Source organism: Nipponia nippon, unplaced genomic scaffold, assembly GCF_047370975.1.
Source record: "Nipponia nippon isolate SJK-2023a ecotype South Korea unplaced genomic scaffold, ASM4737097v1 scaffold_1, whole genome shotgun sequence".
Lineage (NCBI taxonomy): Eukaryota > Metazoa > Chordata > Aves > Pelecaniformes > Threskiornithidae > Nipponia > Nipponia nippon.
In genome coordinates, this window is record NW_028262290.1 from 79,475,137 (window position 1) to 80,628,569 (window position 1,153,433).

At 38.5% G+C, this 1,153,433-nt stretch overlaps 1 protein-coding gene and 1 long non-coding RNA gene across 8 annotated transcripts; one reads left to right on the forward strand and one right to left on the reverse strand.

Moving 5' to 3' along the window:
- Positions 1 to 11,462: 11,462 nt before the first annotated feature.
- Positions 11,463 to 701,692, reverse strand: CTNND2 (catenin delta 2). 7 transcript variants are annotated; one of them, XM_087760877.1, is made up of 23 exons: positions 701,363 to 701,692; positions 575,800 to 575,933; positions 438,756 to 438,868; positions 343,952 to 343,986; positions 343,368 to 343,484; positions 320,857 to 321,029; positions 311,410 to 311,977; positions 289,535 to 289,729; positions 269,720 to 269,972; positions 196,908 to 197,040; positions 173,190 to 173,403; positions 156,812 to 156,995; positions 121,287 to 121,404; positions 116,452 to 116,637; positions 105,171 to 105,344; positions 93,644 to 93,794; positions 54,176 to 54,386; positions 50,714 to 50,798; positions 44,165 to 44,290; positions 29,671 to 29,797; positions 25,325 to 25,456; positions 17,958 to 18,031; positions 11,463 to 15,030 (listed from the first exon to the last, which is right to left on the reverse strand). In XM_087760877.1, the coding sequence occupies exons 1-23, from the start codon at positions 701,379 to 701,381 to the stop codon at positions 14,770 to 14,772; spliced, it is 3,783 nt and encodes a 1,260-aa protein (XP_087617003.1). In that variant the 5' UTR covers positions 701,382 to 701,692; the 3' UTR covers positions 11,463 to 14,769. The 7 variants fall into 7 exon arrangements, with proteins under 7 accessions (XP_087617003.1, XP_087616995.1, XP_087617010.1 ...); XM_087760869.1 differs by lacking the exon at positions 701,363 to 701,692 and adding an exon at positions 700,366 to 700,467; XM_087760913.1 differs by lacking the exon at positions 701,363 to 701,692 and adding an exon at positions 700,366 to 700,467 and having other exon boundaries at positions 11,464 to 15,030; positions 311,410 to 311,542.
- LOC148057437 (uncharacterized) lies at positions 311,378 to 312,565 on the forward strand. Its single transcript, XR_015705485.1, has 3 exons — positions 311,378 to 311,501; positions 312,120 to 312,305; positions 312,432 to 312,565. It is a non-coding gene; the product is annotated as an uncharacterized LOC148057437 (long non-coding RNA).
- Positions 701,693 to 1,153,433: the final 451,741 nt, after the last annotated feature.

Genomic DNA, 1,153,433 nt, shown 5'->3' on the forward strand with positions numbered 1-1,153,433 from the left:
TAATGATGGCAACATTTTCTTACATAGGCATGAGTTCATCACAGAGTGATTGTTGGTAAGACTGAAGCCTTGATAGGTGGTGAAAGGCATCCTCCACAAACGAGAGCAAAGGACAAGACCTTAGCAGAAGCAGTTCTAATGTCTCTTTCTGATCACTTTTTCATTGCACCTTAGCTCTGTGGTATAAGTGCAGCTGAGATTGACTCTATTCTTTAAAGATAGTCTCAGTGAGGGAAATCAGTATGCTTCAATTTCTGGAAATGATGCTATTTAGTTGATCAAATGGTTGGCTGCTCTGTGAAAGGAAAAAAAGGAAGGTACAGGGGATTTTAGTTCAAGTTGTTCCAGTCAAAGACAAGCAGGGTGATAAAAAAAAAAAAGGCTGAACTTTGTTTGGGTGGCATATATGCACCTCAGGACTGTATTAGTAGGATAGTCTTAAAACGACAGAGAAAGAGACAATTGTAGGAGAGGCCATAGACCTCACATTCAGACAGGATTTAGCAGCAAGTAAATTTGTAGGAGATAGTTGTCTACAGACATGGGAAAGAAACCTGCAAATGTTGCTAGCTCCAACCAAGGAAAACTGTATGACAGAAGAACTTTCATGATTTTTGCCTCTCCTCTAAAATGTCTGTCATTATCAAAAAGTACTGTACCCTTTGGGAATACAAAACACAGGGGAAATGTATTTGGCTCCTCAAACACAGGCAAATAACCTGTATTATAGACATGTTCAGTTGCCTCATCTTTTCATAGGAAAAACACAGCCTGTACATATGCAAAGAATATGTACAGACAGAGTAGAGTGTCTCTTTGGTTCTCCCACCTACCTTTTGAAGTAGTCAAAGAGCTTTGTTTCAACACCTTCAATGCTCAAGTTTACGACCACATCAATCTGATTATGGCCGTCATTCAGGCTGCATGTTAAATCCTTCATAAGACAGGTGTCATATTGTCCACTTTAGCACTTTTAGTGCTAGGCAAAAGGGGCTGAAAGCTAGGTGTAAAAGCTGGACTTTTCAAATGAAGAGTCCACAGCATTTACCGAATCCTTGACTTGTTCTGCATACTGCCACCAAATATTGGCTTTGGAATGTTTGTTTTTTTGTGATGTGGTTTTGTGTCTGGGTAATCCATGCCCTCCCAGCTCAGCTCTACAGATACAGCGTGGTATTTAAGTATTATGTATTCTCGTGACAATTTTCTTTTACAGACATCTGTTGGAAGATAAAAGCCTTTGAAACAGAACTCTCTTCAAGCTGTTAACCTGTGACTAGCTACTGCCTTGTTAGTTCTCTAGTAAGTTATATATTATTTTGGTGTCTGTAATTATTTTCTCTAACATTAGCCTAGCTTACAGTTGGCATCAAAAGCCATGGATTTTGCTCACACTGTTTTTCTGCAAGAAGAAACAATTCTTTAATATGCAAATCAGAGCAGCAAAGTTGGATGAATTTAGTCAGCATGCCCTTGAAGGAAGGAAAGGCTTTTATGAAAAACTCAAGGTTACAGTTATGTTTCTAAGCATGATGAAAAACCTACTTAACCCTTTAGAACAAATAAGGGGGAAGATCAGTTCCTCATGAAAAAGAAATTATTCCTGTGTAGGATATTAACAAAAAATGGGAGCTAAATTAGTGGGAGGGATGATATGCAGAAACTGAACTGTAATTTTGACAAATGCTGCAGCCTTATCTTTCTTTTTTTTTTTTTCCTTTTTTTTTTTTTCTTTTTTTTTTAACAAAATGCACATGCAAACTCTAGTCAACATGGTAAAACAACCTGGTAAAACAGCAGGAATCCATCTGGAAAATACCTTGACAAAAGAAGTCTTTCTATGCTAACAGGTGTTCGAATTGGCAAATACAATTGACTTCACTTACCTTGCTATAAAAGGATAGTGGACCATAAGCTTTAAAGCCTGACATGAGGTACTGCCATACAGATGCTTCACCGTTTGCAATGCAGACCCAGCCAAGGAAGATTTGGCTAATAAGTGTAGTTTCCCTTCAGGACTGAAAAGCAATCTTGACTTACTGAAATTTATAAAAACTGTCTTTAACAAATCCCCATGCATGTGCTTTTCAAACAAGACGTATCTAGCCAAAAAGCTCAATTAAAATGGATGTTTGTCCTAATTCAGAACTTATTCCTCCAGCCTCCATCACATCTGGGGAGTGCAAACCAAGAGATGCTCTCTGCAACACAAAATGTTTATTGGATTTGATCGATTGGATGAGCAAGTGAATTCTGGAACCAAGTTTTACCCAGGATGAAGAGCTCTAGGCACCCTATGATGTAAATCCAGTGTTAGGATCTCATTTTTACTTTTATGAAGACAATTAAGACAGTTTTATAAAGAACAGAGCTCCAATGTCTATTGAGCTTTATGAATTGATCACACTTCATCCTTGATGCTTCCTGAAAGCAACAGAAAGCCAGTTATGCATTATTTGATTATCACTGTAAGGCATAAATGTCTTCAGTGAATTAATAGAAATTGCAGACAAATATTTTGTTTCCAGAAAAACCAATATAATCCATATTGTACTACTTAGCTGTATCAACATTAAGGGACTTAAATAAGTAAATAATACAAATCAATTACCAAACACATAAAAATTACATTCATTGCCCTTTCAGGGGACAATAACAGCATAAAGAGCACAAAGAAGAAAACCAGTATTTGATCTCATCTATCTACACTGAATTCTGTCTATATTTTAAAGCATCTGTCCTAATCAGATTCAGCTTCAGCAGGCAACAGGCAAAGGGTCCTCTCATTCCGCTTTTAGAAAACTGAGATCAAGAAGAAAGGCTGAATATAGCAAAATCTCTGCCTGATCAAGTACAATACTTTCATTGTCTCGTGGAGATCCCCTCAGCTGGACCTAGCCTTCAACAGGACTTTTGCTCCACAGGCTGCTGAGTCCTTTCCTATCATACTCCAGCATGAAGGAACGCAATGCAGCATTTTTCTCTCCTGAAAGCTTTTGATTTAATTGAACTTTGACCCTGCATTGACAGATTTGCCCAAGGAATTTTTCATTTCCAGCAAAGTAAGCCAAAACCAAAGTTGAGCAGCTCTGTGACTTCAACAGCTGAGAACTGACTGAAGCAATATCTTATTAAAACAATCTTTGAGGTCCTTACCTATAAACTCACAGCCATAGGTGTGCTAGGGAGAAGCAAGTCCCCTTCTGGTGAGTTTTCATTCTGGGACGGGCACAGATGCTATGCTGTTTTACAGGTCTTGGGTACTGTCTGTGCTGCACAACCACTTGACAATCCTTCCTGATTCTTGATGTAATTTTAGCAAGATCTTACACGTGAAGAACAGACACACGTTCAGAGCTAAACTAATTTTCCTTCCTTGAGCAGATATCCACCTGCAGCCCGTGGAGGACCCCACGATGGAGCAGGTGGATGCCCGAAGGAAGCTGTGACCCCATGGGAAGCCTGCGCTGGAGCAGGCTCTTGCCAGGAGCTGTGGACCTCTGGGGAGAGGAGCCCACGCTGGAGCAGGTTTGCAGGCAGGGATTGTGACCCCATGGGGGACTCATTCTGGAGCAGTCTGTTCCTGAAGGACTGCACCCCGTGGAAGGGCCCCATGTTGGAGCAGTTTGTGAATAACTGCAGCCCGTGGGAAAGACCCACACTGGAGAAGTTCATGGAGGACTGTCTCCCATGGGAGGTACCCCACATTGGAGCAGGGGAAGAGTGTGAGGAGTCCTCCCCCTGAGGAGGAAGGAGCAGCAGAGACAACGTGTGATGAACTGACCGTAACCCCCATTCCCCGTCCCCCTGTGCCGCTGCAGGGGGAGGAGGTAGAGAAATCGGGAGTGAAGTTGAGCCCGGGAAGAAGGGAGGGGTGGGGAGAAGGTGTTTTAAGATTTAGCTTTTATTTTCTCATTACCTTACTCTGATTGCATTCGTAATAAATTAAGCTAATTTCCCCAAGTTGAGTCAGTTTTGCCTGTGACAGTAATTGGTGACTGATCTCTCCCTGTTTTTATCTTGACCCACGAGCCTTTCATTATATTTTCTCTCCCCTGTCCAGCTGAGGAGGGGAAGTGATAGAGTGGCTTTGGTGGGCACCTGGTGTCCAGCCAGGGTCAACCCACCACAAATGTGTATCAGCTTGGCCTTGGATGCAGCTCATGGGCTACTTTCCTCATATAGCACATGCTGTTCATGCCTTAATCTACAACTGTTTAATTGGTTATCCTTTATCCCTCCTGTACTTGGATGAGTATTTTTGCTTGTGCTGACTGCTGACACCACACAATTCCACAAGGCTAAGTTAAACCTCAGCTAAGACATATAAATACTAAGACGGCAAAGAAAGATGGATAACAGCATTGCTGTTATGAAAGTTTCTAGGATGATTTTTGCAAATACTGCTAAAATGGGTTCAAGACCAGACAAATCCAGACAAGGCCTGAGCCTTAATACATTCTGTTATTGTTATAAAGCTTAAAACTTACTATTAATACAAATGCATCATTTCCATTAACATTATTATTCTTGCTTGACAGCCTTGCTGACCTTGGCTTATCTCTGTCCCCGTGTCTGAGCTCAGTGAAGTCTTGGTTCCTCTGCAGCCCTCCTTAGCTCTTGCGCCTCTGCCAGTTACACCCGTGCATGGGATGAGCCGTGTTTCTGTCCTGCCACCACCGAGACGTGGCCACTTGCTGAGACTGCGCCAGAGGACAAACTGCTGCAAAGCCTTTGTCTCCTCTGGGGCAGTAAGAGTGGCCGGTGCCTCCTGCCCTGAGCAAAGGCACTGAAAACACACGGCAAACTGCATGTCCAGCTTAGCAGGCAGCTGTACAGTGTTGTGCAAAGACCTGACAGACTCAGTACACCTCTGCCTCTTCTGTAGGCACACTGCCTTCCATCCCTTTCTGTGATTAGGGATTTCTGGGATTTCTGTGCCCTCTTTCCAGAGGGCACTTTAAACGGTCTCAGGATCTTTGCCTTGCAAGTCTCTTCCATTACATCAAACTGGCTTGACTTCGTTAAGCCTCAGTGAACTTCAGTTCGCAGTGGCAGTATTTCTTATCTTGCTTATTGACCCAGGTACAGTAACTATTCAAGTCTGCAAGGACTTGACCAGCAGTAACAGGAGCAGCGGGTACATTTAAAGAGGTTGCTAATAAAGCACTGGCTTTGGCACCCTTCAGAGGCATGGGAAAAAAATCAAACTGAAAACTTCTTTGCGTTCAATAAGCTAAATTTCTCTCTTTGCCATCGTGCACCCATTGCCTTAAAATATTCTATTGACAGGGAAAAACATGAGAACTTAACAAGGAGCTGAACGCAGCAACTCATTGTGCCCCACGCTGTGCCTTGCTCTGCCAGCTACTCCAGCCAGCTCTGCTAGCTGTTGCTGTTATTTCACCTTGCCACAAAGCTGATATATTGCTTAGGACCTATGAAGTCCTTTTGCATAGAGGACACTCCTAGAACAGCTTCTTCACTTTACAGTTGGCTCCAAAAGTCATAAGGAAAAAAAGGTGTTTGATGTTTTGCTTTTTTTTTTTAGAGTGTAACTTTTGCATCCCAGGGCTGGCTGCTCTTGCTCTATCTTAAGAGAAATTACTCACCCCAGGCACCTAATTGGCCTGGCCATCCACACCCCTACAGCTACAAACCCTTCTCTGCTTTACATCATGCTGACTTTTTCAGCAGAAATGCCTCCCAAGCACAGTGAAATGACAAGTGCCAGCTATCCCTGTTACCGGCCAGCCCACTGGTCGCTCCACTTATCTTTCCTTCTCTCCACCGCATCTTCATAGAGTACTTCTCCCTTTTTTAGCTCCTTTTGCCCTCTGGAATAATTTTGCAGGTAGGGCTGCTTGCTTTTAGGCATCAGCCACTAGATCTATCCAGATGGCACAGAAGAGCGAGGAGCACCTGGTACATATTGTAGTTAATAGTGTCTGAATTACCCCATGTTTCCAGTGGCTTTGTCTAAGCTGAAATTGCCCTAAAGTGTTCCTGCTGTAAAAAAATTCCTCTTCTATTGCCTTTGAGCCAAAATCACATAAGGAAACTATATTGGAGCCCACACACCAGAAAAACTAGAGATAAGATGTCATTAAACAGTTTTAGATGCTCCTAGTTTCAGGTGGTGATTTATTTCAAATAGCAGGTTGGGGCGGTCACATCCCCCTTCTGCTCTTGCAGCCCTCCAGCCCTACATATGATGAAGGTGGATGAAGGTCTTGGAGGAAGGATCAGGAGTTCGGTTGTGGCAAGACACAGACCTGCTGCTTTGCTTCCCAAACACGTACTTCTTTGCTGAGGTTTCATGAAAATATTGTTGGCCATACTGTGGGGCTCCATCGGTGCTGTGACAGATGGCTTTGTGAGAGGCAGTAAGAGCCATCAGCAAGGCACAGAGTAAATCCCTGGAAGTAAGAGAGTCCCAGTCTTTCTGGGATAATTAATGACTTCTGGACATGGTATTGGAAACACAATAAAAGATTATATAGTTAATTTTCCACTTTTTACATCCTGTAGTTCAGCAGGTCAGGCTTAGCTGTGACTGAAGTTGTTTTGGTTTATAAAATTGCTTTTATTTTTTTAAATCAATGTTAATGCAGCAGGCAAACCTGTCACACTTAAACTGTGGCATGGCAGAGACAAGACAAATGACAGGCATCATTTGTCACTTTAGGAAGCAGCTTCAAAATCCTCCTGTCTCTTAACACCTGTTTAACCTTAATTTTGCTGATTTGCACAGTCATTAATTAACTACGTATGGTATAAACAGCTATGCTGATAGATCTGGAATTTCACAGTCTATTAGAGTACATAATTTGCATTTACATCACAGTGTCGTTAAACCAAATCTTTATCTTAACCTACACATATACATCAAATTTTAGGAAGTCAAAACAACTTGTCTCCTACTGTATTTTTCGATTATATGGATTAACATCACTCTTCTTTTTACTTAGTCAAAACACATTGCACAGATAGTTACATAAAAAATGTTATTGCCCTAAACCTTAATTATCAAAAGAAAAAAAATAAGCCAAAAAAGCCCAAACCACAGACCTGAGTTGTGGGAAGGGCAGCTCACACTTTCCCCTGTGTTAACAATTGCGTCTTTAATTCCCCTGGTCTCTGGCTTCCAACTTTACATTCCCATCTTACTAACTTAAAAGACATTACTGATGCTCGTATGATGGCAGGGAGCCCTCCTCCTTGGTGGAGGCCTTGCAGTAACCTGTGGGCCATACCTCCCCACTCGGGCACTCTGTAGCCCAAACGCCTTCTTGCCGTTTGCCCAGACCTGAGCCCAGCTCAGGGGCATGAGCTGCTGCCCATGCTTTAATGCGCCAGCAAACCAGGCGTATTTAAAGTTTCCATTTTTTTTATTTTAAAATTTGAGCAAACTGCAAATTTTAGTTAGGACACATAACTACCAGTTTCTACTAACAGATTTTTTTTCTCCATCACTGATAAGCTGTGACTGCAAGAGCAGAATGAGTTGCTGACATGCAAGCATTAGCTCTGCACCTGGGTTTTGGTAATCAAGTGGATCGTAACGACTGTTGTATTATTAAAAAGGAACCAGAGGGAAAAAAAAAGCCAGCAGGTGCGCTCTTAAACTATTCTAACTGAAGGTAGAGCAAAAAATTGAACTGGAAGGCCGCTGGCTGAGCTGCAGCAGAAACGTAAGGCAGTGGTGCCCAGCCGGTGCTGAGCTCCCCGAAGCTGCAGCACCTGCAGCGCTCCTCCGCTTGCACTCGCTCCTCAGCTCCAGCACTTGTGCTCTGCCAAGGACTAAGATGCCCCTGCCCGCTTTTGCCCACTGTTGCCATCCCTCGGCCCCCAGCCCACGGGGGCCCGTGGCCAGCGGCTGCCCCACACGCTGCCACCGCTTGTCCTGCTCGGCCCCACGGCCGAGGGCACCCCAAAGTCAGTGGGGCTTTTCTGAGCAGCTTTTGCACTGGTCGCTCTTTTAACTCTTGGCTGAGCGCTGGTGTGGCTGTGTAACAGGAGGCTGTGATTTCAAAAGAACCAGCCACTTTTTTTTTTTCTTTCCTGTGATGGTGAGCCTGCAGTGGTAGCCAGGGTATTAGAAGTGGTGTTTGTCATATTTTGTAATGTGGCTGGTATTTTTGCATATTTTGATTTGCTTAATGTTGCTACAGCACTACAGTGGGTGGCCTTCTTCACATCATAGAATCATAGAATCATAGAATCATAGAATCATTTAGGTTGGAAAAGACCCTTAAGATCATCGAGTCCAACCGTTAACCTACCACTGCCAAGTCCACCACTAAACCATGTCCTCAAGCACCACGTCTACCCATCTTTTAAATACCTCCAGGGACGGAGACTCAACCATTTCCCTGGGCAGCCTGTTCCAGTGCCTGACTCCTCTTTTGGTGAAGAAGTTTTTCCTAATATCCAACCTAAACTTCCCCTGGCGCAGCTTGAGGCTGTTCACAGACCTCAGACAGAAACAAAAGCAACACAAAACATTGTTCAACTATTGCATTTAATGCAGATTCTCCTCCCCTCCTGCCACATCCCCAATAAACAGTCAAACCCAGGGTAGCTTAGAGGAAAAGGCTGTGGGGTTTTTTTTTGAGGGAAAGGGTGTAAGTCAGTCTTTTGTTAAAGGGACTTATATTTGCTATGGAAGATGTTAGACTTCATAGAGTAGATGCTTTTTTTTTCCCTCTCTATCAGCTGATGTCAAACAGAGGTCATAATTGATTGCATCTGTACACAGAAGCCTGAATTCTCTGCCATACATTTTCTCTTCAGCCTCAATATGTTAGTTATTGTCTTGATGTGTTTAGGTATCAACATTTTCTGCCTATATAACATTCATGTAAAATAAGTAAATTATGTAAAAAGCAACCCCCACAGCCACTGGGCTGTGTAAAAATGACAAGACTGATGTGAATTAATATTTTAATTGAATTTGTGAAAAATAGCGAATCAGCAAACCATTGCTATTTTACTTTCGTAGATTTAGTGGCAAGCTTCAGATTTTGCCTGTCTGGAAAAGAAAGATATTTCAGTGTCCGTTGTCTGAAACTACTCATCTGGCTACTGAAATTAACTGCAACAATCAGTCACTGCAAGTACTTTTTATCTGTGTCACTCTCTTAAAGCAGTGAAAATAAAATCACAGAGAGCCAAAGGCTCTATAGTAAATTTTGACAGACAGGTACTAGCAAATAACTTGCTTTTTTTGTCTCCTTTTAGCTATTAGAAGGTTGCAGCCTTTGGTGTGGGGCAAGAGCAGCCTCAATGTGCTCATCCTTTGAGAAGGTTGCACCAGTCCTTCGCCTCTGTTCACTTTGGCCTGATCCATGGCTTGGTGAAGCTGATCAAGTCTTTCCAGGGACTTCTGTGGGCTTTAAAATTAGGTGTAAGCTAAAGGTTTACACTTTGCAAGAGTTTAGCATGTGCTTTCTTCTGGCAAAGCCATACCAATGCCCACAGAGGACGGAAACTGTTTTTAAAATTGCGTTAAAAATACTAAAGTGAGTTTGACTGGGAAGTAGGTTTAAGACTAATGCATTGGCATGGTGTCTTGCTAGACTACTGTGCCTGGCTAGCACCAGTCCTCATGCATATGCCTTGCTGGACTTTCAGAGAATTGTGGCATGCCGATCTTTTGAACGATGTGGCCCAGTTGAGATGGTTCAAAACCCAGGTGGGGCACTGGGAAGAAAGAATTTGAAGTGCTTGTGTTAGATGGGGTTGTTTGGCTTGGTCCTCGGAAGAGTGGAGGAAGAGTAAGGCGCAAGCGCTCCTAACTCAGACTATCAAAAGACATGATGGTCACTGTTTTTCTCACTTGTTTTTTAGAGCAGCCTGGAAGGCAGGGATGCCCCCTCCCTATAGGTACCAGCTGCAGGTTTCAATCCCCTTGCCTTGGGAATGAAACTCAAATTTCCCACTTTCAGCCTAAATGTCTGAAAATGGCTTTAGTCCACTATTTAAAAACTGGCTAGTCCCCTGGAAAAGAGCCAGCACCACACAGTTCTTCAGCAGAAGCTGGTGTGCATCTGGCCTCCAGGGAAAATGCTGGGCTTCAAATTGCAAGTGGCTGGAGCCGCTCCTGAGCAAGCCCAGCCCCAGCACCGGCAGCGTTTGGCACGGGTGGCCGCTCAGACACACACCTGTACCAGGTATTGCCCAGCTGACAGTAAAGGGCCTTTGCAAGCTGGGTCCTTGATGGGATTGTCCCCACGTGTGCACCGTGTCTGTGAACCTGCTGGGGGGACTGCACTCTGCCGTTGAGGATGGTGGGGCAAGGGGGGAGGTTTGCAAAAAGTTGCCTCTGTTTTAGCAGCCTAATGTCTTTTTGACCTAGTCTTAAAGTCTTTGATCAAGAGTCTCACCCCTCTCCTCTCTCTTTCACAGCAGTAAGCAGTCGCTGCCCTCATGCCCTACATCTTCTGCTGGCTGAAGCTGGACGTGCCTAACGGTGACCTGTGATTTCCCTCTGCTGCTCCCTCCCACTTTTCTAGCATAAAGCTTAGCGTGCATCATGTTGCTGCTATTAAATGTTCAGTACATTAGCTTGTTAGTAATATTTGATGATCTCGGTGCATAAAATCTCTTGTTGGGTCTATTCCACTGTTGGTAATTATGGGTGTGTATCTGCCTTCACGCACAAGCTCCAAGCTGCTGTATTTTTAGGCCCCTTATTTGTTCCCCCTCTGCCCTTGGATTGCTGTCTCCATCCCTCCCTCTCCTCTCACCACTCCCCGTGATACAGGCAGTAACACTAAGCTCAGAGCTTTCTCTGCCTGCTGGCAGGCGAGGATGAGCAACAGTGGTGGAGGAGTTGAGCAAGCCTCCCTTGCAGCGCGCTGGCTTGCACAGCCTGTGCTGTGCCAAGGTACAAAAAAATAAATCAGCATTTCTGATTTCAGTTGCAAGTCTCCCCAGCGAGATGCTTCTGCAGGCTAATGCAACCCAGTCCTGGGAAACAATTATTCCCGAGCCCTTACATGTGCTGCACACCAGGACTCCCAGCAACGCACAATTAAATTAATGGCTTGCTCTTCATTTCTTGGCTGTGGTCTACGTAACACTGGGGCCAAGATCATATTTTTTACAGCATGCTCCTATCCAGTGATACCAGCCTTGAGCTTTTTAGTTTTTTCTACAGGTGTAGATAAACTCTCTTGCTGTAAGTGGTGGCAGCTGAGCTCTTGCAGCCATAATCGGGGTGAACTGGGTGTTCTCAAAAATACCTTTCCCCTTTGCTTGCTGTTGTAGAGTAGGTTGTGCTCATAAACCTGGTGGAGAGGGAGGGGGCAGCGAATGACTTGAGAGCTGAGTTAGCTATCCAATTAATAATTAAAAGAAATAAATTGCAGGGGTTTGTTGGCTGTGTGAAGCTAGGCACCAACCTATGGAGTCAACTTCTGAGTTTAAACACATTGCACTATGACCAGCGATTCTCCACAATACAGTAGGATTTATTAATAGAAAATATGTCAATATGAGTTTGTCTTTGTACATGTTAGCAACATGTACAGTGAAACACATTTTTTTTTCTCAATCTATATTGTTATAGTTCCTTTGTGTTATCTGACATAACCATTTATATTTTGGGCTTAAATATGTTATTTGTCAAAATGTACTTTCAGTGTTAATATACCTTTAAAATCATAGTTTATCTTTTAAATATTGAATTCATATTATTTTTTTTCAAATCAATATTGCTCATGTTAGTGCAAATTTGTTAATCTTGAGATAGGTTAACCATTCCTTCCAGACCATAAACAGCATTTAATAAAACAGTGAGATTTATATAGCTCTACACAGCTGAACAAGATTCTAATACGAAGCTTGTTAAAAAAAAAAATCCGACATTTTACAGTACATCAATTGCATTTTATACAATTTTTTTGGAACAGTTTTGTTTCTTCTCTATTTCTGTGTGTGATCTAGTACAAGAATGAAGGGAACAGCAATAGGTAATGATACTTTCCTCAGTATTAAAAAGAATGCATCGTATATATCTTGCTCAGTATGGCAGCAGTGTTGGATTTCCAAGCCTGGAAAAGAAGCCAGGTAATTCAACACCTTCTCAAAACTCAGTACAGCAAGAGTGAACGTTATCAGCCGGAGCACTTGCCACTACAGAAGAATGGAAACAAAACAACACAAACTATAGACAAAAGGTATTTTATGCCACTTCATCAATCCAGAATCTCTCACTTGAGCAATGGTCAACGTGTGACTCCAAGTAATTCCTAAGAGGAGCTGAAAGGGGGCTACGTGGGCATTTCAGTAGTCTGAAGAATGGAAATAAATCCAACTTACAATAACCTCCTGTCCTAAGAACTTCCAACAGAATGACGGATCCCCTCGGCCTGTTGGCAATCCTGCGCCTGGAGAACTGCGCCAGCCTGGTGGTCATCAGGCAGTCAAGAAGAACTTCGAGTTGCGAGTGACATTCTTTATTAAAAAAAAGTTTTTATACTGAAAATGTGCTTTGTTCAAAAGAGCACTGCAAATGTCACTTATCTTATTAAAATCAATGTAATAAATAAAATATAAACAACCTGTGTCCAAAACTATGAATAATATTTTTATCTACCTCACTATACATCTGGCCCACTGTGCCCCTCCCACCCCCCCTTTCTTAAATTTTTTAAAAATTTTTTTGCATGCGATTTTTTTTCCCCATTTACTACAAAGAGCAGATAAGGTTACATATCGTACACTGGGAAAAGCTGCCAAAAAGATTAAACTATAGTCCTAGCTTACCGATAAACCAATTCTACGTCACAATACCCGCCTGCGTGAACTACTCGGGCTGCGTCCTATATAGCAGGCGATGACTTGCGAGAGACTTCTCCCCCTGTGCACAGCCAGAAGTGTGCCAGGTGATGTTAAGACTATTACAATGACTAACCACAGAAATGTTTGCAACCTAAAACAAATTCCTTAATTGCAATCTAAGCAATTTACAACTACTCCATTTGTGGTGGGTCTTATGCTGTGAAAACTGTATGCTGAACTGTTGTCTGAATCAAAGAAATGAAGAAACGCTAGATTCATTTTTTTAATTCCAGAATCCCAAGAGCTAAGATGAATATGCCAGCTCTTCTGGCCTTCTAGCCTAGTTTCCTTTTCTATTTTTTAATAATAATAATAAAAAAATCTCTGTCCCTTACATTTTTTCATTTTTCAGGGTTTTACTTTAAATGCACAGAAATGGTCAGTATCTTTCATATTTGAGGAATGTGTTTCGGGTATCAGGTTTTCTTTTTGGTATGGGTTAAAATAAATGATTGTCCTAATGGTTCACAAGTTGGACTCTTCTATAGCCCGAAGAGTTTGGAGACTCCAGACTTAAGTCTGTTACGTCTTTGTTTTCCATTCCCTCAGGGAGATGGCAAAATCAAACTCTGCCTTCCTTGAGCATTTGCTGGTTGGTGGCCGGAGAGTAATGAAATTTCCTCAAGAGAAGATCGAGAGATGCTATTTTAAAGGAAATGGCACCTACGGGTGAAGGAATCAGTGAAAAAAATCCGATAACCCCTTCCTTTGTGAGTATGTGGCCTAACAATTTTGAACTGCTATCAATGGTTAAGAAAGTGAGTAAGAGAAAGCACATACTGGAGTTTCCACTGTTTAAAAAAACTGAAAATCAAACAAAAATTGAAGCTTGAACAAGGAAAACATTGGATGAAAAGAAGTCTTACGCCACACTAACGCACACACTCAAACACGCACGCACACAGAATACTATGCATACGTGGACACACACAAGTAAGAATGTGTATTTGTATGGTAGGTTCTTGGAAATAGACATTCTTAGCAAATATGGATGACAGATCAATTGTAATTTATTTTCTTTTAACACTGTATCATCATAAAGAAAACTGGTATAAATGAAAAAAATCTATTTCAAATATCTACATCTAAAATTTTAGGCAGTGAAAAAGCACTTTGTTGACAAGGAGTGTGGAATGATGAATGTTAATTGTCAGAAACTGCTGAATGCCTTTTTTTTTAGTTGCCACAAACAAATTCACATATCAGAACGAACAATACTGCTAAATATTCCTTTTTGTTTTTTTGATTTTTTTTGAATTTTTTTTTGTTAAAATGCACCGGGGAAAAGAAAACAAAAAACTGGAAATTCATACATCTTTCAAAATTTGAAATTGAAGCAATATTTAGAACCATAGATGAAGAAACACTGTGGCATTGGTGTAATATACACAATGCACTTTTTTTTTTTTATCTGTAATGTACATCAAATACTTTACAACAATGCATTAACAAAAGGCAAGAAACATCTTGCTGTACAGAGGAAACCCCAAATGCAACTTGAAGCCTAGATTCACAATGAATGAGGATATTAAACAAAGTGTGAGAAGCTGTTCCCCATAAAGTATGTACGCTGCTCAGTTACTTGTGCTTAACTCTTGACCCACATCCACTGTCATGTTCTCCCTCCTTCCTTCAGCCACATTCAATATACAGCATCGAACTTTAGACTCCACAGGCCAACAGTAAAGTTGCCCCACACTGTAAAATATATATATGTATATATATATTTCTTTCTAATGACTCCCAGGTTTAGCTTTCGTATCTTTTAGCCTTCTAAAAAAATCTCTTAATTTTTTCCATACTGGTTATCTGGGCCTTCCTATGGAACAGGCTTTAATAAACTAAATTTGCAGGAAAAAAAAAGTCTTGTGGTATGCATGCACATGCACAGTTCCTGGAGCTTTTGTATCTGCCCAAGTCTCAAACCCAGGAGTCGGGAGAGGCTGGATAGTGGCTTGTTTCATAGTTAAGTTCACTATAGGGACGAGCAGCTGAATAGAAGTCGACGTAGTTGCCAGTTGACTTTAGTCCCAGGTGCATGTTGTATTCGCTTGCAGGTGGACGATGATGCACTTGGTCCTCAAAGAAGGACTCATCATAGTTTCTTGTTGAATTCTGAAACGGCTGATATGGTTCATAATCTTTTCTGCTGGGCTCCTGTGGAACTGGCTGTGTTGAAACCTGGAAGATAGTAATACCCACAGCTTGTTAGGTACAGCTTATTGTGGGCAACAGGATGGAAGAAGGAGTAAATCTCATCGTGCTGGAAATCCAAGTTGTGCATTATCTTAACATCTGCTCAAGGTATTGCATGGTAGTGAATTAATTCTACAGCTTTGCCTTGTCATTACATTTCTTTACATTTATTTATTTAATATTATTATTATTAAATAAATTTATTATTTAATACTATTGCTGCTGAAGATGATGGTTTACTTCAGAAGCAGTTCAAGCAGCATAGCTTACAGTTACTTTCATAACTATAATCTGTGTATAACTTTCTGACTATTTTGCAGCTATATAATGCAAATATCAGTCACCAAAACTCAGCCTTGAAGAATTTGAATGGAAGTGATATACACTCCAAAGATGCTAAAGATTTTGCAGCTGCCTTTGCCACAAGTGAGACTGAGAGTGACACCATATCCTTAAGAACCATTTATAGTCTTCAGGGCACTGACGTGAGAAAATTTCACGCTAAGTGCCCTGAAATGTGGTCTTCTGCTACTGTTAAGCAGAACCATCTTCCTACCACCTCCTTAACATGTCATGTTGGCAATCTGGTGTTGTTGCTACATTCCAGCAAGTTGCCTTGAAGCTGAAATATTTATGATATGCAGAAAAAAAATCTCAGGCGATCCCATAACCTAGGTTTGCCATAAAGTTTCTTTCAGACAGCCCTAGCGAGTCTCTGTTTTTATAGTTGGAACACTACCTTTCACTCTACACCACCTCTGTTAAGTTTGGGCAGACTTTCTGACTGCAAAATGATATAGCCTTTCAGTCCTCACATGGTCGTCACTGGGAATATTGATGCTCAGACGTTGGTCTCAGAAGACTTTGCAGATCCTGCTGGCTCTGCAAGAGTTAGTAATGCTCCTTCAAGAAGAGAGGAACAGTTGGACTGCTGTGTCCCAAACTCTGTGATACTCCTTCAAAGCACGTCTGTATTGTACTGTGTGAGTAGAGTGCAAAAGTCTGCCCGTGTCCTTTAACGATCCTACGAGTGATCTTACAACGCTGGGCGCAATATTAGAACAGCACAAGGGAGCACAACTACTCTAGTTTCTATTTCTAGTACTGCTATCAAGGTGTATAGGACCTTGAGCCCTTCGTTTCCTTTCACATATTCAAACACAGGTGTTGAATTTTGGACACAGGAGAAAAATTCTATACTAAGCAACCTATTTACATGCCAAAAAGTTAGAGACGGTCAATTTTTGAGTAGAAAATAGGGGACTGAAGTAGTATTTCTGGGTTCTTTTTAGCTAAAAACATTATTTCTGATATGTCAATCAATCTCATTGAGAAAGCAAGTGGGAAAAGGTGGAAAATTGCTTTTGGTTTTTGGTGATTTTTTTCTTTTGTTTGTTTTGTTTTTGCTCAAACTCTCACCCCAAAAATCAAATTAGTTGATTCATGACTGCAGTTAGAATGCACCTACTGTTACAATACCTCAGACCCTTATTTTCTCTAAATATTGTGTTAATTGAAGGGCTTCATCTCTTTAAATGCAATAAAAGCAGGAACACCTTCATGCCCTGAATTGGCTCACACGAAGAAGGAATATGGTGCACCACAGGAAATAATGGCTAATTAAAAAGCAAAACCAATAAAGAGAAATGGGGGGACAGAGTATCAGCAGCTCTCTTCACCTTAAGTTTGTGGATTAAAACCGAAATATCAGTCTTTTAAAGTGAAATTTCAGGTAATCTAGTAAAAATTTTCAGAGAAAAATATTTTTTCTCAGTTTTACTAAATATGCATTTACCTGTCTGATACTACTAGTCATTTTAAGTGCTTTCCTTAAATGTTTTTTCATCTCATTTCTCTAGTTGAAAAATGCTGCAACTTTTGCATATTACATAGAGAAGCTGTGAAAATATTAAGGAGTTGTGATAATTAAGTATGAAGTAACATTACACCTAATGATGAATCAAAAGCCTGTGAGTGCAGAAAAATATCTATTTCCCAGGGCCTGAGGAAATACCATACTGGAAATACCAGCTATATGAAAGCCATACATGTCCATACTGCAACTTTTGCTGTGAGTGCATTAGCTTGGCACCCACGCTGCCAATTACTTTTTTGTAATGCCCACCTTATCCAGACGTACTTACTGCTTTCTGGTTTTCAGGGACAGGACGTTTTTAAGAGTTCCAAAGCTCTAGACCGAATGGCTTGGATGTATATACATGAGAAAGTGTCCTTGCCAATGAATTGCTACATTTTCTCTTGCCCATGCCCCAGTGCATACATTAAAAAACAACCAAGCAAAAAGCCTCGTTACAATCATGCTTCTGGAGTGACTATATGGCAAATCTGAGGGCTTTTGCTACACCTAAGTGTAGCGTACACACCCCTGCAAAAGATACAGGGGGATCTTTCTCCAGGACTGTTTAATACTTGAGTTTCTGCTAGCGTGCCTTAGCACGTGGCGTTGAATTTTATGATGGCTATACTCAAGATGTGACTGGACTTAACCAAATTCATTGGCACAGGGCATCATGAGATACCAGAGCCAGTAGAAGTGCCTATTAACACTAGCTTGGCTTTTGTAGTCTGTGTCACACATATCCAGAACTTTAAAGGCATTCAGGTCTCAAGCCCCTCTTGATTTCGTTATGAGTTACAGGCTTAAACACCTTAGATAATTTTTGTGCATATGCTGTCACAACCTGTTGGGCATTTTTTGAAACTTGGGCTGAAATTATCCATTAGCATAACGAACATAGCTTGCTTGAAGCCAGTGGCATTGCACAAGCAGATGACTCAGCTCCTCTAATCTCAATTTATCAATCTTTGTGATATTTTTCTTAGTTTCCATACAAGATGTTACACTGGTCTTTCGCCATCTGGAACAGTAACATTTTTGTCTCCATACTTACCTGGTTGTGTTTGATATCTTCAGCAGGTGCACCATATGAATTCCTGTACAAAGTTGAGATTCCAGTGTTCTGAGCTGGAGAGAGAAAAAAGGAAGGAAAAAGCAGGTTTACCAAACATACCTCTTTGGCCTCAAAATGAATTCTTAAGGCTTCATTAAATACATTATACAGCACCTGTTTCCCATACACAAAAATCTTTAAAAGCATCTGCAGACTTCTGTTTTCTCTTCCTCCCACTAAACAGTCATAATCTTTGCTTTGGCGTACATGCATGTACATGGTATACACTTACTAATGGAAACAGGTGCTACGTCATGTTCATACCAATCTTGCGCACTTCACATATAAATCAACAAAATTATTTCATATACAGCTAGCTTTCAGTAATATATTTCAGGTTATATATGGGATTTTATATCACACATACATTAAGCAGATAACAGTTATAAATACTGAGATTAAGAAACATTTCATTCCTTTCACTTCAGTTGGAAGATGTTATACCAAATCCTGGATTATTTATCCTACAGTGTTTTTGCTATATGGTGAAATTATTCACGGGAAAAGTGATTAAATGCAACCGAAAAATGAGTTATGCAAAAAAGTAATATGTAGTTATACAGAAGAGGTCTGGCCAAGATAGTCTCAAATCCATGAACTGCTGTCACTTTCTTCTCAGATGTCCTACTACCGAAACGCACGGACAAAACTGAGCTATGAATATGGCAGCAGAAGTAATTCTAAAGACAATGATAACATCATACAGTTTTGCAAAAATTTATTTCCCACCCTGTCCCCAAAAAACACATAAAAAGCTAAGATTTTCCCAGCAAAACTGACTTCACCAATCACTTTGATTTGGCTATCTAGCTGAAGCTTAGTTTGCTGGTAGAACTAGAAAGATTGTAGCTATTTCTCATATTTGAAAGAATATGAGGGTAGTATTTTGTGCGGCTGCTGCACACTGTTCTTACTGGGCATGCATTATTAACTTTCCAGACATTATAACCAATGATTTGATGCTGTCATGAGGACTCTCATTATAAAAGCACGTGCCTGAAAGCAAAAATTGAGTAGTTGCGAATCACAGTCACCAGTGGAATTGAAACATGTTGCTCATGCAACTTCTCTCAGGTCTCTGTGCAATGGTATAAAACCTGGAGGCACCAAGAGTTGCTTTTAATACCTTCACAACTCAAAACCTTTGAGGGTGAGGACTGAGCACCAGAGCTGAAAGCTGGGTATGGGATCCATGCTAGTCACATCACTAAGAAGAACCACAGTTACTCAAGAAGTAACCACTCTTTCTTCCGTTGGCAACCTGCTAGCATGGACCCCAGCCTGTACAACTGCCTCTCTCCTTCCCCCAGCCACCGCACCCTCCATGGAAAAAGGAACAACATGGTCTTGAGTCAAAGTTGACGGTAATATGCCAATTCTGATCTTCACATCTGCTACAGGTTCCATGCTGAGGGTATCATTTTTGTCAGAGTATGGTGCACTGTTCCATGTTGCTGCTTTACAGATTTCAGATGGTGTTCTAAAAGATCTCCAGCGTGTTCTTGAAACAGGATAAAGACAGGGCTTATATAGTGGGGTAATGAGCCCTAAGAGATGGAAAAAGAGATTTTTCACCTGATAACCATTAACTAATAGGGATGAAACCCCCTTGTTTCTTGAAGAGCTGGATGCAGTTACTGAGACAGTGCATAGTTCTGTGTAGGAAATGGAGAAGAGCTTTGCAGGTCTCCAAGGAGTGCAGCAGGAACCTTTTTTTGAAGGTGGGAGGAATACGAACTCTAGTAACAGATGATGGTTGGTCTTTTCCAGTGGTAGGTACTCTTAATTCTGCCTGTGTGCCAGTAGGTGGTAACAAATGGAAACGATGACTGTTTGAGTAGTTTGTCTTTGGCCATAGATGTCAGTACCAAAAAGCCGATCTGCAGAGGTTCTCTCTGCTCAGGCTGCATTTTGTCATCAAGCTTGAGTGATGTGTGAGACTTGACTGTTATTTCAGAGATTTTTATATTCCAGCTGCATCCTCTGCTTTAGTGTTTCAAAATCTCCCTCCCGATGCCAGTCTTCGGTATTAGAGGAGTCCGCATCAGCATTGCTACTTATGGTGCATCTCATGAAGGCATGACTCTCAGTAGTACAACTGCCAGATCTTTCCTTGATACTACCTTTTTATGCTGTTCTTCTGAGTTTTTTGCTTGCCCTACAAAGTGCTAGAACAAGCTGGGTTATACAAATTCCTCTTTTCCAGATCTAAAGATACTGTTAGTGTTTCAACTACCTGCTTGTGAAGTGCTACTTCTTGAAAAAAATTACAGTGGTATTCAATGTGTTGGACTCTCATGAACAGGGGAAGAAATTCTTGTAACCATTTTGTTTTCATGTATATATATTGCAAGATAAGCAAGGTTGAAGTTTCATGCATGCAAATTTTTAGTCGGGCACGACTGAACATATTCAGTCCAGACAGGACAATACTGTTCATGGTTGGCTGATGTCAAGAATAAAAGATTGGTATAAGGTGCATCTGAGAGTTTTATGAAGAATCTGATGAAAAATAGCAAACTGGACACATGCTAATTTATACGTTGTTCCTACAGGCAATCAGAGAGACTTTAAGGAGGGTCATGACCTTTCCATCTTTTTACAGGTATATGAAAAGGCACATGGTACATACGTGCCACTAATAGCCATGACTATTATGAAAACAGAAATAGTCCAGAGCTGGTGCATAGCCGACCAATGCACTACAGTGACATTTGCACTGATGTGCTCAGAATTGTCACATGCCAGATTGAAGACTTACAGTCTCCCGGATCACATAGTCTGCAATGGAAAAATGGATAGTTTCAGCTTATGAAAATAGCTGCAAGGTCTGCATTGCTGATTTCACTGCAGTGATGTGGATACAAATTCACAACTTTAAAATGCAAAACAAAAGTAGTACTCTTTTCTTAATGTAATAAAAAGGAATACAATGACATATCAAATGCTTGGAAATGAATGCCAAGAGTTCAAGAACAAGAAATCTTGGCTTAGTCTAGCTGGGAGGCTGAGATAATTCTGTCTCTGGAGGAAATGTAAGTCAAGCAATGTAGCTGCTAGCAATGCATGCAGCCCCACTCCAGTACCTGCTTCTAAACACACAGGCAGCATCCCTGGGAACTCCATTCCCGCTCTGCCATGCTTCAGCGAGCAGTTGACTCTTGCTGTCCAAAAGCAGAGGGCAAATATAAAAGAAAGAAGGGAGAGAATGAGCTAGATGAACGGACAGATATTGTGTGGTTAGTATCTGACTTTTAACATTGTATACGTACCATCATAGTAAAATTATCAAACAGAGAGAGAGGTTAATGAAATAATTTTCTTTTTTAAAACATGTCAAGAGAAGGGAAAAGGTACAAGGAGCAAGAGATGGAGATGTTCCAGCAGCCACACTTCCTTACAGAGATGTGAGAATTGTAGCTGCAGATGAAATGATTTGAGGAGTGATTGAGTGTGTGTGTATGTGTGTATTTTATGCAGTATGTAAACATCAGTACATGATAGTACTCAAAAGGTACTTTTTACTAGGCAAAATTGTAAAGGTTCTAAAATGAGTACTATGATCAGCCTGCAGTACTTTGCGGTTGCATTGCATAAAGAACATTATAGAAAAATACCTTCCTTTTTCCCCCCTGTTCAGTTTTCAAGGTGATATTGGTTTAAAAAAAAATCATACAGTTCCCCAGAGCAGTCTTCTGCAAAGCTGACAACAGCTTTGAAAATCATGTCACTCAGTGGTTTATGTGATAAAGATATCACTGACCGAAGCTGTCCCCATATATCCCAGTCACTTGATTCATGGTTTAACATTCAGCTTTCAGTTCTTATAAGTACTTACTCTGAACACATTTACAGACACTTTGAAATAACAAGGTGCTAGCCTGTTGCCCTCACAAAGAGAGACTGATATTAAGAAAGGAAAGCTCAGCTGGACAGACAGTCATCCTCATCTGGTATTGCATAACCTGCTTTTTCTGCTATAAGCAGCAGGACTCTATTTTCTAAAATTTAGTTCAAGACAGTAAAGGAAAATGCTTATGTGCCTCACAAATCTCGGCTAACAGAGATCATTAACTGTCACTGCCACTGCCACCTTCCTGCATGGTGAAAGATGAGCTAAGGGCATGAGAAAAGATTACAGTGTATTATGGTTTCTTAAAGTAATAATAAGTTCAAGTAGCCCGAGCATCTGTAGCTTCTGTAACGGATGATGGTGGTTCTTTGTGTTCTGAATGTGCACGGACTTTCAAGTAAGTTTAAATGACAAAAGTATAGATGATTGATTCTTGACAATCAAAAGAAAATAAATTAATCGGAAGGTGTTTCTGCTGGTGGAAGTGAAGATACAGGGCGCAGACCGTGATGTAGGTATTAGTTCAGTGAGGGAACTAACAAAGTAAAGAAACTTTAGAGTAGGACTCCCATGATAGTATACAGTAACCTTATCTTCCCTCTTCTGAAGGAAAACACCATGGCATAAATAATGTTACCACATGCACTTATAGTTCCTGCTTTTTTAAAAGGAATATAATAGTTTTTGTCTTAAAATAAACTTTAGGTGATAAAATTTTATTACTGGTTATTTTTTTCTACAGAGTAGAGAAGATGGATAGTAAATATACACGGCATCATAAACCTGGGAAGGGAAGAGGGCAATGAGAACTTTGATAGTGTTCCTCTATTTTTTAGCTGTCCTTGTGAAATCAATATAAGTTATCATCTTCAGCCAAACTGTTTACTTCATAGGTTCTCCATTTTTCCCAGAGGTTTCCTGACAACTCCCCACAATGGCAAGAAGCCAACATTTCTGCTTCGAAAATCCATCAGAAAACCTTCATTTCAGTCCCAGCCAAGCGGTCATAAAATTTCTGAACTATAAACTGGGAAGAGCTTTGGAGAAGAACATGGAGACAGTTGTGGATAAATTGGGGCTACAGCTGTGGCTCCACATTCTGTGTAAATCCGTAAGTCAAACAAAGCTTTGTGTAATACATCAGCTTGGCACAGAATACAAGAGCAGCTCAAAGTATGTATATGCCAGGTGAAACCTGAAAAAACATTTATCTAAGTCCCGTAGGCTCTGTGGATGTATTAGCTGCAATGCATTGTCTGATGCACAAAATGAAATACAGGCAATGCAATGAATTTGCTACATGAACTTATATTAGACCGTCCAAGTCAAGTCAAAATGTCTCACAATTAAAATCACAAATGCTGATTTTATATTGTTCTTTAATGAAATATTTATTTTATGAGCTACAAATATGTTACACAAATTTTACGTTGACTGTTGACGAGTGAGACTCCTTCTAACTGTCATTTTCTTTTGTTCTTAACATGGTGCTTAATTTGAGCTCAGACCAAATAAGCAGAGATTTGGTGACCTGAAAGAGAGAGAAAGTGATTTGTTAATTTCATATTCATTTGTACAATGGTCACGTAAGATTGCAAAATATTATTAAACTTTTCAATTTGATTTTGGTTTTGATTTTTCTCACTGAGCTCAGTAGCTGCAAAAATAGTCGATAGCTGAGCATGATGCTGTGTTTCTAGTTTCCTTACTAAAAGCCCACCCAAAAGACCAATAAGAACAGACAAAATACAAGCAGATATTAAAGGAAAACATGATGCAAAAATCAAAGTGGAGCAAAGGTTTCTGGGGAAGTACAAACCTCGCGATCTGAAAATTGTATTGAAAGAGAAAGGAAACAAGGGAAACAGGAACGGGAGAAGAAAAACACTATACAGTAAAAGGCAACATGAAAAGGGATAGGGGAAAAAAAAAAACAATTTTTTTAAAGTGTGGAGAGAGACAAGACTATCTGCAAGGAAACACAGATTCTCCACACGGAAACCCTTTTTTTGTGAACATTCTGATATAATCTGGTAGTCTACATTTGCAGATACAGCTAGAACAAAATACTAATGTTTCTGCCTTTTCGGCCTGCTGCTCTTACTCCTGAGATTCCCTCTTCATGGATCCTTGACAAAGTGGTGAAAAAAACGCAGCCCTATCCTTCACAATCACACAAGTAAGAACCACTGAAGTGTTTCAGAGAACCACCTTGTGCAGTGACTATGAAACACTCAAAATATTGCAGATAGATAAAATGCAGTACCTTGACTGAATCCGCTGCAACCTCATGTAGTGCGCTGCAGATGCCGTTCAGGACACTCCTCATTTCTGTGGTTTCCAAATGCTCTTGACTGTCATTCCTCTTCTTCAGCTTTTCACTTTCATGCTAATTAATGTTCCGTATTGCATTTTCACACAAATTCAAAGGCTGGCCTTTAGGTTTTGATTACACAATAGCGTATAACACAGTAGATGTAGTATGAGTATCATCATATCCTAAATACGGTCTTGAAAGCTAGTATGGATGGCTTGATGCTGAGTCAGCATGCTACTGGTGTCCCCAGTGAGCTGAGGAACACAAAGACAGCTCGTTCTGGCATCCGCCAAGCAAGGCCTCTACAGAGGGCATGGGAAAAGGTAGCAGGCATTCAGAAAGTGCAGAGTGACTCCTCACTGTGATTTTTTTGTTTGCCCCGAGATAGCATTTGGAGGAGAGGACACCATGACGCTCGGCACTGTATAAACGTACGAAAATGTTCAACAGAGGTTATATAAGCCTGTGCAATGGTGATGGAGACCAACATGCACTTTGCAAGAGAATTAACAGAGGTGCAGTGCTAGGCAAAGTGCTCAAAATTTTATAGTCACTGAAATGCTAACACGTTAATGAGCTCACTAGGGGAGAGAAGCCTTCAGTGAAACCTGCAATAGATGCCATAACATACAAAGAAAAAATGGTTCCATTTACATCAGCCCAGCTGAGAAAGTAACAGGAACAGACTTTACAAACTGCTACCAAATTTCCTAGGAATGACTGACATGGAAAATAAGCTAACTGGTCCCGGAAAGCCATTCCCTGCAAAAGACAGATGTTAGGGATCACCGCACATGCTCAACCATTGTCATGCTTCAGAAACAACGCTAGTTAATACAAGGTGATTTACTCACTTTCTTCTGAAACAAAACCAAACTGAAAATCAAAAAGAAATGTAGAGTTGCTTTTAGAGCCTTTCCTTTGCGAAGAAACACGGTCTTCACAAATCATTTTCACACAGCATTGTATTCATTAAGATAAAATATTTCTTCAGTTGTATTTCTCAAGGTGGCTAAAACTTTGGAATCAACCAAAGCAGGCTGACTCTTTCCTGTAGTAAGTAAACCCAACCAAGCCTATAAAATCAGTGGTCTATCACAGCTGATTTTTATATATGCTATGAAAGCACAATCTCACCTGTCATGGTGTCTTTCCTAGAAGTGTGTTCTCCCTTATTTCCATGGTAAGTGGCGTTTGTTCCAGTTGATTCATAGTCTGTTTTTCTTTCTTTTAGGCTGATCATTTCCCGAGGTGAGGCTGGGGCACTTGCTAGATCATAAAAATGGATTTATTTTTTCTTGCCACATATGACTGAATGTAGTATTTAACTCTAAAGTAAACATTTTAGTAACGTTTATATTTGTTAGCGTACTAACATTAAGCTGTTTGAAGGAACACTACCCCATTATGGAAAAAAAGAAAAGGTGCTGTTATTTCAAACACAGGACAAATGTATTCATGGGACAATCAACTCCAAACATCATTTTCTCTCTGGACGTTTTACTTTTTTCACTTACACCCAACATCTAAGATGATCATTAAGAAAAAAGTACAATAATAATGATTTTTTTTCTTCCCCTTAAGCTTTTTAATTTCTTTATCTTGTCAAAACTTTCTGGTATAGGCACTTCCATTTTTTTTCTCAAAATGGTTAATTTAGTTCTATTGAAAAGACCATTAACTTTCAACTCTGTGGAAAAACCCTTATAAAATATTTTCCTCCCTTCTCTGTTGAAAATAAACAAACCCATTAAATGATTCTAATGGAGACCGGAAGAAATGAAAGGTGTTTTTCATAGAAAACATATAGCAAAGAATGCCTCACACTTAAAGGTATAATAAATAATAATATATCTGCCTTTAAATAATTTATCTGCCTTTAAATATCTATATACGAACAACTGCCATTAAAACAACAACTGCTACTTTAAAGTATCGTTAAAACTAACCCCTTCATCACCGACACTTGTGGTATGGCTAAAAGGAGAAAAGTATGAGGTGACTAGGAGGAGAACTGGGTTTGTACTTGATTCTCACGTGCTGGAAAATGTGAAGGTGATCACTGGCACCGATCACGGAAGATTTAGAGCTTGCAATGCTTAGGAAGAGGAGAGAAGCAGAGAAAAAAATAATGGCTTTCAAGTAAACTGACTTCAATATATTTAGGTGTTGGTAGATACAATGCACCTTCCCTGTTGTGGAGGGCAGGGGAAGGTGAGTGGCAGAGCACCCCAGAGCCTTGTGAAGGCACAGTGGTGCAAAAATAACTAAAGTGCTGATGCTTACTTCCACTCCCTCCCGTCTCCACCCAGATATTTGATATGTCAAAAGAACCTCAAAAGCAGTAACAATGTCCTTGCTTGAGGAAAAAAAAAAATTAAAAAAATGTAAGACAGGCTCATTCGTGAAGCTTGATCATGAGTTATGTCTTTCAGCATCTCTAACTATGTTACATTTTTTAGTTAAGGACTAGGGAAGCACTTGTACTTAATTAAGGAGTAGCGAAGCACAAGTGATGTTGAATTCTGCTTAGATTGGTTCTGCTGGCCCTGGCCTCTGAATTTACAGAGCAAATGTGGGACAGATGTTTTTTCTTATGAAGCCATTAGAACTGGGGATTGCTTCTAAATTGCTTGTCAATAGTGATGTAATTCTAAAACTGATAATCCAGCAGATATAAAGAAACATGACATTAAATTACCAAATCAGCTAATGTCAACTTGAGTCTAATAGGGAACAAAACAGAAGGCAAACCCTGAAAAAGTTGCTAACACGGGGATGCATTTTGTTTCACATACTCTGGTAATGCTTTTAAGCATCCTGGTGCTTTGAACAAAATTGACCGATAAAGACAAAGCCATCTCTCTCTGTCCCTGTGGGAATTCTCTCTCTCCTCCCATGGGAGAACAACTGCTTTCTGGCAAGTGTTAAAATGCAGAAGTGACCTGTTTCAGAGTTTTTACTGGAAGCAGATGTAAAATTATTGGCTGACATTACACTGAAAAGTGATATTAAGGCTTTCTGCTCTTACTCTTAAAAGACAGAGAAAAGAAGACAGAGCTCTCTATGCTAGTTAAAGCATCTTATCACCAAGTCCTAGGGATGGATGGGGCATTGTGAGTTCATTTACTTCAACTCTTTACCCCAAGGTAGGATCCAGTATACCAAAATAATTCTTGACAGATTTTCATCTAAAACTAAAGATATCTAATGACAGAGACCACATAACTGCTCCAAGCAGTCTGTTCCAGTGCTTTGTTTCCCTACTGTTCCCTGATGTCTAGCCTGACTCCTTGCTGCTCATTATTTCCATTTGTCTGCTATGAAAGCAGAGAAAAGTTCATGCCTTTCCTCTTCACAGCTGGCTGTTATGTGCTTGAATACTTGACGCGTACCTGTGCCCACTGCCCCCATCTTGTGTCTCTCTTATTCGAGTTAAACAGTTACAGTCCATTCAGTGGGTCCTCATATCCTGATTTTTCCAACTCCCGATTCATGTTTGCAACTGACAAAAATCCCTAAATAATTTCTAAAGAACTTTTGTCTAGCCAGATATTCTCCTTATCTTTTTTTTTGTAAAGGACTGGATCTTTTTTCCATTTGGACAGTATCTCCAATTTCTCAGGATCATGCTCAATTCCAACGGTGCCCTTCAAGGTACCTTAATTTCTCCCACCTGCAAAGGTAATAGGCATTCTTTGTATATTATCTGGGTCATTCACGAAACCACTGAAGACCCAAGGCAAACCTCCAAGCAAAGCATTCTTCCATTTTGGCAATAAGCAATACCTATTCTTTGCGAATGGTTTTCAGTCAGTTTTGTATTTACCACACGTGACATTTTCTGGGCTGTTTGTTTGTTAGCTTGCCCTAGCTTGCCTATAAAAATCTTATGTGATAGGAGTCTTACTGATTACAGTAGATTTCATTTATTGAATACTCTTTCCACAAAGCGTTTTAAGTATGTTGTAGCCGGAATTCAGGCGGATTTTGTAAGAACAAATAGTATCGAACCAATGTTTGGATTCGATATGGATAGTACCAGACAGACAGTAACTTATACTACTATGTAGAAACAGATACTCCTAGACTTAAGCAGTATCTTATGTTCCTACTATCTTTGAGGTGCTCAGATTGTGATTATCTGTTCCAGCAATTTTCTAGAATGAAGTTGAGCTGACTGGTCTGTAAGTACATGCGCTCCTTTTCCTTCAGAAACAGCCACTATATTTGTCCTTTTCCAGTCTTATGATAATTGATGATGGCAGTAAGATTTAATCCAAAATTTCTTTAAGTATGTTCTTTGAGCGATAGAGTAACAGAAGTGAGGAGACAGTTCTGGCAAGAGACAGAACTAAGATCTCAGGGCCAGACATTTCAAGTGCCTTGCATTTACAGTCAAAATGAGATTTTGGAGAAGAAAAAAAGGAACAGGAGCCCTTTATGGACTTGTGTAATGACAGATTTTGAAAACTGAATAGCAGCTCTCACTGTACTTCTGGCTACATTTTCAAATCTCCTCAGTGGTTTTTCTGCAGGACTAAGATAATTAACTAAATTAGACTTCTAGATAATTAACAAAACAATTTTCTTAAAAACAAAACTATGGCCCGATGCTGATGGCAATAATCAGTTTGGTCAATTTTAACCCTAAACTCTTGGTATACCTATGAATGACGGCATTTGATTGAACAACTAGTAAAAAGCACATTGAAAGGCTGACTGTTTTACTCTGGTTATCTTAGATGATTTCCACTGGGAATGGTTTTATCTAACCAAGGTATGTTCTACTTTAGAATAAGCTGAGGGGAAAATGCCCAGATTTCTGAATAGAACAATTAATTAACACTGTGGCATAAGTTGAGATACTTAGATTAATTCATTGTATACAGAATTAATGATAGCTGGTGTAAATATGCCATCAACATTACATGAAGACCTGTAGTCAATCTTTTGCGAAACTTACATATGCATGTGTATGCACACTTATATACACATACACATATAAATAAATAAAATACACATATACATATGTGTAGAATGAATAAAATACACATATAAAAGAATAAAAGCTGACAAAAAAATAATGTGGATCCTTCCAACTTCTGCTAAGTGTGCAGAGTGGTCATAAACAACATAGCGTTTTTCATGACTAGCAAAGGGAGTAACAGAATTTCCTCATGCTACAAATAGACACCATTGCCCTGAGATCTAGTCAGGTAATCCCAATCAGGAAAACACTGCATTAGAAATCATAACAAAAAGTTATGGAATATTCTTTCTGCAGTAAAACTTTACAAGGTGTTAATAAAAAAAAAATTCCTGTTTTGAACAGATAATTCAGGTAAGAGTAAATAATGTATTTTGTGCCCTTTCACAACTGTTCACAACAAATCCGGATGCCAGTGACATTGCTTAAAGAAGGAAAACGACAGTGATGGATTACCTCTGTCTTTACTTCAGTCCCGAAAGCCTGCTCTTACCTGAGCGGTTGTTAGGAGACATGCGCACGGGAGAGATGGAGGGCGTGCGTGATGAAGAGTACGGTCTTTGCCGATCCCGTTCTATTGTTGAAGATGAGGCTACAAAGTGATACTGCGACCATCCATCCTGCAACATCAAATGTTGCGACAGCAGTCAGTGAAAACGCCATACAGTTCCCCATTTTAAGTAGAGAGTATTTTCCTCCAGTGTTTTCACTATGTATACATAAGGGGCCTACTATCTTTTTCCTGCCACTGGGTGGCAAATATTCTTAGCGGTGCAGGCTATGATGTGCTGACTGTACTGACACACCAGGAAAAAAACTAAAATGCAGAAATAACACATTTCAGAAGAACTCAAATTATGAAAACACTGAACGACTTTTTAGGCTGTTTAATAGTTCTGTCTTTTTCCACACCTCCATTTTCACATTGCAAATGGCATTCTGGATATGAAAATATTCCAAATCGTAAGACTGCTTGTCTTTCACAGTGAAAATCAGTTTTTGCTTTAAATCATTTCTATCTTACAAGGAATTTTTGGAATAAGTAGATGGGGAAGCTCCAGGATTATCAAAATTATTGTAACTATTTGGATATCTATAGTCTAGTTATATTAACTGCCCATTTGTTCACACGTGAGGGAAAAAGAATCAATGCATTTTCCTTGTTGTATTTTTCTCCAAGATGTACAGAAAGAAATTCTATTCCTTCTATTTAAAACTGTGGTAATGGTGACCTATTTAAAAAAAAAGAAACAAAGTAATACAAACACCAGAAACAGCTAGTTCAGAAACAGAAAAGGAGAGTTTTAATAATTCATGTTTTGTTCCTGTACCGTAATATAATGCAATAATCCAAAATAATTTACATTTTTAAAAGGCTATTAAAAATAGCTTGAAAGTATCATGAGAGAATAAACTGACTTTTGCTAGTGTTCCTATTCAACCACAGTATTTCAAATGTCCTAAAGTATTGATAGTTTTTAACTGTCTTTATCACTGCTTAATGTTAAATCTAAATCAGTAACACAGAGTTTTCCCAGTCTCGCACCGAAGGCATAAACCTTTTAAAAACGCCTACTTTCTGTTGGGTTCAGTGGAAATCGAGTCAAGCACCTGGCATGGCGCTAAACAGAATTTTTGCAATGAAATGCTGAATAAAACTAAACACAATATAATATTTCCAAAAACCAGCTGGAATTTTCCTCTTGCTTACAGAAGAATAAAGACTATTCCCACCCCTACCTCAGGGTACTCCAGGCATCCAACCCTAAATCCCACCCCCTCCCACTCTCTGCCTTTGCCCAAGGCATCTCTCTGACTTTGTTCCCTTCACAGAAACCACGGGCAACTGGCTCTCAAAATTGCAAGAGAAAGTGGCCTGAAAAATCCCCCTTCCACTCAACTTCTAAGAAAGAGAACTCAGAAAGAGTGTGACACTTTCTCTTTTAAAAACAGCAGGAAGAAAGAAGATAGTTCAACTTGATGTAGAAGGAAATGTTATAGGTAAATTAGGATAGACAGATGTGACACCTAACTACAGGTTCTGAATGTCTGTATTCCTTACATAACGCATTTGTATAAACAGGCACGTATCTCAAGTTGTAATTTCAGAGGAAAACAAAAGGCAGAGTGCAGTCTGGGCCATAGCTTTCACAGTAGAGTCATGACCTTCCCTAGAGTCGATAGGGAAGCATTTGTCCAGAGAGGTCGCTCATGTTTAGGACACTTCACTGAACTTCACCTTATATTTCGTGACAGTCATATAAGAAAATATAGGGAAGAGAAACAGTTAATGAATAAAAAATAGAGTAACTTGAAAAAAGAAATAGTTAATCTTTAATACCACTTGCTTAAACCAAAATTTTCTATATATCTATATTCTTTCATTTCTGACAAGCAGCTTCTACACAAGCTGCGTCCTCCAACCTAGAGGGAGGATCAGTCAGAATGCAAACAAAACCATCTGTAAAGGTCTAACTTCTTAATGTTAAATCAAATTCCAAATTATTAGAAACTTTTCAATATATATGTATGTAATATGTATATATATAAAATACATATATATTTTTCAAAGATAACTAATAGTTTATAGTTATAATTATAATGAATAGCTTAAATCCAATAATCTTATCCAAGCATTAAGACTGTAAATAACATACTTAGCATTATTTTTACATCTCATTTTAATAATAACTTGCACGGTGATTTCTCTACTATAAAAATGAAGTAGCAAACACGAGAGAAGCTCATGCCTTTATCCTGCTGAAGAAAAACGGTTCCCTTCTTCCTCCTTCTCTGGGGTCAGAAGTTCTTACCGGGAAGGTGATTCTATAATTCACTCTGTTATAGTTTTCTGATAATTTATTTTCTTTTAAACGGACCGCTGAAGAGGAAGATATCAAAAGGACAGACTCTAGATCTGATAAAAGGAGAAGGAATAGACTATTTATTACTGTCTGCCTGCAAAAGGAGGAGACATCAGCCATGCTTACATAGGGCAAGTCAGAAATGCTTCCAGCTTTGTGGATCTGGATGCATGCATGGCCAGGTACGCTCTCCTTTTGCACTCTTGCTTCCCTTAAATAAATCCCTGGCATGTGGGTCAGGAAAAAGTGACCTGAATCTTCCCCCTAAACCTTTCTTCCTGTTGTCTATTCCATCTGTGTTGCTTACATTAATACTTGGACCCTGGCTCTGATGGGAATTGGATGAAATAAATCCCCGTTATCTGCACGGTCCCACAGACTCTACAGGAATAGTGCATGGCACCAGTTTTGTTGTGCAGAATATCAACAGGTACTTTGTTAACATTGCTTCCTCAGAAACAGCACTGCAAGGTGCTCAACAGTGAGGGAGCAAAATCCAGCTGTAGTTGGGATGCTGGCAATAGCATTCTTCCGTGTGGCAGATGTTTTTCCTTCTTCTCCTCCCTGCAAATTTTCATTTTTCTCTCTGCTGAGAGTAGTGCCTATAACGAGGTCCTCAAATAAAATCTGCTACAAGCTTTCAAGTTTGCAAGCCTGATCAGCTCAATAAAACAAGTCACGCAAACAATAAACTCTAACACAAGTATTGTGGTGATGTGGCATCGCTTTTGACTAAACAAGGCATATTGCTGTCACTGTACGACAACCTTCACGGTGTTTTTCCACAGCATTACGGGCAGCTCCCAGACCTCATGGTATTTCAAAACCCTAATACTTTTAAGTCATCTATCTTTAGCTCTCCTCTGATGCAAGGAACAAGCTTCTTCCCTTGGAAAGGTAAACAGTTTGTAACAAATTCATTAAAACCATCCCCATCAACAATTCTAAAAGCTATTAGCGTTAAATATTGAAACTAATTTTTAAGAGCCTAAAGGGAGTATTTTCAATTTAATGCTGAGATAAATACCACCTGACGTGATGGCTGCTTTCATTAGTTTGTTTCAGCTCTAGTGCCCGTAATGAAATTTAATTAAATTGATTTGGGTACTTAAAGGTACAGTATATAGCAGTGTCCTGCAGAGAAGAAAGCTAACCCAAAAGCAAAGTGTGTGAGACTGCATTTCAGAAACCAATTTACCAGCCACAAACGTGATCTAGGAAAGGAAGAGTAAGACAAGGAGATCTGACAAATTGGAAAGAAATTCAATGCAATTCTGTTACAGAATGAATGCATTTGTTAACTGGCAGCAATTAATTAATAGGTGGCAACTGCACACTACAGGAGGGCACAGAACAACCAGAGTACAGAAATACCATTACATGTCCTTATCATCTCTTCCAAGATATCTTCTACTGGGCATTTCTCTATATTTTGACTATAATGAATATATGTATTCTCCCTCAATCATACTCCATAAAGTCCAAACGTTAAAGCTTGACTGGCAGTGACATGGTTCTGATGACGCATTCTTGGGAAAGCTGCAGGGATTGGATTTGGGGTGGGGGTTGGATAACCCCTGTAGAAAACAACAGTCATATTGTAGTCTCACTGATCACCTTTTACTGGGCTTAAGGAGTGAACAGGTCCTTTGTCCCCCTGCTCAATTTTAAGTTATTTTGAAAATAAATAATTTTCTTCAGGCCTATGGGAAATAATTATTTTGTCAGGGTGACTAAGCTTACTGTGCCAAACACTTATTGCATCTTATGAAAATATAATTTGGGTTTTCCACATTATTCTTTTTGTGTTCAAAATGCAGCGGAAAAAATAAAGCAGTTTTCTATTGTGTTTGCAAGAATTTAAAATTATCAGAACTCTCTGGTAGCGGAGTCCTTGACTTGAGGACATGATATGCGGAGGTAGGCGATATCAGACACACCATTTTCTCACTTGTAGTACAGTAACACTATGAGGCCTGAATGAAATTAAGCCCTGATGGGAACTGACACCATGCTGACACAACGGAAAACCAGAGCTCCTGCCTGAAGAATTCACAGATGAGAGAGGAAAGAGAGGGGACCAGATACAATGAGGTGGCCAAGGAATGTGTGGTGGAGTTGGGAAGAAGCACCGACATCACCAGCCTTGCTGCGGTGCCCAGCCTGGATGACCTCATGGCATCCAGTCAGAAAGAAACCCCCCATTAGCTCATGTGCTAATAGTCACACAGCAAAAATAACAAGCAGCCCTACCCTCTGACTTATTATGCTGATCATCTGCTAGGAAGACACTGACTTAAAAAGCACTGAGTGGTTTAGAAAAACTGGTGGCTGCATGCACATCAGTATCTTTCAATGCTGAAGAGCGCAGTCTGCCCTGACTCCTGGCCACTGATGTGCTAACATTGTCAGGAAGAAAAAGAGCAACTCCGTGGAAGCAGAGAAATCCCACTAGGGAAGAGAAACAAAAATGATGCAGCAAATCCAATAATGAAACAGCTAAAACCTGAGAAACTACACAGAACGTTGCATCCTGCCTCCCCCAAGTTTACAAACTCTCCAGCGTGCTACTTCTTGCTTCAGGCCTCATCCACTTGTGACTTGATTTAACAGACATTTTTCCAAATGACTTGAAGCATACAGGACCAGACTTGTTTTGTCATCCTACTCCCTTATCTGTAAGTCAGCATTTTAGTGGTTCCAGGAATTAATTGTAATAATAACTGCTCCTGTAATGGCAATAAGCTGTAGAAATGTGAAGTTTTGATAGGCAACCACTTGCAGGAATCAGTAACTAGATCCACCACAGTGTTAGAAGCAGGTGATACAGCAACAAGGCAAAGTGCCTGTAAGTAGACAAGGTAGGATCTACTCGCTTTGAAACTCAGCCAGACATTGCTCTGAGTTGCTGGTGTTGCTTCTTTCGCAAGCTGAAGCACTGCTGTCAGGTTAAATGAAACATCCTGACTGGTGTGCACCAGTGTGACACTGTCTAGAGTAAAAGATAAATCTGATGTGAATTAAGTCAAGGCTCATCAGACTTACACAGGTCTGGGCAATTCCTCACTGGGAATTTGTTGTCACGATGCTAATAAGACATAACAGAAATTAGAACTGGATCAAATTATCTACATACATTGACATATGAAAGTTATGTGCGTGACTTGACTGCGGTGAGAAATCTAAAATGGTAACAAGGCTGGGGTGATGCACATATGTATCTCATGGAGCTCTTTAATGGGATTTTTGAAATAATGTGATTTAAATGTTCACCAACCACTACACTTATCATTAGGCTTTATAACCTTTATTTTCTTTTAGTACAAGAGGAAGAATAAATAAATTTCCCAGTGCTTCTCAACAGAGATACAGAGCCTGACTTCTCTCCCTCTGCCAGCCCCATGGCAGCAGAGGCTAACCACCCCCCACCAGCACACCTGAATATTCAGTTTCCCAGCAGGACTGCTCCCTCCGTGCCACCAAAGTAGCTGACAAGGAAATGTCAGCTGCTGAAGGACAGACAGAGAGACGGCTGTTCTCTAAAAAAGCCCCTGCCTTTGTAATCAAGTGTGTTTCCTTTGGAAGAGGGATTTCACCTAAATTCTTACAACTTCAGCAACTCTAGAAACACTCTTGAAAAACAGAACAATCAGCTTTAGATGAACTATATTAAAAACAGAGGTGTTCTTTCATTTTTTCCTTTGAACTTACAGTGCCAAATCCTATTATCAGTAAATGATTCCTGAAAGGATTGTCCTTTCTGGATTTGCTTGTGTTGTTTCCAGGAAAACTCAAAACCAGCAGAGAAATCCTGGGCACTGATCTGCTTTATGATGTATTCTGAATAAATCCACTTCACTGATGGTTTTTTACTGCCATCAGCTAAGCTACAAACAATTATAAGCAGTATATTGACATTTTTACTCCCAAGATTTTGTCTTTTGCTTCCAAAGCGGGAACTCAAGATACGTTGTTGAACAGAGGGGCAGGGATTGAGCCTGGAAGATCTTAGCATTCTCCCAGCTTATACACTAGCGGTTGTTGCTTGGGTTAAAACCTTCAAACTGATTCTGCTTTAAGCCTGCAAGTGGAAATCTGGAGTAATTTCACTGGCTTCAAAAGACAAAGGGCTGCTGACTCCAGTTCTCCTGTCTCCCCTCCTCTCCCAAAGAGTTTACAGCCAGACCCTCAAAATCAACAGATACAAAGTGAAGACATGGATCATTGAAGCTCATCTTAATTTGAGGATTTTAGTATTTATGTTTGTAGTCTTATTTCCACAGCTTATGAAAGCCAGAAAATTACTTAAAACAGAACAATTATTCAAGTTTGGGGGATTTAAAATATAATAATTTGGATAAAAGTGCAGTACGACCACTTAGCTGAAGTGGTTAAAGGAAAATACAGTTTGCTTCCCATGCCTTGTGATGACGATGATGATGCCAGGTACTTACTGGTTACAGGTTGTATTGGGAGTACGATACCTTCTGCTGTGCCAGCCCAGGAGGAAGGCCACTCACTCATCCCTTGCGCAGACCTAACCGTGAGGAGAGGATGGAGACCCGGCTGAGAGCACCAGGGGAGCAGCGCCATCCCTTGAGCCAAGGCACGGAGCAGCGGTGGCTGGGCCGGACTGGGAAGGACCAGACCAAGCCAGCTGGGCGGCATAGCTGCTGCTGGAGCAGCCGCTTCTCCCAGGGGCTCTCAGCCCCTGCCTCAGTGCCTGATGGCTGGGGGGCTGCCCCGCCGCTCCCAGGCTGGTATGGCTACATACCACATGCACACATGCACTCCTTCAGTCTCCTTTCTTACAATGCGCAGTGGGCTTGACCTCAGCACTTCTCTACTTTTTACTCTGAATTTCAATGCACAAATGGCTTTTACTTATAAGTGACTGTTTCTGCATCCCAGACACAGCAGAAGTTCAATTGCTTAAGAAGCTGAAAGAGAAATACATATTTAGGGCAGCATGCCGCTTAAAAAAGGGCTCCTAGTCAGTCATTAACCACCACAAAACTGTCTGGCACTGGATGAGGATTATTAAGTTTTCTGTAGGCTCTTTAAAGTGACATTTTCAGAATCAGTGGTTAAACTCATTCTTTTCGAAACGAGACGCATACCTCCCAGCCTCCATCTCAGCTTCACTGAAAGCAAAGCCATTATTCTCCTATTGTCAGCGTTCCACCCCAAAATCATTGGGAATATTTTCTCTCCCTGTTTTTCTCTTGTCATCACAGAGCCTGAGGTACTATATTCTTCTGAGAGTATCACCCCAATTTTTTTCTTTCAAAATACCACAGATGGCCTTGGCCAGTTTTCTCTTTTTCAAATGCTTTTTTTGTGTGCAGTATTATCATCTTCTAGTCACCTATCTTCTACTGTAATTTTACATCTCATCCCTTGATTTTAGCTATGAAGAGACACACAATAAGGGAGAGATATGTTAATTACTTGCCAAATCTATCCAAGTGAGGAACAGCTAGGTAACTATCCCTGGTTGTTTTATATAGTGCAACTCTGGGACGTTTCAGGAAATCACTGAGGCATTGCTTTACCTATCCATAATTAATTATTGATTTCCTGTTGTGTGAGCTGTGAAGATGACAAGACCTAATCTGATGAATAAAATAGCTGTAAGAAAAGGGAATCGTATGTGAGGCAAAGCATGAAGGACAAGACTTCAGATACGACAGAGTTCATTATTCATTTTGCTGAGGTTATATGCAGCTAAATAATAAACCTTTCAAAACACTGCAATAAAATGAAATAAATTCATTTTTCAAAGCATCACTTTGCCTCTTAAACAGAAATAAAAAAGTTTTAATATATTTTAGAGGAAATGAAGGCAGTATTTGGCCCTTCAGCTAGAATTTCTGTTCTTCTCCTATTTTCCACTGCATAAGGTATATAAGCTATAATTTAGATTGTTAGAATCACAAAGAACTATTTTTGCTTGTGTCTTGCATGCAAAAAAAACCTTGCATCCAAGAAAGTGTTTACAATAATTTTTGACATGCATTGTCATTTGTATTCCAGTAATGCAATTTCACCTATCTTAACATGTTTATGCCCTAGAAATGCAAACTCTGGGTCTTGGCCACAAAATCTCAGGGGTCGGACAAAGATTACTCTATGGTCAGGGTCAGTTTCTTAAGCCTACTGTCCTTACAAAGACTAGAAACTAATCAACACCTCTTACTCTTACTTTGCGTGCATTAAACCATAAAATCAACCAAATACAACTCTTCTACTATACCTGTGAACATAAAACATGAAAAAAATCATTGTCAGCATAAAATTTGCACCCTTGTCTCTTATGGCGAAGAACACGGTAGGACTGATGATACTGACTGTGATCAAGAGCCATTAGGACTTTGTGCTTCCTGAAAAGCGGCACTGTAGCTGAAAACTGGGGATCATTTTATTCAAATGTGTAGCTGCCTGACAAACGAGGAATCGGCGTCCGTTTGGAAAAATCACTAGATAAACTCGTGCCATCCTTGGTTTTAGGTCAAAAGTTCTTGCATAAAGACACTTAAACTAGAAAGTTAGAGATCCCAGTGGTTAATGCTAAGCTGCATGAGTTCTAAGGATATGCTGCTTTGAACATGTAGTTTACCCACACATTTAGACATTAATAATGAGAAATGTGTATTCTTTTTTACTGAAATACCTTTAAGAGTTTTTGATTCAGTAAATAAGAGTTTTAGTACTGTTAACTCTACAACTCTCATTTTAGAGGAACCACAACTTTCTTTAAAAGCACTTTGTAAATTTAAAAGTAATAAAACTGATTTAGAAATGGCCAGTGAAACTTTTCATTTCTACTTTCTGCAGCAAGAAGAAGCTATAGCTCTTTTATCAAGATGAACTGTATCAGCTAGTAAACAAAGTAAAACAATTCAGAACAAAGCACACGTACTACAAAAGAGACTCCTTTCAAAATACAACATTTCTTTCTTTGAGTCTGACACAGCAGACATATTTAGGCCATTTTTGAATTCTTGTAGCAGTTTTAGGAGGAGAAGAGGGAAGAAATGAGAAGGACTTCCCAGCAATTTTCCCCCCACTCGTTATTAGAGCATGTAGAACATCAAAGAACTGAAAGTAGGATATTGATGCACCAGCTCAATATTTCATCACACTTTGATTGAATTTACATGTACTGGCCATGTTACACAAACACTTTTAATCTCCTTATAGGACCCAGAAGAACGAGGATGATGATAGCATAAGTACAGCAACACACAGGAGCATCAGCCAAAGATGCCCTGTGTTACGCATCAGACCATCACAGCTAGACTATTCACCTCTGAAAACATGCTTTGATTAGCCTAATAATAAATTTAATTTCATTTCCATCCCCTCTGTGCTTCTTGTGTATGCTATTGCTACTAGTAAAAGTTCGACTGATCTGATTAATTTGCAAAACTATAAGCAGCCATCCAACATACCAGTTCAAGTTTGCTGGGAGAAACCGAGTTTCCCATACTTTTTACTACACATGTGCTTTTATCTGTGTCTGAACCTAGATATGCAAACATCAAGCATACAAATTAATTAAAAGTGATATTTAGTTCTGAATGATAGAGATCATGTTCCTTGAATGAATTTTGGAGAAAACGACTGACATGAATTAAAAATGGTTTCTCTTACCATGTATCTTTAAAAGACTTTTGAAAGTCTTTAGAAAGACTTCTGGATTCTTTTCAGTATTGTACATCTGAATCCAGCTAAACTTTGTTTGCCATTAATTAATGTTATTTATATTTGTTTTAAAAATTTTAATACATTCTTTAAGTGGACTGAAAACGTTCCTAGTCCCAAAAGACATGCAAATAATTTTCGTAGGTATCTATTTTGTATTCAAGTACTAAAATCCAATCTTACTCTGAGGAACCGTACTTTTGAGAAGAAAAATTCTGTGGATGTGACCTTCCACTTATGCATAACCCTCCAGATTCTGGATGCCTACTCGTATCTCTACCCTAAGGATATTTCAGAAACTTCAGTTATACAATTCCCTTCAGAAGGAAGGCTCTAAGTCAAAGATACTGACTCCTGGGCTGCATTTTAAATTTTCTTTTCTTCAGAGAAGTTCAAAAGGTGGAGTACTTTAGAGACAGACTTTACAGAACTATGAGATTAAATTTCTCTCTTTTAAATCTGTACTTAGCAACCTTAAAATGGACTTGGGTTTTCAAGTGAAAAATACCTAGTGGTTCCCACATAAGTCAGCTAGAGCTTACCACGAGACTCACTATCAATGCTAAGGATGCTTTAGCATCATATATATGTATGGCTTATCCTAGAGAACTGTTTGCACAAACTTTGATTCTTTTCTTATTTGTTTAGCACCTCTTGATAGAATGAGAGGGAACGGCCTCAAGTTGCACCAGGGGAAGTTTAGGTTGGATATTAGGAAGAACTTCTTCACCAAAAGGGGGTAGTCAGGCACTGGAACAGGCTGCCCAGGGAAGCGGTTGAGTCTCCATCCCTGGAGGTATTTAAAAGAAGGGTAGACGTGGTGCTCGAGGACATGGTTTAGTGGTGGACTTGGCAGTGCTAGGTTAACGGTTGGACTCGATGATCTTAAGGGTCTTTTCCAACCTTAATGATTCTATCATTCTATGATTCTTGAGTCTAGTAGGTTTTGGATGAGAAGGGCGTCAGCTTCCACACACCTCTTACCGATGATTTACAAGAATTACTGCTAAGTCCGTTTGTTGAATTACCGCTTGCTACAATACTGAAAGTTAAAGGAAAGCACTATCATGCCTTTAAGGCCCTCATGGGAAAAGAAACAGTCAAGCATAGCTGCAGATACTTTCTAAGCTCATAGCTCGAAGCATTAAGGTTTATTCCTTTAGGTATTCCCAAGCTCTCCTTGTTCAGACATCATGCTTAAAGGCAGCGTATTCTAGGTTCATGCTGTGTCATGAGTACATTTTACATACATGCACTTCCTTTCATGTATACATATACATATATGCACATATAGATATTTACCAGCAAAAAACGCAATACGTCATCACACAGACATGTAAGTATTTGCAAGGAGTGGGGTGATTAGTTTGGCTTTAATTGAGCTTAGTCATCACATCTGATTTTTTTTTGGACACTATTCAGTAAAAAAGCCTGCACCAAAACAGTGTAAGGATGGGCAAGGCCTCGCTTCAGCTACACAGGACTGTTCTCAGACAATACTATCATCAGTATTGACTCTGCAATTCAGCACAGACTGTATCTTAGATTACTGCTAATATTTTAAATACAATAGTAAAAATGGAAAGTATTTTAGAAAGAAACATATAAATACTGAAATAACTGAAAGGTGACTAAAGGAATAGTAGGTGATACTGCACAGTAAATAAACCTTTGTTGAGAGTGTCATGAAGAATTTAACTATGTAAAATGCAAAATGATTAAAATAAATGAAGTCTATTATACAGTAAACATGATGGAATTCAGAAGCATAAAACATTTGAAAACATCTCCCTCTAACAGTTGATGCAGAAACACAAATTTTGATACTCCATCATGTGTTGTCATTGTCATACAGGTAAGAACATTAATATCTTGGATTCCAAAGATTTTTTACCCTCTTCAGGCCATGTAAAATATAAAAAAAATTGTAACAACATAATGGCAATCCCTTCTCTTTCTAGTATTGTCTGGTACTGTTAATAAACTCAAAGGGGGTTAGAAGGAACTAGGAGAAATGTTACTTGATATGATGGATATGCTATGAAAATCAGAACATGATCTACTTGACTGCACAAGTGAAATGATAATTAGTTTCATTAAAATAAAATCGGAATAACATTCAGTTTGACTTAACATTTTGTAATATTTTAGGTATAAATAGTGTCTTTTTTTCTAAATTGTTCTTCTTAAAACTAGCCAAATGAATTAGAATAATACAGCTAGTTGAAGACACTTAATAATATTTGTGTTACGCCAAATGCTGAGAATCTCTCTCTCTGCCTCTCTCTTTTTTTTTGTTTAATTCAAGCACAGTTTATACACCATTTTTTCCATGTGTGAATACTTCTGAGTACTTCTGCATATGCCAAAGTTTTTACCTGTATAGCTCAGCTCTTATTGATTTGCACAATTTCCTCTTTAGGCATCATGATTTTGCTCATGATATGTAAATTCCTATTGTATAGACAAACAGGATATTATTTAAGCAGGCAACTGACAATGAAAAAAGCCACAAATGCTAAAATTTACTTGACAAAGTTTTGAATGATTCTTAAAAAAAAAATCCCTGGGAAGGCATATGCAATCAAAACAGGAGGTAAGTTAAATGATAAGTTTATACTATACAGTGATGCAGCCTAGTGCTAACTGTGTTGAAAAAAGTAGCATCAAGATAAAAAGAAAAACAAAATTCCAGACTAACTTATCATTCCTCACTGAAGAAGCTTTGTGTCTCCAAGAAAGAATGTGAAAAGATTAACAGATTATTCTTTGGTCTGCCGCTTCTACCTGTTATTTCCTGCAGAATAGAAAATATGCCTTTGCTTTAATGAAGAAATACTTCATATTTGCATGTCCATTGGGAAGGGCAAACCTATGTTACGTGAACACTGGAAACTAATATATAGCATAAAATGTAGAATTAATAGTAATTCAACACACACACACAAAAATCAGTAATACCATTTTTTTCTGTGGTACTGAAACCAATGATAATTTCATTATTAAGTATTGAATGAGATTGCCATTTGAAAAAAAGCCACATTTAAAATTCTCACTTAAATGTGAACAACATGTTTTTAGGCAAGAAAGACTGAAAGAGAAAGAAAGAAAGAAAGAGAGAGAAAGTATATATTTGAAGACTATAATTTTTTTGCTATATTGGTTATAGAATCTCTATCTTCCAAAATTACTCAGATGATGCTTTAAAAAGGCTTGAATATGTTAATTCCGCAGAAAATTTCCACATTTCCTTTATTTAAAATCAATTTAGGAATTTGCTTAATTCCCGATTAACAACAAAAAGTAATGTCATACATCAGATGATGAAACGCTGGGCATTTTAAATATCATATTCCTGTTAGCTCAAGATTAAAAGGATTTACCCTAACCTTGAAAGATATTTATGTTTAAACTATTTAAATGAGATCTTTTCTGATGCTTTCTCTCTTCCAGGCAAATTTAGTAGAAAAAAAATAAACTGAAAGAAATAGCATAACTACTATGTCCTGTGTGATCAGCAAAAACATGTAAATTCCTATTTTCTCGACGTATTTTATCAGAAATAATACACAGACATATATATATGTATATATATAAAGCTTTCTACATGGATTTACTTGAATGCTGTGCGTATGTGGAAGGTATTTTTTTTTTTGCAATGATGCCAGAAAGTCACATTTTATTATGAAAAAAATTTTAGGAGGAAAAAAAAGGGCTACACTTGGTTAAGGAAATGGAATTTTAGTACCTAAAATTAAATAGTGCCTCTAATAAAAAAATGCCCAGTTGTGCTAATTCTCATCAACTGTACTTACATCTGAAGGAAATCTCCATTGTTCTTACTAATAGAGATTTTGAAAATTAGCATTTCAAGAATTTAATTGACTCCTGGACCCACTGATTTTTCTATAGATATCTAGTTTACCTGAGATCCTCTTACTGAATTACACAGCTATTGCTTTTTTCTTAGAGATGCCATTGGGCCAGAAAAGAAAGCAAAATGCTTGACAAATTTAATCTGCTATTGCAACATAGTGCTTATCAACAACTGTCTTTCTGTTTGAAAGGTTCAGACAATCAAAAAAGAGATTACAGAAATGCTAGAAAGCTTGTCAGGGAACTGAATGTAATGCACTTGCCCTTCTCTCTGGTATACGCTGTCCTTAAAGAGAGCAAAACTCCGCACGCCTTCCTCACATGGCTGAAATGAATGGGACTGCTCTCCTAAGTGAAGCGAGATGCTTTTCATCTAGAACCTACGGGGTTCAGTAAATTAAATTGTACAATTTTAAAATATATACTCTAGTAAGGTTTTGTTACTTTTGATTCAAATGTCTCCTGTAGAACTCTTCTGGGTACAAATCTCAGTATGCATGAAACAACAATTCAACACTGGTCAGCTGACAGCCAGAATACCTGGGTTGGGGAATAGATTCTGGTTTCTTGGCTCTGGGAGAGAGTATGCTGAGCGTGCCATGACCCAGACTGGTGGGTTGGTGAAAATCCTCTGTCATCAGTCACACTGAAGCTTGGGGCCGCCCACTGCCATAAATCAATCAATCAGTCAATCATTTATTAATCAGGTACTTGCATTTCCACAGTTAATATAAAAATGGGCTCTAGACAATGCCTTCTCTATCATGACAAGCTAGTTTTATATTACAGTGGGGGGTTTACATTAAATTAATCCATCCTTTTTCTAAAAGGGTGACGTATTATCTGAAAAAGGCCTTGCCAATTGTATATAACTAAGTTAAGCCCCGCTGAAAGATCAGCTCTGCAAAATACATATGCTCATGAACAATCTGAGTACATGAATAGTTCCTTCAAGTCAAGCCACTTTTTTGAGGAACTATTATGTTCTGGATTTGGAATTTAGGTTCTTAATGTAGGGTTTAAGTTCTGCACAGACCTTTTCACTAGATAAATTTAACCTAACAACAGCATCTTTTTGTGGGACGTCTGACTGACAATAACCTTACCAGAGGAAAATCCAAAGGATGTGTTCCAAGTCTCCATGATAGCACGATGTAATTAACATTTTTAAAGGATGAGTAGGTATATTTTACTTAAGAAAGGACTTTAGATTCTGAAACTCCTTGATGAGAGTTTTGAAGTTTATTGCTGGCAATTTTCATGGAACATTTAGCAATAAAGGACCTTCTCATAGAGTCATCATTTTATTATTCTGAAAGTCACACGAAAAGAGAGTCCTCGTCTACATCTGGACTGGCTTAACTGCTTCTAAGGCTTCGGGCAATTCGAAATATCTTTTCCAGCCAATGACAGACAAGGCCATCTTCAGAGTGACTACTCTGACTTCATTAAATGCCTATCACAATAGTATCCATGTTGTAAATGGCACACTACACGCTGAAGGATGACCGCCTTTAACAGCCTCCCTGGTTTCAAATAATTGGTTGCATTTTTATTCATATGGCAGGTGAATAGGACAAACATTTCTATTATTCCATGCAGAACAGAAACCTACAATAATAAAGGGAAAAGAAAAATAATTTCTACAAATTCATCGTGATCTCTTATATACTGGAAGACAGAATAAGTGTATATACTGTATATATTTATATACTGGAAGACAGAATAAGTGTAAACATAATGACAGAACGTAAACACATTTTGTTGGAGCCTAAGTGGTTAGGCAAAGCAATCAATTAATAGAAAACATATTCTTCCTGACAGTTCCTCCAGCTCTTTCATATTACATACATTTAATGCTAATTGACACTTGTTTTTAGCTAATTTTTTTTTTCATTTTTAGCTCATTTAGCACAACCCTTTTGCTCAAATTTCCTCATGTAATTTAACAAGCTATCTGTGTTTAAGAGTAGTTGGTTATTTTCTTGAATACTGAGATAGATAAGAGTTTACCAGCTAATGGAAATCTGCTCTCTTACAGTCACATTTGTGTTTTCCAAGGTGTCCTCAAATCTTCAACCAGCTAAGAGCCTAGAGACTGAAGTGGGGTCCAGTGTTCCTCACTTGGAAATAGGTGTCTTTAAAGAATCGCCATAGTAGCTCCTTTCACCTTGCTGAGGTGGCTAAACATACATGGGACCAGACCTCTCTCTGGAGACTGCAAGCAGCACTTAATTAACTGCTGACTGTACAGGTTACCAAGATACTTGAAGAAGAGGGGTGTACCATGAGTCTGAAGCATGGGGACAAGCGGGATAGCTCCCCTACCTGGTTTTTCGTAAGTCATGAGCTACTGACCCACCCACGGGGCTATGGACCATGTGTTCATTAAGCACTTTTGAAAATCAGATTTTAAGTATTTTGGACTGTACTCACAAAAACAGAGGCAGATAAATGATCATTTATGAAAATGTAATTCTTATTTGTAGAGAACAAAGAACTTCTTTGAAAATGACATGACATTAAAGTCACTCTTTGGGAGACAATATTTCATCTACTGATGAAAAATTGTGACGATCACTTCTTTCTTACTTGCTAAGCTTCAGCAGTATTTAGAAATTAATCACACTAAATCATCCAAACACTGTTTATACGGGGCTGAATCTGCACCTTGCTTTCCTCTTGGTGGGAAGTTTTCAGTTTACGTTTCTGTTTCAGCCTTTGCTCAGCAAACTAAACACTATTTTCCATGATTAAGTACTTGCAAGTTAAACTTCTGGGATGACTGGCAATTCCTTCACTTCAAGACTAAATTCATTGCTTCCTCTTGGTCTGTCAAGCTTCCCCCCCCCCCCATAATTTCAGGACTGGAAACATTTATGCTTTTAATAACTTTGCCTTGTTGACTGTGTTAGGATAGTGCCAAATTAACCATACCAGGGAATTAAATCCTCTTTTTTCACCAAAGCACAAGCCTACAAAAGACGGTAAACCCTGTGACCTCACTCACAGATCTGAACACTTCTGTGCCTTTCCCATGCCAGCCCAGCCTAACAAGACTGTGTGTCCCATTAAAGCCCCAGCACAGCTATGAGCTGGAAATCCTAGTACACTGGATAGATCCTGTCAGTGGAAGGTACAGGGCGTGACATAGCTCTGCAAACACAGTGCATAAGGTGTTGTGGACTTACAGAGCTCTCCAAGTGGAAACGGAGACAACAAAGCCAATGACTCCTCCTCTTCCTTAAGTTTGCAGCTCAGGCTGTAGGAAGTTAGAAATCTATCCATCATTCTCCTGAGCCAGAAAAGCTACAGTTTCTACCTTAGCATGCTTTCTACAGAATAAAAAGCTATTTGAAAAGAGAGACCAACAGTTCAAAGACTGCAACTCCTGTTGTATTAGCTATTAATAAATGGGCACAATGTTCCTGCTCCAGCAAACTGAATGAAAGGGACACACAAACCTTCAGTCCGTACTTGTTATAGGATCTTGGGAATCCCAGGACACATCGGATGCTGCAGACTACTTAGCCTGTCTCCCCAGTAAAGTTCAATTGGCTGCAAAAGTTCCAGCTCTTGCTTTTGAGGCCTTACAGAAAGGATCTATGAAATCAATAGGGCCTTCTCATTGCTTTCATCAGGAGCCGGATGAGCACACTGCAGTGAAGTGCCTGGGTACCAGAACTCTGAGCCCTGGACTGTCAGAGCTACGTTGCTTGCAGGGTTTGTTCTGGCCATCTGCTCTGCCTTTCTTTTTAAACACAGCACATGGGGCTAGCATGAAACTCTTTTTCCAGAAACACTTGTATCTCTAGCTTAACTTGGCTTACAAGATTTGATTTTCTACGCTTTCTACCTCACGGACTTGTGGAATAATTTTGCATTTTTCAGGATAAAAAAGATGGATAGGACCTTAAATTTTTGTGTTGTCAAAACATACTGTTTGTATTCTTAGCCAGATATGCTACGACCTTGAGACAGGGTATATATTGCTTGATTTGGTCAATGAAGTTAACTGAGTCGTTGCAGTTGCTGCTGCAGTTTTTGCCTTTGAATAGACCAGAGAAACAGGCAGCATCTGTCAGACACTGAGTGGCACAATAAAATTCGTGCACACTACTATTCTTCTTAAGCAACATAGCTGAAGCTGGCACCCTGAAATCTGTTAAATTTGGGCTATTTTTTATGCAACAGCAGATTCTGACAGTGTCCTTAAAGGCTGCTTCATTTAGGTTTCACTACATAGGCATATTAATGTTATAACCTCGGTTAAAGCTGAAGAGCTTGCTCACCTATGATGGGATGGAGCTTGCAGGAAGCATTGTATACCCTGTTTCGGGCAGCCCAGCTACTGGCAGCAGGTGGGGGACTAGTTTCTGACTCCTGTGCTACACTTCACAGCCAGGAGTTTATCGGGGAGCGCTGCAAATGGGAAATTGGTGCCTATGCACTTCTTGGCTTCTGGTCCTTCACACCTGTGGCAAGTCATGAGGTGACCACACCAATCCCCAACTCTGGATGGACTTTCTGTTAGTGCAGTTTATATGCTGCCAGCTATGGGATGATTCCTGTAATGTTGAGCAAAATTAGAAAAGTGAATGAGGTTTTAATGTTTTTGCTGATGCAGTTGTATTTGGACTAAATATACTGACTACTACTGTATCAGCAATAAACATATATTGCCTTCTTTTCCCATTAATACAAAGGATGCTACTTTTATTCTTTTTCTCTCTCCTTACTTACTCTTCTGTAAACATGTAGCTCTAAAACATACCACAATTCAAACTATTTGGTTACACTGTTTCTCAAACAGTAAGGTAAGTGCTGCTACTTTTTCTTGAACGTGGTGTGATGCTTGAAATTTCCTTGTATTACAAGACAAAACTGTGCCTCTCTGTAGGCCACCAATTCTTTGAAAGTAATTGTGTAGCTACTTCAGTACATAGGAAGAAATTGCTGATGGTTATGCAATGGGATTTAACTGCACTTCAGAAAAGGCTGTGCAAGTGCAAGACACTGCAAAGGACTGAGCGTGTTATACTGTCAACTGTATGCTCACTCGTTTTTGCTAGCAGATTGCATTGACTCAGTAGCTTTACATTACCTAACTAGCCCATTATTCGTATAATGCAAACTTTTCTACTTTTCCTATCATAAAAACATTATTTTCCCAACAGTGGTGAAACTCAGACGGTCAGCATAAGTCAGCCTACTATTGGCAAGTTTAATAAATACTATGGACTTTATAAAGATTACTGTACGTCTTTTAACAAACAGGAGTATCTTAAATTAACTATCTGGACATGTTTATACAATGCTTAGCAGCATATGTAATGGCATATAATGAATATATAAATATGCAGTAGAGACTGACCTTCATTTTAAGATTTTGTGAAGCCTGTAGGAATCAGCCAATATAGAGGTTAATAAAATGCTTCCTGAGAATACAGACAATCTGTCTGCTATGGGTGTCCTGTAAGCTACCTCAAAGGCTAGCCTGCACTATTTTCCATACCACAAGTATGTATTTGTGGCCGCAGAAAATGTTCTTTTAAGCATGCAAGGTACTTAGTACCCAAACATGCTTAGTATGTAAGTACATTACCAGGCATTCACATTGGCAGCCAAAAGAACGTCCTTTAGGTAGCAGTATACTCAGAAGCCATACAGCATATAGATTATTTCATGCACGGAGCAACCCCAGAAACTGCTTTTCCATCACAGCATATATATACAGACAGAAGGTTGGAAATGAGCCACACATTGTAAGAACTTCTAAGAGATTATGGTGCAATAAAGTTCAGCCTCTACAGTGCAGCCACCCACATGCACAGAAATCAGGCTATGCACACTTCCAGTGTGTTACTGCCTTGCATCAAGAAAAGCCTCCTCTAGCTCATGTTTGTTCCCACCTCTTAATGGGACAGTTGAGTGTCAGCTCATTACTTGGAACATCTTCACATACGGTATCCCTAGGGCTGCCAAGGGTGACTGAAAATACTGGAAGTGAACAATGGGAGAGACTCAATAATCATCTTCCTTACTCCTCAGACTTGACACAAGCAGGGCTGAGGCATGCAAAAGAACAGCATTTCAAACAAAAGGTCACCTTCTGCCAGAAGATTTGGTCCATACATTTAATGTAACTAAATTCTTTTCGTGTGCAAAATACATACAGCACAGACTACGCTGCTGCGAACCTTCCCTACTTCACCATTCTTACGCCTCAGCCTTAAGGAGGACCTGAACTTTTGTGCCACATGAAGTCTTAGCTCTCTTTGCTGAGATTACAAATACAAATATCAATTAGATCAGCTGTGAAATTCCATGTAGAAAGAAGACCTTTGAGAAGTAAATCTGCAGGCTGATACCCACACAGAGTGTAATTCAGTTTGGAAATATTAATCAAGAATTACTTTAAATGTTGTCATTTACTAAGTAGACACATGCTTTAAAAGCTATATAGGACGTTATTTCACAGGATTGTATTACTGTATTGCGATTCATTTTTAAGAGGTTAGCAGGTCTGTGGGAATGGTATGGCACTACAGACTCCATAGACTATCTGAAAACCAAGTATATGATGCTATTTCTGCCAGCCGATTGGAAGTGAAGCTATCAAGTTTCAGCTCAGCTCCACATGTAACTGGTCCCTAAGCACCACTCCTTCAGATACTCTTGTTTACAATCTCATGAGGAAATTTGGGAGCTGAAGGGCTGGAAATCTGGTAATCTCCTCAGGACAGGGTGGGGAGGTGTAAGATGGAAAGGTACAGTAGGAGAGCTTGCATAGGTTTGTTCTACGAACAGAGGACTTCACTCTCCAGGGCTGTCAGATCCAGCACTTTCTGTATGAATTATCTTGAAAATTAAATTCACATCCCCTTTTCACCACCACATGTATTTTCAAAAGGTATTTCAATGTTAAAAGTAGAAATGAGGGAAAACCCCATAGCTCCAAGTATCTGAAATTTTAAACTCTAGGTGAATTTCCAGTTCACATCAATGTTTTGGTTTAAAGTCTCTCAGCCCGCAAATTTGGGTAACCGTATGAAAGATGACAAATCTAGAAAAAAACCCAAGCCTTACCTTCTTGTAGAGACTTCTCAGGTCTCTGTACTGCCACATACTATTGAGGACCTGAGATGCTGCTTTCACCACTTTTGGCGAATGCCTGTTACACACATATATTAAAAAGGGAGAGAGAGAGAAAGAAAGAGTGAGAAAGAGACTGTTAAGTACAAGACTCATTCATCCCAATTTTCAAATGCATTGCAATGGATTTAAACCCACAATTAAAATTGTGTTTTATATGTACCATAAGATCTTTGGTTGGCATCTTGAAGAACAATGTGTTTTTAAGCAAGGGCAATACATGTTATTTCTACAGTACTAATTATTCAGTGAGGAGCAAAATGTGTGTTCCTCAGCACAGTGCGAACAAGGATTCATCCCGAGAGCGTAGTAAGAGGAATGGGAGAGGCAGCAATTGGCAAAATTGTTGAGGACCCAACTGGTATTATGTACATCTAAGAATGTCCTGGCTACAACTTTTGGTATAAAGGACAAGAAGTTAAGAGTTTCTTTCTCTGTAAGCTGCCAAGCTTCAACTCATGACAGTGTGCTCAACGCATTAAGCGCCTCTTAGCAGTGGCCAAAAGAAACACTCTAGATGGGTGATGAGCACTGTTCTTGAAGTGCAGAGCCAAGATGCAGAAATACAACTGACTATAAAAAGTCGTGACAAATGTCATTAGGAATCCAAATTAGGACTTGCATCTTGCTCACACCATTACCCCTAAATGACGGCAATGTAATGTCATGTTGAAAACCATATATAACTTCATGTGGACTTTCTCTTCAGAAACGTTTTGAAAGAAGCTCTAAACTATTGTTATAATCAGTTGGAGTCATATATTCCTCTTGGGATAGGTAACTTTAAAAAAAATCTAAAAAAAAAAATAAAATTGAGAGTATTCAGCTCAGTGAAGAAGGGTCAAATAGAAAAGGACCAGGAAGATAACCTAGCACATTGAGGAAGCATACACTGCGTGGTTAAGCCCTTGTGCTGTACCAATAATACACATAAAGCAGTAGAGCACTAGAAAACCTTGCAAAGGCCATAGTCTGGAGTGAGGATTGATGGAGTTCAGGGTAGTCATTGAGGTGATTCATGTTTTACTGAAAAGGCAAATGGATTGCAAAACCAAAGAGAAACCAGAAAACCAGCAGCATATGTTACTGGTTTGGGCAGGAAGCCTCCTCAGGGGTCAGGCTCTGGTGCATCCTGCGACCTCTGAGAAGGACCACTGGTGGGCTGACACTCAAGCTAGTAAAGCAACGTTCATGACACAACTGATTTAATTAACATATACAGTATTTTCCTAGTAATTTATTTGGTGCCTTTTTTCCCCTTTTCTTCCATTTCTCATCCAGAGTACCGCAGTAGGTGGGTAATTGGTGAATAAACAGGAATTTGATAAACCCTTTCAAGCATAATTGTTTTTATTATACTCCCAGCTGTACTGGCTAGTGGGGTGCTGGTAGCATGGAGTAACCAGGAAAACAACTGTGCCAACCATACTGTGAGTACTGAGGGGAAACAGCAACTAGGTGAAGCCAATACGGGCTTGGCCAATATGACCTTATGAACACCAGTTCTCTTGTGCTGTCATACAGGGAAAGCGCTCAAGCCCTGGGCATGTTCCAAAGGCTAGGAGGGCCAGCCCCACACTCCTGGCACTGATACATACCAGGATGCATGGCTCTGCACTTGTAGAAGCAGACGCTTCATACTGGACAAGATAAATCCACACTGAAGTGTTTTACTGTATTAAACTGAGCATGCCAGAATTTCCTAACAGTCCAACAACCAGTAATTCTGATTTTTAAAAAATGGATTACCCATAAGAAACGAAACCAAAGCAGTGGTGCACAATACTAACATTTCTGAAAGCTGAAAAATGAAACTTTCATTTAAGATAAGCATTTGTAGCACTGTGAGTTGACACGTTTTCTTGTTCTAAGGACTCTGTATAAGCAGTAACACAGGACTGCAACTCAAAGTACTTGAGAGAAGGGATACGTATCATGATACGGGAGGACATTTGGGAATTACTCAACACTGCGTGGGCTAAATACTTTCATTCAACATAGATGTGTCTTTCACACTTAGGAGGGATACTTAGACAGGGAATTATACCCTTCGGTCCTCCTAAAACTGCCCATGATACTTTGACAATTTCAGACTCAACAGGTATTTATAATCTCTACCAGATAATGAGCAGGTAGACAACTGCATTATTCTGAGGAAAGACACGTTCAACTTAAGAGAAATGGATATGAACCTCCTTGTAATATCAGTACATTTGATTTAGAAAATATAAATAAGAAATTCAAACAGATTTAATAATAATAAAAATGCAAATGTAAATAAATCAGCAGAGCATGGGGAGCTCCCACAACTGGAATCACAGACTTTGTTATGCTACTACTTTTTACCCCTTACAATTAAAATGTGAGAATGTTTCAATAATGAATTTGGTATGAAAAGAAAAGGGTGACAATAGAGGAAAAGAAATGTGATTAAATTATATTGGCAATGCTCTGATCACATAGGCGAGCATAAGTTCTCATACCAAATGTAGGGTGCATAAATCTTTCCTTCAGGTTGTGGCCTGGCTTTGTGGGGCTCTTTTAGAGCTCTGATGCTGCAGTAGGCTGTGTGATGACAGCTTCGAGTAGGTGGACTGATGGGTTTTGTACACTACAGTGAAGGCTTTTTGTTTTCAAACTGCCATAGTCCCATTGCACTATACTTCTGCAGGTTGACAAATATGAGAACCAGGCTATCTGTTTTAGGCAAAAGAAGGATAAAGAGTGAACTCTTCATGAAGAGTGCGTACATAGGAAAACAGACAAGATGAAACCATAGCTGCTCTGAAAACGTCACAGTCGTGTGTAAGAGTTTTGCATGTTTTGGTGCCTCACAAAGTAGCCTGCAGGTATCCTAATGCTCTCTCAGAAGAAAGGTGTTGGGGAGATCCATGGACCCATGTTTCTACTATGCCCCACCTTACCAGCAGGCCGGTGCCAGAGAAAAGGGTGCTGTGAAGAGGGACAGTGACTTTACATTCTTCATTCCCAGAGCAAGAGGAGCAGTAACAGAACTGCGGTGAGGTCCCTTCCTTTCACAGGATCCCTCCACCTGCACATCACCCCTTCCGTAGGGTGCAATCCAACAGCTCTGGTCCCTAACGTTTTTCAGGATCTTCTGGAAGTGCTTAGAGGTAGCGGTTACTGTAGATAATTACTCTTCCTTAAACTGCACATGCAGCGCACTCCGTGCACTGCTGATGGTACGTCAAAAATAAACCACAGCAGAGACTTTTGCTATTGGTATTGTCTGTTTCTTGTCACCTTTCACACTGGGCATATGATTTCTGATGGAACTATTCAACTCACGATTGCACAGAGGAGGCAAACACATTCAGGACTAGCAATAACTACTGGAGATGTTAAAAAGGGTGCAAGGTGATTTGCAAAACATACTTGTCTCCTTTACTCTTAGATATGCCAACCAGTTTCTCAATGCCTCCTGCGTCTCGTAAGGCCTTGGCATTCTCCATGTTTTTAGTGATGACTTCATGCAGAGTGCAGCAAATGGCAGTAACGGTGTCATCAGACATGGCCTTGCTTGCTGAGCTGTTGCTGTTGTTAGCGCCTGGCAGTCGGTGGACCAGATCCCTCATGGCATACTTGCCTTTGTTGAAAGAAAATGAAGGGAGAATTCAGAAGATACAGCAATAAAGGGTGACGGAGAAGAAGTACAGGGAAAACACGCAAGACTATTAGCACCATTTCCATCATTGCATGTAATCTAATTGGCTACTGATACTAATTTGGAGCAAGCCACATTTATACGATTGCATGTTCAAGCATTTCACACATTAGGGACTCTGTTAATATTTCCATATTACATCAGTTGAAGACTTCGGATATGGGCTACACCATGCCCTTAGGAGAATGAAATGATGATAGTAAAGGTCAAGTATATGTATAAAGATAACCTGAATACCACAACTTACAGAACTTAGCAAGTCCTCATCTCCCACCACACAACTCATAACTCAAGTTACTATAAATAAAATGTGTGTCAGTTGTTAAAAACACTGCAGTGAATGCAAAGCCAATGACGTTGTTATTTGTGAAAAAAGTCTTCTCTGAAGGACCAGTTCCATTGTACAAGGTTAACTCTATACTACATGCAGTAATTTAACCAGGTTTATTAGTGTTTCTATGACACTGCACTCTTCCACACATCCTTAGTTGTATGCATGATACTGACCAGAAAGGAAGCCTTTCTGATATCTATTCCTGTATGATGTTTAGAGATTATTTTATATAACACTAACTTCCAGAACTTAAAATCTCCTAAAATGAAAGGCGCAATGAATTTTTAAAATGGTCACATTGAACTGAAGACATGAAAAAGAAATTCTGTTGATTACTATAGCTTTTTTTTTTTTTAGCGATTTTTAGCAAAACTTTTTTTTGCAAAATTGTGCCTGAAAGTCATGTAGTGCTTGTGAAAATGACACAGGAGCAGCCTCTGAGAACTTGTGTATATATATAGTATAAATGTAAATATATCTAAATGTAGGGCAGGGTTAGCACCAACACAGACAGATGAGACAAGAAGCCTCACATCACACAGTTCTAGAGGGTCAGTATTATTGTAAAATGGCAGCTCAGTCCTTCAAGGTGATGAAGACAAGATCACAGAGGGCGAGGGCTTGATGAAGTTGTTGCTGAGGTCAGTGAAACAACTCTGAATCACCTTCAGTGCAGCTGTGCTAGGAGTTTGCATACAGCAATCACCATGAGAGTGTATCATGCAGGATGAAAAGGACAGGAAAACTGGGAAAAATAAATATAATTAGTAATCTAATCTACATCACATTTTATGAATGAAATAATCAGGTATGATTATTGTATATAATATGATAATTTAATCAGACTTTTTATGATAACTTTTTAAAGTTCTGATCAATTAGTATTTATGAGTACTTATTAAAAATCTTATTTCTGAATTCATAAATTCAGTTGTGTGTGTCCATATTTGAAAGAAGAGGTAAGAGGAAAATCGTATCTTTTAACTATCAGGTGTTAAATTATTTTTATTTCTCACAATTTTGCCTGCTGTGGTAGAAATACAGCCAGTCATTTGGAACAGAATATTCATAATAGAGATAAAAACTAAAATCTCTGTACTGAAATGTTAAAGGTTATCAAGCAGATTTTGTGGTAATGTGAGATCTTAGAAACTACTCGCTCTGTATCATGTAAAAACATTCCTGATTATAAAAAGCATAACATTACTAACAAAATGTGTGCAGTAGGATTGGAATCTTACCGGTGTGCTGCAATACAAATACAAATCTTGTCCTCAAACATTTTTATTACTTTGCACTTAACATTTAATTGGTCATTTGCATTATTAGCTTTTCAGAACTATTATTAATATCAGATGTAGTACAGATGTTAACACCACTTTCTCTTTCAGAAATGGTTTGTTTGAGCAAACTGAAAATCTTTTTTTCCCCTACACGTATATGAAACACTGTTCAAGAACAGCCTGAAATGCTATTTACATCTGCATCTGTTTGTTCTTTGTAACATGAACGCATTAATAGTTGCTTGTCACTTACGGTGATTACTTCCCTCTGTAGCATACAGTAAATAAAGCTTCTGTATCAAAAAAAGAAAATAAACCATGATTTGCTGTAGCTTTTACTCTTCTAATGCAGAGACCGCCTTGGGTCAGGAGTAAGTACAAGTGGATAAGCCAGATCAGTGAGACACTGCTTTACTGTGTACACACATCCAGAACGGACCAGTCCTTTTTCCTTCTGTGCCTCACTTGAAGTGCAATGGAGCATCTCCCTGTCTCAGTCTTCTGGTGGAACCAGATGACAGTGATCATTCCATTAGCAGCCAAAGACTGTGCCCCTTAGCACTGGGTATAAGGAAATCTGGATGGCTGCCCCAAGCAGATTTCTTTCCTGGAACTGGCCTAGTATTCCAGGCAATAGTATTCATGCCAGTACACACGCCTAGACACACAAGATGCTTCTTACAATAATTAAAGGCTCTGGAGCTATCAGGAAAAGCTCAGGAGGAAAACCAAAATAAACACAATCAAGCATGGTATAAGCATTCTGGACATGTTATTGCTCAACTGTTCTAATGTTTCTGCTGTGCACACGCTTAAATTAGGCATGAGAAGATCAAATCAGTATTAGATACTTCAAAAAAGTAAACCAGGCTTTTTCTAGCTAATGTGTAACAGTGGGACAGTACAGCATCCCTTATTCTGAGCAGCTGTAGCAATTCCAGCTCAACAATGCTATTCATTTCTTAATCAGTTGTGTATTTAAACTAAAATATACTCAAATTTAGCCTTTGAAGAGAAAGTGCCAGAAGACTCACAGCGCACATTTTGTAGCCCTAAAATCTAGTCAGCGTATTGCAGCTGTGGCAGCTGTGCAAGCTGGTGTCCAGTTTGGAGACCCCCTCTATCAGAGCCTGTAAGGACAACACCAGGCCCCTAGCCCTGCCAGGGGCCGCCCGGGAGGGAGTCAGGCTTCCTCCTCCCTGCCCTGTCCCCGAGGTGCAGCGAAAGCCAGAACTGCCACCTCCAGCAGAGCTGCTCACGCAGGCAGGTGGAGCAGCTGGCTGCACAGACAGGCATCGCCGGTCCAACTGTCCTTCCAGAGGTTCCTCAGAAAAAGGTGCCACACGAGCTGGAAGAATAGGGGAGTGGCTGGGCTATAGAGTTCATCTAAGCCACTGTTTACATGGTCTTAACATCTATTACCAAGTGTAACTGTTAACATATTTTTCTGTGGTTTTAGTACTTTGAACACTTTGTTAGCTATTTGAAAATGTACTTGGGATGAGAAAAAACCCTGCCTTAGCCTTAAAAAGTGTGTCATTAATTTAATTTAATTTAATTCAAAACATATTAACTTATATTGAAAAAGCAGTACATTTGCTTCAATATGGAGTTGAGTCATGAAAGTTAAAAGTTCAGGACTATCCTTTATACTGTAGAAAACATTCCACAGTAACTTGCTTGTATTCCAAATTCATTTTCTAAAACTATATATAGTTAAGAAATCACTGCATTGTATTCACAGAAAAAAAAATTCAGGTATCATTTAACTTCTCTTAATTCAGCTATTTTCTTTCTGCTTTGCAATAGGCATGAACAGTCATGCTTTTTAGCATTAACTACAGAAGAAATCCTACTCTAGTTTAAAGTGGTGTAAATGTTGAGTAATGCCAATGCAAGTACAGCTACCGCTACATCAGCCCAACACAGCTGACAACACATGTGATGCTTGACTTTTGCATTAGTGTTTCTTACAATCTGCAGAGCGTTTGCATTTAGAATTGTTTTTTCGATGTTAAGAACCTCTTCTGAAAGCAGACTGAAATGTATAGTGGAAACTAGCCTTGTAATGTCAGCAAAGTTTTATCTAGCACTATCAGTAGGAAGGCTGGGGAATTCAACTTGCAGCTCAAGAAGTCTCCCTGAGCTGAGGAAGTGAGAATTGATGAGGGTCCTGGGAAGAGAGGAGGATGTGGGTGAGAATGATATTAAAAATAAATAGCATTGTTAATTTTCGTTAGGGTTCATACAGAACTGCTTTGATCTACAAATAAAAGGATTTTTTTATTTGAGCAACATTACACATTATAAGACCCAAAACTGATTTGATGCTTTTAAAGAGGATTTACATAATATGATTAAACATAACCACCAGCTTGACAACGAAAAAAGAAATCATATTTATTTGTTCCATTTCACTCATAAAGGAAGGAAGAGAGACATTAAATAGCCATAATTTGGGGGCAGTGCCACAGGAAAGGGGTTGTCCTGTAGGTGTTTGGGACAGCATTTTTCTGACACTATACATTTTGAAGTTATTTTTCTAAGACGAGACTTCTATCACTGTTTTATACTGAGAGCAGGATTCATCTATCACTGTACACTAAGTCTTTGACTGTAAGATGATAAGGTTTGCTTACTAACCATTTCAACAATGCAGATCTAACATCTTTTCCTTTGCATGATAAAGTCTCATTAGCACCTTAGTACGTGCCTCTGTTACTTAATTCAGGAAACTTCTTCCTTCATAGGACCAAACTGACAGCTGTCCTAAGAAAGATTTTGCCTTCAGAGCAAAACAACAGAGCAAACTATTCTTCTGGTAGATTTAACAGGAGCAAAATCATCACAGATAAGGTTCCTCTTCTGGAAATATTTCCCTACTATTGCCTTGAGACAAATTCACTGCTGGTGTAACCCCATTGACTTCATTTCCATTTTCACTCATGTCTGAAAAATGACTTTGACACATTGGCACATTTATTAAACAGTTGTGGCATGGTTCCTAGTTTGAGAGAACAAGACTAGGAAAATTAACCTATGGAAAACACAAGAAACCTCAAACAGATATTGACTCAAACTAAGAACCCTGTCCTAGGGGTAGAGCTTGCTCTAATAAAAGTAATATATCACCATTTTCCCCCCTCAAAGATACCCATTAATTCACATTGTGTAGCTAGATAATATAAAAATAGCAAAATGCCACCATGTTTTGTTGTAATGATACAGATATCCTATTCCACAACTACTGGTGTCTGCATGTGACAATATATGTGAATTTTGGTCTCTTGGTTCTAACACGTGCGCTCCACTTAAATTTGCAGACATACATGTTTTTGTGCATTTTTATCATCCTTGTGTGTTTTTAAGACCATTCAACTTCAGTATTTCACAGCCTTTTTGGAAAGAATATTACTGGGAGAGCTTTTATTATTACTTTCAATCATTATTTAAGAAATGTGCCAAAATTGTCTAATTCGGGTGGAACAGATTTTGATCATGAGACAGTGTATTCAACTGATAGTTTAATGAATTACAGTGTATTCATCACATGATAGCAGTGGCAGAAATACCACTTCTGTATTTGATAAAGAGTTAATTCGTGCACCATGCTTTCTCTTGTCAGACATTGTTTTTTTAAGGTGTAATTGATAATCACTATTGGCATCTGAAAGTGTCCCTTAGGGTCCAGATGTCATTGTACCAGAGGAATCCCGTCCCTTCTCTGAACATTGGAAATGTTCATAAAAGCAAAATGTTCATAAAAATACATATCGAGTTGCAAGAGTGGGGTGTGAGAGCACACAAAAAAAATGATTACGCTTAGTACAATATGTATCAAGCTCTGGACTCGGACTGCCGAGGCAGTAAAAGGTATTTTGTAGGCATCAGAGTAGCAGTGAATCCCGTGTGATTTAAGAGGGTAAAAGTCTGTTAGTTTTCACAGGGAGATTTTATTCTGCTACTGAAACACTTGAGGGGGAAAAACTACCCCGAATTTTAAAGGCAAAATAGATTAAGAAGTAAGAAATGCTGTCAGACTGGGTCTTAGAGCCAAACACGTGTAGAGGAGGAAGCAAACCAAAGAAGATGAAGCAGGGTAATGCCAGAGCTGTTGGGCCAGCAGCAAAGTCAGCAGATGGAAGGAGACAAAGTTATATTTTTGAAAGCAAGAAAGGCTGCAGTAGTGAGGTTGAGAGACACTTGTCCATGTGAGTAGATGGTTACTCCTCAGACTCTAGGGAGCACCAGGAAAGGTGAAGGTGAGTCAAGTACATGAAGTAGTACTGGATGAGGAAAGTGGAAAAAAACCTGAGCAGTAGGATTGAAAAGCATGCACCCAAAAAGCATGGGCCCCGCCACTTTGAGCAAGTGTCAGAGAACAGAGGATTTTGGATCAGTTTGGGATTACATGTAAAAGGAACGCTAAACCCATTTTTTAGGCATGTAGGAGGCAATTCATGTGTCCAAACATAGGGGGCTAATGCAGTTTCAAATACCCGAGACGTCTGCACAGAGTTAGCAGACCTATGGAAGATACACAGCCTTCTAGAAAAGCCGCTGAAGACACAGTAAGATGCCCTATGGTCTTTAACGTTTAGGCACCTGAGTCTCACTCCCAATGTTTGGCCAAAAATGTTTTTTAGGTACCAAAGTCCTTTTACTTCTTATGTTAGGGATGTGCACAAACATTTGTAATCTCTGGCACTTCAGAGTAAATGCATATGAAGCCATTTCACTACATAATGTTAGTTGACCATAGTACTGCAATTATCCCTATCCAAAAAGCTATCATCTCAGTTCAATCATTTGTAAGGGAATGAGCAATGAGTTCACTTAGACTGGTTTGAGTAAGCACCTCAAAACTCGTGGGCTGGAGCCACTGCTTTAGCTGCTTCACATTAAGCCTAGCCTGCCAATTAAGTTGGGATAATGAGTGCTTTGAGCTAGAGAACAATGCCGGATTTCACCTCCTTGCAGGTTTATTTGAACTTAAATTTTCAGACTCTGTGGAGATAAATTATTTTTGGAGAAGACAGAAAGAATAAAAAATGTTACACACACACGCCCTCCTGTGCCCCAAGCACCCAGGTGCACTTTGCTGGCAGCTGCTGAGACAGAACAAAAGATCAGGTGGAGGTTTCAGACTCCCTCTTCCCCTCAGAAAAATTATACATATTTTTCACTTTTCCACCACCTCTGATGACAGGCAGCAAGATTTCAAAATATAAGATTGGTATTCGGTATGGACCACGACAAAGAGGAACAATATCTTCCTTGATGCATTGTATGTGACATGCCATTCACTGGTTTTCTTTTTTAAAAATCTTTTTTACCAAGAATAAATTCAGCCATAGGTAGTGTAGCATATAAAGCCCTACAGGGAGCAGGGACAGTCATCTTTTACAGTTTCAGGGAAGAAACCCTCAAACTTTCATAGAGAGATGAAAGTACGTGAGCCACCAATATCTGTGTTGCCAATGTCAATTGAGATTTGCTTGTAAAAGAATCAAATATCTAAAAGAGTAACCAATATAGAAGCTTTTATCTTTTTAAAAAGATTAAAGATGCTGGTTCTCTATTTTGGAAGAGAAAGGTATGGCATGAGAACTAGGAATGACAAAGGGCACAGCCATAACAGGGGTGGAAGAGCAGTATGTATAGAAGCTAGTAGCACTGGACAAAGACAAAAGAGAAGTATTTTCATATTTTTGCCCTGAACATGCCATGGGAAATGACAACTGTGTGCAACGCAATCACTGCTTTTCAGCAAACTGCTTTCTCAGATCCATGATCCTTCACAGATTTCTTTCTTGTAGCAGCATTTTAATCCAGCCACCTTCCTCCTCAAGTTTCTCCGCTTCCATTTCATGTATTTCCTTTCTCCCTCTGGCTGATCATTTTTCTTGCTTTCAACTCAACTTCTCAGGGCTGCCTCCTGTCCCCTCTATTATACAACAGATATTTTTTTCTTCCTTGAGCTGTACCCCCTCAGCCCCTTGGGTCTTAACCGCTAAGCTTTCATGTTCCTTCGCCATCTCCTGCCTATCTGATGTCTAAGCCTGTATCTCTGCATCTGCCCTGTCTGCCAAGCTTTTCCATTCTCTCCTCATACTGGTTTAAACACCTTCAGTTTGATACTCAGCTAGATCCTGGTTTTGTCGCACCCCTGAACGCTCATGACCTCCCCCAGGCTCCGGCTCTTTCATGTTCTGAACTAAAGGAAATTTTAGCTAGCTTACAAGCATAGATTTTAGTCTTGAAAATACTGGTGTGTTAAAAAGCTATTGCTCTTGTACTACTCTTGTTGTCTCTCTTGTATACGTCAATTCCACAGACAGCTATCTGTTTAATCTACTGTTACTCCTAATACTGATTTTACTCCTCTCTCAATGGAATACCTTCATATTCTGCATTTCTCTCACATAGCAAGACTGCAGATATTCAGGCTTTACGTTAGCAGTTGTCTTAAGACCTAGAGATTAAAGAACTTCCAGGGCTCTTTAGCTGGCCATAAACTGCTAATTCATACAGCGTATCTGTCCCAACATGTGCTTTAAAGGCTAGATCTATGTCTACACTTTGCATGCAAAGGCACTTCAGCTGGCTCCATCGGAGCTGATGCCAAAACCAGAGCAGTGTATTGAGACCCTGCCATACCCCTCTGCCTATTTCATCTGACTTAGTCACCAAAATTGCTGTCTTTTTGGCAATTGTCATGCGATGCATGCTGCCACAGAAGAGGGGATTTCTGGAGAAACGAGCTCTCCTTTGGGGGAGCAGATGTTTGCAGCAGAACAGCCAGAAAAGTAGTACAGAAATGCCTTTAAGGGTACCATGGCCAAACGGAGTTTCTGTTTCTTAACAGCACCTCTCACCCAGCACAGTGGATGGCTTCTATTTTGAATGTTAATTCATGTATGGGTTGAGCAATCTCTATCCCCTCTCTCTCATGCTAGAGAGGCAAACCAACCATCAAACACAGGCACCCAACTCAGGATGCGTTCTCTGACTTGCAACCTGGTTTTGGAAGATGAATTTGGGAAGAGGTGTAAGCATAATTTGTTGACTGTCTCACCCACACCAGGACTATAAAAATAAGTCAGTTCAAGTCCAGCTTGACCTGCCTAATTACCTGTTGACCTGATATGCCAAACAACTACTGGGTCCACAGGAGGAGAAAAATCTCCACCAATGAGCTTCTATTTGTCACCCTCAGCAGCAAAGGAAGCAGCATTTTTTAAGGCAAACCGTCACAAACCCACAGATATTACTGCTCTTATGTTGTTCCCCCAACCCTGGCCAGAAAAAAGGATTTTGGTGGTGGCTTTGGCTGTCTCTCTTGCAGTCTTAGCTTTGGTAGGTTGGCTGGGAACAAAAATGACAGGCCCAGGCTTTATTGTTCTTGGATCCAAGGAATTTGAACTTGCATGCTTGGGTTTTATATCCAGAATGGATGGAGTCCATGTGGGCAATCACTCAAATAATTTCCTTTTTAATTAATTTTGTTTACATTTCCTGCCAAGTATACAAACTGGAAAAAGCATGGAAAGGAGTTGTTAGCCTACCTATTGACCCAGGTAGTGCAAATATATCTAATTAATCAGCTCCTTTACACACCAACAGATTTATTTCTCGTTTAGACTGCACTGTCATCTGTCTTTTCATCTTTCCACTAGCCCAAGGTAAAAAAGATTCTGCAAAGGGAAGTGATTCCTCAGTTTAATTGCTGCAGGCTAAGTTTTCTGATTACTGGAGCTGGTTTTAGTCCCTTGCTATCCTCTTCCCTGTTCCCTGCAGAGAATAGAGCTTTTGGAAGGCTGAATTTTAAAAAATATAGTCGTTTAATTAATGTTATGATTAATCAGTGTTTCTAAAGTGCTTTGAAGAGGAAAAGTGCTATGTGAGTGCTGAGTGGAATTTTATTTTATCTGTGTTATTTTCTGAGATAGGATAATATTTTGTTAATAGTCTGATTCAAGGGAGTTTAAATTAGGCCATAATGAAGAAATAAGAATGTAATCTATTTTTGGAAAAATAAGTTTAGGCTTCAAGATTTATGCCCTGATCAAACACCCACCGTAATTAATGAGCCTGTCTACCAATGTCAGAAGGTATTAAATTGGATTCATAAAGAAGTAGCTTTTCTTTTCTACTTTGGTTTTTCCTTTCTGTCCAAAACAGAACAAGATTCTGACAGGAGACTGATGCAGCCAGAGTGAATTGCAACTAGACATTATCCTGCTTTAACTGGTCATGAAGCAATTGCTATTTATTTGCTACTATTTTTCTTCTTCTTCACTTGTGCTATAATATTGCCTGAAACTAATGAACGAATTTGTCCCCATTGTATGGTCTGGAAGACTGATTATTTTTGCATGCTTTTATACGCAGTTACAGCAACATCATGGCGAAATGAACAAAATTTCTCATGTTCAGAGATGTACATTAAAATATTAAGAGAAATAAACCCCAAATGGATCCTCGTGATATATTCTGTTATTAAAGATTAAAAAAGACGCACAGATGTAAATGTGTTAGCTCAGTAACTATAGATCTTGGTAAAGTGATAGTGTCTTTTGAAAACAACTCTTCCGACAAATATCAAAACCATTCCAGGTCATACTGCAGTGTTCATATATTCCTTAATTACTGCAATGTACAAACATTTCTTAAGTCATCACCATGAAAACTCTACATGGAGCAGTTAAGATGATCAATCTGTGCATGACAGCAAAACAACAATACTGAGGATACATATCAGTATTTCATATTGCTTTATTGTGCACCATGCAATAACATCATTTATATTTAATAACAAAATCCTGATTAGTATCTAAGGCTCAGTGAAACCATCCACTAACTTCACAGATGTCAATGTTTGGGAGAAGGACAGAAGGGAAAAGAAGAAGAACAAGTAAAAGAATAGCGACAGAAAAAGTGGTAACTGTTTAAAAAATATTTTTAAAAACTTCAAAGACAATTTATCCCTGAAAGGTTAAGAGTATAATACAGTATTTGCCTTTTTTCCTGCAATTTGGAATTGTTAGCAAAGACCTCGTGAGGACAGAGCGTCCATCTGTGGAACTGCTAATGCATCAGTGTAACTAAAACAGACCGTACAAAGGTCTGCCGTAGTAATGAAGTTTTAGTACCTTTATTAGAAATGGGGTCTCTCACACCGGTCATGCAGAAAGTGGACAGGTAGTCAGTTTTACTAGGTATTTTTTAGAGGTCAGTTCATTTTGCAGATAATACTAATGTTCTGACTCAGTTTAATTCCTGTTCTTGACAGAGTGCTTTGTGTTCTTAGCAACAGTCAAAGAGCAAATAATATTGTAGTTTTATATTTTAATTCACCTGAAGCTTCTACAATTTAAGGCCTGAATACAGTAGGTATGTAAGCAAGGATACGGTGCAGAGTTAAAGTAAGCTTTTTGTTCTCATGGGAAGGGCACAAATGCATCTGATACCCTTCCTTAACTCATGTATATTATTTTTTGTTTTGACTACAACATGACTAGTTTTTACACTTCTATTAAAAACCTTCCTCTGCTCTTCTTAGTTGTACAGCTCATTATTAGCCATGTTTAACGAAACTGTGACAAATGAATCCTAGTCCTGACTCCCCCATCAGAGTACAGATCTACTGTTTGTGCTTCCTCAGGAGGTGGGAGTCAAAGGGTTCACAATGTGACTTGTGGGTTGTGCTACTGCTGTTCCTTTCAAGGTAACAGCTCCAGGTGGCAACTTCAGTCTAGTAGCTGATCAAGTATTTTCTCTAGTGGTCCCCAAAGACACCTTGCCTCCAGACATCCATTTGAGTCTGCTCAGTGTCACTAAAAATCACTCTTTTAACCTGAGTCACAGCTGTTCACCTACATCTGAGTAACACATGGAGGGAGGACTCCCAGGACTGTGCACTCACTTAATTTCCTTCTCTTACCTCCATAGGGATGTAATTGCCCACATGGCAAGAGTTAGAGAGTCCACACATTAGACTTGATATGCCAGACTTGATCTCTTTCTTGGAGATCAAGTTGGACAGAGGAGATCTGCCTAAGGCAAAGCCCATAACCTCTCAGATCCTTCAAGTTCATCTCTCTCAGACCTCTGCAACGTTGGCTATCTCTGCTACTCCCAAAGAGAGGGGGAAAATTGGGCAGTCGTCCAAAAGTCTTCTCCTCTCTCTGGACTTGGGGAAAAGGAGAATCTGCCAGAGACCAGCCGGCTTCCTGTGCCTTATTCTAAATTATCAGAGTACTCGGCAAGACTAGGGTGGAGTCAGAGTGAAAATTTTGTACGTACTCAGCAGCCTTGCTACTTCCCTGAGATGTGGCAGAATATGAACTACACTCTGCCTTGTAGGAGAAGGATGGGAGATCAGATTTGAAGTGCTAGAAAAGACTTAGCAACAACAACAAAAAACCAAAGCAGAAAAATAAATGCTCTCAGTCAAACAGAACAGGTGAGAGGTCAGACACCATGCTGACCTCCTAACCACAGGAGATTCAGAGGGCAATGTTCCCAAAGGCAAACTATCTCTTGACAGACTGCTCCACTGCAAATGATAAATTAAGTTTGCAGAATATCATGTTCCCTTTGTGAGAGCAACCGTTGTTGTCAGTGTCACCTTGAAAAATTTTGTAAATATATGACTTTGCATATACTCATGCTAATAGTATGCATTTTCCTCTAATTAAAATTAGCACTCTGATTATTTGCTAGAATAATCCTGAGTTATGAAATCCAAATAATGTATAAAACATATCACTTTAAGAGCACCCTGAGTAGCACACAATCTAAGAGATCCTGTAACTCTTCCCCTGAGAGGAGTAAGTAATGAGGCAATTTATTTTCCTCATGTTGCACATTAGATCTACCAAACAGCAAGTGAACTCTGAACACCACCACTGCACATTTTTTTGGTACCTGCAGCTGAATTACTGCCTTATGCTGCAAAACCTCTAAACTTGGACTGGGAGCTTGTTTTCTTTTTCTCAGGATTGTAGAGGTCTTCTCAGGTTTTTGAGAAGAAAAGGAAATTCAGAGCCTGTATCTTGAATAAAATGCAAGGACAGCCATAAACTAACAGGGTCATTCACTGATTAATTAAAAGACTAAATTCCCTATGTTAGAAAGACTAGCCCACCTCTGTTGCTGTTCCCCAAAGGGCTAAGTGTATAAAACTGAGGGGCAACCATGTATAAATGAGGTGCCTAGTTTAGTCATGCTTGACCGTGGAACTTGATACTTCTGGTAGCAAAAATGAAACAAATACTGATGCCAATAATTTCCTTATAAATCATAGAACACTTGAGGTTGTCAGGATCCTCTAGAGATCACCTAGTCCAACCCCTCTGCTCAAAGCAGGGTCAGCTTGGTGTTTTCTTATATTCAGATGGACATTCCAGTAATTCAGTTTGTGCCCATGACCCCTTGTCCTGACCTTGGGCATCACCAAGGAGATACTGGCTCTGTCCTCTTTACACCCTCCCATCAGGCATTTAGACACATGGATAAGATGCCCCTGAGCCTTCTCTTCCCTAGGCTGAACAGTCCCAACTCTCGCAGCCTCTCCTCACAGGAGAGATGCTCCAGCCCCATAATCATCCTTGAGGCCCTTCACTGGACTTTCTTCTGTATGGCCATGTCTCTCTTGTACTGGGGAGCCCAGAACTGGACCCAGTAATCTGGTGTGCCCTCACCAGTGCTGAGTAGAGGGGAACGATCACCTCCACTGACCTGCTGGTAACACTCCTAACAGCCTAGGAGGCTGTTTTGCTGCTGGGGCACACTGCTAACTCATGGGTTTTTTTAGATTTTTCTTTGCAATTAAAGTGCTGGCAATGTAGTCAGTAGAGTGAATGTCAGACCACATTTTTTAGGCCCTTACCCTAACTCTGGCCACTAACCCTAAGCCCTCATAACCCAACCCCTAACCCTTACCCCAGCATCCTCTAATCCCTAACACCAAGCCCTATCACAAAGCCAAAGACCAAACCCTAACCCTTTATCTTATCCCCACCCTAAACCCTTGTCCTGGCTGCTAGCCTATAATTGCTGTCCCTAACCCTAACCCCAGCCCTCACTGCTACTGCCGACTCAACACCCAGCCTACACCCTAACTGCTTACCACAAACCCTTCACAGAACCCCCAACCCTCGCTCAAAGCCTTTCTCTAACTCCAAAGCCTAATCCCTCGCCCTAACCCGGTGCAGACGCTCAAAACCTAAGCCCAATCCCTCCTTCTTGGTGATGCACGTTCACTCCCTCCCCTGACCCCAAGTCTCAGGCATCTGTGCCTGGACAGGGGGAGAGCCGGGCCATTGAGGCAGAGATGCGGGTGGCAGGCCAGAGCTGCGGTGTCAGCTGTGATGACAGCTGTGCTGGCAGAAGCTGATTGGCCAGGGCAGCAGGAAGGTGCCTGTGAGGTGGAAGCTGATTGGCCAGGGCAGCAGGCGGCACTGTGAGGCGCTAGAGTGCCTCTGCAGGCAGCCAGGGAGAGGGCAGAAGAGAGGCAGGGCAGGGGGAGATGGTAGGGGCTTGGGATCTGGGGGGTCCTTGTGCTTCAGCACTTGAGTAGGCAGGAGCTGGAGGCTGGCACGTGAGGACATGAAGGGTGTGAGAGAGCTGGGCCAACAAGGAAGGGTGCCTGTGTGGCTGTAAGGGGGATGCAGGTTACAGGACACCGATTGAGACCATGTTTGTTAAGCCTTTACCCTAACTCTGACCACTAACCCTAAGCCTGACTCCTAACTCCTACGTCTATCCCAATCCCAAACTTGAATCCCTGACCCCAATATCACAAACAAATTCTGAGCCCGTAACAAAAAAAAAAAAAAAAAGAATAATCTGGTAGAAGAAGGAGATCAATTGCCACAAGAAATATTTATAATTGTCAAAAAAGAAATCACAATTTTTTGGCATGATCTTGCCCTCATAAAGCTGAGCAGGAGCAGTGAGGTAAGGCTTCATTTATCACTGTCTCAAGCAAACATTAGTCTTCACTATGTGAGAAAATTAAAGATTTTGTTCCCGTTAGCCATGGTGTTTCTGCAGCACAAGCTGGTTCCCAGCTTATCTGACTTAGCAGAAACACCCAATTAAAATTCCTGCCTGTGAATCAAATCCAGTGTAAAGCAGCTGGAGTATAGTGATGGATCTAATGCAATGCACTAGCAAATGGCACTGGTTTTCCCTTTGACAATTATGCTAAATACTCTATTTAACTCAATGGATCTTAAATATCATAGCCCTACTCTTCAAAAAAATTCCACTCACATAAATGAAACTTTTGTGAAAAAAATGAGGGAAGGAGAAAGAATATTAGTATTGGCATATCAGCTTTTGAGTGAGACGCAGTAAACACCAATATTGTGCAGCCACACATCCCTTTAAACATGAGCTCCTTATCTAATATAACCAGCAATACAAAAATATTTGCAGTCATGTTGTATGAAATTTATAGCAGACAAACCATACTGAAAAGGTTCTTTAAAAATCATTAACATAAAGCACACTCTTACCAATTATGTGATGTTATATTGGATATTTCTTAGCTTCCAGATTTATTGACATGCATATTCTTATCTTTGAAAATGTCTGAAATATATCCTCAGTACATATTTATTTCAAATATTAAAAGTAAACCTCCCGGAGAATATCTTGGAACCTGGCCCACTTCTGAGCTATGAAATCCTCTTCTGAAAACAAATTAAAGTAGATAAATCTGTCATTTATGTTCAAGTTCGCTTTGTCCTGGAATTATTTTTCCTTTCAGAGACTGAGTCAGATAGTGCTCTCCTTATAATTCATAAAAGTATTTGGTTTTACATACACATGAAAAAATTGTTTATATTAATAACAAGTAAATTTCATAATTACATCTAGAATCAGGATGACTGAGGTTGGAAAGGACAGCTGGAGCTTGTCTAGTCCAACCTCCCTGCCCAAAGCAAATGCAAAACCAATGCAATGCAAAAAGATCACAAGAGACAACTGCATATCAATAGGAGAAGACTGTTTAAAAAATACGCGTATTGTATCTGATATAGTTGACATAATACACTGGATGGCACATATAGTCCCTTTGCTGCTCTCCTGCTAAAAAGGCTACTATTCATAATGAAATAAATATTTAAATATGATGTATGTGTCTCTTCACGTGTGCACACACATGTTTAGTCTCTTCTCCCAGTATAATTTTTGAACAGAGTTTTGTCTACATAAGGACCACAATGGACTGCATTCTTTCTGATATGAATATATTCTGGGAGATGAAGGCAGCAAGGGTACGTAAAGTGGAAAGAGTAGCTAATACAGAGCAGAAAATAGGTATGTATTGATAGAACAGGAATGGAAATTAACATAGTTTCTATGTATTGGTACACACACATATTACTATGCAGCTGCAGATGCCTTTAAAACCCCAATCTTTCTTCAACAGAAACCACTAGTACATTAAGATTTTAAATTGATCCATGTTTTAGCTATCTCAAAAACCTATGCTTCTTTTCTTTTATCATGGCAGTTGAAACTTGATGCTACTTTTCAAACATTTTGTAATTTGGGAGACAAGTGGGCATAAGAGTATGTCCCTGGAAGGAATGCACTGCTAGAGCAGCTGCAGCTTACCCCCATGATGTTAACCTTTATCCTTGCAGACATGCAGCTTGCAGGAATGAAGAACAATACAGAAGGAACTCAGAAATTAAGAGCAGACTATTCAAAATCATGATAGCAGTAACATGAGGTCCCTTATAAGGTTTCAAGAGTTGGTTTTTTTTTCCGAACCTATTGGTACTTTGCACCTTGTAAAATGCAAATGCAGCAATATGGTATATTTGTGCATTTTGTGGTTAAAAGAAAATATCCTGTAGCAGAAGGTCTCATGGAGGAAAGCTTGTGGATCTCACTTGTTTTGACATCAGTAAAGCCTACAAGAGTAGTCTCACATAACAGTCATGAGAAAGCTAACACGAACTGCTGCAAATAGGATGAAAAACGTTTGGATGGTGCTACTCAGAACAGTTACCAATGGTTCCTCATTGAAATAGAAGCATGTATCAAATGAATTCTACAGAAAATGTATGAAGTCAGTTCTGTAGACAATCTTCTATCCTGGATCTATATCCATCCAGTGTCACAGTCAGTGGTATGGATGGTGAAAGAGAGAATGACAGGGGCTGAAAAATGTTTGAGGACAGGTTTAGAATTCAGTTATCTTGATTTAGGAAGACGGGATTCATTAAAGGCAAATGGATAATATTATACACAAGCAGGAGATGATTATCTGCAGAAATACAGAATGAAGAACAACCTACTGAGTAATAATTCTGCAGAAAAGGATCAGGGAGCCCGAGAGGATCATGAGATAGGCATGTGTTACAAGATGGGTTGCTGTGAGAAAGACAGCTATACATGAGTGTATTAACAATTATTCCTGGCAGAACATATAGGTAATATGTTCCTCTGTGCAAAGCCTATGGAGGAATACCACAACTAGTCTGAATGCTGAACTTGAGGCAAGATATGGACCAGCTAGAATGAGTCCAAATGAAAGTAACAAGAATAGCTAGGAAGACAGACCAAACAGACTGCTGCTATCTCAGCTTCAGTAATATATTCAACTACTCTAACTATACCTCTTCAATCTGCAAACAAGGTATAATGCTGTCTCCTTTGTGGTACTGTACTGCAGTAGCATCATTCTTACTGATTGTCTTCATGAATGACTTAGATATATGGCAGAGAAGGCTTCTATTGGAGGCTGCAGATCATCAAGACAAGACAGAAAAAGCAGGGTCCCTGAACACATGGCCCCACTGCATGCTTAGGATGAGGTCTTCATATGGCCTACTTAAAGAACTGGAACAAAGACAATTGCGAGTCAAGTGTCCAAAATCAGAAGATTTTAAAGAAATGGTTCGGCTGGTATTTTTTGTGGTTTCTGAATTTACACTTGCAAGTTTCTCTTTCTGGCCCTGAAATAGAGTGGTTCAGTTTATATGTAAGGTCCACCTCAGTTTCACATTATGTAGTCAGCTAACTTAATATTTATAAGTAGTCAGTTAGGACTGAAACACAGTTTGCTCCAACAAGATAGTTTGGATCCCCAGGAAAAGACTTGTTCCATCAGGTTTTGGGGTCAACATGTGGCAGGCACAGCTCCACTGGCTTCAGGAATTTTAGTCCATGAGGCTCACACATTACCAAGGGACTAAGAAGCCTTTCACCTTTCTCTTTGTCCGAAGGTGGAAGTATACAGTTGTCTGTGCAGATTCTGAAATAGATTTCTTGCTCTATTCACTCTGGAATGGCTCCTTGTGGTATAATAATACTAACTCTAGGCTCTACGGAGCTCAATATACCACCATTGCTGTTAAATACACCTCTTGCTGTGGCTACAACTGTGTGTCTGTTGTCTTGCTCCTCATCCTCGAGTGCTGAAGGGCTTACAGGTATGGCTTTAGGCACAGCATTAACATTATTTGGTCGATAGGCTTGTCGACAGTGAAGGTATCCATTCCACTGTCAAGCTCAGGAGGCTGCGATGAGCTGTGTGCTTTCAAAACTGGTTGAGGGGAATTTGGAGATTTTGATGGTGACTCTGGTTTATGTTGAGCTTCATTTGCCAAGAGATTATGGTTGATTTTAGGACTTTCCAACTTGCGCTCAAAGGGCCTTGCAGCACTAGTGTGAGGTTTTGTTGTAAAGCGGTTGTAAGAAGGAGTGACTGTTTTCTGAATCTGTTCAGTTCCTTTAACAGGGCCTTTGTCAGGGAAGCTTTTCTGAGGATAAAAAGTGGACTGCACAGTGTCCTCTCTAGAGGATCTGAAAATTGCTGGGTTTTTTTGAGGTGAAGGCAGGTCACACACAGAGTTAACTTCAGAAAGTGCAGGATTGTGATGTGCTGGAAGAGATAGGACAGGACTATTAATTGACTGAGGTTGTGTATACTGTACTGAAGGAGCAGGAGGAGGAGCTGTAACTTGAAGGACTGGCTCATAGTGCTTTTCACTGACGGGCCTATCCATTGATTCAGCATTAGTTGGTTTCCCCTTAGAATAACTGGTGAAATTTAGCTGATTCGGCAAATGTGTTGGTTTAGTGGGCTCAGAATGATGGCTGGCAGGAACCTGCACAGACAGCTTACTTTCAGAACTCCTGCAATCAAAGTATGAGAGCTGCTTTCGATAATACTCTTAATTTTCTTCAGGATCATAATGATTTGAGACCGTCACTTGAGGCCTCTGAGGTTCAGAGGCCCTGTAAATATACTTCTTAGATGAAGTACCCTCTTAGCTTGTGAATGAGGGCGATACACTGGTTGGAAGATAAGGTAACATGATCTTGCAAAAGGAATGAACCACTTAACTTCCTGGTAAAAAAGAGGTCCAAGAAAAGAAGCGAGACAAGAGGAATGGCAGATTCAGCAACCTGAGTCACCAGATCCAGGTCTCTGAATCTGTTTTCCTTACATTTTCAAACTGCACAATTCTCCAAGTTCATTTGACCACCACCCGCCTTTTCTTGCTCTCCCTGTTGTCTGCTCCCTTTCTTTCAGACTCAGGAGAAGCAGAAAGCAGAGACATCTTATCTCCTTCCACTCTTCATAACCCAAGGATAATCCTTCTCTTTTTTCATAGCCTTCAGGTGATTTGGCAATCCTGGCTTCTGGGTCAGCTGCTGCCATTGCCAGATGGTGTAAGTGCCTTCTCTGACTCACCCATCCTGCCAGAGTTATGCACACACTGAAGGGCCAATATGCAAGAGCACTGCTCTTTCCAGCAAGATTAGTGTGCGAACAGCTCACCTTGGACGCTTTCTCCTGGGCTCCCTCTGCAATCTAATCTAGGCCATGCCGCAGGACTGGTAATAAAGCAAGCTCCTGTCATCCTAACTTTCAAATTAGTACCACTGCTTCTGAAAGTACTTCCATCAATTTTGTAATAATGACGTGCTTTTTATAATGCCTTTTAGCTGATGATGTCTAGGCATTTTCTGCACATTAATTGTCCCTGGCAATGACAAAGACACATGTGATTATTCATTCACAGTTAAGGAAACCAAGGCAAGACAGGTCAATGACCAACTCAAGAAGCCATCTAAGACTTGATGGTTTTCCTCCTCAAGAATGACTGAAGAAACCTAGAGAACAAATTAACTCTTCCAACTTCTAGATGTGATTTTGTTGTGTTTTCTTTCTAAACCATTTAATTATCTTACTTTGTTTACTTCAGTGGCAACTCTACAACAAATCTCTAGCCACAGGGCTCCTAATTGCAGTGTCTTATTAATACTGCCAGGCTAATAGTTACTCATCTCTTAAGTTTTAAGTAGATTTTAGAATAAAAAGGGTAACGAAAGAGACAACATTTGATTTCCATAATAATGTGGAAATGGTTACAGCCAAGCTAATCTCTGATTCTTAATCAATTTTTGTCTTGTTTGAAGCCTCAACTAAAGGTGCGGATCTTTTTTCTTTTTAATAACTTAGCCTCAGCTTTGAAGTTTCTGTAAGCTGAGGACAGCTTATCAGAAAAGTCCCAGTGAATGAAAGATGCTTAAATAGGGCTACAAGTGAATGAGATGAATTAGAGTCTCCCTAAGAAGAGGCTGTGCTCTTCAGTATAAGGCATATACATATTCAATCCCAAGGCAGAAGAAAGGATTTAACTATAGTTGATAATGCACAAAAATCCATGCTCAGAATGCCCGTCTCAAAGGCTTTGCTCGTGAGGTACTCGGTATCTTGGATTGTTAGTGGCTCACATGAGAGAAGGAGACATGCCCTTTTCTTTGAGGCTTGATTTAGACATCGCAGTACAGTATTGTACAACAGAGGATAACACCTTTAACTGCTGAAGATTTAATACCTATAAAGGGAAATTATACATGCTGGCTTGCCAGCCTATCTGATATCATCATATTCCAAAGGAGCCTGCTTTTGTTTGGCTGAGGAATGCAGCTTATCTGTTTTGTTATTCTAATTTTCTAGTAAAGACGTGAAGGAATTACCAAAACTGTTTGTTTGTTTGTTTGGGTTTTTTTAGGGGGGGGAGGAAGGGGAAAGAGGGCTTGTAGTAACATAACAGTTTACAATGGTGCAATAATACTATGGTAGGACTCATGGTGGCTGGATTCTAACAAAATAAAACAACTTTCAGGGTGTGGGCAGACATCCAGTATGCAAGTGTGAAAATTGGTCAGATAATGACCACATTTTGAGCCTCACAAGCACTACTGGGCCAAGTCAGAGCTTTCTACCCCTCGGGTCGGCTGCTCACATGACTTGTTTGAGTTCGTCCTGTCTAACAAAAGTTTGTCTGTAAAAGGAAAGAGTACTTTTTTGCTCCCCTGGCTCATTTTGATCGATAAGACAGGCAGTGCTGACTCACACAAGTGGTTTGACCGTAGATGTGTTGTGTTAATGAGAGGCTGAAGGGAGCCTGGGAGCAGGAATATCTTCTGCCACTGACCGCCTCAGGGTGAGTTACTGTATCTTAGGTGAGGGTACAGTTATTTCCTAAACATGCTAACTCAACCAACTGAGAACCTATAATTTTAGAGTGAAAATAGAAAGTCCACTATTAAAAAAGGAAACTTTTTTATATAACATGATTAACATGAATTTATTTCTATTAAATACACTTAGTGAGGAAAGTGCAACATTTTCAAAGGACCAAAATGACTTAACTGGCATCCAAGTCCATTTTTCAGAATAAACTATTAGTGCCTTTGAAAGAGTTTGCTTAGAGTCCATGTCATGACTGAAAACAGAAATTCAGTTCTTAATTCACCATCAAGCACCTAAAAATTTTACCCAGATGTTATTAACACGGTAAAAACCAGTTGTACTTTCACTTTCCCTGCTCTCAGACTTAACTAATTGATTTGAAGTAGACCTCACCATTGTTTGACATTGTTATGATGATTAGCACCTACGCAGCCTACTCACTCTACCTTAATAAAGTTGCTTTGTTACTCTGAGTTGAATCCCGCTTCTCAGGAATTTGATGGAAAAATTCCTTTTAGCTTCCATGAGAATAAGATTAAGCTGACAGCTTCAAGACTTTATTCTGGTTGTTGCAATTGTGTGCGATAATGTGTTTTTTAAATGAATGGAGTACCTTTCTATATGCATGTGTACTCCCCAACACAGCTTCCCTTCCTCTTTGGTGCAGGTAAAAGGTTGGATTAAAACCTACCTTCATACATACAAACACACACATATATATCTTGTGTGTGTATATCCATATATATAAAGATTAAGTTAAAGACACTATGTCAATTTAATATGGGGATAATTTTGGAGGTGATATACAGAGGTGAAGTCAAAGAAAGTTACAATAAAGGAGAGAATGAAAATGCCTTTGGGCATAAGAGTGTCTGTGATCACATTTCTTATAAAGACCAATTTTTTCCATGTATCTGCAATAATTTAAAATTCATGTTATTGCTATATAATTGAATTATATATCAGATCAGATCAGAATCTATTAGTCTACATGTGATTACTAAGATTAGTTTAATAATAGGCATCACTACTGAACACTGGGGAAACTACATTTTCCACTGACTGCAAAGTAACCCATTCCAAAGACAAAGTTAAAGACATTCCACAGTATTCCCCTTTTAAAATCTGCAAGTACAGTGCCTTACTAAAAACGCAACATTTTGAGCTATTATTATAATTTCCTCTCTGGTCAATAAAGCAAACTCCCGTGTCTAAGTGAATTTAGTGGCAATTATCCTATTATGACCTTGATTCCACAATAAGATGATTTGATCCTGGTCCTTACACACTGTCACACTGAAATTGTGGTTTAAAATTTGGTGAAACTTGTCCTGAAGTAACTTAAGTATACACAATGATGTTACTGAGGTTAAACATACTTAAATCATGTTTATCCACTTGTAATTCAGGCATTACAGAGTTTAGTCTGCATGGCTTGAAATAACAAACATGTCAGCTTACCCACTTCTTACTCACTATAGCATCCTTACTGAGACTTTGACCAGATAAGTGGATGATATGGTGGGTGGAAAACTGGCTGGACTGCTGGGCTCAAGAGGTGGTGACTGCCAGTACAAAATCCAACTGGCAGATGGTTACCAGTGGTGTCCCACAGGTGGTGATACCGGGGGCAATATTGTTTAACATCTTCATTAACAACCTGAATGATAGGATAGAAAGCATTCTCAGAAAGACTGTGGACAATATGATGTTGGGAGGAGTAGTCCATATGCTTCAGGGCAGGACTGCTGTTCAGATGGACAGCTGGACAGGAACCTCAAAGTTCAACAAAGATAAATGTAAAGTCCTGCACGCAAGATGAAATAACCCTCTGCACTGACACAGGGTGGGGGTCAACTAGTTGGAAAGCAGGTTTCAAAGAAACTCCAAAAGCTAGGGGTGCTGGTGGACAGGTTGAGCATTAGTCCACAATGTGCCCCTGCAGCAAAGGTGGTCAACCACATCCCAGGCTGCATTAGATAAGAGTCTAGCCAACCAATCACAGAAATCATTCTTTCCCCAGACTCAAATGATTCTGCCTCTAGACTGCATCTAGAGTATTGCATCCAGTTTTGGTCTCCCCAGTACAAGAGAGACATTACAATACTGGAACAAGTCCAGTGAAGCACCAGAAAGACAGCTGGGGGGCTGGAACACATGGCATACAAGAACTGCGTTTTCTGGGCCGTAAGAGAAGGTTAAGGAGAGATCTTACTGTTGTCTACAACTACTTAATGGGATGGTGTAGAGAAGATGGAGTCAGGCTCATCTAGAGTTCTACAGTCTAAGAAAAAGAAGCAAAAGACACAAGTTGGAACACAGGGAATTCCAACTGATAAAAGGAAGAGAATCTTTACCATGAGGGTGGTCAAACAATGCAACAGGTTGCCCAGGGGGGTTGAGGAATCTCTATCCCTTCATCAACTGGACAAGGCCCTGAGCAACCTGGTCTTACTGGACCACCCTTGAGCAGGAGGTTGGACTAGCTGACCTCTAGAGGTCCCTTCTAAGCCCAACGGATTTAGAAAGACCAAATTCTGGGTTTTGTTGCACTGGCAGACTGAAGCCTTCCCTACAAACTGAGAAAGTAAGTTTATTTTTTAAATGCTTTTTCTTAAGTTACCCAGTTAACTTAGTTTTCTAGGCTTACATGGACTGAAAGGAGGTAAACTGGCACAAGATCATCTAGTACCCACATGAATTTCATAGTATATGTATCCCAGACTTTGCAATTACTTAACAGTTATGACTGCTCACAAAGACAAGTAACTTTTGAATTTTATTGGTGATTTCTTCCCTGCACATTCATTGGGGTTTATAAAGCACCAGCAGCAGGTAGATTTTATTTCGATTTTTTTCTGTAGGGCAGGGCTCCACAATCTACTGAAAATTCTCAGAACGATCTCTTTGGAGGTGGTTTTCTGATTAAGTTTCTTCAAAATCATTCTGGAGTATAGGAGGGATCATATCTAAAACACTCCATTATCTAGTTTCTTTTAAAAAAAGAAATGCCTTCAATTGTAAGTTTTAACAAAGTGCTGTATTCTTTTGTCATAACCTGATCTTTCAATTTGCACTACGCATATAACATTTCTACACAAAAAGCATGGTTTTAAGCAGTAATGCATATAGGCGCTTTCTTAAATCAATTCCTGAAGTCTGATCTATCATTATAAAGTATTATAAAATTGCTAACTCTAGGGGGTAGTCATCGTATCTTTTTCATGTTCACACAATCTCTTGCATAATGCAGCCACAAGAGGAAGCAAAAGGAAAATGAAAAACATAATAATACTAAAGATTGTATCAGTAATACCAGATTTCAAATAATTTCATAGAGATGCCATGGAGAGATCAATGGGGCTTTGAAGCTGATTCTAAGGGTTCTCTGGGCTTTCCTTGGGAGGAAAATGTAATTTATTTATTTTTGTTTAATTAGAGCCCATCGAGATATTAAGTACCAGAATCACAGTCTTACCTTACGGAATTATGATAAGGCCTCTCAGCAAATTGATTATTTCCTCACTTATGTCAGATGATGAGAATTTGTTACCCTTTTAATATTTTGTAACTGCGTGTTATAAAACTGCTGCTATTCAATACCAGCAGTTATAAGCATGAAACAGCAGATTTGGATTTTTTGAAAAACTGCTTGTTAAGTAGAGGTGCAAGCTGATTTAGTCTGAGACCTGTTCAACCAGTATCCAGAAGAAGAACCCCAGAAATGAGCAGAAAGCTAATGCATAGTGACAGGGCGTTCAGCCAGTCCCGGACAGTGCCTTCTTACAGACACTACACGCACCTAAAGGTACAATATTCATGAGGAAACGCAAGAATTCATTTGTAAAGGCTGCAGCAAAAGACCATTATTCTGCTTTCTGTAATCAAAAGGATATTTGAAGTTTTAATAATGTTATCTGAAACAAGAGCCTTTAACACTAAAACCCGCAATAAATGATGGAAACAACTAATGTATGACTTAGTTCTTACAAGCAAGCAAATCCTACATCAAAGTACTTCATGAAGAACAATTATTCTGTAAGAAAACAGTGGCATCTGAAGATGCCATGCAGAAACCAACAAGTATGAGACTGAGTTCCCTTTTTATAATTGTCAAAGACTAAGCTGACACTAGGATCACCCGTATTTTGGCACAGAATGCACATAACCCAACAAAGAAACGCAATCACCTTCTGCGTATACTGGGGCAACTGCCAACAACCAGCAATGTTGTGTAAGCACCTAATGGTCAGGAATGGAAAGAAAACCTAAATTCAATTTAATTTGAGATTTAATTAGAATGCCAGTTGTAAGAATCCAGACATCCATACTGTTTCCTGATCTTGCATTCTTTGAAAACCGACTCTCTGATATGTTTTACCTTTGTCATATTTTTATCCTGGGAAAATGTGACATTTTAAGGTGCAAATATTTATCTTATGGATGATGACAAGCATCTGTGTTGCATATCCACAGGTATTTCACTTCCGTGTTAGCCTACATCATGTCAGCATAGTAGCCCTGTGCAGGGGCATAGAAATCTTTTAGGTCCCTGCAATCTGAGTTTTCTACCAGTGTCACCTTTGTTAAGGGTGTTTGGGTTTTGTCCTTAACATTCTTCCTTTTTAAGTAACTGCCGCTCTTAAACATGCAGAACACAAGTTTGGAGACACTGAAATAGAAGTCTGAATATGTCTCAAAAGCCATATGTGAGGAGAGGGACATTGTATAGGGCCACTTCACCTGTCAACATCTAACTCGGGATGTTAGGATTGTGTGAGATTTTGCAAGAACAACTGCACTAATTTAGAGAGTGCAAGGATGTAGATGCATAGAGAACATTACTATTAATATGACTCGAAGCAATCTATAGATAGCTTAAATTTAATTGACACACATTCATCCTTTTTTTTTTTTTTAATATTTTTACATTTCTCAGCTCTACCTCCAACATCTTTTGCAACTACAGTGCCCCAGCCCCATTCCCAGGGTCTTCACATGCAAGAGCAAAAGAATGTTACTTTCCTCTATCAAATGCTAATTCACTTGCCATGTTCTACTTGCTTTCACCGACATGTGCCACAAATAAGATAGGAGTTCTGGTTTCTTCAAACAAAAATGCTTTTAGTAAAAAATGCCATATATGTAATTTCTATCATTTGAAAATCGCTTAAATTGGTAAGGATTTCAGGAGAAAAGGTTATTTTGCATCTTACATAGAACAAAACTAGCTTAGTGTTCCATGAATTGAAGCTGATACAGAACAGGCTGGAAACATCTGTTTTGATACACTTATTTGTTAATGTAAGGCTGTCAGGAAACTTGGATTTTCAAAACCACTTTGCAGATACAGGATAATTCCTCATGGATTTAAAAGTACTTTTAAAATTAGTTTGGCAGTTTGTGACATTTGCGTTCCTACCTTTGTATGTTTTATGGAATATGCAACTGAATTATATGCACTTTTTAGATCAGAACTCCACATTTTCAGAAGATAAGCAGCACTTCTCAGCAGGAACATACTGAGAAACAGAGATGAAAATTAATACTGAATTGTTTGAAATGTCAATCTTCTGAGTGAGAAAAGTGGATACCGTTACAGTTTAACTGCATTCTACCTTGTGCAGGAGAACAGAACCAAACAGAAATTATCTCCAGCAAAATGTAAGGTACGGGTTGGGGCACTTTCTTATGTGTGAAATGCACATCAATGAAGTGAAAAGGCACGTCTGTTGGGTGCTTGTTTTTTGGTGGTGGTGTTTTTGGCAGTCACGTTGAATCTAGGCTTTCCTGGGCCACCTCCACAAGATTTTGCAACTTTTATGACTTGTAGTCAGAATTTAATCTTAAGTAATAGCAAATGTAAATACAAACTTATAAAACCTATTATAAAGGCTTTACGGTTTATAAACCTTAAAACATTATATGGCATCATTTAAAATTACCGCTATCATCTAGACAAGCTGTCATGGTGCAATACTGAAGATGATTCTCTTGAGACTCTGGCATTTGAAATAGAAACACAGGCATTTTCCAGACATTTCCCCACAGGTTATTCTACTATGAGCAATAGCTGACCTGGGGCTGGGTTGTGGTTAGTATTGTGAGGCATCTTGATCTTATTTTAGGGAGATGAAACGTTGTGTGATTCTTTGACTTGGCATTACAATGAAAAACACATCTGTAAAAGTGGTATTCTTTGTTATCCTAGATCTGAGCCTGTATACAGTTATTTCTGTTGTTTTGAGTGACAATGAAAAATTGTAGTGCTTTTCAACTAATTGTCCTTGCAAAGTCTACTGAGCTAATTAAAGGGGAGCAGGACAGTACTTATTCTGCATTATCAGAACAACTTCTGATGGGATAGTACTTGCTTATCTTCAGTCACCCAAAAGTTGGCCATCGAGTCTCTGGCTACTTCTCTAGGTTCTCACAGAGGACCCATTCCACTGTAAGATGCAAGACTTTAGTTGATAGAAGTAAGTGGGATGAACACCTAGAAATGCCATTTTCTCTTTACTGTCCACAGCAGAAGCCTACCCGACTAGCTGAAACACCATTTTTTTTAGATGGTTCATGGTAGAGAAACATCCCTCCAAATACAGCCAGCCATACTTAGGCTGGAACTTAGGAAAGTTCAGATGTAAAAGACTTAATCTAGTCTTGAAAATGCTTGATCCTGATTTTGATACTACCAATGAGAATTCAGTTTTACCAACCCTGTTTTTCTCCCTAAGCCCCTTCACTTGAGAATGTTATTTAATAAGAAGGAAACCTTTCCTAACCTCTGTAATTACCAGGCCTGCTTGTCAGAAATATATTCGAGATAAACTGGAGCAAAAGGCAATGCACAAGTGGCTGAAGACACATGAAAAGTTAAAATCTCCTTGACACAAGGCTTTTACACTGTAACGGAAAAAATATCTAAGATTTAAACTTTTACCGGTTTATATTCTCAGCTAACTTATGGATACAACACTAGAAACCAGGGAGTCTGGACTTTGCCATACAGGTGTTATAAAACATTAAAGCTTAATTATTCATTTACCACCTTAACTAACATCTTTCTTTTCACTGATATAGACTAAGGAGCACCAGCTATTAATGCATGACCATAGCTTCCATTTCCTAAATCCACTTCTTGATGACAGCCTCTTCTTATTCAGGTATCTGTTTATTGTAATATAGGTTTTGCACAGCTCAACTATTAAACACAACAAATAAAGTGCAATAAAAACTGCCACAAACTAAACAAATTGCAGCATATATTCTGTCTTCACCTTCTTTTCAACAAATGTCTACAATTCCTGATTAATGCTTTCTGGCATCTTGTGCACTGCGAATTTATGTCAATTTAGCATTTCAGTGACTAAGATACGTTATAAGTCAATTAAAAATTAAATTAAAAAATCAGCGTCTCTCAGATCCTTGCAGATGTATGTGTGAGAAATTCAGAAGTGCTCACATTTAAAAAGGAGAGAAAACTGCATGTAGACACTCTTAAGTGGGATGAAAGCTGCATATTTGATTTAATCATCTCCCAACCCATCCCCATATTCTCTATCAACGTACATTACTAGGGCTTAGAATTTCTTAGAGCTGCTGTTCTTGTAACTACAAAAGTGAACACTATTTTCCCTTGGATTTATTACTAATACTGAAACAAAGTTACAGTCTTAAAATGTGGCCATGTTCTAAGATAGGAGAACCCCATGTAGTTATTTATGCTCCAGAAGAGTCACGTTCTGCTGTGAGAATGCAAATACTTGTTCCTGACATGTTTTCAGCCTAACAGCTGAAAGCAAATCTTTCCAAATGTGAATCAATATCACACTTTGAAATAACATACCTGACCCTGCTTTGAGTGCAAGGCTGGGCAAGATGACCACCTCAGGTTCCTTCCAACCTGAATTATTCTGCGAGTCTAACAATTCATTAGAGTTGTGAACTACTGATACATATTTCAGTCAAACCTTCTCAAGTTCAGCAATAAAACTTTGAAACAAACCCTAGTTATTTCAGGCACTCAAATAGATCCACACTGCTCATGAGATGGCAAGGCATACACTCCGTGGCAATTTACACAGTCAACTATAAGGGAGTCTAATATAGGTATCTTGGGCAATGAACTTTTAGACACCTAGTAAGATTAAGCAGGTTCCAACACACATTAAGTAACAATTTAATTGATACGCTATCCTTGAATTTTGTGTATATCTTATAACTGCATTACCAACAGATGAGTAATGAATTAAGAATAATTCAGTACTGACACCTTGTAGCCCCCAACTCAGGAACAATTACTAAAAAATGACCCCTGTTACAGGCCCTGATTCAGGACTTTATTCAAAACCTTGTGAAGGCGGCAGAAATTGTACCACTAACTTCACTTATCTGAATCATGCTTTTACAGCGATAGCCGCAAAAAGGATGTCTTAAGTATTGCAACACTTCAATTTATCTCATCGAACTCCTGAGAATCTAGAGCCCTGAATAGACACATGGATTCTCTACACATTTTAAGGGAAGACATACATAAGGCATGTTGCAGAGGCAATGAGCTCCGGTGCAGGCGTGTTCCACAGCGGAGCGGGGGATCACGGTGCACAGGGCGGTTTCCCGAGCCAGGGAAAGCCCAGGGGAGTGCAGAGACTCACCAGGAGCTGGCAGCTCCCATGAGAGTGGCTGATGAGGGATGGGCAGGGACAGGAGTAACGGCAGCCACCCCCTGCTCCCACAAAAGGCAGCCCCATGCAGCGCTGGCGACCAGAAGCGCTGCCAACAGGGCAGGCAAACAGGGCGCAGCACAGCAGCCAGGGAGGGCGCCTCTCGGAAGGAGGGGGATTCCACTGGCTGACTGGGAGACTTGGCATGCACATAACCCAGCAACTGGGCACTGTTCTGTGACCATTGGCACAGGTCGAGGGCACTCATCCTACCAGACCCTCAAGGCAGAATGGTAGACACTCATCTCAGAGCAAAGGCTGCAGCTGGGGGGGTCTGCACCATTGACCCCGGCAGTGGCCAATGCCTCCACCCAGACGGAGCTGCTGAAGGGAGAGGCCACAGTGCAGACCTCAGACTGCAGGACGTGCCTAGACCTTTCTCGTGGGGCAGGGACAGGCAGCAGACCTGCCTGCCAAAGGTGTGCCCAGGTGGACGACCTCCTGCAGCAGGTGGCTGAGCTGCTGGAGGCAGTGAGAAGGCTGCAGAACATCAGGAAGGCTGAGAAGGAGTTAAGACAGCTGGTTCCAAGTGCAGTGGACCCACAGCCACACAGCCAAAAACTCCCTCACCAGCACTCACAGAAGGGAGGGGGGCCAATAATGCAGAAGAATGGATGGTTGCAACAGCAAGGACCAGCAGGAGGAAGACTTCCCCCGACGCCTGAGGTGCCCTTGCAGAACCGCTTTACCACTCTGCAGACTGAAGAGGAAAGACCCAACACATCAGGAGAGAAGCTGGAGCTGAGTAAGGCAGCCCGATCTGCTTCCCATATAACAACCAGCGCAACTAAGAAAAGGTGATGGGGTGATAGTAGTAGGCGACTCTCTTCTGAGGGGTACGGAGGCACCCATTTGCTGACCTGACATACTCTCTAGAGAGGTGCGCTGCTTACCGGGGGCTCGTATCAGGGATGTCACCGAGAGACTACCAAGCCTCGTACAGTCCACTGACTGTTATCTACAGCCAGGAGAGTCTGAGGAGTATCAAGAAGGATTACAGAGCCCTGGGACTGGTGGTAAGGGACTTTGGAGTGCCAGTAGTTTATCCATCAATCCTCCCGGTCAAAGGGAAGGGGTTTGAAAGGGCCAGTTGAATCTGACGAATCAACAAATGGTTACAGGACTGGTGCCACAGCCAGGCTACTTAGGCCATGGGACTCATTTCGAGAAATCTGGTCTACTGGGGCTAATGGGGTCCCTCTGTCAGAGAAGGGGAAGAGCATCTTCAGTCATAGGCTTGCCAAGCTGGTGAAGAGGGTTTTAAACTGAAGTTACCTGGGGAGGGAAACCTCAATGCATCCCACTCTTACTAGTTTGATGCCAGTGCCAGCAATAGATGCCCAGAGCCTGGAGAAGGACCACAGGTCAGCAAGAGTGCACCTGAAGAGCAGCACAAAGGAATTCCAGCCACTCTAGCCAGTAAATCAGCTTCACTGGGGGCCTGACTTAAATGCCTCTCTGTAAATGCATGCAGCATGGGTAATAAACAAGAGGAGTTAAGAGACGTGCGCACGCCTGCAGGGCTATGATCTTATCGGCATCACAGAGATGTGGTGGGCTGGCTCCTATGACTGGAGTGTTGGAATGGAAGGATACAGCTTCTTTAGGAATGAGAGGCAGGGGAAACGAGGAGGGCATGTCGCCCGCTATGGTAATGACCACCTGGAGTGCATGCAGCTCCACCTGGGGATGGATGAGGAGCCAACAGAGAGCTTATGGGTCAGGATTAAGGGGAAGGCAGGGACAGGTGACATTATAGTGGGACTACAGGCCACCGGACCAGGAAGAACGACCAAATGAGGCCCTCTATAGACAGATAGGAGCAGCCTCACATTCACAAGCCCTGGTCATCATGGGGGACTTCAACCACCCCGACATCTGCTGGAGGGACAACACAGCAGGGCATAAACAGTCCGGGATGTTCCTGGAGTGTGTTGATGATGACTTCCTCCTCCAAGTGATAGAGGAGCCAACAAGGAGAGGTGTTATGCTGGACCTTGTTCTCACCAACAAGGAGGGGCTGGTGGGGAATGTGAAGCTCAAGGGCAGCCTTGGCTGCAGTACCCATGAAATGGTGGAGTTCAAGATCCTTAGGGCACTGAGGAGGGCACACAGCAAGGTCACTGCCCCGGACTTCAGGAGAGCAGACTTTGGCCTCTTCAGGGATCTGCTTGGTAGAGTACCATAGGATAAAGGCCTGGAGGGAAGAGGGGCCCAAGAAAGCTGGTTAATATTCAAGGATCACCTCCTCCAAGCTCAGGAGCAATGCATCCCAACAAAGAGGAAGTCAGGCAAAAACGCCAGGAGATCTGCACAGACGAACAAGGAGCTCCTGGACAAACTCAAACACAAAAAGAAAGCCTACAGAGGGTGGAAGCAAGGTCAGGTAGCCTGGGAGGAATACAGAGAAATTGTCCGTGCAGCCAGGGATCAGGTTAGTAAAGCTAAAGCTCTGATAGAATTAAATCTGGCCAGGGATGTCAAGGGCAACAAGAAAAGCTTCTATAAGTATGTCAGTGATAAAAGGAAGACTAGGGAAAATGTGGGCCCTCTCCAGAAAGAAATGGGAGACCTGGTTACCAGGGATATGGAGACGGCTGAGGTACTCAACGACTTTTCTGCCACAGTCTTCACCAGCAAGTGCTCAAGCCACACTACCCAAGTCACAGAATGTAAAGGCAGGGACTGGGAGAATGAAGAACTGCCCACCATAGGAGAAGATCAGGTTCAAGACCAACTAAGGAACCTGAAGTCCACGGGACCTGAAGTGATGCATCCACGGGTCCTAAGGGAACTGGTGGATGAAGTTGCTAAGCCACTGTCCATCATATATGAGAAGTCGTGGCAGTCTGGTGAAGTTCCTGCTGACTGGAAAAGGGGAAACATAACCCCCATTTTTAAAAAGGGAAAAAAAGGAAGATCCAGGGAAGTAGAGGCCAGTCAGAGGCCAGTGCCCGGCAAGATCATGGAGCAGATCCTCCTGGAAACTATGCTAAGGAACATGGAAAATAAGGAGGTGATTGGTGACAGCCAACATGGCTTCACTAAGGGCAAATTGTGCCTGACAAATTTGGTGGCCTTCTACAACAGGGTTACAGCATTGGTGGATAAGGGAAGAGCAACAGATGCCATCTACCTGGACTTGTGCAAAGCATTTGACGCTGTCCTGCACAACATCCTTGTCTCTAAATTGGAGAGATGTGGATTTGACGGAGGGACCACTTGGTGGATAAGGAATTGGCTGGATGGTTGCACTCAAAGAGTTGTGGTCAATGGCTCGATGTCCAAGTGCAGACCAGTGACAAGCGGCGTTCTTCAGGTGTCAGTATTGGGACCGGCACTGTTTAATATCTTTGTCGGTGACATGGACAGTGGGATTGACCGCACCCTCAGCAAGTTTGCCAAGAACACCAAGCTGTGTGGTGCAGTCGACACGCTGGAGGGAAGGGATGCCATCCAAAGGGACCTTGACAGGCTGGATAGGTGGGCCCCTGCAAACCTCATGAAGTTCAACAAGGCCAAGTGCAAGGTCCTGCACATGGGTCGGGGCAATCCCAAGCACAAATAGAGACTGGGCGGAGAATGGATTGAGAGCAGCCCTGAGGAGAAGGACTTGGGAGTGTTGGCTGATGAGAAGCTCAACATGACCCAGCACTGTGCTCTCACAGCCCAGAAAGCCAACCGTATCCTGGGCTGCATCAAAAGAAGCGTGACCAGCAGGTTGAGGGAGGTGATTCTGCCCCTCTACTCCTCTCTTGTAAGACCCCACCTGGAGTACTGCGTTCAGCTCTGGGGCCCCCAACATAAGAAGGACATGGACCTGTTGGAGCAAGTCCAGAGGAGGACCACAAAGATGGTCAGAGGGCTGGAGCACCTCTTCTATGAGGACAGGCTGAGAGAGTTGGGGTTGTTCAGCCTGGAGAAGAGAAGGGTCCAGGAAGGCCTTCCAGTACTTCAAGGGGGCCTACAAGAAAGCTGGAGAGGGACTTTTTACAAGGGGTAATGGCTTTAAACTGAAAGAGGGCAGATTTAGATTAGATACAAGGAAGAAATTTTTCACTGTGAGGGTGGTGAGGTACTGGAACAGGTTGCCCAGAGAAGCTGTGGATGCCCCATCCCTGGAAGTGTTCAAGGCCAGGATGGATGGGGCTTTGAGCAACCTGGTCTAGTGGAAGGTGTCCCTGACCATGGCAGGGGGGTCAGACAAGGTAATCTTTAAGGTCCCTTCCAACCCAAACCATTCTATGATTCTATGATTCTATGACATCTTATACACAGAACAAGAAGTCAACAAAATTCTTTAGCTAGAATTGTCCTCCTTTTTTTTCAAGGGTGAGTGATCAAAATACTTCCAGTCTCTAAAAACACCTTTTATTTAACCACAAAAATACAGGCCAAGAGGCCAAGAGAAAGAATGGTGCTCTTGAATTACTAGTGCAATAACAAAAACATTGTTATCAATCAATATATCTCAATCAACATTGACCCAGAATAGCATTAGAAACCACTGTCAGGATAAGAGAAAATTGACAGAAAGACATGAAGCACAAAACTGCGCATTAAAATTTTATAAATTTTACCTCCAGCTCTGCATTCACTCCAAAGCCTGTACCCTGCAGACTTATCACTAAACAGTATGAAATGCAATGCTAATACAAGTTCCAAATTGCACTTCAAGAGGGCAAATCCTATATTGTATATATTCTGCTGTACATGAATAGTGACAATTTTCTTATCTGGGGCAGCTTGAAAAATCAGCTTAACTCTTCTGAAAGACCACCTACTGCACTTTAAAATGCCACAGTGATTGTCATTTAAAATCAAAGGTAAATGCCGTGCATATACAAGAACAATGCAAATGCAAATTTTGGGGACAGAGATTCATCCTTTAAAATTTCACTGACAGGGACAGTCTGTACCTGCCTGTGTAGGTAGAATAACAAGTCACATAGTTTTCAATTAACTGTACGTTTCATATTCTCTTTTGTTAAAGAGGTCGTGGATGGCAGCAGAGAGGAAAACTGATGGCTGTGTTTCAGATAAAATAAAGATGAAGCAGGCTTGTTCCCCAAGATCGAATGGGCAATCTTGTTTCGGAAAGCCTTCTCGCATGGAGAGTGGGGAGAGGGACTAGCAAGAAGGGAGGCTGCTGCACCAGCGCTCGCTGGGAGACTATAGAGAGGGAAAGAGAGTTTGTCTAAAGGAGGACACAGGTCTACAGTGCAGGCTCAGATAATCCACAGAAAGTTTCCTAGAAGCCCAGAGGACTGCATGGAAGGTGTTTGAATCAGAAAGCCACTGAAGGTTGTTCGAGCAGACTGCAAGGAAACAATACATCCTGCAAAAATGCTGTTTACAGGAGACGGATTTATTTTTAAACCTTTCTGCCCCACCCAGCTGATCGAAGTTTCCTCTATTGAAAGAAAAAACCCTTATTCCAAGTTAGCAATTTTTGACATCATTTCAACATAGTGTGGCTTTAGAGAATAGAAGTCTGTAGATGCACTCGCTGTAGGGAAGATGGTGGGACGGCTCTGGCGTGAGGCGCTGGCCTGACTGACGTCCTGCTGTGGCACTGCCAGAAGCAGCAGGTCTGCAGGTAATCCTCAAGTTAAAAGTGACATTCCTGGGGGAGGGAGAATAATGCCATATCCTCAAATTAAGGCACCTATATATCGCTGAGGGACACAGAAGGGTGGGTTTGTTATTCTACTTCCCCCTCCTCCCCCTTTTTTTGAGGGAGAGAGGGAAAGGGAGAAGGAAGGAACCAGGGGATGACATAACTGCACAGAGGTCATCAACAAAACTCTTGGAGGACCTGTGGGACAAAAGTGATTTTCTTCTACCTAAGTGAACGATCAAAAGCAAAAAAAATGTGACTTTTGGCCAACTCAGAGGCATCTAGTGGATATGGGGGGAGAAGCTAATGGTCCTATGAAGAAGCTTAGCAGAGACAGAACCTGCTTCGAGGAAGGAAAGCAAGCCTTCTGAAATGCTTACAGAGCATGTGAAAAGAAGCGGAAAGATGCTGGGGTACCAGAGGGACACAGGAGCTCTGTGCAGCCTAGACTGCTGAAACCGAAGAAGAACAAAATAGACAGTATCAGCAGTGGGTCTTTTCAGACCCACAGCACCACTTCCCTCAGCTGTGGCACTGCTGGGAGAGAGAAAAGTCTGATAAACCTTCCCATGGCATGCACTCTTGGGAAGCAGCATAGAATGGGTACTATTTCATGCAGACGAGGGTCCTGAAAGGCAAGTGGAAAACGAATGTGATCTGACCGTGACCAGGAATGCACCTGGGCAGTAAGCCCAAGGAGAGGAAACCGTGTGCTGGATTACCTAGTGCCAGTACTATGTAGGCCAGGTTTACCATGTCTTTGTCTGAGTGCAGTTTAATTTTGGGAAGGAGAAAGATGAATATGCCTTCTGTCTCAGCCTAGAGACACATGGTACAATGCAAAAGCAATGGAGAAGGAGAAAAAAGAGGGTCCTATTAAGGACTTGGAACATGCCTGAAATGAAACCCAGGAAGAAGACCTCAATATAAATTAAGAAAATACTGTTATGGGGATGGCTCAGCTAAATTATAAGAGAAGCCTGGCACCAACCTTTAACAATATAAAAACACACTTGACAGATCTGTGCGAAAAACAAAACAGACTGGTCAATTCAATGAAGTCTAGAAAGAAACTTCTGGTCATTTTAAAAAAAGGGTCTTTTTGTTTGTTTTGTAGTTTGGTACAGGTGAGTCTGGATTTTAGCAAGCTTTCTGATGCATTTTCCAGATGCCTCAACACTGATTTATGGGCTGCTTGGCAGCAGCAGGAAAAGATATTTCTTTCTCTGGCACATTTCAGTAAAAATTTGTCAGCTGGGAATGGAACCACACCATCACTGAAGAGAAAGCTTTATAGATGCATTAAAAAAACCCAACTCAATTCTATTTACATAATTTTACTATATATACGGTTGGAAAATTCACCTTTACAAAAGGTTATCTTAAGGGGTAATTCCAGTTCATGGAGTAGAGTTTGTCACTGCAAGAATATGATGCACCAACAAAAACTGCAAAGAGGAAAGATAACCAGTATGTTGATTCTGCTTAGGCAGAAAGATGCTTGAGCCACTAACCTCAAGAAGCTCCGTTTGAGTCCTCCTTTCCATAACAACAGCTAAGACATCTTAGAACACATGGAACTGCAATATTCACAAAAATGGACTGCCTACAACATGAGCTGAAATCCTTGACAACTCCAAGTGTTTAGCATTTCTGAAAATCAGCTCTGTGATATGCCCTATTTGCTAAAAAATATTCAGGAACAAGAGAAATAATGACCGCTATTACTGTTTCTTTGAAGTTCAGTGATGAAAGCCAAAGAAAGAACATATAAAGATCACAGCTGAAATGGATCAGGAATTATAGTCATAAATTCCCTGTATCATTGGCATGTTTGGACTTTTTTTGAACTGCAGCAAATTTGTATTGCAGTTATAAAGTACAATTCCCCAGAATCACCCCATGAATAACTTAAATCTGAGCAGCACTGCATAGCCATTACAGGTTGGCTACATAAATAAATTTATTAGGTAATTATTTTCAACAGACTTTTTCCACCTTTTTTAAATTCATCTTTGTTTATATCACATGTTCTCCAAGAATTCCATAAAATATTAAAATGTGGAGGTTGCGTAAGCTTATCCATAATTTACTGAATATTTTGAATGGCACATCATATTAACACAGCTCCATTTTCACTTGTTTAGCCTTACTTTCCTAAATGAAATTTGCATATTTGGGAAGGCAATAAAACTTTCAATTAAAAAATAATCATCAAGCACAGAAAGGTAACCATATATGGTCTAATTCATGGCATTACAAACCATGTTTATGCTCAGTAAATTCAACTGTAAAGAGTTTTTTGTGATGTCAATAAGTAGGGATAAGAGAATGCAGAAGAAAACTCATCATGAATGTGGTTTGTGAACCCTGTAGAGGAAGTCCCACAAATAAAGGAATAAGATGTTAAATAATAGAGACTATGACAGTGTAGACTGAAAGTGGAGGTGGATCATGAGAGAAAAAAAAAAGAAAACAACAAAACCCCACTAAGAACACATATGAGGCATCCTGCTTCCTGAAAGCTGAACACAATACATCAAACAAATCCAATTTCATGCCAATTTTATCAACTATAACGTGAGCAAAAGCTGAACAAGCAGGCTGGTCTTGCAGGTAAAGCATCAGTCTTGAGTTCAACCCCTGGGCAATCACAGCAGGTTCACACTATTCACCAACCTCTACTTCTATTTGCTTTACAACATTTTGTCAGTGAAGTCTCTCTAGTTCGTACAATACATGAGGGGAGCGATTGCCTTGTTTTAACAACTTGCAGAGCACTGCTGTAATGAAGCACTAACCCTGAGATAGCACTGGATAGAAATAATAAAACATTATGATCAAAGCATCTATTTGTGGAATTCTGTAATTAAAAGCAGAGGAGGAGAAGTATGCTGTAATGATAACAAATCAACAAGTTTGCAAAAATGAATAAAAAATATGCTCTTAATGTACAGAAGAAGCAGAAATAATTTTGTCATGACTGTTAAAATTAGTTCAAAAACAAGGAAGTGATTATTTTTCAAAGACAGAACATGAAAATAAATGTTCAACGATCCACAGTGTTTGGATTAATTTCAGCTAAAAAACCGCCCAAAACCCTAAACAGAATTAAAAAAAAAACCCAAACCCCAAGATGTTTGCTTACCATACCATCAGAATTCAGGGGCAACAATATTTACGTAAATTATTGTCCTCTTCCTTAACTGCATATGTGTTTGTGAATCAAGCATCTCCCAGTTCTCTTGCTGGAGCCACTAATCTGCCCAGTAAATTCCTGGAACCATCTTAAAATCTTTGAGATTTGTCACTTCATGACCCCATAATTACTTGCAATAGATAATCTGAGGATCAGGAGTGGCTGCTCTGCTTGGATCCTCGATCTGGAAGATGCAAGTGCTACTGCCAGCCTAGGAATGAAGTGCTAAAGCAGAAAAAAGCCATTGCTTTTCTTCTGGAGATTACAGTATGACAGATCATGAAACATTGCATGATGTTTAATTAATTTAACAATTCCTTGCAATATAGCACTAAGCTGTCACATAAAATGTGAATATGACACATTAGAGAAAGAATTAAAGAAATTGTGCTAGAAATGTGAGGATAATTGTTTTCATTGTGCTCATTCTGCTGCAAGCTGGAAAAAAACCCCAACACACCCACCGAATATATAGACTGTTTGGAAAGAACATACCTATTAACTCCTTATTTCTGACATCTAAGGCCATGTTTCGTAAAGCTGTAGCAACTGCACATACCACCCGGTCATTGTCTATTCGAAGGAGTTCCACCAGGATTGGCAGTCCTTTTTCTTTGCGGACAGCAGCACGGATATACACTGACCACTGTAAAGATACATGGGAGAGCGTGAAGAAGAAAGTGAGAAATCCACTACAGAAAGCAAGGCATCTCAGCTTATAACAGATACAGGGTAAGGGCTAACAGAAGCATGTTGATGCAAACTCAAAAGAGAGGAAATAATGGCATTTATGATGCTGGGCAATGACCTGATTTGGAAATCTGCGCTAATTTTTTATGGTGGCAGAGAAATTAAATGATGAATTGACTTTACTCCTAGAACACCTGGTTACATTTTCACAGCCCAAGTCTGCAGACCACTTGCTTTGCATTAGCATTTTCTATGCAATATCTAATGATGCTTGTTCACTGCTAAACCAACAAAATTTATATTACAAAATATATATTACAAAACATGTTCAAGAGGTCTGAGTATTTCTTGGTCATTACCATAAGAACTATTCAGTCTAAAACCATGAAAATGCTGTTATAATTTCTCTTGTGATTGACAACTTGTTCAGAAGGAAAGATGAGGACCAACTATATGTCTGGCTTTGGCACCTATAGCGGTCCTAACTGGAAGACTATTGTACATTGAGGAGTTAGAGATTCGCATAAGAGTAGACCTGAGGCAGGCGTGGGCCTGTGCTGTGCCGTGCTGCGTGTACCACATGGCTGCAGGATACGCCCAGCGGCTGATCGTATCGGAGAAGCTTGTAGGCATTGCCTACTACTTGGCAGCTAGTCATGACACCACTGGTATGCCCTTGTCTTTATCTCAAAATGAAGAAGCATATTCTTATGTGAACATCCTTTTTGTTTGACAGTAGAAATGATGAATAGAATTGTTTACTTCTAAGAAAATCCTCTAAGAGCTGTAAAGACTATCGTGCCAGTGAACTTCTCCATGGATGGGATCTGTGCAGCGTACCGTGACGAGGAGGTCCATCCAATGCTGCACACCTTGGGGTTCCCAGCATCTGAAGGGATGAAAGATAACTATACTATCCTCTTTCTCATTCTACTGTTAGCTCCAGAAGTTGGAAAAAATGTAAACACGACCAAAAGTGTGACCTTGTGGTTTCAAAATCTATGGGTATTGCCAAATTTGAGCTGTTTTAACACCTGCAAGATCTGCAGGTCTTCTTAGCATAGCCCGCTTCAAAACAAGCCATCTACTAGGCGTATATTCTGTGCCACATCCCAAACTCTTCTCTGGAATTTTCATAAAGTTCACGTTCATGCTTCTCGTACTGATAGCTGAAAGGAATTTAATTGAAGCAGATCCTTCTATGCTATGGCATGGGTGCTTATCCTGCCACCATACCTGGAAGGTGAAGCCAGAGTTCTGGAAGCCCTTAGCGTTTGAAATATTTCAAATATTTCAGAAACTAGGATGATAAACCTTAGGATTTTCAGCTCATTGTGACCCTTCTCTTTTGACAAACCTTCCTTAAAGAACAGTTAGATCACACCTTAAAGAACAGTTACATCGCAATAGCGTTCCTCCATAAACAGAAAGAATAAAACCAAATTCCATGAAATAAAGCATTTGAAAATGGTAAGCACACTCACTGTCAACAGACCATGCTTAACCTCTGCATATGGCCTCTACTTACATCAGTTGAAGTTCTCATTTTAAAAACTAGCATCTGTTTATGCTATAGACAGTTGTCTCGAACAGCAAAAGCCAGAATATATTTTATAACAACCGTAGATACAGAGACAGACAAGGGCTGCAATGTTTCACTATCATCTGGAGTGCAAATTCATTCCAAGTGAAGTCATTGAGGGGAAATTGGGAAAAAGGAAAAAAAGCGGCATTTAAAGAATATTATTTTATTATTGCTCCTCTGTAGTAACCATGCATAACAAAAGGTAGCTGGCTGGACTTTGCTGTAGATGAAAGTGATAACGGTTACGACAAGCTTTCAAGTCAGGTAAATGGGACATGGGGTTCTCAGCATCACTGAGCACAGTAATGTAATCTGTCTAAAACGTAAATGTGCCATCATTTTCTGCAGCAAAGCAAATAGCTCTTAGATGAGAGATGAAGCGGTAGCAGGATTCTTGACTGATATCATTCTATGCTCTCTCCTCCAGTCTCTTCTCTAGAACCAGCGTACAGGATTATCAAATAAAAAACTAAACCACATCTTAAGGATCAGTGAGTTTAACTGAAAGTATCTGCTGAAAAATAATTTCTTTCCTATATCCTGATTTTAATGGGATACTAAATATAAAGGCTGCTATGAAAACACCAAATTAATCTTTCTAAGCTTCCTGTTTTAATAAACATGTATTTACCTGCCAGTTAAACACACTCTCACCTGCAGCTGGGAGTACCCAAAGCAATAGCTCTTTGCACTTAAAAACTCCCACCACCGGATTTTCTACACCTCTCCCAGGGGAGGCCGCTGCTGTGTCTGCTGTGATTACAAGGTGACGGCCGGAGCGAGAGTTCATGGTAGCAGTGAGACTATTTTGAGAAAGTAGTGAGCCTGTCTGGTTGGGGTGAGAGTTCAAGCTAGCAGACAGTATATTGAAACATGTTGTCTTCATTGCAAATGTACTTGTGTCTATTCAATACCACAGAGAATCTAAAATGATCTTATAGATTACTCACTATATTATAAAAACTTCCATATTAAAACCTCAGTAAACAGTTTTCCTTTGAATTTTTTTGGTCAGCTACCAAGGGAAAACACAAGCACTTGTTTTATGAAACCCAGGTTTAGAACAGACTTCTTGCATTGTAGTATTTTCATCATCCATTCCAAAACAAAAATCTAAAAGAAACAAATTAAGAAATGGATTTTTTTAACCCTAGGAAGAGCAGAAGACATTGTAGGAGAAACACTGAAATAACTCAGCATGAAAAAAAGAGAAAATATAAACCTCCTTACTGAATGACACGCAAGCCTTCAGCATCTGCGATGAACCAATTAATTTGATCACAATAGTAAAAAATACCACTCCAAAGTCTTCACAGGGGAAAAATCCAGATATGATGTTTTGCAGACGCACACATACGCAAAACAATGGGAGAAAGAGGGAAAAGTATGCACGAAACCTCTCCTCTCCCCTGCGCATTCCTCCCCCCCAGCTCTCTCTTTCCAGAGAACGCCATCCGCTTTGGGAAAAGTTCACAGGCTCCTCAATGTGTGATTTGCTATCACTTCATCTGCGCTTTCAAGTCATGCACCTTAGGCAGAAAGACAGAAATGTCTATTAATTGTTTCAACAGTCTCCGGAGAACTTTCCATGTGGAAAGTGGTAAGAACTGTCTGTGTCTTTTTCCTTAAGCTGCCAATTAGGACAAATCTCTGCAAGCAATTACGCTGCGCTGTGCGGATTTCAGGAACGCTCAAATTGAGATGCCTCAAAATGGCTATTTTATTCTCACAGAGAATGGAAAAATTGATTCGCTCTTGCATATACTAATGATCCTTTTGTTTGCCTAAAGCCATTGTGAAACGCGCCTGCATTTCCACATTGCAGGTCAATTGCTAATATGAGCTCAGTGAATTATAAAAGAGAAGAGATGAAAAATCATAAAAAAGAAAAGAGACAAAGGGTTTGTTGCCTACCAGTAGGTAAATGAGGCACTCTGCCAATATACTTAATCATCCTGTTACTCCACAAATCAGTGGCAGTGTCAACGATCAAATAACTGTTCAGTTTGTAAAGAGAAAGGGCTCCTATGGGAACAGCAAACACTTTAGAGGGAACAAGGAGCCAAAAAGTAAAAATCACTATTGTTGCATCAGATTGCAGCTAAATTATCAGAGACAAGCACAGGAGCCACAATCTGTGCATGAATACTCTTTACAGCTAATTGAATTCAGGGGCATAACCACCATACATCACTTTGAAGGTATCTAGTGCACCTCTATGTCCACTTTCATTAGTAGTTCCCTTTTTATTTTTGTCATAGTAATTAAGTAGAAAAATACAGTAAACTGGAAAATTATTTTTTAGTTTGTCACAGTTATTATTATAAAGGACCCTTTCCAGAGCTGAATGCCTCTAGGGATTAAGATTACATTAGGCTGAAACTCAACAAGAGAGTAATTAATCTAGATAAAACTTTTTTTTTTCCCCCAAAAAAATTGAAAAGCATTTAGGCAGTTAACTCCTTTCAGCATTTCATATGGTTTTCTTTATTTTCCTATGAAGCACCACCACAGGAGACCAAACTAAAAAATGAAGACATTTCCAGAAAAAGAAAAAAACCCACCAAAATAAGCGCAGAAAAAAACCCCAAGGAACACTAACAATTGTATACACTTGATATTTTGAATGGATTCACTTTCCTGTCATTGACACTAGTGTTATTGGAGTACCTCCAGAATATTTCACCATCTACTTCAGGTTTTGACTAGAATTTGCATTGTATTGGTACAATTCAACACTGCGACTCAAAGACTATTGAGATATCGAATGTTAAAGGGAATTGCTGAGACATAAACTACAAAATGAAAACCAAATCAGGGCAGCAAGCACGACAAAGCAAACTGAATTACCAACAGAACCAGGAAGATTAGAGACTCAGAATTTGCTAGGAGAGGCTTAGAAAGGGGCTGTCTGCCAACAGTAGTGGACCAATAGACCATGGAAGAGAACTGCATGTTGAATAATGAAAAATCAATGAGTAATCAAAGATCAATATTCCTCTTTGTCCGATCATACTCAACGTAATACATGCATCAGGAAAAAAAGAGAATATTTTTACATTTTTACATTCCTCTTAGAAAATTACAGATCTACTTTACTCAGCTCTACTGGGATCCATGAGAAGTCACACCAGCTGACAGAGAGCAAGGTTCTGAAATCTTGGTTATCTTTTTGCAATTTCTGAAGACAGCGAGCACTTCCCAATGACTTTCTGCTCCCTGACTGCAGTGTTTTGTTCTCAGAAATGATCCCATCTGCTGGGCCACCAGTAAGTTCTCTACATCTTTGTGTTAGGACAAGAGAAAAGTATTAACTGGTTACTGTCTTCTTGCACCATGACCTTAGTCAAGCTTAAAGAGAAAGGAAAAAAATCTGGTGGATAAAGATATATAGTTAAATAAAGAAATTAGAGAAAGCTAAAATGGTGTTAACAGAAGATACCTTAAACGTTTGAGGGAGGTATAGTTCAGAAGGAACTGCCCTCGCATGTCATCATTCTTGGTTCTGCAGTACAGGTATGTACTGTGTATTCAAAATGATCTGAGAGCCATTACAACGACTCCTCCAAACATTGTACCTAATACCATTAAAAAAGAAAGGCTTTGAGACAAAAGCGATGCATCTCATGGGAAGCAATCTGACTGAGTATAGTAAGGGATTACTTTGAGCATGAATTCACCGTAAGCTACTGTGCTCCCATTCCACAAACTGATGCCCATGCTGATCTCATGATGTCTGTGATAAGGGTGTCTGCAGCAGCAGGTCTTACTTCTTGAATATTGTCCTGTGCCTTGAATCTTGTCTTCCTTCCTACAGAGCCAGTACGTTTCCCTGTATTAATTGATGCTGCCTCATCTACGGGGGAGATTCCACCCAGGTAAGAATTCCTGACAGAATAAAGCATTGGTTATTTAAAAAGTTTGCGTTTGTTGATTATGTGATGTGTTACAAGTGATCTCTTCCATCCTATCACATAAGGATTCATAATATTAATATTTTGGAGAAAATGAATGTAAGGCTTTTCACTGTAATCCAAAAAACTTTTTCCTGGAACAGCCTGATGAAACTCCAAAGGGTTAGTATATAAATAACTAGAGTCATCAGAAAAGTCTGGCCAGGAACCCACAATATGTCCTTGCCTGATAAGAGGAAGATTGATAACCTAGATGTCTGCTGCTTTAGACAATAATTACTCATTATCTGTAAGTGTCTGGATGGTAAAGAGCTTGAAACTCTTTCCATACTACTCTTTGAAGTAGCTGCACTGACCTCGTGACTGAATCAGTCCCTTTTATGTTTTCAGTTTCCTTATCTAATATTTTACTTAATGGAGCTCCTGCTCCCATGAGCAGCAGATTTCTCTGGGATGGAATTAAGAAAATAAATGTAGCTGCTTGCCTAAGGAACAAAGACCAAGATCACATCTAGCTATCTCAAGAGATCAGGCCAATGACCCATAAACCCCATCCACGTGGGTACTGTACCTGTTGGGGATCAAAGGCAGGAACATTCAGTTATGCAACCGAAGAGGCTTATCATTCCCTGCCGAGTATGATCAAACATGGAAGTGAAAGGAAGGGAGGTAGAAAGAACTAGCCAAGGAATGGCTATGGCTATGGCCTCATGCGATTGTAAGACTTAAACAGAGCAGCACTTTTTCCTGATGTTAAGGAGCTCAAGGAACTAACAGACACTCAGGAAAATGAAGCTGGCCATCCTGTCATTAAAGCAGATGAGGGAAGTTTGTAAAGCCTGAAAAGTAACTGGGACAGAAGACTGGGCACAGAGAAGGGACTAACCAAGGCCCAGAGCAGGTGTGCTGCCTGTTCTAATGTAAGCCATTACATTGCTGACAGAAACATAGTAGATCTTGTCTCCCGGTTTTAAAAGTTATGTATTACCTATATAAGTTATGATAGTATTTAAAAAAAAAAAAAACAGGATGATATGAAAGAAGAAATTATTTTTAAGGGTTTGACAAAACTAAGGGAATCCTACTTGTGGTGACAACACTGTGTTTTTAACTGCATGTTATAGAAAAGATAATATTGTAGGACCAGAGGCAATGGGAACAAACTGAAACACAGGAGGTTTGTAGAACATCAGGAAATGCTTTTTCATTGTGAGGGTGACCGAGCACTGGCACAGGTTGCCCAGAGAGGTTGTGGAGTCTCCATCCTTGGAGACATTCAAAAAACTGTCTAGACATGGTCCTGGGCAACTGGCTCTAGGTGACCCTGCTTGAGCAGGTCGTTGGACCAGGTGACCTCCAGAGGTCCCTTCTGACCTCAGCCCTTCTATGATTCTACGAGTTCACAGCAACGGGTATTGCAGAAAATCTCTCTGGCAGATAAACTGACATTAGCCTAAATTTAGCTGCCAGATACATATAGACAGACATAGTAACATACAGATATCCCAGTATCTCCTTTCTTCCTGAGAGGGAAATCTTGTTCAGAAGGGACATAACCTTGGATTCCTGACATCGTTAACTCTAGGACATTTTGCACATAACTTTTTACATGCTTAGTAGATTTAATGTATTAATAGCCTATTGACCAAGGTGAAAACTAGAAAGAATTTGCCACTTTTATTCCCACCATCTAAGGAAAAATACTGATGCCAGACTACATATAAAAAGATCTATGGAGATTTCCTTTTACAGGATGAGTCTTGTAATTTTATACCTCGTAATTTTTTTAATCCAAGATATTAAAATAAATAATGATACGAGGTTGCAGAAAGGACTGCATGTTTGAAGTGTTATAGCGAGAGAAATTCCTTAATAAGCAGGCAAGTGTCTTCAGAATACAGCTGAGTGAGTCAGCAAACCTCCTATTTTTATTTGTGCGTTTTTGCAAAAACTTGGTAAAACCCAGATTAAGTGGCAAAGAAAACTAACAGAGCTCCCAATGAAAGCAGATATCTAATGGGAAGTAAAGAGTCTCCACTGCTTCCAAAGGCATGTCTCAAGCCTTATTCGCTCAGTGAAAACTCCAGCTAAGCGTGACGGGGAATGTATTTGCCTGGATTTTTATTTCTTTTTACTAAGCAGCTTTAAAATACAAGTTCATATTAAGTAGAATTAGAAAAAGTCTACTTTTGGAAAAAAATATATCTCAGAGTGGCAATGAAAGAAAGCAAAACCAAAACAATGGCCATCCTTTTTACGCGTTGCTCCTTCTGCCTGTAGGAAGTTCAGATACAGTGTAATTACCCTGGTTATGATTTGATGGAAGAAAATATTTTGGGAAGCGATGAGTCCCCTCAAACAGAAACCCACCCAGCCGCAGGTAGCAGCTGATCTCTGCAGAAGGGGGTAGGCGCGTGCACGTACAGCGCTGACAACCTGACCTGTAGGCTGTCAGGTTGCATGGGTACTTGGAGTGCCTACTGCTAGTGGCCATCAACCCCATCGGGGGAGGACGTGCAGTGATCAACTGCTAGTATCATAGGCCACTGTGCAAAGCAGCAGTCACCCCTTAAACATATACTGGCAGTAATGTGGAAAACTTTGTCAAATCCTGAGAAAAGCATATGTTTTTGGACGTCTCCATACAATATTATTCCGGTAGGGCCATTCATATTACGCATAGATGCATCAAATAAGTATATGAACAAAAAAGAGAGATCTGTGAGGATACGCATGCATTTTTCCATGAAAGGAATGCGTTTGCTTCCTTCAGATTCCAATATCAGTGTCCTCTCTATGTAACAACGTCTCGTGCGGAAGAGCGAGATGAACCAACTTCCATATTCACCTGAAACAGCCTCCTCCAAAATGAGTTCTGCTTTGTATATAAGCTGTCAATCTCCTTCAGTACCAGAATACACATCAAGGTCAAGATACGCAGACGTGATCTATCCCAGGTTAAATTTTTGCATTGAAAACATCCTTCCTCATACCTCAGATCAGTATCCTGTTCTATTGATAAGCTTTCATTTGGACCTGTTAATGTATTTGTCACCAATATGCTCCTTTTTTGATTTGTTATAGAGTGTCTTTGTTCTAACAATAATTGCGCAGACCAAATATTGTATTAGTCATTGTAAAAAAAAACAAGTTTACTTTGCAGATGGGTAATATACAGCAAGGCTTTGGTCCAAAGTGTTTTATCTTGACATAGAAAAATTATATACAAATATAATGTCATACTTTTTTTTTTTGTTAGAATTTGGCTTTAGGAGGAATTCCTGCAACTGAAATAGTGCTAAAAATGTCCTACAGATTAAGATTTATTATGTGCATGTGTTGATTTTATGTGTATGTATCAATAAGAAACTATATTCCCTGAAATAATGAAAACTTTCAGCTTCTCTCAGCTATTAATCCTTAAAGTTACATACTGATGCCTTCTTTTTGTGTTCGAAATTTTTGAAAGCAGTCTAGGGCATTCAGACACATATAATCTATTAATTCTAGTGGCAGACATTTATGTAAATCCCCTACACAATTTTTTAAAAATTATTCAGACTTCCTTTTATCTGCTCACTTTCCCTTCATAATGGCATTGGTTAAGCACTGCCTGTGTTAAAAGTGTTACCTCTCAGTCACCGAAGAGGATTAGACAGCTTTATACTAGAGGAACCAAAAGGGTGAGACAGCTAGGAAAGAATTATGCAAGTGTATCAACTGCACTGTATTTTTTTCTAGAAGAGACGGTATCTTCAGAAGTGTGTGAGCTTGCCTGGCTGCCTCATATATTCTGGGATTCTTCTGGCATTAAAATAATGCTAATGGGAAAAAAAACCACCCCACTATTGCTAGTAATATTAATAGCAACATTATTTTAATGCAGTTTGCTCTTTTTCCCTCTTTCAGTCCATCATAAAGTTCTTCTTGAAAGATTTCAAGTTAAACAAAAAAAAAAAAAATCTTTTCCCATTCTTTATACAATTACAATTTCTTGGAGAAACAAAAAAAATTAAAATCTCCCTTAGGAATAACCTCTTCTTTTAAGAGTTCTCTATCTTGTATTTCAGTCATTTTATATCCAGAAGCTGCAACAGTGGAAAGGAGAGGTCAAAAGGTGGAAACATCAATGCTTATGTAATCCCCAAAGAGGATTATTCCACTCACAAAATGGCTAGTATGACACGTGAAATTAAGGATATTCATTCTGTGTCTGCATATCACTTGTAATGGAACTGGTGAATCTTTAGAAAAATAGAGCAACAGAACAACTGAGCTTTTCCCATGGTATCAGTGTGGATAATATTAAAGTTCAAATCAGTTTTTCTAACCCAGGACTTGCCAAAGAGCTCAGTGGATCCTTTCTTCCTCTCGCCACCATACACTTCTGCCAACTAAAGGATGACAGATACAGATTTATTAGAAATGGAAGAAGGGGCACCACTTGGATTTTAGCACTCCTGTTAGTCCTGGCAAATATGCATGCATGGTTTTCTCATTTGGACCAGGGCTACACCCATTCCCAGATGAATAAAACACATTTATCATGTTTCTGTAGCAGGATTACACAATCTGATGTGGTCTACAATATAAGAATAATAGAAGTATAATGATTTTCAGGCACAGTGTATATGTAGCACTTTGTAGGACAGAAATCACTGGACAGATACTGTTGATAGTAATTTCATATGTCAATGAATGCAATAGTCAAAGGCATTTTATAAGTTTGGTGGGCTCAAAAATAAATCACATGCCTCTGAAGATCTACTGGATGTGCCAGCTCAACTTCCAATAAAACTTTAGGGAAAAAAAGTAACTTCTTAGCCTCAAGGCTAACATTTTGAAATGAATGCCTCATTAAATTTGTATTTACGTATCACATACAAATGCCCAAATGCTTAAAAACCAAACAGGATACCTTCTGAGACCTAACGTTGATAATTGCATTTCCCCATACATGCATGTCTTCATAGTGAATGTGAAAAATTCCCACTGAGACTTAACATCAAGGCATTGTCTTTATACAATAGGACAAGACGGTATAGTACTTTCACCCAATCAAACCAGTTACCATCAGGAAAACAATGAAAGAATTGCCCTAAAAAGTAAACCAGGCTCAACTGTTATCTTGAATTTTATTGATTTGTTCTAAGTTTAGAAATATTTTCAAAATCTAATAAATGAGTTCTCAAATATTTTCTCAATTCACTCCAAATAATATGAGAGAAAAAAACGGATCTTTGGATTATAACTGAAAAGTAGGATGAGCTGGAATAGAATGCCTTCATTGAGCATCTCCTTGCTCATTGTACATACTTAATCATATTGTCGATGCATTTTAATAATTTCTTATTTATTAAAAAAGTAGATGGTAAGATTACTTGTGTTGGTGTCACATCATTTATATCTTGCTCTGCTCTTGCCTGGTTTCCCCTCAGAGACAGAATTTCAACCAGTTTCTGCAGTGACAAAACAATATGGTTTCATTTGATTGTCACTGGTGATATTTTTGGCTCATTTTTCATGGCTTTGTCACCCCGGATTCATAAAGATGCTCCTTCTCCTCGTCTGGCTATTGGTTTTCAGCAGCAATTTTTCAGACTTGACTTGACCAATGTGATTTTCACTGCCGTATGCTGACTTGTCCTATGATATGACTACCTGTATCAATTCAGAGGACTTAAAATACTATCTCAAATTTGACTGCAGATAGTTCTGTGAAAACAGAGGGTTATTCCACTACCAGAAGCATTCAGATACATTTATATCACCAACTTGCTGCCATCTGTAGGGGTTTTTGAGAAAGAAATACATATCAGGTTAATATTCCTACCTTCCAACTCCCAGCAGCCAAGTTCTGCAGTGCTCCTGCTGCCCCCTCCAGCGTGTCTGGATTTGAGCACTCAGAAAGAAGTGTGAGGTAGGGTTTGACTATTGAAGGGTGCCACAGCATCTGGATTCCTTTGGGTGGTTCTGCACAGTCTGGGAGAGGTCCTACGCCATCCCACTGTTGGAAAGCACAAATTAGATTGTCAGCAAGGAACAGTGAAATACTTGACAGTTGCCTCAGTTGAAGCCATAACATCTACATCTGCGTGTGTGAAGGCATCTGCCCGCAAGCAGCCGTTCTCAATTTTAGCATATCATGTGATTCTTCATAGAGAAACCAAATTTCCTACTCAATCCTCCTTACAGAGGAGCATTGGCAGAAATCACAGTGTTTTAGCTAGCTGACATAACAAAAACATTTTTTGCTGCATTTATTTTTTTGGGCGCGAACAGAAGCCCAGTGAACGTCAATGTATCTTAAGAAGTAAACCTAGAACTTGTGTATGAAGAGAATTTCATTTTTCACATCCTGCTCAGTTCTCTGCATTCTCTCTCTTCTCATGAGAGGGGAAAAAAACCCATGAAACACTCATGTAGAAAACTAAATCATGCAAAGCCATGAGCCCTCCATCCCCTGAAAGGCCCATGTGTGACAAGTCTTCTCCAACTGCTCAAGTTCTTCTGGCTTCTCACTGTGCGAGTTCTGGAGGCGTTCAGCCATACAGCCAGCCAGCTGTACAGTCTGAGACTCTGATGTAGTAGGTAGAACCACCTCTCACAAAACAGACTCTTCCTCTCATCACATACCGTGTTTTGCCATGAAAATAACCCCAGTCGATATCCAAAATGGGCAATATTAACAGCTGGACAAGCAGCAGGTTATTGCACAAAAGCCACTCCTACCAGAAAGATAAACTTTATTCCAGGAGAACAGTGATTCACCTCTCCTGTGGAGTGCACAATACTTGCACTTAAGTATGAAGTATCTTAAAAAGAAGGTAGTTCAAGGACATTTTTGCTTTTTTTAAACAAAAGTAAGATGTGGAATGCACTTTTAATGGTATTTTAAATGTGATTTTTATCTGTATATGCGATATATATTTTTATTTGCTTTGAACAGATAAAGGGATTTAGAAAATTCATAGCCTTAATACCAGTGTTAAAAGCAAGCCTCGACTTTTTAATACAATCTCTTTTCTAACACCTCTGACATGTACAGATTGCACAATACGATACAAAGTAAACCTTTTAATGCCATGGGTTAGAGTTTACTGTGATTATGTAGATAAAAAATGTGCATCATGACATTAAACATCTACTAGCCATACAAAGATAGCACAGGCCAAATTAACTCCCTGTTTAGATCTGCAACAGTTAACTTTCCTAGCTGAGTTAATTAGTTCTGAGTCAAACAACACAACGATACTTGCACTGGGCAAAGACCTAGATTCTCTTGTTTTCAGGAAGTATCAATCGTAATTTTATTTAAGCTAACTTCAAAAATCTACATGTAATTTAAGGGCCAATCAACCAAGCCTTATCTAATAACAACTAACATAGCTTAATTTTAACAAGGTTTTGCTAGATTACTACCACTGAGAATCCAGAACACTATTTTTTTCTAAATTAAAGCAGAAAAACCACCAAAATGGAAAGCTAGTGGGACCATTTAATACACCTGAGCAGTTACTCAAAACCAGAAAGCTGCTCAGATATGAAACTCACTGCACTGGACAAAAGTTACCATTGTTTAAAAGAACTGGCACAGCAATACTCAGTGGTGGCTGAGAAACATCAGGAAAATTGCTTTCTGGAGAAACAATCCCTTCCAATGACACTATTATAGGTCTGTGCCTTTGCATTTTTTAAATACATTCCTGCCTTTAAACCAATAGGCTGACTTCACTGTATGTGACTCAGTTCTCCTTTTTTCTCCGTATAAATCACCATGCTTGCCAGAAATGACTGCTCATCAGCTCATAAAAAATACATAAAAACCTGCTTCTTATTTTAACTCTCGGAATTCAATCATTTGCGCTGCCAGAATTTTTTTGAAAGCAAATGAGAAACACGTCTTACAGGTCAAATCTGACCTCACATCAGATTTGGGCTTTGTACCTTTGCAAGTCCACTAATGAACGACTTGTGATGTCCAAGGGCACAAATTCAGGTCTCCATCCATCTAATTCCAATTTGCACGAATTATGGACACATTATGCAACTGAACACTGTTTGCACAGGGTACTTATTATATTATTTCAGGGACAAAGTACCTACAACATATCAAATGTATCAGATCGACCCAATACATTTTTTGCGCACATGTGGGGATATAACTTTTTTTTTAAACTCAGATATTTACAATCCCAAAGACTGCTGAAAATCAGCTGATATAAATACAGCTGTATATATGTTCATGCTGTGCTGGTACTTACAAAGCACTAGAAATGATACTTGCAGATAAATTAATACTTAATGTGGTTTTGCCATTCTGCCCAGTAAAGAGAAAACGTTTGAAACAAAAATGTGAGACAAATTACAGCATTTCCCTGCCCTTCTTGCTACTCACTTTTAGCACATGATTGTATTAATTTATCACCAACTGTGGGGGAAGAGGTTTTTCTCAAGACACTCTGATGCCTCAGGGTCCTTTTAAGGGTGATGGAAGTCTTTGGCACCACCCCTGCATGTGCAGTGAAGGTGCAGTAAATCCAGTGACATTGGCTAACGTCCCGCACTATTCTTCAAACGTGGTGTGTGTGCCCAGAGCGGCTGAGCAGCACGCACAGGGAGGGTGTCACTGCCAACCACGCATAACATACGTGCCGTGCCTACGGTAGCCTCTTCAAGGTCGCATGATAAAGAGCGACAGAAAAGATGCTCCTGTAGCCACTTTCTGGGAGACAGAGGGCACAAGCAACCATGACCTGTCATACGCTCCCTGTCTCCGTGTTTCAGCTCCAATCTGCTCCTGCATGTGTGATCTCAGCTAACCCTTTGCTGAAGGGCTTCATGGCTTCTGGAGCCTTCTGCGTAGCCGAGACCAGCGCCTGCAGCTGTACAGCCCAGCTGCTGCAGGGCGTGCAGGACTGATACAGGTCAGAAAAGAAGCTATTGCAAAGGAGATTTTCCTGATTTTCACCCATCTTATTTTGTATTTCATAAATATAAACATCAATTGCCTGAGTGAAAAAAATATCTTCCCCAAAACAACATTACAGCCCATTTTCTCAAATGGTGGCTCAGGCACGGCAGAAGTTGCTTTGCAGTTCGCATTGCTCAATATTAATGAACCGAGGCAGCGTGCTAAACAACTCTACCCAGTGAATTACTGGAACAGTTACTGTATTGTTGCAGACCATCAGGAATGATCAGCAAGGTCTTTTCAAGATAGGCTGTGGATGTATTAGGAGCCTCTGAAAAAGAGGACAACTGCATGCAATTACTCTTCCTAGCTTATGCTAAGGAGGAAAAAAAAAAAAGTCATAAACAAATATTCCTTCCAGGCTTCCCTCCTTCAGCTGAAATTACCCACATATATTGTGGCTGAAGCTGACAAACTGTTTGTTACGTGGGTGAGATACAAATCTCTCATTTCCTGAAACTGGTGCAAAGAAAGGATGAAAGTCACAAAGAGTAAAAAGCCGAATACAAAGATCTTTACGAACAGACTTTTGAGAGTAAGAGTACTCTAATAAAGTTTCCAAAGTTTTCACATTACTAAGGAACTTTGAGAGGAGAAAAAGATCACTCATCAAGATGCTCCCCCGTGCCACACAACAGATTATCTACCACCTTCTTTCTCATTTTAATGAAAGCCAATCCATGTTTATAGTGTAATTGTACTGAATACAAGGGAAGGCTTCAACTCAGTAAGAGAAGTGCACTCTCCATATTTTGGTGCTTTCACTAACAACCTCAGGTTGGTGGGGTTTCTTCTTAAGGAGTATCGCATGATAGGTTTTCTTGTGATAACAAAACAACAGTGTTTTATTTTCATTTATTAAGTATGAGAATTTTCCTTTGCCTCAATCTGTGAAAAATACCACTACTAAAAAAAGAAAACCTAGGGAAAAACTCAGACAAAACCCAGCAATGACTAAAACCATCCTGATCTCTCTCCAATGATCCTAGACATTTGAGATAGTCTGATAAGGCTGTAGCTATGCTCTTTGTAGCAGCAGTGACAAAATTTATATCAACAATTAAACAGTGCTCACCAAAAGCATTTTTGAAATGCCAAAGACTTCTAAACTAACAGGCCCCCTAAGGGGACAATGATTTCTCACCCTGCATATCTTAGTGGCTGTGGCAGTCTATGCCAGCTATCCCTAGGCATGTCAGTCCAATAACCTCTTCTGGAAACTTTTGTCCAAGAGATGCACTGGCCAATGCTGTCAAGAGCAGAAATCTGAAGTTAAGCAACAAAATTTCATCAAAATCATGGAGTTTGCTTTCAGGGGTGATGGGAATCCATGCAGCTGGTACAAAGGAGACAGGAATGCCACTATTTAAATCAAGTCAAATTTCAGTTTAGACATCCAGGCCTAAAGAAAGGTGGTGAATATAAATGAAGGTATCTACCGACACAGAGACAACAGGAGTAGGGTGGGAGAGGGCAGAGCTGCTGTGGCCCAGCGATGTGTAGTCCCAACAGAACTGGGCAATTTTTGGATACAGTTTATTGTGTAAATAACGGTAACCTCCCCAATTTGATGCAACACTGTTTACAATTTTGGGAAAGGTGTTCAGAATGCTTTCAAAACTTTCCAATGTTTTGAATCTTTATTATTAATCAGAGACATGAATAAATCTAAATTATACTTCAGATTATATATTACATTCTTAAAATAATTGTCAATGCCTTTATTCAACTTATTTATATGATTACACTTAGCTAAGAAAAATAATTTCATTCCATTTGTGCATTTTGTCTTTGCTTAAAACCAGACCCTTCCCAAATAAGAGAGGATGGATTTCAATCCAGGGACAACCATCCTTGGCATCTCACTACATCTCCTTCTTCTCACCCCTCTCCTTTCCATAGGAAGCTGAAGCTAACAGGCTTTGCACTATATTCCAAAAATTGACAAACACAAATTATATTTAATAACCCTGTAGTTTTGACTTTGAAAACAACTTGGTCATGCGTGATATTGAGAGATTCCCAGGGTATATGAGATGTTTCTGCATAGGCAAGCAAGAATTTAGAAATGGTTGCTAAGAAGCTCTGTAAGGAGCTGATCAAGATAGTTGATTTCTTGCTAATCAACACTTGGCATAACTACCTTGTGCAAGACAAGCAAAGCATCAAGTGGAAATAACATCCTTCCTGAGCAGAACATACTGGCAACACAGCCTTTCATCTCTAATCTCAGTTTAGATTATTAGCTAAACCCAGGAGCCACCACCATTTCTGTTTCTGTGCTTATTAATTTGGTATGGCTCGGTAGAATATTGAAATATACTTGGTAAAACAGTAGTCTCACCACATGAAAAGGCATTATCTGACAGCTTTATTTTTTTATTCTTTTTGAAATATTATGGCCTTAAACCTGCTGTTTCACCTGGATAGAAGAATTTACAGCCCATTTAGCAAGCATGCTAAAGAGGTGTGCCAGTCAATTCATAATGATATATAACTTGAAATGTTGCTGTTATACCTTAAGGCTCCTGACAGAAGGTGAAAGAGAAGGTCAGGCTCATTTCAAAAGTGTCACTTCCAATCAAAAATCAGATTTTGGGCTAGATTCTGGGTTGACAAGAATGATCACAGATGGGGAACTTGAAAAGAGCATGAAGCCAAGAAGTCAGCCTGTTTCTTCTTAATGAAGAAAGGAAAAGAAATGAAATAGTGCCACATGTGTATATAATGGGCTGCATAACAAGAAATAAAATAAGGATTAATGACAACTCCCTGGCTCTTTTACTGAAATTGGACATACATCTTATTTCCCCTAACTGCTTTTTGTCATAACCCTCATTTCTCATACAGCTCAAAGAATAAACCTGTTGGCAGCAGGGAGCATACCAACAGCAGCGACAAAATTTTCAGCAGTGCAAAAATTAGTTTCCATCTGAAGAGTGACATGATACAAGGCAGGGAGGTTGATGTCTACAATGTCCTAGCTGGAGATGAAGGCCTCTACAGCTGGAGAGCTTTGTGGGGTAAGGACTCAGTAAGAGCTGATCACAGGTAAGCAGCAGAGAGAATGTAACGAACAACGGTGATGACAGGGAATTACAGTCCTCAAAGTCTGAGACAGAAATAAAGTCAGGTGAGTCTCACTTATTTTTCCTGAAGCCTTTATAGAAGTTTTGCTTTTGTTTTTTCCATAGATAATACCAATACTATATCTGGCTTTTATCACAAATCTTTAGAAGGTTTGCGTCTCTTCCAGCATTAAACTTGCATGACAAAGCATACACCTTAGAACCTGTCGGAGCTCTGGTAAACCACCGAAGAGAGGAAGGATTGCGGGCTCTTTCATCATCACCCACCTTTACTCTGAAACAAAGAGAACATTTGTTTCCTGTGAACCTGAGGGAACTCCTTAGGTCAAGTCATTTGAAAGGTGATATCAGACATAACTATGAACTGAACAAAGAAACATCTCTTATTTGATTTCAAGATGTAGAGAAGTTGCCATTGGTATAGACAACTGATGTCATTAATGAAAAATATATTCCCATGGGTTCTTGGAAGGCCTTTCAAAGAAAACTACTTTTTCTATTACCACTCAGTTCTGTTCTTCTCCTCAAGTAACTTATGTGTGACTACAACTGAAATATAACCTAGAGAAACAGGGATAATTGTTTCCTAAATCATAGAACAAAGAAATTAACTTCTGATTTCTTTACAGAGAAAACCAATGAGAAAGTGACTTTAATGTTACATAAGGTTTCTCCTGTTCAGCGTTTAAGAAACAAACTCCTTAGCTGTGTATGGGATTTTTTTTTTTTAAGTATAGAAAACTGCGACTTCATCCACATCTGCTGTCTAAAAGGGTACATCTGGTATTATTACCCAATTACAGTAGTTTTGCTAATAGCAGCTTTTAGATAAGTTGAATACTTTTATTCAAAAATTAAAGACCACCCCATAAATGCCTGTATCGATCACTTCAGAAGGAGTTCAAGAAAATACACACTTGAGAAACCAAGTGAAGGACTGAACCAGCATACCGTAAAAGGAAAATTTCACGATTGCATTCACTAAAATCTGAACATTTTTCCCCCGCACTGTTTTGTAAACCTTATCTTCTGAGGAACACTGAGACAGCCAATTTTATTCTACAAGAACCCCACGCACTGCCAAAAAAAGAATGAAACCTATACTCTCAACACATATTTTCTGGGGACATAAAATGTTATCAGGCCGCAGAACTGGAAAGTACTCCCCTGTACTGAGGTGTCACAACTCTGAGAGATGTGTCTGTGCCCTGTGCTTCGCCTGAGAGGAAAGGCAAAACTCTCAAGTGGTAAAGGAATCACACAGGTAAATGACTGGAGTTTTAATACTAGGCTGAACTCCACTTTGTGTATCTGTAAGTGACAATAATAAGGAGCCAAAGAAAGATTTGTTTTTACATTTGTAAAGAACTTTTCCAACAGGTAACTAGGTTTGTATTGCCTAGCATGAATGATCTATTAAAAGTAGCCTGAAGCTCAATGCCATCTCTTCACAGGGCATCTGGGTAACTGACTACTCTTGTATCTTTGTCGTCATTCGTTTCTTCGAGGTTTCCCTCGACAGGTTCCAAATCCGTGGTGGCGTTGTAAATCATTGCATCCTATGAAGATTCCACAGGTACGCCTTGGTTATTTACATGTAAAACACTCTCCGTCACAAGCGTGATCTTCAGAACTATATTATAAGATATTTTAGAGCATAAAAGCTTCCCTGCTGAGGCACTTAAAGGAATGAGCACTCTAAAAATAGCATCCCAAGGAGAGCAGGACATCTGTTCTGAGGGACAGAACAAGCAGCAGGTAACAGCTTAAGCACTGCAACTGAAAAGAGATTATGAAAGGCATTACCTGGAAAAACTGAAGTGTCTTGCAGAAAAACAATGAGATTACTATAAAAGAATATGTACACATGAAATACACAGGCAGCAGCCAGCACACAGGGTGACAATGTATGGTGAAAGGAAATGTGAAAACTTTCTCCTGCAACCTGGAGAAAATGTTGATGAGCTCAGTTTAGATGGGGTGAATTCTGACTAACCTAAGGAACACAAGATGATTCTGTTGCTTCAGACTCTTGCCTGGAAAAAGACAAACCCAACAAAACACCCAAGAATACCGATTTTTCTTGACACACACAGCAACAGTAAACAGAGTATTCCTGACTGTGACACAGTCCACAAGGACATACCAGTTAGTCCTACTTTTCAGTAGTAATGAACGTACCAGGGTCCTGAAAAACCGCAAGACAATGACAGAGCCAAAGAAGCAGAAAGAACATTTTTTTTTTTTTTTTTTTTTTTACATAATTGGACTGGGTGGTTTCCAGAAAGAAAGCCAACTGAATACAGCTGTGTGCTCACTTTTGCAAAATAAATGGAAAAAAAATTACTTTTACCCTTACCTCAGTATGAGTTGGGGGTCAAGGTCTATGCTATTAATATAAAGGAACAGTTACATGAAAAACATTCTTCTGTTTTTCTTCTCCATTTATGAGAGTAACTCGGGAGAGCTGTTTCTGGCATGGTGATCTTGCTGATAGACCTCAGTCACATTTGTTTTTAGTAGCATTCGAGTTCACTTGATAACATATTTCAAAATGTTTGGTATGGTCAGCAACAGTCAAGGATCACGGGGCAGGAATAACGCACTTTGCAGAAGGCCCACAAGGCTCCCTTGAACTCCTGAACTGAATAATAGCCACAGGTGAGAACTGGTATATGGCAAGATGGGGTAGGCTGTCCAGATTTAAAGGAAATCAAATGAAAGAAGAAAAATAATTAGAAAAATATTTCTAATGTTTGTAAAGCAAAGTGGTCTTGTGCACCACAAAATTACTTCTGGAAAGAGTAAATTTATTTCCCTGACGCAGAAAAGCCTATTAAACATAGACCTGAATATATGTGCATAGTTTTACTTTTCTTTGGATTTTAAAGATTATATTAAACCCTTCCATTACACAAACACAAGCAGATCTGAAGAGACCTTTACCATGCTGCATGTTGAAAATGAACGCTCATAGAAACAGACAAAAGATATCTAAGAGCAAGCAGAAGCACGTATATTGTAAAGGAAATCAGCCAAAAGAGAATAGTTCATTGGCCTGGAGGAGGAGGAGGAAGATCTTTTATAGGGACCCTTTAAAGTACAGAGAAGTCTGACAGGAACAATGAAACAGTCAGTGGTGCAGAGTTAAAAGTATGAACCTGAGATCCAGAAATCACAGAAGGAATATAAAAGGAAGAGTCAGAGAAGACTTTATACATAGCGTGTGTGCACATGTGTGTGTTGGTAAACAGAGCACCAACAGAGCAAGGCGAGTTGCAGTACGACCCAGTCATATCCAGACATGCTATTTTTGTTGCTGCACTTTGAATAACTGCAAGCGTAGCGTGTGGGAACTGTTAATTCAGAAAGAGGGATGATGGCTGCTTTATGGGGTAAAATCAGCTTGCTTTGGCACTTTTTATCTCACTGTAGCTTAATACAGAAATCCCAACAAAAGGCCATAATAAATTCAAGTTATCTGATGACTGCGGTGCTTAACTAGAAGAGTAGGTGAAATTAAAGTCTTACTAGTCATGAGTGCTGCATTTTTCAGTGCCCGAATCTTAGCTTGTTAATGTTCCTATAACTTTTCCACGTTAGCACAATTTTCCTTTATGAACTCAGGAATATTTTCAACACTCATTTACATAATTTATGCAAATACCCTGTGTGCCTAAGTGCTTACTCATTGAATTATTTTCTTTGAGCAATCTGAAACAGAAATAAACACCAATGGAAAAGACTAAGTCTAGGAAGAGACTGAGAACTGCCTGCTGCCAGCACAGGTGCCTTGGTTTCAGCTGGGATAGAGTTAATTTTCTTCCTAGTAGCTGGTATAGTGCTGTGTTTTGGATTTAGGATGAGAATAATGTTGATGTTTTAGTTGTTGTTAAGTAGTGCATACACTAAGTCAAGGACTTTTCAGCTTCCCATGCTCTGCCAGGTGCACAAGAAGCTGGGAGGGGGCACAGCCAGAAGACAGCTGACCCAGACTGGCCGTATGGCGTCATGCTCAGCATATAAACCGGGGGAAGAAGGAGGAAGGGGGGGACATTCAGAGCGATGACGTTTGTCTTCCCAAGCAACTGTTACACGTGATGGAGCCCTGCTTTCCTAGAGATGGCTGAATGCCTGCCTGCCCATGGGAAGTAGCGAATGAAATCCTTGCTTTGCTTGTGCTCACAGCTTTTGTTTTACCTATTAAACTGTTCTTATCTCAACCCCAGAGTTTTCTCACTTTTACTCTTCCGATTCTCTCCCCCATCCCACCGGGGGGGAGTGAGCGAGTGGCTGGGTGGTGCTTAGTTGCTAGCTGGGGTTAAACCACGACAACAGGTCATTTGAAATCATTGTCATCATTTCCCAAATTTTAGGTTGTTAATGAGGAAAAAAAAAAAGGAGAAAAATACACTTTGAAAGTCAACTCACCTAAAATAAAAACCAGCAGCACCTCAAATAACTTGAGGAAACTACCAAGACTGTACTTTGCAATCTTTGTTTGGTAATGACATTAAATATATCAAAGTATGCATGCTTTTTTAACATTCAATCATATTGCTTGATTCAGTCCTGTACAGTTTTCTCTCAACATGTAGAGACAGAGTACAAGACTAACTTTGAAGCAGATAGGTATACAAATGTAAGCCTGATGTTTGCTTGCATCAAGGCCTCTCTACACACAGGTGGCTGCGTGGAAGTACAGTGCGAAGTAGATTCAGATTACATCTGAATGTTAAGATTTAAACTTTTCATTAGAAATGACTTCCTTTAATAGACCGAGCAGTTGACAGTATTTATGGTGTTCACAGTGCACACATGACTACAGTTTCCAGGTGTCACCACATAATGCGCAGCTTTCTCAAGCAAACTTATTTCCTTTCATTACCTGAGCCATACTCTGCTTTAAGCTCTCAGCTAATTCACAAAGGCAACAGTTTTGTATATTACGAATCACAGATTTTATTTCTAATACAGTGCATTAATCATTTGTATTTTAAACGATGGGCACTTCAACCACTCACAACGCAGCTGCAAGTAGCTTTCATTACCTGATCTTGTGATTTCTTTTTCTTCTTCTTCTTCCCCCAGCACCCTGAACTCTCTGTGTCTTTTCCATTGGCATCACCACAGAGCAATCCATCAAGTTCATCTGTTCCCATCTGCTGTCCCTGAGATGTTTCTGCAGCTAGCCTGTATGAGAGGTTCCTCAAAATGCACACACAGTTTTCAACGGTCTGAAAAGTGTGACAAAAAAAAAAACACAACCAAAACAACCAGAAAAAAGTTAAAATCCTTCCCTTGCTCACTCTATATACAAAGCAGAAGAAATATCGATCTTTGCACATACATTTTCCCAGCACGCTTCTTATCTGCTCATTTCTGAGTGCTCCCCAGGTAACTACAGCTTAAGAGATTTAGAAATTTTTATGGAAAGAAATCGGTAGTCTGGACAGTATTTTTTGCGTGAGTTTTTCTTTTAATTGTCATTCTGAACTTCATGCTGGAGCCCCATGTGAAACAGAAGCCAAGATAAAAAGTGATCAAGAGAACCTGAACACGCACAGAATGTCGGCAAACTCCCACCTCAGTGAACAAAAAAATGCTACAAACAGAAAATGGCAATAGGTCATGGGTTTTGCTTTGTGTGTGGCTGTTTTTTTTTTTTTTCCCTCTTTTTTAAAAACAGAAATAAAGGTTATTTCTGGCATCAATTCTACGTAAGCTACCAGAAAAAATGGGAGCTGAGTTCTGTTTCACAAATACTTGTAGTATGAACAGATGATGTTTCTCGAGTCCTAAAAGTAACACTAGAAATCGCAGGAGTCTTGCTGCTTTTACTGCTTCTAGCCAGGCTGCAAATAACTTGTAGGCAGCCTTTCTCTTTCATCCATTTACCCCCCTAGTAGGTTGTGCCTTCTGTAAAAGATGGTGGAGTGAATCCAGAAATCCCAGCAGAGGAAAAAGATGGCACTGATAATTCAAGATAATTTCTGCAAGTCTAAAAGAAGCTTGGTTTAGACTTGCTTGAAACCTACTCATTTAGTTGGTTCAATTTGGTGTGACTACCCTTAACAGGAAGGGTATGTGCTTAATTTTCCAGAGGCAGGGAAAGCATGGTTAAAAAAGCCAATCTGTATCTCTATCTATTTCAAATGTTCCTAATGCTTCATGGAGATAAAAAGTGATAGTGACTACATTCCACCTCTGTTGCTCCATTAACCCAGAAAGGAACGACTGTGAGGCTTTCGGCTCGATCGTACTCTGCCATCACCAAACAGATGGGGCTTCATTTACTTTCACATACTGTATGAGCTTATGCCAGGTGTGCATTTGGCACATGGTTTTTGAGATGACACTGAGTTCCAGAGATCATATTGAACACTGAAATCAGACTCATCTAGACAGGAATTCTTTTTTTTTTTTTAAAATGTAAATGAAATTTCACATTGCACTAGTACTAACTCGAAATCTCCAGCCAAATACATAAACAGATGTAGAAATATATATGTAGAAAATGTGAAACTTCTTAGTGCACCTTTCATACCTCAAAGCTTTGCAGAGCTCATGGTGACCATAAAAAGCTTGCTACCTCTTTTACTTTTCTTTAACATTTCCATATCTGAATTTTATTCACTCTTGCTAATATTTACTTCTGCATATCCATAACATGCTGAAGTTGAAGCTTTGCATTTCTTGGTTAGAGTTCTGAATTTTAATTCCCTTTTTTATGAATAATAGCTTTCACACTTAAAATTCTCAGATGTCAAAAACAAATTAGCTAAGTCCACTGTGAGGACAATGCTACCTCAAACTAAAAACTGATAAGCCAACTTCCAAGCCTTGAATGCAACCTACACCTTCCTCACTAAGTTGATCTCATACAAGCCAAGAAAGCTGGTTTTAGTCATGCAGTTTGACAGACCTCACTCCTCCTTGACTTGTAGCTTTGAACTTTCAAGGTCCTTGTATTCCTCATTCCTACAGATATTTTTCAGTTTCATTGTAAGGGGACTAAATAGGAGTTCAGTAGTCTTAATAGATCACATCAAAATTATGAACAGTAACTTTGTCAGGTAACCATGTCCAAGTCACCCATATTTAACATTTTAACTTGAAGTATCATAGTTTTTTCTTTTTAGACATTTATAAGAAACACTGCTGCTAAGATGCTTGTAATGTTGCTAAGATTTATGCACTCTTGACTTCACCAACATGAGGAATGACTCTAACAGCAACTCTGCTGTTAGTCCCCCATCTTCTTTCAGAGCCTGCAAGAGCAGGGATTTGTTTTTCATTATTTCAGTTTTTAGTCACTAACGGTATTAAAAAATTATCTAATAGGGCAACTGTTGTGGCATTTGGAAAACAACATTTATAACTTTATTTTAAAGTTCAATTTTTTGTTATAATAGCACCATTTTTGAAACTAGATTAAAAACTGATTTAAAACCAGTTATTTAAATAATTAATTTATTTAAAATTACATTCTACTTTGGGATAAAGATGCAAGGTAAGGGGTTACACTATGATGCTTTGTATTTAGCTGCACAACTGCTTTATGTCATACAGTTAAAAACCTGTTAGACAGGAGGTTAAAACTACTAAGGCAGGGAGAATGATTTTTCTCTCATTTCTTCATTTTTTTTCCTCCATTTAAAACTCAGCCTGCGATTTTTCCAAGTCATATCAGCTACAAATGAGTATAAACAGAACAGTGTATATTAACAATAAGAGGCAAAACAGGGAGCTTGCTGTGCTCCTTATTTAGCCTTTTTAACAGTAAAACAATCTTTAAATCAGTTGGGTTCCCTACAAAGAAACTGCTGAAAAAGCAGCAGCTGAGCTGTGAGATAGGGCATAAACTGACTTCCTCCCTCCTTCTTCCTCCATCCACCTCCCACCCTCCTCCAATGAAGCCCCTCTAACTTCTCCTTTCTGTTAGGCAAGCCAAATCAGGACGCTTTGAAACAGTTCCTGGTTCAGCTCTTCCAAAGCTAATGAAGCTGAAAACGCCCCCGTGTTTGGGGGCTGCGCTGCAGGAGGTGGCAGGGAGGGATGGGAGGCGGCTGGCTGCAGATGGCAGCCATGTTTGCTCTGAACCCCGCTGCAAGTGCGGTGCCTATCTTGTGGGTGGGCCTCCTCTGATCATCACTCTGATAAACTTTTATTAATGGAAAGCTGATCAGAGACTAATGGGTTGTGGGTTTTTTGCCTTTAAACCACAAAACCATGCTGCTATTCCCAAACCACATGCTACAAATCTCTCATTGTTCCTCCCTCCCTCCCCTGAATGCGTGGGCAAATTTCACCTATTTGATTCAGGCTAAGTACCAGAAAGTTCTGGATGTTATCCTGGAGGTTATGTCACTGAAAAGCTCAACATGACCTAGCAACGTGCACTCGCAGCCCAGAAAGCCAACCGTATCCTGGGCTGCATCAAAAGAAGTGTGGCCAGCAGGTCGAGGGAGGTGAGTCTGCCTCTCTACTCTGCTCTCCTGAGACCCCACCTGGAGTACTGCGTCCAGCTCTGGGGCCCCCAACATAAGAAGGACATGGACCTGTTGGAGCAGCTCCAGAGGCAGGCCACGAAGATGATCAGAGGGATGGAACACCTCTCCTATGAGGACAGGCTGAGGCAGTTGGTTTGGGGTTGTTCAGCCTGGAGAAGGCTCCAGGGAGACCTTGTAGCAGCCTTCCAGTACCTGAAGGGGGCCTACAAGAAAGCTGGAGAGGGACTTTTTACAAGGGCATGTAGCGATAGGACAAGGGGAAATGGCTTTAAACTGAAAGAGGGTAGATTTAGATTAGATATAAAGAAGAAATTTTTCACTATGAGGGTGGTGAGGTACTGGAACAGGTTGCCCAGATTAGTTGTGGATACCCCCTCCCTGGAAGCATTCAAGGTCAGGTTGGATGGGGCTTTGAGAAACCTGGTCTAGTGGAAGGCGTCCCTGACCATGGCAGGGGGGTTGGAACCAGATAATCTTTAAGGTCCCTTCCAACCTAAACCATTCTGTGATTTATCCCTCTCCAACCTATAAACCCACAGAGGTCCATGGACAACTATCTGTGAAAGATCATTTGGAAATACAAAGCCAGTGGGCTTTAAAATTTCACTATGTAAAAGGCTGCTCTCCTGTGATTCTTAGCAGTTTGCAAATGGACCAATGGTGTCCTAGAGCAGCAGCTGTAATTAATTTAGCACCATATACTGAAAGCAAAAGGTATTTGAAACTAGCCTTTTTCTTCTTCTCTGGAATACTTTAATGTATTACAAATCTTCAATTTGTAAATGCTTGAAGTCTTTTTAATTAGGCAGTGCCCTTCACCTTTGGAGAAGCATGTTCATATCCTAGTACTTCAGAAAAGTAAAGCTGACATAAAAACACATCTTAAAACAGTTGTTATTGAAAGCATTCATTGATCCTCTTCAGGATACTTGGTATTACTGCAAAACTGCCTATTAATTGTGCAATTTTTTTTGTGTGTGTTTGCCTTGTAAGCCTACCTCACTGTTATTAGCTCTGTCTCATACTGGGTACTGAAAATCAATTTTAAGGTAAACCTGGCAGAGCAGTGTAAGGAAGTTTACATGGAACATGACATATTTGCTCTTCTTAAATCAGTATCGTGTTTTCTCCCTTAATAATTCAAGTGAGTGAACGACACGCTTACCTGTGCACACTACACAGGTAGACACAAATCCAACACTTAGCACACAAAAATACACAGCTCAACAGAAGGGAAAGAAAAAACTGGGCTAAATTATGCTTTGCTAAGGCATCCTTCACAATGCATTTTTTTAAAAAAACTGTCACTTCATAGTCCTGCTATACCCTGAATATCTGGATTTCTTGCTCCTCAAAAGACAAAGATGACAAACCTTACTATCAATTTCACTGCTCCCCAGAGCAGACTGGATCACGTACAGCAATGCGTCCGTCAGGCCATCACACTCCCTCATTCTTCTGCGGGCCTCCTCTCCAGCAGAGCTGACATTCCTGCAAGGCAACAGCAAGGGTCACCACCTCCACAGCTCCCCTGCCCACCTCCCCTCCTCTACACAATTAACATACGGATAAAAACACTTGGGTTTTTTTTTCTCCTTTCATCAGTTCAGAGCTGTGAATAATGAAGACAGCTGTGAATGAGCTTAGGAAATGTAACACAGAGGGGAACAAATGGAAGTCATCAGGTCCTCCACAAGAAAGGGCTGAGAGGCCAAGCAGCATGCGCCCACCTGAGCTGGGAGACTCACTGCCTACTAAAATTTGGAGAAGGGCTGATCATTTTTCTTTCTTTCTTTTTTAAACGTAGGTTTTGTATTTGTGAGAAAGCATTTTAAAAATGTGCATGTGTACATATAAATCAGGCTTTGAAAAGTCTAGAGGTTTTGCCAAAGAAATCTCCTAGGATTTGAAGAGCCCAGTAGGCAGGGTTCTTAACCTGAGAGAAAAATATTATCAAAGCATAACATAAAACACCTGGTATTGCTTGCTTCTCATTTTACATGAGTGTTTCCTTTTCTCTCTCATTTTCAGAGAACATTAATGCCTCAATCTTCTCTTTACGTAGTTACTCATAAGGTATTTTACATTGCAAAATTTAAAACCTCAGCTTATTATAATAATTGTGCTCCTCAGACAGGGCCAGAGGGCCTTCTGAACACATTTACAAAAACACAATTAAAACAAAATTTACTGCATAACATAATGTGTCATAAAGTTCAAAATATTGATATATAAGGAAACAAATATGTATGAATGAGCACATATAAGTAGAATCTATACTTGCTAACATCAAGCCGCCCTCAGAAAAATTGCTTTCAAATTTGCACAGCAGTTTTGATTTGGAAATGGGTGAATCGGCAATCTCAAGAATGGGGTAAAACTTTTCACATAATCTCCTTCGGCAAGGAAAGACAACCCTCTGCTGAGGTGACCCATCTGTAGCTCCTCTCTCCCCACTACTAAAGTTTCCACAAAGGAGGAACAGAGAAGAGCACACCAGCCCTACGTACTTAATGCCAATGTATGGAAATGGAAGGGAGGCCATTGGCCCTTTGATTTGGAAAGAAGGCAAGACACTTTCTTCCTCTTACGCCGTTTTCAATTGTCTTTGCATTAAAGATGGAAAAAGGACGAGAATCCTGAGAGGGGGAATGAATTTTAGATAGAGGAAGGTGAGAGGACTTAAGGATAGGTTTCCTTTCAATTCTTTCTTTGCTCTACTTACTTAATCCTGTTCTGCCTCCCTATCGTCTGAAAAAAAGCATTTCTGTTCCCCCAAAGCACCAAAGAGTTTTCCTAATCAAATAATCTTATAACTGGACAATCCCCCAGCCCCTCCCATGCAGGTTCGTAATTGATTCTGCTCCCTAAACACACATGACTTTCCATCTAAACTTGCATCCCCACACAGTCCTAATTAGTTCTGCTCTCCCACACACAGGCTGCCCCAATTAATTCAATACTGTTCCCTTCACCTCTGCAGACAGCCCAACAAAAACCACACAGCCCAGGAGCACTAGAATGAATTCCTTTATCTCCCTAGCACACAAATTCATACTTTCCTTTCTCCTTGAGACTCGCCAGTTCACCCCACATTACACATCAGAAGCGTCCCTTCATAATGGCTTGCAAGTTTTGTGTTGTTTTGTTCTTCTTCTGGTCCCTGAACTCCATACCTCTTCCCCTCTCTCTCTGCTGCTATAAGAGCAGCAGATGAGGAGTCTTCCTCCAGTTCATGGGGAAACCCTCTTCTGTCACCCAGCAACTGGGGTCTGGAGAGCATCAAGTGGAAAAAGTCTTCCATCGGCTCTTCCTTTGAAGTGATGGAAACCTTCTGACTTCCTTTTGGGTGACAGGAATCAGAAGGTAAAATTATAGAGCATGGTTTTCCCAAAACAGTGCCCGTGCCCTATATTTGCAGGGCTGGGGACTCTGCCTAAAGTGTATTTTGAGTAGACTGTCCCCTTATTAAAGGCAACAGCTCCACCTGAAACTCCTGAAAGGCAGCACATGTAGGAAAAGCAGAATCATGGATCTGAAAAGTGCATTGGACGTGGGCAGTGAGGACAAGGGGGATTAGTGGACTTCTTTTATCTGAAATTCTACTCTCCCACCCTCCAGGAAGATAGAGATTAAAAAAAGAGAAAGAGAGTTGTATCCAGCCCTAAAAGAATAACTGCACAAATTACAATAGGAGGATGCTGAGGAAGTGTTCTCAGCACACCACCTTTCCTTGCACCACTATAAAAATAAAAAAAAAAAAGCTGAAACATTGCTGAATCCTTTTAAACAGAACTAGATGTAACAGTCTGTACTAACATTATGTGTCCAGGCTTCTTCATTTTCTGCAGTTACATATACTGAGTGCAAGCTTCCGAAATACATAGGTTTAGACATTGTTAGAAACAGAGATACATTCTCCCTGATCTTTTCACCAAGGTGATTTCTCCTTCTCTCTAGCATGGCCAAATGCATGTCACCTTGACTCTCCAGAGCCTGCAGAGACTGGCAGCCTCTCAGCTCCTCTCCAGGTTCACCAGAAACAACTCTTCACCAAGACAGCAATGCAGACAATCTCAACAGTCCCTGAGCTGCGAGCTGCCTGCCTCGTTCATTTCCAGCCAAACAAAGAATATGAGGCCTTTATACAAAATGATACAGACACACTAGGGGCACATCTTGCACAGAAAATGCATTTCTTTGTCCTATGTGGAGGAGCTGTCGAGTTCAGTTCTTCTGTTTATCATGCTTCCCCATTACGCTGCAGTTGCTTCTGTAATCAAAAGGTGGATATACTGAATTCCCATGACTGCTTTGCCTTTTCTTTTAGAAGTCTCTGTCTCGTTTCTGCACTGACTCATAGCTACTATAGCCCTCCCCAGATTTAGCGTATTTGTTTACATGGGACATAGCTTAAAACCCAAGACAAATCCAAACTTTGCATTAACATTTTGGCAGAAATAATAATTTGATTATTTAAAAAGAAATACATCCCATTATCTAACTATTCCTACATCACTTCTATTGAAGGAATCATTGTTAACCGAGATCTTTCACAGAAAGTTTCTAATATAACCATGTTCAGGCTATGTAGTTCTGTGAAAGAGAAGCAAGTTCCAGATTACTTGAGCTGTCAAAGAAAACACGCTGCCATCTTAATTTTCTTATTTCTTGTTGTTAACTCAAACACGCTGTAGCTGTCAGTGTGACAGGGAGTAAGACACGATTTATCATTTGTGAATTTAGAGGTCACTGTGCAAACCTTAAACTGAAGCATTAGTAGTATCTACTGGTGGTAGAATGTCCCACTAAGTAAGCATGTATTTCTCCAGTGTCAGTCTCTAAACAGATGAAACCACCTTTTCTGGATTTTTAAACAGATGTGAAGATACAATGCATAGGTTTTCAGAAAAAAAAAACACTTTTCCATCCTACAGGCAGCCCAGCAAAAGCCTGATTGCCTGGTAAATTTTGATATTTTGTGGCAACTCTACTCACAGGGTATATGTGAGGTGTAGGCTGACATTTTGAGTCTAACAGGACAAGGCATCCTTTAGACCTCCATAAACCAGTAAAATTAATATCAAATGGAATCCAGTCACACAGGAATACCAAGAATACAGAGTGCTGAAGAACAACTCTCAGTTTAATCAGAAGGTCCCACTCAGACCTCTAACGTAAACAGCTGCCTCTCAGGAGAGGAACACCAAGAACAGATAGTCAGAACGAGAGCTCAGACCCATGGCTCACCAAACTGCTGTTTTCTGAACAAACGGCAGACCCATTTTGCTGATGATCTAGGAATGGAAAGAGAACTACAGTAATCTAGCTTTAGTTTTATGGGAGGATGTGTCACAGCTATCATGTCATCACCTGGTAACTAACAGCAGGCATGATCCTCCAAACGTACATAAGGGGTGTCAATCCAATGCTCTATGGATACGAGGTGTGTGGTACAAAGGAATGCACTGTGCAACACATACCCGATTCCTGTCAACCCTGGCACTTACCTTAGTTATTCAATATACTCAGTGGGATTTCAGCTAGGGGAAGATGGGTGGTGCCAAGTAATTTCTTTCTCTTTTAGGGTCATTTCCCATACACTCGTACAAACTGTGGGAGGTTTCAAGCAATATCCTTATCACTCTAGGATAACTAAGTTCACCTGCCTTATCCGGGGGAAGGACCTTGAATTCTATGGAAAGATCATCCAGAAAGCCAGTGTGCTGAGAGACATGCCCTCTGGATACGGGAATATTTAGCAAGCTGTTGACATCACTCCCAGTGGCAGTTTTACAAATCTCAAAGATAGAATTAAAGTATCTACAGGAGCAACTGCCCTTCTTGAGCATGCTCAGGTCACATCAAGTAGTATGACCTTTCCTGTACCAGCTACAAGTCTGCAGACTGCAGATCTCACTGCAGTCCTGTAGGATAATTGTTGAGAACAAATAATCTGTACCTAGCAAAGATGAAATTGAGATGGGTCTTCCTCAAGGCCCCATGATAAAAAGAGAAAGCATGTTTAATATCCAGTATATGGAACATTCTTGCTACGGACTGATGTGATGTAAGAAAGGACAGACACAGGAAGGACAACATCCTAAATCAGGTGGAATGCAAAAGTTATCTTTGGTACGAAACTTCAGATACGTCCAAAGTATACCTATATTCCAAAAAAATTCGTGTAAGAGGGACTAATCATAACAGCCTCAATCTTTTTCATTCTTCTACTTGTTAGAATAGCCACCAAAAAGAGATTTTTCACAGAAAGGGGGCAAAGTTTATATAGATCAAGAATTCAAAATACTCCATTAATGCTGTAGGAGCCATGTTTATGTTTCCCTAAGGATACCTAGCAAGGGAAAAGCCCTCAGGAAAATACTGAATAACCGAGTTGCAACTGATGCACTAAATAATACTAATCTTTAAAACACAGACATAAAAAAAAAATAATCCCTGATACTGGCCTCCTCCACGTGTTCTCTTATATGCTGCTTATTTTTATTTCTGTCTGATTGGCTAAGCATTCTCCTTCAGGGACAGAGCCTTGTCTCGGTGGCAAGCTGGCACCCCCAGTCCCATCACGGGCTGCAGTGAGTGGTGATGATTCTCTCAGCTGGTCTGCAATGTAGCAGATGAGCACGTAAGAGCCATTACTTTTTCTGTGTACTTCCAGCTGTTTCTAGAAGCATTCAGGCTCTTTGCTGTAAGGGTCTAATATAGTAACACAGACAGCAAAAAGAAGCAACCAGCACCATGCCCATATCCAGCAAGTGTGCTCACAGTCATCAGCAGTCCCTTGACAACTATACAATTTTAAGGGCTTTTTATAACGGAGTAGACCGTGAGTCACACTGGCTTATCTGTAAGTATTCAGTGCAGCCTTTGGACATACAGTAAATAGATTAGCTGTAGTAGTTACGGTTACTACTGTAACTTTTAGACAAGTTTTATACCATTATTTGTACACTAAGACTTTTTTTAATCATCCCTTACCGCTGAAAACTAAACGAGCTGATAAGAGTAGCTATTCCTCAGATAACATACAAATTTAAACAAGGCAGTGAGACAAAAAATAAGAAAACACAAGACAGTTCATCTTCATTATTAAGAGTTTCTAAGTGTTAGGCTTTTAGTGACTACAAAATCAGCTTATTGTTTGGAAGTAATAATAAATTAAGATAGATTTTTCAGTCACTGCCACAGATCCTCCTTGCAATTTTGCCTGATTTGAATGACAATTCAATGCAGTATTAGCAAGATTTCTTCTTGCTAAATGCTCTTAGTACCAGTTATAGCCTTCTTTATCTATAAGTTGGTCTTCAGAGGAGTAATAATTTATCAGTCCTGCATGCAGACTAAGAATAACACAGGTTTTGGGTCAAATTCTCTCTTATTAATTAGAATAGCTCAACTGTAATTAAAGAAGCAAGACCATTTTATATCAACAAGGAATTTGGCCCCAGATCTTTATCTCTTAGCTATTCATTTCACTTTAAAAGCATACTTTGCAATTAGACAAACATCTGACAGTCTAATGTGGATACAGTTTTGGTTATTAACCTTTCTATCAAATGCTATGACAATGTGATTTAGCTTTGATTATTCAGCTATATCTTTCATTTTCAAAACATCAGAGCAATTAGCCTACCAAGTCAAGCACTCAACAGGTAGCTTTTACTGCTGTGCTTCTGCATGTCCAATCCTTAGGCTAAATGCACTGTTTTTAATCACTGCTCTGTGTGATCTGTGAAGCAATTGACTTCTAACATAATTTTTGGCTATTTTGATGTGTTTTGAAGAGATATGTGGTAGAAAAAGAAAATAAACCGCCATAAACATCTTAAAAGAAATTGTTTCCCTGAAACAAAACAAACAAAATTTTACAGCATAAAATATTCTTGATAAGGGTTCATGGTATAATGAACCATAGCCTTATCTGAAAGAAACAAAAAATATTTCTAACTCTGCTCCCCCCTCCCCCTTTTGCTATGTGTTTTCATTTGAAGTGCAATTTCTATTTAAATACCGTGGAAAGAATTACATATAGTGTATTCTGTAAAGAATTTAAATTATGGCATAAAAAAATACCATCTGCAGCAAATTTCTGATTTGATATTTCATTTCTCTGACATGTAGTATCTGGCTGCAGAAAAATCACTGCGCTCATTAATGCGCAGCTGCTTATCCCTATACCGCTTTGAATGCACTACCTGCAGGAGGTGAAAGTCAGTTTGACCAGAGCGTTCATTCAGCTGGCAGGAGCTGAAATATTGTGTCACTTACTGCCCTTGGGAAGAAGCTGCTGTGGTGCAGACTCTGAAGGTCATAATGAGAAGAGTTTAAAGATGTCAATGTGAAGACATTTTTCTCCATGTGGAATTGTAACATTTCCAACTCGATTCTTTCCCAGAATTTAATCAGATCCTTTGAACACCAATGGAGCTCTAAATGGGTTAAAAACCTATTGCACACAAGCGTGGTGTGGTGTGGCATGGCACGGTGTGGTGGCCCCGGCCAGTAGCCAAGCATCACGCAGCTGCTCACTCATGCCCAGAGACTGCAGCAAATCTAGAGATGAAGAAAAGCAGACTTCTGTTTTCAGTAGAGTCTTTCCGTTTTCCTCCTTACCTGAGGGAGGACAATAAACTGGCCAACCCTAAGACTTTCAAACGGTTGCCTTTTCCACTGAAAAGCACAAGGTTGTATGAATTTAAATGAGAAGGTATCAGGTATAATTCAACCATTCCTTTTGATTCAACATACTCTATACTCGGCCAGTAGCACTTTGCAGATGTTAGGAGGCCATCACTTCAATCCCTAATAGTAGCGTCTGAACTGTACACTGTTACCTGACTGTGCCATGACCACGGTGTACAGCCTCTCACTTTAAACCACCTTGGTATCTCAGGACTGGAAGAATGTAAATACAACAACATGTTGAAGAATGCTATAACCTATAGCAAACCATAATAAATTACAGAAGTAGCGGGCATAGGAATAAATAAGATATGCTAGGGGAAGTCATTCACAATCCTACCTTTGCACTTTGAAGATGAAATACATAAGCAATAAGCATGTTAGATAAGGGACAGATTGATTGATAGTATTTATTTCACTTTTCAAAAGGCTTTTGACAAGATCTCTAACAAATGCACTTTAATGTGAATAAGCAACCATGGCAAGACGGACAGATAATTATTAACATATAGGAAATAAATGATCAATTCTCACAATGGAGGGTGGTCAACAGTGGAGTTATTTATTCGTAACCTATTGGAGATGAACAATGAAATGAAAGATGGGTGATGAACAATGAAATGAAAGTTTGCTGAAGATATTAAGTTATTCAGAGTAATAAGCTAAGTGCTAACAGGGAACTACTGCAGGACTTTAAAATTAATGCACATAAATGTGAAGTGATGTACATGAGAAAAAAAGCCCATATATTCCTGATTTTACGTACAATATGTTGGGCTCAGAACTGACCACTGAGACCTTGGAATTATAACAGACATCCATGAAGAGATAGCTCAATACTCAGCAGCCACATGAACAAAATGGACTGTAAGGCATATAAGGCAAGCAACATAAAGAGAGTATACCACTGTATGCACCATCCTTATCACGGTGTGCAATTCTGATCCCCTCATCTCAAAAATGACACAGCAGAACTGGAAAAGATTTGGAGGAGGGGTACACACTTCCACACTAGTAACAATTTAGCAAGCCAGAACCCAACAGGTTGAAAAAGTGACAGATAACGGGAGTGGGAGAATATAACAAAAATTTATGAAGTCATTATGGTCACAGAGAAGATGCACAGAAATCAACTTTTCATTTCAGTTGAAAACTGGGTGACACCAGATGGAACCAGACAAGGAAGGCTTAAAACAAAAAAGGAATGGTAGTTGAGTGAAGTTAAGGTGTAGATGTCCTGCCCAGAAGCAGCTGTGGCTGACAGAAGTGTATATGGGTTCAAAGGGAGGCAAGTTCACAGAAGAGAAATCTATTAAGAGTTATTAAAACTAAAGAAATCACATCTGTTTCAGGAAGAGTGGGAGCCAGGAAGAGGTTGGCAGGGCAAAGAGGATAAGCGACCCTGAAAAGGCACCGGCCTCACAAATCCAGAATCCTGGATTTAACCCTGAACACTGCTTTGGGTCTCTTCTTTTGATCTTTATGTACAAATGAAACACCGAGGTGTCATTCAGTCTCCCAGAGAGAACAGGCAATCTGAATAGCCATCCAACAGCTGGAGAAGAAAGAGGAGATGTACAGCATTTCAGCAATGGCTTCTGAATCAGTACTCAGAGCTGATGGCCTGAGAGAGACACACTTCCTAACTTCTGTTAAATGATATTATTATGTAGAGTAATAAACACAGCTGAGTATGAAAGAAGAAAGGATGTGGAGAGTCCAGAGGCGTTTCTGGTCCCCCATTGGTAGTACTGGAAGAAATGGAGGTGCACCTGCAAGGCACAGTAGAGCAGCCAGCGAAGACACAGAAGCTAGCTCTGAAAGAGCTACAAGACTACCACTGCTGGCTCTCTCACCAGCTTCTCTTTGATTGCTTCTCCACACGGCTGACCGACTTAGCACAAACGCTGGTACAGCCGTGTTGTTCCCTGCACCTGAACTAACTGTTCCAGCAGTAGCTGAGGCACTTCTGTCCCACAGGATTTCTTGCCAGAGGACACTGCAGCTTTTAACGTTTGCAGGGACCCAAAAGCAACAGGACAAATTTGTGGAGAAGGATGCCACTGAGGCTGTTAAATGTAGGCATCACCCCCCGTGCCAGCTCCCAGAGAAACACTTATGTGGCCGGAGGGAGCATACCCTGAGGAAGTATTACTGGTCTGATTGCTTCTTCTTCCCTGGCCATCCACTCTAGTCACTGTGAAAACTCAAAAATATTGTGTGAGATGCTTCAGTATTGTAAAGTAGTCTCCTCTGTTTTTTTCATTTTCCTGCTCAGCTTATTATCTTATTCAGAAGAAAACCATTGATCAGACATAAACGGTTTTCAATTAACCTCATTCTACCTATTATTTAGCAGATTATTTTCTTCAAATGCTTACAAACTGGTCTGTTTTGATGTTCTTAATTGCCTTCCTCTACATTAACTGTTCAAGCAGTTTCTAAAGTATTAAAATTCAGGTTATTTGTTCATCATTTCTATGTCTACTTTTCTCCTCCACTAAAAGATGAAGTCTGTATTTGTCTTGCTTAGTTCTGTGGGAAAGTCTCTGTCTTGCATGAGCTGCACTAGCAAAAATACTTCCGCAAGAAGAAAAATATTCCTCTTTTTTATTTTTCGTAGGCTATATCCTCAGGAAAAACTTGGCATTACAATTGCATGCATAAGAACAATTGAAAAGAAGCTGGCAAGATGCTTTAGAGTTCAGAATAAGCATCAAAGAAATATACTATCTGTAAAAGACAGTAATTTACTAAAAGTGTTTAAAAATATTATTCTCACTTTATTTATCAGCATGTTTTACACTGCTTGTATCAAATCCTTTGAATGTTATTTCTCGAATATAATTTTATAATTTTTCAGTATTTGTAAAGAAAAAAATCACTCTCCTTCAGCCAAAATTTTAACATATACAACAGCTGGGGAAAAGGATTTTCTTTCATACCTGAAACTTGTGAAAAGGAATTTAGCCAGCTTCACACAGTGTGTGAAATTTCTTGCCATCCTCTGATGTATTTCACCTTCTTTTAGCTTAAGAACAACTAGTACTAACAAGTGAAAACAAAAACTCTTGGTTTTGACAGTTTTTTCCCCTTGACTTCTTCCCAGTGTAGCTCATATGCTTTTCAGGGACACACGTGAGCCTCTCTTCTACACACTCAGAAATATTTTGAACGCCTGAGTTGATTATGATAGAAGTGCAACTTCAGAATCCAACATGGGACCAAAATGCATTCCTGACCTGCTTCCAGGTTTTACCCTAAATTGGTTAGTGCTGGCAGGCATGTCCTAGCTACAGAAGATATATTTGTCTCCAGAGTAATAGGAAAGGACCAGACCATCACATAAACTTAACAGTTAAAAATAAGCATGACACTTTTCCAAATGGAGCAGTTTGCTTATTTAATAAAACTCTCAAAACAAAAAATCCGTGAAAAAGTTTCACAAGTATAGTTTTTGGAATCAGAAAAAAAAACCCACCAAAACCCACAGAAAACAGACTTTTTTGAAGTTTATTTGTTAAATATCTTGCTTTCTTAAAGGACTAGTTTGTGCATCTGTCCTGGTTTCAGCTGGGATAGAGTTAGTTTTCTTCTTAGTAGCTGGTAGAGCGCTGTGTTTTGGATTTAGGATGAGAATAATGTTGATAATGCACTGATGTTTTGGTTTTTGCTGAGCAGAGTTTACACCAGTCAAGGACTTTTCAGCTTCCTGTGCTCTGCCAGGTGCATAAGAAGCTGGGAGGGAGCACAGCCATGACAGCTGACCCAGACTGGCCAAAGGGCTATGCCATACCATATGACGTCACGCTCAGTATATAAGCTGGGGAAAGAAGAAGGAAGGGGGGGACATTGGGCGTGATGGCGTTTGTCTTCCCAAGTAACCGTTACGCATGATGGAGCCCTGCTTCCCTGAGGATGGCTGAACACCTGCCTGCCCATGGGAAGTAGCGAATGCATTCCTTGCTTTGCTTTCCTTGCGTGCGCGGCTTTTGATTTACCCATTAAACTGTCTTTATCTCAACCCATGAGTTTTCTCACTTTTACTCTTCCGATTCTCTCCCCCATCCCACCGGGGGGGAGTGAGCGAGCGGCTGTGCGGTGCTTAGTTGCTGGCTGGGGTTAAACCACGACAGCATCCTTTCTTCCCTCTGTCAAGAAATCATGAATCCAAGAAGTCCTGAGAGTTTGTACTCTTTGGAGACATCCTCTGCTCCATTTTAATAAGGCATTTAGCATCTGGTCTCCAGCATGCTCAGAAGCCTTCACTGAAAGAATATGGCTGTGCTATTCCACAGAAGCAAAAAATGAAAGCGATTTGAAGTCGAATATCTGCATTTAAACTTTCTTAGTCATTTGGCTGTCTTGGATTCCAGTGAGTCTCAACTGCTGTCCATACATTGTCTTAATCGTTGATTATAAAAGCAAAAAGGTTTTAATTAGTAAATTATAGTTCCCTATCTTGCTCATGTTATTACTTGGGTCTCCTTTTTTGTTCATACATACAATTAAAACACCTAGGAGTCAGTCAGTCTCCCAGACAAAACAGGCAGTTTAAATATCCAGTGTATAGCCTGTTATGTAGAAGAAAGTCCATGTGCTAAGTAGACTCATTGGCCATATATTTGAAGCACGTCCTGAAGTTTTAGTCACACAAATTCAGTTGAGGGCAACCAAGCTTGTGCAGTAAAAAGCTCTGTGCCACAACTGTCAAACTCCTTCCACAAGACGACGCAAGAAGACAAATCTGTGATTCAGGTATAAAACCAGTAATTTTACAGTCAACTGGGCAGACAATTACACTCCCAAACAAGTAGACACTTTGAAATGAAGGCAAGCTAAAACGAGATCTCTTAGTTCAATGATATACAGACGTGAGTGTGTGTCTATGCAAACACGAAAGCTGTATCTTAAAAAAAAGAAAAATAGAGCTCATTTCATACATATTAACTCAGAATAGCATCTGTATGAGGGCAAACTAGTTTAAATCTTGGGACAGCATCTCATGACACTGTCACTTTGGTTTCTCACTCTGTGTTAGACAAGCATTCTGCTTGGGCCAGATGACAATTCAGATGTGACTTTCTAGTTGTACAAATACGAAAATAAATAATGCCATTACAGATGCATTCTGGGTTCCATTTTGACATAAGATTCTATTTTTTATGTTCTAATACTCACTTTTCCATTTGTTATGCTGATTTTTAAATTGACGCTGTTGTCACTAAACCAAAACAAAGAGTTTCGGATCAGGTATTACAACATATTGCATATTCCTCTCATATACTTCAGTAGGCACCTAACCTTAGTAAGTCTGTGTGTGTGTGCCCTTGAGTTTGAAACATTTAAAAGCATTATTAGTATTGCACTTCTTCTCACATCTTATAAATCAAAATATTGGAAAGTTCTTTTGCTTTGGTTTTAGAATCAAGTGAAAAAGATAATCACCAAAATCAGACCATAAACAATGTAAATAGTTATATTTATCAGAGTTACCAGTCTGAAAATCCTATGAATAAAGACTAGGTTCCAGAAAAAAAAAATATGACTTGCAATAAGCAATCCTATCAACCTGGAGGAACAAACAAATAGGATCGTGATTGCTTAGGTAAGATGATTCCCCTAACCTACAAAGCAATCTGCCTGTCACATCTGAGTTTCAAGTGCCTTTCTGCATCTATTTTACAGTCTTAAAAAAACATTATCAGTGCAGACCCTTGAGAAGAAAGGATGGTAAATCAGCTTTGGTTGTTGACTAATCAGATGAGCACAATTAATTACAACACCAATCAGTTCATTAGATTATTAGGTTCATCTCTTTCTGATCAGCTACTTAGAAATTTTAATACAGAGGATAAGAAGTCACAAAGCAGAAAACTCTTTAGAATATTAGAAACTACAAAACACTACTCTGAGTGAAACAAATTACGTTACAGCATAGCACAGAAAAGCAGAAGTCAAATGCTTTTCAACTGCATGTATACTGGTACTCTCAGTGAACTGACTGCTATGGGTATTTCTCTGGCTGGAGTCTCTCTCCAAACCTGAGAGGCATCCTTCTCCTCTACCAAACTAAAAATCCTTAGAAATGATGTCTTATATCTCATTTCTCCCTGTTCCTAGTCTAGACTAGTTACCAGTCATTAGTTCTACCTTTTTTTTTTTTTTTTTTTTACTGTCATTATCCACACGCTCTGTATTACCAGCACTTCCCTCACGATTTTCAGTTAGGCATCTCAAAATTCATTTATTATTTGCTCATGCTATTTCTTTCCAGTCACATAATTCATTATTATGATACTGTTCCTGTGAAATTGCATTTTACTATTTCTAGAACAATCTCTCCCCTCAATTTTCTTATTTTTATGCTTTAACTCCATTAAAAACATCAAGGTCTCTATGCTGCTTCCCCCTAATAACATCTCACAGTGTTATGATTTTTTAAGCTAAATACCTGTAAAAAAATCTCATTATCATAAATTGCCTAATTGTAAAAAGAAAAATTATAATGTGATGCATAATAAATTATAATTCTCTGCTTTGGCTAAATGTGCCTTCACCATAAGAAATAAATATGTATGTTCAAGTCCTGTTTTCATGACAGTTAACCTGGAATTGCCAGAGTGTGTATCCTACCTCAGATTATGTCACTTCATCATATCTCCAAACGGCTTTATGTGCATACTGAGAGATGATGAAAGAACTGACCCTCTAGCGTGCCCTTCAGCCTAACGAGTCATTGTGCATCACTGCTGCTCGAAATAACCTGTAAAAAAAGAAGGGAATCACTCTACCACAACCCTACTTATCCCCACCTAGTCCATGCCATATAAAACGATGAACAAACACTCTCTGCTACTAGCACTATTGTCAAGGCTCTCTACCCCTTTGGCTTATACCCCAGGGATGGTGCCTGACAACTCAGCCCTTCTGCCGAAACTAACCTCTTACAAAACCCTACGCTGCCCCGTCTCAGTGCCCGACTCTGTTGTATGTCACAGTAATTGCTTAGGGGGAAGAGATTACTTATTGTCAGAGATTTCATTTTTCCCTTTCCATTTTAACACATGCCCTTTGAGTCAGTTAACTTGTTCCTGTTAAACTAAACACCAAATTCAAACTTCCCTTTGGTGCCTCAAGATGCTCATGAAACTCTCATATGAATAGCAGGCTCTCTTCTTCCACTTTGTCATCTGCTTTGCCATTAAATATACTATTATGCTTGCCTTCAGATATTTTACCCTCCCATCTGCAAATGTATACATTTAGCATGTTACTGTATTTGTTTCATCCTGATTCTTCTTATAAATTGAACCAAAACACCTGTATGCAGGGAAAGAAGAGGACCCCCCCTCCAATCCTTCCCCCCCCAAATGGACTTTGCAGGAGCTGTGTGTATCTGACCGAGTAAGGCTTCTGCAGAATCACTGTGTTCTTTATCTCATGATTACTTTTGTGCATCCTATTTCCATCAAGTCTCACCTTACTTGGGCTCTCTGGGCCAAGGGGCAGAGTGTATCTGTGTTCTAAAAACCCACGACTGACCAACAACAAAAAAAGAGCAGGGGGAGAGTTATGCAAACTAAACAATCAGACAAAGTTGAGAGCCATTTTCAAGTACAAAGTTACTGATGCTGTGGCAACCTTCAGCCCCAATCTCTTGATAATTATTCCTACGCTAAGGGATTTCTGCAGTTGTGATTATTCTTTAGGTGACAGATAAGCATTCCCTGAGTGACAGATATTCAGCACCGTCAGACTTGCTCCCGTGTGACCTGCTTTTCCAACACACCCAGTGTACAAACCTCACCTCTAACACAGTGCTTTGACTGCAGTGGCGTTATGCCTGGGAAGAGTTTCATCCTTTGTACGCTTTGTGTGCCAGTCAGAGACTAAATTAGCAAAAAGATAATTACAGCTTCTAAAGGTGTCTGTTCTTTTATGAATAAACACTCATTCTAATTTTGTAATTATTATTTTACCATTCTCAGTTAATTGTCAGTTACTCAACAACCTAGCTTCCGCTAGTACAGTGCAAACACAATTCCCAGAATTACAGTAAAATTTCCTATATTAGGTATAAAAGAGTGCAAATTATTTAATACAACTTTAGGAAGCTCAGCGCTTATTCCCCAGCTCAGAGCTGATTTCTATTGCCAAATCTTGCTGAAATAAATACGCTAATACCGAAGACTACTGGATTTTTTTCTTCCTTCCTGAACAGGTGGCTCTGGTAAAATGACACTCCATCAAGATGGTAACTGCATGAATCAAGTATCGCAATGTTCCAGTTCCTTGTGCTTGAGCTATCTTTCTGCCCAGAGCAGGAGGGATACAGAGGGCTCACGTGATCGTAACTGATAAACTACCTGTCTGTTTTGCGCGAGGTGATTCATTTACGGACACTGCAGTGAGAAAGGCAGAATTACCCTGCAATTTATTAATTATGATTAAAGTCATTCCTACCGCTTCTGGATTATTTGGTTTACCTCATTTTTTACATACCTACCTACTCACCTGCCAGCTTTACATACCAGTGCCCACAGCCCCGGACCCCACTGCAGCTGAGCCCGGAGCCCTGTCCCTGCCCCAGAGACGCTGCAGCAGTGCTGGTCCCCAGCCCTGTTTCTGGCTCGTTGTTTGGATTTCGTGCCTTGGCCTTGGACCTGGCTTCATCCCCTGCTGTCTCCTGATGCTCCCTGGAGCGCCAACAGGACCCACAGCTGTCCCCCAACTCTGCTCCCTGGCTAAGGCCACTGGTGAGGGCATCGCCTGTCCATGTCGCAGCCACCCTCAGCTTGCCAACCCTGGGGAGCAGCCCTGCTCCTGCTGCTCCCTGACACAACTCATTAGGTAGCTGACTCTCTGAAATCTGCTTATACTGGTGTTGATACACCTTCTCTTCCCACTCCTTAAGGCCACTCAAGACTGAGCAGCACTTTTGGTTAAAGGTCTGTTATTCTGAATGTTAAGACCTGCATACTTAACTGGGCTAGGTTGAAATTCATTGGCCTCCGCAAGTGCAAAGTATATGACCTCCATCTGAGATCCCCTGCATCTCAGTTCCTCAATAAACCAAAACCCATAGCTATGCCATGTTTAAAATCAGCTCTTGTTATAGTTTTATGTATGCATACACAGGAGGGCCACATTAGTCCTGTATTGTCCTCTCCATCCTGTGGATTTTGTTCTGTGGGATGTTATGCCGCTGAGGGCCCTACACCACCCTCCCCTGCCATGTGGGATACAGGTATTGGAGGGGCCTCAACTGAGGATCAACCTCTCCTCCTCCCCACACCGTAATCTGGATCAGATGATGGCTCAGGCTTTGCTGGATAGAAGCGCCTCTCCCTGCGTCCTTGGACGCCGGCAGCAGGTCAGCGTCCCTCTGAGTGCAGCTCTGCAACAGACTTTTTGGCTGTATGAGACCACACCAGCGTGTAAATGAAGAGAAAGAGCTGTACACCTGCACTCCAGAAACACAGGCTGGCACTGACGGATGCCACTGAAAACCACCAGGAACACGCAGGCAATGTACAGACTCTTCTGCTGGAGGAACCTTACGGAAAAGTTACTTGAATTTCATATGCAGTATTTATCCTGCACTAACTTGCTCTGGGGACACGTGGTCTACCCTGACAGTATTCACAGGGAGAGTTACTGAGAAACAGCTATTCTGCACTTCTTTGCTTTCTGCTCTTCCACTGCGTAGGCAAGTCGCTAAGACAAAACTCTTGGTTACAACACCCAAGTTGTAACACATACTCAGCCTCAATTTAATCTTTAAGCCTACTTTTCACCAACCATATCTGCACTCTTGCCTGATCATTTTACCTAAAACGTTGCCCTCAGCGCCATGCTATTAAGTCACGCAACACCACTGTCACGAATGTCAGCCGCTCTCTCAGAGTCTCCACGGAAAGCAGCACCCTGGCAGATGGAAAACACAAACCCCAGTGTTTACCCACACCTTTTTTGTGGCTGCGCTGGGCTGCTCCAACTGCTGCCTCCACCAGCCAGCAGTACTGCTGCGACGACTGCAGCCAAAGCCACTCGAATGCGTGTAGGTGAGGGCCGGAATTTCAATCTGCGCAGTGAAATCTTTTCTCAGAACATGCCTAATTACACTGAGCTGTTTAACATTTGAAATTCAGAAGGCAAAATCTGATATAGTTGCATTTCCTATTTGCTATAGCCTCTTACAGTAAATGTCACAACATTCAGTATGCCTCCTTCCCCCTTTCCCCAATAAGCTGCCTTAGACCACTTAGGTCTTCAATTTACACATTTATAACTCAAACCCCATTCGAAGAGTGGCACTACAACCTGCCCCAGAAGATTCAGGCAGCCTGTCATACTGTAAAGTTGCGTTAGAAATCTACCCCGTTAACTGAACGAAGCATGACAGCCAAAAAAAACTGTGGTGCCAGAGAAGTTGATTGCTACTATTAATACTCAGAAAGAACAGCAGTAACAAGCATTAACTCTGAAACTACTTCAAAGATCAAGTGCAACCAACTTTCTTTATTTAGCCCAATGAAGTCACTCAGAAAAAAACAACAAAGAGTTCTGCAAATATTTCAGTATACAAGTCCAGAGAACTCTAGAAAAATATGGAGGTATCAGTGACATCGAAAACCAACACCTAAATCTTCCAAAATCATATTAGTTCGGAAAATGAATTAAGGAAAAATCCACTGAGTTTCCTACCTCTATTCCTTCAAAAATGCAATATTAATATTTTGCATAGAATTTTGAAATTTTATCTCAATTTTGAGGGGATTTAATTGATTTTAGAGACTTGCAAATGGCACTTTAGACACTGCACGTGTAATGGTCAATACTTTTCTCCGACGGCAATTTCATCGTGATGTAAAAAATTATGAACAGCAGCTTGTAACTGCAGTTCTGAGATTGTCTGTGCTCTTCTCATCATAAACGTGTGTTTGAAAAAGTGGTAGTTATTAACTGACAACCCCCCCAGCCTTTTTCTTCCAGAAAAATTGCTTCATCCATGTCTTTCTGATCTATTTTTTTTAATCCCACTTCTCTCTTTTCCATTGTCACGCTGTATTTTTGACTTCCACTGTTTGACAGCCACCAAAGAATGAAATTTAATTAAAAGAAAGATACACATTGCTTATGGGATGAATAGAAGTTCATTCAACCAAGGCAATGCGTTGCCACACAAACAAGCTGAAAGTGTCCTTCCCCAAAGAGGGCATCATGCTGTCCACCCTCCCAAAGAGCAGAGCAGCCCACTCCACGGGCAGCCTGGCCCCGCTCCTCTGCCGTCAGCCAGGGGGGTCTCCCTTGGGGGCTTGGCAGCAGGACCTCCTCTCTAGCTGGGCACTTAATGCCACGGAGTAGGCAGTTTTGCCATTGGATTCAAGCAGCAGATACTTCTGGTGTGTTTCGTAATGCCACTATAATACACAAAGAGTACACTTCAGAATTCATTTCTAGAGGGTTTTCAGTAACTCTACAGTCAGTTTCATTAAAATTAAGCTTTCTAGAGTGATCCCACTGCATTTATGCAATGATATTTATGCAAAGAGCAACAAGCAGATCTCCCTTTACTGTATGTCTGAAAGGAATTCTTACTTTGAGAATTAAATGCCACTTAAATACCTTGTGTTCAAACTGTCTGCTTAGTGTTTCAAGTTGTGGTGATTACTTAATTCTGCAGTGTGTGGAACAGAGTCTATTTAAATAAACATCTTATTACATATGTCCAATGTCATAACTACGCATTTCAATTTAAAATCCCATCAAAATATCACTTACTAATTCACAGAACTTTATTTACTTCATAAACTATTCTATGATTTAAAATTAGTCCTAACAAAAATTAAGAGAAACCAAATGAACACTCATGAGCCTACACTACTGTAATTAGAAAAAGATGTTTCAAATACAAATCTTTCTCTAGCTGTTTGTCTGATGTTTGAAAGTAATTATACTTGCAATTGCTAATCAGTTCATCATTATGAATTATAAAATACTTTACAGAACAGTACGGTTAGAAAGTCAAGCACTGAAAACTTAAGTAATACCCAAACTAAGGTGGCCTCTGCAATGTCCTTCAACCGCCTTTTACAGAATGACCGTGATACGTTGTCTGCAATGTCACTTTTCACCTCCATAGGACTCATGCCGCATCCACTGCACTGGACGGACCTATTTGATGTGAATCAGAGTTACGCTGTAGAAGGGGTTGTCTTCTGTTAACCTGCTCATCTCTGTCAGCAAGTACTCCATGACCAATCCAAGGGAAGAGAAATAATGGCCCTGAGAAGGGAAAGGAGCTAAGGGAATTTCGTTCTCTTCCAGATTTTGTTTCAGAGCTTGCAGTTTCTGTATTCCTCATTTTCTGGGGGACTTGACTTGAAACTCTGGAGTCACTCACAGAATCTCAGAAATGCTGGTTGGAAGGAATGTGTGGGAAGTCACCCAAGGCCAGCCTGCTGCCTGAGGAAGGACTATCATAAATGCAAGACAAGGTCAGTGGTTTTGTTAGAGAGCCTTGAAGACATCAAAGGATGGACATCCCACCACTTGTCTGTTCCAGTGTTGCACTACCTTCCAGGTGAAGCATAATGACCAATTTGAACCTTCCAGGCTGAAACTTGTGACGTCTTCCCTGCACCCTCTCCAGTTTCTGAACATCTCTGTTGAACTGGGTGGGCCCAAAGCTGGACACAGTATTGCAGATGGGGCCACACCAGTACTGAGTAAAGGGGGGAAATCTTCTATGGACCTGCTGGCCAGAGATGCACCCCAGTCTGCCTTATTCATGGTGAGAACACATTGTTGGCTCATATTAGTTTTGGTGTCCCCTATAAACCCCAGTTCGTTTTCAAGAGGGGTGTTGCTCAGCCAGAGGGCTTCCCGCTTGTGCTGATAAAACACTTAATAAAGTGATGGTATATTGCATCAGTGTTCCCCATTCACCTACGTGGCCAGACACTTTATCATAGAAGGCAATCACACTCATTAAGCATGATTTGCCACCGGTAAACCCCTGCTGACTGCTCCTCCTTCAGATGTCTGGAAACAGATTCCAAAAACTCATGCTCCATGGTTTTTCCAGGGTTTGAGGTAACGGTGGTCCCCAGACTGTCCTTTTTGTTCTCCTCAAAGACAGATACATTTTTAGCCTTTCTCTAGTCCTCCCCCAGACACCACCATGGTAAGTGCCTCACAACCGTATTGACCAGCTTCTCTTGCAGTACCCTTGGGTAAATCCCATCCAGTTTCATGGATCTGAATATATCTATTTTCTCCAAATAGTCCTTAACCTGTTGCTTGCCCATTGCTGGCTTCTCCTTCTCCTTCCTAAAACATGCTGAAATGTACAGGAGTCTAGGAGCAGGATTTGCCTGATAAGACTGAGGCACAAAAGGTGTTGAGTTCTTCAGTCTTTTCCCTTTTGTCCATCACCAATTTGTCCTCCCCATGCATCAATGGACTTACATTCCCCTCAAATTCTTTCTGCTTTCAGGATACATATGCCTGTAAAATCCCCTGCTGTAACCCTTTATGTCCCTAGTTAGCTCCAGCTGGGCTTTGATCTTCCTCCTTTCATCTCCAAGTGCAGAACCAAGGCTTCTCACACTCCTTTGTTGTTCTGGTTTCCACTCCTTGGTCTCTTTTTGTGCTTCAGGAAGCTTTCTATTTACCCAAGTGAGCCTTCTGCCAGAATTTCCAGTTTTCCTGTACAACAGGGTGGTTTGTTCCCAAGTTCCCACCGAGTTGTTTTTTTTTTTTTTTCCCTAAATTCAGTGAGCACTCTTCTCCTATGAAGCAGCTACACAGAGGCTTCAAAATCCATTGAATTTGTGACTGCTATGGATACCCTGGTGCTGCTGGCAGGAAGAATGATCAAAGCATAGGCAGGTATGGTTAACAACCAAAGTTAAAATGGAAAGTATGCCACTACAGTTGAGAATAACAATCTGTCCAGGCCCACGGGAGGTTTATACCAAATGCAATAGTCTGTACTGCTGGCTGAACGTGCTGATGTGAAGCTGCCGCAGGTACACCTACCCAGTGCTGCAAGTTAGCCTTCCAGTCCTACTGCCAACATCATTCCTGTTTCCTGCCTGGGTATCAAGGACTGACAACAGTAGCATTGCTTTGAGCGAGACAGTACCAGGAATTGTGCTGAGGCCTCTAAATTCATTTCAGACAAACCATGAAAACAGCAGAGCAAACTCCAAACTGGCATCTGCTGGAAACCGTTCTGTTTCTCACTGCAGAGTTTGAGCATGAACAAACATTTATTATCGATAAGATAGGGGAATCATTTATATTTTAATGAACACATGAACTTCACAAAATAAGCAGCACAAGGACAGACCTCCAACTGAGAGGAATAAGTGTGAAATGAATGATTAAGCAGGAAAGGAATGAATAAGCTTAGATGCCTGCCAAGAGTCACATTCCCAAAACTGCTGCATGTCTGCACCAAGGAAAACTCCAGTTATTCAAATGTCATTGTAAACGCAATCAATCTCCTCCTTTCTTTCTTTTTTCCTTTTCTTTCTTTCTTTCTTTCTTTCTTTTCTTTTTCCCTTCTTTCTCCTGCTTAAAGAAAGAAGGAAAGAAAGAGAAAGAAAGAAAGAAAGAGGTACTATCGGTATTATTGGTAACCAAGAAGAAAACTGGTGGATTGTTTCATTATTACCCTCATAATACATTTCTGCACTTGATTTAAGAATGGGAGCCATTAGGTTAGCTTGGCTTATAAGGAGCAATGGAAGTCAATTACTTTTACTGTGTGGCAGCTACCTCTAACGTTTTTGATAGATGAAGGACAGTACGTGACAGTTATTAAAGTATTAAAAATATTCCAGTTCTCACATATTTGTTTTTACCTATTATGTCTGATAGTACAAGATGTGGTTTGCATTAACATCCCCCAAACTCTCTGTGTACTAACTACTAAATAATTTGAGTACCCTTGTACAAAGTAAGATATATTTACTTTGCTAAAGCGTGATCAATTAAAGTTCTTACATACTCGGAGGAGAGGAAACAATAATCGTATCTAGGGACTACACCGCTTTCACTTTGTAAATTCTAAATCTTTAGAGTTTACAATATAAAGATAATGTACAATAATGATCTGCCCAAGCCCTTGAAGAATGGCTGACTATATAACACATACACTAGCAATAAAACATAATGATAGGGCTCATGCTATGAAAAACTAACATTTGTTTACATAAATTAGCCCCTATTTAGTAATTAAACTGTATGTCTGCGATAAGGTCAAGCAAAATGTAACCCTGGCAGCAGCAATACTGCATCTATTACAGTCTAGACAGAGATATGTCAGAGAATTATGGAGGATAATTAATCAGTTAATGCTTTCCATGTGTTTCATGATATGTGGAGCCACGTTTCTAGAATAAAATGTTTGTGCTAATGAAGTCACTTTCTACTTTCTGAAAAGAAATACTACCAACTGCTGTTATTCAGTCCAGAGACAGTACCAAAAAAAGAAAGCATATAGTGATATAAACACATACAGACCCCCACACAGAAGCACACACATCTTTCTTCCTGGGTTATTAACAAGTAATGATATATTTTCATTCTAGATAATAATCATATCAAAGTGTTTAAAGTACTTATAGGTTTGGAGGAGCAAATGGTAAAACAAACTGACCATTTACAGAAGGCCATCTATGTACACACAAACGTGACATAGAGAAGTAGCATGCATCTACACAACCAGCACTTAATTCGGGTGCTTAGTTAAGCAAGCCACCTAAAACAAGTCACAAATTGCTTTTATAATCAAAGGAGGGTGATTGATTTCCCTGAACTCCTCCCACGTGGAGATGCTGCCCACGTAACTTTGGATACCTCAGTTTTCTTGATTAAAACCCAAACAGAAAAACTCTCAATGAAAGAAAAATACATACTGAGAAATCTGGGATTATTTCAGTGCCCAAAGACTTTTTTAGTCCACTTTTCTACCATCTAACTGAAGGCAAAACCAAAATTACCAGTCCTCTCAAAAGTAAAGCCAAAACAAAACCAAAAAAGCAAACACATTATTCCTGTAAAAACAATTAAAAATTCCCACATCGCTCCTGTAAATCGTGCAAAATTTCAGTTCAGAAAAATGCATCACTCGTGAATCTCCCTTTCCCCTGTTCCAGCACTGGTGATCCCAGCGGCAGCCACACTCCAGCTGATTTTGCTGATGGATCCTCTGCCTGTGTGTGGATTAGTTACTGAGCTCTTGTCCTCAGTAACCTCTGCAACCCAGTGACGGGGAAGGGTGACACGATTGTGCCAAGGAGTGGGCTAAGGAGGGCTACGCTCTTTTCAAGACAGATGATGTCTAGCATAGAAGACATCACCATAGTTACATCACCATCCTGAGCGTGAAGTCAATAAAGCTACATCTTCCTTTGTAAATTTGTCCCAGCGGTTGATCATTCCTTTGTGCACAGCAAATAATTAATACAAACTCGTAAATGTTTGTTTCTGCCACTTGGTCATGCTGCAGGTGAATGTAAACAGAGTAATTTGTCTCTGCTCTGCCCCCTTTATCACATGGGCTATAAGAAGGATGACTTCCCACCCCCACCCAGTTTGTTAAGTAAATATGAGATCTCCCTTGTTTCTGTGGGGCTACAAAATTTAAATACTTCTGAGGTCACAAGCTGTGCCCAAGCCCAGGCAGCCTTAGGTCTACCCATGGACTGCGAGTGCTCACTAGAGCAGCCTGGAGTGCAACCAGGCTGCAAACACCAGCAGCTGACTGTAACACGTGAGTAACTACCGAAACTACAGATGACAGTGCATATTTTCTCATGTTTGCATAGATTAGAAGACACTCCTTCTTAGCATGAAGTCTGGCAACCAAAGACAGCAGGTGTCAATCAAAACCAATCAATTTGACCAGTCTCCTGAAAAAGGTCCTCAACACAAATTTATTATATAAGAAGAACCCAGGGAACTAAATGAATATTTTGATGCAAATAAAGTATTCTTATTTTGTCATTTATTATGTATTTTTACTTCGTTAGTGGATTAAAAAAAATCGCCCACATTTGTATATGCACAATACCTACATTGTGCCCCTTTATGACTATCTCTTTTGAAACACTTCCCCAGTATTGTACTTTCGTGCATAGTAAATCAGATATAAAGATGGATGAATGACAGCAGGGGAAGAGGAGGAGGCGGCATATCACAATTCTACTGTCCTTCAAGAGAAAACGCTGAAGCTGTAACCAACTAACTATAATAAATGAGTACCTGACAAAAAGAAATGAGCTGTGAAAGTAAAAAAGCTACACTAGGATGAATACTTCAGAAGTACTTTGTCACAGAAATCCCCTGTATGTAGTGTGCGATCATAGCTAAAAATACTATCAGGCAGATGTTAAATGTTTTTATACAGTACATGCAGATGCAGTTAAAGTACAGGATTATTATTATTTTTTTTAAAAAATAGAATGTGTTCATTCTTTCCAAAGGAAACTTTCTCAACAGTAATACAGAACTTGAAATAAAATATGAAGCTAATTTAGGGAAAGCAATAGGAAAAAACCCTAAAGCCCACAAACCTCTAATACCTTTGTTTAACTCTTTTAAAAAGGGAAGTCTTCCACCCTGCCTGCCATATTAGACAGCAACTTAGCACAGACTTTGCTGGCAGAAGACAGGAAAATCCTCTCGGCCTGTCCTCTTCTGTTGTTGCCTTTCCGAGGCAGTGCCCACAAGGCTGTGTGCCTATCAGGGAGCTATAGCTGGAAATCAGCACCGCCTTGCACCCTGCCCTAGCTTGGAACCCTCTCACTCCACGTGTGTGTGTTAGCTTTCATCATGTCCAGAGAAATATTCAAATGGGATTAAACTCATGAAACTGAATTAGTGATGGGCATCACATGCTTTTTACTTCATTCTTTATAAAAGCCTCAATTTACCCCCAAATTAACTGTCCACTTTGCTAATCCTCTTAGAAAGGGGGAAATCCATTTGATTGCAAGTAATGGACTTCATCTTCCTTTCTCAAAGTGTTCTTACTAGATTGTCCTCTCAAGGAAAAGTCTTACAAAGTGCCAGAACTCCTCTATGGAGATGTGCAGTGACAGTAACTAACAACACAAGCTCAACACTCACTGGGCAAAGTTTCACAAAAGATGACATCCAGAAATGATCTGCTGCTTTTCAGTCTTCAGCTCAGACATCGTGAGTGGACTGTAAGCTAAGCAGGCTCGGCAGCCTGCAGCCTATTTCATCACACCCCCCAAGAGCTGCATTTTTATTTATTTACTTACTTCATCAGGCGGCTTCCCGGGAAAATATTTCCGAAACAGATAAAAGCAACGAAGTTTGTAAGCGTGGTTAGTGGGGACTGCAAGGTCCTAGGGCTTCAGTGCTAAGGATATTAGGGGAGAGCATTTCTCATGAGCTCTCGGTAGCTCACCAACTTGCAGAAATGTGGAATACCATCAAAGCCTTCTTGCAGCAGAAGACTTGAGCACTGGCTCAACTTGAGCTGCTGGCATTAATTACTCTCGTGCTTGAAGCGAGACAGTTCACATGCCCAAAACATTCTGAAAAGGGGTGATAAAATGTTTACTCTGTGATGTTGGCTGGCTTATCCAGAAGGATGAAGCAAGCTCAGCGTACTTCAAACAGATATCTCTACTGAAAATCCTCAGACTGAGCGAAGAGACCAAATGATCTTCTCACTCCTAGGGTAAGTTTCTTCAGATTTGAAGCAGTGTATCACAAGATAATGAGGGAAAGCTGCACAAGTACCCCCTGCCTTTTCTTCACTATGCAGGGCCGTGTGTTTTCACGTGTTCCTTTTTCATATTGCCTAGTAATGCAAAGTTTTAAGTGGAGAAAATCTAGTTAATATACAAATCAAGCGATTAGCACCAAAGAACCTCAACCTTACCAAATATTATTTTAGTATCTGTGGTGGAATTGAGTGGGCATACAAACCCTGGATGATTGTGTTTCTCATTTTCCTCAGGTAAATCAACATCGTCCTCTATCATCAGTCACCATGACCATGAGTGGTGCTACAAAATTGTCACAATCAGTTCTTTTCTCATGCTGAGACAAATAATATTTTCTGTGGAGCCAGACTATACCAGATTTTCAGAGTACCCATTTGAAAAGGATCATCCAGGATTTTGGATAGTCAGCAAAGCAGAGGTACACCCTGGTTCCCACTGACACCTGTGGCCCTCCTGATTCTTTCCAATGGGCCCAGACAGTTGAGACAGAATTGGCTCCATCTCTCCAGCTTCCCATGCAGTGACCACATGGACACGCTGGCACGTTCTAAAATACATGTGGTGCCACACAAGCTCTGGGACTCTTCCCAAAAAGAAAATAGCTGTGCCACTGTGATATTCAGCTTTGCAGCTGGCCAGCGAGAAGGAGGCCTGTTGTAGTCAGCTGGGCTTGGAGTCAGCCCAAATCAAGTCAGCAGGTCACCAAGATTCAGATCATACTTTATTACAGTGTCTGCCAAGCTAACACTCACTACTGCATAAACGAAAACTGTTCTGAAATGAAAAAAACCCAGAGAATCTAAGCCCTTTCACAAAACAAACAATTTCACTTTCTTCAGAGCATTCGCATCCACATGGCTTAAATCTCTGACAGAAGGAAATGTAAATTAACACTATCTAACCATGCAAATATGAGTGGACATTTAATTTTCACATTAGGCACTAGTTAACAGCAGGCGTTCAACCTGAAAGGAATTAAAACCACCAAAAGCTGGGAAAATAGTCAGTCATTCCAAACATACTTGAGATATTCAACACATCCCTAATCCAAGGCTAAGGTACACCTTAGCCATAAGCCATTCAGCCTAAGAGGCAACAGTTGATAGTCGATATACTAAGAATATAGTAAGATGAAAGCAAAGGTACTGAGGCACATTCATTCCTTTCATATGTGTGTGTATAATTTCCAGCAACAGTAAATTAGTAAATTACAGGAAGAACACACTCCTGCCATAGCAACAAGTAAATATTTATAACTGTATGACACCCAGTTAAGTTGTCGGTTTTTTTCCCCAAAAAACCCACATATATTCATGTTAAAGAGACTAAAAGATCCTAGTTGAAGAATAGGAACTAAATTGGGGTTGTTTAGCCTGGAGAAGAGGAGGCTGAGGGGAGACCTTATTGCTCTCTACAACTACCTGAAAGGAGGTTGTAGCCAGGTGGGGGTCGGTCTCTTCTCCCTAGTAACAAGTGATAGGACGAGAGGAAATGGCCTCAAGTTGCACCAGGGGAAGTTTAGGTTGGATATTAGGAAGAACAACTTCACCGAAAGGGCAGTCAGGCATTGGAACAGGCTGCCCAGGGAAGTGGCTCAGCCTCCAACCCTGGAGGTATTTAAAAGAAGGGTAGATGTGGTGCTTGAGGACATGGTTTAGTGGTAGACTTGGCAGTGCTAGGTTAACGGTTGGACTCGATGATCTTAAGGGTCTTTTCCAACCTTAACAATTCTATGATTCTATGAAATTTCAGCTAGGTCCTAAATTAGCAGACTTTGACATATAGGTCCAATATTTCTAATTTGTATCCAAACATGAAGCCCCGTTGAAATATGAATGAGTTTCCTTGTTTGCCCAGGGATCACTTAAATAATATTTTGAAGCTGGAGGTTGACAGATCACTTTTTGGCTATCTCAGTGCAAAATCAATACATTGGGAGTTCCTTCTGCATTTGAAGGCAGATTTAGGCAGAGCAGCCCAGCATCTCTTATGAGATAAAATGATGGAGGAAGGAGGTACGCCACCAAAGCCTGTTACATGTTTTGAAGCACAGGAGAGCAGAAAGTGTCTGGAATTATATTGTACTATTTTTCAGACCAAAGGAGAATACGAAAGGCATTCTATAGCATCAGTTTAAAAGCAAAATTTCTGGTTGAGATTTTGCTCAGCTTGAGCCCAGAATGAACCTCCAGAGCTATGTGGAATTTGTAGCATCAATTTGATAGGCTGAAGTAATGCTTTTACCAGACATGCTGAAAAAGCATTAAACTTCAGAGTGCTATTTGAATACCACTGCTATAATTAATACAGTATGACCTTGTATAAACCTTATAAATTTGTTCATGAATATGCAAAGTGGAAGTAACTGCACTGTGAAGAAAAGTGGGGTGCTTAAGTATCTGACACAGCTACACATTTAATTCTGTTGGTACTTTTCCCTTGAGTATCTTCTGAATAAATATATTACAGCAGCAATCAGAGGACACCGATGTATTCATATTAAAATCTCCCCCTCGAATCTTAACATTAGATTTTTATTTCATCTACATTTCTGAACGACTGCAGCATTCAGTAATGAACAATCTTTCTCGTATCTTGCAGAAATTTGCCTCCAAAACTTTATGCTTAACTGGGATGCAATCATTGTGGCCTCTCACGATTAGTTTGTGACTTTTTTCTAGACTGGACCTTTCAGTTTCTTGAAAAGGTAAAATACATTCTCCACAGCAGACTGACTCTTATTCATTTCATGTGATTTTTCCCATTTTGGTTTGTTATTGGAAGACCAGGAATATGGCCGTGAACATTTACACATGAGCTAGTGAAAGTTTTAGGCCTTTTTAAAAATACATTTTGCATAGTTCATGCCCATGAAAGCAGCCTGTCTGAAAGTTTTGAATTGGGGTGCCTGAAATTTGACACTTTAATTCATCTACAACATCAAAACTACAAACGATTTTCAGAGCTGGTAAGTCAGTGATAGTCTAGAAATACACAAAGCCTCTAAAACCCAGGCTCTTATATAGACACCTACTCACAGATTAAAATGCCTGCCATTAGGTAAATGGAAGTTAGAGTTTACTCCTTTCTATCTTGTTTTAAAAGACAAGAAACAGCAGTTCAGCTCATTTTCCCTCCTGTGAACTATGTTCCAGTATTATACTCTGGGAGGCATTAGCAAGCTTATTAAAGACAGTTTTTCAAAATTCATCGTGTACAAGTAATACAGAACTTCTGAGCTAATATATTTAAAAGTAAGCAATATGCCACTCAGCTTTAACTTGGAAAGACAAGATGTAGAAGTTGTGATCAGGATACCTTCATTTATATTAAAATGGAAATTATCTGGTAGTCATTTATACAGTACATGTCAGGAATCCTTCTCGATTTCTTCAAAACAATGGAGAATTGACATCAGCCCCTCAGTTCCTCTGCAGCTTGTTGTTGCTAGGACCCAGGAGCATAAATGATATAATTTTAATAAGAATTCAAGTTTGAAGGGATTGAACTTCACAGAACCAGACATTAAAACTAAGCTTTTCCTTAGCTTCTTGACAAGGCTTTCCTCTGCACTTACTTCCAACTCCAGGTCCTAGAGAAATTCCCAAGCTGAGGAGAGCTGTCAGGAGAGCGTGTGTTTGTTTAACAATGGACTCACCAGTATAGCCAGTATAACCCTGGAGTTTAGGAACTCTCTAACTTGATTCAACATCCTAGTTGTGGCCAAATGAGGTTTAACACATGATGTGCAACTCTGTAGACTAATGTAGAATACACCATGTGTTTCACCACAATACATTCATATAATGTAGCCAGATAATTGGCATCAAATCTGCTGATCTGATGGTCCTTGGATGTTAATTACACCAGCTTTGTAATTTTAATAGCTCAAAAGGTATTAAAAAGACAGGAATAGTGGTGATTAGCCCTTTCGCAAGCGTAAGACTGGATGTGAAGAGGCTAAGAGGAGGAAAAATGGTGGGTTTGGATTTGCACAGCTTCCTCCCTACAAGTGGATAACCCTGCCTCAGTATCCCCCTAGGTAGTTGTCTCTCTCCCCCATGCCTCTTGCTTGCTGGAACCGTCTGTAGTAAAAGTTCCTCCCTTGAGTAGGCTGCCCGTGGAAATACACAATTAATATGAGTTTTGTCCTAACTTTGGATTCTGCCAGGCTTCTTAATGGAGCGTGGGCTTTCCTGTTATCTGATGCACAGGATTGCAAGGTCAGCCTGAGAAGAGCTCCTGCGCTCTAGAAAAAGCAAGGAGATACTGAGATGAGCTGGCAAGTCCAACGTCTCTGTATCCACTACAGCATACACAGTGACGGACAAAATGCGACTGTTCTCCTGATAGGAGGAGAATCATAAAATCAGCAGCAAGGTCCTGGTCCTACTGTAAGAAGCCAGCTCCATTTATATGTAACTTAAGATATTCAGAGCTTGCACCAGTCAGTAAAGACAGAAACATATTTTAGCTTCAATAATCAGCTCTTTTATATCTATATGTATATACATATATACACACATATACACATGCACATATGTACATGTATGTTTAGTTTCTTAAGAAACATGTTTCATATATATATGTAAAAGAATGTTTCTTCATATATACCTGTATTTTTTAAGAAATTAAACAGACGATGGATATACAGTCTGTGTTATTTATTTTATGCTGCTCCCACCTTTTCTTTTGTCAGTATGCAGCAGAACCTTATATTCAAAACAGATTATAGAAGTTCCTAATAGGAATCAATAGACTTTAGATGCTTAGAAGAGAACTGGAGCAGAAATAAGACCGTGGGATAAATGCAATAGCTGTAAATGTCTGTGAAACAGATCATTCATCCACAAAACAGTTAAAAACGTGATATTCAGGCTTCACAGTTAACACAAATTGTTTTAACAAGGTAATTTGTTCCTTCCAAAAGTTGATCTGTCCACAAAATACTGCTGGGTCAGTTACGTTCAATTCATGTTTTAAAATCACTTTTCCCCTTTGCTCTTCTACTCTGAGAGATTGCTACATATTTTTTCAGTTGAAAAATAATTCATGGTATTTTGTGAAAGGTTTGACAAGTATGAAAGTATGAAGTATGAAAATCTGAAAGGTATGGGGCTTTATAAACAAAACATTCTTGAGTTACTCTCCCATACAATTTCTAATCAACTAATGGGGTGGGAAGATACATATTTTAATAGATCTTCGATTTTCACAATTGCCCCTGTACCTTCACTGTATGATGAAAAATTAAATAGAACATGGAAGAAAGAAAACCACAACATTTTATGATTTTGAACCTAAAACCAGATTGGAATCTTAAAGCAGTAAATTCTTAAAATTCCTTAAAGTCCTCAGATGAGATTCTATTAACTTAAATTAACAGAAAAAAACAAGGCTCCAGACTGTATATCAGGACAAAAACTCTTGAAAAGATTTTGTCTGGGATTTTTTCAGATATTTTTTGGACGGAGATCTAGTTTGGTAATAATTAAGCTTGACACTTCAGGCTAAGACAACGTTGTACAATGTGTCTCCTCTTGATTTCTAAATTTCAGATTAGGGATTGTAAACCCCCTTATAAATAACTGGGATTCAAAATTCAGTTTTCACTTGACTTCCCCTAATAAGTCTAAATGAATCAGAAACTATAAACCAAAGATACAGTATTTCCCTAACACAAATAAAACAGTCACAGCTGAAATCCAAAAGGAAAAAAGTCAAACTTTCACAGAGCTTAATGAGGTAAGGTACTAGTATCTCAGTGGGGAGGCAAGTAAATTGGGTGATTACTCCAACATGTCACACTGAGGTCTGGCAATTTATGAAAGATGAATATTAAGAATAAATGTATAACTCATAACGCAATATTTAGAGCTTTGAATTATCTAAAGCATTTCAAAGTATGCAAGTTATGTGAAAATAATTAGTACAATATTGTATTAAAGCTTCCCCCCCAAATCACAAAAGTATGCAAAGTGCAGTTTGTAAATAGCCTTTCAGGAAAGAAGAAAATAACAGGAAAAGAAGGTTCAATTTTGCTGCTGTTTTTCATATGATTTCATACTGATTTCAGATTACTGTGTGACTGGAATTGCAGTACTGGTCCCACATAGCATGATTTTAAATGCATTAAGAACTTGCTTAAGAATGATAATGAATAAACAGAAAAGAGTACTAAAAATTGTAGTTAATAAGCGACTTCTAAATTGAAAAAGCATGAGAAACTCTCATCAAGAAATTGAGAAAAAGGAAGATAAGCAGAAAGAATAATAATTCATATACTGTAGTGAAAAACACAAAAAAAAGATCTGACTATTCCTACATAATGGCCCGTGTAAACTATTTGTTAGCATTCTATATGGGATGGATTGTATTACAGAACCTATCAGACATTATTTAAAGCTTTCAACAGTGAATGCATTAAAAAGTCAAAGGCACAGAAGACTGAAAAAAAAAAGAAGACTCCTGGCATATTTGTTAGCATTAAACCTTAGGTAAGACAACCTGATGTCTCTAAAACCTGTCAACATTAGAGATTTAGAAACATTTGTCAGGTATTCTGAAGACCACTACTTTTCCTATGATACTGAGTACCGTCACTGATAATCCTGAGGCAACTGATACTGACCCGTGTCCCTTCAAAACAACTTCAAAATAACTCAAACAAAAAGAGAAAAAGAAAACGGCGGAGGACAACCAAACCAGAGTCTTAGAAGAAATTCTCCCATGGAAGATGGCAATGGACTTTCCATTTACCAGGTAAGCACAGCAATGTCTCATCCAGCAATGCCATTACACCTTCTTGCTTTTCATTACCTTCCTGTCCAGTAAGATCTTGAAATGGAAATACAAGGCTTGTAACTAGTCACAACTGGAGAGTGTGAGAGCTGATCAGTTCCTTGGGGGTGGTGGGTATTTGAGGAACGCTAGCTAAGGTTCTACCTGCAGAGAGCATGTGCTACTCCAGTCACCTCCAGTAAAACACAGAGCTTTCTAATCTTTTCTTTCTGACATTCACTGTTTCCTCCATCCTACAGCCCCATTATCTTAGCTGAATACAACACAAGAATCCAGTCACCGTTTCAGAGGTCAACTTACACTTTTCTTTCTTGCATAAACTCAAACTTTACATTTTGATGGGAGAGAGAGATTTTCAACAGCGACTGAGGAAAGGTAAACAAGAAAGCTCCCGCTGGTGTGAAGCAAAAGTTAAGTTCAACCCTCTCCAAATGTTCTGGCTCTGCCAAAGAGCATCCACGCAGACTAAGTGGGGTGAAATTATCTAAAGAAGATGGATGAAGGCCAAATAAATACCTGAAGCAGTTAGAGAGGAGAGAAAGATGCATCTGGGAAATAAGGAGGGTTTGAGATCAGAAAGATATTAAAAAGCCATACTATGGTTGAAGGGCCTGGATTTAGAAGGAAGACCAACCTGCTCAGGACAGCCATTCGAATTATTACAGCTACCTGGGAAGGATTCAAGAGTTATAGTATGCACAGTCTTTTGCAGGCAGATATGAGCTTATTTTGCACGAGCTGACCAGAAGCCATTCTGCTATGACAGCGTACCATCAAGCACTTGGTAGTAAGCCTTGCTGCAAAGCAGTGTGTATTAGATCAGGCAACGTACCATTCTCATGTGGCCACATGTCCTCAGGCTGCCCCAGAGTGCAGGCTACAGTAAGCTCACATCAGTTTGCAAATGGGCGTGCACATACACTCATGAAAAAAAAAAAAAAGAAGAAAGATTTCAAGACCAATGTGCAACGAATCCATCAACTATGAGGTAGGATGAACTGAGGTTTGCAGGATCAGGGATGGACATCAGTCCCTGAGAAGCAGCTGGGAAACATTAACAGGATGATAGAGCTTATGGTGTGGGGAGACCAACACTGAACATGCCCTTTCAGGTAAGGGGCACCGTGAAGCCCCAAATTAATAACGGACACTTCTTTCAGTGGCAGCTTTTTAACAGAGACAGATTAAACATCGGAAGTGTGAAAAGAGTAACACGGTACATGTCTTCATGCAATGACTTCTGTCACAATGATTTGAGCAACTTTTTTTCTAGTGATTTGAACGTAACGCAACACAATTATACTACCAAACTCTTTTCAAAGTCAATACAACTAGGATAGAAATACCTAGCTTCAGTCACATATCCCAACATAGCTGGTATTCACATATACATACTTGCATTTAAGTCCAATATAAGTATATTTGCAATATGGAAGTTATTACCTTCTATATTTCATTCTCTTCTGATTACATATAAACTGTCAATAATTATCACTTTTTCCGTTAAACTTTTCAGATATTACTTCTGAAAGGGAGACATTTCATTTGATGAAACAGCACAAAGAGAAAATGGTGCTTGCTACAGATATGTAAAAGATACTGCTATTTTACTTTGCCTCCTAATCAATATTTTTTTTATTTCGCTCTTTGATGGATATCTGCTTTGAACGCAGCATACAACATAGATTGTATTACTGATACATGCTGTTCACTTAACAATTTTTCTGTGATGTATGCAAAAATATTAACTAATTGATTTTCATGTCTCTCAGATAGATTACAGAATCTCCAATATACAAGGAGAAAAAAAAAACAACGCTTAAAAGAACTTGCCTAATATGTTAAAACATTTCAACAAAATGATATGGATTAGAATTCAAAAATTGCTATGACTCAACCCTTTTGTAAGGCTTTGTCAGAACTGAAAGTCTTCTTACTCATCCTATTTTCATTCTCACATCTACAGTGATTTTTAGGAACGGACAGATCATGTTGCACATATTCATATACATGCACCTTGGTGTTGCATGTACAAGTTTGGCATACAAATATAAATATAAATAAATACCATACTTGTTAAGGATCTGTTTAAGTATTCCAGTTGCACAATGTTAAATTGCTTAGTCTCTTATTGAAATCCATTTCTCATCTTCGCAGAGCAGAAAAAATTTACGTATTTATCATAACTCCAGCAATGGCATCTGGAACCCGTAAGGCATGTTACTTTTTTGAGCATCTCCATTACTTTTTGTGCTGATTAAATTGGGTGTAATGGTGAGAACATATTGACTTCACTTAAGCACCTGGGGAAATGGGACAAATCTACAAGGAGAAAAACATCTGTAATATACAAGCTTGGATGAGAAAATTGGTCAGAGCTGCTAAGAAAAGAAAAATGGAAAACCCACAGCAGCACTTCTAGAGATTGTTTTTTGAATGGCCTGAAGCTTGTTTTCTAATTAATTTCCAGCTTTAAGTTTACAGCACTGAAAGTCACTGTCTTTGCTGACACACAAACCAATTATTTACTTTACAGATGCCTAAGAATGAGAAATAACAATTCAAGCCAAAGCAAGAGGATTAAGGCAAAGCAAATGTTTTGCAGTACTCACCTTAGGCACCCAGTGGCATTGCGCAGCACCTGTGATGAATGGAGTTGTATTTTATGATCATCCTGGAGCGGAGAGTTTTCCCATCCAGAGTGAGGGATGATCACTGCATTGGTCAACACTGCGAGGGCATCCTGGATGATTGGCATTTTCAGTGCATCACAGGAGGACAGATTCCAGAGAACTCCTATAAAAAAGGCAAATGACTAATAATTAACACTTCTGCAAAAAAAATTGAATAGCTTTCCTTTTTAAAAAAAAACATCAAAACATTTCACAGCATTGGTGTGCTTCATAAAGCTGTTTCTGTCAAGAAAAAAAAATAAGACTACATTGTAAACGGGGCTGAATGAAACCTGCAGACTTTTAAAGTGGGAGTACAGCTTTGAATACACAAGTAGTCACAGCAACACTGAAAATTCCTCAAAGCTAAGCCTAAAAACTGAGCAGCTGGTTATGATCTAGGCCCATTTAGGCTGTGAACCACATGTGGAATGACAGAGTATTACATGTATTTTTTTAGGGCCTGGACTTCAGATTTCTGCCTTCTAAATAAAATTAATAAAAACCAAGAGCAGAAAATAGGTTCTGATTTACACTAAGACTATCACCGTTGATAGATACGCACTGAGAGAACAAACACCCAACTCTTTCTGTCATCTTCAGTGTAATGAAAGAGAATGTACAGTCTAGGCTCGCTGGCACTACAAGCACAAAGACTTCCTTCACAACCTGATACAGTAGCATGGTACTAACCTGGCCTTCAACAAGCCATTTTTTTATTTTGTAAATATTTTACTATACGAAGTTACAGAATACTAGTGTTTTTTCACAGAAACAACAAGCTTAATGCGGCAACTCACAAGGAGATTTACTGGAATTAAAAAAAAAACACCCTTCTGTTAAAATTCATAATGTGCCAAAGAAAAGGAAGAGCAATCAAGAGCCAAAGCTTTCTGAGCACAGCCGCAAGGATCAGGGCCACTGCAGATGTGCCACACAGAAAGCAGGCAAGAAATTGTTGGGGGCAAAAGAGACCCTGCTTTTCATTCCCTTGTATATATTTGCTGGAAAAGCACATTCGATTTTTGTGCTGTGCCAAGAGCCTGCTGCTGCTGGGCAGCTACTGCTGTGGGGGGACGCTGTAGGGCAATACGTTGCTCTGCAGAAGTAGTGGTTTTTATTTTTGCCCTATGTCCTGCCTCTTCCTCCCTCTCCTCCTCCCAACATACGTCCTATTCTCTGGAGTCCAACCTTACTCCTTCTTACTCTCTTTCCTGTAGTGACAGCAGCCTGGCCCCACATCTAACCTTGGGGGGGGAAATTCAGTTTTGCCTTTATGGCTATCAAGTCTTGAACCAACACAGAGAAAGGTTATCATCATCGTAGACATGAAGTTACAAATATGAACATTACACTATCAAAAGCCAAAGGTGGTGGGAGGAAACTGCTAAAGACCTTATGAATGTAGACTCAGACATTTATAAATATAAGCAGCAAGAACACCGCTTGCTCAAGGCTTTCTTTAGCATTCTGTGTTTTGAAGAAGAGGTGTAATTAACAGGAATCAACCTACATTTTTTGGTTTCTCTTTAAAATTTATTACCTCTATGGGGAGACTGTTTCAGTTACACAATTTCATGTTTTAATTATTTTATATGGAACTGCATGCAAAGACAGTTACGCAGTTTAATATAAAAATTTTGCTTAGCATACCAATAGAAAAACCCCACCTTAAAATAATCTGTATGTGGTAAACAGGCAGAAACTGACAGACTTTAGCTACAGACCAAAAAAAAACCCAAACCAGCAGAAATAAGAATACTGTTCATTTTTTAAGAATTGCTGCTTTAAGGGGAAAAGACTCTTTGTTTGAATTCTGTTCTGAATGCCTTTATGAAAAGTAATACTGTATTTAAAGGAATAAAGACCTTCATAAAGATATTTATACTCACTTCTCTATGACCTGTTCTCGTTAAGCTTTATTGGCACATCTACTATTGCTGAAATATCTAGTATTTTGCTGGTTTTAGTCAGTACAAAAACCAACATGGTTCCCTTTTTTTTACATTTATCTAGACAGGTGTAAATGATGTGCATGTTATAGAAGCAGAGAATCAGGATGCAAATCTTTCCTTCTTCAAGGTCCGATTTAGTTCTTACACAAGACAATGTGTGGCTTTTTTGAGAACAACTCTTATTTTGGAAATGAAGCAGAAAAGAGTGCTTTGATGGCAACAAAACAGTACTTTGGGCTTCAAGAACCAGTCATAAACTGGAAAAGCAGAAAAAAAAAACAAAAGAAGCAAACGTAAAAGCCCTGTCTAGCAAAATGCTTACCAATGTGTATGTATACTCTATTTTCTATTCACTCTAGGTTCTTGCTAGTTAAAAGTAAATTCACATAAACATCATGGTAAGTTGGTATTCAGCAACAGTTAAGATGCCCAGAAATATTCTTTAAGCCCTTTTTCTCTGTTTAAAATCCACTTGACACTGCATACGAGCTTTTGTTCAATAAACTGCCATAGTAACAGGCGAGCTCCAAATCCAAATAAAAACCTACATATTCACCCAGGAGCCAAAAAGTGGGGTCTGGTTTCACTAACTGGAAATGAAACCTTCACAATCAGAGAATGAATGCATCACCAGACTAAAGTACCTGTTCTGCCTTCTCCTAAAATGTTTGTAAGTCAAGGCAGAATCAAGCAGAACGGCATTGCCCAGTAAGCCTGACACCGTCTTCAAAGTTTTTGCACCTCGCACACATTTTTAAGGAGTACGATAATCTTCTTCTACCCTAGAACAATGACTTTTATCTAACTTTAAGTCTTTGAATACTACCAACCACATTAATGAAAGAAACAATTTTATTCTGACAAGTTATAATTTATTCTCACAAGCAGTGGAGTCTGCTACTTGCTGAGGCTGGCATTTTAAGTGCCTCCCTGTACCCTTTCTTAATTAAGGATTTGTAATTATGAAAGGGCACTGTCAATTCACTTCCCATTACTTTTGCTGAGGACAACCTGGAGCTAGATTTACATGGGGTCTAAGAAGATAATCCATTCCCTTGACTTTGGAAAGGGAAGTGATAAAAAATAAATCTTTTACCTGAGGCACCTTCCATTATGGAGCTACCTCATCTCCATATGACTGTGAATGTATTTTTCTGGCATATATACATTACATGCACTTTAAGACTACAGCATGGAGCTGGTCACTGAGATCATTTGCCACCTTACTCCGAAAGCCCCGACTGAACTGGGTTTCTGAGCACAATAAGCAACTCTGGAATCACCTCAAGAGGTGCCTCGACCGCCCCCTAAATCATTTGTGTGTCATCAGCCGCCCACAGGGACGGAGGGACCGGGCTCGGCATACCAGTGATTCATCACGAATAGTGGGACTCATCCCGCTGTATATGGATTGGAAGAGAGCTGTTAATCCAACAGCTCAATAGTCCAACTCAACAGTTTAGCATCCGTAGACTGACTCTTGGGAGAGAAGGGGAAATAAGGAACTGATCACATCAGTGTTGAACATTCTCCTACTCAATCACTTGCATTCACAGTATCTTATTTCCTCCTGGCTTTTAAGGTTGTGGTGCCTTCAGAGTAGGTGTTTTGTCTCCCCATTTCCAGATCAATTTAGGTTGTGTTAGATGCTACGTAGAAAGAGAAAAATAGCTACACAAGACTGATCACGTCTATTTGCAGTTGAAGTATTTCACCCTTACATATAACGAACTGAAGCGCATGGAAGAAGTATCTTGCAATCTCATTTTCAGTTTAAAACTAAGGAGAAACTGGTACTGAAAGCATTCAGCTGGTTCCAGTTGGAAGATGGATTTTGAGCCTGAGTACCAAGTACTAGTCTTGCACACATCAGATGAAGGACTCTTAGAGGAGTCTACGGGAATGCTTGCTATGGAGATCTTGCTGTACCAAGTTACATCTTCTGAGGTAGCTTATCGAAGGACATGCATCTACTATGTTCAACAGGTTATTTAATGCACAAAATGTAAATCATCTTTTCTAAGAAGGCCTTTCACAAATAACAACAAATAAATTTTAAAAGCTGGTTATATATTTTGAAAAAGGTTATAATCAACCTTTTCAAAGACATAACTCTACAGATATAGTTTATAATGAAAACTACACATAGATCTTACTTAAGGCCATTTAAGTTTGTTGCCACTAGAAGAGGGAACTGAGAGAACAGAGAACCAGGAAAACTTTGATTTATCTTTCTCTTATCCGAAGTCCCGAAGACTGAAGACAAGACCAACCCTTTTAAAAGCACAGTCCAGGCTGATGAGATTTTACTGCTGCTTAGCAGACAGAACTTATCCACCATACTTTCAGCTTAGAAACAGCACTCTTTTTTACATAAATTAATTTCAGCTATTGCAATAGATACCACATCACTTACCCTAAAGAAGCAAAGCAAAATATCTTAAAAATTTAAAACACTTAATTTAATGGAGCAGTCTGAGCCAAAAAACCATCAACTCTGAATCAGGCTGGAGCTCAGACTCATCCTGATTAAACTCTTCAATGCATTCTTTAGCTAGTGTTTTACTTAGAACTGGTACTCACATATGTATACCTATAGTCAGATATAGCTAAACACTTGATGAGCCACATGCTATCCTTATTCCATTCAAAGTAAAGAAAATATAGATCATACACTTCCATGCAAAAAAATATTGCCCTAGCAAGAGAGCATGTGCAAAATCAGGAAAGTCTAAACAATTATTTGGTGCATGATTTAATGCTACCTCAAATTATGACTTTTATACATATAAACAAGCCCCTTAGAACAACTTAGACCACAAATATAAATGGAAACCAAGAAACAGGAAAAGTCAGCTTTTCCAAAAAGCATTGCCCCTGTCACACTGCCGCTATGTATTTTATTTTTTTATTGTGCTGCAAAAAATGTACTTTGCCAAATAAATTACAGGGTAAAAGACTGTAAGTAAACAAATACTATTGGGAGAAACAAGACTTTGATTCTTCTCAATTTGGTATGTTTAAGTCAGCCTTAAATTTATACTAAGATTTTGCTTGTTTAATATTCTTTGTTAAAAATAAAAATCTAAAAGTCTTCCAACTCATCTAGGTTTTTCTTTTCCATCTTAATTTGACAGTTTGGTCATGGACTGATGCAGAGTGCCATTTGGTAGAGCTGGAAGACCCTGCATCCCAGTAAGAGCGAACACGGCTTTGGCAGGCTTTTTTGTTTATATGCTGAAGGCACACGGGTACTACAGGGAGCTTCCCTCATAAACATGACAATTAAGATTGAAATCCGAGCGCTAAACACCCTGCACAGAAGCCAAGCACAAGGGATCTTTTGCTGGACTCCTTAGGAAAAACATCTTCTACCCCAAGCTCTCAAGCGCTAGAAGTCATTTGCTGGCTTTTAATATAGCTTTGACACTGGGAGCCCCCTGTAATCCCAACGCTGCTCCGCAGAGCTGGATCCGCTCCGTGGCAGCAGGGTGTGGGCTCCTGACGTACTGCATCAGTTCTGCTGAGTTCAGGGCAGGGGCAGAGATGAAATCATTTATCTGGCTGAAAAATGTACATCCACTTAAATGCAACTGGTGTTTAAGAAGCCCAGAGGCCACCCCACAACTTCAGGAAAGCTTAACTGACATGCTTAGAAGATGCTGAATACCAACCGCAACAGCATTTCTTAACGCTAAGTGCAAGAAGGGTTCACAGCTAGCTCAACAGTCGAGGTGAGGAATTGGACTCAGTAACAGACTTTCTGCAGGAAACAAAAAGTGGCTGATTTGAATTCTGGCACCTGAACAATTCACAGCTCATAAGACAGCTCCTTAAAAGCACACTTTAAAAATTAGTTTAAAATTGGCATAACAGAGGAGGAAGTTTCACCCATTTTCTTGAAATAATTTTTTATCTGGTTACTGCATGAATACCTATGCGCACCTTCCTGCAATTCACTTATTTACATGCACAGAGGTGGTTTTCTATCTATGTATAAGACGACGCAGGAAAAGTGCAAATTGAGAAAGACTGGGTTTCAGTGAAAGTCATAAGCAGGCAGGAGTCTAAGGAACAGCAAGCAAAGCTGCAGCCAGATGACTTTTTTACCCTTTGCAGCCACTCATAGCCTTACAAAGCAAAAAGAGAGTAAAGATAATTGTGGTGTTTTTTTTAATTACAAACACAGCTCGGTCTTGACTACATATAAGTACATGACTACATATAATAGAAGTAATGTAAGCATTTCCTCTGAAAAGCTAACTCTTTCTTTCTCAATTACTGCTCTTTTCATTCCAAGATTACATCTAGGATTTTATTAAAACAAAAAGGAGGGACGGATTTTAATATTGCTTGCAAACAAATCCTGTCCAAATGCTATTGCATTAACTGAAAAAGTCTGTATTCTTCTCACAGGACTGAATTTTGACCTAACGTTGCTGCTCTCTCTCTGCTGTACACTTTAAACTAACGTATAACTGTGGAAGGGAAAAACTGTCAGATAAGAATGTTAGACAGGCATTAGCTTTAATGTTAGGCAGTAGAGGAATTACTAGAAGAGCTGAATTAAGTTGCCGTGGAAATACCAGCGGTTCCTGCTTAACTTGTCTTCCTAACTGATGAAATTAAACTGGTCCCATAAAACACAGAAGCCAAACAAAAAGCAATTAATTCTAAGTGAGAGAAACACAGGAAAAAATAAGTCAACTGTTTTCAAACAAAATTTCATCCTAACACATGACTAACAGCAATACCATTCCCAATGAAATACCTCATTAGAAAACAAGGAAATCAAACAAGGAGGCATATAAGAAAGGAAAGATTTTTTTTGTTCAATACTTACACATTTTACTGAAGAATTCTTTATAGCACCAAAATCAAAATATATGTTTGGTAACAGACACTAGCACAGAGAACAAAAATGTTATACTTAAAACTGAATATCAAGTTACAGCTCTAAGTACCAAACTCCTTTCTCATAAGAACCAATTAGGAAGTTAGACCTATCTATAAAGTCACATCTACATGCAAAGTAAAAGGCTCAGTGTATGCTTACTAAAAGGAAAAGAAAAAAAAAAAGAAAAGAAACATTTGTTTACTAGCCAAATCTTAAAATTTTTATATAAGATAAAGACAGCACTGAAAACAGGACTATTGGGGGGAGGAAGGGGTGTGTGGCTGGCCTCTGAACATAAAAATAAAATTAGCAGTCACCATGAAGAAAATTAATTTCATCACAAAAAGAAAATGTTTCAGCATATCCTCAAACTTTCATTTTGTAAAAAAAAAAAAAAGTGAAATATTCAGATCTGTGTCAAAACAAAAACTATTTTCAAAAGAAAATTTAAATATTCTGTGTTGCAAATGGCAAACATTTCAAACTACAGAGTGGTTTTAAACTGCAAGTGTTTTAATACTCCCATCATTCAGGCAGGGGCATCAAAATTACATGCTGAGTTGAATTTTTCCAAAGGATTACTACTTGCTGAGAAAGTTCAATGCAGCTGTTATGTCAGGCCATATGCTGCTACAGATGTCCTCTATTTCTCACTCCAGATTGGCTTGTTTGATATTTCCTCTTAAGCTTAGATTTGACCAAAGTAAAAAAAATAAAAACTAAAATCATGTATGTAGTATATTAACAAGCAAATTATGAAATGGGTTTCATTGCCATATGAATCAAAGCAATTTGAATGAATTTTCCATAGTAGATGCATCTCGCTGATTGTACACGGGAAAAATAGTTATTTCCCATTTAGACTTGGAAGCTGATGTGGTTCAGACATGGGAGTGATCCCAGCTCCAGAGAGAAAAGGCGAGCAAAAAGGGACCACCTTGGTTTTTGCACTGAGACTGAGCGTGGTAAATTCCGGACAAGTGAATGGCAATTTGCCTGGGAAGCAAGGAGGAGGCGGCAGGCTGTGATGGGAAAATTGATGAAACCAGCCCCAAGCAGACCCCGAAGAGAGAGGGACTCCCCTGCCAGAGGCATCGCACGGCTCCCAGCCGAGACCTTGGCACCCCGCTGACTTGTTCTGGCTCTTCCCCCGTCACCTCCAGGGGAACAGGTGCTGCCGGCCTGAGGAAGGTTTTGTATTGCTGTTTTATCAGTACGCTCCCTTTTAGCTGTAACAATACTTTGAATGCAACAACTTGCAGAATAAATCAGTGCCCCAGCCCGTTGCTAAGAAAGCAGGGCAGAAGATTTTAGAAGGCATCTATTTTAAAACCTCTCCTTATCTGACTGGGAGCAGCAGGAGGTGAAGTAGTTAATCCGATAATTCATAAAAAAGTTGAGAATGACTCTACATGAATACAACAAATCCTATCAGTGGGTTTTCCCATTTTCAGAGCACATTGAGAAAGGGGGAAAAGACGGTTTTATAATTAGACAGTAAATTGTAATACATTTTGTATAAAATGATACCATTGAACTGTCAACATTGTTTGCATAAGTGTTATGTGATAAGACAGCATCATTTCTGAAGCAAAATTACACAATCTATTAAATTACTTTTAGATTTGCTGTTACATATGAGCTATAAATACGATGTGTTTTGAATGGCCCTGGAATATTTTGAAGATGTCGTAGCCTATAGGTTGGAAATCAGCTTCCCAACAACTTACGGGTGTAAGCTCTACAGCCTTTCACCTTCTCTGTTTGCAGGGAATACGGCTACAAAGATTTGGCGTCGCAGTAAGTGACTGCACAATGCGTTCACAGAAAGACTTCATAAAATGCCAATTAATTCCTGCTCTGAATTTGTTTGGAAATCACTTCCGCATTTCTAGAAATGATGACAATGTTTTCTGTAGGTGATGCTAAAATATAAAATTTAAACTTTGTCATACTGTAGAATCATACCATAAAGTACAATGGTGTTCCTCCTTACACGGCTGTGCCACAAACACTGGCTGTGAAATGCCAGCTCATTAGTCTGGAGAATTACAAATAGATATTTTAAGTATTTTCTTAAAATCATGATGATGCAATAGCGATTTTTGAAGACTCTGTAAAACCTGAAAGTAACTGATCACCGGGGTGGAAAAGCGGAGTAGCTCTGCAGCCTGCTAGCCATGCTATTGCCATTGCTAGTAACAGGCCAGAGGATTTGTGCTACCTTGGTGAGACCTCCGAAGTTGAGTTGCTTGAAGTTGTGTTGGGGCACTTGGACCTTTCGATGGATCAACTCTAACAACCAGTTCAGCAGACCGAGTGCCTTCATTTGTTTTGCTTTTGCTTAGCTTTGCCTAATCGTGTGGCATAAGCAGAATTTTGTCAAGGTAGCAGTAATGAGTAGGCTTTATGCATGCAACAAATCCTTGGCTTCCCTTTTCCCCATAATAAGATTTTAAATGTAACAGCAAGGAACCATAAACTATTCTATGCAAAGTTTGAGCTGTGAGATGAAATATATGTTTTTACTGCAACCTGAGACTTGCAGGAGATTTGACAGAGTTTGGCAACTTATACAGAATTCTCACTGGCTCACAAAACCCAGGGCAGAGGCTGAAGAATACCTTGATTAAAAGTATCTCAAGCAATGGGAGGGAGTCAAACTATTCTGTAACTTTTGGGAACTTACAAGGCTTTTGTACTTTAAGAAAGAAATACTGAAGAAACTATAATATGTAATTCTTCATTCAGCCATTGGCTTCGATCCAGAGTAAACAGATATGAATTTTCAGCACATAAATAATTTTATTAATGTTGAAAACAACTCTTATTTAAAACACCTAATTAGAACTAAATTAGTAAAAAAGATTTAATAAACTTTTAAAATTGATTGTGGTAGGATATTGTACTTACAATTACATCCATTTAAAGAAAGAGTAGGAAAGATTTATTAGAGATAGTACCCTTCAGATCTCCTTTTTGAATGAAAAACATTTACAACATGCAAGCAAATTTTAGTGCCTAAGGAAGTAATTTGAAAATTGCGAATTTTATCCTAAATCTGTTATTTAAAAAATAATTAAGCTTAAAATCTGTATGTCACCTGCCTCTGTGCTTGGTAAGCTCCTCGAGCACTTCATTTAAAAGTTATTACAGGGAATTTGCTTATCTGCAGAGGAGAAACTAAGGAAGAAATGAATGAACATCTTTTCTTACCAAAATCAAAACAAGCACTTCTGAAAGCTATGTTTTGTGCTAGCAGTTATCTATCTCCAGACTCAACCTTTCAATTTCCTTGACTTGACAGGACATAGTGATTGAATGTTGCAGGCGGAGGAGAAGCTAATTCACAGAGCTGCATCTGAAGAGGCATTTGTATACTGTCTGCATTTATCCCATAACTCCATTTCCTTTAACTACACAGAGTTATGAGCCCCAAATGATATTTGGCAGTCTTATTCTCTTAGCTAAGCACATATTGAACCAAATTCACGTCAACCTTGTAGCAGCAGTATTACCGTGGTTATGCCATCACGACAATTTAAGCACATAGATGGCTTTTCACATTGTCTGTTTGAAAAGTTTGTGATATCCAGGAGACGTATCTGAACCTAAAACATATTGTGTCTTTATTATCTAATTTTCAGTTAATGTAATGCCGAAATCCTCTCTTTGGTTCCAAAAGCAACCCACTTTACACATTATCTTCCTATCTTTTTATACTAAATATCAAAAGCTGCTAATTAATTAGGCCTTTCACTGGCCAGGCTTCCTTATACTTGCACTGGTCCATTAAAAAACTTGAATATGATTTAAGAAATGGGACATTTAATATGATCAACACTGGCACGACATCTAATATAAACCTGCAAAAAAAGGGATATAATAGAGATTTTAAGAATTACATCAAGGTGAAATGCTATAAGAATGAAGAAACTCATGGAAGAGTTTGATTCTTCTTTACTTAAGTCTGTGGGAAAGTCACCTCAGAGTGGGATAAAACAGCCTTTACTCATTTTCAAATCAAATTTCCAAAGAGCAACAGGGCTACAAATACTTGCCACCTCTAGATGAAAAGTTTATATCACAATAAAATTTCACATCTGTGTTTACACACTCCAGTAACTAAGCTAATGTCAAGGGCACTTTTGCAGAAAATTATTAAACTGATAAACTGCTTCAAGATCCTAAGTACTAAATAGTCAGCCCTTTGCCATAATATTGTTAAATATGGTTTACTATACAAAAAATCACAAGTGTAATACCTTACAAAGTCCAATTAGAAAATAACATCACAAATAGGAAACAACTACAGGCGTGTGATTTTGACTTTGGGAGCCCCCAACAGAAGAATTGCCACTGTACTAGGAAGTTAAAAATTCTAAAGAACTGGCCAGAGTTACATAAAAAAAATAAAATCATAATAAACCTTCCAGTGAAGTAAGCCAAACGGTCTATTTAAAGAGAATACTCCCTTAAACCTGCTTTACACATCACTGCAGGCTCACTAACTTGCAATTACACTGATTAGCAAAGACACATGCAGGGCTCAAAGGGACCTTCTGGAGTGTATTGACCAACCTGCCAACAATTTATGCACATACTAATAAGCAGTATGCAATCAAAAGGAGGTTAAACTGCAGCGGTTACCTCAAACCAGATAGATATAAGGAGGACAACATATAATTGCTTTCAGTAACACTGACAGACTATCAATAAGGTTATAAATACCTCATTATAAACATGTGTCATCTACTAAAAATGGCACAGAAATGTAAAACAACTACATAATAATGTTGCATAACATGGGGTGACAACAGAGGATCAACCAAGCCAAAACACAAACTGGCCACAGCTGAAATTAAAGGCAACACTAATGAATATTGCAATCCAAAATCGGGGAAGTAAATGAAAAATGTTTCCTGTCCAACCCAACCATGGGCCAAATCCACTTGGACAACTAGTGCTTCTTTGAAAGGAACATTATGTACAAAACGTCTTATAATTTTTTGCAGGAATGGAATATATGCTTTTTGATTCATTGAATAAAAATGTCAATGAAATATAGAGAGTCTATGTCTATCTACATATATATGTATAGTGTTAGTTTATGCTTTTTTACTTTTTTTTGGGGGGGGGGTAAAATGTGGTAATTTTCATAATTTATATATTTTCAGTAGACAATAGTTAAATCTCTGACACCTTAATGTCAGCCAGAATAAGCAGCGGGCTGGTTGCCAGCACAGGAAAAAACAATTTCTCCTGTCATTATTTATAGCTATATTTCTTTATCATTGTGTGCTTTCTAAAAGTGGATCATCCACTTTTACCTTTCAAGCAAATATGGTATATACAGTTTGAAAATGGGCGATACAGTCATAGCAAGGGCCTCTTTAAACAGAGTTGTTTGTAATTCAGCTAGCTTATTGTTCATAGGCAGGAACTGTGTTTCTAGTTGTGATGGATTTGGTTTGTCAAAATGAGAAGAACAGTTTAATTCATTTTGTCTGAGACAGGTACCCAGTTATCAGATGGAGCTGATGGAACAGGGAGCCAGCGTAGACTGAATCTAGCAACAGCTGCTTGACCTCACCTTCTCCACAAGGCATCAACGAGATTTCTGTGTTATCCTTGCTAACACTTCACATTTTTCATGTAACTTCTTTTTCCTGATAGTAAAACAAATAGAAGGAATGCTAAAATTGAATTTTGTGGAAGGGTTCGTAATTAACTTCAACTCAGGAAAGGGAGTGACAAATCCACCACTCGTTGTCATTATTAACAAGTGAAAACATTTTTTTCTACCATCCGCAGAATCTGTGCTAATTTTGTACTGTGTTCTTGTCTATTTATATTTATTAGGAAAGTGTTAAAATTTAATTATTTTAAAATAGAAGGCTTTTATTTTTTCCCATTAACAGAAGCTACTGTCAAAACTAGTAGCACAGCGCTGGGGTGAAAAGATGGCTAAATTAAGTGCAGTGCATCCAACTTCTACCGATTTCTTTTCATTTAGAGACCTACATGAAACAAGATACTGTAATTCAGGTTCTCCTTGACTCTCTGGAAATTACGAGAGGCTGTAGGCCATGCTGAAACCTCTATTTCTATCTAAGAGTACTGCTCTTCTGTGTAAATGTACATATTCATTGGTATGCCTCAATTTATCCAGGATCTTCTTGTAAAAAACAGTGATTGTGGAAGTGTTTCTGGAAGAGTAATCTTTCAACGTTTCAGGAAGTATTTCCTGGGCATTAACACCATTTGATTTCATAACAGCCAGGCAGCAAACTTCCCTCACGGCTTCTACATGGGAGCCTGCACCGAAACCATTTGCTCCATGTAAGAAAGCCTTGACGCTGTATCACTTTGCAATAAGGTTCAGTTTGCCCAATCCAAAAATTTGAGCATGGTAAGATTTTCCAATATTAGCCTGGGTCCTCTGCTACCACGGAGGAGAAAGACAAGATAACGGAAGAAGTGAATAACTCTGTTTTGGAGAGATTATGGCAGAAAGAAATCTCTGGAAAAGAGGAAAAGCCACAGCCACAAACAGTGCCGAAGGCAATCCTGACAAGCAAGGAGCTGCTGGCATAGAAAGCTGGTCTGCAGGTTTAAATACCCTTCCAAAACCAGTCTTGAGATAGCTGGAAATTGAAATTATAATCTCCTTAGAGAGAAGCAACAAGAAGGAAAAAAATGTGCATGTTTGAGGAAGGAACTAATATCATAACTTTCGCTCTGGCAGGCATGTGCTTCGTGGTACTTGGGGCAGGCAATGAATGCTTCACTACTCTTCAGGCAAATTGAGCTGCTAAAAACCTCTCCTGCCCATATTTCTTCCCTCGCAGCTACGTGCCTACTCAGAGTGATTCACACCTTCATCTTGCCAGATTTCTGGACAGGTCATTTAGACTTGATAGCCTCAGCTCCCCATCTGTACAACCGAGATAATGACACTTCCCCACCTAAGAGAAGCGCTCTGAGGACAAATGCTGGAGGAGTATTTAGGGGTGGCGATGACAGAGCCCGTATGAATTCCGAAGGCAGGAACTTTGTGCCCTCTCTGAAACTAAAAAACAAGATCAGCTTTTAGGCAGACAGGATGCACAACGAACATGAGATGGAAAGGCTCAAGGTATTATGTCTACTCCTAAAACACCCATTTGCCATTATTTCTCTGTACTTCCTTCAGGCTATGGTGGCACTACTGAAATAATTATCTTCCTGCCACCTCAACTCAGGAAGGCTGATGGGAAGCAGGAGGAACTTCTTTTGTCTTCCCTTGTGTCCACTGCCAAGCCACATTTTTTTCATTACTGAGGCAGCTGCTGCAGGAGCTTTTCCTCCCCAGAAAGGACATAGGGAAGGAATTTAACTGGGGCAGCCGTCACACTACAACACTTTACAAAAAAGCAAATGAGAACTGATTCAGATGCACAATTCCAGCCTGTTTCCTAAGAGATGCAAGATGAGAGGTGTAACTACGAGAATTTCTTTGGAAAGGAGCTTTGCAGAACACTACCGCTACCAGGTTTGCATTTTCAAAGCAAGGGCCAGTGATTTGCATTGTGAAAGGCACAAAACCTGGCCAAGGCAAGCAGTGGCCTTCTGGGATGTATTGGCTACTAAAAACAAACAAACAAACAAAACAATACAAAAACAGGCCCAGGAATAAAATTCGTGAAATACCACTGACTTTGATTCCATTCCTCAGGGTCACCATCTTGCTCTGCTCCCCTTTCACAGATGTCCAGCACTCCTGATGCTCACCATCCCTGGGAGCTACGTCTACCCGTACAAAGGCTGGTTACTGCCTACCATCGATGGTCAGTACCTACTCTTCTACGTAGTAACAGTTTGAGGGCGTGCTAGCACACAGATCCTTTCTTTCTGTGGGAATTCAGAAAAATTTAACAACATACTGTGCAATGTAAGGAATGTAAACTGTAGCCTAGTAGCTTTTCTTTAAATGACCTAATGACATTACGTGTTCCGTCGACGGACAGCATGGAAGTGCCACTGCGACTGCTAAGGTGTACTGCTGATGTTCATTAGCAGTTTGCCACTGACTACTCAGGATAAACAGGCAGAATGTTCCCTGAAGCCAGGACACAGACAACATTACCAAGAGAGAAACAAGTATGTTGAATCTGAAGCCGTGGTTACACTTTATTAGATCTGTCAGTAATTCTGTCGAGCTGCAGGAGGCACCATCCGAGCTCACGTAACCCAGTATCTCTGCCCCATTAATCCCACCTAACTAGTGTGAGGTGATAGGTGTTGTAACTAAGAAACAAAATTAAATAAAAAATCTACATTTAATAAACACCATGCAGTTTATTCAGACACCCTCAAGGAAGGAACCTGGAGTCAACCAAAAGATGATAATCTTATCAATTGTATCCTAAATGAGGCCTGACCCACAAGGGTAAGTAATTTCTACAGAAGTACAGATTATAGTGTGTACTCTGATGGTTCTGTGGCAGAAATGAGAACTTTTCTTACATGTTTTAGTAGGAAAATCATAATGGAAATACAGGCATTGTAAAATAATGAAAAGATCTTAAGATTTTTTATTTGTAGCATTAAATTAATCACCACATTGATGTTAGCAATCAAATAGAATGATATCACAAAGTGAAAAATCGAAAAAAAACATCTAGCTCCTGTTTTGCATTTTAAATAGGATAGCCTAAGGGCAAGGGGAAAAAAGTCGCCAAACATTTCAGACCAGTGCTGTTGGACAGCATTTCTGCATTTCTGAAAAAAAACCCAAAACCCAAAAAAACCAACAACCCACCCTACTTGAATTTCATAAGGGAAACAGTCCAAACAATGTTAAAAAGATCACATTCTACTGTATCAAGAAAAGAAATAGACTCTAACACTACCTGCGTGCCCTGAGTCTAACATACATCACATAACATGCTATCAAATTTCAGAAAAAAGGCTTCAGAAGATGACGTTGCCATCTCTCCAACATGTTCTTCCATTTTTCTATCAGAACCACAAGAAACGTAAAAAAAACCCCAAACAAATCCTCCTTCTCACTATATAGGATATAAAAGAAATGAATAACAGCTTCTAAGAAAACTCAGTAAAATCCGATTTCAGCATGTGCAGCCCTACACCGGACAGGAGGGAGAGCAGAGGGAGAGCAGAGGATTCCCATCACAACGGATCTGCGTTCAGAGCACATCTCCCACAAGAGCATTCACGGCTAACCAAGAACAAAGTGACCAGCAACCAGAAGCATAAACCATGCCTGCATCTGTAAACTGCCTGCATAACACTGAATAAAGCTATCCATACATCACATATATCCAAAGGGCTTGAAAGTGTTTTGTTACGGCAAAGAAGATGGCAATAAAATAGTTACTGATGGAGAAAGTGGCGTGCAGCACAGAACTGTGCTTGCAGGGCCTATATAGATTTTGAACAAAAAATATTGAAAGAATCAAACCTGTGACCAGTTCTCTGATTTCCAAATCTGTAGTCTTGCGGAGTAACCGTACTAATGCTGGGATACCACCACAGTTTTTCAGAGCAATTTTGTTGTCATCATTTGCCTTCCCATATACCAAGTTTCTCAAAGCTCCACAGGCACTACGGTGGACTTCTGTCATCCGATGGTCCAATAGGTCCACCAATAATTGTATTCCGCCTTGTCTTCTTATCTGAAACAGGCCAAAGTGATAATCATAAAATTAGGGAATGAACACCAGCATTATGTATGCTACCCAATGTAATTAAGCTGTGGTTTATGCAGGCTATGCTCCAGCAAAGGTATGCTGGTAGCCCCGCAAAGCTGCTACGTTACACTGCTTTGATTCCTCGTACTATTTTTTCAGTGGCAACGTAACTGTACAATGACAAACCTGAACTTCTGTAAAAGCAGCCAAAAGTTAGTCAAGAGTGTTGCCTCAGCAAGATTTCTCAAGGTTCAGCAAGGCTTGCCTTGGCAAGGGTTTCTCCTGTGCTGGAGAAACATTATCTGCTTTGGAGTGTAGCACATCACAAGCTAGAAGAAAAACCACAAGACTACAGCAAGCAAAAAAAAGGACTTAATGCAATGAAGTTTTTAGGCATCCCTCCTTTTACATTTAATTACTTGGAATGTGAGCAGCTACCGTAGTCTCTCTATCAACAGAACTGGGAAAAGTAAAGATGAAAGGCAAAGGAGAAAGTATGCACAGACACAGAGACAAGGATGGTGGATAAAACATGGAATGCTTGTTCTATTATGATTGAGGGCGACCCTTCAGTGATGCAGGAACAGAAGTCTTATTCATTTCTAAAGTGGCCTACAAAATAAATTTCTAATGGAATATCTTACATAAAATGTCATTCTAGAAAAAGCACAAAAATGTTTGAGGCAAATGATCAAGAAGGTAAAGAATACCATGGAATATTTATTATAAAATCCGTTTGCACACAAATCCATCCTTACTGTTCTCTGGCACTATTTGCTCCTCCAACAGTAACTAGTCTTGGATCTAATTTTAAGAAACTAGACTGATTCATAACTAGCATCCAAGGAGTACAATGCTTTAACTTCAAGTAAGTTATACAGACATCTCTCTCAAACAGTTTCTCCATGTGTGTTGTTGGCTAAGGCTCAAAGCAAGCCAGGCACTTCAGCTGGCCATTTTATCACCTCTAGTAATATTTTCCCTAAAACATTAGAAGAGAGACAGCTATAGAGTGTTTTCAAAACTGCAGGGAAAGGTGAGACATTAATTTTAGAATCAAAGTTTATGATGAAAAGCTTCTAAATCTTTGTGAAGTTGTTCTTGCACAGGCATATGTTCTTGGGGCTCTTTGCAGAGGGGAAGCTGAGGAGTAGGAAATGGTTAAACAAAGCGCACTAAAATTTATTAGAATTTCATGCTCCGTCTACTAACTTCAAAATATTTAAGTACCACCAATGTATGGCATTTCATGAATCCAATACAAGCTTCACTGCAAATAAAGACTGAAAAATGATTCAGCCTTTGAGGTTCCAAAATCGAGCTATACAAAATTACTCATTGGTAAAACAGAAGTTCTCTCTTTCTTCTACTGGCTTATCTGGCATATTCCTATTTTTGTAATAACAGCAAGACCCAGTAATAGAGCAGTTTTGTAGTTAAAAAGTGTATATACTGAGATGTTACAGTATTAAATTAAAACGTTATAATGTGTATACATTTACAACACACCTTTGGGCTAAATGGCAAAGTGATAGTGTTTAAAGATAAACGAAGATGTTCTCCCTTAAACAGGTGTTATATCAGTGTATCATGTCCAACTTTCTGAGCAATATACAGCAGCTGGCACTACATGGAGAGTGCAGAGATGTGAACGGGCATTGGTAAAATACATCAACTTCAGGGAGAAGTTCATTAATCTTTTTGAGAGCCCATGCTTCTACTGCTCAGAGAAACCATGACATCTTTCAGTTTAGAAACCGGAAAAACAGATCAAAGAGAAAAGGTGTTGCAATACATCTCACTGATCAAACTTTACCCATGTGGACAGGACGACTCGCAATGAAATTATTTGCTCCTTTCGAAGCCAGGAAAAAATTACCAAGTTTATCTGGCAGGCGTGGGGGGTAGGGTTGTTTGTTTGCTTGTTTTTACAGTCCATCACCATGTAATCTTCAGATTAAAATATGTTCACTTCCTCTACTAACCAGATTCTCAAAACCAAGCATACTACTTGAAGAGCCACCTACATAACAAAACAGATGACGTTTATTGAAACAGAGTAGGAGCAAAAATTTATGCATCATTTCTACAAAAGGTGAACCCACCACTGAGCTTCACACTTCAACCTCCGAAAAGAAACAAGATCTGACGGAAAAAAGAACGCAGTTAAAAAATACACGAGTTGTTCTGGTATGATGAGTAATATCAGGAACGACAGAATGAAAACATGCCTGCTGATCTTTGTGGTTTATATTTTTAAAGCACAATGTGCTGAATGATTATTTTAATTGCTTCACTGGTAAAAAAAGATTATGAATGAGAAAAAGTATTAACTCTGTCGCAAAAATCATTCCGTGCACTGTAATTCATCTGAAGACTCAAAGGGCTCTGCCTCTGTTCAGAGGCACGCTCTGCCTGCGCTGTCTTCCCCACTCTCCCTCTCGGGCACAGCCAAGTGGCATCTCAGGCTTCTTCGTAGTTTCTCTTGTGGACACTCTCAGGTGACAGGTTTTGCTATCTTCTGCTCCTTTCTGCGGGAAAATGTGTGGTTCTGCCACGTTCAGCTGGCATTCCTGAGCTGTACCTTCCCTTTTCACCCATGGTATCTGACAGCACACTAGTATTCAGCTCATGCAGCTCCTCCTCTCCCAGGAACCTGAAGTCAGCGGCAGACTGAAGTGATTCAAAGATACTTTCTTAAAAGCAAAGGCATTCAATATTCATCTAAAACACATTTCTGTCAGAAAAAAAATATGGGCAATACAACAGAAATGAAATGGATGTTACATAACACTTTACCTAACTTGACAAAATTTCTTAAATTCTACTGAAGAAAGAACCTATTCTTACCTGGGAAAGACAAGACTTATTTTGCAAACTTTCTTTGAATGTCCAGGCTCAGATACTTGGCAAAGTAGCTGTGTCATGCAGGCAGAGATGAAGCTGATTCTTCACAACTGGGAGCTCAGTTTCTGATGCTTCTCTTCCTCTGGATTACTGTGTTGCTTTGTTCTTCTTTCTCCAACAGCTTGTTATTCACCAGAAGTCTCACCCCATCTTCGTGTTTCCCATCACATATCTATATAGCTGCTTAATACTATATTCTCCAGCAGGTTTAAATATGCCTGACAAATTATGAGATTATGATCAATGTTATCAGCATCTATTTACATTTAGGGAAACTGAGGCAAAGGAAATGAAATTATTTGTTCAAGCTCTTTATGGAGTTAGAGCCGCAGCCTGGAGGACAGTTCTGACCTAGTGAGTCTCCTGGGGCAGATCTCAGCCGAGCTAAGTTGTCACGGCTCCAGTGAGTTCAACAGCAGTGCTACTGCCAAACGTCTTTGCCAAGAATACTTGGATGGGTGGATAAGCAGCAATTTTCACCAATGGTGCATCAAATCCCGCTCCCCCAAAGGACTTTCGATAGATACTTCTGCCTCTCTGCTGACTTTATATGAAGAGAACATTTCTTAATGTAATATTTATTAACACATCAGTGGCTGCTGCCTTGCTACATCTGGAGAAAAAGAAAATAGAATACGCCGGAGTCTGCTTGCCTGCTACAACCAAATAATCAGCATAGTACCGAGTTATCAGGAGATACAGGAGACCAACTCCGTTCTCACACAGACCAATCCCAGAGTAGCCACTTCTGAAGTCAAAAGAATTACCCTCAGCTCTGCAGCACAACTGAGTTCGCCCAGTCATATCATAAAGTTTATTCTTCCTGTCTTGAATATATTGTCCCTTTTCTACACTGTCTCTTCTCAAAATTAAAAAAAAAAAAAAAAAAAAAGGATCAGACTAGAAGTATTAAAAATGCTGGGTGAATCTGTGTTGCAGTGTTTCTCAAGTGACCCTCTTAATCCATGGACACCATTAATTTCTGCATGTTCTTTCCTTTTTTTTTTCTCAGTAGAAATACTTAGTGTATGTCTTCGAAAGATGCCGTTAGAGAGTTGCTAAATAAATACCTCAGGCTGCATTCTTGCACATGTAGAATTATGGCGTGTATGGCAAATCCTATCAGGGCCGGGAATCCCAGAATACCTAAGCCTGAATTCATTATGTTGAGCTTTCTCAATAACAACTCAGTGTAAACCTGTGCTGATCAAAGTAAAAACTGAAAGAATCGAGATGACACAAATTTTGTCATGAAAAATATTCCAAGGAGGAATGCACAAAGCTGTTTTCCTTTGATGAATCACGTGTTTTCTTTTTCCAGAAAATTTTTAAAATTTCCTTTTAATGTTGGCCCTCCATCATTAGTGTTACTGTCTACTTGCTGATCAGAAGAACTTGCTCTGGTCAAGTCCCATGATGCCACAACACAGACAGACAGGACAGGAAAAGGTGCCAGACTTTCTGATCCACAGATGAATAAGGGTGCCTTTACGTCAGCATGATTCCAGAGTCTTCTCCTCTGGCATCGTATGAAGTTTGGTTTTGCATTGCATCTGAGAACGTATTTGTATCCACAGTATGCAGATACAACGTGAATTTGGGCTCGAGAAGGGGTTCAGACCAGTGCTGGAGGCAGTGAAGATGTGATCCATGTCCTAATAAGGAGAGCCTGGATGTCTCATGCCAAGAGCCTTTGAGAAATGTAATTCATCAGTTTCAAGGCTGACTTTTGATTCAATGAACTTGGCTTCAGTGGTCAAGAAGCCAAGATCAGCTCAGCGTGTGTTTACCACAACAAATTTTCCATGACAGTGGACTGTTAGATATTTTATCTACCAGGAGTTACACATGACCAGCCTGAAGCACATGCATTGGTAAAACAGGTCAATAATACCTTGATGATATGTCTGAAATAATATAGGTATACTTGATTACTGGATGACTTTAGCATATGAATTATTTGACAGCTTGCTATTCTAATTTGATACAAGAGATTGGACAGATGTGTGGAAAGAAAAGTGGGATCCGAAGGGTAGCTAGATACCTGGAATGTAAGGACACCTGTTTTGTGAGGACATCTTGTCAATGGCTGTCCAGCTATAAACAGAGGTGAGACAGGAATAGAAAGAAACCACACTCATATATATGGTCCCTATAGAAGAGGCAACACCAAAGGCGGTCTGTGAAGTCACTGGTTGACGGGCTGCTGAAGGAACTGCTCAAAGGCTTGGAGAGGTTCACCCTGAGCTTTGTTAAGTGGTAAAGGGCTGGGGGGGGGGGGGGGGATATGCAGGGAGGAATGAATGACAAGGCTGTCACAGGTCTTCTGGGAAAGAGTATGCTTATGGGATACTTTCAGGGGATTGTAGCAATGTGCAAAACTTATGGGATGTTTAGCAGGAGGGCAAAGGTAGAAAAAGGGGGACATCCAAATGCATGGGGGAGGAGCAACATGAGAAAAGAGAGAGAAGGGCGTGATGAAAGGGGCTGGTCATGTATAAATAAGTTGGGCTTCACTATGCTTGTCCAGCCAAACCCTGTGCCTGATCACTGCAGCCTGTTCTGTTTCCTTATTAAACCTAATTCCTAACAATCTTCCTGCATGAGGACGGTTTACATTCAGGATCGGTGTAATGCTAGTGAACCTCAAGCTGCAGTAGCTGATGAGCAGGATAGAAGATCTGGGAAAGAGCTATCAGAGACACAGTAAATCTAGGGGATAGATACTGGTGAGACCAAAGTCTGAGGATGTGCTACTAGGCAGACCAAAGGTCTGAGCCAGCTACCAGAGCAACCTCTTTGTGTCTGCGTGTGTGTGAGATGAGACCTGCCAGCAAGCGTTGAGACTGATTAGCCAGAGATTAAGGACCACGTATTATTGTTCGTGTTTGCATGAGTGCTGCTTTGTGGGCATGGGATGCCTGTGCAGGCACTGCTCTCTTGTTTGTGTTGGTTTGTTGTGTGATCTAAGCTTCTAACATACATACCTAGCAAAATTAATTAATAGGGATACTTTTATTTCTAGAATGATCTGTATCTTATTAATTTCTCATTCATTTATTGTATTGGTTTTGTAGATATGTAATTTACATTAGTATATACTACAATATACTTGAAATTTTAACTGGGTTACATGTTAATGGGTTACATGTTCAGCCTTATATCATATTTACGGAAGGATACAGAACAAGAGAAATCACCATCTGGCTTGTTAAGCTAGTCTAATGGAGAAGTGCCCACCTTCTGATGCAATGCTGTAACACGTCCCGCTCCATTTCCACGCAGCAGTTAAGAGTTTGGTCCCGATCACTCTGAAGACTGCTAACACTAATTCCACAGATGGGAGCAGGTGGCTCATGCAGCATTCAAGCACTACTCTTATACAAAGGATACGCTGGAGTCAGTGGATCAAATACAGAGCTCCATCAAAAAAAAATCCAGAGACCTCTCCTGAGGTATATTTAGCTCCCTTTGGGAAAGATGTCTGGATCTACAGCTCTCAGTATCTTCTCCCTGCTTTGTATTACATTGGTTAAATATAACCTTTACTCCTTTTGAGACTACTCTGGTCAAAGGATACTTTCTGTGCTCTAAACAGAACTGACGGAAGGACAATTTATGAACATGGGATCTCTCAGGGGAAAAAAAAAAATAAAGTGTAAGTATTGTAGGAAATATTGCAGCCTTCTTAATCTACCTTTTACTTTTCATGACAAACGCATGCCAAAGCTTGCACAAATTGTAACACAGCTTGAAACCGAATTATTGTCAGATGTAAGCAGTAACAGCATTACAGTCCATGACCTTAATTGACAAAACATGCTACCTGTCACTGATTCAGCACAGAAGCCATGCTGTTCCTCTGGGCTCTCTGTTTAAAGTCTAACAACTGGATGTGAAAACTCGACTGGCTTGCTTCCCTGGGGACGGGGAAGGTTTGCCCGAAAAGTGAGGCTAACCAAGACTGTCAGACTGAGCAGAACTCATGCTTTGACCTACAATCAAAAGTATTTTTTTCTCACATTTAGAAGGACAGATAACTTCTCAACTGTGAACAAACTGTAGATGAGCGCTCTTTCTTCGTATCAAGGTATCGTAAAACTGGCCCTGGAATCTGGCTGTTGCTTATGGCTTTGCAACAGCAGAAGCAAGGTCAAAGCAAATAGATGTTAGCTGTTTTGACTATTACTATGGTTTTGAACTCTATTTTGAAATAAAAATTAATTCTATTCCTCCCAGCAGTGAAGAAGAGAAGCAAAACCCTCTCTTTCAATCACTGCATAATGGAAACTGCCTCTCCCATCCCTTGGAAGGCTGTAAAAATCAGAGCTCGAGATACCAAAAAGGAAGAAAAGTGAAGCTTCAAGTTTTAAACAGTTCAGCCAAAGACTGTTAGATAATGAAGTATTCCAACACAGCCTAAAAATATTGCTGTGATAGAAACCAAAACACCCTTCCCTCTTCTATTTATACTCAGCAAGTGGGTATCTGAGATATTGTTCAAATTTTGCCAGTAAGTGGAACATCCTCTTCTGCATTTAATTCTGACTACCCTGCCTTACAACGTAAAATATAATGGAAACAGAAGAGGATTAAGAATAGGTGACAAAAATTGTTAGAGACTGACAGAGTGATAAAGTGTGTTTCTAAAATAACGCAATCTCCTCTTCCCAGAAAGACATTAAGTGTTCCACTATTAACAGCTCCATAGTCCTAATTTGAAAATTAGTTCACGGTTAAATGCTTACTTTCCACATTTTTCTTAATAATCACTTTTGAATAACTCTTCTTCCAAAGGAGGAGAAGGAAATCTAACAACAATCAAGCCTTTTTAGACATCATAGATATTAATTGCCAGCTTAATTGACGTAACACACTGCATCATCCACCACTTATTCTCCGACATTTCCATTATTAAGAAAGCATGTTTCAATATATCAAAATACAAGTGTTTAAACACATGGAATTATTTTTAATGCCACTGTGTTACATATGGAACAGGAGTAAAAAATAACTGACTGCTAGCACAGGTGAGATGGCATATATCCAATAAACCCCAAACTAAAAGGACAATTCAATTTAAGTCTGCTTCTGGAAATTTTTAGTAATAATTGGTTTTAATGTTCTCAGATGCTGGTTTTCTAACTAGCAGAGTAAGTGCTTATTATTTCGCACGTGAATGGATTCTGAGCAATTCTGTTCCACAGGTGCGGGAAGGAGAAGCTACAAGTGAGCAAAACCAAATGGCAAAAGCATTCTTAAACAGTGGCAGGCAGCGTAGTGTTTCTGAGGTGCTCTTTGACTATGGCCACCCTGCTCCTCTCAGGCTCATGATTTGTGCCCACACAGACCAGGGCACTCCAGGAAAGTCCAAGAGGCCACTGCCCACACAAGTTGGCCACGCTGACCAGTTATACACAGTATCCATGAAACTATTACATTTCTAGATTTTCTTACTGCAATTCCAAACCCTCTCCATGAGACCTCTCCGTTACCTACCTTTGCGTTTTTTACATCACTAAAATGACTTTGATCTAAGAGGAAAAAAAGGGCTATTTTTTGGAGAAGGGTTTGGAAGATGGGCAGCCTCACTGCTAGCTAGTTTCAGAGGGCTGATTCCTAAAACTTGAAATGGATGTGAAGGGAAGAAAACAAATCTCCATCACAACAGCATAGGAGAATACTATTTAGTACAATTGTCTCTTAAGATAAATGTACTGGTTCAAATTTTAATTCCTCTTTGCTATTTCTTCTGATGTGCCTATGGAACAGCAGGTACACAACACAAAATCTGTACATCGCAAATGCACATGAGATTTATTACAGACAAATCTACCTGTAACTTCATAGGGTAATTTAGTCTCATTAGCAAAGTAATTTGCTACAAGTTTAAAAAAGTGCTGAGCAATTTTAGCTTAAAATAGAGTGGAATGTTATGCAAATTGCTGCATTAGCTCCCAAGTCTAATTTGTTTAAGGAATCTAAATCAGGGTTTGGATCTAGGTCCCATTTAAGAATGGTTTTGTCATTAGGACTTGTTAGATCAGACACAAAGGCAACGTAAAGCTGTCAACTGGCATAATTTAAAGAAATTCAACCACTGGTACATATGCAATGTTCTGCTTTAAGTTAAGTAAGAATTGTTCCCTGTGTGCTAAACTGCAGCACGTGGAGAAGGAAGGGGATCTTTCTTCTGTGTCCGTAGAAATCAGGTAGGTGTTTGGAGGAATGGCTGTGTGACACATGAAGACACACAGCACAGGGTCAATACTCTGAAGTTTTTCTTCTGGGAGTGGATATTCTATTTCTGTTACCAAGTATACATTTGTTTTTCCCTGTGTCTCTTAAGTGACCTCTTTAGATCCTGGGATCTGTGTGTGGGGTTCACAGAGACTCAAAAAACATGTTCTGAACAGGAGGAGACTCAAAATCATGTTCTAAAATTGCCCTGAAAAGGTATGAATAAACGTGCTGCTTTCTCAGTCAGTAAGCTTTAATGTATTCTGCAGTGCGATACATTTTGTTTTTCATGCTTGGTAGGAAGGCTATGCCTATTATAAATCAAGGTTTCAGCATGATTTTTTTTTTAACTAAAAAATCTCTGGCTAGGTATAAGTTACCTACAACAGTAAAGCAGTTTACTTTAATACTCTTAAAAAACATTAAGTTTGTAGTGCACCAGAAGCATCCTATTCTAAATCTAAACATCAAGTGTTAATGGGATCATCCAAATAACACTCCTAACTGCAAGCGTAGAGCTGACCTAAAGTGCTTGTCTGACTGTGAAGGTATCAGAAAAGCGATTTTCAATTCCACTGTTAAAAGCAGTATCTCCTAAAATGAATGGATCGGCGTTGACCTGCATTAACCAAGCTTCTCAGCTTCTGAATCACCGCAGGTATAAACTAACACTGAAGAACACACAAAAATTAGGAAAAATACACACAAGCCAAAGCCCTTAGAAGGTATTGTAATTACTTGATTTTAGTTTGGGGTCTTTGCTTTTCAAACAGTCAAAAAAGATACAATAGTAAAGAAGGTTCAGCAGTGTGCACTTTATAGGTAATGCAATGGTAATATTAATTTAGGATGCAAAAGACATTGGCATTACTCAAACACTAATCTAGTACTGTCTGAAGTTAAACGAAAAATGATGATTAACGCCAAGGGTTTGGACCATTTACTTTCTGGTATTTAAAAAGAATTAAGCATCTATTTGAGAATGAAGGATTACATTTATTATTGGGGGAAAAAAATCCACATATATACTTCACCTAAGAACATCCTGGTATTCCCATAACCAGATTCCTAATGAAGTTAGACAAGCTACAGAAAATTCAACATTTTTTTTAAGTAAAGAAAAAGTCTGGGTTTTAGACAAATGCAGTAGGTCAGTACTTCAAATATTCTAACAGTAACAGAGGACATCAACTTAGTATTAGATGAAAATTTCTGCAGCTGTAGTTAACTATATTCAGTTAAGCGTATTATTAGTGGGATTTAGCCAATGTGAACACAAATATCATCTTGGAACAAGGCAGTCACCAATAAGACCACAGAAAATTCCTTTGTTTCAGTCATTTAAGCCCAAACAACTCTATCTGTCATTTCAACTCTAATTGGAAATTCAAAAAGATCCTTTTTTGATGCTTGCTGTAGCCACCTCAGATAGTTTGCCTCACAGAATAAAAAACACGCCACTTCTTAGATTAAAAATACATTTACAATTTATTAGATCAGGCATCACACTGCCCCCTGATGACCTCTGCTCCCATGATATTCTCTACTGTGATTTAAACAAGAGGTATTCTCTCCTTATAACTGATGTATGATGCTCCAAAGAATCTCTCAGTCACATGAGAATTTTCTGTCTTAAAGCTGAAGTATTTGGGGAGCCGGTTACTGCCTCAAAAGCTAATGAATGCATTCTCATAACGTGCCTCTTTGGTAGGAAGTTTTGCCAGTAGAAACTCAGGCACATAAAATTGAATTATTTGCCTAAGGTCAGAAAGGCAGGCTGTGGCACACCTATGACTACCACCTGTAACTTAAAGAGTTCCAGGGCAAAGCTGCACTGCAGAATCTTTCTTCCATCTCCCCATTTACGTGACTATTATAAATGGAGTAAAAGTCAGCACAAGGAAACCTGCCTCATATCTAATGTACTTTATAATACCCACAGTTCAATATGCAAAACTAGATCCATATAAAAGTATGTATTATAATAAGTGTGTGTGTATGCATATATACATATATATATACTTGTACTGGTTTGAATATTTTTTTTTTCCCTTTGTCTAGCTCAGGTTCTCTTTGCCTTGTAAAATTCGCAACTTTCTTCTGATTTTTTTCTACATCTCCTATACTCTTTGAAATAGGGGAGGACCAGAAACAGTTTTCTGTTTTGTTCTCTATTGCTTTCCTGACACATAACCTTCCATTTGCTTGCTGGACTGCCAATAAGCTTCAGATGACACTGTCCAAAAGCTGTCCAGCATAACTCAAGACCTCACTTTTTCAATCAGCAGAATACAGAAAAAGCATACAGAAATGAGGAACAAGCAAAATAACCATCAAAAATAGTGCCGCCTCACTGCCAATGAACTAACTCTGCTTACTACTCTATAAAGCTTGTGAGTTGCAGCAATTTTTCAGTTATTCCTGGACATAAGAACAGCAAAATAGCAGTTTCGGAAAAAACCTTCACCTGAAACCATGGAATATTTTTGTGTGTGGCGTAAGGAGCGTGTCGCTTTCTTTAGGGCCTTGCTGGGTTAACCATGTGCCTGCAATATGTCTAGTGAAGCAAACAGCCAGATCCAGCAGTGCTCCTGACACCAGCGGGCAGCATTCCCACCAACTCCTAAGCAACGGCTCAAATACAAGGGGCTGATTCGGACCTGTTGTGTCATTTATCATTTTGCATTAACTACTTCTTTATATATGTTAAATGATCCTTCTAGTGGGCATTACAATCCCTACTCTTTATACAGATCAGTATGCAGGAACAAATCCAATCAAAACTCAAAAACATTATTATATTCCAAATAACTTTTCAAGCCATATCTCACAGATGTAATGCATTTCTGTATCTGCCTGAACCAAGGTCCCTACAAGATACCAACCTTAGAAATGTCAGCCATTAACCAGTAAGTAGTGCTCTTCTGGGATGAGGAGAAGGAGAATCTGGCCCATGACCAGTAAAAAATGTACAAAACTTCAGAATTTCAAAATGGATAATTTTTTATATCTTGTTCTTAATTGTCTTGTTTTTTCTTTTATTCCTTATGTGGTATGAGTCACACTCTGAGTTATACCAGTGTAAACCCTCGAAGAGCAGGAATGACTTCAGCAGCATTGCTATAAATTGACTCTGAGATTACATTAAGGACTCTATGGTTCAAGCGACGTCAAATAGTTTTCTGCAGTGGCTGGATAGACAGGTAGGCATTTTAATTTTAGAGCCTTAGGTGTCCTTATGCCTCTACAAATCTGTTCTGCTGCAACCACTCTCGGTAGCTTAGTAACAGCCGTCTCTTTGTATTTTTAAACACATTTTGGAGATCAGCTGATGGTCTTTACCTTAGATGTTTCATTGGCATGCCCTTTTTATCAGGACTACAATTCACCTTATTGAAATCATTTTGCTGCCAACCTTTTTAGTACAAAGCATCAAACTACAAATATTGATATCAATCTAGGTTATTTTATTTCTATACAGTACGCAAAGTCTTACCGTGGCTTGCTGGATGATGAGTACAGTAATAAAAAAAATATGCTCTACAATAGGAAAGTAATCCTCTGCATTCACACATCAGCCTAATAAATCAGAAAAGCAATTGGCAGAAGAGTTATGAATAGAAAGAAATCCGTGGCATATATACTAGAACATTATACTGCTTGAAAAAGTTGCAAGTATATTTATTGCTCATTCAAAATGTGGGAACATCACATTACTTATGTCAAATGACACTGTCTTTCAGTGTGTAGTACCTTTCCTTCCCTGCCGCCTCATATTTTCAAATACAGAAGATACAGCTTTTACCAATGTTTTAATACAACCGGGACATTTTTTTCCCCAGACCAGTGGAGAGAGATTCATGACACAGCGCAATGTTCTCACTGCATCTGCTGCATGCCACAAAAAGTAGCATGAAGGCATTCATCTTGTGCACGCAACACTGATTTTGTTTTCTCTCCTCCTAACTGTGTGAAAAGCATTATCACTAGACATTCACACCTGAATTTTCTGGCTAATTGAATTTATTGCCTAAAATTCTCTTCTGTGTGGTTACTCATTCAGAGGCAAACTCTGGCTGCCCAGAGCTAAAAAGGTAGAAACCTTTAGCCAGTATTCTCATCCCCTGCGAGGCAGACACTGTAGGAGTGAGTGCCAAACCCAGATAAGGAGGAGATTTAGACAGGTTTTGTTCAAGACCTCACTCACTCCCTTCAGCGCACAAGACCACCAGTGCCAGGCCCCTAAATGGCAGCAAAACAGAGGTCAAACTCGGTATCCCAAAGACATTTGCAGATACTGCTAACAGTTTGCAGTGTGGCGCATAAACAGGGCCGTCCAGACAACAACAGTGAAGCTGCCGTTATCCATATGAAGCATTGACAGTCGTTAATAATTCAAAAAATTGTTTTGGCTTGCTTTGGCTCTAAATAATCGTTGCTGACTATTTATCAGTATCATAGAAAAACGTACCTTAAAGAGGAACTTCAGGGAAGAGTGGGCAAAACTTTGTCCATTTGGCTATTCCCTGGAGAGGGAATAACTGGGCAGTGGCAGGGGGGTGGAACACGGAAGCAGTGTAAAGCCATGTGTGGGGTAAAAATACCGATACCTATTCTCAATATTAAGCCCACTGTTTTGCAAAATAATAATGTTTTCAGTCATTTTGTAAACTCATTCAATTCAGTCTCTTTGTGAGATGAGAGAGAACGATGTAATGTTACAAAATGACTGAAAACAAGAAAAATGCAGCAAGTGAAAAGTCTATTTTTTGCTTATCTAGCATTAACTCATTACTTTCCTGTGCAGTCTTCAGTTAACGTCCGAACTCTTCAATTTCCTCTTTTAACCAAATGTTACTCTGGTGGGGCTTGTCATTAATTCATTTATTTAACAACTGTAATATTTTCCTAATTTAACATCAAGTGAAATATAGGCCAGGTGCATAGTAAATCATTATTATAATTCAGGCAAAGTATCCTGGCAATGAAATCAAGAATAACCATGGTTAAATGACCCCAGAGGGATCCCAGAGCGTGTAATGCCACTCCTTCTGTGCTACAGAAAAGCACAGGCTGTGGGGACACAGCATGGCACTCAGTGATATTCATTAATACTCAGTCTTAATAAATGTAAAGACTGCACAAAACAAAGACAGGCACTCTCTCGTCAGAAGAGATAAATGTCATAAAATGATAGTGCATAAATTAGATGGTGAAATGCACTCAGAAATGCTTTTGAAAGCAAGTTCATCAGTTTAAGATTTAATTCCCTGATAGAAGATGGGCTTTTATGCTTTAAAAAAAAAAAAAGAAAGTGAAAAGCCCTGAAACAAAGTGAAAAGGCCCACCATTTTACAGTTAGCCATGTTTCTGGAATTTATTAGCAAAGTTAAGACAATTTATTAGCAAGAAAAAACAGATGGATATATTCTGACAAACATTATTTAGTAACTCAGCATTAGACTATAGATTGGGAGAGATTAGTCAATGGAAGTGTGTTTTTTATTATATCATTATTCTAAATGTTTTGAGACCATTAAGAGTGTAAGTGGTCTTAACAACAGTGTTAACGTAGATTACTGTGTTAAGACCAATGTAGCCATTTCTGCCTCATCTGTTTTAGTTAATATAAAAGAGGGAAAATATTCAGTTACAGGGTTGTATTATAGGCCATGGGTTGGTGCTTCTTCGCTTCACACAACTCAAACTAAAAGAGGAGAGAGGGTATCATGGAGCTAGCATAAAGGGACCCCCAAAGCAGACATATTAGACACTTCAAACAAGTGCTGTAGTTACTGAAATGCTATCAAATACGCTCTCTTGCACACCTATCAATAGAGAAGGGCTTGAAGTGCAGAAATCATTGTTTTACTCAGGAGAAATAGACCATTTACATCTGCCTTCCTTAACACAGAAATACATGTCAAGCCACTGACTGCTGGAATAAATAAAATGGAAGGGAGCAGAGAGATTACGAGAGGTTACATAGGTCTGAAGATGGGACCAAATTAAGAAAAAAAAAAAAAAAGAAAAAAGCAGCAGCAATAGCAGAAAGCAAAGGTTGCTTTCAAAAAATCTTCTCCTATGGAAAGAAGGTGAGACAAGCCATAGTTAGTATATCAGAATGATGAGATTGTGATCATGGGAAAAGAGGGGTTTGTTTCTATAAATCTAACAAAATAGAGGATTCATCCTTCATCTACTCCAGGTTTGTGTTTCACGAATCTTCTAATAGGGTACGGGAAAAGATGTCTTCGGCCCCTATGTCACACTCCAAATTAATGTGACTGCAAGAATGCCACAAGATGCACGGTACCAGGCAAACTGGAGACAGAAAGACCACTGGGACGCAGCCTTGCACCCTCCCCTCTCGACCCGAGGGATGGGAGAAAGCAGTGATTGAGGACATCATACAAGAGCCTGTTGCCAGCGAGGATCCAGTATCGCATGTCCAGTCCCATGGAGCACGAACCACCGCCGGCTCCTTTGGGCAACTTCCCACCTCCTGAAGCAGCTGCTGATGGAACAAGAAGTACCTGAGAGCCCTACAACAGAGGACCAGGACAATCCTCTCCAACGCTCGCTGCTCATCCAGGGCACACCTCTGCTCTCATGGACGTCTGTGTCAAAGAGCAGGATTTGACATTTTTAGCACCATTTGAGTACATCATAAAAGCACCCAGAACCAAAGCAAAGCAGGACAGCCCTCACAAATGTTTTCAACCTGAAACTGGAGAGATGTTCATATTGATGTGTTGTTGCCAACTTATCACCCTTCAGAAGAATAAAAGGAAATAATCAAAGTAGAATAAAATTATCACTCCTGTTTTACGGGAGAGCCCATGGTCATATAGGGCTAACAATGGACTTAGGGCTTGAAACTTAGTCAGGTGCTTTCAGTATAAACCTATTTTATTTCAGGTATATTCAGGTATACAGCTTTTACTTAATTTGTTCATCATTTATGACATCTGCACATATTTATCCCATCTTTCTCTTCTCTCTCTGGTTACAATGAAACATTGATATGTAACTTTTTGTGTCGCAGCATGATAAGAGTGGATTTGAGCCATATGTATGCTAGAGAAAGCTAAAATAACAGATACTCCAATTGATCAAATTAACTGTTTTTGTCACAGTTTGGTTTTGTAATTATTATCATTCTCCCAGTTGACCAAGTCTCATTTAATAATTACAGGTCAGCTATTTAACACTTTGCAGTTACATCTCATGTAAGATATATGCAGTACCTCACAAATACTGTAACAGTATAGCCTCTGTTGGTTGAAATACATTCTTCAAGCACCACCAGTTCAAAAGCTCTTTGCAAAAATGAAGTTAAAAAGATAAATAAGCCTTGGGGAGGAATAAAAAACGGCATTCCTCGTGCTAAAGAATAAAAATCTTTAATATAATGGGATAAGCAGTACTCATAAAGCTATTTGTATACATTGTCTTACTGCGAAGGGTAAAACTCTGTGGTGCTGTTGATGGCTGTGCACGAAGTTACACTTAACTTCCTTTCAGTGTAAAATCATATCCTTGAATGACAAGGTGCAAGGAGTGGACCGTCTTGTTGGAAAAACTGTTCCAGAAATGCAAACTAAGACAATTTACAAAAGACAAATCAAAGGGTCATTTCCAAAAATACCTTGAGAGTAAAATATTAAAAAGACAAAAAAGCATTTTGTATATGGATAATTGACAGTAAAAAAAAAAACACCCTATATTGCAAAGCAACACAGTATCTGTTGATTGACTTCTTAGAAAACAGACTAGAGGTCAGTAAGAACCTGAAAGTTAAGTCCTATAAAATCATCATTAATGAGGTTCTATAAAATAAAAAAATGAAATTCTTACATAAAGACTGGTTCTGGGTACCTCACTGGGTGCTGCTTTACTTCATTAGAGTAATTTCTACCAATAAAAACTACACAGAAAGTGTATTTGAAAGGGACTGTTTGACATTTACTTGCACAGGTGAAAACGCCTACCCAGGGTGATGGGGAGATAGACCCAAACCATCCTGCATGCAGTAATCTAAACATAGGTAAGCAAAAGCATGAACATATCAGTGCTCATTTTGGGAATCAGGTGCAGACAAGCACCCCTTCATATAACCAACCATCATTACAACAGTAAATTCCTTGTGAAGCCATTTAGGGAAATATTTCTCAAACTGTGAAATTTTGCCCATACAGATGTTTAACATATGAAAATTATGGTTATCAAAGTACTAATAACATGTTTATAACTGAACAGGGAAGCATACTTGCTCCAAAAGTATGCAATTATTGTCTGCACTAAAATGTACTCTCAACAAATGTTTTAGAGCCTCTCTGCAATTTTTACATTACTTTTCAGTATCTCAGTATGAGATACTTATTTCATTTAAATTAAATACCATGTCTGTATCATCTTGCAAGCAGAGATTAAAGGAGTTTACATAATGTGTTTAATGGAAAACTGACCGTCAAATTCCAGCCTTTAACTGAGGAGATTTTAGAGGGAAAAGAAAGAGATAAGAGGAAGGCTATGGGAAGGTGAATGCGAAGCTATGATTCTTCTTCAAACACACAGGAAAAAAAAAAGATATTCTGGTTTCTTTGGGACCTCGTATGGCAAAAGAGGGGAATCTTGCAGAGCATGGTAGAAACAAAATCAAAATATGCTTCAAGGATGACGAGAGAACCTCCAACCCCCTTTCTGGATCCTTCAAATGTTATGGAGTGAAGAATTCTGTCAGCATTAGCCAGCAGGTCTAAAAGCAACATCATGGACTGTTTGTTCATCGCCCCTTGGGATAAAGCCATGCTAGAAGCAGGCGCGTATGTAACCTTGACCGTCGTGGATCTAGCAGTACTATGATGACACCAAAGTCACTACAATGCTGCCGTTATGTGGATTATAGATGTAAAAGAAATACAGGTGAGGAAAAAATATATCCTGGAAGATGACAACAATAACTTACATTATATAAAGAGATACTTTTTCTTATATGGTTCATGTTCGTATTCCATTACAATCAGATGCACAGATCACACTTAACAGAGTAGAGGATGGGAAAGAAAGATGTATATTCAACAAGCCCTCACTATCAATGATAAAGAGCATCATAAATATAAAAATAATGAAGATAAACAAGAGGTTAGTATAGTCTATGCATGCTGCTTGACATATAAAAGAGCGGTGGTATCATGTTGAAAGGGTTCTGGGCACATTTTGAAGAACTCACAGAAGAAGATGCAGAAAAAACTTTTAAGATTAATGACAAAATGAATATGAATGATGGTTTTAAGCAAGTTTGGAAAATAATTACTTTCAGCGTGCAATCACTCATTTTTTTTAGAACACCATACAATAATGTCTGACTGATACTTTTCTTCTAAGACTGTGTGAAGTGAGTATACGGGAATGCTCTCCAAGACAAGGAGGAAACTGTCCGATCCAGCGAGGTTTATTAAGGATGCAAGGGAAGGCTTCAGGCAGGACAGTTCATTAGTTACTGTTCTTTTATTTGGCATCTTTGCACGATTTTCCTGAGATAAGAACCTCAAGTGCTGTGGCTTTGATAGCAAAAATTAATTTCCTAGCTTGCAGAAAGGAGTCATTGGTGCCAAAAACCCCGAGTGACCTGTTACACCTTTGCAGCTGATGGCAGCCTGCAACTTTCCATGAGAGCAAAATGGTGTTGGCGTGTGAAACTGCACAATTCAATCCTTTTATATGGTGACCTCATACAAAGGAGTAAGCTGTCATTATAGGAAGGAAAATTGCTGTGGAAGAATGAATCCTGTGTTTAATAGAATGTGCTCTTTTAAAGAAATGTTCTCTGCTGACTGCTTTAAAACACGTCTCTTTTCCTATATCCCCTGCCTGTTCCTTCTTTGCATCCAGGACCGGCTACTCTGGCTCTGCTCACAATCTCACCATTGTTGGTGGAAGAGCCCTCTCCTAAGGAGAAAATGCCATCTGAAAGGGCCTTCTTGTGCTCTTCTGCCTGATCAACTTTTCATTTGCCTTCAAATATCTGATCAAAACTTCTTCCCTCCTTTCCTTTTGCCTTTTACTTGCATTCTTCACTGTCATCAATGAAAGAATAATTTATCTAATGAATCACTGAAGTATTCTGAGATTCTGAATTTCGGAACTATTATGCCTAACTGTAATGGGCTGCCCAGTAATTTTTACAGCCTGTAGACTTCTGCCTCCCTATGTCCCCTTTCACATACGTGAGATCTTCAGTGAGGACTGGTCACTGCTCAACAGGAGATGAAAATCCAACTATTAGACATTAGCAGAAATAATCCAATTTCTTCAACTCCATTCTAACGCCTGCTGCACCACCTAAGCACCAAGCACAGGGAATAAAGGCAGAGAATGAGAAGCACTGCTGACAGCCGATGTAGTGCCTGCCTTGCAGTCAGCAATACTTAAAGAGACTCAGACGTAACACTTGTGGAGAACTTTCAGGTAAGAGCAGCAATTACAATCATACTTTTAAATAAAGACTAGTGCTGAGCTGTTTCGAGCAGCATAGAAGTGGCAGCATCTGCAAGAAGTAACACCACCTTTATCAATGGTCAGTGTTTATTGCATTTACCTGTCGCTGTACTGGTTTGTTTGGGGCTGGAAGGGGAAAAATAAAAATTCTACCAGAAATATAAGACAGAATTCAGAAGGTTTTTTTGTGAAAAAGTAAATGACTTCTGACACCTTAGTAGCCAGCCTGGAGCATCTTCGCTAAACAGTTACCAACTTTGTTTCAAAGTCCTTTAAGTTAGAGAAGGGCATTTGCAGACCTCATCGGTCTGAGAAAATTGCTACATAAAAGACTGAACAGGGCATTTACGCTTATGTAGCAATAAAGGTACACTTGATGTCATCAAATTCAGAAGCATGGCTGTGATCTACACGTGTTTTAGAAATAACACCTACCATAAAGAACACGGTCACGAAGGGAAAAATATCTCTAATTTTCCTAGTCATACATCAAAAGTTTTTGATTGAATTTCTTTTTCATAGTTGTCTTCTACACGGGGGGGGGGAGGGAAGGAAGCAAGGGGTAGTGTTCCACACTTCAGCCACAGAAATTAAAATATTTTAGAAGATAAAAACGTCATGGTAAAACCATAAAGGGTGTTAGGAATCTCAGAAATGCAGGTAGTCATAGCTGCTGTTTTCTATTTCTGTCTAAATTTTAGTTGACACTGTTCTACTCAAAAGGAATATAAAGGCCTTTGTCCTATGAAGTACATGAGGAGAAATTTCGTACAAATCCCACTAAACCCTTATGAGAGTAGGACAAGCTTACCACTATACAAAAACAAAACTGGAAGATTGAAAGAATGGTCAGGTTCAGAGGACAGACCATTAATCACTTTTTTAGTAGGCAACACAGTATAAATTACAGTTAAAAGAATAAAAACAAAGTATTTCAGGACAGTTATTTCCAGAAACTCTAGATAAAATAGCCATTAATTGCAGTGTGGCAATTTGATGCTCATTAGTGATAAAGGTAAATGAACGTTTTTTTTTTTTCTGTCAGATAACTCCAGACTTGAAACTTTAACAACCGCATTACATTTCAAATTCAATGCAACCAGTAAATAAACTAAATTGTTGCGTAATATTATTCATTCTGTGTGTGTGTGTATGTTCAAGTGCGTGTTACACATTAACACTTAACAAATTATTTAGCGAATTTAATTTGCTTTTTCCTCAGTGCCTGCCAGGCGTACGAAATACCAGCAGTTTTCCTAACTTACACATTCCTATGTTTGTCCTTTCTCCAGGGTTTGAAAGACCATCAAGACAGTTTTCTTTCTTTAGTCCAAGTCATTTGCTATGTTGAAGCTAGGCATTTGGTAAAAGAGCAGAGTCCTCTGTGCTTCAAAAGAATTGGGATTTTTCAGCTTTGTAATCTCAAACTTAGACCCTGGACTTCCAAAATTCGTAATTACTAATTTGACAAGAGGTTGCAAGGAAAATAAAAATTAGGATGTGTCCTGGTGCTTCTTTTCCCTGCATCTTGTGTCACGCTGGTGCGTTTCCCTGCGACCACGTGCAGCAGAACTAGCACCCTGCTTTCCACGAAGAAGGAATCAGACATTAAATGTGGTTGTTCTCAGACAGAGGAGAACTGGCCAAAACACAACCACCACAACACAAAACTTTGCAGAAGAATGAATTTTGATATAATTTCCTGTTATTTAGCTCTTGGTTCAAGTCATAATTCAGACACATCCTTAACGGTTAGCACATGAGTTGTCCCAGGCAGGTTCAACAGCACCACTCAAGTTCCTCTGGCTGGGCACAAGCCTAGCAAGAATCTGGGGTAACCGCTGTGTTATCCCCTTATTGACAGGATTTTGAACTCCTCACACAAAAGGATCATCAAGAAATTCTTATTCAGTGGAGAGCTCAAGCAGACCCTAAGCACAATCCCGGTCCCTTTGGGTAGATCCTGATTCCAATAAACAAACACAGAAACTGTTTAAGTGCTCTGCTGAATCATGGTCTAAACACAACAGGACTTACCATTAAATACGACAGGTTGGTAGACAGATAGATACAGACAGATATAAAATAGTTTGCTAACGTTGGATGCTTTAGCCTAAAAAGCTTTACAAACCATTAGAAAAGTAGACAATACATCTAATTATTTGTCTTAGAAAAATCCAAAGTACCAGAAGTCTGAAAGCATAATCTCAGGTGGGCTGTTTAAAAAAAAAAACGTACTTTGGCTTGTTTCCAAAGACAGTTTATGTATATTATGGCGTGAGGAATATATCAAAGCCCTGAATAATAACAAATGAAGGGGGGAAATCCTCATTTTATCTGTTATCCTTTTTCAGAGAAGCAGCTCAGAGAGCTGCCTAGTGTTCTACTGTTCTGTATACTCACCTTCACCCTTCCAGCTCATGAGCCTGAAGCTTACAAAGGCTGGTGTCCTAGTGGGATGGGTTAGATCAACAACAATCAGTCTTCTTCCCCAAATGGTTAGCAACGAAAATCAAACCATCTTCTTCTCTCAAATGTGATAGCTACCTAAGGGCTCTCAATCTATGGCTAACAGGAGGAAGCACAGATTGTACAATGAATAAATTGCTCTAATCATTTAACTGCCTTTCTCAGAGATTAATCAATTCTTTTATTGAAAAACTAATTTGTGAATAAGGATGAGAAGAGTATGGGGAGAGCGTGCAGTTAAAATTTTCAGCAATACCTGTAACAGAGTTTTCTTTTCCAGTGCACAAACATTGTTCACTTTAACGTTCATGTAAATATTTTTTTAATTACTGTTTCTAAGATGTCTGAGGTGATGTACGCAACCAGTGCAGTTCTGCCAGTGCCAGCAGATCATATACTTACTTACTCGGGAATTTCCTCAGTGTGAAAAAGCCTGGAAGGGAAAGCTGCTATAGCTGGATAGACCCACAGACCAGGATGTGCTGAGGGTGAGGATAATGAAGCACTAGCAAGCCAGCATCACCGCACAGTTCTGACAAATAAGCAATAGCAGATCCTGATCTCAGTTTACCTTTACATGCCAGGCTAAATGATGCCAGTAGAGGCACAGATTTATGTGCACACCACATGGCCCTGATTAGCAGTATCTCTGAGAGGGCCAGGGGAGGCAGCTGGGGCTGGTAACAGCTTCACTCATTCAATTTTAATTGACTCCTGTGTGTTTGTCAGATCCCTCAGAGCTGCCTTCCTTCTGTTTTAACTTGTGCCAAAAGCTGAACCGGTCCCATTAACCTCAGGGAACAAGCAAGCAAGAAGTACCGATCAGCTACAGAACAAAGTCTATATTGGTGTTTGAATCACATTTTAGATACAATCTGCACTGAATTTCAAGATCATAGACCAACAATCACAGTTCAAGCTGCAAACCCAGTGAAATTAAACTCTATTCACACAGTTATACATTAAAGCAGGCTTTGATTCGGAATCCTTTTGCTTAATTTTCATCTTCTGTGTTTGTATTTAGTGTCCAAACATCTCTCTCTGAAAATCCTAAGGAAACGCCCATATGCTTCAGTGGGATCAAGACTATACCACTAGCTGCTTACTGAACAACTACTGATACAGTGTTTAAATGGTATGCAATCAATCAAAATATTCAAAACCAAACACAAAAAAAGAGCGACGATAATATTTTATGCATTTTTTACTTTGTCTAATGATAACAAATGACTTAAGTGAAAGCTTGAGTAAAATGGGTCCAGACATATATACATGATTTCTTTTGTAACTCTTTTAAAGTACATATAAATAATTGGCGATGCTAAATGGCAGACAGCATCACTGTTGAAAAAAGGGTTTATAAATCTTACCTCTGCTTTTATTTTATTGTCTCCGAAACAGAGGTGTTGTAAGTAGGCTGCAGCATTGGACTGTACTGAGGGAAATTGATGCTGTAACATCTGTATAACTTCTGGAAGCTCTGGATCTCGCCATCCGAACTCTCTGTGTGAAAACAAACCAGAAAGATTCATCAAAAATTCTGCTATTAGTGGATAAATGTGGCAACAGTTGGGCCAACAAAGAAGAAAGACATGTCTAAGTAAAATCTTGGTCTTTTTTCCCATTATTTTCAAAGCAAACATTAAATCAAATATGAAGCTATTTTTCATTTTCAACTGTACCTCTCCGCCAAAAAAGAAGGTTAGATAAAGTATAAATAGAGTAAATAACTTTATGGAATTAGCTCTCTAACTGCTGAAGTTTCCTAAATAAAAATGGCTCTTTGAAATCTTAATATAAGAAGATACATGCTCATACCATTATAGTTTCTCTACTAAAATACGAAGGCTAGAATCAGAACAACAAATGGTTTGCTATGAAATCCTCATTCGTCAAAAAGTCCTTTTTACTTACTGCAATCTTATCTTCATTTGATATAAATTGCTATCTTACAGAGAAAGCAATGACCTATTCTGTCTTTTGGTTTATTTTTTCCAGATATGGTCCATGCTCAATGTAAAACTATTATACACTTCTGGCCCTGCTTGAGCAGAGGGCTGGCCCTCTAAAGCAGCTAGGCAAATACAAAGAATTGGTCTTTGCATTTTTCTTTAATCCAACAAAGCATGAAACACCATTAGCATCCAATGAAACAACTGAATCCAAGTGTGTTGAACAAATCTCAGCAGGTATTCTGCAGCATCCAGAACTGAACTTAAAATCAATCTGTCACTTCAGGCGAGTTTTTCCCCTCTGTGTTTAAGGGTAAAATCATTCATGAAAATGGCTTTGGACTTTGTGTCCCAAGAGCCAGACACGCACACAGCCACTCTGCATGAGATACTTAATTCTCACATGCCTTTTCCCGAAGAGCTAGGTTTTTTGTGCCATATAAATATTTTCACCATCTTCCATCTAATGCTACACATACAAGGTAATAGAGGGAAATTATGGGAAAAAGGTGACTTGTGAAAAAGGTTGTAGGTTCTCTGTTGCAGCTACCATGATCACCTGGGAATTCACTGCCAAAAAACCCCACAAGAGCTGTTGCAGAGTCCATCTATAATATTTGAAAAAATATTCCTGATCATTAGTTTCCTTCCCAAATTATGGGGATTCTGCTGCACTGAGGCCAAGTGTACGTACATCACTGGGAGAATCCACCTGCGTTTCAGTAACACTTACAGTAGCTCTGCAGTCTGTCTCAAGTAAAATCAGGCATCACACTTTAAGTACAAGTTCTGCAAGACATTTCATTGACACAAGACTCATTTTACCATAATAATGAATTACTACAGAAAAGGGGTGTTGTCTGTTCTCTTCTCATACGGGATGTTTGCCAGATTGAGAGTTGTCATTACAGTTGTATCTTTATGAAGATCCAGAATATAAATAGGAGCTGTAAAAAAATACACTCAGTATTTCATCAGCTATTTCTCTTCTGACAAAACAGATGTTAACTCATGAATATTAAATTTCACATTAAGTGTTTAATACAAAGAAACCATGAAGATGTAATAATAAATCACATATGGACTACTCCAATGAATCTTGAGATGATACAGACTGTTGGGAAGCTTCTACAAGAGACATTTTGCATACGTTCAGAAAGATCTTAACATTGAATTGGTATTTTGAAAAGTCAGACAACATTGTAAAAGGTATCAAGGAAGGCTAGAAACTTTGGCAGCCGAAGATGGCAAACACGACATTTTCTGTGTATACTCTGTTAACAGATAAAAAGGAAGGGATTCTTTGCTTAAGCACTTATTTCTGTTTAAGAATGGGTAGTACAAGCCCATAAACAAATAATGAATTGACAGAGGTGATATAAACAATGTTATTTGATGTGTTAGCTTCCTCTTGTACTTGCTTTCTTACAGTTAACCATGTTAACACATGTTAACACGTTCTTCAAACACATTAGACCTTCCTCCTATACACATGGCTCTCAGCCAACCAAAGACATCTTCCAGAAAATATTTTTAAATAAAAATAAAAAAAAATAAAAAAAACCCCAATCCACTGACCTTACTGAGGACAAATTAATTATCCTAGCTCCACTTCTAATTTATTCTCATCTTCAATCCTAGATGCCAAGCGCAGGTGTTGGTATTTTGGAGGATACAAAATACCACAAGAGAACAGCTTGTATGACAACAAGGAGGAACACTTGGAATGAGTTGTTTTACACCAAATAACTATACTTCAAAGTGTTGGAACTTCTATCACCAAATTATCTCCCAAAGGAAATTTCCTCCTTCATAATATGTGTATTACTTGAACAGAAAACAAACAAACAAGAGGCCCGTTATGTACAGTAGTCCACCTTGGAGCCTGACAACCAGCTCAGGTTCTTCCTGGAATCCAGGCCAGAAGAGGCAATGAGGGGGCGAAAGGAAAAGGTCCCCTCATCAAATGTACAGGTTCTGATGAACCTGCAGTCTTGACATGGTATTTACACATGAAAACAAGGCTGGGCCTACTTTCCCCCTCTGATCACCCAGAAGAAAAGTTATCAAATAACTGATGTATGAATACTTGTTGGAAATGGTTGTGTGCACATTGGACGCAAGTAGAAAATTAATTCAGAAAAGAAACCCTTAGCGCTGAACACTGAGTTTGTCATGTAACCAGTTTTAGGAGAGATAATGAAAAAAGCAGGGAAAAAAGTTTAAAAATTTAGCCCCAGTATGCACTGTCATTTCAAGCAGATGGTCTCTAAGATGATTATATTTTTAGTAGTTTCTAAATGAAATACGGTAGCTATATAAAACAAACAAAAACTTCTGTCAACAGTTAAGGCTGCTTGAATAATTGTGATAATTTTAGCTGCCTTCAGGGCAAGAAGGACTCGTTTCCAGGGGTTTAAATTTTTCATTTCTTTTATACAAGTCTCTTATAGGTGGGAAAAAAAGTGAGCTAGAGAAAGAGAGGATTTTTTTTTAAGAACAGCAAACTTGCCACTCTATTAAAATGGATTTGAAAAATTTAAATATTCTTTTTTTAAATTTGGCTTAATTATGAAAAGTTAGGAAGGCTACTTAATGAAGACAACTGGCAGAGGTCTTGAGAAGGGAGGAGGACTGGAATTTCTTGAAGACAAAGGTACAAAACTATCTGGAACATTTTGCATAGATGTGGGGGAACTTTCAGGCCATGGCTCTAAGCACATGTATATGACAAAAAACACATATTATAATAGAGAGCCAAACAAAAAGTAAGAGAAAAAAACTGGTAGGGAAGGAAGGTATGTTGAAGTCAAGAGCTGGAATAAACTGGGTAGCACCCTGGAAAGGTAACTCAAATTAGATAGCAAAATATCTTTTACTGCCTACGAACAAAAAGCAGTAGTAGGGTCAGTACTTGATGAAGATAAGGGTCAGATGAAAGGAAGGGAGAAGGATAATGAAAATCAAATCTACCTCCATTTCTGTGAAACATCTGATAATGTGCCACATGCAAACTATTTAAACTGGCAACATACGAGGATCCAATCCCTAGTAAAATTATAAAGTAGAACTAAACAAAATTTGAAACTGTAGTGAATATCCTAAACAAACACTAACTAAGCCTGTGTCCTTTATTAACATCCCCATGCTTACAAAATCTGAGCGAGGCGATCCACAGAGATGGTGAAACAAGCCAGAAGGCTGGAGTAAATCTGAGGAGGTGCATGGCATGCGATTTTTGAGAATGCTATCAAACAGTATCTGTGGAGCTGATCCAAAAATGAAGAGTAAGCTAGCATCTGTACTTCCAAGATCTTCCGCTATCGCCTCCGTTTCCCTTGGAATACCAACAGTAAGCTGTTCAGGTCAGCTAAAGGCTTCCGGTGGTGATGGTGTGGGTTTTTCCACAAGAGAATCACAGCTGTGCAAGAACTTCACGGCTCTGGCTGGAAAGCAGCATTTGCCATGCACTCCAAATATTTCGGCAGGTTGTAAAAGTGCATTATTTCTAGGAAGCGTCCTCGTCTGAGGAGACTGACCAAAGCATGCCAAGGTGTTCCACCTTCTTTCTTTCATGGAAACTGTGCTCTAGGAACATAGGATTGATCTCATTTTGATTCCTGCAGAAGGTTTTAGCTTGAAGTGGTGACTAAGGCAGATGTTCCACGGATTACAGCAGGCTACTGTTCCAGGGGTGGAAAAGGACCCAAAGGGGAATGCCGAGTTTTCTGTAAGCTGGCAATATGTATGCCTACACTACCACAATAGGCTACATTTTATCTGTGAACAACTGAAGGGAGTCAACAAGGAGCTGGACATGAGACACAACTCTGAGATAGAGCAGCAGAAGCAGTAGCACCAAGAAATCCAGGCTGACTTAGGTACAGCAAGTATTGCATCGAAACCAATTCCTGCTCCTGCAGGAATATCACATATCACATACACATGTCAGAAAGTAAAGGAGATGCAGACTTAAGAGAGATTGTTAGTGACACGCTAGAGTGCGCTGCCTATGTGGGATCACTTAAAGGTGCTGCTGAATACAGAGTATGTACTGCATCTGAATATTTGCTTGAATTATGCCAGAATTTCCTTTTTGCGCCACTGCAAATGCTGATGACACATAGAAAAGCAAAACCAAAATTCCCGTTACATCCATATCTGCACTGATTTTAAAAAGGCTACAAAATAAGTTTTAAAAGCATAGGTCTCCAGCTGGTAACTAAGGATACCAGTCGCTTCTGCACGGCATTGGAGAAGCAGGTGTGATGGCTCTGTCTACGCTCCATCCATTGGTCACAGTGAATCTCACGAGAGCTTGGGTTCTTATTTCTGATCTACATTATTAGAGCAGATCACATCTGATCAAGCAGTTGGCACAGGCAAGCACTGACACCCAGAGCTATTTCTGTCTCAGCAGCATTCCCCAAAGGCAGTGCTGTGAAGACGCCTGCTATAAAGAACCATATGCTTGACAAAGACCAAACTACCACCAAGCATTTATCAAAGAAAGAGAATGCACAATTTTTAGATATATTTATTACAAAAGCATATGTTTAAACCAGACTGGTCTGTATGCGCTCGCCTGTCTTAATAGGCATGCGTATATGTGAGACAGTCTTAGACTGGTGAAGGAGAGGTTTTCATACATGAAGTGGTGCTCAAAGGCAAAGACAATACAATCTGAGCTAAGGATAATCTTCCCTGGATTTCTAATTTATATACATTGTGGCATTGCTAATGCCAGTCTGCAAGACTTTTTGCTGAACTTATGCCTATAGAGATATACCCTTCTGTTTCCTTTTTTGCCCCCACCTCCCAAAAATTCAATAAATAAAGCCTGAAAATCTCTTTTGCCTCATTTCTGAAAGAAGAGCTGTGAGAATGGTTTTCTGGTAGTACTAGGAAAAAACAACCTACATGCAGCTCAGGATCAAACACATGGAGAACTAATCAAGAGCCAAGACAAGATCAAAGAAAGAACTACTTCCCATGTTTAAAGGGAGAAATTTACTTCTATTAAAAATATTTGGAAGGGAATATACCAATACTACAGGAATCTCTCTCTAAGGACTTTATCTTCGTACGCTTAAGAAGAGCAAAGGCAAGATGTTAAACTTAACTGGTAAAATAAATCAAAAATACCTGAACATAATCCACAGACAAGGATTGTGGTATGAGGAGGAAGAAGCCCCATTTTCTTTCTGTGATTCTATGACAGCTGGTCAAGCAAAATAGAACACGTACTTATTACACTTAATGTATTGGGAGTTAAATTTGAAGTATTTCCTTAAAAGTATTTTCCCTTTTTCAACCATACTTCACCATATGCAAGCACATACATATACACAGATTGTCAGCCTGGTCTGAATGATCTGCTACAGTTTAAAGGAGGCAGAACTACTGTATTTGCTTTGAAAATGTAACACATGAATATTGATTGGGTACCTTTAGCACACGATTTTAGGAAATAAAAGACAGAGATGTCAATCTCTGTTCCACTCACTTTGGAAACCCCTCAAAACCCTTCACCATATTGTCTTCTCCAGTCAAACTTGGCCAAAGAAGCGTACAACAACAAGCAAGATCACCTTCATCTTCAGCCCCACGCCGATATGAACAACATATATCCACAAGATGTACTAACAGCAGGTTTGGGCCTAATACAAACCCGTTAGGGCAGCGATGAACCCTTATCAGCAACGAGCTCCCTGTACTTCTGTTTTGTCCTTTCAAGAAAAATAAACCAAACACAGACTACTGGAAAAGTCAGGAACAAAATAATCTGACATAGTTTAGGCTAAATTTGGAAGCACCAGAAATAAGGACAGAGAAAAGGCACCGTAGATGTATCTTCTATGAATAAAAATATGAGTTCTAATGAAACAAAGAAATCCATCTACGTTATTGTTTATTCCAACCTGAAAACTGCAGCCCGCGTGGGGTGCCGCCTGTGACTGATGCTAACGCATCCAGTGTCACACCATCAGAGTAAGCGTACACATCTCACCAAACCTGCAACTCTTGCCTCTCCCAAGTCTTCACCATTTGCTTCTTCCTCTAATGGAGTTCTTAAAACTTTCCAAAGAGCTGCTGTTGTTAGAGCAGCGTGCTTGCCAAATGGCTTTGTAACATTAGAAAATGAGCGCAATAACCCCTTCATTGCTGGGTTGCTTAATTTTTTTTTTTTTTTAATATATGCACAACTGGAAATTTGATTTGCAGGCAAAAAACTGTACAAATGGTACACATGGAATCAGAAAGAGGAGAAAGCATTTCACTACGAAGTCTAATGACACTTGATATATGGGAAAAGTTGATGTCAGAGATTGTCAGCACTTGAGAAGGTAAACATTAGAAAGATAGCCCAACAGTTACTGATTTTCATTTGAGTAACACTCTGGATCTACTCACCCAGGTATACTGCGTCCTGTTAGTATACACAGTGTTAGGATACTATCTGCCATACCTGTACCCACGCCACCGGACCAATAATTTCACTGATGCAAACAGGCAATACTTTGCATTCTGGCAATGTACCATTTAAATATTTAAGTGTATAATACATGAGCAGTCAGCAACATTCGACTGCACTTCAATATATACTTTATTTTTAGTTAAGCATGTAGCTTACGTCTTCCCTAGATTTCAAATTTAGCACAGCTGAATGTAAAACAGCTGTACAAACACTTTGCAATTCTGCCAAAAACCTGGATGCTGCTCTCGGGTTATGACATTTTCCTTGGTTTACGCTTCCATGTGGCCTAAACTAGAGCCACAGTGCCGTAGTGCTTACACAGATTCATCACAGCTGTGGTTTTTACAATGTATGTGTGCCTGCTAATGAGATGCAGAGAAGGATGTGCTGTGGCAGGTGCACGGGATTCCTGCCCAGCCCTGCCAAGCAGCGATGGAGATGCTCAGCGTGTCCCAGGTCTTTAACAGAACCATAAACCTGAGGTCTCAGGGCTAATCCCGCACTTTGAAAAATCACTTCTGTGATCCAGGAAAGGGCTAAAACTGACTTGAACAATGGCAAAAGACCCTCCTGCAGTTCTGCCTTTGTATCCTCTATATGTTCTCCAAAAAGGCATCACTTTTCTGTTTTTACATTACTACCTGTGATTTAGATTTTAAAATAAGAAAACCATAAAAAGCGAGCTTGTGAAGAGGCAAGAACTACTTCAACATTAAAAAAATGGTCTGGAGCTCAACCGTCTGCAGACTTCTTGAACATTTTCATCGTAAGAGGAAAAGATTTTAAAGATGATAGAGTTGAGTAAAGATTATCTAATGACAATGGCCCCTGTGGTACTATTTACAGCTCTAGGTTACTGCCTCCAATACAACAGGATTACATTCAAAGGTACAAGACCTATCTGCTCAAGGTTCCCCTGATTTAATTTACAAATGTCTTTTTAATTGAAATATATTTATGAACCTCTATGAAATAATCTTTCATGCTATTGATACTGATCTATGCGTATTTAATTCCCTCACTGGGAGCTTTTCAGAAAAAAGTGGCCTGTGTCCTGAGGTAGCCATAGCCTGCCATGGATGGTATAAAGTTCTCTCTCCTCTAGACTGTGAGGTGAGGAGTGGAGAAAAATTAGGGACTTCAGTGCTTTAGGATATCTTTAATTTTGCCATTTGTACTGTTTGGTTTGTTCAGGGGTTTTTTTTGTTGTGCTTTGTTAGAAAGTGGCATTTGTTTTTTGGGGCTGTTGAGGTGAAACAGTCTTAAAAACCTTGTTTTATCTCTTCCTCTGCAGGCATTTGCATATACAGGCACTGCTTCTGCAAAGGTGAGTAAGAGGCAAATTAGGTAAGCTATCAAGATGTCTTTAAGCTCCCTAATTTATCTTCTTTCTCCCTGCAATGCATAACATTTTTCTGACCCCCTACTACAGAAGGGCCTTAATACATAGGGTGTAATACATTAATACAAGGGCTTAATAATTAATACGAGGGCTTAATACATCGCAGCTGTGAAAATATGCCAAGTTAACCCTTCCCTGAGAGACCAGCTTATGCTTCCTTCTCTCTGTCTACAGGAGTTCATGCTTCACAGGGAAGATTTCAGAAGATTGTGAAATGTTGCTCAGCAGCAGAACAGCTGTTACAGATGTGGATATGCTTTCCTCATAGATCAGAAAGGTGGAAACATAGACAGGAGATTAAAACAGTAGACAGACCTAAGGGATTCCAGCCTTGACTCTGTCATTGACTTTGTCAGACACAGTCATTTACTTTAACGCCTTTCTCCGAGGTTTGATAGATTCTCTGTCTCTAGACACCTGTACATCAAAATTGTCTCCTTTTCTAGAACTACTATTCCCATTCAGAGGCTCTTAAAACTTTCTGTATTTCAACAACAGAAGAAAAAAGCTTTTGAGGTCCTGCTCCCATCTGGCTACATAGAAACCTATGCTTTCCAAAGAACAAATGTTACTCCACAAGACCCTGATTTTCCTATGAAAATGGGAGGAGCACTTGAGAGAGGAAGATATTTATTTTATTTCCCCACATGCATCAAGACACCTAACCATTGCAGGAACAATTTAGCATTAGCCTAACAGCATCAACGTTAACAATTCCAACCATGCTTATCTGCAGGAGAGGAAGTTGGCACACACAAATACTCCCTGAAAGTCTCAGAGCATCCGCGTTGTCTTCTTAAATCACCACCACCACAAGAGTTCCCCAAAGGCTGGGACTTTTCTCTCTCCTGTTGAAGCTTCTAATGTCATGTTATTAAGCATAATGAGTTTCACTATAACTGATGTGACAACACAAGCATCGTCTCTTTCCGTTGCTCTCTTTGTTTGATCAAGCTTCTGGCCCCGGCAGCTCTCCCGAGTGACAGGGAGGTGAGAGGAGAACTGCTTCTACCCTTCTCCAGCAGGGATGATGGAAACTCAAGCTTTTTCAGGTTTGGGGAAATGAAAAAGCAATCAAACTGGATGTTTCCCTCCTATCCACAATAAAAAGCATGGGCAGATCGCCATCTGGGTAACCTGCAGACTGCCATGGGAAAGCAGGTAGCACCACAAACAGAAACCGGCTATTTTCTATGTGTGCGAACAGCAGACAACAGGAAATGCCAACAGCGCACGCAGTGTAGCACAAGCTGCAGAAATATTTTTTACAGCTGAGGTAGGGGCAAGGAAAGTGTGTCCATCTGAAGTATTAGAAAGTATTAATCCTAAATATGTTGTGCTATCTCATTCCTTAGTGATTACTCCATCGAGTGCATTATTGGCTTACTTTGTCACTGCGCAGCAGCAACTCTCACCTTATCTCCACACATACATGCCCAGGCATCGTCTTATCTTTCTAACACTTTGCGGCACTCCCTGTCCTTCTGAGCACAGCTTCAAAATGGACAATCTTTTCATGCTTAAATAATGACTATTAAACAGTAAAACTTAAAGGTGACTCAAAATATCATACAAATTGGTAAGCCCCAGAATTTGCCCTGACACACTGAAACACCAAGTCTTGAAAGCCAAGAGAAAAACCCACATAAATTTCTAATACTGAATTAAAAAAAAAAAAAAATCAAACAACAAACTGTTCTCATTTTCTTTTCTTACAACTAGACTCCTATTCAATCTTTTAGAGAAGCAGAGGAACTAAGGCTGTTCATTAAACTTGCAAGCTGTACAATTCTATAGATGCACTTGAATTTGATCTTTTTGTCAAAGGGAAATACAGACTAATGGCTTTTCTTTGCTGCCTTTATTTCAGTTTTCATTAAGCATGAAAAAACTGGTCTCCTGCATGCTAGCTTGATGTATCTCAATGTATAACTGCCAAAACAATGTAATAATGCAAGATATACTTGACACTCGGGAGACAGAAAGTTCACGGGATCAATAACAAAAGAGTCAAATTGTTAAAAAATTGCTCAAATGGAAAGGTGTCGGATGGAAGGAAAAATATCCACCAGTAATGAGCAGTGATACTCAAACAGTACTGCTACTTCCCATCACATGCCTTTCATCTACTTCAAAGCACGGCAGAAATTCTAGGGAACTCTCCTACTGCAGTACACAGATATCACCATCTTCATGTCAGGCACGGGTAAAGAGAGACAGCGCTTACATGCCTCTCTCACAGGGGAAAAATCAAGAAATTGGCAAAAGTTAGAAGAGCCACTATTAAATCCTCAGCCCTAGTTTTCAGCTCTCTGAACCGAATACACTGATTTACTGTTAGCTGACTGCAAAAGGTTTTCAAGAATTTAAAAATGCCGAGGATCTGGACAGCATTTCAGGGGAGTGCAGGACAAGAAGAGACCTTCTGGGCCATCAAAGCCAATTTCTGACTGCAAGGCTCCTGCTATTTGGCTCGTATGCTGCAGCATACGTTGCTCAAGCTAAAGATGGCCTCCTGCAGGGAAATTTTAATCAATCTCAGATTTTGTTGACCCTAACAACAGTTTCAGATTATAAATGGGAAAAAAAAAATATTTGTCACATATATCCATTCAGAAGGGGTGCTGCCTTGTTGTTGCTGTTTCTAACAGGGTGTTTCAATCATGTCTGCTTCTATTCAAAGCACCAACAAACCTAATACGTATCCCCCTTTTCAGAGTACTAAATCAGAAAACAAGGCTGTGTTTCTGCACTTGCAGGGAGGAGTAAAAGGAGAAAGGATGGTTTCTAGCTGGGTATCTCGCATGATAACATTTCTGTTCTCTGTCTGGGCCGCAGGATAACCCAGAGCCTCCGCAACGACACAAAAGCCAGCAGAAGAATGATAATCTCGTCAATGGACAGGTAAGACTAACAGAAAGTACCACCAGTGCTACCAGTACAACATCAGGGAAATTCACAACCCTCAACTGCTGCGTCAGCAACAAAACCGGACCAAGAACAGCATCTTACCTAAAAAAATAATGCAAAAGCCAAATCAGAGAAAAAATATTTTACATGGACGATACTCGGAGTTTATGGCAGAAGTAGGCTGTAGATTTTAAATAAATGTAAAATAGACACATGTATATTTGATAGTTTTACCTCAGTAAAATGCAACTCACAGAAAAACATCCTTTGAACGGGGAAAACCGGCTCCTCTCTTAGTTGCCATCCTATCGGGTTACAACTGGGACACGACTTTTCTCTCCTTTACAAAAAGAATGAGGCTGCAGACTGTTCTGCACAGCACTTCTGCAGAAATGTTTCCAGCTAAGCTGTGAAACACAGTATATATCTAATAAATCCACTGCAGAAAATAATCACGCTATTGATTCGGGGCAATAGCCCTTATTAACGAATGAGAGAAATACTGCCAAGGATCTGTCATTTAGAAATCAGAATCAATATCTTAAAGAGGTCTTTGAAACTAGAATATATTAAGGGAAAATATGTGCCTCAACCTATCAAAAATCTTTCCTCAGCCTGTGGAAATACAGTTACCTACAGAAAAAGGATGAGTTAGTTGTATGGTACTTATTTCCATGCAACGTGTTCTGGGTGGGATTTTTCATGGGATATACTGAATTCCAGCGCCCATTACCTTCACCGACCCCAGAATTTAGCTGGTGTGTGATACCCTGCATACCCTGCCAAACTGCGATAAGTAGAGACCGTGAATTGCACTTTTCCCTTTTTCACTTCAGAGCTAATTCCTTTTCAGACTTTGGGTAACCTTTTCCCCCCAGAATTTCCTTATTTAAGCTGAAAGAACAACGCCACTCCCTCCAATGTTGAAACTGTCCCCTATGTGTTCAGCTGACAGCACTGACTCCAGCTATAAAAACAGCCAGTATTTACAACCCGTAGCTCTGAAATGAATGATTGCTTCAGACTTCAGCGACCAAGCTCAGATCATGGCTACGTGCAACTAAGCAACTGATATCAGAGTTGTTTATAAGATAATTTCTGATATATTTATAATTCAAAGTAGTTTAAACTGTGCTTAAAGACTTAAGCATTGATTCTGCAGTATGTGCAATTCATGTAGCATGTGTAACCTAAATGAATCTATTCGCTTTTGACTAGATTATCACTTAAGAAATTGGATTTTGCTCTAAAATGCTCCCAAAAATGAATAGTGGGTTCATTTGCTAGACTGGTGAAAACTGTAATGACAGGTGGTTCCAGTCATCTCTATCAACCCTCATTCACAGAGACTGAACCCATTTTGATAACGGTTTATTTCCTTCCCTCTTCTCCCCCGAGATACGCTTGGATCAAGGCTGGACAGCATAACCTGCTTTACGGAAGACACGAGCATGCCTGCATGGAACAGACACAACTGCTCTCTGTCTAGGCTGGCAATCAACCGCCTGTCACACATGATACAGAAGAAATTTTCATTTTTTTTCCCCCCCTTTTCCTTTTTTAATAGTCACTGATGTCTGCAAACAGAATAAATATGTTTCTTACATATCCATAATTTTACATTTTTGGTCATCTGTATGATTTTGAAATTAATATTTCAAATTGCTGCTACAAATTTCAAAGTCAAGGTCAAACACAATGAAGTTCACAGATTTTTCAGCTGTGTTGTTTGCACAAGGGGAGGCTGGGAGTGGGAAAAGTCTGAGATTTTTTTAGGTCCGTGTCAATACTTGCCGTTCATAAGTTTTCTTCTAATAGTGAATATGAATTCACATGGGAGCTTGTGTTCTTGATATAACCTGATAAAATGAAACTGATATCCAGTTTCATTAAAACTCAGTGTGGAAAAGCCGTGGAACTGTTTTGCAACACAGGATATGATACCTGGCGTTATTTATTTATTAGTGGAAAAGTCACTACATAGGCTATTGAAATGATTTTTCTCCATTTCATAAAAACATCTCCCTCTTCTATGTTTTTTTATTTGAGCATAAAGAAATGTGATCATACAGCAAAGCTCTGTAGGCAACATTGCAGATGGAGTTCAGAGCACACCACACTTCAGTTTGAGACTGCACTTTTTAACCACTACTTTAATTTATACTGGAGTCTCTTTCACTCCGAAGTCCATGGAAGAAATATTACGCTCACAGGTGGCTAATAAAGCATTTCTATATATGAATTTACATGCACAAATCAAATGGCTATATTAGATTTTCCCAGAAGCTGATACTAATTTACATTAAGGAGAATGTTCTACAGCCTTCTTTTCACAGTCGTGGATGTCTGAGAAGTACAGCAAACATGAATATTTCTGGAACATAAAAAATTACGTGTTTGTTGGCAAACTCCTGAACACTTTCAGTCTTTCAGACGGGGGCCCAGCTAGAACTTGGAAAATAAAGTAATTCAGCTTTCTTTGGTCTTCAGTACTTTACCATTACTATGCACCTGCAATATTATAAGTGTTATTTAGTGTATATGTGTCCAGTGTGTAAGTGCTTAGGTCTTTCCTCCCTTAAAACATACTGAACACAAATTTCAGCTTGCTGACAAACATGAACAATAAAGTTAGATATGCACAGCAAATAAAGTCTCTACCTTCATTGCCTACATAATGAGATCTAAAATATTTTACCTTTTGTGGAGAGCACAAGACATAACGATGTCGTAAACACTTCAGTATCAATTACAGATATGTAACTGTCGAACTGGCAACCATACATTTTACTTGTACAATGCATATTTTAAGTAGAAATAAAGTTAAATATGTTAATTAGCTACTTGTGCCCATTGTCATTTCAGAATAGGAAAACTAAGAAAAATTCCAGCAAAACAATAATTGAAGAGAGATTCAGAGGATGCTTCCCATTGGCTTTGCAATATTTTCATTTCTCAAGCTTTTGTATAACTGATTACGTCCTTTTTTTTCAACTTCTACGAGTAAATAGCAAAACTAATTAGCTGCACACTATTAAGTTAATGCACATTTATCTACAACAATTCAATTCTGACTGTGAAATAATCTTTCTAGCCCATAATTACACTCCAGCTTAATTAGCATAATTTCCGCAGCACATTCTTTAATAAGGAAGCTGACATAAGGGTTGGTCTTAAATACCAAGGATATTCTAGACAAGTAGAAAAAGGGAGACAGGCAGAGCTGCATTAAACACCTATTATATTACCAAGATAATACATATAAAACAGAATACGAATTCAATACTATCTAACTATCACAAGCATCTGAAGATGCAGAAGACAGGCAAAACACTCAAAGGGCTTGAGATGTCCCTCAGCCACCTCACAAGAAGTGGTCCCATGTTCTTCACGGCTCCTTCACCCCCTGTCACCGCATCTCATCGCCCTCACCAAGGGCAGCCAGCAGATTACTCATTGTCCCATTCAGTGTATTAGTTTCCTTCAAAAAGAAAATTAATCTCTTACACTAATTGAAGCGCAGGCAGTCAATTCCCACTGAAGAGAGGCACTGTAGGTGAAAAGACACATCGGCCTCCAGGCGTGCGTAGTGTTTGGTTTGATGGTGAGGATCTAGCAACGAGAATCCCAGTAAGTAGCAACTGGGCCTGCTATGGACACTTTATTCCCTGGTACTCGGGCTGACAACGCCAAACTAGTTTTCTACGGGCCAATGCGGACAACATGTATGTGGAGGTATGTGGACAACTGCACCCGAGTACTGCTGTACTTGATGTGAACGAGGAGTTTTGGAGGAAAGGCTCTGCCTGCCCTCAGCAACCCTCTGACTCATCTTGTTCTGCTCCTGCCTAAGCCCGTGATGCGCTGGGTGTCAGCGTATATCGGATTTATACACCTGGGCTATGAACAGATGCCACAACACAAACAGCCACGAGTCTCTCCTGACAGCGAAGAACTAAAATGAAAAAAATAGTTGCTTGTCTCTTCATCGAACTGTTTCTACATAATGGTAGTTTAAAATGAACTGTTATCTGAAGTGCTCTTGGGTTCTGTGAAGGACTTTGACTAAATATATGCTGTTGGTGATGATGTCCTTGCACTCTTCCATAGCTACAAATGGTATAAAGATAATTTCACCTGTGAAGGATTACCATTTATTGTGTGAGACGATGAAAGACACTGAGTAAGATTTTCAAAATCACCAAGGTGATTTAAAGCCAAAGTCCTATTTTCATGCAACCTCATAAAGGATTTTAATTTAATCAGGTTTCCAAAACGCCTAAGACTCTCCTGAAAATGTAGACCTCAGCTTTTAAATCACACAGGCACTTTTAATAACTTTACTCGCTCTAATTAACTTTTTATTTTGAGGTTAGTACTATTAAGCAAGACCAGGACCAAAATGATCTCTGCATACTAATCAGTCACTGACTCCTGCTGCTGCAACGTAACGTGTGAGGAGCTATCCTAAAAATTCAACAGAAATTCAGAGCAAAGGCAACTGATAGATCAGTTCCTGGAGAAAAACAAATCGTCGATACCTATTTCAACTTATTGCTTTCTTAGGAATACATACAACTAGGCAAACTCTGCTTGATTAGAATTTAAGATAAGGAAATACATCATAAATGAGGTTATAAAATAACTTTTATTTTTATTCAGACATATAAATGATGCATCAACTACTGTCTCCAGACTATACAAACACAGCCAGTTCAAGAGGATTCAAAAGCACAAGGCAAACTGAACAAGATGCCCGAGGAAGCCGCTCTGCTGATGATGCTGCCTTCCCCCTGGGAGTGATGCAATCCGATTTTGAGGCAGCCCCCGCTTTGGCAGAAGCACGCACAGAGGCAGCGAGGCCATGGCTAACTAGTTCTGCACCTGCAAAACCTGCCTGGCCTTTCAGCCCAGGGCTGCTTAGGAGGATGCTCCCGGGACAGGCATCTTGTTGCCTGTTCTGAACCAGCACCAGCCAGGTCTGACCGCGGCCTCAGCTTTGCAGCTCCCATCAGTTTGCAACACAAAGCCAACAGCAGTTGAGCCTTTTGTTTAAAGCCATCCCTTGAACTGGAGTTAAACACATCAGAAATTAAAAGGTAGCTTGCCAGAAGCCAAATAATAACCTTTCCTGGAAGGTTAACTTTTCTTGTTATAGTTAAGACCAGAATACACAAGCAATAAAATTAGTCATCATTTCCAAGAGACATTAATTATCTTTTCTAACACAATTTCATTCTAGCTATCTGTTTAAAATCAGGTTATCTAAAAAAATACTAAGGTAGCCAAGATTATCAAAAGATGCTAATGATTTTGCCTGTCAAACTACAGAGGCCTGGCTGTAAACGAGTCTCCTTTGTCAAACTGTGCACCCAAAATTAGTGCATCTAAAATTACTAGCCAATTTTGAAAATCTTGGTCTGCTATGTTTGTCTTGTTCTTTCTCCTTGACAGCTATTTAGCTCTGCCAATTTTTCTTTCCAGAGCATCAGAGCACTGAGAAGAGAAGAAAGAAATTCAGCTTCGGCCTTCAGTCCTGCAGCTTTGAGTCAGGAGATAAAGAGTTATGGCTTGAAGACATGAGATAAAAGCAAAGCAATATACTCACAGCCACAAACTCAATGAATTAAACCAAGAAAAAAACCCTGTAGGTCAGCCAGAGATCATGCAGAGTAAGCACAGCAAGAGACAAGGAAATGGGAGGCTTAAATGTATTGTTATCTTTTCCATGTCATTTCATCTCTCTATACATCTGTTTTGCTGCCTATAAAAAAAGGCCCTTCTGAAAGGCTCTTCCGAAAGATTTTTGAGAGCTTGCTGTAAAAATCACTAACTCCAGGGCAAAATATTATTACCCGTGCTGCCATAGAGGTGCAGAGTAGTCACCGAGACGCAGATGGTTTTAAATAAGGTGAAGATCTGAGACAAAAAGAACCATCAGGAGGCAGATTATTGACTACAATTTGTTAAGCAAGCACTGTGGAAAAAGAAAATGAGAAGCTTAGTAAAAGACAATTTGTTTCACATGCCTAAAGAGGTTCTGTTTTTCATTTATGTTGTCAGGTGTTTTCCTCTTCCCCTAAAAACTGAATTTCCTTGGAATAGGTTCCTTGTATCCCAGTACTGAGAACTGACGCTGATTGGAGAATATATATATGATACATACATAAAGAGAGAAAGAGAGGCTTAAAAAAATCCCTCAGTTTATTAAAAATAATCCCAGTGTATGCAGCTGCAAGCACGGTCAATCACAAATACTCACTGAGGACAGCACTTAAAAAAATGACACCTCAAGCCAGCATTTTACCTGTTCTTTGACCAAGTTGTCAATAAAATACGTGAATGCCTCTCACAGCTGAACACCTGGGGAGGTTTCATGACTGTTTTAGCAAGTTAGACTTGCTCTTGGCTTTTAATGTGATAATGGAATGACTCATCGATACCAAGATGTCAAAAGGAAAACTCATCTGCCTGAAAAGTGACGTTTTACTTTACATACTCTCAACAGCAATTTTATGTCAAATCTTGAATGGGTCTGGGACATGCAAACAGTATAGTCCCGTATTTATCTGATACCACTCACCACACTCACCAATACCTATCAGCCTTTATCATCATCTATTCAGCTGTCTCAATTCTTTACCAGCTGGTGAACATCTAAATACTACTCCCGCCATCTTCCATAAAAACACTTTCACCACCCACTATAACCAGGTAAGAAGCTTACATTTCTGGAGAATCCTGCTCGTCTTGGCACTGATTTCTTTCTGGGTCAAAAAGGGATAACCTTTTGAACTGTCAAAATTTTAGTTACCAACATGATTGCTCAGCACTGGATTTACTTTTCAGACATTTTAACTTTTATATTGAAGCCACATACTTACATGGCACGTTTTATTCTATCCTAAGTGATGACAAAATTGAATTATCGAAGAGTTTCTTTTTGATTGAAATTCATTGCTGCAAATTTTATTAATTGCAATTTATGGGTTAGTTTGACACTGCATTTTGTCCAATGCATTTTTTTTTTCATAAATGCTATCTACAGCCATACAAGGCACAGCATCAGACTCTCAGGGGGCTGCTTCACGAGGAAAGTATAATGTAAATGAGGGAGAACAAGGAACACAATATGGGCTTTTCTGTTATCCCGGAGAAGGCTTTTGAGAGTTGGAGATCAAATACGCTGTGTGCCTATTTCATGAGTAATTAACTGATCGTGGAAGGAGGACGCAAGTTTGGTATAAGTGCTCTGGGGTATCGATCAAGTAACACTAAACCAGGAAATAGGTAACTGAACTAATCAAGCCATTTTTGATCTTCTTTTATTCACAGTCCTGGTAAGTAATCATTAAGAATGCATTTATTCCCACTTTAAACCTTCTCCCATGTCTTTCCAAGACTATCTTCAGCTGATTGTAAAACTCATGAGCCAAACAACATTTCCTTAACTTTAAGAGTTTATTGACATACTGCAGACATACCTTCTTCTTGCCTTCTACACATTTCAGAGTAAGGGTTTTAAGGAAAAACTGCTTGAGAAGGCAGAAGCATGCTGTGAGATACAGTTACGAGCCCTGCACATTTAAAACATACCCACTGTCTGTTTCTTTGGTGGCTGGCCAAATTCCCATGATCTCTACGTATGACTGGACTAATTGATGGGCGGTTCCCTCTACACATCAAAGTGTTAAACCAAAGAACTATACTACAGTTTATTGTGAAGATTCAGCATAACCTGAACAGTCCAAAGCCCCATTTGAACTCAGGAGGAGGGAACACATGATTTACCCTCTGTGACTACTTCGTGCTATGCAAACCCCAAGGAAGAGGAGAAGTCAGCCAGGAGCCTGCCCAAGCTGCTGAATGTTCCTCTGGAAGGAAAACCGCATCTGCATACCCAGACCGTGACTGGACCAGGTGTGTCCAGCCCTTAGAGAGGCACTGACTGAAGTAGCTGCTGAAATGATGAAAGGAGTTTGAGCAAATCCCACTTTGTAGAGATAAGAGCTCATGAAATTTTAAAGAGCAATTTATTTGCCCTTTAAAAAAAAAAAAAGAGAAAAAAAGGCATGGGACCCACCACTACGTTACACCAAAGCTGCAGAACGTCACATCTCTCCCCCTATTCTAAAACCTTCAGAGGTTTTCTAGTCATGCAAAAATCTTGAGGCATTTTTAATGTTTGTAACAAAATCCCAGAAATTAAAAATCCATGAGAATTCAAACACTTCCTAGAGCTGTCATGGAGGCGGAGAACTAAGCAATAATTATGAATATTTTCATGTGATCTGTTTTGAACCATACTGCATAATGGTGTTTTAATGCTCACTATCACTAAAACTCAGATGGGATGTCAGACCATCCAGCACACAACTGAGTGACAATGAGACTGATAAGGCTTAAAAACCCTTATGGTTCTCCGTGAGATTCATGTGGCAGTGCTGGAAGCTAAAGACTAGTCAAAGGACTACAAAGAAAAAATAAATAATGATTTCTGTGAAGACTTAGTTTAAGCTATATTCAGAGTAAGCTGGCCTTCAAGTATCTGTTGGTACCAGAATTCCCATTTCAAAGAGGGGCATATACATGGTAAGCAGACAAAAAACCCCCAGATATTTCCCCTTCGTGAAACTAAACCAAAAATACCTATATAACTATCTGCTTTAAGACTGTTGTCCTACCATTGGTAGGACACTGCCCTCCGACTCTCGCAGAGCAGGGAATTACCAGATTATAACTCTGTAGGATCCACTGAGAGAAGCAGCAATGAGCTGCAGAACACTGCAGTTCTGGGACAGCTTTCTGCCAGTATAGGCAAAGGGTGCCAAGGCAGTACCAGCAGCTCCTAAGACACAAGAAAGTGGTGCCATAAAACATCCCCAAGGAGCACTAAAATGTGCAGTCAGCCTGGAAAATGTGTGCTGCAGGAAGTTTTCTTCAGTTAATCACTAAGATTTCTGCATTTCCCTATAACTTTCTATTCTAGCTTTTTGTCTTTACAGAGAATATTCACTTTCCGTATAGACGATCTGCTACTGTTTTTATTTCAGTAAAGGATGTGTAAGCAGCAGAGATGAGTTTTCTTCTCCTTTAAATAGCCATCGATCTTAGGTACAGATCCAGAAAACCTTACAAGTTACAGACACTTTACTCTTTCCTTTCTAAAATCTTTCCACGCACATTGAAACTGACAACTAATAGTGCTAAATTTTGTGGAAATATCAGTATACTGGAAGATAATGAGGTCCAACTGTCCAGTCAGGCACAGAGACAGGGAAAAAAAAAATACAGCATCACCTGCTTTACCATCAATTAGCTTTAAAAAAGCACAAACCTGTACACTGGAGGTTAAGTAAAAGAAGAACAAAAACAAAAAAAAAGAAGAACAAAACCAAAAGATGTCTTTCTGCACCATTCAACTGGACCCTGAAGACCCTAAAGTTTTTCTAACATATGTTTAACATGCCTTTTCTATTACATGGAAAAAAATAGTTGTAAAAACATTTATTTTAGTTTTTATATGACACTCATGTTCGAACACTTTTTCAGCTAATTCAAGAACAGAGAGTTCTCTGAAGTGGATGGAAAGCTAACATATATACAACAATCTTGTTTTCAAACACAGCAGTTAAAAAAAAAAATCTTTGCAACAGGAGGGAGGTCAAGCTGCTACTACCAGCACACAGAAGAGCTGTGTCCGTACAAGGCGTTCTAACACGCGCTGTTGACACTCGGGATCAAGACAGCCGTGTCCTGCTTCACAAAACAACTCAGCTGAGGACAGTAATTTCTGGAAGAATACCATGGCTTTGCATCTGCAATATTTCTTATAGAGTATTCTGAATTTGGAGTTATGTTGACTGTCTTGTCATTAATACAGTGCACACTTAAATGAGGTTTCTTTTTTCACTAATAAAACAAGAGGGACAGTATATACCATTAACATCTCTGTATTCAAATTTTTCTTTCAGACTGTACATATGTGGCTGTGACCATGAATTCAAATCAGGTTTAAGACTCTTGCACAGTGAGCTATTTAGCTCTTCTTAGCCCTGGCTATATATGAGGCAAAAATGCAAACATTTTCATTTCTTGGTAATAAAATGAGAAGTCTGCCCATTACATTTTTGGTTTCTTTCCTACTGTAATAGAAATAACACACAAAATTGATGCAATTAATGCCTTAGGTCTTAAGAAAAAAAACAGTAATATTATTGTAAAACATTTTCATTATGTATGGCACAGATTATATCAATACTTTTTTATTTGAATCTGTGCAATTCTGTGCATCACAGTATGGTAACCACTGATCTAGGCAGATTTCAAGTTTTTGGAAGGCTACCAGGCAGTTTTCCTAATGGAACTGAAGTTCAGTTCAATTGTTTGGCCATACAGCTCTTTCACCATCCAGTGCCGAGGAAAATTTGGGATTAGCATATCACACTAAAACCCACAGTGGGGTAGCTGCTGGCATTTCAGCTCAGTGGGGAAACGTATGTATTTTAACTGCCAGAGCTACCCAGCTCTGAACACACACCATTTGTGTGCAATGACATTCTGTTAGCAAACTGCACTACTGAGCAATCCCAACTTTATTAGATTCTTAAATCCTAATTTGTTTCAGGTTGACATGACATAGTATGTTTCGGCTCCTGCTGTTAGTGATATTGTTGCAATGAAGAAAAAAAACCCATCTGTATCTTCCCACACAGTCAATGACTGTGAGAATCTGTGTGCTAATGGATTTTTTTGCTGCTCTGGAGTGTGAAGACATTAAAATTTATCTCTACCACAAACAGCATGAATGAGTATTTAGATTTTCTAGTAGGGCTTTTTTTTTTTCGGTAGCGTTTTCATTGTATAAACGTACATTTCATCTAGACAATTATGTTTTGCTAAAATCTTCAGTCTTACCCTACATGTCTAACTGTCAAACACTGCTGTGGTCCAGGTAGCTGGGTCATTCTACTTGTTTATAAATCAAATGTGTTAAGTTAGGCTGTCACTGTTGGGGCAGTGTGGAAAATGGCAGCTGATGGTGGAGAATCATAGATCTAATCTGAACGGCTATTTGGAGCACACTTGTTAACATCGTTTTGGACTCACAAAGCAAAAGCTCAGATGACAAATAGTTAAGGACTAACACACTTCCACAGAAGAAAGGACAGGATGTGGCTAATTTCGATAATTCGATCTAATAAAAAAGGCCCAACTTTATGAGTGGGAAGATCCTCTAGTAAGAAAACACGGCTTACTACTGGAATAGATTTTAAGACAACTTTGTGAAGTATTGCATATTGACTAAAACCTTTTCCTGCACCACAAATTAGGGCCCACAGTTTTGAAAACAGCAGTAGCGGAAGAAGAGGCACTTTCTGATTCTCCTGACACATGGCATAAAAACATGTTTTATCTTCTGTGTCTAAAAAGAATATGAAATATATAAATTAATCCACTGCTTATTTTACTCACAAACGGTAATTTTAACCCACATTATGTTCAGAGTGATGAAACGGTTGTCATCAAGGACTTTGGCCTCAAGATCCTTGTTACTTCAATAAAACTAAGATCTCTGACTGCATATTCTTTGGAAATTTGCGGTATGACATTGCAAGGTCTGATGAAGAGAAACAGACCTGGATCACGCAGGAGATGATACTGACAAATTTGGGAGACAATTCAGGACTTACCATCTGAAATCCTAAGGAACTTGTTAAGCTAAATCAAAGTTGTCAAAAATGCCATGCTAAGTTATATGTTAGAAAGCAGGAAAAGCCATTCTGGGTTGGGCTAGTGGTTGGCTCATCTCAGCCACTCCTTCCGAGTACCTCCTTCTTTTCATTGTTGTTGTTGACCACCTAACAGCCATTTTAATGGAACAACCTGTTATCACTAAAGACCCTTGTTCTTGCCTCATACCAGCTTAAAATGCATCACTGTATATGTGAAGACAGGATTTTTTCCACATGCATCAATTCGTATTCACCCCAAATGAATTTCACCTGGTTTTGGGGTGGCATCACAATTTTTTTCATCGCCTTTTCTATTCGTTCGATGCAAACACGATACATATGTAAGCTGCCTAGATCTACTTTGAAGCCCTTTTAGAAAACAAGCATCACGTTAAGACAGTTTCTAGGGGCTAAAAGAGAAAAAGATCATTGCACTATAGCCTACAGTTTGGCTATTTTGTTTCTGAGTGCTCTTACTACTCTTGGATGAACATTATCTAGTCCTGGCAATTTGGTATTCCTAATTTAGTATTTGTTCCCCAAGTTTTGCCATTGATACCACGTTTTGAGATGGATCCTATGATAAGTTCATTTCCCTCTCCCTCAAAAAGGAGAAGGAGAGAAAGTGAAAACTTTTCACTTGCTCTTCAGATGTTTTGAGGGAAATTGCTGCGGTGGCAGGGAAATTCAGGAAGAAATAAATGTTCTTCTAGTGTAACAAACACTGTGATTCACAGGTTGAATTGACTGTTGGCAAAGTCTGCATAAGCAATTCTGTACCAAGGGCATTCTCACTGAACGGCTTTATTACGTTCTTTTCCATCCCATGTAAGCTCTTGCCATTTCTAAGCTTTGCCTACCTTGATTTCAGGGTGTCAGACTCCAGAAACTTGTACCATTTTAACTGATCACAAGTGATACCTTCCCAGTTAAAGAGCTGGCTATGGATTGAGTACTGGCATATACGTTCACGACATTAAGAACTGGGGGAATCGGATTCCAGGCAGCGTGGGCTAAGGGAGCACCTAAGCCTACAGTGCTTACTGTTTCTCACAGCTACATGACCAAATGGCAGATCACCACTTAAGCAGCAAAGGAAACCTTGAAATTTCCTTTGTAATTCCAAGCGTATGAAAGAATAGGAAACCTGGAAGCCTTACCGATCAAGATTACCCTCTCAGGCTTTGTCACGAGAAAAGGAGTAAACCAAAAGTTTGAGCCAGGTGTTATGGAAGTATTTACCCTGAATTATGGATGATATGATGTAAAATCCCATATTAAACACACTGAACCTAGCAGGTGTAGTGCATTACACGGTGGACAATCCCTAAAACCTGCTTGTTTTTAAAAGATAAAAAGTATTTTAGTAAAGGTTAGGACTTGCTATTATGTCAGAATTTCAAGTTAGCTTTCATAAAATACATTTATTATGAATTTTAAAATTTTACAAATAAAAATTCTTATTTCTTATTATGTTCTATCTCCTCCACAAATGACAAACCACTTTGACATATGAATCAGTCTCACATCTATTCACTGGGCAGATTCACTTTGTGATTAATGATGTTTAAATGTTGCATTCACATTCTTCCTTCTTTGAAAACTGCCTAATTATCGAAGTTGTAGAAAATCTTTTAAGAAAAATCAAAATCTGAGAAGACATCTCTGGTTTGGAATTTCATTGATAATTTGAGAAATATTTTATATCCACTGGACAACGGGCTGGGATTAGGAAACTGATTTCCAGATTTAAGAGCTCTGGTTTCATTTATGGCTCAGTGCATATCAAGGAAAAAAAGATCAAATTTAACGTGGTGTCTCAAAAATAAAATTTATCAAAAATTTTAAATGCAAAATTTGAAATAAAATTCAAGGTTAACGGTTGGACAGTGAAGAACTTTTTCATTCTAAATACTGTGAATCAGAACTACTTACTAGTCCTTTCTTGTGCTTCTTCGCGTAAAATTTGTAAATATTACAGGGGAGAGGAAAAACGCGTAAGTCAGATTGAGGCACTCTCAGCATTCCAAGTTCTTCTGTCTCCTCAAAGAATTACGCAGACCACGTTCAGCATATAAGTCTTGGCAAACCTTCTTTTCTTAATAAGAAGCAGATTCTCTTCTGACAGCAGGTATAATTTGGATTAACAACATGATGAAAAAAGAGCTAGCTAAAAGAACACAAGCACAAGACTAAATATACAGTAGTTTCTGGAACAATGTATTAAAAGAAAGAAGAAAAGTGTCTGATTTTTAGAGGAGCTACACTCTTGGTATTGAGCTGTGCAAGCATGTGGCGCTTCTGGAATGTAATTGCCATCTAATGTATTGCTCACCTCTGTTCACTAATAGTTCACATCTAATACACTGAACTTTTCCTGCCTGGGTCTTTTCACTGAAAAAATATCATAAACTGGATTGTGAGAAGTCAAATTATAAAAGTAATTCCGATTATATATTTTAATATTCATTTTAAGTTAATGAGAAATTTCATAAATTTCTTTTTAACAGCAACAAAGGTTTATGTGATCTGCTTCTCCATTATTTTCAGATTTTGCAATTTGCTTCTTCAATGAAGAGTAAAAATTTGATGTAGATAAACACAAATATTTACATTCTTTTAGCAAATGTTTCTCAGATGAACTGGAAAACAATTACACTCCTAATACACAAAGGAATAGCAAAATTCTTGCAAACAGCAATCCATACAGAAAATTTTAATTAGCTTTTGCTTTCCTGTGTTAAATTTAACACACAGAGCATGCCTGTCCATCTTCTGACTAATTCTGGAGAATATTTTCTTGCATGTTATCCTGTTTAGCTTTCAAGTATTGCATTTTTTTGCACTTGACCACAGAAAAAAAGTCTTGCAAACTACTGTAGGTCCAATGGCATACCTTTCAAATATCCTATTTGCCATCTACTATCCTTACTTCTTCACATTCTTTTTCATACACATTATCAATTTGCATGTGAATATGAGAATTGCACTTACTGCCTCTTGTAGTTCTCTTATATTTCTCTAACCTTCTCCTGAGGTACTGCAAGGGAGCCTTCTGAACCAGAATTGTGTATTGTTTTCATTGCTATGCTTCCTTACTCCCTCTTCCACTTTGTTAATATTCTTTTTTAAAAAAAGTATTTTTCCACAACCTAAAACACAAGCTTTAATAATCATGCCTAGTTTAAAGCCTTTCAACAAACTCTTGGAATAGATGACAACACTCAAACTGAAAAAATGTGAATTAATTTGAGTCACATTTGATGAGGCACAGTATGAAATGCAAAACTAAATCCTAACAGATTTCATGTAAATATATAAAACACCCAACATACTACTAAAATATTAAAATTGCCAGACAGAGGATTCAGAATCTACGAAACACCAAAATTATAGATCTGCATTCAGTTTTCTGTAGTACAAACAACATCAACACAATCATAATGAAACAATGGTCATGGAAGATTTATGATTGCTGGAAATTTATAATTAAATTCTGAAACAGTCCTTTAGGAAGACATCCAGGCTAAAAATGAATAAATATAGCAAGATAAAATAGGGATAAGTAAATGAATCAATGTTTTAAGTCTTGTATATTGGAAAAACTCATGTCATTTACACATCTATATGTCAAAGTCTGTTCTGTTGGAACACTGCTGAATCATTCAGCGTTCAGCAGCTACGTATCCTTCCTTACGCAAAACTGATTCTGACACAAAATATCGTTGAAAACACAAGTCATCTATTCTGAGCAAAAGAAAACAGAATAATGTACTATTATACTGCAACCAAACACAGATATGAAGCCACAGTAATAGAAAACAAAATATGGGGGTGAAAGCTCAGGAAGAGTTTCTGTGAAATACCTGAAGGACCACAATAGCTATTCACAGCTTAGGATGCTTCAAGCTAATTGGGGAATTAACCCACAGAACTGCCTTTAGTTAAACTAGGAGTGTCTTAGTATAACAGGGTAAGAGTGAGCATGCACTTTGCTTATTTGTGTTTAAGATGATGGGGCTTTTGCTCCAGTGGTCTTAAGTGGTTAAAGCTGTTCAGTCCAGCGAGGCTGAGGTCACAGTTTCTAGGAACAATAAACTCCACACAAAGAGCTAACATGGGACAGCTACATGTTGGCATGGTTCAGTCAACAACCCGGGGCTCTTGGTAACAACTTACTTAAGAAACCTGGGCTCAGAGTTCAGGGGAGATCATGGGAAATGCCTAAGGAGCAAATTCAGAGATGCCCCAAAGAAGGCAGACCCACCCAAGCCTTGCCAACTCCAAGAATACCCTCAAAAATGGGGTGACTGTAGATCAACACCCATGTTATGGATAAGGGCAGCAAGACAACCTCAAATTGTGACCTGACTCACCCTGAAGTGTGACTGATTCCTGATTAGAGGACGTAGCTGGTTTTGGTCTGATTTCCTTACACTAGGGAAGTTGTAATCTATTTGGTGGGGGGTTTTTTATTTATTTATTTATTTTAATTTTGTGTGTTTTATAATTGATGCTTAAAGACAAGAAAGCCCCTAATACAATTCCCCCAGTAAACTGCTTGTTTAAATTGAAATCAAAACTGTCAGGAATTCTGTTTTGTCCATGACATGTTGTTTAATGCTCTTCCTATTTTGAAAAAACAGAATGGTTTTTTTTTCCCCAGTAATTTAAAATACATTATGTGAATATATTACTTTGTGCAACATAAAATATTTACATGTTTTTCTTTTGTCCCTCTTGCATCAACAAAAATTCAGGCATCTCTGAAATTTATGAGTAAGATCAAGGACAGAAACTCACTGAGGAAAGCACTGGGGGTGGCAGGAAGGAGGGAAGGAAGGAAGATGCAGCTGAAAATCCAAAATTAGAAGCAGGGCAAGAAGCCCTTGCTGGAGAAAAGCAAGGCCTAGCATAGAGTGAGCAGGGCTGTTGGTAACATAAATGGAAGTGAGCTGAGAAGATAAATGGAAGTTTGGATCTAGGGGGAATTTGGCAACATCTGGAAATTTGCCAGTCAGGTGAATCACTGTGATACAGAAACCACCTTAAAAAACCACTGTTACACATCCAGATAGAAAAATAAAGGTAGAGCTCCAGCCAGAAGGTGCCTGTTGCATATCTCATGTACAAACACCTGATCCCTAGGAAAGCAGCCCACATGCACACAGTGTCTTTGGGAGCTTTTTTGAGAGGGCTGGACTGAAGGAACTCAAGAGAAACACAGCCTGTGGGTCACAGGCAGCACTTTCAGAGACACTGGTGAGCAGTCTGGTCTCCAAACACAGAAACCAAGTCCTCTGAGAAAGAGGATGATCAGACTGGTAGAAGAGACTTTCTGGAACATCATAAAACAAGATCAAGTCCAGACTAACACCCATGACATCATGTGGCAGGAGGTCATGACATTAGACTACTGATGGGGAAATGACTGCAGTGCCGAGGCCTTTTTATCCAAAGATGGTCATGCACCCTTCTGTTCTGGAACCAGGGACCTGTGATGAAGGGAAGAGGTGGGTTGTTACAGTGGGACTGGCACCTAGGAACTAGGGGTCAGGTGAGTTTGCGAGACCAGAGGGCACCATGCAGTATCTTGCTCGCTGGATGCAAAGGTCATATGAAGGGCACAAAGGCTCTGGATCACCAGGTAAGCAGCACTGGGTTCAAGAAGCCTGCACTTCTGCTCTCCATGGGTACCAGTAGCACAGGGAAAAGGCAAGAGAAAGGTTTTAGAGAGAAAATCCAGGACCCTGCAAGGGAAGCTGAAGACAAGGTCTTCCATGTAGTAATGTACTTGCATACCACACAGGACTGTAAACAGACAGAAATGCAAAGACGCTTGGCTAGAAAGTGAAGTTTCCTATTGATTATGGAGTGGAGACACTTCTCTATGAGACATTAGATGCTGGAAACAAGAAGCCTGTACTGGAGGGATGGAGCTCATTTGAACCTTAAGGGAATCAACCTGTTAGCACTTGAAGTACAGAAGGTCATGAGTGAGCTTCTCACTGGTAAGTGGGGGCGGAGGGAGGGTAGAAGATGGTGGCTGCAGAATAGCACATGGTGTAGGATGAGGCTTCTCCTATCAATGAAGACAAAGAAATAGTAAAACTCCTGCTTAAGGGGTCCATAACAGAAAGTGCAACTGTTGGTTCTGTTGGCATGCAAGCTCTTGTTTGAACTCTTGCAACTGAAGAGCCATTCTGTAACTGACCAGAATGTACCTTGGTTCAACATTCCTATGTAAAAAATGAAGGTCAGAGTATCCTCCATGGTCTCACTCAACCTCAGAGAAGGGAACTACAGAAGAACAAAACAATTGCAAACAATTGGTAGTGCAAATCACCTATCAAAAGGAGCTTGAGGAAAAGTAAAAATGAGCTAAAAAGATGAGAAAATTTCATTTTCAAGAAGTGCTTCTGAGGTCTTTGGAATCCGTTCATCTAAAAAGCACACAAGCTAGTGAAGTTGAAGAAGGAAGGAGAATTCAAGAGTGGGCTTAGATCATCAGCTCAAGATAGGCGCAGTGAAATGATGGGATTCTGCCTACAGACAGATAAAAGAGTAAAATCTGTCCCAAGTGTGGTGTAGTGAAGGGGAGTTCACAAGGCATCTAAAGCACTGATTGCATCACATCCATGAGATGACTCAATAATGGAAGAACCATTTGCATAGAGGTGAAGGATAACAGCAATGTAGTATCTCCATGAATGGAGAGCTTCAGGAATTTTTGTGCATTTCTCATTTTATTCCAAGAGCTGAAAATACTTTATAACATCAGTTTACTGAGACTGATAAATTGCTAGTGACTAAAAGAGTCAGGGCTTTGGATTTTCTCTCTCTGTGCTGGCACTCCCCTACCATCACTCTGGGCTCTGAATCAGAAGCTGACTCAAAAGGCAAAGCTACCCTCACCTGTTGCATTCCCAGCACCATTCTTAGAAAGGCTGTATCTGAACATGCATCTGGCACATCCCTGCAAAAATGATAAAATCTGAAGAGATGGAAGCACAAGCTGGTAGGAGGAGAAACAATACTACCAGTTGAAGTGATAGTCACATTAAGAACGCTTTTGCTGAACTAATCACCATTTTCTAATCATTGTTGTGTACATATTCAGAGAACAATGACAAACTCCAGACAGTGATTAATGAGTACTTGCTGATTTCCTACCCAAGCAGCAATTGTCAAATCTTTACAAACAAAGGATTTGCAAAAGCTAAAGATTATGAGACTTTCTGAAAAAAGTACTGCTGCAAAAAAACAAGGGGAAAGGGACACATGGGACAGAAGAAAAGAATAGCAAGAAACTCTAAACTAGTAAGTCAGCAAAGGAGTTCGGCCTCTTGGTGCTTTCCCTTTACAGATTTTGTATGACTTGCATGATCAGTTCAATAGTCAAAATGTCACGTTACTCAAGAGTCTTATGGCCAAAAATCAGTATCTAAGTCCATCTGAAACCGTTTAAAAAAAGAGCTTGAGACACTTCTTAAAAACTTTAACTGAGCTTATTCTAACTAGTGACTGCATGTGGTAAAACGAGATCACTATCATACATTAATTGGTGAATATAATTCAGAAAAAGGCAGGCTGAAATAAATGTCTACCGACCATCATGAATGACTATTAACAATCACCGTATTTTAGCTACTTTTTCAACCCTCTAGTAACTACTTTTTCTTGAAATCCTAACCACATACATTGTGAAACTCAAACATATAATTCCAAAATACACTTAGATTATACATTAATCCCAGCTGAATGCCTTTTCCATGCCTTGTATGGAAAAGGCCCCAAATCCTCTTGATTACTGAACAAGTCATTAAACTTTTACGATCACAACTGGGCAAACAGTTGAAACACCAGACAAATTACTGAGCCATTTTGTGGATTTCCGGCACCGACGCTAACTCTTATCAAGTTGGTGTTCACCAACCTCAATCAGTTCAGAGCGAGAGAAAAGAGATCAAGATCATTAAGTACCATCTTGAAACATGAAATCTCATGTACTGCAGCCGAGTTAACTTGGATTATATCTGGAACTCTCAGTACTGAGCTGGCACACATTTCTGAAGTACATAAGCCTCTCTGATTTAAATGATTTTGACCTGTTTGATAAGGTTGCACTTCATCTTCTGTATTTAGTCTATTTTACTGAAGTATGTGGAAATAAACTACACATATGTAAACAACTAAATCTAAGCTCTACTATATTTTCAAGACCTCCTATATATATTGTATGTTAATATATTTTTACCCCAAGTAAATCACAACATGTAGAAATCTGAGAAGCAATTCTAACTTGGATGGTCATTGCTTGAACTCTCATTATTTCTTTCCCATTCAATCAGGCCAGTGTGATCTGATGTCCAGCCACTGCAAATGTGGAGAGGAGACTCTTGGTTACTCCAGGGAAAATATCGAGACACAAAAATTCACCTGTATCAATACTAGAGAGAACACTCGGCTCCTGATATTCTTTGGGCTGTCTGGGATTTTTCATCCTAAAAGGCAAAAAACTTACTGACACTTTAACTTTTTCATACTGACTGAGCAGTTTTGGCTTGAGGAATCACTGCATTTTGAGAGACAATCAAAGAGATTATAGAAAAAGTCAAAATACGAAACTGAAAACTAGCATGTATCAGGTAAGTTTCTTAATCTGACTGGAGAAAAGGAATTTTTTAAAGCTAACCTCAAAAACTGTAAAACTAACTAAGAGAAATCCCAAGATTATCTGGATTATATTTTAAAATAAAGAGGATTACCCTCATTGAAAAATGCACATGAAGCTTGTCTTTTCGATAATTATTTGCCTATTGCTATACCAGCTGATTGATTTCTTTCACTTAATTACTAAGGTGCCAGATTTTTAAAGTACATTTTCCAGTTTGTTCACGCGTTACCCCCACTTAGATATAATCACAGCAAGATGTTCTAAGACACCAAGCAACAGTTCCTCAAACAGCAGCTCCACGATTTCAAGCAATACAAAGGTCATGTGAAGTGGAAATGAAATCGCATCAGGAATTTATTATTAAATCTGTAATCTGAAAGTGTTTTCCTAGATATACACTCCTGAATCTGTAGTTGTATACATTGTGAATTAAAATAATTTCGTAAGTGCATGACTATTGTTCTAGAACAATCCCTATAGGAAGTAACTCATAGAAATGCTGTGTTACATATGTTATGTAAAAAGCTGTCCAGCTTACTGTGCAACGACTTCCTTTAAAAAAAAAAAAAAAATCGTCAGAAGAAATTGTAACAGGAACACAGCATGCAACAGCTGTTGAACTTTCCTGTAGGATTCATTTAAAACAGAAAAACAATTTGGTATCAACAATCTCATTATATCTTCATTTTCTGAATTTGTATTTTTATTAATTATTAATTTAACATTTAATGAATTCATACTTATTAAATATTAAGCTAACATTAGTTGCTAAATGCTAAGAACGCTTGTTCTGTATATATTATAGAAACAAAGTTTTAAGAAGCTGTAGGGAATAGAAACAGCAAGATATACTAGCAAATATCAAGCAAATGTCAAGTATAACCGCCAAATGCAGCAGAGAGGTCATTATTTAATTATTCTCTATCTTTTATATCTATTGACTGTTTAAACAAAAGTTTTAAAAGAAACAGATGAAAACACAGGTGAGGAAAGTAGATCACAGAGTTTAAGCTCTGAAATTAATTCTTTTGGGTCACTGATTTATTTTTCTTTTTGTTTATTTTTTTGGAAAGATAAAACCCAACCCACTATTCCACACAGAATGGAAGTAACACGGAAGACAGACATATTATTAGACACAAAGATACCTGCTGCTGAAATACAGCATTTCCCAGACAGCAGACATAAGAGAAATTCTGGTCTTTGTCTGTCCCCCAGATTCATTCAGCACAGTGTTGGCAGGCAAGTACTTGATGCCTGAAAGAGTATCAGTGCAAGAAACACACGTGGCATTCTGGGCTGCTGTAAAACAGCTCCAGTTACACTGCTACACACTGCTTTGTGCTGATGAACTGCTGCCGGACTTATCTTTCTGTTTTGCTGTTAACTGCTGTTCACGTTTTTAAACACGTTCAGATGCCGTTTTCACATTGCAAAATGGCCAAATTCAGTGGCTGCCTGCAGTCTCTGTTCTGCTTAAGACTCCAGAATACTTGATTAACCATGCTCATAACTGCCTAGAACATCCTTACAGCAGTGACAGATTCTGCCGTAGAGTTTATCTTTTTTTTTTCTTATTTCCCCCCCCTGCAGAATTTGAACAGAGTCCTTGAACTTTGATTTGTTTAAGTGCAGCGTAACTGATTACTAACATTACAAATCACCTAAAGCAAAAAGTCTACGTTCCCTCAAAACCATCACAGAGTTTAGCAGTCATTCTCAAATCCCAGTTTGACCTGATTCCCCTCTTCTGCAAACTAGCATCATATCTTTGCAGGAAAGGGCAGTTCCCTCTGCCCTCATCCATCAGCGGATGGCTCTGGAAAGCAGCTCTCTGCGCTCCCATCCTGCAGCCCCCGAGAAGGAATCCCAAGGGTCTCTTCTAGTACCACTGTTTCCTACTTGAATATCTCTGTCTTTAAATGAATAAATTTGGCTCATTTCCTTCTAATTACTTTAGTGTGTAATTTCTATGTCAAATACTATTTTGCCTTTTTTTTTTTTAACATAAAAAAAAATAATTGTGCCAAATCACGTTATTCTCTGTCCTGACTGGTAACTACAAGATTCTTCAATTTGTAAGATTCCAACTATGCAAAACAAAACATAAAATTAAAGTTAGCATATGTTTGCGCTCTTTCCAGATTAATAATGAAGACAGAGAGTGGGACTGCTCCCAGCGCCAAGCTCCTGGCACCATATGCTTTGCTGTCTATCCCTATATCACTGTCTTATCTTTTATTCTTTAAACAGTGTTTAGATTTTTTTTTTTTTTGCCCTATGAGATCAAGTTTTTATTTCAGCTACTGTGAATTCATGACAGACAGCATCAAATGCTACACAGACACACAAAGGCTACACCTCCTCTATCTAATTTCTTCCAGACAGGACGTATTTTTCTCATTTTTCTCAGGTTTGTAGAGTATCATTGAAAGAGTCTTCAAATTTTCAGTATATGAATGTGCAGGCATAAATTTTACACAAAGAAACAAAGCACAGATGAGATTCAGTTATCACTGGAAACCTGGCTCAAGCTCCTCAGAAAATTCCAGACGGATGTCCTTATTAATACTCATTTACTTGTAAAACTAATTTAAACAAGGTAAATGAAGGCTAATCAACTGATTTATTGTTGGCGTTTTATCCTCAGCTTTGTCACAGGACAATGGTGCAACAACCAGAAACAAACCTCAAGTTTTAATACTGAACAGACCACAAGCCCAGATTATTTATGTTAGTGTAACAAGTAAAAAGCTTGAGAAACTCACCACTGAGCTCCAGTGTAACAGGGATGGGTACATGGGATGGAAGTGAGGACAGGCTACAAAGGAGGAATGCAAGAAATACCACTTGGACATGCACGGGTGCTGTTAGGAAAGCTAAATATAAGCTTGAGTTGAGATGTGCAAGCCATGTCAAAGGCAATGAGAACAGCTCTTATTGCTACATTAACAGTAACAGAGTGAACAAGGAAAATGCAAGCTCACTGCTATATCAGAAATCACAGGCACAGATAAGGTCCAGGTACCCGAATCCTTCTTGGGCTTAGTATTCACCAACAAGGTCTCCCAGGGTTCTATGTCTGGAGCGAGGGTTCAAGGAGGAGAGAAACTATCAGCAGCAGAGGAGGATCAATTCAGGGATTACCTGACAAATTTAAACCCATATAAACCCATGGGACTAGAGAGGATGCATGCGATGGTGCTGAGAGAGCTTGCTGATGACACTGAAAGGCTGCTCTTTGACATGGCATGGAGATTGGCTGAGGTCCTCAATAACTGGAGAGAAGAAAATATTACACTGGTATTTAAAAAATGGCAAGACGACAAACCAGGTACTACAGGACAGTAAGCCTTTCTTTGGCACTTGGAAAAATCATGGAGTAAGTTGTCTTGAAAGCCACTTCTAGCCACATGAATTAGAAGTAGTTTATGGGGAATAATGAGCCAAGGGTAATCATATTCGACAACATCATTACCTTCTGTAATGAAATAACTAGATCTGTGGATGAAGAGAGCCATGAATATTATCCATCTTGATTTTAGCAAGGATTTGACATGGTGTCCAATAGCATCCAAGCTAGGATGTTAACCAGGTAAGCAGACTTAATTTCTACTCAACCTGAAAGCTTGTTACAAGTGGAGCTTCTCAGAGATCTATTCTGGGACCTTTCCTCTTTAATATCTTTATTAAAGACATAGAGGAGAAAACAAAACGCACCCACACCAAGTCTGTGGACAATATCAAACTGGGGAAGAACAGTCACAGACACAAAGAAAGCTTTAAGTTGGAGGCAACCTCATTAAGTTATTTAGTCCCAGCTCCACTCAAAGCAGCTCTAGTTAGACCAGGCTCCACAGGACCTTATCCAGCTGAGTTTTGGGTATCTCCAAGGATGAAGATTTCACAAATTCTGAGGAGGTGTTCCAATATTTGAACTGCATGATATAAATCTTCGTATTTAATCCAAAATTCCTGTGTTCCAGCTAGCGCCTGCCATCTCGTATCCTGTCTGGGTGCAACTTTGAGAGGTGCATGGACACACCTGAGGGCAGATGTGCTATCCAGAGGGACCTAGACAGACTGGAGGAATGGGCCAGCAGGAACCTTATGACGTACAAAATGGACAAATGCAAAGTCCTGCTTCTAGGAAAAAACACCTGCAATGGTACAGGCTGGGAAAGAACTGCCTGGGGAGCAGCTCTGGGGAGAGGGACCTGAGGTTCCTGGTGGACAGCAAACTGAGCGTTGAGCCAGCAGTGTGCCCTGGCAGCAGTTAAGCCTAACAGCATCCTGGGCTCTGTTAACAGCAGTGTAGCCAGTACATCAAAAGAAGGGATTATACTCATTGGACTGCATTTGGAATGCTTTGGTCCACAGCAATATAAGATGCTGGTAAACCAGGATGAGCTCAGTAGAGGGCCACCATCACAGGGCAAAGAGCTGGCACAGTGTATGAGGAGAGGCTGAGGGAACTGGGCTTCTTTAACTTGAAGAAGAGATGGCTTAGGGTGGGCACTGGACCTAACAGCAACCTTCCTTTATCAAAGAGAGGGTTACACAGAAGACTGAGCCAGGCTCTTTACTGAGGTCCATGGCTGGAAGATGAAAGACAGCAGTCAAAAATTAAAATGAAGAAGCTCTGACTTAACGTAAAGGCAAAAAATGTTCAATATGAGAAGCATTAAGCACTGTAAGAGGTTGCCTAGGGAGGCTGCAGAATCTCTGTCCTTGACAAAGACCTGAGCAACCTGGCCTAAATTCAGTGTTGACCTTGCACTGAGAAGACAGTTGGATTAGGGCCTCCTGAGGTCCCTGCTGAGTGGAGAAAGTCTATGATTCTAACTAGCTCTTTTCAAGAAAGCACTAACCTGGCAATTAAACCCAAAGAACAGCAACAAAAATACACAACAAAAAAACACTAGTGGGATAACCATCTTCTGTTTGGACTATATAAAGTTTTTCTAGTTAGTTAGAATTGACACTGCATTATCAGCCTTAGTGCTTGTACACTGCAGAGTTATTAGAACACTATGAAGTTGTTTCCACTTTAATGATTGAAGAATTTAATAATGTTTACTCCATGAGATATAGAACATTGATTTCTTTCCTCTTTCTATGATGGCACATAGAAATTTCTACAGCAACATGGAAGTAATAAATTCAGCTCCTCATCCTTTAGAGGTTAAAAGGTTGGGAATAATGCCCTTTTTCTGCTTAATAAAACAGATAAAAAAGGACTTAAAATTTTGTTATTTTTCTTTTTTTTTTTTCTTTTTTGAGAGAGAGAGAAGGCAAGATTTTCTTAATGTAGATGGCCTATCTAACCATATCACACATATTATTCTAGTTTCTTGGCCAGCACTGGTACAGAAATAAAAGTCATCAATTGTGTTTCATTTACCTTTAATTTCAAAGAAATATATGTGCCAATTCCCAAATCCTCATTAACGTTAATGAGTCTTTGCAGAAGAAAACCTCTTGAACAGATAATGACTAGTTGTGTAAGAAAGAACTATTCACATCAGAAAGGAACACCAAATAATTCCCATTTCAAATGCTTCACCTTAAGAAGTATTTTTATTGTGTCATCTGATGATGATTGAACAGGCGAAGATTTAATTTGGATTTCTTTTTATACATAAGCAACAGCCAAAGCAATACAAACTGTTTTTTCCTACTAAAAACTTTTTAACAACCCAATTATATTACATAACTTAAACCATAAAAGCTACACAGAAGCTCTGTATAATTGCAACCACTCATAGCACTAAGGTGACTTGCTCAATGGAATCAGAGGGGCAAACGAAAACATGAAGTAGATTAAAACACCTTTTTGACAGAACAAACACTTTGCTCTTAAGGATTCTCTGGCCTATTGAAAAAAAAAAATTTCAGCAGTGATTACTATTTGCCTTTTCTCATACAAATATGAAGAAAAAGAAGATGTAAAAGACATTTAAGTCTCTCATTAAGAATATTTAACTCCTGAAATATTTATAAAACAACCTATGTTTACGATGTTTAAAAAAAAAAATAAAAGGAAAAAATACCAAAGTGAAAATTTTATTCCAAATTATGGCAAAAATTTCTACTAAATTTTTTCTTTGATCAGTACCAGCACGAACGTACAGGATACAAAAAAAAATTATAAATCAATTATCTTTCCATAATGAATTACTGCAAGTAGTTGATTTTAGAAACTCATAATGCACATTAAATATTAAATCAAATAAACTATGTAAACAGATTATTATTTGTCATTCTTTTTTTTTTTTTTTTAATGTAACCAGAAGGTTATTCAGAGATTTCACATGACAGACCTACAGGTTTTCAGCCCCTGAGGTTAAAACACAGGCTGTAGGGATAGAGATATATCCAATACTCCAATTTAAAATTTATATTTAGTATTGTTCATCCTTAAATTGCCTTTTAAAATGGAAGACCGTTAATTTTTTTATCATATTTACCATTTAACTACTGATTCCCTTATAAAATAATGAGATGTTTTATACATTATACACTTATACAGTAATGGAAGTCACCAAAGTGATTTGAACACGTGAAGTATGATGAAATATTACAATAGTACACTTTCACTTAATCTTGACCATTTTTCTCTCTAGCGTCTGTTCCATGTTGTGCCAGTAAGAAAGAATCCAACATGGTTTTCCTAAACCATAGACAATTTTTTCTGTGGCAACTGCGTGACCCACCTCACCATAATCTACTGTGGTAGTAGAATAGGATGTGCATTATGAAGTGGCACTACCTGACAAATAGGTCTGAAGCTGCCAGCTAGCTACAATAACAAGTACCTTTTAACATCTGCCTTATATGTGTTCCCTGGTTCGCTCCTTAGAGATTAAAAAAAAATATTGAGGATTTGCAGTCCTGTACAGTTAGTTGCCAAAAGTCTGCTTTACAGAAAATTTGACTGTCTGTTCATTTAATGCCTTAACACTATTAGTATTTCAGAACCAACAACTAGAAATGGTAAAGCAGAACATCAATGAAAGAATAGCAATACCACGAGTTCCTTGCCAAGTGTGAATACTAACTTCACAACATCATTCTCTCTGGGAAAAAACACATATACTATATATAATTATATACACAGTATATATAATATCTATAGAACTACAGATACTGCATGTATATTAAAAGATATGTATACAACTATACACATATATGCATATGTATATACACATACATAACTCTAATACAAGTTCCTGCAGTAGTATGTATTTAGGGGAGCGGAGTCATCAACTCTATGGTATTTCTGCATCTGTTTACTCTGCTAATACGTGAAAACTTATCCTGGGTGTTGGATTTGATCCATTCCTTTAACATGCCATTAGGATTCATACACTAAATTCATTCTGCAGTGTTCTTATCAATACAAGATATTTAACAGGTGATTAGTATCTACCAAAATCCACAAATAGGGGGGAAAAAGCACAAGCCCTCTATGAGGAAGGAAGTGCATTTTGATACTGAGTCCATAGCATACACCAGCTTTTGAAACTTGCTGTGATTTGGCCCCACAATCAGACTAAGCTTGCATCGTATTCCATCAATTATAAATACAATTAAAAACCCCGTTACTAAGGAAAACCACCTACTGTGATCCTAGAGGAAGGTAATACATCTCTAACTGAAACTGCAGAAAGGTTTATTGTATCTTTGTTTGAAGTGCTGATCACAGCTACTGGGACTTGTCTTGCACCAAACACGTAAGAGTCATTTAGGTTGGACAACAAAAACCCTATTGGGTTGGCTTCTACAAGATTAAACACTACAGCAAGTAGTTTAAGTTGGCAGAAATGTTTTGCTTGATATTTTGTTCAGAGGGGACCACGGAACCTCAGATTCAGCATTATTTGTTCCATAGTCATGTTCTTCATATTCAAGGAAAACCGTGAGCAACATACGCAGACTGAACACATTCTTTCATAGATGTTAAATTAAACTCCTAATATTTTGTAAAAATGAAATTAGAAGATGTAATTACTCTTAAGTGAATACTACGTTGTGAAATAACTATCGTAAACTATTAGGTACACACTCAGAATGGGCCCTCAAATAGATTGGTCATGGGTACATATGAGACTGACAAACCCTAATAAAAACTGCAGTGAATAAAGACATCCATAACAGTGCATTAAATCTCAGAAAACCTTAATTCTGTGGGTCTCAGATTTTGCTTTTTCAACTGATGTTAATGACTGCACAGAATGACATTTACCTTTCATTCTCAAAAATGACAGCTGATTCTCCACCCTTTTTGGGCATCCTGTGGTCCCTGTGACAGGTGTCAGAGGGGTGGGCCTGCATGGTGAAGTTCTCTCTAAGATACAGGGGAAAAAGCTGTCTCTGGTCTCCCATACATGATCTGGAGGAACCAAGCCTATGGATCAGAGGGCAGTTCAGAAACCAGATCCCGTCACACCTTGCATGTTTTCCTGTCCATTACCCTGAAGCACACTGCAGTATCGTGTCTGGAAGTGAACACCTATTCTAGGCTTCTAATAATACTTGACCACCTAGAAAGCAGCTGTGATTTTTGACATTAAACAGCAGTCTCCATACCCTAACCAGCAAGTGAGCATAGACCGTAACACCGTTACTGTCAATTACCCATCAGCTCAAGTGCTAGAACACAGAGCTGTATATCCAAGAAGTCCACGCACTGGTGGCAATTTCTGTCAAGGGACATTATGACTCCCTGTGACAGAAGTACAGAAGTCCTCCCCTCCCTCTGCCAACATTAAAGATAAGCCTTTTAAAAAGAGAACACCAAAAATTATTTCACTGAAAAGCATGCCGTAGCCCATATGCAAACAACCAGATGGGGAACGGAGGCAACTTACATTTGGCTAATGACTTTAACTGGAAACGCTTTGCAAACACAGCATTAACGGCATGTAATAGATCATTGTTACTACAGTGGCATCCCCAAATAGCACCGATGGGATCTAGGCCTCGTTGTAAGATGTACTCTATAAATGTATATGCAGATACATAAACTATACTTTAAAAAGCCTTTCACCTATTACAGAATATCTACCCCAACTGACTATAACACAATGAAAGAGAACAGATGGTTCAGATGGCAACTGTAAACAAATTTTACAGCAAGCTAAACTGCTCCTAATTATATCAGTTTTGAGATCTCCTGTCACACCTTCACAATTTATAGTATGTAGCCCCCTTAACCTCCCTGTAAAAATATCTATAGATTCCCTTGCTTCTTGTCCGACATCTTCTCTATCAACTGGAGCTTTTTCTTGCTACCTCTATTTTTCCAGAAGGTATGGGAAAGGGTTTCTCTTCGCTACTGCACAAATTAGGAGAAGACTGGACAAAACAGCTGCTCAGCTAAAACTCACAGTAGCAGTAAGGTCAAGTTTCTCTGAGGTCTTGCCTTAATATCATCTCCTTGCACAATAGTACCTGATTAAGTCTTGATTAGTCTCTCAAAGAGCCAAGGAACTGGGGCCTCAGGTCACTGATGCAAGTCTCCTGATATGGGTAAAGGTGGCAAGAGAGCCCCTGAGCATTGCTGTCTCCTCATTTTGGTGTCTCCTCATTTGGTTGTTCCCTACAGCACCCCTCACCCCCATTTCAATGGGCAATTAGTGGTCAGTTGTGATAAACGATTTAAGCTCTTAGTATTTTCATTGCTTCTCTTTACAAAAGAAAATCTAAAGCTAGTTACTATCTTGTAGAGAAAAATGGGTCTTTTGTTACCTACAAGGTACATTTATAGGTAGTGACCATGAGTAAAGTGTTAGAAAGCACCATCCTAATTTAAGTCTTTTCTTAGCTTTCAGAAAACTGCGTATTTAAGAATTATATTAAGAAGAAATATTGAAGATAATTATTATAATTGAAGTTTTTATGCTTCCCTTCCCAAATAAAAGGAACAGGCATGTTAACAGAAAGCATGCACATGGATCCATGTTGGAAACACACTCCTTTCTGTTCGCAAAGCGAGCAAGTACATACACCTCTTCCTTGCACCATGACACAAAGCATCAGTTACATGCAAGAAGAGAAAGAGTGCATACACCTTAGGTCCAAATGCTCTCCTGAAACAAGATTACGCTGAGCTCATTCACTGTCACTTTTAAGTGAAGCTTGCAGCTCGGTTTGGTTACTAATCTTCAGTCTAGATTAACAACAGAAGTTTTTCTTTCACCTGTTATTGTGAAAGTGTACATAGTTTAAATCATACTTTTCATTCTGAAATGTTTCACAAAGTAAGAGTTTGTTTGCATTAAATCCAAGTTATTATCACACCATCCTCCAGAACATTTCAGATGCGAGTGAAGTATTGCACTCAAATAATTCAGTATAACATAAGAGAATATATTACAATGGAATTTAGAACCATAAATACCTTTCATTTCATTTTCAGTGCTGTGTTCTGGCGATATTTTTAAACTGAGATGTTACACTGATGGATGTATTCAACACTGATTACTTGTGAGACACAGAAACACAAGAAACCCAGCCCAAATGAAACAGACACATTGGGGAAAAAGTGCTCAACAACCTTCAAGCATGTGGAACAAAACAAATGCTGTTCTTATACACCAACGTTTGTGTTAGGCTCACTTCTTTTCTTAGTGGCTGTATTAGAAATTCGATATATCTGAATTGAGTTTAAAACCTAGTAAATCTTATTGAATTCCATCAAAGCCTTAGTAACTGAGGAAAACATTCTTCTTCTATGGGAAGCATTGAAAATACCGAATCTGACTCTCCTTCATGGACTATTGGTCTTCCCATGCCAGTCTTCCTTTCCAAGGACAATGAGAAACAATGAGGTGACTTCAGACTGTAGCAAGGAGAATACAAAGTCATCTGAAATTTAAACTGATTTAAGCTGCAGCTAATTAGAAAACAATGGTTATAAATAGGGAACACAGAAAGTATTTAAAGAGTACTAGAAGATGATGGATGATGATCCAGAGAAGAACAGAATGCTTTCATGAAGAATAAAGACAGAACAAACAACTGTGCAGGGACAGAAGGACAGCTATCAACGTTCACAGCCTGAGCTCTTGGCACATTTGACCACTGGTTGATACTGTTTAAGTCCCTAGCTTCCCACCTTGATCTCCTTTTTAAGACCATCTACCCTGCCTTTGAGTACTCCACGTAAGAATATAAAATATAGTGAAGAGGCCTTTGGTCATGAAACAGTAAATTAGTAACGATTTTCTAGCAATGAACTATAATACCCGCAACAAACTGCTCTGTATTTCCTGTCATTAAGAACACTTTCCCTCCTAGACTCTCTAAAAACCCTCGATTAATATATCTCAAATTCTTCATATATATATGTGTGTGTGTGTGTATATATATATACACCTTCCCCCCATACACACACGCGCGCTTGTAATCTTTTCGGAAATATATTCATCCAGTCCAACAGCTGACAAGGATGACTGCAGTGTAAGCAAACTCATTGGAAAATTCAGGTTGGAAGTGACATCAGAAGACCATCTAGTCCCACCTCCTGTTCAAAGCAGGGTGAACTTCAGACCAGGTTGCCCAGGGCTTCAACTTGACAGGTCTTGAAAATCTCCAAGGACGGAAACTGCAGCACCTCTCTAGGCAACCTGTTCCACTGCTTGAGTTTCCTTGTGGTAAAAAAGTTTTTCCTGTATCAGGTCTGCACCTCTCCTGTTTCAGCCTTTGCCTCCCTCTTGTCCTTCTACCACGTGCCACTGTGAAAACTTCTTCTCAATAACATCCTTTTAGGCACTGGAAAGCCATCATAAGGTCCCCCCAAAGGCTCCGCAACAAGCCCCGTTCTCTCAGGCTCTCTTTGCAGGACGCATGCTTTAGCCCCCTGCCCATCTTTAGTGCCCCCTCCACTGAACTTGCTCCAGTTTGTTGACATCTCTCTTGTATTGGGTGGGGTGTGCATGCAAAACTGGGCACAGTAATTTACATGAGGTCAAACAAGTCCTGGGTAGAGGGGGATAATCACTTCCCCTGATGTCCTGTGCCCCTGCTAACACAGCCCAGGGCGCTGTTGGCCGTCCCTGCAGCCAGGGCACACTGCTGGCTCATGCCCAGCTCGTGTCTGCCAAGGCCCCCAGGTCCCCTCCTGCAGAGCTGCTCCCAGCCAGGCAGGGACCAGCCTGCATCATTGCATGCGCTTATTCCTTGCCAGATGCAGGACTTGGCATCTGTCCTTCTTGAATTTCTTAAGGTTCCTCTGCTGGCCCATTCCTACAGCTTCTCTCAGTCTCTCCAGATGGCAGCCCTGCCCTCAAGGGCATCAACTGGTCACCTTAATTGGGTGTCACCTGCAAATATGAGTAGAGCGTTCTCTGTTACTTCCACCAGGTTATTGATAAAGATATTAAGCAGGACAGGTCCCAGAATATTCCACTTGCTACTGGCCTTCAGGTATAGTATGGCCTTCATTCACGACCCTCTGAGCCTGATCATAAAAGCAGCTTTCTACCCATTGATCTCTCTTTCCATCCAGACCATAGTGTCCTAATGTGGATAAATGAATACTGTGGGAGACAGTGTTGAAAGCCTTGCTAAAGTCAAAGCAAATGGCACGCACTGCTATTCTCCCATCCTCAAATCTAGTCAGTTTATCAAAGAAGCCAACCAAGCTGGTCAGGAGTGATTTACCCTAGGTAAACCCATGGTGACTGCTTCCAATCATCTTTTCCTTCACATGCCCATAACTTATACCAGAAAGACCCACTATACCAGACAGGTCACTTTACAGTCCCATTTCATTAACTCCATGGGCACATCATTTTTAAAACTAATTTAAAAAAAAAAAAATTAATAATGCTGATGTCAGTGCATGTTCTATGTGGGGAACACTCACCCCAAACCAATCCACTGTCACTAATCAACTTCTCAAGTTTCTAAAGCCTTTTAAGGAACAGAAAATTGTTCTACAAAAAGGCAGGCAATATGAGAATGTATGCTACAAACACAGAAAATATCCCTAAAAGTTTTATAAATTTATTAAAAAGCCAAGTAAATATAACACATGAAAAGAAAGTACTTATCCTCTATTTATTTACAGAAGGTAAACACAATATTATACTCCCCACATCTCATATAGGCAATCCAAAAGAGTGATATAGATTGGAATTCTCAGCCTCTGATTTTTGCTAAATGTTTTGTAAATAAATATGTATTTATGTGTATTACATTTACATCTAAAAACCCTACAAGATCATCAAGTAGATCTCAGTAATGGGAATGCTAAGACATACCCCTTCTTTGCTTCTTCCATGTGACTCAGTGCTAACATTAAGTAATACCGATCTTTGAAATTCAGTACATAATTGAAGATAACAGAAGGATTTAAATAAGGCTCAGATTAACTCTCTTCCTTATCATGCCCAGATAAACAGCATGGCTTTATTTATCTGCTGAAGACAGGTTAGACTCATACCAAATAAACAAACTATGTCAGGCAGTGATGGAAAACCACAGGAACTGAAACTCCAAGCTCAGACAGGATAGGTGCAGTATTAGGACTACACTACCAGTCACCAGCCAAACAGGGGACAGCAACTGTGACAAGCACAGGGAAAACAGAAATCCTGAGGTGGCAAAACCCACACTCCTAACAAGATGTACATCTACACCAATGAAAGGGGGAGGGTGATGCTTACATTAATTTTAAGACATCGGCAAAGTTAGTGCATGGAAGGGCTAGTCCTTGCCAATCCATGTAGGGAGTGTAACTTCTGTGTTAGTCCTCACTTGTGCAAAGGCCTAGTCGATAAAATCACGGTCAAACAATCTACCAAAAAGTCATAACATATACACAGATCAAACATCTCTGAGGGAGCAAAACCTCAAAGAAATCACTACACTTGTGTTTGATTTTAAGGAAAGGAATCACATCAGAATAAAGAGGCTTGCTAAAAAGAGGCTGAGAAGAGCATCTAACGGTCTCTCTACCATCTGTCAAGATTTCACACTATTTAGGATATTATACTGAAGTTTGAGACAAATTAATATAAACTAAAAAGAAAGCATCGTGGCTAAACAGCAGGGAAAAGGACATAATTAGAAGTTAGGAAAGCAGTCTTCAGAAAACTTGTACCTGTGTTTAAACAAGGAAAAGAAAATATCATGAACTACCAGGTTAAACGTAGAAAACCATGCAGGTCAAAACAGCAGCCAGAACAGTAGCTCAAGCACAACTTTCAGAAGGTATAAAAAGCCAATGACAGATCCTTATTCAAGCACATATCGAGAGTTGAAAACATTCCTGAGGAGTATGTGTCCAAAACACAAGGTATAAAAAGAATGTTCACGAAGATGAAAGTGAGAGCAGAGGAACTGCACACATTCATTATTTCTGTGCTCAATGTGGAAAAGTTCAACAAGCTTTTCCTAAGGAACTCTCTGAGAAAACGGTCTCAAATTCAATGCCACAGAAAAGGGAATGGACCAACTGGATGAAACACAGAGCAATGAAAGTGCCAGGTCAAGATGGCATTTGCTCCAACACAGCGAAATAATGCAAGAATGATGAGAACCCCTAGCTGGAGCGTGCAACCTCCCGCTTAAAAATGTATGTGTATTAAGTAACTGGGAGGCAGATAAAGTAATGCTAATTAAAAAAGAACAATGTTGCAGAGCATATGTGGGGAACCACAGGCCTGTAAAACTCCGGCCAAATTTTTAGAAAGTATTCTAAAAGACTGAATTAATGAGCACATGCAACCATACGAGCCACAGGAATCTTGTGGAAAAGACAAGGAGCGCATTGCTTTTCTAAAAAAGCAAAAATCTTGGATTAGAACAGAGTTCTGAGAAAGCATCAGCTCAATACTGTGAAACATTGTGAAATCAATATGACTGTGAATTATTAGGAAAACCATACAAGACAAAGGAGTCATCATCATTATCTTAATATGTACATCTATGGTACCCCTGTACCTTGAGTGCTGTGCATGGTTCTAATCTCCCTCTCACAAGAATAAGTAAAGCTTAATAAAAATAGAGAAGGCTGCCAGGCAGCACTAAAAGTTAAGGAACAGCTTCCATAGTATATACTACTAAATACATGGGGAATGCCTCAATCTGGAAAAGCAATGAGTTACACGACACGTGGTAGAGATCTGCATAATTATGTGTGGAATGGAGAAGGGGAATATGGATCTATTTTCTATAACTGCATCCAGTACCAGAAGTAAGGCATCAAGTGAAACTATCAAGTGGAAGTTTCCAAAGAAATCTTCACACAAGGTGCATAAAAGCTGAAAACCTCCTTGCCACATGACGGATGCTAAAGCTTACATGTGTTCAAAGAGAGATTAGGCACGTTCAAGAATGACAAGTCCATAAAGGAGTACTAAGTGTAAAGCTACCAGGTTCCTGGCTTACAATACTTGGTGGGGACTGAAAGAGCATTCTGCATAATAACAGCAGACTTGCTCTGTCCGCTTCCCCAGGTGTCTTAGTGTTGGCCTCTGTCAGAAGGGATACAGGGCTCAACACACCTAGAATTGTAATTCTGATGTTACGTTGCTTTCTTTTTCAGAATGCTACAAGTGTATAGAACCCATTTAAAATCTCAGGTAGAAGTCAACAGCAATTTGGGGGCGGGGGGGGGGGAATCTCTCTTGCATGTTTAATAGTGGTATAAAAAACAGAATATAAGCAGCCACTGTATAACAGATAGACATATATCCACTTTAACAATACTGCTTTGGGTACTGTTATTTCGCACCAGTTCTTCTTATAATCTCAGCTGCCCTTGTACCCTATAATAAAGGCAAATCATGCAGTATATGCACATTTAAAACCTAATGAAGACAATCTTTATTAAAGAAAAAAGGATGCATAAAAGACCTACAATGGAAAACAATTAGGGAAGTTAGCACAAAATTTAATTGTGTACTTTTCACATATAGTTTGACTAGCAGCATCTTGTCTTAAAAAGGGTCTCTACGTTGTCTTCTCTCTCAGTCTTAAGTGGCAACTGATTTTAACATCAGTGTTAGTAAATTCAAAGCCTCAGAGAGCATGATGATACTCTTCCATGGCTATAGTTATAGCTTTTGCCAGTCAAAACAAACACCGGCAAGAAGACATTCCCAGTGAAAGGTGAAGAAAGTATAACAAAACATCATGCACCATTTTTTTAAGCACAAGTTATTAATGCAAATGTTTATGTGGTTCAAAAATTATTATTCAAAAGAAATTGCCTGCATCAAACCAAATGCCATTTTTTAAAAGTGTCCATGGTACCTCCGCTCTGGACAGTGACGACAGTAATCGTCCAAGATCCTCACTTTCAGTCCACCTCCACAATCCCTGCAAACACCTCAGGCAAGTCAGTCTTATTCTTAGACCACAGAGCTGGGTCACACCCTCTCTATCTTCTCCCTCCAAGAGGACGCCCTAAACCAGTTTCCCTTCTCCTCCTTTCACTGAGGGTCTGGTCTACAGTGCACATACCCCAAGCAAACTTCACAACCAGACACAGCATACACACATCAAGCATGCTGATGCATGGCAGCATACCCTTCTGAAGAGAAAGCAGCTTAATACCTCAAGACTAGCCCACTCCATACATGCTTATGCTGTTTTTTAGGATCGCTTCTTCCTTATTTATATGAATAGCGTCATGCTTGTAAGTGTAAATAAGTTGCAAATGCTGCTTTTGCATCTATCTGGGTAGATGTCATCAGTGTACAGACACCTGTCTGTCTCCAGTCTTTAAAGACTGTTCTATGGTCAAGACCTTTCTTAGAAAGATTCTACATCTCTGTCTCTTTCTCATAAAAGGGCACTGTAGAAGTCTCATTTCAATTTATTATAAGCATCAATATGTAAAAAAGAGTTAAAATGATTTCTCGCAAGACTACTGAGGATGTTGCTTTAGGAAATTATGAATCTTTAAACTGTATCTGACTGCAAACAAAGGTCCAGCTTATGCATATTGATATTCAGTTTCAACAACAATCTTTACAGGAAAAAGCAAAGAAATTGCTAATGGTGCAGTCTGATGTGAATATGCAAATAATATTCTATCAGACCCCTGGCATCGGCCAATCTTTTTAGGAGACTGTGCCAGCAAGAGATGCTAAAGCTTCTTCATCAGCTCAATCAATCTCTTCTGTAAGCCTTTTTCTTACATATGTGCTTGTGTACACGCACACGTGTAAATGAGGGAAGGAAAAGAACTAGAGCCCTGAGTATTCTCCTAGTAGCTGATCCATAACATCTCTATCAGCTATGGGGAGATGTCCATAAAGGTAAACTGGTATTTCTTGCCACCTCTCTAGAGACGAAAAAAAAGAATGGCAACTTCAGTGCAGAAAATAGGCTGAAATACCTCCTTTGCAGAAGAGATACCCCCTAAGTTCAGAAGCTGGGCATTTAGCCACCTAAAGCAGCTGATGATGTGACCTTGTTTCAGACAGACTATTAGCCTGCAAGGACAGGTTCATCTCCTACGCATTGCTAAATAATTTTCTCTTTAATCAGTAATACCCTTCCTTCACTAAGCTATAAAAGCACAGGAGCACCCGCCTTTGTATAAAAACCTTATGTATAGATCAACTATCACTGTTTCCCTGAACCGAAAGAAACAACAGATACTATGGCTGTGGAAAAACAGACTCGAAGAAAATGCACTACCTTTGAAGCACTCATTTCTTTCATCTTTCTTCATTCTTAACAGTCTTTTTGACAAACCTAGGGTTCAACAAGCTGCAAAGCCCAGCATTTCTTGAGTAGGCTTTTCCCTTGAGTGACAGCAGCATTTCTGACAGCAGGTGGACTCTCAGGGACAAGGACTGTTTTGGACTTTGAACAAAAGATCTTATCGTGCCATTATTCTACTCTCCTATTTTATCTGGCTAAACCTTCTGGATATCTTTAGGATAGTTGCAATTTTAGAGATAAAACCATCCCCAGAATGCTTGGCATAAGGAATTATGTTTTAAAATCTAAGTGGTCACTTTTGTCAAGGAAATAAGGTATATATGTGCAAAAGGAAATAACATTTTAGGGTAAATGCTTTAGCACGCTTTTCATGCCTCCTCCCTCTTCCAAACCTTACAGATTCAGAAAATCACACTCTTTTTTAATAATCCACTTTATTTTCTAAGGGTTTGTCAGCATCCTCAAACTGATTGCTTTTCATCATCTGATAGAGAATCAGAGAATAAATAGAGTAAAATATTCCATCCTGAAGGTTCTTCAGAGAAGGATTTCCCAGGAAGATGTCACGTTCTTTGCCACTCTATCACTGCCTACATATGAATTTTGGCTAGAAGTACTTTTTTTTTTTTTTTTTTCTGAAAAGTGAGATGTATTTGAAAAGATGTTTTGACTTTGGCCTGAGAAAAATGTCTGGTCAGTGATGACTCTGCTTCACTAAGCTCCAAGCTGAAAGACATTGACTCACTCTACAGCAGCCATCTCAGGCAATTTATACAGCAGTGAAGTAATGATGAACCCGCAACATCAGCTTCCCTGAGCAGAATGAGGGTATACAAGCCGAGGAGTGATCATAGCAAAGCTTTTCTACTTCAGATTCTGAATCCTCACAGAGCAGGTCTTTTGATTGAACCACTAACTTTCTTCACAGCCACTGGTGAAGCAGGAAAGAGGGGCTGCCCTAGAACAGGAGATCTCAGAGTGTCAGAGTAACTCAGGTTGAGGCAACCACGCAGCCACACTTGTTCTTTCCCAGTGAAGAACGACCTTTGTAAGAAGTCAAAGCGATATTATGCTACCTAATTTCCACATTATGCACCCAAATTCCAGTCTGGGCATCAAATAGTTATGACAGTCGAAGCAGCGTGACAGGCAGAGTGGCAGGCATATATTTCAATTGTGACTAAGGGGGTGCAACCCTACCAGTGTAGCTGACGAGCCCTCCGGTCATTTGGACCTGACTTGGTCACCACGTAAACAAACCAAGTGGTGCTGACTTAGGGGCAGTTTCACTTGCGTCAGGGCTGAACTCCCTCCGCCGATTTTGTTGGAGTAACGCTTCAGTCCATAGCGCGGTATCTGTTTCCTCTCCTTACAACAAAACAGTTTCTGTGGCCAGGATCTTTTAGATCTGTTACTAAATGACGCAATCAAGATAGGCAGTCTAGACACAAAACTCTGTGAAGAATAATGTATTAGGAAACCTGAAGTAATCTTAACAAGCATTCCCTAGTAACGTATTGTCATACACAGACAGGAGGCCACATCGCTAACAAGCTTCTTACGCATTATCAGTCTAAAAGCCTTGAAGCTTTATCTCTTTCCATGTTGTATACTATAACAAAAATAATTAACATTTTGGAAGCTTATAAACTACTTTAATGTATATAAGGTAAGAAACACTCAGAATTGACACAAGCCATTTTCCCTTTTGCATTTTATATAAGCAAAGTCTGTAAGCAGGGGATGAAAAATACTGTGGTGGGAGGGTGTAAGAGAGACAGACGATGGAGAAGCCCCCCAGGGAAGTTGATTTTAATACAGATCTTGCACTGTACTCCAGAATATCACAGTGTTAGAAAAAATGAGTACATTGTTTTATCATCTAAAAACCCAGATGGCCACCAAGGAACAGTTGTTCAAGATAAACTCTAGTATCCCACAGGATTTTCAGCTAAATAATATGAAGCCAATTATAAATCTGAAAAAGTAAGCCAACACTTTTTTTTTTTTATCTGAAGTGTACTTCATCTTTTTCAATGTATGGAGAGAAATACAGGTATCGGAAGAAAGTACAACTCTCATGGATAATTTTCAATGTGCTGTACGACAAACATGTAAGTGTTGCGGTAGCTACTTTTCAAATGAGATGATATTCCCATCCTGTATAGCAAACGTTCTTAAAGATCAGACCTTGTAACAGGAAAGTAATTAAAAATGCTGAGTTTTTTTTAATTCAAATGACAGTGTTCAGCCTTTTCACCCTTGAAATCTTTTTTTAATAGCAATAGACTACCTGCATGTCTGCATTTAACCTGTGGCCAAAATGAAGGTACAGAGCATGAACCCAATAGTTTTTAATGGAAGCCAGGCAACAAGATTTCATATGCAGTATAGTTGTTTTTTCTTTGCCAGCTGATCTTAGAATCATGCACGGCAGAACACTGCAACTACAATTTGGAAGGCTACTCACAACTCATTTGTACAAAAGACAATATTGCTATTCCCAGACCTCTATGGAGACATAAACCAGGTATTTAACCACCATAAAGCCAAGCAGACACAGTTTACAATCAAACTCTGTCAAGCAATCTAAAAAAAAAAAAAATAACAAACCCAACCAACCAAAAAAACCAAGCAAAAACCTTTAAGAACGCACTTTCAACCAATGAAAATAAATCCCAAACAAAATACTCAAGGTCAACCCCTTATCCCACTTCTCAAAACACTATCAACAATTACAGGACAAGTTCATCCTGAGGCATCTCTCTAGTAAAAGTTCTGCACATGAACTGGAAGTATGAAGTAATATGACTTCCTACCTGTTATAATGAGTTAAGATAATACTACCTGAAGAAATTTCCAAGGAATTTTCCAATTAGCAGATAAGGGGATTAAGGGGAATAGGTAAGTATCACTGGGCCTGAAGCAATCGGTGACAATAAAAACAATGTGGACCACGGCTCTGCAAGCACTGCTGTAGAATAACTAACTAGCAAGAACACATGAAAGGGATCAATATACGCTGGGGCTGCACAGCAGCACGATGGCCATCCTGTGATGTGACACAGGCTGAGCTCTGTACCAGACAGTACAAACGAAAGATGAGGGGTGCCACGTGCCTTTTTTATTCCCTCCCCCCCCGCCCCCCTTCTTTCTCTGTAATTCCCTCCCATCACATCCTTTCTTGGACTTCTAGGTTAAGCCTGTTTCTATGATACACACACACGCAGACACAGACCCACACGCATCAGCGTATCACTTCCCTTGGTACAATCAGTCTTCTGCTGAAGACGACAGTGGAAAGTAAGGTTGGTAAAATTTGCAGAATCAGAACCAACCCACGCTAGAAATAATATACTCTGTAAACACAGTCATGCGTTCAAACACCGTCCTCTGGAAGTCCCAGAGACAGGTATCTTTGTTTCACATACAGTAAACAGATTTTCTTGACAATCTATGACAACTTCCGCTGGAGAATTCAGTAATTTCAGCGTATGCACAAGCTAGAGTTTACGCTGACAATTCAAACTAGCTTTCAGCTATAGCTGCCTCATCTACCCACTGAGACAGCAATTGATAGCCTCATTTTTCAGACTGCTTTGCAGAACAACCTTAGTTCTGCACATTGTTATCAAAACCCAGGCTGCCTGGCTCAGGTTCGTATTATATTATTTATGCGGCCTGCGCAACAGTAACAGTACTGTACGCTTACCTTTAGTGAAAGGTGGCATCATTTTCAACACCAGGAACTTAAAGAGGGGTTGAAAACAATTTCCATTCTGTTTTATGTCTGTGGACCAGTAAATTTTAGAACATTTCTTGTGAATCAGATACTATACCTTCTGTTACAGATGAGTTATCATCAAGTGTTCAAACATAAAAGGTAAATTTTGTAAATAAAATGGAGATCTCCTCTCACAAGACCTGTGAGATACTCAGGAATTTATATAATCTAATCTCCTTTAAAAAAGCTGGGTAAATTAACTTCATTTAAATACATTGGTATGAACCTGTTCAAATAAGTAAATGATTACACCACAGAAGTCATTCATTTTCAACCGATACAGGTTGCTCTCATAGGGACTTCCTAGCAAAAGCATCTACAGCTCAGCAATATGTAAGTCAAAAAGAAACTGTGATTTTGATTATGTAGCTTGTTCTTAACTCTGCTATCCTGAGTACTCATGACATTCACAAAACCTTTACATCCGTATGATCAACTTGATATCAAAAGAACTACTCATGTAAGTGACTGCCAGCAGGGATTAACTTTTCCTTCAAAGACATCTCAGACGTGGTTTGTTACTGCATCACTCTTCCCTCCCACCCCAACCAGGTTCCATGGAAATGAACATCTGATTGCCGGAGACTGTAATGATTTGGGGGTTTTCCCCGATTTTGCCTATTATGTTTTATTCACTACACTAGAAACAAAACTTTGGCAAACAGTCAGTGGATGAAATTTCTTGTCAAGTTAGTAGCTACTACTTCACAGAAAAGTGTAAACTGTCATCAAAACAAACAGCAAAGTTGAAATTACACAGTAAATCAGCTTGTGAAGAAGAAAACTGTCCTATGTGAAAGCCTTGAGAAACCTCCTCTCAGCATTTTATACCCCAGATACTCCTCAGATACTCTCTACACTCAAATTCTATTAAACAAAAACTTTATTCATGTATTTGAAAGCACAGCCTAATATTTTAGAATGCAAAGACTGAAATGCAATTGTACGCTCCTCCTTTAGTCATGAAAAGCTGTAGAAGGGCACATTCCTTACTGAATGCATCTATGTGCTTCTTCGACCATATAAAAAGACAAAATACAAAACAAATTGATATTTGCTTGAAATCATTTAGATTATTTAAATTGTTTCATAATTTTTAAAAAATTTTGTTTTTTAAATTGTTTTGTAAATTTTTTGTAATTTTTTTTTAAATTGTTTTGCAAAGACAATTCATCTCAGAACACATTAAAATAATTTTAAAACAGTAAACACTCGGAAATGCCATAATTTAATAATTCATGGTTTTGTATTATTTTCAACTTTACTACTCTGTTGCAATGAGAACCCTGAGACCCCTCGGCGAGTGCCCTTCTATGAGGAAGGGCAGACTTCATCACTTGGTCTTGGTTTTTTTTGAAGAGTAGAATTCTTCTGCAGCACTTCTGAAGTTACTGAGACCATCAGCTTGATATAACCTAAAGCAAGTAACTGCAACGTCAAGCCATTTCTTTCAGGTCAGCCTTAATTCTGAAAATATTCATTAGCTTTCCATGACAGAAGATTCCTGATCCCGGCTTCCCCCCTGCCCCCCCTGGCATTCCATATGGCATACCATACATTGCACGTCTCCTCAATTCTGCTCCAGTCTTATTACAATTTGTGGAGTAGACAGAGGGAGAGAGGAAGGCAAGCAAAAAAAGGCATCCTCTCCTAAAGAGCCCCAGCTAGCTCAAAAAGTGAGCAACCCTATGTGAAAAAATTATTTCCTACCTATAAAACAAACACTAACTGTGTTATAATCAGGTTTTGTGCGCCTTTTAGTCATCAATATAATATACCTACACTCACTAAACTCTAAGGTGGAGTGAGGATAAGTTTTTTTAATTATATAACATACACCCAGTAACTTTGATAAATGAAATCCAGGCATCGTTTCCAGTGTTGTTTCCCAGAAGTCTGATACACACAAAGGGCTTCCACCATTGACTAATTCATAAATAATTTCTCAACAGCAGCTTACTGTCAACACTCACAGTTTCTTCTACCAGCTCCAACATAGTTGTCCCTGTTAGACCTGCTCCTGATAACTTCAGGCTCTGCCAGCTAGAAAACTGCCAGTAAGGAAAACTCAAATAATAAACACGCCGGGGACGCAAGTTTGATATAGCACAGGGATACTGTGCGTAATATGGCAAGGAATATGCCCCTCAGCGAGTATGCGCCTTTCTTCCACTACCAAATTTAAGTTGTAATTTGCCTCATGAGTTATTCTGAATGATGAGGCATTAAAGCCTTACACTTCACAGCCCAAGTATCGTCACGCTGCCTCTTCCAGCCTTGCATGTAAGCAGTAAGAGTTCAGCTTCGCTGTCCTAGCTACTCATGCCACTTTGCATAGCCATAATGAAATTCTGCTCCGAATTCCTCCGCTTTCATCAGAGAAGTTAGTAGTTACCCTAAGAAAAATAATTTTGCATCCTGCTTTGGGAGGGGGGAAAAAAAAGTTACGCCTGTGAAGCAAGGGGACAGAATTCCCGCTGGAAGCAGAGAATGCTTTAGAGTTGAAAACCATGGCTGAAGAGATGGCTGTGCACCCTGGCACACAGCACATTGCTAAAGGCTCTAGAAATGAGAAGAAAGGGGAAATCAAGGCAGACACCAATTGTCATTCCAAGGAAGCATTACTTGTCAGGACACATGCATGTAGAAACTTCCATGTCCTGCAGGTCGTACTTCAAATTTGAAGGCTTCAGAAGCCTTGGAGCCAGAAATTCCTCTTCAGATGAAAACAGCAGGAAGCCAACCTACAGCTAGGAATATTGCTCTTGGAGTTCACATGCAAGTCTACTTTACTGTAGGTCTTAAGCATTTTTCCGCTTTTCCCTTTGACAAATTTAGAAGAAACATTTCCATGTCAATCTTCTGACCATTTTAATTCATACTAGTTTTATATCTGTCACTCTCCTATATTTTTAGTTACTTGTTAAAGATCACTCAACTACGTCTAGTTAAAGTGTCAAACAGGAGAACGTGACAGGAAGAAAATATCTACTCTAAGGGCTTCAGAGACTAAAGTCTTTGGCTTGCAGGTGAGGTACACACGAGAAGGATTCTTCACTTGACTCTTATTATGTTTGTATTATTGCAGGGTTTTGAGATTCCTTCGCATTACCCAGTAAAAATGGAAAATTGGCTTTTATTACTTCCCCTAATTTCTCAAGCTTCCATGGAGAGTAGTCTTCTCTAACAGGCTATAAAACATAATTCTCCATTAAGCATGTTGGGAGTCTGCTTCCGACCCAAAAGAAGGAAGCATCTTCTTATGTGATGTAACATGCAATCATTTTAAATTATTCCACAACTCCTCAGCCAAAGGGATTTTAACCCTAAAAAATAAAATTAAAACCCTAACCAGGGATAGTTGTCCTTAAAAAAAATAAAAATAGCTCTGCTCAATTGAAACATAAAAACAAAGCCAAAAGGAAACAATATCATATCAGCCAACAATTAAATCTCATTTGAAAAATAGTAACTTTGCTGTCCTATATGGCAAACTGATGTTTTCATAAGGAAAGATTTGACCACATGTATGTGAAATATGTAATAAGTACATATGTAATAAATGCATATATGTATTTAATACAAAGAGTATTATTACTCTTTAAAGAGTAATACTCTGTAAAGTATTAATACTCTTTAAAGTTTAGGTAAGTTGAGGTCTCATTCACAGGTCTTTCAAGAAGACCAACATCTCCTAGCAAGCAAATTAGCTAGGACTAAACCAAAACTTATTACTCCCTTACCACTTTTGAACTGAAAAGCTACTTTCTCTTTTATCATAAACTTAGTCATGAAACAAAGATAGAGAACTTAAATCTTACACATTGGTTTTACTGGGGTAGAGCTTCCAAGTATCACAGTGCTAGTAAGATGCCAGGCTTTCTTAAGACATAACAGCTGACAAACCAGGTCAGAAGAGTCTTTGTCACTTCAGAATTACATTTCCTGATCACATATTTTGGTTTTTCATATAATATGTGTGCATAAGTAATTTGGTGCAGCATGCGTCAGTCTGGTTGATCACTGAATTAGATCTGTATTAGTGTGTGCAGTGTCTGAGGGTAAAGTATGAAGCTACAAGAACTCAATAATGTGGAACCGGGGCAATAAAACTATTTTTTAAAAATACTCAAACTACTTTTATTTGTTTTAAACAAAGCATCCATACTTTCTCTGTATTCCAAACCATGAAAAAACCCAAGAAATTCTCTGTAACTTGCCTGTTACTAAAATACTGAAAATGAACACGTCCATTGCTTGAGATGCCTGTCAGTGAAAGACATCACAAATATAACTGAATTAAAATGATACTGCAGTTCCACTTCATAAGCAAGCAAATCTCAATGGCATCAATAAAACTAACTGCTGCAATTGAATTTGGGTATGTACAATTTGCAGCTCCTGAGCTTACCATTTTAAAGCACACAAAGATACTTTGGACTGACCAGTACAGAGACCATACAAGGATACGGGCAATGGCTCTACCTAAAGTAGAGAACATGAATCACAGCCATAACCTTCCTGAAGACGACACTGGAAAGACCATGCCCTTTGAACATGAGCCTTCTGTGCCAGAAGTACTGGAGAAGCTGGGGTCTATAGCAGGCCAAGTGCTTATCACCATCTACAGAACAAATTTCAGCAGCAGCCAGCTGCACTGGCAAGGAGACTCCCCTCACACTGTACCTATCGTACCGTTTCTTATAAAACGAAGAAATCCGATATGCCTCTGAACAAAAAAAAAAAAAAAAAAAAAAATCACACCCTGCTGCTGTGCCCTGTATCCCCACCTACACACACACGCTGACAGCATACAGGTCCATGCCATTTATACATGGATTATGAACTCTATATACGTATAACATATACATGCTATATACACACACACTTTTTGTGTACAGATGTATATTTATACTTCATATGTATACTATATATACAAAGACTGAGGTTCCTAAAGGCTGTGTAAAGGTTATAGGCTGGGTAGAGGCAGGAGCTCTTCCAGCGTCCTGTCACTGCAGAAAATCCCACGCTCTGTGCTTCTGCTTTCTGAGACATCCAAGGGCCAACATGTGCTCAACCTAAGAGCCCTACTTAATACTATATACATATATACACACACCCATATATTTACATGTGTATATAGAGTAAGCTAAACTTAGCAAATGCTAAGTAAGCGTGGAGTGGTAAAGAAAACAGATTCCCCCTGCCCCGAGTTAGTTAACTAGACTTCATACGTGAGCATTTAGATTGTTAGCCTATTTGCAAGGCATGCGTTTTGTTATTCCAGCAACCAAGCTTTCACAGCAGTTTTTATTTTTACAAGATGACAGCATGAGATTGTCGATTATAGTTGGCTACATTTTCCACACAGTTTTCATAAATGTCCAAGGTCCTTCAGAGTTCTGCCCTTTGCTGCACTCTTTGAAATGCTCTTTTAACACCAACTTTGAGCACATATTTGTCCACGTCTGTCCAAAGAGATTTTTGCAATTTTTCACACAATTTTTTCCTTCCTACAGGCTTTCACAGCTGACCTATCCAGAAAGAAACTACCCCCTTTCTTAATCCTCGGGTTTTCTACTGAGACACGCTTACCAGAATAACAGTGAAACATGACTACATTAAAAGCAGTCTGGGGATACCAATAATTATTTGTTATGAAGCATAAAAGCTTTTAACTGATTCAGAAAAGTAAATCTATTGACATAATTAAACAATTTAACTGCTTTTGTTTTTAACCCTGCCTTTCTTTCTGCTTTCTCTCATTCTTCATCAGTCCACCTTTCAGCATTTCATTTCAAATTGAACACGAGGTTTTTGGAACAAAGATGTGCAATTTTATGTAATCGTAGCATGTACAGCGAAATGAAACCACTAGACCATTTAAATACTAGCGACATGTGCAGAAACAGCAGCACAAATGCATGTTTTTACCTTTGTTTTACATATTAAAAAGTAATGCAGGCCAGCAATTCACCAAGCACTTTTCACAGCCTCCATTCCAAGTTGCACCTTCTCCTGGGAGTTAGATCGTTATCGCTATCACATGCATATCTTGAGAGAAATACATAAATCTTCACACCAGTCTCCTTTTCAAGGGGATCCTAAGAGAATTCAGTATTACAAAGCCTAATTTTACATGGGTTTGGGGAGAACGAGGAAGCAAATGTTCTTTCCCAAAACGTTCTTTCCCTGAGGTAAAAGAAACAAAGTCAGAGATCATATTTTTTACAATACTACCACACTCGGCTGAAAGCAGCCATCTCTCTTCCCTCCCAGCTTTCTAAGCACTCAATCGCTCCTTGAATTCCCAGAAAACCCAAAAGCTACATTTACTCTGTTTAGTTTCCGTTCTTTTTTCTGGCTTTTATTTCAAAAGAGCATTATTATCTTTTTGAAGTTACTTAACCAAAACCACATGCCAGCATACAAAAACTACTACTTGCTCTACTAAAAGTTTATTTACTTTTTTTTTTTACCACTGAGAAATGAGTTCTCAGTTCAGTCTTAGCAGAAAAATTTAAAACATGTTTCTCTATAGGTTTAATTAAAATTTTAAAGCTAGATCCATGACATCCAGATTGAAACAAAATCTATACTCCACAGAGATGCTGGCAGTAGAAAATACTTCTCTTGTTACATTGACATCTTAACATTTGAATGATAAGTTATTTTAATAGACAGTTATTATCCAAGAAATGTTATTTTCTTGTTTGAATCTAGCAGTTTTATCTGTCTGAAAGCAGGAAAAAAACAAAACGCTGAACTGCTGCTAGCTGTTGTGAACAGGCTGAGAGACTCAGCTGTTGCATTTAACAGAGGTATAGGGAAACTACAAGCGTATTTTCGAGAAAACAGGCTGAGAAAGTTTTCTCACTGGACATATTTTGTGAACTTGGCAACAGTGCCTTTTAAACACTTCCCTCCCTACGTAGGCAGTTTCACAAAGTGAAGAAAAATACATTGGTAAAACCCCAGTCTCTGCCTGTACTGAGAACAAATACTGAACCTCAAACTACTGTCACTGAATTTCTGAAATTCACTAGTTTTCCTCTTAATCTAATAAAATGTTGTATGAAAGTTTTATCTTCTTAATTTTCTTATGAAAACTAGCAGGGCTCAAAAAAAAAAAAATGCCTCTTAACCATTGTTGATCAAGACTCACTGGCAATTCCCATTTAGAAGTTTCTTTGCATTATTGCATTTATTCCATTCAAAGTTACGTGACAAAGTAAATGGAATTTCCGCTTTGAAAAGGCTGCAAGATTTAGCTTATATTGCCTATATTCAGCACAACTGGGAGCGCCACGAGCTTAGCTTTCCCAAGAAGCCTGCGATACCAAGGAACTAAATCAATACCACGTGCAGAGAATTCCATTTTCCAAAGAAGTTTAAAATGTTAGAGAAGAAAGCTCATAAATAGTTTATTTTAGAATGTTTCTGAAAGCTATTTTGTGCATTTCGTTACCCTTCAGGCTACGCTGAAATTGTCAACACAAGCGACACGCTACCTTCGCTATTCTGCATGTCTCAGCTGTCACCTACCAGCTCTATCATTCCTCCACCATTCATTCTATTCTTAATTGTTTAGAGGCAATATAAATAAGGCTCTGAAATAAATTTTAAAGGGATTGATGCATAGATTGTTTTCCAGATTTTTTTTCTCCCCATAAACACTGTTCTGAAGGAAAACAGCTCCATCAGTTCTTCCCTTCAACCTTCTAAAACACTATATTTTTTTTAACTTCTAGCAATGAAGTGCAGACTTTTCCTCATCACAGATTCTTGAAAAACAGTTGATAAGCTGACTCCTATCCCATTCTTACTGCTAATTAAAAAAGAAAAAAAACAAAACCACAAAAAAATAACCCCCAAAACCATAAAACAAACACTTCACTGAAACGGAGTGAAACTAAGTCATGTTTAGCATGACTAAAAAGCAAAATCTAAGCCAAATTCTGATTTTATTTTAAAATAACAAAGGAAAAGAAAATGTAAGTTCAGTATCAGAGAGCTTTATGTCAATGAATATGTAACAAAACAAGAATAAGGCTTCTGCATTCACATTTCAAGTAATTCTCAGAAGCTGTTCGCTTTATTATTATGAGACAAATCTGGCCTAGTAACAAACCTGCTGGGGATTAGGAACTATTAGGCTCAGTTTCACTGTACCCCTGCGTACAACCGATATGATTACAGGCATATAGGGGGTGATAAACAGGCTTCTCAATGAAAGTATTTCCACCTAGCTGAATTGAAAACTGCATCAGCGAGAACCCGTAACTGGAAAGGAAAAGGTGGAGCGGTGATCAGCGTGCATTTTGAGACATCAGTTCTTGAATTTCTCTGCGAAAGTTGCACGCGCACATTTGTCACTGAGGAAATTTCTTTAGGAGGTTCCCCCTGTGAGAAGGCAGCCCCCTTCCTCCTGTACAGCATAACCAAACTGCTCTGAAGTCTTCTCTTATCGGACCCAAGAACTGGATCCCTCTTTTTACTGAAATACTGTATAAAATCTTACATACTTCAGAAGGAAGCTTTTGTGCAGCATTTCTCTGCCTTTTTTTTTTTTTTTTTTTTTTTTTTTTTAAGGAGGGGAGATTCTGGTGTGTAAATCGTGCAGAAGCAGAAAGGTAGCAGATGGTTGCTGGAGCCATGCCACAGAAAATGCAGCGGCTGACAGGATCTGTTATCCCTTAGCGGCTGCAGATAAAGCCTTTACAGTTTAGGATAAAATTTCATTAAAAAAATGTAGCTGCTGACAAATTAAAAAAAACCCCTAACATCCACGAGACAAGACTACGCAAAGAAGATTTCATCCCACTAAGATTTTATGTATTTAAAATAATTTCTACATACATGAGAGGAAAAGCTTTGCCTGAACAGAGGTTCTGCGATTTGGCTACCCATGGCAAACTCTGTTCCCAGCTAGGGTGGTAAAGCCACAGGAGAAGTCAAACTCCCTTCTCCCACTTTTTCCTGAAAAAGCTATCTAACATAAAAACATCTAAAAGGAGCCTCTGTGTGCCAATTTGTGTGCAGCCAGAGCTTTACAAGACATTTGGCAACTACTCCGATGCAGGAAAATGTCAAGCCTTCCCTATTAAAAGCTATTGGAAGGAATCACAGATCTATACAGAAAACTCAAAAGGCATAAAAAGGGCCATTCGAGACCATAAATGTACAAAAACCTGTAGGTTGCTCCAGGCTTACCCTCTGCCCGGAGTCCTAGCAGGCACCTCCTGGGCTCCACCGACGTGGTTCCCTCGGGCCCTCCTTGCAACACAGCAGCGGCTCCAGCCTCTGCTGCTGGCGCGTGAGGCCGTCCCACCCTGTCACCACCCATGTCCAGTGACCCCGGGCTGCACACGCGGCATCGCTCTGCCCTTAATACAAGGGGCACAGGATCAGCAGGTCTCCCGTCAGCACCATTTCCCCACAGTCAGTCCCACGGGCAGGTCACCTCCAAGGAGCATGCCAACGGGCACTGTGGTCGCAGGCCGTCCCTATGTCGCCTTGTGGCTGAGGAAAAGTAGCGTGGTCATTTCTTACCCACATCAGTTCATTGCCAGTAGGAAAATCCCAGGTCATGAACATTATACCTAACATCTTGCACACCATCTCGGGCCTTAGGCCAGAGGAATCCACCTCTGGAACACCTTCCTGCTTCTTTTTTCAGATATGTTAAGAAATAAAACAGAAAATCTCTCCTCCCCCCGCATCTTCTGACCCAGGTGATTTACGGTCAGTTCTTTACTCTGCCAGAGATTGTTTGATACGTGAAGGTCACACAATATTCTGCACTTCAACCATCTAACAGCCAAGAACAGAAAACCCCATACTGCAAAACTGTTGTGGAAATAACCTTGCGGATTTTCGGAGGCATAGAGAAGTCCCAGGTAGAAATCATACTGCTGTTCCCGTAAGGAGATAGCCAGGACTATGGAACTGCAAACACTGCATTAGTTTGCAGCGGTTTGAGAGAAGCTATCGAGCCTGAATATTTTAAGGACAACGAAATCACATAAAAAGCAACAATAGGAAATTTAGTTTCTGAATCTTTCCAGGACTCATAGGGAGTCAAGAAGAGGGATCACTTTTCATACTAGTAACAGCAGCTGGAAGAAGTGAGGCTGACTGATCAGCAGAGCTTCCCAGAGAGGGTAACACAGAAACGTGACACACTCCTGACTAAGAGGAAGGTAAGGGAGTTGCATTTACTAAGAAACTGTGTTACACCTGTGTTGTCAGTATTCATTCCTCCCACTTCCACCAACATGCATGATCACTTTTCTTTAGTCTCATCAGCTATCAGGGCCAAACTTTCAAACTAAGTTTCTATATTCAAGATGCTCAAATTCAGGTAGGTGAAGGAAAAACATAGCATCAAACAGCATAAAAACAAAAATCAGCCCTCCTCTTTGAAATGTAGTGTATGAACCAAATACATCATGTCCTGGTAGGGAACAAAAGGATTATCAAGCTAACTTCAAATGATTTTTAAAGAGTAAAGAAAAGCAAAATTCAAATACTTTGTTCTTTAATGTTATGTAGCTTTTGCTCATTTCCTGAAGTAAATTACTTGTTTTACCTTGGGACAGAGTTTGCACAGCTCCTCCTTTCCCCACATGAGCCTTCCTCCTCCATATTCTTACCATATTTTACCTTATTCAGGAAACCTAGAGATCTCACTCTGTCCTCCTTTGGGCTAAGAAAACCTTTCCATTTCTTTCCAGGTCTTCAGCTATGCAGATCCCTCCACTTTATTGCATGGTAAAGATAAACATGACCCCCAAATTATGAGAGGTGGGTGGCAAGCTAAACAGCAAGTGATCCCACTGTTGCTGCTCTGGCTTAAAACAAACACACACACACACAAAACCCAGAACAAATATTTTACAGTAAGACTAGAGACTAGGGGTTTCCCTGGCAACAATGGCTGTAGGATATCTATGGGATCAGTGGTGGCTTTTGCTTCCTAGGAAACCACTTGCTTAATGCTAAGAACTGTGATGCATCTCTAGACCTCACGTGTTCATCGAGCTCCTGGAGTGGGGCAGTGGAGCAGGGTGCGGAAGAAAGATCTGAGTGAAGGTGGTGGAGATCACCAGAGGAACAGTGATGCACCGGAGAAAGAAAGGCTAGGGGCTGGACCTCACATCAGGCTCTGATCTTGAGCTGGCAGAGATCGGTCTAATCCCATCTATCATATTTAATCTACACAGAGCTGGGGTTCTTAAAGTCAGGCTCTTACTTTTCGAGAGGTATAAAGTTCTGCTAGAAACTAATAAAAATTATTGATCATTCTTTCCCTTCATCATTTTTAGCTCAACTCTACACTAGAAACATTATTTCAGCAAACGCTTGGTGTTACTTGCTTACAGAAATCTCCTGTACTCTCAGTGACGCACTTCATGCAACGGCTACAAAATTAGCTGGCTTTTGTTTCCAGCTTATCAAATAGTTGTGCAACATCACGCTGACGTCCAGCTTCAGGAACTAACAACCTCTGCATAGCAATTTATGTCTCTGTGCTGAGGATGATTTTCAGTTGCTTTTTTTAATAAGAAAATTTGAGACTATGTGTCCTGATTTTAGCAAGCTTCTTCAAAATTTTCCCCATTCATCTTCTCCACCCAACATATTTCCTTCCCCTCCCTCCCATCACGTTTCCCATGGAAGTAAGGGCAAGATTATCCTTTGAACTACAAAGCACCTTACAAATTTAACTTACTCTCGACATCCCTGTAAACACTAAGATCATTATTATCCATTTGGCTGATGAGATGTCCAAGAGCTACTACTGAGAAGCTTCTTACGGTTTATCTTGCCAGGAGATCGTAACAGCTTACATGAGCCCAGTAAAGCCTGAAAGTATGGTTCTTCCCCATGTTTTTAATGTCTGGTTGGAAAATATACTTACAACATTTTCTGGCTCTTACAGCCTGTCATCACAGAAAGGCACCACGCAGATTTTGCATCTGTCAAAGTTTGCAAATGAGCCACAGGATACTGAGCAAAATGTGTGGCAAACAAAGGCGGAAACTGCATTGAGATGTATATTCACCAATAGAAGCTCAGTTATGCCGTTTAAGAACCAGAAACGAGCTATGGGCAGTAGGAAGATGAGGTACACTGTCCACCTGCTTCTTCCTGGATGAATGAAGCCATTAAAATATGCAACAGATTAAGAAAGAAACAGTTGAAAGGGCTTTGTTGTTGTTCTTCAAGTGGCAGAGCAGCATTACTGGAGGCAGGGAAAAATAAATAATAAAATTATCCAAAAAGGAGACATCAGTCTCATCACCCCTCCAATTATTAGATGCCCGCTTATCAACACTACATGGAGCTCCTGCCACTGTCCTTCTGAATGCCCTGTGTCATTGACAAGTACGTAAGTGGCCTTTCACTTCTCTCCCTCCAGCATAAAGGAAAGGAATTACCTCCTGGTGGAGGGAGAGGATTATAAGAGCTAAGCTGTCAGATCAAAACAAGAGACGAGGCATCATCTCTCTCAAAATGATACCCTATGTACTGCATAAATAACCTACCAAATGAAATGGCTACATATAACCTGTTCTACTCTGCTGCTGGTTTAGGAACTGTAAGCACTTCTGGACAGGCTCATTATTCAAAGTACCTGAACCAGCACCATCCGTGTTACTGTGATATACTGAAATTGTAGTGTTCAGTGATTACAGTAGGGCAGGTTTGTTAATGATAGGATCAGATTTATTTAAAAGATAAGATGGCAACAAAATGGAGTGGCCTCCTGCACTGTCAATAAAAATGGTACTAGTCACAGAGGAGAGAAAGTGGGTACTAGTGCTTCATGCACTAAAAGCATAGGCACTTTATTGCTGTAGAGTACACTTCAGTTTTGTTTGCTTGTCTGTTTTTCCCAAGCATTTCTCCTCCCAGAGAAAGGAGGTTGCTGAACAATATGGGGCAAATTCTAGAGAGAGAAAAAAAAAAAAAAAAAAAAAGAGGCAAATACAGGTAGATGCTTTTGTGCATACTCAGTCGGATTTGCTGCACTGTGAAATGACTCCACCTACGTCCAGTGCCTCCCCAGCCATTTATAAACCACCTTGATGTAAACAGTGGAAAGACAGAAACTGTTGGCATATAGAGCAATGTGCTCAAATACACACAAAAATAAGTTTTCCAAGTTCTGGGTAGCATTCGTCTACTTCACCACAAGTTGACACTTGCATGGACCAGTTAGCTCCTCGTTTAGTTTGCCACGCTCAAGCTGGAAGTAAACATTCCCTACGAAAATCTTTTCCAGCCAAGGCTCCCAGCTAAGTCAGTGACCTGAAAGCCCAAATTAAGAGATTGTAGGATAGTCTATGGATTCCCACCTCACCCATTTTAAGCAAGCAGGCTTCATCCTTAGTTACCTACGGCAGGAAGGGGAAACAGATTGCTGTTTATTTTGTCATACTTGCTATGTTTTCTCAAAAGTATTTTCTGCACTAAGTAAAAATTCATGCCTTCTAAGTAGAAAGGATCTGTATGAGGAATTGCAATTTGCTCCAGACTTGCTATTCTTGAATCGGGTGTATTTTTGTGCTGTTTAGACTCTTTTATTTTATTTTCTTTTAGGGTCAGTTTTTCGTACTCGGAGAAGTATACATTAAAGTCTGAAAGACTGTACAATTTTTATGTAGGAAAATAAATCAGGTATTTCCTTGCTGAATGAAAGACACACTTCAACACAGAGCTACAAAATGAGCACTCTCAAACACCATCTGCTTGGTTCTACCAATACAAGGGGCCTGGCCCATGTAAATTTGATGCAAAAAAATTCTTAGCAGGGTGCTGGTAGGACCAAGGAAGTTGAACCGTTTACTTCTGGAGGTAAGCCTACGTTGCCAAACATTTACATGCTCCGATCCACTAGAAGTATGTTTCCCATGGCTTCCCCACCACCACCACCTTTGCAGAATCACCTCCCCCTTTACTTTACCCTTAATGTCAGATCAGGGTAAGAGGGACCTTTGAAAACTACTGAGTGAAAAGGAGAGCTGCCTACCACACATTGTGTCATGTGAAACTGGGGAGGTGCATCTCATCTGCAGGCCCTGTTCTGTCTCATTCAGACCAGGAATACAAACTTCAATCTTCTACCTCTTGGGTTAGAGAGTTATGCCAGAGACCCACCACCACCAGCCCTCTAGATTCTGAAAAGCCAAGCCCACATCTCAGGACTGACCACAGCTGTACTGTAGTCACAGCAAGGCCTTCTACCCTGCCAGAAGTTTCTTCCTGAAGGTGACCACCACTCCCAAAGAAGCCACCAGACACGTTCCCATCAAGATGTCCAACCTCCCACACAGGCAGGTTTACACTGTTATTTTCTTACCTCGTTACACTGTCCGAGTGCCTGGCTGCCATTCAGATTTACAGTAGACTAACACTATTAACACTGAGACAATCCATGGAACAAACCGAGATTAAATATATGGTGAAGACTCCTGCAGAAACATTTATCTTTTAACAGGCCGTGTTCCAAACTCTGTGTGCCAATCTCATAAGCAGTTTTACTGGAGCACAGAAATTTAACTAGACTTTATTTTACTTCTATGGCTTTTCCTACAGCAAAAGAAAGCTATCTAGCTTGTATTTTGCAAATGGAGCATATTGGGGGCGGGGGGGGGAGAAACAGGGGAGGGAGGGAAGAGGGGAGAAAAAAAGAAAAAAGAAAAAAAAAGATGAGTTTTGAAACTTACACTTCACACTAAGTGTTCTGACTGAATTTATTTCCTTTCTTAAGTGGGACAAAAGCCAATTTAAAAGTTTAGAAGATAGGCAGACAGCACCGTCATCTTCTGTTTAGGAGGAAATTAAGGCCAGCAGAGGTAATGAAATGGGAAGTTGACTCTGAAAGCGCAGAACAGAGCAGAAGCATTTCAGGGTACTACAGTTAAATCACGCAGTACCTGGAAAACTCTCTCTATGCTGACCTATACCCAGACAGTTCTAAAGGCGAGAACCACTACGAGACAGCTGGTTTTAAAAACTTTTTTCTCTTGTAAAGTTGCAACATGATTCTACTGCTAGTGGGTTTTGGTGGGTTTTTTTTGTGTGTGTTTGGTTTGTTTGTTTGGTTTTTGTGTGTGTGTGTGTGTGTGTGTGTTTTGGTTTAGTTGGGGTTTTTTTGTGTGGTTTTGTTTTGTTTTGTTTTTTTAAAAAGAGCTCAATCATTATTGCGGTCTGCTCTATACTGAAGCATGGACCCTTTACAGCTTCATTCACCAAATTACCCCAGTTCTTATGAATAAATAGTTTTAAAGGTTCTGAAACACGTAGCTTGGGAAAGGGGATACCATAAAGGAAAACTGTAAGTGTAGATCAATATAATTCAGTGCAATATGAAAATGGACATTTAAACTCTGAAATTCATTTTGGTAGGCTGAATGGAGTGTATTCCGCCTAATTCTTGCTGTTAACTCAGCTTCTTGTCAGCTTCTTTGCAGGAGATGTGTGTATACTGGTGTGTAAATAAAAACAGGTAAAAAGAGAAGAAAAGTCACAAACAATGAAGCAAACATGTTGACTCAACCCATCAAACCAGACACAGTGAGTCCATAAACAAGCAAAACCACTGTTACCTTAAAATTTCGTTGGTATGTATTTAATTGAAGGATGTAAAAATTATCTATTTTTCATCTGTTATGCAGCAAGTGTGATTTATCAGCAGCGGTACATGTACATGGTTTCTTAGTAGGTTAAAAACTGAAAAATTAAGTAATTTACACACATTTGTCAGCTTCGTATTTTGGAGTAAAAATTGGAAGGCACCTGGACTGGCAACTGGATACTGGCATTTTTTTTTTCTAGATCTCCCCAGTTCCCTTGAAGTCTAGGTATAGACAAACCTTCGATAATTTGCTGGTGCCAAGAGACAGATTAATCTTTCTTAAATGAAAGGAGGCTGGAAAACATCACATGAATATATATTTCTGATACTTTAAAATACTCACTACTTCTCTCATTCACAGTTCCGTAGGAACCAAAAGCAAGACAATAATTAGAAAATAAATATTGTATTATTTCCTTCCCTCCCTATGCCACTTTTTCATATCATAGAATCATAGAACCGTTTAGGTTGGAAAAGATCTTTAAGATAATATAAGGGATTATGGCATGAAACAGTTTATATCACAGCCCTACTGCATATTTCTTGTCCTTTTTTGACATGAAGTAAACATAAAAGAATGCTCTGAAGAATCAATCTGTAAATTATCTTTCATATTCAACTTTTCCATTTTCTATATGCAGAAATTAAGTTTTATTTCTGACAGGTGATAAGGGGCTTATTTTATTTATAACAACAAAGCCTCAGACTCTCCACCAGTATAGATCTATATAGTTTTTACTACTTGTTATATAAACTCCTACCAGCTAACAGTCTACCTACACAAATTAAAAATTATCCCCTACCACAAAGTTGATAATAAATATCTTGATTATTTTTAAAAATAGTTTTTGCCCTAAACTTTAAGTTAATGAACATTAAACTGCATTTTATGACAGTTGGATGATGCAGAACAGACGCCGAGCTAAAATTTCATTTGCCAAATGTCCTATGTAAAACAGAACACGTATGTAAAACTGGAGTATTAGTAATCCAAACTACACGGTGAAAACAATAGAAAAAATTGTCAACTATATCAGTGCCTGCCAACCATTTTTCTGGGACTTCAAATGGAAACTTTGCCTGAACTGAAGATTCCAGAAAATAATGTTCCATTTTAGGAACTCTAATTGCTTATTAGGATGAGTACGTTCTCTTCTGGGTATCTATTTCTCATTTTGAGCTGACTGACATATAGCAAACGCTAATCAAAAGTCTGCAATTAGTATGCTTTTGTCTTGCAGATTTTCCTCTGCCAGTGAGCCTTTGTTTGGACCTCTGGTTGGACAGGTAGGCTCAGCGCCTGAAAATGATGCCTGCCATTCCCCTCCACGATTCCTGTCAGTCACAAAACACCCCAACCAACCAGCCATCCAAAGCAGCAAGAGGTCTGTAAGCAAACTCAAAACTTACCAACTGACAATGTCCATCTGCTGACCAACATGTTTATTTTTTTCTTGCTGTGTAAGGTATAAATGATAACCCTCTGAGGAATACAATGCAACTTAGCACAGCCATTGAAAGTCTTTCTTGTATTTGTGCCATGCTTTCCTTTTCCTAATTAAAGCCAGTACTTCTAATTATACCTCCCATGTGCTACCCTAAATGATTTCTGTCCTTCCATAATATTTTTTCAAGCATCTGGAAAGTGTTCTGTCTCCTCCTTTCCACACTCGTCATTTATTCACATTTTTGTAATTTATCCATAGAAATCAACACGTTAAAAGTCTCCTGATTACTTTTGTTGCTTTTCTCCAAACTCCTTCCAATTTTTCAATGTCTTTCCAACAGCAGAATGATCAGCAACTGCTGTAGGCCACAGATAGTTTCCCAAGCCAGTCTGCCTAGGTGGACTATAGCTTCTGGGGACTAAGGCATAACATACTCAGGTGGGCTTCTGACATTTCTTTATAAGAATTATTTGAGCCAACAAGCAGGGGCAGCAATACCAAGTAAGAGACACCACACACAGTCCACGGATCCAATGAATGAGATCAAGAGTAATGCAAACCTCTTTTATGAAACTTATTTTGTGCAAAATCCCAATCCATGTAATAGTAATTAGTAATAATATTTAATGATCACCTCTAAAGAGTTTATGAAGTTCAATTGATACCTGGACGCCTGCTTGCTCCTACTTTACCTACAGAAATCAGTACTCATGAATGCACAAATGGTATCACAAGGCGAGAAAGAACCAAATAGCAGGCAACTGAAAAATTTGCAAGAGGAGATCTTTTACAAGCACATATCCTATACATTAACTGACTAACAGTTAACTTCCGTTAACACAGAAGTGATAGCAGAACATCTAAACAGAGACAACCTTTTCTTAAAAAGATACTATGTCTAGGACCTGTAGAGATACTGTAAATATGTCTTTCCTGGCTATAGGGAATAGTGCCTTCAACATCATCATGCTTCTCCTAAGAATATTTCATATAGATTACAGTCATTTCTTGTCTGGTGTAGTGCACTCCTAATGTAATTTTCTTTAAGTTTGAACATGAGACAATTACAAAGAAAAGCTCTTTTTCCTCCATGGGCTTTTATATTCTGCAATAAAAACATATCAAAACACCAAGGTTTCAGAAAAAGACTGTTTCCCTCTGGTTACCAATGTCTGCTCTCGGGCAAGGGGAAGAAGGGGAAGAATTCAGTTTATATTTTTTCGAATTTCTGGAGGAAAAGCTAAGGGGGGGGGGGGGGGGCTGAAGACAGAAGTTTTCTCAACAAGTAAAACTCTGCAACGGCAGAAGTAGCTGCAAGCAGTGATGTTTCTGATGTGCCATAAAATTCAGCTGCTGTTGTGTTCCCAGCTGGAGAGACAGAGAGAACTGCTATAATGCTAAACAAGTAGAGACATCAGGTTGTGAATATTTGGTTTTTAATGCAGGGAAAGAAGTCTTTTCAAATTGTTGCTTAAACACCTCCAGCATTTTTGTTGGGGGCAAATTTTTGGGCTCTCCTATCATTAAATTACACACAGCAAAAATAAATAAATACATCACACCATCTGCCATAGAAAAACCTTGTATAAATTAACACTTTCAACAAGTTTAAACTTAAGTTACCAAAGAGACTTGCTTCTTTTCCATCAGAAAACTGAACAAACACACCCAGTGCATTGAGGATTACAGTTAGCATTTCCATTGCTGTTATCATGGAAGTCAAATCATTTGCCAGAAAGCTCTCTCTCTCTCTCTCTAATCCATCTGCCTGCTTGGGGTACGTATGGCTATAAAGTTTCCTCCTTGCACCTTCCCTAGGTATATGAGGATGGTCGTGCCTCACAGCAACATTAAAAAGTTGTGCTATATATTTAAAAAGTATGCACAGTAACAACCAGTTCTGTAAAGCTGTAATGCATACATTCTGTTACCACGTACTGGCACTGGAAGCCGGCATAACACACAGGGTGAAGCATAAGCCTGATTATGTGTTGCTTCCACATTGCTGTCGCATTGCCCGATACCAGAATATCCTTTCCTGCAGCTTTTATGAATATTAACTGCAGACAAACCAAGAACTGTAACAACTTCTGTCCAAGGATCAACTTAAAAATTCAATCCACAATGGTTACAGAGTCAAAACAGTCATACCACTCCTCCCATTTTCAGAGAAAATTACTTTTCATAAGCTTTTGAGGGGTGGCGCTACTGCAAGCGGGCTGAACACACACATTCAAGATCACACCTACCATTTCGTTTCACAGAAGAGCTCATGAGAGCCTTCCAAGGTAAAGCATTAGGACAAAGCTGTTATGCAGACAAAATCTTTCATGTACAGTCATGTTTGTTTTTTGTTTTTGTTTTTTTTTTGATATGCAACAGAAGAAACATACAAAGCAAACCACAATTACAAACCTCTGCACAAGCAATAAATAGTAGACAATTAAGGTTTCACCCACCTGGGATCTTTCTGAATGCTATCAATGGAAGGTGACCTAGCCAAGGTCCCTTCAGGTGGGATGGCTGGCCCAGATTTGCTGTATGGTGATTCAACAGAAGGACAATACTGCAGCTGTCGGTAGGGGTCTGCGTAATTGGAGGCTGGGCCGGCCGCATAGCTGGCCCTCTGGAAGGTCGCTGTTGCGTTCTGTGTGCCGTGTTGACTGCCTGTGCGCTGTAAGGGTACGGAGTCGACACCAGGGGAAGATGGGGCTACGACAGGAAAGTAGGGACAAAGTAAAAAATTGAGGACCTGTTCACAGAAATGGTTAACCAGGTCTAGGCAGAGGAAAAAAAAAAAACAAACCAAAAACACACACATATAAAACAGGGGTTCAAAAAGAATGAGGAAAAAAAAAAAAAAAAACAAAACCAAACAACATTGTCATTTTCAAAACCATCGAAGTAAATAACCATCAAACGAATTGCTAAATGACATGCCACTTCTGGACTAGAAGACCTTTACACCAGTTAGACTGTAGCAGTACTTGGGGTTTTAACTGCACTAACCTGAAATGAAAAAAGTGCAGAAGCAGCATGGGAATAGTCAAGCTAAGATTCACAGCCACCACTGAGAGAAGCTTTTGCAGTCCTTACAGGGGTAGCAGTCAGCCAGATCCACCAGCAGAAGGAGGGTCAAACCAGGCTCAAGAGTCCAAATTGAGATGGATGGCTTTATGGCAGAAGAAATAGACAGCCGTAGCCATCCCAAATTTGTAGTCCTGGTATCCATAAAGCAGGTAAAACCAGACACCTGCTACTGAGTCGCTGTGCACGCTTCGTTAATGCATCTTCTGCGTATTTCAGCTTAAGTAATACTTAGGGGACTGCTACTGCTAACTCAGTCTGAAAAAGAGCTAAGCACAAGGTAGTCACATAGATGTCTTAATGCACACCAGGAACGGCTGTGCTCACACACCACAGCTCAAGATTAATGCATTACCAGTTTTGAGCAGCTTAACCAATAGGTTTAAAATGACTTAACGGTTTTGCGACTCAAAAATCTTATTAATCTCTCTTGTAGCCCACTATCTTTCTGTTACAGCACTGCGTACTGGAGATCCAGTCTGCTTTACGATTCTTATAAAACATGCAGTATTTTTGAACCAAAGTCCAGTTAATGGCAAATGGATTATCACTGTAAGGGACAGAGGACCAATATCCACATGATCTTTGGCCTGGAAACAAATACAAATTAAATGCTGGCTCTGCTGAGAAGGAAATTCAGACTGTCTGAAGTGGCATGTGAGCTCATGGTGGCTCCCATTTCCCCCTGTCCCAAGACAACAAGAATACTTCCACCAGCAGGAGCAGGCCCGGGTCCAGGACTATTTTTTGCTGGGTGAAATTCATATGCTAAACTGTAGGCAAAACCACATATTCAAGAGACAGATTTTCATAATAGATTTCCCAATCATTTCTCATTAACATGCACATTTACATTTTAAGGAAATAAATATTTAACATATTATAGGTCCATGAAAGGGACTTCAAGCATATTATCTCAAAGTGTCAGCAAATGAAATACAGTGAACTTTAAATACAATTACAGCAGTTTTGTCTGACCTACTACTTGTCAAAGTTACAACACCTGAAAAATTTTAAATTTGTATCAAATCTTTGCCTTATTTTTCATTTTTTCTTATGGTTCTGAAGTATAGAATTTTAGAATAACAAGTATTATAACTTTGTTACAAACATAGATAAGCGGGATCACCCACTTATCTACTGCCCCATCATTGGGAGTGTTCAAGGTCAGGCTGGACAGGGCTTTGAGCAACCTGATCTAGTGAAAGATGTCCCTGCCCATGGCAGGGGGGTTGGACTAGATGATCTTTAAAGGTCCTTTCCAACCCAAACCAGTCTATGATTCTACGATTACGTTAACTTACATACACAGCAACATTTTACAAGTATTGCTTTTGTTTAATTGCTAGTATTTACTTCCTTAAGAAATGAGTAATAAGACACATACAGACCTTTTCATAAAACTGCATCAGTTAAAATGCAATAACAGTATTAGCATCCTGAAACATCCCATGCACAAATCATGCTAAATTCAGTGTTAGGAAGACACAAGGAAAACATCACATTTTAACAGAAAATACACACAGTTCAAAACCAAGATTTGGTGCCTTGTGAGAAAAAGAATAATAAAAAAAAAAGTTAGAGAAAATACTGGAAATATTTTCAAGTGAAAAAGCAAAAATGTAATTGTATACTGACATAGCATACTCTTAAGTATTGTCACTCCGCAGAACATGCTGCTAGCTTTTGACACATTATATGGGGAATTGCAAAAAACCCTACAACACTAATACTGCTGAAAACAAGAACTTCATTGTAACGTGGATTGCTTTGCAAAATATTCCCCTGTATTTTCCTTCCTCTCCTTTGCAAGACAGCTCAATGGAAATCGTGTTTGTTTTTAAATTTTTTGAAAACTTTTCTTTCTATTTTCTCCTTTGTCTTGTTATCAAAATAGGTATTTATATGAACTGAAACTAGCTGTCACCCTAACACCTACATGCTTTTTGAGTCACTCTGATTCATTTCTCAAATTATCTTCCTAGCAGACTGTTACTTCCTTTTGAATTGTATCACAATGAACACAGAAGTGCCATAGTCAGAATATGAGAATGAGACAAATCTATGACTTAGTTAAACATTCACAAAGAAGCTTGTTTGGCCAGCGTTACCCAGATCAATTAAAAGAAAAACCAAAAAAACCCCAAACAACTAAACAACTAACACTTTAGAATAACTTCTACATCTAATTTGACTACAGCCACCTTCAAGGACTGTAAAAGGGTTAAGCTTTAGCAGACATTTTTACACAAATAATTTCATGTAAAACTGAAGCAAAGCCTTCTCCTACCAGTACATTACTCTTTAGGCAGCCAGACTTACTGACTGAAGCGTGGCTCTTTAGATTATGGCAAACTTTCCGTCTATTAGGATTTTTCTTCTATCTAGCTATTAAAACAGCAAAGCTGTAGTGATTAGGTCTATTAAAATAAGTAAATTCAGAAGTCCATTTGTGTCACCCAGCAACAGTAAATGTTCAGTGAGTACAGGGGCATCCAGAAAGCACACACTTGGAATAGACCAGAAAGCGTTCATGTACCAGCTATGTTTGCAGATGGTCATGCAACCTTTTTATATATTTTTAAATTGAAGACACTTACCCCTTGCTCTAACTTTCGCATTTGACTCTCCTCTCAAATCCAAGCCAGCTACACCTTGACCAGAATCAGCTCAGTGTGGGTAAGATGCAATACTGCTTTGACAAGGATCAGGGGTTTGCCCCAGCAAGGGAAGAGAGGGGCGGGAAGGAGTCATAACAGAAGTGCTATTTCTGGAGAAATGGGCTGCTTTCCCCTCTCCCAGCACCAGCCACCAGCCCAGCCTTCCTGGGATCTGGCCTGGTTAAAGCAGGACCATGGCCAAGTCACACTGTTGCCCTGGGTCTATGGCAGACCCTATTCTGCCTCTGCATAAAGATACAACCAAAAGTCATAACCAGATTGTGAAGAAGCAGGTCCAGTTTTGTGGACACCTCGCTGGTTTAACAAGAAGCTTGGCGGTAAAGGTGTCCACAGAACTAGATCTGCCTACAGTCTTCAAAAGTCCCCAAACTGAGAAGACCAAGATTAAAATCAAAGAAACAAAGGGCCTCAAAACCTTACTTATCCTGTATCTTGCTTTACCTAAGTGACCACCCATGAAAGCGCTGTTTCTAATAGTGACTGCTGCCCCCACTTTTTAAAAACTTACACGGAAATTCAGTGGTTTATGTCAGATAAATAAGTCTCTCAAGTTCTGCTCTGCTCCTTTTGCACTGGTCAGCCTACCTGCGGCTCCTTCCCGGGACCGCTCGGCACAGTGGCCTTGCAGAGGCACTGGCATCTGGCTGCCCCTTCCAAGCGTCCCACTCCACGCACACGAGAGGGGCTTGTACGGACCGCAACCGGCAACGCTGAGGCTGGATCACACCAACGGTAGGGTCACAGCACCCGCTCTGCTCCAGCTAGCGGACACTGAGTACAGCAAATAACATGCTCCGTAGTACGCCAATAAATCTCTACACATTCGTGAAATTTTAAACTTCAGTGCGAGAACCATGCTTGAAGAGGAGAATTTTAATTTTGCGTTGAGAAAAGGGTTTCATTGAGAATTTCCAAAGAGAGCATTTCGCACTGTGCAAATCAAGAACTATCGTCTCAGTGAAGAGATTTCAGTTTGTCACCTAAAGATCTAAGACCTTGTTTTAATTGGGCATGTCATTAATACCTTAAAAATACCGTATCATCTCAGCCCTTCACTACTGCAGCACCAAAATCACATCCCCAGAAAACAGAGCATCTGGGGTACTACACAGGCATTGAATATGTTCTTACAAATCTTTGCCAAAGAGAAAGAAAAGCCCCTATTAACTATAATGAAAACCCTCCAAAGACCTGATGTATGCCCTGACTATGGCTCTCTTGATTGCAGAAATAGCATATAGAAAAGCCAGTCTTCATAATTTCCCTGTGGCTTTTTCATAGTATTAACAAAGACACAGCAACTTTATACATTAATGTCAAAAATTTAGGTGTGTCACTAAATACACTCACAGGCTCATAACGAGATATTCAACTTAGAAATTCACTTTCAGATTTCATATCTTCTTTTCAAATCTATGACATCTCCAGAAACAGCTAACAAAACCAAAAAGCAAGAACACGTTGATTTAGGCAGGGATACTATTGCACCATACCTAAGTATGTTAGGGAGACCAAATTCACATAAGAACTGCTAAAAAGTTCAGACCTTCTAGAAGTCAGAGGGCATTTTGCCCAGTTAACATATGTAGGATCAGACCTTCAGAAAGGATAAACTCATTTATGAGACTTATCTTGCTACACCTTCTTGCTGAAAATTACTTGGCTGATGCTGCTGTTTGGTTTGTGGATATTAATCTTGTAAAATTTTCCTCTTGTTATTCTATACTAGACATTCAGTTCCTGTATTAACCTTCTCCTTGTGCCTTTCATACCGATTTCACAATTCTTTACTTTTTCGTTTTTCCTTTCTCTTTTTCTTCACTGATTTGCACCTGCAGTTGATTCTTACTCTCATGTGAAAGTTGAAAATTGGATCTCAGTAAGGTGTCCTTTCAGTGCAAGGTATGGCCACCATCCCTCCACGAGTTCATAAACAATACAAATGCAGTGGATTCTGTTGGTAGCAAATATATAGGAAGATTTATAAAACAGATAGTTTTCCCATCTAAGATGCCATAAAAATAACACAGTGCATTTTCTGTCAATTAGGAAACAGAATCCATCAAGTTTGGGGGATACAAACACTTTTTATCTCTAGATGTTAAGTGAGTGTTGCAGAGCATGCACCAGATTTTTTTGCAATAGAAGTTTAACAAAATAGATTATAACCAACCTAGGAGCAAATCAGCAATCCAAAGCAACAAGCACAAGCAGTCAAGTTTAACACTGTTCAAGACGTATGATGATATGTATATAATAATAAATTTGCTTAGCAGTTACTTTTAGCAGCACTTTTCCACATTGGAAATGTAATATTTTAGAGAAATATATGGTTGGTGGAACCTGAAAATATTTACTGAAAGAGGAAGAAAAACATCCTATAATTGATATTAACAACTACCTCTAAGGTAGTTAAGATTTTATGAAGGCACTTGTCATATCCTCTGTTCAAACTACACACATACAAAGAATTTCGTACTTTAAACACGCAAACTGAGAGCAGAACAAAAAAAACCAACCTACTAAAGGATTTCAAGATACAAGACTCCAATTTAGATTTAAAATGCTCAGGACCATCCGCAAATTATCAACACCGCAGACGTCTTATGTAGCTTGGCAACTTTGCTACATAACGTCTTGCAGTCAAAACAGGAAAAACACCGTCAAAACTACTGTAACTTTCTATTCCTCATTTTCCATTTTCTCCTCCCTTACTTCTCCGCACTCTTTATTTTGTCCTATTTAGTTGCTGATCTTGCAGTCAAAACTCCAGTCTCCAAATTCTCAGCCAGAGAGAAATAAAAAGAACTTGGAAATCTTCCCTTGCATCCTCACAAGCCGGGCTCTTTTCCATCCAGCCAGCCTTTGCTCTCAATGCATCAGCCTTTTAGGGCTTCCAGGATTGCATCGAACTCCACACAGTCAATTGGAAAAGCCTCTTTCCCTCTATCACCTCCATGTCCTTTCCCATTCTCAGGGATTTCTAGTTATGCTTCAAAGACTCAGCTAGCCTCGTTTGCCCCAATTCTTTCTGCTGGCTCCATCTTTCTCCAGATGCTCATTTTTTGTGTATAACAGGGGAAGTACAACCTCCTTCCCTCCAGTCAGCTCCACCATGCTCAGCTCAGGGCCTTCAACAGCCGGGCATGGCAAATAGCCAGTCTCCCTGCTGTACCAGGTATGTATGCCTTTTTAAGGGATCATAACGTGCCGTACAGGGGAAATGCAAGCAAACAAAAGAACTAGATACTGAACAGCATGGTACTTAGCAAAAAAGGTCTCTCTTCCACCCACAAACACGTTAGTCACAATTTCCTCAGGTACTGGTTATACCTGGCTGTCGCACCTACTTGTAATTAGTGTCTCTAGATGCTGTTGCAAGCATGTATTCAGTAACATTTTTATCATCGGATGTGCCCATGACACAGTAAGGACGAAGCCTTTTTATCAAGGAAACATCCATGTCTCTTCCAGATGGCATCACAGGAGATTTACGTTGTTCGTACTTTCCCATCCCATCTTCAAAACCAGGAGGTAGCTGTTTAGCCGCTATGCTATTACTTTTATGGTAAATACTCAGTGCATCCCCGAATTAGTTAACAGGTTCATTTTGACCGCTGGCAGCTGCAGAGTACTAAGCCTAATGAAGATCACAAACATACTCAAAGTGATTGTACGCCCCAGTACTGAATTATTACCCATTTGCCATTTGATTCTTTCAAAAAAATCTTTAAATTATCTCCTGACCATCGCTGTATTTACATGCCACTGTTTTGCAGGAGAGCAACTCCTTGCTTCACAGAAACCAAGGAAACATCACTTGTACTCTGCATATTGTCATGTTCAAAAAATCCTCTTCCAGTGCAAAAACTGACAATCTTTGAAGACTGAAGAACTGAAGTTGTTACTGCACTGATATATCCTTTCGTTTTGATTTTCTAAGAGCGTTCTTTAGATCTGACACTAATTGTTACAGTAAGGCTGAATGTTCCTTTGCTTAGAAACTGATGTTTTTCCATAATGCAGAAAGAATTGCTGAAAGAAAATACCGCTTCCTCCGTTTCTGAGCTAGTCCTCCGTTTACAGAACAGCTGGTATCTGGTCACTTTGAAGGCTCCTTTTGTCTATATTGTTCCACTTCAGTTTGTACATTCTCCCACTGCCTGTGTCTTAGTTTACTTTTCATACTTATTTTTTGTTTGAAATATGTACCTTTTTTCTTTTTATTCAACAGTTCCATTGAGGAAAGACGTATAACTACCGTTGCCTAACCCTTAGCACATGGAAGAATTTTCTTCCTCACCAATTTAGACTTGGCATTTCTTTACTAGTAATTATTTTATTTATGGGCTCAAGTATGTGATTAGCTGGTATCAATCTGAAATCGCCTAATTCCATTAGGGATAGCAATGGAAGCAAGTACATACCTTATGAATAAAGTAATCTATAAGGATTTTTGTACCTCTAAAGCAAATTTTAATGAAGAAATAGGTAGACAAGTAATTCAGTAAGCAGCAATAGTGACAGAGTTTGTATCTTAGAAATTTGTATGTCAGTTCAATAGATACGGTGCCCAAGCTGAATGAGTTCCAATCAAAGTTTATTTGCAGCTGTGCTGGATGCGACTTCAGTGACATCTGAAGTCAAAACTGGAACGCAGCCTCTTCCACAGCCAGGTCTGTTACACGGCTTCACTGCTGTGCCCAACCTTACATCCTCACACCCACAACCTTCTCAAATTCTACACCCTTCCCTCCAGTCATCCTTGCCCACCAGGTTCCAGAGTTAAAAGGTGTCCACCATGGTAATACAGCCTGTATCTCAAAAGCATATATAGCTAAAGCATCATTTTGAAATCTGTGTAGTCTGAGGGGACACCAAGGTTTTATGCAGATATTAGGATTCCCCAAGCAACTCCATATTTTCAATTATTTCAGATTCCCAACTCTCTGACTCAAGGCAGGAGTGACTTCCTTCCCTCTTCACAACCTAACAGAGCAGAAGCCATGTTTTTCCAAGTTTTCAGTATTAAAAAATATAATACTCCTTTCCACCTCCAGGAACTGACTGAATTTTAAGTTTGACAGATTTTAATCTCCACTAATATATGCAACTTTCAGACTCAGCTTCTAGCATGTTTCAGTGATGCTGCTCTGTACACAGAAAAAAAAAAAATAGTGCGTCCACATAATGTGATAATTGGATGCCAACTTTGGCTGCTAAAGGTGTTATGCCAAGATCTTTTCTCAGATTGTCTCTTGTCTCTCTGAGTTGCATCCCTCAATTTGGGGAGAAAATGCAGTTTAATTCATTTCTTACATGAGCATTTAAACAGAGAAAGTAACAACTGCCAAGGCCCTTAAAAGCATCTGCCCTTTCAGAATTCATGATACTAAAATTCGTCATGCCAGTTTCCTCACTTGAGATAAAATTCAACTCCAAGCAATGGCACTATACAAGACATACACATCACTTTCCTGCTCTTTGTGGTACTGCGTGGTTTCACATTGTGAGCATGGGACATAATGACCATAACGATTACAAAACCCGATCACAACATAATCGCACAGACCGTACTACTGCGCATAGACTAGCCTACTGCAATTAAATTTCTGTTTTCACTCCAAATTCTCCTTCTCTTGAAATCCTTCTGTTCAAAGTTTCCTGTCCAGCTGGCCAACATAAAACAGAACACATGGACAAAAGTCACAATTATTATAAAAAAAGCGTATAAATATTGTAAGACAATAACAGATTAACAGCCTGCACTGCACGATGCTGCAGCCATCAAGCACGTTGATGCCTTCTCCTTCAGATTTTGACTTCTCCCTATTTAGTACACTACAATCCTAAGTAATAAAATGGCTACTAACTGGTATTTTTTAGAACACCTTACTGAGCTTCAGCTATTTTAATTAATTGTTTCCACTTTGGAGTAGAGAGTTATTTTACTATTAAGTTAACCACATTTGTATTCAAGTGCCAGACCATGTGATATGTACACCTTAAACATTAATCTAACTTCTGCAAATGATAGTTTGAAAGTTGCCGGACCCATTATAGTAAAAACTAACATCTTTGAGTACTTGCTGTACTCGTAAAAACTCCAACCCTACATGTAAACTGCTGAAATTATGATAGAGGAAGAGACTACCTCTAAAAATAGACAGTCATATTAAAAAAAAAAAAAAAAAAATTACAGCTTGAGTTAAAAAAAAAAGGCTGGTGATTTTTAAAAGAGTGCATTTAAATATAATGCTGCAGAAAGAACGATCCTCTAACAAAAGCATTAGTCGTCTTGAAGACATTACTAGGTAGTTACCTCAGGCACGGCATTGTGTTTTTGTTCAGCAAAGATTTACAAGAAGGAGAATTATGAAAGGCGTTTGAATTGCTTCTTATTTCATGAATGACAACCTTGTATTTCTACACAATACTGAAGTAAATAAAACAGAATGTACATAGTCCTGCATCACTAAAGTCTAATGTGACCAGGCTTTAACCTGAGACTACACCTGCACAGTAAACAGATGATAAATACACAGACAGTGTCTGGCACACAGTAGACACTATTTTCTCAATAGTGGCAGATGAGATTTACAGGGTATGCACTTCCCTGACCAAGATTTTATAATCACACTTCTCCCTCAAGAGGTAGCAAAAGTCAAGGGAGATCATAGAATCATCCAATCATAGAATCGTCAAGGTTGGAAAAGACCCTTAAGATCATCGAATCCAACCGTCAACCTAGCACTGCCAAGTCCATCTATAGCATGTCTTCAAGCACCCTATCTATCCGTTCTTTAAATACCTCCAGGGATGGAGACTCAACCACTTCCCTGGGCAGCCTGTTTCAATGCTTGACCACCCTCTCGGTGAAGAAGTTTTTCCTAATATCCAACCTAAACCTCCCCTGGCGCAGCTTGAGGCTGTTTCCTCTCGCCCTATCACTCGTTACTAGGGAGAAGATCTGAGAGATCTGAGAACCATTCAGACATGCTCTAAGTCATCCTTCTATTAAAAAAGGAGAGTAGAAGAATTAGGAAATACGTAGGACAAACCACAAGCCTCTGGAGGTATCCTGTTCATGGGACAGAGGAGGAAGGCTGTGGATGCTGACCATTTTAAAAGGTTTCTATTCTGAGCAAGGATGAAATCTGGGCCATCTTCATATGGGTACAATTCCTCTATGGAACCCAACCATGGGCTCAATACTTCGAAGCTACAACTATTTTACTTGGAGAAATGCTTCTCCACTATGAGAGGGATATTGCTCACAGATTACAAAGGTGGTTCTGCATGGTTTTCACCTCCTGTCACTTCCCGCCCTCTCTCATTGCTCTTGTCCACAGCTTTACAGCGACCACTGGATACCACTGAACTTGAAAACAATGTCTTTTATTATACTCCTGCCAAAATTTTAACAGGAAGGAAATAAAAAAACCCCAAACAACCACACCCAAACTTCTCTCTCAGAGAAGATGCCACTGCACCTGGAAAAAGAATCACCTAAAAACATATATGCAACGATATAACACAGATAAGGCTACACCAGACACCCCGGATCCGTCAAATGAAATGGGATTATGACTTTGCATTGCTTTGAGGCGATTTGTTACTCACTATGCAGATCACTAAGGTATTTTGTGCTCAATTTACTTTGTACTGAAGATTTGTTCCCTGCTTGTTTCATATAATTCTCTCTCCCAAAGCAATGTTATCAAGTGGATGTCAGTTAGGAATACAGGTCTATTATCACAACATTACCAAACTAATAGAGATGCAGTGGTAGGAATAATTTTTCTTTTTAATTTCCCTGAAAACATTATATCCTATAGCCAGAACTCCATGCTGTGTGATTTACCAGCATGATCCTCAATTAATCTGCAGCTGTGGCATCACAGTGTGCCCCTGCACAGCACAGCAGCTTGTGACAAAACAAAAAAACCAAACAAACCTGTCCCCCAACCAGAAAAAAAACACAACCTAAGGAGAAAGAAGCAATGTTTGGTATTTATAACCTATTGAACTTTAGGACTGAACAAAAACTAAACAAAGACTTGAGAAGCAGTATAACAGACAAAGGTTTTAATCCAAATGGGGCAAGTCAAAGCTCATTTTTCTGTTGCTCCTCCTTTCTGCCTGAAGTGACAACTTTAAAGCCAAATAAAAATATATTTGAAACGAAGGTTCCCTTTTTACTTTCAAATGGAACATTTGTAATACAGGAACTAGCATGTAACAGGTAGCTTTTCATTAATAGCTAGATGCTGCTCTGAAACTGAAGTAAAACTATACCAATGTTGTCATTGATGCTCACTGTAAGAATCTGAAAACACCTAATTGCATGTATATAGGAAAAATATTTCTAGAATTCCTTTAACTCATTAATCTGAAGGCTATGGAATTACAAGTGATACTTCTGGTTAACTAAATTCCAGTTCTGTGCCAAGAAGCAATACTAACACAACCTGAAAAAGGATGAGAGAGCTGTGGCTCAACCGGGATATAAACTGCCCTGTGGAACCTGCCACTGGTGATGTGCAAGGCTCAAACTCAGAGTCTGATTCCCAGAGCTGAAGTTAGGTTTGCATGCCTTGCAGGTGTAGAAAGCTGTGAACCAAGCCCTCTATATGGGATTCATCATGACATTGAAATTGGAGTCCCACAATGTCATTTTTACATAGTCTCATTTCAACATAAGAACGCCGTGTTAATTTTCTAAATCTTTTTCAGCATGTTTAAGTCATAGACAACTTCAGTGATTTGAAATGGCTAAAGAGAACAACTTACCAAGGGACTGCTTGCTATAAGGTATTGTAAATGACTATCAAAAAGATCTCTCTCAAAGCGAAGGTTAAAAAAAAAAAAAAAACATTCTCATATTTGTTTCAGATATCATCTGAATACAAAGTGCAAGCTCCTGCACCTGGGTTGGGGCAACCCCCAGTATCAACACAGGCTGGGGGATGAAGGGATTGAGAGCAGCCCTGCTGACAAGGACTTGGGGGTACTGGTGGATGAAAAGCTGGACATGAGCTGGAAATGCGTGCTGGCGGCCCAGAAAGCCAACTGTATCCTGGGCTGCATCAAAGAAGCGTGGCCGGCAGGTCGAGGGAAGTGACTCTACCCCTCTACACCGTTCTCATGAGACCCCCCCCGCAGTACTGCATCCAGCTCTGGGGTCCTCAGCACAGGAAGGACATGGACCTGTTGGAGTGGGTCCAGAGGAGGCCACAAAAATGATCAGAGGGGTGGAACACCTCTGCTATGAGGAAAGGCTGAAAGAGCTGGGGTGGTTCAGCCTGGAGAAGAGAAGGCTGCGGAGTGACCTTATAGCAGCCTTCCAGTACCTGAACGGGGCTTATAAGAAAGATGGGGACAGACTTTTTAGCAGGGCCAACAGCGATAGGACAAGGGGTAATGGTTTTAAACTAAAAGAGGGTAGGTTCAGACTAGATATAAGGAAGAAATTTTTTCACGATGAGGGTGGTGAAACACTGGAATGGGTTGCCCAGAGAGGTGGTAGGTGCCCCATCCCTGGAAACGTTCAAGGCCAGGCTGGATGGGGCTCTGAGCAACCTGCTCTAGTTGTAGACGTCCCTGCTCATTGCAGGGGGTTGGACTAGATGATCTTTGGAGGTCCCTTCCAACCCAAACTATTCTATGATACTGTTACAAACTACTTCATAACCACTAAAAAAGAAACACCTTAAAAGGTTAAAAGTTTAAAGTTAAAAACCTTAAAAATGGTTAATGAACAGTTTAGTTGTAAAAGCAGACACAGAAAAACACTATCCGTTTGTGATGCCACACAACTGCAATAAAATAGACTTAATTATTCTTGAAAGAACAGTAAATCACTGTATAGGATACGGACGTCTAACTTTTTTCATATGGCCAATTTTTCAAATATTGGAAAATTGCTTCTTCACAGTATGAAAAAAACTTCACCTTGAAATAATAACTTCTAAATATAACAAACATATCCAATACTTTATTACATATGAAGACAAGTATTTACAGTCCTGTGAAGATGATGTACTTTGGCTCAATTCATGCATCCTTTGTAGCCTCATGTTCTTTTTGTAAGGGATGACAAAGGAGGTAAGAGACATGACAAAATGTTGAGAATCAAAGAAAGCCTAAGCTGGACCAGCATAAAAAACATGCAGCAAATAAAGTACTTGGGTATTTGGTAGCAGCATTAAGCAGTCCATGCAACACCCTTCTCCATCCTTGCTGTAAACATCTCAACTGAAAAAAAAAAAAACCAAAAACCAAACAAACAAAAAAAAACCCCAAAAAACAAACCAAAAATTGACTTGCACCTGCTCAGCAGGTACTGTTCCCACAGACCACTGGCTCCCTTGCTGGCAAGGCAGAGCTGCTTGGCAGCAGAGCAGCACTCCCTCCCGGAGCAAGGCAAGGTCTCTGCCCCACCGTGCCAGCAGCAGAGGGAGGGCAGGGCAGAGGCAAGGAGCTGGTGACTGGTGCAGCTTCCCAGCAGCAACTCCACAATGTCAGACTTCTGCCTACCAGGTCAATGGGGCGGAAGTTCAAACAGGTTGGGCATGTGGCAGCCTTTCCTACAGGGAGGAAGCCTCCAGGGAATGGGGGCGAACGGCACGTGAACCTGGCACTGAGAACGGGAGGCAATCGGACACTGAAGAGCTGGGACTACCCTGCTTCACTTGTGCAATGCAAACAAGGAGAGGAGGAGAAGGTCAGAGCCATTTGAGCACCCACAAGCAACAAAACTAGCAACCTCCCCTCCCTACAAAAACACAAATGCAAACGCAAACAAACCAACAGTGCAATCAATTTTGTACTGGCTGTTCCTGTCTGGGGTGGCAGAAAAAGGGGGTTTGCTCTCCTGCCTCTCCTTTAGATCCTGACTAGAGACCTGACCCTCACCACAGGCACCTCATAAGACAGAACAAGGAGGCAGAAGAGAGAAACAGCCCAGCCATGTTGTGAGAAAGCCACCAGCTCAGTGAGAAGGGAAGAAATGCCAATTTTTCCCTGTAAATCTTCCCCTCAGACACTGCTTAACCTCCAGGGCAGCAAAGGCCCGGGCCAAGTGCAGCAGGGGCGAAGCAGCAAACACCGGCACGGCTGCCTGGGTCCTCTTCCCACCCCTCCAGCAGCACATCTAACCTGTGAAAAAAGACTGGACTCCGGGAGCAAACGCTGCCCCTACCCCACCAACTCAAGACACACTTTTACAGGAGAAAGACAACATTACAAATAACCAGGAGCAGTGCTTGACATAAGGCATCCCTCGGTACAGACTCCTTTCATTCAGCAAATAAAGAACCAGGCAGGAGTGGGAAGGAAGGCGGAAAGAGGAGGACAGCATCTGTCCAGGAACACAACAGTAATTCTCACCTTCAGCAGTTTTTCCTGAGCCGCATCACAGGACAATGAAACACAGAGTTTTTCCCTGCTGCTGGCAAAGCGCTTGAACAGAAACCACAGCCAGGAGTAACAGAGAACTTCCCTCTGAAAAGGAGCCCCCTTGAGTCTCCACAGCTCTCCTGACAGCGCTCTCCCTCTGCACAGAAACCCAGTTCGCGAAGAGCCGTGTTTCTAGTTTGCACCTGCCATCACAAATTTCCCAGGCCTCTTCTCTTTGATCAGCACTCTCTACCATGGCAGCCAGGAGGCGGTGCAGCCTGCGGCAGCACAGCTTTCAGTAACAGATGGCTTCAGAGGCAGTGGTGCGCTGGGGGAACCACCCAAATGTCCGTGGGAGGAACCTCGGGGAGACCTGGCCTGAAGGAGAGGAGGCCATCAGAGAAGCTGGAGGGCAGCCTGGCAACAGCCTGCACAGGCAGGGACATCGGGCAGCTTTGGAGGTAGCACGAGAAGTGCTTCAGGAGTTTCCCCGCCCCACACACGCTCCCCAATGGATAACCCATTGCAAAAGCATGCTTGGTAAACCCTTCAAGTCCCACGCTAAGCCACTCTTCAGAGGCAACGCAAACTTTGACTGCTTACCCTTTCACTATTCAACCTCCTTTCAATAAACCTTTCATTCTAGGGTCCTCTCTTTAATTTCAGCTATATCAACCACAGACCCTTCTCTTCCTTTTCCTAACCCTTTCCCCCCCTCCCTGGGAAGGACAGGAGAGTCCTCACAGTTTTGCGCGCCCTGTCTTCATCCAGGAGGCGCTTCAGCTCCATGCACCCAGCACTCAAAACTAACGCCAGCTGGCTGCGTAACCAATACAAAGCTGCTGGCCTTCCCACGACTGAGCTGCATCATGAGGCCTTCCCCACGGTGACCTTCAGGGGCCAGAGGCAGAGACGGTCCTTAGGCTGTGCATCCCGAGGCAATCCTTAAGCTTTCTTCAAAGCCGTCAAGGTTTCCCTGGTGCCAGTAAGACGAGTACGTCCTTCACAGAGCTGAGGTCGACAGGTTCACTCCTCCGGTGTATTTGCTGGTTCATCCTTGCCGCTTGTGTGACGCTGGGGACAAAGATACTTCCCCGCAGCCCCTGAAACCAGGGAGTGCTCTTAAAGCGTGAGCACTTTGGAGGTTTTGAGGTCTAAATGTCCACAGCTCATCAGCGCCACCAGTGCTTTTAAGCAGCAGCACTTATTTAATCTGATAAAGCCTCAGCAGTTTGTAGAGAGTTCAGAATAAGCTGAGACCTCCCGTTTACCACTCCTCCCTCCCAGGCTGCTGGGGACAGCACTCTTTCAATAACTTTATCTGGAAATCAGATCTTTTTTACAGAAGAGGGCTCATCTCTTTCACTGAGGGACCACAACGAAAGCAAGTGTCGTTACAAGCTGCCAGACAGGGCTGCCAGCCTCCAGAGGGTGATGGCAACCGGTCCCACAGACCCACTGCTGCCGAAGCTGTGCTCCCCTGCTGCAGGTTGGCACCGACAGCCCAGAGCCTGAGCAGCGAGGCTGCTTTCTCCTCAAGGCAACTATGGAAATCCCAGGCTTGCAAAACAGAGATTTTGACTGCTTGGACTCGTTTCATGTTTAACGTGAATTAAATGCCAATAACTAAGTCCCTAGTCAAAATTTCTAATTCTGCAAATAAGCAAGCGATTCCTGATTCTGTGTCCCACTCTGGCTGAAAGACAATCCTTCCCCCCTCTGAAGTAATAGCCCTCTTCAGATTCCAGTGGTGTTCATGTAAACATCCCATCAAATAAGCATATCTCTACTATTATTAACTTAGGATTTAAATTAGTAATTCAAGGCTTTTAGGTTTATAAGGAAAATAAATAAAACACCTGCCTGGACAAAATTTATTAGTGTTATTTAGTTAGGTTACAAATACAAGTTATAAGTTGCTATTCAGTAAGTAAATTGATTCGTTATTTATATTACATCCGAGTACTCCCTGCAAGCACATCTTTTGTGGATTCTCATTTCAAAAAGTAGAATTTCATGTTTATTGCTACTTTCAGTGCAAAAGTTTGGGCTGGTACTTTTTACATAAGAGAAGGCATTACCCTTTGAAGACCAAAAGGGATTGTTAAGTAAAAGCTACCAACCAAAAAAGCCTATGCAGCTACTGCTGTCAAGTTTGAAAGATTATTTTTAGCTTAGACAGCATGACAGTAACACACCCAGTCATAATTTAAACCACAAAGTGATGAAGAATTCATCTTGCCCCTATCTGAAGTTATGCTAGTAAGGGAGACGTTCAGTAAGCTCCTACTATTTTGTATCTTCTGCAATATGTAGCGCCTAGTGCAGAACCACCGTCATGCATTTCATTCACAAGTGAAATATAAGGAAAATACAAAAGTTTAAAAAAAAAAAATCACCCCAAACCAGTGAGTAAATAGAACAAGCAATTTAGTTTACCTCACAGAGAAATTTTAGCTTATTGAGTTCTGCTCACTGAATGCTGATTCACCTAGAGGATGAAAAACTCTGAGTGGGCTTTATCCTCAGTTGTGTAAACATTCCTGAATGTATTAAGTATTTAAGAGCTCACAAAAGAGAAAGGGGTGATGTCTACATTACAAAAAAAAAAAAAAAGTTTGCACTCTGTGAGTCACTTAATGAAGTGAAATTTTCAAATTCAGGAAGAATGTTCTCTTTAAAAAAAAAAAAAAAAACAAACCACAAAAGTAAATGGTTTGAAAGTATAACTAGCATAATTTTGGTTTCTAACGGGCAATGTTAGCTGCAAAGGAAAAAAAAAAAATCCAGGCTTTGGACAGAGTCCTTAGACTAAGTCTGCCTTCCCTTTTTTTTCCATCAGATGCGAAAAAGCACGCACCATCTTCGTGATTAAAGGTACTGCTGTAACAGACAAAAGAATATGAACTATGGTCTATAAAGGAGCACACTGAAGTCTTAAAGCTCCCCACCCCCTCACCACCGCCGCCACCACCCCAGTGTGATTCATTCACACAGAAGATACAGGCCATGAACCCTTGGCACATATCTTCAAGGCATACACAGCAATCTACATCCCTCATATCTTATACCAAATAGTCAAGACAAACAGCTATTCAGTCCTACAATAAAAAACACTTAAGACAACCCAATGAAGAAATAAAAAGTTATACTTCAGTTGAACTCCCTCCCCTCCTTTCTGCTAATTTGACAAAAATTGTATGGTCTCCATCAGAAGGGATATGTTCCTAAGGGCATTTGTGGTAGAGGCAGGAAGAGTCCAAGAGCTGATCCGATCCAGCCCAAAATTCCCTCTGAGCGCTGACAGCTCTTCAGCCTGGTTGTGTGGAAGGCTGGCAGCATCTGCAGCTAACAGCTATTGACGGAGCAACAGATTAATTGGCCTAGCACGCCTCCACCTGCTTTTATTTCCCCTGACCCTGATGATATGGACAGAGGGGGGAAAGCAAGGATCAACCCAACACAAAGCTGGACTGATGGCGTCGTTCTTCAGAATGAGCCTGGAGCAATGTTCAAATCCATATCCCAAATAGTAAAACAAAATTCACCTTCACAGGGCCCACTTTTGCTACCGAAATTAGCATTTTTTTTTTAGCTTTCCCTCTTCCCTTCTGAAAACCCATCTTCAGGTATTACCCACTAACATCCTGCATCCCAGTTTCATTCACTGTAATTGTGATCAATGTTGACAGGGTTTCCTTCCTTACGGAAGTGTTGTGAAGATTACAGCCACAAGACAGCCTGCTACTTCAGCATAGAGAACCAAGGGATATTTTGCAAATAAAACAAGAAACCCTCTTCAGGGCGTGACTGGGAAAGAGAGCATCGTATAGGAAATATGTGGCAGCCACATGTGGAACATGAGGCTTAAGGTTCAATATAAATAGTTGCTTCAATTACTCACGGCCTCCACTGCTCAGTGACTTAGGCAGAGGTGTTGTCCCCTTCATGCAAAGAATAGTAATCTTTTCTCACATACATGTATGACTCTACGCAAAACATATACTATGGTAGATTCTTTAAACAGGAAGGAAATGTTATAATGGTGTTCTTCAAAAAGTATAAAGCTGTTACAGGTACTTAACTAGAAAATTCTGTGGAAAAACTTTTTAAGGATTTTCTCCTGTACTCTGAACACCCAAAACTTGCATAAAGCAATAGAAATTTTTGGATATGCAGGAACTGCCAGCTTTGCCTTTGGAGAAATGGTTTTAAAACTTTTAAAAAAAAAAAAAAGTTTTAAAAGAAAGCAAAAAGTATCTTGCTCCAAAAAGTACACTTAACTTTTTCTGAGAATGGACATAATCTTCCCTCTCTGATCAACACAGCAAAGATAAAACACCAGTAATACTTACAATTCCTAAGGCAAGTTCTTTGTACATCTGCTTTAGGCTATTTTGGCTGTAGCATTTATGTACTCTAATTATTTTATGCATTAAATACCATAAATATCCCTGTTGATTTGTGATCTATTTGTGGGTTCCAACATACAGCTGTACTTCGTTTGGTTGAGAGGACATTCTGCAAGTAGGACTTGTACTCCAATGCATTTCATGGACAATCATTATTATTTATGGATAAACCAGTGATGCTAACAGCTTTTCTCTATGCCATAGTTCTATTTTATGTCTGTGTACCTATACCTAAGTGTACCTCTGTAGGAGAGAGGAAGAACATTTACGTATGATTCACTTCAAAAGCAAGTGAACAATCCTTTACCTTCATATGGAAGGAACTTTGCAGTCCCTTTGCAACACACAAAATACCTTTTGCAAGCAAAAAAACCTAGGAATTTCTTCAAAGACAACAGATTTTTCTCAAAGACAATACATAAGATTAATAAAAATATTCTCTCTCTCCTGAGTAAGCTCCCTTCCCAAATTAGCTTAACCTGCTGTACGTGTAGCACAACACAAAGTATTTCTCTGTTTTGTGCGTGCCTTTGGGGTTCCATTGATAGCTGCCATCTGCACAAGGTATTTTGTTTGACTGGCATGCACATAATACATTTTTTTTTTTTAGCACATCAGAAAGAGAAGAAGAATTAGTACTGAAGAATAAGGTATGTCTCATAAAAAGACAATCATGCAAGTTACATCCACCTACCTGTACTAGTGCGATATGTGCCTGTGTGTGCTGGTTGCAGAGGGTCCCCCTGACTCTGGCTGAGACTCCTCATAGGGGGCTTCTGATAAACTCTGTCTTCGTAAATAGGATCTATATGGTGTTCTGGAGACTGCAGTGCCCTTAACTCGGAGCCAAGGTGGCTGTGCTGGCTGCTGTAAGATGCCCGAGACCCAGCTGCAAATAGATTTATAAGAGACATTTAAGAGAGAGAAAAAAGTGACAAATACAGGATCTAACTTGATTAAAAGTTTACTTGAAAGTAGCATTTAAACACACACAAAAAACCCCAAATAAAACAAAGAAATAAATGTTTTCAACATACAAATACAAACAGCATGCAAGTGCAGCAACAGCTTCAGTTAATTACTTTAGTTGCATCATCCAGCTGCCTGCATCTACTCCAAGACCTCATTTCTTCCAAGGAAACTACGTATTTTGGAGACACAGATATCATGATATCATCTCTTCTTAAACAGAGACCAAAAAACCCAACCCCTCAAAAAAAAAAAAAAAAAAAAAGGCAGCTGTGCGATCCAGGAATTTCCTAGACCAAAGGGGTCCACAGGAGAACCAGGAATGGGGGAGAAGAGAAGAGCAGCAGTCAGAACTAGTTTCACATGTTACGCCCATATCTTAAGATCTACAAATGAAATAAGCTAAAGCTGATGAATAGATGTAGTTATACGAAGGCCGATCCTTTTGCTGCTTCACTAAAGTACAATAGAACGGTCATGCCTTATCAACATTTTGCCCTCAACAGTTTAAAAAAAAATCACATTGCTACGACTTCCTACAACTTAAATATCCACTGGGGATAACTAAATTAAACATGCCTCCTAGAAAAACTATTTTAAGGATACAGCTCTTTTTGTTTTGTTTTTGTAAATAACAAGATCAACTGGGATTATATTAAAACATGTACTATTAAAAATAATATTTTTCTATCATGATGTTTAAAACAGAGACTTGTATATTTCCAGCTGGGATTACGTTTGTCACTTGAATCCCTTTGTCACTTAGGTACTTCAGTTCTGTGGCCCATTAGCAAGATTCCCAAGGAGAGTCATGGGGAAGCCATACAAACATTACACATTTTGAAGGCACGAATCAAGCAAGTATGCAAGCAACACTTGACAAAGGTTAGGTCTATACCACAAAGTGGTAACATGCTATTTGTTTAGAAAATGTTTAGAAATTTGTTTAGAAAAGCAATCAAAGATACGACTATTACACCTCTTGCTGATACTCCTGTGAGGTTAAAATCCTGGATGTGGGCGATGTGCTACTAGCTTAGCTTGTACTGCTCAGACCATCAGTGTAGGCGTTCCTGCCGAAAAGCTCTACCACATTCATTGTGTCGGCAGCGGTTTTGTTGCTTAAACAAACACTAAACATTTTTAAAATGCAAAGCACAGATACAAGTAATGTGTGATAGCAACATGGGATAGAAATGAGAAAGATACAGAGACATTACTTAAAGTTTAATACAAATTGTCTGGAGGAAAAGAACAATTTATTCCATTTTTTCTAATCAGCTTGTGCCATATACATGTTTTCTTCTGAATTTTTCAGCGTACGTGCATGTTTTCAGTGGAATACCCTATTTGCATATTTTTCCTTTCAAACATTTTTCAGACTGACTTGCCATTAGCACACCACTGAAAGTATTTCTGTTGTTCCCCTTACTATAAAGTCTGCCAAGAATCCCAAAGACATACTTTATCTGCAACTACTGCAATTATCCAGGAAGTTGATATTACTGTTACAGAATTAAATTCTTCATGGTCTGCATTTTCAAAATGCTCTTTAACCCTGCATCTTTGAGACTGATTCTGAGAACAGCTGAATGGCTCCACCAAAGTCTAGTATCCTCCAGTGGCCTAAAATACAGTCTGTTATGATTATCTCCAAATTTCACTGTTTACTTGGTCCTGTATTCAGAGGAAAAAAAAAAAAATATAGAAAAATTGAGGGCAACATTTCAGAGCTTTAACAGTGCATCAACAAATCAGACTTGCTACAGAATAAACACTTACACCCCATTCTAGAAGTACTACAATTCTTTTGTCTATTTACAAATTAACAATGCTCTTTGGAACAATAGATTTTCTTCTTAATCCTGCTTCCAGTGAACCAAAAGATATTTCCCATTGAATTTAGTGGCAGCATAACCCAAATCTGAACATGTTCTCAAACAGTTATGCTAGTCTTCTGGTGAGGTGGGCTTAATTCAGCCTCCTTCATACTCTACTGATAGTTCTGAATCTGCAAGTGCTAATACTAGTCTAACACTAAACGGAAGTTAGTGTTTAGTGTTAGTTTATTATGCTAATATTAAACAGAGGTTTACTTGCATACTGCACATGTAATTAAGACTGTAACACTACTGTACTAAACAGTAAACATAAATATAACCAGAGAAATTTCTTGACCAAAACTCATTACAGTTCAAGCAAGCAAGACAATGCAGATGTGACAAACAATAAAAGAAAACCAACATAACTTGCCTGAAAACAGCTAAGTGGCAATCTAGAAATAACTTGAAGCCACCTGAATAACAAGATTATGGGTAAACACCCCCAAAAAAGGTTTGAGAGTTAAAACTCCACCAATGAGTAACTGCCACTATTCCTCTAACATTTAAAGGAAACAAAGATTTCAACAGGTAATTAAAATATTTTCATTTTAAAAACATAAACACTCTCAAATCTTAGAAATTAAGGCCATGAGAACATGAATGTACTTTTTAAAGCACATTTCTTAAACACCTTTAGTTTCAAGCAAAACTGATACTTTTCTACAGACCTCAATATGCAATTTTACTACACTATTTCCAAATTATCATATATCAATATTTAAACACAAAATAATAGCACCCTTTAAAGTTCTTGACTCTAGTTAAAAAAAAAAAAACCACAAACCAGAAAATTTATAAAAAGATGGAACACCACCACCATTTTTAGCGTTTCTATTAAGTTGGTATTTTGAAAACTGGAACAGCAAGTTCTGTTTTCGATAAAAATCTCTTTTCCATCACTCTTAAAATTCTTACATGTATGAATTTACTCAAGTCTCAACTTAGGAGCAACAGGTTTTTATTGCATGTTTATTTAAATATTAAAATCAACTAACCAATAGCTGTTATACCAACAGTTATCGTTGTTGTCAGTGCTGTATCATATCCAGTAAGGCTCACACAGACAACTTTCAGAAAAAAACTAACACACAATTACAGCTGAAGTCAACAAAAAAGACCTGTAGATTTTTATATAATTAAAAAGAAAAAAAGGAAAAAAAAAAAAAGAAAAAGGGGGAAGTGTGATGGATTTCAGACAACTGCATCCTACCTTACCTAAACACTCACCCCGTGCACATATTCTGCTGCTACTTTTGAAGACACTGGAAAGACGGTTAAGATAATCGATCAAAACAAAGACCATGAACTCAAAGAATTGATGCCACTGAGAAAGAGAGAGGTATAACACGCCTCCTGCCTGCATCCTGGATTAGCAGCAAACAGCTACATCCTTTGCTATCTGAAGCTGCAAGCTGATCTGTATCATCTATCTAAAAAAAAAAAAAAAAAACAAACAACAAACTTGCATTAATGCAGTCTAAAGCTCACAGAGGTTGGAAAAGCAACAAGGTCAGAATGGAAAAGCAGCAATCAATATACTACCAGGAAGCAATAAAACATCAGATTACCGAGGCCCATTAGCATTCTCGCATTCAAGGAGGCTCATCGCCCTCAGAAGTGGCTTCCCTAAACCTGGAGGCATCACGAACGCATGGCTCACCCCAAACTCCAGTTGTCCAAACTCTGTTCTCAACCAGCCGCCATCCCTTCACCCCACTAATAACACTGCACTGCTCTGGGTTGCTTGAAACCAAAGCAGGGATGTGCATCAAGGCTACACACAACTCTCCTACATGTTCTGAAAATGGACTCATCCCCCCTCCCTGGCCAACCCGTCCCTAACAGCAATGCTATTTTTCCCTTTGGGGAAGTATAAGGCAATCAAGCCCATTCAAAGACAGGTCTACGTACAAGTTCAAAGACAACTCGTTATTAGATTTACAGTTCTGCAAGCTGTTAATTACAGATGATGTATTTCTCATCAGAACTCTCATGATCATGGTTGTGAAGGAGTGGGGTTTTTTCCTCCTTTCTAGATTAAAAAAAAAAACCAACCAACACCCCCCCCCCCCCAAAAAACAACAAAAACACCCCCCCCCCCCCCCCAAAACCCCCAAAACTTTAACAACTAAACCATTATTCAGGGGCTAAAGAAACCACTTGATAATTGGACTCAAATAGTCCAATCTTTAGCTGGACAAGAGACTGGGAAATTATTTGATTGCAATGCCGGAGATGCATCAAAGCAGAACGTATGGAGAAGACTAAAGGGCTCTAAAATAGCTGCAAGAGGCATTAAAAGTGAAGCAGAAAAGTTAAAAAAAAAAGGGGGGGTGTGTCAAAATAGGGTACATTTATTTTTTTAAACAGAAACTGATTAACTATAAGAACAAAGCATACAGAAAAGAGAGACTTCTCTGTCTTCTGAAGTCTCCAAGACTGAAACCTGATAGAAAGTGGAATGCCCCTTCTGCATCTCTACGGAGCTTGCAAAAGTAGACTGTGGTCAGGCTCCAGCAGGGTATCTTCTGAGCCCCTAACCAGGTTTAACCAGATTAGGTCAATGATAATAACCTAGAACTAGCCAAAAGTTTTACCAGATGAAGATAGCACATTCCTACAACCTTTACTCCCCTCACACATTCAAGAGGGGCAATAGAAAGAACCCAGGAAAAGTCCAGTCCTACCTAATTGGACCAAAAAGACCACCTCCACCCTTTACACTTAAAAAAACCCCTTACTAGGTGAAGGTTTCCAAATTATTCATATGTATTCCTCAGTAGTATAGGGAAATGGTTGTTTCCTAGGAAAATGTTCTTTTTTGACAAAGTCTCACTTTCCACAGGAAGAAAACTACTGTAATCAGACAAGTACAATGTGAGAGAAATACACAAAATCCCTAATTGCTTTTCAGAGCTTGTGCAGGATGCCATGGAAATAAATACAACAGACACATTTGAATGACACTGCTAATCTGACAGTTTAGGTCAATAAAGTAAACCACCATATTGGCAGCATTTTTCATTTCAAGAAACTAAAGACATTAAAACTACCCAAATGAATGGATACGCAGGCATTTGCATATGCTTTAATAAAGCCTGAACAGTTTCTGTTTATGCCCCTTATGAAAGCCTCTACAACCCGTCATCCTGGCTTGCTGCAGCCCTAAGAAGGAGCCCTACAGATTCACGATTCTCTCTAAACATCTCTAATAGCAAGAGCATACGGTATTGCCCTCCTCTCTGGGATTTAAGAGCTCATTGCAAACATGAAATATGCAAGTGATCATCCCCACATGAAGAAAAGCATCCAGATTTGACCAGATAACAGCCCTGATTTAGAAATTCTCCATCACAAAACATATTCTTCAAGAGTCCTGTTAAGCAGTTTCCTTACGTCTATGATACAGGAACATCGTTAACGAGATATGAGCTGAGAATGAAGCTCAATGACCATTATATTACCACTTACCAGTAATGTGTTTACACCATTTAACTTAACTTGGTTGCAGCCCCACACATTTCAACACAGTGTGCCTCTGGCTACTTGACGCTCTAAGCATCAAACTCGGACTCTGAACACACTATGACACATTGCACTCAGGAGACCTGATTTTCTAATGAAGAGGATTGACCATCCACAACTGGCTGTACAGATTTTTACTTTCAAATATAATGACAACATTATGTAATTTGCACTGAGCTTTTCTTAGATTACAAGTTTAAAAAAACCAATCAAACAAACAAAAAAACAAAACAAAAAAACCAACAAAAACCAAACCCACATGATGGTAAAATTGTAATAAGCCCATAAGTGAGATAAGAGACAGTAGGCATGGAAACTACAAGAGAATCACAGTAATTTTGTAGCTTAGGTGCACTGTATGCTTTTCAGAGGACTGCAAGAACTTTTTGATTTAGATGGCACATCAGGGCTGAAAACTCTTTTTGACATGAGTTTCTCTTAGGTGCTTCTCCTAAAATGCTACTGTCCTTATTAAAAAAAAAAAATATACAGTACATGAGGTCATAACTTCACTGTAATTCTGAAAAAACAACATGTGAGAAAAGATATGAATAGTAGGATTTTTACTCCTAACTCATACGTAATGAAACCTTTTTTACAGACAATAACCTGGTTTACGTTATGTAGTAAAGAAGTTGATGTGAACCCAACTGCAGAATTAGAAGTGAACCGGGGGGAGAAGGAGAACAAAGCCAAACATTCATAGCTAGTTTTGATATTGACCTTGTTTTGCCAGAAATTTATGCAGAAACATCTCCAAAATGCTTGTCTGAATACATGCATCTTCTACTCACAACATTGGAAAAGAACAGTACGATCTACAACAAATGTTACTATAAATAAAACTAATAAAACTCAGATAATGGGAATATACCAGCACTGTGTGATGAAGAGTACGGTACCAAAGAGAAGAAAACATATCTAACCCAAGTACTAAAAGTGAATACAAATTGTTAAGGCATGACAGATGGTTAAATTAACCAGTAAGAGATGACAGGCCATATGGCAGTACCAGCTAATGCACACCTTCAGTATGTCAGCTTGTGCCCCTAGCACACCAGAGATCCGCATTCACCAGAACCAAAACACAATCTGGAGTGAATTCCTTTTAATTGGGTTTAGATTTTTCTTAAACACAGGTTTCTCACCTGTTTAAATTTTACAAACCAACACAAGATGTACGAATTTGTTTTTCTTTCCGTTAGTTAATCTTTAATCTTAATATTTGGGGAAGTTCAGAATTAAACTCATTTTTGTCTTTATATTCTTTTTTCCATTCTCACTACACAATTCTGCCTGTGACTCGGGACTATTTGTACAAATAAAGAAGAAAATAATGCCATCACTGAATTGACTGATTACACACGATGCCTTTCAGTCAAACTCTGGACATCCAGAAAAAACATGGATGTGCTGATTTGGCATCCCCAGTCCACACTGTAGGAGATCGCCAAAAAACAAGTATGTGCTACAACATACAAGCCCCAGAACTGAAAGAACAGACTGGCCTCATCTGTCAGTATCTTAGACTGCTTTTCCTCAGGTTTTTTACTTAAAAGATTAAAGCGTAATATGATGCACAGCCTGGAGTGTTTCTCGTAAACTATCATTGCACTGTCAAACCTATGAGCAGTTTCGCTGTCAGGATACTGTCACGTTCAGCAGTACGGCTCACACTGTGCAACGTCCCAGGCGTAGTTTGTCCATTAACCAGATTAAGTATCTTAGGAAAGTCTCCTCAGAACAGATTGGCTTTGGCTGCTTAAGGGACACCGCAAAACCAGCCTCTGACCTAGGGTTAGCACTTTTCACATCAGTGCTAAAAATAAAGAAAGGTAGGGGGGAAAAAAAGGTTACACTTTAAGTGTAATAAACAGGCCCAAAATAAACTTTAAAAATAATTTGATAAAACTTACTATGTCTTATAAGAAGTATCTGGATAAGTTTTATCCTATTTGAACTAGTTTTTAACCAAATATTGAAATTGATTACACTCCTAAGTATCTTTAAAAGAGAAATAAAGCTAGAAATATTTTCTTCAGTTGTCTGTTTACTTTTTACTCATGCAATGTGACTTTACTGCAATGTATTGTATCAGTTATTTTAATTCTACAAATCTAAGAAAAACAGAAAAAAAACCCACACCATAAGTCTGTCTTTCCTCACAAGCATTTTCTTTTTCCTGCTACTGTCCTCATTCTGTTGAAAAGCATTCACCTGCTTAAAACATTTTATCAAAAATAAATTGTTAGTGGAAGAAGAGAAGTGTGACTGGGAGCAAAGAGATAAGAGGCAAAGATAGCGAGGAAGAAACAGCAGATTAAATGTGACAGACAAGTTCAGGGAGATAATTCCCATTTCATTTCTGATCTAGGGAACTGTCACTGAAGAACGAACGAAAAAACAGAAACTCCCCCAAACCAACCGTTACCACACAGCAACAACAACTTGCCTTCAGCAAGGCAGAAAATGATAGATAATAGTTAACAAAAAAAAAAAAAAAAAAAAAAAAACAAACAAAAAACTGAATGATCACATTGGGTGCTTCCCCTCCCTTCTCTTAAGCTCTGCCTCCTTCCCTTCCCCTTAACCCTGCCAATTTTACAAAAAAGGGGAAAGAAGTTCTATGCGCAAATGGGCACAGATAGTGCTGTCCGGCGATACAAATCACCGTTTCTAACTTTCCTGCTCACTCCCCACTTTGACTGAGGTTTGAGTGCCTCAGCCATAGGATGATGTTACTAAGCAACACTGCCAAGCAGCCGTGCATACGCTGTTTGGATAGTTCACCACAGCTTCACGACAATTGAAAATAATATCGAGCCTTTGTAGCAGAAGAGATCTCCTTTGAAGTTTTGCTAAACCTCTTTCTTTATCTTAGAAAAGATAAAAGTTTATTATTTCAAATTCTGAACTGTAAAAGCTTGCGTTGCACCATGGGCTCTACGCTAAAGCAGCTGCTGCGACAATACATTCAACTCGGCAAGTAAGGGAACAGAAATACTAGTGTATTTGGTGAGACATGCCCCAAAAGTAAATACCCAGAAAAAAAACCTCTACGGGATATTTTGCAAAACCCTACAGTTAACACTTCTCTGGCAAGAATTGCAAATCCAAAGGAAGAACAGTGCGTCTCTAATTCCCCAAAGCTAGGTCTTCCTGCCTCCCCAAGGTGCAAGGCCGTACCAAGGAGGCCTTGGGGACCCAATTTCTGCCTGCTAAGCAGCGCTGTAGACTAAACATCCAAAACCCCACAGATCTTTGTAGGGCTAGAGACCACTTCCAGCAGCACGAGTGATTTGCTAAAAAGGCATCGCTGCCTCCAGCAAAACAAATCAGGCACTATTCCACTGATGCCCGCCAGTGAAAAGTTAACTTTCTGATCGCGTTCAACATCATGGAAAAGCACAGCATCTAACAAACTCAGCAACTCGCAACCCTTCCCCCAAAACGAGCATCAGCTCAGTCAGCCTTAAACGGAGCAAGTTCTCATAGCAGCTCTGGCGCAGGGGCAAGGGGAAAGCCTTTCCGCATCTGCTCCTCCCTGCGCATGGAAAAGAAAGAATATCTAGAGCTTAAATCCAACTAGAAGTGAAAGTCTCAAGATTGGCACAGAAAATTCATTAAGGAACGTGCTTTGCGGAACAGTCATTCGCAAAGGGAAAACAGTTGCTGTGTAACACTGTGGGGAAGGGTAATACCAGAAAACAAAACTCGCTTGGGTAATGAAGTGTCAAGTCTGTCCAACTACAGTATTCCTCAACTGGCTCTTGCTGGGCAACCTGAATTTTTGATCTAATCGTACTGTCATTCCTGGGAGTTCACAGTTCCAACAGGTGGTTTTCCTGCTAACAGCGAAAATGCAAAAAGAGAGTTCCAATGAATACTGACCATGCGTGCATTTTTCCAAAAGTATTAATTTACAATGAATATTGTGAATACTTCTTTTGCAAACCTATGTTCCAGTCTCTGATACGTGCAGTCGAAATCCAAGAAAGCACATCTGGGATTTGCTCACAGAAGAGTGTTTGCAACTTATCTTTCGTAATTCCTTTTCCAATGAGACTGCATATTATTAGATGTGTGAACAGTATTAACTTTTGGAGATTTTATCTGTAACACTTTGTACTCAAACTTTCGTTTCACTGAGACAATGGAGAAAAGCATCAGTTCTTTTTGTTCTTTTATGTAAAGCCATCTTTGATAGAATATTAAACACTTTCTCCTCCCAGTGGCTTTCTCTTCCTCAATGAGCATTTCCTTGCAATCCCCAGTTTCTAGAATTCACCAAGACCTGAGGTATAAGTCTGTGACATTCCAGGGGAAAAAAAAAAAACAAAACAAAACAGGGTTTATTGCCTTTGTTTTTCTTTCAATGCCACATTCAAGAAAGGGAAGATCGCTTTGGATATTCTGTAGCACACTATATTACTCATCAAGTTTTCATTATCCATTTGAGACTCGCTGCATTTAAAATACGACAGTGAAAACATGGAGCTTTTATTAAATGTATACATAATCAATTTGAATACAATCTAACTAAAGAATTTAGTTATGCCTGTAAAAAAAGTTTAGACCAGCAATTATCCACTTCTACAATTATGTTCAATAGATTATCATAGCATTATTCAAGCTGGCTTTAGGTTGTTCCCGTTACGTATATATCAAGACCTCTGCTAAAACACTTAAAATAATCTCCTATTATTAAAATCATTATAATCTAAAGCAATTCTAACAGGCTTGCTCTAAATAAAAGAAATAAAAGGAATGCTGAATGTAGAGACAAAGAAAAGGAATACTGTTAATACCGTGATCACGAGGAGCTTAAGGACTTAAGCAAAGTTTATGCTGGAGTATCATCGTATCCCATAAAATAGAGTTTTCTTTTTTAATTCATTATGCTTACTAATATAGCAATCACACAATAGTAAGCATTTAGTATCCAGCTTCCAAAAACTCAGAAAAATATCTTATGTAAATACTTCCCCAATAAGCAGCAAACAAAAAAGGGAACGGATGGCTACAGATTTTTTCCCAGGAACTTATTTTAGGAAAAAAAAAAAAAAAAAAGAGAGAGAGAGAGAGACAAGAAAAGAAAAGAGCCAAAACCAGCACAACAGACTTTGCGATGTGCCATTAATCTCACAAATTCAGATTGTCCCTGAAAAGCATGGCAAGGAAAGGACCATAAGCTGAAAGAGTCCTGTCACTCGAGCAGAGAGCCCATGCTAAAAAGAAACGGCCATGACAAATGCTGCAAGAAACAAATGGTGACAGAAGGTCACCAGCAAAAGGAAAGCAGACCTAAGATAAGAAACATAAGAAATGTGTTCACAGCAGTTTGCAACAAACCACTGGAAGGGTTCAGCTTCAAGAAGGGCTTTAACAGTACTTTCCATTAGAAGGACGAGTATGCATGTTAGTCCAAAGGTGACAAACGCTTGAGGGATTCTGAACCGTCCCACAATGAGTTCCTGGTTATTCATAAATGCAAATTGACATCATTTGCATGTCAAACAGATGTCTCACCTGTGAAGCCAACACTTCCATGATCATATGGCTGGCTGAAGACATTTGCATCAAGTTTTCCCTGATTTTACAAAAGCAGTCTGAAACCTACTGCAGACTGAGAAAAGCAGTAACATGCAATCCATCACAATTTTAATAAACTTCAGAGAAAAAGAGATTCTTGGCTAAGACAGTTAGCTCTTGAATTCCCAGACTCGCAAGATAGGATCTTAAGCAGGGCCGGACACAAATTAGATCACTTTGGAGAAGACTGCTCACTTATGTACAGCATTAGCTCCAGATTCTTGCCAAAAGCAGCTCAAGGTGCAACACAGAAAAGGATGACATGAGTTAGACAGGAACTCCAACTTCAGACTGAAAGAAGTGGAAAATTTTGATGAATAAGCCTTGAAAACTTTGAAGCTTGGTCAGAGACCAGACAAAGCGCAATCATGGCTCAAGAGTCACTCTATCTTCAACAAGGCTACCAGTTTTAATTCTTCAAGGGAAAACCGAGGAGCATTAGTTCACAAAGATCCTCCAGCCAAAAGCATCATGGGTAGTTAGTCAAAGCCCTAAAAGCAAAGCCTGCTGGTGAGAACAAGCCACTTGGATGATACCTTTTGCCCTCACTCCCTCCTTGGTCAGATGCTACTATCCTAAAAGCTGCCAGGGACTCGACTGATCTTTCCTTTGAAAAAAAGGCTGGCAAATCCTTCATCAAATTACTTATTCTTACCAGGATTCAGCAGTCTTGATGTATAATCTCCATTTACTAATAGCAGCTACGTAAGCTAGCAGCCTTTCCTCTGTTAAGAAAAGAAGGAAACACACTAAGTCACACCTGTGTACACAGGCTTCTTAATTTCTTGATCATCCAGGCAGATCAGTTCAGAGGGCTGGAAAGAGTCTCTCTTGCCCACAGAGGGTCACGGTTGTATACAGTTCCCCAGATGAAGTCCTAATTGTACAGAACACTCCCAATTTTGCTTGTTATGTGATTAGGCCATGAAATATTCTATTATGTTCCTAATATAAGTGGCTGAGACATACTGTAGTCAAGCAGGTCACCCAGGTCTTTTCCTACTCTTGTTTTCAGCCAAAGAGCCCTGATTTGTAAGTAGGTATTAGGTGCGTTATTAGCTCGGCTCCAATTCTATTCTTTCCCTCTGATCTGCAATACTATTCCTACACAGGATTTATCTTCCTCTCTTCAGAAAATGCCTCCTAATATTCCACTATCAAAAAGTTTCCTTGGCATATTTCAGGTTTTTTTGCCGAGCAAATAAAATGAAAAAGTATTTTTCAAGTGGCCAAAAGAGCTCTCCTTGTGAGACTTTATTAGTAGCATCCTTCTTTTCCATTAATTTGATTTTTAAAATGACAAACTGACAATGCTCCTTCACCCAGGTCCTTGCCCAACTACGCTCTTGCAAGAACATCTATCTTCTCTAGCTTAACTAAACATTTCCCAAGTGGCACTACAGAAAATGTGTGCTCAGAGTCCTGACAGAAAACAGAAAGACATCAGATATAATCTAAGAAAAGGTCAGTAAGCAGGTTATTCCAGTACCATCTGGTTTTGGTGAACTCGTGTTGCAAATTATCCCATTAACCATTTACCACCTTCATGTCTTGTATTGTCCTTTCTATCAGCTTGTGTCCTAACGTCCAACAAAGCACTGTGATTAGCTGGCCTGCAATTTTTCTTTTACTCAGTTCTCCCTTTCTTCAGGGCATATTAGCCCCAAACACGCAAAGGGCCGTCGTCTCATCTCCCTCCACCTTCTCTCCTCCCCCCCGCAAATATCTGAAAGGGTCCAACTCACCCTCCTTCATGGATCACGCTCCCCAGACTTTGATACAGAGCCTTTGAAGAGCTTATGGCACCTTTTGGTGAGCAAACGTAAACACGACTGCACCCCTGCTGAACTGGGATGCTCAGGGAAGGCGCGGGTGGGGGAAGAACCCCATGGAGAGGAGTCCTTTTGCTCTCCAGGCGCAGGAAATCTTCACCAGTATCAGAGGGCCACCGCTCCTTCTCCACCCTTGCTTTCCTCCCAGGCAACACTCTTTAAACCCAGGGAGAGCTTTAGTCCTATGATCAAAAGGTTTTACTGCCCGAGAGCAGCACAGCTGGCTATCTGATAAAAGGGATGGTTCGCACCTGGGTTGGAGGGGGAGGGTAAGGGGCCGTAAGGCAAGATACAGACATATACTATGGAAGAGATAAATATAGAAAAGCATATGCAAGAATTTCCTCAGAAAAGTGAGGGTTGTCTGAGATTTAAGACCACTTGTACTCAAACGAATATGGCACTTTTCTATTCTTCGCTTACACACTACAAGTTGCAACTTGATGTACTTATTAAAAATCTATGTCATCCAACTGGCAGCTTCATATGCCATGCCTTATAATTGTAAGATTAGTCATCACTTGGTCCTTCTCATTTCAGCATATTAAATCCTGACTTTTGCTTCTACCCACTTACGATAATATACAGTTCCATTAATTCATTATCATTAGACAATATCTCTCTGCCCTCCATAATACCACTTTTATAAAAACAAAAAGTATTCTGTCCGTACTGCGTCCCTACTGAGATGATCTTCAGGTCTGACTCTACGATTATGGAAAAAATTGCCTCATTTGTCTCCCATGATTGCTCAGAGAGCGAATTTGGTCCAGTGTAGTTTCTGGCAGCCACCACTGATGGCTAATGTATTTCACCTGTGAACACTTCACATCTCAGCATGGGCAGCCATGGGCACCTCCCCACCCACGTTTTGGCCTTAAATAAAGGGAGCCTTCGTCAACTCCCCAGTTTTGCAATCTTCTTCCTGCCATACTTAATCACCTCACTCTGGATCAGAAGCACCTCCACTGTTTTAAAGCTGGTGTGTGCACACAACAACCAAAAAGCAATTAGATATCCCAACAAGTGAGTGCTTATATTACTGATGACCTGTGTACTGGCTTTCTAGACCGCAGCTACTCTATCTATCTATCTACTGCAAACACTTTGTGTGCCACAGCGACCAGGAAGGAGGAAACTTTCCACCACAGTAAAAATGAAGGACACGTTCTCACTTCTCTTAAATACCTGAAGACCACGAGGGACTAAAGATTTCTGTCACTATTTGTTGAGGCTTTTGTGACAAGCATTTCCAGGCTATTGGATAAGGCCTTGCAATGGGATTTCAGACCCTGAGGAAGCTACAGCTTCTACATGTACCTTCTTTGCCCAGTGCAGAAGTGAGACAGTCATCCCAATTTAGATTTGCACGAGCAAATATTTTCACTGATGCCACAAAAGCCTGAGTATCAGAAGTCTGAGTTGAAGGAGACCTACCCCTTGCCTAAAACTCCCTATCCCATACAACAGCACTCCCTTCTGCTCTGAACAAGTGAGTTCAAGGCCAAAGACAGCTGGGGGGACCCAGAACCACACTCCTGGCAACTGAAGAGGACAACAGATATGCGAAGACACCATTCAGACCTGAGGGCAAAAGGGGTGGTAACAGGCACAGACAAGACTCAGCCTCACTAGCATGCCCTCAAGACCCAAAAGTTTGAACATATCAGAGGCCACGTTCATGAGGCCCCAGCCTCTTCCTGTAATCTCACATACTGAAAATAATACAAATCAACATAAGCAAGACACGGCTACATGAATTGGAGTGCCAACACTGGCTAATGGATTTCCATTGCTCTAAACAAAAGTTCCAAAAAGTTAGGTTCCCAAAACACTGCTCTTCGACTTCATATATTTCATTGGATTTCCGTAGCCAAGAAAAATTGACAGAAATCCAGCTCCTCGGATTAACCATCTTTCTGCTACGGACACTGACTCTTCTCTGCTAGCTTTTTGCCAACTCCTTCTTGTGCTTCTTTTCAGCAGGTATATAAGCACAGACTTTTTAAACTCTGCTCTGATGCTTCAGAAATTCCTTCCAGTGGCTTGCATGCTTCCATTTGAATCCTGGCCTTCTTAGGGACACTGCCAAAGCCCAGGACCAGAGGTGAGAAATTGCATGCCAGGTTGTGAGGTTACAAGCAACAGCACAGGCTTCAGTACTGACCAAAGCATATTTGATGTTACATTCACCTAAAAGCCCATGAACAGCCACTGCCACCCACTTTCCCACAGTCATTCAGTTAAAATACTTGCAGCTTCGTGCCAGTTGAATCTATTTTCAGCAATGCTGCAGACCGGTTTTCTTTGCCTAAGAGCTTGTTATTTTGCAATATTATTTGATTTCACACCCCCCTGAAAGACCATCGGGAGGATCAGTCAAACGATTTCCCGTATCAAGACCAGGAAGGAAAGGGAAAGGTTATGGTCAGTACGAGAACAGGACCCAAGTTTAGACGTACTTGTAGTGTTCGCTCACGCAGGAAGTCAAAGCTCAAGTTCATTAGCCCAAAGATATAGCCACGTAGATGGGGCTGCTGTATTTGGCTCTTGTCAATTATCCCTCTCCTACGAGCAAATTAATTTCAGGTAAGCTAGATTTGAAAGACGCAGGAACAAAAATCATGGCAATAATAAGATATTTCAAAGACATCCATCTTATTCCTTCTGTTTTATTGCTGTAGACTGTCCATTTTGGATACCTTGTCCAAACTGGAATTGAGCACTATTGTAAGTGTTTCAGTTGTAACAATTAATAACATAATTACTGCTGAAGGAATAGGTTGAAGGAGAACTAGTGGCCAAGAAAAGCGAAGTGAACATCAAGTTGTGTATTTGTATCAGCTCCAAGACCAACATCAGCACTTCTAACCTCCAGGTTACAATGGGGAAACAAACAACAGTATCAGAAAGATACCAAATTACAAGTCTCTGATTAACATCTGAAATATTACTGGATGCCTCAAAATCTTTTGTTTTGCTTTCTTGTCTGAAAGAAAGAGTCTCAAAACAAACAAGAGTAGAAGGAGAAAAGAAATCCTAGGACTGCACTGTCTGTCTCGGAGCAAAAGGGCATTAACAATGTTCTCATGTGTAAAGGCCCTGACAGCAGATAAAGGAATTTTCTAGCTAATAAAAACAACAAAAAAAACTTAGGAAAAAATTTATAGAAAACTATTTTGGTTAAAATTAATGAAGCAATTTTGCTCTCCCTATAAAAGAAATACTCACAGGATTCTGTAAAAATACAAGAAAAATAGGTAAAGGAAACAGCTGAGTGTCCTTTTTGTTATGATCAATCATATCGATAGTCCAAGTCCCACAGCTTATCTTAAAGGCAAAAAAAATCCCAGGATTTTTATTCCTTACCTGTCCACAGAAGTACAACTGCACATCACACCTAGACTGTTTTATTAGCTCAGCCCTGTGTCTCAGGTGGGGATTTTAAGGCACAGAGAACTTTTCATGCTGGTGTGATTTAGATCCACTTTGACTGTGGGTTAACACTTTGCTTGTACCTTCCTTATCTATAATGCTCTGCCCAAAAGCTAAATGACGATGCACGTGGTGAAGTCTTGTCTGCATTTGCGAATGTTGGTGGGAATTTTTGTTTGGTGCAGTCTAAAAAGAGTATTTTACTTCCATACAGTTTAAATCCCTCAAAGAGGCTAATTTTAACTCGTTAGCACTAACATTAATTTTAATACTAACTCTGCTAAGAGTTATTTCTCCCCCATGTAGAGGTATGAAAGAAGGGGGTGGATGCATGTATGCTCACAAGCAGTAATGCAGCCATTCTAGCACAAATACATACTACAGCGTGATTTACTGGAGAACTGTAACACTTAACCAGCTAATTTTTTGTAAAGATGACAATGAACCAGTGATATATAGATGATCCAATATTTTCAAGCAATTGAAAGGAAATCTAAATCCACGCTAGTGCTAATGTATATCAGTCATCCCATACACAATCGCATAAGCTGATCTGTTCTGTGCCCATATGATTGCACACTGAAATGCTAAGACATGTCAACACTCACCATCAAAGAGCAGTCCTGCCATAAATCTCAACAGGAAACCAGGGTTCAACACGTCATATGCAACGGAAAGCATACAGAAGGAGAATGGGCAAAGGAAGGTCCCCAGCAAAGAGGGAGAAGAGCGAGACAAGACAGACGAAGGAGCAGAAGGAAGCAGTTAAGACCCTGATAAACTTAGAACTCTGCTCAATAAAGACTGGAAAGCATATTTTATGTATTAACCCATGCCACGCTTTTATAAACCAGTGCTGTTTTAGTATTAATACTACACATGCATACAAACAGCCCTACCTCAGAAAGCACAAATTCCTTTTCTTTTTGATGTTACAGGGACCTGAAAGAAGATTCTGTTTGCAAACACGAGGCTGGGCACTGAAGTTTTCAGCAGTGGCACCAGGGCTGTCTGAGGGATGCTGCAGCTCTTGTTTCAGTGGAACATGTCACCACTACCAGAAGAATAGCTACATAATAATCTTTCCACCTAACATTATACAAAGGGATTCACATGAACCCTCATTTCTTAACCCTAACCTTTCAGTACAGCTGATGGAGCGTGATGCTGTCTTCAAACATATTTATTTTCTTTTCAGTTTTTTTGTAATAAACCAATGCATAAAATGACCTGCCATTGTCTTACATGTCCCTAGTCTTCCCTAAGCCTGGATGAAGAGGCAGGAGTGGCTCTGCAACACCAGGGCTGCTCCCCTGTCACATAACCTGAGGCACAAACTACCTCAACAACACCCCTTTCACTGCCTCCTCTCCCTTTGCTCCAAAGCAAACCCACTACTCCTTTAGCATCGTCTATTTGACTCTGGCCAGCAGGAGATGCTTCAGAGGACTGTGAAGAGTGGGCACCTCTGTGATGACCTGCCTCCTGAAAGGGTTTTCCCATGTTTCTGCTGCTTGATGTCCTACACAAGCTCCTCCTTCCAGGCAGAACAGGCTGCTCTGGCGAGTTTGGCTCCCAGCAGCACTCCGCAGCTCGGGCCGAGCGTGGAAGCTGCAAGAAGGTATTTACAAACTGTGCTTTCTGGATTCAGATTGCTGCTTGAACAGACAGTCGAGCATGCTTTGGAGCGGCACAGATCAGAAAACTGCTTCCAAAACTGTAACTGCAGATCGCAGCAATGAAGCAGCTAGACTAAGAATAAACATGGCAAGTGTACACTCACAAGAACCACTATATACACACGGACACGCTTGGCAATGGTAACAGTTCAAGCGTAACCAGACTAAAACCCATTTCTGAAGACGTTTCTAAGGTTACTCGGTTAAGACTGAGTCATTGCATGCTGTTGCACGTCTTATTTTAAATTCAGGATGCAGTCTGAGAAGTGTCATTTTTATAATTTCAAATTGTTTCATAATCAAGTTTGTAGGAAATTAATATAAATAATGCCATCTCTTCAATTAAGTCTTACACAGATTCAGTTTTGGGCAATCTATGTTTGTATTGTGCATTTTCAATTACAATTTTTTTTTTTAAAAAAAAGATCATATCTGAAGGACTTCTCTTTTAAACATCTAACCCTGGGACTGATGTCGTTCGGTTCGTTTAGCACACTGAGACCCAGTAGTATTCACGAACTAGATAGCTCCAGTACAAATTCCTAATATCATGCAAAAAAATTAAAACAAATGCATTATTTGTATCCCCGGTAATTATTACGAATAATTATTTTTTCTTCCCAGAGATAAAAAAAGATTACTTTAAGTAACATCATCCCTGTGATGACACATACATACCAATGCAACTTCACATTAATCACAGCAGGCAAACCATCAATCAGTGCAATGTGACAACTATCCTCCACTCCTCCTCCTCCTCTCTCTCAAAAAAAAAAAAAAAAAAAAAAAAACACCAACAAAAAACCAACCCATCTTTGGATGTTGTGAACAAGAAGCAAAAATCTCATTTATTGAACATTGGCTTTTCAACATAAAATTGCTTGCTCTCCTTCTCAATGGGTTTGATTTCTAACACAATGACTGGAAAACTCCTGCAATAATATAATATACTTACACCTCAAATACCAAACCTGTTCTGACCAAAAATGCCTACAGAAAAAAAATGAAGATTGTCTTAGTAGCATCCGTAACATCTGATCCTGGCTAACTCTAAAGCATACGTTAATTTTAAGCCTCTGTGTAGTCCCTTGACTTCAGTGAATCCAGTGAAAGTCTAGAAGACTAGTCAGGCACTTCACACTGCTGGAGGCCACGAGGAACCTGCCACAGAATGGTAACGGAAAATAGGGGGTGGGAGCACACAACAGGAAACTTTTGCAAAAGAATGGGTCATGCGACAGAGCTCCTTTCACGGATTACTTGAAAAGGATGTCACCACTGTGGGAAAAAAAATGGTATTTACTAACATACTGTTGCTTCCACTTTGATTTTTTTTTTCCTTAAGTAGCAATACTATCTCTGTGTGTCCATCACCTAATACTTACTCAAGGCACAGGATCTTCCATTTGTTATAAAATAAGACACTGAGATTTTTCTGCATATCTTAAAAGCAAATCCCTATGAGATACAGTAACTCAGAAGCCTGTTACGTTTGTTCTGATCAGCACAACACTTGGAAAAGCTAAGTGTTGCTTTACCATTTTTTACAAACTAAAAGCAAGTTCAAATGATCAATCACTATTCCCTTCCCGTACTAAAATCCACACAAAAATACACCAGCCATTTCATAAATGCATGGATCTATAAGCTTTTCTTTCACCCGAGCCATAAATCAGTGACAAGCAACTCCTCGCAGTGTGTCCTAAAAAGAGGTGGGAAGTACCTCCATTATGCAAGATGCAGAAGTCATCTTATCAAAAGCTTTTATTTAAAAGCAATCCAAGAAAATGAATGTCAATTTCTTAACTTTTATTCAAATCAAAGTAGAAAACCCCATTAGGAATGCCTGTACAACCACTATTGGCCAAAAAGTCCAAACCCATGCTGCAACTTGGGTCTAGCGTAGGACGACCAGCTTCTCTAACACTGTAGCCCTTCAGAGTCATGAGGGCCGTAAGCCTTACAGAACAAGTTTTGACCAAGCTATCATCACAGGTTTAATGCTGCAATACTATAAAAGATGCCTTCTTCAAAAAACAAAACCAAAGCCCCAGTACAATACAAATTCCAATGCTAAAAGTACATAAATATAGACTGTGCCTGTTTGAAACTTCCCGAAGCAAAGACTTCTATCCGAGAACAAAGGTAAAGAAAAATCAGGGAAATACTGGTAGTTCATACCCACAGGTATGTAAGTTTTAAACTGAATTATTCTCTGTTCCTTTGACGCTGACAGTTCCCTCCATGCCTATTCAGACTCAAACAATTCTTGCTATAGGCTGAAGTTGCAAAACTCTGTCAAATACAAAGTCTGTGGCAATTCTACATTTCCACTTTACTCCACAAAGGCAATATTTAATACCTGTGGCCAACAGTGTGTTGGACTACAATGGGGAGAAGTTATACAGTTGCTAAATAAACCACTTTTTGTAATTTGAGACTGAATATTTGACAACAGGAAGCTGTCAAAGTGTCCCGAGATCGTGATTTTGGCATCCTTTAGTGATGCTATCTCTTTACACATTCTGAACTTCAAAAATAGTGTTACGTAAACAAAAAAAAAGTTTTCAAATCCCCACACCTTAAATAGGAAAAAACCGCATCAAATAGTTCTTACAAGGAGATACATTAATACTGCATTTTATTATCAGGTAACTTAACCTGTATGTTTAGACACATTGGCATTACACAGGATGCCAACAACTGCTGGAGCAGGGGAGGGGAGATGGGTGAGAGGAGAAAGGGGGACGAGAAGAGGTTTTCACTCCAGCGAGAAACTTGTGTACCTGCCTGATGAACACGGCCAAACCTCGTTATGTATCCTATTTATCTTCAAATCTATTTATGTCACACAAGAGAACATATGAGCATAGCAGCTGTTACTATAGCAATGAAACTGGAAATTTTGAGAACACAAAAAACCCACCCCTGAAGGATGCTCAGTTTAGCAGAGAGACGGTTTAGAGAACAGCGCACCAGCATCTCACCTCTAGGATCTGCTCAAAGTCTGCGGTTACAGAGACATTAAATCAGCTGTAACAGCCTGTTCCCTGAAGAGCGCTCGGAGCCAGATAACCGCTACCTGTTACTTGGCACAACTTGGTACACCCGGAGTTCCTGCTAAGTAACCCCGCACCTGTCAAAGACCCCAGAATGGCCTGTAAACGCGGGGAAGAGCGATTCCCTGCAACAGGCGCTCAGGTTTTGACCGCGGCAGAGAAGGGACTCACCACAGTAACACCTCCCCACCCGAACCCGGGGCGAGAGCACGGAGCTGGGCGCCCGGCGCTGCGAGCCCCGCACCCGCCCGACCCCCGGCGCAGCCGCCCGGCAGCGGGACGGCGGGACGGGCCGGGGGAAGCGAGGCGCTCTCCCGAAGCAGCAGGCGGGCAGCCTGCCTGCCCCCACTTACCGCTGCCGGAATGGAAACCGCAGTTCCCCCCAACGCGGCGTTCTGCCAAACCCACCCCACTCCTCCCTCGCCGCGGCCGCCAGCCGTGTCACCCCGCCCCGGGAGACGCGCCGGGGCCGCCTTCTCCCCCCGTCCCTCGCCCCCCACCACCGCCGCCGCCCCTGCGCGGGCGCGGCGGCACCGCGCATCCCCCCCTCCCCCCCCGCCCCCGCGGACCCGAGGCGCTGCCGGCCGCGATTTACCTGCGAGGGAGCCGGGTCTCTGCAGGGTGGCGGTGGCGTACAGCTCCTGGGAGTGCTTGCTGTACTGATCGGCAGCGTGAACCAGCCGCTTGGTAGGCGACAGGGTGGCGTAAGTGCCGATGGTGGAGCTTAACTGGTGGATAGGAGAGGAGGAAATGTTAGACTGGACGGTGGGCGGGGAGGTCACTCGGATGGGGGACGGCGACAGTCCCGCCGAGGAGACGACGATGTTGATGGGCGAGCTGGTGCTGTAGGACTTGGCCAGGCGGCTGGGGGACTGCTTCGGGGAGGAGAGGCGCTGCGCGGTGGCGTAGGCGGCGCCCTCGGCGGCGGAGCCGGCCCGCGGCAGCTTGGTGGGGGAGCCGCCGGGCTGGGCGGGCAGCGGGGAGCTCACCCGCTGCGCCGGCAGCGTGGAGCTGGCGTAGTAGAGCGCGGCGGCGTGCTGGGGCTCGGGCAGGTGGAAGGCGCTGCCGTGGCTGGGCGCGAAGGGCTCCCGCGGCTGCGGGGCGGCGGGCGGCGGCGGCGGCTCCGGGCCGCCCGGGTGGGCGCCGCGGCCCCCCGGGCCCTGCTGCGGGAAGGAAAGGCAGAGGCGTCAGCGGGGGCGGCGGCGGCGGGGGCGCCCGGCTCCCCCGGCCCTGCTCGGGGCGGGACGAGGGGGCTCGCTCGGCCGAGGAACCCCCCGGCCGCACGCAGCCCCCTCTTTCACCCAGCGCCCTCGGGGTTAAGGGGCTCCTGAATCTGCCGGAGCGCGTCCAGCCGCTGAGGGAGGGCCGGCCGCCGGCCCGGGCTGAGCGGCGCAGAAACTCCTCATCGTCGGCACCCGGCTGCCGGGCAGACGGCTCCGGGGTCTCCTGCTCTGCACTGCGCGCACACGCCTGCCCTTGGACCGGGCAGAGGTTAGCCCGAGTTTGTTTAAATAAATAAACACATACCCCCCCCCCCCCCAACTTTTATTCTCCATACATTAGAAAAGAGCAGTTGAAGCCACGGAAAGGGCTTTGATCGGGTCACTTCCCTTACAGAAAAGCAATCGGTGTGAGGCACCGCGCCGGGCGGACACCGCCCCCGGGTTTCGCTGCTGCTGCTGCTGCTGCTGCCACAGCGGCGGCGCGACAGGGCGCGACCGGACCCGCCGGCGGCAGAACCGCGACCCCCGCCCCGCCCCGTCCCGGCCTGAAGAAGCGGCGGGGACGCAGCCCCCGCGCCGCGGGGGGAGCCCGCCTCCGTTCAGGCCGAGCCCCGCCGCCGCCGCCGCCGCCGCGCGTTCCTGTACGCGGCAGGAGGGGGCCGGAGGGCGCGGGGGGAGCGGCCGGCGCCGGGCCCTGCCGCGGGCCGCCTCCAGCGGGGCATCTGCAGCGGGGTGGCGGGAGCTCCGCACCGCCCGGCCCGGCCCGGCCCGGCCCAGCCCCGCCGGCCGCGGGCAGGGCGGCGCGAAGTTGCCCTTAAGCCCGGTAACGGCGGGGGGGAGAGGAGGGAGCCAGAGAAAATCCTCGGCAGATGCTGCCCATGAGAAATGATGTCAGTGGCCTGCCGGGGCCGCTTCTGGAGCAGCAAAGGACGGAGCTCGCCCTTACGCGCGGGCGGCTTCCCCTTTTTTATCGGGGATCGGAGGCTCAAGAGATCATCTGTGAATCTGGTAACGCTAAAATCCCCTAGTAACTGCACCCCGCGGTGAGCGAGAGCTCAGCGCTCTGTAGGAAGACACGCTCTTGTTTCAAATACTTTTTTTTTTTTTTTTTTTTTTTCCCCCCTGGTTATGCAGGGGATTTACTTGAAACCTCAGGAAGCGCTCCAGATGCCGGGAGCTGACGGTGCAGTTTGAATCAGTCCGACCAGCGCTGCGCCCAAACACACGCACCTCTCGGCTACCCGTTTCCTTAGCGAGAAAAGCCGTTAAAATGTCAGTAATGAATTTTGTGACTCAGTTCCAAGAGGTGTGGTGAATGTCGACGGCAGCGTTGTTTCACATTTAAATAGCAATGTGGTTTTTTAGTAGCATCCTACGGGGAAAAAAAAAACCAAGTAAACAAAAGCACCACGTTCCTGCTATGAAAGTTGATTTATTTTCACTACCCAATAAAGGATATGGTCAGGAACTGAGGACAAGATAAAACAACTATTCGGAGCAAAGAATAAATGAGGTTCAAAATGCCAGAAATGTGTACCTCTTCCTATGTATGCCCACTGGAAATTTTTCTCTCCTTTTCTTTTTTTTTTACTTTTGGAGCCCCGCCCCTCATCTTAAATGCTTGGCATCTGGGGGAAGAATATGTATTTTTCTAGGCATGGACAAGAAGCAAGGCTTCGGAGGAGCTGCTCCCGGTGCTTTGCTCCCGGTTGTTAGTAGCATGGCAGCTACCAGCACTCGCCGGCGTTCAGGCCTCTCAAGGGAGCACTGCCAGACCCAAACCTCACCAGCTTCGGCGGGTTTTGCGCCCTGAAGAGGAATGGCCTTCTAGATAAATGTAATGTAAGCTGTTCCTTCCCACTGCTCCGTATGGCAAGTCCTGAGCGGGCAAGGAGATCACAGGCGCAAGCCGCCTGCTCGCTGTGGAGTTGGGCTGTTCTGATGGCGGCCGCGAGTTACAAACACCACAGCATCAAGTACGAGCCTTGACATTTTCGTAAATGGCCAACAAGCTCAAGTGGCTCATTTAAAAAACTCCGAACAGAAACGAGGAAGGTAAACTCTGGGAACATCAATGAACTTGTAAAAGCTACTTTCATGCTGATCTACTTACCGTTTCTGCTTTAAACTGGAAAGAAGGGCTAATCTGCAACTGACTATCCAACAGTGTATTTGACAGGAGTGCAGTTTTCATTTTCCAGCTTTAAACTGTACGGTAACAACTTTTATAAAACAAAAACAGGCTGGCAAGATTTAAGACAACATGGACAGAGCAAGTTTTGCACATGACGAAAGGTCATTTGAACCAGCTACCTTATCAATTGATATTTGTTAATAAATTTTACTTTTTGGACTGTTAAGTGGCATAATAATGTATTTTGTAATATTCAACATTGTTCCAAAATACAGTCTTCTGCAATGTTACCAGTGTCTTCTGCAACCCACTGCTAATGCACTTGCAACTTAGACAGTTTGTCATTGATCATAGGGATTTTAGGCAAGCACTGTCATCATGTATACAAAATTTCTTTTCCTAATCTACTTCTACACTGCTCGATGTGTCAAGGATTTAGAGTAATTAATTTCAAGTAAACCAGTATTATCCCATATTCCTAATAAATCTCCATAAAGCTGCAGGCATTCTGCAAGTACTAATTCAAAAACAAAAAAAAAAAAAATCCCACTTCACGATTGCCTGTTACAGGTGTAGTGAAGAAGTGTAGTGTGAAGAAGGTGTAGTGGCGGGACACAAGAATTAAATGCTTAATTAAAAACGCAGTGTATAGCACTTCCTAAAAAGCTAAGCATTTGCTCTGTGTGAAGGAGAGAACTTTTGGATGAACAGATTGCAATGAAAACATTAGCATGCAGTATTTTCTAGGACGTGACTAATCTCAGACCTGTCTTAAATATACTGTGAGGTTCTTATGTTTTTTCAAATGGCCAAGTGTACAGTCACATTCTTCGCTCGTGTTTTCAGAGGCAAAATGTGTTTTAGTTTCTCCCCGTGTTTCTCCCTCTCTGTTGCTTAAGACTACCATACAGACGTGTCATTGTTCATCCTGCAATATGACATTATACTTCATATGGAAGAATGAAATACAAGGGTGTTTTTCCCTTATTTTTCCATTTATCCATTACTGTTGTCAACCTGATAATGAAACTGTGTTTAAACTAATAAATGGAGAGCAAATTTGCTTCCCAGTTGTTACATCCTCCACCAATCTATTTCATAGATGGCAACAAAAATCAAGGACTTTCTTACTACAGCCCTATAAATATCGATTCTAAGACTCAGAGACTTAATTTTTCTGGTATCCCAAAGAAAAGGAGCCTGATTTGCTTATTTGGATTCGATATATAGATTCTGGTATATCCTTTGTAACAGCAGAAATGTCTGAAAAAACATGAGAACATTAATCCAGCTATGGAAATATTCTCTTTCTCATTTAATCTTACTAGAAAGATCATTCTCTACTGATAGGGACAAAATGAGATCTGCAGAGCTCTATACAGAAAATTACTGAGGGTGTCCAGTTAGGTTATAGTAGGCTAGAGAACAGTTTAACTGTTGTTTGCCCGCCATAATTCATGCATTTAATGCACTAAATTTCAGAACATGAGCTTGCCACAATTCATGCATTTAATGCACTAAGTTTCAGAACATGAGCTTTTTTTTTTTTTTTTTTTTTACAATTCCAATTGAAAATTTATATCAGAACTTTAACCAAAAAAAGATTAAATAAAAGACTGCAATACAAGATTTCTGTTTCATGAAGTGAAACTGACCGGGGCAAATAACTGTGTTGAATTATTTATTCTGCTGAAAATTTTTCATGGATAAGGAATTACAAAATCCTAGATGGCTAGACAGCTTAAGCAAAAGTTAGCTGCTAATTACTGAAACATCAGCATGTTGATTCCTGGAGATTGCTCCCAGAGGGAAAAAACAGCGTGTAAGACCAGCAAAACCTGAACAGCAGAAGTCTCAGAGACTTTTGATGACCATTATGAATACGTTGGCAGGTGCAGCAGATCTATATGGTATATCATCTAAAATCCCTTCAAACCATTTTCTTCTTAAGCGTGCCAAAACACAAAACCAAAACCTGGTAGGTTTTGTGCATCTATGGTTCATAATTCACAGGTGTTAAGGAACAGAACTTCTGTCAGTGCAACCACCTGTCTTAGAACTAAGAACAGAAAAGGCTCCATAGTAATTTCTTGGGAATGAGAGAACAATACGATTTCCAGGAAAATGCTGGAAAATTTGAATCATGGTACCAGTTACCCTTAAGAAATAACAGTTTGTGCTCAATGTCCTGTATACTTCTCTGACAGATAATGGAAGAAACTGAAGAGTTACGTTACATTTGAGTAAGTCTGCATGCCCATCTTGGGTCTGGATGAACTTGTATCCACAAGCATTTTTAGTTTAGCATTAAATGCCAGCACCAGTTTTCAGCTTGTTTTGCTCTCTGGAACTTTCAGGGATGGCTCGGCCCTTAAAATCTCAAACAAGGCCATATCTGTTGAATATGAACATAGTCATACGCAGTACACTGTTGCCCATGAGAAGACCCTTTCTCTTGATTCTAGGGAGGATTTTCCAATTGGATGCTTGAGTTGTGTGGAAGACATCCCTCCAGGCTGCTTTGGCTTCTTGAATATTGGTGGGTGTTGCTAGCTTTAGGCAGCAGACTTGATCATCTACTAGGGTTTTCGAGAGACACAGGTGGTCTTTTAAGGGTCCAGCTCTGTTTCACAGTCTCAGTGATGCTCTGTGCTCTTTCAGTGACCGCAAGACTTGCCAGTCAATTGAGGGCTGGTTTTTTTTTTTTTGTCAGCCCAAAGAACCTTCCATACGGCTTCCCTTGAGGTTATCACTCTGCTCTGGTCCAATGCCTCTATCAACCCTTTTCTACAAAGGGCAGAAGAGGGTATGGAACATGCGTAACATTCTCTAGTCTTTGGGATGCAGACTTCAGTCCTTGGGCAGCACCTGTGGAAGCGTCTTTCTTTTGCAGGACTGCTTTGCTGTCATTTATAAGTTCCTAACCTAACTAGGAAAACGCTACCTATGTTCACATGCACTTATATGATAACGGATGCCAGACTATACCTCTGTATCCCTCAAATGTGGCCTATTCCATCTGTTTCTCCTGATTTTATCACAAAAGCTCATGGCTATATTGTGTTTGCAAAATTACCCCAACACTGTGAGGAAAACTTGTCAGCCTACCTGATCCTAATCTCAAAGGTCATGTGTATAGATGAAGGTAGGCAATACCGTCGTAGTCTTCTACATCCACAAACAGGATCGTGTGAGATTCTTTCAGAGTATCCAGAGATGGTCAATCTCTGGTTTTAAAGCAGCAATGAAAGCTGCAATCACTACCTACTGAAAGATCAAACCAGCATTATGCAGATCAGTTCTTCACTACCATAAGCTATAGTACTGAATTTTGCTCTGTAAGTGTCCTAATAAGAGTAATCTGCCTTAAGATTTCATCTTCTTCCTTTAATGACAGAAAAATTCTCATGCTCATATTTGGAATCCCGTTTTAAATACCTCATCATCTGCCACATTCTACCAGAAGAGAAGTCCTTATTTTAGATTTTGTCTGGGTAGATTGTCCAGCAGCCTATCACCTTGTGGCACAAACGACTGATGGCGGGAACAGCCATAAGTCTAACTGGAAAAGGCCAGTATACAGTTTTTGCTTGACAATTGAACACATTCTTGTACTCATTTGCTAATATTCTAAATAGGGCTGTGAGGTGTGGTGGTCTGATGCATGACAAACTTATGACTTGTTTATAGGAAAAAGGAGACAAGTTAGAAAATTAACTGTTAAATGATTTTTCAAGGCTTTTTTTTTTTTTTTTTTTTTCTTTTTAGTTACCTTTACTTTCCATCTACTTTTTAAGGGTTTTCGAATTCTGTGCCAGTCCAGAAGCTTCAGGAGCATAGGATAATACGCAGTGGGGAATTACCCCTATTGCTGCCTCAGCCTCTGAAAAGACCACAGCATCATCAGAAGCTAAAAGAGTCCTCCTCCAGAAATGTAAACTAGTTTCACTTCCTTTCCCCTCCCCTTGCAAATACATGGCAGAGCATGTGGAAAACCACTATTTGTCGTACATGCTATGCTTTATATTCCTACGATACCTACAGCGTAAGCTGACCATTCTCAAGATGACAGTAAACCCAATCAATGTAATTTGTTCACAAATTACATTGCCCAAATAGAAGATCACTTTTGAGCAACTCATCTGCAAAATCTGCTACTTTTTGTAATAAGAGCCACTACTGACTCTTCACAAATAACCTTAATGGATTAATACAGAATGTATCAGGATCTGGACACCAAGTTTGAAAAGCTGTTTTCAGTGGGGAAACAGAGTTAATTCCCTGCCAGAGGAGCAGTTGTTGCTAAGAAATGCTATTCCAGTAGCATTTAGAAGATAAAAGTTTTGTGTTCTAAAGTACTCAAAGCAGTGGAAAAACTCTATGATCTATAATGAAGTCCTCCAAATTGACAAAATGTTAGATTGCACTTTGCAGCACTATACAGGAAGTCCCAAGCCTAATTAGTTTCTCTTTTTTATACAATTACATTTTCAGAAATTGTTCTTGCTGTCACAGCTGGCCTTGGGACTATTTACATATTTTTTCCACGCATTTGGGCTATCATTCATGTTCAGAGATAGCTATATTCCTTGCACAAAAATACCAAAGGAAATTATCACAATCTGAGACGTTTTGACTCGTGAGGTTTGTTTTAATTATAACAGGGGTAGCAAAACAATTCCAAGGATTGACTTTTTTTCTCCTTAATTGTGGTCATATTCAGAACTTTTTAATTTTAACTTTTGACTCTTCCTCTTCCTGTTTACCTCTTTTAAAACCTCCTTTACATGCTTTTCATGATATTAATTCATAGTTTATATGGCAGTTTGTTAATATTTTCAAGATATATTTTAATTGACCTGAAGTTGTCAAGCAGGATGATGGTGTGAAAATTATGTTTTGTGAGTTATTCTCCTGCAGGAACATCTACCGTACAATCTGGAGGAACACAGGAAGAAAACCTATTTTCTGCCCTCTCATACCAAGAAAAAAAAAGTATACGAAAGGTTGCCTTACTAACTTACTAGTTACCTTTCTGAAGGTAACCAGTTCTCTGTGAAGTAGATGGTTCATGAGAGCTTTTCAGATCTAAGCAATGGCTGTTCAGTGTAATTTCAATGAAAGCAATCTACATCATTAATTTTTTCCCCTCTCCATAAATTCATCCTTTTTTCTATCAGTAAGTATGATAAAATTTATATTAAGAATATCACTACTTCTAACCCCTGGACAATTGCACACTTTCCCTTCCTGCCTTTAAAAAAAAAAAAATTCTTTTTCCCTCCCCTCTCATTTCTTCTTTGTTTTTGTTTCTGTTGCTCTCATAACCTGTTCCTTTTCCATCATTTTACTTTTTCTAGCCTCCTTGAAGAATGCATCACACCCTTGCAGGCTAACCCCTAGGGTACGATGCTTTTCACAAAGCACAACTCCTGATGACATCGGCCCAGGCTACAATTGGATATTGCAGCCCCCTTTTTCTTTCTAGCTGGAATCCTGCTCTCCTGCTGGCTCCAATCCCAAAGAACATCAGGGAGGTCCTCTTTGGTAAACACAGAAAAACCCTGAGGCCTTACCACTATGCAGGCTCATTTAAAACCCTTTATAGAAGAAAAAAAGTACCTACCCAATTTGAACTGAAATTTAACTGTGCTTTATTTCATTTTTCAGTCTTAGAGGACAGGGAGCTTTTCTGAGCAAATTGAGAGAATACAATATTGTATGTCTCTCGGTATCCCACAAGCTGTGCAATGACTATATAATACTTGAAATCTCTTAGCAATTTAAGGCTTTGAAATTCAAATACTACTCACTTCTACAGAATCCTGAATTATAAAGTGTCCCAGAGTGACACTAAGGTGGTCTGCTTTGCTGGGGCAGTTAACATCTAAACAGAGCAAATAACCTGAGCTGACCAGTGAAACCCAGCTAAGACTTTGTTTATGTACGGAAGCATGAACGCTTCTAGAAATTTTTGTCTATACTGAAGCTTAACTTCCCGGCGAGAGGCTTTGATGTTGCAGTGAAAAGCACAGAAGGTGAGAGGGTTAGGTGTCAAGAGCTGGGAGGGATTGTTTAAACAGGAAGAGAGATTTATAAAGTTTTCATGAGTATCTGAAACAATTTTTCAAAATGTTTGAAACGTGCAGATGGCTGTCTGATAAGTTGCTTGTCTTACAATATGGGGGGAAAAAAGGGCAAAAAATTATTCTTACGCTTAGGATTAGGCCACGGCACCAGGCGATGCACGGCATCCCAAGCAGGTTTCGCATCTGGTGTCAGCCTGGCTTTGTTTTTCTTTGCTGGCACTTACTGCTTTCAGTAATATCCTGATACCAACGCAGGGAGGTCCTAGACCTTAGTTAGGGCTCCTAATCAGCAGTCACAGACATTTTCAAACTTAAATGCCTAAACATGCTATCACCAAAATATATATGCAAGCAAGTAAGTAAAACCGGCATGTAAATCTCCTTTTTAATCAGGATTATTTTATTACTATGCAAGTCGACCCACTTTAGATTGACGAAAATCAAGGTGGTAACGCCACCCCGCTGCAGATGGACTGAACAAGACGGAAAGTAAAGGCAGACGGTCATGCGCCGGCAGACACCGAACGGCTCTGTTTCCTGGGAGCTACCCGACGTGATTTCAGGTGCAAGAGACCCGGGCTGCTTAGGACACGTACCTGGCTGTAGCTCTGGATGGCACCTCTGGCCTGACCGCTGCGGGCCGGGAGCTGGGCGGCCGCTGTTTCGCCCAGGGCGAGGGTCTGGTTGCTGTGGTAGCTGGCCGAGTACTGGAAGGACCCTTCAGGTTTGGAATTGAGCTGGAGCGCGCTCTGGGAGAGGAGGCTGGGCCCTGCGGGGACAGGATTTGGGAGCAGTCAGAAAGTCTCAGTGAAAGAGCATACCTGTATTATCTGTGAGCCTCAAAATTATCAGATGTATGTGGCTTCAGCTTTTCACAGTTCGGCTTTTCAGTAGTAAAAATCACAAATATTAAATTGTTTCTTTACCACTCAGTCATCATCATTATTATTGTGTTTGAGCTACAGACCACGTTGCTTTCTTTGCAAAAAACGTATGGTTTTGACCGGTGAAGAAATTCTAAGCCTAAACAAACCCAACTGTACTATTTGATAAAGAAGTCTCGGTTTTCAGCTCAGAATAGTTGATGACTTTTCTTTTTTTCTAAGGATAAGCCTTGTTTATTTCACTTAATTATATCCAGTCGTTCTGCATGGGAAATGCTAAGTTGTCCCTCCCTGGGCCCCCAGCACATTACATCTATTGATTACTGCCACTCTCTCCTGCACACACAGTGATGTAATACTTTGGTGCCTGTAGGGATGGATGGGAGCCTTTAAAATATTAATAGCTCTTCTCATCACGTAGGACTCACCCTGATCTCAGTGAATCTTTGATGACTGTTTTGTCAGCCTATCTCATCTTCCCCGTCACAGCACTGCGCGGCAGGGGAGCCAAGTGCAGGCAGCGAGCTTAAATTGGGGCTGCCAGACTGCAGGGCATGTCGGGACCGTGAACAGTGACACTTTCCACAGTTATTTAGTTGTTCTGTGAAACTAAAACATGTTCTAATATTCATTAGCTTCACATACAAGTGATTTAGCTTATCACGTACCCACAGCAAATTCCCCAACTTGCGCCGAGAGCATACATCAGACAGGGAAAGGCTCTTCCTACACTGCACTGCCGCGTGGTTTAGACAGGACCTCCCACAACCGCTTTTAATGGTGAACTCATTCTGTCTCCATACACGAAGAGCTACGCTGAAGAATACCCACCTAATCCTTCCCTATGCCTTCACTGATTTTAGTCTCTTCTAATTTTCAATAAACTAGCTTACTCTTCCATGGTGCCTGGGTCCAGCAAGTGAAATACAAGAGGAGAAAAAAGAAGAGGGTTATGCCTTGGCCATTGCATGAGTTACAAAGAAGTCTACCTTCAGCCCAACAGCCATCATCTATAGCATATTCAGCGGCTCCACGGGGATGACAGGTTCATCTTCTGGTTAGCACTAACAAGCTCATGAGAGCATAGAAGGTGACACAAACCTTAAGGGATGTGAAATGGTTACGTTGATTTTGATCCTACAGAGCATGTGAAAAGTTCAGTTTTAAAAAGACTCACAGTGTGAGTGAATTCATTGGAATTTTGCCAGAAATAACTCCCAGTACATTCCTGATAGGAAGGCCAAATTTTATGACCTTGAAGTCTTTGCTACGAGGATGTACGGCTGCTCCAAAAAGATTTTCACTTAGAAAATGGGCAAACAACCCCACCCCCAAATTAACATGGAGAGTATTTTTTCCCCTAGCCTGTTTCTCAGAAATGGCAGAACCATTATAACTGATATTTTCCAAAATCCAACCTGAACCGCTCATATTATAAACAAATCGTAGTAGGCTATGTAAAGTAGAAGTGTTGACATCTAAGCATAGACTGGGATTATGACACTATTTTACACGTCAACACAATTTATACTGTGAAGTCAATTGCATTCATCAGAATATTCCAGATATAGGAAAAAATTAGAATGTAAGTTCTGGTCCTCGTATTTTCCTTACAGGAGGCAGGGCTCCATGTATGCTGTGAGGTTATTAAAAATGTATCACATGCATAGGAGAGCTGAATTTAATCCTGCATGGGTGCTTATAAATTCAACATTTGGTAGCTTTCCATTCCCTGACTCCGCAAATAGGGTTCACTAAGCATTTTCCATTTAACTGGTTTTGTTGCAAATTTTGTTCTTTAATGAAAGAAACATTTTCAGATTTTTTTTTAAAGAGCACAAAGAAAATACAGGCTTAGTTTTAAAATATAGCTGTAGACTTTATTTTAATCTTTTGGATTCTGAATTTTCACTGAGAATTTGCCTGTGATCAAGAGCCATGATTAAGTTCAGAAAACTCACAACAGCATAACTTTCGCAGGAGGGGCAAAAGTTGCAGCAAGAAAGCAATTTTTGTGCATCAAAGTGTTTGTACTTGTTCTGAAAGTAATTATGCTGTGACATTTCTAAAGCTTAAATAATGATTAAACTATCACATGCTATGAACTCAATATGTTTAAATTTTCATTGCATCTGGCTTTCAAGTGTTCCTTTCATATTGCTATGGCTCACTAGGGGATTTACATAGCCAGCTAGAATCACATACATGGGTTCCCTGCACCATTTAGCCTAAACACTTCCATGCACTTCAAGAAACTTATCAAAACTGTAGAAAAAAAAAATTAATAAGAAGTTTGGAGCACGTGGACTTAAGTTCACTAATGACTGTATAGCAGTTTTTATTTTGTACCTTAACAAGCAGTAACGAACAATGAAAACATACATACATTTCAATAAAGTAATTACAAAGTCATTTGAGAGAGACAGCCAGATAGATGTTTAAATTTTAAATAAGCCCACATTTCTCAAGCAAACGTAGAATAGAGTTGTGGCTGCTCACCTGTAAATAACGAAGTCTAAGCCAAGCGTACAAACTACAAGATACATTTGAGATCAATCAGCGCGATCTTGAAAAAACATAAGTTCCTTTTTCAGGATTTGGGAACTACAAGCAATCCCGTCTTGTCTGATAGGGAAAAGATGGATCGCTTTTGTCATTGACATTCTTGAGATTTCAATCTGAAGGCAAAACCAAACCTTCTGAAGAGCCCGCAGCTCACCCAGAAGAGAAGAAAGTGGTTTGTTTGTGTACTTCTATACGCTGATGGCTCTTGACAACAAAGTACTGTTTCTTCCTGGCAAAAATTTAAACTCTGTTGTGTAGGTATAAGAAAGTGTTCATGCAACTATTTTTCATTTGTTCTCAGAAGTTAAGGCAGCTGGAAATTCTCTATTTTCAGTTAGGCACTGGAAATCACTAGTTAACTACTAGAACAATTCAGTCTTATTTGTTCCCTTAATGCTACATAATTAACTACCAATCTTCAATTTAAAATAAGCTTGAAAACAAACACTGCCAGCTTCGTAAGGTTTAGTTTAGCAGATACTGAGGATCTGTAGTACTGCTTTAAAAATTCGTACTACATTTTGTTTCTATTTGGGGGTATGGGGAAGATATAACTACCTGTTTTCCCCTATGTTTTTTTACCACCATACAAAAAAAATCTATTTGCCTTGTGAAAGAATATTACTGTTGGATTATTTATAGTGGATAGTACCAAATTTTCACTGATTCAGTCAGTGCCACTTTCCTCCTGTATTAAAATAGTACAGATAGGAGTGGACATTCAGGAAACTAAGTCAGAGCCATCATACTGCAAGAGACACCACTGTGGACTAACTTCAGAAGATGGAGCAGGGTATAGTAATTAACTCTTTAATTTGTCTCCAGTTTGGTGGACACGTGCTGCAGACAATACCTTCCTCTTCCTCTGAGCCTCGAGCAGAGCAGTGTGCAAGGCTCCCCATCTTCCTCACCTTGGCTGCTGTAATCCGGCTCAGTAAGGAGCTCGAAGGAGAGGGAGAGGGTGTGCATCTTGCCTGGGACACAGCCAAAGTGCACTTAAGCTGGGGAAAGCTGCTGGAGCACAGAGAAGACCAGGCAAGAAGAGAACAGAAGAGGATGCAGGACATCCCCACCTCAGGGAGCCAACCCACAATGAAACCTCAGAGGTGATGGAGGGTAGAGGACTTTTCTAGGAGTCGGAGAAAGGCAACAGGAGTTTCCTTTGTGGTCTGGAGACCCAGGTGCTGGCAGGCACGGCAGTTAGAGGAAAGGAGTCGCCCCTTCAGACAGCGAGGGGAGGGGGCAGGCTTCTTGTGAAGCCCTTTAAATTAGTTCATATTACCCACCCCTCTTACTGACAGTTTTGTTGGCTATTACATGGCTGCTATTTTTCTCTTTCAAAAACCTAATAGTTTAAGAGATTTGGAGCACCTGAGAGTACCTGGCACGCTTCAAGCAAAACAGGGAAGAGGAGCAGATGCAGTGCAGGACCCGGCCCTACCCCGAGTCTTATCCCTGAAGAGAGCAGCACTGAAGCCCACGCTTGCTGCCTTCCTGCCGTATTGCATTCGACAAAATAAGCATAGCCTGGCATTACACTGAACAGGATGATTCACGGCAAGTTGTGTGTTGCACATGGCCATAAATGTAAACTGGTGAGCTGCAGACTCCACCACAAGCCATAGCAGAAAGAGAGCTTCCACAGCACCGACCTGCTGCTGTCAAGGGGGGAGTCAGGGAAGCGGGAGGCAAAGGTTGCAGAATGAGCCCCGCCACACGCAGCCGGGGCTATTCCTGTGCCCCTCACCTGTGAGGGACAGGGTATTGCACTGACAGTATTTCTTCATGGGCCGCTGTTTTTCTTTCTGAATAACAATACAGTGTGCAATGCTGCAATAAGGTGCAGTGTAGCTACTTAAAAAACAAACCAAGGAAGTGAGTGGTCTTAAACAATGGGATTATTATTAATTCAAGGACATCACAGTAACAGTTGATTACGGGAAACCAAAGTGACACAAAGAATCCAGGTTACTACTATCATCCATGGCTCGGTCAAAAATGGGGAAAAAATTGAAGTTATGAAAACACTCGTCCTTTTATTTTCGAGAGCAATATTTTCTTTGGAAATAAAATCTTATTGCCTGTCGTTTCTGCTCTCTTCAGACCACCTCCTCTTCCTTCTTCCACCATTCAGAGTGAAAAAAAACAACAACCAACAAACCAACCAACCAACCAAGCAAGAAAAAGCTCACAACCTAAAACTTTCATTTTGAATTATTGGTTTTTAAATAAATTATTCTTGAACAGCGAGTGTTTGCACACAGAAATACTTTATATGGCTGTTTCAGAACAGCAGAATACTAGGATACTTCTCAGTACCTGCAGGTAACTGTTCTAGCTTTACCAGTGCTTGCTTAGGCAACAAAAAATTAGTTACAAGTATAGAACAAACACACATGAACTTCTAATTATTCTACTTTTTATGCGTGAAGTGACAAGATACTACAGACCAGTTAGTAAAAAAAAAAAAAAAAGAAGAAGAATGGTAATACAACAATAAAATTCCACCAGTATAATTATCTTACCATGTTTCTCTATTTAAGTCATCCCTTAGATTTCGTTTTTTTCAAACCACACTTTGCAGCATACTTAAAACATGACGAAAGAAGCTTTCCATTGTGTGAAAAATGTGTATTTTGCTTTTAAATAGTATCCTGTTCCTCAGCATAAAAATTTATATTCACTTGAGCAACTGACTTCATACCTTCATTTCATGAGAACAATCCAACTTATACATTGAAGAAAGGTCCAAAATGTTCATTTTTGTATGCTCAGAAACTGCCAAGGACAAAGGCTACTATATTCAAATCCACTGGAATACGCTTGCCAATTTCAGTAGGAGTCAAATCAGTTTTTAAGATATTCTAAGTGTATTAAAGTGGTGTGTGCTAACAGAGAAAATGTACCAACTGAACATACAGTATAAAATCAATTTTTAACAAATATGATGCCAGTAAGAGAGCAGCTATATTATTAGAGATGTTTAGCAGACCAACTACATCAGCACCACTGCTCCAAATTTTAAAAGCATGTTTCCTTCTGCTAGTCCTCCTGCGACAAGAGGGGATTCAACGCTCCCTGGCATTGCCAAACTCCGAGAGTACAGCACATAGCTTTCCTTTCCTCACTTGCTTGGAAGTAAACCCCAAGAGAAGCTGGGTGCTCAGCTGCCCAGCGCAATCCACAGCACCGGGTGGCATGATGCCCAAATTAAGCAGAGAAAGGATCACATTAAAAAAAAAAAAAAGAAAAAAAGAAAAAAAGAAAAAAAGAAACAGAGACCACAGTGCATCAGCACAGTACTGAATTTTGATTCAATGAACAGTCATTAATGCCAACTGCACCTTCAGTGAGAGATTACAAAAAACAGGCATCAGTACTGACAGTAGTTGAAACCAGGGAACTTGGTTGGGAATCAGAGCTGGCGAGTCATGACATATTTTCTTCCCTTCCCCCGGAGGGTAGGGCCTTCTCTGGTGACCACGCAAGTAGCAGAGCTCACCCGAATCGTATCCCATAGTGGTCATAAGCAGGAGAGTATCTCACGTAGAAACCCAGTAGGAACCTGGGCTCTGAGGAGCTTACCAGTGTCACAAGTTAAGCAGTTTTGCAAGTGCTGAGAGACTGGTCCAGTATCCTTACACTGATTAGAGATGGGGGGCAAAGAAGCACATCCTATTAAATTTTGCTATTTGTAATATTACTAGATCATGAGTGAGGTTTTAAAAACAAGCACATGATGTAAAGTCTGATAAGATTTAAGTACAATCAGTATTTGTGATATGTATTTTTACCTACAGGACTGCAAGTTAAGGCAGTAGGAATCTGTGATTAACTCCATTACAAACTCAGAGAACTTTATATTTTTTGTATCTTATACTGTAGCGCCATTGCTGGGTCACAAAGCTAAATAGCCAAATGAATGTGGGATCCCTGTAAAGGAGGAACTCAAAAAGAAACCGAAGAAATTGTTCCCTGTGGGGATATCAATGACAGCCTATCCCTAGTGTCAACCAGTCAGATATCTGAAAAGTTATTCCCATTTCCTAATCCTTAGACTGCAGTATCTCATGGAATACTTCACAACTTGTAGCTTCACGGTATGTAACGATTCAAGATGATACTATAGCAATAGTATGGTGAATCTTCAAAACAAAAACAAAAGGCTGAATTATGAAACAGGACTAATATATTACCTTACAATCCAGAATTTATCGTGGAACAAGCATTCAATAATACATTATCTGCTAGTTGTTCAATTATAAAATAATTACTGTATAATGACAAGTTACATAGAGTACTATATTATTACAAGATAAGGGCATGATTAATTCAGTATTCTAAATCTATGCAATAATTGCTTCTGAATTGGCTAAAGTAATTACACTACAAACTAAAGAAACATACAGCTAGTCAGCTCCCGTGAGATAACTGTATGCTTGTTACTTTGTTTTTCATGTGAAGTTCCCAACAAAAAGATCATGCAAGTAAAAGGAGAAGGATTTTCTTCTCTCCTAACGATTGGAAGTCAGTTGGCTTACCGGGGCGCATTTCCTTCTCCAAGTAAGTAGTGAAGTGGAGCACTACTATTGTGTTATACATTTCCATTTGGTCAGTCATCTATTGCGATGCCAGTTCTAATTGACAAACGAAATAGACCAAAACGTGCTCGAACGAACATTTAATTAGCTCCCATACCAATTATAAACAACACTTCACTCACCTTCGATCGACTGACAGAAGTAGTAATGATAAATTATAGAGTAAGTGTAAATAAAGTGTTTTTAATTAGTGTAATTAATCACTTCGCACATTCTTCAACCTGCTTTGCTCATTTGGGTAACAGTTGAAAGAAAGCACTAGCAAAACTCCTTTCATGTCCTTTAAACATTCATTTACAGAGTTAATAGGTTGAGGTGCCTCATCCCAGCGAGAGGAACCATCTCCTAACTGTTACTATATGCCTAATTAAGGATTTCAAATACCAAAAAGTCATCATTTACTGTTTCTTCTGCCTCTCAGGTCATTTAGTTTGAGCATGAAATACTGATTCCTACCCTACAACCTACTTTTTTTCTTAGTTCATTTAAGTGTGTGTACTCATGGTAAGTAGCTGCTAACTGCTCCTAAAGCTGGGTTGTATTTGTTGCCCAGTTTTGCAAAGGAATGGATGATCAAAAAAGATGTAATAAAAGAAAAGATCAGGTCAGGTATCTGTAAAGTGGTCCCTCAATTTCTGAGCGTTCAACTGTATTTGGGATGCTGGGGGAATCCTGGAACTAGACTGAAAGAACAATAAACCCAGGGATGGCTCTTGATAGTAACCTGCCAGTGTCCTTCCACAGTATTTGACAGTAAAGAAGAGGGGATGATAGTTAAGGACAAGGTGGACGGACCTGTTCCTAGTGATACTAAATTCTTTGGCATCTCTCTGGTATATCCTGTTTTCCAAGTCCTGCTCCCAGGATTAAGCTGCATATCCAGCTGGGACCAGGAGTAAACTTTCCCTCCGCATCGGAAGGGTAAGCAACATTTGTTTGTCTGTTTGTTTTGAACCCCTCCATTGCAGTATGGCCTATTTTTGAGGTCATCTGAAACGTTCTTTGAAGAAACTCTCTATTGCTGAGATGATTTAGGATGGTTCTGGAAAGCGGAGAAATTGAGTGGGAGGAAGGGAAGCCCTGTGAGTGCCTCAGGGGGTGGCAAGGAGCAGCCACCTTGCCACTTACCTACAGAGGTCTCTCCCCTCTTCCCCATTTTCTCCTCTCTGGGGGAGCTGCAAAAAGCGCAGGCGGAAGCAGCGGAGGCAGGGGGCAGTTGTGGGGGAAAACCCTGGGAACTAGATGAGAGACCTTTGTGGCTATCATAAAAAGATGACGTTTTCTTAATTACAGTCAGGAAAAGGAGAGATTAAACCAAGGCAAAACTTAAGATCTGAAGACGAAAACAAATCCTGTCAGCTACAACTGGTCAAACAGATTCTGTAGGAAAAGGACTTTCAGCCAACTGTTAGTCAGATCTCAAACAGGGGATAACAAGTAGCTATAATATAACAATAGTAATAATCATTGTCCCCATTCTCCATCCAAATCCAGGACTAGTACTAGAATAGTACCAGGAGAATATTTCAAGATCTACCTTCTAGATGATATTAAACATTAAAGATATCACTACCTTTCTATTACAGGAAAAAATGCCAAGGCTGCAATATAAAAAGGTATTCCATACCCTAGTAATGAAGAGAGTTGGAATAAAAGGGGCGTGGGGGGACAAGTGCATACTTAAAATGAAGAAATAAACGATTATACTTTATATGCTAAATCACAAGCAGCTCCCTTGTTAGGAAACAAATGCATGTCTTTAGATGAGAGGCAGCAATTCTTAAGTGAGTACACTGAAAACAAACTTGTTTTACAAAAAAGGAAAGTAATTTATATGCAACACCATGCTCCACCAGCATTAAGAGGGTTATGTTCTACTTACAAATACAGAAAAGGGCTTTAGTGTTGCTACACAACCTGTTCTTAGGTACTGGAAAATAGGGTTTGGTGGAATGCATTCAGAAATGTAGAATAAGTTCATTTTCATCCAAGAATTCTATAAATTATATATATCTGGAGAAATGATGCAAAAACTAGGCTGATACCATTATGTAAGGGAACAATACAAGGATATTCCTTCTAACTCTCTTTCTGACCTAATTACTATTGGAATGAAAGATGAACACTTTATTTCAAGAGTAAGTGAACCGGGAATAGAAAATAGTTTCATTAGATGCTGATTATCTTATGCTTTTTACACAAGATAAAAATTCTGCCATTATTGTATGAGGAAAACAGAGGTGTTGGCTAGGATTTGACATAATAAATCACTACTCCATGGGATAGCAAAGCACCACAAGTGTCCACAAAAAGCAGTAGAAAAACATAAGACCTGAAGTGCATGGAAAAAAATAAGGCCTGCATCCCACCCCGAGAGTAAATGGTTCTTTTTTGATTACTGAAAGTTTTTTTTTTTTTTTTTGACGGTCATATTGAAATCCCAGGGCAGGGGGGATAGCACCAATGTCTAATTCAGAGAGGATGCCTGATGCTACCAGGTTTCCATCTACTGCATAATGCTAATGAAGTGCCTCCAAATAAGAGGAATCCCTGTGTGATTACACTAGGACTAGAGAGGCAAATGTGATCTCCTCTTAGTGTTTGGTAGAATCATGTTTCACAACTTTGGCACTCGCAAAGTACTGCCTGGTGGTTAAAATTCACTAACTCTGCACCTGTGAGGGACAGGAAGAAAACCAGAGAGAGATAAGTAGTTCTTCCATAGCTGAGCTTAGTAAGGAAGTATTTAATGGGGAAGAATTTCTTTAGGGATAGGTAACTTTTATGGCAAAAATTTGTAGGCAATATATCATAAAGATAATAGACTTTCCAGTGAGTTTACATAAAAGTCTTCTGGAAGATAGGAAATGTGTTGCAAATATGAAATACTGGCAGACCCATGGAACAAGGTAAAATAGCAAAGCCTAAGCAATCCTGACATAATAGAGTAGCTTCAGTGTTATTTACTCAGATAGCGTATGTTTTGCTTTCTATACCGTACCACACATAGCATTACTCCAGATGTTTGTATGAAATGTAATACAGACAGGTCTTCTTTCATAAGCAATATTTGGTAATGTTTGACAGTAGGAAAAAATCTGGAGTTCCATTACGAATGAGAGAAATTACTGAAGATGCTAGAGAACAAGATCTAAAGACATGCACTGAGCAGGAATAGGTTTATACAGATTTAAGCTCGGAATACAGAAGTTGCCCTTGTCTTTGGGTCTTTTTTAATAGAAAAAGCTATCCTAAATTTAGATTAAAAACAAGGATAACCTACTACTGCAAATTTTTAAATGACCCCAAGATTAAACAACTTATTTTGTAGAAGATTAATCATCTTTTATGAAATCGCTTGCTAAATTCTGCAGGTATCGAAATCAGATAGTCTCTGAAAGAGATAATTTATCATTGGCCATTAGGATGATGTGCTTTATAGGAGCAATAGATAGAAACAACACAAGAACAAGATGGGCAGCAAGGATAATAACTAAATTACAATTCTGCACTACGGAGGACACAAGGAGGGAAAATAATATCCTCTAGCCTTCCATCTAGGGATATCTAAGGACGATCTGGAGCTCTTTTGGCAGTAAAATTTCTGCTGGCACTTGTTACGCCTCCATGAGAAGCCTCTGCCAACAAAACCTTGTCAGTGGCCTAAGGTAGACACGATGTGAATTACATGAAGAATATAAATCACTTCTTTCCACAAACAGCATGATTTGCTGATGGTGACGATGTGATTTCTGTGAAACTCTGCAGGTGGTATGCAATACTAGGAGTGGCAGAAGTCACACAATACTTCACTGTAACGGAAGTTTGCTGTCTATTAAAAGATCAGACTGTGGAACCGCAGGAGAACAGTACCTGAACTGGGCTCCTGGATGGGATTAGATACATTTCTCAATGTGACCACAAGAAGAAACCTGCGTGCAGGAGGAGGCGCTGCATGCAGCGACACAGACAGCAAGCTCCGACTCAGAAGGAACTGTCATGTTTCCATTTCCGAAACACTGAATTTTGGCATAAATAATTGTTATTTTTTAATTTGTGTTTTCATTATCAGTCTCCCATTTTGCAAAGAATAACTACATTTAAAATGGAGTGTGTGTTTTGTTTACAGAAAAAAAAGCCAAGTAAATTCAGAACATATTTTGCATGATTAAATCCTAATTTTTTGGAAGTATTTTATACCTTTGAAGACCAACTGTGAATGTCAAGTGTTCCTAGTCACCCTCTGTGCCTAGCACAGCCTAAAGCTGCTATTGATAGTATTAAACTAATGTGTTCCCTTTTTATTTCTAGGAAATAAAATCAGATGGTTACAGGCATCACACAAATATGACTCACATGGAAGCTGAATGCATTATCAGAAATAAAAAAATCAGACAAATCTCTTCTGATAAACCTAAATTAGGCTGCTGAAAAATAATAATAATAATAATAATTAAAAAAAGCACCTACCTGCTTCTGACTATAAAGCATCTAGAACAACTCACGGATATACGGATCTAATACAAAAGGCATCAGTAGATCTGTTATGCTATTATGTTGTTCTATGAACTTAACTACTAGCATGAAACAGGTTTCCTCTTCTCGTGCAAAGCAGAACTCCATTTTTTCCTGACCTTTGACAGGCTTAAATCTTGAATCTTTTCTGTCCACAAATGAAAATGGTTATTTGGTCTCTGAGGCGAGCCAGCTCAGAATGTGTTTAGCACTGCCTTGGAAGTCAATTAAGAAGTAAGTCAAAAAGGTCAAAATTTTATGACGATTTTTTTTCATCTCCCCAAAACTCCTCTGCCATAAAACAGAAAGTATGCCCTTTTGCTTCTGCTTCCTCTTTCTGTGTCCACAAATGTGCAGTACTCTCTGCTCTCATGTTGTACTCAGAAAATGCATTTCTCCATTTATAAGGCCAGAATGGTAAAAACGGAGGCAACTCCCTACTCTGTGTTATCAGAGAAGTCACAAAAATCCTGCTTCATTGAGAGCTATGTAAACTGCATGTAGCACAAAAGAAATCAAACCCAAACCCCTACCTGCCAAAATTTTCTGTTCCATATACATCATTTTACACAGGCTAACAAGCCAACTACCTCTTTTTCAAGGCTACATCTACACGCTGCTTATGCTCACAAGCTGGCACTGGCAGATCCCAGAACGATGTGGCTCTTGGCACTTCTGACTGTGCTGAGTGCGCGGGCGCTGGCATGCCACTGAGGCACGAGTAGGGCGAGTGGTTTATCAGTCTGTCGTGAGGATGTGGGTGCATTTGTTTCCTGGCCCATATTACAGACACAATATTTACTGATGTTCTTTTGCGTTGTAGGTTCGGATGCCAAAAGTCTTTCTTTGTTCTGCTCCTACAGATGCTACCATAAGTCACTGTCATTTTCTAATGAGTTTCAGTAACTGCTTCCTCTGGTAGATGAGGGAACACCTGGTTGCCTGTGCAGGATTTGTGTTTGCCACAGGCTAAGCATTACAAGCCCATCACTACCTCCTTTCCATCTTTGATGTTGCTAATAATTGTTCCTGCCTTCCTGGTCTTGACCCTCACCTTTCCATTTCTCCCCTCCATATATGTTTTACCTGCTGTTACTGCTCCTGTGTTAATCTGAGACTCACATTTTGTACTACAGTAATAAAGCTGGATTGTGGGGGGTTCTTTTCTTTAGGCAAGGATTTTAAGTCCAGGGAAGTGGTTGAGTCTCCATCCCTGGAGGTATTTAAAGAACGGATAGACGTGGTGCTCGAGGACATGGTATAGATGGACCTGGCAGTGTTAGGTTAACGGTTGGACTCGATGATCTTACGGGTCTTTTCCAACCTTGATGATTCTATGATTCTATGATTCTATGATAAGTCAGTTGCACAGCATAAAATGACACCAGGTACCAAAGTCAGATTCATGTCAGGACAAGCAAGGTCAGAGATATGAAGTAATATCATGATATCAGTATGGAATTTATATAAAAAAGCACATTTCATCATGTAGACATAACCAGAAATAAGGAAACTCCAAGAAACATGCTGCAGGTGACAGCACACTGAAACAAAAAATCAGCCTATAGGCTGCTGTACAGAAATGAAGGGAAATTAGAAATTACTTGGTTGCGGTGTTGTCATAGTGTTACCTCTGGACTCCCAACATGACACACCAATGACCAATGCGGATTTGCTTGAAGTTACGTAAGCATGTAAAAAGTGAGGATAGCAAGGTCACTTTTACACAGAAAATGTGTTTTGATTTTTTTTTTTTTTTTGCCTCTGAGGATGAATCATCATCTGTTTTGGGGACAAGACATTGAGGCTTTATTTCATGATGTGTGAGAACAGCAAAGATAAAGGAACTGGAAAAAGAAAAGATGGAATTGAAACAAGAAGGGAAGCAACAGACATAAGGATATTGTAAGACAGCAATGGGTAGTTTAGGGAAAGAAGGGACAGCAAGAAAAGGTGGGAGAGCACAGGAAAGGCAAGGGCTAGAGAGAGATACTAAGATGGCGTGAGTGTCTCTGGCTGGAGATTCCTTCCTGAGGAGAGGAAATTGCAAGTGACAGACTGTGGCAGTTTAGGTCCAACAGTAAGGGCACGTACTGGACCGTCACCTTTTGAACAGTACTTGTGCCAGTGGCTTCTAGTGCTTTCTCCCTGAGAGACCTATAAACCCCCACAGACACCCTACCAATCTACAGAAGGGCCACAGAATTGAGGTGATGGAAGCCCTGCACAGGAGGATGCCCACAGCAACCCCTGTGCCACTCCCGAGGAACCAGGGAAAGCAGAAGCTGCTTCCCTGAACGCTGATGGTTCCTTCAGCCTTCACCAGGTCTCCTGCTTGTAAACAACCACACGAGAACTTGAAGACAGGCAGTGAACCAAAGCAGAACGAGATCAACTGGACCCGAGTCACAGTCCCTAACACTCCACTGTCAGAAACCCAGGGTGGACCATGGCTGGTGAAGCAGATGCCAAAGCCTGCCAGGAATCCCGGTGGTGAGAGCCCGTACTGGGGCTCTGCTCCTAAGTTTGACTCTTTGCAGTGGTCTCCTCCTCTGCCTGCGTAAGGGGAGAGACCGACAAGGAAAACTTCACTCACGCTCTTAAAGTGAGAAGACCAACATGATGGATGCGATACGTCAGCAACAAAGACGTGCCTGTTTTACCTGGCCCTTACCATCCTGATACCTGTGATACGAGCAGAGGTGATAGAGTACTGAATGACAGTGTTTGAGCTACATCTTTTCATCTACTGCAATTCTCGGTACCTTTGAACTCTGTCTCTGACAGAGGATGAAAACAATAAAGTCCAAGCTCGGGATGCTCAGCGCTGATGGAGCATTTCCTGAGGCAGCACTAGCTGTAAACACTGATGCTGAGATGTAAGAGCTGGCTCTCGGGTCTGCGCTAGAGCCTGCTTCATATTATCAAATTTTAATGTCTTAGCAGGGTTTAGCAATGAATCTACAGAAACTTTATATGGTCAGCTATTTTGTAAAGACATTAATCTCCTGCTGAGGACTGCCCCTGGAAGTAGGTCTCGGTGTTTGCTACCAGCCAGTGGCTATTACAGTGTTAAATGACATGATAATTATTTCATGCTTACACTTAAGGTGACTAGGGACAGAAAGGGGAGAGGGATAAAGGAAAAAAACATCTTCTCTCAATTTCTCAGAAATCTAAGTGTTTAACAAATACTTCAAAAGACTGAACTTGACCCACAGTTGAGACAATTTCTGTACAGCTTTCTCTGTGAGAACATACAATGAATAACTGTGAGACCATCCTTTAACAAAAGGTGTCCACCTTTAAGAAGATTTACCCCATTACAAATTGGCAAAGATGACTTTGAAACCCCAAAGTTTTCAAGCCAAGATATCGAAAGTGCTTGTATTAGAAGAGATGGGTGGAACAGGAAGAGGCATCCATAAATATTTACCCTGAATATATTACAATACTGACAGAAGTTTCATCAACAAATCAAAATTTCCTCAGACCTCATACTCGGAGAGATTTATCTGGAGCTAAGAACTGTTGAGTCAGACAACTGCCAGGTTTGCATTAATGCAGGAGAAAGAAAGGTGGTGGGACCTGTGTTACGCACTTCTGCCACTCCTACTCCAAAGACTCCAGTCCTAAAATGAAAGAGGGGCACACACGCTTCCTAGGTGTTTTTCAGTTCTGAAAAGTACTGAAAGAGTGCATGATTTTATTAGTGTGTATGTTTACCAGGAGATCCCACAAGAACACCTCCTTTGTGTGCACAAAGAATGACTCAGCTGGATCACCCTGGCTCTCAGAGCAGATAATGAAATGGAAATAACTTCATCTATCTACAAATTGTGAGGTCCACTGATGCCAAATTTCATCTCATTGAGCATGTCAGCCATCTGACAGGTGGCAATTTCACAAAGCAAGAGCTATGGGATGGAAAACACATAAACACACATCCTTTTACACATTCATTGTGTGAATAGTGCCTTTTTGTTTCAATCCACTTTCAATATCTATGAATAAAGCAGCTGATAAAGGATGAAAATCATAAAGGTTGAACAAGGAGTGCTCTTTCAAACTGGGACATCTGCTTTCACACTGAGTAAGGAGGATCTCTCTTATTGTAAAAAAATTGCTGAAACAAAACTGAATTAAGAGAATAAAATAAGAGTTTAGCCCATCTTTTTAGCCTCAGAATTAGGCAGGTTATTTAAGTGAAAACCACATCTGTCTAATACAACAGCTATATATAATTTCATGCGACAAAAGTAATCTGTTCTTGTAACATAAGTCATTCTTCACAGGAAAAAAAATCAGCGTCTAAATGGTACTACTACCCCTTCGTGATGCATTTTGGGCAGATAGTTTCAAGTGACTAAAAGAGTTAATATATTGTAGGATTGAGTCCTCAGTGGTGAGCCATGCTTTTCCTTTCCCAGAAGGACTGAGACATCCTTAACTGCATGCATTTCTGTCAACATGTAGCTTCAGTGAAGTGCACTCTGAAATGGCATTAGCCAAGGTGACAGTGTTATTTAATCTACATTGTATTTATTCCCTTATCAGTGTGCTGAATTCTGTAATTAATCCCGAGCACCAGGACAACAGGGTCACAGATACAAATAAAAATATATTCAGAAAATTTGGGGAAAAAAATTTGTCTGGAATACTGGCAATGTCAGGTGGGAAAAAATGCACTTCCAATATAAACCACTTATTCTTAAATTGAAATTTAAAATGCAGCATTTTAAAAATACCAGACAATTGGAAGACTGATCCAAGAAGTTTTCTGATCCACGTCAACAAGAACCCTGTGGCTGCAGGCTGTGGTATTGATTTAGAAAGCAAAGAAGGAGGGTTGCCACATGAAGTGATTAAGCAAGTGAAAAATAGTGAAACTATTTCGTTTCAGTCAGAAACTTAAACACCAAAAGCTCCATAAATCCGCCCCATAATCCTTTTAAGACCGGTCTTATGCTCAGTTTGTGGTGACTGAAGCAAAGGAAATAGCATGAAAGATTTAAATATAGATACCTTAAATTAAAATTAGAGACTTCTGGATTAGGGCACATTTGAGCCTATGGTTTAAGTTAGGCAGAAAGTGCCAATGGGTTTGCTTAGTAATCTCAGCAGTCCGTCTAACCCTCATTTTCCTAATGCCATTACAGAGGGAGTAACCGTTGCCTGTCTCCACCATTGTAGCCTATAAGGATTCAATGTGGTCTGTAAGGATTCAATGAGCTCCAGCTAATTATCTCAGAAATGGTTCTGATGCTAATATCATGGCAGTCCTCTGATGTGGCATGCTAATGACCCACATGGGATAGGGGTACAGGGGAACTAGTAGGAGGGAAAGAAATACAGGGCCAGTATATTCCTCTCCTTCCACATCTATCTCACTCTTATACTACCTGTCTGTAAAATGCAAATTTACAAACGTTGGCAGGAAAAGGTAGTTTGGTCCTTAATGATTGCTCAGAGGCCTCCAGTTTCTCTGTGTCACAGAGGATGGACATCTGGGGACCTCAGGCAGTTCATCAGGACCTTTCCCACTCATCTGCAGGCCAGCCTGCGACCTTATCAAGCCTTAAGGACAAACAAACGTCCTCATCAAGCACCCTTTTCACTCAGAGAGTTGTATATCTGTGTTTACTCTCCTTTCCATCAAGCTTTCTACCTTTTCAATTGTTCTTACATGTAATGGGGGAAAAAAAAAGAAGAAACCAAAACAAAACAAAGGAGGTGTACTGACTAGGTAGTAAAAGGAATGAATCTGAAGTAGTTGTTTGATTTTGAAACAGGGGTGCAGTGATGGCAAGGGGAGGAAAAAATTGTAGTTTCCTTCATCCCCCAACTTGTCAAGCTTTCTAATCTGAACTATTAATTTTTGGTCTCCACAATACTCCACAATACTCAGCCTTCGCAAAATGTTTTTTCCACATGTCTTTCCCCACTAAATTAACCAATTCTGCCATGATAATACCCTTCCTGAGCTACAGTCACTATTCAGTACTCCTGTGTCTTATGTCTGTCCAAAACATCCCTAGTATTATCTCTGTCCTGAACTGAATTTCGCTCCCCTGCGTGTTTCCTTCCCCAGTGATTGCAGCTCCTACACTTACTGTGCATTCCTGTCTGTCTCCCGTGACTTGCTTCCCATGTCTTATATGTCATTAGCTTGGCTCTCACGTGTCTGGTCTTTCCCCTGATCCTATTTAAAGTGACAGTTATTTATCTTCATTTGTGCAAATGCAATATTTTTGAGTTCCCGTTAGAAAGAGATAACGGTGAAGGGAAGAAATCGTTTGAGAGGAGCAGCCAGCTCTGCAGTCAGCTCCAGGCTGCCACGCTGGGTGTTACAGCGATATACAGCAGCGGGGAGGATGGACCAAGTGCCCTCAGAGTGACACTGAGGGACCAGGCCTGTCCCTAGGACACACCATAGCTAATGGCTACTGCCACTAGCAGCAGCCTGTACCTGCCCAACCTCAGGGACTGAGGGCATGTGTGGACCACCATCGTTCTGCTGGTGACATCCCCACAAACACTTAGGACAGGCTGAACTCCCCTCTGACTCCACAAAAACTATGTCAGATCATGTTTGATGTAAACTGGAGTGACGCAGTGGTGACAGATCCATAGCTACGTAAAGATAAAGAGAAATCACTGCAGTACAGGGAACTGTACTGATAATAATTACTTTAAAAACAGTGATTGCTCTGCTTGCATTTCGCCAAATTAATAAAAGCTTTACATATTCATATATTTTTTTATTTGCTGAGTCACACTCAGTAGAGATAATTAGCGAGCATCTCTATTAGCAATACAGAACCCCTCCTGTGCAAGCCCCTTTCATGTGACTTGTCCCATTAGCCTTTTTCCATTGCTTTTATTTGCTACTAAAGGAACAGCACATGTGAAGTGATGTTTGGGATTAAGAGTATTATAACAGCCGCCTGCTATGTGACAACTTTTTAAAACTAATTCTGAGAAAATCAGAGTGCGTGAAACCAAATTGTAAAGATTCTGACTACAGACACACTAATCCTCTACAAAGGCAGAGCTACTGATAGATTAACTCATTAGACTAGATGCACACAGTTCAGAAAAAGCAGCTTCGGTCACATCCCTGGGCAGGCTTTCCTATGATGATTTAAAAAATCTGCCTCAACTAGACTAGAACTGCCATGGCAGGCTGGAAATGCTTTCCTCAGAGTCAGCCTTGTTACTTAAAATACAGCTATGCAGTCGAACTGCAGAAGTAAACGTAACTAAAATTGTCAAGTTAAGAGCTCAAAAGTTACGCAATGCCAAATTAAGTTGCTTTTTCTGCATCATCGCTCTTACCCTCCTTCCTTGTCTTATGGCCAGTGCACACAATGCAAAACTATTCAGTGTTTTGTAGTTGCCTCATTTTTTACCGCATGACCTCAGGCCTTCATTGAAAAATATCCAATACAAAGGAAAAAAAAATAGCACCCAGGTGGGCTATTTTATGACACTCAACGTTTACTTCAAATACATCACAAATAACGATTTTTAGAATACCTGTAAAGTGAGACATTTATATAGATCTCATTTCCTATTTGGAGGTTGAAGGAATTAAGACTGAAAGTGTCTACGAAATACAAATGCTGTGTGCAAGACACTTCAGCGTGAGTTTTAAACTTCCTTTTACAGCACGCTTCATGTATTTGAGACTCTGCTTCCACAGCGTCCAGTTACAGCTGTTTGTTCTCAGCACACCTGCGAACTCACCGGGAACACCTATCAGCGGAAGATATTTTGAATGATTTCACAACTGTAACATTAGAACTTTAGGACATGAAGGAGGGATAGAATTAAATTTTAAGTGCAAAGCTGAACCGTCAAATATGAGATTTTTGTTTTCATTTATTATGTGCGTTCTATCCATTGCTTAGAGAAGTCAGAAGTGCTCCAGATGAAATCCCCCACTAGTATGCTGTGCAATCTGAGCCTTAGCTTTGGGCTAAATGAGGCACGGACTGAAAATGCACAAAACAGGGCATGATAATAATTGTTTCATAATGCAGTCATAAGAAATTCAAATTATGTTGTACAGACAGCCTTGACTTTGGTACTTTTGACTTTGCAAACACAGTAACGTTTTAACTGTCTGATGGGTTTGTGATATTTCACTCTAAATTGAAAAAAGACCCCCGAACCAAGAAGAAAATCCAGTATGTGACATCCTAATTGCATCTATGAGTGATTAGCAGAGCTGCAACTGTTAGCTTTGGCATATATATCTGATTCTTAATTAAAACCATAAACGGGAAATAGCAATCTAGTTTCATTACAAGGTGGGCCTGGAGCAGAGGAGTATGGGGCACAACGACAAAAGGCTTCACAAATATTTCCTGACAATGAAGAAGACCAAGCTTGCAGCTCTGTGGGGAAGCCTACTCCCTTGTGAGCACATGCACCTGCCTGTTCTCTCCAAACCTATGTTTCTTAGGGACAGCTATTGTCCTGTCCATAACTCTTATCACTATTTCCTACCTCGAATGTCATTCTCATTACCTTGTTGTTCCCCCTCTTTGCACCTAACTCCTGATCCCACGAACAAACCATCGAACCAAGAAAATTCAGCTTTCAACTTTCTGACTGGATCTTCTGCTTCGACAAATTTCAGTTCCTCACCTGCTGGTCCCCCACACAATCCATCTCTATTGCACCTCTTCTCCATCACTGTTCTCCATTTGGCCATGTTCCTTATTCTCCTTCCCATCTATCTACATTCCTATTTGTGTCTTATCTTTTTGTGATACTCCCCAGAAATTTTCTTTAGTACTAGTTTTCTTCAGATACTCAGACTTCTCTCCATCTACTGTCTTCATCTTTCCCTAACATTTTTTCTTAGTTTCCATCTCTTCAGCTAGTTTCTGCCAGTCTCCCATCCAAGCCAGCCCCTCCCTGCTCCCAGTCTCCTCTATTGCCATCTACCCAGTTTCATTTTGCTATCAAACCACATTTTGAAGGCAATCCTTATCATGCTAGTCATTTAATTTGTTTCTCCTCACCCCCAAATGAATAAAAAACCAGGGCAAATTGTAAGGGTTTACACTGTTTCATCATGTTTTCCCAATTTTGTTCAGACCAAGCAACATCTTCACAGATGTTAATCACACAGATTGTGTTCAGATCAAGCAGCATCTTAACAAAAGTGTTAGTGACATTGTCAGACCAGAAATATTGTGCACATGAAAAGTGAAAAATTTTCTACTGTCCCAGGACTGTCAGCTGTGTATTTTACTGCAAATCTTTTTTTTTTAAATAATGAAAAATGTTCTGACAAATTAAAATTCTGCATATGCAATTTGCAATGCTTTCCTTTCGTCACCTGATCACCGGATTTTGGGTGATGACTTGTCATTGCTAGAGGTGCTTTGCAGAAGGCGGCTGTCACATTCCATTAGCCTTTCCAGACGAAGGGGAGATCATCCCCTTTGGTTTCGAGAAAGCTGAATTTGGGCAGCCACCTCGGAAGACATGACTCAGTCAGAGGGTACTGGGCAGCAGGGGATTTAAAAAGACAAAAATGGCTCAACTGAGCAGAGGGAAAGAGATGTAGCGGAATACTAGAGAAAACTGAAAGGCCAAGGTAGTCTCAGGAGCTGCAGTAGGAGTGAAGTGAAAGTGGGTATATATTGTGGCAGATGGGAACAGAGTATCAGATAGGAGCCTGAGGAAAAGGAAAGGAAAATAGGGAATTAACCTGCTTTTTCAGTATCTAGTGCTACATCTGATAACAGACCTGTTAACCTGTTGGAAAACTTTGTTTCAGTGTATGTGACTCCTGAGCACAAGCGTTCATAGACATCTGCTCTACAAATACGTTGAGTGGCATGTCCCTCCTTCAACATTTGCTGTTGTTTAGCCTTGATTCACTTCCCCAACAGCTGGTCCTAGCAGAGGATCTATCCACTGACTGCACAATTCTGCAAACAGAATGGCTGCTAAATGACCAGTGAGCCAACCTTTGAGACAAGACTTCAGCTTTCTTGCTACAGCTGCCATTCTCTGCATCATCTTTAAAAAAGTTCACCTAATTATTTCTGTCTGCATATCCGTTTGAAAATTTTAGTCTTAAGCAGTACCAGCTACCTGGCCAAGTGGTTACAGACAGATACCAGAATTACTCACAGCCCCACGTTTCATTTTATTACTTTTGCATACTGAAAAAGCGCTGTTTGAAAGTTACTTTGGTAGTGGTGACGCTGAAGTCTTGCGACATGACCATATAGCGTAGTACAGCAATACTGCAGTTACAAAGTGTTTTCCTTAAAATATATTCTGCATGTTTGGCTTTTTTCCCCACAAACTAGCAGTGAGATTCTCCCCATTACAAAGAAAACCAAAAATTAACTTGCAAAGGCAAGGAGGCAATTTGCCTGCTCGCAACTTCATTGTCTTCTGCCAATATCAGAAAATAATCAAGAAAAACACTGTAAGATATGCATTCAGTTTTAAAGCATGAAATGTTACAAATATGTCCGGGTTCTAGAAAACAGATTTCTAGCAACTTACTTTCACTGGCTGAGTAGTCCTGTGGATCGAGTATCCCTGATTCCTGCAGTGATCTAATACAGGAGTCCACCAGCTCCAGACCAGTGGTGAGTTCATCTTCTATATCCTTCTGACCATCTGTAATAAAATTAACAACATAAAAATGTAAAAGAAAGGCAAAGGTAAAACCAGTTACAAGACAAAACGTAAAATCTGTTACATGTGACTAAGCATTCACAGCTGATATAGGAATGGAGAACACACCAAGATCACATATTCAGAGGAGGCTGGCCATATTGAAAATTATGCCATCCTTTGAAAGCATGGCCTTGGATTAATGAGAAAGTTCAGGTCTAATCTCAAAAAAAGTCAGAGACACGTTTAGCTATGCCCCCTCTCAAAACTCTACGTTAGCCTTGGTGTTCTTTTTGTCAACCCTAACAACTTTTGCCAAATTTTGCCAGTTTTTAAGTACAGGTTTTGTACACTAGCAATGAAAAAAATATTGCATAAATAAATGCTGTTTTCCCCTCCATCTTCTTTAGGAAATAAAATCATTCTGGGAAAGAATATATATAATACATATATGTAGATAAGTACATTACCTTGTGTTTGCCAGTGAAACTGCTCTTCTGTTGAACTGAAAAGAGGGGGGAAAAAAGTGTTAATTTTTCGTGAAATGATTCAGTAGTATGCCATCAATATTCAGATCTAAATCTACTCTGAAGTAACTGATTTAAGAATAAAGGAACTGACTTAGGAATAAATAACATACTTCATATATATCAAGTATTATTTTCCATATTTTTTAATTAATGACTTGCACAGCATTCATTCAGCAGGAGGGGAGCATCTTCACTTGTTAATTAAGTAATTTAAAACATAATATAGAAACTGCCTTCTTAGTCTTCATATACAAATTACACTATTTCAAAGCAAAACCATTAAAATTCTGTAACTTTTTTGGATCCTTCTATTTATCTGATTTTCCATTTTATATAGAGAAATTTATAAATTGCTTTCTCAAGTGAACAGTTACATATGATTTCTAAAAGAAATAATGAGTATGATTCCTGGTTCTACTGATCATTATGTGCATTTTTATATTATTCAAATGTGCAGCTAAGTTAATTCAATTGGCCTACACAAGAGAGTAAATTTAGATGTGTGTGTGCTTCTGTGTACAAGCACTTAAGCAATAGAAGGTCTTAATCTTAAAATAATGAGCATGCACACTAGAGGATGGGTTAGTTAGGGTTTTTTTTTATAAAATGAACGATATATTCAAATGAATGATAAAATGAATGATATATTCAATTAGGCAATGAGTACACTTTGCTCCAAGGCATGAGCTGCTTATGCTTCAATACAGGTCTTTCTCACATGCCCAGAATACAAAAAAGATTGAAGTTACTCAGTAATAATCGTTCTTTTGATAACAGTGAACTGATAGTTACAGTCATGATTAAAACATTTTTCTGTACATTTTTACAAGATATTTATAGGGGAGAACAAAATCATCTGTTGTATCCATCAGTAAATAAACAAAGACAGAAATTATTTTAACTTTTCAAACTATACATTTATTTCTTTCTGATGTTGAGAATAAATGCTCTTTTTAATGAGTAAATGGATTTTAAATCTTAAATTGTTTTCCCTTTTCCCAACAGATGCTGGATCTCTTATGAATATGTGAGTATAGCTCCTAGTATCTATGACCAAGAATAATGTAAATGAAATTAAATGCTTCTTTTTGGAGGTCTCTTTTTACAGGAAAAGAACTTGGGTTAATTATTTATCAGATTTGATAGTGTTAAAAAAAGGATACTTGCCTAATTTACATATAGATAGTTCTAAAAGGACAACTTTTAATTTCTAGCTGGCATCAAAAGTGTCAACCTGTCAAATTCAAATCTATACATCATCATCAGTTTCCAAATATCTACCATCTGTGGTTTATACTGACTCACTGTAGAGAGATTTCATAGATTAAGAAGCTAGCACTTCGATGAGACACTCAACTAAAATGCTTGCATTCAAGTCCACTGAAGCTAATAATATTGAAGATAAACACAGCCAGAGTCCTCTGGCAAATAATAATGGCAAAGTGCTAAACTGGAAGAAATTACTTTAATTTAAATTACCTCTTCAAATGGAGCACTTGTGGGTGGTGACTAGGCACAGTGGCTCTTTTTGAAATATTACTTTTTCCAATTTTAAATTCCTTTTGCCTGATTTTCAAAACCACTAAACAACTGCAGCTTCAGCTGGCACACTGGCACTTGAGAGCGATCTTCCTTTATGGAATCCACATCATCCATAATAAGTAATATATTACTTTCCACTATACAGTCCCTCTTCCAGCATCCAGATTTCTATGGGATAGATACCACCTCAAAAGACAGAAAAAAATGTAGTATCCCAGGTGGCATTCTTGCTGGCAGAATGAATTACTAAATGTTGCTGGCTGATGTAAAAGACTGTGCCACCTCACCCAAATCAGTGAGAAAAGAAAATCAAGCCTGTGCATAAAGAGTGAATTATCATTTCCAGGAATTCCAGCTTAGCCCTTTTTAAGCAGTAAATTTGTATAAAATGTAGAAGCTCATTATTGGCATAGTACAGGTAGTAGTAAATGAATCACTAGTGGCTGATTAGTAGTGATCCCTAATATCACTAGTCTGACTTCCATAGAAACATTTTAATGTGTTCACCTTAAGAAATCTTAGATGGGAAGGTCTAAAAAAGGATTCCAATAAATTTTGACTGTATTTTGGCTTTTCCAGTTTTAGCCAGGCTTCTCCTCACAACTACTGCAATGGCCTTCTAATAAATACTGTAACTTTTATAGTCAAAGTAACAGATTCACCATTAAAATTTTAACCTAATGCTACCTTCTTATCCAACATATGGAATATGGAACAGGCTGCCCAGGGAAGCAGTTGAGTCCCCATCCCCAGAGGTATTTAAAAGACGGGTAGATGTGGTGCTTAGGGACATGGTTTAGTGGTGGACCTGGCAGTGCTGGGTTAACGGTTGGACTTGGTGCTTTTCAGGGTCTTTTCCAACCTAAATGATTCTATGATTCTATATTAAAAGTGTATTTGCTCCTACAAGGATATCAATATATTCTGGTATGAAGAGAGTGCTGTTTTCCCTAGTGAAATTCATGCTCTTTAGCTTTTGAAAGGTCCCATATAGTTGCACATTATAGTTGCCATTTCTTGGTTACAAACTGACGCCTCGGTCTTGCAGAAAAACACATGAAGTGTTTCCCTAGAAAAATCTTATTAGAATTTGACATAGTTTAAATTTAGATACCCTACTTTTTTTTTTTAATCTTAAATCTTTCTTTTTTTTTTTTTTTTGTTTTTTTTTTTAGAATGAGCTTTTCCTGCTTTTGGCCTGAAAAGGGTTCCTGACTGAAGCAACCTGACATGCCTGTGCAGGGAGCCTTTAGGCTGTCACAAAACTGTGCCAAATCTGCTTGAGTGAATAAAAATGCCTTTTTTTTTTGTTCTTTTCTTCTACGTGTTTTCCAGCTTTACAAGAGATCAGTACAATTGACTGTATACTCACATCAAATACATGAAAAGACAAAAAAAAAATTAACAGAAGTATTCTCCCTAATCAATTTTTCAGCATGTTCAGCAAAATAAAGCTTTCTGCTTTATAGTTTTTCTGAAGAAAAGGTTTTAAATTCATTATCAACCACTTTTCTGCATATTCCTATGCCTCATTATGTAAGTTTGCAAACTCTATCAACTTCAACTGAGAAAGCCGAGCAATAAAATTCTTTATTGAGAATTTCTGAACTATGGAAACCTGCATCAAACTTGAGGAGGGAGATTTTAACCAGAATTACATAATTACATTAGTACAGTATTAGAAAACAGTAGCATAAAATATTAATGAACTGAGAACTCCGGCAGGTATAATTATTAACTCCCTTAACCCAAAACCAGAAGAATAATTATGATTTATTTGCTGTATTCTTCTCCCACTATTGGTAGTCATTGCATCCTATATCTACTTCAAATTTTCTAGTACAAAGACGACAAATGTTCTACTTAATTCTGTTCGAGTGATATAAAGAATCCTGCGTCACCATTCAACTATACGGAACTTTGATTTTTCTATATTTATATTGTCTTTGGAAAATAGGATTTATTGAAGGAAAATCCCAGGGAGGCAGAGTAACTTAAGAATGAAAAGACAATGCTAAAAAACCAACGAACAAAAAACCCAACCAAACAAAAGAAGAATACTGTCGTATATTTAGTTCTGAATGTTCATCTTGAAGCTAATGAACCTATCATCTGTAAGGATGCACCACACTGTGCCTAAAACTTTAATAACCACCAACGCACGAAATATTCCAGTAAAAGTTGTTTTACCTCCCTAGGCAAGAAGGAGCAAAGTAAATATCCACCGAGTGGTCATCTTGATTCCAGCTGAACTCACACGTTCCCATTTCTGCACGCATGTAATAAGAGCACCAAAATAGTGAGAAACTTTCTATGTGTGACCTTGCATGCTAGGAGGACGAAAGGCGAATGAGCAGAGCAGGCTGCAGGGAGCTCGTTTTGGGGAACGTCACATGAATGGAGCACTCGGGGAGCTCCACCTGGCTCTGCACAGCGTGGAAAGATCAGAAGCACAAAGCGTTGCAAAAATGCAGAGTTTCTACGGTCGGCAAAGGATGTCTGACTATTACCAGCAATCTGTTTACATCAAGTTTATCCCTTTTCAGGCATGGATACAAAGATCCCAGTCTGAGCTACAGCATGTCTATAAATAAGGAACAAACAGGGCCTTTGGGAGCCTTCATTATTTTTTCCAGTATCTCAAGTAAAGCTAAACAAGAAGGGGGTGTCCTCTTCAAGATGGACTTGATAGGAATCCAGCATGACAAGATGGGCTCTGTGGAGACAACAGTACTGTCCCACAACAGCCAGCACCAGCAGAACAAGGTGAGCTACATATGACCATCAAACACCTCTCCCCACAATTCATGGGAGTCAAAAGCAGTTTTGGTGGTGCACAAGTGAATGCTCAAAGGGACACCAAAATACTGCTTTCCTGGACTGTTCTGACGAACCACGTTTCTATAGAAGTAACCAAAACCCTCACAGGAGGCAACCCAGAGGTGAGGAAGGCTGTTCAGCACTTTGGCAGAAGAAAAACTGTCTGGGACATCCTGAGACAGCATTGCCATAGGGCCTGTGCAAACACCCAAGGATTCACTTTCAAAGCAGGTGCCGGGGCACCTCGGACTCAGCTGAACTCCCAGAAGTCGGGAGTGTGCCCATGGCCCTGGCAGCAGGGACAACGGTGGGGCAAAGGCAACTTACATCAAACCCCCAGCCCAACACACACATTTTGCACACCACCTGGTCACAGCGGTAGTTGCAGAATCACTTGGGTTTAGCTTTAGACGTTACGTGGCCTAATGTGAGGCCTTATCTCCCTTCAAATGAATGCCTCTTGATAGCTTCTGAACCATCCAGTGCGAGAAGGAGGTTAACTGCACTGTACACACCCCTCCTAGCATAGTATTTATTATGCAGCCTGTGGAAATTCATTTTTCTTATCCTGTGCACCAATATACATCAGTGCACATGCACATCGGGCCATATGATTTGGTTATTCAAGTCCTGTGCCTTACTGGTCCTCGGAAGAACACCGTAGCAAAGCAACTCAGTTCTTGCTGGGAAAGGATGTAGGTCTTCTTTCATTCACTCTTTCTGGCACACCTCTTGATTTATCATGGAGCCTGCATACAGGCTGCCAGGGCAAGCTCACACTTTTGTATGCCTTTAATTATCCAAGAAATGTTTGTGTGCCTCTTCTTTGTGTGAAGTCATTCAGTTTACAGTTGTCACTCATTTTTGGAGAAAGTGCTATAGCTATGTGCTACACAAAAATATTTCTTTTTATTGTTTTCTAAAACAATTCATGAAATTATATCTAACACTACTACAGAACAGCCATGAAAAGATTTTTACAAGGAGTTGTATCAGCACATGATCTTTTCAATTATTCCTGCAATGCAGCCACACAAACATCGCTGTATATAATTACAGGCAGATACTGTCTCACTGATTTTTAAATTGCTATTCTGGTTGTGGAAGGTGAAAGAAAAAAGATTCAGAAGCATTTCACAAAAAGCAAGGAGGCTGAGAAACTAATAGTCCATCTAAAACAAAAGAGAAGCAGATTTTGTATCAGCAGTATGCTTCAAGTTATCTGCAAAATAGTGAACAATCTTTAGTATCAACTATGGGGGGGGGGTAAGAATAAATTTTACATGAAATAATCCCATGAAAAAGTACAAACCCCTCAAAAAATTACCACAGAAAAGATCAACCCCCAAGTGCAATTTTTTTTGTTGCCCAATTTGAAATTACATCAAAATCTCTGAGGTCGGTAGTCACCTCTATAGATGTGACACAGTAACCTCTCTCAAATATTTAATCACACTCTATTACTCAGCTTGGTATCAACTTGGCTACGGTATCGAGAAGTCCTTTTGATGTTCCAACAAACCTAATCCAATCCCCTACAACGATCCTGGAAAATGTAAAAGAGCCCAACAAACCAAAATAAAGAAACAACACCTGCCACAAATCCACACATATTTTACTGATGGCTGCTCTCTTGGACCCTGTGAATTTCAAACTGACTTTTTAAATTATTACAACATTCTTCTTAGCTGTAGATGCCAGAAAACCATTCAAGTGGTTAATTCCCACCTTTACGAGAAAGGCCTTGCTACAAGTTCCTACAGGGAAAGAGAATTGTCTGTTTCTTTTCCCAGACGCATTATTGTTATTCCTTAGGTTTTACAAAATCAATAGCAGAACTCTGTGGCTGTGCTATGAATGTTTTGTACTTCTTTCCAATGATGCAGGGAAATATTCGCAGCCAAATTTTCAAAAAGGTCCAAGATCAATGCTTTCCTCTGCATTTAATACTTGCAAAAGTTTGCAGACATGATTTTCCTTTAAAAGCAACTTTTTAACTGCTCGAGTCCTATTTATATCCAATTTTCCTATACTGATTGTGCTTAATAGAAACTATTCTATTTCTTCTTATTTAAATGTGCTTTAAAGTTCAGTGTCCTACACTGCTAAGAGTGCTATTTGAGTACAGAGCATGCACAGAAAGCCAGCAGCAGTCTTGCATTCCACACAGTGCGCTGCTTAGGTGCTTGCAAAGTGGGCAGCACAAGGCTGCTATTTAATGGAGAGACCATAATACACACTGTTTCTCTGTAGTTTTTGACCATCACTCCTGAAATGGTCAACAAGAGTATCAATTATAGTAATTTATTTTTTTTTTTTTACTGAATTCATTTCACACATACCAACTGCCCCAAAACATGTACTGAAGGTTTGACTGGACTTAGCCACCTAGAAACAAAACACTTGCACTTAGCTTGCAATACCAGCCCGTTTCCTTTCGTTTCAGTTCTGCAGATCGTTTCTGGTGCGACAGTGAAGACAGAGAAACCTTTCACAGCAGAAGCCTGCGAAGCTCTACTATTCCAAGGAGAAGAATTTGCAGGGCAACACATGTGAATACTTGTTATGTTTTATTTAACTTTAAACTTGGAAGCAATGACAACATTAAGGAAACGAGTATTATATGACTGCCCTATTCTCAGTCTTCCCTCGGTGTCCGTTTCTGGCCCCTATGTATCCCAGACAGGATACTGGGCTAGATAGACCCTAACTCTGAATCAATACAACCATTCCTTTATCCTTATTTAGAGAAGCTAAAATCAAATCCAATTACTTCATTTTGTAATTTCCCTTTATTAATTAATTAAGAAAAAGGATGATGGCTTACAAAAAGCAGGAATTAGCTCAGGGCTGGATTTCTCCTAAGGTAATAATGTTAGTTCTTCTTGTTTGCTTCAAACCTGTTTTTATTTGAGAAAGGCGCTCCCTTCCAAAACTGAACTACCTCAACAGGAGCACATTTAGGATAGAACAGAACAGAAGAGAACAGAAGAGAACAGAAGAGAACAGAAGAGAACAGAACAGAACAGAATATTTCATTTCGAAGAGACCTACAACGATCATCTGGTCCAACTGCCTGACCAATTTGGGGCTGACCAAGCTAAAGCACGTTGTTAAGGGCATTGCCCAAATGCCTCTTAAACACTGACAGGCTTGGGGCATCGACCTCCTCTCTAGGAAGCCTGTTCAGTGTTTGACCACCCTCTCGGTAAAGAAATGCTTCCTAATGTCCAGTCTAAACCTCCCCTGGCGCAGCTTTCAACCATTCCCACGCATCCTGTCGCTGGATACTTGGGAGAAGAGCTCAGCACCTCCCTCTCCACCTCTCCTCCTCAGGAAGCTGCAGAGAGCAAGGAGGTCACCCCTCAGCCTCCTTTAAATTTTAAATTTTGCCACTTCTCCACAGTGCAGCAGTTTAGATAGTAGTGTACTACCATATTTTTTCAGGCCCAGTGGTGATATTTGGATCTGATCCAAACCAAACAAGCATCTAAAATCGTATTTGGAAGGAACCTAAGTGTTTAAGAAATAAATCAGAAATTGCAAATTAGAGAAATGCAATAGTGGAGAGGTAGAATCATCTCTGCCTTGAGGCAACTGAGCACTTTGGTGCCTAAATCCAACGCAGCCTATCAGTATCTGTAAAACTGTATTCTTCAAGCATGCCTTATAGACAGCATCGCACAGAAATATGGTAACGGTTGTCATGCTTTAAAGAAAACAACACAACACCCTGAAAGCCAAAATGAGGTCTAGTTTCTTCTTTCCCTCCTCCCTCTTGCCCCAATAGTTCAGTTATTAAAGCACTTATGCACAATGTGATAGAACTAGATATAATCCTGTTTTATTCACTTGTGAGAAATCAAAGCAATACCTAAGTTGAGCGTAACCATCAGGCTATCCCCTATCTTTCCCATGAAACCTCAATCCTCTATAGAAAACAACACAGTATTTTAGTTAAGGAACTCCATTATAAAAGATGCCACCACAGCTACCTTCTCTTTGCACCAAGTTTTGAAAGATGGCTTCAGAGAAAGGGTGCAAGACAGTAATATCCAGAAGAGGAAAGACAGTTTCCCAGTGGGGCAGAAAAAGGTACTGAAGATCCAGAGGTGAGACTGAATCTCATATAAGGTAGCTTAAACATCCTGCCCAACATTTTGACATCGGGTAAGAGATATTCAGTGAATTGAGGTTGATTCTCTTCGGAGGCACATAGTTCCCTATGCATTGTAGGAGCACTATAGGAACTCAACCCAAACCATGGGTGCACGGAGACAGTCACCTAAAAAAAAGCATTACAACCCACTTTTTCAGTACGTTTTTGGTTCTGGTCTTTGCTACCAGAACATTAATTTCTAAAGAAATATGGTGCAATATAAATACAATTCCTTTAAGGAAACCCACTTCTGTATATGAAGACACTGCAAGATTTCTTCCTGGGACAGCTAACTGCTAGAGCAGGTAAAACCCCACTAGTAACATGAAGCTCCTCATCTTCTCATTACAAACTGCACACGGATACCCCTTCTGCACAAGACTTAATCCTTAAACTGCAGATCAAGCCAAGTGCCTCACGCTGACCATTGTTTTAGGTAAATTATTTTAAGTATGACCACACTTATATATGACTGTTTCAGCTACAATATTTGTTCTGTGTTGTCCTTGATAAACAATAAGAAAGAGATTCTCTCTAGGTTTTGAGGGATGATTTATTTCGAGTTCAACACTTCCTTAGGGAAATGATGCAGACAAGCCAGACGGCCTCTACCTTGAAGAAAGCGCACTCCATGCAGGCAGCTCCCAACACACACACACACAGGCTGTCACTGTGTGACATCGCACATCACAGCCCTTCCCAGTTCCTCTCCCCTACAGCCTCTTCACATTAGCTTCACGCAGCTCCTTCCAAGAAACCCCTTCAGGGCTCTTCACCTTCGCCCTTTCCATGTAAACAACTCTCTCCTCTTCTTTCCATTCCTTCTCCCTTCCCACAGAAGAAAACACAAAGCCAGGATGTTTCTTCTTTTTACTTAGCTGATGATTTTGCTATTCCCTTTCCTGCAGCTTAGGCCTGTTTGGGCCAGGAGCAAACTCCTGCTGTGCCAACACAGTGGTGGGAAGTCCCCTGTAACTAACAAAGAATATTCTTAATGTTAATATATGGTCTGAATTTTGACATTGAACAGACTGCACGGTAGTCATCTCTACCTTACATGTTGTCTTCTATTTCTGTATTCTCTACCAGTTGCGCGGGCATGAAACATTGCCATGAAACAGGAGAAGATTCTGCAGGATGCAAGAAAGATTTTGTTGATTCTTTTTAAGGGAAGATTAAGTAAACGATTTGAGGTGTACATTTAAAAAGCCAAGTTTAATAGATATGTTGAACAAATTATTTTCTGTTGAGATGAAGGAGGAGTAAGCATAGAATAATTTAGGTTGGAATGATCTCTGGGCATCATTTGGTCCAGCCCCCATTTAAAGCTGGGCTAACTTCAAAGTACTGTCCTGGACATAATGTTGCAGCAAAGCATGCAGCAGACCCCTTCAGTATTCTGCTGTTCAGAATTTATTTAGTTAATTCTCATTTTTTAAGACAGAAAATAAAAACTGGTAGAAGATAAAGTTAGAAGAGTTTGGTGAGCTTAGATGACACAACTGAAGCCTGAGAAGGGAGTGCAACTGGCTTTTATAATGTAGCAAGGTTAAACGACAGGAGAAAAAGAAAAAATCAGAGGAAGCATACAGGTGGCACAAGAACAAACAGGTTCAAACAGGTCATTGAAATTCCTGCTGGAAATTTAAAAAAGGTACTAAAACATCATGGAAGCAGCCATCCCCATCCAGTTTGAGTCGAGGTGGCAAAACCATACCTGCTCTTAGAAGGCTGTTTGGTAAGTTTATCAGAAAGAGCTGATGTTAGTTTCAGCTTTGAGGAACTGGACTACATCCCAGGATGGTCCCTCCAGTTCTGTATTTGAAATAATCTTAATCTGTGATGCTGGCAACTTGGTGATTGTTATATAAAGTACTATACACACAACTGCATAATGATGAGTCTTAAATTTACATTTCAGTGGGTGAATGTAAAGGCAGCAGAGAACTACTTTCTAACCGAAAATGTTGGATGAATGTAAAGGTAATTTGGCCTATTAGGTGGGTGATAAGAAGCTGGATTGACCCCTGAGTAACTGCTATTGATTTATGATCTTAACTATGGAAGTGAAAATTCTTATTTGTAAACTGTCTGTTTGTATACAGAGTTGACAAATTATCCAAGTAACTAAAATGGCACATGGTAATAACAGCTATTTAGCTATATGGATAACCTTTAATCACACATTTGTTACTGAAAATGACTAAAATTATATTAATGCAAGCTGACAAAAAATAAATGTAACCTTTAAACAGAGTTGGAGCTTTGCTGTAAGCACACAGTCTTTTTATTCTGGCTTTTTCCACCATTAAGGCTCAGAGGGGAAAACGAGAATCAGTTCCCTAAGAAAATAATATTTGTTCCATTATTCATTGCCTACCAGTGACTAAAGAAATACCACACAGGAGACACTATGCATGTAAAACCAGGCTCATAAGGCAGACATTTGGTAAAGACAGATGTAAGAAATACATTATAATTCTATTTTTAAAAATAGTATGTAGGCATTAAAGAGAATATTCCTAAAGAGTAAAAGGATATCTTTGTAGAAGCTTGAAGAAAATGATCTTCCAGATATCATACTAATCATACTGAGAGCAGTAATATTTTGAATCATCTTTATTCTTAGCAGAATATTACAATATAAAACGGTGTGAAAGTTACTTGACAACAAGAACAATCCTTTGAAATTTTGTTTTGTTAACAAAACGATGAAATCACCTTTTCAACTTAAATATACTCTACATCCAGAACATGAAGTTTCACAAGATAGCTAAATATTGAATCTTTTCATCTTGGTATATGTACATAACCTACATATTTCAATACTGAGTTAAAACTTTGCAAGAGAACTTTGGCAGGCTGATTTCCTGATGCTGTGTGCGCCGATTTGTACTTTAAGGTCTGCCAGGCCGGTAAACTATGAAGGGCTGCACTAGTAGTAAGAGTTAGACTGAAAATCAGATCAAATCGAAAGACAGGTGCTCAGTCAACCTTGCAAGTTCTACTCATGGCTTCTTTCTTCCATTTGGCTTTTCCATAACCTATCTGTTGCTCACTGTCTGCACATTGAAACAAGTACCAAATTCCTTGTCTGCACCTATTAGCATGCAGCTGATTTTGCTACATCTGAATGGCAGATTTGTTTCCTAAACCTTGTTGCACATCGGCTCTCTCACTCCTGTTTTGGGCAATTCCACTAATATTCATGAGAAACAGAAGCATACCCTTGAATTTCCATATTATTGTTCCTTTAAGCTGACAAAAAGACCATCTTTCTCTCCACAAACTGGGGAGACCAAAGTGGAGAGTAAATTGGACCAGTAGTGAAAGCTACTAGTTACTTAATTATCGCAAAATTTTCTGATGCAAATCTGGCCCTAATATACTAGACAAGTGAATTCATAAATATTACAGGTTCTCATGTTGCATTAAAAAAAAAATACAGGAGGCTTAGCTATACACTTTTACCACTTGTAAAAGTTTAACAGACCAGTTACTCTATCACTTATGGTAGTACTGAGGTCATATCTCAGAACCTTTCAATAGAAGAATTCAACTGCTGAGATGGCTTGCTTGATAAAACCAAATTCTACCTATTGCAGTCCTCAAAGCCTTTCAAATTAGAAAAGTTGTAACACTTCGAAGTGTTAAGATAGGGCACTGATCTTCATTCTGCTCAAGGGGCCATCTAGTACTTTCTGAAAAGACTGTATAATTATGCAGAAAAATGTTAAACTGTATTAGCTTAAATAAAAGCACGAATTTTCTCTGCTGACTCTGCTGAAAAAGCAGACAAAGGAAATGAAACACGAATCTCAAGTAACTAGCTGAGCTTTACATTGGCAGATACAATTTTTTGAAAGCCCTTTGTTTGGGTGAAAAGGTTCCTGAACCATAGGAAAATTAAGTTCTTGGCCACCTATGCAAATCCCTCTCTAGGATGCCTCAACATCACTTGTTCAAAACAACTCATTAAAATTCTTTCTACCCCATGGCTGGCTGATCCAGAATGCAGTTAGTTTTCACTACAGCTCAGGCCACTAGCTAATACTTTTCTTTCCATGCCCATCCTAATCACATGTTCCATCATCAGAAACATTACATGTAAATAAAATAAAGGTACCAGCTTTGCATTTATTTTAGCTTTCTTTTCTCTAATTACACTAAATTAAATTTTGAAGTGTTCTCAAGTAAGTTATCCCATCATTTCGCTAACTCTGCAACTTCTTTCTCTTTAAATATCTTAATCTACGTTTAAAAGCTGATTGTAAAATTGAGACTTTTATATTACTTGTTCAGTGCATCTCAGAAATAGTCCAATCAAAAAGCCAAACCTGTTTTCACTGGCAAAACAGAGCTAATACGAAAAGAGAGGAGACTGACTTGGTTTTTTTTTTTTTTCTCCCTGAATATGAGTCACATAAAATCTGTTCTGGACTTCACAAAATTAATTTCTCACAGTATAGAAATGCTAAAGCTCATAGTTGAAAACAACTAAGAAAGCACTGTGTTTCATGGCCATTTTGAGGAAGAACAGTATTTGCAAGTTAGCTTAAGGGCAGCCAGTGTCAAAAGCAGAGACGGACTTTTACTCCCAATCATCTAGTTCAAACCCCTGCTCAAAGCAGGGTTGACGAGCATTGGTTGGGAGGTATTACCAGTCTCCAGTTATTAAAAATTGTGTCCAGATCTTAATGTTTTTCCATTTTAAAGAATATAATGAGTAAGGAAAAGGTCTATAAAGAAACCATGAAAAGGCCCACTGATAAAGCAGATTTTAAGAAACTCTAGTGGCCAAACAATTTCAACAATTTTTTTTGTGTTGAACAATATAGTTCAACACAAAACTGTACAGGACAACTGTATAGTTTTGACTGCAATACAGGACAACTTTGCAGTTAGGATGGGATTGGAATAAAAGTGATCTACATAGAGCCGAAAATTATATCTGGCCTGTTTTCAATAAGAATGATGTTCTACTGAGGGATCATGGTAAGCAGAATTCAAAGAATACAGTATACTCTACATCCCATGATGAACTATATCATCTCCAGTCCAAAACCGAAATAACTATGATAATCACAGATTTTATTAACCTATCAGGCTGGGGACGGCACTTTCTAAACAGACATTACAAGGTATTGAACCTATTTAAGAAAGAGGGAAAGAAACTAAACCAACCACAACTCAAGCCTAGGCTGACTTCCAAAGTAAAAAATTTGCTAATAATTCGAATTTTAATGGTCAACAGGAAAAGAAATAAATGCACTTGATTTTATTAAAGTTCACACAGCACAGAAAATGGTAAATTTCTTTCAGAGAGTGAAAAAAGGAAATGCAGATCTAATATATCTGGAATTCCATCAGGCATTTAACCCATTATCAGATGACATGGCCAAGTTAATAGCTTAAAGTGGGAAACAGTACCAGATTTGAACAGCAGGCGTAAAAAAGGCCAGACAAGAGGCAACCAGTGGTGTTAAACTGAAGCTGAGTGAGAAGGAAATGACGCAGAATTATTGAAAACTCAGTCTTGAGGGAATATAGTTTTCCACAGAACTGTGTAAGACAAATTCAGCCAGCTTGAAGATGAGGCAGGATCAGTACCTGAAATGTATTAAAGCAGTCTTCTGATATCAGATTAAGACTGGACTTTTTGTTCCTTAGGTTAATTAGGGCCTCATCTTACCATGACTTGGATTTAACTTTTTCAGGAAACTAAGACTGAAAATTGTCTTCCCTCTCCTTGGACAAGAACTTTTTTTTTTTTTTTTCCCTTTCGTAACAAAAAAAGAGGAAATGGTTTTTGAACAGGTTGAAAGAAAGCAGGAATTCTGAAAATACTTTATGGTCATCTATAAAATAGAACTTACAATAGCAATACAACTTCTATTACTCATAAATAGGTCTTTAATAAACTATTCCAAAATGTACTGCCAATAATACGGATAGTCAAATGGAGAGACATTGAGGAAACGAAGGTTTACTATAATTACCACTACATGCATAAAACAGTAAGTTAAAACATTATTTGGTCCAGTATATTTATTAATTTTTCATTCAGCATGGAAACATTGCCTGTAATTGAAAGAGAAAAAAGGGATAGGACAGCAAAGAATAGACACAAAGCTGTATTAGAAGCATAGCTATTTGTTTCCATAAGCACCATAGTATATGCACGTGTTCCATCTGCACGTTGCAGCATATTTTCATCTTCCCAGATGACAAATACAAGTTAGTTTTAATTCCAGATTCCAGGCTTCAAGGAAAATAAATGCCTCTAGTTTCGGAGAAAGCAGCTCTTCATCTATGCATAAATATATGTATATATACGTAGAGGTACACAGACATAGCACTGACCCATTTGAGTACCTGAGAATCATCTCTCTTTGTATGAATCTTTGTAGTAAATTTAATGTTATATATATTTTTTTAAGAGCCTGAAACAAAATTTGGCAATTATAAACATTCAAATGATTCCCTAACATACTTATTACAAAAGTCAACATTTGAAGTATTGTGATGTCAATATCTTGTAGCTATTTATAAAGACTTCTATCTAAAAATAAATACTATTAGGCAAATTGCATGTGAAGTTTAGGTGATGTACATTAACAGTGGATAAAAGTTTTCTGTCCTATTGTTCCTGAAGTCATTGTTTTCACCACTGACAGATTAAATTTGAAAACATGTTCTTCTGCAGCACTGTGAGCCCAAAACACCTTTAATGTTTCCATATTACAAGGAAAAACTGTCTCCTCAAGACTCACGTGCACTACAAAGTCTGCTTTACAATAGCAGAAGCGCTTTGAAGAATTAATGTATAATTAAAAAAAAAAAAAGGAGTAGCCTGCACAAGAATACCAGGTACTGCTCCATCACAGACTGACTCCGCTGTGCCAGGTGAGTGCCAGGCCGCTGCAGAGCACAGAGCTGGAGACACGGACAAGAGGTGGCCTCAGCATGGCTGCCAGCACCCTCACCTGCCTTGGTAACAAGGCAAGCTGGCCCGGTGCTGGGGGAAATCCAGAAACACCCAAGCACATGAGTGAGCATATCATCAGTACTAGGGGAGAAGGATCAAGAAGGATTTCCTGGTAAATCTACATGAGGAAAACTCTCCTACAGCCAATGGTGTTTGTAAAAATGGTGGCTTGACTGCCTACTTCATTCCTGTCCACCCCAACGCAAACCAATAGGGTCTTCTGACAGAACTGCAATTTTGCTGCTAACTGCACCTGTACTGGAAGCGCTGTCCTGTCTTTCTGAAAATCTTTAACATGAGTTGCTTGGGGTTTTTTAACTTTTTGGTTTCTTTCTTTCTTTTTTTGTTTTTAGAACTATTACTCCTCCTCCCATCTTCTGCCTATTACAAAAAGCATTAACGGAACCTGTGACAAGACCGAGCACACTGGAATCCCATTTATCCACTGAATAAATATATTTACCTCAAACAATTCATGGATCCTTTCATTTCTTCCTAAGGAGTTCAGATTTTACTCAAATCAGTAGGAGCTGAAGAAGGTAGATTACTATGCAAGTGAAGTTGCCCATAAAACATGACATTAAAAATGATGATTTATTAAGTAACTTGATTCCGAATATATGAAGCAGATATGTCTTGAGCATGCCAGTACTTACTTTAGACATATAAATTCAATTTCTGTAAACTTAGAGTCAATGCAGCTTGGAAAAAACAGGTGGCTTGTTCTGGCTTGTACAGTGTGCTCAGCATTACTGCTGGTGTCCTCCTAACCAGGACATTATCTGTAAGAAGCCTGGCTGCATTTAAAATCCAGTCTGAAGTTACATTTCAGACAGGAAAAAGACAACGAAAATATAACCCCTATTTTCACTTCTAAACTGTGAAAATATAACCTGGAATCACTGGGACAGCAGAAGCAGCAGCCCATGATAGCATCTTCTCAGGGTTGAACTATGTTTTCGGCAACGTATTTGAAAGGAAAGGATTGTTTCAGTTTCCTCTTCAGCAGAAGGCAATGTGACAAATGTGGCACCACCTGAAAAGCAACTGAAACTCGACAACAAGCCTACCTTCACTGCAATTCACTCTTTAGAGCTCTGACACAAGGTATGCATGTGACAGACAGGGCAACCTTTCTCACGGCTGCAGAAGAACAACCTGCCACCGACAGACAGGGCATTATCTGAAGTGTAGGGCTATCTGACAGAAGATGGCCTGCTTCCCCTTTTTCCTTCAAGCCCTTTATAAGTTTATATTACAGCAAAGAATAACCTAAGACTTCTGTAAAAAAAAAAAAAAAATCATTCCTTGTCAATCTGTAACTTGCTACAGGACACTCGACATAGTTACCATGTGTGGCAAATTCAACTTCATGGGGGCTGCTGTCCGCACACTTATTCTGTAGTTTGCACTTTCTTCCACAGGGCTCAAGCTTATCTGTTTACACAAATGAATTAGTGCCATCTGCCCTATTATTTTAGGAGAGCACTGACCACTTGAAAATGAGTCCGTAGAAAGCCATGCCCTACCATGATGTGGATTATACCTGCCCTGAATTCACCCTTCTTTCTCTCCATATCCCCGATTGCCCCGACCCTATTTTGCATCTTACCTGCCCCTGGCAGGAACCCTCAGTTTCCACTGTCAGATTCCATATTGCTCCACTGCAGTGTATGTTACCTGGGTCTGCATCTTAATTTACTGTATCAGAACAAGAGCAAAATCATACATTATGCAAACATCTTGCAAAAGAAAGATCTTTTTGCAGCACATGCTGTTACTTGCCATCTAACCACCTCTGTTTTATGTGGGAGAAGAGTCATATATATCAGAGGGAATTAATTATGATATGGCTTTATTGCATGGCCTTGCTGACAGCATTTTGTACAGATACATGGAAGTATGTGACTAATTTGGGAATAGGCATATAGACATATGCCTACTACACAGAGAAGTAAGTTTGAATCAAAGGCAGAACCATGGACAAGATCCACAAGAACTATTTTTACGCTCTCATAATGATGTGCTTCTGGGGAGCATGAAGATCTAACAAGTCACCATCGGGGAAACGGAGAGGTCCTTGCTCTCCACCAGCAGCCCAGCAGAAGAAGTGTCGTAGCCTCTCTGTGGCAGCATTTCATCACAGCTTGCAGAAGAGAGCTGTGCCAGAGACCTGCAGGAGCCACCAGCCAAGGGTGACCACAGCACAGACCCTGCGCTACTGCAAATACTTTTCTGAGCCTATCACATTAATCCAATGCATTTCCATTTCCTTCCTGTCCTGTGACAAACTAAATGTGGGTAAAATGCTCTTCATCGGAGTGCCAAATAATAATGCCTTCCTTACCACTACCAACTCCTCTCAACTTCTCAGGCAAATACATTGGCAAGGGTCAGCGCACCTTCTTGGTCCCACTCATGCCGTATGTTCCAGCAGCTAGTCTACTTGACAGCCATACTCTTTGGCTATGGAAGTCACGGGCTACTAAACCTAACACAAAACTACTTTCCCCACAAATTGGCCAAATCTATGTAGCAAGTTCTACACATATTTATAGCAGGGAAAACATTTGAATAATTCTATAAGACTAGAATACAGCCCAATCAGTAGCTAAGAGGGTTTTTTGTTGTTTTTTTTAATTTAATTTTATTTTATTTTATTTTATTTCTGAATCTACCATCACTCCATACATCACAGTGTGAATCATATTTAAAATTAATGTAACCTTATAAATATTCCAGTCATAAATATTTTTTCCTCTCTTTATCTGACTTCCAGGTTTAAATTCTAGTCTACCATTCATCAGCTTCCAGCTTTAAGGTTGTGAGTAATACTTTGATTTTTATACAAATGGATTACTGGATCCACAGCTGTCAGTACAATTATGGCCAAGACCTTTGTAGCCTGAACCAAACTACAGAAACATTTAAATAAAGCCTACTTAAATGAATAACCAATAAATGAATATTCTTGACAAAAATAACGTATCTCCAAGATGGTTATTTAATAGGCTTTTATTGTCCATTAAGTATGAACTCTGAAATTGTGAACTATTATGTATAGACATATGTAGGATATAGTTTAAGCACAGCAGCAGTAATTTCAAGATGTATGTTTTTCCTAAAATTTCTCTAAAGTAATGCATATAAAAACATTTAAACGGAATGAGCTACATACTTCACTCCAGAATCAAATACAGATACAATAAATTTAAGAGACGTTACGTGTGTGAGGTAGAGGGGGCATATAGTGAAAACCAGAAACACATGCTAGAGGTTATTTCCTTTTCAGTGAGCCAGACCCCAAACTAATAAATTTGGTGCTCAAAATGAAGTCACAATGAGGCCTTGCATCTGAAAATCCTACATTTAGGTATGTATTCATAACTAGTCCCACCTAAGTTTCCAAGTCCAATATCCTTTACATCCAAACTGCTGTTCTGGACCCCCTTGTCAGGCTACAGGAAATTAAGAAGCGCTCTTCAGTAGTTTGTGTGCAGCACATCTATCCCCTAACATCTACCCCCTCTCTTCATCAATTCAAGGGAAAGGCAGCTGGGTGAAAATACCACATGGATTAGTATCATTGTGGAGATGAGCGTTTTGACCATCATAATTTAATTACGTAGATGACAGGACAGAGTGCAGCCTCAGCAAGTTTACAGATGATGCAAAATTGTGAGGAGTGTTTGCCAGACCAGAGGCTTGTGCTGCCATTCAGAGACCTCAATAGACTGAAGAAATGGGCTGACAGAAACCTCATGAAATTCAACAAGGCGTGTGTCGTGTCCAACACTTGGGGAGGAACAACCCCATGCACCAGCACACGCTGGGGTCTAACCAACTAGAAAGCAGCTTTGCAGAGAAGGACCTGGGGGAAGTGGAACATAAGCCAGCAGTGTGCCCTTGCAAGTAAAAGGCGGCCAACGTCACCCTGGGCTGCATTAGGAAAACCATTGCCAGTGAGCTAAGGAGATGATCCTTCCCCTCTGCTCAGCACTGGTGAGGCCACACCTGGCGCTCTGTGTCCAGTTCTGGGCTCCCCAGGACGTAAGAGACACAGACATACTGGAGTGAGTCCAGTGAAGGGTCACAAAGATGACAACAGCTCTTGAGCCTCTGCCATACAAGGAAAGGCCGAGAAAGCTGGGATGGCTTCAAGAAGGGCTTCAGGAAGGGAAGGCTTAGTGGGATCTTATCAATGTATATGAACACCTAATGGGAGGGAGCAAAGAAGATGGAGTCAGGCCTCTCAGTGGTAGCAAGTCAGAGGACAAGAGGCAATGAGCACAAATTAAAATAGAAGAAAATTCACTTTGTTGTGGTTTAACCCCAGTTGGCAACCAAGCACCGCACAGCTGCTTGCTCACCTCCCCCCCCGGTGGGATGGGGGAGAGAATCTGAAGAGCAAAAGTAAGAAAAATCATGGATTGAGATAAGAACAGTTTAATAATGGAAATAAAATAAAATAATAATAATAAAATAATAATAAATTGTAATGAAAAGGAAAACAACAAAAAGAGAGAGGAGCAAAACCCAGGAAAAACAAGTGATGCACCTGCTCACCACCTGCTGGCAGATGCCCAGCCTGTCCTCGAGCAGCGATCACTGCCCCCCAGCCAACTCCCCCAGTTTATATGCTGAGCATGATGTCATACGGTACGGCATAGCCCTTTGGCCAGTTTGGGTCAGCTGTCCTGGCTGTGCTCCCTCCCAGCTCCTTGTGCACCTCCTTGCTGGCACGGGAAAGCTGAAAAATCCTTGACTTAGGGTAAGCACTGCATAGCAACGACTAAAACTTGTGTGTTACCAACATCATTCTCATGCTAAATCCAAAACACAGCACTGTACCAGCTACTAGGAAGAAAATTAACTCCATCCCAAGTGAAACAAGGACAACTTGAACCTGTGGAAAAACTTTTTTACAGTTAGTACACTGGAACAGATTGGTCAGAGAGGTTGTTGAGCCTCCATCTTCCAACCCTGCTGGACACAACCTTGAGCAACCTGCTCCAGTTGACCCTGCTTTGAGCTGGGAGGTTGGAGCAGACACCTCCAGAGCTGCCTTGCAACCTCAACCATTCAGTGAGTTTGTATCAGAATTCGACAAAGATGGAGCATATTGGGATCTCTATGTGATTTTGCAAACACTCATGTTTTATAAAGGAACAGAGATAAAGTGAACACAGTTTCTAGATTACCTGATTACCCTAAAACAATGTTACCAAGACCAGAGAAATTCTGAAACAGAATTTAAACACAGGTATAGTGAAAACTGCAAAACAAAAGCAAATGAATTAAGAAAACCCCTTTGATCTTTTAGATCATCATCTTCAACCTTTACATGAAACTGTGGCCCTGTGCAACACAGAGAAAGTACGAAACTTTACACTCTGCACTTAATCACTGCAGCTATTGTAGAAAAGCAGAGCTTACCTAGCTGGCTTCTTACTAGGCACAATGCAGTCCTGAAAGCTAAAAATTAGACATCAAGAATGCCTTGTCCTTTCTGTAAATTTCACTACTTAAGCTCTCCTTTGGAGGCGCTGAAAGTAAAAGCTGAAGTGCAGTTGAAAGCTACTGGTGTCACAGCTAAACTTACCCTAATAGAGCGTCCCTGACAGTAGTGGTCTTTGACTCTTAAGCCTGGGCCTGGTTCAGTTCTTGGTTCCCCAGCACGTGCCCCTCAGCATGCAGTGAAGAAGCATAGTTCCCCGTTACTCATTCGAGCAGTCTGCAAAGTTTGCAAATCCCACCTGTCCCATTTTCCCCGGCTGAAGCTGAAGTGCTATTTGTCCCTGCCAACATATGCATGTAGCCATACATCAGAAGGAGTTAATGCACAAAACTGCACTTGCCATTAGAATACAGGGGTGTTACCAGCAGGTATGGCACTCTCTGACTACTTAACAACATATGGCTTCATTTTGATCTAGTACTGAGGTTGCATACAAGAAAAAAAATGTCATGCAAGTTATCCTTATAAGCCTTTCTGAAATAAGAGTCTAACTTTGCTATAAATACAATGGTATGTCTTCTTTTAAAAAAATATTAGTATCATTAATAAACTATTTTAATAATTGTTAATCACTTAGTATATAGTTTTGTAACTATGCACTTTATTCATCTGTGAATAAGCTGCTTGTATCTAAATTTGTCTTATTTATGCAAAGCTACATGTTCAAAAAACCACAAATTTTCTTATTTTCCATCTTCGCTACTATGTTTTTCCACAATAAAGTCCCATCCCTGCTGCCTGCTGCCTTGCTATTTGCTGTCACAATCAGAGACCTAATTAAGGAGACCTTGTATCATTAGTTTTCAAATTAAAAATATTTGGGAGACAGCACAGACACATTTTTCAGAAGTCAGAAAGTGATGTTCACATTTACAAAATAAAATCCAACCCCAAGCAAATCTTAAAAAAGGACCTGAACAGAACCACATTGTCCTGGAACTCAGGTTCTTTTGAGTTTCAGAACTCAAAAAGGTGATTGCTCCATCGTCTAATGGTCAGCTGGAAGAAAGGGAGATTTGACGTCAAACTAGAGAAGACATCCTGAAAATAAGAAATGTTTGCAGCTCCCAAAAAACCTTGCCAGCATATATCAACTTAGCTGGATCATAAGCAAGCATCGGAAATACCATTTCTATTTTCAGAACATCATGCATCCAGGATGAAAGCTGGGTTCCTCCCACATTTAAATTGCTCAGTAAATCTTACATTTCAAGAACAGTCTTATGATTAATGTCAATTTTGCGCTAACTGCATTCTGCAAATATTTAAGTTGAGACATGCACAAAAAACAGATAAGGAACACTTTTTTAAAACTGAGGATGCACCTTGGCCAAGCAAGAAAAACGTTTAAGCCATGAGCTACAGGTTAACATTCAGTCCAGACTGAGTTGGGAAAAGATATTTTTGCATACCCTTGAGATGTGTCAAAAATAAAATATTTCATACAAGTGGAATGCTTAAACATGAAGCTATGTGATATTACAAAATAATTACAGTTGCAACTTGGGGAAAAAATTAATAGACAGATGGTCTCCACTTTCTACTCTGAAAAGTAAAAAAAAAAAAAAATGACGATGATTCTAATCCCTACACAACAAACTATTTTAAATTCCAGATTTTTTGTGATGTATTAAAAAATAATCTGTTCAAATCAGATTCAGACAGAAAACGAAAACCTTGTTGAAATTTCCTGCAAATGTTGATTTAAGTTAAAATAATCATAATCTGACACTTGCAATATTAGAAATCCTTTCTTTCATGAAAAGCGTGGTGCCAGCACTCCCTTCTCATCAGAACAGTAGTTGCTACTAAATAGCATCTTTTGTTTCTGAGTTATGTCAGTATAGAAAATAAAAAATGTACAACTCTGAGACAAATTTGTTTATCATTTAAAACAATCAAAATATTCCATTATTAGGTTCTAAATCTCAGAACTGAATAAATACCTATCATGATCACTCCTTCCCTAAAACTACCTGATTCTTCATAGCTATGTTCTTCTAGTGCACTCAGCAGGGCACAGGCAGATGATAGGATAAGGATCTCATTTTATTGTCTAAATTGGAATCCAAATTGGAATAGCTAGCTGGTCTGTGGATTAGAATTGAGTGGGTAGTTATAGTTCAATTTCTCCACAGACAAAAAAAATTAATAATTACAGAAAGCTACCTTGTTTATCAGTCTTAGTTCAGCACAAGGCAGGCCTAGAGATGTTCTCTGTCTCTATTACAAGATATCCTAGGGTATATTCTTGAAAAAAAGCAAGCCTACCAAATAGTACCTGAATATTCAGAGCGTTTTAGTCTTGCCCATACTTAATATCCTCTTTATGAAGTCAATATATTTCTGTTGCTTCTGGATATTTCTGATGTATTAAGACAAATCAGCGGCAATTAGAGCAAATACTATATATGGAAACTTCCAGTTTTGTAGCTGAATCAAATAATAAAGGCCGAAATCTCAGTGGTAGATAATAAGTATTGCTGGCAGAAAGGCATCTATGAGAAGTCAGGATAAAGCTACCGAAGATGCAAATACTGAGTTTCTCTTGCTTGCAAAATATTGTCAAATCATTATGACAGTGCATGCACAGCTGTACATAAATGTTTAGTAATGATGCCGGCAATATTGCAAGAAAAAAAACCAATAAGGATGGAATAAGTGCCTCCAGAGTTAACTTCACAGAAAAAAAGGCTTTTTCTGAAGAGATCTATAAATACTAAATATTACAATTGGTTATTGATTTTTTTTTTTAAATATTTGAAGGCATTTTACAGCATAATCATTATGAGGAGGCCAAAGAGAATTTTGGCTAAAAAATTCAAACTGCATGATCAGGTTGAGAATAAATATACATAGTTTGAAGGAATTTTTTAAAATGAAAAAAATAGGGTAATATTTTTTGGATAACATTACTTATTATCCAGTGTTTCTTATGGTCCAACTGCAAAAATCATATTCATTAGATGATACTATCACATTTTATTTGCTCCACAGAACTCATGTCTCTCCTTGGGTGACATTTCCTGGATTAAAAGATTAAGCTAAGAAATTTATATTGGAATTAAATGTTTCAACAGGCACCTTTGGACAGGGTGGGAATCTTGAACTCCCCTATTGGCTAGAGAGAACAAACTCCTAGGAGAAGTTACAAGCCACACTCTGGGGTGGATCAAAATTTCGAAGGGAAGAAGTCAAGCTCTGCCAGTGTTCGCAAATGCTTCCTTAAGGCTAAGGAATGGTGAGATATATTATCACTGTATGTCTTATTCACGAAAGTCAGAAAATTGGCATTTAAAAGAAACTACATTCTGTTTCACAAAGGCAAAAGGCCACAGTAAGCATACACTGAAGGGCAGAAGCTATGTTTTTTAGATTAAAAGCCTGTTTTCTCCTGCTCATATCTCTGAATATTATATATATTTTTACTTATTGTGAGTACTGTGTACCTTAATCAGGCTAATCACCATCGAGTTCCGCAAAGTGTTGTGATGCTGTATTGTTCTTTCCTTATGAGCACATTCACCAGGAAAAATAAAAGTGATAACATGTAGAGTTTTCACCAACGTGAACTATATGCATGTACAAATACTTTAATTTGCATATTCTATTTTTGCTAGAGCTATAACGTTGACACTAGCATTATCTACACATTCCCAGTTCCTTAAGTGTTTTTGACAATTTCACATAAACAAAAAGAATGGTACCTCATCCTGTTAAATCAGCAAAATTGTGATGCTATTTTTTCAATGATGGAAGAAAGAATTTCATTGAAAGGGGTCTTGGCTTTATCATAAATGACTGCAACAACTGTTCGTCTCCATGTCAAATACAATACCACTTACCAGACTTGGCAAAAATATGTATTTAATTTAATATCTATATAATGTCATATTTATATATTTATAGAAAAATGTTTGTATTTATTGTTTGGGGGGATCATGCACCCTATCAGCAGCCTTCCAGAGAAGTCCCTGTACCCTTTCATCACTAGATTTTATACTGTGTGGTAATCCAAGCCATACGGCTCCTACCTACATCTCCTTAGCTGAACTCCTGAACAGGGCTGTCAAGTAAGGAGAGCCTGCTTAGGTCAGTCACCCTTCACAATTGATCCTCAAGCGTAACTCAGTCAACCAGTTAACAGTATTACAGGTTGTAGGAACTGCTGAACTTACTGCTGTGTCCCTTTGTCAAGCGTGGTGTAGAAAGTATGGCCGAGTAATACTATGTCTGGTGGTTAAAAAAAAAAAGAGGGGGCGGGGGGGGGAAAGCTGGCCTCCTTTCCCCTCAGAACTGGATACTGTCACCAACATTTTGAACACCATGCGCTCCTGCAGGCATATTACAAGCTACAGAAACAGGTTTGTCTCAACTGAAAAGCAACCTTGACACTGCTCTGATTAAAATGTGAGAATCTAATATATTATACAGTCCAAACTCTTTTAATAGTTTGAATAATGAAAAAGAGAAGATTGGATTTTTTAAAACAGGAAAACTTAATACAGGAAACCCTTTATTCAATTAACAGGTTAATTTATCCCAGGATCTTTTAAAAAGAATGGTGAATTATTTGCAATGGATAGACAATGCAACATCTTACAAAGCCATAGCATGTGAAGGGCAGTCACAGTAATTCCAATACTGGTTCATTTGTCCATGATCGCAAATGCTGATTACAAAATCCTGCTGTCTCAATGAATTTCAAAAAAGCTCAAGGTTAATCTCTTGCACGATTTACACGTAGAAAATGTTAAGACTCCCAATGAAATTCAAACCATACAGTCTAATTAGTAACTTATATTTAAGCCTGTATCCTGGTAAGACAGTTAACAATTGTAAACATAATGACTGTATGTTTACTTAGCATGTAATCTACAAAATACAACCTCAACAAAAATTACATCCCAACTCATGTTTCATCCATGTATACTTGGAATCTAAAATGAAGAACAAGTTATTGGTAGAAGTCAACAAAGTACTCTTTAAGTTTCTCCCTGCCTCATCAGGCTTTAGGCTATGTAGCTACTTTGTTCACATCACTTGTAGTCTAGTTATTAGACCATCTCTTGGTTCAAACTGCAAATTGCTTTAGAAAATTCTGGCAAAAAAAGTATATTATTCTAAGCATAAACTCTGAAGTAAATCATGCCTGATTAACAGCTGTTGAAGCTGAAATTCTGTTGTGGGGCTATACAGCAAGAGCCAAGAGAAACAACAGCAGGCTAAGATGCCTGTGCTCTCTTCACACTGAGAAGACAGATCAAATCTAAGTGAAAGATTTTTACAATTTTTGCTTTAGTCTACCTTATTATTCTTCCATTTGCTGAAACTATTGATGAGTCTATTAAGATATTTTCTGTTTGCACTGACCAAGCTAGAGCTGGTCCCGAATGTCAGTCAATAAGACTTCACCGAGAATAGGTATTATCAAACTAATTAGATTGCCTTCTTAGATCTAAAGTTTCATTTTTTAAAAGTAATGGTATATACAGTTTCCACAATGCCATTTTGATTAATATTTTCAGTTGAAAAATAGGACTGGGCAGAATCAAAGCACATGTAGAGAAATGGCTGACATCTTCAGTAGCAAATGGGGACAGTCTGTGGGATAGATGACATTATTGTCATTGATGAGTTCAAACTAAGCATTTTAATGACTTTAAAAAGCTTGCTGATGACTGGAATTGGTAAAATTGTTAGATACGAGGGGAAAAAGTAGAAAGACTGATTGCGATTACTTTCCTAGGTATAAATGTGTTTTTTTACAGCCAAAAGAAGAACAGTTTATTAAACAATAAGGAATTCTGGTCTTTCCTGCAGAATGAAGAATGTATCTTGGATAAACAGTGACAGAGGATTTTAGGTGTCATGGTTAAACATCTAGCTAGTTGAGAGTGACATGCTGTGGCAGGAAGAGCTAATATAAAAACCTTGGATGTAAAAAGAGAATAAAAAATATTGGAGAAAATTCTATTTTGGTAGAAGGCTTTCAGATATATTTTTGATATTTAAATATTGGTTACAGAGACCAAATTCAAACAGGGTCATTGAAAGGACTGGAGAAGAAGGTGAAGAATAATACAAATTAAACTGATGAACATGCCTCTGTATGACCTGTATGATTAAAAGGCTTAGTTTGATCAGTTAATCAAGAAGATTGAGACGTTGTCTGATTACAGTATCTATGAAACTGTTTCTCCCAGTCAAGGCACTAGGGTTTTCTTCTAGCACAGAAAGCGTAACGGGAAAGCATTACAATAGCAAACTCTTCTTTTGAAAATCTGACATAAATATGCATGAAGGTAGCTAGCCACTAGAGCTACAAACTACCAAGGGCACTAATAGACTCTCCATTCCTTAATGCCCGTAACCAAAGAGTTTGCATTTCTCTGAAAATTATGTTGAGGTAAACAGTTGTTACTCAAATACGTATAGGCTGACTGAAATTGAATGACTTAAGATAAGTGAGAAGTCAGATCCGAACACTTAAAGGGTCATTTCTGGTCATGAAACTTAAAAGACTGCACCCAATGCATATCCGTGCATCAGGGAAAATAGCCTTATCTATGCACAGAATTTAGCGTTCATGCTGAAAACCAGAAAACCAAAGGGCAAGATTAGATACAATTCTAGCCGTTGATACTTAGTAAGTGGATTCCTGAACTTCAGTAGCATCTATAATGTTCCAATGGACATGGCCTAGACTTCACATTCAACTTCTCTCCTGCATCTCCTCCACCCCACCAGCATTCTGCCCTACTTGAAAATTCAGCAGCCTGAAACTCAGTCTTTGGGACCAACTAATTGCATAAGAAAGGCAATTTGTTTGTACAGCATAGTGCCCAAGTGCTCTATAAACGCCCAAACAAGCTAGACCTAGTTTATAAAAAAGGTCAGTTTCTGCTCTAGAAAGTGTCAAAATAATATGACGATGGATGAAGATGGAGGAAAGAGGTGAGAAAGGAAGAAAACGGGGCACCATGAAGTAGCTTTTCTTATGTCACATAGACTATCTTCCAGTTGTATATGACAGTCTTCCAGTCCTCATTACAAACCTTTTCTCTAACCACCAGAGAATGCTTTCAGTTTTATTCAGTAACCATGACAGAGTACAAGGAAGTCATCTAACTTTTGCAGTCCCCACACAAATACGGGAGATATCTCATCTGACAACTAGATAAGCTGAAAATTAGACTTTGGACCTTGGCAAACAGCTTGTCCTACCCCTCTGCAGAGAGCCTTACACTAACATTTTTAAAGGACAAAAGTGCAACAATGCATATGTTGGAATCCTTTAAGTCTTGTGTGTAGTTGCATAAGAGGTTTAGACTATTTAAATCAAGTTTCCTTAATTCTCAGCTAGATACAGAATGAATAAATGTTTTTAGCTGCCATAGGAAATTATAAATTAATGGGAAATCAGGAAATAATGATCAAATAAGGTGCTAAAATTCATAGCTGCAGATTAAGTGTCTATTTTTTATTTCTGATTTCACTTAAAGCATTATTATAATCACAAACACATGCGTATGCTTTTCCATGTAGCTCATGAAATTGGCTGGATGATTACAAAGACTTAAAGATGAAGTGCACTACAACAGATTATTCTAACACTTGATTGGTTTCAGATAGCTGCAGGGCTTTGACAGCTGATACTTGGCAGATGTGCTTCCATTTTAATACTGTTTATCTCCAAGTGATCTACTTCAAGGCATTTGGTCTTTTATTTGGAATGTGTGATTGTCTCCTGTAGGATCAGGCTAACCCTATGTAACCACTAGACCGAATGCACTGAAGTAGAGCTGTTACCTGTACAAAAACTGTAGATTTAGCTTGTAAAACCTTAAAAACAGGATTCATAAGAATAATTAATCTTCTAGCATCTGGCTTGAATGCTAATGCTTAACGTTTTACAGGCTTTGATTTTCTTTTTCATGCTAGAGATTTGTGTGCTGTCACATGAGCATTCTTCTCTGTGATGTTCTTTCTGTGACAATTAACTACTAACTGCCTGGTTTGTCTCTGGTTTGTCCTCTTCTCATTTTAGAAAAAGCTGGAGGGAGAAGGAAATCACCATTCCTCCTCATAAGCTTTATAGTCACTCTGGATCCGCTCTCTTGAGCAACTAAAATAATTTCTTGGTTAATTTATTCTTACAACCCACGCAAAGCTAGGTATACTTGTGGGTAATGGGCACAGCTCTATGCTGTCCTGGACTTCAGTAAAAGATGTGGTTGTCTAAGTTACAATTACCTTTTTTTTTTTTCCCCAAGGGCCACAAATGCCTCTTGGAGAATATTCTCAAAACATAAGTACTCAAGTCCAATATTTGTGTGCTGCCGCCAGCACACTAGCAGTGGTGTGTAAGAAAGACCACATCCACAGACCCATGGCTGATGATTAAAAGAAAAAACACAAACCTTTTGAACAGAAAGCCTGTTACTTTAAAAAAACCACCACATTTGAGAGATAAAAAGTGGTTAAAATCCTAACAATTATTTTAGGATATGAATATTTTGCACAGTAGATCCACTTCAAATTCTGTAAGAGGCATCATCTGAGTTGAGAAAACTCCCTTTACTTGAAGGCACCCTGGATGGAGGCTAGAAACTTTCACCTCACTGTGCCATTCTTACTGAACAGCTTCCAGAGAGGCAGTAACCTCTAACAACCATTTCAGTTACACAAACTGTATTCTCATCTTCCCACAACAAAAGACCCACTGTTTTCTTTCACCTAGAATCAGAGCAATGACAATTAAGACATCTTTCCATTTATATTAATATACTTGTTTACGCAAATCAAATTTCACTTTTAGCAAACATGGGGTTGGCCATAACGGGGCGGGGGCCGGAAGCTTTACATTTTAGCTGTTGATGTCTCAGTCTTTGAAACCACGGTACAGAAACAGTCCTGGAAGCACAGATGGGAATACAGGTACCTCCCCAGCTGTCAGAATAATGTTCCTTGACCTCTTTCCACTCTAGTGAATCTTCAGTTCTGTGTATAGTAGAACAGCCATCACAGGAAGTATAAAAATAAATCTCAGCAAAAATATTTTGTATGTCTGGTCATCAGAAAACTTTCCTAGTAGATTGAGGAAATGAATTGAACTTGTGTCTCATACATTTTCTACCTCAAGCATCAAACACGTTTTGTGGTGGCCTTTTGGAGATGGGTGGAAGATATCTGGTACATGTTTTAATATACAGGAACGGATTTAGGTCTGCGTGCCAGAGGTAGACAGAACTGACCTCCTGAAGCTTGCAGTGATGGACCTAAAATGTGACTAGATGTGTACAGCTGTGTTCTAACATGCTGTGAATTCAGGTGATGCCCCATTCAGTATGCTGACTGTTTCAGATCACACTGAGAAGCTCTTTACCTCATCTGGTTTAGCTCACAGACACAGTAAATTAAAGGCAGGTTATGTCCACAGTAACCAGCACTTACACTCTTTGGGGCTCAGTGCACTCAAGAAAAACTCCAGACATAACCATCTCAGCAGATGTCTGAGAGAAACATCCATTCTATGCATCTATCTGTCCAAACTACAAATGCCAGAGCTGAGCTTACAGAGCCTTACATACAGGAAATTAAAGGTGTCAACATAAACATGAGTTGCAATCAAATGCAAACACACTAAAAGCCACGAATCTTTCCACAGTTGTCCAAAAGATAGGTGGTAGTTGTTGTTGTTGTTGTTATTATCATTGTTGTTGTTGTTGTTATTATTGTTATGGCCTTAAAAATACTTGGGTATGTGGCCTCAGTATAACAACTTATCCTGAGTTGGACTTACACTGTTCTTCTGGACCTTGAGAATTAGAAACAATCTGTTTTAAAATCCTTGTAGCATTTCATGACAAATCTTGAAGCCAAAACTCCGTTTTTACTGAGCTAAAATTCCACTCATCCTCAAAGATTTTACCAAAGCTGTAGGACTTGACCCTCAGCTAATAGATGTCAGAGTAGATATGTGCAAAAATTTTCAACACAGGAAAACAAGACAGGTAAGTCCATGATGGCTAGGCAGAACAAAATAAACAGATCATCCCTTACAGGTATTTCAAGAAGCAAAATGGAAAAAGAACCAAAACTTTTGCTTTATACTACAAGTTATTGAACATTACACTTACCTTCATGACCACTATACAATCAGAAAGCATAGATTTTGTCTCAAACTTGCGTGTTCTACCACTGTGACACCGGTTCGTGCATCAGCTGCTTATTGTTTTTAAGGTTCTGTGTGAATGCAGTGTTTAGACATCAGAAAACGACCAGTCATCCAATTTATGTTAAAGGGAACTTTGGGGAGAGACAGTGCATTTGCCTTGATTATTCCAAAACAGTATTTTGGTATTATGTACATTTTGGATAACACATTCCTTTTCTATCTAAAATTCCTTTACAGGTGGATCCTATAACACTTTTACTTGATTTTCTACTGTGGTAGCAACATTACTTAGATTTAACACGTTAGGAACTTTGGCAATTGTAACAAAAAGAATTTTTTTCTTTCTAAATCATAAATGCGTAAATAAGATGCACTGTGATTTTAGCCTTCAGCACACAAATATCCAAAGGTCCTGCACTTGAAACACAGGATTAAAAAGTGCTCTGAACTTTCAAATCTCCTGTTGAATGCATTTGTGATTATAGGTGGCTGAATGTATATAATGAATATTTGATTCCTCTTTAGTGCTTTATACTATGCATTCACCTGCTGCTTAGTTGTATTATTTCTGCCAAAAGAATGCTTCATGATATTACCCCAATCTGAAGTAACACAAACCTTAAAGCAATTACTAATGCTGCTGTCACTTCTTCTATGTTTGTTATAAAAATTAAAAGTTGCTATATATGTGTTCTCTTAGATAAACAGGTAGGAAAGTTAAGATTATGAACCAGTGCTTACCTAGTAAGTATTAAAATGAACTTTAAACTAAGACTCAGTTGCTCTGGTTAAAGATGGCACTTTTTTAAAAAAGAGAGAAGAAAAAATACATTAGATACACCGATAACTTCCAAGTGACTTGGCAGAGGAACTGGTTTTTTGTTTTGGTAATGAGAAAAATTACTCAGCTGTATTTTAGGCCTATTTTTAACTAACTGAAGACAACAACAACTTCACTTCAAAGGATCCATTTTATGTCTTTTTGTTCATAAGTTCTGGGAAAAAAAAAAAAAAATTGGACCTGTGATATGAAGAGCAAAAAGTACCCATAAGCATATTACCCTCTATCCCCTAGTTGAACTTGAGATTTAATTTTCAAGAAACTTCCTTACATCCTTCCCTATCTTGAAAGTCTTAGACCTCAGTCTTAGCCCTACTTTTATAATTCATTTAAAACTGCTGTACCAAATCTTTTGGGAATTAAGACCACAATGCCACTGTAGGTGTTTTACTAGTTTTCTTTAAATTTAAACATTTGAATTGTAATGGGATATAATTGTAGCATCCTGCTTCTCACCAGTTTACAGAACACACTGATGTAAGAGAATGGTTCAATATGGTACTGTATATTGAAGATAGGACTTCTTCCATCATTTTCAACACCAGAAAAATGCATCTTCCTATACAATAAATGAATAAGAAAATATTTTAGGTGATTTTTAAAGTTAAAATTAAGCACTATATTGAATTGCGAAACAAGCATTTTTTTCTCCAATAATTTCTATGTTTTAGATACAGCTGTATTTATAGGATCATGGAGCAGGATTATTGAAACTGGCTTGCATTAATATTCAAATAGTGCCAACTTGTTTCACCTCACTAAGCAAGTTCCCATCTTACCACACTACAAAAGAGAAGGGTTTACAAAAAAACCATGTTTCTAACTACTATTTGTCTCAGGAAGAAAGACCACAGACAGAAAGTTTGATTGATATTTATCAGCAAGTCTTTTGTTCCTATCTATTCTACCAGGAGAGTGGCCTAGCGTTCTTGTACCTTCTTCTCCTGGAAAGTTACTCTTCCCCCAAAAATACTTCAAGCATTAATTCAGTCATCACCTGCTGTCCTTGGACTTAAGAAGTAGAAAATTAGACCTGATTAGCCAAGGCATCCCTCTTGGCTCTAAATGGATAGCATCCAGACACAGCAGCTGTAAATCTCTAGTTTCTTGGCTTATTCAAAGACATTCCCTTGAATAAGTGACAACTGTACCTTAAGCCCAGCGCAACATTTTTATTAGAGAAGCGAAGTAATTTCCAACCAGATAAACATTTAGCAGCATAGATTTTGTAATGTTTACTATGCTATGGTCTTCTCTACTAAAGCAAGGGACATCTACAGGCATGAACATGAATATGCAGTGTTTACTCTAAACCATTTTTATCCTTTCTGGACTGGAGATTTCTGTCCGAGCTATAAACATACTACTGCTCATAGAAGGGAAAACTAGGAATCATAAACACCTTCCTTTATACATTTTACTGACACACGTCAATGCTTGCCTCAAAAAGTGAAAGAATACCATTCACTTCAGCAAAGTAGAGTTGGCAAACCTTATAGCAGTAAGCTCTTTTGTTGTGGTGTAACTGTTTTCCATTCTTCTTTTTCAAACTATTACCTATTCTCACAGATAATTAGCCTGACATTTCCGTCATGGTATTAACATGAGTCGCAGCCTGGGAAATAATAGTAAGGAAAAGAACACAAGCTGAGAATGCAAAAAAGGTCCAAGAAGTGTGGCTTGGAGAATAACTGTTAAAAGCACATGTATGAAACATGAGGCCACAGAGGCCAGCTTACAATCAGTGAAATTCAGATCATGTTTAAGCTCCAGACAAGGTGACGTCAATTTGAAACACACGTTCATAGAATCACAGAATCATAGATTGTCCTGAGTTGGAAGGGACCCACAAGAATCATCGAGTCCAACTCCTGTCCCTGCATAGGACAACCCCAAAAATCATACCATATGTCTGAGGGCGTTGTCCAAATGCTTCTTGAATGTTGTCAGGCTTGGCGCCGTGACTACCTCCCAGCGGAGCTTGTTCCAGTGCTTCACCACCCTTTGGGTGAAGAACCTTTTCCTTATGTCCAACCTAAACCTCCCCTGGCATAGCTTCCTGCCATTCCCTTGGGTCCTATCATTGGTCTCCAGGGAGAAGAGATCAGCATCTGCCCCTCCTCCTTCCCTCATGAGGAAGCTGTAGACTGCGATGAGGTCTCCCCTCAGTCTCCTCTTCTCCAGGCTGAACAGACCAAGTGACTTCAGCTGCTCCTTATATGGCTTCCCCTCTAAGCCCTTCACCATCTTCGTGGCTCTCCTCTGGACACTCTCTAGTAGCTTTGTACCCTTTTTGTACTGTGGCGCCCAAAACTGCACACAGTACTCAAGATGAGGCCACACCAGTGCGGAGTAGAGTGGGACACTCACCTCCCTTGACCGGCTGGCAATACAGTGCTTGATGCACCCCAGGACACGGTTGGCCCTCCTGGCTGCCAGGGCACACTGTTGGCTCATGTTCATAATTGCAGAGGGAGGGAAAAAAAGAGCACTGAGGTTCTACAGCTTTCTAAAGGCACTACTCAGATGAAGACTGTATTCTGCTACTTAAAGAGTCCTGCTAACTGTACGGCTAAGCTGGAAGAGTACTAGGTGTAAGAAGAAAATGATTTATGGAGATATCTTACTGTTATCATGTACCAAATGTTGTACCTGGCTAAGTAAAATGTACCACACAAGTATGGATGCAGAGCAGAATTATTTCAGGAAGCTTAAGAAATCATATCCAAAGTGAGTGAATATGCCTTGCATTCATTTATTAGAGTATCTAAGAGACATGAAGATTCACATTGAAGACCAGCAGGAGACCAGCTTTTACGACAATCTTTGACCTAAATATCATCCTCTAAACCATTCAGATCCTAGTACAATGTCTATTTTTCTGCATTCAAGCAAGGCATGCTTTGAGAGGAGAAATAATTTATTAGAACAGCCATTACAGATGGCACACAAGCCCCTTCTTCGAGCTCTACACCACCACCTCTTTTTCTTCACAGAACCTCCCATATTTCTGGTAGCACTCCCAGTTAATGAATGTTAAAATCACCAAGAGAACTTCAGCTGCTGACTGGGTGACTTCACTGACAGAACTTTGAGATCAGAACAGAAATATCCCAGTGACCTTAGATGGTCTTCACATTATTTGAGATTTCAGCCCTCAGAATCGGATTTAAATAGTAAAATTCTAAGGAAAATAATTCCAGGAAAGGTCTCAAATCTTTCATTAGCTTTTTTAGAATGAACAGAAAACTGTTTAAAGTAAGTGCAGATTAGGAATGTGGGAATTTCCGTGCTAATTGATTTGGAAGAGGTACTAATGCTATTCAGCAAATCAAGATTTAAGACTACATCACACTTGGATATGTAAAAGCCAATGAAAAACCCAAGAACTTACTTACTGCAAATTGTTCAATTCCCAGAACTAATTTTAAAGTAGGTTGAGGATGAAATGCATTAATCCTGAGGGAAGCTAAGGGGGATAAATTCACTCCACTTGTTTACTGAAATAAGAATACTTGTCTAATTTTCTGACACTGTAACATTTTTATTTTGGGAACTAAGTACATCACTAACCATGATTACAATTACTGACCATCAGTGATTGATACATCACTGATCATGATTACAACTATAATAACCTGTGATACATTTGCTAAAAGGGAAAAAATATTTGAATAGCAAGTCCGTGTATGATTTTTTTCACCTATGGCAAATAACTTACTGAATAAAAAGAGAAAGAGCATTTGTTGCTCAGTTTACAAATACATTTGAGACACTGGAATATAGTACACCGACAAAGTGAGTAGTAATCATAACAGTAGCAGGTCATCTGGTAAGCAAATTTACTACTACTAAATTGATTTAAGTTTAATAATTACTTCACTCAAATCAACACGTTGTATTATTTGTACCAGCAACTATTACAATCAGTAGGATTTCCCACATACACCATCCCTTTTAAAAAGTTGCTTTAAAATGTTTCTTTCACGGCTTGCATATAAATTATAGGAAGGAGAGAACATCTCTTTTCACTGTATAACAATTTGTGGATATTGAAACTTGCAGGATATCTTGATAGTTTTATTGCAGAGGCAATGATACTGATTTTCTGATTTCTAGTTAATTATTTCAGTTTACAGTTTTCTCAATGATTTTATAAAGCATTTCTATGCATCTCTTCCCTTTCTGTAAACCTATTGTTTCCTCTATCTTCATTTTACATAAATTTCTTGGTCTGAAATTAATAAATTTATTTTATTTTTTATTTGACCAACCTTCTAACCCTAGGACTAATTAGTCTTTCAGGTAGCATTCACACCTGTGGCCAGATACAGGATTTGAAGCCAGTGTCCTCAATTAAGGACACTGTCCTTTAGACAGTCACCAATCCACTTTCCTTAGTAAAGGTAAATTGGATTATGGATTATGCAATCTCATTTGGGAGTAGCCCATTTTATTTCCATAGTGAACAGCTTAACAATGCCTCCCTGACCCCCACTCTTCCAGTTCAATTACGTCAAATTAAAAAGTGGAAATCACACCATCGGACAATTCATCACCTAAAGCAATACGGGATCAAGAAGCAATTTCCTTTTGAGAGACTAAAATCAGCTATATGAGGTTTTTTTGGTTTTGTTTTCCCTTTCTGTCCTTTTTTCAGAGTGGCAAGAGAATGGAAACTGTGCAGCAAGACAAGTAGCATTATAGATTGCAATTTCACACTACCACGTGCATCAGCAAGGCAGTTCTTTTGGTCAGATGGCCTAAGGAAGCTCTCAGAGGAAAGCATCGTTACAGGCTGCAACCTTCAAAGCTTTGGGAAAATGGGCAAAGGTCTTCATGTCCAGCTAACGCCTCAAATCTTTGACCAGCTCATTCCCTAGATGGATGGTAGCATTTCAGTACTCATCTTCAGTCTGCCCTAGACATGGCTTACATCTTTATAAGGACATACTGTGTTACAAATAAATCTGCAGCCTATCAGTTACTGCTGTAAGACTCTTAATTTCTGCCTCAGATTGCACCTCCATTCCAGGCTCTCCCCGCAGAACCTTCCTGATATGCCAAAACACAAACATAACTTATTGAACCATCACAACCTTATGCAGGTCAGCGTTTCCTGCATCCCTCAGTGAAACTGAAGATGAATGCAATGCAGGAGAACCCCTGGCAGCTACTTTGTCAATTTGAAAGCCAAGTGAGGAGAAAAAATAGCTTAGGAGTTTCAGATCAAACAATAATACAGTATTTTTGCAGAATTAGTTGGTTGTGGATTAATTTCTTACCCAGTGGTCTACATTTTTTTCTTACAGTAAGGAGATGAATTATATGTGATGGCTATATATATATATATGAATATCTCTTTTATATTATACAACTGAGATCTACATAACTCGATGCTGACTGCTATATCTTAGTAATATATGTGCACGTCAGCATGTAACTGTGTGTTTTCAAGGCCTATCATGATTCTACAAGCCACATTCAGTGACAAAGATGCCAGGAAAACACTGCTAGATACAACACCAAGAACCTACATTCAATTTTTCTCTTTGCTAAGGCTTCATAACTGAATCAGAGAAGACATAAGACATCACACACCACACATTCAATTCAAAGCTATTGAGACAAAGGCTTTTGTAAGTTAGGAAGAAGTAGACAGAACTACATAAAAGCCTTAACCTGGCAGAGATGTGCTTCCTCCTGTTAACTTTTCCCTTTCCTCACAAAGGTGTATGGAACAAACTGCAATAGTGGACACACCTATCGAGTCCTGCCTTAGGATCCAGCTTCCAGCTTCCTTCAAAGGTCAGAGCTTGTAGTTGTAGTGAGCAACAGCAATGCTTATTGAAGTATTGCTACTGGTGAATCCAAGGAAGTGTGGACCCAACCAACTTTACCCACTTTAAGATCAAGAAAAAAGCAGATGTAAGACCAGGGCCCTAAATGCATCTTTCATGATGTAAGACATTAGCCCCCGAAGCCAGCATACATCAGCTCAGTACTAGAGGCCTCCACTTTCTTTCACTGAAGTCAATAACAAAACTTCTCAAAATATGCAACAGCCTACCTGAAGATAAGAAAATTATAGAGCATCTTTTGCATTCGGTAAGACTTTGTGACTTCCCATTTTTTCTCTCAATTCTTTCCCTTTAGTTGTGGCAGCTATTTAACTTAGATAAATGAATTTTTTATCCGTAATTCCAAATTAACAGTATCTAATTTCTATGTAGTTATTTGCTATGAAATTCAAACATTAACCATTTATGGGACACCACTGAGGAGAGTGACTGTAGACATATTCCAGAAAACAAAATGATTCGCATCTATTGACTCAAATATATGCTTCTGTACTTCATATCACATAAAATTTTCTCATCATAGTCCTAGTATAATTCACATTTACATTCTTAACTTTGTTCTGCAAACAAGCCCTAAGGCTGCAAGAGAGCAGCCTTCCAACTACAGCAACAAATTAAATTGCCTAAAAACAAAAGGTATACTCCAGAAGTAAAAGGCTGCCTGCAAGAAAAGTGAACAAGATCATACATATAGAGTTCTTTCCATTCACTCATTGAGAATGCATTACTAAGATTTATGTTTTGTAATTAAATTGCACCATAGCTATTGGAGATTCTGGGTAAGTAGCTCTAAAGAGTTTAAACAACTGACGACATCTTTCCAGCTTATTATCGTTCCTCATAAAGGTGACATACTTTTTTCTGAACTTGCAGTGAGGGAAGATGAACCAGAATTCACGCTGATGATGTAGAAGAGATTTGAGAACTTAACTTCTCTAAAAAGAGAGCGTATACTATGGTTGATTTAACACATAAGATTATGTTTAGAGATGTTACTATGGTCTTTATATTTTATTTATTTATTTATTTATCTATCTATTTATTTATTTTTAGGCTATGCCTGGCCAAAGAGTGCCCAACAGGCAGAAGGAAAGTGTGGCAATTCCACAGGCATCCATTAAGCTTCTTCCTCTCAAATGGCATAGTCCTTCTAGAGTGAAGACTACAGCGTAACTGGATTAATAAAATTTTAATATGCCTTACAATTAAATAACTTATATTGAAGCTACATTGTGGATAAATGTATTTTCCACTGACTTCAGCATTAGTTTACGCTGAAGTTTCTTTAGCCTAGTGACATTTGAAAGCAGCAAGTTTTATTTCTGAGAGAAATTGCCTGAGCTTACTCTATTATGATTTGACATTTACATCGCAGTCATAGCCTGCAGCTCCAGCCAAGATCAAATCCCCACTGTTCATGGACATATAAATGTATGGTCCCTGCTCCAGAGATTAAATCTGAGGTCACCTGTTAAGCCAGCTACAGAAAACCAGAGAATCTAAATAACAAATTATCAACGTAGCCATTTAGACAAGTGCATCCCCGAGGTTACTGTTACTGACACAGAAAAGCCTGAAGGAGGATTTTTGCTGCCCACAGTGAAACTACTTTTGTATGCAGCCCACATAATCTGGGTAAATATGCTTTCTAAGATGGAAACCAAACAACATAGATTTGTTGTGTGGCCTAAGATTTGAATATAGTAGGTCTTCTTGTGCATAAACGTCATGCTATGATTCAGACCACTGAGAAAGGGTCATTAATTTAGAATTCAATTTATTTTACTTCTATGAAAGGTTTGCGTTACCGATTTTGCTGAAGTTTTATTATGTTTGCTTTGATGAAAGCATACTTCTTGGAAAGATAGGTTTTCATTTTCCATTTTAAAAATGCAGGACTTGTTGAAGTCTGGACTTGGGCCTGTCTTTTGGTTGTGAAATACACCTTAACTTGATATCTATTTCACCAAGACTGTACAAATTTTGAAGGGCTGTCTGCAAGCCAAGGACCTTGATTTTTGTCTTAATGTGAAGGCAACTAAACAGTGAACTGTTTAGCTCTACTTCTGTATAAGTTGCCTTCAAACCCTTCTAACATCCCTTTCTCATCTCTTACCCTACAATATGCCCACATATATTAAAAAATTAAATTCAAATATGTATCAGTAAATATATATCAAACACACATCTGTCAAAACTTAATCCTTTAAGTTATTTTACCTTGCCTAAAGTCTAGTGCTTGATGTAACTGCGCAGCCTGCCAGTGAGTTGTGAGCACTCAGCATCCAAAATGCAATTGCAACCTACTTGGGAAGCTCACACACTGGTGTGAATGCTTTCTTATTAATCCAAATGTGAGTTAAATTCTTGAGTTAACTTCTACTGTTACACTTGGAATACTTTTTGCAATGCTATTCAAATTCCTTTATTGCATGACTGCACACCTCTGTGGTGAAGGACTTTATTGGTTTGTTGGACATACTTCAAGTCCCATTAAAGATTATTAAGGATTTTGTTTCACTAGTTATTTTTCCACCAGTGAACACAAACTGTTTTGTTGTACCTTTCACCGATCTTGATTTGATCAATTTTATGCTTTCAGGTCTTTGTTTCAAGTCATTTGCCAATTAAGTTGCTCAAATACATCCTCATTTATTAAAAGTGGCTGCATTTTCTGCTTAGTTAGCAATAGTGGATGAACCTATTATAAATACATAATAAATTAAAATAATGACTGAGGCCTTAACTATTATTATCATTTTCTCTGATCCGGTTTATATCAAGACCTGTATTATTCATAGTGGAATCCCTTTGAGCTCTGAAGGTTATGGAGAAACTGAGATGCCACTTTGAAGTTAGTGAAGCTCTGAAAAGCTTTTAGGCTTCGTGGTGCATTTAAAATCCAGTATTCCTGCAACAAAGTTCTTGTTACTTTATGGTCTGAATACATTTCAAACACAGCCGCTAACAGAACGTCTCTGTCCCTGGCCTATCCTGTAGACAGGCCTGTTAACCACCGTTCAGGTAAACACCTTCCAGTGTTCTCCCACTCGTCTTCATCTGTGAAAGTCTGCTGGACCGTGAAGTCCTTCAAAAGGTTCAAATTCTCCCGAGGCTTCTACTTCATCAATGACAGCACCCTCCCACGCACAAAAGAGGGAAGGGAAACGTCAAGAGGAAACTGAAGGAAAAGACAGCATCTCTTCAGCCCAATTGCAAACAATTCTTTTTTTGCAAATTTTGGCCTTTTTGAATGCAGAAAACTCGGGTGGCGGTCAATAAGAAAACAAGAGTTGCTCATTTCAGTTGGCCTCCCTACTGTCATCCCTGTGATTTTACTCCACCGGACTCTCCACCCATACCCACAGCTGTGTTAGGCCACGGTGACCCTTTTTTAGTGTTGCCACTTACCAATACTGTTTGCATAACAAAGCTTTTTGCTCCATTTTCTGCTTCAGTTTTTGAAAATATATCTGAGGCACACATTTTATTGTAATGTCTGTAATATCTACTTGCAGCTCGGTTTTTTTTCAACTAGATGCTGCTAATAAAGTCTTCTGTTACCGTGGTTGGTCAATTTATGAGCTGCCCAGACATGTCAGGACCACAAGAGACCTTGCTGTCCCTGCCCAGTCTCCCTCGAGGCCCCCCCCACCCTGCCCACGGCCCAGGACCCCATGTCTTCTCCCCAGGGCTGTCAGCCCCTGCCCCAGCGACATGGCAGCAGGGCTGATCTTCAGCTTCCCACAGCCCTGCCCTGCCTGGCCATGGGCCCCACTGAGCCGGGCCCACGTCCCTGCCTGGCCTCAGCCCATCCCCATCCCCATCCCCAGGGAGGTGCCTGGTGCCCAGGGCTGGGGCTGCCCCCGTGCCCCCTAACTGCCCTGCTTGATCCAGCAACTTTTAAGTTTGATACCAGCCCTAATCCACCGCCTTTTTGCTGTCATCAGTGCAAAGCCAAGCCTGCAACAAGAAGCTCATGGGCAATATGCCCCCTCATAGTTTGCGTCAATGAAAATATCAGTAATGCTGCAAGGCACAGAAACTAGCGAACAGCTATTTAAAAAACAACCCCAAACTTACTAATTTAGACATTTTGCCTTGGGTAGCACTCACACAGAGACCTACATCTCACAGAGAGGATGGCCAGTCACTGCCTGAGCGGCAACACCAGCCTCCTCGGCAAGCCTCCCTGCGGCGGTGTCTTCACTGGCTTGGGCGAGACTCCCCAGACGGTTCTGCTGGACCCTCACCACCCGCCTAGCCCCTGGTCCTGCGCGATCACTCCAGCACATTATCTCCTGACTGTCTTAGCTTTGTACAGAAGACTTCCTGGCGTGACCATTTCTGCATCTGAAGAAACGGCTTCCACTGACTATTTAAAATTATCAATGTGCAGTTTGGCAAATTTGACCGTAGGAGCTGCCTGGTGGCAGCCAGTTCCACAGCAGCTGCAAAGAGAAATGTTGAAATAACATGACTCTAATTCTGAATTTGGCTAATCATTTGGATTACGTATTTTCTGTGTAAGAAAAAAACTAAGTGCTTATTTTAAAATAATGATAGTCTATTCCACTCAGCAGCACTGCTGTAAGGCCAAGTTAGGTGAGTACTGAAAGATCAGTAATGCCAGAAACAGGCATATTTTCTCATGACAATACTGATTTCTTAGCACAGACACGGCAAGGTATTTTGTCAAATAATGCCAAAAAACAAAGTTCATGCCCATGAACTTTCATCTTTTTTCCTGAATGTTTAGGCGTATACAGATATGCAATTCTCATAATGTCACTCAGAATTAGAAGTTTTACATAGCCTATCTTGGCAAGAGTGAAGGTGCTAAAAAATTGAACACAACCCCCAAAACTCAAAGATCAAGCAGCATATTGGTTGTTTATTTTTCTTGAAAAATGACAGTAAGAAGTGATCTGAAAGTCAGTTTGCTAGAAATGGATGTTGATTCTAGGACGTTGATTCTAGGATGATCAAGCTAAATTTTCTTGCTTTTCAACATGACCAAATTTGTAATCAGAAATTTTGACACTGCAGCCATACACGTTATTGACTTCTTTAAATATTAAAAAAATACTCACATTTATATGCAGAATATCAAATCTCACACTGTATGACAACCTATTTCATTTAATATTCAAATACTTCATTTGTAGTTTGAATTACCTTATTTTTACTGTGTCATACTTTGCAGATGTCTACTACTTGGTAAAAAAAAAATTACTTAGAAATACAGTATGAGAAGAAAATTAGTCAATTAAAAACTTTTGAGTCCTTGTATATGCATAGTGATATAATATCACCATTACAGTGTAAGAAACAAAGTGATTTTATACAGCCTATGGACAATTATTAAAAATGCTAAACAATCTCTTGACAATGTTAATAATTCTTTGATGGCTATGTCCCTTGGGGGTTTTCTTTCGATTAAACTGAAGTGATTAATGTTCACTTCAGAGAGTTAGAAGGCATTTAAAACCACTGGTAAAGAAACCACCAGGCATGGACAGTTCAGTGTCCTATGTTCTCAAACACCTTGCCTGGTGAGGAAAAAATTGTTTTCTGGAGTAAAAATGGAACAGAAAGAACTGCAGGGCAGCAAAGCAAATGATGAAGTGAGATTGCTCAGTCACACTGATCAAAGCAGCCCTGTGGCATTTAAATATCCACCGGAGTTCCTATGTCTGCTAGGCTTTTCCTGCTGCAGAGATGATACAGCATTATGCAAATTGGCAGTGGTAAAAGACAATTTCCATTAGCAGCAAGGCTGCTAATTTTAATAGGTTTTTTGTTAAGAAAGACCTATTCACTGAACGGTGAAAGTGTGTACCATGTATGAAGGGAAAAGTTCAATAGTATTATTGACAGCTGTGCCACTCAGTGCAGGTTGTGCACACAGAATATTAAAAGCAGTGCTGCCATCTCTTGGTTGGTTTTGGCTGTAGTAAACAGGTATTGTATTTGCCACATATTTAAAAAAAAAAACTTGCAGGAATGACTGCCACAACATGACACTCTTCACCAATGTCCAAACTACAGGATATGAAAGGGTAACATTCATATATTTCAGTAAATGGGGCTACTCCTACAGATTAAGCTCGTGCCTCCCTATCGACCTTATAGGAGACATTTATACAGTGGTGGGTTTTTTCCCGTCTCTCTTCTTGCCTTTGGGGTAATTTTACTGCCTGAAAAAAGATCACATTTGGAGTAGACAGAAGGGAGATGTCTCAGAGAACATTTAGGATGTTATCTGTTAAATTCTAAGCCTAAAAGCACATGAGTCCTGCAGGGAAGATTTCTTCTGGGATTCAGTTTTTTTTAGTTACATTTAAATTTAAAATATACATATACAAGAATGTATAAGCAATACAGTTGCCCTGTTACATTGGAGGAATAAAAATCAATTTGATCAACACTGCACAGATGTTGGGTCCTGCCCTTCTGGAAGAATCCAAAAGGCAAAACTTGCCACTGAGCTGCCAGAATCAGAGCCCTGTCTTCTCTCTCCTTCTAGATTTCACACCCCCCCCCCCCCCCGATATGCAAACATCCTTCCATAGGAAAAATATAATAAATATAATAAATCATGGTGCAACAGAAACCTGCATACTGTCTCTCTTACAAATCATCACTCCTAATATTCTTAAAATAGATGCTTATTGCTGTGTGGCCCTATTCACCTAAGCTTTTGCTTGGATATAAAGTTTTGAGACCCCTAAAATTGTCCAATTACAGTCTAAATTACTTTTTAAGACACTCGAAAGAAACAGAACTTGTGTATATATAATACTTGTGTTGAGTATTTTCTCCCTACAGCTCAGGCTTCTCACATGTCCGTAGCTGTAAATCTAAAACTTGAGTCCGTCACTGGTCTGTTCTAAAAACCTGTCTAAAATGTTTTCAATAGCAAATTCATTAGGCACACAAATAGTGTAAGTCGCAAAATTCAAAACACTTTCTGTAAACTGTGTCTCATTTAGGTCTGATTTCTTCATTTAGATTGAAAATTATATACACGAAAGGAAAAAATGCCGTTCGTTATTCCACCTTCAACAATGAAACGAACGTGCTTTCATTAGCTACACTACCTTTGCGGAGCTCACCCTTGCTTATCATGAAACTATAGAGAAATTAATGTTGGAAAGGACTTCTGGAGATCATTTAGCCCAACTCTCTGCTCAGAGCAGGTCCAATTAGATCAGGTTGCTCAGGGTTGCATTTGGGTGAGGATTCAATATCTCTGAGGACAGAGATTCCACAACCAAACTGTCCGCCTGTTCCCCAACCTGACCACTCTTCTGGTGAAAATAAAAAAAAGTCCTAATATCTAATCAGAATTGCCCATGTTGCAGTTTGTGTCCATTGCCTTTCATTCTGTCACTGGTGGCTTCATGTCCCGCTTGCTGTCCACCAGGTCCCCTGAGCTGCTTTCTACCCAGGGAGCCCCAGCCCGTGCTGTCCGATGGGGTTATTGCATTTCAGATGCAGGACTTAAACTGTGAGCAAAATGGAAAGAACTGCAGGACATAAAGGACAATTGTCACAAGTGATTAAATAGAATACAGGGTGGAAAGGTAATAATGAAACATATTCTTTCCATTGAATACCCACATCTAGCCTTTTTTACAGCAGCTATTTGGCAGCTCAGTTCTTTGCAACCTAAGGTGCGGGTGCAGGATGGGAGAGGCATCAGATCATCAATTATCTGATGTAGCATGACACCCGAGTAACTAATCGCAATTTATAATACAACTCTGTCACAGCATACTACTGCTTTGTTTCTGCATGGATAATTCATGACTCCTCAGATGCCTTCAGATTTGGATATACGTGACGCAGGTAAGCACTCTGTACGTAGTAAGGAAAGAAAAGGAGAAAACAGAGAAGCCAAAACACAGAAGGGAAAAGAAAACCCATGATTAACAGAATTTAAAATCTCCCATTGATCAAACTGAGACATTCTGCCTATAGCTGCAAAAGCAGGCTGGCAATGAATACGCCAGGTACCATATGAGTAGAAGAGAAATGCTCTGGCATTGAGCTGCATGGAAACAAAACCAAAAACTCTGGTACACTGTGCAAACTTAACTGATTAAAACTCTTTATCTCAGTATCGGGAAATCCTGTATTATATATCAATATTGATACATTCAAGCAATTCAATTGGTGCACAAAGTCAGCCATTTATCTTTTTTCCTTCAAGATCCCAGCTTTTTTATCTATGTGGATGTAAGCAAAGATTGCCGTTACATGAAGAAACTCATACTTAAGGCGGAATGGATACATTCACCTACTCAGCTGAGGTTTTGACCTGACATGTGCAAAATAAAAAAGGATCCTTAAGTCCAAATTTTGCTTAACTATTCAAAACCTGAGAAGTTGCAATGGAATCAAGAAGCAGTGGGATATACCATTCTGAACCTGCTTTCCAACCAAATGTTCAATAATAAAAATGATATGTGGTCCTTGATCAGATTATATTGACTAGTCACAAGCGTGAAAAGAGAAACAGATAAACTGTGGAAGATGTAATATTGTGTTATGTTACACACAAATTTTACTTCTAGGTGACCATTAAGAAGAATACATAATCAGCTTTTCTATTCAAATAAGTAATGTTGGTTAGGAAAACTGTTTAAGATAACTTAAAAAGAAACCACGAGTAATGCTTTTTAAGATATTATATGTTTGTTGCAATATTTTACCATACAGTTCAAGCACCATTTGCCTTGCAAATTAGCGCTTTAAGTTAACAAGTGACACCCAAAGGACATAGCCTTGTAGTAAGGTAGTCATCACCAGATATGAGAGCTGTAACTGTTCAGCCTGGAGAAGAGAAGGCTCGGGGGGATAATGTATATAAATGCCTGATGGGAGGGCGCAGGGAAGATGAAGCCAGGCTCTTTCCAGTGGTGCCCAGGGACAGAACAAGAGCCAACGGGCACAAACTGAAACACAGGAGGTGCCGTCTGAATATCAGGCAACACTTTTTCACTTTTTCAAGCACTGGCACAGGTCTCCTGGAGAGGTTGTGGAGGATATTCAATATGCCAGACTAGAATTTGCCCAGTTGCTCACCACCCATACAATGCTTGATATATAGCACATAAATAATAATGATCCTCTAAAGACATCTTTCTTGCCACTGAGACACTAGAAAGGGAAACATTCCAACATCACCAGTCCAGAAATGTGAACAGGTAGAAATATATAGTGCCCTAATGACGCGCTTCTGATAACAGGTTCTCCTTCCCTGAAAACCACTGGAGGCAATACTGAAACATGCCCTAGAACTCTTCAGAAAAGGTTTCTCAAAGCTTCACTCAGGGAGGCCCATTTTACGGGTGGGACAGTGTGCCAAAGGCAACATTCACCTCTAATCTAATACTGTCAGGTTTTTTTTTTTTTCACTACCATCCCTAAAGGCTTCCCAGGCTGCAATATGGGAACACCTGATAGTTAGTATTACTTAATACTTTCACTGAATCTCATTTTCCTGTAATGTGTTATTGTTGGGGATTTTCTTAGGAATCATACTGATTATATCTTATTTTTATTTAGAAAAATGGGGACAGCCCTTAATTCAAGGGACATTTTCAGAAACTACTTAATCACATTTATTTATATGAGAGAAACATAAAAATACAGGTTGAGGGGAGAACTGTTGACTGGGAGAATAAAATGGAGTACCTCTTTTACCGACATTTTATTCACAACAGGTACTACCTCCCTCTCATTGCTCATATACATTCATGGGTTTCTCATCTTGTACTTAAACTAAGCCTGCCTTGCACAATGTATAAAGTTCAGTTAATGATGGGTTTGTCCTATATAAGTTCAGAGGGATTATTACTCTTCCTAAATAAAGATGTCAATAGTTTTGAGTTTAAAGGTTTAAAGACAGCAGTACTTTTATCATCCATGAAGTGACCAATCATAATGGCTTAGCTATTAACACATATAAGAGAAGACAGAGAATGTTATCCTCATGAAAAGTTACTTAGTGCAGCCCATTTCTCACCTTAAATTAAAAAAAAAATTCCTGTTTTAGAAACCCGGCATGGCTTCCAGGATTCAACACAGCTCTCGGCTGTTCTGTAAACCCTATGTCCACATGCAGGCTCTGGAGTCTCTGCATCCTCCAGTGTCATGACTCAAATGAAGCCAGGCAGTTATCAGTTCTTCCTAACTGTCTGTTAACCACAACAGTTTCCTTAAAAAGAAATCAGTTGCTGTGGAGACATCTATAGAAAACGAAAATCCATCAAAATTTTGTCACTTTCTTTCACATCACCATTATAAGGCTAACAGACAGTGGTACATTTTGTACTATTTATCCCTATCCCCTTCTCTGCACTTCTCACAAGTGAGTTCCGCAGCTGTAACGAAGATGAAAAATAAGATGTGCTCCTAGAAATTCCAAGATGAAAGAGACTGTTAGAAAAACATATTTTGTTTAATTTCCAGTGTTAACCCATTGCAATGTACTATTTGAGGTCAATTCACTTTCCTAGAACATGTGGGAGGCATGTTCCACAGTTAGGAACCTCTTACAGACAAGTTTCCACAGGCTCGCCACCTTTAAGAATGAGCTTTAAGCTTAAGAGCTTATGTTATCCATGGCTGCGATAAGGATAAAAGCAAACTTTCTAACGGCTAGGTACCAGTCCTCTTTGATAGTGACTCCATGGCATATTTTCTCCTAGGGCCTCATTTGAAAAAATATCTGAGCCTGTCTCAGGCAAGGTTGTTAACTGGGAGCCAAAGAAGAAAACCTGAAAGGAGGGAACTGAAAACATTTTCAGGAACATGTATGAGGCCCATTTTACTGCAACGTGTGCCTCCATCATCCAGGACAGACAGAAGTTTTTGCCTTGGACGTGGCAATGATTTTAACATGCTTATGTATTTTCAATGTTTTTGCTCTACAGCTGTCTTATCCTACTTATCCTAATGTAGGATGTGCATTTTCAGGAAAATATATGTGTCCAGATTTACGGAGCTTAAATTATAACTGTCAATCAAAGAGGACATTATAATTGCACTGTGGCTGGGTATCAGGGCTGTGCTTGTGCGTACACCCAGGACTTTAGTTGTCAGTACCCTGCGTGGACTAGGAACTGCCAGGCTTGGGCAAACACAACTGTGACCCTGGACTGATTTGAGCCAGTGGACTGACTGATCTCCAAGCTGGCTGTTTTTTAACAAATATACTGTCCATGAGTGTCTGTGCAACAAGTACATCCAGCTGATCAGATACTCTGGAATCAAAAAGGAACATTTCTCAATTAGGGTGAAAGCTGCTGAAGGGCTGTTTTCTCTTCCCTGACCCGCCTTCCTGGTGAGTAGAAAGGCATTTAGATTAATTAACAGAGATGTATTAGTATTTTCAACCAATACGGTTTGTCTCAACCTACTGCTACACCCTGTACAGAGAACAACTTCCTCAGAAGACAAGGCTGCCCAGCGCATTGCTGAGAGAGTCCTCTGACTACCCAGGAAGACCTCAAAGCATCACATGGAGGTGACCTTTTCATTTACCAGAAGGAAAGAGCACAATTAAAAGACACATCACAATCACATGAACAGGTTGCTTTTGACCAAATCACAGCCCACTGCTTAAAACCTGTGTTTATCTAAGACTTCAACTCTCTGTAAGTCCAACGCGTACTCACATCCTTAAATGTAAATTGGGAGTCAAGGTAGCACCAAGAACAGTTGTTTTTCGCTGAGGAACTGGAAAGTGACCTGGTCGCTTCAGGTATACTTCAGGTACAAGAAACCCATAGCAAGAGGCTGTCCAAGCAGAAGCTAAGGATCTACTTCAGGAGTCTGAAGCTATCATTTCTTTAAAAGAGATTGTTCTGTCAAGGCAATACTAGGTGAAAAATGAGACCTAAACCAGTATGTAATTCAAAACACAGCAAATAATAGATTTACACGTTTAGTCCAGAAGGAGTAGTTGAACGAAGGCTGTTTGACAAGTCAGATCTATCACCAGACTGACCACATAATCAATGGAGAAATAAAACCTTGAAATAACCATTAACCAGAAGGGGTTAAAAGACTATCTAGACTGGTATCCTTTCCTAGATGCAACTAAAGCTGTGTTTGTAACATTATTAGGCACCAACCTATGCAGAGGAAAGGTCTCATAATAGATACTCATTTATATCATCCTCTACTGTGCCAGGAGCTATTACATCGTGCATGTCTTTAAGAGGTATTGTAATCACATAAGTCTTCAGTTTTTTCTAAAACTCTAAAGGGCACATACATAATTATCTATAGTGGACCTATAATGAAACAGCTTTCTTTAAAAAACACTTCCATTTCAATTTCTAATAAACCATTTTGCTTATGAAATTCATGAGTAGCAACTTCACCCTTTACTACTTGCACATCATCCTGGATTGTGTGAGATGCCTCTACTGTTTATTAGACATCAATTGACCTTGGGATAACACTCACCTCAGAAATAATTTCAGTGAATGAAATTATGTTTAGCAACACGTGAAAGGCCTAGACAGTTCTGATGAGAGAGTATACAGCTTAATAGAGGTCCAGTTTTGGGGAATTGCATTACCACTTGCATCAGCCTAAATGATCCTACAACAACCGCCTCACATTGACACAGCTTGCAGATTTATGCACTGTGTAGCAAAGAGCCAGTCTTATCACAGCTCATCCGCTATCAAGTGTTTGGAAAAGATAAGAATTCATTTGCATTTTTAATGACGGTTCAATGTCTTGACTTCTCTGCAGATGCTACATTGACAAACACAAATTATAGCTGCAAACATTCACTTCCTCTAGGCTTACTACGTATATTTTGGGGCTCTATTTCTTCAATGAAGATCAAGTACTTGTATGGCACCAACTGACACAGGTGAGTAATTACGCAGTATTTAAAGTTATATTAATTCTTTCACGGAGTATTTTAATATATCCTACAACCTCCTGGGTCAGAGGATTACAAGCTTTATTTGCATTCCAAGTCCACCCTTTCAGCAACAGAGATCACGAAAAAGGGTTGTCAGTTGATATCCACAACATAGAAATTAATTTTCTCCATCCCTTCTTTTTCTCCTTGTTCTGCTCTCATCAGGAGAATATGCATGGAAGACTGTAATAGTCCACATTCGTTTGCTAAATTACCTAGTTATTAATGATAGTCATTGGGCAGACTTTTATAGCGCTATCTGCTTTGTTTTGTTTTAAAAGATACCCATCATTTGACCAAATGTCCTTGTTCAAAAAAGTATAATAAAATGATTACGTGACACCCTAATAGAAAAACATTCACAAAAAAACAATCGAAGATACTGTGAATGACCAATGCGCTACATATTTGTCTTTACCTTCTCATACACAAATATCAGAATACCACTTTCTTACTACAAAGGTATCTTAAAAAGAGTGACGTAAATCTCCTGAGAAGTTAAGCCGAGATTAAGAAGAATTAGCAAACCTTTCAAGGCGTTTCATGTTAATTAAGCATTCAGTTCTGAGACACTTCCAGGAACGCACACTGAGTTCATGTGATTTCTTAAGTCTGTACCCATAGTTGTATATATCCTGAATTAAACACTAGTCACTCACTTTAAAGATGTCAACTTCTTATACTGTGTGACTATGGAACGTTAACCATCCCTGCTCAAATCTCAATTGATTAACAAGGCAGCACGTCTTTTGAAGTATTTGTTAAGGCATAGCGGATAAAGGCATTTATCTAAATTCCACACTGACATATACAATATGCAGCCTCACTGAAGTACTTAAATCAGCTCAAACATCTCGTATCATGTGCATTGTACAGCAGCTATTTCAAAAGTGCAACAGCAAATTCCAGGAGGAGCTTCCATGGAAGCAGCAGCACAAGAGGGAGGTTGTGTAGCGCTCCTTCCACATGGTTAACTTATTTACAATTCCATTATATGCTATGGTATGTTCCACTATACTGACAGTTATAAGTAATTCTCTTTCACACTAATGCTTTGGGTTTATACCAAACATACAAAAAGTGGAAGTAATTCACTGTTCACAGAATGCACTGTTTGAGACTAGACTATGTTTTGCTATAATGGAAACTAACAGCTGGCTGTGACTTGCGAAATTTAAGAAACTTTCACAAGATGTGTCTGAAAATACAGGCATAAATCAGGATGCAGTATTTTATTACAGTATAAAACTTGCCTCAATATTACCTACTCTATTATTAAACGCAACACTTAAAACAGTAAGATGGTGCTATTTCACAAATCTGTAGCTAAATGGAAAACTTGGTAATATCCAGTTAGGCTAATTAATGTCTGGCCATCAAGAGTGAATAAAAACAAATATGTATTTGTTGGGCTGTATAGTTGGTATTTGCTAACAACATATTTGTTAGCAAACAACATATTTGTTTCCTTAGACTTCCATCTCTTAATTTCTAGATTTTTCCTCAGAAGTGAAATCTTTGTCTTCTGTTGTATATCCCTTCTTCCTACCATATAATTTTATTTATTATTATCATTTTATTTGCATTCTCAGACATTCATATTTTACATCAAGAACTTCATGTTTGTATAACTATTTTTGTTTTCTCATGAGATAATCATTTGCATTTGAGATGATACATCAAATTCTCTAGCTTCAAAAGAGGCTTAAAGTAATTAGGCCTGTAACACTTCTTTAGAACAGGAATTGATAACCTTATCAAGACCTCTTTGAAAATCTTAATCAGAAGTTTAATTTATTCATTTTTTTAATTTCTCTTCATTTACCTAATGTACTTTTTATATCCAATTTCATTTATTTTTCACGTTAGCCATAATCTTTTTTTCCCCACATTTTTACAACTCTCTCTTCTATTTTACATCATCTTCTCTTTGTGCTTCCCCCTATTTTTTATGTTCGTTCTACATTTCCATTTCATTTAGGCACAAGACACAATGGCAAGTGTGGACGCAACCTGTGTACGCGGCACATGTGTGCCTGTGTGAGGCAGAGAATATGCTCATGCCTTTTAGGATAACTGAGAAAAGCACTTCTCTGTCTCAGTGCTCTCAGCTACACACAAAATGAAATCACAAACTAAGTCTCTATCCTTCTACAACTTGCCAGCAATGATTAGACAGATATCTTATTGGTGTGATGAAAGATGTTTCATCCACAGACATTCCCCCTCACCCTGCAAAGAAAAGAAAGAAAGAAGAAAAAGAGCCAGGTACTCACCCGGCCCCACACTGAACTACAGACTTGGAATTGCAAAACTGAAGTTAAATTGCAAAGTTCGTTCCAACTTGTGAAACCAGTGAAGCAAAAGCAGATGCTTTAAGCATTTTCTCCAGTCCCACACTGAGCCACCCCACCCTTTAGACATTTGTCCTGCTAGTTGGTCTATTCTTGGTTGCTTTTTATCACCAATGCACTTAATTTTTCTTAATTTATTGAAGTTGAAGAAGTTTTCTATTGCTAGCTTTTACATCCCTCCAGACTGATGTTAAATAAAGATGACAGGCAATGTCCACAGTATAGTCCACATTATTGTATATATCAGAAATTTTTATCTGTAAGGTAAACTACTCACAATACACTAGAGACCGTGTAAACTTAATCTGAGTCACTGCGGCAATAATACCTTCTTATTTTGGTGAAAATATTTCAGTGCAACATTTGAACTATTTCAAAAATGCAATCAAAGAAGTCTCCATGTTTGCTGTCAATGTCTTGTGCTTTTAGTAAAATATAGATCTAGTCATTCATGTCTGGTTATCTGACTTGGAAGACAGCAAAATTACGCATAGCGCTGGTGTCCCAACGCCCCTTCGGAGCGGTGAGGAAGGCTGCCTTCTTTCTGAGCCAACCAGAACAGTACTGCTGAAGCCTCTACCTCCACCACCTAGTTAACTAATAGGTTTAAATAGCATTGGTCCCTACACTCAAGGATTTTTTTGAATTCATTCAATTTACATCCTTTGACCTCTATGATGGAGCATTAGTAAGTCTGCAGGGGGTGAAACAAGACATTAGTATTGTTCTTTGACTGTTTTTATTTTTTAAGCAGATTTTAGATAGCCAACCTTAAGACTGCAGTAGCACATCTTTATGCATTCAAATGCAAGTATTGTACACAAGCACTAACTAAATATGTTGATAGAACAGGATAAAATTTGACATTTGGGAAAGTAGGAACTGCTACTAAATCAAATTTTTAGAGTGGCATAAAATTCTGACTTTAATAGAAGGAATAAATCAACTAGTGTATATTCTGATATTTAATTGTGTGCCCTGCAGCACAGCATCTGCGTACAAACTAGAATTTTACTAGAAAAGAAGGAACAATTTTCAGCAAACACAAGCAGTTAGAAATATGAAAATCACTTACGGAGAAAGGAATTATACACATTCTGGAACCATTAAAAAACTGGTAGAAATGAAGTTTCCCAAGTAGTTCTTAACAGTTGTCTTGACTGAGACAGTTTCAGTTCGGCACACCCAGTAGCAGACGTATGGAAGACAACTCTCTCAGACAAAGAGTCATCATGAACATTGATTTACGTTTCCAAGAATTTAAAATTCCTTGAAACAATTTCATCATCTTTCTTGTCACAGTATCTTCCTCTACTCCCTGATATGTCAGTATTTCAGAATTTCAACTGACATACAAAATAGATGTCTACTGTTCACTTATGTTTCACTCATTTAGGTCCTCTAGAAGAAGAGCAAAATTTTTACTGAGATATTGACAAAACAATGGAAAGGAAAAATTAATGAAGTAACAGGATAATAAACAGCTTCAACCACTTTCCCTGTGTGCTCTTTACAGTGTTTAAAAATTTGAGATAGCTTAACGGTCCACATTGGATAACCAGTTTTGTATGTTACTGGTCGGGTGTCCTTCAGATCCTCAAAAGGAACATGTTTGTTATGCTGCAAGGGGTGTTTTTCAAATAAAAATCCTGCCAGTCTGGGGCTTCATGCCGAGCACACACACATCAGTGATGAAGTTTTGATTAACTGATCCAGGATAGGGCTCCTAAGGAGGTCAAGATAACTCCCTGTCTGATGGATTTACTTGCAGGCTATAGACTCAATGGCCATCAACACATTTAATGTCAATACTTCAGTGTTTTGGAACAGTGTTCCGAATTCACTGCTGTCAGACACAGCTATAACTTCAGTGAAATCCACAGACTTCCATGCAATTTTCAGTGGCTAATTTGTTACCTTGACAGACAGAGTGCCTGCTGAAACATGACTGAGTTTTGTAATGTCCACTATTAATGACATTTACGAGCCAGCAAAACCACAAAATGGGATTACACAGTAAATAAAATCACAAAAACTAAATATTGCTCATGGTAGTGGAACCTGTGTGTACAGAGAATAATGACAAACTGAAGTCAGACAGTCGTGCATGAAATTTACTCTAGCTAGTTTCTCAGAAATGTAAGGTTTTCCTTTTTCTCCTCAATATAAACCCATTGCTCCCATTACGGTCCACACTCACACTTTACACTTCCCCTCTCTTGAGAACCCACAGCCAGAAAGTGTTCTTGAATTAGTTTATTGTCTCAAAAAATGGATTTAAAAATCCTCATTCTTAAATCCATAACAGTTCTGGAAGTCACTATTGGCAAATAAATTGCTTATTCCCCTTGAGGCATGTGGGCTGAAGACCACGATTTTGACTTGTCAGCTGTAGCCTCGAGAGTGATGACTGAAAGAGTTTCAACTGTTGTTTGATTGTAACTGCAGGGTTAAACCAGGAAAATTTCAGTGCAGAAATGGCACTCGAAGATATGCTTAACTTGAAACAAAGCTATTAGCTCTTCTATTGAATCGAGACCTTACTGTTTCTCTCCTGAATTACAGAAAGAATTAAATTCAAGTCCTTTTGTTGCATCTACATTTCTGAAATGTTTCTTGTCAATCACTGGTTGTAAAAGTAAAATGAAGAGCACTTAATCTTTAAAGAAAGAAAAGTTTGTCAAAGTTAAAGGCATTCTCCATACATACTCATTTCTGTTTCTCTTTCTTCTTTGTGGAAGCACCTCAAGTTGTGTGACTTTGGAAGTTATTCAAACTCATTTGATCATATCACTGTCATGCTGAACTGTCATGGATAACCATTTGGTCAAATAAGAGCAGCATCCAATAAGTTTGTTCCACCTTTCCAAATTTGGTCACTAACGTGCAAACCTTCAAATCAAGAACTATTTGCCAATGGACTTTAATCTCTTCCAGAGGATGCCGTCACCTTAGAAGGCAAAGTGGCCATTTTTGAAAAAGAAAAGACCTGCTTTGTTAATAAAGCAGGACAAGGAGAGAAAACTGGGTAAAAGTAGCCTAGAAACCCAGGCCATGAAGTTCAAAGCCCAAGGGCTTCAAAACTGCTATGCACAGTGGGGGAAAGGTTAATTTCTTCTGTTTTGTATCCCATTTGTTCCTGGTCTAGTTTCAGAAATCACTTCACAAAATCCGAGCTCAAATTTTTAAAATACAATTGATGTCTTCAGAGAGTAGACTGGCATCTTAGTTTCTATTTGGCTACTTTAAAAGATCTAGATGTAGCATAAAATTTGTAGTTAATTGTTAATTAACAATATCAAATAGATGTTAAAAAAAGAAACAAAAAAATCTGTCAACATATCATTTCTAAACTCGTTTCAACTATGTAGCTATATGGGATTTCTCTTTAACTCAAGAAACCCTTTGTCTTGTACCTTGTTTCTGAACAAGCTGGCATTACCTTATCTTCACATTTTTCCTACAGTTTTCTACTTGGCTTTGTTCCCCTTTCTTTGCCCATTCTTGTGTACTTACAGAGTTCAGCTGAACCTTCTTTTTCTGGAAAATTAAGCCCATGCAGTTCTGCTTTTTGCTTTGTCTCCTAGTGTAATCAAGGGTAATGGCAACCTACCTAGCTCTGGAAATTTTATAGTTTAAACATCACTGATGGGAATCACAAAATATTTTGTTAAGAGTTAGGAAAAATAAATAAGAGAAGTGTTTTCTTTAAACATCAACCCACAATAGGGCACTGAATCACTTATTAGTTTGAATAGCTAAATAACTTCTTGTTCAGAATATATATGAAACTGATCCAATGGTTCAATTAACTATCAGCACCTAGACACACAGTCTGCAAGTGAGAGCAGAAACAAAGAAAACATGCAGGCAGTCCAGGTGTACAGTGCAGTTTTAAAAACAGATGCTTAAAATTAATACTGTGGTAAATATTAATTTTTTGCTTCAACAGTTTACCAATGCTTAATTTCTTTTGATATGCAATGACATTTAAATAGTGTCACGTGTCAGAATTCAAAAGTATCTTTTAAACACTTTCTTTTAAGTTCTGTTTTCCAGACATCTGGGGGGTGGAGGGTAGCAGAAAGGAGCAGGACAGTGGAAAAAACATAGGATTAAAGGGCTCGTATTTTATTTTTTAAAAAATCTATTCGAATACGAAGTTTGTTAGCAATAGGTAATATTTTTTCTACTTATTTAAGGATTTCTAAAGATAAAAGAACACTGCGAAACTAACAATTTGAAAATGTGAAGACAAAATGGGGGTACTAACAGTCACTTTGCTCACAGGCAAACTGTAAAGTAATAGGGAGAAAAAAATCAGCCAAGCTAAAAAGATATGCGACTTGAAGTATTTCTACCAATCATTTGCTGGATAGATATTTGACAAATTCATCTTACTCAACTTGTGAAGAAGTACAAAAGATTCAATACGTGATGTCAGTGCCAGCTTTTTAGTGAAAACCCCACCAAGCTGCAGTCCCAACAGCCATTCAGCCCGCCTCTGCCTGGTCCGCCGAGACGCTCTGAAAAGCCACTCGAGCAACCATTTAGCGCAGGGCACCTTTTCTCGCTTCCCTGCACTAGCAAGTTTCTGTACCGCACCGACCCTTATTAGCAGATGCGGCCTAACACCATGGGGAGGGCGGCCGCTGAGAAAAGCTGTCGGGGTTGCTTTGAGCCGCTGAGGAAAACCTCTCCTAATCCTGTGCTCGGAATTAATAATTTTCCGCCCTCATATATTGTCTCCAGAGAAGCAGTGTGAAATGACACAAAAACTAGGGTAGCTTGCTCAAATGAAGAAATAGCAGCTTTATAAAGTGCCAGTTACCAGCAAACCCATACCACAAGTAGTATTAAAGCGTTCTCTTTGATTGTCCAGTGCTAACAGTAGGCCTTTAAATTCAAGCATAATGAAGGCTGCAGCCCCTTGTTCCTGAAGTCAAGGGCAGCTTTGTTTTGCCTCGGCCTGAACTGTGATTTAGCAATTGCTGGAAAGCAACAAGCAGCTGCACGCTAAGTAATTCAGCGGCTGGTGGGGAAAACTATCCTTGCACACCTCTGCGAGGCTTGAGCTCTGGGGGGTACGCTGAGCTCCCTGCAGGGGCCCGGCCGGCCAGGTCGCGGGGCTGCAGCTGAGGGCTGGAGGCTGTGCCTCCCCGCCGGGACACCCGGGGAAGCCGCTGGAAGAGGACTGCCCGGTGGGGCAGGTGGCCGGGGTGGGATGCGAGGTGCGAGGGGAAGAGGGGGAGCCAGAGGGACCCTGGAGCAGTCGGGCGAACGGAGGGGAAATGCAGCAAGCCATGGCGGGGGGGGGGGAATGTTCACAGTCCCCTACAACTCAAGGTCACTAGCTGGCATAAAGCAAGCCCAGATGGACTAATTCACTGTACCATGACACAGTGGGAATCACTTTCATTTCCATGCTGTTTTTCCTAGTCATTTGGAGTTTTCTGTATTTAAAAGATAAGTATTCCAGCTTCCCCCCCCCCCCCCCTTTTTTTCCCCCTTCTGCATTTAAAAGGCTTTTTAGTCTTCTTTGGGGAGCTCATTTTAAGGAAGACGACTAGGCTTATTCATCTCACTCGAGATCTTGTCACAGCCTCCTACAATATACATCTTCTAACGGCAAGATAACTTCAGTAAAACCAAGGTTCTGTTCTGATGCATGGTTTTCAAACCAGCTACCACATAATTTTTGGCTTAGTAGCTTTTCCTCTAGGAAGCTGCAAATGCAAAGATGGGGTGGTGAGTTCTTATAAAACAGAAGTTGGAGTACTGGGGTGGTATCATCTCATTGTCAGAACGACTTTATCCTGTATATGCATTTCAGGTCCATTATCCTTGAAAATAAACTACTACTACTATGAATCATTTGGGTGTCCTAACACTTTCAGATTTTGTACATCTTTTTCAAAAAATAATTGAGGCTGCATATCCCTTAACAACTCTTCAACTGCTAAAACACTGTTTTCACAAATTAAAGTCAACAAAATGTTCCGTATTAACTGTAATAATCCTGGAATTTGGCAGCATTGCTTGAATACACTCACCATTTCAAAATAAAACTTTCCAAGTGTACTTAAGTGGAACAGTTAAAAAAAACACACACGCAGCATAAATGTTTTAACTTGGCATGCAAACCATGTACCCCTCAGAACAAGTACCTAGACAACAATTTTACAGCTACAAATAGGTTTTCTTCATGCCCTGTTTTCCCTCTGGAAAAAAAAAGTCCAACTTTTGTTCCTGACAAGTATGTATTAATTTAAGTATCAAAGTAAATTGTACTATATAAATATCTTGAAATTATTTTCTTTACCATGAAATAACATCCAGTTTTTCTTATTCACTCCCTTCCAGTGCATCATTAATCTAGTCAGAAAAATAAATAAATAAAAACAAGTAAATAAAATGACTGAGACACCCATTGTAGGTCTTCACTGAACATACAGACGGTTTTGATTTAAAGGACTTCGTGTTTCTACTGAACTGCTTTGTGCTGTGTCATTGCTCTACACTGCTTTTGGCTGTTTCTCATTACCTTTCTGTGTGACAGAAGGGCTGCTGTTACAGTAAATAGATCCCAACACCTACCAGAGGTCCCGTTGATCACAGAAGTTCAACATTGTCCCAAGACATTATCAGAATAACTGGAAATCTCTCATTAAGGTAATTATTTAATGGCAGAGAAAAAACAGCAGAGAAACAAAAGCAGAGAACATAAGAAAAAAACCAAGCCTTAATAGCAGCTGGTGCCTTTCGCTGGGGTGAACGCCAAAGAAACTTTGAAGTGGAAAAATACCCCAGCAGTTCCCTGCAGACTCCCTGCCGAATGTCCCCATTATGTACAGAAAGCTTTGCACAGGCCTTACATAAAACACTGCCTTGATTCGAGTAATGAGGTCCACAAAAACATGACACTAAATATCTATTCTGTTACATCCTGGAGGCGAGTCACACTTGCCAGCAAGTGCCAGAAGAGGTATCGTTCCACCTCCGAAAGTTTGCCCGCTGAAGTATGCCCAGGACCCCAAAAATCTTCAGGCAGGAGAGCCGAGAGCATAAGCCCACCAGGGCAGACGAGCCCACTCCAGCAGGGAAAAACTGCCCCACACTTCCCAGTCACAGAAATGGGAAGCCCTTCCCAGTGCTAGTGTGCAGAAGGAATGGCATGGGAGGTGCAGCTTGCCCACAGCGGTGCAAGGCATCGCAGTCAACCTGCTCTGCTCCCAATGCCCACAAGACACTTCCTTGAAAAATCTTCCTGCAGAGTTTTTGCTGCTCCACAAAATTTACTACCACAGTGTTGGACTTGGAAGGCTAGTCCTAAAAAATTAAGATGTAGGGAGTCTTCATTTATCCCTTTGGTATTTTGTTTCAGACCACATGAATGGATGATGTCACCTGTGCTAATCCAAAGGTCAGCATCTGGGCCAGATCTGGTAAATTCAATATTTGAGGTCCCGTTAATGGTTTACAGAAACTTTTTTGTTAGAGGTATGTGGAGTGTAAAGAAGGAGAGGGGAGGAGTCCTGTCCTAACCTGAGCTTTCATGGGTTGACTCAACCTCCATGAGTCAGGGAAGTGATGAACAGAGGCACCGCACAGAGACCCCCTGGCTTGCCTTCTACCATTCCCTACCTACTGCCTTCCCCGTGGCAGAAGAGGGAGGGGTGGCCTTATGGATAGTGATTTTCCATAACAAGAAAAGATACCCCTTTGCTGATAAAAGCACATCCAGGGGCCTGAAGATCTTAAAAATATTTCCTTTAGATTTGCTCTGTGGCAGGAATAAGTTATTCTGCCTACAGGTACTTGAAAGAAAATGGCTGCCTCTGAAACAGAGCTTCATGTCTGCTTTGTCACTAATTGACATGTATGGTCTGCCTCTGAGATCATACAGAGCAGAGATTAAATGTCCTAAGTCTGTGGATAAACAGTATGAACAATCAGAATATACTTGTCCTATATTGTTGCTTTAAAATTTTTAATAGTTCTTGCCCATTTCATGCGCTACAGAAGATATCCCAGTCTTTGGAGGTGTATCAGGAATGTTCTTACGTGGTTAAACATTAGTAAAAAGAGCGTATTTTCTAATCACCGTTATACAGGACACAGAGATCAGACTTCCCAGTGATTGTCGGGACTGCAACGCACTCTAGTCCAGCTTTGTGCGGCAAAGGCCAGCTCTGAGACGCCTTGGCCAGCCATGAAGAGCTTTTCGAGAGAAATCTAGAAAAAGACTCAGCGGCTGCCCTACCCTTTGCGCAGGAATGGCTGTCGAGCTGAGGTTGTCATGCCTGATCCTCATCTGCGCTGCCCTGCAGCTGCACTGCCCGTGCCTGTGCCTGGCCACGTACCCCACTGACCCAGACCCAGACTAACTTCCCAGTCTGACCCGGGAACTGCCTCATCCCTGTGGTCTTGCCTGGTGATCACTGGACTCTGGCTGACCCGGGTTACTGTCTTTGCCTTGACCACGACTCGCTGACTTGTGTTCCCAGCTTCACTTCAGACCTGCCCATCACCACGAACTTGTCTGACCTCCTCGCTGAACCTCGTGTGATCTCTACTTTTCTCTGACTCTCGTTCCAGTCTCCAGACCTGCCCTGCGTGGGTCCTGCGGGATGGGGCCCCGGCCGGCGAGTCCCCTGCTCTGCCAGGCTTGTTAGCACGGCCTGGCCCCGGCTCCCCACCCCTGCGGGTGCAGCCGTCCCTCGCTGGGGCTGACGGCAACGCTGGAACTGGGAGTACAGACCGGATACCCACAAAATAAAGGTCTGGCACCGTGTTAGAGCCCCGCTGAGTTGGAAAGAGAATCCAAGAGCATCCTGTTAAGTGGTAAGAAATACTATTTTGTACTCAAACACTGTAGCCTTTGTAAGGGATGCTGGCAGAGCAGCAAAGTAAAACCTCTCAAACAGTCATTTCAAAAGTAGAATTTATACTCCTTCAGTTTGACATTGAGCAAAAAAGAACCTCGGCTCCCCGCAACTGTTTGTGGTGTGGGATGATCCCGCAGGACAGGAACAGACTGCCAATGCGCTCATTAGTCTGATCACAAAAGAAGTCTTCTGGGGATCAAATTTTAGTACTGGGCCAGTTCAACAGCAATTGAACATCACCAGCGAATTACAGTATCGCCATCTGAATGACTTCAAAAGCAAAGCCACAATCACAAGAAAACTGTACAAGATATCCTCCATCCTGAGCAAAATTTAACATTAACAAGAAAATGCACTGACTTTGCCAAGGAAACAAGTGACACGCTGTAACACACTATACAGAGGTGAAGATAGCCTCCAAAATCCTGTTCCAGTCATTCAAAATATTCAGAGCACTTTAAATTCTTAACAGAGAAACAGTTTTGTCAGAGTCATCTGGAGGCAGCGAGGCCCTGAGCATCAACTAAGAACACTGAGTACCACGCAGTAGGTAACATTTACTGTAGATTATAACCGCTATCCTGACACTGGCATTTGACAAGTGAACAATTTGACAAATTTGCATTTTCTGGTTCTTTCTGAGTTGCCAATTTTAAAGTTTCCCCATACAAGATAACAGAATAGATTCTTCCTTCTGTTAGTTCAGAACTTAACGTAACACCATACATCAAATCCTTGACATAGGCATCAAAACTTATATTTCCCACAGTGATGGTAGGAATGCACAAGTTCTCAGAACCATGGCTTGACAAAAGAAGACGGGTGAAATCAGAGAAAATATGGGCGAACTAATTGTCCTTCATGCTTTTCCACTGGAACACATTTGAGCTCATTAGACACATCTCTCAGCCTACTTTGGATACATAAAATCAGTCAGAGCCCCAGGTGCGGAGCCCTGAAGACAGCTGCTGAGCTGATTTTGTGAACTGCTTCTAGCATTGCCCTCCCAGAACGGCCTGTGGCTCCTCCGCTACCACCGGACGCGACAGCACGTACAGCGAAACACAGCAGAGAGAAGCCCAGCCTCACTGAGAGTGGTGTTTCCGTGGTCAGGGAAGAAATGAGGCGGCTCAGCTAGCTCAAAACAAAGGCACAGCAGTCACCTAGGAAAGGCGGCCCCTCTGCCCCCAAAATGCAAGCAATTCAAGTGCTTGGGCAGCAGGTCAGCAAAAGGGAATGCCTTCAAACACTGCCACAATAGATTTTGAGTTATAATTTAAACTTTCTCCCTCCCCTTTACCTTTCTTGGTCCCTTCCCCCAATCTTGGCATTTCAGTTACAGCTCAATAGCAACATTTTTTCTGCAATTGCAGAGCTGAATTAGCCTGGCTGTGCTTTCCATGCCCAGAGCAAAAAGACCTAGACAGGGGAAGAGCCAGTATGTGCAAGGTACATGCCCTCTTTGGAGAGTTAAGTATTGAGTTTGAGCAGTCATCCCTGAATCACTTACTCTGCCACAATAAGCATCCTTGAGATTAATCAAACCACCAAAAGAAAGCCATATATGCACTAGGATTTCTTCCCAAAAGGCACAGCAGTGACCTTTCTCTAAAAAAAAAAAAAAAAAATGAAGCTTCTCCATCAGTGACACTTACATTACTTGGTATTTTCACACAGAACCTAAAATATGTGTGGGTACCGAGTCACATTTTTTGAGCTCAATTTACCAATAAGTTAAATTGATGGCTGGGTTGACAAATAAATCTTTTCTGAAAGATAATCAAAATGCATCTAAGTTAAGTACTTGCTTTACTGTACCGATATCAAACAAAATTCTTATTACTTTTACCAGCCATTTAATACAGTGGAAGCAAAATCCCTGCACTATAGTCTCAACACAAAACTTGTTTCTCGCATTATAAATACATGTTTTGGCTTCACCCCCATCTATTATTTTTGCTGATAAATTCTTCAACTCCTAGAAAGAAAACAGCAGGAGGCTATTGTCACAGACTGAATCCCACATTCAATTGTCTTCTCTTAAGTATATCCAAAATATAACAGAAGCACAGGAGAAATATCACATTTCCTTATATTGTAACTTACAGGAGCCTTGACATGACACAACAAAATCTATTACTGCAAGTGAACAGGAATGGAGAGGTCTGTATGCTTTCAGAGACATATATATAAGACCATTAGGAACTCATTTTTGAGAATATGTAGCATAATAAAACCCATTTATTTATTTTTATATTTAATTTCTTAATACATTAAACAGCATAATAATTTCAAACCATTCTTAGAGCTGATCCATCCTGTTTACAGGGCGACACAAATGTTTGTAGAAAAGTATCACCTGAACATGTTATTGAGGATTGTGGCTTACAGAGTATAAAATACCTTGGGTAACTGTTAACACAGATGCTACCTATTGCACAACTGACTCCATAAATATGGCATCATGCTGAGATCCAAGCAGATAACAGCCTGATGGGGCTCTCTAAATCAGCTCTGCAATCTTCTGAATTAATAGAGTAGTTGACAGATTTAAAGGCTGGTACGCTCTGCCTGTATCAAGACTGGACGTACTTTCCCAAAAGCCACTTGCTGACAGCAAGGAATGGGAACATGCAGGATCAATCCTGGACTCCCCCCCCCTCTCTGGAGGGACATTTGTTCCTACTCCACAAGGCTGCTCTGCCTTTTCTTCAAGCCTGACCTCCTCTGCTTTATAGTGCCAAGCTGTTTTTCTCAGTCCTACATCCTCCCCAGCTCTGACTTCTTAATCCACAAGTACTCCATAAGCTTAACTGACTCTGGTATTCGTTTCTCAGGGTGGGGAGTGTCAGACCCCATCTCCCTGCATAGCAACATGTAGGTTCACTTCTGAGCATTTTCTTCCAGTTTGATTATAACTCCAGCATCTTTGCCTTTTCCTTCAGCCTTTCTCCCATAGCTATGTAAATATGATTTTTGCCAAGGCTAGCAGAAGGCTAGAGGCTTGGTGGGCAGCTGGCAGCGCAGGCACTCAGGACGTGTCTGGCCCTGCCTCAGAGGGAGCTGGTTTTAGCCATGGCAGCAATTGCCTGGGGACCACGTGCCTGTGGCGTCCCTACGCTGGTTTCGCTTTGGGAGTGCCTGGGGCAGGGGGCTGGCACCCCTACACAGTCACTGCGGGACAAACAGCCCCCCCAGGGTAATGGGGCTGGGGGAGGGCAACGTGCAGCTCCCAGACTTTGCCTGGGAAGCAAGGAGAAGGAGGGAGGATATTCTAAGACATTACATAAAAATATCCCCAAAGAGAGCCAAGATTGAGGAGAAAGGGACCCCACCATGAACCCCCCCCAGCAAAGACGACAGACTGCTGAAAACTCATTCTAATTGTCCCCTCTTTCCTCTTCAGAAAGACTGATGCTGTCAGCCCCAGGACCCAGAGGAACATTGGAAGAATGCACATAGCAGCACAGTGAAGGGGCAGCTACTTGAAAGCTTCTCTTGTATGCAAATTTAAAAGATATTTTAAATGAGTTTTTTCTTATTTAGCTAATTTGGACTTCTAGACAAATAAAATATTTATCTGGCTAACAAGAAGTTCCTGTTTATATATATACAGTGTGCTCCCTTTTGGCGATAACAAGATTTTGAGTCTAACATTCATCCTTTTGTGCTGAAACAGCTTTTCCCTATCTTTAATCTAATCTGTCTACCCACCTCCTTTGGCTCCCATCCACCTATCCTAGTTCCTTTTATAATGTCAAGGTACTTTTTTCTTAAGTTTCGGCACACCGTTGGCTTCCTGTGTTTGCTCAGCCGGTCCTACCGTACCCTCTCCGGCGCCTGACTTACCCTCCTTACCCTGCTACTGCATTCCTGAGCCTCTCACTGTTAAACATCTGTTTACATTGCTCTGCCTCCTCCTCATTCCTGGTTTTGCTCTATACAGTTCCTAGCTTTCCCTTTTTCTCATAAAATAGTAACAAAACACAAAGAGAACCAGATGAAGACACATAGGAGAGGTCTGGAAGCTTGTGATTTCCACACAGAGCAGACCCTTCTGAAAGCCAGAAAAAGGGTCAGGGGCTGCATCCAACCTCCCCACGTTCATCAAGGGAATGCAAAGAGAAGGGGGGTTCTCCTACCCCTTTGGAGAGGCTGTAGCTATCAATGTGGAGTTCAAGAGCCTAGGAAAAACTGAGATTGACTTGTTTGCTCAGGTGAGAAAGAGAAAGAACTTAGGAACAAGGAATTCATCAATTCTGTCTCATAAGACTTTAAAAGATGAAATTTACCTATATTTAAAATCAGGTTTTCTCACAGTATCTGCTCTTCCTATTTGAACTGTAATTAATCCACATCCCTTTCTCCCACCTAAGCCAGACGCTACATTTACCCCGCGCTGCAGTCCCAAGCCTGTGACCTCCAAAGGGGCTAGGTTTGAGAGAGTGGCAGTTTTGCTTTTTTCAACTTCAAAGAAAAAAATTATGGCAGAGAAAGAAAATGTACATCTATAAGGAACAAATTTTGTTCAGTGAAAAAAGCTGTAGGATGGAGGATTTGGAACCCTCAAAGCAATTTTGCTCTGCCTTCAAGAACAGAGAAGGCTGTCATTACTTGAACTACTACACTGAACCTGATTTATACCGGCCATTATAGTAAAAGACCAGGATGCAGCCTTGCAGGCCTACACCCACACTTCCTCTTCTTTCTGTAAGCCGTAACAGCTCTACATAACTGTCCCTTTCTTCCCTGTTCCTTTAGGACCCTCCAAGGGGCCTGTTGTTCAGTGCCTGTTGGTGCACATCAGGTGTTAGTGCATCAGTCCTCAGGAGGAAAAAAAAACAAACGAGATGCTGCACTGAGCAGCTAACGCAGTTGAGAGTACGCGTTCCGATAAAGTTGTTCTGCGCTTGGAAACTCTTCTTTGAAAGGTAATCTTGAGAGACAGGACGAAGTGTGGAAGTTTCTGAAAATGTGAGTCTAGAAGTCAGGGAAAACAAGAACAGGACACCTGGACTGTAGGCCCTCATCACAGGTCCCACAAGACTGCTGGGCATTTGGCACATGTAGTTCTTCATCAGAGGATTTCCACAATACTGTATGGTCGAGAACTCCTCAGAGCTTGCTCCTACACCTGTGGGAACAGCTGTGCCCCTGCTGTCTTCCCTGTAACAGGTATGTCAGCCGAACCGAACATGTCACGGAAGTATCGTCACTTCCCACCATATTGACTCCTTTTACATAGCATTTACCTCTTCAATGATGTCAGTCCTCTGACACACCATACTATTTTGCTGCAATTTTAGCTACAGGATGATGAGAAATATGAACCGTCAGGGTTTTAATGTACCTGTTTTTTTTTTAACTGAAGCAACAGTCTCATCATTATTTAATTAAAAATTTTGTTTGGTTGTACCATTAACATATATTCTGGAATATACCTAGATTTACTGACAAAGTAATTGTTTTCATTCATGTCATGATAAAATGGCTTCAATAAAAATAATTAGGTAGCTGCAGTACTTATATGCACAACATTAACATTTACATACACACATTCGGATGTGATGCTCTCTACAATGAAGCAAGAAACCCTGAGATCTCATAACATGGCTTCGTATCGAGGGGCAGCCAAAGCTCAGAACAAAACAACTGGAGAGAAGCAGGCTTAAAGCACTAAAGTTGCCTACCTAAGGATAATGGTAATGATGATAATGATTTATACTGTACTGCAGGGACATGTATAATTCTATGCTGAGCAAAACAAGAAAAGAAAAATTATAGTTGGCTCAGTTTTAATTTTTCAGACTTAGCTCTTTTTTTCAACCGGTGTAGTAAAAAAATGCTAATATGCAGGAGAGAGACTCCAAAGCAAGCTGCAGAGAAGTGTATAGTAGCTTTGGGATTGAAGTAGGGAGCAGTCTTGGGACAAAAACCATTCTGTGTCAATAGTGTATACATACACACACAAACGCAGGAAAAAAGAGGAATCATCCACACAGGTTCAGAGGCGCAGCTATGCTTTCCATTGCCCCGATTCTGGAAAATGGGAAAGCAGCCGCAGGGTGCTCACTGCCCGGTCGGTGACAGCAGCTGGGTTCCAGTGCCCACTCCTCACAACAGGGAGAAAGGCACAGAGAGGTGCCTTGGGGTAGTTTCTTCTTGGACCATTCTTGATTTGTTCTGCCATGCTCATGCTACTTTTTCAGTTGGATGAGACTCAGAAGTGCAACCAGAAGAGGCCTTTAGAGTAGTGTCACCTGACACCATGGGGACAGACAGGCTCTGCGGGGATCCTAGGCAGAATGATGATGGCACCAGGGGTCAGGAGCAGGGGGTACCGGTCACAAATAGACGTGGGTCCTCCTTGAAGTCAGCAAAATTCAGCTTGTGATAAAATGCTATGTATGCAAATTCCCTGTAAATGATGAGCACACAAGGCGAATTTGTTTTGTAATCCAAAAATATGATAAGTCTAAAGCTTGTTCTAGCACAATCCTTAAGCACTCTTCAGAAGTACTGCCTTGGTAATTCCTGTGTGAAGCTCCATCACACAAACTAATATACTTTGATATAACCTGTCACAGCCTTGCCGGACATATTCTCATGGATATGTTCCCCTGGAGAAAAATGATTTTGGTTTCATGAATGGTAACCATAGAAATATCAGATCAGCCATGGTTTCAGAAGCCAGACTTGCTTATCAGATTTCACTTTCCTAAAGCATGTTTAATATAATAGATATAATAAACATCAAGTACATTAAATTGTCCAAGAATTTAGCTATAGTCATTTGACATAAACCTAGTACTAAACGTGCACTGTCCTAGCTACAAGCTCTCACCAACTGCAAGATATAGCTAAGACCAAAGGATCTGCCCTGGTATCCGCCTCTTTCCTGAATGCTGTGACAGTGTGTTGGATGCACTGTACTGTTGCACATGATGCATAAACATTATCTGCTATTTTCGCTAAAAGTCTGGGTGGTTAGCTATCTTTCCTGGCTGCTGCACTCGGATTTAGAGCAGTTACACAGAGGGAAGAGGAAGGGCGTCCCGGGTGAGGCAGAGAGGGAGAAATGCACAGAGGGGAGAGGCTTTGCTCAGAGCAGAAAGCAGACTTCAGCCATACTGCAGAGAAATCTCGGGGGAAAAAAAAAAACCAAACTCTTAGGAGCCCAGAGGGATTGTATGGTATCTATTCAACCCAGAAAAAGCTCTGAAAGCTGCTAGTGTACAAGCAGAAAGAAACAACTTACAGTACATGAACACAAAGGGGAGACTTGATTTTAGAACTTCGACTTTATTCTGCCTATACACCAGCACTGAGACTTCCCAATTTACAGAACTAACATGCTCTAATTAGATAACCTTATTTCCAACAAAATGCATATTTAGGGAATAGAATACTCTCCTGCCTTTTGGTATGTTTACTATAAAGTGAGGTGAGAGTAGTTCCAGCAGGAAGCTCAGAGTCAATCATAGACCAAGCAGTGGTTTAATATGGTATTTTAAGTAGGGTTTTTTTCCTTAGAAGAAGACAAATGGATTGGAAAGAAGGCAGAGAATGTGAGTTTTGTAAAGTGTAGGTAGAAAATACAATGTATAATTTCTATTTTTATCATCTTCTAAGTACAGATAGACAAAAACAAATTAAAATTGGTAAAAGCATTGACCTCATACTAAAACTGATCTAAAGATTTTGGAAAGACCAATAAAAGCAGCATAAACTAAGTGGTGCATTTGCTACTGTATCTGCCTATGAGTATCACACTGATATATAACAGTTTGCTATTACTTTCTGAAATTCTTTCATTCTTCTGAGAAGGTCAACAAATAAAATGAGGTCAGCCAAATACGCATCCAGTGTTTGTCCATTTGTCAGGAAAGACCTCCACAAGACACCTGAAAACGTTTATTATCTGCTGCAAAAAAACCCTGACTGATTTGGGGAATTCCACCACATTTTTTTGAACAGTGAATCCTCAGCTGCGTGAATTCTCAACCAGCAGCAACAGTGATAATCTTCTCTGAATAAACTTACATGCTTCTCCTTCGGGGTGTAGTTTCATATTATACTTAATTCAATCTAACAGCAGGCGGAGGCCAGAGGGGGTAGACCTGCTTTCTCCCTGCTTTTCTGCCTCTTCCCTTGTGTTAAATTTAGCAATTGTGCAACTCCATAGTGACTCCCATCAGCTTGCTGATCTGAGGGAAAACTCGCAGGTTTTCATGAGTTAGCTTTCCTTCCAAGCAGGGAAGATTTACTGTGACAAATCAAACTCAGAAGAGGAAGCAAGAGCACACAAAACGTGATGAGAGCCTGAGAGGTCTACTGCTTCTTTCAGTGGCAGTCGTTAGACCAAACTAAGCATAATATGAACTCATGTCCTCAAGCTGCATTTATGTTACTCTCTCAGTCTGAAGCAGTAGCATGATTTTGAAGTGAATCCATGAAGTAATGGCCCCACTGAATGTTGGTTCTGTTTGCAGAATAGCTAGAGTGCATGTGACCTAGATTCTTTTTAGAAGGAAACTTAGCTGAAAACATTGTTCCAGAGGTACACCAAATACTTGTTAAATATTCACATGCCATCCAAAAGCTCTGGAAAGGTTTAGGGGTTCGGAGCTACTCTGTAGTGCTTTTCATACTGCAATGTGCGAGCTGACCAGGTGCTGCATTCTCTTCATGAAGATGAAAGCCTTGGTCTTTAAAGACCCTAAGCAACCACCAGCCTTTGGGAGTAGCAAAATAGACATGTCTCTGTTACAGAGATCCTGAGCTCATTTTCACGTGGGAACAAAGCACTGAGCTTTCCACTCATTTGGATACCCACACGCTCAGACCCAAGATCACCAAGTGACAGAGTCCTTAAGGAGAGTGAACTTTCCAGCATCGCTGAACCCCACAGAAGACCTTTGTGAAGAAACATTCAGGTACACATCTTTGGTCTGCTCCATGCCCCACACTGCACTGTGCCAAGGATCCTCACTTCAACCAAGGAACTAGGCAGAGCAGGGTGGTGGTAACAAAGTCTATCAACAGTTCCCAAAACAGTGAAGTAATCAATCAGGTCCAGGATCCATCTAAGGGCTTCAGTCATGAGCATCAGGAGATAGGGCTGGGGACAAGACTGAAGACAAGCTGTAGTGCATGTCCAAGAGGTCCATCCAGGAGGCAAGCTACCTATAACATATGTCCAAGGTCCATCCAGGTGACAGTGCCATACTCAAGACTGGAGAGAAGGCTACCTACAAAGGGTGTTCAATGTTCATCCAGGAGACAGGATTTGAAACAGGTACACCTTCAAAATGGCTCTGTTACCTCAGGACACTGACATTCAGTCTCAGTGTCATATATTTTCTGGCTGAAGGCTAGTCCACAGGACAGACATGGGGAGTTTTTTAGAAACTTGAGCATTACTAGTGCACCATCCTGCAAATTTATCTTGCAGGTGTGGGCAAGGATATCCCCACTCTTCATTTATTACTGTGTTCAGTTTTGGGCCTCTCACTACAAGAAGGACATCGAGGTGCTGGAGAGTGTCCAAAGAAGGGCAACAAAGCTGGCGAAGGGTCTAGAGCACAAGTCTTAGGAGGAGCGGCTGAGGGAGCTGAGGTTGTTTAGCCTGGAGAAAAGAAGGCTCAGGGAAGACCTTATTGCTCTCTACAACTACCTGAAAGGAGGCTGTAGTGAGGTGGGGGTCGGTTTCTTCTCTCAAGTAACAAGTGATAGGACAAGAGGAAACGGCCTCAAGTTGTGCCAGGGGAGGTTTAGGTTGGATATTAGGAAAAATGTCTTCACTGAAAGAGTAGTCAGGCACTGGAACAGGCTGCCCAGGGAAGTGGTTGAGTCCCCATCCCTGGAGGTATTTAAAAGACGGGTAGATGTGGTGCTTAGGGACATGGTTTAGTGGTGGACTTGGCAGTGCTAGGTTAACGGGTGGACTTGATGATCTTAAGGGTCTTTTCCGAGACTAAGCTAAAATTTTCCAATCTAAATGATTCTATGATTCTAGGATTACCATTGGCCACTGAATGCCTTACTGATACTATGTTGACAGCAGAGAAAGAATGCTATCATAAGTAACTTAAGTTGCTCTGGATAGGGTAATGAGATGGAAATTACATTAAAGATACCAATGTAAAGCAACGTAATGTCAACACCTACATTTCAAGCACAACCTGCCTATATGTTTATAGAGTAGCATAAGCAAACTGAAAAGCAAGTTCTGTGTCACTGTCACTCTCGGAGCCAGTCTGCAAGAGCAGTCATCTTGTACAAAGCTCACAGAGAACAAATATATTGTCACTTGGCTGCAACACTTGGTAAAAATTGATAACACTATCTATCAGGGAAGCAGTATACAGTTTCTGCAGGTAAAGCACTGGAATACATTCAGAAAGGCTTTTCAGGTCTAATTATTTCAGAGAACACTTCAATAGTCCCCATTAAATAATTCCTGGCCTTTTCTTTTGATAGAGTTCTTCTCCTTTAAATGTACTCTCTAAAAATGTCTGTCAAAGCCTCATATAGTCAGTAGCTTCCACTGAAAAGTGATCTTTCCTTAACACCATTGACATTTTATTACACAGTTATCCTACGTATAAGGGAGCAATGACTGGTGCCTTGCTACAGTACAGTAAGCGTCACTGATATTTCTTTATCATTATACAAGAACAAGCGTAACTTAAAAGTTTCAAGTGCAAAACACAGATTAAAACAATGAAAAATTCATAAGCGAAGTAAGAACCAAAAAGAACAGCTGGCGCTCTTAGCCGAGTTTGAAGTCAGGACAGATTTTAGTATTTCTGGGATGATAAATACCAGTTTAACACTTAAGAACAGTTGCAGAGGCCCACAAAACCACAGAAACAAGGGGTATATCACAGCCTGTGGACCCAGGACTGTTTTCTAACTGTTGAGACTGATTGCAACTAGACTACCGGTTACAATGAGATATGAACGTGCACTATGATCCCGCACACCTTGGTTTCCACACTTGGCTAAACGAACAGTGATGGAGCTACAACCGGACACTCAGAACTTCATGTCTAGACAACTGGTGGACAAGTGCAATGAGACACAATGACCCTGCAGGGTAAATACAGCCAGCCACTACAGAAACCTTTACATGGCTGACCACTCTATTCCCCAAATCAGAGTATCATATCAGCGTGTAGCCTGCAGCTAGTCTCAGTGTGTTCAGACTCTGCAGGGTAGAAAGTCAATTTTCTCTCTAAACTGCCACATGACCTAGAGTTTCAAGAACAGAGTATTCTAAATGTCTACACTTAAAATATTAGTAATTAAAAATGATGAGTTCCACATGGAAGATATTTTATTATATTCCCTTAAATAAAAAAAAAAAATTAGATTGAATTTCTTAATCAAGAAGACAGCTTAAATGTAATATTTCATAAGTGGAGGAATTCATAGTATCCAAAATACTGTAACTTTGAATGTAATTGAGCACTATCTTTAATAGCTATGAATTATTTGGAACACTTCAGCTTTTAGTTTTTTTAGTTACTACATGTTCAAAATCTCAGAGAAAGTCTGGAAATCAATGAAGGACTCAGAATATCTTTTTAAAGAAACACCTGATATTATTTTCATTAATTAAAAGCATGATTTTGATTCTGGGAAACAGAAAAAAAACCCAGCTATTTATGTAAAATATATTTCCTGGAGTAATTATTCTATAGCTTATGAACTTCACTGAAATATGAAAAAATTCATATGCTGCAACATTGAAACAAATTTAATTTGAGCAGTAAGACATTTCTCTTCTTATAGTAATATGCTGAAATCCCTATGGTTGCTATAACTTCTAATAATGTAGCGAGTTTGTTTTAATCTTGATTTTCCCTATATGGCTTTTTTTAAACATCAGCACTATTTAAAAAAACCAACGCAGTCAAAACTGGCATTTGAAGGCATTTTGAACTGAGTTCAAAAAGTAAGCAATGCCATTTTAGATGCTGTATTTCCCATAAGAGTCTATTTGTCGTCATGTATTTGAATCTTTTTTTGTTAATGTTAATAGTTTTGCTCCCTGATGCTACCAAAAGGCCATCAAGATGACAGTGGAAGAGATAAGAAAAGTCACACTGACTGTGCATAGTGTCCTGTCAAGTAAGTAAAGAAACTTTATTCCACATTCATTGCTCCTTCCTTCCCTCCCCATTTCTTTCATTGCAAACTTTCTGCTCAAAGAGAATAGGCCAAGCTTTTCCGAGCAGTACTTGAGAGTGAATCTTTCCCATCAGGCTTCATGCTATCATATAGCAAACCCATACACCTAAAAGATCCTAGTTTTAGAAAGTCTCCAACTTAAAAATAAAGGAGGTATCACAGTGTGACAATCTTGGCAGAGCACTGATGCCACAGAAGAGAATGGATGTCTTGGCAGAACTGAATGCTTCATTCAGTCCCTGAAATCTTCCCTTCCTCCATGCAAATAAAGCTTCCCCTCCCCATTCCCCTGCATGTGGGACCATCCAACAAAAGAACTGAAAGAAGAAAATCAGCTTGCCTCCATGGGGTACAGCATCTAGGTCTCATCCTTTTAAAAACAAGCATGACAATTCAACAGAGAAGTGAAACTTCAATATTTACCTCTGTACAAATTGTGTTATGAAAAGCAATTAAGATTTCACCCTTCTGATATAAAAATGGTCCAACAGAAAATGACCTTGAATTTCAGCCCTGAAACTCTTCAAAATCTTATTCCTACAGATTTTCAAGGGGCTGAAGTTCCACAAAAGAGAACTTGTAATCTAATACAGATCGTTTAAATTTAGCTGTGATTGTATTGGCCTTTTCAAAGCCTCTGTGTTCTCTTGCAATTCCATCTTATGAGAATGACCAATGTCGATCCAATGCTGTAAGGTGGGGGTTTTTTGAGATTAACCTCTAACCATGGCATAGTAAGTCAAAGTAGATATTGCCAAGTCTGTGAAAATCAATATAGAAGCAAATCTACAGAATGTACTTTTAACTACGCATTTAGTATCTTTATTTTTACTTTCATAGTTCTTTTCCATAAGGATGATGCAACAACTCCAATAGCAATTTAAATAGGCAAAATCAAAGGTCATTTTCTAAGTTCTTTACCCAAGCAATACCTCTGAAATTAATGAGAGGTCACTGAATTAAAGACCAGCTGCAGGATTTGTGTCTTCTATTAAAAGGCCTCCTGCCTGCTTACAAGTCACATTGCACAGTATTCCTCTTTGAGATTTGGCTGCAATAAAATTAAACATCAGTCAAAATGGATTTAATGATTTACTTTTTTTAATAGATTACTTGCAAACTTTAGCAACACTGGTGCAATACTTTCAGACTGAGCAATTCAAAGGAGCCTAAGGGAGGAAGGCAAGTACATTTCATTGAAACGGATAAAATGTCAGCTGCAGTAAGTGCATGTATTTGCATATAATATTCCATTTATAGCTATTATAAAGAAATACAGCATGTAATATTTCTGACAGACCTTCATGGAAGTACTTTATTCACTCAGACTGCAAGCATCTATGAAAGCCTTACCATCTTTTCCAAACTTTACTACCTCTAGTCTTGCAGACCCAGATTCTGACCTGGCAACCATTATTGAATGGAATATGTTAGCAGAACACATAGGAGACTATGTACATATTTTTCATTGTCATGAAGTGATTATAAAGCTTAAAGGCACAAAGCGATTGATTATTCCTGCAGAAGCAAAGAATGAGAGACCTCCAAAAGCCAAAAGAGAAAGTCAGAAGGGGATTCTGACTTAACTGAAGACAGTAGATCGGAAAGTCCCCTATCTGTTCCTAGATCAGCTGAGAACCAGAGATGATCAACAGAGAAAGAAAAATCTCTGTCCTTTTAGACATGTCTTATTTTTCAGAGAGGGTTAATTGGTAAGGAATTACAGTTATTAAGACTTCAGGGCCCTTAGGTCTTGAAACTCATGAATATGACATCACTCTGGTAAAATAAATTATTTACCATGTCAGACATTCCAGAGTTGCAAAACCATTGAATCAGATAGAATAGATCACTGCTCATCAAAAGACCTACACTTTTCTAGTATCAATAAAAGAGAAAAGGAGGGAAAGAAGGAATAGCTATAAATACGAACTGAAATGTTAAGAAAAATATGGAAGCAGTAGAAGACATGAGATCGCAAGAAGGCCCAAAAATGATATTAAGAATATCAAGTCATGTTTTGTACCAAAAACTTTGTATAGCAGGTCAGTTATAATTCCCCCTTGCTTGCACCATCAACTGTGTTGAATAAGAAACAAAATGGCAGCTCAGAACTAAAGCACATGGATGCCTGCTGGGGGTTTGTAATGCAAGAATATGTCAACACGATCAGGTCACGCAGCATTGGGGCAGGAAGGTCCTGCTCAACCCAAGGTCATTTCAGTTCCTCTCTGTCTTGGCGTAACCACTCCTGCTCCAGCTACCAATCTGCTCTGTAGGATCTCTTCATCCTACATCACGCACCGAACAGGAAATGCTTCTCGTAGTTTCTTTGATGAAAGATACCTACTGCTATATTTCACAAGCTAAATTCAAGCCACTTGGACTCTGAACAGCAAAACAGTAACATCTAAACAACTTATTCCTGTGTACAATTTGAATAAAAAAGTAAAATAAACCTTTAAAATTCTATCTTAATCATTGGATTAGATTAAGACTGAGCATTATTACTGCTTGGTATCACTTAATATAGCTTCAAATTATAACGCGATAAAGTAAGAAAAATAGTAGATCCAAAAATTTGTACCCCAGGCTGGTTGCACTCTTAATTAATAATGTGCTACTGTTAAAATACTCAGGTAAATGTAGTACTGTTTTTCACTAAAGTCAGCATTAATGCAGAAAGCTGTACAGTAACCGTAATGTCTTTCTAAATTACTAGCCACAATTGTATCTCTTCACTGTGTATATCCTGCACTATTTTAAACAAAACAAAAGTCATCCATAGCCTACATTTTCAGCAAATGCTCTGAATAATCAAAACCTGACAAGGGTTACATTATGCACAGTAACAGGGCTTTCTTTAACTTTTATTCATCAAGGAATAAAAATCACGCTTATTTAAACATTGTTGATGTTAGGAGGTTCATGTCACAGATTCTCTTAAGAACGTGAACAAGGGTGTTTATTGTAACTACGTCAATACCCCTTTCTGTTGTTGGGGTCTTTTTTTTAAGCTGAATATAAACTGTCGTCTAAATTCATTGCAAAGCAATAAAGCAACGTATTATCAATGCCTCACTGCAGAAACAGATATTAATCTGGAAACAGTTGTGGGCCACTAAAATAAATACATTTAGAGGCATTAACGGATTTTATTTTACTTTGTTCCTTTCTCTGCAGTATGGATCAGTAAAGACAAAAGCTAAGTGATTTTAGTGGAAACCTATGTAAAAATTAAAACAGAAGGTATGAAAAAGATTTTTGGTTAATTCTTCATTTCGTCGGTGCTAAGACTAACATTTTATTAGATTTTATTAGTAAAGTTGGCTGTAGCAACATTTACATGGATTTCAAAGACAGTTCAGAATCAGAACAAAATTGAGTTGTAGTACAATCAGATTCTTATACTGGTACAGAGGGTAATACACAACCTTTTGCTATTTCTATAACTACTGATTAGAGCCAAAAATAAAGACTCAAGGAAGGTGAAGGCCTTGAAAAGTCTTTAACTTCAAATGTAAATGCTATTGCCTTCTTAATTACAGCACTAGTTGAAAACACTGGGGGGAGGGAAGTCAAGAGGAAAGGTAGGGAGAAGAGGTAGATGACAGAAGAGTACCCAATAATAAAAGTGCTACTCTTTCCACACCGATCTTCAAGTATTTTTTTAAATCAGAAGAAAAAAATCTGGGAAACATAAATGCTGCTACAGAAGCTGTTTCAGACCAACTTCTGTAATCTACTGCATAAGCTACACCGCCCTTTTCAAGAGTAGGTTTATAAACACCATTACGTGCCGATAAGCTATATCTCTTTTTCTCATTTATCCAACAGGATTAACATGGACTCATCAGAGAAAATTAGAAAGATTTTTGCAAAAGCTTTTCATATATGAAGTCGCTTATGCCCTGACACTTACATATCCCTAGGAAGGAAAATGCAATATATTGTGATGTAATATATTTAGCAGACTAGGACAGAAAGTGGAGGTGATGATTACTTCAAATTATTAATAGGGTCTTCTGTTCTCATCAGCAACTTGCAACGATTATTTCCTCCTAACAGCTACATTTATCAATTTACATACACTACATTTCATTGACAAATTATTTGGCCATGAACTTCCAAAGATCCACCAGAGCTTTCGTTAATCAGCTAGAAGAGGAAAATTGGATAGCTGAACTACAAAGCACTGATTATAATTGGATCAGTCATATGAGTGTAATAAAGAAAATTCTTGTAATGTTCGATATGTACTAGTCTAGCATTTTGACTACAAGTGACTCAATATAGACTAATGCTTCCAGATCGATGTTGAAATGCTGTTATTGTATTAGGTTCAAGTGGTTAAAATGGGTTTAGATTAAAATACTACTTACAAACTGGTTTTTAGAATAAACAAATTTCATAATGAGTAATATAAAAGTAAAAAGGCATGATTAACTGCATTATACCATCCTAATTATATATGCCTGAGCTTAGGGAAGGGAAGGTATTCTACCACAGGCAACTACTTGCCTTTGGAGGGCAAGATCACATAAGTACTAGGAGTTAAATCCCAGGTGCAACACTAACTTATTGTGAAGATAACTGTGCGTGTATTATTCAGTAAACCCATAAACCCGAGCCAAAAATTAAGGATTAATGATGTCTCTCTTTTACACTGGAAGACTGGGGGAAAAAGGCAGTGACAGAAGGGGGAAAAGAAGAAAGCTACAACTTCGGTGTGACTGTTGCTGCTGCATTCTCTAGATGGTGCCCAATACTGTGAAAGGAAGACTGGAGCCTTCAGATGGCCTAGATGAGGGGGAACTCCCACCTGCCAGTGTTATCCTTCCCTCACGGCCCTGCAGCTTCCTTGCTTTCAGCCAGCAAAGGTATCTTGCCAACACTGCTGTCTTTGACTCCTTTCTTGCGGGGTCTGACCTGAAGCAGGGTTGCTTCTACCAGGTTTCAATCAGACACCTCAGCAGAAAAGTTATCACCACTGTGAGATGAGTAGCCCTCCATTCCAGTGGTCTCCAAAGTGGGGTGTGCACACGCCAGGCATTGCGCAAGACAAGTCACTGGAGTGCAGGAAGAAAATATTTTTGTACCATTAACACATAAAAGATAATAAAAAATAGTGTTTATTTAATTTTTATCTAATCCCTTTTTAATTTCTGATTTTGTTTATGTTTTATAAGGTTCATAATATATTAGTACAGTAGTACATGTATATAATCTATAAATAAATAAATATCCATATATTGCGGGTGCATGCTCAAAAATGTTACCCTGATAGGGGTGCATGACCAAAAAACTTTGGAGAGCACTGCTCTAACTCAGCAGGGAGGCTGGTGCAGAAACACTGGCCAGAATCCACAGAACCTGCTACCAAGTTAGTCCTCTTGAACCTGATGTCTGATTTTTGGGGGGAGGAATGCCATTGTTGTGAAGCTAGCTGAAGTCTCCACTGAAGCTAGAACATTTCTACCAAATATTGGGGACCTATAGTTTTTTTCTTTTTTCTGGTAAGCTTTGAAGAAAGTATTTTTTTCTAAGCTAAAGACATTCCTTTCATGGTAGTCACTGGCTCCTGTTAGCCATTCATGAATACAGTCAAAAAAATCAGTAGCTATATTGGGAACCTTTAAGGTAACTTTCACAAGATACTTGAAATTAGGCAAACTTCACACTGTACTCAGTTTGATGCTAATCCTATTGCAGCTATATTCACAGCCATCTGTGTGATAACATTTATGGTGAAGACTTTCAAAATAAAATGCAGAAGGAAGATTTAAATGAGAACAAAATACAGCAATTTAATATGTTTCAAGATAACAGAGCGGATATAAATGTAAAAGTTGTACAATATCTTCCTTCTCTATACCTGGGGAGTTGGAGGATGTTGCTCTATAGAGAGTGCAGAAGTAGGGAGCTGGTGTGCAAGAGTCTTTTTTTTTTTTTTTTCAATCTTTGTTTGTGCAAATGAGCAGTGTGCAGGAACAAGATGAAAATAAAAGGGGTAGAGGAAAGCCAGAAGGAGGCAGAATATTTATTCACAATTAGCAGTAACTGAGACTACATCTACTAGGAGCTGAAAGCATGAGGGATTTAAAAGCCCCTTTAAGTTTAACGTGCTAAAATCTATAAAATCTTCCTTAACTGCTGAACTGGCAACATGCCTAGAGAGCATATAGCATTAGCCATTCAAAGTAAGTTCCTATCCAGTTGTGAGATGCCTGTGGAAACAGAACTGTGTTCATTCATGCCATTCCTGGAATTCAACGAAATACATTAGTAATACTTCCTGTGCACTTTTGATATTCGATATACTCGAGTATCAAGGAATGCATAGCTCACTTTCCGCTACAGAGCGATCACAGTTGTAGCAGCACCATTAAGATGTTCATGTCAGTCCCTCAGAAGACGTATACAGACATCACAAAGGAAAATCAGGACCAATTCCTGTGCAAATTGTCACATATGAACAAGCAGAGATTACCTAATCATGAAGAGTAATAGCACTGTTAATTTCTAAAGTAAGGTAAAAAAGACAAGGGAAAAAAAAACAAACCCAGATCTTTTCAAAGTGATTTGGTAAGTCTTAAATTTCCTGTATCAAACACTACAACTAAATACCCCAAAATGATTTTTTTTAATCAGTACAGATCACGGCAAGACACCGAATCCACTTTTGATGTGACAGCAGAAATTACTACTGTTGAGAGGAATGCATTTTTGAAAGTTATGACTGATGGGAATTCTATAACTTCCAACAATGCATTTCTATTGAAATCTCCAGTTTCTTTAAAGATTGCATGGGAAAACAACCATGCTTTTATTAAAACCAAGAACCCAGACAAAGCCAGCTTAACGCAAAAGTCAGTCAGTCACTTGCTAGGGACAGATAAACTAGCCTGAATGAGGTTTTGGCAGGAAGCGTTAGTAACTGTTCCCGTATCTGCACTTGCTGAAAGTTGATCGGGAGTTGCCAAAGCAAGGAAGTGCTGAGAGCAGGAGGCAAAGGCTCTATTTATAACAAACTGCAGTGTTTAGTGAATTAGGTGGAATATAAACTTAGGTAATGGAGAGGAAGAAAGGTATCAAAAGAGAGGATGCTCACGGCAGAAGTCAAGGTCACCTACACAAGCTCACATGGTGAGAAGCAGAAAGTAGGGGTGGTGGAAGGAGAGAAAATACTATGTCTGACTGCAATATTTCTTGGAAAATCAACACAAAATTGAATTTGTCTCCTCGAGAACATCAACAAGATAGACTTTGTCTTCATCTGTGGAGCAAAAAAAAATTAGTTTGTTTGGAGTTCTGAGAAGCCTTCAGCTGGCTGCATTTTGACTTACTCCTTGTACAAATGCATTGTTACACAGCTTCTCTTTCACGACCGTTTCATTTCTGAACTGCTCTGGGGATAAATCATGTTTGTGTGGAGGGACACTGTTGTCTACAGGACCAATGCAGTTTCATAACTTGCAAAATGAGCATCAGGAAAAGAACTAGCTATCTGCTTATAACAGCTGAAGGCAATCCAGTGGAATCGTATCAACTTCTGCTGCCTAATTCTGTTGTTGTAAAGATTTGTTTGAATCCCTGTCAGGTATTCTCTGCTTCTCATTTCTCTGTACAGCCTTCCAGATATGCAGGGATCCTAATAAGCAGATCAGGAACTGGCATACAGATGTGATGACTACTCACAGCAGCAAATGAAGCCAGTAAGATCTCTTCAGCAATTAGTCCTAGATTTCTCGGATTGAGCAGCCAAGATAAATGGGTGTTTTCAACTTTCGTCTTTGGTCCTGCAACTGTAATCAGGGCATAATATGGTTCCCTGACTCCTCTGCCTTATCCTCCTGTCCTGCTCTTCTCTAGACTCTGCCGCTGTTTCATTTTCCTCATCCTGCTCCATCCATTCTTCATTTCTCAGACCCCCTGACTCTGGTGTGTGACGATTAAATACAAATCTTCACTTTATAGACTGAATCTGGGTTCTTCCAGATGCCTCATCCACGTTTTGAACAAAGGTTCCTCCTCCCCAGTTTTTCCCCTCATACATGCGTGTAACTGGGATGCTAAATGCACCTGGAGATCTGCTTCTTGACTTCTTGCCATTGGACTTGGAAGGACCCTTCCTTACCCTGACAACACAGACGGAAGGATGGGATAACACTGAAGAGATTTCCCTCCCAGCTCCAGTATTCCGCCCCATCGTACACCAAATTAGGTAGATGGCAAAAAGCATTGTAGAAAAATAGGGATTTATCTCTGTAACTCTATGCAAAGATACATTTGTTCCTCTGTTAATGGCAAGGCCTTTTGGGGCAAATCTGTAATAACAACAACGATGATTAGTTGAAATCCCTTCAAAACCTCGGTATGTGCATCTTGAGAAGGAAATATTCAACCTGGAAGATGCAGCTTGGCAAAATAAGGAACAACTGAAATCTTGGTTTAATACAAACCAGTAGGCAACATTAATGACAGACACTACTACAGTCTCAGTCCATGATTCCTCAGAACTGACTCCTTGAAGCACCTTGGATACCCTACTTCTGTTTCAATGTTTGATGTCAATTGCCCATGGGCATTAAGTACTGTCATCATGTTACAGAATTTGTTCTCAGTGTAAACTACCTACTTCTAAGATACCATAAAAATGGTACCTAGTACCTTTGACCCACAAGCAGTAAGCACTAAAAATGAACTTTCCTGGACAAGTTTTATCAAACTTTCCTGCAAACACTCTAAATTCAAGAACTTTACAATAGCAAGGCACTTCACCTCAGCATCATGGCCTCAAGTTGCAGCAGGGGAGGTTTAGATTGGATATTAGGAAAAAATTCTTCACTGAAAAGGCTGTCAGGCACTGGACCAGGCTGCCCAGGGAAGTGGTTGAGTCCCCATCCCTGGAGGTATTTGAAAGACGGGTAGATGTGGTGCTTAGGGACATGGTTTAGTAGTGGACTTGGCAGTGCTAGGTTAACGGCTGGACTCGATGATCTTAAAGGTCTCTTCCAACCTAAACGATTCTATGATCATCCTCAATCTTGTCTTCCTCCAAACCTATCCAAAAACGTTTCAACATCTGATAAGTAAGGATGGGGACAAAAAGAATGTCAAATCATTAAAGCAGAGCCCAGCAAGGTATCATAAAAAGGAGAGCTAGAAGGGCTGTAGAGAAATAGTCTTGTCACTCGTGTCCCATTCTTGATAGATATTCTACATGTCCTTAAGCTTCACATGATAGTTTTTACGGTCTCCTTAGGCAATCTATTACAGTGCTTATCCGTCCTTAATGGTATACTGTATTGCTCTAATTTTTCAACAAATGGCTTGTCAAAAGTAGTCTGAACACAGAACCTCACTCTGTAAGACATAACCAGGTTTTACATTACCAACAATATATTTCCTAAGATCAGTATTTCCATGTTTATTTCACATTAGTGCAATATTCAAGTTTCAGGCTTGCAATAACACATTTAAATGGAGAATGCAATAATTGGAAAGACTTTTCAGAAATCTTAGTATCATGCCAGAAGTGCACTAAGGTAGGGAATACACTATTAAGTACAGTCTTCATTGGCTTACATATCAATAAATGTTGGTATGTAAAGTACCTGCTGTTTTTTCTGTTGTCGTCGTTCTGCTTTTTTGTGGTTTTGTTTTTTCTGTTTCCTGGTATTAGTGAAACAGAAGAAATAATGGAAGACTTGAGATAACTAAGAGAGAATCTTAGTGACACCTGGCAGCCCCAGATAAGGCTTTCTGCCTGTAAGACCCTTTCTTGGGGCACTAGAGAGAAAAATATCTATATCCTTATTGTCATAGCTTTTTTGCAGTAACTTTGATGAGATTAAAATAAAATCTGACACCTTAATTTCATAAACATGCCAGTGTTATGAGTTTGGCAATGCTGAATATTACTGTGTTACTGCTCTCACGGAGGTGATATCTCAGGAGGGTACTTGGCAAGCAGAAGAAGAGGGAGAGCATCTGTGGAGGGGGTGTTTTAAAAGTCTTGTTGGAGTTGGTGCCTTCAGAGACATATCTATCTGGGAATGATATGACCCATGATACTATTGTAAAAGATATGGATGTACTGTAAAAAAGAAAACTACACCAGATCTGATTGCTTGGACATTTGCTGGAAATTTGCCTTTCAGCAACAGAAGCTTATCTGCTGCAAAACTGTGAAACCGGTTAGTTCCCTGTAGAGGATCAACAGGACTAATCTGTTTTCTTGATGTGCCTCATTGTGGAGAACCAGCACAAAGCCCCCACAAATGTTATATTAATGGAAATACAAAAAAGTTGTACAGCTTTTTACATTATCTCATTTTCTCGCTTTTGTAGCAACTTCTCTCAGTATTTTTTTTTTAACTGTTTCCCTAAATACTGGACTTTCATACAGTGAGTAGAGACAGGCTCAAACTTAATCTTTTATCAGGTTGCTCTAACGATCAGATCACAAATCTGCTATTTTAATCCAATAAACTGTCAATCTAGACAATATAATTAACTAATCGCATTATTAATATGAATTGTACCAACTGTTCCAACCACAATTTATTTCCTATAATGAACATTTTCTTCAAATCCTCCTTTTTGGTAGTGGTCTCAAACTAATTTATTGACCAAATCTAATAGGACACAAAGTTCATCACCTTTCAGGTCTCTACATCTCACAGCCGAAAGATCAAGAGATAGAAAGCACAAGGCAAAAGAGGAGTATTGAAAATACCAGCCTCAGTACTTCCCTGATCACTTTGTCTTACTTCTAAACATATTCTCTGACCCGAACACTCTTAAATGTGGCGGTACACATGAAGTCAGCAACATCAACTGCTGATGTCAAACTGGCATAGGACATTAGGCTTGGTACACTGTAATAGTTGTCACAACAAGCAGAATCTGTCCATTCCACTTCTTGACAACTTACTGTATTTTACAAAATTCTTATTTCTAAGCCAAGATTTCAGGAGTGCCTAAATGCTGTGTTTAGGCATGTAAACCAGTAGTCCAGTAGTCTGATTTTCAGACGTGCTGGATTCTAGCTGGTACCTAGTGGACACACATTAGAACAGTGACCATCATCCATCAGTCAGCAACCCGACACCTAGAAAGTCACGAATGATTTTTGTGGTAGGTAAGTAGATTGCTGGAGAAGATGAATGGTATGGGGGAGAATCCTTAAATGATTTTGCTAAGCTATAGACCGAAAACTGATATGGGAAAAAACAAACACTTTAATAAAGTGGCCAAGCATTCAAACCACACTGTTCATTCTTAGTTGTGGTCTGACAAAGGCTGCTTCAGTTTCTTATCTTCTAAAGTTATCCAAATGAACACCGTAAAGATTTTGAATTTAACAAAAATACCATCTCGTCAACTTTTTCTAAGAAAATCTCTCTGGCTTTGTTTTGTTGGGGTTTTGTTTTTTGGTTGTTTCTTCTTTATTTATTTTGGGGGGTTTAAAGGTATTTTTTTAAATTTATGCCTTTTAGAGATAGCAAGAACTCAAATAATGACTTCAAGAAAACATTATGGTATAACAAACACTTGCACATTTTCCCATCATTTTGTTCTAACTGAATGTTTCCTTCCAGCTCATTTCATTCTCATGCTGGCTTAGTAGCATTATAACTAAAGATGCATGATTATTCAACAAAGAAGCTAGCTTCCTAGTAAAGAATGTTTGGGTTTTTTCTCTCTACTACCTTGAAACCTACATGTTTTTACTAGGGTATTCTGTTTTACCACAAGCCCCATAACGCATGATAAGCTTTATACAAGATCTGGAAATATATCAGATAGTACCACGCTTAGCATTGTCAAAACGTTCCTCATCAATCTAGCTAGATCTGAGTTACCCCAAAACATCATTGTATGCATGGCCCACCTTTCATTTTAGTTTTCCTACTCAAGACCCAACGTCAATTTTGTACCTGTTCAGGGGTTTTTAAATGGAACGGCCATCAAATAAGATGCAGTATAGACACGAATCCAGTGACACAAATGAATATCAACAGGTCCAGTGCAACATTTTCCTTCTGCTCACGCCAGACTGAGGCATTCTGAGGGATAATGATGTTCAGTATTGGTTCCACCGACATTAGCACTGTCCTTCAAAGTAACAGTGTATCTTTGAAGTGAACCTCCTGCTCTTTTCCACTTCCCAAGCTTTAGTTTGCACCATGAAGTAGTCTTGTGGCACACCAACTGAATTGTTTTCAGAAACTAACCTGGAAGAGGCTCTCCAGGAGCCTAGCTTTACTTCAACAACTAATGGCAGGCCAATCCATGGGACCAAACTCAAGTCTGTTATAAATCCCCTCAAAACATTTATGATATGGATGCTGTGTTCTCAGGACCACGTGTTTCCTTCTGCTAAGCCCCAAGAATTGTGCTGCACTCCTGCTAATGCAGACACAGCTATAAGCTGATGAGGTTTGAATAAGGAAAAAAAAAAAAGTCTCCTTTCTCTGATTTCTCATTTAACTCAGTTTATCTACTTCTAAATAATTTTTCACATTTACCAACATGGCTTTCCATGGATTCTGCACGATACTTCTGAGAACGAGGGAAATTGTATATGCTGTACTTTCATCTCTTCTGCTGTCAGCAGTTCCTGGTAAACACAAAACTCTAGGGTAAAATTTGATGACTGTAAGATAGCATGTTTATTACAGATTTTGGGGGGACTTGTTAACTTTCTTTTCCCTAAGAAAAACCCTTTTAAGATATTATTGAGTGCAAAAGAGAAAGTAAAATATTGAGAAAAATGATTTATTTTTTTTGGTCATATATTCGCAAACTACGGAAGGAAATCACCTGTGAATAGACTCTGCCCTTAAAATGTAATGCTGTTAAACATTTCTGAATTGTTATTGGATCCCAAACTAGTCAGAACTTTGGGATGGATGTACATAGATCTTTTTTGAAGACAACTGAAAGGCTTCTACCCAACTCCCATTTTCACACAACTTTATTATTAGAGTAGAAAATAGAAAGTTAACATTTATTCAGAAAAATCTCGAAAAAAAACCCACACACCCCCTCCTCCAGACAACTGAAGGTTTATACCCCACTCTTCTGTAGCCCATGTGTTTCCACAGCTGGGTCCTTGCTTTGCCACTTGGTCTTAGACAACTGAAGAACGTTTTGTGTTGATGCAAGGCTAGACGGTCGCACTTGGCCCTTAGAAATTTCATTCCATTACTCTGAGGTTTGGCAGGCTGCTCCCTCACATTCACTGCAGAATGTGTATGAATTCATATATCTTCTTGATCTGTATACAAACTGGAGATTTCCTGCTTTTGATTGTAATTCCTTTGCCTGCTGTACCCTGAATTCTCTGACATCTTCCCTTCTTGACTAAGTTTAGTTGCTTAGGAGCAACTCAGGAGTGGAGCAATCTCTGCATCTTTCTAAAGGGTTCCACCTGACCTGGTCACTTACAGCAACATAAAATCATTGTGAGATAATGGGAAAAAAACACAACAACAACAAAAAATGCTCTCTTACCACAGCTAAATATTCAGACTTGTAGAATTTGTGAGGAGTGTTTTCAGAAACTCACATTTTCAAAAACCTGCCTTTTATTGCCATTTTTTATTTTATTTCAGCTAAACTTTTTTATTAATTCAGTTGACAAAAGTTCATCCAAGCACGACTTGTTAAGCTTTACACAATCCACAATGAAGAGGAGCAACAGTGTGTGACAAAACTTCAAGCTTATTCAGCTTCTGAACTACTGAGCAAACACACATTCCAGAATGGGGTGAATTTCTGAGCTACAGCATTTGCTGTCAAAAGTTTAGTCAAAATCTTCCCTGTCCACTGGTGAAATGACAATCTTAAAGAACATCTCTTTTAAAAATCTGACTACATCTCTTGAATGTAGTGACTATTAATATCATGCTATTGGCTTATGTTTAAAAAAGGCAAGTACAAAAATTACACTTGACATTTTCATAAATAATGATAGAATATTGATCCTTTCTATTTCTACTCTGAAATAATTGTTGTGCGTTTTTTTCTTCTTAAAAGTTAACTTTCTAATTTACATTTAATTAAAAGGGTTTTTTTAATTTTTGTTTTAAATTTAGAAGCTTCCCAGTAGCCCTTGGAGACATCACTGTAACCAAAGCAATGTGAAAAAGTTTAACACATTTAACTGATAACATGTTGAGTTGATGAAGAACCACAATGCAGGCAAAACAGTTTTCCAGTAATGATGGTGTATAAATTTTACTTGAAAGTTGCATTATTTTCTAAGTGTGACTATTGAGCAAACTCTTTGCATACAAACAACTGTTCTGCTCTCATAATACCACAGAAACACATCTTTTTCTTTTGGCTCGTATTTTGCTCTAGAGTCCACATTAACCATACATTTTTCAACTTCTTTTTTTTTTAATACCTACATTCACAGGCAAAAGCAAAACATATGTTCATTAGTTTCGATCAGAGAGGTTTTTTTGAAATACTTGAAGAATTTGATGTAAAAATACATATATATATATATAATTCTAATACGATTATTTTCCTAGTATTTATGTGGAAATAATAATAAAAAGCACAGAAAAACTTATGTAGGAAGGGGAAGTCATGTTCTCAGTATCTCCAAGGATGGAAACTCTACAACCTCGCAGTGCAACCTGTTCCAGTGTTTAACCAAACTCATGGTGAAAAATGTTTTCCTTACATCTGGTCGGAATTTTCCATGCTCCAACTTGTGTCTGTTACCTCTCATCCTACCACAATGCACCTCTGAGAACAGTCTCGCCCTGGCTTCTCTACATCCTCCCATTACCTGGTCATAGACAGAAGAAAGACTCCTTCTGACCCTTCTCACAGCTAACACCCCTTGTTCCCTCAGCCTCTTCTAATATATATGTGCTCTCTAGCCTCCAGCCTTCTTGGCAGCCCTGCACTGAACTTGCTCCAGCATGCTAATGTCTTTCTCGTACTGGCGAGCCCAAAACTGGATATGGTACTCAAGATGTAGCCTCGTGAGTTTCAAATAGAAGAGAGGAATCACTTGCCTTGACCTGCTGGTTACGCTTTGGCTACTGCAGCCCAGGATGCAGCTGGCCTTCTTTGCTGCAAGGACAGACCGCTGACTCATGTTCAGTTTGTTGTTGAAGAAATCCTGCAGGTCTTTTACTGTAAAACTGTTTTCTATCTAGACGGTCCCTGGCTGTGTTGTCACATGGGTTTATTCCATCCTAGATGCAGGAATTTGCATTTGCTTTCATTTATAAATTTCAACTTCATAAGGTTCCACTCAGTCCATTTCTCCAGATCTAGACTGTGGCAGCCTCACCTCTATTGGGCTACTGTATTTCTCAACCCCTCATATTAAATATCTACAAAGACTATTGTATATACTTCTACAATAAGTAGCTTAAATTAGATCTAGCACCCACAGCTGTACAGGAAAACTTTATAACTGCAATTTTATTTACTTGACCAACACAGTGGAAATTGTCTACCTATGTCAGACTGTATTTCATCTGTCTCTTCAATGTTCTCGAAATGAAGGATCTTACGGGTTTATCAGTTAGACTTGCTGGATGTTTTTTTGAGGGAATTTGCAGAAATTGTATCCTAAGTAAAACATCAGTTTCCCCAGTAATAAAGTGTGAATAATAAACGCATCTCCAAGAGAGAGAACTACATTGAAAAAAGCATATACAAAGCAGGTAAGCTTTCCATGCAATGCAGTAAATTAGATTACATTTTTGCTACCTGTAAAATACAGAAACTTTAGCATGTTGCTTAGGAAAATCATGCACAAATACCAGTCTTTTCAGGAGACTTTCAATAACAAATTGCAAATCACTTCTACTAATTTCAGTAGGGGGTTGAAATTCAGTTGAGAAAAATTCTGTTGCCTGACCAATTTGCAAACGGTATGTTCAAAGAGAAAGAGTAGGCTATGCTTGAGCTACATTCCTGAGTTCAAACAGTAAGGCTCCATCAAAAAATAAGTAAACAAACATAAATTGCTCACATAAAACAGTGATAAAGAATGTGAAACAGAAACTTATTTTAAAGTCTTAAGGATTTACTAACAAGTAAGTACAGTTCTTCAATGAAGTCCAAAGGATATTTGTTTGTGTAGCGACACAGCTTCCATAGATGTTACATGTATATGCATGCAATCTATTTTCTTGCTTGTTCAGTCTTCCCATTCTGTGGCACTATTTTGTCTGAATTCTTTCAAAAGAAAACATGAAAACATGTAGCTGAGTCTTCAAAGTGCCTCAGAGATTTTGTGTTCATCTCTGGAAGGAAAAAAAAACACTCTCACTTTCATCAGCTTCTATTTTGAGGAACTACATGATGCCATTATGGGAAATCCAGAAATGTGAAATACATTAATATGCCCTTAAAATTATCAGAGACTGAAGAACTCAAAGATATGCAGGCATCTAATTGCCCTCCGTACAAAAGGGAGTGACAGACTGATGGATCTGGCCCAGAAGGAATAAGCACCTCAGCCAGAGGGATGGAGCAGTATGGAACATGACTTGGCTCCTTATGCAATGTGTGATGAAATTTTAATACTCAGCAGCCTGAGTAATGAACTTTTCAGAGTGTGCCAACAGGGAAACACTGTGGCATGGAAGAGTTCCCTAAGTTTTGTCCTACTTCATGGTCTAAACATTTTATCCAGCTTTATCAGAAGCCATTGATTCCCCCTTTGATTCACAGCCAAGAACCTGTTCCTGAAGAGAAGGCACTCAAGTCCTTTTGGTACAATTCCTAGTGAATATAGCCCCCTAACCCTCTAAAAAATGACTACTGATCAAGGATATGACAAAGAAAATTTACTTTGCCTATTTTGAAGGGGCCCAGCTGGGAGATAGGTAGGCACAGAAATTATAAAGCTGTGGTGTTTCCTCACACACCCAAAATCAATTCTTCAAGGTTAGCGAATGGTCCTGTGGAAGAACTGAGCATTGGTGTCCCTTCAGTTAAGCAAGGCTTGTCACAAACAGAGCTTTGGATAGAGCAGCCAGCTCTGGTTAATCCAACCTCTTCTGAAAAAACTGGCACATCCACAGGCAAACTACGCTACAAAGATATCACTTTGTATCACAGAAACTACAAATGCTTAGACCTGCCTCTCACCAGGCTTGATCAATCTGAGCTATGGAGCTATACCAGTGTAAGATAGTGATTCCCATTATGGACTTAGGCTGCATAATTCTGTGCAAAGTCGCATTGTGCCGTTCAAATTTACCTCACATTACTTTCTGGATCCCGATTTCTGTGACAATAAAGGGTTATATAGGAAGTCCTTAAGGATTGAAAACTGAGCCACGTGAGCTTCACAGTACAGCCAGATACACAAGTCCTTATGGGCCAAGCGTCAAACATGCAAGATGAGTGCAGAATGCAAAATTGAAGCCAGAAATAACAGGCCTTTAGCATGTTCCTAGAAGCCTGGTTTCACGGGCACAATCTTAAGACATATAGGAAGACTCCATGCAACCACTATCCCAAGGAGGTAAAGCTGAGATCAATTTTCCTGATATCTCCACAATGAAGGGCACTATAAGTACTTGTTACGTATATCTCCAGTTGTTTTAAATGTTAGACCAAGATATGACAGAAAACACCACTGTAAGCTGTTTTAGCCTGACTAAAATTGCAAATATGGATAGCTGCTCCATGTACTAGTTTTAGATAACTTGGGTACTAACAGACATAGGTAACAAATATTAACAAGAAAAACTCCTTTTAGATATTTTGAGTGAATTACTTTAAAGCGGGGGGGGGGGGGGGGGAAATCTAACTTCCCAATATTAAAGTATGCTGATTACAATCAGTCCAGTTTGATTATTCCTTGATAAGGAAAAGCTTCTGAATAATAAACATTGGTGTCATCAGAAAACAGTGCCATCACTGAAGGATGTATATTCACTTCTACTGGAGACTTACAGGTAGGATTTCATTTGAATAATGATAGTATTTAAAATAAATGCAATTGATTTAAAGAGTATTTTAAAAAGCTCTTCGCGAATAAAAGCTTAGCAATAACAGCTGTTAAGTTGTGATTTTAGTTTGCGTCCCACCAGAAAAGTATGCTTAAAACAATTAATTAATTATTCAGTAGCTGAATAAAATAAAGATGGCAAAATCTTCAAATTACCCTGTATCAGCATCATGGTTTAACCCTGAAACCACGGCAATCAGTACGAAACTTATTTTTAAAGCATTTACTATTTGCCACAAAATTAATCACCTTGTTTTAAAGCAGGTATGTCTAAAGAGCTTAGCTTCACAGGGGGTCACATCTATGAAAAAAAAATATTTTTAAGCAAGCCTCTTCTGGCCCCACAGACTCCAAGACTTTAAGAAGTTAGATACTTTTTTTCTTAACACACGCTATTCCACTACATAATTCTTTATCTTCCAAGTCTTTGCCTCACTATACTATGTCAAAGGAACATTCTCAAATCTGGATGAGCACTGCAAAGTCAGCACAGCAGCCAGACTGATATTTGACTTCCCTTAATATTTGTGTTAGTTCTACCCGCTCCCGTAATGATTTAGTACTTTTAAAACTAACAGAAAATTAAAGCTCATTTAATATGCATGGGAGAAACAACAACCCAACACAAACAACATTGGATTATAATTGATTTCCTTTTTAAATCACTTGCCAAGTCTAAGAACAGATATCTAATTGTAAGCTTTCGATGTTATCTTCTAGACAAGAGTATTTCAAGTATTTCTTAAAAAGTTTTTAGTTGGAACACTAGAAATTTTGAACTCTCGTATGTAAAACATTTCTGGGGCAAATTACAGATGTCAAAAACTTTCATGAAATCTCCTCAGTGATTCTAGGTACTAGTTAATTCCACAGAGAGATTAGTAGTCAAAATATTAAATTTCTCAAATAACTGGAGACTCTTAGAAGTAGCTGAGTGACCTTGATGCCACTGATGACTCAAAAGTGTAACTTAAGCAATAGGAAAGAAGTTCACCAAGAAAACATTTCCTTCCGAACAAGAAATTTCCCAGTCTCCGTATCGCTGTCTGGAATAACCCTAAAATAACAGCATTATTCAAATATAGCTTAGTATTATTCAAACATAGGTCAGATAGCTTTTTTGAAATGCAGTCATACCATACTTAAAATTTGAAGTGCTGCGGGAGTGTACTTAAGGTGCAAATATAGTACCATACTGCATTCCCAAATATTACCTACTCTGTGCTTAAATAATTCTATTTAATATAGTTTCTCTAATGTTAATATAAGTCTAATTGGTGGGGAAGATTATACAGAATAAAGTAAGATTTTATATTAGGGAGTTAATTCTCACTTGATTTATTAAGAATGTTCATATTTAAGTCAACTTCATGGACAGCTTCTGTTGAATTAGTGAAAGATTCTTCTGACTTCTGCCATTTTAATTGAACTGTTACATTCAGTATTTTTGTTGCATCTTTGGCATTCGATTGAATAATTATTTCCTATTCATCATAGAAAACAATCATTTATTTGATTGAAGTGCAGTCTGAATTGCTTAAACTGAGGAAGAGTTTCTTCCGGTAGTGAAAGATATTTTTTGTAGTTTTTCTACTAGTATCACACAACAGTTGGAACTAAGCTTGGCATATCATACTTAATCTTATGTAGTCAAAAGATATCACACTTAATATTTCCACTGATACAAACAGAAGATATGTCTATACAACATATTTTTTCCTTGATCCTTGAAACTCAAGTACTGTCATCTTTCATTTATTAGGTTCACCCGAGAAAACAACAAAACTAGTATCAAGAAGCTCAAAACTACAAAATCTTTACTCACACCAAACTGACCCAAGACACCAGCTTCCTTTTGTCACAATTTCTTCAATAATCTCACCATCATCCACACAATGTACCAGAACAATTTCTTAAATTGAAGAAAGCCAATGTTTAAAAAAAGAGAGTAACTCATATCTTATCATTACATTTGGATGACAGGTCAGCAGCTTTAAGTAATTATCTCTAAAGCTTTTAATATCTTGAACGATGAAATTATGATAAAACAGGTTCACAAAACTTACCAACACATCTCTGAAAATATAAAGCTAAAAAGCTCTGGCTGAAAACTACAGCTGTATTGGTAGGGGAAACAGAAGTTTTGCTGTTAATCCATCCAGGCTACAGCAAATCAATGCATTCCAAATGTGACTACTATTTTGTTACTGGACAAACCAGATACCAAATTGCATAAAATTAAGCCTCGGCTTGAAATTTTCTTTTTAAAAGCAAATCAAAATGCAAATTTTCAAACTCTACTAAAATCTCATGCTCCCTGGTGAATAATTTTTTTTGTAAGAAGATAATCAGTCTTGTTCTCAGTGGTAATTCGTAACAGCGACAAAATTCATTACATTACAAAGAAATTAACAATTCATACATTACCTAATGCTGCTCATGCTTCCAGTTTCTGATCCAAGCTTACATCTCTCCAGCTGGCTAGCTACAATCTGACGTTCAGCCTCAAGTTCTCGAGTCAGTCTCTCAAACTGCAGTTCCTGAAAAAATAAATTAAACCATTTGTTTCGACTTCTCTTGAGATTAAGAAGGAATTTCAGAACATAAAATTGTAATTTGTGCAAGAACTGTTAGTATAATATCTTACAGGAAAGCTTTTTTTTTTTTCTTTTTAAACACATTTGCAGTTCAAATTTTTGAGGTAACACCTACTCGTTCCTTCATTCACTCTAATGGTATGTCGTAGAATGAGCCAGTTTATCAGGAATGGACTTTCCAAATACATTAAACAATTTAGACCTACGTCAAAATCATTCATAGTTCATGAAGACCTCTTAGTAGCATACAAATGTGCTCTTAACAAGCTGATCTAAGTATGATCAGAAATGAGAACAATTTGTGTTATTCCAAAAAAGATGCAAAGTTCTGCAGATGATCATGTGTTAACAAAAGCTTTTGTACTCAAAAAGACAACCATCACAGTACACACTAGTGAAATAAACTAAATTGAAGGTGTGTTGTTATGGACTGAACACAGTTTAATTTCTGCATTTAATGATGAGCACAAGGGAAACTCAAGTAGTTTTGGACAAAAGCCGTGTTAACAATCCTACCACTAATTGAATGTATTTCCTTTTATTCTGTCAAGGAAGCCAAACCAGTCCCACCAGGTAAGATTTATCCACAGAGCTTATAAATGTACTTCTAAAGAGTTTTTGGCTTTATACACCAGGGATTTTTTTTTTAATTAAAAGAAAAAAAAAAAAAGAAGCAAAACCAATACAGGTAAAAGCCCCACTATTCCTTAAAGAGCTACATTTCCCACATATGGTAGCAGTAGTTTTATCAAATACAAAATTGAAACACTTCTAGGGCATTATATTTGTTGTAAATTTGCCAAACGTTGCTGCCCTTTCGTTTACACTAAGTCATTTTCACAAGTAAATAGAAACAGCTCTCTTGCCCTTTTTCTTTGGGTTTGTTGAAGGCTGAAGGAGAAATATTTTGAGAATCCACTTGTTAAATTTTTCCTGTATCCACACAAATGCACCCATTATCTTTTTCTACCTCTTTTCTTTCAAAAAAGACCTCCCCGTAATGCAGAGGTATGGGAGAGATTCTCTTGAATAACTCCCCAACAATGTCTTGACTAGAAGAAAAACAGCATCGGAAATTACTGAGGTCATGACTTACGTCCACCAACTGCCACTGAAGAACTCGTTATTTGAGAGAAAGCAAGAAATGGTAGGAACAGAGAGGATTCAAAAGTCTTCATTCTATCTGCTACCTAAAACCTCTGACCAAGAAGCCAAGGGTAAATGGAGGCATTAAACTTTTCAGATCTCTGAAACGAGGCAAACCATAACTGAAGTGGAAGGAGGAAATGGCTGGTGGTTGTTCTACCTAATTCAGCTGGATCAGTCCTCTTTGTTTCTCTTGTTATTGGCATGGAATAACTTCTGTCCTGCACTACGAGTAAGGGGGGAAGTCCACGCAGGTTTTGTACAGCATGAAATAGCCAGTGTATACTTAAATGGCCACTGACTATTTGACAAAGCCTACTTAATTCTGTGTTCACTATTCCAAGCAAGACTATCCCGAGTACAAGAATACCATCAAGAGTGAGACTGATGTAAAGAGCAAAACACCACTGCTCACTGAATGTTAATAGTGCATTAGTAATCATAGTTAATAATATTCTCTGCACATTTTTGTAGTACTCAGAAATGTATTTTTCATTGTTGTTTGTAGATAGGACTATTAAAAATCACCTAGTAATAATCACCTATTTCAGATATGCCTGCTTCACAGAGAGCATTTGTCTTACACCTAGTAGAATCAATTGTCTGGAAAGCTGAAGAGACCGTTGATCAACTTTCCAAGAGTTATTATTCAAATCCTGGTCTTGTTTGCATAAAATATTACCCTTACTGCAGCAAGGATTGTAACAGAAATATTACTAAAGTTTTGAAGAATGTAAAAGCAAAGTGGTACAGTATTTGCTATGCTAGCATGCTTATATCAAAGCATGTAGGCACTGAGAAATTTTGATAGTATAAAATACCAAAGAAAATCAAACAGAACGTTAAGCGTACTTTCAAAATAAAACCAAAAGCTTTAACGGCTATTCTGTTCCACTGCATTTTTTAAGTTACTTGATTCTATCATGACAATGATATCAATGCACATTTTGACGCTTAGCATACGTTTTCATCCAGCCAGCTTCACTTCCCGCCATCCCAGGTGAGGCAGGTCAGACATGTTCTCTGCCAAGGCCTAGCAGAGGGCACTTTTTTTACCTGCCTAGGGAGAAGATGCAGCTGTCCTCCTAATGTTACTAATAGAACGTAAGAATCAAGGACTCGGGAGCTGATGCTCCTGATTGTCCACGCTGTCATTTGCCTTCTCCCAGACAGACAAGTGTAGCTCATTGTGTCCTTTTACTCTAGTAGGTGTGCAACCAACCTCTCTCCAGCCCCCTTTCGTCCATGCTATCCTAAGTCAACTAAATACAGAAATGCCCCCAAACCTATTTTATTGAAATACTTTAAAAGTAAATATTATTTTGCCTTTTTCTTTTCTTCTGCTATCTGGATTGTATATCTTCTCATATATTTTCTATGCTTCGTATTCCTTCAGTTAATCATTCTGGTTGACTGCTTTCCAGACACTTCTGCATTTTCCCAACTAACGCCCTTATGTCATGTACTTTGTCTACAGAATATTTTTTGCTCAAGATTCTAGTCTCCAAAATATACTTTTATACTCTTGACTGTCATTTATCTTTCTTTCTTACTTACTCCTTTCTGTTCTCTTCTGCATTCCATCTTTCTTTCATTTCCTAGCATACTTCGTGACTCATCCTCCACTGATCTCTTTCAGTCTTACTATACAAATTGGTACTCTAGCAAATGCCCTAAAACGATCGCTTTAAGCAGCCTCTCTCTCTCTCTCTCTCTCAAACTGATCCCTTATTGAGGGAACTCTGCTCTTCTTAAGATGCAGAAATTAATGTTTTCTGGTTTTACTGCCTACATTATTTAACTCCTGCCCTGCAGAGATGACTGGAAAAGGACAGTTGTGCTTCCTCCTCAAGCAGGAAGCAGAGATGTGCTGGATCACTTAAGAAAAAAATAACCTTGGGTTTCTAATGCATGCAAATGGCTAGAATAGGTGAACAGTAACTTCATTACTAGCTTGACTTAATTGCTGCTATTTCTCACTTAACTGTCTTCTGTCAGGTGCCATTAGAAGTTAAGGATGGAAGGAAGGAGATGAAAGGTGGGGCGGGGGAAGACATGTGAAGGGGCAGAGCCAAACAATTATTACCTCAGAACTATCCTCTACATTAAATTTATCAAACAACTGTGTTAGGTAATCCCTCATGTGACGACAAAAGTGCAGGTCCACAGGGTTCCCTTTGGAATGAAAGAAGAAAAGAAGAATTCAAGTAAGAGTCGTGAGAGTCTGCTATCCCTCCGTATCAAGAATCCCCGGCAGAAAACAAATTAATAAGCTTCCTTCTCTTTGCTCGGGAAGCAGTGAGAGTGACTAATATTTGAATAAATCCATATGTTTAGATTTCAAGCAGCTGTCACAGTGCAAGAAGACAGAAACTAGAAACAGTATTTGCTTACATTCTATAAAAATAACCACTGAACCTGACTCCATCGTTTGTCTTATTTGTTCTGTTTACAATCATTTTCACCAGTTCATGCCATGTTGTGTTATCTTCACAACCTTCTATTATTTATCTGAATCAAGCTAATCGGGACATCAAAATTAAAAACAAATTCCTACCCACTGATTATGCAAATCTGTTGTCAAGACAATTGCAGAATGAAGAACTGCAGAAACTACATTGCAACATCAAAATTAATTTAAGTAATGCCACGTCCAGTGCAGCTTCATGGCCCATGCAACAAAGGGCGATGATGCCAAAGCAAGTGCACGTGCAAAGGCACTGCAAAGTGAAGTGACCAGTCTGGAAGTCCTTAGCACTTAGCACCATAAAGGGTGTGGGAGGGGGAACCCAACAGAAAGATCAGAGAGAATGATGAGACTAATCTAGAGAAATCACTCAAGAGAGCAGCTTGGAAAGGGAGGAACTTCATGAAAACTTGATCAAACTGTTTTGAAGTGGTAAAAGGAGTCTGTATCTGCTAGGGCCTGAAGCAATTTATGTTTAAAAGTGGTACTGGTCCACTACCATGAGGTTTTTGTAAAAAAATATTCATTATTCCATAGATGGCAATTGGATGCATTTGCTTTTTCAGTATGAGATTTATGTTTTATCGACCCTCTGCAGCCACCAAAACTTCAAGCTTTAAATAAGACTTGAGTCAGGTCATACGTTTCACAGTGGTCCAGAAGCTGAATAAGCTTGATGGAAATCTTCACACCCTACAGCCAGGTTATGAACTCCTGAGCTCAGGGCACACCAAGTAAGAGGGCATTCATTTATTTTTATGCTTTGTATTTGCTGGGTGGTCTGTACTGACACATTTGAATGTTGGGAGGAGTAAAACAGGTCGAAAGAAATTTGGCTGATATTCAGAGCTGATCTCACTTTACTCTGTCCTTTACAATCTTAAAGTAAGTCTTCAATCCTTTCACAGAGAGATGTGTATTGATGCTGAGCGAAAGATAGAACAAAATGAGTAGAGGTATTAAAAAGCAACTCATACAAAAAAAGAATATATCTAAATTTAGGCTGCACAGCCTTGCGGCTTTATTGAATTCCCAAGAATCTTAGGGTCATAACGTTAAAGAGGAAAAGTGTTTAGCTTTTGACTGTAAATATGCTATATAAAAACAAATCGGTGCACTGATGATCATTTCAGTCTTCAAATACAGACAAATAACAGCACTGAGGTAACGCTGGGAATCCCTGGTGAGATGAATAGAGAAAGCCTGATTACAGCTACACAAACAAATAAATCGTCTCCTGGATTGAAGTCTTCCATAGGAGTATCTTAGAAACCACAGAACTTCCTAAAGTACATAGGCTGTAGAAATGCACAACATTGGCTCTATCTTGTTGCAACCTATTAAACAAGAAAAACTGTACCTCAATTAATGTCACGAGTAGTATGTGTATATTGCTACGCACATCCTATGGCATCATGCATAATTCCATATACTGCAACTCTATAAACTCCAAGTAAATGCCATTACTTAGAGTGGTGTTGGCAACAAACTATTCTTAACCTATCGTACCGGACACACATGAGCAGCTAAAATTGGGGCACATACTTCCTGAGGAAAACAGCAAAACCTAGGGAAGTTTAACTTGGTGGAAATCTAGGGACAGCATCAGACACAAACCAGACCTGAGAGCCCATCCTGTAACTAGAAGGAAAACAGAAAGTCTTGATGCTTTCAAACAGGATAAAAACATCACTAGCAATGCCCCTATCCATCTGACACTGAATGTTGTTCAGAAGCTTCAAAACCAGGCTTTAGAATGTACTGTTCGATTCTTTCAGCTTCTCTAATTTCTCCATTGTTGGACCGTGTTTTCACTTGTACTGTTCTTATTCTTTTTCACTGGGTTGTTTCATTCTTCCCTTTCACTGGATAACATGGGGGTGAGGGAAAAAGCTCACAACAAGGTAACAATCAGATGAGCAGGGAGATGGCAAATTCAGAAACTCAGTGGTGGCTATGTTGTTGCAGGATCTTAATGAAGGCCAAAAGAAAAATTAAGATTAAAAAAAAAAAAAAAAAGACGACTTGAAAGTCTTGTTAATAGCTATGACTGCACCTATATGCAACTGCAAGGTTCCAGGTAACATCAACCTGAAGGAAGCAATTCATACTTTGGAGGGTAGGACTACCATTCAGAGGAACCTTGACAAGTTGGAGGAACAGGCAAACAAGTGTCATGAAGTTCAAGAGAGAAAAATGAAAAGCCCTGCATGGAGGAGGAAATCCTACGTAACAGTACAGCAGCTCCACAGAAAGGACCTGGGGGTCTGGTGGACAACAAGATGCGACTCAGCAGTGCATTCCTGTGGTGATGATGGCCAACCACTTATTTCACTGCACTGGCCAGAGAGGCACTAGCAGAACAAGGAAGTAACAATCCCCTTTTTTTTTGGTACTCCTGAAGCTGCATCTTGAGTAAAGTGACTGGTTTTGGGCTACCAGGACAAGAGACATGACAAGATTTGGAAGCAAGACCACCAGAGGGCCACAAAGATGGTTAGAAAATTGAAGCACATGTTGTATAAGAAGAAGCTGAAGGAATTTTAGTTGTTTAGCATGGAGAAGAGAAGGTCTAGGGAGGATTATAGTGAAGACATTACCAGGCTCTTGTCACAAAGTATACAGCAAACAGACAAAGGCAACAGTCACAAGCTGCAATGAGGTAAATTCTGACTGGATATAAGGAAAAAAACCCACAAACAAACAAACAAACAAAAAAAACCCAACCCCAAAACCAAACAACACAGCAAGGATGGTTAAACACTGGAACAGATTTCCTGGGGAGGTTGTAGAATTTCCATTCTTGGAGATTTTGGAAGTCAACTGCACATCTGATCTAATGTCGAAGCTAGACATGCTTGGAGTAGACCTCCAGAGGCCTCTTTTAGCCTAGTTTTTCCAGGATCCTAGAACTGACAAGTTCTGGAAATTTTTCCAAGGTTTTATGCCAATCTGTGTTATGGATTAGAAATCAGTGGCTATCAAACTCTCTTATCATCATCATACTTACATAAAGACACATTTGACTTGAGGTAGGTGCTAGTATTTTATCAGCCTGAACCTGTATTTCTGTAGCCTATTCCCTCGCCTGATCTGACGCTTTTAGCAATCCCATGCTTCTTTACAAGAGATTAGCATGGCATCAGGGCTATTATGCATATGGATTATTTATGGGGTAAAGAACTAGTTTGGCTGATTATGGTGTTTAAAAATAAACTCTTCCTTCTTTTTCATGTGAGATAACTTCAAAGAAGTCCCTTTCATGCCTCTAACAACCTTTATAGCAATCAGATCCTATTTTATTTTCTGTTTTTAGGACCCCAATACAAATGAGGTCACAATTGCACTCAGTTGCATGTTTCAGCTCTCCAGGCACACTGCCCTGTTCTTCTGTGAGTTACAGGCAAGCCTTGCTCTCTGAAGGCACGCTGCCCGATTGCCTGGACTTCTGTTCCTAGGGAAATTGCATTATTTCTTCTCCAGCACAATCACCAAAGTTATTCAAATCATCTCCATTTTTCTGTTACAAATTGCCTGGTCCTTTTTTATCCTATTTTTTCTTCTCTCTGTTTTGTATTCAGCTTTACTCTTTTAGCTCACTCCTTTCTTCTCCTTCTCACTAGTTTTTGCATCCCTTGCCAACACTCCCAATGGTTTATCACCCACCATGATTGCTGTGCTATTCCACTTCCTCCCATGCACACTACTTCAGTCCCCAAAGTAATAAAGTGTAAGTAAAAACCTTGGAGTGTTAGGACAGGATTAGAACTACTAAGAGCTTTCTAATCTCATACTTTTGCTTTTCCACCCTCTGCAGCAGCAATTTAAGGAGGATGTAAGAAAAATTGACTTTATAACTCACTAGCTTTGACTTGCTTTAGGGTTTATTGTTATTAATTGTAAAGCTCAATGTGGGAGCAAAACAAAACCTCAGAGATGGTGGGTCTTCTCCAAGAAGAGTGAGAGAAACAGAGCTGGAGTTTAGTAACGGACCCTGACTCTTCAGTGTTACACTGGCCCGACCTCGCAATTCTCATTTACTTCTCAGTTGTCCAGGCACAAAGATTTACTACAACTAAGTGGAAAAGAAAAGGGTGGTTCCATTTACTGTAGCAGTTTTTGGAGCCTGACTTTGCATGTTCAGCAAATCTAATATATCAGAGAAAACTGTGGACTGATGCCTTCTACCTTGATTTTCCAATACGTATCTGTAGGCTAATTTTGTTCTGAAAAGAGCAACACAGTCCTGTTGCAGCTGGAAGATGCTTTATTATGATGTAAAAAATATTTGCATGGCTTAGAGACGCGAAAAGCTAAGAAGTGGAACAACGTGGTTTCAAAAAGTGAAACCTCTAAAAATGCTCTAGACATTGAAGCACTAAGAAAACCTTTATTTCATTCTGACAACATACTCGGCTTCCAGCCTCCCGTTCTTCTCTGATCTGATCTGTGGTCTGATGGGCATTATGCCAAGATGCTAGCAATAGCTACAGAGGTGTCAGTACACACACCAACATATGTGGGTACCAACAACACACAACACTTTTTGTGCAGTCTGTCTACATGTTTAGAGATCTGAGGTCTTCTCCAGCATTTTATTCATGGGGTTCTCCAGTTCCCTATTTATACATCTCTAAACTAGTTCTCCCTTCCAGAGTTTTGAAGATACACGTCATCCTAGGCATTGCGTACAGATGGAGAGCCAGCGTTACAAATCATTAGCTTTACACTTGTCCAGAATGGTCTAAGAGATTAGAGACATCTAGTCCCTTCTTCTTTTCCTGCTTCCATGGGAGAAATTATTCTGGTGAACAAAAATTTTCTCTTTTGATTTTCTTGCCTTGTAAGAGACTGATTTCTCCATCTATACATAGACTGTCAGTGCAGAATATCCAAGAACAGACTCCATAATTTGCAATTATCCTTGAATCTCTGAATTAATTAGGATACTAGATCTGAGTATTGCCATGAGTAGCTATTAAAGAGCTAGTCATTAGCATGTTAGTAAGGGATTCAAAAGTTATCTAACAAAGCAAGACGGGCTTATTTTTTTAGGGCAACCTACTGCATGCAAATTAATACCTACAGGATTTTGTTTTTTCTTGTCTTACAACTCGCAACATAGAAGCTTGATTTTCTGCATACTTGCAAGACTCAGTTTGCTACACTAATTGAATGTGGATGGACTTTCAACTAAATAGAGGATTACAAAGAAACTGCAAGGAAATTCAGCACCGATACAGGGATCTTCATAAACAAAAAATCCTAGTATTCCAGCAGACAGTACATTGATTAGTCAAATAATTCACTTATTTCTACTACTATTAAGTATTAAGGCAAAAAACAGGCTTTCAAACAGCACGGGCTAAAAAATTTGAACTGAAGGACTGCAAACCCTCGAGATTTGCACATTTTCTGTCACAGATGATTCTGTGGCAGTAGCAGTTAACTTTAATAGCCCAAACTACGCTTTTGAATCTTTCCTCTTTTATTACATCTTTTATTACACAGAAGAGAAGTAGTAAAATAATTAGGCAATTCATTCTTTTTCTGGCTACCCTGCAGAAATACCACAGATTCAGGAAATTCCCCAAGAGATTCATATTGTTCCTTTTGAAAGAGAAAAGCAATTAGTAATGAAAATGTTAGTTTTAAGAAGTATCATTATGATCTTATTCTCCTAATTTCTGGTATGAATAGCTCATCTTTTGAACAAAGTAAAAAGGTTTTCATGATGAAATTACAGTCTAAAAATTACCTGTTTGAAAACAAATAGGTAAGGAACACGCAGTTCAGGATAACATTTGTAGTATGGACAAAGATAGGGAAAGAGCTTAGGATCAAATTAAGTAAACTCTCATTGACTAGAAAGAACTTGTATGGGTTGACATATGGGTTGACACAGTATGGAGCTGGCAGTACTGGCTGTCCATCAAGACAGAAACATATTCCGAATGGAGGGTACAAAATATGATAGTTCTGGGAGTCTTCAATTACCCCTGTAGTTTGTACAGTCCAAAAAAAAAGGCGACAGAAAAACATGGCGCACAGACTGAATTTTGGATATTAACACAGACAGCTGCTTAGGATGCCGACAGGAAAAGATGTCATTCTTACCTTGGTCTCAGGTAATGCACAAAAGACAGTGTGACAAAAGACAGGCGAGAAGCCACTCTTTAAGCGATCATTCTGTGCTCAGATCCAATATTCCTACAGAAGGCAGAAAATCTGCCAGTTATGACCCACATAAAAAGAGAAAATATGTAACAAAAAATCAAAAAGTTTGTTTAAAGCTAAGAATTAAGTCCTCATGGGCAGCATGGAAATGACTTAATGCCCCCATATTGGAAGCACAGAGCCAAGGCAGCATGTCAAGAAAAGCTTAAGACGTAACAAAAAGAAGTTAGCACCATTAAATAGGAGGGCAAAGGAAGTCATTAGGAACAAAAACGCTCTTTCTGAAAGCTGAAATCATCTTCAAATGAAGAAAATAAAGGACCATAAATGCTGACAGGTTAAATATAAAAACACAAGACAGCACAATATGGTCCTAAGGGACAAATAGCCAAAGGCATCAAAGCAAACAACAAATCTTTCTTCGAATGCATCAGGAGCAAGAAGCTGCCTGGAGAGTCTGTAGAGCCACTGGGTAATCAGGATATAAAAGGGTTCACTGAAGAGAAACTAAATGAATCCTTCAGGAAGGTTTTTGCTATTTCATGGGAAATTCCAATGCTAAGAACTCACTGAGGGAGTCTTATCAGAGGATCTGCCTGAAATCGAAGTGACTGTGGAATAGGTCATGGAACAAACTGACAAAACGAACAGGAACAAATTGGAAGATCAGATGGTATTCACTCAAGAGTTCTGAAGAAACTAAAAAATACATAGCTTAAAACAGATGTAGCACCTGAGAACTGAAAGACATCGAATGTAATGCCAGTTTCCAGGGAGATCTACAAGACTACCGAGCAGCAAGCCAGACAGTCATATCAGGCAAGTTAGTGGAGCCTGTAACATGGATTAGTGGACACTGACATAAACATGAACTACTTATCCAGACAGTTTCTGTATGGATAAGTACTTTCTTAAATAAGAGGTCAAGACTAGAAACAAGTGGTAAATTCTCATAGTTGAAGGTGTTCACGAGTGACGTTCTGGGCCTGTGTTCCATACTGTTCAATACATATTTTATAAACGACTTGAAACAAGGAGTGCACAACAGGGTGACCAAGTTTGGCAACAATACAAAATTCTGCAGGACAGTAAGGCTGAAGGGCGACAACAGAGAATTTTAGAAGGATGTTTTCACAGCCTGAAAAAGCAGGACACAAAGTGGGAGATGAAATTCCCTGTAGATAAGCAGAAGGTGATCCTCGTGGAGCAAAACCGATCCTAACTTCACATGCCCTTCAACTGCCTGGAAATGCTTCCATGAGTTGCATACTTTCTCCCAGAAACACAAGGGTGACTGGTCTGTAGTTTCCTCGATCTACCTTTCTGCTCTTTTTGTAGATGGCTGTAATATTTGTTCTTTTCCAGATATATGGGATTTCCCCTTACTTCCATCACCCTTCAAAGATGTTAAGGAGTAGTTTTGTGATGTATCAGCCAACTCTCTCAGCACCCTCAGTTGCATCCTATCAGGTCACACAGGAGTTGTACCTGTCCAGTTTGTACAGATGGTCCCTCACTTGACCCTCCACTACTATCAGTGGTTTGCCATTTGCTTTGTCGTTGCTTCTTGACATAGAGTTTTGGGGCCTGACATTACCTGTGAAGACAGGCTGAGTGCCTCAGCCTTTCCTGTGCCACTTTTTATGAACTTGCTGGCCCTGTTCAGCAACAGGCCTATATCTTTCTTGTACTTCTGCTTCCTACTAACATACCTGCAGAAACTTTTATGTTATTCTTCTTATCTCTTGCTAGTTTGAGCTCCAGCTGAGCTTTTGCCTTCCTAATTGCATTTCTACACACTGAAGCAGTATTTCTACATGTCTCTTTGGGACTTTGCCCCCTTTTGCACTGCTCTAGCGCTCCTTTTTTCATTTGAGCTCTCTTAGTAGCTCAGTGTTTTTCCAACTGATTTCTTTTTACGCCTTCTCCTTTTCCTGCTCAGAGGGACAGACTGCTCTTGTGCTTCAAGAAGCAGCTGTATTGGGAAATCTCCCAAAATTCCTGAGCTTCTTTTCCCTCCAAGACAGGCTCCCATTGGATCCCTCCTAACAGTTCCCTGAGTGAGCTGAAATCTGCTCTTCTGAAGTCCAGGTCTTTATTTTATCACGTGTTCTCCACAAGCCCCTTAGCCTCTAGACTCCTACAGTCGCTGCAGCCAGCACTGCTGTTGACGTTCATTATCTTCAAACATGTCTTTATTAGTAAGCATTCAGTCCCAAAGAGCACGGTTCCTATTTGGCCCATCCACAGACCACACTAGGAAGCTGTCCTCAATGCACCCTGGAAATCTCCCAGGTTGCTTATGCACCACTGTGTTCCTTTCCCAGTAAATATCAAGATGGTTGAACTCCCTTTTGAGAATGAGGGCCTGCAGGCCTGAGCCCTCTTGGAAGTGAATGGAGAAGGCTTCATCCACCTCTTCTTTCTGATCCAGGTCTGTAGCAGACACCATGAAGTCTCTCTCAGTGGCTCTGATTTTGACCTAAAAGCACTCCACAGACCACAGCTGACCTCTGTTTATTAGAACTGTTCTTTTACACAGAGCACAACCCTTTCTTCTCTTCTACCCATCTTCTACACTTTCTGTCTTTTCTTATGGTCTTAACTGCCCATTGCAGGACTCCAGACACGTGAGCTCTCCCACTGAGTTACTGTAATCCCAATGACACCGTAACTCTGCGACTGTACAAGGAACTCCATTTCTTCTGTTTTCTTCCCCAGAGCGTCAGGGTTGGTGCACAGGCACTTGAGATGATGTGCCATCTGCTCCTTGTCTCTGAGGGGAGTGCGGTAGCCTCCCCTACGGCTCTGCTCCGCACATGCTTTCACCTTGTCCCCTCCAGCCTGGATTGTCTCCACTCTACCTTAACCCTCATTTAATGTTCTCTTCATTGTTCCCCAGTCTATTGGCAAAGACATCCCTGCACTTCTTTGAAAAGTGCATCTCTTCGCTCGGCAGATCATGGTCCCTTGATCATGGAAGGAGAAAGACTGTCAGTGACACCAGCTACGCAGCTAGGTGTTGACTTAAATTATATGCCTGCTTCTGCCTGCACCCTTCCCTGGCAAGACTGAGGAGAAAACAACCTGAGCACCTGTCTCCTTTACTTTATCCCCAAAGACTCTGCAGTCCTGGTTAATTTTTTTCCAGATCACACTATGCAGTATCACTGGTGCCCACATGGAAGAGCAGCAAGTCCTTGGACTTGATGAGTAGTGGTTGTCTATCTGTGCAGGATTTGGGCTGTATTTTGACTCCAGGCAAGCAGCAAACTTCACATGACTTTGTGTCAGGTCAGCAGATGCACACCCTCAGTTTACCACAGAAGAGAGTCTCCTGCTGTTAATACTCAGTACTTCTTTTCCCTGACAAGTCAGACCTGTTGAGCTGTTGGCCTGGTTGTCTCTTCCAGGGTAATGTGTTCATCCTTCCAGTCTATTCCCAGGACTCCATATCTGTTCTTCAGCTGAATTCTTCCAGATGAGGTGAGAGCTGCTGTCTTGTTGCTGCAAGTCACAAGCTTCCAGGGTGCTTTGTTCTGTGCATTGCTATTCCTTCCCTGTTTAAGCTTGCTTCTGGTCCTCTCTTGTCTGCACACCAAGGCCTTGGCCCTTGCCCCTGCAGCATCGCTGCTTGACATCCTATTAGTTTCCTGGGCTGCCACAGGAGTGTCATGTCACTATCACCTGAATGCCAGCTTTCCTACCAAGAGACAAGCACCAACTGTCTTATGCCACTGAATAAATTCATGGTGTGCTAGCATCTTGAAAATTGCGTGAAGTTCCGCTCTTCCCATGTCTGAAATGATGTGGCAGAACTGAAAAGATAGAAAAAAGAGCTACACGGATAATTAAAGATATAGAATGGATTCTGTACAAGGAACAATGAAATTGAGAATATTCAATCTGGAAAAGAGACAGCTTAGGGAGGACATGGCAGAGGTCTACAAAACCCCACGTGGCATATTCACTAGCTCTTCCAAAAGAAGAAGTAGGACATATCAAATGAAGCAAATAAGAGCCAGACTTGAAAACAGATGAAAGAAGATGGTTCTTTATGTAACAGGCATGCTTTTGATGGTTACTAAGCACATCATAACTTCATTGGCTTGTGGAAATCTGAAAACAGGTGGCTTTTGAGTATTAGGTAACAGTATCATATATTCTTGCCCTGATCTTACTCTTCCTTCAGCGTCTACTTATGGTCATCAGTGGAGACAAGCTGTCCAATCAACAATGGCCATTCTCATTAGTGAAACATACGTTTATTGCCACAAAACAGAAACCAGAAAGCATAATGAATCAGGTTTTTTATATAAAAACAGATTTTCATCTATAAAACATCCAGATCGGGGATCTAGGCCATTCTTCCAATAAAACACAAAATATATTTGCTATTGAGTCCTCAAATAAACAAACAAAAAGACTCCCAGACTTGCACTACTCATTCTAAGTAGAACAGTAAATGGAACAAAAGAATTAAATATACTGGACTGGATTTGTGGTTAAGGCTCCGGAGTTCAAACACACAATCAATGCTTGCTGCACTCCAGAATTACCAAGCCTCACTAAAATAATGGTGCTGCTTCCACAATTGCAGGACAGATTTCAGTTCAAAGACTAGTCAGTTGCCACCAAAACACTGTTCAGGAAACTCTCATTACATTAAAATGGACAGCAGCATCTCTACAGGGATGTTCCTTACAGGAGGGATATCAGAGTTACTGCTATGATACAACTATAAAATAAGAGAGCCATAGGAATCATTGTTACTTTCATTGGATCAGGGGAAAGAATAAAGAGAGAAAAAAAAAGAGAGAGAGCAAAAATAATGAATGAATCAACTTGTTCCAGAACTGCAATCAGGATATTTCATTGACATTACTGTGGAAGTCATCTGAAATTCAAGCCTTTATTACAGCAAAACACAGCAAAACTGTATCTATCCCCGTGTGATGAACGCAGGAACCTTCTAGCAGTGTTGAAAACCCCAACGATTTCCTCCAAGACCGGGCACATACAATGCACATCACTAAAGCCCCCGACCCCGAGTACAGAACGAGCAGGTAGGAGTTACAACTCCCTTTTCAGAACAGAACGGTTCGTGATATCACAGTATTGAAAAGGAAAGGCAAAGCAAATAAAAACAAGCCAGCACATACTGCATTTTAGATTTAGTGCTTTAAGCAAATTTAATAGCAGAAAGGGGGTTCGAATTGATTTCCAGACATGGTTCCTGAGCTGTGGTTTAGAGCCCTATCTGTTCTCGCCCCCGGTCCCCCATCTTAAATCCGACATCTTTCCCCGCAGTGGGAACTTGGACTGGGTAAAATGCAGGCTCTCTCCTCCCCACACCTGGCAGCAGCTGAATGCCACACACATTCCCGCTTCCGCAACTGCAGGCACTGTTTCCATGGCAGCACCAGGAAAACCACTCCAAACTGGTCAGGGAGGGAGGCAAGGAGAACGGCAGGCCCCAGCAAAGCTCCCTCTCACCTCCCTGGACAAGGCACTCTGAGAAATCAGGGGCGGGAGCGATGCTGGCCACGCAGCCTGGGAGGGATCGAAGGCACAGGCAGCATCACGCAGCGTGGAAACCTCCCTTTGTGTCTGATGAGAGCTGCCGTGGTTCAAACACGCACGACACGGCGGTTCGAGTGCCCAGTTGTGCAGGTAAGTGGAAGGAGATCTGTGACAGCCGGCAAGCACTTGGCTCTCCTCCCTTCCCAGGTCCTGCAATTCTATAGCAGATGTATTTCTGGCTGCTCCCTGGTTAAGGGTAAGTAGAGGTGTGCCCTTGCCATGAATTGAAGCAGCACAAGTGGATCTCATTTTTACTTCACAGATCACCAACGCCAAACCTGTGGTACTGTCCTGGTTTCGGCTGGGATAGAGTTAATTTTCTTCCTAATAGCTGGCATAGTGCTGTGTTTTGGATTTAGGATGAGAATAATGTTGATAACACACTGATGGTTCAGTTGTTGCTAAGTAGTGCTCACACTGGTCAAGGACTTCACAGAACCATAGAATCGCTAAGGTTGGAAAAGACCCTTAAGATCATCGAGTCCAACTGTTAACCTATCACTGCCAAGTCCATCACTATACCATGTCCTCGAGCACCACATCTATCCGTTCTTTAAATACCTCTAGGGATGGAGACTCAACCACTTTTCAGCTTCCCACGCTCTGCCCGGTGCACAAGAAGCTGGGAGGGAGCACAGCCAGGACAGCTGACCCAGACCGGCCGAAGGGCTATGCCGTACTGTATGGCGTCACGCTCAGTGTATAAACTGGGAGAGTTGGCCGGGGACACAGCAACTGCTACTCAGGGACGTGCTGGGCATTGGTCAGTGGGTGGTGAGCAATTGCACTGTGCATCACTTGTTTTGTATATGCTGTTATCATTATTATTATTTCCTCTTCCTCTGCTGTCCTATTAAACTGTCTTTACCTCAACCCACAGGTTTTACTTTTCTTTTTCCTATTCTCTCCCTCGTCCCACTGAGGCAGGGGAGGGTAAGCGAGCAGCTGCGTGGTGCTTAGTTGCAACTGGGGTTAAACCACAACAGGTACCAAAGTCTTAACTGGATTTTTCAGCATCTCAGGACCGTGTACATGTTGGGATTATTTTGTCAAAGCCATACGATTTGCACAGCTGAATGTCTCAGAGACAGAAATAAGACGAAATGTGAACGATCTTGGCTAGCTTGAAATAATGAGAATCTAGAACTGCAGTCTATGCTTGCACAACATATCAAAGACGCAAGATTACTCTGGCCACTTCCAAACCCCAACCGGCTCACAAACCACACGCAATGTATCAGCACCACACATAGGCCCTAACCATACACGGCAGGCATCTTTACTGGATCACAGAAGGGTTGAGGTTGAAAGGGACCTCTGGAGGTCATCTGGTCCAACCCCCTCCTCAGGCAGGACTACCTAGAGTAGGCTGCCCAGGACCATGTCCAGGCAGCTTTTGAATATCCTTCACAACCTCCCTGGGCAACCTGTGCCAGTGCTTGGTCACCCTCACAGTGAAAAAAGTGTTTCCTGATGTTCAGAGGGATCCTCCTGTGTTTCAGCTTGTGCCCATTGCCTCTGGGCCTGCCCCGGGCACCACTGAAAAGAGCCTGGCTCCCTCTTCTTTGCACCCTCCCTTCAGGTATTTATACACATTGATGAGATCCCCCCTCAGCTCAGCCTTCTCTTCTCCAGGCTGAACAGTCCCAGCTCTCTCAGCCTTTCCTCATAGGAGAGATGTTCCAGTACCTTCACCATCTTAGTGGCCCTTTGCTGGACACCGTCCAATATGTCCCTGTCTGTCTTGAACTGAGAAGCCCAGAACTGGACCCAGTGGCTCCAGATGTGGCCTCACCAGTGCTGAGCAGAGGGGAAGGATCACCTCCCTCAGCCTGCTGATAACACTCCTCCTAAGGCAGCCCAGGATACTGGTGGCCGCCTTTGCCACAAGAGCACATGCTGGCTCATGTTCAACTTGGTGCTCACCGGGACCCCCAGGTCCTTTTCTGCAAAGCTGCTTGCCAGCTGGGTGGCCTCCAGCACGTGTATTAATGGTGCATGGGATCAAGGGGCATAGCCCTGTCTGCAACTAGCATTACCAAGGTTACTGAGGCAAACACGTCACCCCAGAAGCAGAAAAATTTGACTAGACAGTTGCCATGCACACAGTACTAGGTAACTTTCTGCACCATTAAAATTACTCTCCCTCCCAGAACACCTTCTGCAGTAAAAGACAGAATTTCTATGAGTTTTCCCATTCTGACCAGTGTGAGAGGTATAACTTTTTCCTTGTGTGCCTGAGGGCTAGGAATGGATGGGATGTCCAATTATATGAAAAGTTATATGGGAGGATATTATTTTATTTTCTGAGTTGATCATGGATGGTCCATCTTGTCTTATCTTGCAAGGCTCATTCCTCTCTGTTCACGGACACTCTCCAATTTCAATAATAGCCTGCCCCATGCAAAACACTAACTTTCCCTACTCCACCTGAGAAGCTACATTGGATATAGTCCTGAGAAGCCTCTTTGCTGAATAAGCCTGGCTCCTTTGATTCAGACCCTTTCGAGGGGAGTCTCAGCAGCCTGGAATACACAAGTATCAGCAACATTTGCAATGCTAAACTGTAAGAACAGAAGAAAGACTACTTAATTTTCTGGGCCTGTTCTGTTGTCTGTTCCTTGCGTATTTTAGATTATCCAACTACCTGACAAGCAAAACATGACATCAAACAGATTACTTAGCAAGTGTGGGAAATTTATAAAGTAATTTCCTCTTTGGCTTAAAAACGAAGAATACATATTTAGTGTACCGAAGTCAGGATTTTAAGCCAAATTTCACTTCTGCTGAAGCTTTCTTATTGTGTTACTTCCCCATTCCTAAACCTTGATTTCTACTTGGTAAAGACTGATTTTTCATATTACGTGGCTGGCAAAATGTGTATCATTTCCAAAAGCAAAGTCACTGGAATTAGAATGAAAGAAATAATTTAATGGGATGCACCGACTGTAGTCACCCTACCCTACTTCATTTCCTCGAACAAGAGACTGCATTGACCGAGAGAGACATTTCTCTGGCTCATGTCCACTGTGGAGCAAAGTCAGAAAGAGAGAGACAGAAAAAAAGAAATACAGCATTCCCTCCCTTGAATACATTCATGAAAAGTGGGCAGAGACCTTGCAACAATGTTTGGGATGTCTTTGACAGCATCATCAGAATATAAAGTGTCTCTAACCACTTTCCACATCTTTTTTTGGAAGAGCAAACCCCTCCACAACAGTGTAATATCATATAGAGAGAAGGATTTTGAAAATTTAACCCTTAGAAATCAGCTCCTTTCCCTTTAAGTAGCTTCGTATCTCGACACTGCAAACAGTTTCTATCTTTTGTTCTTCCAGTTCATGTTCGACACAGGAGAGGAGTAGGGAGCTTTTTCAGATTCAGTACTACCATAAGCATAAGGTACAGTCTCTACAGCCAAGAGGCAGTCTGGAAAACCAACCCTAATTCTGTTACGAAGTTTGGCAGCTCCGTTATTGTCAGGGCTGGACAGAGGGGAGCATAACCTCCTGGAGGTGTGCTGAAGTGGATACCAATTTTTTTAGGATTTTAGTTTCCTTTCCTGAATTTACAGAGCACATCTCTCAATCCAGTGAAAGAGGCTTTGTAACTGCTAGTGAGTTTACAGACAGTTTTTTGCACACCACTACTTTGAGCACATTTGGTACCACGCTCATCTGTCGGTTTCTCGGGAAGAGAGGATGCCAGGTATCTCCGCAGCAACCGAGTACACATGGCTCTGGATACAGGACTTTAGGCAAATAACTTGCAACTATGTTTTACCTAAAAAAATACTCTACAGCTAGAATCCTGCTAAAATGGAGACTACAGAGTTATTTACAGTGAAGCAAACTTAAGCCTGAGAAGCAGTCATGTGAGAAATAACACTGAAAATAATGGTTAGCATGACGAGAACTATGTGACCTAAATTATAATTTTCAGTATTTAGAAATGGGAAAGCTTTGGATAACTCAGATACCACAACACTGTAACTACTGAAAATGCTAACTTTTTAATGACAACCGCTGTATGCAAATGATCTAATTACAAACATCAACACACAATGCCTTGTTGAAAAATGGGGGGAAACGTTTCAAGCAGCTTAGGAAGAAGAAAAAAATTACACTTTGAAAATATTACTATGTATATGCAGTAATGAGGCCTCATAATAGATGCGGGACCTTATGTACTAAAATTTTGCTGTTTGATTCAGACGTTAATTTCATGCTGCATTAAATGAGTAACAGATAAAACCCCTTTTCTTTAAATGCTCACATCAGTTCCAAAATTACAGTTTGATACATTTTTTAATTAATCTTACAAAGCACTGAATCTAAATTTGCAAGCTGTGATGATTTAGAATTTTAGAGAGTTCTAGTAGTGGGAACGAAGAGAGACGGGAGCAGATAACAGACATGGATGCTCTATCCATATCTGCATACTGACAACAGGGCTTTCTGATTACAGGACAGCTGGATTCACCACCACTTTCATTTACACATAAATGCACCTGAAGAACAATGACCAATAATTTAACAATCTGACTAAATATTTTCAATAATTTTTGATGTATTTTAACATTCCATTGATCAAGTTTAGTCAACGTTCTATTTCAGTAATTTCAGAATTGACTATACTTCTGGCACACACAGTAGAAAACCAAAACTGAAAGTAAAACTCATTCAGTTAGATAAACCTAGGGGCACTGGTTTTTTAAGGCTGAAGTTTGAAAAGCGTGCAATTTATCTTCTTTCTGTCTGTGAAGCTCTGAAGTATCCAGTCGCACTGCAAGAATAACCCGCTATATGTCAAAACCACAAAGCCATTCATCCCACTGTAGACAAACCTAACACTCAAATATGTTTGGGAAGAAAGATTAAAAAAAAAGGTCAAAAAATCTGCAGCTAAGACACTGCAAAATATGGCCACTGCAACAGGTGGACTGTTTTGTAAGATTAGCAGCCTACCATAAAAATCCTTCTCTGTAATAGAGCAAACCACAACGCGACAGTAGATAAACTCCATTAGAGTGAATTTAAGTACATGTAACCATGTAGACAGAATAAGCCAAACATCTGCCCATGTTTTTTTCTTTACTTTGTTGATGTTGCTATCATCTGGACACATTATCCACATGTCCCCTGAAACCATGTATTGCAATTTCCATCAACTGGTATTACACCTGCTGATGAGGGCAGAACTGATCGACTATAGCTTCTCCTGCTGTTGAGCTCAGCCAACAAGCTGTTCGTGAATCCTGCAGATGTTTTGGTAAACTGGGCCAAACTGCTTTTTTTAAATCAGTTTTCAACCTAATTTAAACAAACAAACAAACTGTTTTTCAGTTATACTGTGCCTTACTGGTGTGCGTTTCAAAACTGCAACTGAGATCAGCGTGAGGTGAACGACAAAAATTGTAATGAACATTAATTCCATAATATATAAAAAAATATTGTGTCATGACAGAAGGGTGTCCTGAAGCAATAAGGACAGTGCTGGCAAACAATAATGACTGGGCTCCCATCCCCAGAAACACTTTCAATCCCTTCACAATGTACGGATTTCATTTTTCCAAATTCCCTTCCAAGATACACTGATTTTTAGATGGAATAGCATGGGTTTATTTTTAAATAAACCTATCCGCCATTCAGAAAAATCAATCAGAAAATGCAAAGTCCCTATGCTGACTGTCTCAAATCTGCATCTGATTTCCACCCCTCCCCCAGATAACCAAATGGCTAATTATTCTTTTAAAGCATTCCACGAACATTACAAATAAACGTTTAAAGGAAGGAAAGAGAGAAACTTGCACAAGTAGGTTGTTTAAGAGCTTGGAGAATGTGCTTATGTCCAAATCGGAATTCCACTGATTTTATGGACAGCATTTCTGTTTTTTAAGAGCCAGTATTAATTAAAACTTAGGTTCAGTCTGTTTCCTGTCATAGAAGTGTAAAAATCGGGCCACGACAAAAGGTTTAACCATAAAGCCTTTTAGAGTTTGTCCAAACAGATATCCAGAGTCTATCTGGAAGCCACAGCCAACCAGGCAGCTTCTTTGTCTGCTCTATCTTGCAGCCATGCCACAGCCATCCCTATTGTACAACTTCTTAACAGAAGGAAGTTATTTCCAGAAACCAGTGTCTGGACACCTTTCCTTTACAGTTATCCAAGCTCATTTCCATTATGAGGCAGTGTAACACTGATGCCAAAGAACTAAAAGTAAGAATAGGAAACAGTTAAGATTATTGCTGCCAGACTTTCCGAGTTGAAGCCATGCAGTAGCCCCATGATTTCTGAACACACCACAGAAAGAAACAGGGTAAAGGCATACTGACAGTCAAATAATGTCATAGGAGATTTCAAGCATTCAAAACAGTAGCAGCCCACTAACTAACAGTGGGATTCAATAATATCTGAAATAATAATTAAAAAAAAAAAATCACATTTTGTTTGAAAAATGTTTGCAAATCAAAAATATTCAAAACCCACGTTAATCTGCATGCATATACAGACAGAATAAAGCCTCACTCACTTAGGTGAATGCAGGTACTATTTGTGTGTGCATTTCTGTTTAGGAGCAAATGAGTCCGCTTATCTCTAGTACTGCATTTACCACAGCCATATGTGCAATTTTTAAGCACTTCGATAACCAAAAAAGAACTTAGAATTTAGTTAGAAAATAACTTCTACTTTTAGATGAGCTCATGCAGTTCCTAACGAAAACCATACCATACAGTTCAATACATAATATCAGATAAGAGAATGACACCCCTAAGTCAGAGCAGCCTTTGAGAACTCAGCAAGCCTCGTCCAGAAGAGGACAGGATGGCAGGAGTGAACACACAGCAACATTTTATGAGAAGAAAGTGGTGCGGCACTGCCTGAATCATTGCCACACTTGGTTACTCCCAATGCAGCAAGCTTTATTCCTAGTAAAAATAAACAGTCATGTCAAAGAAAATGTTAAGTTTCTGAAAGTTGCAGAAGCCACAGAAGACAACTCTGAGAGTCAGGAGACGTAATGGAAGTAAGGCCACGCTGCAGCCTGCCAGAACAGACACCCTCCCAACTGCCTGAAACTTCTGCAATGGTCTGATCAACCATGGAAACACTTCAAATATGAGAACACTTGAACAACACAATATGATTTTGACAGCTCCCTAAGGATAGGTTCGTGCCTGCATGGTATATTGGACACATATCCCTTACTCAACTTGCTGTCGTTTGTTATGCATTATGATAACGACCGACTGTTTCCTTGTCAGTCCTGTATTTTTGAATCGAAACTATGGGCTGCATACACCCAAACTGCTTGAGAACAAATGAAAAAATTTGTACAGCATCCTCTTCAGCATGCCCTCCTGGTATCTTTAATATGCTTCCACTGACCCATAACTTATACATGCTGCGCTGGAGGCAGCCAGTCAGCACTCCAAGGACTAGATCTAGCCTGCGAGGTAATCTTACCTGGCTCCGAGAAACGCTGGCTGCTTTGCAGACTAACCAAACTTGTCAAGTTGCTTCTGGATTTGTACTTTCCAGAGAAGTGCCTAAGTGCAAACTCAAGTCAGGGATGTCCATTTTTTTTAGCCCAGATGCTGCACTGTACAAACAAACTTACTAGCCTGGTACCTGAACATCCAGGTAGGAACAGAAATGGCCTGGAGTTGCACTGTAAGCTGACCACTGCCGTCCTCTGCTGTTGCGAGCACTCGCAAGTGATGGGTGGCTGCCTTGTAACTTGCTTGTCTACATACAGTAGCAATGGCTTACAGTCCAAACTACGTAGAATTTTGCTACCATTTAAAACAGTAAGCATCTTATCCTATGAAACACTACCATTTGTGTCTTAATGCATGCACCTGCAGGGAAATGGAGGACATAGGAGCCATAGCCAAAGTTATTCCCCCTGTTTTTCTCAGACATCACCAAGCATATCACCAAGCACATTCACAAGGCTGAGATGCCTTGTGTCTTTCCAGATGGCAAGGGTATAAATATAAATTCATATACTTAGTAGACTATTGATGTTTCCAGAATATTAGTACAGGTGGCATTTTCCGCAAAGAGAGAAATTCACACGTGTAACGCGTGTGCTCTGAAGCAATGCTATTGTGTTTGTATGCAAGTCATCACTGACACATGAATAAACTGACAAATTTAAAAAAAAACTCCTGCCACAATAGGCTAAAGAAGACAGCCTAAAGATACAAGTTTCAGGAAGGTGTGATCACAAGAGCTTATCCATGAAAGGAAATCCTGTAACTTTTAAGGAATGTTTTCAGGTAATCCTCCAGATAGATAGTGTATAGCTATAGTCCAGAGGAAAAAGATGAACTTTTCCCCAATCTGTTGACCCATTCCATTTCAGTGGAACCTACTATTGAGATGCATACAAGGACACTGGAAAGGTGCTTTGGGTCTCACTCAACATGTGATGGATCTGTAACCCCTCCGGATTTCATCTTTGGTTAAGACTATCTATATATTTTTACCATTCTGTTAAAATAAGAACAGCCTTTTCCTTTGGTTGGAAGGACTGATATGAGCTAGATGTCCAAATGAAAAATGTACCCCCAGCACCTCTTGAAAATTTCTATGTTGTTTCCCCCTTCATACTTCGGTAGTGAATACATAGTCTCTCTTACAGAACCTCTGTTTTTTCTGATGAAAATTACACAGCACTGCTGCACCGGAGCGTATAGGCTTAAAGTGATCTGAGGCAGAAGAAATTATGAAGAAAGAAATATGATTAATGCAGGGGTCACTCCTTACTGATCTGTAATACTAATCTTGTATGAGAACAATTATATTAAAATAAAACTGCTCTAAATTCTTTTCTATATGTTGGTTCAATTAATAGTTTGGGGAAAGCAAGCTATTCAACTAATCCTAGCACCATCATATCATTTACTGGAAATCACTTTTTAGGCATCTCTGCTTGGTAAAAATTAAACCAAAAATATTTCAGTGTTTGAAGCTTTATGAATGTCAAGCACATGCCTTTCCAGTGCAATGTCTAACCCTATGACCGTTTAGAAGGGAACAAATACGGTCAGGATGCCGTAAAATTATTTATGAAAGCCCAAGGGCTTTCGCAGTTTATATATATTTTTTTTCCTCTTTTAATCACATCATTCTGAGTAAATGAATTCAAACGCAACTTACGTAGATAAAGCTGCTGACGTTTCACCTCCTCCATAGGATATGCCAATATGTGATTTAGTTTACTATGTCTGAAGTTCCTTAAAGCAGTCGTGTAACCTAGTTTCAGCAAAAGCACAACAAAACCTGTGAATTCTGGAAGCTCAGGTAAGTCTCTTCCACAACTACAAGGGTACCACAAAGCAACCCAACACAGACTTACCTCCCCTAAGTCAGCCAAGCTCCACCAATTTCAGTAGATCTCGATACCTCATTTTAAACCATCCGAGAACTTGTTCCAGCTTTTACTGCGTATCATTGATTTCATTAGAAAAAAAAGAAAATACTGGAGTAAAAGAGTCGTTGCCTAGAAGTGTAGGGCTGCACACAGATAATGGCTTCGAATGTCAGGGAAAGGCAGACAATGAAAAATAACTGAGCCACTGCGCAGAGAGAGCTGGAGAAAAGGAGCACAGCCCAAACACAAAGATGAGAACTTGCTCCTCAAAGAAAGCTGACATTGAGCCATTCTATGCTTGACTCTCAATCTGAAATTTGGCTATTAAATTTTCAGCACACCCAAAGCCAGTTGGGAAGAGTCAGCTGTGGAGCCAAAAGAAATCTAATCTGAAATCAGGGCAGGGCAGACACATAACACTGCAACCTTGAAGAAAAGAAAAAAAAAGAAGAAAAAATTGCCAAAGTGTTTGTTGGGTTTTTTTGTTTGTTTGTTTAAAATCTCTGCTAGCAGATCTTTTTAATTCTTTGTCTTTATTCATTGACAATTAGTCATCTCTTGCAGAAGAAGAATTTTTGAGATGTTCTAAGTTACAGGTTTCTAGCAACAGGCTGACTTTTCTATTGCTTAAAGGCCAGCTTGTGAGAACTAACAGCTTCGACAGTCTAAAAGATACAAGTATTAGAAGGTTCATGCTAGACTGGGCCCAGGGATAAAATATTGACCCTTCTGAAGATAAGCCATTAAAATAACAGCAAAAAACTACTAGTGTGTAATATCACCTCTTCACTTTTACGTTGTTATCTACATTTTAGTCAACAGCACCCCTCCGATATTATCGATGATGGATTAATCTTAATCGTCTATGCAAGAGAATTTGTATCAGGTTTTGGCATGTCCCTTTTGCACATTCATAAACTCCGGCACTTAAGAAAAGTTGAAAGAGTTGGAAACACAGAAAAGCAAACTCAGTACTGGACCAAATCAGCTCAAGTAAGAAATCAAAATAGAACTGCCTGTTACTGTTGAAATAAGGTTTCCAATAAATTCACTCAAAAAAAAAAAAAGTGAAAAGTCAAGCGGCAGAGGCTAACTCAGCCATGTTAGACTTCAGATTTACTACCAATTCCAACTGTGTAGTGGTTTCACAAAATAGCCATGAGCAACTGCACAACCAAGGCCGTAAGGAAGATGCTGTTATTTCCTATACAGTCTGCTGGGCCATCCTGCAGGCTGGACAAACAGTCTGCTTTTTTCTCGCCATGGCAGCCAACATCATCTTTAAGCCACTGTTCATGCAAGTCTAACGAGGAATGGGTACATGTTCCAGCTGAAATAGCCCTGTGCATATGCCAGAATGAGAGCCTGTATGTACTAGAAAGCACAGGCACCTGCCCTCAGTTTCCAAATGAACTATCTGCTACCACTCCAGATGTAGATATCCTTACACAATACTTATGAAACCCTAAGAGAATGGTAATAATCAGTATTAATTTCTTTATCAAAATATGATTAATTTCTTTATCAATACATGGTGCACACATGCTCAGTGATAACATTATTGAGAAGAATGGAGGTTTTCCTTTAAACAAGAATTATCAGCATTCATCACTGCCAGGAAAACTGAGGCCACAACTAGAAAAAAAACCAACATGATGACATCTGTCTGACTGCCTGTTGATCATCAAATGATTTAATGTTATAACTCAACAGTTCAAATGGATACTATCTCTCTGCCTCTAGTTTTAGCAGAGACTGTCAATGAATGCTTATTGCAGTCTCAATAGACATTTACAGCCTTTCCTAGCACAGAAGGCAGAAGCGTCCCAACTCTTAGCTTCTCTAACAACTTCTAAAGCTATGAAGGTTATTTGCCTTCAACATGTTCCAGTCCACTGAGAATAAAACTTTTAGAACTGGTCTAAATACAAATTATACACAACTGTGATAATTCCCAGGTAATATACTAAATGTGTAGGCATTTTTCTTATCAGTTCCCAAGTTCTGATTTGCTCCGCCACGCTGCCACAAAATCAAGGGCCTTTGCTGAATAACTCAGCTGTACACACTTCATTAGAAAGCGTTAGACACAGGGTGTGTTAAGGAGAGCCTTACTTCAGCTGACATGTAGTTGTGTTTCCAACTACTTTTTCTTCCAGATCCTTAAAACTGCACAGTTTTGTAGCACCCGAGACTGACAAAGATGAGTTGCATGTGTTCATGGCTGGGAGGACGAAGTTCCTGCTTTAATTATCATGTCTGCTTTTTCAAAAGCCAATTAATGGAATGACCATTCTGAGAATGTCAAACAAAGGTCTTGACCTCTGGCAAAAACTATTTGTAACAGCGTGAACACCATGGTAAGAGTTTTCTAAAAGGATCTCTTTGGATCTCAAAAGGAAATATTTTAAATTTCTCATTAAAATTATCTCAATCATTTCTTATAACATCAATCTCTACTAAAATAAATAAATAAAATCAAGAACACCCCCCCCAAAAAAAAAACCAATAACTGCTTTTATATATCAGATTTAAATGTAGGGATAGTAGCTTCCATCAAACGTATTATATACTCTGCCATCTGAACGGCCTGCCTATTGGCAGCATTTTAAGTCTGATGCGTGCTGTTAGATCAGGGCTTACCATTTTCTGTTAGCTCTGCCTCTCCCCATGGGTTAAAGCAAGTCCCTAGTATATCTGAAGTACAGATATATGTACAGTTTGTATACATATGTATATGTGCACACACACAAATGTAGCACTTGTTAGTATCACGGACCCATCGTATGGAAGGCTGCTTAAAACACGAAGAGAGAGTTTCTACTTTAAGTCAGTATCATGCTACAAAAAAAGTGTGTCAAGACCTCCTACTTCAGTAGGTTATTAGGATGAATTTTTACCAACGACAGAAAGCTGGTTTATCTCATCTGTCAGTCACTTTAGGATTCAGCAACTAGAAGACTGAACACTTTTTTTCAGAAAAAGGAGAAGAAAAAAATAAATTATACCTTCTGCTTACAATTATTTTAATGAAAGAATGCGTAAGCTACTGAACATCATTAGTTAGTACATAAACAACTGTTACCTATATAATAAAATCACTGAAGTAATCCCAACTTTGCCTTGAACTTCCAAAAATCAAGATGTACACATATGGTTGAATTAGTTCAGTTACTCAGAAATCAGTGGAGTAATACCAAAGATAGATTTGGCCCGTTATCTACCTGCACAGCACAAATGAATAATGCAAATGTGTATGCAAAGAACCATGAAGTATCCCAGCTTAGCAGTGCACTTAAAATGTATCACTAACTTTCAGCTTCCTGAAATATTTATCAGCCGCAGGAGGTTCCACCGAGAGCACACTCTATTAGGGACTTCACTGAATTTTTATTTCTACACCTGACTCAGAGGAATTTAGAAAAGGAGACTGGAATTAACCGCTAAAACAACTTCAGGTACTGCTCTGTCACCAGGGGCTTCACGAGTTCCTTCACAACTGTTTCTGAGTCACTTTAATGTTCTTCCCACAGCCAAGACTAACTGGGGTCTTTACACAGCGCATCTTAGAGGGGAGAAGAGGATGGTAACAAGTTTCCAGTCACCTGACTTCGGAAGCCACTAAAATTAAATTGTATGCAATTAGAAAGCTATTGAAAGAATCCACAGTAATGAGCATGCTTTAAGACACCACAGTCAACTCAAAAGTACCGCATATCAAGTTAAGCAGTCTTATTAAAAGCAGTCTAGTGGTACAAACTAGTTAAAATGACGAGTTGCATCAACTAGGAACAAGCCTGGATCAATCACACAAAGCATTTAAACTACTGAGCGCCAGCGAAACATTGAATTAGTTTTACTAAACCATTTTTTTTTTTTAAATAAAATTAGTTCCTGATCTTGAAGCAATTAAAGTAGTTTTATTGGTCTATTAAAGCCGGAACATCTGAAGTAAATTTTTTTTCATGCTGAATACAAAAAACAAAAACCAAAACCCAACACAACCAAACAAAGCAGCCCTTAGCTTAAGATTGAGCAGTTAACCTAGTTTGATCTAGCAAATCTTTTGTTTTCAATATTAACTAATAAAAACTAACAGTTATGGTTATATCAGAAGAGACTTCCCACAAAGTCATACATTTTATTCATTATGGACTCTGCAAGGGTATATGTTTACTCATTTAATCTGACAAACGCAATTGCCTAGTAAACAGTATTACTCCACAATAACATATTCCTTCAGTGTCGAGTCAGGAGTAATAAGTACAACCAATGTGCTCTAAACACCATTTGTTTGGGTTGGGGTTTTTTTTGAGGAAGTACTAGACACAGCTGCGGTTTTGATTGTTTTTACATTTTAGATATTTCACTTGAATTCAGCCAAAAGACCAAACAAGTAAATAAACTGTTACCTTAACAAGTATACAGATCTGTGTCAGAAAAGGCTGTTGGGACTTTTTCACATAACTGACTTTCACGTGAAATTAATTTATTTAATCCCTTGAACAGTCAGTCACAGTTCCCTGGGACTTGAGCAGCACCAGATGAAGCTAGGAGGTCATAACCATGCATTATTTTCACTCATCTTCTGTAATGAATTTCAAATTAGCTGACCCATCTACACAAAAAAATCTACCTGAAAATCTTACTAAAGACTTAAAGGTTAAACAGAATTATAAGAGATGCAAATCCCATTCTCACTTATTTAAGACTATAATCTGAAAAAAAAGATATCACTACAGTTGAGTATGTAGTATTTATTGAGAATATTTCCTAGGGTAAAAGTACAAAGCAACAGGTCTGTAAGCTCAAAGCACACATCCACAAAAATACATTTTTGCATAAGAAAGATTAGCCTGTTAAATTATTTTATCTCAGTAGAATTACTGATTTTCTCAAATCTTTGCTTTAGACAAGTTGAAACAAGAAATAACCACAGTCAAAGTGTTGCTGAATAAGGACATGAAGCGTTTTGGGGAAAAAAAGACACTTCCACTAAAGAGTAACACTTGCTTTCTTGCCTTTAATAGACTTTAAAGTACCCATTTCTTTCTCTCTCTCTTTTTTTTTTTTTGAGCCAAGAACCCCGTTTCTAAAAAAAAAAAAAAGGGAAAAAAACCCGACCAAAACCTACCAGCCACACGTTCGACAGCATTTCACGTGGACTTTAAAATCTAGCAATTATGGTACTTATACGCCCTTGTGTAACCAGATTTAAAGCATTTTGAGGTCCAAAAACATTTCCAAGCCATTCAGAAGTGACGCTTAAAGCAAGCTGTATCCCTTTTCACGAAATCTCTCATTTCACCTCAAACAAACAAACGACGAAGCAGCCCCAGAACAAGTGCTCCATCTTGAACTCTCTACCTTTGTCGCCCACTTGGAAATTGAATCTCCTTAATCACTTCAGCGTTCGCCCTGGGGAGCCTCCTCAAAGCTGCGCGCAGTCTCCCTCCTCTCCGGAGCAGCGGCTCAAGCAGGTCTCCTCATTTTTGATTCCGCCCCCCTTTTCCCACTTACAAAAAGAAACTTGGAAACAGCCGGCGAACGCTGCCAGCCATTCCCAACGCTGGGAAAGACGACGACGACGACGACGACGACGACAAAACACCCCGGCCCCTTCGCTGCTTTCCTGCCTTTCCGAGGCGCTCCGGGCGGGCGAGAGGCGAGGCCGGGCCGCGGGCAGCTGCCGCCGGCCCAGCGGGCAGCGCGGGCCGGGCCGGGCGGGCGGGGGGAGGCGCGCTCCGGCGGGCACAAAGGTCTCCACGGCAACGGCGGGCCGAGCCCCCGTCGCCCTCATTCCGGCAGCACCTCGCCGCCGCCGCCGGCCCTGCCCACCCGCCGGCCCCCCACCGCCCCGCGCTGCCCGCGCGCTGCCTGTGCGCACCCGCCCCCCGCAGCCGCACCGCGGCCGGGACCCGCGGCCTTCCAGCAGAAGCAACAACGGCAACGCGAACGCAGCCCGGTCGGCAGAAGCGGAGAGCGCAGCAGATGCTGCCGGCCCCTGCCCGTGGCCCCGCCAGAAATTTACAGCTTTTTTTTTTTTTTTTTTTTTTTTTTCCCCTCTTCCAGAGTGCCGATCAACCTTCTTCATACATATGCATTTTTATTTAGGTTTTCCAATCGAGAGCAGAAGTCGATACGCTGCTACAGAACCTCAGCATAGCATAACTTCACACTGAATTCATTAAACCCCCCGTTCTTCAGCTTATCAGTCTCTCCTAATACAAAGCACTGCATTTTGGGGCACAGCTTTTCTATTTTTCTTTTAAACTTCTGCTTCGCAGACGCTATGACCTGAAGCTATGAAACTCTGGCCTTAAATACGCAGGCATCGAGAAAATAAAACTTAGGCTCCAATTTTTAGAAGCGCGTACAGCGATAAACGGCAAGGCCAAAAGCTGAAGGCTAGAGGCCTGGCCTGGCCTCCAGCATGGGGGGCTCCAGCGCACGTTACAAGTACCACCTTCACGCACAGGATTACCCCCGCGGACCGCCGCAAGGCTCCTCGTACGCCCCGAAGCCTGAGGGGCCTGGGGTCAAGGATCCGGACGCCGAAGGTGGAAGTCAGGCGCAAGCAAGATTCGTGACAAATTCCTACAGCCCCATGCAAGACCCCTGTAGGTGCAATTACGCCTGTAAAAGATGACTGTCGTTCTTCGGCGCAGTGACGAGCGGTTAAGTCATTCAATTATGCTGCGGAAGTCAAAAAGGCTTAACTTGCTTCTGAGGATTTCTTGCTAAAGTGCCCTATCCAGCCTGCCCATTTCAGTTGGCCAACACCGGTGTGATCTGAACCCTAGAGGAAAACGACTGTTTGATCCTGTCAGGAAAAACAGCCTTCCCTTTCTTTCACAGAAATATGAGCTTCATATTCAAATGCTTCATGTGAATAAACTGCATCAGCTTAGACTCCAAAACGAGCCCTTCCCTTCCCGATGTTTTTAATGAAACTAAATGTGATTATTATACCCATTTTAATTTAAAAAAAAAGTCACAGCACACAGCCTTCATTATTTGCTGTCAACGTTTAGGTAAAAGGCTGAAGGGCTGGAGTAGAGGCTTGCATTTTAGCCTTTTTTTAAAAATTCTGTAGTCAATCCAGATCTTAAAGAAATGTCTCCTTTCTGCTTACAAAGAGCCGCCCCCCTTGTCTGAACCACACTGACCACGTACCTAACATCCCCCATCATTAATGTTTACCGTTACTGATTGGGAATCATAAAATTGCAGTGTGCATTTCAGTAGTCTTCTCTCGAAATGTCACAGTGAAGCTGAGGTCAGTTTTGCTTGATTTTACAGGACGCACTGAGGAAGTGACATTTCAGGGTCTGAAGGGGAAAAAAAAAAAAAAAAAACCGCTGACACGGCTTCTACCAACCTTCCCTGGGTTCACCCCCACTCTCTGGGGCAGACGTGAGTACCTGTACCTGCCCTCGACTTCCTCCCAAAAGGGGACACGGGGAAGAAACAGAAAGCAGCTAAGCAGGTTCAGAGGTTTAGCATTAGAAACTTCTTTTAAACACCTGTTGAGACCAATGCAATAATAATAAAAAAGAGAACACAATCGGCTACTTCTCCCAGAAACTTCTGGAAGGGGAAAACCCAACGGTTAACTGTATTTCTAAAATTTCAAGGAGGTAAAATTTTGCTGGGGGCAAAGGATGGAAAATTACATTGTAAAGCCCTTTATTTTAGCTCCTGAATGGCAAACTTACTAGCTTCCTTGTAACTCTGCCAAACTGTAAGCGTCATTTAAGGAGAGCAATGCAACAATTTATTGTTGTTCTCTATTGCTGCCTAGGATGTAGAAAGAAGACTGTTCATGATAAATTAAAGGTCACAAATAAATGGCAATTTAATAGAAGAAAATCTACTCCACATGAAATAATATCTCCAAGGGGTAATTAATTACACAGCAATCTGAGCACGTTCTCTTTCACTGAAATGCTGTGAATGCCCATCCTGTTTCATTTCCATGGGCTAACGTGCATCACCGTCTCAGGAAAGCTCTGCTGAAAAAATAGGAAAACAGGTACTATATAGGGATTGCATCTATTGCAGCAGTGCACAACACACACGCAATTTTGCAGTATATTTAATAGAGAAATTTAACCTAACAATAAAATTTAAAGGGATTTCACTCTCATTGCCAAGATCAATGGTTGGTATTAAAATGGATTGCCACATACTCATGGAAGAGTCGTTCAATAATTTGACATTTGTACACATTGCTATCTTTATATAAAGGGATCCTATCTCATAAAACTGATCGATGAAAGTGGAAGAAAACTATTTTCATTTCAAACCCATATACCCTTCCTGTCATTAGAATATGTACTTTTTGTGAATCACAAAAATTCCTATACACTTAAAATTGATCAAATCCTTAAGTACTCTGTTGATGTTTGACTTATTGTATGCTGAAGCTGTGCAAACTTTGAGAGTTTGGACAGGGAGAAGTAGAAGGAAATCGTATAGTGTATTTTACGTTTTCCAGTAATACTTACTGAAGGAAAACTGCCTTTAAGTTGGTATACTGAGAGAGAAGGTTAGGTGCAGGATTTTTCCATTGCTTTCCATTGCTTTCCAAGCACGAGAGGTTCTCTCTGAACCGCAATTCAGTGGTTTTATGCTAACACCCACAACTTCACTTTCATCTACACAAATGCACATTCCCATCCTTCTGACACTGGTTCTTCAAGGATCATTTAAAACATCTCCAAACATCAAGAGTGTAGTGGCTAGGTGGATTCTTTATAACTTGAATGAAAAACATCAATACTCAAATCTATGTTTTTCAGAAGAAATAAATCTGTAAACATTTCCAGGCAGCCATACCGAGGCCAGAGTTAAGGGTTAGCTTGTGCTCTCCTTGTCTAGTTGTCTAGTGAGCCAACAGGATGCATGCACAGAATAAACTGCTGTACAAAGCAGAAATAAGATTATTTCATTTAAAGTCACACAAATATTTACTGGATTAAGTTGTAGTGGTTTCTCTACTGGGTTGTGTTTTGTTGGTTTTTTTTTTTTCCCTCCCTATTAAACCCTTTCTAGGGCACATTTAGCTGTTCCTCTGCTTGACAATCTACGCATTTGCGGACAAAGATTACGCCACAATCTTTCCCTTTTCTCTACTAACATTTTCTGGTTTGTGACATTAAAGTTACCATGAAATAGCACTGCAAATACTGCAAAACATCAGATGTTTTTCAGAAGCTCAGGCTTGTGTCACAATCTCTTACCGTGTTTTACTCACGTTTCTCTCTTGATTTGGTAACCCCATGGGGAAGACCACTCTAAGAACAAGTAAGGGTTTTGTGTGATACTGTGCATGGTGGCTCTGCAGATCCCTACAATTTCTCTTCCATGACGTACTCGGCTCAGGCAAATAGTGTAAACAGGGAATTTTGTTCTTGCATAATAAATGAAGAAAGCCTTTCTTGGGGTCTGAATAGACAGTAGTATATAGCACGTACTTCCACCAACTTTTGCTCTTTATGTTCTGCAACATTAATGAATAGCAGAATTCTTTTAAAAAAATATTACAGGCCACACAGTCTTTAAGACTTATTCTGTTTCACTGTCTGTGGGAATAACCAATTCAGTAACATTAAGAAAGAAGAGAACATGCCTAAGCACTTGAAGATTTGCTAACCAACTTTGTTAAAAGAGCTACCGAGACATTTCCTACCATTTTGTATCAGCTTTCTAAGTATTCCTGAAAGTTTTTCAACACCCAGCAAGAATTTTGCAGAATATGAGCCACTTCTAAGTCAGGCAGCAGGAAAAAAGGCAATTTGAGAAGGGTTGGGCTCTTCCATGACTTCCTGGAAACCAGAAGTGAAACTCACTGTGATTCCAGTAGGAAGAGATTTAGGTCAACTAGAATTACCATGGAGAGCTAACGCTTATGGAAGTACTGTACTTAAATCCCAACTAATTGGGTTAGTGGTGGTTTCTCCAAGTTACAAAACGATTTTCTGGATACACTGTTTAGAAAATTTTTGAAAAGGAAGGTTTGCAATTTAAAAAGTTTATTGGAAGTTTCTTACCAGATTTCTGATAGCTACACAGCTTAACTAATTGTATGTCATGTTTTCTGTTTTAGAAGTAAGGTTAACCTTCATGACAATCAAATCTGGAAGTGTGATCTGCTGGGGCAGTATGATAAAGTCAAATATCGAGAATACAGATGAATTCTGAAAAAAGAAAAAGGATTTTGCCTTTTGCCAAAATTTACATTTATCCACATAACAGCTTTTCTCCTTTCAGCCATTTTCCTACCATGGAGCCTGTGCTTGTGGTATCTGAGAATTCTTTTCTATTTCTTTTTTGTGCTGATTGTTTTAAAAGCAGTATGAAAAATCTTACGATTTTGCTGTGAGATAGGTGTACGAACGTGTCCATTTGCAACATGAAAACACCTCCCCTGCTACCGTCAGCCAGCTTCATTTTCAGAATTGGTAATCTGGAGGCAATATGTTTTATAATTCCCAGACTGACAAGCAGTCCCTTTCATAGGGTTCATAAATACCTCTCATACTGATGGAAATGACCAGCAAACCCTTAAAGGAGGGTTATACGTAGTGGAAATGGCAAGCACCTGCCACAATGAAACCTGCAGGTGTCCAACAATGACAGAGCTATGGGTAGACTGGTAAATGCACAGATGCTAGAATCGCTTCATATCACACACACAATTTTAGCTTTATTCTTGGTAATTGACTTGGCTGCCACCTAATTTCTGACTACCCATGATTTTTAGATTGTACAGAGTAGTTATTTCTGCTGCTGTCCATATTTTGAAGTATTAATAGAAAGTAAATGGGACTATATTTTGTCCCCCCAGCCCTGGGGACTTGTATCTCCTATTTTCCTTTCCTATCTGAAGTTAGAATTACTCTTTTATGACTCCTGCTCTCCTTTGTCCCTGTCCAAAAGGAACTATTACATGCACCCACCTTCTCATCCTTCTATAAATGCTAACTAAAAATAGAAACGAATCCATCTTGGATAAACTCTGCTAATGTCAGTGGAAACTGTACCTAAACAGGCACGCTGAAGATAATCCCAGTTTCACGGAGAGAACATGGATGTCTGCAACGTCACTTGGTCTGTGCAGAGCCCTCTTACAGAAAGCTGCTCTGAGCACTGCATTAAAGAGAGGTGGGATGGGTTAAAAAAGGGCAAAAAAGAAGTAGGCTATTCCAAACAGTGTAATCTGCCTATTTTTTTCTGTTGATTTAGTCACCATCAGAACCACGGAGCCTGACAGATAAACTTAATCTCAAGAAACCCATACCACCTGCCTCGCATAGGCAAAGCTCAATGGTCAATGCTCTTCTATACTATTTAGCACTCTATACTATGTAAAAGCTTTAATGCAAGCATGAAAAGGGGCCACAGAAGCCATGACACTAGGGAAATTTTTTCCGCTCTTGTTTTCAAATCTTGGTTGTTGAACTATGCAGTGAAAATAGGAGTAATTGGAGAAATTCCACCCCCCACCCCCCCAAGGAATATTCTGTTTCTACAATCTATGTGCATTTATGGCTGTATTGCTATAAGCACAAATGAGACTAGTTTGCAGTCTGTAATTTGTTAACAATATTTCATCTTGAACTGCTATAGTTAAACCAGAAGAAAATCAGTGCACTCACTGCTGGTTAAGTCTTCCAGACTAAATCAGTTGCCTGTTCACTGCATCAGAAAAATCCACTAGATGCCCAGCAATGCTGAATACGATGCATTAGGATAAGAAGGAATGCTACCAACTCACTTCCCTTTCACATCAAAAAGTTGCTAGTAAAGATTTCCTGATCATCCATGCCGATTCAGGGTTCAAAGTCTCACTTCACATCCTTCTGACACATAATGCTAGCTCAAAATATTAGAGGAACAGAAAAAGAAACATCACATCATAGGCAGTGAAAGACCTTTTTTTCCTAACTAGCGATATTACCCTGAAGAACTGATGAAGAAGGGGTGCATGGTACCCGTGTGAGGAATGATCTTCTAACATTAGCAGAGGAAACCCCGTTGTTAGATCTGCTGTTCTAGGAGACCAGTATTTTGCACAACAGTGAGAAATAAAAGGAAGGCAGGTGCTTCTGTCACAAGGGCATTCATATTATGTCTCACCTCAACAATTTACCTGTCACACTGGCAATATGGAACCATGGAAAACCAATTTCATGAGAGGATATGCTCAGTTGTCTAAAATCTTGAAGGACTGGGAAATGTGCACTATTTTCCCCTCAAATATAGGATTTTTTTAGTTAAAAATTATTCTTCGAATAAAGGAAACCTCAAAGTTGTTCTATTTAATAGCAAAGTAAGTCCAAGGGAGAAAATGGTATATCAGAAAAACATGAAATCAATACCAGAACTAATAAATGGAATGTGAAAACATGTTATTACAGCTGTGTACTCCATTGCTGGTGTGATGATCGGTGACAGAAATAATTCATCACCACAACACAAAACAGTGTCTGTAACCCAATTTCACTTGCTACATCTTGTATGATGTATACAAACGTCAGGTAAAGTTCAACATCTGTGATGCTGAAGCTTTGTAATAGTCAAACATTATGATGGGTTTTCTATCAAACTAAAAAGAGTTCAAGAACCAAAGGGGTACTTTGAATCCGCAGAACAAGCACACAGCAGCGTTGTGTGTCATACACCGTCTTACATAGTGTCACTTCTTCAGCCTCTGAGTCACTTTGAGCAAGTAGGAGCCTTTTTAAGTCTGACTTTGTGTCACAAGGCAAAGAAGAAATATATCCTTTTATCTGGGAATTCATCTCTGACCAGGAATAAAGACTTGCTGCTCACAACAGGTTATTTTTCTCCTCTTTCTGCATATAAAAATACTCTACTGGTCTGGTAACATGAGGCTGCTATCTGCTCCCAAAAAGATCTTGAAAATGAAATTATGCCTTTCACCAAAGAGCACGGTGTGAGAGCAAATGTGATATTTTGTATGGAGAACAAAGATTTGGGTTTTCAAGCAAACCAGAATATAAACAGGTCAGGAGCTATTAATCAAAATAGAAACGTAACAGAAATCCATAGAGGGAGTGGAGAATATTGACAAACATGCTTTTCATTAGAAAAGACTTTTTGCATCAATTTTTGAATTAAGAAAATCAATCAGAAGGAAGATATACTGAGAGCAGCACCAGGAAGCAGCAGAAGTTAAGTTCGACAGAGAGAAGCTGCGCAATTTGACCTTTTGTCAGACGCTTCACCAACTCTGCAGAAATGGGATATTAAGCAAATAGCCATAAAACAGGTAGAATTATTTAGCAAGTGCGGGACTTCTAATCATCCTAGGCTATGACCTACTAGTGTCAGCGAATCCGGCTGCACTGGAAAACAGAGTCTCCCAGGATGCAGCTGTGGTTTGATGGGAGGGCAAGAATGAGGAGGAGCTCTTCAGGAAAGCCAAAATCTGCATTCAATTCGATTAGCAAGCAGATATAACTAAAATTTTAGAGGGAAAATAAAAGCGTTTTTAAAGTCAAAAATACAGGGGGGGAAATTGGGGGAGCGCGTGAGGGAGTAAAAAAGCTGTTTCAGGCTTCTCTTTGATAGTTTCAAAACTCCACTTTTTGAAAATGGCTGTATGCTTCTGATTTATTTTTTTCCATGTATATTTAAAACGGACACTATGAAATCATTGGGCACAGACATAATGTTAACAACTTCTCTTTTTTCATGCAAAATTTCTTTGACAGCTTGGCATATAGTTAATCACTTTTTTAAACTGAATGCACCCCAACACAGTGGACCTAATTTTTCAATCTGTCAGCCAGAATTTGTCATTAACAAACTTTACAAAACAGATTAAATACTTCACTTTTTTCTCAGGCTTGTGACTTGGCAATGGGCTGAAGAAAATGTGTATTTCCAGCAAGATTAATGAGTAATTATTAGTTGAGATTAACCTGTTATACAGATTTAATGGATTTCTATATTGGCTGTGGAAGTTCTCAGAATACATTGATGAATGATTGCCACAAAAGAAAACAAGTTAACCTGATCAGAAGAAGTCGTGGAGGCTGAGGGAGAAAAGGAGAACAGATAAAAAGCAGGGAGCGAATCTGATGTTCAGAAAGGTATTTGAGCCATCGATACTAACAGAAAAGAGAGAAAGGCACCCGTTAATGACTGCACCATTCCTTTTGGGGTGACAGGCACATTAACCTTCACTTGCTATAGCAATCATATCAGGAACAAAATGAATCTATTTCAGAAAATTCTTTGGGACAATCATGACTGCTTGGCTACTGGGATTTTAGTTTAGGCTTTTAATCAGATAAAGATAGAGGTGAGTGTCTTGGGTTTTTTCCCCTCCAAAAAGCACACAGTGCACCTGTTTTGTAAGTTTTATTAAGGATATAATGGTTTTTGTAGAACAGCAAGATATGGAAGCATGCTCACATACTATCATAGCAAATACTCGAGGCCTCAAATTCTGTCTGTAGAACATTTTTTTTTTTTAATATTTGCTGCAAAAAACAAGAAACACTGTTATGCACGCCCAAGAGAAACCAGCTTGGCCAGTGATTAACAGACCAATTAAGTGACTTAAACTTCTGCTAACATAACTTACTTACCAATGCTACATTTAGATAACATGCTACCAATGCTACATTTAGATAACATCCTTTCCACACTGTGCCTTCACTCTGCAGCTCCATCTTTCTCCTCCTCTCTCCTCAATCTCTCCCTTTACCTTTTCCTTCCCTTTCACTTTTCTCACCTCCCTCTCTTAAGGCTAAGTCTAGTTCCCTTAAGAAACAACACAAAAATCCCTGCAACCCTCTGCAAGCACAGTTCTCTCTGCTAGCATGCCATCCCTCTGCCTGTCCCTCAAACAAACCCAACAACATTTGGGGGAGAAAAAACACCTACTGCCCTTTTTGTACACACTATTGGAGACTATGTTGCTAGTTGCTCATACCGTCGTAAGTGTAGTATATTTTTTTAAATCCAACTTGCTTTCTAATTGCCTCTTTACACTTCAAAATATGGCACAGGGCAATTAGCACCCCAAAAACCCCCATGCCCCCAAAACACCCAACCACCTCAATTCTGGAAGCCAGACCCACCATTTCCCGTGCAACACCAACGGGCTGCAGTGCCAGACCGTCGCTGCCCACCGGGGACCCCCACCGGCACCCCTGCCCATGGACCCAGGGGCTCCATTTCAGCTCTGCCTGGGGCACCCAGTGCTGGCCCCAGCGACCGTCAGGGAGCAGCAGGCCTGGGGCTGCACCAGGAGGAGGGAGAGGGTGCCCACAGCATGGGCAGGGCAGTGCCCTCCCCGAGCGCGGTGCAGTCCTACAGCATCTCTCTTATTTTTGAAGTGACAAGACATATCGCTGCCTACAATATCCTTCACCCCACCTTTACCTGCGCAGTCAGCCATGAGTAACTTTGACATAGTGGATAATTATTTTTCTGTGCACAGAGTGCTCCACCACGCTATTTTCTTCTCCCCCTTCACAATTTTCAAGAGATTTTGGTCACTGCCTCTTCCCATGCAGAGATGTAAATTTATTGTCTCCTTTCTCTTTTTGGCATCACATTTTGCAAGAGTTTCTGCTTGTGCCCTGACCCATGCTGAGCTGTCTGTCAGCCTTTACACCTTGCCTGCAAGTGTTAAATTCAAAATCTGTTCCCAAGCTTTTCGAGTAGCTGCACTCCTGTGATACGTTTATAGCTACCAGTAAACCAAGCTGATACACTGTGTAGAAAACGTTAGTGGAAACAACCTAGTGATAACTAAGAGACTGTTCAGTCTAAGAACTTATTTTGGTATTTGAGACCACATTATCTCTATAAACTGAAAGATGCAAACTCACATTATGTTGACCCACATAAGAGCTCAAACTGACCTATGTTCAAAATACCTGCTGGGATTGGGCAAGGAAAGGTAGCAACGCATTTCCCAGGATGTCTTACTAGAGTAAGAAAGCTAACCCTCCTAATGAGAACCTTTTCTGGCTGTATACATTTATAAAAAGAATGGCTAAAATCTTCCCTCACTCATGCCTCTTGAAACATCTTAAAATACCTGACAACAGCTGTATCTCAGGGAAGACCGTCGCCTTCCCTCGGCCTCCAGAGGAAAAGGGTTGGCTTTTGGGTGCGTTCACAAAATGGTCGATAGGGCCTAATTACTACAAATGAAGCCGCCTTCCACGCTTTGCTAGTGGCAGACAGAATTTCTCTGAACTAGGAAGTTATGGACACTACGACTAAGGGTATGACAGAGAACAGGGGCTTGCTGCATGAAGAAAAGCAATTCTATCTGCCTGAAAGAATCTTGAGACATATTCTGCATGCATTTGGGGAAATGACTTTTTAAGTTTCCTTCATGATGAGGAAGGAGGTGTCTACTGCACATTTCTAAACTAAAAAAAAAACCCCTAAGATGGCACATGCTGTTTTTCTTTCACTTATGGACTGGGTTGTGTTCCCCGTGCCCTAGGGAGAGCAATTCTGCTCTCGCTCACATGCAGGCATATCCCATGTATGTCAGCTTGAGCTGTTTTGGAGAACAAAAGAAGAACTGATTCTAATAGACCTGCATGGCTTAGGCAGCGTGCAACCTGGCCTTTACTTATTTTAACAATAAAAATCAATGCAAATAAACTTTTATACTCAGAATAAATGATCATGGAAAGAAGTTAGACTTGCAGATTTTGAAAGGTCTGAAACAGGTAAATGTTTATGCAATACTGGTATGCATGCACAGCTGCCATACCTATCCCAGGAGTAAATATACAACCAGAGATTGTTGCACCCATTTAAATTACCTTTTCCATACTTGAATAGAGATCTTTATGCAAAGGATACCTAGAGATTAATCCAGCTTAGAACTTACAGAATATTATACTATTTACAGCTGTAGGCAGTACAGCTTTCTAACAAGTAATATATGACAGCCACCTCAAAATACCGTGTTCTTAGAGACTGCATTAATACAGCAAGACGTACCAAAAGAATTATCAAAAAGTTGTGGGTTCTTAACAAAAAGATTTTTCTCATACTGAGTAAAATGAGCAGACCTCTCAAGCATCTAGAATTTCAAGCAGATGTAAATAAGTGATAATCATAATCGATAATCACGTCCACATTTCTGCTCCTTCATGTTACTGAAGACAATGAGAAAATGAGGAATGGTTCAGTTAAAAGAAAAGTCTTTTGCCAGCTGTTTAGCAGTAAGTAGCTGAATAAAGTCAGTCTGGAGATTAATTCACACTACTTCATAGGCCTAAAACAAATGACTTAGCTTGTGGAAACGTAATTGAAAGCAGTGAGTAAGGCGAGCACAGAGCCCAGCAAGGCTGTTTCCCCAGCTCCCACAGCCCGTGGGCTATTCGCTGTTAGCGTTACTGTGGGAAATCATGAGCAAGTGCTGATGGAGGTGTGCTTGCTGCCTTGCTTGTGGGCAGTCCTTCACTGAACAGAACGACGACTTGGAAACACCGTCTTAGATGTCAGCTATATTCCTTAAACCATTCACCAGTTCACAAGCAACATCCTTTTTTGGGGTCCACCTGGGCTTTGAAACATTCTGGGAACCTGACACCAAAGACTGTGGAACATCATGGAGGGGAAGGTCAATGAGTAAATCTCAGTCATTCAGAAGGGGCAAGGCCTCTTCTGGGGTTTTTGTCTCTTGATGACAGCTGGTACTGTTCATGAACCAAAGAGGTGGGCAAAGAGGTAGGCAGCGTTTAGTACTGAACACGAGGCTAGCTGCAGAAAGCGTTTGCTTGCTTTGTTTTTCCTGACTCTCTGGGATTTAACATTTTGAAGCTATTTTTCTTATTCTGCCTTTTCCAGTTTCTTTCCCCTGTCTCTCACAGCTTTTGCTGTTTCTATTAGAGTGTCTCTAATTATTTTCCTGCATGCTGAAGTAAGGGCAACTATGCTTTCCCTTCTCTAAAATTGTATAAAGTTCACATGGAAGACTAGAGAGCTACTATGCAATAATTCTTCTTTTTAATTAAGATAACTACTACACAAACCTATTAAAGTCTGTTGCACCTAAAAATGCCACGAAATTTTTCAATTCAGGATTTTGCATAAAACAAAGAAACCCCAAGCACACTACTGAGTAGTAAGTACTAATTAAGGAAAAATTTCTATGGCATAGAAAATTCAAAGCACTCTTGTTTGTGGCCCATACGTTTTGTCATCTGCTGCTGTATCACTGGAGATAGGAGCCTCGAATACCTTCATAATTTCTTCTATAATGAAGATGTTTTAATTTAGCTAAGTCTAATATCCAAGAGGAAAAAAAAATCATGGAAAATATTGTATGCCATATGTGAGAAAAGTCATATTTTTCGCAATGTGAAGATATTTTTAATTTGATAAACTTACTATGATTAAACTCATAAAGTAGATGCTGGCCATATTGAGTGATTAAGTGTCAGTAAGGATCTCTGTTTAAAAGTTGACTGTATTACATGGCCTTATAATATGCATGCAACTGTAGATTTAGAGAAAATGGATGAGTATTATTTATCTGACTATAGATCAAAATACACTGATTCTTTTCTGGAAAAATACACTTCAGAAATGGGAGTAAATTCAGAAGTCCAGACCATCCCTATACATTAAAAAAAAAAAAAACTTTTTTGTTGAAAACTGAAACAAGCGAGAGTCGCACTTCGGAGCTAGAGAAAGTACTGAAATATAAAAATTTAAAATTATATGAAGATAAAAGTAACAATAACAAGAACTCTGTATCAGCTTGGAGCATAATTAAAAAGAACACATGGAATGTACACAAGAAATTTTAAATTACAGGACTAAACAATGACAATTCCTTTCAATTCTACCATTATTTTATATATTTATAACTACACATCTGAAAAATACAGACGCAGCATATAGTACTTTATGTAAGATTGTTGCGATATTGTGAGAAGTTAGGACCAACTGTTGTACAGAAGATAAGGAGAATTCACTTTTTGCTCTGTTACCCAACATAATTCTTTACTCTGCAAACACAAAATGCCCATGGTGCCAAAGCCCGCTATAGGAACTAGGAGGTTAACATATAGTTTCATGTTTTCAGTGCTCCAGTTGATATTACTAGTGCCGGTCACATGTTCAACAGTTAGATATCATGGCTAGAAAGAGTTACACATCCCCTTACAGTCACATTAAAACAATTAAAACTTTCATTCTTTTAATGAGAAGGAATTTGGAATGAAATTATAAAATGTCAGTTAAGAAAAATACAGGCAATAATACCATTAAGGTCGCAGACTATGTTTTCAACTTCATTAAACACTATCAAAATAATTATGGCACAGTACATTTATTACATTAGAAAATGGCTGAAATACAAAGAATAGTGCTATGAAGAGTACGCATGACACATGCCGTGTCAGGCTGTGTCTTTCGGAGACAAAACATTCAATTTTTAAGAGCAAGTTACGTGGCTTTAGTACTGTAATAGCCTTATGTATTGTAGGTTTTCCATCAGCACTCAACCAAAATGGCACTGCCATGCACTACATTTTAAACTTATTTTATGGAGGTTTTTAAAACCAACAAACCAGAAAATCTGCTGTTTGATAAAGGAACAAAGCTTTCTGAGAGTATTACACCCCCCAATGGTAGGTATTTGAGACTTAAGTCTTGGAGAGAAGGATGGCAAAGAATTAAAAACCACTTGTGTATCTCTCGCTTGCATAGAAAACTTTGTTGCTTGAAGTCCAAGTATATGAAATAAATAGTAAGAAAGGGAAGTTTATCTGTGTGATGAAAACAGTATTCAAGCCAACATCAAAAGAGAAATGTACTCTGAAGGCAATATTTCCTGAAAAAATGAAGCCTTCCTTTCATCCCTCCTTTCCCTCTCATGGCCTGACCTCGGTAACTGTGAGTGCTCTCTCACTCTCTCAAAAACAAACCCTAAAATACAGTTTCTCCATATTTACAGGATCAATGCTGCTAGAAGAGATGAAGTGCTTCGAAAAAAACTACAGTAGATGTGCAATGTTAATAAATTTGCCATGCACAAAATAAATTTAAATATTTGTACCTCAACCTTGTCCTCTCTTTTTATTTCAGAGGCTCTGTGAACCTCTGATGTGCAATCTATACACAGAAATCTGTTTGTCTGAGAAGGTGAGCTCCCGGTACCAGGGCTTTGGCAACTGGCCGTTCACCATGTTACATGTTTTGCACAATGTTTTCTGTTCAAGTTATGAATGAAAGTAAAAACTGAGGTCATAGTAAAGGACTAAGGAAACTGCAAAAATCTAAGAAGTTCTGTGACTTATTCTCACAAGGACATACTTCTAAATTCTCCTGATTTCCACACAGTAAAAAGCATTTTCATAAGAATGAGTGAATCGGGGTGTCTGGCCTTCATCAGCTCATATCACACCAAAAACATTATTAGCAATCTAATCCCTCTGGGGGGAAAAAAAAAGAGGGACATAATTTCATTATTATGTACCTTTTGCATCATTCACTTAGCACTGTGCTACACACAGGTTAGGGATACTAACATTTGCAATGGAAAAACAGCTTCAGTCACACCTTTTAGAAGAAGGATAGCTGAAAGATTACCTTCAGAATACACTTGTAACTTCAGACCAAGCAGATGTTTTCAGTTTTATGAAGGCTTCCAACAGCATTGTGCAAAATTTTTCAGTCTTTTAACATTTTTTCATCCGTTCATTTTTGTACTGTCATACTGTGCTTATTATTTCACAACTCAACATTTAAAGATAAATTTAAAAATTAAAATAGTTACCAGTTACCTTGCAAAATTTTAGTTCTTTTTATTTCACACATTACATCGCCTTAATACTGTTGTTTTCCACGTTACCTGAGATGTAACAGCAAAACTTGTAACATGGGCTTTCCATCTCGGTACTAATCTCCAGAGTCCTGCTCTAGTCTCAGCCTGCCTTCTCTTTAAATTGAATGTAATGTCATGTTTCTTTGACGTATGAAGGTGAATACTGCTGGGACATACTCCTTTGTGCAGTTTCTACTGACAGTTTTTTGCTTGGTTATTATATTTGGAGTTGAAGATGGAAAGTAACATAACATTATTAATGATGCTGGTGCTTCCAATAGGCATTGCAAGCTTTATGACTGGGGATGCTGAGCCAATTTGGACAAAAAGACTGACAGCAAAAATATGCATGTACTAATCACAGACACCAAGGGCCATGCTGCCTCAAAGGCTGATGCTGCTTCCCAGCACATCTCAGAGCATTTCATTGCACAGAGTAGGGGTAAGAAAGCCATAAAGAACCATTACAGTGCCAGGACCACCCCTGACATAACTCAGCAGCCCTTTGTTTTCCCCCAGAAAGGTTATGGTAGCGTACCAGGAGAACCAGGATGCAGCTGGAGAAAAGGAAGAACATCTGGGGCAATGTTATAGCCCTGCATCTTTTGCAGCTGCATACGTAAAAGTTGAGAGCTTTGAGATGTTGTTGCTTGCTGGTGGGAGAAAGTACACTCTCCAGAACTGTCAAAAGACCAACAGGCTAGAAAGACAAAAATTAAGCCAAAGACCATTTAGGCCAAAAATCTCCTGAATCCAGTCCCCAGTTTCTATAGTCAGCTGAGCTCAGACAAAGGATTTCAGTTATTTCCAATAAGAATTAATAAAAATACTGCAACACTGTAAAAATATTCAGAAAGTCGTTGACTCAGAAAGTCATTCTATATAGTCACAAATATACTGGATTCTAAAGCTATGACTTTTCCTGTGCAGCTTCTGTAATATTTACTCTTGGTGCCATCTATAGGTAGTCCTTACTGTAAAATGTTAGTCCAGTAAGACAGTGAAAGGTGTTACGATTACTGATACATTTTTTTTATACTACAGATGCTGCTGGGCTCTTATTAAGCAGAATTAAAACTGCAGTTAGTTGTTTTTAAATTACATCTAAGCATGATTTACCTAAACTCAAGACTCCAACTCATCTTCATTTCTTCCCATTTTTCTAATTCACTCAAATGGCCATTGAATGTGTTAGAATTGAAATTGTAATCTGAGCAGAAAGTCAAGACACAAGACCTAATCTAAACCAGCTATAAAAGTTGAAAAACAATTTATTCAGTCAGCATACTGTAAAGTTACAGTATTTTGTGCAGGCATTGTTAGGCTGATATGAAAAAATACATATTTTGAAGTAGTACCGAGAAGAACAGCAAAACCAAACCTTCTAATCCCCCCTTCCAAAACTCCTACCCAGAAAAAAATCATCCTCCTCGGCCCCAGCAAAATGAAAAGGAACGGAAAGGAAAAAGAAATGCTTTATTAGTAGACCATGAAGAAAGTAGCACAGTAAAAGAACTTTAATATATGCAATATTATTGCACTTATTTATAATGTAGTATGTCTTGCATGTCTTGCACACATGTACCATCATGATAACTTCGATGTTTTATGAGAGGGGAAAGAAGAAATTTATTCTTGAAGTCTAAATGCAAAACCTGTCTTTGCCATAATGTGAACAGAAAAAAAAAAGAAAAGATTCATGTGCATGTGGTATGCACCAGATTTCAATTTGATTTATGAAAACTAAAAGCCTTAAAGGTAAAACTAATAACCAAATCCATGATATTTCCCCATATTCAGTTCATGATCATGCTTGGTTTTGGTCTCTCAGCTGAACTAGAATACCTTTTACAAACCACTAGCACTTCCCGAACAATTCTTTTCAGTTGTAACCTTTAGGAATTACCTACTTTAAATTATCACTTGGAAGAAACAGTATGAAGTGCTTCAGTTATGGTATATAAATAGGGTCTACACGAGAAGGAAAAGCTCTTTAGTTGATAGTTCATCTAGGCTCAGCTGAAGGAAAGCAAAACAAATTGAGAAATAAGATGTAAGCCTTTAACAATAAGGGAAATAAAATATTAGAATAACTTCCCAGCATTGTACTGGATTATGCATCACTTCCTATTTTCAGATTGACTGTCTTTCTAAAATGATTCAATAGATCAGCCACAGCTTTTGAGACAAATGCTAGGCTTGTTGGCTGAAATCTTAGGGCCTACAAAATGCATCATGGATTATCAGAATGGCCCCCTTTATATCTCATCTATTAAATCAAAATCTGAATGGATGACAGCAGAGACATCATATGAAGACAGTTGTTTATAACCATAAATACAAGTGGGTAGGAGGACTAAGCAGATAGAAAAGCCTTTTTTACCTCACTTTACGCCTTTAGAAGGTGTATCACCCTTAGGATGTGAGTATACTCAATTATTGCATGTGTTCTGAAAGGTACTGATGTAAACAGTAGGTTTTTCATGGAAACCTGTAATCAATTTCATTCAACAAGAAATCATTTAAGATGTGATAGAACTAGAAAGAGAAGGCAAACCAGGAAAAAAAAAAAAGATTTTAATATTACCGCAAAAAGAAAATCTTAACTGATGTGTTCTTTTATATCATAGCCAACAATAAATACCTTTAATGTCCCATTATCGGAATTTTAATGTATTTGCCAAAGATAGGCAAAGCTGTCAGACGTTCTGTTTCCAAATGTGGTACAGTGTACACAGTGAATTGTTATAGTTTACACAGTGAATTGTATGACAAGCCTCTAGCAACACTTTCATGGCTTCATCAAACCCTGCCAAGTACTCTCCTCTGGCATCCTTCCTACCCACCATCTATTCCCTGTTTTATATGTACCGCGGAGTCCAGATTATTTAATTAGCCAATAAACACTAGCAGGGAAAGGTTTGCCTATTGCTCCTTTTGACTGTCCAACTGCATGTTATAAACCGATTACTTGTTGTCCAGTGATGCAAACTGATTACCTGATTTAAAGCCCTTAATTAAATAGCCATTCATTAAACACACAGTTAAATAGAACACGTGATATTTCATAATTAAAACAAATTGTTGTACATAATATCTTTTCATTCAATAGATTTAGATGACCTGTTAACAGTGTATTAAGCTTGAATACAAAAGAAGCACCATGAGTGAAGCAAAAAAGGGATATACCATATGCTTCAAATGGGAAATAACTATATAGCAACCAATAGCAAGTTATTATTTATAACAGTTGTTATCATTTCATATCACTTTTAAACTAGCTCACAATTATCTCACTCATGGACCCAGTTTTTAATACCTGTACGTATACCATGTGTTTTCCATGAGGTGATTGCTGCTCTCTAAATAGAATATTTGACTGGGGCTGCCATCTACTATTATTAGAATAAAACAATTCAGGTTCTCCTTGTAAGAATATAAAAAAGCACAAAATCATTCCGATTCAACATTAAAGTATTTGAAGTTGTTTCCCTTCCCTGGTAAATCAGTTTCCTTCCTAGTCTTGTTCCAACGTCACCATTTGCTTCTTTAGCTCCAGCACTGCTTCCTTTCTCTCTCCTCCCGACAAGAAGCACAGAGCTTTCTAGTTTCATCCTTGTCACTCGGCCACTGCAATCCTCCGTCCTGAACGAGTCCGTTCCCTTACCCTTAGCCATCTGAGGCTAGTCAGGTCACACTGCTGTTTCAGAAAGGAAGCTATTTCACCGAAAGGGGAGTCAGGCACTGGAACAGGCTGCCCAGGGAAGTGATGGAGTCCCCATCCCTGGAGGTATTTAAAAGATGGGTGGACGTGGTGCTTAGGGACACGGTTTAGTGGTGGACTTGGCAGTGCTGGGTTAGCGGTTGGACTCCATGATCTTAAGGGTCTTTTCCAACCTTAACGATTCCATGATTCTATGATTCTATTTCTTTTTCATCCTCCCAGGACAGTACGTGGTCCACTGGGACTAGACATAAGATGAGAGATGGAAGGGAGGTGGATTTTTACCACAGCAGGGTAAAAGGTAAGATAAAAACAGCTTACGCAATTCAATGCAACAGAAAGAATACTGCTATGAAATATCTGGTTACCTTTGCCCAGGATACATACGAAAAACAACGTCCTTTTTTCAAGGGAAAAAAAAAAGTTATCTTTAAATCACAAGGCTTCTGCTGGTTTATTCTTCAATAGTCCCTTCACTGCCCTGTTGCACATAGGTAGATTTTCACCCTCTTATGGAATAAACCTGGATCAGCAGTGTGAATTCTGCCACTTTTCACAGATGCAGCAGGAAAGAAAAAGAAGAGGAAGAAAGTATAACACCTTTCCTCTTCACACTCAAAATCCTCGTATTATAGAGAATAATGACCCAAGAAATTGAAGTATGTTTCAGGTGAATTTATTATTAGAGGGCCCAGAAAAAAAAAATTGAACACAGTTTGCTCAGCATGCTCTCCGTATAATACAGAGTACTTGGTTTTTTATATTCAAAGTAGACAAGTAATTTCCTGGTTGGAAGCTTCTGAATAATGGCGCTTTCCTCTATTTTGAGTTCCTCTGATTTTTTGCTTCTGTCAATTAAAAATAACTTGATAAAATAACTTTATAAAGAATAACTTCATAAAATGCTTATAGTTTAATCCTCTAATGAGAATTAGCACAGAGTACCAATTTTATTCAAGTGCATTTAAAAATCTTACCTACTTGCTGCTAAAAATTGAATTATCTGAAAGTCAAGTCAATGTCAAATTAAATCTTGCTTTTATCTTGCAACAGAAGGCTCATGAAGATCCGAAGAGCTGCAAGATTAAGGCAGCATAACTAATAACTGATACAAAAGAAAAATCACGTTTGATTTTACTTTCAGGGTACAGCACTCTATGCGCACCACGGAACTGGACTCGCACCTTGACCAAAAGTTTGAAGCTCCATTAGCACAGCTGCCTATGCTAGGGCTAGAGCTGTGACTATGAAATACAGATCTTGGTAAAGCTGCAACCCGTATCTGCTACATGACCGTACAGATGAAATGTTTTTCCTCACTTCCATAAAAATGAAGGCAATTCTCAGACAAATAGTCATAAAGAAAGAGTTAGTCAAGAACGGTCTTTTAAAATAATATTACTAGAATAGGCTATTCACAATCCATCTTGACTACTGATAACTGCTATTAAGTTGCAGGCATAGTGCAACTCCAAACTTAATCAGTCATCATGAAACCTACCTTTTTCTCACCTTTAACTACGAACATCAGCTGAAAGGTCTTGCTACGTGTCCTTTATTTACAGTGTTCCCGAGCAACCTTTCAACCCTACTGGATTACTTATCAAGCAGATACAAATCTGCAGCAATGAGAAATTTGTCTGCCTAGGCATCAGACTTGGTGTGAAGTGAGAAGACTTGCACTAATTTCAGGGGTCTGTGTATCTCTTTCTAAGCTACAATATTTATTTCCACACAAGAAGTAGTTCTGAGAATATCACAATTCTGCTGGTAATGGCATATATTATTTAGTACTCCTGAAATTGTGGCCTGTGCTAAAAAAAAAGTCTATTTCTCAAATGAATTTATTCCTGTGTAAGTGCTGTGTTAAAAAATTAATATTTTCCATTAGATAAAAATATAGTCCAGTAACAATCACTACAGTTCTTGTAACTCCCTCCCCTCTTTTTCCCCAGGGAAAATTGCATGAAAAACCAAGCCAAATGGTAAATGCAGTAGTTGCCAGACCAGACCTGCCCTAACTCCCAGTTCCTTCACTGTACCCCACACTTTTATTACCCTGTGTTTTTACCTTTCTACTGTCATCTCTCTCCCACTCAGTGTTTGTCTCCATCCAACTACTTCCCCACTCAAATAAAATAGGATCATGGAACTTCCACAATATTTCCTCTATTACTCTTGTTTGGTGCACCCCTCATGCTACATATGCTTTAACTGTGTAGCCAGTAGACTGTTCAGGATACGATGGGAACTCTTTCTTTACTACTTTCTGTCTGGCCAGTACCTAGCATGACTATGTTATCCTTGACTGCCTAATCCATGTAACAAGTAAGTTTAGGATTATGATTTAGGTGCAGCTAAATGATCTCTGTTACAGTAATATCTCAGTATCTAACCATTTTTTAATGTATTTCTCCTTACGCCCCCCCATTAAGTAGGGAAGTGTGGAGAACTGAGGAACAGAGAAATTGTCCTAACAACAATAACAAAAAAAAAATTCACCTAAACATCTAGTACCTACTGCCTTGTCAATTGTGTCTCAGCACCAAAATCCATGAGAATCATTATCTCTTCTCTCAGGATGAAATTCAACCTCTGTATCACCAATATCCTTTTAAGTGCTCCCAATGGTCTTGCTTTTGATGCTATAGCATCTAAAACTCTAAATACAGTACAGCGTATCAGTAACCACTCTGCTTCCAGCTATTTCAATAACTGTCACAATGAATATGGAGAGCAGCTGAACTGACCTACATCAGTATTCACTCATACAGTTACTTTGTTCTTACAGCATTGGCACAATGGGTTTGTTTGCTATATTTTAAATTTTTATTTTGTTGAAATAATGTCAATCTTCGCATTGTATTTTCATTGACATACATGCAAAAAAATCAAAGGCCTTTGTTATCAACAAACGTTTTTAAAAATCTGCAGTGCATTCAGTTTCCGTTCCTCTCAGAGTCTGAAATATGAGTTGCTATGCACATCTGAAATCTCCCTCTCATTGGGTGCAAGTGAAAAACTGCTAATATTTCAGTGTATTAATATAGTGGATTAAATTATTCATTAGGAAAATATAGTAACCAACTAAAAGTAACTTAAGTTGACATAAATTTGCCAGCATAAAGGAATGATCGGAGTATTTTCATAATACATTGTTTTAAAAAAAATTGCTTAGAGCATGAGAAAAAGTCACAAACATCTTTAATGAGAACATTGATTCGTTTTCTTCTTGGTACTTGATTTTGAGACACATACAAGGCTGGAAGTCCAAGAGTACAGGCTAGAGCAGGGCTTCTTGGTAAGGTAAAAAATGAAATAGTATTATTTCAGTACCATAATTATTCAGAAAAAAATTGTCCAACACACTGTCAGAAAACAGCATGTATTAAAACCACAGGTTTTGCTTTCCAGAATCTGACCTTTCAGAGTCCAATATGGATCAGAGACATGACGGCAATACAGATTATGAGATACTTCTTTCAGAGATGATAAACGTGATTTGTGATTAAGTTTCAGTTACATTCTACCTAAATTACAATTAAGTATATTTATATGACTAACACATGAACACAGGCAGAATTTTTTCATCGTCTAAAAAATGTGAGTTCCTGCAATGGGAACTGATAACGTGTTTTGCTACTTAAAAAGGAGTGCCACCGTCTTCCCCACTAGATGAACTTGCAACAGAAAGCAGCTGAGAGATACAACAGAAGTGAAGAATGACTTAAAAACTACCCCCCTCTATCTGCACATATAGATCATCAGAAAACGCCTTCTTTGCACATCAAAACCCAAAGTTGTTCAAAGCTCTTAAATAAAATAACTCAATGAGAAATTGTTTGGGTCCTTTTCTTTGCCCCCATTCACCAAACCAGAGGAAACAAATTGTTATAGATGCACTGCTGAACCCTACTAATCCATCCTTTCCCAAAAAGATTTGCTTTTGTGTGGTAAGCAAAATGTGTGAATTTGTGTCCTTGAGTAGCCGAGCCTCTTGCCTCACAGGATGACAGTGGGTCAAGTGACCAAGTGGACCTGCATTTTGACAGGCTGCTGACCATCACCGAAGCTTGTTATATTGTTCAGGGATTTCTTACGTAACACAGTCTGAAAGATTAGCAATCGGCAAGAACTGACTGGAGTCAATTTAGCAAACAATTCAAGTAACAGAACTTTTAAAATACTCCCAATAAAATCCATTTGTCAATCCTGTGTGATTCGCATCTATAGCAAAAGCTGCAGAACTATAATGGAGACGTTGACGTTAAAAGTACGAGGACACCCTAGGAATGGGTAACTGCCCAAGCCAGCCCATTCTAGCATGGCTGCAAAGGATGACAACACCAATTAAAGGGATCACTCTGTGCACTCTATTAGATAATTAGCCAGATAAAGTCAAGGCTCACATTCTCCTCAAGTGCTTTGATAATGGTTTATTACAGCAGCCCATTTCAAGTTACATTAGGCTGACAGCTGGTGTATGGAATACATTTCAGCACAGATGCAACAAAACAATCTGGAGGTTAATGGGGGGACCCGGCAGTCAGAAAGGCGGGCCTCTCCTCTCCCCACTTCCTCCGCAAGGGCAGGGAAAGTGGCACATAAGGCTGCACTTTCTGTGCAATCCCAACAGTATACGCACCCCGGTGTGCATTACTTCTGTAGTCACAGGAGACCTGGGCATTGAACAGACAGCTTCTGCATCCATGGGGTTTCTGCTGAGGGACTTTGAAGACAAAATGTCTCTTGCGGCGTTCGAGTCCACCCCTGGGATTCTTGTTATTTGCACAAGCCCTGCATAGATACCATAGTCAAGCCCTACATACTAAAGCTCTTTAATCGTTCTAATGAAGTCCTCTTTTCATCTGTACTTTATTTATAAACCTGACTTTTCAGAAGCATATTGTAATGATTAAAAAGTACTTTAACATTGTTGTTATTTAATTTTAAAATTAATCAATGCATATATGCACTTGTAAGGCTCTAACTAAAATACAGAACTTAATAAAAAGTAATACTTTTTTCTTCCACTTGTCTTCCATTTCAATAAACTTTGAATTATGCCTATTGGTGCCACTCTTTGGCTTTCAAACACCTGCTGTAGCTCCAGACTCTATTTATTTGATATTAATATTAAGTCCTGCTTACAAGAGTTTATTTGTGGATGAAGTCTTCAGAGAAGGCACATTATGACTTCCCTATATAATGAAAGCCCTTCTTAAATTTTTTAGTATTCTGAGAAGCCAAGATAACCAAAGTTAGCTTCTTAAATCCATACTTGAAGCAGCTGTTTAAGTGACCTCATTTAAAACAAACAAAAAAAACCAAACCAAAAAACTTTGCACATTTCCTCTTGACTTTAGTGAGAGCTGCTGAGTACTCAGAACAGAAAATCAAGTCACATATTCAGCTGCCTTGCTTTGATTTAATTCATCATGCCACGGTTAAGAAATCATGGTCAGACAGATTTTAAATCAAATTTTCGAATGCAAGCTGCAGAGGTTTTTCACCTCCCAGGATTTCAGTTCCTAGATTAGAAAAGGAATTTGGCTCTCTGACATCAGTGAGATTGCTCAGATAAAAAACAAATAGATTGTGCTCTCTTGTGTCTTAGATTTAACACTGTCCTATTAACTCTCCTCTTTGAAACTCTTTCTAAATGTCAACTAATTAATTTTTACAACACGGTGGGAAAAAAATACCCCATTTCACAACTTGGAGAAGAGAAGCAACAGCCACAACTGCAAAAAGAAGTGTGTAACAGAAGGCATGAAAGCTCAGAAGTTCTGTCCTCCACCCCCATCACTAGGTCTGGGCACCCTGCTGCACTGTGCACACTGGCCCTGTAGGCTGTCCTGCTCAATCGTTTATCAAGAGCATAAAGTAAGTGGTGGCAGTGCACATGCATCAACAGTCTTGCTGTTACTGCATAATCTTTTGATTACACCACTCTGTCAAGTGACTAAAATAGCTGTCTTGAGACAGCATGCTATCTTGCAGCACACCTTTTGAGGTCCCATAGTAATTCCCTTTGTAACAAGAAAATTACTCTCTACCTCCAGCAAAAGGATACTACCAGAACAGCTGGGCCAATGAAAGGGCTGGCTTCAAATAGTTTCATCAGTCAGCCTTTTTTTCCTGTTGGGAATTCGTGACAGATCATGACTGTTTGTTAGTTCACAGTATGCTTTATGATTTTGCTCGTGTGCCTAGAATGTCAGCTACCTGAATTGCGCTGATCGTAAAAAATGAGTAAATACTTATCCCAGTGCAAGAAGCTAAGATGCCTGGATACACCAGACACAGGCCCTAACAATGCATGGCAGGCATCTTCACAGGATCACAGAATGGTTGAGGCTGGAAGGGACCTCTGGAGGTCATCTGGTCTAACCCCCCTGCTCACGCAGGGCCACCTAGAGCAGGTTGCCCAGGACTGTGTCCAGCTGGCTTCTGAATATCTCCAAGGAGGGAGACTCCACAACCTCTCGGGGCAACCTGTGCCAGTGCTTGGTCACCCTCACACTGAAAAAGTGTTTCTTGATGTTCAGAGGGATCCTCCTCTGTTTCAGTTTGTGCCCATTGCCTCTGGTCCTGTCACTGGGCACTGCTGAAAGGAGCCTGGCTCCCTCTTCTTTGCACCCTCCCTTCAGGTATTTATATACATGAATGAGATTCCCCCTGAGCCTTCTCTTCTCCAGGCTGAACAGTCCCAGCTCTCCCAACCTCTACCCATATGAGAGATGCTCCAGCTCCTTAATTGCCTTGGTGGCCTTTCTCTGGACTCTCTCCAGTATGTGTGTGTCTGTCTTTTACTGGGGAGCCCAGAACTGGACACAGTGCTCCAGGTGTGGCCTCACCAGTGCTGAGCAGAAGGGAAGGATCACCTCCCTCGACCTGCTGGCAATACTTTGCCTAATGCATCCCCAGATACTATTTGCCGCCTTTGCCACAAGGGCACATTGCTGGCTCATGGTCAACCTGGTGCCCACCAGGACCCCCAGGTCCTTTACTTGGTGTGATACTAGTGCATTTGGAGAAATAACAGTGATACACCACAGCAAAATTCTGCCCAGCCTGTAATGATGATGGATATTCAGAAAAAATAGATGAAAGGCTCTCATCAGACAAGCTAAAATGCAGTAAGCACTTGTTGGGGCTTATCCATATTAAGAGACATTTCAATGGCTTAAATTTTTCTTAACAACTTGTTTCCCCAAAAGTGCCCAACTATCTGTAGAAGGTATTTTCCAGTATTATTTTTTCAGTCAAGTGAAATTTGAGTTAATTTGTGAGTGTAGAAAGCATTACTAAGATAATTACTTCTAGCTCAGACATAGCATGTGTTGCATCCTTTGTCATGCAATACTTCAGCAAGTATCAGTACACAAAAGTAGAGGTTTAAAGTATATACATTTAGAGTGAATGCAGCATGAAGCGAGGTCGCCGCATGCATATGTATCAAGCAGCAACATTTTTTCTTGAAGCTTAAGACACCTCACCCATAGCAGGTTTTTACTGGGTTTTTTTATTAGTTTCTCCCTTTGTATTTGTGACCATTAAGAAACAATTCAGTATATAATTTAACAACAGTTTGATTTTGAATTTGAAAGCAAGAATGCAAATCTAAGTCCTTCAAATACTGAGTAATAAATCCAGCAGCTGTGCCCATGAGGCACCATTTTGAAGATCTGACTGTACCAAAAGAGCAAAATATGTTATCTATGAATGAAACTTTTGAAAAATATTTAGACAACTTCTGTCTGGGATCTTATATGTGAAATATTTTGTCCTTACAATGGCGAAAGAGTGTGAAAACCAGTGTTTAGAATAACCCAAACCAAAAGCTTTTATGTGTCTTTTAGACCAAAGTACTTCTGCTCTTTCAGGGTCTCCCTCCTCACTTTTCTCAGCACGTCAAGCCCGACACATTCACATTACAGGCATTCTCCTTATAGATCATGCCTGCCCACCCACCAAGTATGCACAAGATGAAATGCCTGTAAGTACAGCTGCTGCCTACTCCAACCAAGATCCTTTAAAAAGAATGGTGTACAGCAAGCCAGCTTGCCTTTTAGACTTCCTATATCTTACTCTGTATCTCACTCTTATATCCTACTCTATTTCTACACAAATTTCTTACAAAGATACTGTTAAGTCAGGTTCCTTCAACTTCTTTGGGGGAAAAATAATACCAAATAAAATTTGTTTCTCACACTGAATTAGCTTAACGGAACAGACCTTTATCCTTACAGAAATTCAACATACAACAAAGTGTTGGAGATGATCCAAGTTTTGATCTGCAAAACATTCACAATAATGATCAACACTATACATATAAAAAATCTAGTGAGAAACAAAGCCTAAATTTGTGTTGTACAGTAAAGACAGGGTTGAAAATCCTGTTGAAAACTGCTGGTATGTCACTGTTAAAGTAAAAATGAAAGAAAAATATATTACCCAGTATACCTAAAACAGCATGATTACTTTTCACTCTCATAAATCTCACTCCAAATCTTTTGGAAAAGTTAGACTCATGAGGACACAGTCCCATAATGACATCTGCTGAAACCGTCAACAGATCAATTAAAATAAACAAAAGAATGAAACTGAATTAGGCTAGGACAAGAGTGAAGCTTGGCTTATTTGCTTTTGGATGGACAAAATATAACTTGAAGACACAGTTGCCAGGAAATGGAGGAATGGAAGAGTAATGTAATTTCTCTTATTTTTCTCCAGGTAAAGACCAATTGTTTATTTGCTTGCATTTGAGTAGATAGAATTTCAGGCATTCAGTGTTATGTGGAGAGAAGATGAGAGCAGAGTAAAGTTGTTTATAATTATTAACAGAACAAATCTATTTCATATTGAAATAAATTATCTAACATTACAGAAAACATCATGTTCAATACTGCTGCTGATTATCATATCCCTGTATTATGTGGTCAAGTTGGCAACATCGAGGTTTACATTTCTCTTTTTATTTCTTATTCCTTGACTGAAATAGCTGTTATTGTAGCACACAGTAAACCTACCTTTGTCTTGGGAGGGTCTTACGTACAACAAATTCCCCATTTATATCACTAAAAAGGTCAATGCATATTTTACTTCACAACAGCGGCATACTGCAAGATAAATAAAATCTAGTTATAAAGCTAGACTGTAAGACTGATTTTTAGACAAGAGTCCTGCATGACTGCAGAGAGAAGGTCAACTTAACAACAAATACCAGTCAATAGCTATAGCGACTAACCTGGCTGCTAAAAATGAGCAAACAAACAAACAAAAAAATTACTAAATGCTGGAACTGACTGTTCTCCCATCTGACTATTCTGCCAAAATGGAGCCCTCACCAGTTTACATGGGAATTGGAGGAATGCATCAGTAAGAAGTAGCAGACGCTACTCTTACAGGAGTTTTGATCCTACCTCAGAAAGGAGCGAAATCCATTCAAGTCAATTAAATTTTTGACAGTGAAAATAGTAAAACATACAGGAAATTAGTTACGTAAAATTAGCCACAAAAATATTGTGTGTTATTTTTGTCATACTAAAATATAAAAAGTATGTCCTATTTATCAGGTACATTTTAATTCAAAGAAAATGTTTGCATCCAAGTAGATGACCCTAGGTTAAAATGTTCTAACAAATAATTTTTTCATCTATATAGTTGCTTACAGTTCAAAGATGCAGTAAGGGTTAACACTATTATCAGTACCAATGGCATTTCCTCATTGCAAATGCACAAAATAGAGAATATTGGTTGAAGTGGCAATAATTATAAATCTGAATGAACTTTTAAAGTGGATCCATTGCATAGACTGTTGAAATGTTAAAGCAATTAGAACAGCTTTTTTTCAGCAGATTAATTCAGGAAAAATTCCAAGCAACGGTGAAGTAGCTCTTGGGAAATAATCACTAAAATAGTAAATGGAGTTCATAATCAACAAAGATGCTAACTTAATGAAGCACAGTTTTCTCCTGAATAGGTAATATGTCATGTCACCCTAACCAACCTATGATACAGGTCACTTGAAATTGCATCTTGAGAAAAGAAAACAAACTGCTGCGGGAATGCTGGCATACAGATCGCATTCCTGCTGGAACTGCTTTAATTTAGAGAAGCTGCAGCTACTCATCACTGCAATTTACCCTCAAGACAAAAAGGGACGTAGAGGTAAGGAGAAGGAAGGAGAGAGAGAGTTCTAGTTGTGACAGTATAATGATAACTGTGAGAGCAATGACTTCAATAACTAGTTCCATCCATTTGAAAAAGCTCAAATGTTCTTCTAAATAAATGCTCAGGCAAACTTTAAACAGTAAAAATCTGAGCCTATTGTGTGAGCTGAAGCTAGGAGAAGAGAAACATGGCAGATCACATTTGCTATCTACGAGAAAAACTAGAACTTTTGGATCCATTTTGTGGTATATTTAAAATCTATTTTGTTACAAATCAACAGATTGCCATATTGTTTAAAATCTGTACTAGAATCTTTTGTTACCATCCAAATACAGCTTCGATGCTGCCATTCAGCATATTGCAGATAGTTTTGAATCTCTTAACGTATCCAAAAAAGGGGAGTTCAAAGTGCCAAGGCAAAAATACCACATCTGAAAGCTAGGCTGCAGTATTTGATTCGATAGAACTGGGAGGGTTAGGGGGGTCCCTCTCCAGTTGAGAGAGGTCTTGATAGGCAAAACCAGGTTGCATTAGGAATCTGCTCTAGTGCCAGCCCTTCTCTGTCTCAGCTGGATGCCACCGTCTGTTTCCCCAGCTGCTGCAGCTCGACATCCTATAGTGGAGGAGTTACACTCAAAATGTTGTTCATCCATTTAATGTTTTAACAGTCTTAACAGTCTAAAGGAAACCTACTGCTTTTCTCTGGGGCTGTGTTCACCCTTTCGATGTTCCTCTGCGTCCACAGGTTGACACTTTCAGTCTTGTTCAAGATGAATGGGGGGGAGACACACAAGTTATGGGCATCCTGAGGTACTTGCTGAAAGCAGTATGATGTTCACAGCGGAGGGGGTCTCTTCTTCCTAAATCTTCGGATCTGCTTGGGGCTATTAGACATTTTCTTGCCACAGCCTGCCTCCTTCTCCCTACTTCCCAGGCAAAGTCTGGGAGCCGCACGCTGCCCTCCCCCAGCCCCAATACCCCAGAGGGGCTGTTTGTCCCGCAGTGACTACGTAGGGGTGCCAGCCCCCTGCCCCAGGCACTTCCAAAGTGAAGCCAACTCAGGAAAGCCACAGGTACGTGGCCACCAGACAATTGCTGCCATGGCTAAAACCATCTCCCGCCAAGGCAGGGCCAGACACATCAGACCCTGCACTGTCAGGTCAGCACCAAGCCTGTGGCCTTCTACTGCTAATGCCAAAATCATTTTTATTGGATTACAGGGTGGGAGGGATGATGGAGAATTCAGCTCCAGCTCCTGCAGAGTCCGCTTTTGGCCTACTTAGCCAAAACGAGACTTTGAATCTTGTGCAATACAGGATCAGTCAAAGGCAGGAAAAACATCAGTCTGATTAGTGTTTTTAATTTGAAGAGAATGGCTGGCAGAAAGGGAAAGCTGCTCCCACAGCACCTTGGTTGTTGAGCCAAGTTCATAGGGACAAGGGTACAACCAATGATTACAAGCTCTGATGGGGAATATGATCTGAGGAGAGGCCTGATGGACTGCCTAGGAAGACTGCCTAATGGGACATACAGACTCCAGACCTAAATGCAGATAATGGGGTGAGCACTGGGTTGGGGTTTTTCCCAGCCAGAGGCATAGGACTACAAGGCACATTTCTGCATGGGCAGCTCTTCAATGGAAGCTCTGTCAACATACCTTCTCAGAGCAGTCAAAGACAGATGCTCAAATGGAGACTGCAGCTGCTACAGGGGAGGCTCCAGCAGGTAGAGGCCACCTAGGCCCTGGCAGACGCCTCTCAAGACAAGGGTCACAAAGACCATGCTCTATCATACCAGACAGCACAAAGGCTGGCCAACAGTGACAGATCCTGGACACCCATTCTGTGGTTTTGGGGTGCCACTCCCACATCCTGCAGTGTACTTGCTCAGGGGGCCAAAAGCAGTTACACCAGCTGCTGCTGGGGATGGAGTTCAGAGTCTGGTTTGGCTGCTAGATACGATCAGCTTCACTAGCCTTGATAGTGGCACAAAGGAAGACGCTTCAGGTTAACGTGTTCTCCATAATTATCTGGCATAGTAAAAACACAGTGACATTCAGGTTATGAGACTCATTTCAATGGGTGTCCAGCCCAGCTTGGCTGACTGGTGACCTTACACGAACTACCCAACATATGTTCTTTCAAAAACAGCCCTGGTTTATGCTCTTTTAAAAACAGCTGAATTTCATCCACTCTAACCCAGGCAAGAAGTTCTTTGCTTAAGGGACTCTTCTGAGCTGAAGAGTAATTGCTTTTCAAGTATTTTTTCTCCTGCTTCTAGCAGACATTCCTGCCATCTCTGAACTCAAAGATGAATAAGGGGAGCATTGGCAAAGGGTAGTGAGTTGCCTTAAAAAGAGCTCATTGGCTTCCAGATGTCAGTGCCCTGAGGGCACTAATAGGGCTTAACGGCCCTGACCAGCCTCACCTGGGGTCTTCACCCACACCCTCTCTCCAGAGGCTCCATTTAAACTCAAGCTGGGGCATTCAGCTCTCAGTCCCTAGTCCTGCCTGGACTACCAGTAAGACCTCTTACTGTCACTACTCTGCTTGCTGGGCTCAGGCACCACGGGGCTGCACCCTGGCTGAGGGCATTGCCCGTGCAGTGTTGCAGCCACCCTTGGCTTGCTAACCCTTGGCGAGCAGCCCTGCTCCTGCTGACGCCAGAGCCCAGGCGTGACAGACAGCCTTAGGCCACGTAAAGGACTGCCGTTCTGGCCTCAGTGCTATCTGAGAGGAAGTTTCAGGTCCAGGTCATTCTTGTGATCAGAAATAAGGCTATAGCTTTTGGAGGCCTCTGTGGCTAATGCATTGAAGCCTACCCCAGGCAAAGAACTGTAGTGAGAACTGTCACTTCAGGGGCTTTCTGGTGAAATACAATGGCTTAAAAAAAACCAAACAACAGCTGACATTGGGAATAAATGGATGCATTTTCTCTTTCAATTAGTAAAGAAACAGTAAAAGAAAAGAAGAAAAAAGAGCAGTATGTGACAGTGCAATATTTACAGAGACCACTACAGGTCTTTGTAACTGGGACACTGCCTTCTGCATCTATTCATCTATGTAACTTGTCAAGCTACCCAAGCTGGCCAGTTCATGTTTGGGGACCATTAGGATATTTTTAAATTCTTTCGGACGTACAGCTTGATTAAGATATGACTGGAAACAAGTAAGCTCGATGTACTAACCCAGGAGGCAGGAGTTTTTCCACTGAAAACTAGATTTGACTGTGATGTCTCCATTTTTCTGATTCTTTATTTACTAATGCTCACCCAAAGTCCTTGCAGACAGGAGTGTAGGGCAGCACATTCAAAGACTATCAGCTACAGTTGTGATTTTAATGAAAATACTTTCATACGCTTTATCAGTTTTCAGATTGCTGTATAGGATGTTGAGGTCCCCACGTAATCCTCCTTTACGTCTAAAGGGATAAAGGGCAGACAGAACAGGGTGAGAGAGAAGGGGCTCATGAATGGGGTTCAGGTGACAAGGCAGGTTGGGATGGGAACCATGAAGATCCAGTACCAAGGAAGAAGACCTTTTGAAGTCTCACGCTGAAGAAATGGATATTACCAAAAATTTCACATATGCATATACATATTTTTTCCTGCGTTTAAAGATCAGGTATCAGGTCACCTAGAAATTTAAACTCTGCTAAGGAAGTTAAGACATGAGTTCATACGGAAAATGAAGGGAGAGTTCCACAAAGAAGGTTTTAGGTCCTTTTAAGATTTAGGTGTTCAGGACTCCATAAAGTTGTTAGCCCTGGTGTCAGTAAGCTCACCCATCCTGGCCTTGCTTCTGTGACTTGGACTGTCACCCTGAGCTCACACCAGGCCAGGCTGGTGACAACTGACTGTTTATAATCCAAGCAGGATTAACCCACGTGGCTATGGCAGGTTGCCCACTAGTTTGTGATGCTGTCGTCCTCCTGGGCATGGCCAACTTTGCAGAGGTGCCCAGTGCAGACGGTATAGCCAAAGTGCAGTCAGTGTCTAGTGGTGAATTTCAGATTTGTGCCTGGCAGATCTTAAGCTTTGAGGGAAACAGGTTAAAGTCTTAAGGAACCTGGCAAAACTATTTCTCCTTCCCTAACATGGTTTCTAATGAGATTGGGGCATGTTATTTCCCAACCACGGCAGGATATCTGTACCTATACAGTAATTATGACTGGATTTTCTATATTGCATGCTGTGTCTTAACTGTTGCTTTCTTCTGTGCATGACATCCTTTTGCAGAACCTTGGGATCTGTATGGGTCAGCCACAGTTTCAGTTAACAATAATTTAATAGTTTTAAATTTTATTTTTTTATTTTTTTTTTCAATTGCTCCAGTATGAATTTGGCCAACTGAATCCAGGCAAGACAATCCTGTTATCCGAAGACAATATGTTATGATATGGAGGAAAGATACAATAGTTTGTGAAACTCTGGGAAACTTGGCTCATTTCTTCTTTGTCATAGGGCAGAACTACAAAAACATGAGGGGTTAACCCTTGCCATTTCATCTATCTCTTTCCTTTAAGAGAAAAACAGAAATTAAAAATATCATGCAGTTGGAAGAATAAGTGCTTTGCTTTGGATCCTCCTCTGCGTAACAGGAAAGTCTTCATTAATAATTAAATCAAGAGATGAATCAATGAAAGACAATGAAAATAACCTGATTAATAGGATATGAAAGTCTGACAGATTTTGCCAAACTAGAAACGGGATACACATAAAGGACCACTTCACCTAGAATGTAACCTATTGTGGGTTTACCTAGTTTCTTTTACTGTTCCAAATACGGGTATCATTTTTGGTTGGAACAAAATGTCTGCACTGAAAAGTATCCAAAAAAAGTCCTGCTGATTTCATGAAACTTTAATTGCAACAGTAATTGCAAAGGCTTATCTTATTTGAAAATACTATTTACTGATCCATTCATGCAAAAATTGAAAAGTTCATCCTAAATTGTTGTAATACCTATTACTTACCTATGAATTAAATCCAGGAATAAAGAACAAGAAATATGAAAATAACCGTAGCTTAATCCAGCCCTTTGAAATGGTGAATGAAAAGGGTTTTTTTTCAACAAACTTATGCCAGGATAAGATATCCTGTGCCAGGATAAGTACGTTCTGAACCAGTGGAAGGATTATTCATGTTTATTTAAGAACAGACTCTGTCATCGTCATTTATAAAGGTAATTGCTTTTCTGGGCAAGCAGTCCAAGTCTCTCTGCTAAAGCTTTAATGTGGAATAAGGTATAAGACACTGTGAATAAAGATGGCAGGAACTGGCACAAAGTCAGCATTTTCATTTCCTTTTGTGAGGAGCCAGATTTCATTTACCATATAAATTATCAACCACCTTTTTAATATGGTTATAAATTCATCACAGTTATTTTTCTCCTTAAAAGGCAACTGCAGCTGAACATTAACAATTGCAATAAAACTAATTTTAATTTAAGCAGAAAGGAACTTTGTTGACAATTCTCAGTAAATCCTTTACAAAAACACAGTTCTACTGCAGAATACGTGTTCTGTGAAACCTAATGACCTTCTAACATAATAAGAAAGGAACCTAATATACATAAATTTAGGATGAAGTTTCAGCACAGAATTCTTTCTCATCGTTCTAACTGAAGTTTTTCAAAGACATAATCTAATGATCAAACACATTCCATGATCTAAATTCATTACAAGTTTTCATTAATATTCATTCGTTATATTTGAAGCACTCAGGTAGAAAACTGCAAGGACACTCAACTTGCAAGTAAGTGATCAGAAAGGGAAGAAGTTTTACTTGTGCCATATTTCAACCAGATCAGATAGTCTTAAATTGCGTTAGATACATTAGCTCAAATCAACCCTTGCTGCTGTAGGACATCACACCAGCCACTCAGGAGATGGCACCCCTACGCTTACTGAGTGAGCTGCTGCTAGACAGATGGCTTCCGACTGGAGCCCAAGATAGAAACTGCAACCAGGGGCGGGGGGGGGGGGGGGGGGAGCATAATCACAAATAATTGCTCTTTTAGCATTATCTTCAAGGCTGAGACGCAAAAGTAGGAATCTTAGCTCAATTTCAGCACTGGCAAAATATTTTTCACTCAAATGTCTTCTACCTCATTCTCCTTCGGAAAAGATGGGTGGTATTCACTAGTTCTGATGTACAATCAATCATACTCAAGGGATTCTGTTTAAGAGGCTTATCATTCAGTGTTAGGTTGCAGTTTGGGATATTGAAACTCTTAAATCATGGAAATACTTCACCACATATTAGGTGAGAAAGTGTTACTTTTGCCATTTTCTTCTTAGGTAACAAGACCTAAATAACTCGGGAAGTGCTGAATCCTAGCCTAGTGTATTAGCTTTCTATATTATATAGTATCTTGTGTATTATTTCACTCTTTCCACCAAAAGAAAGAAAAGAGGCAACAGTATATGCTTACACATGTACAAAAATGAGTTCACCATGTCAGTTGCCACAGCTGAAGCACTGCAATTTCTCCAAAACTGAAAATCAAATAAGAACCCCCCTACACAGATTTTATTCCCCCTAGCTGTAGTCAGTTTATGTAGCTAGTGCATCTGCACTGCCCCACAAAAATCCAGAAAGACGACAGACTGTACAGATGGGTTATCACTGAAGGGAAAAATTTGCTTGGACCAGCAACACTTTGACCATTTCTTGCACCAGAAAAGTTATCAGTTATCCTTGCTAGAAGATGTCAAGAGGTGCAGTATATATTTATTAGAACAAAACCATAAGGTGCTAGCCAGGAAACCAGCCTCCGTGTTCTAGACTAATAGGGAAATAAAGGGAAATAAATGCTGGTTACTTTTGAACTCGGGTTTGTACTGCTGAACCTCATAGTGGAACTGAAGAGAAAGGAAGAATTTAAGTTGCTTTTGCAATGCTTTGTTCAGATCAGAGGAACTTTATAGGCATTCAGACAGCCTGCCTCTATTCCTTTAGTCTTCATTGCAGCAAAGCGTTTAAACACATAGTTTCAACTGGCTTTATTGGGATTTAAGGCTATGTTAAAGTGCTTCTAATTGTATTCTGAATTGGCATCTCACTGATTAACAGACCAAGAATATTGTCTGTTGCCATTACTGAGAGCCCAAAGGGATTTCAGACAATAGAGTGGCCTGTCACAAGATGAGAAACTGCTTCACAACAGACTGGAAGACATTTCAAGCATGACGTTTTTAACTCCATCGCTTTAAAACTGGATCGTATGTACTAGGAAATCAACACACATGGCGGTGTTTCCACAGGCTTCTGAAATACCTTTTATGATATAATTATTTTTTAAATGAAATTAGAAAAGGTGTTATTGAAAACACCATTCACTAATTTTATCCCCCTCCAAGTTAATTACTGTTGTGCTCCTGCAATTTAGATGCTGTGTAAGAGAAAAATCATGAGTTGTGTTTGAAAAATACGTATTTTAGAACTACAAGTAACAGCTGAGTTAATTCTAATTGAAAGGGATCTGTGAAAGACTTCTTACATGAAGATATGAAGGGACTTTACATCTTGCAGCTTTCTCTTACCAGGAAGGAAACACTCCTCCCACCCTACACATAAGCCTTTTTAGAGAAGCAGAGAAAGAAAAATAGAAATTATTTGTTTGGTTTTTTTTTTTTTTAATTTACAGAAATTAAAATATAACCATGAGGGGATATTATTGTAAAAAAGGATTAGTCAAGTCTATGGCTCAAGGCCAGATAACAGTATAAAACTTAAAACTGCTATTATGTAACATTAAAGGTGTTCAAAAAGGCATTTAAGGAAGAAATTCCGTATTGCAGGTTTACAAGATCATAGAATCATAGAACAGTTTGGGTTGGAAGGGACCTCCAAAGATCATCTAGTCCAACCCCCTGCAATGAGCAGGGACGTCTACAACTAGAGCAGGTTGCTCAGAGCCCCATCCAGCCTGGCCTTGAACGTTTCCAGGGATGGGGCACCTACCACCTCTCTGGGCAACCCATTCCAGTGTTTCACCACCATCATCGTGAAAAAATTTCTTCCTTATATCTAGTCTGAACCTACCCTCTTTTAGTTTAAAACCATTACCCCTTGTCCTATCGCTACTGGCCCGGAGAAAAAGTCTGTCCCCATCTTTCTTATAAGCCCCCTTCAGGTACTGGAAGGCTGCTATAAGGTTACTGGCCCGGCGAAAAAGTCTGTCCCCATCTTTCTTATAAGCCCCCTTCAGGTACTGGAAGGCTGCTATAAGGTCACTCCGCAGCCTTCTCTTCTCCAGGCTGAACAACCCCAGCTCTTTCAGCCTTTCCTCATAGCAGAGGTGTTCCACCCCTCTGATCATTTTTGTGGCCTCCTCTGGACCCACTCCAACAGGTCCATGTCCTTCCTGTGCTGAGGACCCCAGAGCTGGACACAGTACTGCGGGGGGGGTCTCACCAGAGCAGACTAGAGGGGCAGAATCACCTCCCTCGACCTGCTGGCCACACTTCTTTGATGCAGCCCAGGATACAGTTGGCTTTCTGGGCCGCCAGCACGCATTTCCAGCTCATGTCCAGCTTTTCATCCACCAGTACCCCCAAGTCCTTGTCAGCAGGGCTGCTCTCAATCCCTTCATCCCCCAGCCTGTGTTGATACTGGGGGCTTCCCCCACCCAGGTGCAGGACCCAGCACTTGGCCTTGTTGAACCTCATGCGGTTCATACAGGCTCACTTCTCAAGCTTGGCCAGGTCCCTCTGGATAGCATCCCATCCCTCAGGCGTGTCAACTGCACTGCTCAGCTTGGTGTCATCTGCAAACTTGCTGAGGGTGCACTCGATCCCACTATGTCATTGATGAAGATATTAAACAGTACTGGTCCCAATACTCCAATTAAATAAATAAGATGCTCCAAATAAATAAATTCTCCAGGAAAAGAAATACTATTACATACTATTTTAAGTGAATTCTTATCGACCAGGAAAAAATTATTTGCAAATGACAGGTAATTGATGCATTACAGAAGTAGTCAGGCTGTTCAGAACCTGAGAAGTGTCATAGAAATGCTACATTACAGTCCGACGCTACCAACTTTTAAGACCGTTGCAGTGACTTTTCACATAAGATTGCCCAGTATTGCAGCGGGTGGTCCAAAGCAGCCCTGTCTTCACTCCTTATTTCTGTAACAGATGTGGCTTATTTATAATACCATTAACTTATTTTTAGACATTATGGCAACCTCCACCTGCAATACTAGCTCTTGCAGGTGTAAAATTAGAATCCGTATTTCCGGGGTCAGCACGTAAGGCTCAGATTCAAGAAAGCACTTGAGTAAATGTTTTACTTCTAGCACGAGCTCAAAAGCTTTCCTGCAATTGTTAATGGGCTCTGGAGCAGATTTTAAAAATATCTTCTGTAGAAGATGAAAAAAAGCCCACCATGTGGACATCAGCTAGCAGAAAATGAAGCGCTCCTGTGGAGCGAGAACTGCTCTTATATTAAGCTCAGCAGGGAAACTCTCAAGTTTCCTGGCTTGCTGGTACATTTCTCACTTTTTGCCAATACACTCCATACATTTGAAAAACCTGATAAAAATAGATCACCGTTCCTAAAATAAAACATATTAAACTGATTCCCATCACACAAGCCCTATGACAAGGCAAGCAGGGAAATTTTGACAAACTTTTGGAATACTGACCTTGGTCGCAAGAACAACCCTATGCACAGAAAATTACTGCAACAAACCATTTCTTCCTGACTAGTGAAAAAGAAATCACTGATTCCAGTCATCTTGATATTTAGCAGCTGACAAAGTTTTCTCCTATAAATAAAACTCAGTTATTTAAATATCTACACAGGTTGGAGTAAAGAGAAAACTTTCCTTATTTAAATGCTGGCGGTGTTCTTGCATAACACGCTTCCAACAAAAAGTGGAAGTTTTGAAAAGAAGGTTACACAGATATAATTTTATTGAACATACTTCTCTTCAATGCTCAAATAACGACGGGTTGCAATGACATGGAACTAAACACCACTTATCTGTTGAGGAAGCTGACCAGGGCCTCTGCTAGGGTGCTGGTGTATGATTACAAGCCGGAGTCTTTAGTTCAGTTGAAGCAATAATAGAAAAAGGCGAAATACACAAAGTTCAGGGGCTTATCTTCATTCACACTTACAACTTTCATTCCCTTGACTACCATGGGCATGCAAGCTTGTAATACTGGTTTTGCTTCTTACTTCTGAATGACTTCTTGTGCATTTGAACTGTGCATCAATGTCCACTAATTCTAACAACCACTTATGTCCAGGACGGTTCCACTCTTCCGAGCCATTGTCATCCTACCGTCTCCTACTCTCTACTAGCTCAGAGGTCCACTTCCACTTCAACATCTAAAGGAGGATTATAAGAAAGACAGAGAGAAACTTTTTACCAAGGCCAAGGCCTGTAGTCACAGGACAAGGGGCAAAGGTTTTAAATTGAAAGAGGGCAGATTTAGATTAGATAGAAGGAAGAAATTTTTTACTATGAGGGTGGTGAAATACCGGAACAGGCTGCCCAGAGAAGTTGTGGGTACCTCATCATTGGAAGCGCTCATGGTCAGACTGGACAGGGCTCTGAGCAACCTGATCTAGTGAAAGATGTCCCTGCCCATGGCAGTGGGGTTGGACTAGATGATCTTTAGAGGTCCCTTCCAATCCAAACCAGTCTATGATTCTACGATTCCATTTCCCTCTCCAAGGTCTACGACTGTGGGTCGTACACAAATGAAGATTTTGACAGCCAATTCATCAGGTGAGGAAGGATAGCAATTTTGGCCTTGAAATGTTTTATTTTCTATGAATGGAAAAGAGATAATATTGTACTTTTGTTCAGTTAATTACAGTTGTGGAGTTTTTTTAATTGACTTTTAGATCTGGTCAGTCTTTCCCATTTCTGTGTGTATCATGAAATGACACTAAAGCCAACTGCGTATTACCTAGTCATCACCTTTTTTATTTCTTAATTTTTTTTAAGCATGGGGTCGGTATCAGTTGTACCTGTTCATACCACCCTTAGTGTTGGTTCTCCCTTTGCAGGGAGATAAAATAATAAAATTCAATCAAATTCTTTCTTAACAAACGTATTTGGAAATAAGTATTGTAATTACGCTTTTCTAGAATACAGCAAAATAATTTGGTTTCCTGCCTCAGGCAGTTATTGAGCTAATAATTCTCTAAAATCAAAATTGGGACTGCTGAAAAAGTCAGCTTCCTTTCTAATATTCCTAAAGACTTTCTCTATTAAAAAATAAAAAATCCTCCTATTTTCCAAAGGCTCCCTAGAGGCAAATTGTCTTCTAAACTTCAAGAAGAGTTTCTTTTATAACACAAAGATGATATACTCAATAAAATCTTCCTTCTACACTTTCATTTTCTATTTAAACAGACATATTCCATCAAGCAGCCTCCAAAAATTGACTGGAGAAGGCGGCCCTCTCTCCTGACTGAAGTTTTCCAGCTCACCAATTTCATTGCCAAAACTCATCAAGTCTAACCATTTTCCTTATTTATACAGAAAGAAAAAATCCCCTCACTTTTTACTGCTTCATCCTTGAAGAGAGCTTTACTGTTTAAGCTTTAGTGTCTCAGCCCCATGGGCTGCCATCATCAACCCGTGTAGAAAACAACAATAAAATGCAATCACCCATAGAGGTCATTCCTTTTGTCCTGTGATAATATGAAGAAGCAGAGGACTAGCAATGAATTCCAGAACTTTAACAACCTGAATAAATTGTGAAGTACAAACCAGAATGAATATAGGATGTGACATTCATTTCACATGAGTCAATGCACAGAGGTGCAGTCTGAAATCTGCAAAGATATCTTCCTGGCTTTATTGAGGAAAAATGAGAAAGGAAGGGGATGATTGTTTTTTATACACATCTTTTTCAGTAAAGCAAAAAGCAGTTTTTCAAGATCTGAAAACAGTGTGAAAGAGTAAATTAAATACCATCTGAATGAAAGCACTCCAAAATTGTAGCTGAAGACCAGCGACTGGCCCAAGGCTTCTGACTGTTCGAGTTTCTTCCTCCCTCCCTTCCTACCTCTTTCGTTTCTTTTCCTTTCTTTCCCTCCCTCCCTCCCTCCTTCTCTTCTTTCCCTTTCCCTGCCTTGCCCATTTTGTGAAAAACAAAACCAACAAGGCAAAACAAATCCCCAAACCTGTACCGTAAAACTTGTTACACAGCTAATTCTTGAAATGGACTTGTAATGAATCAAGCTGGATGAAATACTTATTTAACAGCACTATCTTCTGATTGAAAAAAAGCTTCAGTCAAGCCTGACTCATCAAAATGGTGATGTGACCGACAATTTTCATTCATAGAGATTATCACTATAACTTAAGATAAATACCAGCATTGCTTATGTGATAGCACAGAACTCAACATCAAAAAACCATACAAATGGTCAACCTGTCCAAGCTCTCAAGATGATCTCTTAATGACTCAACTTCAAGGACCCAAGCCTGAATGTCACTTTAAGCTTTTTAGATGAATATAAGAGTAAACACAACAGATTTTGTAGATTCAGTAACTACAACATCTTCAAGGCTTTCAAGTTGCTAATGCTTCTTCACAACATGACCCCACACCTGTTTTTCTTTTTTTCAGACACCTAGAACTGACACCTTTGATTCATGTCTATTGTAGAAATGCACATTGTCTCTCTGTGCATTCTGTTGCCAATTTGTAATTTTAAGAATGTTAAACCTGAGTTGCCCCAAGGAAAAATCCATAGCAAATGTGCTTCAAAGCAAGGGAACACAGTATATAAACAGTCATAATTCTAACATATTTCTGAGTAGTTGTATGTTTTACACAGAATCTTTTTTTTTTCCAGCAACTAATGTTTTATGGATTTCAATTCCTTTGTTTATTTATTAATTCAGTTCCTGCATTAAATAAACCAGGAGATGTATATACCATGTAAGTGTAAAAAATCATGCCCTGTTTAGTCTGTTATATATTGCAGTAAAATAATATTTTGCAAGGAATAATCGCTCTCATGACAGAACTCATTGCAAAGATGGAACCACAATTTAAGTTGGACAGATAAAGATTTTACAATAAAATATGAATTAGATGACAGTCAAGGAACAGGTATCCATGACTTAATATCTGAAGCTTGAAGGACAAGTGATCTCTTTATTTATACTGCTAAATGCAATGTTAACTACAGCCAACAATTAGATGAATTCAAGCTTCTAAAAAACCAAAAAAAACCACTTCGGTTTACGTGTTTGTATCTATCTCCTGCTCATCCTGTGCTGACATAATAACAACAGTGTAATACACCATTTTTATTACGTAAGTTCCAAGGAGCTTCAATTAAAATCAGAGTTCAAGTTTGCCAGATTCAATTTAAAGATATGAGAGAGAGTCTTTTTCTTCCAGATGTTGCACTCCAAGGAGACAAACTCTACAGACTTATTGGAAGGGACAATGACAAGGTAGGTACAACATTTCAATAGAGTTAAGCAGAACGGTTATTAACCAGCGTAACGCTAAAAATACTGCTTTCTTCCAGCCAGACCTGGACTTCAGAGTGGAAGAAGATGATGATGCAATATCTAACAGTTTTTCTTTGGAAATAAGAAACAGTAGCATTTTCTTATTGTAGAAACCGAAAGCGGTTACATCACATTACCATGGGACCATTTATGCAAAGTATGCAGGAATAACAGGAGAAATAGTAATCAGAAAATGTATCACTGACTTTGCGAAAACAAAAGTTACCATCTCCTCTCTCCTCAACATGCAAAAAAGCATGCCTCTTTCTAACTTTAGAGACTTTAACACTATGCACTTTAAAAACTACACCATATTATCTTTTGAAACAGAAGAAGTGTTACATCCCATTTCAGGAATGAGCAGTAGCTGAACTGATTTTCATACCTTCCCACAGAATCACAGAAAGGCTGAGGTTGGCAAGGACCTCTGGAGGTCATCTGGTCCAGCCCCCTGCTCAAGCAGGGCCATCTACAGCCAGCTGCCCAGGACAACGACTTTTGAATATCTCCAAGGTGGGAGACTCCACAGCCCTTCTGAGCCAGTGCTCGGTCACCCTCACAACACAAAAGTGTTTCCCCACCCCCACCCTCACCCCCACCCCGGTAAAATAATAGCATTAGATACAAATTAGGCATGATAGGTGTCAGATTCAAGGAACATTTTCAAAAATATCTGACAGGAGAAATGGTCAGGAAATACCCCTCCTTACCAGTTTTAGCATCTACTACTGTTACAGTTAACAGAATGCTACTTTAAAGGGAAATTTTCCAGAAAGAAATTTGATGCTTTTCCCCTAAATTTTTATGTCTCCACAAGACATAATGAACACCTAAATGAGTAAATGAGGATTTTTTAGGAAATTTTTACACATCTCTATCAGCTACATTTGAGTATGAACCAAAATTATCACAGAAAACGCTGAAGAGCTTAGAGCAGAGTGGTGGTCTTCCATCCTCCTCACTTGAAAGCCTTTCTTACTCAAGTGGACTACACTGACACCAAGAGCAATTAGCATGATTCTTCCACACTAGTTATTCCCCCTTCTGGCAGGGAAAACAGCACAGTACTTGCTGCCTTTCCTAATTCTACCTTCCTGTCTTGTTTAAGCTTCCCTTTGGCCATTCTGATGAAGAAAGCCTCTTATACTCCCTCATACCTAACATACATGTGTCTACGAAAGTGAAGGAGAAGGAAACCAGAGCCCAGCTCCCCATACCACACAACTAGGTGGCTTCGTGAAAAACTCAACTTCAGTAAGTCCTATAAGGGAAAGACACCACACACTACAAAAACCCTTTCTGAAAGAAACAAAATAGTTCCTTTTATGTTTGTCAGATCTAAGTATGATAATCCCTCTAAGCTATCTGTACAGATTTTTTCTTCAAACTTCAATTTAAGAAAACCAGGAAGCTTGAAAATTGTTTTAAAGGGAATTCAGCTACATAAATGCCATTAGTCAGAACTGCACTAATAGAAGCTTTATTCCCAACACTTCAACCAGTAACTCAAATAAGGTCTATTATTTGTAATTTCTAATGAACAAAGACGGTGATTGATAGTAGGAAGGAGGAAATACAACAGCAAGAGACAGCAGCAAAGACCTCATCTCGTGTTCTGTCTTGTAAAAGCTCTGCCACCTGTAGAAAACAAACTTTTGAAGAAGCTAGTGACAGGAGCAGTAATGGAATAAACTAGTGATGGCAAGCCACAAGGCTGTGCAAAGAGAAAAGGTGTACTGCACCTCATTCAGCAGCTCACGGAATCAGAAAGAGGCATTTTGTCCTGCTTATGATCTGGCCTTGCCTAATACCAGAAGATAACAGCTCTCTGGCACAGCAAAACATGTTTATGTGGTTTGTGCCTGGGCACGCTAATCACATAATCCCATGTAGGGCTTGTAAGACTCCATACACTCCTGAACATCATCAGTATTTCATCCATCTGCCAGGAAATACCTAAGAAGTACCTATGTCCTCAGTGTTGACCTATGCATAGACTTGCAGTTGCTGTCAGTTGCCTCCTTAGCTTCAATAAGAGAAGCTTGTGTAGGGGATGTGACGGTTCCGGCTCTATACGTGTCAGCATGTTGCCACATACTCAAAGGTACTTTCTCATCTACTTTTGGAAAACTTTCCCATCTATAAATAGAGGAAAGTTACATCAAAATGCTATTATCAAGTTTGCAAAGCAACTCGTTCAAAATTAGGAATTATCACCAAAAAAAGGTTCAATAAACTATAATAGTTCTTTTTTTAACAAGGGAAATCTGCCTATTTCAAAGAATGTGTTGGGCATATCCTGGGAATATCCAAGTTCTGCAGTCAGTGAAACTATTTTCTTCCTTATTTATCGAGGAAGTTATAATTTACAGTCTTTCCTTTAGTTTTAACGCATGAATAGACAGGACAGCTAGATAGTTCAGGCAGTCAAATGCTGTACTAGACTAATTTAAATTTAAATAAATTTAAAGCTTTTCAGAAGGAGTCATCACAAGTTGTGTGTTCCTCACTTGCTGCTTCACCCTAAGTAAATAGAAGTTGTGCTTTGAATATATAAAATGCTGTATAAATTAAGTACAATAAAAGGTCATGTTCTAGGCACCTCAGACTGATAATACAAAATAAGTAGACACCTTTGGCTGTAATTGCTCAGTGCCTCAGTTCCCCATCACTAAAAGACAGAACTTATATTCTTCCACTGTAGTACAGTGTGTGCTATTGGAAACTGTCATGGAAAAGCCAATGAGGAAATTAAAAAAATCTATCTCAAACCACAAGTCAAGTGGTAATAATTAATAGGACCTGAGGCTGAATGAAGGTAAAGCAAATTACTGAAGAGCCAAGTGAATACTAAACACTTTATACATTAAAGAAGGCCAATGCTGTGGAAAACCGTGGTGTGATCATGTAACAGGAGACTACCTGAGTGTGAACATAAATAGGTACCTGGCAAATCTTAATCCCAAAGCTCTCTTTCTTCAACCAATTTAAAATTTAGTAATATTATATTTTGTTCTATTGTTCAAGTTTCATAAAACAGAATGACCAGGGGAATGTCATTCAACTTCTCTGAAATTCACAAAGTTCCCATTTCCTTGCTTTCAAATACTTTTCTACCAGCGTCTTCATTCACCTCCTACTCCAGAGTTCTTTCCGTAGGCATCTCTCTCTGATGTGAAAGCCTGTCAAATTCTTTTTGAAACGTAAAGATGCTACATCCTCTAAATTTTCCTTATCTTTCTTACCACTAATATCTTCAAAGAACTCAAACAGATTAGTTCAGCATGACCTCTTCTGCCTGAATTCATGCTGGATATCCTTTATCAAACTGTTGTAGTAGGTGCCATTCTGCCACATCTTCAAAAAAATTTCCAAAGATTTTCTTAAAATAGGGGCTTTGGGACATTGTTTCTTCATTTTTCTCTCCCTTCAGACAATTATTGTGCCATCTAAGAAACCTCAAGCATTGTATCAAATATTTAATTAATCTTCCTAACATTAAGTGAGAGTTGAGCAGGTTTTTTTTCAACATTAGATACTTTGCAGATAATTTAACTAAGGCTATATCTATTCTCACTGTAGTGCATCTCAGGTCTCCGCACAGAATTTCTGTACTCGTTTCTTGCACCTTTTGCTAGCACCGTACAGTTTCAGGTAGTAAGTAAGTTGGTCCACGTTCTCAACAGATACCCAAGCCTCTGACACATTTTCTTCACATGCACTTTTTAAGCAGCCAAGGCTATCGGAGTTAGTGTTAGAATGGAAAAGAGAATGAGAGGGACCCATACTCAGATCACCTCTCAGTGCCCGAGATTTTTGCAACTCTTCTCCTGAGCTGCATTTCACTACAATTATACAGGACTGCCAACAATTTTTAGCTATTTCTAGCAATAATTTCAGGGCAAGAAACCTACCTTTACATACATCCCACCAGACGGAGGAGCACACTAGCATTAAACTGCACACAAGTAGAGAAGGTAGGGCAAGTAGGAGCACGGATAGCTGACAGGAGCAAGACTACTGATCTCACAGAGAAAAGAGAGAAGTCAAACTACAGCCACAGATTTGGTCATTATTACGAACTACTGTAGTTGTAGTTTTTCACTTAAGCTGTGTGACTGTTACTTAGCTGTGTGACTGTTACTTATGTGATTTTAGCCCCTCGCCTCTCAAAACCAATACTTACTTGCAAAAAAATCCATATTTATCCTCTATAAATAACAAACCACCTCACACCATATCTTCAGCCTTAATAATACACATTTAGTCCTCTTTATGTGGTGACTAGCTTCTCTTTTTTCTTGGCCTTTCTTTCCAATTAGAAAATCTACCTTTCATGGTTGCTGTCATCAGTTTGCTATTTCTCTATTTCATTCTTTATGCTTATTCTACAACATTAATACTAAATAATAGTGTTCAGCCACTTTCTTTATTTCTTTGCATTTTAGTGTTCTCACTGTGTTCTTAATTTTACTAAGCCACAATTATTTCTGTTCCTTTCTCAGATATTTTAGGTTTTCAATATGACTTCCAAGTATAGATTACTGAACACTTTTAAATATCTCTTTACCTTCCAGTATGGATCTTTCAGACATTACTGAGTTTTCCTCACCTCATTCCATATTCTTTCAGCGTCTGTTTTCCTAAAGTCAAGTCTTTTCCTATTACTGCTTACAGAACCCATTTTTGGTATATTAAACTCTAGGTGCTCTCCCAGATGAACTGTATTTATCATAGTTGACTCATAGCCAGTAATTTTTTAAGTCCAGTGTAGCTTTTGACTTTATTGATCGTTCAGCATTCTGCATCTGAGACTGAAATTGCATTTGTGACTTAGGTTATACTGTCATGATGTCTGGTTCCCATTTCTGAGAGGGTATTTCCCTGCATAAGATGAAGCCGCTTCTGACCTTTTGTGCTCCCCTGTATCTGCCTCTGCCAGAGACTTCTGCCAGCTTTGATTAGTACGGAGTCAGGACAGGCCATTCATTGGCATCACTGGAGGTGAGTCCCAGACCAAATGGCAAAGCTTGCTTATTCTCCCTTCAGACGTTATTCTCCTATCTCTCTCTCTACTCTAACTTGTTTTTCATTGCACCATCCCCTTTGCACACTCCTGTCTCTTAACTTTCTATTTCCTCCTTATCTATTTAAAAACAAGAAAACACTCTTTCCAGGTCTGTCATTCTGCTCAAAAAAAAGGATGCTATCCAGCATCCAACACTGCAGTACGCTGTAACTCGGAGTCCCATCTTGGGGTTCACTCAGGACATCTGGCACTGAAGCAGAAGAGGCTGACACTGCCCTCGCACGGCCCCTTGGGCAGCATATTCTCGGTACCAGCTAGACCCTGCTGTGTGTACCAAGAAGCTCCTGCTAAGCTGCTGTGCTCATGAGATCATTTGTGGGAACACAGTGAACAAGAGTTGCTTGTCTTTGTCCTTATTCTGTGTTTAGCTGTCACAAATAATTTTTTGTGCCAACTGTTCGGTGTTTGAAACCACTGTTCTTTTTTCTGCTTTTGCTCCTGCCAGATTTTCCTCTTAGTCTTATAATCATCTACTTGAATGAATTTTTTACTGCCAAGGTATAATGGACTGGTTTAAACGAGTAAGTCATCACACAATCCGAAGATGGAATGGGTTAAAGCTTGATTTTGTAATACCTATAGTTACATTTGTTGATGATTATACTCATATTTTATAATATGAAAAAAGAACTACAAGAACCTCATAATAGTATCTAATCCTTAAGAATGAAAGTATTATATTATTTTCCAATCAACTTTAAATACCTAAATCAAGTGAATCTATCCTGGGCAACTAGCCTGAATATAATGAAGTGGGATATTTACAGGAAGAATAGGCCTTACAGTATTATTCTTTATCCCCTGTTTGGAAAGCAACTATAATAGCAATGCATTCTTTCCATGGCTTGTCTTTTTTCAGGCACAAACTCATATATCATAGAATCATAGAATGCTTTGGGATGGAAGGGACCTTTAGTGTCACCTTCCACCACACACACACTAGATATACCTTCTTTACCAATTTTATATGATGACACAGGTTTAATATCATCAGCATAGTGTTTTCTTCAAACAGTTCTCTTAGAGTTCTTTCTGGGTTGGTATGTTGCAAATAAACAGCTGAGCTCATCAAGTTTACGATCTAGGGCAAAACCCAAAATCAGATCCCATCAGGGACAGCCTGATTAAAGGAACAATCTTGTACTCTGATTTAAGTGGCAAACATAAGTCCTCAATTCAGTAGAAGTGCCAAAAGCGTTAAAAAAAACAGCCTCCCTATCTGAAGTGTAGATTACATTCCCTTCCCTGTTACAGTTTTTCTTTTACTGAGTAATTTTAAATACCTGAATTCCCAAAGAAAAAAAAAAAAAAAACAAATCCACAATAAAATATGTTAATAAAGATGAACAAATCTTGTCTACAGTCTATTAAATTTTATGTTTTGGTAATCATAGGAGAGGTAAGATTACAAAAAGTTAGCAAATATTTTTAAAAAGGGGAAAAATACATCCCTGAATTGCCTTCTTTTTAAAGTTCCGCAACCTTTTTGTATGGACAGAAACACCCAGGCAATCAGACAATTTTGTGGAAAAATCAGTTTAAAATGTCATTCTTAATGAGATGTAGTGTTCCTCTCATAATTTATCACATTCAAAATGTAAACTTCCTAATGTACTCACTGGCTCAAAACCAAACAACGTTTATTTATTTATTTGTCTTGTACAGGCATGTTTGGATTCGGTTGAATCCCTGCAGCAGTTTGTGAATTATGCATGTAAAAAGCAAAAAATCCCTGCACTTAGTATCGACACATACACACACACACACAAAAAAAGGCAAAACAAAAAGCCCTACACATCAGGCTTATCACTTCTCTACCATTTGCTGTGGAATAAGAAGATAAAATTTTCACTTCTGTCTCAGCCTAGATTGCCAATTCAACTTGTAAAATCTAAAAACAAACTCGCGTTTATTTGAAGTTCTAAAGAATTATTTAAATTGCCCTTCTTAATGTTCCCTCTTAGGCATTCTACATCTCTGAAACACCTTTATGCATAAATATCGACTGTGGTATACAAAGGATGCTTTTTCCTCTTGTTCATGGTTCTTTGATTTAAATCAAAATGAAATTAAGTCACTAAGTTGTAAAACTCTTTTTCTATGTTTTTTTAATATCCTTCAAAAGAGTTTACTTCCTTTGGTTGGTAAGCATTAAGACATATTTCATTTTCACTTTAAAATAGCTAAATATGAATACAACTACTAAATATGAAATGAACAAGGAAGGTTTTACACAGTGAGGCTGGGGACAAAATTTAAAGCAATCAATATATGACTTAAAAACTAAATGAGTAATTCACTCCATTTTTAGTAAGGACAACTGTTTAGGCAGGAGTGAAAGGAGGATGTCAAGCGGAAACAGTCATGTCCAAATTAAAAAAAAAATATATATTAAAGAAAAAATCATAGAGATTACCGGGCTCAAACCAAGAGATGGTGTAATCTCATGACTGAATACTAATGCAGCTGACCTAACGTTGCTCAATGACAAGTGGCAGCAAGCGCATCAAGTGACTGTAAAACGTCATAACCAGGCTTCAGAAGGGAAAAACATCTTACAGACAACTAAAGATACATTAAACACATCTGTTCATGACAAAGACCAAGAGGTATTTTCACACAGTGCTTTTGGTGCCTTGCCTTTTGTATGGCTAAGAGCCCTTTACCCGCAGCTCTGTACCCCTTCACCCAAGCTGCCAGGGGAGTGTTTTCTAGAGCCTCTGTGGCAGTGTTTTTCCCTGCTGTTCTCATGCAATGGCTCTTGTGCTGTTATTCCCACGGCCTTGTACCTGCAAACCCCAACAGTGTTGTTATGGTGGTTCTCAAGGGAAGCGACTGCCACTGGTCACTCCTTCCTTCCCCTCTTTTCCTAGCCCTTCATTGTAGCTCCTGGTTTACATTTGTGCAAGCAATATATGCACGCAGAGAGCTTAACAGTCAAGCAGCGTGCAGCAGCGTCTGCTGATCTAAGCGTGCTCCAGTCAGCGTTAACAGCATCGTATGCAGGAACTATCGGCTGGGAGTCTGAGTGGGTCCTGAAGAAAACTACATAGTTACTGTGGGAAAAATAGTATGGGGGAAAACACCTGCTGCACTAGAGAGGACACACAGGGAAGGATGCTCACCTGGGGTCCCGCTGACACTTCTCCTCCCAACTGGCCTCTGGAGGAGTTTGCCCTTTCTCTCCCGTTCCCTATCCTCTCCTCTCCTCTTTTCTTTTTTCCATTTTTGCCCAAAAATAACTTTCACCGTTAGAGTCAATATGTGCCATCAGCCACAGATCCCTGCTGGTCAATCTTCAGGCATGTGAACTTGTCTCAGCATTTTTTGTGTAACAGCCTGGTTATCTGACCCAGCAGAAGACTGGCACTTCAAACTCGGAGAGACTCTGCCACTCTTGTGTCCCTGCTAATAAAGTTTCAAGATGACTGAAACACTTCTTTGCTACTGTTTTTCACTTCTCATTTTCTTAACTACCCACAGAAACAATTTTGTCAAGAGAAGCGTTTCAACCAAAAGCCAAGTAGACTCAAACATGATTTTGCTAAACTATAGATATAAGACTTTCAATACACTCTTTGGTGCAGTCAGTGTATTTTGTACTTATCCTGTAATTTCAAAACATACTCCCTTATTTCTTATACCTAAAATTCACAAGACAATTTAGAAGCCCAGTCTGAATCATTACAAAACCATTGTGGTAGATGGTAAGTGCTCATTTCCTTTCTGATCTGAAAGTGTTGCCACACTGAAGAAACCTTATGAGTTGTCCTAGTTAGGAAAAAATTAGTAATGGAGTGCTTCTCTCATACAACCATGTACACTGGTAAAGATGACAAATGACAGAAAACAGTATCCATACGTTCAACACGCAACTTTTTTCCTGCTAACATCCAAATCAAAAGTCTTTTGCTGATATTGACTTTTCATAACATTCCTTTGGTCATCCATCGTCACACTGATTTCAGCAACATCATTGTATCGGGTAAGAATTTAGCTTAGATTATTTAAATAGGCACTGAAAAAAAAAATATGAAATCTTCCTTACTGTAATTATCTGTTGGCAGCATAGAATGCATCAAAACTTGTTTTCTGAGATTCTGGGCATTCAGCTGTTTTGAGAAATTACTTTGGCTGCAAAAGTCCATTTTCTCCCTAAGAGGAAGTTTCTGGCTCCATAAGAGAATTTCTTTGGTTGTGACACAAGTTTGAGGTTGTTACAACTTTTCAGAAAATATTTCAAAGAGGATGATCAAGTTTCTCCTCACTTGCAAGCAGTCAGGAAACTCACCTGGTCATCTTGATTACTATTCTGATCTGGTCCCCTCTTCTTTCAAAAGATGAGAGACCATAACATCAGATGAGTAATAGGAAGCTCAAAAATGTAGAACTATTTGAAGAGCAAGGAAGCAAGACAGAAAAATAGAATGTCTAAAAAAGAAATATGACTGAAGAAGAGTAAATAAGGAATTCCTCTTCCAGTATAAGACCAAGCAATGATCAAATGAAGAGTTGTGGCTGATTCAAATTAAGGTGGTGGTTCTTCTGACAAGACATAGTGAAGCTGTGGAAAGCCTTAGGATACGGGAGCTGATAAAAATGTACATGAGTTTAAGGGCAGAAGAATTCAAAATGCACCACTTCTGCTCCAGGGAGTAAAACACATCCTGGGGAAATATCAGTACATACTTACTCTCTTGTATTCCTTTTTCTAGACACATGCTTATGACTGTTTTTGAAGACATGATACTGAGGTAGGTGGATCTTTGCACTAGCTTGGTGTAACACTGCTTATATTAAGTACAAACTGCACTGCTCTAAATCAGTGAACCTAATCCTTTTGTATTATGAAGGATTACTGTGTAATAAAAATTATTTTGAACAGTGACACTTGAGACTTTATTAATATTACTTCCCAAATTTGTTGGACTGGAGAAAATATTTTGTAACAAGTAACTCTATCCACTTTAGTTTCCAAAATAAAAAAACTTATAAAGGTTTCTCTGAACTAAGAACTTTCATTTTAAAATACAGTATACACAGTAGAATAATCTCGATGGTACATATGTGGTAAGTCTTACAACAGTTTACCAAACCTTATTTACCTTTACCATTAACAATTTGTTATCTGAGTCTGAACTTTCACAGCTTCAATTTCCAGAGTTTGGGCAATTTACTTCTGATGGACTGCAGATTATCCCTGTTACCAGATATCTTTTTCCTATGCAGATACATTTAACCACCCCCTTGATAAGCTAATCAGATCAAGTTTCTTGAATCTTTCACCACAGAGAAAATTTTCTAGACCTTTGGTCATTCTCATTCCCTAAATACTCTTAAGTTTATCAGCATCTTTCCTGAACTATTGACACATAAGAACTAGTTAGTATACTCCTGTAGGAGTTGAATTGAAAACAAAGACACTGTTAAAATAACCACTCCGCTCCAACTAAATAATCTATTTTCGCTTCACAGTCACACTAGGAACTGTCCCATCATGACTTCCAATCATTTCCACAACAAAGCTGACTACTTTTAAGTATGGTCTGAAATCTGTATATACAGCATACAAAGATATATCTATATATTGATATAGATATATATGATGTATGGCTTGTTCTTTGTCCCTTCTGAGATAATACTGATTAACCTGTCTGTAAATTTACCAGTCATGACTGTTCCTTCACCAACAGTAAGTCCTTTTCAATTGCAGTATTCATCCTTAAGGTATCTGCAAATATCTAAAGCAATAAGTTTATTTTGTCATCTGGGACACTACCAAAAAAAGTGGGACACTTACAAAAAGAAGAGCCAAAGTTTCTTGCTGTCCACTAGACATCAATGCATTTGATAGATTTTCCCTAATAATTTTGAAATTCATCAAATATCTGGTTTTTAATTTATTTAATGCATGCCATTTTGATTTCTTAGTACAGAGGTAATATAAAATCAAGTGGATTAGGAAAGCCTGTTCTACCATTGCTGTCACCGTTATCAATGCAATTTGCACTAAAAAAAAGTAAAATCCTCTTTCTTCTAAAATTCCTGATTAAATAGCAATGATTCTATTTCCCCTTTGAATTGTGTAGTAGCAGTAGTAATAATAACAATTAAAAAAAACCTGTTAATTGAAGTAACTTTTTGACTATTAACACGCTCTGTAGTATCAACTATTATCCTCCAAAAAACACTTTTTTGTTGCCTTAACTTATCTAATTACACTTCTGTTAATAGTTCTTACCACGTATTGAGTTTTCTAAATTTCTCAGATTCCTTCTGATTATATTGACATCCAATAGCTTGAACTTTTTATCTATTTGGATGTATATACATACACACAAATATATACACATTTTTAAACTCCCTTCAGATTGCATTTTTCTTGCTGCTGTTCTTTTCTATCCCAGTTTATTGCTAGCCAGCATTATTTCCTCATTACATTGAAAATTAATTGCTTCCTGTCCTGGTTTTGGCTGGGATGGAGTTAATTTTCTTCCTAGTAGCTGGCATAAGTGCTGTGTTTTGGATTTAGGATGAGAATAATGTTGATAAGACACAGTTTTAGTTGTTGCTAAGCAGTGCTTACACCAGTCAAGGACTTTTCAGCTTCCCCTGCTCTGCTCAGTGCACAAGAAGCTGGGAGGGGGCACAGCCAGGACAGCTGACCCAGGCTGGCCACAGGGCTATGCCGTACCGTATGGCGTCATGCTCAGCACATAAAGCTGGAGGAGTTGGCCGGGAGGCAGCGACCACTGCTCGGGGACGGGATGGGCATCGGTCAGCACATGGTGAGCAATTGTACAGCGTATCACTTGCTTTGTATATTATTATATTATTATTATTATTACTACTACTACTACTACTATTACTACCATTCTATTTTATTTTACTTCAATTATGAAACTGTTCTTATCTCAACCCCTAAGTGTTCTCACTTTTACTCTTCCAATTCTCTCCCCCATCCCACCGGGGCGGGGAGGGGAGTGAGCGAGCAGCTGTGGGGTGCTTAATTGCTGGCTGGGGTTAAACCACAACACTTCCCAATTATTATTTCCTTTTCTTGTTTAAATACTTTCTTCTGGATATTGTGCCTTATAATGATTTTCACACCTATGAAATCAGTTATTTAGAAACAGCACCTATCATTCCTATTGACTTAGATTTTAATCCATTTCAATGCAACAATTAATAAACCAATACTTTATACAGATCACTTCATTAACCTTTATTTAACAGGTCAGATGTGGAAAGGATCTCTGAATCATTAACTCAAGCTTAAAAAGTAACCTCTCCACACTTACGATCTGAGAGCTCTGAGCATACTCACTTTTCCTTTTGCCAGTCAGTATTTGCTGTTGCAGGATGCTTTTTTCAGTTGTGATTTTCTGAGCTACTTGTAACTCTGGAAGATGATCATAGATGAAAGAAACCTTGAAACCTACCTCATTCACTGATATTTCAAGTCTTTGCATCTCTTTTGTGTTTCTCACTCATCTTGATAGGCCTTTCTCATTTTTGCTCTTAGCTAGCTTCACAAGATGCTGTTCTTTTTTGTGCCATGGAATTCTGATGTATCCCATCATGTGGGTAAGCAGGTTTTTACTGTTCCAAATTATTCACAAGAGTAAGTACCAGAAAAAGAACGGCACAATTGGGACTTTCCATTTTAATAAACATAGCTGATACAAAATACATCCCTATTCCAAGGGGAATCTGCCATTAAAAGTAAAACTAATCCAGCTTCAAGTTAATTACTTTGACAAGTAATATGCGGGGTCACAAATACCAAATGTAGAACAGATCTTGGAAAATGAGTTGTCTGAAATATCAATATGGAAGATGTATCACAGGGAAGAGATTTCAGAAGTGTTATGGTCAATGGCAAATCACCTGCACACCTCTATGAAAAAGAACCCCATGAAACTGAGTTAAAATATCAAAAAGAAAAAAAAAAAAGGCATTAAACAAGCTTATAGTCTTGCTGAGGACACCATGATGGATATTATGAAGCTGACAGTTTAAGGAGTACTGCAGTAAGAAAAATAATAAATTATGACAGAAGAGATGAAAATATTTCTTAGAAATTTATTTCTGCTGTAGGGTGTTGCAGCCAAAATATAGAACTGACCAGTTATTCCCTGTGTGATGAATAAAAATTATTAGGACTATTTCACTTCACTTTTACCACTGAAGAGAACAAAACACCTGAGGTGTTTTTTGCACTCTTCTCAAACATACTGATAAAATATCATAATTCTGATGTATTTCACTTCAATTGATTGAGGTCATCATTCTTTAAGCTGTATGGCCCTAGAATAAGTGTACTTATTCTGAACTTCTATAGCAGAAATACTGTAAAAATCTTCCAATTCTGTGCCTAGCTTGAGAAAAGGAGGGGGAAGCTAAAATATATTTGAGCAATTTTAGGTTTATTCCTATCTTCTGAAGGGATTTGAGATGAAAAACAGTTAGAAAACACATAGTGTGGGATGAAAGAAGATCAATGAAGGCTGCAAAAGGATTTAATTGATTGTCATGATGAGCTGTAGTAAAATAGAGGTCAATTAAATGAGTGAATTACAAATAAATACACTTGTGGTAATAATAATATCAAGCACTTATTTAACACTTATCTGAAAAGTGCTTTGCAAACAATTAATTAGTCTGTACAAAGAAAAAGTATCAAACAAATTACATTGACTGGGGGAGAGTAAAGTTACGAAGGCCAGAAAGTTGATTTAATGGCATTTTTTCTTCACTCTTTATTTTAGAGCAGTATTCGTTCTATGGTAATAGAAAACAAGTTACCTTAGACTATGAAGTCAAGAAGACAATAAGTGCGAATGGGCCACGGCTCAACAAGTTTGAACTATTATCTCATTTTAAAACACCCACTTTGTCTCTTGATGACTAGCTTATGCACAGCTGACACTGCTTTCTTAAATGAATGGAGAAATTCAAATGTCAGTACAAAGACGTCAGATATAAACTAAGTAACTTTTAAGCTTGCAAAGAAATATTTCATGTTCGTACAGTAAACTGTAAAGAAAAAAAAGACAAATTTATGTAAATGTAGATTTTTAGTCATGCATATTATGATCTGAGCCTGTGATTCAAATGCCATTTAAAGCTGTGTAAACCCATTAAACAGCTTAGATTGCTGGAAACAATACAATAAATGCAAGAGTAAAGGAAATAAAAGCAAAGCAGGGGTGTTGGAAGTCAAACACTTGAACATGTATTTAAGAAAAATAATATCTGGAAAATTTAATTAAACAGATGTTATGTGTTTGGGGTTTTCAGGGTTTTTTTTTGTTGGTTTGGGTTTTTTTGTTTTTGGTGTTTGTTTGGTTTTTTTTACAACAAATGGTAATTTCTCCATTCTGTTGGTAGAATACAAGCATACTTTTTTCCCTTTTTTTTTTTTTTTTTGCCTTTTTTAAGAGAGGCTGTGAATACATTAGCAATCCCATTTGGACAAACAGTGCAGTCTCAAACCAAATCCTCTGATTCGCTTCACTGCATTTCTCATGTGCTTGCTCAGTTCTCAGAGCAGTTTTGTGAACACATTATATTTTAGAAAACTAAACTAGAAGTACTGCACCAAAGTGCTCTACAGCTTTGATGGGGATCGTTTGGTCCAAATTCACATAGAGTTGACACCACCACATGCAACTTCAGCACTGCTGAAAGTTCTTAAACCATAGCAAACATGAGGAGGTTCCTCCACCACATAAAGTGACTACCAATGACTGAGAGTCCTCAACTCGTTCAACTCTGCTGCTCCTTCTTCAGTCACACACATTTCTGGTCTGAAATCCTTTATTTTCTTTACACCTGCCCTTTCTTCTACTGCAATCGCCTCTTGCTAAACTTCATTTTTGCTACTATAATTTATTATCTCTTTTTACTTTCAACTCTCTTCTGTCCTATCAGTCAACATCTACCTCTTCCCACTCTTGGCAAAACAGAGGTGTGACTTGGTGCCCCAACAATATGATACTACTTATGAATCTTAACCTCTCCAAGAGGGCTGCAAGTGTCTTCCTTACATGTTTATCCTTGGGGGCGTGGGGACAATGTGGGGCAAGTGACTGACAAGGCCAAAATACGTCAGTGGATCCTCATGAGTTGGGAAGGGCATGAATAGCTCCATCAATAGCTCCCTTTGGTCTCTGCTTAGTGCTAGGTGCACCACAGCACTTGAACACGAACTGTTTTGAGTGCAGAAATACTTTCTAGAACAGAAGTTGTTCTTCGCAGAGTGTGGGAAACACGACGGAAGCTCTTCTCTCACTAGGAAGAGGGGGAGGAAAAGACTTCCTTGTTGAGAAGGTTCATTTTCACAGGCCTGATCAGCTGGTTCTGCCCTTGGTTTAGCCCTTATCAAGAAGTTGCCCTCTCTCTCCCAAGCTGTGGCAGCTACTTTCACATGCCTTTTCAAGTCTCCTTTCCATTCTCTCTCACAGCACCTACTTACAGTTCTGCTAGCCAGCCAAGCCTCTCCCCTTTACTCCTGTGCAGTGACTGCCACTCTCACGGTTCTTCATCTCCCTTTCCACTCCCTCCTCCTTTCCCTGGGTAGCAACCTACAGAGCTGCCAGCTAGCAACCGGAGAGCTAGAAGATCTTCTACTGTTACATTAAAAGGTTAAACAAAGAAAACGTGGGACTGTGGTTGAATGGGGTGGGTAATTAAGTGCAAGTGGATACTGCTGAGGCTCCTGGTCCTCTATGCTGAGAGCCAGGGTTCAAGGAGGAGAGGAATTAGCAGCACTGAATGATGATCCAAGTACGGGATTACTTGTGAGAACTGTACTTGTGCAAGTCTGTAAGACCTGTTGCACTGCACTGCTGAAAGAGCTGGCCAATGTCATAGCAAAGCCAGTCAGCCTCATTTCAGCCCAAGAGAAAATCATGGAGCGAGTCCTCTTGGAGCAAGTTTCTGAGACATGAAGGACAAATGCCAGTTTGAGTAGGAGGTTGGAATAAAGTCCTCCTGAGGTGCCTTCCAACCTAAATATCATCTGGAAAATTTACAGACTTATGCCAGCAACAGTGTTTTCTACATAGCAAAGTAAAAAGGCATCGAAGTAAATGTGCAGATAATGGAAACATGACAAGGAATAACCTAACATTACAGAGAAGTCTAAATACAGAAGACATATGGAGTGCATCGATGACTACAATTTATAAAAGAAATGCCAAGTGTAACCTCATGTTCTGCAATCTTATTAGCAATCTGCATAAACCAAATCACAACTAGAAAGAGCAGTGTGTCAGAAGGGGCACTGCACAACTACGTGTATAATCTTGGCAGGCAACATGTATGTACTGTGAAGGAGTGTAAAGCTTAGGATAAAAATGTTACGAATATCAGCTATTGTTCCTCATAAAGAAACCCTTTTAAGTTGAAATTTTCATTACTAGAAATGATAAGCACCAAAAATTCAACAGAAATGAATACAGATGACAGTAACGTAGAAACACTGAGCACTTGCATGAAGCTGATATACAGAAGCCTTAATACTTCTGGAGACTGTGATATGACAGTATGGCGCTATTAATGTGTGTACAGACAGCTGAAGTACAGTAACAGCAGTCTCTAGGATGAGACTTTGCACCACTGACACTGGATGTCTGCAACAAAATGCGATTAATGAAGGAAAGACAATTGGAGGGGGGGGAGAAATCCAGTAAACGCCAAACCCCTTTTTATGATGATATCCAAGACAGTAACATCCTACATGTCAGTAGGCTTCCCATTAACACTTTCACACATTTGAAGTGTGATTACATTAAGATACAACAGAAGACAAGACTGAGCAGCTCTTTCCTTGTCCTTTCACCAACAGTGCTACTAACCCTTCCTTCATCTTTCTAGGTTCTCCCTGATGCTACGACCTAAGACAAGACAAAAACTGTCCTACTCTTCATGGAGATTCCTTCTTGAATTGACACACAGACTCATTGGTTCAGCCGCCCCACTCATGAGCTTCTTACACTAATAACAACCTTTTTGAAAATATGAACACTTCAAGATGCCAAAACAAGCTTGCTTCTACATTTCTTCTCTCATTTGATCTGACATTCTCCCAGTTATATATTTTTCAATGTATACCAAACTTAGTATTTTCCCTCTTTGTTTTTTGGTTTGGTTTTTGGGGTTTTTTGGGGGGTTTTTGTACCTATTATCATGCCTCCTGTTCTCTCTTTCTGAAATCACTGTTTTTTAAAAAAATCAATTATCGTAAAAATACTGCCTTTTTCTTCTTGGCAACAAGCCCTCCTTCTTTTCCTTCCTTCATTTGCTAAGTTCAGAATTGTTTTGTTTGCCTTGACTAAGTTTGAAAAATTTGGAAGGCCACCAAGCTATGGTGTTTTTTTTAGGATTTTATGAAGGGTTAGGAACAGAGTGCCACTGAAACAATGGTCATTATAAGCAATTATGACAATGTAATGATTATATTAATATTATTATTATTATTAAAATAGCAGAACTGAAAAGCTTAGGTTTGCCTAATTGTTAAAAATGTTAATGCTCATATGAATGCTGTGTCCCCCTAATAATTTACTGGAAGATAGAAAGAGACACGATGTAATGTCTCTATTGCTCACTGTACTAGTTGGCAACACAGTTGAGGCAGAATAACTTAAAACTGCAGTACTCCTGATACTGTTACATATGAGAAAGAACATGCAAATTGGTCACGATCAAGCTAATCAAATATTTGCGGCAGGGAAAGTTTGAATTGAAAAGTGACATTTTACTTAATGGCAATAATAATTTAGCTGTAGAGTTACTTCTGCCTGTGGACTCTAGGGATGTAAGAGATGACCTCATAGGTCTCCTCTAGCTCAATTTTTTAATGATTCAATGAAACAAACCAAACGAAACAACGTGAAATGATAGATTATATTAATCTTTAAATGAACAATAGAAACAGTATCCAATACTGTATGGAATTATGTTAATACAGAAAAAGAGATACAAACTAAATACAGCGTGAAAGCTTATAATATTAAACCTTTGCCAACAGCAGCCTCCCTCTTACTGAAAGGAGCTACTGGCATTATTGACAATCGGTCTGGCTACAGAATTCCTACATAAAGGGTTAAAGAAAAAACAATGACCTTCTTTTGAGAGCAGGCTATCATACTGCATCATCTTACTTGGATATTGCAAATGAGTGTTGATGTTGGGTTCCCTGAAGCAATTCAACAATCAAGCCTAATGCTGTGGAAATGCAAGACAAAAAAAGTTTGAAAAAAGACTGTAACCACCTGCAGCAGCTTGGGGGGAGCATTTCGACTATGAGAAAAAAAGTGAGAATATGCTGTATTTTACATCAGTCATTTTCCACCATTTTAAAAAGCTTATTCCATTTAAAGTCATTAGCCACAGCTAACATGCCATCCAATTGATCATCCTCTCCAAGTCTTCATGCCTTAAATTGTGATTTTTGAGACAATGAAGTAAAACAAAAAGCTTTAATCTAGGGTAAAATATTAGTTACTGTGGTTCCAATGAAATAAAATACATAAGCACATACTATATGCATCTGTTTGGCTCAACACATTATGCCCAAAGTGGAATTTGAGGCATGTGCTTAATATTAAATTCATACTTAAACTATGAAATCAAATGTGTGATTAAGTGTCATTTCTAAGCAAAGAAGAGAAAGAATACGAGCAGTCTTGTACTGTCAGATGTTGTTTACAAAAAGAGTTTCAAACACAATGAATTATTTAAAGAGACAAAATTTGGGTGCACCTGTTAACATTGAACGGGGCTGCATAATTCTGCCACTTGAGCAAACTCGAGGGAATCTGAGACAAAATTCCATCCACCAAGAGAAACAGAACTGCACAAGCAGTCAGTCAATAAAAACTACTGAGTGATCAGGCTTTCTGCTGTTTTCTAACATAGAAGACATCCTGAAAAGCGCCTTGGGGAGTTTGTTCTCCCACAGACATTTTTCCAACAGGTAGTCAGACTGCTAAAAAGAAAACGAGTTTGTGTAATTCATTTCTACCTAAACTTTGAGATAAAAAGGATTAAAATTATAAGACACAGTCATCAAAATACATTTCAAATTATGTGATAGACCACCTTCCCAGCTAATTGCTTAGATGTTATCTTTTGTCAAAAAGTTCTTTTCCTACTCAATTGTAAATTGGGTATGAATAATTATACTTTCTGTTGTAATACCTGTACATTGCTACATACTCATTTCACCCTTCTTATCATGAATGTGTTTGTGGCGTGCTTATCTACACTGCAGTTAGATTAGAAATACAAAAGCACGCTACCATGAGAATGTATCAAAAATTATAAAGAGGACAAATATGTATTTGGTCTCTTAGATACTGAGCTAAATTGTAGCAAAGCACATTTCACATTTTTTTCCGCATGAAACCGCTCACATCATACGCTGAGATGCTACATACATAGCTATGATCTTTTGTGCGTAATGTTAGCTTTGACTGTAACTATTTATATACTGTCTGGAATCCTTGGTATAGAAGCAGAAACTTGGAGAATGCCCTTAATGAGCTCTTAGTCTATGCTAACCCATCCTGAAAAGGGCTTCTTTTTCTCAGTTGCCTCCCAATTACCAGTTAAGTGAACAAAAAAAAATAATCTTTAGTGTGCAAAACAGTAAGGCTGCCTCACACGCCACTAGCTCTGAACAGCTTGCTGGCCCCTGTGCAGGTAAATACCATCATTATTGTCCCTGCCTTCCCACTGTTACTTTGTAATTCAATAATAGACCATCTGTAGCTCACTGCTGGTGAATCATTTTGCACCTTAATGCATCGTTTGAATTATCTTCATACTAGGTAGTGGACACGATGTAAACACTATAAGCAAAATATTTAAGAAAGCTAGCTGGGTATCTGAGTAGCTGCTCCTTATGCTACTGAAGGAAGGTTTATAAAATAATCTAAACCAATCCTATTTAGAAGTACAGCTTACCACAGAATGCTTCTACATAGCCATACATATTATTTGCTATTAATAAGCAGATGGCAATGAGATTATATTGAACTTCCCTTATATCATCAAGAATTTCAGAGATGTCCTTGCAAAGGAAATATAAAACAGCAAACAGACAGCTAGCTAAGTTCTCAAAGCAGCCCATTGCCCTGGTATCTGTATCAGATGCCAAGCTTAAACCATCCAGTTAAAAGGACCAGAACAGTGTGCTATTTCTCTAGATACCATCTCTGGGGGCAGAAGGGGGTAAGACACCGGGGGGGGGGGGGGAAAGCCCCACATAAAAAGCACAACAACAAATAAAATACAGAATCCAAAATTTCCTTTCACAAACCTAAGCTATTACAAACAAAATTTTTAACAGTCATTTCCAAATCTTGGTAACGAATCTCAAGAAAATGTAAATGTACTACAAAAAGCTGAATTTGTCTGGATCTGCAGCCTGCTTTCAAAAGCTGCTTGTGATTTTGATCTGGACTCTTATTTCATCCTATATACCCATATTTTCCACTCACCTCAGCAACCCTCCCTGCCCCAATATGCATTAGTGTAAAAAGGTAATCTTGCCCTTTGGTCTTTCCTTTCAGGCATTTCTTTCCTTCAGAGAATTGTTTAAGAAGTTGGGGGGAACAGCCAACAGTTGTTGTTCATACGATAAAGAGCAACCATGAAAAAAACCAATAAATCAGAACCCCTCCAGTTTAAAAAAAAAAAAAGTGTATATATATTCTTCAGCAAATGCTGAGAAAAAAGAAACCTTAACCTCAGAAGTGGCCAGCAACAAGAGGCTAATAAGGCTAAAGCTGGAGTATTTAATTTCCTCCCTATTTTAAATCTATCAAGCTTTCTTGCACATGCATTTCTTTAACCTGTTTTGTTGTCGGGCTTTTTGTTTGTTCTTTTTTTCAACAGTCCACATAAATAGGTTGAAAGCTGCAGAATAACAAAAGCAGAAGGAGCACTGGATCCTCTTCCCCTAATGATAATATATGTTGTTATACCGAGGAAACACAGATGTCCAATACACCTGCAGTACTTTGGAGAAGCAACATCTGTGAAACATAACCTGGGAAGAGAGTAAGAGAAAGGATTATTTTGCTAGAGGCTCAAAATATTCTATGTGTATCCTACTCCACCTTGCCAAACTCAAGAGAACAGCTTCATATTCATACAGGGCACCAGCCTCCTCTTTCCTTAACGGCTGCTTTATCATTCTGGCCCTTCCTGGGGTGACAATTCCTGTGCGATTCGGCAAATCCAAAAAAGCGTCCAGATGCTGTGAATTACCCTGAACACTGTATTCTCTGTATCCCTTGTGCTTCCTCTTCTCTTCCGAGTGCTGTAGATCAGCAAGAGAGAGCACTTTTGTCTGCCTCAGTTGCTCTTCTTCATTCCCCCAGAACAGAAAGCCTCCTGCCATTCGTTGGCAACCTCAAAAAAGTAAGCTAAAAATTTCCAGGATCCACTAGCCAGGGAACAGGTTCAAGTGTAAAACCCCAGGGAACATACGTGGAGAAGGCAATAGAGAGCTAGTGCCTCCTTCTCCTCACGCATCTGCCAATAAACATCAGCTCGTTGTAATCCGCAGAGGTGGTAACAGGTAACAGAAAAAGGCCAAAGAGGTAAAGGAAAGCTGTGTAATGGTAACGATGCTGCAGAGCAACTCCTGAAACAGAAGCAGTAAGCAAAAGGAAAGCAAGCTCTGGAGAAGTCCATGTGATATCAGGAAACAAAGTGACTTCAAATCTTCTTGTAGAGGCAGTAGTAAACACTCACTGGGACACTGAAGCTTCCAAGAGAGGAAAGTGTGTTCACCAGCTGCCCAGTTTCAAAACAGCCCTCAGCTGCTGGGAGTCAATGGAACAGAAAAGCTCTCGTATTCACCTTCAGCTCAAGCAGCTTTCCCACCCAAGCTGTGTATGCCCTACGCTTCTGCAGAGCAGCTCAGCAGAAGGAAGTGGGTGACAGTAACTCCCAGAGACAGGGTTCAAGCCCGGCAGAAAGGGAAAAAAAAGTGATTCACCCTGAAGTAGTGGTCCCCTCATAGACCGCCAAGGCCAGATTTCTTGCTTGTGTGATGCAGCTCAGTGCCACACTCAGTACCAGGACTGAGCCTCCCTGCCTCTGTCAGAAACTGCTGCAGAATTAGATGACAAACTAATATCTTTTCTGTTTCAAGCTTTTCTAACACGCTCTTTCCCCGAAATGATACTTAGGAGGAGTTCAGATCAGCCATTTGAAGTCACAGAACAGCAAACTGGGAAGCAAGGGCAGCTGTGGACATACTTGAGTTAGCTTACCCAACAGTACTAATCTTTATTTTTTTATCACATAAATCAATTTGCACTTTTAAAATTGGTATTGAACCACATTCGTTGAGACTTAAAAATCAAAGTTTGTACTTCACTAGATTAAAAGAAATTTGCATCATAACAAAAGTAAACCAATTTTCTTTTGTGATTTGGCCACACAATTAAGATAGAGGGTCTTGAATTTACTGCTTATTCTCAGTACGAAATTGGGGAAAAAAACACCATCCTTATCCCTATTGACTTATTATCGTATTGAGTCATGAAAGGGAAAGAAGCTTCCCATCAATTTTGCAAGGATCTAAAAAGCGATATTTTTTTTTAACACAAAAAGACTCTCCAGCAGGAGTTACCACTCGACAGTGTGTAGGATACAACCAGACATTTTTTGCTTTTAATTTGGCATAGTGAATATAGGAACCAGCTACTCCTAGCTTATGTCAGCTCTTTTCTTAACTATGGGACTCAATTGGTAGCAGTTTCTAGAAGCCCTGCTAAGATGACACCAAAAAATGACAGTTGTTTTAATGCAGAATTTCTGAAAGCTTTAATAAATTTTACCACATCTAAGCCATTTTATGATTACACATATGGGGCCTGAAATCAGGTTTTCTTTCTTTTTTTGAGTCATTTTATCAAGTCCTTCTCTTCTAAAGCTGAAATTTAAGCTACCTATAAAGTCACCCACCAAATCTTTTTATTTGCATATTTAGAGAATTAAAATTTTCAAAATTACATAATATAGATTTTATTAAATCTGTGATCCTGAGATATTTTGCCTCCCACTTTGACATCTTGCTTAGAGCTGATCTGAAAAGCTATGATTTTCTCTATTCTGAAGCATTTTCATTACCTTGTTCTATCAGTCTACCTCATCATCTGCAATTGTATTCAGCTCTCTCCTGAATGTGTGAACATTTGTAGATGACACACATTCCTTGTATCTTTATTAAAATTAACACACCCCGTTTCTCACCTTGCTTCTGTGTCAGTTTTTGCAATAATCTTTGCACATAAAAGGCTTTGGTAACTTCTCACAATGTCCCTATTTATGATTCCCGTTGTAGTTTATAGGCCAAACGTTAACAGGATGGCTTCAATGTGTATAATCTACATTTGAATTCAAGCACTTATACTTGCAAGGGGCAAATATATATTAAATACTATCTAACTGTTTAGGAAGATATTTACTACCGAAGATAACTATTTCAGGCAAATGATGTGAGCCTAACACAGGAACAGGAATTGCAGCACCTTGAACAACTGTGTCAACTGATGCTCAGAAAAGTTCAGGCTAATATTTAACAATGAAGTTTGATGGAGTGAGATTCAGGAAGACATGCTGAGGTTGAGCTATGCAAAACGTGTAAGAAAGATGTGTAAAACATGAGGCACCTAAGCCAAGTTCAAAGAGTACTAACTCACCTGATCAGAAGTAATACTGTTGAAAGATGGAGGAAAACAATGTCCAGCAGACCTAGATTTGACAATACGTTCTATCAGACATCTCCAAGACTTAAACTGGTTGATGTTTATAAAAGATCAGAAGAGAACCAAAGGCTACGAAAAAAAAACAGAACGAAAAAAACAAGAACGCTACAGCAAGCTACCTAGAAGAAAAGTGAGATAAGAAACAGCTCTGACAACATAGACAACATAAAAGATTTCTTACGTTTAACAAATCTCAGCAAATTCTACCTCTGTGAGGCGGGGGGGGGGGGGGGGGGGGGGGGGGGGGCGGGATAAATCTTACACCACCTAAAAGCATAGTACTTCGCATTTCTGAGAACAGAATGCTATGGTCTCACTTAGAACAAAATGTTGTAAGGATAACATCAGATCATTTAAGTGTTAGAATTACAACACATCTTTCAAAAGAAAGCAGGCAAAAAACAATGGTCCCTAAAAAACTCACTGTTTCTTCACATTAAAGGTTTTAATTTAAATGGAACAGATGAAGCAGACTTCTCAAGGTTGTTGTTTTTCCCACACTTTTCCAGGCTCCAGACCTACAGTTATGTAAAATCTGTACCCGTTATAGAATAAAATCAGCTTAAGGCAGATACAAAATGTTGTATTTTTCTTTATCATTATTTGCTAATTTATTAACTCCAAATTCTATGGATGATTGTTGGCACTCACGTTTCTATTCTCCTTTACCTCCATGTTACAAACAAAATCAATCTGTATTTCCTAATACCTCAGTACAATACTATTTATATGGGCTACAAAATAGTAGGACTGCAGCAAGCTACTCTATTGGAAGACTTCAGGTATGTCCAACAGACCGCTTTTTTTTTATTATTATTATAGGGGTTAAACATAGCTTTGACTTTCACAAAGTGTTTCACTGGACTACTACTGGGCAATAACTGAGAAAATATAGACACCCCTATACAATCAATGCTTCTGTCCACACACTCGATAGCTAGAGCAACTTTTTTTTTGTTCATTTGCTGGCTGGTCTTTTTTAAGACACAGAATGGCCAAGCGCAATCCCTTCTTCTAATAGGAGAAATTGCCATGGTTATGCTGAACATGGGCACCTATAACCCGATCAACTGTCCTACTCTCTAAAAGTTTCCTCTGAACTTCTGTTTGAAGCTTGTCAGCTGCCTTCCAGCATGTTCAGATGAAAGGGAATTTTATTTGTCAGAAGCAGCTATCCAGGGATTATGGGCCATTCCTTTTTAACTAGTTCTGGAACCAAAAACAGTACCATTAAACATTTAAAGCTATTGGGATTATTACTACAGAAGTCACGACAAAGAGAGAAGTTGTGAAGAAATCTAGTTGAAATCAGTCCTAAGCAAGATGCAGAGAGCTGGCAAAGTGGGAAACACCAGCAAGCATAAGAACAACAGAGAAAAATCTCAGTTTATTTCCTTGTTCTTCTTTAACTACTTAATTTGTTCTCTTTCTAAAACAGAACACCATTTTAAATTCTAGGTAAGAAATCTTAGACAAGGTTTGTGTAGACAAGCAAAAAAGAAATTCAATTTCTATTCCTTCTCTTGTCTATCTTGTGATCTTAGACATGCAGTTTTAGAAGGTTGTTTCCCATCCCCTAAAAAAAGCCTGAGCAGTTGTATTTCCTTCATAGATAGTTGTTCTTACATACAAACAAAAAAATTCTACAGTAAGGGCTAGCTATAGTCCAAAAAAATTGCATGAGTAGCTTCAATTACATGAGGAAGTAAGAAAATTTAAGTCCCTAAAGTATGGGTTCAAGAAACTCACAATATTTGTAACTTGAAAAAGATTGCCTATTCCAATGACCTTGACTTGTTCTTGTCATGACAAGTTGAAACACTGCAACTAAAGAAAGAGGGGAGATTTCTTCTAGAATAAATGCACATTCTCCCATACAATCCTGGAAATTAAGAGAGTACTTCATGTTTTCCTGAAGTCTATACAACACATAATGAGTCCCTGAAAGTCAATCAAAACCAGATAGAAGTCTTACAGGTTGTGAGTGTTGGGGATTTTTTTCCTGGATCCATCTTCCTTCATGAATTTAGTATCACCAAGTGAGAATAAAAGTGTTGGTTTATTAAGCATAAATTTTGACACTGAGAATTAACATGTAGCTTACTTTGGTTCATTAGTTTACAAGGTACACAAAGTATGGGGATGTACATCGCATGCCTTAGTTATTCAAGTAGAAAAAAAATTGTATTTCCTTCCTGAAACAGGTTTCAAAGTTTATTTTATTTATTATGCTGTGCCTTAGGATATTGGCCTTTTTAATTCACAACTGATTTGACAAGGACAGAGTTCATGTGATAATTAGATTCTCTTTTATTGATTTTTGGCTGGTAAGTAACCAACCTAATCTTGTTACATTCTGCCCTAACTTTGAGCCCTTTCATGATTAACTACTCTGGACACATATTTGAACTGTGTAGTGGCAGAAGTAAATGTGACTCTCATTCTGACATGTAAATTTGTGTAACAATTCAGTTCAGTCCAATACATAGGCTGAAACAGCTGCTTTGAGTGTGCATACCTTTCGCTGGTACACAAGAAACGGGACCTGTATTGAACAGCATTTAGGAAGCTTTTGGAACAAAACCATTCTTTCTTTCCACTGCCTTTTAGTATGTTCTATTTAAGAGAAGATTTAGATTACATACAAACTCTTCGGATACCCACATACTCCAAAAGCAGAAAGAAAAACTTATCTGGATTATTTCTTGAAAAATTTGGTAATATACACAGCTTACACGACAAAGATTGGCCTCTTCCTACTTCAGAAGTGTAATTGTACTCTGTAAATGTTGGGTAGAAGGAGAGGAAAGATAAGCCACTGATAGCTACTAAACTCTGTTGCATGGGATTCAAACTGATAGATTAAAGGAACAAAAAAAAAAATCTCTGTTTTCTGTACTAGCATCCCACATGAAAGGATGCAGCTTCAGTTTATACAAGGGGATGGTTGCACAGATGTGTGACTCTGCCACATGATGCAAGAACATCTGCTGTACCAACCAGTGTCAACCACCAGTTAGCCCATGTGGTAAACCCTTATCTGCCTGACGCCTGTCACGCCATGCTCTTGGGCCCGAGACTCCCAGTCGTTATTTAGAAAATGCTTACTATTTTTTTCTTGGGCTGATACTGCAATTAAAGTTCAGCAAATAATGTTAGCTTATCATGAAATATGAATCTATCATAATCTTAATCATCAAAAGTTATCAAAATAAAGGAAGAGGCAACAATTTTCTGAAATCACGGAGATATTTTCTGAATCTGCTTAAGAAGCCAAAAAGCTGAAGTCTCTGGCATGCTTCCTTAAATTAAAAAGCCTCTCAAGAAAATAGCATTCACCATGATTACATCATTACAGGCAAACAACAACAACAAAAACCCCACAACATATAAAACCAGAAGAATTAAGAAAGACACTCCTATGCAAATTCCCAAAGTTAAAAGAGTTGCGTCTTTGCAAACCTAGGGCATTGAGAAACCAATTTGTAATGTAATGAACAAAGCAATGGAAATTATTTTTTCAGTCACGCTTCAAAACTATTCGTATTACACCTTACCGGCAGAAATTCTGAATCTTTAGAAAAATAGTAAGGCTATAAATTTGACTAGGAAGAACTGATCAAAACAATTTCTGATCAATCTGAGATGTACAAATAATTTAAAAATTATTCCTAGGCAGCAAAATGAAACAGAAATGTTCAGCTGCAACAAACCTTATATATCTAGATACTTTGAGGCCAGAACATGATATAACATCAACTCTAGTGTGGTCTTAAGTACAGCATTACTAACGTTAGTTGATAAAATGAAATCTAAAGAATATTGAGTGGGAGTTCAGTGTAGCTTCTAAACAAATTCATTAACAAAGATTACAAGACTCACCAAAAAAAAGGAGACAGTATAGATATATGCCTTGATTTCTAAAGTCTGTTAAATGCACGTCCTTTATAAAAAAAAAAAAAACCAAACCCTAAATAATCCTGGTGTTTTCATTACAGCCAAGATGCATATAAAAACTTCCAGAAACCAGACAATATGAAACTATTTTAAATCTTTAACACAAAGACGGGTAAGACAACTCTCAAAAATATCCCCTACAAAAATATCTAGTATCATCACCACTGGACATACTGTCATATCTACACACATAGTATATCCACTGTTTACCTCACATAACCTTCATTTCTAAGCTCTTTACACGAAGGAAATCTATCACGTGCAAACAAAGGAAGAGAATGAGCACTCTGCATCTCAGCATCCTTAGGTATTGATGCCTTTAAAGACAGTATGTTTTAGGAGTAACACAGATGCAAGGGTCATTTAAACTTTCTAGCTGAGAATACGGGCCGTCCGTTTTGGCCACAAAACTAAGTCCTCTTTGGTGGAAGGAGTTAAGTAACGAGTTAAATTAATCCATACTAAAATAAAAAATAAAAAACCTTGACCATTGAGGAAAAACACAATATAGGAGAATAACACTTTCTCTTCATTACCCCTTATCTTGTTTCCCCACACTATGAAGTCTGTCAGTCAGTGCTATAGAGGTAGGATTTACTCTCTAATCCCATTTTACTCCCAACAGGTACTCAATGCCACTCCGTGACACACATTTTATATCCTCTGTTCCCACAGAGGGTCAAAACATAGTTGCTAAGATCTAAGATCAAACTATCATCCACAACAAGGCAGCAGAAGCATTTACTTAGTATACTCCATGAACAACTGTATTACATCTTTTACAGATAGGTAAAGACAGCGTTCTTCGCCAGATTTAAATGACCGGATCGAGACACGAAATTTAACACCTTCTACACAAAATGTTATATCTTTTTAACAACAAATTTAACTCTGCTATGAATACTTTCAAAAATGTCTGCCAGTTTTATGTAGTTTAATCCTGGTCTAATTTGCAATGTATTGCTATGGAGATACTTTGATAACTGAAATCTGTACATAATTACTGTCAAAATAATGAATTGCATGGGTGTTTTGGTTTTGTTGTTGGTTTTTGTTTGTTTGTTTGTTTGTTTGTTTGTTTGTTTTGTTTTTAAATCAATCACATTTTTGGGGTTTTTTACCACCCTTCAATATGTGAACTAGAAAATCAATATATAAAGTATAGTTGTAGCCCCTTTTAGTAACAGCTGATTTCCTTTATCAGAAGACTCATGGACAGGGCAGGGAATCGGAAACTAGAAGAGGAGCTAGGAAACATCCTACAAGAGGTATTCATTTGGCTACTGAATCTGAAAAGACCAGAGGTCAGGGTGGGATTTGAAGAGTAAGTTTTATCAGAACATGCCTGTAGCTACACAACAAGCACAACATATGAGAAGAATCAATACTATCTTCATCCAGAATTTTCAGAGCTTGATGCCTTAATTTAGGCTTGGGGATCCTTCCTCATTCACCAAGTATATAGGCTGATTTTAAAATATGGAGCACTCGCAGCATCCACTGACATCAATACTATCAGAGGGTTCACTAACCGAAACCAATACCCTTTTCTCGATGCAAACATTTCAGCACCTACAGAGAGGCTCAGGACTTTAGAAGCCAAGTTTGAAAATTCAATGTTTTCCTTCAGTTTTTGCAAAACAGTATGTTCTCAGTTACATGAATATTTCTTTTTGCTTTTATTCACGTAGTTACATTATTTTGAATATCCAAGCTATTTCTGACTATTATGCACAACAGTTGTGTTTCCTCATTAGCAAAGCATATGAAGAAAACTTACAAAATAAAAGCAAATAACCCCTCATCCAAGCCTCGCCTATATGTAGACTAAACAGCAAGTTTTAGCAGAAATATGTAAAACCAAATCTAAAATATGAATGTGGGTGTGTTAGGAGAGAAATGCCAAATTTACAAGCCAACATTATACTTTATGTATTGGGAATTTTAAAGGGAATTTTGTGAGGCCAGACCTGCACTCTGCATTCTCACAATCTAATGATTACCAATAGCCATGAATAAACTTTAAAATCCATTAGGAAAATAAATCTGGCATCTTTTTTTACTTCAAAAATAGGAATAGTTTCCTCAGCCTTTTTAATGGCACAGAGCTTGACAGCACAAAAATGAAGTGGTCTTGTTTCTCCACAGTATGACAGAGTTCATACGCATCAATTATCAACTGAATTTAAGAGATTCTATGGCTTACATATAGCTGGTATTCGCACTTCAAGAATATTGGCATACGCACTGTAGCTCTAAAATTAATAGGAGTAAATCCTAAGGGAATATTGATACCAAGGATCTACCTACACGCTTCCTTGCTTTTAAGCTCGCTTCCCCAAGCCACCTCCATATAAAACGCTTACTGTGTGTTTATATCTACTCACCCATACTGGTTTATGGATGAGGTTACCAGCTTTTATTTATAGAAACAAACTGTGACATCCACTTGGTTGCTCAGCAGTGTAGCTTCTCAGGGGTATCAGCAGTGACACTCAGGATTTTGGAACCATTCGGTACCACGCTGCTGCTCTTCATGTCTTCCTTTTACTTGAATTAACACCTGTGTGAGATTCAAGAGGCACACTCGGACAAGCTCTTTGCCCTTTATTTTACAATGTCTATTCTATTGCTCCAGTACTCTGGTCATGTGTCCCAAACAGTGCTGGAATGCATCACCCCATCACACTGTTGTCTGGAATGAATGTAGCATCAGAGCTTCTAGTCAACATATAGGGGGATTCCAGAATAAATGTGCCTTTAATGTTTTAAGCTAAATTTTTAACTAACTTTCTGTGAGCTATCCAATTACCTTCTGCTTCGATATCCAATTACAAGTAACTGCATTCTCAAATACCTACCCCTGCGCTAACTGTAGATTAAAAACTGCAGTCAGGTTTCAAAATCTGTCTTTAAAAGCATAAAGCAGAATACCTTTTAAGATCTACAGATGACGGTGACTTACCAAAATGTTTTCAGTTATGTAACAACCAACTTCTAATTCTGACATAAGCTTTGCTATACAAAAATAGAATTATTCCTGCATTCAAATATATTCTGCCTCGAAGATTTCAGTGAAATGGAAGCGTGCGTTCAGAAAGCAGCTGTAATACAGCAGTTAAGGTTGTGTGGGCGTTAGTGATAGGGCTGTTAAGGTTACATGGGTGCCCTAAGTGTACGTTTTCACATCACAATATGGCTGACCTAATTTTAGAAAAGAGAGAAATAGCTGAAACTTCATGTATCTAAATAAGGCACATATCTTGCCATATGTAATGGGCTTGATTTGATTCACTGAATAACTCTTCTAAATTACTACATTGCTACATAACCCCTAAAACTATGAATTCTGGAATAGTCAGTATCACTTATTGTCATCTGTATTTCATAACAAATAAACAACATACTGACTCTGTTGTGAGTGGGTAGTAACAAGACACTATTAAAAGAAAACATTTGATCATCATGTGGATTATAATCGTAGTCATATTGAATACCACAAGATAGTAATTGAACATCACTTAGATTATTATAATAAATATTTGGAACAGAATAACTGGTGATTCTTTAAGATAAATGTGTTACTACAACGGTAGGCAGAGACACACTATATATGAGAAGCTACTATACAAAACAACTACAACTGAAAATAACTAGTATTTTTCAGTATTTTTCCTTTTTAGTATAGTCTATATTTAAGATTCAGTAATCATACAATATATAAAAGACTTGTGAGGTAGCTGCAAATGGTAAAAAAAAAAAAAAAAAAAATCTTTCAACATTTTCTAGATAGGTTTACCAGTTTGCTAATGTAGCTCTCCTTCTCAAATATCTTTATTTTATGTAAAATTTCCAAATCTATGTCAATACGTAAAGCATTTTAGTCCATGAAATTTTTAACTGAAGAAATTATATTTAAAAAATTCATTTGCCTTCAAGAAGTCAACTTTCCTGTCCATCAATACAAAACACATACACAGGACTTTTGCAAACAGAATCCAAAGAAAGCCATATTTTTCTCCAAGATAATTATCAGTATTAAGTTCCAAAAAGAATAGAACTATGATTCTGAATAATTTTATTACTGACTGGAATACTAAAAGCAGTAGTCAAATGCAGCTTTGATGTACTGCATCTATAAATAAACGGGGTTAAATTACAGTCACTCCAGTGATGCTGAGGGTAAATGATAACAGAAAGCAAACATTTCACATTGTGCATATTGCATCTTTCATATTGAAGCATTTAATACTGTTTTTTCACGTAGTAACTATTACGTACAAACTGATGAGAGAAAGCCCATCTAAAAGTCTCCTTTGCACATGTGAAAGCACAAGCTGCAATTGCTTCTAGTTTATATGCAGTTTCCCAGTTTTCACACACATGCAGTGAGCATTCAAATAACTAAAGCTAAATATCTGTAGAATAAAACTCCCTCCACTGTCAGGAGATGGAAGCAGAGCCAAGCTACAAAGGAAGAGTTTGAAAACATTGCCTGGGCATGCAGGGATGGTATCAGGAAAGGCCAAAGCTGAACTAGAGATAAGATTTGCAACAGAAATTGAATACAACAAAAAGACCGCTACATTACTAGTAAAAAGTGGAACAAGGAAAATGTGGGACCATGGTTGAACAGGATGGGTGATCTAATGGCAGCAGATATCGATACATATTGAGGTACCTGATACCTTCTCTGCCTCAGCCTGAAGGGGAACCAACAAGGTCTCCCAGGCCTCTGTGCCCAGAGGGAGGGTTTGGAAAGGAGAGGAAATACTAGCAGTGACAGAAGATCGAGTCAATGATTACATGAGAGTGAGATCTTGACCCACACATGGGACATGATGGGCTTCACCCAAGCATGCCGAGAGCTGTCTGATGTCCCGATCCAGAAAGATAGCTGGATAGTGGATTGCAAGGTAATGCGAAAGATAAAGGGTGGGTACAATTCTTGGGATTGTGCTTACCAGAGGGTGGAGGACAGGAGTGTCTCAGACCTATCAGCGTGTCTGAGCCCTTTCCATTTCTGCTTCAAGGGACTTGGATTCGATAGCGCTGTCCTCCAAAGGCATAGGTTCCTTGTCAGTGTACTGGAAAGGCGAGCTCCTCCCCTTGTCCTTCCACATTGAGGGAACGCAGCCCTGTCACTCTGTGGACGTGAGCGGTGCCGAGATCCACCCCTGCTCCTCTGTGAGCAGAGCATGAGAGGCCTACTGAGGGGCACTCTGGGTGGAGACTGGGATGAAGCATGGAAAACAGGCACGACTGGTACCTGAGACAGGTGTCCCCAGCACTGGGAAAGGAGATGTACAGTCACAGAGCTGAACAAGCCTTTGCAATTTCTAGATCTCTAGATAAAGCATTCTCATCCATTTGAGAACGCTTTGTGCTTCTGTCTTTAGTAGAATCAAGATTAAATTTAAGAATTTATAAGCTTTCTGAAATTTGCATGCTTACTAATATTCACAAGGGCTGTGTCAGCGATCCAAATTTGGGAGGGGGTGGTGAAGGGAGGGAAGGGCAGGGTGGGGGAAGGAGGAAAGGAGGAAGAGAGACTGTTAAGAAGTGATTGATTTCCTATTGTGGGGGGGTTTTTTTACTTGCTTATTGGTTTGTTTATTGGGTTTGGAGGGTTGTGTTGTTTTGTTTTGCTTGAAGGCTTAAGCAAAGGCTCTCATCATGTTCTGATTACTCGATTCGTATTTTAGACACTGACATGATGCAAGTACTATAAGGAATGAGCATTCAACAAAGAAATATGGCCTACAAACCAGCGGGATGTAACTCTATTCAGATTTGCATTTCAGCTCTACTCCCTGTTTTCCTATGTGACTAAGACTTCAGTGTCTCCCTCTCCCCTTTTTTTTACTTTGTTGCCACATGACAATCATAATCCTTTGAGGACTTACCAAAGTGAAAGAAATGGTCAGAGACATGAATAAATCCTAAATTTTGGCTGTGAGTGAACAGCTGAAGACATGGTAAATGGGAGAGCATAATTTAACATAGAAGCTGAACTAAATGACAAACTAGTTTCTGCTGTCCAATAATACACTGTTGTGATATACGCACACAGCAAAAAAGATGCACAAAAGAGAAAAAAGACAATGTTTCAACTATTCTCAGCTCCTAAAATGACTTAAAAATGTTGTGGGTGAGGAGAAGTTAAAAGTGATGGCCTATCTGTTGAAAGGGATGAGAGACTAAGGAGTAGAGCAGGTTAGTTAATCAGGTTGAACTTAAGAGTTAGATGCTTAAAATTACTTTTCCCCACAGATTCCTAAGCTATTAAGGCTGAAATCAACACTGCGATTTCATTCACCAGTCTCATTAAGCAGTCAGGCTGAAAAATTCCAGCTTGAGCCACTCCCACAGCAGTGCAGAGAAGTGGGGAGAAGGCCTCTGTAATTGTATATTATCCTTGATTAAATCATGGTGAAAGTACTGCCGCAACCCCTGGCTGCAATCCTCATATCTGCCCTGTATGCTCACGACCTCCTGAAAGAAATACTTGCATTACGTCTTATATTAATAACAAGAGCCATGGTTAAAGCATACTTAAATTTGGTTAATGCTATCTATTGTCTTGGTACACCAAATTCAATTACTTGTATACTCAGAAATCTGGCATTCAAGTTACCTATCTGATAGCCAGCACTGTCCCCCTTCTCCAAAGACTGCTTCCAAACCTACACATTTTTACTAGAAAGCTGCACTGAATTAATGACTGAAATGCCCAGCTTACTCTATATAAAGAAAATAATCTGCTTACACTTACACTGGTTTTAGCCTACACAATTCCTCCCATCATATACATGATGCCATCCACCTCGGTATTTGTACTTATCTAGCATTATACTCAAGGTCCTCGTTTAACTTTCACCTCACTGCTAATGATCTCTAAGGAAAAGGCCACCTATGTCTGAATTGTAAAAAAAAATAATTTGAGAGAAAACTTCTGTGTGCATTTGTTTGTTGTGTTCTTGTTTTATTCTGACTTCAGCAAAAATAGAGGTACTATCCATATAGCATTCTCCTAGCCAAAAAAAAAAAGAGTAATAAAATATTGTTTAAAATGAAGTAAACCTGCATAAGGGAAAGAGCCGAACTCTTCTAGATTTAACCCAAAATGTGAGAGTCTATGGGCTGTTTTAAATCCTTGAAAGAGGTAAGTGATGATTTTACTTTATTTCATTCAGAAAACCTTCTAATACGTAGCATACTGTATAATTATGACGGGACAATTTTATATAGCAAACTTTCAACAGTCTAGAAGAAACAACTTTGTAAATAATCAATGAATATAATTTTACTAATAATCATAACTTTTGCCTTTCTACCATGCTTTTCTAAAAAACTGAGTATCAATGAGTAAACTGAATTTGTATCCATTACAAGTCTAACTACTTGAGTGTAACTTCTTTTACAACAAAGTACTTGTGAATGAAACAGGCCAAACTTTATGGAACCACAACTCATAGTTTATAATTTTGTACTGCTATTTTAGGTTCACTGGCTTTTCACTAAAACTATTTCAGCAATCTTTCCTTTACATACAAACCAATGTAATAGTTATAGAGTTAATAACTCATAAAATACAGTGGTTTACAATAAAAAACCCAGAGTTATTGCACCAGTTTTCTTTATGTGATGATTACTGTTCAAAGGTCTGAACAGTCTATGAAACAAGGAAAGTTTAAATAAAAGCTTTATCTTTTTAGTGCTATAGTTAAAAAAAAAAACAAACCCACATCTCTCTTCTGTAATTTGAAACAAAAAGGTTTGGTTTGTTGTTTGTTGGTTGTTTTTTTTTTTTTTTTAAAAAAAAAGCTTAAAGATTAATGACCTCAAGTTGAAACAAAGCCTGGAATAATTTCAGCCCCCTGAAAAGCACGGAGGAAGTTACAAGCATTTAAAAACCTATGAGCTATGTAATGAAAACTGCATTTCAACATGACATTTCCTTATTAGCACTGTCTTCCACAGTCTTTCAAAAACTGTTTAAGCACCATCTGAGCTTTGTATCTGTAAGTTACAGACACGCAAATCTTCCTCTGCTTCCCAGTGATACATCATGAACAACCAGACACACAGGTGAGATTTGCAGCTGTATTCTTTTTGCAGATATGAACATGCTTAGTTGTTAAAACTGCAAAGAAAGTAAACATCCCACTGACTAACCTCAGGTTTCTACAGGCAGGTTTAACTGTGTCCGTCAGCACACAGCACTAAGTCAGGAACCAGGTGTCAACTTTCTTGAGAGCCCCTCTACAAAGCCTAGCTCTGCTCCAAGTATGGTCTAACACTGAAACAGAGCCAACAAGGTGGCTCATACCCAAGCCAAGCCTTAATTAACAAGTTCGGTATTTGAGTCATGAACCCAAAGTTCATGTCCATGGAGATTTATCAGAATAGTCTTGTTGCATGTACAGGGGACCAACTACGTTGAAAAGCCATGTGTGAGCAAATGAACTTTCCTGGCTCCCAGAGCACTGTAGAGCTTAACACACAAAAAATTATGTAGGAGTCACCTAAGAATTAGCCAACCCATTTATGCTGCCTTGTTCAACACAGACCGTGCTATACACGGGCTATCCTACTCCTGTGCAGTCACCGGGATGTGTACATGTGCTTCAGTTCCCTGGTGTCTGTTTCCACGGGTGCTCCAGGGGACAGCTGCATTTCCAAGAGTACCCTGACACAGGATAGCCCCATCACATCTCAGGTAACAGGAAGCTAACTGTATTATGGAAAACTGCATGCTCCAAAATGTCTTTACTAAAAAGGTGGTATAAAAGCAGAAAAAACAGAGAATGCACCTAGATGAAACTATGCAGGCCTTTACTGCCAGAGCAAAGAACTATTTTGTTTTCATGAGTTACAGTGACAGAGAACAACTATAGGTGTTGGAAGACACTGATTTGGCTTTTGTATTTGCAAGTGGCTATTTCCTTGAGTTAATATGGTTATTTGAAAATGATTCTCATGAATAAGAGCACCTGAAAAATGTGATGCCTCCCCGTATGGTAAGTAGACTATACAGTGAAGATCCAGCTTATATCAAGTACATTTTATTTGAAGTTTAATACGAGAGGGATTTTCAGAGAGGAAGGAATTAAGTGGAAAACTGCATTAAACATCTATTGTGAACTTTTAATGTTTACTCTACAGGGGTTAGTGCACACAGGATCAACACATTAATTAAGAATGAGGTGATAGTGAGTATTTCACATCCTCTGAGCCCCAGTTACCTGCAGAGCTGACTGTGGCTGGGGAAACCAAAATTGCAAATTGAATCATCCTTCAAATAAAAATATCAACTTGCTTCTATAATGTGAGTTGTATTACAAGAAAACTACTCTCTATAATCAGTTCTAACTACGACACGACTACAGACTTCAGCTGGAAGTAGTTTTCACTTTATTCCTAATCCTGTCATCAGAAATAGTATGTGGCAAAACCATAGTATAAAATCGTTCGTTATTACACACCCAGCATTGTTACCAGACATGGTTTTGGTGATTAAAGGAACTTAAACAGAGTCCTATAGAACTTGATGCATTTTCCTAGCTCTCAGAAGGAAAGATTAAAAAAAAAACCCAAACCCCCACACTACAAAAACTTATTAGGACATTTTTTACAATAAGAAAGACTACATTTTCCACTCCATTTTTCACAAATTTGTTCCTCCTCTCTCTCTCAAAAATTTTGTATTCAGTTATTTTTGTAAGGACTTATTTAAGCAAAGGAAGTCTTTATGTCTCAATGTGTTTTTACTCTTACTGACTGTGATGACATGATAGATCAAATCCTGGACTATTCTACTGCACTGTCAAGGCTCCTTGATGTTTTCACACATTTTAATAGGCATCAGTTCAGATCAAAATGGGTATCCACTCAGCTTTCAATGTAACTTACTGCTGCACTAGGGTCCCTCAAAGTTATTTGTGTATGCCCCTTTAGGGGACTATTTTAGTAGTTAAAGAATGCACTGCACCACAGGGTGTATTTCTGGTGGCAGCTCTTTTATTTATTTACTAGCACAAATTTGGAATATGTTTAAGAACAACTGGAGTATTCAGTACCACTTGGACACTCCCTTACTTCAGCAAGCATCCTATACTACCTACTACTACTACCAATCACCACCCTTCCAGGTGCTTGGGTCGCTGAGGTAAAAGACCACCTAATACAATACAAATTGCTTTTAAGCTGAATCAAGCTGACTCTGATTTTAATAAGAATTCAAATACTTTCATTTTAGTGACACTCAAAAAGCCTCCCACTCTTCATTGTGCTTCTTAAAGTTGGACAGGTTGAGGTCTATCATTTCCCCATGAAATAAAACCGAAGCAAATTAGTGGCATTGGCAAAAACTATTGGTACCCATTTTCAGCTTGCTTAATTATTTTCTAGCCTACCCTGAACAGGTCTCATGCTATTTTTATTTTCTGCCCAGGTAAAATTCTGCCATTTCTGCCACTGTATTCGGGTTTTAAGATTTCTGCACAAGCACAGCAGCATCCGTAAAAGCAAATTAAAACCTGTACCTGTGCTGGCCTGTCAGCATTTCTAATAAGACTGTTATTTAAATTTAGCTTTGGCAGCAAGTTAAATATTAGTTTAATTGCAAATTACACTCTAAATCAAATTTTCTAGTAGGGGCAATGAATGTTTGCTATTGAGTGATGGTTTAATTTATTTCTAACAGGGACTTAAAAGACTTCTCTTGCAATTCTAGCTCAAAACAAAGGAGAACAGACTGAATGAAAAAGAACACCTTTGCAGATATAAGTTTAAAGGGAATTTTGGGCATTATAAAAACACCAACTTAAAATCTTACAGAGACTCATAGCTTGTGAAATGCAAAGATCAGAAGTAGCTTTTGAAATTTTAGACCACTAAAGGAAATAAAAAAAAGTAATTGAGCAGGAACAACATTTGAGAGATTGCCTTTAGATTTTGTTTTAAATAACTCCCTGAATATTGCAAAAAATTTCTGTGAGTCACTTAAGAGGTTTGAGGCCAATCTTCCCTGTTGCCACATATTGCTACTACTACTACTACTAAAAAAGACTGGATACCCCAAAACATTCAAATATGAATTATTGACTTTTAGTGATTGCTAGATGCTTAATATGGCTAGTTTCAAGATGTCCCACCACAATTGGATGTTAGATCATTTATTTACACACCCAAACATGAATTTGGTAGGCCAATACTAAGTTTAAAAACCAAAAAAAACACCAATACACCCACACATACAACCTGCCCCCCCCCCAAAAAAAAAGGAATACTACTAAAATTAATAGAGTCTGTAATAAAGGGAGTGGAAGCCCTAATGCCTCATTCTTACGCTCTCCAAAAGCCAAAACCATCTTTTGTGTACACACCATTGCTCATTGCTTCTGGGTGCAACACTGCATCACAGATTCTGCACTTCCAGAATTTGCAAGACTGGGATATCAATTTGACTACCTGGCATAAGGAGTGGTATTTACTGCCTTTTTTAAGCAGTGGTGCCACTTCCAGTGTTCTGATGACACAAAGATTTAGGTCAATGATAAAAATGGGGGGTAGAAGTATTTTTTCATCCACTACACTGAAGATCATATTTATTAAGAGCACTAGAAAGTAACAGAGAGACTTGAAAACAACTCAAAACACCAGTGGCTCCAGTGGCTGTTTTATCTTTCTTTCCCAGAACATTCTGAGAAAACTTCCACAAGCAATCACAGTAATTTTGGTATACAAATCATCATAAATACAGACAGTTATTCTAGGAAGTCTAATATTTTAGAAAAATTAGCTAAGTTCAGACAACATTATAGACTACTTCTTAGTTTAAGATTCTGTAATGAACCCTGAAGAGTTATTTCCCCTGTAAATCAGAATTCATTCTGAAGAATTCTCAAGAATATTAAGATATCCTACTGCTATTGCTCCTAAAGGGACGCAGCAAACTTTTCACATACTTTGTCCCTACCTACTACAAAAGGTAGGCAAAAAATGGAAGCCTTCAGTCATTTTGTATCACGTTTCCTGAAAGCTTGGCCTTCTTTACTCTCTGGTGGTTGCAAGAAAATTGCATTTTTCATCAAAAAAGACATGCCTATGTTTATGTGGAAGCATCAAAATGCAAATTCCTAAGTTCAAATCTGAAAGATTAAATAAAAGCAATCCAAAATAAAATACAAGGATTTTTGTTGACCTATCTAGAATAGTCACATGCTTGGTACTGAAAATCCTGTCTGGGGGAAGCTGACTCTCCCTAATGATACAGCAAAAGAAATCCTTACGGTCTTGTTTGTGTAGGTACCACCACGGTGATGCAAGGCAACAGGCTGTCTTGCTTCCCTTTCCTACACTGAATAGCCTTGTAGGAGCCAGAGGCAGAAGTTTCTGTCTTTACGAGCTACTATATAACCTATCAGTGCCATTGAAAACAGTCACCTTTTCCAATTAAGTTTAAAGAAATACTGTAGAGTTCCAATTTTCACATTCTTTCTACAGCATTCTGCTTCATGTAGCATACAGTGATATCAAAGTGTTTCTTGCAACAAAAGATGAAATCAGATCTTTCCATATGTAAATCATGATAGAAAATACACTAGTTTCAGCATATGCACAAAACTAGCCTGTGTGAACTTTGGAAAAAACCACGCAGACCCCTGAGGGATCCAAAGGCGTATTTTAACACTTACTAAGAAGTTCAAGTCGCAAAATATTTCAGTGCTCATCCTCCAGAGAGCCAGCTGCATATTGATCTCCCCAGTCATACAATGGTTGTTCCTTACAGGTCAGCCAAAGAAGAGATGGTACTATATATTATATTGCAAAAAGAGGAAACGCAACGCTTAGTGTAACAACAAGTCAGCAGCACGTGTGCGCTGTCTTGCTTCCTCTTCCCAGGTAGCTTGTAAGAGGCAGTCAAGTATGTGCTGTTCTCAGTGTTAAACCATTTACTGTCATACAGTGTATCAGCAACAGCCAGAGATAATGGATTTAGCTAGTGGAGTTGAGGACTGTGCCAGGTATTCACACAGGAATTCAAGCATCAACCATAACTTACTAAAAGAATTGAAACAAAGAGTAAAATTCCAAATTAAAAAGACAAAAGAGCACAGCGGTATTTCTCCCCTCTTGAGACAAAAGCACATTATCTGTGTAAACTTCCATTTTTATTTACATAGCCCCATAGGAATAAATTTACCCTACTCTCCAAGCAAGCGAATACAACAACCTTTTTCCTACAGTGGAATACTTTCTTAGTCTAACAAAACAAACAAACAAGGATCGATTTCAGCAACTGAAAGCTTTCACCCTGTTAAAATGTGACAGGTAGGAGGAAAGCATTTTTTAAAAGCTGTTGACAGGTTTACTTGGAGGATACACCAGAGCATCAGACAAGAACATAAAAAAATGACAATCAAATCAGGAAAAGAGAGTTTGAATTCTCATGTTTTACTAGGAGTAAAGATAAAATATTTAGATGTTATTTCAAAATGCCTTTTGTGTTTATTACTATATTTGCTTGTTTCACTGAAACTGATACTAGGCAGATGAAGTATAAATACATACAAAACCAAAATAACCCATAACAAAATACTGAAAAGATTTGGATGGCGGATATTTTTCCTTCAATCCTCCTCCGTAGTTTCAAAAACTGCCATTAACAGAAGCTAAAGGGGGAAAGAATAAACAGATGCTCAAGTTGTGGATTTTTGGGGGGTTTTTGTGTGTGTGGTTTTTTGGGTTTTTTTTAAGTACTAAAGAAACAAAACATTGATTTCATTACTTTGAGAATTAAAGACCAAAAAGCAAATAATAAATTGCTACAGATTCTTTTATTTACAAATAAATTAATAAATTATCATGTCAGATTTGATCCTTAGTAGCGTTCTGGGGAGTTTAAAATAAAAATGCAAAATATATGTTCAAAAACTGTATTGTAGTTCTGTTTTGTCCAAAATCCATGGAAAGGGTGTTGAAAGAAGGAAGCCACAGGGACTGAACTCAGTTCTTTTGCTTCCTAATGCCTGTTCCTGGTACTGTTACCACGGTTCACATAACAACTTCATGTGTATGTCCATAAAATTGTTTTCCTGATTTTCAGTTTTATCAGATTAAAACAAGTCCATTTGTTTTAATAAGTGTACGACTGGAAAAGAGGCTTATTGGTAGATGTACAACCAGTGCATTAATGTATTATTTTACTGTCCTTAAAGGCGTGTTATGCTGTCATAGCCCAACAAGAGAGGTTTGAATAGTTATAATTTCACAGTACAAGAAAACCCATAGCTAAGGAAGAAAATTCTTAAATTTACAAATACAACTGAAATACTTTTAAGACTAAGTATTTTTAATACCCTACAGATGCAACACCCCAGGAAATGTTGAAAACACGAGTTTTATGTTTTAGAGACTTCACAATGTCTTTCTGACAGACAAAAATTGTTTATAAAACTTTAAAACTTTTTTGGAATGAAGGCAAAACATGATGCATGGTTCTGAACAGCATATCCCTTCAGCTGTTCTACTGCTAAAGAGTCGTTTCTCACCTTCAGCCTAGGATGGTTCTGCACTAAAAGTACCCGATGTTCTTTTGTGCCTACACAAGACTATACAGTCCCCCCTGGCTATATAAGCTGATGGTAACCGTACTTAATGGCAGATACGCAGTCCCGTGACTTGCTTTAATATACTTGCTGTTTCATGTCTCTATCGGCTATTTGCAAGCCTAACCTACACTGTGATTTTGTCACTCCACTGCAGTAACAAGACAGGTATGCAAGTCAGTACAGACATGGTGCACATGTGAAAGCACACACTGTCTTTTGAGCTCTTACAAGTAATTCCGTTGTCAAAAGACATACCACTGCCACCTGTCTGCAACACTACCTTGATCTAGGCTGCTTAAGTCAACCTGCACCACTGCTAAAAATCTCAGGGCAAATCAGGTTGAAATCTTCAGGCATAGTTTTTGTGAACCTATGAAGTAGAAACCCCAGAAATCACTTGTATACTGGTTCTGGCAAAGTTCCCGAGATCTATAATCAAGCCCATTTTTTCCTGTTTGCATATTACTGCAAGTAAGGATGATGATGCAGTTCAGACTCACATCACTGCAGCTGTGCAACGTTTGGCTTGCAGCGATAACTAATAAAATTCAATGAGCTTGTAAAGAAGAAAGTGAAGACAGAACACAAACATTCAGAACTCAGAGAAAAATCAGACAGCAGATGCATGAGAACAAAAGGGATTTTACTCACTCTTCCATAATGCTACTATGCTACCAAGGATAAAATAACCTTGCAGTTTTCACTAAATGCATCACATTTTGAAATGCATTTACTGAGTAAGATCCTTGAAAACAACTTCATCTTCATGTTAAATAAGCAACCATAACTTCTTTTATATCAATAGGTTGTTAATATTTATAATCTTCACTGTGTGTGTATTACACTTTCTTACCATACCGGAATTGGGTTGTGTAAGTGGTCTAGAATTGCTTCTGCAAAGTGATTAGATAACATTAAAATCTTAGCTGCATTCATCATCAGACTCACTTTAAAATATTCCACTGAAATACTTTCTTGTTGGGAAATGCTGATTAGTCAGGAGCAAGATGTTACTTTGAAATAGAGGGTGGGAGGCATTGGGGGGAGGAAAAAGGGCAGAGTATTTCCATAAGGCCAAAACATTTCACCTTGAGCATTTTTGGAAAATAGAAGTAATACTTTGTTTTTGGGGAAAAAAGAAATTTGCACAATTCTATTTGGAACTTCATAATATAGAGCACAAGATTGCACAGAGCTTAATTCTATTTTACTATATCGTAAGACAGGAAAATTAACCTTGTTACTCAGTGACAAGTAATCCTCAAAACATTAGCTGAGCCTACACATCACACCACTTTCTCTAAATCATCAATTGTACACTATCTAACTTTCTGTTCAGAAACAAATATTTTAATAATAACCTCCTAAAGCAGAATGAATTTATAACATATTTCCATTTAAAAATTATTATTCTGGATGCTTAACTAACCATTTGCTTTCAGATATTTCTAGTTTCAGGTATTTATTTCTAGTCATTGAAAAAAACCCAAAACCAGACGTAAAAAACACCTTGAAAGACACAAAAACAAAAGTACTTTTTACCAAGAGAGAAATAACAAGTGCTCATTCTCAAAACACTGTTGAGGCATTGATTTGATTTCTCTTCTTAGTTTTCTTTTTTTTTCCAGCAGCAGACCAGCCTTTTCACATTCTACTGCTTCTTACAGTCTTCTAAAATATATAAAGAATAGTTCCAAATTCTCTGCAAGCCCTACAGATACAGGTGTCTTAACCTTGAGATGCATCATAAGTATGAAATATGTGAAAAACCAGACAAAACCACTCTGAAAGCCAAACAACATACTACATACTTAAAGGTATGTACCATGTTATCAGTATAAAATATTTACAAACAGGTTATTTGCTGTATTTAAAATTATGTAAATACAATGGCCTACTTCCTTTTCACACAGGAAAATAAGTTCCAGCAGTAGGAAAAAAAAAAAAAAAGAAAGATGATGTAAAAAGTCATAGGATTTGGGTATTACATCATTTTCATTTGGAAATGTGGATGTTAAAATTGCTTTTATACTTTCATTTTTTATAACTAACTTCAACATCATTTGAATCCCAGTCTTCAAAGCCGACTCTTCAGAATTAAAACCAGGATTTCAACTCAAATATCTAAGCCTTCTGACTTGCAAATAATTCATACGAATAACCTTATTAGTTGTAATATGATACTCAGGTGAGTATAGTTAGTCATGCTCAAGGATCTGCAGGATTAGACCACTTTCCCGATTATATTTACACAGAAACATGTTTCTTTCAGAAAATTTAACTTCTAGCTATTCAAATGAATACAGCTGCTTACTCTGCAGCTACATTAGTCTGTCTGTTCTCCACATCCTCTGTGGTAAGGAAGTACATGAGAAAGGACTTCCCAGATACACAAATATAGCAAGGGTATGACAGGGAGCTCAGATAATGACCTGAGTAACTCTTTCCTGCCCAAGAGGTATGATCATTTCATATTTGCCATAACCAGACAACTAGACATGCTTCATGACCTCCTTTCATATCATTTCTTTTTGTCCCATTTCTTTTTCTACCATCCCTGTAGCTGGAAACCTTTAGTACCTTTCACAGCTCAGAAGGCTGAATACAGCTTGGTCCAACAAAGGCACTGCAGCAACTCTGGAGCATGGAGAAAAGGTAGGTTTTAAGGAATTGAATCCCAGGAGACAGAAATATAACAAGATGAAGTCTTGCACCTAAGGAACTGTGGAAAGATGAGAGGTCAAGAAGAGACAGTTCAAACCAACTGGATTTTATTCATCCAGGTACAGCACCAAGCTTCTATAAGCCATTCAACACCTGCTGGGATCTAGAAGCAATTAATTTCTTTTCTTTCATTTCTTTACTTTTGAAACTGCAAGTGCTCAAAAATGTGGTGAATTCACCTGATTACATGAAGCCAGCTCAGGTCTAACTTGGCATATTGACACAAGCTCAGTATTAGCCTTCCCAGACACTGACTGGCTGCCAAGCCACTGAGAGTGAGCTACACCTGTATTATCTATGTTGTTCCATTACACAGGGTATGCAGATAAAGAAGTCTTGTATAGAAAAACTTACTTCTAGAGACTGTGTTAACTTACTATGAAAGTGTCAAAGATACTGAAGATAAAGTTTTTCTAATTCAAAAATTGCATGACCTCATCCAGAGGTCCCAGCAATAGGAAAGGAATTCACTGTGTTGGGCAAAAAAAACGCTAAGCGAGAAAAGTGAGCTTTTTATACAACACACATTTCTTCTACAATAAAATAAATCTCACTTAAGAAACAAAATTAAGACACGGACATGGTAACTGGGTGGCAATTCTTGCACTGCAGAACTATGGCTTCATTAGGGCTAAAATTAACAAGTGCAGCAATAACCAATACATTGTAACTAACAAGCTTTAGAAACCTAATCCTGATACAAAATCCTTCCTTTAACAAGCTGCAAGGCTTTATTCAACTATTTTAAAATGTGTTCAGAATAGCACAACCTACTGAAAAAAATAACACATCATCAGATGACATCTGTAATCCAAATCTGGGCAGTATCTAAGATGGAAAGCATATTCATTCATGTGGTAACCGAGAAAACTATTGCAACACTACTTTAAACAGCCAAAATTACATAAACTCACTGAAGACAATATGGCTTTACAAGCATATGAAAATGCAGAACGTACTTCTGTTTTACTGACAGTGACGCAACAGAAGGAACTGCAGAAAGTAAACTTTAACTGTAAGCAGACTAATGAAGGAAATGCTGGTACATAGTACATTAGACAATATAAGCTGCAGCAGGTTTTGCAGAAAACTTCATTATTATTATTACACCCCTCTTTTGAGCACTTCTTAAATACATTGAGGACAATAGGGTACAGCACAGAATTGAAAGAAATTATCCATTAAAAGTAGCACAAAAGCTAAAACAATACTGTTGAATAACATCTCAGTAAACTACAAGATGCCCACCAAAAGCTGTTCAAGTATGGATTTTCTTTAAAGCACCAAGCATTTCTTAGGATTTAACCTGGAAGAAAGGAGGGAGGGAATAGGTATTGGTATATGGCTGCTGTATAAACAGCCAGATAACATAGAAACAGGTCACAATCCCACTTGTGTTGCATGAAATCCTCATCTGGCATTTTGACACTGGAATTTCCTCCAAATAACCTCTAAAAGAACAAGAACTGTCTCTGACTTGAACAATCATTTATTTTCATGGCAACCATTCAGTATTATAGAGATAACAATCAACGTACTATATCCTAAAATCCATTATTGCAGCTATTACGTTGTATTTCTCCCTTAGCTCTAGAGAGAGTTGAACAAACACCAGGAAATACCTTGCTGAATCTGAGGATAAAGCCAAAGAACAGTCTCCTGCAGACCTGATCACGCATTCAAAAAGCATTGACTGTTTTCTGTGCCACTGAGATCAAGCAAAGGCAGCCAGCTTACTGCAGCAGCATGAAGGGTAACTCGGTTTCCTTTTATTGGGAATATCTTGTTCTGATTTCCGGTCTATTTATTCATATGCTATACACAGACTATGAGGTGATTAATTTTCCTGCTGAAGGCATAATTGACTTGCTTGGCCTCATTTTATGTGACCTGAGGTCCAAGTCACACAGGGAGATGCAAAGTGTCTATGAATTAGTTTTGAATCCTCTGAGGGGAAGGTTCAGCCCTCACGAGACAGGAATCTTCGCCATATTAAAGTGTATAACACAGTTTTTGTACCTATTTTACTCTTCTCCAGGTACTCAATCTGATACAAGCAACTGACAGAAAAAAAAGTACCCTAACTCCCTTAAGGGACCCATACTGGCTCCCTTCATGTACATATACATGCAACCTGTCTGAAATTCAGGGAAATGTTACCATTCCTAATTCAAAAAAATAGAGAGCTAAGGGATTGCGGAGAGAATGGATCAGTCATATAAACTTTGACAAAAAGGATATCAAATGTAAATGTGTGGCTACCTTTACACTTTTGTATTATTAACATCAAGAAAACATTATTTATTTATTTCCACGTGTTGCTCTCTCATAAATATTAAGGTCTGGTAGAGTTTGAGAAATAATAGCTTGGTCTCTAAAACCTGCTTAGAAAGTGTAAAAATAAAGACAGAGGATATCTCCAGGGGGAAAAAAGTAAATCTTATCAAAATCTTCTAATATCCCATTCTGCGTTAGCTAGTTTTCCCCTCCATCCACCAATCCTGTTGGCCGATCTATTATTTCAGTCCTTACCACTTAACACAAACATTGAAAATAATGAGATTATTTTTCAATAATCAGCTATCCTCAGTTTCTAATCTTATTTTTAAAGCATTAAAAGCTAAGTAATCAAATCAGGGGAATTTTTAAGCCACACAATCCTCCCTCAAAATATATTTTCCTCAGTCTACATACAAAGATGTAAATTGTAATTTGAGCAAAATTGTGCATTATCGTTTAATTACTGTAGAATCATCACAGAACCACAGAAATTTTGGCTGGAAGTCATGTAGTCTCACATCCCACTAAAAATATGATCATTTCCAACACCAGATTAGGATTTGTGTAGTTGACTGGAAAAGATCAAACTCACAGCCTTTCTGGTCACCTTTTCCATTACTATAGTATCCTCTTCATGAGAAAGTTTTCCTTTGTCCAGTCTGAACTCCACAAGCTACGATTTATGGCTATTGCCCCTTGCTAAACTGTATGCCACTACTGAGAAAAGCTTGGTGCCATTATCTTTGTCAATCCCTTTGAAGTTACTGTGTGCTAACCTCTGAGCCTTCTCTTCAGAGACCCAGCTCTCTAAAAATCCCAGGTCCCTAACCTCTCCCATCACATCATGTGGTCTAGGCCTCTGACCAGTTTAGTATCCCCTCACTGGACTATTTCCAGGTTCTCAACATCCCCGCTGTATTGGAGGTTACAAAATGACACACAGTTGTCCAAGCAGCAGCTTTTCCAACTCCAAGTAGGGGTGGTAACAGCTTCCTTCAGTCTGCTAGTCATGTTCCTCCTTCTTTCTGATGTAGCCCAGCATACAGTGAGTTTTAGCTGGAGTGAAAGCACACCACTGGCTCATATTCAGCATGACAATCGTAATGATCGCAGGTCCTTTTTAGCAGGGCCGTGACTCAGTCAGGTGCTTCCTGGCCTGGCCTGATGAATGGTGTTATTCCACCTCAGATGCAGAATTTCAGTCTGCTCTTTTTTAAATACGTGAGTTGCCTGTTGGCTCAGTCGTCAGTTTGTTCAAGGTCTCCAGATGCTTTAAGACTGAAGCTCTACTTCAGCTTTCCAAGCATCACCCTAATTTAGTACCATCCCCAAATTTGCTGAGGGTGCATTCTGTTTAATTCTGTCATTCAAGTCACTGAAGAATTGAATAGCATGAGCACCAGGATCAACCCTTGAGGTATTCCACTTCTTATTGTCTGGGAACTGGTCAAGCTATTGATTACTACCCTTTCAGTACAGTAGCCCAGCCAATTTTCATCCAACTCAATACCCAGCCCATACTTCCTCAGCTTACTGTTGTGTGGGAGAAGGTATCAGAGGTCTTAATAAAGTTACAGTTATACCGTATCGCCTGTGCTCCCCTCATTCACATTTTCAGACGTTTCATCCTAGAAGGCAATCAGATTAGCAAAACACTAACTGCACTTCAGAAATCTGTGTTGACTCTCCCTATTTACCCTCTTGCCCTTCACATGTCTAGAAGCAGGTGCCAAGGCAACGTGTTCCATGATCTTTCTGGGGACTGACACTGACCTGACACAGCCTGTAGATACCTGGACCGTCCTCCTTATCTTTCATAAAGACTGGTATAGTGTTACCGTCCTTCTAGTTCTCAGGACTTTCCTTAATTACCATGGTTTTTCTTGGACAATAGCTGCCTTGCAATCCTATCACCTGAATGAGCTCTTATCAATCTTGACATAGAGCCTCAAGAAGCTGAATACATCCACTTTCTCTAAACAGTCCCTAACCTGTGACACCTCCATCTTATTGTCCCTTGTCTGGGAACAGTTAAAAAAAAACATGGGAAATATCTGCCTTTTCTGTATCGCACACCATTAGATTGCCTCCAGCATTCATCCACGGACCCACAGTTCCCCGAGTTCCCTCAGGGAAATACTTGCAGAATCCTTTCCTGTTACGTTATGCCCCCAAGTTCAGCTCCAAATCAGCTTTGGCCTTCCTGATTTCAATTTGCCTTCTCCAGAAATAATGAAGGAGAAATTAAAGTTACCATATGAAGCACACTACAGCAGAATGACATTCAACTTCTATATCAGAATATACATAAGGTTAGAAATCAGATTCTATATTCTTTGAAGGAATAGTACAGGCTTTTTCTTCACTGTCATTAGTCATGTTGAAACTTTCATCCAGCAGGGAACGCAGATGACAGATTTCTGAAAAGTCTCAAGAAGCTTTGCAGAAAAAGAAATGAAAACAGATGAGTTTTTCCCTACTATAAAATAACTAATATGCCATAAAAAAAGAATACAGCTGATGATAATCTTTTTAATTCACTTACAAAAGTGAATGGAATTAAGTAAGCTTTCTCGTACGATGCTTTTCAGTAATGAATAGAAACATTTTGAAATTTGCACGGTATTGTATTATCTAAACTAATTAATCTTGAACTCCAGCAAAAAAAAAAAAAAAGGCAGCATTAGACCACAACTGCAAGGACACATTGACTCCATAATTTGATGACTCCTTCAAGTACATACTGAGAAAACAAATGCTAAAAATAAACACACTCACCTAGGAAGGAATATGCCCAGAATATTCAAATTAAAATCAGAATTATTTTAAGTAGCTTGGGCATCTTTGCCAATGTTAATACAATCCTTTTCAATGTTAATCTGAAGATTCACACTTTTCTTAAGTCAGTCCATTCATCCCTCACCACAATCACTGATGAGAGGAAGAACCTCTATGCCTATTTCTCCTTTTTAAAGTAATGCTGACTAACGCAGATTAGGGATCAAAAAAGACAACTATTCAAACTGGTCTGACAAAACAGAAATCTTCACAAATATCTAAAATACTGAACAGAAGAGGTAACAGATTAATATGCTTTTATTAAAAGAATTTACTTCTTTGTATGCATACATATGCACTGCTATACTAAAAGGAGCCATTGACTGTATTCATACATCCATGAACTATGCAAACAGTGCAGGTACAGCAACGATGCCTATGTACATTAACAACACAAGATCCATGAAATAATTTTTTTTTTAAATATTCTACCAAATGAACCAGAGAAACATTAACACCTATTATCATATGACATCTTCACATCAGGGAAGGCTTGCAATGAGAAGGATTATATGCTATTAGAACAACTAATGGTGAAAAAAATTAAAAGGGCAAACATTCAGGTGCATAAGTTGAACCCACAGAAAAGCTTGCATATTTTTTCCGTTTAACAGTTCACCCCATAAAAAAATACTACCTATGCCTATAAATCTTGCATTATAACTACAGACTAAGCGCTACCTTGTTAAATAAAAGGCAACAAAAAAATCAAGGGACACCATATACCATTCAAATTTACAGTAAGAAACCATAAAGTAGGTCTTTGCTTGACCACAAATAAGCTGAGAGGGAGTAGATACAGTCATCAACACAAGAAAATCAGAAGCTAAACTGTACGTGGTGGGGAAAAGAGAGAAGAGTAAGCTTCACATGAATCTCATAGATGAAAAGGGGAGGGAACACATTGGTTTCTGTTCAGACTAAACTGATGACAACCAGACAGATTTCTTTCAGTCCTTTTATTCCCAATGCATAAAGGAGATGCAATTAGGTATGGTCTTCAGAAACCAAAGTGCACTAAAACTACCTGACAGCGGCAATTCTCTCTCATGGAGAAACAATCTAGCAAGGTTTTAAGTACTGGACAATTTCTCATGCCAAATAAGGGAATACAGCTGCATATCACCCACACACCACTCATGCAGAAAGTACTTTTTCATTTGTATATATGTTTTTAGACATTTGTAGAATAAACTGTATTTCACTTTCTAAAATGAAATGAGAAGTGCTTAGTGGACTTACCACCAGCCTTTAAATATTCACCTATTACTAAAGAAACAAGTATATTTATTTGAGTCACTAACTTAGCTTAGCTCTTCTGCATTTAGGTAGGCATCTCTGTGGCATATGCTATCAATGAATTTATATTTCTGCGCCTGACAGTGAATCTGGCACCCAAAAGTACAGCACCAGTAGCAATGCTGATTCAATATCAGAAAACAGGCACTGTGTCAAACCTCAGTTTGAGTGGATATCAAATTTATTGTGGACAACTGTCCATTTTCTACAGTCCATCACCCAGCCTCAGCATGAAAAACCTCTAAAGGGGATGCTGGTGCTGCATGTAAGCTGTGGGGTGCTTACAAATCTTTATAGACTGCAGTGGGGAAAAGTCACTGTTACGTACACCTTTTACAATGTTTTTCAGTCCCAGTATGCATCATGGTGGTACATCCAGTCCTACTTTCGCAGACAGAGGCACTTACCTAGTGTTATGCCTGGTTTTATAATACATCTGTTGTGCGCACATAAAGGGCACAGGATGAAACTACGTTGTTAATTTAATCTCAAGAATTTATTCACTGTTTAAATAAGGCTTTAAAGCCTACTAGAGAACATGAAAGCAGGAATAAAAATGTTGGTTGTTTTACAGGTGCACCAGCATACACAGCGGTCAAAGGTTTCAGAAAGGTGCCCATGCACATGTTGCAGCCGGAGCTGCACCCAACTCCCTCCCTGTGGTTGCAGCCATACATAAAACATAACCTATTACAGTTTTTTCCATGCCTGAAAATCTTTAGCCAGTAGAACAGCATCTTGGAGCTGTGCCAGAAGGCTGCCTCACATTGTGGCAGGAATGCACACTGGTTGGTTGGTCCCTGACACAATTTGCAGTAAACTAACAAACGAAAACCTAATCCAAAGAATCATCTATTTTCACAGCACAGGTTACTGAAAACACATAGTAAAAGCAACAGTATCCTCTATTTTCTGTGACCTGGAACAAACAGAACAGCATAAACTGTGTTGGAACATGTTTTGATGTGCAAGCACTGCTTTGTGAAATAAAAACAGAAGTTTTTAAAAATAGTCTTTTTTAAAAAAGAGAGAGTTTAAAGGGTCCATTTTCCCCCTCCAAACAAAATTAGTAACCCTGTGTTAATTAAAAATTATTCAATTCTGGAATGTCAAAGTTTTGAAGATATCAATTCATTAAAAATTGTTATGCTACTGGTTGACAGAAGAATGCAATATACCTTCCATTTCATCAAACCTAGTACAAAACTGAGAATTTTCAAGTGAATTTGCTGACTTACTACGAAGAATCAAGCCTATTTATAGTATCAGATGCACTTACCCTCAAGTGCTCTGTCAACAAAAGCTTCAAATAATGACCTAGATTGACAATGAAGCGAACAAAGATGGGTGTAACTACGTACAGGAAAGACAGTATTAAGAGGGGGAAAAAAAATCCTCAACTACTTTGAAAAAGGAAAATAGTATTTTCCAGGGGTACCATTTATAACACCTGAAGCACAGATGTACTTCAGTAAATAACTACACATTAAAAATATAAACAGGATTCTACCAAGATGTGTTGCTATGCTGGAATCAGACAGGGGGTGAAAAAAAACCACTTACCAGTTTCAAGGCAGCATACAGTACAATTCTTAAATATACCTATTTACATCAAGACTCTGAAGACTACGAAATACATAAAAGTGAACAGATAAAGTCAGAAAATTTTTCCATTCTGTGGGGTTTTTTTCTTTATTTTTCACTGAAAAATTTTGTTGAAAAATGCTTAGCAATGTGAATATAAACTAAAAGACTTCCTAGATGAAGAGGCGGGTAATGGTATACAAAAGGGTCGATTTAAATCTTAATTACACAGCCAGGCACATAATTGCACTGTGTTACTGTTGGGGTAGATGGATAATCGTGACCATGGGATAACACTGCAACATGAACTGCAGGTTAGAGTGATAGAATACCACATTAACCAGCAAAATGTCATTCCAGATTAATCAGATCATTATACTGGTGGCTGCTAGATACCCAAGGAAGGAAAGCTCAACACAGACAGGTACAAGCTATGCCTAAGAGAGGGGACTGTCTGAAAAATGTAAAGAATAATGCTTTATGAGGACTCAAGGAAAAACAAATGTGGCAACGGAAGGAATAGAGATTAAATTTGAGAAGTATGGCTCACATTTTGAAACAACTGAGGAAATAGACTACAAGCAGCTATTTGCTATACGACAATCCAGACTGAAGACATTGAGGGAATGCTAACAGAAATAGAAATATTACTTTGTATACTGTCAAGTAGATAACCAGTGGCGGTTTGTCACTTACAAAAGGTGGTGTTACAAGTTAAATTTACCCAAAAAGGTAAGATCCTGCACATGAGAAAACAAGATTTCATACCACAGTATGTAAAATAAGGGGACAAAGAGCTGTGACTGATCAAAGACACCCCCACCCCACGGAGCCCCCCCCACACCCACCTGCAATGAAGGAATGCTCTGAAGACATAAACAGGGGCTACATGACCTGAAGGCTCAGGGAAGAATAATGACATGATTGATCACAACTGTTGAAAAGGAAGCCAAACTCATCTCAATGCCAAAGGAAACCCAAGGGTGCCTTTGTTTCAGACAAACTGACTATATCAGCAAAGTATTTCATCATTTGCCTAAATGCCTGCCCCTGAATGAAAGGAATGCAGAACCAGAGCAAAACAAAACTAGTTTTAGGGGTGGTTCTGGTTAAAATAATGTAACTTCTATATGCATTGGATCTGCTTAGAAATTATGATCCTATAACTCTAATCAAGAGTATCTTTTACTCGTATAACTGTAATAGGTATTTAGCTTATTGTTTTATACTTTTCTGTAGAGCCCAGTCACTCCCTCAGCAAGTGACTTTGGCTGCTGCGATTCCACTGACGATTAGTGCCTGATGAAGGCACAGTGCAACAGCACGTACTCGAGGCAAGAGGGCTGAGCTGGGACACATCTCCTGCGAGAGGAGCCTCGCTCCCCAGGGGTTGCTAGCCTTGAGCTCCCGGAGCACAGGACAGCTCACTCTATTGGGCTCAGAGAGTGATGGAGGAAGGAGTATGTTCCTCATCATGGAGCTTGCTGGATAGCTTTATATGAACTATATGGAGCACTTAATGAACCAAGTAATGGCTCAGCTTTGTACCAAGTTTGCTAGACCTCAGGGCTGAGCCTTGCCAGGCTTTCTCTGTCTGAAATTTTCTTGACCTGCCTGCAGCTTTGTTTTACTTCGTTTAGCCATACCAGCAATATTTGTAATCGAGCGGGTGCCTATGGCTAATTCGTTACGACCATAGTTCATCTAGACAGAAGTATCAAGCAGTCATTCTGTGTAGAGTGAGGTACTTAATGCCACTGCCATGATGAGATACAGGCCTGGCATGACAGCAGTGGCCTTCAGAAGCGAAGGCAGAGTAGCATAGTACAGACATGAAGGGAAAAGAGATGGGCCACCAACTTGGCAGTGGAGACCCAACGGCTGTAAACAACTCAGCCAGACCTGCATGGGGAGTGTGTATGTGGTTAAGCCCAATATAAAAACCAAACAATGAACAGGAGGGCTCTGAAGAGAGCTGTGGGCTTCGGTTGACTTCAACACACACATTCCTTTCTGGCGACTGGGGGATGCTCAGCATCATGATGGTGAGCATACTCAAGATAATGAGATTCACTTTTATTTTGTGTCAACTGTATATTGTGATTCCTATACTCTGCTAAGTGTAATTTCTAATTAAATTGTGATTTGAGTGCATTGAGTCACTGTGCTAAATCAAAATCCCCTGTAACTGCAAGTAACTTGAAATTAATTACATTTTGTACCACATATTAAGCCCTGCACATGTGGAATATCTAAAAGAACATGGTCCAAGGGTATTGCACTATGACAACGTCTCAACAATGAAAAAAGGTAACATCCTAGAAAAGACATTTCAAAAATTAAGTCGCTATGATCTTATCATATCTACCCCTTAAATTAAAAAAAAAAAACAAAAAAAAAAAACAAAAAACAAACACACAGGCAAAACCAACCAACAAAAAAACTTCCAATAAAATCTTTTACAAAATAAAAAGAAGAAAAAAAAAAAAAACAACTCTTCGGGCCTCAGGACTTGGAACTGCTCTTTTCATAGAAAAGGAAAATGTATGTATAAAGAGTAGCAGGGAACCCATGTAAAAAGTCTGGCTCCACTGTTATAGGTTATACATGTAAAGCCTCCCTCCAAAACAAAGTGAATGATCTTCTACCAAAAATGCAGTGTTAACCTTGAGGGAAAGAATTATGAATTAAGTAATTGATTTGTGTAGACCTTTACTACAAACCTTCAAATTTTTTTAAAGGTTGATGTCTTTTGCTGGCCTTTCATCCCTTCACACTGGAAAGGTTCTCATCAGAGGCAACTACAGAATAAGTTTCTGTCCCCCGAAATTTCAGAGATAAATAATTCATTTTCACCACGGAGGAGGAAAAAAAGAGAAGTACACGCTACACATTGTTAAAATCAATTTATTGTGTAATTCTAAACTGGTTTAGTGTTATCATAACTACATAACTCACAGCCAAACTTAAGCTTATTTGGGTAGTAAAGTACCGTAACTCTCAGGTGTAGAATTAAGTTTAACCTTAGCTTAGCATTTGCTGGGTTCTAGCTTTCTTGTTTGGGGATAAACAGAATTGTAACATATTTTATCAAAGCGTAACATGCATAGCATTCAACTACCTGTTAAGTAATTTTTTCTAGGAATACAAAAGATTTCAATTACCCACAAAAAGATACAGCTCCATTTAGCAGTAAATACATCAGGAGTAGAAAATGCCGTCATGTGAGAAAACACACAGGAACAGATGGGAAAGCACAATAGAAGTATTCAAGTTTTCAAAATGCCATAAAAGGAACAAAAATTGCTAAAACAATGATGAAAATTAAATCTCCTTCAAAAGTCTCCTTCAAAACTGAAGCTGTAAGAGCAAGCTGTACGAAAAGTACTGGCGAGACAAGTTAAAGGAGAAGGGTCACTGTGGAATCTGGAGAGTGCTTTTAGTGTTTTTCTTTCATTTCCAGAGAAGAGAAGACAGCAGAAATAAAATTAAAAAAAAAAAAAAAAACACTAATTGAAGTGTTCACAGTTTGGTCTTTTAGCAGCATTTTCTTTTCGCTGTAGAAGAGGTATGCTGGTTTTGAAGGCCACGGGCCCCACAGCTTCATATATCTTCTATGCAAATGAAAATTACTGTTGGTGGATATTGCTTAATTCAAGCATAGAAAGAGAAAAATACTGGAAACAGGTAAGATAGCTAAGTCTCAGGAACATGTGACTTCCTTTTAGACAAGGAAGTGGGGCAGAGTTGGGGGAGACACACCCAAAACCGCCGCTTCCCTGTACATTTAAATAGGGATGTTACGTTGGACTTGCTGAATCAATTCTAAATACTACAAAAAAGTTGACTAAACCCATGGTTCCACGTATATTTTTACAGCAGCTATGCTAAGAAGCCCAATCCTGGAAAACAAGTTGGCAAATTGATCCAACCACCCTTCACCAAAAAAGAAAACAACACACCCAACCTTCTGCAATACAAAGCTGCTGCCTTATCTTTTCAGATGGTTATTTCCAACTCACTCCGCTCCCCAGCAGCATTCCCCACGTGGCTGCGTAAGTCCATGTTTGTCAGTATAACAGAGGAAAAAGCACAACTTGACTAGCCACTTCTACTTTAAGTTCATTTAGATCTCCCTCTCAAGTGACTTTAAGGTGAGATCGAGACTCTATTCCACTATGCTGGTTAAAAGACTTGGGTATAGGTGCGAAAATATTTTACATTTTAAAAAGCCCCAATGAATGATACCAGAGAAAAAGAAATCAATGATGTTAAAATGTTACAAATGTAGCATGTTAAAACATTAGAAATTTAATATACTAAATTTAAATTATATTGAAATTGAGATCAATATTACTACTTCCTTAGGGTATCTTTATTCCAAGTTTGAAATTCTTCCACTAATGGCAAAAAAAAATGTTAAGGCAGAAGTGCTTGTGGATCAGCAAAAGTGTGTTCATATACTGGCCGCATGAAAAGAAAGGGTATTTTGCCTTTCTTTATGATAGCCTTTAATAGTGCTTTAAATTAGCGTTAGACTGAGCTGTCATTAAGTGGCATTCTACCCAGCTTCTCTGAAATTCTTGGCTCTGAACTACTAATTTTTCAACATTAAGTCAAAATAGCATCATATTTAACTCTAATTTTATTCTGATAACTGGCATTTTCTTCCCTCTCTTCAAAGATGGTTTGGCTGGGAGGATATATTCTCTCAATACTCTTCTATCAGACTAAAACTTCACAAACGCCTTTCCACTCCCAGCTCGTTTCAAACAATCCCAAAAATACGTATTTTGGATTATTACTACATCCTTTTATCAGTGAAATAATTTTTAGTTTCTTCATACTGCATCTACTATGGCTATCGCGTCTTTGGCATGACTTACAGAATACGGGGTTCTGAATAGGAATTAGTTGTCTAGGTCTCCACTCTTGTGAACTGCCGTTTCCTGAGAAGCATAACATGAATACATTCACAGATGCTCCAAAGAGCTATGTCAAACCAGTCCCAGACTAAATCAAGAACTTGAGAATCCTATAGAGCAGGGTGTAGAGTAAGTATATTAAACGATTTCCTTCTTCACCAGCCACTGTGATGACACTTTTGAAAAATCCTCCACTCAACTCCCCATTTCCAGTAGTGGAATTGTACATTTCAAAAGCAATCCCCATCAACTTGAGGACGTACCTAGGAAGCACTTGCTGTACTCACAAAACTTCGTATTTCAATAATATGTTGCTCCATCCAGCAACTCAGAAGTACGGTATCCACTATCCACTGAATAGACTTGTGCTACTCAAAACATATCATACAGCCCAGTCTAGTTCTTATCTAAAATCAATATATTAATGAAAATAAAAGATGGCAAAAAGGAAGGGGAATCTCTCTCTGGAATATTTTAAAACCTCAATGGAAACAAGGGAGTTCTACAACTAAGGAAGTGAATATATTAACATGCTACTCAGAGAGATGATGAAAGAAATATATATTGATTGAATATAATTAGCATGGGTCTGAAATAGAGCTGCTAAAACTTTTAAAGGCAGAGATAGAGCCTGATGTTTGAGGGGAAGCAAGACATGAATATATCACAATTGAACCTATTTAGAGAAGCTACAGAATACTTAAGGTTAATAGAGTAATTACTAGTTCCTATAAGGCAAGAATGACATTTTATTTTGGTGAATATCATGTATTACAATACGGCATGCATTATATTAGGGAAAACAGCTGCAAAAGTAATTCTGTGATCAGACCTGGGGCCCAATACTTGCATGACTGTATGAAGTACCGCGACCTGCTGATGAGACTAGATGATTTCACAAGTCTCTTCTGGCGTTAAAATATTACTAATAGTCTGAATTGAAACATCCATCTAGATACGTGATTTTGTTCTAAAACTTCAATCGTGATATAAAGACATAGGAAAAACAATCTGGCAAAGCCAAGAAAAGAAATTAAATCTTTGAACTTCTACAGCCATTTCTACCTGCAGTTTTACTTACATATACATACATAAGATGTGCATGACATACATAACGCTGTTTCCAAAGAGTACTAACACCTAACATACAAGTTCACTTAAGTCATGTCTATTATCCTTGTTTAATACTGACACGCAGTACAACACTTAGTCATTATTACCCTGTATGTGTTTTTTAGTCTCATTTTAACCACAACTTCTTGACAAACGAGTAGCTTTCTAATGGGAAAACTGGTGAATATTTAAAAATAACAGAAGTTACTTTAGAAAAAAATGTAAGTCTTTTAAAGCTGGGATGCTTTTAACCTTAAAGATGACACTCCCATTCTTGTTTAAAAAAAGAAAAAGGAAAAAAAAAATCAGCAACCACCTCAAAGCTAAAGACTTCTGTTTTTCTCTGGAATCAGCACTATGATTTAAAGAACGTATTAATCTATCATTTATTTAAACAGTGTGAGAAACACTCCAAAAGTCTTAGAGCCTAAGCTTTTTCTGAAGAGAGGGAGAAATGAAGACAGGCATCCAGAAACAAGTATCTTTATTTGAAATATGTAGATTTAAAAAGGATTCAAAAGAAATATTAAACATTACACAACTTGTTCTTTGCATAAGTTTTCTGAAAGATAAAGAGCTGTTCCGTGAAACAGGCTACTACTAAGAAGGTAAAAGAATCTAGAGTCACAAAGAAACTAAAACAAAAGTATGATACTATTTCTGAGTTGAATATAGTTGTCAGTGCTTCAGGATGGATCTCACTCTTAAGAAATTATTTTATCTCATGTTCTCCAAGTGTTTTTATTTAAAAAGTCTGCCAAAACAAGCCTCTGCTAGGTCACTGTCACTACATTCCTCCTCAGCTTCCCAGAGAGCAGTTTCTGTATGCCAAGAACCAAAGTACTGTGAACCACATACGTCTGGAGACTTCCAGGAAAAGCATCAGCTTTACTACGTATTTACTCAAAAGGTTCTCCACCAGCTATTTCTACCTTCAAAACAGCATTATCAATAGCTCTCTTCCCAGGAATTTTTTAACACCAAGCGGGATCGGAAGTCTCTTGCACAGGTGGAAATTTCCAATCAGAAACATATCATGCTTTTTACAGAAGAAATAGTTGTATCTATCACATACGTTCTCACAAATCATAGAGTCCCAATATCTCGCTTTGTTTGTTGAAGAATTTTTCCCATATTTACAGATACAAAAGAAGATAACAAAGCAGAAATACAAATGGCTTCATGTTTTCTAAAACCTATGAAGCATTGGGCCAAACGTGTTTGCCAGTATATCACAAGAAACAAAAAAATCCTTCACACACAGATATTTACCACATTTTATACACCATGGAAAACAACTATTTGTCTAGTGTTTCAACACTACTTGATGATTTCTCTTCAAAGAACTTGATTCTGACTGTCTAAAAACAAACAAACCAACCCCCCCCCAAAAAAAGCAACAGCTTTCACTTTCACAGAAGTTATTAACCCTTCCTCTTCATGAAGACAGCTTGAAAACACCTAAGCCAAAGTTCACTGCCTGGCATCTCACAATTTCTTAGACATACGGTGTATGATTCTGACCTCCCCTCCAGCAGTCCCTGCTGACCTTAAAAAAGTTAGCAGCAGGCGAAAAAAATGGATTCATATTTTTTATCCATCACTTCTTCTCAATTACATCTCAGAAGTCCGAAACCCAAAAGTGATCCAGCACGCTTGTCCAGAGGTAAAAACACAAATGAAATGGCTTATACATTAAAGCAAGGAGCTCAGGATTTGAATTTCCTAAAATCAACCTAACTCCTCAACAACAAAATACAAACTTCAATTTCCAGTTTAACAGAAATCCTCACCTTGAAAAGCATGTGGCTAAATCTTCTGATCCAGTCATGACCAGCCTGAATGCCACTTTATATTTGACATATCAAGCACAATTATTTAGACCAAATAAATTTTTTAGACCCAACAAATCTGTTCCTCAAAACAGGACAGCACAGGGACATGTGTTCTTCAAACTAAGCACAGCAAAGCTTCAGATTTTCTGAATAAATCATTTATGTTTCACACAGACAATTTAAGTAGAGCAAATAAATATAACATCTATGATTTCTTCTCTGTGCCTTCACATATCCTGCCCTCTTCAAAGACTGCAAACACCTATTACAGTCACCAATACCATAAATCCCACACACTGTTGCAGTCACTCACAGACACTACTTTAGTTATTTCATGAGAAGTAACACATGAAGTTGCCACAAGTGTTCCAAGAGAATTAAAAAAGGGAAACTTTTTAAAGTTAAGCATCAGCACATATTTGATTCATTAAAATATACCTTAATTGTGAACTCAATAATTTTTTCTTTATTAACAGTACTTTTGAATAATTGTCTGTGTTCATATTTCTAAAACTCTAGGTATATTTTCAGCTACAGTCAAAGGGCACATAATGCAAAATCACATACCAGGCAGTAAAGTAATTCATTCCTTCTTCTAAAAAGCAGAGGGCTACCCATCTGAACAGTCAGGTAGAAACTTACTTCATTTACTCCCCAAATGCAGAATCAGTATAATGCATTTCATCTGCCTGAAGCACGGGATGGTGGCCTTACCTAGAATTCTTCCAACAGAACATGAAATAATGGAAGTCTGTCAAAACACACAATATTGTGGGGAACAGAAAAAGCCCAAAAGCAGGTTTGGGGTTTTTTTGGTTTTTTTTTTTTTTCCCTTTCAAATCTGTACTACAAAATAAAAAAAAAATTAAAAAAATAATAATAAAAAAAACAGACAAACAAAAAAAAACCCAAACCAAACCAAACAAAAAAAAAGAATATTGGAGTTATACGGCTTTCCCAGTAGTGAGTGTGGCTGAAGACAAGTGTATGCCATTAAGCCAAATTTACTGAAGTCACCATAGACTCTGAGGAATGCATTCAGATTAAACAAAAAACAACAGTCTCATTTTTGAGATTAGTACAGTCTTCCAGCTTCAAGACAGGTCTGACTAGAGATCACCTGTCAAGAAAGAAGTTTACTTAACAGAACACCTGTGAAATTTTGGTACCCTGTACCACAATAATTCAAGAGATTATCTTGTTAGTCAGCAGTACCTTAGGTTAGCTGGCTAGCTTGTTCTTGGTAATAAGAGAAGGCAGAACTCCTTTATTACAGGCTCCTTTTTGCTATGGTTCACAGGAATCAGAAATAACTCTGCTAATATTTTACCACTGAAAATCCTTTTCACCTAGTGGATTCAGCTCCAATTCCCTCTAGTACTCTATTCACTGATTTATGGGGATGGGAGTTGCAAAATACATGACCGAGTATAAACTAGCAATATCATCACAAAACCCAACAACAGAGAACAACTCACTATTCAGTACTGCGTTTCACATTCTAACAGGCAGATGCAACATATCTTCCACCTATGTAACTTCCCTGTATATTTTTTCAGCATCAGAGAATAAAAAGTTAAGGCAGGTATTTTTCTTCAAAATAATACAGTAACACAGGATGAAACACTGGTACATGCCCAAGTAACACTATTGTCCTGGAAGAGAATACGCGTATAAACATCTAAACCATAGGTAATTCCAATACAACAATGTGCCATAAATCTTAAGACAAAACTCTATGTTACAGCCTTTCTTTCTTGCACTCCTCTTTTCAGAACCAGAAAATATGACTAACCTTTAACACCGAAGAGAGAGAACCGGTACATATCAAGAAGAAAAAATGAAGAGCAAGGTCACAATTTTTATAAAAGCGCTATGACTCAACAGCTGTTACTCCAGTGGTGTTAGGTATCATAAGCCAAATTCATGCATTAATTTTACTAAAGAAGCAGTGAATGTCTTAGGCAGGGAAACATCACCACTTTATAATTGGAGAACCAATTTAGACTCCTTCAGCAATGAGAAAGCTGACTAAAAGCAGCTATCTTTTAATGTCTCTCTTTGGGATACCTGTTGCAGCTGTTGAGCCAAATGAGGTAGTGACGGAGACCAGGTGTCTTCATGAACTGGAATATTAACCATCTCCTGATGTACAAAGAGGCACTAAGGCAAAATCTCAAAGACACTCAGCCCACAAAAATTTACATTAAAATGTCCAAACTTGTCTTATTAGAATCAAGCAGAGAATCACACTGAAGACCTTTCTTTCAAAAGTTTCTACCACTTTTGGTTTTAACCATCCTAGGCTGAAAGCCTCTGTCTCTACCCGATTTTGCCCTAAAATAATCTCACATCAAGTTTTACACAAATAAAAAAAAAAATGTATATGTTAAATTTTAAAATCCTAGGATTCTTACAATTCCTTTTAACTAAAAAGTCTAGGATAACACATCTTCTCCATAACTACTCATTTGTCTGTAGTTCTTATATGCCATGCCTATATCCTGTAACTCCACATGCACAACGTCAACAAGAAAAGGAGAGAGCTCTGAAAACCACCATTCACAGTAAAGAGTGAAAGTGGAGAAAAAAATGAACAATTCAATTAAATTATATTAAATTTATTGTAGGACAGCACATGGAAGTATACTAAGACACAAAGAAATATTTCACATTCTTTGCCAATATGCATTTGTGAATGAAATTATTCAGATACCACCTATGAAACCTTTGTAAAAAAACGACTGAATTATATTACGATTTTCTAGCCTGCAGACACAGAACTTGCATACCTGTTCTTTAACTGAAGCTAGAATGGCAGAAGTTGTCTCAGTTTCAGAGCCATCACCATTGGATGTGTTCAACACAGGACTAAGGGAACTTGTCTTGTCAGAAGACGAGGGCTGGTCTGGAACAGGCATAGTTTCTGCAGTTTATGGAAAAACAAAACAATGATTTTGTTATTAGAAACCTTATACATACCAGAAATCATACGCATATAAGAATAATACTAATTTAAGGAAAAAAATTGTAGAACATGCTTCTGTTCTGTAATATAGAATTAACATATCACTTATTTAATACTAAAACTAGTTCTAAATTAATTATAAAACAAAATATTAAATGATCTCCCAGTCTTACTCCAAAATATTCACCACAGTACATTTGGAGAGGATTCAAATGATTTACAGCTGTGATTTTTGTCTAGTATTCCAGTGGCAGCATCCAACATGAAATTACAATATCATGAAAGTAATGAATCATGAAATGCTTTGCAAACAGAAAACCAACAAATGATACATGAGAGAAATATAAAACATCTAGTGTTGACTTTCTAACGTGCATGATTATTTAATAGGTATATTTTAAGCCTAGGTAACTAACTTCGCCTTTCTTCTAGTCTAGAAGGTGATTTTGACAACATTTTTATCACAGTATTTTTGAGGAAAACAGCGCACTAGTTGTTATGGCATTTTTGAGACTTGTTACAAAAAGCAAAGATTCTTAGCACTTCAAGGAATTTCTAGTGTTCTATTTGAGAGAGAAAAACGGTGGTGGCAACTATGGAAAGATTTATGTTTCTGAAGGCTAAGCTACAGTGTAGCATCCCTGTTTAAATGTCACAACAGGCACATCTCTGCAGGCACATTGTGGCACATTCCAGGAGTAAAGGAGGAGAGAGGCAGCTTGCATGGTTACGCACAGGTGAGTTAGGGTAAGCTCACGTTCATGTGGGAGCTGGCCAGAACTGTTCTGTGGAAGAGGACTGGCCCACAGGCTGCCAGCTGGACAGCCCTCCTGAAGAGCAGTGGGGATATTCAGAGGGATGTCATCAGAGGGGTCACACGTGCATGGCGCTTGCCATTCGCATCAATGGCAAAGCTCCTGCCTTGGCTCCATTCTGCTTTTCAAAGCCCATGTTTTTATAAAACAGAACCTTTTCTGAGAGAAATAAGAAGTCTGAAAAGAGTGTAAAAGGGTAGTTGGTAAAAGCAAATATAAAATTCAATACACAGAGCAAGCATCCCTGCACCAGTTTGCCATGGAAAACAGGGCTCTAAAAGAAGGGGAGATGACATTCTATAAAGCTTTGGCTCTGAAGCCGCAGTGCTGCCCAAGAACACTCAATGAGTGCCCAGCTGGGCAGCCTTTTCCAAAAGCTTCCTGAAGCTCAAGACACTGGCATACATATGCAAGACAAAAACATGAAAATACAGATTACTCATAAAAAAGTCAGTTATTTCTCGTAACAGAAGTCTCCCTAAATTGCAGGATAGATTAGTTTATATACTGAAGCATGAGATTATATATCATTTTAATTAAAGAAGCTACATATTGTCATACAGCTTGCTTTTTGTAAGCAAATCACTGGAAGTGGTAAATAATGAATCTTTGGCTCTGGTAATGTCCTTGCTTCAGATACATGCACTATTTGAAGTTCATCTTTAAAAACTCAGATGATACACCTTTCTCCTTCTGTCACAAGTATTCTGTACAAAACTTCTATATGATTCCAATACATCAGTCTAAAAAGACTTTTGAATTATATCTTCTCATTTTGTGAAACAAAGGAACCGGCTTCTATTATGACAAGTTACCTAGTTTGTGGCATACAATTAAAGTTGCTACCCTTTTGTAAAGTACCACAGAAAAGACACACACACATACATATACATGCTTACTCTATTATCTTACTTTCAAATAATGTAATTATTTTCCTTTTTTACTAAATTATTAATTGCACTATCATAATAGAAAGCAAAGTAATTTTCTTTTTGGTATTGCAATTTACCTGAAAAAATACAAATGGCCTAATAGTTCATTTTGTAGAGCTGTATTTGCAGAAAACACTGGAGCGGAACGCGCCTTGCTATCAACCCTATAGCCTGTAAAGTCCAGCTGAAAATTGTGCACAGGAACAAAAGAGACCACAGGATTCAGGAACGTGAGTAAGGACACGTGAAGCGGTCCTACCGCCCTTGCAGACACTCCCTCTGGGCGGTGGGGAGCCACGCTTCCCGGTTGGGGCGGCTCACCAGGGAGACACGTGGAGCTAGAACAGCACAAGGCACAAAGAGCTGCCTCCCCAAGACGGCACCGCGTTGGGAAGAAACACCAGAGCTGTGAACAAGGCACCTGCTAAATAGTTTCAGACACATTGGCTGAGAGCAGGTCCCCTGCTGCAGGACTGCTTTCTCTGCATTTGCAAAGAAGCTTCCTGGAAAAAGCCCCTTTGTCTGCTTAGCTCCTCATGCTCCTCCAGGGCTGCCTGACCCCTGGCAGGGAGACTCTGCTGAATCGGCCTTTCCATAAACACTAGCTCGAGGAGGTAAAGGCCCGCAAACTAAACAAGACCAGGAGTCAAGAACTGCTCCCATCTCTGCAAGTAACTGCCAACTGAGGTCCATTTAAATTTTCCTCTTCACCTGGAAAATTAAGAGAACTTACCTGCTCCCCCCATCCCCAGCTCCCTACCACAGCACACGGTGACTGGGAAGACACAAACACCACCTGGAAGGCCTCTGGCTGCAGTCAAGGAGACCCTCATTTCCACATTGCACCTCTCTGTATTGGGTAAAAGTGTCAGGGTTTTGGTAGCTTGCGTGTTTGGGGGTGGGGGATGCTGCAGGGCCGACCTATGTCAGAGGGCCTCACCCATCACAGAAAGGACCAAGTCTAGCATGTAACGAGGGGATGCGACACCATGACAGGGAGAGGTGTCTTCTCTCCGTGTTCATTTAATTGGTTGTCTTCTTTATTTCTCAATACCAAAATCAGTAACTTAAAGCTTATTTTAATTGGCAATATATCTAAGTAGAATTCCCTGACTCAAAGACTGGTTTTGGCCTGTGACACTGCCTAAGAGCAAATCTAAATGAGGCCCACTGAGGCATGGTAGGTTTCTGTTGCTTCTAGGTTTTCAGGAAGATGGGGGGAAATGTGGCTGCCTGAGCTGCTGGAAAAAATTTATCTGCTACACAAAATGCTTGCTCTAGCACAAACAAACACTCCAAAATATTTATTGTGTATTTGAGAGGGACAGCAGGGCCGCACAGTCAATGGGAAATCGCTCAGTGACCAAAAAGATGCTACTGATAAAACACCAGTTTCTGTGATACAGGCAGCAACTGCTGGCTGCTATTCGGAACTTGTTTTGGGACTGTATTCAACTTCTGTAAATTTTAATTTTTAGGCTGTATGTTTCTGTAAATACTTTGTTTCCACCAAAGAACACTTAAAAACTGGTTTAGTAATCTATAATTTTGCAAGTATCAGTTTATACGGGGGGGAAAAAAAATCTGATTACACAACCAACTGCTGCAATAAATTGTACTTGCTTCAAAGAGGCTCAAAATCCAGACAGAAGAGAAGCTAATATTCTACAACCACTGCACGTCTCCAGGATTTGTTTTTTTTTTTTTAATATAGATCTCAAAAGAGGAAAACAAAAAAAAAGAAAAAAGAAAAGGCACGCTGCATGTCCTCTTCCTCTAGAAACAGAGAAATCACAAGAAATGTCCCTGACATTAAAACTAGTGGGTTTTGCACCTATTAAAATATTTCTTCTGGACAGAGAATATAATTTCTAACATCTACCTCATTAGTTCAGTTTATGACTACAGTTGTTCAAGGAGGAAAGATTGCAGCCAATTGCACTTAGTAAGCTAGTACCATTGAATCTACAGCATGATGTTATCCAGCTGAGCTGTTAATATTCTATATTTTCACATTTTTTCATTACATAAATTCATAGAAGAAATACCATATAGAAAGGAAACACAGAATGAGTTTTCACAAGCAACAGAGAAGCCACTGTACCAAAGGTACTTATATTAAAAAAAAAATCATACATGAATCAGCAACAGTGTTTCAACAGCAAACACCAACATAACAAAGGCCCACATTTGCAGTAGTCCATCTGCTTAGAGTAGGTATACCTTTTCATTTAGCTCAGTCTTCACTATAAGAAATCAGACATTCTAAGGTTTTAATGGGACTTAAAACTGCCAGTACTGTAAAATTACAGAAAAAAAGGCTGAAATAGGCCTCCAAGCCCCTAGACCACCACCAAATCTCTAGACAAGGCAGATTTTTCCACTAAGTCATTCTGGATATTTACTACGCTTAACCAGTCCTTCACAGCTTCCCTCGCTGCAGCCTCCCATGGCCACCTCCTCTGTTTCAGGGCTCCACCAGCCTTCCCGTAGAAAACTTGCTTTAGCGTTGAGTATATTTAAGCTCAGTATTCCCTGTACTATCCAGCATGGACACAAAAACCCAGAACTATTGCATCAGTCTTCTTCAAAAAAGCATTATCCCACATGATGACGACCACTGTACCTTTCCTTCTGCTCTCACGTCTCCTCTCTAGAAAAGCTACCCCAAATCTTTTCATTTGTCCTCATAAAACAAGCTGGCTGATAGCCTTTTATCCCACACTCATGGGAACTTGGCACTAAAAACAAAAGGAAAAATTAGAGCAAGTATGAGAAGAAAAACAAAAATTAAGCAGCTTAACAGAGTGCCCCGTAGCTGAGTAACTACACCACAAATTAAACCCGCTGCATTTAATTTCCACAACAGCAACAATATTTCCTATCAGTGTCACAAAAATACAAATGAGATTGTGTAAGTCAGAGCATATACGCACTCCTGAGAGAGTAAAATTAAAATCTTAGCCCATCATAGATAGATGAACAGGAAAAATACTACCAGCCTTTTGGGAACACACTGGGAAGTCAGACATAAATAATTCATGGCTTCCCGTACTCCACAGCGCTGGCAAAGTTCTATCTGGAGTTTGACCCTTTTTGTTGTTGTTGTTGTCGTCGTCTTTCTAAGAGTACCTTAAAAAACCTCACTTCAATGAAAAAAACCCAACCCTATAAATCCAAGCAAAACCATCCTTTCCTCACCTACCGGGTGCAGATGCCCAGGTGTTGGCCATGGGGGCCTGCAAGGGCGGCCCCTGCGAGGGGCGGCCGGGGCTGCCCCGCGCCGGACACAGCCGGTTCCCGCCGGCTCCAACGGCCCCAGCGCAGGGCCCAGCTGAGCCCCTCAGCCACGGGCGGGCGCCTCGGGGAAAGCCTGGGTGAGGAAGGGCGAAACGCTGCCCGGCAGCCGGGGCTGAGGGCAGCAGGGTGAGAAACAGCCCTGCGAGCCCCGAGGGGGGAGCGGGAGGAGGGGTTCCAGGCGCCCCGGCAGAGATTCCCCTGCGGCCCCGGGAGGGACCCCGCTGGGGCAGGTGTTTCCCTGCAGCCCTTGGGAAGGCCCCGGGCTGGGGCAGGGGAAGGTGTGGGGAGGGAGGAGCGGCAGGGAGGAGCTGCTATGAGCTGACCGCAGCCCCCCATTCCCCATCCCCCTGCGCCACTCGGGAGGAGGAGGAGGCAGTGGAGTGAAGGGGTGAAGCTGAGCCTGGGAAAAAAGGAGAGGCGGGGATGGTGTTTTATGTTTTCTCTTTTTTTTCTCACCGTACAACTCTATTTTAAATGACAATAAATTAAGTGAATTTTCCCCAAGTCTAGTCTGCCTTGCCTATGACAATAACTGGTCAGTGATGTCCCTGTCTTTATCTCGACCCAGGAGCTCTTCCATCTTACTTTCTTCCCCGTCCAGTTGAGGAGGGGCAGAGAGTGAGCAGCTGGGTGGGCACCTGGCAGCCAGAGCAGGTCAACCCACCACACCCCACAAGCTGGTTTTGACTTCAACAAGAAAGGTAGACAACAGAAATGGCTTGGGTTTTTGTTTTGCTATCTTGTGACAACCTAGATTCCTGGATAGATAGATACAATCTACGGTTGTGTCCACTGTACGACCATAATCTACAGCTGACAGCTACCATGGTCACCATCTCATAAGCCAATGAAAGCCATATGAAAACTCATCAGATTAAGATTCGTGTTAGATCACTATTAAGTACAGTGGTGGAAGTATTTAAAAAAATTGATTGGACAAAATAAGAAACAGAAGAAAAACAACAACAATCTATATAGATATGGAAAACCAGTATGAGAGACATAATAAAAGCCAAACTATATAACTGAATTCCAGTTTATTGTCTGGAATACAGATGGGCAAACACTGCTCAGTGAGTAACTGAATCAAAAGAAACCCAAAGGCTTACCTGGGTTCACTGGTTACTTTAACTCCCCATCAAAATAACTTCAGCAATAATTCTTTATTCTTTGCTATCTTCCTACTATAGTTCCATAATCCATCACCAACTGCCAGGCATCCATTTCATTCAGTATAGCAACTGATTTCAACAAAAATTGTTGTTTTGCTTTTTTGTTGTTGGTTTTGTTTTTAAACTTTTTGGCCTTTATCACTTTGTAAAATTTGCATAAAATCAGTGGACAGAATTAAAAAATATTTAACATCATTGAGAAAGCCACGACAGAAATCTTATTTCTTTGGAAAAGAATGTTAAAAATCACTTTTGTCATGCAACTACTTATCAAAATCTTATAATCTGACCTGAGTCCTACTAGAAGCATTATTCCTAAGATAAACAGGACAGAGAGGGTCAGGGGGTTGGTTCTTGAGTCAGAAGATAAGTAAAAAATAGTTAACCCCACTTCTCTCTGAACTCAAGCTATGGCTCTTGCAGTTCAGATACAGATATTTGTACCTTCTGTTGTTAAGGCACCTTCTTGATGGAAAGGCACACATTTCCATTCCAGCACAAAAGGTACCCTGTGTTAATACATAAAAGTCCCTAAACTATCACTAAGTAAAATTCACAGAACTCTAATGAAAAAGCTGTTTCTAAACAAATTTTTGTGATGCCTGCATCTGCCTTTCAATGCCCTTATTCTCCTCCTCCTCATCAGAAATACTATGCTTCATTCACTGAATCCATGTAGAACACTGAAAAAAAACCTAGAACTGAAAAAGCAGCAGCATCAACTGTAAACTGAGCATTTCATTCCTTTTCCAACTTAAACTGCATTGTTTTAATAAGTTCTTTTATAACCTATGCTTAAAGAAAAAGGAATATTGCTTAAAGGGACAGACTTTCATTTTTAAATATAAGATTGATATTCATTTAAAGGTCACTGTTAATGCTGTTTACATAGTCTAAAGTTACATCACCCTTTCATGGGGTGTAGATAGGTTAAACAAACCAAACCAAACAAAAAAAAAAAAAAAAAACAGCTCCACAATATCTGGAAATCTATGGTAAAAGCCAAGTTATCCACTACACTGGCAACTGCATCAAATCAGTGGAATCAGAAAATCCAAATATGTTTCTTTAATTACAAAGATATTGCGGTAAGGAATATGTGCTCCCCAGTGGGTTTTCCCTCTACAATGAACCATTAATCAGCGAGAGCATTCATTATAAAAGTGTAGTCATGCTGTCTTACTGCACAGCAATCAAATTTGGCTTGTTGCTGAGCTAATCTGGAGAACCATGAATGATACTGAAGTACTCTTGGATAAGAACAGATCATTTAAAATAATCCAATATGCAATTATGCATCAGAAATATTTTTTGCTTCCTTTTCTCTACCTTAGATATGCTGTATAGAGGTTACAGTATGAGTACCATTTAATAATATGCATTTCTGTTCTTCCTATTAAAGTTGGTCTTACTTTTTTGCTCTTGTTTCAAAATTATGGCAACTTACTGTATAATTAAAATACTTGAATACTTTTTTTTTTTTAACCTAAAACTGCATGTTTATGGCTACACTTAAATCTACTGTTTATAATTTTAGTAACTCGCATCGAGATTGCAGAAGCAAGGACTAATGCTGATCCTGTTTCTAGCTGTTTTTAATTTAAAAATAAATACATAAAATATTCCAGTGTTTTTCAATATAATAATTGAATGATTGCCATAGGGAACCTCTACTTCTCCCTGCATACATGAACAACAGTTGTTATTTGAAAGCCTACAGTTGTAAACAGCTCCATCACACTAGCTTCTAACAACTGTGGTAAGCAAAAAAAAGAAATAGGATTGACACTGTATCTATGAACATGAAAACCACCAGCTTTCATGGCGCTCACCGAGTCATTCTGATAAGTTAAGAAATCAGTGGGTGTAAGTTAGGAGCCAGAACACTATAGAATACAATAGCCCTGGCAGTTCTTGAAAATCATTACCTGTATCACAAGTCATATTTGGTGCAGGTATAGAGGAAAAAAATACCCCAAAATAATAATTTTCATTATTACATATTGCACAGCCAATTCAAACATTATCACATACATACAACTATTAGACTAACCAAGATGTTTACAGGAGGTTTTTGGAACAAAATCCCAACTGGAAGAAGTAGAAATTGGCAGTGCTTGAGAATTTAGACACGCAAATAATCGGCGTCAGCAGAAAGATGACCTATCGCGTTCCTTCGGTAATGTCAAACTATGGAGGTGACTGAAGGCTGAGACAGCATTGGCTCTAGGCAGCAGGACGCATATCTACTAATGTTGCATTAAACGTTTCTGCAACGAAGCTGAATCCTTCAGCTGTGCAACAGTGAAACAGGGTAGGAAGCCTGTAAAGATGGGCCCTCCCTTCTCCTGCACACACAACCATTGAAACTGCAGCGTTCCTTTACTGTCCTATCTTTGCTGACAGTCTGGTACAATTTGTGGCTGGGTAAATATTCTTAAAAATAGGTTGATAATCTCTTGAGTCAACGGGAAGATAAGAAAATCTGCCAGACCCTGCCAAATACCTCAAAGAGGAAAATTTCTTCTGATTGCCTAAGTAGTTACCACAACATCCTAAAGCATGTATCTCCTATGTTTAAATTACTAGATGGGAAAACAGATTAGTTAAAGGAGACATATCTTAAAGACCTTTGCAAAAGCTTAAGCTCAATTAGGGGTCAGGGATATGAGGGATCAAGTCAGCGCTCTTCTTATTCTAGCTAATCCATCACAGGGGCTTTCCAAAGAGCAAGGGCTCCATTTTCTTTCTGGGATTGTTCTTTGTCTGTAGACTCATCCACTTGCCTGTTCACTAAGACACGCAAGCTCCCTCTTGTCTTCTTCTGTGACTTGAACTGTTGCATTCCCAGTTATTTTAACAATACTATTTAGGTATTTAGGACCTCTAAATGGATAAAAAAAGAATCCTCTGGTTTTAAGTTTTAAATAAAGTAAGTTTGGGTTCAGTAAACCATAACAACATGTCCCTTTTTATTTTCCTGCGCTTTGCAAAAGCATGATAGAAGATATAAAAGAACTTGTCGCAGTAAAAGATAAAGACGACCATATTCTAAAACTTGACTGAAGAGAAGCTATACTGGCAAATGTGCCCCAACACTTTCCTTGACTTATCCTACCCTGAAGTCCTACAGATAAATATGTAATACCTAAAACGGAAACCATAAATGTTGGCATATACACAATCAGAGTATATGAAACTTTCTTTTCCCTTCTCTTCCACAGATGCCTGACTCAAAAAGGCGTTTGCTGAAACAATCCAAAGACTACAGCTCAACAGGAAAAAAGTTTCTTCCTCAGGGAGTCTCTACTCCTGCCCTGAGTCTGATTAAAACTTCCCTATTTTCCTGTTCTCCAAAGAGGAAGCAAAATGAAGGATCTTATGCACACAGTAGCCAATACGAGGTCTCTGCAGGCCGCATCAAATATTTTCCAATCACTGTCTACATTAACCAGTGTCAGAATGCTGGAAGCTGCATGAAACCTAAAGTCTTGCCTAGAGCTTAAGCCATCTGCAACACTTCCAAACATTTTTAGTTCAATATGATCATGCTAAGTACTGTTTTGCTCAAGTAATATATCATAAAACAAGGCAGTTTTGCTTTTTTCTATAATAGCTGAAATTTCAAGTACTTTGAATTACTATACAGCCTTTCTCCTTAAAAAAATCAAACAAAAGAATTCCTAAAGTTCCCCATGATTTTAGCAGGGTAACTCAGAAGAAGTGCTTATGAGAGAAAAGCTACAGCATTTGGCCCAAAGGGCTTTGAAAAAAAGGCAAGAGAAAGATGGCCTGATTGTACATCCCTTGCTTTTTTCTCTCAAACTTGAGTCAGCACCAATGCTGGGTGCATGAAGATTTAAAGATGAGACCCAAACCACGAAGACGGCAGTGTCAGTTAACTGCCCCCAGCCCCCTTCTCTGTCAATATATTATAGCAACAGACTAAGTGATTAATCAGGACAGAGAAACCACATGCTGGCTTGAAACATGTTCCTACTTCATTGGTACTGAAAGCACCTACCTAATCTGTAAGAATTTACCCTAACCATGCACTGTCTGATAACTGAGCAACCTCCTAAAATTCTTACGAAAATATTTCACAGCTCGAGTCAGCAACATGATCACAAAGAGAAACCAACATAAAAATTCATGCTCCTGCCAATATTTCAGAGATCTCAGTATGAAGATTTACAATAATTGATTTCAGTTTTGCTGAAAAGTCTATTCATAAATCAAGCAAAATTGTTCCATTCATGGAATCCAATAAGAGAATATTGTTTGCTGGTGTTACCAAGGGAATGGGAGTTCTTATTTCAGCGACAATGCCAATATCCTCAAACATACAGAGCAAAATGCATATCTACAAACAAAAGCCAGCAACACTCCTACGGTGAATTCTTAAAATCTTGCATGACATGACCTAGATACCATCAGAGCAGGTGATTCTAACATAATATGGGGTGTTCCTTTGTATTTTTTTTTTTTTTCTTTCATTGGTCATTTATTGACTGGGAGTGACTTGAAAATTTAAGTGACGTCATGTTCTGGGTCTGGCTGGGATGGAGTTAATTTTCTTTATAGAAGATCCTATGGTGGTGCTGTAGTTCAGATTTGTGACCAAAACAGCGTTTCAGCTACTGCTGAACAGTGCTTGCACAGCATCGAGGCCTTCTCTATTTCTCACTCTGCCCCCCAGGGAGGTTGGGAGGGGACACAGCTGGGACAGCTGACCCCAACTGACCAAAGCGATACTCCATACCACATAACGTCATGCCCAGCAATAAAACTGGGGGGCCGTTTCTCCAAAGTAGCTGTTGCCTGGGGACTGGCTGGGCATCGGTCTGCTGGTGGTGAGTGAGTGCTTTTGCACCACTTGTTACTTTTTTTTTTTCCTTTCATTTATTAAATTGTCCTTATCTTGACCCACTAGGGTTTTTTTCCCCTCACTTTTGCCTGTCCCATTCTCTCCCCCATCCTGCTGTGGGGGGTTAACAAGCAAGTGGGTGGGGGCTTAGCTGCTGGCCAGGGTCAACCCACCACACACCATGACTACATTATTCCCCCCCAACACCACCAAGAGTAATAAGAGAAAAACAGTTTATAGTGCAAGACACGGGGTCAACGGCAGCAACGCCTGAGGACGCACGTTCATTACAAAGAACAGAAATGGCAAGGCTAAAGCACAGCCCTTTCAGTCTGAGGCAAGTAATCCACTAAGGTTCTGTGCCGAAATAGACTGTTTATTACTACTACTTTAAATTTAAATTGCAGGCTGATTCATGCTGACTACTCTTAATGTTTCCCATGGCTCTGAACCTGAAGTAGGATAGACAGTTCTGGTATTGGTGTAATCTCAGGACTAATCTACTTCCTCACTAATTCCTACAGTTAAGGAGCTTACTTATATATATCATACTGAATTGCACAGATCCTCTTTGCCTCACGTCTCACTTTTATTAGAGCCAGACAGCAGAATGCGTACTTCCAAGCCCCATTCAACACTGCACACAGTGTATCTCCAGACTAACCTTCAAAGACACAAAAGATGTCTAGTGGTTAGGGCTGCACTAGGGAACCGATGCAGCAGTCACTCTGGGACTCCTTTCATGGCTGTGTGCCTTAAATGGCGCGTGAAGGATGTCTGCACTTTTAAATGGCTGGATCCACCTCCCCCAGCCCGAGATGAGCGTGACAATCGAACATTTCCGTAGCATTTTCCTGAGGAGCTGAGGTATGTCTGCAGACAGGGTGACTGCCGTGCTTTTCTCTCTCTCCACATACAGTATTCTGCTGGTGTGATATTGGCAAAGCCGTGTGGTGGATGGGCAGAGTCCTGAGCCGTACACCTAATGGGAACTGTGGCTGCTCATCTCCTCGCTCCTTTTGGTATAGGCTTATGAATACAACCCAAGCCCACAAAAAGCACCACATCCCACCTCCAATTCCTGTGTGGTAAAATGGGCTCAGAATCCATCATTTTATGGGTGAAGTTGGGATGTTGTACTGCTTCTCCATAAGTGCATCATTTTACATTTATCCACAGGAATTTTTAGCATCCATTATTTTGGGTTTTGGCTTCATAAACTCTTTACAATATTTTGAGACTCTAAAGCATCTCCACAAAGAATGGCTGCAGTACAGTAAGCTCCCCGAACATACTTCATGGCCACAAAAAATGAAGAACACCCTTTAGTTTTTCTTCACCCTCTGTAGCAGTTAGCATGAGTTATGTCTAGACAGGATAGCTGTTAGCATAAGCCAGTAAATGTTAACCAGCTCTTTACTGTGGCAAAAGCAGGTGAAATATAGTCAACCACCTGCTCCAAAGAACAGAACAGTTTTTGTGTGCTGAAGAAAACACATAGCCAAACTATTCAAACAGCCTGTTGATCATCAAAAAGTGCAAACATGTCCAGAAGTATCCGGAACAAGCAGATTGTGAGCAGCAACAGCAGCAACTGCAAATCAGTAAAACGGCACCATCTGCAAGGACTCATCACCAACACAGGATTCCCTGCCCAATCCTGTAACTAAAGATACTTAATATTGGGGGGGGGGGGGGGGAAACAGAGTACAAAAGAGAGAGGCAAGAATCTCATGTCCCTGCACCAGAATTTGGGACCATCTCACCAACACTCAGAGGACCTGAGAGCACCAGAGAGCACCCGGGGTCCCCATGACCCCACACCAGGACCGCACACTGCCCAGCTGGAAACATCTCTCCTGGACTGCACTCTCTCCCCCATGGAAAAGGGAAGGTGTGTGAGGAACCACTACACCGACCTGCCCAGTTTTTCTCCTGGACCAAGTCCTCTTTCCCATGGAATAGAGAAGTCACGTAATTCTTAAAATTGCATATATGTGTGATAAAAGTGTTTTGGCATCCAAATCCATTTAGCCTCCATACTGTCATTTGGTCTTAAATGGCAACAATCTCTACCGTTCCTAGTCACTGCTAGCCCTACAGACTCACTGCCAAGCTTCTTGCTCCAGACATTAGAAAGTTTTCATTAACTTTTTAGGCCTTTTCTTATTTCTTAAGCTTTTTCTAATCTGCTTATTATGTTTTCACATTTATCCTGCCAAAGTGCAAAATCCCTTCTACTTCTTACGTTGGAACTTGATTCTGCTGGATATCCACACCAGCTTTCTTCTGCTTTCTCATGATACTCAGTCGTTCACCACTCCAAAGTCATGGCATTTAAGTAACCTCTATGCCTCCTTCAAAGAACTAGTCCTGGTACTGACCACTTTTAGCTTCCTTAAGAAATGTTCTTTCCACATGACCTTCTAGAGTTGAGCTCAGTATGGGATACTTTGACTCTGCCAATTTCATCATCAGTGGAAAAATTAGAATACAAGCGGGCTAGTACCTCCTTTCCTGACAATAGGGTTTGATCATATATACTTTTAAAACTGAGCAGTTTACTGCTCCCAATATACTGCTTCTAAAATCATACCTGTAGAGCTCTTCGCATTTTCCGCACTTGGTATAACAAGTCCAGTTCATTTTCTCTCTCTCTCTCACCTAATCAGCAGGTTAATAAGTAGTCATACTTGAGCAGTGGTGAGTGAAGGTGTTTTAGTTAAAGTCTACAAGAAAAATAAATTTTCTTTTTATATAAATAAATATGAATTTATATAAATTTTCTATAAATAAAGTTTTATTATAAGAAAAAAATACAGCTTTTAGACTAGAAGATGCAGGAAATGTTCATATGAAAGCAATAGTAAGTATAATGCTATGAAGTCTGAAAGAAGACAAAGGAACATTATACACACAGTTCTGCTTTAGGATATACATGGACTTAGTACCATTGCCATAGTTTTCTTTGTGTGCATGATTGCTCATAAAACTGTAACTCCTAAAACAGTGACAAGGCAAATGTATAGCTGAAATGGCGAGTTTACAGAAACACAAAGGAGAAAATAAAAACTTCTTGGCTAAGTAAACATGAAAAATAAACTTCTGTTACCAAAAACACAAAAACAAAAAATACACCATTAATAAGAGATGGCAGATTTGTAAGGATCTGCCTAGTTTTTCTACAAAATTCAATAGCATTCCTGCCACTGTGTGCATCTGAGATGCCAGAAAACTTTAAGTAATTTATATGCTCTACCTCATTATTTTAAAGTGGGGGGATATAAGGAGTGTTACTCTATCAGCTATCCCAGCACTCTTGAGAAAAGAAAACGCTACTGTTCCCTTTTTACAGAGTGCACAGGTACAAAGAGGCCAAGCACATCAGAGTTGAATCCAGCTCCCCCAAGAGTCAAACTTGTTTGATTTATATGACGGTATGTACAACTTCACGGAGAAAACAGAACAGAAATTCCATCAGTACAATCCTAGCTGTTTTTCTAAACTGCATACAGAGGAATATTTCATGTGCTCCCAAGCATGGAATCTGGATTTTCATAGAAATAAAGGCTGAAAGAAATTGCTGATGAAACATCAACTAATAAAGTGCATTAGAAACACAGTGTTAAAGCCAGCAAAGTAGAAAACTGTCTCTGGATCTTTGCCTGCCAGAAAGCAGAAGTCCTTTCATTAATGCATAATTTTTTACAAAATATACTTTACGTACAAAAATTAAGTTTGCAAGTTGGGATTTAACTGGAATACACTTAAATCAACAATGACAATCATTATGAGAATGTGATGACAACTCTTCTAAATTTGTTTGGTTGAAAACTGATAGCCAGCTGTTGTGGAATTAACAGAGCAATTTACAGTAAAGTATATAAAACAAGAGGTTATAGGTCTACTTACATGTTGTGTCTTGTGATATAGAGGGAACGGTCATTTGCATTTTCTTTTCAGTGACTCTGTCTGAAAGTTTGGCAATTATTAATCCCCACCACGTAGTTATTCAGCCGTACCCAGTGTCCCTACGCAGTACATACCCTCTATTTCAGTTTCTTTCTAGCCAAAAAATGATATTGTCTGGGAGACAGTTAATTGACGGAAAAGAAATAAAAATATGTATGTTTAAGTTGTGTAAGGCTGTAATCAGTCTAATAGTTTCAGTCTTCACTCTGTCACACTAAAAGCATATCAGTTTACAGTGTTACCTTTATACACATATGTTGAGCACATTCTTAAAATATATCAGATAGGAATGCATCACTTGCAAGACCTATAACAGACTGGCTATATTAAGTCTTTCTTCTTCCTGTTTTCAATACATCAAGTTGGATAATCTGTTAAATGACAGTAAAAATCGCTAGGGGGAAAAAAATACAGGCAAACCTAAACCTTTGGATAACTCCCTCAGAGCCAACTGTTTTAAGGGTCATTTAAGAATTCCTGCCCACCTTCACCACCAGCCTGGGAATTCTCATTCTTTGATGCTTCCAAATAAGGGAATTTGAAACTTTGTTTTAGGAAACTAATTGTTCTGGAATGTACAAAATAAAATCTAATGAATGTGCTAATGCTTAGAAAGACTACAAAGCGCACATAAGACCAAAGAGTGCAACACAGCACATAGCATCTCAAATATTGACAGGGACACTTAGATCAGCATACAGAGGTAGCAGAGAGAAGTTAGTAACTATAAGCAGGTGGCAGTCACAACTTGCAAGGTAGGCAGTGCAGAAAATGTTCACTTACATATTTTTACTGCGTAGTGATAAAAGATGGGAAGCGGTCTAACATAAGGATTCTGCTGTTGCTTAAGAAGAAAGCATACAATGTTTCTCCAAATACAAGCTGAATAGACTTAAGTGTGAGGGAGACTCAGACTGACGGTCTGAACTGTATTTGTGAAGAATGTACTCATGTCTTGCTTATCCACAGCCATTTTGCCTACAAGACCACAAGTGAAAACTAACCTCACCTGGCATCAACAGACTCGTCAAGTGATTCTTAAAACAGTGAAGTGCCATAGTAACTCACCTAAAGGAACGGTCCCACAGCACTATCTGAAGCTCAAATTTCTGACTTCCATGTCAGGCATATGTTGCCTGAAGAGCCACAAACTTTCCTACAAAGGAGATACTAGACCTTTTTTTCAATGATAAGGATAAATAGCTCAACTAACATAGCAACGTTACATTGGCCTTCAATCTAATGATGGTTACTTTTTTATTGCGCCTACAAATACTCCAGGCAAGTGAATTTGCAGTAATTTTCTCAAAAAGCCTAAAACTAGGGCTTGCTTTTACAATACTCTAATATCACTGTCTTCTCTTAGGGGCCTGTTTACTTTGACAGCACTTATCAAGAACATATACCAGTGCAGAACCTGGTTCTGAAACAACAGGCCCATTATTATTAAAGGATATGCAAAGGTAACAGAAACAATGATGGAGTTGTAGGGACAACTAGGCATAAGCAGCAAGTCAGCCATCCCATCAGTAACTTGGGTTTAAACCTGCTAGTTGCATAGAACTGAAAATTGCCTGTGACTTGTCTGTTCTAGAATTTTATTATACACTGTGTAACTCTATTTTCCTAAATCATAGTTATTAGCAGTAACAGAAGAGAAATCAATATAGTCAATTCAGTACATATCCTCCAGCATCTCCTTCTTCCATTTATTGTAGCCCTACAAAGACACACTACTGCCTTGGTTTTTTTAAACACTCTTTCATGGACTGACTACTTCTGTAGTAGTCTATCCCAGTCTCCATGCAGATCTACTTCTTTTAACCATTCCTTCTTTTCAGATTATTATTTTCAAACAAGAACTATTGTCCAACTCTTCAAGAGAATCAATGCCTAATTACTGAAGTGTTTAAGTCCTTAAAATTACCTTGCTGCCTATTGTTGAATAAAATACAGGGTAAACTAGAGCAGTATAACAACTGCTGTCCCCCATTTTCATTGCAAGGTTGATTTAAAACACCATTGAATTCCTTTGCACTGTCAAGTGGCTGGAACAGCACCAACATCTACCCAAAGCAGATATATTTCACTGCACATGCAAAGACACGCACACAATTGCTTAAAATTATAAAAGTTTTCCAATGTTTGTTTTGGCTGTCTACATTACCTCGTTTTAACGAGCTACATACACACTATATGAATGTATTTACAGGATGCTCTAATCTACTTCTAGCTACAGAATCTAAATCGTATTTATGATTTTTATTTACAAGCTCATCCTGTCAAATTACACATCATAACAGAAAATCCAGTTTCTCTATCTTAAAAAACTTTGCACAAGTTAAGCGAACGTTGCATTCAGGGTCGTACTGCCAGAGATATATCCAGTGATTCTGGGGAGGAGGCCAAGGAGATGGGCCGGAAGCCAAGAAGGAAGACGCCGCTCCTCCCTGTGCCTCCTCTTCCCTCTCCCACCCTCGACCAAGGTGAGAGGCGCTGCCTCCCAAACCCAAGCCGGTGCAGGGGGGGGAAAGGTGAGCAGCACAGACCTGAGACATCAAAGCTTCTAGGAAAGCAGTCAGCAACAGCAGGGAGTCGAGTTTGCTGGAAGTAGCTTTCCAAAACAGCTCTGGCGGAATTCACTTATTGCACAATGTAAAGCTGGTGAGGAAGTTTCACAATTTTCTTTCTAGCTTTCTCTTTTAGTCACAGGCAGAGCTGGCACTTCTCATTTTAAGATCCTATTTTGAGCCACTTACACTTTTCACAAGTTCACTGTTTGGGCTGAAATACTGCATCCAAGCAGCTGTCTCATAATTAAGCACACCACCACCACCACCCCCCCGGTCTTAAACAGTTCAGGCATTTCCAAGAATTGTATTTCTGGAAAGTATCTTTTGCTGTTTGTGTTATAAAAAAGTCTCAAAAAAGTGGAAGCTCCAGAAGTGTTTCATCTTCTACAGGGCATAGCAGCAAAATTATTATTTGCGTTATAGGAGCACCTAGAGCCTTCAACTGCAACTGAGCATCCACTGGCCTAAGGACTGTACAAATTAAGAAAAGACAAGGCAAAAATATCATAAAAATGTAATACACAGATCTCTACTGAATTCAATATGCTCAATCAAACAAGCACAGAATTTAACTTATGCAATTATTTTCTGACTACAAAATGAATTATTCAGAAGCATTATTCATTAGTTATTTGATAAGAGACTTGAGGCTTGTTAGTCCAAACATGCACCAGAAAAAGAGATTCAACTGGTAGTCTACTAGCCTGCAATAAAGCCAGCCAGGAGGAGCAGCGGATATTCACGGTTCTGAAGCCCCCTCATACACTTTACAGGGACCTAAAGCTGAAGCAGTTCAAACGTCAGGATCTTTTTATGGCCACTTATTATTGAAGATTGTTTTCCCCCTCATCCTTTGCTTTCAAAAAAAAAAAAAACCACAACCCAAAAAACAACCACCACAAACAAAAAAAAGCCCAAACTCTCCACAACTCTTTAAAATCATTAAAGAAACATTTAAATAGGCAGCAAATCATTAATTGTTTTATGATCTGCAAACAACTGCAATATTTGCCAAATGAAAATACTAGACACAAAGACTGTACAAGGCTAGAAATAGATATTCAGTTGCTGTATTCATGATAATCCATTTCCGTTATTAATGGTGTTAGAATTTGCTAGAGATGGTTGAATACACAACCCCAAAAGAACAGTTATTCTAATGAATCCTCCTGACTTAACAGTTATTACGCTGTTGCCCGCCAAAGATAAATCTTAACAACACAGGTGGCTGTTTGCTGTCCTATACCTTAGATCATTGTATACATTCTATATATTGCGCTGATCCGGTATTGCTTTCATTGTTCAGCTACAGGCAGTCTTTGAACGCCAGGCATTATTACCATCACCTTTAGTCCATGAGTTCAAGTTGGGCTTTTAGAGGTGCTTATGAATTACACGAGTTTTCTATGAAGTACGCTCAAGTCCGCTGCTAGAAGAAAGAACTTGCTTTCAATTACTTTCTGAAAGAAAGAAGTAATACTTCAGATTTCATCTGATTTGATCTGAAGTGGATACAAACTCATGTATCTGACCTGTCCTGAAGAGCACTCACATCGCCAAGAAGAAGAGAGGCGTGTATCCAACATCGATCTGTTGGGTCTAGACACTCATCAAGAAAAAAAAGCAAAAGAAAAGGAAATTCCGGAACACTTTCAGAGACTTATCTCACACATATCACTTCCACAGTTTCCACAGAGTCTCCCAATGATACCTACCCTGCTTATATGTATCTCTGGCCCATGAAGTAGAGATACTGCATGAGGATGAGCCTATGTTTCTTACCATTGATTAGAAAACAAAAGACAGAAGTAAGCTTAACAGAAGTATGAGCACTGCCTGTGTGAATTTAGCTCTTCATATATTGGAAAAATCCTGTGGCCCAAGATGAAATATTGCTTCACTGTCTTTTGGTGACAACTTGAGGTTGCCACTAGACTCCAGTAGTGAAGTAAGAAGGGAAGTAACGTCTCCTGTGAGATAGCCAGAGAAGGGGAAGATTAAAAGCCACACACACACACAAACAAAAAACCCAACCCCAAATCCAAGCACCACTACTCCACCACTCCCTGCAAACAACCCACCCTGTATATCTAGAGAGATACCTATGTTATTGACTTCATGTTTCCAACGAGCCATCACACTAGGTACGTATTTGCGCTTCGCGCTCCAGCCAGGATACATTCCAAAGTGCTCTGCAGAAATGGAAATTTGCATTAGCTACCAACAGCCCTAAGATGGATTTCAGGAGTTTAAGATTAACTTTTTTTTAGTTGGGCTCACTTCTGTTCCTCCAAGGTGTTCAACTGATGTGTGGGAAGGGATGTGGAGATTTGCAAAATAAGCATATAAAACTAGTTGACCTGTAAGAGCTAGCTGCCTATAGCCTCCTCCTAGTTAGCAGGGTAAAAGAGGCACTTCTGCAGAGTGATTAATTCTATCACAAGACAAGCCTCTAAGGCAGACAGGATGACTCATGTTTGGGGAGAGGAGGAATCATCTCTATTACCTGTAGCGGGTGCCTAGGCAGCTATTTTAAACTCAATGACTACCTTTTCAGGTAGCTAAAATTAGGCAAGATGAGTTACATCTGAGATGCAGAATAAATATACCAACAAACAAGCTCATCAGGGAAGTGCTATATAATCAAAAGGTTATTCAAAACTTCTTCTGGAAAGATGAGTATAAATATCCAGTACTAGAAATTGTCCCTGACATGAAAACATTCCAGCTTTTCCTATACCTTATCTGTTTCATACACAGAATTAAGTATCATGAGAGATTTTTTCATACATTAGTTTTCAGCAGAAATATATGTGCATGCAAATTCAGTACAAAAATAATTATGCAAAGTATGCAGCATTTATGATAGAGTTGATTGGTTTTTTTCCTTTTGAAAAGGAGGTGATATAATACTCCTCCAGTGCAGGGGAGGAGGATTTATTCCTAACTAGGATACCTTACAAAAATGACATTATTTTTACCTGTTCTTTAGTTATGTCTGTGTATTAAAATATAAGAACTCAACCACGAGTGCTGAATGACAATATAAACAAATCTATTCTCCATAATATAATTTTTTTAAAAAACACTATTTTGTTTTTAAGTTAAGAAGTTGGATATTAATAAACATGCCAGTAAGAAGGTGGATATTAATAAATATGCAAGTATAAAATGAACAATGATGATACAGAATTAATTATTCACATCAGAAGGGACCTCAGCAGGTTTTCTTATCCAACATCCTGATTAAAGCAGATCAGGATGATCTGCTTTAGCCAGATGATCAACCTTCAGACCAGGTTGTTCAGGGCTTTGTCCCGTTGGCTCTTGAAACATCCAAGAATGAAGATCCTACAGCCTTTCCAGGCAATCTCTTCCACTGCTTAGTGAACTTATTTTTCCCCTTTAAGTCAAGTCAAAATATCTCCTCTCAATGAGTCAATCTCCAGCCATACACCTCAGCAGAAGAGCCTGCCTCAGTCTTCTTGAGAACTTCCTCACAGATACAAGAAGGTGGCTGCTAGGTCCCCCTAAGCCATCTCTTTTCCAGGCTGAACAAGCCCCATTTCTCCACCTCTCCTCACCAAGTGGCAGTGCTCCTGCCACTGACGAGCCTAGGGGCCCTCGGATGAATTTGCCCCAGTTTACCAATATCTTTCCTGTATTGAGGTGTCCCCCAAACCTGTGCATGGTAGTCTAGGCATAGTCTAATGAACGCTGAGTAAAAATGAATATATTTTTCCCTTGATCTACTGGCTGTGCTTCTATTAATGTTAGCCCCTATTAATGCAGCCCAGGATCCTGTTGGCTGCCAAGGCATCCTGCCAGCTCACACACAGGTTGCTGTCTACCATGACCTTCAGGTCTGTTTCAGCAGAGCTGCTCCACAGCCAGTGAGTGCCCAGGATGTACTGATGGTGGGAGTTTGTCTATCCCAGGCTCAAGGCTAAGTTATTTGCTCTTGAGAGTTTCACAGGGTCGCTGTCAGCCCTCTTCTCATGCCTGTGTAGGCTCTTCTGAATGGCAGCCAGGCCTCTGAGTGCTTTAACTGCAGCTCACAATTTGTTGTCATCCACAGACTTGATGAGAGTGCCTTGCATCTCCTCTTCCATGTCACTGATGAAGAATTAAACAAGACAAGGGCACAAGATACACCCCTGGTCTGATGACCCAGCCAGTTTTTCATCCATCTAGTAGACCACTCATCTGGGATGTAATATCCCAACCTGGATACAAGGATGCTGTGGCAGCCTGTGCCAAAGCCTCTCTAAAGTCCTTCATTGGAAGTTTTTGGGTAAACTAGAGAGATATCACATAGGATGGAAGGTCCCTTCTTGAGTGACTAATTACATGCAAGAGAACAAATAAAAGTAAAGAGAGAGTAAGCTCTTCCTATAGAGAGCACTGACAGATTCCCAGGGATAGCTGGGATGCGAGCTGGGGTGTTTAACGTATTCATACTGCTCATTCCTTTTTCTGGATCGCAGGAGGCAATGCAAGTTGCTAATGATACTAAATTGAAAGTATTACAGAAAATGGCTAATTAGGGCGAACTGCAGAGGACCTTACAATACTGAATGGGCAATAACCAGGAATTGTTCATCTGGAATCGTGTGAGCAGCTCTGGTTCCCCTTCGTTAAAAGGATACAGCAGAATTGGAAAGGCAGAGAAGGGCAACGGAGACTACCAGAGGCACAGAACGGCCCCACATAGGGAACACCGATGCATGCCAGAACCCTCTGGTCCAGGAAAGAAAGGGATGACAGGGAGAATGAGAAAGCTCTCTAAAATCCTGGGTAGCACAGGCAGGGTGAACGGGGGATTAGAACAAGCAAGGACAGCAGATGAAGTGAGTGAGTGGTAAGCTCCACGCAGACAAAAGGAAGGGGCTCTTTGTACATCGCTGAGCTGTTGAAGTCCTTGTGAAATGATCCTGCACTTGCTAAACATGTACATGGTTTCATGTGAGAAAAATGCAGGGAGATTACTAAATAAACACACAGAGCCACAGTTTTGAAAAGTCCCTGAGGCTGATACTGTGCTAAAAAGATACACAATGTGCACTTGCCTCGTTCACATCTTCCTTTCTGATCATCTGCCTTTGGCCGCTGTTAGGGACAGGATAGTGGGACAAATGGACCCTCGGTCTTATCCAATACAGCTGTTCTTAATTTTTTTATGTTGACCTCTCACAATACCCAATTAAAAAATAACTATACTAAATCTAACCATGGGTGTCTACTGCCATTTGACAGGCCTTTAGGTAATCCTGCCTGGACTGCAGGTGGCACTCCAGGAGGACTCTTTGTAGGTCCTGTATCCTATCTGCTATGTCAGAACCACAAATAGTACAGGCAACTCAAATGGCATTAGGCACCTGTGTCGAGGTAACTGAATTGAGCCCTCCATTCCTAGAACACAGTGAAACAAGAGAAAAATGCCATGCTTAATACAGGAAAAATCTACATATTTTTCATGGAAAACCATTGTTTTCACAGTGCATGTCTAAATCAGAGAAAATTTATTAGACCAGAGCTTGCTATGGAAACAAGACATTTATTTTTTACTGCATGCTGTGAAGATATGGAATGGACTTAGTGCATAACCAAAGGAGCACTGCAACCCCTCAGTGACTGCAAGTTACATGAGATTTAAGCGATGAACTATGGAAAGCTGCAAAGGCTCAAAACCAAATCTTATTAACCAAATGGACAAAAACCAAATGAGCTCATGAACACAGGTCAAATTGAGCAACATGAATATGAAAAAAATAGAAAAAGGAAACCTTGATCCTGGCAAGCATGTTGACTTAACTTCAGGACTGTGCCATTGATAAATTGATCTATTGCGAGCAAGGAGACAAAACAATTTCTGTGAAAGTAAATTCAGACTTCTATCCCTCTTTTTTTAAAGGGTTTGACAAGGAATTTGAATATAATTTTGAAAACATCCCACGCAGTTATACGGTTTGCTAGATTACTAATTTATAATTACTTTTTATACAGACCACGTTGCTTAAGCAAAACAAGAACATTTGTAAATTCAAGAATACTTGGAAAAATACTGTTTCAAAATTGTGCTTCACTTCCTAAGTTATTTTACTAAACCTTTATAACTTAAAAAGCACCACTTAAGACTTTCACTCTATCATTTCATTACAACAAATTGTTTTTTCCCTTTCCTATTTAGGTGTGCAATATAGCCAGCCTATAGGAGCAGATCCATGACCTACTAAAAATGCTAGGTGTTGCAAATACACAAAAAGGAAGAATAAAAGATTCCCAAATGCTCCATGCCCCAAAAATTTCAGAAGCATCCAGCAAAATACTCCGAATTACTGGCAGGAGGCAATGGAGCGTGGCCAGAGCACATGCTGCGTGAATCAAAGTTGCCTTCTTCAGAAGGGCTGGTGTTCAGGAGTTACAAAGCAAAATGCCATTAGTCTGTCACATTAGACAAGCACATCAACTGGAACAATTGTACATTATTAAGCTCTGTTTGAGCTGGTGGATGTGAACTGAGCTCTTTCTGCACAATAAATCCTTGACATAACTTTCTGTTCAATATTTTATTTTTGTGTTCAGGTTCGATTGCTTTTGAGATACATATTGCAGGATTAGGCATATAATTGAAAAAAAACAGGATAATTTTTGAAATTAGGACTGGATACCTTGAAACTAAGGTCCAAAACAAGAAATCTGCAGCAAAAAGAAGTGTAAATAATATTCATAATACTTAAAATCCTACTTTTACATTGCACATTCAGGGTAGGTAAAGGTATACGTCCACAGAGTACAAACAACAAACTGATTATACCATGTTATTGAGAATACAGATTTAAACTGATAGTTGTAATACCCAAGGTTTCCTCAGAACTGAGGTTTTGCTTGACTATTTACACAAAGAATTTTTATACTAAAAATAATAGTTCTCTGAGCACAAAGGTAATTGAGCACACGTAACTTACACGCAGAAACCCAGACTCCTCATCATTTCTCTTTAAAACTCTAGCTGCATTACAAAGCTTCTGCCAATCTGAGACAGCCCATACCCAGTGTGAAGGAAGGAGCCATGTTCACTGACCAAGAAAACAGTTCTGTCTACAGCCAGTGAACCTGTGGCCACTTGAACAAGATTGTAAGAGAGGTGCATCAGGATCAACAGTGGTGCACAATCTGCTGCCTGCTCCGTATTGTCCTACGCATACATTCATCCACACCCGCCAATCCATAAACAATGGCCAGCCAGATCCAAACTGCTGGACTGAAAACAGAAGACCACTCCGTTATCAGAGCTTTGAATTATTCCATTTCTTATGAAATTCTCCTCCTGCTCACACATCAGACATCTCAGTATAAGGGGAAGGGGAAAAAAAAAAAAACCAAACCAAAAACATTTATCGAGGACAGGTGATACTGCAATGATTTACACTGCTATGGAATTGGTACTGTATGAATTCTCACTTCTGGAACCGAATTTCTCACTCATGAACAGTTTGAAGTATGAAAACAGGTATATCAAAAGACGCATACCAAAGATGACGCATAACAAAGATGAGTACATGCAATGAAGCCTTATGGTAAAGCTAAGCTTTACAAAAGCCTATATAAATGTTTTGCAATGCATTTACAGATATGCAGTGTTACTTTTCTTAATTGAATACAATTTGCAATGCAACACCATAATGTGCTGCTTCAAAACACTTTCCCTTTTTTTTGTGACTTCACTAAGAAAAAGAGAAAACAAAACCCAGTCATTTTACCGTGCTTATTATTTGCTTATTGGCATTGACAGTGCTTCCTTATCCTTTACAACTACAAGCCTTGAGATCAGCTGGTTGGGCAGACTACACTGTATAGAAAAGAGAATTTCAGCAAAGCACACATAAAAATCAGTATAATGGAAAAAAGATGAGTCATTGTGGAATGTCTTCTCTAATACTGACCTCTGAAACCAATACGAAGCAGCTACCTTAGAAAAATATAAATACCACAAAGTACTGCAAACTGTGCAAAAGCCTTCTGCAAAAAGATTCTTCCCCAGGTATCAGAGTTTACTGTAAAACTTATACACTTAAATATAGTGAATTCTCTGTTTCTGTGAACTGACAAAGCACCACACAAGTTTAGAAAACCTTCATAGACAGTTAAAAAAAAAAAATGCCCTTTGTTAGTAAATGTGTACCTGTCTACAGCAGCAATTTTTCCAGTCCAGGTAAAGAAAGGTTCTGTTGCATGCAGAGTTAAGGTTTGTACAAATATTGTCTGAACTTCAAACCTCATTTTTCTGCACCGATTTTAAAGTGTGCATTATATTTAATAGCATATAATGATCCAGAAAACATTGATGTTCACAGCCATAAGAATAAAGCTAATCTCGAACATGAATAACATCAACTAAATCTGAGGGAAACACGTCAGGCAATCAGTGTTATTAGATATCAAGAAAAACAATACACAGCTCACTTGAAAAGAACTAACTAATATGTAATTAGCAAAGATCAGGAGAATAGCTAATGAAGTCTAGGATGTCAACAGTTATAAACTAATGTCTTCATCAGATATTAAGACAAAAACATTATTGGACAGAAATCCATATCCTTCTGTATACTGAAATTGTACTTCAAGAACCTAAAGGAAATGCTTACGAAGTCAACTTTCGGTAAAAATCAATCAGTCCAGAGATTGTAGAACTACCTGGGATGTCTGTCAAGTCTGCTTGGAAACCATGCGCCAAATAAACCACTTACTGAAGTAATGCAGTACTTATTACAGCCGTGAGGTGACTTGCACTTAGTGTGGTCAACAGATTGTCACAAGACAGAGAGAAATAATGAAATTACTACTGACAGCAGCCAGTCATTCTGAAAGCGGCTAATGAGACCAGGCAGAGAGTGGGACTGATTAGACCAATAACAATGGAAGATTTCCACCCGAGCTGACACAGCAGCCCAGAAAAGTGCCGTCCTGCTGAAGACAGAGCTGAAGCAGGACGCTGTTGAGGAGATCAGTGCCTGAAAACCATTTCTAGACTGTTAACCAAGAGACTGAAAGACAAATCAGAGAAGGAATAGGAAGCCATAGAAGATCATCTTGGCACATTGGCTCATATCCTTTCACTGCACAGGATCCACACACATTCAAGTTGGAGAAAACCACTGTAGAACAGGGGTTTGTCTACGTCCCTCCAACAGCGAACAAGATCCGCTTCCACAAAAGCTTTGGGATTTGCTTTGATTCCAAAATGTTCATTACATTGCGTATTTTCTTAGGGAAATGCTAAGCTGTGATATGTTGGGTAGACGTCCACCACTATCATTCACTTTGCAGTGAGAACCTCATTTACCTTTACTAAAAGCATGCTAGTTTTCATGCATTCATCTTCAAGGAATATTTAATCTCCAAGAATCTTCTCAATGGAAATAATAAACAATAGGAAATCACTTTTCTGGCTTGTTTAGTGCAATTCTAGTATTTCCCTTTTCTCCATCACTGATATAAAGAAATAATTTTCTTTCTCCACCCTCTTTCACACCCTGGGGATATAGATGAGTCATGTAATTTGCACAAAATTCCATTTTCCAAGGTACCTTGTACATACGTTACTAGTAAAGAAGATTGGCTGGGAAAGAAATACTTTCTGCCCCTTTTTTTTTTTTTTAATTACCACAAAATTATACCTCTGTCCTATAGCTGGAATGAAATCAGATGCAATGATTCTTTATTTTACACTTTACAACAATAATATCCTCTTTTTAGAAAGGCTTCTGTATTATTACTTCATGGTTTGTATTTATAGAGCTTGTTTGGCTTTTGTTTGTCTGTCTTGTTTTTCTTTCCTCCTTTTCTTCACATAAATGCATTCCTTTCTGCTTTTGATCTTTAACAGGCAATTCCTTATTCCATGGTGACCCCACGTTCTATCTGTTACAAACCTGTGTTTGTGAACCGCAGACACATTTTTACTTTCTCATGATTTAGCTGTACCAATGTCAACAAGTAATTTGCTTTATGAGGAAGTCCATTATCACCTTGTAGGCTAATAGTCCCTAATTAGTTGTGCAATGCCCTTTTATGATCTTCCTTGCCTTGGCTGTCAGCTCATGCATTGTGCCTTGCCCTCAAATCTGATAAATTTTCCTCCTCAGCTAAGATTACACAAACATTTAAAGTACAGAGTTGTCCTTAACACAAAGAGTTAATCTGGTTTGCTTTAATTAGTCATTTGTCAGATGCTTCACAGCCATCTGGGACTCAACCCAGAGAACAAGATCCTCAAAGGCTTTCAGCTAAGACTTCCTTTTAAGTTCTTCACCCCTGAGGATGTCCGAGCCTATTTAGACCCTTCACCATAGCAAGTTCAACTACACTGTCCCAAGTCCCTGCAAGTGTAAGGAGTTGGGGCTGCCTTTTAGATCTGCTTCACGGCATCACTATCATCTGTCGTTTGCTTTTCTAAGCCACCCTCAGGAACGGAGGTTGATAGCTACCTGAAAGAGAGCTTAACTGTAGACCTGCCTATCGTATCTTCCTTTTTCCAGATCTGATGTTTACCCTTCTCATCATCCTATATGTATTTCAAAATACTTCTGAAGTATGGAGGATATACGTCCCCCTTCTAAATGGCTTAAGTTACTTCATTATGCCTCTCTCGCATTCATGGCTTTTGTTTACCTTATTCAAAGGCCCATATACATTTGCTTCCCACAGAATTCTCCTCATCATTTTTACTTCGGCAATTAATGCCTCTTCCTTCCTTTGCACCTTTTTCTGCATCGTCTCTCTTTATGCATAAGCTCATCTAACATCTGTAAGACCATCTAACATCCATAAGCAAAGTCACATCCAGTGACAGCAAGACAAAAAAATGACTTCTAAAAAAAGGAAGATTCACACATTTTGTACTTATCCCAAGAAATAAGTTTCAGCATGATTAAAATTAATTCAGAGAGCCCGTCTCATTTTTCTCCTATGAAACTCAAAGGCAAGTATCATACTGTTCATTTGGTTAGGAATGGCACAAGCAAAGTTACAAAATCATTTCTAGTTTGACTTTAATAATTTTTTCTAAAACATTTCACTGATGTTATATGTAATATTATGATGGTTCTCTGCCTGTGGGTGGCTTTAAAATTTCTCTGGCACTACTCTCTTATCCTTGTCCTTTGTAAGCGAACAAGAGAATATATGCTATCCATGTTTTACATAACTATAGATACTTTTATAGGCTAACAGCTTGCTCTCTTCCCTTAGCATAAACTTTATCCATGAGCTGAGTTTCAAGAAAAACAGAGATGGAGTCCTACTTATCTTAAAATCCACCTGAGCATTACTTTTAGGTGCAAGCATAAACAAACATTTCAGGAAGACAAAAATGCATTAAAAAACAAACTTCAAAATCGATCAATTATGTGGCTTTCAATATACCCAGTACTATCACTGATATTTAAAGGACAATGTCTCACATACAATGGATAGAAATGCTCCCTTTCAGAGGCATATACAAAGGGGGGGGGGGGGGAGAAAAAAAATCTTTCTTTGGACATAATCTCAATAGAAGCAGAACAAGTCAGAGATTTCACTTTCATTTTTTACTCTGCAACTCCAAGTCTCTTTACTGCCCTTGTCCAAACTCCAATTAACATTATGTTTTGATTTCTGCATAATTTCTTATTTCTATGCAAATTCTCAAATAATCAGATACATAATTGGTTCTCTGATGTACAAGACGTTCTGTTTCCAGCAGAAACCCCAAATTTTGCTTCACTAAGCTAGCTTGAATAAATTTGTATTTCAGCTTTTATAAAACTGTCCATGAATTTATTCCATGAGATTAGAAATCCTGTACTCAGTGTATAACAGCCTATACCAGTTCTGCTAGAGGATAAAAATATTATGAAGTTACAGGTAAAAGATAAAAATGTTAGCACATAATGCTACACACAGAACTGCTTTCTTAATAATGCTGAATTCAAGACCCTGCCCAAGTAATTTGAACTGCGTGTTTGAAGTACACATACACTTGCAATTTAATTTTTGTCCAAATTAAAATAACAAATCCCTAACCTCTGCTGAAGGGTACACAATCTTCTCTTCTTGTTTTCCTTTTGCATGTCTGCTTACTTCATATGCCCATGAGGAAGAAGTACCGACAGTATTTCCTTCTCTCTTTTTAATTCCCCTGCTCTCCTCCTGCCCCCAGCCCCGTACCTGTTGCGACAGACCAGCCACCGTGCCAGCAGGAACCCACCCAGCTGATGGTGCAGAGCTGAGCTGATGCGCTGTGGGCACACGTTCTCCTTCACAACAGAACAGGTACCTATCAACCTCCGTTCCTGAGGGTGGCTTAGACTGCTGATTTAATGCATGTTTACAAAAAAACGCTTTCCGATGCTGTAACTCAAAGCACAGTGAGGCAGGCATCTGACAAGCTGAAGTATGTTGACGTCAAGAGAATTACTTGAGTGCTGGTTAAGCTTTTACGTCTACAAGGCCATGGTGAGGATCACCTCCAAACAACAAAAGGTTATGATGCTTCAGGCAGATAAAGTAACAATTTTAAGCTGATGTGAAAACAGCACTTACATTAGCCACAGATTTTTACCACTTGCTTGCAGACTAAACTTTACTACAGTTTTTCTGCAACAGCTTGGGGTAGATGGAATTGTAGTTGTAGAAATGATATTTTAAAAGAATGCTGAAATCTACACTGTGAAGCACAAATGAAGAAAGATATTCTTGAATGCTGCTGCCCTAAGTTCAAAAGAAACCACTGAAAATCCAGTACCCAAACAGAACACATCTCAAATGAAGGGGGGGGGGGGGGGGGGGCACAGAAAAAAAGGCAAAAAAAGTGTGGAACTTCACAACTTCGTATCTATTGCATCCATTTGAGGCAAATGATGAACCCAAAACTTACATGTGAATTACCACAATGTGTCCTTTCTGCAAATCCAAATTATACCTTAAGGTCTTGCACAGAAAACCAAACATCATCAGATTTTAGTATATCTTAAGAATAATTTCCTTTATGTAAATTTCTGCACCAGTGTGAGGAGAGATGTAGCTACAAACGCTGGACAAACAAATCACTCGTACCACAACAGTAGCCAAACTGGGTTCTTAAAGCTCTCTGTTACTTGGATATTACACGAACATGCAAGACAGCCACATTTTGTCCAGGGAAGTTTGCAACAACAAAAACTAGAACCAGAGCAGCACTTAAAAACAAAAGAAAAAAATCCCCTGCAATCAGGTTTCCTTTCTCATGAAAGCAATTTTTAGGCTCTGTATCGCTGTGCCGGCTGGTAACATCTGCCATCAGAGCCCATACAAAGTATGAAGTTCATAGACTGTTAAAATATAGTTACACACTGGATTACATGGACAGTGTTACAAAGGCATCTCATTCCAATAACATTAAAATGTCAGTGGACATACTGAAAGTTTACCTCCAGTTTATCTTTGTCCATTTTATCTTCTTTTAACAGATAGGCTCAATGCACAAGAAGAAACTCATCTCCATGCTGACATGAAGTAGAAGGGAGGGTGATGCAGATGTTCCAAGAGGATGGCTATCAGTAACTGAGGAGGAGGGAAAACACACCTATAATCTAAATAAAGTGATTAATGGAAGCTATTGTTAGCAACCTTTTTTTTAAAAACTAACTCTACATCGGTGAGTCAATAAGGACCCTAACTGATAGGGCTACTTTGCATCAATTTCTGACTGGTAATATAACAAGAGCAGTACTCTGTGACAGAGGATGTTGAGTTAAAACCATCAGTTCTAATGAAAAAGCTCTAGATTTACAACAGCACTACTGAAGGCAGAGGAACACAATTTAAAAAGCAAATCTTGAATTCTAAAGCTCAATCCTGAACCAGAAGCGTGTACAGAAGGGCACATTCATATTCATCCCTTTCGAAAGGCAAAAAAAAGAAAAAAGAGTATTAAGAATAACATTCTTTAAATTTCAAATATTCTATTGATTCAAATGTCATCATGTCTTTTCCAAGCTTGCACAAACAGAATAACCGTTGTGGGACACGCACTTCAATGCAAAATAAATGGTGGCATCTTAGGAAACTCTCTTGAAGACAATTCTTTTGAATGAGAACCACGATTTTGGCTTTTCACCTAGCATATATTTACAGAACATGAAAACATAAACAAACTGGACAGATGCAGTTTCTTTTGTTTTCCTTTAGACAGGATGCAGTGGCATAAAGCAATGAACCAAAACCACGCTGTTCCTCTGGCTTTGCCACCTAAGCTGACATTTGCAGTATGCATATGCAGTACTAATAAGATAAAAGAATCACACATGCATCATTACTTCATAAAAGCATCACTGTAAAAAAAGTGGAGGGAAATGGTCTCAAAGCAGTTTATGATCCCAGACTGATTAGAATTTGGCAGTGATCCCCCCGCCCACAATTCTACTTCAGTTATACAATGAATCTGCAGTATTTCAACCAAGCAAGCCAGTTTGACAAGAAACAGACCTCCCTCTTTGTAATTACTTCCACAGAGTGTGTGTAACTTTGAGGAAAAAAAATATTTCGAGAGTTGGGGTACCTACTGTTAACAGCTGTTTGGGGAGAAAAATAAAATCTCAAAAACACTTTTTTCTTCTGTTTTGACCAGAGGGAAAAGTTCTCAGCTATATAAGTGCTGTTACAGCAGGAGCCTAGTGTGAAGCCTAGCATGGCCACCATCCACAATGTGCAATGGGCTTCACTTAATGTTCAGGCTTCACTTGGCTTTCTGTCATTTTCTAACATTACTTTGTCTGCCGACATTCATTCTTCAACTACTAAACTCCATGGTTACATTCAGCAATATTACCAGGATGGCTTGCTAAGAGGAAGAGATTTTATTATTACTTAGAGCATAACGTTTTGACCCTGTTTCACTTTTCCACCAGCAAAGATAATTCACATTGTCAGATTTCATTCTGATCATGTCCATAGCTATTGTGCTTAATATCATCAATAAATTAGAAGCAAGTCATTGGCTTATATACTTTTTAAAAAAAATATTTACATACTACTTAATAGCATACTATTAAGTATTTGTTTTTCCTTCCAGGTTTTTCTGTTAACAATATAAATTAAGAAGTTAAATTAGCTCTGCAGTTCTTTACAAATATGTACTTCAAATAATTAGTTTTTTAAAAAGAGATCTCCCACTGATATTACTCCAGTTCATCATTTGGCAAATATATTTTTATTTTTAAAAATATATAAAATACTTTAAATAAAGTTATACTTAATTTATGTGGGATTGTAGATTTTGTAGCTATAATTATTTCAAAGAGGAAATTTAATTTGATACAGTTGATCAGCCTATTTCATTCACTGTTTGGGGAAAAAAAAGCATTCTCCAAAATCATTGTGCACGCAAAATTTGTTAAACATTGTTATAATGAACACTTCCCCTACAAAGAAAGGATAGAAGAGTTGGGGTTGTTCAGCCTGGAGAAGAGAAGGCTCCAGGGAGACCTTATAGCAGCCTTCCAGTACCTGAAGGGGGCCTACAATAAAGCTGGAAAGGGACTTTTTATAAGGACATGTAGCGATAGGACATGGGGTAATGGCTTTAAACTGAAAGAGGGTAGATTTAGATTAGATATAAGGAGGAAATTCTTCACTATGAGGGTAGAGAGGCACTGGAAGAGGTTGCCCAGAGAAGCTGTGGATGCCCCATCCCTGGAAGTGTTCAAGGCCAGGCTGGATGGGGCTTTGAGCAACCTGGTCTGGTGGAAGGTGTCCCTGCCCGTGGCAGGGGGGTTGGACAAGATGATTTTTAAAGGTCCCTTCCAACCCAAACCGTTCTATGATTCTATGACAACATGACCCTGTTCCTTCTCTGAGCTATGACTTCGGCAGTACAAGAACCCCAAATTATGGGAAGCTTTTCACAGGGGCTAGTATTTTTACTAGTTTTGTATTTCATGTATGTATAAATGAATGAATGTATAAACACACACACACACACTCACAACTGCAGATTAGTTCTGACAACCTAATGAGTTCTGACTTTAGCTCTCCAACCTTTGGCTCTGAGAGCCTTCTAAGAGAAGAAGATACCCCTGAGTCTTGCCTCCTTTCTCCTAGCGTCCCTCAGGAGGAAAAAAAAAGTGACAAATTCCTGAACATATACCCCTCAACCCACAACAATTTCTGGGTAGGATCAATACCTTTAGGTAGCAGACGAGCGCTCCAGTATTTGTCTCCTCTAGTCAATTCTTCTTAAAATTGGAAATCAAATAGTCCATGCTTTGGAAACAGATGCTTTCTGAAACCACCTCACATTCCTACTCCTGTGTTTTAGTTGAGACAAGGTATGGAAAGAAGACAGCTGTTCCTGCTCTTCTTGGCATCTACGTAGCAGATTAATAAGATTTTCATCACCTTACAAAGCTAACGATTGCTGGTGATGGCTCTCTGTCACCTCCCATTATTTGGTCTTTCCAGTACTCCAATGGAAGCACTTTATATTCTGAATAAGCTGAATCTAGAATGCAGTCTTTTAGGACTAGCTACAACTACCTCGAACCACAAGCAAAATGAATGCCATACTGAGCAGTATGGTCACAGAACAGTACTAACAACACATCAACAGAAGAACAGAGTTTACTAGTTTGATACGGGGACTATTTAGTTTGATAGAGGGACTATTTAGGGTCTGAGGGTTTCTTATGATGCTGATACTAAGTCTGGTGGCACATGAGGGAAGACTGCTTCAGGTATTTCAGATTTAAAAATACAGACAGACACTGGTTTTTTTCAGCCTTTTAAAAACAAAACAAAACAACAACAAAAAAAAAAAAAAAAAACAAAGCAAAAAAAACCCCCAACAATTCTCCCCCCAGCCCGCCCTCCCCCACCCCCGGTTACTTTCTGAGATAAAAAGGAGAGAAAAGAGAAAGAGTGAGTGGTTCAAGAACTGTGATTTCCAAACTGAATGGGATTTACGAATATTCTTTATTTGCTTTTCCAGGAAACAGATCTTTCACAAGGTCTAGTGTTTCTCCCATGGACAGTCTAAAACGCAGTCAGCTTAGTGACACAGGATTCTACAAGACAGCTCACCTTTCTACATTCTGTGAAACATCTATGGATGATGGCATCAACAGCACTTCAAACCTCATTCTCTCAGCATCACAGGGAATGCAATGGCAATGCAAAAGTAACTATCAAGTATGAGGCAACTACTAAAGATAGGAAGACAAAGAAAAAACATTGACGATGGACTGAAAAAATACTCTTCACCAGCCCAGCACACCACTTCACATTCTGCCACCTGCAGAACGCTGTCATCTACAACACAAGAACTTCTGGAGACATCAATGATGGAAAAGATAAGGAAATAAAATTTTAAAAAATAAATCAGTCCATAACAGCAAGCCACATATTATGTAAGTTACTTCAAAGAACTGTCTGGACAATCAGAAAAATTATAGAGAATAAGGACAGAAAAAGGAGTATGCATTATCACCCCTAAGAAATACCAGACAGCAAGAATGGTTTTCCTTCTGAGATGCCTTACATGAGGGTGAAACGAAGATGCAGAAGAGAAATGGGAAGGAGTGTTAGCAGTTGCTCACCAGCTAGCACTTCACAACAAAATTATGCTTTAAAATATACTATAGTACATCTCTTCAGCCTATATGGGAGGAAAAGGAAGGCATTCAGAGCTGAATCACATGCAGAACACTGAATTTTGCCAGCCCTTTTCAAGACAGTCAATTAAGAGAACAGAAGGATTTTTTTCCCCCTTAGGAAAAGCATCATTCTTTTCCCAGTCTGGAAACAAGCAGTTCTCCATAAATGAGACTGCTGAATGCTTTAGATGCACATTATATATATTCATTCATACACACACACACATATATATACAAAACATTAAATGAACAGCTAAAATACAGGATGCCAGTTGATCATGCTCAATAATATCTTAATACCTTACCAAAGAAGAAAGTTCTCACAAGTAGTTTTGTCAGTGGTGCTCTTAAAAGTAACTTAGTAATAAACTTATTGATCACCTTCATGCAAAGGTAGCAGGTGTCAAAAAGTCTTAGAGCAGATGAAATTCTCTCTAAAACACATCTTCTGAAAGAAAAATGTGTAAACAGGTCCTTATAATACAAGAATTACAGAAATGTGTACCACAATTCCAAAACTGAAGTGAGGAGTCTCACTTCTACTTCTGTCTAAAGGTCAAACTTTTGGCTCCAACACGACTTTCCCCTGTTTAAGGGGAAACCTTTCCCTGGGTTTAAGGCACGCTGAAAATATTCACTATTCCAGATGCCTTTCTAAGCTTGCCACTCCTATACTTCAAAGTCCTTTACTCTTCTCATAGCGTTAATACTACACGAGCCAGCCTGAGTGTGGATTTATACTACGCTACTTCTTTCAAAAGAGGTAACAGTATTCGGGGGGCAGGGCTGACCATGAGGCTATGTATGTTGTAATTCCAACATCTGTGTCATTCAGACTTCTGTTATGATTCTGAAAACAATATCCAGCACAAATGAATTGCATATGACATAGTCCTTATTCAAGATCAGTTAATTTTTGTACTGTTTAGTCTTCATTTTCACTATTTGTTCATAATTTATTTTATATATCACGAAGTTTAAGGCCATTTTAACACAGGCTGTAAAAATAATACTGGTTATGAATACATATTGAAGCACTTCATTGCAAATTATTCCACCACATCTTAATCACACGCAAAAGCAAAAGTTGTTCTTTGTTCGGTGACTACCCTTGTTCCAGAAGTGAATGATCAATAAAATGAAAGTCAAGACCTTGACCACAAAAGATCCACATCGTAACACTAAGTCAACAGTCATTCAACCCACCTTGCATACATTCATGTATTCAAAATCGCACCTGGCTAACTTTATGACTTTACATTTTTGGTATCTTCCTCTACACTTGCTCAGGAGAACATCAGTCGGTACTACAGCAGTCCTGTCAAACTGAAGACTGAGGTTATGCACTAGACCGTGACTTAGAGGAACAGGAGCACAACAAACGATGAGTTTGAAGGCATAAGCAAGGGGAGCAAAAGCAAGGCATGAGCTTTTGGAAAACACGGTCTAAGCTTGGGCAGACCAGGAGTTGCAAGGAGTGCCTTGATGAGGGCTGTTCTGCCAGGCAACCCTGAGGAGCAAAGAAAGCAAGCAGACAAGGCAAAAGAAAGCAACTTACTCTGGCTTGTCTGAGGCAGATCTCAAAGCAAGAAAATTCACATTGTACCTGCTTTTTCTTACGAGGCCTAGGGTTCTTTTCTTCTTACCAGCTAAGCAACACGCTGCAAGGCGGCTTTCCCAGTCTCTGTGGGACCAAATCTTATGGGCTCTGCAGAAGGAAAACTTTTTCTCTCTCAGCAGCACTAATATCTTCCACTGAGGATGCAACACTTTTTTACCCAGATAAGACCTACCCAGTTCCACACATACGCACTAATCATCAACAGCGGGAATTTTGCAAGTTTTCCCAAAAGAAAGGTAGGGCACTGTATAACAACAACCAAAAAAAATTGCAAACCAATCTAAGCTGAACACAGCATAAAGTTCAGATACCTAATTCCAGTGTGTCCTGTTCACTTAAAGAGCACAACACTGATAATGATCTTTGAATTTTTTATCATAATATCAAAGAATTTAAGTTCTGCTTATCATGCACTATTCAGAACCTCCTTAATGACAGAAGCACCAGATATGTTGTTTTTTAATCTAAATTATATCTGCTGCTTAATAAATAATTCAGGTGCTATTCAGGAAGATAACATTTCTATGACAACTGAAGAAATGGCAATACTATTTAAAGTCAACTTAGCAAAGCAGTTATCACTTCCAAATAGACTATCGGTTTTGTTACTACAGAGGGTATTTAAGGAAAAGCAGTCCAAACTCATATCTACATATTATATTAATGTCTAAAATTTCACATTTAGAAATGTTTTAAGAAGCATTTTGAATATTGATAAAATACAGCCATATTTACAATAAAAAGCATTGCCCAAACATCATGAAAGCTTAGGAAATATCAAGATATCGATTTACTGCTTTTGAAAGCTTCCATGTACTGCTTTTACACCTGACATTTTGTGCTCTGCTCGCTAAAGCCAAATCTGTCTCCTCTACTTTGGGAAGGAAGGCAGTAGATGAACAATCAAGCATCATCCTTGGTGAGTACTCTTCGAGGGCCCTGAACTTCACAGCATTCATGATTGATAAGAATGTCTGACAGAGGTTTGCTGTTTGGGGTGATAAAATGTTGACAGGAAAATGAATTTGTTCAGCCTAGATCTATACATATTTTTAAAAAAATGACAAAATGTGAAAAGACTGCATGACGTGTAAGTCAAGGATGGTTTTTTATTTATTTGTTTGTTTAATACACAAGCAAGCCAGTGTAATGTGACTTCTGATGTTCTAGCCTAGAACTTCGCTGTAAAAACTGTATCATGCTATCTATAACAAGGTATGCGTGGGAGGTAGAAATACAACACGTGTTTTATGCTGTGCTGCTGCTTCGTGACAGCTAGCAATACATATTCTATGTGAAATACCCAGTGCTGGGCAGTCAATACAATTGCAAATCGTCTGGCTGAAATGTCTTTTCAAAGACCAACTGTCTACCCTTCTCTAACCAAACCACACAAAGTGTTTGATGGGTTCCAAGCATTGTATTTTCTGCAGCCAGGAGGGGGAATTGTTGGCAGACGATACATATCTCTGGGATTTGCTACTGGCAGAAATGCATTCAAGAGCAAACTTGGCTATAATCGGAACGAATTAGAAGACTTCTCTTCACCGGCTTTCCTTCTGACTACAGGCTATCACATCCTGCAGCTACGTTCACTGGCCAGATGCTATTCATGTCCTGATCCTTCAAGATCTTGATTTTCTCTTTTAACAGGAAGCATTAACACCTCAAACTTACACTACTGAGAGGTATACACAAATAGTGTGGTGACTGTAATTTTCTAAACATATCCAATACACATCACCTTATGAAATATTAACTCTTATGAAATGTCTCCCAAAGATCCAATTATCTACTTAAGAGTTTACATCATAAATTGAAAAGGGTTAGAAGCATGGCCACTTCCAGAAAACTAGTTTGCCTAAATTAAATATTGCCTCCAAGGAAAAACAAAGTTTTTGTAGACTACAATGCCACTATTAAAAAACAAACAAACAAAAAACCAAAACACACAAAAAAACCCACCACACCCAACAAATCACCAAAAAAAACCCCACCCCCCAAAAAAACCAAACACCCTCCCACCACCACCCCCCAAACCACACCAAAGACAAAAATAGCTAAACTGGATGCTAAACTAGTTTCATCTTTTTCTCGTTTTGAATGAGCCAAGATGATTAAAACAGTTATTTGTGACTTTTGTTTAAAAGGAGACAAAGCGATTTAAAAAATAAGCTCATGGTACCCTTCAAAATTTAATTTTATATAGCAATATCATCCAACAAAAGCTCATGGAAATCAAACATCTACTGTACCTTGTCAATCATAATTCTTTTGAAACAGAGATCAATGATGCTACAAATGAGGGCCCCGTAAAATAATTCATACATACATCATTCTCACATAGTGACCTGGAAAACTCTTAACATGCTTTTTTTGAAGTTCACCTGAAACTGTATGAAGGGTATCTCTGAAAACACTTAAGTGAACTAATAGGAAATAAAGCTGTTTTGCTAGGAAGACAATCCTTGCCTAAAAATGTCTTATCTATAACATGGACAGGGCCTTAAAGGTATTTAAGTCACATTATGAAGAAAGCTCCCCCCCCCCCCCCAACTCAAATTTATCAGATTATGAAATTACCAGAATTAATCCAATAATTTTTTTTTTCAACCAAGACTGTCAGTTCTGTACCACTATTATTTCAAACAGTACTTTGTAATGCATATTAATTGTGAAATATCACCACAGAGATATACAAAGCACAAGCTACCAACTTTTAATCAGACCTCTGACCTTCATGAAAACCGTTGGTCATGCACCACCATTCCGTTTCCTCCCAGCTCAGCTGCCAGCAGAGGATGTCATGGTTTACGGAAGACACATACTTTTATGATAGGTAAGTCTTTTGCTACATTTACACTGCATTTTGAGCATGAGTCTCAGCCTACATACATCTCCAAATTCTCCCATCATGTATCTATTGTCAACACAAGGTTGCACTGCACAGAGATACGAATGGGCACTCCTGGGTCTGGCAACCACACAACTTCAGTTCATGCTCCTTAATCATGAAGGCAAAAAGAAAAATTAACTCTCCTAAGTAACCATCATCTTAACATGCTCACCCTCACTGCAAAAATAAGCACCTTCCACGCTCATGAAAAACAAATTTACTGGATCAATATGCACATCAGCTGAGGCCTGACTTTTGGTTTTGAAAAATGTCTCATACTCTAATGACATTTATCTGGCAGCATCATTATCTATAGTAGCATCTTTATCAAGCAGAAATCATTATGTTGCTACAACTTTCTATTTCACTGGTCAGCACTTTAATGAAAGAAACGTAGCAGTCACAAAGAGTACATTATTTATTTCATACCCTTGGAACGTAAGTGTTTATTAAGGGGTTGTTTTAATTTATGCAATAGCTAAAATGACATCAGAACTTAGCTGAGAGGACCCTCAAAGGAAAAAAGAATGGGAGAAGACATGTTACGTCTGGTTTTGCAGGACTCTGATGTACAGGGCTCTCTGTAATGTCATTAGGAGGAGGATTCTGCCCAAAGTGAGAGAGACATAACCCATAAGGTAAAGAATGTTAATCAATCTCTAAACTGGTATCAATTTTATTTACTGATTTTTAACCAGGGACTACCATGTGGATTATACCAATTCTACTTCACAAAACCAAGTATGTATTTCTTTACCACTCACAGAGGAAGGAGATCAGGAAAAGGATAAGAAGATATCCATGAGATGCCAGTAATTGTCTACTTCTATGCTTTGTAGAAAACAAAACAAAAGCAAATTAAGCATAGTGCTTCAAGATAACCAGCTTAAAATATCTAACTACTCCAATAATCAGAATATATTTAACTTAGCAAAGGGCTTTAAGTATCAGGAATGCTTTACCCAATTTTCTCAAAATCCAGCAAGTAAGAGCAAGTAAGCTTGTGTTGCTTAATGCTCTGCCATGAAAACAACAAATATCTTCTGTTCTTTATGCTGGTCTCAGAGCAAACACAGCTAATTAATGCATTAAAAGTACTACTGTTGAAGGTACCAACAGACTTCATAACTTCATTTTCCTCATTTAATTACATAACAATAAGGTGTCATATCCACAGATTTACAGATCACAAATTTGCTACAAGCTGCAATTACTGTTTTTCAACATTATGACACACACTTAGACTGCATCTGCAATAAGATGTCATTACAGTACTACAAAAAAGTAGGACTTTTAAAATTTACCTAAGGAAACCTAACAGGTTCATATATCAACAAACAGAGAAAGACTCAGCAACTCAAGAGTACATCTTAGTGATCAGACTTTGAATTAAGTATCAAATTATCATTAAGTGACTTTTTCTTTGGGGCCTGTTTCAAACCACATTAGTTTTTACTTATTAGATTTTAAAAATAGATCAAATTCATTACAGAAACAAAAGAAAAAAAAAATGAAGTGCTGTAAAAAAAAAAAAATATTGGAAAAGCTACTGAAAGAAATCAAAGGTAACTGCTGCCAGATTTCAAATGAGCATTTTTAGGAAGTCTGGGCAGGGGAGGGGAAGAGCTTGGCAGGTAGACAAAGGCCATTTTTCCCTCCAGCTTTCAAATGAGCAATAAACTGAAAGCTATTCACTTCCATCTCTCACTTAACATAGCCACAGTCAAAGCAATGATTTCTTTGCTCAGATGAAGTGCCCCTTAAGCATGCCCTAGATTTGCAATGAATTCAGTGTGATTTTAGCTATACAACTTCCACTGACTTAAATGGAAAATGCATGACAAAAAGACCAAGCAATTTTATATAGAACTTCTTGAAATGATTGCTACACTCATAAGTCAGGTTTTGGAAACCTTAAGGCATCTTTTTTTTCCAGTTCATACCACCAGCAAATTATAACACATGGCATTTTAATTTAAGGACATGCATATAAAGAATTACAGCAACTGTACTTGAACTACAATAAATTTCACCCATTTAGATGATTAAATAAGGTGAGATACTTCCATTCACTAGCCAATTAGTTTGCTCAACTTATTACATAATGTTAGACCTGGAACAAAATTAGCATCCCCTTTTATGTTTAATTATATAGAAATATATAACAAAAATAAGGTATACATTTGTATACTTGCAGTATAGCAGTTGTTTCTTTATCCCAGGAGAGCAGCTTTCACATCCACCTTGAACAGCTAGTACCATATTGATGAAATGCTTCTATATTAGTTTCTTTATCTGTTTATGCTTTTCAGAAACAGGGACTGTGATTACTTCAGCAAACATATGGAAGTTTTAAATAAACATAAAGGGGGAGAAAAAGGGGGGTTGTTTTTTTATTTTTAAATAACACATGTAGGCAAAAGATTTGAAATAAACAATACCAACAGTTTGGTGCTGTTCAGATAAAATTGCAGAGGACTTAGACGAGAAGCACGAACGAAGTCAATCAAACTACATGTGTGAATGAGGGCAGTACAATCAGTCAGCTAGAGCAGATCCTTTATTGTAAGTTTTATACTTTTGCATAAGGTCAAATACTAACTTAGAATATTTAATATTTGAAGAAATATTCGTATTAGATACTAAATTTATTTCCAAAGTTATTGTACCAGTGGAAGACATTTGATAACAAGTCTTTGTTCACTGCTGAAGCATTAAGAATCTTAAACTTCTCCTAAGTTGCTATCTTTTACGAAGTTTCCCATCAGAAATGAAAATACTTCAAGACAGAGAGCAAAACCTTAACCATAGATGAAGAACAATTTTTCATAATTATTACATATAATTATGCATCCAATAATGGAAAATAAATGGCTTTCAGTAGCAAAAAAAAAACAAAACAAAAAACCAAAACATTGAATTAGAGAGTTAAGACCCATACCTATTAAGACTTTCTCCTGTGGCACGCCTTTTGCTCTGAATGCTAAACCCATGTGGATGAATAGATTGCATGTTGTTTGGAAGAAACTGTTCTTAAACAGAAGAGAGCTGGCATCCCAGGCTTTCATATGATGAATATCCTATGGCAGACTGGGTCACTAGAAGTTTCCAACTCATTCTCTAATCGTACCGTAGCCCAGTTTTCAGCCTACAACTAAGACTTGTTTCTTCCTAGAGAACAGTGAAGTTGATGAAATCTCTTCCTAAAGGGTTCAGCTCAAATGAAATTAAATGGAAACCCAAATAAGAGCTCACCCTTTATCTGCAGTAATAACTCCCTATAGTCAGTTTGCGTGAACCTGAATGTGAATCTACTTCATGCAGAACCCTGAATCCAAATGAGTCTACATTCTGAAAAATATGGAGAAAGTCCAAAATCATTTTTGCACTTTTTAAACGACACAAATTTCTAATTTTTGTACAGTTTCTGACCAGAACATGTGGTTCCATCCAGGAACCACAGTGCAGCTTCTATTTTGAACACAGCTGAAGTCCGCTCAAAACATGGCTGATGCTCACAATGCCAACAGCACATTTTGTGTGCAAGGGTCATTGTTGGGGAGGGTTAAATTGTTGCATCCAGGGTTTCATATCACTTCATTAGCTTTTACTGGATATGTAACAAACGCATATCCTATCTTTAGAATGAATAATAAAATAAAGAGGGGTAAGATGCTGCTTAAAACAAGGCAACTTGCAAATTCAGCAAGCAGAGAGGGAAAATGCCAAGACAACAAAGAAAAGTGAAGGGCAAGAAATGAAGATGCAGTTCCTTGAGTCATCTCTTCCTAAAGCACAGTGCTGAAGCAAATGTTAGAAAGCGTTTTGGTTTGTGGTTTGGGGTTTTTTTTGTTTTTTTAAATCATGTGTCAACAGTAAATGGAAATGCGTACGGTTTATCACAGTCATACTTGGATTTGAACTCCTAGCCCTTCCTTAGTCCCTGGCTCAATTTAATGGAGCTGGAAACTAACAAGGCCAATTGCTTAGACCCCAGATTACCAAAGACATAAAAGAAATGCCTCAAAACAAGAGGCTCTGCAGATAGCGCAAGCAGTGAACAGAAGCGGATGAAAGCTGTTTTATCCCCTCTAGGAACAGGGAAGGAACTGGCCAAGGACAAGGCATACTGGTGAGACTGCCTAACAAAGATAACACTCGCTGGGCTTGGTCCCCGGAGAAAAACAAACCAAACCAAAGAAACAAACTAACACACTTCCAGGACACATCCTCTGTCCTCTACCTCTCAGATGATTAAAGTCAGCTGGAAAAGTAATTTCGAAAGAAATTTAAGGAGACAGCTTTAACTTCAGTTCGTTCATAAATTTCACAGGGACTGCAGGCAATTTGAAATATATGAACTTCAGGGCAAAATGTCTGCTTAGTACCCACCTTGCCATTACCTCCTAGTGCTTGTAGTTTTCCATTACCATTATTAAAAAAAGAAAAAGTCACAATGTTGGAGCTCAGCTCCTGCTCCTGTCAGTGTTGTGAAAACCTAGTGGACAGCAATTAGTCATCCCAACACACAAGCATATGTTGCAAATCTTAAAACACTGTGTAATTAAAAAGACTACTTTAAAATGCTCACATATGGTGCGGCAGATTCACTTCTAAGAAAAAGTCAACAGTTTTCAACTGCTTGGTTTTAAACAGCCTCGCAACATTACATTTTCTCCTCTTCTTCCTTTAAAAGATGCACCCCCTCAGTCATACGGTTCTCTGAACTGTCTTTAGACCTCTGCTTGTGGATGAAAGCCTGAAATGATAAATTTTATTACGTTTAAACAAAAAACAAATTAAAAAAAGAGCCCAAACAAAAGCACAATATCACATAAAGCCAAATCTGTTACTTGAGTATTTCAGGATGATAATGATATTTTAGCATCAAAAGAAAGCATCTGAAAACTTATTAAATTGTCCCAAATGCTAGTTTCCATCTAGCTACACTTCAGTGACAACTTGTATGATTTTTGCAAGCTATCAAGTACTGTATTTAAGCAATTTTTTCTCCACAATTAAAACTGCTTTGTTGTTTTCAGGCCCAAAAAATGTTTAAGGGGGGATGAGTCATTCGACTGATTTTTTTTTGTTGTTTTTTAATTTGGAAAGCTCCTTTAGAACACGACTAGCAGTTTTATGTTTCAGAAGGGTTCAAGAGAAACCAATGTCCTTAGCAATTAAATAAACTGGAATATGAAATTACATTATGGTTTCTAAACAGAATTTAAGGTCCTGCTGAAGGAACTCTGACATCCTTTCCTCATCTCCCTAGTTTCTTAATGACACCTTAATGAAGCTTAGAGATAGGACTATTCTATTTAATTAAAACTAACATTGCTTGAAAGGGAATTTGATTAGCAATAAGGAAGGTCGTATGACTGGGACTACAGAGACCTGGGTCCTATCACTGCCCTTCTTAATTCACCTTGGGTGAATCATTTTTTCTCTTCTCCTCTCCATTTCCCTATCTGTAAACCTGGGAATGAAAGAGAAGGAAGAAAAAAAAAAAAAGATACTGACCTCTGTCACAAAGTGTCTGAATGCTAAAAATACTTCTTTTTTTAAATGGTAAATCCATAGGCATTTGAGATAACAGGGGTCAGAATGGATTTTAAATACATCAATTTGCACAACCAACTACTTACATATTCATTAACATATGAACATTTAAATCAATGTTAGCAACAAGCACAGTGCAAGGTTGAGTTCGCTTCACAGTAAGCCCAAAGCTGTCCTAACAGTTTTAAAGGAGCTCCCCTCATTTCTAGCAGAGACCATGTTCTGTGCTGCAGCCTGCACTATGCATACCAGTCAAATGCAACTTCTTTCCTCTGCAAAGAATTTTTCTTCAATATGAATACTTTTTTTAATTGGAAGTGCACATGACATTTTCCAGAACATGAGGTAATTAAAACCACTGGCTTTCTATGTTCCTTTTAACGGACAGGCTGAAGTCCCCTGAAAATAGTGCTTCGTTTACAATGACAACATTAAACATTGCAAGCAAATACAGGTAGAAGAATGCAACAAGATGTATCAGCTTTATTGTCACGGAAAAAATCCTCTAATTAGTAAGCAAGCTGCATTAAAATAGACAGTAAACTATCCTACTGAAGTCATCTAGCGAGGTGGTCCAAATCCCCGTGCTTTTTTGTAATTAAAAAATGAAGCTACATGGGAGAATTTAAATAATAATTATCATAAACAATCTTAAGTTCTGAAAATATGTGCATTCTTTGTTTTTTATATATATATTCTTAATGAAGAAGGCAAAATAGCCTGGAGTGTTAAACCTAATCATTAACACCACTACAGTGCTGAAAACGACCATCCTCCAGACATTGCATTTTACTGTCCTTGCTGTATACAACAACCACAAATCTTGACTCAGATATGAAAACGTTGCTTTTGGCAGAAACTTAAGTTTTGCACCATACAAAATCTGACAATCAGAGTTTGTTTTTAAGCTCTGGGAATCTTACCAGCTCTTTAACCATACTAATTTGAATATCATACTTCAAAATAGCGTTTCACTGTCCAGTAAGACCCAGTAAGAGCACTGAAATCTTCATAGTACTGAATGATGCTATAGGCAAAATACTTACATTAGCAGTCCTGTAAATGATATTATGGGACTTTATTAAATTTATTCACTCATTCAAAACCCATATCTGAGTGCATACAATTCATCTTCACCACTAATTCAGATGAAAAAGCCTGTTTCATTTAAGGGAGACATTACACAGGCAACTCTGAGCTTCACGTCATAAGAATTACAGCAGAAGAGTATTGAAATTTTGAACTTAAAAGTCTTTACACTTACTCTTTAAGGTCACCTTCACAAAAATAGCACAATGGACTTGGTTCAATCCACATCATTTTTCTGTTAAGATTCTGAATTGATTCCATAATCATATAAAAACAAGCTCAATACACAATTAGAGAGAACTGTTGCCCTTGCCACTGAAATGCACAAAGCAATTTGTGAAGAAAAAGAAAAAATAATTTTTCTTTTCTGAGGTTCACCGCTTAAAAAGGTATTTTCCATAGTAAGTGACATTTCTCAGCATAATTCTGAGAACTAATCAGATCGGTTTCAAGAAAATGTCAAACCATTGCCCCTGGCAATGTTCTGAAAATTAAACTAACATTGCATTCAATTCAAAAGAAGTGAATTACTTTTTTCTAATGAATGCTTTTTTTATATTAAAAATGAGCATATTTGCCATTTAATATAAATATGCTTTCAATTACAATCAGCTTTACTGGTCTTGAATATCTTCAATGTGATAACCAGTAACTTTGATTCTAATGTTCCACATAACAGGCAAGCAACAAACGTATTTCTGATAGGGTTGCATTTTAAGAAACCAGTCTTTTGCTTGATAGACAGTTTGCCTGAACTAATTTTCATATGAATGTATATCTTTTCTGCAAATTCTGCACTGCACTTCTGAAGGGCAGGACTAGGGACAAAAACATGTATTTCGAGCTCACTAAATGAGCTAAAGACCTCAAGCTGCAATATTTTGGAGCAGAGAAGAGTACAGCAACCCAAAAATATTTTTGACTTTCCACTTAGAAATCAACATGGTTATAACTGCAGTGAAAGAGGCTCCTGTGTTATCAGAAGAGAATCAAAGTGATCCCTCTACCATCTCACATCACCATAAAATAAGCTAGAGAAACGCGGTCTAGATAAATTTTAAAAAGAAAATATAGAATTGTTCAGAAAACAATAGCAAGAATAGTTGTCTATGGTAACTATCACAAGAGAAGGATATTTTGAGTGCAGTTCCCATCGATCTGATCTGCTATTATTCCAAACACCTAGGAGATCGACTGTTGTTATTAAACTTGCAGCTTGTGTGACGGAGTGCAAGCACAAGGAAAATGGAGTTAGAATCCAACATGGTGTGGGGAGAAGACAAGGATGGGACCAGATCCCATACAGACAACTGCCGGATTCCAGACTGAGAGAACTAATTACGCAATAATGAGCAATCAACAGCAGAGGAGAAAGGAGCCCTGTAGAGAAAGGGCAAATAGCTACTACGTGAACCTGCACCGAATTCATAGGGTTGTGAAAACACCATGCTGACAGGTACAGACAGCAGCCGGGCTACCTGACTTGTTGCTCAGCATTGTAAACTGCCAACTGGAAACACGAACATCACCAACAGCCTCACCCTGTTCCCCCCTCTAGCAGATCAGGATGAAGGTCCACTAGTGGGTAACCTCCAACAACCACTGTGCATCCCTCCAGTAATTGGCCTGAGTTACTTAGTCTCCCCAGTTAATTCGTCTCTGAATCTTCTCATCTCCAGTAGCCTCACTCACAGACACCCCCAACCTTCCCCCCCTCCACAACCCTACTGTCTCTCTGGCAGTTGTCTTGGACCTCCTCACTTCAGCAGGCAACTCCTTCAGGTGCTCGGCACACACATACCTGCCTCCCAAGGCACTTAACCTTCTCACTGGCTAGAGCAATCTTGAAATGCCCTTCCCTTGCAGCCCATAATGTGCCCCATAGCCCTGGGCAATGACCCCTCACAAACACTCCAATGGGTGCTTCAGAGAGCTGCTCTCATTGACTCATGGTGATGGGAGTCAACCCTAGGCCATGGGGCTGATGTCCCTCCTGGGACAGCCCTGGGAGGGGCTAGGGCAGGGGATCCTTCCTCTGAATGAGATATTGGGGTTCCCCTGCCTGCTGTCACGCCTCTCTGTTCCTTCATGCATGTGGAGATGTCTTTTATCATGCAACTTCATATTCTGAGGCAAAGTCATCAGATAGAAGAGTGCAAGCAATGTATATGAAAAAGTGAAACACAATAACAAGGAAATAACCTAAAAACATTGAAATAAGTAACATAAATAATTCTGTTAGAAACACAAGAGCAGAGAATTTAGGGACAAAAACGCACTAACTCATACTTTGAAAGATATTTTAAAGTCGTGTAATTCACTAGTATGAAGTATTCAACATTTAGAGCCAAGTAGGTGGTACAAAAAAGCAGTTGCACTTTATTCTGTATTTAACAGTTTATAAATAGCTAATCTATTGTTTCTTCCAGTGAGTCAGTCTACTGATCTAGGATCAAAATGTTGTTTTCAAGGTTCCCAAGTTCAGATTTCCCAGGTACCAAAGGTCCTTCATCCCCCACTCAGTTCCCAGCCAACCCCATTCCAGATCAACGTACTGGTTGCTCCCACGTACTTGGTTTCCGTCGAGGCGTTTTGTTTGGGTTTTGGTTTTGTTTTTTAAAGAAAGAAAAGAAAAGAGAAGAGAGAGTGTGGATTGCCCAGAGCCATGTGTGTTACTCCAACAGTATCTTCACTTGCTCACTTTTACAGGGTCTCTAAAGCATGGGACTATAATATTTTCAGAGACAAATGAGAAGGGAGAAAAGAGGATGAGATGGCTGCTAAGCTGTAGCTTCCCACCTCTGCATGTCAGGGCCACATTCACTACCCACAAGGAATTGCTGTAATGGAATGAAGAAGAGCGCAGATATTTTTATGCCATTATCCAGCACTTACCCACAGAAGCAGCCAATTAGTTTCCAAACGCAGACTTTACTCATTCACCTGAAGTGTTTAAAAAGTTAAAATACTTCTCAACTCACCAAAGATAATGCTCATTACATGACCTGGAATTCCACCAACTGAAAGTCAATCTCTCTCATTAATGTGCTTTAAAAAAAAAAATTTAAAAAATCATTCTTTTGTTTTGTGAGAAACTTGGAAGTCTTTCCCCACAACTCCTAGGGAAGTCCAGCCAAGGCTTCTGAGAGGCATGGTACTAGGTGGAAAGATTCAGCTTTTAGAACAAATGTAAGCTTTTTTTTTTTTCCCCAAACCAGTGGCATTTTTAACACCTTTTAATATGCAATAGAAAACTCTCAAACATCAAATATTTGCTCATGTAATCAAAGACTTTATTCAAATTGCAAATTTTAAGATGTTATTTTCTCTTCTCTTGTAAAGGACAGCAAGCTAGCAATCATACCAGACATTTCTAACAAATAGACAAGACAGCTCATTACCTTGAGAAGCTAAATGTAACACACAGTTGTGAAAGTATCTTAGCCGACTTGATTGATCTCACTGTTGCAGGTAGCAAAATATTCTGAAAAGCCTCTGGCAGGTTTATATTGTGCTAAAAATGTAAGGTCCTTAAGAAGTACAGATACAGACTAATACTGAATGGCAAAAGTGAAGCCTGAGCGAAGACTCAGACTAGATGTCAAGATGTCTACAGCACATTTTATTTATCCTCTAATAACCAAGAACTTCTATGGTAGTTTCACCTATTCAGAAATACAAAACAGTCAGTTGGCACACACAGAAGTACCTTTACATTCACAAAGCGTACAAGCACCAGAGTTAGAAAATGGGGCAAGTCAAGGGGCTCTGTGCCACCCCATGCACAGTAACAGCTGGCATCTCCCATACTGTCAGAAGACAAGAAAACAGGACAGCTCTTTTAGGTTATGGGTATTCCTTCCAAGGCCATCCCTTCTACTCACAAAATTCTCCCCGAGCCCCCAGCAGCTGTCAGGGCTCTGTCACTCTTTAGATCCTACTAGATCAGGGCTACCACAGACACTATGCTAGGAGTAGTAACAACTACACTAAAGATAAGGCAACAGTGATTGACAAAAACAAAAAGCAAAAACCCACAACCAAACCCCTGGGAACTCGTCATTGCATACGCAGATCACCTTAGACATTTAAATAAAAGCATGTGAAAGTCATTTGTTTTAAAGAACTCTTATGCATATTGCCATTCTTGCCAAGGGAAATTAAGTAGAGTTTTACACTATTGTAAGTATTCTATAGCCTAGGCTCCAACTGCTCTCCCATTTACAAGAGAAATGCTTAGTGTTAGGCTGGGTGGCTAATAAAAGTAAACCGTGAACGTGGCACACAACCAAACTAAATGAGCATTGCTAAAAATGGTATTTAAAGATCTCAGAAAGTAACTCTGTGTGTATCAAGTAATGAGTGAGTTTATTGATTTTCCAGGCCTTTCTTCCTCTCTTATTTTTCTGGACAACATTCTGCAGCAAGCTCTTTGAGCTCAGTACATCTCTTCTTAATATCTAGAAATGTATCACCTTCCTCCAGATGTTATCTCAATTCCTATTTGCTTCAAGTACAGGACACGCTTTTTCACCAGAGGACTGCAAAGACACGCCTTGACCTCTCACCAGCTAACTCATCCTTTCACAAACTGGGAAATAGTAAACTCCCCATATTTGCCTGATGAACAGCAACGTTTTGGGGCCACCAACCTCTCCTGACATCAAAAGACAACTGGAAAAATCTAAACATTCAGGGATGAAAGATTTCCTGCACTAAGCACTACGCCTTGTTTCTTTCACTTTTCCACGTTCCTCTTTCTTGTGTTCAACTCCTGCTTCAGCTGTCTTTGCAGAAGGTACAACTGATTAAAAGAGAACTTCATGTGCTACAACACAGTTACTTTATTTTCAGCAGCAGCAGGTGACCTCGTCTGCATTTCACAGAATCAAAGGCTAAATGGGTTTGGAAGGGGCCTCAAAGTCATCCAAGCCAACCTCTTGCTCAAAGCAGGGTCAGCTATGATATCAGACCAGGTTGCTCAGGGCTTTATCCATCTGGGCCTTGAAAACCCCCAGGGATGGAGGCTGCCCAACCTAACTGGGCAACCCAATCCACTGCCCAGCTGTTCACATGACAAATTTCTTTTTCGCCAGAAACAAAATTTTCCTAAACTATGTAAATGATGTTGGAGTCATTATTTGTGGTGACAGTTGTATGATGATAGTTATTTTTCTCAGACAAGAGAAGTTAATCTGTAAGTTCTCTATACAAAAGTTCTTTGAAATGATTTATTTTAGTTGTTTTCAAACAGTATTTGTTTTAACCTTTGGTATTCAAGCTACTGGTCTTTCAATGACCAAAAATAATGCCATGTTTAGAAGCTCTTGTTGAAAAAACTAATCTGTCACTATCACAGGATGATTTTATGGGAAGTTTTAAAGATGCCAAATGTAAGGGAAGTCAGAAGACAGAGATACATTTTAATAATGCTTTACCACATGGATTCCACTGTGCTAGCTACCACCATACAAACGAGCTTGAAAAATGGTGTTTAATGTTCAGCTCACCAAGAAACTCCAACAGCAGCCTAAACAGACCAAAGGCTGGAAAATAACCAGTCAAAGCTGAAATTGCTACAACTGTGGAGAGAGAGGAAATACTTGGAAAACATTAGTTTAAAAAGCTGTGTCTCAGACTTGGAACCATCTGAACTGATAGTATCCGATACCAAAAAATCTCTTATGGGAGAAAGGAAACACTGCGTAACTACGCATGCAGTTTGAGAAGAGGACAGCCCTTTAACCAACACAGGCCTGTTACTCCATGAGTTATTTGAATGCTTCATTGCTGCCAGTCATATATGAGAACAAAATTACATGTCTCAAACAGGGTGCGAATAATCCAAAATACACTGGGACATCTACTTTGCTAAAAATACATTACTCCAGTAGCTATCTACTAAATTGTGCACCTAAATGAAAAATGAAGCAAACAAAAAATTAAGGACATGCCTAAAGAGCTAAATCCCGCCCCCCCCTTTAAAAAAAAAAAAAACAAAAAAACCCCACAGGTTTTCATTAGGTTATCTAGTGCAACTAGTAAAAAATAAAAACCTCACAGTATTAGACCATTTACTTTGAGCAATTTATTCACAAGGACAAACAAAACACTTGTCTACAAAAGACTAGAACAAACATTAAAAAAAACCCTCACATCGGTATGAAAACATTTGTTACTGCATTTATTACTCTCTTCCCTCATTTCTTGCTAGCAAGGTCAAACGTCACTATCAGGCTGTGTTAGTGATCTCCTCACATTAACTAATTGCTGAGAATGTTTCTACTGCCATAAGAAAAAAACATCAGTCAATGATCAACACCTGAAAAAACTTATACATTCATTAGGAAAAAAAGTGAAGGAAAAAGGATACTCCTGGGTTGTTTGGGAGACACAAAGATTTCAGTGTAGACTGCAAATTAGCAGCAACATGATTAGTCATCTCTGATTTCAAACACAAAATTTAAGGGACTAGGGTTAGGGGAATACATACTGTCACCATTTTCTCCATAAAGCGTATAGCAAAATACATGCTCAAAATACATGCTTCAGCCATAGCTTTGGATAGCCATTAAAATGGAATATGCAGTAAAATTCTCTGAGACCTTAATACCATCGCTTTCTGCTGTGAACATTTGTCCAAATGAGGGTTCCTATAATTTAAAAAGGTTGTTCAGGAAAGCTAAGATACATCCAGAAATATGATTCAAAACTGATGACTTGGAATGAGAACATACATATCTGACAGTCTGCAAATGCTCTGAAGAAAAAAAATCTGAAATTTCATTATTTGAAATTACATTATGCATCCAGTTATGAATAGGTATAGGCCCTGATCTGTGGGAATAGATTGTCCTTCAGAATTATGTAATGACTATGTTGTCTGTCTCATTTACAACTACATAAAATGGGAAATATAGCCTTAAAGGGCTTTTTTTAAAAAAACAAAACAAAAAAAAAACAACAAAAAAAACCCAGAGCAACTTAAATACGTGCAGGACTAAGCTACATTAAAGGACGGGGTGGGGAGCGTGCCAGATTTACAGAAACGCTTACATACCTAAAATTACTAGCATGTGAAGAATGATGTATAACTTCAGTCCCCCCAAAGACAGGACAGATAGTCTCACATATTCTCATAAGTGAAGGCTGCCTGCCTTCACACCCTGAGGTAATCCTGAATGTAGATCTAAATCCCTATCTGCAATTGTAATGCAAAGCAATCTCAGTGCAGCATACCTATTCTATATAATAGATCAATCAATAAAAACCAAAAATAGCTGTACAAGTTGATATGCACAAGTTAAAATGCCACTTAGAATTTTTTCTGAATAGCAGACTTAATTTTACTGTGCCAGTGAAATTACTGAGAACTGTTCTTAAGATACTAAGTAGGCTGAATAAAAAGAAAACCCGCTGTAAATGCTCTATCGATAAAATAAGTGGAGTAATTATGTGTCTATCAAGATAACATTTTATATTAAATAATGAACAGAATACAGAAGACGATTTTCCTCAGCTGGAAGCAGTATTAATGTTGGTGTTCCTCTCTAAGGGCACATGCCTTCATGTCCATTGAAAAGTTACAAAAATGGATCTAGAAAGTCACCATGGTACACACTAAATGGATATAAAACTGCCAGGTATATACAGATGTGAAATTTTCTGTTTAATGGGAAAGAACACAGGTAACACCTATGAACTGAAATGACAGTGAAAAGACAGTTAATAAACCCAATGCCAAACACCCAGTGAATGTGTTAAGTTCTGATATCCACAGTACAAAGAAGGGGCACTGAAAAAGAGCCACAGGAACACTTCTAGACTGAAAAAAAAGTGTTACTTTTTAAATCAATTATCAATAACCTCGTAGGTTACAGAAAATCTTGATCTCCATAAATATATGGGAACAGATAAACAAGATTGAAATACTATCTTTATCTGCTAGATTAAGAGGTGGACCTCACAAATAGCTAGATTGTTAAAAGCTTAAAATGGATTCAGAGTATCAAAGAGGCTAATCATCCACAACAGCAGTTTAACAAGGATGTTTATTCACCAGTGGACAGCTTGCCACTGTTATAAAGATATAATAATGCCTAAATTAGAATTTTTCTGAATGATTCAGGGAAAGACAAGTATGCGAACTGGGTTGAGCTCCCTGTTTCCTGAAACTGTCTCCTGCAAAAGATTTTTCCAGTTTTCTTACTCTATTGCTGCACTTCGAAAAAGAGGGGGAGTTAAAAAAATAAATAAGAAAGAAAAAAAAAATTCTAGGCTACAGAACATCCCAGACTTTCTGCTTCATTTACAGATTTTTAGGATAATTTACGTTCTGGGAGAACCACCAAAATGAGGACCAAGTGAGGCTATGCCCAAAGCTACAAGAATTTGTGTGTCTTCAGTGCCCTTGGAGGAATTGGAACGTAAGTATCCAACTCTTCTTAAGCAGAACTCTCAATTCTTGGGCAAAATAAATACGTCTTAGTAAAGAAAGACACCATTACTCAAGCTCAAGTTATTTTTCCCCTGAGACATACCAAATAATTTTTGGTTTAATAAAAAACATATTAAACAAAGTTCCCTCTTTTGTAGTGAGCATTAATATCAATTATAATATTTCAGATTATTTTGGTTATGGCTTAGCAATAAAACTGAAAATATCATTTCACGTAGTCTTAAAAAATCAACAAGAGAAAATAAAGTTAAATGATTACATTTAACTCTATTTTATTCTATCTCTACATATGCAATATGCTGTGCAATCCCATGAAGGCACAGTCCTGGAGGAGATCCGAACTGCTGATTAGATGAGATTAAGGATAAATCAGAGACCAAAATGTAGGCATTTTGGAGATTTTTGGTTCAGGGGTTTTCTTGTTGCTGCTTTTAAGCTCGTTTGTTTGGTTGGTTTTTTAAAGCAAACATACATCGTATATCTAAATCTGCACTTAGACAATAGAAACAGTAAATAAATATATTCCAGTTTCATCCTTACCTACCACTTGAATGAACAGAACTATCCATTACCCTGAGAACAAGTATTTTGGGATTATTTACCCACAAAAACATACATTAAAATAATTTCTGCACCAGAGAAAGCAGATTATGGAAAAGCATTATTATCAAACAGAAGGAAATTTGTGCAACCAGTACTGGGTCTTTTTTAAGTGGCGATCCCTGATTCAGTGTAGTTGTGTCAGACATTTACTGATTTAGAATACAATCTTTGAATAATAATAATGCAATTCACATTTTATTTCTTCTGAGAAATTACAGTGATCTGCTCTGTTCAGCTAGATTCAAGTTCACCAAGTGCAACAACAAATAAGAAACATCTGTCTCAGAGACTGGGGAAAAAAATCTGGTTAGTTGGTTGTTTCATGGAAAAAAGGGGTACCTAGTAGCATTTTTGTTTGTTTTAACCATAAATACTAAGTAAAACCATCTGAGAGGTGCCAGGCAACATGCCAAGGAATTCTCTAAAGTACAAATCATTGTACCTGCCTTGTACTTGTTGAATCAGGGGCAATTCTCAACATTTAGAACAGATCACATCCAGATCAAGGTATTTCTGCTTGTGTGCTCAGCTGTTCCTTAATTTTAACCAGAAGTGGAAAAGTCCTAGATCATCCCCAGGAGCATTTGATTTCTGAGATTCTGTCAGAGGATGGTTAGATGGCCGAAACCATCACACAAGTCAACTGGAATCTTTCCTAAACCGTTCAACATGCAAAAAGACAAACAAGAACCCCCAACACCCCACACACTTCTCCAAGGATCTCATTCTAGGAGGGCTGCGACACCATCCAAAGATCAGTTTGGCCTGCTCCCCTCCCCCCACCCTTTACCTCAACCCAGACTCTCTGTTGGGTGAACCCTGACCATTTATTTGCTGTTAACAATGTTTATACTTTTTTTTTTTCTTCCTGTAGATACCCTCTAATTACAACTGTGAGGTTTTCATATTGTGTTATATCTCAGGTAAGGGTAACAAAGTTCCAGGCACCTTGTTCTGATGCTTATTGTGTTCTGTATCATCCCTTCGCTGCTAATGTTGCACTTTTGTTTTTCACATGAGTGCATCTAGTCTTAAAAAAGAAAACAAAAAACCCACACACTCACTATTTGGAATAAAGACTGTCTTTGTTTTATAGATCATTATGCTGCTGACACAGTGAAACCACAGATACTCCCTAAAATACATATCCAACATCTGTGTGTACCTACTCATAACGATTAAGAATGAATAATTTTTCTAACTTACAATTCTTCTGTGTTTTTAGAGTCAAATACACAATCGGTTTCAGCTGGGGGGGGGGGGGAAGTAGGGGAGAAGATTTTTCCTGTTAATGTTTGAGAATATCATCCTGGAATTAGAACTAGAGTATGTGCGAATAGTATTCATCCCACTATCGCAAACAATTGATGGAAGCACTGATTCAACATATGGAATACAAAATTTTGCCCTCATAAACAGGTGACTGATTTAGCATTCATTTTATTTGAACTTGTCAGCAATGGGGATGGGGAGTAAAGTTTTGAAACTAGGAAGTCCACAGTGCAACAGGAAAAGAAATAAGAAGGGAAGAAAATGGCTTTGGCTATATCAGCAACCTACACTGCGAATTTGAATCTTCCTCACATGAAAGCAAAGCCTGGAAAGTTTTATCTTTAATACAGATTCATTTCTGTCATCTTGCAATTAGCCTTTATGCTTCCAAGTTCCTTGAACTGACATTAGATAGAAATAAAGAATGAAATTATCTCCATCATCCCCAGTTCTTTTAACATCCTTCGCTCCCTCTTTCAATTAGAGTTCTGATAATATTGAAGCACTGTCCTGAAAACACACATACTGAAAGGTTTGCAAAGTTATCCTTCTAAAAATGGAGTCCCTATTCCTTTTTTCAGAGCCAGAAAGCCTTCAACACTGCATTGTCTAACACACTCTTCCTTCCCTTTTGTTATTCATTACCGATTTGACTGATATCGCAATATCTTGTCCCCTTTGCTCTTGATCTGTTTGGTCTGGTCCCTCCTTTTCATAAGGGAAATGGTATTTTTGTTCCATCATGGCAATGCTGCAAGAGAACACAGTTTTCTTCTAGTACTATAATGTGATAATTTCATTATTTTTGTTACCATAGTAAAGTACTGAAACGATAGATTTAAAGAAAATTAATGAAAAAGTAGTTGTGCCACCAATTCAGTCAGCTCTTCCCCCAAAAAAAGGAAATAAATAAATAAATAAATAAATAAATAAATAAAGTTCAGGTGAAATTTTAGCTACTCAGGAGTATGATTAGCAGGGACACAATCACAGAAGAGCTAAGGCTGGAAGGGACCTCTAGAGGTCATCTGGTCAAAAGCCCCTGCTTAACCAGCAGGCTGCCCAGGACCACGTCCAGACAGCTTTTGAGTATCTCCAAGGATGGAGACTCCACCACCTCTCCGGGCAACCTGTGCCAGTGCTTGGTCACCCTCACACTGAAAAAGTGTTTCTTGATGTTCAGAGGGATCCTCCTCTGTTTCAGTTTATGCCCACTGCCTCTGGGCCTCTCCCTGGGCACGACTGAAAAGAGCCTGGCTCCCTCTTCTTTGCACCCTCCCTTCAGGTATTTATACACATTGATGAGATCCCCTCTGAACAGTCCCACCTCTCTCAACTTTTCCTCATAGGAGAGATGCTCCAGTCGCTTCATCATCTTCCTGGCCCTTCATTGGACTCTCTCTGGTATGTCCATGTCTCTACTCTGCGACTACAAGGATGTTGTGAAGATATGCAGGCAGAAGATCAGAAAGGCGAAGGCGCAGCTGGAACTTAAAACTAGCCACCGCCGTTAAAGACAACAAAAAAAGTTTTTATAAATATGTTAGTGACAAAAGGAGGGCCAGGGAGAATCTCCCTCCTTTGTTGGATGCAGAAGGTAACCTGGCCACGAAGGATGAGGAGAAGACAGAGGTACTTAATGCCTTCTTTGCCTCAGTCTTTAATAGTCAAGCTAGCCATACTCGGGTTTTTCAGGCCCCTGAGCTGGGAGACAGAGATAGGACAAGAGTGAAGTCCCAGTTGTCGAAGAGATGGCAGTCACTGACCTGCTCCTCCACCTGGATGCGCACAAGTCCATGGGCCCAGATGGGATCCACCTGAGGATAATGAGGGAGCTGGCAGAGGAGCTGGCCAGGCCACTCTCCATTATTTATCAGCAGTCCTGGTCAAGAGGGGAGGTCCCGGATGACTGGAAGCTAGCAAACGTGACGCCCCTCTACAAGAAGGGTCGGAAGGAGGATCCAGGGAACTACAGGCCTGTCAGCCTGACCTCGGTGCCAGAGAAGGTCACGGAACAGATCATCTTGAGTGCCGTTATGTGGCAAGTGCGGGACAACCGAGGGATCAGGCCCAGCCAGCATGGGTTTATGAAAGGGAGGTCCTGCTTCACTAACCTGGTGTCCTTCTATGACAAGGTGACCTGCTCAGTGGATGAGGGGAAGGCTGTAGATGTTGTCTACTTGGACTTTAGTAAGGCCTTTGACACTGTCTCCCACAGCATTCTCCTGGAGAAACTGGCTGCTCACGGCTTGGATAAGTACACTCTGCACTGGGTTAAAAACTGGCTGGACGGCCGAGCCCAGAGAGTGGTGGTGAAGGGAGCCAAATCCAGTTGGCGGCCGGTCACGAGTGGTGTTCCCCAGGGCTCAGTACTGGGGCCAGTCCTGTTCAATATCTTCATTGATGATCTGGATGAGGGGATCGAGTGCACCCTCAGTAAGTTTGCAGATGACACCAAGTTGGGTGGAAGTGTCGATCTGCTGAAGGGTAGGAAGGCCCTACAGAGCGACCTGGACAGGCTGGACCGATGGGCCGGGGCCAACTGCATGAGATTCAACAAAGCTAAGTGCCGGGTCCTGCACTTGGGTCACAACAACCCCATGCAACGCTACAGGCTGGGGGAGGAGTGCCTGGAGAGCTACCTGGCTCAGAAAAGGACCTGGGGGTGTTGGTTGACAGCTGCCTGAACATGAGCCAGCAGCGTGCCCAGGTGGCCAAGAGGGCCAATCCTGGCCTGTATCAAGAATAGTGTGGCCAGCAGGACCAGGGAGGTGATACTGCCCCTGTACTCGGCACTGGTGAGGCTGCACTTCGACTACTGTGTTCAGTTTTGGGCCCCTCACTACAAGAAGGACATCGAGGTGCTGGAGAGTGTCCAGAGGAAGGCAACGAAGTTGGTGAAGGGTCTAGAGCACAAGTCTTATGAGGAGTGGCTGAGGGAACTTGGGTTGTTTAGCCTGGAGAAGAGGAGGCTGAGGGGACACCTTATCACTCCCTACAACTACCTGAAAGGAGGTTGTAGCGAGGTGGGAATTGGTCTCTTCTCCCAAGTAGCAAAAGATAGGATGAGAGGAAACAGCCTCAAGCTGCGCCAGGGGAGGTTTAGGTTGGGTATTAGGAAAAACTTCTTCACCGAGAGGGTGGTCAAGCATTGGAACAGGCTGCCCAGGGAAGTGGTTGAGTCTCCGTCCCTGGAGGTATTTAAAGAACGGATAGATACAGTGCTTGAAGACATGCTATAGATGGACTTGGCAGTGATAGGTTGACGGTTGGACTCAATGATCTTAAAGGGTCTTTTCCAACCTTGACGCGTCTATGATTCTATGATTCTACCGTACTGGGGAGCCCAGAACTAGACACAGCATTCCAGGTGCGGCCTCACCAGTGCCGAGCAGAGGAGAAGGATCACCTCCCTTACCCTGCTGGCAACACTTCTCCTAAGGCAGCCCAGGATACTGATCGCCGCCTTTGCCACAAGGGCACGTTCTGGCTCGTGTTCAGTTTGGTGTCCACCATAACCCCAGGTCCTTTTCTGCAAAGCTGCTTGCCAGCTGGGTGGCCCCCTGCATGTTCTGGTGCCTGGGGTTGCCTTTCCCACTGGTGGGTTATATATCCAGGAGACATTTGTAATGTCACACAACAGCCTTTTTAAAACATGACATGAGTTAAATAAATGGTTTTCAGGCAATAACAGCAGAGGGGTGAAGCAGAGATTAAGGTTGCACTTGCTTAACTTCTCAGCTTCTGTTATAGTCCAGCAAGTCCTGCTTCATTTTCACCTAATAGACAGACTGCCTACAGGCATGCAAACTTGGTAGCCTTGCATATGCATTCCTCATTGGTTTGTATCTCTGCTTCTCCTTGCCCTTGTTGCTTTCCTTCTAAATACTTATATACTTCTAACTTCATTCATGCTGACGTGTAAGGTAACATAAAACTAGAAGAAATTTTCTGGACCAACAGTCGGAGAGGGAAATGTTACTACTATGAAGCAGGATGTAGAAAAATAGACATGCCACTAAACCCACAAACACTATCTGTAGAGAATGCATCAGTCTTCGAACCAGAGCAGCTTTCCACTTCCCCAAACGAACTCGCAGGATTTGTCATAGCAGATCACATTGCCGCTCTGTGAAATCTGGCATGCAGCCTCCAGCACCGGCCAATACCTGATGCTACACAGAAAAGTGAGTAGCAGCATATTGCACCTGGCTAACCTTGAGAGATTCGCTCTTTAATTGCTAAGCAGAGCAGAAAAGAAACGCACTGAAGTTCCTTTTGGGCTATGTAAGTCATTTTGCTTATGTTTAAATTTAGCAATATAGACGCCTTCAGGTGACACTGCATTAAACACAGTCAATTAGAATTAGCTTCTTGCATTTAGTTAATAGAGCCGATTTAGATAAATGTTCCAGTAGCTACAAAAAATACAGCCATGTCTCCCATAAAGGCTAACACTTACTGATGCGACATCCCGAGTCGCTACATGAACAGGTAATGCTAAGGGCTTTGTTTCATTTTTTTTCCCTAGGCAGAAGGAAGGGTGCATTCCACAGGCACACAGGACTGCTAAAATTCTGATCTGGGCTTCTATAAAATTACTGTCCTTAACAATAAGGAGGTTAGCCTCCTTCCAAAACTCTGGAATATCCCCATGGAACAGAGTGCAGCAAACAACAACAAAAAAATCATTACGGGTTATCACATCTGGTTCTGCAAAATTTTTCTCACCTGTTTATTGTTGCCCCCTCCATCCTCCCCATCCCCACCTTGCCCCCAGTCCCTCTTGTCTCCTGTTTGTGGCTTTCCCAGAGAAAACTCACAACAGACAAATTTCCATAGAAAATGTCACTCATCGTATCCTGAAATAATACTCAGGCAGTGAAAAGAAACAATGAGGACAGAGAGGCCACATTTTTTTAGTGAATGGTTACAACAACTATCTTTGACAACACGATATGAAAGTCATTTATTCAGCCCAACACCAACATAATGATTTCATGGAAAAGAAATGAGAACCCCTCATAAATTACTTCTTATGACTAAATTATGCCACATTCAGTTCACATTTTTCTCAAGTTACCTCATTTGCTTTACAGATTGATGATGGTCTTCATGCCCAAGCCTCCATATTCTACAGGATAAACATTTTCAACCTACTCATCAATCTGTCACATTCCTCACGTTTTATGACCCTCTTCAATTCAGTCAAACTACTTTTGTTGGCAGAGCAGGATACAGTGCAATTGAATTTCTCACCATCTGAGATAAAGAAGATGGACTTCATCCTTCCTTCCTCAATTATGTCAAGCAGTTTTGTACAGATATGATACTGTATATGGTCTTGGTAGGCTGGGTTTTTTTAATAAGACTAATTTTGGTAATTTTTAAATGGCCAAAGATTGAATTTGAAACCAGAAGGAAACAATTAAGATTTAACACATTTGCAGGACACTCCCACTAAGTATTTTTTGTTACAATTAGCCTTTCACTATAGACAAATCCATTATGGACCACTTCAGCTTCCCCACTAAGATCCTTAGACTCAGGAAAACAATATTCAAAGATCTTCTAATCCTAATAATTGACTTTAGTTTTCTGAAATTGCCATCAGAAGAGGCTACTAGCAAGGAAAGGACTTTGAGAATGCCTACCAGCTTAGGGCAGTGTTATCTCACTATGATTTTCCCCAGCAAGGCAGTGACAGATAGTACATGTCCAAATAAAGAGGGATTACTATCTACCATTGACAGGTTTATTCTCATTGCTGCTAACATTATTTCTGTTGTCAAACTGCTGCCTACTTTTTCCAACATATGTTTCTGAAAGAGCCATTTATTGTTTGGTGTGTTAGTCATGTAGTAAACACACATTGTCCAACCCTTTCAGATGTTTGTAATCAACAGAGAACTTGATATCCAGCCTATTACAGGAACAAGAGCTATTTCTAGTTCGGCACTTCTCCCTTCCCATCTCTGCTACCTATTTTGTTTACAAAAGCTCTCATTTATAAATGCTTTTATCTGCTAAATGTTGCAGTAGGAGATAACAAGCTACTTGACTGCACAGAGAAAAACTGAAGAAGTTGCCAGGAACCTCTCACTCATCCTCTCTGATATGGGGAACTTAAAAGGATATGTTCTTTAGCCAAATCAGAGCATTTTCAAGAATATGGAGCATCTTTAGCTAGGCCATAATTATGGATCTGTATTTAACCTTTAAATGAAGAAGTTGAAACGTTTCATATTTAGTACATTGTGAAATATGAATTACACACAAAATTTAACCCAAATTAAGTTGCAAATTACAATGTAACTGGTAAAAGCTAATCTTCACGTCTTCACAGATGTGAAGATTTCTTCATAAAAATAATACACTCTATACTCTTCACCTTGATAAATTAGTGAGTAGCAACTGCACACAAGATAACCAATTAGTCTTTCCAAGTTCATGTCCACTCAACTAAATTTGAATATGTTTACATGTACAGTACTGAGACACTCAGCAGAACAGCCTAATGTCTAAATGTCTACCTGTGTTTGCAATACTTTTTTTTTTTTTTTTTTTTTGGCTGATGCAAATCTCAGGTATTATAAGCTGATATGAGTAGATAAATTCTTATGGGTATATAAAATCCACAAGCCTGGTCTGAAGGCTCAGTCTTACACAGTCCTACGTCATCAGGTAGAAACGTACAGACTTTATTTGTCAGGAGTCTATAAAACACCATATTTATTATGCTGACAATTTCAAACTCCAAAACACTATGTTTCAGTACTGTGCTCAACGTGGCTGAGTCTGGCTTCAACAGAACAAGATCACAAAAATTACAGCTGTACACTGCTGAAATTTCCTCTTCTCCATTCCCCCTGACGTCCCAAAGAAACAACCCTATTTCAACATTTCCAACAAACTCCAGTCCCCACCATCATTGTTCTGTTTCCAGGTTTCCCTTACAGCCACCGCCATCTCCTTAAATTGCTGTTGTCTGATCACGTCAGATACCCTAGAAATAGGCGCATTCAAAAAGGATGGAAAAAAATAACATAACAAGGTGGGACACTGAAAGGAAAGGATTGTATTAAGCTTATCTTCTAGGAAACAGAATCCTGAGGGTAAACATTCAAAAATTGCCTCTGGAGCTGTAGCAACTCAGACCTCAAGTAACCCCTGTTTGGAAGTGCAAGGGGACACATTTTTGTGTGGCATCACTTGATCTCAAGTAGGATCAGCACTGATAACCAAATGGGAAGCAATAGCTATCTTGCCTCTGCAATAGAAAGCCACCGAAGTACAGCACTTTTGAAAAGACGTTCACTTTTCAGATTAAAAAGTTACTTAAGGCCTGAGGCTAATTTCTTTAACACCTGGGGGGTGGTGGAGAGAATCAAACACAGGCAGCAGTGTTGTTTACAGGCTTGACTCCAGGAGCCAGGTTTCATTAAGCTCTTGGAGCCAGGTGACCTTCCAAGACTTACTCCTCTTTTACAGAGCAAACCTGTACTAGTTTCACTGGGACTGTGCCATTTATACATTAAGATCGCAGCACAGATAAGACAGCATTACATTTTACAGCAAAGTGTAATTCATCATGACATATTCCAAGAAAAATTTAGAAACACAAAATCCAGTGAAGAATCCCACATTGCATTTATTCACCAAACCTGAAGACAAAGAAAAATCTAATCATAGTTATACAAAAGAAGATGAGAAGATAAACTTTTTTAATATATCAATTATTTTCCCCATTCTACTGAACTACATATTTAAAATTGTATAGACTCCTACACAGCTTTCAGGAAGTTTATTTACTTTCTAGCTGCATACTTAGTCATATTCATTTCTTCATACATAAGGACAAAGTATACTGACAGAGATAAAAAAAAAAAAAATTGTCTCCATCCTAACTGCTCCTGCCATCAGAAGAGATGAGTATGCCATACTCGAGCAGCTCTGCAATTGCACAGCTATCAAAGAGCTGTCACTGCCACATAAGCAGCAGCAGCTGCAAGGCTGCTCTAAATTGAGCCAAGGACTGAAGAGGTCTGCGATACAGCTGAGTAACAAAAATGACACAGTAGTTTCCATATTGCTCCTCATCACCCTCCAGGTGTTCTCAACCTTGGAGACATTCACGTTCAGGGCAAGTGACAGCCAGCCTTCCTCTCCCCCCGTCGGGCTGCAAAAGTAACCATGGGGTACGCACTGAGTGAACAAGATTCAACACCCTGCATGGGCAGCTTCTCAGAGAATTCCTTCTTAATTTTGCTGCCTAGTTCAAACCTTCAGTCTTGACCTTCGCCTTTCACTTCCAAGCTGCCACCCTGTTTCATTCCTCTTGCATCTTTTCCCATTATAGTAGAATTTATAATTTTCCATGTCAGTGTTATTCAGCAATTCAATAGCTCCTTAAAAAGCTAATTTAGGATTAAATACCCATTCCGTCAAATGTTATATAACTTTTCCTACTTAAAGGCAGTATCCGTGCAAAGTAATTTATGATTTCAGATTATCAACACTTCAAAATAATATCTTCATAATAAATTCCACTCTCATAAGCCTTCTTGATCTCCTTAATAAACTTGCTACAGATAACTTGGAGTTCTCCTCTGGTTAGTAGTGGAAGAGCATCCATTTTCCTCATTTTATATGCATTGTCTTACGTAACTTTTTAGAGGTGGTCCCTACATCAGTACTGATAGCACCAAAATATTTGAAATTCGACTGTAGGGGGTCTGACATCACTGCTGCTATTAACTGAACAGAGTCCAGTGGCCAAACTGTAACAGGGGAAAACATAATCATATTTATGATTCTTTTTGGGGTAAATAAAACTCAAATTGCTTGAGTGAGGTCTCCATGAAAGCACAGAATCATAGAATCGTTAAGGTTGGAAAAGACCCTTAAGATCATCGAGTCCAACCATTAACCTACCACTGCCAAGTCCACCACTAAACCATGTCCTCAAGCACCACATCTATACATCTTTCAAATACCTCCAGGGATGGGGACTCAACCACTTCCCTGGGCAGCCTGGTCCAGTGCCTGACTACCCTTTCGGTGAAGAAGTTTTTCCTAATATCCAACCTAAACTTCCCCTGGTGCAGCTTGAGGCCATTTTCTCTCGTCCTATTGCTTGTTACTAGGGAGAAGAGACATGCATGAATAAGTCAATGCTCTGTCACCAGCTTTCACACTAACCTCAGTTGAATATCTTGCTAGATATACATCATAGTAGCACACCATATGCATCAAGTTCTTTACCCCAAACCAAATCCTATTTCACTACCATGATATATGTGGGCAGTTCCCAAATCAAATCAGAGCATGTTCATGCTAATGTCCTTTACCACCACAGTTATTTCCACCAGCTGATAGAATTGAAACAACAAACTCCCCCCACCCCATAGCAGCAGTCACACAGGCAGAGTTGCCGCTTGCCAGCATAACTCATTCCACAAAGGAATACAAAATTAAATTTCAGTCTACAGTAGACCTTGCCAGCAATGTTCCCCTGCTATGATCACATCACAAAGCTTCTTCAGTTTAGGCATATCCTTAGGAGCCTTTTTAGCTCAAAAGTCACAACATAGCCCTTAGAAATAGGTGTTGATAGTTATACTCAAGCCCCCTTAGAAACCCTATACTAAAAAGAACCATCTTCTAAAGTTAGCAGTACACGCATCTTGTTCAATGTCTCTCTGTAAAAGCAATTTCAGTAGAGCTAGCATGCTGACCCTCACGATACAAATACACAAACTAATCCATCTACTAGCTGAGAAGTCTTAAGGAAGGTTGATAAGAACTATTAATTTCAATGAGCTCCCACTGAAAGGCAGGTCATGGCTAAGGCTAAGTGATACCTCCTGATACGTCCACTCAATAGTGTCTTTCACAAATGTTTGTGCTGCAAGCCTACACTGAAATATTGTGAGTTTCTCTCATGCCAAAAATAAATCACTGTTTCTACTCAATGTAAAAATAAGTGAATAAATAATTACATACAGAATATCTTTTGTGCCAGGTATATATTTCCCCTGCCTTCTCTTCTCTCTCTTTTCTTCTTCCTAACATCAGGTACTAAATTTTGACACTTGTGTGGGTTTTTTGTTTGTTTTCATTTTGCTTTTGGTTTGCTTTTTAAATAGTGTCTCATTTAAATGAATCTTGCAAATAGCAGGGACAATCCACTGTTACATAGCAGAAAGCTTTTACCTGATGTTGGATAACCTGTTTCAGCCTCATGCTTGGGGCACAGTGGAGAGGTGCAGGGGAAGAAGAAAGGAAAGGAGGAAGTTTGAAAAGTAGGCTGTACCAGTAACACCAATGATTTAGGAATAAGCACTATCACATGTTTTGCTAAAACAATGTTTACATTCAGTTATGGTTTTGGAATCCTGAGGAGTTTCTGATACTATAGGGAAACAAACTGAAAAAAATTATTCACATAAGACTAACGTGTCAATTGTAAGTTTTATGGATAATATAGGCATATGCAAAGTAAGCAAAGACTCAAGAGTTTCTTAAACTACCATATTTTAAAGGCATTTAAAAGAGTCATTCTGATAACAACTGTGAGGTTCTGACTGGGAAGGAATTTTCCGACTCATTTACAGATGTCCATTAACTCTCACAATTAATACACCATTTCATTTTAAAGTTTTGGTTGGTTTGAGTTGTTTTTTTGGTTTTGTTTTTTGGTTTTTTTGTTTGTTTGTTTGTTTGTTTGTTTTCTTTTAATTGAAGCATTTAAGTCCCAACCCCTCTGTCCGCCCCCAATACTATCCATTACCTTAATCAGCTCTGGGTTTTAATCTCTGAAAAATAAATATCATTTCTAGCCTTCTGTTACTGACCCTTAATTTTTCTTCCCTTGACTAAATGACTGGTTGCAAATATATGTTCCAGAGCTACACTTTTATACACAGCCAAAAGAACTCCTAAGATAGAGCAAGATAGGGTTGGGGTTTTTTTTATTATTTGATGTTTATAAGCTTTACAAAGGTATGGTATTAGAACAAACTGACTGGAAGGACAAAGCCTCCCTTGGAAGAGTTAGGGTAATCTTGATTTCTTAAGATTCTTGGCAAAGAGGGGGAAATGGACTTGATTCTCTCTGTGTGTTACATAAGGCCATTTTTACATACCTTGGCAGTGGGGAGTAGATACAAAAAAATTTTTTGAAGATTTCAATTAATACCTTGAGATTTAATTTTAAGATTTAAAGAGTATTTAAGATTTTCTCACTCTGCCTTTTCTGTTTGTTTAAATCGAAAATTTATCTAAACTGAAAATCTATTGAGTGCTAGTTAGCCAAGGTAATTATTCCACTTGCATAAAGTAATGCAAATACTCCTTAGGTAAGTCTAATTTGGAACCCAAACTTGAAAGTTATTCATTTACAAATTTACTGGCTAATTTGTGGTTAAATGGTGAACCAATTAAGTAAAGATCCTATCCTCCTTTCAAAGAGCAGTACTTCCAAGTCAGAATGATAAAGCAAACCTGGATGAAAGCTAATTAGACTCAGCATCTTAAAAATGCTTGAGTTACTTCCAAAGGAAAGCAACTGTTTTCTTGGTCAGAAAATAGGTGGAGATCTATAGGCCATATGAACTAAATTTCTGCTGTAACCTATTAGAGCTTTTTACACTTTAATAACTGTAAAGTTGCATGGGAAAAGATACCCAGGTATTGGTTGTCAACCCTGTTGCCTAGTCCAAATACAAAGCTGAAGCAAGCCAAACTCCTTGCAGGGATTTCTGTATTTAAGCTTCAGCTGCACATGAATCTTTCCAACATGTAGAAGACATGGCCTGAGCTTGCATTGGTCACTCATGACTAACAACTCCATAGCTGCTGCAACACATGCCTGGAGAACCACTTAGTCAGATAATCAAGCCTCAGGAGATCTTGCTGTTGGCTGGCACAGTTAACTGGTAGTCTAGCTATTATCGACATAGGCTTAAGTGATCTACTTCTCTACTTTCTGACTGCAAGTGTCAACTTAGACTATGATATCCTGAGACGTATCCCAGCTCGCGGACAAAAGACTACCACTGAAAGCCATGTCACTGCTGTGCTCACCAAGTGACACATCAATAGAAGAAATGGCTCATTATCAATAAAATACTGCATTTCCTTGAGAATGTCACATCAAAACGTCCACCTCAGAACTGAGCATACTTCCAAAAGGATTTGTAAAGGCTGCTCAAATGGATTAAAAAGGGCAACACTACTTTATAGGTCTCAAGCCTGGAACCAGTAGTCCAGTTTGATCACTGTTTGTAAGCTCAAGAGCCCCCAAGATGCACCCTGGGCTTACAGCAAAGAAAGTCTGTCCCAAAGAGACAACATGGTCCCTACCTTGAAAACTCTAAAGTTAAGAGACAAGATAGTTGTGCAGGGAGGACAGAGGCATGGGAGCAAGAGCAGCACAACCACCTCATTATACAAGGATTAGCGATTATACAACATAGAGTAGTGCTTACATTAATCAGCCAGAGATACATCACTCTATCAGGCAGCTCTACAGCAACATACTGCGACACCTCTCAGTCCCTCATTTTCACAAGCTTGTTGAAAGGGAGAGGGAAAATGTTTTCAACTGGGCCCTTTCCAACTAAGATCTGAAAATGAAGAGTATAGCTGATACAGAGACTTATGCAGACTTTTTAAAGACAGCTTGTATAAGAGTTATCAGGCAAAAACTGCTTCAGGTATTTCAATGAGATACGGAGACTGAAAGATGACTATCGTATTGGGGGGGGTGGGTGAGTGAAATCAATACAGTCTACTTAGAGTAACCTTTATTTAAGACATGTTTGATTAAGGATACCGTCTCATTTTCATAGTTCAGCTGGGCAGACTTTTTTATCCCCAGCAGTGGAACAGGACAGAGGCAAAAGCTTTAACAGGTTTTTCACAAGGCTTGAAAATTTCTTACAGTAAATTATTCTAACAATTTAGAGCTCTAAACTGCTGAATCAAGTTTACTACACAAGGTTACGTTGACAAACATTTGAAAAAAAATTCTGTTAATGCCTGAACTACACTTCATTAGGGAAATAAAGCTTAGATCCAGATTTGGTTCTATGTCCTTTAAAAAACTTAGAATAAAGTTTTTCATATATTTCTCTCAAAGAAGAAATATCAGTCAATATTAAGTCATACCACTAAGAAACCCGCAAGATTTTTCCTCTATCACATTTGTACAGAGCTGCAATTAAAGACTTATTTAAGCAAAAGATCTTATTAATGGCTTGTTACTCTCTATAAAATCTATTTCAGTTCAGTAGCCCTGATTAAGTCCCAATTTATAAGACTGGAAAGAGTCCAAAATAGGAAATCGGTATAACTCCTTAACAACATAGATTTTATTTATTTTTTTTAAGAGAGCATTTCTGAAATAGATTACAAAGCCTTCTAATGAAAATCGATGGCATTTTAAAGTTAAAGGCTTAAAGCACAATCAAAGACTCAAAATGCCAAAAATGGCAACATGTGCTTCAAACTTTGATTTTTCTCTTGTGTGCCCAAATTGGCCTGGTCGGTTCATAAGCTTAAGGCAAAAAAAGTGACTTTTTGAACTGCTACTACCTGGCCTAGGTTAACGAATGGTCTTCATAAACCTGCATGTGGAGTGCTAGGTAATGTCTTCTAATAGACTATCCATCGCTGATGTGAAGTCCCATTTTCTTTGCACCCACCCTTGGCATCCTTGCCCCAAGCTCCTCCTCTCCTTGGCTCGCACGAGCACCATGCCCCGCCATGCCCCCGCTCTTTGCAGCTGCAACCCCGGCAATGGGTATCAGCAGCTCACCAGCAGCTTCACAACTCAAGGCTCCTGGGCTTCACCAGGGAATGCTTTAAATGGTCACGGGTCTGCTTTAGCTCTAACTGCAAATATTGATAAGGGTCAGGAAAGGGTCAGGAGGGTTATTTCCTATAGCTGAATACTGACTCTGCAATGACTATTTTCTACAGCTTAAAAGGCGCTTCCTTTGCTACAGCTTAATGCTGACTCTGCCACTATGCGCTTTAACCATACTGTGACAAAGGTCTAAGTGAAATAAGTAGTCCTTGTGCAATTATCCCGTGAGCCATTTAGAAAAGAAAGAGTGGCTGAACAGACTGCAAATATATAAAACCAACCCCAAACAGACCTGAGACAAAGGGGGAAGCTTCTCCCTGGCGCAGACAGTATCACACCACCCCCAGAGAAGAGCCAAGGATGCCGACACTCCCCTGCCCCCACTGTCCTTCAAGAAGACTGATGCCACTGAGTTCAGGACCCAGGGGGATGTTGCACGGTTGAGCACGACATAAAAGGGGTCAATGCAAGGACATTTATGAATAACAACTTTAAGCATATTGTTAATGCTTATAACAATATGCTTTTGAGTCCAAGATAACCTGGTATTATTAGTTCAATTAAAATGACACTTCCTGATTAGACTGTTACAACTTCCATTAGACTGACAAAAATTCTTGGCTTTGCACGTAATGTGTGCTTCTCGGACCCGCAAACTACACGAGGTTCAGTGCAACACTGTACACTTCTAACTGTGATTGCTTAGCTTTTGCTTTCCATACTGATGAAGACCACGCAGTCCTCTGCTTTCCCAACAGCGCTCCCCTTTCCTGCTCTCCCTTCAAAGTGGTAGAGTAACTCGCACAATAGCATCTGTCTCCTCTGTGCCTCCTCTCTTTGTTGGCCAGCAAAAACAAATACCAACCCCACCGACCACCACCCGTTTTTCCATCCTCAGCTAGCATGAGCACTGACTGATCCCAGGGCGTTGCCCAACAAAACTTTACCAGGGAAAGAAGGGATGCACACTGCATTGATGCAGTAAAATGTAACAGAGGGGTGCAGTGTGTGTAAACAGTACAGATGCTTTTTTCATGCATTCACTGCACTGAAAATGTATGTGCTTACCTGCTGCAAACATCCTAACTTCTTTAACATGACTTTTTATAATTCTGAATGAATGGTGAAATGAATACCAAAGACTAAGAATATATTGAAAATTAACTTTCAGGAATCGCCTTTACCTCAGTATCAGGATTTTTATACAAAGCACAGTATCTGCCATCCTTTGAGTTCACTTTACAGAATTAAAAATTTAAGAGATCAAGTAAACTGTTTGTTAGCTTAGGAAGACTAATTCCTTCCTGTATTTTAGGAAATCAGTAACATTAGTGTATCAGCCTGCCACACAAGTAGTTTTTAATCTCTATCAGATCTTCCACCTGCAGAAACAATTAACATTTTTGACCTTTGCATCACACATTGAATCCGTATCAACAAACTGACCATTCTCTGTATGAACTAATAATTTCCTTTTACTCTTGTTTTAATGAATAAAAATATATGTTATTTTATACACAATGTATGTATCCATTATGAAACAATACCACTGAAGTAAGTTAAATTTACTTCTGCTTATTCAATCTGTTCATGCACACACACTTGAACTACTCTGGCCTTAACTACAAGCAGAAAATGAGAGCGGCAAATGTTAACATCCTAGGTCTTCCCTGATGTGCTAAATACTAGTCAAATACAACTATAAAGAGAGGTTTAAAAAATTTTCTAGTAAAAGCATTTTTTGTGGTTGATTGTGGAGGTAGTTGGCTGTTCTGCAAAACACGTACAATCTCAGGTAATTTACACCACTGTATTATCAAGGAGAAAGTTCAATTTTCAGCTGTGAAAGGCAAGTTCATTGCTCTTCCTCCCCTTCCCCCCAATTCTATACATGGCAGCAACATAGACAAAATCAAAATTAGTATTTGTTAAGGGAAATATTTTGCACAGCATCAAGTATCAACCGGAAAACTGAGTCACTTATCACAGAATTTTAGAAATAATCTAAATCTTAGTGTGTTTTAACCCATCAGAGATCTGTCCCCCTACACACTTCCAGTTCTTATTGTTCATAACTGGAGATGTATCCATCATTTTCACTCCTTGCGACAGAAGGCCCACTCTGAGAACCGAGAGCACTTCCAAACTCACTAAACAGACAGATGTTAACCTATAAATACCCTTCAACCAAATCATACCACTGTCAGAGTACACTACATGAAATTTCACCCTCCCAAGATACTCATCTCTATGTCCATAAAATATTATAAGTAGGAGCTTATGAAAGAGGTGACAAATTAAATCCCGAAACACTTTCAAAATAAAGACCACAAACACCCCTACACCAAGTTCAAATAATCAAGACAATTCCCAGGAAAGACAGAGGCAGCAGAAAGAGCTGGAGAACAACTCTGCCAAGAACATGAAAGCTTGCAGTAGCACTGATGGCACCTGAGCACCTTCTCCACTAAACAGAGTGGAAGAGAAAGGAAATAAAAGGAACAAGACACAGTCAATGGACTCCTACAGATGGGTCGAGTGTTTCATCCCTAGTTCTCGCTTCACGCCCCCTTGTTTTTTTCCGCCCCAGTATCTTCTCAAGCTCGGCTGACGAGCAGGACACAATATCTTGTTCACTATGGGCGAGTCAGGTTTCCAGCTCAGATTTTTCCACCTGAGATCTCCCTTTTGGTAATCACACCAACATAAGAAAACTAAGTTCACTTGGACAAGGAAGATTTTATTCACAGTACAAGCTTAATTCAGAAGAAACAGCAGAAGTACTATCAATTTCAAATAGTATAGGAAATAGTCATACAAAAGTTGAGGAAACTGTAATACTGCTTCCCCTCCCCCCAGTCTCTTAAATAGTATTGTCTAAAACCTATTGTTTCTCCCCATTTAATTTACAAGCTTTATCTTACTTTACTGTTGCAACTGATTAAAAAGCCTGCATGAGAGAACAAGAAAACAATATGAAGATAATCATATACTGTTGCATATAATGAAACTAACTGAAGCCCCAGCTGCTTAGATTTCTGTTTAAATACATTTTTTTCCTTAAGGAGCAATGAATAGCCTTTTCCTTAGACATAATCTGAGGTAGATTGGAACTTCCTTGTTTTATTTTAAGATGACACCCTAAATACAAATTATCATCCTTTAACATAAATCCATCACTAGAGTGTGGATCTAGCAGCCTTCTTAATGCCATTGCTGCAAAACCAGCTACAGGAGACAAGTCTCTGCGTCAGCTGTCCCCTAGGCTGCTCTCACTCCCTAAATTGCTAGGAGAGAGCAGTAGCGACAGCCCTCTCTGCTGATATCATTCTTGGTAAAAAGGCTGAAGAGAATAACATAAATAGTGACGACAGTTGTCTCCTGGCCATGCTGCTGAATCTCCCAGAAAAAGGGCAAGCTCTAGAATTTAGGGACTATTTGCATTCCCAATCTGCCTTTGTATTTTTATGTCTGGCAATAGACATGCACAATACATTCATATATTTAATGAAGGAGTAGCATGAAAAATGGTGAGAAATGTCGTGGTGACCTTAAAAAGTTGTGAACTTCAGCAGAGTTTGTTTTCCTCTTCTCATCCCCAGTTCTGTCTGCTCCTTAAGCCCAGCTGTAACAAGGTAAGAATTCTTACTCTCAAATTCAGCCAGGCAATAATTACCAGGGATGCTACAGTGAATAATTTAATTTAAGAAAGGAAGGAAGTCTTTATAAAAAATAAAATATAATAATGTACATTTCACAAAACAGTAATGAGGGTGGAAAAACCCTGATCCCACTGAAAATCGTCCAGAGGATATTTATCCGTTTAAAGCAAGCAGAAAACATAATGAGGTCTGCAGCGTCTTATAGCTTGACCCTGCTCAAACGACTTCAATAGTTCTCCCCCCTTAGGGCACACAGCTAGGGACAGTCATACCAATGCACGGGCACTTCGGCACAGTGCTCCAGAACCCCTTGACTGTTCTGAACCTTGACTCTCTCCTTCAACAGATTTTGCTTCAGCTGTTTGAGTTTTTTCTTCCTTACAACAGGAAAAGAAGTGGATACTTAAACAAAACAGCAAAAGACAGACAGAAGTTATGTATTTTTATCTCTGTAATGATAGTTTCAATAATATCTTATTAGGAAAAATAAACTGAACGTATGCATGCAAAACTGGTGCACATTCACATAGAAGATAACCCTTCGTTTTTCCTACAGAGAAAGTAAACACATCTATCTAAAACTTTGGAGCTCACATTCCATATAATACAGTCTTAACCATGAAGCTGAGCAATTTCAGAGTTGTGTATCTGTTTTCAGAATAGATAAATGTTGAGCAGTACAATCTGTTTACATCTCATGACAGATCAACCTATTGTTTCTTGGGCCTTATGTACTCCCATGTGTAAAACTAACATTTACAAAAAAATTGTTCTAAAACCAAGTGGTTACGTCTTTAGCTCTCCATTTCTTTCCCCCAGCATGTGCTGACCTCACCTCAAGAACACATCGCCAGCCAGAAGAAATGTGCCAAGCCCCACTCTAATGGTCCGTCTCATAAAAAACACAAAGTCTGTGCATGCACATCTCTTCTGGAGAAGAGTACTTCCCAGCACCAAGGAACACAGACGAATGGGATGCTCCTATTGCATTTTTCCCTAAAAATTTCTGCACCAGTAGAATGACATGCAGCCATCATGCGTATTTGCATTTTCTCAAAAACGTAACCTAGTTCAAGTTGAGGAAAAAGCAAAATATTCAGGAAACCCAGTTTTATTGGACTAAAATATTTGATAACTAATAGTTTGAAGCTTTTTTTCTGGAGTGTCTCCTTATTAGCAATATCCCTCTTGTTCACCAAATAGGTTACTAAATTAAATGGAAATTCCTCATAAATGCTCAACCTGCCAGTTCTGCAGCACTGCCTTTTCTCTACAATTACATTTCACAGAGAAAATGCTTTGTTTTACCATTTAATTTCTATTATAGTGGCAACAGGGAAATATTAATTATATATTCACATTGCAGCTATGAAACTTAAGCTCTTCCATTCTTTCATAGACAAATACTCTCTTTTCCAGGTGGAGAAAACACTTTTAAACTGTTTTACACACTGGTATTACTAGAACAAATGGCTCCATAATGGCTTTAAAAGAAAAAAAAGCAACAGTTCCACAGCCACTCTGCTGCTTTCCTTGGGCGCTGAAAAGTCTGAGTTAGCTCAAAAAAAGCCCCCGTAACTACTGAAGGATTCCTGAAACTAGGTGTTGGCTGGGAAAGGTGTGACTGTTTTGCTAACTATGCAATCTCTTCCCCCTGCTTATTGTACCACCATGCCATCTGTCAAGTGGACTAAAAAAACCTGGTAAACCACAGAACACTTTTTGTCATACCCGTGCGGGAACTGGCAGCTCAGACTAGCAATTTCTGATTAAGGCCCAAGTTCCACAACAATATGTGTTAACTTATGTAAAAATGCAAGACACAAGAAAATACCTGATCATCATTATCCAGGTACGAAAACCAACGGATGAACAGAAGTAATTACTGACAAAAGAACAAGAATTTTGCCAAATGTTTAGTGAGAGAAAACAGACAACAAGGAGAAGGGAGTTAGGTTCTGAATATCAATTTCCCAGTTTTTTCTCTATAGTACTATTTAAAGGTCCGTTCCTGCAAGTCTTTCTCATGCCAGCAACCCCACTGATTGTTTTTAATGTCTCAGTTAATAAAACCAATTCCTCAAACTTGGTTTAACGAAGTAAGAAACAAAGAAACATCAGAAAACAAAAACACCAAGAAAAACACAGACAGGAAGAGGGAAACTTATTGTATGCAAACTACAGGCAAGTGAAGGAAACTAATAAATGTAACAATATATATATTGTTCCTCAATATTAGAAACAAAAGATTCTTGTGCGGTATAGCTAGAGCGCTATGCTGATGGCGTTGCTTAGTAGTGGTTAGTCCTATCAGGATGTATCTTGTCACTATAACAGAAAAGTAGCCGTCAAGATCAAGAGAAGAGTTACAGAAAAAGAGATTAATTTCCAGTTCCCCTGTTAGAAGAAGTTGAGGATTGTGCAGTCTTGAAGTATTCCTTTAACGATGTTTCTGCAATAGCCTCTATAAGTCACCATTTTCACAGCCATATTTGACATCAAGGAGGAGGCTGAAAAACAAACTGACGCCCTGATGCAACAGCAGCTTCCATATGAGGTCAACCATGAATATTCTCATGTGCACAGCTTTGAAGTGTCAGAAAGTTACAGAATGAGATATGACCATGTTCGGCCCTGAATATTTTTTTTTTTTTTAATAAATTTTTTTCAGCTGATGGTTGTACCTATCCTAAACAGCATTTGAAGGGACAACAGAAGTGAAAGAATCTGACCTAGGAAGGGTGTTCAACCCCCACCACCTTCATCTGCAAATCTTTTAGGCTTCCTTTTCCAAAACACCACTAAGCACACCCAGCAACCAGTCGAAGTTCTGGTGGAAGCATGCGAGTAGCACACAGGGTCCTCCTCTCCTTGTGACTGACATATCCACTATGTTACAAATAAACAACCCACAACACCAAAGGACTTCAAAACATCTCATCTTTGCTTTGCCCTGCACAAAGGCTCAGAGAACCAGTTCTCAGCATCGTACAATTATAATTGTAGAACCCTGTAAAATGGGCACAACCAGTCAGCTGCAAGTATTATGATCATCTTGCAAATTAGTAAATTAGTTTTGAACACAAGCAGATTTTCTCAGAGTCCTCTAGCAATTAATTTATAAATGCAAAACAGAAAGTATTTAATGAGTGCCCCAGTACCTACTATTTATCTTCCCTCACTGACACCTTTCCAGAAATCGGTGGGGTATTTTAAAAAAAAGTGTCACAGGCTTCCAAAATGAAAATTTTCTTCCAGCACAATTGTAACTTTGGCTATGTTATTGAAACTTGTCACATTGTTGACAATCGGCACATACAATATTATAACACTGACTTATTAACATCTTCCATAAGCTTCCATTGCTTCACTGTGCCTTTCCCTGCATTCTAGAGCGGCATTTGTGTTACTTGGGGCTACTTTAACCTAATTTAATAGACACTGACAACACAACCACATTTGCTTCAGTTAGAAGTCATCTTCCTGTGCACAGTAATGTCATTTTTGATCCTCACTGATGTATTATAGTGAAGATATTTTAGTGGCAGATACATTCAAATGTCCTGTTGTCTAAATCAACCTGTTTACGTACCAGTAACACTCAAGACTTCGGTAGCTATTTTGCCATTTAGCACATGTACACAATATGAACTGCTTTGTAAGAATTAGTCACTAAGCACATCTTCATCTGACATTAGCTGTCTGTCATAAACAACTCATCAACTCCATCGCTGAGATTATTTCATTATTCCCAGAAACATTTTAAAACAAGCATTTGATCATTCAACAGGAACAGACTTTGTATGTGAAAGCTGACATTGTCAGAATACTTCATTTTCTTTCTCCAAATGGTTTCAGAGTATTCCCATAAATTCCCATTACACCATTTCAGGATATTTATTAAATTCTAATTTTTGCTGTTTGGGTTTTCTTTGTGTGTGGGTTGTTTTCTTTTTTTAATAAAAGCAATTCTAATTAATGCATACAAATAAAATAATGACCATCTGAGTTGAACCACGTATCATTACATGTGGATGTTAGGGACCACCAAGAATGATTTAGCACACAGAAATTGACACTAAAATAGAAAACTACATATGGTATGGAGACCTCCAATATAGAGATAGATAAAAGTCATCTAAAGTCTTTAACACATTTTCTATATAATGCAGTTCCATAAAGGATGCTAAAATTAGAAATGAATAGAGTCTTTGCCAGTTGATTATTCACAGCTGAACACAAACCTCTGAGCTTACAGCTTTGGGAAACAACGTGTTTATACAAATGTCTTTTTTTTTTTTTTTTAATAAAAGCTCCTACAATGTACCTTCTACATTTCAACCTTTCATTTCACTGCAAGTGTTTTCAAATAGAAAGCATAAAGTGAACACAATGGAATAACTGTATTTAGGTGCTTTTAATTATATATAAAAATCAAATTTCATTAGTTATGAACCTCTGCAATCCAGTAACAGACATAATCTTTTGTCATCAACTAGATGTACGGTTTTTCAAATGGATGATTAAGCATGTAAGACCAAAACCAGCTGAACAAAGGAGGGTATTTGCTGAACTGCATCATGTCTTTGGTTTTACAGTATACACACACACAGGCACTTGTTTCTTCCAAGTTTTACCTCTTTTGCTTAAAATACAATTTAACGTTGCTTTTTCTCATGCCATGTAAAGATTTCACTAACAATAGCTTTGAGGATAGTTTAAAACTTTGATATTTATTTATCAGCCAATGCCAATGCTGAAATCTGGAAATCCTTTTGATTAAGTATGTTTTCTAGGGATGGCAATCTTGGTAAGACTTCCAAGCTGTCTAAAACATGGTCTCTGGGCATATAAGTGGACAAAGACCACCAACAAGTAAAGTAAAGCCATTAATTAAATAGTAGGCATACATGCACACGCTTTCTCGCTTCTCCGTACGCAGATCGATGCAAAGGATGCAGCATGTGGCAGACAACCATCTTCCAGCCACAGGCATAATATGGTGGCTACTAACATTTGTTTCAGCACTGAAGGGAAGATGAGAACCGTGTGTCAAATGCCAACAAAGAGCATGCCAAAACACAGCCTATCTTCACTTGGAAAACCTCTTATGAAATATAGTCTCCATTTCAAGTTTTCATCTTATAAAAAAATGTTCCTGGCAGATGTAGTCAGGCCCATATTTGCCTTTCACTGTCCTCTGCGTCCCACCCACACGCTTTCCAAAGGCGGCTGCTGGATGCTATATCCACAAAGCAGATTTAATATACCTCAAAGCAGAAGTGGAAAAAAGCGCATAAAGCTCTGGAAGTTCATTAGTATTTCTGGAGTTCTGCTCCTACATCTCAGGCAGTCATCACATAGTTGCTATTAACACAAATTTATTCAAATATGAAGAAGCTGTTACAGCAGTTCTGTATCCGCAGTTTTTGAAACATGTTGTGATGATTAAAAATCCAACACACACTGAGAAAAAGTTACAGTGAATACATTTGTTACAATACCCTCATACCCTATGCTCGCTAGCAGCGTTCAAAGCACATTATGTTAAATTACATTCCCTTGATTCTGTACTGGATATTCTCTATAGACTGTTACATACTGCCACCAACCACATCAGACAAAAGTTTGCTAATTTAAAAAGCTCGCTTTCTTGGCATTTGGACTTCAGTTGCCTACTCAGATTGTCCAGTACGAGACTGGATCTTGAATATTACTGAATGCGATTAAACGCTGAATACTTTGTACACAGACATTCACTCATGCTTGATGTGTTGTCCAAAGAATAAAGTAGTCCAAGTATAATTTTTTGCAGTCTGAAATAAAGTTTCCTTCTGACCTTATTACACTGAAGTATCATAAAGTTACTGAGCTAAATACCTCTACATAACTGATATGCCTATTGACATCTTCAAAGGACTTTTTTTTTTTTTTAACCAGAGAAAAAATAAGGTTACAACAGGATGCAAATTCTGTGGAAAAGATCCAATGATAAAACATTTTTTTGCTAGAAGGAATGCTGAACTAGTGTTGAATGTCAACAAAACCAGCAGCAAGGTGGAAACTGCCTCCATGCCCTCTTCCAGTAAAAAAATGTCCTTTTGATTTCATGCCTTTGTGATCATTCCAGGCTCTCAGATCATCAGTATTAGTCAACCATCGATCAGTTGTCAGACTGTGACACCATGTAATTTTAAGGTTTGCAAGTTTGGCAATTCTGAGCTGATACAATTCACATTTAGGTAACAGACTGATCCTTGAACCAGGACATAGCAGTTCTAAGTCAGGTAGAGTGTCCTCTCCTGTCTCCAGTACTAGTCAAAACCAGATACTTTCTCTCATATACCCTTCCCAAGTCTGTTGTAAAATCCTGTTTAACAGCTCTCAATTTTTTTTCCCCTATTATTTTTTTCCAATTTTTTTTTAACATGGATTATTTATTTACTTATTTCTAACTTGACAGCTGTAGCAAGCAGTTCCACCCAACTACCCTTATTAGGTGAGAACCATTTTCTTGTGTTTTCAACCTGTTTCTTCGTTACTGCATTTGATGACCACGTTTGACGGCTAGTGGAAGAGAGATAAGAGCTCCCAGTTCATATCCTCCATGCTCCCTGGGATTTATCTTACAAGTCATTCAGCTATCACTTCTCTAGGCTGTAGATCGCAACCACCCATCGCCCCTCACAGGGAAGCTGTCCCATAATCCTGATATTTTTTCCATTTTCTGTACTTTCTTCATCACTGCCATATTTTTGGATCACTGCATAATTCTGGTCATCAGGTGGATGAATCTCTCAGAAACCTGAAATGTGGCCTCTTGAAAACTATGGACATCTTTTTCTTGATCAGCTACAAGGAAGTAGGCCTATCTTCTATAAACCATGATCTTTGACAGTAAGCATTCTGCTTCCGGAATCTTCCTTGGTTCATAGAATCATTGTATAAATCGTGTTGGAAAGGACTTCGGCAGTTATCTACTCCAACCTGCAGAAAGCAGAGACAATACTGAATTCAGACCAGGTTGCTCAGGGCTTTGCCAGGCAGGACTTTAAAACCTCAAGGACAGAGATTCCATAACCTTGCTAGGCAACCTCTTTCAATGTGTAATTGTCCTCACAGTGAATGGGTATTTCTCCTTAAGTCTGAGCCTCTTATCTTGATTTACGTACATTGTTTCTCATCTTCCGGCCAAGCACCTCAGTGAAGAGCCTAGCTCTGTTTTCCCAGTTGCATCCTTGTCTGTATTGGAAGGCTGTCATTAGGTTCTCCCCCTTGAAGCATCTTCTCCAGGCTGAACAATCTCCATTCCCTCCGCTTCTCCTCACAGGACATATGCTTCAGCCTTCAACTGCTTCGGTAGCCCTCCACTGAATACATTCCAGTCAGTTGATGTCCTTTGTGTACTGGGCTGGAGGAAGGAGGGAAGGTGGTGTCCAAACATCGACACAATATTCCAGGTGTGGTCTGATGAGTGCAGAGAAAAAAGGGAACAAAACACTCCCACCAGGGTACTGCCTAATATAGCCCAAGATGCTGTCAGCTTTCACTGCTACCAGGGCATGCTGCAAGATCCTCTTTTAGCCTACTGAACTTGATACAAGTTTGCTCATCTCTTGCCCACCTCTGATGAGAAGTTTGACACAGTTCCTTGGAGAGAGGCTGCACTTTTTCTTACATGTTTGTATCACTGTCCTTGACTAGACTTTCTAGGTGCTACCACAAAAAAAATTTGCTATCGTAAGGAGAAATTTTAATTCATTTTTTATCTTTGCAGCTTTATAACATTCAAATACAGCAGGGAAACATGTAAGTGACTTTCTCAGTTCAGCTTCCATAACTACACCTGAAGGAGTGGAGAACGGCTGAACTTGATGATTAGGGACAGGGGGAGAAATCACAGGCATAAAAACCCCTGCCTCACCACGGAGCACCCCTCCTTGTTTTTCCTGAAGTGATGGAGGAGTAATTCTACTGTTCATGAGACTGAGGAAAATGAGATTGTAGAAATTTGATTCTGTCTCTGACAGGTATTTGATTGGGGAGATTATAGGCTCTAAAATGTTTGGAATAGAGATTGTACTTGAGCACTGCCTATGTTTAGGGAATACATTTGCCAGACAGACAGTAAACAGTGCAGAAGAAGAAAATCTCAGCTAAATAGAATAATAATTTAAACAGCAGAGATGCTTGTCTTAAATTTTGTCAAAAATGCGATTGCTCGCTGTAGTCTGACACGTTAGAGGCTAGGTTCTTTTGCTTGAACTGTTCTTGACAGATTTTAATGTTAATTGGTCTGGGGAAGATGCCAGGCAACCTCAAACATTTGCTGGAAAACAAATGTGAAGGAAATATGGCTCAGGGTGGTAAGCCTCACAATTCACTTAAAACAGCAGAGAACAAGCACCATTCTCTACAGGGAATGGCAGAGCAAGCTGAAGAAAAAAGTAATTTTCAGAAGTGGCAAGCAACAAGCAACTCTACCATGGGATTTACTTCCTGTACATTAAGCAACAATAAAACATTAATTTCACTATAGTAAAAATGCTGACTATAAACTCCAGCAAGGTCTCAGCAGAAATACAAGCAGTTGCAGTCAGCAGGATCTTTTCTGTACACAAATTACCATTTATGGCTAGCTGAAAAAAAATACTCAAGAAGGCAAAAGCAATGGAAACCGTGGTATGAAGGAGTCCCTCAGAGAAAAGGCAACAAAGGTCACCTCATCCCACATACTTAAAGCACTCACCCTAACTGCTCATTTGCCAGGCGATGGCTGCAAATACTAAGCTAGAACAACTGAACCAGATACCATCAGCTTTCATGTTGGGATCTACTAATGTAATTGTACCTTGACACATTCAATGGACCTATGGCAACTACAGTATTTTTGACCAAGTCAGGGCCACCATTTCTGAAGGAAGGGACCTTTGAACAACACCCATATGCAGCACAGCTTGTGTTGGTTGTGAAGCCAGTGGTATTTCAGACTCCTCAGTGCACGCTCAACCAACAGCTCTGCAATTCCTGCAAAACCCCTACTCACATAGCAAAAGGACTCACTATCACAATACGAAATGGAAGGTGGGACTTTATATCACCAAGTACTCTGGATGCCCCATTCTCATTCATTTTCATTAGAACTGTGTGGACTTCTCTGTTTAACAGACTCACAAACTGATGAAAAGTTGAAAAAACACCTTTGAGTAAAGCTGCACAGACATGGAGGCTGGTCAAGGACACCATTCTGTCTGGATGGAGACTTGCCTCCCAAACCTAATAAGGACACATGAGAGCATGCAGTCTGCTGCACATCCTTTGTGTAATACAACCTTCTAATTTCACTCAGTCTTTCCATTTGCTCTCCTGTCTTCACATTGTACTTTTTAGTAATGGCTAAACTAAATCTCTTTCTCCAATGAGCAATCAATATACTGACGTTAAGAGGATTCTGGCCAAAAAGAGAAAGAGAACATCACTTGTGCCATGTGCAGGAGCGTGGAAGGGAAAAAAATGGCCCAAGAGATTTAACCCTTGAGAAAGAAGCAGTGAAACACAGACACAATCAAATGCAAAATATCATCCCGCTCTTTAAGAACAGCAAATAAGCTACACAGACTATCAGTCTCTCTATTACTTACAAAATAAACCAGCTATTTATCCAAACACAAAGGCTCAAATGTTAACACAACCCACTGTTTAGCAGACAGAGGAAACAGTGATGACAGTAAAAAGGAACAAGAATTCTGCAGCAGCAGAGAATGAAAACAAAAGTGAAAGGCTTTATTTCTCTTAAATACAACTTAGCACCTACCGGTAAACCAGGAAATTCTTCCATATACCTGAAGGTCTACAAAAAAAAAAAAAAAAAAACCACCAAAACCAAACATCTTTTAAGTCTAAATCTTCCAGTATAAATACCTTATAGTAATCAATTGCTGAATTAATTAGCTGTGCATACAATTCTTAAATTTCTTTGAAAGTTAGAATTCATCATTAAAAAGTTACTCATTTTGTATCCTCTGAAGTTATTCCCATCTTTAAAATCGGGGTAATTTTTAAAACATAAGATTAAATTTAAACATAAGTTTAAAAAAAAAGAATTAGCAATTAAAGAGTTTTACATAGAACCTTTGACATCATGCCACCTGAATTAAAAAAAAAATGTTTATTTAAGAAATCGTACTGATGATTTTCTGAAGCCTGTTACAAGACATTCTTTCGTAACTTATTCTTTACATAGCACCAATTAAGCATTAACACTTACCATTATAATGAAATTGTGTCTAAGAGCTGTAAGAGGATCATCTTTATCACAGAAAAAAGTTTAAAATACAACTTACTTCTTGAGACTGCTACTAATGAGCTGTTATGAACTACTGTGAATTCATTAATGATATTAACTCCTTCTGCCCCTCAACACAGTAGCACAGACACGCATCTGACTTTCTTTCCAGAACCATATCTTAAGAAAAGGCATCTTCCCATTTACAGGTAACTACTTCAATGGCCAAATCAAGAAAACACCTGCTCACTCAAGGTTACACACTCTTCCAAAAAAAATTCTCCACTGCACTACCACTAGTTTCAGGCTGGTTTGCAGGAATTGCTTTAAGATGTTAAGCAAGCTTACCTGTGTGATACAACTACTAAATATAGTGGTTATTTAGCTGTACATTTTCTTTAAAAGAATATTTCAAAGAAAACAATATCGAATGCAACAAATCATGTCCTCTAGTGGAGATGTAAACAGGATCCATTCTGCTCATGATTTGTCAGTAGACAGACTGGAAAATAAAGACATCGGTTTCATGATTTTCTCTTTTCCGGATGCAGTTGTTACACAGCTGCTACAGAAGCTTGTAAAAGGGTTAATACGTCTCATATACTTGAAGGCATACACACATATTATATTACAACAACATATACCTCTCTGCTCTGCCAAGTGAGACTGAACAACTGGGCTTGCCCACATGTTCCCAAGATTAGGATGAGAGGAAATGGCCTCAAGTTGCACCAGGGGAGGTTTAGATTGGATATTAGGAAAAACTTCTTCACTGAAAGGGTAGTCAGGCACTGGAACAGGCTGCCCAGGGAAGTGGTTGAGTCCCCATCCCTGGAGGTATTTGAAAGACAGGTAGATGTGGTGCTTAGGGACATGGTTTAGTGGTGGACTTGGCAGTGTTAGGCTTGTGGTTGGACTTGATGATCTTAAAGGTCTTTTCCAACCTAGCGACTCTATGATTGCAAATGTTTTACAAAATCATGCTACAAAAACACAGAGCAGAATTTCTGGAATTACGTGGGAGACGGCTGCTTCAGACAGGTCTCTTTGACCAGGCTGGGAACTCGACCCATTGCCTATGACATTCTTAGTGCTCTGGGTAGCACGCAAGCCATGAAAACCCAGTCATTCTTTAACCTATATGGGAGTACCTCTGAACTAGAGAGACGCAAGCCTAAAAGAAACGAGGCTGCCTCTGGAAGGGCAGGTGGGCAGCTACAGTTTCGTCTTCCCATACACAGAGACTGCAGACCGAGAGCAAACCACTCACCCCCCTCAGCAAAGTGACCTGATACCTTTCAGTGCTTTTAAGGAGCCACTGTAAGAAATATAGTACCATATTTGAAACTGCTATAACAAACCTGACAAAACAAAGATTAATACAACTAGCACCCTAAAAAGAAAAGCTCTATCCATTTTAAAGAAATAGTCATTGGACAATTTGTAAAACCAAATATTTTAGCAAGTAGAATCTGATTATGGTACTGAAATTCACAGAAATCTCCTAAGCTAGGAGAAATACAAACCCAATACTTTATCATAAGTATTGACAAACACAATTTTATAAAACAAAGATTGTATACTGTCAATTCAATGCAGGCTTTTTTTTTGGTCATTTTTTTATGGTCACTTATTTTCAAAGAAATTAGGATGTACCATATGGAACTTTGTGTCCCGTCCCTGCCCCCAGATTAGCAGCACAAAAATCCTCTTAGTATTCATATACTTCCACAATGGAAATATGAACCTAATGTTTCTATCAAAGACTCAGTCCAGCGATGCTCTTCTCAGCCAGCTAGTGTAGTCTGCCAAGGTTAAGCAATTTCTGCCAGCTTTGGTTTTCCCTAAGGAAAATGTTTATTGCAAGTACAGTTGGTCTGCACCATTCTCTACGATTGAGTTTAAGTTTGACTGCCACATGGGGACAGGCATGCCCTACATGATAGTGGTATTATACATCCTTCTAAAAATTCTGTACTTGAAGCAACAGAACACCAGTACAATGTCGCCTGCAACTAACAGCATGCATACTACATCTTTTTACTTCATCCGAAATTCTGGCACTCACCAAGAAGAGTAACAGTTTTTTAGCAGCCTTGGTGCAGTAACAGCAGACTACCTCCCACTTAGCATCCACGAAGCTCAAGGAGATATTTGGCTTCTAAGACACAACAGCTTCTAGCATGTCCCTTGTAGAGGGGAAATCAATGCTTTGCCTAGCATCTGTTTTGGTTGTGCGTTTTTTTCTTGTTGATGTTTTGCAGTGTTGGTGGTTTTGTTGTTTATTTTTTGGGGATGGTGGCAGTTGGTTTTTGTTTTTAAACTTCTGAGTTGTTCAGAGCTGTAGCAACCACTTCTCCATCTCCACTAGTGCTGACCGGTCCATGGATTTAAATCCTGTTATTTGGGATATGACCATGTCTGCATAAATCTCTTGTGCCTTCATCTCCCAGATTCCCCATCTTGGATAGAGGCTCCGTAATTGATCAGTAGGGAATTCAAGAGCAGAGTAAGTTTCAAACAATCACCTCACAAGAAATATTACTGTAATAGGACTATTGTATAGGATAGATTTTTTGATAGGGCTCTAAAGTTTCTTCAGCGCTAGGCAAGTACAGTATTTAATAAACCATGTTGATATACTATACATTCAGCATCCCAGTAATTAGGACACCCTGCCCAGTTAAGAACCAGTTCAAAGCCCCACTGAAGCCACGCTCGATAGCTTTAATTAGTTTGCATGAAATAAGTCAGCAATGCTGAATAGCATGAAAGCTATACTGCTTCACGTAACACGTATCACTCATGGAGACAGCCATGCCTTTCCCTTCAAAAGTATCACACCATTTTTAAATATAAGAATTTTGTAGAGTTAAGACCTTGATAAATTACATTTCATCAATTATTTCTAAACAGTGAAATGGAGGAATTAGAATAAGAGGATTCTTAGCATTTGTTGTTTATTTTAGACAGTAAAAGGAAAAGATAATTGCCTTTTTTTTAAAATACCAACTGTGTTTCAAGCAATTTACAAACATTTGGATTGTTTTAAAATGAAATTACCTAAAATTTGTCAGATTTCCAGCATCAGAAAAAAAGATTACACCCAAAAAGTTTTGAGAGATTATTAAAGCCTGTGACATTCATAGCATTAAAAGAGCCCAAACAGAGCTCAATGTTTTGCAGCACGGCATTAAAGAACAAATGGAAAAAAATCTGATACCACATAGCAACAGAGATGCTACTACAGCTTTCCACCTCTGCAAACACATCAGATATCCAGAGCTTCATATCATCATAAAAGTAGGTAGTCTACAAGAAAGGAAAAACACTAACAAAGAAAAACTGAAGAGTTTCACATAACCTGTGAGAACAATTCAACCCCCACAGCCACCTGGTATACCCAAACTCAGCAGCAAAGAGCCCAGCAGATGAATAAAAGCTCCAGACCCAGAAAACAGCATTAGCAAGGCAATATCTGTGCAACGTGTGGCTACTACTTAGTCTTCAGCAGCAATTCCCTAGAATGTACAAAATAAAGAAGATAATGTATGGAAGAATCAGAAGTAAGAGTTAAAGATATCAATGCATATGTCCATAAACACAGAAGCGTCATGAACACATAGCATTTATACATTCTAAATATCAAAAAGACATGACTTATTTTAAGTACTATTTGACATACAACTCTGCCCCAATTAAAAAGGCCAAAGCCGTTCTTGTCTGTCCAAAGCAAGGCCAAGAATGACATTCCTGTTTGTGGAGAAATGTTCTCCAAAATCCGAAATTATTTTATGATTGTCAACATTTTGATGTATCTGGGCTTAAATGTTACACCTCTAGCAAAAGTAATTACAATAAAGAAAACAAAAATGTTTAGTTAAACTAGATTAATTAAATTCAAAACCTAACACACTGTCAGCCATATCAAGTAGAAAGCTGAAGTCTGGCTGCACAGCATGTTGCCACAAGATTTGGAGCTCATTTTACACATAATTTGTTAAGCATCACCACACAGTAAGCCAATTTTCTCATCATCAGGTTTTTCTCAGTATTGTTCAGTGCAGAGAGCCAGACATTTGCTTATGGAAAAGTCTTCCTTTTCTGCACGGAATACAGCTCCACGTTCTCCTCAGCACTTCCTTTACCATCTAAGGTCATTTGTGTCCACCATACCCCCTCTCTCTCAGGTAAAATAATGGTATGCCATCTATACAGACTGGGAGCTTAAAGTTAGACAAGTTTAGTTGCATTTAACGAACGCATACTCTAAAGGCACACACCCTTCTTTTTAAGGGGAGTAAGCAGAATTGTGAACTCTTGAGTCAGTAACTTTCTAAACTAAGTTCTATGATACATAGCGGTTTTCCAAAGAAAAAATAAAGTATTTGTATAAGCACCTACTTGGACAATGTTTTTTTCTACCTGAACTGTAAAATTTCTCAACTGCTGAAAATTAAAAAGCTTTTAGTTTTGCTTTCAAAGTAAAAGCTTTACTTTTTTCTAAACCTGTGAGCAAGCAAGCCAGCCTTTCTCGCTGCTAAAATGTGGGGAAAAGATATTTCATCAGTAGCTGTGGGTTGTAAAGCATAAATCAATATTGTTTCAATACCATACATACAGTAAATGTTTTTTCTGTTGACAGCTATATTTTATAGTTATTTGATGGCCATATTTTATACTTATTTGTATACTTATTTCAAGACTAGCTTGTGAATTTATAATTTCTGCTATGCAAGCATTTCAGGAGAAAAACTCTATTCATGAAGCAACAGAGGACTCATTCTTTGTACTAGTATCCTAGTCACTAGTTTGGATTTTTGTTATTAAATTCACTTATTAAACATATTTATATTACAGAAGGATCACAGTTTTGCAGACATAAAAATATGAAAAAGCTTAGCATCTTTATTCTGCAATAGAGTCTCTGAAGAAAAACAGAAACAGAATTCACAAACAGCAAAATCTTAATGTTAAATTCTTACGGAAATGTTTTTGCAGTAATTATATTAAAAGAATATTCCAGTCCTTCGAGGTGCAAAATATTGATTTGTGCTAAAGGAAGCTCACTTTTCAGCAAGAGAAACTGAAGAAACAGGAAGTGACAAAAAAAATTCCAACATTTTCATCATGCAAAAAGGAGTTAGTAGGGACACTGGTCTTACTCGACTAGTAGTGACAAGTATGTCATTAGTGTGGTCATCAACAAAAAGTACTTAGCCAATGGGGTTAAGCTTTCCTGGTATATTTTGAAACAAATACATTTCAGCCTTCACAACAACGAAGAAATAGATGGGTAATTCTGTGCCATCCCTAATTGCCACCAGCAGATTGGCCAGTCTCCTAGAAAAGCTTTCAATAAATCAAAGCAAGCCAAAAAAAAGACAAACCAAGATATAGCAGTAAATGCAACCAACACTGAGGTTATATGTTTTGTTTCCAGGGTATGATTTTAAATATGATCTCATTAATTAATACTCCTATACGTTTGCCAGAGCTCACTAGCCATTCACTTTACTGATTTATTTAAAGTTAGTCTAACTCTGGAACATGAGTCCTGCTAGTATAGTAACAACGAGCAGGAAACCAGATGAACACTAGACTTTCCTGTTCAAATGAAAAACGATACATCAACTTAAGACTTGTTCTGCTTTGTCTCCCCCCATCCTCCTTTAGGATCTAACCAAAATAACACACAGCTTCTTTCAGAATCCTGGTGGAATAATGAATCATTATCCTGATGGAGTAACTTCCTTGTACGTTGCAGGAAATAGTATTTTAAAAGAATTTAAAGAAAATGTGATACTAATCTGTGGTAAGAAAATGGGAATACCTGAAAGAACAAACAAGAAAAGTAAGAAAAAGCTTAGACTGCATAAGGCTGCCAATGTGCTAATTATTCATTTACCTTGTAATCTTTACATCTTCATAATACATGTATTATTGGATGGATTATCCATAGTATCTTTCAGACAACTGAGTTTGTTCAGCATCATTAGGATGTACCAATGGAATCACTTAAAAAGATCTCTCTCCTACTTAAGAAAATTTCAAGTCTATGCCCCTGCAGCTAAAAGAACAGATGAGTAGACTCAGACAAATAAATGACCAGTTTACTGCTGGTGAAAATACATTTAACACTTTTAGGGAATTATCTGGAATTGAATTTTCAAGTTAATTTCCTTATATCAACTCAACTCATAATTCAGGTAAACAACAGATTTTTTTTTCCACTACTATTTGCTTCAGTAAATTCTACTAATCTAGACTGATCTATGATGAAAAATAATATTCTGCCTCAGTGCATACAAGGCTTACACAGGCATCCCAATGGATCAACTTGTCTAATACTATTGCTGTGTTAGTGAAAAATCTGAGAGATTGGACACTAAGCCAAACGCGTACATCACAGTACACACTTCAGCAGTTTTGGGGAACAGTGCATATAACACATCTTTCACCTCTGAGCTGCAAGTACAATTCCTCACTCGAGGGCTGGAAAGTCTTTACAATCTCTTAAGGAAACCAAAATGAGGTAGAACTATGGCATCGTCAACCTCTGTGCAGACTTATGAAACTTCTGCTACCACATATCCAGAGTATGAACAAGCAACTACACCTTGTTCTGGCAGAACAAAACGTCTTCACGTGTGCTGGAGCATATAGATGAGAAAACCTGACAAGAGCCAAAGTTAACGAATAACTTAAAAAATATAAAAAAATTTAAGATGACTTCCCAGAGCCCAACACTGAGCAGTGACAGAGGCAAGGATTCTCCACATGTGACAAGTAGCTTGTTTTACAGGGGATGGAAGGGGATGCAAGTCAAACCACTGATTTTTTTTTTTTTTTTTTCCTATTAATTCACCTGACCCATGGCAGGAGACAAAAAAAACAGAGCAAGAAATTAACTGTTACACACTCAGTAGGCCACAGATGACTGTGAAATACATGAGATTGTTTATAATTTACCTCCAGCTTTGATTTTTAAAGAACCATGTAGCTATTCAAACAAAAAGAATGGAGTCCTGCAAACCCCACAAGCCATCCAAAGCTTTTTTCAAAGCATACAAGGAAGATATAGCAAAATCTTCTCCTTTCTTAATTTAAAACAAAACCATGAACAACTTTTGTTATTGCTTTGACCTGATATCTACTGCATAAGGGTCTTCTGCAGGATGACACACACAAATAAGACCCCCTATCTCCTCACACCCCACCCAAGCCCACCAAGCAGCACCACCCACACAGGCAGCACTCCAGGACCAAAGCACTGAAGCGGCACAACAACATCTTGATGACTGAGTTTTGCTGTTTATGTTTATTTTTTGTTTTGGTTTGGTTTAAGTGGTTTTCCAGCACTTAACTGCTCACAGATGGGATATTTGTGGAGAATGTATGCAACACCCCACAGAGACCCCACAAGACTCCCATAAGCTTTAGTTATGTCAGGAGGAACGCATGCAATGGTTCACTGGTGAGCAGACGCTGATTGCTGTCTGTATGTAGGAAATGTTGCTGCATTATGGCAGTGTTACTGTAGCAAATCTTATAGGCAAGGAAGGTGATTTTGTTTTAAAACAAAACTGTCTTCACTCGCTCTCATACCCAAATATTCACCAACACCATGACACACAGGTCTGAGCAGCCTGCCCAGCAGTGAGGCTGCAGGGTCAGTGTGTCACTGGCATCCATCCAGGGCTCCCTGTAACGACTTGGCAGCCAAGGGACTCCCAGGATGAGCCCTCCTCCTGCCGGGATGGCAGCCACAGGCGGCTCTGGGTGGGCCTTTTACAGCCTTTGGGAGCTGCCAGTGATCAGCCTTCCCATCCCAAGGGTCATCAGGGCTTAATCACTGTCCTTCACCTCTCGACATGGGTCTCAGGAAAAGCTGCATTTAGATCCCTTCATTCCTACAGCTCCTTTCCTGTAATTTATCCCTCCCGCTGCTTCCACACCCATACATTCCTCACCAGATCACCTTTAAAACTGCTACTGCAATCCCCTACACGTGCAATAAGAGGGATTAGACCCCACTGATTTATTCCAGCTCCTTCTCAGTCCACAGCTAGTACAGAAGACTATGGGAGGATATCTTCTGAAAAATAAAACCTATTGTGGGTGAGCATGCAACAAATAGCCTTTTATAGAATTTTCTTCCTAATCCCTTTATACTTAGCAGACACCCTAAAGTATAAGGACATATTTACTGTTTTAATTCTGTCTAAGGAAACATTTCCTTGTACTTACAGTTTTTAAGGCCTGGTAATCTTTTTGCCCTCCACATCTAATTTTTTTACACAAGTTTATCACCAGTTACTTATGCCTCAGATAAATAAGTTAATCAGCCTTTTTAATGAGAAGAGAGGACTTAACAGCATTTTAATGTCCATTATTTTGTTACAGAAGGATATCAGCCAGGCACAAGAGAGTAGAGACTTCCACAATCCCCTGCACACAAAGCTGGCTCCTACTGCATTCACTGCATGCAGCTTACTTATTTTGCTGCTTTTGCTTCTCATCTCACATTAGGGGAGTAGAGGGCCAACTGCAGGACAGTGCATTACGCTGGAGGAAGCAGCAGCTTTATACTAAAAGTTTTATCAACATCTGCAAATTTACAATTCCTAACTATGTAGACATTTTGGTTTGCTTGATTCTTTTCCAAGCATTCCTTGATATAATTCAGAATCAGCCTTCTAGCTGAACTGGTTTCTTGTGCAGCTAGCTGATGCATTTATTCATTAGCTTTAGTGAAGCCCTAGGCACAGTGACAGTATGAATAATATACAAAGTAAAGCCCAACATGCTCAAGAAATACCATAGTTTATTAAGGAAAGTAAATAAGTTGGGGGAGGCAGTGTTTTGGGGGGGGTGTCCCTTTCTTTTTTTAAGGGGCCTGTACAATCTTTATAGACAGGATAAGCAAGTTCCTTATTTTTCCCTGGATGCGTGCATATTTGGCCATAAATCAGCTAAAATATGCATGGCATGTTCTATTCAAACACTCCCATAAAACTGCATGCACTTCTATTAGTTTAGATTTAGAGAAATAAACTACCTGAATTTTAGGTCTAAAGTTCATTCATTCTCCGTGATCTCCAATAATTTTGCTCATAACTCATAAAGGGGAGAGGAGGTCACACAAACCCTGTCAAAACATAATTGGTAGCAACAGCCTGAATTCATTAGTCCTGTATAAATTTTGAATTGAATACTACAATACAACATAAGCAGTAACAGGTATTCTTATCAAGCTTAAACATATCTAAATTTTTCAGCCAAGTATCTATTATATGTAGCGTGGCTTACCCTCTACAGTAGATAAAAAGAATCTTGACCTATAATACTTTCTCTGTCTCATAAAGAACAGTTTATCTAACATTTTTCAGCAAAGTTCAGGTTGTACAGTCCTTCCAGTAGTACTCAGTCAGTGAGTTGGGGGGGGGGGTTGGGGGTTGGGGGTTAAATTTATGCTAATTTTTAAACATCTGAACATTATATGACCATCTCAATATGCAGACCACATTTCCCCCATAATGTATAAGGTATTATTTCTGATTTTTCAAACATTTACAGAGTAAATAGCAACACCCACAATTAAACTGAAGGGCCTGAGATCATTAGGCAGTATATACACAGTCACTCCTCCATTAGCTCTCTCTTTCATTTGAACAATGAAAGATTATTTACAGATGCTGAGTATCATAATCAGCCACTCTTTACTTTCTATAAACCAGTGCCATAAAAACAAATGGACAATTGCAAACAGAAAAAAAGGAAGAGGGAAAGACAGACAAAAAATTGAAGAAACTGGTAAAAACGCAGCAAAGGAAAAAAAAATACACTACCAAAACACCCAGTAAGAACAAAATTTAATATATCATTTTACAGTAGATTTTTAAAAGTTTCTTCCTTACTTAGCCTCCTAATACCTTGTCTGAGCTAATGCAGCACTATTAGTTAACATGTAGTAATGACCGATCAGTCTTCACTACCCTATACTGAAGATCTTATGACAAACAGTATTTCTTCTGGGATTGTAAAATGGAAAAACTTCCCCAAAATCAGATGGGACTCTGCAGTTTGCTGGGCTTAGCTATTGTGGCAGCAATAAGGGGTCTCCCTGCCAGGACACACTTGAACAAAAAAGTCCTGCTTCTCTTTTATTCTTGTCTTACGCCCATCACTTAAATTTTTAAACCAAGGAAGTGTCTTTCTCCTAGTAAAACATGATACTTCCTTAACATAAAAGTCATCCAGTCTGCTCCGAGGACCTCCTAAGAGAGTAAGGTCTAGGGAGTTGCACATCAAAGTTCTGGTCGCCTCAGAGCTACATGGTCAATGCAGTCACATTCCTTTAACTCCACGTGTTTTCGTTACCACTTTCATCCTACATGCATAAACAGAGAGTCAAACGCGTCTGGGTTTACTGTAGGTAGCAGCATACTCACAGCAGGTATGATTTACTTTGGGTGTGCCAGAACTGCAGGATTACATGCAGAGACGACTTCCACCATTAGCAAGAACCTGGCGTTCCCCAGCAAGCACAATGCTTCCATCTTACACTTGAGCACCACTTGCAGTGGAACAGGACATGCAAGCAGAAAGCCAGTCACAGAAGCCAGAGTACTTCCGAAACCTGGCAGTAATGTAATACACCAGATGGGTAACTCACAGGCGAGACCACCAGCTCAGTGAAAAGCTCACTTTATCACGTCCTGAAGAGAGCACAGACCACTGGGACTTACCAGGGGAGGAAGACAAAAGGCACTTTCTCTTCAGTTAAGACACATTGCTATTTTGTTTGCAATGCGATAAGAACACAAAGAATCCAGTTTACACCAAATATCTGCATCCTTCAACATGATATTAAAGAAATTATTAATTTAAGGACACCTTCCATACTTACAGTGAAATACATGTCAGCCAAAAGGCCCAGCAGAGAGCCTACACTTCACACAAGCCCTTGTAAAGCCTTCGAAGTATTAGTGATTTAGGATTCCTACGATCCATAGACTTTCTGCTGAACATATGAAAAGGGTATATTTCGCAGCTACAGCAGAAACCCAAGCTCCTCACATCAGCAAAAAGCCCAGCAAAACACAGAAATGCAGAGCTGGCCTTTGCTTGCTGACTCCAGCTAAGACGCCTGACTGCATTGATGAACCATTGATGGGCTTGTTGCTTTGATGAATATTCATCCTTACAGTCCTTTGCTTCACCTTCTCAAAAAGTTTCCAAAAATACCATAAGAAGTTATTTTGCAACACAGTTCCTCTGCTTGGCCAAAAATTATTTGCTAGCTCACTAATGCAGGATTTAATTTTTAGAGTGGGGGAAAATCTGGATCTCAATGAAATGTCATGTTGAAAAGAGAAGCACAGAATAGAACAATGTTTCAAAAGGGGTTTTTTCCTCATGTTAAAAATCATGTAATACATAAAATGCAATGCCTCTGCTATTGAAACAAAATGTTTCATTTAATTTAACTTTGCTATTTTATTGACATTTCAGAAACTCTACATCCTAAAAGTTTGCCCATAAAACAAATTTCCATTCCTTTTCAGCACTTGTGATACTTAAGCTTACTAAAATATAAGTTAATATCTGGTAAAGATCATTTCAATTTATGAAAGGTTGAAGGTTGAGAATGAGTGAATTTATTTAAAGGTATACTTGAAAACTTATATTGATATTTGAACGTGAGTTTACTCTGTGCACACCAAAATAGCTTGGCTCTGTCACCTAGACACCTGAGAAATCACACACTTCTAAATAACAGCAAGCAGATGGAGTAATTTCTATTTTCCAAAAATTAGCTGCAGAAGCTTATTAAAGCTCTACAGTAACATGCAACTTCATGTTCTTCCTCAGAATTCAAGATAAATATGACATTAAATGAAAGGACACATTTTAATTTAACATTTAGGAACTAATTTTGACTAATTTTAACTGACTTCTGAACAGTGTCTGAACTGGATGCAAATGACAAATAGTTGGCCTTTATCTGCAAGTGTTGTTCCTGCATCACAGATACACTCATCTGAGACTGAAAAAATACACTCCATCTCTTCATAAAGTGGAAGCAGCTGCAACAACAACTGATTTTTGGCAACTTCAGTCCCTGTCTACTTGTGGGTACCAGAAGCAGCCTCAATCACATATTAAAACTAATTAACAAACCCAATAAACTACACCATAGCAAATACAAATGCCAGCTTCATCAGCGAGAGCAAATACCTAACTTTTACGCTGAATTTCCATTTACAATGCTTTTCCCCCCTAGAATGGGGGCAGGAAGGATGAAGGGCTGTAACAGCAGCATTACCAGTACAACACAGGCCACAGCGGGAAACAGGATCCTTTTCATGTGACTTTCTTGCTCTCTATAGTTGACGTACTTGAGAAGAACAGGGTTGAATAGATCCTGGTTCACGAGGGATAAAAAAACTAAGATCCTCTTCAGATGATCTGAAACGGACCAGGTCTTGAAATACCTGAAAATGATGATTTTTGGTCAATCAGCACAGGGCACCTCAAGAGCACGTTAAAAATGAGGAAGCCACTGCTCAGCTAGACATCCACTGACAGCAGCAAAAATCCTGCAGAGACTTTTTTTCCTTTTGTACCCTTCCTCCTACTGAGGACGGAAATACACTGCAAGAAAAAGCCATGAGATCAAGACATGGGTGCAACATGTCTTTAAACCTTAAAAAAGACCGTGGAGGCTGGAAGAGGAAGACCTCTTCTAAACCAGCAGCAGCATTTCTGGTGATCCCACACACAGAAGAGACCCCAGAGCCCGTCATGCTGCCCAGGGTGGAAAAGCAATGGATGGAGTTTCTATAAGGAGAGACAAAAAACGCTGCACCCTTTCTCAGTAATGGACTTGAGAAGGACAGTAACTAGTTTTCCTTTCCCGTGGACCAGCAACAGCACACATACCCTCACTACTTAAAAAGGCAACATCCATAGGAATGTTTAAATTAAGCAAATGTGGCTGATTTGCAGGACTAGCTTTTTATTGTCAAACCCTACTCAGTTTGGGATTATCACTAGCACTACCACCAGAAACAGTCACTCTCCTGGTAGGAATCAAACAAAACACACAGATCAGACTACACAGCACAAAGAGGTTCCTAAATTTATATTTTTACTTTGCTAATTATCAAGGCGTAGAGCCTCCCAAAGCAAGCCAAGCAGCCTGACAGCTTTCCCATGCCAAATTCTTCCTAAAAAATAATAATAACGATAATAAATCCTACTACATCATTATAATAGTAAACCTAAGCCTCCTAATGCAAAGTGCCATAATGCTGTCCCAAGTTAGCAGACAGAAAGCTGAATTAATCTCCACCGTTACACAAGGGCTTGTTAAACCGCAGCAGAGTGAAAACAAAAAGCCCGTGTTACTATCACTCAGCGCTGCCACTGAGAGCCCAGTGGGGAGCCATGACACCTCGCATGAACCACGCTTATTTCACAGCGCTGCTGTTGGCAAGACCCTGTGAAGAGCATCCGAAACAAGCGGTGCAGTTTTTCATGAGCTCAATGGATGCCAGAAACATCACATACAGGATAAGGGGACAGTGAAAGAAATTTGCATCTCCCTTTTCCTCTGACAGGACTAGTAGGTGGAAGAGACAGATCTGTTACCCTCCATCGTGATGTCTGCACTGGCACAGAGGTTTTGGCCAAACCAGGAAAAGGCTTCTGCGCTCACTCACATCCACTGCAAACTTGGGCTTGAAAACACTGAAAAGCCCTCTCACTGCCTGAAGAGAGAGAAGGCAGCTAAGAACTTTTCCTGCACTTCCACGGATCAATACCTGTATCTTCTGAACACCAATACAGAAACAGCGTAAAATGGAGCAAAGCCATTTCACAGGAGATATCCTTACAGCACACACAGTGAAGAGACTCCCTATAACAATGACCTAGACAGATATCAAACTAGCAGGTGTTTAGCATACATCTGGGAGACAGACAAAGCACTATTAATCTCAAAGAAAAATAATGCAGCATGATAATGTGACATCTGGCCATGCACAATAAAAACAGTAAAACATTTATTCTTCCCTATTTGCTAAGTAAGCAATGAATCTTTTAATTATCCACACCAAAACCAGGTTCAAAAGATGACAATGAAAACACTTGAAACAGCTAGGAGAGACTGTATTTTATGCTTAGTGAAAAAGGATGTTAGTGCTTGTGGACCTGATTCTGTCCATGTTTATCAAGTTTCCCCCTTGAAGTCAATGGCTATCTGGGTACATTTGTATAAGCAGGATTCTAAAAGTGAAAATAAAGTTCTACCAGCGTCATTTCAAATCATGTTTGAATCTGGCTTTGTTCTTTTGTTCTTCTCAGCATTTCTGTAGCCTTTTTGTGAGTTATTGTCTGTTCTTAATCCATTCAAAGAAGAGATGGTCTTAACATGTCTTAAAAAAAAAAAACCAAACAAAAAAAACCACCAAAAAAACCCCAAACCATAAGATGGAATGACTCTTTGCAATTGCACACAGCAAGTGCCTATGTGGAATTAGGTGTGTTTGGGCACCAAGAACATAAGCATTAATTATTCTGAAGACAGAAGCAGTTTTCCATAATTAAGCTAAACAAAAAAACAAACAAAAAAAAAAGGCAAAACCACACCCAACCAAAACATAACCAAACAAACCCCCCACAAAAAACACCCCAAAACCCCAACCTTAATAAAGCTAAAATGCCTTTCTGAACTAGTCTGAGCTCCACTAATAGCCAAGTATTAATGGGTGTTTATTTAGAACTAACCATTGGGTTATTTAAACAGCCTTAAACAGAATGTAAATTACTTTTTATAGTGTCTAATGTGCTTCTTGCTGAACTTCCTACTGTATTTCTAAATGTTGACAAAATACTGTTTCATGTTTTCCATAAGTCAATATATTTCATCAGTTTCAAAAAAACCAAAACAAACCAAACAAACCAAACCAAAAACCCACAAAAAACCAAACTCACACCCTTACAAGGATATTTTTGGAAGATACATATTTTATTTTTATGAAATAGTTAGACATACCATTTCACCCCGAGGTAAAGCTAGTCTTATAACACTAGCAGCTAATCACTAAGTCCACTAACTCCTCTGTTAAAGTCAGAGCGAATTTTAATAGATTTACCATAAGGAAGGATGCAGAAAGCAAACTGTCAGCAAACTGGACTGAATCTTGTCCTGATTATTTCAGCTTGGGGATGTTTCAAGCCCCCTTACATAATGCTATTTATTTCACCTGACAGTGCAATTGCTCTTTCAAGCATGATTTGTATAAATCAAGAAAGCATCTTCAGTTCCCCTTTCTGAAAGCCTTATCTTCATCACAGCAGTTTCCCCCCCAGAGTGACAGTTCTAGACCCAGACCATGGTGCAAAGCTGGTCCTTGCACCTTTCAGAAGACACTACTCATCCAGACCACACAGCCCAACAGCAGAATAAAAACCATGTCTCTCTTGGCAAAGCCCAAACTGGCTCAAGGAAAGCCACAGTCATTTAAACGTCGATTTATCCACTGCTTAAGAGAGAAGCTTTGATGCTTTACGCAAAGACCTCAGAGAATAGTTCAAGAGGCAACAGAGAGAAGAGCTTGACTTTTTGACTAGCAGGTAGTTCCTCAAGGTCCACCAGCACAGAGCCCTTCAGAAAACAGTGGTAATTACTTCTAGACTTTGAGACTCCACTTCTACCTGGAGCAAGCAGAAGGAGACCACAGTTATAAGTTTCTTACAAATTCTCTGAAACAAATACTTGGGTGCATATATTACTACCAAAAAAAAAAATCCACAGCTAAAGAGACTATTTTAAGAGGCCAACAGCTTGACAATCCAAAGAGAGTGATTACAGGACCATGTTAGCATTCCCTGAAAAAAAGGATCCTATGAAAAAAAAGCACCCGAGTAACCAAAACACAACTGAAGGCAATGTCACATCTCTCCAGGCAAAAATGGAAAAATATGAAGCACTTGTGCACCGAAACACTGTTTGCAACATGGAAGAAGTCCAGAGTGAAAAATCGACTCAAAACTTTATTCTTGTGATAAATAGCCCAATGTACTTTTTAAAACCCCAGAAGCAGTACTTCCTTTAAGCCAGGCTTCTAATTAGCCACATATAATTGAAATATGCAGCTGTTAAAACACCGAGTATAAAAATAAGCATGAGAATCATTTTCTACTTGCACATGCATTTCTCTCTCAATTAGTTATGAGATGCTCTATTTCTGAACTCCTAGTTCACTAAAGAGCTGTCACTACTATAATTGAGGGAAAAACACTGAAGCATCATTATTATCTGATCCATTTCAATTTACAAGCGTAAATGATTAAAAAAGTGACAGTTTTGGTCATTACACTCTTACAAGAATTACCTTGTTCTAAACTACATATCATCATATAACAAATCATTTCTACATCATTTAAAGGTGCTTAGGTTACATCGGTCATTACTCTTCAGGGAAAACAATCACCAATCACCATTATATTTTGGGTGAAACTACATTTAAAAGACTAATGCGTACTGTCTTGGAATGAGCTGGACACAGGCACTCAAAGGGCCCACGTGTTTCCTTTATTTAGGAAGCAATAAAATGCCACGCTACAAGTTACAAAATTATTTTGTTTGGCAAGCTCCCCATTATTTATAATGGGTATTATAATTTCCCAAAAAAAACATTTCTAACCACTGAAACTTTACTAAATGCCCCACAAATGTTTCCTTTGACAGGGTATTTACTAAAGTAAATCACAAGAAGGCACATTTGTGGGGCATTTAGTAAAATTAAAATGTCTCCAGCTTAAGTGTGATAAGACACTATAAACATGGTATAGATATTTTGGTATATATATTTTATTATACTATAAACATTTTACTGTCATATTACTAATTAAATAATATACTATAAAATACTAAAAAAAAAAAAATAAAATTAGTATAAACTGAGTTCACTACTACGGTCATAATTCAAGTTCTTCAATTTCAATCCCAGTGTCAGAAGTCTTAAAAAAACCCAAAAGACAACCAAAAAACCACAGAAGCCTCACAAGTATTTCCCCCACACACAGACCAATTAGAGTTTGTAATTCCAGGACCTTCTTCACTGCCTTGGAGATTTAGATTGTTCTTCTTCACACACAGGTAAATGACACCATGATGCAGTTATCTGATGGTAGGACCAGGTGTTTAAGTACCCCCCCCCCCCCGCCAATAAAAAATAGAAAAGTAACAAGACTCACTCTTGACAAACAACAAAATAATCACAACTGGATATAAACACTGGGAAATGGACTAGAAGTTCGATACAAAATATTACCTATTAATCAGCACTACCAAGACTAGAATGCCAGGATATAAGGATTTAACGCTAGACTGATATGGCAGAAATTCATGATAAAGTGAGAGCTATCACTTTCTATTGCTAATAAATCTATCTCTGTGTATCAAAATTGATACAAATTACCCTAAATATAAATCTCTATTCTCAAGAAATAAAAATCCAGTGGTATACTATATGAAACGCATCAAGGCTCAGAAAAGAGAAACCTTAAAACCCAAGAATGAAAGTTTAACTTCTAGATGTACAGGTTGTTAAAAACCAAAAGCTACTCGCTAGTCTGTAACAGCTGGATTTTATAAAAGTTGTCTGTAGGTTTTACTGCAGTCTTAGGAAGTGATCTTTATTTCTTAAGTAATGGATCTGGAGAAGAACAAACTAGAAATACCAATCCCTCCCCCCCTTAAAAACACAGAATCACAGAATGGCTGGGGTTGGAAGGGACCTCTACAGATCATCTAGTCCAACCCCCCTGCTAAAGCAGGTTCAGCTAGAGCAGGTTGCAAGAGGATCAGGTTTTGAATATCTCCAGAGAAGGAGGCTCTACAACCTCCCCGGGTTGCCTGTTCCAGTGCTCTGTCACCTCAAAGTAAAGAAGTTTTTCCTCATATTCAGATGGAACTTCAGTTTGTGCCTGTTGCCGCTCATCCTGTCGCTGGGCACCACTGAAAAGAGTGCCCATCCTCCTGACACCTGCCCTTAAGATACTTCTAAGCATTGGTAAGATCCCCTCTCAGTCTCCTCCAGGCTAAACAGACCCAACTCTCCAAGCCTTTCCTCATAAGAGAGATGCTCCAGTCCCCTAATCCCCTTCACAGCCTTCCGCTGGACTCTCTCCAGTAGCTCCTTGTCTTTCTTGAACTGGGGAGCCCAGAAATGGACACAGTACTCCACATGTGGCCTCACCAGGGCAGAGTAGAGGGGCAGGATAACCTCCCTCGACCTGCTGGCCACACTCTTCCTAATGCACCCTGGGATACCATTGGCCTTCTTGGCCGCAAGGGCACATCGCTGGCTCATGGTTAACTTGTTGTCCACCAGGACTCCCAGGTCCTTCTCCGCAGAGCTGCTTTCCAGCAGGTCAACCTCAAACTTGTACTGGTATATGGGGTTATTCCTCCCTAGGTGCAGGATCCTACACTTGCCTTTGTTGAACTTCATTAGGTTCCTCTCCGCCCAACTCTCTAGCCTGTCCAGGTCTCACTGAATGGCAGCACAGCCTTCTGGTGTATCAGCCACTCCTCCCAGTTCTGTATCATAGCAAACTTGCTGAGGGTACACTCTGTCCCTTCATCCAGGTCACTGATGAATAAGCTGAACAAGACTGGACCCAGTACTAACCCCTGGGGAACACCGCTAGCTACAGGCCACCAACTAGACTCTGCGCCCCTGATCACAACCCTCTGAGCTCTGCCATTCAGCAAGTTCTCAATCCATCTCACTGTTCCCTCATCTAACCCACATTTCCTGAGCTCACCTATGAGGATGTTGTGGGAGACAGTGTCAAAAGCCTTGCTGAAGTCAAGGTAGGTAACATCCACTGCTCTCTTGCTCTTCATAACATAGTTAAGACATTTAAAATTAATGAAGTTTAATTAGCACACCTGAGAAGCCTAAATTAAGCTTCAGAAGTGCCAGTCAGATAAGTGGTTGTAGCTGCAGAAGAGACATGCTTACTTTTAAATTGCAAAACCACGTATCACCACACTTTAAAGCTACTTGAAACCCATGTTCTACACAGTTGTCCAAGCCTATGTTGTAGTGATGCATGAAAGAGCTTAAGCCTCATAACATTAGTTGTTTATATTATTATTAAGAAACTAAGTGGCATGTATCATTTTAAGTATTTGGATATTCAGGTATGGCCAAGTACCAAAATACTTACTGAGCCCTTATTGATTGTAAACCCAGGTTTAGAAACAAGTTCTGAAGTTATTGTGACAGGAAAGCTTTATATAGCGTAATCCTTATCTTAAGGTGCAGAGGTTCTTGCACTGGTATCTCAACACAATGGCAACATTTTAGGGCTACCGCACTGAAGTAGTTGAATTATTTTAGAAAGTCATCACAAACATTCATTACAGAAGGAAACCATAGTTTGACACCAAGTTCTGTCTTCCTGTGTTCTGAGTCTTATTTGGTGACATCATACACACACTATGAACAAATTCACCTCTGTAGCCTAGTGAACAACTCCATTAGAGAAAAAAACTAACTCCAGCTTCAGCAAGTTTCGTTACCAGTTATGCTTTAGTCTTCTTTAAGTAATAAGTAAATTAGCTAAAATTTGGAACAGACATCTATGACCATTAGTATTCTCAGACAGATCTCAAAACAAATAGACAAACAAAAGACCAAAACAGCATATCATCCAAAGCATACTTCTGGTACCTTTTATTGTATATTAGCGAGGATCCCTTTTAATCCAAACTCTCCATTACACCCTTAAGTGGACAGAAGTAAAAGCAGTAATAACCAGAAAAGGCAATGAAATGCTATGGTTTGCCTTCTGGTGCTAGTTTTGGGGAATATTTAGAAGCAAGATGGAATTCATACAGTTCTTGAATTTTGGATGGAGAAAGAACCAGGTCCTTGGGACTGCACATGAAATTTTGTTCATGATTTTAAATTTGATCAGTTTCTTACATTCCAGCATCAAGAAATTAAAAGAGGGTTTACTGTATCTATAAATACATGATTCTCTTGGAATCATCCCAGAACCAGTGATAATATAAGTAATAACATCAATAATGTAACCAGTGGTAATATAAGTAGAAATAAATTAGCTTCAAGTGCTACATTAAAAGAAAGGACAGAATATATGACTAGTACCTAAACACTAGTGAGCAACTGAGAAAAATTCAAATAACCACCTCTGAAATGCATCAGTTCAGTAATGAATTAATGGATGTAAGGCCACAAAATACTATCATTTGATCCGACAGCCACAGTGGAAAAGTTTACCACTCTATTTATGTATTTTAAATACATATATAGCCTTCAAGTAAATATATGAAGACTACTGCCATTTGATAGTTTTATTTCCATGATGAACTACAACCAGTATTAAAAATCTAAACTCATTTCTAAAAATCAATCTGTTTCATCTTAGCTACCAACTCCAATTCTCATTGTTTTATTTGCTACAAAATTAAAAAGCCCTCCATCAGAAATCACTTCCCTGTGAGGTACTAGCAGACTGCAATCAATTTTCCCCCTTCAGCTGGCAAAGGAAGACAGCTTAAGCTTCTTTATCATCTTCTGCAGGTGTGTTTTCTAGATCATGATTCACTCCAGTAAGACCCTTCTCAATACACCTGCAGTGTCTCAGCTGATTGCACTGAACAGTAACAATCCTTAAACTCGCAGTTACTTGAGATCATTCAACTAATTTTTAATCCAATGCATGCCATGTGATTTTGTTTGGAACAGATTCATCCCTCTCCCCTTCTTCCTAGTCTCCAAGCTTTTGCTCTTTCCTAGAAATGACATCAGATTTTCTCTGCACTCTCAGAACCAGCTGTATAAATAAAACGATCTTAACTTTTTTGTAAAACCAATTGATTCCCTTAGTCTTGCCATACTAACAAGTCTACTTACTGGGACAACCTTTTCTCATTAGCTAGCCTTCTCTTACCATTTTCACCATGTTTCCCCAGCACTCTATTCACAATGCACATCACCAGTTAAGAGTATATACTAACTTTTTTTAGACAAGTTTTTTTCAGGCACTTAATTTTGCAATGTTCTTAAAGCCCTCTTTAGGCAGGTCATGTAATTAATTTATACACAATACAATTTCTACAGACTAAATATTGATCTTGATCATGAACCGCTATAAATGCTCCGTTAATACATATAAATTATTAAATTCATTAGGCAATTATATAATTTGGGGCAAATCCCACTGGTTTTACTCATTTAAATAGTCCCACTGATATCAACAGAATTTTGAGAGTAAAGATGAACAGGATTTGATTGTGTTGACCAGAATATAAAGACACAAAGAATTCCCATACCTTGCCGGGGAGGGGGGCGGAACGGTCCTAGGTCATATACAAAACCCCCAAACAATTATATGTTATAGCAGAAGCTTCCAAATACCTACAAAACCCCTAAGAACCTTCTTTTCCAATTTTTAATCTGTGTTGATGACTGCAACTTTGATATACCACCTTATTTTTAAAGACACATCATTACTGTCTACAACCACTTTAAGTCTGTTGAGGTTGTGTGCAAGGCTGCAGTGGAGGATAATTCCTAGGAATATTTCAAACTATAAATACATGAACATATCCAGGTATTTTTGGCACACCTATATGGAGAAAGACAAGCAACAAAGCAAATTTTGTCCTCTGACAAGGTGCAGCAGGAGCAATTACTAGCCCTCTAAACCTAGTGCTCCTGATAGTGTCCTCTTCACCACTAGCTGCAGCTGATTGGCAGTGACACTGCTTGATAAATAGTCCAGCTAGCAATATCTTCTCATGTTGTACATGTTTAACTGGTATTAATCAGTGTTTCTTAAAAAATTCTGGTCTAGTTTCTCTTGAAATGTGGTTACATGTCAAGAAGTGCATTAGAAGTAACTATTTAGAGGACCTGTTCCTGGAGCTTCTACCCTGTATCTGTCTCCACTATTGAAGAACTCCCCTCCCTCCCTCTCTCCCTTTTTCTGTTTTAAATGCAGTGTCTGCCTAAAGCTAGCTGGGGCTTTTGAAAACCTGGCAACAGTGAAGGGCACAATGTTGGGCAAGATTAGGAGCTACAAAGGAATGGGAAAATCTATAATTTGTAGACCCTGCTGTTATAGGAAGCTTTGGTCAAAGAAACAGTATGTATCTTAGTGTATTGCTGTGTGACATTAGAAACATCATGTATTCTTCCTGTTTGGGGAAATTATGCATAAAATATGTTCAGAAAAAAAAAATCCCAAACCAGCCCTGTCAATCATACAGTTTGTGCCAAGTATAAAAACAACAAAAAAACACCACAAAACCAAAAACACTACAAAAAAGGTAGAGTAGAAAGACTTCAGAGACAAAATTAAAGGAGCAGGCATTTCTAAGGCACCTGAATTACCAAGAGCAGGAAGAGCTTTCAGGAACTGAACTTTGACCTGCACTTCTGACATTAGCAGTACAGCACCTACCCGCTTCTTTAATCAAAACCAGTTTTTTGGCACCCTCTAGAGGTTTTGCTCCCACAGAGAAACAACTCAGAAGATAGATAATTATAGTTATCATAAAATTTGGGAGAGCTTACGATCCAGAATTCTAGCCTGTAACCAATGCAGACTGGTACAAAAAGGTTCATGCGAAAATGCAAAAACAATACATTAGAGAATCAATTCTGGTTTCATTCTGTGTGATCAGATTGCTCATCTCATTCAATTAGTGCCGGACTTCTGGGTCTATAGGAATAAAAACTAGAAAAACACATCACAATTAATACCACCCTGTTAAAAGACAAGGGAATAGAATTTCCACCACATAACTCTGCAGCTTTTTAAAATTTAATGTTTCATTTAGTTTATGAGAAAATAAACCAAACCCAAAGACAGCAAAATAATAGATCACCCATCTATGCAACACTGTAAAACAATATTCCTAACCTTTAGTGTCACACAGATTTTTTTTTTTTTTTATATAAAGTGGAATTTAAATTTTATTCATGTTCTCTGAATAAAAGCAGTGTTAATTATCCAATCTCTGGTCATTTGTCCAGCCACTCCTTCTCCCTTCCCCCCAAGCCCTGCCCATACAAAGTTTGAAGGGGACAAGACTTTCTACTACAAAACTCCTGTATGCCTTCTCACTTTTTGATCAAGTTGGTGTAAGGATGCAACTTCCTATATTTTATAATGAGGAACTACCTGTTCAGATGTCAGTAGATCATGCTCTCCAGGTTCAAGGCAAATGTGCTTAAACATTAAGCGTTAATTTTCTGCTATCATCACCCTATAAGTCTAAAAATACAGAGTCTTACAAGTAGTTGTACAGATTTAAGCAACTTCAACCAAAGCAGGAAACAATAGCTCATTTAAGATGCTTCATTATGAAACAAAAAAATGAAAAAACATTTTACAATCTGAATATTAACGAGGCATTTCCTAACATCAATAATATCACGAAAAATGTAAATTCCAACTGTGAAGTGTTTATTTTTAGGATAGTTTGAAATTGCCAGCCATTAGTCCAAAGCTTTCTGACTCCAAGACTGCTGGTCTTTTGTTGCAAATCTCTCTCCTTGTTTTTGTTGAGAAAGCAAATAAAACCCACATGGATCAGAGTGTCCAGGGTATCCCAGGAGCAACAGAAAAAGGGGAGCATGCTACATAGACTTCTCCAGTTCCAGTATCAGAGTAATTTGAGACATACACATCACTTTATTCAAAGTAGACTGCCATATCAGTGACTGGTGAAATGAAATGAAGACCAATTGCTAACAAAAATCATACAGCGTCTGCTTCGGAGAAAACTGTAATGAGACTCTTGAAATATCTTGATGATGGCTCCTCAGGGATCCAGCTCTAGCTACTGTGAATTTTGAATTTGAGGAGACTAAGTGTTGAATGTAGAAGAGTTGGTCTCAGGCAAGGCCGAATGGTGCTACACAGACACCCTTACTGCAGGCATACAGGCCCTACTAGAAACCCTGCAAAGCTTTGAGCTCCTTTACATCCTGTTCTATCTAAGTTCTCAGGCAGCATCAGAACACTCATTTGCCACCCGCCTGCCAAGAAACTTCTCCTGCACACTGGACAAGCCACAATGCAACTGACATCTTTGAACATCGGATATGTTGATCGTCCCAATGTGAAGACCACACACAGACTCCCATTTCCAGAGAAACCAGTTGCTTACTGTGTTAAAAGCAAGTGTCAGTGGCAACACATCAGGCCCATACCCAAGAGTCTTGCCTGGTCTCAGACAGCTTCCATTCCCAGTCTGAAGCCTTGTTCCTCATTCGACATTAAGTAACAGTTAAACTGATACTACAGCCCACTAATACCTGAATTTCTTTGAGACAATGCAGATGCCAAAGCAGAAGTCACAGAACAGTTGTGAATTACCTAGAAATGCAGCAGAACTCTGCACAGCTCTCCAGATGTGGCCTCATCAGTGCTGTGTAGAAGGGAGGAGTCACTTCCCTCCACTTCATGGTGACATTTTTCCTAATGCAGCCCAGGAGGCTTGTTTGGCTGCCTTTGCCATGAGAGCACACTGCTGGCTCATGTTCAACTTGTCCACCAGGAACCCCAGATCCTTCTCTGCAAAGCTGCTTTCCAGCCAGTTGGCCCCAGCATGTACTGGTGCACAAGATTATTCCAACCCAGGTGCAGAACTTGGCAAATTGCCTTCATTGAACTTCGTAAGGTTCCTGTCAGCTCTTTTCTCCAACCTGTTAACATCTCTCTGAATGGCAGCACAATCTGGCGTATCAACCACTCCTCACAGTTTTGTATCATCTGCAAACTTGCTGAGTGTAACCCTGTCCCATCGCCCAGATCACGAACAAAGATGTTAAACAGTATAGGATACCGTATCAATCCCTAGGGTACACCATTAGTGGCTGGCCTCAAGCTGGACTTCATGCTGCTGACCACAACCCTTTGAGCCCAGTAGTTCAGCCAGTTTTCAGTCCATGTCAGTGTCCATTTACCTCATCTGTACTTCAAGAGCTTGTCGATGAGGATGTTATGGGAGACTGTTAAAAGTCTCCCATAAAGTCATAATAAATGACACTCTCTGCTCTCCCTTCATCCACCATAGTCATCTCATCGTAGAAGGCTATCAATCAGGCTGGTCAAGCATGTCTTCTTCATAAATAGATGCTGACTACTTCCAATCACCTTCTTGTCCTTCATATGTTTGGAAATTATTTCCAGGAGGATTTGCTCCAGCACCTTCCCAGGGACTGAGGTGAGACTGACTGGCCTGTAGTTCCCCAGATCATCCTTCTTGAAGGCAGGAATGACGTTCACTTTCCTCCAGTCCTCAGGAACCTCCCCTGATCACCATGACCTTTCAAAGACAATTATTAGAGACTTTAAATCTCCTACAACTAATACAAAAGTAGAATTTTTAATGTAGGTGATGGGCAGATGCCATGATAAAGCAGATCAGCACAAACTCCTCCACTCTTCAGTGAGCAAATATAGTGTTGCCTACAAGCTAATTCTGAAGCCCAAGTCAGCTGTTCACTAGCATTTGATCAGATAGATACATTCTTGCATCTGTAACAGAGTCCACACCAGAATAAAAGGAAAAGACCTACTGGAACCATCCTGAGACAGCTTGATAGTCACAGACCGATAATGAGATGCCACAGAATTTCGTGTTACCATGGCCATGAGGAGTAAGCTCTGGTTTTCTGTCACTAACAACAGCCTGTGCCTTAACTCAGCAAAAAGCAGTATCCAAAACAAGTCAGCTAGTAGCTGAAAACACAGGTAATGAAGCCAAGAGCAAAGCTCATGAGAGCAGGAGACTGAGTAATGTCAGGGAAGGGTGCTCAACTGTGGAACAGTCTATTGGAAGAAGGCGGAAAAAAAAAAAAAGAAAATAAAAAAGACTCAAAGTCTATCCATCCTCTGAGGACACAGTAAAAAAATTATCTCTACCATGGATAAAGGAGATAATGTACTCTGCTATATCCACACATACTGGTAAACAAACTTATCTCCTAGAAACTATGGTTTTTAAAATGAAATTTCTCTTCAGATTATATCTGTAGGAAATATCATTGTCATTCACATTGTATTTACCCTTTTGAGGTGTAAGTGGTTTGTCAACTACACAAAAGTCTTGCTGATTGTAATCTGACAACCTAGAGGAACAATGGATAAGAAAAACAAAGACATGCTTCAAGCACCTCCTAGAATATAAATGTATAAAAATGTAAGGAATAATCACCTTATGTACATGCATTTAAGATAGTGATATTTAGAATAATTAGAAGGCAGATGTTCTAAAATTCACTGTACATTTCAATAGACCATACTATCAAGGCTGCCTACAACTATATAAATGGATCAGAGTTGTGAAAATCGGATTTCTCCAATAAATTAAAATAATTTTGCTCAGCCAACCTATTCTTCATTATTATTTTAACTGAAATAGTAGCAGCTACAAAAGCTACAACTAATGTTTCATGGAATTTGTTAAGTTTAACAAATTTTATTTTTTAAATTAATATTGCACTATATGTATTTTTGACTGTGTATTACATTGCTACCTGTAAATTATTCCAGAACAATAAATACAATCCATAATATGGCCAAAAACATCATTATGCATTCTTGCCAAAGTTATTGCCTATATTTGTCGAGATACTTTACTTCTTTTTAAACACACAAAGCGACAAAGGCAACTTCTACCTAATTATACAAAGTGCAAAGAAAAGTCTATGGTTACCTTCCGATCCACTGAGTCAAAGCCTAGGGTGTTCAGCCACCTTGGCCCCTTTCCCCTTTTGTTTCCTTTTTGTTTCTTTTGTGTTTTGTTTGTTTGTTTCTCCTTACAAAATGAATGTCAAGAAAAATGATGTCAAAAAAGACCACTTTTGAGAAATCATCTTAAAAGCTCTGAGATATTTTTAAGATAAACAAAAATCAGAATAGTATTTAATGTTTTGTGAAAGTGAGAGAAAATTGCTGAGAGATCGTCCAAATATTCTAGGGCTTACCTATGCTAATTATTTTGCTGAAGGAATCTTTAATGACTTCAACATCAACTTGACCCCTATTTGAAGAAGGCAACCTATGGATAGAGGAAATTCAAATATTTGTCCTTCATCTTCCTGCTCTGAGACTGTTTGCTTCTTTTTGCTTGAAATAAAAAAGGAAAGGACTGGAAATAAATTGTTACTAGTACCACAACAAGGCTTGAACAGAAGCTGTCCATCCAGCTCTCTCTTTTAGTATATGATGAAACAACAGCAAGATTCTTGCTCACAAATAAGGTTAATACCGTTCTTTATACACTCTGTGTTAATACAGCAGTATTGATGCTGCAGTAAGGGACCAGCAGCAGGGTATTCGCTGATACTTTGTACCGCTTCATTATTCTTGCAAAAGTAAGTTCTGGTTTTGTTCTTTAAACTTTTCATGGAGAAGGGACCTAGTATAGTTCACTTTTCCCCTCCCTTCTTTTTTCCCCTCCAAATGACTCCCTTTTTACTTATTTTCTTTTTTTTAAAGAAGAGACACAAGCTCAGTAATGGCGTTTTCTGTTTTGGAAAAAAGCCTCTTGCATCTCATAAAACATGTTGTTACCTGCTTGGGAAAACATCGTATGAAGTCAAGCAAAAGTTAGTTTTATGCCATCCATGCACTGGGAGCAGTATAACAAGAGACAAGCATTTGCTTAAGCAACATGGAAAGGGCTACATGTTCTAGGAGACAGAGTACATAAGCAACCAGGATCCTATTTTCATGCTTGTACCTGACCTGTGTTCAACCTCTCTAGACTTGTTTTCCCTTCAGCACTTGTGTTAGCTAGGTTTTTGAACTTTTCAGCACAAGGACCATCTGTGAGTATGTTTTGAACAGCACCGCTTCAACAGGGTCATGATCTAAGTTCAGTTGTCAAAACACTAATGTAGTACAAAATAAAGAGCCACTGCTATGTTTGATTACTTAGATGATTGATAAATTAACATTACAGTCTGTTACTCCATCTGCATTCTTGCATATGGTCTTTCATATATGGTACAGTTAATGAATCTACAGCATACGATTTTCTAAACACGCCCTGGGAGGGAGTTGGTTATACACCACTCAGCATCGGCAGAGAGTGCTGAAGCGTAGTCCTGACTGTGGTCTTGTCTTTGTTACTGCTTGTAAAAGGGCACAGATTAACTCAGAGGTGTTGAGCTCACTCATATTTCAAGGTGGGAAACGCTGGGATATTTACAACTAGCTTCAAGCTCCTGTTGTAACTTAGGTCTGAGGCCCAGTTTCATTAAAAAATTAGCCCACTGAAATTCAGTATCAATAGGAAGTGGATACACTTCCACTCAACGTTGAGAAGTTTGGTTGCATATAAGTAGAACAATAAGAAAGTTTGAAATGAGAGCTGCAAACAGGACAACTGAAGGAATTCCTGGGGCTTCCACCACAAGTTAGCCTGCATCTAGCGGTAGCAGCTTCAGCCCCTTGATCACACCTTTTTGCACCATAAAATTATTTCAGCTACAAAGTAGTATCATCAACTGCAGAGGAATGCAATATATAATGCATGCACACTTCTTAACAAGTGATAGCACTCACATTCTGTCAAAGAGCAGGAAAGATCCCAGACGTTTAAAATCATTTTTTAAAATGCAATAAACAGCATTCAAAAGGCAACAAAAACTTCCATGAGATTCTATTTAAGTCTTTACAAAAGAGGAAGCCTGCCTGACAGAAATAAATAATTAAGAGAGAAGCAGCACTGCTTTATACGTCTGTTATGTTTTGGGTAATATTTGAATGTCATATTTAGGTGTTATTAAAAACTCTGCATATATATTCAAATTTCAAAAGTTTTGTATGTAGAAATGCTCAGACCTTAAATTGCCATCCCCTTTTTATTCTTCTTTTCTACATGTGTATGAAAAAGATGAAGATTAAAACATCAGAAACATTACACAATGTTCTATAAATTCATGCAGCAGGGCAAGTCACCTTTTTGAAGAAGGTCTAAAATGATTCATGTGCAAAGCAGAAAAAGCTTTGTGCTGGTCTTCCTTTCTCTGACTGTTCCTGTGAAATGCAGATATATAGCTGTGCTTCAGAAATACACTTTATATCTAAAACCTGGTATTATGAAATAAATCACAAGTCTCTAACCCTTTCACATAAACTACTGTAAGTTGCACATTGAAGGGAATGGAATACAAAACTAAAATTATTTTAGCTATCCTCAAACTCCATTGAAGTGGTAGAGGATTTATCGCAGTCACGTTGCCTCCCTTAGCTGATCCAAAACCAAACATACATCTCAACTCATACCATTCCAACAGGCTAGGTTCTTGATGAATTACACAGGCAACCTGAGGTGCCGTAGCTACCGCTTACTGCTGAAGCTGATTTCCCTTCTGAATGGGAGCAGCCACCGAAAGCCCATACCACTCTTCTACGTAGACATTTCTACCTTTACATATGTTTTGCCACCTTGATACAGACCCTGAAGTATGTCTCTCTCTCTTATACCATCTACTTAATTTAGTCATACTGTTACTGTTATTAAGTACTGTAGTTTTATTGTTTCACTGTAAGAAAACAAATATTTTTGCTTTAAAAAAAGAACTTCATCTAACCTGAGTTTCAGGTGGCTACCATACTTCCTAGCAATAAGAAGGGCAATTTACAGAGTTCAAATTCTCTCTCATTTTTTATTTTACAACTTTTATTCAAATAACAATATCCCATATATTAATATATGTGCATTCAACAAACACACAGAAAAATGGGTATTTCTAAATGTGTCCTCAGTATCCAAAGCTTGCACTTCTATCCTCAGGTGAATAGAAAAGTTGAACCTATAGCCCAATAGCTTACTCCAGACCTGAAGGCTAAATCACATCATTAAAACGTCAAACTCATTAACCCTGTCTTCAGTGTAAACACCAATACAGCTTCTTCATAGGATGACAGCATCCTAACATGTACAACACATTTACCAGCACATGGTTTTGCTGGATAGGTAGGTAAGCATGAAAGAAGAGCGGAACCAAGAAGAGCACAAACCAGTATCACCTTGAATGTGCGCAGGGGAGGAAACCTGGCACCTACTTCTCTAGAGACAAGCAGTTCAAGAGGATTCACCCGGATCCTTACAGACCACTGTGTAGAACTAACGCATTTCAGAAAGTGGATCAATAGCTAGAAGAGTTAGGGAAATACTTTTAACTTTGTAACCTCAAGAGCAATCACTCTTTTCCTTCCCATTCTCCCTCTGATTTCAGTTTTAGGGACTACTTCAGTTTTCCACTTGTCCTATTCCTCGTGGCCCACTCAGCTTTTTCATACCAACCGCTCATTCTCTTTTGTTAAGCAAAAAATAGGACTACATTGCATAGCACTACAAATTAGATATTCCTAAATAAAACCATGTGACAAAAAGCCTTCATTTTTGGCCACCTGCCAATGCTATGTAGTTATTAAATCCAAAGTAGAACCAAAACACCACGTTTAAATAAACATTTATTAGAAAAGTATTTGAAAAACATGGATTCTTAAATGTTACGATGAGAATATTAAGCCCTTCAAAAATAAGGAGTCCTCGCGTCTGTACCACAGTCCTGGTATTTTACCAGAGGCATGCTAAATACATTATGAATAAGTGAATTTAAAAACAGCGGAAGGGGGAGAAATAATTCGTTCATTCCCAAGAACACATATTTCCATAAACTTAGTTACTTGTTTTAGAGGTCTATACAACTTTCTAGAGAACAACAGCATTTATTGACAAGCATACTACAGTATCAGGTAAACAAACCTTATACTTCCAGAACTATGCTGTTCTACAGGTCAGGAAGGATATGTCTGTAAGGTAAGTTACCTAAACAAACTAGCATTCTGATTTTTTCCTTCTCTTTCCCACTCCTCCACCAGTTTTTACCCCACCTGGAACTCATATTGATCAAATCTGGAAAATAATCATTAAACCCAGTATGGCAAATCTTACGAGTTCTAAAGTATAAAAATTATAAACTAGTATTGAGATTACTCATCCTGCCTGTTTTATAAACACTGTAATACCTGTAATTTTATTTAAAAAGACAAACCAAACCAAACAAACAAAACAAAAAAAAAAACAAAAAACCACAACTGTGTCATGACATACATTACATTGTGGAATTACTGAAGAGTCAAGTGAAAGAAAGTTGAATAAAGAGAAAAAATATTTTTACTAAGGTACATCTTGTAAAGCACCGGTCTTCCATTTAATCAGTTGGATTTCTGTTACCACATTCAACAAGAGTACAACTGGGTTTTGCCTGGGGGAAAATACAAAATTACATTGCGTTTGAGCTTGATATACAAGTTATGTAACACTCATGTAAGAGAGAAATTTTAACATTTGACACAGGTGCAGCTAATTCCATACCTGCTTATAGCATACGAGTAGAATATATGCATGCATGCATTTCTTAAACATGTTCAAACTGTAGTTTGCTTATTGTATCTGTGCAAGATATCCTGTTAGAACTAGTATACTTTTGTAAATGAAACACTCCTGAAAATGTGTTTCTAAAAATATTTACTACAAATCACCAGGCTGGCTCAACTACCTGTGTTAAAAGATTGAATTAGCATCTTTCCTATTCATGAACAATACAGCAATTGTGCCTTCCAGCCTGTCTGCACCTTCCTCCCCCAGCCGTTTTTGATTTGTTATTAAGAGTATCTCAGATCTCTTTCTCTGCTTTGGACAGTAGACATGCAGTAAAAAAAAACAAACACAAAAGCAATTTATACTGCAGAGTCTTTGGCTCCTTGACAAACATCATTGCTCCAAGTCTGTTCTGTCAATAGATCACCAGCAATCTGTGATTTGGGGACCTGAAATATCGTCATCACCACTGATCAAAAGCCAAGTAGCTCCTTGCTGGATATTTTTAGAGGCGAGACCATGCTGAGAGAGTCTCAAACAGAGCGATCCATCAGCAATGGCAGCCTAAGGACTCCAATGGGCAGAGCAACGTTGTAGAGGAAACCCCTGCTCCCCCTCACCGGCCAGTTCTGGTTTGAACAAATATATTTAGGTATTTCACACACAAACAGGAAAATCAGGTTCTCTGAAGTGACACAGGCCAGCATGCTTTCCAATGAAATGACACCAGCATGTTCAGGAGGTCAGACAGAGATGCCAGATCTCTAAAATCCAAGATGTCCCAAAGTCCTAAATGTAGGTGAAGTTTATGCGGCACTTAGCTGACATTAAGTGTCATAGCATATTCCTCAAATACTAATGTTGCACTTGCTAAAAAACAAACAAACAAAAAAAAACACCCACAACTTACTTTGGAAATGCAACTAAATTGCTTTACTTAATCTAACTGTGCAAAGTTTTAGCCATTCTAAGCTAAACTGAAGGCATAAAACATGATCCAAGTCTAGAATTTTGCTTTTACCACTCAAAAACAGGTGTCTTCTCTGCTCAGTTTAAGTCCTTTTATACTAATACACATGAAATAGAAAAAATATTTATTACTCACTACCAGAAATTCACATCTCTTAAAAAAGACCAGGGCAGGGGGCTGGGCCGGGGCGGGGGGGCGTGTCACAAGGACAGCAAGACCTATACGTGCACTGCACCTCCTAGACTTAGAGATAGAAAAGTAAGAATTACAAAGCTGATTACTCTTGGCTGCTTTTAATTAAAAGGTACTTACAGAGAGGGAACATTTAAGACAACTGATCAAAACTCCACCTCAAAAAGGCAAAGAAGAGATTAAGGTTAAGTTTGACACCATACCTTTGCATTTCATCCACATAAAGTAATTGCTGCACTATAAGGGAATGTGTGTTTCCTTCTGAAATGAGGAGTATTATCCATCCTTTGAGTGCTCATTATGACAGTCAGCATTGAGAATTAAGTGCATAACATCCCAGTGGAAACACTCAGAGGCTAACGAACTTCCCTAAGTTGACCAGAAATGCATGCTTTAGAATCTGTGATTCTAAATTTACCCTTTAATTAGACACACATGTTTCTAATTAAGCTCAACCTGTCCATCCTTCTTTGAAGATATTAAAGTCAGAGTTCACCAAGACCCTTGAGGGGTGCAATACCTTCTTGTTCTTGGTAAAGACAACAGAAGTCGGAAGTGAAATATAAGTGCAATAAGCTGCCAAGCTTGTCAGAAACATTTTCAACCAAAAATGCATACTTGTGAACCTATAAAATCTTTAAAGGGACCATCATATTTATACAGGAGAAAAAGAGGAAATGGTATTGCGTATCTCATAGGCATTCAACTATAGAATGCTGTATGTCATTAGTAAAATAAAAGCAAGTGTAGTAGTTAATCCTTAATGAGGTCTGTGCCAGATTACAAATGCTATTTTTCCCAGAGTGAACCAAACTTTACCTTCTAAAAGTCATGTAGACATATCTGAGAGGCATTTGGGAATTCATTTGGTGATCCCGAAACAGGACTTCCAACCCTGTTACTCAAAACCCTTCTATTGGGCATAAATGCTATGGATGTGGTTTAACGACAGAAATAAAGAAATCAAATGCATGTGTCTTCTGGTTTTGTAATTGTAATGATAATTTTGAGAATGCGTTAGGCCTTCTATATTATTGACACTTATGTAGAAGAGATACTATCACATTTCCAAGTTTTCCCCAGTACCACCAGCTGACATACATCAGCACTGCAGTGGAAATCCATATATAAAGTCACATTATTCTTGTAAGTCAAGCTTCAAAACCATTTGCAGTAAGAATAGCAAGAATTATGCAATTCATCTATTACTGTCAACCTCTTTCATTAAAGCACAAACTTTTTTAAAATACCCAGAGCTTTTTTGTTCTATTTACTGCATTTCTAAAGCACGCTAGGTCAGACAAGGTTAGGCACTGAACTGAAGGTTCAGGTTACCATCATGTGGATCAAGGATACAGGTACTTCATCAGAAATATTCAGAAGTTTAACAAAATGATTAGTCATATTTGACAATTTGTTAAAATGCTCATAGACTGACCTAGATTTTGATTTTAAGAATTCACTAGATTATCCACTCTGTATTTAGCATCTACACCGTTTAGGAGCCCAACTCCCACTTCCCATGAGACTTCAGCTTCTAGATCACACAGAATCTCACTTTCAGAGATACCACACCATTCAGAAATGAGATTATGCCATTAGGCATGTTCAAAAGCTGCCCTGAAGTTGAGTTGTTGTAAGAAATACGTGAGAAAGAGATGGTGTTAAGAATGCTTTAAATAAGCAGATACCTGAAAGAACTCAATTTCTCAAAAAATTCTGGCGTACAAGACAACCACAAGGTTTGCCCAAGCAGGCTTTCCATGTCTAACCTTGAGCCATTTCCATTGCTGAAAACCTTTAAGCTGTTGTTTCCTTAGATAACCGTTCTCTGCCCTAGCCTTCTGCCTTCTCATTCTGCTTTTCATTGAATATGAACCTCCATATCCAATGCCATGTCATTTTTCATGCCAAAAAATGCTTTTGCCTTCCCATATGCCAAACAGGTAAAGCAACAGTCAACCTCTTGGCAAGAAAAACAATTATTTTTAAACAAGCAAATCTGACATGGACAACAACCACCTGTTTTCAAAGAAACCTGATCACTATCCAGCCAAGTACCACATTAGGAGAAAACACCAGAATGCCAGGACTTGACTGACATAACGGTGTATGTCATTTTCAGAGAACTGCACTCCTTTGTACAAGTTAGACTCTTCACTCGGATAAATCTAAAATAATGTAAATTAAAAAAAAAAAAAAAATCTGTAGATCAGCTAGCATACCAGAAATATACACACTCGTGAGTTTCATATTTTGGTGGAAAACTATAGGCAAAAACCGGAAGGTTCACATGTTCTGCTTCCAACATCCAGAGCAGATTTTCTTGCTTTTCAGATATCCAGCTTCAAAAATTGTAGAAGTACTCTCACGGGAAGCAGGAATTAAAATATAACACACTCCTTGAAATTTATTGTCTGGAGCCTTGAGTTACCCCTGAGACCCTTACCAGTCACCCTTCCAAACTGCTTGCAGAGGCCTTCCGTTACAACCAGCCTTTACAGGATGCAGATTATAAATTTTAACAATCCTAGTGGTACTGAAAGGTACAGCAATTTTCCACCACCACATTGAAACTTATTTCTAATTATTTCCCCAAACATCTTAGTAATTTAAAATAAATTAATCAGATATAAATGAATATGTAAGAGTTAAATCTCATTCAGTGGGTTTAAAACAATAAGGAACCCCAGAATCTCCCTTTATGCTACCTGCTTAATTTCATTTGGGTCCCGTTAAAAATTCAGCCTTAAAGCGATATTTTGGTGTTACTTAATTGAACAATAATTGACTGTTTTAGGACAGAAGAATGTACCTATGGCTGAAAAAAAGAATACGTTTATGTTACACTAAGCAGACAAATTTAAGTTTTAATGTCAGTTTCCAAAAGTAATTTTCTTGACCAAAAGGAAATTGCTGTACTGTGAAGATTTTGGGGAGATGAAGAAATCAATTGCAAACTTGGCAAGGAAAAAAAAGGGGGAGCAGGGGGAAAAGGTAGAAGAAACAGTGAGGAAAAATTCAAAATCTTCCCCTAGAGAACCTTTTATGAAAATCCCCTTTGGCTCTCGGATGTTCTTGATTTTGGATGTTACTACTCAAAGCGGACTCTGCATATTTGTGGCTTCTCAAAATGAATGAAAACAAGTGGAAAATAATGGTTTGTTATACAGTAGAACTATTATGACTAATGCAATAAACCATAATAAAATGTAAAATAACATCAAACATGGTTATTTTATATATGAATTTTAAAAGCTACCACCTTTTTGGTAGGTCTGAGAAGTACAAAGTTTTAAAGTTTCATTAGAAGCCTGGTTTGTTTTTTTTTTTTTTCCAGGAACTTCAATAAAATAGGCAGTGGCCAAAAGGACAAAATACTACATACTCTTCCATGCTTTATGTCTCTTGAAGTTATTGCTTATTACTATAATTGAATTTTGTAAAGTAGAACAGGCAGATTAAGAGCCAGCAGGATGCACTAGAAGTTAGCATGCCAAGAGCAATTTAAGCAAATATTAAATACTTGCTCTCATAGATAATGAGATGTTTCTCCGTTTCTTAGTTTTACACTAACTGGCAACTAATACAAAGGAAAAAAAAAAAATCTATTAACATGGCTATCAGTTTACATATAAACAGACAGCCTATTTCCTTTTCAATTTTATTGAATTTAAATTTTGTCCAGCACACTGCCAGAGAATCTGGTCAGGCAATCTGCTTTTACAACCCATTCATGACACCAAGTTAGCACATCCCAAGGGGACAGAAGAAATTGTTTCAGTGTGTCATGCTGCGTTCAGATTTCTGTCCAAGTGAGCCTAACTACAGAAGAGCCATTAGCCAAAGGGTCATGTGGTTCTGCAGTGCGTGAGCAGAGGACTGCATACCTGCCCTGCATGGAGACTTCTTATTGACATAAGAGAAATAATTTTTCCCATCATGCCCCCATCGAAAAAAAAAAAAAAGAAAAAGAAAAAAGGTCAAAAAAATGTTTTTGCAGGTGTCATGAGTTTTGTCAAGAAAAAAAAAATCAATCTCTTATTTAAAAGCAAATGTGTTTTAGTCCTATTTGAGAGTCATTCTGTCATTTAAAAAAATAAATGCACCATATTTAAAAATGCTGCCTCCATTAAGGTTTATTGTTTACTTGTATGTTATTAATAATTAGACTACTAAATTTAATATTGTGCAGTTAAATAAGCATCCAAAACTCATCCTGTAATAAGATCTTACCGAGACCTTCAAAGGGGAGAAACAATCAATTTCATTTTTGTCAAACCTCAACTGTAACTTGAAATATCAAACTCTTCATGACTTACAAGAGCAATCAATAAGCATCAAAACCACATGTCCTTATTTAAGTAAAGAGTACTGTAATAATGTATTTTCCTTATCTTGCTGATACTCCTGAAAACAGTTGCTTCTAGGAATTGTTGAAACGTATGTTTGAAATCCTAACAAAGATATGCTGGAACTTCCACAAGTGACAGGCTCTAAAAAAATCGTATCACACTGAACCATGAAACAGAAAATACATCTGAAATTTAGTGCAAAATTTATCACTCGTGAGTTCTGTTGATTCTGTTATCTGCTTCATTTACATGCCAATCTACAGCCCTACCTAAAAACGCATTTCTTAAAACCCTTAAAATAAGGTGCTCCGGCACTTCCTTTGTAGCATAAGTTGATTTTACATGTGTCTTGAGAAACAAATGCTTAACACCAAACCACAGCCATTAAATTGATACCATCCATCAGCAAAGGTAAATTATGCAAATTAGATTTATGCAAACACCTTTTTTTTTAGTTGCTACTATTTCTATTTTGTGGAGCTGTCTGTCAGAGTTCATTATGTGAGGATGAAATTATTTTAGTAGCATTATTCAAAAAAACACAGCAAAAGTCACAAGCTTGTGTCACTGATGAGCTATTTATTGCTTTTAACGTCCGTTCAGGTACCTGACAAACCGAACTCCAGGACCGTAGCTGGAGTTCCCTTCCCACAGCATCTTTCTTGCAATCCATAAAAAGTCATGCAACTGGCATTCAGAAATAAATACTTTGCTTCCTACCAGCTGCTTTGAAGGGTATTCCTTTGGTACGTATACACAGCACAGCCCGCTACTCCTTTTTTCAGAGCCTCTCTTATATAACAGACTGCAAAAACCATCTCTGAACAACGTGATCAAGATGAGATCTCCTGTTTCGGTACTACAACATTCAACATAATCACATTCAACGCAGTCCCGAGCCATTAATCAACTTCTTACTAATGAGGATGATCTATCTCAAGTTCTCTGCAGTTTTGCAGGACGTAGACCGACAGTCAGTCAAGGCTCCCAAAGGGTCAAGTCATTCACAGACTGAAAAGAGACAGCTTCACCAACTTGGCTCTGAATTAGTCTTACAAGGGTATCTGATCATCGTAGAACGTCCGAGTTTTGCTTATATATCACAGTGTCCCTAGGTGGTTTGGGCTTAGGGCTGGGGCTCCTCCCCAGATAACCTGTGTGAAGGTAAATAGGCTCACAAAAGCCCTAAAGCCAGTTGAGTCTCAGAGGCAGCAGCTTTCTCTGGAGACCTGCACCTAACTCCCTCACGCCATGTCATTTACACACTGACCAACTAAGTAGGCTGTTTGAAAAATACCAACCCAGCCTACATGAGTTAGATAATCACTTCATTTTTTAAGACAGGATGAATACATCCTTAAATACAGGATGACAAAGATATTTTTCCCTCTCTTGGTTTTGCAAAAGCCCACAACAGAATTACATAAACTCCATATAATTCTGGGTAGTCCTCTCGCTATCTTGAGGTACGTAAGTCTTGATGGACGCTATGGAGAGGGTTGGTACAAACCACAGCTCAGGCCAATTCGCTGTTTTCACTTTACATACAGACTACCTATACAGACTGTGAAACTAAACCTGCAATGTGAAGTTTTTACTTTATCTTGTTATTGCCAATAAAAAGGCATACATGTTTTAAGGGGCACGAATATCAGTTACTACAGCCAATAAACTTAACAGCTGGGCATTTAATAAAGGGGCCTATTCGTTTCTGGATATTTTCTGCAAGTTTTGGATATTTTTCTATAATGCACAGGGTTAATCATGACACCCTGAATCGGAACAAAGCACACCCTTAACACTCAAACTATGAGAAAGAAAACGTCTCTGCACAAGATGCTGTATTCCATTCTTTCATGTATTCGTGCCTCCAATTCCTCCAGGGGAAATTTAACATGGTTTCTAAAATGATCGCTCTTCAGGGCTTTTTTTATTTTTCTCCAAGATCCCCGTCCAGATGAATTTGTGTATTACATGTACCGCCTGTGCTACCGCACCTCCTCTGTGGTGACTTGATTTCAGCTGAAGCTACGCTTTGACCGATCGATGCAAGCACATTACACACCAGAATAAGAGTAAGGTAAGGATAAAGGGAAGAAAAGCATCTTTCCTTTCAGCCATTAAATATAGATCAACGAAACATAACAGTGCACATCGCGGCTCCCCTCCCCACCCCCTCCGCCCGCTCCTCGAGCGCAGGATTTCGCAGACGGTGGCTTCAAAGGAAGAACACCTCCCCCCCACCCGCACACACTCACAGACACACAGACACACGCACAGACACACAGACACAGGCAGCAGCCGCCGCTCGGAGCCGCCCCGGGGCCCGGGCCATCGGGCAATCGCCCCACCACCTCCCGCCCGGGCTCCGCGCAGGGCCGGGCGCTGCCCCCGCCCGCGGGTCCCCGGGCCCCTTCTTCCTCCTCCTCCTCCTCCCCGGCCCATGACTTCACTGCCGTAACGAGTACATTAGTGCAGGGCGTCGGGAGGCACGATGCCGCGGATGCCCTACATAAGCAACGACTAACGTAGAAAGAAAGGGAGGAAAGAGATGCAGGGGGGGGAGGCGCGGGAGGAAGAAACAAGGGAAAATAACGCACTTCGTTACCTCTCCGCTGAAGGCACAGCCACAGCTCCAGCAGCCCAACCCAGCCCGGCTGCCTCGCCGAGCGGAGCAGTGCAGGAGCCCGCACCAAGAAAAGAAATATCACGCAAGCGGGAAGGGGGGTGGGGGGGGAGGGAACCTGGCACCATTACGGTGCCTGTCGTACTCACCGATCGGCGCCGACTCAGCCTGCTTTCTCCCAAACATATACCAAAACCCAACAGCAAATCCTCAGTCCGCTAGGCAAGGATGAAGGGGGGGGGGGGGGGGGGCGAGCGACGGCCCCGGGCTTCACCGCAAGGTCCTGACCTTGCCCAGCTGCAGCATCTTCGGCTTGCCCCCCCCCGGGCGTGCGCCTCTGCCCGTCTGCGTGTGCGCCCCTGTGTCCCCGTGTCCGTGCGAGCGCGCCGATCCGGCTCCGAGGGGCTCCGCCGCAGGACAGCTGCCCGCTGGCTGCCGGGGCGAGGCGGGCTCGGCATCCACCGCCCCGCCGCTCGGGCGAGGTGCGGGGCCGCTGCGGCGGCGGCGGCTGGGGCAGGCTGCGCGGCGCCGCCGTAGCGCAGCGCGCCTGGCGGGCGCACCGGCCGCGGGATGTGGCCGAAGGAGACACAGCCGCCGCCGCCGCAGCATCTGCCGCCGCCGCGCTCCCTCCCTCCCTCCCCGCCTGCCTCCGCCCCTCCCTCCCCCGTCCCCTCCCCAGCAGGAGCCCGCCCGCCGCGGCCGAGCAGCCGGCGCTGAGGGGGAGAGCGGGCGGCTCCGCTCCCGCTGAGGCGCCGCCGCCGCCGCTTGCGCCGGGCGGGGCCGGGCTCTGGTGTACGGGGGAAGGGGGAGGCAGGGCGGCGCGCCGGGGGCGCAGGTGTGGGGGCGCGCCCCGGGGCCGGGGGAGAGCAGAGAGCAGCCCCCCCCCGGCAGTAGGTTGGGCGACTGAAACTTGAGGTCTGCCAGCCAAAATGGTAAAAGCAACGGGGAAGCGAGAGCTTGTTCCCCCGCTCGTTTCTCCCTGGGTTCTCTCTCCCCATCCTTGGGAAACCCAGGTGGAAAACACACCATGTTTTCAGAAGTCTTCTTGCGAGCAAAGAGGGTAAGGAATATGGAAGTCATGTTTACTCCTGTGCACGCTTAACCCTTTACTGAGAAACTTGTGTCAAATGCAATTACAGCACTCACCTGAAAGTTGCCATTCCATTGGTCCTTTAACTTGCTGCGCGGAGTTTTGGTATCTGAGAGAAAATACCAATCTGTTGTTGTTGTTGCCTAGGGTAATTACCGCTAATTCACGCTCGCAGCGGTCTGAATATCAGCGTGGCAATCAGGAAAGCCAGTTACCGGGCTGAGCCGCCAGGGCAACGCCTCCAACCGGTTATTTGCCCGCCCGACACCTGCTTGGCCGGGGCGAAACCCGCGCCCGCTCCGGGCGTGAGGGGCCGCTCCCGCGGGAAGGGGCGCGGGCCGCGGCGCTGCCAGCCTCCCGGGGGGCCCCGTCCCGGCCCGTCCCGTCCCGCTCGCTACGGGCCCGCCGCGCAGTTGGCCGAATAAATCATTAGCAGGCGCCTTATTAACAGCTGTGGATTTGAAAGATGCATCTGCAGGCGGATTTAGCCGACTCAGTCGCGGTAAGGATCGCCGCCGCCGCCGGGCTGCAGAGCGACTCGCTGCTGCCACCTTTCGCTTGGCGTTTTCGCAGCTTTCCCAAACCCTCATGCAAGCAGGAGCTTTACCTCACCGAGGTGGAGTAGGAACGTCACCGCCCCGAGGGTTGAGGTGAAGTTACCCTCGTTCCGTTTCACGAGGAGGCCGGAGACTACGTCTCCCCTTCATCGCATCGCTCATGCCGTCTCTGGCGCCAGAAAGGCTTCTTTGCTGCCTGTGGTCTCTTTTTTTTGTTTTATTTCCTTACATAACTTGTCTTCATTTTACCTTTGCTGTTTACCTGGGAAGGATTAAGTGCAGAATTTTGTGTGCACTGCCTTGAGGCCAGCTCATTCATCAGCTATCTCTAGCCTCAAAATAAGCATGCTTGTTTTCATCTACTCAAAGATGCACCCTAGGAACAGAAGAGAAAATTAGTATTCGGAGCAGTCTACTTAAGCAATTCAAGAAGCCATAACAGTAAATAGTTAAATAAATCTACAGTAATTAAGAGTTTGTCCATCTGAATCTTCTCCTCATCTAAAGAAAGAAGAAAAGTTGATTCCCTGTCTTTGTCCAAGCTTGTAACAGCAGTATCGGGCCTGCCCTGGCCATCTGAAGCTGGAATAATCAGCAGCTGGAGGTATAAAAACTGCTAGCATAGTAGCCTAGCCCACTGTTGGATGGTTAGGGCCCTATCCTGGGAAGCAGACTGGTCTTCCAGTCTGAAACTCCTAATCAGACATGCAACTCAGCTCTCTTGTTTCTTGACAAATGTTCTGACTTCCAAAGTATTGCAGAGTAAAGAGAGACCCACCAGCAGCTACCCTTTCACAGGAAGAGTGAAAAGAAAAAAGCGGCTCATTATCTGCATCTGGAGGAAGAACATAATGTCTGTTAAGTGCAAGACATTGGGTTTCTGATTCCCAGACTAAGATTGACATCTAATTCTGGACTGAAAGTATTGTATTGTCCAGTAGATACCTAGAGTCCCTATCTTACTGTTAAACCTCAAGATATACTTGATAATAAAATTACTGGGTGTCATAGCATCCTAGATCCACCATAGCATCATGTGATCCACCTTCTGCAGCCCAACCTCTTCTCTTCTTCAGAGCTGAAAGGTCTTTCTGTCAATAAAGGGAGAGGAGAGAGAAGGGCTAGAAACAGGCTGTGTCCTGCTTTCGCTCCCCCTGAAATACAGCCATGTAATAGGGGCTGAATGTTCTGAAACAATTTCTAAACCCGAATCCCATGAAAGAAAGTAATCTCAATCTATCTTCATGTGACCCAGTCTTACAAGCAGTACGATGTCAGCTCAGCTGCAAATTACAGTCTAGTTTTAATAGTTCAAAACATGTTCATCCCTATTAGTGTCAATCGAAATGCCAAACCATTCTCAGAATGTATCCCTTAATACATTTAGAGCTGCAAAAGCGTTTAGGATTAAGGTATAACACTCACAAAACTGTATTGTACCTTTTGGATTTTTTTCCTTTCTGCCATATTTATGTATTGAATAAGTTCATCTCAACGATAAAGACCATCCTGCAAAAGGCCAAGTAGAAATCTTGCTGCAGATTCAGAAAATGATGCTGTTTGGATAACAGTTAGTGAAACTATTATACTTTATATCCTTTTATTTAATCCAATTATGTGTGAGTTTTACTTCATATTTTTCCACAGTGTAAAAGACTGGCAGAGTTCAAGGAGCCAGTAGATTAAGCATCTAGTTAAACCTCATGTTGCGTAAGACTGAGATATTACCTACCCTGAAAGCAAAATGAATGACTTGGCATATCTTGCAATTATGGAGTGCCGGCTCATTTTCTAATCCATTCTCTATTGTATTTAGTCAGTATCAGGAAAGATGAAGCTAAATTTACTTGGCTGTTAACTCCGTGAACATCACGCTCCAAAAGTCACATGCTTCTGCTTTTTCCAGCCAGCATGGCTTTAAGTTCCTGGAGACTGTTGATCTGTTTTCCCAGTGCTCAGGAGACTAGCACCTCATCTGACACCTATTCAGGTCCTTTTTCTCAGTTTTATTTGACAGTTATACTAGCAACCCTTGTGAAACCCCAAACCACCAAAGCTCCATGGGTATACAACAGTTAGCAAGATCTCCCTGCAAGAATTTTCCTGCTCCTCAAAGCTTTTGCGTAGTCTCCTTGTGTGGCATGTACATTAATGTTTTAGTGTACAGGAGGACACTTGGTGATATTCCTTGCATCCATACCTGGAGTTTCTCAAGTATGATCCTGGTGCATTTAAAGTTGTTCCCCCACCAGTGGCACCAAGGCCGAAGTCACAAATGGGTGCTGTCTAGAGTGCACTGTTTACAACGTAGACCCGAGGTCCTCCAGCGTGCCCTGTACGTACTGAGTTCCAGCAGCTACTGTGAACTCTAGTGCTGATATAGATGTAATGTGGACATAGAGTCCTGAAGCCTTAATAGATCTCGGAAAACTGAACCCCACTTTTGCCCTCTTTGCACTGTACCAGTGAGTGATGTAGATATTCCCTGTTGGAACAAAGGGCATTTCAGCCAAGTGGGACAAGAACCAAAACTACTTCATTCCCTCTCTTTTCTCAGCTGAGCTCTTTTGTACTTCATAGTTGTGAAGCAGATGCCTGATTGATTGTCTCCTGCTTTGACCTGATATTTCCCTCGGTCAGGCCCCAGAATTTGTCTCAAAAAAATATTGGAGTGTCTTACCACTTTTTCCTACAGGCTCTCCTGCATAATATGATATCTTTAGTCCTATACATGATCTGTACTAGCGAGAGGTATGTTTGTCATCATTCTGTAGAGTTTTCAGTCACAATCTCACTTCCATGAACTAACTTGTTTTGGAAGAATAATTTTCAGCAATGAAGGAGCATCAATTGCTGCAGTTTAAGTAGCCATCTACCTAAGAGTAGAATGGGTGAGTGTGCAATGGATGGGTACTATGCTGAATTTTCCTTATGAAAGTTTTCAACATCATGGTTTTCTACCTGGGAAATTAGATTTTCACAATGATGTTGTAAAAATGGAAATAATTAAAAAAATTAGTGAAACAACTTTTAAACAATTATGAATTGTCCAGCTTGGTACAGCTGTCGAATGCTGTCACTACCCTTCTAAGTTCTATGTGATCATTTTCAGCACTGCTTTCAAATGTCTCAAGAAAATATGTGGAGCACGTAGGGCAGGACGTGTTTTCCCTCACTTTCTGTTCTGCTCCTGCTTTTTTGGTTTCAGGATAACAGCTGTTGAAGGAAAACTTGAGTTTCTTACTCTATGCTTTTTCAGCAGAAAAAGTAACTGCTTATTTTCATCTAATCCTGTTATTTAAATCTCTGTATTACTGCAGACCTGACCTTCTTGTGTTATTTTTAACTTAGTGGAAAACAGAAAGATATATGTTATCAGCACCACCTGCTTAAATTAAAAAGGAAAAGATAACTGAGTTTAGTATTCTCTTACCTTTCATGCAAGAAGAAAAAAATCAAAGTAATAAGCTGTTAAGTAATACAAAGTACTAAGAGGGAAATAAGATGTTTCTAAATCCTAATGTAAAGATTTCCTTTTCTTTTTAATCAAGACCTTATTAAAAATGTATTTATATTAAATTTATTTAGCCAGTGATTTTGGCTGGATTTTGGAATACCCACAATTTCTACTGTGGCCGTACACTGCAAGAACAACTGATGTTCAAAAGTAGCATAGTTAGTCCCAGCATCAGTCCTTTTGGAGCGATGTTAAAAGTATGCTGTGACAGCTATCATAAACTCAACAGCAAGAATACTTTTAAAGTGGTAAAACCTTTTAACTGAGTTACAAAAAATCTTTGACATTTCCCATGTCAACGGTGTCCCTAAAATAAGTTACTGTTGTCACATACAGAGTTCAGATGGCAAATCTTTTTCTTTTTTACTCTAGGATATCAATTTAGAAAATCGTATTAGATTTAGTGACCTTTGGTTATGTTTATGTTATTTTGTGATGCCTGGAAGATTTTTCAGCTGCTATAAAGCAGCAGAGAATAGTACTGTGCTTTTGAAAGTCCAAACATCTTCTGCAGAAAAATATTGGGGAGCAATTATCCATCTTTGGATTCTTTTTTCCTATTGTTTATTCCAGTGAGTCACTGACAAGGTGGTTGCCAATTTAATCTAATACTGCATCAAGCAATTGTGTGACACAGTGTAGACTCTGATCTTTATACCCTTTAATGAATTTTAAGTTTAGAATGGACTTCCACGGTGTAGAGCTGGCTTTCTCTTTCTTGTAAAAAAACCTGTTAAGCCACAAGACCAGAATGTGAGGGATCTCATTGTGCTGCCATGTCATTTTAGTAATCCATAGTGGCTAAAAAAGAAACTTTTTAAAAACTACAGCTTTTGGTTTTGTATACAGAGCTCAAAAGAAAGAAGAATGCCTCTTTATAGAATGCAGTGTGTGTTTATAAGTATTAAAATGGCGAGCATTAATTTGAACAATATGTAAATTTTATCTTTCACTTAGGTTTCATGTGTAGAAGTAATCATAGAATCGTCAAGGTTGGAAAAGACCCTTTAAGATCATCGAGTCCAACCGTCAACCTATCACTGCCAAGTCCATCTATAGCATGTCTTCAAGCACCGTATCTATCCGTTCTTTAAATACCTCCAGGGATGGAGACTCAACCGCTTCCCTGGGCAGCCTGTTCAAATGCTTGACCACCCTCTCGGTGAAGAAGTTTTTCCTAATATCCAACCTAAACCTCCCCTGGCGCAGCTTGAGGCCGTTTCCTCTCGTCCTACCACTCATTACTAGGGAGAAGAGACCGACCCCCACCTCGCTACAACCTCCTTTCAGGTAGCTGTAGAGAGCAATAAGGTCTCCCCTCAGCCTCCTCTTCTCCAGGCTAAACAACCCCAGTTCCCTCAGCTGCTCCTCATAAGACTTGTGCTCTAGACCCTTCACCAACTTCGTTGCCCTCCTCTGGACACACTCCAGCACCTCGATGTCCTTCTTGTAGTGAGGGGCCCAAAACTGAACACAGTACTCGAAGTGCAGCCTCACCAGTGCCGAGTACAGGGGCAGTATCACCTCCCTGGTCCTGCTGGCCACACTATTCTTGATACAGGCCAGGATTGGCCCTCTTGGCCACCTGGGCACACTGCTGGCTCATGTTCAGGCAGCTGTCAACCAACACCCCCAAGTCCTTTTCTGCCAGGCAGCTCTCCAGGCACTCCTCCCCCAGCCTGTAGTATTGCATGGGGTTGTTGTGACCCAAGTGCTGGACTGGCACTTTGCCTTGTTGAACCTCATGCAGTTGGCCCCGGCCCAATGATCCAGCCTGTCCAGGTCGCTCTGTAGGGCCTTCCTACCCTCCAGCAGATCGACACTTCCACCCAACTTGGTGTCATCTGCAAACTTACTGAGAGTGCACTCGATCCCTGTATCCACTCAGTAATGGTCAGTGTATTATGGTGAATAAAAATTCTTTGATATTTAAAGGATATTTCATCAGCAGTTGTTTAGTTACTTGTTCTTCAGGTATAATATTGCAGTAGTCTATTATGAGAAAGGTGATCTGGAACTTTAACATATCTAATAACAATCTCAAGATTTTTACAGTGATAGGGATAACAAACCATTAGTATATTCCATTCCATTTAATCTATATATGAGGCAGTCATTAAAACAGATAACTGAGGGTCAGGATGCTGTGTTACGGGTCGTCACTGAGTCAGGACATGTCCATAACTTCCATACAACTGGTTTCTACTTTTTCATTTCTAAGATGGGGATATCACACACAGTAATGGACTAGACAGAGGTCTTTGGATGAGGGACAACATACAAGCAAGATACAAAAAATCCCTGAATATAACCAGTATACTCCATAGTGGGCAAGTACAAACAGCCACCACAATGCGAACTGCAGTGAAAGGCAGGCTGCACTGACTATGGCTGTTATGCTGGTAGGCTTCTCCCACTGGTTTGTCAGGTGGTCTCAGCTTTCCCTCTTATGAGTAATTGGCAAAGAAACATGATGTTACTGGAAGAGGTGAGGTTGCCAACCATATACTGCAAATTGCTACATTTTGTTGTGGAGAATGGCCAAAATTATGTACTCCTGACCATTACAGTAACAGTTCTGACTACTCTTTCAGACCAATGCAGACAGTGGAGCTTCATTAGCCTTCCAGAGCAATGGGGAAGGCTCTTTCACTTACTGTATCACAGGTGCCTTCTTTGCTCTTGATTTCCTGTCTCTCTAGATTTATCATCACTTGATTTCTTTTCACTGTTATTGTCTACCACAGCCAGCTCTGTCACCCTTCAAATTTCTTTCCTTTGTGCTACTGAGCTCTGTACAGACCTGTTTCTACTTTCAGGTCAAATTTCATTTCCAGTACCCTATTGACTCTAAGCCATACTCCTTTATCCTAAGAGACTATAGGGACTTTCATGCTTATTCTTAGGGACCCTGTTTTCCTTCTCTGTCTGTCATCATATTCCTATTTTTCTTAAGCAGATGTAGGAAACTATGACTATTTAGGTAGCCATACATTTAGACTTAGCTCTCTGCTTCCCCTGAAGCATTTAGTCCATTGTCAGTACCTAATCTTCAGTGGCTTCATGGAAAGATGGTGTAAAATTAAAAGGTGAGAATACAAGAAGATTATACATCTGGCAATTCAAAACTGCTGCCTCTTCCCCCTCCTCCACATCATTCTTGAACAGAAGTTATAACATGGCTATTACTTGAGGAATTTTTGGGTATGTATGAAGAGTTGCCAAATCCACTGGAGTTTAAAGCCCAGGAGATTTCTCCTACCCAGTCTGTTTTCTGGTGTTCCTGTTAGTAGGATCATTTGTTAGCAAGGCTTAACATGCATTCCCAGTAGACACACAGGCACAGTATACACACAGCAGGCCACACAGATGGACAAAGTGTTAACCCACATAAACGCCAACAGCACTCCCACAGAAATGAACAACACAGTGCAGTCCGTCCCCCCTCTCCAGATGATGAGTTTACTAGTGGACATTCATACACCTTCACTCTTCATTCACAGTCACTCCTAAATTCATGGGTCCCTAGATCAGACAGGCCTGCCCAAGATCCATCTCCAAACCCATGGCCCCATTTAACCCACCTCCAGGTCTGACCTTGTGTCTTTCCAGATTCTGGTCTCTTCCAACTTGCCAGCTAGTCCAGCTTGAAATGTGCTAGTGAGTCATCTCCACATACCTCCACACAGAGAGCAACGTCACACAGAAAAGAGTGAGGAACAGGGCTCAAGAAGATAGGACAGACTACAGTGATCAGGCGTGGAGCTCAGCTCAGTATTGACCATTTGTCTGCCTTTGGTTCTTTCCCCTAAGCATCCTGTAATAAGTTTCACCTATTGCCATAAGCCCCTTAAAGACTCTGAGAATGAGTTTGCTTTTTCCCGTGAGAACTGTGATACTCTTGTTCCCCCTGTGCATCCCTTCCTATCAGTTACAAAAAGCTGGTGGAACCTCTCCAAGGCTTTGAGTGATTCGTTCAGTTGTGTTCCCTCAGTCCGTGACCTGAGAGATCTGGTCTTTGATATTGTCTCTGTTATCTCTTGTTCCTTAGGTCTGTGTATCTAGGTGGGGTTTGTTACTTTTTTCTGTCTCTTCTTTTTGTTTTTCGACAATATTCTCAAGAAATGTCCTTACATTACAGGTATCTACATATCCTTTACATTTCACACAGCTTTTACCTTCCGCATATCCTTACAGTGCTTATTAATATTCCACCACGTTTGAGCAACTGGAGGTTATCTGCTTAAGAAAAAAGATCTACAACCAAAAAATAAAGCCAGTCCTCTTTGTTAGAGTCATTTATTAACAACATTCTGAGGATGACATCACCCAATGTTCTTCTAAGCAATACGACATGCTTTTTGCAGGCTCTGAAGAGAGTAACTGCTACAGAAAATTACTTTGATTTTTACAATATTTTACTGGTAGAAGAAATACACTGATATTAAAAGAAAAACACCTCCGGTAACAACAAATATCTAGCCACTTGGATTGTATCCTAATTTAACATGAAGACTCAAGAACGAGTCCAGTCCTCTGGGCTTTTAAAATACCCAGTAATCTTCAGATCTTTTAGTGCTGCTTTGACAGCTTTTCTACAACACCAACCGAGAGAGTCTGCGTATTCTGCACAGAACTCCTAGTATTCAGCAAAAAAATGGAAAGCCAGAATATTTTAGCTGCAACACTCTACATTTTCCCAAGTATCTTCTTGAGCTGTTTCTTGGCAATTTCACTGCTGTAGTGCCTTATGTGAGAAGAAGTTGCACATGAGACTTCATTTCATATGATGTTCTTCAGCTGCGAATCTGAAATTATTAAAAAGCTCAGTTTTCAATAATTTTTTTCTCCTACAGAAAGAGGATACTTGATGAACACAAACTGTTATGTGAAGGAAAAAAAAAAAAGCAACTAAACAATTTTGTCACAAGTTTGACTGATTGATGAAAAATTTTTTTACCTGCTGTAGAAAGAATGCCAAGATATTCCATAGACCCCAGCCCCTTCCCAGAAGCAGCTTACTGTTTCCTGTTGTGTCTCCATGTGACACAAGCCAGACCTGTTCCCTCACCTTGAGGTGATCAGAATTTTGAATGAACTATGGATTTGAGGGACTTCTTCGACCTAGAGCTCAAAACAGTCAAAGAGTGGGGAGATGGGATTTAAAGGCATTTTGTCCTTTCCAAGAATTATATCAGAAAAGCAGAAACTTTCCTAGATATAGGAAAATACAAGGATGAATAAAACTGGTTTCTGAATGAAATGGCATAGACTTTTACAGCCTACAAATCTTAAAAACTCCTGTGGAAAGCATCAGTATTGCATCTTACATAGCACAACACAAAAAAGAACATATCTTCTTGGGAAATGGTGATGATTTTGTTTAAAACAGATTCCTAAGAGTCCATAGGTTAAGGTAACTTCCCTCTAAAGTCCATCCCCACATGCTGAGACAGCCAGCCAATCTAGAGGTCAAGATATCCACCAGGTCTACTGCAGCTCCACATTGAAAAACCCAGGGAAGGAACGGTTGCTTCTGGAGGCAATATTTTAAAGGGTATGTATCTCTTGCTTAGGTTCAAAATCCTAATAAAGAAGCATTATTGTCTAGATAACTATTGTTTTCTGACATTATTTTTCCATAGAGTAGATCTCATCCTTTTCCCAAGTGTATCTAAAGCCATTAAATACCCTAAATTAGATCTTACCTTGCCTAAAATATTCAGGGTCCATAGTTGATATTAAATTTTCTCCTCCTTTCTGGTATATGGAGAACAGGACTAGATAATAGGTGCATAATGTGGTCACATGGATGGCTTAGAAGTGTGCTGTCTTTCAAAAATGATCCTCTGAGAGTAACCTTTTTATGCTCACATTGTTTATCTCTTCCCATAGGACTGATTTCTAACAGGCTGCTTTTCACCTTTTACTTGCACAACTGCACACTGCATTTCTCACCTCTGAATTTCTTGCTTTGTCAGATCATTTCTGCAATTTGTCAAAGTCATTTTGAATTCTAATGTTATGTTTCAACATACTTGCAGCCTCACCTGGTTTTCCATCATCTGTGCATTTAATAAGCTTGCTTTTTACCTCAGTATCAAATTCATTAATGACAAGATTTAAGTAAAAACAGATTCTGAACAGCCCTCTTCTGCTGTGAGTGGTAATTCGTTGATGGCTACCCTTCTGATTACAGTTTTCCAACAAGATTTACACCCACGCTGTAGCAGATTTTATCCAGATTGTCCTGTAATAAATTTTGTCTAGATCATGTCTCCCTAACCTGCTTATCAGAGTATCGTGCAGGACATCATTGGAAGTTTTATTATTGTCATGATATGAAACATGTTTCTATGTTTCTGTGTTTCCATTCTATCCACAAGTCTCATTACACCACTGCAGAATAAAATTATATTGATCTGACACATTTAATTTTTTACAAATCCACATTAGCTGCTATTAATCCTGTAATCTTTCAGTCTCTTCTCTACTTGCAAATGGTTTAGTTACTTGTACCAAGGTTACTCAGGGTCCACAGTGAAGCTGAAAAATCTGTAAAATCCCCATGAAATCCTCCAGCTCGCTTCCTTTTACCATTCTTAGGGTTAGCCTGCATTCAGGCTGCTTCCTATCCCTATGAATTTTCAAAAATAACTGCTAGTGAATGTGTCTGTTTCAGCCAGTTCCATAAATATTTTAGAATGAAATTAATCAGGGCCAGCTGATCTCCAAACAGTTAGCTTACCTAAATGTATTCTTACCAGTTTTCCCCTTGCTGTAGGCTGAGATCTTATCCCACTGGTGTGAAGTAATTAATTGTGGAAGCCAATGCTGACAGACGGGGGATTTGGAAGAGGCAAGATTCAAAAAGGGCATGAAATACATGGGTTTTCTTAGCTGTTAGTAGTTTCCTTCTCTGTTGGGTAATGAGCCAGGATTTTTTTCTACTCTTTTGCTAGCATGCTGTGCGTTTGTTATTGTGATATGTCTTGTTGGTTTCATGGGGTTTATGCCTTGGTCTTTTGTTTCCACATGCTTGCCTATGTTATTTTGTATTCATCTTTAGCAATCTGATTTAGTCTTCACTTCCTGAATTCTTCTTTTGGTTGAAGTAACCGAAGAATTCATTAGTTAAATCGTTTGCTTCTTATCCTTCCTCTTCACTGCACTATAAGATTGTGTGAAAATATGACTCTGGCTTAAAAGTCATGTGTAACCTGACATTCTTTTGGAATAGGTGATGCCTACACAGAAGTAGATGAGATGGATACAAATTTAACACAGAGAGATATATAGCTAATGAAATACAGAGTTAGTTAGCTTTTTCTAAATGAGCTGTACATCTCATTTACATAGCATGCAGAGTCATTGGAATTGTTGGAGTTTATCAATTAAATATTTTAAGACTAATACAATAACTTTGTCTAGAAGAGCATTAATGCCTTTTTGTCTCTCACCTGTTTTTATAAAGTCTGTTTTATAACCCTACAACGAGTTCATTAACTCTGTTTTGCAAACAGTGCTAATACTAGTCAGTTATACCAGCTAGCATTTGACAAGACCTAGAAACACCTTACAGATTACCAACTGAGTCACTACATGAGCAGGAATTTACAGATACGAACAATGCTGGCATTTCCATTTATAAGTGTTTCTGACTGTTTTTGTTTTCATTACTTACACACACATGCACATAAGCGGGACTCATCAGCTCATTGTGGCTTGAAAGTTGACTCAGTCTGGCAACGGATGCATCTACAGCAGATCAGCTGTTCCTTCGTTAAAAGCTGTCACTACGGCCTGTAAGAATTATTATAATTAACATTGCAGAATTCAGTATTGCTGGACAAGGGTGGGTCCCCTTATGCTGAAAGCCTTAAATAGCCTCAGTGTTTGCATAATAAATGACATCTGGCAAGACACAATATCTTGGTCCTTTGTAATTAATAATATTTTCTATTTATTTCAGAGAAAAGATGACCATTTGCTCTACAAAAAAATGATCTAACCAATAATATGCAAGGAAAATAAAAGATCTTAAGTTTGCGTTGTCATACATGCAAACAATGAGCAATGAAGGAATGTCTGTATTACATGCCTCAGGCTGTGAAATATTGCCACATTTTACCTGAGAAGAAAGGCTTTGAGGGTCCGTCTGACCTCCCATTCTTCTTCTGTGATTTGGTCAGAAGAGAGAACACATCAAACTTCCTTGTCCTGAGATCCACAGTGAAATTCTCATAGCACTACAGCACCTGCTTGCAGCCAACATTTTTTTTTACTGTATCTTTAGTCTCAAGACCTTTTGTAGCCTTCTTTTTCTATCAGATTTACCTCTGATGTGCCTGATTCAGAAGTGCAGTTGCTCTTGTGCAGAGAAATTCCTTACCACTTCAGGAGAACATGCCATTGCACAAAACCACTCTCTATCAAGCTCCAGCCCCTACTTCACGAAGCTTTCCCCATGCCTAGAAGAACATAAGGAACCTTTATATTACTGAAGATTGAATATGTATTTCAAATTCACAGAGCTTAGCTTTATAGAGTGTAATGCTCCCACAGGCATTAACTGAGAGTAAAATGGGCTAGGTTTAATTTCTAGTATTTCTTACTCATACAGTCAAAGAGTATCCAGGGGAAACTAGTCACTAGCTAGTCACTGCTCTGCTTTTGGGAGGCGCAGTAGCGGCGGTGCTCCAAGCTGTTGTTTGTAGCGGTTACGTTGTCTGCTGCTCTTCTTTCTGCTCTATCAGAAGCTATCGCTATCACAAGGCAGAGGAAAAGGGTGAGCCAAGGAAGGGTGGAAATTGTCCATCAGCTTAACAGGTGTGTGTGCATTTTAGAAACCACTTCTGTCCCATTGATGATGAACGTCTCTTAAAACCATGGGGGACAAAATTCTTTCTTCCCGCCACGTGCCCATGCCCACACAAGCACTCACACATGTACACCTACATCTAACATGCCAGGAAGGAAGACATAGGGAAACCTGTTCACTACTGTGGGGGATGGCACTCTCTTATTATTTCAATGGCAAGATAGGGACCTGGCAATCCTTCACCCCACACCTGTGTATGAAAGGGGAAGAAGGGAGGTGGTTCTAAAAATGCACCTCAGTTAGGCAGGTTAAAAGTTTCTGAACCCCCCCCCTCAAAGGTTCTGGAAAGTACATCTTCTCCTCCACTTTTGGAGCCAGGGCTGCCCAGTCTTGTCCACTGGCAGACAGTAGCAGTAGCCAGGAAAAAAAGCAAGAAGCAATGAGAAGGGCTCAAAGGGGGGGGGGGGACAGAACACCCCAAAATGACTGGGGAGTGTCCAGCACTCTAAAAAACAGGTCAGTGTCCCCCACATCTCAGAGGCCTGGACCACCCATTTTGCATGGGTGCTCTGGCTGTAACTGGAAAAAGGTAAATGAGCTAGGAGTGGGCAGCAGAGGGACTGGGATGGAAATATGGGCCATATGTGCTCTGGATGTAGTCAAACAGTGGGAAGTATGCAGCCTGCACAAGAGCTGCTATCACCTCTGCTGTAGGGCCTTTTTCCTCTCTTGTCCACCTGATTTGACTTGCTTCTGATTGCGATAGAACGGACATTTTTGTGTTGTAAGATACAGTCAGGTATCATTTTGGACACCATTTGGCAGCTCCTAGAAAACAAATAAGGGTTTTAAATCTAGACACAAAATGAAGCTAGTATTATTTTCAAAGGGAAAAATGCTGAAAGGTGTTTCATTTTATGTTTGAAAACCATCTTATCAGAATGTGCCAGTGGTTAATTTTCCTAACATTTTATGTGTGTAACACAAAGGGACAATAAAAAATTGGGAAAGGTAAAAACAATCATAGATTGTTAGATAGACCATATGGTGAGGGCAGACCTTGAAGAACAATAAAGTCATCATCTTCTGGCCTTTAATGTTCATTCGTTTTCCTGTTTGTTTGTAATGATGTGCCCTGTGGCAGCATTATAAATCTTCTTCCTGTGTAATAACTCTTACTACTTCTTTTCTTGCAGTTACAAAAGGTGTTTTATATTTATCAGCCATTCCAGACAACACAGATCCTATCTAATGTATATCTAGAGCAGTAAAAAGATTGAGTGTATCAGTGCCTCATATAGTGTGATACATAAAATCAAACATTAATAAAGGCTTTTGACAATCTCCATCTGCTTGATCTTCACACTTCTCCCTCTGCTTTTTTAAGAGATAAAGTCTTGAAATATTTCAGCATTTCCTCTAACTCATCTAGTCTGCCAATTTTTGTGTAGATCAGAAGATCTCAATTTATGAGTTACTTAGTCCTATGACCGGAGCAGAGAACAGTGTTTTTGTTGGGGTCATGGGTGTTACTTTTGTGTCTCTGGAAAACATGCAGAAAATATCTTGGAGCACCCTCACTGAATCTGAGGGTGAGCTGCTGCAAAGAGTTGACTGTAGGGTCATGGAAAGCTGTGTAAAGTGTGATTACATATACTGAGATGTAGGACGAAAAAAGATTGAGAAGCTCTTGAATAGAATATCCAGTTATAAGGCTCCACTTGAGCTGAAAATAGAATTACCATCTCACTGTTGCAAGCATAAAGTATCAGTGCAGTTTTTCTTGATGCAGTTTGTTGAATGTCCATCTCAGCAGCTAAAGCACAGGAACTGCAGAACTTGATCACGAGAATTCTCTCTTCACAAGTGTAACCTCCTCTAACATAAATTAGATCAAGAAAATTTAAAAGTAATCATCTAAATTGATATTTATTTCTCTATATTTAAACCCCTGACTTAGCAACTACATTTTGTAATGATGCTGTCCCCCAGTTCAAAACTAAAATCAGAATTTACCAGGTTTAAAAAAACCAGAAAATAGGAAGTAAGAATTCATAGGCTGAAAATAACCAGGTTTTCCTCAGTTCTAGTTCTTGCTTGTCTTCCACACATTACATGCTCTCAGTGAGTTTAACGTAGAGGAAATAGATTTAAGATTCACACAGGAGAAAAAATATTAAAACTATATATTTTGATAGGTGAGAAAATGGCCTTGCAATTAAACACATCTCAAGAATTTTCATATAAAACAATGAAATCCTTGAAACAATTCAACCCTTGCCTTGTATTAGTTCTCTTTTATATAAGTAATTATTTTCTTCCATTTGCTAAAAATAGTATTATTCTTATTTTTCAAAAGATGAATAAACCATGAAAAAATGATAATCGGAAATTGTTCACGTCATGTTATGAGTGACAATTTGGTGATATTATGAACTGCCTTAACTGAGGTCAAACTTTTATTCTTCATGAAGATGTAATCTCATGTCCCACAGAGATGAAAAATCACTTAAATGATTGTACTCTACAGTGCTTTTATAGATGATGCCATACATGTCACAGTTTTCTTACCAATTTAAATTTTTTATAGATCCTAGTTCTGACATGTTAGCAAGGGGGAATGTAGTTTGAGAAGAAATAATGTAAGCCTTAGAAAGTAACTCTATCATCTGTAGAACAAATGTATTGTGAATTCCTTTTCATTTAATCAAATTATTTCCTGAATTTTTGCAATGTAACACAGGACTTCTTAAGAGCATCAAAGCCAAGCAGTACCAAAACAAGCATCTGTCTGCTATTTATGAATGAAGATCAAGCAGACAATTTTATTTTTGTTCATTTCCTTAAGGAAGAGATGCTTTCCTAAAACTGTAGCCTATGGTTGCATCAACAAAACAACTTACCAAATACTTACCAGCGGACTATGGGTTGATGTCAGTGCAGTAAGCAAGTTTTGCTAAAATAGTAGCTATGGGTATGTCTGTAATTCCAAAAAGGAGCCCCACTAAAGACTCCAGAGATCAAAGAAAAATGATAGGTGTCTAACAATGTTTCTCCCACCCCACCAGTGTATTCAACACTGGTTCATAAACAAATACAGACAGTAGTACCAGGTAACCTATTCACATTTCCTAGACTGGAAAAGTGTCTTTGCAGTTCTGCTACAATGATAGCCCCTGGAAAATTCCTGAGGAACTTCCTTGCTGAAGTAGCTCTGAGTTAATCTTTTTCTGAATCAATCCAGAAGGAAATGTCCAAAGACTTCTCACAGCACTTTTACTGGTGTTCATGTCACAGATGTCTCAAATAGCTTTAAGGAGGTTTTCAAGACCTGGTTGGACAAAGTCCAAAGCAGCCTGGTCTGTATTGAACATTGACCCTGCTTTGAGAAGGAGGTTGAGAGTAGGTGGTCTCCCAAGGTCCTTTCCTAACTGAATAAATCTCTCTCTCTGTGACCTCTGTCTGATTTTTAAAATGTTTATTTACAACCAAGAACCTAAGCAAAAGTGTGATAAAGTATTCCATTACTTATGAATGAAAATTCATTTTAACGGTCTGCAGCATTATCTACTTTTGACATATCAGCATAGTTCAAAAGTGGCTTCTGGACTAGATGCGGCTTACAGGATGCTTCTGGCTGACTGCCGCTCACCTAGAGAAGAGTGAGTAACAATTGTTTAAAAAAATCAGTGCTACCTAAACATCCAAATACCTCCATATCTATTTGATCTCTCCTTCCTCTGTATAGCAGTCTGTCTCTCTTTTTAGTATGATCTACTAAAATCCCTCTTGTTCTCAAGCAATGCTTCCATATATTCTGCTAGGTCAAATTTCGTTTCCATGTTCTTCTACTTTATGATCACTGAAATTCTTTTATTCTTTAATGACTGAAAAGAAATTGGGTAATTGTCATTATATCTTAGAAACTGCATTACACTAAATTTTCTTTAAATTCTAGATCTGCATATCTTCTCCTATATCTGTTAGGACAAAAATTTTACAGTAAAATGATGGTTGGAAAAAAAGGTGGAATCATGTGTTCTCATAATCCAGACAAAAAATATTGTTCAATCTTGGATTTTTCTTCTTTTTATGCATAATTTTGATTATACTGTTAAAAAATGTAGATTTGGGGGGGGGAAGGGGGGAGGAAGGGGGAAGTTAAAATTCAAGGGTCTTTAACGAGGCAATGTGCTAAACCATCACATAGTATTCTGGTGTTGAAGCTACCATCCTTTTTTCATACATACACTGGGGATGATCAAACTGTAATTTTTTCTTGTTGAGTAATTAATATGTGCTAACACCTTTATTAAGCCACAAGGAATTCTCATGGTAACAAGATCATTTCTCCAAAAGACAATGAAACCTCATAGGCATTTTACTCTCCCCACTGCTTTTGTCCATCATCCATCTGGATATTCCTCACTAATGAAAAGAGGTAGAGAAAGACCTTCTTGCACTGTCTGGGCAGGCTCTTCAGTGAGGGTAAATGCATATGATGGCACACTAAAGGGTCACTGCTTCTATCATCCTTGACACTTCTACCATCGTCCTTTAGTATGATTTTCTTATAATCCCCGATTCCAGTGTTTGTCAGAGGGTCCCATTTGTACTACCAGTCCCAAAAGTGCTTACAATATGAATATTCCTGATTTATCTGAAATCTATCTGAAATTATTCATAAACTGATAGGCATGAACAGATGTGTGTGTGCGTGTTTGTGCATGCATGCATATGTCTGTATAGGTATAAAGAAAGGAGAGTTCCCATTCTTATGGGAACAGCAATGCTTCAGAGTTCTTGATAATGGAGAAAACGGAAATATCAACAATTTTCCCAAGCAAAATAAAGATCTTTTTATTTATGAATGCTACTTTTTGCACAGAAACCTGCAACAAGACAGCCCCTCTCCTGCTACCTGCAAATCTCCTTTCTTGTTTTTAAAACTAAGACTGAGAACAAAACCAGTAGCTACCACAGAAGAATTTTTCTAGGTGAATGGTTTCTGTCAGCTCCCTCTGTACGTTTTCCAGACTAAGATGGCCTTTGTAGCAATTTCCTGAAAGCATAATCTGAATTGTGTTACAAACACTGCATAAATCCCTTCTGTGTTTAATCAGTTGGTTGCCACTTTACCTTTTTTCTGAATCGTGATGTTTTGTCCATTGTAACATTCATTTCAGCCAGATGGATAAAAGTCTGAGGATCCCCATCCGTGAATGAGTATATTCTTGTAGCACCATCATGCAAGTGCACTGCTGAATCAAAGATCAGAATTCTTGTGGAAAATCAATATGTTGTTTTGTTTGAACTGACATATCACCTTAGCTTCCATTTATGTAAACCTCAATGCTCTTTGGAGATTACTTTGCACAATCTTTTTTTCAGAATATAATGAAAAATTAATTCAAATTGGCTAAACATCGTTAGGAACCAAAATCTGGTTGAAGAATTTTATATATAAGAGATAATACTGACAATAAACTTCAGGTATGAGAGCGGTTGGTCATACTGCAGAGAATGATTTTTCCTTATTTTCATTCTACTTAAATCATTTAACTCCATCATAGCTTGCAAGTATTGGGTACAGAAGGACAATAGGTCGAAAATAATAAACTCAGAGGTAATATAAAGCATTTAATAAGGAGTTTAGTTCTTACAACTAAAGAATATCATACATTTTGAACATTAGAGGCTGAAAAAAAATAAAGTGAAATCATTTCAGTTGAACAACTTTCACAATGATTTAAAAACATTAAAAAATGAATGATTCATGACCAGTTAGTACTTGCATTTTACAGTAATACATACTTTCAGGAATATGACACCAAATTGCCTCATAACATTAGTTTCAGAATACAGATGTACTAGCAACTAAATATATCATAGTGTCAGCTGGTAAGGAAATACTGCGTATTCAGCTTGTTGAAGGTTCAATAATCAGTAAATATCAGTGCCATTTCACTGTGATGAATGACAGCTGAACAACCAGCCAACTGAACCCCCTTCAACCATAAAGCAAGGCATCATAAAGCAGATATGTTTATTAAAATCCTTGTTAATACAGGATTTAAACAGTTGTGTCATCCAAGGAAGAGACAAGGCATATATTCATATAATAAAGAGAACTGTGTATTAGTATAAACTGATACGTGATGTTATACTGGGTGATGTAGAAATTACCCAATGATGCATCTGACTCAAAACTCTTAAACTTTACCTGCTAAAATATAATTAAATTCTTAAGTTGAGTCATATGCCCTGGAATGAATTCTGTCTAAAATGCAACATAAGAATAAATGGTTGAATGAGGTAAGAAATAAGACTGGCAAGACCGTGGGAAGTGCATGATAATGCAAAAGAAAGGTGAAATAACCTGAATCATGTATTCAGTAGGCAGTGGGGAACATGTCTGAGTAACAGATTTGTAAATAATTAATGGAGAAATTACCTAAGCATTAACAAGATCATATGATTTCAGAGTAATTTCACTTCGGGTTGTATTCATGCTGCAATACCACTACATAGGAAAGGAAGAGGCATTTTTCATATATCATGGTAACCTTTTACACTGAAAAATTGGAAATCTCCTTTAACCCATAGAAATTATTATTCAGACATGATCAGTAAGACCCTCACTGTTTTTCACTATTCATATAAAGGTAGGTATACAATGCATAGTTCCCCATAAGCCCCCTGCCCATTTATCAAATTAAAATATATTTTAAGATATCATAGGGCTATTTAAAGAGAACTTATATCTCAGTTACATTCTCCATCAGTAGTCATGGGGGAAGCGTAGCGTCTGTGGTCCACTTACAGCAAAATGTGGTTATTCTGAGCAGCATTCCTTAGTCAGCAGCAGCTGTATTCTGGCAAGGAAAGCAAGGGCAAAAACTTTTCCAGGGATGGGTGAATGTAGATTGGACAACAGCTGCTGCAGCGTGAACAGTGTCCTTTGTCTCCATGGTCTGATGTCCTCTTATTTCTCAGCCAAGTCTCTGCTAGCTCCTCAGACCTTCTGCCACAGCCCATAAAGGGTGGTTTGTTCAGTGGCATGGTTTGGCAGACCTGGAGTTGCATTGGATTGCTCAGTTATACTTGAGCTTCTAGACAACTGCCTTTATTCCAAAAGGATAAATAAGCCTAGTGAATTATCAATATTCATATGGCAATTCCATTGTAACTGTGTGTCAGATGGTAAATAGGTTTTAAGTAGAAATACTTGTACTTAGTTAAGATTTCACAGAAACTAGGAAATACATAAGAAATAACAATTTAAAAAAAAAAAAAGAATAAAAAGAATAAAAAGAATCAAACCTGGTTACAAAACTGAAAACTATGGCCAAAAGGCATCGAAAACCTTTTTTATGTAAGAATCTACTAGTTAAAATCTAGTATGTTGTCATAGGGACACATGTCATAGGGAAAAAAAGGCTATTTCTGTTTTTCAGTTCTTTGAAAGATGGTAATTTCCCTGTTTATTTTTTTAAAGAAAACAAATACATATGGGGAAAGTGAAATCTGGTAATGGAGGAGAAATATGTGGGTTTGTTTTTTTTTTTCATGATTTTTAGCATCATTGCCTGGAGCTCAATCACAGTAGATTCTATCACCAAAGTCCTTCCCCTGGATCCTGGGAAGATAACAGAGAAGGAAGGCCTCACATTAATCGGGAAGGGGTTTTTGCTAACTTTATAATGAGCTAATCTGGTAACACCCTTAGGGAGGTGAGTTCAGGGCTCACAAACAAAGGCCAAAGTCTCTGGTGTGAAAAAAATAGTTATTGGCCTTCCTAATGGTTGGATTCTGTGTCCACCTGTTCCTTTCAAACGGCCTTTTTAAAGACCATTAAAAAGGCAGTGATTAAGGGCAGATGTTGAACAGACTGTGTTTCCAACACACCAGTTTTCGTTCATTCATTTCCATGCTGCTTTTTTTAACCAAAGGTGGCTTCAGTGCAGTCCTTTTATGGTATCCACAGGCTGATATAATTTGTTCTTAGATTATTTTTACTCTCTTTTCTCTCTCTTTTGTACTTTTCCCCCTCAGTATTTGTTATTAACTGTTATTGGAGCATTTTATAAACTTTCATTGACTTTGCAGCACTTGAGCTCACAACTGGGATAGACCTCATGAGCCTCAGTTATTACAGTCGTCAGAAATAGATCTGTTATTTTCTCAGTGTAAAGCTGATTCAATACTACAGTTAACAAAATTGAAAAAAATGAAAGCACTTGCAGCTACATCGCTGGGCTTGACATTTCTAAACAATCTTAGAGTTTCCCTTGTCACATCCACTGTCGCTCAAAGGTCCAGGCTCTCGGAAGTTTAGTCAGGAAATTACTCCGTTATGCAGGAGACTACATAGAGTGAGTAAGGGTAAAATCTGGACCAAAAGGAGCTTCTCATAAAAAGTGAAGATATTGTTGTTTATCTTTGTGGTATTGCATAAATATAAAACTTAATATTATATCTCACGAACCTAAGCTACTATGTTTGCTGATGACTAAACTCTTGACTTATACATAAGACTTTAATGAAACTCTGAAGTAATGCCTGACACTGGAATTTTGCTAGGACTTAGCTAGGTAATGGCCTCATCCCTTTTTGAAACAGAACTGATTCAGTAATGGACTCAGCACGTTGCTTCTGTAGGGAACACTAGAGCACAAACAAGTTGTTTAAAAATGCTTATTACAGATGGTGTGGGAATCAGTCCAGATAAAAAAGAGAGGGGACCCAGCTATTATTTCTCTTGTACTTGATCTTGAAGTCTAGAAAGGAAAAACTTGGAGAAAAGTCACTTTAAAAACTCAGCAGGAGCTTTGCCTGACTAAAGCCTGCACTGTTAGGCCCATAATTGCATAAACTGTTAATTAAATAAGACAACTAATGACAACTGGCTGACAGGAGTTAAGCAGAAGTAAAGAGCAGCTGCTTTTTGGCACTGTGCCATATGTAGTCTTCATCCCACTCCAGCAGCAACTTCCCATATTTCCCTCTCTTCACTGCTGAATGCAGGCTCAAACCAATAGTTCACGATTCTTCCCTGGTCTGGCTTGGCTAATTCCTGAGATAAAGAAGAACAAGTCTTTTTGTTCCCTGAGGAACAAGCTTTGCTGTGCTGAAGAAGTAAAAAGACAGTCAGGTAGGAGATGGGATGACAAGGACAAGGAGAAAGAAGACTCTTTCCAGCAGAGGAGAGGAAGAAGAAAATGGAGGCAGACAGGGGCAGGAATCCTCAAAAAAGGTGAATGATGTCAAAGAGACTGTAGGAGAAAACTGGAAGTGAAATACTTGGGAAATATAAGGGCCTGTTGCAAACATCACAAATCTGTGTAAGTTTTTGCTAGTGGGGACTGCTGTTGAAGAACTGACAGTCCTGAGGCCAAAGCAGAATCAGAGAATGGAAAAATGAATTGCCTGCCAGACAGAATAAGAAAGGTGGATATAAAGTGAAAAAAAGGAAAAAAAAGGATTCTGGTGGAAACAAAGAAAAATCTAGTAATTGCTATTATCAAGGACAAATATTCCCACTGAAATGGCTCAAGCATTAGTGAGCTAGATGTTAAAAGGAGCAGAGGCCCTGAATTAATATATTAGTCAAATTAATTTGGGGAAAGGATTGCAAAAAATTAGTACCACTGCAACAACATAAAAATATTCTATAGATTCCAAGAATTTAAATCTGTGGTTCTTCATATTATAAATACTATGAGTATTTATATTTGTGTACTTACCAGATTTTTAATTGCCTACATATGGATAGCAGAAAAAATTATTAGTAAGAATAGTGTTGTCATTTCTGTTTGGGATAGCTGAGAGATTTTGTCATTAAAGAGTGATACAACGTCAAGAACGACAGCTATTCCAGAAGGTTGATAAGTGCTGAGTACACAATCCAATACCTTGAGCTTGTTCAGCTTAAATTAAAAGGAAAGATAAACAAACAGGCTGCTAAATAATGTTTTCTTGTTCAAAATAATGGATTTGAGGTATATAAAGGAATTCAGAGAGGTCAGACCGAAAAGATTCATGTGTCAAAGTCTCCGGAATGATGTGAAGGGAACATACACAGAGTACTTGGAGTTTGTTGCCAAGCACAAGGGAAATTCTATAGGGGAGAGCTCTAGATTTAGCTGGATAACTAGACAGTTGAAACAGGATACTAAGAAAAAACTGGAAACCTGTAAGGATGAAAAAAAGAGAAAAGACTGATCATCAAGGAATCTAATTAGGGGGATGAGAAAGTTAAGAAAGACGACAATAATTAACTGAAGTTGAGCTCATCCTGATCAGTGACGAAGGGGTCAAAATAACTACAGGTGTGGCTCCAGCCTAAATTAGCACAGTGCTTCTGTTTGCAGAAAATGGGACATTGCTGAATATGTATCAGGAGTAAGATGGCTATCAGAACGATGGTATGGAAGTGGAAACTGAGACATGAAATGACAGGAAAATTGAGGAGGTCAGTACCTCCTCATCAGGTACCTCCTCAGTGTAATGAGTGGACTACCTGGTGGGATGGATTACCTCCAGTTTTTAGATTTCTGACTGCAGAAACGTAGGAAAGTGTGCAAATGAGTTTGGTAGCAATGACTTTTACTAAAAGTTCGATGTTGTATGGCATCAAAAATAGTTTATGAAGCAGTAACTTTTCAGAAGGAAAAAGTTATCTAGGCAGCTGCAGATAAAATACTTTGACCTCTGCAATGTGCAAAACTTGGAATATATTGTCAAAGAAAAAGCAATTAAGACTAGAGAGGCAAATAGAAATTGGTATAAAGTGCAAGAACAAGAAGGTCTTGCTAGTAAGGACTGATAAAAGAATTTTCTTCTATAAATAAATGGTTCATGAAAAGGAAATGACAGTGGAGAAGAAAAGTTTGAGTTCATCAAGATGGGTTATAAATTATCAGTGTGATGTGGCCCAGAGAAAGGAAATGCAATTAAAGATATCAGAAGAATTTGCAGGAGAGTAATAAGTATTAATGCAGGGCCCTAGAAACTTATTGGGAAGAGTACTACATATATTGTGATCATCCATGTTCAAGAAAATGGAATTTGTATTAAAAGGAGTACAGAGACTGCTCAAAGAAAGGGCAGAATTCTCTGCAAACAGTGTCAAACAGAACATGGTTTAATAGTCTCACCAAACAAAGACTGAATGACACACACTTGATCCCTCCGTGAGAGACCTTCACTTCCCTCCCTACTTTTCTAGATGGAAAACTGTGGAAGAGTTTCTAAAGCTGAAAGATAATATTGGTACAAAAGAAAAAATAGCTGTATGCTGTGCACAAGTAAGTTTAGGCTGGAACTAAGAAGATATTCTTTAACAAAGTGAGACTTTGAGCCATCTTTCCAGTAGGAAGTGGGGTGAGAAAACTCAACAGTTTTCAGAATAGAATGTGGTTGCTTTATGAAACTATTCAACCCAGCTGCTTGGCATAGTTGAAGACTCATGATTTTTTTCCTCTTGATATTTTTATGACCCGCTTTTTATTGTACCAACAAATCATTGTTTTGGATTACTATCCAACTGAAATGGCCAAATACGGTCAGGTATTGTTTGCAATATTCATCCTTTTCATCTTACTGCTAACGTTCATTTATTTATCCTTAGCAGAGATGTAAAGTTTCTGTCTGAAAGATGTGATATTGGCCACTGCTAGTTCTAGCGTGCTGGTTGGTCTAGATAAATTTGAAATGGTTATTCCCATGCTTCTCTACTCTTATTTGTAAAAGATAACATTTGTTTGAACAAGGGAAGAACATAAGCCCTCTGATTGTCACAAGTATTAGACCCTCCATGAACTGATTCATAAAAAACTTCAAATACCTATTTTTATTCCAGTTGTCAAATGTAGTGAAAATGCACTGAAACGTTCATTGACCACATAAGATTAAATAGATCCTTGTTATATTTTGTAAGTGAATTGAGAAAGTATAGAAAAAGTTGAATTCTTATAGGTCATAATTTAGTGACAAGTGGGAAATAACAAAACATCTCCAGCAATATATGTGTATTAAACTGACTACTATATACCTATATATAAATATACCAATTGATATATGCATGTAGGCTAGTTCTTTTGCTGAAGCTTGCCATCAGGAGTCACACGTTTATCTTAAAGATCCTGACAGTCATAGAAAGATGTGTCCAAATGGCAACTAGATTCTTATGAAGCCTTTTTGCTAAGCAGCAATAAAGACTGACTTTTGTGTCAGTGGCAGCACGAGAAAGATGCATTCCTTGCTCAAAAAATGAAATGAAATATACTATAGCTGTGCTTAGCACCTTCCGTTCCCCAAGATACTTCTAGTTGTTTCAACAAATCCCAGTGATACTGTATCCTATCAAACAGTGAAAATGAGTCATAAGCCAAGCTCAACATAATGCATTTCTTATTGCAGCATGTATAGAAGGTGGAGAGAAGTATTTCAGAGGCAGTCTGTCCTTCTTTTTTTCTTTTGACAGCTAACCATTTGAAGCCTCAACATCAGATGGCTGAGCTTTTGTCTTGGCCCTCAAAGGTCATTAGAAGGAGATGGCCAGGTCTGTGAAAGACTCCAGCACTAACAGGTTAGTGACTGCGTGCTAAGCAAGTAGGTCCCAGGAGCAGTATCCATTGCTTGGTGGTAAGCATATATATATACACAATATTTATCTATGTCCATATATACATAGACTAGATACCTACATATACCTATATACATACATACACACACACATATATATATACTGCATATGTCATTCAGACAGGGATGGAGGATTGTGTAAAGGTGATCCAAAACACCAGAACACCAACTGAAAAAATGCTTTCAGACAATTTTGATGTCACCCAGGGTCTGAAGCAGCCACCTCCTTACTTGGAGCAGTGTCTGGGGCATCTGAAAGCGCTGGAACACACTAGCTATTTTTTAAGCATGCCTGCAGAAGCCTTATATGCCACTTCTTTCATTCTGAGTTTTTGTTTGCTCAGACCAAGACCTGAGTCATAACTCTAAATGTCTAGCCGGGCAGAATTAGGTATATGCATTTTTGGAGAACTTTCAAGTTAAAAACAAACAAACAAGCAAAAAGGAAGCTCTAGCAAGCTTTGTTTGCTCCAAGGCTATCTGGTCACCTGGGTGTCAGAATCTGCCTGCCCCTGTTGCAGACATTTACGGGGTAAATTGAAATCTGAATTACATTATGATAAAGAAGAAAATTGCTTAAAAAATCAGTGCAAATATAGACCTCTTTTCTCCCTTTTTTTCTTTTAATTAATTTGGATCCATCATGAGGACAAGTTCATTATAGAAATGTTCCGTGACTTCCGTGGCTGGCTAAGATGCATGTGTGTAAAACACCTCTTTTAGGGAAAAAGCTATCTTTCAGTGACTTCAGCAGCCTCTCTCTATCATCTCCACAGATGTACCTTAATGATACAGTCTGGCCTGCAGTATTGCAGCTTTCAAAACCTCAATTTTGACATAATAGTTGTTAATATTAGAATGGGTTCCATGCTACATTAAATCCTCTTTACTTTCTACTGTTTCTCTTTTTTTACTGTATTGCTTATTGGGGTGGCTAATTTTAATTTAACACATTTATCCAAAACAAAGTATGGCATAAATAAAAACCCAAAACAGAGAGACGTATTTATAAACAAATTAGATAATGTTTTCAAAGTACTTGAGATGTGGTAAATCAGCACTACATACTATCAACCTGAAATAATTAAACCATAAATAACTAGGGTTTCTTGTAATTCTGCTTCACATTATGTAGCCTGGCAAATTATCAAGAATCATAACTGTTTCCAACTCTTCATCAAAGCATGGCATCTACCATTCAGCAGGAAATTAAGTTACTTCTGTTTTTCACCAACAGGTGGTACTCTGAATTTCTATATTCCTTAAAATTTTCATATTGCAATATGGCTTTTACTTAATGTGGAACTTACTCTTAGGGAAACTACTTAGGAATTCCATTTTTTTGTTAGTAACTTTAAATGAATTTGTACTTTCTAGTGAAAAATAAATGCCCATATATATATATAATGGTTCTGAAAATTTTACTGGTTTGCTGGCATTTTTATGGGTCTTCCAAAATACTTATGTGTACCGTAAAGCAAACTAGATACTTCATCAACAGCTAGCCATGATTAGCTGTCAGTGTATAATCTTTAATGTCCCCTTTTTTCCTTGGGCAATCACATTCTGTATTTTGTGCCAGATTCATATAAACTCTGAACCTTCCCTACTTTGTTCAGTTGCAAAGTACCTACTGCCTGAAAATATCAGGATATTAAGAACTAAAAGATTAAATTATAGACCAATTCAAAACTCACAATTTACACTCAGCGTACAGTACAGCATACAGTGAGAAATAACACATAAGAAAGAAACCAGAATGTGAAGCAAAGGTAGAGGTAAGAATAAGCAGAATTTTAATTTTATTTTAAATTGACAGTAGACAGCAAAACATTCTGAATGATGATTCTCTGGAAAGTGTTCCAAGTTTTATGTTACAAATTATGGAGGATTTGAAAATGCCAACTGTAGTAAAATTATGCATGTAAAAATTGTTTTATACTGACAGATCACTCATGAGGAAAAATAGCTTAAATGGACCTCATCCAAAATAAAATTCTTATAGTTCAGGACAGGGACTGATATTGTTCATCACACTTACATTGAGAAGTTAGTATACTCCCTTGGTTCCACAGATTTCAGGGTTAGATAGTCAGGAAGATGCGTGCATTGAGATGGACTTTTTACTGATCTTTGCTTCCACAAATTTGGGTAATTCAGGTTCAGACAATCATTCTTAGGCACAGAATGGTGAAGCACACAGTATTTTTGCAGTTCTTCAGGCCCCAGAGCTGCTTTTAGCTGAAACTACCTTATATTTTAGAAGTGAAAAGAGCAGTAAATTAAGGAAAAAATAAACCACACTTCTAGCATTACACTCCTGATTTATAGCTACATTGAGAGACCATACCATATCTTATAAGTCATCACATCACTGAGTAGACTATAGAAAGTGATTCTCAATAGTTTTCTGTTTACAAGGCTTCATCTTTTATTTCAGAGAGTCATGTGGTAATTTATGGATTCTATCATTAATGTACAAAATGTATTTGTGCAAGAAATTTCTTTTTAAGAATATGATGGTCATTACACTTTTGTTCTGCAATGCAGTAATTAAGGTACATGACGAAGCTTTTATACAACAAACAGATTCACTTTTAGTTCAAATATGAGAGCTAAAAGTGGATGAGTCTTTGAATCTAGAGACCATGGGTTCTGTTTTCAGTGTACGTGTAGTCACTGGCAGTTGAATGCTTGTGTATAAGGTTACATCACAATAATTTAATTTTAATGCTTCCTGTCTAATTGTCTATATTTGTTGCAGGAGGAAAATCTGGTTCATGCTAGAGCTACGTGAACCTTTCAGAGATTAAAACTCAGAGGTAGGTAAGTATTCTGTGTTTTGGGATTTCGCTAAGAGTCATAGAAGCAGGCTAGACTTGCTGTACTTTTAAGTATTAAAGAACCTACCTTAAGTTTGGGATAACCGGGGGCAACCTTTTTCATTTCTGATGCACGCATCATAAACTTAAATGTTGAACACATTCAACACCTAAAGCATCTTCCCACAAGGCATTTTAGAAAAGTGCATTGTCTTGAAACAGTGGTAGCTTCAAAAAATTGTTTTCTTGTATCGTGGATTCATTCTTATTCTTGCTTGATTTTTTTGGCATGTGTTTTCCATGGGATAGCAATGTGTATCTCTAAAAAACAATGAGGAAACAGTAAGACCTACACAAATGTACACTAGCTTATCTGCAGCTGATCCATGATATTGCACAACATGGATACTTCAATGAGCATGGGAAAATTGGTCCACATTATTTCTTTTTGTATCTTTTTATTTCCTCTGTCCAAAATGTATTTTTTAAGGTATGCTATGGAGTTAAAAAAAATAACAGGTAGGTGTAGCCTGTCTCATTGATCTGAAGACATACAGGAAGAGGAAATGACTAGTATTGTGTGCCTCCCTGATCATTGTTTGTAGCCATACAAAATACTTAACCTACCTCAAACTGGATGACTGCTTAGAAAGCTTTGGGTTCTTTTCAGCACAGCTACTATATGCTTTCTGCTAACATGTATGCATTTTTCAGACTTGTACTTGCTGTATGCAGCATATTACAGACTATCTGCTTGGAAATCACATGGTTAGCCGAGTTCTCACCTTGTTTCAAGTTTCCTGTTGCTATCTGCATTTCCAGCTTTCATGAGGATACTGTGATTTTCAAGCTATTACTTTGTTTCTGATCTCTCAGTCTAAGCTGGCAGGCATCTGGTTTAGCTGATGTTTCATAGAGGGAGATTTTCCAAGACAAATAGTAGCTGAGAATCAAGATTCCCTGCAATGACTAAGGCATCATATGTAATTTCATGAATATGGTGTGGAGGACTTTAGAAAAGAAAAAGCACACTTCAACAAGGTGGTGACATCTAAATCTCTCAGGTCCTGAATGTGAGTACTGGACAACAGAGCGTAAATTATCTCAGGGAAAGCATTGCTCTGATTTTCCTGTGTTAATTCCAGTACTCGAAGTAATTTGGGTATCTGTGTTTTCCATTACATCCTAGAGTGTGACATTTGGTAGGTGCAACCAAGGAGAGCAAAGTTTTGTTGGTTTTTTTTCTTTTTTATTTTTTTTTTCTTTTTTCTGTCCAGGCTTGTCAAATGCCTTAATTACCGAGGTAGTTTTTTTCCAAAAGGACTTTGAAATTCTGTTCCCTTTAAAATAAACAGGCATTTTGCCACTGCTTTTAGTAGATACAGGTATCTGCAGCCAGCTAATGATGGCTTGTGAAAATAACAATGAACTTTTATTTTCACTTCCCTTTCTCTTTCTTTGAATATGAACTTTACTGAAAAAGTAATAGTAAGGCTATTTTTCTCATCTGAGTTTTCTTAGTTGCTCTCGGTTCCTCATCCCTGCATCTTAGAAAATCCCTGACAATGCAGTAGCTTTTTTAGCAAACTTTTTTGTTTCTTTTCAAGAAAAGATCTTCTGAGAAGCTCATGTTTACTTTAGATTCAGATGCACTCTTTTTATGCAAACGTAGTCTGTACAGTCAAAAGCAAGCTTAGATGAATCTTCTTGCATTCCCCAACAATATTTGTGTGAACATTAGCCTTAAATTGGCTAATAAAAAATATGCAGGAACCAAGAGCTAATAAAATCTTTAATCCCTGAACATGCAGACTATATCAGTGCTATTCTGTAATAAATACCATCTTATAAGTTCAGCATATGACCAGGTTTTCTTGAACTCTTTTTATGAAGCGGATTAAAGAATAGCAAAAACAAGCTTGGCTGTGGCTTTTTTTTCTTTCCATGGAGAAAGTCTGTCTATTTCTGAGCTTGTTACTGAAGTTGTTTAACAGCTTGACTATTTTACAGAAAATGTGGAAAATTATCCACCAACAATCTCCCTGATAGTATACCTCAGTATTGGACATTGTCTAGGAAAAGATCTTGAAGGGAAGAGTGAGTAGGGACAAAGAGGAAAATGCAATTATCCTAGTTATCAGCAGGTGTTTAGTAAAGGTAGATCATAACAGACCAATCTCTTTTCTTTTTTTCTTTCTTTTTTTTTTTTTTTTAATATTTCCAATTTCTCAGAGAAGGGATCTAATCCAGAGAATATCACTCATCTAGATTTAGGTTAAGCATCTGCTACATGACCTCTGTACAATTATAAAATGAGGTGTGGATGACAGAGGTTGCTAATGAATTGTGAGGTAAGTAAAAAACCAGCAAACAGTTTAACAGTTGTCAGAAAGGAGGGTAAGCATCTTTAGGCAACACTGTTGGGACTGATCCTGTTTAATAGATGCAGTAGTGGCCACCAGGTAAAGAACAGGCATGGGTTCATTTAATTGGGCAAACAAGAAAGCTGGAGAGTATTGTCACTATTATGGAGGGCTAAACCATGGAGCAGTAGGAATAGAATGATATTGAACAGTGAAAAGTCAGGCACTGAGGGAGACACAAACAACTGCTGTAGACTGGTCAGTTGTCCAAATGGAAACGACAGAGAAGAGAAATCTCTGCACATCGTTGACTGGAGAAGGCATCTGAGCAGCCAGAATGAGGTGTGAGAAGAGCTACTACTGTTCTAAGATGCATTTGACAAAGCAGAGAAGCAGAGAGTTTGGACAGAAAACTGTCATCTGATGGAGACGTAGAATTATCAGAACTCTTCTTTGAGACATGGGCAGGGCCTCCTGTGGAATAACATATAAAGCTTAGGTTAGCCTTTTTCCAGAAACAAAAATCTGGTCTGAAGACAGACTATGGTTTACTAGATTAATTAAAGGAGAGGAGTATCTGTCTAAAGAAGTGAGATTGAAAGTGGTTGGCTTGTTTAGCTTAGCAGAACAGAGTCTGAGGAGGACATTGACTGTATAATAAATACAAAGATAAATTTCAGGAGAAGAAAATAGCTACAGAAATGCAAATTTTGACATAAGAATAAATTTAAAATACTTCTAAAATTATTATTATTATTATTATTATTATTATTATTATTATTATTATTATTATTACTATTACTATTATTATTATTATTATTATTATCCAAAGGTTTATGCTCATGAATGATCTTCCAAAACAGCATAACAAGAACAAAGATTCTTAACTGTTTTAAGACAGAAGATGGCAAGTTTATGGAAAAGAAGACAGAACATGACAATTTTTGAAATTTGAAATGGAATATCTGGCTATCTGATGTATTGATATCTTCCAAGAGATTTGAAAGGAGGCTGATTGTTCTTTGTATATGCTGTATGTGGATAGTTGTGTTAGTATGCTTCAGGAATTTTGCCTGTTGCCAAATGGGGCCAGTTTTTTTTCCTTCCATGCATAATTTGTTTTGGTTTGGGTTTCTTTTCTTTCCCAAAGTTTTTTCTTAATTCATCACAGTGGCAGACTGGAGACTAGTGTTTACTAGTGCTCTCAGTAGCATCGATTTACCAGGTACCTTGCTATTGAGCCCTGCTCACATGCTCAGGGTTAAAGTGATGATCATACCTGAAATCAGGAAGACTTTTTTTCTTGCAAGTGAAATCACAGGAAGCATCCTCTTTGTTTTTACTTCTTCTGCCTTTTGTACAATGCTGTGTGTTTTGCTTTTTTGATTAGTTTGAAATTCTGTTTAAATAATCATTGACCAACAAAGGAACCTGAGACATGACAGTTGTCAGTCTCTTCCAATCTTTTCCTGCGACCATTATAGTTATGGATATTGATTAGAGATCTTGAGATTGTTACAAGTTTCTTCATAGGTTTCTGTGGACTACTGTTTTCTGTGAAACTTTCTGAAATTAATTATTCCATTGCACAGCTGCTCTGGTACGAAAGCGGGACTGATTACCGAGGTGTTTTTTTCTGATTCTGCTTAAAATCTCAGGCAGGGCTTAGGCAGCCTGTACGATGTGGATCACTTCTCTACTACAAAGTATAACACTAGAGAAAAATAACCAAGTCACTGAAAAAACTGAGCAACAATTTCTAGAATAAATGCATAGTCCCACAAAAAGGTCATGGTGGTGTTTAAAATTGTTTCCCCTATTCTGTAGTGTTTAGGTATTTACAACTGTGGTTTCACATGTTGATCTTTCAGCCCCTCCTTTTGTTATCCTGAGCAATCTAGACATTTTTTCTATGCCATATATTGTTGTTTCCATTATTCTATCCTCACTTTTCTTACTTGATTCCATTATCATCTTTTAATATTTGGTTGTACTTCATTATTTTTATCCTTAATCTTGTGTCAGTCTGCAGTACACTGTTTTTACCCTTTTCATTCACGTTTTGCTTTACAGCTAAAGAAAACATCAGTGTCATGTTTTCATTTTCTTTGCAAGATCTAGGTGCGCAATAGGTTGTTGGTCTTTTCTACACCTTTAAACTGCCAAGATGTAGAAAACTGCTACATTCCTATTTCCATGTTTGCTTGCTCTATTCTTACTCTTCATCTCTGTAAGAACTGATTAATCATCCTAGGAAGTCTGTAGCCCTGTCAGGGTTTTGGTTTGTTGTGTTGTTTGTTTTTTTCCTGAAATTCAAGCACCAAGTGATGCTGGTACTTTGGACACAACAGGATTCTGCGTCCTCTTCAAGTTCATATTCTTGAACTCACCATTCTAGGCAACCTTCCTATAAAATTTCCAGCGTTTATCAATGTTTGTTTTTCTAAAATTCCAACTGAATTGAACTCCTGACTTACTAAGCTAAGTTTCCTATTACTTTTGCAAGATTTTCTCTCACTAAAAATACAACTAGCATCATGCTATGACTTCATTATTTGATAAAGGAGTGTGTTTTTTTATCATATCAAAGGTATCATATGTGATATCTGCTGCTACTGGTGCATTCATTTTTCTACGTCTATGTTTGGGAAATTAAAATTACTTATAATTCTTCCATTTTCACTGTTACTTATTTGTCTTATAATCTTATACAAATTCCTACCCATCCCAAGACTCAATCTTCTATAGCAAACCGCATACATTAACTTTTGGGACATTTTTACCATGTCTCATCAAACAAGACTTTTTTTGTTCAAGCCTTAAATTCCTTACAATCAACCATTTAACTAAAATGTCCCTTTGACTCTAACTTCATTTATGTCTTTCCATAAACATGGTATAGATATAGCTATAGGTTTCTGTTGTGCAGACTGCAGATCTGCTTCCTGTCTTGGTTTGTTGAAGAAGTATTTTTATTTGTCAACATTATTTATTTAGGACATTGTACATGCATTTAGGACATTGATGTGCATTGTATTGTGATGTACAAGAGCATGAAATAGACTGCCCATTATAAATTGTGATCTCAGGCTAAAAATAAGTTTTAAACAAAACTTTAAAATTACATTTTTCTTTCCTTATTTTGATTTCCATTTTTTTTACTTAAATGAGGCTGTTTATGTTTATTAAAACTCAGTCTGAAATACTTACAAAATCCTGGTTTTGCAATGGCCAGAGGTACCTAATTTTAGCTACTGAAAATAATATTAAAGGAGTTAGACTCAATATGCACTCATTAACCTATCTAATCTGTCAGCCCTAACGCTGTACTCAGGTCTCTTTCTCCCTGCATTTTTATTTCCTTTGCCAGTGCTTCACTCCTAAAATTTCCCTTCCGCTGCTTTCCGATTCCTCCAACTCCTTTCTCTTCCTGCTGCTCTGTTTATGCTCATATAAATCCATTGACTTATTTGACCCCTGCTTTGTTCCACTGTCTTCAACACGGTCCCCACATGTTTTGCTCTTCCCTCACAAGCTCTCTGAATTCATCAGTTTTCAGTCTGCATCCAGCATGAATCTAGTGCTCGCAACAAACATATCTGAAAGCATTAAAATGGAAGGAACACTTCATTATTTTGCCACTCTTCAAGTAAAAAAAGCTATATCTGTGTTGTTGTCACTGAAATTTTGTAATTGACTCATCTGAAGTGTGAGAGGCTGAACAGTAATGTCGTTCTCCTTTAGGATGCACATTCCATGGTACATTAATCTTGTGGGTCCTTGAGAACTCCAGCCTGTACCTAAGGAGGGGTAAAAGTTAATTATCCAGCAACCTAAAAAATATTTTTAGCAGAACTGAAGGATATGAAAGGAAATTTTATGTAATTCATTGTAGCTTGCTTTAACAAGCAAGATCTTACCTCTAATGGACAGTCAGAGAGAATTCAACTGACAAAAATCTACCACCATATAGTAATTCATATAACTAATAAATAAGTGTATGACTAAACAAAGATACAATAGAATACAAAAAATTACAATATATTGCAAAATATCATATTCTAAGTAAAATGTACATGAAACCTAAAGCACATAACACTCATACAGTGAAAACAGGGACCTAATAAAATAATTTTACATAATGCTAATATAAAACAGGGAGTGAAATTGATCATATGATTAAAAGAAAACTATGCCAGGCAGAGAAGAAAAGAGATGAGATGATAGGAAATAAATCGTTCAACTTGCTTGGAATATGATACCAAGGCAGAGGAAGATACAGAGTGGGTTTTTTTTTTCAGCTTTTTCAATTTTGAGTTGTGTTTTTCAGTTTTCAAAACAAGGTGTTCAAATCAATTCAGTTTGTCAAAGATATTTTCATATACTTAAGCTTAATGGAGTTTACATGAACAAAACAAGAACCATGTTTATCTCCTTTAAATGTTGTATTCTATGTGTGTATAGCTGCAGAGTCATTGATAATATGTATTGTATAATGCTATTTTTATACATAAAAATTGTCAATGACTCTGTAGTTATTCCTGGATAACTCCAGTATTTGAAAAGTAGAATGAATTAAAAATAATCTTCACATTTGGGAAGGGAGTAAATTTTCTCTTCCTTTTCGTTCTTAAAAATACTCTTTGGCACGAATTCTGCTACCTTTCAGCTGGGATTGCCATAAATCACATGTATGTCACTGTGGATGCTCATCTACCAGCTTGCATAAGATAGCTGTATAAATGAGAATACCAACCCTGCATTCAACCTAGCAATCTGAAGCCTTTCATTCTGTATATGTTTGCCTAGTCCTTGTCTAATACATCCAAACCAAAAAAATGCAAAAGCCACTGTGTAGTAAAAATTGTGACTCCTGCTTGCCTGCTGTGTCTGTAAGTCACCTCTTGGTTTTTGCATTTCACAATACTCTTCCCTAGAGCACTTAAGGATAGAGCCCATTTCAAGAATTAAACAATATTTTCTTCTGTTCTCCTCTTTCCAAAGAGGGAAAAGGGCTCCTGAAATAAGGTAAAAGCAAAAGGAAGAAGGAAGAATGAACAGCACAGATAAAAATAGGTGAAAAATTAAGTTAAAGAAATCAGGATGAAGAAATGTGGAAAAAAGTGTGGTTAATCACTGTGCACAACTGCTCATAAATAACCTGCAAGCAGTTTAGAAAGAATCTGTTAACTTATGCAGGTGGTGTCCAACTGTCTCGTGACAGGAGAGGCTAACCTGTTGAAATATGGAACGTCCTTTCAGACAAAATTACAAATGACAAGCTAGTTTCTGTCCTTTCCATGAAAGATTTTTCATTGGACCTTGAAGCCAGAATCTTCACCATCACCTTGATATACACCTTATGGTGAGGAGGATGGAGGGGAACAGGGGAGGAGGGAGCTGAGGCTGACAAGCAGATGAATAGGTGAGAGCGGTGTGGAAGTGATGGAATTAAAATCAATGGCAGCTCAGTTCTCTCCAGGGCATTTGGGCAATATGCACTCCCCTCCCTCCCTCCCTGCACCCCGACACCCCTGGCCAAACAAAAACACATGTTGTGCATTTCAGGGGCCAGACTAGATGGCTCCACTGTGAAGCAAGGAGGGCACTGCATATGTTTTATAATCGCAGCACCGGTGCCAGATAAAATCCGTAATGACTTTCTTTTTAAAGATTCAGAATAATCACTCGACATGTGATCAGTGCTAGTGCTCGCGGCCAAAAGCTTTCTAACTGGTAGTATATGCATTTGGGTTTGCTGAGCTGATTTTTCTTCTCCTCTTTTCTCCCATAAGCAATAGGGGAGTTATTCAGGTATCTGAAGGTTCGTTCCTGTGCCATTTTAGCACACTGTATCCTGTTTAGCTTCCAGTTGCCACTCCAGAAGAAAAACAGGCACTGTGCTTATCCTTGTCTGTCTCATATGTATTTCTCAGATACCTCTGGGTACATAAAAGGGGCTAGATCACTACGTTTAAGCACCTAAATACATTTAAGCACCTTGTTGTCTAGGATAGGCTAAGATAATTTGTCAAATCCCATTATCCTTTGTCAAACAAAATGTGGATTTATTCAATATCAATTTGGCTTATTTCAAGAATCAGAGTTGCTAAGAGCAGATTTCTCCTACCAAAATGTTTGATACTACAGTTCCTTCACAAAACCATGTATATACCCAAGTATACCCATGTTACCCTGAGGTAACATCCAACATGGTTAGTCTACTGTGAAATAAGGAAGACCAATATCATTTACAGGTCATGTAAATGTCAGGCTCAGCAGTTCCTTCCATAATGAAATATGCTGAGCTATATTTACTGCTCCAGTGGGATACCTCTGCAATGCTCTGCTAGTGCAAAATAATCTACTACAACTGCTATATCTGCAAATAAACTGGAATGAGAGATCCTCAGCTTGCCCAGTACCAGGACTGCAGGCTGCTTTCCTACTTTCCTGTTGTAGCATTCATTTAAGGATACTTTAGGGTTTATGGAATTAAACAAACCTTTTGAATGTCTTCTCTAGGGCACTGTCCCTCGTGCCTCTGCTGTATGTTGCAGTGTGAGGCTGGAAGTGGAGATCTATCACCTCAGCTTCCTTCCTCTGCTGGATAAGTCCCAAGTGATGCAGAGTGTGTGCCCACATATTTTTTGAGTGTTCAGGGCATGCTATTCAAAGCAAGCCAGTCCTCTGATCCAACTAAAGACACAACATGGATAAGATGAGCAACCTGGCTTACAATTTTTTGCTGCCAGCTTTCATTTCTTAATGAGGTTTTCATTTTCTGAAGAGTTTGATTTACTTTCTCACTAAGATCTTTTCCTGTTCAGAAAAGGAAGCTTTTCCCTTCAAGAGATATATTTTTTGTAAATGTCTCTGCTTCTTTATTCTATAGATGCTGCCAAATTTGGCTTTCAAGACATTGATCAATGAAATAATTCAACAGAATTTTGTCATGTCAGCACTTGCTTACCGACATTTCATAATTTCTTCATTCAGAATGTCACAATCTAATCAGTGTGTTTGCTGTGCAGAAGTATTAAAAATGCCTTGTCTTTTCAACTTTATTCTTGGAAGGACTGACTCAAAGTTGTTACCTTTTCCAAGTCATAATGCTTAGTTGAGTCCAACTGGTTTCAAGAGATTATCAGAGAAGAAGAATACACACCTGATGGAATTCATAGTTGGTGGTAAGGAACATAAAGGAACAAATCTATAAGCAATATATATCCATTTATATTGTGAAATGAGTAATATCCATGAAAGGGGGTTGGTAATCTCATTACATTTGTTCAGCTCAAAAACTGCAATGAGGCGATTTACTGTGAAATCAGGCTCATGCTCTGCAGATCATAGGATTTTAGTTTCTGAAGCTTATTAATGCTAATGCGACATTTTTCATTTACTTAGTGGGCTTTCAGTGAACCCAGAAGCATCAGTTCAACAAATCACTCTGGCACACACTTCATTCTGATCAGCCCAAGGAACAAGGTTTCCCCCATGTGATAGGGGTATGTGGAGAATAAGCCCATGCTTCTGGGCTTTCCTACTTGAGAGTTAAGATATATTCAGCTGGTCTCCATTTCTGTTCACCTAGCAAAGCTGCTTTTCCTTTGGGAGCTACACAAACATGGGTTCTCCTCAATGCTGGGCAGAAAATGTGAAGAGTTTGTTAATGCTGCTCAGAGACATTATTTGCACCCCGGGAAGTTTTCACCTGAGAGGTACTATACAGCAGCTCATCTTTCAGCTTCAGTCCTTTCCTATCCTGTTGTAATTCCTGCAGACTGGCGAAAGCCTGACACAGCTGCAAGTTGGTTGTGAGACTCTGTGGTTTCACAGAGAATGAAACATAAACAGAGATGCTGTTGCTTCCATTTCACATACCCATGCCAAGTTTCACCAGCTTTAGCTTTACTTTGCCCAAAAAAAAAAGAAAAAAAAAAAAAGGAAGAACCTAATCCTCTGTTTGTAAAATAGAGCTAAACAACTTGAAAACATGTACTTTTTAAAAGACCTTTTCTTCCATTAGGCAACACTCATGCCATTTAGAATATACTTTTGATGCAGCACCTGAAGGTGCCACAGGACATGAACGAAAAGCCTGCTGCTCATCACTGCATCTGCTAGTTCAGGAGAATACTGCACATAAAAGGGTAATGAGCATCGGAAGGTTTGGTGCAAACCTGAACAGCTGTTAAAGAAATTGTTTGATTTCAGAAATATTTTTTTAAATATCCCAAGCAGGACTATTATATGAATCAAACACCTAAAGAGGAAAACTCCTTAACATGGTAGCATAAAGAGTCCTCACAAGGTAAAACAAACAAACAAAATTCTTCAGAGACATTTGTTCTATGTCAAGTTGTCACTAACTGGTTACTAGAATTAGGTATGCTCAGAAGATAATCTTTGCAGAGTGGTTTTTTGAGTTCCGAGTATGACAATACATTACGGAACAATATTTTAGATACTACATATTAAAATAACAGTACAGGTAACAGTACAGACATCACTGATAGAATGTTATTGTAAGCTGACAAGCTCCTGTGGACCTTGATGTAAAGTTGATTCAATCACGTTTCAGAAATAACTGTTAAGGAACAAGGTAATTTTACTCTTCCATTTGCTCATCACTAAGGTTGTGATTTACATAATTTCCTCAGCATTTCTTTGAATGCTTTTGGTTGCTGTTATTTGTAAATATTCAATATTATAATTTTAAGATGGACTGGTTTTCCATACCTTTGTCTAATTCTGTACTTCTGTTTCCTGCGTGGACACCTAACCCTTTTTTTATAATTTTCTTGTGGCGACACTTACATAAATGAAAATTTACTTTTCCAGAGTAAATTGAGATAGACAATTAAAATCAGTAGTTGGAGGTATTCCTAAGAAAATAATAATTTGCTAGATGTTTGTAAAGAATGAAGATAGTGTGGTGTGAAAGGAGTCAAAGTTATCACCAAAAATGATGATCCAAAGAACATTCAAAAAATGGGCATTAGACAGTTCTCTCTTCCTGGCCTTACTACAGGTATATAAAATGAAGTTTTGAAAAGTGTAATCTCCAGAGACCAAAAAAGAAATCTGATATCCCAGACATCTTTGCTAATTTTAAATGTATAGGCTCTTCTCTATTGCCTAGAACTTTTCCTGAAAACCTACGCTCCTGATCTTTGTCAAAATCATAGTACATTGTCCATACTTACTTATTTTATGTTTAACATGTTAAAGGGATGTAATTAGTGCCTTTCATTAGCCTAATTCCTCGTGATTGTAAATCTGAAATTAATTCTATTTTATTCACTTTGGACAAGTACAGCATAATTGTGATCCTGCACATTACTTTTAATCTGTTACTGTAATTCCTTTGAGATATCATCCTTAGTTGTTCTGCATACAGATACAAGGAGAAGGACTTTGTTAGTTGAGAAAAAAAGAAGATGAAATGGGCTTGTAACGGAAGTTTCAATGCCCAAGAACACACAGGCCTTTTGTTCTGGAACAAGTGATGCTCTTATGCTCTAAAGAGGTCTTATTGTGCAGACAAATATGTTAGAATAAGGCTTTCTACAATGTCACACGGGGGTAGCTATTTGATTTAAGACCTCTTCCATCAAAGATTCTCCTACTTCCTCATGTTAATCTGAAACTCCATGTTGTGGTTTAACCCCAGTCGGCAACTGAGCGCCACACAGCCTCTTGCTCACCATCCCCCGGTGGGATGGGGGAGAGAATCAGAAGGGTAAAAGTGAGAAAACTCGTGGGTTGAGATAAGGACAGTTTAATAGGGAAAGCAAAAGCCATGCACGCAAGCAAAGCAAAACAAAGAATTCATTCATTACTTCCCATGGGCAGGCAGATGTTCAGCCATCTCCAGGAAAGCAGGGCTCCATCACATGTAACTGTTCCTTGGGAAGACAAATGCCATCACTCCAAATGTCTCCCCCTTCCTTCTTCTTCCCCCAGCTTTATATGCTGAGCATGATATCATATGATATGGAATAGCCCTTTGGCCAGTCTGGGTCAGCTGTCTTCTGGCTGTGCTCCCTCCCAGCTCCTTGTGCACCTGGCAGAGCATGGGAAGCTGAAAAGTCCTTGACTTAGTGTAAGCACTACTTAGCAACAACTAAACCATCAGTGTGTTATCAACATTATTCTCATCCTAAATCCAAAACACAGCACTATACCAGCTGCTAAGAAGAAAATTTACTCTATCCCAGCTGAAACCAGGACGCTCCAGAATGTTGATCCAGGGCTAGAAATCCTACAACTGGGTTTTAAAATGAACAAAAAGAACCTCGTGGAGGAAGAAGGAATGTCAAAATCTGTCCAAGGCCTAAAGACCAAAGTTTATAAAGGTGAAAGTAGTCATAAAGAATACTACGCTTGCATTTGAATAAGTAATCTATAACGTATTATTTGACTTGATTTTAAAATGCTTAGAATCATAAAAACTCTACTCAGTCTGATCCATGAAGTTTCCTTTCTTTGCTTCCAGAAGCAGAACAACACTGCTGCATTTCCAACAGAGAGGAGAAAAAGCAATTTCCTTTCCAATGCATTTAAAGACATCGGAATACAAAGGAAAAAAAGACACCTGGTTACTTTGGAGTAATCAGACAAAAAAAGAATCATAGAGAAAGGATCGCAGGTACTCTACTTTTATGAAAAAAGCAAAACAACAGTAGAAAACACATAAAAGAATCTCAGCTTCTATCAGCTATAAAGAAACCTAGATTACAAGCAAAAAATAAACAGTTTTTCTCATAGCTTCTCAAATGCAAGGCTTCGAGGATTCCCCAGTTATCAGAAGATTATATATCAGTTCAAAATTTTCCATTTACCTTTTCATTTTTGTGGGGTTAATTTTTTCAATTGTGAAAATGTGATTTTTTTCTTATTTCTGCATTCTTCATGCCCTTATTTTGTAAACAAACGAAGGATCTACCTAAGTGAGAAATACTATTCTGCAGCTGGGCAAGGCACCTTTCCTTCTGTCCATATTTATCTCTCTCCTTTGTGTTTTATTGTTTTGTAAGGAGAAGTGTTTTATTGTTTTGTAAGGAGAATGTGTTTTGTGACATTCATGAATTGCAGATCAGTTTCTCATGAACTGGCAGGACTGATAGCAGTAGTTTTTCTTCTCAGCAGTCTATAATTCCAGTTCTCGTTGCTTGTCTTTTATGTTTCCCCCTTATCTATTTCTTTCTCCCCATAGATGGGCAAAGCTGCCTGGAATACTACATGGCAATTACATTCTGCAGATGATTTCTATAAATTGGTCTACTTTTCAAGCACCTATAAGCAAAATTATTTTAGCCGAGAGGACATTAACTTAAGAAAAGGAAAAAATGTATGCATTGTTTACATGGTTGAATATACAGGCTCCAGATTAGAAAGTGTCAATACTATTTACATATGTTAGATAATGTTCATTGGCTTTATTCCTTAAAACTATTTTTTAACATTCCTATTATTTCAAAGCATATTTTTCTAGCTAGCACCTTTTTTTTTCTAGTTGTCCTCTGCATGTTTTATATGCATTTAACTATCTTATTTTTCTTCATTTTTAGCTACAATAAAATGACAAGTAGATTTTTAGAAATGCTCAACATAAATTAGTCATTGATAAATCTGAGAAAGTTTATACAAAAGTGAGCATTTTGAGAAATTTTGTTATTTACAATGCTACTGTGTGTTTCATCCTAAAGAACCAAAAAGTTGTAGTATTACAAACTAATACAATCATCACTTTACGGATCATGGAATCATAGAATCATGGAATAGTTTGGGTTGGAAGGGACCTCTAAAGATCATCTAGTCCAAATACCCTGCCATGGGCAGGGACATCTTCTGTTAGATGAGGTTGCTCAAAGCCCCATCCAACCTGACCTTGAACACCTCCAATGATGGAGCATGCAAAGCTTCTCTGGGCAACCTCTTCCAGTGTCTCATCACCCTTATTGTAAAGAATTTCTTCCTTATGTCCTCTTTCAATTTAAAACCATTGCCCATCGTCCTATCACTACAGGACTTCATAAAAAGTCTCTCTTCATTTTTCTTATAAGCCCCATTTATACACTGAAAGGCTGCAATAAGATCTTCCTTGAGTCTTCTCTTCTCCAGGCTGAACAATGCTAACTCTCTCAGCCTTTCTTCATAGGAGAGGTGTTCCAGCCCTCTGATTATTTTCATGGCCCTTCTCTAGGCCTGCACTAACAGGTCCATGTCTTTGCTGTATTGGGGACCTCAGAACTGGATGCAGTACTCCAGGTGGGGGTCTCATGAGAGCAGAGTAAAGGGGGAGAATCACCTCCCTTGACCTGCTGGCCATGCTTCTTTTTGTGTAGCCCAGGATACGGTTGGCTTTCTGGGCTGCAAGTGCACATCGCTGGCTCACATCCAATTTTTCATCCACCAGTATCCTAAAGTCCTTCTCCACAGGGCTGCTCTCAATCCATTCAGCCCCCATATCAGACTGTATTGATACTGGAGTTTGCCCGAACCCATGTGCAGGACCTTCCACTTGGCCTTGTTGAACTTCATGAAGTTTGCATGGGCCCACTTCTCAAGCCTGTTGAGGTCCCTCTGGATGGCATCCCTTCCCTGAAGCACATACATAAACTGCACCACTCAGCTTGGTGTCATCTCCAAACTTGCTGAGTGTACTCAATCCCATATCTATGTCATTGATGAAGTTACTAAATAGTGTTTGTCCAAGCACAGAGCCTTGAGGGACACCACTCATTACTGGTTTCCACTTGGACACTGAGCCATTGACTGTGACTCTTTGGACACAGCCATCCAGCCAATTCCTTACCCATCTAAGAGTCCATCCATCAAACCCTTATCTCCCCAATTTAGCAATAAGAATGTTGTGAAGGACCATACCAAAGGCCTTACAGAAGTCCAGGTAGATGACATCTGTAGCTCTTCCCTTGTCCACTGATGCAGTCACTCCATCACAGAAGGTCACTAGATTAGTCAGCTAATTCCTTCAAGACCTCAAGATGCATCTCATCAGGTCACATGGACTTATGTATGTTTAGGTTTCTCAGGTGGTTTTGAACCTGACCTTCTCCCACAATGGGAGGGACTTCATTCCCCCAGTCCCTGCCTTGAGGTTCAGGGGCTTGAGAGATATGGGAAGAGAGATTACCACTGAAAACTGAGGCAAAAAAAATTGTTGAATACCTCAGTCTTCTCCATGTTGATTGTCACCAATTCTCCTGTCTTATTCGTGAGGACAGGTACATTTTCTTTAATCTTCCTTTTCTGGCCAATGTAGGTATAGAAGCCCTTTTCACTTTTCTTTGCATCCTTTGCCAAATTCAGCTCTAACTGTGCCGTATCTTTCCTGATCCCATGCCTACACATCTGGGCAGCATCCCTATATACTTATCAGGAAACCTGTCCTTGCTTCCACTGCCTGTGCATTTCCTTCTTATACTTTAGTTTGACCAGGAGGTCCTTACTCAGACATGCTGATCTCCTACCTTCCTTTCCTGATTTCTTACACATGGGAACTGAGAACTCTTGTGCTCTAAGAAAAATATTCTCAAAGATCTGCCAACTCTGTTCAGCTCTTTTATCCCTGAGGGCAGTTTCCCAGGGGGTTCCGTCCACTAATCCCTTAAACAACTGAAAGTTTGCTCTCATGAAATTCAGGGTCCTGACTCTACTCTTCAGCTGGCCCATATCCTTCAAGATTGTGAATTCCACCAGGGCATGATCAGTGCAGCTTAGGCTGACGCCAGTCTTGACCTCTTTAATTACTTCATCAATATTCAGATGTGTTTGTTACTGACAATGCCTAAAATAATGATGAGACAATTACAAGTAAATATACTTCTAGAATTTCTGAGCAACTTAAATAAGCATGTAATCAGAAGATTTTGCCAATAACAGTAGTCAACTAAAATAACAGTATATGCATATTAGGAGAATTAATGTTTGACATTGAAATTTTAAATCAGCAGAGGTACTAGGGCACAATGTATTTCTAAAGCCATCGAGTAACTTAATAATTTTTTTTTAATATCTGAGACTGATCAAAAAGTTGTCCAGTATGTACTAACTCGTTTGGAGAAAATGAAGTTAGATGACTTAAAATGAATGATATCTCAATTCTGTAGTTTAAATTTCTCTTTTAAAACTTCCAATATTTTCCCTAGCTCAGGCTTTTTTTCATGGTGTCTTCTGTGTTTGACAGATAGTCTGAGTTGAGTAAGCATCATTCCTGAAATTGACAAACTCATCAAACCGAAAGACATTTAAAAAAAAGCTTATTATGTTGGGAATAATAAAACCTGATGGCCTGTAGTATTTTTACACTACATTTCAGGAAATTCCTCTAAATTAGATATTGATAGTTTAATTTAAGTGTTGCAAAACTATAACTGATGTATTTTTTAAGTGAAGAGAGAGACAAAGAGAGGAAGAGATAACTGAGATAAAATTATTATTTTCAGTTATTTTTGTTGTCGTATATTTATTTTGTTATTCTAAGTGAACTTCTCAAGTGTCATCTTTCATAATTATAAATTTTGTAAAAGCTGCAATCAAAATTATTCATATCGGATAAGGCCGATGAAAGGCTGCAGTACTAACTTTTCATCATATTAAATGCAAGGCAACTAACTTCATTTTTTAAAGTTGCAATACCTTAAAACTCTGTGATACAAGCTTGATAAGTTATCTGGAGTACTGGCATGACAGTCAGACACTGTTATGGTCCCCAAAATCTTCAAGAGATGCATAAATCTTGTTAATTTTAGTGAATATTAAAGATGTTCAGCATTTTGAACTACGTGCATGTACTGTGTAGCTCTGCTACAGAAGAGGAACATTTAGAAAAAATGAGTGAGGAGGCAATTAGCAGTTGTTTGGATTATACCTGCATCACTGAAGAGAGAGACAGGAAAGTTTAAAAAAGGAACTATAGAGCATGAAAAAAATCTTGCTACTACAGCTACCTTGCTACCTGAAACAGCAAAAATACCTGCAACTGATCACATAGATAATGTAGATAAAATATTAAAATGGTCTAATAAAATAGGAAATTCCCAAATTCTCAGTATAAAAAGAGGTTCTGTCGGTCCCCTAAATAAAAAATGTGATGACCTGACAGAAAAAGGGGAAACAATGTTCATCTGAGGATTTTTCCTAGCAAGACTTTGCTCTCATGCCATTTTTTTTTTCTGTAGTGCTGCCCAGCCTTGATGGAGTTGTGCCCGTGAGCATGACAACAGCTTGGATGCTGTATGTGACCCTCTGCCTGGAGAGGTTCTGCTGGCACCACTGTTGCTGCAGACACATGCATTCCTCATGCTTGTGTGACTTGCCTGTGACCTGTGGCTTTTTCAGTTGACCTAAACAGGTAAGCATCTTTTCTCTTTTTTTTTCTTCTTTTTTTTTCCCCTTTTTTGTCATAAAGGAATGTCCTGGTTTCAGCTGGGATAGAGTAAATTTTCTTCTTAGCAGCTGGTATAGTGCTGTGTTTTGGATTTAGGATGAGAATAATGTTGATAACACACTGATGGTTTAGTTGTTGCTAAGTAGTGCTTATACTAGTCAAGGAAAAGTCCTTTTCAGCTTCCCATGCTCTGCCAGGTGCACAAGAAGCTGGGAGGGAGCACAGCCAGAAGACAGCTGACCCAGACTGGCCAAAGGGCTATTCCACACCATATGACGTCATGCTCTGCATATAAAGCTGGGGGAAGAAGAAGGAAGGGGGGGACGTTCAGAGTGATGGCATTTGTCTTCCCAAGTAACCGTTACATGTGATGGAGCCCTGCTTTCCTGGAGATGGCTGAACACCTGCCTGCCCATGGGAAACAGTGAATGAATTCCTTGCTTTGCTTTGCTTGTGTGCATGGCTTTTGCTTTACCTATTAAACTGTCTTTATCTCAACCCATGAGTTTTCTCACTTTTACCCTTCTGATTCTCTCCCCCATCCCACCGGGGGATGGTGAGCAAGCGGCTGTGTGGTGCTTAGTTGCTGGCTGGGGTTAAACCATGACAACGAATTTGCACATAATCCGTAATGTTCCCAACCACCTGTGTTGTCCCTACCGAGGTTAAGCAGCACAGAAGGCTTTCTGCAAATTCTCTGAACTAAAGCTATTCAGAAGGAATTTACGAAACTTTTTTTTAGACAGAAAAATGTGCATAAACAACAGTTTCCATGAACTCATACTGACTGAAGTGCCCTTCGGGGGAGAAATACGTAGAAAAGTTTCTCAGGTTTATTTTTAGGAGATTTTTTGCTTTAGATTGTATTCATTATTTTATTATATGTGTTAAGTGCTCTTATTGTTGGCCTGGCTTCATAAAACAGTTGCAATATATTTATTTTAAAAGATCATTAAAAGTTGCAGTACCTTAATGATGATTGAGACATTATTTCTGCTTCTTTACATTGGAAAGAGATATCAAATGGTTTATTCACATGTAAAATAAAAATTAAATTATAACATTACATCAGAAGTTTTCATAGCTAGATCTAATTTCATAGAATAGAAATCAGATGTTTCAGTCTAGTCCATTCTGTCAAAAACATGAAAATCAAGTGAAGCATGTCTGTAGACTTAAAGATGCAATTTGCAGATATTAATTTTGAACTGAAGCAGTATTTTGGAGAGTTTTCTACGGGTTCCATATTGTTTCTGAAATGAGTTGATGACTTTAATTTTGTATTTAACTTCTGTAAATTTCATTTATCAAAAGATTAATTAAAATACACTTCAGGTAAGAAAGTGAACTTCTGCTTTCTCCTGTACATTCATCCACCATTTTTTCACCTAGTCAGTCACTACTATGAAGTGCTTTTGCTTTTTTCACAGCCATTGCTCATATATATTGTCCCAAATAACTTATTAACATTGACAGACTTTTCCACCTCACTGCTCAGCTTCTTTTCAGGATCATTGATGACTAAGTTAAAAATTATGGAGTCAAGTGCAAATCTCTGAGGGATTCTTCTGATAATCTTCCTCCCCTGTGAAAGCTTACTATTTCTGCCACTTGTTTCCTATCTCTTAATGAGTAATTTATTTATCTATTTTAGTCCTATTTTCCTCAGTCATCTTTATCTCTTTAAGAGTCTTTGGTAGAAGACATTGTTAATGCCTTTTCAAAGTCAAGGTGCACTGTATCAGCCTGCTTGCTCCAGTCTGGAGGCTTGCTGACTACTTCAAAGAACTGTGTATTTATGAGAAGTGCTATTCCTTTGTAAAAGCCATGTTGCTCTTCCTTAATTGTTCATATTTATGAACCATAATGGTTCATATTTATTCAGGTTCACATTAATTCTATTTTCCAGCCAGTTTCAACTAATTAACCTGCTGGACACGTTGAGCTACTGGTCAGTCCTTGGATTCCCCTACAGCCTTCTGAAATAATTGGTGTCACGTGTGTCAGTCCTCTGCCTCCACACTGTTTCTGTGAGAGAGGTTTGTGATTTACTTGTTTCAACTTAAAGTCTCCCTAGAGCCCAAAGGTAAATATCAATCAGTCTTGCAAATTTTTTACTCTTAATTTTATCTATTCCCTCAATAACTTCTGCTGACAATTACGTGTATCCTTTAATGTGTCTATAGCTAAAAAAAAAGTTTACGTTCAGAAATCTCCCTAAACTTGTCCATGTTAAGCAGGGATATAAACAAGTAATATTTCTTCTCTGCTATGGCCTCCTTTCCTCTGCATGCTCTTTTCATGCTTTGATTCATTTCCTTGTGCTGCAGACTCCCTAGAAGGCTTCTTCCTCATCTGTTTGAAAAAGGATTTATTCTTTGGTTTTTGTGATAACTGCAGATACTTTCTCAAACTCTTTTTTTGGTGCTGCCATTTTGTGTTTTTACATATAACTGGCCTCTTAGTGATTATTATTCCTTCTATTATCCAAATTTCAAGACAGTTTAAGGTTTTTAAAGGATTTCCCTTTCTAATGATATCCCCTAGCCTGTTGGATTTTCTTAAGTCTTTGCTAGTAGGTTGTATTCCTTTACTTTGAGAAGCCATATGGTGGTATTAGATAGTCACTGTGCCACTGGGAATGATTAATCTCTTTAACCTTTTTCTAACAACTTTCTCATTTATATGTGATTTCTCTTTTTAAAATCAATCAGCAGTAGACCTTTTGATTTAGTAGCTTCAGGATTTTGGAATGCAAGTGTCCTATGGTTATTCATTACACTGTGACTTCTAACGATATCACTTGAACTGATTCCTTCACATTGGTCTGGGCCAAACCTAAAAAACTGTCATTGACAGTGTCTAGATATTTAATCTTGAAATCATACACAGATGTGATGTTCACCCAGGCTACCAGGGAGCACTTTATTCTTTTGCCTGTTGCATTTCCATTCATGTTCCAAATTCTCCTTTAGTATCATTAAGCCACTGTCAACATCTTTGTCAGGTGAAGTAATATATTCCCAAGAGTTTTTTTTTTTTTTCTTTCTAATATGGTCCTGGAATATTCTACCAGATGGATTTTGCATTTAGTATGGAGAACACAGAGTTTGACTTGTTGGTTCTGTGCAACTTTGCAAAGTACAAATACAAGAAAAATATACAATAATAAAACAGATAGTCCTATGACTGCAGCTTCCTCTTCTGTGCGGACTGATGCATCATACTTTGTAGCCAGTTTTTGGACAGTATACTAGTGTGCATACCTCTTGGTATTTTAAAATGACTCAGCTCTCTTAGAGCACTATCTGTGTGGACATTTCCAACATTCCAGTCACTTGCATCTCTGAATCACACACCAATGTGAAAAATAAGACACAAAAGAAATATGACATACAGGAAAGTTTGTACCGTGAGAAATTTATGAGAAAAAACTCAAATGGTTTCCTTTAATGTGTTAAGTGGGTATGCTGCAGGATATCCCACTTTCCTGGCCACATAAATCTTTGCAGTAGTTTTTCTGGGCTGTGTTCAAGAGTTATACTGGTTTAATTGATATCAAACTCTCTCAAGTCAATATCAATGCAATATAGAATTGAATTGGGATTAATATTTTAAACATATCCTAGAATCCTCTTGAATCCTTTCAAAACAAGAGACAACACCCCCCAGAAAAGGAAAATTGTAGAAAATTCTTGCTAAGGCTTGGACAGGTGTGGTCCAGTAAGTACTAATAAAAGTTCTTTAAAACTGTGAAATGCCAAGCATAAACCCAGGTTTATTTCCAAGGTGTATAACCTAAAGTAGTATATTTATATGTACTATATGTTGAAAGAGTTCTGAAGTGAAAAGCAAACTGCTGGGCAAATCTATGATATGTGTTATTTGTAAATTCTTGTATTTATATTAACCTAATATCCTGAGAGTTCTAATTTAGTAAAGCTCTCTGTCCTCTTCCTCTCTTCCCCTAACTTGCATCTTGAGAGCTGTAGGCCCCCAGGCAGATCATCCATACAGGAAAAAGCAGATGAGGCTGACTTTCGTGTTGGATGCCTGTAGTACCTCAACTGACCCCTTCAGCCTGAAGCACCCCCCACAACTGAAAACCCTGGTACATTTTGGGTCCAGCGGGGCCAGTCCCTCTGCTCTTCATAGGTTGTGCCACACAGCTGCCACCTCACTCAGCTGGGAGTAATATTTTTGTCTCATTAACTGCCCAAGAGGTTATTCATCAGAGTAGAGCTTGCTTCACATTTGGTGATTTCATATGTGAACATTCTTCGTACAGGTGGGATATGGTAGATTATTTAAATGACTGCTGCAGTGTAGGTGTCTGTCATTGGAGAAGACAGTGAGAGCTGGGTTAGGAAGTGGTTATAGTTTTTTAAAATGTGAAGACCACATTCAGTAAAGCTCTCGGGCCTCTCCTTCACTAAAGCAGAGTCACAAGATTATTTTCCAAACACTTCCCTGATTGTTATGTTATGTTAAACTTAAAACTGAGCACCATGCATGCTCTTTTGGGGGCAACAAATATAGACAATCACATCTATGTTCCTGAGTGAAGATTCAGATGACCACAGGCTGCTATTAAAATCTAGCTTAGTGAAGCTGTCGCAGATTAACTTGTCTTTCAGTTGTCTTGTCTATGCAGTTTACATGAGATCTAGTTGAATGCCACTGGTCAAAAACCTTTTAATGTTAGCCAGCAACAGATTAAAAAGTATTGTTCTATCTACCACTCTTCTACAGTGATGAAATTGTTCAACACCTCCCAAACACCAAATTGATTTTATAGGAACACTTAAAAACACCAAAACAAAACAAAACAAAAAACCCCTCCCAAACTGAAGACAGCTATCCATGAAAAAATAATTTGAGTATTACTTTTCTCAAACAAGCACAATCCAATGACATGGAAGTGTCAGAGGTAAATAACAGTACTAGAATTTAAGAAAGAACTGTTGAAGCACACTGCATCTTGTCTGCTGCACTGCTCTGCTTAAGCTCACACTGAACCAGAACAAGAGGAAGTTATCAAACATCCAGAGGCAAGATAATGAAATAGGATCATATTACTATTGGTTAATGTGTTCATTATATACATAGTCATCCCATCCCCATCTCCTTCCCTAAACTGTTGCTTCAGAGAGGATGATCAGCATTGTAAGAGATTCTGTCTTTATGCAGAAATGAGCTTCTATTTGAGCCATGATAAATGCCATTTATATCTATCAGCAGAATGCGTAGTCACAGTTATTGTGAATTCAGACCACAATAGATTTAAGTAGATGTCCAATGAAGTTGAAAATATGATAATGGGTCCTTGTACCCAGATTCTACGTGGTCTCAGGAAGTAAAAGTCTTTAAAATGAAATAATAAATCTTAGCATCATAGAATCATAGAATCATTTAGGTTGGAAAAGACCTTTAGGACCATCAAGCCAACCAATCAGTTAGGCTATACGGTTGAAGTATACTAAAATTATGATTTCTAGTTCTGAAAATAAGCAAAGGTATTGCAAATTTGAAGTTTACTTCAGTTATGGTCACTATATTGGAGTTGTTAAGTCTGAGCTTACGAGTTGAAGTAAGAACAGGTGGTGAAATAAAAGGAACTTAGATCATTATGAGCAGGTTTGTTTACTCCCAATCCAATAGTCTATTGATATATATCAGGGTCTAAACATTCATTATAATGACAGAACTCTCCCAGTTTACTCTAGTATTTCATGACTTGTACAGTTCCTGTACTTCACATCTTCCTGTTTTCATAGTATCCATGCTCCAATGCTTTTCTAAAAGGTGGGTCATGACTTTATTAAACACAGACTGATACAAGATATAACCATTTCAAGCTCTTTTTAGTTAAAATGATTCTGCTGTTATTTGCGCTTTCTTAAATAAATCTGTGTTTCAAGTTCCCTACTTGATTTTCACAGGTATTTTCAAAGCATTCCAATGATCCTTACACCTTTTTTTTACACAGTGGAAGGTAGCGCAACCGTGCATATTCTAGCAAACTCTTCCTGACGCCTTTTTAAAGTAAATATCATTCAGGCCTACATGTTAGTACTGGTTGTTTCTAATCCAAACGAAGTTACAGTCACTTCATTAATTTGAAAATATGTTCAGACACTCACTTGGATGACACTGAAGATTTCTGGCTTACTGAACAAAGTAATGCAGAAAGACATTATTCATACATCTGTAGGAAGAAAGGCATTTTTCAGTTATTTTAAAATATTTACCACACATGGTAAATCAGTGTTTTCCCTTCATCTATATTTCACATAAAATTGCACTTAAATCTGAGGTTTCCTTTTGTTCAGGCAAAACCTGTTTTTTATGTTGCTGTTATCCATGTCACTCCATCTCCTCTTTAATAACAAAAGGACTAAAACAAGCCTAGTAAAACAAAACAGAAACAAACAATCTTGGAATAAGGAGTGTCTAGTTTTTGTACCATTTTACAGGAAATGTCCCCAATGACTTAAGCCTTGGATTTCCATTGTATCAAAACTAGTTGTGTTTACTAGTTTGGGCCCCTGCAAAACTTTCAGCTGCCCCACCTCCCTTACCTTTTGTTGTGCAGTTCACAAGTACAAATACAGTATTGACAGCATCTGTTACTTTGCTCTTTGCTCTTAATAAATTCATTGCTGTTGCAGAGTGAACACTTTTCTTTTTTATTCTTCCAGCTGTGTTTTTCTTCATTCACTGGTTTCAGATGAATGATCTTTCAGCTTTTCTTTCTGTGAAATTTACAGGGAATTTACAATTCCCAAAGGACAGCTGTTAGAACAATATCAGATATCCTATTACAATCCTTTTCTCTTGCTTCTTAACTTTTAAGGTACACATTTTATACCTGAGTTATCTTCTTTTCTTTTCTTTCTTTCTTTCTTTATTTATTTATTTATTTCACCACTTGATGCTGATTTCTTCAGGGCCCAGAGGGAGTCAAGCTACTTTGTGCGAGATGAACTCCTTGGCAGTTTCTCTGACTTTGCTCTTAAAGTGAAGAAAATTATGGCTGAAATGGGGCACTGCACTGACAGGCACAGCCTCTCTGGACTTGCATGAAGCCACAATGCCTCACCAGAAAGCTGCAAACTCCTTTAACAAAAGGTTAAAAGCACATATGTATACTCCGGGCTATGATTAGGAGAATAAAGTAGAGTTGCAATATTTCATGTCATTTCCATATGCATTTCATGCAGGCAGTGCTTATTATTATTTCTTGATATTTGTTCACAAGGTCAGCTACTCTTGTAGGGGAACAACACAAAAGATTTTGATGGGAGTGGCTATGAAAATAGAAATTCACTGCAGAAGCAAGAAAGATTTTTTTTCTTCTTTTGAAGTGTGTTTCATTTTTCCTCCCCTCTTCCTCTGAAGCATCAGATATTGGCCATTTATGAATGCAGGGAACCGCAGAGAAGACAGCACCAGTGTTCAGATGGCATTCAGCAAATCCAATGGCCCAAAATGTCAGCTGTGCTATTCTTGCTCTTACGCTGCCCTGGAGGGAACCTGAATCGGATCAACATGAGAACAGATCGACACCACTCAGTGACACATAAAGTTAATTTTATTTAATAAGCTATAGAAGGTAAGTAATAAGTTGTATTCTAAGATTTCAGTTCCACAACACTCAGATTTCTCACTCACAATAATCAAGGCCTTCCAGTTCAGCTCTGACCAGCACCACAGATCTGGGGGAGCATGACACCAGCCTATCTTGTCAACATGTCCAATTCTGCTGGCAGCCTGACCCCCGGGCACAGTGGTTCCACCTTGGGCTCAGTCTTCTTCATGGTGTCAGACATCTATGTATAGAGTTTCCCTTGCCTCCCCAGAGACTATAGTTTTCACTATTTATTGCTTTCTAAAATAGATTTGATAAGCTGCTAATCATGTGGCCCATGCCAATTTCTTTGGGTTTCCTTATATTGAAGGCTGGTTAGCATTTTCTACCTGGATTTCTATCACACTCTGGTCTCCTGTCCCCAAATTTGCTACAAGGGTGTGAATTTGACAACAGCAATATAAGGAAGTTTATCTGTCCTTTTTTATTTTCCATTTTATTGATATAGTCAGTCAGAGTTGTGAAAACATAGCCAAGATCTCATTTACCTGAGCAGTGCTTTCAGGTAAGCTTTACCCCATGAGACAGACTCTGTGGCATGTCAATTTCTGGGTTTGGAGAGAGGAAGGACTTTTCTTCCAGGTCAGAATGGCTGAGACATCGGGCTTTTTTTCATGTTCCTCTGCAGTATTGTGCAGCAGTTGTTGCCTACAACCAGCATCTAAGCCTATGTTTCTCTCAACGCTTTCTGCCGGAGCATCAGACAAGAGTGTCCTCTTGCTTTCCCTCCTCCTAACACAACTTCTGGAAACCTCTTTGGTTTGTGACACGGTTGTCTGCACTGCTTAGACTAGGGAAAGAACTGGGATTTTTTTCTTATTTTTGAAAAATGTTTAGCTGAAAGGACCCCGAAGAGCCAGAGGATATGGGGCAGAAAGTTGCCAGGACCCTGGGGTAGGAAAGTTTGGATTATAGTTCAGGAAAGCATACTAATTCCTCAGTGTGCTTATTTGCTTATCCAACTGAAAATAGTTAATTGGGAAAAAAAAAGACTTTTACAGAGATGACAACTCCTCTGATGGTAAAATATGGCAAATAACCCTGGTAAAAATCAATATGGCCAAGCTATTAAACCCCAAACTGTATTTCTTATTTAAAATTTTTTTATTATTGAAGCCTTCCCCCTTGACTATACTGTCACTTAAAATATCACTGTAATACAGGAAAAATATGTTTTTTTCTATACTATTGATTGTGTTCTGCATGAGTATAAATGGTGTCACCAGATGGAAGGCAGATCAATAGGTCAGAACTTACTGATGATATAAAAATTCCTCCAGGTTTCAAGATAAATACATCAAGTCTTTCAACTATGGTTATAAAAAACTGACCATTTTCTTTTTACAAGTTGTCTTAAAGAACTAGAAAACAGTTACTTACCTTGCAGTCTATTCTGCTATGGCAGTTTTATTGTCTTCTTTCTGGCATGCGATGGAAAGGGTATATATTTTCAGCATGGAATGGTTTAAGATATGAAAACACTAAGCTCTGAATAGCCCTTCATCAAAGAGAAAATCTCACCTCCAAGGTCTTTTAAGAGAAACAAAACACTGAGATGCCGTTGGAGCAAATGGATGCATACAAGCAAGAGATGAAATACATATACAAAAAAAGACACACGACCCCTCGCCCCAGCCCTGTCATGAAAAATGGCTCTACCTCAAGTTTGGCATCTCATCTCTTATTTGCACTTAGTAGCAAACTCATTCAAAAACTTTAGCTGAACTGAGTTAGATGGAGGAATACATGTCATGCCTCTGTAATCAGAAAAGCCAATGTAATGATGAATATTAAGGACTGGCTTCAGACATAAGGTCAGCTGAGCTATATTGCATCATTTTTAAATTTTGCCCAGAGAGGATCATTATGGTACAATAAGCCTTCCCCAGTAATGTAAAAAAAACTTTGTTCAGTATTCCAGCTTGCTGCTTGTTATGAGAGAGACTAAAGCACCACAAGGTGATAAGGGCAGAACATTTGAATCCTACATTATTCTAGGGTACAGTTGCAATGCCACTATACCAGGCTTTTCATCAGCAGACAGAGAATTTTCTTTTGAACTAATGGACGTGCACCAGGAATAAAGAGATGAAAAAACATCACAAAGAAAATGAATAAGTAAGAATGGACAATGTTATTTTAACTAAATGGAGAACTTGATTAACTAAATTTTTTCCTTTTTTTCCCCCCACTACTGTCCTCACAGCTCAGCTGTTCTGTGCTTGAAAACTGCAAGACGAGACAAAACATGTCACAAAACTCAGGCATGTACGACTTCTATTGATGACAATAGAAGTCTTTCCATAAGCATAAAGAAGAACAAGCTCTGATCCTTTGTAGTTTATGGCCATGCTACTGTTTAATGCAGGGTTAAGCTGCAGTGATGTTGGCCCAAATTGTAATGTTAATGCCAGCAATGGAGTCTTCATCACCTTAGCTTAGCTTCAAACTTCCAGCAGGGGCTTCTTTTCCCTGACAAAAAAACCCACTAGGCAAATCCATATTTGGGTGAGTTGTCACAGACCTTTCTTTTCACATAGTAAATAATTTAATCAGACCAAGCATTTGGAAATTTCCAGAAAGTTAACTTGCATTTGTTGAACGCTGCATACATTATAACCTTGATAATTTCATTTGAATGGGTTATTTTTACAGGCAAATGTTCTTCTGGCTGTAGATAAGTGCCGATCTGTTTACTGAAAATAACAATTGGAATGCAGTAAAGACGAATTTTAAAATTTGAAGTCATTGAAGTAAGCCACTTCAGAATATGAATATTCATTTGAGGAGCATAGTTTACTTTAATGGTTTTTGTATCCTATTAAATGAACAAAAAAGCCTCAGCTTTTCCTGGTGTACTTCAGAATCAAGTATTTGCTTGATTCTCAAAAGGCGGCATCATAAAATAATTACAAGTGTCTTGTAATTGAAAAGCAACGAAGCTGGTGAAGGGTCTAGAGAACAAGTCTTATGAGGAGTGGCTGAGGGAGTTGGAGTTGTTTAGTCTGGAGAAGAGGAGGCTGAGGGGAGACCTTATCACCCTCTACAACTACCTGAAAAGAGGTTGTAGCAAGGAGGGGATTGGTCTCTTCTCCCAAGTAACAAGTGATAGGACAAGAGGAAATGGCCTGAAGTCATGCCAGGGGAGGTTTAGGTTGGATATTAGGAAAAATTTCTTCACTGAAAATATTGTCAAGCATTGGAATGGGCTGCCCAGGGAAGTGGTTGAGTCTCCATCCCTGGAGGTATTTAAAAGACATGTAGACGTGGCACTTAGGGATATGGTTTAGTGGTGGACTTGGCAGTGTTAGGTTTGTGATTGGACTTGATGATCTTAAAGGTCTTTTTCGACCTAAGTAATTCTATGATTGTATGATCATCCTATGAGGGCTTTCTTGTAAGCATTCAGTTCTTTTGGATTGAACTTTATATACAGCTTATAAGGGCTCTGCATGTTCCCGGCTCAGGTAATAGGTGTTGTTTACAAACCTCGATGAAGACAACCCTAAATGAATATCAAGATTTTTGTTTTGTCTTGCCTTTTGTTTTTTCCAGCTACAATCAGTTGGTAGCACATATTCAACAATAATAATTGTTAAACAGCCATTAAGAATGAGTGACATGCAGCAATTTTACAGGTAGTCAGACAAGAATTACAGTTATAACCATTATATACCTTCAAACAGCCTTAGGAGTATAGTACTGTAATTATGGAAGCTTTCTTAGCAATTCTGAAAGTCTACTGGGTGTTACAATAATGTGAGTTTATTTTTATCCCGGTTACCTAAGAAGAAGAGTTTTATGCAATCATGTTGTCCATGTTCATTTATCTGTCCATTGGTCAGTCAATCTCCCCAACAACTTTTGAACCCGGTATCCAATTTCAACCAAATTTGAAAGTGCAGCTGAGGACTCAAAGCTATTAAGTTCCTACAAGCTTCATGAAAATAAACTATTGCATAGAAGCTGAAGGTTCAAATTAGTGTTCCCTTGAGTGAAAGATTGCATTCTGAGCCCAGGAGTCTGACAACTGGCCAGTTAGCATGTTCATACAAATAAGCTGTAAAGCCTGTTAGAGCACTTGCTGGCCAGAACAAATTATTTCAGTGAGGAAAAAAGAATACAGAGCCATCTGACACCAATCCACAAAAACTCCCCCCCTGCCCCCCCAAAAAAAAATTCCTTCATTTCTTTTGTCCTTGTGCTGGATTCTAACACAGAATTCCTATTGCTTTCCTTGGAAATTTGTTTTATGGATTGATATTGTGCTATTGATGAGTTTGCAGCAGTATTTTTTCTCATTTAAAACTCCTTTTAAAAAATACTGCTTTTTGCAGTGAGCTTTTTATGGACTAATTAATTCTCACAGCATCCTTATGAGACAGCTACATGTTATTATCTGTGTTTCTCGGAAACTGAATTCCCATACAACATCAGGTTGAATCTGTGTTGAGGAGCAAAGTTAGACCAGTGTTGTTCTGATCTTTGTCAAAAAGAAAAAAAAAAGTGCTTCATAAACTTACTATCGACTGCCCACACAGCTATGCTTGATAGTTCTAGTATGTCATTTATATCAGCATTTTCCATAGTTTTAAATAAATTAGCATTTTTTTTTCCCATGGTAAAACTTGGTCAACAATTACAACTCATGGAATTTTCTCCTTTGCTCATTTGTTGCAGATTAATTTAATATGTAATTACAGTATCATATGGATTGTTGTGATCTGAGATCATCATAGAAATAAAAGAGTTAAGAAATCAGAGCAATGGTTGGAGGCCATTATTAATTAATTATACTGCTAACTATAATCTGGTAATGCTGTGTTTGATATTTGACAGTGTGAAATAATCCAGAATAAAGAGCCTGGAAAAACTGGCACATGATAAAAGCGTGTTTTGTCATTTGGTTTTGAAGAGTGAGTTTACAAAACTTTCTGCTTTAAAATTCTGCCTAGAGTTTAACTACAGAAGTAGTCACCAAGCATGTAAGTATCAAATTCCCTTCCACTTTCAACTTAAAACTTTCTCCTGGTGGTATTTTGTGGCAAGGAGTTCTTTCAGTGAATGACACACACTAGCACCAGATTAGCTACCTCTTTTTGTCTCCTAAAAGAAATGGCAAAGGGATTTACCATTTTCGGTCTTTTCTTCTCTCTGGTATCCATTGCTGTGTTTGATACTCTAATGAATTTTTATTCTTCACTAAAATAAACATATTCCAGAAAAGCTTCTTTTGTGCTTTTGTGCTTCTACTGATTCACATTGACTCTTACTTGAGCCTACTCCTTATGTACTGTTTTCCCTTTTTACTTAAGATAACCAGAACTGAACACTGTCCTACAGCTGAGCTGTGTAACTGGTGCCCAGTTCTTTACCTTGAATAGCTGTGCCTGAGCAATGGCATGTACCCCGCAGTATGCACAAGCAGTTCATCTTAACCCTTGCAGTATGCATTGCTTTGTACTTGTTAGCATTATCTTCCCATTGCAAATACTTCACAATCTCTTGTCTTTACCTAGCTGCCCTGAAAACCTTTACAATGTATTCTACTGCTACAGGCCCAAAACCTTTTTAATCATTTGAGATCTGACTCTTTTCTGCTTATATTCTGTTCTAAATCATTAATTACTGCACTGAATTCTTCTAGTGCTGGCTTGAAAACTTGTGCCTTTCCACAGATAGAAAATATTATAAATGTTTAACATTTCTTTTCTTTTTTTTCACACTGAATTTATGCACCTAGTTATTTGATAATTAGAGCTAATTATGCAAATTAGATCTCACAAAATTATATTAAATCAACGTTACATTTAGGGGCAAGGCTGTAGCTGTGAGATGAAACAATGAATAACTATGCAGCTGTATCCGGGCCCTCATGCCATTGCAAGGCTCCAGAAACTCCACTTCTATCCTGTGGTGAAGCACAGTAGGCAAAAGAATTTATCATCACAGTACTTTACTGACAGCATGGCCCAACTGAGACTCATAGCCATTGCCTCTGTAGCCTTTACTCCTGTTCAGCTGAACCTTGATGGGAGCAGTGAGAGTACCCTGAGGTCCTGTTCCTGCACATCTAGACTCATGACCTTGTAATTTGCTTCGAAGTATAAGGATGTGGTGTGAGCTCTTCTTTCTCCTACTATGCTTAATCACAATTCAATTATTTGAGTTTATATTGATAAAACTTGAGCTAAGTTTCCATAGCAACCATAATGATCAGAACATTGTAATGTGGTATACAAACACTGTTCGGTTTGGTAACTTATAATGTAATGAAGCCTAGTAAAGAGCATAGAATCAGTGGCTTACATTCACTAATTTAGAATTGGATACATCTTGCTGACCTTTACTTAAGCACCAAGTCTTTCCTGGTGCTTAAGACTACCTTTACGTCTCATGGGGAGAGGCAGGACCCTTCAAAGAATGATTCATTTCTCTCTAAAGTAGCTTAGATCTAATATATGAAGTTAAGCAAGACCCATCCTCAAAAATTCTTCATCCCATTGATAAACATCCTCAGTTTTTACACTGCCACATCCTTTCGCCTCTGAATGATAATGCTACCTTACATCTACCTTCCTGCATGTGGACTTCTGTTCTGAGATCCATGGCTAATAACATGCAAAGAAATACCAGTTTTCCCATCTACTCAATTACTACAAAGGAAAAAGCAGGAAAATAATGTGAGGAAGAGGGTAATTGCTATATTTGAGGATAGAGCAACATAGGATCCCACTGGGATCCTATATGAGAATAATCATCCCAAATGTTACTATATTAACATAACTTCTATAAATATTAAAATTTACATTTTTAAGATGTCATCTTCATTATCTCTTGCCCTCTCAGTTTTCCATGCACATGGCTTAGACTGGAGGAAGTTGTCAAAGCCATAGTGACTTTGTCTAATTTTAGGATGCAAGCCCTTCTGTTAGTTGCCCTTTTCAACCCATCTTAGTTAAAACAGTTAGAGAACTACAGTTATGGTTTCTTTTAGCATAAATACAGTCAAGAGAAATTACATTCACAGTTTTATGTATGATTCCCAATCTTTTTGTGTCAATTGAAATTCCTCTCATGTTGTTCTCTCTCCATGCCCTCTGTATTCATATTTCTGAATGTATGCCCTTTTGTCAACAACAAATCCTATATTTTCACATGGACTTTTTATTACCAATGTAGTACTATGCTCCTTAGAAACTTTTATTTGCTTTAAACATAAATATCAATAAAAAGCACCTGGCACCTCCTTCAAAATGCCTGTGGATAGTCAAGTTGAAAACTTGTGAATTAAGATGCAATTAATAATAAACTTACACCTCTCTCTGTATTTTTTACATTGGTTATATTTATAATGAGTAAAAAGTCTGAACTTTCTTGACTTTGTTTGAAAAATGGAAGGTTTTCTTAGAAGAATTAATTAACACTTAATTTTTGAAAGAATTATTGTTCCCTTGGCTGTCCTTTCCTTTCTTAGTTTTTTCAGGAATGCTTCATGTGAGCATTATTTCTGATGGCAAAACAAGGGATGTTTCAGGGTTCTTAGCACAGAACTTGTGAGTTCTGAGATGTTAGCTAATATCACCATTCTGGAGATTAGGCTTCATAGACATATTTGCTCAGAACTACCTTGACTTATCAAAGAGGAGAAAGAAAAATGTGGAAACTTACAAATTGACATAGTTCATCATAAAACTTTATATCAATAAATTGAGAATTCAAAAGAGTTGACAAAATAATTAAAGGGATTAGAACAGATGAATTACAAAAATTTTGAAGAAAATAATTCAGTATATACATGGTGGAAAAAAGTTCTATTCTAGTTGTCTAATACATTTGAAAACCTACTGACAATAGGTTTGAAAAATCTATTGACAATAGTGGCAAAGAATGGGAATGCTAATTGGCAACAGCATGCTGTATGAAAAAGTTGAGGCATCGAGCTTTTTCTTCTTTTTTTCTGAAGTAACCTATTTTTATGACTCATTGTTCCATGTGATACAGAGAAAGCACTTTCTAGATCTTCTAATATTCCCTTGTTAAAGTTCTCCTAGAAAATCTTAAGGAGAGGTTCAGCTGGGATAAATTTCTTGAGTCCAACAGGGCACATAGTTGCTTTAGATAATTCTAAATCATCCTGATTAGCAAAGATTAATTTCTGGAGACTATTTACTTGTAGAAAAGTACCAAAGAATACAAACGATCAGCAATAAAAGAAAATATGTTGAAATTCTACACCTCTATTCACAAACAATCCCCAGTGAAGAGTTATGCCAGGTGAATGCTGTCTTATGCTCACTTTAGTGAAAGGCAAATTAATAGACTCCCTATACTTTTACTGTGCCTCTTTATATCATACATTTCCATGTAGGAGAACATTTTCGTTACAATCCTTGTTAATTCTGCTGATGGCACATCTTTGCCCTGCAAAAATTTTTCCTTTCGAAAGACTGGTAAATCACAGAATTATTCAGTTTGGAAAAGACCTTTCAGACAGTTAAGTCCAACCATAAATGTAGCACTGCCAAGTCCACCACTAAACCATGTCCCTAAGCACCACATCTGCACATCTTTTAAATACCTCCAGGAATGGGGACTCAACCGCTTCCCTGGACAGCCTGGTCCAATGCTTAGCAAGACTTTTGGTGAAGAAATGTTTCCTAATATCCAATCTAAACCTCCCCTGGCACAACTTGAGCCCATTTCCTCTTGTCCTGTCACTTGTTACTAGGGAGAAGAGACCGACCCCCACCTCGCTACAACTTCCTTTCAGGTAGTTGTAGAGAGCAATAAGGTCTCCCCTCAGCCTCCTCTCCTCCAGACTAAACAACCCCAGCTCCCTCAGCCGCTCCTCATATGACTTGTTCTCTAGACCCTTCACCAGCTTCATTGCCCTTCTTTGGACACTGTCCAGCACCTCGATGTCCTTCTTGTAGTGAGGGGCCCAAAACCAAACACAGTACTCGAGGTGTGGCCTCACCAGTGCTGAGTGCAGGGGGACGATCACTTCCCTCGTCCTGGTGGCCATGCTATTTCTGATACAAGCCAGGATGCGATTGGCCTTGTTGGCCACCTGGGCACACTGCTGGGTCATATTCAGACAGCTGTTGACCAGCACCCCCAGGTCCTTTTCTGCCAGGCAGCTCTCCAGCCACTCTTCCCCAAGCCTGTAGCATTGCATGGGGTTGTTGTGACCCAAGTGCAGGACCCGGCACTTAGGCTTGTTGAACCTCATGCAGTCGGCCTCGGCCCATCAATCCAGCCTGTCCAGGTCCCTCTGTAGAGCCTTCCTACCCTCCAGCAGATCCAGTGGTGTCTGCAGACTTCCTGAGGGTACACTCAATGCCCTCGTCCATATCTTTGATAAAGATATTAAACAGAACTGGGCCCAGTACTGAGCCCTGGGGAACACCACTTGTGACTGGCCACCAACTGGATTTGGCTCCATTCACCACAACTCTTTGGGCCTGGCCATCCAGCCAGGTTTTTACCCAGCGAAGAGTATATTCCTCCAAGCCATGAGCAGCCAGTTTCTCCAGGAGAATGCTGTAGGAAACAGTGTCAAAAGCTTTACTAAAGTCTAAGTAGACAACATCCACAGCCTTCCCCTCATCCACTAAGTGGGTCTCCTTGCCATAGAAGGAGATCAGGTTAGTCAAGAAGGACCTGCCTTTCATAAACCCATGCTGACTGGGCTAGATCCCCTGGTTGTCCCATACATGCCGCATGATGGCACTCAAGACGATCTGCTCCATAACCTTCCCTGGCACCGAGGTCATGCTGACAGGCCTGTAGTTTCCTGGATCCTCCTTCTGGCCCTTCTTGTAGATGGGTGTCACATTTGCTAACCTCCAGTCAACTGGCACCTCCCTGGTTAGCCAGGACTGCTGATAAAGGATTGGGAGTGGCTTGGTGAGCACTTCTGCCAGCTCCCTCAGCACCCTTGGGTGGATCCCATCTGGCCCCATAGACTTGTGTGTGTCTACATGGTGTAGCAGGTTGCTAACCATTTCCTTTTGGATGATGGGGGCTTCGTTCTGCTCCCTGTCCCTGTCTTCCAGCTTAGGGAGCTGGGTACCCCGAGAACAAGTGGTCTGACTATTAAAGACTGAGGCAAAGAAGGCATTAGGTACCTCAGCCTTTTCCGCATCCTTTGTCACTATGTTTAACCCTGCATCCAATAAAAGATGGAGATTCTTCTTAGCTCTCCTTTTGTTGCTAGTGTATTTGTAGAAACATTTTTATTGTCTTTTATGGCAGTAGCCAGATTAAGTTCCAGCTGGGCTTTGGCCCTTCTAATCCTCTCCCTGCATAACCTCATGACATCCTTGCAGTCCTCCTGAGTTGCCTGCCCCTTCTTCCAAAGGTCATATACTCTCTTTTTTTTTCCTGAGTTCCCACCAAAGCTCTCTATTCAGCCTGGCCAGCTGGTCTTGTCTTCTTCCCTGCTGGCTCGTCTTTCGGCACACAGGGACAGCCTGCTCCTGCGCCCGTAAGTTTTCCTTCTTGAAGAACATCCAGCCTTCCTGGACTCCTTCACCCTTCAGGACTGCCTCCCAAGGGACTCTGTCAACCAGACTGCTAAACAGGCCAAAGTCTGCCCTCTGAAAGTCCAAGGTAGCAGTTCTGCTGACCTCCATTCTTACTTCTCCAAGAATCACAAACTATCATTTCATGATCACTATGCCCAAGATGGCCTCTAACTGTCACCTCACTCACAAGTGATGTGACCATTCTCAGATACTTCTGTGTTTTCTAACACATCAATAACTCTTGTGTCTTTGCTGCCACATGGCTCTCCATCCCCTACCTTCACTGAGATGGCAGACTGCAGGACCTCGTGTCCTGGTTTCAGCTGGGATAGAGTAAATTTTCTTCTTAGCAGCTGGTATAGTGCTGTGTTTTGGATTTAGGATGAGAATAATGTTGATAACACATTGATGGTTTAGTTGTTGCTAAGTAGTGCTTATACTAGTCAAGGACTTTTCAGCTTCCCATGCTCTGCCAGGTGCACAAGGAGCTGGGAGGGAGCACAGCCAGAAGACAGCTGACCCAGACTGGCCAAAGGGCTATTCCACACCATATGATGTCATGCTCTGCATATAAAGCTGGGGGAAGAAGAAGGAAGGGGGGGACGTTCAGAGTGATGGCATTTGTCTTCCCAAGTAACCGTTACATGTGATGGAGCCCTGCTTTCCTGGAGATGGCTGAACACCTGCCTGCCCATGGGAAATAGTGAATGAATTCCTTGCTTTGCTTTGCTTGTGTGCATGGCTTTTGCTTTACCTATTAAACTGTCTTTATCTCAACCCATGAGTTTTCTCTTTTACCCTTCTGATTCTCTCCCCCATCCCACCAGCGGGGAGCGAGCAAGCAGCTGTGTGGTGCTTAGTTGCCAGCTAGGGTTAAACCATGACACCTCGCTAGCACACGGTCCCTCAAACATTGGTGTGTTACCCCCAGGCTTATCTCCAGCCAGCCTGGTTTTACCCCTTTCCCCCTTCAAATGTAGTTTAGAGCTCTTTCAATGAGCCCTGCTAACTCCTGCTCAAAGATCCTTTTCCCCCTTTGAGACAGGTGTACCCCATAAGAGAGATAACCCCCAATGAGATAACATATATAGGAATGGACATGGAAGAGGAAGATAAAACTGTATTTTACAGTTTGTTCACTGAGACAGCCAAAGAATACTTGAAAAAAAACCAAACAGATTTACACATATATGTATTTAGTTTTCCAGCAGAAAAAGAAGAGCTGGCAGATCAGTCCTGGGAGAGAGTCTGACACGAGTTTTTCCTTTGAAAAGATGACATAAATATGTTTCTTAAAAATAAGCTAAGGAAAAAAAGAAAAAAGGCAATCCATTCCTCAGCAAGCAGCCAAACAAAACCAACCGAAAACTGATAAGCATAATGGAAGTTTTCGTCTAGCTCTAAGGACTGATATGTGGGTATTTTGCACCTGTGTTCCAAGTAAAGAAAGTCTTTATAAACAAAAGATATGGAATTTGCATTTTACTTTCCTATAAGGCTTAATTTTTGTTGCATTATAAAAAAGATTCTTGTTATGAGAGCCTAGAAACACAAGGAAGTGTTGAAGCAGATTGATTACTACTGTGAATGATTGCATTCTGATTCAGGCAGCAATACTGAAAATATATGCACGTCCCTTGGTCCTGTACTTAGAACAGCATTTGTGAATGTTTCAGCTTTTGCATATGGTGGAGGTAGCACAATTGGTTTCATTGTGTTCTGCTTTATTATTTCATGCTGTTCCAAAGAAACCCGTGTTAAAATATACCGGAAGCATAGGAACTTCAACTATTTTCTAAGCTTCTCATGGTAAATCTTAAGTAAATGTGTAGGGGTGAAAAAGTAAATGTAAAAGAATAGGTGCAAATAAATGTTTTCATGCATTAGGTAAATCTCTATAACAGTCTTCTCCAGCATATGCAGCAAAGGCATCAACCGATATTTGACAGAATTTTGTATATATTACGTGCACTGTGTATGCTGTGTACTCATGCACATTCTACCCGATGTATTCTGTGAAGATAAATCCAATATTATTTGAACTCTGTTTTTAGTACATGTGGGATGGGAGAGGAAAAAGCCATACAGGATATACGTGAATAGTCTTTGTACGAAGCACAGCTAACTGTAGGAAAACATGCACAATGTTACCTAAAGTCAGTTTGCTTGGGCAAAAATTAAATAATTGCACAAAAATCATACCTTATCTCTGAACTTAATTAATTGATAGTGTGTTATCCTGATCATCATGAGACTGAATGAAACTGCTGAAAACTGAATGTATTCATTTCATATGCAGGCAACCATAAAGGACTCTGTGGAAAAGGTACTTAGTGTCAGCACTGAAAGGCAGGGAATTATGTTTAATCAAAAATATTCCTCGCTTCAGAAATCATGTCATGTCCCTGTCCCTGATGTTGCTACCCTGAGAACAGATTATTGCATTTTACCTTCACCTGTTCACAAAATGTTTTGCTGTTTTGACACTTGGCCCTGGAGAAGGACAGCTGTACTCCACTGACCTCAGGCTAGGCACCAGCTACATTAGTCCTGCTTATGTCTAACTATGTTACTTACAATGGTTTCAGAGTACTCAGATTAAAAGAAGCCAAGCTGCATTTGGCCATTACACTGGAAAAACACATGCAAAAATCTAATTTGCCTTGATGTTTGCTTTCAATAGTGGACAGGTGAGACTAATTTTTTTAAGTGTTGGCCTAGACTGTAGTTTAGTGGACTGAACCTTTTATAAATTTTAGAATTTATAAGCTTGTATTTTCAACACACATCCATAAGATTAGTTCTTGTTTGTTTTAACGTCATCTTCAAATTTCTGGTTAAGGTATTTCAATGCATTTTTCCCCTCTAAAATGCCTTTTTCTGGTGTGCTATCATATATCTTCTCAAGTCACCCAGACCATCTTAACATTTGGAAAAACCTTTAGCAGACTATCAAGGGAGAAATGCTTCATGAGGTTTCCTCTTAATACTTCCATTAGGCAGAAGAGAAGGAGACTGCATGGAATATGAAATATTAGAGTTCGTCTTCAAATCAATGGATCTGCTCAATGCATAGACTACTGTAAAATCGACCAGTGCTTCCAAGGAGCCTTCCTGAAAGGAAAGGCATCAATGCAAATGTGCTGACAAGACTTCCCTTGCATCTACTACTAGTGGTACAGAACCCGACCAAAAGGCAACCTGACTGAGTAGTCTTTTTTCAGCAGTGGTCAGTAGAGCTAAGAAAGAGTGTAAAAGCAGAGCTATCCTGCAGTGGTACTTCTCCAGCGCATCATCCTAGACCATACAGTCTGAAACTCAGTGAGGCTGCTGAAGGCTTTAAAAACCTCTTTGTGAAGTCTGAAAACTTTTCATTGAGCTTGGTCTGCAAAGTACCAGAACAGAACTAGAAGACTGGTTTTCATGTATAATTTCATGTAATTTTCCTGTCCTCCTATTCTAGGCTCTCTAGGGGCTGATTCAGTGTTAATATAAATTTATGTACAACAGTGCATCCATCTGAAACAGGCCACAGGATAGCACCTCTTGCCCATAACTCGTTCCAGGCTTTTAATCACATATTTCCTATAGTCAGACTGGAAGTGTGCTGGGAAACGGTGAGGAAGGTGCTGCTGCCACAAGGTGGCTAGCAAGGTGCTAGCAAGATGACGCTAGGAGGCTAGCAAGCAAAAGCATCTGAATCCCCTTGGTCCACCTAAGGGTAGAGGCAGGTTCACCACATTTTGTATGGTCAGAACAACAGTTCTGTTTTGCTCTCCTGCCTCATCTGTGATAATCAAGCACCAAGACAGCCTAACTGGTCTGCCCAGACAGCCTCAACCGCATCCTCGGCTGCTGATCTTAATTCCCTTTTTTCTCTCCTAGGTTCTTTCTTTTTACCACTGCCCCCTACCAAATAAACAACCTGTCCCTAATTACTTTTAACCCCATTAGTCCCCATTCTGGTACATCTGTACCCTAATTTGGTATTTCTGATACTGTTAACCAGGTGATCTCAGCCACATACTGTATTGCTGGAATGATTTCCTAGGTTTCCTAGGCCTTGCAAGATTCCCCTCCCCAAAGGTCCCCCATACTCACCTCCTGTGAAGTGTGGCTGTTTCTTGTGTATCTGCTCCTGAACCACTAGTGAAATCCAGCCACCCCCCCATGGCATTTCCATAACTTTTATTGGATCCCCATACATCCATCTTGTTACATCCAGGAGTTCCTCTTGTCCAGTAGTTTTCTATGCCCATTCAGCTAGCTTAACCCCAGGCCAAGACCTAGGCAGTCATCAGCCTGCAGCCCCAGCAAAGTGGGGATAGCCTGAATAACAAAACCAGCAGAAGAGGATACCTTTTAATACATATAGAACACCAGATTGAGTTTCCCCTCGCTTAAGAAGGGTGAAAATACCTGTTTTAACAACAAGTATGGCAATACATTTTAGACCCTAGTTTTGTTTAAAAGAATAAGTAAGAATCTCATTTGTACTATGCTCACGAGAACAATCCCCACTGATGGGATAAACAGCCTACAGAGGAATGATGCAGATGTCCTTGCTTACTGAAAGGAGAGGATAAAAGCAATATGCTCCACTGCCTTATTCATGATGCATCACTGCCTTCACGAATAATAGCCTATGTGATTTAGTAATTAAATATCCTTTACTACTTCCCACCTTATGTAATCACATTTAGTTTTAGGAAGACCTCCTGACCCATCAAATCCACCCAGCTGTGATTACAGACAGACATTTAATAAATATCTTATCTAGAAGGTGCCATACTGACATACCCTGCATCACAAAGCACTTCAGTGCCTTAGAAATTAAGATTTTTAGTGTATAAGATCACAAAAAGAGGAGGAGAGCAGGAACAATCAAGTGTATCAGCAATCCCCATTTCAGTAGAATGGCAGATAACTTTTTTAGGTGAATATGCTCTGATGAGCCTGGGAAACAGATGACACATGATGATACAGAGGAAGATAAAAATAACTTGGTCAACACAGCAGCAAAAAATACAACCTCATCAGAATGATGAGCTCTTCCATCGATTTGTATCCATGTAGGTGACTACACAAAGGTATAATAATACTGTGGAAAATTATAGTGTATGCCCTAAAGTGCAGAAGTAAAATTGTGTGAGGATTTTTAACTTACAATTTCTTTTCTTTTAAATTTACTACATGATCTTTTTACTGTTTCTTTTAGGTTTTACTTTTTAAGAAAAAGTATGATGTCCGACTTTCTGTTGAAAGACGTTAGACTGCTTAGTCCTCAGTAAGGGTATATTTATAAAGGTAAATGTTATTTTAGAAATCCTAATTCTTGCAGGGAAACTTTAAATGTTACAAGCATTATTTGACAATATATTTATGTTTTCAGTAGAAATTCAGCAGTTAGTTATTTGCGGTGCTTTTGAAGTGCACATACAATATGGACACCAGCTAAACTATAAAAATAATACGTATTAAATTTTTCTAAATTTTCTCTGAGCTCTGCTTAAAGACAACTTTTATTGGAAGTAATAATTATGTTGTAATTATGCTTATAGAACAGTTAGTTAGATTTGTACCAGTATGTCAGGCATGTAGTGGAGGAGAGTAGATGGTAACATCACAAAAAGAGCATGGGAAAGGGATATAGCTTTCTAAGAAATATTTTTTTTTGCATTTGATTTCAGTAATGCTTTGTTGCATGCACATATCAGTTCAGTTTTATAAAGCAGTTGCTTTGCTGTAGATTGTATAATTTAAATGTAAAAAGCAACAATTCGTGATTAATAATTAATATAAATAAATACAACTTGTTGGTTTCAGTAATGTTTTTTGAAATAATGAAAAACCTTTCCAAATATTTATACATATCAGATCATTTCTTATCACAAGAGAAACATGATTCCTCTAAGTGGACTGTTAGGACCAGGAACTTTTCAATACTTAAAAGCAATGCAGTTTCTTAATATTTTTGCAATACATAGATAATAAATGTTAACCATAAGGAACAGGATCAGGGTATATCAATGTATAATGGCATTCTATGCTGTATATTGTTTAATGTTCCTTCAACTAGATGTTTGTCTGGGCATTTTAAAGACTATCTTGCCACATCTCACTTTAATTATACATTTTAATTACTGTGAAGAGTTTTCAATTAAACATATTCTGTGTGAAAAATTATTCAGCTCCCAGTTTTCTCATATAAGTAATCTGCAATTGTTTTCACCATTGTTTGTGTTTATCTTGCAAATATTTACATAGGCATGGGACCAACTGTGCAGTATCTGCTTCCTGAGTTTGTCGCTGAGGGTTTTTTCTGTTTCATAATAGACTTCCAATGCTTCTTTTGTTATTTAACTTTAAATGTTTTTAAACAACTCATTTAACAACGACAGATGAATATTTTATTTATCTTTTAAATTCTGTAATGGAAAATATGAAAATATTGTACAGAATTACTTGTAGTGTTACTTGGTTGGCGTCACTTTAATTTGAAATGTAGACCTATCAGTTGTCTTTAGGAAGAGAAAAATTAGATGCTTGGCTTCTGTGAGTTCCTACAATATGTCCAAGTCTCCAATCACAAGTTTTTTGCAAAATATCTTAAGAAGCATTCCACTGTACAGGTTTCCTCTCTGCCCAAAAGGTCAGGTGGGTTGAAATATCTGCAAATCCATGCAGTCACAATGGTTAAATTTGTAAAGAAAAAAAACTGAAGAAGAAGCTGAAGAGATCTTAGTTATGAATCTGAAGGTCAAGCTCATTAGATCTGATGTAGCTTTAGAAACATGTCAAACCTATCCATCTTGTTCAGTCACAGTCTTCCAAATATTTAATAATGAAAGCATGTAAAAGTCACCAAACATTATATTCGGAAGTGTCTGTGCTTTTTAAATGATAGTAGTTATCTTGCAGCCATGACAAAGTTTATTACGGATAGAGAGTCACACCTTAAGCGTTATGCTCTGAGAATAGTGACACCAGAATGTGGTTAAGAGATTATTTCTACATAGGCATACTGGAAACTGGTAGGACAAACTGGTAATTGTAGCAAGGAGTGACAAATTTTCACAAGGGTCAGAAATTGGAGCATGAAGCTTTCTTTCACATTGTGACTATATCAAGGGTTAGTTTACGACTCCCAGCACAAGTTATTACATGCAATACAAACATTTAGATTCCAGAGCACTATTTAGCTTTATTCCATCTTTTGAGAGATGCTTTTCAAGATCATTATGTCTTTGATGTTTTAGGAAAATCTACAGCCATATGTAGGGAAGGACTATATAGATGTAGATAGATTACTTAGTTCTTTTGAGAAATAAGATTTATGCAAGGAAAGAAAGAAAATATTATTTGGTAACAGCCAAACTTCTACTAAAAATTCTAAAAAGCTAAAAAGATTCAACAAGAAAGATTCAGAGAGTTTCATTTCAGTTATGGAATTGGCTAATCCTGAATGGTTACGATTAGGACACGAACAACCCAGACATCTCCATGTCGAGTTTTATTTTTTGGCAGGTTTGATCAAACTTTCACCACAAATAGAAGGAATGTGAAAATGCTGCAACTTGTTCTTTCTAAATCCTTTTCATTCAAATCACCAACATGTTGGAGAAGCAGACCAGGGAGCAAGGGATCACAGAACTGTCCTTCATCTAGTGTTAGAGAAACAAATAGGAAATGAACTCACTACAGTCACTGTATGTAGTTTGTATTAATATACGCTCTTGGTTCTTGATGCTGTGAGGGTGTCTCTACAGACCTCTGCAACTGTGGAATCCCAGTCATAACAGTCTATAGAGCATCAATTCATTTCTAAGGTATTTGACTCTGATAATTGTCTATGGCATCATATTAGCAAGGCATTTATTAGGGTGAAGAAAGAAATGTGAATTATTTCGCTCTCCCACCAAACCTATTTCGCCCTCTGCCCAGATATGAAACATTTCCAATATGTATTTTTTTGGCCCAAATTCCATTTAGGTCAAAAGAAACTTTGGGAAAGAAAGAAGCCATATAAAGAGATGGTCTATTTTCTCTTTTGATATAGAAAGTTGTTTCTTAGCAGCAGTGAGCAAAAAGAAAGGATGAGAGGGTAGCAAAGTAAACATGAGTATGAATGAGAAAGCCCAAACAGAAAAGACTATATTGACTTCCCTTTTTATAACAAAAGGAATTCTCTCACAGGTGTACCGTAACTCAGCTATGCAATGCCTTGAAAGCCAGAAAGCAGCAGACCAACACATACAATTCAGGCATCAACAGACAGTAAATTGGCCACAGAAAGGTGTCATTTAGAATACAAAGTAAGATACATGCTGTCTCACTTAGTGAGTCTGTTTTAGGTCCAAAATAGTATGTACATACATAGCATTTTTGCTCACAATCTGTAAAAAGTTGGGAATTTTAACTTCACTAAAAATGTCAGGCTGTAATCCATACGTGGTTATATTATCAAGTACATTAAAAAACAGTCCAGAGAGTCCTATAATCATAGGATAACTCAGGTTGGAAAGGACCTCAGAAGGTTTCCAGTCCAGCCCCCTGCTCAAAGCAGGTTCAGCTGTGATACCAGATGAGGCTACTCACAGCTTTTCCAGTTGGGTCTTGAAAATATTCAACAGTGGAGACTGCATAGCTTCTCTGGGCAACCTGTACCAGTGCTTGAAATCTTGTTTTCTTATATTAGACTAGACCTTCTCTAGTTCCTGGCTGTGTCTGTGGTCTTGTGTTCTCCCACCATGCACCACTGTAAAGTGCCTGACTCTAGATGTATTTAGGAGAATGGTTGGAAAGTGGTACATGGCCAAAAAAAGATCTTTGATGCTTTCATGCTACATCCTGGCTAACAACTGAAAGATGTTTTCTGTTTCTTGGTAGTCTACACTTTGAAACTGTCTGTTCAGGGCTGAGCAGCCATTATCCACATGTAGACTCACAATAAACTTCTGCACAAGAAGCCGTTATTCTAAGAGGTCTCTATATACTCTTTCTGCTCATCTCAGGAGAGGAGTTTTAGGTTGTCCAGGTCTAGAAAGGTAAAAAGCTAAGTAATTTTCCTTCATAAAATACAGTAACTTTATTAAGCAGTATATTAAAACTATATCGATTTTATTTTTTAGTTAGAAAGAACTCAATTAAAAGGCAGCAATAGCATTCTAAAACTCTTCAAGCTGATGCTCTGCAGTAGCTTCAGCTTTTTCCTGTTTTTCCTCTGAGGTTTGTAAGTTTGCTAATTCTTTTATCTGGAAGGGGAGGAGCACCATTCATCAGATCCAGTGAGGCACTTGCCTTTCTTGACTCTACCTAGTAGATTGGACCCTGAACTAATTATTCTTTTTGGATTTCATTCTCCTGCCTAATTTGGGTCTCCCAAGTATTCGTAACTTCTACCATATCTGGCTTTGGCATGTTTTCAGTGCTGTGGAGAGTGGAAATGGACTGAGGACAGATTACAGTTGAGATGATCCCTGCACTGCCCATCAGGGAGCAGCCAGTGTGAGGTTGCTCTGCAAGGAAAGAGAAAGGTGACAGCAGGGCAGGCAGAGGCAGATAACTCATGAAAAAGGGGTACAGTCCCACAGTACCTAAGCATGGTGAGCAGAGCAGGTCTGATGATAGTAACTGGTTTCAGCCACAGTCCAGTGACCAGCAGACATGTCTGTAGTGACAAGACAGGTCCAAAGTCAAGCCAGAACACTAAGGCAGGTGGCACGGCACAGCATTCACGCTCTGGAGATCAGGCAGGGACCAAGGCAGAGCGTCAGACGTTATATGCAGCTCTCTGGCCACTAGGTGGGGTTGTGCCTGGATGGAGTCCCCAGATGAGGCTGGTCATGGTACTTGGAGCCTGTAGGTATCCTTATAGCCCAGCCATTGGCAATGAATGTTTGATAATTACTTTGCAATTTTTGTTACTAGTAGTTCATATACTTCATAACAGATTCTTCTAAAATGCACTTCCCTAGTTTGCTTATAGGAATTTCATACGATGTAGTCCCATCAAAATATTGCTGAAATGAAGTTACATATTTGCCATTCCTTCCATTCAGTAAGTCAGTTATTCTGCCAAAGGAGGACATTAAGTCTCAGCAAATTCATGCCTGACATTTGTTATACTCTCATCTTTTACATATGCACACCCCAATTACTTAATTAGTGCTAATATCTTTCAAAGTTTGGAGAAAAATGGTCTCAGATTTCCATTTTCATTTCCTGTTTGAAATATAGGTGCTGTGTTGCAGCACCCCTCTCCAAGATCAGGCCTATCTTCCTGTAACTCCTGAAGTTAAACGGTAAAAACATTTATTTGACTGACTCTTCAACACTTTACAGTAAACCCTGGAATCTGACCTGAAATCTGACTGATTTGTCTAATTGCTTATTAACCTGTTCTTTCCCTGTTCTGTCATTGTTTCTATCCCCTTGTCACTACTCATTGTTTAAAATATTGGGTTGTGAATATCCTTCTTTATGTGAAGACTGAAGCAAAAAAAAGCACTAAACTTTTTAAGAAAAAAAGGCATTGGCCCATATCATTGTAGAAAAAATCCAATACCTCATTGCTCTAATGAAAAGCTATCTATAATTCTGATTGATAGCTTCTGACAAAGGTTCCTAAATTAGAACCAATTCCCTCCTGGTCCAAAGTAACGTCACATGAAGCATTAAAGAATGACTTTTTAGCTTGCTACATTAATGGATTCAACAGGTATATCAAATTTTGAATAAGTAACTCATACTGGCTTAAAGATGCATGGGTATAACACAGATGAACGAAAAATAGCGCCTGATATATTTTCAATATACTATTAATTTTTTCAATGTTTCCAGTAAGACATAATTCCTCCTGCTTTTTTTGCAAATATATAAATCAGATGCAGGGATCTGATCTTTTAAAGAACTTCAAAGTGATCAAAACAAAATGTCTTTGTAATGCATTCTGAAATAAAACTAAAAATGGATCACATTGAACAAATGGAAAATGCAACTTAGAACAAGATTTCTCTAAAACAGCACAGAAGAGTTTGCAAGTAGCCCTACATGGACATGCCTAAAATCACATCCTGTCTCAGTATAATATTAAGGATTTATCAACTTAGTTAACAATAATCCACTGTATACAGCTTGTATTAAAACAGAAGAGTAAAATTCCATGTAAAACAAACTATCAAAATTGTACATAAAGCTAATTTTATTACTTTCCACTTATTTCTATGTGTCAGCTAGCTAAACATAAATATTAAGGAAAATGGCATAGCTAATAAGACATCTACAGGAAACAAACAAAATGCATTCTATTCTGTGAATAATATTTAAAAGGTTATCAGTTTCATGATATGATCATTAAAAGAATACGGGTCAAAAAGCAACATTTTCATGATACCAGGATTTTCACAGCTTAGACCTTCTAAAGTTATCTTTCAGTGGTTGCTTCAATAGAAGCATACATTGCAAATTAATTTTCAGCTTTTCGAAAAAGGGCAGAAGTAGAAAAAGGAGAAAACCTTTCCATTCTGAAACAGCCTCTGAAAATACATCCTGTTTCCTGACTGTGCTGCTGTACACCAATAAGGGTGTGGCAAAATTTAGATGCTCTGGAGCCACTCTCCTCCACATCTTTCATGGCTGGTACAAAAATGGATAGTTGCCAGCATAATGTAAATTTCATAGAGATTTCTAGTCTGACTTCCTTCTTTCTTTATCATCATAGGAAAGTGTAATCTGGGCCACAGAAAGAATATAAAACAGACTTCTTTCTTTATCTTAGAGTAGAGCCTGTTATCTAAGAATATGTGATTTTTTGAAAAAGTATGTAAAATAAACACACTTTCAATTTATAAGAGAATATGGTTTCCTTTCTCTGAGTGGAAGGCAGCATATCCAATCCACCCTCTTACATATGACAATTTTTATTCCTTTTATTTTTCTAGTCAAGACCTAATTTACTGGGCCCTGAAGCTATAGATGCCTCTGAAGCCCTCTCGATTTTGTTGGATAGGCTGTGAACAAAGAATTCTTTTGTATGCGATTCTCTAATATAATTTGAACGAAAATAGCTTCAAGACTCAGCAAGCAAGCAAGCAAACTAACTGTCTGAATAGAAAACCAAGTCCATAACTCTAATATAAACAATTGCAGAGTTGAATAAATAGACATGTAAGCAGTTATCAAAGCACTCCCAATAATGCATTTTTAATACTCTATGAGTGCAGAAAGGAATCAACATAGTCCCTCAGGCTATAAAGAGCTTCAAGTGGCTTTTATCTTACATCCTGTTAGATTATTAAAAGTTTGTAATTATAACTTTATTAATATTTCAAGGCTTCTCACATTACACAAATACTCAGACAAGTAGAAATATAAGGAAAACACATAGTAATCATAAAGAAAAGTGAAAATATTAAGTTCTATTTATGACTTTCTGATCATATATTTTTGTAGTCTATTTTTAAATGGGGGAATAGTTATGATTCTATGGTTGTATGTGCAGTGCTTAAGTATGGAAGACAAAATGTAAAATCTATTGTGAATTTATTGCAGACATTAGCAAGAGTTAGGCATTTAAAAATTATCATCATTGCTTGGGTGGTTTTATGTTTGTGAAATCGTTTTGGAAGTATCATCAATGGAGTTATGAGGTTATATGACAAATACGCTGTTCTTAATTCTGTGCAAGGATGTGACAAATTGGGTAACAAGGTGAGCCAAACTTAAAACCTGGTATTCTGTTTGTGACATCAATGATTTTGAAGTCTTGTACATATCAAGCCATCATTGTCACTGCTCAAAGTTTCTTGCATGTAGTGAATGCTGCAATACACAACATGCTATGCAGACAAGTAATTCTTCACTGTCACTAATGTCTTAACACTCTCCTGGAGTGTCAGAAATGAATAGGAATCCAATGTCAGCTAAAATTAGTGTCTCTTGATGGCTCACAGGACAGGGAAACTGGAAAAGATTAGTCCTGTCTCTGTGAATGGAATGAAAATCTGATGTTAACTCTGAAGTGCTGGAGCTCAATTCTCTCAATTCAGAAGAAACTTAGATTGTTTGACTACAGTAAAATTCAAAGTGAGGCTTGTCTTTAGTACTGAACCCCAAGAGAAATAACATGCGTATATGAAGGGGCAGATTATTTAAATGGCTGAGGTCTTATTTACGTATCCAAATGAATGGTTGTGTTGCCAAATAGACTAATACAAGTTGTCTGAAAGTTTTGCTGAGCTTTTTGAAAATCTGCTTCAGCTGTGAGTCTTCAACACTCTGAAAACAAAGCATTGCCTGATCCATATCGCACTTCGTCCCAGAACTAAAAATATAACAAATGTGTGTATAAAAGCATATGCTCTTCACGCCCGCTTCTTCCTAAGGAAAAACACTTTCATATATCAAGAGTTAAGCATTGAAGATTTGAACTATTCCCTTTTTTTTTATGCCATGTCTCTTTTACCCCAAGAGGTAGCTGAGTACGCTGTCTAGAAGCTGACATGCAGTGTGCTATATGTAGTAACTAGATTCAATGCTTTCACTGCACCTTCCAGAGGTGGATTCCTCCTGCTGATTTCTGATGAACACCACATTAATGGCAAACTAGATAAAGTATTAAATTGTATGTAGCTAGTATTTTTTTCTGGCAAAAGAGAAATTATTTATCCCTCTTTTAAGAATATTTTAAAATATAAATGAGGTTCTAAGTCCTGTTCAGTAACTTGAGCAGAGCAAGTTGACATTCCTAAAGAAAATAGCTTACTGCAAAATAAATGTGAAACCCAAATAAATGCAAAATACATGTGAAAATCAAACAAACATTTTAAAATCCCACAGGAACTTACCACATTGAATCCAGAGTCCACCTCATACCCGACAGTGGTGTGCAGGAATAAAAGAGAATTCAATTCACTTTTTATCATGTGGAAGATGTGAGAAGTATAGTGTAAGGTATGGCTAGAAAGCCATTTCTGTGACTCTGCCATTTTTTAAAAATGAAGTAAAAATTCAGGATATTGGGAGTCATGGTCATAATTCAAGGCAAATCAGAGCACTGACACTGTTATTAGTATCACCAAACACTAAGATAAGCTAGAATATGCCTTTGGCGACACTAAATTCTCATCATTCTTATAGCTCTTGGCTATCCAAACCTCACACTTGTTTCATCAAGAATTTTAAGTTTGTAAAGAGCATCAGTCTTTATGCAATTTTTAATCTTATTAAAGTTTTATTCTGTTGGCATATCAAAGAGAAAATATGGTAGCATATTGATATTTACTGTTAAATTTTTTTAGAAAATAAGCTTTTTACCAAAGGTGCAGAGAAAACAAGCCAGATATTTTTTCTTGTCCATTTATTACCACATGCATTGTTTATTATGCAAAACAGTAGCAGAAACCTAATTAAAAATCTATATAGAAAGAAAGGAAATGAAAGATAAAACGGTGAATTTCTTCACATAACATTTTCCAGAATTAATGAAGTTAAGAAGAAAATTTTGTATTGTGTAATCCTTTATGTAATCTCTGAGTTAAAAAGGAGAAACAAGGTGGCCCTGTTTTCGTCTGGCTGAGCAAATTTAAACCGATAACCTCTTTATAATGGTAGTGTTGCTGCTGCAATGACAATATAACAATACAGGCAAGACAAAGTTTACAAGCGGCAGTAACACTTCTTTTATTACATCCACTACCATAGCTAGAGAAAATCAGACAAGGTTGCAGGCAAACAAATCCTTCTTCAGGTCAGTGAACAGAAGAAACAAACTTCAAAACTCAAAGCAAATTTGGAAGAACCGTTTGGAATTTAATTTGATATGTATCAGTTTTAGACTATTTCTGAAAGATAAGACAGCTGGTACCTGTGAAGTGGAAAAGATTTTTGGGGGGTGACTTCTGTTTTTCAAAAAATCCATTTCTGAGAGCTGATGAGGTATCAATCTCCTAAGAGAAGGAGAGAGACAAGTAGTTTATGGTCTTTACAATATAGAGAAGTGAGAGGAGGGGGGAAAGATTGCAATATGCCATAAAACTAATATCTGGAATGAATCTGTAGCTTTAGACATTAAGTAAAACCATGAAACTTAGTACTTGAGGGACAAGTTTGTACAGCAGGAGGCTGCCATGTTCCTTATTACTGATATTTTAAAATGACTTGTTGCTGCTCTTAAATCCTTAATTCTACTTTCCTATTTCATAATGTAACTGCTAATCGTAGGACATTCCATATTAGGTGCCTATAATCCAGACAGTCCTTCAGTCTTAATTCAAAGGATTTTCAGAAAAAAGCATTGACAAAATCATTCATAAAAGACTTTAAAAGAAAATAAATACGTGAAAGGAGTAACAGAAAAAGCACCAGCATGTCCAACAATTATTTATAGGGTAGAAAACAGGAAATTAAATGAAATATATTCAGCCCTCAGAATGGAGGGCAGTCAGCAGTCAAGTTCTGCAGGGAACTGTGGTAGTTAGTATAATCCCAAATGCCCATGAAGACAGCAAACAGTGAGGTAAGAAAATCTGTTAATGATACCAGGTTATTCAGGACATGAAATGTGAGGGTTGCTTGTAAAATTGCAGGAGGGAAATTGAGAGGTAATACAATATCAGCTGATACTCAGTGTAGCTGAATATAAAGGAAAGCACATGAGGAAAGTGGTGTGAAAACTTAACTGGGAAGTGAAATGCTGGGCCATATGCTGATTACTCACCAAATGACCATATGTCTCCTTCCCAAGGCAGAGGCATAGCCTCAGTGAAGTTTGGGCACTGGGAACCATGGTGAATGACCTTGGAGAGTCTACCTGTCTCCACCAGGGAGGTGGACTCCTAGGCTCTGCCAGAGTGGCTATGCTGAGGAGTCAATGGGGTGATTGTTTTAGGGAAAGTGTCCCCACAACGTCAGAAGCATTTCTTTATTTATTAGTAATTGTATGGGTTCATTCAGGTGCATATTGGTTGCCTAGTTTCAGTAGCTGCTATGATGGCATCTAGCACACCAGATGAAACACGTTATGTCACTTCTTTTACTCCTAAATTGCCCAGTAGTATCACTTGAACTGGGGGGAAAAAAATAACAGAAAAAAGCAAATAATAAAGTGCCATTAAAAGCTACTAAGACCCTCATTTTAAAGTCCCTGTGGGGTAAAAACCTAGACAGAAATACTTGTTATTGGCAATATGTCTTCTGATATGTATTGTCAGTGTGGTGGGTTGACCCTGGCCAGCAGCTGAGCACCAACTCAGTTGTTGGCTCACTCCCTGCTCAGTGGGATGGGGAAGAGACTTGGAAGAGCAGAAGGAAGAAAACTTGTGGATCAAAATAAAAACAATTTAACAGGTGAAGCAAAGCTCACATGCAAGCAAAGCAGAATAAGGAATTCATTCACTACTTCCCATCGGCAGGCAGATGTTCAGCCATCACCAGGAAAGCAGGGCTCCATCACACGTAATGGTTACTTGGGAAGACAAACACCATAACTCCAAAGTCCCCCACTCCTCCTTCTTTGCCCCACCTATTATTGCTGAGCACGATATCATGTGATATGGAGTATCCCTTTGGGAAGTTTGGGTCAGCTGCCCCAGCTATGTCCCCTCCCAGTTTTTTGCACACCCCCAGCCCACTCAATAGGGGAACAGGGTGGGAAAAGGAGAAAGCTTAGGTGCTGTGTAAGCACTGCTCAGCAATAGGCAAAACACTTCTGTGTTACCAACACTGTTTTAGTCACAAATCCAAAACACAGCACCATATGGGCTGCTATGAATAAAATTAACTCCATCCCAGCCAGACCCAGTAGAGTCAGTAAAAACAGTGAGTATAAAATCATGAATAATAACCAGCAGCCTATTTTTAAAGATACTTTTACTAAAGTTACCGTAAAGCAAACAAAATTAACATACCAAGAAAAGGTTTTCCAACTGAGAATTTTCAAAAATGACTTGAGTGAAAAAGTACCATGGAATAAACTTCTTTGAGTTACATTTTGTAAGGTAACAAAGGGACCTAACACTGAAATTCTGATTTTCATAAACTCCTTTCCATTTTCTTTTCCAGTTCAGCACAGTGATGGTTTTTGAATGTTTTTGTTGCCACACGGAAGAAGGAAATAAACTACCTCCCAGTTTCACTGTGAAGAAAATGTAGAAAATAGTATGGACCTTTAATTGCAGGAGGAAATAGGATTTCTATTAGACATAAAGAAAACTCTGAAGTTAAGTGTAGTTAGACATGGGTAAATTGTCTGAGAAAGGTGTGGAATGACTGTCATTGGGAATTTTAAAGAAAGAGATTGACAAACCTCTGTTAAGAAGAGATGGGTATGATTGTGCTGGGCCTAGATCATTTGCTCTTTACCCTCTCAGTTTCACGTCTTTTGTTTATTGTTCATGATTTTACTACTAGTGCCTTACAGGACTACTTCTTCCCATAGTTCAGATGAAAGAACTGCCATTGTCAAGAGGTAAAAACCAAGACACGCACACAAAAAGCTTTCCACTATCTTTGAAGTACCTACTTAAAAAATAGAACAACTAATCCAAACAAAAAGCTGCATGAGTTTGATACATGTTTGTACACTTTATTTCATGCTGTTTACTTTTAGGTTTTCATTCCTACATTTCGTGTTCCACGTTACTTCAAACAACTCATTTCCCTTTCATGCCTTATTTCCAAGGTCTATCAGTGGTTTAATTTATCCATTGAGAAGATAACAGGTGTGCTTTATCAGATTGCAACAGTAATGTAAACATGCTTTCTTGACTTTCAAATAGATGTTTGATTTGCAAGTGTCAGGAAAAAGGTAAAAAGATCACAAACAGTGTAATCCCTGCAATGAGAGCTCATGAACAATGCATTCAATAAATCAATACAAATACATTTATGAGCAATTAAGGTCTGGAACCTTGGTTTCCTTAGTCTGTTTTCCAGTGCTATGTTGACAGATGTAAAGTTGAGCATAACAATGACATGGCTATTTAAATTGGTCAGTTCTAGTACGGTTCATAAAGAATTTCAAAAGCATCTACTCACATCAAAACAGAAACTGCTAAAATAGTGAAATTAGCTGTAACACTTAGTGCAGTATATAGTATGTTTTTTTAGGTACAATGTTAAAGACCTTAGCTGGAATGACTGAGAAGTGTTAACGGATTATTGCTTCACTTATCACCTTTTAAAATTCTCACCTCCTATGTTGAAATCCTCTTCCTCTAACCCATGCTCTTGACATATCATGTTTCTTCTTTGCTGCCACTATCTGTATATCCAAGAATCAAGGGCAAAACAGAACACAGAGCAGCAGAGAGGAGGAAACAATTGATACTGTTGCAGCTTTTTGAGCACACCAGAGGTATAGCATTTGTTATGGCACAGCAGGGGTGCAGAAGGACACAGAAAATCCACTCAAGACTGTGTGAGGTTACTTGAAAACTGTCCAACAATGGTTTCAGCATGCTGTGGGTACACTCTTTCATACTGACTGGTACAAATGCCATTGATGCTTTGGAGGCCTCTTTCCAGACAGAGTCCCATGAAAGGGACACCACTGTCCAGGTGTGGGGCTGTGGGGAATGCCTGGGTGCTGGGGACCTCTCATGTGGGAGATGTGCTTGTCCGAGGCACTGAATCACTTGGTGAAGGAGCTGAAGGAAGAGGTGAGCAGGCTGTGCATCATCGGGGGGATGAAGACGAGACTGGGTCTTCACAGAAAATTGGCAGAGATGAGAGCCTGAGCCATACAAAGCAATAAAGGAGGGACAGACAGGGGTCATGTTCAAAGAAGCAGTGGAGGTAGACTGTCAAGATGGAGAAGCTGGAATCTTATGACTTCTGGTTCTTGCTTCATCTACAGATCTAAAACTTCAGAACAGATACCAGTGAGGGCAAACAAGACCCATCAGCAGATGCATCAGAGTCAGCTGAGCCAGCCTAGTGTGCATATGAAGAGGAAAAGATGAATGATAGTTATAGGTGACTCCCTGCTGTGGGGAACCTACCTGCTGACCTGACCTGATTGCTCAGGAGGTTTGTTGCTTGCTGGAGCCAGGGTTTGGGATGACCAGCCTTTGGGCTCTTTCCCCTTGCTGCTCTTCCATGTGTTCAACAATGATGTGGAACAGGTAACCTGGAGCATACAGAGAGTGATTCCAGAGCTCTGGGGGTGAGGTGAAAGAGTGATGAAGGGGAGCCTGGTGGTGTCTTCTCAATCCTGCCAGTGAGGAGGAAAGGCTTGAGCAGAAGTGGGGTCATCCATCAGACCAAGACCTTGCTAAATAGCTTGTGTTGCAGGTAGGGCTTTGGTTTGTTGTGACAATGGAACCCTGTTTGAAGAATGAGGACTACTGAGCTGGGATGGGGTAGATCTGATCAAGAGGGGCAAGAGCATCTTTGCAAACAGGCTTGCCAACCTAGTGAGGAGGGCTTTAATGTGGATTAGTTGGGGAAGGGTTACCATAACTTGGAAAGAAGTGAGGACACAAAGGGCAGAGCAGATATGTCCAGGGGATGGCATGACAGAGAACGGTCTCCCACACCCACTGTGAAAGCAGTGTGACTTGAGGCTCATAATAAATGCCTGTACATAGCATGGGGAACAAACAAGAGGAAGTAGAAGTGTGTGTACAGTTGCAAAGCTTTGACTTCATTGGGATTACGGAGGCATGATGGGATAGCTCTCATGATTGGAGTGCTACAATGTAGGAATACAGGTTCTTCAGGCAAGATAGGGTGGGAAGGCAAGGAAGAGGTATTGTGCTCTATGCAAAGAAGTGGCTTGCATGCATGGAGCTTTTATTGGGATGGGTGAAGAACCAGTGGAGAGCTTGTGGGTAAAGAGCAGAGAACAGACGAGGAAAGATAATGCTGTAGTAAGTATCTGCTGCAGACCTCCTGACCAAGAAAAGAAGGTAGATGAAGCTTTTTTTAAGCAGGCCTCACAATCACAGGTCTTGGTACTGATGGGTTACTTTAACCACCCCGATATCTTCTGGAAGAGCAATACAGCAGGGTGCAAGAGATCTAGGAGGTTTCTGGAATGTACAGAAGACAATTTCTTGATATAGGTGATCAGTGAAATGATTAAGACAAATGCTTCGTTAGAACAGTTAGTCCCAAACAAGGAATAACTGGTTGAAGATGTAAAGGTTGAGGACAGCCTTGACTGCAGTGACTGTGAAGTTTAAGATCCTAAGAGAACTGAGCAACACTTACAGCTGAATTACAACCTTGGACTTGAGAAAAGCAGATGTCCACCTCTTCACAGACCTGCTTGGCAAGATAGCCTGGGAAACTCTCCTGGAGGTTAAAGGGCCCAGGAAACCTGGGACAACCTCCTCAGAGGAGGCTTCAGAGGAGACTTTGAGGACAGTCTCTTTAGAGTGGAAGAAAGGTCCATTCCAATGTGCAGAAAGTTGAGCAAGTACAGCAGAAGACCCAGCATGGATGAACAGGAAGCATCTGACTAACCTCAGACACAAAAAGGAAATACACAGAAGGTAGAATCAGTGTCAGTTTGCTTAAAAGGAGTAGAAAGGTATTGCCTGCATGTGTAGGAATGCAGCTAGGAAAGCCGAAGCTCAGCTGGAGTTGAAAACAATGAGGGAGGTGAATGACAATAAGAAATGTTTTTGTAAGTACATTGGTAGTTTAAAGGAAGGCTAAGAAGAAGTAGGTCCATTGTTCAGTGCAGCAGCGGACCTAGGGATATAGAAAATGCCTTCTTTGCCTCAGCTTTCAGTGGTAATATTTACCTGTGAAATGTTTACCGTATTTACTCAGGCATCCCGAGTCCCTGAGCCCACTACTGAGTCTATAGAATCATAGAATCATAGAATTGTTAAGGTTGGAAAAGACCCTTAAGATCATTGAGTCCAACCATTAACCTATCACTGCCAAGTCCACCACTAAACCATGTCCTCAAGCACCATGTCTACCTGTCTTTTAAATACCTCCAGGGATGGAGACTCAACCGCTTCCCTGGGCAGCGTGTTCCAGTGCCTGACTACCCTTTCAGTGAAGAAATTTTTCCTAATATCTGACCTAAACCTCCCCTGGTACAGCTTGAGGCTGTTTCCTCTCGTCCTATCGCTTGTTACTAGGGAGAAGAGACCGACCCCCACCTCGCTACAACCTCCTTTCAGGTAGTTGTAGAGAGCAATAAGGTCTCCCCTCAGCCTCCTTTTCTCCAGACTAAACAGTCCCAGTTCCCTCAGCCGCTCCTCATAAGACTTGTTCTCTAGACCCTTCACCAACTTTGTTGCCCTTCTTTGGACACACTCCAGCACCTCGATGTCCTTCTTGTAGTGAGGGGCAGTAGTGTAGGAGTGAAGCAGAAGCCACAGCAGAGAAAGAGTCCAAGATAACTCAAGCCAGTTAGTAATGTACAAATCCTTGGGACCGGATATGATGCATCCCACAGTGCTGAAGGAGCTGGCTGATGGCATTGCAAGGGTGCTCTCTATCATCTTCTAATGGTCATGGCAGTTGGGGGAAGTTCTTAATGACTGGAAAAAAGCAAGTGTCATACCATCTTCAAGACAGGCAAGAAGGAGGATCCAGTTAGCAGGCTGACCAGCCTCACCTCAGTCCCTGGGAAGATTATGGAGCAAGTCCTCTTAGAAGCTGTTTCCAAATACATGGAGGACAAGAGGGTGACTAGCAGCAGCAAGCACAGATTCATGAAGGGCAAATCATGCTTGAACAACCTCATGGTTTTTTATGATAAGATGCTTAGCGTGACTGACAAAAGGATGGTAGTGGATGTTGTATACTTTGACTTTATTTAGCAAAGCCTTTGACACAGTGTCCCACAGTGTCCTTATAATCAAATAGGTGAGATATGGGCTGGCTGGTGAGCTGGGTGGAAAATTGGCTGGACTGCCGCTCTCAAAGAGTAGTGATCATTGCGAAGTCCAGCTGATGGCCAGTAACTAGTGGCATCATCAGGGATCAATACTGGGACCAACACTGTTTAATGTCTGCTACAGCCTGAACAATGGGACAGAGTACACTCAGCAAATTTATGGATGACAGAAAAGTGTATGGAGTGGTCAATATGTTAGAGGACACAGAGACCTGGGCAGGCTGGAGAAATGGCCTGGTCGAAATCTCATGAAGTTCAGTGAAAGCAAATGCAGTCTTGCATCCAGAGTGGACTAATCCCATGCAAGAATACAAGCTAGGGACCAACTAGCAAGCAGCTCTGCAGAAAAGGATCTGAGGGTTGTGATGGATAACAAGTTGAACATGAGTCAGCAGTGTACCCTTGCAGCAAAAAGACCAACTGTGTCCTGGGCTGTATTAGCAAAAGTGTAGCCAGCAGGTCCAGGGAAGTGATCCCTCCACTGTATTCAATGCTCATCAGATTAGATCTGGAGTTCTGTGTCCAGTTTTGGGCTCACCAGTACAAGGAAGATACTGACGTCCTAAAGAGACTCCAATGGGGCCCACCAAGATGGTTAGCCAGTTGGAGGACATGATGTATGAGGACAGGCTGAGAGTAGTGTTTGTTCAGCAAGGAGAAGAGAAGGCTAAGGGGAGACCTTATTGCTCTCTAAAGCTACCTGTGAAGATACAGAGAAAATGAAGCCAGACAGTGACAGGGCAGGAGGAAACAAGTGCAAGCTGGAACATGGTAAATTCTGATTAGATACAAGGATTATTTTTTGTTTTCTACAAAGTGGGGTAGAGTGAAGGAACAGGTTGTTCAGGGAGATTGCAGAAACTGTCCTTGGAGTTGTTCAAGACCCAACTAGACATGGCCCTGAGCAATGTGATCTAAAGAGATTTGCTTTGAGCAGTGAGCTGGATGAGACTGCCCTCTGGGGAGCCTTTCCAACCTAAATAATTGTATGATTCTAAAATTCCACAATCCTATGAAAAGAAGAAGCAAAGCAAGAAACCTTCTTCAATTGCCTTTTATAGGGGGAGGAGTAGCATATAACAAAAGCACAAAAAGAAGAGAGTGGGATAGCGTTAAGTGAAATAGGCAATAAGGTTAGTACCAAATGGGAGTTGTTAACTGATGGTCTTCCTGTACTTGGCAGTTGCAATACACACATGTGATGGAAATAATTTAAGGTACTTGGAGATACAGGAAAATATTTAAGCTGCCTGTTTCTTGCAAAATGGCAATATAAAGCAGGATTTAACATTCCAGATGACTGGGTGGTGATAACATGCTACTTCTTAAACACAACTGCATTGTAGAAAGAGCTCTGTGGGAAAATGAGGGAAGGTAAATACCTGACAGATATCACAATTCTAACTTTTCATCCTTGTTTATGCTCAATGCTATCCTGATTTGGCTTTCAGTTACAAGCAATTTTTGATGTTTCATTGTTTTTGCTTTGCTTGCTTTTTTCTCATGCCTTTGTATTTTAAAGAAGGAATAAATATAAAACTCAATTACAAAATTGGCATCTTAATTCTTCAGTTCCAATTATTTGGAGTCAGAACTTCTTTTTTAGTAAGGAACAACATTTTTCCTTAACTTCAGCTCTGCAAGTTCATTCTGGAACCTGAAAATCAAGTCCTACCTTTCTTTGAACCTTAAACCTTGTTAGTGACTTAAAGGAGAAGCTGTTCCTCCATTTACTCTGTGACCACTGAATGCATTTGCAGAATAAGTGATTGAGTCCATCACTGAAATTTACTAAGACATTCCCTTGATGCAAAGAGGGAGCTGAATTAATCTCACGACCTCTCAGCCTCAGGGGCTAAGAAGAGTCCACAGATGGAGGTACATAGAGGTAAATCTGTCAGCCATTCATTTTACATGTAATTTTTCAGATTGTGTTACAGTGGTGAAAAGCACTGGTCAGGGCTAATGCAAACAAACAGCCAGTGGTGGGAATCTTAAAAAATAGATAAGAGTAGCTATCCCAGGTCAGACCAAGCATTTGTCTAGCCAAATAGTCTGTCTCCATCAGTCATCAAAAACAGATGACAAGGAAAAATACCTAAACCCAAGATAAGCACATAGTATAACATCCTCTCAGAGCAGAAATTGCTGAAGAATGAGTGTGTGAGTCAGGGGCTTCCTGAGCCAAAGCTAGTACTTTCATAGGTAAGCTTTAGCAAGGAATAAAAAATATTAAAAACCTGTCCTGTTTTGGTCACAGGACTTAGAGAGACCTAGTGCAGTGATCCTTTACATCACATTCTGTTTAGTCAGGCAGACAATGACACTGTAATTAAGAAAAATCAGAACTGGTGCAGAAGTCATCATTAAAAAAAAAGGAAACTTTCACTTCTTCCTGAGATGTTTTGTTAATGAAATATGGATGAAGCTGAACATCTGACTAATTTCTTTAGTGCTAAAACTTTGGTGAAAATTGTTTGCATGTAGGAGCCTAAATAGACAATCCCTTTCATTTAATTGCAAAGAATGATGACTTTTCTACCACTAAGCTTTCCACATAATGAAGGCCCCTTTCTCATTTGTTTTCTTCCTTTACAGGTCTTTCTGTCTCAGTTTTGCTTTGACTTTTCTTCCCTTCTCATATATTGTGGTTATTTAGAAACAGAATAAAAACAGAGTTTTTAACAGAATAAAAATAAATTCTGTAGGGTGTTTATAAACACAGAGCAAATCTAAGCAACTTGCTACAAGTTGGCAAATGAAATCTGAGTGCCAGCCAAGGAAAATTTCCAACACTTTTGCAGTGTGAGTCAAATTGCTCAGATTGTTCTGATAACACTGCCAGTGGTTTTTCTTTTGCATTTTAAGTCTGAGTGTAACTGCTACCTTGTGGTACCTTCTACTGAAAGACTGCAGGTTACTACAAGGTTCTCATTTTTGTCTTTATATAAGGTTTTTGTTCTAGAAAGCAGTGCTACTAAAAATCTTAAATTGCTCACACTATCTTTACATGTTATTTTGCCCATGTGGAAGATTAAATCAGTTCTTTAGGCTTAAATGGCTCAATGCCAGTTGCTCAACAAGCCAGTCTTCCCTTGCTCTATGATTTAAGGGGATGGTAAAAAAAGGGAAGAGATCCCAAAGTGGGTGGCAAGTTTGTTTTCAGACTAGTAGTGTAACTTCCCTGTTGTTTCTAATCACTGCACTGTCACCAGAATTGTCTATTCTAATTGGCTTAGTCAAAACGATGTATGCATGCTTCCCTGGCTTTATTCAGTTACCCTCCCCTGACTTCCCATCAGCATGGTGTATGTGACCACTGAATACATTGTTTTAGACTGCTGCTTTGTTCCAGCTGGACAGGTTTCTAAAAGTTGAAACCAGTTTTGGAAAGTCTCTGTGTCAGTATTACCCCTTCTTCTTCCTCCCATGTATTTACACCGGTAAAATGTACTCCATATTGACTTCATTCTATAAATTGTATGCATTAACGTTCCTTTTTTTGACTTTGTACCAACTTGTCTTATGTTGCCTTATGTAGGTTAAAAAAACCCTGTATTTTACTCAGTTTTGATTTAGGCATCATTAATTTAAACATATGATTTAGCTAACATATGTAATAGCTTTAGAAGTCTGGAAATATATTTATATACATACAATAGATTTACTAATCCTACATCATACTTTATAATCCTCCCCTAGGCTTATAAATCCTACCTTCTATATGTAATTCTTATGATTAATTTACAAATCATCCCAATAAATCCTAAATTAAAATGAGTAGATTTGTAAATCCTTTCTTTGCACTTGAAGTACGGAACAAGTAGATGATTTGTAAGTGAGGTCTTCAAAGCTTGACAGTTACAATTAAATCTATATCCAGTCTTATTCCTCTTCCTTCTCTGCTTTCCCAACTTTGCCTGTAAATCCTGATCATCTGCTTCTTTCATGTAATTAAGCTTTATTTAAAAAAGACAGAAATTCTGTAAACTTTCATATGCTTCAATTGACTTAACCACATCACTGTAATGACACCAGCTTCAAGCCCTCCCAACCTGAACTGTACTGGAGAAAATGGACTGAACCAGAGACCCAAGAGAGCATGCAGGATGTGTCAGGAAGTGGTGCTGGAAATTCAGCTGAAAGCATTTTCTTCTGAAAAACAGTAACTGCAGCATGCTCTATCATGATGGTTGATTATTCTATGACATTCCAGGATTCTTTTTAATGGCTCCCCAGAGTGTTATCCCTCAAAAACTTAACAGCTTTTGTGCCAGCAATTCTGGTTTTATAGACAGTTAAAACTCACTTCATTTATAAACTCAAAAGCAAGAGTGTCTTATTTCTGCTGTAAGTTACAGAGTAGCTGAGAACCAGGCTTACAGTCTCTGTAAGCCTCAAATGTATTATCCAAATTACTTTCATAGGTTCTTCAAGTCCACACACTTGTATAATATTGCCTGTGCACTTATACAATCCCCCAGTATGCAACTAACAGACCTGCACAGCTCTAAACTGAATGAAACAACTTTATTTGAAAATCCTGTCTGTTTTTTAAAATATATATTAAGTGGCAAAGACCCCTTTGTTATTGTGTCAACATTTCTGAAGTCAAGATTGTGTTTAAGTATTTCAGCTTCTCATGCAGGGATTGGTGAACATTTGGTATTTCAATGTTTCTGTGAAATCCTCCCTCCAACCAATACAACCAATGTGGTCGCTAAACACCTTCTCCCAGGAAGAATGGTTGTCCATTACCTTTGTCTCTACAAGTGCACAACATTATTAAGCATTTTAAGAGTTTCATTCAGCCCTTACTCTCCTCAAAATTCAATCAATATCCTGCCCATCCCACATCCAAGTCTCACTTTCACTTTTTGTAACTCACTCCCTTCGGTACCACTACCTGACTGCAGGGAGCAGGGCGAAATTCCACTTTTTCTTCTTGCAAGGCCACATGCTCCTATAGCCTGCCCTACACAGATCCCTATGTATTCCTCCTCAGGGTTTTCTTGCCTGCATCCCTGATTTCCGAGACTCTGTGAGAAGCAATTTGAGGATTTCAAGGAGGCAGCGTAGTGGCTAGCAGGCTTGAGAAAAAGAGTTCAGTGGGTTAAGGACTTCCCTAGCAGAAATGAGGGACTGCAAGAAAGGTGTAACTCCTGTTTTTTAATGTTTTTTTTGGGAGGGGTATTCTTCAATTCAGAAATAACTATATTTGTGCTTGTATGTGAATTCACCTGTAGGAGGTATGGCAGGGATCTTGTAGAATGCCTTCACTTGAAGAACTTCCCCAATCTGAAGTCCATTGCCTATTCAGGACAAATTAATTTTTAAATGTTTGACAGTAATCATTTGACTAAAAACTGTCCTAGAAACTTCAGCTGGCTACAGAAGGAAGAGTAAGTCTAAATACCAATCTTGAACATTAAGCATACAAAAGAATTATTTCACTCCTGCTTTAACTAACAGGTAGCTTTGGCAATGAAGTCTCCTAGGTATCTCCATAATTCCTAAATTCTGAATAATGAGCAGTAGAAACCTTAATTGTCAGACTGAGAAATCAGTTAAAGCAAATGGAGATCTCTAAACTGGAACTGCAAGGACTGCCTGGCACTTGGGGAAAAGGAACAGATGAAGATTGTTCCCTTTCCCTCCTCTTCTACATTTAGATTTAGTCACTTCTGTTTCAGCAAGAAGCTGCTGGTGTACTAGAGGCAGATCATGCACAAAGTTTCAATCAGAATAGAGTTTTGGACAGGTGATGTCCTCAGCTATTCTGAATACCTGGTAAAACCTAATAAAATAGGTTAGCAAATGTGATGCCCATCTACAAGAAGGGTGGGAAGGAGGATCTGGGAAAATACAGGCCTGTCAGCGTGACCTTGGTGCCAGGGAAGGTTATGGAGCAGATCGTCTTGAGTGCCATCATGCGGCATGTATGGGACAACCAGGGGATCTAGCCCAGTCAGCATGGGTTTATGAAAGGCAGGTCCTTCTTGACTAACCTGATCTCCTTCTATGGCAAGGAGACCCACTTAGTGGATGAGGGGAAGGCTGTGGATGTTGTCTACTTAGACTTTAGTAAAGCTTTTGACACCGTTTCCTACAGCATTCTCCTGGAGAAACTGGCTGCTCATGGCTTGGAGGAATATACTCCAGGTAAAAACCTGGCTGGATGGCCAGGCCCAAAGAGTTGTGGTGAATGGAGCCAAATCCAGTTGGTGGCCAGTCACAAGTGGTGTTCCCCAGGGCTCAGTACTGGGCCCAGTTCTGTTTGATATCTTTATCGATGATCTGGACAAGGGGATCGAGTGCACCCTCAGTAAGTTTGCAGACGACACCAAGTTGGGTGGGAGTGTTGATCTGCTGGAGGGTAGGAAGGCTCTACAGAGGGACCTGGACAGGCTGGATCAATGGGCCGAGGCCAACTGCATGAGGTTCAACAAGGCAAAGTGCCAGGTCCTGCACTTGGGTCACAACAACCCCATGCAATGCTACAGGCTTGGGGAAGAGCAGCTGGAGAGCTGCCTGGCAGAAAAGGACCTGGGATGTTCATCAACAGCTGACTGAATATGAGCCAGCAGTGTGCCCAGGTGGCCAACAAGGCCAATGGCATCCTGGCTTGTATCAGGAATAGTGTGACCAGCAGGACTAGGGAAGTGATCGTCCCCCTGTACTCAGCACTGGTGAGGCCACACCTCGAGTACTGTGTTTGGTTTTGGGCCCCTCACTACAAGAAGGACATCGAGGTGCTGGACAGTGTCCAAAGAAGGGCAACGAAGCTGGTGAAGGGTCTAGAGCACAAGTCTTATAAGGAGCAGCTGAGGGAACTGGGGTTGTTTAGTCTGGAGAAGAGGAGGCTGAGGGGAGACCTTATTGCTCTCTACAACTACCTGAAAGGAGATTGTAGCAAGGTGGGGGTCTGTCTCTTCTCCCAAGTAATAAGTGATAGGACAAGAGGAAATGGCCTGAAGTCATGCCAGGGGAGGTTTAGGTTGTTTATGAGGAAAAACTTCTTCACTGAAAGTGTAGTCAGGCACTGGAACAGGCTGCCCAGGGAAGTGGTTGAGTCCTCATCCCTGGAGGTATTTAAAAGACGGGTAGATGTGGTGCTTGAGGACATGGTTTAGTGGTGGACCTGGCAGTGCTAGGTTAACGGTTGGACTTGATGATCTTAAAGGTCTTTTCCAACCTAAACAATTCTATGATTCTATGATTCTAATTCAAAATAACTGTTGCTAGCTATACTTTCAAAGGGAAAAATTTGAGTATTTCTTTACATATATGCAAACACATGTTACAAGTACACATATAATATTATATATTTATGTTAATATAGGGTTTTGCATGTATGTGTGTATGAGTATATATATATACTAACATATATATACTCTGCTAATGGTATAAATTATATTATACTAATATATATCCTAATATATGCATCTATATGAATATATATACATTCATACATACATATACATACTATCAGATACTGAAATTTAATTTTTCTCCAGCCTTAGAGGGAAGCTATTATCTATTCATTGGTAATACTGGCTAGTGTTAACAGCTCATCAGGGAGATAGTATTTTCTCTGAGTCTTCATATGTTGAATACAAATAAGGAGAGGAATAGCTAGACAATATGTTTTATCCAAATTGTACTGCTCTGTATTCTCCCTTGCCTTTCCTAATCAGTTTCTAATCTCCTATATGACTTCTTAATTATACAGCTACACATTTGTACCCTCTCTCACACCTTCTCTTCCTCTTCTTGCTAAGCCGTCTTCAAAGACACTTGTGATGGGAGTGTTCTTTGTAAGTAAGTCTGTCTCTTTGCAATCTATAAGTAAGGATGGAGTGAAGCTTTAGCAATAAACTAGCTTCTCTGCAAAGGGGTTGGCAAATCCATGTCAAAAAAAAGTAAATAGGAAATGAAATCCTAGAGCTACAAACATAAGATTAAATCCATTTAAATATTTTTGAATGACAGAAGAAGTAGCTAACATAAAAGCCAAGAACTAGGTTTAAAAGCTTGCCTGGAATTTCAGTAAAAAACTCTGTATTGGCCACACGGAAAGTGTTTCAGACCAAAAGAAGAGTAACGGGTTCAAAGAAAAGAACACTTTGTGTTTGTTTTTACATAAAAGAGAGAGGAAATAATTTTATAGTCCAATTTTCCTGACAAAGCCAAAGAAAAGTTAAAAGAATATATAAATGGAAGTATTGTATATAAATACATATTAACTTTTCCTTAGTTAATTACTTATATAACATAGACTATCATCTACTGGTGGCTACCTTAACACCTTGGTCATAGATAAGGAACAATATTTGTATTATGTCATAATTATAGCTCCAGACTGAATACAAGAAATGCTGGATTTCCTATAGCACAATTCTCCCATCTCTGTTTTCTATAGTTTTGGTTAACACATTTCCAACTAGAAAAGCCTAAAAGCCCAGTTCTGGCCTGAACAAAGATGGCATCTTTATCATTGTTTCTGAAATTTTGTAATAACAGTTTACCAGATCTTTTGGGTGCCATCACATTTATAAATGAAGCCCTAACTGAATGCTGAAAAAATAAATTCATTTGTATCCTATTTATGGCTTGCACCAAAAGCATCCCAACCTAAAGAAGAAGGAACCTCTGTCCCCCAGAGCTGCCAAAGCCACAGTCATTGGTCCAGCTCAATTTTATAATGAAATCACTGTTACTATAATCACAACCTATCGTTTATTTTAAGGCGTCCCTGTCCTTGTTACTGAACTTCATAACTGTTATAATTGTTTCAGTTCAGCCTGTAATATTAATGGTGAAGCAGGAGAGCCTAATTCCTCATATTCTAATGATTTTGTATCTGCTTTGACGGGGGACAGATATGCACTTTGCTAAGAGAAAAGATAACACAGAAAAACCCCAATCCGTTATGGGAAAGAATGCCTCTGACAGATAAAAGAGGCTTTTTACAATACACTTGAAAATCTAGCCCTCTTTCTCCACCTTCCACCTGTTAATATTAGTCTTTTATACAAAATCAGGGTTTAAAGATTCTAGAGGCTGTAAACATACTATATCAACCATCCTAAACATTTTTTTATTTTCAGTCTGGCAAATATTAGTGTAGCAGAAATAAGCTCAGCATTAAGGATTACAGAAAATAATATTTGAAAACATTCCAAGGAAATGAAAGACATTAATTAGCCTGTACAATTTATAGACACAAGTTCAAAAGTTCATTGTAAACAGTAGCAAACAAAGAGAAGTAGTTAAATAGGCACTCACAAAAAAAGATTTTGAAATTAAAATGGGTGAAAAATAAGTGGAAAATAATTTTCTAGAAACAGAATGCAGATAAATTGGAGTTCTTTGGTTTTTCTTAAGGAGAGTGGCAGCACCATCAGCAACAACAGGAGTTTGCTGACATTATTTTGATACAGTGAGGAACTGGACCCAGGTCCCATTGCCTTTTTCACAATGTTGTGTAGGACTGCAGTAAGTGTCAGGGTCCTGGGCTCATCCTGCCTCCAGTGGGTTTGGCTGCTGGAGATCAGGGCCAGCTCAGAGGCAGTGCAGCCGAGGGCTGCCCCCTTCCTGCACATCTCCTTGGGGAGAGCATTTCTAGGCCCATCTAACTTCTCACATGCTTTTGACGCTTCCCCAGGGAGGTGCCCAATGTGTGGAGCAAGGACTGCCCACGGCTCCCCCCAGCCTGCCCTGCTCCCTGACTGGGGTGGTGGGACAGGCCCTGACTGTGCTCCTGTCTGGGGAGCCCCCAGCCCATACAACACTGTGGCAGGCAGTCTTGGATGTGCTTCCATTCTGGTGTAGTGTCATTTCATGGCCTTTACTTGGCTAAAACTACTGCATAATTTAAAGAGGAGAGGGGTTAAAGCTAAAAGTAAACAAAGGTTATGTCTTAATACCAGCCACTAGTGTGTGAGGGAATTTCCATCTTTTGTACCAATCATTTGAAACATATTTCCCTCAGTTAAATGTATATCCTCATTAGACTGTCAGACATTAGCTTCCTCAAAATGAATAAAGTGCTTAATATCTCTATAGAGGCAAAATTCAGACCTTGGCAAAAAAGATACATTTGCAGATACTATTGTACTTTCCTGGGATGATTGATCAGAAACATGCTGGAGGAACCAAGAGTGGGATCTGTCCACCTGGAGAGAGATTAACACAACCAGAAGCAAAGCACTGAAGTCTTCCCTGAAACTTGGAATGAGGCCATGGTGTTCTCGAGCTATTGGGTTTCTCCTGCACTCTTTTTAACAGCCTCTTTCTGAATACTTATATGAAGAAAGGGAAAGTGCACTGGGAACCATATGGAGCCTACATTTCCCCAGCCATTTTCAGCTCAGTTAGGCCCTTTATCTGCTTAGTCATTTCGTATCTCATTAATTTCAACTCATTCCTAAATTAGCTTCCACCCTGCTCACTTCTAGAGCAGTCTTACCACTTTTATGTTGATGACGACGCTGGATACCCTCTGTAAATACTTCTGCATTTTCTATTCTCCACCTTGATTGCTGGCTTGTTTTCAATATGTACTAGTGTCAGTGGAGCAAAAGAAAGGTATTTAAAGCAGCAAACTGAGATGGTAGTTCCCTATTGCTTTCCTCAGAAACCAAAATATTCTGCTTGTCTTACTGAGCAGCAGGGGAGAAATGGACATATTTTCAGATGGAAAACCTTTGACAGCAAAGCAAAGGTGTCACACTATATTTACAGCAATTTACATACACTGAAGTGAAAGCTGTCATTTCATCATGTCACAAAACACTAACACTATCTTTAAGAATCCTTCTGTCACAGGCAAGAATTTGCATTACTTCAGAATATTATTAATAAATTCAAATATAAACTGCCCAGTAGTAAATCACAATTCTTAAAAGTCTCAGGTTATTTGCAATTATCTTTCAAATCAAGCAGACCTTCAGACCACTTTACGCTACTGCTTAGCTTGCAAAATTGAGTGTCACATAAAAAATACAGTACTTTTTATCATTTCATTGAACTGTGAATCCATGAGACACAATTGTAGCGTGCATTTATATTCTCATATAAAAATAAAATGAAGAATCCACTCAGTGCTTTAATGCCCCAATCACAAATGAATAAAAGAGAAATAGAAGTAACTAGAGAGCGGAACACTAAATTCACCACATTTTCGCAGGAATGCAAATAGTTTCCTAAAAAATTGAAATCTATAGATAAACAAGAATGATCTCTCTCACACCCACAGCTATGCTGGACATCGTGTACCAGTCTCTTCCTGTCTTGGAAGTTAAGTCCTGGCACTAGCCAAGGAATTGTGGTTGGCAATACCACAGTTATCTTGAATAATGCCTTCTATGACTAAAACAAATGTTGCTTTTAAAACGTAATTCTATTAAAGCCTATGAAACTCATGAATACTCAGTACCCCTGTTTTCACCAAAATTTATGCAATTAATTGCCAAGTAATTAACAATAACTATGTAATAAAACTTCCATATTTTATAAATTGGACAAAAACTGTCACTGAATATTGGATACTGTTGACATTCAGTTCATTTGTAGCTGTAACCATGAAAAAAAAAAAAAGAGAAACTCACAGGATTAATCTGTATTGTCAACACAGTACCAGGACGATTATTTAGCATAGCATATATTGCAGAATCATGGAAGGATTGAGGTTGGAAGAAACCTCTGGAGGTCATCTGGTCCAACCCCCTTGCTCAAGCAGGGCCACCTACAGCTGGTTGCCCTGGACCATGTCCAGGCAGCTTTTGAATATCTCCAAGGATGGTGATGTCATAACCTCTCTGGGCAACCTGTGCCAGTGCTTGGTCACCCTCACAGTGAAAATGTGTTTCCTGATGCTCAGAGGCAACTTTCTGTGTTTCATTTTGTGCCTGTTTCCTTTGGTCCTGACACTGGGTACCACTGAAAAAAGCCTGGCTCCATCTTCTTTGCATCTTCCCTTCAGATATTTATATACAGTGATGAGATCCTCTCTGAGCTTTCTCTTCTCCAGGCTGTCCAGGCAGCCCCAGCTGTCTCAGCCTTTCCTTATAAGAGACATGTTCCAGTCCCTTCATCATCTTTGTGGCCCTTCACTGATCTCTATCCAGTAGCACCTTACCTCTCTTGTACTGGGGAGATCAGAACCGGCCACATTCTTGTTCAGGACACACTACATACAAATCATAGAAAAAAATTAATTTGGAAGGGATCACTCAAGTTTGCAATGCAGGACTAGCTTTTAAGTTAGATTAGTTTGCTCAGAACCTTGTCCGATCTAGTTTTGAAAATCTAATTTTGAAAGGACAGAGATTTTACAGTTTCTGTAGCCCACCTGTTCCACTGCTTGACCACTACATTTGTTTGTTAAGAAATTTTTCCTTGTGTCCAGCTGGAATTTCTTTGTTGCAGCTTATGAATATTGCCTCTCATCCTTTCATTGTGCAGCTCGGAGATTATTTTGGGTCCTGCTTTTGCATTACTTCTCCTTAATGAAATGGATGGCTGCAGTTAGGTCTCCCCAAGTCTTCTTTCATCCATGTTAAATAAACCCAATTCCCTCAGTCTCTTTATGTATGTCTATTCCCAGCTATTTCAGTGATACTTCAATGGACTCTTTCCAGTCTTTTAATACTTTAATTAGTTCATTATGCATTATGTGGCCTTATGGCTGAGCTTGAATTTACTTTGGATAAATTCTATCAATGCTTTCTTCTCGGATTGTTCATCAGCTTTAGAAGTGTCTGTCTCCAAGTAAGGAAAAATTTGGCATAGGTTGAGGACCGGTCTGAACTCAAAACTCGAACCTTACAAGCAGTATGGATGTAACCAGCTCACACTGTCTGGCCTACAACCCATATCTGTGAATAGCTAAGAAATCACTGCAGGCTTAGTAAGACTATCTGTGGGCACTGTCCTTCGAGATTCTGGGTGTAAAGGGAAAACCAAAAGCAGTACATGAGATCACTCCCACGACCACCACCACTCCCATTACCATTTAAAAAAATAATCAGACAGCAGGACATTGTCAAACTAAGAAAAATGCATTCACAAGGGTTTCTGCTAGGTTTTTTTCAGCTAGGGTTCTATAAATGTCTGACATCTGAGAATGCTATCATATGTGTAGGTGATAACAACACCTACAGAAAAGACAGCATAACCCTTTTCCTGATAAGAACTGTTTACAGTGGGTTATAACATGGCTGAACTCCAGGATTTGGGGTTAACATTTTTATTTCATGTGCTTCCCTCTGCCTTTTATTTTTATCTATTTATTTGCATTAAATTGCTGAAATTTCTGCAGCTAAGGAAAGAAAGGAAATATGCCATTCTACAGTAGCCATTTCTGAGAAGAAAAATATATGGTATCTTCAGTAGTTCTGTTAACAAACTGAACCTTGGTCTCAGGTCTTATGGTGCTGCATGAAATGTTATCAAGTTGTAGGGCTCTTGCAAGACTTAGTTTCCTCATGCCTAGAAGAGCCTTTTTAATGTTTGCAGCTAAATTTTTCTGTGACCCCATCTGCAATGGGAAAGTGCTCTATGCTTTTCTAACTAGCATTGATGACAAGGTGTTATTTAAACTTCCCAACTTTCACTGAAAAAAGTTAATCTATATTAAAAAAGACTCACTTCTTAGAACAAAAGGGCTGAACAAGTGACTCAGTCTTTTGACCTGTTTTGTAAATACAGGACAAACTTTTCTTTCTGATAAAAAATGTAAAAAATCTTCTATGTGATATTTTCTGTAGGGCCTACTGAGACTTAAGTCTTTCACGGGTATTTGCTTAGCAGTTGTAGGTATCCTTTCTGAAATAAATGACTCACCATGTTTACATTTTGCACAGTTACAGTACAGTCAGAAACTTCTATCATCAACTGTTTATCTTCTTCAGATAAAGTAGATATTCTTTATGTTCTTTTGCCTTGAATGGAAAAAAAGAAATCCTTGATAAAGAACATTGGAGCTTCTACCTCATTTTTAAAGAAAGTTATAACATATTCACCTCATGTTTGGGAGTAACCACTGGACAGAAACAGACTGCTAAAAGGTAGTCTTGAAGTCAAATTCAGATGCTCTAAAATGACAATAAAATGTTGCTTAAAGATAAGAAGTAGGCATTTTTTTGTGATAAACTCAAAAGGAAAAGTCATTACCGTACCAGCTACTACTGCTGATTTTCAAGTCTCGCATGGCCTAGGCAAAGCTTCAGTAGGTTGTGGCATTTTGCTTCTTAACCCAGACAAAAATAAACCCACAAAACAAAACAAAACAAAATAAAATCAATCATAATTTAAAAAATACAGATTTACGTCCATCTTCCCATAAGGATAATCCCCAAAATTAAACTGGATCCAGTATTTCCTAGACTGAAATAAACAGATAGCTTGAGAAGCATGCCATTCTAGAGTACCTCCTTCAGCTTCCACAACACATCGTATTTCTGTAAACTGAGCCAATAAAGTCTGGGGGGTTGACAAGTTTTTGCTACCTCATTATCTGAAAAAACTTTCCATTATTCCTTTATAGGTAATGGTCTGAAAAACAATGCATATTACCCAGTTAAATGCAGGTGGAATCATACAGTTCTATGGTTTGATAGAAGAAATTAATAGTCTGATCAACTATTAAGGTCTGAATAAGTATGTGATCCTGTTTGTGACAACATTATTTACAGCAGTGGTACCAGAAAAAAAAAATGTTTAAACTTACCTTAAATTATAAAAGGACAATCAAGTGAAAATTAGCTATTGTTTCTACTTTATACAGTGAAAGAAAGCATATTCCTTTAGCCACAAAATAAACTTTCTATTTGGATCTGGTTCCAATTTTCCATATGACATGGTGGATTTGTCTACTGTTAAAGTGTGTAACACCTTACAGGATTCTTGTGGCTGAATTCATAGTCATTTTTAGATCTCTTAGGTATCCTCAGTAGGATGCAATACGTGCTATTATAAATTTTAATTCATTATCACAGTGCTGAAATAGCACTGAATAAGCATTTGACAGCAACATTTTCTAGTTTTAGCTGAGGTTTGCATTCATTGCCTAAATAAAACTCCAGTCCCCATATACAGAACAGAAACCAACTGCTGCTTCAGAAATGACTGTTACAAGAAATGCCATTTTTCTGTTAAATTGAAAGGGGTGATTTCACTTATAAATAGAGGAATTCAGAAAGTTAACAATAACAAAAGCTAGCAAAATGAAATTTGTAAGAGGGAGTGGATGGCATACTGTAATACAGAAGTTCTATTTACTTGAGAATTATTTAAATGCAGAATAATTGAATTGGTACAGCTTACAGGAAACCCAAATAAATTCTTGTTTTTCAGTAGTCCTGGATTTGAATGATCAATACCCAATGTGACAGATGCTATAGGATCATAGAATAGCAAAAAGCTACCATGTTAGTGCTATAAATGGTATACAGGGAGCCAGGAATTCAGCAGCAAGCCCAAAAGGAAGCCAGTGAACTAAAGAATGCTCCTCTAGAGTCTGGAAAATGTTAAGAGCCATTAAGACCACATCCTTATGGTGAAACCATGCACGTGAAAAGTCTTATAAAGTGTCACCATCCAAATCTTCTCTCCCCAGAAGGAATATTTGAAATAGCTAAACCTACTCAGAGAGGCAGAAAAGGAAATAGGACTTAAAACTTACAAAATTGGCAGTCCTGTCCTGAAAAAAGAGATACTGTTTGCAAATGACTAGCCTGGGACTGCAGCAGGTATAACAAACGCTAGGGGCAGTGTCATGGTCCATTTAAATCTCTTGAATTTACAGGACAACATTCTCTGTAAATTAAACTTAACTTTATGAACTCATTAGGAAGGAAAACAAACAAACGCATCAAACATGGGCTCAGTCCCCTTTGTACAGGCTAGTCTAATGTGAATCCACTCATTCATCACTTCAGTAATTCATGACCCACAAGTTCTCTAACTTGTAACTCGCGCCAATGAGCAAAACTGTTACCTCGCAAAGGGTGGGAGCGCTCCTTCTTCCTTCTCCCTCACAGTGCAGGTGTCACCCCATATCACATGGGGAAGCACGAAACCCTCAGCAGTCTGGCTGCTCTTGGATTCACTTCAAAATCTCTTTGGGTAATCTGATGTGTTTATACTCCCAGCTTGGAAGTTTGGTCTATAGCATTTCCATAAATTAGTGGATACTGAAGAAATCCTGGGCAATTAATATGCAAGGATGCAAGAGACAATGGCCACCGGAGACAGCAAGCTGCGGGTGATAACAGGTGCATAATGACCTTTATCCCTCCCTGCCCATCCTGTCCTACCTCTGTGCTGCTTTTGCATCGACTTAATGGCGCTACTGCCAGCATACATCAGGCCTCAGTGTGAGTGGTGTGTTAGGCCAAAACCTGAGCAGTTGAGTGAACAGTCACAGGGAAGACATTTAGATTTATATTTCCTTTGTGATATCAATAGACCACTCCTAAGCAAGACAGGCACTCACTTTTCATTTTCATTGTAATGCTGCTGTCCTGAGTAAACAGTGCTTTTCTTGCTGAGGGCTTGCTGATCATTAATTGAACTTATCACTCTTCTCACAAAGGAAAAGTCCAAATACCAATCTGAAGCCACATTTGTTGAGATGATTACAGCATACTGCAAGAGAAAAATAAACCATGCAATTCCTCCTTTTCTCTGCCTAAGGCTAACCCCAGCTATACAGCAAAATATAACTTCAGCTCAGAATCAGAAAGCTTATTACAATCTTATTTCTTCACATTTCTATGATATCACATCATAATGATCTGGGCCTTTCTGCCCACTGATGAGAGAAGCACATGCAGTCATCAGCCTTTCTGGCTGACATACTCCATGGAGCTACCCAGCTAAGAGTCACTGGGGCATCCCTGCTCTGCAACTGCACCCTAAAGGCTGTATTTCAATGAAGTGTGGAACTTGGTTTGAAGACATGAGAAAAGTTGTTTGGTTTTTTTTCACCTGGCAGGCTTTGAATTTATGCACTTTGGCCACAGCTTTAAAAGTTAGAAAGCATTTAACTAATTACAAGAGCAACTAGATATTTTTGCCATGAGAAAGATCCTGCAGCCAGCTAAGGTATCTATGGCCAAGCAGGCCCAACTGTGCAGATAGAGTCTAAGCAACAGCAGCTTAAAAGATACCTCATCCAGTAAACTTCAATTGCTATGTTATCTTCTATGTTTTGCTATTGTGATTGGTTTTGCTGCATTATAGACTATGTTATAGTACCAACAATGTTTGTCCTGAATTTTGAGACTTGATGGCATGACAAATCAGATCTCAACACTGTCTATCTGCTGATTATATAATGGAGCACTAACTTCTAATATGTCCTTAACCCACATTCTAGTTCTTTCATCCAAATTTCAATAAAATGCTTTCTTTGGGCAGTCATGTTTTTTTCTCTAACTAATTTTCCAGAACATGTAAATTTTTCTCACTTGCATTACTGAAATTTAAAGATGTTTAGTCATAGCAATAGCAATACTTTGCAGTATTGATACTCTATAGTACTCTTCAGTAATCATGTTACTGTTTTTTTCTTGTTACTCTTTGAATTTTCAATATTTTTCGATATGATTATATTTCAAGTGTGGAGTCCCTGTGGGCACTAGGCACTTGTACTATATATCTTTCTAAAAATTTCCTCTCCTGCTATAGTAAATCTTTAAGTATATATGTTATACTGTGTTAATTTTTGTCATACTAGCTGGTCCTACAAGTCAGTTCACCTAGGCTAGGGCCAAAATGAATACAACTCCATCAACTGAAGATGTTCTAACAAAGTACCAGACATAAATAATTCTATGACTGTTTTCCTCATTCTAACGGAATGACTGTGCTGGTGATCTTTTGCCTCCTAAAGGGCCTCCTAAAAAGCCACCTACACACATTCAGAAGTGATTTCTACATGTTGTCTAGCAACCGCTTTTAACACTTATATGAAATTAGAAATTTGATGGTGGTAGGGATTTGAGGAAAAAGTATGGAATGTTGTGGAAAGAATAGTCCTGCATTTTAGAAATCCAGAAGGTTTCTCACAAAGTACCATAACAGCCCACCCTGTCATGAGCCTAGTAATCATTCCGTAATGTGATTATATGACTAAATAAAAAATGGGCAAAAGTCTCAAAGCTCCACTTACGAAGAAAATAACTTATGCTGTGCTGGGGGTACATGGAGAATTAGTTATTCTCTTGTCTGGTTTTATTATAAAAAAGTGGTTTAAAATAGTCTTTTGTAGACAAAGCCTTAAAAAGAACCCAGTCCATGCAATCTAGCCAATAGTATTGCTACTAGTGGAACACTAGAAAATAACATACACTAAAATTAAAGCTTCACATTTTTGGCAGTACATGCTAGTTGTGGGTAGCAAAGGTTATTTTGGTGTCTGATGTGGTGATGAAACCAGCTGACTGAAAGGAATTTGAATTTGGAAATAAGAAGAAAAGATTTGGGCAGAAGAGGAAATAAGATAGGACAGGCCATAAGAAGTAAAGGACGGGGCTAAGAAGAATTTTGAGAAGAAACTGAGTAGAAAATTATGAATTTAGGAAGAAAACATAGATGTGCAAAAGATGTGGAAGAAAAGTGTGACTATGTAGAGTGGTGCTGAAGATAAGGCAACAGACTGGGATTTGGGTGGCTTGATCTTGTTCCTTCGTGTTCCATAGTTGAGTTTTTATTCATTCAGGCTCTGTATGTGATCAATATAAGTATTCCAGGCGTCATACATAGCTGATCTACTTGTTGATAAAACCACTAGATATGTACCTTTCTGCAGTAATCTTTTTTGGTGTAGTTTGAGAAAGAAGGGATGCCTTTGAATAACGCAGTGCTCAGTAACAGGATGCCAGGCCATGAACAGAAAGCACAAGTCAGGAAAAGGGAATCGATGCAGGAAAACAAAAACAGGAGCAGAAAATAGAGTGCTAAAAAGAAAAAGAACACTGACAAGCAAAGATATTAAGAAGAAATATTAAAAATATGAAATACTAAAAATACTCCTCCAACCAATGTTCAGCTTCCAGGAAATCAACAAGAGGTGTTGCTTATTGTGAACAGTTAGAAGCTCTTACGAAACATTTGCATTTCTGAGGTGAAAGAGGTATCAGTTCCAAAGCAATGCTTTTGTCATCTATACAGAGCACTTCTCTAGGCAAAAAAGCCAAACTAAGAAAAAGTTTGAATTTCATGTGCTGGCAGGATGCAGAACAAGATTTGCACATAACCTCCAAATCTCCTTTGCTTTGGCATAAACACAGAATTTGTGCCAGCTTATCCTAAGCTTTTTGTCGTGCCAATTAAATACACATCTTATTTAATTGTTGAGTTTAGTTATTAGAGAATTTAAACAGGATAGTTGAAAGGAAGATAAGGTAACTGCATCTAACTTGTCTCACAGGGACAGTAGATCCTTTATTCAGAAGCGGATGTATACGGTGAGTATTCAGGCAATATTAGGGTCAGATCAATTTATTTAAGTCTCTCAGTAGGATAGCTTTGTGAAATAAACGTTTTGACTAGATCCTTTCTTGGTAGGAAATGAATATGTTTCATAAAAATACCTTGATTTTTATGAACTAAGCACAGAGGTCACTCTTTTCCTTTAGGGACCTTGGAGAACAGTAGTTATACAATGCTGCAACATATGTTTGTATGGAACAAACCAAAATTAACCTTATCCATTCAGCTTCTGGAAGACAAAACAAGTAGTTCTCATTTAAAGTAATTTAAAATTATAAAACTTTAAAATATATGTAATACATATATATATGCACAGACAGATCTCACACAGATTTTACTTATAAAGACCATTGCATAAAGACTCTGAGACTGTCACAGCTGGGCAGTTTAAGGAGATAAACCACCATGTGCTGATCCTAACCCCCCTGTCCCTGCCTTTTCTCTGCCTGTGTCCTCGCTGAAGGGGCTGAGGGTAAACTGTGGCCGTAACAAGGGTGGGAGGAGAGGAATCAAAAGTGAAGGAGTAAAGCTGAGCCTGGGAAAGGGGGAAGGAAAGGTGTTGTTTAAGTGCTTGTCTTTTTGTTTCCCGCTACTCAAATTAGTAATTAAATATTTACTTTATTTGGCAATAAATTAAGTTAATTTTCCCCAAGTTGAGTCTGTTTTGCCTACAATGGTAGTTGGTAAGCAATCTTCCAGTCTTTAGCTTGACCTACCAGCTTTCTCATTCCTGTTCCTGTTATTTTCTCTCCCTGTCCCTCTGGGAGTGAATGAGCAGCTGGGTGGGTGTTTGGCTGTCAGCTGGGCCAAATCCACCACAGCAGTAAACCTCAGGAAGAATAACCTTGATTCTTGTAGCATAAATACTGAAACTCCCAGCAGCTTTCATGGCACCCAGCTTTCACACAAATCATTTATCAAAATCATTCTACCTAATTCTGGTAATTTTTTTGTGTAAAATGTTCCCAGTCTCAGATGCCTTAAGGAGAGATTTTAATATGTGCATTTGACAAAAAGAGTGAGAGAGTTCTAGGTAGACTCTGAGACACAATGCGAAAGTTAAACTTCCCATCTGGTATTTTTAAATGGTTAACAATATGCACCTTCTCCTCCTGGTCACTGAATTATGGGACACTTATTATGATGTAGTGTTTCATGTCTTTTTGTCTAGAGTGATCTGTCTTTTTCAGGGACACCGTGAAGGACAATGCTTTGACAAGTGCACCTGTGCCAGTGATTTTTCTTAATTAAAACTGAAGGCACACAGCAGATCTCTCGGTACTACCCTACCCTGGCCTTGCCCAAATAACAGAGCACTAGCTTCATGGCTGGCTGCTGGGCCTATTGCCAACAGATCCATTTGCTTGGATCCCCTGGGCTTCTCATTGCTGTCAGGCTATGGGCAACGTTGGGTGCTAAAGGACAGGCAGAGCATGCAGGCTGGTGCTGTGGTGCACTGCCACTGCTTGCACAGCACACTGGTGTGCTGGAATGCAGCCTGGAGGAACCACTGGCTCAGAAGCCTGCGTCTATGTGACAGCACAAAAGACTTCACCAGTCAACACCTGTAGAACCTGGCCCTGCTTCCCTTGGTGTGTGAGCATAGCTGAGACCTTGCAGAGAAGGAGGTCGGAGGTACTTGCTATCGATTTAGCTCATTAGCTCTCCACTGCTGCAGTAACGAAAAGCTTCCATCTGCAATAATCCTAACAGGCTGCTCATTTTATTCCTGGAAGGGTTTAATTCTTGTGTTACATCATACTAAAAACTTCAGACAGCACAACTGAAAATGAATTTTTGTTTCAATATTGTTAGAGGTCACTTTCAGTAAGCAGTAGCACTCAGCTATTAAGAACCCTTGGTAGCTCTCCATTATATAGAATTCAGTTATTCAAGTAGGAAAGGAAGGAAAGCTGTACTCCATACTTGATTTTCTCTTCACTTGGCTTTGCAAAACACTTAGTGGGTGCAGGAAATCCCAGTCATTGAAATAACAGGGAGATACAGCTTGTACACTGGCACACAAACTTTTTGGGTCTAAGGCTTTTAAGTCTGAGTGCCCACTGTTCTGTACTGTGTTATATCTTTCCTGCCTCTACAAAACAAGTTTCAAATGCAAAAAAAAAATTCAGATTTTTCCATATACCTATCTTGCATTTGCCGGGACAGTTGTTTGCCTCCACACTGCACAACACACCGAGTCATGCAAAGGGAAGTGCAAAGTTTGCCTTACCAGTTCTCAGTACTTTCTGTTTTCAAAGGCTTGCACAGAATTACAGACCAATGCTAATGCCATTCAGGATGGTCCATCTCTCTTTCCAAACATATCACATCTTCCTTTTCAACAGCAAAGCACTTCTCTGTGGCAACTTTCCTGTGGCTGATGCTTATGAATTGAATGTACCAGAAGTGCAATGGAAACAGTTCACATTCCTTCATGTGGCCTGATTCCTTCAGTTTTAACTGAGCATGTAAGGTTCAAGCTAGTGGCCACACAGGTTAACCATCCATTGAAGTTGTTATCTAGGGACTTTTAAGTGTTAGCAGACCAAACAGGTTCTGTCAAATTTAACTTCTGATTTTAGAGTGCATTTTTGTGTATTAAATACATGCATTGTAAAGGTATTCCATAACTGAGAGAAGGTATGTTTTCATCCCTTTTTTCTCAAATCTGAAGCTCATTTTCCACATGAGATATAATTAAAGGATGACTTCAAGCATCCAAATATCTAAAAAGCAGAGGACATTCTTCCTTTGGAATTTTCTTGCAAAGCATAATAAAGTTGCTGATTGGCTTTATGCTATGAAAAAATGTACCTTTGTGAAAAATGGAAGCACAAGGGACTATGGCACCCATGAACATATAGAATCCTAAGAAAATATATGAATGAGGCATAAGCAAATATCAAATTTGATCATCAAATACTCCTCAAATATATTAACATAAAAAATGCACAGTTTTTGTTGTTTTGACCACAGATGGCTAAAGAAGTCAGAAGTTAGAGTAATAATCTATTAATTCAAAGTGAAAATTTCAGAAATGAATAACAAATCTATGAAGAGTAAACTTTTAGTATGGGGCAATAAAAACCTAATGTATGAATACAGGTAAAATGTAGATGTACAGTCTTGTAAAAATGAAATTTGATGGAAAGCAATAATGCATTTACAGCAGCTGGGAAAACTGAAGAACATCCTCTCATCTTTAGAAAAAAATAAGAGAGACAATGAGGATTTTCAAGGTGTCAGAATGATTGATTTCACTGCAAATGAAGTCAGTTGAAGTTGCTCAATTTAACTATAGCATTAGGTTGCCTGTTTATACAAGTCTTTTTAACTGCAGCCTGATATTTTCAAATTTTCTGGCTGTCCTGGTTTCAGCTGGGACAGAGTTAATTTTCTTCCTAGTAGCTGGTATCGTGCTGTGTTTTGGATTTAGGATGAGAATAATGTTGGTAACATAACTGACGTTTTAGTTGTTGCTAAGTAGTGCTCATACTAAGTCAAGGACTTTTCAGCTTCTCATGCTCTGCCAACTGAGAAGGCTGGGTATACACAAGAAGCTGGGAGGAGGCATAGCCAGGACAGCTGACCCAAACTGGCCAAAAGAATATTCCATACCATATGACATCATGCTAAGTGGATAAACTGGGGGGAGCTGGTCAGGGGGGCTGCTGCTCAGGGACAGGCTGGGCATCAGTCGGTTGGTGGTAAGCAATTGTTTTTCATTTGCATCACTTGTCTTTCCTGGGTTTTATTTCTTTCTCATTTAGTTTTTTCATTTTCACTACAATTTATTATTATTTTATTTATTTTGTTTTGTTTTATTTTATTTTATTTCAATTATGAAACTGTTCTTATCTCAACCCACAACTGTTCTCACTTTTATTCTTCCGATTCTCTCTCCCATCCCACGGTGGGAGGGGAGTGAGTGAGCAGCTGTGTGGGGCTTAGTCACCGGCTGGGGTTAAATCATGAGACTGGCAAATAAAAAATAACAGGAAAAGATGAAATGTATGCTATCGAGAGGTCGAAAATAAGGCAAGGAGAAAAAAAAAAGAAAATTTTACAAGAGATGGGGAAGTAATCAACTCACTGAGTAAATAAAAGCAGACAGAAAATTAGCAAAAACTAATTAAATATGCCTACAGTTCAGCTATAGCTAATTTGGGAAAAAAAATAAAATCAAACCAAAAGCAAAGGATTAAATCAGATTTAACTATTTAAATATAAAAAGAAAAAAACAAGACTAATGATAAAACTTGCTTCTCCCACATCTTTACTTCTCCATCAGCACTTGCTGAAAGTAGAGTTTATGACTCTGTGCTGTACTTTTTAGAGAAATGGAGAACTGTACAGATAAAAATCACATTCTGATGGATGTATTATGTGCTGAGAGAATGTGATGACTTATGCTTGTACCTGTCATTATCTTGATGTACTGCATCTTTAGTAGTGAGAAAACTGTTCTTTACTATGAAATCAAATATATTCCTAGGAAAACAATGAAGTCAGAGAGGCAGAAATTGAAAATAGAGTCTAACTTGCACATATTATGTAAAACATGAACTAGTAGCTAAACTATACCCAAATACAAATGTTTCCAGCAGCTGTGATTTTCAGATCTTTAAGGGGCATGCTCAGAATGGAGTTTACTCTTCAGCTTGTCTCCTAGGCCAACCAAACAAGTTTCTGATTTGAAACTCATCTTAAGCTCTACCCACAAAATCTAATATTGTCTTCACATGCATGTATATAAAATATTACAGTTTAAAAAACTGCCATTATATTAAAAAGAGCAAAGAACACTTCACGCTATCAAGCTCTGCCTCTCATTTTCATTACATTCCTTTTTGTAGGAGTACATTACTGAATAAAACTCCCTGTCACAGTAAATCTTGAGGAGTTCAAAGCTATGCTGCTCCATAATTATTATGATTAGGCCTCTAACTGCAGCGTGACTTCAGCATTTAGGAATTGATGGTTAAAAGTTAAGACTTCTTCTGCCTTGCATTTAACATATAGTGAATCCTAACAATTAATAAATCCAAGAGTTCACTGAATGGAACAGAAAAAATTAGCTGCTCTCTGTGTATTGTTAAACATAACCTCATTTTCTTAAGTATCTGGAAGTGGCTATAAGCACAGTGAAGATAAGACACCTCAGAACACATATCTAGACACCTCATATTTTATACAACTCTACACAAAGGTCTTCTGTCACCACTGAAGTGAAAATTTATTTCCAGAATAGGTCTGTTCTCAAAAAATATTATTGTATATATTCAATGCTTTGCTATTTAGATATTGTTCATTTCCTACAGGGTGGAATAAATATTGGTTTGCTCCATGGTGGAGTAAATATTGGTTTTACAGGGCATCGAGTCTAGGCTGCCTTATCCCAAAACACAAGCGATGACTAGCAGAGGGAATAATTGATCACGTAAGGGTGAATAAGATGGCTTTTAGGAATTTTTAGAGGTAATTGCTACAGTAAGACTATCATTTATACAGAAGAAGTTTCTCCATTGCTCGTGGTTAATTGTCAGAATGCCAGCAAAGTGCATGACTAAGCCAGCTACAAAACAGCTTCTAATGACTCTAAGGCTTTTTTTCCCCCTATTGCAAGGAATACCAGCTAAAACTGAGTGACAGATGCAACAACAGTTGATCAAGTCAATCAAGATAAAATCAAAGGACTGTTAATAAAATAATAAATTAAATTATCACTGGAGATTTACCTAAAGCTAAACTACAACATCTTGGTAGAACAATGTATTAACTTCTCTTGTGTATGAAAAGAACAAAGACTTAAATGAAAATGGCATGTTTTTCTCCATGGCAACTGTTGCCACAACCCATGGGAATATTGTTGCATTTCTGACAGTTGCTTATTATTACAGTGTTGGAAAAAGGAAAGAACTATTTCCTGTTTGATTGTTTTATGAACAGAATTTAAACTCCCTTAAGAATATTTGATAAAAAAAGATATGCCACAACCAAGTTATTTGAAGCTTGTCACTCTGTCTTTATCTGTTTATAATTCAAAGGTAACTTTCAGGTGTCTGTAATGAATGATTGAAAACTGAAAATAACCATTTGTTTCCAACTATCTTTTGGTGCAAAACAGGTAAACAAATTCCAGACAAGTCATCATTCAGAGGTTCATTTAATGGTCACTAGAAAGAGCTGGAAGTTGAGAGGGCTTTTCTGTTATTTCTTCTCTTCCACCAAACTCTAAATATATTTTAAAAAATTTTGGAAATACTGCCTTTGTCTGCCTGATCACAATGGCATCTTGAAGCACATCCTTTAACAGAGTGTTATCTGAATACCTTGAGATGTAAAGGCCTTTGAAATAGTTTCCAGCCTCTTGAAGCTAGTTTTATATAGTAACCCAAAACCAACAAACCCAACTACATTTTCTAAGTGCTGCATATTGTACAGGTCATGAGGAAAAGATGTTGTTAGCAAATGAAAATATGGCTATTTCTTTCACAATACCAATGATTTTTCATATTCTAGTTTTACAATCCTATCCAATACACGTTTGCATGTCGAAGTTTATGATGCAATACATAAACTTTGTAATTAGTTTTTTAAAAGCAGGTTGAAACAGTGAAGAAAAAAAATAATCATCAACAGCAAAGGATTTCATTACTAGTATCAATATGAAGACTGAAATATCCAAACCATCATCCCAGTCCAGTTACTTCCTCTGAAGGAAGGTGCCGACCTTTCAGGAAAACGCAAATCTAGTTTAAAGTTTGCAGCACAACAACAATAACAAAAGTGTACAAAAATTGTCTGCGTGTAGAACAGTATGTACTTACAGGTTTGGTAGCATAAGCATGTCATTTTAGAAACCTTGCATGGTCCAATTTTTTCCTAACGATATCTAAGTCCTTTTGCCTCTATTGAACAAAATTTTATACCAATTCCTATTTTAAATATAAGGCATGCAAGAATGATTTCTTAGGTCAAAGAAATTTGTGCAGAGCTGAGTTTTTATATAACAACTGTTTTAAGACCAAGTTCACAAAAACTGAAATGTTTATCTGAGGAAAATAGAGACATGCATTTAAGAGAAAAATAAATGCTGTACTAAAAGAAAATAGTATTGCTTTTAGAAATACTGGAAATTAATCCAAACCCTTGTGCTTTATTTTTTTATTATCCTTTGCTTCATCCAGGAAAGATGGTTATCCTAAATCATTATCACTGTTCTCTTTAGTTTTATCCAACAGACATCCTTCTGTGAGGACAAAAGATTGAAAGACTGTGAGTGAAGATGCACATAAATATTGAGGTCAGGAGAAGATTTTGCTGTCTGGGTAAGAGCACTTTGAGAGGATGTCCTGTTAACAAAGATAAATGAATATACAGGGTTTGTTTCGAGCAGCCCTCCCCTCCTGCAGACCTTCTGTTCTTCATGCACGACTTCACTGATCTGTTTTTATTCAGTCTAAAGCTATTCTCATTTTGCAAGCAAGTGAGGTGGTTAGGTAAGGTCTGCAGCCCAGGACAGGAGGGCTTGCAAGACACTCTGCTAATGACATCTTCCAAGCCTGGCTCAGCTTTCCCTCTTTCCCAGACTCTCACTCTGCTTATTCCAGAAGAAAAGGACAATCATATCCAAAGCAAATCTCCCCAAATTAAGTAGTTCTATGTAACTAAACAATCACTAGAAAATGACAAGGAATGTTCTATGTATTAGTAGTTAAAATTATTTAGTATTTTTGAGGTTTAAACACAGCTTCTGGCTTCTAGAAAACATCATCAGTTCAGATCCTGTATAAAGAAATATTTTAATCCAAACAATACAAATGTTTGGATAGATAGGAGGAGCCAGTCCTGGAAAAGGAGAGTGATATTTTACAACTCAGAAAGGCATAGCATGAGCCAATGAACTTAATAGTGTCTTGTACTGGAAGGGTGAGCTTTTGATACCTCAGAATCAAGAAGAAGGAAAGATTTTGATTTAGACTTCCTGCCTTTGATTTTTCTAAGGGAGTCACCATCATGGCAGTTGGGGTTGGCACTGGGGTCATTGTCAGGGTCATCCCCTCATTGGCAGAGATGTGTTCTTGCTGTTTGCATTCACAGTAGTCCCCAACCACTGAAATGCAGAGCTCACTGCCTGCTGCAGAGCAGACTGTTCTCTCTCTGATGGATTGTCTGATGTCTCCTTTTTAGCAAGGTACTTGTTGCTTTTTATTTATTTTGATCTTGTGAATATCAGACATATTTTGGGTTCTCATCTTGTTCTTTGAACTAGTGACTCCTTTTAGACTGGCATTTTCTGCAAATGTTACAAACATATTTTTTATTCTTTCTTTCAAGCCATTAATGAAAATGTTGATGAGAACTTGGCCCAAGTCAGATCCCTACAGATCTTAAATATCTTCTCAGCTCATCAGTGAACCATTACTATCTACTCTATGCATACACACTGAGTGGGGAATTTGGCTTATGGCCATAGTATCTAACCTGATCTTCCTAATGTTACAAATATCATGTGGGCTACTGCCAGCAAGCTTACTGAGATCAAAATATATCACACGTATTGCTTCATCCTTGTCTTCTAGGCCAGCTATATTGTCAAAAAGGAATTGCAATGATGAGAAACAGTATATGTTCTTTACTATTATCATTCAGTTGCTTATAAATTGATTACTCAATGATTTGAGAAAGGAAGTTGAAGCAATACATCTATAATTCATCATCTACACTTTTTTCCATTGATACAGTTTCCTTTGGGAGGGTAAAATTCATGAAATATCACACCCTAAACATTTCTCAAGAATAATAGTGAGATGGTCTCAATTACTTATTGGGTAGTCCAGGGTGAATTTTATCATTCTCTGCACATTTGAACCTCTCTAACTTACCCTATCCAAAGTCACCCTCCATACATTTTGTAGGACTGTGCCCTACATACTGTTTTCCAATAAATAATTAGGTACTTAGTCCCGCGTTGCTGTCATCTTTTGGTTGCTGCTGTTGCCTGATCAAAAATTTCATCTACAGCTTCTTTTTGATACGGACATTTCTTTTGTTCTTTCTCCTTTTATGTTCACCCAGAGAAATGCAACAAATTTGCCTCTCACCTCTTTCTCAGCTTCAGAGAGTGACTTCAAAGCATGCTTGATCTACAGTGTAATATTGGTTTCCTTTTTTCCTGTTTGTGCTTCCTGAATAAACTATTTCTATTTTACCAGCCTTCCAATTCTATTGATTTGTTTCACCAGCTTTCTGTGATGTCGAATAACCAAGTTTTTTGGTTGTAAAGCAAGATTTCAGATCCTTTCTTTTCATTTCCTGTGCTGTTTTGAGTTGATGTGCAAGTTATGTGTTCTAACTGACTCTTCTTGGTTTAAAGATGTCAGAAGAAAACATCTCTATACCTCAATACAAAATCAGTGTCGTGGAGTAAGCCACATCACCTCCATGAAGCTGCTATTGCCTTCAGATGGCAATTTTGAATGCCTTAGCTTTAGGTTCTCATTATTAGGTGCTCCTTCATTTTGCAGACCCACAATGGTGTGATAATTTTTGGGCACCAGGGAGATGAGATTATGAGGCAAGTTCTTGCTCTTGATAGTTTCACCATAGTACTCTCAGACCAGCTGATCTCATCTTGTTTACTCATTTCTGCCCATTTATTGAGCCCTATCATTCTTAGTGAAATGATCTACTCCAGCAGTTCAGTCTAGCTTCCTGAGAGAATCCTAGTGCAAACATTTAAACGTCCAGTATGTCCTACTTGAATACCTTCTGTTGGTTAGTTCGCCAAAATCTGATGAAGTTCAACATTAGTTTCCCTGAGCATGGTATTCACTCAGCCAGCAACAATGATGGAAATATTTTCATTATATTCAAAATCCTGTTACAGTGAAAAGGGAACATGACATATATATGAAGCCATGGATTCATTGATAAACTAATTGAAATCTTGACAGTCTAATCAAAATATATCAAACAGTTATTTATCATTAGGCCAGTTAACAGCACTACTAACATGTATAGTCCAAATTAATACAGCAAACCCTCATTAAGACTGATATCCTTAAAACAGTTACACAAGAAAATGGCCAAATATCTAAACCTTTCCTTGGATATTGTGCTTACCTTTGCAATGTCCTAGTGGGTACTAACATCAATAGAGACCACCTTCCTCAAAGAAAGAGACCATGGGTGATGCAGTGAGCAGTCGTCATCCCAAATTCTTCACCATGTGATATACAATGTTTATAGGTGGTATTCGTTCCTCCTCAGCCTCAAAGTCAACCGGGGGCTACTTTTATATATTGTCTTGTCACAGTGTCCCTCCTTCCTAGGCAAAGTTAGTTAGCCACATGCTACACTTTCCCCAGCGCAGTTGCCCCAGAGGGACTGTTTGTCCCCCAGTGACTACATGTACCCTGCCATGGCTACTCTTCCCCCAGGCTTCTGCTCCAGGCACCCCGAGTAAGGCCAATGCAGGGAGGCAACAGGCACATGGCCACCAGGCAATGGCTGCCATGGCTAAATCTAGCTCCTGCCATGGCAAGCAGACAAGTCTTGAGACCCTGCGCTGCCAGCACTGAACCAAGCTTGTGCTTATTAGTAATAATAAAGACTTATTTATTGTGCTTTTTATTATTCATTGCAGTTTGCCAATACAGATTCTAACCAGAGCACTGGAAATCTGCTTTCCTGTTTTTAATCTGCTAAAAGTTTTCCAGACAACTCCTACTTCAGCACATCAGGGAGGAGTGTGCTTCAACCTAAATACCACGTCTAATATGTTCCCTCTTTAAAGTTGTTTTGATGCTTTCATTGAATATTCCTGTTTATAATGATGGATACCAGTCTGTTGTCCTTACCTACATGCCTAAGCCAAACCTTAAAGATACAAACAAAATCCAAACCAACAGTGAGTCTAAGGAAAGATACATTTGTAAGATGTATGTAAGATCAGGATCAAATTTTTCCAAGGAGCTGATGACTTTGAATTTAGGGGTATAATCTTATGGTCATCTAAAAATGATACAATGACTGTCTGAAGTCTTTATCATGAATAAGTGAATAAGCCCTTAACCCTCTCACTAAAATAATGAGTGCTAAGGATGCTAAACATTTTACTATATCAGGTCTTTAATCCTTTGTTTTAGTGATTTCACAGGCTGTGGCTTTTGTGAGAGGTTTTACTACAACTATTAACTTTTATAGAATAGGAGTTTGAAAGTTTTATTTGTAATTGAAAGTGAAGAGTCAAGATACAGAGGTGTATGCACAACTCAAGTGAAACTCAGAGTATGATTTATAAGTCCCTAACTTCTGAAGGTTTGGCACCAGAATACAACTATCACGGATGAAATTCTGTTTCTAAATGACCGAGCCTGCAACTGTGATGCTAGTATTACACTTGTTTCAAGCATATTATAAATCAGGGCATTATGCCATCAGTGTGGAAACCTGGATCCCAATTTGAAATTCTCTGTGCTGTAGATAGGTAGCAATTTTAAGAACTGCTTTGACCTCTCAAATTCTTCTAACATAGTTCATGCCCTAAATCTAAGTGAAGTGACATATTTTTTTTTTTTTAGGTCTAAATGCAACACAGCTTAAAAACATTTCAGTGGCAATCGTTGGTGCCAGATTAGAAACAGAAAAACGAGCATGCTTCAACCAGATGGAGATATCCATCAAATGGTTTAAATATTTATACTGAAATACATGTAAAATCTATGTACTTAGAAAACAGTAGTTAGGCAATGCAGCTTCATTTAAGAACTCTATAAGGCAGAAGTTCAGTTTTATGACTGCTCTTTGACTAATGAGTTGTTTTCATATCATGCTGCTTTTTTAGGTTGTATGATCTTAAAAAAAAACCTTAAAAATGAATTTACCTCTATAAATAATCTCATTCACTTCAAGCTGATTCTTTTCAGGTCTTTCAAGAAGTTTTACTCAGGTAAATAACACTTAAGCTTATGTGTAACTGTCTGCAAGAACAAGGATTGATAAAACTGTATGTAAATCCTAGCCTACTCTGTGGCAAAGGCACGCATCCGTCTTTCTCTATAGCAAAAACAATTTAAAAATATCATAGAATCATGGAATGGTTTGGGTCAGAAGGGATCTTAAAGATCATCTAGCTCTAACCCCTCTGCCACGGGCAGGAACACCTTCCCCTAGATCAGGTCACTCAAAGCCTCATCCAACCTGGCCTTGAACACTTCCATCTTAGAGATAGTTAAGAAACCCAGGTATAATCCATAATTTAGATACGATATCCAAAAACACCACTCCCCAGGTGTGCTTCTGATTACCTTGAAAGTTTGCTGTATTTTTTTTTTCTTATTCTGCACACTGCCCACTTAGGCTGGTTTGCCATCTCCTCTCCTGTCTCAACAGCACGGGATAGCAGATGGAGGTCCAGTGAGGCCCTGGACCATGAGTAGGACCAGATCAGACTTGGTACAAGCTCATATGCAGATTTCTCACTAAATGTCATTGCAGCAACTCCTTTTAAAAATGCTGGAAGAAAATACCATCATGGCTACCGCACTTGCCCAAGGGCTTATGCTCACCTGAGTTGGAATTGGTTTGAGCTCACACTTTTCAAGACAATTTCCTGTGGTTCTGGAGAGCTCTGAATGGTCAGGCTGCTTCACAATAGCAGCTGTGCTACTACTGGGGAAAGGGCATAAAAGAGTTATCAAGATTCATGGCATCAGGCAGAATAATGGTCATGAGAGCCTGCATCTGTAATCTAGTAATGAAGCAACATGCTTTTGCAATTTGCATTAAGTAGTTCCTGAGTAAAAATGAAAGTAAATTAGGGAACGCTCCTAAGATACATGAGATATCTGGTTTGAATCCTAGGTGGCTCAGGAGGGGGAGTGTTGTGTTTCTAACAGTGGCATGAAGGACAGGTAGAGGTAATCACGCCTTCTTTGGATGCTCTTTAAGAAGAAATTGTTAATACTGCTTAGTTACATTTTCCAGGTTAGGAGCTGTAACACCATTGTGGTTTAAATTCCACCCCAAGATTTACGCATTAGGCGTTGCAAGTCCTAGCTTGCAAGAATGTAGAAGTTCTTCTTTGAAAATGGTGCTATGTGTATACCAAATATTACCAAACAAACAGCTGTTTCTTATGCATAAATTATCTTATTATGGAAAAATGGCACGATACCTTATTGCTACTGAACATATGTGTATATAGGTATTATATATATGTGTATGTATCTGATATATATATATGCCTATATGTATATATATTTATCAGCTAGAGAAACATCATGATGTAACTGTTTAGAAGAGTGGCAAATCAGGACAGCTTTAGACTGTAAAAATAAACTTTTACTCAATTTATTCATTAGTAACACACTTGTTAATGGTCAGTTTTTAATATTAATCATCACCAATACATATGCAAAACTCTTTGTCTTTTGACAGTCACATTCTAAATTAGCTGTGAGTATATAATAACATGGAGCAGATGCCATATAGTTAGTACTGATGGGTACAGTCCTTGGTGGTTCTTAGCTGCAGAGGTCCCACTGATCATGCCTGAGAATTAGTCAACAAGACAAGTCAGAACTGAAGTGAGCTTGTCTTCCTTCAGTTCCTCCAGTTCTCCAGTTCTCTTCTCTTGTGCTTGGTGGGTTTACGCTACTGTCCTCCTATCAAAAGAGGAAGGGGGTTGTCCTTGACTCCCATACTGTTTATCTTGTTCTCTTTGTCTTGCCAGTCATCCTTGTGTATTTGGAAGGATGTCACTTGTGCTTATCTTGTTATCTGTCTGGCAGCTTTAGTTGTCTGGATGCTATTTATGTGCAACTAGACCTAGCTTTGTTTACATCTTTGGTGATTATGTTACTCACACATTTAAGTAAAATTATGACTGGCTATGCCATCACAGTATTATAAATACATACTACTGTTAATTATAGTGTTTAATAGTTTAATAGTTATAGTATAGCTAATGTTAATTATATCCTGATTATTCCATTTATAATTTATTGGTGTCACAGGCCTCTGCATTGGCTACAATCTCCTTATTTGTCTTGAGTTAATTATTTTCACTTAATTTTTTCAATCTACTGTGAAAAAATGTGTCACAAATATTTCATAATGAGAGAGCTCTTATGGAGGGAGACCTCTACTTTCTGACTGTCTATGGAGATGACTCAGCCTCTTTTTCCCAGTGAGCCAGACATGGCAAAAGAGCTTTGCTTTTGCTGTCATTAGTTATAGTGTGACATCTGAAGACAAAAATGGCATTTGCCACCTACTAAGTGCTTGTATCACTGTCTGTATGGAAGGAATTATTAAGTTCCTACCAGGATCAGCATGTTGGATATTAATACCTCCAATGCTGAAGTGGTTTATTTGTTTCTTTAATCAAACAACTAACAGAAAACATGATGATATAGTACAATTCTGAATGGCAAATTAATCAAACCTGTTTAAAGTTCTTATTTTGCAGCTGGAATGTTGCCTGCTCTAGCTTAAAAGCATTTTGCCAAGTACTTAAGGTACTCAAAATTTACAAACCAGGAAGGAGGTGTATTTTATTGGCAAATGTCCTCTGGATCTACTTCAGCTATCCTTCTCTTAACTGTCACTCCAGAGTAACAGTGTTTTGATAGTTCTCAAAGTATATATTTTGCTACCAGAGAAGAAGAAATGTGGTCAGTTATTTTGGGGTCCAGATGTATTTCCTGCTTATGTGTTCTGAGTTGTTAAATTGTAGTGAATAGTGAACCTTATTCTAAGCAAGGACTTGGTAAAAACTGAGAAGTAAATCAAAGTTTGCTTCAGTTTTATAAATGGTTACTCAATGAGAACCAGGAAAGAAATCCATTTTGTAAATATTACCCTGTTGTTGAGTGCAGCTTTCTCACACCCCTGTGATCATGGCACACAGACTGCCTAAAGAACAAACTGTTGCGGAGCTGTTGATCATATTCGCTTTTTGACAACCCTAAAGCATTTATTTGGACTTTAGCTAGTTTACTTCAACAGAATTTCTACCTTGGGAAAGAATGAGTGGCTCTGAGGAGACTCTTTTAAACACAAGCCTGGAGTGACATTTTTACCAAAGCAAACCAAGTGAATGTCAACAAAGTAATTCAGTCTGGGCACAGCCCACCACCCGGTTCTTCCCTGCCCCACCTCCTGTGTTAAGGTGGGAAAGTGAGTGTCTGCCCTGGAGAGGAGAATTAGCTTGCATTGAGGTTATTGTGGCTACAGTTTTAAATTCTCAGTAGCTAAAAGCTGGCTTGGACACCTACACATTGCTGCCTGAAGAGTGAGACAGCAGGTCTCTACTCTCTTCTCTTCTCCTTCTCCCTCTGCTCCTCATTACATTCAGTATTCAGGCTAAAAGAGAGAGTCTATTGACTACAAAACTTTTCAGATGCCTTGTTACAATCAACCCCTTCTTCATTTTGGTATTGTTCTTTTACTTGGTTTGTCTCTCTGTACTCAGGGACAGACAGAAGAAATTAATAGCAAATCCAACCTAAATTAACATTAATTTGAATGAAATAAATGTTATTCCTGCTTTCACTATACTGTAAGAAAATAATATAAATTGAGAATTTGAAATCTGTTATGTAAAGCAGTTTGTTTAGTCAGGCATTACACAGCTCCCTCAGATTTTTTTCTGCTTTTGTCTCTCTGTGCAGGAAAAAACAGAAAATTCACGGAAAGGCTGCATTAGTAATTTTATTTGATTAAAAACATAGATCATTTAGCAGAGGCCAGCAACTTGCAAAGGCTAACACCAAAGTACTGAAAAATCAGAGCGATTAGTGGGCTAATACTATTAAAATGAAAATTTGGATGAAAAATACCCTTAACATTCATCTGTGAAACAAGATTTGGACAATGTAATTTCTATTAGTCTCAAGCAAAAAGTTTCTTGAAATGAGTGTTTCAGATAAATGAGCTTCATACAAATGCATGAGGTCAGACTGAACTCGACAAGTACCCTATTGCATTACAAATCTCATACCTCATGCTGGGTTGGCAAGAAAAGATGGGATGTGGACAACATATATTAACTTTTTTCCAGAAAAACAGAACCTTCCTGAACTATTTCAAGAAGAAAAAAGTCAACAAAGAGGGTCATCCATAAAATTACCAAATAACCAGATGCTCCATAGTTACTCACCATAGAGCCTGGGGGCGAAGAGGGGTAGGGGACCGAAAGGAAATGCCACCTGCACACAAATATTCTCAAATATTTGGAGGCAGTGTGTTGCCTTACTTTTGGCAATACAAAAAAAAAAAAAAAGAAGAAAATAAAAGCCTAGCAACCTCCCAAGATCAAATGACATCCATATTACCCAGTTTAAATCCTTATCAGTTCTGAAAAAAACCAGTGATAACAGAAACAGTGTTATACTTCCAGTCATACATACACAGGGGCATTGGTACCTGCACTCACTGTACCTTTGATAATCAAACCTCACACATGAGTTTTTCACAGCTAATCTTCAGCACACACACACAGCCAGTCACACACTATGAGGGATCTTTTGAATTGAGGTAGCTACAAACCACAAATACCACATGATCTCCTTGTGGTAATAAAAGCATCTTTTCATTCATGTGGTGGTGAGAATCTAAAGACCAGCACAGACTACGTGGAAACTCATGGAAACACAATGATTGCAGAAAGAATTCAAATATCATAGCATTCTAGAAAATCATCAGAAACTCAATCAGAGAGAAAAACACACACACATAATTATTTCAAAACAGTGCTCGCCCTTTTGAAAGTAAGTGGCCCATTGGAAGAAATCAAGACATTATACTTTCTGATGCATTAGCAACAAAGCCTAAACCAGCCGAGATATGAACTGGAGTCAACTCCTATCACTGGTGTCCAGCTTCATAACAAATTGGCATCATGTACTATGGAAAATGACTTGCATGACAGAAAGTATCTGTAGACATTAAGAGAAAACAGAACTCAGAAAGGTTAACAGATAGCAGAGCTTACTTTTTCCAAATATTTGTCTATTTTTTACAGCCCAGGAAATTCTGAAGTGCTCCTGGAATTAAACATTATTTATAATTTTGTGCTCTGAGTGGCTAATGGCAGAAAGAAAAGACGGTTATACTATACCAGGGCCCAAAAATGGTAATCATCTCTGCTTGTAAGATATCAGGAATAGGAAGGTTCTCCTCTGCAGCCATGTCAACTATGGAGACTTCCTTCCACGGAGCTCAGGGGACCTATCCCTGTCTTATCAGGCATAAGAAACAACATTTAAAACTGTGAGACTTAGCAAAAATTCAGGATCTCTTTTTAGATGGGTTGTGCCATATCCTACTGTCATAGGTGCAGTAAAACACAAGATCAAGATGTGAGAAGAGTTCCATAAAGAAAAAACGTGCCTTATCCTTTCCTCATTTTGTGAACCCCTTTTAGGACACCTCAATGGGTAAAGGCAATATGGACCCAGAATACTCTCTTAATTGTGTACTCATTTCAGTGAGACTGCCATGCTTCACAGACTTGCTGCAGTTCTACAACAAAGAAAACAAGTCACATTAAACTTTGCTCTTTAACCTCCTTTTTTTTTCTGCTCAACTGTAACATACATTGTTTGGCAAAAATAATTTTGCCTGGAGTGAAAACTGATGGAACAGGACAACAAACCTTTTGTGCAGTGCTTGCAAATCTGGCACAATGCCTAGCTTTGCTTTCTGCACTAAATTTGTCACTGCAAAGACATATTATACTACTGAGGTGAAACAAAACTAGGTCTCCATATCACCTTTTGCAATCTCATTGAAATAAACACAATGCCTTCTTCCACAAAAATTAGATTAATTGTTTTAGTCAGGCAGCACAATGTAATATTCATGTAATGAAAACTATCTTAGTCTACTCATTAAAAATATAACTACGGTAGGGAAATAGACTTTTCATTATTTACATAACACCGAAGACATTAATTTGTGTGTTTCATTTATCTATTATACTCTACTAATGAATAAATGACTAAATTGAATACCTCATTCTCTAATTGCAGTTAAAAAAAAGGAAGTCATCACTCAGGGATACTACCAGAATTAACCTTCTTCTGTGGTTAATTTAAACTTATGCAATCTTACTCAAAGCAGCTGGACAGCTCAGAAACATTCATTCTGTTTACCAGAAAAGCTTTTGAATTACAAATATGCAAATGTACATATTTATCTAGGTCCTGCTGCAGTTAAATTGGGAACTTGTAGGTCTCTCACATTTTACTATTACATTTCTTTTCTATTTCTTCGATCAACAACAAAGGATAATGAATACACTGACCTCACACACACAAAACACACAAGGAGACACACACAAAACTGGCTTTAACCTAAAAGACAAATTTATTTTTAAATAAAAAAATCTATTTCAGCCAAAGTATTATTAAAATAACAGAAGCAAAAGTAGTTTGTGTTTTTTTTTTTTTTCTAGAGACATCATGTTTCAGATCATATTCCAACCCCTATGCAATTCACCTTGTTCTTCATCTAGCTTATTACACAGTAAAGGTCCTGGGCCTCATGGTTTGGATTTATATTCAAAGCAAAAGCCCTAATGGCTCAAATTATGAATAAACCAAGGGACTGCTACTAGCCTTCTTCTATATGAAATCAGTTTATGAAGAGAAATTTCTTAGGCCCAAGTAAGATCACAGGAAGGCCCATGGCAAGCACTAATTTAAATCACTCGATGAATTAAAAAAGGTGCCTGGGAGTAAGGAGCAAGGTTGAGGCTCTTTCCCCAGGAAAACACTTTAATAAATAAGATACAGTAATGTAGGGGTTTAGCTTTCCTGATGTTGTGGTTTAACCCCAGTTGGCAACTGAACACCACACTCAGGACACCTGAGCATGAACTTCTCATTTCTGTTTGGCCTGATGAGTGAGATTCTTCATTGCAGAAGAGCAGAGCTTTAGCAGGGGCAGAGGAATTCCGTGATGAAGGTTCCCAGTTGTGCACCCGCTTCACCAGAAAAAGAGAGGGGGAGGCAAGCTGCTGAATTAAATGAAAGGGTAGTGAGGGGGGATGACAGTGAGACCACTTCTGTTAACTCAGCACTGACATATGCTGACTTCAAGTGCTCACAGAACTGTTGTGCACTATGTCAATACAATTTTATAGGGCTTGAGTTTTTTGTCATCTGCTCAGCTAAGGTTTTGACATTCCTATCCTAGTCAAAATAGAGTTTCCCAAGTAATGCATATTCCTTGTTGGTTTTTTTAAGTGATCTGCTTTGTTTTATTTGGTTGCTTTTCAGTTTTGACATATTTTTTATTTGCTTCTTTTTAACTGCCAATGCATCACTAGACTGTTCATTGTTTAATGTAAAGCACTTGATAATATGCTTAACAAATTTAACCTACTTGGCAACATATCTTCCTTTATCTACTACAATATCTTTCAGATTCAAAGATGAACAATGAGTGGAGCTTTAATCCCCTGGAAATCAACTGGTTTATCATCAGACATAATGCATTTGAGACTGATGCAGCATCCTAAAGCAAGAAAGCTTCTTAAAATTTCATTCTTTTCCTATTAGCAAGTATCTTGAATTCTGTCATGTTTTCTCTATACCATAACCACCACATTGTAGATATTGAATTCGCATTCATGGCATGTTTCAGGTTGGAATATGGACTGACATCAAGTCAGTATAAACAAATCATGGTTTCAGTGGACTCAAGATTTCTCCAAGGGAATGCAAAGATTGATGATGATATACAGCAAGCTAACATTTGTCCCCACATTACAGGTTAGATCTTTATTCTGACAAAAATGTAGCATAATATCCACTGATGTCCAGATGAACGAGTTTTCTAACTCTCAGTGAAGCTCTTAAGCTTTCATTCCAGATAAAAAACAAATATTTTTTAATTCTGAACTCTAATTCTGGAGTTTTTGACTGTAGACTTCATAAAAACAATTTGAAATTAACAAATTACATAGTACTCCTTTACTAGTTCTTACAGACAGTAAGAAAAATAAAGGTATTTATGATCCACCAAAGGCAGAGCACAACCCGGCACTTAATGATGACAACAAGGGCTTCAATCTTTCAATTTTGTGTTTCTCTATCACCTGCTGTCTGCTTGTCTTGAACACAAAATTACATACATGACATATAACATTAACAGGAATAAGTGTCAAAAGCAATTTGAAAGAAAAAAAAATGCTGTGATAATCTCAATTTTAGCATTTTAATACTAGATTATTTTAAGAATATAGCTCAACCAGTACTGTAACCTACTTTTCACCAATGGGTTTCATCATATTTGAACAGACACTCTTACTCTGATGCTAAAATCTATTCTAATATCTCTAACCTGCAAAGAGTGCATTCTTTATCTGCAAAAATATGACAATATTTTTACACACCTGTATCCTACATGCGTATTACAGTTTGAAGAATATAGGTTATACGATGAGAGAACAATTTCTTTGAACAAATGATTTCTCATTCTCAGTCACCCAGAGACTATATTTATTATCTGGAAAATATTTAATTTTATTTCATTTTTTTAGCATCTTTGGTTATGCCATGATCCTTTTTAACTACACTATATGCAATAAATCTGAAACATTTGAAGCTATGCAGGAACAAAGAATGAAGACTGAGCTGCACTGAATTGTGAAACGAGACTTACTGTATGGTCAGAATGATATTTTTCACACCCAGTTCTGATTTTCATCACACCTTTAGATTGTGACATAATCAATATTTTAGAATGAGAGCATTCCTTTTTTTTTGAGGAACGGGCATGTTAGTGAGCAAACAAGAATGACATCCGTCAAACCAAAATTACTCTTTTTAAGCTAAAGCAGTGGATTTAGTTTCTCTATGGAGATGCAGTGACTACGTCTCTCCTTACAGAAGCAGCCTGATGGGAGCCTTGTGTCTTCTTAAGAACTTATGTGTCTGAGACTAAGAAATTCCTTTCCTCAGTTTATATCTTGTTGTTGTTTTTTTTTTTTTTCTTAAATTGGCAGTTTGTTCTTTAAGAATCTAAGTATGCAGGGAACCTTGGGAAGGAGGTAATGGTGGCAGGAAAGGAAGATAATTGTACTTCTAAACAACTAGAGGACCAGAAGGGCAACAGAACTGGTTTGAGTGTCTATCATACCCAGACTTTATGCTCCATGGGCCAAGAAAGGTACTGGAAGCTTAGTCTGCACTGGTAGATCTTGGACTTAAAGAGAAGTGACATGTCCTTGCATCCTAACACAGGAAGACTGGAGTCAAATAGGAATCAACAGCAAGGGCTGTATGCATGGGACAGGTATCCCATCAAGGCACAAAGGCAGACTGTAACAAGCTATTTGTTGTGTTTCCCAGTGTTTTCAGAAACTCTCAGAACAAAAATAGAAGGTAAACTGTGTAATTCCAATTTTATTTTGTAAAAGCAGGGACTGCTACAGCATCCCCTGTTAGACTGCAAAATCATCTGAAATGTATGCACAATCTCCTAAGCAAAAGCCTGACACAGGGACCTTTCCAATTCTCTATTGTAAGTGTTCAAAGCTAAGCCTTCCAGTATGCTATTATAGTATGTTTAAAAGAAGTCCTTTGGTTCAAAAGTATCTCTAATATATACGATTCAGAGGAGTTTAATAGAGCATGCTGAGACTTAAAACACATCTGAGGGTAAAATGTGCCTTTAAAGATATTCAGTTTTTCTGTCTGTCTACATACATTGTCTAATAAGTAATACAAAGGGTCACACATGATCAATATGTCCCGGAAAGACATTGTTGCTGGTCTGTTGTCAAAGCTGAAGTTTGCATTTCATCTTGGAATTCAATCACAGAATATTCTCTCTAAAATTAAATCTCTTACAGTGGATATATAAAATACTTAATATATTAAGATTAATTTGAATTTCTCAGTCACTATCAGCTGTATTTTAATTAGGCCCTTTAAGAAAAATATGGCCTGTTGTTGGAACACTTTTTTGTGAATGATAATAAGTGAACATTAGACACATGTCGAACTTGTTACACAGAGCAGTGTAATTAGACAATTACAGAAAATAAGTTCCATGGAAAGACGAAAGAGAACAAATACTTTATTGGCATAAATGCAATATTTTTTTTTAAATATGTCTTTTTTTCTGGTAAGAAATTTGTTGTGGTTTTTTTTTTCCATTTTTGTTAAACTATTCTGAATAACTATATAACCACTCTGAATAACGATGTAAGTTAATACATATACATATGCTAACAGGCAGTGAAAGTTTAAGTTAGTGAGCAGCTATTCTTAATAGCTTAGCTAATTAAGATAGCATAATAAACAGTTCAGGATTATTTTTTCAAATTTTAAAGCATTTCCAAAAGGGCTTTTACCTATTTTTATTGCACTTTCCTGTCAAATCCATTCAAAAAGAACATGTAAAATGTTTGGCTGACCTGACTCTGTATCTTTCAGTGACAATTTTTTGACTAAAAGAAAACTTTTCACTCCTATCCATATAAATTTAATTAACTTCTTATGTGCTACCTACAACTGACAGCTTGCTTTTTTTGAGTTGTTTTTTTGGAAAAGGAGTAGTGGATATATTGGTTTATTTTTTAAAAACAGTGCACAGCAATTTTTTAATACATGATAAGGGATTATTCTAGATTCCTTTGTTTTAGTTTGTATATTACACTTTCATTTTAATGTAGAAAATGTTATAGAGACAAGAAAAGTCTCTTTAAAAGTTGATGTATAAAGTCTCAAGGAGGAACTGCCTAGCAGTTTACAGCAATCTAAGTTGGGACTAGTGCTTGCAGTCTTTCCTCTTTCCTCCCCATATGTTGTCATTCCCTCCCCTATACATTGCCTTTCCCTCCATTATACTAACATTTGTATTTGTAAGATTGAAGTAGTGTAGGGATTTTTTTTTATGAAAAGATATATATTTTTTTTTCCCCCAGGTATTTTGGCTGAATGGCTTGAATCAGATCATCTGAACACATGGGAGAGAGGCCAGGACTTTATCCCACATTTCTGAAAATACCATTTTATCTGCTGTGAAACAGCATCCTAAATTTAGTCAGCTGCAACAATTTTTTGAGCACAGTATATTGAATTTCTCTTAGTAGTGCACATATACCAGCTCAAAATTACACAGGAAGCTTGCTGCACATCAGCTTTGGCTGATAAATATAGTACAATGTAAAGTCCACTCAATATTCATGCACTTTTAAGAGTCATGGGTGATATCAGTAGGGTATATGACCCTTTCATGTAGATTCTGAAAACAAAGAAAGAAGGAAGTGCATTCTTATACTCATTCTGCATAGCATGGTTCATGCATTCTAATGTTACAACTGTCATACAAAAGTCTGAGAAGCTTTTAAACTTGATTCATATTTAAAACTTTCACAGCAGTATTGAATGTTCTGTAAATGATGTTTCTTAAACCTAGATTCAGATGGTAATTTTTCTAAGTTGTTATACCAAAATAGTTTTAATCCACTTTCTTTTGTATAATGAACATTTAAGAGTTAATATTAGCTAAATGGAAGTTTAATAATCAATACATATATGTGTACAATTTGTATATGTATACATATAAGATTAATATATCTATTAAAAGTCAAATTATCCTGACTTATGTCTCACCTCAGCATATATTTATATTGCCTCAAATAAACAGTTCAAATTTTAAGTCTCTTCAAAAAAAGAGTGTCCTGCTAGCACAAAATTATTTCTTTTGGAGATTCTAGAATTTATATATTGATAATTGCTTTAATTTCAGAAATCCTTTTAGCATTCTCCACCACAAAAATTTAGACCCTGAGAGATCCAAAAAAAGTACAAACCTCATTCTTATGGAATATTTTACCAGCTAAAACACTCACAATTTTTTCTTAGCTATTCCTCATCAAGCTATGCATGCATTATTTCTTGTAACAGGAATACCTAAACAATACTTGTAAAGGAAGCCTGTAAAAACACCAGTGGATAAAAAAATTCTGTGTTATGAAAATCTGCAAATTATTTTTTTATCTAGTGCAAACAAACATAGTGACAATATTCTTATGTTTTATTGTTTGATTTTGCACTCAAAATTTTTCGTGAAACAATAAAATAAAATAGAAAAAACAAGTACTTTTATTATATATATTTGAAAAAAACAAGTACAAAGTAGTTAGAAACATGAAAAATAAAAATAATTTTAAATTCAATGTTTCAACACGGTTTGAACTTGTTCCTCGTTTTTCTTTTGAAATTCGATTACAAGAAAATTAATCTGAAGGGAGGAAGGTAGGGTAGATTGATCAATCTCCAACAAGCCTTTATCGAAGTATCATCTTCACCCATCTTTTGTACTTCTTTTGGCACAGTTCAGCTGGATTACTCACCTCCTCCTGAATTCCCCATGTAAAGAAACAAGTTAATTCTTGGCTAACCTTTCCGCTTAGCAGGTTTTTCATGCTTTTCACTTTACTGCCTTTTCCCTGCCCCTTTCTATCAGAATAAACTGGATCATGTGCTGCCATTGGACAAGATGGCACTCATCCTCTTTACTTCACAGTTTGTTTATGAATTTCATATTTCAAAGGTGAAATTAATTAAGTGGTGACTTTGATAAAGACAGTGCCTCCAGGAATAAGTCTGAATTCAGCTAGACTATCATCTTTGAACAACACAGAGGAAAATCATGAAGTCATATTATACTTTATTTTTAAAGTTTTTTCATGTCTTCCAAACTCAATGCAGCCCTAAAAACAACATCACTGTAACTGATATTTAGATTTTTTAGTAACTGTCATTTGCCTAACAACTTCAGTTTCTTATTCACCCCCTTACCCCTTAAAATTAGTGGCGTGTCTAATAGACTAGTATGTCTAATAACATATAATAAGATATGTCTGTCTTTCTCAGTAACACCAGCTGAACTAATAAAAGATACTACTTTTCTCCACAAATTTTATTGTATTCAACTACAATGATTAAAACAAGCAGCTGCAGTAAGAGTTACATAATTCAAATGCTCAGGTGACTCTGTTTCTTAACAACCACCATCTGAGGTCTGCAATATTATGGAAATCCATGCAATTAATATTTTTAAAGGTGCACTGGATTTAAAATCATCTTCATTAATAGCCCAGTTTCATTCCAACTGCCTTTCATGCTTTGCAAGTATGATTAATATTTCTGCCCACTAGAAAGACTTCTCATAACCCTTCATTGCAATAAATTTGAAATGCAAAGATTCAGTTATACGGGAAGACAGGATGAAGAATTTCACCATACTGGTAAATACTCTCAAATAATGGATTTTGAATATCAGAGTTTCTATTTTGCATATAGATCAGTTTGGACCGTGGAACATGTTATGTTGTTTCCCTGCAGAACTGGTTTTTCAGTTATAATGATTCCTGCTTCTTGCAACCAAACCACATTGGAAAAATGTGTCAATGATGGGAGTGCATAAAGCCATATATTACAACATCAACTGCTATAAGGAGAAACCTGAGTGCTACCCAGCCTATGGCATGTAGTGTTGTGAGTAGCTTTATTGGGTTTCAGAGCTTTAAAACATACTAGGAAAACCTCTTCATTGAATAGAAGATCTTGTGGCTGTTCTTCTGACAAAGCCACGTTAATGAGAAATAAGCTTGAGTAAAAACAAGGAAGGGTTGTGGAAAATCCTGCATATCTGGCACTTAAGGAATCTCACTTTCTTGCTTCAAAGTTTAAAAAAGAAAACCAAACCAAAACAGTATAAGGTCTTTTATTCTCCCTTTACATAGGTATGTGTACTAGAATTCCTCTCACTTTTGTCCTACACTTACCTATTTTGAGGTGTGAAGGAAGCAGAGATTTTAGATTAATTTGTCTCAAACATTTCTACTTAAGATATTTCTAATTTTACAGTAATTTTACTATTACTTATGTTAGATGAGTTTTCCAAAGTCTACAGTTATCCTTCCTATAAAAAACATCTACTATGTCACTGAAACTGGAAATTGCAATCCTCTTAGTCTTAACAGCAGGTATTATGAGATAAGACAGCCACTTGCCAACCATTGTCAGACTAAGTCTCTATTTTTACAGAAACTTCAAAGCAGATGTTTGCTACTGGCAAAGTACTGGGTTTGTCTCGTAACAAATATTCAGGGCCTTACATCAAGTACAGTAGAGTACTATAAAAGGTAATTCTGTCGCTGTGTTTTACTGATAACCCAGCTGCCATGGTTTCTGGATGAGTATCAAAACTCTCTGAAATTCTGCATTGTTTTGTCATTGTTTTGGCTTGACAGCTGGGATAGTGTCTGTACCAGGTTGAAACAACCCCCTTTCCAGAATTTCAAATATATTCTGCGCTCTTATCTGAAAGAAAGCTGCTTCTCTGCTGTATGGATATGAAATGGTTCAGATGGGAACACTCAGGGAATGTGGGAGACTCAGGGGAGTCATGACTTCTTAAAGAGGTACTTCTCCACATGCATTCAAACAGACATTAAGTATGCAGAAGGCTGAATGTTGTCAAAACAGGTAGTGCCAAATCTGCTTGATACCACTGCCAGAGCCTCTTGCCAGCACTAGCATTTTCAGTACATCTCTGTGCTCTGGTCTGTTTAGAACAAGGTTTGAAAACAGCTATAGTATTTCCTTGTTCTGAACAGTTTTGAAACACTTCAGCTTAAAAGGCATGATAGCTTCAAATAAAGTCTTGATTTTTTTAATAGTGGCTGGCCCCTTATAACAACTGTGGGTATAGTGGGCTCTGTTCAGCTAAATAAAAATAGCACAATAAAAAACAGAGACAATTTTCTTTCTTTTTTTTTTTTTTAAAGCCATTTCAGTCCTATCACTCTTACATGTAGAAGCCCCAAGAACACGCTCAGCTCATAAATCTTTCAAGGGGCATTGTTTTGTATTACACCATTAGACATTTGCTGAGAGTTTGATTTCATGGAGACATCATAGATCACCTAGTCAAACCCAAACCCATTGCCAGCCACATATTAGTGTCTCCACTGTGTTGTGCAACTACTTTTGTCGTTGAAGAGTTGTAGCAACCTTTCTTTTCCAGCAGAAAGGATACCCCCCCATACTGTCTCCACAGACTACTACATGAATCATTCTTTGAAACAGACAGCTAAACATCAGTGATTCTGCCTAAATCCCTTAAGTGTAAATCCAGTGAATGCTGTTCTTCACTAAATACAATTTTGTTTAGACAATCCTCTTAGCTGACTGTGTTTCCTCATTTTACTATTTTATAAAAACACCAAAAATATTTGAACTGTATGTCATAGTATAGGAAATCTGACATTTACCATAAATTCCAGTACAAATTAGCTCTTTCTGCTCCAGTGAAGTTTCAAGTTTTATTGCCATAATTCTGTAAGATTTTTGAGAAATCCTGATGGTTGTTTGAAATCTCTGTATCTCTGAAAAATGTATCTTCACTTATTAAAATGATTTGCTCTGGAGTCTATTCTGTTTTATTCTTGATAATTTCCTTTCACATCTTTGATTCTTCTCTATCTTTTGTGTAAATACTGTTTCAGTATTTGGTCCTGCAGTGCATTTTGTTACTCCTTACAGCTGCTACTCAAGAAAAAAAAGATGATGTAATTCCAGCCCTAGGAGCACAGAAGGATAACCTGGGGACTGGAATAAATTGAATTTTTGGTCTGATTATACTGGAAGAAGTGTTGCTGTCTGGAGAATTCCTCAGTAGGAACACATGGAGAAACATGGTTGAGTAACTTCTGACAGAAACAGAACAGTGCTCTTTTCAGGAAAATCAAAGCTAATTGAATGAAGGTCAAGGACAACAACCAGTGGCCAGGAAAAGTTTGTCTAATGTATTCATATTGTAATGAGGTCACCCAAAACTTCATCTGAAAAGACATCAATGTACAACACATTGTCCACAAAGACACTAGGTGTTGTGAAGGCAAATGAAGAAAGCCTGCACTCTGGGCCAGCATTGAAATCTGGGGTCAAACACAATAAATTGGACAAGTGATCACATTCCAGGGACAGTGCATTAATTTTTCACACCTCCCTTCCCTGGCTACTTGACAGTGCTTGTCAGAGCAACCTAACATATCACAACTTGTTCATTACTAGCTCAGAGGAAATCTTGCAAAAAAATCCTATGACTGCTTCTGGAAAAAATGAACAAAAATTAGCCCTTAGAAGAAATACGTGCCCAGCCATGGATGCACACACTCAGCACTCTTACCATTACTGGCATCTTACAGACCTCATGGTGCTACAATCAAAAAAAGCCACGTAGAGTGCAAGATGCTGCAATAGGGAGTGACATTCCAGAATGGCAAATCCCACCTCTCCCATACACTACAGAGAGGAATGCAATTTCAAATTTAATCTCTCAGGTGTAAAATTTCCATTTCACCATGCAGAGATTCCTCTCAGCCAGAAGCCACATGCTGGACCTACTACTGTGTAGGGCGTACCAGCTACCCACCTGGTTATCATCCCATAGGCCAGCAAGCATCTGACCTCCAGCCATAATAGCAGTGGGATGTTCATATCCAGGCTTGTCTGGTGCTCTTATGGAGACTTTTATGGTTTGCACAGCAAGAACAGAAGCAATGGCATAAGAAGCAACAGGCAAAATGATCTCAGAAGACATGGTAGCAGCAGTAAGATAAAGTTTCCAGAGTATCCATTTTCTATAATAATTCTTGGTTTAATGACATAACAAGGTATATAAGTGGACAATTGTAGAACAATGTAAAGAGACTTCCATCACGTGATTGCAGTGACCATCTTCATTAACTTGTGTGGAAATGTACGCAATTTAGCAATGACCAATTCAGCCCACTGGCTTGCTTTAAAACACGAAGGAAAAATGAAGTGTAAACATATCCTACAGCAATCATAGTCTATTTCTCATCCTAATTTACAGTGGCTGTTAAGAACTTCAAAAGATGTTGCAAGCAACTTTGTCTCCAAGCCAAAGCTCAGGAACCACTAGTCTAGACTTTCAGTTGTAAATTTCCTTGATTTTGTGCATTTCTTGAAATACTCCCTACAGAACACATTTCACACAATTAGCACTATATATTTCTTTTTCACATTTTATCTAAACATAAATGAATAAATAAAGAAATCACCCAGGACACAATTAATTTCTCAAACATATTCCCAGCTAGAATTCCAAATAGTATTTCGCTCTTGGCTCTATAGGAGCATATTTCTATTATATCTACCACTGGAGACCCAGCATGTACTTCAGAAATGGTCAGGGTGGGGTGGGGAGAAAGAATGCATTTTTAAGTAGATTTTCATTCCAATCAAAATATTTCCTTCTAATTCTAATGTTGCATTGTGAAAGGAATATTTTCTGCTAATCACCACTGCACCACAGGCTGAGATCATACTTATTCTCTCCAGGCCTTGCCTTGCCAAGGACCTCCTGTCCTTGTGTCAACGTCTCTAAATCTCTGATTTTCCATGGGTCTAGACATATAGCTGGAACAGCAGCAAGGAATCCTTGGGGAGTAAGAACATTATAGATTTGGAGGGGGATGTAGAGGCACACAGCTGTTCCCTGTGACTTACTGACAATCCTTGAAAAGGTAAAACACCTTTAAAAAGTTTAAACTTTGCCATCCACTGGAGCACTACTGGATTTTTCAGGACAGTAATTGATAGGAGAGAATAACCTTGTATCTTTAAAACACAGTGTAACTCATGTGGTAGAGTCAAAAACAGTTGCCATCAAGGAATTAGTTGATCTTTCAGCTGATGTCTAAATCACTACTTCTCTATAGTACACTCAGAAATGTTACTGTTTAGTGGAATGGAAAAGCATAAAGAAGATCTTAACTGCTAATTGCTGTCATCTCTGGAATCAGGTAGTGGGGGGTGAGGGGAAGAAAAAAAGAAAAAAAAAAGCTCGGTATCAAACATCTACCTCATTTACTTATGATTGCATGAACAGATGTTTACTCCAAGAATTGTTTACTCAACATAAGATGAAGTTTACCTCATAACTTGTACTAATTATCACTGTAGGGAAATGAAATAACCTGGTAATGTACACAATACTAAAAACAGTGTTTGGGTCAGGAGATGTTGTCTCCATGTATGCTATTTAATAAAAAATGTTATAATGTAAGGTAGTGAAGCAGTGTCACCTGCAAACTTGCTGAGGACACACTCTGCCCCATCATCCATATCATTAATGAAGATGTTGAACGGGATTCAACCTAGTGTTGACCTCTGGGTAACACCACTAGTTACTGGCTTCCAACTAGACTTTGTTCCACTGATTATCACCGTCTGGGCCCAGCAATGCAGCCAGTCTTCAATCCACATCACTGTCTACTCATCCAGCTCATGCTTCGTCAGCTTCTTTATGAGAATCTTATGGCAGACAGCATTGAAAGCCTTACTGAAGTCTAGGTAGACAATATCCACTGCTTTTCTACCAAGCCAGTCATTTTATCATAGAAGGTTGTCAAGGTGGTAAAGCATGACTTCCTGTTGGTAAATCCATGCTGACTGCTCTTGATGACCTTCTTGTCTTTCATGTGCATCGAAATGGTTTTCAAGATTAGTTGCTCCATCACCTTCCCAGGGATTGAGGTGAGATTGACCAGCCTGTAGTTCCTTGGGTCCGCCTTGCCCTTCTTGAAGATAGGAATGATATTTGCTTTCCTCCAGTCCCCAGGCATGTCTCCCAGTCACCACAATCATTCAAAGATTATGGAGAGTGGCCTTGTAATGACTTCAGCCAGCTCCCTCAGCACTCGTGGGTGTATCCCATCAGGGCCTATGGACTTATATATGTTCAGTTTGCTTAAGTATTCTCTGACCTGATCTTCTTTGCTCCAGTCTTTCCCCCTGGTCTCCAGGGGAAAGTCCTATCCTTTTCTTTCTTATTTAGAAAATTTATATAGGAAAAGAGAGAACAGCCATGAGTTTTGAACTCAAGGGTTTGTGTGGCTATGGTATTATGCATTTCAGGTGAAGTGACCCATATATCACTCACTTGGTCACACACGATGCAAATGCTAATATTCAGGTACATGTAATTAGGAGTGCTACAGTTATTCTGGTAAAACAGATTGAAATAATGTCTCATTTTAATAAATAAGCAAGGACTGTGTGAATTAATCAGATTATTTCACAAGAATGTATACGTGTTGTTCTGAACTTATGTATACATTAAGCAAAGACATTTTCTACTGGGTTGGGCAATGTACATATAAACCAGGAAAGGTAAAACCAACATGTGAGTTACTTCTGAGATGTCATATGCTTAAGGGTCATTATTTCAGCAAAGTGAGACAGAACTTATAGAGGGCTCAGACAATGCAGAAGAAAGTGGAAATAACTGTTGATGAGTACTGTCTCAGTTTGTTGTCTCAGTTCATGTCTGGAACTGCTTCAGGATACCCGAGGGAAGGGTAGCAGTGCAAAGCTTTACTGGCTTGCAACATCACTGCTATGTCAATACACCACTGAGCTCTGAGAGAAAGTGTGCTTCTGCCAGATATTCTCACTGCAAAATAATGTGCTTTGCAGAGAGCTTCAGTGTGGGTAAACTCATAGGGAGCCTAGTGACATACAAGGCCACTGCTTGGTGCACTAATATTCTCATAGCTCAAGGCTCTATTTCCACAACCCCTCTTTACCTATCCTGTAATTTAATACTAAAAAAATTTCCCATAGTTCATCAAATCTTTTTTTTTTTCTTGCTGTCAAGACCCCATGGATCCTACACATATCCATCAAATGCTTATCTCGGCCTTTACAGAGATGCTCCACAGAGACCATAATAGAAGAGGTAAGGAAACAGGTAAGCCCTGAGATTTTTAATTATCTTCTCTTCTCCTATGCTTTCAATCCCTGCTTTAGCTAAATTCTTGCATTGTTCCCACTGTCTCCCTCTGGAAGCTTTCCTGTATTTAACTTGGCAATGTAGCTTGCACTACTCTGTCTCACCAGAGTTCGAGAAGGTCTTCGACTTCTTTCATAGTCTAGGCATTATGATGAAATTTAGCTTTTTTTTCCCAGAAGCTCCTAGTGACCCTGCTGGACTTTGAGGGCTGATGGAGAGGGAAGGGAGAGAAAGAAGTTCAGAACAGGGCCAGGTTTGGCTTATAGTCTAACTGGAAGGAGCAAGCCTGTGAAAAGAAGTCAGATAAGCTCTGGAAATTACTCAGCAGCTGTTCTCCCCCATTTGAAGACTATACAATATATTAAAAAATGAGAAGCTGTATAATATGATAGATTATGAAATGAATATTTGAAAAATATTAATTTCAGTTGCACAGCATTATTTATATACATCTAAATTAATTTTCATTTTCATTAGGCTCTGAAATTTTTCACTGTGCTTTAGGAAGGTATGTGTGCAGATAGGTGTGCAGTAGAGAAAGAATTTATTTTCTGTGTTGCTCTAATTTCACTTATTTTTAAGGGGAGTAAAACTGTCAATAAAGACAACTAGAAACAACAAAGAGGGCATATGTTACGCATTATGGTAAAACAAGAAATCACAGCATGTATTTTTCAGGTTACTCTTTCCTGAGATATGGTATATAAGGGGCTCACTTAGTACTGGCGAGATGCAAGATCAACTCTCCCTGAGCTGTTCCTGATAATCTGAAAGCCACCTAAGAGTCTGAGAAGGAAAACAGAAAAATTGCAATATAAAAAAACTCTGATTGTACACCCGGGCTTGTGTCCAAGCTTATATTCAGTTAGTGTTTTTCTTTAATTCAATGTTGCACACCATCAAGAAGATGTTGAATTTCCACCAAACATATCTTGATCAGGCTGTTCACTGCTGTAATTTACTAGCTCTGGCCCTTACTGGAGAGCTTCATGTCGGTGATAGTAGTATCTGATCTAAAAATTATTGATGTACAGTAACGGATCTTTAAAAAAGATCTTTGACTAGAGCAAGCAAGCTCTTCAAAGACAGTAATGCTTTCTATTTTTCTTCTCATACATTATTCATTAATAATCTGAGTGTATTAATTGGCTTATTACTTGAAATAATCAGAGACTTTATATGGAATTGTAGGCCACCGAGATCTTCATATGACTTATATTTATAATTAGTGAAAGGACTTAATTTTTCTGCTGACTTGTGATCAGTCCTCGAGCATTTAGACAGTATTTAGCCACATCTGCTTTGAATGAATGAATAAAGCATAGGAGGGAGGAAGTCTGAAGTTCTAGTGAAGCATTCTGTGTTAATATTCATTTTAAGAAATTTTTTTTCAAATTCTGAAAAAATTGAGCATCATTTGTCACCAAATAGGCATGAAAGAGATGGTTATATCTCTGAAGAACATATATAGATTAAACTTGTGGCTTAAGAGGAGTCTGTATAAAAATCATCATGACTCCAGCAGAAGCCAGGACTCTGGCATTTTAAAAATTTAAACAATTGTAAAGATTAACCATATCTTATCATATCAGCTAAAGAATATAATGTGAACAATACTGAGAAGAAAGGTTGAAAAATGATATCTGAATATCTTTTAGCTACTTTATTCTGTGCTATTATTGCTCAATTGACATAATTGCTCAATAAAACATGAGGTTAGACTACGTCATACAGATAGGAGGGAATATTTGAAAATAATGTTCCGTGTTGCCAAAAAGCTAAAAATTTTGGGCCAATGAAATAAAAAACAAATACAATTAAAGAAGGTGGGTACAGCAAAGGGGGGAGGGAATCTGTAAAGTAATATGTAGAATTTTTTAAGAGGCATGGATTATTCATGGCTTGCAGAAAATAAACTAGGAGATTTCTATATTGTTACAAAGGTTTTTTTACTTAAAAATTGTAAGATATGAAGTTTTCAGTCACATAATCCAATGGAAACTATGTAAGGAATATTTTTAAACAATTCTGACCTCAGGTACTTGGAAAGTAAATAATTGTATTGAGTGTAGGTGTCAAGGTTTTGGTAGCAGTGGGGGGCTGCAAGGGTGGCCTCAGTGAGGAGAGGCAGTGAAGGGTGAGGGAAACAGGGTGAGAAACAACCCTGTGAGGCCCAAGAGGAAAGCAGGAGGAGGGGAGGAGTTGCTCCAGGCCCCCCTGCAGAGATTCCCCTGCGGCCCCTGCAGAGACCCTGGTGGAGCAGGTGTTCCCCTGCAGTCCTTGGAAAGGACCCATGGTGGAGCAGGTATACACACTACAGCCCCTGGAGAACACCACTGTGCAGGTGGATACTCCCTGAAGGAACATGGCCTGTAGACAGCCCACGCTGGAGCAGGTTTACCTGGAAAGATTGCAGCCGGTGAGAAGTATTGTGATTCTCACATCAAAGGTCTAAGTAACGCATCCTGGTTTTATCAGAGTTTAAGAAAAGGAGAAAAATATAACTCAGTCGTCCTTTTCATATGACTTAATAGCTTCTGTTATTCAATAGTTTAAGGACCAGCTAAGCGGAAAAAGAAAAATTATTCCTTACTCACTTTCTCTATATTGTTCATGATTTTATTATATCCTTCAGGTTTCTGTTGTTTAGACAGAAGCATTGCAATTGGTTTCTTCTCTTCTGTAGAAAGGACTGTATACTTCTGACCCCCCTTGTTATCTCTTCTGTAGTCCTGGACAATGGGGAAGCTGGGCAATCAAGAACTGCAAGCAGTACACAAGATGTGGTAGTAATGAATTTATATAGTGGGATACTGCTGTTTTCTGTTTTGTTCTCTGTAATGATTTTGAACACCCTGTGAGCAGTGAGGTGATGTCCACAATGATTAAGATCTCCTTCCTAAGCAGCGGTAGCTACTTTTGAACCATAATGGTCTGTTTACAGTGTTATCTGTGCTCCCATGTTTTATTTTTCTTATGAGGATATAGAATTTCATTTGCAATTTTTATTCAGCATCATAAGATCCTGATGCAGTTCTTCAGAGTCAGTTTTAGTTTGGACTGTCATGAGGGTGATTTTTTCACTGCAAACTTCATGACCTTGTTACCCACCCTCTTTAAAAAGCACTTTGGAGTATCTTAACTGCACCATTTCCTCCTGCTCCCTCACTATTATTGTCCCTCCATGAGGCAACCCTCTCTGCTTAGCCAGTGCAACATAGTTTCTAAAGAGAAGAGTAAATATTTATTGTGCTGCTGAAGGCCCATGGGATTATTCCTTGAAAACTGTGAATTACTTGCTTGGAGGCACTCTGATAAGACAGTGAAATATCTACCTTATCAAGGCTACAGACTTTGGCTTGCACTTCTTTAAGACTGTAAGAAATTCTGCTGCATACATCAGTATTCCAAATATGCAAGGTGTAATTTTTATGAAACAATTTATTTTTTTCAGAACCTGTTCTTTAATCATTCTCAGAAAAGTATAGATAATATTACACTTTTTTGGATACACTGGTGATATAGATAGTCATTAAGAGAAATACAACAGTATTTTTTACTCATATCTTAGAGGGATCCCTAACACAATTATCATCAGAATATGAAAGGAAACTAATAGAATTAAAATATAGAACTTAAGCATATATAGAAATGAATGAAATGTTCTACTGATATTAACTGGGTACCTAAACCTGCCAGACTAACTACGGTTGCAATATATGAAACATCTAAAATAAAAACATTTAATCAGTCATCTATTGGACTATGATCTATGCAGGGAAAGGATGCGAGTTAACAGCTCCCCTTCTTACAAGATTGTCTCTGTCAGCTTAAACCCTGCACTCTGAAATTCACTGAATACCAGCCACTCTCCACGAATCCCCCTTCAAAGGAAACCTTAGGGCTTTCTTTAAATCCAAAGAAAACCCCAGGATATTGCTACATTTCTTTTCCAGATAGAACCACATAATTGCAAGAAGAATCTATTTATACTGCAGAATCTCTTTATACAGCAGAAAAAAGCTCCACATTTATTTGAAAGAATAAATATTACTAGTAGCATAGTCTGAGCTACTTAATAAGCTTATTACTATATCATGATGTTACAAATAGTGTTGTGCTGTATCTCTAGGTTCAAATGAGTAGCATTCAGTGGAGGACTCCAAAAATCTTTCCCTCTTTCTTTCCCTCTTCTCCTTAATCGTAGGGATGAACTTGACCACAAAATGCAGTGTTGGTCCTACGATTAGGCAGAATTACTCTGAAAAAAATGAGTCTTTCCACAGATTCTGGAACCTTTCATATCCAGGACAATTCTGGATCAAAATGTTTTCTTGACTATGTTGCACACCATTTCTTTTAGCAAAGAAAAGATTTCCATGTCCATTGCCAATTCCCAAAGCCAGATATGCTTTTTATCTTCCCTGGTACGCCCTTTATCTGAATTTCCATAGCAAAATTACTGTATTAATAATTTATGTGGAATAACTCAATAACTAAAAAAATTAAATAGATGGAGGAAACACCTAGCAAGAATGATGAATTCAAAAGATAATATGAAATAAGGCAAACTGAAGTTCAGATATTTCAAATTTGAATGCCTGACAGCATAATTTGGACTCCACATGTATGGCACAAGCTTTAGTGACTCATGCTATAAGGGGATAATACATTTGGTAATTTGGCTCATGGTGAGAATCTATGGGTTTGAGCTGTTAATCAAAAAAAAGTACAATTCAGTAATCTAAAGAACAAATACTTACAAGTGAATTTCTAAAGACAAGCTACCAAATTAACTGAAGAATACTACATGGAGCTGTCTAGGTACCTAAAAAAATCTGGTCCATTACTATGTCTTTAAACCCAGTTATTTAAGGAGCCAAAGAAGCACAAAGAAACACAGTGATATTTTACAGTAGATAATTAATCTCAGGGGCCTTTCTGTGTGTCAGAGCAACAATGCCAACTATAAGAGCTCAGTATTCTAATTGTAAATTATTTTTTCTCATTGCTGTTTTAGGAAATAGCTGTCAGAGCAAATTTTGTTTTCCAAAAGATATCCTATAATGTCTTTCTAGCTTTAAAGATATTTTTTCTATCAAAACATATTCATTCATATCTAACAGATGACTGGAACTAACAGGTGTAACTGAACATGTATATGATTTAGAGAAATCTGTTCAGGAATATTTTTAGAGCTTTATTGAATCACAGTCTGAAAAGTCCAAACTGTTGAATTAGTCAGGAAAAAAATCTCATGTTAGCAGCATGTTAAAAAAACAGTGTATATCCTGCCCTGGCAACAGAATGGTAGTATGGAAGATAAAAGCAAGCTTCTGAATTGTTCATCTAAATGCATCCATTTTAAAGTGCCTGTGTAGATAAAAAATGACATCACACAGTACATATTGTCTTTGACTGGATCCCTAGGAATGGTGAAATACCATTCCACTTGTAAATCACCTGAGTTAATCACCCCCTAAAAGTCAGTGGGGGAAGTTAATATTCTTTTGGTTATCTGCACTCTGAACAGACAGCTACTCCCATAAGCTTAAATACAGTAGCACTGTCCTGTGACAGGATGATAAAATTAGTCAAATTTGCCCACTTTGCCAAAAAGAAAATATGCCCATTGTGCAACTGACTTTCAGTTCTAATTGTCAGCCTCAGTGAGTAAGGATTTACAGATATGTTCACCTATATACTTAGAGAATAAGGGGGGAAAAGTTTAGACTTAAAAACTGGAGTGGAATTCTTTTTTTAAAATAATGAAAAATGAGCACTTTTAAACTTTTTTATTTTAACCAGAAGGGAAAGTATTGCATGAACATCCTCTGTTGTTTCTATCTCACCTAAAGTTAGAAGACATTGAAATTTTCAGAGAAAAGTTTGATCGTGAGCTATCAGCAGATTAAATGCTTCAAAAGGAATCTGAGTATTTTCTGATTTTCTCCTCACTCTGCAATAATGCCTGGCTACACATTTAATCTTCTTGTTTTCTCAAGGCTACCATGCTCCAGGAAGAATTTTTCTTTTCCTTCCTGTAAATGGGACATCTGATTCCTGGATATATCAGGATCACCTCAGAAACACCAGTGCTTTGGATTCATCGCTTTTGAGAAAAGAATTAATCACATCCAAAAGCTGGCTGCAATCAACAGTAATGAGTGGAAAAAAGCTGGCCATGATATTCATCAAAATTTGTGCATGGGGTCCTGAAGACAATAATTGAAAACTGCTGGTAATAAAATATACCCTTTAATTCATCAACCTGCAGCATTAGGCACTCTCCTAAACAGCAAATTTGGGGAATGGTGACTATGACAGCTTTAAATGGGATGATCCCTGTAGTTTTGGTAACTAGGACTGCTTTCATAAATTTAAACTTTCATCCTTAAGATGTCTGGATTGTTTGAGCCAAGGTCTTTGGTAAAATCCTTAATAAGTTACTTCAGTCAGTGCATAAGGAATTTGCAGTGTCTATGACTTCTGGTGGAGCAATTCACAGCTCTGATATCAACTGGAATAGACACTTCAGGACAACCTCTGTCAACAAAATGCTCTCTTGTTTGTATTGGTGAGCAGAGTACTACATTTCTAAAATTTCATCAGGTGTCTTTGTCCTTACAGGTTAGCTATTTCCTACTAGCACTTTTTTTCACTGGAATGACAATAGGCATGCTTTTTCCAAGACATGCCAATGTCCTTCCAGGCAAGCACTCCAAACACAACCAATATCCTTTGACAAATTTGCTTATCCCAAGATATAATGACGTAAGTTTATTTAACATTTAATTTAGAAACTTAAATAATTAGGGCAGTAAAAGTTTCTATTAAAGGAAACAAGCATTTGACATTTTCTTTTTCCTAGTACTCATGAAAGTACAAACTGAAAATAACAATGATAAGGCTCAATAGAAGGGAAGCATTGACACAGATTCTAAAAACCCAAAGAAAAAAGAAACATTGAACCTGTCAGTTTACTGTACCCATGTTTGCACTGGACTGCCCATGTATAACATGCCCAGAGAAATATTAAATTTCAGCTGCTTATGTCTCCAAGGTATGTGATCAGTGAGTCATAAATCCTGGCAAAAATTACAGTACCCCAAACTGAAATATCAAAACAAATCTAATAATTTTTACAATTCAGTAATGTGGTTCATTGACATTTTCCTTCTGGCTCCAAAATAAATGAAATGTAGTTTTTCATAAACTGTTCTCATTCATTTCCACGTCACTGAAGCCTGAGTAACTGCTCCCACAATTAGTACTGAATGAACTTATAATGGAAATTATTTGTTCTGAATGTAGAGAATGACTGCTAAACTTCCACTCTTTAGTGCTCACAGCAATCACTTGTAACTCGTGTTTACCACTTTAAGTCCTGAATTGGTGTGCATTTAAACAGAGGTTAATAGTTTTCTCACAGGGGCTAACCCTGATGAGCTTATTTTCTGCTGATTTTACTGAGTCAGAAAATCTTGTTGATTAAATCCTGAAGTACCACAAAATAAGGTTGAGTCTTATTCAAGGTAACTTCTTTGACTTTTAAATTATTTGTAATTGTGTTAATGGCTTCATTTTGAACACATTGGTGTGATGTGGGTGAGCTCAAGAAACTGAACGTTGCCAGTAAAAGCTTGAAAGTTTTGCAAGGACTTGGTAGTTTCTTAGCAGAACTACGCTTGCAGTCCCCAGTTTAAGATGATCAGAAACTTCTGAGCTGACTGGCATTTACACATTGCACTGGTAACACTGCTGCGATGTGCATTAGCCACTTGCAGGCTTCTTGGGAAGTATTCGCTTGTCAGCATAGAGCATTACTCAATAACCAGTCCTACTCTCAACAACAAAAATATCTGGAGAAGGATTCCATAGGATGCTCAGAAGCCTCAGGTAAAATATAGTAAATGGGTGAAGAAAATTACAAAACCGAAGAGAGTTACACCTCTGTGACAATCTAGCAAAGCAAGTACCAAACCACTGATTTTACATACGGGAGCTAGCTGCCCATCCCATTGTAAAGGAATCATTCCTGCTTACGTGTGTGAGTGTGTGTGTGGGAGGGGAGGGTGAGACAGAGGGAGGAGAGAAGGGAGAAAGCTGTCTAATAAACCTTAAGAGTTAGGTTCCTAACTCCCAACTTTTGGATAAGTCTAAGAATGCCATGCTGAAAATGGTGACAAACTTGGGACCGAAGGGAGATCCCAGACCTAAGTCTCCAGCAGCGGCACAGTCACGAGTGTCGTAGGTTTTATCATCTATGTAAAAGATGAACAGAAGGGAAGGGAGAGCAGGAAGTGTGGGGACACTATGCTTGAGCAGTGGGTTTAGTCTGCACATAATATTCAGATGCTTATACTGGAATGTCAAATTATCGCAGAGCTAGCTCAATTCAGCTTTTTTGTTTTGATCTTTTTTTTTCTTCTCCAAAGCAGAATGCACCTTTCTTTCCAAGATAATCCATTCGTTTCACACATATTCATAGCCTTTCTCAAAGGTTCATAATCAAGAAACAAATCATAAATTAAGTGAAGCAAAATATCAGCTTACCGGCATACAAAATTGGAAAACAGGTAACTTATGTTCTGCTTTATCCTTGAAGGAACAAAAGTCATGCTGATTTACATACTTAATTTTTGACCAGTTAACATTAAAGAGCTTTCTATTCTACTGATTCTCACCTGCTGCAGCCATATTCTCTGTGCTAAGTGATGAAGTGATGTTAATGGTGAAAAATGTGGCTGAAGTGGCAACAATAGAGACGGTAGATCATACTAATGGCTCAGTAAAATTGCATGCATCCTGAAACTGTCACGTAGTTCATGTTCTCTCTCTCTGGCCATTGTCTTGCAATCCTGACTTGGTTAAAATTTTTGTAAGTATATGTATCTCTTGTTAACTGATTCTCTGCCTTTATTTCTTGAAAATCTCATAGCTTTTCCCTGATTTTCTTATGAAGGGCATAGATTCAGCTAATGTAATCTAAATTTCATTTATTCTGAATTACAGAGTCCAAATAAGAAACAAAGTGAAAAGAAATTACACCGTGAAGTTTAGCTGGCTTTTTTTGTGTTGCAGACATCCTGATCTTGAAGTTCTGTTCAGTCTGACTGCTTTTGCTACCACTTTCTGAATGGCTATCTTCTTTAAAAAAATGAAATCTCATCAGATTTCCTCTATTAATCATTTCTTTTAATTGCTTGATGTGAACTGAGAATTTGAAGAGGTTGAACTATATGCCCTAAATTGTTTGGGGCCCAAAGACCATTATCAGAGCATGCCACATAACAACTTAGATGATGATTTTAAAAATATATCTGTATTTGATATTCAAGACAATATCAGTGTCTCTAGTCCTATGTGGATATATTACTTCAGAAATTGCTGTTATAATATATTTCTGATAAGACTGGGAAAACACTTTCATTTTAATCCAAAGTGCCACATGTAACACTGATTTACCAGAAATAATCTTTCTTTCAAGGAGATACCAACAAAAATGCACAATAATGACTTGAATTTTGCTAATCATATTACTATTTTTAAAATTATGAAAGTTAAAAATTTGTACTCTACAGGACTCTGATATTTAAACATACACACAGAGAGGATATATATGTGTAAATACACATCTTTGTTATTTTTATATCACAAAAGACATATCCATAGCATATATATAAGATATACACTATACCTGTGTACACATATATCACACATATCATATTGAACATATATTATACGTAATATATATGATATGTATAAAGTAAATACTATTTGTAAAGATGTTTTCCTTCTGAATTTCAAAAATAAAAGTGTCAGGATTTCAAGTGTTTTATAAAATGAAAAAATACATACATGTAAAAACATTTATCTATTTTATGAATTTTCCAATCTTGGTTTTTTTTTTTTTTCCTAATTACTCAAGATAGGACTGTTGTATGCTTAATTTTTTTTTTCTAAAAGACATATATGTCTTTTCAGGTAAAATTATTTATGACTAGAACTTAAGCTTATAACTGGTAATTATTTTAGTACTCAGAATAATAGATATTATAACAAATTTAAATGTTAATTGGAAGTTTATATTGCAACTGATATTATCATTGCTTTGCTATTTGGTAGCTTGTTTTCTCATTACTTATCCTGACTGACTATTTATGATAGCTACTGTAAAAGAATTGCAATTAAAAACATTAATGTAAATAAAAGGGCAGTTCAAAACAAATATTAATATATATATTACATATAGAATATGTATATATAGATATGTATCATTATTTCCTCTCCTCATATGCAGAATAACTGAGGAATTGTTTAAAGGGATGTAAGACCCTCCACATGATGCAGACTTTCTGCACAGAAGATTTCAAAGAAAATTATGGAAAAAAATATTAAAGAAAAGCCACAGCTCGCTCCTTGTGATGACTCTGTCTCACCCATCAGTGAGACTGAATGCTGGACTCTCCTTTTGAGGAGAATGCCAAATTAGGCAGGTCAAGGCCCTTTAATGCCCTTGGGAACCTGATCTAAGCTGCCCTGCTCTAAGGGGTGAGAGGGACCAGATGACATCCAGATGTCCCTGGCAACCCAAACTAACCCAGGACTCTATTCTGTGGTTCTCAGGAGAGGCAGCAGGACTCCTTGCTGAGCTGGAGACTGAGCAAAGCCTAGAAAATACAGAAAATCTTCACAACTAAAAACATAAACTACTCGGGATGATGAGAGGCAAGTATCCATAAAGGAACCATCTTCCATGCACAGTTTGTACAAGGTCTTGAAGGATGCAATGCTTTTTCAGTACACTGGCATGTGGCAAGTTCTGCAGGCTTCTCCGTCTTGTAGCCAGCTGGCCCAGTGCAGTCATGACTCTGCAAGACTTTGGTGCTAAAGTAAGGGGACATGCCAACTATTGCTGTCTCCAGCAATATTGAGCAGCACTTGGCTCCATCCTTTGTGGGAGTGGGAAAGGGATGCCACCAAACCCCAGTAGAAGCAGGCAGAGTTACAGACAGTGAAGCACGTACTTATTTCTTCTGCACACTCACCCTTATGTGGGATGGACACTCCCTATAGAGCAACAAAGTTTTCCATCCAGTGGAAAAATGACTTGGATTCATCACAGATCCCAGAAACACAACTCAAATGGTGATAACACTTCTCAGTTGCAGACGCAGCAGAAGTAACAGCACCTTATCATCCCAACAAGAGCTAAAGAGAGGTTGCAGCCAGTAAATGACATGACAAAAAGTATTTCTCTTATTTTCTAAGATCACGGTTAACATATTTCATGGACTTAGAATCACCTCACTCTTTAAGTTCTCCCTAGATTGGTTCAAACAACAAATGCAGGGGGAGGAAATGTATGAATTTTTCACTTCAAGAATGATGAACTTTAGTCCTCTGGTTTCATTAAAAATACATGTCAATTTGATGCTCTCATCCCTGTCCCTTTCACATCTTTTCAGTTTATAAGGACAAATTTACGTATGCTTTTAAATTAAGGCAGTTGGGTACTGCAGTGCTGAACTGAAATGTAAATCAGAGCTGCAGAGGTGCATGTGTCACCATACCTGCATCAATTGGAATAACACATACACAGCAGCTGAATTCCACTTGAAAACTTTAATCTTTACATGGTCTTAACAGTATGGCTGAGAGGTCAGTCATGATTTTTTAAGTACAGACCACTGCTCCTCTTGATCAAGACAAGGCTTCATCACTATGTAGAAAGGAATATCCAGGTACCAAATGGGGTAGTAGATTTCGTTGTTCTAGCAGAAAATGAAAAAAATAACTGTAAAAATCAGAGGAATCCATTTCTAGCCTTATGGTTGAACCAGTTTCATAGAGATAGGAAGGGCTTTGCTTCTCTTTGGAATATCCAGAGAAAACAATTTCAAAGAACATGCCTAGGAAAAGTTTTAGAGAAAACGGTACTTACACATAATTACTTTTTTCCTTCCTGTACATTTTGGAAGCTTATTAGCATGTTCCAAGTTAGAGATTCTGGCTTGAATAAAATATTTTTTATACTGAAAGATCGATGGCATTTTTCTCTAATTGACCAGCTGGCTCTTCTCAATGTTTTCAGTAAATAACATGATGTACTGCTATTTTCACATAGCACGATTACTATGAAGCAAGTATTGGAAAGTAGTACAAAATATTTACATTCAGTAGTAGTTAATAGGATTTTCTTTGCTATTATAATAAAAAGACAGTTAAAGTTCCAGTGTATCATTGTAGCAGGGGCTTATTTTTAATTTATTATGATGCAATTTATTCTTAGACTGCAGTACAGTGCAATTTCTTGGAGATAAGTTGAAGAATTAGAAAGTTAGGCAGAAAAAGATATGTCTTTGTTAAGGTGAGAACAGATGATACAGATAATTTTCCAGATTAGCAATTCTGAGGAAATTGTGTCACAAAAAAATATACTAATATTGAATGAATTTAAGATGTTTGAGATCTTAAAGACGTATTAAAATCTGTACTGATTCATACATTACGAGTATGCAATTATACCTCAGCCACATTTCATAGAAATATTCTAGGACACAAGATACTGTCAGAGAAAAATCAAGTTATCAGGTAAATGAACTCCCATCTAGGAAGCAGCAAATAGAGATTAAACATGTCAATGAAACATAATTAGCAGATGCTTATAAAGAAGCTGTGAATAAACTTGTAATTCTGACCCCATTAAAGTGAATAGAAATTTTCCATTGATCTTTGTATGTGTTATTTTTTCCCTAAGAGTGAGTCATGCAAATGATTTAGGAACTTCATTTAAAGATCTATCAAAGAAAAAAGTTTATAATTTGCTAGTAGATAATTTAAAAAAATATATTTATTTATTAAGGAAATAATTTATTGCATCTCACTTGCATTTCAAATCTAGGCTGCCTTTTAAAAAGTTTTACCTTTGTTAGCTGAAATTTTCTTTCAAAGATCTCCTCTTTTATGCTGCTTGTCATGAAGATACTTGCCATTTATTTCAGTTTTCGAGAATCCTGTAGACACAGAACTGTTTTTAAGGCCCAGATCTCGTTTCTACATTACATTACATCTGTCCAGCATGCTGAGAGGAAGGAAGTGACATTTTCATGTAGCTTGAAGGAAAACTGCTCTCGTTTCATGAAGTCCAGCTTTCGAACAGTTCACACATTAAGAATCATTTGTCATCTGAGATACAGGATGACATTAAAAAAAAAAAGTTTAATATCAGTTGGCATTGCTGAATGGCCATTTTGTAGGCTAACATGTGCAATATATCTCAGTGCAAGAAACTACACAAAATTTTCCAGCATTATTTTGCTTATGGCTTTAACAGAAGAAAAAAGGAGTAGCCCCCTTGAGCATTTTCATCTTAGGAAAGTTTATTGCATAATAATTGGCTGTGAAGTTTCTAAGGGTTCCTCTGAAGCAGTGTTGTAGACAATGTGCTGGACTGGATAGCTGCTTGATACCATTTAGACGCACCCTGTCATACATCTGTATGTGAACAGTTTTCTCTCTAAACTTTCTTAGGAAAAGGTCAGGATCAAACCCACAACATTACATGCACACCATTTTTCATGCTGATTAAAGAAGTGAGTTAATGCTATAGAAAATCTGTGGCAAATATTTTTTGAGTTGGGATGATGAAATGAAGTTTTTGAAAAAGTTAAGATTCAAGTGATTCAACTGCAATTTAATTTAGAGGTAGATTAGTTTTGGCTATCTTCAGAATAAGCATAAATTATGAAGTATCCCAAAGTCTGATTTTATATGATCTTTGGAGGTGGCTTTACACTGTATTTGAAATTGCTCTCTCTTTTCAATTCCGATGCATGAGCCTTACAAGCATTTTAATTCATCTGATTTAAAGCAAGAGGTAAAAACAATACAGAAAAACTGAAAAAAGACACCCCACTCGACAGCTGAAAGAAAACTATGATATGTATATGTGGAGTTTTATTTTGGGGCATTACTGCTACTGTAAATATTGAAGATAGATTAACAGGAACAAATAAAGTGATTTCACAGGGGCATGTACAGATTTATGGCTCTCTTTAATCTGTCCGGCAAACAAGTATAGCTTTTAAAATATGCATTTAGATACACATTAAAGTCATGTGATTTTAAAACTTTGACCTTAATTAATTAATTAATTAATTTTTGTCCAGGAGCATAAATTCAGGAGACATAGGAAGGAATTCTAGGAAGAAGGATTAGCAAGATAATGTCTTTGAGAGGAAAAGAAAGGTTATTAACAGGATGAAGAGGCTGGGAAAGCAACTGGCTTAATATAATGGGAATCTGTGAAAGAGAAGCGGAGTGTTACAAATAACAGTGTGATCTGTGGTAGGGTGATGTGGGTGAAGGAAGCAAAAGCATCAGCACTGAATGGCAAGATGCAGATAGAAGAAACACCAGTTTAGAAATTAGGTAGGAAACAGAACCGGTAAGAAGTTTCACCTGGAACACAAAGATTTAATAGAGGAGTGATTCTGACATGTTATAATTTAGCCCTGAACTCTACAAATCTACTCTGCCCATTGAAAACTGATTTCATTCTTATATTTCTGTGAACAAACATTCAAAAATATTTGGCAAAACATTCCAAACATTTTTGTTTGTAAATATCTGACAAAAAAAATTTTTCATTTAATTCAGTGATAAACTTTTTGCTCTCTTCTCAAATATTTCATGAACCTCCTTCCACATTTTTATGAAAAAATGTTAGAAAGTACTATGTTAGGAAGTGTTACTACTTTGAACACTGCTCTGCTTTATCAGCCATGGTCAGCATTTTCAGAAATTGGTATCTCCAGAAAGTATCCTAAGTTGATATTTAGCCTGAAAGTTTTTTAAAAAATGCTGAATCCCTGGCAACTGTCTTCAATAACAAGACTCCTGCAAAGCAAAAAAATAGACAGTGGCACAGTTTTGAAAGACATAAAATTAATTAGATTTCAGGAACTTAAGTACTATTTTTAGAATTGCTGTCTGAAAATAACAACGTTTTGTATGCATATATAGACACACACACCCTTATATGCATATACCCATGCTATCATGTTTTCAGTTAGCGTGCTCGACGATAATTGTTACAAAGGTGTAAGTTCTATTTGTATACTTATATCTCAGCTGTGATACATGAGAAACAGACACTAGCTATCTGATGATCTGATTTTTCTTGTTAATAGGAATGATATTTAAACTGCAAATGAATATAATTCTTTCACCCATGTTCACACACGGCACCCCTGTTCATCACAAATGCTGTGATATCACACATTTGTGTGACGGCTGCACATGAAGTGAATGAACTCGTTTCAAGGCATGGTGCTTTATAGACACTAACTGGAAATATTTAAGTAGGTCAGACAGAAATCATTCTATTTTGACAAATAAACTACCTGACAGAAGCCTGCAGATTGAAGGGTAACCCTAAAGGCCTAGGCTGCAGATCAGTCAGCCAATACTGTCAAGTGACATGCACTACTGGTGGATCAGAAATGCACAGTGGGTCAGAGATAGCAACTAATACTTTAGAGATGCTATTTTTAATTAAGATATAATTTAATGGAATTTAAGTGGTACAGGAAAGATATAATGGTAGCTGGTGGAGTTGAGAGCAACTGATTCCTGTTGTGTGGCATATGTTCACTGTGTCTTCTGTCCACTCAGAATTGAATCATAGAAACATTTAGGTTGGAAAAGACTTTTAAGATCATCAAGTCCAACTGTTAACCTAGCACTACTAAGTCCACCACTAAACCATGTCCCTAAGCACCACATCTACCCATCTTTTAAATATCTCCAGGGATGGGGACTCAACCACTTCCCTGGGCAGCCTGGTCCAATGCCTGACTACCCTTTCAGTGAAGAAGTTTTTCCTAATATCCAACCTAAACCTGCCCTGGCACAACTTGAGGCCATTTCCTTTTGTCCTGTCACTTGTTACTTGGGAGAAGAGACTAACCCCCACCTTGCTACAATCTCCTTTCAGGTAGTTGTAGAGAACGATAAGGTCTCCCCTCAGCCTCCTGTTCTCCAGACTAAACAACCCCAGTTCCCTCAGCTGCTCCTCGTATGACTTGTTCTTTAGACCCTTCACCAACTTCGTTGCCTTTCTTTGGATGTGCTCCAGCATCTCAATGTCTCAAATTGAGAGTCATCGTCATCTCAGATGACAAAATGCAGTTTCTTGAAAGTATTTATGTTGTATTCTTTTGGTAGGGGAGCTTTAAATGGGTTTTTACTTCTGTGCCTTTGCACTTCTCAGAAAGTATTCATGGTATTTTATTTCAGTTATCTGTATTCTCTCTGCTAAAGTTTCAGAACATGCGTCAACTATTTTAGAAAAGCATGATTTTGGGTGATGAAGCATTCCTATGATATCTGACTGAGCTCAGGCACTGAGCTTTATGGAAGAGCTGAAAATATATCTGACAGATTTTGTCTTCATATCTGATATCTACATCAACAGTATGTTTGGCCTCTGGAATCCCTGTTTCCTTGGTATTTGCAGTGTGCTGAACAGAAAGAAAGGCACAACAGAATGCTGACCTCCCCCTACTTCTGTTCTGGTGATGTGTATATGAAAGGCCTAGGATACTTGATTTAAACCAGATACATTCAGTGTACTTGCTAATGCAAGTCTCTAAACAATTCTGAAGATAATCGTGTGGATTATGATATTCACTTCAAAACTGAGTGAATTTATCTGTGTTTCTCTTCCAAAAGTGCTTTTTATTAGTTGATGAACAAAGTGCACTGGAAATAGCTCAAAATCAAAATCTTAACACTATTTGTTAAACATATGGATCCTTCCTACTCATTTACTTGCCACTTTACTGACAATTTGATTATGCAGTGGAAAATTGTTGGCAATAGAGGAAACCTTGCAAGTACATCTCAGACCTTACATGGTTTGTCTTTTAGGATACAGATTTAAACCAGCAGCTACTCACTACAAAATGACAGTATCCAAAATATAATCCTGATTTCAGTGTAAAATGATGGATACTTATCACTACTGGAAATGCAATAATTTTTTCAGGAACGTGCCCTTCAGCTGCTGCTTGGTTATGCACCCTCTGGATTTCAATATGTAATGAATTTGGGATTAAAACTGAGCATAGCATTGTTCTTCAAAAATGGTAGTCTGTGTGTCCACTTGAGGAAATTCCACACCTTTTCTGAAATTTTATATTCTTCCCCTTAGTTCAGCATATGGGCAGAAGGGAACAAAAACCTGCAGGGACAAATGGTGGTAAACGGCTACAGCTCAAGGCTTTATCTCTTTTGGAGCCTGCACTGAACAACTGCCAGTCTGGTCAAGGGGTCAAGCGCATCTGTCACATCATAAACTAGCACATCTTATAAGGCACAACTAGAATGAGAGTTTAAAGAAAATGCTGATCATTGAAAGCAAGTGAAAGGTATTCTTAGGTTTCTTCAGAGTCAAAACCAGCGCAAAAGACATCAGTCGTAAGTAAAAGAGAACCATTCAAAATCAGAGTAGCTCAAAGAGAATCACTCAAAATATCATATTGAAACTGAGAGTTGTCTTAGCATTTTGGTTTTTTGTATGATGCTATGATGATACAGGCAAGCATATTTAGCAGTCAGGCAACACACTAAGACTCTGCAATCATACATCCAGCTAAGTCCCTTCAAAATACTGATTAAACACCCTCTTAAAAATAGATTTTTGGACCTTTTTCTCTGATCTGAGACCTTTTTCACAACTTTTTTATTCTGATGGTCAGGCATCTTGCAATATCTGTGCTAAATTTCATTATAGCCAGTCCATTCCCATTTGTGTTTGTGCCAGCAATGATATTTAGCTTTATCAGCTCCTCTCTTTTCTAAGAGCTTCCCTTATGATGTATTTCAAGACAGTAATCATACCCCTTTTCAACCTTTATTTTGCTCATACAAACAAGCTGTGCTCTTCTACCAGAATCCTCTCCAAGTACAGGCTCTCCATTCCCCTGATGTTCACTGTTGCCCTTCTGTGTACCTCTTTCCATTTTGGTAATTTTTTCTTGAATATGGCCGACTAGAACTTTACAGTTTTCCACACGAGTTCGAAGTGGGACCTTATACAATGGCACTAATACTTCCTTACTTCTCTTGGAAATGTTTTGCCTGAAGCATCTTAGGATTGGATTTGCCTTTTTCACAGATGCATCACATTATTTCAGGAATTTGTTTCCACTGAAAGGAACAATTAAATTAAAATTACATTGAAATAAGCTCATTCCCACCCTGTCGCTATGCTGACTCCGTAAACAGAGTACGTTTCTTGCACACATCTTTCCTTCATTATGTATCAGATTCCATCTTTTTGTCATAAAAATAGACTTCTCAGTTTAACAGTTTTATTTTGCCCAATAGATCTAACATGATGATCCTCCATATGTGAAATTCAAATGTGGTTTAAACAAAAACGTTTAGAAAGCATAGAATAAATTTTTATGTAGCCAGTTCAGTCTGTTCCAAAGCATTACGTAGGATATGTCACATCTCTGGAAAGTACAGTTTTCAGAAACATATTGCAAATTACTTTAGGTAGATAAGAACATATTGAAAAACCAAGGGAGTTTTCAATTGATCAACATTATTATAAAAAACAAGAAGAATAGGAGGTGAGTATCTCCTTTGCAAGTACATAAATAAGTAAATATCCTATATACATTTTTAAGTTATATTAAAAATATGAAAATAAACAATGAACTATATTAACATTTCAAGGCACATATCAATCAAAATCCAGTAAAAGTCCACTAATTGTGAAAGGGAAATAGTACTGAAAAGACTCCTCATAATAAAACTGAAGGACAAAAAAGACATTTAAATTCAAACTACATGATGAAAGACAAACTTAAGTACATTCTGAAGGGCCAATGTTTCTTCTCAATGTTCATTGTAAAAAGTACCCAAAACAAAACCAAACCCCGCTTTTTTTCCACAGATTGTAGAAGAAATTCCTAGAAAATAATACAATTACAATAGGACAAGGGGTATGGTTTTATTAAAATGCCAAACATATATTGGCTTGTATAAGAATATTGGTGACAGAGGAATCTGAAAGAGGACTGGAGACTAAATGAGAGGGGAAAGTAACTGCTGCATCAGTCTTTACCAAAAGAAAGACTGCTTTTAGTGGTTAGTAAAAGGTAAATTTATTGTGTCCTCCTCCTGAAATATTCTGGTTTCTGATAATTTTATTATGGCATATTATGACTAAAGACTTCTTATGAAAATGATCATGGCAATAAAATTAAATATAAGTGATTTGAGACAATCAGGACAGAAGGAAGAAACTAAACTCTAAGTAACTAAATGCATGGTTTTATAAATTAATTGATGGGTAAATAATTTCTCCTTCAACAGATTACAGAAGACACTGAATGAAAGCAATGCATCAGGCTATTCAAATCTTATTGAAATATTAGAGAATATCACCTCACCAATTTGACTGAGACCAATTTGTGTCATTGTATCATTGTATCATTATATCATGAAAATACAGAAATCTTGTTGATAGTTCAATACAAAGTGTAATGATATAGAACGGTGGACTGAGATGGAAGACTCTCTAACAGAGGCTAAATGGATTATTTTTTCATTCTGGGTTTATCAAATAAATAAAATATGATAGGAGCCAGAAAGGTTTGGATTATGGTTAAAATTAACAAACAAAAAACCAAAGGAACTAGTCATAAGGAGAAAGAAAAGGAAAGGAAACATGCTTGGGGGGAGATAGTAATATTGAAAAAACCAAGACGGAGGCAATGGCCAAGGAGTGAAGTATATCACATATTTAAACTGAAATCTCTCAGCAACACGCTCTGATTGAATGATTGGAGGAATGTAGAAAATGGAAGAAAGAAACTGGAAATCAACAGGTGATATTTGAATTTGCATTTATGTATGGTCATTGTGGGACACCTCAATTCATCGTAACTGGTGTGAAACTTGTAAGCACCATGAAAGATGGATTAAAATCTGCAACAGAAGGGAAGTTCACCCATCTTATACACAGTAAGAAGAAATCACAGCACCTAAAAAATCTACACTGATTGTGGTGCAAAGTTTGATTACATATGCACGGTGTTTTAGATTTGGTACATTAAGTGCCATTTTATTTTACTTTTAAATTCTATTTTAAATTCTTCCAGCAACTCTCTCTACATTTTGCTCCTTGACACTAAATATAAATTTGGTGCTTGATCCAAAGCCAAAAGCTCAGTGGTTCCAACGGTGCAGAATCAAGCTCCTAGGTCTCTCATCTGTAATTGTTACTTTCAACCCTGCTTATAAACTTGTTCAAGTGAGCTGATTGTACCTTATCTGCAGTTCCCTTCAAGTTAGAGACTAATAAAAATGGAATGGAAAGTAAGAATGCATTTTAAAGTATCACTGTACATTAATAAAAAAAATGATTGTGAATTATGCAGTTCCTGAATGAAGTAACTAGTCCAAATGCTAACGATTATTAGCTAGATTTTGAGATTAAAGAAATCCTTACCACAGCTATTTCTGTTAGACTGTAGAACGGCCCGTTACTTGAAGAAACTCAAGCAAGCCCAATATTAGAAAATATTCTATGAAATAATCCTACAGTGGGGAAAAAGGATGAGCTAAAGTTATTGCTGGATGAAGTCCCAGCTGTGGGGAATCAGTGACAAAGTTCTTTCATTGCCATCTTCATGAACACCTTTCAGAAAATTTCCAACAGTCTATAAACAAGTGCTAAATCTGCCAACCAAACCCAAAAATGACCCAACCAAAACAACTTACTCTTGCTAGGTATGCCAATAGCAGAGTTCTACAAGACTGTTTCAATAAAATTTTGAGATTAATGTTGTTGAAAGTTTCTAGACAAAAAGTTTTCTTATGGCTATTAACTCTGTTTTTTTGAATAAACATGTTAGTTGAGTTTTTATTCTGTACATCTTATTATTGTGAAAGAATTTATTTCAGTGTAGTTCCTTAGTAATCCTTTTGATTCTTCAACCTCAGGTTCATTTGATGCCGGTACCAAAAGAATGTCATGATCAACATGGGAAAAAAAAAAATCTCAATTACTTGCTATTAATTAACTGGATGTCCTATTTCAACTGAATCATGGAAGAATAGTATTTGGATCCTGCTCCTGAACTAGATATGATATGTTTAGCATTTGCACCTCCATTATATGCAACAGCATGTGCCTGTGTAACTGAAAGTAGCTTTATTTTTTCTTGTGGCTGACAACACATAAACCATAGATGAAGAAAATGAACAGAATGACTACCGAAAATAAATTAAGTCTGAAGATTTTGTACTACAAATCATCCCTACTCTACCAGTAAAGCAGCTAAGCTTGCAATGCTTTCAGTTCTCATTATTATATGCCCTTGCAATTATAAGCTTTCTGGTATTGAATACACTTATTGTAGAAAAAAAAAAATTGAATACGAGAAACCAAGAAAAGTAATGTTAGAAAATGCACCTAATTCGTGACAAATCGACCTCCTTATTGCATGTGTTCAGCAAATGAAACAAATCCATAAGAATATCTTTACTGTCTGAGTGTATTAAGATAAAAAAAGTGTAATCTTTAAAAAAGACAGTTTGCAGCTACCTAATGATATTGTAAGATCAAAGACCTCAATGGTGTAAATTAAAGTAAGGCTTATTCACACCAGTGGAATACCTGGCTCCATCCTTTTTTTACTGTCTTGGATATTTCACACATTCTTCATAGAATTAAGTTAAAATGAACTGACCTCTCTGAGTCAGTGAAAAACTACTTACTGTTCTGTAAAAAATCCAAACAATCAAAAAAAGCCCAAAGCTATGTGCCTAGGCATATCAACCACTTGTAGTGGGTACCTGGATAACCAATGAAAACATCTTCACATCTACCTTACCTTCAGACTTCTATACATCATTAATCTTCTAAGAAAGAAGATTCTGTTCTGATGTGGACAACTAAAATCACCTTTGCTGTCATAGCCCATTCAGCCTGCAGCCCCACTGCCGAATCTGTCAACACAGACACTTTGTCTTTGTCAATGTAAGTACTCTCCCACTGGGAGCTATTTTGAGTTACACACAGATAACAGAGAGTGCTGAACAATATAAACTCATAACACACTTCAGCAGGCTACATAAAAATGGGTCAGACCAACGGTTCTTCCATCTCAGAATCTTCCTTCCAGCTGTGCCTATCAGCCACCTTCTTGGACTCTTTTCAGGGAGCAGGGGGTGCTGCTGAGGGTTGTCTGTTTTTCAGGTTATCTTTTGAGTTCCTCAGTCTTCCACTTTTGAGCCTTTGGCCTTCAGTTCATTCTGTGCCTCCCCTTGCCCCTTCCCCCCCAAGCTTGTTGTCTTGTACACTTCCCCCCCCCCCCCTTTAATATCTTTGACTAACCTCATTCTCAGGGAGGGGTCTGAGGATATATTAGAAACATATCTGCTATTCATCTGCAAGAGAAAACAAATAGACAGAGTTGGCATGTACTAATGCTTAGGAATGTGTAGAAACAGGGCAAGTATATAAGATATTTCCTCTTAATACCTTCCAACTTCTAAGTGTCATGAATTCAGGGACCTGATAGGATTCTTCTTCCCATGAACCAGTCTTTAGAACTAATGTAATCTTCTTATTTTCACAACAACCTATGGAAAGTTTGCTAAATGCTGCATGAAGATTAACCTCTTTACTTGTTTTAATTTGACTCCTAATAGCTTCATTAATTGGATTTGAAAGGATAAGAAACAGCGGAAAGCCCCTGTATGCCATTACTTTCAGCTCTTTTTAAAAGTGAAAACATTATCACATCCTTCTCTCCCAACAAGATCAGTTTTAGTTAGCACTAGTTTAATAATCATAAAATAAACTAAATGCAACATCTTGCCTCATCTCCTGGACTTGATTCTTCCTTTTGTATAAACAGTGTTTCAATTCTGAGTAACATGGCACATTGCCCAGTTACACCTCCATTTCACAGTGCTAGGCTGGCATAAAAGCAAAGTCAATTTTGACTTAATCAGAAATACTAAAGATCAATCAAGGAAAAGCTGTATTTGTTCTGTTCAGCATTATTTCTAGGCTGATTATCACTAGGGGTGATATGGGCTGATACGCTGCTTTATTCAGTTATAATTGTCTTGCACATTTATCTGTATCATGTTAGTCTATTATACACTTTCAGATTTAAACCTTCAAAAGAGATTTTTGTCTTAAACCATAAAAAAAAGCATGCAATACTTCTCTATTGAGAGGCACCATTGGTACTGTTAAATGTGGATACTATAAAAATGTGAAAGGTCAGAATATTCAGAGTATTTTCTCCACAGTTAATAGCTCCTGGTAATCCAACTAAGTTTAATCCTGCACTTATACCATAAACAAGTAGGAACATTAGGACAGATTTATTTGCATCATTAGTTTCCATCAAAATAATTTTAAAAGAGTAATGAAAATTGGGCAACTTAACATGACTCACAGTTCTTCAACCTTCTTCATTGCCCAACAAAATGTCTTTAAACTGCATATTGAATCAAGCAGTCCACCAAAGAAGTTGGCTGAAATTAATGTTTAAGAAATAAGGTTTACTCATACTGAGAGTCCACCGTCTTGAGAACTGTTCTGTTGTATCAACCACTGACTTTTGTCATACTAAATGGACTATTAATTCCCATAAAATGCAATGAAAAGTGGAAAATATGATGTGCTTGGCATGTATTAAATACTTTCTACAGACACACACACGTATCCTCATTCACACACACATAATGGTCTACTTTGACAGATATTTCCATTCACCTTGTCTTTTGCCAACAGCCAACAAAAAGATCATCCAATTTCAGAACAGACACCTAACTGTGGAGCTCGTGAAGCTTAATAATAGCACAGAACAAAAATGTAGGTGAAAGCAGTTCTGACCAAGGACTGTATTTTTAACACTACTGATATACTTGTATCTAAGGGCTCTCTTTCATTTTAAGCTTAAGAAGGCAAAAGATCATGTCAGAACACAGGTGAATATTTGACACTGTAGTGGTTTTGAATAAATGCATGGCAGCTAAAATAAAATTCTCAGGTTGGTGTAAGGTTTTCACCTGAGCAGTGCATTTGGTGTCAATGTCTTACATCATCAGTTTCCATGTTGCTTTAAAAATAGGTATGGAAAGTTATCCATACAGTAATTTATTTCAGAAATTTCACAGTCAATGCATAATACTCCCACTCTAATTTTATACCTGATGGTCATTCCTGTCCCCCTGTCCCCCATGGCATTTTGCTTCTGCTGCCTTTTCACAGAGCTTGAGTTCCAATCAGTAAAGCAAAGTAATTTGACACTGTATTCTCTCTGCTTTTAACCACACCACACAGCAATTAAGAGCTTCCATATATGAAAAGCAAGTAATTTAGCTCTGTCTGTCATTTAACTCTCCACTTCAGATGTTAGGAAGAAAAAAAATGAAAAATTTTTCAGAGTTGCATTTTGACCATCATAAAAATATACTGATCATGGTTGGATCCTAACACAGTCACAATAAAGTGAGTCATGTTTGCAATTGCCATGAATGAAGGACTGGGAGGAAAAGACCAAATCATCCACACGTTTTCACAGGCAGACGTTGGTTTAAGTGCTTGTTCTTCCTGTTTAAGTTTTGTTCTTTTTCTACCATGTGAACAGGGATGAGGTCCAGTACATTTATTTTACAGCTGTTTCAAGATAGCTACAGCACACATATGGGGTACAAAATTTGAGAATCTGGGAGGTGATTTTCTAACCTATGCTGCATTCTTCCTGCTGCAGGATAGGATTTGGATCTTGGAAGGAAAGTAGTTCAGGCAGGGATTTTGACTTAACTTACAGTTGTCTACACTGCCTTTCAGCTGTCATATCAGCTCCCAGTTATGAACTTTCTGCAGTTTTTCACAGCTGGACATCATCTTTGCTAGCCTGAATAATTTAACAGAATCAGCAACTTCTGTCTTTTCAGTATTCACCTCCCTTTTCCAGAATACATGTGAGTATGTTGAGCACCAAAGAACCCAGCATAGGTATCTATGGAGCTTCTGCAGTGAACTGTTTTCCACTACAAGGATGGTTGTTCATTTACTCTTGTCTTCTATTTCCTATTTTTTGATTAGCCTTTATCCTTATAAGTATTTTCCCTGTTTAGTTTTCTTAAAAACCTTTGGTGAGGTACACAAGTGAAAGTGCTCTGCAAATCCAAAGGAATGGTAGTCAGATCTCCTTTATCTAAATACATGTTAAAATTTTCAAAGAACTCCAGTAGGTTTGTGACATCTCATATTTATCCATATGTCCCTTAATTCCAGTCTTTATTCATCCGTAGTTCCCCTGGAGCTCTTTAAACATTGGCATTGTTTTAACCACTTTCCAGTCCTCTGACACTGAGTCAGTTTTCTACACACCACAGTTTCTAGTTTGGCTATTTCACACTCGAGTTCCCTCAGAACTCTGGGGCAGAAGCCATCTGTTCCTGGTGATTTGTTATTGCTCACATCACCTCCTTGATCCATAACCTTTTCTGCCAATACTTCAATTTTAGACAAAGCCTCTGACACATACTCTGAAAAGGAGAATCCCTGCTTCTACACTTCAAACTCCTCCATAGTTAACATGGATGGGAAAAAAAAAAATAAAAATCAATGTTATAACCTTTATCTAATTAGGACATTCTTTTTATATTTCAGTTGTTCTATTATCTCTGCAGATTCTCTGGAAAGCTTCCTCTTTCTGTTGTATATGAAAAAATGTGTAGTGTCAGTTTTTGAACCTTTCCAAGTTGTTCTTCAGATGTTTTTGTGACCCATCTTGCTGTGCTTTTACACTGTGCCCGTTGGAGTTTATGATATTTTCTTGGACACAAATTAATTTTTTGGAAAAATGCCCTCTTAATTTATTAGCTTCCTTTACATTTCTGTTTAGCTGTTTCTCTTTGTCATTTCTCAAGTCTTTTTTGACAGGTGGTATGCTTTTGCTCTGCGCCTCCAGTATGGTTTCCATGCTGCTTTCAAATATTTTTTTTGTGACTGCTCCTGCTAGTTTCCTCATTTTCTTGTGGTTCCCCTTTTGAAAACTGTGTACTGCTATGCTGGATTTCTCTTTTTGTTATCTTCACGAAGGAGTCATGACGTGTATCTAAAACTTCAGCCTTGGCATCATGCTTCAGTGCCACCTTTCTCCAATCTGTAGCAAGGTAAGTTAAATCCTCTATTGATACTGTGCTTCCTGTTCTCATTGCCTCTTTGATTTCCTCAGCATGTTATTGGTACCGCTACCATGCTAAAAAGAAATGACACATGTTCCTTTTCTGTAGATTTTTGTCTGAGGTAGCAAAGGATAGAACTGAAAAAATCAAGAAACAGGAGTCTTGGAATAGTCTGTTCAGCTCAGCTGCACCTCTTTCCATATACTGCATGTTGTTTCTTAAAGACACTAACATTATCACATGTGGACTTATTACTAAACAAAACCTAGGCAAATTCATGTCTCTTTTCTCCTTATACAGCAAATTTAAGCTGTCTCTTCCTGTCTCCTTGTCCAGCCATATGTCTCTGCATCAATGTCGACCACTTTCCCTGTACTATACCCTTCCAGATATGGTTCCTCTTCCTCTGTCTCAGTCTCATTTTCTTCCCAGCTTTATTGCAGGTGTTGTGCAACTAGAAATTCAATATAAAGGAGTAGTTAGATGCTATGGTTGTAATCTGCTGTTGTTCAAACCAACATGCATAGATGTAAATTATTAAATAAGTACAAAGCCCTCATGCTGAAATAATTCAGAATACTTCATAGTCCTGAGGCAATGAATTAATATTTATCACTGCAATATTATACTGCAATATTATATTGATAGGTCTTACTGCATATTTGCCTTCCTTTTTAATGCTCTTCTTCAGTGTTCAGAGATTTCATATAATCTCTTTATTAGTGAAAAGCTAAGTAGCTATGAATATATGATCCTTTATAAGTGCAAGATATAATATGTAAAATAAACCAATTTAGTTCATGGCAACACACATAAAGCCAGCTGAATACAACATAGGCTACCAAAGGCTTCTTATTACCTCTAAAACACATTTAGGAAGTATAGCAATAGGTCATAATCCAGAACCATACTGACCACAAGAAGTGAAAAGTACAGATCAAGATCCTCATCAATATTCTACATTCCTTTGACTTGCCAAATTAGGCTGCAGTTTCATTTTTTTTCAACAGAAAAAGCACCAAAAAAATCCAGCTGTATCTGTCCTTACAGTTCTAAGCATATGAAGGAGATGTAAATCTAGGAACAAGAGGTCAAAGCTGAGGACAGTTTTAGTAAAGGCTGTTAGACAATGCTGAAAAGCAGACTACTTGCTACAGTGATGAACGAAATCTTTTCTGGTCATCCTGTCAATCTGACCGAGGCCAAAAATCCCCTCCTGATCTCTAATTGGGATTCATAGAATGGCAGCTACATCATAAAATCACAGCATCAAAATTGTAGGGAATCATTGCTTCCCATGCTATAGCAAACATTGAAAATTACCCTTGCAAACTCCACCCCTCCAGATCTACCGTCTTTCAAAGGGGATGGCATCTGTTGTGTCCAGCCTCAACCACTGAGAGCCAGGAAAAATCAGGGATGGTGCCATGTGTGTGGGAATAACTGGCTGGAGAAGATTATGGGAGTTGGGCAGTATGCTGCAGAAAGAAACATGATATGAAACTGTAGTCTCTGTCAGCAGAGGAAGACACTGAAGGGTTTTACTGGTGGTTGGAGTATGTTTTGATGGTGAAACACCAAATTTGAGTAGAACCTCTGGATGACCCTGAGAAGAAGCCAGAAATAGTTTGTAAAACCAGTATGCTTCAGCAATGAATGCTATTATCTAAGCAGTGCCAGGTATTTATGAAAAGAAAATCCCTGTGAATCAAGAAAGAGACATTCTAAACATAATTTTGGCTTAAAGTGAATAACAAGTCTTTTTTTTTTTTTAATTGCTTCACTTTAATCTTAATGTATATGTCTAAATTTGATTATTATTTTGGATGTGGTAAATTAATACCTTCACTTATATTTTACCTTAGCTTACTTGATTTAAGGGTGATTTTCAAGATTACTCATTAATATCAAGCCATTTGTCACACAGGGATATGTTAAGCAAACCTGGGCTGTTTGAACAGCCCTACAAGTGCCCCACTCCCCCACATGCTTTTCCAATGAATCTGAAGAAACCTTATGGTCTAGGACAATTTGATGTCATAGGAATCAGAAGAAGTATATTCTGGTGACCACCAACACCCATGTAGGAAAGTAACATGCAGTAGCGTTGATAGGATCCCAACTCTTTTAGCAAGAGACATTAAAAAAATACTTGAAAGATATTAATTTCTCTAGGGTCCTAGGTCATCACCTAACTGCCCAATTTTATATCACATTTCTAGTACTTCCAAATCAAGAGATAAAAATGCAAAAATCAAGTTATGCATGAAGGGAGAGAAATAATTCCTGTCTGGTCTCGAAAGACAAGTCATTGCCTGTGGTTGCAATGTTTATTCATTTTTTAATTAATTTTATGACTTCTGTGCTTTTTTTCCACAAGTCCTCAATCAGTTTTGCCAGTCTGAATCCTTAAAGTCCTGGGAGCTTGAGTTTTCTCAGAAAAACTTTAAAATCCTTAGAGATAGTGCAACACACAATAGAAAAATATGATTTTTCCTTTTTCTCCCCTCCTTTTTTTTAATAAGAAGAAGGTGTTATTCTTTCTTCTGACAGATGGCCAATGATTAGCATGCTGTGGACATGTCTCCAGAATGGCCACATTAACTGTCTCTCATAATAGGACAAGCCACAAGTTCTTATATTTTTCACCCTTTCAGTCTAAGGATTAAGTTCATACTGAGCTTCCATTAGTGCATACAATTTTTTTTCCTGCAAGTGATATTTTTATTAAAAATGGCTCTTCTAACTTAAATTTCTTTTCCTTATGAAAGCATTTTAATAGTTGGCTTTCTGAATTCACTTGGCCTTTATTATTGCTTTCCAAACATCCTGAAGTCCCTTTTCAGTATATCATCCTCATTACTGTTATTAATTTTCAAATACATGTCCCCAAGATCTGGCCTTCAGCTAATGCATTTACAGCTTCTAGCTTTTGATAGCAAAAGGCAAGAGGTAAGCAGGAATAGAAATTGCTGTAGCAGAGCTGACCTACACCCCAGTTCTTCCACAGTCGTGTCTGTTGTGGTGGGCACCAGTTAAGAATGAAAAAATAGAGACAAACAGCTAACAGTCCAGTGTTTTAGTACAAGACAACTTTCCCTTGTCTGACTTAGTGATCACTTCATGTAATGTGACAAAGTGTTTAAACATAGATTGACAACAGTGGTGCCATCAGCACCGAATATTTAAAAGAAAGTTCTATTTACTTTCTGTGTTTTGGTATCTTAATAGTCAACTGGTACTTGTTCTTAGGAGAAAACATCCCCGAAACAATTTATCACCTAGAAAAACTATGCAGTTTTTCATTATGTCTAATGTAAGTTACCTTCTGTTCATGTGAGCAAACTTTGAAAAGAAAACCTGCATTCCTGTGGGAACTGTGAACAAATCATCAATAACGACTGGGAAGGAGGAAGGCAACTCCTTAGGTTAACTTTCAGTCCCAGTTTACCTGCATCTCAAGATGGAGGCATCTGATTAGAGCTGTTTGGCAAGCAGAATGAACTCTAGCTTAGCAACCTAGTGCTGCTCTTACAAGCTGAGAAAAGGGACTGTAATGAGCCTAGCAGCTCTCCCATTCTCTCCACTCACTTCCACTCTGGGGAGATGCTTCCCCTCCTCTCCCTGCAGTGCAGAGGCTTGGGGGAAGAGGAGGGGGACATTGCTTCTCTGTCCTTCTGGTCCCTCCAGAAGTAAGTGGAGAATATTAGGAGAGGAAAAAGATCAGGAGGGGCAGAATGTATCACCTTGGGATTATCGGGCAGATGTGGAATGAAACCCAGGAAAGGGCTGAGATGGGTATGAGGCAGCAGAACCAATTCCTCAGCAGAGAATAGCTGGATGTGGGAGTGTGAGCTGTTGCAGAACCAAAGTTTCAAATCTTCTTAGGTAAGATGGAAATAATAATGATTACCAAACACATTAATGTCTGGGTGGGAATGGAGAGTACTAAAATAAAAATGAGGAAGACTGAAACCCAGACTATAAACTATCTGAGAATTTGCAATATTTTAAACCAGTGACCAGGAGATTGATTAATTTTTCATGTCTTAAGAAGGGGCTTCTTCTGTCATACTGCATTATTGAAGTTACAAACCTGTAAGTAATGAAAATAATTTATGAAGTTTTAATGGAAAGAGTAAGGATTTGTGAATGAACCAAACCAATACCAAAATAAATATTATTCTAAAATAGTCTTGCAAAAGCCTGAAAAGATGCAACATAACCCTTTTCCAGCATAACCAGATCTTCAGAAAGAAGTACCAATATGAACACAGCAAACGCAAAATACAAGCCAGACACACACTTTAGGTATGCAATAATTATTCATCTCTCTCCTCCTGTGTAAATCTGCGATGGGTTAACCTTGGCTGTCTGCCAGATGCCCACCAAGCTGCTCTCTCAACCCCTTCCTCAGCAGGACAGGGAAATGAAAAAGTTCAAGTTAAGATAAGGACAGAAAGATCACTCACCAATTACTGTCATGGGCAAAACAGACTAGCCTTGGGGAAGATTAACTGATTGTCAGTTAAAAATAGAGCAAGATAGTGAGAAACAAAAAATACATAAAACCACCTTCCCCCCAAAACTATCCTCTCAAGCTCAGCTCCACTCCTGACTCTTCTACCCCCTTCTCCCCCTCCCTGAGGTGATTCCCCTGCTCCAGCATGGTGTCCCTCCCACGGGATACAGTCCTTCATGAACTTCTCCAACGTGGGTTCTTTCCATGGGCTTCACTTCTTCATGAACTGCACCAGTATGGGTCCTTTCCATGGGGTGCAGTCCTTCAGGAATCGACTGCTGCAGCATGGGTCCCCCATGGGTCCTGCTAGAAAACCTCCTTCTGTGTGGGCTCCTCTCCATGGACTGCAGTTACTGCCAGGAGCCTGCTCCTGTAAGCGCTCTCCATGGCTGCAGTTTCCTTCAGAGCATATCCACCTGCTCCAGCATGGTCTCTCCACTGGATGAAGTGTGGCATCTTCTTCGACGTGGTCTCTCTATGAGCTGCAAGGGAATACCTGCTCCACCATGGTCTGTCCAGGAGCTGCAGGGGAATCTCTGCTCGGGTGCCTGGAGCACCCCCTCTCCCTCCTCCTTCTCTCACCTTAGTGTCTGCAGGGCTGTTTCTCTCACTTTTCTCATTCCTCTCTCTCACAGAAGCTGTGCAGCATTTTTTTACCCTTTCTTAAATATGTCATCAGAGAGGCTCCGCCAGTGTTGCTGATGAGCTCAGCATTTGGCCAGTGGTGGGTCTGTTTTGGAGCTAGCTGGAATTGGCTGTTTCTGACATGGGAGCAGCCCTGGTCTCTTCTCGCAGAAGCCACCCCTGCACACACTCCCCCCTGCCCCCCCGAAGCCTTGCCATATAAACTCAATACAAAATCTGAACTCCAGTTCTAGGTTATTGGTTTTAGTCTGAGTGAAATGCAGCTAGTCCAGACACCAGCCACTCACTCTTAATTTGCTTTTCTTTCTCAATCAAATTGAAGAATAAAATGTTTTAAGTAAAACTAGAACACTTCTATTTAGTCAGTTCACTCAGAGTGTAGCATAATACAATTCTATAGAAGCCTGTGCATGCAAAAATCGAAGGTACAAGAGGCTAAATGAGGGTCCCTTTAAAAAAAAACTCAACCAAACAACCAAAAAGTTGAAACCAAAGAATCCTATGTCTTCCAGTAATCATTCACTGGATTCCAGTGAGTGGACTTTGGTGAATTCATTCTTTATTTATAACAGCTGGAATGTTCAAAAGGAGCTCAAGAAACTTTGCATTTATTGGATTTTCTCTGTCTCTTGTTCTCAAGCTTTACTGGAAAAAAATTGAAGTAATAAAATCATAGAATCATAGAATGATTTGGGTTGGAAAGGACCTTTAAAGATTATCTAGTCCAGTCCCGCTGCCATGGGCAGGGTTGTCTTCTGTAAGATCAGGTTGCTCAAAGCCCCGTCCTACCTGACCTTGAACACTTCCAGGGTGAGGCATCTGCAACCTGTTCCAGTGCCTCACAACCCTCATCATAAATAATTTCTTCCTTATGTCCAATCTAAATCTACACTCAGTTTAAAACCACTGGCCCTTGTCCTGTCACTACAGGCCCTGGTAAAAAGTCTTTCTACACCTTTCTTATAAGCCCCCTTTATATATTGAAAGGCCACAATAAGGTCTCCCCAGCGCCTTCTCTTCTCCAGACTGAAGAAACGCAGCTCTCTCAGCCTTTCTTCATAGGATAGGTGTTCCAGCCCTTGATCATTTTTGCGGCCATTTGTCAAGTCCTAGTGAAGGTTACAAATACAACAAAGTATGTTTAGCTTGTGGATTAAAAATGTAATTATAATAAGTCCTCAAACATATTAAAAGGTTGTTTGATTTTTGTTTTTGCTTTATTTTGTTTTTTTTTTTTTCCTCTGAAACTTAAATTGTGATCCTCTTTATTTCTTTCTAAAAGACTTTAAAAACATCTAATGTAGTTTTAGCATTCTGAGTTTACAGAATGCCAGAATGTAAATGCCTGGACAACTTTACAGCCCAGACTTTTATCTGTTTACTTCTGCTTAATTGTAGAATTATCTATTACTCCTCTTTGTCTTCTAAATTATTATAACTAAGCTTCTAAACTCACTTTTTAAATTTGTTTAAAATTATTTTAAATTTATAGTCCATCCTAAAAAAGAAGGTAATCAAGATTGTCACATATAAAGAGCAGAAAGCTCTTCCATTGTACTGCTTCTTGGCTGTATCTGCTGTATCTCTTACACTGATATATTTGTTAATGGGAGAGCTTAAGCCAAATAAGGCTGAAGCAGTTTTTGTTTTGCTTTGTTGTGAGTGCTTTAATAGGATTAGTTCTACCATATATTGCCAATTTTGATTCAAACTTATATTTACTAAAGATAGTTATTTAGTATTGTAACGGGGGTGTAGAGCTGAAAAAGATAACAGCCAAGTTCAGGTCTTCTGCTTAGATAAGTAGAACCTTTGCCTTCCCTGGGTACTTTACTGTTAGGACAAAAAAATCATAAATCCTGTCTTATTTTTGCATCACAAATAGGTCTAACTGGACTGGAAATAAGTAATACTGAACAAAATTGCAAATTGTTATTCTGATGAGAATCATGGAGGAAAAGTTAAACTTTTAATATGTATTTTAGGAATATGCCTCTAAAAAGGTGTGCAAAAAGATCTTTTCCATATAAACTAAATATTCCAACATTTTCAATATTGAAGAAACATGTTTGTGAACTGGCACAAAATTCTTTAAATAAACTTCATTTTTTGGTCGTGGCATGAATTTCAAGAACCCAGCACTCCTACCTGTTCCTCATAGCTAGATCATATATTCATAACATAGCATGAGGACCTGAGCATAGAATTCATCTGAGTGCTCATACCTTCTATGCAGAAAGAATTGAGATAAAACAGTAGAATCAAATTATACTGAACTAACTTGAGATGGTGTGTTCCAGATCAGCTCCACGAAATATTTTATTTCATGCATGTTTAACTCAAAACATAATATTTAACTTTTTTAAAAATTAATTATTTTCCTTCAATAACGGCTTTATATCACCAAATTTCAATTATCTATATAAAATCATTGCAGAAAAAAATTTTTGGTCAATGTGAATTTTAATTGATTGCTTTTTGGTTTTGTTTGGGGTTTTTTGTTTATCTGTTTTTTTTTTCTTGATAATAATGAGAAGAAAAAAAAAATTCCAGCTGGTGGAAATATCATAGTTACTTAGATTCACATTTCTGTCTTACCCCATAAAGCTGATTGCCTCACTTCTTAGACACAGGAAAATGGTCTAATTTCTAACCTACATCTTAAGTTCTGTTTGCGTTAGGATCTAAGGCTGCTTAATACCTGGTGGTGGAAAACACACATAAAGTATTAAAAATAAGAATATGCATTCTACAGATAAAAAACATGTAGTTCCTTGATGAATTAGATTATAATTAAGAAAAAAAAGAGAGTCTTTTTCTTGATGCTTTCACAGCAGAGAGGAAATTGCTGAACAGATTTCAAAACAAGGAGAGACAGCTACAACTGCTTACTGTCTGGTTATTGGTGTAACCTGCAGCATGGCTCTATTTTTTGATAGACTCACTGGAATTACTCTGACAAATGTGAGAAATAACAAGTTGAAAGGGACCCTGAAGTCAAAGTATAGATAGAGGATTCTGCTTTTGCAATTAGATTTATTTATGATGCATCGTAATTGCAATTTTGCATGAGATATGTTTGCTGAGTGTCTTCAGGATACACTAATTCTGTAACTGTGGAGTACTACCTTGATGAAGTTCTAGGAAATAAAAGGCAAAATATCTAAAAGTAGAAATTTATAAGTATTTTTATTTATTTTACCTCTATCATTTTAGCCAAGATTAGAGGTTATTTCATTACTTCTTTGTAAGGGGAATGTTTATTAGCAGCTATCAGTTACTTGAGTTATATGAGAGAAATACAGACAGGTTTTGTAAACAGAACAAAAAAGCTAGAAAGAAGAAAATACAAAATACAAACCAAAAAATCTATGCAAAAATTTTTGGTTATAAAGATGAAGTTGACAAATTAAATATTAAAAAACCAGTGAAATATACAGATCTGCTGAAACAATACCCTTTGTTCTTCAGAAGAAAATTTCAATACTTTAGTCAAGAAGTTAACACCACACGAGGCACCCAGTTATAGTATACAGGTCTCTGAGGAAATCCCAAGTGTGCCATATAATAGTATCTTTCACGCACACAGCCATTTGCATTAAACATTTTTCCTCATTTGAAAGAGATAAAGCATCAGTATTAGAAGAACAGATGATACATTTCAAGTCTTTCTCTCCTGTGGATTCAGCTAGCTCTGACATGGAAATAAAAATCTTTTACACCATCAGCACAATATCTTCCCCTCCCAAAAGCAAGTAGCTGATATAGTAATAATGCTCAGATACTTCAGTGTTGCTACAATATAGGCCAGCAGAACTTCAGCAAATCTTAAGTGGAATTTAGTAGTGACTGGGAGCACTGTGGTATTGCTCCATGCCGAGAGAGCAGTATTCTTTCTTAACCAGAATACAAACAGCAAAACTGTCTTGCCACAACTATTACTGAGACAGCCATGACTTTAACAAAAAGATATGTATTTGTTCATTTATCCTATTTGACAAAATGCCTGTTTAAATGCAAAATATCTAGTATTGTTTGTGTATTAATTATGCTAATAGACTACAGTAATTTGCTCCTCACTTAGAACTCCAGCTAATTGCAGCCACAACACACATGCAAAATTTCCTAGATGCTGTTTTCCCAGTGGATGATCTATTGCTTGAAATGATATTAAGAGAATGAAGAAATAGAGCACAGGCATAAAGCCTTCTCTGCTCTCTTGTAAGCACTTGCATCGGTACAGGTGCATGAATGTCATCAGGTGTTTACCCGATCTTCACATCAGTGGACCGAGTAAAGAAGCATTACCCAGCATTTGGAAATTACCCCTTCCTGCAAGTTCGACTTGCTATCAACCTATGCTCAGACAGTTAGTATTTTGAACAGGTATTTTTTGTTCCTTAGTGGCAAGGGGCTGTTGCAGAAATAACTGGAATTGCAACTGGGATGCGGTCAGAACAGATGCAGTTTATTCCTGTAGCTGTGGGAGAGAGCACGGGGCAGCAGACCCACACTCTGCCAATGCCAGCTCTGCCCCTATGGGGCAGTTACAGAGCTTATGTACCTTTAGGTTATGCAACCTGTTCTTCACCAAAACTGTGTCAGATACACAGGATATGGTAAATAGCAATAGCAATTGAAACCTTTCAGATAGTGAGGCTCCAGGCAGCGCATCCTTTTACGAATAATCCACTCCTTTGTTAGTTAAATGGTGCTGGCTGACAGACCATTAGCTGCAAATGTTTATCCACTAGTGAGGCCTGCAAAGGTCTAACTAACTAACTAACACTAACTGCTTTGGTCCCACAGGAGACATGCTGGAAATGACAAGGAGAAGCACAACACAAAAATGTGTATTCAGTGGAAAGAACCAGGCTAATTTACACCAGTATCTAGGTTTTGGTATAGTCTCATTTCATTGATTAAATGCCAAACATTTAGACAGGGAAATAATCAGTGATGGTTCTATGATTTCATTCTATTGTATAATTAATTGTCGTGTTAGGGCATCAACATTCTTAGATACGTGACTAGATACAATTTTGTGTCAAAATCCCAAAAGAATTAATGACTAACACTCATGCACAAATACTGTTGCTCTTTCTCTCCGTATGCAAGCACATGATTCACATTGATATACTGTTGAGACTAAGGAAGAACAGAAATTTAGAAGAAAGAGGACAGCTTACCGTAGGATATATAAGGATGTTCTTTATTCTTCCTTTTTTATTTCTAGTCTTAGAAAAGCAACAGATAGAGAAGACGGATATAAACAACAGAAAGCAGCCTTCACCTGAAGCCCAGGAGGAGACAACATTTGCCCGTGCCTAGGAGCGTAAGGAATTAGTGGAAATAACCCAGTTCACCTTCCTCACCAAAGAAAAACAAAACCAGTGCTTGAAAAGTTCATGTCCTTTGGACATTAAGAAGTTATTTCTAAACTTCTAATTCTCATAGCAGTTCATCTCTATACTGTCAAAGAACAAAAGACTGGAGAAGTAAATGAAAGCCAGTGGTTAAATCAGGAATAATTTTTATATATATATAAACTCCATTATATAATTTAAAATATACAGTGATCTCAACATAAGTTGTTTTCTGAGAGAGATAAAGAAAGGTCACTGCTTACCAAAGAGTATCTTTGATTCCAGCAGAGGAGCAATAAATCCTTCCTTTTGTCACTGATTTTTAAAACAGTAATACAAACTGGTTAAATTAATTGACAGATTTCATCACATATTTATGACCACTTCTTATAGTTTTTTTGAAGGGGAAAGAACATATAGAGGAATTGTTTGGCTGACTTGCTTTTTAAAAAAAGCAGGTTTCTTTCTCTAAGGCTCCCATTTTGAGAGTAAAGGGTGAATTAAGAAATTAATGCAAAGTATTTTCTTCAATTAGTATTTTAAGAAACTATGCTAGGAATGTTTATACAGCATTAAAGATATTATTTCATGATTTTTTCAAATATAGTTAAAGTTTCTCTTTGGGGACAAAGAAAATCCCTGAAATATTTGAAGTCCCCTAGGTAGCCTGTAATCTAAATATGGGAGCAAAACATACAATGAAGCACGGTTCAGGGCTGTTGAAGTGTTATCCAAAGAATGTAAGCACATAACACTTTGGTTTTTTTTAATTAAAAACAAACTAAGAACAAAACAGCTTTCATTTAAAGAAAGGCAGTAGCAACAAGGGTTGTAACATCCCTGGACAGCTTTCAATTCAGGTTCCAATTTCGATTCAGATGAGAAAAAAACATTTCTAAAATGAATCTCATTTCCCCATGTGCTGTACTTTTGTCTCAAGTGAGCAAACTCTCCCTTTTTGCAACCTTTTGGTTGCAACAAAAATTGGAAGATGTGCTCCAGGAGCACACCAACTCTTTTGCGGTATGCATCCACTCTTTTGCACCACAGGGTTTGCTAAACCAAACACAATTTGAGTCCCACGGCTCTGAAAACAGGAAGGATTTATACGAAGTCATGCACAGATACTTTCCCTGACAGCGTTGCCAAGGAGTATTGCACCTCTGCACCACATAGCAGAACACTTCCTTCCACTTGTCTTGTTTCTTACCTCTGCAGGTTTTGTTCGATAGTTCTCATGAGGGCTTGGGGTGGGTTGGGGATGGAAAGGGAAATTCAGTTATCCACTTAATGGAGGACAAGGAACGGATAGAAAATTTGTATTCTTTTTTTTCCCCTAACTTTCCAAAAGATACTGCGTACAATAACATAGTCATAAAGTTTCGAGAGGGAGATTTAGGTAAATACTTGGCAAGCAGAAAACTTTACGTTTTTTTTACTGTGCTTGGCAAGCATTTGGGAACAATTTGACAAAAGAATTTGCTAACCCAATGCAAAAGTGCAGATACATGCTAGCTGAGCTTATTTCACATTAATAAATTGTGTGTGAGAGCTCACAGCTACATTTTGGTATGAGGCATTGATGACCCCAAAATTAAGCAGAATGAGCTTTTCTGTCCACATTCCCTCCAGATGCAAACTGTAACTAAATAAGCTTAAAAAGAAATGTTTGCTACATGCCACGTGAGAAAGGCTGAGCCACGGCTGTGTGTCTCCAGCAGCTGAATCAGAGTTCTTCCACAGGCAGACATGCCGTCAGGAAATTCTCTCTTTTCAGAACATGGATGTGGGTTGTAAATCACAGCTCAACCTTTGTTCTTAAAAAGAAAAGAAAAAAAAAGAGGAGGATTTCTGTGACAATGTTTGTTAAGGGAAAGCCACCTGCACAGCACTCTCCCCCTCATTTAATAACTACTCACAACTTGCCCCATTCTTTCTGCTTGGGCCTGTTTGCCTCCAGGCCTAGGAAGCAGAACTGACTTAAGTGCTATTTCACACCAGAAATTAACCCTTCTGTCTGCCCTTCTCCACACATATAAGGTAATGCCACTCAAAGGCATAAATACTAGCAAGAGCAGTGTATCTACACGTACACAAAAGGGTGTATGGGAAGCCCTTTTGGGAATGTATTTTCTACAGTGACAGGTGCTTATATAGGCACAAAATTGGTTAAGCGTGTTAATAACACAACTTGGAATACACTGTGAAACAAAAGATGTCTCTGTGAACTGACTGGAAAAAACAGTGGAGCAGTGCAGACCTGTAATCATCGCAGCTCACGCCACACACCGCTGATCGTTGCCATGGCAACGGATGGTGTTTCATGACATCACTGAAATCAAGCGGGGATAAGCAACAAGGGCAAGCAGATACCAAACAATTTCTGGAAGGAAGAAATTTGTTTGAATATATACATCAAGCTATCTGCAATGTCATGCAAACCAAAGGGTAAAGGAAGCAGGAAAAAGAGCGCAAGATGCACGTACAGAAATTTCCAGTGAATAAACCAACTTCATTGTAAACTTACAATTTTACCATGGAAATTGCATTTGTGTTGAACATCTTTAGTCTTCTCTGATATTTTTCAGAAATGTGCTATGGGACAATCTGCAAAACAAGCTATCCAGGGAAGCTGAAAAAAAGAGCAAGGCCTTTTATGATTTTGCTCCAGGATTACGCTATTTACTTATTTGTTTCACACTAGGAATGTCTACAGCATTACCAAAGGGATGAAAAAAAAGTGTGAGTTACGATTTTACAGTGGGAGACATATCTTATGTGAATAGAGAACAAGAAAAGAAGCAGTGTGGGGAAATGGAGCCAAAATACTGATAATGAGACTGTGAGAGTCAGCTGGCATGACAGCTCACTATAATCCAAGTGATGAGCACGATGCTCCTACAGAACTTAGCTTCATTGAAGTCTAAGTCTTTTCATTGATTTCCAATGGTTTTGTACCTTGCTAAAAAAGTGAGTACTTTGACCTCCAAGATATGCAAGAAACAAAATTTAGGAACTGATCCAAACCTCAGATTTCCCACGTTACTGATATCTTTCTGCTGTGCTATAGGTCTAAAATATGTGAGTGAGCCTAGAAATCTAATTTAAGGGTATTTTTGCTTTCAGGTTTTTTTCCCAAACCAACTTCTTTATTGCAGATTGTTTTTTGGCAGCTTTTTTGCATTTACTCACAGATTTTTACATTGCTATTTGCTGTCACATTTTTGCATGGTCTTCACAAATTATATAAAAGGACTGATCAATTATCAACAAAAAGAAGAGTCAAAAAGAAAATGAACAAGTCCTTGAAATGAAAAAGTGTAACATACCATGAGATGCTGAGTATGAAAGGATTACCTTCAGTCACCAGTGTTGCCTTGGAGGATGAAGAAGTGTTAGTTCAGACATAAAGGTGAATATTACCTCATACGGATTTACTTGAATTTGGCCATGTATTATTTTCTGTATCATGATTTCTTCTACACTTTCTCCCATAATACAAAAGCTAGGGGTGCAATTAAGCCATGGAAAAAATTAATAAAATAAAAAGAAATATAAAAGAAAACAGGTGATTAAGAAGTTTAAAAATGTATTTGGATATTTGTGCGAATAACAAAAAATATTCAGTAGTTATGCGTACATAAAAATTTCAAAATGTATCAGTTGTGGCACTTATTGAAGAAAAATGGACACTTTATCAACAGGTACTCAGGTTCCTAAGCTTTTTTTTAACATCTACTGGGATATATATGATCTAAATTTAATTTTTATCACTGGTACAGGAAGAGTGCTAACTGTATGCAGAAAAATCACAGAATATACGATTTCCAGGGTGTAAGAATACAGAACTAATGGTCAGCCTTTTAAATGAAGCTTCCTTAGGAAAGCAGGATTGGCATTACAGAAGGAGTAGATTTGAATCAGGCTGACAATATTAGCATGTTATGACATGATAATATCATGACATCCTTCTTTTCATAATGAGCTGAAGTGATTATTTTTCCTTGAAATAATACAGTGATTTAAAAAAAATAATTCAAGGTATTAATTTTACTGTTTCGTATTTTTAAAAGAAATTAAACTGTGGCATTAGAGATGGAGTAATTCAGTCTGCTCTTACAAAAAGAATAAAAGAGAAATTCTGGTTATGCTTAAAATAGTTATGATATAAATTTGCTTATAACTATGAGTCAAGCTTGAAAAGGTTTACTTATTATAAATATTCACAAATCATGTAATAGAGAGATCATCTATTTTAATAATACCATTTAAGACTGATATTGTGCTTTCACTTCAGAACACTCACAAAATTAAACAATTAAATACAGTTTACTTCAAATTTTAGACATTTTTTTATGGAGCTGACAAAACCTTTTTAATTCAATTGACATGTGCAAACCCTTTTCTCTGTGTGTTCCAACTTTAGTTCCAGAGACCAGTTCTTTACAGACAGAAGAAGCTATAAAGCTGAAAATACAAAAATATATTGCAAATGATATTCTAAAATCATCTTAAATACTGTCATCACAACAGACACTCAAGGAGCCTTATTTGCTTTATTTTAAGGGAGAAAATAATCAAAGGCAGTGTGATTTCAATGTAAAGTCTGTTCAAGAGTAAAATAATTTATTTCCTTGGTGTTTGTTCTGATTACTCCATTGCAGTATGCCAGCAGGAAGTGTTTTGTTGCTGCTCCTTTACAGCAGTTTCTGGCTCTACACATGTCAGTAAGCTAGAGGCAACGTTTCTAAGAAACCTTAAAAAGTAAACCTAATATACCTAGTTATGTACAAATACATAAGTACAAAGTAGACAATAGTAAAAACCATAGCAATGGACTTTAATTAGGATTTCAGTAATAGCAAGCTGCTTATCTAGAAGAAATTACTAATATTACAGGAGAGAGGAGGTAAACCATGGCTACTGTTTTACTGATATATTGGTAGACCCTAGAACAGAGTAGATCTCTTTCAAAGTGCTATGCATATAATAATCTTGCAGCAAGTAGTCCTACTGACTAGATTGTCACGGTTCATATGGTCAACACTTAGTCAGAAGGAATTAATTTCAGCTCTGGAAAACGTCATAGGGGCAGCTCCTGTACATTCAGTCTATATCTCCACAGTGCTCACAGTGATGCCTACACAGTTCTGTATGTCGCTGAAATGAATGTAAACAAAGTTGTTTAGCAGCTTGCGGTAGTGAACTATTAATTTTGCTGTAGTCTTTATATGCTTTGACTTCTAAAGAAAAAGAAAAATAAATTGAAAATGTGTTAAGGTTATGTGTTTGGAATGAGTCCCATAAAGTATAATGAAATTTCATTTTATTTGCTTTCTTTTTCCAAAATTTTGTGTTTCCATAAAGACAAAAGCTGTAATTATTAAATTAAAGAGCTAAAAATCCCTGTGTTTTACTAGAACCTTACAATGAAATTAGCTGTAAAGAGCATCAGTTCTTACTTTTGGCTGTGTTTTTTAAAATGGATCTTGAGTTCCAAGTATATAAATCAAGATATTGTATAATAACCCTAGCCTATTTTTTTTTTTTTAATATATTGATTTAAAAAATAGCCTGGTCTACTGGTCAGAGACCTTAAAAATTGCTAATGTCCTTTTTTATGAAACTGAAAAATAGAAAGAAACAGAAGAATTTTCAGCAATATGTGACAAATATTATACATTTTTCCTTTGAGATTCAAAAAGATGAACAATAGTCTCCATAAAGCCATTTGACTGTATTTGGCTAGCATGAAAATATTGTTTACTGAAATATGGAGTACATAACAGGATTCCAACCGCTCTTAAGTTGAGCCATTTTATTTCTTCACATAAGAGATGGTTAATTATCAATTACACAAAAGGCAACTAGATACCTCTGTTGTAGAAAGTCTTGATCCCCGCTATTGTTTTCCTGCTGTTCAGCTTTTAATATTGCTTTTTCAATGTCTCATCTGTCCTGAAAATTTATAACCGAGTCTTTTAGGATCCATATGAAGATATACAAGCCAATATGATGCTCATTTTTTAATATAAAAATATGTGAGGGTTAGGACTTTTGGGTCAGGCAAGCAATGAGAAAGCTCCTAAAAATTTTGGGAGGGATTTTCTAAAAAACAAAAAGATGACCTTTTTGTTTGTTTGTTTGTTTGTTTTAGTTTATTTCATATTAATCATATTTGGTCCAAATTAATCTTGAATTTCAAGTGCAAGCAGCGATGTTCCTAAACCAGGAGAACTGAAATGAATTTAAACATCGTTAAAGCAAAGGTATACCAAATCCAAGCAGGATTTTGTAAACAGATCTTTAAACATAAGATTAGATTGATAAGTACCCAAAGGAGCCTCCTAGAAGACGTCTCTTTGAGTGGTCTCTTCAAGTTTTATAAAAAGATTTTGAAAAAGGCAGTGATTTAATGATATATATATTTATAAAAATGAATTCAGCGTGAACAGAAGAGAAACAGAAAAATGCATATTCTCCGACTGTACAGAATGGAAAGCATAGTTTGATCACTAATCTGGTGTAGCTAGCCTTAGGAATAAGGTGAATTATCATTAACAATAGAGATTACCCGGTACACTACAATTTAATATACTTACAAAGATAAGATTATGCATTAATTGTATTACAGCTGTGCCTTTTTTGTGATTTAAGACAAATGCCTGGAACCATTTCACATCAGTCAGATGTTTGTGGGATGGCGTTGTGAATCTTATTGTGTTGTAGTTTTTTCCAGTGCTCAAGCATATATGTCGATGTTTTATCTACCATACAAGCTATACAGAAACAATGTTTCATCTGTTTAAAAAAATAATAAGAGTATTTCTGTGTAAGAAGAGTTTTTATAGACAAGAAATACTGCAAACTGGCACTTGACTATGTTTTCTGCAGAAATTCTTTAATAAGGTTGTTCATAACAAATATTTTGTGGGGTACAGGACAGATTTAAGGTATCAAAGCACTCAGAAGGAGAAAGTTCCACTTGACAATTTCATTCAGAGCTTTACTTCTCTAATGCAGTTACTTGGAGATGTGACAATACTGCTGTTTTTTTCATGTGAAAAGTATACATTTCTTTGATAACTGGACTGAGATCACAAACTCATTCAATTATGGCCACTACCCACAGAAGAGACTAAGAAGTGATCAGGTCTGGGCTTGCCTAAACAACACTGAGAAGACCTGTTCTTGTTATCAATATAGTGCATTTTTAATCTCTGTGAACAGGAAACTGTACTTGAAAGAAGAAAAGCTTCTTGCAAGGAGCTCCTGGGGGAAAAAAAATAGTAGTTTGGTCAGAAGAGGAGATCTTAGAAGTGTTTTTTAGAAGTAGACTGATTCCTTTTGAACAATATGCACAAGTCTATCACCTGGTGCCCCTGACAGGGTTTCCCTACTGGTGTGATTGCTTTTATTTTTTAGATTAATTCAGAGCAGTTTAAACGCTTTAAAGAACCAAATCTGAATCTAATGTAAACAGAATTCTTACTGTTTCAAGTCACAAAAACCCCAAACAAAATCAAACAACAAAACCCCCACACACCCCACAGAAGCTAAACTTCTATTTTCCTGTTGTGCTTATGTAAAACTAAAGTTTTAATCCTTTTGAAAAGGGTTTGCAAAATCACAGAATCATAGAATCATTAAGGTTGGAAAAGACCTTCAAGATCATTGAGTCCAACCATTAACCTATCACTGCCAAGTCCGCCACTAAACCATGTCCTCAAGCACCACATGTACACGTCTCTTAAATACTTCCAGGGATGGGGACTCAATCACTCCCTTGGGCAGCCTGTTCCAGTGCCTGACTACACTTTCAGTGGAGAAATTTTACCTAATATCCAACCTAAACCTCCCCTGGCGCAGCTTGAGGCCATTTCCTCTCGTCCTATCGCTTGTTACTAGGGAGAAGAGACCGACCCCCACCTCACTACAACCTCCTTTCAGGTAGTTGTAGAGGGTGATAAGGTCTCCCCTCAGCCGCCTGTTCTCCAGACTAAACAACCCCAGCTCCCTCAGCCGCTCCTCATAAGACTTGTGCTCTAGACCCTTCACCAACTTTGTTGCCCTTCTTTGGACACTCTCCACCACCTCAATGTCCTTCTTGTAGCAAGTGGCTCAAAACTGAACACAGTATTCAATGTGTGGCCTCACCAGTGCTGAGTACAGGGGCAGTATCACCTCCCTGGTCCTGCTGGCCACGCTATTTCTGATACAAGCCAGGATGCCATTGGCCTTCTTTGCCACCTGAGCACACTGCTGGCTCATGATCCGCCAGCTGTCAACCAACACCCCCAGGTCCTTTTCTGCCAGGCAGCTCTCCAGCCACTCTTCCCCAAGCCTGTAGCATTGCATGGGGTTGTTGTGACCCAAGTGCAGGACCCGGCACTTAGGCTTGTGGAACCTCATACAGTTGGCCTTGGCCCATCGATTCAGCCTGTCCAGATCCCTCTGTAGACCCTTCCTGCCCTCCAGCAGATCAACACTTCCACCCAACTTGGTGTCATCTGCAAACTTACTGAGCGTGCACTCAATCCACTCATCCAGGTCATTGATAAAGATATTAAACAGAACTGGGCCCAGTACTGAGCCCTGGGGAACACCACTTGTGACTCGCTGTCAACTGGATTTAACACCATTTACTGCAACTCTTTGGGACCAGCCATCCAGCCAGTTTTTTACCCAGAGAAGTGTGTGCCCATCCAAGCCATGAGCAGCCAGTTTCTCCAAGAGAATTCTGTGGGAAACCATGTCAAAGGCCTTACTAAAGTCCAGGTAGACAACATCCACAGCCTTTCCCTCATCCACTAAGCAGGTTAACTTGTCACAGAAGGAGATCAGGTTAGTCAAGCAGGACCTGCCTTTCATAAACCCATGCTGACTGGGCCTGATCACCTCGTTGTCCTGTACATGTTGTGTGATGGCACTTAAGATGATCTGCTCCATAACCTTCCCTGGCACCAAGGTTAGACTCACAGGTCTATAGTTCCCCAGATCCTCCTTCCAGGCCATTTGCTAACCTCCAGTCAACTGGCACCTCCCTGGTCAGCCAGGACTGCTGATAAAGGATTGGGAGTGGCTTGGTGAGCACTTCTGCCAGCTCCCTCAGTACCTTTGGGTGGATCCCATCTGGCCCCATAGACCTGTGTGTGTCTACATGGTGTAGCAGGTCGCTAACCATTTCCTTTTGGATTATGGGGGCTTCATTCTGCTCCCCATCCCTGTCTTCCAGCTTAAGGGGCTGGGTACCCTGAGAACAACTGGTCCGACTATTAAAGACTGAGGCAAAGAAGGCATTAAGTACCTCAGCCTTTTCCTTGTCCTCTGTCACTATGTTTTCCCCCACATCCAATAAAAGATGGAGATTCTCCTTAGCCCTCCTTTTATTATTGAAAATTATTGAAAATTCTTGTAATTGTAATTACAAGAATTAATTCTCATAATTATTGAAAAATCTTGTGTTTATTGCCATTATGAATAGGAGTGATATTTGTACTTACAAATTTCTCTATGTAGTAGCACACAGCAAGCACACAGTGTGCTGCAGACTGACAACATCTAAGCCAAGTAAGTTGAGACTTCAGTAATGGCATACTAATTTGCTTGCTTTTACTGCTACCTAATTCTTGCCAACCCATGCTGTGTTTTCACATTTTACACACGTTCATTCTATGAGAGTTTGTCTCTTATGGTATGTCTGTACAGTGGCCAAGAAAATGAGATTCTGACAGGTATCTTGGGGTGCAATCCTCCTGAAAGTTATAAAGAATCATGTCCACTAACCTGAAAGCACAGGCCTATTTGATCAATGTACTAAAAACATCTCTAAATGGTAATTTCTATATAGGAATTGTCAGGCAAGAGACTTACAATAGCCGTATCAAGACTTTTGGCATAGCATGACAAGGTTTTGCAGATTTTAGACATGTAAAATGACACCACAAAAAGAGATTGTCTTATGAGGAAAGAGCTGCAGAGGACACTCCAAGGGATGGCTGCAGTTTCATAAGACAAATTCTGTGTTTGATGAGCTATCAGAGAGAAAGCTGAATAAATTTTTACCATTGCCTATGTATTAATGATTTCCCTACTGATAGTCTCAACTTAATATTTCCTCATCTGTCTGCCTAAACATAAATTCATTGAAATACACATTGATTTCTTTGTAAAAACAAGTAGATGTATGAGCTGTTAATCCACCTTCTGTGACTTTTCCTGCCTTGTTTAAGAGCCATATGTTCCATAGAACCTAATGCAAAGCAGGTATAAAAATACCTTCCCTTCTCCAAAGGTGCAAGTTGTTTTATGTTTGGTGCCAATAACCCACTTTTGAAGGAGTGTTTCACTGGAAGTCCTAACTAAGTTTAACTATGTAAGTGTAATAACATACTACACAAAGGTATAGTTAGCATATACATACATAGAATAGCTATGTAAGTGTAACATAACTATGTTTAGGTAAGTCTAGTATTCCCCTTTCCCTTCAACAAGGCGACATCGCTTTACATACTACTTTATGAAATTATGAGCTTTCTGTCTCCTCTATTTCTGTCTGGAAATCCCAGAAGATCACATCAGGTAGATGAAGTTAAAAAACATAGGAAATATGGGCCTAGGGCTGGACCCTAAATTTCCCATTCAGCTACCATGTAGTTTTTGCCATAGGTAAAAACACAAGCAAATACTTCCACAGTTCAGTGTTTAGACATTGGTGAAAATGTATACATATGCATTGCCATGGGTTGCATTATCTTGGTGTATTTATGTCTGAGTCTATTTGTTTAACTTACAAGAAGTGTGCTTCTGCTACATGGGTGGAATAGTCTTATGCTTTGGTTACAGAACAGTCATAAATCCACAACTTTCCAAAGCACTGTATTAGAATAATAAAATAATACGGGGCAAAAAACTTCTGTTTTTTTAATCTTGAATCTGTGAGTTTGGGAAAAAAATCATACACAAATACATAATGAAAGCTGCAGTGTGAGTTGCCTGAAAATTTACCTGAGTGCTAAAAATGTACTTAGCCAATAGATATTCTGTTATTTCTTTCTAGATCAGGAAAGATAGTTTATTATTTTTACTTTTATTTTATTGAAATGGGAGTTTTAATCCAATGGTTATGTGAAAACTAATATCAGGACATGCAATTTATTTAGGAAATTAAAATTTAAGACTAATATTTACTGACATTGTCAAGAAAATAAGTCTTAAACAATGTTAGGCCTTATTTTGGAAGCTAAAGGTGGTTTTATGAACCTAATTTTTAGGCACTGGAATCTGAAACATGTCAACTGTAAAAATATTTTATTATAGAGAGAATGCAGGTTGCTAAATTACAATACAAAGTCAAGGGGTATTCAGGGTATGTGATTCATCTATCAGTCCATTAAAAACACATTAACACCTCCTCTCTAGCACTCTCACTTTGTTTAACCAGAAGAAGCAGCAAAGGCATGGCTAAAAGGGTGGGAAATGGGCAGATCACCTTGGGACACTGCACCTTCTCTTGCAATTGAGCATGTTCACACAGAAGACAAAATATACTTCCTTGAGTGCAGGATAGGGGAACATGAGTGTTAAGCAAGTGGTGTGTCTGAAGTGCAACAGAGACTGCTGAGAGAAGCAGGCAGCAGAGACAGTCAAATTACAGAGGTGATGAAAAAAACCCCAACTTTATCTGGAGACTTAGAGGAGACTTTAAAGAGTTTGTTGCAATCCAGAAAAAATTGCAGATGTTCTTGACTAAGAGCAAGCCTGAAAGAAAAGAACAGGCCTTATTCCTGTTCCAGTTCATTCTGGTTAGTCTATTTGCAAAATTTGTGGTTTTTAGCTTATGTTCAAATAGAAATTGATTTTACAGCTTTTGGTCTAAAGATAAGAGTCTACTCAGACCCATCTAAAACTTTGGGCAACTCAGGGTCTTGTCACATGGAGAGAGCAGTGAAAGTTACCATGCAACACAGCCAAGTTTGATCGGCCTGTTTGGGTGGTTGCAAATAAATAAAATCAAACAAGTGACCTCTTCCCTTTCCCTCTTCCAAAACAAATGTCAAAACACAAAATCAGTATTCCCACTAAAATCTGTTTTGGCATCCAGTGAGCATGACAAATGATATCCTATGTCCTATAAATGAAAATTGCCAGACATTCTGGAGATGTAACAAAACCTTCTCACTCTTTCGAATTACTAGCATGAGAATACATATGATTAATTTTCAGTTTCATTGACAGCCTTTAACACTCAAAGTGCTTGTTGTGATCCAGATTAATCTAGTCTCCTCCTGCAGCCTGCAGGGAACAGAACTTCATTTTTTAATTTCATTATCAAATCCTTAATTTCTGATGTAGTTCCAACAATTGTTTTAGAAAAATACCTTGACTGAAAACAAGAAAACAACTACTACGTTGTTGGGTCATTTGTTTCCATGTTTAATCTCTCTCACTGTTACACTTTACAATTTAGAATTAAGTGAGGCAAGAATTAGTGTGCTAGTAGAAGGCAAATTCACATAGCTCTTTTCATCCTTCATTACATATAAATGTATTGCTTCACCATGTGTGGTCTACAGCTTGCGTAAGTCAGATAATAAGATGAAAAGTATGTAGCTGAAGTCCAAAACAGTCAGAAAAAAGAGATTTAGCTATTAGGAAAAGTTTATAGAGTTCATAGCTGTGATATGGTGCCATTAGCTGGAGACCACCCTAGTTATTAGTCACCTCACTGATGGAGAACTTTGCAAAGAAGGACCCAGAAGTAATTTCTGTCCATAAGCTGATGGGGGACCTAATACAGCTTGCTTCCAAAGGTGAAGAGATTTAAATATTACTAAATTTATAGTGAAGGGAGATGAAATTATGGGCAATTATGGGCAGTTAGTATGCAAGTCATTTACAATGCTTTAAAAATCTTGCCTTTTCCCTATGTAATGTCAGAAACAACATGGATGACTCACAAAATCCATCTATATCAGTGAAATATACTCCTAATTCAAAGTGTACGCAAGACAGAACCTGACTGGGAGTGTCATGGCCCTGAGGGCACTGATAGCCCTGACTGTCCCAGTCCTGTCAGGAGCAGCCAGTCTTGCTGCTGCCTGGCAGAGAGCTCCTGGTGCACCAGTTGCCACATGGCACTTGATGCAGGAGAGAAGTGGCAGGAGAGAAAACCCACCTCTGGTCAGAAACAGCTGACCTCATTCATTCACTTTATTCATCACATCCTTGTTCTTTCACCACGTAGGCTGGAGACCACGACTGTTGTGGAGTTCCTGGATCGTTCTGCCACATTTCAAAGTCAATGGTCTTTCTTGGCACATTTTAGCCCATGTTATTTTCCTCCAGTCTTGGCCTTGCCACAGCTGAAAAAAACAAAATAAAAAATGGCACGTGCATTACTGATACACAGACAGACTCAGCTGTTGCTTCACCTTCCCAAACATTTCTGTCTTTCCCTGCATCTTCCTCCAGAAGTGAAAATTGTGCTTGTCATTTTTGAAAAATTACTAACTGTCCCTCTTTGTTGCTTCCTCCCATCCCCACCAAAAAAAAAAAAAAAAAAAAAAAGGCAGCAAAACAAAACTGGAACACAGAGAAGGAATGTTTTCACTCCCTGCTAACTGCAACTTACTCCACAGTCCCAGAGAAGCACTTGCTGCCTCTAGGCTATTCTCACAGCAACACCTGTTGCTGGCCAGGCCACTGCCCTTACTATTAGCCATTCACTGTTGTGTTAGTCAGCTGCATTGTAGGAGGCCTTGTAAATATAGGGAAACGTTCAAGGGAACATGATTCAACTCTTTTAATGGTAACAACTGCAGAGTATCATTATCACTACAATAAAATACACTTTGTTAGTGGTACAGAAACACAGATCCTTACTGCATGGAATAAGACACGTAGTATTTGCCCGTTACACAAAAATACGCAGCCTTCAAACTTCTGCATGGATACATGGTAAGCAAAAGACTATTGAAAATTTCTTGGTATGTGGGTAGACAATGCTGTATTTGAATTAAAACAGAATGCATCTGTTCAGAATTATCTATGTTATTGTTTCTTTGCCAGCAAGAAACCCTCCCATTTATTTGCAAGCCAAATTCTGAAAGTTATCCTGCCCTTCTTTTCAAAGACTTTAGTGGGAGTTAAAATTCAGTGGGAGTTATAATGCACCCATGGGAGAGGAGGGAATCTGCAAGGCAAAGTAAACAAATCTTCTCCAAGTCATGTGTACAATATTTCTGAATTTCTTTTTCATGTCATCCAAACACAGGATTAGGGATGAAACAAGAACAAACAGCTAAAGGGGTGCAGGAAATAAATTTACCATCACTAGGCCAGACTCTTTTTATGTGTAAATTAGGTTAGTGCCAAACAGTCAAAGAAGCTGTACCAATTGCAACAAATGCATGTCTCACTTTATTCTAGGTTAGGAGCAAGGTCATTAATATCTTTTCAGGTTTATATTTGAAATCAGACATATTTTAAAAAGCTTATTATCTGTGAAAACCCTGGTGACATCTTTCTGTACATGCTGTACTATTAATGCACAATTCCAACAGGTTGTCTGTGCATTGGGATGAGTGATAATCAAAGGCAGATGTCAGTAAGGGACAACTCACCATTTCCAAGGGTAAAAGACAGAATATAAAATCAAAATGTTCTTTTCTTTCCTAAAAACGTACAATGCTTGTATGATCACAAGTCTTGCATAGCCGTTAAATAACAAAAGCAAATAAAACTTTTACAGCTGCATTTCCAAAAGCAAGAGCAGGAAAGCTGATACAGTTCCTTTTGATCCTGGGTATCATAGGAAGGAGGGGTACAGAACTTCTGCATCTTCAGTTAGCACAGTGTCTTTCCTTGAAGTCTTGTGTTTAAATATATCTAGCAATCCGACCCAGACTGCTCACCTTTCACCACAGAAGAAGTCAGTGCTGAAAAATCCCAAACTGAGAAAGACTGTATTTAATATCTATTACAATGGTATTTCACACATCTTCCACAGCAATTAAGCACCTAACTACCCTTAAACATCTGCCGTTGAAAAGCTTGAGAAAAATGTAACCAGAAAAAGACCCTGAAGTAATCAGATAATGGCAGGAACAAAACACAGACTGAAGGTATTCACATATTCATGAATAAGAACAAATTACTCCAGCACCATCCAGTGCAGAATACATAATGGCACTCTCCTTCATAGCTGGCGAGAAATAAACAGCTTCACTAATTTATGTCCTTCAGACACCTTCTCTGTACTAGGTGAATTAAACACAGTACAATTTCTTGAAAGAGAGAACTAAAACATACAAAAGTCACATGAAACTAGTTGTAAGCTAGCTAGTAAAGTGTTAATAGTACTCACCTTCTCATAGAGGCGCCCTGCCCATATATACACTTCTGCCACAGGTCTAGGCTGCTCTTTTAACAGGTAACTAAAACATGTCAATAGTGTGTGCGATATCATTCAAGGGCTAGATAATACCCATGTAAGAATAAAAATCTTGGTCTATGCAGTTGGGATGCTGCACCTCAACTCTCTAACATCATCTAAACTACTCTTCACAGTCTTCAGCCATATAACACAACAGACAGTATTTAATTGTAATCTGCACAATTCTTGTCTCACTTCGCCTGTGGCTTCTTCTCCTGCTGTGCTACTGCTCACTTTGAGTGCTTACCACTAGAACTTACTACTTTTCCATAGCTGTCTACTGCCTTTGGTCTTTTCTATATCTTATTGATGTAATTCTTTGTTCCAGTGAATTTTCACTCTGCTTTTCAGGGCCATCTGTTACACTCCAGATCTTCCTGGTTTTCCATCACCGTCCTTTTTTTTTTTTTTTTTTTTTTTAAGTGGAATCAGTTCTTTCTATTCTCACTTAAAGTATTGATCTGCTATTCTGTCCTTTTCTTCTAAAATTTTGTTCTTACATTTAAATTATAATTATTCTTTAGCTTTGTTTTGCTCTGACCAACAACTTGGAGCACATAGGCTCCTGTAAGACCTCAGGCTTTGCTAGAGGGAAATAATATACAGTTGTCACCAGGGCAATTTGTGCTCATGCAATTCCCAGTAATATTTTTAGGGAGTGTCAAAATTTGAATGAGGACAGACAGAAATACAGCATTTTTACTTTATGACAATAGAACAAAGTATATGGTACATCTTTCCTTTGATCCTACCATCTTCATTGAGAAGAACACACAGACTAAGATGCCTGAGTTTCAAAAATACCTCTTCTGCCTTATGTAAAAGGGTATTCTCATCTTAGTGAGGTAAGTTGATGGCTGTAATTTCCAATTCAAGTTTCAGCAAGTTGCGTATAAAATTCTCAATGCACTGTGTTGAGAGCACACTTCTAAGTATGCCCCATGTAAGGCTCATACCTTTACTGCCAAAGAGCAGATGGGTAGTAAACTGAAGCACAAAGCATCTGTGCTCTGGGCAGCTTATTCCATTCTAAATAAAGTTTTTATTTTATCATAATGTTAGAAAACAAATGTGAAAAGATTAACCTCTATGCTACTGTTATATCAGTAGCTGTGTCTTATAGCTGTCAATAAAAAGATTGCTAAAACTGAAACTCAAGCCAACATATTTCATGTAGTTAACATTGGAATACTTAAGACACTTATATGATTGAAACAGAAAAGATGTCATTTTATCTCAAACAGTACTAAATTAATGACTGTTGCATTGTATATCCTAATATCAATGAAGTAAATACACTGAGTCTTACCACAATAGCAAAAGTTAGTAATTCATGACACACATGGGAAAGAGTAAATTTTAGAACATGTTCTTGTTTTGGACAAGTGCATTATTATTTAGGACATGAGAAAATAATTTAATAGAGGAGAGAACAGAGGTAACTTTTTATTTCTCTGTTAAATCATGTTAGCAGTTATTTACAATAAAATAAATCCTGTACCAAGAGATTTGCAACTTGCCTATTAGATACAATAAAAGAACATAATTTGTCCTTCAAGGTAGCAAATAAATCTGATAACAGAGGGCATCTCCAAACGAACTGTAGTCACCTACTTTCATCATCAACTTCCTTTCCTGAATAAATAATAAAAATTTTTTTTGCTATTATTACTTCAGTTAGTTCCCTGCCAGAATCATTCAGAAATCATTTGAAAATAGAGTACTAGAAGTAGTAAAATCTGATTTAAGGTAAATTATTTTCATCTCTTTGACTGCTGATTGAACAGACTGAGATCTTATTTGAGTTGGGGGTAGAGGTGATACCACTCTCCCCTAAATTTCCTGGAGAACATAAAAGTGAACAGTGCATAGTCAAAACTCTGTAAAAATCAAGGGAGATGAGGTGTGTATGCAGTGATTAAGCTGGACAGAGAAATGATGCAACCCTTAAATGTCAACTGATGCCTAGGGAATCCAGTATGTTTCTAGCCTGAAAAATGCCCAATAGTTAATGCTGTTAGGGTTGCTTTAACACTGCAGCGGGGCAGTACTGACAGTATCGCATGGGATTTTGTTGATGTCACTTCATGATCTTAGAATAAAAACAATCTTTCTGGTTATGGTAATTAAAATTCTATTTCTGCTGTAATTAAGCATACAGATTAGAGTGGGTACTTTTCCTGATGGATAAGATGAAACATTCAAAAATTAAACACTGCAAGTAGCATTGATTGACTTCCATCTCTTCCATAGCCCCAAGTGTTACATGTTAAATGCTGGCATCAAGGGGAAACTAACTAACCAACAAACAAACCAGCTTTAGGTACAGTTGTAAATTGCAATGTTATAATAGCAAAGGACAGATGGGCTGCATTTCCAGGGCTGCAGAAGGAGAAAGGTGGAGAAGGAGAGAAGAAGATATAGGCTAAGTGGTAAATTGAGATTACTGGAACTGATTCAGGAGGTAATTCAGATAAAAGCAACTTCATGTACTTCTATATCAGAACTGTCAACTGGACATATATCGATTAGGTCAAACAATGCAAAGTTACATGCTTATTAGAAGGAAATTTCACTTAGACTGTCAAGGAAGTCAACTGAAATGACACATGGCATCAGTCTGAGTTGAGTTACAATGAAGATTTCAATGTCCTAGTTGGTTATGGAGAAATAAAAATGTAAACAAAACTGGCTTGACTTCCACCCATGTTGGAGCTGAACACATCATTCTGACTTACGCTAAGCAACACAAAATGGTGCAAATTGCATATAAACCTTTCCTGTGCACTGAATGCTATATGTTGCTTAAGCCAGATCTCAGAGGTGCTTAAGCTGCTTAGACTAGAAGTGGTGACTTCTTCGGTGCTGTTGCCTAAGTCAGTGGTCAAGTAAAATACCATGGGACTGGACATAAGAGGCATTGTAGTCCAGTGAAGTCCTTGGCAGCAGTTAAGTGACAGCTGCTTGGTGCCATCGAGGCAGGTCATGAGTGTGTCCAGTTATACATATGAATAGCATCATCTAAAGGAACTTTTCCGATGATGCTCCAAGTATGTTTCTGCAATGCAGTCCAATATCATAAAACGGATATATGTTTACTTACACAGTGCAGGGCTGCATAGAGGAAGGAGCTCAGATTCAAAAGTAAAATAGTTAAATCAATTCAGTCCAAGCTGATGAAGCTGTACTGCTTCCAAACCTAGAGCTAGTTTTTTGATGCCTGCTTCAGGATCTCTCATCTGCATCATGTTGTATGATATAAGCATGCTCTTGACTGTCTAGGAAAGTTAGATGGCAGGGAAGAAGAGGGCTTGAGAAGTTCTGTTTTCAACTTGGTGCTCATCTCTATTTATGGACCTAGTCAAGTGAACAGATTTTTGCCTGACATGATATGCATTGTCCCAAAGTGCTCACAAATTCAAAAATCACTCAATATTTCGTGTATTCTTCCCATTTCTTCAGGTGACAGAAAAATGTAAAGGCTGATTGCTACCCTTGTTTTGACAGTATTTTCACTGCCATTAAAAATAAAGATGCTTTCTCTTCTGCAATGTACTCTTTTAACAGTCAGCCGCAAAAAGAATAAGGCCCAGGAATACTGTTTCCTCTCAGACTGCCTCTTTCACACCCACCTGTCTGGGCCATTTTCCACTGCTGTCATCAATTACAGAGAAAGGCTTGTTCAAACAAATGCTATTGCATGAACGTGATAGATTTAAAGCAATGTATTTGGGCCTGGTGCCTTAGTGGGACTCCCTGTTTATGGGATTCTGACAAAATTAGGGAAATAATAGCGTACCCAGAAAATCAAATTGCTATTTTAAAAGAAGTAAAGGCCTAGTTTGATGTCATAAGAGTTCCCATTTCCATGTGAACTGAACTGTATGGTAAATACATAGAAGCTAATATGTTTAAGCACTCTGAACAAAACACTGAACAAAACTTTGAAGGTAATGTCCAGTGTACATGATAGGAAATCATCATATATTTATTCACATTTTGATTCAGAAGAGGTGCTGAAGAAAAAAAAAATGCCTAGAAACAGCAAACACAGTTAACCGATATAGTTGACTTTAAGTATAAACAAAAATGATGTATATCGGACTACTTTTCCTCCTAGGCTCCCTACCATTCTTGATCTCAATGGGAATATTTCAAAGGTCATTCTTTAAAGGTCTTTCTTTAAACGTAAAGATGCATGCATATTTTTATAGGATATGGGCATAGAAAAATCTCTTAAAAGAACGAATTAGCTTACCTCTGTTGTCTAGACTATGGACACTTACTAAGCTCAACATAAATCCATATAGATTAAATGCCTTCATATTTTCTTAAGTATATGAAATGTAAGAAGTTTAGAATTAAATAGGGAACGGTTCACAGGGTATGTAGCATCATACTGATAATTTTTGTAAGTATCCATGAAATGAATCAAAAGGTGTGTTTCATTAATTAGCTAGCCAGACTTAGCCAGAGAAGGCTTACTACACCTAGCAACAATAATTTCCAATGGCAGCTTGCTGTGCAAAGGCCTACCATTTCTATATCAATTAAAACAAATAGAACCAACCTGCTGACTCTGCAGTTTGTGAGTAGACAACAGTCTTTCTAGAGAATGATCTGAAAGAAACTTTGAATGATGTACTATTACAGCTCAAGAGTTGTTTGCTTTCTAAACTTCATAAAAGTATTTTTGTTTTGTAAAGTTTTGATTTCTTGCTATGCCTAGCAAAGCTTTATTGTTTAATTTAAAAAAAGAGGAGAACATTTCTTAAACTTAAAACTTCCGAAACCTCTGCTAAATCTTCAGACATTTTGCTGATCAAGAGAACACAACAGTGAAAAAGCCCTTTCAAACAACAGAAGGTTTTTTTGTTGTTGTTTTGTTTTGTTTTTTAATTTTAAATTTTCTGATATTTTTATTTCTTTGTAACTGGTAGCTGGGGAATATGGCTAGGGTGACATCAGCTAGGCTATCAGAGTCTATATGACAGAAAGGTTAACACACATTTGGCACTTCTAACAATATGGAAACCAAGCAATCTCTAATCGTACAGTGACAGAAAATAGTAAGAAACACGTTAGCGATTCTTAACCTCGATATAGACCTTGCTATGTACTACGACATTCTCACAGTCTTCAACAATTTCTTTAAGTGATGGTCTAGCAAGTCTTCCAAGGTCATGCACAATTTAAGTCTTCTGAATAGGCCAATGGATGTCAATATGGCCGTTTACCTACTTAAATCTATATATATAATTTTACATATTGTTGGGATTATTGGAGTAATTGTTTTGTAATCAGTGCTACACCTCTTCAAGAGATGTTACTCTCAAAAGTGTTACAACTGTCAAAGCCATGGTTGCCAAAATATTAAAACTTTGATGAAAGACTAGAAAAACATTTCTAAAAATTCACTGCAGTGAATGTCTGTTTTTTATGGAATAGAGCGCTGCAGAAAAATCGTGAAAAGATCCAAATAGTCATGAAAGTGTTGTGATCGAAGGTCAAAGTACTGCAGGCAGATTACATCATACTTTATGGAAAGATCTTTTCACAGTTAGTTTCATGTGCAGTAAAGAAAAGTTTTCCATTGAAACTCCATTGAGGTTTCCATTAAAGAAAGGGTTTCTCATCAGGCAGTAATTCAGTCCTAATGTTAAAAGCACTCATATAAGTTCCTCTGCAGTAACTTGAAAACTTATATAATAAATCAACTGTGAAACATTTTACCCTATGAATATCTGAACTGTGTCACTACTTTTAAAAATTTTCTAGTATGACAAAAAGATGAGAGAACACAAAGTCCTGAAATGCTAACTTCAGGATTTTTTTTTTTCATTGCTAGGAAGCTTACTGCACCCTCATGAAATCTTAAAATTTTATATAGAGACAATTTTTATCAATCCAAGGCATGCACACCATCTTTTTTCTTTCTTTTTTTTTTTTTTAAATTTGCAGTGTGTTTATTTCTATTTAATATGTCAGTTTTAATTGTTTTCCCCATTGCTAAAAAAAGGAAATAAGCAGATCTTGAAAATCACAGAAAAACAAAACCCAAAAGAATTTAACAGATTAATAGATTACACTAATGAAGAATGTCCTGAAGCACAAAGGTTCAAAAAAAAATACTGAGACTTTCACTTCAAATAGATGAAATATATCATTAAAAAAACTATCTACCCTACAAACACCTCACATAACTGCTATGGATATGTAGATATAACCAGAAAAGCTGCTCAGTGTACCTAGAAATCCTGATAAGAGATTCAGCCTTTGCACATGACATGGGGAACCTGCTCTTCACAGAGAGAATACTTAATGGTTCTCCACTAAATGGAAAAAAGTGTGCCCACTCCTGGCTTACGTTAAGGCAGGCATGGCAGAGTAGAGGGGGATAAGATGTTTTGTCAATATCATGAGACATAATAGCACAATTTTTAAAATCTGCATCAACTTAAAACCAAAATTATATTGCGGCAGTAACAAAGCCATTGCAGAGAACACATTTCAAGAAGTACAGCCAGTTAAGTGAAAATTTATGAGACAGCAATAACTGCCTCAACAGCAAAGCTGTACTTTTATGAGCATGCTTGAACTATTTTACTTTAAATGCTAAGTGAGGCTGATCAGTGTAGATAAACAAAAATGAGTGTGTTCAATACAACTGATCCACAGCAGAGTAAAACATTTCAGAGGGCACAGCTATGACAGCATGAACATTGCTAAAACTGACAGAACTTTAACTGTTTTCTGGAAGCTGAGTTTCCTCAACTGTAACAAGGATGTATAGAGTAACATCACTTATTTTATCCCAGCCTTCTGACTGTACTGCTTTTTTTTCCTATTCAAAAGGAAACATAAGGCTGTGGATTGCTCTGGTCTTTTGATGAGTACAATCCAGTAGCCTGCTACAGTTTCAGTTTCCTACTAAAAATGGGTCTGTGCAAACTGCAAATCACCTATGCTCCATGACCAAAAAATATTAGTGCAGATAATGGCATCTTTATCTTCATTTGGTAACGGTTTTCCACATCTAACCAACATCACCTTGAGTTGTCAGGAATTAGTTTTGCTCCCTTGCCTCTTATCTACATCTCAGATACACACTAAAATAAGGGTGGCAGTTTTGGTGGATTGCTAAAATAGAGATCGATGAAGGACTGTATTGTCATCCTTTTAGAAACTGTTTAGCCCATACCCGTTTCTAACTTCTTATATGTAAGTATTCATCGTGACATGAAATAAAGTCAAACCCTGAGGAACAGAAAATGAGAAAGCCTTCCAAAAGCCTTCCAATTGCACAACATTTGTCCTCTGGCACCTCTGTAGAGTACCGCATGAGGAAGGCACGTAGGCTGTTTGTTCTGTTTGCACAGCTCCAGATCCTCCAGGTTAAGACTGCAAACTTTATACTCAGATTAGCTATCAATAATCAGCAAGGCAAAATTACTTCAGGAAGGTTACCTGGATTTAACTCATAATTAATCAGATTTAACTTAAAATTGTATGCTTCAAAAAACATGTATAGGCTTTCCTCCTTGGGTAACCCACTGTTTTAACAGACAGGAATGAGGTAGTGGCTCAGCTCTTCCATCCCCAGAGTAGACAGCTGGCTGAATGTGAGTCGGCAGTGTGCCCAGGTGGCCAACAAGGCCAATAGCATCCTGGCTTGTATCAGGAATAGTGTGGCCAGAAGGACTAGGGAAGTGATCCTGCTCCTGTACTCGGCACTGGTGAGGCCGCACATTGAATACTGTGTTCAGGGCCCCTCACTACAAGAGGGATATTGAGGTGCTGGAGTGTGTCCGAAGAACGGCAACGAGGCTGGTGAAGGGTCTAGAGAGCAAGTCTTATGAGGAGTGGCTGAGGGAGCTGGGGTTGTTTAGCCTGGAGGAAAGGAGGCTGAGGGGAGACCTTATCACTCCCTACAACTACCTGAAAGGAGGTTGTAGCAAGGTGGGGGTCGGTCTCTTCTCCCTAGTAACAAGCGATAGGATGAGAGGAAACGGCCTCAAGTTGAGCCAGGGGAGGTTTAGGTTGGATATTAGGAAAAATTTCTTCACCAAGAGGATTTTCACGCATTGGAACAGGCTGTCCAGGGAAGTGGTTGAGTCCCCATTCCTGGAGGTATTTAAAAGAGGTGTAAACGTGGTGCTTGAGGACATGGTTTAGTGGTGGACTTGGCAGTGTTAGGTTTACAGTTGGACTCAATGAATTTAAAGGTCTTTTCCAACCTAAATTATTCTAGGATTCTAAGTCTAGCACGTTGCTAAAGGAAACACTCTGACCTGATTTTGGCCAGACTCCACTGGAGGGCACACAAATCAAGGGCAGTCTTTGGCCTTTCCCAGCTCATGTGCACTTATAAAAATCCTGCCAGATGATTGAGAATATTTTTCACTCAAGAACACAGCGATGACAGAGTTTTCACAGAAGTGTTTGTGTCATTAAGTGCTTTCATTCTTCTCACTTCAATGTTTTGTTAACACTGCAAACTTGACCCTACAACCCTTGCTCACTCAAAACTCCCACTAGCTTTAATCAAAGAGAGTACTTACTAGAAGATGGGGCTGTATAGTAGTAAAATCTGTTCACAGCTCTACCATTTTTAAACATCCTTGAAGAATATCCAGGTCACTTGAACTTGGCATGTGAAAAAGCAGTATCTGATAAATGTCAAGGATCTCACTATGGTCTACTTTTTTGCCCAAGGTAAAGAAAGTCATGAGATATGTCCTGTACTGTTTTAATACTCTGCCTTAGGAAATCCTCAACTTTTCCAAGAGGTACCTGGAATATACATTTTATACATTGCAAGACAAACAGATACAGACCCAAACAATTAGTGGAATGGTAAACATTTGCCATGATTATTACTACTAAATATTCAAAGGATAATTACTTATTGGCAGTTTTTAATCCAGAGCACCACATGACACTGAAGAGAAGTTTACCAAGGTTTCTAAGTGCTTTCTAAGTGATTTTGAGACAGTTTTTACTAGAATACCAAGAAAGAATAGTAAAAAACCAGCTGACTAATGAAAAAAAAACCACAAAACTGACCATAGAAATTAGCTGAATTTACAAGAAAAAAAATATATATTTGGTGGAAATTTAGGTGATGCACAAGTGGAGGAAAAAAATCTTGCTAGTTATTAATATGGCATTTTTAAAAAAGGGGTTATTGAAATGAAAAGTATGAGTGCATATGGGATGGAAATAGTATTTGTGGGAAAAATTTAAAAAAACAACCTGTGACATCTAAGAAAAACAGATTAGCCTGAAACAGCTTCACAAACGTTTCAAACAGAAGACTGGAGGAAACAGAATAAATCCTCTGAAACTGCTGCCAAAACTGCTATTTTCCTTCCCTTTTATGAAACAGGATTATACAGATTCCTAATCCCAAATCAAACTTTCTAACAAAGAGTAAAAAAGTATGGTCACTATTTCCATATATATATATACATTATCTGCTACCTGTGTTGCAATTCTAGGCAGAGGGTTAAGGGCACCTGTATGGAAATATGCTAGATTTTATTTTATACACTCAGTCTGATTACAAAATCAACTGAGGTCAACAAGAGTTCTTTCATTCATCCTGGACAAAGTTTATTTTAACTAAAATGGGTCTTTAGAAGAGAATCGAAGTCACCACTCCTGTAATTAAACACAGAAAGACACAAAAACTGTCAGCTGAGTAAATCCTACTGATTACCCACCGTTTCTCTTTCTTTCTGTAAGGCTGGAATAACAGCAATAGCTTTTCCCTCAAAAGTGAGGTAACTATCAATTGATTCTACAGTGCTTTGAAAATGTGAATATAGGTAAGTAAACTGTGAAAGAAACAGATGATTCTACTCCATTGTCCAGGGAATTACCCCTTCCCCCTGAAAAACCCCCAAACCAAAAAAACAACATGGATCCTTTTCACTAGGCAGTTGCACATGCCTTCAGCATCTACAGGGCTAATGTGGAGTTGGGGGGAGAGGAAGAATTTGAGGAATTTGGGGAAGCTGGGAAAATAAAGTATTCCACAAATATTATCCTTTTATTTTTTTGCGTGGCTGATGGCAGAGCTATTTTACACGATAGGAATCATTATTCCTTCCTGTAGTCAGGTTTCCTATTGCCTAGAACACAATCAAGGTAGAGATATTTTCATCAGTTCATGGTTTCTGTAGTGCCATCTTCCTTTTCTGATCTCAAGAAATTACCTTTTATATACAATGAAAATTATCCTGTTCAAGCAGAAATCATAAGGACTGGTATTGTCAAATACGTCAAACAAACTTAAGTGCTTTTCTTCTCATATTGTATTCTACCCAGCATTTCTTGCACACTACTGGGATGTTGATTCTTTCTTCCACTTCAGCAATGCATAGCCTGTGCTGCCTATTTAACAATTTTCTTCCTGAGAAGTACCCTTGCTTTTGCTGACATTCTGTTCCTGGGTTTGTGGCAAGCTCTTTGTAAACTCATAATAAATGGACAACCAAATTGGCATCCACCGTGAAAACCCTTCTTAAAACTCAGTTTTGCTACAGAAATACTCCACAGAAATACACAGCTGGTGTCTCATGATTGCTCATTCTTAGAGCATTCATGAATGCCTTTGTTGCTTTATGTTTTCTGTTTTTCTTTTTAAACTATATATGGTTTAAAGTAAAGAAAAACCCATCTTTTTTATGTCTAGCATAGCTGCAAACAACTTGTGATGAGGTCTCCTACAGCAATAACAAATACTAAATCATATCCTTGAATCCAAATATCAATATACAAGCAGAGTTTATTTATTTCATGCCTGTAAGGTAGATACTTTTGGTTCCATGGACAGCACATGTTGGAAGATTCTAAAATAATAATAATTAAAAAAAAAAAAAGTTGAACAGCACAGAGTTTCACTTGCATATAGTTGTTTTTGCTATCGTTGCCACAGGCCAATTCAGAAGAAACTTCTTTCCAGTGATGCACTGGATGATGCACAAAGTAGTCTGAGATGAAAGGTGCTATATAAATTCAAAAGCGTTATGATGGATTAATGCCACACGACTTTTTAAAAGCCAAATGCTGTTACCTCTTGTCACTTGGCACATGTCATTCAAATTAACCCAGCTTTTAGCTTTTCATGTTGCTTCTGGTCTGTTGTTGGAAAATCTGTATTACAGTTCCTAAGAGCTGACTGTTTGCTGAAACACTGTAAATGAGGTCTTGTATTTCATTCCCTTACCCTAAAGCGGGGTCAGCTGTACCTACAAAATTCATGACAGATACTGCTATATTCACAGTCTCTGCAGACGTGGCTTTATTTTCTATTCCGTTCTATTTCCTCTTCTGTTTCCTATTATGTAAACTGAACTGTGCTTGCTGCAATATAAAGCTATTATTTGTGCTCCTAATGAAGTCTGTTAAGTAGCCACAAATACTAAGTGGACAACTTGTATGATACCACTATATTTCTTTCTCTAGCTTGCTGCTATTAAGAATACCTGAAAGTGTTCAGCAAAGGAATTAAATACTCTGGGGTCCTGTCTTCTAAATTAAGGTCCATTTTAAAGGTTATCAATCCCCTGTATAAATAGTAACGCAGGATTTTCAAACTCTGGAGACCTCTGTCTTTGTGATTCTTGTTTGCCAAAGGTGAAGACTGTCTTTTTATTGCTCGTTGGAACATGTGGTAACATTTGTTGGCTTACAGAGTTGCCTCACCCAAGAGAAGTATCATACTGTTCTCAAATTACCTTAAACCACAACTGGCATTTGTCAGTGAAGAATATATCTGGATGTTACATGCTTTACTAATGCATTAAGAACATACACAGTGAAAAAATATGCAAACTGATGGAGCTTATGGCTGGTTCCTGATGAGTCCAGGCATACCTATGACAACTAGCAGCTCTGGTGCTTGTGGTGAATAACCACTGACTTCTTCCTAGTCGTCCCATAGGAGCCTATTGTCTGCCTAACTGTGAGCCCAACTTCCTCTTGCTTGCCCACGCAGTAGGGAAGCTGCAGGCACTGCTGGCTCCTGCTCTGTGCTGAGTAGCAGCCCAGAGGTGTCAGTCAGGGGCCCAGGGAAGGTTTCCAGGTCTGTTTCCTCCCTGCACACATACAGGATTATCAGGATCTTATCCCTAGCTCCATTCAAATCCAGAATTGATTGCCCTTCAGTAATAGCAAGCCAAAGGCTTTAGAAAAGGGTAGGGTGGGAGATGGGGAGGGAAGGAAAGAGACCACGCATCTTTTGCTGATAAGTTTGTGGATATTTGAAGGTCTTAGAAAGATTTACAAGCTTCAGATGGTACTTTAGGGACAAATTTATTTTGCTTTTCTATTTTCATTCAGAAGAATGCTTTCTTATTTGTAATATGATACCATGTGTTGCAGAAAATGCTGAAGGGTTAACTGTACAGAATCTTCTTCCCTTCTAGTTCTTTTTAAATATCAATAAGTATTTCGTGTCCCATATAAGATAGTCAATAGCACCTTTCAAACCACTTTGAAATTAGTAGGCATTTAAGTTATTCAGCTGCTTTTTTTTAACCCCAGTTTAATTTAAGCTTTTCCTTTGGCAGTGGTTAAAGCCCCTGAATTAAAAGGTTCAGATTGAGAAGGTTACATTGTCTTTAATCCGTAAGGCTAAAAAAAATTAATATCCCAAAATTGAGATACTATTTCTATCAGAGAAATTAAACCTCAAAGAGGAAAAATAATGATCCAGCTGACAACATTGAAAAGTTACCTAATTTTATGCTGTAGATGGGCAGCTTGTGAAGATAAATGTGGACAATGAGAACGCAGAAAAAAAAAATACTGGCAGCAGTGCTTTGTTTCCTTAAAAATGTCTCCTTGAGAGTTCATGAAGAAAAATACTAAAGTATGTGGCTTATGTTTAATTAGCATTTTTAATTCATAGAGTTAGCAATATAGCACATATATGTGTGTGCGTGTGCATGCATAAAAAATACTAAGTTATGTTATTACTCGTTATGCTATAACTGATGTAACTAAAATTTAAACATTTGAAAATGGAACATTAACAGAGAGAAACCAAATGCTTAATAGGCAGGAAATCAGTGTGTCAGAGTCCAATACTCTCTGACCAGGTTCTCTTAGATATTCCATGAGTGGAGGGTGTAATGTTTAGTATCAAATTTGCTTGTTTGAAGACAGTTGATGTTACATGGGATTTCTGATTTAGCAGAGTGATACAAAATATACTGAAAACATAATACAAATGTAGGTTACACTTTTAGCAAAAAATAGCAATTGCAGTACATGGTTCAATTACAATAACAATGTGGTCCCCATTACCGGTCTCTATAATATGCTCACCATCATGATGCTGGGTGCCCCCAGTCACCGGGAAGGGAAACATGGCTTGAAGCCAGCTTATGCCCATTGCTCTCTTTGAAATACTTTTGTTAGTTGTTTAGTTTTTATACTCTGCCTTGGGCTGGGGCACATATTCACTTCCGCCATGCTGATCTGTCTGACTCAAGGAGATATTCACAGTCCTTTAATGAACTCAGGGAGAAACATTTACACCACCATTTGATCCACTGACCTGTTGATAGCTGTTTATCTAAAACAAAGGCCTCCCTCTGGTCCCCTGTGTTGAGATACAGTCAGCTTCTGTTCAACAGCTGTGGTCAGTCACCCCCTGCATTATTCCTTGAGATTCATGGGCACATTCTCCTCTCCCACCTCCTCTGAGCCTTCTTCCATTGTAGGGATTTATTGGTCAGTGACACAGTGACACGAAGAATCCTATTTGCTAATAATATTTTTGAGTCTGCAAATCAAACATCCCAAGTCTCCCGAGATGTATTCTTGCTTTTGAACTTAATATTTTTGGTTTACAGAAAAGGAAGAAGTTGATCAAATGGTTCAGAGTAAAAATCAGAAAGAATTTGAGGAAAGAAGATCGACATCACATGAACTGCCTTGTCATGTTTTCATTAAAATCTTATTTAAATGATGAGCTGATCTAGAACTTTACCTTTATTTTATCTATTAGTTCCAGAAAAGATTTTTTCCCACTACTGTTTACATAACAGTCATGCTACTAAGAGCCAAATCCTATGGTTTTCATGTACTTTTTCAAAAAGATTGGCTAAGAAATCTCTATAAAAGCTGTGAGACACATCTTGCTTTCTGTGAATGGTAAGTTATCCATTAGAAATATCACCAGTACCATTAAAAGTACATGGAACATTCACAAAGGGTGGTTTTTACCCTTGTACAGAAAGTCAGTATTAGAACCAATGTGCTACTGCAAGGCTGTTTAATTCCAAGGCTCTGAGGATAATGTCTAGATGACTGTTGTAGAATATCAAAGGTCATCTCAATCTAGTGTTCCCTTTATGAGAAGCGGTTTCCCTTTCTCATTCACCAGCCACAGATTTTTCAAACAATGTTTTGTCTTTTTTGTTCCTTAGCCTACCTTATGTATTCATCCCATAAAACCTAACAGTCAGAAATCAATGCTCATGTCTCAGTTTTGAAACTGGAGCTTTCATGTTCAGGACATGCACAAATAATTTGTTGCATTGTTTACATCATCTGAAACTGGCCTAAATACAGACGTGCATAAACATAGGTGCATAAAACACATGTAAGTATTGATTAGAAGTACATTAGGAGTGAAAAACTTAAAGACAAGTTCAGTTTGGAGAGTGTAATTTCTCAACAATTAGGTAGTGCCAGAACTGACTTATGCTTAAATATCTTTTTAGCTGTTCTAAAACTAAAGAACTACTGTTCTTTACCCTTGCACTTGATAAATATCAAGTCAATGTATGAAAAAGTTCTGTCCAGATATAATTAAAACATATTTAAAATACCTTAAAGAAATTAACTTTATTTCTTTTATTCCCACAGTTCAGCAGTTGCTTTGGCTTCATGCATCTCTCCTTACCCCTGCCTCCAAATTCATGTCACTGTGTCAGATCTGAGACAAAGAAAGTGAGAAGCATATCTAAATACATGGATGTCAAGGGAGTGATTTACCTAGCAACAGTAACTATGTGAAAGTTTTTCAGAAATGTCTCCCTGTGCACGTGATGATACCTTAATGGCTGTATTTTAGAGGACTGAAGAAATGGCTGGGAGGATTCTAGCCAAGCAAAGCCCCAAATGACGTGCAATACACATACATTCTGGGAAATATAATGCCATCAGTGCACAAGGGAATTTATGCACATTCTTTCCATTAATACTGTAAGGATTTTTGCTCATAAATCCATAGTTAGAAAAACATTATTTTACCTTGTGCTACATTAGATATAATAAATATGTGAACAGAGGAAACATGTTAGGATAAATGTTTCTGAGTTGTAATAACCATCATTTTTTAAATGCAAACCACCACATAAAGAATTATCTGAAGTGTTACAACTATAACCCTGAGACCAAGGAGAGGCAAAAAGCTGAGATGGCACTGTGATATATAACTATCTACTGCTGTGTCAGTAATGGATACTTCTGACAGATGACCAAGGGGATCAAACCCTGATGTACACAGTGAATAGCTTTGTCTTAGGCAACTACATGTGATATAACCTACTGAAAGAAAACTGTTCACATCAGTTCAGCATAGTAACAGGTGAGCATAGGTTAAAATAATGTAAATCCGGAATAATCCAATGGAGGACTTAATCAAAGGCACTGTACCTAAGAATCCACACTATTTGAATTCAACATATGATCTAAAGCAGAATCTCCAGGTGAGATCATAGCTCTCCAAAAAACATACCTTTTGTATTTTGCCCTATGTCCCCTCTTTCTACAGACATTTGCCCTCCATTCCTGTAAATTCAGTGTCTTTCAAAAAGATACTGCAACCTGAGTCATCAGACCTTTGATGTAGATACCCTGTAGTGAGCCCCCAATGAAGACTAGAAAGGTTAAACTCAGAAAACTCTGCTTTATTATAGAAAAGTAATTAACTTCTTAAATAGAGAAAGTTCAAAATAGATCAGACTGAACAGAAATAAAGAAGGGTTTACAGCTAACCCTGTTGATGATATTTTTGCTTCCAAGTGTGGTGTTAGGCAACTTAATAAATTTCCAAACTGTAGCAAACTCAACATGTCCCAGATTGGTGTTTCAGTCATCTCCGAGGGCTATCAGGCTACTTGTTGCTCCTCTGAGGAGGATCCTCCTTCTCTCCTTTCCCTGCTGCATGCTGCAGGCCCTAAAACTTTTGCTCCCAATGAACAAACTCAATTCCTACCCAGGGACTGCCTCTGTCCTTCAGGAGTCTCCTGACCCAGTCAACCAGAAACTCACAGCTGAGAACAAACAGTACAAAACATAGAGTTCATCATGAGTGATCATAGCAATGTTTTCTTTGCTCCTTCTTTTAAGATACCGTTTCTTCTTCTCTCAATATTTCTTTTGTCTTTTCCTCTTCTATAGTTCTGAGGTCTTCCTCAGCCTGGCTTATCAAAACCATTCCTATGTCTCTGCCTTTCCCACACTATATTTCTTCAACTTTGAGTCTTTTGCACACAGTTTCACTCCTCCTCTTCCCTAACAATGACTCTGACTACTCTTTTTTCCCTTTCTGAAATCTTCTTGTCTGAAAAGTTATCACCAATGCAGTTCCTCTACCTCAACCAGTTTCTTCTTTCAGACTGTCTGATCTGGAGTGATCTCTTCTTTCTCCTTCAGCTCATCTTCCGACATCAGCAGTCAGTTCCTCTTTATTTTCAGGCTCTTTCACTGATCTTCAAAAGGACAGAACATTGTAGCATTAAAATGATGGCATCATGATGGCCAGAAAAGACTCCACTCTTAATAATTTTACAAGTGATGGGACAATGGGGCTTTCTCACAGTTTTCAAATGTATTCACTACAGATTAAGAGAATCTCAGGGAAAGAGATCAACACCGTATAGTAGGAAGCACAACCAACCAAACAAATTCTGAACACTGAAACAAAAGCATATTACCCAAATTTGACTGAACTCATGCAGTCAGCAAAATTCTATTGACAGATCCAGTAGCCTTGCTATTCTGTTCAGTTCTTGCTGAAGAAACATTTGCAACTATGTGTTTTACAGCACTCCAGGTTTCTACTTTCCAGAGAATTAGTAACTTTTAAAATTCTACTTTACAAACTGTAGCTAAAGTGCTGAGATTTCTGTTATTTGGACATTGACTTCTCTTCTTTCCTTGTCCCTTCCCAAATAGTTTGCTTATTTAGTTCCACTATATATGCAGCTGGTTCTAGCCACATACTTGCTACCATCATTCATTTCATTGGTAAGAATCATTAAGTTGGCACAAATGAGGTCCATGTTACATTCTAAGAGATCTGTGATTAAATAGTCTCAGTATAGTCTAGCCTTAGCACTCCCAAGCTGTACTCTCTTTTTCCTTTTCCCGCTATCATAATCTGTACTAAGATATTTAGGTACATGGTGCTCACTCTATAGCATGCAGACCACATGCACCCACTTTGTTTGCCTGGATAGTTCATCTCATCTGACCAGCTGCAGAGGTTAATTACTAGTTTGACATGGGTGTCCAGTTCATATCTGAATAACACCTCCTCTTCTCCTGTTTCTCACACTAGACTAATTAAATCCTGGTTTTTCTCTATATCTAAACCAAGAAAATCACAGATAATCTTCACTGTTGTTCCTTTAACTGACAAGTGCCTTGACTGGAGGTCAATGAGGTCCCATTATGTTCTAGGAAAAAGGGTAGAAACAAAAAAGTCCATGAAAAAAATTAAAAAATGTACCACCTTTAGTTACCTAGTACTGTTTTCCCTGATAGTAAATGATTCACTTGTTAGTAAATACTGATCTTTTAGGAAAGTACACACATGTAATGCTTACCTTCCTTATAGCAAGGAAGGCAGAAGGAGAGGCAGCCACTGTTCCTATGAGCTTGGTTCTTCCACTGTTTAGACAAGATTCTTGCCAGAACAGAGAATTCCCTGCTCTGATTAACAAAGATTCCAATTTCAAACTGCTACCAGTGCAGAAAATAATAGCCACTGATAATATGCATTTCCACTGAACTGTGTGTTCATGGGCAGCATGAACAGTCAGTTTTCATGAAGTCCCAGATCCTGAAAGGCATGGTGCATGAGTTTTGCAAAAGCTAATGGGAAAACCATTTATGCAATACTATTCCTGGACTACAGTTTAGAGACTATGAATAAGTGTATTCTATATTCTCCATAGACCTTCTTATAATGGCATGAAAGTTAATTAAAAAAAAATGCAAAAGTTGTTAGTTAAAAACCCAACTACAGCACTGTAATTCTTCAAAGATTTATTTTCTTCATTATCAGTGTATGCTAGCTGTGCGTTTCATTTTACTTTAATTTTTTGTCAGATATTGGAAAGAACTGTAGACTGTTATATTCCTTTTCATGTACCCATCACTCAATTTATAATAAAAATTCCAGTGCACATCAAAAAATACAACCTGTTACAGAAATTTGTTGTGACAGATTTAAACTGTGTGAAATGTTACAGTATTTGTAAAACTCTTAAAGTCATGTATTTCATTTCTAGTAAAATGACTTCTTTCCAAAGTACAGTGTGCCTACTATATATCCCATCAATACTGTACAGGGTATGTTTACAAAAGTATCTGGGCAAACAACAGAGCATACACTCTTATAAAAAGAACATTTTTTAAACTGACATAACATTTATGATACAAATTTGTTGCATTGCCAAATGACTCTTTTCATGATTGGCTACCAATTTTATATATGCATTTGTGTGATTTAGTAGGATTTAATGTTTGCTGGTAGCTTTTAGTGGTTATACTTTCCAAGAAAAATTGTTTTGGTTCAGTCATTAAAATGAGGCTAACATGTATTTTCTATTCAATCTATTATCCAAGCTTACCTTTTAAAAGGTAGCACATGCTCCCTGGTTGAGATCTGCTTCATATTCCCAGGTTAGAAACCACAAAACCCAGTAGAGGGGGTTAAGATTTGCCCACTACTTCACAGAATACAACAACTGTTTGCTGAGATTTAATTGCTGCAACAGGAGTCAGCTATGACTTCAGCATTAGTAACTGATGCAGTTTGAGAAGTTACCCCTCCTGTGAGAGGAATTGTGGTAAGGGTATTTTGCTTATAGTGGGCTACTGTGTTGTAATGTGAGTAACAACATAGTTCTTTTATATAAGTATCAGTTCTTTTTATTAGCATGATACAGCTGGTTTGATAAGCCTTTGTATATTACTTATAAGAATGAAGTTTGCTGTTATACATATGGAAAGAGCTGAATGGCAACATTTGACCTCATTCTTACATGGACTGCTAAACCTAATTACAAGAATTTCTTTCTTATCATGGTGTATGCATTCTTCTGTGGGGCTTACAATTCTCCAACAGTCCTATTGATATTAAAGCTTTCATATAGTCAGCCTCATTACAGAACATTCTTTTAACGTTCTAATACTGTGGATGATACTTACAGGTATTATTCTGGAAATTCATCTAATAAAAACAATTGTCTGCAGATATAACTTCATGACACTCTGACAATTACTTAATTGGAACTTTTTTTTTTCCCCAACATGATGTGCCATTTAAATGATTTTAATGAATTAAATTGTGAATAACTGGGGAGTGGGAAGGGTACCCTCTGTACCTCCATTTTCAAATTTCTGAATGAGAAATAATAGTGTTCAAACCTGCATGAAATGTATTGCACAGTACCTGAAACTGACAGATACATTTTTCTGTCTTCCCTAATGGATTATGAAGTAGTTGACTTTATGCCAGAATAATTCCTCATTACTTGTTCAGCTCATAAGAAACTCTCATCATCCACTCAGTGGCTCTGCATGAATTATCAACAGACAAATCATCAACTAAGCTGAATATGAGGCATGGAAGTTAGAGTTCTGTAAAGTCTACAAAACACTAACTAACTAAATAGCTAAAAAGTCCTACTCTTTTCACTGAAATTAAAGGAAAAAGCACATTCTCTTTGATAATACAGGACTGGCAGCCCCTGAATTTCAGCCATGACATGACCATTTCAGTGCAAAGGGTTAATAAGGCTGACTGACAGTGCAGCAGACAGAAGCCCTTGAAGGTTGTACAGCCAGCTATTGTAGGATTGGTGTTGGAGAATGATTTGGATAAATGGAGTTGAAGAACAAAAAAAATAAATCACTTTGTTTATCAGCTCATCATTGCCAGTCTGACCTGCAGCAAATGACAGGAAAACAAAACTATGAAAGGTTGTTTCCTGTAAGTAGCTCAGGCATTGCAGCTGCTCCAGCCGTTAATAAGAAAAGTGTTTCTCTCCCCAAATACTCCCATTTTATATGATTTGTTGTAATACTTGGGAAAGTGGTGCACCTAAGATATCCAGAGACAAAAATAATTTCCAGATTACAAAGTAAAAATCTAACTGAGAAAACTACAAAAAATGAGAGTTTTGGCTGCAATACAAGAAAGAAATATTTCCTGCTTGTGTGTTTCAGGTAAGAGACAGTGCTGGCTAGTTCATGCAGCTATAAGAAAACATACAGAACTGATTCTTCTAAAGTGTCATGTTCTTCTAAAAAAGTCTGAAATCTAAAGCCGAAGCAAGCTAGGAAAGTTTGGACCCTCAGGAGGTGCTCAGTACCTAGAGTGATTATGGTTGGTGTGGCCAGACGAGAAAGCAATGGTAGCTACATGCAAAATACCTTACATTTGCTGTATATGTGATATTAGAGTGTAACTAACTCAGCTGAATTCTTGTATATATTGACATCCTGGCAAGTATCACCTGCAATGATTACTGTAAAAACCTGTAAAACAATTTGATAATTAAAAAAAAAAGCAAAACAAAAAAAGGAATTTCGCTCATACTTTCTGTTTAAATGATCATTATACTGTATTTTTTTCAGTTAAAGAAGAACATCTTGAAGCATTTTAAGCACCTTTAGTTTCTTGTGCTGTGACCATTTATCAAGTGAGCTACAAATTCAAGGTACTTTGCATTCACATGGAGCCCTTTAAATTATGCCTTTAAGACACCATGCCTTTGCAGTGAGTTAATCAGTATACTAAAAAGATTCTTTGCCACATTCTGCAGGAAGCTTGCAGAAGTTGGCAGCTGCTGCTGTGTCTTCAGGGCAGTGCTGGAGTAAGGGACAATATAAAGACTCTACCTTAAGCTATGAACAGCATCATTCTTCGTGCAGTATAACCGATGACGATTGTGATAAAAAAAATAAAATCTTAATAGCTGTAATGTTTTAGTGGTTGAACAGGACTGTGTTATAAACTTTCTAGGAAATATGTAATAGGAATAATGGACTGTCATAGAGTAGAATCATAGAATCATTTAGGTTGGAAAAGACCTCTAAGATCATCAAGTCCAACCGTTAACCTAACACTGCCAAGTCCACCACTAAACCATATCCCTAAGCACCACATCTACATGTCTTTTAAATACCTCCAGGGATGGGGACTCAACCACTTCCCTGGGCAGCCTGTTCCAGTGCCTGATTACCCTTTCAGTGAAAGAAGTTTTTCCTAATATCCAACCTAAACCTGCTCTGGTGCAGCCTGAGGTTGTTTTTTCTAGTCCTATTGCTTGTTACTTGGGAGAAGAGACCGACCTCCACATCACTACAACCTCCTCTCAGGTAGTTGTAGAGAGTGATAAGGTCTCCCCTCAGCCTCCTCTTCTCCAGACTAAACAACCCCAGCTCCCTCAGCCACTCCTCAGACTTGTGCTCTAGACCCTTCACCAACTTCATTGCCCTTCTTTGGACATGCTCCAGCACCTCGATGTCCTTCTTTTAGCAAGAGGCCCAAAACTGAACACAGTACTTGAGGTGCAGCCTCACCAGTGCTGAGTACAGGGGCACTATCATCTCCCTGGTCCTGGTGGCCACGCTATTCCTGATACAAGCCAGGATGCCATTGGCCTTCTTTGCCACCTGGGCACACTGCTGGCTCATATTCAGACAGCTGTTGACCAGCACCCCCAGGTCCTTTTCTGCCAGGCAGCTCTCCAGCCACTCTTCCCCAAGCCTGTAGCATTGCATGGGGTTGTTGTGACCCAAGTGCAGGACCCGGCACTTAGGCTTGTGGAACCTCATGCAGTTGGCCTTGGCCCATTGATCCAGCCTGTCCAGGTCCCTCTGTAGACCCTTCCTGCTTTCCAGCAGATCGACACTTCCACCCAACTTGGTGTCATCTGCAAACTTACTGAGGGTGCACTCGATACACTCGTCCAGATCATCGGTAAAGATATTAAACAGGACTGGGCCCAGTACTGAGCCCTGGGGAACACCACTTGTGACTCCCCGCCAACTGGATTTAGCACCATTTACTGCAACTCTTTGGGACCAGCCATCCAGTCAGTTTTTTACCCAGAGAAGCGTGTGCCCATCCAAGCCATGAGCAGCCAGTTTCTCCAAGAGAATTCTGTGGGAAACCATGTCAAAGGCCTTACTAAAGTCCAGGTAGACAACATCCACAGCCTTTCCCTCATCCACTAAGCAGGTTAACTTGTCATAGAAGGAGATCAGGTTAGTCAAGAAGGACCTGCCTTTCATAAACCCGTACTGACTGGGCCTGATCACCTGGTTGTCCCATACATGCTGTGTGATGGCACGCAGGATGATCTGTTCCATAACCTTCCCTGGCACCGAGGTCATGCTGACAGGCCTGTAGTTTCCTGGATCCTCCTTCTGGCCCTTCTTGTAGATGGGCGTCACATTTGCTAACCTCCAGTCAACTGGCACCTCCCTGGTTAGCCAGGACTGCTGATAAAGGATTGGGAGTGGCTTGGTGAGCACTTCTGCCAGCTCCCTCAGCACCCTTGGGTGGATCCCATCTGGCCCCATAGACCTGTGTGTGTCTACATGGTGTAGCAGGTCGCTAACCATTTCCCCTTGGATTAATAGGGCTTCATTCTGCTCCCCATCTCTGTCTTCTAGCTCAGGGGGCTGGGTACCCTGAGAACAACTGGTCTGACTATTAAAGACTGAGGCAAAGAAAGCATTAAGTACCTCAGCCTTTTCCTTGTCCTCTGTCACTATGTTTTCCCCCACATCCAATAAAAGATGGAGATTCTCCTTAGCTCTCCTTTTGTTGCAAATGTATTTGTAGAAACATTTTTTGTTGCCTTTTACAGCAGTAGCCAGTTTAAGTTCCAGCTGGGCTTTGGCCCTTCTAATTTTCTCCCTGCATAACCTCACAACATCCTTGCAGTCCTCCTGAGTTGCCTGCCCCTTCTTCCAAAGGTCGTAAACTCTCCATTTATTCCTGAGTTCCAGCCGAAGCTCTCTGTTCAGCCAGGCTGGTCTTCTCCCCTGCTGGCTCATCTTTCAGCACATGAGGATGGCCTGCTCCTGCGCCCGTAAGTTTTCCTTCTTGAAGAACATCCAGCCTTCCTGGACTCCTTCACCCTTCAGGACTGCCTCCCAAGGGACTCTGTCAACCAGTCTCCTGTCACTGAGATCAAGTTATTTCACAGCTAGTGCGTTCACATAAGAGCTAGCAAGCATGAATACTGGCTATAGTTCCTGCTTGTAGTCACTACTTCAAAGAATATGCAGAATTTCAGTTTCATTAATATTATAATCTGTTTTAATCTGGTGAGATTCCTATCAGTGGAGAAAGGAATAAGTTACTTAATACTTTAATGTTACCTTGGTGGTATTGCCAATAGAAGGATCTTGAAAGCATTTCTTCTTTGGGCTGCAGTGCCTTCAGGCACCTGAAGTGAGGCAGAGTTATGAGTTGGTGTTCTATCTTTAATGAAACATTTTGATGTCTTGGTTTTCTGCTGTCCCGGTGAATTTCACAGGAAGATGTCTGAGTTCCAGTTCATATACAAAGCACTTTGTTATTAAGAGCAAGAAAAGTATTGCCTACTTGTGTGGGTTACATGATAAATGTGTGACTTTTTGTTTTCAACTACCTTACTCTTTTCTGGTAGCAGTTTGGGTTGCACCTGTATGCTACATTACTCTTGAATTTCATTACTTCTTAAAGTCCATCTCTTTCCAAATCAATCACTACAGAATTGTATCTCTATTGGGTGTTTCTGGAAAATAGGCTTCCAGCGGTATGGTCCCCAAAACAATATAGCAGAAAATCTTGTATGGATGTTACAAGATCCGGTCCTCTTAATATCACGGATATATCTTATATTACACTGACATTGGCAACTCTTGCATGATCCACAAAGTTGCAGAACTCCCATCAAATGGAGTCTATATGAAGAAGTTTCTGAAATTTCACAGAAAGAATTAGCAAAGATATTTCTCTTTGTCCTTCATCTGTTCTGGTCCATCTGGTCCATTCCTCATGTTTCCATCTCCACCCATGTAAAACAACATCTTGATAGATAATTTGGCTGATATTTCAAAGTGCTAAATTCTCTTAACTCTTGTAGAATCTTTCTCTCCATTTCATTGACTAAGTAAATTACACAAAAAAGCTTCCTTATAGCCACAATATTAATTGTTGCATTGCAGTGCAGCAAGATAGTTTGGATGATCACTTCTTTTTTAAAAAAATAACAATTTAACTTATTGAAGTTCGGTGGAAGTACCTCTTGCACACTGTAGTTATGAAACTACTAACACTTTTTAAAAACAAGAGCAGGGTGGAGTCACAAGTGTTCACTAAGTTCACGTCTTCTTGGATCTAAGGGTTGGTTTAAGCTTCTGTCTTCCAAAGCATTCAAAACAAAACACACTAAGATATCAGTATTAGGGTTCCGTCATCCGGTCAACAACCTGGAAAACGCAAAGATAGAATTGCTGTGGAGCCGCAATCTTTTTCTTTCTGGATATGCAATAAAATTCTATTTCTCAAACAGAAGAAAGGAGATAGTTTTTGTAATGACTATCTTGAGAAGTTGTTCACTCCTTGCTCCAGATTTTGTAACAACCTGGTAGAGACTTTTGTAGAAAAAACCCAAGGTCTTATTATTAGATTCTCCACAATAGATTGTCTTTTATTATCACACATGATGACTATGTGTTTATTTTCAGAGGGGGGGGATGAGCAGTCCATGGTATGTGCTATGACTCTTGTGCAGGTAGAGTCAGAGAGCAGCAGGAACCAGCTACTCCAGAAGAGAAGGCAAGCCAGTAGCTGAGTGACAGCAGGGCAGGAGGGGCAGCACCATCAAAGATAAAGGGCATAGTCCCACAGTATTCAAGAAAAAAGAGCAGGTCCAGTGATTGGGTTCAGCTGACAGTTCAAATCACCAGGCTAGCCCTCAGCCACAAGGCAAGTCCAAGGTCAAGCTGGAAAGTCAAGTCCACAGGTCAGGAGCAAAAAACCATACAGCTGACCACAGGCAATGCTGTAAGATAGCTCTGGTAAAGACAAGGCTAAGCATCTTGTCTTAAAAGCACCTCTTGTGCAAAGAGGAGCAGGATGCCAAAAACTCTTCTCATAGCCTTTTCTCTCCAAGCTCTTTCCCCAGCTCTCCCACCCTGGGTCCTGCAGCTGTACCAGATCAGAGCTGGCCTTGAGCACAGCCAGCCAAAACCCAGTAGGGAAGCAGGGGAAAGCTCAGGGCTCTGACACATAATTAACAGTGTTAATTTTTGCAACTCTGTGCTATACGTGGGGTGAACAGTTACTACTGGCTTTCATAAATTGAATAAATTAATAACAACTCCACAACATTTATCTGAAGACCTCAAAGCAATTTAGAACAATTAATAAATTAAGCCTCTTACCATCCCTTTGATGTGTAGAATTAGTTTTATCTCCAGCATGCAGATGCAGAAGTTGGACACTGTTAAAGAAATCCTAAACTCAACAGCAGTATGACCTCAATGAGTGAAGCCAGGATTTCATCCACAGAAGTCAAATGAGTTTCCTAAAATCACAAAAGGGACTTCAAGTCCCTCTTTTTTTGTATGGAAGGAGTTCTCATGACAGTTAATAGGCTTGCATTACCTTTTTTTTTTTTTTTTTAAGAGCTGAGCTTATATCTGTTCCAAAAACAAGGATAAAAACTACAACCTCTACCTGAGGCTTACAATTTAATTCTAAAACTGTACTTGCTTCTCAAATGCATCCTTTATAACACAACATGTTTTTCACCTTCCTCCATTTGATTGGACTGCAGCCTCAGAATGTAGTATGTACTGAGTATGCGTATGTGCTGGTTTTGGCTGGGGTAGAGTTAAGTTTCTTCATAGTAGCTAGTACAGGGCTAGGTTTTGGATTCGTGCTGAAAAGTGTTAATACAGCGATAATACAGGGATATTTTAGTTACTGCTGAGCAGTGCTTACACAGAGTCAAGGACTTTTCTGCTCCCCACATCGCCCCACCGCTGAGTACGCTGAGGGTGCACAAGAAGTTAGGAGGGGACACAGCTGAGACAGCTGACTCCAAATGACCAAAGGGATATTCCATATCATACGATGTCATGGTCAGGAATAAAAAGGTGGGGGAAGAAGAAGGAAATGGGGGACGTTCAGAGTTATGGCGTTTGTCTTCCCAAGTAACCATTATGCGTGATGGGGCCCCGCTTTCCTGGAGATGGCTGAACACCTGCCTGTTGATGGGAAGTAGTGAATGAATTCCTTGTTTTGCTTTGTTTATGCACGTGGCTTTTACTTTACCTATTAAACTGTCTTTATCTCAATCCATGAGTTTTCTCACTTTTACTTTTCCAGTTCTCTCCCTCAACCCACTAGGAGTGAGTGAGTGAGTGGCTGTGTGGTGCTTAGTTGCCAGCTGGGGTTAAACCACGACAGTGTAAAAACAATGATTTCACAATTTCTGCAGTCTTGACCAAAATGATGACTTATACTTTCCTATGCTTTGCCACATTCCAATTTTTTGCTGTTAATGAGAGCAATACAATATATTAAGATCATTTTATAACATGCAACTAATTAAAAAAAATTGTATTTTATTAAATACATATTTGTTCAATTTTATATATTCTCCCAATGTTACTTTCTTTTTTCTCTTTCTGTTTTGAAATATGGATTTGTTCCAGTTACAGACATGTGAAAGCAGATTTGAAATCTCTAGAAAAAGTAGTCTAGGGACTATTTCCCTCCTAAGTAAAAACAGGTAAGATACAGAATTTAGGATGCAAAAAATGCATTTTGTCTGTTTGCCTTTCTGTCTTGCTGTCTAGTCCTATATACATACACCTGTGTGTGTGTAAATCCACACACATGTAAAATACTGATTTTTTGCATAGGACTGAGATTTATCTTGACTTTTTTCAGTTAAAAAAGTCAAAGTATGTAACAAAATGAAGATCAAGAATCTTCATTTAACCCTGTTAAAACTCCAATTTCATGGGACTAAATCTAAACAAACTTTTTCTTAAGCTAACCCTCATTTTAGCTTTAGTTTTAGTTTAGTTAAGACCCAAAGCATTTTTTTTCCAAAAGTGTAAGAGTTTTTGACAATTTTTTCCTATATTTTTTTGTCAACAGCTTTACTCTTGGCTGTATTTCCTGTTTACTCATTCATTCCCACAGTTTCTCTAGAATTTGCCTTTTGTGTACTTCCATTTCTTTCATAGAATCATAGAATGATTTGGGTTGCAGGGACATCTTTCACTAGATCAGGTTGCTCAAAGCCCAGTCCAACATGACTTTGAACACTTCCAGGGATGGGACATCCACAGCTTCTCTGGGCAACCTGTTCCAGTGTCTCAGCACCCACATTGCAAAAAAAATTCTTCTTTGTATCTAATCCAAAATTACCCTCTTTCAGTTTAAAACCATTGCTCCTTGTCCTGTCAATACAAGCCCTGGTAAAAAGTCTTTCTCCATCTTTCTTATAAACCCCCTTTGTATGTTGAAAGGCTGCAATAACATCTCCCTAGAGCCTTCTCTTCTTCGGGCTGAACAACCTCAACTGAGAAACAACTGAAACAACTGAATTTTCTAGCACGGAGATCAAACAGGGTAAGAAACCTTGATAGGAGGAGAACAAAATTAATATTAAACTAGCTCTTTATCTGGCCATATAGTGTAACATTATGGATTAAAATTGAGTGTAGAAAATGAAATTTACTGTACTATGTTCTTGTTGATTTTTTGGGGTCATGTGACAGTAATTCAGCAGCTCTCCATGGTGCACACCTCCAACCTCCTCACCAAAATAAAATGGAAAGAATCAGATCCTATTATCATTAATGCACTGGAGAAGGCTATCAAGGGAAAAAGATAAAAGGAGACCAACTGTCCACACTGCAAATTAGAATCACCTCACAATCAGGTCAGGACACAACAGCACTTTAATCAAATTCTGTGCAGTTCATGTTTGTAGTATTGACAAATCCTAATTATAATGAAATACTATTTGTTCCCTGGTGTTGAATGTTTCTGTTGTAATACTATACTGAGCTTATAAGACACTTTCTTGGCTAAGACTGAAAAGTTAAAGGTGAAAGCAATAGAAGAGAGGTGGAAAAGAGGGTAAGTATAGGCGGGGTGCAAGCAAGGTGTTGAAAAGTCCTTTAAATCTTTTCTCTACTTCTAACAGAGCCTGTCAGTTCCGCATCAGATTGTTATCCAAAGGCACTTTTAAAACTGCAATGCAAACTAAAAATGGCACATTGCTGATCACATTACTATCTCTTGAAAACGATTAATATTCATTAATATTAATATCAATATTCACAGATTTTTAGTTATATACTCACTGCAAACTTACTTGGATCACTGCAAAAATGTGTATCTTGTCTATTTCTTTGACTCTTGGACACTAATATGAACTCTGGTTATTTGAACTGAGGAGATGATTTTAATAGTCATCACTATGATGCTCCAGCAGCAATGCTGGAAAAACTAGTCAGTAATGTAATTCAGTCTCCTTTTAAGCTGGTTACATGATAAAGAGGAAAACATATAATAGTGTTGTTGAGCACAAAAGAGTAAAATCTTTCCTGAACCTTCATGAAGTTGCTTTCCTATGCACACAAGTATAATCCTATAATTTATGTTTGACTTTCAAGAGGAATTTTTTTCTCAATTTCATGTACTTTCTCAAGAACCCTCTCTTAGATTTTTGCTGCTTTAGATTGCCATCTGATTCATAAAAGCTAGTAAAATTAAACAATTTTATAAGATTACAGTGTCAGTTTCTACATGTTCAGAGCTTCAGCAACCTCCCGAAAAAAAAAAAAAAAAAGAGCATTCACTACATAATGTCAGTCAGGTTAATGGCAAAGGTATGGGATGAACTACTAGGAAACGGTAGGCTGTAGTCTAATCTTCCATTGACTTATTAAGGGCTTAGAAAAATTAATCATGCTACCATGTTATCTAGAGCAAGAATGTCGTGTTTGGCCCATTACTTCCAAATTACCTGCCTAAAATGAAATTTAATATATTTTGGTCAATCATTGTTAAGTGCAACCATCAAATACTTTACAACCTGATTGGATCTTTGTGATGTCCGTAACTATTTGCAGTGCATAGCGCCAAGTTTCTCAATCAAATAGAGCTGAAATAAAGTGGAAACCTAATGCTTTAAAACTGATGTAACTACTCTCCAACGTTTACATTAGAAACATTTCTAGTACATTTGAAATTTATTATTACTTTAAGACAATTTGAATAATTTTAGATTATGTAATTCAGCATATGACATTTATAACACAGGAAAAGTCAGATTACAGTCAATGCATATTTAGCAGTTCCTAGATCAGATACTACAATTTTTCATCAGTGAGTAGTGTGCAAGTTCAGCAGCGGCAATAAACAACAGCCAAAACTTTATGATTGTATGAAAACATCTTTCTGTGTTTCCTGGTCCTGTGAAATTCCTAAACAAATATAGAATATAATACCACTTACAACATTTTTTTCTCATTTTGTCCTTTGTTATAAATAAAACTTAGTGTGAACTGTTAAAACATTACAACATTTTATCTGGAAAATTTCCCCGCTAAAGGTGAGTTGCATATCTTGGTGAGGAAGCCATTTATGAAAATATTACCCTTCTTGGTTCAAAAAGTCACCATTCAATGTTTTTAATTTTTAAAATATTTTTTCATATTCAAACATTCTGCATTTAAATGAGTTCAGATGAAAAAGCTGAAAAAGTTGTGTTTTGGTGTTCGTGCTTTATTTTCCCTCTTTTCCTTTTTAAATTTTTTTCTTTCTATATTTCATATTTGTAAAGAAGGAAGCTGGGGTAGAAATCTGGAAAACAAGGGAAAACTCAAAACCGGAAAAGAACTCTTATTTTGTGCTCACTTACATTCCTTAGTGAAATTCACATTTTAAGTGAAATAGGAAAAGAAAGGAAGAAGTGAAAAAAAAAAGCCCAACAGTAAAAACAAACCCAAAAGCAAACAGAAAGGGCAAGAGGAGGCAACCTTAATCACTGAACTGTGAGTTACCTGACCACTACAGATTATTTATTCTGAAGTTCCACCTCAGCAAACTATTTTAAAACAATAAAAAAGGAAAAATGAAAGTAGGTGTTTACTATATGGCAATGATAAAGGATCAAGGAAGAATTACTTGCTTCTAAAAGTGAACAAGTTTTATGACAATAAATGTAACAGTCATGCCCCCCTCTTTGATTCACTATAACATTTTTAATAAGATCTTTTTCCATTTCCTTCCTGCCTGACTTTTTGCCACAGTTCTAGAATGTGAAGGTACATTTTTACGAAAAACAAAACCAGGGAAACAATATGTTGCCAAGCCACATTAAAGGCTAAAGAAAAAAGATTAATTAAAAAAAATTTTTTTCAGAGAAAAATTTCAACTGTGTTCTCTGAGTTTTGGATACAAATTGAAAGATGTCAAAGGAGTTTGCATTATCCTTGCTCAGGGCAGAGATTATCTGAGAAAAGACAAATCATCATACAATAGAATGAATATTAGAAAACATAACTAAATTTAAATAATATAAATAATTGATTATAAATTTCAATAAAAATAATAATAAATAAAATTAATTATATATTTCAATACAGGAGATACTGAAGAAAAGAAAGAATCAAGAACAGGAGAATAAGAAGTCTGAGGCAGGAGGAAATAAAAAAGCAACAAAATTACATATGAATTAAAAAAGAAAAAAGAAATTCCCAAGATTAAAGAAATAGGAACATGTCCTGTAAAAGAATAAGGCCAAGCCTGGAGTTCTGAAACATGGGAAAGCACAGAGATGGAAAAAAAAAAAAAAAGATCAACTAACCAACCAACCAAAAAAACTTGATTCACAGCTATAGAGTTTTTCTTTATATTTTGTACATACAATACCACTAGAATTAAAAATTTCTCCCTGTGATAGGATTTGGACCTAAACCACACAGGTATCTTGTCTCTGGACAGTATCCATGGCTTTCACTACCCTTGAGAGCATGGACAAGTTTTCTCACACAGTTCATAAAAGCACTCTTTGGAATGTATCATTCCTATCAGAAAGAAATCACACTCATGAACATTGATTTATGACACCAGTTTCACAGTTCTTATAGTCAGGTATAATGTCCTGACAGAGACAGCCATTTAAATTTTCCTTTGAAGACAGGTTATTATCTGCATACCTTCTGGTACTACTTTGTCTAAATTTAGAGAGATGCTATATACTTCTGTGGAATTTAATGGATTTACATCTATGTGGCTGAATAAAAAATAAATATTAGGGTTTGCTTTGTGTAATAATTTTTACACATAAAAAAGTTTCAGCTTATCATATTAACAACTGATTTTGTGTATTATTCTTCCTCCCCCTGTATTGTCTCTGGAGGAGCAAGATATTTATTCATATCTTGTAGGTGCAAAGTCAAGGGAAGAACTATGCTGTCATGTAGTCAAGGAAAGAAGTATGTTGTCATGTAGTTCATGGACGTCCACACTTGACATAGCCGCAGTAGCTTGCATTCCCTAGAGATTTTCTGTATGTATATACAGGAGAAAGTTTGTTTCTATTTACCTTGTTCTTACCATATGATCACAAACTTAACCCTTGGCCTTATGAAGCCATTAGAGCAAAGAAGAGCTACAAGAGCAGTTACTCCTCAACTCCTCAGAGAAAATATGACAAAAACAGCTGGATTTTGTGTAGCAGTCAACATTTGGAACATTTTATTACAACCTGGACTCAAGTGTAAGATGAATCTTTTTATACTGTTTTTGCTCTTTAACCTGAACAAACATGGAAAAAACATAAATGAGTAATACTGAGTGACAACTCTTCACAAAAGAGATAGAGAACAAGCTGACGTTATATTCTCTCTTTGGGTCATCACCCTGAAATTCTCTTGTGATCTGTAAAACAACATTTACACTGTGAACTTGCACATTATGACCCATGACATGATTTCATTTTTTAATGATTAATTGTTCTGAGCTAAAAGCAAGGCAAGTTTCAGAGTCACAGAAGAGTTACTCAGGAGTATGAATTCTGAAGGCTCAAAACCAAGAAAGATTTTGAATCCAACATTATTATATTGAAAATTCCTTACTTATTTTTAGCTGATGTTATGAATTGATACGTGGGGCAACCAGCATGATTTCTGGATGCATGGTGCTAGCACTGCTGTATTATGTCTCACATGACATTGCCTGTCTAACCAGGTAGATCTTTAGTTGAAGACAGACCTGGCACAAAGCTAGGTCTCTGCTCTCTTTCTATTTTTTAGTGTATATGTCTTGTGTATGTCTTCTTTCCTGCTTCCATAGGGAAATTTGCATGATGATTAAGCAGAATCCAACTCTAAATCTCTACTTTATACTAGCAGTTAATATTGATAAGATCTGTTTCAGGGACCCTCACATTTCCCCACTAACTGTGAATAGTCTGTACATGATTCATGCAGCTGTATTTTACACTGCTGTTTAAATAGCACACTGTGTGGGCAGAAGTGAGTGAAAAGTTACATAAAAGAAGGCAAGAACTGAATTCTGTCTGAAATTTGTTCTAGCCACCCTAAGTGGCCAATTGGGCACAGCAGACTGGGTGGTGACTGACTCACAAAGTTCCTTGTTCAAACAATTGCCATTGTGTTGAATCTGGGAATTGGCCAATATCTTCTCTCAGCAGCTTCACAAATTTGCACCTATGTTCACTTTGAGATACTTTAAAATGTTTCAGAATAACTATTTTTCTTTCCTACCCTGTTTCTCTTCCCTGCCTCTTCTATGCTTATTTCATTCTCCTGGCTTCCAGATCAGGCAATCTTGCAACAGCATGGATCCCATTTGAAATAAGTGAATGTATTTCAGCTGTAGCCCCAGCATAGAACAAAATATGTGGCTGCTGACTCGTCACTGAATTGTCCTGAAAAAGTAGAGCTCTGATGAAGACGTTAAAAATCTGCTGCAAGTGCTGTTGAGAGCCCACACACTACCAGTAGCTCAGTGAAGCACATTTCTGTTACACTTATTGTAACCATTTTTAACATTTTCATTATTACTACATGGGTTCTCCAAATAGGTGGGAGTGAATAGGTAGGTGGAAACCAAGGCTCTTCCCTGTTCTCAAACTGTCTCCTCATCTCTTCTGAGAAGTCATTCAATATAACACATCTGGAACAATAATCCAGGAAAGGGACCCTGTACTTGCTTCCAACCTTAACTACCATAAAATGGGAAAGAAAGGTTCCCCCTGCCTTACACAGTACATAATCTTAGTGTAGCCTTAAAGATTAAATATTTGCCCACTGTTTTGTAGTTTAGATGGTTTGTGAATGGTAATATTTAAGATAAGAACAGAAACTTGACTTTAGCATAGAAATGTACTCTGGATAAAATGAAGACTTTTGTAGGCTTCTTTTCCAACAGAATCAGGAGCAAAATCTATCTCCACTATGATGTCACAGCTATTGTGTAAATAAGATGGGACATATTTCAATTCCTTTTTTTTTTAAAGCGGGACGCAGATGTCACTGAAAATTGAAAGCAGAGTTATGCTTGGATGTAACAGCTTGAATACCTTTGCAACTTTAGCATGCTTGAAAAGTTAATTCTTGAGCTTCAGCAGTAAGTTAAAAATGTCCTTGAATAGTAACAGTAAGGGTTCTGCAACACACATCACTTGAATAGAATCATAGAATCGTTTAGGTTGGAAAAGACCTTTAAGATCATCAAGTCCAACCGTTAACCTAGCACTGCCAAGTCCACCACTAAACCATATCCCTAAGTACCACATCTACATGTCTTTTGAATACCTCCAGGGATGGGGACTCAACCACTTCCCTGGGCAGCCTGTTCCAGTGCCTGATTACCCTTTCAGTGAAAGAAGTTTTTCCTAATATCCAACCTAAACCTCCACTGGTGCAGCTTGAGGCCGTTTCCTCTTGTCCTATCACTTGTTACTAGGAAGAAGAGACCGACCTCCATATCGCTACAACCTCCTCTCAGGTAGTTGTAGAGAGCGATAAGGTCTCCCCTCAGCCTCCTTATCTCCAAACTAAACAACCCCAGCTCTCTCAGCTGCTCCTCGTAAGACTTGTTCTCTAGAATCTTTTATTATATTGGCTCCAGTCTTTGAGAGAACCATGACATTGGTGAACTCTTACTACAGAATCAGGTACAGAAATGCCTTTGGATTGTTGGTTTTTCTTTAATTCCTTTTGCAAACCTTGTGATGTTGCTGTAGCCAGCTCATGTGAACTTCTAGTGGACTTAGTTTGCTTTAATTGCCAGAAAACCCTGCAAGCTGTAGTTCAGTCTTTGCAAACCCACAGTATATAGGCTGAATTTAGTGAGTTTTTCTCACTAAAGTTGTATCCTGATGTCAAGCCTTTCTGTACACTCAGGAAAAAAACATTGCTAGTACTAACATGGTAGAGGGGTAGAAAGTTGCCAATGGTGGAGTTCAGGCATTTTTCTGTGCTTCCCTAATCACACATTCCCGATCCACAATGGGCTGATTGTCAGCAGCCATCAGCTAGCCTCGGCCACCACAGTGTTCAATGTGGGTCCCTTTCTCCCTGCAGAACTCTTTCTACAGACTTTTCTGGGCTCCACTTTTGTAACAGAACTCAGGGTAGGACATGCTCATGGACCCTATCTTGCTGTGTCTGAACTTGTATCATTTTTGTTACTATGTGTTGAAAAGAGACATACACTTATTAGTATTGGGCTTCAGAGACTTCCAAACCTTAACAGACAAAACACTCCTCCCCTTCCCTCCACACTCAAAGTGAATGTGCTTAAAACGTTGTTAAGTCTTTCTTACTCTTGTGGGAGTTCATTGAAACAATAGTTGCACTTCTGTTGTCCTATTAGACATATAGGTGTCTTTCACAAGAAGACAGAGGCCAAGGCCGTGAAACAGCTTCAGATTGATAAATGAAACCAGGAGAAGTATGCTGTCAGTCTTCCAGGCTGAGATAATATGCTTCTAGAATAAAAGTGATGCTATCAGAGAAATGTATCTTTGTCAGCTAAACAAAAAAATAAGTCTCTCAGTTTTCTCCATACTTCATCTTATGGATGACAGTCTATCATCATGAGATACAGAGGAAAGTATATATAATTAAATGGCTGGAGTCTGGACAGTGTTGATTCATTGAACATTCTTTTGTGATTTTTCTTATCAAAGCAAATGGGGTTTAGAGTTGGCAACAATAAGATAAAATGACAAAAAATACTGTTTTAGAGTGATATAACCATGTGTTAACTCCGTGCCCTTAACGAAAAGTACCATAGACCTTCAAAGCAAATGACTTTGAACAAGAAGTACACTGTAAGAAAACAAGATTGTAGATTTATTCTGTCATAAACAGCACTATTCTGTAGATATTTCTGGATTTGTGGCTCATTATACACTGAACTATGTGGTATAAAAATACCATACAGTCTTCTTTTCAAGATGGATGAAGTTTGAATTTGTTTTTGTTTTAGCTCCCATCCTGCACTAAATACAGGACTGGGAGACAGAACCAAAGCTTTTAATTTGTAAAACCTAGGGAATCCAGGAGTGCTTTTCAGCTCCAGTATCCAAATAAGTATAGCCACCAAAGTTTGTAATGTTTGTCAGCGGTTAGCACTGATGCTGTAATTTGGTTTAGTACACTGGACCATCTCAAGCACAATATGCTGTTTATTAAGATATTGAGAACCTTCTGACCTGCTTGGAAGACATGGAGATACTAATTAACATAAATAGTCATTCATTTGGGGTTAGGAACCAATGTATTTGCCATAGCAATATTTATTATTTGCAGTGTTACCAGAGTGCTAGTATCTTTAACAGTTCCAAACATACATCTAAATTCATTACATATACTGTAAGCAATAATTTGATACATAAGGTCAGCATCTGCCCTTGTTGCCCCAACAAAAATATTCTACTTTCCTGGGTTTGAGGCAAAAGCTTTCCAAGCTCACTACTCCTGTAGGTTAATCTTTACCATTTGGATGAAAAAGTACTACACTGTTGATGAGTTCTAACTACCAACCACTAATGTCACTGCTTTAGTATGGATTGTGCTGCAGTTGAGTTACAACACAAGCCCATAAAGGTTCTACAACCCAATGCAGGGCTGAGATATTTTCGCTAGGAAAGAGTTAAACCTTTGTGTATTCTAGAGAATATTTTGCCTTTCCTTATATAATTTTAAAGTTCACTACTTTAAAATGAAATGTTCTTTAGTTGAGTGTGTTTGATTTTTCCAAGAAGGCTTGACCAATAAATAGACAAATTAATTTTAGTCTATCAATTCAGTGTTGTGAACTGGCGGGGCTTTGAACAAATAAAATGCTCCCCGTGCCCTGTTATGGATAGGAAACCGTATTGAATTCAAAGTCTTGAAACACAGGGTAGCAAGGACGGTTGCTGTAACAAAAAAAGACAAAAAAGGCAGAAAAGAACTTTTCACTGTTCAGAAGACAACTTGCTGAGACCAAGGGATTCACCTCTCCAAATGTTTTCTATTTCTCAGGTGCACATATACATCAGATGGAAGAGAGCTGTTTGTCAGTAATAACACAGGGTCTTTCTGCATGGTAGAAGAAGGCATGATCCTTTTTCCTTCATATTTTTACCGTTATGTGACTTCATTCCTCAAGTTTAATCCCTTGCTGTGGTTTTGTTCCCTTAATAATATATGTTCCCATAGCCAAATGCTGAGGTGCTCCTTTCCTTACTTTAAAAAGCTGATCTTTTTACAAAATCAATTGGTTGACATTGTTGCTTGCCTTTCTTCATCAAACTAAGGTAACTGGTAACTGCATTTTTGCTTTTGCCATTAGCATAAAAAAGCCTTCTGCAGCTGAGCCATTGCAACTTCTCAGGAGTTATTAGAATTTCTGGTAGTTCTTGGTCTGTGTCATGATCAGGACTGATTTTTTTGAGACCTGCCTGAACTTGCACCTCCCTAACAGTTGTAGACTGGTTAAGTATTTGGAATCATTATTTCATCCCAAACAAACCACAGCTCAGTTGCATTGATCTTACTTGAAATTAAACTCTTGATCTGATTCTAGGAATACACAAGTGTCACAACAAATGTTACATGTTTTTGTTGGTATACTGTGGGCATTTATTTGACAGGACTTAAGACTCAGTTTTCTCAGGCTGAGTCTCAAATCATTTTGTGAAAGTTGTGACTGCTACTGGTAGAAGTTAACTTCTTTTAGATCTGGTAGGCAGCTGTCAGTTTAATCTGAACTCAGTCCTAGGGCTCAGGTGCCCTTTGAAATTTCAAAAGGTAGCTTTGATCCTTCTTTGTCTGCATTTTTTGCCACACACTGCAAGATGTTATCAGTCTGTCCACACCAAGTGGAACAATTAAGATGATTTTATTTCAGGTAATGTTACAGTTTCTCTCTCCTTCTGCCTCTCCCTTTCCTTCTCAACTTCTGTAATCAATGTAGTTTATGGAAGCTTCCATAACATAAACTAAGGCATTTTGTTTGTTTGTTCCATGCAACACCTGGTGGTTCTTTTAATTTTTCTTCCTTCTTTCAACTGCAGAAGGTAGACCAGCTATCTCAATGTAACTCAGCACCAGAAATGTGTTACCATCAGACAAGTGGGTTTGTGCCATGTGCATTCAGTTCTGTTAGCCCCTCCATTGAGACTGTGCTGATTCACTGACAGTCAAATTTAAGCATACATCTTTTTTTGTAGGAAATGTTTCCAAGGAAACCACGTATTTGCAATTCTAGATACTGAAGATAGTATGGATAGTGTGGAATACTAGTGACAGTGTTGACTTAGACAATACAACCCCAATGTGAGCCTTGCAGGATCATGGTAGAAGAAGGAATCTAGGCATTTGTATTGGGGTACATGTCAATTTTCCCACCACTGAAGATTATCTCTGACAACAGCAATTTCTAAGGATCCCTTGTAAAAGCTGACACATAAGTAATTCTTACTTTCTACAAGACCCTCTATAGACTTCAGTGGCTTATAAGTGGCTTCTACAATTAAGTCCAAATCCATCAAAGTTGATCTGTACATGCTGGCATTTGACCTGATTAGTCTCTAATAAAGGAGGTCAAAACTATAGTAATAGATGCATGGAATAACATGGTAATGTCACTGAAATAATGAGGAAGATGATCCTGCGTTTACTGCTGGTGTACTGGCAAATGTAAATTTTCAACACCAAAGAGGTGATTTAAATGTCTCTTGTTCATCACAAGCAGAGAATTCCATCTTTCACACAGTTACGGTCTCAAAGAAGTCCTTATATGAAACTATCACCAGTAAGACAGCAGGAACTTTCCATTTTAATTTCCAACAGTCTATTGTGAGACTCTAAGTTCCATCAAGTTTTCAGACGGATCATTTATTCTTACTAGTATTGAAAAACCCACATTTGACTCTTAAAGAAATTCGGCATTTAAGCCAGCTACCTCTTCTTTTTTGCTTTTTTGATGGTGGGTCCTTCCCTTATTTTCTGTTTGTTTATTTTTATTATTTTCTACACTCCTTTTTGCAACCTGGAAACCCTGTTTGCACCCCTCATAGACTCTAGGAGTTTCTGCTGTTGCCCAGATCTAGTAAATTTCTTATAAAATCATTTTGGTATTGGAATTAGATTTTAGCCTTGTTCTTCCTCTGAGGTGATACAGTCTCTCTTGGAAGGGGGAGTGTAAAGGAAAAGAGTACAAAATAAGAGAGGAGGGAAGTAAAAACATTTCCTGCCAACCAGGCAGTGTCACAGTAAAAATCTCTTGATAAATACTTTTTTTTTCCTTTTTCTTTTCTTCCCCAAACAAGCTGAAAACAGAGACAACTCATTACACTTAAGAACAAAAGCAATAACCTGCCTTTGCTCTGTTCTTTTCTGTTTCTCCATCAACTTCTGTGAGATCAAGTGTCCTAGGATCGTTGCCACCAAAGAATAAAACGTCTTACCCTCTCTTCTCCTTCTACCTAGAAGGTTGTTTAAATCAGGCAGCTGAGAATTATGGCCCTGGTCTGAGACCCAGCATATATGCCTAGTTTTCTTGTAAACTCAAACAAACCATTCCTTTGGATTCATAGAATCACAGAATCATAGAATCGTTAAGGTTGGAAAGGACCTCTGAGATCATTGAGTCCAACCTGTTAACGTAACTGCCTGGTCCACCACTAAACCATGTCCCTAAGCACCACATCCACATGTTTTTTGAGTACTTCCAGGGACTGTGATTGTACCACTTCCCTGGGCAGTCTGTACCAATGCCTAACCACTCTCTCTGTGAAGAAATTTTTCCTAATATCTAATCTAAATCTCCCCTGGCACAACCTGAGCCCATTTTCTCTAGTCCTATCACTTGTTACTTGGGAGAAGAGACCAACCCCCATCTCACTACAACCTCCTTTCAGGTAGTTGTAGAGAGTGATAAGGTCTCCCCTCAGCCTCCTCTTCTCCAAACTAAACAACCCCAGCTCCCTCAGCCGCTCCTTGTAAGACTTGTGCTCTAGACCCTTCATGAGCTTCACTGTCCTTCTTTGGACGTGCTCTAGCATCTCAATGTCCTTCTTGTCGTGAGGGGCCCAAAACTCAGCACAGTACTCGAGGTGCAGCCTCACCAGTGCTGAGTACAGGGGCACTATCATCTCCCTGGTCCTGGTGGCCACGCTATTCCTGATACAAGCCAGGACGCGATTGGCCTTGTTGGCCACCTGGGCACACTGCTGGCTCATATTCAGACAGCTGTTGACCAGCACCCCCAGGTCCTTTTCTGCCAGGCAGCTCTCCAGCCACTCTTCCCCAAGCCTGTAGCATTGCATGGGGTTGTTGTGACCCAAGTGCATGACCTGCCACTTAGGCTTGTGGAACCTCATACAGTTGGCCTCAGCCCATCGATCCAGCCTGTCCAGATCCGTCTGTAGAGCTTTCCTACCCTCCAGAAGATCAACACTTCCACCCAACTTGGTGTCATCTGCAAACTTACTGAGGGTGCACTCGATCCACTCATCCAGATCAATTGATAAAGATATTAAACAGAACTGGGCCCAGTACTGAGGCCTGGGGAACACCACTCACGACCGGTTGCCAACTGGATTTGACTACATTCACCACCACTCTCTGGGCTTGGCCATTTAGACAGTTTTTTACCCAGTGGAGAGTGTACTTATCCAAGCCATGAGCAGCCAGTTTCTCCAGGAGAATGCTGTGGGAGACAGTGTCAAAGGCCTTACTAAAGTCCAGGTAGACAACATCTACAGATTCTTTGAAAGGCCCCTTTATTTTATGAACAATACATCTAGATATTTTATAATTTCTATCAAATCACATCATCAGTTTTTACTTTCACTGTGTTGACTGATGTTCATGCACTTACTAATGATTTATATTGACTAAATGCTGGTAACTGTCTCAACATAACAGTGATTTCAGAGAGTATGAGAAAACCTGCTTAAGCCATACTGGCCTTCAGTCTAAAGAAGATGGATTGGTTTCCAAAATCCCGTATCCTCTACTCCCTTCTTTTTCTCTATTGACAAAGTTAATGTTTAACTTCCCAGCAGTCATGAGCTCATGCATGGCCAGCCTTAGTAGCTATTTCCCATGTTGCATCCCTTCTAAATTCCGCATAACTTTTGAGCTCTCTTCAGACTACAGTGATACTTTCCAACCTTTTCTCTTTTTTTAATCTCTTATGTGGGCTTTACACATCCTGCAATGGATTCTAATTTTCTTCTGGGTTTCTTGTCTCACTTAGCAGAGCTTTTCAGCTGTGCATTATGGTTATGCTTGGCAGCTTATATCTCATTTACGAGTATTACTTCCATCAATAACTAAAGGAACTTTACCCTCAGACCAAGATTAAGGCAAGTAATTACCTTTGTTTATATGTTAAATGATAACAATTAGAAAAATCAATGAAAACCATATGATTGTAATTATTCTAACATCAAAACTCATAAACTAGTGGACTTTCACTGTGCCTGTGTTTTATGTTCATAACTGTAGGGCACAGGCTGTTCTCTCCTTGAAGTGACACAGGTGAATTCCTTTAAACTGTGCTCATTTCAAGTTTCCCATCCATAGGCTTCTGAATGCTTTCAAAGAGAATTACTTCTAAAGGTAATAGAGGTTCCATAGGCTGAACAATAGCTCAAATCTGTTTTGACATGAGTGAAGGGATTATGGTCTCAGCAAGCTTTTCCTTCTCATTCACCAGCTTGACCCTCCCCAGCTGCAAGCTTCTATCTGACCTCTGATGACAAGGCTCACTGGTCTGAGACAGGCATCACCTGCTCTGGATTAACATCTGCACAATGACACTCATAATCATAATGTGGAGGAAGGCATAAAATTCACATTTGTTTTCAGCACCCTCTTTTTTTCATTTTACAGGTTCCTACTATCAGTCCTCATAGGAAGAAAGGTACATTTACCCCCTGAAACAGTCCACGTATCGCATTATCTAATTTACCACCCAAACTGTCTCTAAAAGGTCGGCCTTATTTTATATAACAAAGAGCTTGACAGAAAAGGTCACAGGCTACAGCTGGAGTAGGTAGAGGATTTTAATATTTGGTAGGAAGTCCTGAAAAGAAGATAGCAGGCCTGAACAGGTCTTCTCTGGAAATGACTACAATACCTCAAAATTTCTTGGTGCTGTCTTACATTGTGTCAGCTATGTCTGTGCCTTATTAATGTCCCATTCTCACTAAGTTCCCACTAACATAAAATAACAAGACACTACATGCATCTAGACTATTCTCTCTACACAAAGACATGTAGCATATTTCATCTTAATATAGTCAAGCCTTCTGAGCAGTTGCAAAATCTTCACTGACTAGCAGACATGGTTACCGCAAATCCCAGTTTCTTCTTTTGCCCAGCTCTTCACAATATCAGTCATCCTGGTTAGTACAGGAAATACTGTAGAAAATAATGACAATTAAGTAAGCAAGCCTCAAACTCAATAGCCAGCAATGTTGCTCAGGACTCTTAGGGGCATCTAATGAGATGCAGTCCAGATAGGAGCCTTCCAGACTCTCTGGTTCTGCTGGGAGGAAAAACCGTAGAACCATCTTTAAAGTTGCACTGAGTATTTGTTTTGCGGAGGGACAGAAGAAGAGCTAACCAGAGTTTGGTCACCTCTGCTCCTGTATTGAAGATCCTCATTTTTGCTGTAAGGCCACCCCTGCAACATTCGCAGTAAATTGATTAGTTGTGTCGTTGCTTACAATGTGTCCTCTGTGTCATGTCTCTGAGAAAAGTTGTCTCAGTCAGCACTGCTTCTTATCGTCTCTGCAATGTGCAGCAACACGTGCCTCATGGGAGAGCAGTAACGAGAAGCTAGTCCTTTTAAATAGAAGCCTGGCTGCTGTAAAACAAGCTCTTGAGTAAGAGACGTTTTCCTTCACTGAGCCTTTCTGGGCCTCCATTACCCTCCTAGTGTCTAAGCTCATATGCAGGTATTAGAGCTGCCTGGAAATTTTCAAATGGAAAACGTGGTTGCAATTCTAGTTTTCATTTCAGAAAGGGATAAAATGCAAAACTTTGGCTTCTCCTGTGGAGTGGAAAATCCACTGCTCATCAGCTCTGATTGCTAGACTGCCTCTCCAAATATCCCTAGAGGAGGTATGAGTGGGTGATGTATGTCTTATGCTTTTTCTCATTTTTCCACACAAAGGGAATAGAAACTCTTTCCCCTCAGGAATTTTTGATCACTGGACTTGCATGGAACTGTCAGTCTTTGCAAGAATACTGTATTTTCTGTTTACTGAACTCTGTTGCTGATAATATATAAACAAAGTATTTTGAGGAAATAAGCAGTCTCACTGCTGTATTATTTATACTGTAAAAGGAATAATATTATATTGTATTTATTTCCAAACAAAAATTCAGTTTACAATTTTATCTTTCAGTGTAATTTCCCACTGGATCCCAATGGTTAGCCATATGTGTAAGTCAGAATTTAGTCTCCATTAACAATCAATTTAAGAGAACGCTTGAGAAAACACGTCTTGAGTTACTGCACAGTGTGGTTGCAGGAAAGGGAAGTAGGAACAGACTACATTTATACTGGTAATTTAAACCTATTCAGGAACATCCTCTGTCACTGATGTCACCGGCATGGAACAATCTCTTCCATGTGATTTTAACTTCCTGTTTCCCAAAACAAATCAGTCTTGATTAGACTGAAAATTAGTTGACACAGATCCTGAGAGAGAACATATTCCACAGGCTTTTGTGACTGTTCAGAAGTATAATTGTCTAGCACAACATGCCTGCCATGTTCTGCCATTATCTACTGTTATCACACCTTCCTTTTTTTAAGAAACAGCCTACCCCCACCTTCCCTAGGTCTGCAGTCCCTGATGAGCTTTCAGTACTCCAACACACAGCCCACAACTGCTGTCAGTGTGCCTTGGGACACTCCAGCTCCTTGAAAGTCCTGTTGCTGTCCCTTTTGCTGTTCATGTTCAGGCTAGATGACTTTTTGTATCATGTCCTTTAGCCTTCGTAATAACCATACCCTTTCTTGGTGTATGGCTCAGACATCTACTTCTCTCTGGTGTCTTCTTATCACATTGAATGGACATGTGAAGTTGTCATGCCTACTGTGACACTGTTGCAGGGCAGTGGGAGAATGAGGACCTTGAAGTGGCATAGTACCATTTATAGCAGCAAACAGGAATGCTCCCCAGAATGCGGGCAACAAACTAGATGTGCAGTCAATATGCTCAAGGGCAGGGCTGCCACTCAGATGGGCCTACATAGGATAAAAGAATGAGCTCACAAGAACTTTTTGAAATTGAAGATGGGCAAATGCAGAGTCCTACACTAGGAACAGACATAGTCTCTGCATTGGTACAGTGTAGTGATGAACTGACTGGGGTTCAGATCCACTGAAAAGGTCCTAGCTGTCCTGGTAGACAGCAGGCAAAACATGAGTCAGCAGTGTGCTCTGGCAGCAAAGGCCAACAGCATCCTGTGTTGTATTACTGGGAAGTAATGTCACTGGGAAGTGATCGCTTCGCTTTACTTAACTCTTACAAGACCATATCCTAAACACTGCACCTGGTTTTGAGCCCTCCAGTACAAGAAAAACATTGATAAACTTGTGTGTGTCCACTGGAGGGTCATCAGGATGGTTGGGGGCTGGAGCCTGTGCCCTGTGAGGAAAAGCTGAGGGAACTGGGCTTGTACAGCCTGCAGAAGAGATGGCTTTGAGGGGACCTACCAATAGCCTTCCATCTCCTACAAGGCATGGCTGAAGGACAAGACACAATGGTCTTAAATTATGGCAGGGTAGATATAAGGAGAAAATTGCTCAGTATAATTAAGAACTGGAGCCGGTTGCCCCAAGTGATTGTATAATCTCCAGCTCTGGTGGTTTCCAAGATCCAATGGACAAAACCCTAAGCAATCTGATCTGAGTTGCATGTTGAACCTGTTTTGAGCATGAGGTTGGACTAGGCAGCTTCACAAGATCTCTTTTGTGGGGTGCTTTCACAGTCTACCCTTGGCAAATGGCCTGGATAACAGCATCTGTTAGGGTGAGAACATAAGGCTATTTAATATGTATGGCAGGTTGACTATGCAAAACTAAAGAGCATTTGCCCACAGCTCATTGTGCTAAATAGAAGGACAATTATCAGCCCCCAACTGATCATGTAAAAGGGGAAGACAGACATCAGCTGGAAAAAGAGTAACCAAGGAATTACAGACAGACTTTTGAAACGAACGAGGAGTCAGTCTGAGAAGAAGTATAAAAGAAGCATGACAAGTGCAGTAAAAACCTGTTTTGACACTGCTAGAAGTCATCTCACTGGCATCACACCTCTGCCTCAGCCAGACAGAGCAGTCTGGTCAGATGCCATAAGCTGCCTGCTCTCTGGCCAGGGTGCAACAGTATGAGGTACTGCAAGCAGGGACCCACACCTTCTGGGGTGTACATGAGCTCGTGGGTGCAGCCTCACAAGCTGCAGGGAGCAGCACAGGGCCCCACAAAGTGAGAGCACCCACAACTCCCACAGGATGTGGGTTCAAGTAGGGGAGCCTGCACCCCCAGACAGGGCAAGGGGGTACCTGTAACCCACATGTGCTGTTAGGAAGGGGTTGTATGTGTAACACTGTGTGTATGTTTGTGATTAGAACTCCTTGGGATTAGTTATAGAGACATATTTAAAATTTGTATAGATTTATTAACATTTTGTAAATGTGTTCTGCTTTATCTGCTATATTAACAATATTCATCCTGCATTTATTGTTCATTGATTGCTGGTTAATTATATGTCATTAGCAAACTAATAAACCATTTCAAACCTGGTCTTGGTTTAAACTATGCAAAACTAATAGTTTTTCTCTGTGACACCTTCCAACACGAATGATTCTGTGATTTTATCCTGTGATAGCATTTTAATTGTCAAAGTGTGCTTGGGAATTCTCTGCAAAGGCAGTAATTAGCACAGGCCAAATTCATGCCTGCAGACATTTCTGCGTGTGCTTGAATTCACCAGTACAGAGGTAGCTAGTCTCTTGCTCCATGCACCCAGCATCATGCCCTAATACTAACATCCAAGTTTCAAGGGGACCAGATTTTCTGGAGCAGAGCCCTGTATACATCTAAGGGCGCAATACTCAGTGCATTGATTTTTTTGGAACACAACTCATCTGCAAGCATCAAATACGGGGAACAATCTTACCCCTTAAACCTTTCTGAATATTTAACCCAGTTTATTTAGACACTGGAACTGTGTAATCTTCTAGCTGTTTTGGGATAACTGAAGAGGCAGAAGGAAACAAAGGCGGAATGGCAGACTCACAGCATTCTGACCTGTCCTAAAATTTCTTAGAAACAAGCCTACCATTATTGCTTAAGGAACCTTGCTGTTGTGTTTCTCCTTCCTGTTTTTCAAGACACAATCTAGCCCTTAGTATACAGTCAAATTGAGATTATGTTCTCACCCCCTCATGAGCATGTGCATATCTTTTGGTTGTAAGAGCAGATATTGTTGAGAATAGCTGAAGATGCCCAGTCTTGCATAAGGGGTGCTGTGTTCATTTGTCTTTACATGGGAAAGAGAGAAGTGGTGTGTTAAATTCTGAATTCACAAAGCTCAAACTCCAGATCACGCTGTTGTTCAAACATCATTACACTTCTCATCTTTATATAGACTGCAAGAGGCTATATTTTAGACCTGTCAACAGGGCTAAGAATCATAGCCAACACAGGAAAAGGTTTAAATTCCTGGCAGTATTGGATATTGTTGGAGCCAAATGATTAATGGAGAAATGAGAAGATTAAGTAATGGACTCCTTGGAAAAAAGAGATGAAAGTTTGGGTCAGGGCAAAGGTACAAAAGTAAAATGAAAGAAGCATTTAAGAAAGAAATTGCTCTGTACATTATAGGAGGAACTCATCTTTACACAGACAGGGTCTCGACAAACTCTTATGGCTAGTTTTTCTAGTTTTCTTTCTTGTGAATTCTTCCTCTTTCTTCTCTTTGACCTTCTGTTCTCTTACAGCACCATATAAGTAAATGCTCAGAGTTAAAGCTAATCCCCATAGAAGAGATATAGAAGTCTCTAAGTGAACAAGCCAATGAAAAATAAAAGATTGGCTGAGGCAGAAATGTGAGTATTATTTTAGTATCACTGGTACACTTTATCAGCTAGCACAACAGTAAAGAAGATAATCTGACTAGATCTAGTACTTAAGAAAGTGTATGCATTAAAAGAAAAAATCAATCTTGCACCAGGGACTATGGGAATCAAGAGGAAATATGGAAAGCCAAACTACAGGTCTGTAAAGCATTAACTCCCAAATCTGCACTGAGACTGCTGGACAGTTTCTGAACAGTATCACTGGAAAGTAAAGAATGTGAAGAGGACTGATAAGCCAAAGTAAAATAGAAAGTAATAAGGAGAAAAATGTAGACAATTGTTTAATACTTGCTTCAGGATCCTAAGCAATGCTTTGGAAGATCAGTGCAATCAGGCTGTGATAAAAGAGATGCAAGATAAGCAGAAGAATCTGTTGCTGTATCATAGTTCACAAGCATAAAACTCCAAATACTTGTTACCTCGCCATTTTGCATCTGAAAAAGAGGATGGAGCTCCAGAGCCAACTGTGTGAAAAAGTCAAGAACATCTGAAAATTGGTTTGAGCTAACCTCTATTTTTACTGCCAAAACCCAGTTTACTTTTCAGAGTCCATTCCTGAAATTTCCTCCTCTCTCTTCTGTTTTTACTAAAATATCTTAATGATTCTGAGTACAGGTGCTTATAGTTCTGGCAGGTATTCCTCTAATAAGTTTCACCGGGCATGGCTTGCTGTGTCCTTTGTGGGACATAGTTATCTGGTTACATTTATAATTTTTTTTTTTTTTTAAATGACAGGTTCCTCACCTATACTAATAGATCAGGGAAATGGTTTCCCTCTTGTTCTTATCAACTTGCCCATCAAAAGTGAATGACTGTTCCTGGAATTAAAACCTTCAGGGAAACAGTTCTTGTGGTGAATGGACCATAAAATCTCATTCTGCTACTGGGACTAAAAAAATCTGACTTTTTCAATGCAATTAAAAAAAAATTGCATAAGAAGAATTTTCTTCAATAAAACACAGTTTCCATTTTAAGAATATAACTTTGCCAAGATGACTTCTGAGAGACAAAAATCTAGACTATTTCCTTATGGATTCAATTCATTAACATTGAATGCTATTAGCAGCTATTTCACTACATCAGGCAAATCCATAGTGATCTTGCAGAATGCTTAGATATCACCAAATCTGATTCCTTTCCAAGAAAAAAAAAAATCTGTAGAAGTGTTTTGTTGAACTCCTCCCACAATTGTATAGTGGAGTCTCCAGACAGTAATTTAAAAGTTCATATAGTGAGTTTGTTTTCAGTTTTGCATTCTTGAAGGAGTATTTTTTATTAACTGGGAATGACCAATTTCAATTTTATTGTTTAAATATATCACAACAGGTGAGACAGCAATATTTTTTGTGGCCGTGCTAAGACGTCAGTCAGCCAAATGTGTTTATTTTTACAGGAATCTGTTTATATATGAAGGATCTTCTAATCATGAGAAAAAAATTCTAGCTCTGTCTCTGCAAGGCTGATTGATTTATATGCCACTAAAGATAGAGGAAAGACTCTTGCTGCTTTATATGTGTAGGAACATCACTCATTTCTATCACCACATTGTCACCTTTAAAGACCAATTTGTTATCCTTTCACTTTTATCGTTAAAATTACTGGCATCAGGAAAAAAATCATTTTATAGAGACTGTTATCTAGAATAAGTCACTACTCTAAAGCTCACCTTTAGACTCACATTTCTTTGTATTTTCTGCATGGATAATTACGTATTCCTGTTATACATTATATCATAGCTTTTGGCATTGACAGCTCCAAAGTATACATTTAAAGAGAAGTTGGATGAGACTTTTAGGCAACTTACTTATATACTTCTCTTTTCATTCGTCACTCACTTTTTGCTACCATAAGAATAGAGGAATTACCCTAAGTAATGGCAGGCTCTTTGAACGAATGCATGTAACAAGCATAAACATCACAGCACATGCCATATTCTTTTATAATATGCATAAACTACTTCAATTTTGACTACAGGCAGTGATATATTGACAGAGCAAGGTCAAATTAATCCTGTTTGCTCTTCATAAAAGGCAGGTAGTTAGAATATACATATGAAACTGCAGTAACATTTGAACCTAACTTCCAGTGTTAGATCCTTACAGTCTTTGAAGAAGTGTGCATCCAGATCCAGATCTAAGTTTTATGAGTTTGCCTGTGTCCCTGGCATAGGTCTCCAGATTACAGTATCAAAGAAAAAAAATTCCACATTGATTGGTTTGTTTTTTTTCTAAGTGGAAAAAAAAAACTTTAAAATATCATGATTGTATCTGGAGAGCTTAAACTGCATATTACTACAGTTTTTGCGAATAATATGATCTATCTTCTGTCCTTTTATCTCTGACTAATCTTTCCCTAATAAGGACTTTTTATAAAAACAAATGGGCATTTTTTTTGTTTTCCTTTGTTGCATTTAAAAGAACAAAAAATAAAACAATTTGGACTGATTGATTGTCAATATTTCCACGTAAGTCGTAGATTATTTCATGAAGTTTCGTCTATATGGTCTACTGTCTATAAAGATTTTATATGCATCTATATTTTTCTATCTGTCTGCTTCCAATAACAGCAAACAGAGTCTATGAGGGTGATTCAAATAATAAAAAATGAGTAATGTGGATCAAAAACCTGAACACCGCTATACAAAATGATCTGTAAGCACCTATGTAGCTCTCCACAGTTGCAGAGGCCTTTAGGGATCTGAAAGTAAAAGAATTAATTTTTCTTTATATCTGCTTCTTTCTTTCCTTGGCAAGCATGCTCATTGACAGAAAACAGTTCCTTCTTAAGGCAAATTAAGTACCAGCAGCCGACAATGTATGATCCATGCAACCTGGGGTCTTTCAGTGGTTTTGAGAGGCTCCGTCTACATGCTTTTGGGTAGAGGGTGTATTGCTGTATGGTCCTTATCACACATTAAGCCCATCATTGGTGGCACACAATATTCTCATATTAATAAATCCAGTAACCTTCCCCTTTCTGTCTCTACAGCAGCCTGACAGTAGCCTACTGTCAAATATTACTGATGGTCTTTTAAGAACAGAAGGCATCAAACATACTGAAAGTATATGAAAAGTAATAAAATTATTGAAGAAATGAAAAACTTTGAAGCCTACATGTATAAAAGGAAGGTAAGACTACATGTTTCATGCAAAGGATCAATGATTACCAATTATTAAGAAAATAAATAGTTCTTATTGCTGGGATTTATAAAAGGAAAATTGTTGTAAACAACAGTTCTTTTTATGAAGAAATAATGAAAGAATTTTTTCAGTGAATTTTACTGTCAGTGCCACAATAGCATATAGGATGTTTTCTTCATTATAAACTGTAGAATGTAAGTTATTTTATACATGTGCTAAAGAGACAGTTATGTTTCCATGTCTGGCTTGGAAAGCCAGAAACTGTTGGAATAGCTTCAGGAATATTTTCCTGAAGATGTATTTTAAAGTGTTTTCTTAAAACTTTTTGGTTTAGATTCTAGCATGAATCCCATCATATACATAGTATGTAAAGATAAAAGTCAAAGTACAAATGTAGAAGAGCTTATCTTACCTCTAAGTTCCTTATCTGAAGTTCAATTGATTTTGAGTGACATATCTGTGCCTTTGAAAATCTTTTGCTGTTAAATTCATTTTACTCACAACAGAATAGGAGGGAATCTCTCTATAAAAAGATTTAAACAGCCAAACATTAAATCATAAATGTACGTTGATAAATTATAATGTTAGTGTTGAAATAGCAGTGGTCTAACCAAGGAAGGCAAAATTTATGGGGAAAGTATCTCCTCATTGACTATAGCATTTCTTTTCAGGCATGGGATTTGTCTGTTTATTCACAAGTTGTCATCATGAATACATACACGAACAATCCAAATAGCAGTCACTTAAAAGATACTTTTCAAACACACAAATAATGTATTAATGCTGGGAAACAGCAGACCAGTCACAGATATTGAGAAGCTGGGGAGAAGCCCCATGAATTATTTGCTGAGCTCTATTTCTGGGCACCAGTTAATCAACTTGACTACCACAGGGTGGCGTTGTCAAAGAGGAGTTACATTAACATCTAGTTTATGACTTCAGCCAAACTGTTAAGTCAAAATTCCTCCTTCCCCCGAGGAAAGAAGGATGGTAAATTTCTGATAGTTTACAGCTGCAGTAAATCAAGATAATCCTTGCATTTATACAGTGGTACTGACCAAGAAGATGGAAAGTCAGGCGGTAAGTATGCCCAGTGCCAGCACCTTGCCAGAGATCCCATTTAAAGTGTGAGTAGCAGGCAGAAAGACAGATTTATTCATGTGTACTTGAACATCAAAAATGTAATAGGGCTTTCTTAGTTACCTGACTGGTTGTCAAATCAAATTCAAGTCTACTCCTTACTGTCTAGCCCTTTTTGGCACTTTGTCACTGGCAAAATGAATAACAGTCCCCACCAGTAAGGTAAGCCTGCAGTAAGATAAGCTTTATTTTAAAAATTACTGAATAAATGTTTCCATCCTATAGCTGCCTGAGTTTTTAAGCAGTTTGTGAAAACTGAGTTGCAAATACAGCTTCATTTTCTTGTATTCAAAAGATAATTGTATGGTCTCTTATTTTATACATGAATCTTTGCAGTTGGTCTACTCTTCTGCATTCTAACCAGATGGATCCCAAAGGGAAATACATGAAGAAAATGTTTCTTAAAACTGAAAGAGTATATTTTTTTCCGCTCAGTGAAATTATAGTTTGATATGAACATGAAAAAAGTAAGAGTCCTTTTAAGATAACATGTACTATTATTCACTGACGTTTTGTCAGGTATATAGTAAATATTATCTTGAGAAAACCAGATGAAATCTACAAACATTTCAAGACAGAGCACTCTAAGTACAAAAACCAACAATAGACTAACAAAAACTTAATTATCATGATGGCAAACATACTGTATAGAAGTAAGAGGATAGCTGTCAATATCCCTAAAGCGGAAAGGTCACTTTACAATTACAATAGCTTCACTTATCTTCCTTTTGTCTGAAGTTGTCAGCAGAAGATAAATGCCTACATCCACCCTAATCACAACATGAGTTTTATCATGTGATGACATGCTTGCCAAAAACAATCATTTGAGCCTTGTCTAGGTAGAGATGCTGAAGAAAAATGACCTGGTTTAACTTTTATATGACTTAAGCAATGGCAAATCCTTGCATAGAAACAGTAATTTAGGACCAAAATGTCTGTAATTTTGTTTAATTTCTTCTTATTTCCAGTCTAAAGGAAACTGAATTATGCCACTGAATGAAGTTATGCAAACATACACATTTAGCTAGTTTGCTTTGAAGCTACACTTTGAGTCAACTTGGATTCAGTGTGCCTCCAATAAACAAGCTCTTAGTTACTTTAATTAGAGTAAATACCACAAAGTGCAAGAACTGTTAACATACAGCAGGCCTAATTCTATTCCCATGCCAATGAGTGGCAGAGCTGCAGTCAAGTGTAATAGGAATATTGGTTCCAAATATTGGTTCCACTTCCAAAGTCAAAGTGACACATCTCTCATGTCACAGAAGCAAAAGACACTAGTTAAAACCAGAAAGGTATGTATCACGAGCTTTTGTAAAAGATACTCTCAGACTGCAAATTTTTGCAACACTGTAGTCCAAGGTAGATCACTAGGGATGGCATTTATGAAGTTCCCATGCACCTGGGCTAGTTACAAATGAATTGATTTTTTTTTCCTCATGGACTACCAGGAGTCCTGAATGAATGCCACCATGCTTTTTAATGTGCTGTGCTGTCTCCAAAATTATGAGAACCTAGATGGCTTGTGTGAAGCCCCAGGCTGATACACCTAAATGGCTTCTGTTGGTGGAGTTGGCAGTTACCTTTGCCTGATGATGCACTGAACATTGTCCAAAAACTCCTGGAAGTCTTCAGAGTGAAAGGCCCTTCTGCTGTACCCAACACTCACTTACAACATAGCTATGTAACTAGCCTCCTCCACCTCCTGTAAATAGATTAGGAGATATAATAGATTGACATGGGAGGATGTGGTGGGTTGACCTTGGCTGCCCACCAGGTGCCCACCAAGCTGCACTCTCACTCCCCCTCCTCAGCTGGACAGGGGGAGAAAATAAGACGAAAAACTTGTGGGCCAAGACAAAGTCAGTTTAATAAAGAAAAGTAAAGGCCAAGTGCAAAGAAAAGCAAAAAGATTTATTTTCTATTTCCCATCACTAGGCAATGTCCAGTCACTTCCTGGGAAGTAGGGCCTCAGTACATATAGTACATATAGTGCTTGTTTTGGAAGGCAAACACCTTAATAATCAATACCCCCCCTCGTCCTTCTTTCTTTGAGCTTTTATTGCTCAGCATGATGTCATATGGTATGGAATATCCCTTTGATCAGTTTGGGTTAGCTGTCCTGGCTATGTCCTCTCCCGACCTCCCGCCCACTGCCAACCTACTAACATTTTGGGAGTGGGTGCTCTTGGAGAGGAAACCTTGATGCTGTGGGAGCACTGCTCAGCAGTAGCTAAAATACTGGTGTATCAACACCGTTCTAGCTACAAATACAAAGAACAGCACCATGAGGGCTACTATGGGAACTTATATCCATCCCAGCCAGACCCAATACAGAGGAATAGCTTTCTTTGCGATATTCTCTCTCTGCCTAAAGGCTATGAAATCCTTCGCACAGTCAAACCAGAACAATGTCCAGTGGGAACATAGACAAAACTGTTAATAAGTTGTTCCTCCCCTTTGCACACTGAGAGTAGCATGACAGTATGAAAGGAAATAAGATTTAAATTAGGGTGAATCTTATGAAGCCACAAAGTTACAAGGTGCTAAAAGAGAAGTCTGAATTCTAGTAAATACTTCTATAATAAAGAAGGCACCCTTATATTGTGCATAACAATATGAAACAAAGTATGTTTTTTCCCTGCTAGGGACCTGAAGAACAGAATAGGCAGCAACTTCTAAACAGATTTCATACAGTTTTGAAGACTCCAAAAGAAAAGCAAGATATTATACCCTCACCAAATCCAAATAGATCCAACTATTATGAGAACATGGCAGTGTGGTTGGCACTGACAGAAATTCCAAAGAAAACATTAAAGTTTGCAGGAAACAACAGTTTTTTCCATACCAACATTTCAATTTAAAAACATTCCCCTCTGTTTCTCTAAAATTGTCGAAATTACCCAGTACCAGCCGTCCAAGACTGTACAAAATATTGCATTAATGTTTCTTTTTAAAGGATGTTATCTTGATGATCCATCTTACACACAGGGGAAAATTCTTGTGAAAAATGCATACATGCCACATAAAATTAAAAAATGCTTTTTGAATAGTAAGCTGCATAGCTCCCATTCTACTGAATATCTGGATATCTGGGCCTGTTTGCTTCCTGAGGTAAGAACCTGGCAACTTTTAGCATCCTGGGAATATTTTCTTCACATAGGTTCCCTCCATCTGAGGTAACTTCTACTACCAAATCAACTGTTACAAAATAAAGAATGTGTTACATTAACTCTGAGGCAGAGGGGAACTTGTACTTGCTACCACTACGAAGCATAGCAAGTGTCATTTAGTGACAAGAAACCACGAGCCTTTTAATTTTCATTTCTGTCACTTCTGGATAATCTGATTTTCCTTCTGGATAGGTGAGATCTGTAGATTCCATTATTCAATAAAAGAATATTCACAGCTAGACACTGCTATATTTTCCTGTTTTTTGGACAGTACATTTTTTAGTAGTACCATGTTAGTGGAATTTTTAGCATTGAGAGTAAAAATAAAATCCTCCTTTATATGTGAATCTCTATAACAATGTTGACTACATACATTATTTCAGCCATCTTGTTTATTATTTTCTCTATATTATTTCCTCTATATTATTTCCTCTATCTTTCTTTGGATTCTGAAGTATAGAGAAGACTTCTGTAAGAAGAAAAGCAATGTCACTTCTTAAAATTAATTGATGAAAATGTCATTTAAAAAGCAAAGGATTGCTTAGTAGATTTCCATGTGATCACCATAGCTATGCAGTTAGCATTCTTCAGATTTTTCTGTTGCTCTTTCTTGATAGAGGAATTCTTTCTTTGCTTTCAAATAATTGTGAGTATTATATGCTAATATTAGAAGGACAAAAGAGTGAATAAATAAAGATTATCATTCCTTCAAGTGAAGATTCACCTTATTAGATCTACATTTCCAAGGCCTGTTTTAACTACTGATACCATAAGGAAACTTTTAGTATACTACATATCTCGCATACCATTCTGAGAACTCTACTACTGCGATTTACTTTTTTTTTTTCCTAGGCTGTAATTTACAAACCTGTAATAAGCTTACTGTGGAAGAATTCAAAGCACGTTTCACCCATTTGACAAGGTATTTAAATTACAGACTTTATATTAGCTTACAATGTAAGTTTATTTGCTCTTTGGGGGCTCAGAAAACAATAATCGCTTCATTTAGGTTTTCATTTTAAATCCAGGTGGAGGATTGATTTTTTAATGTGAATGGTTAGAGAAATATCCAAATCTACCATGAGAGCTATAGCTTTCTATTCAGAAAGTCTTATGCAGTATTCAAACTGCTGTTTCACATCTACATTTTCAGTGGTCAAGAAAAGCACTGAAAAGGCTTTAAAATATGTTGTATGGGAAAGAAGTTACACATCCTCCATTTGGCTTATTCTGCTTTTCTGTCCATTCGCTGTGGGATTGAAGAACGTATTTGCTTCTAATTCTTTGTCAAAAGAAGAGAAGGAAAGTTGCAGAAGCCAGAGGCAGGCCTACCTGAAAGGTGTTGAAAATAAGCCTGTGTGAAAGAGTAGGATCTATAAGAATAATTTGGGTTTTGTTTGTTTGTTTATTTGTTTGTTTCAAATAAAACTTATTTTTCATTTAGATAGCAGTTGGTTTTGCTCTTCAACTTTAACCAAAATTTTGAGTTCTGTACTTTATTTCAGTTAGGAGTAAAATTTAGTAATGAAGTAAGTATCTCAGATGTGATCACAATTATTTATAAACAATTGACAGTGGGATCTGAATAACAGAGATATCAAAAGAGGTGTTTGTTTGTTTGTTTGTTTTTCCTCTTGTTTCTCAGGGCTCTGCACAAAGTAGGTCCTCAAACACTTTCACTGCTCCTAAGGCACTCTGGAGCATATCTGGTTGAAAGCTTTTGACAAAAGCTGTATATTCACTTTTTTGTCCATAAGCAGAAGTAATTTGGTCCAGACTGATGAGTGCATGTGACAAGGGAGTATATGGACAGAAAACAATAAGTTAATTTACACAGAACCTTTTGGGAGACCTGCAGACACCAAGTTACTGAATCTGTGCTATTTTAGCTCATTCCTCAATGCGTTCCTTCTTTATCAAGAATTTGTCATCTGACACACATGGAGAAATGACAGATAGGCACATAGCCTTAAAATAAGTGGTCTTCTGTCTTTAAAGTCAGTTCTTTTTCAATTTTAATTGACTGTTTTTGGCTTATGAAAGGAGCTCTTCAATGCCCTGTCTCCATCGGAGGGAACAGAGGGGCCTGCAGATGTGGTAAAGTTCCTAATGTGGACAAGCTTACAGCTGGTGGAAGAGACTATGGGGCAGATGGAGAGGACACAGTCCACTCATTTTGACTCTAACTGAATCTTTCTGGGCACAACCTGACACAACTACATCAGAATGAGTGTGCGAGTTGAAGATAGTCTCCTCCAAAACTAAACACAGCTTTTAGAACATGGCTGGAAATTAAATGGGCCCATTTAAGGTCCTCAGAAAATCTCTTGCCAGAGGGAAACCACTTGCTGCTTAAGGAAATGTAATCCGCTCCATTTTTTTTTCTGTGCCCTTGCTGGCTGCCGGAGACTGATAAATCTGGATCTGTGCACAAAATGCAGGGAAACTGAAGGAGACATGGACCTCAGCAGGAAGAGGTATGGCCTTTTTCCAGCCACACTTTACCACAAGCTGTATCTAATTTGCTATTCAAAGTCATTCTTGAAGTAGGTTTTGAATGTTAGCTTTTCTTCCTTTCTGAGTGCGTATAGCTCAGATTAGCTCAGCTTGCTATTTCTCCCTTCACTGCACAGTATGGTCAGTCATTTTTTTCAGATAAAATCTTAACCTTTAATTCCTGGTGATGTGAAGTGAGGCAAGATTTTATTTTTTTATTTTTAAGATGAATAATAAAAATATTTATTTATTATAAAATTAGCTCTTCCCTCTCCCTTTAATAAGGGAGAAACAACAAAGATGTTTCAAAAAGAAAAATTTTTGATCTTCTGGTGCACTTAGGGTCTTTGCCCATAAAGACAAGCCAACAGCACTCCAATTTTGGCTATGTAATCTAGACAGCACTCTAAATAGAAACAAGAACTATAAACACTATCTCAAAATCTGTCCTTCTGTAGCAAGCCACAGCTGGAGTAAGCTGATGCCTGTTCTTTAGAAGACAGAGGAAGATGAGCAACACATTATTATGTAAGGCATGTTGTATTTAGAGCTATTACTTAAAAATCTGCCATAATGATAATACAGATGCCGTTATACACTGTCTGGCACCCCTTGTATCAGAGGCAGCATGCACTATCATCTCTATCAATCCTAAAATCACTTATTTGGAAAAGAAGAGTTGTTTCTTGGTTTGATTTAGCTGAGACATTGTCTAATGCAGCAGATAAATACTGAAGAAAGAGTGTATGTGTGTGCATAAGAAAGATCTTAATGGAAAAATAAACAGAAAAAAAAAATTACCAGTCAGGTTGACAAATATGCATGCAGGAAGAATAAAGATTGGTTGTACTAAAGCAAAGAATGTATTGAATTTTGGAAATCCTTTGTTATCTGGTGTGCTGGCAGTGGCAACAAGCATTCCTGATATTCCTAAAAATAAATTAATTGTTCTGGAAAATACGGAGTAATAAAAATTGTTGCTTGTAGTATGCTTAACTCCTTAATGTAAACAATGAACATAACAATGTACCACTGTACTCTATCTCACATATGAAGCTTGCTAGCTAGCTAAAAGAGTAAAAAAAGAATCTTTGTTTCCCATTTCAAGCACATTGATCTATCATGAACAGAATAAAACTTTGCAAAGAAAATAAATTGGTTAAAAAACAATTATTGTGCACTTCTTTTGTAATAGGCAGAATAACCTTTACAGCATCCTATGATTCATTAGTGAATATGTCAAGAACCTGTAAATAACACTTGAAGCTTGCTTTTTGGTCTCTTAATTAAACTAACAGTGAAAGTCTTATCTCTTGAGGCATATGCTGCTGCCCTGAATATTTTAAGCAACATTTCATTTCTTGCAATTGTTTTCTCTTTAAACATGAAGGTGAATTAAACAAGTAATAAAGTTCTGTTCAGAGTCAAAATTACCAGATTAAACATCTTTAATATAACTAATTTGCTTGATCTATACCCAAGGATCAGGCCTTTCTGATTTTTATAGAACATAGGTTGTTTTATAGTAATGGATACATGCAGTCCCACCTACAGTTGTTTAGTAACTCCAGTTATATAGCAAAATGAGCTTTTGGCCCTTTTTGAAATAATGAAGCTGTAGTTACATTTTGATCTAAATTTCAACATCTCTTTTTCCCTAAGGAGAGGCTTATATGACTCTTAATGATTTAAGAGAAGTCCTTAGTTTTCTGTTTCTCTGACACCCAAATAGATAGAGACCCCCATTTCACCACCTGCTGAAAGGTGGTGAAACCTCTTCAGCCATTGTATAAACCTAAATTCATTTTGTAAACTTCTTCTGTATTTCAGAAACATATCCATCAAGGCTTAGAGAGCAGCAACAAGAGTTTCCATTGCCTTTAGGAGTTTCCATTTGCCTTTTTGTTCCCTGTTTTGATTGTATAATGTAGTCAGGAGATGCCAAAGGTAAGGCATAAGCGGAAAAATTTTTGAATGAAAAACACTGCACTTTCACATTGCTTTGCTTCAAACACATGACAAATATGGCGACAGTATTTTCCACCAGAAGGTGCCTTTGGCACCAACTGGACTGTTCTTCCAGCAGCTTCCATCAGCCACTATTTACGTACTTTGCTTTCAGTTCCAAAATACTCTTCTGTCTAGGATGAAGTTCCACTCTACTTTTCTGTTTGCATGGCAAAGGATTACCATACTCTTGGCTAAATTCTTTTGTTACCTTTGAGTCAAATATCGGACATGTTACCCATCCTCCATGACACCTCATGCAGCTTTATATAAAAATCTCATATAGTCATCTTAGGATGACTTTCATTACTGTTTTGTATTTCAAAAGTCAGAGATGGAATACTATTAACTGCTCTTCATGTGACTAATCATCATAAGCCATACAAACATGATTATTAGTATACAGGATTCCTTCTTCCATTCCTTCCATTTATGTCCACCTTCCATTCTTGATTCCAACATGTTCTCCCTCATTTATGGAACAAGTATTTCAAAATTCCAATATCCAATTGTTTAGTCTGTACACAAGACGTGAAGGGAAGCTAAGGAAGGTTTTCCTAGCTGAATTTATCTCCCATCTCCTTACAAACACAATATTACCTGGATTACCTATTTTTATTTTTTTTTTTAACTGACTTGAAAAGTCCAAACTGAGCACTTTGACTGTAATCAAAAACTTATTTGAGGAAATGGGAAGACATCAAATGGGTATCAAGACCTTGGATCAAGTCCTTGGTGGGTGGCAATCTTATTTGTTTCTCAGTAACAAACTCAGTTGTGCCTATCCACAAACTTTAAACTTGAGCCAGTGAGTACTCTACAAAAGGGATCAGATCATAACTTAAATCCATAACCTGCTCCATCTGTACACAAATCACTTCATAGTCACCATAAGAAAATAAGGAGCTACTTTAAATCTCATAGCTCCCATGCAATGGCCACAGTCTGCTCCATGGGATTTGCATGGTCAAAGGAAGGTCAAAGCAGTAAAAAATTAAAAGGCATACAAGAGTCTATAGTGTGAAAATTTTGAAGTCACTTTTCATAAAAGAGGGAACAGTTATCATGATAGACATTATTAAGACATTTTTGAAGAGCGGAAGGTCATTTCATGCTGTGAAATAATCTGTCCTGAGCATACAGCTAAGATATCTATCGTTATCCAGCAAGTTACAAGAGATAAGATAGTAGGCAATATGTGTTTGCCAAAATTTGAAATCTTAATTTCTTCTAATTTGTGAAATGTTTATAAATTCTAATTGGAAAAAGTTTTGTCTCATGAAGACCAAAGAATCATACATCTATTGGATTGATTACTTGTTGGTCTTTTTCTTGGTACCCATGTTTTGTAAACATTATGAAGTTCATTTTCACAATGTTTCTGCAAAGTGAAAAAGCCTTATTTCAGTTTTACAGGTTGAAGATAGAGCCTAGAACTCTCAAGCTGAAGGAGCTGAGTTTTGGAAATTTGTCTTGGACTATCCAATGGGGAATATGAGACTTGGAGTTTTAGGACTTGTTAGCTAGAAAATCCAATTCCATTTACCTTGGAAGAGCAAAGGTCTGAACTGACACAATGACTTGGAACTCACAGTGCAGAAAACACATTTTAAAGATGTTTCCTTTTTTAAAGACATTATGGCTTTTTTACACCTACTCAGGGAACAATCTGACAGGCACCAGCGCCAATAGTTGATTCACACAGAAGTGAATTCCTTATTTGTCCCATCCAAGGTGTGAAACAGGTCTCTGCCAGTGCAGTTTCTAGATGCTGGAGACCTGTGAAATGCTGCATGTAGAATCATGTCTCTGCATTCGAGATGTATATGGGAGTAATACTTGGGACTCCAAGTATTATTGAACAGTTTTTTCTGCAGGACAGTGTGCAAGCAAGTCAGGAAACTGAAGTCCTAGAGTCTCAGTCAGTGAATTTACTATGGTAATTTGGACAAGTCATCTAATAAATCAGTCCCTAGTTCCTTTTCAGTAAGGATATGTATGCACTTTGTAAAAACAAAAGAAAACAAAACAAAACAAAAAATCCTGTCTGATAAAAAGCAATTGATATAGAAGAACTATGCAGTGTAGCCTACATGCACAACTACAGGCAAAGGGCAACCAAGAAAGCACACACTCATTTACCTAAATATAGAAGATGCAACCAAAGTGTCCCATGCTCCAAAGAACCTTAAAAACCCCAAACCCAATACCAAAAACCAAAAAAACCTCACCCAATCTCAGAAAAAAGGTTCCTGTTCCACAGTCAGCTCCTCTAGCTTTTTCTAAGTTATTTATAACAAAGTGCAATTTACAATTGTATATACATACTACAAGAACAGACTGAAAAATAAATTCTATAAGAAAAAATGACTTTTTCTGGTTTCTGTATGTATGTAGTAGAAGGGTAAGAAAGTTAAATCTGAAATACATTCAGCTTAAACCTCACTATCACTTAATTTACCGTCTGTGTTCACTATCACAAAAAAGAACTGCACAAGCTTGTGTGGGCATCAGTACCAAAAATTATAACACAAATTTGTTTTATAATTTATACTAGTACATTATAATTTTTATTTATATTCTGATTTTCAGTGACTTAAGTGAACTTCATGGGTACATTCTATGCATCTATTTTACATCTAAAAGTGTTATTTAGGTTTTCATTGCCTTTAATTCATTAACCTTCTGCATCTCACCTCTTTCAAATCATTGGAACTATGTCTCTTTTTTCCATTTTTAGTACTGCCATCAGTGAATAACAGTAGTGAAAAAACCCACAAATGAATGTGTGTGTCTTTCGATCTATATATAGAATGATAGATACGTACATTGCTGTCTCAGAGGTGGGAAATGTGATGCATTCCCTCAGGTCATTAGCCTTCTTGTGACAGCTGTTAAACAGTGGTAAGCTTTTGGAGCAGCAGAAAAGCTTTGGATGCTTCTGAAACCCTGGTTATCCTGCAATAGGTAACCATTCATCCTTTGCTGATGATACTGACCCCCTGCCTGGTAAAGATGAAGCCCATTGGTTTTTTTGGGAAATGTTTAGGCTTCTCTTTAGCACTGAGCCATTGTCTCATGCTGTTTCTCTTGCTGCCTGGCTGATCTTGAGCCCGGGATAATTGGTAGAGAGGTCACAGACTTGCAGAGGAAAATAAAACCTCTATCTTTATGGTCCTAGATAAGCATTATTTGATGGCAAAGGAGTTACTAAGCTGATGTATTACATGCTGTACCCAAACAGATATTACCATTACTGTATCATTTTAATAAAGCAGTCTGTACAGCAGAGGAGGTGAAGAATGAGCTATAAAACATTTAAAGAACTTCCACTTGATGAAAGCAGGAGTATATCTGGCAATGACCATATTTTGTCTCTAGACACCTACATCTATCAAGGCCAAGAGAAGTTATAGGACAAGGATGCAAAAGAAAGTGAAGCAAGTGAAGCAAACCTAATTAGCAGTAATAGGATATTAAATCTATGCTATACCACTGACTCCTTGTATCCATCTAAAGGTGATAACCAGGGATTACTCCAGTCATATCATGTAATGTCTAGCCTATAGAACCTTTCTAAATCTGCAGTACGATGAAGTACCTTTTATGAATGTTAATTTGGTATTAAATGTATCGCCTGATGTAGCAAATGCTGCAGAGTTACTTGGAAAAAATGAAATACAGACAGATAAACTTTTTAGGTAAAAATCCCACTTTTGTCCTTCTTGTTTCCTTAAATGACAGAAGTGAAAAGGACTATTTCTTGTGGTTTATCCATGAAAGTTTATGGTACCTTCAAACAATACAGCTGCAAGCCTGTATTACCTTTAAAACATGCTGCAAATGATGATTAAAATACACATTTTTAAAAGACAGTAGTGATTTTTTTTCTAGCTGCATGATTCTGGTAGCCAAAAACCATTATCTTCTGAGTATTTGTGAGTGCAGCTAAGAATACAGCTAGAAAGACATAACACATGACATGACGTTCAAATGGCTGTGGTTTTCTGTAATTGTCCACTTTCTTAAAATTACAAAGCCATAACAAACTGTTGAATTTTTAAAATGAAAAATAAGAAGAAAGGGTACACTTTTGAGTGCTGTGGTATGCTGAAATCCTATGACATCTAACAACAGAAGTACATAGAGCATAAGACAAACAAGCAAAGCAAGCCACCAAGCACGAGAACTTAGACATTAAATCCCAGATAACAGGCATACTTCAAGAACTACTTTCGTGCAATAATGGATTCAAGAATACAGTGAAATTAATTTTTACAGTTTTTTTTTTTTAAACTTTAAGAAAACAGGAACATATGAAAAAGTGAAATGATCTAAAAAGTAGAGTTTGGTCTTGGAAAAAATAATGTATTTTGTCATGGCTCAGTAGAAAAATGTAGACAAAGTTAGTGTTCTTGGCATAAACTCATGGCTTTATTTTCAATTTATTTTCATATCTGAAAGGGGAAGAAACTTGTTCATCATTGCCATGATAACAGGTAAACACTCGAACTGGTTGCTCAGAGAGGTTGTGCGGTCTCCAGGAGGTTTTCAAGACCTGACTGGATAAATCGCTGAGCAACTTGGCCTGACCTCATAGCTGACCCTGCTTTGAGTAAGAGGTCAGACTGGATGACCTCCTCAGATCCCTTCCAAGCTTGAACTATCCTGTGATTGTATGAATTGTGGTATGCATCTGTAATAGCTACCATGACAAGCTTTGCTATCTGTGGCAGCTGATAATTGTCATTCTTATTTACTGCATAAAGCAGTTGTAAAAGCAATTTCTCTGTCCTTCTCATACCTAGACTGTGTCTGCTTAGTGTGGGATCATGGAAGACAAGGTAGCAAGCACTTTTTATAATCATTATGAAAGACATGGAAGAGGGCATCACTTGTTAGAGCTAAGAGTTAAATCTCTGGAAAACCAGTATGAGCACAGCAGTAGTGTCCCCAAGCACTGACTGCTGAAACTGAAAGCACTCACCACAGTCCAACTTTTTCCTCTTCCCTTGTGAAGGTACATGCCTCAAAAAGTCCATACTCAGTGTAACTTCTTATTTGAACTTTGACCCCTCATATTTTAAAGGAACTTTACTTATATTCCTTTTTGAATTCACACTGTGACAACCTTCTGAGTGTTACCACAGCTGCCGGTCAAAAGAAAAAAGAACAGGATCATCTCTAATGTTTGGGTGTTGTTTTTGCCTAACAATATAAAATCAAAGATTCCCCTATGTCATGTATATGGACAACGTATCTCAAAGAGCCATAATATTGTGAAATAAGCAATCTTCTTCTACTTAGTCATATAAAATTCCACCTTTGGTGACTCAGAGGCAGTGACCTGGATCACAGGATGCTATGCACATATCTGCAGAAGAGCTGCAAATTAGCTTAAAAAGCTAGTAGTTTGACACTTTAAGTAAAAGTAAATAACATGACTTCTCTGTAAATAAAGCACGTTGGCACCAACAAGAGAAGGTAATGATTTAATTATCAAGAAACAGAAATGAACTACAAATTCCCAATTCTGTAAAATCTCTTGATGTCTGTGTGACACTCCTTGTAAAGCTTAGAATATGTTTTCTAAACAAAAATGTTAGATTCATAATATTTTATAAGATTAATCTTAACAGTGAATGTCACAGAAAAAAAATATTGCTATGATTTTTCATCAGAAAATGTATTAGGTGTGTTGCAATGAGAAAACTGAATTTTGATTTATCAAAATACAATATTTAATATATAAAATTAAATATAAACAGTAAATATAAACTAAATTTCTTCCAGATGTCATTAGTTCATATAGTTTATGCCTTATTTTCTCTTTTTGGCTGCGTAGATTTCTATAATACATTGTTTTACCTTGTGCTTGGTAGATTATGGAAGATACTGTCCTCAAAGAAGAAAGACAACATTAGCTGATTGAACCATAGTTGCCTGCAGCACTCTAGGCAGATGCAATTCAATGTCAAAGTCTCTATAAAAAAATGTCTCCACATTTCAAAATTAGCATTTCAAACTTTGTTGCACAAAATGACCCTCAACCTTTCAATCAATTAGTTTGTACAAATTAGGTAGGCATTTAGAATTTTATTCATCTCTGTTTAAAGCATGCAGTAGTTCCAAAAAATTCCTTATCTTTCTACTAGGCAGGGAAAAAAAAAAAAACCACCAAACCCTGAGCCATCGTTTTACACCATAGATCAACATGGGATCTCACCTCTCCTTTCTGTCCTCCCCCTCCCCTCCACCTAAGAAAGAGTGTTTCATTCTTCAGGTAGTACCAGCCTGTTGTTTCACAATTCCTTAGGTGCCTTAGCCTTTTGTATTGCTAAGGGCCTTCACTTTTCCCACCGTACAACCTGCCAGCTCTGTACCTCTTCACCCAAGCTGCTGTGACAGCGTTTTCCATAGCTTCTGTGATGGTGTTTTCACCATATTTTTCTCATGCTGTTGCTTTGGTGCTGTTATTCCCATGACCTTGCTCCCACAAACTCAGTACTGTTGCTACTGCAGCTTCTCATGGGAAGGAGTTGCCATCAATTAAGAATGACCCTTCTTTTCCCCTCTTCTCCCTGCTGCCCCAAGCTACCCATTGGTTATATTAGTGGGAAAAATAATATGCATCCAGAGAGGTTAACAGCTAAGCAGTGTGCAGTACCTGCCCCTGATGTAGTCAGCTCTGACAGTTCCATGAGCAGGAACAACCAGCTGGGAGGTTGAGCAGGTCCCGATGGAAACCGTACAGTCACTATAGGAAAAGTATTACAAGGGGAATCACCTGCTGCATCAGAGAAGACACACAGGGAAGGATGTTTGTCTGGGGATCTCTGTTGCTTCTTTTCATGACTGGCCACTGGGAAGAGTTTTCCTTTTCCTTTCTCTCTCTCTTTCTCTTTTCCTCTTTCTCCTTTCTTTGTTTATGCCCCAAAGCAACTTTCACCAGTAGAACGGCTGTTTGCTGTCAGCTACAGACCGCACTAATAAGTCTTTGCGCATTTGAACCTGTCCCAACATCCTTTGTGCAACACTGTGTACCTCTGGAACAGCTGCACTAACTAACTTCTCTAACACCTTTGCTTCGATGTTATAAAAATATCAAAACCAGCTTGTACTGCATCTGGTTGACATGTAGTTAATTTTCTTTATAGTACCTCATATGGTGCTGTGTTTTGGATTTTCATCGGCTGTGTGGGGCTTAACTGCCTACTGAGGTTAGACCACAACCATGATGAAAGTTTTAGGTGGTCATCATGTTATTATACTTTGAAGTAAGTCCTGACATACACATTTATAACTTCAACCATCACAGTGAGAAAACTGATGTTTTGCAGATGTTAAATAAATAAAAAAAAGAAAGAAAAGAAAAAGATGGAAGGATTGAACTGAGAAGAAATGAAAGCAAAACTAGATTTCATACTGTGTTCTATAAATCCTCCAGGAGCGCCAGGCAAAATAAAACATTCTCATGATATTAGTATGGTATTAGAAGGCTTGACAGTAAGCTCACACAATCTATGAAGTTTCTATGCATAATATAGTAAAAATATTTCAAAATTTGTTAAACAATTTTTGAGAAAAAAAACCCTTCTTCCAATAAATATCAGCTCCAAAGCAAAATTACAACATATTTTCATATAAAATTAAGGGCTATAAATGAGAAAGCACTATCTCTTCAAAAGCCTTTCAGAGAAGATCAGATTGGAAAAGGAACAATAATTAATAGACTCGTGCTAACCTTAAGACCTCTTCTTCAGCAGAGGAATACTTTCTGTTTAGTTAATCTAAGAAGAGACATTTCCATAAAACAAGGAATTGCTTTTGTTATACAGGATAGCAGAGTTAATTTTTAAAAAGCAATTGAGCTGGAAGAATACCCTAGAAATAAGATTTTTGGACAAGAATACAAAACAATCCTAAGCCCTGTTAGAAGACAGCAGAAGCTGTGTTTATGCATATCTTCTTATATGTATCTGAAATGACCCTGGAGAAATACTTCAAGGCAAATAAAATAACACACTACTTTATTGATATCAAATATTTGGCAACTCAGATCTCCCACTCTCATTTTGCTTTTGCAAGGCCAGACCACAACTTCATTAATATGACCACACAAAATAGGAAGGGAAAGCAAAATGCTCTCTTACTGTCTGGTGTGATGTGCCTTGTTGTTGTTACAGGTGCTGTAAAGAGGAAAGGGCGTTGTGGAGGAGAGGGGAGAAAGTATTCCTTCTTTATGACAGTACACAGATTTATTGGATATATATATATTTCTCTAATCCTTGGTGTGTTTGTTTCATACAAATAAGGATTTTTGTACCCTAAATAGACTGAGGGAGTTTTTCTGGAGCAAAATATATCCTGCGTGAAGAAATTCTCAGAAAAGAGGGAAAGTAAAATTTTTACTGTTACCATTTAATATATAATCTACTTTGAGATATTCACAATAAAGGAAGACTTCATTTGCTATTCTTGTTTGAGCTTCCTTTTAAGTCAGAGCAGTACAGGTCAAATAATTCTGTGTCTAAAAGGTGATTTTTCTAAATAATTTTTCTTGGTTTAAGACCAATTTCTAAATACCCATCCATAGTTGCAATAGTTCTGCATCAGTCTATGCAGGATCTGATCTGTTCTGCTTGGACTGCATTACTTTAAATCACCCTTGATCTGCTGCCAAGTAGGTAGGAAAAAAAAGACTAAAATTTTGTATTAACTACTTGAAAATACCATCTCTGTACAAATCTAATTATGGATTAGATTTTATTCCTCTACAGTCACAGATCAGCAGGACCAATGCATATCTACTGCCTTTATTGTATTTTGGACATAACTTGGAACATTTATAAGAGTTTTATATGGATAACATCTTCATGTACTGCAATATCTAAATGTATCATCCTTCACAGTGTAGGTTTAGTCTTTCTATTGTGAGAATCAGAGAGTCAGCTATATCAGCAGCAAACTAAGGCAGGAAATCTCTACTGCATTTCCCACACTCATTGGTTTGAGAACTGCAAAACAAAAAGAAAAACCCCACAAAACCTTATTGAAATATATTGTGTGTATGAACATAAACTGTTGTCACTCACATATTTAAGAACAATAACCTGAGGGATTGATTCAATGTGTAAAAACAAAGGTATGTGTATGTGAGTGTATTATGAACAGGTACTTCTGGCTTCATTAGGAGGATGAGAAATTATTTTCTTTCAAAGTATGTTATCTATTTTAATATAATTCCATAATTCTCAACAATTTTGTCCATATTCCAAAACCTCCTGCTGCTGCTCAAGATAAAGGTAAGCTTCCAGCTTTCTTTTTCCTTTATTTAAATAAAACACAAAACAAAACCAGCCTCCTGTGGGAGGGAGAACAGAAAATGAATCCCTCCTTTCTAGTCAGCTGCCTTCTGCTATAATTTGGCATTCTAATTCAAATTAATTGAACTTGCTTCTTTTCCATAAGCCAAGGATCTATTTTTATGCTCATTTCATAATGTGTGACATAAAATTCTGTGTTCTCTCTAATAATTGTAAGTGTAACTTCAGAGAACTTATATTCCACTATTTTTGTTATGTTGCATTGTATTTTCTCCTATAAGAGATCATGAAACTTCTGTTGTGATTTGCAGGTTCCTTTGTGTTTGTTTATATATGCATCTGGGTGAAAACTTACCTGCGGTATTGGAGGTTCTTAGAACCTCAAAAGCTGAACGGTTTATAGAAAGTGTTTTCTAACCTGTAGGATGAAGTCTCTGAACACATATTATGTTTTAAAAGGCTCTGTCAAAGCATTCTAGGTTCTTTTCCTGGAGTGGCATTCAAATTCTTATCTTACTTCAAAAGCTTACCTTCAGTTTCTGTCAGTTGCAGCCAAGTTACTGAGATAAGATGAATACTGTTTTCGTATAATTTTTGTACATTAATAAAAGAGGCTTTGGCAATAACTGGGTAACATCAATGCCAAAGAACAGAAAGTAGCCTAAGATGATAGATCGTGGGATACAATCATTAGCAACTAAGCTACTGAATCATCTCTCTGATATTCTACCTTGGGCTAAATGACTGAACTTCTTTTCAGGCACTTAAATAAACAATGTAATATTCAGGTATGATCAGGATGATCCTGCTTTTTTAGAAGCATTTGGAAAACTAACTAACTAACAATATACCAGATATGTGAAATGCCATCAGGTGAACAACAAGATGCTGTCTGCTACAATTTGAAAAAAACATCTAAAATGACCCTCAAATTTCTCTTCACAGGCAAACGTGCTTTTGGTGAAAGTTAACCTGGAAATTGCTAAAGGTACAAGTAGGAACAGTGGTCTGACTGTTTTGAATTTGTTTAGATTCTTACCTCCATCACAAACAGAACTGCTCTGAGTAAGGGCTATTGATAACAAAACAAAATGAAATGAAACAAAACGAAATGAAACAAAACAAAACAAAACACCAAAACTCCACCCCAGGATGCACTCAGTTTAGTTTTGATGGATATAATGGCAAGCAATTTTAAAAGAATACAATTGCAGTTATGCTATAGAAAGTAAAAAAGCTAAGAATTTATGCTGCCAGCTTTGATCAATAGTTTATTTTTTATGTAAGAGTTTCCTCTCATCTCACTTAAACAATAAGCAACTGCTAGCTTGAAGGAAATAAAAAAAAAAAAGAAATTACTATATGTTTTTTTCACTGTCAAAGCAAGAATGGCAACTGTTTTTATTTTTCATGACAAGCTGTCTTTCTCCTCCTGAAAGGGCAAAAAATGAAATAATCAGTCTCGTCTTTACCTAAAAGTGAATTTTGACATAGTGTACAAGCCAGACATGTATTCACACCTGTGACACTGAAATTACACAGAAGAAAAATGAAATCTAACAAAAAAATTATTTTTTATTTGAGGTTACCCCTTCATGTCTTGTGGGTTGGTGTTTATCTCTGTGGGGTATATCTTTGAGTATTAACTAAGCGTTGGGCCCAACAAAGCTCCTAAGCTGTATTTATTTCTGAGTAACTAGCTGTACCTTCCTGGGTTAATCTTCAGGTGTAGCTCAAAACAAAGGAATTCTTATGCAGCTATAACATTCATGTCTTGCAGGAAAGCAGAGATTTTTCTATTAACATTACAATAAAACAAAAATTACTGCCTATTTGGACTTTGCACTGAAATGGAGTGGTTGCACTTTCCATCAGTCTCTGTCATCTCTAACTGGTGGCATACTTACTCCTACTCTTTTTCATCACAAACTCAAGTGAGTTCACCTATACTGTATTTTATCAATAATCTGTTTGATTTTGTACTGGAAAGGAAACAGTAGCCTGATACGATCACTTACAGTCAAGAATTTCATTTGTTCCTCATCACCTCTCAGCTATTAAATTGAGATTGATAGCCACTATCTTGGTTTGTCTCATGACTGTTATCATCCAGAAATCTATAGTGCATTTAGAAAATGTTTCAGTTTGACTTCTGGGGGATATTCCAGACTTGATTAGAAGATATGGTGTAGATACAGCCAGGAAAACTGGCACTTTGGTTGACTCTGAATTAGGGTTTAGCAGTGGAAAGAAGAATCAGTTCTGTGAACAGAGTGATGGAAATCTGGGAAGAACAGCAACATCTAGTGAAGTTATTTCAAACTTTGGAGTATAAACTGTTATCCAGGCATACGCTGCATTCATATATACTGTCAAATAACATTTTAATAGAGCCTACTTTGCTAGTAAAAGAAAATATTCAATGGTTATTTCCTTAGAGTCTTTTCATGTGAAAAGAAGAATATACCTTTTCTAAGTTTCTTTTATTTTTCCTTTCACTGAAAATTTCACAATAGAGTACGATATCAGATTTCTCTGTCTTTTTACTACTTCTCACCACAAGGCTTCACCAAATCATTCTAAGGGAGTCTAGAATCTACAAGTGCCTTTTTTTACTCCAAATAATTTTTGTTGGGAAGCAATAGTAAGATTGGTGTTTTAATGTGTTCACCTTGTTAGAGGCTTTCTGCTGTTGACAATACCTCCTTTCTCTAGTTGTAAGACAGTATTGCTTGATAGCTAATGAATCATGTTAAAAACTGAACTGATCATAATAGGCACAGTTTGTCAGTTGTTTGCCTTCTCAAAGTTCTCTTCAATACATTTTAATTACATGTTTAAGTTAACATTTATATGAGTTAATGCAAAACTAAGTTAGTGGTGATTTGCAGGCAGTGCAGGAAACTACTTTTTGCAGACTGATTCTACCCTTTTTTATTTATTGAGAATTGACCTTGACAAGGAGGCTTGGATAGGCCTGATATCATCTTGAATGAGAATTGCTGCCAGGCAACCCATCATTCGTCTCCAGGGTGAGTGAGATGCTACAATATTATGAGTGCTCTGCTGACTGCTGTGAACAGGCTAGAACTAAATATATCCATTGGATAATGATAGGTAGCATTTGAGACCTTCAAGGAATAAAAAACAAATCATGGAGAGATGGGATAGCAAGGCAAAAACCACTTTGCTTTTCTTAGGACTACATTTGGCCCCTGAGCTCCAAATCTAAGAATTCATTTATGTCTTATGGTAATGTATGTATGCAGATTTACCAAGCTATGAGTTGTAATAATAGCAGATTTCATAGTTAAAGCTGAAGAGATGATTTTTTTCAATCCTTAGTTCTAACTTATTGACATAAAAACAAACTAATGCTGAATAATGTTAATAATGGTGTCAGTTATGAAAAATTGAAAAATAATATTTGCAATTCAATCAAATTTAACTGGACTTGTAGATAGTAAAAAAAAATAGTTTAATTGAGAACACTATTTGCAAGCCACATTTGATATAAACAAATAATAGACCATGTGACCAATGCATCCTACATATATGGATTAGTATGAATGAATGTGCTAAGTACACAAGAAATCTATGTAATTAGATTTCTAATTTCAGTTATAAAATGTATAATACAGTGTATTAGTATAGATTTTATTTGGTGCTGCAGCTAAATGATAACCAGATTGTAGCTTATGATTCACTATATGCTAGTATGCAAACTCATCCAGACACAAAATCAACTTAAAAGCCCCTCTGTCTTCTCTACTCTGAAAGAAGAAATGGAGAAAGAACTTCAGCAAAAAAAGCAGGGATTGTTCGTTTTATTGCTAGCACCTCCTTCTGAAAATATAGCATACATATATGTATAATACAGACCACTTGTAGTCCTCAGAGGACATTCTAGCTCTTGAGAGCAGAGCAGCTGAACTGGAGAGGTTCACACACAGTAAGTTTAAGAACACCCTTGAGCATATTGTTCTCAAAGCAAACAATCCCCTGTGCTGAGAAAGACAGCAGAGCTTCATAGAGATTTTCAGGAACATCACACAGCAGAATCAAATTCAAGATACCACTCCCATCTTCTGGGAGGAGAACACTGAGCTGACGAAAGGGGAAATAATCCCTCTGGGAGACATCAGTGTTCCTTTCCTCATTAAAAGATGGCCATTTAACCTCTTGCACTGAGGACATCTGTTTGGAATCAGAAACCCAAGCTGGAAAGAAGTACTTTAGTGGTAGAAGATGCTATTTCGACCAAATTGACAGCCTCTCATCCCAGAGAAAACTGTATAGTGATTTGTCCATTGATTATAGAAGTGTCTGACCTCATTAGGAATCTGGATCCACACTAGAAAGTTCTGGAGAGAAGCCAGCAATCATGGTTTACATGGGTGCTGCTGACAGAGAAGAGCAAGATAAAGAATCTGGAGGCAAATTTAGACACTTCAGAAGGAAGACGAGACAGTACACCTGTGTTAGTGAAATGTTCCTAATCTGCAGGGCCAAAGGAGGTGAAGAATCTTAGTGTCTCGCTTGGAAGGTGCAAGGAGTAAGAATTTGGATTCATCAGAAACCAGGGACACAGTGGGTTAAAGAGCACCTATACAGAAGAAATGGATTTTAGCTCAGTGATACGGGAACCACATTTCTCATGCTTGAAATAAATAACAAGAAGTTGAGTTGTGGAAGAAGACATGCACACTCAGTACTCAAGCACAGGAATTAGGTGTGGCAGAGTGCTTTTCATACAGGATGCGAAGATACGAACCAAAGCAGCAGTACTTATGCTTCTGCATCAAAGTTGGAAGTTTAAGAAATTGTGTGGATAATCTGCTTAGTCCAGCACTAAATAAAGACACATATAATAGGATGCTGAACATTTGTCTGATCAGTGGGAGACTGAAACTGGGTTACAAAATATACAGGGCTAATGCTGAAGTTCAGTATATATGAAACACTACTTGCCTCAGAGGGTAACAGAATTTGAATAGATCGAAATTCCAGATCTCAGATAGGACGAGTATATTTTTCGATCTGTTTTCCTGATACCACAGGATTGTGACACTGATTGTGATCTGCTTACAGAGATTAGAGGCAGGAAATATAGCAGTCATGGGAGACTTGACTCCATCTAGACTAGACAAATGTCATATCAGGCTTTAATGGAGAGACCACATTTTTATGCACTATCAACGACTTGCAACTGGCTGGAGGCTTCACAAGAAAACATGCAGCCTTTCAACTGGTCCTGAGTAGAATGCAGGATGCACTTCGATATTTTAGAGCGCCTCCTCCACCGTAACAGAATTGTAATGTATGTAAATGAGCTCTGTCTTGAAAAAGGGACACTGCATAAAAATGAGGAACTTGTCAAAGAGCTGCAAGGGCCAGCTAAGACACTTAAATGTCTGCAGGTGGAAAGGCTTAAGACAGGATGAAAGAAACATGAAAAGGCTAAGCAATGGGGTAAGGGAAATTATTGGAAACAAGAAGACATCCTTCAAAAACCCGAAATTGCTTCCAAATGAAGAAAGTAGAAAAGCTCAAAGTCTTGCAGAAAGTGCATAATAAACAAATAAATGAAGGTTAAAAGTTTGAGGAAGCTCTAAACAAAAGGAATAAAATATAACAGATCCTCCTCCAAACACATCAAGGATCAGAAAGGCTGCCAGGGACTCTGCAGGAAGAATGGATAATCAGGATATAAAAAAGCATTGCAGAGAAGCTAAATCCATTCTTAGCAACGATGTCCACTGTGGAAAAAGCGGTGGAGATTCTACTGCCAAAATCAGTTCATAAGATCTATCTAAACTTGAAATGATTGCTTGGGAGAAGTTAGGGAGTACAGAGATAAAAAAAAGGAAGAAATATATAGCCAGTACTGAGTGGTATTCACTCGAAAGTTTAAAGGAACAATTTGGGTGAAATAGCCAAATTACTAATGAAGAATGTAACATCTTACTTAAAAGTGCCTTGGAGTGTGGCAAATATAATGCTATCTTTTAAATGTATTCCAAGGGAAATCTTGGCAACTACATGCTTGCAAGCCTGTATTGGACAAATAAGTAGAAAACAAGAAAAAGAAGTAATGGACATCTAGATAAAAACAACCGACCGGGAGGGAGGAAGAGTGAGCATGGCATTGGCAAAAAGAAGTCCTGCTTCACAAACCTATGTGACTTCTTTGAAGGGGACAGGAAGTCCATGAGAAAGGGTGATCTGGCTATTACAGTCTTGTATTTCTAATCCAAAGAGAAAGCCAAGGCACTTCGGAGCCAAAGGCTCTTACTAAAAGTCAGTAACTGTGGAATAAAGAGGAAGATCTTGCACAGATTAAAAAAAAGTGACTAAATGGTAAGACATTGAACAATAATAAAGTACTCAATGAAGGGAAGTCATCAGTGGAATCCTGAAAGCAAATCAAGCCACCCCTGTATGCTTCTAACTGAGTGGAACCATTTCAAGAATAGTAAGAACATTTCTGGACTATGTTTATCACATGCAACTAAGACCTGTGATAAGTGATTAAAGTAAGCATTTAGATAATCCCTTGGCTTTGGATCTGTCTGTTTTGCCAAGACCTCTGTCACCAGTGCTTGTATTTTTGTTTGGAAATAAAAATTATATGTCACATGTATTAATTAAAGAAATATAGCTGCATTACAAAAACTTGCTGTTCATTTTGCCAATGACTAAGATAATATCCCCAAATCACTATTTGTGTATTGCAAGTTGTGATTTGAGGGATGGGTTTTTTCTATTCAGTTACATATTAGTTTGATATATGTGGTACACCTCACTTACCTTTTTGAATGCAAATCACCCAGCATGTACCAGCTGAAGTTTTCGATACAACTTTAACTGCTTTAACTGAAAGAGTACTGCTTTGATGATGGCGATAGCATCCTTCTGCATCTCCTCATGTCATTAGAGTATTACAGATAATAGAAAATCATATGCAGTTCTTTAACAAGCTGAGTTATTTAGAAGGCCTGTTATGTTACTGAAGAGTAACTATATCTGTAACCACTTCATGCAGAAGCTCTCACATTTTATTGGGATCAGTAATGTAGTAAAGAGGAAAATTACAGTTTTATCTGGACAGGGATATAACAAACACACTTCCTTTCATGCTTTCATTTAGCTAACGGGAGAATTTGACTTAAACTGTGGGACAGCCTTTTGCCCTGCCCCATTTCCATACTTCCCAGGTGAAGATGCCAATACAGTATTCATCCCACTGTACTGCCAGAACTCACATTTTCAACAGCTTTTCCCTCTCTTCCATTTCACATCTTTAGGTAAATCCTGCAGGTTCTGGCTCTTATGAAGCTTGTCCATCACAGAAAAAAGTTACTGTTAATGATTACTTTTTGTGTCTGTGCAGGACAGTATCAGAATACTTATAGTAGAAGTATTTCTGACAGTTACAGAAATATCATAGTGTCAAATATTTTAATGTGTAAATCAGTATGATAATAAAAGAAAATAAACATATTTGAACACATAGTTCAGGTAGCTATTTTCTATTTCTGCAATGTGTACAGGTGCTATGAAATGCTTATTATATAGCCAATGTTTGTTTTGATTTAAGGAAAAATATTACCCCTTATTAAAATACAACTTATATTCATTATGGACAAAAAAGTTTGTTTTACTTTCCCTACTTTATCCCAGTACTGTTGGTATTGCTTTGTCATCTTAAAGCAATTACATACAAAATGACCCTTTTTTTTGGAATGCTAGAACTATTATGTTCTTCTATCTACAAGAAGTATTATGCCTCCCTGGCAGAGACCTATTCCAAAGGGTCTGAGTGAGCAATGTGCATATTTGCTTTGTTTCATATCTAGCTTTTGCTAGACTTGCTTATGCAACACACTGACTTGCATACATCAAGACAAAAGTATTTCTGTTATTCCTTGCTCTGAAAGAGCTTGATCTCATTCACTTGCAGGGGTATCAAGATTTGTCCAGTTTACCTCTCCTGATTATTGATCCCCAATTTTCAGTTCTGCCCAAATTTTCTATCATCTTTTAGAGACTTTGTTTCTAAATCAACATGGAAATCATGGTGTGCAGTGTCCTCAACTTACAAGACACCAAAATGTTCAGGTAGCTGTAAATTGCAAAGCGTATGCCTCAAGGAGCTGAGCAGAGGGGAAACTCTAGGCTTAGTTACCAGTCATGAAAGACTGAGATAATGCTATCTGTGGATGATACCACACTACTCTAGGGGTGCAACAGATTTCCAGGTTCACTCAGTCATACTGGTTTACCCCATAATCCTGGGACAAATACAGTTCTACTACTGGTCATGTAGCATCACTATGAGAGTTGCTCTCAAACCAACTGGGCTGCAGGCACCTCTAACCAGTCATTCTGTTCCCTAGTATATTGCTATTGTCTTTCTCTGTTTACAGACAGTACCTATGAACTGGTCAAGATATTCCTTTTGTCAAATTGTGGGCATACCTTTATAGTAGTACACGGTATACTATTTGATTTTTGTTTGTTTAGATATCTGAATCTTCTTTTGGAAACTCTCCTTTATGGAAAAAAAATTGTAATTTACAATGATCCAAGCATTTCTGATCACAGGAATTCATAATAGTAAATGACAATATAGTTAATGGATACTAGTCCAAATGAAAACCAGGAATGTAACTTCCACCTTAGTTTAATTTGCTGTATAATCACCAAGTACTACTTCACACAATGCATAAGAAAAAACAAAGGTTTCATAAATAAAGCTAGTTGCCTAAGCTATCTAATGATAAATATCTTTGATCATTTAAAGTGCTCTGTTGAGTAAGAAAGTGAATTCAAATATTTTTGAGAAATGTCACTAATTTTGTACTAATTTACAATTCTGTTCCTCACAAATTTTATTGTTCCTTTATTCTGTATGAAATCTATGTACATCAGCAATAGAAAGGAATGTAGCTGAATAATTACAGATGTGCTGACAGACTGGAGTCCAACGATTAACGATAATGAGAATATATAGTTAGTGTAGATGTAATTACATGGAAGAGATAGTCTCATTTGAAATTTTCGCCATTTCTTTTTTACACAATATTTACTCCTTTCCGTATGCCACAAGACACACATTGTCAAACTTCTAAGTTCTTCCCCTTTGTTTTAGAAAAAAAATAGACCAGGCAGAAACTGTTAAGATTATGTTGGTCTAGTATGTCAACTTCACATAAATCTTTTCAAAACACACTTTCAGCAGATGCTTTTTCACTCCTTTCATTTTTTACATGAGGTTTATATATGCCTGCCACTAGAAGTAGCTTCTACTTGTACAATTTTCAAGACTCTGAAAAATACATGTCTCGGTTCCTTGTTTTCTTATAATTCTGTGTGAACAACATGGTTTAGGCCATTTTCTTGTCATGACAGCTTTGTGCCTTGTTCTGTTTCTACAGCTAAATAAAAATTGGGTTGAAAATTACTGAGGTTACTTGCAGTAATCTGACATAATGCTAAACTTCATAAGGTTTGAGAAATATTTACGTTCTGCTAACAGCAATTTTTTTCCTTGAATGTGGTGGATTAGATGTTTCTAAGTAAGCAGCATATTAAGAGAAAGATTTCTTCAGAGGACTGAGTATCTCATTTAGGTTAAAATTCATTCATGACTACTCTGGGATATGTAGCATTTACCTAGCTAACTAGCCCTTACTGACCAAACAGGAAGACAGATTCTGCATACTTATATATTTGGATTACCATATATGTATAATTCACTTTGAAGTAAATATGTGCTATTAAATAGTATAAATCACTTTAATAAGGTAATGGTTTGATATTTAAAAAGTTGCAGCATTTTTCTTTTCTAAACTTAGCATGAAATGTGGCATATGTTGAAGTCTACCTGTGACACTATTTTTCTGTAAAAAGCAGGTGCTTTTGTTTACATGCTGCAAACAAACTACAGAAAGCTCTGCAGCTGCCTTTTTTGTTTATGCCAGGTATTACTGTCATGGCCATTAATCCTGATGTAGCTTTTTAATTTGAATTTAAAACGTCACTCCATAACGACGTGACAAGAATTATTTGATTTCTTTGCATTCTACTATAAGTATTTTAAAGCAACTCCATTCTCAATCAAAGCTGATGTTCTCAACAGATAATTGGAAAATCTACTCAGGACAGTATTCATTTCCTAAGTGAGGTTCCATACATCAAAGAGAAATGTAAATCCTGGTTGTATGTATGATAGACACGTTTTATAGAATTTATAAGTATTTTACAGTTTGAATTATTTTTGCCACATTCCAATGCCATTTAATAATGCTCTCAGACTTAATTCTGTCATTAAGAAATGGGAACTTGTAGTTTTAGCATAACTAGACTAAGTCTTACTTATTCATAGAATCATATGCATTTTTTAAAAAGTATGCTTGTGCATACCGCATTGACTGAACATGTAAATACCTTTTTATGTCTAGCTTTTAGTGTTAATTCTCTATAAGAGTATAATTAATCATATGCATACAGAAACTTACTTCTCCCATAGAGATTCAATGACAGAAGAGCCAAATATCATAGTATGAATAGTATTATTTTAGTATTGTTTTAATAATTTGAAGTCACAGTGCTGTTTAACATATGGAGAAGTGATTAGTAAAGCAAAACTTATGCACTTGTTAAATTACTAGTACAGTGAGGAAAAAGTGTTTTCCACTTTGATGTTGTCTACTACTAGTGTCAATATAAAAAAATCATATTTTAGTAAAAGTTTAAGTCTGAGTAGGATGTTAATAAGGGAAGTCATCCATGGGACTTTAAAAATGCTTCATTAAAATGAATAGCTCTCACACTTTCTATTCATTTCACATCCAACATCCCTATCCAATTTGTGGAAGTCACAATCTGAAGTATGCTACTTGAGAACTGAGCTTAATGACTAGCGTTCTATAGTTGCGTAAAATGAGAAGAAAAATGTGAAGAATCACACGGACAAAAGCCCTTTTTAGAACATTTAAGAAAAAGTCCATAGCACAAAAAAGGGTGAGCATGAAGATAGTTTGCATAATATTGGTTCATTCAAAGTTGTCTCCATTTGAAAGTACAAATGCACAGTGATGAAATCTCAGTTATACACACACACACACACACACACACACACACACACACACTAACTTCCTTAGCTTTCGAGATAGTGTTGAACAACTTAATATAGTGACCAGTTATTTTACATTATTATATTTTTAATTACTGCTTTATGAACTTTGTTCAAAAGCATAGATGCAAATTTCCTAAAAGTAGTAACCTTTAAGGCTTCACTATATTGAAGACACAGAGTAACTAAATAAAAAAAAAAAAAAATCTAATACAAATATAAATACCTAAATAGTGGTAATGCTTAGAAATAACTCATATTTGGTTCATAAAAATAAATTTTATTTCCTATTTAGTCTTCAGGGTTATCCAAATCAAAGCCCTATGATGAGCTGGGATACACTACATAGATATTTGTCTTATCTGTTCTGAAAAACCATCCAGAGACAGCTTGCTGTGGTGTTTTCCCTTCCCCAGAACTTTCTGTAGCATCTCAGTATGTGTGCATACACAGGGATATGCACAAATTGGAGTAAATTATTACCATTTTCTTTAAAACAGTTTTTCACATTATTGGCAGACATGCTTAATCTATTGTAGATATTTCCTAAATCTCTGATCCCTCTTCTTTGAACTCTTCTGCTCATTATCTTTAAGGAGTGTAGTTTAAAAGAAGATAAAAGGCTGGTAAATTCTGTTCTGTTACTTTCGCACAAGGAGAAGTTATCAGTGACAAGTTAGCACCATTTCATAATTTTATAATAGATAATTATGACATCTCTCTCTTTTGGTGTCTTTTATTTTCTATTTCACTACATTTCAATCTATTTAATTGTCTCTATGCTCTGTTATACTCCATTAACGAATGAGGTATTCTATATTTCTGTTTCTATTTTTTTTATATGCTTCATGCCCCAAAAAGAACAATTGCTTCCAATGTTCATGATCTGAAGTTGTTGAATTTCACTAAGAGATTATAAAGACTATAGATACTGTACATATCCCAATTAAACATCCTGCAACACTGAAGGATAAATACATAATGCTTTGTACGAGGAAAACTATATAATGCTGAGCTACTATGACAAATTTACAATATTCCAAGCCTAAGGATGAAAGTTTTGTTTCAAATATCTGTACAAAAGGATGAAGACATAATCAGTCTAGATTAGTGACTTAGTGTTTAGATCTTAGTTTACAAAATGCTCAAATATTTAATTAATTAAGATGTAAACTTAAGAATACTTAAGTAGTCTTTAAGATTTCAACATATTTCCTAAAATAAGCTTTCCCAAATATGTGAAAAAATATTATCATTATTATCATCGCTCCAACTGAATTTAGGGTAGAATTAATATTCCAAAACAATTTTGGTTAATATTATTTATTTCTCTAAAGTAGCATTTTATTAGGTAATTCCAATGTCATTACTACCCATATAAAAAAAAAAAAAAAAAGTTATGTTGATTAATTTTAGATGTTTGGACTCTAGTGCTTCCAGGAGTACCATATAATAATTTTTATTTTCAGCCTATTAATAACAGATTAGTACTATTCATCATTAAGTTTAAGGTTTTGCTGAATAGCAGTCTCCATATAATGTAACATCTACTTTACAATGGACAGAACCAGGGCATTTTCCAATACTGATCTTGCAAAGAATTTTCTGTCTAGCTGGTTGACAGTGTAAACATCAGCCTGTCCCCTCACACTCAAGAGTAGTGAACCCTACTGTGTTTATTTTCCTCCACAAGAAGAGGCACAGCAATGGTCCAATCCTGATGTAAGGCAGGTGTTAAACAAGACTTAAAGGCTTTCCAAATGGACATCTTTGCTATAAACCCCAGCCCTATAGCAAACAGAAACCGTTGGCTAGGCATATTCCTGTTGTTATATTGCACGCTTAAACATCTGGTGGGGTTGAAACGATATACGTGCAGCTACCCAAGAATATTTTATACTCTGCAGCAATTTTTTTTCCTGAATATGTTTTTACCATTCTTAGTCCATTTGTTAAATTAATTTTCTGATGAGGTTGAAAGTTTGGTTCTAGCCATATGAGAGTACAAGCTGCTTTTATCTATTCTGAAAAATAGCTAAAGGATTTTAGCCACAACTAGAATCAAGACAATTTTGTTTTGGTGAAGGGTTAGAGAATGAGAGGGCAAATCTTAAAACTCTGGTGTACACTACCAATCTTACAATTTCTTTTTTTTTTTTTTTCTTCCATATTATTTTATCATTCACTCCACTACAGCTCCTATTATCTGTCCTCTTTTCAAATAATCCACATTCTTATTTTTTCATAAAGTCATAGAAATAGTAGTTGAAGGGAATTTTGGAGGTCATTAAGTCTGTTCTCCAACTCAGAAAGGGACTACACCAACACTGCATCAGGTCAGTCATGGCTTTGTCTAGCTGAGTCTTAAAAACCACCAAGGACAGAGAATCTGCAACATCTCTGGGTAACCTGTTTTGGTACTGCATTACACTTCCGGTGAAAAAGATTTCCTGCTGGCTAAACTGAAGGTCTTCTTAAGCTTTCATTATTCTTTAGGTGATTTTCTTCTGCCAGACAGTATTTCTTCCTCCTTAGACTCTAGTTTCTTTCACCTATGACAAGATCATCTTTTCATCTCAGAACTGTCTCTGTTATGCCTCAGTGTATTCATTTATGGCTGTGGATATGAAAGTTTTCCACTACTGTTCTGGCATATTTTGGTGATTCTTTTATGATCTAGCCTGAAAGACAAAAAGACAAATTCTATCTTTAATTCTGAAGATAAAAGTAAGTTCTATGAAGTTTCTCCAGTGATTCAGGACTATGAGGATAGATGTCCATAAAAGAAAATCCTTAATTTCCCTATCAGTAAGTAAACTGCATTGTTCTAGAAATCTCTGTTACCATAGCTTACTTCTGGCAAAGATGTTCCCTGTTATAGTATGAGAAGGAATGAATTTTTCACAAGAATTTATGACCTTCTAAAGGCCACTGCTTCCTACCTACAAATACAAGGTATGTTTCTGTAAGTGTTTTTCTCTAGATTAGGTGTGTACAAATAGATACTTTAATACACTCAAGATACTTTACTGCTTTTATTTCTAGCAGAGACCAAGAAAGAATGTTTCAGTGATGCTAGATTTCTTCTTTTTCTTGACTCAGGAATGCTATTATGTCTTCTCCAGAGCTTTCTTGGCCCTGCTGCCTGTATTAGTCACAGTTGTAGACTTCATGTTTTGTAAGTTAGACATTACATGATCAAGGTTTGATCTGCAGATCTCACTACACAGATGAACAGACTCTTTTTCAGCTCAGAACTATCCTGTAATCCTTCCTTTATTCAGAGTTTTTACCATAAAGAGAACCACATTGTCTGTTCTCTTGAACCTTTCAGTATTTTGTTGAAAAAGTCAGGAGCTCCAGTTCTAGGGCTGATAGTACTTTCTTTTAATGAAGATACTCCTGCATTAATCTCAAAAGGACATCTGTTTCTATTCCTCAGCTGCTTCTGTCATTGTGAAATTTCCTGGTTCATTAAAAAAACCATACCTGCTAAAACAGGGAAAGTCCAGAGGACAACCTTAACCACAATATTAGTGAAATGCTGTTCAGAAAGAACCTGCAAATTTAAGACAAAGCCTGAGTTGGTGATATCTAGAAGGTGGATGAGCCACTGGGGATTGTAGTAAAGTAGTGGTATTTGACATTACACATGGTATCTTGTTATTGAGAGTATACCCATAATGCAAGTTATGCATGAATGAGTAACTTTTAATGAATGCATATTTTAAAATAAAGCTCAATTTCACAAATGCTGCTATTTAAAAACATACTATGGTTGAAATATATGAATATAAGCTGCAACCATAGAACTGCAGAAATGAAAGTGTGTGAGAAAACTTTATTTAAAAGCATTTGTATTCATAAAAAGTACACATTAATCTCAAACACCATCACAGCATCTGAATCTGGAATGCGAACAAGTGAAACAACTGTGGAGTCAATACTCTTCCAAGTGCATTGAATTCACAATAGGAATACAAACACTTCAGAGAGACAGAGAAGATTTAGAAACAAAACTCCCCAAAAATATTTAGGGTCATACACTCCTACAGTTCAATAGGGTTTTTAACTTCTCTGGAAATTTTCTCACGCAAATAGGCAAATATGCTCCCTTAATTTCATTAGAGTTTTATTCTGCAGACCCAGAAAATTTTAAACGATACTTGATTAAGAAACAGACTTTTTTTCTTAATTTAGAGACTGCCTCTACCATTGAAGAGTTTTACTTTCTCTTCTTTTAACAGCTATCCTTTGATCTGGAATTCTTTGAAACACTAAATTACTTAAAATATGTATTTCTTAATGTAATAAAGTAAAAAAATTCTGTTCACGAAAAATTACTTGCAATGAAAATACAAAACCAAACTGCCTTTGTAGCAGTTTTACAGTAATAAATGTGGTTTATTTTTCAAAACAAGGTCATTTTTTTATAAAAGTAAAATACCCTCAAAGCACTATAGTCAGAGGGAACTCAGTTTTCATGTCATCATCAACATTGTACTTAATTTTTTCGATAAAAATGGACTTGACATAAAGTTTATAGAAGCATATAATGAATAAGTTTTGAAAGGACCCCTGAAGACCATGTAGTTGAAACTCCTGCTCTAAGCAGGGCTAACTTTAATGTTGATCAGGTTGCTCAGGGCCTTGTCTTATTTAGTCTTTAGCATGTAGAAGGATGAAGATTTCACAAGCCCATTGGTCCCTTCCAACCTCAACAATCCCGTGACTCTGTAAAATTCAAGTAAACTCAGACATTTTTAATGAAAGGCAAGAGATTAAGTCTATTTTAGGCAAAGAGTCTGTGCATTTTAGAGATTGCTTTCCTGCTCTTTTCAAACTGTTAATGTAAGACTTGTGAAGGCCTTTTATGTTTGGCGATCTATATTCATAACCAAATTAAAGTGTCTATATAGCTGTCTATACTTATTGTGAAATTTTGAATTATATATTTTTAATTATATTTTTATTTATCTTTATTAGTGAATCACAGGGATTCCATTTCTTTGTCTTTAAGGAACTTTTCTCCTGGAGAATAAAAAGAAGAATGAAGATTTCACCTTCTGGAAGAGAAAGAATGTGAAATCTTCCTCAGGCCCTTCAGTCCTATAGCAATCACCCTAAGGAGAGATCCAGAGACCTGCACATACTTATTTTAGGTTTAATGAGTAAGAGGAAGAAAAACTTCCTTTTTAAGTCACTTCCTGGAAATAAGTCCTTCGTCTTTTTTCTCCATTTTACAATCACAAAATAATTCAGGTTGGAAGGTCCCTGAAGAGGTCATCCAGTCTTCTTCATTTAAGTAATATTTTCATTGAACCATAACAACAGTATTTTTTAATGTTTTGGGTAAGAAATATCAGCCTTCTCAGCTCTCTCTCTAGTAGTTTTGCTCAAGAAAGGTTTGTAGATCATTAAAGCCTGTTCATGTACAAAAGGTTGTCAGTCAGCAGTCTGCTGAGGGCACTAGCCACAACTGATAGACAGACATGACTGTTGCAGGTTGCAGACAAGAAACAATACAGGCCTTAAATTAGTTCAGCATTTTCATTTTATTGTAAAACATGGCTTTATAAAATAAGGAAAGTGTAGACTTAATGTATTCTGCCATGCTCCTGAAAACAGCAGCATGTGAACTGTTCAAGTAAATGAAAAAAATACAGTGACAAAAGTCAGGATCTCTAACAAATTTTTCTGTTGTGTCTGAGTTGCTGAAACAACTTACTCTTTCTCAAGCAGCCACCATCATAAAAAGTTTTCCTTATTAAAAAAGAAGTTTCTCACCTCAAGCTAGTCTCTGCTGAGAGTTTCAATTCATACATTCTGGTATAGTGGTGTAAATCTAAAATAACTACATACACAGAAACATGTTTGCACTGGTGAAATAAAAGGACCAAATGTTACTGTCATGTTGTGATTTCATTTTATTTGCTTTGGTTCCTATCTAAAATGGGAGGACACAATGTAATAAGCTTGACTCAGAGAGAAAAATATTTTGGAGACTTGATTGTGCAGTTAGAAGAAGGATTGCATGGGTTTTGAAGATTTGCTTTAGCCAATTGGCTTTAATGATGTTTTCTTGTATATTTAAATTTTCAGGTGAATTGGTTTCTAATGGCTTGTGGCCGACTGGGCAGAACACAGACATATGGCACGTTAGGCATCTAGAATATAAAAAATGAGGAATTCTCCTGGGATCACCTTATCAAAGTAGATTATTGAGTTAGTTTTCACCTGATGTCAGAGCAGAAGATTCCCCAAGACAAATGACTCAGTTCATCTAGCTGGCTAGACTGACTTCACAGAATACTTATGCAAGTGCTTCAGTTTGGCACCCTTGGGATGACAGCAGGGCAGAAAACTTCATGATGTTTCTGAGGCAGATGGGAGGAGGCAGAGATCAGATAGATGATTCTGCTTTATTGTTCATAGTCCATTGTTGTTCTAAATAAATGTAGTCCATCTTATTCCATAATGTAACTGCAACTGTGGGAATGTAGGACTTTTTGTCCCAAGGGATGTCCTGGTGTTTTGTCAGGATAACTTTTTGTTCATTTTATAAACTGTGTTTCCTTGCAAAGTGAAGCTAGGGACAAAAAGGATGTTCACAATTTCATGAATTTCTTTAAAGCTTCCTTATCAAAGAAGGATCTAATCTAGTCTAAAATATGTCAAGCTAGCAGATTAAATTCTCTAACTTCAAGAAAAACTACTCGTTAAATATGTAAGATACCAGACTAAAACACTACAGAATTTTTTAATATAAACTTAGCTGAGGAGAGGTTGCACATACAATAGCCTGCCTTGCACAGAGAAGCTGAATAAGCAAGTAGTAAACCTCCAGTACCTTGAGAATTACGATCACCATTGTACCTGAGCACTTGACCTGTTACTAAGGAACACTGAAAAAGATCCAAGGTGTCATAAATCCACAATGATATAGGGGTGGGCAAAACAGTCAAGAAAGAATCTGGCTGATGTGTGGACCCAACCACACATTGGCCACATATATTGCCATAAATATAGCATTGAAGCAGACCAAAACCATCTTGGTCAGGTGAAGATCAGCAATAAGCAAAGCCTGGTACTTAATGAGCTGAAAAGGGATTTTTAATGTGGAGCAAATGGAGCAATGGTAGGAGAATGAAGTCCAAAAGACTCTCCTTCCCTAACCTGAGAGACAAATTTACCAAGGACAGTCAGCTAGATCAACTGGCTACTTTAGGCTAGCTAAAGTAATCGCTTTTCATTTGAAACAGGTAAAATGAGCAGTTAGAAACCCTTCAAGTGAATGGATTTCCAAGTTAAATGCATTAAGCATCATATGTATTATTGGTGGGGGAAACAAAATGCCATGTGCTTGTAAGTAGTGTAGGCTGCTCGTGATCCTTTGAGGTAAACATCTGTGCCTTGAGACCAAGGTTACTGACTTGAAGGAGTTCAGGGAAATGTAAACGTTTATTAACCACAGGTTTGCAGACATCACTGAACAATCATTCCTTCAAGAATCCTACTTTAATCTTGAAGGATGCTATCTTCTTCAAGGGAAAATTGTTCCAGTGCTGTGTCCAGTCCAAGATTACGTATCAAAGATACACCCCTGAAAGAAGGGATTACAGTCAAATGGAAGAAGTAGCTTATTGTGTTACACAAACCATTCATCAGGCAAATAGATGTGAGAAAGGACCAAACAGTGTTTTCCATAAAAAATACAGAAATTGCAGACCTTCCAAGGTGTCTGAATAGGCTTTAGAAGTCATATTAGGATGAGTTGATGGTTACAGGCTGCATAGATGCCTAGAGTATATGGAGGAGAGAAGTTATCACTAAAACTTACGTTTGTCAAGTTTAAAATTGGAGATCAAAAATTCCATATCAGACATGCAAGAAATGTTCCAGACCTAATCATACAGCCAGTAGGGAGGCAGAAAGGTAAGATTTAAGTTTTTGTTTGAGAACGTGGTTGTATTGGGTCTGGCTGGGATGGAGTTAAGTCATAGTGCTGTGCTTTGTATTTGTAGCTAAAATCGTGCTGATAACACACCAATGTCTTGGCTACTGCTGAGCAGTGCTCCCTCAGCATCAAGGTTGTCTCTCTAACCCACCCCCTCCCCACCAAAGACCAGTAGGCTGGGGGTGGGCAAGAGGTTGGGAGGGGACACAGCCAGGACAGCTGGCCCAAGCTGACCAAAGGGATATTCTGTACCATATGCTGTCATGCTTAGCAATAAAAGCTAAGAGAAAGAAAGAGGAGAGGGGACATTCGCTATTAAGACTTTTGTCTTCTGAAGCAACCACTACGCGTACTGAGGCCCTACTTCCCAGAAAGTGGCTGGACATCACCTGTTGATGGGAAGAACAAATCTTTTTGTGAACCCATCACAGTGGTATATGAAGAGATATTGAGATTGATCCTGTTGTGGGAGTACTTCTGGAATAAAAAAAGCTTGCAAAGATGGGACAAACTCTGAACCATAAGAAACCCAAGTTTCTGGTGTTTGAAATTAAGGAGGTTGGAAATAAGTCTTCAAGCTGAAGAGTGTGAGAAAGCCAATGAATTCAGAAAGAGGCAACCATACAGAGTAAAGTCACAGGCTGAGGAAAGACCGGAGCATGGCAACAGTTAAATGGTAAAGGAAAAAACAGGCCCAACACAATACCATGTAAAGACAATGCAGAACAACAGAACGATTTGTTGATATAAACAAACCTATGAGAAGGCTACTAAACCCAAGAAATCAACTGGGAAAATTTCACTATCCTAATAGACATATCTAACACCTGGTAGAAGTCAGGGTGTAAGCAGGACAGTGCTAGATTACAACATAAAGAATACATGAGAAACAAAACAGGCCATGAAGATGGTGGTATACAGCTGTATGTTGAAATGCATAGACAAATCGTCTTAAGAAGCAAAATTTGTCAACAAGTGACATGAAATCCCTGTTGATTAGAAGTCCAGACCTAGATGAATAAAAAGCAATTTTGAGATAGTATTACTGTCTCCCTGACCAATGACAGTAACATGAGAGAGATCAGAGATGCTTTGAGATTAGGACATAAAACAGAAATGGTAGACTTCACTTACCTTATTTAAACTCACAAGAGATGGGGTAATTTTTTATTTGGTCCTCACCAGCGCAAAGAACGTGGTTCTAAATGCTGATGTTTGAGACCAATTCAGCAACAGTGACTGATTTCTCTAATTCATTATTCTTTCAGAAGCAACAAAAGCAGACATTCACCACAGCTGCAGTCAGTTTTAAAAAGGTGACCAACATAAAAATGAACAACCTTCTTGAAAAGAAGGTAAAAGAAAAAAGATAGGAGATATAAGTCTTTGCAGACAACATGGAGGTTACTTGAGGACCACACTGGAAACAAAAAGAATATGTGTACAAAGTATCAGGAAAGATTTTAGAGAGCAGACCAATGTTAGCACAGTTAAACACCATAGTAAAGAGAGTTACTAGAAGTGGTATTGTATCCTTCAAAAAAAAGGAACAATGTTCAAATAAAAGCCATAGAGAGAATTAAAAAAATTTAGGAAGTCTGTTGTGGTTTAACCCCAGCCAGCAACTATGAACCACACAGCCGCTCACTCACTCCCCCCCAGTGGGGTGGGGGAGAGAATTGGAAGGGTGAAAGTCAGACAACTCCTGGGTTGAGATAAGAACAGTTTAATAATTGAAGTAAAATAAAATAGAATGATAGTAGTAGTAGTAGTAGTAATGATAATAATAGTAATATAATACAATAATAATGTACAAAGCAAGTGATACACTGTACAATTGCTCACCACCTGCTGACAGATGCTTAGCACATCCCTGAGCAGCGATCGCTGCCCCCCGGCCAACTCCCCCCAGTTTATATACTGAGCATGACGTCACATGGTATGGCATAGCCCTGTGGCCAATCTGGGTCAGCCCCCCTGGCTGTGCCCCCTCCCAGCTTCTTGTACGCCATGCAGAGCATGGGAAGCTGAAAAGTCCTTGACTGGTGTAAGCACTACTTAGCAACAACTAAAACATCAGTGTGTTATCAACATTATTCTCATACTAAATCCAAAACACAGCACTATATCAGCTACTAAGAAGAAAATTAACTCTATCCCAGCTGAAACCAGGACAGAAGTTAAAAGTGATAATGCAACAAAGCACACCAAAAGATTATTTTACTGAACAACTAGTAAAAGATATGAAACCCAACAACCGACCTTTCTTCAAAAACATAATGAGAAGAAAGTCTTAGGGATAAAGGCTGATTGACACAGAAGATAATATAGGTCATGATTGGTGATGGTTTATTTACCAGCTGTTTTCTGTGTCCTGAACAAAAAGGTATACACTAGTTTTTCTTCAAAATCTGGACTCTTAAATCAGGGTTTTGAACTTTCATTGATTAATAAGTAAGTGCTGGCAGCCACACTCATTCCTTCTTACTCTTGCATTTATGTTCTCCATACACTAGGGAGGTAAAGTTCTTGAAAATATGTCCTCATATGACTTCCATGACTTCCATGCTGCTGTGTATCTCTCATTTCACTGTTACATCAGTTCCATAGAGCTCTTTTTTCAAGTATTAGGTGAATGTCCATGTTATTAGTCTCCTCTTCCTTCCCTTACACATCTACCTCATGAGGACAGCTTAGATGTTAACCTAGTTACCTCAGCCTTGTTTCCCTCTGTTTTCACATCTGTTTATGGGTAGCTAGCCATCTCTACTGGCTACCTAATAAGGTTAAACAGCTTTTCTCCTGCCTCCTGTCACTGAAGATATTTTTACCAGACTTCTCAATTACCCACATTAGCTTGGGACTCCCTTCTTAGACTCACTCTGGGCTCTTATAGCCCAACTGTCATTAATGCTGGCCAAGTTTTTCTGCACAATATATAAGCCATTACCTTTTCTCTTCAAATGTATAGGTAGACCTCGTTTGGAGTCCCATTTTGCATCCGATTTTCTACAACATGGCCTTAACAGTTCAAATCTTTCTCTTCTTCTAATCTATTTACAACATTGCAGCAAAGACTGTTTTCCCAGTCAGCTTTAGACTTTTCATCCTCTCTCTGTCCTCTTCCACAGTCTTGTTATTTTGCACTACAGTCAAATAAACTGCTTATCTTTACTTTCACTATCCTTCATCTATCCTGTGTCATATATTGTCTCTACTTTTGTATGAAGGGTGTGACTTTGGACTCCAGTTATCCCATGAAGCCAATATTCAACTTCTGGATAGTTGGGTTTTTTGTTTTTTGTTTTTTTTTTTGTTTTTTGGTTTTTTTTGTGTGTAAATCTTCATGCCTTTGCTATTATATTCTTGCATCTTTGAGAAATTGTATTGGGTTTATGTGGCAAGGTTTTGATAATGGGAGTGGGAGGGCTGCAGGGCAGCCCCTGTGAAGAGCAGCCGGGCCTGCCCCGCGCTGGTCGCAGCCAGTTCCAGCCAGCTCCAGTGGCCCCAGCGCAGGGCCCAGCTGAGCCCCTCAGCCACCGGCAGGCGCCTCGGGGAAAGCCTGGGTGAGGAAGGGCAAAACGCTGCCCAGCAGCCGGGGCTGAGGGCAGCAGGGTGAGAAACAGCCCTGCGAGCCCCAAGGGGAGAGCGGGAGGAGGGGAGGAGGTGCTCCAGGCGCCCCGGCAGAGATTCCCTGCGGCCCCGGGTGGGGCAGGTGTTTCCCTGAAGCCCCAAGAGGACCACATCAGAGCAGATATCCACCCTGCAGTCTGTGAAGAACCCCACATCACAGCAGGTGGACATGCCCTGAAGGAAGCTGCAGCCCATGGGAAGGCCTCACACTGGAGCAGGGAAAAGTGTGAGGAGGAAGGGGCGGCAGAGAGGAGCTGTTATGAACTGACCGCAGCCCCCCATTCCCAATTCTCCTGTGCTGCTTAGCGATGAGGAGGTAGAGGAGTTGGAAATGACGGAGCGAAGCTGAGCCTGGGAAGAAAGGGGGCTTGGTTGGGGGAAGGTGGTTTAGGTTTTGTCTTTTTTTCTTATGGTCCAACTCTATTTTTAACTGGTTAAATTATGTGAATTTTCCTCAAGTTTTGTCTGTTTTGCCCATGACAGTAAGTGGTCAGTGATCTCCCTGTCTTTATTTCAAGCCAGGAGCTTTTGTGTCTTATTTTCTCCCCTGTCCTGTTGAAGAAGGTGCGTGAGAGAGCACCTGGGTGGGGTCTGGCAGCTGGAGCAGGGCAACCCATCACAGAAGTTCCATATAAATATTTACAAACTTCTCCACCATCCATGTTCTTAAAAACCTTCTCTTCATACACTACTTTGCTGTGGATTTTTATAAAACCCATGATAATCATTAGTTTGATGATGTGTGAAAGGATTGGTCATGTTGATTATTAAAGTTTTATATATTATTGTGTACCTTTGTCTCTTTTGTATGTAAACTATACAGTTTAAAAAACCCTGGGGGCAGGGATCATTTTGTTGTGTGCAATTATCCAGTATGCATCAGACTACAGTACTGATTCATGAATAGGGTCCCACGAGGATACTAAAAAAAATTAGTATTTCAGGCAACGAAATGCAACACCCTTTGCTTTACTTCCCCTTATTTTGCATCACATCTACTTAAAATGTTAACATTTTAAATACAAATTTAAGATTTTAATTTTTCATTCATTTATATATTCTGCAAAAGTCACATCTTAAAATTGCCAGAATATTAGTCAGTTATCACTAAAGACTATTTCTGTATGATGTAAAATAAAACAGCAGGATGGAGTAGATGGCCACTGGAGGTCCCTTACATCCCAAATTATTGTGTGATCCTAAGGAGTAAATATCTCTCTAATCCTTATTGATGGGGAATTTTATGCTGTTATGATCAATGTACTTAAAAGAGTAAAGACTTTCCAGAACAGATCAGCAGTCTGACTGTAATTCCAAAGAAAAAAACCTAGCATTTGAACATTCACATGTAAGATATCATTCCTAAATCTCTTGTTTTATGGACACATTTGTTCTTCTCCAAGAAAAACACCAGAAACAAATTAATTAATCACACACAGTACTACAGTGATACACAAAGAATAATTATTTCCTATTCTCTGGCTATCCTTCAAATATTTTCCAGCTATTTCCAAAACATATGCATGCATACACACACACAGGAACACACATGCACACACATATACACACACACACACACAGACTTTGGGGGACTAAATTTTTTTCACCTTTCCTAATTCTTTAATACACACTCTGTATGTTACCAGTAACCTTGGGAAATTTTGGCTAAAATTATTTTGCTTTCATGTTACTTCAGATGTAAAGTTCAAATAGCTTTGTTGTGTCCATTACTTCCTTTTTCTACTGAAAATATCCTAGGAAATGTACTTACTAAGAAAAATGTTCCTAAACCAGCACATTCTAAAAGGAAGGAAGAAAAAGTAATTATGCACAAGAAGACACCATTTTCACAAAAGAATCTAGGTTACTTTCATCCAATCAGGAAGCAGAAGAAATTCCATGTGATTTATGTTGCCACAGTAAGAATAAAATTATACTGGGTACAAATTCAATTAACTGCTTTTGAATGCTGCGCAGACTGCAAGTGACAAGACAGTGTATTCTGGAAACTCAAATAGCAAATAAATCTGAGAAGGGAAAAAATAGTGCATTTAGTCTTTCCTGATTTTGATGAATCCTAGATGGGACAAGCTGCAGTTTATAGCGACCACCATTCACTTGTTCTTTGGTTATTAGGAAATGGTATTGAGCTGCTGGTTTAATGAAACCAAACTGTCATCTGCTGAAAAAAGACAATTGTAGCAAGTATCACTGATGTTGAAGAGTACAAGCAGCAGTGGTGACAAATCGGGGGGAAACAGCAAACTAGCCAAACAGCTTGTAAGCTTACTAAGAGAGCCAGCCAGCTTGAAGCACTTCTTGCAGCAGTTCTGCTAATAATGAAAACTTATTCTGAGAAATGAAATTCTCTCCTGTTACTGTGCTGCACATGGTTTACATGGAATGCATCATAGTAATGACTGGTCAAATTTGATTGAAAGGCCTTCTAGCCAAAACTTTAGAGAAAGGGAGGAAGGGAAGATACTGAGGTTTTAACGATGATGTTTTAAGATGGGTATTTACTGCATACTGTGAAAGAAGACTAATACTATCTTTTGTGGAAAGAAAAAGGGAATATCTAGTCTCCTCATACCTTTAGAAATGAATAACTATTGACTAATGGCTGTTTGTTCTTAAATCATGAATATTATTCAGCCCTTATCTCTCCACACTGGATAGGTGATATAGAAAGACGCCTAGTATCAGATATCTATAGCCTTGACCCATACTGTTTAGAGCATCTTCAAAGAGACAGTCAGAGGAAGGATCTGTAGACTATCAAATCCATCTGTATGGCTTTATGTTTGAAAGCAAAGTAGCCTCCTCAGATCTCAGAGAAGGTGAGAAACACATAATTGCTAGATCACATATTAGCAGAGCATTCTGGGCACCCAGTTGTTTTTCACTGTATTGCCTTAGAAAATTATGCAGTTCAGCTCCTGGAATTTCTTCTACCTTTCACAATTATTTTTTTAATTAGGAAGTTTCCTGATTTGTCTAACTACAGTGGGTGGCATTATCTTAAAATATCAGATCAGGTTTTCCAATGATTAAAACCTATAGGATGATGACAGCTACCAACACTTAAAAATCTGAGCCTATAGTTTATTGTAGCTTCTGTTCTGTGTACATACCACACACACACAGAGACACAGGCACACATTTTGAAATCACATAGAAATGATACTTGCATATTTTGTTAGCCTGCAGGGAGAATTGTTCTAGCTTTTATCATTGAGGGTACGAAAAATTCAACATTAAATCATTTCAAATTAATGGGAATTTTTCTCTTAGGGCAGAAATAATTCTGTGTGGTACCTCCCGGAAGCCAAATAAGATGATTTCAGCCTCTTGGGAGGAGATACAATAGCTTCACAGAAGAGGCCTTTCTACTGACTGTCATTTAATTCCCAGTAGGTGTTTCATTTTCTCATAAAGACTTCATCATTATTTTTCCTTTTTGTTCAGAGCAAACATCTTCCCCTTCAGCTGCAATAAAAAGGATCTAAACTCAAAGAGCTTACTTTTTCATAAAACATATGACATGCATTTTTCCTTTCTAGGAGCAGACTTCTGATTCATCTGAATGATGAACTAACACTGATGAATGAATGGGAAGAATTAAATGCATGTTTCTGCAGGACCCAGTGAAAAAGGAAATGATGAAAGATAAATATATGGATAAGAAAAAATTCAGTTTACAACTTAGCTTATCTGCTGTGACACTTAACACTCCACAGATTAGAGTACCACCTGAAAAAAAAAAATCAGATCTAAAATTAAAGCAGAATAGTTACAGCTTTATCTTTCCAGAATTCAAAAGAATGTAAAGTGCTTCTTAGACACATTAATGACATTATGAAGGAAGCAGGAGAGGGAAGGGGAAAAAAACCATCTATGAACTCTGCCAGATAGATGCAAGAAGAAGCTTGCAGGAAGAAAGGCAGAACATGTATCTCACAAGTAGATATACTGAAGGAATATAAAATAAAGATTGATACGTTAAGAAATGCTGCTGGGTTTTTTTTTTTAATTGGGAAGATTTTTTAGTCAGAAAACTGAGATTTACTCAAAACAAAATAGCTTACAAGACAAGTCTCTAATTTAAAAAAAAAGTATCAAAGTGGCTGCAGCATATTATTGACCACTTTGAGAAGAAAACTTATAATTTTGAAGATTATTTTACATTCAACATTTCAAGGTTTTTTGGGGGGTTTTGTTGTTGTTGGTTGTGTTGACTGTAATGACTGTAGCATTACTTTTTGGTCCCAATTTTCTTTTTGGCTATTTCTAAAGTTTTTCATAACCAATGCTCATTTGAAACTGTTAGGGAAGGTAACAAAGTTGGAAAAACCTATATATTTTTATTTTCCAGAATTTTATCTCTCACAAATCTAAAGTATTAACTACAGATGGACTCTATTCCATCTAATGACTGAAATAAAAGGAAAGCTGAGAAACTTCAGCAGAATATTCTGAGGAACTGGAACTTTACTGGGAGCTACAAAGGGTCTCTCTAGGCAATATTTTCCATCACTTTGCTAAAGAAGCAACAAGCAAACATAAGCGTGGACCAATGACTAGGCAATAATGGTTTGCATCAAAGAATTTTAAAGAGAAAATTTCAATAAGCAGAAGATTTCTTAAGTACCACATGAGTTTTAAATACAAGAGCTGCTGCCTTCAGAGATCTGCAGTTTTTCAGGACCAGGATGTCCAAGTGGTAAGAAATATTTTGAGTGCCTATACTGTGTAAACAGTTTCTGGTACAGCTTGATACTTAGTCAACTCAATAAAAGACACATGGGCTAAATTGTCCTTGATGCTGTGGTTAAAAGGGACAAGATTTTTTTATTATTTTGCAAATCTCATTTTACAATCCATTAAAGATTCCATAGCGAAGTCCTGCATACATACAGACTGTCATATCAGAAAATCTATACCAGGTAGTTCCTGTGAAATTCTTTCTTTGCATATGCAGGTAGCTGCTCCCTTCCTCTGGTCACTTATTAAAACCTATCTTGAGAGAGGGAGACTCACCTCTGCAGGTGTTCTAGGGGTGATTATTTGCAGATTATAGGAAAGAGATTTTGTGGGTGTAGAACAGGGAAAATAAATCCTTGAGGTTGGTCATTTAAAGACCACAAAGCTAATGGCAGGAACTACAAAGTGTGTGACCTGGTACTTAGAGGGAAGGACAGAGCCGGAAGAGAAAAGAAACTACTAATTTATTAAGGACAGGTGATGGGAAACAATGGCAAGATAGCAGGACACTGAAGATGTACTCACTTAAAGGCACGATTTACATATGTAACTTTTGGTTTTGAAGCTCAGTAATATATGCTGAAACACAGTCCAAATGATAGGTCTTGCACCAGACACTACGGACCTGGTTAAGGAAAGCATTTCATTTTACATCACATTTAAATGATCCCTTCATAATCATTGCATCACTAAAACTAGGTTTTGGTACCATAAGTGAATGAAAAGAAAACCAATAAAACCAGAAAAAAAGGGGGGGGGGGGGGGGAAGGAGGAACAAAGAGTGAAGAATGTGAAATTTACCATATAGAATAAGCACATTAAATTTCTTTTATCTGTTAAATAATATAGATAATCATCCTAACAACTGTTGACTTCAATAAAACAGGAACAGAAGTGAACTGGACAAATCATTCTGTATTTAATTTTCACCCTTTTCAAGACAGGCAACTTTATAGCCCATAGTAATAATTAGCAGAAAGACTTCTACCACAGAAGTCATAAAACCATTTTCCAGGATTTTCAATAGCAAGAGATCTAAAAGCACAGAAATAATAAAATAAACTCAGATAGAACAACAAATGTACTTCAGGATATACTTTGAATATTTGCAGAAAATATTGCTGCAGAGGAAAATATGTATATTTTAACAAAAAATTTTATAATTCAAAGAAAAAATTTGTTTGGTTTTAAAACAATAGTTTTCTTAAATCACTTGTAAATCATCTTGTAAATTCCATTTTTTGCAAATTGTGAATATGTAAAGTTTCATTCTTTTTCTGTTAGTTGTCCTGTTCATCAGAAGTCTTTATTTTTATCATCTCCTTTATTTGTTGGTATTTTGAGATTTCCTGGTTTTAGAAGATGATTATTACATGTGATCTGAATCTCAAGTTAAGTATTTAGTCCCTTCTAATATGGCTGCAAATATTTGTTGAACAACTGTTCAGGTTGAGTAAGCACAAAGGTTCACTCAGTTGCTGCATCTGCTTCCTTTCTGGGAGGTATATGTTTTAGATGGCCTGGAAACCCTTTCTTCTGCTACGATTTGTCTCTTTTAGCAATATTGCCTTACTGTCATTGGAAACTAAAAAAAGATATTAATACACATAAAGAGAGAGATATGTAAGTATTCAGATATTTATATCCTGTTATTTCTGGCAGCAAACTTAGTGTTAATTTTAATTACATCTTATTTTCACGCTGTGTTAAATGCATGCTTCTTTTCTCATTGTCTGTTTTTCTGTATTCTGCCTTAGAATTTTATCTCAGTGGTTGTGAAATACAGTGGTTCTGTTATTATTTAAGCAATGTTTTTGTCATATCACAAGCTTCAGATTTTGAAAATACTCCTGAACTAAAATGTGATTTAAAAAAAACCCAAACAAACAAACGTTTTGTGAACAGATAATTTGAAAATTAAATTTTAATATGAAGAAAAATGTAATTTTAGCCTTAGAAATATAAACTGGTATTTTTAAATATGAAGTTGTTTTGAGTATGGAAGGAAAACTGTTTCAGCATTGGTGGGTTGGGGGAGACAGGCAGAAAGACACAAAACAACCAGGAGAAAACATATTTTCTAAACTCTTTCCTGAAACCCGTTCCTATCATGCTTTAACTCTGGTTTGTAAAAATATTTCTCTGGCAAGTGTGCAAACCAGTTCTACTTTTAAAACAATAAGAGAAAAATACCAATTTAAAATGTGCCATTTCTCTAGAATCTTTTGGAGAAAAATCTGAGTTTTAAAAATTATGTAAGGTAACCTGCATATATGAAAAGCAACCATCATGAATGAATATTCACTGTCTATAATTTTTCTTTTGTACAATACTCAGCATTTTGTAGGCAAACACTTTACCACACTGCAAGTAAATATGAACTCAATCAGAAGACAGACAAGCAGAAAAAATCCAGGTAAAAAAGGAGGGGGAGGAAATAATGGGACTGTATGCCATGGACAAAAGAGTTAGGGCATATAATTTTACTTAATTTTTCGACAGCCATCACTAACCTCCATTTGGTTAGCAAGAAAAAGACCGGCACTTAGACAAACATGTCTACCCTATCCTTTTCCCAGTCTCTATTTCTTGTATCTTAGCTGGAGGTCCCAGTCAGTGGGTCAGGACTCCCCCGGTAAGGTGGAAGCCAGCATTGGAGGTTGAGGTGGCCTGCCTCGTGGTTTCTTTCTGCCTCCTGACGCTGCATGGTCTCCTGCTGTCCCATTCTATGAGTGGGTCGCTTAGGGGATGTGATGCTTTTGGCAGGGCATGTGCTCCAGTCCAGAATGGAGTGCCTTTTATCTGTTTGCCTCCTGGATCATGACTCCAGCCCCACCAACTGCCAGTGTCTTTCTGAAATTTGTTGGAGCAGGGGTGCTGTGCTCCAGAAGTGAGGGCTTCTCACACTGGAGAAAGTTCAGGTGTGTGATGGCTTTTTTCATTATGATAGAGCTTAATGGTCTGACATATATCCATTACAGTGTGTTTGTGTGCCTATAAGGGTTAGCCCAACAGCAATCTGAGCTGTATTTCAGCTACCCAGGTTTGAGCCAGAACTTACTGAAACCAGTGACAACAGGAGCTGCTGATGTAAAGTGCCTAACATGCAGCCACTCCAGAGGGACGAACTAGTGCTCATGAGCATCTAGTCAGTACTCCAAAATCCTGGGAACTGATGGCAACGATTTCTTGGAGGACCTCTAAAACAGAAATTCACCTCTCTACGACACCAATAGAAGTACATTAGTGAGGTTACCGAGTTTCAGATCATCCCATTACAAAGTTAAGTTTAGAAAAGTTGTTTACTCATAGAAGTCCCTAAATCAGGAAGTTTCTCTATGAACATGTAGAGTCATCTTTCATGTCTTCCTCCATCAGCAAAAGCTGCCTGAGCTACCCTTCCTTTTCTACACCAACTTGTCATACCAAATTTATATCCTATTCTGCATTTCTCTAGAAACAATGTTAACAGGACATTTTAGGTTGTCTTACATTGTGAGAATAATAGCCTATACAGAAAAATATTTTTACATTCTCTGTTTTTTCCTTTCAGGTAGAAGACAAGAAAAATTAATGCAGCTAAGCTGAAGAATAAGAATGCACATACTCTAGAACTGCTATAAATGTTCTCTAGGGAGAACACCTGAGCTGAGCAAAATGCATCTAGATGGAGAAAGGTGCATGCAGGTGTGCAATCAGTTCAGGCTCATGAAAAGTTGTGAAGCAGAACTACAAGGATGGCAGGGGGTGCTAGGCAATCTGAGCTAAATGGTTAATTATGATGTTCATGATAGGTATGGATTAAGAGAGACTGCCAGATTACTTCTCATTATAGCTTTAGGCACTTTTTGAGAGCTTCTTCTGATTCACAAGCTGCCTTTGTTTCCTACGCAAATGGCTTTTCTTGACCTATGCAAAATATCTATAAAGAGCTAATGGCAAGCCATACAAAATTATAATGCAAACAGACATCAGACTGTAGAGAGTTTGGTATGAAACAAATGTACTGCAGAATACCTATTCATCGTACACTGACTTTTCAGGAAAAAAAAAGGAAAAAAAGGAAAAAAAAAAAAGGAAAAAAAGAAAAAAAAAGAGAAAAAGAGAAAGTACTCATTTTGAAAAAGGTACTGAAAGACTTGCCAAGTAAAAATATCGTAAGCTTCAAAATGTTTGTATAGTTTGTCATTAGCTCTGGAAACGATGAATCCAGCTGCTACCACTGATAATAGTATTTTGTTGTGTTATTGATATTTGATCAAATCTAGCTGTTAACCAACTCAGAAAATACTGTGATTTGAATTTTTTTCATGTACGTGCTTGAGAAAAACTGTATAAGTTGAAACTAAAATAAATAACTTTTTTTTTTTTTTAATTGGGTTTCTTCTTAACATTTTGATGGTAGGCAACTTAACAAGGCATGGAGAATATTGCAAGTCAGCTTTCTGCTATTTCATAGTCTGTTTTCTAAATCAAGAATGCTAGCTTCCACAATTGTATTCATTTTAATAGATTCTAGCATCAGTAAGAAGTGGATGACTGCACACAGAATTGTACAACTGTTAGGCAGTAACTGTCACCAAATTTTAAGAGACAATTTATGACTAAAAGAGGAAGTATTTCCAATCCATTTTTATTTCATGCCTGCAATTTCTGATTAAAGAAAGTATTAACAACATTTTTGCTTTTTATGTCTTAATTTATTTAGTAATTGGTCTACCCTTTGAAGTCAGAAGGAAATGAATGCAAAACCATATTGGTAAAAATTACCAATTCTTATTCAAAATTAACAAAGCTATCTCCCTCTTCACTTAAAAAAAAAAAAAAAAAAGAAAATTTTTTGAGGAAAACATAATCAGTGATTCTAACCTGGGAAATATGAAATTCCAGAGTTATCTGTGCCATGGTGCATGGGTTAAACTGCTGGTGTTGAGCAAGGGTAATCTACCAAACTTTGCCCTTCTACCAGGTAGTTAACTGAAGATCTACTTTTCTTCAAAGAGAAGTTCAGCAAAGAAAAGCCCAGCAACTCAATCTATCTGTTTTCATCTTTGCCTATTAAATTACTGACAATTTCTTGCCATTTGGGAAATACTTGGTTTGTTTATAAATGCCCCAAATACAGTAATTAACATTTATACAGAAGTTGCATACTATTATATAATAATGAACTGATGTCATTTCCCTTTCTTCAATGTAGATACCATAACATGACAGCATACAGATTTAACATGAGCCCTAAATAAGCATTTCCTTGTTTCCTTCATCCATTCTCACTTTCCTATACTGAAAATCCTTTCTGTCACAGTGTAGCAATCTTCCATAACTTGCTGCTTCCACTGAAAGTCTCAGTTCTATCCACAATAATTACAAATCCATCAAAATGCAGAAAGCTCATTCTCCCTAAAAAAGGAATACAAAAGATTTTTCAATTTCAGAATGTATGCAAGAAGCTTCTAAGTAAGATAGATAGTCAAAATAATAACCACATATCCCTACTTGTATTAATGGTCATATATCGCTACTAGCTACTAGTAACAGGTTGATTTTATTAACAGGCAAAAACTGTTGTGACACCTTCTTCTGTGAGAAGAAAATAGATGGCTTCTGACTTCAATATCACTGAACTGATAAATAACTAAGAGTCTAGCCTATTATTTACAACACAAACCCCCAAAATTTCAAAGTGTAACTATATAGTATGAACAGGCTATATCACTGGGTACTCATTAGAGACAAGCTAGAATCATTCTATATGGAGTACATTTAAACTATAGAAGTCTACTGATTTAAGATTGTTCTACACACATCAAGGAAAATATATTTTACTGAAATGTTAGTTACTGAAAAATTAATTGTTCAATATGTGGGATAATACATTGCCTTTTTAACAAAATCTCTATACATGAATATAGTTTAGACAAATTTGTTCTCCCTAGACAAATAGTAGATACAATAACCCATAAAATGTATTTCTGAGAAATTAGTCCAAGAAAGAGGACGCTAATTATTTTCCAATAACTTATCACACAGTATACAATGAACTTACATTACATTTCAAACTATAAGCATTGAGTTTAAAAAGGAAATATTTAAAGTTGCTAAGCAACAGTGTCTTTGTTTATCATATTGTTTTTGAAATGAATGCACTGGAAAGGGAAAACAACAAACAAACATACGAGAATATAATCTATTTCACAGTAAACATAAGAAAACAACTTTTGCTTACAGAATATAAAGTAATGAATATTCTTGACAACAACTTGATCTGTCATTCAATGGACTTTTTCTCTGTGGATTGCTGTTGTTATTTTGCCTTTGCTTTCTAAACATGTCAGTAAAAGGATATAGCTAAGTAAGAAATAAGAAACTACAGAAGAGGTTTATTATTGAACAGAATTTCTGAAAAATGTTCAAACTAGAAGATTATTCTGTATCTGCATTTGGACACAGACTGATAGAAACATATAATATTCATTTATAGTAAAAATAGCTAAGCATACAGACTTGAGTGTCCAAATATGCTTATTTCATCTCTCTTTAAAAACATATGTTTACTTCTTCTTATAAAACAAATGAAACGGGGATGAATTCTTCACTGGCTACAAACTGCTCAGGTTACAAAAAAACAAGTTAGTGACCATGTATCGAGGGACTGCATAGAGCTCTCCAGTTGTGGAACAGTGTAGCCTCAATGAAGCTGTAGCTGCTTTCCCAAACATGTCTAGGCAATTACTGAAGCTTAACTGTTCTCCCTCTGAAACGCTTTCTTCTTCTTGTCCCAAATCCCTTGCAGTGGGTGGGGAGAAGGGAAGTGGACCCACACACTCTGTGCAAAGGAGTGTCCCATCCTCATGATGATTCTCATCTGGAGAGCTGCCACCAGAGCCAGTCTTTCTAGTGGTCAAAAGCTGAACAGAACAGCCTAATATGTCTGTCCTACCACTAACTGCAATTTTTCTATTTATGTCATCTTTTTGTCTCTTAAAAAGACATGTGGCTCTCTTTCACAGCTTTCATTTTTTTCTTCACTGTAAATAACTGAGGTTAAGAATTGTTGTATTCTGGAAAATGAGACAGATGATCAGCCTGGAAAGGTGACACTGGCCATCTTCTAATGTGTCTGACTGCAGTCACTGGGGCTGGCATTTTATACCTCTCATTAGATATGCTGGTGAAGTGATAAGTGATAAGTGATAAGCCCTCAGTCCCCCTGAAAAAAGCACTTCAGCATCAATATATGATCCAAGGTGTCTATATTTGACCTTTCATTGCTAAGTGAAATGGTATATGTCAGCTTTTTTCCAGGGTCATTTAATGAATGACAAAATTCTTGGTGTTTTATGAAGATTTTTGGATCTTCGAGAAGAGATTTCTTTGCTTTTATCTTTCCTCCTTTTTTCAAATACAGTTGACTTTTACCTTGGTTGCTACAAATGTTACCATATGTATATAAATATAGACATAGAGGTGGGCAGTGGAAATGCTGGTACTTTGTTTTATCTCACATTCCCCAGCCACTTTCATCCTAAATGGCCTGGTGCAGTCCTTCAAGTTAAACTTCCAAAATCATCCCAAGCTTTTGGGGTTTGTATGTGATGTAAAAAAGGCAAACATTATGAGGCTTTTTTCCCTTAAACAAACAAACCAAAAACATTTTTCCCTGCCTTTTATAATGCCCTATATTTTTTTGAAGAAAAAAGAAATCCAAAGAACAATTAAGGCTGACATTCCAGTTTTCTATAGGTATCCACAACTACTGCTTTTAGCATTTGGGGTTTTTTTTCTTTTTTTCTTCCCCCCCCCGCATGTCAGTAAAATGAATGAAAACAGATTTTTGATCAGACAACTGAACTTTCAAATTTACAGTTTTGGAGGTATGTTTTAAGTTAACTCTTATTCTGCTAAGATAACAAAACCACACATCTGGCTTTATTGCTCTCTACAACTACCTGAAAGGAGGTTGTAGTGAGGTGGGGATCGGTCTCTTCTCCCTAGTAACAAGTGATAGGACGAGAGGAAATGGCCTCAAGCTGTGCCAGGAGAAGTTTAGGTTGGGTGTTAGAAAAAAACTCTTCACCGAAAGGGTAGTCAGGCACTGGAACAGGCTGCCCAGGGAAGTGGTTGAGTCTCCATCCCTGGAGGTATTTAAAAGACGGGTAGATGTGGTGTTTAAGGACATGGTTTAGTGGTGGACTTGGCAGCGCTAGGTTAACAGTTGGACTCGATGATCTTAAGGGTCTTTTCCAACCTTAACACTTCTACGATTCTATTCTATTCTAGGATTTTTATTTTCATAAGGATTTATCTCTGAATATTTTTTGAAGAAAATGGGTCTTACTTAGCTCATACACTTTTGGGCTTGTGGAATAAATAGTCAATTTTGATGTCATGGCTGGGTACTGGGAGCAGAGCTCAGCCAGACCAGTAGATATTTCTGAAGATAATCAGTGACTATAAGAAGAAAATACAACATGCATGCTAAATAAAAGCAAATAAATTTTAAAATATTTCCCTTAAAAAGGGAAAACACATTTGCAATCTAGTTTTTGGCTTCCATATAAAAATGGGGTGAGTATTTGGCAATGGTTTTGAAAATACAGAAGAGAAAGGAATAATTTTAGATGAATGTCCTCCAGGAAGATGCACAGTGGATCCAAATATGCAAGAACTATAAAACTCTGGTTCTGAAGTACAGTACTCATCTGTGAAGAACTGAGTACCTTTAGAGACATACAGACTGTCCTGATCTTTGATGAATGTTGATGGATAGCAAGATGGGAAGACTTTGTAGAAACAGGTCCTTTATTTTGAGCTTGGCTGTGTGGGAGATGTATTGAGAAGTTTTAAATCCTTGTCTCATAGAACATTAAGAGCATGTTATGCAAACTCACATTTTGAGAACTATAAAGATGATGTGATCCTATAAAGTGCCAGGAGAAACTGTAGATCTAACCTCTTACAGCTCCCACTGGCATTCAGCAACAATTCCTAAAGCTTTAAAGGCATGGCTTAGTAAGCGCCATTGGAAAAGCATCACAAGTGCCTTATTTTAGTAATGATGTTCAAAATCACTGCTAAAAAAGAGCTAAAAAAAAAAAAATCCACCCGAACCCTAAAAATAGGAGAATCAAAAAGAAGAGTCTGATAAAAACTATGAAGTGTGTTTATTTCACAGAACATTTGTATTGGGTTATTATTCAACAAGTTAGGTTATTAACCTATGAGTCAACTACAAATCTGGGGGCAGGCAAGCACTAGGAAACGATAAATGGGAAGTGGATTCAAGGCAATCCTGTTTATGGATTAAGGATGTACCAAGATCTGTTTCTATGAACACAGTAGGAAGCTGTCAGCAGGGACAGCCATGTTTACTCACAATTAGAAACATCTTTCCAATCAGGATGTAGCCATAGGTACTATCAGATAATTTCCCTTTTGTTCTTATAACTGCATTCTTGACTTTCTGCTTATTTTTTATGTGTGGTTTTTTGGCATAAAAAAAAATCTGTCTCCTCCTCCACCTTGTTAAAAGCCATGATTGGCAAATCACCTCACCCACTCTGTGCAAATTCCCACTTATTCTTAAGAAGTCTGATGTATTACCTGTGTTGGGAAGTAATATGCAGTTTTGTCCCTTTTGCAAGTCCCTTCCATTTCAGCTGCACAAAACCTTAAAAGTAATAGCAATACCTGCTGCTTAACACCACTTAAAAAAGACAGAAAATATTTTAGTGAGGGAAAATGTTTAAGCCTATCCTTGCTATTCAAAATATTTCCCAAATTCTATTGAAAGGACATAACACAGCTGAACTCAAGGAATGTGTCTCTCTTCACCCAGCACTTGAAGTATCAAACTGTTATGGTGGCATATTGTGACCTGAATAAATTCAGACTTAAATCACATTTGGTGGTTTTGAAGGCTACCACACAAAGGAATAAAAAGATGTCTGCATACTTCCTATTCCCTTAGATGGATATCTAAGACTGAGACCACTTGAATTCCACATGTTCTGATATTGCAAAGCATTTAAACTACATCTTTTGTTTATTTTTTGTTCAATTTAGAATCCTGAAAAAGGAACCACATATTCTAGTATGCACTGGTGCTTGTAAAAGGATAGTATAGTGCAACTAGCTCAGACCTTGTAAACGACAGCCATATGCCAGTAGCTTGCCTGCTATCATGTGTTACTCCTCAAAGTCCAGATGAGACACACAAGTGCTAAAACATGTCTTGAAAGTTGCTAGCCTACAACACCGTGGATGAAGACAAAGGAAATTCCTGAACGCTAGGTATTATCTCTCTGATATATCAAATAATTTCTTATCAGTGTCTCGCTAACTGGTGTTGTAGCAGTGCAACATGTATAAACAGTTTCCAAATGCATAAATTGTCTGCATTCAAATCAATAACTTGTTACAAATTCAGTATGATACTGTAAAATTACCATACACTTACTGGATAAATATGACTACAGTTTCAACTGAAATCAATCATTCTTGCTATTTTCGTTACAATTTCTATTTACATTCGTTTCAGGACTTTAAAACATATCATTTAAATCAGTTCAGACATTAAAGGAAATCAAACCTGTAGGAACTGTTTCTAAATCTTGAGGAAGAAATTTTTAAAACATTTTAAAGATAACCATTTTCACAATAAAATGAAGACTAGTAACCTTTAGCATGATGCGACATGGAGCATTTATCATCCAGAAATACAGAGAGAAGATTGCTATCTTACAAAAGGAGGAAGTTATTTTTCTGTTTTCATACACTTAGACGTACACTGACCCATAATTAGAACGCTTAGACATAATAATAATTACACTAATTATATAATCTATCTTCTTATTAATTATAATAATTAATAGAGCATGAGAGCGTATACTTTCCTCCTTCTAGCTTATTTGATATCCCCTTCGTACCTTCATGGTAAGTAACACCAGATAATTGACCCGTGCTGTCTACCTCACTCAGGATTTTCTAGCCCCCTTTATCAGGGAATATATAGACCCTTCTCAGTTAAGCTGATTGGTTTTATTTAATTCTTCTTTACACTCACACCTTCAGTCATACCTCTTAACTTGTCCTGAGCCTTCTCCAGTTCTAATATATGCATTTTGAGATGAGTGGACTAATTAAGAAACTGCAAACAGCACCCAAAAAGGCAGGTGTATCATGGATTTGTATAATAATATAGCATTGTTCTTAGTTTTCTTCTCCATTTCTTTCCTACTAGCTTTTGGAATTTGATTTGCTTTTATGACTACAACTAATTCTCATCAAGTGACCACAAGTGACATCACTGAGCTGAATTTTCAAGAAAATATCTGTCATAACCTGCTCTCTGCAGTAATAACTGCTTAGGTTAGTACCCATTGTTTTATATGTGAAGCTGGGATTGGTTTTGTCCACTGTAAGGTCTTTTGCATTTATGTGGAGTAAATTTCACCTGCCACTTTAATGCTCAGTCTTGTACAGTCTTTCTGCAGTGCTTGGCAGCCAGCCTTTCTTTACTATCCTGAATAATATGGTATTGCCAGAAAACCTTATAATGTCACTATTCAGTCCTTTTTTATGAGCTTTACTGTTTAATGGCACAGGTCCCTACAGATCCTTGTGAGACTTCCTTCATGATGGGAACTGACCTTTGCTTCTTCCTTCTATTTCTAATCACTTAACTATTTTTTAAAATTGATTTAATTCTATGTTTTAATCCTTCCCTCTCATGCTCCAGTTGTCAAGTTTCCTTGAAAGCCTTTGGTGAGACACATTGTTAAAAAAAATTTGGTAAATTCAAGTAGGCTATATTAAAAAGATTTTTCTTGTCCACATGCCTGTTGACTCCTCCAAAGAATTTTAATGTAAATAAAGTTTGGAAAAACATATAATGTTTAGGTAAGCTGTCAAGAGTATCACTTCTATATTAAATCACAATTTATAGAGAATTATACAGTATTTTCAGCAGTACATTTTACTTGTAGCTGCTAAAACATAAATTACAGTCAGATAAAAAGTAAAGAAACTTCATTTCATTAGACTTGCGGATTGTTTTTTAAATTTGGGGTTTTTTTGCTTGTTTGTCTCTGAAGGTCTGAGACCTTATTGAGACTGCCAGCCTATTCTGAAATAGGAAGAAAATGAAAAGCTATCAAATCAAAATTTAAAACCAAAATTTAAAATCAAAAGAGGAACCAGTAAAATGAACCATGTATCCAAGAACCTTGGAAAAAATACAGCTATCAAAAGTGAAGAATAAGTATATACATTTCCACTAGGTGACAAAGAAAGAAATTCATATCAGACATTGTTGAGTGATATTGTCGTGAGTATGAAGCATGAAGTCTTATAGACAAAGCTGCTCAATATTTCCAATATTTTTATCCAAGAGCATTCACATCACATTTTCAAAAATGATACCTGTGTAATAAAGAGTATAAGGAAGAAGTGCTATCTATGTAATAAAGAATAGAAGGAGCAAGAATATTCTCTCACTGTTAGTAACAACTACAATGATTAAATAAACCCAGTCTTAGGTATATTGTGCCTTCCAAATGGCTATGAGGAGGTTAAACTTTTAGTACATGTTCCATAGATGATTTTTTGTCTGTTTCTTTTAAAATATGTAGTAGAGCATTAAAAATTGTACTAACTTTTTAGTAAATGAGAACTGCAGTTTTAGTCAGTCAAAGACACATATATCCAGTAAATCAGACTTTGTATTGAAGAATTTTATATTACAACAAATAGACAACTTTAAAACCATTCAGAAATGAAAGGGGAAATACAGATACTATGGAAATATTGGATTCTTCAGTAGTGCTAATCAGTAAAGGTTTTTTTTCACATTGCTAATAAATTTGAGAAAATAAGTATTCAATAACTTGTTATATATAGTATTGGGTGCATTGCTTCAATGTTAGCAGGAGAGCTAGATGAAAGGGAAAATGTTGTGATGCAGAAAGTGTTATCATTTTTTTCCTGAGGTTTCAGGTATAAACAGTTTGGTTTTATATGCAATTTGAAGGCAAGAATCTTTGTTTCATAAGTTTTTGAGAAAACAGAAGAGACTTTATGCAGAGATTCATGTTCACAGTTTTTTAAGGTAGAGTTAACTCTGGAGGACGATGGTTGGTATGTCTGCTAGAAATTATAGGTGGGTTAGCAGCTAGTAGTATACAGAAACTTGTGATAAGCCTGTACAATTAAATACATACTTGTGTGCACAGAGCAGATATTCAGAGTTTTAAGGAGTGGAGACAGAATTGTCTTTCTCCTGTCTTTTCCTTATCATACGTTGGGAGGGCAAGGCAAAGGAGCTTAAAATAAAGGAGTCTTGATCATGAATAAAATATTTTAAAGGCGATCTAGCAGGTTGATGAAAAAGGATGAATCTAAAATTTCAGAGGACTGTTCAAATTTCTTTATTATTACATGAAAAGATTCACTGACTGTTCTTTGCTTTATGCAGCATCAGTCCAAATGTAGTCAATCAACCCTATATGATAACTGCACAACCACAGTTCTTCAGAGCATTCAACTCACTTCACCTTTTTTTTTTTTTTAAACCATTACAAATTTCCTAAGTATATGTGAAAATAATCTAAACTTTCTTTCTCCTTAATCTGTTAAAGTAATCAAGCAGGTGGACTACTTGGCATACTATATATGGGTGACATTTTTTTTTTCCCCAAGGGTTTTTTTCAAGCTATCTCCAGCAGAAACTTTAGTAACAAGCAGCTACCCATAAAGAACTGTGTGCCAGTTTATGATTCCTTGCCTTACTCCCAAAGCCTGAGAAAAAAATGTTCACATTAGATTCCTTTTCATCACAAACATCACTTCTTAGAAAAATGTTACCATTACATTCCCTAAACTGAAACTAGCCAGCATATGGAACTGTACGAACTACACTTTCTATTCATGCGTTTTGTGCCTCTTTAACCAGCAGTGTTTTTGCTGCCCAACACAATTTATCCCTCATAACCAGGATGAATATAACATAAAGCAAACAAAATTTCTACTTTATAATTTTTGTTGGCAGCATTTTACATTTACATACATGGAATATTAGCACAAGGGATACAAAGTCATTGTATACTAATGCTTTGCAAAGTGGAAAGACAATATCCTCAGCATCACTCTGCACTGCATTTCAAATGGCACATTTCAGGCAATTTATGCTAATTTCCATCATTTACAGAACATAATGATACAAATCAGTTAGAATTCAGCACAACAGCATCTAAGTGTTCAGAACTATGGAGAACACGATAATGGTCTCATTAACTGTAAGATGAGAATTGAATTTCCATTTCTAGGCAAAACTGTTATTGCTCTACTCATGATCCACAGCACTGTTCCTGTTTCATAGGTTAGAACTGCCACTGGTCAGCTGCGTTTCTTTCCCTCAGTGACCTCACTGAGCCCACCCAAAGCAATAAAGAAAGATCAATTGTACTGATCTTACCTGAAGTGACCTTATTGTCTGCTTTCTGGCTGGTATTAGCTTGACAAAGAACAGCGATATCCAACTTCACTTCATATGCTTAGGAGCCTTAAGCATATATAGAGTTCATAGTTTAAGCCTTTGATATATTGAAAGGAGATGGCAATAGCACAGCAAATGTTTGCCTTTCAATTTGACATTACAGTGAGAACGATAATAAATACTGTGTTCATAAGAATAAGTATAGCTAAAGTAAACAGAAAACCATCATTTCTGAAGTACATGAATGCTGGGAGGTATTAGGAGAAAAAGGTCAACTGACTGTCCAAAGCCTATCAAAAAGGCTAGTTACATCAAACAGTACAGCTAAGATACGTCCTGGATCAACAGCAGAAATATTTTTCTTTTTTTTTCCTCCTTCTCCTCCTCAAAAATTTTTATCAGTAGTTTTGACTAGGAAATTGAAAAGGACAATGATGAGTTGAATAGACTCAAATTTGTTCCAGGTTATACTTTAGCATATTAGTCTCATCCCATCACACCACACTGACAGGGTGCTATACAGTTACTGATCCATAACTGCAGATATATCTCAATTATGTAAATCCCTAAACTTTTATTTGCTAAGGGAAGTAATTTACATAATGACTGTACACTTCATACTCAGTAACTACAAAACTATTTTTCAAAGCTCTGTCTTCTAAGTACTTAATATCCTAAGACTACAGGAATTTCTGCTGTGACTGCTATAAACTTAAAAGCATAACTTAACCTGCATTAATCATCAGTATACAATGATTAATCATTATGAATATAGATACCTTTATATACACCTGCATCAGGAGCATAGCAATTACCCAACAGAATTATATCAAATGAAATAAATTATGCAAAAAGGGTAATATTTTAAGAAGTCAGGGATGACAGATTCTATAAGTAAATATTTATTCTATATCTGGGGACCTTCTAGTTGATAGTTTTCAAGTCAATCTGCTATGACTTTGCAAATATTTAGTTACATCCTTCTCATTGACTGTTTATGCACCAAGACTTCTTGGCTGGCTTTATTTTGCATACTAATTGTTATTTTAGATTATTACTGATCTAGGAAAAGCACTGTTATTAATTGTTTCACCTAGTCCACTATGAATTTTGTGTCACCTTTGCTTTACCAGATTCAAATGTATTCGTTTGAAGGACAGGAAGAGCTATAAAATAGCACTTAAAATATATTTTTAAGCAGGAAGGATAAAAAATAAGGATTCAATTTCAAAAGATAACTGCTATTCAAAGCCTTCTTAGTGCATTTATGACTTGACAGATTTATAGACACCATAAATGGCATCCAGAATATTTAGGTTTTTTTAAAAAAATCTTCAGAAGGATCTAAACACTGAGATAAATGCAAATGTAAAATTTGTAGGAAAAGCTAATTCACAAAGTAACCATTACAGTATCAGAACTGACATTACAAAACCAGTATCTGCCACTGTGTAACAGCTTATAGAAACTAAAACCTTCTCACTCTTTTTTGCCTCACCTGAATTGTATGGGTGCCCAAATAATCTATCAGAAAATGGAGGCTGAATGAGTAGCAAACAAGACATGTTTAAAATTTTCATCTTGCCTCAATTTAAAAATATAAGAGGATTAAACCATACTCTCAATAATACAATGAAGGACAAAATGCATTTTATTACTTTCATGAAGTCTGTTTTTCTTGTAAATGAGTAAAAATCATGTTAAGAGAACCATACTGATATTCAAAGACTTATCTGAACAAACAGGAATAACAGATTTGGAGAGACAGACTTCGGTTGTTACGGTCATCTACTTTTCGATACAAGTTGCCACCAACTGAACCATTTTGGGATAATAAATGAATTTCTATATACATTTTCAATTTAAATTGAAAACCTGGAAACTTGCATTCAAATGCCAAAATATTATCTGCAGTCTTGTAGTTTGATGCCTGCAATTCACATCCAAACAGATGGAAAAAGAAAGTACAGGACAAATAACGGCAAACAAGTCTCTGTTTAGAAAGACTAGTATTACTCTTATGCAGTCTAGACAGTATGAAGTACAAAGAGCTACCAGGGAAAAGCACAAGTCTGTGGGAGGAAGAAAATCGTAATCTTTTTTCTTATGTCTTTTCTTATTCTTCCTGCTCGCACCACAGCTAAATTTAAGCAAAGAACAAGTATGTAAAAGCAGGAAACTCATGGTGGTAAAAAGTTTTGACATACATTACTCATTAAGATTGGAAGCAGAAGCAACTATGACTGACAGTCACAAAACTCCAAAAATAAAGACCTTCCAAATTTTGATACTTCTTTGTGAAATAATTTTGTAAATGAATGTATTGCATATGAGTTCAACTGATATCCTTTCCTGGTTTTGGTTTGAACCAGGCATCATTGCCTATAGAATCAAGGTCTTGTTCTTAACATTCTCAAAATTATGCCTTAAAACATTGCTTTGATCTGTGTCTAATGGAACAAGTTCATTTATTATGACCTGAAGTAGCAGCCAAATAGAAATCTCATGAGAAAAAAAAAAAAATCCATTACTTTCTAGGCCAGTAAAAAAAAAACCAATAGCCACAAAATCTCTTTCTAATTTGTCCATAAAGCATTGTTAAATTTTTCAATTTTATCTTAAGTCAATATTTTGTATTAGTGTTGAAGTCTTACTTCAAGTGTCACCTAATAATGTAAACAATCACACTGCTCTATTAATAAAAAAAAATAAAAAATTTTGCTCTTAGAGCATGACCCTTCCCTCTGCTCAAGTTCATTTTTGAGTTTCTTGCAAGCTGGCTCATTTAATGGCTTTTATTAATATTATAGTTGTGGCTGCAAAAAGATAAGCCAATATGAAAGGTGGATTTCCTTAAGCTGGGGTTGGAGGTGGGGAATCAGCATTGGTTACAGCAGCAAAGATTTGGGGTTTTCTGCCTTCTTCTGCAGCGCCTGATCTGGTGAATGCAATGGGACATGTGTGAGACTGTGAAATTGGACTTTGGGAGAGAGCATCTCTTCTGAGGTGATGAAGAACAGAAAAAGAAGGACAGAGGGGAGCTGGAGTAATCATGATGACTGATGTGAAAAGACTGCTATAAAAAGTGCTCCAGCTTAAAAAGATTCCCTTTGCAGCTTTAAAACAGACATTCAAAAACGTCCTCTGCCTCGCAGAAACACAGTAATAAAACTGTTGAAAACAAACCTAAATAAATGTTAAATTTTAGGTGAGAAAGGCCACACCATCTGTTACTATGTACAAACAACAACATTATTAGATTATAAACAATTTATCGGCACAGAAGATATGGCTGCCTTCAGATTATTAGGTTAGGAGGCCTATGGAAAGACTCTAGAAGTAGGAAAAAAGAATCACTTTTACAATTTAAAGTACAATCAGAAAACCACCTTATTGAGATGCGAACGAGAACAAGACAGGTTCGTGCTATAGAAAGTCATGAGCAGCAAGGGAATGAAATAGTTATGATTTAAGGACAACATGTACAGATAGCAAAACTGTGAAGTTGGTGACTTCAGTCTTCAGTGCATCAGTCAGTGCCCCTTGAGATACTTACAGTGAGTCACGCATAGATGATGGATGTAGTAAATAATTGTCCCTGGAACAACTCTGTCACAGATTCTCCTAACAGTTCTTTGGATGTGGTTTTATAAGACAGAGCAAGGAGATTAATCCTAATTGATGCAGCAGCTTAAAGGATTTAAATATGATTAAATACAAATAAATCTGACAATCTAAAAATCAGAAAAAAATCATGTACCAACTAAAAGAATATATAATTTGATAAATACTAACTGAAAAATCAGTTTACTTTCTGTCACCAGGAGGAAAAAAAAAAAAACTTTAAAAATATAGTAGAGGAGTAACAATGCTGTGTTTCTAGAAAAAAGGCTTGCTGAGCCTGCGTGTGTCTAGTCACAGAAAATATCAGTATTGTGGGTTGTGTGTGTGTGAATGTGTGCATAAGAAAGCTCATTACTGAGTTATTCTAAGCCACATCAAATCTGTCACTGCTAAGAACTCAGGCATTTAGGTAACACAGAGAAGTTAGCCATATGTTCTCTGCCCCTTGTGCATGTTTTATATACTTAGATGACATGACATATCCATTTTTGTCTAATACTCTGTAATGTGTCATTCAAACAGTGCTAGCCCTACTCATGAAATATGGTTGTAGTCACAGATAGTATTTCACTTACATTGTACTGCTGCACAACTGTGAGATGACTGTGCACCTTCTCTAAGGGTAAGGCTACATATAGTTGTTCTAGTGTAACTGAGCAAAAAGTAGCCCAGCTTCAAAGCTCCCAAATTTGCCATTTTTGACACAGCACAGCTGTTAACACAAAACTTGTCCTATTTTAACTCTCAGAGGAGATGGACTGACATTTTGAGGGTGATCATGGGGTATTACCAAAGAAATTACCTTAGTGTATTCAGCTATTCCTGAAACCATTCACCTCGTGTTTAGCATGTCTCTTTTGAAACCATTTTGTACCAACTGGTTCCAAGTGTGATGGGCCCTGCTACCGCCAGCTACAGAGCATGAAATATCTGTGTCACTTGAAATTATAGATGAAAATTGGTTTGAGAATAAACTGCTAGATTGAGAAACTTGCAGAGCTACAATTTAGGCAAGACATTTTGTATTTGAAATGAATAGGACCCAAGTTTTCAATAAGAACAACGTGATATGTCACTATATGTAGAGAGAAATTGAACAAGTTTCCACTCCTACAAAAAATTTATAATTAACAACTCAATGTGATAGGCTCATTTAACACCAGGCACAAGAAGATCTTTGGAAGACATAGTGAGCTTCAGAGTAGTTTATACTGCCTTCTTGTTGTTACATCAATCCAAGCACTTTATTAGGAGAGAAAAGTTCATTATTTTGCCATTGTATATATCCATGTCTCTCTCTCATCTTGAAGACCTTGTAGCATTCTTGTCTTTTCTCCTCAGAAAGCAGATAATGCTGGAACTGGTTCAGAGAAGGGTGTCAAGGATGATCAAAGGTCTAGAATGAATTCCATACCAGACACTTCTATACATAGGTGTTGTGGATTCATTTGTTTGTTTGTTTCCAAATCTTGAAAGAGAGAAAAGTAAGAGTGGAAAGAGGAAGAGAATAAAGATTTGTAAAATCATGAGCAGCATGGAAAAGACAATTAGGAAATATGTTTCACTCTCCTCCAATACAGGCAATGATAGCATCAAAGCTAGGAGGTGACAGGTTCAAAACAATCAGACAGAGGTGTTTTTCCTGGGACATTATAATTAAGCTGAGGAATTCTTTGCTGAAAGATGCAATGAGCTTATTAATCAATAAGATAAATTTGTGGAACAAGGGTGCACTGTAAAAACCACTCATATTTATATGAGTAGAAACAAAGGTATCATTTATAATGCATAGAATCTCCAAATCTTTAATCTTTTTGGCCTGGAAAATCCTGAGGATTCATCACTGTTTGTTTACACTGTTTCATCCTCTTCTCTAGGCTCCTAGTTTTGGCCACAAAATAGTGGGCTAGGCAGACTTCTTGATTTCATACAGTATGTCTGTCCTTATACCCTTACTTCCTCCCTCCTCTACAAGGCTATGAATGTCCTCTGACTTCCTTCAAGAAGAAAAGTAGTTAAAAAATGAAAATAGAAGGGAGCTTTCTTTTACACTATGTTGTTGAGACTGCTGTTGTTTCTTTCACCTGATACTTGGAAATCCAGGTGTGTCATCATTTCCAAGACTAATGGGGAATGGATAACATCACCTTTAAGAATTTACAAGATTTATTTTTTTAAGCTGCATTGCAGTGCAATCCAATTATCTTTCTGTTATATATTGTACAGCTTACTTGCATTCAGGGTATTTGAAAAAGAGTTTATTTTTATACTGGACAATTTCCATATTGTTGATTTATTGTGCTCAGTAGTGTGTATAATTCCCATTTCTTCTGAAACTTTCAACTTTTATCTTGTGCCTTCAGTGTGCTTACTGAATTTTCAATGAATTTTATATATAGATGCAGATACTGCATGTCAAGGTTAACATATCTATTTTGTAAGACTATTTCTTACAGAACAAGAAACCTTTTTGCATATAATGCTGTAAAAATAAATATTCCACATTTATAAACTCTTGAAATACCCTGCTTTAAAACAAAACAAAACAAAATCTGAAGGCTCTTTTACCTTTTACGAATTTCTAGATGATAATGCTTTTCTATCAACTTCAGAAGAAAATAGAGACGTCATTAGTATCTGTTATACCATCATTCTTAAACAAGTCAGGTTCATTTATGGCATTACACATACAAATACATTTCATTGAACAAAAGGAAAAAAAAATGTTAAGAAGAGTTTATCCCAGGGAATGCTAGTTGGCTTCAGTGGAAGTACGAATGTGGTATGCACACTATTGTAGTAGATTTGGTATTCTTACAGAGCAGAGGTATTCATAAAACCATACATGAGCATACCTATTCAAATATACTCAAAGATGTGAACATTTTCAAAACCGACTCTTTTCCTCTACTTATACATTATTTGCAGATAAAACTTCTTTCTCTTCCTTGCAAATTTAAGTGCTTTTTTACAGCAAGTTTTAAACCCTGGTTCATTTTTCAGCTATAGAATATTTGCTATTCCTATTTTAAATTGTTATTAACTATTTGCTATTTCACTGATCACATTAATTTAATAACAATCTATGCTTTAAAAGAATCCTCAGACTCATAATTTTTAAATATATTGTGTAGATAGTGAAAGACTTTCTAAAAATATTTCTAAAACCAGTAAAAATGTCATGAATTTGCAAGTAATTGCTCCATTTTTTCCCTCACAAATATCTTGTAAATAAAAAGTGACTTAGCCAAATATTTATAAACTGAGATATTAAAAAGGTTATAGATATCAGTAAAACATATTGGCTTCTTTTTTTCAGTGAACTATTTATGAATGTAATTTATTTTTTTTTTTTTCTTCTTCTTGGTATTTAACCTGCTTTTTCTGTTTTTGCAACACAGTTACTGCAAAGCACATTTTCCAGTAATTTTTGGTTGATAAAGCAAATCTTTTGCTGAGGCTGTTGTTACTGTTTTTCTCATACATCTGAACCTTGCCTTGGGAAAAGAAAAACAAAAACAGCCCTGCAACACCACATAGCTGGGGAAAATAAACACTTCTGCTTGTGTTTTCCCGCATGCATGAGTTCAGTTGTTCCTTCTAGCCATTACTTTTCAGCTAATCCTTTTCTTTTTCCTGTAACCCTGATTGCTAATGAAAAACCAATAAATAAAAAAAAGAAGAAATTGTGTTAGACAATTCAATATTGCTATCCATGAAAAACATAACATGAAAAATGACTAGAAGGAATAGGATTTGGTGAAGTAATGCCCTATATGAGTCAGTCTTTCTACACGTTTCATAGAAAATAAATGCTCCACAGAAAGCTAACACTATGTAACTCATAGGGTAATGTAACCAAAAAGAGGTATCTGAGCAACAATAATAATGTAATCCTGATGTTTCACAAAAAATTCATGTGTCCTGCTCAAGGATACTATATTTATTTCAATATAAATAAATGCACAGGGTGAACAAATCTAAGGACGATGGATTATGCAACAGGGAGAATACAGGGTTCTTTTCAGGGCTATAGCTAACAGCAGGTAATGGGGAGTAGCTAGCACTCATAGTGGTTCAAGTATTTGGTGGCCTATAGTGAAATCAGATTTCATGAGAAACTGCTGAAACATCATTCTCTTTTGGGTACATCCAGATGAGTTAGCTTCTCAATAAAAATAGAAAATGAACAAAAAGGAAAGGTTTTTGATTTGGTAAGAAAAGGAAGTTTGGAAGCATTTAAAACAACAATAATTTCTTAGAAGTTCAAGATTACCCCTAGAGTTAAGTTACTTAGCACCTTTGGTATTATTCCCCAAGTAAAATAGCATAAGTCAGATGTCTCCACTGCCTCATTAGATTCACCATTTTGAATGTCCAGTTGTACCCTGGATAGACTGTTTGGCTAAAAGCAGACTGTTTCACAATATTACTTCAGTTTAGAAAATTAATTTCATGGATGTGTTTCAGGAGCACTCTATCTATTGCAAGTACAAAAGCAGAAGCAGAAGCCTGACTTCATGCTGAAGACAAAGGAGAACTGCTTGAACTGTAAGTTCAGAGAGGAAAAAATGTTGCAATCACAGGTCCCACACTGAGTCCTGTCTTCAGCATCAAAGGAAAATATTTTCAAACCATATATTTATATATCATTCATATCATCCCTAAGACACTGGTGGAAAAGGTGATGTGGATAGAAACAGTAAAAAACCATGCAGGATTCAGCATTTTTACTTTATGCTGAATCAGTAAAACCATTCAGCAGCCAAACTGAAAATCATTCAGCACCAAAGTACAGATTCTTACTTGCAAAATTCTTTCTGTAAATAAAGGAAGAAAGATGCCTCTGGCATCATATAAAGAGCAGGAAAACCGTTTTAGTCTGAGCTGAACTTTTTCCCATTGCTACTTACTGCAATTGCCTACCTAGTCAACAATGAGGCTTGTAATTCTTGCTCTTTACAGTACAGTTAAAAGAATGACATAGTAACAGTATTTTTCTAGTGGAGAAAATAAAGTTGTCTTAGTTTGCTATTTAAGGTGTTAAGAATATTAGTCACTCCTATTTACATTAGCAATTGTGCTACGGCACACACACAAACAGCTGCATTTTCCTGAAAAATACTATTACTTTATAGGAAAAAGGCTGGCGATGCCCGCACACACAGATTTGGAGGTTTGTGGGCTAATTATGTTGTGTGCACTACAAAGAGAAAACCACTAGACATGACTCAGCAGTCTTTTATTACAGCACATGCAAACAGACTGACAAAACATGATTGCATAAGCCTTTGTTTTAAACAGAAAACTGCAAAATCCAAAATAAAACCAGGAATGGCAGTAAAACAGGTAAAAAGGTAAGACTTTGAAAATTACCAGAAATGGAAACAGAGCTCCAGAACAACAGCATTTTTTATGAAGTTTTTGCTTTAAAAGAGATCTGTAAATAGATCCTGACAAGATCCATGTAAAAATGCTGCAAAAATCTTTCTTACCATACATCCAGGTGGAAGCAAGATGCCTGAAATTTAAGGAATAAAGAAGGAGTAGCAGGGGAGCTCATGCAGACACTAGCTATTAAAAAATAACCACTAACCTGGTACATAAAACAAGTATAAAGATGATAGTGGAAGATGAGGGCTCAGAAGAACTTTTTATTCCAGATTTGGATGGCTAGAAACATCCTCCTTAGTTCTGCATTCCAATGAAGTCTTAAGGAGGGCCTCTCACATACTGAGTGACCAAGTCCTCAGACAGTAAATTTATGTTAGGAGAGAAATCAGAACCCAGGACAAATCACATAATGTCCTTCAGGTCTGCCCCAACTTGCTGCAAATGTCTTTTTGAGCAGGTGACATTAACTAACAGTCTTAAGTGTTGAAACCTCGCAACCTTAAACAAAAGTCAATTGAAGCTCAGTATCCTAAGGAAGTGGAATACTTTCCCTTCGTGACTGTCAGTTCTGAGTTGCTTAACACAGATTGACAATGCAAAGCAGACTAACCTCCTGCTGTTTGTGAATTTTTTAATTTTGTTTTTGTTTTCTGGGTGAATCATTCATAGCAGCTTGCTCATTTTTCATCTCGTTCACATAAAATATAATTGTTCCAGATATAGAAAAATCACCTGTGTGTATGTAGCAAACACTACACATCAAGGTTATCCCCCTAGATCTCCAGCCGACCCGGGCTTTATACCCCCAGCAGTAGGTGTGTCATGTTATAAGGGGCGGAGACAAGGGAGGGTCGACCCTTAACTCTTTCCGTACAGCACGTGATCTTCCGGTCGCCAGCCCTTATCTTTACTACATTTCCCCCTCCCTTAGCTCCAGTAGTTCTGGATCTTGCTGGGGAAGCTGCGTGTAAAATAATCGATATATGGTAAGACTTATACAGACACGCATCCGTTACGTTCATAGATTTTGCCCAGTCCAGCCAGTAGTTCGTCGCGGCTCCCTCATTACTCCCCCACACCATCAGGATGCATAGGGAAATGGTAACCTGTCAAGATAAGACTCAATAGATTGATTAATGTCTATACGGTCGAATATTTCGACTGGGTACCCATTCTAGCGTCCCTTTCTCGGTTTGCACACACGCATACCCACGTCCCAAGCAACGGAGGGAATAAGGGCCCCCCATTCACGGGTTTGCAGGTCCCGTACTTGAACCAAAGGGTAAGGCCCTTCGTTCTCATCGAGCCGGAAATGTGCCTGGGTTGCAGTCTGGGTTTTATAGGTGTTCCCTCGAATGGTATGATTTAAGGTAATTAGTGCCGTCGTCAACAGACGCTGTGCCCGAAATAAGGGAGGGTCAAGGGGAGGGGGAACCCCTGTTCCTGGGCTTATCTTTTCCCCCTCCCTAAGTCGGTCGAGTAACTCTTTTAATGTGCGGTGCGCGCGTTCTACAATGCTTTGGCCCGTACTGTTATAGGGAATGCCATGACTCAACTGAATATCCCAGCGCGCGCAAAAGTCCTTTGTCTTCTTGCTGACATATGCCGCTCCATTATCTGTTTTAATTTTTTGTGGGATGCCAAGTTGCGCCATACAGTCCTGCCAATGTAAAATAACTGAGAGAGCATTTTGTTTAGCATGCATAGTCGCTAAAATAACTCCACTGCAGGTATCAACTGTGACATGCAGATACTTACGTGGATTAAAGGGTTCATAAATCGTAACATCAGACTGCCATATTTGGTTGGGCTGCAACCCTCGAGGGTTTACCCCTGCCTCCCAGAGGGGACCTTTGGAACACACAGGACAAGCAGCAATCACAGAGCGAGCATCTTGCAACGTAATGCCAGCGAGCCTAGCTAAACCGCGAGCTCCATCGCTGTTGCCTGATCACGTCGGGGTCACCACTGTGTAGCAAACACTACACATCAAGGTTATCCCCCTAGATCTCCAGCCGACCCGGGCTTTATACCCCCAGCAGTAGGTGTGTCATGTTATAAGGGGCGGAGACAAGGGAGGGTCGACCCTTAACTCTTTCCGTACAGCACGTGATCTTCCGGTCGCCAGCCCTTATCTTTACTACATGTGTATATCTCCTTGCACCTTTTACTTTTTCTTACAAACATATGGGATAGTCTGTGCTTTTTATGTGTGTCATTGAGTACTTCAAAGGCAAAATAAGCTGACAGACACAGCAGAACCACAGACCTATACCTCCAGCTCTCTTTTCCAGTTGTACGAAATACTCTTCGATGCAAAGAAGCAAAATGACTATTGACAGAATTTATTTCATGCTGTGGTTAGCAGTATGATGAGAAATATCCCTATGAGGAGACAAACCTTTATGCCTTCAGCTTTTCTGCATTTGAAGAAAGAATGGTGTCTTGTTCTTTCTCCTTTTGCATCACAATAGCCTTAAAAGACTGGCTTGCTTTGCATTTTTAAATGCAGGACATCCTTGGATGCTCTGAGGCATAACAAAGTGCTATACCCTACTTTATGCAAACTGAAAACTAGGTATGACAGTAGACTACCACCATGGACTCTTTCCTCCCGCTCAGTCCAGGAATGTCAGCAAGATATTTTCTTGCACCAAGACCCTTAGTTCATACAATGTTTTAAAAAAGTAATCTTGTAATACAAGGATGGGTGCAGTTCTGATGGGAATATCAGCATACAGTTTGAGTTCTGCTGTGGCATCAGATGACATGATGGGGCAAAGTAGTAAGAGGCCTAGATTTATGGATCTAATAACATCCCTCTGAGTCTTCTCAGTAAATCAACACTACTGCTATTACCTATGCTAGCTTGATTAGATCAGCACAGGCATGCCATGTTCTACTGTAACATCATTATTTTCTTTGCAGATATATTCCACATATGTATATGGTAAACAGGTTATATTTACCCTATTGATTTTGGTTGGTGCTAAAAGAAAACACTTGTTTCTTCTCTTTAAATTTGTAAGGTAAGTTTACATGTGCACTTACTTCTTCACAGATTGAGGCACATATTTATAAATCCGTCATAAATATTTCATTTTTTACTATTATTTTTACTATTAATGACATGAATTGCACTCACCACAGTTGTAATCTAAATAGATTTATTCAGATGATCAGTGATGCTGCCCGGTATACTAAAGCAATCTGTTCTGTGTCTTTTGCCAATAACCCAGTTATGTTAGACTCAACCTGGTGTTAAATACTTTGTGTAAGATTAACAACTCTGCCTCTCAGTGTTCTCAGGAAGTTTGTATTCCTTCATTTTTGGTAGAGTTAAAAACTGACCACAAGTAAGAAATGGTAACATAGCTTATTCTTTGTCTTTCCACCCTCTCTTTATTCTGAGCGAGGTCCCCAGGTGTTCTGGCTGCATGCAGATGCACAATACAACAGTTGTGGCAGTGTCCTACAGAAATCTATACTTAATAACTAAAAGCAACTCAAAAAAAAAAAAAAAAGGTTGTTTAAACTGTTGGGACCGAATTATTTTGTGATATCAAAAAAACATCAATATAACTGACTAATCAAGCTGAGCATGTTAAAGCTTACAGAACAAGACTTTAGACTGATTCCTAAATTCTGAGAACAACATACTTTATCGTCTCTGGAGTTGTCTGGACTGCTCTGCACAACTACAATAAAAACCTGATTCATCACTATGTCACTACAGTTTTATGCCTGTTTAACTTCAGTTGTTTCAATGAGTTACTGCGATAAACTAGGACCCCGAAGAGCACAAGTATAAGATAACATAAATGTCCATCTGTTGGATCAAATCACACCCTCTGCAAAACAAGAACAGGTGTTGACTACAGAAAATTATCTTAAAATCTTTCAACACTGTACTGAGTTGACTCCCACTAAGCCATATAGCAAAGCAAAGCAAGGCCTTGCAAAGAATTTCATCACTACTGCGTTATTCTGGAAATGGAAAAGCATAATGGAACCTAGGGAGAATCCGCAAGTAGCAGAGCTGAGAAGAAATGAAAAAGTTTGAGGGCTCTGCCCTAAGTCACTAATTAACACTGAAACAGCGTGAGAGAGAAGCATAATTAAAAAAAAAAATATTTACTGTAAGCAGAATAAACCCACTATGCATCATCATTTTGTTTCTTGAAAGTATTAAACAAGCCACAGAATAAATTAAAAGAACTTAGAAATGGTACTAACAAGGGAAAAATTATCTTTTTACAAATATACAGTGGACACTCAGTAATGTGGGAAACATATATGCAAATGTTATGTTAGGGAATGAAATAGAGCATATGATTCAAAGCAAATTCAAGGTATTATGAGAAATGGATGTTTACAGAGTACTCAAATCAGTCACAAGTAGAAACATGTTCATTTTCCTTTAAAAAGTTCTGGTGGTAAGCAAGTCAAACACAATCGCTTAAAAGGGCAAAAGTCTTTTAGAACACTGACTTCCACTAAAACTTTAAAAACTAACAAGCAATATATAAAGCAGAAATGTGATTATTTCCTTGTGTCTTCATGTGATGCCAAGTTTTAAGTGTGGCACATAATGATTTTTAACAGGCACAAGCTTCATGAAGAAATAGTTATTAAACTCCTATATTAATTTGGGATTTTAATAATACATACAAGTAAACAAAATCTCGTATTAGGTAGGTATGGTCACAAACTATAGACCAACATAACAACTGGTTAGGTATTAATAGGATTTCTGTAATAAACATTCCCTCTTCATTATTATGAGGCAAAACAAGCCCACCTTACTGACCTTTCCATTAAATTAGGAACGCTACTTGTACCTTTAAGTAAAATCCCTAAAAACTTAAAATTACCTTAAAAAGAAAATTGACCATAACATCTGGATGTTTTTCATATGTCTTCTTCTGCACATAGACACAAAAAAGTCATGAGCTGTGACATCTTAGTTTGTCTCAGCATTTTCCTCTCAGTTCCCTCCGACATGTCACACCAATGTAGTGAAGGAGGAATGTAGAAAAAATCACTTCTGCCAGAGTCTCCTATTAAAGGTCTGGGACAAAAAACCATGGATAGGTTGAATATTACAAAATGTAGACCACTGATCAGATCTGTAACAGAAACACCATTCGGAACTAGGAGCACTTACATGGTCCATCTAGGCTGTCAGACACTCACAGAAAACTTCAACTAGACTTTTCAACTAACAACAGAGTTCAAATTTCAAGATAAACACAAGTCCTGCAAATAATAACTTTACAGCAAAAGTTAATGAGATCAGAAGTATTTCAGTCAAGACCTATAATATTAAGCTCCACTCATTCTTTAAGTTTATTGAGACTTGCCCTAATCTTCACCCTGTATTTTACCAGAAAGTAGTGTGAGAAAAAAATAAATCAACTCAGAAGTCCACATATTTAATAGCTAAAGCAATACGTTCCCAATGGTGCCATCACAAACACAGCCTTTGTGCAACCAAAGGTCAGGCTGACAGTTGGTAGGAAACGAATCGCATGGCTGGAGATTCATGGCAAGAGTGTCTTCAGAGCTGCAAAACAGAAGGCTACAGCATTTCTTCCTTTATCCCCTTGTTTATTGTTCAGTCTCCAGACAAAAATATCCTCAGGCTTTGCCTTGCTTTTCAGGGATTTACCATGATCTTTCATGGACCACAGGAGGAGTATTAGTCTGTCATTCTGGAGGATCAGAAAATGCCAGGGTTGGTCAGGTTCCTAAATTCATCCTTCCAGAGTATAAATTCTGTGTGTACAAAGGAAGACCTTTGCATTCTAGTTTTTAAAAGTCTGTGATAATAAGAGATGACCAAATAACTTCTAATTATTCTTAGGAGAAGTTTTTAGATGGAATTTTGCAAGGTGGTGGTTGTTTTTTTTAAATATGCTTTGCCAGGTTAGGTGCATACAGTCCCTGGTTTAGTAAAATAACATCCTCGTCCATTTCTTATGAGATTACACTTAGCATTAAAAATAAAGAGATATTTTAAGTAACAAAAAAATTTAACTTATGTCAAACAGAAAAATAATACTGTTTAAGAGACTTTTCAAGGCAATGTTTTACTTAAAAAAACAGCCATGTCCTTGGGTAAGAAAATCAATACTTGAAATTAGGATTAACCTCCAAGAATAAATGTATCTGTTTCTTGAATCTACATAAATCAAACTGACAAGGTAGTGTCAAGAATATCTATTATTAATTATCTGGTCCTTAAAAGTTACCAAGACCATTATGGAAGGACATATGTTTTCACAGAATTATTTCTTTCCTGTCATCTGTATGGAATATTTGGGTTACCACATTCTTTCAAATCAGTTAGAATAAATAAAACTTTATCAGTCTTGCATGTTTTCCTGTTGCTCTGTCAGACAGTCTTCTGCTGCATAGTGGAGATAACTACAAGAGCCCCTTTGAATGACAGAGAGTGAATAAACTTGCAGAAGTAAATGTCAAATAGTGATAGAAGATACTTCTCGTTTTTTCAGGAAGTAGCACCATGCATTCATACTTATCTGTGAGCAGTCTCTGTTTCAGTAGTTATTGTGGACTTGGCCTGTGATTTTTTAGAATCTTACACAGATTTGTTAACCACCACCCCCAGTATTTAGCAAAAAAACCCCCAACTTCTGAGCTACATTTTTTGAAACTCTTGAATAGTTTACCAAAGCCTTCATTACTCTACATAGTGCTCGAAGTCATGCAGCTCTCCTTAGTTGGATCATCTTTGTTTGGGCAACTTTTATTGTTCATAGATGCTCATGAAATTAGGAAATACATAAATGCAGAATGACTGAGAAGCACCTAGAGAGAAAGGAAACTCTGAAGAAGGAAAAAAAAATACTTGCAGAAGTTTTTGTTTGTTTGTTTGTTTTTGACTAAGTTTCTTTCCTGAGATGACTTTTGTTTCTTCAGACAGGACATCTGCACTAACATTTAAATGAAGAACAAAAAGGAGGAGGGAATTAATTATTGTTTGCTTGACCATCACTCTCAGAATTGTTGTATGTGAAATAAAGTATTTTGACACTTTACATGAGCAATTTTCCTCATGATGAAGCTGCCCTGTTAAGACCCAGCAGTTTGCTATTGCTCAGTGGAAAGGTAAACCATCTTACAAAAAAACCCCAACAACAAAAAACAATAAAAACACAAACAAAAAAAACAAAATTAAAAGTATACAAGTTGTATTAAAAATAAAGTTTTAGCAGCACATTCCTAATGTCCTTATCAATCTCTCCTTTAACATTTCTTTGTGATAGGAACAACAAAAATTAGAAGGAAAGAATAAGGCAACAGTTGCACCTGCTGTGACCATCAACGTTTTCTTAAGCATGCATGCTCCTTATTTTTTAGATCAAAATCTAAGTATTGCCATTGTCACTACTAATACTTCCTTTTCCTTCCTTTTGTGAAGGCTTAAACCCTATATATTAGAGTCTATTTCCTTCTCATTTCTTCTGGTTTGCCCCAGCTGATCTTCATAGATTTCTGAAAAGTGACTGTAAATCTACTGAAATTGTGAGAAGAAGCAATTCATAACATTGTGCTTCAAATATATGAAATAAGAAAACAGAAAAGTTTCTTTAGGTAACATGGAGAAAACAAAGCCTGTAAGCATGAGGGATGGGAGAGGGGAGAAAAAAAAATATCATATCTTCATCTTCTTTGAGATGAAGACTTGACTTTTTAAAGAGCATCCATAAATAAAGCCTTATTTTTCCAAATGAATGTGGGTTACAGGAGTATTTGGAGACCTAAATACTCATCGTTTTTCAAGCTGTGAGCCTATTTACAAAAGACTATTTAAGTGAAGTTATCCTGTTAAGGGTTATCTATTGAAGGGGTAAACAGCATCTCCAGTTACTTCTTAGAATGTAATGTACCTTGACTATATACTGGCATAGCTATTTCTGTTAGATACATATGTATGGCTTCATGCCACTTGAAACAGTGTAGGACCTTTTGTTTTGCTGAAGATCATTGAATGGTTTTATCAGAAACAGAATAATACTTAGTGATTTCATCTTAGTTATATTGTTGACCTACAAGACAAAGTATAAAATATTCAGTTATTGAAGAATATGTTTCTCTTTATTTTTAAAGATGCTACAGTTGTCCTTATCTCTGTAACTAAAAATTACATTGATATCATGCATTCCATGTGTTAGATGTGTATTTGCTTCTGTCATGACAGTACAACTACCTTAGGCACAAGGTAAAGCTGCCAGTCTTCAGAGATGTGGCATCAATGATAGCTAGCTGTAATATCTGACCACTAGAGAAACAGCAATGGTCTCATATGACAATTTCATAGTTGGTATTATGTTATGGGTAGGCAGTTATCCTCAGCAAGGGCTGTCATAAGAAAATCTTGATTAATGCAATGGCTATACGTGGAAAATAAGAAAGAGAAAAGGATTTCGCAGTAACACGAGAAAATTTTCGTGTCACAACTTACTTGTCATGTGTCATTTTAGAAACTGATATGATTTCAGTGTTTCTCAGCATATTTACATAAACATATATGCAAATTCCAACAGTTCAGATTTATCAACAAGGAAAATTCAAATCCCGTTAAGTTATATAACTGAAAATCTAGATTGCTTAAAACAATTAAATTCTACAATAATTTCAAGATAGCTTGCAAAAACTTTGCAATCTTTCTTTGGATTTGATGTTGAATGTTTCACATTAGTTTATTTTTTTTCCCCTCTTTGTCTTGCACTTCAATTTTTTAACTGGTTCCACAACCACTTAACAAATGTAACATTAATATCTACACTAAATCTGAGAGAATACCTTAAAAAATATCCTTGTGTATGAGACACTACTGACGCATTTGATGTGAGTTTATTCACAGTACAATGTAGACTGAATTTTAATGCTATGAAAAAATACTGCACTGCTATAAACAGAAACTGTGGGACCACAAGTGGTAATGATAATTATGATGGGTGTCTGGAAGTCACCATTAATTACTTTGCTGCTTACCTAGGTAATTTAACCTTGAGGTGACAAGGCCACTATTCTCCAAGTATAGGCAGAATGAGAACAAGTGATAATTTTTATTACATTTTATGATTAAGATATTTGTCAAATGGGAATTCAGTTGCAGTCTTCCCAATCATTTCGCTTAGGTGATCTATTAGCCAACAGAAGCCTACTGCAATGCTGTTGTACAACTTGTGCGCATAATATATTCTACGCAGAGATTGTAACTAACGTTGTGCAGTTTAGTGGAGGTTGTACTAACCACAGCTAGACAAGGACTTCATTATGGTTCAGCCACAGCCTGTAAATACATGCCATTTAGCCACATGGATTGTGCGCAGGTTTGACATAGGAAACCTCAGGGCTGTTTCAAGGGCTTCAGCCTGAGACAGGACATGGGCCAAAGCTGACCAGACTTTTCAACACAATCTCATCCAAATTCCAGTAACCTCTTAGCAATGAAAGGCTCTTTGACATATCCCTGATTTATTCTGTAGGAGGCTGCTCCTTCCTCCCAAATCTCAAACTTTCTAATAACTAAGTATGAACAGATGTTCCAGAGAGGACAAGGCAGAAGGTGAGCCTGTAAGGCTGCATTTCGGTATGTCTTCATCAAATATACCAGGGCTTTCCTAAAACAGGGGTCCTTGTGTGCTTCACCCTGTCTGATCTTTCCCATCTCTTCTCTCTACTCTCCCCATAGAACAGACAGCTCTGTTCTGTAATACATTAAAAAAAAAAAAAAATGTACCTGGTAATGGAGCAGAAAACTGCAGATACACTTTCCAGAATCTATTTCTACCCTCCATTATACCACCTGGCACAACACCAAATCTTTAGTGCCCAAAACCGCAAGCCTTAGCAAATCTAGGCAGTCTTAATGAAAATAGTTGGAATATAACAGACAACTTGAATCAAAGGAAAAATTCATCATTAAGAACATTTATATAGCAATAAGTCTTAAGGGTAATATAAAAAATTTCATATACCCAGTTTATCTCCTTTGGTACTTTAAGCAACTTTGTGTTCTGCCAAACTAAAAGACATAAATCTTGATTTGCATTCCCACGAAAACCCGAGTCATCTAAACCCCCTCCTCCTCAATGACAATTTTTTATTGTAATGGGTCCAAGATTGTTTTTTCCATTTTGTTCATACAAAATATTTCAAGAGGTTTACCTTCACTATTCTGTCCATGCACCTAAAATAGTCATTCTATGTGATTAGTATGAGATTTTCTGATCAGTCTAAACTCTTTCATTTCTTTCTAAACCAGAACCATTGACTATAAGAGTTAGTTTCAGGAGAAAAAAATAACAACAACAACAAAAACCCGCAAAACAAACTAAAAATGGCAAAAGACTCTAAAACCAAAAACACTACCACTAAAGAAACTCCATCTTCTTTTCCAGATGGGTTGATAAACTTAAATATCATAGTTTTCTTGGCTGTTTTGAGAAACTGAACTTTGCTTCCCCTAAATGTCAATCCCTCCAACTATATTTAATTTGTTAATTTGTTGAATGGTAGATTAACAACAGGGTATATGTGCTCTATCCTACTGAGCCACTCATATGAAAATGAGTGTATTTTGTATAGTTATCCTATCCTTAACTATTAGATAAGGGCAGTTAAAATACAGTACTAACAAACAGGTTGTAGAAAGGAAGTTGTGGAAAGTACTTCAGTACTTTCAAGATATTGCTTCAGTTTATTTATTTTCCAATGGGACTAATACATTCTAATAACCTCCCTGAAATCCTAGTGCAGTCTAAGTAGTTGTAGTATGTACTATAAGGTGGTTAGGAAGAGCAATATTACACAGTGTGGACAAGCTTGACATGCTCCTTAATCTATGGCATAACTAACAGACTTGAACTCTCCTTTTTATGGAGAAGCTACAGAAATGGCTGTGGCAACAGGCTTCTGTATCACAGTGCGGTAGCTTCAGTTTCTCCCCTTCTCAAGAGTACACCTGAAATGTTACTATGTTTCTAATCCTTCACATGTTTTTGTGTGTTACACTTATAGCTGACATGCCTATATCAATACATTCTATATGAATTTTGTTAAGAAAATCCACATTATTTACAACTGGATGAGAAATACCTATTGTTATGCAATTATGGCAAATATGGAAGAAACTGGGGGCATCAGAGCTTTAAAATGATTGTTATGCTGAAAGACATTGATCTGTATGACATGACAGATACTCATTTAGGAAGAATTAGGAAACATGGGTATTGCAAACCTTTACATTTTTTTAATTTGTGCATAACAGCCTTCTGTAGTTTGTAAACAGTGCACTGTAAAGCATTAGAACATAATAACTAAAGTTTGCTAAACACAAGTTACCAGAACACAACTGGTTATTTAACAAGATTTCCATAGGGTGAAGAAGAAAGAGCTGTGATATGAAGTGATCATTTAGAGGCATTAGCAGTTTGGTGTCAGTTCTGTTGGTACTAAAGGAAAGGAGCAGAGGGTGAAAAATTGCATGAGAAATTACATTCTTTTATTCTGCACCTAGTGCAGAATTTCAAAGTTTAAGGTTTCCAAACATGATTGACTGCTAACTGAATTCAGAATCTTTATTACAGTCCTCATTTGTGTTTACTTGACAGTTGTCCTCCAAGCTCTCAATTCACATTCTTCACTCTAATTCTCTATAATGTAAGGGAAAATAAGTAGTCTGTTGTTTTCACCTCTCATATTCTTCTGAACTACTTAGAGTTCACTAATAAACAGGCTGGCTATACCCAAAGATGTTCTCTCTGCTCTCCTCTCCCTTTGATCACTGAAGTGTTTTCAAACACTGTAAATTATTTATGGCTTATCTATTGCTTCCTTGGGCTTTCATGGTTTTGTGCTCTAGTGATTTTCCTGTTACCTCAGTCTTACATCAGTAGCTCTTGCCATATTCTTCCAGCAAGACCCCAAAATTTCATTTACATTTTCTTCTCTGCATCCCACTCATGCAGAGTTTTATGTGCTGCCATGCCTTAGATGCCTTAAGTCAGATTCCAGTGCAACCCTCACCCTTGATATATCCAGTTTGTTTCCCTGCTAAACTTGCAGTTGTTTCTGTCTTCTCTTAAGTAATTTAACAGTAGGTTTTAATAAAGCTTTGTATTTACTATACTATTAATTCTCTGTTTTTCCAGTTAATTAAACTGTGAACAGACATTTTTGCAAATGATGTTTATGTGCAAGTTAGTCTTAGATGTTGATGTTCCTCCTCAATGTGTTCAACATCCATCATTTTCTATTTATTCCTACTGATAATATTTTGGGATCTTATCTAGACTTATCTAGACTTAGACTTATCAGCACAGATTACTTCATTCAGGATGTTTGTTGAACACTCATGCCACTTGCTATGAATCACTGTGTGTATATACTTCATGAACCTTTGGTATCTTCAAAGTATCCCGGAAACACTGTGCTGCATTTTGTTGCATTTATTCCTTTAGTCACTTCCTGAATTCACTACCTATTTTGCTGAACATGCATATATATAACATTAATATATATAGAACATACCTTTGTAAGCAGAACAAGTTTTCTGTCTTTAATATTCATCCACAGAATGGTTTCTCTTTTTCATTTACCATGTATTGCTGCCCTCTCATTAGGGACTACATCCTTTCCTTCTCAGAAACAAACAAGATATATATCAGCTACAATTTAAAAGAAGGATTTGAATGGATAACTAAGATTAGGTATAACATAGAATCTTTTCAGTGCAACAAACTTCACTTTTCCTGACAGCTGCCCTACTTATCTTTGTAGTCAGGTTGCATGTCATACCTTATTTCGAATTGAAAATAAAATAAAATAAAAATTAAAAAAACCCCAAGAACACAATTTAAAAACATGAATATCAACTCCCATCATACTATACCTATGAGGAGGATATTTTTCCTGTCACTGAGGTTCTAACCTTCCCACTGTTGAATTAAATTGGATTATTGCCATTGGTTCATTTGGAATAGGCTCTGAGTAACTTTAAGGTAATAGCTAAGATAAAAGAGCTGTGCAGTCTGTCAAATGAATTCTCTTTAAAGAAGATAAACAGCAGTACACATTTTAGTAATAGCTATTATTAGAAGCTGATGTTAAGGTGATAATGTAATTAGTAGTGTTGGGAAATGTGAAACTTCACATGCTGCATGTTGATGTTTCTTCTCAGGAAATCCTTGATGCTTACTGTTTCTGTCAGACAAGGCAACGTGCGTGCATATTTCATCTGACAGAAACAGCAACTCTGCGTAAGCAGCTCTGGAAAACAACCAAACTGTGAAAAAGAGGCAGCCAAATATTTTTAATGGTACTCGTAAAGTAAATCCATTCTGTCAAGGAGCTGTAAGACTCAGTGTGAATGCAGTCTATACTCACTTGAGACAAACCCAAAGTATGGATATAGAGAAACAGATAATATGCTGAAAAGGTTTACACTCGTTTCCAAAGACTACTGAGCTTCAAACTTCTCTGTGGAAAACACAGAAGTTATTTAATGGTGCTGCTGCTAAATAAATGTACAAAATGCAAATTACATTGTTTTCTATGACTTGTAAAATGAGATTATTAATGTGTTTTTCATTGCCGTATTTATGCACTATATTGTGTTAATCTCTTAAAAAAAAATCAAACGCTGTCTTAACCACTTTCCACTAGGTAGACTATGTGCTGTCACAGTCAGTCTGTGTAGCTACAAATGTCCAGCAGTCTTCAGAGTGCTGGAAGGCTTAGGTGTGATGCGGAATCAAGTTGTACCTAGCAGAAATAAAAGCCTTGCCTCAGCGCAACAAATATTACTTTTTGACTTGGCGTTTATGCATAAAGCAACTGGGCAACTGTTTTCCAACCAACTTCCCACTGACTGTGAAGGCCAAGACTTAAGAGGATGCTGATGGCCACAAATTGCATATTACTAAAATAATGGTGAGAATACATACATTCTCTTATAGTGCACATAAAATTGCTGAAGACAAATCCATTGAGCTCCTAAGAGCAGTCTGTCTGCAATGAAATTTTAGATTTTGCAGGAACTCCAACATTTGTTTTTTACTGTAAATCCAGTTGAGTGCTTTCTTCAGGAACCTGATATCACTGACTAGTATTCCAAGAGAGCATGGTCACAGAAAGGGCAATGTTATTCTTATCTTACCCCAGAAAGACAGGGGGAGGACATGGAATTCCCAAGGAGCTGGAACAATAGGCATTGTTGCGGTCTTGAAAATATTCAAGCAAGGCTCTGTCACCTATATAGGAGCAAGGAGACTCTTTGAGAAAGAAAATTTCAGCATATAGCAACATTCAGAAAGTTATGTGAAACTAAAAAATGCTAATAAATTTGTTAGGATGAGAGAGTTAGTTATGAAATTCTATCTAGTAAGGTTAAAGATTATAACACCTCAACAGAAACATGAGGCTATTATAAAATACATGTATAATAGAAACTACATATGCAGGCAGAATGCTTTGATTAATTTATTACTTATATTGAACTAATGACTCAGATAGACAACTATGGAACTTTGACAGAACCCATTATAAGACATCAGACAGTGACCAGAACTGGAGATCCAAAACCACAGAAGAGATTACAGCACAAGAAAAACTAAGGAAAAGCTATATATCTCTGTCAAGCTGCAAAAGGAAAAAGTAATTAGTCCATGTCTAGAAAGCAAGCAATTTATAGCTACACTCGGGAGACTGAGCATGAGGAAACTGGAAGCTAATAATACAAGCAGAAGAATGAGGAATTGACTCCCTAGAGCAAGAAAGGCCCCTGGCAGGCATTCCTTCCTTCTTCTGCAGACACCATGCAGAACCTGACCAGGAAAGGAGTGTTAGCTACATCCTTCCTCTACCTATACAAATTTAGTCAGATATTTGAAATCCAGCTATGCTAAAGTGGTACACAGAGAGCAGAGCAGCAGAAATGCAATTAGGCGGTTGAACACTTTTATGGAAGAATTACTCCAGACTAGATAAGCAAAGAACAGAACTATCTGTGGAGAAACAAATTCTTGGTGGTTTCTTATTTTCTATATTCATTTTTTTTTTTTAATTGCTGAGTACAAGCTTGTCTGTTGCCTTTTCCGCTGCTAATGCAGAACCTTGTATTGAACAGGTCAGATCGTGTTTTTATAGATCTGGTAATCTCAGGCAGAGGCAGGAATAAGTAGGCTTAATATATATGTATTTTAAACAACATCAGTTACATTTTTTTGTTTGCTCACCCAATAGGACATGTAAAGGACCTATTTTTGTGCTGATTAGTTAGAGATAAAACAGCAAGTATTATAAATTTTTCTGTGGGTGAATAATCCAAGTTGTTTGAAATGACATTAAATTATAAAGCAGCTATTATGGAAATAATTATTAGCAATGATTTCTTTAAAGAAGAAACTTGAGGAATATTTTGCTTTTCCTTTCCTATTTTCAGATAGAAATATATGCCACTATCATGCTTAGTCAGCATCCTCTAATTGGAATAATTTCTAAAACCAGTAACAGAATAAATCTTATTGTTAATTCACACACTTTCTCCGGGGGTCAACAAGTAAAGCGTCTATGTTTTGTTTTAAGGAGTGGTTTTGCATATTTATGGTTTATTATAAAATCACAGCTTGCTGTTAATATCTTTAATTTCAATATCGGACATTCTTACACGCAGGACACCTTTAAAAGCTATGAGCTGGTATCCCTAGATATGAGAATCAAGAAGCCCTCTTAACAACATTAGAGCAGATACTATCTTACCAGTTCGAGACACACCTAGACAAACCTTCTGGATGCAAAACCAAAACTTTTCTCAGTTACTGAATGCCTTATTTAGTTTGATGGATTTTTTTTTTTTTTTCCTTTCACTGTTTTATAAAGTTCTGGTAACTGGGCTGGGAAGCCTTAATGGGAAAGATGCCAGGTTGTGAGGGTCTAACAGTCAGGTTCTGTTGCAACTAACCTTCTGTTTCAATGTCAGTACAGCAGAAAATACTGATACACAAAGTTTAACACACAGAGTAAAGAATGCTTACAGATCTAAAAAACCAACATGCTTGGGTCAGAGATGTAGAATATGTTAGCTTCATATGCATTCAGAAGGATGTTAGACATCCATATTACCAGCTAACCTTTGCTATGGAAACAGATAAAGTGACAGCATTACCACAAAGTTTGACTTTTTCTGAAAATTTTTTTTCTTGAGTCCTTTTCTCGAGTCCTTTTCTCTTTTCACCGTCTGTTTTCTCATGCCTTTTATACTGATGAATAAAGCTCATAAACTTTGTTCACATTATCATGAAATCTTCATTAAATGAAATTTTTATAGTTTTTCACCGATATGAACATAATCTACTACGTCTGATTTTATTATAGGATTATTCCGCTTCTCACCATTTCTGCATTGTCCCAAGGTACCACAGTGAGTGTCACGTAAAGCATCTAAGCAGAGGTATCTGCCAGTCCCCTTCCTTCCCAGCCATGACTGCAATTAACAGCAGCACCAAGTGAGGGTGGGAGACATTACTTCCTGTGCCCAAGAGGATGCTCTTCACAGCACATCAACACACTGTCTTATGAACCATATGCCTCACTGCTCTGTGACAAATGGTATTCTCAAACCCTGACAGATGCTTGCTAAGATATCTTGAGAACTGAAATTGTATTTTCTTACTGGAAATACTGAAAATGATGCAGATTTCCCATTCCTTCCCAGCTGACAAAGTCAAAAGAAGTTTCTGCGTAGTCTCTTTTTCCATGGTTCTGCTAAAAAGCCTGAATTGGAATTAATAGAAAGGAAATTAATAACCTAGGTATGCTGTCATGATAATCTAGCTGTGTCTGATACATGATTGAAGTAGTATAAGCATGGGCCACTCTAGGCTATTGCAGAGCAATTCTTAATCAGGTTAAGAATATCTTAAAGGCTTGTCTCACAGCTTTAGTAGCACTTCCAAAGTCCCCTCAACTGCAGTTTCTTTGTTGTTCTCAGGCACACTGAAACAGTACAAGATGGAAGGTAACGTAAAGCTCCCACAGCACTCTCTGACGGCAAGAAGACAGGTATTTAAATCACCCCTTCTGACAATGGAGTGACCAAGACAGAAATAGTAATCTCCAAAAACATTAATGTGTATTTATGGTAGTAACTATTTGAAAGCTGAATAAGAACTTAAGAAGGGTCATGACTGATCAGTCAAAGCTGATGTTTTTATACTTAATAATGCTTGATGTATTCCTCTTCCTTATATCATCTGTCCAGCTGATTTTAGTATCTTCAATATCCCATTGACACAATTCTGCTGTTTAAACATCCCATTTTAGGAAAAGCAACCTCTAGCTTTTTTTGGACCTGTTGCCTGATATCTAAATTTGATATGCTCTGTTTATTGAATCAGAAGACATACTGGATAATCTTACTAAACAATTGTTTGACTTGACGCAGATCCTTTAAAATCACTGTGTTATAAGAAGTGTGATTTCCAAAGTCCTGTGTACAGTGAAGTACTTTTTGTCTTAAGGATATAGAAGATTTTTTGCCTCAGAAGATAATTTGGTCAAGAAACTGTTCAACTTCAAAATTTCAAAGTTAATGTTACCCTGGACATTGCACCACATAATACACTACTTTTTGTAGTTTCCTGTGATAGAAATATCTGCATTTTCTCTTACAAGTAACAGCCAGAGAAATCAATATTGTCTGGTTTTAAACAAGAAATAACACACTAGTAAACATATTTCATTTATAAGAAATAAAATCTTTGATATGAAATAATGGTGAATTCTAGCAGACAGGTTTTAACAGCAAATAAAATTTAGGATACATTGACAATAGTTTCAGCCTAGGTAGTAATTTTTCCTTCCTTTCAAAACCAAGCCAAATCAAACCAAACCAACCTTAGTTCAAATACTTGGATATAAAGATTAAAGGGCAGAAGCAACCCTAAAAGCAATGCATTTGGTGATTCCAAGGTATGGGTTAGGGCAATATGTTCTCTATCAGACAACTCAACACTTTGCAGGGACAAAGGTTATAAGTGAAAACCTAATTCAACAGTGAGAACAATGTGGGAACCTCAGCAGCTGATTTACTGATTGTTACTGCCCATTACCCTAAAATATGTTCAGAAACACTGTTACATATTGTAACCTTGTATTTGTGTTGTACCTGATTGGAGCATGAACATCACTTGAGTTTCCTCCCAAACATTTAATGTCTCAGAGTAACAGTTTTCAGAGGTGGCTATATCCCTGGATACAAGAAGTCTGTTGTGGGTTACAAAGGCCTCTGCCCCGTCCACCAGAATTCTCATTTTGAGACAGAAGGAAATATTTTTAGGAGTCAAGAAAATGAGCAGCCTCAGGGGACACTCCTTTTGCTGGAGAAGGGAGTGTTTGATGACATTAGATGAGAATTTGCGGAAGAGCAGCAGGAATTAAGTAGGATTTCCCAGACTTCTCAGTCATCTGTTGGAAAGCAGTGTCTCCTAGAAATATAGTTAATTAATAGCAGGTTTCTTGGTACAACAACAAAAAAACTCCTGGGAAATAGTGATACAAAAGGACAACAAGCAACTTTTTAATAAAATTCAGTTTTCGGCTGCTAGTCATATTTTTGTTCCCTTTGCAAACAAGATAGAAGAAAAGGATGGCTGTATTATTTGAAAAGCTAATATCCTCATGCCTGATACACTGCAAGGCCTTCTTTCTCTATCTTTCAGCATAACCCAAAACACTTTATTACTATCTAATAAAATTTTCTTTTATCATGACAGCACTGTTTACTTTCCTCCTTGCCTTTTTCCAGACACCCTAGATTTAATTGGACTGAAAAATTCCTGAACCTCTGAGGGAGCAGTATCTCATCTGTATTACGTTTTTGATCTCTTTCTTGCTGTTTTAACTAAGTGTGATGCAGTGGGAGATAAGATGCAATTAGAGAAACCAACATTTTTTTTCAGAGCCTACAGACGATTTCTCCATATCACTTCCTTTCACTCCTTGTGTACCATTTGTATTAAATGTTCGAAGTTAGCATAAGACTTTGTAAGTGCAGTTTCACCATCACAATTACAAATAAATACAACACTTAAGGAGTATGAAAATTATTTGAAATCCTTTAATCGTAAGGGTGCCTCAAGGAGTTAGACATCCAATTTACATATTAAAATTCTGCAACAAATGAGCACTTTACTCCCTTAAGTACACCTTGAAAATCATAAGACTGCCACCACATTTAAGCATTGTATGATGATAGACCTAATTGTTTTTAGAGGAGAACTCATCATTTCACTCTTTCTAAAGAATTCCAACTTTCAGATAAGGTCTTTTAAGAAGCCAGTTGTGAGGGCATGTCAAAAGCATCAAAAAAAAATTTCCATGTTCTAGTTTTTGACTGACTCATTTGGCAAGTTTAGTTCTGCTTACTGTCGTGGTTTAACCGCAGCTGGCAACTAAGCACCACCCAGCTGCTTGCTCACTTCCCCCTGGTGGGACAGAGGAGAGAATTGGAAGAGTAAAAGTGAGAAAACTCGTGGGTTGAGATAAGGATAGTTTAATAGGGAAAGCAAAAGCTGCACATGCAAGCAAAGCAAAACTAAGAATTAATTCATTACTTCCCATCGGCAGGCAGGTGTTCAGCCATCTCCAGGAAAGCAGGGCTCCATCACGTGTAACAGTTTCTTGGGAAGACAAACACCATCACTCCAAACATCCCCCCCTTCCTTCTTCTTCCCCCAGCTTTAGATGCTGAGCATGACATCATATGATATGGAATATCCTTTTGGCCAGCCTGGGTCAGCTGTCCCAGCTGTGCTCCCTCCCAGCTTCTTGTGCACCTGGCAGAGCATGGGAAGCTGGAAAGTCCTTGACTAGTATAAACACTACTTGGCAAGAACTAAAACATCAGTGTGTTATCAACATTATTCTCATCCTAAATCCAAAACACAGCACTATACCAGCTACTAAGAAGAAAATTTACTCTGTCCCAGCAGAAACCAGGACACATAACTAAGCCCTCATCAGTAAGGCCAGTCTATATTTAATGGAAATTTGCTGTGCATATTAAAAATGAAGTCGTATTAGCAAGTCCTTTTTAATTGAAATAGTAACATGTGAGGCAATGACGACTTAATGGCAAATGGAGATCAATGACCCACAGGAAAGAAAGGTATACCTGCAAATTCAAAAATAGATGACTGTGTGAGGTGATGTCAGACCGAACAATAAATACTGTGTAATGCACTCCTTAAATCTGATGACAGGAAACTAAAAACATATATAAGAGATCTGCAGAGTATGTTGTGGTCTTAATTAATGTGATGTTGTGATGGCCGGTGTGCAGAAAAAGTGAAGGTCCCAAACTGCTTGAAAGAGTGACATTTAAGTTGGGCTGGAACAAATCTACTGGACTTGTACACAGGTTAAATATCTTCATACACATAGCAGAAAGCCAATTGCATCTAGCCCCTTGGAAGGCTATTGTGGGCTGGTACCAGGTAATTACTGACAAAATGACTAGATGGACTAAAAATATATTAAAAAAAAAAAAAAAAAAAAAAAAAGAAAAACCAAAACAGGGAAGCTCCATGGTTAAACTTCTTGGGAAGCTGTTAAGACAAAACATACTGTATTGAGCAGTATCAAATCACTATTTAGTATCAACTAAAACAATTTCTAGAAACAATAATCTTTGGTTTTATGAATCCAAATAATTTCTTTTAATTTGAATTTATGTCTAAACCAAGAACACTTTCCATATTATAGTCTTAAATACTTTTTTATAGCACGAGCAAATGAAAGCAGTAAAGTCCAGCAAGGTTCTAAAAAACAGCAGAATCTTCTTTGCTGCTTGAAAGCAGCAGTAGATTTAACACACTAAGCTACATTCCAAGTACTGCTCTTGGTAATGTAGAATTAACACCTGTTGGTTTTGACAGAAATTGTACATACAAAATAAAAATCTACTTTCAGCTAGCTATGCCCTTCAGGGCTGTATTTAATTACCTTTAGGACAGAGAGCAGGGTTATCTCTCTCATCTCATACACCAGCTGTAGTGCTGCTTCCAGCAATGAAACATTTCAACCTTCAGGAGAGAAATCCTTCAGTAAAGGAGCGTTAAATGCTCTTGGTAATACTGTGAACAGGATTGTCACTGAGTGCCCCATATGACATTGGGATTCTGACAAAGAATAATTTACCATGAAATAAATTACTTTTACTCCTACCCAGGATATCAGAAAGATCTGTAGTAGTTACCCTTGAGCAAAAGGGCAGAAAAGAAAAAGGGCATTTGATCTTAATAATGCCTTGCTGATTCTCATTAATGAGTGGGATATCCTTTGTGAATTATAACAGGAATACTGAAATGAAAGAAAAATGTATTGATAAAAAGCAATTAGAATAAATCCCAAAGAAGACCAACTATGAGAATATGGAGGTTGGTTTAGGTTAGGCCAATCATATACACATTTTAAATTATTACTTTTTTTTTTTCCTCAGGCTCTAGATTTGCAGATGGCCATGGGATAGTTAATGAGGCTATACTCTTTTAAATTCTTATTTGAAATTTCCATAGCTGCAGCAGTGTTTCAAATGCTTTGAGAAACTACTATGGCTTTTTTTTTTTTTTTTAAAGAGCTGATACTGGAAGAATTAAAGAATTTTCAAAAGCTATTTAAGGAATTAAATAGCAGGCAAATAGAACAAGTAATTTTTAGCCAGATTCCAAGCTACTGGAGTTTGTGCCCGCAGTTGCAGACACACCCACATTTGCAAATATTTACAGCAATACTTTATTCTTACAGTTCATATTTCTTTAAAATTTCTTTAAACACTTTAGAAGACTGCTAATTTTATGTTTCCTAATAATCATGTGTAAATATTAAGCTACACAAAACACAACCCAAATATTAGAACATTAAAAAAAAAGGTTATCTGATAACAAGTGAGAGATGCCCAACTCTACAAGAATCAGGAATAGCTAGAACTGCAGTGCAAATAGCTCTGCCAAACTAATTTGTAAGAACCTGAAGTACTACTCAGTTTTTATTCTCTGGAATTGAACTGGGTCATTGTTGTTGTTTAGCTCTGGCAGTCAGCTGAGCCCTGTGCAGCCGCTCGCTCGCTCCCCTCTGGTAGGATGGGAAAGAGACTTGGAAGGGTAAAAGTGAGAAAACTCGTGGGTTGAGATAAAGACAGTTTAACAGGTAAAGCTAAAGCTGCACAGGTAAGTAAAACAAAACAAGGCATTCATTCACTGCTTCCCATCAGCAGGCAAGTGTTCAGGTGTTTCCAGGAAAACAGGGCTCCATCACACATAATGGTTACTCAGGAAGACAAATGTCATAACTCCAAATGTCCCCCCGCTTCATCCTGCTTTCCCAAGCTTCTATGGCTGAGCATGACATCACATGGTATGGGTTATCCCTTCGGTCAGTTGGGATCAGCTGTCTTGGCTATGCCCCCTCCCATACACTATTCCGCCCCTTGCCTACTTGCCTGGGGGAGCAGAGTGAGAAACAGAGAAGATCTTGATGCTATATAGTACAATAAATATAAGAAATAGAAAATATAAAAATTATAACAAATCTGAAAAAATATGTATATGGATGAAACTATGTTACTCAAAAAAAATCTTATATTCTTAACCTTACCCTTTTCATATCCTAGATTTTAGTTTTAATTTCTTGTCTTGCTATTACAAATCTAATATCAAATCAATAATCTTCTAGCCCTTCTAAAAATAAACCCTTGAAAATGTTTAATTTAACATCACTGAAAAATTATATTCAGTTTTTTAAAAGTTATCATTTTAAACCAAAGTAAGGATATTTTGGAATTGGTCTAAATTGGGAAATAATTTGCATTACACTTCTGTGTCATGAAGCCAATTAAGTGTTTTGCGAGCAGCCACAAATTTCAGCTATTCACTTAGGCACATCTCAATCAAAGGAGCTTCACAAAATAGTGGATGTCACCTGTGATATTGTACTCTTGGTAAATATCCATGTATGTCATATTAGATTGCCCTCCTTGGGAGGTTATGCAATTGTGCTGAAACTTAATGAAAGAATAGTAAGATCATGAATTTTACATCAGTGAGGGCAGGCATATGCTATACACAAATTACTTAGTTGGCAGGGACTTATTTATTAAGAAATGCTAACATAATGTCTTTAAGTCATTCCAGTCTAGCAATTCAATTCTGAAAGATCATGCTGAAGACTGGCTGATCACAATCTGTAATGTAGAAAATAAGAGAATAACAAGGTTAGTTCCAGATCACACCTGGATGGAGAACTACTGTATTTAATGTTTATGAAGGACTAAATCCATTAAAATGTTAAAAGTTCTATTTGTAAAGTGCTGTTCATCTATTTCAAGGAAGCTTTGAAACTACTGTAGATGACAAAGCAAATAGAAAATAAGCGCTTCATGGCTTTAGGCTTTGCAAATAAATCACATTTAATTTGATTTTAAAGGTAGCTAGTTTAGGAGCTCTTCAGTGGTAGAATTCAGTGGTACCTCTTAGGTATAAATTATTTGAAAACTTTTAATTGAATTGTTGTATTTGCACTATTTTTCTTGTGTTTATAAAACAAATATTTTTGATAAGACAGATTTCAAGTCAAATTTATCTGGCTAGGCAAATAAAGCCTGTATGTTTTCTTTAGATTATCCTAATAATTAATTGTGCCCGTGGAGAAAAAAGAAGCTTCAGAAAAATAGTTGATGAAAGGCTGCAAATCCCAAATCTTAGGAGAGTTCTGTAGTAGCTGTATTATAAAGAACAATATTAATCAGCTCAGAGTAGATTTATGTGTTATTTATTTGTAACTCAGCACACATCCATAACATCCTGGTTGATATTTTAAAAAGAGATTTCAAGATTTAATCACATTTCAAATTTGATAACACTGCCATTTAGCTCATCACACTGTTTCGTTAAAATCCTCTTACTGCTGCTGACATTATATGCATAACCATACCAAAAAAAAGACCCAAAAAAACTGTGAGAAAAAAAAAATCTATTGCTGGTTTTATTATTATTAGAACTGTGAGTAGACTATTCCAAAAAGGTACAGTCAGAACTGCTATTCTAGCTACTCATGCAGAGAGGTATAGAACAATGTTAGTTTGTTCATCTGCTCTTTGAAAGAGCAGGCCAATTTTTTTACAAAGGAGAAAGACTGAATAGTTTCAGGGGGAGACAAAAGTAAGGTGTGTATAGCAGGACTGCATGTGAGTACAAAGAGTATTGATGGTGGTAGAGGATGAGATGGGAACTGTCATGTCATGCAGACTCTATCATAAGTCTACCAATCTCTTCCTCACTCAACAAGTTCCTGCACTCAGGGCACCTAACTGAAACCCTCTGGTCATTTGTAGCAAAAAGAAATTCCAAGCAAGTGTCCCCAGTTCTTCATCTCATTTGTATCTGATGTGGTAATCACAAGTCTAGTGTGCTCTCGATTTACTGCTGATTCTTCCCTGGATCAGTATAGCTTAATAGTATTACTGTCAGGTAATCAGCTTTTCAGAAACTCACTCTAATACTTCTCAAGTTCCCCTTGAAGCTACCTTCCCTGAAAAATTGGTCCTGCGGTACCATGTTTGACATTCAGTGCTATAATTCTTAACTCCTTGACAAGTCACTTCCTGCCAAGTTATAGCCATTGACCATCTGCCCAAAGTCTTTACAGCAGCCCTGAGTCTAACTAAAACCATCTTATCTCCCTGCTTAATTACTTGCTGTAGGAGCGGTGCCTGTTTACAAGGGCCTTTCTCCATACTGCAATGCTTTTAACCAAGGTCTCAATCATTTCTTATGATCTCAGCCAAACATGCCCAATTTCTAATAGCCCTGAATTATAGAATGTTTTTTACGTCAAAGTCAGAAACGTGGTCAGCACTGAGGATCTGTCTGGAAGCCAACAGCACATCAGTTTCCTGCTCTGCAGAGAAACACCATTAATAGTAGCAGGATTCTGACAGCAATGTTTACATGCTAAATTTTCGTTAATTGAATGCAGCAGTGAATAGCCACATCAATGTGTTTGATCACATAAACACAGAGTTTTGAAATGTTTCTCAAGATCTGCATAACCATGGTTTATTGAAGAAAGTATGGTTTTGCTCAAAATTTACAGTCAAAAAAGAGTTCTTCCATATTTCATTTGATGCAAAATCTAAAGTAAATTTGTATTGCGGGTTGTCTATGAGTCAGCTCAGCTACCACGAGCAACTTATCAACCATGGATTTTGATTTTGTCATCCATTGTATTACACTCTATTAGATCTAGAATGTAAAGAATAATTTTGGCTGCAGTACTTTAAAAACCTGTTAAAACAACCCATTTTGTTTCACTTCTTAGGTTTCCCTGCAGCAAATCATATTCAGGCTTGAATATTAAAGACCCCACATAAGTTGCTGGCTAAAGATGTTTTCTGAGGGCTTGGTGTGTTGGTTTGGGGGAACAGTGAAAGAGTTTTAATGTATATAATTTCCAAAAGATTCTCCAAATATATTAGTTAAGTTGCCTAAATTCAGTGATAGAGCTTATTCCAGGCCTAGAAACATTGTCTAAAAGAAAGCCTAAACCTTTATCTTCATGTGACAATTTTCTTCCTCTCTTCACATTTCAATGGCTGTATAATTTGACTATGAATATAATCTGATTAGATGGTGTGTTGACAGTGAGAAAGTACTTAGCAGCCACCAGGTAGCAGCTACCATGAGAAGACTCACTGAAAAAACCAGCCCAAACCAACATACCAGCCCATCCCACAGCTTTCTCAGCAGACTGTCAATAGATATGACTCAGATTTTGGGATTATATGAATGGATAACTTTAGCTGTCAATAGGGGATCAGCACAGCAACACCAATCTCTGTTGTGGTACATATAATTAATCCTATGTGTGTGTGTATATATATATATATATGAAGTTATATCACATTGCATTACAGAAATTATATTGCTTTGCAAATCTGTAAAATAACTATTGCTGTCACTGCTGAACTGTGTTGAATTGCTAAGATCTACACCATATTCATATATAAATATATATATAAAAATAAATATGTAAAAGCAAGTAAAAATTAACCTTCCTGTTAAGATGCCCAGTGGCTTCATACAGCTGGAACAGCCAGATGAAATACAATGCAAATGATGGAAACTTAAGTGAGCATGTTTTGCCAGCTTAAAGGGTAAGGGTATATTTTCCAGGTCCTAAAGATTATAATAACGATTTTACCAGTGGAAATGCATATAAGACATTACTAAGAGAAACAGAATGAGTAATCAGAGAGCATATATTGTACAATATTATCCAAAACCTGTATTTTGTTACTTTAAACAGTGAAACTATAGCAAAATCTTTACCTCTTGTCCTATCGCTACAGGCCTTGTTAAAAAGTCTGTCCCATCTTTCTTATAAGACTCCTTTAAGTATTCAAAGGCTGCAATAAGTTCTTCCCGGACTCTTGTCTTCTCCAGGCTAAACAACCCCAACTCTCTCAGCCTTTCCTCATAGGAGAGGTGTTCCATCCCTCTGATCATTTTGTGGCCCTCCTCTGGACCTCCTCTAACAGGTCCATGTCTTTCTTACGGTCCCCCTTTCCTTACAGCATTGCTAATCTACTTCATTGGCACAGAGCACCTGTAAGCACCGAGAAGACTCAAGGAAGTTCTAAGTGAAGCCTCAAGCTGAAGAGATCTCTTGTTCTTCAAAATATGCCCACTCTTAATAGTATTCTTCCTGTATATCATTATTCAAACTTAGATTTTGATGAGCCCTTAGGATGGGCTAGTGGATACCATCAAATACCAATACCTGAAACTGCAGACGTAGACTTCAAGTTTCTTTTGAAGTTTTATGGCAGCAAGTCCTCAGATAATGCAAATATTTGCACATTTATGTTGCACAAATCTATAACAGAAATAGTAAGGTTTGTATGGCTGCAGAATGAATGAAATGCATGTGTGTAAGCATCAGAAGGAGCAGTAGAAAAAGGTTTAAAAAGGTGGTCTGCAGTGGGAAGGAAAGGGCACTTTTCTCCAGGCACCGTTCTCACAGCTAGCACTGAGGAAGATGTGGCTTATGTCAAGATGAAAAGACCTGCACTCTGAAAACAACACAGCACAGATGACCTCCCAGCTGAAGAGGACCGCCCTCACATAAGGAAGATGGCAACTAGGTTGCCGCATATGGTACACACCATTCTTTTTTCCTGTTCGCTCAAAAGAAGAACAGACCACTGAAACGTATTTTAACCATGTACCCACAAATGAGGAAAAACATACGATAGGCATCAAAGTAGCCGAAGATTTATGAAAGCAGAAATCAACAAGATTCTCAGGTGTAACATATGGTGACTCCTAAGGTTTCTAAAAGAGTTGTCCAGAAACTTTTTTGTCATGTCCAGTCAAGAAGAACTGATGAGGACTTGATGGAATGCTTTTCATATTGCACATAAGTGACCCTAGCCAGAGTACGTGAGCAAGAGACTGTGAATGTGTAAAATCCACTTGCTTTAAGACTTTGTAAACAAATACCCTGGGTTGAGTTTTACTTCACTAATTTCCCTATCATGCTGTTCCACTGTAGTGCCATATTATCAGAGTAACTGGGTCATATATTTAAAGACAGTATTGCTCCAAATGATTATAGTGTATTTCTCATGGTTATTCTCAGAAAGAAAGAAGATGTTGTTGCAAGACTATGTAAAAAATTACCTTACTTAAAATAAATACTACAGAGGCAATTCAATATTTCTTTCACTTTAATTTCAACTGGTGAATTATTTATGTTTATTGTAAATATCCTTTGGTCATCTGGAACTTTTAAAGTTCACAAACAAATATTTCACATTTCATTCATTTTCTTCAGGTACAGAGTTGCCACTTATTTCTGTCTGTGCAACTGTGTCTTCCAGAAATGCAGTTTCTTCACTCTAGCTTTGATGCAGCTGTACTCAATTCAGTACTCAGATGCACAAATGTTAGCAAGAAAATAGCACAATGAATAAAGTAGATCCTCACTTGTGTAATTCCCCTGAAAGGCAGTAATCACAGTTAATCTTTTCAATAGGTTGTGACAGAAGTTCAATGAAAATAAGAATACTGCTGCTTTAGGAAGTTCTCAGGGTTTGGAGACCCAGTAGTCACTGTAGTTCATGAAGAAAGGCAAATACTAGTATTTAGACATCACTATTACAAAAACATCCCTAGGCAAAGCAAAAGAGGTCAACAATTGTATTGCCTCTAACCTTCTTTAATGAATATCTGAGAACTATTTTAGGCTACAAAGAATGAATGCTTTTAACAAGTTAATATACTAAAGTTATACATAAAAAACCTATCAGTCAAACAATAAAATATTAAGTATTTATCAAGTATACCACCACATAAGGTAAAGTCAGTAAAACCCACAAGTCAGTTTTGTGTGTGAGCATAGTCACAGACACATTGTTGGCTATACAAGAAAATGATCAGCATAAGAGCCAGGCCAAGATTCATTGCTGATCAGGTGCCCTTATATTCCTGTTTAATTTTTTTTTCTGTCACCTAAATATAGATCAGAAATAAAAATGCCCCAGCTTTTAGGTGTCCAAAATCTGAAAACTTTGAAAAAACAAAACCAATTTGAATGTTATAAGTTTGTGTGGGAAATATAGTTGTTTATATTACCTAGGAAGTATTCACAAATGACAAATATTAGAAGCAAACTGGGACTAGTCTGTGAATGAGTTCCTAACTAGGGACTCATGTACTGGTGCTTAAATTATTGAACGCTTATTCTTTCAGGCTATAAATCATGAAATGTCAGACTAGATTTATAATAGATCTGTTCTATTAAATTTAGTACCCAGAAACTGCTTTTCTGCTTAAAAAAAGCCAGGCTTCTACAGCTCAACAGATCATCCCCTTCACCGAGGACAGAACCAGAGTTCAGAAAGGCAGGACAGGAAGAGCTGGAGAACTGGTCCAAAAAAGCAGCTCAAACTATGTAGGGACAAATTTAAGGTTCCACACTTAGTCAGGAATCATAAGTTCCAGACTCATTCAGGACAAAAAATCTTGGAATATTAAAACACAAAGATAAAAAAGTGCTTTGGTACAAATATCCTTCCCCCACTTTGGGGCTGATGAAGTCTCACCTGAAAAATGGAACTTTGGAAAAATCTCTTTAAAATAGATAAAGAAAAAGGAGCAAATTATCCCCCGGCTCCATTGTGGAAAAGGTAAATAGTAACCATTCCGTAAGAGATTAAAAAGAAAAATAAAAACACAGCCAGACTACAGGATAGATTTTTGGTGAAGCTGGAGAACTTCAGTTGGAAGATAGTTGTTTTCATCACTTAAAACAATGTAATTTCTGCTTTGGGAATAATTTATAGTGATAAAAAGTCCCTATCCCTGCATTTTTGTTGCCTTCCTTATTTTAAAAATATTTTTCTCAGTTATATTAGCCAATGGATAGAAGAATTAATTCATATAAAAAACCTTGCCCTGACACAACCTACAAATGCTAAATGAACGACATTTAAAAAAATTTTCACGTCTCAGGGTGATAAACTTGAACACTTGAGACTATCAGACACATTAGCAATTAAACACTAAGTGTTTCTCTCTCTTATATTACATTTCAAATTAATCAATTCTTAGCCATAGTTATAGCTCTCAACAAAGCATCGCAGCTCTGTTGTCTGGCAGATTCTTGTAAACTATCAGTTAAATTGGAAACTGTAGAATTTCCTAAAATGTTTCTCAAGTATTTGTAGAAAGTTTTGTTTAAACAAAGAACTCAGGATTCTACATTGCAAGTAGGGATTGTTAAAAGTTCAAGAAACCACGTCATGTAACCACAAATCTAGGTAGAGGTCTTTGCAAGTAGTTTTGAAACCAATTTTTTATCTGTATAAACAGCATCATGTACATAAATTGTCTGTTAAGTAATATAAAGTGTTGTGCAAACTCTCAAACAGAGTAGCAGCCCCATAATGACTCAGAAACAAACTATTTAAAAAATTAAAAACTGCAAGTGCAAACACTGAAAACGTATATTCCTGGTATAGTAAGAACATCTGTCATTGATAAAACCATTCTTAACACCAGCTTACAACTTTTATGCATAAGGTTTTACCTGAAATCATCTTTTCACTAAAGTTAATATTTTTAAAAATACAAGAAAAGTGCATGCATAGAGCTTATAATACACACATATATGCATTTTCCAGAGAATACAATTTGTCTCAGCTGTTACTATTTATTAGCAAGTTAACCAAATGTGCAATAGCAAGGTGTAGAGGCAGTAATACAAAAACATCTGAATCTATTTATCATATAATAAGTGGATGAAATGAATCTTTGTGCAGTAGAACAGTCATAAAAACAACTGCTGTTTTGAGCAGTCATAAAAAGAACCTCTCCCCACCCAATTTATTTACTATTTTTTTCTGAAGAATGTCATGTGAAGTCTCAAAGTTCTGTTCCAGAAGTCCTAGGAGAACACCATGACTAGAATTTTTTCCAAGTTAAAAATGAAGAATTAGGCAAGAGTTATGCCTAATTCAAGAGTGGCTTATATTTTCTAAAGTTTTAGAGCAAGGTTACACATATGCATGACCCCATCATCTCAATGGAGGTTCAGCAACTTATGAACCTCAAAATCTTAAGGGTAGAAAAGTAATATACCTTATATATAGCCAAGACTTTATTGTTAGTACAACTGACAGTCTAATACAAGAATTGTTATTAGTTCAGATCTAAGTATTACTAACGATCAAGCTAAAGGACATTTTGAGTTGGTTCTGTCTTCATAGCTTTTATTGCTATGAGTGGTTATAACTTTTGGCCTCTGTGCAGAGACAATTTATTGCTCACAGGAACAAGCAAAGACATCAGAAGAGAAGGCAAAATACAGTGGAACAATATTTGGCAAAGAGAAAGCTAGGCAAAGCTCATTCCTCCTCATACCATTTTCTTTTCTTGTATTACAATTCTGAACTTGTGCTTTTGTATGAGTCCTTTCTTCAGATAGTGCACCCAGTGACCTATTGCATGAGATAGATAGACATGTTAGAAGGTTAGCTTACTTATATTCCACAAGTTAGAGTTTTGTTCAGGCTGAGGGCAATATACCTTTTTTTAGGATGGATTAGCTTCATTTTTCAAGAATTTGTGGGGATTTCAGGAACTCTATAAAAAACTACCTCTTATCTGGGCTCCTTTCACTGTGGGAAATTCAGGAAAGTTTTGTTATTCACTTGTATGGACTTTCTTGAGCCAGATCATCATCTTCATTATGTAATGAAGACAGTACAAATACTCACATTAAAGGCAAATAAATGCTATCGTAGATTAGGCATCTAGAACATTTAAAACATAACCGCTCAACCCACACTCATAAAATAGATATAAAGATGAATGCTTCCACTAAACATCATAATTCGTTCTTCTGGACATCTAAGCTAATTTATGGTTAAAAAAAAAGACTAACTTTCCTTTTAAGAGTACTATCATTTTCTTAATTACTTTTAAATTAAGATATTTGTTTTGATCAAAGTACAGTACTACTAACAGTTTATATAACTATACCTGATGCACAAGAAATTGAAATTGTTCAAAATTTGTTTACAAGGCATACTTGTTCAGCAATGACACTGATTAAAGCAAAAAGAGTCATAAAAATAAAAAACGCAATGTACGTATATGTGATAACACATTAATTTTAATAGCTTAAATGAAGTGAAGCTTTCCTAGAAATGACTGCTTTTCATTTCCAAAGCTATAAATAAAACTGATAATTTATTATTATGTCTTTGGATATTATTGAAGTTACCTTTTAGGTAATTTTGTCTTTTAATGGGCACAGAACTTTTCCATTTACTTCTCCTCCCCTCCAGTCAGCTGTAACAAGTGTTTCTTTTCTTTTAGAAAGGCAATTTAATCTAATTTTCAAATGAAAAGAAACAGTAGGAAAACAAAAAGTATGAAGTTTCTAATGAAATGTAGTTTCACAATATACTTCAGCATGTCAGCCTCTGTGAATTACCTTGGAAGGAAGAAGCTGCAGAGGATTCAAGAACACAATGCTCAAAAGATGAATAACATAATGTATAGTCTTACAATTTTATAAGTGTGCAACTATAAAGGATCATAGGATAATTCATGTTGGAGGACTTTTGTCCAACTTTCTGATCAAAGCAGGGTCAGCTATGAGGTCAGATCATGTTACTCATCCAGCTGTGTTGTAAAAAAACCTTCAAGGATGGCGACTGCACAACCCCTGGGTAACCCACTCCTTTGCTTGACTGTTCTCAGAGTGAAAAAGGTTTTCCTTCTATCTAGTGTGAAACTCTTCTCTTGTTTCAACTCACATTCCTTGTCTCTCGTCCTCCCACCGTTTACTGTTGGGAAGAGCGAGGATCCACCTTCTTGATCACCTTTTGTAGGTCTTTGCAGGCTACTGTTATGTTTCCCTGAACTCTTCTCCAGGCCTGGTGTCTCAACCTCTCCTCATAGGTTACATGCTCCAGCCCCCTGCAACAACAGTGGTCTTTGCTGGACTCATTCTAGTTAACCAATGTCCTTCCTTCAATGTGTGGCTGCGGGGAGAAGGGAGGGCAACTGGCCGCAGTACCTAGGTGTGGTGTCACAAGTGCCAAGCAGACAGGCTTAATCTCTTCCCTTGATGTACTTGCTCTGTTCCTGTGAATAGTGCCCAGGATACTGTTGGTCTCGTCTGCAGTCAGGGCTCTTCCCAAAGCCCTGGGAAGCATATATTCAGTTCTTATACCTGAATACTTACAATGTCTAAGTATCCACACATACACAACTAACACTGAATCTACAACTCCTAATACTTTTCCTTACTTTCTAGCATATTAAAACCAGAGGGTTTAATGTAATTAATATTAATATTACAAAAATATATTGAAACCAGAGGCATTAATATGCAGATATGCACTGATTATCAGAAAGCAGTCTTCACACTGAAAAGTTATCAGCTTTGTTGAAACCAGAAGCACGAGACTGTATCAAGCAACTTGTTGAGGGTTGCGTGAAGTAAACGAAAAGCAGACTGAGTTACACCATGGTGGAGAAGCCACGCTGCTACAAGGAAGTATTTTTCTCTCTAGGAGGGCCCTTTTGATGCCTGTAGTGCGGAGCTGGAGCCTCTCTACCACTTTGTAACCCTTCATGCTACACATGATTGGTTATGGGATCACTGCCTAGGTACACAAATCCTGTCTAGGAGGTGGTGATTTGGAATTAGAAATCACTGAGTACTTGCTTTGCAAATATGAGATACTAGTGCACAGTCAAAAGACAGGAAAGAGGTATTATCAGAAGGAAGTGAGAGGTGCTAACCAATACGAGTGAAATTTAATCAGTGTTCTTGAACGACCTTTGCAGTCAATGGAAAAACTGAGACAAAAAAACAGAAGATGGAAGCAGAGAATTAGATTGAAGATGGAAAACAATGAAGGCTTACATTCTTCAAAAGACTGTAAGTATCACTTACAACTTGCAGTGCTAATAGTCATCACTGGGAGCTGAAAAGTTTTGGTTGTGTAACATAAGGACCTACATATGTGAATTTTAAAGCCCAAATTCAAACCAAATTGCATGCAGGTCATGGTTATTGGGAGAGGTTTCCACAGTCTGGAAGAAAGAAAACGTCAAGTGCAAGAAAAAGTGCAAGAAGGAGAATCTGGGGAACTACAGCCTCGTCAGCCCTCATGTTGACCTTTGGGAATGTGGTGGAGCAAATCTTTCTGGAGACCATTTCCAAACATAATGAAGGACAAGAATGTGATCAGGAGTCAGCAACATGGATTTACCAAGATTAAATTGTGCTTAATCAACCTGATATGACTGACTTGGTGGATAAGAGAAGAGCAGTAGTTGCTGTTTATTGCATTATAGTAAAGCTTTCAACATTGTTTCCTGTAGCATCCTCTCAGACAAATGTACAAACTACAGGCTAGATGACTGAACAGTGAATGGACTGAAAACTGGCTGAACTGCTGGACTCCGGCTGGAGGCCAGTCCCTAGTGATGTACTCCAGGGGCTGATATAGAGTCCAATACCTTTTAACATCTTTGTTAATGACCTGGAGGATGGGGCAGAGTGTATACTCAGCAAATTTGCAAGTTATACAAAACTGAGAAGAGTGACTGATACACCAGAGGGTTGCACTGTCATTCAGGGAGACCTTGACAGGTTGGAGAATTAGGCAGGGAGGAATCTCATGAAGTTCAATGCAGGGAAATGTCAAGTCCTGCATGTGGGCAGGAATAATTCCAGGCACCAGCATACAATGGGGGCTAACAACTGATGTCTTAAGTTCAGTATATCCCTATTCACTACCATCCAGCAAAGGCTTTGTTGTATTTTTCTGTAAGTAATAATATGTAACAAACAAGTCACGAAATTTAAGGATGATTTTAAGGGCCAGGCTGAACTTTCAAAGGTGAAAATCCATTTGTGTGCAGCACAGATGGAAGTTAGGCTTGGAGAGCAAAAAAAGAGACACTCATTTTCCATTGAAAAAGCATCACCAAAATTAAAATTATTTAGAAGACTGCCAATCTTAAAAATTAAATTTTTTAAAAAGGCCAATCCGAGTGAAAGTCTTAAAAGGTACTTTTTGCAACACTTTGGAATGAACCGTTTCATTATTCTAATTTTGACACACATTTTCTCTAAAAACTTCAGAAAGAAAAATTTGCAAAAGAAGTTTTTCAAAATGTTCTTTGCCACATTTCAGGTACGTTCATATCATGTTATCATACCATATACCAGGCAGCAGAGTTGTTGTTTTTGGTAATTAGTTGTGCAAGACAGCTTTTAAAACTCACCAGTAGTATCCCTATTCATTACATGTTACCATTAAGCTCTTTTTATACCCTGCTGCAGCATCTCAGACAAAATAGTTGGACTCAAGTCCTTTGCCTAGAATACCTTTCACAGAATGTAAACTAGAGGTTTGATATAGTTTCACTGGCACTTTTGGGGCTACCAGCTTGCTAGCAGAGCTCCTGTTTGGAGGTCAGGTAAGACAAAGGTAAAATAGCCACCAAATATTGCCCAAGTATTCTTAATAAATGTAGTGGTTTTGACGGGGAGACTATTGTATATTGAGGAGTTAGTGCTCCACTAATGGTTGGCCTGAGTAGGTGCAGGCCTGTGCTGTGCTGTACTGCACATATTACTTGGCCTTAAGGGCTGTGCTGTGCTACACATATCCTTTGGCGTAGGATAAACTCAGCTAGATAATGATAATGGAAGATCCTATAGCTGGTTCCCAACTGGAATCAGTGATGATGCCAATGGCATGTCCTTGTCTTTTCCCTGAAATGAAGGAACATGTTTTCATAAAAACATCCTCTTGAAGAAAGTCCTAAAAAACTTGAAAGACCACAATAGCAGCAAATCTCACCATGAATGGGAATTTTGTGCAGCATGCCATTTCCTGACCAGAGAGGTCTGTGTGATGTTATATCATCCCAGGTTTCAATCATCAGGGATGCAATATTTTATAACTTACTATCACCTTTTCTGGAATATTAATGTGTGGCTTTCTTGTTGGGATCCAAAAAGAAGCAACATCTCCTGGTGCAAAACAATAAATACAACTGTTAAGTCTATGCTAAAAATCAGTATAAAGCTCTCCTCTTCCTTTTTTCTATACCCAGCACTGTTGTCCCTGCAGGGCCCAATCCCAGGGTGCTACATTAGTAATGTCTTCCAACATGAGCTTTGCTACATCATTGCAAGATGATAACTTTAGTCATGACCTGATGCTGAAAAGACTAAATTTCTAGTGCTACATGACCTTGCTATTACAGTGAAGCTCAGAATTGCAGCTGATGGTATTACACAAGAATAGGTCACAGTGTGCATGTTTTAAGAGAAACAAATTCCTCACAGGACCTTGCTATTCCTTTGTGTGCATACTTTATAACTTTTTGGATTCACAAAACCACATATATCTACATGAATAATAATTTCATAACTTGAATTCTTTGTTCTCTATTTTATTGACACCCAGGGCTTCTCTAGACATGCATTTAGTTTCTGACATTTCATAGAGCTTTTCATTGCTAATGTGATGACAGATATTTTTTCAAATAATTTCTGAATATTTAGTTAAATCATTCTTAGCACAGTGCAGCACTTCCAAAGAGAAAAAAACAAACAAACAAACAAACAAACACCCCACACATAATCTCAGTTTTTTTCCAGATTATTAGAGAGTAACAGTTCAACGAATTTACAGATAGTTTAATCTTCAACATACCTATAATGATATAAGAATAACACAGATTGAATGAGTTATAGAAACAGGAAATTAAAGTATGGAAAGCAATAAAAGGCTCAAGAAAAAAAACACACACGTGCACACAAAACAGACATTTATCCATTTGTTTTTGAAAGGGAAAATTTCAAGCATGGAGCATTGCTTATAGATAAATAGCTTCCAGGCAGACTATTAAAGTTCCACTAGAGAGCATTTTTCGGGTTTTTATTGTTTGTTTGTTTCATTGGTTTTGGGTTTTTTTTATGGTTTAGAAAGATCCTCTTTACCTGTTCCTACTGGTTTAAAGGTTGTGGCAGGAGAGAACCAGAAACACGTGAGCAGTAGGATGGATCACAAGGACAGAACTCCAGCTCTGATTATGTTATTTTATTCTCACAGATATTGTGAGACCCCTGTAGGTCATATTTAATGCTTATTACTCTGTTGCTTGCCCTGATGTACTTTTAATCTAGAGGTCTTTATCTGATTTTTGGACTGTGCAGTTTTATTTCACTACACAATCCTAATTCTGAGTTGGCACTGAAAAGATTACATAGAATGAGAGAATGTCTCTACCTTTCTGTTCTTTTTTTCTTTATTAGTTCCTACTTAATATAGATTAAATAGATTTCCATTGTCAATTTCTTTTGGCTTATTTGTTAGGCTATGTTATTATTAAGAGAATCAACAGTAATTATGGAACTTTTTAGCAAATGGAAAGCAGGATAAGAAGGTTTAGGTTCATAATGTTATTACCGGCACTGATAGTAGAAGTAATGAATGGTTTATGGATTCAGACAATCCTACAAAACTCATGGGACTAACACTTAATTACAACATTTTAAAGTGTTTTCTCTTCTTTCAGTGTCTGCCTTGAAAATGTTTTAAATTAACACATACAATATCAGTGTGCAACCTATCAAATATCTGTAGAGAAAACAGATTGATCGTGACATATGGGTCTTCAGATCACACCAGCAAAACCCATTTTGTAATTTTTTCTCAACCAAAGTTTTCAAGTATCAGCTGCAAAAGAAATAGAGGTTTGTTAAACATGTAAGTACATAAAAAAAAAAAAGACCCTGAGCCTTAAGGACTAAAAACTCTAAGGAACCTTGAGAAAACCCCAGCCTTCCCTCATGGTTTTCTGTCACAGTCATATGCAGGTATATGTAAAATTCTTCTGTTTCATTTACTTGGCTATGGTGAAACTTCTGACTTAGAGGGTCTCACAAGCTACCAGTGGCCTCGCTGGTTAAGTCACCCCAGGCCAATATCTTTGAATTTCACTATATCTAGAACCAGTTAGCACAGTTTCCTGGGTCACTTGTGTCACAGGGATGCAAAACTGGGATGTTTTGTTCCTTTCCCACTCATACCTAATATATTAGAGCGGGGCAGATGTAATCCAGAGGTATGTGGCACATCTCCCCTTAATAATGATCTGTGTTTTCTTTGTTTTCCCACATCACCTGATGACATAGAGCTGGGTAGTGTAGTCAAGGTCTCATTTTATCAGAGGTACACTTTCAGGAAGGCTTCACCCTGTGACATTTTAAATACTAGGTCAGTCTCTCACATTCATACACACACAATTTTTTCATCATTGAAGAGAATATATATTTTTGTAATAGCTTCATCTGTTTTCAAATAAATTTTTGTGACTTAATTTATGAATTTTTAAGCTCTATATACCATGTGCTATGTGTAATTGCTTAGATGATTAAATGTTTAATTATCCTGCATGATATCAAGAACTTCAACAGTTTAATGGAATTACATCAAAATATATGTACAGTCACAGTTTGAACAATTATTTTTTGAGATAATTACTTTTTTGAAGTAGTCATTTATCTGTCTTCTGAATTAGACCAATATAGTATACATTTTACCTAGCCTGGAATTAAAATTTATTAAAGTATCCAGCTGGTATAATCTCAGTTTTGCTTTGAGGTTTGTTGGTTTTTTTTTTCCCTTCCTTTTTTTCCTTCCAGTAGATCAATCTTATTCAGAGCCCACACTGTCCCCACTCATGAAAAGGATGGCTAAGATCTACCACTTGAATCATATATGATTTATTATATCATGTGATATTCCTGTGATGGAAACAAATTGACATTATTGTCCCCTGCTTTATATTTAAACAATACAAAGTTTTTAAATGGCTCCTGCATGCTTTTATCAGTACAAGTTACAGAATACAGAAATTCCCTGAAATTTGTTCTATTAGGCTGCAAATATTTCCTCTAATTTTTTTGTGTTGTTCTGTAGTTATCATAAACCCCAAAGCCTTCCAGTTCTTTTTTTTTTTTCCCCCTCTTTCTGTTTTCAGATTCTTAATGTAAAAAGGTCAAGCCTCAGTGAAGTATTGATATTACTAGAAGAGATACTTTTCTGGCCTGCAATATTTTATTAGAAAACAAATGTCTGCATGATTTTAGACAACCAAAAAAACACAAGAGTCAGCAACTGGGTCCTGATAGCTGCAGCACAGTAAACCAAACACTTAAGTACTTAAATAGTTATGTCGGATGTACTGCATATCACTGCTTTAATTTGGGGAGCTTTCACCAGGGAAAGAAAAATTGTCTTATATTTAATAGTATGGATTAGTAAAGAGTAATAACTTCCAAAAGGATTTAGTTGGAAATTCCCAAGGTTACTAGTTAAGAACCAAGAAGAATTCATCTCTTAGACATTCTTTCCTTTAACTGAAAATTTCAGCTTCTTGAAAATTACACTGAGCAATCATTTCATGATTGTTTGCAGTTGAGACATTCATTCTGATTGAGTGAACTTTGTTTACACACCTGCCATGTCACTGAATATCAACTTCAAATATTTAACCATGGACAAATCATCTACTTCTCAATACTACTGCAATATTTCAGAGGAAACTTGTGGACCACTTACAAACTGCTATCCAGTTTCCATTACATGCTACCATAACACAGAATTGTTTTATTTTCAGTGATATCTAAAGCTGTTCCAGTTCATGTGTGTTTTATAACATGGTATTTGGGACTTGTGTAAATCCTGTATGGTACTGAATTTAATAGATTTAACTATATACTTCTCCTTTTTCTTACTGAGAATTCTACTAATTCCTTTTTAATTGTGAAATGTATTGTCTTTGTACATTCTGCAGATGCATTGTTGTCTTAAATACTGTGTTGTTGCCATGACAACCACAATATTAACATCCAGCCTGTGCATCAAGATGGCTGACTACTGACTACTTTTCGCTTTGTAAGACACTGTCTCCGGGAGGTTATAGAAGGCTAACCTAGACTAGTAAAACTTAACAAACACAGAATTCTTACAATGTACTGAACACTGTACACCACATAGCACTGGGGTGCAGTACTCAGATGCTGTGTCCTTCCTTGCCATTAAAAGAATAGGAGGTGAAAATGTTAAGAACCAGCCACCATGAGCTAGTACCTTTCGGAGTGAAAGGCAAGGTGCCTGTGTGTAGAACACCTGTGTGGCACCAAAGAGAAGGATTGGTCAGAATTTCAGGGGGTTCCTACACCTCCCAACACAGCCCCAGTCTGTCTTAACACTATTTATTTTGCAGGAGCTCATCCTACTGCTTCAGCTTTTGCTTACGTTGTAATCGAAGATTGAGGCTGTGCGTTGTTCTCTGTGTAAGTTTACCCACATTACAATATACTGCCGGGTGTGATCGCTCCCACATCCTCTAGAAAGAGAGCCTGTAGACACGGTTTTTTGCTTGACGAACCCTGTCTATACTTGCAGGATTTCCTGTGTCTGCGCAGTGTCACCTACAGGTTGTATTGAGCAGCCACACTGGCTAGAGGACAGATGGAAGATACTGTACATCACTAAGACCTATTACTTTATACTTTCCAAAGAAAAAGAACCAAAGTGGTTTTTTTTTCTGCAGGAGTCTCAAACAGAAATTTGTTCCACTATACATGTCTGTTAGCCTACTTTCTCCATACAGTGAAAAATAATGCTTCATTTAAAAAAAAAAAATTGACTATGTCTGCAGCTTCTACTTTGTCGCAGGACTGAGAATTAATACATTCCCTTTCTCCAAGTTCCTCTGATTCTGCACCTCTGTTTCATATGAACGGTCAACATTATTGTTAGCAGGTTCAATTAACAGCCTTCATTCTGCTTCCTCACTGCCTTAGGCAGTAGGTCTCCAATATTTCTCAATTCTGAATAATAACATTTCAATGATGACATCTCAGATAGAACAGAGGGAGCTACAAGGCAACAACCAAAGTTAATTTCTTTTTCAGTAGCAGTCATCAATCACTGTTTTTTTTTTTTAAAAAAAAAGGGAGTCACATTAACAAAGTGCTCATATATTTGTTATCTGCAATTGATTTCCAGGAAAAAAACTGCATTAGAAACAATATTTTTTTAACCCTTCACAAGACCTGATATCAAAATAAGTTTCTCTTTTTTTAATAAAAACTAATACTGTCTAGTTTTGAGTTCCAGTGTTTGCCTCATAATCTCATTTAACTGCTTAAACTGTCACCTGACATATGCTGCATGTAGACATAGTACATAAAACATCTGTTCAAAGTTAGGCAGAATAGCATTTTGATTAGAAATGCTAATTGAAACCTACAGAGTTATTGCTGAGGGGGAAAGGCCCACACCTCATCTCTAACACCAGGTTGCATGTTGATAAAAATAAATAAAGTGCTTACTCAGAAGGTGTCCAGACACATTGTCTGTAAAGCATATCTGCAGAGTTTCAGCTTCTACCAGTTGCAAAGCAGGTGCTTCTGTAGCATCTCATTGCAGTGTTTGGCCTGCTGATTTTGAAACAGAAAACTCTCAGGGACAGGCTGGACATCAGCAGGCTTAGTGCTGTGCAAAACATCTTTTACCTAGAGCACCTTATGAATCTGCATGAGAATGTAGGCAAACCATTTCAAAAGGAGGATTCACAGGAGGATCGGGTCCTCTAACTCATGTACATCTTGCTTGACCTCACTGCCCCATCTAGTTCAGGGCTTTTCCATCAAAATATTCATGAGCATTGCAGCAACGTTCTGTCAGCTATACCCCAAGGCAGGTTTTAAAAATAGATCTGGCTTCTCTCCTACGCTCTACGTGGCACCAACACATTCTCTTGCTGTACCTCAGTTCCTTTGACTTAAAAAAAAAAAAACCCAACCACCAGAAGAAACAGACAAACTAATCAACCCAAAAATCTATAATGGGCGCTCCCTCTAGCCCCTATCATATAATATGGACCATTTACTTCTAACCACTCCTCTCTCTCCATTGCCACACCATCTGTTTGTAACACAAACCATCTGATAGATAGCAATGAGATGCAACATTCATTCTGCTAAATCAAAGCCACCTCCCAGATGTTCCAGCCCTTTCCCATGGCTGGTCTCTGCTTGCCTCCACAGACTCATCACACACAGACTTTCTGGATGAGCCCTGGGCACCCACCACCCACACTCAGATGAATATTTTCTAGATCCCGCTGTTTCGAGCTGTCTGTACTGTACACTTGGAGCTTGTAGATGCTGCGTCAGACTTTGCTTGCACCTCTATCTTAGTCCTTAAGTGCTGTGTCTCATCTATCTATATGACACAGACAGGCATTCTTATAAAATGTTTGCTTTCCTGTCATGGTGTTACAAGGGCTTTAGGAAACTTTCCTCTCTCCCCGGTTTATCGTGTTGACCTACCTACTGCATGCCACTGCTACCCAACATACCCAGTCAGAACATACCCAATCACAACATCCGAATCTCTTCCTCCATTTAAATGAATGCAACCATATATCCCACTTTATTTTCCAGGCAAAGGAAACCATAACAACAATGGGAATTTTCCATGCTTACACTTCAAGGGATATCATGGACTTAGGGCAGAGACAGGAGGGAGGCAGAAAGCTGGAAGAGACTAAAGTATGAACTGCCTATCCCTTTCTCTTACCACTTATCTTCTCAGCAGTGTGGCTGTTCTCGTCCATGTGAAGGAGAAGGGGATCCCATCTCCATGTATAGAGTAATCTCAGTACAGGTAAGGAGAGAGATTCATCCAGAGCTGCATCCAGTCTACTCATGGCCAATATCCTCATAGACTGCAACTGCAGTGTGCTTTCCTTGAACGTCAGGTTGCTTTCCCCTGCAGCTCTACCTTGCTGTGTGAACAAGAGGCTGCTCTGCACCCCTAAGGGTAGAAATACGTAGTATTTTAAATGCCTGTCCAGTGCAACCACAGAGCAGCAAAACAGCACAAAGGAGAGCATAGAGTTACAGTACATGGAGTTACAAGGCCTGCTTGGATATTGTTGGAGGGCAGAAACAGGTCCCAGAGACATTTTAACTGCTGAACTGCGGCTGGGAATTGTTTGAGAAGATTGGTGGTTAGCATGGGCCAAGCTGCTGCAAGTAGGATTTCTAACAACCTACCTGAATAGATAAACTTGTTCTACTTACAGGGAATGCTTCCAGACAATTTAATTTACTAATATAGCTGTAGCCCTGAAGTACATGCAGAGACAGTGATGATTAAACTAGGACTTTGGTTTTTTTACCAGCTGTGCTGGTTTTATGCTGGTAAGTCACAACCTCTGTGAAATGGGTATAGAAATTATGTGCTACATCAAAGATTTACCCAGAAAGAAGATCTGTGGGGAAAAAAATAATAATGTAACCATAACACTGTATTTATAGCTCCCTCTCATGGTATCTATTCTAAAATAAGCATCTACAGGGAGAATTAGAGCAATGCAACTATAGCAGTAAAAACTATGCCAGTAAATGTGCCATGTAGACAAACCCTAAACGATTCATATTCCAATAGAAATGTGTAAAGGTTGCAATATTCTCGTGACCTAGGATTCTTGAGAAATTGCATCTGTGATCATGAGTGTAACTACATTATAGATGTTTTTTAGCTTGGTTGTACTGTTCAGTTTGTTAAGTCATAACACATGATTTTCTTAAAGACATTTTTATGCAGCATGACCCTTAATTTTTAGATTGTGGATTAATAAAAAAAGCAAACACTTGTTTTGTTCAAATCAGATCTTTGTTTTCTCTTACCTGAGAGGTTCAAAATAAAATTTCTTAACTTTGTTTGGAATTGGTAAGAGAGATAGGGGAAGAAGAATTAGAATATGAGGGAAGAAAGAGGTGACAGTTTTATAGATAGATACATTTCCAAGCTGAAAGATGTGTGCATAATGATATTTAAATTATTTCAGTACCAGTCTTTTACAGCATAAAAAGAAATAGAGGTTGGTTGAGGAGAAAGAGATGAACCTTAAATAGTCATGAAAGCTCTTTTTTAAAGTCTCATATCTTGCCAATATTTATTTGGGTTCCCATATGCGGTATTTATACTTATCACAAACATGCTTGCAAATAAATATAATTCAACCAAATGTTCATCTATAAGCAAACAAAAGAGGTCACGAATACGAATGAAATGATATGGTAGAACCTATTTATAACTATAGTTACCAGACAGCTTTAGCTGCAATATACTTAGTAATTAAGTGGATGTTTACTCCTATTATCTGTAATCAGACAACAGGCTATGGAAAGAAATCTAGATAATGAAGGTCCTCATTCTGCCACCCCTACTGATACTGATTTAAAAGGGAAGCAGTCAAAGAGAGCTCTAACACATATCATGTGTCAGAACAGGATAAATAGTATTTTGAAGGAAAAAAGTAAGATTCCAAAGCAAATAATTGTTCCAAATGGTATTTCATGAAAGATTTATATTACTCTACATTGGTTAATAGTAGAACAAAGAAAGAATTCTATATTTGCAAGTGAACATCATTTTACACATCACTCAGAGAAAAAAGAGACCATTTAGGTACTGAACAGAACACACAAGTTCGAAGTGCATACATTTGATCACAAGGAACTACAACACAAAGCTGCAGGTGATGAAGTACAAGGAACAAGGCTTTCTTGCACTAAGATCAAGATGTTTAAGCACTGTACAAATATTTCACAATTATAATCTTCACAGGAAATCACAACAGGAAAGAGACTGAAATTCTGTCAGATGAAAGAGAATTGTGAGGAATGTGTTCAGAGATGCTAGTGCTGATTAAGTAAACCCAGCTGCTGCCTTTTAGATTAGTCATCTATGGAACTCTCAATATGTTGTTTGTCAGATTGCCAAGTTACAACTCCAGTGAACTAAACTCCTTTCCTTTGCAGGAAAGGTACATAGTTGGAGATAAGAATAAAATCTGTGCATTATGCCATTTAAATTAAACTTTATGAACAAACAGTTATTCTGTTGCCAAAGTATTTTCCATAATTTTGTACAATAAATCAAGACCCCAAAATACAACTCAAAGCACCTGTAGCCACACATGAAAATTTAGATCTGAAGCTCTTGTGTGGTTGCAGTTATCCCTTAATTTGGATACTGACACAAACTGAAACTGGAAAACAAAGAAAATTTCATTCTTTCAAAAAAAATCCCACATCAGTCCCAAAGCCACAACCAAACAACACTTCCCCCCACTCGTTCTTCTGTTTAGCCTTCTATACAGTGCAATAATTCAGACTGTGCAGCAGAACTCAGAGAAGAAAATATTGTTGAAATCAAAGCAATAAACACCTTTTTCCTTAGCAGTAGGAATCACTCTTTAGGTTATACACACAAAATGACTGAGGTTTCACAATCTCTTTCAGCAGCATTTCCTTCTGGCAGTTGCAGGTGGGAGAAGTGGCTTCCACAAAGCACTACAGCTGAGTCCCTGCAGGTAAAAGCAGCAGCAGGTTAACAGGGCTGGCTGTGGAACCTGCTGGGTAAAGGGCATTCAAAAGACACCAGGAAAGGAACAGGGCAAGGGAAATATGGGTAATGAAGGTTTGAAAAAAATTGTTTAAGGTAAATTCTAAACACAGGTTGGTATAAATAGTGAAACTATATGTTTGGTATGAGAATTTATAAGAGCATTTTGTGCTGGAAGAGAAATTCAGATGCTGAAAACAGAAATATTTTAACTATATTGGATAATGAAAGAAACTAAAGTTTTCCACTCACTCTTTGTTCACTATCGTGAAATTAACCTTTTGTTCCTGTTAAGGCTAGGCTTCCATACACAGTCAGATTAGTAAATAGGGATTTATTTCTGAAGACACCTTATTTGTAAAGTTCACATATCAACTCTCTTATGGCTGAGTTTCAGAGATCACAGATTGGACACAGTAATTTCCCATCTTGCAAGCCTTCATACCACTGAAGGTGCAGGCCTTTCCTTTGTTAATGAGTCTTCAGATGAATCTCTAGATACTATTTTTGCCACAATGTCGATCATTTAAATATGCTGGTTTAATTTGTAGTATTAATGGGACATCAATAAAATCACAAGGTAAAGCAATGTGCCAGATGTCTAACATTCTGCAGACATTAACACCTGTACGCAATGGATAGATACCTTGTATTAGCTTCAGCTTTTAGCTGCAAAATTGTAATTACTTTGGTATGACATACCAGAATATGTCAGTGATAACATACTGTGAGAAGCGACATTACGCAGGTGGATACTAAGTGATATGTCCCAGCTAGATACCACTTGAAAGTCACAACAGCTCCTTTCTTAGAAAGCAATACAATTCTTTTTAAAAACTTAGAAAACTGCGTTTTGTTGTATGACTAGTGCACATAGTTACAATACAGCTCAAGGATAAAAAAATTATGAGCTCAGCTGAAAGAGATCTTACTCGCTGCCTTGAAACAAATATATCAATGCTTTGTTCCATTGCTGTTAAATCTAGCTCCTGTCCTTAATCATTATTAAGATGGGAGGGAAAAGCCTTCCTATCAAAGTCTGCGATGTCCCAGATTTTATATTAGATCACTAATAAATCCTTCAAATTAAACCAGCATTATAGACTTCCCTTCTTTTCCACAATATATAATTAAATATATATTTTTTTGAATGTGAATATATACACATATATATATATATATACTTAAACAGTGACAATCCTTTATGATTGTATTTCAGTATTATTTCTGGATGATAAAAAAAAAAAAAATGATATGGCCATTGAGAAGCTGCAAGAAGTAAGTTTATCCCCCAAAGCGAAGATGGCTTTCATTGAAAGGCAAATGATTCTGGTGTGTTTGTTTGCGACTTACTGTATTCAGGAATTGGGTAGACACACATCTAAATTACACATAAATATAAAACTTGTGATGTTCTAGACAGCAGATGGACACATTAAGCAGACAGCATTATTTTTAAGAACAGATGATGGAAGCATTTTTACCTGATAAAACCGCTTCAAGAAAGTAAATATACACTATATTTCAGACAGTTCTGAAGTAAAAGCATAATTAAAACTTACAGCTTTTGATGCACAGTAGTCTCTTCTGTCTCTTTTAAAATAAAACATGTTTTGACACTTCTACAGATATTTTTCATTGGTCACCAAAATGCACAATTTACCTGCTTTTGTTATGTAAGTAACCGTAGCAGCTTGAAGTCTCTACTCAAATGCAAGCTGAAATGTCTAAGTATTACTAAAAAATAGAAGAACAAGAGTGAAATTCACATTAGAGCAATCATAATTTCATATTTAAATGGGACTTGCAAGGGATATTGAGACATCTAGTTGAGTTACAACAACACTACAATACAATCCTATGGTACTTTTCACAAAGAATCCCTGGGTGCTGTTCAACTTAGCACAATTCAAAACACCTTTAAGTAAAATTTTTCTCAGCTGTTCTGTTTTGAAATAGCTTTCTAAAAGATGGTAAAACAGAGCTTTTTGAATAGAAAAATTGAATTCCTTCTGCAGAACAGCAGTATTCACTAAAAACTCTAACTACAAGATGTCCATGGTAGACCACAAGCAATGAAATAAATGTTTCCTTTAACAATGGTTAATTAGTAAGTGGGAGTTATAGTAGATTAAACACCTGTAAGAAAACAGCATCATTTAATGAAGAACCAATGAAAACGGAAAAAAAAATGTTCTAAGAAACAGAGCAAGAAGAAGTAAGTGTAGCACTGAGTGTCAGCCTTGATCCACAAGAATATTATGATGGCAGAAAAGATAACATTGAACTGCACTAAGAAACACCTGGATTGATATAACTACTAAAGAACCCTCAGTTTTCTTGCTCTCTGTTTATTTCCACAATCTGTCTGTATGTGATGCAGAATAGCAAATAAACCATTTTTATTTGAAGAGCTCCTACAGCTCAACCAACCTGTGAGCAGTGGTCAGAATCATTGAGATGTCACCGATCAGGTCCTTTCTTCATTCCATTAGTGCTCAGCTTTTATTGCTCGTAGGTCTTCGTACCTTCTGGCCACCTTCAGCACATTTCTACATTTCTACATCGAGGTGAAATATTACTCTGTTCTGCTTCAGTTAGTACCATCACAGCACCACCTCTCTTGAGAGTGATCTCATCCAGAGGAGGAAAAAGGTAGAAAGACTGGGGTTTTCTCCACGGTTTTCAGTTCAGCTGTTTCTACATGCAACCTGTGCTCTAGTAATGCCTTGATAACAGAGGATGGAAAGGTGAATAACATAATGTCTTTCATCTTTTTAAAGAAGACCAGAAGAAATCTGGCAAGTCATAGGCTGTTAATCCTGGTATTGGCACTTGATAGAAAACACACCGGAAAATAAAATTAGTGGCCACATAGAGATAAGAGTGTGGGAAGGAGCTAACATAGTTTTTTGAGAGGAAAATACTGCCTCAGGTCCCACTGGAATTTTCTAACAAAATCAAGAATCATGTAAGGAAAGGTGATCGGGTTGACATTGCCTACCCAGATATAAAATGAAATAAAGTAGTATATCTGTCTTTTTGTAAAAGAGTGAAATGCATTCAAAATCATGAATATCTATAATAGGACAGTTTTTTATATTGAAAACAAAACAGTGTTTTTTGAGAACATAAGAAACAAAGATTTCTAAATTTTTCATGTCTCTCTTTTCGTGTTTTGTTTGTATTTGGATGCAAATCAGAATTAAGTAAGGAAAACAAAGGTGTCAACAATAACACACTTGCATTTCTCAACCTTCACGTTGAACGCTAGAAAGAAACTGCTGATATTTCATTACAATAAAAATTGACTCTAGTTTCTCAAAAGTGTCCTTTTATGCATGGACCAACACATTACAACGTGACATTTCTAACGGGAAAAAAAATACAGAATATTTTTGAAGATTAAATGTTACATATTTGAGGCCATCTCTGACAACATAAGGAAACAAAGGGCACAGTTCCCATTTTGCTTCCATTTCAAAGGTCAGAAAAGTAAGACATTTTTGGCTAACTTGGAAACAATGAAACAGAAGTTCACAAGACATGCATAACACTTTTGGAGACCTCTACAAATTGATGGCAAGCACTGCTATCCAACTCTACTTTCATAAAAGAATGAGTAGCATTGTTTTGCAATAGATATCAAATGCTGCAGAATTAAAAAGAGTAAAGGTATACCATGCGCTTGGAAACTGCTCTAAAGCACATTGTAAAGAGAGACCTTTTGTGAAATCACCAATATATTTAAAAAGAATCATTATCAGAAGAAACAGGGAAAATTTGCTTTATTCCAAAAAGCAGTGGAATTATCAGTAGCATTACAAACAGCAAAAAATCTAAAAAGATTCAGTTCGAAAAAATGGAGATGAAAACAGCTTAGGCTCTTGCAGAGCATTTTCTGACACAAGGGTTGAATTTACAACTTATTTGTAAATTTAAGCGGGCAACATCCCAGTAAGTAAAAGCAGATAAAGAAACAAAGCTTTGAATAGGAGAGTTCAGATGAGCCACTCAGAAATGTTTGTCAAACACTGAAGCAAAAGAAGACCTTTTACCCTAATGGTGAAGGAACAGACAACAAAGTGCAGCTTTTCATCTTGTATGGAGAACATAAAGTAACCAAATGCAGGGTTGTTAAGCTTTTAAAAATAAGTATCCCTCATATTTAGAACCTTTGTAGGAATACAAACATTGAATTTGTAGAATCAAATCTGGAAAGCAAAATTTCTAGGGACAAAATGTCTATCAAGGACTGTATTGGGTTGTTTAAAGGAAAGTTTTAAAAGAAATTTAGAGCCATTAATAGGAGAGGTACCTACAGATGCCCATAGGGAAACAGTCTTTCTCAACTGCAATTTTTGCACCACTCAGAAAAAGCCGAGTAGTCATTTTTAGTACAATGATCCAATGAACACTGGTGAATGTCACTACTTTTTTCTTCAAAAAGGGAAAGATTTGTTGGTTGCAAAATACTTTTCAGTCTTGTCCTCATAGGACATCTGTGTTTCAAGCCATGGAAAATCACAGGTGTGGCTGTCTTCATAAAAGTTGCAGTGCTAGGCAGTCTGGTTTAAAACAGGTACAGTTTGAAAAGGATTGCTTGTTCATTTTCAGAGAAACCAGATAAATACTTTTAGTGAGAGTAGTTTTGAAGAGATCAGCATAGTCATCAACACTTCTGGAGTGGTGTACGAGATATTTCCTAAAGAATTAAGTGCTGCTGAAAAGCTATGTAACCAGGGTGCCAGAGTAATTGCTACTAGTCATATCACTTTTCAGTAATTGCCAGTATTATAGATGTTATACAAGCCATAGGAAATAAAATCTGAACTCTGAAGAGCTTACAGCCTTGAAGCAAGCCACCCTGCCATAAACAAACAATAAATGAATACAAAAATAGATATTAAGACTATATATATATTTAGGATAGAAGGCCCCCATGTTCTTAGTGTTTTTTTCTATTATTTGCTGTATCTCTGCCCTGAGGCTTCCAAAATATAGTATACACATACTCTGGAAGATAGATTCCATCTTCAACAATTTAACAATCAAAATGTATTTTCTGCAGCTCCTCAGCATCCTTCAGCATGAGGCTGAATACTGCAGACTATTTTGTATGGGATTAAACAATATGGATGCTCACCTCATTTTCATTTCATGTGACAAAGTTGACAGCATACTGTAGAAATAAGATGATGCACAAGTATAAACACACATAAAAATTTGCTAGCTAGAAGATACAAAGCATTCCACATCAGCAAGATTCTTCAGAGATATGAGAGCATCTTTAGCTGTCCACTTCCCATTTGCTCACTGCCTTCTACTTATGAGTCATAGTTAAACCTTACCATGGGGAAAAAAAAAAAAAAAAAAGAGCAATTACTTTGCAAGAGTTTGATTTTATCCAAGCTTATTCTTGTTAAGCATGAGCACAGTCACAGTCAGCTTTTGCAGTAAGAAGAAATCTGATAGGAAAGACTGGTACTAGTATGAGATTTTGTGATCACAGCTTGACGCTAGTTACACTGCAAAATTTAAAAGGAGCAAATGTGAACAAAAGAAAAAAATAGAAATTACTTTTCCACTTAAACTCCTTAAAGATTAAATGCTTTCACAATTCAGGCATTGCTTTTTCTTCCCCACCCCATTAGACTTGTGAGTATATATTACTGTCTCAAAATGGTCCTGCTGATCAAAATAAAAATTCTGACTTGAAAGATGTCTGAGGAACTCTGCTAACATGTGCAGGTGGTCTGATGGGTTTGTGCTTATTAAATTGGACCAGAAACGCCAGCTCATTGAGAGCTAGTTTTGCACAACATGTTTTACGGATTGACTGTACTTCACAGGTCTTATTTAACTTCTTTCATTGGCATTATTTGGCATTATTTGCATAGAAACCACCTCTGTTCTTACCGAGGGTGAACAGGATAAAATTTTTTAATAGTCTGAAAAACATCACAATATAATGATGTATTTGCTATGAAATCATTGATATAATGAAAATAAAAGCTTTATTTGTCCATCACTTATCTGAAAATGTATATGGCTAACACTTCTGGTATCCAAAAGAAATATTAAACCATAAGATTAATTTTCTAAACACATATATTCAAGAAAATACAAACAAAAAATCTACTATGAGGAATGTCCTCATAGTAAAATTGTCAGAAAGCATTGAAACAATGTTAAAAAAGCTTTTGAATCCACATGAAATCTAAGAATTCATTAGAAAAAGAATGGACATTTATTTGTTGGGAAGTAGAGATACCCATTTCCTTTTATCCACGTGAAAATAATATTTACACTATTTTACTAAGAACAATATCTCCTCTTAATTATCAAAGTGAAAAAATATGAAAGTGCATTTCTCACATCAGTATGGACAAATTTCTCCATTAATAACATCCCAGGACAAGCTATAAAATTTTCTTGTAAAGAATAAGTATATTTCTTCCTTTGCTGTTAGCTCTTCAGATAATTATGTGTATATAATTGTCAATAACAAACATATCCCTGAGATCAAGTACTTTGAATACTCTCTTACCAAACTGATTTAAAATTGAAGTATATCCTTTATGATTTCATTCAGGTTAAATTTACATTATGATTTCTTTGGATTAAAACTAAGCTTGTAGAATTAATGTTTGGAAACTGAACAGTTGCAAACAGAAAATGCACAACTTCAGGAAGTAGTTTACAGAAGATGATGTTAGACTGAACTGAAAGCCACTTAATCTTAAATTCACTTTCAAATAGATAAAAGCATGTGGTTTATACCAGAATTTAAATGTTAAAACAAACAATTTTAACACATATAGGCACTACAGCTTGAATTTAATTTCAAAATAGTGTTTTTCATAATTCACATTTCATGTCATGGACTTTTCATAACCAATGAAAAACCATCTTTATGTATGCCAATCAGCATAAATTTTAGTATATGAACAGCTTCAGAAAAAGACCACAGTATCTGAGCAAGAATTGATTGCGGATCCCATGCCCTTCAACATAGTGTGCCACAATTTCTAAAAGTGGCTTCTACTTGCGTGACCTCAACTACAAAGAATAAAAATCTTACTATTATGAATTAAACTAACTTCATTTTCTGAATTTGTAACTTCAGTTTTTTTGTCCCGGTAGCTACAAAACCAGCCTTGTGATCTAAAAGTGCTCTATTTTAAGTGGTTATTGTTTATGCCAGTGTATGGGAAATGGCTCATTTCCTACTGTGAGTCCTTCTTACAATGATTGGAGTTACCTGTATTTTAATGTTAATCCCAAACTTTGATTTCCATGGATATTTTGCACACATGTAAGTGATTGTATCAGAAAAACTTCATAAATTTACTTAGCACAACTTAAAGCATTCAAAACAGATGGTATTCAACTGAATGCATATTTCAAAGCTAACTCTCACTACATGACTGATCCTATAGCCTCCATATTTCACTAGTCACATTATTTATGCAATTTTCTTTTTATTTCTGAACTGTGATAGCTCTGTTAGATATGAATGAAGTTGATCCAGGATGAATCCAGAGATGAGCTGGCAGGAAATAAATTTATGTCATCAGGAATTAGTTGATTTTTGTTATGCATTTGACTTGTCATTGATTACTGAATTTTCCCTATTGAGTCCCATCTTCACCTTTCACATACAGTATGGATTGACATGACAGCTTCTTGTCAAGATATTGCTTAAAGTCTAATGCTAGCTTGCTGTTAGGAAAAAGAATGTCAACTTTTCCAACATTCTTCAATGAAGAAACTTACAATTTCTTTGCAAAATTATGAACCAAAGGAAATGAAGTAAACCAGATATTTCTGATGTTCACATTGTGCAGCCTGATACTAAATGTTAGTTGGAACAGGGCCTAAGTTTCTGTTCCACTGCTATAGAGCTCTGATCAAAGATAACTGCTAGAAAGAGAAAGAAGTTAAATTTCATACATAGTTTTTGGAATCAGGCCCTTTCCAAGTCCACATCTCTTCTCCTTATCAAATGTTGGAACGCTCAGGCCAAAGTTCTAACACAGAGAATCAAAAATAGGCTACTGTCAGAGACCCTATCTACAGTATGATGTTGGACATTTATAAATATTGAGACATTTAAGATACAGAAAAGAAATACCTTTAAACAAATACGTGAAAGTTGCAAAACTCTTTACATCAAATTAGTAATTAATTCATGACCACTCTGGTTAAACTGTGTTCTCTTGTGTGTCTAGAGTGGGTTACGTCAGCAAGACTCAGAAAAATAAACAGAAAGGCCTGTGATGAGCTACACAGTACGAAGTACTTAAGGAAATGGCCCTGGCAGTGACTCCGTAATGTCTGTTTTGGCATCCTTTGGAGCTAACAGAAGTGATTTTGACAGTGCCATATGCTTAGGAATGAAGGAACTCTTGGGGGATAACAGGTGACACTCTTTTTTTCTCTGGAGAAGTTAATTCTTGAGAACTATTCAGTGAGACAGTTCCCAAAAGGCTTTTCTGGAGTATCTGAAAAAGTTAGATTTGTGGAGGCAAACATTACAGAGTGGGGAGCTTTAGGTAAGCTAGATATGAGATTTTTAGAATTCTCCCTGAAGGTCTTTTCATTCGCTATACTTGTGTTTCAGAAACACTGTGAGGTTGCTATGGAATATTTGGTCAGAGTTCCTAAAAGAGGAACTTTGATTTGCTAAACCTAAGTACAGTAAATATCCTGGAGCCCAGTCTAAGGAATGAATAATGTTGAATCTAACAATACCTTAATTATTAAGAGAAAGGGATGATTTAGCAATTATCCAGATGAACAACTGCATCAGGAATTATTTTAAATGATGCTAATATACTGGTGTCCTGTAAAAAACAGTCATAAAAACATCCAAAAAATAGTTCAGAATAATATTCACCAATATTTCATCAGCATTTGAGTAACTAGTCAGAGCTGTAAATGAAACATATTTAAGTCTGTACAGGAAAACTTGATTCAGTGAATCAATATTCTCATTTTATTTCCTGTTATAAGAGAAACAGACAAATCTTTCCTGAAAAAGATAGTAACCCTTTCATATTTCTAAGTGTAAAACACTAAGACTACAATGCATAAGCAGTTCTATTCGTATTATCACCACATTACTTGGTTTACAGTAGATTCTATAAAATACAATTAAATTTCAGAAAAAAAAAAAACTTCTGACTTTATGGGGCAAAGAACCTAGTTCCAACTCAGACTTTATCAAATGTCAAGCCACTTGAAGTTGAACATTTCGAGTCTCAATAGAAATTGTGTCTTTAAACAGGACCAAAATTGTGAATTTCTATTTTCAAAATTTAGACACTGTAAACTTCTCAAATGAAAAAAAAAAAGTTACCTTAAGTTAAGCTTTATTGGAATTTTTTTTTCTTTAAATTATAGATTCCATCATTATAGCTACTAGAAAATGGCAACCCATATTTATAAGAAATATAACAACAAGCATGCATGAGAAGTACTTTACATTTCTTAGAAAAAAAAAAAAGAGAACAATATTTATTAGGTAAAGTAAATGCAACTGTGAAAACTAGTATACCAGGAACTTGAGAAAATACTTGGGCATAAACTGAGAAAGTAGGAGAGAACACTGAAGGAGCAGTAGAAAGATAATGTTGCTATCATAAAGATTAGGCAATACTTCAGTAAACAAAGCTCCTCACCTGAAATAAGAGGTTTTCTAGTTCTGATTCCCACTTTTTTGTCTAAGATAAAGATTTCAGCCTCTGCTATGTACACCCCCAAATACTGTTCTAAATGTTTCTACCCAAAGTTGACTTAACATCTGAGAAATTTGATTTTCATCAGAATTAATGTCTTTCTCCAAAAAGTTTCAAGTAATCTTGTCTGACTCATGTTCAAAGAACATCCTAACCAGCTCTTGTAGCTGAAATTACTGAGTTACCTCAAAAATAACTCAATTTCACAGTGGCAATTTATCTCAACAGAGTGGTTGAATTAAAAAATACGGAGAAAACTGATTTCATTGAACACTAACAACTAATAAAAAACGCTATAGTTATAAACGGACAGTCAAAATAAGGGCCCACCATGAAAAAGCAACCCATGATCACCATATGAATTCAAATAAATTTTCTGTCAAATTCATTGTTTAGATATACAGGAATTCTTCCAGTAAAAAACAAACAAACAAACAAAAAACTGTTCATTTTTGTGACATAAAGTAGGTTGTGAACAAATTAACAAGGTTTATGAACCTGACACTTTATTTTATTTATGTTATTTTACATTTTTTAAAAAATGCCCGCAGATAAACTAAAAAACCTTGTCACTGAAATGTTAAGATTCATTATCTTCACACCCCAAAACATTCTGGAAAAGTTGTTGCAGTGCTACGTTAGTAACTTTTATATAATTTCCATTTTCAGTCACTACATTACGTATTTCTGATCTTTGAGGTAATAGGTTTATTTCTGTAATATGCTGCTGGGAAAGTATGATCAAAGATTTCTTCTATTATTCTACCTACTTTTCACTTCTAAGAAACCATGGCTTCCTTTTACATAGTTACATATTGATTATGAGGGTGTGATTTTGCAAAGCAAGCTGAGAACTGCACATTTAATATTTGCTGTTTTGTTTGTACAAGCAGATTTAGATTTCACATATGAACTCCCTTTTGTGTCACTCTATTTGCACATACAATTCAGAAACTGCTAGCTCAATTATATATCTTTTTTGGCAGCCCAGTCTGTTGTAAATATATATATTGATATAGTTATCTTTAAGATCTTTTATACTAACATTTATTGTAAAGATTATACTCTCTCAGCATATAATCATGAACAAATGCAAGAGTTTGATAGCACTTCTGAAAAATTCAAAGAAAGGTAAGATGCCATTCAAGTCCATATGTTTGCACAACAGACATTTTAAGCTTGCTGAGTCATTCTTAGGCACCATTACATGAAAAAGAACAATTTGCCTTCTTTCATGTTCAAATACATCTAGTTCTTTTGGGACTCCGTCGTCAAGAACTGAACACATCACAGCTAAACAAGCTGTCTGTAGGGGTTTTTTGGAGGTTAATCATAGTCTCCACATAGAGATGTTTATAATAATGAAATATGTACTGTATTAAAATCCAAGAAGTAGAAAAATAATGCAGTCTACAGAGTGAGAATAACACATTATTTAGAAAATACCACTCTCTCTTATATCTGCATTTTTGGATGCCTACTACTTACTTACTTAGCTTTAAGAGGAGATGCAGAATCACTTGCACTAAATCAATAAAGATTTTGGAGTATTTCACCTCCTCCTGTGCAAAATATCGGATAGTTAGGACACCAGCTAGGTAGAAATGCACTCTTCAGCAGTCAGGCAGACCCAGTCCATTCCCAAGAGCCAGGCTCAGCAAAGGCAGGACAGGGGATCTTAGGTGGAAGCAACATACGTTGCTTACTCTTCTTGGAATCAGAAATTTTGACCCTGGCACTTCTCTGTCAGGTGATTTCCCACTGAAATGACATCTCAGTCCCTGCACAGACCAGTTGTGCGGAACAACGGACTGAGATTTTACTTCATATGTTGTCAGTAAGCTGGAGAAATAGGGTAAGCTTAGCGCAGGGCTAGAACAACCTTCAAAAGCTCTTCAGCATGTTAGTCATCTCATATATATGACAGCCTACAGTCTGACCACTTGGTTCTAATTTTCTTCCTACTGAAAACTTTACTACTGCTTCCTTGTTAGTTTCTGAATTTAAGACTTCAGAAGTAGGCAGTGCTGTTTCTTTAAAAGAGACATGAGAAATATGCAAGTCCATATGTTTGATGATGAAGTGGCAGACAGAAGCGGTACATGAAACACAGAATCAACAAAAAAAGACCACAAACTGTATGGAGTAAAAAAAGAGTGAACATCAGGAAACTCACGCAGAGCTTCTGCCGTTTGCTGTACATAAGTCTGGAATATTACAGTCTCTCTGGGAAAAAAAAGATCTGCCATAAGGCAGTTTGCTGCACAGTGGCATTGAAAAGGCTAAGATATCCAAACAGGAAGCATTATGAAGTTTATTGGCAGTATCTCAATGAGAGCACACACCAGCAAAAACACTTAAGAAACAGCCCTGGCAGCAGCCTGCTGTGAGAGAATTTTGCTAACAGAACAGTTGGCTTGGAAAGGGAGAAGGAGGAAAAATAACTTCAGGGACTGGAAGCCAACCATGTCTCTCCTTCTCAGAATCAATCTCAATGAGAGTCACAGTAAGTCAACATACTGGGAGACACCACAGAAAAATGAAATAACTTGAGCAGCAACAGCATGACTTTGGAAATTGCTCTTCAACAGGCATGCTAAAAGAGCAACAAAGTATAGTGCAACATGGACAAATTTTATCTCCTGGAACTGCAGCCCATATAAGCCAAAGCCAAGAGAGTTGCCTATTTTCAAAGTTATTGAAGAATTTAACTCTAACCACTACAGTTTTATGGTTTCAACTGGAATAGTTAACTATATATGTTTTCACTAGAAATTATTAGACCCTTTCTTCATTATGTATTTGAAGTTAGGATAACTGAAGTAAGTTAAGCTTAGCCACCAGTAAGTAACTAAAACTAACAGTAAATTATTAATCAAATCAAGTATCTGGGGGAGAGAGGAAGTTTACCTGTACTATGACATAGATGAGAAAGAAGTTGGGGATCAGTATCCAAACCCAGCTAACGAGTATTGTGTCTCATGTCAGTCGAATACCAGAAAATATGTATGTATGTTTGTCCTGTTTAGGAGTATTCTGTATGTTTGTAATATACAGATTATAGAATGTAAGACCATGTTTTGCACTGAAACATCTGGTGAGTTACCAAGAACAGGGGAGTTTAACCTTCAGTGAGACTAGTTGTCTACCAGCTGTTCACATACAGGGATGATACTTACTCTAGAAAAGGCATATTTATACATTTAAAGAAGTGAAGCAATATTTTTGCCTTTAGCTGTGTCTGTTATAAATACCAGTAAGTGTGAATACTACTTAGGATGTTATGAACAAGTATTTCATTGCATTTTACTTCATTCTAGCTCAAGACAAAGTGAGGCAACTAACTGGTAACAACAAAGCCAGTGACATGGCCAATCAACCAACTAGAACATCTTGCTGTGCATTTTAGATCCCTAACACATTGCCTACTATATCAAAAGAGAGACAAAATGGGCCCTTGTTTGAGCTGTATAGCCCAGAAACTGTACCAAAAGAGAATGAATTTCCCTCGTATTCTGTTATGCACTTTGAGCTGCATGTTTGAATTCTGAAGCTCACAGGAAGTGTGTCACAGGGGGAAAAAAGTGATAAATAAATGCTCACATCAATCTGAGAAATGAAAAAATGCTGTGCTTACAAAACACATTTATTTTCTGTGGCAACTGTTCATGGACAAAGCTTCTCCTGGACCTGCCAGAAAGTTATGAAAAACACTACACCATGGATATTGTCTGTGAAAAGAACATGTAGTCACATTGGAATAAAGTCTGGCATCTCTTTTCTGTTAGTTCCAAGAGGACACTTCAAAAATTCCACTGTAATTTTTTCTGGATAGTAAAATGGAGTATTTTCATTTGGAGCTTTCCTGGATATTATCTTCTCTTTTTTATATATTATGAGGTTAGAATATCCATCTTATTATTTTAAACTGCAAGGAAAAATTATGACAGAAGGAATCACTACCACTGTGTATATCATAATAGATAATGACGCTTTTTCTGTTCTGTGATTTGTGAATGAATGCACTTTCTCCTGGTTTGATCTCTGCTAGATGCATGTCACTTAGGCTTGGAAAAAAATCGGAGATATTTCCTAATTGTGGCCTGGATAAAGGGGAGAGGAAGAAAAAATAGTCCAGACAGTGGCAAATTATTAAATAAGACAATATGCTTACAGGTAAATTTAAAGAGCAAGTCTAGTTTAATCAGTTTTATTGTCTTATTAAGATAATAAATGCGTCTCTTAAGTGAATACTACACAGACATGAATCATTTTTTGTTAACCCAGATGTTGTTAACATTCCATAAATAGTACCAGTTTATGCCACTCATTCCCCCAGGATTAGATTTCATTATGCTTATTCATAGCAGCTAGTGAGTTACTATGCATGAAGATTAAATTATTCTAATGAGACCACTCATAAAGCAAAGAACAACCAAAATGAGTGAATGTGGCAGACTTCTGATAATCATGGTGATACTTTAATCCAGCACTTTAAAATTTTCCTCTGCTTGCACTCCATCCCATTGCAAACTTAGGTATCCACTACCATCTTTCATAGGATCATAGAATCATAGAATTGTTTAGGTTGGAAAAGACCTTAAGATCATGGAGTCCATCCATTAACCTGGCACTGCTAAGTCCACCACTAAACCATGTCACTAAGCACTACATCTACATATCTTTTAAATACCTCCAGGAATGGAGACTCAACCGCTTCCCTGGGCAGCCTGTTCCAATGCTTGTTAACCCTTTCAGTGAAGAAATATTTCCTAATATCCAATCTAAACCTCCCCTCATGCAACCTGAGGCCGTTTCCTCTTGTCCTATCCCTCGTTACTTGGGAGAAGAGCCCAACACCCACCTCGCTACAACCTTCTTTCAGGTAGTTGTAGAGAGCGATAAGGTCTCCCCTCAGCCTCCTTTTCTCCAGACTAAACAAACCCGTTTCCCTTAGCCACTCCTCATAAGATTTGTGCTCTAACATGAATTGTTAAGGTAGACTGCTTATTCAATAGCAGTCTCTCTTCTACTTGCTTTACCAGAAAGGGTTCAGGCCACTGTAAGATATTCTTAAAGCAGACTAGAACTTAGGCAGAAAAGGAAATTGTATGGACATTGGAAGCAAGGACAGACTACACGGGAGGACTGCAGAGATACTGTTTGCCACGGTAGGGAGAAAATTATTGTGGCCAAAAGTTTGAGTGGAGTTCCAGCTGGCCAGTACCATGAAGGACAACGAAAAGGGCTTTTTAAAACATATTAACAGCAAAAGGAGGATCAGAGATAACATTCATCTGTTACTTGATGAGGTCTGTCATCTCACAAATACAGATGAAGACAAAGCAGAGAAGTTTAATGCCTTCTTCACCTCTGTCTTCAACAGCGATGATGGGCCCTGGGACCCTCAGAGCCCTGTATTGGAAGACTGTGACTGGGTTAATGATAAACTCTCAGCCAACTCTGAAGTTGTTGGAGACTTGCTGCTCCAGCTGGATACACATAAGTCTATGGGGTCTGACAGGATTCATCCCAAGGTACTGAAAGATCTGGCCAATATTATTGCCCAACTTCTCTCCATTGTTTTTCAATGGTCTTGGGAATCTGGAGAGGTCCCAGTTGATGGGAATCTGACAAATGCTGTCCCAATTTTCAAGAAGGATAAGAAGGAAGACTCTGGCAATTACAGGCCTGTCAGTCTCACTTCAGTGCCTCGTGAAATTATGGAGACGGTTATTCTGGGAGTTATTGAAAAACAGTTGAGAGACAATGCAGTCATTGGTCATAGCCAGCATGGGTTCACGAGAGGATAGTCCTGTTTAACTAACTTAATTTCCTTTTATGACAAAGTCATCCACCTAGTTGACCAAGGGAAGCCAGTAGATGTGTTTTTTGGGGGATTTTAGCAAAGCTTTTGCTACTGTTTCTCACAGTATTCTTCTGGACAAAATGTCCAGCATACAGCTAGACAAGTCCATAATACATTGGGTGAACAGCTGGCTGATGGGTTGGGCTCAAAGAGTTATAGAAAATGGGGTTACATCAGGCTGGTGGCCAGTCACCAGTGGGGTTCCACAGGGCTCAATTTTAGGGCCAATGCTCTTTAATGTTTTTATAAATTATCTGGATGCAGGAGTCGAATGTACATTAAGTAAGTTTGCTGATGATACTAAATTAGGAGGAGCTGTGGACTTCCTTGAGGGTAGAAAGGCCTTACAGAGAGATCTGGATAGACTAGAGAGCTGAACAATCACCAGCCGTATGAAATTTAACAAGAGCAAGTGCCAGATTCTGCACCTGGGATGGGGTAATCCTGGTTATACATACAAATTGGGGGACAAGAAGCTGGAGATCAGCCCCATGGAAGGAGATCTGGGGGGTTGAGTTGATGGCAAGTTGAATATGAGTCAACAGTGTGCCCTGGCAGCCAAAAGGGCCAATCCTGTCCTGGGGTTCATCAAGCACAGCATAGCTAGCCAGTTGAAGGAGGTGATTGTCCTACTCTACACTGCACTGGTGTGGCCCCACCTCAAGTACTGTGTGCAGTTTTGGGTGCCTCAATATAAGAAGGACTATTAGAGTGTGTCCAGAGGAGGGTGACCAAGATGGTGAAAGGTCTTGAGGGCAGGACTTAAGAGGAGCAGCTGAGGTCACTTGGTCTGTTCAGCTTAGAGAAGAGAAGGGTGAGGGGTGACCTCATTGCAGTCTACAACTTCAAGGGGGGCAGTGGAGGGGGAGGTGCTGACCTCCTCTGGTGACCAGCAATAAGACATGAGGAAATGCCATGAAGCTGTGTCAGGGCAAGTTCAGATTGGACATTAGGAAAATGTTCTTCTTCATTGAGAGGGCGGTTGGTCTCTGGAACAGGCTCCCCAGGGAAGTGATCATGGCACCAAGCCTGTCAGAGTTCAAGGAGCGTCTGGATGGTGCTCTTAGTCATATGGTTTAGTTTCAGGTAGTCCTGTGAGGAGCAGGGAGTTGGACTCGATGATTCTTATGGGTGCCTTCCAACTCAAGATATTCTATGATTCACCTAAAACAAAGATAGTAGACAAATACTGAAAAATGTAGGCAAAAAAATAATGAAGGTGAAAGACTAGTACAGCTCTCTATTTGCTGTTGCTTTCCCTCTCTTTCCTTTTACAGATACAGAAAATGGGGCTGCCATATGTTTTATTCCTTTTTCGTTCACTTGTTATTTATGCAGTGCTTTCTTCTTGATAGGGAGTAACTCAGTTTACAGTAGCTAGGACTGTGACTCCAGGCAGTGTATTCTGGACTTTTTTGCAGACGTTGTTTTGCTTTCTTTCTACTCAGTTATTCTGTCTTTTTTCATGTCCAGTATTATCTCTTGCCAGATTCATAATAGCATCCATGGTCTGAAATAGCTAGCTTTTAAGCTTACAATATTCTGCTCCTAAGCTGGTTCACCTCTCTCTTGTTAACACCATATTTTTTTTATTAACAGGTGTTAATGCATTGACTTCTGTTTTGCTTTATTACCTGTACTAGTTGACAAAAAGTTTGAAGGGCAATCCATTTTCACCTATGATCTTTCTCATAGGTACTAAGCTATTTTTCTGCAGCATCTTTGGGTCTTTCATCTCAAAGTCAAGTATTTCTTCAATGATAGAACAGTACTCTAAGCTTTCAAGCATACTGGAATGAGTAGGACATTATACCCGAGTCACACTGCTAATACAGTATCATGACTAAGATAGCTTTTTTATAGGAAGTAGAGGTGGCCTAATAGCTCACAGCTGTCAAACGAAGAAATCTTCCTCACACTTCTCCCTCCTCCCCTTCACCTTGAAGCATATTCTGCACATTTCTGGCCCTTTTGTAAGCTGCCTTAACATTATCTCAACAGAAAACAATTCAAAATTTTTCCCCTACATAACAGTATATTAAAGCAGTCATGAAAGTGTCTAAAATACGAAGAAGCTGGCACAAAACACAATAAGAACGCAGGGCTGTTGTTAGAGAAAGACTAACTGAAACACCTCCTTTAGCAGCAGTGAATTGTCAGATTACCTGTCTATAGTTTATGGAAGTGTATTCTCTGTCAAGTGAACTTCTTTTATCAAGGAAATGTACCTAAGATAGTGTTTCCATAGCAAGATGGCAGACAGAATCTGTTCTATAAATGACACATCACCTCACTGGATGTGTGACAGAGCTGATCCACCTACATGGCCTTGAAACCCACAGAAACCTTCACAGGACCAAGAACAAAATTACTTTTTTTGCTTCCACAACCTAGAATTGATATATATCAGCAACCTCTGCATCAACAGAAGTCACTGTCATATCAAGGGACACTACTATAGCATAGGAACAAAACCTGAACTGTTCAGCTAGGTACGTAGTCACATTGGCCACCTTAATGGATCACAGATGTGATGAGTTCAATCTGTCCTTTCTTATACACAGCTGAGTACATTGTTTTCCCATGCTACTATTCTATTACATGTTTATTTTTACAAATACATTATCAATAACGATGAGAATATTTCTTCAAAGAACCAATTATCAAGTCTTGTAGTCTGAACATGCAACGTGTGTGTTTGTGCATATGTGTCTATACATCCATACACATGAATGCTCAGTTTCATGACACAGTCTTAGCAAACCTTCCATTATGTTTTATTGTCAAGAAAATGGCCCTGAGATTTTTTGACTGCATTTAGGCAACCTCCTGTTCTGTTCTCTGGGTACCTCATTCTACAAAATTCATGCACATCATGTGTCTTACGCTGGTGGTTTTAATTTCAATCATTTTTCTACCGTGAATACTGAATCTGTAAGCAGAGAAAGCACTTAATGAAGAGGTCTGTTACCACTCTAAGCTGACAATAAGGGCAAAAAGGCAACTGTTATATCTTGACAGTTGTCAAAGACATTAATAGATTTGAAAGTTGAATAGCAAGGTAACCTCTGCACTCCTGAAGTTATGTGATTAACTTCAAAGATGAACCTTTGTTAAAAAGCTCTGATCTTCTCATAACATTTCCAGTTTGTTTGGGTTTTCCTCTACTGTGAAGACGGTTTTGGTTTCCCCACCTGAAGAGTTGTCTCACAGAAAAATCAGACATCCAATGTGAATTAAAGGATAAGTTTAAAGGTATCAATTAAGTTAATTAGTACCTATGTTTGATACTATTTAATTAGCTGATAATTTCTCCAGTTTCATCTTTCCTCTTTTTCAGTCAGTAAATACACAGTATCAAGTTGGACTGACTCCTACTGTAAAGTACTCCACCATGTTATTGAACAGTCTGTTGCTTCTTTTTCCTTTGAGTACTGGAAAGACATGTTTTCTTTCACAATATTTTTCCCATATCACTCTTAGAGGAAACTTAAAAACTGCTTAAGATTTTTGAAAACAAAACAAAACAAAACATTTAATAAAATAGAGAGAATGTTGCACCCCATAAAACCCAACAGCCTAACAGTTAAGGGGTATTCTACTTGCAAGTTGTGGTAGACCAGCCAGAAGACCCATCTTGAAGTCCCAGATTCAGCTGTCAGTGTAGAAATCTGAAACCAGCTTTCTATATCTCTCAGTGTGAATTCTTATATATTCATTTTATATTATGCTTATATGAGAAAAAGCTGAGACCCTTTCAGAAAAAGGTTGTAGAAATTAATCCATCTTCATGAAGTTCTGGTACTGAAAAATTAGCAATTGCCAGCAAAAATTATCAAAAAAAATGACAGACTGGACCTGAACAGAGAACTTCTGTTTTTCTTTTCTATGTGCAAAAGCTATGGATGAAAGAGAGTGATACTTAAAGAGAAGTTGATCACTGTGAAGATAGCTTATGCTTAACATAAGAACATGTGATAATGGTAGGAACAAATGTACAATAAAAATGTTTGCATTTAACCTTTAAGAAGTGATTGTTTCTGTTTCCCCAGTTATTGATTTGAACAAAGACTTTGTTCTCAGCCTCTTGCCCTTCAGGAAAACAAATTATGGCCTTTCAATTTAATTTTTTTCTCTGAACATTCACAAATGTACAAATCACATATTACCATCAGAAACCCCTTTATCTGCCCTGTATTCCTGTGTGCAGAGTGTAATTAAATTAACACTGTGTTTAGAGAATTTTGCCAATCATCTCTATCATAGAAGTAAAGTTCTGGCTTTTATTACCTTTCTATTATTATCTTCCAGTTCTTTCAGTCAAAAGTCTGAAACTATATAGCAGAGGCATTTTTCTCATCTGACCTCTTTGTTCAGTTAATTGGCTATGCTATTTTTTTAGCATTTGATTCAAAAGCATCAGATGCTTCATTTTATGATATGGTATGATATGATAAAAAGGTATAAAAATCCATATTTATGCATGTTGTTTAATGACATTTTCTTTTCTTTCTCAGTCTTTCAAAATGTATGAAGAAGACAAAGCTGCTGCTGCCTGTCTCCATAGAGACACCATGACAGTATCATGAGAAAACATTTTTATTTCAGTACCTAATGGATTTGCCTCCTGAGCAAAACCACTCAATAAGGAAAGCGCCAGGAATAGAAAAGCCATTCATTACGGTGTGCAGCTCATTGTGATCTGCATTGGCTTGGTCTGTGATAAGTGATTTAGCACAGTGTTTAGAAATGTTGGAGAAATAGATTTTTTTCAGATTTGTTTACTTTGTTGGATTCAGGGCTTATTTAAGTTCACAGTAGTTTAAATGACACAAAAGAGCAACCTATTTCTCTCAATATAGGAAAATGAATATTTTGTTCGTCCCTGGAACTAAACTTGGTTAAAAAAAGGAAGATATTTCTTTGAGGAGGTATGCTGTATAATTTAACTGATAACTGTCAGAAGGCTTTTTTTGATTCAGAAAGTAGAACTGGAAATATGTGATGACTGCTTGCAAGACTACCACTCCTAAACTGGAGTTTGTGTGTGAAGTCAAGGCTATCCACAAGCTAATATGTCTGAGCTGCAATTTTACATTCTGAAAGACAGAGGCAATACAGACTCTTTTCTACTTTAAATACACAAATGTTTAAAAGAAGTTCATCACCTCTAGAAGTCTTCCCTATTAAGTATTTCTAATTCCCTTCCGAAGAACAGTGTAGAGTTATATAGAGTATATTAACATACAGTAGAGTTTTATAGTACATGTTAAACAAGTCAATTCATCATGTGAACAGAAAAAAAGACCAAAACAAAAAAAACATACCCCTCTCCAGAAAATTTAGGCATCTTAAACCAAAACTGATTCAGTAAGAATATATGTAATTTGGAAATTTTTAACTTCTTATGATGTTTTAATTTACTTATGCATTTTTTAAAGTGTGTAAAACTGATTTTAACTCACTGGATGAATTTTAAGTCTTCTGAGATATCAATTCATTGTTGCAAGGAATTTCAGATAAGAAGATATTTCAGACTGATATTTCTGTAGTTATAATGTTACCAAGCAACAATGCCACCTGAGTGATCAGCAGCTCTCCTGTTTTTTAACTAAATATACAGGGATTTTAAAAGAGGATATTGACTTTAATTCTACTGTTACCACTGAGGTTACATATCACTCTTTTCGCTCCCATTCCCTCTCATGGATATGAACAGACTTGTAGAAACCTCATGCTAAAAAAAATCCAACCAATACACCATCATCAATCTAGAAGCACTGAGATAACTTCCTTATGTCAAGTTCCATTCCTTTTTATAATACTGCAAAATAAATCAGGTTTGGTCAAGACACCTCAGCTAGCAGCTCAAATACAGAGAAAAAAATTCTCTCCCCACTTTTCCAGTTGTTTTAGAATAAAGATGGTTTACAACATCTAAAAAAAAATAAACCAGACCACTGAGCATCCCAACCAGATTTCCAGTAGCACTGACCTATTTCTTAAGCCATCTAAAAACAAAGAGCGCTGTTACTTGTCATTGTATAATAGTAACACTGCTAGACCCTACTGATTGGAGTACAATTTTAAGTAGTCCCATTTATTTTAATAGGGTAAAGCCTCACAATTTGATGTGAGATGGCAGCAGAATTTTTATTTAGGTTTGAAGCATTGGGTAGAAACTGCAATTTCCTCTGTGAGAAGCGAAGAAGTAAGTGAAATATACTCTTGTTTCTTGTGGTATAAGGTAAAGTGTTAACTACAGAATTCTTTAGTTGGCTGAGCAGGAGAAGAATAATGCTGTTATTAGATTAACTCACACCTGCTTGAGCAAATTATAATAAACTAACAATCCTACTGTTTTTGTGTTTCAAACTAAGTGCTTGGATTCTGAAATTTCCAAGGGACTGTATGATGTGAGTTTGGTAAGGGTTTTGAGAGTGAACAAGAACAAAAATAAGCTAGGAGGACATACTAGCACACTTAAAAGAGGAAAAAAGAACCAAAATAGATTGGTCAGGAACATGATAAATACTAGCCGCTTAAGTAACAAATTCAACTTAATTTCATTGCATTAACCTAATCATATGGCAAGTTAAAACGTAAATGGGTGAAACAAAGGTACTAATAATTGACTGAAAAAACATTGTGACAGTTCCACGTTTATCTTAAATAGAGAAAAGAATGCAGAAGCTTTGAAGAACTACTCAAGAGAAAATGAGCATTTTGTTTATGCTTACCTTTATTGCACTGTAATTTGAAGCAGAGAAAGGAGAACACTTCACTAAATCAGACTGAACTTGTTATGATGGCAAAAAGAAGATTATTTCGCCTTGTATTTTGCTTAATTTAAGAAGAAATAAACAAAAAATTTAACATGTTTTTTATAAACCCATCAGAGCAGTGGACATTAACATATGAATAACCACCCTGTAAACACTCTCCTCTATTTGTTTCTACCAGTTACCCATCAGCATAGAAGCATCAGGAAGAAACTCAGATTCTCTTCTTACTGGCCATTAGTAACCTTTTTGGGTATAAATGAACAGTAAGGAGAGAATCTAAGTTTCCAAAAGTATCCAAAAATATTATGCAAGACATGCAAATTTTGCTCCTTTCATCCACACATAAATGCAAAGCTGTGGGCTACAGTCTGGACCCAGAAGATCTAAGAGATCTCTCAAGTTTTGATGGCAATGTTAATGTCTGTCTTATAAATTATGTTCCAGATTGGAAAATGGAGCTGCAGCAGCCTCACCTCCATTGGGCTGCTGGATTTGGCCCCTCCTAACATTCATTAAGTATGTGACTATGTATCAAAGAAAATTTGTTTGCAAAATTGTTTCCTTTTGTCTTACCCAAGAAAAATGCTATTGAAAGCGATACTACTAAGAATTACAGGTGCTGTTGCTAAGATACCTATAGTCTATATTCTCACATGTCATCTAGGGATATTCATCCCTTCATCCACTGAAACTGGACTTTTAAGTTCTCATTCGTTAACTGCAGCAAACACATGAGTTATGCTAAAGCAGTTCAGTATACTGTCTGGTGTAAACTACTTTATTAAATTCTTCCAGTTTATCTATACCACTTTGTCTCTTTCATTAGTCCTATCACACATATAACATTACAGAACAGAGCTTTAAAGTACAAGTGATAGAGTTGGACAATAACGTCACCATTTTAAGCTAAAAATAACAAGAACCTATTATTGTCATTTCCCACAGCTCTCTGTGATATTCTCAGTTAAATGAAAAGCCACCAACAAGTTGCACTTCAAGGCTGTCAGAAGAGTGTCATCCCTATCATTTTATGTCAAAGGCCAAATAGGCATACTTATCTTAGAAATACTAAACAAAATGCAGTACTTCATTGCATTAAAGAGACACTTTTGTTGTTTGAGAGTCACTTAGAAATGCAACTATTTTATTTTCTCACAAAGTAGCTCAGATCATGTGCTTTGTTATGTCTATTTTCCATGAAGTTGTCAATTAAGTGACAGAGTATTCAGTGACAATTTTTTATTTCATATGTAAACTTCAAAACTAATTCATCTATTCAGGGACTCACCTTCAGGAACTGCTACTTTTTGCCTTAGTTTTCTACATTATTTTGTCTGTATGTCTTTAATTTAAAAATACCTTTGAATTATCCTGTGGTGAGGACATCTGCAATTCTGAAGTGATGGTACTGCAGAAAATTATATAATATAGTGGTGCAAGACATAAATTTTATAATACCTTACAAAATTTAGGAGATAAAAGCAGTTCAGGATAGTACTGATACGGGAAGCAGGAACACTTAGCTGTAACGCTTTGCTTCAGTGAAGTGATGCACAGTCACATTTGAAAAACACAATCTCCAACTGTAGAGCATGTGTTGACCTATATTCCATACTATGTAGTGAAAATATAAATCAAATATGAGGAAAATGCCTTTATCAGACAAGAGAACAATTTTTTAGAATTCCTTAAGGTAGATGTTAGGCATTCACCAGAACAAACTCATAGGTTATATCTAAAGCTTTGTGATTACATTATGAAGTATAGAGTAAAAGGTATGAGTATTCCTCTATTCCTCACCAAAACCAAATCCAATAAAATTCAGGTTAGCATCGGCTCAAACATTCAGGTTTTTCATAATAAGTCTGGCTTATAAACGTTATCACAAATTTTTCAAGGAAGAAAGGGAGGAAAGAACTATGTCCCATTATAAGTTCCAAGTTTTCTTTTAAGAGAGTCAGATTAAGTTTGACCATTTTTACTAGCCTGTTAAATTCAGCAGCAAAGACAGAGACAGGTTAATTGCCTACATGGCCTAATCATAATATGTGCATTACAACAAAGTGTTAATGAAGGTATTCTAGGGGCAACGCACTGGCACAACACTATGAGGACTCTAACACTATAATAACAGAATGCTTACATATTTTTTTATTCCTTTTTAAATGGTAATCTACTTATTAAATGATGCTTGCATCCTGATCTGGATGCTTATATTGCATACCTAACACATGGCTTCAGGTCATTTTGTACTGAATAAATGTCTCCCTTATTACTTCTACCTCTATGTCTTACTTGGGAGGATTGTTCATTTTCCACCATTCTCTCAACTTTGTTAGTATATTTTTGTGTAGATAGTATATCTATTGGCCATATTTTTAAATAGAACCTATGCTGAGTGATGCTTTAGCAAAGCTGTTGCATCAGTATAGATAGCAATCACTCTTCCTGCCAAGGGCTACAGTACTTAACTAATTTATGGGGAGTTTAGACTGTCATAACTGTATTTGAACTAGCTGGTTTTCCAGATCTTGTGGAACTTGTGGTGCTTACAAGTACTGACCTGACATTTTGTCTCTGACTAAATCCACGAGACTAAATAAATTTGCATCCTCAGTCAGTGGCAGTGATCATTCTTTACCTTTCTATTTTTGATTTTCAGTGGAGAGGTGATCCTGATTATGTACACTTCTTTTAATGTAAAATAATGCAGAAAGAGTTCTGATCCAGCTATATCAAAAGTCACTCTAAGAAAACAAATCTTTAACCACTTTTTCACCTAGCAGTTGGTAAAGGTCTGCCCAGGACTGTCTGATTAGAAAGGAAAGTAACCGACATTAATTCCCTCTGCTATCTTCCCGAAGGCCAAAGGGCAGGTCTTCATGCATTTAGCCACCATCAGGTTTACTATCATGTTCCATTGTAACAGCTATTCAGTAGTCCAGTCACTGTAATCCTCCTCCCATCCAATTTAACAGTTTCTTATTGCTTTCAGATGAAAAACAATACAACCATCTTTCCTCAATAACATGATTTCTGAAAAACAATCTGAGAAACTTGAAATTAGTGAATCAGACTGTTCAGACATTTCCTGGAAAATTAGTTACTTTTTGTAGATTTTTATGTTCTCTGGAAAAAGCTAAGAGCTGAGAAAAAAGACATTTGTGGTCTGGAAAACCTATAATGGAGTATAGAAGGTGAATGGCCAGTGTGCCATTCATGATTTCCATTAGTAATATTAAATAATATATAAGGTTAATAATAAGTCCAGAAAAGTTATCTGGGAAACTGGGAAAGTATCTTACCAAGTACTTTATTCATATAGAAAACCATGCTTTTGTCTTGAAATGTTCGAGTCAGACTTTTCATAGATTATTCTCCAAAGAAATTCCTCTTCCATACAAATAAAATATTAAATCTTATTGGGATGAGATAACATTTGAATTTTTTTTTAAATAAATAAAATAAAATCATGAAGCACAACTATAAGAAGAAACTATACTGTGTGCTAAGAATACACTTTCCTTATACCCAATGAATTGCAATAGAAAATTAAAGCAAGATGAAAAATTTAAATAAGCCCAAAATCTAAGGGACAGTAGGATTTTCTGTCCTCTGGAAGCAAAAAAAAAATGTTTTCAAATAAATGCCAAAATTTATTTCCCTTCAAGTTCGTACTGGAATATTTGAAAACTCTTTCTACAGCATCTATTATTTTTCAGGTCAAATTGTTTGCCATAGGACTGAAAATCCAAAAGTAAGCAAGAAAAAATATAGCTTAGAACAGTAAAATAATTTTTCAATAAAGAGAAAGGTAGCCGTCTTACCAATTTTAGAAATGAGGCAGATGATTGAATTTTTTCTTTTTTTCCTTTTTTTTTTTTAGATTTCTTCATTATTTTTCCTTCTTTCTTTGCCCTGCAAACACAGATAACTCAATAGATGCGGTCTTTTAGTCTATGAACTATACTTATTTGAGGTACAGCTACTTTTCGAAAATTTGACCTTTTTTACATGAGCGTCCCCTTTTATCCCCTTATCCGTCTATTTTCCCACATTTGTTACTCTCCAAAGCACCTTGATCCCTCCCTTCCCTTGCCTTCAGTTCCTCTCCTAAACATCCCATAATAAGTCTTCTGCAATCCTCAAATGTTCTTTCACTCCATCCTGTAATGTGTCCGATGGTCTTCTAGGCAATGACTCCCCTCAGCCTGTCAAGCAGTCATGACAGCCTCTCCCATTGACTCATGGCGAAGGATGTCGTGCCCAGGCTATGGGACTATGTACCTCCTGGGATAGCCGTTGGAGCAGTCAGGACAGCACGCCCATTACTCTGACTGGGTTAATGGGTTTCCATCACCTGCCATTGTGCCTCTGTGCTCCTTTGTGTGTCTGGAGATGGGCATTTGATGGAGTGATGGCTCCTGTGATGGGCCTGGGAGGAGCTGGAGCAGGGTTCCCCACCAGCCACTATTCCTCTCTGCTCTTTTGTGTGTATGGAAACAAGCTTTTTATCACATAACCTAATACCCTTCAGGAGGCTTCTTTCTGATAATTGGTAAAAAGACCTATGTGAACCTATCTCTGCATATCATTTCATCCTACAATGCTCATAAAGCAAATTATTTTCATAACTCTTTTGCTTTACTACAATTACATGCTTAAAAGTATGAGGAAGATTTCAGATTCTTGGTGTAAATTGTTAGCTTTTGTGGCTCTTTTAAAATAAAAATTGAGATTATTCTCTATGGAAATTCTCTTTACTTTGAAATTAGAGTTTTAGAATACAAATGTACACTGTGTAACTCTTTCTATGTCCTTAGTGTAAACTGCTTACGTGTTAGGTCATGAAGTTATGCATATATAGCAGTGGTTGAAGTGATAATGCTGAAATAATCACTTCATTTTTCTTCTCTAGATTAAAGCAGTTAAATGTTTCTTTTCAATGCTTGGGGTGTGTTTGTGGGAATTATAACAATGGCATAGAAATGAAATATTAATGAAACAAATATTGAGTAATCTTACCCAGACTTATTTCCCTAACTTTGGGTACCCATAGAGGACTTTTATGTATTATTTTGTTGTTCTGTGTTGAGGAACACTGTGGCTGCAGTGAGAATGTTTTGAAAAACACCAGATATACTACTCACAAAAGCCCTAATAAGAAAGTATACTACGTTTTTTGCACGTGGGAAATAAAGTCATCATAGTAAATTGAATTACAGACTGATTTTCAGGACCAATCAGAGTGTACACAGTTATGTTTGAAACCTGGAAGTATTGAGAATTATCAACAAAAAAAGCCAGAACTACACACTGAAATAAATGTAACATTTTGTCAGGAGCATGGAATGGTTCCCACACACTTCAGTGGGGTTTGCTTGAATATAATTTCTGATATATCTATCTGTATCTTTTATGTGCTCAGCCTAGATTTAGTTCTTTATCTTTAGACACCAATAGTTGAAAAAAAAAATCATGTTATATTCTAAAATAGTTTAAAGTTACCAGTCAGAAGCTGAGTCATTGTCTGAAAAGAAGGGTTTGGTCCAACAGAAATAATTCATTCTAGAAAAAGCTCACACCAGCTTGAAGATTTCTGTGAAGAAAAACTGCCCAGTACCTATAATGAGACTGAAGATCTCTCTCTCTAGATAACCAGATGGGGGATCTGAGCTGTGGAGTCCTTTTCTGCTATAAATGCAACTTACTGAGTTGGGATTCGAGCATCTCTATTAACAATTCTGTCACTTCAGCTCTTCTTTTCCTTGGACTATATTACAGGCAGCCAAAAATAAGAAAAGTTCCATTTAAAGTAGAAGAAAAAATGTTAATTGAACCAATACAAACTTTTTTTTCTTCCAAGAATCTATCTATCCCTCAGAACCTATTGTTTTGCAGTTTTTATGACTGATCAGTCTACCACCCGAGAACATTTTTATAGTGCTAGTCTATATGAAATTTCAAATATAGAAAGGTGGGAGTAAATCCAAGCTGGTTAATTTAAGATTTTTGGGTTTTATTTTTCAAGCTCGGCAGGCTTAACACCACAGCTCACTTCCAGAATATGTCTATAAATAGCACAGTAGAAAAAAAAAAAATCTTTTAATCCACAGATTTCTCCCTTTTCATCAGTAACTAGTATCATCCACTTGAACCGTTAGTATGCTTTTCCAGAACACTTTCAGAATAGTCTTATCTATCCAAAACAGTCTGTGTGGAAAGAAGAGAAAAGTAGGGGGAAGGGTGGTGGAGAGAGAAAGCATACAAGCACATTTCCATAAGAATTCAAACCTGGTTTAAGAGAAACCAATAGCCCCCTAACACTGTTTTAGACTTTCCAAGGAGGAAAAAAACCCAACCCACTAAAGTATTTCTTGTGCTTGTATAGTAATTCAGCATGGCAACACTATGGATCCAAAACAAGAAAATTCTGACCTTTAAATATAGCAATGCAGCTCTGTTCAAAGACTTTTCTACATATGAGAGACGGGGGGGGGGGGGGGGGGGGGAGGGGGGTGGAGGCGGGGTGGAGAGAGAGAAAGAGAGAGATTGTGTGCGTGCATAATGAGAGAGAGAGATAACTGACAGGATATGTATTTAAAAGAAGCTCTTTGGCTGCTTCAGGTGCTAGGAAATATGAACTCTGTAACTCTTTTTAGAAGTTAGTAAAACCTCAATCTTTTTTGAGGATACTTTTGTTACACTGCTGTTCAATTAGACTCCGTCTTGGATGGAGAAGCAATATACATGGTTTATCAGCCACTGCTGTATTAACGTCTAGGGGAGGAGATAGATGTTATCACTTTGTCAAGTAATACTTGACAAACAGTTATTCCTATAACAGGAAGAGTGGATGACCTTGATAATATATATTTCAGTCACTCCATTATCTCTCCAACTGAGATAAAGAATAAGGTCAGTAAATCAGACCATCACTGTTTACCAGTCAAAGAACAGGATTCTGCTCAATTTTCTTTCTCCTGTCTTTACTACTGGGAATGTCAATAACTATATGAACTTAAGGTACTTTTTGAAAGCCCATTTTTTTAAGGCTAATTCCAACACGTTTTTTAAAAAATACCTTTTGTTCATTCTGAAGCACAATGTTAACTTCTTCACTATGCTAAAACAAACAAAACCCCCAAACATACAAACACCCCAAAGACATGTTTGCAAAACTGATAAAAAGAACCCAAACTTCTCAGGGCTTTCCAGCACACACGAGTGTGCTTTCTGAGACACATTACTAGTCAGATTTGTACCACCCAAATAATCGATGGATGTGTCTTTAAAAGATGTTTAGTCCAGATCATATTGTTTTACTCTTCAGCATACATACTGTAAGCAGAAAGGGTATTACTGATTTGAATAAAGCTAAGTAAAGAATTGTATTCAGTATGAATAAAGAGGACAGAAGCCATAATTACACAAGGTCAGATTTTGCCATGCTTAGTCAGTAATTTTAGTTATTCAAGACTAATGACTTCTGAAAGGTAAAGCTTGGAACACTAACCAGAAAACTAGTTCTTTGAAATACAGACTTTGCTACCAGAATAACAGAATTCATCACAGGTTCTGAATATTAAATTTATTCAGGTAGATTTACATACCCACTTTCCTGACTTTTTAAATTAAGAACTCACATACTTTTGTATGTGTAGATGTGTGGGTAATCCAAACTAAATAGGTAAACACAATGACAGTCATGCTATCACTATGTCAGTGCAGAAGAAGAAAATTTCTAGGATGGACACAAGCAATAAAGAGGGATGGAAATAGGCAATATGGAAGATAAGATGTGCAAACACAGAATGACATATTTTCCAACATGTTTCTGGGTTTGGTTAAATTACAGGAATTACAATTGTCAGGAATTACATTTTCAACTATGAATGGATTTTTCAGAGACGGAATTTCCTTCTTTTCCTGCCTGTATGCAAAAATATTCATTCAAACTCAGCATTATGCTGAAAACCTGTTTTGTTAGTAAACGTGTGACTGACTGACATTATTGAAAACTAAATCTGGGCAGTCAGCTATTTGACTTGAAATTTCAGGACAAGAAGTAGAGATGGGAGAGAGAACCCTATTTTTCTTGCAATAAAAAGAAGATTGAGAAGCACTTCATTCAAAACTTAGGGTTTTTGTTTGTTTGGTTTTTATTTTGTTTTTTTTTTTTTTGACTGATGAAGCTTCCTTTGCAGCCTTAATTTGTAATTTAGCTATTATAAATATGCCTTATATGAACAGTTAAATAAGAATATATCAAAATTTTCTGTGTGAGTGTTGCCTCAACTCATAAAAAAGATAATGAATGAAGCAAGAAGACATCAAATGCATTGACTGCACTAACTATACATTATCTTCCTTAAGACATATAAGTCTGTGATAACTTTTAGTTATATCATACTCTTCCCATAAAGTAAGAGCTAAATCAGTCCTGGTAAAAGAATGTAAATGGTAGTCACTTAGGTCACTGAAATTGAAGCCTAAAATATAAAGACTTTTTGCAAATGCTGATAATGCTAAAGCTAATACAAGCAATGAGTACTTGCACCTCCAGCTATTGGGGCATGCCAGTTTTACTCAGTGACTGGGCAGTAAAACAGCAGATAAAATTTAACATATGTGCCACAGATGGATTGTGAACTGACCATAACAACTCAAACAGACTTGAGGTTATGTGGCTTGTTGTTCATTTGTTGTAAAAAAATCCCAACACAGCCAACAAAACCCAGGAATTAACAGGAAATATACACAGAACAAAAGAAAACTTCATTCTGCTATTGCATGAGCCCATGCAATGCTAGTGTCTGGATTTTGTGCACAGTTTGGGCTGACATCACAGAAAAGATACAGTAGAACTAGTAGGTACAGTAGAACTTGTAGAAATTAGGAAAAGGTCTATGACAAATATCAAGTATATGAAATGGCTTCTGCTTTAAGAACAAAATAGGCTAACCATTCAGCTTGGAAAAGAGGTAACTGAGGAAATAAAACAGATGCCTGCTTGTTTGTAGGCAGGATAGAGATGAACTGGGTTCAATTTTTAACCTTGTGCTAGGTGACTGAGGTGCTTTTACCTTGTAGTCTTAAAGGAAAAGAAAGAACACCTACTGTGCAAGAAAAAGCAAATTTCAGTTACACTGAAATACAAGAGAGCTTTACAAAGTGGAGATTAACTTACTCCAAACTGTGAATCTGAAGTAATCTTAAAACCAAATAGTTTTTATCTGAAGTCATAGAATACCCAAAATATGCTAAACAAAACCATATCCTTTTCAATAAGTTTATGAACCTTAGTATTGTATTGGAAATCTAGTTATAATAAGTCAGAAAAAAGAAAGAAAAGCAGAACTTTTGCCTATATCTAGCAACCGTAAAATCACGTTCTTTCATTGTAAGAAAGAAGTGTCTTTACCAAGTTTCATGATTTTATGGGGTCTTTTCATTTGAAATCAACTTACCTTCTGTTTTATATCATGATGTTTCCCTGTATTGAATTTGCCATTAAAGTTGAATATGGAATAGAGAGAAAAAGTGTTCTGAAAATTTATAAATTTTAAAAGGCTGAATTTTTTTAAGATGGTATTTTCAGACCACATTAAATGGAGCAGGCTGGAAAGTACTCCTTAGGCTATTACTATTATCAACAACTGACATGAAATAGTTGTGTTAGAAATACCTTATTTTTCTTTTTACATTTTCAATCAATGTCACAGCTTTTGTAATTCAAAAGGGAAACAAACAGCATTCTAAGAAAATTGCTGGAAAAAACTGGTATTCAGCATTTTCTAACAGACTTCCAAGAGTATGCAATATTCTGAATACAGTTTTAGTTTTCATACTATAAAAAATGAGATTTTGCTATTAAAAATTTAAGGCTGTCTAAGCTATATGTCTGTGGTGATCCTTATTTAGTATCTCTGAAGCAGCTGCTTATTCAGCAATTTTAGTGAAGGAAAAAAAACCCACACTTTTTGTAATTCAAATGGCACAGAAAATGTCTGGAGGCAAAAAAGTATCTGAAGTTGATCTGATCAAAATATAAGGGCTAAAAGTAGAGCTAAAAACCAGAACTATTTCCAGGTTTCAGTCTATAAGATAGGTAAAACCTATTCTTAAGTTTTATTTTTAATTTCAAGGTAACTTTAAGTTTTCACATTTTTAGACAATACTGTGGTCCACAGTTACTGACAGCTATGCTGGAACTAACTTCTCAGCTTTTTTCCTGTGCTTTTCATGCTCAAAATATTAACTAACTTTCATAGCTTTTCCCACATTGAAAAGATGATGTTAAATTATGCAGTAGACAAAAGGAAAAATCAGGAAAAAAGGTGGCATAGGGGAAAGTGCTCCAAATTTTCACTTATTCTCATCACATTATTCGCTGGTCAGGAAAAGACAAAAGAAAAAGGTGCAGAATTTTTTTTTTCTTTTTCTTTAAGGGGCTTATACACAGAGGAAAAAAAAAGACCTTTATTGAAAGAGGTTATTTTGAGAAACACCTTTTTTCAACATTATAAAATGTTACTGGTCAAAAATGTAGTACCGTCTTTTCATTAACTCTTCTAAGCAGGAAAGAATGTCTGAAGTTATATATTTGTTATACATATTATATATCATTATCTTATTGGCATATATGTATAGTTATATACTTATCTATTATATAGTTACACATTTATTAAATATAAACATATATGCATATTTATGTATATCTATGTGTGTGTTTATGCATGCGTATGTCCTTAACACCTTGAAGCTTTCTACTACTCTTCTACAAGACTGGAAAAAAGCCCCACTATCTTCCGCTTTTCTGAAGGAGGGAGTTATGGAAACACAGGACAGTTTTAGGTTCCACTAAAGTTCTAGATTTGAGAAGAAACACATGTCAACAGACCTACAGACCTACAGAAGCTTGGTGTCTGTTTCACTCCCACAGCTCCCACAGATTTGTAGTGTGATGACAGACAGGTTCAGTGCCAAATAGAAAATCTGAAAATGTTAAATCTGGGCAGACAACTCACCACTGGGGATACAGATGATACAAAGGAAACCATTGAGATAAACCTGACTCATTATGCAGTCAGCTAGACCTACCAATCTCTTTTGTGCTGCTCAGAAGCACCTCTTCAATAGGATAACTCTAAGAAAACTGTCCCACACTCATTCCATGAAGTGGGACACAAATACTACAGGGCAAGAAATATCAGTATTTTCTATTAGCCTCTAAGCAAAGTGAGCCTATCTTGAGTAAACTACATTTCTGAAGCATCCTATCGACACAATACTGACCCTATACTTATGGCTTAGTAACTCCACTCTGTTCTGGTCACATATGGGAGAACTGGAGAAGTAGATGAACTGCTGATAACTATTGCTTATGAACTAACAGGAAAATGTTTCCAGAGAGGGTAGATATTATTGATATTATATTACTGATATTATAAAGGACTAATTAGAGACTTTACCATAATGACACTGTTTTCATCTCTCACCATGCTAAATTTTTCCTCATGTTGTCAAAAGTACTATGTAAGAATGTCATTGCAAGGAAGGCCATGTTGTGATGAAGATCCTTGTCTAGAAGAAAGAAGGGCCAGCCAAAAAAATCATGAAAGTATCTCCAGAGGGAGGAGTAAATCCTGCTGCCTTATGTCCCTTCACAGCAGAACATGGCAAAGAGTACACCCAGCTGCCTTTCAGGGAACTCATGGAATTGTAGCATCGTTTAGGTTGGAAAGGACCTCTGAGATCACCGAGTCCAACCTGTTAACCTAACTGCCTGGTCTACCTCTAAACCATGTTCCTAAGCACCATATCCACACTTTTTTTGAACACTTCCAGGGACTGTGATAGCACCACTTCCCTGGATAGTCCGTTCCAATACCTAACCACTCTCTCTGTGAAGAAATTTTTCCTAATATCCAATCTAAACCTGCCCTGGTACAACTTCAGGCCGTTTCCTCTTGTCCTGTTCCTTGCCACCTGGGAGAAGACACCAACCCTCACCTCGCTACCACCTCCTTTCAGGTCGTCGTAGAGAGTGATAAGGTCTCCCCTCAGCCTCCTCTTCTCTGAACTAAACAACCGCAGCTCCCTCAGCTGCTCCTCATAAGACTTGTTCTCCAGACCCTTTGCCAGCTTTGTTACGCTTCTTTGGACACACTCTAGCACCTCAGTGTCTTTCTTGTCGTGAGGGGCCCAAAACTGAACACAGTACTTGTGGTGCGGCCTCACCAGTGCTGAGTACAGGGGCACTGTCACCTCCCTGCTCCTGCTGGCCACACTATTTCTGATGCAAGCCAGGATGCCATTGGCCCTCTTGGCCACCTGAGCACACTGCTGGCTCATGTTCCGCCAGCTGTCAACCAGCACCCCCAGGTCGTTTTCCACCAAGCAGCTCTCCAGCCACTCTTCCCCAAGCCTGTAGCATTGCATGGGGTTGTTGTGACCCAAGTGCACAACCCAGCACTTAGGTTTGTGGAACCTCATACAGTTGATCTCAGCCCATCAATCCAGCCTGTCCAGATTAGCTGGATGGAAGGAGACTGGTTTGAAAGAGGCAGATCTAGAATTCAGCAGTCATGAAATGGGGCAGGTGACTGTTCCTATCTTAAAGATGACATCTCTGTTTTGCCTTCATGGCAAGATCCTCAAGATGTAGATGTGTCCAGAGAGGATATTTCTTTCTACATCTTGTCACACTACCAGATGGGATTACACAGTTCCAGACATGCACAGGATGAGGTACAAAAGAACACGATACCAAACTGGTGGAGACATGCTTAGGCATCAAGTTCAAGTGCCATGAAGTACCAAACTGAAAACTCATGACGTTACTAGAAATTAAAGAAAAGTTCAGGAGATGATCCAACATTTGCTAGTGTAACATACATATTCTATATGCAATACAGAATGCACAATGCTATCAATGAGACTAATGAAAAAGGAAAAAAAAAAAACCAACATGTTTGCAGTGCATGCCTCAGCTATAAGCAAGTAAAACATGTCAGATGCTGCTGAATAGGTGTTCGCTATAACCCCACAGGTCAAGAAACTAACTCCATCTTGAAATGGAGATGACAAAGATCATTCTTCAAGGCAATCTTCCTATGAAGATAACAGCTCCCACTGTACCTGCTGTCATAGTTACCTTTGGTGGCTTACAGGGACTAATAACTTTTTGCAAAAATACAGAGTCTGTTAAAAAAAAACAAAACACAAAACCACCAAAAATGCAAGAAAGCAAAACCTAATTTATTGTGATCTTTGTGTAGGGTAATGCTTGCACAGGTTATGATATCTCTCAAACAAGATGATCAGTCACTGTCCAGATGGCAACCAGATGTCTTCTTTGCAAGGGTCCTGGCAACAGCATCTTCAGGTGGATCAGACAAGACTCCCCCAAACTCCTATACTTCTGAATTCTAATATCCCGCTGGCCCATGATCCTTTGGGACCATGCCAGCACATGCACGGTCCATTGCTGTTAGATCTATTCCCTTTAAATTGTGTATAAACCACCTCTTTATATGTACAAATGACATGTCCTTATATGATTATTCCTGCATCTGCAGGAACAGTATGTACTGACTACTTACAAGAGTCTTATCTATGCACTATTTGGTCAATTCTGCAGCAGGAATCTGCTAGGATGGTCAGATTGTCAACCCAGGATATTGATCAACAGATTGAAGCATATCAATAATGCCTATTATTTGGTTGGGGCATATTAGGAACTTCCTGGGTAACCTCTGTGATTGTCTGAAATTTCAGCCTGGGGAGCTCCGGCAACAGTTATTAAATGCTTTTCTGTGAAGCCAGTTAGCAGTTCAGTCAGTCCTCTTATCTGAAGTCAGTCCATTATGTCAAATGAGCCCACTGCCTACTCTATCTGAACAATAGCTAGGCAATTCATGGACCACCCAGGGAACTGAAGACTAAATGTGTTAGGTGTTACACAACAATTATAACTTTAGGAAAAACTTGATTCTTATCTTTCTATCACAGTTACAGATGTAAATTCTATAACTCTTGCCACAAGCTCCTGAAGCTGTTATTGTTTCCAAAGCTCTTTCAAGAAGTTTTCAAGCCCTTCCCATTTTAGATTAGATAGCAACAGCGAGCCCGTAACACAGTAGATGAAAAACTATCAAGAAAACTTCTCTCTCCAAGACAGTAAAGTCTTCTTGCATGCAGGGCCCTGAAATACAATTCAGTTCTTCATGTTACACACTGTGAAAGGGCACTTCAGTATACAACAGCTGAAAGAGAGATGAAGTATCAACAGAATTCTATTATTTTCAGCTATATACTTAAGCTCAACAGGGCTGCTGAGAAAAATGAAATGGTGATACACACATCCTGCTTGAGTTGTCCTACACCTGAGTGTAACCATTAATCATTAATCAATCATTTACCATTAATCATCATTAATCAGCGTACCCATTAACTCTTAACCAACTAATTATCTCTCCTACTAGTGTACCAACAAGCACTGTTCAGCAATATTGAAAACATTGGTCTGTTACCAGCATTGTTTTAGTCACAGATCTCAAACTCGGCACCATTCGGATTAACTCCATCCCAGCCAGACCCAGTACAGATATGAAAGACTTGCTTCATGTCTGAAATGTCTACAGTCTGAATATTCAAAAAGCTAACTTAGTAATGAAAAGTTCATTTTTTTTACTTAGTTTCTGTCTATGTGGAATTCATTCTGAAAGCTTAGTGAAACCAGATCACTAATTATTTATGAATTTATTCATCCAAGAAATTGTATTAGTTAACATTAAGGAATTAATCAGTTAAAGAATTCCATTGTTTGATCTCCTACTGCATTGGAACATTCAGTTGAGATTTAAGTCCTCCTCAGAATACACTAGTGATCAGAAATCATAAACGTAACATGATTAGTAGGTAACAAAGGTCATAGAACATAAGTCACCTACATAGTTATGTAGGTGGTAAAAACAGAGAACTGTCCCGACCTTAAAAAAACCACTCTCTCTACACTATCTCATGATGTCTTAAAGTTACTAGTCCAAAACCAGACAACTTTTCTGAAGCATGCTGTGCAGCTAACAAAACTATTTTATAGAACTGTCTTGCCTTATGGTTTTGATCCCAGTCTTTGATGATGAAAGTCCTTTCCTTCCTTAGACTGCAAACAGAACTTTAAAAAAAGAAAAAAAACAAAAACAAAAAAGCAGCAAAAACCAACTCTGCTAGTAAAACCTCCATGCCCAAACCAGAATAGATACAGATGGTTAAAGGCTGCATATCATTTTCATTTTGAAGTTATCTATGGAGGAGAGCAAGACATCATTCATTATCTCTTGTGAGAAAAGGCCTAAAGAGATTATACAGTTTCACATAATTTGCAAAAGCTCTTGGGATCAACAGGAATGAAGTCAAACAACTCTGCAATATCAGGTAACTTCCCTTCCATTTTTCTTGTTCAGCAGAACAAAATAAAAGTTGGGATCTTGACATTCCCACCTTCACAAACATCTATAAATTCTATGTAAAATTCATATTAAATCCTGGAAATTGTCATTGTATGTTCATGTCATGTAATATTTTAAAGGTCTTTCTGTACAAAATCTCACCAAAATAACCTACCAGTCAATTTAGAATAACTTTCTCTCTTCCCCAACCATTTACTGATTTCGCTTTAGACATACCTCCAAAGAAATAAAATTGTTTTAATAGTTGTCTAGACACACTTGAGTGAGTATTCTGTTTGAGATGACTACTTCCTTGTATACTTGGTAAATATAATTTCTTTTTTTTTTTTCTTCCAGTCATTCTCAAATTTAGAATTTTGAAACAACGGACTTACTCAAAGGTTTCTAGGGGCAATTGCTTACATCTCCTCACACCATCTGGTGCTGTGCATATTGCTACCTTTTCACAGGGACTGCTCAGCTACACATTCTGACATGTTCTCTTCCCTCTTCTTCTTCCTGTTCCATCCTCAGATTTCAGCTGCAGTTTCCCCCAAAATTTTGCCATACTGGTGCATGTTCTTTTTAAAAATGTGGAAATGCAAACCCTATATATTGAATTCCAGGCAATCTATTGCTCTTGAGCATAAGAGGCACAAGAACTGTAATTCTTATTTAAGATAACACACCCCACCTGATTGAGGCAGTTTGTAGCACCAAAAGTCCACTTTCTCCAGTTCAGGAAGGAGTTTTTCTATGGTCCATTCACATTGTTTCAGTTAGTGTAGTACGAGTTATTGAAATGTTATCAGTAACTGTTGTCACATAGCTGAATAAGAAGAAATACTAGCATTTTGTATTTGCCTACAATCTCTCAAATTCGAGAACTTAAGTGTCCAGACAGTTATGCACTTCCAATTTCTGTGTAAGGAGTAAAACTCTAAAAACTTAAAAATTACTGAAGAGATGTTGCAGAAGTAATCTAGCACCTAGATTAAGACTCGAAAGCAGCTCTGCAGAGAAGGACCTTAGGATCCCAGTGGACAGCAAGTTAAACATGAACCAGCAATGTGTCCTTGGGGCAAAGAAAGCAAACAGCATCCTGGTCTGCATTAGGAAGGGTATTGCCAGCAGCTCAAGAAAGCTAATCCTTCTCCTCTACTCAGCACTGATGACACCACATCTGCAGTATTGTGTCCAGGACTGGGCTGGTCTGGTTTCTCTGGAACAAGAAAGATAGGAACTTACTGGAGCGAGCCCAACAAAGAGACACAAAGACGATTAAGGGACTGGAGCATCTGTCATATGAGGAGAGGCTGAGAGAGCTGTGACTCTTTAGCCTGGAGAAGAGGAGGCTCAGGGGAGATCTTATCAACGTATACAAATACCTGCCTTTGAGGGAATGAAGATGAGGGAACTAGACTCTTTTCAGTGGTGTCCAGTGGCAGGACAAGAGGCAATGGGTACAAACTGAAATACAAGAAATTACATCTGAACGCAAGAAAACACTTATATTGTGAAGGTGGTGAAAGACAGGCACAGGTTTCCCAGAAAAGTGGTAGAGTATCCATCCCTGGAGATATTAAAAATCCAACTGGACACAGACCTAAGCAACCTGCTCTAGCTGCCCCTGCTTGAGCAGGGAGGTTGACCCAGATGACCTCAAGAGGTCCAGGCTCAACCATTCTGTGATTCTGTGGTTCTTGCACTGCTTCCTCCAGCTCTTTCCCTTCCCTCCTCCAATACCTGAACTTAGTCCAATCTTTGATTTTCTTCAGGCTGCAGCTAAATCTCACAGAACAAAACTGACAGTATGCTACAGGGAACTCTTTGATTCATATACACAGAGAGGTAAGAAACACTTTGACATGAATTTGTGTGTTTTCTTTCAGTTTACTCTTCATAATAAATTGAACTATATCTTATAATTAGCCTTAAAAAGGAGGCAGCCTAGAACAAGAGCCTGAAAGGATTTGATGTCAGAGGTTGCTGCTGTATAAAGCAATACAGTTCAGCTCCTTGAATTCCTCAGTGGTTTTTTTTTTTTTCTCACCCTCTCTGGACCCTTCCTGAAGCTGACAAGTGATAGTCTTTGAAGCAAGTGTCACTGTTGATCTGAGGACTTGCCACCTCTCAGATAAACGAATTCTCCAGCAGCCCAAGTGCAGAAAGCCTGCAATTGCTTCAGCCCAGTTCTTGTTCACTTGCCAGAGGTAGGGCAAGTGCTATCACCACTTCATGGGAGAAATGTATCTTACGTTGAACTGTCAAGAAGGCATTGTTTTAAACTGAACAATTCCAATGCTTTCTTTTACACATACTGCTTAAAGATGTTGTGGCATAGGAAATGCCTTTTTGCCATCACACACAGCAGTAACACTTTACATTTGTCCTGTGCCTCTTCTATAGAATCTGAAGACACTAATAAATGGAAAAACTATGAAGATGAGTCTACCAAATTTAACCAAACACTTGATTTTCAGGAACATCAGGTGAAATAACTTTTAAACCTGTTCTGATCAATAAAATTAAGTTGCATGTTCTAAGTTTTGCAGGTTTTTTTCTTTTTTTTTTTTTAGTGGTCATTTTAGGATAACTTTATCAAGTCTGGTACTGAGTAGTACAAACAGGTGTGAGCAGCAAGCTCTATACCTAAATAAGAGTGTCTGTCTTAAGTAAGTGTTAGATAACATACGTGCATTATTATTCCTGATGATAATCAGAACTGAGTTGAATTTGGCAGGCTGTGTGGCAGACCATTCCTTCCCATCCCCCTTGACATCAATTTCTCTACCCATCTAAATCAAGATACCCAGTAGATTTCTTAATCAACAGGTTGAGATGTTCATAAAGTTTTCCCTGAGCAAGCAGTGGAATCGCCAATTAGTGGTGACAGGTATTTTGAAAACATATTCACACTGGGTAGCATTCGCTCTCACTGCATCTTTCCTACTAGTATCTCAGGAAAAGAAATCTCATTCTGCTGCTGTAGTATACAATTATTCAGTGCAAATTTTCATAAAACGTACAAAAAACCAAACACAGAACTCTGCTTAATACTTCAGAAAAGCACAGCCTAAGCATATTGAGTGAGCAAAGGATCATTTACGTTATTTTATTTCTTAATCCTGGCTACACTGATAGTAATATCCTTGAATCTTTGGATCAGAGCAGCTATATACTTTTAGGGTTCCCAGCCTGTAGCATAGAAGTGTAGTTTGTGTTTCATTCAGTGGGGTTCAGCATATTAATATGCTGATTCTGTTTAAGAACCTGTAGGGAGACACATTATTGATTATGGTCACTGTTCTTCCATCTCTCTGATGACTTCTGTCCAAACCAAAGGATCTGGGAAGCAATTATTGGTCTGAGCATAAAGCTGAAAGTCAGAAGTTTTATTGAATGCAGTGAAGGGAGAGGGTAGTTTTCATCTTAATACTTCATCATATGCCTGACTAAGCACAGCAAATGTACACTTTTTGCATGAAATTTCAAGATGTTTCTAGAGTAGAAGTCTAAGTAACATGAATAACAGCAGTGGAAGCATGGCCTAATTTCAGTACTATTATGTACTAATGACAGAAATATAACTCTTAATTTCATTAGAGTACATTTATATGTAAAACATGCTTGACATCACACATTTATTCCAATTTCTGTATTTCCCTGCTCCTACTTTGGCAAGTTGTAATGAAGTTCAGATTAAAGTAATTTTAGTCTGCAGTAACAACTGCAGTTAGTATTAATTTAACTGCACTCTTGATCTATTAGAAAATAAAAGAACTCAAATATGCAACTAGCTAAAATAAATGATACTGAGGTAAGAATCATAGAATCATAGAACGAATCCTAGAATCATAGAATGGTTTGGGTTGGAGGGGACCTTAAAGATCATCTAGTCCAACCCCCCTGCCATGGTCAGGGACACCTTCCACTAGATCAGGTTGCTCAAAGCCCCATCCAGCCTGGCCTTGGACACTTCCAGGGAGGGGGCATCCACAACTTCTATGGGGAACCTGTTCTAGTGTCTCACCACCCTCATAGTAAAAAATTTCTTCCTTATATCAAATCTAAATCTACCCTCTTTCAGTTTAAAATTATTGTCCCTTGTCCTGTCACTACATGCCTTGGTAAAATGTCTCTCTCCATCTTTCCTATAAGCCTCCTTTATATATTGAACGACCACATTAAAGTCTCCCCAGAACCTTCTCTTCTGCAGGCCGAACAACCCCAGTTCTCTCAGCTTTTCTCTGTAGGAGAGGTGTTCCAGCCCTCTGGTCATTTTCGTGGCCCTCCTCTGGACCAACTCTAAGAGGTCCATGTCTTTCTTGGAGGACCGAGAACTGGACTCCAGAACTGGATGGAATACTGCAGGTGGGGGTCTCACAAGAGTGAAGTAGAGGGAAGAGAATTGCCTCCCACGGCCTGCTGGCCACATTTTATTTTATGCAGCCCAGGATACAATTGGCTTTCTGGGCTGCAAGTGCACATTGTTAGCTCATGTCCAATTTTTCATCTACCAGTATCCCCAAGCCCTCTGCAGGGCTGCTCTCAATCCATTCATCCCCCAGACTGAGTGACACTGGTGATTGCCCTGACCCAGGTGCAGGGCCTTGCAATTGGCCTTGTTGAACTGCGTGAGGTTCAAAAGGGTCCACTCTTCAAACCTGTCAAGGTGCCTCTGGATGGCATCCCTTCCCTCTAGCGTATCAGTTGCATCACTCAGCTTGGTGTCATCTTCAAACTTGCCGAGTTTGCACTCAGTCCCACTGTCTATGTCATTAATAAGAGAAGTTTTGACCTGTATAATGAAGGCCTGGTGAATTGAAAGGAAATTCTCGGAAAAGAAATCAGTTAGGGGAGCCAAGTGGAGAACCAGCACTTTTTTTTTGGCATAGCTGAAAGATTCATGCCAGCCCAGCATGTCAGCAAGAGAAAGGGGTTAAATCATCTACTGAAGAAAAGCTTTTTTGTTGGTGACAAAAAGGCTAAAGAAGAAAAGTAAAGAAAAGAAGTACATCTGAAAATTATATTGCAAATGGATTTTGTTTCTTCTCCGTAATATAGCTCTAAGGATAAATTTTAGTCATAGAAAAGGGCAATTATAGTCACTGAATTTGTTCCTGTTATGATAACTAAATACAAATTGAAATTTTTCTCTTGAATAAAAATAAAGATTATGTTATTAATGGGATTTTCTTTAAGGATTTAAGCTAATGACTAGTGAAGAGTTGCCAGAAGCATTGCAAAATTATTTGCAGTAAAAGAGAAACCGGCTTGTTATTTCAACTTTGCATTTTCAGACTTGGAGACATTTTAGTGTAGCACATGACCTAGAACTTAAACAGTTTGAGAGGTATTTAGATATTCTTGTACCTTTCTCATATTGAATTCAATGCTTTTTAAACAAGGACAACTAATTTGGGGTTGCTTGATTATGTTCTCCTGAAGCTTACAAAAAGTCCTCATACAACCTCACGTAGGTTCTCTCAGAACTCTTATGCAACTCAGTCCTACATAAATGCCTTGTGTTCTGTAAGATGAAACCAGGAAGCTGCCTATTAGTCTTATGCCTTTTCTAAACCTGCTGGTTTTATATTTTATATTTTATATAGAGTGAGATTCTGGCTTGACAGCAAGAATAATTGCAAGTGATACTCAGGTATGAAAACTTGTTCTCCACACCCATCCAAATAGACAGATTATGTATAGCAAAAGAAGAATTACGTCACATTTTTGTTTCACTGAAATGAACAGAAGCAGCTTCATCCAGCAGCATGGGAGTACACTAGGACTTAGAAGATACAGTCTATGCCTTTAGCAATTCAGTAGAGGTCTCTAACAAGTTGGTACATTTAATCTGTCATCTTTATTCAGACTAAATTACTCTGGACTATTTTATTATGTATCTGTAAGTTACAGCAAATGAGGCCTGGTAAGAATTTCTAAAGTCATCAGTATTATAAAAAACCTTAAAGGCTACATGACCTACAGATAGACAGCCAGTGCAAGATTTAGAATTAACTGAGGTCCTCAGTTTCAAAGCTGCTTCCTGAAAAGCCCTTGCCAAGTGCTGCCTAAACCTAGAAACACTTGGACATTTGCACATTATTGTATACTTCCTGTGGGTTGTGATGTCTCCAGATTGGTGCAAAAGAAAAGACAGAGGATTCCTGAGGATGGAAGTGAAGAAGTCCTTGTGCTCTCACATGGAAAGGGAGCTTGCTAAACAAAGCAGTGTGATTGAATGATAGAGAGCTGACTGTTTAGACTAAAATGGGGAGATATCATCAAGAAACAGCCAAAAAATGCGTAGAAACAACCAAGTCTCCACCTAGAATCATGTCTGTAATCCAAATGGTTCCTATTTGTATTTGGAAAGGACCAGGGATAAAGCAAAGCAATGGTGCAGAGAGGACCCGGTGGAGAAGATCAGAAGCAGCACTGAGAGTGTCAGGTCTGCGCAGATCCTGCCAGACCTCCCTAGGGTCATACAGACCACAGTCCGTGAGTAACCTGCCATATCAAATAAAGAACATCACTACAGGAGAGAAATAGCGAAAACTGTCCCTGGGAGAGGAGATGTATGTGTGCTTGTGTGGATGCTTCTAGGCATAAAACCTTGTATACTACGGTCAAAAGGATGGTTGTATTTATAATGTAAGCAACTCTTGCATTTTTTTTAGTTCTGATGTACCTTTATTACCTTTATTTGCTTTTTTGTTGTGTTGTGAATTAGAAGTTGCATGTTTTGAAATGTTACATCTGTGTCCAGACTTTGTATTTTCTATACAGCAACAAAGGGTCTCCCTCATCCCTCTAGCTTGTGATTTTGAAGTATATGAAAAGGTTCTGTGCAGTAGCCATGAGAGAGGGTTTCATGGGCTATCCCTAGGCTTTCAGGGGCAGGCATGTGGCAATGTGGGCTGAGCAATAAAACGAGTGCATAAATATTCTTATCATTGTTCCTGAAGAAGCTATGCTGTTCTTCTTCTGTGTGATTTTGTGCTTTTAAACATCTACTGTGTGGAAAGCCTGCACAAGCAAGCATGCATGCACAGGTCCAAGCCTACTACAGAATTTTCTGTTGAGATCCCTAGCAATTAAAAGCCAATGCAACCGATTATAACTCATCAAAATATTAGGATCCCTCCTAATTACAGTATCCAAGTTTCGTACCTATAAGACTGTAACAACTCAGTGGTTGAAAAACTCTGTGAGGTAAGGAAATGAAATGGTTCTGGTACCTGCCAAACCAGGTGAGATTCAGTCAAGATAGTTTTATGTTCTGGTCTAGGTTCTAGGTTTCTTTTATGTGCTTAATGTCAGACAGAAGTGTATAAATTCCTAGGAATATGAAGTCAAATCCTCTGTCCCATCTGAGCATCCTAACAAAGGCATGCTACAGTTCTCATCAGTGAGCTTTGAATTTTTTTATAAATTATTAACTGAGAAACAGTCCCTTGAAAAATAGGTGTTTGCAAACAAAAGCTGCATGTTAAAATCCTTCATAACACAGATACCTGTGTAATTTAATTTCTCTCAGTAGTTTGACAGCAGCATTTTTATTTTACTGCAGATATCTGAAACCATTCTTTATAACTAGAACAGCTAGAGAATTTTCAGTAACCCATAATTACATTTCCCAGTGGCTAGCTGTAGGCATCTTTCTCTGTAGTCTAGTGTTTGGTTTAGATCCTTTTCTGAAATGAAGAATGACTCACAGGTAAGTTTAAGTCACAAGAAAAGCTGCTACTACTCCCAGTTAATCTCTAAACCACCATTCCTTCTCCATGAACCTGCTGTCATTACAGCAGCAATTGCTAAGCCACATGCATACTTGCTGGTGAACAGCCTGTACCTAAATTGCCACTATTCCCTGTCTCTGCTAAGGTAATCTAAAAACCCTCTACAGTCTCTTTTAATAGCCAGGGATGTAAAGTGAAATTGAAAGCAGTGATTAATATGCAGTTTAGCTATCTATTCAACCTCTGAAAGATGCAACCTAAAGAAAGGCTGGATTGTCAGTTCAGGATAATGTTGCCTGCTTCAGTTTGACTTGCATTTGCTTGTATTTGAGTTCTCAAAGTATTGTGTTCCTAATACACTTCTTAGGCAGTCAGATCACCCAGCCTACAGTTCTGGTCTCCAGGCTGTGCAAGAAACATTCGAGTTGAGCAATGCGCATCACATCTTCCACTAGCTATACCTTTTAATATATATATATCTACCATAAATTCTTGCATAGTCAAACCAGAGGAAAAAGAAAAAAAACCAACACCTTCAGAAGCCATACTCAATCCAAACTGCTTAGAGAATACCACTACAAGAAAGGAGTATGTCTAAAGAAATTTTGCTAATTTAATTTTGTTTAGCTAACATGAAAAAGAAGATAGTGAAATTAATAAAAAAAGATTTTGAAGTTAGGTTACATTTTTATTTCCATTACTGTCATGGACAAAACAGTCTTGACTTGGAGAATTTCACTTCATTTGATTTATTGCATATTAACTTAATCTTTTAATTACTGATTCAGGTATGGAGGAAAAAAACCACATACAATTAAACAGACATCTATGGTAACACCTTTTCCCCCAGCTTCACAGGCTCAATTTCAGTTCAATACGTCTCCTTCCCCTTTTCTAGTCTCCACTCCCATAGTTTTCAGCAGTTGGCTCCACCATGGGCTGCAGTACCTCAGGGTTGTCCCTGCTCTGTAGTCCCTCAGACCTCCTCCAGCATGGACCATCCCTTTCCAAGAGTGTGTCTGCAGCTGCATCCCCAGCAATGTCTTCTTCCATGTGTCTCCTTCACTTCCTTCTCTGCAAAATATACCTCTTCACATCTCCTCATGTACCTCCTTTTTTGTCTCCTGTGCCTCCTCACATCTTTCTTTTTATGTCTCCTACTCCCCACAGCTACTGGCCTTTCTCAATGATGGCTGAGCAGTGGTACTGTGTGCTCCTCAGACTGAAGTTTTGGTGCACAGTGGGCTGTTTCTACCTGTTGCCAAGTCCTGGCTTGACTGGCACAGGGCAGTTCCCGACTTTCTCCCACACAGGACATCCTGCAGCCCCGGATGCCCAAACCCTGCCAGTTATACCCAGTAGTTGCCTGCCTGGGAAGAAATGAGGAAAAAGCTATCGTGTTTTTAAATAACTGGAGAAAAATATTAATCTGCCCTGGAATTATCATAAAATTAAATATTCCCCAATTATGGGTGCAGGTCTCTTCTGGAACACCAGTTCTTCTAACATCATTGAAAAGGTTGTTTATTAACGAACCCTAGTTAAGTCATTTTCTCTTCCTAGATTTTTCTATTAACCTCTGAGGAAGGTTATATAAGAAAGAAGACACTAAAATGTTTTGTACCATAGCATCCTTGCATCTTTCAACTGCCTTTTGAACATATTTCAAGCCCAACCTTCCCAAAGGTTTTTCTACAGGTATGTTTATCACCAGGCCTTAAACAGTTGATATTATGCATAATTTTTATTAAACATGAAAGACTTTCAAATTAATTAGACAGCTGATTAGTTGGTGAGCCTGTTTGTCATTGTTATCACCCCCAACATTTTTCATTGCATAACTGATAAGTTAAATACCTGATTACACTGAAAGTTAATTGGTTTTTAATAAAGCATCTGCAGAAAAAAGTTGTAAGCTCTGAGGTACATGCCAATCAAAATGTAGTATAGTTTTTAACTGGAGAAGATTAACACGTGCCACTTCATAAGGTCTGAACCTGCCTTACTCCTTCCTCCCTGAGAGTTACTTGAAGAGATAAAATTCTTGGCCAAGGGTACACTGTGTGAATAAGATGCATTACTTCTTTCTGCCAGTACAGTTTCTTTAACTTCAGTAGAGTTTTACATCAGGGTAAGGTGGACTTAAGACTACTCTAAGGCAATTTATTACACACAGATTGTTTACTTCAGTACAACTTTAGAGAAATACCTCAAGCCAACAAGAAAACAGGAAAACGGGGAAAATTAGCTGCTTATAACTTGAAAGAGAAGAACAAAAATCTATGCTAAGGCTGTATTTCTAGTTTCTGCTAAAATGAAGAAAACAACAGTACTAAGGTGTTTTTTTCAGGGAGGAATGAAATGCAGATGGAATAGCCTTATTCTCTAAGAATAAGGGGCAGTAGTCATGAGCAGGGTATTTTTTCAATAATTTTTCAAAATTATTACAGATCTTGGGAACTGATAGAAGGAATTCTATGCACTAAGTATTCTTAACCATGAAATTTGCAATTCTTATGAGATTATAAGTTTATGACATAATTCTTATAACAATTCATTTCAGTAAGTACAGATTTTAAAAAGCATGCTTTCTTATGCTGCATAGTATTCCACCGAAACGTGGAATATAATTCCATGATACAATAAGGGCATTAGGGTTAAAGAACTTCATATTGAAAATACAAATCTAAATATCAAATACCCTGTAGGAGTACTGATTTCCTTCATTCCATTTCCGGATCCACACTCGTATACACACTCTCTAAATCTACTGCATGCTCTATCCATACTTCTGTTCATAGTACAAGAGTTAAAAAATTCTACATGCTTATATATAAATTCTGTTCTACTCCTGCATTACCAGTTTTAAACTTCATCTTTAAGTTCTGTCTGGATCTCTACTTTGCTCTTTTCTGTCTTCTTTTACATTTCAGAGCTCTACTTTTTCAGATTCCTTAACTACTACTGTTCATAGATTTTAAAAAAGTCTTTTTACCCTGATGAGTCTTCAGAAAAACAAAATGTTAACTATATGCATTACAACATCAGTACTGCTCTCCTATCTAATGTCAGCCCTACATATTCATTCTTCGTATTTTTGATGTTATCTTGTTAAAACTCTTGGTAGAAAAAAAACCCTATTTACCTGAAATCTTTCACCTGACCTCAAATATCCCCAATTAGTCAAAGTTAATTTAGCCTTTAATTATTTTTATATGCTTATGCTTCATTTTCAAATACATAATATTTTTAGTTGTCCAAACGTGATGCATTCTTCTGCTCAAAAGAAAAAAAATTGCAGCCTTAATACTCAAGTCTTTTCACTGAGGTATTTTTTCATAGCATGGTGTATCTCTCTCCTAAGAATGTTTCATCACCATAATGGAACAGATGTAACAGTGCTAAGGTGCATGTTCAAATTCATTCCAGTGTTATCATAATAGTCAAAAGAACAGAAATCTATTACTGTAATTTTAATCAGTTTCATAGTATCTCCTGACCTCTACTAACACTGCTGATGTTCTTGTCAGATAAAATTGTCTTAATTGCAAAATTAAGATTCTGATATTCTGAAAAGGCTGATAGTTTTATGAGTGTATTTCAATGTATGTGGATAAAAACCTTGCGTCATAACAGATGTCCTTTCAGAAAAAAAATAAGACAACAGCTTGTTTCTTACAAACCCTTGCTTCTCTAACTAGTGGTTGACAGGATAGTCACTGTTATTATGTAGCAGTTGCCTCCAAGAGTACAAGCACAAGATGACAGAGAGGGCTTGAGAATAGAGGTGATAACAGAGATTCCCAAGGGTATAAACATCAATCACAAAAAAAAATCAGTTTTACCTATTATTAAAGGAATGCAACCTTGAAAGCTGGGATGACCTTTTCAGGGAAATACAAAAAGAACAAACCCCATGTATCCAATGTGCATAAACATCCTTGTACGGTGAAAAAACTAAGGACATAATCAGAAACAGAGGTAGCTCTACCTTAGGGACAACGGTGTCCATCCCCAGCAAAACTTTTTAATGCTTGTTAAAATCTGTTTTTTCTTTCTTGTACTAAGTATGGATAGCAGACATGCTGGCACTAAGCCCAACACCAGAACAGAAAGTGTACAACAGAACTAGAAGTGACCTGTGCTTACCCTTTGAGATCCTCATCAGCTTAGAGGAATTAGAGCCGCCACTGAGAAGATACAGGAGACCATCACAGTCCCTACAAGAGTAGACCAAAGGAAGAACAGAGAGAGAAAAAAATCTGCAGCATTATGTCACTCAGTTGCTCCTGATCAATGCCACTGCTTAAGCATCAGCAGGTCCCTGTCCCCTTTTTGATAGAGAAAACTTTTTGTTTTGCCATTCACCATATCTTGCTTCTGCAACCCAGTAATTACTTTCTATTCTATAAGTGGGATTGGTAGAGTAGAACTTAAAATGCAGAGTGTTTTTTTTATTTGTTGTGTGTATGTGTGTACATGTGTACATGTGTGTACGTGTGTGTGTAATGCGTGTGTTTCCCGCTCTAGCCTTGCCACAGTGTCTGATACTGCAGCAACAAGTCAGAGTAAACTCAAATGTAACATAGCTATTTATTAGAACGATCAGTTAATACATAAAGCTGCAAATTCTCTGATGAATACCCCTACAGATTCTCCAGTTGCCTCAGCATTGGCATTTATGGAATTATTAATTCTAGCCCATAATCTTTACTGAAACAACACAGCACCTATTTTTTTAGGTATATGCATTTCATATCTTAAAGGACACTGTAGAAAGGAAGTCAAAACCAGACAGTACTAGTCAGTTTGTAGTCAGTCAATACCTAAAAGTAGCTGATGATAGGAATTTTTCGCGCAGCATCTGCAATCCATGTGTTTTCTGGAATTTACACACTTTCAGACTGCAGGAAGGCATTTCCAGAGCCCTGATGACTGTAAGAGCAGATATCTATTTCTGTTAAAGTTGCTGAAAAGTACTTATCCTTTTCTTCTGCATTATATCTAGAGGACAATAGGTTGGCTGATTCTTTGTTTAGCCTCTGAATAGTTCAGAAATTCTTCTGTTAAACTTGTGGAACTGTGGACAGACTCAGAAACACAGCTAACTAAATCTACAGAATCAAGGAGACAGGCACCTACAGGGGGAGAGTTCCTTCACTGAATAAGTGTGGGACAAAAGTGTAATGGTCTTTTCTGATTCCATTTGCAAACTCAGGGACATGACTTCTATCTCCAGTCCTGTGCTAGGCAGACTAATTATTTTTATGGTTTTAGTCGTAATAATCCAGTCCTGCAGAGGATACACAAGCACTTCACTTTATACCTCACTGTGATATGCATACGGTGAAGTACCAACATAACTTGGGGGAACAAATTTGTTTGTGTAAGAAGCTTCTTTATGGTGAGGGTGAGCAAACACTGGAAAGGGTTGCCCAGAGAGGCTTTGGAGTCTCTGTCTTTAGTGATATTTAAAAAACAGCTGGACGTAGCCCTGAGCAACCTGCTGTAGTTGACACTACTTCAGTAAGAGTATTGGTCTAGGTAATCTACAAACATCCCTACCAACCTTACCTGTTCTGCGATTTTGTGTGTGATTAACAGAGCATGGTTTAATATGAATTCAAATACACTGGTCCAAACAGAGAAAGCATTGTACCTAGCCCAGTTAGAATGCCAATGAAACCTCAGCTACTAGTGGACTTGTGATTTTTTTCCCATTTGAAAAACTGCAATCTGATTTATATAGTGATATGAACTTCACCACATAAACCTTGTAAAAGATTTGTCGTGATATTACTGCACAGTGTCGTCATGAAGACCTCAGCTTGCAATCAGGAAAGAAAGCTACAGCTGTTGAATCAGTAATTCTCAAAGAAGCTTATTCATTGACTTTAGTCCAGTGAGCAAGAATGAAACAATACATCCAACAAATCTGTTTAAATATCATTCTAACAAGGCAGAGGCAGTGAGCTGACAACTTCAGAAACCACAGAGTAAACCTTTGAGAACCTCCTGGCTTAAACCAAACATAACTAATCACAACAGCTGTGCAAATAAATTCAGAAGTCCTATTTTTCTTGACACCACCCAGTAATCAAGAAATGCGGCAAAAAAAGCCATCAGAACTGAGACGTGCTCACTGATATCAAACTAGCATTTCAGAATGACTGTCAGCTCCCTTATGTCAATAAGGCTAGAAAGGAAGCTGAGATAAGGACAAACAGTTTTGTGCTTTGCAGTAACAAGACAGATTTTAGACAATAAACCAATTAACAGCTAAAAATTAAAGTATAAAGTTGTAGACTGTTTTGGAGGGGTTTTTTGTTTATTTTGATTTTGGTTTTGGTTTTACCCCCTAAAATTATGAGCATCAGCCTCCCTCACCACAGCGACCACTTCTCTGTTTTTACATTTTGAGCCATGATGTTCCTTTCCCCCTTAGAATTAGAACTTCTCTCTCACCTCCAAATTTTAGAAACAGGTATGGACATTTTTTTCTCTCTCTTTCTGCATAGTGAAATTTAATCTTCTAATTGGAACAAGAGGACTAGTTGCAGAAGGAGGTGCAAGTGCCTGATGGCAATCCACAAGACTCCAAACCTTCCTACCAGTAGGTGGAGCAAAAATGTCATTAATGGAGAGAGAAACTTTGAACTAGGACTCTGTAGTCACCCACAGGGGGTGTTTCTTTTCCGTTCTAACTGCTCAATCCAAGGAAAAAAAGCCTAGTGTCTCTTTTTTTAAGCTCAGTTTAAGAGTAAAGGGGGGATTCTGTCTGATACAGCGTTCAGAGGCACAACAAAGAAAAACTGATCTGCCAGTTCCTGCGCTCGTGCTCTCTCGAGTATGTGGGCAGAAGGACTGGGGACGTGGTGCAGCACAGCACTGCTGTGTATGTATATTCATGGACTTCTGTTTAGCTGGCGGTTTCCTTGCTTGTAGCCCCGAGCTCAGTCTAACAGATAATCTCATTGTCCTTTAGCTCTTCCATGTACGTTGCTTCATTTTCCAGAACAAAGTTGTTTCATGCCACATCAGAGATAATAGGCACTCATTGAAAATAAACTCCTTTTTCTATGTTGGTTTTATTTAGTCAGGGATGTGCTTATGCTCATGACAAAAACATGCTACAAAATCATACATCTTTCAAATACACAGCCTTAAATCTGAAGTACCTTGAGTGTGCTAAAATGTTGATAGACTTTTCACTCAGGCAGTACTCAAGAAGCTATTAGACAAAGTACCTTATACATTAAAAGATCTTGAAAGCACCTTTCAACTTTGTTATGCTTCTGCAAGCTATGGATTAATGGGAATCAGCATGGGACTTGCTACACAGACAGGAATTCCTACAGGAATTAACATTTAAACTGAAAACCTCACAATGAAAAGCCTTGTCATCTCCTGACAGAATCATGCCTGCTGTTTCCATCGTTCACAACAAAGCACAGCTTTACATTAAATCACAGCTGAGCACCAGGATGCAAATATTCAAGACGGCCTTTGAAAAGGACATTGCAGCTAATTGTCAGAGTCTTGAACAAAAAAGCAGTTAGAATTTTGTTATCCGTCATTAGGAACTTCCTGCCTCTAAACCCAGGTACCTCTAAACTCAAACATTTCTTGATCAACTTTGAATCTTTTACATCAGGATCTTTAGAAACTAACATGATTGTGGTATCTTGTGTCAATTTGGGGTCAGTTTAGAAAGTGTTAATTGGGGCAAATTCACTGAATTTAATAGTGCTTTAGTTACTTCATCAGCTAATGTTAATTTCATCTTATAATATGAAAGATATTAATTCAATTTTGTTTCAATTGATTGGGCCTATTAACAAAAATATACCTTTTCACATGGCAGTATTTAGAGGCTTTCTAAATGAAAAGAATGATACTGAGAAAAATTCTGTCAGAATTTTAATTAAATGGTGAAAGTTAAAATATAGTGCTTCTCATTAGAAGAGCAATGAAGGTGGTGAAGGGTCTAGAGAACAAGTCTTACGAGGAGCAGCTGAGGGAACTGGGGTTGTTTAGTCTGGAGAAGAAGCAGCTGAAGGGAGACCTTATCACTCTCTACAACTACCTGAAAGGAGGTTGTAGTGAGGTGGGGGTCGGTCTCTTCTCCCAAGTAACAAGCAATAGGACAAGAGGAAACGGCCTGAAGTTGTACCAGGGCAGGTTTAGGTTGGATATTAGGAAAAATTTCTCCACTGAAAGTGTAGTCAGGCACTGGAACAGACTGCCCAGGGAAGTGGTTAAGTCCCCATCCCTGGAGATATTTAAAAGAAGTGTAGATGTGGTGCTTAGGGACATGGTTTAGTGGTGGACTTGGCAATGTTAGTTTTATGGTTGGACTTGATGTTCTTGAAGGCCTTTTCCAACGTAAACAATTCAATGATTCTATGATTAAGAAATTTAGGGCTCCTCAGACTAAAAGTCTGAGCTCCAATGAAGTACTGTCCCAACAAAACGCTAGAAATTTACACAATTTAGACAACCTTCAGCTTTTTTAATTTATTATTTGGAAGCAGTACAGAAGCTACTAGATTTTTAAATGTCAACAAGTTGTAAAATGTTTAATACATTATATATGTTAATACCATATAGAAAAATGGCAGTCAGCACCAACAGATGCACCTAGGCAGGGGATGCAAAGGTTCTGCAGACTTTGCCAAAGCACTTACTACCTGCTATTGAGACGGATGAAATTTTACTGCAGTTTTAGATAGAGGCTGACAATTGCAATTCAAGAGTTTATGATTTAGTACACAAAGAAAACAAGATATATTTAGATCAATGTTTGTTCCCCCTCACCACGTCTTGATTATGTAAGACTGTGCACAGAAAAAGTGTCTCAAATCAGCGTTTTACTGGCAAACCAAAAAAAAAAAAATCACTAAGAACTTTACAAGCTTTCTCCTGTCATGCCACGTGTTTAAGTTTCTAAACTTACATGCATAGATTTCAAAATGTGGTTCTGTAAAGGTTTGTGATAATTTCCAGAGCTATAAAAGAGGATAGTAAAGGGCCCCCAGGCACACTGAGTTGAAATAAATTGTTAACGTAAGTATTTTGACTTGCAGTGGAGAGGAATGATGCTTTCATAATTTTAATAGCAGTTTCATTCCTTATTTTATTTTCCTGTATCTATGTCTTGGAAATATATATCTTGCCAGTCTATTGCTCCCACTGGCTCAAAACAGCCACTGACCATAATGCAACATCACTCGCCTGTATTTGACAAAGCAGTGGCATTTAGGTTTCCCTGTTCATAAGCAAGTAGAAAGACTTTAAGGGATTGTCTAAATACATCCCATACTCAAACTAAAGGAAGCTTCATTTCAAGAGGTTAATAAATGAAAAAGGAAAATATGAAATACTGATGATTTTTTTTGGAATAGAAGTACAAAAGGCATATTTCTTGCAAATGGCTGTCTCAGTATTTCTTTGAAACCTGACTCGCAGTAAGTGAAGTATGTTATAGTAAAGGGATTATTTTTATAAAAATTCTTACATTTCCCATAGTTTTCAAAAACAAAAATGTCCAAAATTTCTCTTCAAATTTAGCCATAAAAATGTAAATTCTCAATTTACTAAATACAATTCTAATAAAACAGCTAGTTAATATATTCTACTACAGTTAAAACAGTTAATATATTCTATTAATTATTAACTCTAAAGGGATTTTGTTATGAAGTTAGAGAATTCAGCAACTCCAGATACCTTCTATGGCAAAATTAATAATCTTATTAATCCCTTTCACATGTGCCAAAAAATACCAGAATAATACAAAGAAGCCCCAAGAGCTCAACATCTGGAAGAGTAATTATGCCCTGAACTATGAAAGAAAGAACAGGTGCTTGTGGAAACACATGAAGGACAAGCAAGGCAGTGGAAAAAGCCAACACCAATTTATCAAGTGTAAGTCCCATTTCACCAATCTGGTTGCTTTCTGTGAGGAAACAATTTGCTCAGAGCAGAGGATGTCATTTGCCTTGTTTAGCAAGTTTTTTGACACAGTCTCCCATGACATCCTCCTCACTGACAACCTGGTAAGATCTGAACTGGACAGATGGACCACAAGATGAGCTGGTATCTGGCTGAATTGTCAAGCTCAGAGGGTGGTGGTTAATGGCTCAAAGTCAAACTGGCAGCTGGTCAGAAGTGGAGTTCCTCAGGGGCCGATAATGGATCTGATACTGCCCTGGGCTACAAAATGGCAGATTAGAAGGATATTTTAAATCATCTTTTCACACCCTTCCCCTCAGACTGTTTATGTCTGCTCTCCCTCTCAAACAAGTTTTCAGCTAAAAAACTTTTGTAGGAATTGAAGTATAGCTGTGGCAACATTGAGATTATCACACTCTATTAGCCCTATTTTGTTTTAGTTTGGTTTTCTTTGGGAACTTCTAAAGGCATAGCAAGCTCCAAATCTGTCTTTTTAACCCAAGCTTGGCTAAATCCACATGAACAGCAGAACAGATGTAGCATGCAGTCATGCTAAAATTCTTTCTAAAAAATACATTTGGAGATCACAATTCCTTGTTATCATCGTCAAAGATTACTGACTTAACAAACTACTAGATCTGATTTCAACTGGTCAGGAAATCATACTCATCTATAATTTTAAAACAGTCCAAGGGTGTTGTTCACATAATAGCAGTAGAGCTAGTGTTTAGAACTATTCAGTTTTATGCCATATTTCAGTGAATTGCCATAGAACAAGAAGATTGATTTCTAAAAATGACAATACACAACTCTAGCAATGTTTTAACATTTGCATCTTCTCTTGTTCATCTCTATACATTTCTTTTTCATCAAGTGTAGCTTAACTTGATGTAATCTCTCAATTCCATCACTGTTAAAAAAAAAAACAAAAAACCAACAAACAAAACATCAGCTGTAAAAGGCAGCAAAAACTTAATGACTTGTGCTTGCCTTAGCAGGTGACTGAGGATGCGTGATATCTAAATGAATTGTTAGCACTTAATGCTTGCTGCACGGTGGTAATTTCTGCTCAAGCATCCCAGTATCATGTGTCAGTATGAGGGTAAATGTTATATTTCGAAGGTAGGTAAATGCTTGGTCTCTTTGATATTAATTACTAGTGGCTACTTTTACAGAAGGTTTTGCAGCCCTTTAGAAAGTAATTTGATAGTTTTATTTCATTTGTGTATATGGCGTGACCAAACCCGACAGACAACAGATTACTCAATCTATGTTAAACAGCTTCAAAATTCAGGAAAGTGTGATTTGAATTGAGTCTTAGGGCTTCTGTTCATCAATATTTTCACTCCATTACAGGAATAACAATAGTTCACCAGCAGTGATTCAGAATCTCGCTTCCATTATTTGCTCTGTGGAGTTCTTGGATGGTCTGCTTCTGCTTGTCTGCGGTTTTGAATATGTAATTTTCATGTCTCTTTAACAAGCATTTGTTATTCACTGTAAAAGTTTAGCACAACCTCTATTGAATTTAAAATTTTGCTGACATGACTTTCTATAAAGGCAGTTACTTTTCACTGCTTCTTGCTCTTTTCCACCTTATTCTTCTTGAAGCATATCAAAACTTTGGGTTAAGAATTGAACTCTTGGCTCCACTAACAGTAACGAACATCCTCTGAATGATATCACTACACAAATCTTCAGCCTTGTGGGTTTTTTGGGTCCCATCCTCCCCCTCAAAAAACATCCAAAACCAAAAACCCAAACCCAACCCAACCCAATCTTGTTTAAGTGAGCATGTCTGAGAGAGATGCTTGTCAAGATGCTGTTTTAAAATATAAAGTACCATATTACCTTAAACTGCTTAATGTGTTGGAAATATTTTATCTGACCCGTATTTGTTAAGATTGGCTGCATGTTTGGCCTTGCCTAGATGGTGAAAACATAGTTCATCTTTCAGATCTGAAAAAAAAGCCCAAAACCTTACACTGCAGTGTATATTTACATCATGAACATTTGGAAGCCTGTCAGTATACTGAAGCACAATTTGTTGCATGAACATTTTACATATTTCCTTTTAGCATTGCAGCAGCTGTGAACCGATTACCTCAGGTATGGAACATGAACCTTCACTTCACTGGGACAGAGCCTATGGCATTATTGTGACAGGGTAAAGTAGCCACGGACAGCATTCTAACCTATATGCCAGGATTCATTAACATATCACTCAAAAATTACTTCAGTATATTCTATTTAATTTCCTTCAAATAGGAACCTTTTGGAAATGGTAAAATTGTTGGTGTTTGTAGAACCCTGATGGCAGATCAGAATGGCAATTTATAAACCAAATAATATTATCCAAAACTATAATAACTGTAACTAATAATTTGGTTTATAGCACCATGAGCTACTTAATCTTTCTCAAGTTTCTCAAACAGTTAGATGGATTTAAAACTCAGTATTTAATAAGTTGTTTTGTAAAAGCCAATATATATTTAGAAAGCTATGAAGAATGAAGAAATTAATTTAAAACAGATACAAGAATATGTTTCTTTATACAGTAAATAGTGAACTTCTGGAAAGTGTTGCTGCAGGAAGCTGTGGAGGCAGGTGTTAACAGCAGCTTCAAAAAGAATTTGTAGGCAATGGCTCTGTGATCGGATACTAAAGGGAAGAGGCAAGAAGGTATCATCTAAAATCCGTTCATGCTCTTTCAGCATCCACATTGATGTAGTAGGGAGGAGATGACAGAAACTGGGCAGATGGTAAAAAATGGAACAGGTCCAAGACATGGCCTTTATTCTAACAGCAGAGGTTGCTGTCCAGCACAAATGGAGAAGGGGATGTCAGCAAGGGATGGTTTTACTCACTTCGAGTCTCTGTGAAAGACCAAGGAGTACAGAGCAGTGATAAGCTCTGGTCGTCCACACTCCATCTCATCTTCTCCCAGCTGTTCTTGCCCATCAGCTCTTTCTCACAGGAGTGCAAAGACTCCACTCTCCTACACACTCTTCTGCTGGCAAGTCTCCACGAAACTACTACCATGTTATTCCTTGGTGAGAAAATAGGTCTGGAGAGCTTTTTAAAATTGTATTTATTTATTTATTTTTACACCAGGTATTACTTTAATGGATGATTATTTAAGTGGGAATAGTCAGTGCATTTTCTGTTGGCGCTTCTTTCCCTGGAAAAAGGAACACTGGTCACAGCATCACTGGTGGGTGACTCATCCCACTTCCAAACTTGAACTCAGCCAATAACCTGTATGATATAATCTAGGCCCTTTTCTAAAGTGTCAGATGCAACATGCAGGCCCAGCACTTCCTTCCCTCACAAAAAGATGTTCTCCACACTATCAGCATAGGTTGACCTGGGCTCATTGCTGCTCCCTCAGAGAAAGTTTGGCAGATGAATTCCAAGAAGAGACAAAGACAGCCAAGTAAAACAATACCACCCCTGAGGGCTGGGAAGACCTCCACTGAGAGCCCACTCACACAGCTGTGGGTAGCAGTGGATTGCCAAATACTCTAGGACACACTCAATCTGGACATTGTCACTACCTGGGCCTAGTTCTTGGGCAGTTGGTGTTCATTTTTGAATGAACTTCTGTGATTTGGAAAAAACCCTCATATTCAGTATTGTGTGTGTGGTACAGCACATTTCCCCCCTCCCCCCCATTTTACTTGTAGACTCCCCTCTCAGTGCCTTACCAAAGACACAGTATTCCCTTGCCAGATGCCTCCTGACCCTATCCAGTCCAACTGTTCACAGCACTGTGGGAAGGAGTCGAGATGGAGGGGAAAGGAAGGATTGCTTCCAGTTGCTTAGCTTATCATGTCTTTGGAAAAAGCATTTGGTTCTTCCTTGGCTACTTTTAGGCAGCAACACATGCTGCCAGGAGTGTTTCACTCAGTGTTTTGCATTGGCACTCTTCCTTATACTTTTAACCATTTACAGAATCATAGAATCATTAAGGTTGGAAAAGACCCTTAAGATCATCGAGTCCAACCATTAACCTAGCACTGCCAAGTCCATCACTAAACCATGTCCCTAAGCACCACATCTACACCTCTTTTAAATATCTCCAGGGATGGGGACTTAACCACTTCCCTGGGCAGTCTGTTCCAGTGCCTGACTACACTTTCAGTGGAGAAATTTTTCCTAATATCCAACCTAAACCTGCCCTGGTACAACTTCAGGCCGTTTCCTCTTGTCCTATTGATTGTTACTTGGGAGAAGAGACCAACCCCCACCTCACTACAACCTCCTTTCAGGTAGTTGTAGAGAGTGATAAGGTCTCCCTTCAGCCGCTTCTTCTCCAGACTAAACAACCCCAGCTCCCTCAGCTGCTCCTCATAAAACTTGTTCTCTAGACCGTTCACGAGCTTCGTTGCCCTTCTTTGGACACGCTCCAGCCCCTCAATGTCCTTCTTGTCGTGAGGGGCCCAAAACTGAACACAGTATTTGAGGTGCAGCCTCACCAGTGCCGAGTACAGGGGCACTATCACCTCCCTGGTCCTGCTGGCCTTGTTGGTTTGTTGTTGTTGTTAGCGGTCCCTCATTGTAATTTTTCACCCTCATTCTTCCTTTCAGAAAGTGCTTTTTGGTTCTCTCAGAAGAGGTGGATCAGTCCAGCTCTAGCAAAACCTAACACTAGTCACAAGCAGATGCCCAGTTCCAAGATGGCACTGATATGCTTCTGCTCTCTCATAACTCCCTCCAATATTTAGCCCTTCTATAACAGAATTGCTTTCATGTAGCTAGCATACAACATTAATAATGTCCAGCTAACACTGCGTAAATAAAATGGCAGAACCACAGAAGTCAGTATCGCCAGGGACAGAACTCTAACATATATGACAGCTTTTATTACTCAAAAATTACTTCAGTATAGTCTATTTAATTCCTTTCAAATAGGAACCTATTGGGGAAAAAAAAAATCTATTTCTGAGTCACAGTTGCGTCTTTCTTTTAAGGAAATTTGAATCACACAAGTGTCAGTAGAAATTAAGCTATGAGTGTCTAAACCAAATGCAGTTATGATCAACATACAGAGCACCAGCTCCTGATAGCAGCAATCTGCATCAGAGCTAACCTCCAAAGGCAAACACTTTTCTGTACTGCATACATATAACAATTTCAAACCTCTTAAAAATGTCTGACTATAAACACCACTTTTTAAATAAGCTTAGAGTTCCTTTACACGATAATGTCTTATTTTGCAAACAGAAGTTTGAAGATAACCTAGAATAGTTATTAGATATCTTTCCCAGAAAAAAAAAAAATAAAATTTACACCTGCACATAGGCCTTTAGCAATCTACTGTCTTATGATGGCACAGTGGTTTTCTAACTGTGCATGCAGCTGTCTAGGTGTAACTGATCAACACCAGTTTGTAATGTGTAGTCTCCAGATAGTTACTACATCAAAAATATTTAACTTTGGGTTAAGAACTTTTATTGTAAACCCATTAAAACATAAAATATCCATGTTTGTAATTTTTCAGAACTTTCAGCAGTCAATATTAAACAGGACCTCCTTCCATCTCTGTCAATGAGAGCATAACTTAAGTCATTGCTCATCAGCTGGTCTATGGAAATTAACATTCTGCAAAACAAAACACCTCAATCTGATGCCCTTTATTTCTACAGTTAGAATGAAGCACTATTCAAGTTACCTCTAGTCAGCTGGCAAGTATTAAATCACCAAGCTATGACAATATGATTGCAAGCTTCTCTGAAAACTATGGGAATTTTGATGGCAATCACAGCAGCCAAAACATGTGTCCTCAGATATCCCTGCTACAGAGGAAGGAAAATAAAGAAAAACCATCCCCTGCACCTTTTTAAGAGATTTGCACTCAGTATATAACCCACAACCACTTCTGAAAATGTCAGTTAAAACAGAGCAAAAAAAAATTCAAATACGGGAATGTAGTAAAACCTACAGAGAAAAATCTTTTCCACTTGCTTTTTAACCATAACATTTACTCATTTTCCTTCATCTACCTTAGTTTAAGACTCTGCCTCCTTCCACATATGTTCAGATTTCTTCTGCAGCTTTGCTATACAGGGAGCTATTTAGCCTTACTATGGCCTCAATCCTGTCTGTCCAATCCATTTATGTTTCTGGACAGGTTTCCAGTGCCATAAATTTGAAATATCTTACTTGGGCTAAAAGGTAACATTAAAACTCCAGAATGTCAAAATATCTATTCTATGAATTACTATTGTCAGCTAATTAACTGTGAAACTAAAAAAAAAAATAAAAAAAATACTACTAAGTATTGGATCAAACATATACACTCAATATGACTATTTACATGACTGAATATTCTAACATCATTGAGAAGAAAAGAAACATTGTTGAGAAAAAAAATACCAATTTTCCAAATAATTTATTTAAAATAAAGTATCCATGGAGGTTTTACCTCATTTTTCAGTAGTTCTTTGTATTTCTGGGTAGGTCTGCTGGCAACAGGCTGAAAGCTGGTAAGTAGTGCTGGTCCTGAATACCTGAACCCAGGCAAAAGAAATTAATACTGAGAGTCCTTAAATCAAACTTGTTTTTCAGCATATGTATTCATATACTTAAGAACTCTGGGTAATCCAATTTCAGAAGGAAAATTAATCTTTTCAAGGTTTATGATTTGGCATGCCACCATCACACAACAAAGTGGAGGGGACAGGAATATTATAGTATTTTGTCCAAACAGTATTCATACATAAAGGATTTTCCCCTTCTTCACCTCCGAGCCCCCCTTATTTGGGAGGGTTGAAAGCAAACCCTCCCTAGGAAACCTGCTGTTCTGTTACTCACTGTTTAACAAGTTCTTTCATTTCTTTAAGCGAATATTTTCAGAGGTGCCAACTGTCTTAAAAATGAAAGAAAAAATACCCAAAAGGTATTTCTCCATCATGCAGCGAAGAATGTAACTTCTGGATTAGATTTATTGCTCTTCAGAAAAACACACATCACCATCAACAACAAAAAACATGATGAGAAAGCAGCATGACAGCTAGAAATTATTTGGACAGCAATGCCAAAGCTACTTACTGAAGGCTTCCCTGTGGAATTTTTTTATAATAGCTGCATGCAAATTTATACAGCCACTGAAAGAAAATTGGCCCTACTAAAAGACAAGGTAAGAAATACAAGGCAAGTAAGTCCCTATGAAATCACGTGCAACAATATGGAACAGATCCCACCTCCATCCTTTACAGTTAATTTAGATGAGGAACATTCACTTACTCCTCAGAAGATGGATCTGGAAATTCAAAGAGGAGCATAGGTATAATTTCAAGCTATTAGAGAATCCATTGAGACAGGTCAGTTCAGGTTATCCTATTTAAAGCAGTTACAAATGACTGTTAAGCAAAGCAAGAATAGCTAGATTGATGGAGCATATTATGTGGTTTCTAGAAATAAACAGGTTAGACTTAACGTTTGATAGTCCCCAAGGCAGCCATCCTTACACTCAGCAGAGAACTCCAAGAAATGACTGCTCATCAAGGGGTAAAGAAATGGTGATATTCCTCATGCACTGAAGGGCAAATTTGGAAGCCTTAGTGGTACCATTGTCATAGCTTCGGGCTGACAGACAATTGTTCCCAACAGTCCCTCAAAACAATATGCATCAATCTGGCTTCACCAGGTGTGTTACCCTCCCCTGCCATAAAGGAGAAGGGCTGGTTTTTATATGCCTATGTGAAAGCTTGGAGGCATAAGAATATGCAAATAATACCACCTTTTATTTTTTTTTTTATGGACATTAGCAGATAGAGGACTTGATGAAAGCAGTTAAGCCTGCTTTATGAATGACAACAAGATTTGTGAATGAGAGATAATATTCAAGACATAGGAGCTTCAAAGACCTTTACCTTTTTTGAGAGACAAAAACTAGGAAATTGTCCAATTTAACACCACTATGAGGAGAAGTCCTCATTGAAGCAACCCTGAAAAGCAACAGAATGATTTTAAAAGAGAAGCTTTGAAGATGGGGTGGTGAATTTCCCAAATTTCCTGAAGACAGAACAGGGGATGTGTCGGAGACAGTCTGATCAAGTCATCATTTAAACTTAGCATCCCTTCCCAGACCTGCAAAAAAAGTGTAATTCTGCGAGCTCTGGGACCAAGACCTGTTTTTCTACAGACACATACTCTAGTTTGACCATGCCCCAGCTTTCCCAGGAATAACTTATTTCTCCTACCTGACTGGCTGCAGCTGTCAGTGAAACTTCAATTTCCACATAAATTCAACATGTGGAGACTGCTATCCTCCTATGTGATTTGGCAGAAATGGCCCAAGGGCTTTGAAAGTTAGAGAGACACATGAAACTTGTTTCTCTACGGAAGCAGCTGAGAATTCAGGAGAGATGTAAAGCTATTCAATGTTGTACAGAAGATAATTTAACAGTTCATTACAGGAAAAGTGCTCTTGATAATAACCTACTCCACATTTTAATATTTATGGTTGGTATCTGATGTGATCAGAAAATGTGACACCTGAGGACCAATGACTGACTCTGCCCTTTTCTAGATTTTTTTCTTCTGTTGAATTTGCCAGGTTCTTGGAAGTGCCAGGATGGTTCATTGGATAATATATTAATTTAATCCAAGAAATCCATACATCTGTGGCTACATTTGGTACCACTAAATAAGCCAAAAAGCTGTAGGAGCAAATACAGCTTGTTGCTACTTTGAGAACTGTAACACCCACCAGTTTGTGAGGAGCAGTACCACCTTCCTGGAAAATGATCAGGGAGGACAGATGCAAACTTCACTGACAATCTGTTCCTGCTGCGATCTAGTATTTTCTAAATTTAAGGGAAAAGAGAATCATGAACACTGGGAATTAAGGCATTATACAGTGGTTGTGCATCTAAAGGATCACTTAACTTTAACTCACAGCTAAGGGTCTTACAGGGAGGAAGTATGAACGCACTAAAAATTCTAAGTCTCTTCTTGATATAAGCTAAATTGACATGGACAAAGTCTCCGTAAATATAGAGAGCTGGGAACATCAGGTAGTAAGAATGGAAAGACTAGTATCAAACCTATAATAAGAAGATTAATTTAATATAATTTCGCCATTTCTTACCCTCTGTCACAAGAAAGGATTAATGTTGAGCCATCTTCTCCCCTCATTAGAATATTTGTCATGAAAATGAGATATCACAATTTCAAATGACTCATTTATTGAAAAAGTCCTGAGCTATTCTACTTCGACCTCTTCATGTTGCATATGAAATTGGCCAGCAATTTCATTCCTTCTTTTGTTTATAGCTCTGCTAACCTACCAAGAATGTCTGGCATTTATCAAAACACAGCATCTCCAGGTCAAAGAGAAAATGTATTATGAATTATAATTCTATGTTAATCTTGTAAATATGATATAATTTTAATAAGTAAGCATGTTTATAGTAAAATATGGTCTGCTATATTTACAAAAGCAATTTCTTGGAATGGAATTGCAGAAATCTTTAGGAAATTAGAAGAAATAAACATCTGAAAAATTTATCAATGTCCAGAAGTATTCAGATCAATAATGAGTTTTTAAAACCAAACAGAAAGTTATGCCACTGAGTGTATAACTGTCTTATATGGTGAGGTTAAGACATTCACCAGATGGGAAAGGAAAGCAACATTTGAAGTCCTGCATATTGGCCTATCTTAGAATGGGTAAGTGAATAAAAGAGAAATAATTTTGCCCGATAGTATTGTATAACATAAAATCATGGAGTGGAAAGTGCACCAGTCCAAGTAAATATATAGATTTCTCTGATTAAATACATGCTCAGATTGCTTACTCTAGACTTATTTATCACTTAGAAAGTATCAGACTTAAGATTAGGTTAACTTGGCTCACTTACCCACCCCCATCTGTTACAATATTCTGTTTCCCACTGTACTTATGCATAACTAGTATTAGACATGTCAGTGCTTGTTTCATTTCAGTATTTAATTTTCCATTGTTTATTGTAGGATATATCGTTTTGTATAATGTTTGTGAAGTACAGTTTACTAAGTTGCTTTGTTTATTGATATTTTTGTACAATGAATCATTACATACTACCAAAAAAAATTCATTAATAATATCATTAAAACAGAAAAAGCAAAAATAGTCCGTTTTGGATGCCCAAATTGAGACTAGTATGCTTTTTAATATCAGAATCATAATTGACTATTATCAAAGTAGACATTTCCTTGATGAAATTTCTGTTGACTTCTTTTGCATCTGCATTGCTCATATTGCTGCCAAAAAGATTTCATGAACTGAGGAACACAGCAACATCCTTCAAAAATCTTTACATGAGGTGCTATACAAAAGGAAGGGAAGAATTCAGATCTCCATAGCAGCCTTTTTCTTAAACACAAAAAACAAAAACCAACCCCCTCTCAAAACCCCCACCCTCCCCCCCGCAAAAAAAACCCAAACAAAAACCCCAAAACCAACACACCAAACCAAACCAAACAAAAAAACCCACCATAAGACATCTCTTCCAGCAGTCCTTAAATATGATCCCTAAACACCTTCTAGCTTGTCAGAAGATGTGACCTCGGTTATTTAGATTTCTTCACTAGAAACTTGATCCGAGTCAAGACTGACTGTAGTGTAAACTACACTGATCAAGTCTCATCACATAAAATAATGCACCTTGAAATGATATATTCATTGCACCTGAAGTAAAAGACAAAATAAGATACATGTATTTTGACTTTTTTCTTCTCTTCCTGAAAACACAGGGTTCTTTTTTTAAAGAGCTTTATGGTCCTGAAAGATTATGAGCAAGTCAGACTTGTGTGGAGCCTACAAAAGGTTGTAGGAGTTTCAAGACCCATACTATTCAGGAAGTCTGCCTGGAAATATGCCTGGATTGGCAATGTACTCAGTGTACCCCAAATCTATCTTTGCTACATGCTTCCTTTTCCTCTGCTATCACTATGCTGCTATAAGCAAGCAGGTTTTACTTTTTCATTCATTGTATGCCAGACTTATTAATAACATAAAGATATAAGGCCAGTTCAAGTTGTTGAAGGAACAAGTCCTTTTAACTTGGAAGACACCCGCAGACACTCACCCAAAGAAACCGAGTCCTGTAGTACCAATCTGCCTTTACTTTTATCTTCATGAAAATACATCAGCTTTGAATTAAGATTTCAATATTACTTGTAAACATAGTATCAATGATTCAAGCAAATCTAGGTGATGTTTAATTGTGAGGCTTCTTGTCGTGTTTCTGATTTGGTTAACAAAAGAATAGCAGTAAAGCAGACTATTCACCTAAATTAACCTCTGGTGCCTTATGAACAAGAGAATCTCTCTCCTAATGATACCTTGATTATTTTATTTTTTATGTACAGCTGTATGCTGCTAATCAGTTGCAAGCAACACTTGTTAATGGATACTGCTCTAGATATTTTACAGAGAATTCCTCTCTTTATAATAGCTGCTATAAATGAAATATCAGTTTTATATAGGGTATTATCTTTCACGAGCATCTAAACTTCAGAAGTGAAGAGAAACAAGATGATTGTGAGATGGTGCTAGTACACAGAAGCTTATGAAGATATTTCCTGCATAAGTTCAACGTGACACCTCTCCTAGGTTATGCTGCTAAGGCTGGCCTCCATTTACAGCTTCAGGAGCAGACATTCTGTGTTTGTAGCTGACAGAAAAATTGAACCTTTTTACCAAACATTCACACCTGCTTTTAATTCCAGCTGTTATGTGTATATGTTTTGACACTGGGATTCATAAATTATAAACTTGTGCTACCAGGATCTGTGCTTCACTACTAGAAGAAACCCTGATTAGCTGAAAAGTGAACTGGGTTCATTCAGTGTGGGTTGAATACACTCCGCATTTTTTTTTTTTTTTTACTGAATGCCTTTTAAAGGGTGCTCCTGATTAACAGAAAAATTGGATTTCTGCTCTGATGTCATAAAAGTCTCTGAACCTGATGCAAGTTACACAGTATTCCTGTTTTGCAGTGATTCTCATGCATGGAATCCCTTGGCAAAGCAAAACAAAACAACCAAAGACCTCAGCAAAATAAGGAGTTTGCCAAAGTACAATGCTTTCACTGTTTTTCACTTGTATAGAAAAATCAAGAGTAATTATGAATTTTTGGAAACAGGTATTTTTCCAGCTGACTTCTCCTTAAGAAGTTTCTCATTTCCCATGCAGCTTGGATACTAACTTTTAGTTCCTGTATCTCATAGTCCTGCCTAAGAAGGCATGGGCCTTGCCGCCCCACAATACTTGACAATTTGTGGAGAAGTGGGAGTGTGGGGCAGACAGTGAGGGAAGAAGGGGAGGAAAAAAAAAAAACCCAATGACAACAAAAAGCACATCTAGTCCTGAGTTGCTTTGTGAAGAGCAGAGGCACTAAAATAACTGAGCAATTAGATACTATCTTCTATCCTTTACCCTATATATTTTGTCTTTTATTTTTTTCCCCTGTTTAATAAAATACTGTTTGTCAAGCTAGTTCCTTATCATTTATGAGTAAGAAGAACCGAGAATCAAGTTTAATACAGGGAGCATTCTTTGGAATTTGCTGCTTCCCCACTGCACTTTGCCATTGTGCACAGGAGTTTTGCCACATAAACCTTTTCCTCGAGTCCCCCAGTTCCACGCAGGTTGCTATGAAACTACTGTTCTCTATATGCAATCACATAAGCCATAGATTTGCTCTACTTGTAGAATTCTCAAGCTTTGACTCATTGTATATCAGAGAGCGAGTCCGACTTCAGAACCCAGCTCTAGGAAGGAGACATCGGCCTTTTATTATTAGTTAAAGCTCTTTCATGATTTGAGAGGACTTTATTTCAGTCCCAGTCTTGACTGATTTGAACCTTTTTCTCCAGTCTGAGTTCCCAGGCCTCAAAGGTACAGAATAAATTTTTGTAGAGCTTTAATTTGCCCCAGGTGAAACTGTATCACTTCTTTTCTTAACCACCCCAAAAAAACACCACTGTGTCAGGAAAAGCATTACTATAGAAAGTAACAAACCAAGGAATCTGGTATATTGGAGAAAAAAATCCAAGAACTTTGAACTGAAGGAAGTGAGTTCCATCCTAAAAGTGGATATGGAACTCCATTGAGATATCCAGGTTCAGTTTTCTTGTCTAAATTAAGCATGTGAAGATCTGAACCCAGATCTTGCATTGTAAGTTAGTCCTCTGTTCACTAGGGTAGATGTAAGAAACCAATTTCTAAAAGTTGTCGAGGGATTTGTTGGATTTGGGATCTATTGACTAATATGGGCTTCATAGAGAATATAAATCTGAGAAGTGTCTGTTATTACTCAAATTGGATTAAGGCATGATGCAGTTTAGTAAATGCTTATAGGGGACATTTCAATATAAAGACATAAATTATGTAATTATATATTTATATGAATACACAAAATGGTTATGACAAATAGCTATCAGTAATGGGCCAGCTGATCTGGCAAAAGCAAGACTTCTGCTACTGGTTCAGTTCAACTGTTGTGCCCTGCAGAGTTCCAGTTCAATAGGACCAAGGTAACCATTATTTCATGGAAATAGATTAAGTAACAATTAGTAGATTAAGAACTTTGAGAATTGATTGAGCATCATACAAGAACTGGCCAGTTTCTAAATTTTTGAGTTTCATTTCAGATTCTCTGCAGAAAAAAAACCCAAACTTTTTTAAGTAGGGCTTTTTTTTTCTCTTTTTCTTCATTCTGTTTTTTGCTTGTTTTTACAATAACCTGCAGAATTATTTCCATAAGGATTTGGTTTTGGTAATCTTTTCAAAAATTTGATATCGTTAAATATTAAGAACACAAATTTATGATACAATTCTACAAATATTGTGTGTCTGTTTACGAGAGTAACCTTGCACAGTTTGTTACATGACTTTGACAAACTGAATGCTTTCACTCGAGTGTCAAGACATTTGCTAAAAATGATCAATAAGCAGTATCTTCCATGGGTGTATCTAGACTAACCTGAAAGATTAACCAGACTCATTGACATATAATGATCTCTATCAGGTAATTTAACATACAAAGAGGCTGCCTGACAGAATAACTAAGTCTCACCAGACTTTTCCCAGATAAATAAGTTAAAACCCACAGCATTCAAGATGTCTCTCCCTTTCTCCCCCTTTCCCCCCTTATCCTTTTTCTCTTTTTTTTTTTAATAAATCCAGTTGTTGCCTTGCCTGAAAGATCACACATGAAAATGAGGATGCAGTACATACACAATTGAATTCTCTAAAAAGCTATAAAGCAATACTTTAATCATACTGTTATAACATTGACTAGAAACAAAGGAGGTGACTTTTTCTTACAGTTACTAAGATTTTTTCTGAAATGTCTCGATGGCTCAGTCTTCTCAGAGAAAGCTTGACAGTGCCCATTGTAAACTCTTTCAGATGAGGACTGTCTTGCTACGCCTGCCAGAACAGAACCTTGATCAACATTTCAGCTTTTGTATGAGTGTTTATTGTCTGTACTATCTGATATGCTAAGTTTTGTTAGTTCCCTTAGAAGTTTTGCAATATGCAAGGTAAGTTCCATTCCTCAAAGAAGTAAGGATACTCTTACAGCTTATTTCATAACTCTGTATTACCGCGCTTCACAATCATCCAAGATAGTCAGAAGCCAGACAGAAAACCAAAGCAGTTCCTCATTTATATCATTGAAAAGCTAGCTTCCAACAGCAACAAGCAACTGGGGACAGCAACAACTTCAATGAGATCTGCTGTCAGCTATCATTCATACAATTGTGCTTTGATGTCATTTTAGCTTTGTGGTTCCTCCCATAAGAGATCCTTTGAAGTCTTGCTCAAATCTACTTTTACTCATGTATGCAATATATCCCATTTTTATTCAAGCAAAGACTTAAGCAGCTGGCTATAATCAAGGCTAGCAGTGAAAGAAATGTGTTGGAGCTACAATACTGTCCAAGATGACGTCTCATGTCATACGGTATGGCAACTACTTTTAAAGGAATGGTCTTGAAGCATTACCTGAAATCAGATTTTTATTGTGGAACTACCAATTGAATAAACAAGATACATTTAAGAAAGGGTTTTTTTGTTTGTTTGTTTGTTTGTTTTAAAGTACTTCAAAGAAAGCTGATAAAGGTATGATTTAGATTTGTAATTTGTATGGAAGTCTCTGCTTTTCTTACAAATGCAGCACTTAAATTTTCCATCTCAAAGCTAAAATACAGACCTGCTAACAACAGTCCCCAGGAAAAAACAGACCCTGAAGTAGGTCACCACATTCAATTTGAAATGTACCAGAGAAAACCTTGTAAAGGAAAAATACAAGCTTTTCTGCCTTCTTTTGCTTTCCAATATTTGAAGTCTTATGAAATGTAGACAAGCTCAGAAAATGACAGAATCTACATAGCTTTTTTCTTCCTCAGAGAAAGCAGGTTAAGAGTACAACTGAAAGTGTGTACCACTAGTCTATTACTGTGCAATATTTTGAAATATATCAAAGCACTGAAATTAAACTGGATTACAAAGAACCTTCTTTTGCCCTGGGATGTATCAGTGATCCTCTGACTCACAGATGACAAGCACACAAAACTGCGAAGCTTTAGGTTGGTCTAGTTGCCAGAGGAGTAGAAAATGATACCATATAAAAGTGACCAGAGCTACTTTGAATTACTGTCTTCAAAGTAGAGTAGCACACAATCACGTAGTGGGCTGTGCATGGGACAAGAGAAGGATAAATGGTTTTAAGCTCGATTTCATGAAATTGCTAGCTAAAACACTTCTGAGTTTAGTATGAAGCTGATATATTGAAAATAAAATACACTTTATCATCTATATACATTTTATTCCTGTTTTAGATTATATATTTAGCTCAATAACTTCTTAAAAAATGAAAGCCCATTAACATTAACTTCACTAAACTGAAACAAATGCTAAACACTAAACTGAAACAAGGTTCAGTAACAAAGGAGAGAAAAGGTTTATACAGGTGACATGTATTTCTGTCTATCACCCAGTTAAAACACAGAAATACCATAAAGATAATACAAGTATTATACTTAATTGTAAGCCAAAAAACTTCAGGTACAGCTGTAATGTAGCAGCAAACCATCTTCATCATCTGAATACCTTGTGGAAATGACCTTCAGTATTTCAAGACTAGCAAAGAATAAAAAAGACCAAATAGGAATCAAACCTTTTAAAGAAAAAGTTTATTTTTTCTAAGACAGGAGAGGGGTGGGACAGTGCCTAAGAATAGTCTTGTTTAGACCTTACTTAAAGTAGGAACTGTTATCTATATTTCCACTTGCCAGCATGAAGTTCAGAATCCAGTTGCATTGAACGTTCACTGGATTACTTGTATTACACAGCTAAAGTATTCAAACAGCTTGCATTACCATGGGTTATGGAAAACACAAATAAGCATATCATACTAAGGAAGCCAGGAATACGGGAACAGATGTCTAAAGTAACAGTGACATCCCATTAGTGGACCTTGGGGCCTTTTGTGTTCCAGGAATTTTTTGCCTCTTCTGGTCCTTGATTCAGAAACCCTGCTAAACCTGCTGCTGCAAATTCCAGGGAGCAAGACAAAAATCACTTTTTGAATCACTTTTGGATCTGTACTAAGGAAAACCATAACACTGCGTATTCTGCCTTATAAGCACAGTGTAGCCTCTTACGGGTTTCAATTTAAACAGTCAACATCTTAAAATATTAGTTTCACAGAGTAACAGAACTAGAAATGTTAAAAATAACCAGAAGAGAGAAAATACTACAGAAACAAGTAAACAGTATGTTAAAATATTCATTTTTCAAAACATCGTGCCTAAACAAAGTGATCTGAGTATAGTAATTAAGGGGTTTCTAAAGACTCGGGTATTTTCACAATACAAAACTAAGTGCATAATTCCTTGTACAAAACAAACTATAAGAAATAAGAGTAATCATTAAAAAGCATACTACAAGTAAAAGCAGATGTCAAGCAGAAGCAGCTTCCAACTGTGTTTTTCTAACAGAAACACTTAGTAATGTATTAAAAGAAATTAAAAATTAAAGGAGAAATTAAAGATCCTGATGTGACCCTGATATTCTATTAAAATAGAATGCTATTAAACAACTTTACTAGGTTGAGGCACTTCATTCCAATATTCAGACAAAATAGCCTATATTGGCAGCTTAAAAGGTCAAGTTCCACAGACACTAAAATAATTCAGTAAGATTTTAAATGTCTAAAAGAACTATGTAATGATATGCAAGCTCAACAACATAGCCAAGTATAAAATTATATGAATCTGTGACTAATCAGCTCTTAATACAATCCTTAAGCACTAACACAAAAAAATACAAATGCGTCCTTATGAAGGGATGATAAACCTTTTAAAGCAGATACCAGTATATTGCAGAAAGCGAGGGATATCAGCCTCCTAAGTAATTTTGCCAGCTACGCTACCTGTGATAGGACTGGCTCTGCCTCCACTTTGCTGTATCTGCTGAAGTGAATCAGCTTTCAAGCAGAAAAGATACAGAAAGTGTTTTGAATTTCAGTTTCACTGGAAGATTAAGTGCTGCTGCTGCCGTTTCAGTTTGAAGTTCAGCTTTGTATGAGAGACAGATTGCTGCTTCAATGTGTAAGCAAAAGTTTTCAGCACGTAAATACTTCAGCAAAAATCTGAACTCACAGAAACAATTTCCATTAGCTGAACTACTCAAATAGAGATATATCCTTTTCCATGTCAATAAGATAAAGTCTTGCATCATTACTCCTGCTATATTTATCTTTAGATCTCTGCATGTGGCTCCTGTAACCATGACAGGATATGTTTGAAAGACTGTCACCTGCTCCATTGAAATGACTAACCTTTTTTTGTAAGACAAGCACTTCAGACTGCTGTGTTTTCCCTCTGCTTGTGCCACAAATATATGGTTGATTTATTCTAATGTAAAATATTAGATGTACGGTTTTTTTATGCACATACTGTACAGTAAGAAATGGCGGAAAAATAATTCCGAGAGCTGGACACTTTCCAACAAAATAGACTGCTAAGTGATTCAAGTTTGTCTAACAAATAGTTAAACGTACTTACATTCCACAGGCTGATTATGAGTTTGGTTTTGTTTGGGGTTTTTTGGAGTTGTTTTTTTTTTTCTTTTGTATGCTTAGCACACCCATCTAATAGGAAGAAAGCGGAAAAACCTGCAGCCCCTCTGTTTTGACAGCAGATCCTGGAAGAGTGATTCCCCACCACCACCTTTGGGCAGCGGAAAAAATGCCTAACTTGCCATAAGATTTTCCAGGATCATGGCAGGTATAAAACCAGAACTACTACTTGTTTGTAAAAATCTTGTTTTCTTTCCTTTAAATTCTGAATAAAAAAACCCGAGAAATTATTTTTGCACATTTCACAATACTTCTAAACTGCAGATTATGGATAGAGCAGCTTTCTGCTACCTTGTCATGTCAGCATTACTTACTCTATTTTTCTTTACATCTTAAGCTGTACCATCTCACATCATAACTTCTAAGTGAGAGACAGATGTGCCACAGATTATTTTCTTTTCCCCTGGTGAGTGACATTACAATCAAGGAAATGAAGTTTCAGATCTATTCTTAGCATTGTCATGGTCCTCACTATACAAGTGTATTCATGCCTTCATCAGAAATCTGCTGAAATCTGTTAACGTGGCACACAAGATTCCAGGCAAGAAAACTAACATTTTTCTGAAATATTTGTGTATATATATTTGTATGTATGTATGTTTGTCAGACAGCATAATAAAGTGAACTACACTTGATTTAAGAGTTATGTGCTAACTTATTTACTTTGGCCTGACTTATGAGATTTAGTTACTGTAGAAAGTATTCAAAGGACATGGTTTCTTTGAAGCACTGGCTGTTCATCCAGGTACAGAATCAAGGGAGACAACCATTTGTCCTTGAAGTAGATTGCTCTTTGCATTTCATATATTTCTCTATTGGAAAGTATAGTCATCGAAATCCAACAACAGGAACAAGTGTCATAAATGGCTCACAGAGTTGAAGCAAACAATTGGTAGGGTAAGGATAGCAATGCCATTCGGAAACAAACAAAAAAAATCAGTAGCAAGCTACAATTGTTAGAATGAATAGCTAACATTGCTAATTAAAACCTTGAGGCAAGTATAGGAAGGGTTTCAAAATAGTTTTTCACATATATACCACTAAACAAGTTGTATAGAGCTATTAGACTGTAAAATAGATTACTTCAGTAGCAATTATCATTTGAACATTGGAAAAGCAGTACATCTGTTAAAAATGGCTCAATTTCCTTAATTAGGTACCTAAATTAGTGTGCTTTAATAAAGGAGTATCCAAACACTTCCAGGGAAACAGGTGATTCCTAGAAATGATCATGCACGGTTAATGAGAATGTACTTTCACACCTATTCCTCAGGTTACAGAGACTGAACAGATCTGAGTGTACGTAACTACTGAACTGCCAGAAAGTCCCATATAAGTCATGGCATAAGTTCATATCAAACAACGGTACAGGGATGAGAGCAAACATCTGGAAAATGACTGTGTGTGTTACCTTTTCATCCAGTTTCCTGAAACTGAAAGCCTGGCAATTGCACTTAGTCTTCTGGGGAAAGAAAAATGGGTACTTCATACTACTTTTTGCTAGGTACATTATGTAGCAAGGAAAAAAAAAAATAATGAAATTGTTGACAAAAAACAGAAAAGCGGTACCCAGAAATCTTCTTACAGCTAGGGAGCAACAAGTGCAGGAATAACAGCTACATGTCCAAATTTTGGCATGCTAATGTTGCCTAAGACTTGAGAACAGAGAACTCAATCGGGGCATCAGAGTACTAGAGAACCCCAGCCTTTATTTTTTAGTTTATTTGAAGTTCTCCTCCACTTACAGACTTGATTCATCCACTGTTTGGAATTAGAGCTCTCACACAGCACAGATGTGTAAAGTCAACAACATCAAAAGTTTCATTTGCTATATAAATGTTTGGGTCCTTATGCAGTATTTGATTGTCATACTCCAATTCACTATGGAGACTACTCTGAACACTCCTGAAGTGCAAGTTTACTTCAATTCCAGAGAAATATGGCAGCACTGAAGTTCTAGGTACTTTGCTCTTGATTCATAAAGAGTACGCTAAATCAACATTGGGAGAAGCAGAAGGTGGTACAATTTGTATTACTTTTCGTATTCAGTGTATTTCCAAAGCATTTGTCTGTTTCAGACTCCATTAATTTTCCAAGATACAACTTGATTCTTCCATATAAGCTCTACAGCTGTGGCCCCACTTTACATTGGACTAATTTAACGGCACATAGCTGGCTGAAGAGCGAGGAGATTGTAGTTTGAGGACCATCTTTTTAAATGTGAGAAACCACAACCTGCTTTGGAAGATGTAAGCACCAACATTGTTTACCAAAAGTCTTGATGTATTTGACAAACTGTTTTATCCCAGCTCTGTACAAAATAGAAACTGTTATGTGCTGATACATACTTTGAAGCAGATCTACTTATGAGAGACCCTGCTCTGAAGGGAAGCATAGCCATTGAGACTGAAATAAGAATCCCTATTGCCTATTTTCTATTTCAAAGGCACATACCTGTGTTTTAAGTCCCCATTTACCTCAAAGTAAAAATGTGGTATCAAACCAAAGCTTATACAAAACTGTTTACTAATTTTATACTTTTGCTGTCAAAATCCACTATAAGTGCAAATATTCAATATAGCAAACAGAATAAAGACTAGTTATTGCTAGACATTTCCACATAATTAAAACATATCTGTGGAAGGGACATATTACATCTGTTGCAACTTGTTTTAAAGACAACCAACACCATTCATAACACAAAAGTTGACCAGCAAGAGCACTATAAATCCTTTCCGCTGCTAATTAAGTTTCATGTTAGGTTACTGGAGAAAGTCAAAATCATAACTTGGCTGTAAATGAACTTTATCCTTTTGCTTAAAGGCCAATGCTCAAAGTAGCTTTGGATGGTTATATTGTTATTATTATTTACAGTGTTATCCATAATTTCCAGTAAAGTTTGCACTCATAATTAAAATTACACAACAGGAAACTATACTATGTCTTTCAAATTAAATCTTATTTTTTCGTGTCTTCAGTTATGAAGCCTCAGCTCAGATGTATTACAGTAAGTCCTTTTCGGTGACATCAGAATTAACTATGTTACAGTTTAGGAGGTTACACGTTTAGAAAGTATCTCCAAATACAGTGAGTAACAAGCACTTGTCATTGAAAGATACTCAGTTTTCTTAGCACTGAGGTTTTTCCAAGTTCAGAGAACACCATCTATTTCCTTTCAAGGACATACCATCTCTATTTGTTTCTTCTCTCAGATGTAAAATTACAAATCATTCTGACTGCCAATTAACTTGCCATACATACATGATTTTCCTTTAAAATGCAAAGGAAGCTGTCTAGAACAGCAGGATTTCAGACACTATTGGGACCCAGTTGAATCAAATAGATTAAAGGTATCTTGAAATAAAACAACTGCATTATATTGAAATTTGTCATAGGAAAATAAAATTTATGAGGTGAGGATAGTTAAACTCAATGTAAGAAATACTGTTTGTGGTCTGTGCCTCCCCTCCATTTAATCTCCTATTAAGGAAAGGAGAATTTACGGCACCTCTCTCCAAAACCCATGCTATAAAGGGTTTAAAAGGAGAATACAGCAGTGATAGCTTTCAAGATATATATTAGGAAACAATATCACAAGAATGGTGAAACACTTCAGAACTTTTCAATCTCTTTTAGAAATTAGTAGAGAGTAGTCTGTGGATTCAATTTTCTCTAATTTTATACCTTTCACCTAAGAAGGCAGCTACTTTATTTTTAGTAAAGTACTTATTTCAGAAAAACCGGCACTAATATTTTAAACAACTGAATACAAAGTTTACATTAATATCCTACTGTAGTCCTAAGTGGCACTGACGGTTGCTCAGGCTGTTCCACCAGGGTTTTTTGAAGATTCCTTTCACTGCCCACACAGTACTTTGCATTGGCTACAGCTTTTTCTTATTTTCAGTCCTTAACTTGAATTCAGTTTAAAGCACATCCTTAGGGACATCCTGGAAGATATCCTACTTAGCGTAACATGAAAGAGTATGTCAAGTTCTAATGAAGATTATGGGACAAATATGCCAGTGGCCCATAATTCAGAATTTACATTCCTCCCTTTCAAAAGAAAAACACCTGCTGAGAGTATTCAACTGCAAAATTACAAAGAAAAAACATGTAATATTCAGCCTAGGATTTCATGGATGAAGTTTCATCATCAAGAGAAAACAGTTATAGAAGCAGCAAACTTCCAAGTCTTATATACACCTGAACCTAAATTCAGAAGTATAATAGCTCATGTGTTCTTAACATGTTCTGTGTTTTGCACTTCTCTAGTTAACAAAAAAAAAAAAAAAAAGTCCCACCTGTCAGTTGGTGCAGACAGTCCTATATCTGGAGACAAGCACGTCATGCAGTCTTCCACTCTCACAATTCAAGTACAAGAAAGAGGGTAACTGATTAGAAGTAAAATGTCCTTTGCTTTCCAAGAACTGAAAGAATTATTAACATGTGATTTCCAGCACTGAGTTTTCACACACAAAGTGCCTGCCACAGGTGAACATGAATGAATTTTAAACAATGGTATTCATTGATCAAGAGCTATACTACAAGTAAGTTTATATTTTTACTTGATGTAACCACAGAGGCAAATATCAGTTTCTTTAATTGGCTAGGATGACTATGATTCCCTGGAAAACAGCCAAGGCAATTTTTGTGGTTAGAACAGACATTTCAAACAGTGTCTACACTGTGAGTCTACACAACTACTTTTGTAAAGCATTTTAGTTTTGGTTACAGAATAAAAAAAATGGTTTATTTTAAGAAGTGACTGAAGGCTATCTAGAGAAGGCAATAACCATTTAAACAGGATCTTGTAGGCAAGACTGTACTAAAATGCAGTAGTTCTAAGATTTTAGATTGCCAAATGAGAAAGACTTCTTAAACTCTCAACTGCAAATATGTGGAATTATTTTGGTTAAGTCATCATGTGCTGAAATACCTACTGAAATACTTGTGAAGATGCATTTTTACCATCTAAAAGGAATCTTATGATCCAGATATATTAAATTTCAGAATCATAGAATCATTAAGGTTGGAAAGGACCTCTGAGATCACTGAGTCCAGCCATTAACCTAACTGTCTGGTCACCTCTAAACCATGTCCCTAAGCACCACATCCACACGTTTTTTGAACACTTCCAGGGACTGTGATTGCACCACTTCCCTGGATAGTCCGTTCCAATACCTAACCACTCTCTCTGTGAAGAAATTTTTCCTAATATCCAATCTAAACCAGCCCTGGTGCAACTTGAGACCATTTCCTCTTGTCCTGTTGCTTGCCACCTGGGAGAAGAGACCAACCCTCACCTCGCTACCACCTCCTTTCAGGTCGTCGTAGAGAGTGATAAGGTCTCCCCTCAGCCTCCTCTTCTCTGAACTAAACAACCGCAGCTCCCTCAGCTGCTCCTCATAAGACTTGTTCTCCAGACCCTTTGCCAGCTTCATTGCCCTTCTTTGGACACACTCTAGCACCTCAGTGTCTTTCTTGTCGTGAGGGGCCCAAAACTGAACACAGTACTCGAGGTGCGGCCTCACCAGTGCTGAGTACAGGGGCACTATCACCTCCCTGGACCTGCTGGCCACACTATTTCTGATATAAGCAAGGATGCCATTGGTCCTCTTGGCCACTTGAGTACACTGCTGGCTCATATTCAGACACCTGTCAATGAACACCCCCAGGTCCTTTTCCGCCAGGCAGCTCTCCAGCCAGTCTTCCCCAAGCCTGTAGCGTTGCATGGGGTTGTTGTGACCCAAGTGCAGGACCCGGCACTTAGCGTTGTTGAAACTCATGCAGCTGATCTCAGCCTATCAATCCAGACTGTCCAGATCCCTCTGTAGATCCTTCCTACCCTCCATCACATCAACACTCCTGCCCAACTTGGTGTCATCTGCAAACTTACTGAGGGTGCACTCAATCCCCTCATCCAGATCATTGATAAAGATGTTGAACAGAACTGGCCCCGATACTGAGCCCTGGGGAACACCACTCATGACCGGTTGCCAACTGGATTTGACTCCATTCACCACCACTCTCTGGGCTCAGCCATTCAGCCATTTTTTTTACCCAGAATTTACTCAGAATAATGCACTGAATTAGAATAAATAGTCGGATTTGAAAAGTCTGACAAGCAAACTTATTTGATTGATAAAAAGTTGGGAAAATCCTACATTAGTAATTAAGATCTATTACTCCACCACTGGAATTCTAGACGGAGGCATTGTCATAGGTTAGTTTTACAGGAACAATATCACTGTTGTACTCCTCACTCCCTTTTACCTGTGATTTCTATTAGTGAAAGGGATAAATAAGTTTAAGAGATGTTGAGACATTTCAAAGAGAATGGAAACGTTTTTCTTGAATATTTATTACCTTTTTCTTCAACTAAGATTAAAAAATGTTTGCTTTAACTGCTCATGTAAGCCACAAAAATTGCAGCTTTATGGCAATTATCACCTTGGTGTCAGTTTTCAAAAATGAATCTAGTATGCCTTATTCTTCTGGGCTCATTGATTGCTTAGGCAAGAAAGGCTAAAACAAAAGAGAATACCAACTGCCTGCAGCTTTTGTTTTAAATTACTTCCTAGTCTGCAGATTCAGCTGAGGGATTATCTAACTTAAGTTATAGTAGGATCGGTGAACCATTAAATCAGTAGCACAATGCCACCTTTCACCAAATATTTGAATAAGAGAAGCAAAGATGCGGTTGTATGTGGAAAATAAAGTAGCAGCAAGCCAAATGCTGCCTATTTCTGTATTTCATATTAATAAATGGAAAATATTATGAAAATTTAAGAAATGAAAAATATTTAATGAAAATCTATAGGTATCAGGGTCCACTGTTACACCATACACAGAAGTAGACATCTGACTACTGAAGGATAGGAAAAAGAAGTAGTTCACATACTACATTTTGGGGAAAGTTGAAAGGCTACAATAGGAAAACATACAAAAGTGGCCCCAAGCAAACCCCAGGATTCCAGAGTATCACCAGGAGTGTCACGATCCTCCAAAGAAAGACTTCACAAAGAAAGACTTACAGATTCAACTGACCAAATTACAAGGCTGTATAAAATTTACTGTTCTAACCGTGTCTATAATATTTCTTATAATATATATATATTATAATATTTATGTAACATATAAAAATATTTTAAAAATAGGAAATTTGTTAGGTTAGATTTAAGACTTGGAGAAGGAGAATTTCAAAGTTCCTATTCCATAGCAACCAAGAAGAAACAGTTTTCTCCTTAGCCAATAGAGGAAAGTTTTTTAAATTACAGAACACAATACTTTTTATTTCTAACTATAGAGAGTTAGGTATAATATAAGGTAGAAAAACGTAGTGCTTTCAGAGAATCTCTCTTCCCCCCCTTCCTGTGGTTGGTGTACCAACAATAAATTAAGCTATAGGAATTAATGCAAGTCAGAGGCAAACAATACTTTAGTTCTGTATTTTGTTCAGCTTGGCTATAAAAAACCTAAGCATTATGAGCTCTTATTGGCATGACTCAAGAGTTTTCAGTGTTACTTAGGTAAAACCTCATTTGAGGACTGAAGTTTACTGAAATAGAGTACATGAAGTTAATAAGTGCTTTAGAGTAAGCCATGAATCACATCTGCATAATTGGTTTCCTGTGGTTTGTAAGCACTATGCATTTTCTTAGAGTACAGAAAAGTTAATGACAATAGTATACTTTACATGATAAATAAATACAGAGTAATAAAAGCACTAATTGTCTGTGTATAGCATAATTCTTGTTTAACACAAAAGATTGTTCTTATGAACTTAATTCCATACAGTGAAGATGTAAGAATATATTGTACACAGATCATAAGATGTGACCTTCTGTTTGTTACACTACAGATTAAAAACAGGTAGATAACACTGATTCAAGTATCAATTCACACAGTAAATAAAGAGTTGCATGTTTATTTCATTGAATTTGTCATAACTTCTTATTTGGATGAGTTTATGCTGAAAGGATCTCACATCTTATTCATGCTGTATGTTGCTAGTGGTCTAATCTTGGAGGTACTGAACACTAAAATTGAATTGCAACCCCATTTTGTTCACCAGTCTTTGAAATTTCCTTGCAAGGAAATTAGCATTGCTCTGGGTTTGTAATCAACAAATGCATTTATGATTATCTATGTATCCACATTTATAACTTTAATTAGTTATGGAAGCTGACTCAGCATTCTTAAATAAAGATATTATCAAAAGATACCTAGTTAAATCCCTGATAAGCACCATATACATGAACTTTGCTTCATTTTACAGCACACTACTTCCACCACTTGAATCATTAATGAACTCCCAGGCCCCAGTAACAAACTGTAGAAAAGAATCTTTCTGAAGTCCTAGTCTTAACCCTAAGCTCTAAATGAGGACTCAATGTCACATGTAGAGAGAGTTTGCAGGGGACGGGGGAGGGAAGTTATTGGCAACATGTGGGCAATGAATTCCTCCTCCCAGGGAGGTGAGCTCTAAACCAAAGACTATCAGATGACAAAATTCTTTTTCTGCTCAGCAAAGAATAGTCCTACAGAAAGTGGAAACTACTGCTTCTTTTGACAGCATCTATTAAATTTGCTGAATACCAATAAGAGAATTTACCAAAGATTAAGAAAGAAAAAGCAGACCAACAAAATCATGTCTTCAGACTGACTCTCTAACTGAAAAGGAGCTGTTGTGAAGATCTACGTAAGACTTAGCTTTGGTATCCTACCATAACATACCTTGAGAGCAGTTGTATGTCCTTGTCTCTTTTGCCATTTCCAGTTCAGACAAAACAGCATTCCTTGCACTGATAAACTTGGCTGCCTTCCAGGGAAAGCTAAAGTATGCTTAACCTTACATTTTTAGTAAGTTATTAGAAGATTATCAAGAGCAGAAGAGACTAGTCTAGAATTTATTTATCCATAAATATTGATCCCTGCTACTTGTAGCTGAGTATCTTGCAGTACAGATATTTAACTTGACTTATACAACTTCTTACATGGAACTGTCAACATCCACCCTGGTTCTATGCAATTGCTTTAGGAAATAAATTTTAAACAAGGCTACTTCTGACTACTGTTTCCTTTACTCAGATCCTTGATGAACTAATAAATAAAGAAAATCAAAACAGAAGATTGTATTGGTTCCTTAATTACCAACCCTTCTCCTTCCCTTCTCAGAAGTCTGAGCATGTGTTTTTCAGTTAACACTGATATCTGTGGCTAATTGCTGTAGAAAACAGCTGAAAGTAGTTTAGTTGAAACCAAAAGAAACTAAATATAGAAAGCATTGGTGATCCTGCCTAAACTGACAACTTGGTTGGAGCAGTGAAGAGCCTGGCTCCATCTTAATGACTTCCTTCTGGATACTGTCAGCTGCGGTTGGTCATCCCAAAAGCCTTCTCTCCCTCAGGCTGAACAAGCCTCAGCCCCTTGACCTCTCCTCACAGACCAAGTGCTCCAGCCCCCAACATTTACTCCATTCCTGCTCCCCACCCCGAACTCTTTCCAGTTCATTCGTATTAATAATATGATATCATTAGTAATTCATAATAATAGTCTTATAATGGTTATGATGCAGTGCCAAAACTGGACACAATGTTCTGGATGGGATCTACTGAGTGCTGAGTAGAAAGAAATGATCACTTCCCCCATTTACCAGCTGTGTTCATTTTAATATAGCCCATCATACTTTTGACCACCTTTGCTGCCAGGGTACACTGCTGGGTTATGTTTAGCCTGTGTCTGCCAAGGCACCAAGGTCCTTTGCAGTAGAGCAGTTCCACAGCCATTCAGTTCCCAGCCCATACCGTTGCAAAGAGCTCTTCTTCCCCACAGGCTGCACTTTGCATTTGCCACGTTGAAATTCATGAGGCTCTTCTTAAAACTTATTCTAGCTATGAGCAGAGTAAGATCATTAGCACGCTATTTCATAAGATAGCATGAAGTAATCCCACTCCTGAATGCAGGCTTCTAACCCCTACCTATAAGATAAACAAGGTATTTCAGATATTTACTGCTGCTGTTAGCACTTACCCTTTCAGAACCAGTCATCTCTCAAATACTGCTATAAGACATAAATTGACATTATGAAGTCTTTATAGCAAGATAGAGAACAGGTAAACAGGGATTTATTTTTGGCAATGTATCCCAAACATTTGACTAGTTAATTCACAAGCTTGACAGAGGGTTTGCAGACTGCTTCAAACACCACATGCTAGCTACCCTCAAGATTTCAGAAGTAACCCTTGAATATTATTAGGAATTACTTCTACCTTCAACTTCTCACAAGCTACACAGTTCCACTATACTCACAAAAATGGCCAGTTATGTGGGGCAGCACTTCAATGGGAGCTTTTGAACACACAGAGGGTAGTATCAAACAACAATAAATAGTGCCATGATTTAAAAAAAAAAAAAATCTATATCTAATCTATATCTATATCTATCTATCTATTGCCAGGACATAACCAAGTCTTGAAACTTGGTAAGACAGGGGTGGAAATAAAAGCCTTGGGTGATCGGTCAGTATTTGCATCCTGCCTGGCTTTGCATTCCCAAGCAGCCACAAGATGACTTCTTTGTTCCAGCTTGAGTGGAGTCAAAGATGGCAATTATTCACTACCCAATGAGATCCAGAACACTGTTATTACTCAATATCTCTAGTGACTAAGCTGTATTTCTTCAGCATTAGTTGCCAAACAAAGCTAATTGTGCAAAACCTGTCTCAAAGGAATAGATACATGAACATCTGCATCTGTCACACTGACGGTATTTATTTCAGATGGTTTGTTTTCTAAAGAAAAAAAAAAAAGAATGTTTCAAAGAAAACAAAATGTTTCCATAGAAACAAGCTTCTTGGCTACCAGAAGCTTCTTTCTTATGTTCCTTTTCTTTGAAGACAGACATATTGACAAAGTATCTTTGGGAAAAAGACTGGGTCCTAAAATGACAAAAGGTCAAATTCTCAACAGGACTATATAAAACCAATATGCCACCATATACTATGTGTTTAGGAGCTGAAAATCAATATGTCATTTTGAAAACAAGTAATCCTAAACATTTGTATTCACAGGAATAAGGTTAAAATTGAGAACAGAAAGAAGAAAATTTGGTTCAGGACTGAAGGTCACTTGCAACGAGTTATACCTGTCATCAAAGTACACTGTAACTGGATTTTGCAACTGGCCAGGCTGACTAAGTATCATCTTAACAGCCTTCTACATGTACACCACAAAAAAACCTCTTGTAAACCAAGTTATGCCAGAACACAGCAATACTGATAGTTCATGCTGTATTAGTTTGTTTCATTATTTGAGGACCTGGTGCAGTGTGGTGATTCACAAGTTTGCTTTCTTTCAAAGATTTATTGAATTTGAGTAGAGAAAAATCCTATTTAGCAAAACTAAACATCACGATCATTGTCACACTGATAAGTCTGAGCAAAATAAGGTAATTAAGTGCTTGAATATACTATGATCAGGTACTAAATTTACAGATGATCCAAGATAATAGCAGAGAGTTTTATTAATCAGACAGCATATATATACACCAAAGACCACCGTTTCTGAGCTTCACTGTTTCCGGCATATCTTTAACTGCAACAGTTTACAGTTGTACAGTGAAAAGTAAACCTGATGGGACTCCCAGTCTTTTTTGTAACTTCAGGATGTATCATTGTGGTGAGATTACAGAAGCTGAGATGCTCTGGCTAAGTTTAACAATTGACTTCCTGTTCCTTTTGTAGTCTTGCATTAGGAGAGACTGCTGAGCCATACAGTAGATCTTGCCAACCCGTGGCCTGAAGGCAGTTTTGTTCCTGTGTTAGGATCAAATTACCTCCAGCAGCAAGAGCTGTGCTGCCTATAAGGCTGCTACATAATTTATGCCCTTAACTTAATTAAGGTACTGCTAAAGCTAACTTTGTACAAAACCCACCTGCCACCCAACCCTCATCCTCTAGGGGAACAGGATAGCAACTGTTTCTGGTCTATGGCCTACTTTTAGCTCTTCCCCAGAGCTTTCTCAGCTGAAGAAAAGGAGATAATCCTGAGAATTTATGAATGACAAAACATGTAAAAAGTGGGAGTCATGTTGCATATAACGTTTCTCTGATTTTTATTATTAAGCTTGCAAGTTTTTATTCTGTAGATGCACTGTTTTCGAAAAGGTTCACAGTGCTAATCCTTTCACAAAGGATTCTTCCTATCTTGATCTATAAACCATGTTTTTCACTTTCAAAGACACACAAGACATTCCCAGGAACTCTACTAAAACAAAGATGAGCGTTTCAACTGCACAACCTCTACTGTCTTTGCAATGCTGTCTCTTAGAAGGCTATCTTCAGGAGTATTGGCCACTATTATTCTTACTCCTATACTGGCAGCGCTTTACAGTAACTTTTTAAAGTTGGTGGTTTTTTTGTTGTTTTTTTTTTTTTTTGTTCCCCCTCCCTCCCCAAGCAAGACTCCCATCAATTTCCTTCCATATAAAACAAGACTTCAGAATATGCAAATTTGTAAACTTACATCAATTAAGTTTTAGTGTGCTTTCTTTGCCTCATTTGTATAAGATAAAATTATCTGCCCAGGCCAAGCGTGCAGCACAACAGAAAGTTTAACTTATTTTCTGCCTTTGGCATGCATACTCTCCAACATGAAAGTGGCCTTAACAAGTTATAAGTAATATTTTTTTAGCTTGGATTTCATGAAGAGATTTTGCTTGTGCACAGTGTTTAGGAACTCCCAGGTAGGTTTCCTATTTTAAATTTTACTGAAGTTCTTAAAACAAAGAGTTAAAGCAAAACTTAAATAACCTTAAAGACCAGTTCTTACAAGGCTTCATCTGCTTCAGGACACTGGACTTAAGGACTTGTTATATCGCTAAAACACACTCCCATTTCATATAAATTTTAGAGGATTAACTTCTTGCTCAAGATGCTTTACCAGTTATCTCATCAGAAGAAAATAATCTCATAAGTTAGTTTACAGTCAAACATTCATACCTTAGTTTATACAGATTCATTTAGTCATGGCCACATTTTCAAACAGCTCTATTGGCTTCAGTGTCATAGGCGAGTCAGGCATTAGCATCCAAATATCTTTCAGTTGGATCTGGAGAGATTTTTCCATGAACATGGTGACACACAGTTCTTCAGCTTCACATTGAAAACCTGCACGACAGCCCAAAGGAATAATCACCACTAGATTCAAATTCAAGCAAGCTCTCATTGCCTGAACAATACCTGTCATAGCTAAAGGAATGGGAGACTTCTGCTTGCTAAGGGAGCATTGGACTTTTGAAGGAAGACTTTGAAACTGAAGCAAACAAACAAACAAACAAAAAAAAGCTTCATGGGAAGTTTTCTCCATACATCCTCTGCTCAGGAAAAGACAAGCTAAGAAACAAGAGTTCCTTTCTCTTATGTGAACAGGTAAAATTGTTTGTGCCTGCTGCTTTCTTTTCTATGTGTTTCTTAATTCATTTACCAAGGAGATGAAAAACAACAGCTGATTAATTTTCATGCTGCTTTCTCTCCTGTAACAGACTTTTTTCCCCCTCTAGTGTTCCTCAAGGGTTTTATCTTTCCAGTTATCCCTTCCTTCCTGAAGTAATAGGTAGCAAACTATACTTTCAAGAACTCATGGGTCTGATCACCTCGTCATCTGGATCAGATATAGTTTTTTAATACTGTGTGAAAGTGATTAATCTCATTCAAATTTCTTTCCACAAACTTTTTGAAGTAATGTAGAAATATGTTATAGGTATCACTGAAGATGAAAACCGTCTTGCTGAACAGATTTCTAAACTTTATTAGAAGGCCTTAGTTTACGTGTTTCTCCAATTACCATGATGTCTCAAGTTCAAGTTCAGCAGTGCTTTATACACTGTAAAACCATGCCCCTTTAAATTGTACACATTTAGCAAACACATTTAGTGTACTCATGTTTTTTTAAGGTATTGGAATGAACTTGCTTGCTGCCTTTGGGGAAGGAGAAAAAAAAAAAAAAAGAGAGTGCGATATACATGTGCAGACTTGTTCAGTGATGACCAAACATGTAGCTTTACCTATGCCAGTTACTTCCAGAGCAGTAACCCAAAATGTTTCTATTCAGAGGAAAGAATCGAAGCTATTTGGTTAAGCTTGTCCTTCCCATCCATGTCCTTTCTCCACCTTTCATATCACCAGCCAACTCATGTGGGAGGGCTCTCAAAAAAATCTCATAAGAGATCTTTCAGTAATGAAAGTCAGCAAAACAGTCATTGCTTTTTCACTGTATGCAAATGGAGTCCATCTTCAAACCCACCATCTCAACAGTGGGAATTTTGATACTGATTGTAAACAAGAATTCAATTCAGCAATTTTTCTTCTACTGAATTCTGTAGTATAGACATTTTGGAAATTTCAGTAATCCATACCTGTCAGGCATAAAAGCATCTAGGAGCCTACATATATAAACTTTAAAGTAGAGAACAGGTAAGTATCTCCTATGTCCCAATACTTTATGTCCATTTTGCCAAAATTCTGAAAATTTGTGCAGGTTATGCTATTCAAAATTGAAGCTACAGGTGAGATACTTAGCAAAGATATAACATGGCTAGTTTCTACAGGATATTTTCTACCAGGTGGCTATAAAGCTCACTTTCACCATCCCTTTTCTTAATATATATTTTAAAAGGATTGCCTGCCAAAACCACAATTTTTCTGAAGGCTGAGCAGTTTCTTGGCAGAATTATGCTGCCAGTACATTTGCTGTTGGTGAAGCTGGCATGCTAATTTCAGTATCAGTACCACTAGTGTCATCTATCTTGAAGATAAACCTTACGTGCACAAGGATTTCCACCCCACCCTGAGGCAGCAGAGGGAGATATGAAGTTACTGTAAATGTTTTTCCTCACTAAGAGAATATTCAGTTCACTACTATTGGTGGTTACAGAAAAGACCTTGTAAGAACATGATTAAATTCAGATATGAGCTTCGGTTTTTGCCAGTGTAGTGTTCAACTCAAAAGGAAGAACAGGAGAAGAATATGTAAATTTTTTCGAGACATGCAAAATGACAGTAACACTCACTGATTTTAAGATCAAACTAGTAATATGCATCCCCCCAAAGAAACAATACGCTGTTATATACTCTTCATAAGGTATGTCTTCCATGTTATACTCCATTTTGGAAACCCGTTTATGAGCGCTATGTACTATTTCATATTGTAAGTGATGCTCTATTGGAATAACTGCCAGTAAGAAGCTAGCAATAATGTCTGTTTTTCAACTTTCAGTGTTGAAAGAGTTTTTTGTGTGGTTTACCTTCAGAATTTTTTTCCCCTGAATAATATTTTTGGATAACTGTTGTTCTATGCCCCTAAGGTACCACACAGCTGTGTGCACAAAATTATGTTATCACATTGGCATGTGTATATAGAGAGGTACACATTACACAGAGCTATGGACACCTGGAATTTAAAGATACATAATTTGAAGATCTTCAATAGCATATTTACTTGGTGGAGCAGCAAGAAGATACAACAATTATGATTTTTTTTTTTTTAAACAGTTTGGCGGGGAGAAGGTTGAAATAGATGTACTGAGAGTCATACTTTTATCAAAATACACTAGTTATCTTCAGAACTGCATTGATTTGCAGGTCTCAGTGCACTAAATTTGAGTAATGCATGTAGTAAGAAATTCAACAATTTTAATTATTACTTTAACACTCATACACACTACCCAAAGGTTGAATCCAATAATGAAAAAAGTTGATACAGTCAAAATGTTGTATATTTCATGATCACTAAAAGCAACAAAATACATTCTATATTCACAATCCCAAGTTATAATAATAGTAATAAAGAATTGTTTTAAGTGATATCAGAAAGTCTGAATCCAGCAAATTTGATGCCCGAATAATCAAATATTCCTGTTCTTTGACAGATTCCAGCTTTATATGAGTAAAGATGATTTATTTCTGCCCCACGCATCAGCTTCAATAGGACATTAATATGTTAAATTACAATGCCACTCATCTTTCTACAAGCCCATTAATCAAGTTTATTCCCTTCTTCAGTATCAATGAAACAAAGATTAATTTAGAAGTCACTCTAAATCAGGTACTATGTCCTACAAAATATCATGCTACACTTTGCTAAGATAGTTCTCTTTCCCTACCATACATTTCTTATTAACTGGCAGTTTTACTAAGTAATTTTTCATGTTAGAAAATACCTTCCTGAAGAAAACAAACCAACCATACTAGGGATTCCTTTCGCAGGTCTGTTGCATTTCTTGTATTTACCTGGCATTAACCTTATACTTGTGTATGCTTTCTTAGCATCTGTGCATGGTATTTCTTCATCACCATCTTCTATTGTAAAAGTATCAACTTAAGTAAAAGCTAAGAATGATAAAGTTCCCTCTGAGATACTTTGTCTTTCATCCAGCTGCACTGAAGCTTCAGTTTAATCGTTAGCAAACGAATTAGCTTGGACTTAACTGCAACTTAACAGTTACAGAATGATCATTAACTTACAAAGTTGTTAATAAACCGATACATACACAGACATAAAACCCTGACTTTGAACCTATCAACATCCCCCCATTACTTTAGAGCAAACATTTAGATGTTAAGAAGACAGAGCAAAATTACTATTTTTCGGACACAGATGCTATAAAAATTAATTACAAAATAGTTTAATTAGTTTAATATTAAAGTTAGGTTAGCAAAAACACCAAAGAACTGAAAATAAATATGGACGAAACTTAAAAAAAAAAAAATGCAGCCATAGAAATTTTCTTCTGAACACATTAAAAACTCCATTCTGTTAAAGTGACTCCAATTGCCTATATCTTCAGACTTACAAATATGATTTAAAAAGTTCAAAAAACCAAAAGCTTGAGACAGAAGAAAAGTAAAGTTATTGCTGTGCATAAAATTCTGAGTCCATAACTTTCACAACTTCTATCCCGATATTATAGAGCATCCTCAAAATCCACTGAGCGTGGATCTTGCTCTCACTAGTGGAAATCAGATACTCTTCAACTTGCACCATAGTGTGCTTGTGACTGTTTCACACCTTCTGCAGAGCTCTTAGCATCTTGTTGGAATGGAAAACAGCTTAGCTATGAAAAATTATTCCTACCAATACATGCTATAGATTAGCTCATTCCTAGCTGAATCATTGCCTAATCAGTTCTCTGTATCTTATTAAATAGCAGATTAAAGAATATTAGTACAATGTTCCTTTGCTTTTGACTCCTTTCTTTTGTTATCCTAAGTTTATTACAGCTGAGTCTATCATCATAGCATCTGATACTGCTAGAAATACTATTTTATTCATAATAAAGGTTTAAAATTTAGTTTCTCTATCTAGTGAGGGAGTTCACTTTTGACAGAAGCAGTTGCGATTTACCAGCAATCCGAAGTAAATGAAAAAGTTGGAAGAGCAGACAGTGGTCACAGCAGCAACAGTAATCATGTCACAGAAATCTTCCTACTACACATTTCTTCACACGTTCTCCGTTTCAGAAAGATATCGGTGTTGTCCTTGCTATAAACTTTCTTGAACTATTGGCATCCTGTTATGTTCCTCCCCTCCATACCTCCATTGTTTTAAAAAGAGAGCAGCAGTCATCACGGTGCTACCATGCTATGGAAGTTCTTAAAGGTTTTAAACATAAATTGGGATTGGACAGGAACATGAAACCCAATTGTATACAGGTAGGTCCTTGAGAAATCCCTCTATTCACTGCAACACTTGTTATTGATAAGTTCTTCACAAGAAACTACCTAAAGTTTTAAAATATGTCAAACAGTAAAATGGAAGATTTTTTTTGTTGTTATTGAAGTTTTGATTACCCACCCCATGAGGAGATAAGCAGAGTTTAAGAGTTAAATATATGAAAGGAGCCATTCTCCTGACTTTTTTTTCCTTTTCCTCTCCACAATGTTTATCCAGCCCAGGAAAAGACCCATAAGACCTGCTTCCCCAAGCCTGTTCAAGATGGAAGAGATCTATTGCACAGAAACACCATAACTCTGTAAGAGGTATTGTTTCCCAAAAGCCTATTCTGCCCCCTGTCAACAGCCAAAGCCATCCCATGGCATGTTTTCCTGAGATTGTTGCAACTGGACAGAAAGACAATATTCACCCATTTTTTGCTTCTCCTCCCCAACTTTTCCCCAAACCAGAAACCTCTCTTGCTAGGAAAGGGAGCCCTCAGGAGCACACAGAAACAAACAAACAAACACACACCAAACAAAGAAACCCCCCCAAAAACAAAAACACACCACAAACAAACAAAAAAAACCTACAGAAAGTTACTCCATAATGCCTCTGTTTTACTTTCCTTGTGGGAGGCACAACATTTCTTTCATAAATAAATAATTTAAAGCACTTCAGCTATTTATGTGAATAGTCACATACTTTAGTGAGTTAAAGACTCACTAAAAATAGACCTTCCCACCATTTTGCACTCCTTATCTATGACAATTAAAATACATTTCAAATACAAGTGTATTAGGACCAGAGGACAAGAGAACAGATTCATTTATCGCAAAGACAAAAACATATCAGAAGGGGCACCTTAAAAAAGCTATCTGAAAGTCTCAAAATACCTTATAAGACACAAGACAAAACACCAATTCATACTTAGAAATAAAGTTATCTTTGTTTTTTTTCACTAGTTCATCAGACCTATCTTGTACATCTTATATTGAAACAAACATCCAATCCCACACCCCTCCTTTCACATAACTACATTCCCTGATAGCCTGGCCAGCTCCCTGAAGAATGCCTTATTTAAAGAAGTAAAGGGAGGTGAAAATAATTTAGAACACCAAGTAATTCCATTTAATAACCACACATACCATGCCCCCATAGCAAAACATCACTTTCTAGACAGAAAAGCAAAGGGTCAAAAAAACTCTAGATAAATTTAAAATACCCTTGCAATGCCTGTGAGATCTACTCTATTTTAGCAACTTTCCCTCTTTTCCAGCATCAAAACACAATCCACCAAAACAACACTCAACTTTTATCCATCTTGCTCCTCAATACCATCCGTCAAAAGAACCCACAACTTCTCCTCTTTGAGCTCTTCATATACCTTCGAAAGCCTGAAAAAACCACAAGCTTCAAAATTTTACAGATACTTCCCAAACCTCTCACATCTAACCATCTGCAGCTGCTTCCCCAGCTGAAGGCTGATTGCCCCCACTGACAGCCAGGGAGTGTATTCTGTGTGCTACATCACGTTTTCCTATCAGGATCAGCTCGATCCTAATGAATTAGACTACAATTACCATGAATTAGAGTTAGCTCAAAATCTATTTTAAGCACTGCATCCATTTTTACTTGGGTATTTTTGGCATTCCCTTTATTTAAAATTATAATGATGCTGTTCAGAACGTTTTCTGGTGTTGATGAATTGTAATTGTCCAGCCTTGAAATGTGCCCTTTACATAGCTATAAATTGAATGTACTCCAGAACAGGTTCAGAGGCTTCCCAGGCAGTAGTCAGCATCAAAAAAAAAAAAAAAAATCACTCTTATATCCTGTAGTCAAAAATCATGCTTCATATTTGCTGTTTTCACTTAGGCATATTTGTTTTATTTTTTGGCTTAAATCCAGACTGGTGACAGGTATGCTCACCAGAGGTATTTACAGTAGCTCTCTCAGCAGACTCTTCCCAGTGAGGCTGACAAGAAAAACAAAAGCATTTCAGGGACAGTGGAGACATTAATACTCAGGACTTAGTTTCATGAGCTCCAAGAGCAAGCCTTCAAAAGCCTAAAAGACCTCCAGCAGGAGGACAGCTAATAGCAAAAACACTATGAGACCCCACTGTTACCTTCTGTTCTGGCCCAAAGGCTCTGAAGAGATTCACATTTCATTGTTCCAGAGCAGGAAAAAAAGAAGTGGTGAAGATAAGGAAGAGCAAACTGGGAAATGTTTTCTTTGATGCTTCTCATCTCAGAGAAATAACGAAGACATGAAAAGCAAAATCCAATTATATATGGCTAGCATGTGATGATTGCGGCACAATAAACTGAGCAGGGAAAACAAGAACAAAAACTCTGATGTGAACAATAAAGATGGCATGAATCAAATACAGCTTGTTTCTTTTTTGTTTCATATAGATACTGTTCCACAACTATTTAATGAATGTATATAACACCTACAATGCACACTAGTACATCTAGAGGTGAAAGATATACAGCTGGTTTAGACAGTAATTCTTTTATGTTTGTCTCAAGATATATTAAAAATGTATATTTTGTTTACTTCATTAAATTTTGCTTCTTTACTGAATGTTCCCATTCAGAGAATGCAGCATAAGACTACCTATTGCTGGAAAAAGTTCTCCAAATGCATCAGATTAAAACTGGTCCTTGGATTAGCAATTTATTCAAAATTTGGCCATTATTCAATTACTAACAAAAAGAAAAGTCACCTTGATTTTTGGAAATATGTATATTACTAAAGAATTTCAATGAAGAGCTTGCATCAATAGTAATCAGGTGGTGGATTATTCCTGAACTGTTTTAATCGAATTTTGGCTATTTTTTATTTAAATGCAATTTTTCTTGTAAATCACAAAACACTGCCTCTGTTCCCTGAGGAGAAATGTTTTAAATGTGAGATTAAGGACTAACAAATGCACAACAGAAAAAATATACACCAAAAGATTTAATATCTCTCTTTTCCACTTATAAGTACATTTTCACATCATGCAAATTCACTGTAAAGCACATGAGATTTCAATCCACTGTTTATTTGCAGTAACCATTCAGCATTTTTTCCTATTCTATTTTTTTTGTAAACATGAATTCCCAGATATGTATGGTGCTTGCTATTTTTAAATCTACCTGTCCATTTTCCCAGAAAGCCCTGAGGTTTGAGCTTTCAGGTTTTTTTATTTCTCACCAATACTGTTATTTTTTGCAAACAGTTGAAATTGTATGGAATGGGACATCTTCTTCTACTTTGCAGCACAATTTTGAAAATCTTGAGTGGCATGAGCTATCATTCAGCTACAGGACCAACTTTTTTTTTGCAGTGATAAGGGATAGATTGCAAAGACATTCAAACAGCTAAGCTTGAAAATAGGATGCCTTGTGAGTTTTTCAAATGCATCTAGGCTTATAACTTTTTGGAAGTTACTTAGAAAACTCCATTTTTGCGTGTTCCTGTTTTCATGCATGACCTTGAGCACATCATTCTGTGTCTCACATTCCCCCTCTCTAAAGTGGATACAATAATATAATAGTCCCATCTCAATTGGTAACATCAGGTCAAAATCATTCATTGTGAAGTCATCAGGGGCTACTTCATTGGGGGTGACTTCATCAGGCATATCTGCTGTCATGGAATGAGTGAGTCTGAGCACCATGCACAGAACAATAAATTTACAATTTAATTGCATAAAATACTAATGGGAAAACTAGAAAATTGAAGAGATGTGTTTGTGCTCTTGTCATGTACAAATAGTACATTTCTATGCATTCCTTCCTGAGGATGTTGCAGGAAGTCAAATGTATTTTAGGTTTACATGTTTCAAAATATTAATTTTGTTCTCATTTAAGAAGAGACAGCTGCATGTAAAGAACAAATTTCACTTACTTTTTGCTTCAATTTAACTACAGAAATAGCACAGATGATCTAGCCCAATGACAAGTTTATATTTTTTTTCCCTTAAATCACAATAGTACTTGCTTTCTGTTATAAAATGCCAGAAATTTTCAGTCATGAACACACTGTTTGTAGGGGAGCAATGTACAATAGTTTAATCCATTTTCACATTATTGAGGTATGCATCAGAAGAAAAGCTATAATAAAACCCAGTAGTTCTCACTTCTGCAGAAATAAGTGCGTCTGTGATCATGGGTGTATACTAATCTAGAAGTACAGTGAAGATCTTCAGTTACTTCTCATTTTTATCTACATGGATGACAGAGAAGTGGCACTGCAATGCCGTACTTAAAGTCAAGATGGCATGAAGAGCTTTTCTTACCTTCTCTTATCTCAAGATATCTTTTGAGATTGATGAGTTTTGAACTAGTTGCAAAAGAGATAACCGGTTGCTTACAGAAACATAAAAAGGTCAACACTTTTTTATCCCACTTTTTTTATTGCATGTTCTGTAACTCAGACCTATCATTCCCTACAAAGAACTTATTCCTGGAGCTGTTTCGCAAAAATGTTAAAAAAAAGAAACCCACAAAAGAAAGCATTAAAATGTAACGTAGGTAGTGGAAATATCAGTCCAAAGAACAGAAGGATTTGCTTAGAGTAGTTATAACACACATGAGAAACTACAATCCCTCAAACTGTTATTAATTAAAAAATGACCAGCACAAAGGCAATAGAATCCAGAAAACCATAGTATATTCCTAAGTAAGGGTAGCAATATATGTCTTAAAATAGGCTGTGGCATGTTTATCAGAGTTTTGACACTGCATTTATTAAAATAATGAATGAAAATTGCATAAGGATTTTGAGAATCCAAGCCTTGCTCCTGAAAACTGAAAACAGCCCAAATTTTCAAAATAAAACCAAATGAAAATCTTCCTCTCTTTTTAGCACACAGCACAAACGAATCTCAATGAATTTGTACTTTCAGATATTTCCAAATGTGGACTTTTCTGAAGGATTCACATGCATAATTTGTCTCAAAAAAAATAGGTTTAATACTCGCATGACCTAATGGGAATGAACTGCATGAACAGAGTCTGGTTCCTGCGAAAGTTTTGTGAGAAAGCTTGCCACCCCCAGGCCACAGAGCCACCACTGTGGTGGGATGTGGCTGCTGTTCGATATCCTGGACCCCAAGATCATCAGGTCACATTTAAGAGTAAGGGCAGAAATACTTGAAATACTCTGAGAAATGTCTGCTTAAAATTGTCTTTCATCAGAAGCCTACTTATTTCACTGGTTGCTACTTCTCCTTTATCTCCAGTAACACAGTATATGCCTTTTAGAGGATCAGAGTAGAAGAGATCCAGAGCAGAAAGAAAGTGGGCTCAGTGGTGAGGCTGTAGTCTTGTATATGACCATAGACTCATCCTCATTTTTTTTCTGAGCATGTGCTTCCAAATTACCTAATCATCCCACCATAGGGCTGATTCCTGAATGCTTTTGTCCTGACTATCGTAATCATGCTCAGATGGCAAGTTTTTCAAAAAACAGCCCAATTCTCATTGCATAGTAAATGCTTTTTCCTATATCCATTATTTTAGAAATAAGCTCATCAGACAAAACACATGATTATAAGTTAAATCAAGTCTCCATTTTCATCCTAAAGCTACTAGTAAGTAGAACTAAAGAATATTATACAATTGCATTGGACTAACTGGAAAATCACAACATATAATTGATATGTTGATACAGTTGTCTGAGTCCTGTCAAACCAGCCTGCATTTCAGACATTTGCATCTTGTTCAGAGAAACAGGAAAGATGCTGATAGCATTTGAGCTTACATTCAAACTTTGCTATTGCCCCAGAGTAACAGCCTTATTAGGCTCTTTGTTTGAAAGCATTGTTATTTTCAAAGAAAATACTGTGGGCAAAGAAAGTTATTTGTTAAACAGAGAAAGGTAATTGGAAGCTTACTTTGCCCTGTTATTGTTAAGCCCTGGTTCTCCTTCAAAAAGAACAGAAACATATTTTTTTTTAATTAAAATTAAGAAGATAACTATTCTTAACTAAATAATTGAAATAAAATTTCATCCAACCATATCCATTTCTGTGCTGCAAAGTATGTAATTTTGTGTTAAATTGAAAGAAAGTTCATTGCAAGAAATATTTCTTAATAGCATCCCTCCACTAGAAAGGCAATTGGCAGGTATTTCATCTCATTTAACTTTGAGAAAATAAAGCATAGGATTTCTTATATTGATAAAAGGTTAAAGTTAAAACGACAATAATTCAGTGTTTGATAGATAAAGAGCTGGTACCAATAATTCATATTATCCTTTTAAGAAACTGATTTGTTTGAAAATAGTTGCAAATGTTAGGTATACTAATAATATTGAGAGATGGAGAGAATTCAAACAATTTCTTTACTGAGATCCTGCTTTCATTTGCGTTCTTAATCTAAACAAAGAATAACCCCAGTAAAGTGAATTAAAATATTCCTCTTGACAGGAAAATAATGAAAAAAAGAATTTCACCATTTTCCTTATCCTATAGAAGAAGTGGTCACTAGTTTTGGGGCTCAGTTTTGAAAAGAGCTGAA

Bases quoted from the DNA above. Each gene is read 5' to 3' on its own strand.
- CTNND2 (XM_087760869.1), bottom strand. From the start codon at position 700,402: ATGTTTGGGAGAAAGCAGGCTGAGTCGGCGCCGATCG. The intron at 311,978-320,856 runs GTACGTGTCCTA...TCCTTCCCGCAG, and splicing joins CCATCCAGAGCTACAGCCAG to CAGGGCCCGGGGGGCCGCGG. The intron at 54,387-93,643 runs GTATGTTCTTTC...CTTTCAACAAAG, and splicing joins CAGAAATAAGGAGTTAATAG to GCAAGTATGCCATGAGGGAT.